The following is a 1,003,033-nucleotide window of genomic DNA, read 5'->3' on the forward strand; positions in this document are numbered from 1 at the left end:
TGCGAGAAAGCTACGATGGGAAGGTTATATATTTATTTTGTATGATAAGTTTGTAAATTGGAAGGTGACATTTGATTTAGTTTTTAACCAAAAAACCAATAAACTTTTTAAACTACTTATCAAATGCTTGCAAATTTCAGTCGTGTTATTATGCAGACTTATTTCAACTGAATACATTCTGAAAATTAATAAGATGCATAATATATCAGGTTCAAGATTATTGTCATGGGGATACATAACTAGAGTTCAAAGTAAATTTATTATCAAAGTACATACATGTCACCATATACAACGCTGACATTCATTTTCTTATGATGGGTTTTTTGATGGTATAAATGCCATCAAAATTAGTGGGGGTTTTTTGCACCAGCGGCTGCTCAGGACATTACAAACATGACAAGTATAAATTAACATAAACTTAAATTAACATAAATTATACATAACGTACAACAAGGTAAACAAAAAAAAATATTTCAACATCAGTGAAGCTGAAGAAGAGGGGAATAAAGACTGGGGCAGCATTAGGGCTGTTCAGCTCAAAAGAACCTAACGACAGTGGGGAAGAAGCTGCTGTTAAGTCTTGAGATGTGGGTCTGTACCTCCTGCCCAATGGCAGCAACAAGAAGAGGGCTTGGCCTGTATGGTGTGAGTTGATACCATCCGATATTAACCTTCCTTTTAAAATTGTAAGAAAACAATTTACATATTTGGGTGTAACAATCACTAAGAATTATAAAGATCTATTCAAAGAAAATTTTCTAACCTTAATGAATTATGTGAAAAAGACACTTTCGAATTGGTCACCTCTCTCTTTATCATTGATTGGTCAAATTAATTCTATTAAAATGAATATTTTACCTAAATTTATATACCTTTTTCAGGCGGTACCTGTTTTTATTTCTAAGTCTTTTTTTGATTCCTTAGATTCGATTCTTTCTTCCTATAATGTAAATGGAAGAACAGAAAACCCTGATTAAATAAAGCCCACCTTCAAAAAATTAAAAAGAATGGAGACCTTGCTCTATCCAATTTTAGGTTATATTATTGGGCAATTAACGTATGAAATCTCACGTTCTGGTTATATTAATCGGGAGGATTGTCCAATATGGGTCTTTTTGGAAGCCAACTCTGTTACGAAATTTTCTATTATTTCTCTTCTTGGATCCTCTGTTCCTTTATCTTTAAATAAATTAACTGACAGTTTGGTGAGTAAACACACTTCGAGGATCTGGCTACAGTTTGGAAAACAGTTTGGGGTTTATTGAGATTTTCTCTTTCTATTCCTATTTTTCCTAATTATTTTTAAGCCATCTACGACTGATCAGTTTTTTAGAGTATGGGATAGATTAGGCATTAAACAATTTCAGGATCTGTTTGTTGGAGGGGATCTTTCCTCTTTTGAGCAGCTCTCAGTGAAATATAACTTATAAAATACCCACTTTTTCGATATCTACAGATTAGAGATCTTTTAAGATCTAAACTACATATATTTCCTATCAGCCCGGAAAAGAATATAATAGATGTAATTTTCAATTTGAAACCTTTTGATAATGGCTCAATATCTTACATTTATGGTCTGTTGTTGGGACTGAGAATGGCTCCTTTAGACAAAATTAAAAAAGATTGGGAAAAGGATTTACAGACTTCATTACCTGATGAGACCTGGAGGGCTAATTTCAAAATGGTTAATTCTTCATCATTATGTGCTCGTCATTCCGTCCTACAATTTAAAGTGGTACATAGGGCTCATATGTCTAAAGACAATCTCTCTCGTTCTTTTGCAGATATATCTCCTTATTGTGACAGATGTAATAATGGAGAGGCTTCATTAATTCATATGTTTTGGTCATGTTCGAGCCTTGAAAAATATTGGAAAGATGTATTCCAAACTTTTTCTGTACTTTTTGAAGTTAATTTTAAGCCCTATCCTTTGACTGCCTTATTTGGTATTGTTGAGGAAAGAGCTATAATTTTGGAGCCTTCTCATTTGCGGGTACTGGCTTTTACTTCTGTTATGGCTGGGAGGGCAATCTTGGTTAAATGGAAGGAGGTTGCCCCCCCCCACATATGCTCAATGGTTATGCGATGTTATGTCATGTTTAAATTTAGAGAAGACTCATTGTTCAATTTCTGATTCTAATCAAGATTTTCAAACGTTATGGGGTTTCTGAACTATTTTAAAACTTTGAATTGTTATTGTTATTAAAATATAGATCTGGGCTATTATTTCAAAACACTATATGGTAAAGTACTCTTTTTTTAATTTTTTACTGATCAGCTTTGTCTTGGTAGTGGGTGTAGATTTTTTTAATGATATAATTAACCATATTATTGTATTTCATAATTCAATTTATTTTATTTGATTGATCATGAATATGGGATACCATGATTGTATCATTGTGATTTATATATAATGCATTATGTACTACCTTATTTTGATTTATAATAAGTATCCTATTGAATTCTGTATTTATGTATATGAAATTTAATAAATTTAATAAAAATATTGGAAGAAGGAAAAAAAAAGATTTGGCATGTCATTGATGACTCTGGCAAATTTCTACAGATGTACCGGTAGAAAGCATTCTGACTGGTTGCATCACCTGCTAGTATGCAGCACCTCTGAACGGGATCGGAAAAAGCTGCAGAAAGTTGCAGATTCAGCCAGTTCCATCATAGAACATAGAATAGTACAGCACAGTACAGGCCCTTCGGCCCACAATGTTGTGCCGACCCTCAAACCCTGCCTCCCATATAAGCCCCCACCTTAAATTCCTCCACATACCTGTCTAGTAGTCTCTTAAACTTCACTAGTGTATCTGCCTCCACCACTGACTCAGGCAGTGCATTCCACACACCAACCACTCTCTGAGTAAAAAACCTTCCTCTAATATCCCCCTTGAACTTCCCACCGCTTACCTTAAAGCCATGTCCTCTTGTATTGAGCAGTGGTGCCCTGGGGAAGAGGCGCTGGCTATCCACTCTATCTATTCCTCTTATTATCTTGTACACCTCTATCATGTCTCCTCTCATCCTCCTTCTCTCCAAAGAGTAAAGCCCCAGCTCCCTTAATCTCTGATCATAATCCATACTCTCTAAACCAGGCAGCATCCTGGTAAATCTCCTCTGTACCCTTTCCAATGCTTCCACAGCCTTCCTATAGTGAGGTGACCAGAACTGGACACAGTACTCCAAGTGTGGCCTAACCAGAGTTTTATAGAGCTGCATCATTACATCGCGACTCTTAAACTCTATCCCTCGCCTTATAAAAGCTAACACCCCATAAGCTTTCTTATCTACCCTATCCACCTGTGAGGCAACTTTCAGGGATCTGTGGACATGTACCCCCAGATCCCTCTGCTCCTCCACACTACCAAGTATCCTGCCATTTACTTTGTACTCTGCCTTGGAGTTTGTCCTTCCAAAGTGTACCACCTCACACTTCTCAGGGTTGAACTCCATCTCCCACTTCTGCATCCTATCAATGTCTCTCTGCAATCTTTGACAATCCTCTACACTATCTACAGCACCACCAACCTTTGTGTCGTCTGCAAACTTGCCAACCCACCCTTCTACCCCCACATCCAGGTCGTTAATAAAAATCACAAAAAGTAGAGGTCCCAGAACAGATCCTTGTGGGACACCACTAGTCACAATCCTCCAATCTGAATGTACTCCCTCCACCAAGACCCCCTGCGTTCTGCAGGCAAGCCAATTCTGAATCCACCTGGCCAAACTTCCCTGGATCCCATGCCTTCTGACTTTCTGAATAAGCCTACCGTGTGGAACCTTGTCAAATGCCTTACTAAAATCCATATAGATCACATCCACTGCACTACCCTCATCTATATGCCTGGTCACCTCCTCAAAGAACTCTATCAGGCTTGTTAGACATGATCTGCCCTTCACAAAGCCATGCTGACTGTCCCTGATCAGACCATGATTCTCTAAATGCCCAGAGTTCCTATCCCTAAGAATCTTTTCCAACAGATTTCCCGCCACAGACGTAAGGCTCACTGGTCTATAATTACCCGGACTATCCCTACTACCTTTTTTGAATAAGGGGACAACATTCGCCTCCCTCCAGTCCAACGGTACCATTCCTGTGGACAACGAGGACATAAAGATCCTAGCCAGAGGCTCAGCAATCTCTTCCCTCACCTCATGGAGCAGCCTGGGGAATATTCCATCAGGCCCTGGGGACTTATCCGTCCTAATGTATTTTAACAACTCCAACACCTCCTCTCCCTTGATATCAACATGCTCCAGAACATCAACCTCACTCATATTGTCCTCACCATCATCAAGTTCCCTCTCATTGGTGAATACCGAAGAGAAGTATTCATTGAGGACCTCGCTCACTTCCACAGTCTCCAGGCACATCTTCCCACCTTTATCTCTAATCGGTCCTACCTTCACTCCTGTCACTTTTTTTTCTTCACATAATTGAAGAATGCCTTGTGGTTTTCCTTTACCCTACTCGCCAAGGCCTTCTCATGCCCCCTTCTTGCTCTTCTCAGCCCCTTCTTAAGCTCCTTTCTTGCTTCCCTATATTCCTCAATAGATCCATCTGATCCCTGCTTCCTAAACCTCCCGTATGCTGTCTTCTTCCATCTGACTAGATTTTCCACCTCACTTGTCACCCATGGTTCCTTCACCCTACCATTCTTTATCTTCCTCACCGGGACAAATTTATCCCTAACATCCTGCAAGAGATCTCTAAACATCGACCACATGTCCATAGTACATTTCCCTGCAAAAACATCATCCCAATTCACACCCACAAGTTCTAGCCTTATAGTCTCATAATTTGCCCTTCCCCAATTAAAAATTTTCCTGTCCTCTCTAATTCTATCCTTTTCCATGATAATGCTAAAGGACAGGGAATGGTGGTCACTGTCCCCCAGATGCTCACCCACTGAGATATCTGTGACCTGACCCGGTTCATTACCTAGTACTAGATCTAGTATTGCATTCCACCTCGTCGGCCTGTCCACATACTGTAACAGGAATCCATCCTGGACACACTTAACAAACTCCACCCCATCTAAACCCTTGGAACTAATCAGGTGCCAATCAATATTAGGGTAGTTCAAGTCACCCATGATAACAACCCTGTTGTTTTTGCACCTTTCCAAAATCTGCCTCCCAATCTACTCCTCGGTATCTCTGCTGCTACCAGGGGGCCTATAGATTACCCCCAATAGAGTAACTGCTCCCTTCCTGTTCCTGACTTCCACCCATACTGACTCAAAAGAGGATCCTGCTACATTACCCACCCTTTCTGTAGCTGTAATAGTATCCCTGACCAGTAATGCCACCCCTCCTCCCCTTTTTCTGCCCTCTCTATCCCCTTTAAAGCACTAAAATCCAGGAATATTGAGAATCCATTCCTGCCCTGGTGCCAGCCAAGTCTCTGTAATGGCCACTACATCATAATTCCATGTATGTATCCAAGCTCTCAGTTCATCAGCTTTGTTTCTGATGCTTCGTGCACTGAGGTACACACATTTCAGCCCTTCTACCTTACTGTCTTTACACTGTTTATTCTGCTTCTCTTTCCTCAAAGCCTCTCTATATGTTAGATCTGGCTTTACTCCATGCATTTCTTTCACTGCTCTATCACTCTGGGTCCCATACCCCTTTCAAATTAGCTTAAACCCTCCCGGACCATGCCAGCAAACCTACCTGCAAGGATATTGCTCCCCCTCGAGTTCAGGTGCAACCCATCCAATCTGTACAGGTCCCACCTTCCCCAGAAGAGATCCCAATGATCCAAAAATCCAAAACCCTGCTCCCTGCACCAACTCATCAGCCATGCATTCAACTGCCATCTCCTCCAATTCTTACCATCACTGTCACGTAGCACTGGCAACAATCCTGAGAACACCACCCTTGAGGTCCTGTTCTTCAGACTTCTGCCTAATTCCCAAAACTCGCACTTCAGGACCTCATCCCTCTTCCTGCCTATGTCGTTGGTCCCAACATGTATCACGACTTCTGGTTGCTTTCCCTCTCATACCAGAATGTTGTGCACCGGGTCAGAGACATCCCGGACCCTGGCACCCGGGAAGCAACAAACCATGTGGGTGTGCTTCTCACGTCCACAAAATCTCCTGTCTGCTCCCCTGACTATAGAGTCTCCAATGACAACAGCTCTCCTCTTCTCCATCCCACTCTTCTGCACCACCGGGTCAGATTCAGTGCCGGAGGCCCTGACACCATGGCTATACCTGGTCAGTCAGCCCCGCCAACAGTATCCATGATGGTAAACTTATTATTCAGGGGAATGGCTACAGGGGTGCTCTGCACCACCTGTCTGCTCACCTTCGCTTTCCCCCCTCCGACTGTCACCCAACAACCTGCTTCCGACAGCCTAGGTGTGACTACCTCCCTGTAGCTCTCATCTATGACTGCCTCATTCTCCCTTATGAGTCAAAGGTCAACCAGCTGCTGCTCCAGATTCCTTACACAGTCTTCCAGATCGCCCAGCCGTATGCACTTCTGGCAGATGTGACTCTGCGGGAGAGGGGCGTTCCCCCAAGACTGCCACATCTCACATGAGAGGCACATCACCGTCTCAGGAGAGATTGTAAAGACTAACTGCGAGCAAGCTTGTCTTCCACCTCCTCTCGTTAAAGCCTCAAAGCTCCACTCCTTCACTGGTCCACTCACTCCCTGGCTGCTTTCCACAGGCTGCTTTGCTTGAGCTGTCCCTCTATTTATCTGTTTGAGCTTTTCAAAATGCTTGGTCACCTGACCTCAATTGCCCAATCAGCTGCTTTCTGCTGAGTCTGATCTATTCAAATCTTGATTGACTTGATTGCACAGACCAACTGCCAAAAATCTGAATGAATATGCCACAGTTGTCACTGACTTCAAGACCTGTGTGGATGAGTGTGTGCTTTTGAGAATATACTGGACATACACAAACCAAAAGCTGTGGATAACCAGAAGATTTGTAGCCTTCCGTGGGCTAAATTTGTGGCATTCAAGACCAGTGATCCAGAACTATACAAGAAGTCCGGGCACGATCAAATGAAGGCTATTTTAAGAGCAAAAAAACAATTCCAATAGGAGAGACGGAATCGGACGCCCATCAGCTCTGCGGGGTTTGCAGGTCATTACTTCCTACAAAGCAAAACTTAACATCATGAATGACTGTGATGCTTCGCACCCAGATGAGCTCAACACCTTTTATGTACACTTTGAAAAGGAGAATAAAATTACACCTGTGGGAATCCCTGCAGCATCTGGTGACCCTGTGGTCTCTGTCTTGGAGGCCGTCATCAGAACATCATTCAAGAGTGTGAGTCCTCAGAAGGCATCAGGTGCTGATAGGAGCACTAAAAACCTGTACCAACCAACTGGCAGGACTGTTCAAGGACATCTTCAACCTCTCACTGCTGCAGTCAGAGGTTCCCACCTGCTTCAAGAAGGTGACAATCATACCAGAGCCCAAAAAGAGCAGGGTAAGCTACGGTAACATCCTTCGCCCGGTGGCACTCACATCTATTGTGATGAAGTGCTTTGAGATGTTGATGATTTCCAGAATCAACTCCTCTCTAGTAAGGATCTGCACCCACTGTAATTTGCCTATCACCACAAAACATCTACAGTGGATGAGATCTCACTGGCTCTCCACTTAGCCCTGGATCACCTGGACAATAGTAATACCTACATCTAGCTGCAGCTTATTGATGACAGCTCAGCGTTCAACTCAATGTTACCCTCAGTTCTAATCAACAATCTCCAAATCCTGGGACTCTCTACCTCCCTCTAAGCTGGATCCTTGACATCCTTACCAGGAGACCACTGTCAGTGCAGATCGGAAATAACATCTCCTTGCTGACTATCAGCATTGGCACACCTCAGGGATGTGTGCTTAGCCCTCAGCTCTACTCTCTCTGCACCCATGATTCAAGAAGAAGAAGAAGAAAGCCCTTAACTCCAAGTGGAGTCATCGGAACGCCGTCACGACAGTGTTTTTTTAGCAGGCTTTCTTATTTTTACGAGGCAGAGTTGCTAGCTCAACGCTCAACCCAGCACAGATGGAAAGCGTGCAAGGGAACCGGCTGGATTCGAACTTGGGAGCCTTCACTCCAAAGTCCGGCGCTGATGCCACTATGCCACCAGCTGGCCACCCATGACTCAAACGCCATCCATAAATTTGCCGATGACAGAACTATTGTTGACAGAATTTCAGATGGTGATGAGGAGATGTACAGGAACAAGACGGATTAGCTGCTTAAGTGGTGTTGCAATGACAACAACCTTGCACTCAGCATCAATAAGACAAGGAATTGAATGTAGACTTCAGGAAGGGGAAGTTGAGGGAGCACATACCATTCCTCATCGAGGAATTAGCAGTGGAAAGGATGAGCAGTTTCAAGTTCCTGGGTCTCAACATTTCTAAAGCTCTCTCCTAAACCCAACATACTGATGCAATTACAAAGAAGGCACAAAATTGGCTATATTTCATTAGGAGTTTGAGAAAACTTAGCATGTCACCAATTTCAAATTTCTACAGACCTACCATGGAGAGCATTTTATCTGATTGCATTACCATCTGGTGTGGAAGGGCCACTGCCCAGGATCAGAAAAAGCTGCAGAAAGTTGTAAACTTCGCCAGCTCTATCATCAGCACTAGATTCTCTAGCATCAAGGACACCTTCAAAAGGCGACGTCTCAAAAAGGTGGCATTCATCATTAAGGACCCCCATAAGCCAGGACGTGCCCTCTTCTCATTGCTACCCTCAAGGAGGAGGTAGAGGAGCCTGAAGACACACACTCAATATTTCAGGAACAGCTTTCCCTCCGCCATCAGATTTATGAATGGAAAATAAATCCATGATTTGTTCATTTTTCACTACTTATTTAATTTATTTTATATAGTTCTTATCGTAATTTATAGTTTTTAAAAAATTATTATTATGTATTGCAATGTACTGCTGCTGCTAAACACAAATTTCACATCAAATGCCAATGATATTAAACCTGATTCTGATCTGCTTGAAAAATGGTAGATGGTGTTTAATCCAGCTTAGTGTGAGGTATTTCACTTTGTGAAATCAAATGTAAATGGAAAGCATACAGTTAATAGCAGGACCCAAAAGAGTGTTGATGTTGAGTGTGATTTTGAAGTCCAATTCCCTTACTCTGTGGTAATGGCTGCACAGTTTGATAGGGTGGTACAGAAGATGTATGGCAGGCTTGTCTTAATTCGTCGAGGCAGTGAGTTCAAGAGTTGGGAAGTTATGCTGCAGTTTTATAAAACCCCAGTTAAGCTGCATCTGGTGTACTGCGTTCATTTCTTATCACCTCTTCATAGCAAGGCTTTGGAGAGGGTGCAGAAGAGCTTTACCAGAATGCTATCTGGATTAGAGGGTATGTGCTATGAGAGGCTGAACAAATTTGGGTTGTATTCTCTGAAGCAATGAAGGCTGAAAAGAGACCTGACATAACTTTACAAAGTTATGAGAGGCATAGATTGAATAGATAGCTGGTATCTTTCTCTCAGGGTTGAAATGCTTAATACTAGAGGGCATACATTTAAGTGAGAGGGAGAAAGTGCAAAGGAGTTGTGGATACCTGGCATGCGCTGTCACTATGGATATTAGAGACAGATACAAATGAATGTTTAAGAGGCTCTTAGATAGGTACATGAATGTGCAAACAGTGGAGGAATATAGACCATGTGTAGGGTGAAGGGATTAGTCCAATTAGATGTCATTCCCTTAACCAGTTCAGCATAACATCATGAGCTGAAGGACAAGTTCCTGTTTTGTTCCATGTTCCATGTTCTAAGCTAGCCTGTTTGAGTGTCCCACAATGATGGGGCAGGCATCGAGGCTTGCTGTTTCATGCCTGTCAGTTCCTCCAGTGCCAGCTTGATGTTTGCCTGGGGAGGGATGTATACTGCAAACAGGGAACTCACTTGGTAGATAGCACAGACTTGACCACCAGATGTTCCAGTTTGGAGGAGCAGGACTGAGACAAAAACACCATCACCAAGTACACAATGGGTTAATCAAAAGTAAACAATCCCACTTCTACCTTTACCTGTGTGCTGCCCAATCCAAGCGGTGGATAGTGAAGCCCTATGTCATGTCCAGAGAACTGGGGGGTGTGGCAAGTCTCTGTAAAGCAGAGTGCACAGAAGTCTTCATATCTGTCTGATGTAGAAATTCACAGGTCTTCTGGTTTTCTAATGAATAGACATCACCCAGGAGGGGAATGGGGTGTGGATGTTGGTGGGGGGGGGGGGTGAAGGGAGGGTGGTCTCAAGGCCTAATGTCTTAGTCTCACCTGAAATCCTCACCGAAAGCCACGTCTTCTGGAACAATGGAGGCCTCCCCATCAGATTCAGGTGCTGTGTGTGCCTCCTGGTGGTCTGTTTTACCAAGTTTGCCAGGTCTCTCTGGTGACTATAAATTCACTGATGTATTCAAAGGATTTAAAACATTGTTCGTTCGTGCAGTAATTGCAGCTGCAGCTCTCACTTTAAAAGGTGAGAACGGGAATGTTTCCTTGTTCCCTTGGGAGCTGGCTGAATCCACTCTCCAGTACCATCACGCGATAGCTAACCAAGCCACTTCCAATGTCATCTTATGTTATGATTTTCAAATCTTTCAATAAAAAGTAAGTTACTTGTACACTCTAACACAGTATGAGCACTGTTGTACATTCAAGCTATGCCTGTAAATCAAAGGCCTTGCCCATCTTGTTCTCACAAGATCCCATTAGATGTACAAGGGGGATACAGAAGAACGGTAAATTTTGAACCTGGTTTATATCCATTCCATAAGGTAGTAGTAGACCACAGTGGTCTTTAGAAGTACAATGAGGTCGTCTCATAGCACTGGAAACAAATGAAAGGCATGGCAACATATGCTTCGTGACTTGAAAGTTTCTGTTTTATTGGGAGGAAGCTACAGATTCCAATTGTACTGATTTGACGAAAAGAATATCCTGCTCATGAAGGGGTAATTCAGTTGGAGCAAACGAACATTCTGTTAGTGGAAAAGTTAGTGGAATATGAGTGGAAAACCTGGGGATGACAGAAGTGTCCTGTGTAGCTGTTTTGAAGATGGGTAAAAGAGCACTCCCTAGTGTCCAGCATAAATATTTAACCATAATTAAACGCATAAAACAGATTACCTCACTACTGATCATATTTTCGGTAATTATTGTGTTCTGGATCACAGATCCATTAACTTTCTCTCTCGGGCACCACTCAGCTTTGCAGTCTGACAGCTGGATTAGCTTTAGCTGACTAGTAGTCTTTTCCCTTTAAGATGTGACTGAAAGCAACTGTATTATCTGCTAACTATGGTTTAGTCATTGTTTCCATTAACACTCCCCTTTCTGAAAATCCAAAGACATTTTTCTCACATTGATACTGCCCGATCTGTTGAGTACCTCTGCCATTTTCTGTTTTCATGTTAGATTTCTACCAGTTTTTCTTTTTGCTTTTCAGTTGTTTCAGAGTAATAGCCTTCCACTCCATTCCCTGTCTTCACTGAGTAGTTCCGAATCCAAACTTACAACTAATTGATCCCATTATCTTCTGAATCAACCTATCATGGGGGACTTTATCAAATGCCTTACTGATGTCCATGTAGATAACATCCGCTGCTTTACCCTCATCAAGCACCTATGTCACCTCCTCAAAAACCTCAATCAAGTTTCTAAGGCATGTTCTCCACACAAAGCCATGCTGACTGTCCCTAAGCAGGCTGTGTTCCTTCAACCGTGCATAAATTCTATCCTTTGGTATCTTCTCCAGTAGCTTCCCTATCAGTGACATGCGGCTCACTGGCTTGTAATCACCTGGATTTTCCCTATTTTGATTCTTGAACAAAGACATAACATTTACTGTCCTGTAGTCCTCCAGAACCTTGCACGTTGCTAGTGAGGAATCAAAGATCTTTTCAAAGTCCTAGCAATCTGTTTGCTCATTTTGTTCAATATTGTGAATGTATGCTATCAGGCCCTCCGGTTTTATCCACCTAAATGTTTTTTTTCAGATGACCCAGCACTACTTCCTCCTTAATCTGGAAATGTCCAGCATATTATCATGTCACACTTTGTTTTCACTGTCCTCCAATTTCTTCTCCTCAGTAAATAGCAACTTATTTAGTACCTCATCCACTTGATCTGGCTCCTTTATCCTTGAGTGGATCCTCTTTATCCTCTTTTTCTTAAGACCATAAGACATAGGAGCAGAATTAGGCCATTCAGCCCATCGAGTCTGCTCCACCATTCCAAGATGGCTGGTCCTGGATCCCACTCAATCCCATGCACCTGCCTTCTTGCCATGTCCTTTGATGCCCTGACCAATGAACTTCCACCTTAAATATACCCACAGTCTGTGGCAGAGCATTCCATAGATTTACTATTCTCTGGCTAAAAAAATTCCTCCTTACCTCTGTTCTAAAAAGTCACCCCTCAGTTTTGAGGCTGTGCCCTCTAGTTCTAGATACCCCTGCCATAGGAAACATCCTCTCCACATCCAACCTATCTAGTCATTTCAACATTCAGTAGGTTTTAATGAGAACCCCCCCATGTTCTTCTAAATTCCAGAGAGTATAGGCCCAAAGCTGCCAAACGCTCCTCATACGTTAACCCCTTCATTTCCAGAACCATCCTCATGGACCTCCTCTGGACTCTCTCCAATGACAACACATCCTTTCTGAGATATGGGGCCCAAAACTGTTGACAACACTCCAAGTATGGCCTGACTAGTGTCTTATAAAGGCTGAGCATTATCTCCTTGCTTTTATATTCTATTTCCCTTGAAATAAATGCCAACATTGCATTTGCCTTCTTTCCCACAGATTCAACCTGTAAATTAACCTTCTGGGTGTCCCACATGAGTACTCCTAAGTCCCTCTGCACCTCTGATGTTTGAACCTTCTCCCCATTTAGATAATAGTCCGCACTATTGTTCCTTTTACCAGAATGCATTATCATACATTTCCCAACACTGTATTGCATCTGTCACTTTTTTGTCCATTCTTCCAATTTGTTTATGTCCTACTACAATCGCATTGCTTCCTCAGCACTACCTGCCCCTCCGCCTACTTTTGTATCATTTGCAAACTTTGCCACAAAGCCATCAATTCCATTATCCAAATCATTGACAACCATGTGAAAAGCAGTGCTCCCTGAAGAACACCACTAGTTACTGGCAGCCAACTAGAAAAGGCCCCTTTTATTCCCACTCACTGCCTCTTGCCTGTCAGTCATTCCTCTATCCATGCAAGTATCTTTCCTGTAACACCACAGGATTTATTCTTAATGTAGAATACCCTTGACCGGCTCACCCAGCACATCACATGGCCTCTTTCGGTCTTCCTAGTTGATTGCTTGATCGGTTTCCTTCTATCTTTATATTCCACAAGGACCCAGTCTAATTTTAGCTTCCTAAAACTTACGTGTTCTTCCTGCTGCTTCCTGATAAATTTAGGGCCTCTCAAGTTATCCAAGGTTCCCCCCACCTTGGGTCTATCAAAAATGAAAATGTCTATTTTAACTAATTCTTATTTTTTGATAAATATTTTGAAATAGGAATTAATTTCCGAATTACCAAAGCGTATCTTTTTGTTGGACAACTGAGTTAAATTCTCTAAACAGATCTTCGATTATTTGTATAGCTTTGATCAGAAATGCAGCTGTATGTGGGCGACTAAAGAGCATTCACAAACTTCAAAGACTAAAATAGTAATTATGATCATCATCATTTCTCAATGGATTTTGAAAGAGGGGGGGAAGAGAAAAGCTTTAGAATTTCACATATATTGCAGCTTTACAGTTTCATGATAACCAAAGCTCTTAGCACCCAATGGAATATGTTTTGGAGTGTCATCCCCGTTGCAATATAGGAATTTTTTTCATGTTTTAACCAACGTTTCTTTTAATTGACTTTGCAGGGGCTTTGCAAAGACCAGTTAATAGGTAATATTGAAATTATTTCCCTCAATAATTCATCTGCAACTTGTGGTATAATAAACTGTGTTGAGAGTGTAAGGTACAGATGCACCAAAGTACGTTTCAAGAAATTTAAAGCACTCTAATGATGATTATAGAGAAGAAATAGAGAGTTGGGGCTCTTTGTCCTTTTGCTGGTTCAGTTTAGATGCTTCCAGCAACAGGAATTTTGTTTGATATCCAACCACCTGGGTTTTGCCTGTGGAGGTACTCCAACTGGGAGAATGGGAGTGCATACACAGACAACTCTCCATGTAGTTGATACCAGAACAGGACCCCCAGAGTCCATCAAAACATTTCTGATAAAATCAACGAATAATTAATTCAGAACAGAATGGAAAATACCACTCACATCTCAGTCCTGCAAATACCAGTTCATTTGTCTGAGGCACATTGCTTACTTCTTAAATCAGAATGACCATGCTGAATAGAAACTAACCTGGGCAAAATCTGATGACTAAATGCAGATACATTCATTTACTTAGTTGGATGTTGAACAGCTTTCAACTTTCCTAAGGTGAACTCTATATGTGCATTTCAGTTCACTATTCCCAACAAAGCAACAAGTCTTTTGCTGTCTATGTTGGTGCATGAAATTCTCAATAAGACTCACAAAAATTGCAAAGTAATTTCTTCGGTCACTCAATTATTTTGTGATTTTGAATAGATAAATTCTGAAATTCAGTCATGAATTTCAGACTCAGAGAACCTTGCATCAAATCTTTAAAATTTCCTGTACTATATTCTCCCTCCCTCACTCTCTCTCTCTCTCTCTCTTTCTCTCCCTCCCTCCCTCCCTCCCCACCCCCACCCCCTCCTTTATAAAAACACGAACTGGAGAAATTGTCTAATTCAAGATGCAAAGTTTTAAATTTTTGAAAAAATTATTGCAACCCATCAACGTGATGTTAATTACTGTCTTTCTAATGGGAAGCTTACCATTAGTTTTTCAAAGTTTGTTACTTGATCTGTCACACAGATTTTTTGTACTTGGTGGTTTTAACTATTCCCTTTTAAGTATAATTTTCTAATTGATGGTGTGATAGTTTAATAAATTGGCATGAGTCCTTCTTGGTTATTCTCACTTCATCTTTTTCTTCCCAGATAATCAGTCAAGTTCAAGAATGACTTACTTCCAATCTGGTTCTGTAGCTGTAGAACTCTATGCCAATCCACAGATTCTGCTGCAGGTAGGGCAGGATGTTTAATGATGACTCGGTTAGATTGTTTTGATGTTCTGAAGTCCTTCTTTCACTTAGATCAGTCCTTTGCATTTTCATTGGAGAGATATGAGGTGGACCTTGCCTTCCTGGATGCTCTTTCTTTGGCTTGCATAATTACCAGCATTAACAAAATGTGATTAGAACATCTCCTTTTCAAGGGGCCCTTGAAGTAATTTTTTTTTCTGGCCAGCAATAAATTTCTGTTTGAACAGAGTGCAGACCAGGCTGTCTGTTTTGGATTTGTCCCACCACTTACAGAGTCATAGAATCATACATCTTGGAAACAGGCCGTTTGGTACAATTGCTCCATGCCTACCAAATTCCAATCTAAACTAGTCCTGTTTGCTCTCTAAGCCTTTCCTATCCATGTACCTGCCTAAGTAACTTTTAAATGTTTTAATGTACCTGCCTCAACTACTTCCTCTAGTTTTCAAAGCAACAACCACCATTGCAGTGCCAAGGAATCTGACAGTAACTTGCCTAAGTGACTATTGTCCTGTGGCATTAGCATCAATCATTATGAAATGCTTTGACTGAATGTTCTTGGAGCCATTAAAGCCTATCTCCTGGCTACATTGGACCCTTTCCAGTTCGCTTATTGCTTCAATCGATCCACTGACGATACCATAGCCTCTGCCCACCACTCTGTTCTAACCCACCTGGAAAATAGGTGAAATGCCAGATTGCTATTCATTGGCTTCATTAAGGCATTTAACATCATTATGCCCCAGAAACCGGTGGGGAAATTATCCTCGCTGGGTCTCAATGCCTCCTTTGATACTGGATCCTGGACTTCTTAACAGAAAGGCTGTTGTCTGTCCGTGCGGGCAGCAATGTCTCTGGTCCCATTACGCTGAGCACTGGTGCTCCCAAGGGCTGTGTGCTTAGCCTGCTGCTGTTCACACTGCTTCATCAAACACAATAATGTGTACAGAGAGAAAGTGGAGTGGCTGGTGGACTGGTGTGAGATCAGTGATCTAAGTCTTAACATGGAGAAGACCAAGGAAATGATTGTAGACTTTAGGAAGGTGCAGATGAACACACTGCCTCCAAGTACACATGGCTCCTTCGTAGAGAGGATTAAGTGAACCGCGTTCCTGGGAGTTCATATCACGGAGGTCCTCGCCTGGTCCCTCAATATCACCTCCCTGGATAAGAAGCAGCACCTCCACTTCCTGAGAAAATCAAGGCAAGCAATGCTCCACCCCCATTAACTGAATTTTACAGGAGCATCCTGACAAGCTGCATCTCCATGGTATGGGAGCAGCAGAGCATCAGACCGGAGGTCCCTACAAAGGACATTTATTTGGAGTGCTGTGTACACTCACCCATTCATCCAGCATCTTTTTGACGTTCTACCATCAGGCAGGAGATTCCGATCCATAAAGACAAGAACGGTCAGGATGGGAAACAGCTTCTTCCCTCAGACCATTAGACTTCTGAACTCTCTGCCATATTGCGTTCGATAATTTGTACTATACCCTGCACTTTATTTCATTTATTTAATTTATGCACTTTACTTTGTTTATCTATGTGTAATTCTTACTTTCCCTAAGTTATTGTGTGTTATGCGTACTACAGTGCTTTGCACCCTAGTCTAGAGAAATGTCTCATTTGATGGTATACAAATGACAATAAACTTGACATGACTTGACTCTGGCAACTTACTGCAAATACAGAAATGACAACCCTCTGAATGAAAATATTGGCCTTCAGGTTCCTATTAGATTTCTTCCCTCTCACCTTAAACCTGTGCCCACTAGTTCTTGTTTCCCTTGTGAAAAAGACTGAGTGCAATAACCCCCTATCTATGCAACTGATGATTTTATTCACCTCTTTTTATCAGCTCTTGACCTTCTGTGCTCCAATTTAAAAAAATCCCCCCTCCTCAGCCTCTCTCTGTAATTCTATCCTAGAGTCCTGGCAACATCCTTGTGAATCTTTGCTGCATTCTTTGCAGCCTATTTGCATCTTTGCAAAAGCAGGGTGACCAAAACTGAACACAATATTCCAAATGAGGCCTTACAAACATCTTTATCAAGTGCGACATAACATCCTTATTTCTGTACTCAGTGACCTGACTGATGAATGCCAGGTTGCCAACAGCTTTCTTCATTAGCTGTCTACCTATGAAGCTACTTTCAGGGAGCCATCTATTTGTACTCCTGCATTAATATTCTGATTGAATGCATTATCATAATTTCAATGATGAGATCTTTCTCTTTCACAAACAAATTAATATACTTCCTCAAATTTTACAAAATGATGTGTTTTATCAGTTTCTTTTATTTAGGTGTAATTTATTTTGTTTTAGAATTAGAATGTAGAACAGAACAACACTAGACAGGCAATTCAGCCCATGATATTGTTCTGAAATGGATGCTAATTTACACTAAATATCTTCCTATTACATGCACGTAGGGAGCGGACCCAAGTGCAGGACACAGACACGAGGGTAGCGTTAACAGAAGGGTGTTTATTAATAGTTGCCAGGGAGGCCAGAGAGAAAGGATTAGGTGCTTACGTGGATGTGAACGTTGGACAACGAACCGGAAGAGCCTGGATTTGGACTTGGACACGGAACCTGGACTTGGACTTGGACTTGGACTCAGGACGACAAAACTGAACGACGACAGACAATTCATATCTTGGTTTGGAGTAGCGGCAAACGGCCTGCAACACTCAGCTGGACACGAGACAACAAAACCAAACAACAACAGACAATTCGTATCTTGACTCGGAGTAGCGGCAAACAGCCTGCAACACTCAGCTGGACACCAAACGACAAAAACAAACAATTACAGACAATTCATATCTTGACTTGAAGTAGCGGCAAACAGCCAGCAATTCTCAGCTGCCCACGAAAACGACAGAATTTGCATCTTGACTCTGAGTAGTGGCAAATGGCTGACTAAACTCAGCTGGACACAAAAACGACAGAATTCACAAAGCAACCCCAGGCACCTAAGCAACTTAGAGTCCACTATTCTTGGCGGCCCGGAACGAACATTGCCACACAGCTCAGGAGACAGACCTGCACTGAATAGACGTAAGCCGGAGTCTTTATGCTGCTGGTTCGGATGAAAATCAGGTGCCCTAATCAAGGAGACCCGTAGAACACGGGGAAAAGGAAATTAACTGAAATGAGGAGTCAACGGACCGGACCGTGACACTTCCAAGTATCTTCCTCCTGTGTATTGTCCATATCTGTCTATTCCTAAAAGCTTTTTAAACTCCACCAAACTCCCTGCTTCCACTACTACCTCTGATAACGTATTCTAGGCACATACCACTTCCGCATTCGAATCTTGCCCCTCACGCCACCTTTAAACTTCGCCCCTCTAACCTTAAAAGCATGTCCTCTGGTGTTTGACATTTCTACACTGGGGAGTGGATTCTGACAGTCTAGCCTATCTCTGCCTTTCATCATTTCAAAATCTCCATCAGGTCTCCCCTTAGCCTTCAGCACTCCAGAGAGAACAACTCCCGTTTATCCAACTTTTCCTTGTCGTCATACTCTCTAATCCAGATGGCATCCTGGTAAACTTACTTTACATCCAGTCTACAGTCTCCACATCCTCCTTACAATGGGGCAACCAGAACTGCACACAATACCCGGAGTGCGCTCTGACTGAAGTTTTATATACTGTAACTGAGAATGGCTTCCTTACTCTTATACTCATCACCACTACCCATAAAGGGGAGCATGCCATACGCCTTCTTTGCAAACTTGTCCACTCTGTAGCCACTTTCAATGAACTATGGACCTGGTGTTGTTTTGTAACTTCAAAACATTAAACTAATTCAAAAGAAGACATGAGAGTCTGAAATGCAGGTTTAACTTAGTGTTTACTTTAAGTCAGGTGCGCGCATATCATGTGATAGTGTGATGATGTATGCAATTCACGTATTTATATATATAATTCGTAATGAATTACTTAAACGACCAAGAATACTCAATCAACCAATATATATACAAGATTACTCAAATATTATTGAAATATTAAATATACAACACTCCTCCCTGCTTAGCTATAAACCAACTCAATGGAGAATGCATCAACTATATACACAGTATATTATGTAATACAACTACTATATACAGACATCCACAACATCGTAAATTTTAAATTGTCCCGTTTAGGCCTGAAGATTTAATCACTGTGGAGGATTTCTTACTCTTGTGGATTAATGTCTTTCCTGACAAGGGGGGGATTACTCTGCTTGGCATGTAAAACTTGTGACTGTAAAAACAATCTCAGGATCTGGGGCCTCCTCTGTGGTGGTTGTAGGAGTTGAATCTGGGACTACAGGAAGTGGATTTGACAGCTTTGCCAGCTTTCTCTAACAATTAACTTTGCTCTCATCGGCTGTTCAATGTGGCTTCTTCGATTGATGTTGAGTGGGGCTACAACGAGAGGTTATGGGTGAAGGGTGAAAGGTGAGAAGTTCAAGGGAAAACGTGGGGGGAAACTTCATCACTTAGAGGGTCATGAGAGTGTAGCAGGAGCTATTTAGCACAAGTGGGGTATGCAAGCTCGATTTCAACATATAAGAGAAGTTTGGATGGCTACATGGATGGTAGGGCTATGATCGCAGTACAGATCAATGGAAATAAGCAGTTTAAATGGTTTCAGCATATATTAGATGGGCTGCTTCTGTGCTGTTCTTCTCCATGGCTCTACTACCTCTCCAGCATCATTTTGCAGTGGTCCAATATCCACCCTCACCTCTCTTTTACATTTTCTGTACCCAGAGAAACCTTTGGTATCCTCTTTAATACTATTGCCATGCTTACTTTCGTATTCCATCTTTTCCTTCTTAATTACTTCTTTAGGTGCCTTCTGTTGATATTTAAAAGCTTCCCAATCCTCTAACTTCCCATTAGTTTTTGCTCTATTATATGCCTTCTCTTTGGATTTTATGTTGGTTTTGACTTCTCCTGTGTGTCATCTTGCCTTTAAAATACTTCTTCCTTTTTGACATGTATATATCCTGTGCCTTCCAAATTGCTTCCAGAAATTTCAGCCTTTGCTGCTCTGCTGTTATTCCTGCCAGTGTTCTTCACCAATCAATCTCAGCCACTTCCTTTTTCATGCCACTGTAATTCCCTTTACTCCTCTGTAGTACTGATACGTTTGACTTCAGCTTCTCCTTCTCAAATTCCAAAGTGAATTCGGTCACATTATGATCACTTGCCTCTCTCGGGGTTCTTTTACCTTAAGCTCTCTAATCATTTCCAGTGCATTGCACAACACCCAATCCAGAATAGCTAGTCCCTAATAGGCATTCTAGGAATTTCCCCTTTTGGGATCCATCACCAACCTGATTTTCCCAAACTACCTGCACATTGAAATCTCCCGTGACTGTTGTAACATTGCCTTTTGGTATGCACTGCCCTGGAGCCATTCTCACTTCACTAATATGCACTAATAGATGAGGAATGAAGAAATAAGAACAAAAGGAGTAAACTGTCAGATACTTTATCTCACTCAAGCCTGATCTCGCCAAAGCCACACTCCTCCCTGCTTACCCCTCCCTCCACACTCAAAAAAAATGACCGCTGAAAGAATGGCTGCTCTGCTTGCAATTGTGCTACGTTTATTCTCCCTTTCTAATGAATCCCTCTCTGTTGATTGGCTGCCGCTCACCCCAGAGAAACTGCCGCGAAGTTCTGCCTTTCAAACCTTGATCGCGGACCTAGTTGGGAAGGTAGCTCTTTTTTACGCGCTCTCTCTCTGTTCATTGGTTGCCACATAACTCAGTTGTGAAGAATTTTGATAGTTTTTTACAACTCCACCAACTGTGGTGTCATCCACTAACTTGGCAATCCAGCCATCTAGATTTTCATTCAAGTCATTAATATATATTGCAAACAAAAGAGGCCCCAACACTGATCCTTACAGAATACCACTGGTCAAGGACCTCCAGCCAGAATAACAGTCTTCCACCCCTACTTTCCATCTTCTATGGGCGCACCTTTTCTGAATCCAAACTTCCTTTCCAAGATGGTGTCAAGCTGCAGTCTTTCTTTGAGGCTGCGGCTCATACTTAGCAGTTTTATAGTTGTTTTAGGGTTTATAAGGATGGTTTTGGGGAGGGGGGAGTGTTAGGGGTCACCTTAGGTTATAAGGACACGATATGTAGATTTTGAGTTCAGGCCAGAATCCAAGCATCTGCTGCGCATTTGAAGGCCAGTGACAAAGATGTAGGACACCTGGGGTTGGACCAGCAGACTGGCATGTACGAGTGTCAGTAGCACTCAGGGTTAGCGAATTGTCTGCAGGCTCCAGAGTCAGAGTTCCATGCAGGCATTAGGAATGAGATCTGATGATCTCCGGGGTTCATGGATCAGTGAGACCAGAGTTCAAAGCCCATTGTACAGAGTCCCATCATCAGCAGGTGGAGAGTTTGAGGCCTAGTGCTTCATGATCAGTGGATCCTGGGGTTGATGCCAAGGATTGAGGCCCGAGTATCGAATCGGAAGTCCATAAGGTGAGGTCCATTGGCTAGATTCCAAGTCTGTGAATCCACTAGAGAAGGCACAACCCGATCTCTCTGAGTCCTAGTATGCTGGAGGCTGGAGGCAGAAGACAGTCTGTCCTAGGGGTTGGAGGGCTGTGTATGTGCGTGAGTGGGAGAGAGCAATGGGGCTTGTTTTTACTGTTGTTGCTTTGTTATTTGTTTTGCTCTGTTTTTGTTATATTCTGTGTTGTTCTGCCAAGCATTGTTAATGCAACCGAGGTATTTCACTGTATATTTTGATGTAAGCTTGATAAATAAATTTGAATCTTGAATCTGGATCTTGCAATTTGCCCATGCATCTTTACTTTCTGAATCAACTTACTTACTAAGAGTGTTCTTACCAAGTGCCTGACTAAAGTCCATGTAGATAACATCCTTATCCTCCTCAAAAAGTCAGTCAGGTTTGTAAGGCATGACTTATCTTACATAAAACCATGTTGACTGTCCCTAAGCAGGCCATGTTTTCCCAATGTGCGTGAATCCTATTGCTCAGTATACTCTCCATTGATTCAGGGCTCACTGACTCATAATTTTCTAGATTATCCCTAGTCCCCTTCTTGAACAAAAACATAACCTTTGCTACTTTACAGTCATCTGGCACCTCAGCTGTTGCTAGTGAAGACTCGAAGATCTTTGGCAAAGCCCCAGCAATCTCCTCCCTTGCTACTGGGAAATGTGCCATTAGACCCTGGGGATTTATTCACCTTAATGCTTTTCTTAAATTAATTATATTTTACCTTTTCATTTTATATATTCATTTTTTTCTAGTCTCGTCTTCTCTAATAAAGACCAGCATTTACTACCTATATTTAAGTGCTCAACAAAGGTGGGGATGACCTTTGAACTGCAAAATTGTTCCAGCAAAGGATTTGAGTAAACTAGTCTTATTCAGTTTGGAGGCTTGTAGCCAGTGGAGAACCCAGGCTTCAAGTTGTTTACTGCATATGTGATGACTTGGAGGAGGGAATGAAATTTAAGATTTCCAAGTTTGCTGATGATAGGTGGAGTGGCATACTGTGATGAAAAGATTGTGATTCCACAATGTGTTATACACAGATTGAATGATTGAATGAAAACCTGGCAAGCAGAGTTAATGTGGAGAAATGTAAAACCATGCACTTTATTAAGAGGAACCAAAGCGCAAGTTATTATATAAATGGAGAGAGATTGTAAATGAAGATCAGAGGAATCTTGACACTTTAGTGCATGAATCAGACAGGTCCTGCAAATTGTTAAGAAGAGAATGGCATGTTGGCCCTTATTGCAAAAGGGATATGATTTAAGAATAAGGAGGGTTATGTGGCAGTTTATACAGGGTATTGGTGTGGCCACACCTAGAATAACAGCATCAATAGTATTGGTGCCCAAAAAGAGTAAGGAGGCCTACCCCAGAGACTTCCATCCAGTAGCACATACATCCATTGGATCGAAGTGCTTTGAGAGGTTGGTTATGGTTCAAATCAACTCATCCCGTCAGGACCTGGACTTGCTTCAATTTGCCTCTGTAAGATCACCTTCATCAACCTACACTCCAATAAAGGAGTCCCAATGCTCTATTCTTGGTTGGTGCGGCTGTAACGAAACCCAATTTCCCTCGGGATCAATAAAGTATATCTATCTACCTATCAGTCTGCTCAAGGTCTACTTGGTGTTCAACATCATCATCACCACATGCTCCAAGACCTGGACATCTGTACATTCCTTTTGCAGTTGGATCCTCTACCTCTTCGCTCAGAGACCATTATCAATACAGATCAGAAACCTCATCTCCTCCTCACGATCCATCAATGCAGGTGCATCTCAGAATTGTGTACTTAGTCCCATGCTTTCTTCTCTTTATGACTATGTGGCTAAATATAGCTCCAACATCATCTTTAAGTTTGCTGCTGACACCACAATTGTTGGCAGAAACTTGAATGGTGATGAGAAGATGTCAGCTGGTTGAGTGCTGTCTCAAAACAATCTTTTACTCAATATGAACAAAACTGAGGAATTGCTTGCAGACTTTAGGAAGAGGAAATAAGATAAGCAAACACAAATCCTTGTTGAAGGGACTGTGGTGAAAAAGCGAGCAGTTCAAGTTCCTGGGTGTTAACATCTTGGAGGATCTATCCTGGGCTTTGTTCATAGATGCAACCATGAAAAAGGCAAAGCAATATCTCTACTTTGAAGTTTAAGGATACTCTAAGACTGACAAATTTCTACCATTGTGTAAGGGAAAGCATTCTGACTGGTTGCATTATGACCTGGTATGGAAACTTCACTGCACATGTATGCAAGAGGCTACACAGAGTAGTGGCCTCTGTCAGTTTCTTGAGGACATCTCTAAGCGGTGATGTCTCAGGAAGGCAATATCCATCATTAAGGACTTCCACCATCCAGGCCATGCTTTCTCCTCATTGCTGCCATCAGGCAGGAGGTACAAAAGAATGAAAACCCACATGTCGAGATTTAACAATAGACACTCCTGTCAGGTTACTTGAACTATCCTGAAAATCTCCGGTACTACTTTGGACTATTTTTCTGATCTTGTTCCCTTAACTTGCATTCATATCCTTATGTTCAGTTTGTTAATTTTGTCACGCAAGTTATGTATAATTCATGTTAATTTAAGTTCATGTTAATTTATGTTTCTCATGTTTGTAATGTGCTGTGCTGCTATTGCAAACAGCTAATTTTCATGGCAACATACCCTGGGTATGTATGCCCTTGACAATAAACTTGAACTTGAACACAGATTTGGTTCCCTTACCTCTAAAAGGATAAAGTTGCATTGGTTGCATTCCAGACACAATTTTCTAAGCTGATTTCTGGGTTGAGACAGTTGCTCCATCAAGAGAGCCTGACAATTTGAGCCATGTTTCATTGGAGTTTAGGAGAATGAGAAGAGAAGGAGAGTACCAATTGTTATGTGCCTGTGATGCTTCTGCAACTGAGTTTTTTTGTTGCATCTGTGCATACATACTCTTGTGCAGATGAGAATAAACTCAGTTTTGACTTTGACTATTACTTTGAGCTTGACAGTGTAGGTTTTGAATTACTTTCACTACCAGGAGGTTCGTAGGGTCATAAAGAAGTACAGCACAGAAACAAGCCCCTCAGCCCATCTAGTTCATGCCGAAAACATTTAAGTTGCCCACTCCAATTGAGCACAACTGGGATTATAGCCCTTCATACCTCTACTATCCATGTACCTATTCAAACTTCACTTTAATGTTGAAATTGAGCTCACATGCACTATTTGTGCTGGCAGCTCATTCCACATCCTCACAACGCTTTGAGTGAAGAAGTTCACCCTCATGTTCCCCTAAAACTTTTCACCTTTCACCCTTAACCCATGACCTCTGGTTGTAGTCCCACCCAACCTCAGGGGAAAATGACTTCTTGCATTTACCCTATCTATACCCCTCATAATTTTGTATACCTCTATCAAATCTCCTCTCAATCTTCTACGCTCTAAGGAATAAAATCCTAACCTATACAATCTTTCCTTATCAGGTCCACCAGTTGTGACAAAATCCTTGTAAATTTTCTCTGTACCCTTTCCTGTAAGTAAGTGACCAAAATTGCACACAATACTCCAAATTAGGCCTCACCGACATCTTATACAACTTCCCCATCTTCCCCATCTATTTTGGCTCCACACATGGTTTTACCATTCTGTTCTTCCAGGGGACCAATTTTTTCCCTTGCAACCTTTCTGCTCTTAAAATATCATAGGATCCCATAGGATTCTCCTTCACTTTGTCTGCTAGAGCAACTTCATGCCTTACCTTAGCTCTCCTGATTTCTTTCTTAAGATTTCTCTTGCATTTCTTATACTCCATTAGCACCTCTTTCATTCCTACCTGCCTATACCTGCTATGAACCTCCCTTTTTCTCTTAACCGGAGCCTCAATATCTCTTGAAAACCAAGGTTCCCTACACTTATTATCTTTACCTTTTATTCTGAAAGGCACATACAAGGTTTGTAACCAAGTACACCTTTGCCAGAAAGCAGCCTGTCCAAATTCACACTTGCCAGATCATTCCTGACACCATCAAAATTGGCCTTTCTCCAGTTTATAAACTCAACCTGCAGACCAGACCTATTTTTGCATATTTACTTTAAACCTAATGGCATTGTGGTCACTAGGTGCAAAGTGTTCCCTTACATAAACTTCTGTCACCTGCACTGTCCCATTCCCCTCATAGCAGATCCAGATTCACACGCTCTTTTACTGGGACATCTATGTACTGATTAAGGAAATTTTGCTGAAAACGTTTGACAAACTCTATCCCAACAAGTCCTTTTACTATACACATGTCCCAGTCAATATGTGGAAAGTTAAAATCACGTCCTATGACAACCTTATGTTTCCGGCAACAGTCTGCGATCTCTCTACAAAATCGTTCCTCTAAATCCCTCGGACTGTTGGGGGGGTCTGTAATATACCCCAGCGGTCCCCAACCACCAGGCCGCAAAGCATGTGTTACCGGGCCGTGAGGAAACGATATGATTTGGCGATATGAGTCAGCTGCACCTTTCCTCATTCCCTGTCACAGCCACTGTTGAACTTGAACACACGCGAGGTCATTACCCACGCGTCATCCATGTCAACGCGGGAAGGAGATCAACTCCTCGAGCTTGCAAATGACGGTGGGCTGGAAAGTATGTTTGACATAACATCTCTGCCGGCATTCTGGATCAAAGTCAAGGCTAAATATCCTGAGATAGCCACGAAAGCACTGAAAACGTTGCTTTCATTTCCAACCTATCTCTGCAATGAATGCAATGAAAACTAAACTGCGGGATAGGCTGGATATAAGGAACCCCCTTCGAGTATCGCTGTCTCCCATCACCCCTCGATGGCACCGTCTTGTTGCAGGAAAACAAGCCCAGGGCTCCCATTGATTCAGCGATATTCGTGTGTTGCAATGATTTTATATGTCCATACGGGGAAAATATGTGCTGTGTGTTTAATATCCAAACGTTACTTAAAATGTTATGATGCTATTGACTTATAAGTGACTTATACAGTAATTAACTTATCACTATATTCATGCGAGGAAAATATGCGCTGTGTGTTTAATGTTAAATTCGTTAGATAAACCCTTTTAGAAACAAAATTGAGTGTATTAGCCACTAAAAGGTGACTTATAGTTGACTGATCTTCTATACACCACCGCCCCCAAACAGAATCGCCAAAAACAATTTGTAGAAAAAAATCCGCACGTACACGCATGCGCACACATGTGCCTGCACAAGGCTTCATGGTAATCGTAGTCTTCTCGGGGTAAACACAACATATTTGACTGCTACTCTTGTCTGTTGGCAACCCTACCCCACCGGGTCGGCCGGTCCGCAAGAATATTGTCGATAATAAACCGGTCCGCAGTGCAAATAGATTGGGGACCCCTGATATACCCAATTAATGTGGTCATACCTTTCCTATTTCTCAGTTCCACCCATAACACCTCACTAAACAAGTTCTTCAGTTTGTCGTGATGGAGCACTGCCACCCCTCCTCCTTTAATCCCTCCCCCTCTGTTACATCTAAAACAATAGAACCCCAGAATATTGAGCTGGCAGTCCTGCCACTCCTACAACCAAGACTCACTTATGGCTACAGTATCATAATTCCAGATCTGTGCCCGGAGCTCATCTGCCTTTCCCACCATACTTCTTGCACTGAAAGATATGCAGCTCAGGACACTATTTGCACCTTTTGATTCCTGACTGTGGCTGAGGTCTTGCCAGCATTTGTCTCCACAACTTCTCCACTATCTATTTTGGCACTCTGGTTCCCATCCTCCTGCAACTCTAGTTTAAACCCCACTATGCAGCATTAGGAAACCTCTCCACTAGGCTGTTATTCCCTTTCCAGTTCAGGCATAAACCATCTCTTCTATTCAGGTCCAACCTTCCCTGGAAGAGAGCTCAATAATCCAAAAATCTTATGCCTTCCCTCCCTCACCAACTCCTTAGCCACAGGGTAAACTGCATAATCTTCCTATTTCTGGCCTCACTAGCTTGTGGCACAGGTAGCAATCTTGAGATCACAACCCTGGAGGTCCTGAACTTTAAAACTTAGCACCTGACTCGCTGAGCTTCCGTTGCAGAACCCCTTCACTCATCCTGCCTTTGTTATTGGTACCTTCATAGATCACGACCTCTGGCTGTTCACCCTTCCACTTAAGGATGCTGAGGACTCGATCTAAGATATCCTGGACCCTGGCACCCGGGAGGCAATAGATCATCCGGGAATCTTGTTCTCGCCAACAGAACCTCCCTTCTGTTCCTATAACTAACGAATCCCCTATCACCACAATTTGCCTCTTCTTCCCTACTTCCCTTGTGAGTCACAGAGCCAGACTCAGTACCAGAGACCAGACCACTGTGACTTTCCTCTGCTCAGTCATTCCCCCCACCCCCCGCCATCAGTATCCAAAGTGGTATATCTGTTGTGGAGGGAATGGCCACAGGGTACTCTGCACTGGCTCCTTAACCCCTCTCCCTTTCCTGACTGTCACCCAGTTTCCTGTGTCCTGCACATTGCGTGTAACTACCTATATCTATATGTCTTACCTATCACCCCTTCAGCCCTGCGAATGATCCGGAGTTCATACATTTCCAGCTCCAACTCTTTAACGCAGATTGTTAGAAGCTGCAGCTGGATGCACTTCTCGCAGCTGGAAATGTCAGGGACACTGGGGGTCTTCCTGCCTTTCCACATCCCGCAGGAGGAGCATTCCACTATCCTGCCTGGCATCTTGACTGTCCTAATTGAGCAAATGTAAGGAAGGGGTGGGCGGAACCCTGCAGCTTTTTCTTTGCTTTCTCTGACTGAATCTGCTTGCTGAATCCTCAAAATCTCCACTCTGACTCTGTCACTCCAACCATGACCGCTTGCTTGCCCCTGCCTTACTTTAACTTGTTCTTGCTAATTAATCCCAAATGCTGAATGGTTGCTGCTCAAAGCTCCAAAAAACTGCTGTGAGTTGCTGCCTTTATTAGGTGATCAGCGAAGCTGAGTGAATTGCGTCCTCGCAAGCTTCTGATCTTCCTGATTGGTCAAAGCTCAAAGTTCATGAATGAGTGAATAAAGGGAAAGGAAAGGTATGTTGCATCTGGAGTTTCTCCGGTTAGCGGACGATTTCCCTCCACGCCTCTCTGACGTAGTGGGGAACTGCGTACGAGGCAAGTTACAGTGGTGGTTTGCCATTGCCTTCTGCCGGGTGAGTTTCCAAAGAGATCACCAGCTCGTAACCCAGCACAGATGGAAAGCGCGCAGGGGAGCCAGCTGGATTCAAGCTCGGGACCTTTTGTCCCAAAGTCTGATGCTGATGCCACTCGGGAGTATAGCTACAAAATAAAAGGACAGTCATTTAAAACTTGCAGTAAGTATGTAGACTTTTTTCCCTCCCCCAAGGGTGGTGAGGCCAGTTCATTAGATATATTTAAGAGGAGTTTGATAAATATTTGAATGATTAAGTATTTGAAGGTAATGGGGGACTAGCAGAGAAGTTAAGGCCAGCAGTGATCAATCATGTTCGCATTGAATGGTGGGGTAGTTTTGTGGGGCCTGCTGGCCTGTTCCTGTGCTCTTGCTGTGCCCTTCTGGAGAAGGTATTCCCACTATCTTGTTGAGCAAAGAGTTCCAGGATATGGGCCCAGCAATGATGAAGTAACAGTGATATATATTTCCCAGTCAGGATAGACTGCATGTTGGAGGGTAACCTACAGGTGGTGTTGTTTCTTTGTATCTGCAGTCCTTGTACATTTAGGGGAGCTCATCAGCGTAACTTAGGCAAGTAACTTTACCACATCTTGTATTCTGCAGCATTCTATTCAGGTGACCCTGACTTATACAAGAAATTGAGACACAACCTCCATAAAGCTATCAGGGACGCCAAGAGACAATACCAGTCTGTAATAGAATTACAGACCAGCTTTGCTTGTGGCAGAACTTACATGCTATAATGGGTTGCACAATGAAAAGAAGCAGCATCACCAACAACAGCACCTCCTTTCCCAAAGAGCTTAAGGCATTGTAGGCATATTTTGAACAGTAGAGAGTTGTAATGTCACCATCCACACAGACAGAATTCATTGTGGATCAGTCTTTTGGAAAGTGAACCCACAGAAAGCAAATGGCCCAGATGGTGTCCCTTGCCATGTCCTTAGATCCTGCACAAATCAGTTGGCAAGGGTATTTGCAGACATTTTTAACTTTCCCTGCTTTAATCCAAGGTTTCCACCTGCTTAAAGAAGACCACTGTCTTGCTGCTAGCTAAGGAAAACAAGGTAACATGCCTCAGTAAATATTGCCTGTTGGCTCTAACATCCACAATCATGAAGTGTTTTGAGAGACTGGTCATGGCGTGCATTAACTGCAGCCTACAAGACAACCTCAACTTACTACAAGTCACCTAAAGCTGAAACCAGTCTATGGTGGACCTCATCTTCCTGGCTGTATACTCACCTCCGGAGCATCTGGACTGCAAAAACACCCATGTTAGATTATTGTTTATTGACTATGGCTACGCCTTTAATACAATAGTTTAAGCAAGTTAATTTCCAAACTCCTAACCGGGAATTGAACACCTCTGTTTGTAACTAAGTCCTTGACTTCCTTACCAGCAGAAGACAATCAATAAGGATACATAGTGACACCTTTGCCATGACTACACTAGTGCCCCACAAGGCTGTGCCCTCAGTTCCCTGACCTGTTCCCTGTACACTCATGACTGCATGGGCAGATTGTACCCTAACTCCATCTACAAGTTTGCAGATGATACCACTGTATGGCTGTATCTCAAATAATGATGAGTCAGAGTGCAGGAAGTAAAAACAGAGAGCCTAGTAACAGGGTGCCATGATGGCAACCTTTCTCTCTCAGTGCCAGCAAAACGAAGGATTTGGTCATTGACTTCTGGAACTGAGGCAGTGTACATGCTCCAGTTTATATCAAAAGTGCTGAGGTTGAGAGGGTTGAGAGTTTCTGGTTCCTTGGACTGAACATCACCAATATCCTGTCCTGGTCTAACCACAATGATGCCACAGCCAAGAAAGGTCACCAGCACCTCTACTCCTTCAGAAGACTAAAGAAATTTGGGATGACCCCTTTGACCCCCAGCAATTTTTATCGAAGTATACACAAAGCAACTGATCTGGAAGGATTGCAGCTTGCTATGGTGGTAAGAAACGGTAGAGTTATGGACACAACTCAGTACAACATGCAAACCAACCCACTTTCCACAGACTGTGCCTGCTCTTCTTGCCGCATCCCACTCCCCCCCGCACCCAAGACATCCTCTCTTCACCCCTCTCCCATCGAGCAGAAGAAGCAAAAGCCTGAAAACTCATTCAACCGGGCATAAACCAGCTTCCGTATCACTGTTATGGGACCATTGAACAGTTCCCTGGTAAGTTGAGATGGATTTTTGACCTCACAATTTACCTTGTGACATTGCACTCTACTATCTCCCTTCCCTTCACTTTTTCCGTCGCTGTAACACTTTATTCTGCACTCGGTTATTGTTTTACCATGTACTTCCTCAATGCACTGTTATAATGAATTGCTCTGTATCGATGGTATGCAAGTCAAGCTTATCATAGTATCTCAGTATATGTGACAATAATAAATCAATTTGCCAATTTAGGTGGCGCATGCTATAGCTACTGTGTGCCGGTGGTGAATGGAATGAATACTTTTTGTGGTGTAATAGATGTCAATTAATCAAACTTTTTGTCCTTAATGTTTTGAGTGTGAATGGAAATGTAGTCATCTGGGGAACTGGAGAGTGTTTCTTCAGTTTCAGATGGTGCCCCAGGAAGCCTCCACTTCCTGAGGAGATTGAAGTAAGTGTGGCTCTCCACCCCCACCGTCTAACTGAACTTTATAGGAGCACCATTGACAGAGCCCTGACAAGCTGCATTTTCATCTGGTGTGGGAGCAGCAGAGCATTGGACCGGAAGTCCCTGCAAAGGACTGTGAGAACCGCTGAGAGGATCACAGGGGTCTCCCAACCATCCATCGGACACATTTATCAGGAACACTGCGTATGCTGAGCCCCTAGTTTTATCAAGGATCCCGCCCATCCATCCGTCTACCATCAGGCAAGAGACTCCAATGCATAAAGACAAGAACAGTCAGGATGGAAAAACAGCCTCTTCCTTCAGGCTCCCTGCTGCATTGCATTCGAAGTGTTACCAGTTAATTTGTTCTGTACCTTATAATATTTAATTTGTACATTTAATTTGTTTAAAAATGCGTAATTCATTTGTAGATTTAATTCTTACTTTCCTGTGTTATTGTATGTTATACGTGTATCATGTGTACTACAGTGCTTTCCACTCGTGTGGAGAAACGTTATCTTGTTTGATGGTATACATGTATATAGTTACAGTAAATGGGAATGAACTTGAGTTAAACTTCAAAGTTGCTGGTGAACGCAGCAGGCCAGGCAGCATCCCTAGGAAGAGGTGCAGTCGACGTTTCAGGCTGAGACCCTTCATCAGGACTATCCCCTCCGACCTTCAACTGTCGGAGGCAGAACACTCTGTCCTCAGTAAGGGCCTCACCTTTGTCCCCCCTCGCCCACACCTCAGCGAGTTCCGCATTCGCCATGATGCGGAACTCTTCTTCCGCCGTCTCCATCTCCGAGCCTACTTCTTCGGCAAGGACTCTTCCACCCCCACCGATGACCCCTTCTCTCGTCTTCAACCCTCCTCTTCTTCATGGACACCCCGCTCTGGTCTTCTGCCTGCTCTGGATCTCTTTATCACTAACTGCCAACGGGACATCAACCGTCTCGACTTCACCGCACCTTGTCCCCATTCCAACCTCACTCCTTCGAAACGCTCTGCTCTCCACTCCCTCCACACTAATCCTAACCTTATTATTAAACCCGCCAATAAGGGGGGTGCTGTTGTAGTTTGGCGTACTGACCTCTACCTTGCCGAGGCACAGCGACAACTCGCGGATACCTCCTCTTATTTACCCCTCAATCATGACCCCACTAAGGAGCACCAGGCCATTGTCTCCTTTTTTAGAGTCCTGACGAAGGGTCTCGGCCTGAAACGTCGACTGCACCTCTTCCTAGAGATGCTGCCTGGCCTGCTGCGTTCACCAGCAACTTTGATGTGTTTTGCTTGAATTTCCAGCATCTGCAGAATTCCTGTTGTTTGAGTTAAACCTTGTGCCTTTTGGGAAGTTCTGTTCTAGTTTATCATTAATGTGGTTACTCTATAGCTTCATTTATTGGGCTTATTTGTTTCCTTTCATTTCCACTCAATATGTTTGATATTAATTTCTATTACTTAATCTAAATTATTTCCAATTCCCTTTCCCATGCTCCCTTTCCCATTTTTCCCTCACTCCAATGATTCTGTTCTGGACCCTCAGGAAATTACATTGCTATGTTTTTGTACAGTTTCCTACCTCTGTTCTTCTTTCTCTACTTCCCAAATATTTAACAGTTTTTGAGTGAGTTTGCTTTATGTTTCACTTAAAGTGCCTTCACCTTGAGTTTACTGGGAGTTTATAACAGAGTAAAATCAGGCAATTAAGACCGTGGCCTCAGAGGCTTCTCAGATATGGGGGCATATCCATCTTAAATGGAGAACATGTGAAGCAGATTCTTTATAGATTTGCGATTCTTCACTAAACTCTGGGATCTCTAACAATTAGTCTCTCCTGAATGCAAATCCGATGAATTATGCACTGTCATTTTACACTTACACTCCACACTTCATACCTACACTGACACAGTCACTGTTTTACTAGGTTCTCATATGGCCTGCTGCTACCTAGAAAAGTTCTTCGTGCCAAAAGTCACTTTGTCACTTTATCATTTCCTGTCAGAGCTACCTTATGTTCAGATACTCCTGCACGTAGCATCACTATATATACATACAATCAGTCTATGTATATACAACTGCATTCAACAATCATTTGTACTTCGTACTTTATAAGATTGCTTTTATAGTCATATTTATTGTGTTTTTATGCTTATTTAATTTTTTTATGCTGCATCAGATCTGGAATAACAATCATTTTGTTCTCCTTTACACACTCATGTACTGAGAATGACAGTAAGCAAACTAGAATCTTGAAAAGCAAAAAAATCTACACCGCAGTTGCTTCTTATTTAATTGCCTCTTATCTTCCTTAACACATCACATCTTCTTTGTGTGTTTTGGTAGTGTCTCAGTGATGCACTTACTTTCAAATTATTTTCTCCATTTCCATTTACACAATTTTCTCGTCTCTTGCCATCTTGTTTTTTTTCACTATGCCTTTACAAGACCAAAAAGGTTACTGCTAATTCATTTCCATAATATACTAGGGGATGATTATTGCTCTGACTTAACAGGGACAACATGTGCTGTAATTTGTTACCCTGGTACACTACTGGTGTAGTGTTAGTATTCTCTCCTCTCTGCCTGTTGTAAATATACATAAAAATATCGGTGGAGGTATATGATTGTCTGAGCTTGTTACATTTAAAGCGTATTGCAAACGTGCTATTGATTATTTTATTGGTCTTGTAATCCTGAGGACCAAATTAATAATTCAGAAAATGTTAGTCCAATTTGCAGCATGTCTTGTTGCACATTAAAATTCAAATCTAAAAAATGAAAGAAAAACACTCTGAATGATGGTGGCGACAATGGTTGTAAAACTCCAAATGGTTTAGTAATGTAAAAAGGGGAGTTATCATCTTTTCTGTTCTGTATCTTGCAGTGGCTCCAGTCCTGTACACCAGTGAGTGGACTTCATTGGAAAGGTCCCCCCCATGACTATTTCAAGGCAACGATGGATAGGTAGTAAAAGTTTGGCCCTGCCAGAGTTGGTCACATACCAGAACTGAATGATCAAAAAGAATGATAGCAAAGAAACAGACATATCCCAGAGCGTTTCCCAACCAGGCAATCACATTTGAAGTGGTCTTTATTCTCACTGATGCGAAAACAGCATTTATATATAATAAGGTCACACAAAGGCGAAATGAGGAAAAGATTCCAATCATAATAATAAGTACTTTACTGATCCCAAGTGGGAAATTTTCCAATATTGACACAGAAGGACTTTGGCTAGGAAATCAGGACTATTTCCTATTCTTATCAGGTGTGTTTGGATGGGGTCTCAGCTTGATTACATCTCTACCAAATGATAAAAGATAATTAATTAAGAGCATTTTCAATGATTCAGAAGAAATGTAATGTGATCAGTTCAATTCCCCTGAGTGGATGGTGCCAATTGTCTGGCCCTCTGTGAAAATGCTCAGTGTTCTTTATTCTTGGGTAAATTACCTTCTCCTGTTTGCAGTAGCTAGCCTGATGGCTTGAATCTCACTCTCATGTTCTCTAAAAAGGCCTGATACACTTATGGGCCAGATGGCCTAATTCTGCTCCTATGTCTTATGTCTCTGTGTATCTGACCACTTGGGGAAGACAATCTTGACTTTTTTCACCCTCTTCCTTTCCACTGTACATATGTTTTTTTGATTCTTTAGTGACTTCTTGACACAGCAGACAAAGAATTGGCATTAAATAAGGCTGAATTTGGGGATCAAAATTGCAGCCATAGATTTCAGGAATTCATAACTACATCAGACCCTCCCCAACCCTTCAGACCTTCTACTGTCGACTACCTCTCACAGCCCTGTGGCTCCCCTTGAAGAACTTCAAATCAGTAAAGTATCAGTAGATTGATATGCACAAAGGTATTTAACTCAGAATATGCTAATTGTTATGTTGATGTCCATCTCCTGGCCCACTGATTTCTTAGGTTGTTCTTGATCAGTGTCGAAGAGCATTACATCAGAGAAACAGACCCTTCAGCCCATTCACTCCATGCTGAACTGTTATTTTGCCTAATCCATCAAACTGCACCAGGACTATAGCCCCCCCATGCCCCTCCCATCCATGTACCTATCCAAACTTCTCTTACATGTTGCAATCAAACCCATGGCCATCATTTCCACTGGCAGCTCATTCCACAATCTCACCACTTTGTGAAGGTATTCCCCTCTGATTTCTCTTAAATATTTCACTTTTCATATTTAACCTATGACCTCTAGTTCTACTGTCATCCAGCGTCAGTGGAGAAAGCCTGCTTGCATTTACCCTATCTATCTCCTTCATAATTCTGTATACCTCTCTCAAATCCCCATCATTCTCCTACGGTCCAGGGAGTAAAGTCCTAATCTATTCAACCTTTCCCTGTAACTCAAGTCCTCAAGTCCTGGCAACATCCTTGTAAATCTTCTCTGCACACTTTCAGTCTTATTGACATCTTTCCTGTAGGTCAGTGACCAAAACGGTATGCAGTATAATACTCCAAACTAGGCCTCACCAACGTCTATTACAAATTCAACACAACGTCCCAACTCCAGTACTCAATACTTTGATTTATGAGGGCCAATGTGTAACAGCTCTCTTTACGACCCTATTTATCTGTGACACCACTTGCAATGAATTATGGACGTGTTCCCAGATCCCTCTGTTCTCCCACATTCCTCAATGCCCTACTGTTCACAGTGTAAGTCCTACCTTGTTTGTCCTCTCAAAGTGCAACACCTCACACTTGTCTGCATTAAATTCCATTCTGTTATTTTTCAGCCCATTTTTCCAGGTGGTCTTAATCCCACTGCAAGCTTTGATAGCCATCCTCTCTGTCCACTACACCCCCAATCTCAGCGCCATCTGCAAGTCTGCTGATGCAGTTAACCACGTTATCATCTCCATCATTGATACAGATGACAAAGAACAATGGACCCAGCACCAATCCCTGTAGCACTCCACTAGTCTACTACCACTACAACCATCTACAACCACTCCCTGTCTTCTCCTGGCAGCCAATGTTGAATCTAATTTGTTACCTCATCCTGAATCCCAAGGCAGGATCTTCTAAGCCTAAGGAAAGACTCTTTCATAAATGGGTATATGTTAACATGGGCTATGTGTGCATGAATTTAATATTCTGTTTGTGTATTTATGTATTGTTATTTACTTATGACTGTGAATCTATAGAAGAAATGGGGTTAGAGTTTGTGCATGTACCTGTGAGCAAAGTCATTCCGGTGTGCACTTTGCGCGTGTGTGGTTCTTGATAATGAGATTTGTTAAATCCCGTGTATATGAGAGTATATCTATGTTTTTGTTACAAATAATGCCTTTGTGCGAGTATGTAAATGGTTGTGTACATTGCATAAATAACTGCTGGAGATGGCATATATTTTCGCATTAGTCTTTGAGGGTAGGTTGTGACGTCTGGTGAAATTTCTGACTGCGGATTGACGTTGCTGAGTACGGTGTCAATCTGTGCAAAAAGTTGTTTGCAAACGTGTGCACAGATGGCAATGTATGCTTGTCCACTTTCTGTATCAGTGAATTTTGGTGAAGGACTTTATGTATCAGTGGGGGCAGTGTGTGAGTGTATGTGGGTAGGGTTGCTGATATGAATGGATGGTGTCAGAGTGATGTTAACTGAGTGTGAACATTATGTGAATGATAAACTGTGTGTACTGTATGTAGTTCGGGTGCGTGTTCGAGGGGTATATCTGTGCAGAGCTGTAACGAGACTCCATATGAGCACACGTCCGTGTGAGTGTCTGAGTAAAATTGTATGTATTTGTTTGTGTGTGTCGGTGTGGGAACGTGTGTGAGAGGGTGTGAGTGAACGCGGTGACAGGGGCGAGCCAGACAGACAGACAGACGGAGATGAGAAGTAACCGCCCTCCCCACTTTGAGCCACTTCACTTTAATTCCAAACAGCAACATTGAAAAGGTCCTGGCGAAGGGAGCAACGTCGCCCCGGGATACCGAGTGATCGGCACCCCGAGTGTCCGCGGGCGGAGCTGCTACCGATCCGGAACCCAGACACAGACCGGAGTAGGGGTAACTCTCAGACGCGGTAACGATTCGGAGCCGCGCTCGGTCACCAGCCCGGAGCAGCAAGTCTGGCCGACTGAAAATCCGTCTCTCTAATCCATTCTCCCCCTTTACACCCAAAGTCTGGAGTCAAGGATTTAAAGCCAGACCCATGCTCACGAACCAGATTGAAAACAAACTTTAAATTCCTTTTCTGAAATCGTCTCTCTGCGGATCGAAACAAGCCCACTAAGACCAAAGAAACGGATACCATGCAGAAATGGTAAATATTTCACTTTGAGTTATCGATTGATTTATGTATTCCGCTGAAGATACTGACCTGAGAGTTGTTAGTCATGTGTCATGAAAAGTTTGCTAAAAGTTGCGTTCCTTCCCCCACCGCCTTCCCTCATTTAGTCGAGGCAGTTTATTCAGTGCCGGGCATTGTGGAGACCGAGATCCCAACACCATCTCCAACTTTACTTTCGCTAACTTCAGTCTGTAATATATTTGGGTTCGAAAACAAGATTGTAAAAGATGTGATATTTGTCCAGGTGTGTGAGAAACTGTCTGTGACTGAGCGTTTTTACCCATTTCGGTGTTTGCATCTCTGTTTATGTTTGTGTGCAACAGACTGAGTGCATGAATATCTTGCCACGCGTGTGCACGGTGTAACTCTGTGAGTGGCAGTGTGTGTATGTGTGTCTCTCTCCGTGTGTGAGTGACAGAGAGAGAGAGAGAGAGAGAGAAGTCAACATCAACCCCCCAACCCCTCCCCCAAAACTTCCTGGACTTGGTTTGTTGGTTTTTCCTTGACTCCCTTTGCTGTGAGAGTTATGAGGTGTATAATGTGCATTAAACAGGAGGTACATTGATTGGATTTGCAAGGTCAGGCTGATTCTTCTCCTATTTTGTTAATGTGGCATGTCCATGTCAGTGATCAAAGACACTATTGAAGTGTGGGAGACCTCTGATTGTCAAGTCCAGCATCTGAGGAGTGTGACTTGCATTCATAGGTCCCTTTTTCTCTCCCTGCCTTACGGTTTATAAGCTTTAATGAGCACTTAGTGTGATTCTAACCTCTTCTTGGAAAGGAGAGATTACTTTTCATTGCCAATGACAGAAGTCCAGAACAGGACAGCAGTAAGGTGTTTATTGATCACTGTTCATTTGCTCCAGGTGCCTTTTGAGTTCATGATGCATTGGAGTCTTGTGTCATTTTGTTTTTATTGTGTGGTTTATGCACCAGAACAATCTCAATGATGTAGCTGAGAATTTCAGTTTGCGTTGCGCCTGTACAGTTTGACTACATTTTAACTCTACAGCTTTGACAACAATACAAACCTTCCATTTTCGTTTTGGAGTTTCATGAGTGTGTTGTGTTGACATCTTTAAGAACTTGGGCTGCTTTATACAAAAGAAACTCAATTTCACATTGCAGCCAGTCTCTGTTGATTTGTGAGCAGTAGGATATGATTCATAGAAGTTCAGATGAGCAGAAAGAAGAGTGAGAGACAGAGGGAGGGAGGAGGGCTTGAGTCGTTCAATAAATTCATGGATAGTAATGTCTAACATCCCATGAGGGTTTAAGTTAACAGAAAACAGGTTTGCGCAATTCACCACATTGATAGGACTCTTTCGCATTATTTATTTTCTCAGTCGGACTTACCAGCAAATTCATTTGTTGTTTTCTTCCAGTGGTACGTAAAAGAGAGGAATAACTGCTGAAGCTTCACTCCTGCCTTTGTTAGGAGTGAGTATTATGCTTTTCTTTGCTCAGAGATACTGCATTAGTGTCCATGACCACAGAGGAACAATAGTTCAACTCTGGTTTCGGACCAAGAACACACAGATGTGGAATTATTTATTCTGCTGCAAATCTTACTTTGTGATATTTTCTGTGCTCTAACGGTAGCAAAATTACCAGACATGTCAATACTAAAACAAAGTCCATCTACAATGTCCCAAAGATATTTAGAGTCAAGGAGAATGACTGGTTTTAGAAGAATTGTCTGAAGGTGAGCAACATGAAACTGATGCTTGAGAAAGGACTGAGGGAGGAAAAGTAACTGGTGATGAGGATATTTTTATGGGCTATTAAAAAAACCTAACACAAAACAATGTTCACACCAGGAAAGTAAAACTGATCCTCACTCAAAATAATTCATGCACTTATAATTTCACTCCATATCTCCATTAGTGCAGCGAAAAAAGGAATCCCAGATTTGCTATAAATCGGATCCTGAAACCACAGGGCAGTGCAGTAGCATAGTGGTTTAGCACAATGCTTTACAGTACAGGTGACCTGGGTTCAATTTCCGCTGCTGCCTGTAGGAGTTTGTACGTTCTCCCCGTGACTGTAAGGGTTTCCTCCTGATGCTTCAGTTTCCTCCCTCAGTCCAAAGACATACCGGTTGGTCGGTTAATTGGCCATTGTGAATTGCTCTGTGATTAGACAAGGATTAAATCATGGGATTTGTGGCTCATAGGGGCTAGAAGGGCCAATTCCATGCTGTATCTCAATAAATATAAATAGAAATGTCTTTGCTATGTCCAAAATTATGGGTGGTAAACATGAGAAATATTAATATGATGGTGCTGTTGAACTTCTATCAGTAATTTATTTCCAAGATTTCGTAACACCCCAGGCAGAAGGTTTCTTTAAATTAATACTTGTATTTTAGCTAAAAGACCATTTTAGCTCAAGTACTGTATTTCCATATATTTGTGGTTTAAATTAGGAAGATATATTTTATATAAGTAGTTGCATAAAAGTTAAAAACATTTTATTAATGTGCAAGGATTTACAGAATTGAAAACATGTGTTACTATTTATTTCAAATCTTGATGCCTGAGATTCCTGATCAGTAGACACTTCATTCTGCAACAATAATAGAAATTATTGTTAGTGCCTGGAATATAACAAAGACAATGAAAACAAGCTTGTGTAAGTTTTATAAAATAGCACAGTGCAGATGGTTCTGTGAAATTGGTTGCATTTCTGAAAATATTGAACCCGTGGGTATATAGGCCTAGTTCAATTTGTATACTTCTTTAAAATGTGCACCATATACGGATATGTGTATTACTATACAATGGTAAACTAATTTAAAATACTAAGTGAAATTCATACAGTATATCATACTGCATGCAGGCACAGTTTTGCAGACCCCCGTGGAAATTGTTTTTCTTGTCGGAAGACACCAGTTGTGTTAAGAGCAGCACAGTAGTAAAGTACAATGCTTCACGGCACTAGCAATCGCCGATCACGGGTTATACTTGCTGCTGCCTATAAGGATTTGTGTGTTCTCTCCGTGACCGTTTGGGTTTCCCCTGGGTGCTTCTGTTTCCTCCTACATTCCAAAGACATATGTTTAAGGTTGCTGAGTTGTGGGCATGCTATGTTGGTGCCAGAACCATGGTGAAACTTGGGGGCTGCCCAGCACAATCCTTGGGCTGTCTTGGTTGTTGATGTGGAAGTTGCACATTCCACTGTATATTTCGATACACATGCAACAATTAAGTTAATCAGTACTGCAGGAGCAGAGAATTCAAAGCCTTAAAAAGCTGTTTTTAAAATCAATTACATTTTTATGTTAATCCTAAATTTGAAGAGGCTATCCTTTCTCCCATGTAGTTTCCATGATACATTTGATTAATAACAACTAGATTGGTAAATACCGTGGATTCCAGTTAATTGGGCCATCGGTTAATCAGGGCAGCCACTTATTTTTGGACAATTGTTATAGAATTAATACGTATAAGAAAATGACAGGGATTCTCTTCATTTATTTGGGACACTATACCGTGTAATTGGAACAGGACACTGTTGCTGAACAGTTTCTGAATAGCGTCAGCTGCATGCACTTGTGTGGCCATTAGACATTACACAGTCCTTAGAGTGAACAGTTTTTAAATAGCCTCAGTTGAGTGTGTTTGTCTTCAAAAAAGCAATGATTTTTTGTCACTGATAGTTGGCAAGAAATAAGCAGTAAGACATTTCAGAATTGTTTTGCTCACTGTAATTTTAAACATTCAGGCTTGGAGATGCCAGAAACGGATGGGAGTAAAAATGAAACAAGTTCACTACTTCAGCAAGTTAGGAACTCAGAAGAACTTCAAAGTATCGATAATCATGGTGAATGTTGCAATCAAATTGAATATTTGGAAGGTGCAATGATTGACAGCATTGTATTATGGAGACATTTTATTATTTGCACTAGGTGTGTGCGCTGATTTTATTCTTTTCCAGTCAAAAGAATGCGACACGGATGAATTCTCATGTTGATAGTATTAGGAACTAATACACAGTTATATAATGTAGTAGTATTGGTAGTATTCTAATTTATTGTGTATTTCATTTAAATTAATAATTTGTAACTCAGTTTGTCTCTTTTATGCCTCTTTAACAATTTCAATGAAACTTTGGCAAATTGGGGCAGCCGCTTAATGGGGCCAAAATGTACTGGTCCTGATGTGTCCCAGTTAACCAGAATCCACTGCTTTACAGTTTTATTATAGCACTTGCAATAGCAAGGTATGTATCAACCAGATTCAGAATCAGGTTTACTATCGCCCACACATGTCGTGAAATTTGTTAACTTCATGGCAGCAGTACAATGCAATACATGAAAACATAGAAAAGAACTGTGAATTACAATAAGGTTCATATAAATAGTTAAATTAAATAAGTAGTGCAAAAACAGAAATTTCGAAAAAGTAGTGAGGTAGTTTTCATGGGTTCATTGTCCATTCAGAAATTGGATGGCAGAGGGAAAGAAGCTGTTCCTGAATTGCTAAATGTGCACCTTCAGGCTTCTGTACCCCCTTCCTGATGGGAACAATGAGAAGGGGCTTGTGAGTGATGGGGGGCCCTTAATGATGGATGCCGCCTTTCTGAGGCACCATTCCTTGAACATGTCTCGGACACTATGGAGGCGTGTCCTTCCTTCCTTCCTTCTTTGCGCCCTTAACTCCTGGTGGAGTCGTCGGGGCGCTGTCATGACAAGCTTTGCACCAGTCTGTTCCATCTGTCGCGGATGTGTGCCAGAGCCTGGGTCACCGCCAATGTTTTCCCTGTCCATTGGTGTAGTCATAGTCATACTTTATTAATTCCGGGGGAAATTGGTTTTCGTTACAGTTGCTCTATAAATAATAAATAGTAAAAGAACCATAAATAGTTAAGTAGTAATATGTAAATTATGCCAGTAAATTATGAAATAAGTCCAGGACCAGCCTATTAGCTCAGGGTGTCGGACCCTCCAAGGGAGGAGTTGTAAAGTTTGATGGCCACAGGCAGAAATGACTTCCTATGACGCTCTGTGTTGCATCTCAGTGGAATGAGTCTCTGGCTGAATGTACTCCTGTGCCCACCCAGTACATTATGTAGTGGATGGGAGATAATGTTGTCTGTCCATCTTTTCCTCTGTCTACCTCTCCTTCTTTTCCCCTCCACAGTGCCTTTTAGAATGGTCCTTGCAAAGCCACTAGATCTTGTTACGTGGCCGTACCATCTCAGCTTTCTTTTCTTCACCATTGTGAGAAGGTCTTCATGGGGGCCATTGTGGTGCTGGATGGTCTTGCAGACCTGCTCGTTTGTGATGTGGTCGAAGTATGAGATGCCCATGCTGTTGCGATAGCATCTCATTTCCAATGCCTGTATCATCCTCTGTAGCTCTGCTGTGAGGGTCCATGTCTCACATGCATACAGGAGGATGGAGAATACCAATGCAGGCAGGAGTCTGATCTTGTACTTCATGATGATGTTGCTATCCCTCCATATTGTCTTGAGTTTGGATAGTGCAGTCATTGTCTGTATGGTTCTTGCCAGGACTTCTGGTCTTGTTCCTTAATCACTGATGATTGCTCCCAGGTATATGAACTGCTACACTGTCTCAAGTTTCTGACCATGGACTGAGATGTCTGTTGTGATGGCACCGTTGGCATTTGCCATGAGCTTGGTTTTCTCAGCACTTATTTCCATTCCAAACTATGGAGGCTAGTACCATGATGTAAATGACTAATTTTACAATTCCCTGCAGCTTACACCTGTCCTGTGTAGTGGCTCCTTCCCCCATACTGTTCTGCGAAGTAACCAGTTAGAATGCTCTCCATGGTTCATCTGTAGAAATTTGTGAGTGTTTTAGGTAACGCACCAAATCTTCTCCGCCTCCTAATGAAATATAGCCACTGTCTTACTTTCTGTCTAGTTGGTTGCATCAATATGTTGGGACCAGGTTAGATCCTCAGAGGTACTAACACCCAGGATCTTGAAATTGCTCACTCTCTCCACTTCCTTCCCTCAATGAGGATAGGTTCATGTTCCCTCAACTTACCCTTTCTGAAGTCCACAATCAGCTCTTTGGTCTTACTGACATTGAGTGTAAGGTTGTTGCTGCGACAACATTCAACTAACTGGCATTTCTCGCTCCTGTACGTCCTCTCATCTCCACCAGAGATTCCGCCAACAATGGTTGTATCATCAGCAAGTTTATAGATGGCATTTCAGCTATACCTAGCCACACAGTCATGGGTGTGGAGAGAGCAGAAATGTGAGCTGAGCACACACCCCAGAGGTGCACCAGTGTTGATTGTCAGCATCATATCTTTGACTTTAAAAGGAACGGGATTGATATACTGTGTCATAAAACTGATAGGCCATATGTCAAATAAATTAGAAAAGTAAGGAACAATTTTGCATAATACTACATATCATTAAACTTTTCCCGTTTGGAAAAGTCTACAGTCTGCAATTCTGAAGAATATACATTTTGTCATTGAGCTTAAGGAACAAATAAAGCAAGTCAATGCTCTATAATAATCTCATCCTTAAATTAAAGGTGACTGAAACACAAATTATGATGACTTTGGGCATCAGAACCCATGTTTCATGATTTAGAAAGAAAGTATTCATGCATTTAAAGGCAAAGTGTGTTGAGCTTTTTGTATTCTATGATCGTAGTTTTGATTTGGTTAGATTTTTCTGTTTAGTTGTAGACAGTATTTACTTTGGATCATTTCATGTTGCTTATGGGTGGTTTAATTTGCTTGCTCAAATTTTTGATGATCATTGATATGAAGGACGGAAAGATTTAATGTATATGCTACTCAAGCAAACTGGAGTTCTGTACAAGTGCAGGAAAGACATTTTAAATAATTTTCAATACGAGAAATCATAGAGAAGTACAGCACAGAAACAGGCCCTTTGACCCATCTGGTCCATGCCAAAACTATTTAAACTGCCTAATCCCATCAACCTCCATAACCCTACTATCCATGTACCTATCCAAACTTCTCTTAAGTGTTGAAATCGAGCCTACAATGCCTGCTTATGCTGGCTGCTCATTCCATACTCTCACGACCATCTGAGTGGAGAGGTTTCCCCTTAAGCTTCTCACCTTTCACCCTTAACAATACCAGTGGCCCAGGTTCAATTCCTGCCACTGCCTTTAAGGAGTTTGTACGTTTTCCCTGTGACTGCATGGGTTTCCTCCAGGTGTTCTGGTTTCCTCCCACAGTCCAAAGATGTGCTGGTTGACAGGTTAGTTGGTCATTGTAAATTGTCCCCTGATTAGGCTAGGGTTATATATGTGAGTTGCTAGATGTGTGACTCGAAGGGCTCAATAAATAAATAAATAGATTTGTATGCACCTATCAAATCCCTGCTCAATCTTCTAAGTTTTAAAGAATATAGTCCTAATCTATTCAGTCTTTCCTTATAACTCAGGTCCTCCAGAACCAACAATATCCTTGTAAATTTTCTCTGTACTCTTTCAACCTGGTTTTTTATCTTTCCTGCAGGTAAGTGACCAAAACTGCACACAATACTCCAAATTAGGCCTCACCAACATCTTATACAATTTCAACGTTACATCTCATTGACTTATGAAGGTCAATGCACCAAAAGCTTACTTCACGACCCTATCTAGCTGTGAGGCCACTTTCAATGAATTATGGACCTGTATTCCCTTTGTTCTACCACACTCCTCAGTGCCCTACTGTTCACTCTATAAGACCTATTCTGGTTGATACTACTGAAGTGCAAAACCTCGCACTTGTCTGCATTAAATTCCATCTGCCGTTTTTCAGTCCATTTTCCCAGCTGATGCAAATCCCTCTGCAAGTCATGGTAGCCTTCCTCACTGTCCACTACACCCCCTATCTTGGTGCCATTTGCAAATTTGCTGATCCAGTTAACTACATTATCATCCAGATCATTGAAATAGATGACAGACAACAAAAGGCCCGGCGTCATGGAAGGCAAACTTCAAAGATCAACACGGAGAAACAAATCCTACATGAAACTGAACCAACCAATTGTAAAGGGTTAAATGCAGTACGTACCAGCACATTCAAACGATTCAGAGGGTCAACATTTCGGTTCTTATCTGTCTACACATCCGGGTCCAGATGAAGGCTTGTGACTTGAAATGTCAACTTTAAATTTCCCTCCACAGCTGCTGCCCAACTCATTGTGTTCCTCCATCCCTTTTTGTGTTGCTCCAGGTTCCCACATCTTGTTTGTCACCTGAACGTTTGAACTATCTTTTACCTAAGTAATATGGGAAAAACATTAGCTGTTTAAAAAAAAATCCCTTTGCTGAAGGAGCTTTAGTGTTGGACAAAGTGAGGTACAATGTGTGCCCCATGGGCTCAGTACACTTACAAACTGCGTGACCTACTGGACCATAATGTTGATTTTATTCAATAGATGTTTGAAAACAGCTATGACTAGAAGTTTATGCAGGGAATGGGGAGACTTGGTTTAATTTGGCATCATGTTCGGCACAGACGTTATGGGCCAAAGGGTTTGTTCCTGTGCTCTACTCTTCTATTTGTAATACTGTATCCCCAACTCCAAACATATTTCAAGGTGTTCACCATGACCAGATTGGGGTTGGAACATTTTGTTGATTGCCTTTCTGGCCTAACAGCGCTCACTGCCTTCTTTTGACACAGTCTTGAAGGGAAGTGCCTTAATGAAAGTGTGATTTTGTGCCCTACACGTGGAATCATTATTATTAGACTGGCCCAGTGGATGGAGTGACTGAATGAGGAAAATTCCATTGTCATTATGTATTACTCCAGGATTGCGGATTAGGGTTAACAAATTGCTTTGCCGGTCCATTTGTTTATTCTGCAAACACTAAAGACTAGTGCCCCTTGCCGATACAGTCGGTGCAGCTGAATATTTCATCATTCCTAGTGAAATCTGATGATGCAGTGTTATCGAAGCTCTTGGTTTTGCAGTAGTTTCTTTTCCAGTTGAAATGTGTTCATTGATGGTAACTTGCATGGGCTGTTCTGACGGGAGGACCAGTGAAGTATTTATAAAATAAGTGATGTTCACAAAATTGTGCAGGAAGAAGCTAACAGCAGTCTGCATATGTAAATGAATTACTTTCCTGGAATTCATTCCATTACTTTTTTAATGCCATATGCCTGAAACAGTACACAGAGAAGTACCTAGCGCTGGGGTAGTTTTATTGCCCATTTATATCCACACACTCTTACACAACTAAGAGCGTGTGGACAGAAATATGTGTCAATCTGCAGAGCTGCTGTATTTCTTAGTTCTGTAAGTAATACATTTCCTGTTTCACAGCTGTTGCTTGAGTTTTAATGTCTTTATTTTCTATAAATGAACCATTTTAAAACACAGTGAAAAATTGCCAGCACAAGTGCTGCTGTGCACTCTACAAGATATAATATATTCAACAGATTTCTTCCTTTCTTCCAGTTTTACAAGTAGAAACTAGGCCATGTCAACAGTTTCAGCTTGTTGAATTGGCAGAAGCAAGTGGATTTTTTTTTTGTCAGCTCACTTATTTACAGTATGTTGTCACTGGTAGGCATGCCTAGAAATCAAGGTGTATAGTTATGCTACTGTGTCACTGGTAAATCACACCAGCAATAGGCAGGTTTGGTTTTTGAAACATCACCAAAATAATGCCCTTTCAAAAAAAATGATTGTTAGAGAAAGTTTTTGCCCTGTGATTAACAGCTTGTTATACCCATATGTATACAGTGATGGTGCTCTTGTATTTATTGTAATTAAAAACTTTTATTTAAATCGTATGAACTAAAGAGAAATATAAATTATGTTGTGTTAGGCATTTGTTTTAAAAGTGAAGATTGTATTTTTTATGTTAGGCTTTTCCAAATATTTCAGATCAACTACAGGTCCATTCCAACATTGCTGTCAAATTCGAGTCCCATTGCTGGATTCAGCTTTACCCTCCTCTTTCTCATGGCAAAATATGAGTGTTTGCAACAATGAATTTCTGCCATTGCACTATTATTTCAATGGGGCACACTATCACAATCAGAAAAGCTTTATCCCATTGAACACTGAACCTGTTAAAAAACTGTGATGAGCAATAAACCTCCCTGCTCTTGAAGTAGAATTCCCCCCTCCCCTTGTGTCAGATGTGCCTTACTAGTTTGCATTCTTTGTAACTAAATCAAAGGGTTTTAGGTTTAAGTATCACTTGAGATACTTGAATGCAAATCTCTTATATTCTTTTTTAAAGTTTATTTTTTTATGGAATTTCATCATCAAACAAACATTTCCATAAGATGTATTTCAGATACTGTACATATATATCATATAATCATATTTGTCACAAATCACATAATGTTTATCTAAGATATACACTTACAGAAAGGAGAGGAAAGAAAGAACAATCGAAAGAAGAAAACTATGTACGGAGTAGGGAGTGATCTTTTTTTTACAATGTATTCTTTGACTTGTGAGAATAAAATCAGGCCTATGCGGTGTTACATAGTTAAACCATTTTTTCCAGTATAAATAAAATTGTTCCAACTTATGATTAACAGATGCTGTTATCTTCTCCATTTTGTAAATGTCCGTTGTAATTTCCATCCATACATTTAAAGTTGGGCTCTTCTGTGATAACCATTTCCTGGTAAGGGTCTTTTTACCAACCACCAGCAGTACGTTCATTAAATATTTATCTCTTTTCAACCATTCTTGAGGTATATACCCAAAATATGTGATCTTACTTAGTTTATATTCTAATCTACACTAAAGGTGGGCTCTATTGCTAAAAATGCTGCCATGCACACTAAAAGCTCAAAAAATTATACACTTAGTGGCCACTGAGTGTATGTTTGTGGTCTTCTGCTGCTATAGCCCATCTGCTTCAGGATTCATTGCGCTGTGCATTCAGAGATGTTCTTCCACATGTCACTGTTGTAATGTATGGTTATTTGCCACCTTCCTGTTGGTTTGAACTGGTCTGGCCATTCTCCTCTGAACTTTCTCATTAACAAGGTGCTTTCGCCCACTGAATGTTTTTTTTAATTGTTTTATGCATCATTCTCTGTAAACAGTAAAGTCTGTTATGCATGAAAATCCCAGGAGATTGGCAGTTTCTGATATACTCAATCCACCCCATCTGACACTATTAATCATTCCATGGTCGAAGTCACTTTGATAACATTCCTTCCCCATTCTGATGTTTGGTCTGAACAGTAACTGAACCTCTTGACCATATCTGGATGCTTTTATGCTTTAAGTTGTTGCCACATGATAGGCTGATTAGTTATTTGCATTAACAAGCAGATGTACAGGTGTACCTAATAAAATTGACACTGAGTGCAGATTTCCTCTCCTAGGAGGACGGAACGCTGCTTCAAATTAGAGCAGGAGGGCTATCCCAGGATCTTGTTACAAGTGTGTATCTCTCTATTAACATTACAAAGCAGATTAGAGATATAGTCAAGGAGAAGCAGGTCCTTGGACCAGCCACTGACCAATGTTAATTCCATTTTATTCTTCTCACATTCGCAATCCATCTCTCCCCCTACCAACCCGCCAGATCACTCATCTATGGACAAGGCACATGGCCAATTAGCCTGCTAACCTGCACATATTTAGAACATGGAAGGAAAGTAGAGCACGTAGAGGGAGCCCACATGATCATTTCCGATCCCACGAAATTAAAATCTGACTGGGACTGTGAGGCAGCAGCTTTACCAGCTGTGCCAATGTGTTGTCTATTATTAGACCTTCCTAATTATGGAAGCTTGCTATGTGCACATTGGCTGCCATATTTCCAACATTTCCACAATGTCTGCACTTCAAAAAGTACTTTGCTGGCTGTAACGTGATTGGAAAGGGAAATGGGTGTATTCATTTAATCCCTTTTCAATCTTGGTACAGTATTGTGTGCTGATAGTGTCTTCCTATCATTGGGGTTTCCTGACCAAATTATCATCTGATAACCCAGCCAAAGCACAACATTTAACTGGAAAGTTCAGCCATGGTCTTGCATGGTTCCATTCGTGCAAGTCAACACACATTGAATCCAACCACAGAACTGGGCACTCAACAGAAGTCTAATTTCTGTCATGCAGGAATTGACCTGAAAACAGGCACAGACAATCAACTCAAAATGCATTTTCATTGTGTTAGAATGTGGCTAACTGTGTACCTGTGTTGGCTCCCTTGGGTATTCTTGTTTTATGTGAATATTGCAATAATGTGTCTATCAACTAGTCATCTGCTGGCTCTACCATGTCAGATTTATGCCAAAAACTCAAGTGATTCTGCAGATGGCTGGAAATCGGGCGCAACATGCACAAAATGCTGGAGGAACTCAGTATCTCTGGAAATGAATAAACACTCGATGTTTCAGGCCGAGACCCTTCATCAGGACCAAAATTTATTTGGATTACTTGAAATTTTACAGCACTGAAAGAGGCTATTCGGCTCAGCTTGTTCATGCTAATGTTTATTCTCCATATAAACCTTCTCCCACCCTCTCATCTCACACGACTGAAATATCCATCTCTTCTTTAACGTTCATGTGCATCTTCACCTTCTCTTAAACATACTGTACTCAGAACACTCTACTTATTGAACAACCACATATGAAGTATTTTTCTGCCATACTTTACCCAAGTTTAGAAGCCTGTTGAGTTGCTGTGGTTAATTTTTCAATTTTGTTTTCTGTTCTGTTAAGAAAATCAGATGCAGGAATATACCAACACTGTCGTATTACGATGCATTGAAGGAGTGAATGGTACTATAGTTGTGTGACACTCTGCAGTATACAGGACAGTGCAGCAGTACACTGTACTGTAGTAGCTAACCAATCTGCAGTAGTTCAACACACTAGTTGCAAGCATCATTGTGTTAGGACACCACCCTACAATAGTACTTGCCACGTGTTAATGCAACCAACTGCACTAGTGTACCAATTACCACAGTGCAATAACTTATCATATTGTAGCAAAACCCATTGTATTACATAGTACACTTCATTTGCAAAAAAAATCACCCTGCAACACTGAACCAAAGTGCATTAGTACACTGATGGCAGTAATGCACCCATAGTACACAATACTGCAATTTTACAACATACTGCAGTAGTACATCACAATGTAGTAACTCCACACTGCTGCATTACACTGTATTTCACCAGATTGCAACAGTACATCATCCTGCATCAATGCACTATCTTCAATGGTCCACCACATTTCTGTACTATGCAACACAGTAGCAGTACATCACCTTGCCACACTTATAAAGATAAAGCACTTGCAATGGCTAACAGCAGCCTTGTAAAACCCTGTAACAAGGAAGGAATGGAACATCTGGTGGATGCTTGTTTCACCAGACTTTGAGCTGTGTGAAGGTTAGGAGTAGAAAATGTTGGTGCTGTTAAATATCATGAAGGAAGGAGGATTTTTTGAGGTGTAACATAAATGAGTAAAGCTCGGACATACGGAGCAGCGATAAAAGATATTGTACCTGGGTAGTGGTATCTGTACTTTCTGACTGGATTCTGAAGCAATTCCTATTAGTGTCCTTAAACTGTAGACTATGCTGTCAAATCTGAGAGGTGTTGCAAAAGGAGTAGAGAATAAGAGAAGGGAAGTTTGGTAAAAGATAGGGAGCCATGTTTGCTATTGAACTTTTGGTGGCCGATGTTAATTATGTGCATTGGCCCTCAATTGCCAAACCTTGGCTGCAATTTCATGTCCGCAGTCTCCAGCTAGGGGAATCAGTTTCTTCAGAAAATCATTTATATCAATGAAACAGCTCTCATCCTTGTAAACATTAAGTATTGTGATAATCACCCTATTCCTACTGCATAGCTTAAATAACAACTTGCATTTATATGGTGTCTTCAAAAAGCAATACGTTTAAGAACACTTCCATAGGAGTAATATGACCATTAGACCATAAGGCATTGGAACTGCATTTGGCAATTTTGCCCATTGAGTCTGCTGCACCATTTGATCATGGTTTATTGCTCATTTTCCCTCTCAACTCCCATTCTCCTACCTTCCCCCTAGTGACTTCTGATGCCCTTACTAATCAAAGACCTATTGTTATGTTTTGTAACTCCCAAACATAAAACTAATTGTAAGAAGAAGATGGGAGTCCAGGAGAACGTGACTTAGTTCGTTTTTACCTTTGAGGCATGCGCATATGACATGGTGACATGATAACGTATGCCATTCACGTACCTTAACTTATAACCCAAAATGAAAAAGAATGCTTAATCAAACCATATTTATAATATTACTCCAATATTACTGAAATATTAAAAACACAACACTGCCCCTGTGTAGCAATAAACTCCGTTCAATATCGAATGCATCTGAACTTGTATATTATACTATACTATATAATATAACCATGTTATAAACATCTAAAGCAAAGTAAATTTGAAATTGTCCCATTTCAGTCTAATGATTTAATCACTGGGGAGGGTTGGAGGTTTTCTTACTCTTGTGAGATAACATTTTTCCTGACAAGGGGGATCATTCTGCTTGGTAGATGAGACTTATGGTTATTAAGCAATCTCACATTCTGGGGCCTCTTCCATGGTGGTTGTAGAAGTCGATGCTGCGACTGCAGGAAGTGGTTCTGCCAGCTCTGGACACCTTTCTTTTCCTTTCTCCAAGGTGCTCCATCAGCATTTCCAAGGTTAGCTGTAATCTTGAATTCAATCTTGTAATTTTGTCCTCCAAGAAGCAGAGCTGCTGCTGTTAGTGGAACACCCTTCTGTGCATTGGAAATGGATACTAGGGGTTGATGATCAGTAACAAGGGTAAACTCTCTCCTGTACGTGTACCAGTTGAACTGTTTTACAACCTAAACCAGACTCAAGGCCTCTCTCTCAATCTGTGTGTAACGGACTGTGATGCAGAGGGACATTCACTTCCATCAGTCATAACGTGTGACATGACTGCACTTATACCATAAGGCGAACCATTGCAGGCAAGCTTCACTGGACAATCTGAAAATGATGAGAGTGACACAGGACTTGGTAGCCTTGAGAATTACAATGTGAAAACTATCAACAGGCAAGCAATATGGCTTACACCAGAAGTGAATGGCAAATTAATTAAAATGGAATTTGACACTGGCTTGGGTCTTTCAGTCATTCCACAAAATAAGTTTGAATGGTAGCTCAAAGATATTGAACTGAAGCCTGCAGATATCCATTTAAGAACTCACACGGGAGAAAAGCTATCTCCTGTGGGTATGACATTCATAACCCTGAAATACAACAGCCAACAAACCATATTGGGCTTGTATGTGGTAACAAAAGGTAGGCCAACATTGTGGAGGCACGACTGGCTCAGATAACTACAACTTGATTGGAGATCCATCTACCATTTGTTTGCCATGTCACCTGTAATAGAGTCAACTAAAAAAGAATTAAGAAATGTATTGAATAATGCCACAAGAGTGTTCAAGGATGGCATTGGTAAACTTAAACATATTAAGGGTAAACTAGTGTTAAGTGAAAATGCCACACCCAAGTTTTGCAAGGCCTGTCCGGATCGTTATACCATCTGTGATAAAGTAACCAGATCGCATGGAGGCTGAAGGAATTCTTCCCAAGGTTGAGTGGTGCCCATGGACAACGAAATGGTTACAATAACCAAAAAGAATAGGTCTATCAGGATCGATAGTGATTTTAAGTTCACCATGTACTCAGTACTGGAAGTTCATCCCGTGTGAGTTCTTAAATGGATATCTGCAGGCTTCGGTTCAATATCTTTGAACTACCATTCAAACTCATTTTGTGGAATGACTGAAAGACCCAAGCCAAGTGAGGCAACACTTCACTTGTGAGTCTGTTGGGGTCATCTATTGCATCCAGTGCTCCCGGTGCGGCCTCCTCTACATCGGTGAAACCCGATGCAGATTGGGAGACCGCTTCGTCGAGCACCTCTGCACCGTCCGCCACAACAGACAAGATCTCCCAGTAGCCACCCACTTCAACTCTGCTTCCCAATCCCATTCAGATATGTCCATACATGGCCTCCTCTACTGCCATGATGAGGCTAAACTCAGGTTGGAGGAGCAACACCTCATATACCGTCTAGGTAGTCTCCAGCTCCTGGGTATGAACATAGAATTCTCCATCTTCCAGTAATTCCCTCCCTCTCCCTTTCTCTAACCCTATTTCACTCTGCCCCTTCCCCCAGCTGCCTATCACCTCCCTCATGGTTCCGCCTCCTTCTACTACCCATTGTGTTTTCCCCTATTCTTTCTTCACCTTTCCTGCCTATCACCTCCCTGCCTCCCCTCCCCCACCCCTTTATCTTTCCCCTTATTGGTTTTTCACCTGGAACCTACCAGCCTTCTCCTTCACACCCTCCACCCACCTTCTTTATAGGGCCCTTGCTCCTTCCCTCTACAGTCCTGACGAAGGGTTCCGGCCCGAAACGTTGACTGATCGTTTCCATGGATGCTGCCTGACCTGCTGAGTTCCTCCAGTGTTGAATTCCATTTTAATTAAATTGCCATTCACTTCTAGTGTAAGCCTTATTACTTGTCTGTTGATAGTTTTCACATTGTAATTTTCAAGGCTACCAAGTCCTGTGTCACTCTCATCATTTTCAGACTTTTCATCAACAGCATGCCGATTAGTACTCTTTTTGAATCTGCAACTTGACTTCTTTATCTCTTCCCTGTGCAGTCCATCTATCTTTGTCTGACCGATATGCTCTTTGTATGTGTTCTACTTTGCTGCATTTTCTGCAAGCTTCACCTTTAAACCTTCATTGATCTAGTGTATATGAGCCCCTGCCACAATGATAACATAATTTGTTCAGCCAAGCCAGTTTCTGTTTAGACATTACAATTTTCTTCACACTCCCTTTCATTTCTGATTGCAACTCAATTACGTCTCTGTATGCTATTTCCATTTGATACAGCTATTTCAACTGCTGTTTTAAATGTAAGTTGTGCTTCAATTAGGATCCATTTTGGAATGTTTTCTTGTAAAATTCCACAAACTGAACGATCTCTCAGTGTATCTTTAAGCCCATCACTAAAGAGACAATGCTTAGACAGCTTCTTCAATTCAGCCACGTACAATTAAATGAACACCTATTCCTTTTGATTTGGCTTATGAAACCTAAAGCATTCTGCAATCAGTAATGGCTTTGGGCTCTAAAGGTTCCTGCATTAGAATCAGAATCAGGTTTAGTGTACCAGTGTATGTTGTGAAACTTGTTACCTTTGCAGCAGCAGTACAATGCAATACGTAATAACAGAAGAGGATGTGAATTACAGTGTAAGTAAATATATTTTAAATAAGTAGTGCAAAAATAAAAATAAAAAAGTAGTGAGGTAGTGTTCGTGGGTTCAATGTGCATTCAGAAATTGGATGGCAGAGGGGAAAGTGCTGTTTCTGAATCACTGGGTGTGTGCCTTCACCTTTCTGTCCCTCCTTTTGCTGGTAGCAATAAGTACAAAACAAGTTGTGGGTGATGGGGATCCTTAGTGATGGATGCTGGCTTTTTGAGGCATTGCTTCTTGAAGGTATCCTAGAAATTACAAAGGCTAGTGCCCATGATGGACATGATGGAGCTGACTAAGTTTACAACTCTCTATAGCTTATTTTGATCCTGTGCACTAGCCTTCAACACTGCCCGCCCCCCATGTACCAGATGATGATGTAGCCAGTTGGAATGCTCTCCACGATACACCTGTAGAAATCTGCAAGTGTCTTTGGTGACATACCAGCTCTCCTCAAGCTGCTAACAAAATATAGCCACTGTTGTGCCTTCTTTGTCGCTCCATCGATATGTTAGACCCAGGATAGATCCTCAGAGATATTGACACCCAGGAACTTGAAGTTGCTCACTCTTTCCACTTCTAATCCCTGTATTAGGACTGGTGCGTGTTCCTTTGTCTCACCCTTTCTGAAGTCCACAATTATTTTTTTTTGGTCTTACTGATATTGAGTGCAAGGTTGTTGTTGCAACACCACTGAACCAGCTGATATATCTTGCTCCTGTGTGCCTTCTCATCTCTATCTGAAATTCTGTCAACAAGAATAGCATCATTAGCAAACATTGCCTAGCCACATAGTCATGGGTGAAGAGAAAGTAAATTTATTTTCACAATATCAGCAAAGCTCATTTCAGATGCTTTGGTTGGAGCTGTTAAACTTCTAAGCAAACTGTATAACTTAAATTTAATGCACTCAGCAAAATTGCTACTTGCTTTTCATTGGCTCTTTCATTTGCTTCAAAATACTGCTCAATTTGCTCAGTGTACGATATCCAGTTATCTCTTATGGAATCAAATGCCAGCAATTTCAATTTTTTATAAATTTATGATTATTATCACCCAATACTCACTGTTTATGAACCTGTGAATTTAGTCAGCTTTCTGCCTTTTTTTAAACTGGAATGTCATTCTTCTCTTGTGAAGAAAAAAAATAGTGCTGCAATTTTCTTTTAACTCAGCCATTTCTTGCTGCTTTTTTTAAGTACTCGAATGTCTCCGTGCACTTGAACAGATAGGTGGTCATCCTGGGTTCATTTGAAACTTTCCCATTGACACTGTTAACCTTTGTAACTCCAAAACATAAAACTAACTGCAACAAAAAGATGGGACCCCAGGAGAATGTGTCTTACTTTCATTTTTACTTTAAGCGAGGCACATGCTGCACGTGATGTGGTGGCATGATGATGTATGCCATTCGCATACTTTTACATTTAACCCTTAATGAACTATGTAAACAAAGAATGCTTAATCAAACAATATTTACAATATTTCTCAAGTATTACTGAAATATTAAATATGCAACACCTATCAACCCCTGCTTTAAATATTCCCAGTAACTTAGCCTCGACAGCTGTCTGTGACAAAGAATTCCACAGATTCATCACCCACGGGCTAATGCAATTCTTCCTCATGTCTGTTCTAAAGGGAAAACATTTTTTTCAGAGACTGTCCCCTCTCACCCACTAATGGAAACATCCTCTCCATGTCTACTCTTTCTTGGCCTTTTAATATTTGATAGGTTTCAATGAGATCCCAGCCTCTCTCATTCTTCTGTACTCCAGCAAGTACAGGCCCAGAGCCATCAAACACTTCTCTTACATTAACCCTTTCATTTCCAGGATCATTCTCGTAAATTTCCTCCGAATTCTCTCCAATAACACAGAACATAATTTCTTAGATATGGGGACAAAACTGCTCACAATACTCCAAATGTGTTCTGACCAATGCCTTATAAAACCTTTCAAGGAAACCATGCTGACTTTGGCTTATTTTATCATGTGCCTCTAAGTATCCCAAAACGTCATCCTTTGTATTGGACATCTTGCCTACCATTGAGGCCTATAATTTCCTGTATTTTATTCCTCTTCCTTCTTGACAAATGAAGTGACATTTGCAATGTTCCAGTTCTCCGGAACCAATCCAAAATCTAGTGATTCATGAAAGTTCATGACTAATGCATCCAAAATCTTTTCAGCTATGTCTTTCAGAACCCTGGAGTACAGTCCATCTGGTCCAGGTGGCTTTTCAACCCTCAGACCTTTTAGCTTCCCTAGCACCTTCTCGTTATTAATAGAAATTACACTCACTTCTGCCCCCGACACTCTTGAATCACTGGTATGCTGTTGGTGTATTTCACATATTTGGTATGTCACCAAAGACACTCATAATTTTCTACAGATGTACCATGGAGGGCATTCTAACTGGCTGCATCACTGTCTGGTATGGGGAGGGGAATAAACTGCACAAGATCGAAATAATCCACAGAGAGTTGTAAACTTAGTCAGCTCCATCATGGGCACTGGCCTCCATAGTAGCCAGAACACCTTCAAGAGCGATGCCTCAAGAAGGCGACATCCATCATGAAGGACCTCCATCTCCCAGGTCATGCCCTCTTCTCATTTCAACCATCAGGGAGAAGGTACAGAAGCCTGAAGACACACACTCAGTGATTCAGGAACAGCTTCTTTCCCCTGTCATCTGATCTCTGATTGGACATTGAACCCATGAACCCATGAATACTTTTTTTATTTTCATTTTTAAACTACTTATTTAATTTAACTACTTAATGTGTGTGTGTATATATATACACACACACACACTCACACACACGGGGTGATTGATAAGTTCGTGGCCTAAGATAGAAGTAGTCAATTTTGGAAAACCTAGTACATTTATTTTTCCTACATTTACACACTTAGTCCAGCGGTTGTGGAGCATACGGATCCCTTCCTTGTAGAAATCAGCATCTTGGACCTCCAGAAGTGGTCCACAGCAAGGGTGATTGATAAGTTCGTGGCCTTAGGTAGAAGGAGATGAGTTATTAACTTCAAACTTTCTGCATAATCACTCAAAGAGGTGAACTGCACGTGCATGTAACGACATCTGTATAACTCATCTCCTTCTACCTTAGGCCACGAACTTATCAATCACTGTGTGTGTGTGTGTGTGTGTGTGTGTGTATACACACACACACTTATTGTAATTCACACTTTGTCTATTATTATGTATTGCATTGTACTGCTGCCACAGAAACAACAAAGTTCACGACATATGCTGGTGCTAATAAACCTGATTTTGATTCTGAAGTACTTATTCAGTTTGTCTCTATTTATTTAACCCTATTCCTAACACTTTGGTGTCATTTTCCAGCAGTCCGATGTCCACTCTGGCATCTTTTTGATTCTTTATATATCTGAAAAGACCTCTGGTATCCTGTTTTATATTATTGGCTACCTTACATTTATATTTCATTTTTCTCTTCTTTATTGCTTTTTTAGGTGACTTCTGCTGGTTTTCATAAGCTTCCCAATCGTCTACCTTCTCGCTAATTTTTGCTAGATTGCATGCCCTCTCTTTTGTTTTTATGTTGTCTTAGACTTCCCTTGTCAGCCACATTTGCCTCATTCTCCCCATAGAATAATGCTTCTCCTTTGGGGTAAGCTAATCCTACATTTTTCCAATGGCTCTCAGAAACACCAGACATTATTGCTCTACCATCATTCCTGCTAGTATCCCCTTCCAATCAATTTGGACCAGCTCCTCTGTCATCCCTCTGTAGTTACCTTTACTCAGCCGCAGTTCTGATGCATCCAATTGCTTCTCTCAACCTGCGGAGTCACTTGTAGCATATTATGATCACTGGCTTGTAAGGGTTCGTGTACCGTCAGCTCCCTAATCAAATCTGTTTTGTTACAGAACACTCAAGCCAGAATTGTCTTTGCCCCAGTGAGCCCAATCACACACTATTCTAAAAAGCCATCTTGTAGGCATTCTACAAATTCCTTCCTTTGGGATCTAGCACCAACCTGATTTTCCCAATCTACTTGCATTTTGAAATCCCCGACGACCATCATCATATTGTCCCTTTGTACTTGCATTTTGTATCTCCCTTTGTAATTGAAAGCCCACCTGCTGGTTATTTATTTATTCAGCAATATAGCGTGGAGCGGGCCCTTCCAGCCCTTTGAGCCGTGCCATCCCAGAAACCCCTGACAAGCCCGATTAACCCTAACCTAAGCTCAGGACAATTTACAATGAGCGATTAACCTACCCCATATCTCTTTGGAGTGTGGGAGGAAGCTGGAGGAGCCAAAGAAGACCCATGCATTCCACGGGGAGGCCGTATACAGACAGCTTACAGAACGGCCCTGCTGTAAAACTCTGAACACCAGAACTCCCTGAGCTGTAACAGCATTGCACTGAACGCTACACTACCACGGCGCCCTGTTCGCAGGTCTGTATATAACTCCCATCAGGCTCTTTTTACCCTTGCAGTTTCTTATCTCAACCCACAAGGATTCTACATGTTCTGACTCGATGTTACCTCTTTCTACAGAATTGATTTAATTTCTTACCAACAGAGCCACTCCACCCCTTCTGCCTACCTGTCCTTTTGATGCAATATATATCCTTGGATGTTAAGCTTCCCACAGTAATCTTCTTTGAATCATGACTCAGTGATGCCCACAATGTCATATCTGCCAATTTCTATCTACGTTATTTCACCTACCTCATATACTAGAGGAGATGTGTTTGCCATTGTGCTACATCTGGGTCTTTAGGATGGATCGAGCGAAGTCTTTGAGTACAAGAGTTGGTACAAGACATTGGTGAGCCTGCGCATGGAATATAGTTTGCAGTACCATGGAATATGGTCGCTGAACCATAGGAAGGATGTCACTAAGCTGGAAAAGGTGCAGAAAACATTCACATGTATACGTACAGGTGTCAAGAGCTTCACTTATAAGAGGAACTGGATAAACTGCAGCTTTTTTCCCTAGAATGTAGGATGCTGAGAGGTAACTATATGGAAGTATGAAGAGGCATAGGTGAGTTGAATGTTCACAGTCTTTAGCTCAAGGTAGGGAATCTAAAGCTAGAGGGCATCGGACAAAAGTGAGAGGGGAAATACCAAAATGGAAACGAAGGGACAACTTTTTCACATCATGAATGGGTGGGTATATAGAATGAGCTGCCAGAGAAAATAGTCGAGACAGGTAGAAAAATGACTTTTGAAAGATATTTGGATAAGTATGTGAGAGGGATGTGGCCAAAGGTGGGAAAATGGGACTGGCTCAGGTAGCCCGACTTGATCAGCATGGACAAATTGGTTCAATGAACCTGTTTTCATGATGTATAACTTATGTATCTGGAGATATATTTTTTAAGAAGGGTCTTAAAGGCAGAAAAAAGGAGTTGGCTAAGGGAGGAATTCCAGTGGTAGCTGAAGGGATGATTAACAATGGGGAGGAATTAAAGGTGGAATGTTCAAAAGGTCAAAGTTGAAGTTCCACAGGGATATATGAAGCTTGAATGCCTGAAAAAAAGAATTACAAAGGTGGGAAAAAGCAAGATTGAACAGAGGTTTGGAAGTAATATAGAGCTCTAAGATGACTGTTGCTGTGGAACACTACTGGTCACAGGCTTATAGCTTCTTTCAAACCAACCTGGGTATACTGTTGTTTATCATATGTATTTATGACTTGGTTGAGAAGGTAAGTGATACGATCAATAAGTTTGTGGATGACACCAAAAATAGGTGGTGTGGTAGATGGTGAAGAAGATTATCTGAGGCTACAGGAGGATTTGGATCAACTGAGAAAGTGGCAAGGGAATGGCAGAGGGAGTTTAACTCGGAGCCGTGTGAACTGATGCATTTTGGGAAATTAAACCACGGCAGGATTACATAGTAAATGACAAGGTCCTGGGAGTACTCCAGAATGGAGACACATAGCAGTAAATATCCACCATCCCCAGAAAGTGGCAGTCTAGGTGGACAAGATAATGAAGTAGGCTTATGTCACAGGTGCCTTCATTGGACAGGCAGTTGAGACAACATGTTACAGCTATATAAGACTTTAGTGAGAAAATTGTATGTAGTTTTGGTCACCATACTATAGGAAAGAAGTGAATCAGCTAGAGAGGGTGCAGAAAAGATTTTCGAGGGTATTTCTCCTTCCTGCATCTTGGTATTTTCTAAATGTTATCAATTAGAGTATGGCATCAAGGTGCCCTAGCTAAAATGGAGTCAATGGGCATTAGGGGGAAAACCCTCCACTGGTTGGAATCATACCTGACAGAAAGAAAGATGGTTGTAGTGGTTGGAGGTCAATCATCTCATCCTCAGGGCATCTCTGCAGGAGTTCCTCAGGGAAGTGTCTTAGGACCAACCATCTTCAGCTGCTTCATCAATGACCTTCCTTCTGTCATAAGGTCAGTAGTGTGGATGTTGGCAGATCACTGCAGAATGTTCTGTGCCATTCGTGACTCCTCAGGTAGTGAAGCAGTACATTCCCAAATGCAGCAGGACCTGGACAATATCCAGGTTTGGTCTGACAAGTGCCAAGTAATATTTGAGCCATGCAAGTGCCAGGAAATGACCATCTCCAACAAGAGAGGCTCTAACCATTGTCCCTTGACATTCAGTGGCATCACCATCACTGAATCCCCTGCTATCAACATCCTGGGGGTTGCCGTTGACAGGAAACTGAACTGGTCTAGCCATATAAACACCGTGGCTCCGTGGCTACCAGAGCAGGTTAAAGGCTAGGAATCCTGCACCATGTAACTCACCTCCTGACTCCCCAAAGCCTGTCCACCATCTACAAGGTTCAGGTCAGGAGTACTAATTGGTACATCTTTGGACTGTGGAAGGAAACCAGAGCACCTGGAGGAAACCCTCACATTCCACGGGGAGGACGTACAGACTCCTTACAGAGGATGTCGGAATTGAACTCCGAACTCCGACACCTCAAGTTGTAATACTGTCGTGCTAACCACCATACTGCGGTGACGTCATTTAATTTAGCATCCGGAATCCTAGAACTTACTGTTGGATTGATAATAGAAGCCCTAGGATGAGCCTGCTTTATTCAAATAACATGTATTTTCCTCTGTTGTTACGGTTTTGAAGTGGTGTCTGAACATCACCTCTCCTTTGTCGATATTGGGTTCACCTACTTGGCATATCAAATGATGTATCAATTTGCTGTTGTCCAGAAGATCCAGGTAATGTTGTTTGAAACAGGCAATTATATTTAGTTTAATTTAATGAGAAAACTACAGAATTATGTTGTGGAGATTGAGTACCTACCCTGCTGTACATTTCTTCCCTACTAAACAAGATAAAAGAGACCAGAACAACTGAAATTCAAAAGGAATTTTCTATTAGAAGGCTTGGTTTTTCAACTTATTTTCCTTAATTACCATTTTTAGTACTGATCACAGGGCTGGCTGGAAATTTTTCACTTGTTCTGTAAGCAATAAGCATGGCACAACCTGGAGAGCAAAGGGACTTGGGAGTCCTAGTGCAGGATTCCCTAAAGGTTAACCTGCAGTTTAAGTTGGTGGTTATGAAAGCAAATGTAATGTTAAGATTCATTCTGAAACGACTAGAATATAAAAGCAAGGCTGTAATGCTGAGTTATTATAGGGCATTGTTCAGACCACATTTGGAGTATTGTGAGCAGTTTTGGGACCCATATCCAAGAGTCTCCAGAGGAAGTTTATAAGAATGACCCTGGGAATGAAATGGTTAACATATGAAAAGCATTTGCTTGTTCTGGGCCTATACTCACTAGAGTTTAGAAGAATGAGGGGGATCTCATTGATCGGAATATTGAAAGGTCTAGATAGAGTGGACATGGAGAGGATGTTTCCATCAGTGAAAGGGTCCTGAACCAGAGGACACAACCTCAGAACAGGAAGACGTCCCTTTAGAACAGAGGTGAGGAGTAATTTCTTTAGCCAGTTGGTGTTTAATCTGTGGAATTCATTGCTCTGATGGCTGTAGAGGCCAAGTCATTGGGTCTGTTTAGTTCAATAGTTTCATTTAATATCCAGGAACATATACAATATACATTACAACCTGAAATTCTTGTTCTTCATAGATATCCATGAAAACAGAAGAATGAGTGACAGTAAAAACATTAGAGTCCTCAAAGACTCCCTACTCCCCCTCCCATGCACAAGCAGCATGACAGCACTGACTCCCCCCTTCCCCACTTATTTCAGCAAAAAAGGCAACAGCACCCTCCACCCACAAAGCCAGCAATGGCAAAGCCCCCAGGAAAGACCATCATCTGCAGTACAACAAATCTAATCGTTTACCCAACAATTCGACATGCTACAGGCTCTCCCTCTCTCCCTAATAAAGGGACAGAGAGATGTCATCCTTTCACAGCGAGAAGGGAGACCAACAAAGACAAACAACTCACTGATTTATGGTGTTGAAGTCTGCCGCTTCGCATTTTTTTTCCCCGAGTTTTCCGACTTGAGAATCAGCAACAAACTCACCGCGCTGACGAGAGAAAGGGAGAGAGCACGATCTGAGTACAGAGACCCCGTTAGCTGATCCGCTGTTCCTGATGTTCTGTTTTCTGCCGCGACACCGGCATAGAATCAGCTCGTCCCCCGGGCCACAAACCCTCGGAGCCCCAAAGGCATGCTCGTCTTCCAGACTGTGTCCTTGGGATATTGAGAAATGGCCGATTGGTGAGGCCTGGGAGCAGGTCCCATCGCTGCAAAGAACTGAGGTTTAAGTGTAGCTCTTGGTCAGCGTCTTCAACAGAATCCCATCCACATTGAAAAGGAAAAAGAGAGATATTAAAATTAAGAAATCAAGCTGTTTCCGCAGATGAGCTTGAAGATGTCACTGTAGAGCACTATCATAGCTCTACTCCTTTAAATTGGAGGTTAATTAGTCAGGGTGTCAAAGGTTACAGGACAAAAGCAGGAGAATGGGGTTGAGAGGGGTCATGATCGAATGGTGGAGCAGACTTGATGGGCCAAATGGCTTAATTCTGTTCCTATGTCTTATGGTCCAACCAAAGCTGAAGTCTTTAACTTTTCAATGGCCTGAAGAGTTTTTTTTAGAATACATCAGTCTTTAACTGGCATGATACCTCTGACCAGTGTAATTATCGATGTGTCAGATATAGTTAACTCTCTCTTTCTGCACATGTCTGTCACCGCATAAAAATTAAAATTAATGTTTTCCTGACATAACATAAAAGTCAATTTCTAACTGTCAGGTTACAGCTCTAGTGCAAAGTGGAGTGATTGACAAGCATCTGACCGACAACCTTGGCAGCATTTTAAGACAGCCCCATCTCGCAGCCTTTTAACTAAAATTCCTGCACAAACTGTTTGTCTTTGCAATAATTTCGATGAAGCTTTCCTATTCATGGACTCAGCCTAGCCTCCCTGCTGTGCACTTATACCAAGGATGCCCTCTCAACATGTGGCACATGTCTCTGACATATCCAGAAGAACAACACCCCAGGAATGCAGTGCCTCCAACAATAGTGTTGACCCATTTTTTTTCTGGTTGCTGAGATGTAACCAAGGAATCTAATAACTGTGACAGCAAATCTTTGCTTTGTGCCTGGCTTCTCAGACAGTGAAGCAACACAGATACTAATGAAAGGTTAAATGACGAGGAATAACTGACAAGAGGTACAATAAAGAGGGGCTTTGGTAATCTCCAGACACTAAGCAGACATCTCTTGGCTCAAGCAGGGCAGGGACAGTGAACAACTCAGGCACAATATTTAAAACAGCTTGCTGTACACAGAGGTTTTTGTACATGTCCAAGTCTGGCTAGAGAAAACCACGGGATGGATATTGCAACATTGGATTAGGTAATATATGTACATAAAGATTTCCCAAATATAGATTTTTAAAAAATGGATAGTTGTATACTGTAATCCAACCTTTCAGGAAACCCCTGTATTTCAAATCACAAATGAAAGTTTTATATAACAAAACTAAGTTTTGATGTATAATTTAAGCAATGGCCAACAATCTTGAGTGGCATGATTCAGCTGCCTAAAGTTTTTTTTCCTTTATTCTGAGATGGTTAAAGGTAAGTTTCAGACATGGTTTATTCAATATTCAGTGTGCCAAATAATGACTGGAATGGCCTGCCTGTACTCAATATTTCCACCACTTCTATGAAATGAAAGAAATATCAATGTTTGTTTGTTTTACCTAGGACTGTGAGCTGAAGATGATTTGCTACTTATTGTTCTTGATATTTTTCTTGCTTTGGGGAAAGAAGAGTACTTCATTAACTCAAATTAGTGGCAAAGTGACAGATCCTTCTTGTCCAAGTGTTCTTAATGTAGTTATTATATCACAGCTTGTCTATGGCTTTTATTGCATAATAAAAATATAAAAATGCTTTAAAGTTTCTTGACAGTAACTGGGTTTTAATTTTTCTAACATGTGCTTTCTAGCGTTCCATTGTACCATAATGTTCAATATTATCAACAAAAATGCTCACACACTGATGCAGCCAACAGGGATTACTCAGAAATCATAAATCTTTAGCATTCTCTCTCTTAACCCCCACCCCCAGGGTCTGTGGATGATCAGTCGCTGGGTGCTTTCAAGGATGAAATCAATGGGTCTTTAGACACACACTCAGGCAGTCAAAGGTAAAACTAAGGCAATCAAAGGCACAAACAGAACTTGGCACCAAAATTGGACACACGGTCAATGACGGAATCCAGTAATCTGTAACCTTCTTCTCTGTGTCTCTACTTCATATCAAAACAGCCAATGCTGGCAATACTCAGGAGGTCAGGGCACATCTATGGAAGGAGAAAGAGGAACAGTTTTTAAATCGGCACATTACCCATAATTAGATATTTGAAATGAAGTATACTGACAATACAGGTTGAGTACCTCTGATCGGAAATGTTTGGAGCCAGAAGTGTATCAGAATGCAGATTTTTTCAGATTTTGGAATATATAATGAGATAGCTTGGGATCGCCATAATTTCTGACACTGAACTTGTGTGTTCCGGTAAGCAGTCTTTGTCTTACACTTGCTCATCACACATATGTACTTAACAATAAATATTATTACATACCATTAATATAATGAAAATATGTGTGCAGTGTAACAGAGGCAGCACAGCAGCATCGGGAGAATACCAAAATCAGCTGTTCAACAACAAACAACAGCAGGCTTTCGGCCTCCACCTACGATGCCATATTTTAATTAAATGGTTACAGTTCACTGTTTGTATTTTACCTTTTTTTATGTTTTATGTAAGGAATAACAACAATGAGCATCATAGATGTACTGGTGTTAGATTTCCATCAACAATGATCTTTGCAAACTTATCAATGAATTCTGCAGATGCTGGAAATTCAAGCAACACACATCAAAGTTGCTGGTGGACACAGCAGGCCAGGCAGCGTCTCTAGGAAGAGGTACAGTCGACGTTTCAGGCCGAGACCCTTCGTCAGGACTAACTGAAGGAAGAGCTAGTAAGAGATTTGAAAGTGGGAGGGGGAGGGGGAGATCCGAAATGATAGGTGAAGACAGGAGGGGGAGGGATGGAGCCAACAGCTGGACAGGTGATTGGCAAAAGGGATACGAGAGGATCATGGGACAGGAGGCCCGGGGAGAAAGACGGGGCGGGGGGGAACCCAGAGGATGGGCAAGGGGTATATTCAGAGGGACAGAGGGAGAAAAAGGAGAGTGAGAGAAAGAATGTGTGTATAAAAATAAATAACAGATGGGGTACGAGGGGGAGGTGGGCCATTAGCAGAAGTTACTACCATCAGGGAGGAGTTCCAAGAGCCTGAAGACCTACACTCAATATTTTAAGACTAATGTCTTTCCCTTTGCCAACAGATTTCAGAACAGTCCATGAATGCTAATTGTTATTTACAATTTGCACTATATCTATCTATTGTGTAACTTCTAGTAATTTTTTGTCATTGCACTGTATTGTGGAAAAACTACAAATTTTATGACAGATATCAATGATAATAAACACGATTCTGGATCATATGTAGCACAAGGTAAACAATAACAGTGCAGAATAAACTCTTATAGTTATAGAGAAAGTGCAGTGCAGGTAGACATATTGTCCATCTGATTGTACAAAGGCACCACTCAATAATCTTATAATAGTGGGATAGAAACTGTCCTTAAGCCTGGTGGTACATGTTTGCAGGCTTTTGTATCTGCTGCCCAATGGAGGGAGAAGAGGGAATGTCCAGTTTGGGTGAGGTGTTGCCTGCTCTCCCGAGGCAGTGTGAAGTATGGACAGAGTCCATGAAGGAGAGGCTGGTTTCCGTGATGTGCTGAGATGTGTGCACAACTCTTTACAGTTCTTTGCCGTTACGGGCAGAGCAGTTGCCATACCAAGCAGTGATATACTCAGATGGGATGCTTTCTCTAGTTCATCATTGATGAGGATCAAAGGGAGGACATGCCAAATATCTTTAGCCTCCTAAGAACTAGAGGCACTGGTATGCTTTCTTGGCCCTTGACATTTATGTGTAGGTTTTTAAGGTGCCACCTAAAAGTGGTCTAATTTAAAAGATGGTTTGCAGCATAGTCCTGAATTATGCCTTGTAGATGTTGGAAGAGTCGTGGTGATAAGATTTGGAGTCAATATCCCTACTGAAAATAACTGAGAACTGGTGAGCGGGTTGTTGGAGAGTAAGTGCCACTTTATACTGATGCCCTCCATCTGAGCTGACTTCTGATAGACTAATTGGGTGATAGTTAGCCAGAATGGATTTTGCCCTTTTCTGCAGACACGTTATATCTGGGTAATTATCCAGACTGTGTGGTTGATGCATCCTCATCAGTTCACAACTGACCCTCAAAGCTACAAAGTCCATGCAGTCAGGATTGAAAACAGGTTTCTAAAGCTGTGAAGCAGCAGCGTCAGTCACTGCATCACTGTGCTGCCCAGAGAGTGCACAACTTCCTTCAGGGTCACTACAAATATCCCATAAGATAAGATATTGGAGCACCTTGGTTTAAGTTATGACTTTCAGTCATTTTTGATATGCCATAGAGTGGCTGCAGATGAGATTCTTCATGCCAGGTCCTTATAGAGAATATAAAGTTGGATCATTAACAAGGCACTTCCAGTTGAACATCTCATCTTTAGTACTTCTGTGCTGAACCTCACCATAGTTGATGATGGGAATGTTCTTGGAGCCTTCTTCTCTAATTGCCCTTGACTTTACATGTCTAGATACGGAAAGCATTGAAATGATATGTTGATGGATTTTTTTTTTGCTCTTTTTTTGCACTTATAGTCTTCTGTTACAGCTTTTTCAGCTTGGTGCCTCAATTTTATGTTTGTCTGGTGCTACTTCCAGTATTTCCTTTTACACTCCCCACTGAACCAGGACATTTTTTCTTCTCCCATTGCCCAGTAGATACAAAAGCCTGAAAGCACGTTCCACCATTCTCAAGGGCAGCTTCTGTCCTCTTGTTCTCGGACTATTGAATGGTCTTCTTGCATGAGATGGACTCCTAACCTCATTACCTATCTCATGATGGCCCAGTGCCCTGTTGCCTGCCTGCACTGTGTTTTCTCTGAAACCATAACACAACATTCTGAGTTTGCCTTCGCCTTGTACTACTTTGAGGTACTGATGTGATGAAACAATCCGTGTCAATGGCTGGCAAAACAAGGTACAAGGGTTGACGAGGATGGTATGCAAAACACTGTACCTCGGTACCTGTGATGATAATGAACCCAATCCCGTACCAAACTCAAAGGCAATCCCTTGGCTTCCTAATAATGGGATGACAAAGGCATTTCTTTTGGTGTTAGGACATACCAAAGTGCTTTGCAGTTAAGAAAACAGTCATTGATCCACAGTGACCTCCAAGATACAGCAATAAGATAATAACCAGATCATTTCTATGTATTATGCTAATTCATTGGTAAATATTGTACAGAACATCAGGGAAAAGTTCATGCTGTTTTGCAAAATTGTGGTATGGAACAGTTTGCATTCACTCAAGGAAGTGATGGAGCCTTGGACTCATCCAGAAGGTAGCATCTCAGACATAGCAATATACCTTGGACTCATCCAGAAGGTAGCATCTCAGACATAGCAATATACCTTGGACTCATCCAGAAGATAGCATCTCAAACATTGCAATATACCTTGGACTCATCCAGAAGATAGCATCTCAGACATTGCAATATACCTTGGACTCATCCAGAAGGTAGCATCTCAGACATAGCAATATACCTCGGACTCATCCAGAAGATAGCATCTCAGACATTGCAATATACCTTGGACTCATCCAGAAGATAGCATCTCAGACATAGCAATATAACTTGGACTCATCCAGAAGGTAGCATCTCAGACATAGCAATATACCTTGGATTCATCCAGAAGGTAGCATCTCAGACACAGCAGTATTCCTTGGCATTGCACTGAAGTGATAGCCTGAAGCTTGTTCTTGTATCTTTGAAGCTACAACCTCCTGACTTGAGTGAGAGAGCTGCCCACTGACACCACAATACAACTTGAGGAGCTAGATATTTCATCTGGCATAAAGGGCACTGAATGGAAAGGTGCTTTCCATTGCTATAGCAACAACCTCAACAAAAACATGTTTGGGAGCATTGTCATTAAACATCACAAACCATGGCTAAGTCAGAATCTGCTGGGCTTTTGTATTTCTAATGAACATGACTTAGCTTACTGCGTGGTTATTTGATTGAAAGCAGAATGGTGTTTTTATACATTAGTATCAAGCTTAGGTTTTGCTTTAAATTGGGGGTAATTGTCACTAAACCCTTTTGGTGCTTCATCTGTGGGAATCCTGGGAAACTTACCTGAAATTAGTCAGCTGACTCAGAACATAGGATCCTACTGGAATAAAGCAGTGCGAATTCTGCTGGCATGCTCCATCGCAAGCAGAGCGTGCAGCTTTATAAGCACTGCAGTTCCTGTTTAGTGCAAAGAACAGGACTTAGATGAAACAGGAGTTGAAAGTATTGGTATTTTAAAAAAATAAAAGAACTTTTATTGATAAGAAAATAACTTTTTCACTTAATCACTAACAAACTAAATACTTTATCTGTGAAGCTAGTAAATCAAGATCAAATTCTATTCATCTAACTTGGTAGATGTAACAGGATTAGTACAATGGGCAGAGAGATTGCTTTGGAAATCTTAGCAGCAGGATGAACAACAAGAAGCAAGGTAAAGAAGGTAACTCTAAAGAAGATGATGGATTAATGGAGGTAGGTGCTGTCTTAGAGTTCAAAAAGGAACTGTTTGATTTGAAAGGGAGAAAAACGCACGGCTATAGAGGACTCGGTGCAATGTTCTTGCAGAGAGCCAACAAAAACATGGGCTGAATGGCCTCTTTCACAGCAGGAGGTCTGAATGGGATGTGGAGATTGGTAGGGGCTCTGAATGGGGTGTGACAAATGGCTGGAGCTCTGAATGGGGTGTGGAGATTGGTTGGAGTTCTGAATGGGGTGTGGAGATTAGCAGGAGCTCTGAATGGGGTGTAGAGATTGGCAGGAGCTCTGACTGGGATGTGGCGATTGGCTGGAGTTCTGATTGGGGTGTAGAGATTGGCTGGAGCTCTGAATGGGGTGTAGAGATTGGCTGGAGCTCTGAATGGGGTGCAGAGATTGGCAGGAGCTCTGAATGGGGTGCAGAGATTGGCAGGAGCTCTGAATGGAGTGTAGAGATTGGCTGGAGCTCTGAATGGGGTGCAGAGATTGGCAGGAGCTCCGAATGGGGTGTAGAGATTGGCTGGAGCTCTGAATGGGGTGCAGAGATTGGCAGGAGCTCTGAATGGGTGTGGAGATTGGGTGGAGCTCTGAATGGGGTGTAGGGATTGGCTGGAGCTCTGAATGGGGTGCAGAGATTGGCAGGAGCTCTGAACGGGTGTGGAGATTGGGTGGAGCTCTGAATGGGGTGTAGAGATTGGCTGGAGCTCTGAATGGGTGTGGAGATTGGGTGGAGCTCTGAATGGGGTGTGGAGATTGGCAGGAGCTCTGAATGGGGTGTGGAGATTAGCGGGAACTCTGAATGGGACGTGGCAATTGGTTGGGGTTCTGAAGGGGTATGGAGTTTGCTTCCAGCTGTGGCAGGATAGCAAGATGTGAGCAAGCAAGATGTCAGAGGAAATTCTTTATTCTTTTCTCCTAAGTTCAGTTCATAACCTGTCTACCAATGCTACATTCTCTCCCATGGATGTAACTGAGTGCTGAATGCATGTCCTGTACAAAGGAAATGAGGAGTAACATAACCTAGAGCATTAGTAAGAGAGGACAGGACACCATCCTCTAGACAGTGGCACTTAGCTCCTCTCTGAACCTCCCTCACCTGGACAAGACTTTATTGTTACAGTGATGTACTTATTTTAAACTGTGTTATATGACCCTTCCACCATCACACCTCTTCACTTGTTCTCTCTTCCTCCACCCACTTTTCCAGCTGTTTTACAGATTGTTTTGTGACAGGGTGAAATATGGTACAAAAACCTGAGACTTGGATCTCTAAATTACCTCGAATCCTGCTGCTTCCAAGGTGCTGCTTACAACATTATGCATATGTGGTTGCTTCAGGTCGCTACACAGATGCTTAACAACTATGGCAGTTGGGGGGAACTAATGTGAAGACACGCTTGTCTGTCCCAGTGTCATAATTGAATATGTGCATTGGGCTTTCCCTTAAAGTCGCTAACCTACCACGGGGTGGGTTACAGATCTGGAATATTCGGCTTGAGGACAAGCTGCCTGAATAGAAAATTACCACATCAACCCCAATGACTTCTCATCAGTTTAGGAGTAGGCAATTGAGTTTATAGAAATTTTCTTTGTAGTATTTTGGTGTCAGTTCCAAACTTATACATATCATTTACATCACAGAATATCCAAGCAGGGTGTCAACACTCCGTGGTTTTTAAAAATTAATGCTCCTCCATGCAGCTGTGGTATTTCCCTCGGAACCAGAATCTTGCGAAGAACGGACTATTATTCTTGCTTTCATTTTTGCAGTTGTGCTCCAGGCTGAAGGCTTCAGCTCCCCAGCTAAAGGAATGTTAAAATGTTTATGTCCTGCGGGCTTGTGCGTGAAAGCTTTGCTTGAAGCTCAGAGAGTCACACGGAGGGACGACTTGCGTGTGTCAACGTGTATGAAGTGTTCTTGGCTTTGCCCATGCTTGCTGGGGGGATTCTTCACTGAAGTAATCCGGGGAAGAGTGCGCCAATCATTGTGACTTCATTCCCAGCGCACTGCCTCTTATGCGCTGAGGTGCACAGGGGCTGGTTTAGGAAGGCCATTCCCACCGTGACTGTCAGAAAGAGAAAAAAAACAAGAGGTGTGATTTCACAGCCGAAGCACGCCTTTGGTACTCAGTGAGGTCACAAATGGTGAAGGCCTGAGTACCACTTGTTTCATCGTAAAGTAGAAAGCTCTGTACGCTGCCTGCTGGATTCCCGGGGCTCTTTTGTAACACTGACTCTTGCAACTTGCCTGCACATGGAATTTCTTGCCCCTAGGGCACCATCTCAGGAGCTGTTGGGTGCTGTACAATGTAGATGTGTCGTCCAAGAGCCGAGAATCTGCCCTGGTTGAATGATTGAAACAGACTCTAATTCCTGACGTTCAGCAATAGTCAGACACCAAGTGGGGTCCGCCCACCTGTGGCGGTGAAGCGCCCTCCCTTCTGCAACCCAAGCCGCATCTGATCTCTGGGAGTTGGAGGAAGACTTTGTGAACCCAGGCCATTATTAGATGGTCTGTCATCCTGATAGGGTGCTGGGAGTTTGGCTCAGTCTACAGCACTCGATGTTTCATTCTGACCAAAGCTGCCAGTGAAACATAATAGAGACACGTCCATCAAGTTGAAGCAGGGTAAGCAACAATGGCATTGCTTCTTTGTTAGGGAGAGAACTTCAGCGAGGCAGGGAGCCTGAGGTTTGCTTCCTGGAGATTCAGTGTCCAGGGGTAGAGCAGATCCAACTCCAGTAAGGAGATTTTGCCCACCAGTCAAGCCATGAACATGTAGTTGCATGCAGGCTTGACGTCTCCAGAATGACCTCTTAGAATCATGGCCCAGGAGGGGCATTCGGCATGTTGCGCCTACACCAGCTCCTGGGAGAGTAACCCTATTAGTGCTCTCTCCCTCACTGCCCTGCAGAGCACATCCAGCTCTCCTTGTGGTCAACTCCAGTGCACCAGCGAGCTCCACAGCTTGGTCAATCACATCTGCATAATCAAGGGTTCCCTTACTTCTGCTTTGTCACTTTCGGTTAAAAGTTTAAATCTGTGTCTCCTGGCACTCGTACCATCTGCTGACGGGCACCACCTCCAAACACTGGCTCTGATCTTGCCTGCCTCTGTCAAGTCCGATCAGTGAAATTGATTGATGTTGGATGCCATACAAAATTCCGTATGAGGTGGCTGGACTCACGAAGGGACTGTTGTCTGTAAATCTTAACAATGCACTTGTGATATTGAAAAGGCAGAAAAATGCATGAAGATTGTCTGATATACTCATTGAATTGGCCTTAAATTTACTGTACATGCAATGGCATGCTAGGATTCTTAATCAACACCCTTGATCAAGGCCAGAGCAGAAACCTGGGAAGAGGGATTCTTTTCAACCCCCCTCATGGGTACTTTCTTGTGAACAGATAGGGGTGGGCAATAAATGCTATCCTTGCTGGTAAATCAAATTCCAATGACCAATATGTTCGAAATACAGGCCAGATATCAATGTTAGCAATTGAAGTCCTGTGTAAGTGTGCACTTTGGGAAGGAAGTTGTTGGCCTTTAACCCACAGAATTACTGCGGAGCGGAAGTTTTGGGATTTGATGTACTTTTCAATTGGAAAGTTACTCTGACCTCCCAATTTCCATTTTCAGCAAAAATTCTCTCTTGTTTTGGGGCTACAGAATATTTTGTATTCATCCCATGTTGTGCCCTGATATATTTTTGAACCATGCCCTTTATTATAAAACCGTTACCTGACGGCACTTGGCATTCCTATGGCTCGGGGGAGAGGGTGGGTGGTTGAACCTCCACTTCAGACACTTGCTTGCAGAATCTTGGCTGACCATGGGGGGTGTCATACTGTTAGAGGTCCTGGCTTTTAGGCGAGATGCAGAGTTGAGGAACACCTGCTTCTCAAGTGCACGTAAACAATTACTTGACATGGAGAAAATAGGAGTGTTCACTCTAAGACCTTCTGAACCTTCACCCTGCATCACTAAAGCAACATGGTCATGATCCCATTGTTGCTTGTGGGATCTTGCTGTGCGTCGACTGACAGCCCCTTTTTCATTAAAATAACGAACATGCCCTTTAGCTGGGAAACACCTCCTGACAACCTCTGTTTTAAACAACATGATAGAAATTAAAATCTCTCCTTCAGAGTGCAAGGATATTGTTGATCTGAATTAAACGGAACATAACTGGGGAGCTGACTGGCATTTGCAATCATTTGCTTGCTTCATAAATTGGCCAGGAATTCACTTCTATCACCTTGGCCGATGTATTTGCCTTTACAGGAGCCCCAGTGTTAAATCACCTCCATGAATGAAAACTGGACTGCGCTCAGAGTTGTCTCTGGCAGAGTTGTTCATGTCAGAATGCTTGACGAACAAAGACCATTAAGTGCCACTTTCTTTTAACAAAATTAAAAATAGCACGTTTGCCACACTTTTAGTGTTTCTGGGAAAGGCCATGATAAGCAGACCTTGTCACAGTGTAGAACTCTCATGTAGTACAGAATAATGATGAGTGCAGGCTTAAAAAATCGTTAATCAGGCTGTTTGTGGCAGAATGGCTATTCTGGTGTCAGGAGAAAAGCCATATAATGACATAGAGGATGATGCGGTCTGTTCTGTAAGAGCTCCTGATATTGATCTTGCCCAGGCTGCAATGGGGACTAAGTCTGAGTATTTGGTGGTGTGTTTTATCATCAGTGATTCCCATGGAAAATTATAATTTCCAGCTGACATTTTTTCACAAACTTACAGTACAAGGAGAAACCTTTTGGCCCTTTTGGTTCATGCCAGTGATAATGGTTCATCTCTTTGACTTTATAATGATATCCTCTGTTCCTTTCGTTCCCATATATTTCTCCAGATTCACGCTAAAAGCACTGTTCATCTCTGTCACATTCCTGTGGGGGGTGAGGGGGGGGCGTCCACACTCTCATTGCTCCTCTCTATTATTAACAAAAATCTTCAACAAATTGTTCCTTCAGAGATGTAACAATGGCCATGAGAACTGGGTTATTTTTTCCTTGATGTTGGCAGAGATAAAACACAGAATGTGTTAGAAATGTAAAATATATTCTGACACAGAAGATTTTATGTTTTGTAACTCCAAAACGTAAAACCAATTGAAAGAAAAAAAGCAGAGCCGGAGATAACTCATGTATATTTAGTTTTACTTTTAGTGAGTGGTGCGCATGACGTGGTGGCGTATTGATGTATGCCATTCACATACTTTTACATATAACCCATAATGAATTATGCAAACAACAAAGAATGCTTAATCAAACAATATATTTACAGTATTACTGAAATATTAAATGCGCAACTAAGGAGAATACGCAATTGCAGAGCAATGTCTTTAAAAGTTCTGAAAATTGAGATTGCAGATGAGGACAGCCAAAGAGCCTGTTTTCAACTTTTCCATACTCAGCTCACTTTCAACTGCAGCCTGCCTGGCCTAACTGTGTTAATTACTGTTTGAAACTTAAATGCTATTAATGCCAAACAGAATCCTTCCAGCTTTGTAGCGGAGGGTGAGTGTGTGGACTAATGCCTTATTAACAGGAGCAATTTTGCTGTTTCGCTCTGCAGCCACTTCTTGGCATGGCTTCTACAGCAGTACATGTTCCAGTTTTCTCCTGAACCAAACAGCAGAGCACAGAGCCACAGCATCCAGGGAGGCCACACACAGGAAGGAACAACAAGAAGCAATCACGTCCTGGACTCGGTCTCTGCCAGGCTGCACAGGCCCACAGGGCGAATCTCCTCCTGGCTCCTGGCTCTGCTCCTCTCCCTCCCACATGCAGTCACAGACATGAACACGGACACAAACACCGATACACATACCGACAGAAGGGACAGAGAAGTGTTCGTGCACACTCACACAGTTGCATTCGCATACTTTGACACAGTCAGACATCTATCTCTACACACACACACACACACACACACACACAGTTCTGCAGCTTCGGTGCTGGGATCATCCACACAGACATTGTCCATCAGATGTGTTTATTCTCACTGTGACAGTCGACACATCTGGAGTACACATTCAGGTTATTCCAGTGCCACCAGACACATTCCACAAGATCATTTCAGCGGTTGTTATGGCGATTCTTCTCCCTCCAGTGATTTTCAGGTTGCATGACAGAAATAGCTAAAGCGGCTGGGGGGGAGGTGGGGGACAAAAGTCAGCAGGATCAGAGAGGGGGTCTCCTTCACATCGCAAACTAATTAGTGACCTGGCCCTCATACCAGGGCTGTTACTGTCTGGTTTAATAATGTGTGGCAGTGGCACATTCTCCACAGTCTGACTTGGGATCAGCTCCAGAAACTGCCCTCATTACCAATGAGGAGTGTGAGGCCCCGAGTCAGGCAGCAAGGCCTCTATCTCAGCACCGTAACACATCTTCACCTCAGTGTTTAATGCCAACCACAATTTTCACTTTTTGCTTAAACTGTGCAACAAACATAAACAAAATAAAAACCTGTTAGATGAAGATAAAAAGTTTCTTGATCAATCTCTGCACATTTTGATTAAGCTGCTTCACGATTTTGAAGCATATTCTGTCACGAACACTGTTTAATTCAAGTACTTTTATGGAACAATTAATGGAGTATATAACATGTACACATTGCAATTTGCTTTAATCATCTTAATATTTTAATGCCATGGATCAGCAAGAATTGCTTTAAATGCATTTGTGTTCTTCCCTGGTTAAAGTAACTCAATATACAAGTGCACTATGGTGATAGCCGACCCCTCACCATAATACTACACTCCTCACTGTTACAGGCCTTACTGTAACGACCCTCATTCCAACACTGATCCCTCAGCAGAACACATCCCTCACCTTACACCAGATCCCTCACCACAACACAAGATCCCTCACCGTAGCACCACGTTACACACCAAAACAATACATAGAAACATAGAAAATAGGTGCAGGAGTAGGCCATTCGGCCCTTCGAGCCTGCGCCGCCATTCAGTATGATCATGGCTGATCATCCAACTCAGAACCCTGTACCAGCCTTCTCTCCATACCCCCGATCCCTTTAGCCACAATGGCCATATCTAACTCCCTCTTAAATATATCCAGTGAACTGGCCTCAACTGTTTCCTGTGACAGAGAATTCCACAGATTCACCACTCTCTGTGTGAAGAAGTTTTTCCTAATCTCGGTCCTAAAAGGCTTCCCCTTTATCCTCAGACTGTGACCCCTCGTTCTGGACTTCCCCAACATCGGGAACAATCTTCCTGCATCTAGTCTGTCCAATCCCTTTAAGATTTTATACGTTTCAATAAGATCCCCCCTCAATCTTCTAAATTCCAACGAGTATAAGCCTAGTCGATCCAGTCTTTCATCATATGAAAGTCCTGCCATCCCAGGAATCAATCTGGTGAACCTTCTTTGTACTCCCTCTATGGCAAGAATGTCTTTTCTCAGATTAGGGGACCAAAACTGCACACAATACTCCAGGTGTGGTCTCACCAAGGCCTTGTACAACTGCAGTAGTACCTCCCTGCTCCTGTACTCGAATCCTCTTGCTATGAATGCCAGCATACCATTCACCTTTTTCACCGCCTGCTGTACCTGCATGCCCACTTTCAATGACTGGTGTACAATGACACCCAGGTCTGGTTGAACCTCCCCTTTTCCTAATCGGCCCCATTCAGATAATAATCTGTTTTCCTGTTTTTGCCACCAAAGTGGCAAAATTTCTCACTGTTACACCACAACCCTCACTGTATCACCATATTTCTCAGCATAACACCAGAACTCCCTCAGTGTACACCACACCCTGAGTGTCAAAGCACACCCATCAATGTAACACCACACCTCTCAGTGTAACATCACACCCCTCAGTGTAACACCACACCACTCAGTCCAACACCACACCCCTCAGTGTAACACCACACCCCTCAGCGTAACACCACACCACTCAGTCCAACACCCCACCCCTCAGTGTAACACCACACCACTCAGTCCAACATCACACCCCTCAGTGTAACACCACACCCCTCAGTGTAACACCACACCCCTCATTGTAACATCACACCCCTCAGTCCAACATCACACCACTCAGTCCAACACCACACCACTCAGTCCAACACCACACCCCTCAGTGTAACATCACACCCCTCAGCGTAACACCACACCACTCAGTCCAACACCACACCCCTCAGTGTAACACCACACCACTCAGTCCAACACCACACCCCTCAGTGTAACACCACACCACTCAGTCCAACATCACACCCCTCAGTCCAACATCACACCACTCAGTCCAACACCACACCACTCAATCCAACACCACACCCCTCAGTGTAACACCACACCACTCAGTCCAACATCACACCCCTCAGTGTACACCACACCCTGAGTGTCAAAGCACACCCATCAATGTAACACCACACCTCTCAGTGTAACATCACACCCCTCAGTGTAACACCACACCACTCAGTCCAACACCACACCCCTCAGTGTAACATCACACCCCTCAGCGTAACACCACACCACTCAGTCCAACATCACACCCCTCAGTGTAACACCACACCACTCAGTCCAACATCACACCCCTCAGTGTAACACCACACCCCTCAGTGTAACATCACACCCCTCAGTGTAACATCACACCCCTCAGTGTAACACCACACCACTCAGTCCAACATCACACCCCTCAGTGTAACACCACACCACTCAGTCCAACATCACACCCCTCAGTGTAACACCACACCCCTCAGTGTAACACCACACCACTCAGTCCAACATCACACCCCTCAGTGCAACACCACACCCTTCAGTCCAACATCACACCACGCAGTGTAACACCACACCTCTAAATCCAACACCACACCCTTCAATACAACACCACACCCCTCAGCATAACAATAAAACATATTTTTGTAACACCATTGCTATTAGATAGGGTAAATGCAAGCAGCCTTTTTCCGTGGGTTTAAACTAATTTGGCAGGGAGATGGGGACCGGAGTGATCGTGCTGAAGATCAGGTAGTTGGTTTACAAACAGAGGCAGTGTGTAGTGAGACTCCGGGTAAGGAAAGGCTGATGATAGGATGATAGGACAACACTGTGGTAAACAGGATGAATTGGAATGTAAAAGGCAGACAAAATCAAAAAGGGTGAATACAGGACTGGAGGTGTTATATTTCAGTGCATGCAGTATACGGAATAAGGTAGCACAGATACAGATTGGCATGTATGATGTAGGCACCACTGAATCATGGCCAAAAGAAGATTATAGCTGGGAGCTTAATGTGCAACATAGACATTGTATCAAGAGGACAGGCAGGAAGGTAGAGGGGGTGGTATTGCTGTTTTAGTGAAAAATGAAATCAAATCATTAGAAAGAGGTGACATAGGGTTGGAAGGTGTTTAATCATTTTGGATAGAGTGCAGGAAATACAAGGGTAACAAGACCCTGATGGGAGTTATAAGCAACACACACAAAATGCTGGAGGTCCCCTGCCAAAGGGTTTTGGCCTAAAGCGCCGACTGTACTCTTTTCATTAGATGCTGCCTGTCCTGCTGAGTTCCTTTAGCATTTTGTGTGTGTTGCTTGGATTTCCAGCATTTGCAGATTTTCTCTTGTTTCTGATGGGAGTTATATACAGATCCCCAAACAGTAGTAAGGATGTGGTCTGCAACTTACAATGGGAGATAGAAAATGCATACCAAATTGGCAATATTACAATAGTCATAGTAGATTGGGAAAATCAGGTGCTGTATTACAGGAGGAGTAATTCTAGAATGCATATGACATCGCTTTTTACAGCAGTTGGTGGTTGAGCCCACTGGGGGATCAGCTATTCTGGATTGGGTGTTGTGCAATGAACCAGAAATAATTTGAGAGTTTAAGGTAAAAGAACCCTTAGGGGTGAGTGATCATAATGTGATCGAATTCAGCCTGAAATTTGAGAAGGAGAAGCTAAAGTCAGATGTATCAGTATTATAGTGGGGCAAAGGGAATTACAGAGGCATGAGAGAGGAGTTGGTTAGAATTGATTGGAAAAGAACACTGGCAGGGATGATGGCACAACAGCAATGGGCTGGAATTTATGGAAGCAATTCAGAAGGCATCCCAAAGAGGAAAAATATTCTAAAGGCAAGATGACACAACCATGGCTAACAAAAGGTATCAAAGCCAACATAAAAGCCAAAGAGATGGCAAATAATAGACCAAAAGTTAGTTTTAATAGACCTTAAATTAGAGTATTGGGAAGCTTTTAAAAACCAACAGAAGGCAACTAAAAAAGTAATTAAGAAGGTAAACATGGAATACAAAAGTAAGTTAGCTAATAATATTAAAGAGGATACCAAAAGTTTCTTCAGATACATAAAGTGTAAAAGAGAGGCGAAAGTGGATATCAGACTGCTGGAAAGTGATGCTGGAGAAGTAGTTTTGGGGAACAAGGAAATGGTGGACAAACTGTGTAAATATTTTGCATCAGTCTTCACTGTGGAAGACACTAGCAGTATGGTGGAAGTTCCAGGTATCAGCGTCATGAAGTGTGTGAAGTTACCATTACTAGGGACATGGTACTTGGGAAACTGGAAGATCTGAAGGTAGATACAGTGGTATGCAAAAGTTTGGGCACCTCTGGTCAAAATTTCTGTTACAGTGAATAGCTAAGCGAGTAAAAGATGAACTGATTTCGAAAAGGCATAAAGTTAAAGATAACATGTTTCTTTAATATTTTACGCAAGAAAACTTTTTTATTTCCATCTTTTACAGTTTCAAAATAACAAAAAAGTTAAAGGGCCTGAAGCAAACATTTGGGCACCTTGCGTGGCAATACTTAGTAACACCCCCTTTGGCAAGTATCACAGCTTGTAAACACTTTCTGCAGCCAGCCAAGAGTTCAATTCTATTCAAAAGGTTCAAAGGAACATCTAAACAAGCCTGATGCATTTTAGAAACAAGTCCTGTGGACTGATGAAGTTAAAATAGAACTTATTGGCCGCAATGAGCAATGGTATGTCTGGAGAAAAAAGGGTGCAGAATTTCATGAAGAGAACCCCTCTCCGACTGTTAAGCACAGGGGTGGATCGATCATGCTTTGGGCTTGTGTTGCAGCCAGTGGCACGGGGAACATTTACTGGTAGAGGGAAGAATGAATTCAACAAAATACCAGCAAATATCACACCATCTGTAAAAAAGCCGAAGATGGAAAGAGGATGGCTTCTGCAACAGCATAATGAAGCTAAACACACCTCAAAATCCACAATGGACTACCTCAGGAGGCGCAAGCTGAAGGTTTTACCATGGCCCTCACAGTCCCCTGATCTAAGCATCATCGAGAATCTGTGGATAGATCTCAAAAGAGCAGTGCTTGCAAGTCGGCCCAAGAATTTTAAAGAACTAGAAGCCTTTTGCAAGGAAGAATGGGCGAAAATTCCCCAAACAAGAACTGAAAGAGTCTTTGCTGGCTACAGAGAGTGTTTACAAACTCTGATAATTGCCAAAGGGAGTGTTACTAAGTACAGCCATGCAGGGTGCCCAAACTTTTGCTTCGGGCCCTTTTCCTTTTTTGTTATTTTGAAACTGTAAAAGATGGAAATAAAAAAGTTTTCTTGCTTAAAATATTAAAATGTGTCATCTTTAACTTTATGCTTTTTAGAAATCAGTTCATCTTTTACTCACTTAGCTATTCACAGTAACAGAAATTTTGACCAGAGGTGCCCAAACTTTTGCATGCCACTGTAAGTCACCTGGACCAGATGGTGTACACCCCAGGGTTATGAAAGAGCAGGCTGCAGAGATTGTGGAAGTATTTGTAATGATCTTTCAAGAATCGCTAGATTCTGGAATGTTTCTGGAAGACTGGAAAATTGCAAATGCCACTACACTCTTTAAGAAGGGAGGGAAGCAGAAGAAAGGAAACTATAGGCCAGTTATTCTGACCTCAGTTTAAGGGAAGATGGTGGAGTTGATTATTAAGGATGAGGTCTCAGGATACTTGGAGGCACATGATGAAATTGGCTGTGGTTAGCATGGTTTCCTCAAGGGAAAATCTTACCTGCAAAATCTGTTGGAATTCTTTGAAGAATTAACATGCAGGATTGTTAAAGGAAAATTGGTTGATGTTGTGTACTTGGATTTTCAGAAGGCCTTTGACAAGGCGTCACACATGAGGCTGCTTAACAAGCTACGAGCCCATGGTACTACAGGAAAGATTCTAGCATGGATAAAGCATTGGCTGATTGGCAGGAGGTAAAGAGTAGGAATGAAAGGAGCCTTTCCGGATGGCTGCTGGTGACTAGTGGTGTTCCACACAGTCTGTATTGGGACCAATTCTCTTTACGTTATATGTCAATGATTTGGAAGATGGAATTGATGGCTTTGTTGGAAAGTTTGCAGTTGATATGAAGATAGGTGGAGGGGCAGGTAGTTTTGAGAAAGTAGAGAGGCTACAGAAAGACTTAGACAGATTTGGAGAATGGGCAAAGAAGTGGCAGATGGAATACAGTGTTGGGAAGTGTATGGCCAAGCACCTTGGTAGAAGAAATGAAAGGGTTGACTATTTTCAAGATGGAGAAAAAGTACAAAAATCTGAGGTGCAAGGGAACTTGGGAGTCCTTGTGCAGGATTCCCTAAAGATAAATTTGCAGGTTGAATTTGTGAGGAAGGCAAATGTGATGCTAGCATTCATTTCAAGAGGACTAGAATATAAAAGCAATGATGTAATGTTGAGACTTTATAAAGCACTGGTTCAGGCTCACTTGCAGTATTGTGGACAGTTTTGGGCCTTGTCTTAGAAAGGATGTGCTGAAGCTGGAGAGGGTTCAAAGGAGGTTCACAAAAGTGACTCCAGGATTTAACAGCATGTCATATGAAGAGCATTTGAAGTTAGATGAGGAGGAGTTTCTTTAGACTGAGTGGAGAATCTGTGGAATTCTTTGCCGTGGGCACCGTGGAGGCCAAGTCATTATGTATATTTAAGGCAGAGGGAGATAGATTGTTGATTGATCAGGGCATGAAGGGATATGGGGAGAAGGCAGGAGATTGTGGCTGAGAGGAAAATGGATCAGCCATGAAAATATGCTGGAGCAGACTCAATGGGCCAAATGGCCTAATTTTGCTCCCATATCTTATGGTCTTATTAAGATTGTGTGAGATTACAACTAAAGGCCATGGGTTAAGGATGAAAGGCGTGAGATTTAAGGGAAAAATAAAGGGAAACATCTTCACTTAGAGGGTCTTGAGAGTGGATTGAGCTGTCAGTGCAAGTGATGGATGCAGGGACAATTTCAACATTTAAAAGAAATTTGGAAAGATACATGGATGGGAGGGGAATGGAGGGCTGGGGTCCGGGTACGGGTCAATGGGACCTGGCAGATTAATGTTTCGGTATGGCCTAGATGGGCAGAAGGGTCTGTTTCTATGCTGTAGTGTTCTATGATTCTATGACTCATAACAACACACCCTTCATCATAACATCAGACCTCACTGAATAATGATGTTGCCCTTGACTACAACACCACACTCTTTGTCGTACCACACCCAGCATATTCTCCAGTAAAACACCACAGCCAGCATTTCTTTCAGCATGACACCATACCCAGCATATCCTTCAGTATAACACCACACCCAGCATATCCTTCATCATAACACCACAGCCAGCATATCCTTCATAATAACACCACACCCAGCACATCCTTCATCATAACACCACACCCAGCACATCCTTCAGTATAACACCACACCAAGCATATCCTTCATAATAACACCACACCCAGCATATCCATCATCATAACACCACATCTAGCATATCCATCAGCATGACACCACACCCAGCACATCCTTCATCATAACACCACATCTAGCATATCCATCAGCATGACACCACACCCAGCACATCCTTCATCATAACACCACAGCCAGCATATCCATCCGCATGACACCACAGCCAGCATATACTTCATCATAACACCACACCCAGCATATCCTTCAGTATAACACCACACCCAGCACATCCTTCAGTATAAAACCACACCCAGCACATCCTTCAGTATAACACCACACCCAGCACATCCTTCATCATAACACCACACCCAGCAGATCCTTCATCATAACACCACACCCAGCACATCCTTCATCATAACACCACACCCAGCACATCCTTCATCATAACACCACACCCAGCATATCCTTCATCATAACACCACACCCAGCATATCCTTCAGTTTAACGCCACAGCCAGCATATCCTTCAGTATAACACCACAGCCAGCACATCCTTCATCATAACACCACATCCTTCATCATAACACCACATCTAGCATATCCTTCAGCATAACACCACACCCAGCATATCCTTCATCATAACACCACACCCAGCATACCCTTCATCATAACACCACAGCCAGCATATCCTTCAGTATAACACCACACCCAGCACATCCTTCATCATAACACCACACCCAGCACATCCTTCATCATAACACCACACCCAGCACATCCTTCATCATAACACCACAGCCAGCACAGCCTTCATCATAACACCACACCCAGCACATCCTTCATCATAACACCACACCCAGCACATCCTTCATCATAACACAACAGCCAGCACATCCTTCATCATAACACCACACCCAGCATATCCTTCATCATAACACCACAGCCAGCATATCCATCAGCATGACACCACACCCAGCACATCCTTCATCATAACACCACAGCCAGCATATCCTTCATCATAACACCACACCCAGCAGATCCTTCATCATAACACCACACCCAGCACATCCTTCATCATAACACCACAGCCAGCACATCCTTCATCATAACACCACACCCAGCATATCCATCAGCATGACACCACACCCAGCATATCCTTCAGTATGACACCACACCCAGCACATCCTTCATCATAACACCACACCCAGCATATCCTTCAGTATGACACCACACCCAGCACATTCTTCATCATGACACCACACCCAGCACATCCTTCATCATAACACCACATTCAGCATATCCATCAGCATGACACCACACCCAGCATATCCTTCATCATGACACCACAGCCAGCATATCCTTCATCATAACACCACACCCAGCATATCCTTCAACATAACACCACACCCAGCATATCCTTCACTATAACACCATACCCAGCATATCCTTCATCATAGCACCACACCCATCATATCCTTCAGCATAACACCACACCCAGCATATCCTTCAGTATAACACCACAGCCAGCACATCCTTCATCATAACACCACACCCAGCATATCCTTCATCATCACACCACACCCAGCACAGCCTTCATCATAACACCACACCCAGCACATCCTTCATCATAACACCACACCCAGCATATCCTTCATCATAACACCACACCCACCACATCCTTCATCATAACACCACACCCAGCATATCCATCAGTATAACACCACACCCAACATATCCTTCAGTATAACACCACACCCAGCACATCCTTCATCATAACACCACACCCAGCAGATCCTTCATCATAACACCACACCCAGCATATCCTTCAGTATAACACCACAGCCAGCACATCCTTCATCATAACACCACACCCAGCATATCCTTCAGTATAACACCACAGCCAGCATATCCTTCATCATAACACCACACCCAGCATATCCTTCATCATAACACCACACCCAGCACATCCTTCATCATAACACCACAGCCAGCATATCCTTCATCATAACACCACAGCCAGCACATCCTTCATCATAACACCACACCCAGCATATCCTTCACTATAACACCACACCCAGCATATCCTTCATCATAACACCACACCCATCATATCCTTCAGCATAACACCACACCCAGCATATCCTTCAGTATAACACCACACCCAGCATATCATTCAGTATAACACCACACCCAGCACATCCTTCATCATAACACAACAGCCAGCACATCCTTCATCATAACACCACACCCAGCATATCCTTCATCATAACACCACACCCAGCATATCCTTCACTATAACACCACACCCAGCATATCCTTCATCATAACACCACACCCATCATATCCTTCAGCATAACACCACACCCAGCACATCCTTCAGTATAACACCACAGCCAGCACATCCTTCATCATAACACCACAGCCAGCACATCCTTCATCATAACACCACACCCAGCATATCATTCAGTATAACACCACAGCCAGCACATCCTTCATCATAACACCACACCCAGCATATCCTTCATCATAACACCACACCCAGCACATCCTTCATCATAACACCACACCCAGCACATCCTTCATCATAACACCACATTCAGCATATCCATCAGTATAACACCACACCCAACATATCCTTCAGTATAACACCACACCCAGCACATCCTTCATCATAACACCACACCCATCAGATCCTTCATCATAGCACCACACCCAGCACATCCTTCATCATAATATCACGCTCAGAACATCCTTCATCATAACACAACAGCCAGCACATCCTTCATCATAACACCACACCCAGCATATCCTTCATCATAACACCACACCCAGCACATCCTTCATCATAACACCACACCCAGCACATCCTTCATCATAACACCACACCCAGCATATCCTTCATCATAACACCACACCCAGCATATCATTCAGTATAACACCACACCCAGCACATCCTTCATCATAACATCACACCCAGCACATCCTTCATCATAACACCACACCCAGCATATCCTTCAGTATGACACCACACCCAGCATATCCTTCATCATAACACCAGACCCAGCATATCCTTCATCATAACACCACACCCAGCACATCCTTCATCATAACACCACACCCAGCACATCCTTCATCATAACACAACAGCCAGCACATCCTTCAGTATAACACCACATCCAGCATAGCCTTCATCATAACACCAGACCCAGCATATCCTTCATCATAACACCACACCCAGCACATCCTTCATCATAACACCACACCCAGCACATCCTTCATCATAACACCACACCCAGCACATCCTTCATCATAACACCACAGCCAGTATATCCATCAGCATGACACCACACCCAGCATATCCTTCAGTATGACACCACACCCAGCACATCCTTCATCATAACACCATACCCAGCACATCCTTCATCATAACACCACATTCAGCATATCCATCAGCATGACACCACAGCCAGCATATCCATCAGCATGACACCACACCCAGCATATCCTTCATCATAACACCACACCCAGCATATCCTTCATCATAACACCACACCCAGCATATCCTTCAGCATAACACCACACCCAGCACATCCTTCAGCATAACACCACACCCAGCACATCCTTCATCATAACACCATACCCAGCATATCCATCAGCATGACACCACAGCCAGTATATCCTTCAGTATAACACCACACCCAGCATAACCTTAAGTATAACACCACATTCTTCACCATAACATTGTGTCCCTCACTGAGGGGATTTTAAACATTCCTTCCCTGGGTGTCCTGGCCTACTCTCATTTCCAGGTCAGTTAATTGATCTTTGTAAATGACTTCTTAATGTAGGTTAATGGCAGAAAAATTAAGGGAGAGTTGATGGGAATGTAATGGTGTCTAAGTTGCAGAGAAGTAGTGAGGAAGAGTGGGTGGGAGAATGGGACTGATAGGATTGCTCTGCTTGGAGTTGACATAGATCCAACGGACTTATTTCTCAGACGCAGTGAGTAGGTTATTGCAGTGAAAGCACATCCCGTATTGATGAAACCATGTCCTTCCTCATAGTACCTGCAGTGTAGACTTCCGCCCATCAGACTGAATTTAAAACTGTTCCATTTACACTTAATCAGATATTGTGTTCATTTATTGTGGATCCCCAGCTTCAGCTGCTGCACTATAACTTCTGCACCCGTTTGCCATTGGGCAGGAAATTTTGAGACTTCGATCCAGTAAGTGTGAAGGACCAGGGAAGTGTTTCCAAGTCAAGATCCTGTTCAACTTGGAGGGAACCTATAGATGGCAGTGTTCCTGCTGCCACATCCACCTCGGTGGTAAGCAGTCACAGATTTGCGAGGTGGTGTCTGAGGACCCGAGGTGAGTAACTGCTGTGTATTTTGTAGATGGTTCCCATCTACAAAATCATGGTGCAGGAAAAATATTTTGGGTGGATGATGCAGTGTCAATCAAGATGGTGGTGTTGGAGCTACACGTATCCAAGGCAAGCAGACAATATTCCTTATCTATGGACTGTTGAAAGGCCTTGTGTTGTCAGCAGGTGAGTCCCTCACTGCAGGATACCCAGCCTCCAACATGCCTTTGTAGTCCTGGTGGGTTTTTTTGGCTATTGCAGTTGGGTTTCTAGTCAATAGTGACTCCCCAGGACATTGATAGTGGGAATCAAACAAGGATAAGTGATTGCCTTTCTTACATTACAGTGTTCAGTTGCTGTTATCTGACACTTGTGGTGTGAGTGTCACCTTCTGTCAAATTAGTGACACAAGGGGCTGCAGGTTTGTAGCACCTGACCACTGCAATGTGCATTTTGTGACATTGACCAGCAAGAAGTTGGAGAATATTTTCAGTGGTCTGTCTGAGATAAGTGTCACAGTCCGAATCAGTGCCTTACATCCCCCTTCAAGGATTCTGCACTCTTTAATTTCTCAGATCAATCCCAGCCAGGCTGATTTGAGCCAGGCATTGAGCTCCTTTCCCGCTAATCCCATCTCATTGCTATACAAATCTTAGGTACTTGGAGGAAGTCCAACTTGTTTCTGCTTACACCCCAAGGTTGGCAGAGAAATCAGAAGCTGGTCTGGGAACCCCAGAGGAAAGGAACTAAGGAATTGCAACATATATTCTTATTTTGCAGTATTGGGTGTCTGAAGACAGCAGCTCAGTGATGCTTTGGGCTGACTGAAGACGCTGGTTAGAAATTCAGAAAGAAAACCTTGGTTGCTATGCAAGCAGTGAAAGGGAAAGGTGTAGTTTGGCCCAGAGGTTGAAATGTTCCTCCCTGGTTCTGTAGGCATATGAGAGAGCTTCTGCATGGCCATCTCTGTGAGCCTTTGAATTCCATTTGCTTGGTTACAGCTGACACCGGTCACCAAGGCAATAGGTAAAGACTTGAAATACCTGCCTTCAGGCGAGCTCGGAGGGACATGAAAAGGTCACGGTAGTGTAGCAGAGTGTAATTTACTGCACTCTTCTTGTCGCACTATTCCCAGGCTCTGCAGCTTCTGTATTATAAGCCATATTGACAGTGAATAACAGCTTTATAACTCAAGATGCCAAAATATATAACATGCTGTTCCTGAATCATACTTTCAGGCAAGCTTTAGAATTAAACCTTCAGGGAGCAGATGTGAAATAATACCCTACCTACCCTATGAACTTTAAGGCTGCATTCTGTGCACAATTACTATTGAAGTCAGTGGGAGTTTGAAAAGTAAGTACCTCCTGCAAAACAATTCTAAATAATCAACAAGCCATGAAGATAAAATACTAAATTCAACAATCCTTTCTTATTCTCCTGGAGTTCAGGTTTCAGCTGTAACATGGTGGTAACAATAGATAGTTTGAGAGTCATTGGTCAGTATGACCATTCGAGTGGAAAAGGAAATACAATTTATAGCACAGAGACCAGCTATTCAGATGACTTGGCCTATGCTATTTTTTTCTTTTCTTTCTTGCTTCCTTGGACTGCATCACCAGCAACCCCTGACAACCCCAATTTAACCCTAACCTAATCACGGGACAGTTTATATGACCAATTAACCATCCCTGCACTGTGGAAGGAAACCCTTGCATTCCATGGGGAGGGTGTACAGAGCCCTTACAGAGGACTCTGGAATTGAACTTTGAACTTTGATGCCCCAAGGTGTAATAACGTTGTGCTGTTGTTGTTGTTGTTGTTGTTGTTCGTCCTTCATAGTCAAAGATGACCATGGCTTCAAAGTCAAATGGGAGATTGGTGGCTGTGGGTCCGGAGGTGACTGATGAGGCCAATCCGGGCCCTGAAGGCTCGCTCACATGTGGGACACAAGTGGGTGGGTGCTGTCATGGCAGTGGATGCTGCTCGGGCCTTGCGCACAGCACGCTTTCGTTGTGCCTCAATGATGCGCCTGACTTCAGCTGCACGGGCTCCTGTGGTGATCTTGCTGCGCCAAGCTGGACAGTCGAGGGCAAGCGTCTCCCACGTGTTGATGTCGACACTCAGGCCTTTGAGGGACGCTTTCAGGCAGTCTTTGTAACGTTTCTTCTGCCCCCCGACTGAGCTGTGCTAACTGCTACGTGATTGTGGTGTCCCAAATAACCTTATTCTAGTCACATTTCCTTCTACTTTCTCCTTGCTATAGATATATGTGAGGTTACCCACCTTGGTAGGAAGAATTAAAACCGGAATATTGTTTACGTGCAGCACACGCAAAATTCTGGAGGAATTCAGCAACTCAGGCAGTATCTATGGAGTGGAATAAACAGTCAACATTTTGGGCCGAGACCAGCGCTGTGAGACTTCAGAACACCAGGCTATAATGGACTTGAGTGTTCTCATGCAGAGAGCACAGAAAATTAGCACATAACCAGGAAACCTCATGAAAGCTTGGCCATTATTCCAAAGGAGATGGAGTATACTAGTAAAAAAGTCTTTATCCATCAAGACATTGGTGAGACTACACCAAGAGCACTGTGCAGAGTTTGGAGACTTCTGATGTAAGAGGGAATAAACTTTCAGTACGTGGCATGGGAGACAGTTTAGAGAAATTTCACTTGGTCATTTACCAGGATGAGAAGATGAGAAGCAGAGTTATTTAAATAGTACACTATTGTCTTAAAACGTCTATTTGTAAGGTTATGAATAAGCCAAGCAGAACCCAGAATTTAAAACTAGAGCAATTCCCTTAGAGGTAAGGTTACTTCTTTGACACAATGTGGTGTACAAAGGATAGGTACAACATGTAATTGCTCTGTGTTAAATCAATCCTAGTGAAACTGGCATGCTCATGGATGGGGGAAGTTATCCATCATCTCCAATCTGGCCAGGATTAACTATTGAAACATAAGCAATTCTACTAAATGACCAGATTATGAGCAAGACGGAGAGCAGTGCTTCATCTGCACCTTGAGGAAAATTGAAGAAGATCTTTTAATGGATGGTTATAGATTATTACAGGAGCTCAGTCTAAAGTGGGGGTTCCCAACCTTTATAATGCCATGGACCCTTACCATTAACCTAGGGGTCCTGGACCCCTGGTTGGGAAGTATCTTTGATTAATATCCTCTAAATAGTGTTGCTCTCTTCATTATTACAATTGTAACAAGTATTTTATTATATTTTAAATGATCATCATGTCCAAACTCGCATCAGACCTAGTTTCCCCATTACTACTCTTCTCTGGCTTCAGATCAGGCAACTTTTTGATTTTAAAATTCTCATCTGTGCTTTCAAATTTCTTTATTTCTCACTTCTCTCAGTTCTATTCCCTTACTGCCATAGAATCATATGAAAGTTAATGTACAGAGGAGGCATTTCAGCTTGTTACTTTGTATTGATCAGAAAATGCTCGCAGCCTAATCACAAACTCCAACACTGGGTCTGTAGCCTGGCAGGCATTAAGTTCCTGAACTGTGCATTCAAGGCTAGTTGAATGGGGAGATGAAGGGAGAAGATGTTGATGGTTGGGAAGGGGAGGAATGGGAAAGAAGAGAAGGGGAAAAAAATGAGGTGTACAGGTGAATGTGGAGAAGAACACTGGATCTGTGGGTTATTTAAAATTGGAAAAGTTAGTGCTCATACCATTGAGTTGTAAAGTAGCCATACAGAATATGAGATGTTTTTCTTCCACTGAGTTTGGCTTCACTGTAGCAATTGAACAGACCGAGTCATAAATAAACACAAGTAATTCTGCAGATGCTGGAAATCTTGTGCAACACACATAAGGTGCTGGAGGAACTCGGCAGGTCAGGCAGCATCTATGGAGAGGAATAATCAATCAACATTTCAGACCAAGACCCTTCATCAGGGAAGGCCAGATGTAATTCATCACCTATTTTGTAATGCACCTGTATTCTGTCTGCAGTGGGCATTCTTGAGTGCCTGTTTACATTCTACTTCGAACTCTCCTTCCCTCTGCCTTTTCCATGCCCCACAATGTTTCTCCTCCCTTTGTTCTCCTTCTGATCTTCGTACTCCACCCCCCCAATGGTTCCATGCGTCCATGTCCTTATCTGTCCCAAATATGATGACCACTCTCTGCCTCATCTCTCCATTGAACTTCTCTATACTGACAACCTTTCCTCTTCTCCTTCAGTCCTGACAGATAGACCGATACTTTATTGATCCCAAAAGAATCAATAAAGGATGTTGGGTCTCAAAGCAAAACATTGATTTACAACTTTTGCCTCCACAGATGCTGCCTGAGCCTCTTCCAGCATTCTGTTTTTTATTATGGATTCCAGCATTTGCAATATCGTTTGTCTTCTTATGTGACTGGGAGTTAAATTATGTCTGGTGTTTTGCAATCGTGAAGCATCTTTGGATAGTTCACTGTGAAAGACACTAACTGTGGTTGTCCTGAAATGGCTTGAATTTTGGTCTTTAGTTTTTCACCAGGCACCTACAAGGTAGTGACAAATAAGCAAAGAGTTACAAGTTCAGACATTCACTCATTTCAACACTGACAACCAAAGACTCAACCTGCCCAACAGCTCTCAGTGTTCAAAACTAACTGTGTTTAGTCAACAGTCTTTCTGCTGGAAGAACTCAGCAGGCCAATTATTTTTGGTGGGGTGGGGTGGAACAAATTTTTGATGTTTTTGCATGGATATCTTGCTTCAGTCCTTTCCCCCACAGATGCTGCTTGACCATCTGAGCTCCTCCAGCAGATTGTGGCTCTTGTTTCTAGCATCTCCATTCTCTTGTGTCTCCTTGTATCTGATCAAAGACTGCGCCTGACCAGGGACTGTGGAGTATATGACGCTATAAACGGCAGGAGAGACAAATACAGAGCCACAGACTTCCTTAAAAAGCACACATCAGAATGTTCATTTTGTACATAATAGCTTCATTCAAACTTTGATTGGCTTGTGCCTGCCTTCTTGTTAAATTCAAACCACCTTTGTGCCCATTGTGAGAAATGTGATATCGAGGATTAGTGACAAGAGAACCAACATGTTTGTATGATGGAATAAACATTTCCACTAATGAAAAGTTATTTTCTTCATCTTCATTTGACATGTGGGCCTCCTTTCCAGGAGTTTACACAACACTTTGACGACAATTTGTTGGTCAAGAGCAACCACCAAAGTACAAGTGGATTAGGATAAAACGGAAGTCAAAGTCAAGGCTTCACACGTGGACCTCTAGGCTGGAGTGCTGGTTCAAGGGGAGTCAGGACCAGAAGCTGAAGTGATATCAAGGTTATTCTCGTGGTTTGGAATGCACTCTGAAAGGAGTTTGGAAGCAGACTCAATATGGACTATCAAAAAAATCCAATGTTGGTAGTAAGTGTTGGGAAATGGGAGTCAGCCAGTGCACAATGAACAGAGTGGTGGAGTGCAGTGGTCACTTCAGTGGGGTACAAAGCTTACATGGACTTCTCCTAGAGGCAGATCTCTCAGGTCCCTCAGAATCAGGAGTATTATGGGATTGGAGAGAGGGAGAGAGAGAGAGATAGAGATAGAGAGAGACAGGCAGACAGAGGGAGAGAGACAGAGAAAGAGAGAGAGAGATGGTATATTACCTTATTTATCAATCTATTGAATGTAACTAGTTTAATTCTTCCTGTCCATATGCTCAGCTGGTGATCGTCAAAAAGTCTTTGAATTGGAGCATGTTGTATCCTGCTGCTGTTCTTTAAAAAAAGTTTATAAAACACTCTCTTGCTTGCTGACGCCACAGTCCCTTGCTATCCAGTGAATGCCTCATTCATAATCCTGGTTCTTGGAGTTGGTCACTGCCCATGGGCATTGTTTCTGGGTGCTAATTATGTTAATGAGTTAGTTAATGATCAATTTTCACTCTCTGCAACGCTAATGATGAATGGGCTTGTTTAAAAGAGCTGATGTTTGAACTTGGACAAGATTTTCTGTGCAGTTGACTTGATTGCACTTCGGTCTAATTGGCTATGTAAATTTTCTTCAAACCTGATCCTACCTTACTTGGGGATATTGCTTCTAAACATAAATCAAAAAATAATCCAGCAACAAAGGAGGCCATTCAAACTATTTGGTTCATACTGGTTCTTTGACTAAGCAAAACATTTATCATAGACATTGATAAGGTAATTCCAGCAGAGAAGAAGACCACGAGCTCATCATGTCTGCCAACTCACTAGTTGTACTCCCATTTCCTCCTTAATAGCCTTAATTTTTTTCCTCTCAACCTGCAATTTTGCTTGTGTCACTCTTAATTTCCTTCCTCTTTATTAAATACCTGTGATCTCTACTCCTGTACCCTCTATACAGTCAGAGAGTACAGCACTGTCTAGTCCATGCTGAACCTTAAACTGCCTAGTCCTATCGGCCATAGCTCTCCATACCCCTGCCATCCAAACTTCTCTTAAATGTTGAAATTCAGCTTGCATGCACCACTTGCTCTGGCAGTTCATTCCACACTCTCAAGGCCCACTGAGCATCATGTTCCTCTTAAGCATTTCACTTTTCACGCTGAACCCATGACCTCTAGTTGCAGTCCCACCCAACGTCAGTGGAAAAAGCCTGCTTGCATTTACCCTATCTATACCTCTCATAATTTTATATATTTCCATCAGAACTCCTTTCAATCTTCTATGTTCCAAGGAATAAAGTTCCATCCTGTTTAATCTTTCCTTATAACTCAGGTCCTCCAGTTGTGGCAACATCCTTTTAAATTTTCTCTGTTCTCTTTCAAACTTATTTACATCTTTCCTGTACGTAGGTGACCAAAACTGCACACGATATTCCAAATTGGGTTTCAACAGCACCTTATATAACTTCAACATAGCATCCCATCTCCTGTACTCAATACTTTGATTTATGAAGGACAATATGCCAAAAGCTTTCTTTAAGACCTTATCTCCCTGTGATGCCACTTTCAATGAATTATGGACTTGCATTCCCAGAAACCCTTTGTTCTACTGCACTCCTCAGTGCCCTAGCACTCACTGTGTAAGACCTTCACTGGTTGGTCCTCCACTATAGGAACAGCCTCCACTGATCCAATTTGTCCCAATCCATCATTATGTTATATACTTCTATCAGATCTACCTTAGCCTTCTCTTCAGCAAAGAAAACAATCCCAGCATCTTTAATTTATCCTCAATCCAGAAACCATTCTCGTAAACTGTTTCTGAACCTTCTCTAACATTGTCACATCCTTTCTCAAATGTGGTAACCAGAATCAAACACAATGTTCTTGTTGACTGCTTTTATGTCCTACTGATACAGCTGGGAAGTGTGTATGATTTGTTAACTGCTTTCTCAACCTGCACTATCACTTCTAGTGCATTGTGCACCCAGATCCCTCAGCTCCTTTAGAACAGTATTCTTTATTTTATGTTGCTTCTCCTTATTGCAAATGCATCACTTCATATTTCCCTACTTGGATCTTCATTGCTACCTCTATGCCCATTCCACCAACTGTTTACATCCTGTTGTAATGTATCACTGAAGTCAAACTCAGGTTTATTGTTGTATGTGTAAGTATAGGTATGCACATGTGCACTGAAAAACTTACTTGCAGCAGCAAAATGGGCAAAGCGCATTGTATAAGAAGCATTCACAGAAACAAAACATGTAAGTTAAACATAAATAACACAATTTTTATGAGAAAATCACAATTAGAAACAAAGACAAATACAAAGTAATTTTAGTGCAACTCTTTTTCTAGTTTGCACCCTAAAGCTAGGTCCAGGCCAATAAAGTACAGCAGGGTGGCATGGGAGTGTAGCATTTAGCAAAACAGTATTACAGCACCTGCAACCCAAGTTCATTTCAATTTGCCACCCTCTGTAAGCAGTTTGTACGTACTCTCGTGACCATGTTGGTTTCCTCTGGGTGCTGCGGTTCCCTCCCACATTCCAAAGAGGTGTGGTTTAGTAGATTAATTAAATTTGGGTGTCGTGGGTTTGTTGCGGCAGGAGGGCGTGTTACCGTGTGGTATCGCAAAATAAAAATAAAAAAGCACAAACTCTACTTCCTGCGGATTGCCACTTTTTGCTTACTTCCAGTCTGAGACACAACCACAGCGTTCCGTTGCCTATAATGCCACATCCATGTGACCAATGCCCCTTTTATGCCAACTTTGCTGGTAAGCCTGTTTCAAATCACTTTATCAAAACCGTTCTCAAGGTCCCTGAAACTGCATCCACACTATTATCCTCACCAGCTCTGTTACCTCAATGGGATCAGTTCTGGGATAGGAGGCTTTCATACAACAAGGGTGTCTTGCATCTAAATTGGAAGGGGACTAATATTCTTGCAAGGGCCTTTTCCTCAGGCCACTTTGGAAGGGTTTAAAGTGACTAGGCAGGGGTTGGGAAGCATAGTAGCTGTGCAGCAGGCATGGAGAAACATGTAGGTCCAGTGGGTGGTGCAGACAGTGGCAATTCAGAATCAGATTCAGGTTTAATAACACCAGCATAGGTCCTGAAATCTGCTAACTTTATGGCAGCAGTACAATGAAATACATGATAAATATGGGGAAATAACTGAATTACAGCAAGTATCTGGGATTTGAGGTCAATATGTTCAGCCAGCATCTGTGCTCTGACCAATGCAAAAAGGACGAATACTTTACCAACTGTCAGCACAGGAATACCTTGGTATCTGCTGTGGTTAAGCGCAAAGAATCATGAGTCAGAATCAGGTTTAATGTCATTGTGAAATTTGCTAACTTTGCAGCAGCAGTACCATGCATTCCATGATAAATATAGGAAAAAAACTGAATTACATTGAGTTTCTTCATATATATTATATAGCTAAATTAAGATAAGTAGTGCAAAAGCAGAAATTTTAAAATAAAACTAGTGAGGTAGTGTTTATGGGTTCAATGTCCAATTAGAAATTGAATGGCAAAGGGGAAGAAGCTGTCCCTGAACCACTGAGTGTGTGCCTTCAGGTCTCTGTACTTACTTCCTGAGGGTAACAGTGAGAAGAGGGCATGCCCTGGGTGAAGGGGGTCCATTGATGATGGAAGCCACTTTTCTGAGGCACGGCGCCTTGAAGATGTCTTGGATACTACGGAGGTTAGTACCCACAATGGAGCTGACTAATTTTACAGCTGTCTGCAGATATCTTCTATCCTGTGCAGTAGCACCACCCCACCCCCAATTCCGGACGGTGATACAGCCAGTCAGAATGCTCTCCACAGTAGAAGTTTTCAAGTGTTTAGGTGACAAACCAAATCTTCTCAAACTTCTGATAGGAACCAAGGGAGGGCTGGCAGGCACAGCTGCATTTACTTAAATCCAAAGAACCTCACAGGGAAGCCAGCTGGGTTTAGAGCATAGATAAACACTTGGAATTATGATGTTATTGTATTCACAGGAACATGTTAGAGGAAAGGGCATAAGTATTGAAGTCCCAGACTTGAGAAGAGGGGAATGTGAAAGAAGAGAGCTGAGTTGCATAATTGTTTAGGGAAAATAGTGTGGCAGAAGTTTGAGGGGATATTCTGCTGGAGTTATCCAATAAAGCCTGAAGAGAAAAATTTAGGAATAAGATAAGGTGATTACTTCGCTTGGATTGTTCAATAGTGAGCAGAATTTGGAGGAACAGATATATAAGCAAACACATAAAATTCAAAGAGCAATAGGTTTATGTAATGAATGATTTTAATTTTCCCAATATCGACTGGGATTGCCTTAACACAAAGGGTGAAAATAGGGCAGAATTTGTTAAGCGTAGAACTAGCTGGTGGCGCAACGACATCGGTGCCGGACCCAGGAGTGGAGGTTCCCGAGTTCGAAACTAGTCGGTCCGCCCCCGAGTACGCTTTCCATCTGTGCCGGGTTGAGTGTCGAGAACGCAACTCAACCTCGTAAAACAAAGGCAGAATACTGCAAAAAGTGTCTGTGTGAGGAATGGCGTGCCACACAGTCTCTCTCTCTCACTCCGTGCCTTGTAAAGAAAGCCATGAAAAATCCATCATCACGGATGCACGCACGGACACGCAGACGCACACGCACAGACGCGCATGCACGCAGCCACACACGCACAGACTCGCACGCACACAGGCACACATCAGAAAAAAAAGAATTTGTTAAGTGCATTCAAGAAAGTTTCGTGAGGTAATATGCTGAGAATCCTATGATAGATGGGGCAGTACTCAGCCTTATCTTAGGAAGTGAAACTGGGCAAGTGGCGAAAGTGCCAGTGGGGGAACAGTTTGGAAACGATGGCCATAAAAGTAATGAAGTTAATAATGGAGGGGGAAGACATTGGGTAGGCTGGCCTTGTTTTTCCTGCAGTGAGGTATTATACTTTTTCTCAAGGGTGATCACTGCAATCAATAGCTTGTAACTTCCCTTTTGGAGCTGAGCTTTTGAACCACCTGTATGACCTGGCATTTTTGCAGTGTGACCTGAAGTCTTGAAGGTGCAGGATGGTTGCAGCGTGATGTGGTGGGACCTGGGTCTGAGAGCGAGGAACGACCCGAGGTTTGGCCTATTTAAGCGCCAAGCCAGATTGAAAAGGTCAGGGTGTCAGGGCCAGAGGAGAGAGATGTGCGAGGTTTACTCGTCACTGCGCTGAACTGAGGCTGTGGCCTGTAACTAACTGGCTCCTGGATCAGCTGTGACTGGCTGCGTGGCTGTGGACTCACTTTCATGAATTTCAGTTCTGAGTGTCATTTGCTTATTTTTTCCTGGATGATTTTTGCATGATTTCTTTCTGCACTCTAGGTGTTTTTAATGGTGTTCTTTTTTATGATGGGTTCCATTGGGTTTCTCTGCTTTGTGGCCGCCTGTAAGGAGACAAATCTGAAGGTTGCATCATATATGTATACTTTGATAATAAATGTACTCTGAACTTGATAGATTGATGTAAGATATTAGCATAGATAGGGTAGAATCTTTTTCCCTTGGTAGAAGTATCAGAAACAAAAGCATAGGTTTAGCAAATCAGTTTGAAAGAGGATTCAAGGGAATCCCCTTTTTCCATAGTGGTTGATACCTGGAATTCACTGCCAGAGATGGTAGTGGAGTGGATGTGATCTCCATGTTTAAGAGACATTTAGACAAGTACTTAAATGGGGAAGTTAAGGATGGATAGTTTGAGCAAGTGAGATCAGTGGGCAGAAAGGCTGGCAGAGATATGGTGGGCTGAGGGACTCCTCCGTGCTATAAATAGTATGACTCCCAATTGTTTAAATGTGATTTTCTCCTTAACAAATCCATGTTGGTTTCCCTTAATGAATCCATCATCATGAGGAAACTATAAATTGTGCCCCAGATCAATGTTTCTAAAAGCTTTCCCATTACTGAGGTTAAATAGATTAACCTGCAGCTGCTTGACACACCCTTACCCCCTTTTTGAATAAGGCAGTTGCATTGGCCTGTCCCCGGTCCTCTAGCACCACATTATTGACAACGGGGCTTCACTTCCAGATAAGCTCAATGTCTTCTATGCTCACTTTGACCCTTGATCGTCAGAACATGGAGGAACCATTCCACACACCCCAATGATCTTGTGACAGTCTCGGAGGCTGACCTGAGAGCCCACGGAAAGCATCCGGCCCAAATGGGGTACCTGGCTGAGGACTAAAGGCCCATGCTGATTAGCTGGCTGGAGTGTTCACTGAGATCTTTAATGTCTCACTTCGGCAGTCTGAGGTATCTGCCTGCCTTAAGCAGGCTTCGGTTATACTGGTGCTTAAGAAAAGTGCCGTGACTTGCCTCAATGACTATTGCCCAGTAATACTTACATCCACAGTGATGACGTGTTTTGAGAGGTTGGTGATGAGATATATCAACTCTTGCCTGAGAAGCAACTTGAGATCACTCCAATTTTCCTACTGGAGCAACAGGTCCGCAGCAGATGCCATTTCATTGACTCTTCACACAGCCCTGGAACATCTGAACAGCAAAGGTGCAAACATCAGGATGCTCCTTATCAAATACAGCTTGGCATTTAATACTGTCACCCCTCAGAATGAATCATTAAGATTCATGACCTTGACCTCAGTACCTCCTTGTGCAATTGGATCCTCAATTTCCTCACTTGCAGACCCCAGTCAGCTTAGATTGGCAACGACATCTTCTCCACAATCTCTATCAACACGGGTGCACCGCAAGGCTGTGTGCTTAGCTCCTTGCTCGACTCTCTTTATACTTATGACTGTGTGGCTAAGCACAGCTCCAATGCCATTATTAAGTTTGCTGACAGTACCACTGTCCTATGCCGAATGTTTTGGAGTAATGGATATTTTGCAGTCCATCAAAGGTGGTGATGAATCAGTATATAGGATGGAGATTGAAAATCTGGCTGAGTGGTACCACAACAACAGCCTCTCAGTCAAAGTCAGCAAGACCAAGGAGCTGATTATTGACCACAGGAGGAGGAAACTGTAGGTCCATTAGCCAGTCTTCATTGGAGGATTGGAGGTGGGGAGAATCAGCAACTTTAAATTCCTCAGTGTTATCCTTTCAGGCAATCTCTACTGGGTTCAGCATGAAAATGCAGTTACAAAGAAAGTACAGCAGTGGCTGTTTCCTCAGGAGTTTGCAAAGATTCCACATGACATCTAAAACTTTGACAAGCTTCTATAGGTGTGTGGCAGAGAGTATATTGACTGGCTGCTCCATAGAATGGTATGGAAACTCCAATGCCCTTGAATAGAAAATCCCTCAAAATGGAGTAGAAATGGCTTAATCCATCACAGGTAAAGCCCTCCCCACCACTGAGCATATCTACACGGAGCATTTTGTAGGAAAGCAGCATCCGTCATCAGAGACCCCCATCACCCAGGTTATGCTGTCTTCTCGCTGCGGACTTCAGAAAGGAGATACAGGAAGCTCAGGACTCACATCACCAGGTTAGGATACGTTACTACCCTTCAACCATCAGGCTCTTGAACCAGAGGGAACAACTTCACTCAACTTCACTTGCCCCATCACTGAACTATTCCCACAACCTATGGATTCAACTTTCAAGGACTCTTCATCTCATATTCTTGATATTTATTGCTATTTTTTTTCTTTCTTTTTGTATTTGCACAGTTTGTTGTCTTTTGCCCTGTAATTGTACTCCCAATTGGTGAAGTCATCCATTGATTCTATAATAGTTGTTGGATTTATTGAGTATGCCCTCAAGAAAATTAATCTGAGGGGTTGTATATGGTGACATTTATGTACTTTGATAATAAATCTACTTGGAATGTTAAACTATATCCAAAGAGCTTTGAAAGATTAAGGTGAATTCAATTTCCTTTTGCATTTCCGAAGATACTAGATGCAGCTTATCTGGTCCTGGTAGCCTACCTACTGTAAGCTCAGTCTTTTCAAATATCATCATTCTCCTGTTCCTTCCTGAGACCTCTGTGATTTTGTTTTTCCATATTTATTATAATCCGTTCTGTAAGTTACTGTTGAGTTCACTGCCAGATCAGAACAACTCCTTGCAAAAATGTTCCCTTGAGCCTGTTTCCTCGATCTGTTTTTTGGCCAAGTGCCTTAATTCTATAGCTACAGATCCTCCTTTCTATGATTTGACCATCAGAGGATAGAAGTTTGTTTCCACAAACCAAAATAACCACCATAAAAATATTACTATTTCAGTGTACAGTGTCCAACCACAAAAAAAAAATGATGTTTACACCTGGACAAATAGCTGGAAAACATTATGAATGTGTTCACATGGGGACAGATATTTTGGATTAATACTGCTGACGATTTGGGATATTGGTCTTTGGCTTCTTCATGGGAATTATCCTGTCATCATAAAACCCCTCCAATGGACCACTCAGTTTGCGAAGTTTGAAGTTCAAACAGTAATAGTTCTAATCAATGTGTTTTTTTTTGTGGTATACCTGTTTTTGAAGGGGTTGCCTGGTTTTTGTTTGGTTCCCCTGGGCCTCTTGCTGAGATGTCAGTATAAAACACTGCTTCTTTATGCGGATTTGAAATCCCAGCCAGATGCAGGAGAGGACTTAACACTCTGTGCAATTTTATTTTATTTAGAGATACAGCCCGGAGTTGGCTCTTCCGGCCCTTCGAGCTGTGCCGCCTCAGCGATCCACGATAACCCCGACTTAACCCTAAACTATTCACCAGACAATTTACAAAACCAATTAACCTACCCGGGATGTCTTTGGAGTGTGTGAGGATATGGGAATACCCCAGGAAAACCCAAGCACTGCACAGGGATTCCTTACAGAGGATGCTGGAATTGAGTTCTGAACTCCTACACCCTAGCTGTCATAACGTCATGCTAACCGCTACACACATGGTGCTGGTTACCAGCCCTGTTTATCAATGGTGGCTCCCTTCCCTTCCAATGGGGAACATCTCTGCTTATTAACATGGTTATGTTTTTAAGTTCTTTGAATCAGTTTCATTTGAAGTACTCTTTTCTCAACACTTTTCACTAAGGATAGACTACGCCATATAAGTAGATGAAGCTGAATCCCATACTCATTCTCAATCACTATCTTTGCTTGAATAAGTTGTGGTATTTTACAGTCCACTTCCTTTTCCTGCTCAATTTCATGAAATGCATCTATTCAGTAATTGCAGGTTTGGTTCCTTTGTCTAGATTATTGTCTCAAAGTTCCCCTCTCACTGATATCTGTTGTCCAGTATTTTTTTTTCAGTTGTGAAATCAAACATGGAGATTGAGAGAATGGACTTACTGACATGTCCCTTGTGGCGAAAAGTGCTGACAAACAAAAAATACTTAAGAAGAAATAGATTCAAGGATCAGTGACCATCCCTCAAAAATTTTCTGTCAAACTTTAATATAGCTGATCTTTAGCAGGACTTTTAGTCTCATTTGCTGCCTATATTGATATCCTCTGATTCGCACATAGAGGCAGAATCATAGAGTACTACAAATAGAAATAGGTCCTTCAGCCCATCTAGTTTGTGCAGAACCATTAATCTGACGGATCGACCTACACCTGGACTATCGTCCTCCATATGTCTCCCATCAATGTACCTATCCAAATTTTTATTAATGTTGAAATCAAACCCACATCCACCACTTGTGCTGGCAGCTGGTTTCACACTCTCACCACCCTCTGAATGAAGAAGTTGCCTCTCATGTTCCTCTTAAATATTACACCTTTCATCCTTAACACATGACCTCTAGTTCTAGTCTCACCAAACATCATTGGAAGAAGCCTGCTTATATTTACCCTATCTATACTCCTAATAATTTTGTATACCTCTATCAAATCTCCTCTCAATCTTCTTTGTTCTATGGAATAAAGTCCCAATCTGTTCAACCTTTCCCTATAACTCAGGTCCTCAAGTCCTGACTACATCCTTGTAAATTTTCTCTGTACTCTTTCAATCTTATTTACATCTTTCCTGTAGGTAGGTGACCAGAGCTGCACACAGTACTCTCAAATTAGGCCTCACCAATGTCTTATACAATTTCAACATAATATCTCAACTTCTGCACTCATTACATTGACTTATGGCCAATGGGCCAAAAGCTTTCTTTACGACCCTATCTACCTGTGACGTCACTTTCAAAGAATTATGGATCCGTATTCCCAGGTCCCTCTGTCTGCCACTCTTTCAGCCCATTTTTCCAGCTGGTCCAGATCCTGCTGCAAGCTATGAAAGTCTTCCTCGCTGTCTAACACATGCCCAGCCTTGGTGTCAATTGCATATTTGCTGATCCAGTTAACCACATTATCATCCAGATCACTGATATAGATGACAAGTAATGACAGACCCAATACTATTGACAGGCCTCCAGTCAGAGAGACAGCTAGAGGGTAACCGCCTCTCTGGTTTCTCCTGTGAAACCAACTTGAATGCTTAGTGACTGAATCTCCTTGACCAACCTCCCATGTGAGGCCTTGCTGAAGTCCATGCAGACAACATCCACTGCCTTGCCTTCATTGACGTTCCTCGTAAAGTCCTTGAAAAACACTATAAGATTGGTTAGACATGACCTACTAAGCAGAAAGTCATATTGACTATCCATAATCAGTCCCTGTCTATCCAAATATTTTCAGAATACCTTCCAATAACTTTGTCAGGATCTGATGTCAGGCTCACCGGCCTATAATTTCCTGGCTTATTCCTAGAGGCTTTCTTAAACAATGGACAATAATGTTCTTAAACATTAGCTATCCTCCAGTCCTCCAGCATCTCACCTGCGCTTAAGGATGTTTCTCTGCTTGGGCCCCGGCAATTTCTGCACTAGCCTTCCACAGGGTCTGAGAGGGCACATTGTCAGGCCCTGGGGATTCATCCACTCTAATTTGCCTCAGGACAGCAAACACCTCCCCCTCTGTCATCTGTATTTGGTCCATAACCTTGCTGCTGCTTTACCTCACTTCTATAGACCCTGTGTCCATCTCCCGTGTTAATACAGATGCAAAACATCTAATTAAGATCTCTCCCATCCTTTCTGCTCCAAATATAGTTTACCACTCTGATCCTCCAGAGGACCAATTTTGTCCCTTCTTACCCTGTATATCTGTAGAAGCCCTCGGGATTCTCCTTCACCTTGTCTGCTAGAGCAACATCATGGTTTCTTTTAGGCCTCCTGATTTCCTTCTTAAGTGTTGTTTTATATTTATTATATTCCTCAAGTACCTCATTTGTTCCTTCGTGCCTATACCTGCTGTAAACCTCCTTCTTCTTCTTAACTAGGGCCGCAAAATCTCTCGAAAGCCAAGTTTCCGTAAAACTATTATCCTTGCCTTTTATTCTGAGAGGAACATACAAACTCTGTACTCTCCAAATTTCACATTTGTAGGTCTCCTGCATCCCAAGTACACATTTGCCAGAAAACAGCCTGTCCCAATCCACACTTGCCAGATCCCTTCTGATACTATCTAAACTGGTCTTTCTCCAATTTGGAATCTCATCCTGAGGACCAGTCATACCTTTTCCATTAACACACATCAATGTTGCTGGTGAACGCAGCAGACCAGGCAGCATCTCTGGGAAGAGGTACAGTCGACGTTTCGGGCCGAGACCCTTCGTCAGGACTAATTGAAGGAAGAGCTAGTAAGGGATTTGAAACTGGGAGGGGGAGATCCGAAATGATAGGAGAAGACGGGAGGGGGAGGGATGGAGCCAAGAACTGGACAGTTGATTGGCAAAAGGGATATCAGAGGATTATGGGACAGGAGGCCCAGGGAGAAAGAAAAGGGGGAGGGGGGGAAAACCCAGAGGATGGGCAAGGGGTATAGTGAGAGGGACAGAGGGAGAAAAAGGAGAGAGAGAGAAAGAATGTGTGTATGTAAATAAATAACGGATGGGGTACGGGGGGAGGTGGGCATTAGCGGAAGTTTGAGAAGTCAATGTTCATGCCATCAGGTTGGCGGCTACCCAGATGGAATATAAGGTGTTGCTCCTCCAACCTGAGTGTGGCTTCATCTTTACAGTAGAGGAGGCCGTGGATAGACATATCAGAATGGGAATGGGACGTGGAATTAAAATGTGTGGCCACACAACACCTTTTGCCAATCAACTGTCCAACTCTTGGCTTCATCCCTCCCCCTCCTGTCTTCTCCTATCATTTTGGATCTCACCCTCCCCCTCCCACTTTCAAATCTCTTACTAGCTCTTCCTTCAGTTAGTCCTGACGAAGGGTCTCGGCCTGAAACGTCGACTGTACCTCCTCCTAGAGATGCTGCCTGGCCTGCTGCGTTCACCAGCAACTTAGATGTGTGTTGCTTGAAATTCCAGCATCTGCAGATTTCCTCATGTATACCTTCTCCATTATTACTTTGAAACTAATGGCATTATGATCATTAGATGCAAAGTGTTTCCCTACACAAATTTCTGTCACCTCTCCTGTCTCATTTCCTAATAGCAGATCAAGTATCACACTCTCTCTAGTTGGGACTTCTATATACTGATTAAGGAAACTTTCCTGAATGTATTTAACAAACCCTATCCCATCCAGTCCTTTCACTGTATAGGAGTTTCAGTCAATATGTGGAAAGTTAAAATCACCTACTATCACCTGCCATTGTTTCTCCCAATCTCTCTACATGTGTGCTCCTCCAAATCCCGTGGATTGTTGGGTGTTCTATAATATAATTCCATTAACGTGGTCGTACCTTTCTTATTCTTCAGTTCCACCCATATAGCCTCAGTAGGCATTCTGCCTTGTCTGAGCACTGCCGTAACAGTTTCCCTTACGAGTAATTCCACCCCTCCCCCTTTAATCCATCCTGCTCTGTCACGTCTAAAGCAATGAAACCCTGGAACACTGAGCTGCCAGTCCTGCACCTCCGGCAACCACGTTTCACTAATGGCTACAGTGTTATAATTCCACATGCTGATCCATGTCCTACGTTCATCTCTCTTTCCTACAGTACGCCTTGCATTGAAATATACACAGCTTGGAACATTAGTCCCAACATGCACACCTTTTGATTCCTAACATTGTATGTAGGCCTAACAACATCTATCTCCACAATAACTCCACTATCTGTTCTGGCGCTCTGGCCCCATGTACAGAATTGGTTGGTCATTTACTGGTCCACCCTGGTTTTGAATAATCTCATTGAAGTGAGCTTCCAAATTGTACAATTCTTTGAGTGAAAGCATTTCTCCTCACCTCAGATACCTGTAGCTTATTCTAAGATTATATCCCCTGGTCTTTCAAAATCTACCTTGTTAATCTCTGTCAGAGTTCACTTACCCTGCTGTTTGTTGTCTATTATTAATATTTCACATTGTGCTCTGAATTCAGAGGTTGGTGTATTATTATCAAAATTCACAGATGCTAGTTAAGTGGGGTTATAGCCAATGTTGGATAAGAATCAAAAATGATCCAGGAAGGCATTAGAAAATTTGCAGACTGGGCAGTTAATTGGAGTTGAGAAATCAATATAAATATTGTTTGGTTGAAGAGGACTAATTATCTCTCCTAGAATCTTTTTCACAAAAAAAGCAGTTCCCAATAATGGCAACCATGATTCAGATAGTGGTGCTTATCACTTGAAATCAGATAGTTGTGGTTTCCTTGATCACACTCGAAGAGGAGGGTAGCTTTCCTCAGTCTCCTGGTCAGTTTCCTTTGCAATCAATAATATTAAAGCAGACTTTATGGTCTTTGTCTTGTTACTGTCAAAATCACTGCTTTGTTGGGGAGCTTGCAAAGTGAATGTTGCCTTTGGTGCTCTCTATAGGCCTTCTTTGGGTTAGCATTGCCCAGCTTATGGGCTCCTCATACATGAGGATGAGCATTTGGGAGATTGGTGGGAGGATTGGGATGGATTTGTTGGATCCATGCACCTTCTGCCTCGTGGTATGGAGTATTTCTGTGTGTCCATCCAATCCCCCACCTACCTCAGTTGGGCAGGAATGCTGAACAGATTCACTCATTCACTCACTTGTGTCAGTGAGGCTGGCTGGCAGCTGCTCCTCCCATGCCTGCTATCCCCGTCCTGGGATCCTCTCCGACACTCTGGCTTTGGTTGTTTTTGAATTATGAACAGTTCACAAGAACAGAACCCTGTCGTAACCAAAGGCAGCTTCAAGACTTTCTTGTCACTTGAAATCACATAGTTGTGGTTTCCTTGAAACTTGTTATGGAAGTCCCAATCTATCTTTTCATTCCTTTTGCCCGAGGTTGTGCTTTCAATGTACTCTGTATCGCAGTGATAAACAAGTCCAATTGCTTAATTTGTGTCAGCCTCCTCTCACCCGACCTCCACTTGTCTTTGGCACCAGTCCCAATGCACTGACCAATTTCCAGAATCGTCCTAGGCTGCACAGTCCCTTGGATGGACAAGCTGGGACAAGGAACCAGATCATGGTGTTCACTGATCGCTGCACAGGCAAAGCTATGAACTTCTGGATTAGAGGTGGAGGTATGTTTGTTCTCTGCGAGAAATGTGGTGGTAATTAAATCATTTATGGTTCATCTGAAATGTACTGAATCATGTGAAAAGAATGATTAATTGTTGATCACATTAAGATAGCAGTCACTTGCAAAACACATAAGTAAATAATGTAATTTTTAAATATCTATTGCAAAATGCATTCTGAGCTATTATAGGGCACTTAGTGATTTGCACAAATATTTCCTGGATTTAATAATCCAGTGGGTAAGTGATTGTGAGAGGCACGTTAGCTTTAAGTTTGACATTGCACAACATAATCAATTACGATGTAATGGAACTCATGAAACAAGTAGAGATTAGTCCGTCTGATAGATCAGGTATCAGATATGAGTTTTATTTGTCAGATAAGAAACAATAAAACCTAGGGACAAAGCTGCAACACACATAGGTAAAACAGTAACAGCCATTCTGTTTATCTGGTCCCATGGTTGAGCTGCATCTGTTGATTGCAGGAAGGAAAGACAGCAATATGTCCAAGTTTTTAGTCCACTATAATATAATCAATGACTGATAAATATACATCTTAAACTGCGGTTTGGAGAGCAATGTCCAGCTGGCTTCATACCCTGTTATTAGGCCACTTACCTGCTCCAAATCTCCAATATTGCTTCGAGGGCATAATCTCAAAGAATTTTACACAGATGGATGGGCAAGATAATTGACAAATTTTAGCAAGTTTTGAGCCTTCTGAGACAGACATGGCATTTTACTTGATGCATCAACATTCCAGCACAATAACCCGTATGACTCTGGTTCCCAGCAGATACCCAAACCTAATGTGCAATGAAGCAGAGGTTTACAGCACTGAAGAGGCCATTTTTAGCCCATCTGTCTGTTGCAGAGTTTTATGTGCAGAATTTAAAATGTCTACCATGCATAATATTGGTCTCTGTACTGCAGGATTGGTGTAACAAATTCTGGTATTTGAACCATACTCTGTGGTCAACAGCCTTGAAATAGGACACCCAGGGGTCCTCCTCATCATAGTTGGTGTCTTCAACCAAGAAAATTTCAAGAATGTGTTACAGAAATACTACCAGCATGTCTCCTAAACCACCAGAAGTCCAAATACCATTCACCATTGCAGCTCTGAGGAAACAGATGAGCTTCTACGTGGCTGTCTTGAGTCAGTAGAATGGTCCATGTTCAAAGACTCAGCTGCTAGCTGAGCTCAGTGTGGCAGTGCCATCATGGATTTTACCCTGACTTCAGTGGTTGGGAAGATGTTGGAGTCTATAATTAAGGATGAGGCTTTGGGGTATTTGGATGCACATAATAAAACAGGGCAAATTCAGCATGGTTTCTTTAAGGGGAAATCGTGCCTGACAAATCTGTTGGAATTCTTTGAGGAAATAACAAGCAGAATAGACAAAAGAGAGTCAGCAGATGTTGTTTTCTTGGATTTTGAGAAGGGCTTTGACAAGGTGCCCCACATGAGGCTGCTTAGCAAGATAAGAGTCCGTGGTATTAGAGTAGAGATAATAGCATTGATAGAAGATTAGCTGACTGGCATGAGGCAAAGAGTGGGCATAATAGGGGCCTCTTCAGGTTGGCTACCAGAGACTAGTAGTGTTCCGCGTGGTCTATGTTGGGACAACTTCTTTTCACGTTATATGTCAATGATTTGAATGATGGAATTGATGGCTTTGTAGTCAAGCTTGTGGATGATACAAAGATAGGTGAAGAGATGAAAGTAGTTTCAAGGAAGCAGTGAGGACTGAGACAGAAGTGGCAGATGGTATATAATGTCAGGAAGTGTATGGTCATCACTTTGTTAGAGGGAATAAAGGCGTGGGCTGTTTTCTAAATAGAGAGAAAATTCAAAAATCCGAGGTGCAAAGGGACTTGTGAGTCCTTGCGCACTGTTCCTGAAAGGTTAGTTTGCAGGTTGAGTTGGTGGTGATGAAGGCAATTGCAATGTTAGCACTCATTTCGAGAGGACTAGATTTTAAAATATCGGGCACCACGGTGGCGTAGCGGTTATCGCATTGCTATTACAGCTTGAGGCATTCTAGATTTCAGGATTTAGCTCTAGTGCTGTTCTGTAAGGAGCCTCTGTACGTACTCCCCTTGGAATGTGTGCATTTCCCCCAGGTGCTCTGGTCTTTTCCCACAGTCCAAAAGCAAACAGAGTAGGTTAACTGTCCCATGATGAGGTTAGTGTTGATCAGGATTGTGGGGTTGCTGTGACTTTGTGCTGTAACGCTAAATGAATGAATGAATGAATGAATAACTAGAAAGCAAGGATGTAATGCTGATGCCACAGCTTGGCATTCAATATCATCATCCCCTTAAAAGTAATCAATAAACTCCAAGACCTAGGCTTTAATACCTTTTTGTGCAATTTGATCCTGGATTTCCTCACTCGCAGACCCCAGTCCATTCGGATTGGCAACAGCATCTCCTCCATGCTCTCCATCAGCACAGGTGCACCACAAGGCTGTGCGCTGAGCCCACTGCTCTACTCACTTCATACTTATGACTGTGTGGCCATATTTAAGTTTGTTCATGACATCACTATCATTGGCTGAATCAATGGTGGCAATGAGTTAGTATATGGGAGGGAAATTGAAATTCTGGTTGAGTGGTACCACAACAACAACCTCTTACTTAATACCAGCGAGACGAAGGGAATGATTATTGATTTCAGTAGAAGGAAACCGGAGGTCCATGAGCCAGTCCTCATTGGCGGATCAGAGGTGGAGAGGAGTAGCAGCTTTAAGTTTCTCAGTGTTATCATTTTAGAGGACCTACCCTGGTCCCTGCACATAAGTACAATTACGGAGAAAGCATCTACTTCCTTAGGAGTTTCTGAAGATATGGCACGACATCTAAAACTTTGTCAAACTTGTACAGATGTGTGGTGGAGAGTATATTGACTGACTGCATCACAGCTTGGTATGGAAACACCAATGCCTTTGAACAAAGAGGATACAGCCCAGTTCATCACGGATAAAGCCCTCCCCACCATTGTGCACATCTACGTGAGGTACAAGGCATGATTGATAAGTTCGTGGCCTAAGGTAGAAGGGACCAATATTAGAAAACCTAGCATATTTATTTTTCAACATAGTCCCCTCCTACACTTACACACTTAGTCCAGCAGTCATGGAGCATACGGATCCCTTCTTTGTAGAAGTCAGCGTCTTGGACCTCCAGAAAGTGGTCCACAGCAGGGGTGATTGATAAGTACGTGGCCTAAGGTAGAAGGAGATGAGTTATTAACTCAAGCTTTCTGCATAATCACTCAAAGAGTTGACCTGCATGTGCATGTAACGAGAGCTGTATAACTCATCGCCTTCTACCTTAGGCCACATACTTATCAATCAACCCTGCTGTGGACCACTTCTGGAAGTTCAAGACGCCGACTTCTACAAAGAAGGGATCTGTATGCTCCACGACTGCTGGACGAAGTGTGTAAATGTAGGAGGGGACTATGTTGATAAATAAATGTGCTAGTTTTTCTAAAATTGACTCCTTCTACCTTAGGCCATGAACTTATCAATCACGCCTCATATTGCTGCAGGAATGCAGCGTCCAATATTCAGGACCCTCACTACCCAGGACGTGCTCTCTTCTCGCTGCTGCCTTCAGGAAGAAGGTATAAGAGCCCCAGGACTCATGCTACCAGGTTCAGTATCAGTCATTACTCCTCAACCAAAAGGCTCTTGCCCCATCATTGAAATGTTCCCACAACCTATGGACTCACTTTTAAGAACTCTCATCTCATGTTCTTGTTATTTATTTATTTATTTATTAATTATTATTATTATTATTATTATTATTATTATTTATTTTTGTATTTGCAGTTTGTTGCCTTTTGCACACTGATTGAACTCCCAAGTTGGTGCAATCATTCATTGATTCTACAATGGTTATTATTCTATTATGGATTAATTGAGTATGCCCACAAAAAATGAATCTCAGGGTTGAATATGGTAACATATATGTACTTTGACAGTAAATTTACTTTGAACTTTACAAGGAATTACTCAGAACGCACGGAGTATTGTGAATAGTTTGATCCTCTAGTCTAAGAAAAGATGTTTTGACGTTGGACAGGGTCCAGAGAAGATTCACAAGAATGGTTTTGGAAATGAAAAGGTTAACATATGAGAATTATTTGCGTGCTTTGGGACTGTACTCACTGGAGTTTAAAAATTTAAAGTTCAAAGTAAATTTATTATCAAAGTATGTATATGTCACCATATGCAACCCTGTGATTCATTTTCTTGCATGTATTCAGAGTAACTACAAAAAACACAATAGAATCAATGAAAGACTGCCCCCAACAGGACTGATAAACAATCAATATGCAAATGACAACAAAATATGCAAATACAGAAAAAATAATAATACAAATCTAGACTAAATGGATATATGAAGTGCGCCAGATGAAAAAAAACAGAATTATCAGTTCAGGAACAATGAAAAAGGTTTATACAGGACATTGAAACTGTATTTGACACACCACAAGTGTCAACAACCCAGCACAGAGTTACCAACAAACACAGAGCTAATGAACTTTTGGTCTAATACCTGGTCAAACAGGGTGATGCACAATCAAGAAGGAAACTGGATTAGGGAGGAAAATGAACACACTCACACGATTCAAGCAATGCAAACTCCTGAAGTTACAATGGATATGCTAAAAGCCATTATAAAAAAAAACCACAATTAGAAAAAGTACCGTGAGTGATAATATTCATAATTAATGGTATAAAATTTTACTTTCCTTCTTCCATCCCTATTAATACATATCAAATTTTCTTAAAAATCCTGAAAAAGTGCTCAAATTTTGGACAGAAGGTGAAAGGTATGACTTACCTAAAGGAAAAATCACAAATGACCCATCAAAATATCATGCTATTACAAACTATATATAAAACTGTAACATCATGAATCTTGCAACTAATCTCCACTCACTTAGATAACCACAATATACTGTACTTACAGCAGAGCAGAAAGGATGCCATGAGGGTATGAAAGGATGCAAAGAACAACTAATAATAGATTCTGTAATTCTAAATCAAGACCACTGAAAAAGCAGAAATTTTTCATGTTGTTATATTGACTACTGAAAAGCATTTGACTCTGTCTAACACTCATGGTTAGTGGAAGGTCTTAATATATACAGGTATAAGAGACACCCAATACTTGAAATATTCCAACAACATCTGATGAAGCACAGGTGTACTATAATCACCCTCTCTATTAACAACAAAAAAAACAAACATTGTTAACAAAATAATCCGAGGCATTTTTCGGGGTGACTATCTAAGCCCACTATGGTTTTGTCCAGCTTTAAACCCATGCTTTAATTTACTGAATCAGATGAAAGTGGGGAATCATATCAGAGACAAGCAAATGAATTATTTCTTGACCCACCTTCTATTCATGGATGATGTGAAATTATACGCTCCTTCATCAGTAAAGTTAAAACAATTAATTCAAATAGTAGAACTATTTTTGAAAGATATAAACATGACCTTTGGACTAGATAAGTGCAGAACATTATACATAAAGAAAGGTGCAATAGAGCTAGTAGAATATAAAACAGAGCAGCAGGATACAATACAACCGATGGATAAATCTGAAACATCAAATTATCTGGGATATCAACACAAAGAAAATAGATCATAGTGTGATAAGGGAAAACTTTCAACAGAATTTACTTCAAGGCTTAAGAAAATCTGCCAAACAGAGCTCAAAGGTAAAAAATATAACAAAGGCAATAAACACTTCTGCTCTACCCATATGAATGTATTCTTTTGGCATAATATCTTGGTCTGAAAACAATCTGGAAAATTTACAAGGGAAAATAAGAACTGAAATGACACATTTTAGAAAACACTATGTCCAGTTGAATGCACTTAGATTAACACTATGTAGGACAGAAGGAGGAAGAGCAATAAGAAACATAAATACACCCAGTCAGATAAAACTTCTAAGAATATGATTTCATCAGCAAAAATAGAATTCAGCACTCCATGCAAATATATGCAATTTTAATAAGTACACACCACTGTACGTAAATGAAAGCATGACCCAAAAAAAGAAGAAATTATCACTATAGAAGAAAAATTTAATGAATGGAAGAGCATAACCCTCCATGGAAGGCATCCCCACAATCTGAGCAGACTAGATGTCGACAAGGAAGCTTTGAACATTTGGCTGAGTTGGAGACCTCTTGCCAGAAATAGAGGGGTTTCTTGTAGCAATTCAGGACCAGGTGGTTAACACAAAAATATATTAGAAATGACCAACAAATTCACGACAATAAATGCAGAAAATGCTCAACAAAATAAGAAACAATCCATCACATTATAGGATCCTGCAACAGTTTAACTCAATCTGATTACTTACACAGGCACAATCAAGTGGCAAACATCATTCACCAAAATCTTGCTTCAAAGTGCAAACTCACAGAAGATACCATACCTTACTATAAATACAAGCCTGATCCAGTTTTAGAGTCAGAGTCCTACAAACTACATTACGACTGATCCATTATTACAGGTCGGACAATCCATAATAATTGTCCAGTTGTAATATTGCAGGATAAACAAGCAAGAACAACTTACTTTATAGATATAGCCATTCCAAACACACATAACATACAGAAATCAATAAATGAAAAACACCAGAAATATGCTGAATTAAAAGAGGAAATTGAAAGACTATGGAACTTGACCAGGGTACACATTGTCCCATTGTCACAACCACAGATTCGGCTGCGCAGTAGATGTGGCAATTGTACTCGTGAATATGCACATGTCAGCTAATTATTTCATTGTGATAGTATTTAACTTCATTCATTCCATCGTAGTATTTGTCGAGACTTGGAAACAGATAAGCTTCGTTGCCTGCATTTCGCCTTGCCTGAGAAATTGGATTGTCGAGTCAACTGGATCTGAAGACTAGCAATATTTGTTCTATTCTTAGTTGTACTTTTCAGCCAAATGTAGGCTTCATTTTCCATCTGAGAGTTTTAGTTAACAGCCCTGTTTGGCCTAGCGTTTGTTGTTTTCTTTTCCCTTTAACACTGTTCGTATTGAAGTCTGTGAACCGTCAACCTGCTTCAGTGTCTCTTACTCTGCACTTGGGCCATATCCGAACCGGGTGACAGCAAGTCTCAACCACACGAAGATAGACCCTGCAGAGAGAGGGAGAGCAGCTGACCTTGGCTATGAAATTCATTGGTCAGAGTGATTTGTCGAGGCAACGATGTTCCATTGGAATTCCTATGTGTAAACTCTTGTTTCTGTCTCCAATGTGACAGAAGGATCTGGCCAAGTAATGGACCCAGCAAAGTTTGAATGGTAACATTTGACATTGGTGGCTTGAGGAGAGGGTGTCGGAGTCTACCCACTGAGCTCCTCTAGTCTACATTGAGTCTCTCCACTATCCATTCCAAGCTTTTCAAGACGCAAATACCCAGGTTCCCAGCTTTGTGGTCCCATGACTCGGGTCTGCATAACAGATGAGCGCATCAAGCAAGCTTATCAATTGATTCAACAAATCATCATTCAAGTCAATGGTGTAAATTTTGGAAGAGCCCTACTCCAAAAGCTGATCCCTGGCTGGAGTGTGCAAATACACAAATAAAGTAACCCTACCAAGATTATTTTTAATCTCTTGATGAAAGTCATGGTACAGACTGGGAAAATTGAACTTTCATGTAGCAAATTAAACAGATCTACAAAGAGCCAACTAGCTTAGCGATGAAAGAAACCTGTCTATGCTGTCTTAATCTGTAAAATTGAAAGTATATCCTAATTGCCTCTGGAAAAATTGTGAAAGCTAAAACACTGAGCAAGATTGGAAAAAGTTCCTTCTCTAGGTTTCAAGTTTCATAGTTTCAAGGTTTCCCAAGGACTTTTCTCTATGTTCCCAGGGTTTTATTTTTCCGATTGTTTCCAAGGCTTATTCAATGTGTTTGGGGTTTTTCAATGTCCTCCCCATCTTGAGTATTCCCAAGCTTCCCTCTCAGCCCCACCCAATTTTTCTTGATCTCGGTCTGTTGGGGTTCACAGGTCTGTCAGGATTCACCGGTCTCTCAGGTCTGTTGCGGTTCCCAGGTTTCAAAGTCTCTCTGGACCCACGAGTCTCCCTGCCTTTTGAGTTCCCCAGGTCTCTCAGTCTGTTGGGGTTCCCAGACCACTCCCTCCAATTCCCCTGGTCTCTCGAGTTTTCAGGTCTTCCTGGGCCATCAGGTGCCAGCTGTGGGGGGGCGGGGAGTGTGCAGGCCTGTGCAGGGCATCAGAGAGCATTGGGCTCTGAGGTTTTTAGAGCAGCTAAATTGGTTAATTGCTGCTTAACGACAGTTACTAATGGTTTAAGAGTTCCTTCTGTTTTTCACGAGCGACTTGCTCTTTGTAATGTGGTTTCCTGGTGCTTTTTGTTTAAGTTTAAGTTTATTTCGATAGGCTCAGGGATTCTGTGTCAGTTTTATTGTTGAAGCAGATGTCCGATTAGCTCCAATCGGAGGGTCCTCATTTTGACAATGATCTGTCTCACGGTGTCACTTGGTTGAACTACCTCTGTAAAAGCTCTTGTTTCTGTCTCTACGTGGAAGTCTTTGGCTCTGATATTGGCAGTGCACACCATCGCACTTAACTACCAGCATCTCTGAAGGACATTCTGGACAAGTCTCTCATTCAGGACTTCCAGCACACACAGGTCTGTGGCGTCTCAGGGGCTGCGCCTAGAGAGGGGGCCCCTGTCACAACCATGGATTCGGCAGAGCAGTAGATACGGTAATTGCGCTCGTGAATATGCATGTGTCAGCTAATTATTACTTCGTTGTGATAGTATTTAACTCCATTCATTCCGTCATAGTGTTTGTCGAAACTTGGACACAGGTATGCTTTGCTGCCTGCATTTTGCCTTGCTTGAGAAATTGGACTGCCGATTCAAGTGACTCTAAAGATTAACGATATTTGTTCTATTCTTAGTTGTTCTTTTCAGCTGCAGTGTGGGCTTCGTTTTCCATTTGAGAGTTTTAGTTAACGGCCCTGTTTGGCATAGTGTTTATTGTTTTATTTTCCCTTTAACGCTGTTCGCATTAAAGTCTGTGAACCATCGACCTGCTCACTCCGCACTTGGGCCGTATCCCAACTGGGTGACACCCATAGTAATATCTACAACTGGCATCCTCTCAAAGTCACTACACAATGGCATTATTCACTTGGTTGGGCCTTCACAGCAATATTTAGGCAAATCTCCAGAAAGCTACAATACTATGCACCACTAGAATAGTCTGAAAGTTCCTAGCAATCGAGAGATGAGTGTATTTGGCTATGCCCTTGCCTCAGGTTTTACCAGCTCGAGCTGAGAAAAAATACAATAATCATAATAACAATAATCATAAATAAGCAATAAATATTGAGAACATCAGATGAAGAGTCCTTGAAAGTGAGTCCATAGGTTGTGGGAACAGTTCAGTGATGGGACAAGTGAAGTTGACTGAAGTTATACCCTCGGTTTCAAGAGCCTGGTTGTAGAGGAGCAGGCCTATTCTGTGCTATATCTCTAAATAAGTAAATGAATGAATGTCATCTAAAACTTGGATAAATGTCTATAGATTTATTGTGTGGAGGATATTGACTGCATCACGGCATGGTATGTAAACACCAAAGCGCTTGAATAGAAAATCCTACTGAAAGTAGTGGATATGGCCCAGTCCATCACTGGTTTAAATCCTCCCCACCATGGAGCACTGTTGCAAGAAGCAGCATCCAGCATCAAATCTACCACCATCCAGTTCTTGCTCTCTTCTCACTGCTGCCATCAGGAAGAAGGTACAGAAGCCTCAGGATCCACACTGACAATGATTTGTAAGGAATTGGGCTAGGCTGTTTCTTTTTTTGGAAGAGAAAAGGGTGATCTCATTGAAACATATTGAATATCGAAAGGCCTAGACAGAGCGGATGTGGCAAGGATGTTTCCTATTGTGAGGGAATCTACGAACAGAGAGCACTGCCTCAGAACAGAGGGATGTCCATTTAGAACTGAGATGAGGTGAAATTCCTCTTGCCAGAGGGTAGAAAAGCTGTGAAATTCACTGCCACAGACAGCAGTGGAGGCCAAGTCATTGGGTATATTTAAAGCAGAGGTTTATAGGTTCTTGATTAGGGCCTCAAAGGTTACGGAGAGAACACAGAAGAATGCGGCTGAGATAGATAATAAATCAGCCATGAGGAAATGGCAGAGCAGACTCAATGGGCCCAATGACCTTATTCTGCTCCTGTGTCTTAAGGTCTTATTGTCTTTATCAGTACGTGTGTAGAGGACTATGTATCAAAGAGAACAATCTGGGTTTTCCCAAACCAGAGACCATGGATAAACTGGGAGATCCACTCTCTACTGAAGTCTCGGTCTGCAGCATTCAAATCAGATGACCCTGATCTTTAAAGTAATTGAAATATGACCTCCTTAAAGTAGTCATAGATCAAAGACACAGCACCAGTCAAAAATCAAGTCCCAGACCATCCATTAGTTATGGCAGGACTTACATGCTCTATCAGGCTACAAGGTGAAGTCAGGCAGCATCACTGACAAGAGTGCATTGCTTCCCAATGTGCTTAATGCCATTCAGTGAATACTTTGAACAGAAGGAATGGGTATGCCACCACCCATCCTGACACCCTGCAGAAGAGCTGAGCCTAGAGTCACGATTGCAGATAAAAGATCAGTTTTGCAGAGTGAACCCGCAGATATCACCTTGCCCAAATGATGTCCTTTGATCCTATGCAGTTCAGCTGGCTGGTGTATGTGCAGACATATCTCACCTCTTCCTGTTTCAATCTGTGGTTCCCACCTGCTTTAAAAAGACAACTATCATCCTGATAGCAAAGAAAAACAAGATAAATGTCTGTTGCCCAGTGGCTCTATTGTCTATCATCATCAATTTCTTCGAGAGGATAGTTATATCAAGAATTAACTCCAGCCGTCCAAACACCTACTGCAGTTTGCCTACCACTGAAACAGTTCTACAATGGACACCATCTAACATACAAAATGCTGGAGGAACAGTCGACCTTTCAGGCTGAGAGCCTTCATTAGGACTTCATCTTGGCCCAAAAGGTTGACTGTGTACTCTTTTCCATAGATGCTGCCTAGCCTTCTGAGTTCCTCCTGCATTGTGTGTGTGCTGCTTGGATCTCCAGCATCTGCAGATTTTCTCTTGTTTGTGAATGAACACCATCTCTCTGGCTCTACAAACATCTCTGGATATCTGGTCAGTAAAGACACTTGTTGTTTATTGACTACAGCTCCACCATCAGTACTATAATGCAAAGCAAACACATTGCTAAACTTCAGAGCCTGGGTCTCAACACCTCCCTTTGCAACTGGATCCTTGACTTCCTGACCGATAGATCGCAATCAGTAAGGATAGGCAATCAATATCTCCACCATGATTATTCTAAACACTGATGTTCCACAAGGTTACGTCCTCACCCTCCTACAGTACTTCCTATACGCTCGTGGCTGTGTGGCCAGATTCTGCACGAACTTCATCTACGAGTTTGTAGAAGATGCTGCCAGAGGGTTCTAATTCAAATAATGATGAGTTGGAGAGTAGGAAGGAGATAGCGAGCTTTATAACATGGTGTCATGATACAACCCCTTCCCCCAATAACAGAGAAACAGAAGAATTAGTGATTGGCTTTAGGAAGGGGTCTGTGCAGATGCACCTGTCTACATCAATAGTGTCGAGGTTGAGATGGTTGAAAGCTTCTGGATTTGAGGAGTGAACGTCACCAGTGTGCTGTTCCAACCATGAAGATGCCAAGGCCAAGAAAGCTCAGCAGTGGCCCTAATTTCCAATGAGGCTTAAGAAACTTTGCATGACCCCACTGACCCTTATTAATTTTTATCAAAGCCCCTTAGAAAGCATCTGATCTGGATGCATAATGACTTGGTATGGCAAATACTCTGCATGTGTGTGAAGATGCAGCAGAGTTGTGGTTGCAGCTCAACAAATCATGAAAACCAACCTCCCCTCCATGGACGCTGTCTATACTTCTCATTGCATCAGTAAAGCAGTCAACATAATCAAAGACCCCACCTACTCTTTCCCCGTTTTCCATTGTACATAAGACAGAAAAGCTATTATGCTTAAGGACAGCTTCCACCCCATTTTTAAAAGACAATAGAATGTTTTCTTCATCTGATAAAAATTTGTATTGATTGATTGATTGAAATACAGCACGGAATAGACCATTCTGGCCCTTCGAACTACTCTGCCCAGCTATCCCCCAACTTAATCCTCGCCTAACCACTGGACAATTTACAATGCCCAATTAACCTAGCAACCGGTAGGTCTTTGGACTGCGGGAGGAAACCCATGCGGTCACGGGGAAACATGCAAACTCCTTACAGGCTGTGGCGGGAATTAAACTCGGGTTGCTGCAACTGTAAAGCACTGTGCTGACCACTATGCTACCGTGGCCTTTTGATCTTGCAATGAACCTTGCGCTTCGTTGTGCACCTGCACTACATTTTCTCAGTAGCTGTTACACTTTATTCTGCATTATTGTTGTACCTTGTATTACCTCAGTGCTCTGTGTAATGATCTGATCTAAATGAACAGTATGTAAGTGTGGTAAACCATATATATATATATGTTGCAACTGGGTTACCTGTCTGGACACGCCCCTCTGCTGACTGCCCCTGTGGCTCCTCCCACAGACCCCTGAATAAAGGCGATTGTGCCATTGCTCCTCCTCCTCAATCCAGGGGCAGACACTCAGCATGGAGGTCACATTTTACTGTGAATAAAAGCCTTTCAGTATTTACCCTACTTCCAGTCTTTTGGAGTAATTGGAGGTGCATCAGTAAGACAAGCTTTTCACTATGTCTCAGTGCATGTGACAATAATAAACCAATTCCAATTCCACATTCCTTGGACAAAAGGCCGGTCTGACAGAGGTTCTGTCTATGATGATGGTAGTTTGGAATCAATTGAGCTCATCTTATTTAAATGTATAAATGGCTTAAAATGGTTGATGTGGTGAACTGTTTTCTCTGGCTGGAGAGAACGTCATCTGGGGATAAAGCACTAAGTCTGAACTGAGATGGTGAAAACTAAATCCTTTATTGAGAGGGTTGTGAATCCTTGGTGTTCTCTACCACAGATGGCTTGAATGCTCAGTTACTGAGAATATTCAAGGCTGAGATAGATTAATGTCTTGACAATGAGGGAATCAAGGGTGGCAAAGTGAGCTTTAAGCACAGGATCATCCCATAATTTTAAGGAATGGCAGAGAAGGCTTGAAGGGTGGAGTGATTTACCCCTGGTCCCAGGGTGTTTCATAATGGGGGACAGAATCAGGTTTATTATCACCAGCATGTGTCATGAAATTTATTAACAGCAGCAGCAGTTCAATGCAATACATAATCTAGAAAACAATAAAATAATAATAATAAATAAATCAATAAATCAATTATGATATACACATATTGAATAGATTTAAAAGTTGTGCAACAACAGAAGTAATATCCATTAGAAAGTGAGGTAGTGTTCAAGGGTTCAATGTCCATTTAGGAATCGGATGGCAGAGGGGAAGAAGTTGTTCCTGAACCCTGAACTGAGCAAAAGTAGGAAATGTAGGCAGCAGTAAAATGCACAAGGATTTTCAGAAGGCAGAGGCGAGGAACAGCTTTAGGAGTGGTTGGGGGCAGGGGGGATGGTGAAGAGGAATGTGATAATAAACACAACTTTACTTGAATGTTGGGAAAAAAACAGGAGGTGAAGTAGCTGATAATGTTGCCAAGAAGTAATTAATAGCTAAGCAATATGAAGAGGCTATGTAACAATGTAGGAGGTGAAGACTCAAGTAAGGCAGGCTTGTTGTTCGAAGTAATCTCTGTCATTATAAGAATAAAAGTCAGACACTTGCTTGTATCCAAGACCTGGGCCGGTTTTTGCTGGGATATTGCCATCCAGGGCTTCACTCAAATCTGGAATGATGCCTTGAATGGGTTCTGAATGAAAAATGGCTTCAGAAATGATTTTGTTCTGGATTAGAATCTTTTTTTCTCATATTTGGATCTCTTTGCATTGGATTGGTTTGGTGATATTTTGTGCTGCACTTAATATTGTGGTTGTGTGGGACAGACTGGATGTAGCACTGAGTCATTACATAAAACATAGAACAGTACAGCACAGAAACAGGCCCTTTGGCCCATGGTGTGCTGAACTAATTAAAGTGGTAATTAACTGCTTAACTAAACTAATCCCTTCTGCCTACCCAATGTTCATATTCCCCCTTTCTCTGTACATTTATACTATGAGTCTCTCAAATGCATCTATTACATTTGGCTCCACTCCCTGGCACTGCATTCCAGGAGCCTATCATTCTCTGTGTAAAAAAATGTTGACCTGCACATCTCCTTTGGCCCTGGGAAAAAAAGTACTGGCTATCTATTCCATCTACAGTATGTCCCTCAAAATCTTATAAACTTCCATCAGCTCTCTCCTCAGTCTCTTCTGCTTCAGAGACAACAACCCATGTTTCTCCACCTTTCCTTATACAGCATGCTCTCCAATTCAGGCAGCATCTTGATAAAACTCTTCTGCACCCTCTCCAAAGCCTTTACATCCTTCCTACAATGGGACAACACTAGTTAGGCTACAGTCCTCCAGATGCGGTTTAACTGAAGTTTTATAAAGCTGCAACATAACTTTCTGACTTTTGAACACAATCCAGCGACACACAAAGACAAACATGCCACAGTGCAACCACTTCCAGGGATTGGTGGGCTTGTCACCTTTACATTTGCTTTTCCACAGTGTAGCTATGCCTGCTATTGTCGATTTGTGCCCACAGGATGAGATGTCACAGCAGGAGGTGTGTACTGCCTGAATTCAGGGGTTCTGAATAAAACACCACTGCAGCAGTGCACTGGATAAAGACACCATGGTCATTTACACCATGCAGTGCGGAGCAGTCGCAGGGTAACTTCAAACACCTGAGCTGGCACTATGGTTGAGACAGAAGTTAGTGGGTGAAATTGATGGAGTGATACAGTTATACAGCACAGAAATGGGCTTTCAGTCCAACTCATCCATACTGACCAAGCTACCTTATATCCTAGTTCCATTACCCCATGTTCCTCTTCGCCTTTCCTAACCATGAAAATGTCCAAACATCTTCTAAGTATGCTAAGTGTACTCATCTTATGACTTCCTCAGGCAGCTTACTCCAAATATCCACCTCCCTCTGTGTGGAAGAGCCTGGCCTCTTTAAATCCTTCCCTTCTCATCTTAAGCCTATGTCCTCTAGTATTAAATTCCCTGGTACTGGGAAACAGACTGTGCCATCCACCTTAACTATGTCCCTCATAATTTCATAAACTTCTGTGAGGTCACTCCTCAGTCTCCTTCATTCCAGAGAAAGCAGTCCCAATCTATCCAGTCTGCTTTCGTATCAAGTTCATCAGTTCCAGCAGTATCCTTTTCTGCACCCTTTCAAGCTTAATCTTGGTCTTTCTGAAGTATGGCAACTAGAACTGGATACAGTATTCCTGATGTGAACTCACCAACATCCTGCGCAGCTGGAACATGATACCCCATGCTTATAGTCAACGCTGTGTCCAAAGAAGGCAAAGAAGGCACATTTTTCACCACTTCGTCTACCTGTGTCACCACTTTCAGGGAACAATGTTGTTGTACCCCTGAATTCTCCGTGTTCTGCAACACTCTCCAAAGGCCTGCCATTTACTATGTAAGTCTTGTCCCGGTTTAACTCCAGCCCTGGTTTGTACTTGTCCACAGCGGGAGGGATTAAAAAGGAAAGAATGGTATTACTACTCAGAGAAAATGTCAGGGAAGTGCTCAGACAAGACAGAATGAAGAGCTTGTCTACTGAGGCTATAAGGGTGGAAGTGAGGAATAAGAAGGGGATGACCATGTTAATGGAATTATATTAAAGAACATCCAACAGTCAGCAGTATTTAGAGGAGCAAATTTCTAGAGAGATTACAGATTGTTGCAGAAAAGATAAGGTTGTGATAGTAGGTGATTTTAACTTTCTACATATTGACTGGGTCTCCCCATACTGTAATGGATAGAGTTTGTCAAATGTGTTTAGAAATTTTTACCCAATCAGTGCATAGAAGTCCCGACTAGAGATTGTGTTACTAGATTTCCTGTTAGGGAATGAGACAGGGCAGGTGACAGAAATTTGTGAGGGGAGCACTTTGCATCTAATGATCATAATGCCATTGATTTCAAGATAATTATAAAGAAGGATGTCTGGTCCATGGGTTGAGATTCTAAATTGAAGAAGGGCCTTTTTTGATGGTATCAGAAAGAATCTGGCAAGTGTGGATTGGGACTGGTTGTTTTCTGGCAAAGGTGTGCTTGGTAAGTGGGAGGGAGGCCTTCAAAAGTGAAATTTTGAGAGTGCAGAGTTTGAATGGTTCCTGTCAGAATAAAAGGCAAGGATAACAGTTTAGGAAACCTTGTTTTTCGAGAGATATCGAAGCCCTGGTTAAAAAGAAGGAAGTGCATTGCAGGTATAGGCAAGCAGGAACAAATGAGGTACTTGAGGAATATAAGAAGGAAATCAGGGGGCTAAGAGGAGGCATGAGGTTACTCTTATAGACAAGGTAAGGAGAATTCCAAGGGCTTCTATAGCAAAAGGATAGCAAGGGACGAAATTGGTCCTTCGTAAGATCAGAATGGTTATCTATGTATGGAGACAAAAGAGATGGGGGAGATCCTAAATTGTTCTTTTGCATCTGTATTTACTCAGAAGGTAGAGTCTATAGAAGTGAGGCAATAAAGCAGTGAAGTCATGGACCGTATACAGGTTACAGAGGAGGAGATGTTTGCTGACTTGAGGCAAATTAAGGTCGATAAATTCCCAGGGCCTGACAAGGTGCTCCCTCAGATTTTATGGGAGGCTAGTGTAGAAATTATAGGGCCTTTTACAGAGATATTATAAAAGTCTTTAGTCACAGGTGAGGTGCCGGATAATAGCTAAATTGTTTTGTTGTGTAAGAAAGGCTCTAAAAATAAGCCAGGAAATTATAGGAAGAGACACAGGCGACGTTTCGGGCTGAGACCCTTCGTCAGGAGATGGTCCTGACGAAGGGTCTCGGCCCGAAACATTGACTGTACCTCTTCCTAGAGATGCTGCCTGGCCTGCTGCGTTCACCAGCAACTTTTATGTGTGTTGCTTGAAATTCCAGCATCTGCAGCTTTCCTCGTGTTTGCGCCAGGAAATTATAGGCCAGTGAGCCTGACACTAGTAGTGAATAAGCTGTTGGAAGGAATTCCAAGGAACTGGATATGTAAGTATTTGGATAGACAGGAACTGATTAGGGATAGTCAACATGGCTTTGTGCATGATAGGCCATGTCGAACCAATCTTATAGAGTTTTCTTGAAGAAGTTACCAGGAACGTTGAAGAAGGCAAGACTGTGGATGCTGTCTACCTGAAGGCAAGGCCTTTAACGAGGTTCCACATGGGAAGTTGATCAAGAAAGTTCAGTCGTTTAACATTCAAGATGAGGTAATAAATTGGATTAGACATTGGCGTCCCTTGAGAAGCCAGAGAGTATTAGTAGGTGGTTGAATCCTGATGAAGGTTCTTGGCCTGAAATGTTGACTGTTTACTCTTTTCTATAGATGCTGCCTGGCCTGCTGAATTCCTCCAGCATTTTGTATGTTTGGCTTTGGATATCCAGCACCTGCAGATTTTCTCATGTTCATAGATGGTTGCCTCTCTGACTGGAGCCCAGTGACTAGTGGTGTGCTGCAGGGATCAGTACTTGGTCTGTCAATGTTTGTCACCTGTATCAATGACCTGGATGATGAAGTGGATAACTGGATCAGCAAACTTGCAGATGACACCAAGGTTGTGGACAGTACTATAGTGGACAGCGAGGAAGGCTAACAACTTCCCTGATGACTACAGCTGCAGGAAGTGAACCCGAAATCAGCTCCTGACTGATAATGTCAAGGAGCTGGAGCTGGAATTACTCATGGAATTACTGGATGGCTGAAAACCTCATAGATGAGACTGTCACTGAGATGGTCACACCCAGAGTTGAGGCTTCAGGTAGTAGATGGGTGACTACTTGAATCAATAAGGCGAGTAAGCAGTCAGTATAGGGTTCCCCTGTGGCCATTCCCCTCAGCAACAAGCCTACCCCTTTGGATACTGCTGGGAAACATCAGGGAACAGCAGCAGCAGCCAGGCCAGTGGCACTGTGGCTCAGCAGCGAAGGATATAGTCAGGTGGAGTGCTAGTGATAGGAGACTCAATTGTCAGGGGATTCTGTGGCTGCAAAATGATGCCATAATGGTGGTGTTGCTTCCCAGGTGCTAGGGTCAAAGATGTCTCTGACTGGCTGCAGATTATCCTGAGGAGGGAGTATGAGGAGCCAGAGGCTGTGGTGCACATTGGCACCAATGACATAGGTTGAAAGGTGGAAGAGGCGCTACACAGTGAGTATAGGGAGTTAGGAAAGATGCTGAAAAGCAGGACCTCTGAGGTAGTGATCTCTGGATTATTTCCAGTGCCACGTGCTAGTCAGGACAGGAATAGGATGATAGCGCAGATGAATGAGTGGTTGAGGCAGGGGGTAGGGTTTCAGGTTCATGGATAATTGTAACTTTTTTGGGGGCAGGGGTGACCTGTACAAGAGGGGTAGGTATCACCTAAACTGGATGGGAACCAATGTTCTGGCCAGGAAGTTCACCAGTGCTACTCGGGAAGGTTCAAATTGGTTTGGCAGGGAACCAGAGAACCAGAGCACTGTCAGAAAGTGGAGGGATGGATAGGAAGGGAGATGTCAGGGCCAATAAAAGCAGGCAGGAGCAAAGTAATAAATACAAGCAGCACATACAAAATGTTGGAAGAACTCAGCATGCCAGGTAGCATCTATGGAAAAGAGTATAGTTGATGTTTCGGGCCGAGTCTCAAAACTTAGCCTGGCCTACTAAGTTCCTCTAGCATTTTGTATGTGTTATTTAGATTTCCAGTATCTGTATATTTTCTCTTGTTTGTGAAAGTAATGGATAGTTTGAAATGTGGGTGTTTTAATGCTAGGGGTATTATGAGTAAAGGTGATGAATTTAAGAGCATGACTCAATAGATGGAATTATGATGTTGTTGCCAGGACAGGGACTTGGTTGAGAGAGGGAAAGGAATGGGTGCTTAATGTCACAGGGTTTCAACGTTTTAGAGAAGATAGAGGAGGGGTAAAAGAGGGTAGGGAGAGTTGAACTATTAATCAGGAACAATATCACAGCTGCACTCAGAGGGGACATAATGGTGAGATCAGATACTGAGTCTATATGGGTAGAACTCAAAAATGGATGGGCGTAATCACTCTGATGGGATTGTACTAAGAACCCCCCCACCCCCAATAGTCACCCGGACATTGAGGAACTGATATGCAGGCAGATTAAAGAAAGGTGTACAAACAATAGGCTTGTCATGGGGATTTCAACTTCCCTAATATAAGTTGGGACCTTCTTTGTGTAAGGGGTTTAGATGGGGCAGAATTTGTTAGGTGCATCAAGGAAGGTTTCTTAAATTAATACATGGATAGTCCAACAAGAGGAGGGAATGTCTGTTTTGGACCTGATACTGGATAATGAGTTTGACTAGGTGACCAACCTTTCAGTGGGTGAACAGTTAGGGAACAGTGGCCACAACTCCTTAGGTTTTAAGATAGCTATAGGTAAGGATAAGTATGGAGCTTGCATGAGAATAATAAACTGGAAAATTACTGGAGCATTTGGCAGGAACTGGGGAGAGTTAATTGGGAACAGCTGGTTTTGGGCAAGTCCACACCTGATATGTGGAGGGTGTTTGGAGACCAAATGCACAGAGTACAGGGCAGGTATGTTCCAGTCAGAAGGAATGACAAGGATGGCAAAGTGAGCGAACCTAGGATGTCGAGGGAGCTGATGAATTTTCGCATGCAATTGTGGTTGTTGTGTACATCCCTCCCTCTGCCAACCCGACATCGGCGTGTAACATCACTTACACTGTCATAGCGAGATTACAAACCCAGCACCCGACTGCCCTCATTACCATCTTGGGTGACTTCAACCAGGTTACCATGGCTAGAACACTGCCCAACTTCACACAGTATGTGAGCTGTACAACCGGAGGGGAGAGGATTCTGAATTTGATGTACGGTAACGTTAAGGATGCATACAGCTCCTCTCCCCTCCCCCCAATGGGAAGGTCAGTTCACAACCTGGTGCATCTAAAACCCTGCTATGTGCCTCTGGTGAAGAGTAAACCTGCAACCTCGAGGACAGTGAGGAAATGGTCGGAGGAGGCTTATGAGGCGCTCCAGGGTTGTTTTGAGGTCACAGACTGGCAGGCACTCTGTGAGCCACATGGAGAGGATATTGATGGGCTCACAGAGTGCACCACTGATTACATCAGCTTCTGTGTGGACTGCAATGTTCCGACAAGAACTGTCCTTTGTTATTCAAGTAACAAGCCATGGGTGACAAAGGACATTAAGGACATCCTGAACGCTAAAAAGAGGGCGTTTAGAGATGGAAATAGGGAGGAGCTGAGGGCAATACAGAGGGACCTGAAAGCCAGGATCAGGGAGGCTAAAGACAGGTACAGGAGGAAGCTCGAGTGGAAACTCCAGCAGAACAACATGAGAGAGGTCTGGAGTCGGATGATGACCATCACTGGGTTCCGGCAAACTAGCAACAGAGGAGCTGAAGGCAGTGTGGACAGGACCAACAAACTTAACCTGTTCTTTAACAGATTTGACATTGTGACCCCTGCCCATCCCCCACATGAGTCATCTGTTGTCGGCCCCCAACCAACACATATTCCACTCTCCCCTCCTACCCCTTCTCACAGTCCCCCACCCTGCTCTCATGACTATACCCCTTCCCCACACAAAACCACCATGGTGGGCTTCACAGCTGAACAGGTGAGAAGACAGCTGAAACGTCTCAACCCAAGCAAGGCTGCAGGACTGGATGGTGTCAGTACCAGGGTGCTCAAAGCCTGTGCCCCTCGGCTATGTGGAGTACTTCGCCATGTCTTCAACCTGAGCCTGAGGCTCCGGAGGGTTCCTGTGCTGTGGAAGATGTCTTGCCTCGTCCCTGTGCCGAAGACGCCGCTCCCCAGTGGCCTCAATGACTACAGATCAGTGGCATTGACCTCCCACATCATGAAGACTCTGGAGAGACTTGTTCTGGAGCTGCCCTGCCTATGGTCAGGCCACACTTAGATCCCCTCCGGTTCGCCTACCAGCCCCGACTAGGAGTTGAGGATGCCATCATCTACCTGCTGATCCGTCTCTACGCCTAGCTGGACAAGCCAGCGAGCACTCTGAGGGTCATGTTTTTTGACTTCTCCAATGCGTTCAACACCATCCGCCCTGCTCTTCTGAGGGAGAAGCTGACAGCGATGCAGGTGGATGCTTTTCTGGTGTCATGGATTCTTGATTACCTGACTGGCAGACCACAGTACGTGTGCTTGCAACATTGTGTGTCCGACAGAGTGATCAGCAGCACTGGGGCTCCACAGGGGACTGTCTTGTCTCCCTTTCTCTTCACCATTTACACCTCGGACTTCAACTACTGCACAGAGTCTTGTCATCTTCAGAAGTTTTCTGATGACTCTGCCATAGTTGGATGCATCAGCTGAGTACAGGGCTACGGTAGGAAACTTTGTCGCATGGTGTGAGCAGAATTATCTGCAACTTAATGTGAAAAAGTCTAAGGAGCTGGTGGTAGACCTGAGGAGAGCTAAGGTACCGGTGGCCCCTGTTTCCATCCAGGAGGTCAATGTGGACATGGTGGAGGATTACAAATACCTGGGGATACGAATTGACAATAAACTGGACTGGTCAAAGAACACTGAGGCTGTCTACAAGAAGGGTATATAAAATTATGATGGGTATAGATAGAGTGAATGCAAGCAGGCTTTTTCCACTGAGGCAAGGGGAGAAGAAAACCAGAGGACATGGGTTAAGGGTGAGGGGGGAAATATTTAAAGGGAACATTAGGGGGGGCTTCTTCACAAAGAGAGTGGTGGGAGTATGGAATGAGCTGCCAGATGAGGTGGTAAATGCGGGTTCTTTTTTAATATTTAAGAATAAATTGGACAGATACATGGATGGGAGGTGTATGGAGGGATATGGTCCGTGTGCAGGTCAGTGGGACTAGGCAGAAAATGGTTCGGCACAGCCAAGAAAGGCCAAAAGGCCTGTTTCTGTGCTGTAGTTTCTATGGTTTCTATGGTCAGAGCCGTCTCTATTTCCTGAGGAGACTGAGGTCCTTTAACATCTGCCGGACGATGCTGAGGATGTTCTATGGTCTGTGGTGGCCAGTGCGATCATGTTTGCTGTTGTGTGCTGGGGCAGCAGGCTGAGGGTAGCAGACACTAACAGAATCAATAAACTCATTCGTAAGGCCAGTGATGTTGTGGGGATGGAACTGGACTCTCTGACGGTGGTGTCTGAAAAGAGGATGCTGTCCAAGTTGCATGCCATCTTGGACAATGTCTCCCATCCACTACATAATATACTGGTTGGGCACTGGAGTACATTCAGCCAGATACTCATTCCACCGAGATGCAACACAGAGCGTCCTAGGAAGTCATTCCTGCCTGTGGCCATCAAACTTTACAACTCCTCCCTTGGAGGGTCAGACACCCTGAGCAATAGGCTGGTCCTGGACTTATTTCCTGGCATAATTTACATATTACTATTTAACTATTTATGGTCTTATTGCTATTTAATTATTTATGGTGCAACTGTAACGAAAACCAGTTTCTCCCGGGATCAATAAAGTATGACTATGACTATAACTATTTGTCAAGGAGAAAAAGGGGAAGTATGTAAACCTTCGGAAGCTAGAATCAAACAGAGCTCTTGAGCGTGATAAAGAAGCCAGGAAGTAAATCAAGAAGGGGATTAGGAAAGCCAGGAAGGGCCATGAAAAGTCCTTGGCAAGTTGGACTAAAGGAAATTCCAAGGCATTCTACACATACATAAAAGCAAGAGGATAACTTGGGAGAGGGTAGGACCACTCAAGGAAAAAGGGCGGGACATTTGCTTGGATGCGAAGGATGTGGGAAGTTACAGGAAAAAAGCTCTTAAGGATGGGATTTATGAGCATTTGGAAAGCTGTGGCTTGATTAGTTAGAGCTAGCAAGTCATGTCTTACAAACTTGACTGAATTTTTTATGAGGTGACGCAGATTAATGATTTAGGTAGAGCTGTGGATGTTGTCTACATGGATTTTAGTAAGGCATTTGACAAGGTCCCTCATGGGAGGCTCAACCAGAAGATTAAGATACATGGAATCCGTGGTGAATTGGCCATTTGGATTCAGAACTAGCTTGCCCATAGAAGACAGAGGGTGGTGGTCGAAGGACCTTACTCTGGCTGGAGGCTTCTCATTAATGTTGCTGTGTATTGGGACCTCTGCTGTTTGTGATGTATATAAATGCCCTGGATGAAAATGTAGATGGGTGGGTTAGTAAGTTTGCAAATGATACAAAGACTGGTGTTGTTGTGGATAGCGTAGAAGACTGGCAAAGAATACAATAGGATATGAATCAGTTATAGATATGGTCAGAGAAATGGCAGATGGAGTTTAACCTAACCAAATGTGAAGTCTTGCACCTTGGTAGGACAAATGTTAAGAGACAGCACACTGTTGAAGGCATGATCCTTAACAGTGTTGATGAGCATGGGGGTCTTGTTGTCTTATGTTCATAGCTCCCTGAAAGTGACTACACAGGTTAATAGGGTGATAGGTTAGACAAACTTTGGTTGTTTACTCCGGAGCACCAGGGTGTGCAGGGTGGTCTGATAGAGGCTTACAACATTATGAGAGCCGTAGATAGAGTAGACAGACAGTATTTATTTATTATTTATTCATCCATGTGTAATGTGGAATAGGCCCTTCTGGCCCTTTGAGCCACGCCGCCCAGCAATCCCCCAATTTAATCCTAGCCTAATCATGGGACAATTTACGATGACCAATTAAACTACCAGCTGGTTCACCTTTGGAATGTGGGAGGAAACCGGAGCACCCGAAGGAAGCCCACACGGTCACAGGGAGAACGTACAAACTCCTTATAGGCAGTGGCGGGAATTGTACCCTGGTGCCTGCTGTTGTAAAGCGTTGTGCTAACCATTAGGCTGCCCTGCTGTCCCAGTATCTTTTTCAAAAAGTTGAAATGTCTAATACTAGAGGACGCGCAGTTAAGGTGAGAAGGGGTAATTTCAAAGGGGATTTGAGGGGCAAGTGTTTTACACAGAGAGTAGTGGGTGACTGGAATGTGCTGCCTGGGGTGGTGACAGACACAAATGCATTCAGTACTTTTAAGAGACATTTAGATAGGAACATGAAATTAAGGAAGATGAAAGGATATGGACATTGTGCAGGCAGAAAAGATAAGTTTAGTCAGCCACTTGATTACTAATTTAATTGGTTTGTCATAACATTGTGGACTGAAGGGCTTGTTCCTATTCCATGCTATGCTATGTTCTAAAGTTCTATGTTCTATGTTCTAAAGCTTGCAATGGAAAACTGGCAGGTGAAATTTAATGCAGACAGTTGTGAGTTGTTGCACTTTGAGAGGGTAAACCAGGATAGGACTTGCAAGCTGAGAAGTGTGCAAGAACAGAGTAATCTGGAAATACAGATTCTTAGTTCCTTGAAAGTGGCATCACGGGTAGATAGGGTTGTAGGTAGATAGACAGATAGACATATTTTATTGATCCCAAGGGAAATTGGGTTTCGTTACAGTTGCACCAACCAAGAATAGAGCATAAATATAGCAATACAAAAACCACAAACAATCAAACAACAAAATGCAAACTATGCCAGATGGAAATAGGTCCAGGACCCCTATTGGCTCAGGGTGTCTGACCCTCCAAGGGAGGAGTTGTAAAGTTTGATGGCCACAGGCAGGAATGACTTCCTATGATGCTCAGTGTTGTATCTCGGTGGAATGAGTCTCTGGCTGAATGTACTCCTGTGCCCAACCATTACATTATGTAGTGGATGGGAGGAAAGAGAGCGTTTGGCACATGGACCTTCGTAAATCAATGTATTGAGTACAGGAGTTGGGATGTTATGTTGAAGTTGTATAAGACATTGGTGAAGCCTAATTTGCACAGAACTGTCTCTTCAGACTTTTTACCTTCTCCTTAGTAACAGCAACAAAACTTACTTCTGCCCCCTGACACTCTCACATTTCTGGCATTCTGCTAGTGTCGGTCAGTAAAGACTGACACAAAATGCTTAAGTTTATCTGCTATTTCTTTGTCCCTCATTACTACCTCTCTAACATTTTCCAGCGGTCTGATATCCACTATCATCTCTCTTTTACTCTTTGTATATATGGGAAAAAAACATTTTGTACCCTCTCTTATATTATTGGTTTGCTTGCCTTTGTATTTTATCTTTTCCCTCTTTATGACTTTTTAGGTGCCTTCTGTTGGTTTTTAAAAGCTTCTCAATCCTCTGCCTTCACACTAATTGTTGCTATAGTATATGCCCTCTCTTTTGCTTTAACATTGTCTTTGACTCTCCTTGTCAGCCACAGTTGACTCATCCTCCCTTCAGAATACTTCTTCATTTTTGGGGATGTATCTATACTGCACCTTCCAAATTGCTCTCAGAAACTCCAGCCATTGCTATTCTGCCATTATCCCTGCTGGTGTCCCCTTCCAATCAACTTCGGCTAACTCTTCTCTTATGCTGCTGTACTTCCTTTACTCCACTATAATGCCGATACAGGTGATTTTAAATTCTCCCTTTCAAACTGCAGGGGAAATTCTATCATATTATGATCACTGCCGCTTAGAGGTCCTTTTATGTTAAGCTCCCTAATCTAATCTGGGTCATATCAAAACAACCAATCCAGAATTGCTGTTCCCTTAGTCGACTCAATCACAAGTTGCTCTGAAAAACCAGCTTATAGGCTCTCTACAAATTCACTCTGGGATCCAGCATCAACTTGATTTTCCCAATCTACCTTCGTATTGAAATCCTCCAGATTATAGAGGAGCAAGTATCTCAAGAGGTCACAGACTGTTGGAAGAAACTTAAGGTTGTGATAGGAGCTGATTTTAGCTTTCCACATATTGACTGGACGTCAATACTGATAAAGAACTAGATGGGGTAGAGTTTGTCAAATGTGTTCAGGAAAGTTTTCTTCATCAGTACATAGAAACCCCAACTAGGTTGAGTGTGATGCTAGATCTATTAGTGCAGTGGTCCCCAACCACTGGGCTGCAAAGCATGTGCTACCGGGCCGCGGGGAAACAATATGATTTGGCGATATGAGTGAGCTGCACCTTTCCTCATTCCCTGCCACGCCCACTGTTGAACTTGAACACACGTGTCATCCATGTCAGCGCGTGAAGAAGATCAACTCCTCGAATTGCAAATGACGGTGGGCTGAAAAGTATGTTTGACATAGCATCTCTTTCGGCATTCTGGATCAAAGTGAAGGCTGAATATCCTGAGATAGCCACAAAAGCACTGAAAACGTTGTTTCCATTTCCAACATCATATCACTGTCAAGCAGAGTTATCTACAATGATTGCAGCGAAAACTAAATTGCGGAATAGACTGGACATAAGGAACCCCCTTCGAGTATCGCTGTCTCTCATCACCCCTCGATGGCACCATCTTGTTGCAGGGAAACAAGCCCAGGGCTCCCACTGATTCAGCGATATTGGTGTGTTGCAATGATTTTATATGTTCATACAGGGAAAATATGTGCTGTGTGCTTAATATCCAAACGTTACTTAAAATGTTATGATGCTATTGACTTATAAGTGACTTATAATTAACTTATCACTGTATTCATGCCCTGTGTTACATAAAACCTAAAATAACACTAACATATAATAAAAGCAGGAATGATATGATAAATACACAACCTATATAAAGTAGAAATAATGTATGTGGAGTGAAGTTTCACTGAACAGAATCACCAAAAATGATTTGTAGAAAAAAATCGGCACGTACATGCATGCGCACACAGGTGCCCGGGCAAGGCTTCGTGGTCATGGTAGTCTTTCTCGGGGTCAACACAATGTATTTGATGGTTACTCTTGTCCGTTGGCAACCCTACCCCCCCCCCACCCCCGGTTGGCCGGTCCACAAGAATATTGTCAATAATAAACCAGTCCGTGGTGCAAAAAAGGTTGGGGACCCCTGTATTAGTGAATTAGACGGTGCAGGTGACAGATTATAGTGACAGTGGGGAACACTTTGCATCTAGTGATTATACTGCTATTACTTTGAAGGTAATTGTGGAGAAGGATTGATCTGGTCCTCAGGTTAAGATTCTAAATTGGAGAAAGGCCAATTTTGATGGTATCAGAAAGGATGAGGCAAGTGTGGATTGGGACATGTTTTCTGGCAAAGGTGCACTTGGTAAGTGGAAGGCTTTTGAAAGTGAATTTTGAAGGATAGAGTTTGTATGTTCCTGTCAGAAACAGAGAATAAAAGGTTTAGGCATTCTTGGTCTTTGGGAGATATTGAGGCCCTGGTTAAGAAAAAGAAGGATGAGTAGTCTTGAAGGACCAAATGAAGGTACTTGAGAAATATAAGAAATGCAATAGAAACTACAGACAGAACTCAGGAGGGCTAAAAGAAGGCATGAAGTTGCTCTGGCAGACAAGGTGAAGGAGAATCCTGAGAGCTTCTAAGATATATTAAGAGCAAAAGGACAGCAAGAGACAAAATTAGTCCTCTGAAAGATCAGAATGGTTATCTATGCGTGGAGCTGAAAGAGGTGGGTGAGATCTTAAATTGATTTTTTTGCATCTGTATTTACTTTGGAGTTAGACACAGGGTCTGTAGAAGTGAGACAAAGCAGTAGCAAGGTCAGAGACCCTATACAAATTGCAGAGGAGGAGATGTTTGCTGTCCTGAGGTAAAAATGGGTGGATAAATTGCCCAAAATGTTCTCTCAGACCCTGTGGGATGCTAGTGCAGAAATTGCAGAGGTCCTAACAGATATACTTAAAATGTCCGTAGCCATGGGTGAGGATGGAAGGATAGCCAATGTTCCATTGTTTAAGAAAGGCTGGATGAATAAGCCAGGAAATTATTGGTCAGTAAGCCTGACATGGATAGTGGATAAGTTATTGGAAGTTATTGTAAAGGACCGTATATATATGTATCTGAATAGACATTGCTTTGTGTGTGGTAGGTTGTGTCAAACCACTCTTATGGAGTTTTTCTTTTGAGGACATTGTTGGGAAAGTTGATGAAGGCAAGGCTGTGGATGCTGTCTATTTGGACTATGGCAAGGCCTTTGACACAGTCCTGCAAAGGAGATTGGTCAAGAAGGTTCATTTGCTTGGCATTCAAGATGAGGTAATAAATAGGATTAGACAGTGGCTTTGTGGTAGAAGCCAGAGAGTGGTAGTAGAGCATTGCCTCTCTGACTGGATGTCTGTAACCAGTGGTGTGTTGCATGGATGGATGCTAGGTCTGTGTTATTCTTCGTCTGGATGGTAATGTGGTAAACTAGATCAACAAATCTGTGGATGGCATCAAGATTGAGGGTGTAGTGTAGAATGTAATGCCCGGGTTCTCCCCCTCCTGTGTCTCTACCCTGGGTCGACATTCCAAGGCTGTCAGCAGTGCGGAACCATAAACCCTTTCTCCCACCCTCCTCCTAATTACGTTCCGTTCTCGGGCTTCCCATGTGCCCAGGGACCATGTCCTCGAGATAACATGCCGAGGTCGAGGGAAAGAGGCCGACGGGGAGTGAGGGCAAGTGGGAGAAAGAAAAAGTGAGGTTACATCGGTCACCGGTGAGTAACCTTGAAAAAATGTATGAGATAAGTGTAGCTGAGGATAGCCTTCAGCTGTAGGGGATTAACTGCACTGTGGGTCTGAGACTTTGGCACGCATTCAGATCCTCCTGCTATTGGTTTCGGCAGTACTGCAAAAGAGTGGGAGGGTGGGAGGCAGGGAGGTGCGATGGTCAGCTGCTCCTGCTCCCTTCCCCAGGCTGAACGCTGCCTCAGTTAAACTGGGGCCGTTCTCCGTCGAGCCCATTAGCGACTTGAAACACTCTCAAATAGTCAGACAACACACAAAGCAAAAACCCACTTTTTAAAAAAAATCGAAACTACGGCGTTATTTTCCCCCGCCCGGTTGCTGTGGCTGTGATCCTGGCCTTTCTTCACCCCTCTGTGTCAGACAGTTCGTCGCTTGGATGCATGACTGCCTCCCACCGTCTGTGGCCTAACATCTGGACGTGCCTGTAGTGCGATTGAGATCAGCGCTCCGCCCTGTGGGATTCACGGGACAATAGTTGTTTCAAAACTATCGAAAATCCAAATCTGGTGGTCGCAGCCTAGCGGCTGGAGATACACTCCGTGCCCTTTCCCTGCCACAGGCCATCTCTCCCTGAGGTTTAAAGACAGCACTGCGCTCAGTTTGAATCACGGCCTCACTTGGACGCAGTTTTCACATTTTCGTGAGATTGCGAAGTACTGACAGGGTTTCAGAGTGTAGTTGAGAAAGATCTGCGAGCGACTCCTATTTAACTGGAAATCTAATCACAGCTGGTGTGGTGGGAGTAATGCACCCGCATCCAGCTCCTCAGATATTAAAAAAAAGTACGGATCTCTTGGAAGTGAGGAACGGGTTTTGTTTCGCACCGTGAGCGCTTCACTAACTATACTGCAACAATTCTACATAACTGAGTAATAAAATAACATCACAATATTAAAAAAAAAGCGAAGTGGCAGCATTATGAAAGACAGGGTTGTGAGGATTTGCAAGTGACTCAACGATGGTATTAGCGGTAAATTGCCAATTGAAAACAGGTCTTGAGGGGAGATATCCAGGAAAAATATAGGGGCTTTCCTGAAGTCGATATTTATTCCTCAGCAACATGACTATCACACAAAATATAGAGTCTCTTGTCATTCTTACGGAGGATTCTGCAGAGAGTAGTGCAGACAGCCTAGCACATCTGTAGTTGTGAACTTCCCATGATTCAGGATATTAACAAAGACAGTGTGAAAAAAGAGCCTGGAGAATCATTGGGGACCCAAGTTACCCTAACCACAATCTCTTCCAGCTGCTACCATCTGGGAAAGGGTACTGCAACATTAAAGCCAGGACCAACAGGCTCCAGGACAACTTCTTCCACTAGGCCATCAGACTATCAGACTAATTAATTCACACTGATTTGAGTGTATTTCTATGTTACATTGACTGTTCTATTTATTATAAATTACTATGATTGCACATTGTGCATTTAGATAGAGACAACGTAAAGATTTTTACTCATGTATGTGAAGGATGTGAGAAATAAAGTGAATTCAAAGTTACTCAGTTTGTGGGATCCTGCTGTGCAAAATTGCCCGTTAGCTCTCCTGTATTATTAGTTGCTTTGGGACTTACTGAGGCTGAGAAGGTGCAGAACCACAATGTTTCTTTTGCATTGCTAATGAAAAGGGCTGCTGCAACTTTTAGCTGGTAGTCTGAAGTAAGCTCTCTCATAGTCTTACTTCCAGCAGGGAACAAAATGATCTGATTTGCTTTAAACTGAGCTCTGTGTGCTGATAAACTGGATCAGATAAGCAGATGGAAAGCTTAGGTTGATGGCTCCAGTCACATTAGACTGGTCAAACAGATCTACTCTGATCTAATCTCTCCACCATCCTGCCCCCAAGTTATAACAATTATTCTGAAAGACAAGGCTCACAAAACCTCTGAATGCATTTTTTAACATTTGCCAGAGTTCATATAATTTCTTTTACAATGACAATAAAATGAATGTTCCTCAGTTGGCAACAGCAGCAGTCATTGGTGTTGAGCTGTTAATGTATATGGTGTCAGGGACAGGCGTGGTACATGAATGTGGGTGATACTTGTCGTAACAGGTATGGTTCTAGACTTGTTGAAGAGCAATTCGATGTCACAGTTTAAATCTGATGAGCCTTGGAGGCTTTCAATCAACACACCCACATGGGGTGACATGCAGCAAACATCATGTTGCAACAGCCTCCCAGTTACAGATTAAAGTAAAAGATGTTCTATCTCGGTATTGTAAAAGTCACAGCCTTTCCAGCTGCGGTTGCTCTGTGTGGGGCTTCCAAATTCTTCTGAGATTCAGAAACAACTATGGTTATCCTCTCGCTTCCCTAGGTGCACACTTTACTTTCTTGTGGCCCAGAGGGGAGGATTCCAAAACTCCCGGGTGATGCATCAGAGGGGAGGCTAACCTGTGAGCAGTCTGTCTGCCTGCTCAAGAAGTTTTAGAAATTCCATGGAATTATTGTAAAGAAGAGACAAGACTTGCCTCTTGTCTAGGCTCATAGTTCCTCTCAGCACACATCAATGATATGGATTATTTGATCATTATTTTAGTACTGTTTATGGATCTTGCTGTACATAGGTTTGTTATGGGGGACGGTAGCATAATAATTAAGTTACTGGACTAATAACCAGAGTTCTGAACCATTGATTGAGAGACAAAGTGAAATGTCACCATGGTACCTGGGGGATTCTAGTCAAGTCATTAAATAAATGTGGAATTCTAAAATTTGAATCCCAGTAATAGTAACTAGGAAACTGTCAGAAACTCTTACATGTTTGATATCCAATACTAAAATAAAGTTTGAAGAGTTTGTCAGAGAGAACAGGGAGTAGACCAGCAAATGAATCAGCAAAGATGTAAACTGGCAGGAGCATCAGACCTGTAAACATTCAACAGCTTCACGAATGCCCCATGGGGAAGAGGAGCTGCTGTCCTTGTTGGGAGTGATATATTTAGGGCTGTCCTTCTCAATTCAGGGGAAATTAGAGTTGGACAATGAATGCCGGTATTGCCAGCAATGTCCACATCCTATGAACGAGTAACAAGGACTGGTTGCTGAGCATAACCAGGACCAGGACTGCGCTGTTGTCAGATCCTCCAGGGTATCTCACCCCATTGAAAGAGCTGCAGAAATGCAAGTCTTGTAACACTGAGCAAAGGTTTTTCTCATCTATCTTTCCAAGTGGAGTAACTCACAACATTTAACAACATTTTTTGTATCACTGAAAGCACAGAAAGCTGTTAGACAGATCATTCCAAATCTACTTTGGAAAATCCAGAGATCAGTTTGGCAAGTATGTGGGAACCAAAAAGACAGCAAATAGTTGGCAAAATATCCAAAATCCTAAATTCAAAGGTGAATTTAGGGGAGGCATTTTTAGCCAGAGAGTGGTGTGAGTGTGGAACTCACTGCCACTGGGATTGCTTAGAGTGAAGAACAGGAATCAGCATGTGGAAGAAATAAATGAAAAGGTAGCATGAATTGATGAAAGGAGGCTTGAGCAGAGCACAAAGTGCTTGTGCTGAAAGGCAGGTCTCCAGGCACAACACTCTGTTATGCTTTGTGACAAGAATTTCTGGAGTGCTGCATCATTTATTAGCTCATCAAAAGGTTTAAGTTCTGCTGTAAGTATGATACTGATCCTGATCAATTATATTGATTACTATTGATTGATAAATAGTTGACAGATAGTGAAGAATCAGCTGGAGGGTAGAAAAATTATAACACATTGTTAGTTCCTCCAGAATTTATTTTCTCACTTCGACATGGAGCTTTAAGTGAAGAAAAATTGAATTGTTGTGTTCAAATCTTTTACTGACTACATGCAAAGTACAAGCAATGTTAGAAGATAAAACCATATGACATGGTCACTTAAGGTAGGAGTGACCCACTAACCTTAAAAGTCTCACTTCTCTCAGTCAAAATAAGCATGACTAAATCTGCTTCCCTTAAGATGTAGAAGTGAGCAGTCCTGTATAAATATATATTTTTACACAGGAAATTTATATTGCATGTATAATAACACCAGTTGATATTGTTCATGAGTAGCATACTAATATTCATAAATGCTGAGCTAGATATTCACAATTGAATTTTCATCTTGGAAGAAACATTCAACATTAATTCATTGTAATTAATGTATCTGCAAATATAAACTTTAAAGCATAGATTTTCAAGTTTGTTCACATCATACTTTGGGCATTACTGCTGGAACACTTGGGGCAAGCACTACCTCTTGATCCCTGTGTGTGAGATCATACTCAACAGTCAAATTTTTATTCACTTGACAGAAAATGCTGGAGGAATTCAGCAGTTCTGGCAGTTATGGCAGAGAATAGACAGCTGAAGTTTCAGGCCAAGACTTTAGGCCTGAAATGTCGACTGTTTATTCCTTGCCATAGAGGCTGCTAACCTGCTGAGTTCCTCCAGCACTTTGTGTGTATTGCTCAAGATTTCCAGCATCTGCAAAATTTCTTGTGTCAAATCTTTATTCTTTTGTTCTCTTGACATTCTGGGCATTCTGCACCTTTCGCTGTGCTGCTTGTTTACTGTGCATGACTTGTCTGTCTATTGCTGAAATTATTTTTATTTCCTTCCCTTTCTGTACTCTTGCTGTGCACTCCACCTGTTCCTCTCCTCATGTCTCATTATTGATCATTGTATTAAATTTCACTTCAGCTCAGATGTTGCATACCCTGCCTTGACCTTATTGGACTGAACTGGCACAATGTGGCACTACTTCGTAGGAATCTGCCTCTGTCCTGGTATTTTGATATTGTGCCCTTTATACTTCAACTTCTTTCCATAAAGTGTCCAACTCAAATGATATTTGGTCCACTACATTCAAGAGGTCTATAAGCACTAAATATCTCTTGGATATTATGCACTTCTTGAAGGGACTTGCCGGCTTGGAGTCAGGTGCTTTGATTGTAATGTCATCTATTTTTGCTGGTTGATTACCACCCTGTGTGCTTGGACCACACATTCCAATGATGCTGACTTCCTCTTATTCCTCTATGCTTGAAAAGAATACCACAGATTTCACAGGGAAGCAGTCCTCTGTGGATGCTGGCAAAAATCCCACATCTTAGAATTTGCCAGCTCACTGTGGAAAGGGTCATGTTCAATTGCACATCAGCTATTGTATCCAGTTTCCCTGAAACTGCTCTTTTACTGGTGTATTGCCAGCTGCTCCACTGTTTTTGCATCACCCTGCCTGTTTGCTGCTGCATTATTTGAGGGCTTACCCCTCAATGTGCTGTCCAGGAACGTTCTGAAATGACATTGGCATGCCACCACCATCAGGCTAACAACTTAATCTCCACTTGTTCCACTGGCATCTGGTTACAAGTATCCATCTTGGAGCTCTGAAATATTTCTGGTGATTCTAGATTACAGTGCAATTTCAGTTTCTTAACAATTGCATCGAATGGAATATCTGTTGCACTTTCTAGTGCCAGCAGATTTGCTATTGTTGAGTAGGTATGACTCACCACCTCTAGTAACAGAATAACCTGTCCCTTGTTTTCTTTTTAATGACACAGCTATTTTCCCTATTAGGTCCATGCTGGCTCCTGGAAGAGCAATCTGATGAATTCCAATCCCTCTTCCTTATTTCCCCTCTAGCTCTGTACTGCAGTTTCTTTCACCTGTGTATCAAATCCACAACTCCACTATGCTAAAAATAACTAATGACAGCCTACCCGCATCTTTGGATGTATTAAGAAATTGGAACACCGGGGGAAATCTGTGTAGTTGTAGGGTGACTGTGCAACTCTACACAGATGCCAGTGCAGGTAAGGATTGAACACAGGGCACCAGAGCTGCCAGCCAGTCACACTACCTGCTGCACCACACCCCCATCTATAAATCCTTAAATGATTTGTCCCTCAAAAACCTGAGACGCAGTAGAAGATCCACCCTTATATTTTAAGGCTGTGGGGGTCTTATAATCCATAAAGTGGCAGCCTCGTTTTCTGCATCAAAACAGTGACTACATTCAAAGGTGCTCCACTTGCTGCAAAGTACTTTGAAACCCCCTGAGCTCATGGAAGTAATTGCAAACCTTTCAGATCTGCTTTTTCTCCTTCCATGAAGTCTGTCCTCAGTGATAATATGTTGCACATAGATTACCTTAGAGTTCAGGAGAAGCAGACATGAGCACTCTGCTGGCTGTTCCACTGAATTGAACCTCAGGGTGCTTAACACCTTTCTCAGTTCCAGGTCCCACTTCATTCGAGAAAATAAATTTCAATTTGCTGGACATTGACATGAATTTCCATTAATTTGGATTTATGATGGATGGCCCTGATTCTACACCCACTTTCTATGGGAATGTGTTTCAACCCCTCTTGAAGTAGCTCAATTGAATTGTGTACAGATGAGCAAGTGTAAAAAAAACATCCAGGACTCTATGACTCCATTTCCACAGGGTCTCTGTACCTTCTGTTGATCCTACAGCTTAGTAGAATTGATCTGCAAATATTTTTAATTTCAAGGATATTCTACAGCTGATGATATCGGTTGCAAGGAGCAGAACTGGAAGATTTGAATGTGCACTGTGTTTCAGGCCATGTAGCAAGCTGGTGCAGAGAAAGGCCAAAAGCTCATCTCACGGACTGTTGTTTGGCTTTCTGACATATGTTATTGGCACAATACTCTATTGTTTCTGACAACTTGTGGAATTTAGACATATGTCCTTGCATTGCACATACAAACATGATTACAGTCCCATGCTTGCTGAATTTCATTCAAATTCCCAATTGTTTTCAATTTCTTGTTACAGATAAATACATGTAAGTTTTGATGAGTTGACATAGTAATTCTTTACGATGTACAAGGATGGAATGGAATTGAATGAAACATATTGCCATGTATAAGCATTCCAAATTTTGACTCATTGATTGGATTTGGTAGTGTGCTTGTTACATTGGCAGCACACTGAAGGAAATTCTCATGATTATAAATATCTCCAGTTTACCATCATAAAGTCTCAGAGGATAAAACCCAGAAGCTCATCAAACCATGCCATGATAGTTTAGCATCTACTATATTTAACCTTTAATTGTGTTGATTTAAACTCTGACAGTTTCAAGTGTAGCTGATTAAGTATGAATTGTAATGTATGTGATGAAGATAAACTAAACTTTTGCCAAGTGGGCTGGTCCAGAGGTTTAGATCACATGTGATCCAGATGAGCCAGCCAATTGGATGCAAAGTTGGCTTGGTGATAGAATTCAGAGGGCGCTGGTAGAAGGTTGTTCTTTCACAAATTGGAGGCCTGAGACTAATGGTGTGTCACACAGTATGGTACTGGGCCCACTGTTGTTTGTCATCAGTAATAATGTGAATGTGGTTGGTATGGTTATTGAGCCTGAGGATGACACCAAAATTGGCAGCATTGTGAAGAAGACTATCTAAAATTGTAATAGGATCTAGATTTCTAGCTGGAAAAGTGGACTAAGAAATGGTAGAAGGAATTTTAAGTTAGACAAGTACCAAATGTTGCCATTTGGAAGTTCAACCTGGGCAGGAATTGCACGGTAAATATCAGGACCCTGGAGAGTATTGTAGAACGGAGAGACCCAGGGGTACACGTACATAGTTCTCTGAACAGAGCCACAGAAGTAGACAGAGTGGTGAAGAAGACGAATAGTATGCTTGCCTTCATTGTCCACGGTACAAGCACTGGGACATCACACTATTGCTGTAGAAAACATTGGTGATACTACAATTGAATATTGTGTGCAGTTCTGGTTGTCTGGTTGGGTGCGTATCATAAAACTGGAAATGACAAGAAAAGATTCACAAGGATGTAATCAGAACTGGAGGTCTTGAGTTCTAAGGAGGGATTAGATGGGCTCTTTATTTTCGAGTGTAGAGGAGGCTGATGAATAACCTTTTAGAGTGTATAAAGTCAAGGGGGCAAAAATAAAGTGAATACCCCGTGTTTTCTTTTCTCAGGGTAGTGGAGTCCAAAACTAGTTTTAAGTGGAAATATTTAAATGGGGTGGGGCCTGTTTTCATTCAGAGGGTGGAGGTTATATGTCATTTTCTACCAGGGGGAATGTTTGAGGAAGGTGTGTGAATAGGAAGCATTTAGAGGGATATGGCCCAAATGCAGGTAAATGGTTCTAGCTCAGGTAGGGAACTTGGTTGGCACGTATGATTTGGGCTGAATGGCCTGTTTTCCATGCTGTATAAGTCTTATAGCTTAGTCTTAGACTATGTCTAAGTTTTGGGGTTAGCTGGGTGGACAACTGGTTGGGTCAATTTCTTTGATGCGACATCTGACCTCCGCCAGTGCTGCACAATACTTTGACAGTTTTATTTCCGGGAATGTTCATTTTTCACACCTTTAATTTTTTGTGTCTGGCATGTACATCAACATTTCAGAAATATTTTGAATGTGTATATTATTCCTGGGATTGTGCTGTGGGAGAGGAGCAAATGAAAAGTCGATGCAATGTTCAGAACTTCTAACTTCCACATATTTGTAAAGCAAAAGACTAATTTGAAGTCAGTTTTGTGTCAGAGGGGCAGTACTGAGTGACTGCTGTACTGGGGTGGGTGTGGAAGGATACATGGTGGGAATTCTGCACTGGTGAAGAGGCACAAATTTTCAGGTGGGTCTTCTTTCAACTAGTATTGTTAATACTGATTGATTTTTCTCACATTTTGGTTTGTGGAAATTGGTTTCAACGTTCCTTATATTACAGCAGGGACTGCAATTCAGAAATGGAGATCAAAATACACAGTGATGCTGGAAATACTCAACAAGTCAAGCTGTAGTTTTGGAAGAGTAACAAAATAAACTTATCAAGTTTAACTCACTTCATCACAACTGGGAAGGAGAGTAAACAAACTTGTTATGTGCCAAGGAGGGTTGAGGAGGGGGCTGTCTCTGACTGGGTAAAGCTAGGGTGGCCATGAGCATAAATTGTAAATAAAGTTGTGTGGTTAGTGTGTGAATGGGAGCAGGAGTAATTGGTGGAAGTAAAAGGAGTGCCAAGGAAGTAATTTGTGTTTCATTGTCATGTAAAGCTCATGGTGACAGGACTGTGCAGCCTGACATGTATCTCAGGACTTCATTTCACTGTGCTGATCACACCAGCCAAACCCAATCACTGGGCTAATGAAACAGTTTTTGCAACCCTATTGATTGCAACAAGAATTCTGTACAATGTAGCAACACCGGGGTCGGTCCCCACCGCTCTCTGGCAGACCCACCCTCACACTTCACCCTTAGTGTACCAAGAAGCTGTTAGAATGGAAGCTGGGAGGTCCTAGCTCAGTAGCTGATAGTGCATTCACTCCATCACAGAACCGATCTCCACAGCTTATGTAATAGTGTCAGTCTCCTGCCCTGCTTCAGGTCTAACATTGACTCCCTCACTAGACTTCTGGTTGTTTTCCTTCTTTAGATGATTCAACGCTCTTCTTCCAATCACCCTGCATTTATTATTTCAATCTGCTCCAGCTCTACCCTAAGTTGAGTCCATAGCATTTTCATTTCCTTCCATGATTGTATGTAGTATGTGCTTCTAGCTTCCTTCCATTTGAGAACCTTGCAAAATTTCTGTCCTCCTCCTTTCATCACCAGTGAATTGAATTATGCCACATTTGGTGGCCCTGCCTTTTGTAGTCAAGGTCTTATTGACTGGAGCTTACTCCTTAAATACTTCTACGTTCCTTGCCGCTCCTTTCATTTTCATCCTCTCACTCTGACTAAGTGGTCACTTGCCCATATACTTCCTCTGTGTTTTGGCATGAATTAATTCTCTATACTCCTTTAAGTATAGGACACTTTGTCATGTTGAGATGCCTGAGCTGTAGATATGCAATTGTTCTTAGACGTGTCCTAAATCACACCTACATTCTGACTACGCATCCCAAATATCTATAGCACAACCCCAAAATCTAAGAACAAATGTGATATCTCACAGCTGTCTAGTTACATCTCCTCCTCAGTCTAAATAGCATAAGCACAGTGTTTCATTCAGAAGATTAATATAAAGTTAGTTGTTAAATCAACCATAGTCTCTTCTAACTACAGAGACTTCATAAGGTTTGATCTTTTCTTCAGTGGGGTCCCGGTCCCTGTAATTGTTTTGCAAGAGTGAACTTATTCTCTGTTTAACTTACTCAGAACAGTGCTTTAGCTCTAGCTGCTGATTTAAGCTTCTCTCATTAACCGTGTTAATGATTCCAAATGTTTACTTACCACTGCCCCACTTTCTTTTTATTTCAACATCAAACTATATTTATAAAATTTAAAAATTTAGAATATTTATCCTTAATGGAACAGCTCTTGGGATTCCAATGCATATTGATGTGCATTGGTGAGAGGGCAATATATGGTCACCCTTCTCCACAGAGTCCCTATAGTGACTGCACCCAGCTTCAACTCACCCCTCAGCACGTCGTCCTGGACTGTAGAGCATGCCAGCTTGCGGTATTGGTTGTGGACAGCTCCTTTCTCTCAAAGACCAGTGAATTTTGGAGCAGACCAAAGGTACCCTTTACCAACTGCTGTTTCTCTATCAGCAGCTGATAGTGGCTCCTACCACTGCCCCAAACTGCCCCTCGCAACAAAACACAACAGCACAGTACGATGGGGTGTCTCTAAGGAGTACTCATCAGGCCCTGTGCCAGCAAAGCAAAGGTGACTATTCATTGACTACTGCTTTCTTCAGCTTTAGGTGCCTCAACACTTTCCTCAGCTTCTCGCTTACAGACACTGCTGCAATGTCACAAGGATGGCAGCCAATTTGTGCATCAACAAATGCCAATGCAACACTGATCTTGTAATCTGCTGATGCGATAATTGGCTAAAGACAATGCGGAGGCATCACACCCTAAATGCTGGAGGAACTCAGCAGGTCAAACAGCTTTTATGGAAGTGAATAGATAGTCGACGTTTTGGGCCAAGACCCTTCTTCAGGACTGGAAAGGAAGGGGGAAGATGCTGGAATAAGAAAGTGGGGGAGGGTTAAGAGGCTAGCTGGAAGGTGACAGGTGAGGCTAGGTGGGTGGGAAATGTCAGGGCCGGAGAAGAAGGAATCTGATAGGGGAGGAGAGTGGACCGTAAGAGAAAGGGAAGGAGGAGGGGACTTAGGGAAGTGATAGGCAAGTGAGAAGAAGTAAAAGATCAGAGTGGGGAATAGAGGTTGGGGGGTGAATTTGTTTACTGGAAGAAGAAGGAGAAATCGATGCTCCTGCTATGAGGTTGAGGGTACCCAGACAGAATTAAAGATGGGGAGACACTTCTTGCTCTTACTTAAAGCAGTGCAAAGGTATTTTTTATCTCCAGCTACAAAGCACACATGTGAGCTCTTTTTAAAATCTCCTCTTAATGACAGCACGCGATTGTGTGGCTCTCTCCTGGCCCTACCATTCCAGCAATGTGACATCGTCTCCATGCTTTCCCTTCGACAATACTGCTCTCCTTCAGTCCTGCCTCTCCAACAGTGTGGTGCCTCCTCCGCTCTTCCCCTCTGTTGCTGCATGCTCCCTCAAAGCTGCATTGGGGTTTCAGTGCATGTGTCTGAGGCCGTGGGAGTGTTTTGTATTTCCTGACTATTAGGGACAGATTGGCTGTGTGAACATTGAGTGTTTTGGCAGTGTCAACCATCAGAGCAGGTGGCACATTTTATAACGTTGATGTGTTTGTTGAAGAAAAACACAAACAGTGATAAATCAGAAATGAGAGGAGCTGTGGCTGTACTGTGCCATTGACAGTTCACTCCAACTGCACCTCCCAAATATCCTTTATTCAGTGCTATAGAATGCAGGTTGTCAGTACTGTGATGTGAGAGAGCAGAGAGAGGGACCTCATGCCGTTGTTGTATAGAAGAAAATAAACTTCCAAAGGGCTTTTTTTTACTGAACCTCCATATTTAATGATTTTTTGAGATATTACACACACACACACACACACACACACACACACACACACACACAAGCATAGCATGCCCATACACTTGTGGCCATTTTACCTAATAAAGTGGCCACTGAGTGTACGTTTGTGGTCATCTGCTGCTGTAGCTATCCACTTCAAAGTATGACGTGTGATCAGTGATGCTAGTCTGTACACCACTGTTGTAACGCTTGGCTATTTGAGTTACTGTCACCTTCGAGTCAGTTTGAACCAGAACAATAACTTACTGGATATTTTTGTTTGTCACACCATTCTCTGTAAACTCTAGAGACTGTTATGAATGAAAATCCCAGGAGATCAGCAGGTTCTAAGATACTCATACTACCCTGTCTGGCACCAGCAATCATTCCACGGTCAAAATTACATGATCACTTTTGTTCCTCATTCTGATGATTGGTCTGAACAACAACTGAACCTCTTGACCATGCCTACGTGCTTTTAGGTATTGAGTTGCTGCCACATGATTGGCTGATTAGACATTTGCATTAACGAATAGGTGTACAGGTGTGCCTAATATACTGGCATATGCACACATAAAGGCATGGGCACACACATGTCTCATCTCACATGCACATAGACACAGGCATGCACATGTGTTCTTATGCTTATGCACACACACTTTTACATGAGCACATACAGTACACACACACATTTCTTTGCTCCCAGCTGAAGTTATTGCTGCAGAATTTCCTTTGGACATTGTCATAAACCCAGCAATAATTTCTGTTCTTGATCTTCACTCGACCATGTCTATCCTGAGGAAGGTTAAATTTTCTCTTTGATGGGAGTTCATTGCTCCCCCTCTGTGATCTCTGCTGCCCTCACCTACATCTACCACCTTGTACTTCTTCCTTCCCTCCCCCACCTTCTTGCTCTGAACACTCAGTCCTGTTGAAGGGTCTCAGCCCGAAACATCGACTGTTTACTCTTTTCCATAGACACTACCTGTCCCGCAGAGATCCTCCAGCATTTTGTGTTTGCTGCTTTGGACATTTCCAGCATCTGCGGAATTTCCTGTGTTTGTGGACCTGTATAATTTTGTTCTTCCATAACGTGGTGCTTGATTTGTGTCTAATAATGCAGAGCTGGGAAAGAAACTGTAAATGTTTGCAATTTTGAGATGATCTGATTCAGTTGATGAGAAGAAATGGATGAGCGAGAGAAAATAAATGAATGAGTGAAGGAGTGATTGAGTGGCTGAAGCATCAAGTCTACTCGAGGATAAATGAACAAAAAAAAGATGAATAAATAGGTGAAATGGTGAGTGACAGAATGAGTGAGTGTTTAAGTACATAGAGTAGGTGGTGAATTAATAAATTGGTGAGTGAGTGAATAGCTGAAAGGAAGAGTGTGAGAGAGTGAACAGGTGGAAGAATGGTAAAATGAATGAATAAAGCAGGTGCACAGAGTAGGTTTGTTACCTGAATTTGATAAACATTTACTTAAGAGAAATGTTTAATTAGCAGTTATTGACTTGTGAAAGCGAAGGTATGTGATTTCCTGAGAGGGACACACTTTGCATTATCCATTGGACCGTATTCTTTTTAATAAACCTCTCACCGCTCAAGCTTTATCAAATTCCAGAAGTATCCCTTGTAAACAGTGCTTAATGATAATGTCCTTCCCTGTCATTCATAACTGAATAAATATTGATCCAATAAAATTGTACTCATGGTTGATCTTAAAACAACTGTCTAATCATGTTTAAAAGCACTCCAGTATTTTTGAAATAAAAAACAGGAAATGCTGAAAATATTCAGAATGTTAAGGAGCAACTCTTTTCTGAAGATTTCCATAGATTTTTGAGTTTTGATTGCAGGGCTTGTTTATTTGATACTACAATGGTAATTCAACAATATTCATTCTCTGCATTGGTTCTGCAGAGAAGTATGCATCTAATTTTGAATAAATGGGTGAACAACTTCGTTGAAATGTACACTCAGTGGCCACTTTATTAGGTACACCTGTACGCCTGCTTGTCAATGCAAATATCTAATCAGCCAATCATATGGCAGCAAGTCAATGAATAAAAGCATACAGACATGGTAAAGAAGTTCAGTTGTTGTTCAGTCCAAACATCAGAATGGTGAAGAAGTGTGATCTAAGTGACTTTGACTATGGAATGATTGATGGTGCCAGATGGGGTAGTTTAAATATCCTGAATCTGCTGATCTCTGGGGGGTTTTCACGTTCAGCAGTCTCTAGTGTTTACAGAGAATGGTGCAAAAAACAAAGAAGCATCCAGTGAGTGGCAGATCTGTGGGCGAAAACGTCTTATTAATGGAGGAGCTCAGAGGAAAATGGCCAGACTGGTTCAAGCTGACAGGAAGGTGACAGTAACTCAAATAACCACCAGTTACAACAGTGGTGTGCAGAAGAGAATCTCTGAATGCACAACACATTGAACCTTGAACGGACGGGCTACAGCAGCAGATGACTAAGAACATACACTCAGGCAGGATGTATAATCTTTGCCCTTTTCATCGTTAAAACAACGTTTGACCTGTTTGCTCCCCCGCCTTGTCTGAGCATATTGTGCACTTTTGTTATCGAAGATACCTCCCTCCCTGTGGGCAATACACAAAAACCACGTGGAACTTGTACATTCCACCCCACCACACGAAGAGCAATGCTATTCTACCCTCTATAGGGCAATATAATTTGTCACTGGAGGCAGTTGGGGGGCCACTTTACTAGGTACAGGAGCAACCTAATAAAGTGGCCCCTGTGTGTATTTTCCCCTTAAGCATTTCTCAGAATTGTGTCTGTTTCTCCCAGGCTTTCAGATAGTAAATTCCACATCACATCACAGCAACTCAATGAGTTAAAATATTTCACCCGATTTTCTCTCTGACTCCTTCCCAATTGTTTTTTATCTGTGGCCTCCGATTAATGTCCTTACTTTCATTCCCCCCTTCAAGCACCTTCGTAATTCTGAACACATCTGTAAAATCTCAGTCTTCCTGCTGTGAGGGGTAGATTCTCATCTTCTCCAATCTCTCTACATTTGTCAATGAAAATATAAGAAAACCTGCAGATTCTGAAGATCTGAAACAAAAACAGAAATGTTCAGCATGTCAGACAGAGTCTGCAGGGAGAAAGAAAATCTGAGGTCAGGTTTCAGGAGTTCAAAACGAGAAAACAAGCAAGCGCAATTTGCGGAGACGAGAAATGGAGAGAATGAAGGGAGCATCTGTGATATGGTGGAGTCTGTTGTTGTCTAGCATAAGTGAATTCTGTTGATGCTACCTATGGGAGAGTGATTTTTCCATTGTAGAGCTGAATTTGAGAAACCAAATGCAGGTTGGGTTGGTACCAGGGGTTTCCAGGGGTGCCTCAGAGCTTCCATTTGTCTGAAACTTTAATTCTCCCTCCCATTCTTAGACTAATCTATCACTCTGTGGCCTCCTGCACTGTTCCAACAAACCTCAACGTGAACCCAAAGAACAGCTCCTTCTGCCTGGGCATGTTACGGCCCTCGCGATTCAATACTGAATTCAATAGTTTTAGAGAATAAAACTTCCCTCCCCTTTCTAGATCTTGCTGTCTTTGTCTCTGGAGACAGCTTATCCACTGATGTCTACTATAAGCCTACTGACTCTCACAGCTATCTGGACTATTCCTCTTCTCACCCTGTCTCTTGCAAAAACGCCATCCCCTTCTCGCAATTCCTCCGTCTCCGCCGCATCTGCTCTCAGGATGAGGCTTTTCATTCCAGGACGAGGGAGATGTCTTCCTTTTTTCAAGAAAGAGGCTTCCCTTCCTCCACTATCAACTCTGCTCTCAAACGCACCTCCTCCATTTCACGTACATCTGCTCTCACTCCATCCTCCCGCCACCCCACTAGGAATAAGGTTCCCCTGGTCCTCACCTACCACCCCTCCAGCTTCCGGGTCCAACATATTATTCTTCGTAACTTCCGCCACCTCCAACGGGATCCCACCACTAAGCACATCTTTCCCTCCCCCACTCTCTCTGCATTCCGCAGGGATCGCTCCCTATGCAACTCCCTTGTCCATTCGTCCCCCCCATCCCTCCCCACTGATCTCCCTGCTGGCACTTATCCGTGTAAGCGGAACAAGTGCTACCCATGCCCTTACACTTCCTCCCTGTGAGTCGGCTGGGGTGATATACTGTGTCCGGTGCTCCCGATGTGGCCTTTTATATATTGGCGAGACCCGACGCAGACTGGGAGACCGCTTTGGTGAACATCTACGCTCTGTCCGCCAGAGAAAGCAGGATCTCCCAGTGGCCACACATTTTAATTCCACATCCCATTCCCATTCTGACATGTCTATCCACGGCCGCTTCTACTGTAAAGATGAAGCCACACTCAGGTTGGAGGAACAACACCTTATATTCAGTCTGGGTAGCCTCCAACCTGATGGCATGAACATCGACTTCTCTAACTTCCGCTAAGGCCCCACCTCCCCCTCGTACCCCATCTGTTACTTATTTTTATACACACATTCTTTCTCTCACTCTCCTTTTTCTCCCTCTGTCCCTCTGAATATACCCCTTGCCCATCCTCTGGGTCCCCGCCCCTTGTCTTTCTTCCCGGACCTCCTGTCCCATGATCCTTTCGTATCCCTTTTGCCTATCACCTGTCCAGCTCTTGGCTCCATCCCTCCCCCTCCTGTCTTCTCATATCATTTTGGATCTCCCCCTCCCCCTCCAACTTTCAAATCCCTTACTCACTCTTCCTTCAGTTAGTCCTGACGAAGGGTCTCGGCCTGAAACGTCGACTGCACCTCTTCCTAGAGATGCTGCCTGGCCTGCTGAGTTCACCAGCAACTTTTATGTGTGTTGTTTAGAGAATAAGCCTGTTTAGGTTACCAGCCTGTAGCATAAGTTCCATTTCTCTCTCTATAGGTGTTAATTGTTCTGCTGAGTATTTCCAACTCTCTCTTCAGATTTCTAGCATCCTCTCTACAACATTGTCCTTTCACTCTACTGTACTCTTCCATTCCCCTCTATTTACACTACTGATAGACCAAAGTTGAAAGTAATTTTATTATCAAAGTATGTACTGTGCAGGTCACCATATACTACCCAGAGATTTACTGTAGAACAAAGAACCACAATAGAATCAATGAAGAACTGCACACAAAGAGTGACAAACAACTAATGTGCAAAAGAAGGCAAGCTGTGCAAATTCAAACAAAACTAATAATAATAAGTAAATAATGCTGAGAACATGAGTTCTAGAGTCATTGAAAGTGAGTCTGTAGGTTGTGGAATGAGTTCAGTGTTAAGCCGAGCAAAATTACCACTGTGATAAACAAGCCTTCATATCCTCTCTTAGGACAGCATTTCTGACACTTGGATCATCTTGGTCTCCACCGTATTACAGAGATTTTCCTTTATTCTCTTCCCCATTCCTCCATTTGCAACTTAACACTTCTTTTCTCACTTTCCCAGTTCTAATGAAACATTGATCCATCTAAAACATTGAGTAGAGGGAAAGGACAGTCAGGTACTGTTGGACTGCTGTAAATGTCCAACAATTTCTGGTCCCATTATGGTATCTTCAGCTGAATTCTCTTGTTCATTTTATGATATTCCTCTGGATGACTGCTGGTTTATTTTAGATAAAGGGTGCAAGATCCACTGTTTTTGAATTTTTAAAAAATATTTATGTGTTGCTATTTTAATAATGCTACTTTAGGGTCACAGAGCAATATAGTATGGATGCATACCCTTCAGCCCATCAAGTCTTTTCCAACCACAGTGCCTACCCTGCTAGTTCCAATTTCGTGCATTCAGCCATATTCCTCTAAGCTCCGCTGTTCTATGTTACCTATCCAAGTTCTTCTGAAATGTTACTATTGTACCTGGCTTAACCACTTCTGGCAGCTCATTCCATATATTCACTAGCTTGTATATGAAAATGTTGTCCTTCAGGTCCAATTGAAATCTTTCTCCTCTCACCCTAAATCTATGCCACTAAGTTTTGGGCTCCCCTATCGTGGGGAAAGGACTGCTACCATCCATCGTATCAATATCCCACATGATTTTATAAATCTCTGTAAGGGCTCCTCTCTTTCTCCTGCCTTCCAAGGAATAAAGACTTAGTCAGGCCAACCTCTCCCTATAATTCTGACCTTCTAGTCCTGGCAACATCCTTGTACATCTTTTCTGCACTTTTTCTAGTTTAACCACATCATTACTATAACAGGGTGTCCAAGACAGTTCAGGGTACTTCTAGTGTGGCCTTCCCAATGACTTATACAACTGTAACATGATGTTCCAACTCCTATACTTAATGCCCTGACTGATGGCCAGTTGGCATACCACCCAGTCTGCCTTTGATACTACTTTCAATGAACTAAATGGAGTCAAGTTAGGAAAAGGGGAAGTACAACGAGATCTAGGTGTTCTTGTACATCAGTCACTGAAAGCAAGCATGCAAGTACAGCAGGCAGTGAAGAAAGCTAATGGCATGCTGGCCTTCATAACAAGGAGAATTGAGTATAAGAGCAAAGAGGTCCTTCTGCAGCTGTACAGGGCCCCGGTGAGACCACACCTGGAGTACTGTGTGCAGGTTTGCTCTCCAAATTTGAGGAATGACATTCTTGCTATTGAGTGAGTGCAGCGTAGGTTCACAAGGTTAATTCCCGGGATGGCGGGTCTGTCATATGTCGAGTCTGTCAAAGATTGGAGTGACTGGGCTTGTATACTCTGGAATTTAGAAGGCTGAGAGGGGATCTTATTGAAACATATAAGATTATTAAGGGATTGGACACGCTGGAGGCAGGAAGCATGTTCCCGCTGATGGGTGAGTCCAGAACCAGAGGCCACAGTTTAAGAATAAGGGGTAGGCCATTTAGAACGGAGTTGAGGAAAAACTTTTTCACCCATAGAGTGGTGGATATATGGAATGCTCTGCCCCAGAAGGCTGTGGAGGCCAAGTCTCTGGATGCTTTCAAGAAAGAGATAGATAGAGCTCTTAAAGATAGTGGAATCAAAGGTTATGGGGATAAGGCAGGAACTGGATACTGATTGTGGATGATCAGCCATGATCACAGTGAATGGCGGTGCTGGCTCAAAGGGCTGAATAGCCTACTCCTGCACCTATTGTCTATTGAACTATACACTTGCACTCTTAGGTCCCTCTGTTCCATTACACTCCCCAGTGCCTTACCATTCATAGTATGTCCTGCTCTGTTTGACTTTACATCTGACTTGCACAGGGGCTCATTGAAGCCCTGATAAAGTCCAAATAGGCAACATCCACTGCCCTACCATCATCTATCTTTTTGTTTACTTCTTTAAAATGACAGTGGGAGGAGAAGATGGCAGCGCGCCGCGCGTGCGCGGCTCTCCGGTGAAAAATGATGTTGTTCCTGTTAAATAGGGGCCGTGGACAATTCTGATTTGATGGAGAATGGACATGAAATCACAAAGGAACATCTGGAGAAATCTCTGAAATGCCTGTCCACTGCTGTCGTTACTGTGTGGTCGGGAATCTTTTGAAGGATAGGCCTCAAAATCCCCGAGCTTGCCTGCTTTTGGCGACCGAGAAAGAGGTCGAATCACTTGGACAGAGATAGCGCTCAGTACTCGGTGTCGGAGAGCTGATCAGAGCTCGAAGTTTTCGGATGACTCAGAGTCAGGTTATGGTTGGCATGGCAGGGAGAGTTTTTCTTCCCTCTCCCATCTGTGTGAGATGTGGGACATTTGAGAACCTTTGAACTTTACTGTGCTCACTGACTTTCTTCATCAAGTTATGGTATTGTGCATTGTTGTAACTATATGTATAATTATGTGGTTTTGTCAGTTTTTTCAGTCTTGGTTTGTCCTGTGTTTTGTGATATCACACTGGAGGAAATAATGTATCATTTCTTAATGCATGCATTACTAAATGACAATAAAAGGGGACTACATAATCTAATAAAATGCTGTAAAGGGTTCATCAAGCATGGCGCCCCACACACAAAGCAATGCTGACTCCTCTGTCTATCCAAATGCTGGTAGATCCTGCACCTCAGAATGCCCTCCAGTAACTTCCCCACTACTCATGTCAGGCTGACCAGTCTGTCATTCCCTGCTTGTTCCTGTTACCCCTCCAAATCAACAGAATAACATTAGCCATCATCCAGTCTTCAGGAACTTCATTAATGACTGACAGTAAATCAAATATTTCCACAAGGGCTTCTGCAATTTCTCTTCTAGCCTCCCACAAAGTCTTAGGATGCACTCAGTCTGAACGTTGGGATTTATCCAGCATGATATGCGGTTATGCGATAAGACTGTAAATACCCCCCACCCTGTAAGATGAATGTTCTCGGAAACTTCTCCACATTACCAGTATCTCTTGAGCAATCATGATTTTCTCACACGGAGGAGAAATATTTGTTCAGAATCTTGCCTTTCTGCTATTTCTCCAGATGTAGGTGGCCCTGCTGGTCTCTAAGGGGACCTACACTCTCCCTAGGCCCCTCCCCCTCCCTTCTTACTCTTAGTAGAGCTATGGAACCTCCTGGGATTTTCCTTAAACAACACATGCAAAATGCTGGAGGAACTCAGCGTGGCCAGGCAACATCTATGGAAAAGAGCAATCAGTTAACATTCAGGCCAAGACTCTTCATTAGGACTGATTTTCGTTAACCCTCCTGCCAGACACTCTCTTTGCCTTCCTGGTGTCCCTCTGAAGAGTATTCTTAATCCTTTTATAGTCACACCATCCCACCCTCTGAAACCCAATGTATACGGCCTTTCTCTTTCTTGACCAGAGTCTCAATATCTCTCATCAGCCAAGGTTCCCTTGCTACTGAACTTCACAGTGTCACAGGTCAATTCTTTAGGCTCTCTCTTCCCCTTCCCTATTTTGGCACTCTCCTTACTTGCACAATCGCTGTCCAGTGACTCTTCTTTCATACTAAAATTCCCTCCACTTACCCCTCAGTAACTCATAGCCGCCTACCACACCCCACCTGCTTCATCCAGTGCTGCCTGGAAGAGTGAGAATAGGACAAGATACTATCTGTCTTAACGTACATGTGCACTGACAAAGAGAAACGCATGCACACATATACACAACCTCACTGACATGTAAATGCAAAGGGGTAATTCTGTGTGGACTCTTCCTATCTTCATTAAAAGGGATACTACACCATTCAAAGACTAATTGAATTCAGTGGGGCCTCTGTTGTACATTTTTCAAAATGCCATGGAGATCCAAACATTAATAATTACACAGTGGATGGAATCCCTCTGTTTACTCCATCGAAAATGTCAATGCTACTGAGAAAGCATCTCTTTCCAGTCAACACTGATGCAGTTGAAAGTGATAAATAATACTGCCCTTTGTCAAACGAGAGAAGGTTCAGCTTGTTCCAGTAAGCACATGCTTGCACCTGAATCACCAGTGTAATGAAATTATATTTTGAAAATACGTTTAAAATTTGCTGTAGGTTTCTGCTGGTAGTTGGAAGATTCACATCTGTTGCTGAGCTTCTCGTCTTCCCAGTTAGCAGGTACAGTGACATTTGCAAAGAGCAGTTTACCCAACCCCAAGAGCAAGGGCAACCAGAGTGAATTCACTGCAGACCATTGCCTCCAGTTTCACTAGCAAAGCAAGGAATATTACAAATGACATGACTGCATCAAATGTAAATAGAAGATAATTTGATTGACACCAGAGAAGCTGTCACAGCCTGAGCAGCTCATAACCATGAACATTTACTCAGAGTACAGGCAGCTTTCAAGTAAATCACTTTTTGTCCAGTGGGGCTTGGCCAGATTATAATTGCATGTCTTCCCACTTCACTCTAACTTCCCAGTTACCTTTAGCATCAGTGCCTGAATTCCCCTCCTGAATATTCACTATTATTTTGTGTTAACCCTTTCCTGGGTGCGGAGATTGTGAAAAGGGCTTCTGAGCCTGTTTAGTCTGCAATCCACGGCAGAAATCCAAACACCTGGCTGGGACGTGACTTGACTTTTGTACCAGGGCATTGTAAAGGGGGGAGAGCTGCAGACTCAATGGGCAAGTTTGCATTTCGTGCTCAACTACCCTGTTCCTCACAAGATACTACCTTAGCCGTCACATCAACCTCCTCATTGAAGTCCCTCTCCTGATTGACAGTTGGGTGAAAGTCGGGCTGTTCTTCTTTGAGATGAGATTGAAATGGAACTACGCCTCCCCTCTTGGGGGGATATAAACAGCACCATGGCATTTTTTGAAGAACAGAAATAGTCCCTGGTGTTTACTGGGAAGTAGTGTTTATTCCTCAAACAATATCACTGAATTACAAATTATCACAGTGCTGTTTGCGGTGCACGGGTCAGCTGTTGTGTTTTTCTGCATTATAGCAGTGACTGTGCTTCTTTAGTTATCCTGAGGTCGCAAGGCGTCTTCCCTTTCTCTCACATTCTTCTCTCCTTTGCACTCTTTCTTTTTCTATCTCTGTTTCAGTGCTGCAGAATATTTAGAGACATGTTGCATTTTAAGTCGGAGCCCCTGTCCGTATGCAGTGTTCAGAAGGTTGGTGCAGCTGCGGTGGGGTCAGAGTGGAGGGAGTCAGAGTAACTGAGTCTCAGAGACTCAGAGTCACTGAGGGTCAAGCCAGAGAGTGACCAGGGTGAGGAAAGTGCATGAAGACAGCGATTAAAACAGGAATGTGATGAGGGAGATGATATGAATCCCTTGTGTCACCGTTTCAATTGTAGAAAGCTTTGCAAATAATTAAAATTTTAGCCACAGTGCTATTTTTTCATACATAAGGAAAACAAATGCTATTCTTGCCATGTGTTGTGCACACCTGTGGTGTAATTGGTGACATCCCAGTGTTATCACTATTTAGTGCAATGCAGATTGTCAGAAACATTTATTTGTTGCACGAACATCAAAACATAGAGTGAAAAGCGTCGTTTGCATTAACAACCAACACAACCGAAGGAAGTGCTGGTGGCAGCCAGCAAATGTCACCATACTGTACATTCTGACACCAACTATTGTGTCAGTGTCATACTAGATGTTATCTCTAAAAATCAATTACTAATAAACCGCACTAAAATGAATCAGCTTTTTTAAAAGTCTTCCTGGTGATGCTGTGGAGCCCTGGGCTGGCAGGTGTGAGGTTGACTTCTGATTCAAAGGTTTCAAAGGTACATTTAATGTCAGAGAAATGTATACAATATACTTCCTGAAATGCTTTTTCATGTGCCCTTAAATTTCACCTCAGAGCTGTGGCAGCAAAGGATCTGAAAATACAAACACTCTGTCAAATGGCTCTGGAAAATAAAGTAATAGTGCACTTCAGAGTTAGGAATAGGGAGAGGCCACTCATGGTCTGGACTCGAACACCAACCAATGAGGTCACAGCTTATTGGTATGTTATTTGAATTAGTCTGCCTAGGTTCAATGTTCCTGAGTACCTCAATGTTCACATTTTAAATTGATCTCCAGCCTCAGTGACTTTTGGGAGATGAGGCAAGTCATTAAAGGTAAGTAATCTTTATTAATTTACAGGTGAAAGCTCCACTGGCAAGGCTAGTATTTATTGCTCTTATCTAATATCCCTTCAGAAGGAGGTAGTAGTCTGTCTTCTTCAGCCATTGCAGTCATTCTGATGTAAACAGTCCATTCATGTTTTTGGGGAGTGAGAGCCACAAAGAAACAAAATGTAAATTTTTCCTCTCCAAATCACACATCACCCAAAGAGCAAACTGATTGGATGGTGTGTGGTCTGAAGGGAACCCATGTACCTGCTGCCCTCATCTTTCTGTCTTTCTTGGTCACAGGTTTAGCAGATACCTCCTTTGCCAAAGTCAGTAATTTTCAATTAAGTGGAATTATGACTGCAGTGTAAATCTAGAATTTGTACCATAGTATTTTTTACATTGTGCTCCAATTTGCAGAATTAAATTAATGACATAGTCCTTGAATTGATATCATGGTACCAAGTTTGATTGGATGCATTTCTGGAAGTTCTTGAGGCTGACCTCAACAACCCTGCCCTATCTGTTCCAATATGTTCATTTTTTATGATTAATTAAACCAGGATCTGTTCCAATACGTTCATTTTTTCTGATTAATTGAACCAAGTCGCATTAGACTTATCTCCAATTTTTCCTCTCCCAGGTTTTGGCTACCAGTAGTGCCCTGGGATTAATCTTCAGTCCATAGTGACTCTGGAGAGCTGGACAGTCCTCTCATCTGTGAGGCAGTGAAGTCGTTGGTTTTTTAGGCTCATGAGAGTTTTGCCTTAGTTTTTACTCTTACCATTGCAAGAACAGAACTTTCAAAAACACCTAAAACTATGAGATCCATGACTTACATAAATCATATCATCTAGTCCCAGAATTCCCCTCTGTTTCAGTGGTTTGCTTTTGAGGTCTAAACACTTGTTTTGTGGACAAATATGGCAGTGCATTTGTGCACACAGGTCCCACACACCTTAAATAGATGGATGCCTTTAAGTGGTGGCCATGGCATTTCCTACAAATGTCTGGGAGTGCAGGTGTGGCCACCTCACTTGAAAGGCAACACCCTGACCTTTTTGGTACTACTCTGGAATGTCAACCTTGACTGCGCACCCTGCTGTCTGTGAGGCCGAAGCCAACAACTTTCATTAGCAAGAGTGCTGATCACTGAGAGGAAAGTCAATCAGGTCAGTGTTTCATGGTTTCACTGTCCCCAGGAACTCTGTCTGTGGTGTGTATGCCAAATCAAGGCAGAGACTAAACACTCTCTCCAAATTCTTTCTGATTAATCTTCGCTTTCTCACCTGATTAATGCCAGGAGTGCAAATTAAACATTAAGTCATGAAGCACAGTTATAATCCTCAGAAAGACCAGATGGTCACAAAAGTTACACAGGAGTCAAGAGCAGGAGGTGCGAGGCTGCCTGCAGTGTAATTATGGCGATTCAGAACCCATGAATTCCAATGTTACACCCAGGGTGATGGCAGCAGGAGATTAGGATTTTTGCCCTCGGCACTGCTGTGGGCAGATGGAGAAATGTGTTGTATGTCCTGGGCCTCTCAGTTCTTCATGATTGGTTGCTGAACAGAGCACAGCAAAGATTTGTGAAGTCTGGGCTGAAACTAATAGTTGCAACAACATCTCCTGGACACGGATAGAATCTTAATGAGTTGTGTTTGGATGTTGGAACAATGTATAGCTCATCTCAGTCAGAAATTAAATTAAATGATTCAATCTCCAATGAAGTGTTTGAAGTGTGAGGGGGCAAGAAAGACTGGAAAGACTTATTTCTCCTAGCAGAAAGTTCAAATATCATAACTGATTGAAGGATCAGAGCGGAGATGAGGAAAATGTTTCAGCCAGAGGGTGGTGAGCTCTTGTCACCAAAAGTATATGTAATGAGCTGCCAAAGAAAAAGATTGAGGCAGGTATATTAATAATCCTTAAAAGGTACTTCAATAGGTACATGATTGGGAACTATGGGCCAAATAAGACCATAAGTTATAGGAGCAGAATTAGGCCATTTGGCCTATCAAGTGTGCTCCACCATTTCATCATGGCTGATCCATTTTTTTGTCTCAGCCCCAATCTCCTGCCTTCTCCCCGTATCCTTCATGCCCTGACCAAACAAGAATCTCTCAATATCTGTCTTAAATATACAGAAAGACTGGGCCTCCACAGTCACCTGTGGCAAAGAATCCCACAGATTCACCACTCTCTAGCTAATGAAATTCCTCCCCATCTCCATTCTAAAAGGATGCCCCTCCATTCTGAGGCTGTGCCCTCTGGCCTTAGACTACCCTATCATAGGAAACATCCTCTCTACATCCATTCTATCAGGGCCTTTCACCATTCAATAGGTGTCAATTAGGTCGCTCCTCACTCAAATGTGGGCAAATTGGACTAGCTTAGATGAGAATCTAGGTATAGATCAAAGGCCTCTATCCTTGCTAATAGACTGCAGTGATGAAGGTCAAAACCCTCATTGGATCTATGAGTATCTAGATAAGCCCTTGATGTGCATTCACCATGGAGTGATAGCGCCAGTGCTGGCAAGTGGAATAGTTCTTTTTTAGTCAGATGGATTCAGTCGGCTGTATGGATTATTGCTGTGCTATAAATTTTCAATGCAGCATCACAGCAACAGTAAGTATCCAGTTATGACACTCAGAAGCTGATGTGTCATGCTGTAATGTTGGCGTTTGATCTGCGGAGATATACTCATGCAGCAGGTTTCTGAGGAGATGTCTGGGTTGTATAAGAGAGAGACAGGCCATTAGAAGCCATTAAGGAAAAACTACTCTGCTCTGTATTATTAATGCAAGCAATGAGTGGAGGCCATTGAGCCCCTCTAGCCTGTTTTATCATTTGGTGACTGAGGTCAGCCCATGGGAACAAGGTGACCTTGTGTTCTGATGCTATAATGTGTGGACATCTTCTCCAAACAAAGCAGTTCACCAAAGGCTTTTGATAAAAATATAATAATTTGATATAAAATATAACTACATATAAAAATAGAACAAAATATAGGTTAAACTATAATATTTATGCAAGGAAAAGGCATATGCAACATGTAGATTAAAGATTTGATATGTAGAATATTTGCAGTTATTTAAAACACTCTTACTGAGGGTAAATGTCCCAGTGTCCTTCACAGATATCTGATCAAAAGGAACTCATCCCTAGGCAAAGGTGCAGATAACAGGAGTGATGAAGAAGTGTGATTGGATCAAAGAGTTGAGTTTTATGGAGGATTTGTGCAGAGAGGAATAGTGGTTCAGGAAAATTTAGCAAGAGATTCCCTGAGCATAAACCCTTAGGGGTAAAGGCATAGTTATCAATATTGGCTCAACATGAAGTCAGAAGGAAAAGCAAGAGGTCTGAGTGAGACAAGCTAACAGATTGGCAGGAGGGAAGGTTTTCTAGCACTTGAAGAGTTTACACAGATTTCTGATGCTATAAGAGCAGAGTACAAACAAATCTGGCTCCTGATCATCAAAATGGTGAAGAATGAGGCAACAGGACAATGTGATGAGAGTCTAATCAGTCCTGATAAAGGGTCTTGGCCCGAAATATTGACTGTTTACTCTTTTCCATACATGCTGCCTGGCCTGCTGAGTTCCTCCAGCATTTTGTGTGTGTTGCTTGGATTTCCGGCATCTGCAGATTTTCTCTTGTTTCTAGTTGTTGCTACTTTTAAATAAGCTGTGAAAATTTAAACGTTCAGATTCAAGATTAATTATTCTTCAGTTATTGATGGGTTTCAGTCCGCAATTCTGTGCATTATTGATGCATTTGTGTCCAGAAAATTAGTTGCAAAATCTCTTAACACCTGGGGCTGAACCTCCAAGGACAGAAACTATCACCAGTTGAAAGGATTGCTTCTTCTCTGTGAGGTCCAGTGCATGTTACAATTGGGCTGAAAAAGGGGGTTAAGCAAAGTTAAACCATGTACTGCCATTGCTATTGGGTGGTGACATTTAATGCTGTCTCAATGAGTGTAATGAATGGGAAGTTAGCTTTCCTCCGCCCTTTGGCACTTCTGTGAAGTGTCACTGATTCTTCCAAGGTAATTATACCAAAATCAGGAAAAAAAATATAAGAATACAAACAATTTACGGAGCAGATTACATTGAGCACAAACAGAGCTTTGGTTTATCTCCCTACTCTGATTAAACTGGAAGCCATTCTTGCCCCCATTCTGAGTTACTCACTGACCAGCTTCCTCTGATTGGACCAGTTTGTGGGAGTTTTTATTGCAAACACAGATAGACACTTACCAAAATCCTTAAAATATTTGGTCTATAGAAAGGAACTAACATATATACCATTGCAACTAGTAGATATTTCTATGTAACTTCCTGAAGGATGTCTTTAGATAATTAAAGTGGCTTTTTACAAAGTAAAATGAGTGCAGTTATTATTCTAAAATATATTAGGCATTTATTTTAAAAATCAAAATTAATTTATGCCATCTTTTCTAAGAAGCTACTGTTCATGTAGAACTTGCATTTGAAGACGCACAATTGAGTTTGAGTGGAAACTGGAAGAAAGTACTGCTCAAATTGGGTAATATTTTGGGGATCATTTTGAGTAGAATTAGCAAATATACCTGAAGCATGGCCTCAGACTGATAAAACTGAATGGGTTTGAAATGTGCAGCCCGTGGAGGGGAACAACTTCTGAGCAGAAATGCAAGGAAGTGTTAGACATGCCGTGTGTGGACTGCGAATGCTACCTGACACGCAGTTTGGACAGTTTGGGGATTAGTAAGTGAAGCCAATGCAGAGGAAGCTCTGTGGGAGATTAATGAATTTCTCAGGGTTTCTGCAGAGAACTTGGTATGTTGGAATGAAGCAGAGTTTGGTATGGAATGGAATTAAATGACTTCTGTGATGGGCTTCAGTGGCTGAGCAGGACTGAATGCTCCTGATAGTGGATGGGGAGTTGGAGACAAGGGATGCACAGCAGCATGGGGCTAATAGCGATGTTTCAGCCCTCTGGATATGGCATTTAGCTGAATCTGAAAGTTGGTGACATGCACTCTGGCCATAGTGTTTGGAAGATGGAGAGTCGTGTAAGGGAAAACTGTAAAAGCTAGCATGCTTAATACGGGAGATGGTAAGTGTGGAGATGGTGGATATGGGAAGCTATTAGCGAAATTGGGTATCTGGTATTGTGTCAGCACCACACCATGTGCGTTCAGGTGAAGATTGGATTAAGGAGTCCTCAGAGTCATTTCTCAGCAATGGTCTGCACTCGCTGTGCTTCGCCAAGCACCACTCCTCAGCAGTGAGTGCCTGTACTGCTCGCTGCAGCTCATCCAACACCAATTCATCCAGACGGCCTCTGCACAGCAAATTATGAGTGATACATTGCTGCAGGAGCATGTGCAGAGGAAAGGGGTTCACACCATGTTCCTGGCACATCAGTACTGTCAGTGACACAACTCTTGACACATAATTCTGTAATGACCCTTATTAGCACTGTTTCCATTACTGATCTCATTCCCTGGAACCAGTGAGGTTCCAGTGTATTCTTAACATGCTCAGTTTTGGTTTAACTGGAACTACTTAGTTCTAAAAATGCAGCAAACAACTGAGTTTTCAGGTGAGAGTGTGTGCCTTTGACATCAATTTATCAATTGATAAATAATATCAGAAATAGAAGCAGGAGTGGGCTTTCTAGCCTCTACAAACTGCTCCATCGTTCAATAAAACAATCGCTGATTTTTGACCTTGGTGCCACATTTCATCACTAACCCTGTATCCCCTGATTCTTTTATTATCTAAAAGTCTGCCAGCCTCTGTTTGAATATGTTCTGTAACTGGACCTCCGCAGCCTGGTCAGTTGCCACTCTCGTCAGTTCTGAATAGCTAACCAGCTAATTTAGGAAACACCAATTTTCAGTGATTTATGTCCAAGGACAGTCAGATCCCCGTGAACACTAATGCCTTCCAATGTCTTACCGTTCAAACAATGTTCTGCTTTTCGTTTTCAAAGTGGATGACTCCAATTTTTAAAATATTCAATCAGCCATATCCTTGCCCATTTATCTAACCTTTCTATAGTCTATTGAAGCTTCTCTGCGTTCTCCCATAATTCTGCACTGACAACCAGTTTTGCAGTATTAGCAAACATGGATACAATATATTTGATACCCCCTTTCCAAATATATGTTGTGACCAAGTTTTGACCCAGTTGTAACTCCTGCAGCACCCCCATCCCCACCACTTGACAAAGACTCCCAAACCAAAAATGAGCTCTGCCATCAGATTTTTGCTCAGACAGTGGACACTACTCATGGACACTACTTTTTGCTCTTTTTGATTTTTAAAATACTTATTATAAGTTAAAGTAATTTTTTTAAGAGTCACACTGCACTGGTGCAAATTTCACAACATATATCAGTGATAATAAACCTGATTCTGAATCTTCTGACCTTCTGATTATGCCTATTCCTTGTTTTGTGTCCCATAATTCACACCAGTATGTTATTCCTCATAACATGTATTTATGTGTTATAAACTCTTGATTGGCACCTATGGAAATCCTCTGAAAATCCAAATAATTACATCCATTAGTTTTCCTTTTTTGTTTGTGATCAATGATTTCCCTTTCAGAAATCCATGTTAACTCTGCCCAATCCAATTATTGTTTTCAAAGTACCTGTTACCACTTCCTTAGCAATAGATAGCAGGATTTTCCCCAGTATGGATTGGCATCTAATGAAACAAAATGGCAGGAGAGAGCAAAATCTAGTATTCAAGCTTTTTGGTCACATCAACACAGCTAAAATTCATACTGGTATTTGTGCAAATTATTTAGATTCCAAAACTGCTTTGAGTTGTCTTAAAGCACAATATCTCCCCATTGCAATCAGAGCTGTGAAGTGCATGACATTCAAATCAAGTAACAGTGTAAAAATCTGACTTTTCACCCTTTTTACAAACACATTCATTAAATGCGGACAGAATTTCCAACCACTAAGTTGAAGCTTTTATCACTTTGTTGCTCTAATGTAACAAAACTGACAACCAGGTAAACTCAGTAAGTGGGACAGAACAGCAAGAGATGACCAGTTAGTGAAAATCAGTGATCTCTCTCGTGGAGATCATGGTAAAATAAGCTTATTGGTTCATGTTCTCCGCATTGGCACCCAATTTTGTTCCATGGATAAATAGAAACAAATTATTGATCTGCTTGCGGAGCTTCATCAGCTGTCAATCAGTGTGGTTTATTAAACGATAGGGGCAGTGTGAGTGAGGACGTCTGAGATAACTGCCTGCAGAAACTGTAGATCATGTGATTGGTAAAAGGGTAGGACAAAGTAATTGCTGGGAGCATCATTTCGGGTCATTGACTGGGTAGGTAAGCTAACTCAATGGATTGGGACACTTCCAGTTCTGATAGGGAATCCTAGTTTTCCTGATACTGGAGAGATTATATTCCATTGCCAATAGATTTTTTTTGTATTTAATCTTAAATGTTTGTGAAGTGTGTGTGTGTGAGAAAATGAATTAAATGGATTGATTAGGAGATGTGAAAATGTGAGTTAAGGCATATTTGCAAGTAAACTTTTACTTTACATCCTGAGACAACTTAGCTGGACCATGTATTTATACAATTTGACAGTTTTGCTGTATATTCTTATGTTATACAAAAGGTCACAACCAAAAATTTGAATTTGGTATGAAAGAAACAGTGATTAAGAGATGAGTTTCACAGGACCCAAAATGCTAATTTTTTAAAAAACTCTTAATAAAGTGAAGTCATTGAATGAAATCCAAAAGCAAATAAAAAGATAGAAATTTGGCAGACAAACAGGTGGAGAGAGTCAGCATCAGTGGAGAGAGAAGAAGTGTTAATACTTAATATCAATGACATCTTCTTCTAATGGAAGCTCTTCAGCCTAAAAGCCTTTAGCCAGGGATGGCACAGTGGTGTAGCTTTAGTATAAGGCTATTACAGTGCCAGCTATAGGATTGGGATTCAATTCCCACCACTGCCTTTAAGAACATAGAACAATACAGCACAGGATCAATCCCTTCAGCTGACACTGTTGTGCTGAACCAAATAAATTAGTAATCAAATGGCCAACTAAACTAATCCCCTCTGCTTACAGAAAGTCCATATCCTTTCAATTTCACTCACATTCTCCAAAGTAAGGTGTTTGTACGTTCTCCCTGTAACTGCATGGGTTTCCTCTGGGTGCTCCGGTTTCTTCCCACATTCCAAAAAGATGTATGGATAGGTTAGTGAGTTGTGGACATGCTATGTTGGCACCGGAAGCGTAATGTCACTTGTGAGCTGCCCAGCACAACCCTCACTGATTTGATTTGACGCAAATGATACATTTCACAGTATGTTCCAATGTACATATGAAAAATAGAGCTAATCTTATCTTAACCTCCTGTATTGTCTTCAGCTGTACACTATGACTGCAGCTGCACCAAACTTTGGTGGACCCTGTGGTTGAAATCAAAACTGAGGCCTGACTATTGTGTCCAGCCATAGAGGTGATGCAGACTAAGAGCAGCTACTGGGTTTCCGCCAGAGGATCCCAGTTCTCCAACACTGTCCTGATCGGTTCTTATAAATGCTGGTTCACTCTCTCAATTGAGTTTGTCACCCTCGGAATGTCTCCTTGCTGGAGTGAGGAAGAGAGGGAGAGAGAGAGAGAGATGTATATATGAGGAAATAGGCAATCCAGATAACTCCATCATAGGCAGTAGCCTCCCCAGCATCAAAGCGATGCCTCAAACAAGGGATCTATGAAGAAAGATCTCCACCATCCAGGACATGCTCTCTTTTCATTACTACCATCAAGCCTGAAGATCTGCACTCAATGTTTTTAAAATAGCTTCTTACCCTGCACCATCAGATTTTTCAATTGTCCATGAACACATAAACACCACTTTATTATTTTGCCTCTCTACTCTTCTTTTGCACAATATTTATTTATTAATGCAAATATCTGATCAGCTGCAAAAATACTGCAAAAATATATATACACACATATATCGTACCTAATAAAGTGGCCACTGAGTGTATTTCTGTATACTTGTAGTATTCTGTGGTTGTAGCACATCCATTTCAAGTTTGGATGTATTGTGTGTTTGGAGATGTTCTTCTGCACACCACTGTTACAATGCGTGGTTATTTGAGTTACTTTCACCTTCCTATCTGCTTGAACCAATCTGTCCATTCTCCTCTGATTTCTCTCATTAAGAAGTTGTTTTGACCCACAGAGTTGCCACTCACTGGATGTTTTTTTTTTGTTTTTGCTCCATTCTCTGTAAACTCTCGAGATTGTTGTACGTGAAAGTCCCAGGAGATCAGCTGTTCCTGAGATATACCATCCCATCTGGCACCAACAATCATTACATGGTCAAAGTCACTTAGATCACATTTGTTCCACATTCTGAGGTTTGGTCTGAACAACAATTGAACCTTTTGGGCATGTCTGCATGTTTTTAATTGCATTGAGTTGCTGCCACATGATTGGCTGATCAGATATTTGCATTAATGAGCAAGTTAATAAAGTGGCCTCTGAATGTGTGTGTATGTGTGTGTGTATATGTCTGTGCTAATAGGAGTGATTCTGATTCTGATAAATAAGCAATAAAGAGAGAAATAACAACATTGGAAGGGAAGTTAGCCAATAATGTAAAAGGTGATGGCAGAAGGTTTTACAGATATCTCAAGAGTAAAAGGGAGGCAAGAGTGTATATTGGACCGCTGGAAAATGATGCTGGAGAGGTTGTAATAGGCCACAAAGAAATGGCAGACAATCTGAATAAGTACTTTGTGTCAGTCTTCATAGCGGAAAACAACATCAGTATGCCAGAAATTCGAGAGTGGCATGGAGCAGGAGGAAATGTAGTCGCTGTTACTGAGGCGAAGGGAGCTGAAAGATCTGAAGGTAGATAAGTCACTGGACCAGATGGACTACACCCCAGGGTTCTGAAGAGATTGTAGAGCCGTCAGTGGTGATGCAGATAATGCAAAGTTAGGTGGAGGGGCAGGCAGTGTTGAGGAAGTAGGGAGTCTTCTGAAGGACTTGAACAGATTAGGAGAATGGGTAAAGAAGTAGCAGATGGAAATAATATAGTTTAGGGAAGTGTATGGTCATGCACATTGATAGAAGGAATTAAGGCGTAGACTATTCTCTACATAGGGAGAAAATTCAGAAATTGGAGGTGCAAAGAGACTTGGAAGTCCTAGTGCATGATTATTAAAGGTTAACTTGCAGGTTGAATCGGTGTTAAGCAAGGCAAGTGCACCGTTAGCATTCATTTTGAGAGGACTAGAATATAAAAGCAAGGATGCATTGCTGAAACTTTATGAGACATTGGTGACACCATATTTGGAGTATTATGAGTAAATTTGGGCTCGATAGCTAAGAAAGGATGTGCTGTCGTTGGAGAGGTTTCAGTTGAGGTTTACAAGAATGAAAGGGTTAATGTATAAGGAGTGTTTGATGGCTCTGGGCCTGCACTCACTGGAGTTTAGAAGAATGATGGGGGGATCTCATTGAAACCTACCAAAAACTAAAAGGCCGAGATGGAGTGGATGTGCAGAGGATGTTTAAAATTGTGGGGACGTCTAATACCAGTGGGCACAACCTCAGAATAGAAGGATATCCCTTTAGAAATGAGATGAGGAAGAATTTCTTTAGCCAAAGGTTAAGAAATCCATGGAATTCAGTACCATATCCTGTGGAGGCCAGGTCATTGGGTAGATTTCAAGTGGTTCCTGATTAATAAGGATATCAAATATTATGAGGAGAAGGCAGAAAATGGGATTGAGAAGGATAGAAAACCTACAGCACAATACAGGCCCTTCGGCCCACAAAGCTATGCCAAACATGTCCTTACCTTAGAACTACCTAGGGTTACCCATAGCCCTGGATTTTTCTAAGCTCCATGTGCCTATCCAGGAATCTCTGAAAAGACCCTATCATATCCACTTGCACCACTATCGCCGGCAGCCCATTCCACGCACTCACCACTCTCAGTGTCAAAAAACATATCCCTGACATCCCCTCTGTATCTACTTCAAGCACCTTAAAACTATGTCCTCTTGTGGCAACCATTTCAGCCCTGGGAAAAAGCCTCTGACTATCCACACAATCAATGCCTCTCATCATCTTGTACACCTCTGTCAGGTCACCTCTCATCCTCCGTCGCTCCAAGGAGAAAAGGCTGAATTCACTCAACCTATTCTCATAAGGCATGCTCCTCAATCCAGGCAACATCCTTGTAAATCTCCTCTGCATCCCTTCTATGGTTTCCACATGCTTCCTGTAGTGAGGTGACCAGAACTGAGCGCGGTACTCCAAGTGGGTCTGACCAGGGTCCTACATAGTTGCAACATTACCTCTCTGCTCTTAAATACAATCCCACGGTTGATGAAGGCCAATGCTCCGTATGCCTTCTTAACCACAGAGTCAACCTGTGCAGCAGCCTTGAGTGTCCTATGGACTCGGACCCTAAGATCCCTCTGATCCTCCACACTGCCAAGAGTCTTACTATTAATACTATAGTCTGCCATCATATTTGACCTACCAAAAGGAACCACCTCACACTTATCTGGGTTGAACTCCATCTGCCACTTCTCAGCCCAATTTTGCATTCTGTCAATGTCCTGCTGTAACCTCTGACAGCCCTCCACACTATCCACAACACCCCCAACCTTTGTGTCATCAGCAAATTTACTAACCCATCCCTCCCTCCACTTTCTCATCCAGGTCATTTATAAAAATCACAAAGGTTAGGGATCCCAGAACCAATCCCTGAGGCACACCACTGGTCACCAACCTCCATGCAGAATATGACCCGTCTACAACTACTGTTTGCCTTCTGTAGGCAAACCAATTCTGGATCCACAAAGCAATGTCCCCTTGGATCCCATGCCTGCTTACTTTCTCAATAAGCCTTGCATGGGGTACCTTATCAAATGCCTTGCTGAAATCCATATACACTACATCCACTGCTCTGTTTTCATCAATGTGTTTAGTCACATCTTCAAAAAATTCAGTCAGGCTCGTAAGGCACAACCTGCCCTTGACAAAGCTCGGTGGGTTGTGTGGCCTAATTCTGCTCTAATGTCTTAAGGTCTTATGATCTTATTTCAGCAGAGATGTTGGTAGCTCATTGCTAAGGAACAGCAATCGAGAACAGGGATTGATATCAAATTCCCAGCATACCAGCACACAACCTAAACCGACGTCTGTTATGAAGTACAGCGGATGGAAAACTATGAGCACTATAATCAATCAGTGCTGTGGGATAGTGCTAAATGGGGCATTAACGTATGGCTCCTTTATTAGTGCATGTCTCTCAGAAGTCCTCTCCAATAGTGCAGTACTCTCTCACTAATCTTATTTTAACAGTGTAGATCTTGTTCAGTACTGCCTCTCCAATAGTGCAGCAATCTTTCAGTGCAGTCCCGTCACCACATCACGCACTTTCAGTATTTAAAAAAAAATCATCCAGGGGATGTATTCACTGCTGAAAATGCCAATGTTTATTGTTCCTCACTACTTAGCTCCTGAGCTGAGAATAGAATTAAAAGTCAAATACAAGCCAGACCGGGTAAGGATAGCGCATTACCCTGACCGGGTAAGGATAGCGCGTCACCCTGACCGGGTAAGGATAGCGCGTCACCCTGACCGGGTAAGGATAGCGCGTCACCCTGACCGGGTAAGGATAGCGCGTTACCCTGACCGGGTAAGGATAGCGCGTTACCTTCCCTGAAGGACACTGGTGAACCAGATGGGTTCTTATGCTAATTTTTAGCTTCATGGTTACTGTTACTGAGGCTCACATTGTTTCAAAAATATTGCAGATTTATTTGATTATTTAATTCTCAAATTGTCTTGGTGGGATTTGAACTCATATTTCCAGATCAGTGGTTCACAACTCTGACTGTTAGTTGAATAACTTAAACACTACACTGCAGTCCCCTAGGCCCCGGTTATGTTGTTCCAGCCCATTGAGTGGGATTATTATAATGAGTCAGCCAAATGCCAGAACATCACATCAGAGCATACTGTTTCTCACATACAACCCCAACTCCTCCTCTCCAACGGACTTCCCTTCAGTTCCTTGCTTTCCCCGGGCACCCTCACCCTAACATATCCACTCCTGAAGCTCTCCACACTTACTCGTCCCAAAGCCATGCCGTCTGCTCAGGAAGAACTGGAATGTAACAGCATATTTTAATTGTTCCTCATGGTTTAATTTTCCAAATATCTTCCCTTTCCAAGTACTGTTGGAAATTCTGTCACATTTGGGTTTTCAGCCATCCTTACTATTTGCTATGGGAGTGGTGACTACCTGCCAATTCTCTCTGACACCAAGGAGCTCTAATGAATACCATGGTGCAAATTTTTCTGATCATTTTCACTCCATATTTGGGTGGAGTACCTGCCCCGTTAATCATTCTTTATCTGATGCCTCATTGATGACTATGTTTACAAACATTGCAAGTTCTACAACATATACCTTCTGGCCTAGGGAAGTTTATTAAAATGCAACTAGGACGTCCCCTGGGAAATATAGTTTAAGTGGAATATCGACCTTCCAAAGATTTTATTTTTGTACAAGGAAACTCTGACAGAAATAAATTGGCACTTAGAAAAAAAGGCAGAAAATCTAAGTCGAATGAGTTGTGCCGAAGTGAAATTCTGCACAGGGTCCAGACTGTTTTCCTGTACTCAAGAGGTACAGCCATGACCTCACCTGCTGCATTTGACTCATTTCCATTTCCAGAGGATGCACTGTCCTGCTCTGAAAGAGAGGCTGGATGCAAATCAAATGCCTGCAGCTAAGGAGTCTGATCACATTGAGAATGAAAGAATGTCAGGTATATTTCATTCGTACAAAGGTACTGAAATATGGCTGAGTAGCGGGGAAATCAGAAGCTGTCACTTTGTCTGGGGCTTTAGTTCCAAGCTTTGAATGTACCTCAGTCTAGTTTTGACCTTCCCATGCGTCAGGTATTAGTGGAAACCTGTGACACTAATGGAGTTAAAGTTCCTGCTGTGGAGATTTTTATCTTTATGCTCTCTTGGGGTGATGAAATCTGCAGTTTCTGATCATTTAGACCAGAGGAAAAAGTACTTGTCAATTTGAAATGTGAGTTTTCTATTTGATCAGAGCAATGGGCTGGTCTAAATAATGAACAGAGTTTCTGCATAATGCAGTCTCCGCTGTAATACTGCTATAAGACTCTGAATGTAAAACACCAGTAACTTCCTTTCAGTGTACTAGTCACTGAAGAATACTCTCTATCTCTTGTGAAAATGTAGCTTCTCCAGCAGGTCCCACATTTTAGTGTAGATTGAATAAATCCAAAACATCAATAAATTAATCATGTATAAATTTTACAAAATGCATTAATTGAAAATTGCTAGCAGATGATCCACTTACCTTTTCAAAGCAAGCTTTTCAATGGGAGTTAACTCCAAAATGATCCCAACTAAGTCACTACAAGGTGAGGACTGCTGGGAGGATCATTGGGGTTTCTCTTCCACCCATCAGAGATATTTATCAGGAGCGCTGTGTATGGTGGACCCTCCTATCTGACAATCTCTTTGACCCCCTACCATCAGGTGGGAAGTACCGTAGCATTAAGACAAGGACTGTAGAGATGGGAAACAGCTTCCTCTCCCAGGCTGTAAGACTGCTGAACTCACTGCCACCATGTTTGAATCTCAGCATACGGTCTCAACACATTTATGAAACACCAGCCACATTATACTGTTTACTTTTTAACTTTAATGGTATATGAACCTTTTTATTGAGGTAATATTACTTTATATGTTATGTGTATGAGACATAAGTACTGTGTTGTGTGCCTTAGTCGGGAGGAACCTTGTTTCATTGGACGGTATACATGTGTACAGTTGAATGACAATAAACTGAACTTGAATTTGATGGGATTAAAATAATCCCCTGTGCAAAAGACGCTGCCTATATTGACTTGTTACAAGGCTATTTTCAATTTGTGTAGCCCTGGCAGTAGGTAATAAGCTCATTCCTAATTAGTCACTGAGCTGCAGAACGAAACAGTCAAACAAAATACAAGCTCACTTGTCAAGCAAATTTTGGCATCATAATAGATCACTGAGGAGATTATGTGGGGTAATTGAAACGTAAAAAATTTGAAGCCATTGATAAATTAGTGACAGAAATCCACATGCAAGCAAAACTGCTCTGACCTTCAGCATTGAGTGAGGATCTTGCACACAGGGACTTGGTTTAAAGCAGGCTTTCCGAGGGGCAGACAGAACGACACAAGACATGGAATTAGAAACATTGGGTTTCTGAAAACACCGAAAACTTGCAAATAAAGTTGGGAGGCTGGTGCATTCTGCCACTAGTGGTGATACATTTCGAGGAATTGCATGACGTACACTTGAGAAATCATTTTTGCCTGTCAGCTTTCGGCCGGTATGCATAGCTTGAGAAAGAGAACCCAGAAGGTCACAGATCTTGCTAATTGTACTGGGCCTGTCTGCCTTGCAATTGTCAGCTGATTTGATCAGAGTGACATGCGGTTAAATGGAATAGGAAGAGACATGGTGGGAGAGAGTTAGCCCATTAGTTTATGCGGCAGCTTGTTTGACTAAGGAGCCCTGTAATGGGTTCTCGGCAATAATTACTATCTCTATCTCGTACTATTCAACATGACAGGCAGTTGCTGAAGTCACAGCTAATATATTTGCACTTTAACAACACTCTAATGGTGAATCTCCTTGAGCATGCTGGTCGCAAAGTGATAGTAACAGTTAAAGATTTTTTTCCCCATGGAATGCATTACTAATGGAGAACAATTGTGTACAAAGCTTGATGTAAATGTTCAGATCAAGGTTCTGATGAAATTGTACGTATTTTAAATACTTGTAAATATGATTGAAAGAGATTGCTAATTAGACAGAGACTTTTCCAGCGTATGTATTTGTACACATCTTTAGTGTTAAATCCCATTGCTGAACTTTTCCACAGTTTGGTTACTAATCCTAGTTCTCTGTTATAAAGTGTAAGGAATCTGCGTAAAACAATGCCACAATTATTGTAATTGCTCAACAGCTGATGCGATCAAACAAAATACAGTTTGACTTGCCAAACAAAGCTTGACATCATAATGAAGTGACTGCAAGCAATGTTGCAGCTTACTGGTAAAATTGTGTGCATTAGCACGAAGGGGGCCCAGCCACTACAGAATGCACTGATGGTGCTGCTGATGTCGCAGACTAGGGTTCACTGGCTTGCCTCTGAATGGAGAGGAGCTGATGGTAACAGCAATTTTAATTAGTATCATTAACCAAGTTAACAGCTCCCGAGATGCTTCAGAGAAATGAAAGAAGATTTGATACAGTACCTGTTATAAAATGCAAGTAAAAGCATGGCCAAAGGCTTAATTTTAACAAGTGGGAAGGTTTCTGGGAGGGAAGTGAGGTATGGAGACCTGCAGCCATCAGAGGTAGAGCGATTAAACTTGGGGATGATCAGAAGGTTGGGAGGGAGTGGTGTAGAGGATAATGACTAACACCAATTCTTCAGGGTGGACAGGCTGAATCTTCAATGATTTACACTGCTCTGCAATGCGAGTTCAATGCCCCTGGAGCATAAACAAAATCTAACAGTTGAGACAAACCCAATATGTGAGTGACAGTGAGAAAAGTGCTGTGCAGGGGCAAGGCGAAGTTCTGTGTTTGTGGATAAACTGATTTATCCCAGAGAGCTGGGAGGAGGGTGTCCACAAGCTGTTCGTCCTCCCTAGACCTGGTAACACAGGCCTATTTAACATCTGTTTGCATGTTGTGCTTGGGTATCATGTGATGGCTCCGTGCCTAATCTCAGAAATGTCTCTGTAAGAGCCAGGACTGTTTGCTCTCTATGACATGAAAATTTTACCCCCAGGGTTCAGGTTGTTTTGTATTGATGGTATCTTCAGTTCAGGGTAACCCATTGTTACATGCAGACTAAACTACTTCATTTTAAAATTCCCATTTTTTTTCAGGAAAAGAAATCAGTATCAACAGCCTTAGTGAATGCTGAACGAAATTGCCTCAAATGTTTAACTTTTTCACAAGTATCTCTGAATGGACTTCACCCCGACAGGTCGCTATCCTTACGTTATCTTGTAAATATCTTGCACAGTTGACTGCAGGGTACCTTTTACAGGAGAACCTGTGAAGGAGTTTTAGTGTGTAGTTGTATTTACCTGGAATACTTACAGAACAACATACCATTTCACCCTGTGGACTCATGTTGTATTTATGCTCCACAAGATCCACTTCCCAAGTTGTTTCACATAGTAGTGATCAAAGTTCAAAGTAAATTTATAATCAAAATACATATATGTCACCATATACAAATCTGAAATTAATTTTCTTGCGGGCATACTGAATAAATCCATAATAGAATAATAACCATTATAAAATCAATGAAGGACTGCACTAACTTGGGCATTCAATGAGTTCAATCAGTAAATCTATGGCTCCCTGATTCTGACCTTATCTGCAGACACCTCTAATGCTTTTGCAGCCCAAAGACCTTGATCAGGCCATCCCCCTATCAGACAAAAGAACTCCAGCTTATTAAATTTTCTCTAATACATAGAATCACTGATGCTATCACTACAGTACATTCAGCAGCTTCTCCAATTCCTCTATCAGAATCAGATTTATTACCACTGATCTACATGCTGTGAACATTGTTGCTTTGCAGTATAACTACAGTGCAAAGATGTAAGATTATAATAAATTATAAATATATAGTTTAAAAGAATGGAATAACAAGGTAGCATCCATGGATTCTTGGACCATTCAAAACTCTGATGGCTGAGGGGAAGAACATTGTGTGTGGGTCTTCAGGCTCCTGCACCCTTTCCACAAAGTTAGTAATGTGAAGAAGGCATTTCCCGGATGGGGAGGATCTTTAATGATGGGTGCTGTCTTCCTCAGGCACAGCCTCTTGAAGATATCCTCGATGACAGGAGGGGTTGTGCCCATAATGGAACCGGCTGAGTCTACAGCACTTTGTAGCCTCTTGTGATCCTGTACATTGGAGGCTCCATACCAGGCTATCCTACAACCAGTCAGAATGCTCTCCACTGCACATCTGCAGATGTTTGCAAGAACCTTTGGTGAAATACCAAATCTCCTCAGATTCCTAATGAAGTAGAGTGTCTGCTGTGGCTTCGTTGTGATTGCATCAACGCATTGGACTCAGCATAGATCTTCTGAGATGTTGACGCCCAGGAACTTGAAGCAGGTCACCCTTTTCTTTCCTATTTTATAATATGGAGATCAGAACTCTTTTGTGTGTTCTACATTGTATAGCCAATACTTGAAGGGTTTAATATCAAGTGTCTGTTTCGGATCCTTCTCAGAAAGACTTTGGGAGTATTTCTGGAGAAATGGAATTCCGGAAATCTCTTTCACAAGTCTATGACATGAAGTGGGTGGACAATATGCCCTCTTGCTGCTCCACAGTGACACTATTTACTCTGGCAGGGAAGGCTTAGTACTTCAGAGAGCTCTGTTTGAAATATCAATGCTTGTTTAGGGTTTGCAGGCCATTAGCTTCTACAAAGTGAAACCTAACGTCATGAATAGCTGTGATGCTTCACTCCCAGATGAGCTCAACGCCTTTTATATATGCTTTGAAAGGGAGAATAGAACTGTATCTATATGAATCCCTGCAGCATCTGGTGATCCTGTGATCTCTGTCTTAGAGGCTGATGTCAAAACATCTTTCAAGAAGGTGAACCCTTGCAAGGCATCAGGCCCTGATGGTGTACCCAGTAGGGCTCTGAAAATCTGTGCCAACCAACTGTTGTGAGTGTTCAAGGACATCTTCAATCTCTTACGGCAGCAATTGAAGGTTTCCGCTTGCCTCAAAAGGATAACAATCATACCAGTGCCCAAGAAGAGCAGGGTACGCTGCCTCAATGACTATTGCCCAGTGGCACTCATACCTATTGCGATCCAGTGTATTGAGAGATTTGTCATGGCCAGTATCAACTCCTGCCTAAGCAAGGACCTGGATTTACTGAATTTGCCTAACACCACAGGATCCTTGACTTCCTCACTGGGAGACCACAGTCTGTGTGGATCAGAAATAACATCTTCTCCTTGGCCTTGGATCACCTTGACTTAAGTCAGGCTGCTGTTTATTGATAACAGCTCAGCATTCAAAACAATCGTACCCTCAGTTCTAACAAAAAGCTCCAAAACTTGGGCCTGTGTAGCTCCCTCTGAAACTGGATCCTTGATGTCCTCATAATGAGACCACAGTCTGCACAGATTGGAAATAACGTCTCCTGTTCACTGGCAATCAAAGCTGTTGCACCTCAACGATGCATGCTTAGCCGTCTGCTCTACTCTCTCTACACCTACGACTGTGTGGCTAGGCACAACTCAAGCATCATCTATAAATTTACCAATGACACAAGTATTGTTGGCAGAATTTCAGATGGTGACAAGGAGGTGTACAGGAGTGAGATAGGTCAGCTAGCTGAGTGGTGTCACAGCAACAACCTTGCACTCAACATCAGTAAGACCAAGGAATGGATTGTGGACTTCAGGAAGGGCAAGTGGATGGAACACACACCAGTCCTCATCGAGGGATCAGAGGGGTAAGGGTGAGCAGTTTCCAGTTCCTGGGTGTCATCATCTCTGAGGACGCAAACACGAGGAAATCTGCAGACGCTGTAATTTCAAGCAACACACATAAAAGTTGCTGGTGAATGCAGCAGGCCAGGCAGCATCTATAGGAAGAAGTACAGTTGACGTTTTGGGCCGAGACCCTTCGTCAGGACTAACAGAGATGACAAAGGGTCTCGGCCCGAAACGCCAACTGTACCTCTTCCTATAGATGCTGCCTGGCCTGCTGCGTTCACCAGCAACTTTTATGAACACCTCTGAGGATCTGTCTTGGCTCAAACATATTGATACAATCCAAAGAAGGCACGACTGTGGCTATGTTTCATTAGGAGCTTGAGAAGAACTGGTATGTCATCAAAGACCCTAGCAAATTTCCACAGATGTACTGTGGAGAACATTCTAACTGGTTGCATCACTGTCTGGGTGTGGAGCGACCAATGCACAGGATTGGTAAAAGCTGCAGAAAGTTGTAAACTCAGCCAGCTCCATCGTGGTCACGAGCCTCCCAAGCATCCAGGAAACCTTCAAAAGACGATGACTCAGAAAGTCGTCATCTTTAAGGACCCCCATCACCCAGGACATGGCCTCTTCCCATTGCTATCATCAAAGAGTAAGTACAGGAGCTTGAAGCCACACACTCAATGGTTCAGGAACAGCTTCTTTCCCTCCGCCATCGGATTTCTGAATGAAAAGTAAGTCCACGAACACTTCCTCAGTATTTTTCCCTTTCTTTTTGCACTATTTATTTAATTTATGTTTTAATCTATACCTATTGTAATTTATTGTTTTTATTACCATATATTGCCATATACTGCTGCCACAAAACAGCAAATTTCACAACCAGTGCTGGTGATTCTGATTCTGATCTTTCAGGACCTTAGAAGTCCACAAAACATTAACTAGTGTCAGTGATGGTGCCTCTCTTGTCATTGTAGTGTGGGCAAACACTGATCATGTTTTGGACAATAATATCCCACCAAAAGCAGTGTGGTTATTATCAGATATTAGTCCACGTTTAGCAGAGAGTAGCACTCACTGGGCACTCAGGGAGCTTCGTGCGGCAAGAAGCACCCTCTACATGCCTTGTTTTGTGTTTTATTTACCTGTTCAAAGGATGTGGACTCTGCTGACAATGCTGGCTATTTTTAGCCATCCCTCATGAGTTTAGCCAGTTCAGAGAGTAGCTGAGAGTCAACAAGTTGTACACTTGGAGTCATTATGTGGACCAAACTCAGTAAGGATGTCTGATTTTTTATTTCTCCCTGAAGATTCTATGGCACCATGAACATTCGTGGATCAGATGAATTTTTAGTAACCTAGCAGCTTCATAGTTGCTATTAATGGCACATTATTTAATTTAATGAATTCACATTCCACAGTTGCTGTGAATTGGAGTTTATGCTTTCCACGCATTAGCCAGGTCTCAGTTTTGTATTTTCTTGGCAGATCACAATGCCGCCATATACGTCTGTGAGACCCTGTAAGTAATCACACTGAAGAATCGGATTGAAATTTGCCTATTGACTACTGGTGTTAATTGGGTGTGAGAATTTGATATAAGTGCTGAGGATGGGTCTTACGTTCTGATGTTTACCTCTGTTTATTTCACTTTTGGGAAAAGAATCCATTAGGTGGCAATACATACCTAATCAATGGCTATAATCAAATCTCTTTTGCACAGGGGCTAATAGAGGTAGTGCAAGTTAGAATAATTTCAGTGGAAAATCATGTACAAAATGTGAAAAAAGCCAAAAAGAGAAGTAAAGAAAAGCAGACAGAAAAAGAATGAACAATGTAATTTCTATGACCTACAAAAATAATAAATGAGATTCCATATTTGTAGAGTTATGTCTATTTTCATTGCCATTGTAATCAAGGCGCAATTGAGAATACCAGCTCCTCCTTTTCTGAAGAGTGAAGTGATTATTTGGAGGGCACGGGTCTTCTTCAGCTACTTCAGTTTGAAGTCTCTGACAAGATGCAGTATAGGAGTACCTTTGCATCGACAGCAAGCCCTTGATACGTCAGTGATAATGCAGTAATCGCAGTGAAGCCTGGCAAAAGTGCTGCTTTCAGTCAGTTCTGCTTCACCAAAGATGCAGCATCACCTTAGGGCTGACCCCAAAGTTGTTCAGCACACCTTCAGTACTATCTCTCTGACACTGTGACTCCTCCTCGGTACTGCCTGTGTACAGCACGGTGCTATCTTTTTTCTACCCCTGCTCCACTGGAGTACTGGCCCTCCAATTATATAACAGTCAGTTAGGTTTCTCCCTACAACAGTACCATATTTCCTCAATACTGCCCATCTGACAGTTTCACATCCCTCTGCATTAACCCTGATAATGCTGTGTTTCCTTTGTAGAGGCAAACTTTTGACCACATGAACACAAATTAGAAACGTGTGTTGATTACTCAGCCTCCTGAGTCTGCTCCAACGCTCAATAAAATCACCGGTTATCTGATTGTAATCTCTGCTTTAGTTTACATCCCTGGTTGGTCTCTGGTTACCTTTCACCCCATTAGTGTATTACTTGTCATTGCTTTGAAGAAGAATTTAGGAAAAATCTTATTCATTAGCACTCACCATGAATCTATGGCATGTGAGATGAGTTCTGGATCCTCAAGAAAATCATGATGCGATTGAGCTTTTACTGGGACATCGTCCTGGCTTCCCATTGTTAAAATTTAGCCAAAGTCAAACAGCAAACAGCTTAGGGCTTTGCTATGTTTGTTAATTGATACCTTGCAATATTCTGTGAACTGTGATTTGCTATTTGTTTGTGTAGCCTACAACCTCAGTTGTTGCTCCTTTTGGCACCTTGTGGTGCATCGGGTGGCAACCTCACTGTTTCTTTAGCATTTGTCTGTTTTTATGAGGCCTAGTTGCTAGCCCAACACTCAACCCAGCACAGATGGAAAACATGCAAGGAGCTGGTCAGATTCCAACCTGGGGCCACTCACCTCGAAGTAATTACTTCCGATTCAGTATTTACTGTTTTCTTTATAATTTACATCATCCTGCACTTGCTGTACATAGTACTTAGAAATCTTTTGAAGAAGTTTTATGGCAGAGCTATTAAACCAAAATTGATATCAACCCACTTAAGCAGATTTGGGGCAGTTGAATAAAGGCTTGGTCAAAGGCATAGATTGCATGGAGTGTCAGACACCCACCCTGCAAAAACTCATTTCAGGGAGGTAGCACCACCACCCCCGCCCCCCGCAAGCCCATATCCAAAATAGCAGATTTGAGCATTTTGCCGGAAGTCTCAACCTCATAGCAGTCTCTGTCAATGAATCTGTTAATTTTTGCAAGACATCAGATTCACAAGATTCACAATTATATTATCATGGAGTCTTTTTTTATTCTATTACAACTTTAAGCAAGTCTACAGGGAGTTTGGCCTCATCACATAGGACATCAATAGAGTAGCTCCTTAGCAGCTAGCCAGCTAGTTTAAATAACGTTAGCTATACTAATGAATGAATGACACCTGTTAAACTCACCTCAACATGTCTTTTACAGTCATTTAACCCACAATGGGCAATAGAAAAGTCACTGTTGCAAACAGTGCAGTGAGCAACACTGTCGTTATTTTTGACCCCTATTAGGCAGGGGTACACTTGAGTGTAGTCTGGGGTGAAGTATGTTATATATTTTCTTTTTTTGGAATACTCTGCCATGGTGCTGCAGGACACTAAACTGAACTGATGGACGATGAAAGAGAGAGAGAGGTCGACTGTAAAGCCCGCCCACAGAGAAAACTGATAGCTCTACTTAGCACAAAGAGAGACCAATCAGGATGCTCTCTCTGTCACTCGCTCGCTACATCTGTCTGTCTGTCTGTCTCTCTCTCTCCCTCTCTCCCCCCCACTTGCTCACTCTCAAAAAAATTGATTTCCAGGATATTGTATATAATTTGTGGACGTCAGGGAGCCGCTATCAATATGCGGGGGGTGGGGAGGGGAGGGAGGGAGGGAGGGAACATCGACTCAGACCATGAGAGGCCTGCGTCGGGCATTTTCATGCCTTACAAGGCGCAGATTGGAAGTCTGTGTGGGGCGCCACTCCTCGCACAGACTAGAGCAGTCCTCTTTTATTGTCAGTTAGTAATGCATGCATTAAGAAATGATACAATATTAAGTACCTTGCTCAAGGGCACAAACACGCTGCCACAGCTGAGGCTTGAACTAGCGACCTTGATATCACTAGGCGAACACCTTAACCACTTGGCCACGTGCCCAACAGTATGCGGGAGACTCCCGGAACTTCTGGGAGAGATGGGATGTCTGGAGTTTACTGACAAAAGAGAGAGAGGAAGGGAATTTTAAGTAGGGATTTCTAAAATGAAGGGTCCAGATAATTATAGGCATGGTCACTAATTGTGAACCTTTTCAATTTGGAGATAAGGATGTGGTTGGAATTGGAGGAGTACGATAGGTTGTAGGTTCTGTCAGAGATCGTGAGAGGCCATAGAGGGAGTTGGCAAGAATTGCTTAACTGGGGACAAATACATGTTGGAAGCCATGGAATGACAGAATTGGTGCAAGTCAGGGCCTCAGTGATGGAGCTTTACATGAGAAGTGATGGCCATGCTGGAGGGGCAAAGTCAGAAGTGCTTGGATGAGGTGACAGCAGCCCCTGAGCTGAGGTGGAAAGCAGATGAAGTGGACTGCTGTGTTTGGAAGGTCATCTCAGTTTACAGACCCCAGCGATGTCGTGCTGAATTCTGCTGCACAGGCGTTGCAAGTAACTGACTGGTCTGATTTAGAACTGTGGCCCAGAAAGGGGTTTGGGCCTCTTCCTTTACCTGTGTCACAGTTCCACAGTTTTATGGCTGATTGGGCTGTGAAATAAACAGCCTGCTGCACATAATCCTTTGGCTAGTCTTGTATCAGGAAATGATCCATAAATACATAATTACGAAGAAGACTTTGGCTGTAATATTCTCCTTCGTTTTCTATAGTACATAACGCCCTTTTGGATTTATTTCTGCTGTGCAGTTAAATAATGCTGAGAAACCCATAGCCTTCAGATGTCACCGGGAGCATGAAGGGGGAATGAAAGGGAGCTTGAGCTTTCAGGATAGATTTCCTGTCTATTGAAGGTAGCAGATGTTGATATTGGCAGTACTCTAGGGGAGGGGATTGCAGGAGCTTTTGAGTTGCCTGGCTATGGGGAATGGGGTTCCGGGACTGCCGTGCTGACAGGTTTGTTTGTACAGCACAGAGCAATGTTGTTGGAGCAATTTCATTTTTCACTCACTGCCCTGAAAAGCCTCAGCAGGGCTGGTTTATAGGCAGAATTGTACGGCTGAACCCAGTAGCTGTTCAACGGGTTGGTGGAATTAAGGAACTGTTTGAAGAAGATATTTACAATGTGGAAAAGCGACAGAATGCCTTGACTTTGAAATGCCATCTCAGTGCTATAGAATGGTGTGGTCACGCTGAATGTGTATGTCAAGTGAGAGTGAGGGAAGGGAACCGTGTTGCAATTGACTCATTGCTCTGCAATAAACTGACCCAGAAAAGATATAGTCAGAGATTACAACTTGCAAAAATATCAGAGTACAACTTACAAAAGCATCACCAATAAGTACTAGCTGCTTTATTAAACTTGAGAAAGAATGCAGAGAGAGAGCGAGAGAGAGAGAGAGAGAGCGAGAGAGACACACACACAGAAGCAGAGAGAGATTGAGACAGAGAAAGAGAGGGAGTGGGCAGAGGGACAGAGTGATGGGATTGGGAAGGAGAAGGGAGAAATGATATTGGTGAGGACGAAGAGAAGAGTGGGGGGACAAGCAAAACGGAAGGCTAGAAAGAGAGAGAAAGGTGAAAAGATTGAGAGAGAGGGAGGAAGAGAGTGGGAGAGGGTAAATAATCATATTGTAGAATGTGGAAATGTGAAAGAGGTGAAGGTGACAGGAGAAGGTAGGAAATGAGAAAACAGTGGGGAACACAGGCAGAGTAATTGCATGTGAGAGACACTTCAGGAGCACCTAGCAAGACCTTGAAGGCAATGTGGACAGAGTGCTCATGAATAAAACTAATCAGTGGCAGGAATGCAGCTTATCATTATCCAGTGTATTGTATCAATAATAGAAAGGGGAGTGACCTTGTGGAGACCCAGTTTACTAAGAGGGAGAGACAGAAAATTAATGAGTACCCAGTCTACTAACAGAAGACAACTTTCTGCATATCTTGGAACAAGTATTGTCCAGTCGGACTTTTAAGGGAAGATTTGCCCAAATATACACATGTACTTGTCACTCAATGATTGAATTGGTTTTGATGGAGGTTTTCAGCTTGATTGTCAACATACATAGTTATTCTGAGAATAAGTAAGCAGTGAGGGTAACCACTAACCAATCGTTAATTCAGGCTTGCCGCTTATAAAAATAAGGAGAGCTAGAGGAATCATATTTTCAAATGACTTGTATAAAACTTTGGTTAGACCACACTAGGAGTACTGTGAATGTGTCTGGTCTCTAGATTAGAAAAATATCTTTGAGCCACTGGAGAGTGTGTCTCATAAATTCACTGAGATCATGCCTAAGCTGAGACCTTTTACTAGTTGGGAAATGTTAATAGACTGAGGCTCCGTTCCCTTGAAAAGAGAAGGTTAAAGGTGGCCAAATATCATTATGAAAGGGTTTGACCGGCTAGATGTGGAGTAAGTGTTGCCAGTTCTGGACTAGGTCAGAACTTTAAGCCCTAAGCATTGGACAATCACTGATACATCCATTCAGGAATTAAAGATAAGCATCTGTCCTTGAAGAGTAATGAGAATGTGAAACTCCAACTGACTGAAGTGAAAAGCATTGATGCAGTTAAGAAGAGTTAGATGAGGGAGAAAACTACAAAAGGTGTGAGATAGAGGTGAAAGAGAGGAAACAGGTACAGAGCATATAGTCCAGCCTGGTGTAGTGAAGGATAGCAGCCTTTCTCTGGGCTCTGCACTTGGTGTAATACTGTAATAAGGGATTGAAGACCTGCAGTAAATGTCTGTACTCTCAGTATTATCCCTTTAAGATTTCTGTCTATGAACATCACCACTGGAGAAAGGATAACTGATTCACGTTTGGTCCAGGAACAGCTCTCACCAAACCACACTGAGGTATCTGAACCAGGTTTAATATCATCGGCATATGTCATGAAATTTGTTAATTTTTGCAGGAGCAGTACAATGCAATATGTGATAATGCAGGAAAAAAACTGAATTACAGTAAATCTATATGTATTGAATAGTTAAATTAAATAAGGAGTGCAAAAACAGAAATAAAAAAGTAGTGAGGTAGTGTTCATGGGTTCAATGTCCATTCAGAAATCGGATGGCAGAGGGGAAGAAGCTGTCCCTGAATCACTAATTTTGTGCCTTCAGGCTTCTGTAACTCCTTCCCGATGGTAACAATGCGAAGAGGTCATGTCCTGGGTGGTGGGGGTTCTTAATGATGGACACTGCCTTTCTGAGGAACTGCTCCTTGAAGATGTCTTGGACACTACGGAGGCTGGTACACAAGATGGAGCTGACTTTTGTTCTGCTGTTGTTGAGGGAAAGGTTGTTGTCATGCCACCATGTCACTAGGCTTTCTATCTCTTTCCCATACTTTGACCCACTGATATTTGATACACTGCCCACTACAGTGAGATCACCTGCAAATTTGTGGATGGAGCTAGAGCAGAACCTGACCATGCAGTCATGAGTGTACAGGGGATAGAGTATGGGGCTGAGAACAGCCTTGTGGGATCCCATGGTGGAGCTTATGCTGCCTATCCTTACTTATGGTTAAGTGGTTACGGTGTAAATGGTCAGTACGGACTTGATGGGCTAAAGGGCCTGCTTCCATATTATATCTTTCAGTAAATCTATGACTCTGTGAAGTTTAGAAGAAGCATTTCAGCTATAAGGAGAGACTGTCTAGGCTTGGTTAGTTACCCTGAGAGAGGAGGAAGCGGAGGACATCTTGACTGAGGCCCACAGTATTATGAGGGACATAAACTGGATAGGAAGAGAAAAGCTTTCCCCATAGCACAAGTATCCATAGCTAGAGGTGTTAGGTTCGGAGAAAGGACTCATGGATTTTCAGAAAGTATTCTTTGACCCAGAGGGTGATTGAAATCTGGAACAGACTGCCTAGGGTGTTGGTAGAGGCAGGTACATTAACAAATATGTAGATGAGCTCCTGAAATGCCATAGTGTGGAACACTGTGGGAGGAGTGCTGGGAAATAAGATTACACCATTGGGTATTTGATGGCTGGCATGGGTGCAGTGAGCCAAGAGGCCTGTTTCTGATACTGAGTCTTGAAAGCTGGAATTCACTATCTGGGAAAGCCTTGGCCAAACAACCACATTAATGAAGCATCTACTCTCATTCTGGACGTTACCCATCCCTAGCCCCTTCCCATCTCCGACCCCATCTCTAACTGGCCTTCATTTGAACTCCCTTTCCCCTCACCATTTATCTAAGTTGGAGGCTGATTGTTCCAGACCATGTCTGACCAAGGTAAGAATTGATCCCCTCTGATCAAGTTTGATCTCCATATCTGATTTCCTGGTTTTCAATATCACAGAGGACTGATATTCCAATTGTGTGCGTCCTCCCAGAAACATCCATTGTGTTTCCATACTTTACTCAGATTACTGAGATTGAGAAGATAATGAACAAACTTATAAGCGAGGAAGCACTGTAGTTCAGTTGCAGACAATAATGGATTTACTCAAACATGCACCATAAAGCTCAGCTTACTGATTTGAGGGTAATGGAGGGTTTGGGCCATCAGTGGAAGAGGCTTGTAGCTGGAGCAATTAAGAGTTCAGCGCACTAGGATTGGGGCCAGCGGAAGCTAAGGATTGAAGGAGGTGGAAGAATAATTAGGACCTCACTCCATCGCAGTGCAAAGAAAGCCTGGATGTTCTGTGAGTGGTCAACGGTGTTTGCTGGGAGTCATTCTTGAAGTTACTATATTAGATTAATTTATTCAACTATTGACAGCAGGGTCTGTTGTAGGTTGAATCTTGGAATGATTCAGAAATTATTCTGAATCTGTGCAGGAATTAGGAAAGGGCCCGTCTGAAAGAAAAATGTTGAGCAATACAAGTGCAAGCATTGCATGCGGTTGTAATTAGATGAGGCAGCTGATTGTAGAAGGCTCCTGGGGCAAACGAACAGCCATTTAGGAATCACATGTAGTAGGAGTGTTCTTTGGCCCCACCCGGCTAGAGGAGACTTCTTGGCAGTCAGTGATCACTTCCAATCAGTTGCTTCGTGAAATATGCGGTGGTGAGTGGTTCATGATTTGGTGAAGTGCCATGTCATGTTTCACAGTACAAAATCACAAATGCCTTTTCTCCCCCTTTCTGTAGTTGGGGCAGGCGAGGGGTGAGTTTATTGTGTCGATAGAGATTGTGGGAAACCTCACCAGCTTTTAAAGTATTTGACGGTAAGTGGGCAAGATATTAACTCATGGAAAACATTTGCCGGCAAAATTCCCTCAGCAGCCAGAAAGCTAGAAAACATGATATATAAAGAAAAGCTTTTGTCAAAATGAGGCAGACAGGCAGTTCAGTCTGAATCCCTTCTATCTTTCAGATGAAAGTAGGGAACCATCAGACAAGAGCATAGCTATAGCCAGTGAAATCTGCTACTGGGGACAATATATAAACACTTTTATGCAACCACACAGTCTGATCCATTTGACTGTCTGGACAGCAGGTCCCTTGACACCACAGAGACAGTTATCAGACCAGAAGTGGTCAATGCAGCATGCCTAATGGTACAAAGATGTCCTAAGGACTTAGTAATGTCCCAATACATTCTGTAAATAGCCTCTTTGCTCCCTGGTTTTTAATACAAACAATTCTATTAAAGAAGGATGTTCTGCCACAGCACATTTCAAGAACACTTGTCATACTATCTCTATTTTGACACGCCGCATGGGTTTAGTCATAGCAGAGTGGTTTTCTCCTATTTTATTTTTTTTAACCAGACAACTGAAAGTGGAAAGAGAGCTTCCTTGCCAGAAAAATGTATTGAATTTTTAGTTTCAGATTGGAAGGGTTGGCTTGTTCCTTTACTGTTGCACATACACTAACACCAGATGGTTAAACAGATCCAATAAGGCAACAACAGTCTGTTGGTGTTTCTATTTAACCCTTTCCTCCCCATCACAGTTCTGGTATATTTTTCATTTGTGCTTGAAATTCGTAGCTGCCTCGCGGTCAGATTTATGCCCCGCATTATGGAAATGCATAAGCCCTTTCCTCACTTCCACATGGAGGCAGTGAGGGGAGAATGATTTCAGCAATTTCAGAGAGCAATAAGAGTCACAAAATCAAAATTATCAATTTAATCCTCGCTAGGATTTTTAATCAGGGATTTAAATTTATAGGCTCAATGGCAGTTTTGAACAATTATTGCCGGACAGCAGTGTCTCTGACATTTTTGAGTCTTAAGGTTCTGTTAAGTTTCACGCTGGAGATGCGAGCAACAAAACTCTGCACTCTTGGAAGGACAGCTCTGAGGAACTGTTGCACTGTCAGAAGAACGGTACTACAGGAGCGCTGCAGTTTTAGGCGGACAGTACTGAGATCAAATTGTACACTCAAAAGAGCAGAGCTGAAGGACTGCTGCACTGTCAGAGATACTGTTGAAGGAGCCACACGAGTAAGAGCTGCTTTGTTAGAGGGGCAGTAAGGAGTGCAGCACTTTCAGGGAGACAGTTCTGGGCAAATACTGCACTGTTGGGAGGGGCTGTAAGGAGGAGACCAGCACTGTCAGAGGGACGGTACCAAGGGAATGCTGCTCTAGTTAAGGGGCAGAGCTAAGAAATTAGTGTATTGTCGGAGGGGTAATATTGAGAAAGAAATGCTCTGTTGAAGAGGCAGTGCATTAGAAATTCTGCAGATGCTGGAAGTGCAAGACAACACACACAAGATGATGGCAGAATCCAGCAGGTCAGACAGCATCTATGGAAATGCATGTGGGTGTGTTGTGCAGTCAGAAGGGTGGCATTGGGGCAATAGTGCTTTGTTCAGAAGGGCATCATGAAGAGAGCACTGCATTGTCAGAAGGGCATCACATTTTAGGGATGATGTAATACAGTCAACGAAGTGACATTGTGAAAATCCCTTCACCTGCTGATGTCAATGACTGTCATTCCTGGGCTGAAGATGTTTTGATGAATGCAGGTGGCATAGATTTCAATTGTGGGGTGTGACTAATAACGTATGGTGGGGGAAGGTGGGGGATCTGCAATCTCATTGACTGCAAGTGAAGAAAGGTGTTCAATGGGGTAATATCAAGGAGTGGAGTATTTCCATTTAATGTGAGATATAAATAAGATTCAACTCACATTGGGAACAAATTTTGCTTTGTAGCTTCAGCGACCGAGACTTAGTACTCAACTCAGTGTTCTCTTTGAAAGCAAGTGTGGATTGAATATTCTGCTCTGTCATTAAGAGAATATAAAGATGGCATGCAGAATAGGACCAGAGGTTAGAAATTTGAAAGATGTATTAATAAGGTTAAAGAAATCCTATGTTAGTATAGAATACTATGTTGACTTAATTTCCATTCCATTTTTATTTCACTTCTGACTACATCACATGATTTGGGAGACTCAGTAACCCTGAAGCCCCATTGAGAAACCAAGCCTCAAGCAAGCAGGGGTCAAAGATAATTCCAAGTTTTGTCTGAACTCAAACTCTTCACTGGTTAATAATCAGCGAACCAAAGAAAACCTGAAGTGCATCCAGTATTGGGGTTTGATTAGAATGGTAAACTTTAAACCCCTGGCATATAAAGTCCAGAACTGAGGGCCTCTTCAGGAAGATCATACTGGCTTTGGAGGAGTTGCAGTGTCAGTTCAGCTAGTGTTTGAAGGAGTGGATAAATTGGCTGAACTTAGTGTGCATTTCCTTAAGTTTAGGAGACTGGGGGTGAATTGATTAAGGGGTTAAAGTTACTCAAAGAATTAAACAGACAAAAAGCCAACGATCTCCGGTAGTGAAGTAATAAAAATGAGATGTAGCCTTGGAAATTCTTTTACATACTGCACTGCCTTTTTTTTAGATTATGAGGACACTCAGTCCTTGTTTATTGTCATCTAGAAATGCATGCATGCATTAAGAAATGATACAATGTTCCTCCAGAGTGATATCACAAAAAAAGACAAACCAAAGACTAACACTGACAAGACCACATAATTATAACATATAGTTACAGCAGTGCAAAGCAATACCATAATTTGATAAAGAGCAGACCATGGGAACGGTAAAAAAAAGACTCAAAGTTCCGATCGACTCCCGATAGGCCCCGATAGCAGGCGGCAGAAGGGAGAAACTCTCTCTGCCGTAAACCTCCAGGCACCTACAATTGTCGATGTATTGGAAGCACCCGACCATAGCTGACTCTGAGTCCATCCAAAAACTTCGAGCCTCCGACCAGCCCTCTGACACCGAACACCGAGCACCATCTCTGCTGAGTGCTTTGACCCCGTCCCGGCCGCTGAGCAACAAGCAAAGCCAAGGATTCGGGGCCTTCCCCTCCGGAGATTCCAGATCACACAGTAATAGCGGCAGCGAAAAAGGCATTCCAGAAGTTTCTCCAGATGTTCCTCCGTTCTCTCACGTCTGTCTCCATCAAATCAGGATTGTGCACGGCACCCTATTGACAGATTACAGATATCATTCACCGGAGAGGCTGCGTAAGCTGCGTCGCGCCGCAACCTTCTCCATCTTTGCATCACACAAAGAATTTAAACCCAATTGTTTAACATGCTAATGACTTTTATAAATGCTCATAAAGTTTGCATCATTTGTTAAATTCTGTATCATAAATTGTATTGTTAATATTGGCAATAATGTAGCACATCACCTGCATCACATCAACACACTTAAGGAAAAAATAGTGAGAACCCGAAAATGTTTTAAACAAAATGAAGTTAACAAACAAGCACAACATAAGAACTTCCTGTATTCCATAGAAATCCAGGAACAATTAGATTGAGTTTATACTTTATGCTGTGCAGAGAAACCATATGTGTAGAAGCAATTACTGGGAATGAGGGTTTCACACCTTCATCTAGATCAGGAGTAAACATCTAGATTTTTTCATGGAAACTTTATTTTTGTTTGAGGAGGAAAGAGAGTTCACGGATCACTGGGAAAAATATTAATCATAACATGGATGAAGAGGACTGTTATTGTTCACTTGCCCACAGTTAAATCCAGATTATAATCGACTCCATATTTAGCAACTTATTTACTCTGAAATTGTTGGGTTTTGACAGATCTCAGGGAGTGTAATAGTTCTTCAGTGTCCCAAAGGCTGTCTTCTGCCTCTTTTTCCAGTCCTGTGCAGTGGCCCCTCCAGACCAGATGGTGATACAACCAGTTAGAATGCTCTCCATGGTACATCTGTAGAAATTTGTGAGTGTCTTTGGTGACTTACCAATTCTCCTCAAACTCCTAATGAAATATAGCCGTTGTCGTGCCTTCTTTGTAATTGCATCGATATGTTGAGCTCAGGATAGATCCTCAAAGATGCTGACAGCAAGGAACTTGAAACAGTTCACCCTTTCCAGTGCTGATCCCTTGATGAGGACTGGTGTGTGTTCCTAAGATTTACCCTTCCTGAGGTTTCAAATGTGAAAATGTTGGAATATTGGAGGCTTTGCTTGTGGCAGCCCCTGTTCACAGTACCTTCTCCATTAACCCATTTCATGCAGAAGTACATCAATGCTGGAAGCTCTCAGCAGGTCAGGCAGATTCTGTGAAACCGAATGAATATTTCAGGTGGACCACTTTCATTCACATGGTTTCTGTTTATTTAGAGGTGTTAGATTCGTACACGAGTCTGGGAAATACAGCACTCATCCCGCAAAGACCGGATTTAGGCAGTTGCAGACTTCATCCAAATAACATCACATGCACTATTATGACAAAGAAAATATTATATCTTTACAAAAGACTTTTCTTAAATTCAAACATCATAATGTTTCAATGATTTGATGTTCATGGTTTTGACTTTCTGGTGCTCAGGTAATACTATGAAACCTTTCATTTTGTAAAGCTAATGCCAGACCTAATTCTGAGCTTAAGATTCACTTTAATTCCCTAATTCCTTCCAATGGCATTATTTGGCATGTTTTCTAAGCCCTAAATAAGCAAAACACAATGTCCCGGCAATTCCCCAAAGGTTGTCTTATGATAGGGATCTGAAACAACTGGGAAGTTGTTTGTAACTATTACACCGCTGTTAAAGCAACTTTATTGTGTGATTTCAGTTTCTGGAGAAAAGAACATTCACCTTTAAGTATGAAACAAGCATTGTGTTTGGCAGAGACATTAACTAAACAGGAATCTGTCAGTGCAGAGTAATGTTGGGCAGGGTGGCTTTAGTTATGTAAAATAAACACATCTCATTTTATTAATGATGTGTTAGTCTTGCATTGAGTTCCTTGCTCAGAGAACATTAATATGGAATTATATGGATTAACATAAAACAGCTCGATATTGGTGCGAGGTGGAGTCATACTTGTGGTGGGCATAAAGGTACCTTTGAGAGCATCGGTATGATGTATCACATGGTCTAACTGTTGTACAGATGCTATCAATAGATTACGGCCTTCAGTGAAGGAAGTGCTGTTGGTGGCTGCTCTTTTTCTATTGTTTGCAAGAGTAACACAAAAGAGAATGTGAATATTTCACAGGTCATAGGCTTGGGACGTTGCTGCTTGAGGAAGGAACAGAAAATGATCCAGTGATCAGCAAAAGAAAAGTGGGAGTATCTAAAAGGCACTGGATGTGTTAGAAATGTCTGTGAGCTCGAGTGGCATGAGTGGTTTCATCCATTTCATCTGTGTGTGGAATGGGTGAAATTTTCATGAGGTGGAAGGCTATTGCTGAGCTCTTGGGGGAAGGACACAGAGCAGAATAAATGGTGATAACGTGTTGGGGCTGGGCGTAGAAGTTCGCCAATACAATGAGTAACGGGTAACGGATATGAAATAAAAACCTTGAAGACTTATGATAATTGAAAGTTTGCAACTTTATGAGCCAGGGGAAACTTGGTCAGGCTGGACTCTGTCAATATAGGTTGGAGAGGGGTTGATTTTCAATCTTTTTAGATTGGATGTTGCAGTTTATTTAGTGAATTCAATTGAAAGTATTTGACATGGTGGACTTAGGGTTCAAATGAATAAGCAGAAAGCTCCCATTATGACTAGGATGTTTAGAATTGTGAGGCAGTTTCATTCAGTGTATGACTCTGAAGTATAGACAAGGATCGAGCCCACAAAGGTGGTAAGGATGGCGCTGTATGCTTCATGGCCTAGTCACATGGATGCTTCTTTGGGTTTGGTGGGAAACCAGTCGGTTACATGGATGCAAAAGGCAGGTGGCTTTGCTGGTGGCGAAACCCCTTTCAAAATGGCCCAGCCTGTATCTGTCATAGGGTGAAGAATTTAGCATAAAGGGCAGATGCTTGAAGAAAGTAATTGCTGTTAAAGATGACAGTTGGAGTTTGTTTTTGATTCAAGGGTCAAAAGAACGGAATAGCCCCATCTAAATAATGAGAATTGGGCAATGAATGGCACTTCTTGCTCACCCAAGGAGGGTATTAAAGATGATACCATTTAAGGCCACCTTGTTGATGAAGGAACCATGGATATGTGTACTGAAACTGTGGCAAGTGGGTCTGTCTATGGTGTGATAAGTACTGTACTGGAAGTACCTCTTTGAATTTCCAGTGACACACACCACTTTGAAGGATCTTCTGGGTTATGGGTGAGATTATAGTTATCAGCAGATGCAGCGCTAAGAATTTGCACTATCATGGACACAGAATAAGGGAGTGTGATTTTGAAAGGATGTTTTATGCACTCTCATGTTAACTATACATTTTCTATGGAGACACTGCAGTTTTTCTTTGAGCAGAGTGGACGAAGAGAGGATTGGAGTCATTTATTTGCTCATTGAATATAAATGTCACCAGCAGTGTTCACATTTATTGTCCATCCTTAATTGCCCCTGAGCTGAGGGCCAATCACATTGGCAGGTTTGGTCATATACGGGCCAAACATGAGAATGGCAGGTTTCCTTCATGAAAGATATATTGAATCACATAGGTTATCAAAAATCAGGAGGGAGGAGAAGATGGCGACGCGACGCAGCGCGCACGGCCACTCTGGATGATATCGTATGTGTTAAATAGGATGCTGTGCACAATCCTGACTTGATGGAGACAGCCGTGAGAAGCACGGAGGAACACCTGGAGAAACTTCTGAAATGCCTGCTTCGCTGCCGCTGCTACTGTGCGATCGAGAATCTCCGGAGGGGAAGGCCCCAAATCCTCGGCTTTGCCTATTGCCTGTTGCCGGGGCTGGGGTCAAAACGCTCGGCAGAGATGGTGCTTGGTGTCGGAGGGCTGGTTGGAGGCTCGGAGTTTTCGGATGGACTCAAGAGTCGGCTGTGGTTGGGTGCTTCCAGGATGCTGCATCGGCAAGTTTGCACCGCTGGAAGCTCATGGCAGGAAGAGTTTTTTTTCTTCCTTCTACTGTCTGCGTGAGATGATGGGACTTTCGAGAGAATTTGAGATGTTTTTTACCATGCCTATGGTCTGTTCTTCATCAAATTACGGTATTGCTTTGCACTGTTGTAACTATATGTTATAATTATGTGGTTTTTGTCAGTTTTTCAGTCAGTTTGTCTTGTGTTTCTGTGATATTATTTTGGAGAAACATTGTATCATTTCTTAATGCATGCATTACTCAATGACAATAAAAGAGGACTGTGTGTCTTCATAATCTAATAATCTAATCTGATCATTGTAGTTTTATTGTTAGCATGACTGGGACCATCCTTTTGTTCAGTTTTCCCGTTTTATTGACCTATTGAATTAAATTCCTTGGCTGCCGTGGTGGGATTTGAACTCAGATCTGTGGATCAATGATTCAGAAGTCCAGTTGCTGGTCCAAAAATATAAAACGTTTTGTTAGTGTAAGTAAAGAGAAACTGTTTACACTGAAAGTGCTGCCTGTGATGGTGGAAACAGGATCAATAGGACTTTAAAAAAGAAAATTGGAGAAACGGAAAGGAGAATTTAGCTGGGCTGGGGGAATAAAGGGGAAAATAACCAATTGGATCACTGATTGACAATTATTCATGGAGCTATTTGAGGGGCTAAATTGTCTCTTTCTGTTTTGAAGTTTGTATATATCAGTCTTGAGTCTGTTTAAATATTTTTATGGGATGTTTTATTTAATAGTAACTGGTCGTTTGTTGAACTGGTGTGCTTTCTGATGCTGATGTGCTGACCATTTGCTGTTAATTTTTCTGTTGCGGCATGTCTTGGCTCTCAAGCCTTCCATTGGCAGCGCCTCCAGTATTGCAGATTTTCCTGGAAATATTTGAATGTCTACCTGAAATTCTATTTATTTTCACTTCATTTAGCTTTTGGCTAAAATTAATACAAACACACAGATTGAACAGGGAACCAATCAAATCACGAAGTGAGATTTCCAGTGAGATTCAGAAAGTACATATGGACCTGGTGATATGTATGTTGTTCCTGATATCTTTTGGTCACTGCAAGGATAGTACTGAATCTGCATTTAAGACTGAACTTTTAAACTTGGATTTAAATGTATGGAGATTCTATGCCACAAGACAACTTCTATGTTTTAACAACTTGTATTTATCTGGCATCGAAGTTAAAAATCAGAGGTAGAAAACAGGCTGTGTAGCACAGAGAAATGACTAGGTTGAGTTGAAGAGGAGTTTTAATGGAAGACGTTCGAGGTGTTTAATGGAAGATGCATTGCAGAAGCACCTGACTGTAAAATAAGCACGGCACCAATTGTGCTAAAAGCACAGACATTATTGAACAAAAAGAGATGAAATCAAGCCAGAAATGGGCAGCAGGTTCTCAAGGTGGTGGTTCAGTATTAGTTGTTTCCTTTAGCATTTTTCCATTGTTTTTGGGTTTGTGGGAATGGTTTGTGGGGCATAGAGGGGAGTTGGAGGTCAGTTTAGGGTTTCAATCACAGAGATATGGGGAAAGTTAGAGGAATTATAGGACAAGCTGGAGTCTTTAATCTCTTCTCTGCATTCGAAGAGCAGCGCTGTGGACCTGGGACATCTGCAGACTGGGGCAGAATGTCCATCTGATAGACCAGCACGGATACTCCCCCAGTGCCGGCGAGTTGTCAGTGGGTTCTGGAGTCGGAGTGCTATGCAGGCAAGAGGAATGAAGTATGATGACCCTCTGGGTTCACGAATTGGTGAGACCAGAGTTTGTGGCCTAGTGTTTGGTGATTGATGGGCGATGCCGAGTACCGAGGTCTGGGGTCAAGTGGAAAGTCCGGTAGTTGAGGTCCGTTTGCCTGAGCCCCGGCAATACGAATTCTCTGCATGTCCGCCTTGATAGTCAAGGGCCCAATGCCTGTGTGTCCACACCCGAATCCGGGCCCACTGGAGGCCAAAGCTTATGGACTGTCTCAGGGCTAAAGGACTGTGTATGTGCCTGGGTGGAAGGGAGGAGCGAGCTTGTTCTGCTATTGTTTTGTTGCTTGTTGTGTTCTGTGTTGTTCTGTTTGCATACTATGTTGGAAAGGACTGGAAGGACTGGCCACACTTGTGGGATCCCCCCAGCACGGCCTCTAGGGTGCGCTGGTTGTAGACGATGTATTTCACTGTACGTTTTGATAGACACATGATAAATAAACTTGAACCTTGAATCTCTGAAGGTTGATGGTCGGAGGTCCTGGGCTTAAGGACGAGAGACAGAAGAAGGAGGAGGACTTTGTTCACTGAGTGAGTTGTTGTGATCTGAATACACACTGCTTGGTGGAAGCAGGATCAGTAAAAGTCTTCAAAGAGATAAATATTTGAAGGGAGAACTTCTACTGAGCTGTGGGGAAAAAGTAGGGAACTGGACCAAATTAATGACCACTCAATGAACCCCATGATAAATAGGCTGAATGGTCCCTTTTTGTGCTGATTCACTTCATGACTTGAGGACAGACTAGAACATTTTTGTTGCAGTACGTCAAGGTGAGATTCCATCATTACCAGCCGCAGAGCTTACACTAACATTGGCCCAAGTGTTTGACATGACGTCCCTGTTTATGAACAATTTGTTGAGAGTAATGGTTTGTTGATGCCCAAAGTGTCCAACAAACACCCTGATGTAGAATGATGAATGATATTCTGAAATCTGGCATTGCACTGACCTCCTGAATATTTTGTAATGCTGTATCACCAACCAAACCACCCCCCCCCCATTAGCTCAAATCCACAATTCAACAAGGCAGAATTGGATATGTAGTTACTAAATTTGTACATTAATTACTCATTAAACACACCACAGGAAATACATGTAAGTGATTAAGAACGATTTTTAACAACAATAGTAATTGTAATTTACTGCAATTCACCCTTAACAGTGTTCACAAATCATCTACCCAAAAGTTTGGAAAATTAAATAAAAATAAATATGAAATAAATAATGGAATTTGTGTGAAATACATTAGGTGAAATAAACAGCAAATTTTGTCTGGTTTTATTTTTAGTCACTCAATTCTGTGAAAATGATATCACTGCATTGTGTTTGACTCTAAAATGTGACATCAGCATCCTGTACAAAGTTTGACAAACAGACCAAAAGTTTTAAAATCAAGTATCTTCAACACCAGTTTAACAATTGATTACCATAAGGCACAAGGATGTTTCGTTAACTTATATTAAATTACTTATGTCTGTTATTATTTAAGCTTCAATAAAAGGATTAACAATGGTCCGTGACCATTTTCCTGCCCTATTCCATTACCACTCTTTTTCTAACCCAATAGTTTTACTTTCTCCTTCATGTACTTATCTGTGTATTACTGCTGGCATTGTAAGTGCATTTCCAGTAACCATCTTAAGCACTCTTCACACTTTCACCATTGCCTGGGTAAAGAGGTTTTGAATAAACCCTGACTGGATGTATCAGTGATTGTCTGATATTTATGACCCATGGTTCTGCCCTTTCCCACAGGTTAAAACATCAATCTGTTCAATCTGTCCTTATAATTATAACCAATAATTATGTTCCCTTCCGAATCAACTCTGAATGAGAACACAGTTTTGCACACCATCAGCTCCCGTCTAATCTCCTCAAACTTCAAGACTGTGTCCTGAGGGTAATTTCTCCAAAAGAATGGAGGAGAGTTACATATGAATTAGGTGTAAAGAAGGCAAATAAACATCCCCCTAGGTGGGACAATCCATGTTTTCCAGCATCCAGTCATGAACCTTTATTGTTAAGGGGCAATTTTCTACAGCAAGGACAGTTTGTCAGAAGATTTTTATTTTCTGGAGGTTTAATATAAGGCCTGTTTTCTCATTACACTTCAAAGAATGAGCCAACAGTTAGGTGGAGATTGGTCTCCAAGTGCGTGTGCATGGAAGTGTCATTGCAATTGCAACTTGTGGCTTTATTCTGGAGTTTAGGTGACTTTTTGCTCCATTCAACTGGGAAGCTTGTTGGAGCCATGCTGAAGCATTGGAGAGATTGTAGCATTCAAAGAAAAGGTCAGCATGATGATGTAGCCTTACCTGAGACTAACCTGCTATAATGGGTCACTGTGGACCTATTGGCAGGATTGCCAACATGCAGCAGGTATGAGATGGAGATGAATTTTGTGGGCAGTTAAATTTTGGATGGATGCACCATAGTCCTTGATTGACAATGGCATTCGTGAGGTATAGCGGTTGCCGCTGTTGCCTATAGTCCTCCTGCGGTTGCTGTTTGGTGAAGAACATGTCTACGGAGCCTGTGGATGGCAGAAGTCACACTGCTATTGGGGAGCCAACCACTGGGAGAAGATGCTTGAGGAGCTCTCAGTCAACAACTTTGCTTGTGGCAGACACAGGGAGACCACTCTATAGATACCGTAGATTTGCAGAGTTTTCTGGAGATGATCACAATTACATTGTCTCTGTTGTAATTGAAATATCCTTGATGTGGGAGATGATCTGGTGAATTTGTGACTGAAGATCCTTTCCAACAGGTTTGAGTTTGGATACTATCTCCTCCCAAGGTTTCAGTCACAAACAAGAGAAAATCTGCGGATGCTGGATGTCCAAGCAACACACACAAAATGCCGGAGGAACTCAGCAGGACTACTTCCTGCTGAAGGGTCTCAGCCTGAAACGTCAACTGTAATCTTTTCCATAGATACTTCCTGGCCTGCTGAGTTCCCCCAGCATCTTGTACATGTGTTGCTCTTCCCAAGGTTTGTTGTTTTATAGCAAATGGCCCTTTTGACGTCTTGTCAGTCAGGAGTAGCAGTAAGACTAGAGCAGATGGTTTGCCGTGGGAAAGGCAGAATCATCAGGGAGAAAGAGGCCTGTGAAATGTTCCTTTCATAGTCATAGTTATAGTCATACTTTATTGATCCTGGGGGAAATTGGTTTTTGTTACAGTTGTACCATAAGTAATAAATAGTAATAGAACCATAAATAGTTAAATGGTAATATGTAAATTATGCCAGTAAATTATGAAATAAGTCCAGAACAAGCCTATTGGCTCAGGGTTTCTGTCCCTCTAAGGGAGGAGTTGTAAAGTTTGATGGCCACAGGCAGGAATGACTTCCTATGACGCTCTGTGCTACATCTCGGTGGAATGAGTCTCTGGCTGAATGTACTCCTGTGCCCACCCAGTACATTATGTAGTGGATGGGAGACATTGACCAAGATGTCGTGCAACTTAGACAGCATCCTCTTTTCAGACACCACCGTGAGAGAGTCCAGTTTCATTCCCACAACATCACTGGCCTTATGAATGAGATTGTTGATTCTGTTCGTGTCTGCTACCCCAGCACACAACAGCAAACATGATAGCACTGACTACCACAAGCTCATAGAACATCCTCAGTATCGTCCGGCAGATGTTAAAGGACCTCAGTCTCAGGAAATAGAGATGGTTCTGACCCTTCTTGTAGGCAGCCTCAGTGTCCTTTGACCAGTCCAGTTTATTGTCAATTCGTATTCCCAGGTATTTGTAATCCTCCACCATGTCCACACTGACCCCCTGGATAGAAACAGGGGTCACCGCTACCTTAGCTCTCCTCAGGTCTACCACCAGCTCCTTGGTCCTTTTCACGTTAAGCTGCAGATAATTCTGCTCACACCATGTGACAAAGTTTCCTACCGTAGCCCTGTACTCAGCCTCATCTCCCTTGCTGATGCATCCAACTATGGCAGAGTCATCAGAAAACTTCTGAAGATGACAAGACTCTGTGCAGTAGTTGAAGTCCGAGGTGTAAATGGCGAAGAGAAAGGGAGACAAGACAGTTCCCTGTGGAGCCCCAGTGCTCCTGATCACTCTGTCGGACACACAGTGTTGCAAGCACACGTACTGTGGTCTGCCAGTCGGGTAATCAAGAATCCATGACACCAGGAAAGCATCCACCTGCATTGCTGTCAGCTTCTCCCCCAGCAGAGCAGGGCGAATGGTGTTGAATGCACTGGAGAAGTCAAAAAACATGACCCTCACAGTGCTCGCTGGCTTGTCCAGGTGGGCGTAGACACGGTTCAGCAGGTAGACGATGGCATCCTCAACTCCCAGGCGAACTGGAGGGGATCTAAGTGTGGCCTGACCATAGGCTGGAGCAGCTCTAGAACAAGTCTCTCCAGGGCCTTCAACATTCCAACAGGTCCTCACTGCCTTCCTCCCCTTGCTAGATTTACCTCTGTTTTAGTATTTCAGCAGAAATGCCCCTGGGTATTTGGACCTCAGATAGCCATGGCAGTGCTGGAGAATCCATACATGTAACAGATATCAAAATAAAATATCCGTGAGCTTCTGGGCCCCCTGTTCTCTTGGCTCCATTGATCAGTGTCTGTCACGGCTCAAGTGACATGGATGTTTCTGAGCTCTCTCACATTGACAATGATACCATCTCAGTAATGGCAGTGCAAAGGTTAGTGGCATTCCTGTGAAATCTTGAGCTGAACGAAATAAGGTGTTGTTTTCACAACACCATGCTCTAAATATTTCAGTATTGAACTGGAAATATATCACCCTCCTTTCATCATCACTGGGTCTAAGTCCTGGAACTCCATCTGTTATAGCACGAGACATTGGCTAGGTAAAACACTGTCTCACCTGACAATGGTTGTGACTTCTGAATTTCAAGGCCTCAGCCTGTGATCCAGAAGGGTACGCCCAAGCGCTGGGGAGGTATAGCACTGCCAGGAAATAGATAGAGAGATATACTTTATTAATCCCGAGGGAAATTTGGTTTCGTTACAGCCACACCAACCAAGAATAGAGCGTAAATATAGCAATACAAAATACCCCAACAATCAAACACCAAAATGCAAACTATGTCAGGTGGAAAATATGTCCAGGACTAGTATTGGCTCAGGGTGTCTGACCCTCCACGGGAGGAGCTGCATGTTCGATGGCCACAGGCAGGAATGACCTCCCGTGCCGCCAAGTGTTGTATCACGGTGGAATGTGGCCAAAGTGATAGACTCTGTAATTTAGGAGGGATGTCTTGCAATATCAGGGGTGGGAGTACTAGGGAGCATCACACTATCAGAAACAATACTGAATTCACACTGCAAAGTTCAAAGTTCAAAGTAAATTTATAATCAAAGAACATATATGTCCCCATATACAACCCTGAGCTTCATTGTCTTGCAAGCATACTCAGTAAATTGATGATAGAATAAAAATCATATCAGAATCAATGAAAGGCCGCACCAATTTGGGTATTCAACCAGTGTACAAAAGACAACAGACTCTGCAAATACAAAAGGAAAGTAATAATAATAAAAAATAAATAAGCAATAATTATTGAGAACATGAGATGGAGAAAGTGAGTCCGTAGGTTGTGGGAACGTTTCAATGATGGGGCAAGTGAGGTTGAGTGAAATTTTGTTTCCAGTAAGATGGCTACATGTGCAAATGCAGGAGCCAACCAAAAGAGCTTTCTTCTTTGTAAAATTAGTTTTTTACGACCCAAGGATAATTCTACTCCAAGAGCATCCAGGTACTGCAGGGCTACTCCATCAGTGAGCAGCTTGTTAATCAGAGTAGCTGGACTGGTGTCGGCGGTGGCGATGGCCGTTGAGATATTGGAGAAGGAGCTGGCCAGAATGTTAGAGAAGGGGCCATTCGGGATATTGGGAAAGGAGATGGTAGGGATATAGGAGGAGCCAGTTTGGGTACAGAGGAGCTGACTTGGTTGCAAACTGCTACTTGGAAGCATTGAAGTTGGTGCAATATAACTGTGGGAGATTGTCTTAAGACATTTCATTTGCAATGACAAGATTCTTTTGGACATGATAATGGAAGTTGCCGCAGGCCTGTTAGCCTTGTCTAGTCACGGGACAGACGACATGGGAACTGTGTAGTGAGGATTAGGCCTCAAGCCTTGGGCTTGCCTGCTGCTGCAGATCAGGTGAGAAGATGCGGAAGCGTTACAGCATGGCATCTGAGCTTGTCTGGGGCCTGACCTCTCCCGCTGGTGCTGGCCTCCCATGTTCAAGTGGTGGAATGACAGGCTGGATGGCATGCATCTGCAAACTCCCAGGAGACTATGACCATACCATCAATTGCCGGACATTGTCACTCAGGGTCTTGGACTATATATGTGCTTTTTTTTCTCATGAATATGCTTCTTTGTTGACTATTTTGAATTATGTTATTCGTTATTGTGAATGTAGTCACTATTTGAATGTTATTCACTATTTTTGAATGATTGCTTGCTATTTTGAATGTTTTGCTCCTTGGTCCCAGAGGAACGCTGTTTCATTCAGTTGTATCTATGTATGGTTCACATGATAAGTAAACTTAATTTACTTTGCTTTGATTTGATTTGATTTATCCCCTTTAGTTTAAGAGCCTAATTGTTGATGGGTAATAACTCTTCCTGAACCTGGTGGTATGAGCACTGAAGCTCCTGTACCCTCTCATAGATTGCAGTAGCGAGAAGACAGCATGTCCTGGGTAGTGGGGTTCCCTGATAATGGATGCTGCTTTCCTGCGACAACATTTTGTGTGGATGTGCTCACTGGTGGGAAGTCTTTACCTGCGATGGACTGGGCCGTATCCACTACTTTTTGTAGGATTTTCTTTTCAAGGGCTGTGGTGTTTCCACACCAGGCTGTGGTGTAGCCAGTCAATATACTCTCCATTACACAACTATAGAAGTTTGTCAAAGTTTTAGTTGTCATGCTGAATTTTCACAAACTCCTAAGGAAGTAAAGGTGCTGCTGTGCTTTCTTTGTAATTGCAATTATGTGCTGGGCCCAGGACGGGTCCTCTGAAATAATAACACCGAGGTATTTAAAGTTGCTAATCCTCTTCACCGCCGATCTTCTGAAGAGGGCTGGGTCATGGACCTTTGCTTTCCTTCTGAAGTCAATAACCAGCTCCTAGGTCTTGCCTGTCATTTTCTGTGAGGTTGTCGGAGGGTCACAGCATTATGAAGGTTCCCGTTAAAATGCAAATCTTCTCACTGTTTTACAGTGGTTAACCTGAGAGCTTTGAGTGTTAGAAATCTTGTCTAACAAAAGTATACCTGTTTCTCATCCATACGTTATTCTGTTTGAAGTTGAAGCTTAAAATATTTCCCATTTCAATCTTCTATTTACTACTTGAGTCAGAGCTTTGTCAGTAGTTTGCAACCTTCCATAAATAATTACATTGTGTGTCCACATACGTCTGCTTCTCATGACTGTACGATGAAAGAGAATGGGATAAGGATTGAATTGCTGGTGGGCATCAACAAAAGGCTCACTTCCTGCTTCATGCTTTATATCCTCCCGCAAATCTCTCTCAACACTATTTGCCCAAATTAGTCTGGATTTTCTAGTATATACTAATGTAGAATGGTATCTTTTCTCACTGGAGATAGAGCAATGTGATAGAGTTCACTGTGCTCACACGTTGGCAAGTCAGATCAAAGGGCTGTACCTACTGAAAGCCACAGCACCAGTGGTGAGGACCAGCACAGTACAGTTAAGGGAGGTAGAGGTGCATTTACAGGACTGCTTTGAACTGGTGGACTGGACCATGTTCATGGATTCAACTTCGGATCTGAATGAACATGTGAAAGACCGTTACTGATCTCATCAAGACCTGTGTAGGTGAGTGTGTCCCTTCAAGAACATACCAAGTTTTCCCAAACCAGAGGCCTTGGGTGAACTGGGAAGTTTGCAGTCTGCTAAGAGTTGTATCTGTGGTGGTCAAGACCAATAATCAAGACAAGAAGTCCAAGAATGCTCTACAGTAGGCCATCATGAGAGCAAAAAGGCAATTCCCGTAGAATTTGCGTCACAATCGGATACACAATAGCTGTGGCAGAGTTTGCATCCAATCTCTTTCTTCAGAGTGAAGTCTAACAACAGCAGTGATTTTTCACTCCCGTATTAACTCCACCATTTATGTACGCTTCAAAAGGGAGAATGACATAATGCCTGTGTGAATCTTTGCAGCATCCTGCAAAACTCACAAGACGTCGAACCCTGATGGTGTACCTGTCGGGGTACTGAAAACCTGTGCCAAACAACTGGCTGGACTGCTAAGCAGCATCTTCAACCTCTTGCTGCTACAGTCTGAGGCTTACAATTACTTCAAAAGGGAAATAATCATGCTGTTGCCCAAGAAGAACACAGTGAACTGTCTCAATGACTATCGACTGGTAACACTGACATCTACTATAATGGCATGCTTCAAGAGGCTAGAAATAGTTGTTGCCTGAGCAAGGACCTGGGCCCACTGCATTTCATCTATTGATGCAACAAGTCTATAGTGGATCCAATCTTAGACTCTGCTGTGGAACAACTGGACAGTAGCAATGCATATGCAAGGCTGCTAATTATCGATTACAACTCGGCATTCAATACCTTCGCCACCTCAGTATTAATCACCAAGCTTCTAAACCTGGGCTGCCGTAGCTCCCTCTTCAACTGACAGTGCACTAAGAGTGGCTGACTCGAAAATCCTCTCTGAAATGAGCCTCTTTTCAAGGCCAGCTATATCTGCATCTCGTGAATGATTGAAAGAAAAGATCTGCTGGAAACAGTCAGAGGAAACACAGCATATTTTATTATGAAAGGATCCACTCCACCATACTTCTGTGAATGGAACAAGCTGTGCCAAGTCATAAGATGAGGTGCTGTTCCTAGAATTTATACTGAGATTCTAATTTGGCACAGTGCAGACCTCAGTCTGCAGCTGACATCTCCTGAATTTGGATAATGATATATTCTCAGTATATCACAAAAGATGTCTATTTCAAGTTAAGATTATTGGAAAAGGTCTGGTCACAAGAAAAGTTCTGGAAAGAATTGTGTGGTAAAACGGAAAATAAATGCTGAACTACTTCTTGTCAAGTTAATTCATATACTGTAGAGTGGTGATTTGAAGCAGATGTCTTTCATATTCGGGTTGTTTAGTAAGGAGATGGCTGGGTGATATATTTAACGTTACTGGAAAAGAAAACAAAAATGAGATAGGCAATGCTAAATACTGGAACAAATTTCATGGGCTCCCAGCCTTTATATGCCATGGATCCTTGCCATCAACTGAGGAGTCTGTGGACCCCAGATTTGGAAACCCTGTAAGATGATTGGGATTCACTTAATTAAACATATCAACTTTCATTATTAGGTTCTTAGAAATTTTATTTCAACGTTAAGGATTTAATTTTTTTATTTCCTTAAATTCATGAAAACAATTTCACTTCAACTGTGCATTACAATCTAGGTAAGGTCAAATGTAACCAAAATGTTATTATCGTCTCTCTGATTTTTATTTACCATTCATTCTCTACCACTAAGGGTTGATAGCATAAAGCAGCCGGGATAAATAGGATACTGCAAGTAAACTGCGTTGGAATGATCCACTTCTGATTCAGTCCAGTTCCATGCAGCCAGCCATTGAGATTGAGCTTTCCCATCTTTTTTCTGAACTAAGCACTGTCTTCTCACCTCCGTCTCCAGTTCTCAGCAGATACTGAATGTGTGTAAGGTCCAGTCAGTTAGTTACCATTAGCCATTTCCATTCCCAATCCGATTATCCAGTCATCAAATGTTCTTTTAGAATGCAGCAAACATTTCAGCAGGGCGTTTCTTACAGGTTTCAGACTAATCTTTAAAACAACTTGTAAAAGTTACTTTTAAAGTCAGTCATGAGTTACTTTTATGTTAGGAAATGTTTGAATGTTGGTGGCAGAGATAAAATCGTATGTATTAACTAGGGGCCGTGCACAATCCTGATTTGATGGAGACAGACGTGAGAAGCATGGAGGAACATCTGGAGAAACTTCTGAAATGCCTGCTTTGCTGCCGCTGCTACTGTGCGATCAAGAATCTCCGGAGGGGAAGGCCCCAACTCCTCGGCTTTGCCTATTGCCTGTTGCCGGGGCCGGGGTCGAGGGGCTCAGCAGAGTTGGTGCTCGGTGTCGGAGGGCTGGTTGGAGGCTCGGAGTTTTCGGACGGACTCAAGAGTCGGCTGCGGTCGGGTGCTTCCAGGGTGCTGCATCGGCAAGTTTGCGGCGCTGGAAGCTCGTGGCAGGAAGAGTTTCTCCCTTCTACCGTCTGTGTGAGATGTTGGGACTTTCGAGAGACTTTGAGACTTTTTACCGCGCCCATGGTCTGTTCTTCATCAAATTACGGTATTGCTTTGCACTGTTGTAACTATATGTTATAATTATGTAGTTTTTGTCAGTTTTTCAGTCGGTTTGTCTTGTGTTTCTGTGATATCATTCTGGAGAAACATTGTATCATTTCTTAATGCGTGCATTACTAAATGACAATAAAAGAGGACTGTGTGTCCTCATAATCTAATCGAATCTAATCTAATAATGGACTGATCTATGTTCTGCACAAGCAATCCTTTCCAGTCCAACTCCATCTTATTTATGGGTGGTTGTCAGAGCCACCTGATCAAGTGAATCTCAGTTAATGGAGAATTACTGTCCAAAATACTCCTGTTCCAAGGAACTCAGTTGGTTACAAAACTTGTTCAGCCCTAATTAACAGTACCTGAAAGAGAGTGTCAGAGGAGCGTGGTGGAAAAGACATTGATATTGGGAGATGGTGGCTGAAGGAAGAAATGAAGGAGTCTGGCAATAACACTTTGTATTGTGATAGGCAGTGTCAATAGTTGTAAGCATTGGGTTCTATGTGTTTGGCTTGAGACGGACCAGTTTTGCTCTGTCACTCACACAGGCCCTGCTGCTGAAGCATATCTGAAACAAGTGGGTTTATTTGTTAGTGTGTTCATCTGGCCGTCCCCCAGCACTCCTGCTGAACAGTGTCACTCCTGTGAGGTGGGAAGAAACTGCAGAGCAATTGATTCCTCCTTTTCTCACTGTGCACGGCCATTGGGGGTTATTTTGCATGAATCATATGTCTTCTGTTTTGTTTCCTGTTAGAAACTGGGATGAAGGGAAGGGACAATGCATAGTTCAGGATGGAGTTTGCAGTGATATACTCGGGAAGTGCCAGGCTCTTTGTATCCAGTGCATGCCTCGTGTAGGAAATGGGCACCCATAAGCCAATGTAATATAATTTGTGTCATCATTCTTTTTAAATGGAGGCACACAAGAGACGGCAGATGCTGAAATGTGGAGCAATAAACAACCTACCACTGTGGGGAGGAAAGGAATTGTTGTTTCAGCTGCAGCAGGAATGGGTAGAACGAGTCAGAGCTTCACATTCTCCGAAGAAACATCTTCCTCCAAGGCCGCCTTACCTCCCTACAGCCCCTCTGACAGTGCAGTATTCCCTTGGCACTGCTTCTCCAATTACGCATGTAGAACTCATCAAAGCAGACCCTCCGACAGCGACAGCCCCTCTGGCACTGTTATTCCCTCACTACAGGCCATCTGACAGTGCAGCACTCCCACGGTACAGCCATTCCAACATTGTGTCTTTCCCTGTAGTACAACATTGGGGATTTACTCTGGATTTCCGTGCTCATGTTGCTTGGTGTGGTTATCACTGGTCTTGGGCTGCTTTCAGCTGGTGAAGGTTAGTTGTTGTGCAAAGCACTGTCATGCCCAGCCCTCCAGACAGTTCAGTATTTCTCAGACTGTATGGACTTGCCATCTGTTCTGGACCAGCTGAGTGAGCTTGCTGTCTTTCTGGGCTGTTGCTGGACTCTTTGTGCAGTGTGACAACTGAGCCCAGCTTCCTGGTCTTCTCTGGTATCACACTGGGCCATTCTTCCCAACACCCTGGCTGCAACAGGACCACATTCTGCTCTGCACCTGTTTTGCATTTTTATTTCATTTTGCTTCTTTTTTCCTCTTTTTTTCTATTTCTATTTTTCCTCTTATGTCTTTCTAATTTAATGCATTTTAATGTCATTAATAATAATCGCAGTTTTTCTAATTTACTGAATTTTAATTGTTCTGCCTCTGTTCTTCATTTTATCTGCAGCTGGTTTTGTACAAACATCACTTGCTGTTCGTACGCAGTTTTTTACATCATTTCCTGCGTGGGTTAATTTGGATTTCAACTTGAAGCGCACACAGTAGAAAGACATCCATCTCCATCCACTCTTTATTTGCCCTTGAAAAGGCAATATCTTTTCACAAAGTATTCTCATTAAAAACCATGAAGAAAACTTCCGGCTCAGGTGATTTTTGAGAAGGTGTTTAGCTCCCTGCCTAGTTTTGTACACAAGGCACTGCGAGAGCAGTAGATTACCAGTTATGAAAATAGCTTTACAAAATCCTTAAGTTTTAGAAGTAAGTGCAGCTTTCTCCAGGCTAACCTTCTGTTTAGTGGGATAACACATAAAATACTGGGAAAACCCAGCATGTCAGGCAGCATCTATGGAGGGAAATTTACAGTCGGTTTGAGACCCGTCATCTGGATTGATGTACTGAATCCCGAAATCCGGTATGAAATCTGGGGAGATTGGATCTGTTCATCTGCTTCAGCTTAGCCCTTGAGTGAGGCGAGCTCAGGCGGTGAGTCTGTGGGAGACTGACTCAAACCATCTCAGCCTACATCTGCAGTCATTGTCTGGGGTTTGAAGGGTTGCTCACCGAGCCTGGAGGTTTGGTGGCAAACATTTGGTCACCAGTCGAGGTGACATCAATGCGCAATTGAGTGTTGTTTCTGTCGAGTGCTCGGCTCGTTGTTCTGATTGGTTGGCTGTCACTCTGGTCGCCAGTCTCCGTTGGGTCCCGGCCAACCGGATAGTGGAGTGACCTCCAATGACCCGTATCTCTGGTTATCGGTTTTAGTGAGCGTTAGTTCTTCGGGTGTCAGCAGCTCACCCCTCGACACCAATACTGCAGATGCATCGTTCTGTCTGGGGTGTTTATAACCGAAAGAATTCTGAAATTGTTTTTAGCAAAAAAAACAAAAATCTGATTTTATAGTTAATGGCAAATCCATTTTCAATATTCAGATTATCGAAATCGTTCAGAAAAAGCTGTTCATATGTTGTTATATTTGGGCTTACCATGTGCACTTTATTGACTTCATAGTCGCTATAGTTTATGCCTTTCTCACTTTGTTTTGGATTATTGATGAACTAATTTGCATTTCTAATTAATAATCTACAGTAACTGTGGCTTGGGATCACAAGTGATAGGAACTGGAGAAAACATTTACTAAACACATTGGTGAAGGTAAAGCAGTAGATGTAGTGTATATGGATTTCAGCAAGGCATTTGATAAGGTACTCCATGCAAGGCTTATTGAGAAAGTAAGGAGGCATGGGATCCAAGGGGACATTGCTTTGTGGATCCCGAACTGACTTGCCCACGGGTCATACTCTGCATGGAGGCCAGTGACCAGTGGTGCGCCTCTGGATTTGGTCTGGGACCCCTGCTCTTTGTGATTTGTATAAATGACCTGGATGAGGAAGTGGAGGGATGGGTTAGTAAATTTGCTGATGACACAAAGGTTGGAGGTGTTGTGAATAGTGTGGAGGGCTGTCAGAGGTTAAATGGGACATTGACAGAATGCAAAACTGGGCTGAGAAGTGGCAGACAGAGTTCAACCCAGATAAGTGTGAGGTGGTTCATTTTGGTAGGTCAAATATGATGGCAGACTATAGTATTAATGGTTTGACAAGGTGCCACACATGAGGCTACTTAACAAGATAAGAGCCCATGGAAGTACAGGAAAGTTACATACGTGGATAGAGCGTTGGCTGATTGGCAGGAAACAGAGAGTGGGAATAAAGGGATCCTATTCTGGTTGGCTGCAGGTTACCAGTGGTGTTCCGCAGGGATCAGTGTTGGGGCCGCTTCTTTTTACATTGTACATCAACGATTTAGATTATGGAATAGATGGCTTTGTGGCTAAGTTTGCTGACGATACAAAGATAGGTGGAGGGGCTGGTAGTGCTGAGGAAACGGAGAGTCTGCAGAGAGACTTGGATAGATTGGAAAAATGGGCAGAGAAGTGGCAAATGAAGTACAATGTTGGAAAATGTATGGTTATGCACTTTGGCAGAAAAAAATAAACGGGCAGACTATTATTTAAATGGGGAAAGAATTCAAAGTTCTGAGATGCAATGGGACTTGGGAGTCCTCGTACAGGATTCCCTTAAAGTTAACCTCCAGGTTGTGTCAGTAGTGAAGAAGGCGAAGGCAATGTTGGCGTTTATTTCTAGAGGAATAGAGTATAGGAGCAGGGATGTGATGTTGAGGCTCTATAAGACGCTGGTGAGACCTCACTTGGAGTACTGTGGGCAATTTTGGTCTCCTTATTTAAGAAAGGATGTGCTGACGTTGGAGAGGGTACAGAGAAGATTCACTCGAATGATTCTGGAAATGAGAGGGTTAACATATGAGGAACATTTGTCCGCTCTTGGACTGTATTCCTTGCAGTTTAGAAGAATGAGGGGAGACCTCATAGAAACATTTCGAATGTTAAAAGGCATGGACAGAGTGGATGTGGCAAAGTTGTTTCCCATGATGGGGGAGTCTAGTACGAGAGGGCATGACTTAAGGATTGAAGGGCGCCCTTTCAGAACAGAAATGCGAAGAAATTTTTTTAGTCAGAGGGTGGTGAATCTATGGAATTTGTTGCCACGGGCAGCAGTAGAGGCCAAGTCATTGGGTGTATTTAAGGCAGAGATTGATAGGTATCTGAGTAGCCAGGGCATCAAAGGTTATGGTGAGAAGGCAGGGGAGTGGGACTAAATAGGAGAAAATGGATCAGCTCATGATAAAATGGCAGAGCAGACTCGATGGGCCGAATGGCCTACATCTGCTCCTTTGTCTTATGGTCTTATGGACTCTTGGCAGAGTGGAGGATCAGAGGGATCTTGGGGTCTGAGTCCATAAGACACTCAAAGCTGCTACACAGGTTGACTCTGTGGTTAAGAAGGCATGCAGTGCATTGGCCTTCATCAATCGTGGGATTGAGTTTAAGAGCCGAGAGGTAATGTTGCAGCTACAAAGGACCCTGGTCAGACCCCACTTGGAGTACTGTGCTCACTTCTGGTCACCTCACTACAGGAAGGATGTGGAAACCACAGAAAGGATGCAGAGGAGATTTACAAGGATGTTGCCTGGATTGGGGAGCATGCCTTACGAGAATAAGTTGAGTGAACTCGGCCTTTTCTCCTTGGAGTGACGGAGGATGAGAGGTGACCTGACAGAGGTGTACAAGATAATGAGAGGCATTGATGGTGTGGATAGTCAGAGGCTTTTCCCCAGGGCTGAAATGGCTAGCACAAGAGGACATAGTTTTAAGGTGCTTGGAAGCAGGTACAGGGGAGATGTCAGGGGTAAGTTTTTTACGCAGAGAGTGGTGAGTGCGTGGAATGGGCTGCCAGCGGCACTGGTGGAGGTGGAAACGATAGGGTCTTTTAAGAGACTCCTGGATGGCTACATGGAGCTTAGAAAAATAGAGGGCTAGGGGTAACGTCTAGATAGTTCTAAGGTAGGGACATGTTCGGCACAGCTTTGTTGGCCGAAGGGCCTGTATTGTGCTGTATGTTTTTTATGTTTCTATGTCGCTTCGACTGCTGTCTGCACCTCCCACTAACTGCAAGCAGAGCAGTTCCCGGGTGGTAGGAGCTCACCTCAACACGTCAGTCAGCAATTCAGTATGGACGGGCTAGAATTGCTCAGATAATATCTGCTGAAGGAGAACCATATCAGAACCAGGAGAAACTAAAACCATAACAACTACAGAGTCAGGGCAAGTGGGAGGATTATGGGAAGATATGTGGCAGGGCAGAAGGCAAATTAACTGCAATAACAGAGGAGCCATTGGCTGAGTAATTAATGCATCAAGAGAAGGAGCAGAAGATGGTCCGTAAACAGCGGAATCACTACCAGCACCAGTGATCAAAAACTGAGCAACTCACTTTCAGTCTGGGAGGTATGACTGATCAAACAGGTTGGGTACTGTCCTCTGACCTTGTGCTAAGCTATCTGCTACAGTATACTGAACTTTATTGCTGAAGGAAATAGGCATTGTGCAATTTTTTGCCCAGTGACAATGTATGTGTTTATATATAGAGGTGTTCATTTTAACAGCAAGGAAAACACATTCAACAAGAACTTTGATCTCCTCTGGGTTTGATTGTTTTCACTCTCGTTCATCTGCACTCTCACAACATGGGTAGCCTGTAGCAGGTAATGAAGGATTTTCTTGCTGGAGCTTTTGCACACCATCTTTGTGTGATTTGCTTGCTAATGACGCTTTAAAAAGTCAAATTTCCAAATATCATTCCATTTCTTCCCAATTGCAAATTCTCCTGTAACTTTTGCATCGCAACAATACACGTAGGTATCGCTAGTGTCTGTATTGTACATAAATATTTCTTGTAGCTGCACGTTCCTGACCTCATGAGCTTTTGGTGTAGCAGTTTCTACTGTTTCATTAAGCCATTCCACTTTAAATGAACTAGCAGTTCTTTTGTGGTTCACACCCTTTGCTTCTTTGGAATTCAACACAGTAAATTTATAATTTCTTCAATACAAACAGTATAAATAAGCCCGTTCTAAAATCTACAGACAAATCATCGCAAACTTCACTTTGTCAATACCATTCACATCCGAAACCTGAAAAGGAAATGTGATTGTGTACGACGTAGAGGGTGACAACCTTTTGTGCGCAGTTTAAATTCCTTTGTGCACTGGTAGCAACAGATGTGTGCACGTGTGTGCACGTACACACACACACACACACACACACACACACACACACACACACACATGCCTTAGAGGAAACATTGGCATTGACTCTTTGTGAAAAGCATTCTGGAATGAAATCTATTCAGTTGGTAAGTGGCATCAGTATATTCAGTTTATTCATAGGACTACAAGGGGAGGTGCGAGTTTAATCTCTACGCACATTTTACATATTTGAATCAAATACTTTATACTTTACACTTTATTGTTGCCAAACAATTGGTACTAGAATGTACAATCATCACAGCGATATTTGATTCTGCGCTTCACACTACCTGGATTACAAATAATAAATATTAAAAATAGTTTAAATTAGTAAATATTGAAATTTTAAATTATAAATCATAAATAGAAAATAGAAAAATGGAAAGTAAGGTAGTGCAAAAAAACCGAGAGGCAGGTCCGGATATTTGGAGGGTACGGCCCAGATCCGGGTCAGGATCCGTTCAGCAGTCTTATCACAGTTGGAAAGAAGCTGTTCCCAAATCTGGCCGTACGAGTCTTCAAGCTCCTGAGCCTTCACCCGGAGGGAAGAGGGACGAAAATTGTGTTGGCTGGGTGGGTCATGTCCTTGATTATCCTGGCAGCACTGCTCTGACAGCGTGCGGTGTAAAGTGAGTCTAAGGACAGAAGATTGATTTGTGTGATGTGCTACGCCGTGTTCGCGATCTTCTGCACCTTCTTTCGGTCTTGGACAGGACAACTTCCATACCAGGTTGTGATGCTTTCTACGGTGCATCTATAAAAATTAGTGAGGGTTTCAGGGGACAGGCCAAATTTCTTTAGTTTTCTCAGGAAGTAAAAGCGCTGGTGGGTTCTTGGCAGTGAACTCTGGTTGGTTGGACCAAGTCAGGTCATTTGTGATATTGACCCCAAGGAACTTAAAGCTTCTGACCTGTTCCACTTGCGCACCACCGATGTAAATTGGGTAAATTATTATAGTGTGGTACAGAAACAGTGAAAAAGATGATTTGATGACTATGTGCCTAATTGGATAAGGATAAGGGTGAGACCTTCTTCACATGCACATGCCAAAGGCATTGTCAGCTCTGAGTTCCAGCACTATAACTAGTGACACTTATTTGAAATGCCAAACAAATAAGTATCTGCTCCCAGACAAGGTCTCTATTAACCAGACCTTCTCTTCCTGGCCTCCATCCTCCTCCCAATACCAGAGTATGCTCACCTTTGGGCGACATTGAGTAATAGGCTGCCTTGATTCTCCCACCGGTATCAAGGCAAGCTCCTCAACTTGAATGCCTGAGAGTGGATTGGAGAAAATTTACTCCTAGGGATCAGTGTTACAATGGGACACCTACAAATGAATTGCACAGACAAGGGCCAATGATCCTTAATTTTGGGGTCCGAGAATGGAGGGGAAGGAGGCAACTCCTATCCATGCACCAACCCTCTATCCTACTGGCTCTGCTTGTGCTCCCATGTGGTCTTTTAAGGGTCCTTCTGAAATGAGGAATTCTAGTAAGCTCATGTAAGCTCTGTCCTCACCACTGGAATGTGTGCTGAAGGGATGGAATGTGTGCTGGATGGTGATGGCTCTTGCACAGTCCTTTAAATTTTATTAGAACTCCTGAAAAACCAGCAGCGATCAGGAACACATTCTTCTTCCTTCACCTAATTTTACCGTTTTGAGATTTTAAGGAAATCTCATCTGCAACGTGTAACAAACGCAAGAAATTCTGCAGATACTGGAAATCTGGAGCGACACACACAAATTGCTGGAGGAACTCAGCAGGTCTGGCAGCATTTGTGGAAATGAATAAACAGTTGATGATTTGGGCTGGGATGCAGCTGAGGAGATTCTACACTTGCCCATTCACCTCTGTCCTTGTCTTCATTCAGGGTCCCAAACAGTCCTTCTGGACGAGGCAACACTTCTGGGGTCACTTATTGTATCCAGTGCTCCAGATGCAGCCTCCTCTAAACTGGAGAAACTCAGTGTAAATTGAGGGACTGCTTTGTCGAGCATCTCCGCACCATCCGCCAAAAGCGGAATTTCCCAGTGGCCACCCATTTTAATTCCTATCCCCATTCCCATTCCGACATGTCGGTCCATGGCCTCCTCTTTTGTCACGCTGGGGCCACTGAGAGGGTGAAGGAGCAACACCATATTCTGCCTCGGTAGCCTCCAACCTGATAGCATGTGTGTTGATTACTCCTTACAGTAATTCTTTTCCCTCCCTCTTCCCTCTTCTTTTATTCCCCACTCTGCTCTCTTACCACTTCACCTCCCCCTGGTGCCCCTCCTTCTTTCCTTTCTCCTGTAGTCCACTCTTCCCTCCTATTAGGTTGCTTCTTCTCCAGCCTTTTATCTTTCCCACCCACCTGCCTTCACCTATCATGTTCTAGCTCGTATTCCTTCACCCCCCCCCCACATTTTATCCTGTTGTCTTTCCCCTTGCTTTCCAGTCCTGAACAAGTGTCCCAGCCTGAAACATTGACCGTTTATTCATTTCCATAGATGCTGCCTCACCTGCTGAGTTCCTCCAGAATTTTATTTGTATTGATCATCTGCATCATTCAGTATTTTCATTGAAAAGAAATACATTTCTACACATGAAGCGCCCTAAAAATGTAGAATCTTTTGCAAGCTTGAGATCTTACAGCCCAGCCTGACCAATAGAATGGGACGGCATCTCTTTAAAAATGCATGAAATGCATCGTGCATTATGTGGTGAAAAGACAGCTTACAAATTTCAGCATTCTCCAGGAGCTCTTCTATAATTTAAAGAAACATATATTTAATAATCGCCTTGCGAAATAACACCTGCATCTATACACTCAGAATGGCAGGTCATTTACGTGTATGGGGGTGTGTGTGGGAAAGCTTATGTAAAAAAAAATTAATTGTCTCTTGTATCTTATTAATTTCATACGTGACTTACTTTCTCAGCTCCTGTTTTTCACTATTTTTTGAATCATTTGCTATATTGCTACGGATTGAAGGGAATGTGACATTTATGCAAATCATTTCTGTAATGAAAGCATTTGAAAAAAAAGCTGCTGCTCTTTTCATAATAATTATTCATTTGAAAATGGCCCTTTAGTGCTCAGTAGCATCAGGTTTAGATTAGAGTAATATTTTTTCCTGCAGTAGAATTCTCTTAAGATAATCTGTGATTAGGATAAACTTTATTTAAAGTGCTCACCAGTTTAGGAGTGAGTAGATTCTTTAAAGGCTCAGAACTAGGAAGGCTAAATAGTCCTCATGGAATCCTACTTTAAATAGCAAGATAACAATCACTTTAAATTCCATAGCCCCCACCTAGTTATCTTAGGCATAAATAAAAAAGAAATACAGTGTCCATTTCTGTTCTAAATGTAATATATAATTAAACTTTAGAATTAAATTAATTGCAGTCGTCTGGAAGACTTTGGGTGAAAGGTCAGTGAAAGTCGAGTTAATAGTATCTTACCAGAAGGGAATCCGGTTTGTATTTAACTGGGCAAATATGCAGGCCAGCGTTGAAAGTGTTGGGGAGAGTAAAGTTAATTGAATTGCTCATTCAAAGAACTGAGTAGGCCAGGAGGAATGAACAGATTCCTTCGGCATTGTAGAATTCCATGATTTTAATTTCAGGCATCTCTAAAACCCGATGACAAAATACTGCTTGCAAGCATCCCAGCAGTCTTTAAACAATTGTGCCTCACTAATATCCAAATGATCGAGCTGGTGTGATTGAGTGAGCCAGGGTTAATTCATCTGGTAATTTGCCATATCTGCTTCCAAATCATCATTTGGAGGATTTGCAACCTGTGTGGTGACAACTAACTATGGAATCCACAAGCAGATCTGTCATTTTCCGAGAAGGATTTGAAGGCAGAAAACAGAATCAAACAGAGCAGTAGAATCACCTCTGGTATCTACAAGTAATGTTCTTGCTGTAGGGTGCATTTGCAAATTTTCAAATGGAAATTCTTCTCCCCAAAATCATACAGCATCACAGGGTTGTAATAACTTTAAACTTTGAAACCCATGTCTCCTTTGGGCATTGTTACATATGGAGCAGAGTATTGTCCTTTAGATTCCAGCTGACAAGTGAGAATGTTGCTTTCGTTAAATATTCCAGGCAATACTGGTTGATCTACAGTACCTCGAAATGATGATGATCTTAGCAATTTACTGCGCCCACTCACAATCAAAAATGGTCAGGGATTAAAGAGTTATTAGTATTGTCATGGAGTGTCTGGTCTACATAGGGGTGATGACTTGCAGTAATGGTCTGGAGGATAACTATATATCCTGATGTTCAGAACCTTGAGGTCAGTCAGTGCTATGCACTGGATTAGCACGGGAATTAATTCTTCCATCAAATGAGGAAGACTAGCCAATGGCTGAATCTATATTGATGTCATTCTCACAAGTTGTTCAAAGGCTGATGGCAGGGGTAGCTCTGGAAATTATACAGAATGATGGATACGGTACTCGGTGGAATCTGCTGACTAAGTTTCCCAACATAATCCACTGTTGCACTGCTGCTGCAGAGTAATGAATTTCACATCAAATGTAAGAGCCTGGGAGAGCCAATGTGGCTTTGTGTGGGGCAAGTTGTGTCTTACTAACTTGACTGGGCTTTTTGACAAAGTGACGAGGGTGATTGATAAAGGTAGATCTGTGCATGTTGTCTACATGGATTTTACTGTGGGGTTTGGCAAGGCCCTTCATGGGAGGCTCAGCCAGAAGATTAAAATGCATGGGAGCAATGGTGAATTGGCCTTTTGGATTGAGAACGGGCTTGCCCATAGAAGACAGAGGGTGGTGGTCGAAGGGACTTATTCTAGCTGGAGGTCTGTGATTAGTGGTGTTCCCTAGGGATCTTTATTGGGACCCCTGCTGTTTGTGATATGTATCAATAGCCTGGATGAAAACGTCAATCGGGTTAATAAGTTTGCAGATGATATGAAGATTGGTGGTGTTATGAATAGTGTAGAGAATTGGCAAAGAATACAGTGGGAAAGAGTGCAGAGAAGGTTTACAAGGATGTTGCCGGGACTTGAGGAACTCAGTTACAGAGAAAGGTTGAATAGGTTAGGACTTTATTCCCTGGAGCGTAGAAGAATGAGGGGAGATTTGATAGAGGTATATAAAATTACGATGGGTATAGATAGAGTGAATGCAAGCAGGCTTTTTCCACTGAGGCAAGGGGAGAAAAAAACCAGAGGACATGGGTTAAGGGTGAGGGGGGAAAAGTTTAAAGGGAACATTGGGGGGACTTCTTCACACAGAGAGTGGTGGGAGTATGGAATGAGCTGCCAGATGAGGTGGTAAATGCGGGTTCTTTTTTAACATTTAAGAATAAATTGGACAAATACATGGATGGGAGGTGTATGGAGGGATATGGTCCGTGTGCAGGTCAGTGGGACTAAGCAGAAAATGGTTCGGCACAGCCAAGAAGGGCCAAAGGGCCTGTTTCTGTGCTGTAGTTTCTATGGTTCTATGGGTCTATGGTTCTATATAGATCTGTTGCAGATATTGGCAGCAAAATGGCAGCTGGAGTTTAATCCGGCCGAATGTGAAGTGTTGCACTTTGGTAGGTCAAATGTAAAGAGACAGTACACCTAGACCATTAACAGTGTTATTGAGCAGAGGGATCTTGAGGTCTACGTTCATAGCTCTCTGAAAGTAGCTATGCGGGTTAATAGGGTGGTGAAGAAGTCATTTGGCATGCCTGCACTTATGAGTCAAGGCATTGAGTTCAAAAGTCAGGAAGTTATGTTGCATATTTATAAAACTCTAGTTAGGTTGCATCTCGAGCATTGCATACAGTTCTGGTCACCCCATTATAGGGAGTTTGTTGAGGCTTTGGAGAGGGTGCAGAAAAGGTTTACCAGGATGCTGCCTGGTTTAGAGGGCTTGTGCTGTAATGAGGAGTTGGACAAACTTGGGTTGTGTTTTCTGGAGTGGAGGAGGCTGAGGGGAGATCTGATAGAGGTTTATAAGATTATGAGAGGCATGGATATAGACAGGCTTTATCTCTTTCCCATGGTTGAAATGTTTAATACCAGAGGGGGTATTTAAGGTGAGAGGGCGTAAGTTCAAAGCAGATATAAGGGGTAAGTTCTTTTACGCAGAGAGTGGGTGCCTGGATTGCTCGGCCTGGAGTGGTGGTGGAGGCAGAAACATTAAGGACTTTGAAGGAATGTGCAGATAGAATGTGAGGAAAATGGAAGGATGTAGACATTGTGCACACATAAGGGATTAGTTTAGTTTGTCGTTTGATTACTAATTTAATTGGTTCATCATAATATTGTGGGCCAAATGGCCTGTTCCTATGCTGTTCTGTTCCGTGTACAATATGTCAGTGATAGTAAACCTGATTCTAATTCGAGAGCATCCTGAGCAGCCGCATCACTGCCTGGTTCGGAAATTGCACCGTCTCAGATCGCAAGACTCTGCAGCGGATAGTGAGGTCAGCTGAAGGGATCATCGGGGTCTCCCTTCCCGCCATTACAGACATTTACACCACACGCTGCATCCGCAAAGCAAAAAGCATTGTGAAGGACTCCACACATCCCTCATATAAACTCTTCTCCCTGCTGCCATCTGGCAAAAGGTACCGAAGCATTCGGGCTCTCACGACCAGACTGTGCAACGGTTTCTTCCCCCAAACCATTAGACCCCTCCGTTCCCAGAGTCTAGTCTGACACCAGCCTACACACACACACACACACACACACACACACACACACAACTGAACATCACTCCACTCCACTCCCTTTGCAATTTTTGCTCATTTCTTTCTTAATTCCAGCTAAAACATTGTTTACATTTACATTTACATCATTTATTATTATATTGTAATTTGTCCTTTACTGTGTCTATTGTCTTGTTTATTAATTATTGTGCTGTCTTGCACTGTTTTGGGCACTTTATGTAGTCCCATGTAGGTCTGAAGTCTAATGTAGTTTTGTGTTGTTTCACATAGTCTAGTGTAGTTTTGTGTTGTTTCACGTAGTCTAGTGTAGTTTTGTGTTGTTTCATGTAGCACCGTGGTCCTGGAGGAACGTTGTTTGGTTTTTTCTGTGTACTGTTCCAGCAGTTATGGTTGAACTGACAATAAAGGCAACTTGAACTTGAAATATCGTCAATCATATTCTTGTTTTCAATTCCAAATGTATTATCCAACTTCCTGGCAGCAGCTCCAGAATTTTCATTTCCTTGTCTATATCCTACTTTTTGTTATTTGGTGAACTTCTAGCCATATTCTCCAAGCTAACAGTTGCCTTATTTAAGGCAGTTGTCATTTGTCCTCGATTTACTGTCCAGCAAAATCCAGCAGTCTCTGGGACAGAATCTTTCCCTTTTCCAATAACTACTGTTGACAGATGTGAGTTCAAAGGGGTCCCCGGTGTCCAACACCTCTGATGTCATTAAGTTAACTGAGTAACCAATCATCTAAAAGTCCTATAATGGAGAGGAAACCTCGATATAGTTTTGAATTACCTTATCCATATAAAGGGTTAAATAAGTAACGAAAGAAGCACATCTGATTAAAGTAAAAGCCGAACTGAAATTTTGAAAACATATTTTAATTTTGAAAGATCATGTTTGTTTTATTTGTATGAAGAAATTGCAATGCACATAATTTAATCAATCTTTTAAGGCTAGTTTGTTTTCTATACTCCTTGATAATAAGTCTAGAATTTCTGTGTTGGACTACACAGACCGAAATCCTGCCGTTACAAAGGAAAGCTTTACTTCATAATGACCATCAAATGCCACCCTCTATATCTGACTGACTGCTGGCACTTTCTAATTGATCAAGTTTTCCAAAATACTTATTTGTAAATTGTGCCCAGCTAATTTATTGTTTTTATATCCCATGCCAGTATGGCACAAAGGCAAATGATTTGGCAAATAAAATAATTTCTTTCCCTGGATGTTAGTAGATACCTAACACATATTCTGTGAACAGGAGCAGGTAGAAATATTGAGCATGTATTGTACAGCAGAATGGACATTCAGGAATTGAAGGGCAGAAGGGCCATTCAGGAATTAAAGGGCAAAGACACCACCTCAATTGCTGTGCACGATGACACATGTAATGAACAGCAGATTATGAGGGTTCAGTTGTGATATTGTTGTAATCTGTATTCAGTTCAAGGACACTGGGAAAGATGGAATGGTTATTCCTGGACCCCCTCCCATATGGAGAAATTTTTACACGGTCATTATCATATCAGCTGCACAGTTATTTATTTTCCTTGTTCTTTTTATTAACCAGGCATTATCATTGGTTAAATACACTACGCTCACTTCCTCCAAGAATTTTGAAACCAATTCTCTATCTCATTTGGATTATTTTAAAAGAATCAAACGCAGTATTTCCAGCAGAATTTTCTTGACTTAAAGTACTGCCTCGCCGATGTGGGAGTTCGTTGAAAGGCCCTGGAATGGGTGCCGAGGAAAGTTACCGCGGACGTGCAGAGTTTGGAATAGTTAAAGTTGTTCTCCTAGGCAGAGCGGGTTAGAGGGAGACTCAACGGAGATTTTCAGAAGTGTCTACCGACTCTACCTTCTCGGAGGGAGAGCGAATAGTGAGGCTTGGACACAGTTAAAGTGGTCGACGATGGGACAAGGAATATTTTTTGCGATCGGGAACGCGCTGCCTGAAAAGGGGTTCACGCGGAATTCTCGAAAGATAAGGTGGAAAAATCCTAGAAAGGGTAAAAAAAAATTAAAAGTTGCAGGACAGTAGGTGAGGAATGAAGGGCTCTCCCAAAGAGGCTACGTAGTCACGGTAGCCTGGATTTGTTCCTGTTCTACTGTGAATTCCACAGTTCTGCATTCTGTGCATTACCCATTACTGATATCCCGTTGTTAATATTTCCCCAGTGAAACAGACAGACTGCAGGTAGTCTTTACACTTCCAGTTCAACTGCCCGTGAAGTTTCCGGGAGAATGCTTTTCCCGAGAGGAACATTTTCCAGCGCAGTACTTCCAAACCGGGGGGACTGGTCTGGAGTGTTGCATCGGAAAATGCTCCCTTCTGAAACCCGAGTTTGTGTATTTCCCCTCCGAGAGGCGGGAGCTGGATTTATAACGACTGTCACCGCGCCTGCAAAATTAGCTCAGGATTGTCCTAACACACTCTGGATTTCCCGTCCGCGAGCTCGGGAATTACCAGGAGGGCCAGAGGATTCTCCTCTAAATCGGGCCTCGCTGCAATACGTCTGTACCCAACTTTTCATTCCTCGCTCCTGACTCAAAACTGAACTGATGGAATCTGCCCCCTCATTACCCCTCCCCCACACACATACCGTCTGCGATTTATTTATCGGCCCAAGTTGGAAACTTATTTGTGGAATTCACTTGTCTCCAACCTGGGCCGTTAAATAAATGTAACAAAATCCCCGCAACACACATGTATGAAATCTCAAAGACGGACTTGTGTGTGTTTGGGGCATCCCGAAGCATTGTGCAGTGCGCGGCTTGCTGTCGGGAGCAGTGACATTCAGTGAGGTGAAAGGAAAGGGATCTGCATGTTCCCGGACAGGGCTGCAACCATCCCCGGCACTCTGTGCAACCAGACTCACTCTTTCGCTCGGGGTTAGCTTTGGCCGGCGCCGTGCGCAGTGCCGCCGACTGTAACCCTTACACGACCAAGTGCGGGGTGATTGTGGAGGAGACGATGATGAAAGAATTGTTTTCTGAAAATGTTTAAAGTGAATGGTCAGATGCTGGTGTTAGATATTAGAGCATCTGACTTTCTGGTGAGCAATGACTGAAATGGTTAAATGCCGGCGTGTGGGGAATGGGGCGAAGGTGTCAGCCAGCCCCTCAGTAATGGACCCAGTATTGGGGCAGCCGGCCACAACCCAAGATGCAGCTCAGTGGTCGGTGCAGTGACGTTCCCTTAGGGTGAACACGAGGTCTGGCAGGAAAGGGTTCGGTTGCTTTGTTCTGAATGCAGAAAGGAGCGTTTTGCTTCCACATGCCTTGGGTGATCGTCATGTGTTGATGAGGCCCGCTATGTTGGGCAGCAACAGTGACAGTCCTGTCCCTCTGCGCCATTAACACACAGGGTCACATGAAGAAACCGCTGATCTTTAACCCAGTTCCCTGCATGCCAGATACTTAGAGATAATAACCTCTTACTGCAGATACGGCTTGGCTCGGTCCCAAAACTATTAAATGTGACATCTTTACCTTCTTACTTTAATGCTCTTTTACCAAGAAACAAACTCCCTGAAAGTCTGAAGTAAGAAGTTCGAGTCCGTGATTGAAGAACTCAGAATAATTTCCGATATCGAACCCCCGATTGTTTATTAGAATTGCGCTTTGTTAAAATGTACGGTGAAAAAATGATAAACATTCAGAGCTTCAAGAAGATGCCACTGCTATTGTTGAACTGGAGGACCGTTTCGTAATTTGCCTCTGAAAATTATATAGTTTTAATTTTCCTTCTCTTAAATGGGGAAGCTAATTTAGTGCGATTACTTCTTTAAAAAGAAATCTTGAAATGGAATAGAAATATTCCTGGAAACGAATACTTAGACTAGTCCAAAGCGCTTCATAAGTAGGTAAACAAAGAAGAGTTTCCTCTAATTATGGCTTTTCATAATCTGGCTAGAGAAATTCCCAAGAAAGAAAAGAATTTGATTTTAATTAAGAATCTGCGTTAAAATGAAAATTATTCGATGAAGATATTTTTTGTCAATGCGCGTTTCCAGCGGCTAAATTTGCGGAATTCGGCGCAGACATTGTGGGCCGAAGAGTCTATTCTGTGCTGTAATGTTTGACGTTCTGTATTAAATTGTTACAGAAAAAATACTGACTTAAGAAGACTGTTGAATCTATCGAGGCAACCCCGGAGGCCAGTTTAGGTGAGACAGGGCTGGCGAGAGTATAACACAGGGTGAGTCGGTGCGGTGGTACGGCAGCTCCCTGCCCTAATTCCATGGGGAGCAGAACCCTTTGCTAGCGACTGGTACTCCTCAGTCGACGTTGCCCCACTTCAACGGAAATTATTCCAGAATCTCTAGGTTAATTTGTTTCATGTTGTGTTTGTGAATACTTCTAGTCTCTGCCTTTTCACGCAAAGGCTGGGGTCTTTATAGGATTATTTAAAAACTATTAACAAGAATATTTCTTCAAATCAAATCAAATACTTTGACATTCTATTACGTATATCCTGTGCCACGAAAAAAGTCGCATTATTTTACTTAGTTGTTTCAATTAACATAATTCCATGCAAGCGTTGTTTCTCCTCTGATGTGAGAAAATAGAAAGCAGCTTCTGGATAGCCCTGCAAGGCTCGGCTGGTGGACTTTCTCTACCGCGTAAAAAGGGAAAGTATTTTACAGGTCAGAGTTTGCACGATGCCAAACTTTGAAATTCTTGTATATTCTCGTGTGACAAGTTGCAGCTTTGCATTGCAAAGATGTAGACGGGATCGTCGCCGGCGTCTATGAGTTACTCGCTCCATGTCCACAACAGACAAGTTAGCCGGGGAAAGAAAAGCAGGCACAGGAACATTCCTCCTGCCCTGAGACCTTGCTGGCAGCTCTTTGTCGAACACTCTTGGTTTGGAGGCCTGGAACTGGATGTATTAGTTAGTCAGTCTAATAATCCCTGTACAGACTGTATTGATTTTTCTAAGGGCAAGTTTATGAACTAAAAGCACTTGGAGTTGGTATCTTAATAAACTGCTTTGTTCACTCTGTCACATTTAGTTATGGGGCTGCGGTGTTTTTTTAAAAGAAAAGCTAATTCCAATACAGATTGTTCACAGCAGGGCTCCAAATTAGCCCTTTGTTTGGGAAAACTACCTTAGTTCAGCCTGTTCCCAACGCATTGCTCCGTTTTACCCTAATGAGTTGCAACACTGATAATGTGGCTGATGATCTTTCATTGATTTCACTATCACTTGCTTGTCTGGTAATTGATCCGTTGCTGAGCCTCCTAGTTAATTATATCGGCTTTGACGTGGCCCCAGTCTGGGGGGAATTCCAAGTCTTGCAGAATAACAGTTTTAATAAAGGAGTCTATTACTGCAGGTGCCGCCGCTGCAGGCTGAAGAAACCGGGAGTACTGCGGGACGCAGGGAGAGCACGCTATTGGCAGTGTCCTTTAGAGGCTCACAAATAACTGCCATTAGTGGGAAGGTCAGAAACACAGGATGTTGCTTGACTGGAGAGCCGAAGTGCCACTTCAGGAATCAAGAGGCTAGTTACTGTTGAAAGGGAGTTAGCAGGAGCAGGAGCAGGACCAGGTTGGAGAGTGCGAGCTGCTGCGTGACACTATTGGTCAGTACAAACACAGTGTGCACAGTCCACCATCTAGGTAGCTGGACACTGGTGAAATAATTCAGGGTCCTCTTATACTTTATTTTTTGATCTTTTATTAATCTTTAAAAATACTGCATTTTCTGTCTTGGTGATTTTTTTAAATGCAATGACAGTAAATTGAATGTGCTTGCTGAGGGAAAGTTTTGCAGGAAAGCTTTTAGGGAGCAAGTGAGGGTGGGAGGGGGAATGTGCATTTGTGTCAGTATTGTGTACATTTGCTCATTATTTCTATTTGGTGCACTAATGACAGTGAACTACCATTTGAGTGCTTTCCACTGTGCGAAAGGGTGAGTTTCCATTATTCTCAGCTTCGAAAGAGGCGAAGGATTGTCAGAAAATGCCACAATTTCTTTTGTTCTCGTTGTCGAAATTCCTAAATTGTTCATTTCTGTGTTGTTGAATACAATTTTCTCACAGCCCCCTCTCATCTCCAGCCCCCCAGTGGTCTGTGCAGGGTTGCCACAGGATGTCATTCTGTACCTGCAAGCAAGTGAAGGAGACCTGAGTTCTTTGCTCTGCTGTCCAATGATATCGAGTTGTAGGGAGGGTGAGTTGATGGTCAGGAATCATCCCTCTTGCCTGCACACCTGACTGGCAGCTGTTAAGCTGTACAGGGCGTGCTTAGGGAGTCACAGTCTATGCATAAATGATCGGGGTATCTTCAGGAGGTGCGAAAGGAGCAGTGACCCCCGAGGAAAACACAGTTGCAGCCAGATTCTTAACTGCACTTCTTAGTGTTGACAGGCAAGAGGCTCAAAAACCCACCAATACCTTTCATCAGCAGCAGCATAAGGGAATGTGAGTTAAAGAGAAGTGGGGGGAGAGAGAGAGAGACAGAGAGAGAGTCAGAGCAAGTGACTTCACTTTAAGAGACTTAAGTACCAAACTACTCCATGCAGTTCAGCACAGGAGCAGCATCTACAGAGCCTGCTTTCATGGGGACATGGCCGAACACCGAGACTAACCTGTTATTCAGAATGTCCCAACAGGTGAGTTTGAATTTTAATTTTTTTTGCATAAAATGCTTTGGATTTCCTTCTGGGCTTATTCCCTTGCATTAGCCATCTTTGCTGTACTGAGCTCGGCTGGTATAAAACTTGCTCTATTTGTTGTCACTGGGCTCCTGTGTCACTCTAGCGTACACTCATATTCTGCTAAATTCGAGGCAAGGGAGGACAAAAATCAAAGTGCAGGCAGCGACTGCTGTAAAAGTTTCACAGGGAGAGATTTCCAGCAAGTCTTTGAGTTGCAGGCAGTCAGCTGTAGTTCAACTGCTTGTTCCTGGATGGAACAGCAAGTTCATGTGATAGAGACTCTGAGGAAACTGATAGTATGTCAGAGGGGCCCCTTCGACTTTAATTGGCTTCATGTGGTAGAATGCAGGTTTATGTGCTGTGGTGAGGGATGGAGTGTTGAGCGAGAATCCTTGCCAGAGTTCAGCAGTAGGATCACTAAAGTCTTCTGTAGAAAGTGTTTTATGATTTTCTCCCTCTCTCTCTTTCTCTCCTCACTCCTCTGTCTGTCTGTGTGTCTTTGTCTGTCTGTTTGTCTCTCCTCTTGCTCCCCCTCTGTTTTCCAAGCTCTATTTTGGCACTTTCCCCGGTGCTCTGCCTGCACTAGGGGCCGCTTTACAGGCAGCTGGAACTTGGCATCCTCCTTCTGACGGGAGACCAGAAATCTTGTTGCAGGGCCAGTAATAACTGCTAATTAATCACAGAAGTGGGTGTCTCTGTACCAAGCACTCACTGATACATACCTTGCCTGCTCCCCGTCTTCTTGCAAAATTGTTTGGCTCTGCTGAATGAAAGCAATAGTTTCTCCTTGGACACAGCTCAAAGAAGGGCAGGGAAGTTCAAACCAAACCTTTCTGCAGGGTCGCTTCTAGGCTTGCAATGTTCTGACATGTGGAATTCATGCCTAGTTTGGTCATTAGGAACAGAACAGACAGCCCGGGAGTGAAGACATTTGCTGCAGCCTAGAACTGGATCCAGCCCTTAACAAATGAAAGTACTGCTAATGACACTATCTAATTGATAGACTGATCCTAACTAGTCGATACTCTGTCTATTTAAAGCCAGATTCTTAAACTTTTTCTCATGTATCAATTTTAAAATGAACAAATATCATTGTTCCCTGTAGAGGGAACCCAGTTCCTGCTGAACGAGTTTACACCTGGTACTGTCCTTCCCACTTAACAAGGGGAAACTCTATTCACTCTCAGTCTGCCTCCTATTCATGTTTTTGAGGGAATATTTATTCAATGGTTGGACGACATCCCTTTAAAGAGCAAGAAACAAAAACAAAAGGCACTGAGAGTATGTAGCTCCTCTGCTTTTGTGTGCTGTTGTATTAATCCCCATTCTGAGATCTGCAGGCTTACATCACTACCTTTCCAGTTAGTTAAAGTTCACATTAAAACGGAAGCTCCCAGAGTGAAACAGATTCGAGTGTGTTAATATGAGTGATGTTGTGAGGGTCAGGTAGATGAGAGCTGTTTATCACTGTGATCCCTTGCATATCGCATTTGATCTTTAAGCTTTATCAATGCCATAAATAAGTGAGCAATACTATAACGGAGCAGCAATATTAAAAAATAATTTAATGGACTGTAGCATGTTAGCAATGTGCAAATAAAACAATGTACACAGTTAGCTCAATCTAAAGAAGCTGTCAAAATTCAATGAAACTCACAAGCATGGTACATTAGATGATTTTCCTATTTAAATGTGAAATTTGGTGAATGAAGGTGCAAGTCTTGCTGAGAAAATACTTTGTTGGGCTGCATGGTTCAAAAACGAGTTGATATTAATTTTGGGTGAGTTTTGGAACTGAATGGTGCTTTGCATAAGAAGCACAGGCAAATGCTGACTCTCAGAATACGCAGTTACGGGGAAGTAGCAGTTTACGGACACACGGCTGCTTGACTCAAGGCTGAGCTGAGAGGTAAAAGCCCCTGAATCCCCTGGTCTGAATTAGTACCAGTGTCATCAAATGCTGGAATATCTTCTTCATCCTCATTGTGTAAATAAAATAGAGGGGGAAATGAATGCTGGTTGTCATCAATAATAATCAATTTCTGTAAATAATAATTTTGATCTTGCATAGCAATGTATAGAGGAAAAAGTGCTGCATTCCAGGAATTGTCATGGAAAAAATGTAAGGGATATTTTACAATATTGTGTTTTGTGATTGGAATCAATTTTTATTTGGTTTTGGTTTCTGACAGTAAAATATGTACACAGGTGATAATTGAAGAAAATGGCTATATCTTTTTTTAATGGCCTTAACAAGAGGACAGGGTGACTAACAATCCAAATTTTAAAAATAAATTTCTTTGGTATTTGCATCCAGAATAAAGAGCAAATGCAGGCCCTCCCCGTTCTTCCACCAGGCATCTGCATAAATGTCGCCAGTTTCTGATTTGAGTCAGGATTACTGTGAAGTGAGAGAACAGCTCTTTTGGAGTTTGATCATGCCGACAAAACAAAATCTCTGGAAGGTTAATGCAATCAGTGACTGGTAATGAATAACAGAAGTTTTTTGTTATTTCTAAAAGCATTGAATCTGTTCTTAAGGTAAATCTATTGAGTAGCAAGGACCTTTGGCACCCCGAAACTGAACTAACCTATTGTGTGGTTTCCATCAGCAAACGGGAGAAACAAGTGAGATTATAGAACTTTTCCCAACCCAAGTGCTTTCAGAACAAAGGAGAAAAGAGTTTTATGCTTCTCGCTTTGAAGGGAAATGGTATTGAACCTTTGGTTAATTTGTATATGATTATTTAGATCTGTGTCCAATCAGAATCATATCATTTTTGAAGTACTTCAGAAAATAACTTTTTAAAATAAAAATCTTTGCTCAAATTTGGAACACAGGATGAGAGTAAAAAAAATAGCAGAGAGGACAGATTATTAAAAGGAGGGACATTTCTGCTTTGTTTGATGATCATAGATTTAACCTTTAACTTTACTGGAGTAAATGCACAGACCCACAATAAAGCAGGTTGGTTGAAAATGCCTGATTAATAGTCCGCTGTGTATAACTTCACCACAAATGTGTTCATCTCAGATAAGTTGCTCACAAAGAAATTAAGAAAAGATGTAATTTTTTATTTTGAACAATTATTATTTTTGAATGAAATACCATAATGCTGCTGGAACAAGTAGAGAGTGTGATCAGATCATTTCATACCATCAGTGTCAACGACCAGATAAATCATTTACTCTTTCGGTTGAAACATAACTAAGAAATTACAAATTACTTCAGGAGCATGTGTAAAGCAAGCCTCTGATGGTATCAATAGCAAGGGAGGTGTTTATTTTTTTTCCTCGCTGTCTTAAATATTCTGATTACAAAAGGACCTGTATGTGGTAGCTTTGGTTTTGTGAAACATGCAAGGAGATCCTTGATTTTTTTTAAACATGGAAATTAAACATGATTAAAAGGAAAGAAAGCTTCTGAATAAAATCATCCTTTCAATTGTCAGTGTTACAAATATGTCTTGATAATCAACATGGTGTGAACTGCACTTAGCAGCTATTAAATGGTAGATTTAATGGAGTGTATCATCTGCAGGTATACCATAAAGATATCTGTGTTTATTTAATACTGTTGGCTTTTTTGATAGCTGACATTTTTTAAGTAAATGGAGGAAGTGAAATGATGCCAGCATTACGCTATTAGTGGTTCAGGATGGATAACCACCTGTGGCGGCCAAAGGCAGCAGGTATCTGGGCAGCAGGAGATTGTGCATGTAAATGACCCAGGGCGTGCAGGCAATGGGCCTACATTCTTCAGCAGATTTACATTTGAATTGACATTGCTGAATTTATTTCCTCCTTTGCATGGATAAGGTACCAGAAGACCTGGCTCTAATCCTATTTTTATTATTTCTTTACTTGTAAAAGTGTCGGAATTTTTCAAAGAGCAAGGTTTGCCTCAGGACCGTGATAACGCCTTGAAGAGCAGCTGCAGAGGCAGAGCTTTGGGAAGGCCCGGGCTGGGAATCTTTTTGATCTGTGACAGGTCGAGACTGACCAGAGTCTCTCAGCCTCACTCTGTGCAGCCCGGGCTGCTGATAGACTTCTGCAGTGACTGCACTCGGCCATTCTTTTGTGGTGTTTTTCACATCAAGAAGGTGGTCTGGTTTTAATCTACACATTGCTGCATTTTCCCCCTGATTAACTACGCTTTAATGTAACACACTTTTGATTGTTCTGTAAATATATTAAGTATAGATTTCTGAATTTGTCAAAATAACTTTAAATCAATGAACTTACAAAGAAATATTATCAGAAGGTTTGAGGAGAGGAAACACGGCAATGGTAGAGAATCTAAATATTGAATCAAGGTTTTCCTAGTGGACATGGTGGTGAAAGAATCCTGAAACTCATGCAATGATTATGGTCATTAATGAAGGGATGAAATACCAGAGCTGCTTCTAACAATTTCTGCTTCACTCTTGCAAGTTAAGGAGCGGCAGAGATGATTTAAAAACTTGCTTTTAAATGAGAAACTGCTATCCGTGTAGAACAATGACTAAACACACACTTTAACCGATTAACAAAATTAGCCAGAAAAGGCTTGTGTTCCTACTTTGTGAAAGTGCTGCGTAGCAAGAAAGTGAAGCAGAAACAAACAAAAAAAAACACATTCCGGCTACGGATTCTTTCACCTGGGAATCCAGCTCTTGTCGACTGGCATTCAGTCTCATCTGTCACTGATAATTTTTTTTTAAATTGGTGGACTTCCAATTCTGCATTCACAATTATTTTACGTCTTACGCCAGACTTCAATTTCAGGTCATGTATCAGCATGTTTTACTAGTAGTAAGCCAGCCTTTTCTGTGCAGCCTTCGGGCATAATGGCAGTGCAGTACCATGATACAGATTACTTGGTTCTCTCTCCTTAGAGCTGCAAATTATATTCCAACACCCACTCACTATTTTAGGGACAGTAATGAAATAACATCATTATTATTAAGTCTGAATGAGCAGTAATAAGAGATTAATGTTGGTCACTATTCCTCAATTAACCCTTTTTAGCTGGTTGACCTATAGCTTTTGCATGTTTGAAGAAGTGGACATATTATCGTCCCCGTCTTGACTAGCACTGGGAGAAGTTGCTTTGGAACAGAACATTGCAGCAGGCTCTCACTTTAGAGTGAAGAGTCAGGAAGTAAACTCAGTGACTAATGAGTTGCTAAGTAAGGCATCTGGTAACTGGGCAGTTTAGTTGAGTGTGTGTGTTTGTGTGTGTATATGTTGAGGCCAGAGATGATTAGACTCTTTGTGATAGTAAGGATTTAGTCAGACAGGTCATTGTGACACAGGGCCAATTCAAGGAAACACAGGCTGAACACATTGTACACTGATAACAGGCTGGTGAAAAGAAACTAAACAAGGAACAGAAAAAAAAATCTTCTGCTTTTAGGCCTTTTGTCTTAATGAGGGAGCAACACAATCTAGTCAAGCCTGCTAAGACTTCATCCTAACAATGTCTGATTGAGAATGAGACTGAGGCATACTCCCCAAAGCACATACAGCTGCCCCCCACAACTGCACTGACTATGATTGCATTTCTTTTTATTTCAAACAGATAATTGACCCAAGGGAAAACTGCTTAAAAGTTTGTCCTCTAAGACTTCCTGCTCTTTATAACGACAGATTTTGTACATTCATTTTAAAATTCATCATCCTTTTTATTGAAGAATGTTCTATCTTGTTCTTTTGCTCTGTATGATGTAAAAGAGTGGGTGTGAATTCCCCACCCCCAGCCTCTGAGTTGCCAGCTAGAGCAGTGACCCCCTAAGATAGTAGTTCGCTTCAGGAGGTATGACTGAGGCAGGTTATTAATCGTAACAGGAGATGTCTAAAACCCACTCTGTGCCCCAGCTCCCCAATTACACCCTCAACAGAAGTTCATTGTAAATCTCTCCGGAGAAGTAGAGAAACATAGTGAGCCATTGACACATCCCTTAATTCAGAGCATTTAAGGAATAAACTAGATAGTGCATTATAGATACATTTGAACTACTTTGGTAGCTGAAATATATCATAATCAGAGTGACAGAAAATGGGCTTATTATTGAGACGTTCTTGTGTCCCTATTTGCCTTTTAATGTTCAATTATTATATTCCAAAACTGAATCTAATAACTGAACAAAGGGAGAGAAGTATTTTCTTGAGCGCAGATATGTTCTTGAAATCCCAGGCATAAGAGTAAAAGGACTCACAGTATAATCCATTTGTTGGGAGAGACGCAGTTTAGATCTGAATCATTGCAGTCTAATATACTGCAATGTATTCATTTAAATCTTCTGACCGGGCAATGAATGAACCTTCATTTTAATATATTTGTTTTGTTTTTCCCTTCCACCTTTGGCCATCAAATACCATTCTGCGACTTCACTGTGTGCGCATCTCAACATGGTTGAAACCCAGGGCTCTGTATACTTTAGTGGTAATAGAAGCAAATGCAAAGTGGGTGGGGGGTGCTATGCAGTAAAAAATGCAGGAACTTCCCTGGCCTTTCCCATCAGCTGAGCTTTCCTTGCTGTCCCACACACTGCCATCAGCCACCTGCACTGACCGTACTCTCACTGTTTTCTGAAAGTGCCTGAGTGCGCCGGTTCACAGATTGAAATTGCGAGTATTCAGTCATCATGATACAGTAATGGGGGTTACTCCAATATATGCCTTACAACATTCTTCATCCACTTGATCGGAAGAGTTGAATCTTCATGCTTTGTACGCTAATGCCTTTGCTACCTTCTCCAATTCATTCAAGTGAAACTTCAGCTTTAATCTTTACTGGCATTTCCAACTTTTTCTTTACATTTATATAGCACCAGAATCTTCTAAAAATCACAGCCAATGCAATGCTTTGCAAATAAGGTCATGAATGTAAAGGAGGTAATCTGCGCTACACAGGATGCCACAGCAAGTGACATAACAAGAGCTGGTTTTAATGTTATTGATTGAGGATTAAATAACAGTACGAGAACTGGGACAACCCCCCCCCCCCCCCCGCTCTTCCTTGAATAGGTCCAAGGATCACTGATAGCCATTAGAGAAAGCAAATCATCTAATATGCTGCCTAATGTGTGACTTGAACAAAAGCAGTTCTGGTTGTGCAGTACTTCCTCAGTCATGAATGGAGAGCATCATTTGGATGTTACACTCAAGTTTCTGGTGTGGATCCAGAGCTGATAACTTGTGTCCAGAGGAGAGAGCAACCAGCTGGGTTGTGATAGACATTTTAATTGCATTGCATTTTTTTTTGAAAGCCATTTTAAATTTCATTAAGCATTTTATTTTAAATGTGGCTAACTACATTGACCCCCAATTAATTTGTGTTACCCCAAATGAACTACCAGTAGGGTCCAACAAATAAGTTCAGGTGCTGGGCTAATGAGTCTATGAGGAAAGGATGCATAAGGGGGCTTATTGTTCTCATAAATGAATCTGTAAATTTCAGTTCATCCAAAGTTCTGCTTCCAAGCCATTGGGTCCCAGATCGCAGCATATCCGGCTCGTCCTCTGCTCCCATTCTTTGTCCTTGCTCTTGCAGATCTATATTAGCTCTCTGTCAGTCCACCAGGGCTATGGGTAACCCTAGGTAATTTCTAAGGTAAAGACATGTTCAGCACAGCTTTGTGGGCCGAAGGGCCTGTATTGTGCTGTAGGTCTTCTATGTTTCTATTTCCTTGGGTTAAAGTTTTTATCATGCTAAGATCCCTCATCTCACCTGCTCAGGCTCGACCACTACCTCCAGCTCTTCCGTTATCCAAGATCTTTTGCACTTTTCCAATTTTGTACATTCATACATTTCAAAGAAAAACGGTGCTTGCAATTTATCTCTGCCAGTTGTTCTTGTGTGTTCTTGTCCCCAATAAACACTTCAATTGAAATACAGTAATTAAAAAAAATAAAAGGAATGATTTAAATCTGACTTTCTCAGAAATTTTCATCATTTTTCTATTTAGTTTCTGTGTGTTTCAGAATTGAGAAAAAAATAGCTGCTCCCAGTTCTTGTTGTTTTCTGATACCAATTAATCTGACCTTCTGGTTTGGAATATCTGAAAACCTGGGATTAGCTGCCAGTTAGTTCCTTCTGCCACTCAGAAAAAGGCTGATTTATGTCTTGGTTCCAGCTAGCCATTGTGACTGATCAAGGTAGCTACAGGGGTCAAGATGTGGATCACCCATCCTCTGGTCAACAAAATTTACTGATCTTGGTTTTGAAATATTCTGTTGGATCCACTCCCTGCCCCCCACCACCAGTTCCTCCAACCTGAAGAGTTTATTTGCCAATTAGCTTTCAAGAAAGTGCTTGCTGACACCATCCCTGATTATTCTCTGTCTTCTTGGTCTGGATTCATATGTTCAATCACCTCAAACACCTTTTTCAATCTGTCAGCACAAGAGAATATGAGTTTTGTACTTGCAACCTGCTCTTGAACTCGTGTATTTCTGGTAGAGCCATATTTCAAGTCCAGTATACGTCTTGACTGCAGAAAGAATGCCTGTTCCATGGTCATAGGATCCACCTGGCTGCTTCACAACTCATAGTATTTCTGGCCATACCAAGTGGAAGATGGTCACAGAAAGGGCACAGTTTGTACACATCCAGGCATGATTCAGCAGTGACCTCCTGGATAATGTGAGAAACCAGCAGTCATTAATAGCCCGTGGTTTGTACCTTGTGACTGGCTAAAGGCAGAGTGACCTCAAACATTGCAGACAGATTGGTTCTGTATCCTTTAAGAATGTTGATGGAGACCCACCAGTGATTATTTGAGTTTTAAGGTTTCACGGACAAAAATTGAGATACTGTTACTGCTTCCATTATTTGTACATTTAATCTGTTTATAGTGTAACCAGCAAGTTCAGATCCTGGAGCTGTTTAAATTTTATTTTGCCTTTTTCTAACAGTGTTACAGTAATTTATCCACACCACCCCCACACAGGTTCCAATCCCATATGCTGTAACTTCAGCAAAACTGTAGCTGCCGCCTGCGATGTAGAACTTCCTTTGCAATCAGTGTGCAATGCTTCATAAAGATCAAAAATGTTAAATAAGGGAAAATAATTTAAAGAGCTACATTTAAAAGACATGCATCCCTCTTTCGAACAGTGTCTGACTGCTGTATCATGTGACATTAAGTACAACGTGTCTCTCTGCTCTGCTGTCAGGTTGTTCCTCCCGGAAATTGTATTTTGGCATAAACCTCCAGTGAGAAAAAGGGCAGAAGGTGACACGTTCAGAACTTGAGCCACCAAGAAAAGACATATTAGGTCATCTTTGCCAGCCTGATGTGCATATACAGTGTGCAAAAGTCTTAGGCACATATAAATAGGTAGGGTGCCTAAGACTTTTGCATAGTACTGTATTAATTTTAAGTATGACACTGTACTGCTGATATTTAAAAACAAAACAATACACTTCATGACATAAATGAGTGACAATAAGCCTGATTCTGACATGGGTCTCTATTGTGGTCTGAGAGTGGGTAGGGGGCAGGGAGAGGGGAATCATGGTTAGGAAAAGGGGAAGGGAGAGGGGAGGGAGTGGGAAGTACCAGAGAGGCACTCTGTAATGATCAATAAACCAAGTGACCTTTCCTAGTGTCTCAGGATTGGGTGTGTCTGCACCCACACCACTCCCCCCCCCCCACCCCTGACAATCCTCCTCTCTGACCTGTCCCACAGCGCTCCACCCTTGCCATTTTCAACATTCTTTGCTTCCGTCAGATTTACAAACATGTTCTTCACTCCACTTTGACCAATACAGTACTGGGCAAAAGTCCTAGGCACACTAGCTATGTAAACATGCGCCTAAGACTTTTACACAGTACTGTAGTATGGATGATAATAGCTGCTGTCTTATTAGTACTAGGTGACAGTGGGATGTGTCACTTTACAGGAAAGTGCTGCAGTCCTCTTCTCTAAAGTTGGCTGGCTTGCAGCAATGACATACGGTATTTTTCTTCCTCAGAATTATAATTGTGAATGTAGGTTGAAGCATTATCAAAATGTTTATCAAGGAAGGGTGCCGAAAAGCTCTTGCGGCTTTCAAAGTCCTCTCGGGATGCTAAATTGAGAGGACGTGTTAATGCCACAGCTGATTTAATAGTTGGATGCTGAATGTCACCACCCTGCTGTCAGCAGGTAATCAGAGGACATTGCTGACATTCCTTCCCTTGTTAGTTGACATTGCCCACAAGCTTTCTGCAGCCTGCAACATGCCACTGTTGGCTGTGGTTTTCAAAACCTGGCAAATCCTTTCTAACAGCTGAATCAAGAAGAGAATAATTTTTATTTTCACTTGAGCTAGTTTTCTCTTTCACAAGGTCCCACTGTTTCTTTGTTTCTTTGGTAAAGTTGGCACAATTCCGGACATACAAAAGGGCATTTGTGATTGTTTGTATCTAAAGAGAGCTGGCACCTCCCCTTCCTCAAGTTTAATACTAACACAGCTGCGACTTGCTGCTTTTAGAAACATTCCAACCGGGATTTAGGGAGCTATCTTTCCAGTGACGGATGCAGTTTCAGTTGCTATTAATTTCAGAGAAGTAGAATTTTTAACCTATGGCTCCTGGCCCCTTCTCTATTCTGACCAAACAAATAACTGAGAAACTAGTCAGCTAAGTTTGACTAAATGTGCTGGTAAAGTCTGCCTTCATTTCTGCTGCTTCTGCTGTGGGATTACAGGGTCTGACTTTGAGGATGAATTGTACAAGAGCTTGTATGAATTGTATGATCCAGAATTAGGTGAACAGATGGAACTCCATCCCATCCCCATTAAGTTGATCCCAGGTACTGACAAACATCAAGGCTCAAAGCCGAGCCCAGTTGCTAATGATATTGCAAATAGTGTTTTCAAGCAACCTCACAGCCCAGGAAGAGGCCATTCATCCCATTGTGCCTGAGCTAGGTCTTTGAAATCCATGCAATTCTGTTTTCTAGTCTTTGCCCATAGCACTGGAATACTTTTCCGTTTCATGAGTTTATCTAGTTCCCTTTTATGTCTTCCCATTCAAGCAGGATGTCCCAGGTTGCAACAAAATGCTGAACAGTTTTGATAAAAACCTTAACTTTCATACTCCATTACCAAATATGTTGCATGTATTCCTTTAATGACTGATCCTCATGACTGTAGATGTTGTTTCTATTTTTTCAATGTCCGTTATGATTTTGAACACAAATCAAATGGGTAGTAAATCTTTTTTACTGCAGTAAGAACCAGCCTAACTTCTTCAGTCTCTCCACATGCCTGAAGCCCGTCATCCCAGAGTTAGTCTAGTAAATCTCCTCTGAGTCTTTTCCAAGTTTTTGATATCTATGCCATTCCAGAATGAAACACTGAGAAACAGACTTATCATGTTTTATGGTAACTTTACAGGTGGCTTTCCAACAGCTTTCTCAATCTGACCTCCACCCTCAAGGATTTCATTACACACACCTCTAGTTTCTACAACTCCTTTCAATTTGCACCTACTCAGTTTATAAACAAGTAAGATGTGTCACAAATCCTGTAATCTTTATTGTTCAGCAACCCGGCGGAGGTCTCAAACGAAGAGCCCCGATGAACTGTACTTGTTCAGGGACAGTGCAGATGCTGCAAATCTGGATCACTACACCTAAAATGCCATACTTGTTCACTCTTTCCATGAGTTTCTGCTCATCTCTGAACCAACTGGCTGAAGATTGTTCAGGGTATTCATGATGCTTCCTACTGACTCCCTCCCAGCATTTCTTTTATCAAATGGTGGCTTAGAGTGGATGAACCAATAACCACTTTGTTCACAATGAAGCCAAGCATATTTTAAGGGAGGTGTATGGGAAGTATCTGTTGGAGGGGGGAAGAAACTTTTCTGATGGATTCCAGTCCATTGATTGTTCTTCCTGAACCCTTGGAATTTGAATTTTCCATTCTGTCCATGCAGCTTTGATTCCGCTGTGAAATTCTGGTCAGTGTGCTTTGAACTTCTGCTTGATTTGGGATTTATTTTAAATCGTAACGGAGCAGGCCTTTTGGCCCATTAAGACAGTGTTACCATTTACTAAAAACAGTGTCCAATTAATTCCACTCCTCTGAGGAAAATTTCCCGTTTGGATAAATCGAATTGAAGAATTCCATTAACTGATTAACAACTGTCCTTTTGATATTTGAAAGAAAAATGTGGTCTGTTTGCGCTTCAGTTTAAAGTGCGCTCTGTTCAGCAGTTGGTATGTTGTACTGTAATTGTTGCTGTGATGATTTCCTGGATTCAACTTTTGTCTGAGTACCGTCCATTGAGCTAACGGAAACTGATGTTCCTATCACATCTTAAATTCTCGCTTTGCAAACTCTCCAGATTGGGGATTACCCCACGGGTTGAACAGTTTCAGTTCAATATCGATGGTTCCGAAGTTTCTGCATTTTGTCCTTTTCCATACATTTTTCATTTAGTCCGCCTGACTTAGAGCATCCAATAACCGTCTCTCGACAGGTTGTAGCCCGCCCTGCTGAAACATTAATGTATTTTCTTTCCTTTTTAATAACTAAATCGGCATTAAATCCCGGCATTGGTGGGAATTGATATCAATAGTAGCTTTCCTTTATCTGAGATTCTGTTGTGATATTGTTTATCGAGGGATAGAAGGAAAGGGCAGTTTATACAAACATTTAAAAATGGCATCAACATTAGCCCGAAGCAAGGGAAAATCTATTCAGCTGTTATTTGCATAACTGTTTTTGCAGCCTTCCTGTGTGTGTGTATGCACGCGCGCGCCTGCACGCCAGTGTTATCTCTCTCTCTCTCTCTCTCTCGTTCTCTCCCTCTCTCCCTCTCTCTCTCTCTCTCCCTCCCTCCCTCTCTCTGTCTCTGTCTCTTTCTCGTGTGTGTCTCTCTCTGCCAAATGCCTGTCACTGCAGAAGGAGGGAGGGGTGTGGGGGAGAGAGACTGCTAAAATCGTGTCACGTAGCACTAATTCATCTGCACTCATTAGAGTGAGCTGGGGACAGCAGTGATGGCCAAGAGCTGCACTCTACACATGACATAGGAACAGTTTGGGGAATAGAAAATTGCTTTCTCCGGAAGACCAGCCAATTAAGAACTTGACCATATTGAATGTCAAGTGTTAATTTAGGTTTTTCTTCATTTTCCCAGTAGTACTGTGGGTCCTGTGATGAGCAAATACATGTCAAGTAAAGTTGATTGCTTGAAGGACCCAGGGTATTATATGTCATTGACAAGTCACAACTGTACCTCAGAGCTTTAACCCCTTAGGTGGCACGGGAGAGGATTAACTGTACAGACATAGCAATTGATAAGAATAGCTAATTCCCATTAGGGAAAACCGTTAGCTGGGCTAGCCAAGGATAGCGTGGCGTAGGCGGGACTGAGCATCGGGCTGCTTTTTGTATAAAATGAGAAGGCTTTCTGGTCATTATTAAAGAAGAAAATTAGGGTTGATTGAAACTGAGATTCTCATTCGGGTTAACGCAAAAGGCTTTCCGTGACTGGGTGGTGAGAAGGGGGTTAATTTTGTTCCCGTGTTCGTATTTTTTGTTGTTTATGGTTATGTGCCAATTATTACTTTTTATTTGCAGTGATATTTCCATGTAGTTTCCTTTTATTTCAATTCCTAAGGAGACGCGCTTTCCGTCCAGAATAAATAACCAAAATTGATACTAGAGAATTGAAATACGCCTCCACCATTTATCGAGCTGAACGAAAATAAAGCCTTTCAACTATGGGGTTGAAGTGACATTCATAAAAGATAAAGAACGATTCCAGTGATAAAAACAATTAATTACATTTTATCAATTAATTAATCGGCCGTGTTAGTTGGAGGGTATTTGTTGATTTGAAAAAACATTTACTTTGGTGGGATCCACGCAATATCTACAATCCAGTTCATTGCGGAATACTGTGCATGAGAACGGGGTATATTGGAATATTGTGGTGGGTTAACCCACTTGCAATTTTCCCAGCGTGTAGCAAGGACAGTGTTCCACTGTTTGGATGAAGGATTGGGTTGACTTCGGTTGAAGTATGGAGTCGTGTTGTTTGCAAGGCCGCTGATACGGACACTTTTATTTTGCTTGGGACCCACTGACAATTCAAGTGTAGTTGTGGAAACGTCGTGCCTGTGAGACGTTCGCAGTTCAGAAATCAAGGCCAAAATACTTACTATCTGTGGTAGCCAGTTTGATCGCAGAGAAGAAAAATGTGATCGGGAGTTGAAAGTTCCCTGGGACCGTAAACCGGCGGCTTGTAATAGACTGTTTAGTGTGGACGTTCGACCAACACCCTTATGAGGTGGACGCGCAAAAGGTGAAGCCGAGCGGGAAATCAATCCGTCAAATTCAGTGAGATGAAGTTTGGAGGGAGGTGGACTTTTCTTTGTTTGAGCCCAAGGCAGGCTCGATTCCTCAGGCAAAGCGGAGATAGGAAGCTGGACTCCTAAAACCCAAGCCAAGTATCTCCGTTTCATTGGAAGCATCAAGGTCAGGACCAGTCCTCCACCGGTGGACCTCCTGAAAGCGTCGCACGCCGAAAGGCTCGGTGCAAAGTGCGGAGAAAGTCACCGCTACTAACTAGTCCATTTCACTGACCAACTGTACTCAGCCCATGCTTGAAGGAATGGAAAACTGCGGATGCTGGAATTCTGCAATAAAGCAGAATTGTCGTCGATCTTTACCCCTTCCTCCGCAGCCGCTGCCTAACCGGCTGAGAATTTACCGACGTTCTTTTTATTCCCCCTTTAAGGGAAGTTGGCTGGGACCATTCTCTGGGCTACGTTAGTTTCGACTGCTGATGGGACTCAGATAATCAGGTCACTAAGAGGTGGAGGGACAGGATACTGACGTGCGTGAGGGGTGATGCCAGTGGGGAAACCAAGCAAGAATGTGAAAGATGCCCCTGCTCCAGCTCCGTTTTAGTTACACTGCTTCCAGCATGAGGCTGATGCGCAGCTCTGCATCTCGCTTTGTCTCTGCTGGGTTGTTTTTGTCAGGAGAAAGTGCAGTGGGGATTCTAATTTGATAAGAGAAGGACATGAGTGTGACGAAAATCAGGTTAATAGATTAATAAAAAGAGGAGACTGGAAGACAGAACAGTCGATTTGGGAAGAGGAATGCGCACAACACTAACAAATAACGATGCAGCGTCGCAATGGGAAATATTTAAAACCGTGAACAGAACGCAGGAAGTATTCCTCTGCAAGAAAGAACAAAGTGAACTCAAGTCATGAGATTCCATAAATAAATAAAGTCAAGGGACTAGTTGAGGGCGCGGAAAGAGGCAAAAGTTATAGAGCGGTGTAGAACATAATTTGAAGGGATTAGAAGTAAAAGGGAGAGAGGAGCCGTGTGATTAAATGATCAAGGAAAATAAAACTAAAATAGAACAGGAGATATAGTCAACAAACGAATCAAACTCAAAGCTCAAACCCTTAATCCAAACAAATCCACGCAGTTTTGACGAAATGTGTTAATACTGTAGGTTTGAAAGAGTGTAGAGTGAGAGCAATCATAAATAGCTGGCGTGAAACTTCTGATTGGGGGAAAGAATATGGCAAAGGAGTTGTGATACAAACAGTTTAACAGCGTGGTGGGGAGAAAAAAGTGAGTGAGAGGGAGAGAAACAAAATATAGAAATGAGAAGTCTAACAATGGATGGGTTTCAACGTGGTAGCTGGACAACCTTTATTGGGTTTTTATAAAGAGAAAACAGACCAGACAATGGCATTGTAATTAATCTAGATTAAAAATAACATTTTGGTTACATTGCCCATAAAAGACAAAGGAATACGATCAGGGACTGTGGAGTGAGAGGTGAAGCAGAGAGTTTGTTATTCCCAGTGGACGAAGATAAGTAATGCAGTTGCAGGAGGCTTCGTGCTGGGTCCACTGCTTTTCACGATTGCAATAACAAATCAAACTCTAGTCCACCGCATGCTTTCTGGAGTTGTGGATGACGAACCATTTTAATGAGGCACGTTTCCTATCGAGTCTAGCACCAGAGGGCACTGCCTCAGAATAGAGGGACGCTCACTTAAAACGGAGATGAGGAAAAAAGTATCTTTAGCCAGAGGGTGGTGAGTCTGTGGAATTAGTTGCCACAAAAAGCTGTGCGGACTAAATCATTGGGAATATTTAAGGCAGAAGTTGACAGGTTCTTGATTAGTAATGGTGTCAAAGGTTAGGGGGAGAAGGCAGGAGAATGGGATTGAAAGGATAATAAATCAGCCATGATGGAATGGCAGAGCAGATTCGATGGACCGAATGGCCTGATTCTGTTTCTATGTTTTATGGTTCGTCGTCATTTTGCTCAAGCTTCTTTGCCCAAAGAGTGGTGAGACACAGCGGTTAGGCCACTAAACTAGCAACCAGTGTTTAGGGTCATTGATCAGCTGGGAAGTTTAAACTCGAAAAATTAAATAAATCTGGATTTTATTTTTTTCTTTTTTGGAAAAGCGAATCACGAAATCTCTGGATTACCCTAAAACCACTTATCCTTCACTAATGCTATTCAGGGAAGGAAATTGTTCTATTCCTAACCAATTCTGCCTATAAGTAACTACAGATCCATCAAAGTGCTTAACTCTCTGTTGAGCAATGATAAGAGATAGACAGTAAACGCTGGCATTACTAGCCTCTGTCATATCCACAGAATGAATAAAAGGCAAGATAGTTACTGACAGATTCATCAAGACCGGAGGAGGGTCGAGGGGAGCATAAATGTCGACGATATGTTTGCAATTCAGAATGGCGTGAAACTTGAGGAAGAGCCTGGTGATCCCACAAAGTCGTCGTCCTTAGCGGAATTCCGTGCTCGGCAGGTTGTTATTTCCAACAGGCAGATGAAGCCAGGATTAGTGTTGCCCGATGCGATGGAATTTGTACAGTATATCATTCTCTATCACTGTTGCTGACAGTTAAAATACTTGTCAAGGAAGCGCGGAGGCACTGCTACTTTTCCGCGCGCAAAGTGTGCATGGAGTCCCGATCATGTACAGAGAATTGGCCGAGTAATTAAATATGGTACAACATTAAACCCGTGCAGTAATTCAAGACGAATTCCCAGTGATTTATTTTTGGCCAGTCTGATGCAAATCCCCAAGCTGTTCCGACGTTTTCCCTGCGATCTGGTCCGTAAAGAGTTAACCAAGACCATTAACATTTCAGGTTCTAGATGCGCTCAGCTGATCCACTCGAGGAAGCTTTCCAAAAATTACTCAGCCCCCCCGCTGGCTTGTGATGTCTTGCAACTCAATCAGTGTTTAATTACTGTCTTTGTGTCAGTAGCTAGTCTGGTGTTGTGGTGCCCGAGACTGTGTACTAGCATGTAAATGTATATTTGAGTGAAAGTATGTGACTTTTATTTGTGTGTATTGTTTTTAAGTAAGAACAAGAATGTAGAAATGAGTGTGAAAACGACTGAAAGTGCTCAGGCGCCTGTGAGAGGAAAAGTGTGCGTGTACGCGCGGGCTCGGTGGCGAGTGCGCGAGTGACTGAATCTGTAGACTTTCGAACTTTCTGAAGTCTACTGCTGACAGCTTTGTCTGCCGCATACTTCCCCCTCCTGTCACACGTGAAGGGTGAGACCTGGTAGAACCGCCGCAATACGAGCAGCGCTCGGCAGCCCTGTAACAAAGCTGAAGGGGCAAAATTGGGCTGCATCTTTTTTTTAACTACTATTCCCAGGTTCTTGACTGGAGGATGCCTTTCCCTTCTCCCTGTTTTTGATAAATTTTCAAAGTCGTATCGCTGACACAGATGGATAATCCAAGTGTGCAGGGTGAAGAGTTATAAATTAACACATTATTCCCTCTTAATGTGAAATACTTGAGAATGCATTTTCCTAGTCCCTGGCGTCTGTACAGTGAGGGCTCACATTGTACTCTTCAAGTGGCATTGATTTGCTAAAGCGCTGATTTAGCACGCCGACCCAGCTGCCTTGCCACTCCAAGTGTTGCCGGGTTTGCTCTTCCCGCTGTCTGGGCCACACACACTGGGCTGCTGCTGGCTGCTTACGCCAGCTTTTCTTCCTCGTCGTTTCTCCGCACTGTCCCAGCCGATATGTCAGTAAAACTGTAAGCGTAAGCAGCGCATGTATTTCAAAAGTAACTCCTCTCCTGCCCACGCCCCGCCGTTGGTTCCTGAGAGCGTGCTGCAGCGCTATGTGAAACGGACGGGAGCGGAAGGCGGAGCGGGGAGGGTGAACTACTCCAGCCTGGGGAACAATTTGTCAGCGAACGTTGGAAGGGCAGGCCGAAACAATCAATTTTGAGCCTTAATTTGCACCGTAACAAACTTGGCTTGTCAGGATGGAGACGGGACTCTGAATGTTGGGTTGAGACTGAGACTGTGAGACAGCGATTCCTCACGTGCTGTCCGCTTGACACCTCGAGATTGCTGTTTAAAAACGTCGAAAGCCAGTTGAAGCTGCAGCGTTATAATGGCTGGGTTGTCAGCGGCCGGCATGGATCCAACTCAAACTGACCCCTTCAGCTCTTACAGTGATTCGTGGTTTCAACCCATAACATGCTCGAGGGGCCGAATGGCGCACACCACTCTCCATTTGACACTTGTAAAGAGTACCTTTGATGAGAGTTATTTTAACGTTTCAGACACATTTACTATTTGAACACCTGGCTTCGAGGTGTTTCTCACCCATAAATACGAGGAAACTCTCTCACTCTCCCACTGTCTCACACACTCTCTCTCTCTCTCTCTCTCTCTCTCTCACTCACTCACTCACTCACTCACTCACTCACTCACACACACACACACACACACACACACACACACACACACACACACATCAGATGAACCATCATTAAGAAACTAACTGGATGGTACAGCAGGCAAGACGAGCTTTTTGCTGTATCTTGGTGCATGTGATAATACTAAACCAATTTCAATTCCAATACATTGACAAATAATCTTATATTTCTACCAGAAATGGGCATCTCACATAAGAAATTGGGGGTTAAGTCGTCTGTTCCCATCTCTTAACCCAGAACACGAGGAAGTTATCTTTTTGTTCTTTGGCATTTTGTGTCTTTCTTCCACAATGGCCCCACTCCAGAAAGGCAGACTGCCACCACATTCTTGTCAGTGTTGCTCTGTATCCTCTCACACAGATTAGTTTCTGGGTGATCTGAAGTAGTTGACGTTAGAATGCAGCAGAGGAGTTAACCAAGATCTAATCTATCTCTGCTGAATATGTGGTTAATAGGGATAATTGGAGTTGGGAAAAAAAACACAAAATGCTGAAGGAGAGGACAGAGTTGCTTTTACTTTAAATCATTCAGAATTAGCTATTGACTCCAAAATTAATAAAACAGTGATACATATGCACGTTATCAAATTTCACAAATCATTGTAGATAGCTGAAATATTGACAGATATTTTTTCTGAGACATTAAATCTTGACGTATATTCTCAAACATAGTATGTGCAATGTTACTGCAGATATCAGCCTGCCCAAAGTGTAGTGGAGGTTCTAGGTAGGGTAGAGGTAATTGGCTATTCTTGTCCATCAGAGATTCATTGCTCTTGGGGCTTGTGAAGGAAAGGTCCACATATTGTTTGCCATGTTGTTGGGATGTTGCTAATCTTGGACCTTGGGCAATGAGATTTGAGTTGATTGACTGAATGAGGAACTTGCAGCCTAGCAATTTTATGTTGGAAGTGAGTAAATGGTGTCATTGAAATAAGGGCACGGGGTGTTGGAGCTACAGAGCAGAGGTAGTTAAACAATGCTGGAAAAAGTTCAGATAATGAAATGCCTCCTCACAATGCTTTGGTAAATTGCTAACACGTTTCGAAAGCATTGCATTATTGTAAATAGTGGCCAATGGTTTGTTAATTTCTAGCAGAAAGGACAATAAAAATATTTTAATATTTTGTTCAAGAGATTACGTGGTCTTGGTCCTGTAGTGTACTTGAATTTTGAAAGTCATTCATTGAGTTCTCACACAGGAGATTGGTCTGCAAAGTTAGGTCAGATGGAAGTGAAAATAATGCAATTAGTATCAGATTTTTAAAAAAACTAACGGAGTGGGAATTGTTCACACGTTGGCAAGATTTGGGTAGTGGGGTACTGCAGGGTCCCCATTTTTCCCAACCTGCATAACATAAAAACTTGGAAAATACAGGAAAGTACAGCACAGGAATCATTTGGCTCACCATGTCTATGCTAATCGTGATGCCAAATTAAAACTGATCCCATATGTATGAGTATGAGCTGTATGCAGGCAACATCCTGGTGAACTTCTTCTGCAACCTTTCCAAAGCTTCCCCATTCTTCATACAGTGTGCTGACCAGAACTTCATACAGCACTCCAAACATAGTCTGATCGAAGTTTTACACAGCTACCAAATAATTTGCTCACTTTTTTGTTCAATGGCCTGACTAATGGAAGCAAGCATTCTGTATGCCTTTATCACCTTACCTAATATTGTCACTTTCAGGGAGCTGAGGGCTTACATGGCAGGATCCCTGGCATTTGGTCCCCTCAGCCACATCATTATAAATCAGTTGTAAAGGTCGGCAGAGAAATGGCACTTGGTGTTTACTCCAAGTAAATATGAGGGACTGCATTTTGGTGGGTCAAATGCAAGGCGGAAGCAAGGCAGAAGTATAAACCATGCAACCCTTTGTGTACATCATCAGAACTACTAAAGATCCTACCATTTTGCTGTATACCGTATCTGACTTCCCGAAATGCAGCACCTTCACTTGTCCAGATTCAATAATTTCTCTGCAAGCTTTCCAACTGATTTATAACAATGTATTTGAGCGGACCAAATGCCATATTTACCAGTTTGCTGATGTTGCAAAACTATAGCTGGGATTATGATTGGGAAAGAGGATGTAAAACGGCTTCAAGGGATTGTGGATGCATAGTGTGTTCTCAAGCCTGTCACCCTGGCAGCATGGCACTCCCTCAGACTGTCCTTCTGACTCTGTGGTTCTGTCTGTAACACGGCAAGGCTGTTATGAACTCCCTCCGTCCTATCCCTTGAATGTACAGTGCTCTCTCAGTCCCATCCCTCTTATTCTCACCTCTCGTAACATGATCATGTTGAATGAGAGTTTAAAGCCAGTTCCTTGATTTCTATCATTAGCGATGGGAAAATACTGGAAATCCAAAATAAATGGTGAAATGCACAGTGAAGAGAGATTAGTCAGCTGGTGGGAGATTTGCCGCCCCACAAACTACATGCAGCAACCTAATCATTCAGTATCTTCTTCCCATTTAGTATGACAGACCTGTTGACAAGGGGTTCTTTATTTTTCTTTGCAGGTTTTATCTCTACAGATCTGATCTCTCATTTTTATTTGGTACTTAAAAGAGCGGAAGTGTTTCACAGATTTCAGCAAGTGGTTACCCAGTGTTTACTGATCTGCATGGCATTAAAATATTCATTCTGCAATTACTTTAATTCAGTTTTGCTTTGGCTTTTTTAGATTTGGCCATCTGTGGGGATACGTTTGCCTTCCTCTGTCTTCCCTATGCATGCCTTTGAATATATGCATCATGTTTTGACAGAGATTCTAGATTTTAAAAATTTCAAAAATTGTTCAGAATTACAATCAATATGAAAATCCCTGTCAGTGCTAATTTAGTTACAAGCATGGTTCTACTTCCATGAAGAAAGTCATTACTGAAGATGAAGTGTGTTGTGTCCAATTGCCACATTTTGGCACCTGGTTCTCTCTTATATATATCTTGTGGTTGGAAAGTCACTAGCAGAAATTCTATTTTAGTGCTTCACCCACCTTCAACTGAAGCAAGACCTTGCATGTTTTCAACCAACATAAGGTCTCTCATCTCAGTGCTTTACATCCCCTTAATTACCTTTACGTGCTGGAAGAAAATGCAAGACACTACTTAGTTTCTTTTGATGATAAAACAGCCTTACATAATGCTGCTTTACTAAGGGGGAATCCATTACTTGACAGAATGCCGCATAGAACCACAGTGTGAGGTTGCTTCAACCACAGCTCTGACAATAGGAATGATCGGTTTCTTTTGCATGGCAGATAACAATGTTCCTCAGAAATGTGTAGGCTGTGCAGTGAATGGAAATTCCTTTATTGTTGATGTGACAGTTACTCTTCATCTGGATATGTTGTTGGTGATCTGGGATGCTCTCTGCTTTCACAGGCGTCCACAATACTTCATTTCGTTTTTTTTCTCATTTGGATAGTGAACATAGACTATGAGAAGAGTGCTCTGTCATCCAAGGTGTGTAATTTGCGAGGTGACTTGCTGAAAGCTCTTTAAGTGTTTTGTGATTTTTTTTTTCTCTCTTGAATGGTTGATGGTAGGCGTGTTACAACATCAAGTGAAGCAACAAGTATTCATAACCAGTTCGAGTGACCATGCGGAAACTGATTCTTTTAACTGGTCATCTCTTCATGTGGGAGAAGAGAAGGGAGTGTATAAGCTGACACAGGGGTGGGCATCTACTGGACAATGATATGCCATTCCAACAGCGTGAGTGATGATGGCACTTAATCCCTAGTGAATAATTGAGACCTACAGTAGGTATACTGAATCACCTGGGTCTGCAACTTGTTCAGGATCCACATGGCACAGCTGGCATCCAGATTGCTCCACTCATAATTTGGATATTCTGAAGAGAAACAAAAGGAGTGTTTTGTGGGCAGAGGGGTCTGGATGTAGTTTATGATTTTGCTGCCACAGAGCAGAAGCTTGATGTGAAACAAATTGTATTTGGCTCCTGTGCAGAGCTTTATTAGGGTTAGTGGTACTGGAATGTCATAGTGCTTCTCGCTCATGTCATAGGAGCTATAACATCCAATGGCCATGTCCAATAGGGCCTAGCTTTCACGTGTCATTGTAGATCTGTGAATTTCCCATGAGTTTATACTTGATTATAGGGAGAACTAAACTTACCATACAGACTATCCTGGGCACTCTACTTCTCTGGGATGGGCTGACCTGAATCCCTACTGTTAATGAATATTATTGCATTGTGGTTATGTAGAAATGACTGTTTTAGATTGTAGATAACAACATTTACACAGTCATAATGATTATTAATGAATAAAAATAAAGTTGACTGCTATAAGATTTGTAGCTCCAACATAGTAGGCAGCCGTCAGTCCCAGGGGATCATGGGTTTACGCCTCTGGTGGACTGTGACCTCTCCAGGGCGCAAGCCTTGGCGGGAAGATTTGAAGAACCAGCTGTTTCCCATGCAGCAGGTTCCCCCTCTCCACGTCACTGATGTAGTCCAAGGGAAGGGCAAGCCCCAATACAGCTTGGCACCAGTGTCGTCGTAGAGGTCGCCAGAGTGAAGTTGTATACAACGTCAAACTGCCTTAGAGATCCCGGCTCCGGATTTCTTCCTCGGAGATTACACCCAAAGCCTTTCCCATGGGTGGGTATGGCCGCAAGGCAGCGGAGGTTTAAAATCGGAGTTTTCCTTCTCCGAGTCGGGCTGCCGTCCAAGGGTGACGAGCACCACCTGCCCAAAAGCACAGAGGTTAAGTACAAATTTTCTCAGTTATCCTGCAGTATATACTGCATATTTTTTAAATTTCAAAATATACTTTATTCAAAAAATAAATAAATACAATAAACCGTTCAATAACTTTCCATCCTTTACATACGTTTCTATTGTAGTCTGTACATATTCATATTTATGGCCACCCATGTGGCACTCCAGTTGTTCACCTTACCACATCATTGTTGAGGGGTATACTCCCCGCCACCCGGCCCCTCACACTCCCGTGGGTGAAGAAACCTATACCGTGGCCCTTCCCCACCGGGCCCTTGCGGTGGCTGTACCGAGTTTCAGTGCGTCCCTCAGCACGTACTCCTGCAGCCCAGAATGTGCCAGTCGGCAGCATTCTCCCACGGACATCTCCATGTGCTGGTAGTTCATCAAGTTTCGGGCCGACCAAAGAGCGTCTTTCACCGAGTTGATGATCTGCCAGCAGCACCGGATGTTGGTCTCCGTGTGCGTCCCCGGGAACAGCCCGTAGATCAGAGAGTCCTCTGTTACGCAGCTGCTGGGGATGAAATGTGACACTAGCCCGGCCATCCTCCTCCACACCCTCTTTGCGTATATACTGCATATCTTGCAGCAGAGCTTGTTGGGAATGGAGGTAGATTAACATGTCCGTTTGCAACCCACAGTAAGCTGCAAAGGCAGAGGAACCACCTCAATGTCATTGTTCACATGTTCACTAAACCGTAGTATTGAGTGATGATCCGGTTTGGTTCCAAGAGCAATGAACATTGGCCAATGAAATCAATGAAATCTACAAGTGCAGAGGAACGGTCTGCATAAATCAGTTTGTATTCAGGAGGAGTGTCAATGCCAGTCCTGGTCAGAGCACTGATCATGGATTCTCTCCTCTTTGGCGTTTCCTCTTTAAACTTACCTCTTTGATCAAGCTCCAGGTCAGCATGCCCAGTATCACCTTTTAAATATTGTCAGATATGTTTTAAGTCAAACCACTCAATGACAGCATCCCTCTGTCACTCCTTGGGATATTTATTACAATAAAGGATTTAATTGAGTACTACTTATTCACGTCTGTGAATACAGAAAACAAACACAAACAGCATGAACAAACAAGGCTGTTTCATGTTTGACTTGGAGATAAATTGCTTTCTCTTTGCAATTAGTAAAAATGGAATGCATTCAGAAAATTCATTGTGTGAAATCCTAAATATTAAGACATGGCTCAAAGGCATATGAATGATTTTTGTCCTCTTTTTTTAAAAAAAATGTGCTAGTGGGTCAAAAAATTGTTTGGTGCTCTTCCTTTTCCACTCCTTATTGATTCAGTGTTTATAATGCAGAGAATAATTCAAAGTCATGTTTCAAAATCAGTTTTCAATAAGGCCTCTAACTTATTTACCATGTAAAAGACTCTATCTCATCAGAACAATATACTAACATTTATTTAGCCATGCGACATTAAAATCCATCTCTCTTGAGTAGGTTTTACACATCTGAGTGTAGTCACTGATAATTCAACAAACTGAGCAATAGAAATGATTAACTGAATTAAATTGGACCTTCTTTGAAAATATTACCAAAGCCATCTTCACTGGCAAAAGTGTACATAGTGTATTTGCCCATATTTTGTGCTGAGAATAACTTTTGGCTGAATTGGACTGCAATGTAAAGGCATCTATACGTGCACTATTAAAGATCCACAAGTAGGTACCCTGGTTCTCCCATTTGCACTATAATGTTATCTTGCTGAGAGTTACTACCAAAATGCATAGTGGATGATAAGATTTTGCACCTACCCATTAATATGGCCAAAAGCAAGGAGTCTGTTGCATTCTCATGTCAATAATTCTCTAGCAGCATTACAAAACCTAACGCCTACTAAAACAACCTCTCTAGCCTGGATAAATTAACTTCGCAAGTGTGGCCTTTCATGCCTTTAGAACTTAATTACCGTTTGAGTTTCAAGAAACAACATACTTTTCCAGCTTTTATTTCTTTCTTGATCCTGTCTTACATTCCCTCTCTTTATATTGCTTTCTGAACATGAATTAAATATCATTTACACTTTGTTCTTTACCCTTCCCGGTTTAGACTCAGCATGTCTGTGAGGATTCATTGATCTGATTGGTTGAAGAACCTTGCTCCAGCTTTTTTCTGCTCATGTGCACCACATGTTCCCTGCAGGAGGCAATGTGCAGTTTCAGCCTCCCAATAAAAGCCAGCTGCTGCTGAACAGCCTGAGGGAGTCAGCAGCGTGCAGAGAGGGCTGCTCCTTCACCGCTGGCTGTAAAACCACCCATGTGTTTTGAAAGCACATCTGTAAATATTTTCAACATTCCAACATTTTCTGTAATACATATGACATATTTCTACAGCATCCTTTTATTGTTGTAAAACAAAAATGACATGACATTGTCACCACAAATTTCTGCCTTACCTTATTTGGTTAAAGTGCAATGTTGGATTTTGGCTTCAAATTGTGCATATTTTAAATGGCCAGAGGCAATATTCAGTATGTCAGTGAGATTGTGTTAAGCATCTAAAGAACTTTAGTGAATTCCTGAGGTAACAGATGCAGCAAAAATAAGACAAAAACACCCTGCACTCTTAAATCATTGCCCAGATACACTGTCCAAAAGACCTCATAATTTTAGCATACATTATTACATTTATGATTAAATCCTCATTTTATAATTATTTAGCTGCAAACACAATTACATAAAGCAGTCATAAAGTCTTACAGAATGGAAGGAAACATTTTCCCCACTACGTCCAAGCTGACCACCGATAATAATACAATTTACCAGTACATGGAACACTGCTTACTCTGCTGGCATTTCAGATACTCATCCAGAGTATTTAAAGTGTTGTGAGGGTGTTTTAATTGTATTCTGTATTTCCTTATGATGTAGAAAGAGGGTGCTTGACCTTCAAACCTATAGTGACTCTTATAATCATCCGACTCATTCCCCTTTCCCCATTTTGTTCTCTGTAACCCATTCTCTCAGACCCCACCACCATAATGCTTTGATATCCCAGTGTTCTATTCCAGTTGATTGGAGACATCCATTTTCTCAACAATGACATCCTTCGTGTTACTTATTAAGCACCAAATATATTGCTGTATGGATTTTAATGGTTGATTGTTGGGTTACTTTTTCACAATGCAGATGATCACTATATTGCAAGAAGTGGGTTGGGGTTTGTGTTCCTTGCATATGGTCCATATCTTGATCTTCCTTAACACAAAGTTGTGTCATCTGCAGATGTGTCAGGAAATGAGAGTGGAAAAAATTGTTACTGATTTACTTTTTTCCCATGTAACTTTCCTAAGAGTGAGTTTTTCTATTCCACATTCCAGGCTTTTGATAATGAGTTGTGAATTCTATGAGGTAAATTTCTGTTATCTGAATTGCTGCAACATAGAGGTTGCCTTAGGCCCACTGTTCCTCTCTCTCTCTCTCTCTACCACCAGATCCACCTCATCCCTCACTCTTCCTTTCTCTCTACCACCACATCTACCTGATCCCTCACTCTTCCTCTCTCTGTACCACCAGATCAACTTGATCCCTCACTCTTCTCCTCTCCCTACTACCAGATCCACCTGATCCCTCACTGTTCCTCCCTCCCTAAAATAAGATCCACCTGATCCCTCACTCTTCCCCTCTCTCTCTACCATCAGATTGACCTGATCCTTCATTCCCTCTCTCCCTACCACCAGGGCCAACTTATCCCTTCCTCTTTCACTCTCCCTACCATCAGATCCACCGGATCATCACTCTTCCTCTCTCCCTACCAAATGGGCCACCTGATCCTTCACACCCCCTCTCTCTACCATCAGATAAACTTGATCCCTCACTCCCCCTCTCTCTACCACCAGATCCACCCTATTCCTCACTCTTCTTCTCTCCCTAAAATCAGATTGACCCAATTCCTCACTCTTCCCCTTTCTCTACCACCAGGGCCATCTGATCCCTCACTCTTCTTCTCTCTCTACCACCAGGGCCACCTGATCCGTTCTCCTGTCAGTTTCTCCAGCTTCAATTTAAAGACTTTCTGCAGCTTAACTCAACTGGCTGCGGTGGAGAGGTCCCACCTGAATACTTCCAGTTGATTTATTAGTGACCATATTGTATTGTGCTCTTACTCAAGCCCATCATCCCTACTGGGACATAGGCTGCTGACAGTAGCTCACCAGAGTCCTCTGTCCTGATCCAGTCTTTCACGTTGTCTCGAGGTGTAGCCCATCTTCTTGGCTGAGATCTCATCCCGAGGCTGACGTCTTTGAAGCTTCTGTTGGTGTTCTGTAGCGTCGGGTTTTTACAGGATGGGGTTGTTTGCCCCACGCTTAACCTTCCCCCTTTCACAGCCAGGCTCAGGACCGGCCATGGCGGAGTTGTATTAATAGCTTCCTGGAGTTAATTACGTGTTAAACAAAATGCATCAGACCCCAATTACAGAAGTTATTGTTAGACACCTGTCTAATGGGATTGCTGCTCTATCGCCAATTTGTGGAGCACCTGAGTAGAAAGGTGTCACGAGGTGTTCGAGGAGAAGCAGGAAGTGGGAAGAAAAAAGGGAAGATGTCTAAATACAAAGCAGCAGGGGAAGTTGGGGGGGTGGGCAGTGATGAGGATTGGGGGTGTGCCTGGAGTTTTCGCATTTCATTTGTTGCTGATGAAATTTTGTGGTAGAAGTACCAATTAAACATGTTATAAGTGAAGAAATGGAAATCTTATTCCTTTACATATTTACTTTAATCAGCGGGGCACAGGCAGGGGGAATGATAGAATGTTCAAAAGTTAGGCCTTTCCCCTTATTTCCGATGTATCTCCATTCAAAAATAGGCAACTGGTATTCCTCCTGCTTCTGATGATGGAGCGTACAAAGATCTGTCTCATATATAACATCTGAATAACTGTTCTTATTGGCCTTCCTTTGCTAAATTGCATCTTGTTCACCGGATTCCCCATTCTCTTTAATGATATAGAGTACTGTGGTTGTGTTATTAATTAGAATTGTGGCATGTGTACATTTTTTTTTCAAGACTGGAGTCACTTGTGGTCTTGTAGGACTGAAACATTGAAGGAGGACATTTAGCCCATTGCACCAATGACAACTCTTTGAAACAACTATACCATTAGTCTCACTATTGCTCCATAATTTCCACCAGTGTGTGGACTCACAGCAAGGCATTAGCTACTGAGTTGTAGGGGGGTGGGAAGATAAATGATGACAATGGGATTGTGAAATGTAAAACGCTCTTCATTTATTGGGAAAACCAAGCCTTGAGCATCTTCAACAACCACACGAGTCAGCTTTGTAGCAGCAACCTTGTACAGCAGAACTTCAGTTTTAGACAGCTTTATTATTCACTTGTTTTTCTTTAGATTATAATCGGTATTCTCTGGCATAGAAAAGTCTGTCCCACAATTCAAAGTTTACAGAACATCACAGCTAGAAATCTTGGTTCATACTGGAAACAATGACACACAGTAGGTAGGAAATGGGAGGAGGTCCTGAATAGAAGATATGGTCAGTTAGGCAGAAAGCGTTAAAGAAGGACCTCCAAGGTGGTAATCTCTGGATTGTTGCCTGTGCCACAAACCAGCAAGGGGCCAAAATGCTGAAGAACAAGATGATTTGGCAGATGAATGCGTGGCTGAGGAATTGGTGCAGAGGGGCAGGGTTTCAGATTTCTGGATCACAGGGGCAGTTGGTAATCAAGTAGAATACACTGTGTAGTGAGACTGTGAGGAAGGACAGGCTGACGATAGGGCAAAATTACAGTGAGCAAGACGAGATGGGGGCAAAATTGAAAAGGGTGATGAATACAGGAGTGAAAGTGTTATCTTTGAATGCACTCAGTATATAGAATAAGGTAGATTATCTTGTAGCACAGTTAAAGATTGGCAGGTATGAAGTTATGGGCATCACTGAGTCATGGCTAAAAGAAGATTACAGTTGGGAGCTTAACATCAAAAGATATACATTGTATCAAAAGGACAGGCAGGTAGGCAGAGAGGGTGGCATGGCTCTGTTGGTAAAAAAATGAAACCAAATCCTTAGAAAGAGATGACATAGGATCGGAAAATGTAGGATCTTTGTGGGTAGAGTTAAGAAACTGCAGGGGTAAGAAGAGCCTAATGGGAGTTTCATACAGGCCTCTAAATGTCAACCAGGATTTGGTGTAAAAATTACACTGGACATGTAAAAAAGGCAATGTTACGATAGGCATGGGGGACTCCAATATGCAAAAAGGTGAGGCAAATCAAGTTCGTGCTGGATCTCAAGAGAGAGAATTTGTAGAATGCCTACGAGATGACTTTTTAGAACAATTTATGGTTGAGCCCACTAAGGGAAAGGGAACCCTAGATTGGGTGTGATATAATGAACCCAATTTGATTAGGAAGCTTAAAGAAGTGGAACCCTTAGAAAGCACTGATCATAATATGATAAAATTCACCTTGCAGTTTGAGGGAGAACATAAAGTCAGATGTATCAGTATTACAGTGGACTAAAGGGATATGTGAGAGGAGCTGGCCAAAGTTGATTGGAAGGGAACACTATCAGGGATGATGGCAGACAGCAGTGGCTGGAGTTTCTGGGGGCAATCCAGAAGGCAAAGGATAGATACATGCCAAAGGTGAAGAAGTATTCTAAAGCGAGAATAAAACCACTGTGTTTGACAAGGGAAGTCAAAGGCTTCATTGAAGCAAAAGAAAGAGCATAAAATAGAGTGAAAATTAGAGGGAAGTTAGAGGATTGGGAAACTTTAAAAAAAATAACAGAAATCAACTAAAAAGACCATAGAGACAGAAAAGATGAAATATGAAAGAAAACTAGCCAATAAAATAAATAGGAAACCAGGAGTTTTTTTCATATATATAAAGAGTACAATAGAGGGGAATGTGAATATCTGACAGCTGGAAAATGACACTGGAGAGGTAATAATGGGGGACAAGGAAATAGCCAATGAATTAAGAAAGTATTTGTTATTATTCTTCTCTGTGGAAGATGCCAGCAGTATGCTAGAAGTTTGAGAGTGCCAGGGGCCAGAAGTGGACATAGTTACTATTACTAAGAGGAAGGTGCTTGGGAAGCTGAAAGATTTGAAGGTAGATAAGTCAAATGGACTACACCCCGGGGTTCTTAAAGAGGTAGCTGAAGAGACTGTGGCAGCATTAGTGATGATCATTCAAGAATCACTAGATTCTGACATGGTTCTGGAGGAGGGAGAGAGGCAAAAGAAAGGAAATTCTAGGCCAGTTAGCTTGACTTCAGTGGTTGGGAAGATGTTGGAGCTGATGCTTAAGGATGTAGTTTCAGAGTACTTGGAGGCACAGGATAAAATAGACCAAAGTCAGTATGGCTTCGTTAAGGGGAAATCTTGCCTGACAAAAAAGTAGCGGGCTATGGGTAACCCTAGGTAATTTCTAAAATATGTACATGTTTGGTGCAGCATCGTGGGCTGAAAGGCCTGTATTGCGCTGTAGGTTTTTTATGTTTCTAAATCTGTTGGAATTCTGAAGGATAGACAAAGGAGAGCCAGTGGATATTGTTTACTTGGATTTTTAGAGGACCTTTGATAAAGTGTCGCCCATGAGGCCGCTTAACAAGATAAGATCCCATGGTGTTACAGGAAAGGTACTAGCGTAAATAGGAGATTAGCAGACTGGCAGGGGGCAAGGAGTGGCAAAAAGGAAGCCTATTTTGATGACTGCTGGTGAGTCGAGATGTTCCCCAGGGGTCAGTGTTGGGACCTGTTCTTTTTAAGTGACAGTACATGTCAATGATTCGGATGATGAAATTGGTGGCTTTGTGGCCAAGTTCATGGTCGATATGAAGATAGGTGAAGGGGCAGGTAGTGTTGAGGAAGCAGGAAATCTGCAGAAGGACTTGGGAAGATTGGGGAATGGGCAAAGAAGTGGCAGATGGAATATAGCATAGGGAAGTGCATGGTCATGCACTTTGGTAAAAGGAAAAAGGTGTAGACTATTTTCTAAACGGGGAGAAAATTCAAAAATCGGAGGTGCAAAGGGACTTCCGATTCCTTGTGCAGGATTCCCTAAAGTTTAACTTGCTCATTGAGTGGGTTGTAAGTAAGGCAAATGTAATGTCAGCATTCATTTTGAGAGTACCGGAATATAACAGCAAAGGCTTTGTAAGGCATTGGCGAGACCACATTTGGAGAATTGTGTGAGGTTTTGTTCTCCTATTCTTAGAAAAAAATGTGCTGGCATTGGAAAGGTCCAGAAGAGGGTCACAAGAATGATTCCAGGAATGAAAGAGTTAACAGATGATGAGTGTTTGATGGCTCTGGCCCTCTACTCACTGGAGTTCAGTAGAATGAGGGGTGGAGTTCAGAAGAATGAGGGGTGGACTCGTTGAATCTTAATCGGATAGTGAAAGGCCTAGCTAGAGTAGATGTAGAGATGTTGTTTCCTATAGTGGGCGAGTCTAGGACCAGAGGGCACAGATTCAGAATTGGTGGATGTCCATTTAGAACAGAGATGGGGAGCAGTTTCTTTAGCCAGAGGGTAGTGAATCTGTTGAACTCACTGGCACAGATGGCTGTGGAGGCCAAGTTATTGGGTATATTTAAAGTGGAGGTTGATAGGTTCGTGAGTGGGCACATGGCTAAGTGGTTAAGGCAGCTAAGTGGTTGAGGCTCGTGAGTTCGAGCCCCAGCCGAGGCAACGTGTTGTGTCCTTGCTCTGCGGCGACACTGGTGCCAAGCTGTATGGGTCCTAATGCCCTTCCCTTGGACAACATTAGTGTCGTGGAGAGGGGAGACTTGCAGCATGGGCAACTGCTGGTCTTCCATACAACCTTGCCCTGGAGAGTGAAGACTTTCCAGGCGCAGATCCATTGTCTCGCAAGACTAACTGATAGGTTCGTGATTTGTGAGGGTGTCGAAGGTTATGGGGAGAAGGCAGGAGAATGAGATTGAGAAGGATAATGGAAAGGCAGAGCAGACACGATGGGCCAAAGGGCCTAATTCTGCTCCTATGTCTTATCATTTACAAACATAGCATACGTCTGGAGCTGAAGAGAATGTGTGGGCTCTGTAGAGAATTTTTTTTGTGTTCTCACTGGACTCTCACATACTTTATGGCGTCCTTGTGAGCACACAGGTCCTGTGTATACAGTAGTCTGTGGGTGTTTATGTGTATTCATGCCTTTCACATCGTACTTCTTTATTCCAGTGAGTTTGAGCTTTGTTTTAACTTGATGTTATTGTTGCTGTTTTTGTTATTATTATTAATGACATTTGGTGTATTTCCCCTTTGCTTTACCAGCAAAAGTGAGTGCCGTTTTTGGCACTGGCCTCAAAAGACAGCCCTTGAGTGACTGCAGTGTGGTGGAAAAAGGATTACAGCAGGGAGTGAGTGTCTGAAGAGTTAATGAGTTGACTGAAAGAGAACCCGTCTCGCCCCGCTGCAGTTTGGATTAAAACCTGGTCATTCTGAGCACTGACTCCCCCGACCACTGCTCAAGTCAGATGTTCTGTGTAAGTGATGCACATCACAGCCCTTGTGCAGGGCAAAGATCAGGTCTGGGAGCAGGGTGGAGCAGCAGGAGGTCAGAGGGAGCAGCAACAGTTTCTCTGTGCTGCGTGTCTGCGAACTGCTCTCTGGTGCACTCAGCGCTGTGTAGAGGCTTCTTGGCAGTGTTTAATGGCAGGATGATTTAGTCTGCTGTGACTACTGCATTCCATTCAGGTTAAACCAGGGAAACGGCATTGTGTTAAAATTCCAAGTCGCATGAATGTTTTATGGCCACATGTGTGCACAGATCTCGAGGGACGGAGGAGGTGGTGGTTGTGGTAGGGTGAGGATTGAGGGGTAGAGAAACTAACAAACTGCAAGCAGAGTACTTCCTCGGAAAATGTGACCACTGGTTCATGGGACTCATTTTCTTTGGTCACTTCAGAGGATTTCACATTTCTTAACCGTGGCTGTTTAAAATCTTGCATTTGAGTCAATTAATTGCTGAAGGAAATATGTTAAGACGCTTGCTAAGGTCTTGGGAGTGGGGTGCTGGGGGTGGGAAAGGGTTAGGTAGAGAGAAAGAATGTGCCAGAATGCAGCAGAATTGCCTGCTTGTGAAAGTGCCAAGAACTGTTTTTACTGTCTGCTACAGGCTGTGAGCGATCTGTTAACTGTGTACAACTGACTTGGAGGCCAAGGTGGCTCATGGTACTGTATGATACTGCAATACTCCCACATTCCTTCTCCCTCTCTCTGTCTTTCCCTCTCTTCTCTCTCTCTCTGTGTCCCTGTTTCTGTCTGTCTCTCTCTGTTTCTGTCTGTCTGTCTCTCGTTTTCTCTCTCTCTCTCTCTTTCTCTGTCCCTCTTGCTCTTTTCTCTGTTAGTCTCTTTCTTTATTTAAAGGCAATAAACTAGCAGGAATGCAAATGCAGAGACACATGAACAACTTAAAGAAGTGAACCGAATTTATTAAGTTCGAAGTATTTGATTATTGCAATGTTTTGATGACGGAATTGTTTGAAATTGGACAAATTTAGTAAACATTTTGTTATACTTTTCTAAGCATGCATTCAGTTGTTTGTTAGGTGAAACGTTGGCTTCTAAACTGGCAGGACAGAAGTAATTTGAGTCACCACTTTACTGCAAATTGCTGCAACATTCACATTCTCTACTCCCCCCTGCCCCCTCATTTGTTGCCTCTACTTAGTGAACCCTATCTCCCATCTACTTTGATCGAACTTGGTTTGGTTGCAGTAGTTGATGCAATTCTTGATGCAGCAATTGAATGGCTACTTGTAAGGACTTGCTCGAACAATATGGTAACTTGGCAGATATTCCTCATCTGTCTAAGGGTAGGTTACCTGGATAAACACACCATTTTATTTGTGGTAAGGATATTCAAGGATAGTAGATGGATGACCAGCTCACACTAATCCAACTACATGCCACTTAACCAGAAGAAAGCTGTTAGCCAAGAACACGTAGGATAGGAGCATCATGTAAAAGCACTCCTTTCCTCACCCACCATTTTGAGGGGCATTTTGTTTGGGAGTGTGATCTAATAATGATGTAGTCAGTGAAAATCTTGGAAAATGATGGGATCATCCTATAACCAAGGTGATTTAAGAAAGAAGGAGAAATAAAAAGAGATGAATTAAAATTCAACACTGGAGAAAGTGGGGGTGAAAATACTGACTAGGGAAAAGCTCAGAAAGGAAAAGGGTCTTAAAGAACAATTATAGAATAATGGTGTAATTTTTCCTTCTCTGGGTGGAAAGATTAAATGGCATCACTGGGGCAGAAATCTTCTCCTGGTGTGAAGTACCATCCCTAACTTTCTGCAGCTGGATTGATGGGCAGTGATGTTACACCAGCACTTTTCAGCATTTCCAAAACCTTGCAGCATTTCCTCCTGAGCACACGCTCTGAACTTTTTGCACCCCAGCGTTAGTAATGCCGGCAGCAGTCTTTTCTATCGACTGTCTGGGACGAAAAGAAACCCAGAGTTACAACTTAGTGTGTTGTGCCTTTCCTGGCAGCTCGAACTCAGCTGCTCTTGTTGCTGCCGAGGACCAACAATGTGCAGCTTTGCTCCTGTACATTGCTAGGTGCCGGGGATTAATTGAAGGATGGTTTGGGTGTGGAAGGGGGGTGAACATAGCTCAGAATGTCCTTCGAGTGTCTTGCCATGCCAGGTTTTCATACCACTGAATGATTTTGTTCATTGAAAGAATGAACATTGACTTGCACTGCTTTGGTGAACAAGGTGCCCCAAGAATATTGGAAAGTCCTCACGCTATGAGCGTCTTGAGCTCTTGCCTTGCAAATGCCTTAAGGTAAGGCCAGGAGAACTGCACAATGATAACTGACATTGAGTCCTACCGAAGTTGACCAAAACCCTGTTCTGAGAGGTAATATTTAAGGAGCATGCTGATGAATCAAAGGGAGACAGAGAAGTGGACGTTTTAGCTAGTGAAGTCCAGAGCCTGGTACATGGCTGCCACTGTCAGTGTGATTAAAAGCTGGAAATAGCCAGAACTAGTTGGTGCTTCTGTAAATTTTCATGGTACCTAGAAGTTTCCCTCCTCCCTTCTCCACCTGACCACCTATCCCTTCCTTTGTCTTTTATCTTGAGTGAAAATTCTGAAATAAAATGAATAAAAGTCTAGACTTTGCATTGTAAATGAGGTTACAGATACAATAATTATTCTACAAGTGACTTTTCTCCCTCAGAACACACTTCAAACAATTTGGAATGAATCTGTTGTGATGACACAGCTGCCGCTGGTGACGCTGGTGACTCTGAAGCCACCACAAAGTAATGTCACTACTGCAACCTTTTGTGTAGCTATAATATCTTTGAAAGGAGGCAGATGATCAATTGCCTTGGTCTTGTTGTGTTTTTGCACACCCTATTAGTATACAGATGGCATGAAGGTCAGAAGACTCTTATAAAAATATAAAAAAAATAGTTATTGGCTAGTAGGAAGGAGAGGTTAAATTGATCATAGTGAGGGTTTATATGTGTTGGCACAACATTGTGGGCTGAAGAGCTTGGACCGTACTTTACTGTTCTATGTTCTATCTTTCAGATCAGGGCTATTTAATCAATCAGGGATGTGTTGGCTTCTGGAAATAACAACACATTTCATCACACTTCTGTGCCCCTTCACCACAAATCTTCTCATCTGAGTTCTCATCTCCAAACCCTGCCTTTAGATATCCTAAAACCCTCAGTACTAACACCCTTCATTGAGAATCCCTTGTAAAACTAACTTTTGGAAAGCACTTGTGTCCAGGTATCCTCTTTTACCTGAGAAGTTCCCTGCCATCTGAATGCAAGTAGCTCTAAGGTGCATAATCATGCCTAAAATAATGTGATTTCTCTGCATTCCCCTGTCAAGTTGGTAGTCTCAGCAGCAGATATTTAGAGAACACTTGTGACATCATGAAGCTTAATTTGAAGTGCAGAGAGGTTTTGGCTATTCCCGATTGTGATGTTTCAATGACAGATAAGCAGTGCCTCAGACATCTGCCTCCATCTCCAAATGTGCATAGCCCATTCCTCCTCTCATAGTTTTGGTAGGATGACCTCCACAGAAAGAACCTAAACATTGCTGAGTGGAAAGCATTCTTTGAAATATCTCCAAGTTGATATATTCTTGAAATTTAATTTCTAACTGTCATTTGTTAAAGCCTATTAGCATCTGTCACAGATAATCACTTCACTTCTTGTACCTATTTTTCCTGGAGCATTCTTTTTTAAAAAAAACATGTTCAGCCTTACTCACAATTATGATGAAAAGGTTTATGGGGTCATAAACATAATGACCAATTGACTGTGAAGCAGAGACTATTTTATGAGCAACCTGCAGTATGTGGAGTGCACACTAGACCTCGTGGTCACAGTAATTGTTCTGCAGACTGTTATTGTTAAGGGGTCATTTGCCTCTTATTTTTTGATTGTCTGAATTCAAAGGCTATTAAAACATCAGCGAATAAAATGAGAGGAATCCTAGTGTGTTATTTTGTCTCTACTCCACGTCAAATGGAGCATGGTCAACCACTGCCAGCGTCAGCTAAGCATGTACAGCTCCATTGCCATGTTGCTAGTCATTCACCAGAACTTGCTTAGTTTTCAGTTTTTAGTGTCAGTTAATTTATTTGGGCTGTGATGTGAAGTGCCATCTGCCAGCAGTGTTGTGTATGCTGTCAACTCTAGAGGTGAAGTACGTTGAAGAGCAGGAAGAAAGGATCGCTGCTATTATTTCCTGAACCAACATCAAATATTACAAAAAGAAGGACAGATATTGTCATTGCCATACTGAGAGTTGTAGATTGCTGTACAGAAAATGATTGCCATAGTTACTACATTACAACACTTAGAAAGCGGATCACTAGCTGTAAATCTAATCTGTAAATCCTAAACTGGACAGCAAAGTGTTGCTTTCATGTGGAAGGGTCAAACTTTAGAATTAGAGCCAGGCTGTTCAGAGGTGTTGCAACAAGTCCTCCTTCACTCAAGGGTAGTGGAAGATGAGAAATAGAAGTCAGAGTAGTTTATTGGGCCTGTGGATCTACTCTGTTATTCAATGAGATTGAGATTGACCTTTTACGAGAAATAAGAGTCAGTGTTTCAGTGTGACTACTTTTCATCAAAACTAGTTCATTTATTGTTCAGGTCAGCAACTTGAATCATTGATTGCATTTCTCTCTCCACAGGTGCACCGCTGCCTTGCACAAACTCTCTTGATTCCCTGAAAAGACACATGGTCATACAGCATGGAAACAGGCCTTTTGGTCCAACTGGACCAGGCTGATAAAGATGCCCCATTCAAACTAGTCCCATTTGCCAAAGTTTGACCCATAACCGTCTAAACTTTTCCAATCCATGCACCTGTCCAACTGTCTTTTAAAAGTTGTTCATGTCCCTGCCTGAACCACTTCCTCTGGCAATTGATTCCACATATATACCACCCTTTGTGTAAAAAAAAAATGCCCTTAAGTTCCTCTTAAATCTTTCCCCTCTCACCTTAAACCCATGCCATCTTGTTTTTGATTCCATAATTCTGTAGAAAAGACCAAGTCCATTCTTCCAAGCTATGCCCCTCAGGACATTCTGTACCCCTATAAGATCCTCTCCTAATCTCCTGTGCTCTAAAGAATAAAGTCTTAGCCGTAGAACCTCTACCCTATAACTCAGTCCCTCAAGTCCTGGCAGAATCCTTGTAAATCTTTTCTACATTCTTTCTAGTTTTATAATTTCTTTCTTATAACTAAACGCATTACTCCAAGTGCGGCCTCACCAGTATCTTGTACAACTGCACTATGATCTTCCAAATTTTATAATGCCATGACCCATGAAGACCAGATTGCCAAAAGACCTCTTACCCACACTGTCTACCTGTGATTCCATTTAAGGGAAACATGTAGTTGTACTCAAAGCAACACACATAAAATGCTGGAGGAACCCAGGAGGCCAGCCAGCATCTATGGGAAAGAGTACAGTCGACGTTTTGGGCCAAGACCCTGCAGTAGGTCTGAAGTACAGTTGTACTCAAGGTCCTTTTGTTCAACAATGCTCCTCAGGGACCTTCTACCATCACACTCTGATTGCTGCCATCAAGCCAGTGATGAATCCAATTAGCCAGCTCCCTGGATTCCTTGTGACCTAACCTTCCAGAGCAGCCTAGCATGTGGAACCTTATCAAAGGCCTTACTGGAGTTCATATAAAGCACATCTGCTACCCTGCTCTCATCAACTTTCTTGGTTTCTTCATGAGAAAAACTCAATCAAGTTTGTAAGACATGATCTCCTCTACAAAAACTGGGCTGACTACTCTGAATCAACCCCTGTCTTTCCAAATTCTTATCCCTCAGAACTTTCTCCAGTAAGTAACTTGTCACAATTGCTAGACTTACTGGCCCATAGTTTTCAGGGTTTTCCTTGCCACCCTTCCTAAATAAAGACATTATACCTTCATATCTAAAAATTCTTGATCTCTGACTGAGCTTCCTCGAGTGAAATTTAAAATTCATTAACTCTGGATAGAGAAATTTCTGTTGTGTAAGGCTGACTTATTTTGAGATCCCTACCCCTGATTATTGTAAACCCAGCCTGGGGATACATCACCCTTGCATTAATCCCTTGTGAAAATTGTGAACTCCAGCAGTTAAGCAGCGCCTGTGGAGCATGAACAGTCAGTTTCAATGTGATTACTTCTCATCAGAACGAGTTGATCTATAATTAGCGTCAGCAACTTTAATCTTTCTCTCTCCACAGATGCTACCTGATTAAATGTTTCTAGCATTTTCATTTTCATTTTTCAAAGGTCAAACTAAATTTATTATCAAAGTACATCTATGTTAACCCTGAGGTTCATTTACTTGCAAGCATTTGCAGTAGAACAAAGAAATACAATAGAATTAATGAAAAACTACACACAAGGACTGACAAACAGCCAATGTGCAAAAGAAGACAAACTATGCAGATACAAAAAAAAGTAAATAAATAATTTCTGAGAACATGAATTGTAGAGTCCTTTAAAGTGAGTCCATACTATAGGGTTATGGAATCGCTTGAGAGTTGAGGTGAGTGAAGTTATGTACTCTGGTTCAGTATGGTTGAGGGGTAATAACGGTTCCCGAACTTGGTGGTATAGGTCCTGAAGCTTCTGTACCTTCTTCCTAATAGAAGCAGTGAGAAGAGAGCATGACCTGGACGGTGGGGGTTCCTGATGATGGATACTGCTTTCTTGTGGCAGTGCTTCTTATAGATGTGCTCAATGGCTGGGAAATCTTTGTACATGATAGCCTTGGCTGTACACCACAGGTCAGGATCATTTATTAGTACTAAAGATTATGGAATCTATGTAGCCACATCTTATTGAATGCTGGAACAGACATAAGGGAGAGAATAATGTACATAGCAGGAACATCATGGCGTCTACAAAAGAGACAAGCCACTAACAGTTTGCTGAGGAACACGTGTACCTACACCTCTCCATGACTGACTCCAGTTTTCCAAACCAATAAAATCAATTTCCAAATTGATTTCCAGCCTTTGCAAATCAGAGTGGGGGAACCCTGTTGCCACTCTAATTGGGTGTGAGAAAACCAAGTGTTACAGGTGTCCCGATATTAGGCAACAGATGGAGGCAGAGGTAATGTGGATGTAAGCATTAACTGACCAATTGCTGAGGGATGGACATGCTCTGTGACCAGTGGCAAGGTGAGGACAGTGGGACTGGCAGTCTGCTTGGCGATTTCAGTATGTGTGTGTTGCTCTGATTAGTCTTTGTCAAAGAAGTAGTGAATGTTTTGTTCAGATGCGGAAAGTTTAAAGTTTTGCTGACCTGATTCCTGAGTGATGCACTGGGTTTGCATATCTCATTTCTGCTGCATTCTCCCAAATGGAAGAACTCTTTCCCCCCCACCCCCCACCAACGAAGTGGTCTGAATAGTCTCCTTCCATGCTGTAATATTTTGTGTCGTAATCCTATGATATACTGTCAGTGCCTGAGGGTGACCCTGTAGTTGGGTGACTCCCTAATAGTGCTTTGCTCCAGCACAACAACCTTGGTCTGTTAACCATGTCAATGAGCTGTTCCTGTGCAGTATTACTAGTGACTCCATCCTAAATTATGTGATTGTCTTTTGTTTACACAGAATAAGTTATATAAAAGAAAGCAGCAAGGGTAGTCTTGCCCCTCAGGCTGTCTCAGGCATGATCGTACCCCAGGCCTCCCTCTTCTGGGCCTACTCAGTTGTCTCATTTATCAACTTTTTTTGAAAGTATTTTTACAGCCCTCTGGGAGAGAGAATTCAAGAAATTCATCACCCTGATGAGGCAGGAGTGCTATATTAGAAATGTTAACATTTTTAAGTTTTAGGAAAGTCACACAAATATAAATGAAGTTATGCCAATTTTAATTGGTTAGAAGATTGGCTTTTGGAGATTATACTTTGCTGTGTGCATATATTTTTCTTTGCAGTATACACAGGTGCGGATGGTTTAAGGTGGGCTGTAATGCAGTGTTATATTTACCTATTGGAGATGATCATGAAAGTGTAGCAGCACTGTGAATAATAACCTGCAATTGTGGTTAGATGGATGGCAAGTGCACAGGAGCATAAGAAATAGAATCAGGAGCAGGCCATTTATGTATTCAACAGTCTAAGGGTTGATCTGTCTCTGTGCCATTTTCCAGAACTATCTCTGTATCCCATGACTTAATATCCAGAAACTGACTGATCTATGTTTTAAATGATTGGTTCTCCACAGCTCTGAGGTGGAGAATTCCAGAGGTTCACCTCACTGCATGAAGAAATTTCTCATCTCAGCTCTAAGCAACTTACCCTTTAACTGAGATTGTGATCCCCATAGCCAAGGGAAGCAACTTCCCTGCATCCAGCCTGTTGAGTCCTGTGAGGATCCTGTAAGTTTTAATTAAGTCTCTCATTCTTCTGAACACTAAATAATATGCAGATGGTCAACTCAAACTCTACTCATTCAGCAAAAGCACTTCCCTGGACCGAATCTGATGAATATATGCTGCACTCCCTTTATGGTAGGTACATTCTTTCTTGGATAAGGAGACCAAAAGTATCCACAATACTCTTGGTGCAGTCTCACCATACCACATATGTATAATTGCAGTCATACAAATATCTCTGTACTCAAATTCTCCCATTATTAAAAAATAACATGCTATTTGAGTTAACCAATCAATCACATTGTAAGAAAAGTCCTATTTTATGCATCAAAGTGGATAACTTCGCATTTTCCACATTATATTGCATTTACCATGGATGAGAGGTGACCTGATAAAGGTGTGTAAGATGATGAGAGGCATTGATCGTGTGGATAGTCAGAGGCTTTTTCCCAGAGCTGGAATGGCTAGCACGAGAGGGCACAGTTTTAAGGTGCTTGGAAGTAGGTACAGAGGAGATGTCAGGGTTAGGTTTTGTATGCAAAGGGTTGTGAGTGCATGGAATGGGCTGCCGGCGATGGTGGTGAAGGCGGATACAATAAGGTCTTTTAAGAGATTCCTGGACAGGTACATGGAGCTCAGAAAAATAGAGGGCTATGGGTAACCCTAGGTAATTTCTAAGGTAAGGACATGTTCAGCACAGCTTCGTGGGCTGAAGGGCCTGTATTGTACTGTTGGTTTTCTGTGTTTCTACCATGTTCTAGTCTACTTGCTCAGCTCGATCCTATTCCTGTGAAGTCTCTTTTCATTCTCCACCCTCAAACACAAATGCTTTTTCATCATTAGTAAACTAGAAAATATGGTACTTGGTCCGTGCGACAAATTGTTGATATAGGACACGAATACTTGGGATTAAGCACTGATCCCTGCAGTACCCCATTAGTCACAGCTTGACAACCAGCAAAAGATTCAATAATCCCCACTCAGTGTTTTCCATCTGCTTAATTCAAGTGAGTATTTACCCCCGAATTTCATGTGCTTAAACTTATTGACCAAATTTTTGTGTGAAATCTTTTTGAAAGCTTTCTGAAAATCCTAATACATAATATCCACAGATCCCCCATTATTTTGAACTATGCAGTGTGGAAGACATCTTTTATATTTCACATTTTGATATTTTCAATAAAGTTAGTATTCCATAAGGATAACTGTACCAGCTTTTGCTTAAAAATTAATTGCTATCCTTACTGTCTCCCTCCTGCTTCTCCCAGGACAGCCCTGTTGTGATAGCCTCCAGAGAGCTTCTGTTCCTTTATTCTGGATTTTCCTCACTGGGGGAGATCTGTAGGCAGCGTTTTGTTGCTGCAGATAGTTCGAAGAAGAAATGACATTACACACAAAGTTCTTTTGAAATGTAGTTACTGTTGTGACTGCCACATTGGATGCAGTAGTACAGTAATGGTTCGATAATCTGCTTAGGGACCAAAAACCAAGCCATTGCAAATGCTGGAAATTGGAAATCAAAACAGAGAGCCTTACCTTTGTCCCCCTTTGTCCCCCTTCAACCGCACCTTAGTGAATTCTTCGCCCACCATAGCTGTCACCTCCATCGCCGAGCTCACTTCTTGGGCAAGAATTACTCACCCTGCACCGATGACCACTCTTCCCGTCTCCAAACCTCCTCCTCATTTTCTTGGACACCCCACTCTGATTCTTTGCCTTCTTTGTCATCCCTAAGCGCCGACGAGGCATCAACCGGGTCAACTTCAGCAGTCCTCCCTCCTCTTTGAACCTTACCCCACTGAACGCACTGCCCTCCAGTCCCGCTGCACCAATCGCAACCTCACCATCAAACCCACAGACAAAAATGGTGCTGTTAGTGTGGTGGACTTACCTCTACCTTGTTGAGGCCAAGCAGCAACTCTCAAACACCTCCTCTGTACTTGCACCTTGAAGAGAACCCCACTAAGGATCATCAGAAAATTGTCTTCACCATCGTCACCAACTTCATCAACTCTGGAGTTCTCCTATCCTCTGCTTGTCACCACCTCCTACCCAAGATCCACAAACCTAACTCTCCGGGTAGGCCCACTGTCTCTGCCTACTCCTGCCCCACTGAACTCATGTCCACATGCCTCGACTCAATTCTAGCCCCCTTGTTTCAATCCCTTCCCACTAATATCCCGACAGCTCACATGTTCTATATCTCCTCAACATCTTTCAATTCCCTGGCCCTGATCACCTCATTTTCACCATGGATATACACTTCCGTGCCCCATCAACAAGACCTTCTTTTTTAACAACGGACCTGACCACCACCCTCCTCTGTCTGGCGAAACTGGTCCTCACCCTCAACAATTTCTCTTTTGGCTCCTCCTACTTTCTTCAAACCCAAGATGTCGCCACGGGCACCATCATGGACCACAGCTATGCCTGTCTTTTCATTGGCTACATGGAACAGTCTATGTTCCAAGCCTTCCCTGGTAATGCTCCCCAGCTCCTTCTGTGCTACATTGACAGCTGCATTGGTGCTGCTTTGTGCACCCATGCTGAGTTCGTCAATTTCATCAACTTTGCCTCCAACTTCCACATAACCCTTAATTTCACTTGGTTCATTTCTGATACCTCTTCCTTTCTCAATTTCTCTGTTGCCATCTCTGTGGACAAGCTTTCTAAAAATATCTTTTATAAACCTACTGATTCCCACAACTATTTTGACGATAACGTTTTCTACCCTGTTTCCTATAAAAATGCCATTCCCTTTTCTCAGTTTCTTCATCTCTGCCACATCTGTTCCCAGGATGATGCTGTCCTTTCCAGGACATCAGAAATTTTATCTTTCTTCAAAGGATGGGTTTTCCCTTCCTCCATGTTTGATGCTACCCTCATACATATCTCCTCCATTTCCTGGACATACGCACTCACCCCGTCTTCCCGCCACCTTAACAGGGATTAGAGTTCCTCTAGTGCTCACCTACCACCCCACGAGCCTCTGCATCCTACACAATGTTCTTTGCAACTTCCACCATCTTCAACAGACCCTAACAACAAACACATCTTTACCGCTTCTCTCCCTCCCACTCTTTGCCTTCTGCAGGGATCGCTCCCTTCATGATTCCCCTGTCCATTCATCCCTCCTCCCTCATCTCCCTTCTGGCACTTAAGCTTGCAAGGGGCAGAAGTGCTATACCTGCCCATTCACCTCCTCCATCACCTCCATTCAGGCCCCAAAAAAGTCCTTCTAGGTGAGGCACTACCTTACCTGTGAATCTGTTGGGATTGTCTACTGTATCCAGTGCTTCCAGTGGGGGGCACTTAAACTGGTAAGACCCGAAGCAGATTGGGAGACCGCTTTGTCAAGTGCTTTACCTCCATCTGCAAAAAGTGAAATTTCCAGGTGGCCAACCATTTCAATTTCTATCCCCATTCCTGTTCCGACATGTCGGTCCATGGCCTCCTCTTCTGCTACGATGAGGCCATTCTCAGCTTGGAGGAACAATACCTGGTATTCTATCAGGGTAGTCTCCAACCTGATGGCATGAACATCAATTTCTCCAACTTCCAATATATTTTTCTCCTCGTTCTTCCCTCTTCTTCATTTCCGCACTCTGGCCTCTTACTTCTTCTCCTCACCTGCCTATCACCTTACCCTGGTGGCCCTCCTCTTTCCCTTTCTCCCAGAATCCACTCTCCTCTCTTATCAGAATCCTTCTTCTCCACCCCTTTGCCTTTTCTGTTTATCATCACCCATCTTCTTACTTTATCCACCTTCCCCCAACCCACCTGGAAGCACCTAGTATCTTCTAGCTTATCCTCCTCCCCTTCCCCCCACCTTCTTATTCTGACTTCTTCCTCCTTCCTTTCTAGTCCCGACGAAGGGTCTCGGCCTGGAAAGTCGACTGCTTATTCATTTCCATAGATGCTGCCTGACCTGCTGAGCTCCTCCAGCATTTCTGTGTGCATTGCTCTCAATTTCCAACATCTGCAGGATCTCTTGTGTTTATGAAAGCAGAGAATGCTGGAAACACTCAGCTGGTCAGGCAGTATCTGTGGAGAGAGAAGCAGTTAATAGTTCAAGTTATTGACTTCTTCTCAGAACCAGGAAGGATTGAAACCAGTGGCAGAGAAGGGGAAAGGATAGAGTGATAGGGTGGAACCCAAGAAGAAAGAGATAATATTGGTCAATACTCAGGAGGAATTTCTTTACTCTTTCAGGATAATGTCTTGGAGAATTATACATCAAGCCCAGGAGGTTGACAGGACCATTGTTTCACATGTCAAGAAAACTGCCCTTCCAACTGAGCAGCATTCTCTGTTCTTTTTGGAAAAGATAGTGCTACTAACTGATTGCCCCTCTGCTACTGTTGAGCATTGTCCCCCTGAGCTCTCCCTCCCCCTCTGAGAGGGCAGGGTACCCTCGCTTAATGCCAGGACAAAGGTCTCTCTGGATTGTCTCTCCACTTGCAGGGGTGTTTTTGTCAAATGTTTTTGAATTCACCTCTCAGGGAGTGTTGCGTCAGGTGGATTGGGGAGGGTTGGTTTTGTGCTGATGGAGCTGGTGCTCAGATTTGACTTCGCCTGGACCTTCGGCAGGGAGTGGAACTCTTGGGGTGCTTGGCAGGCAAGGTGCGCTCTGAGAACAGGCTGTATCAGGACATGTTTTTATCACTCCAAGTTCCTGTTGTGTACTGATGCCAAGCCCAGTCCAACAGGAATAACTTGGTGAGGGAAAATAAGTGTTATTGCAGGATGAAAAGAGAGCTGCTCATTGTTGATGTGAATTTTGTTCTGGGTTACATCTTAATAGTGTTATTTGTTGAATTAATTCAAGGAAGCCATAATTGTAACATGCTCAGTCACTGAAGTCCTGGTGTAATTTCCATAAAATTTAAATGAGGTGTTTCCTGTAATTAACGAACATTTGCTGCTGCTCTCTGCTCTGAATTGTAATTAACTGTGATCACGCATGTTTAGTGATGACAGTGTTCCTGTAATGGTTTGACAAGCTGGCGAGATTATGTCAGGTTACAAAACAATGTGCAACACAAGGCTGAGGCATCAGGCTGGAAACTGGGACACAGTGGTACACAAGTGATTTGCATGGATGACTGCAGAGACTGAATGTCTTTATCTCTGCCTTTTGTTACCCTAACATGATCACATTTCGATTATATCCCTTGCATTTCCATTCAGTATTGTACAATGCACGAGAAGACCATTCAGCCCATTCCTTCTGCCCTATCTCTTTGAAAAAGCTCTATAAGTAGTTCCACTTTCTGTTACAGTCCTGATGCAGAGCCTTAACCCAAAGCAAACTCTATCTCCTTGTCTCCTTAGCAATTTGATATTAACCCCTAACACATAACCCTCCAGCAGGTTGACATGACACCCGCTTCATGGTCTTAATCCCTTTTTGCCTGAAATACATCTAGTTACCATTTGAAAGTTTTTGAAATATTTGCCATTTGAAACTGTCTCTTCTGCCCTTTCAGGTAGCTTGCTACATAAAAAGTATTCTTTTCCCCTCTGATCATTTTGCCAATCATTTTTAATTATCATCCTCTGGTTCCAATTCTTTTATCACTGGATATAATTTCACCTTAAATCCATGTAAACACCTGCACAAAATCTCTCTGCTATAAGGAGCTCCATGTTAGCTTATCCATTCTTTCCACACACTGAAGCTCCTTATCCCTCTCTCTGTGTCTGAGTTCACGTATTGTTGCAGCCTGGCCATTGATGAACACGATCTGGAATTTATTGTCAGAGCAGTCAGTAATTTTGAAGAAGTATTAACTAAGGAAGCCTGGTGCTTGGAAGGAATTTTGAATGTGAGGCATTCAGAGCATTCAAAAGAAATTTTAAATTTGGGTTTAAGTTCCATTTGAGAGATTTCACTTAATCTGGGATTGGTACCCCAGTGCATTGGTGAGTTGGAGCAGGACTATGGGAGATGTCTTCCTTCAGATTGAGAGATTGAGATATTTTATTAATCCGACAGCCTTCCCTCGGTGGATGGCATTGTTTGAAGGAATTGTTTCTTGGCCAGTATGTAACCCTCTGTTAATGTCATTGAACCAACTCTGGACAATGTTTCTCACCCTCTGCAGGTCACCTTGGCTGAACACTGGAGCACTTTTAGTAATAGATTAAGACAATTGCGCTGCTCCAAATAGCATGATATGAGGTCATTCTTACCCTCGGCCATTAGGCTTATAATGAGTCAACCTATAGCCGGGGAAGTGGTGACCTCCTCCTGATAGACTGTTTGAGGTAACTTATTTTTTCCATTTTTTTTCTTACTTCTCTTCTAATATTTGTATATCTGTGCACTTGTAATGCTACTGTGACACTATAATTGCCTTTGGGATCAATAATCTGGTTGTTACCAATTTTTTTTCCTGGGAGCTTGCAATGCACAGGTTTGTTGCTGCATGACGTTAAAGGGCTTTGAAACAGGCTTGTGTCATTAAAGCCTTATTGAAATGAAATTTTTTAATACAGGAAGGAGGTATATTGTTCAAATTCTTATGACAAATCCTTCACAAAACATTTCACTGCTGGTCTTGCTGTACCACCATGCAAACAGCCAAGAGTACAAACTTAACTTTGCTTGATTTACTATCTGGGTACTTGAATCAAAAGCTGCAGATTTTCCTTGCTGCATCTTATGGAATCCATGTTATTTTTCAAAAATCGGAGTTTTGTGTCATGTTCTGGAAATCTAGAATTTGTCTTTTCCCACATTTTACAATACTTTTTTTTCTGTCTCTCTTGCCATGGGATCTGACTTGTAGATTCACAGATTATCTGCTTCGGAGGTCTGCTAGCAGCACAAGGAGTTTGGAAGGTGGTGGGTGATGTGGGGGGGGGGACACTCCCGATTCAGATCCTCATTGAAGGAACGCCAGTAAAACTCTGCAGCATGGAAATTATTCTGTCACTCTCCTCTGTCTCAATATTGCAGATTACCTCCATATAGGGTATACTCGCTATGCAGTGGCTAATGGAATTCTTAATTATCCCTCTCATAAATTACCTACAAGTTTTCAATCTGCGTGCATTTCTCAATTTGACCTGCTGTGCATTTCTGTGGACTAATTCTATGTTTTAGCCGCCTGTCTCTATACTTCCCCCAGTGAAATATCTCTACATTTTTTTCTTTTAATATGTTCCTTCTTTGATCAGCCTTCTGCAGTCCTGATATCGCCTTGAGTGTCCCAGTGTTTACTCCCTGCATGAAGCACTGTTGGATATTTTATCATGATCCAAAATAGATGTTGTTCTGATGAAGGGTCTCAGCCAGAAACGTTGACTGTTTAATCCTCTCCATACTGGAGATGCTGCCTGGCCTGCTGAATTCCTCAGCACTCTGTGCATGTTCTTGAGGATCTGTGGCACCTGCAGAATCTCTTGTGTTTATGATGTTGTGTAGTTGAACATCCACCACGAACCTTGACTTTTGCAACAGTGAGAGTGTTTCATTTATACTGCAGGTATGCAACCAGTGGGAACTAGAGCAAGATCATGCCTGCTGAGCTAGTTTCAGTTGGTGCTGGGCCATCATGAAGTGGTACTGCACCAACCTGTCAGGAATGACAGCTGTGAAAATATGCTGTTGTTTATAGTCCTGAGTGTGTCTGCAGTTACAAACTATGATCATTCAAATGAGCAAATGGGAAAAATGATCTAAATATTGTAGATTGCTGAATAATAATTATTGTCTTCAGCAGTAAAACCAGATACCAAGTTTTACAGTCGCAGTATAAGTTTTCTAGCTTTCAAAGTTTGACTAGGAAAACGGGAAATAGAGAACTGTGATCAAGGGTATGTTGATACCTAAAAGCCAGTATGTAACAGTCCTTATTGATATCATAATAGAAATTGTTGTCACTGCATAGCTGGAGATTAATTTGTGATAGGCAAATGCCAGTTAACACTAGCTCCTGCCAAGGATAATGTATGTGTTTTTTCAGGAACTGATGAACCTGCTCCACACTTTCAGGGTTTGATCATCTTATGAAGACTTCAAAGCATTCAGGGGATTACAGAATCATGTGCCTGGGTTTTGTGGCCAGCCACTGACCTCTGATAATGATCCTCGTAAAGATCTGTGGTGAGGACTTCCCATATCCAACAGGACTCTGTGTCAGTCACCAGTTCCAAAGGATTCCTGCTCTCCAGCAACAGCGATGCCCTTTGGTTGCAAAAGATAAAATAAGCGTCATTAACATAATATTGAAATATAAAATTTCAAGATAAATTTTGTACAAATTTAAAAAAATGTAAATATAGAAATTGCAGGATTTCCTTGTTTGCAGAAAACTGGGGCAGCATGGTAGCATAGTGGTTAGCACAATGCTTTACAGTACAGGTGACACTGGTTCAAATCCCGCAACTGCCTGTAAGGAGTTTGTACGATCTCACCGTGACTGCGTGTGTTTCCTCCGGGTGCCGCGGTTTCCTCCCACTGTCCAAGGACGTACTGGTTGGTTGGTTAATTGGTCATTGTAAATTGTCTTGTGATTAGGCTAGGGCTAAAGCGGGGGATTGCTGGGTGGCGTGGCTCGAAACGCCAGAAGGGCCCACTCCATGCTATATCTCAGTAAATAAATAAAAATTCAACAGCTTTATCTATAAAAACCCCAATATTTTAGCTTCTGTGCTGCTGCAAAACCTGGGCCATATAATGATGAAGCACCAAAGAGACTATTCAGCTCATCATTTCTGTACTGGCCCTTTGAAAGATCTGTCAAATCAGTCCAATTCTTTAATCTTTCATGGTGCTGTGAAACTTTTTTATTCTGCAAGAATGTATCCTATTTCCTTTGTTAAGTTTCTATTTAATCTGCTTCCACTGCAGTTCGGGATGCACATGACAGGTTTATTTTTTTTAAATTCCATGTTCCTCCTAGCACTGGTGTAGTCTTTTTATCTCCTTTCAGCTTACTGGTGAATTTAGATTCAGGTGTGGGAGGGCAGCAGAGGAGCAACAGACACTGATAGACGTTGAGAGAATCAGGAGGATCAGGGTTAGTGCAGGAAAAAGACTGAGGTAAAAGACTAGTTATGATCTCAACACATGGCGGAGCAGGCACGGGGGCGAATGGTGCTGTACTGCTTTGATTTCTTGAGCGCTCTGACCTTTTGTTGCTGGAGGTGTGGCACTGGTTTCAGCCCATCTGTATTATCCAGGCAGAATCCAAGTGACAATCCTGGGACAGAGTGGATAATAATGAATGTTACACATTCTACCACCCAGGCCAGTGTTATTAATTGAGCCAGTTTATGGTCTGACCTCATTACAACACAAACCTAAATAGCTGCAAGATTCTTTTCGGGTGATCTTGCCTGATGCTACCATTTGCCATGCCCCTAGAGCAGATATTAATCTCAATCTGTACTGCTGCCAAAACGAGCAGCTCCCAATACACAAAACAAAATGATTTATTCACCATCTTTCTGATTTGAAAATGGTCACAAATTCTTTTCTTTTATGCTGTTGATGGTAGCATATTATAAATAGTTAACATTCTTATTCAGCAACTGATGGCCATTTGGAAATAGTGACGTCCTGTGGCATGACCCTTAGACCTTGTGGGATTCCTCACTGAATCTTAGCATGATTGTGCGCTTGCTGCTCCAAGTTACGAGGCAGGACCCAGGAGTGAATAATGCCCTGTGTCCTGTGTTTATCCATGATTTCATTTTTGAAATACAGCCTCCACGGACCATTCTGAAAGGAAAATGACTTCAAAAATGTAGTAGTCAATGTGTCCGCAATGTGCATGTGTGACACATGTTCCCTTTGTCTTTTCATCTGCTCCAACAGCCAGACAGTTTCCTGCAGTGTTCATTCCAGCAATTTGACAAATGATTGCCAGATGTGAGATCCTTCCTCTCAGCAAACCTGTGGAGATGGGTTATTTCATAATCCTGTCCATTTTATCTCCTTTTACATCTGCCACAGTTTAAAGGCAGTGGCTTTTATCTGATTGATTTCTGGACAGTATGATTACTTCTCTCTCTCCCTCTCCCACTTGTAATGAAGTAAAATGGACAAAGCAGTAAATGTCTGTTTCTGCACCTAATAAGTCAACCATTAACACATTTTAATGATTTGTTACAAATAATGCAGATATTGAATGCAAAACCGCTAGTGTCACAGGTCATAAAACACAATGCCAAATCAGTGCTTGGCTGGATATGCATAAGGCTAGAAAGAATGATTCCTTTAACAAGTTGGAGCCCTATCTTCTCTTGCTCCTAATTCTGAATTCTAATATGAAGCCATATACTAAGTGTTTTCTGGAGAGCAGTGAGCACAGTGTCATCAATTTGGTATGAAGTTTGCTAAGTTTGAGTTGCTGTCCATGGAAAAATAATGGTCAACTCAAGTGTATTTCCTGATGAAAGCAGAAGTATTGTGCAAAATAAGGTTAAAGTTAGCAGACACTTGTAGGAGTATGACTCTAATTTGGTGATCAAGTGCTGTCAGGTTGGGGACAGAGGGTGCTGTTGCTAAGGGAATTTCATGGAAATCTCTATGTTGATGGAAGCTGAGAGGTGAACTTTACCGCTGGATTCCTCATCAGTGCCACTGGTCCTCTCCTGTGCCCAGGACACATGAGCATACTCCAGGTGTGCATACTGCAGATGCTATTCAACAAATACTACTCCACAGAATGTCACCCGAGTGATACATTAATACACTTGAATGTAACACTATTGTGTAATAGAAAATCAGTGCACTATGGACACACAAGCACACAGATCAGCATAAATGCCTTTGTATGTACCAGACATACTGTAGGTTCACAATATTTAAACACACATTCACATACACATGAAGGGTTGCATTGGAACACCAATATTCATTCACATACATCCTACGTAGTAGATAGAACATAGAGCATTATGGCACAGTGCAGGCCCATGTTGTTGTGGCAACCTTCGAACCTACTCTAAGATTAATGTAACCCTTGCCCTCTATATTCGTACATTTTCCCAGAATTCAAGTGCCTATCTAAGAGTTTCTTAAATGTACCTCCCTCTACCGCCATCCCTAGCAGGGAATTCCAAGCACGCACCACTCCTGTGTGTAAAAAAATAACTAACTTCGGACATCTTCCCCTATACATTCCACCAATCATCACAGAATTAATCCCCCTTATATTAGGCACTTCTGCTCTGGGAAAAAGTCCCTGGCTATCCGCTCGATATATGCCTCTTGTTATCCTGTTTACCTCTGTTAAGTCACCTCTCATCCTCCTTTGCTCCAGAGAGAAAAGCTCTAGCTCATTCAGCCTGTCCTCATAAAAAGAATAAATAGTGCTAAATATATGGAAGTTGAATTGACATTGAAATTATATTTTAAACCAGTTATTCCCATTATTTATTTCTACTGTTTAGATAGGCTATTGGCGACATTTCCAAAGATTACTGCTGAAGTCGAAATGTCATTTGTGAGTTAGCTGTGAACTTGAGGGGACGTGTCTGAAGCCATCTGCGTTTAACATGATGGGACCTGACCGTAGGTGTTAGGAGCAGGTATCAACAATTCTCTATTCATTGGCTATAGACTGAAGTTTACATTTGCTGTGCTAGGTTGGGTTTTGATTTTCTATCGAAGAGACCTTTTGATTTGCCACAGTTCTGCCTACCTAAAGCAATAAGCCAGAGAAAGAGCAGAAGTCCGACTAACTCTGGAAGAATCTTCGAGGCAAACAGCTTTTTTTTAATGAATGTATTTTTCTTTTAATGAGAGCCTCTCTCTCACACTTGCTTGTGTTACCACTTCCTGTTCCTGAGCAGAAGGGGTGCCACCCGATCTCCTCACCGAGGGAATGTCCTTGAGTGCACGACTCGTCACCAGCCTTCAGTGGAGAGACTGCCAGAGACCTCTGAACATCTGGCAGCTCAGCACAGGAAGCTTGCTGGCTTTGAGGGGGGAGTGGTGTTATTAATTGTAATGAAATAATTTAAACCATCGGGAATAAATGAGGTGGTTAAACTGAATTCAGGTTCTATTTTGCACAGGCTGAGTTTAAATCACTGTGCTGCCTAAGTCATGTTGCTCCCTTAGTCCTCCCCGCCCCCCCCCACCTTCTCTCTCTGAAGCATAGAACTGTATAGAACAGGAACAGGCCCTTCATCCCACAGTGTCTCTGCTGAGCATGATACCAAGTTAAAACAATTCTTCCTGCCCTTAAATGATCCATATCCTTCCATACCCTGCATATTCATGTGGCTATCTACTGTAAAAGATGCTAGAACACCACCATTATATCTGGTCCACAAACACCCCTAGCAGCATGTTCCAGGCACCTAGCACTCTGCGTAATATCACACATCTCCTTCTATTTCTCCCCCTCTCACCTTAAAACTACGTTCTTTAGTATCCAAGTAGAAGATGTTACTTCAATAATTCTAGTATTTTGTTCCGCTTTGGGAACCTGATTTGATATTGATATTCCACCTGGCTTTCTGTGTGTGTTCTGTCTTTCTTTTCCAGTAACTTTGTTCACCTACCAGCCTCACTTTTCTTATTGCCCACCTCACGAGTACATGGGCAAGGCATCAGCATGGCTGCCCCAAGGCCTCTGACTGCATTCTTCAGGAGGGAGCCGCCTACTCAAGTCCACACAGTAGGCTGGTTTTCCCTTTATCCCCCTCACCATTTGCCCAGCTCCCATCGCCACACTTCCACCTCCCGTGAATATGAAGTGTTGAGCAGAGAGAGGAACTGGTACTCTATTACTTAGTGAATCTATAGATTAATCTCTCGGCCAGTCTCTGGCATCTCAGTGACTCCGTCTGAGTGAAAACATTGACAGGGTTGAACGTGGGGTCAGCAGAGCTTGACTTGCTCTAAATTGCATAGTGATCTGTGTTTTGTGCTCTGGGGAAGATGACCATTTGATCTTTGTGAATGTTGACATTGTGCCAGAAATATCCTCATCCCACATCTCCATGTTCTACTTTCCCTTCTTGTACGTGCTCTAATTTAGCTTCACACAATATTTCTATCCTTCTTATCTTAGCCACTCCCTGTTTTCAACTACCATGTTACTAACACTCTGGGTGAAGAAGTTTCTCCCGAATGCCCCAGTAACGTATTAGAGCTCTTATATTTGTGGGCCATTAATATTGTTTTCATGTGAAAATAAAAAAAAACATTGCTTTGCCTATCTGTAATGATGTTATTAGGCGGCCTCTTCTCAGGAGAAATTAGCCCCTCTCTGATCAATCTATCCCCATGGCTTTAACTTCAAAATTCTGTGATCTTTCCTGTGAAACATTTTTGGCGCACTCTCCAATTCTTCTGATGTATTCACAGAACTCCAAGTGTGGTCAAACCAAGGTTTAATATAAGACCTCAAGCTGTAATATTTGGTATCAAAAGAAAATAAACTCAACGTCCAATGATTGAGAATCCCTCAGCAAATTAAAAAGAAAGTGATGGAAATAAAAAGTTTCTGGAAGTCTGATGAGTGCTTCAAATTCTGTTTTTATGCTTGAGAAAGCAGCGACCCACTTTCTCTTCCCCACACAATTTCTGATGGTAAATTTAGACTGTTTGAAATAATTGTCTGAAAAAGGTTTGGTTAGAATTATGTATTTGATTTACACTTTCCCCTCTGCCTAATGCCATGTTCATTTTGCACTAAGATACTCTTAACATACAAGGGGCAGATGCCATATTTGATCCAACCTGACTCTATATGGGAGCCTTAGCGGTATAGACTGAACGCTGATGGATGCCTGGGATGATAACAGACGCAAAGGGTGGCAGCTTCAGAAACAGTTCTTTGCATATTCTCAACATATTCTGCCACAAAATCCTGCCAAGAGATTGGTTCTGAGATAAATTATTCTGTGCATTTGTGAAGCCCAGCTTTCAAACATGGAGGCTGTTGTCGGCATTGAGTTAGAATTCATATTTTATTACAAGAGACTTCATTACATTGCTACCTGTAGGTGCATGACCATCAACATTTATAGACAAAACAGAACGGATGGAACTTGAAGATGACTGAGATTCAGCATTGAATCATATAGCACATGAGGCCATTCGCTCCACCATGCCTGTACAAGCCCTTTAAGAGTGCTATCCAAATAGTTATATTCCCACGAACTTTTTTCCAGGACTTCAGTAGTTATTTTTTGATTCAATATTTATCCAATTTACTTTTGGAACTTCCTATTGATTCAGCTTGCACTACCTTTTCAGGAAATCCATTCATAACTTATCATTGCATTTATATAAAAAAAAGTTCTCGTCTTTCTTCAGGTTCTGTGCCAAAAGTTTTAAGTCTATTTCCACTAGTTACTGGCTTACCTGCCACTCATAATAGTTTTTCTATCAGTTTTTGGCCTGAGTATTAACTTTCACCCCAGTGTGTTTACTGCAAGGAATCCATTACACAAAAGGATCAGCTACTGAATATATTCTGAACTATGATACATGCCAAAGGATATTGGATTGGTGCAAGACAATGGTACTGAGGTAAAAAAAAATAATGTGTGATCTCACTAAATGATCGTGCAAGTACAAGAGATGAAATGGCCAACTTGTGCCTCAACTGAATGTGTTCCAAGCTCCTCCAGTTTCCCAGGTCTCTTTCTATTGCTGATGTGCAGGACTTCCCCTCCACCATACCCTAACAAATGTATGGTATTTGTGCATGAATCATCCGCAGTTCAAACCATGACAAACATTTCAGCCCAATCCCCAATTCTAGGAAGCTCAGCAGGGAAATTTTCTTTGATTTCAAAGATTTGATTTGATTATTTAGGGAAAAGGAATTGATAGGATAAAGGGTGTCATTTTCTGCTGGTGAAGTAGTCAGGGACTAGGTGGCCTGATCTTCAAATACAAGCCAGGGCATTTCTCATGGTTGCTGGGAAAAATTCTTAACACAAAGTGTGGTGGATGTCAAGAAGTCATACAGCACAGAAACAAGGACCTTTGACCCAATGATCTATGCCGATCAAGGCCAATACATCCCACAGAGTGAAACTTAACATCATGAATGGCAGTGATGCTTCACTCCCAGATGAGCTCAATGTCTTTTATGCTGGCTTTGAAAGGGAGAATAAATTACACCTGTGCGGGTCCCTGCAGCATCTGGTGACCCTGCGATCTAGTCCTGGAGGATGACGTCAGAATGCCTTTCACCAGCGTGAACCCTCACAAGGCATCAGGCCCTGATAATATACCTGGTAAGGCTCTGAAAACCTGTGCCAACCAGCTGGTGGGAGTGTTCAAGGACATAGTCAGACTCCCACTGCTGCAGTCGGAGATTCCAACCTGCATCAAGAGTGACGATCATACAAGAAATGCAGGGTGAGCTGCCTCAACAACTATCGCCCAGTTGCACTCACACCTACTGTGATGAAGTGCTTTGAGAGGTTGGTCGTGGCTAGAATCAGCTCCTGCCAAAGCAAGGACCTTGACCTGCTACAGTTTACCTATCACCACAATAGATCTCCTGTTTGGTGGCGCAATAATAATCAGCGCTGGATCCGGAGCGAAGGTTCCCCAGTTCGAATCCAAGTTGTGTTGAGCATCGGGTTAGCAACTCGGCCTCGTAAAAACAAGAATAGCTTGCTATGGAAACACAGTAATGACGGTGCCCCGATACTGCCGAGTTAAGGGCTATTCTTCTTCTTCACAATAGATCTACAGTGGATGCAATCTTACTGGCTCTGCACTCGGCCTTGGATCATCTGGACAATAGCAATACCTACTTTGGGCTGCTGTTTAGTGATTACAGCTCAGTATTCATCACCATCATGTCCTCAGTACTAATCAATAAGCTCCAAAGCCTGGGCCTCTGTACCTCCCCAACTTCCTCATTGAGACCGCAGTCAGTGCCGATTGGAAATAACATCTCCTCATCACTGACGATCAACACTGGTGCACCTCAAGGATGTGTGCTTAGCCCACTGCTGTACTCTCTGTACACCCATGACTGTGTGGCTAGGCGTAGCTCAAATGCCATCTCTAAATTTGCAGATGACGCAACTATTGTTGGCAGAACTTCAGGTGCTGAGGAGGAGGCGTGCAGGAGTGAGATAGATCAACTGGTTGAGTGGTATTGCAGAAACAACCTTGCATTAAATGTCAGTAAGATTAAGGAATTGATTGTGAACTTCAGGAAGGGGAATTCAAGGGAACACACTCCAGTCCTCATCGAGGGATTAGAAGTGAAAAGGGTGAGTAGTTCTGAGTTCCTGGGAGTCATCTCTGAGGATTTATCCTGGGCCAAACATGCTGATGTAATTACAAAGCAGACTCAGCAGCGGCTATAATTCATTAGGAGTTTGAGGAGAATTAGTGTGTCGCCAAAGATAACTCGCAAAGATAACTCATCATTAAGGTCCCCATCACCCAGGACATGCCCTCTTCTCACTACTACCATAATGGAAAAGTTATAGGAGCCTGAGAATACGTGCTTAACATTTCACTTTTCAGTAATGCCTTCTTCCCCTCCACCATCAAATTTCTGAATGCACAATGAACCCGTGAACACCACCTCAGTATTTCCCCCTCTCCTTTGACACTACTTATTTAATTTTCTTTTTTATATCTCCTTCTTATTGTCATTTATAGATTTTTAATTACGTAAGGCAATGTACTGCTGCCACAAAGACAACAAATTTCATGACATAGCAGTGATGATAAACCTGATTCAGATTCTAAATTCCCATCTAAGCTAGCCCTATTTGCCTGCACTTATCCTTCTAAAACTTTGCTATCCATGCACTTGTCTAAGTAACTTAAAAATGCTGTTACTGTGCCTGTCTCAACCACTTCCACTGGCAGCTCATTCCATATACCATCTACGCTCTAGTTGAAAAGTTACTCATCAGGTTCCTATTAAATCCCTTAAACCTATACCCTCTAGTTCTTGATTCCCCAACCCTGGGATAAAGACTGTTCACATCGACTCTGTTTATGCCCTTCAAAACTTTACACAACTACTGTCAGATCACCCCTCATTCTCTGACAGTCTGAACCTGCTCATCTTCTCTCCATAACTCAGTCTTTCGAGTCCTGGCAACATTCCTATAGATATCCTCCACACGCTTTCCAGGTTAATTGCATCTTTCCTAGAGCAGAGTGACTTAACAGTGAGCGTAGTATTCCAAATGTGGCAACATAATATCCCAACTTCTATACTCATTGATGCAGGCCAGTGTGCCAAAACTGTCCTTTATCACCTCGTCTTCTTGCAATGTTATACCCTCTCCCACTGTTTCCAGTGTTAACTTAAAAGTGGATATAGACATGATATTTTACTGGTTTAGAGTGAATGAATTGAACTGAATTGGATTGACTTTATTATTACATCCTTCACATACATGAGGGGTAAAAATCTTTATGTTATGTTTCTGTCTTAATGTGTAATGTGCAATTTATAGTAACTTATAATAAATAGTATGTACAACAGGACAGTCAATATAGCATCGAAATACAATTGTATCAGCGTGAATTAATCAGTCTGATGGCCTGGTGGAAGAAACCTGTTGGTCCTGGCTTTTATGCTGCAGTACCGTTTCCCGGATGGCAGCAGCTGGAACAGTTTGTGGTTGGGGTGACTTGGGTCCCCAATGATCCTTTTGGCCCTTTTTACACACCTATTTTTGTAAATGTCCTGAATAGTGTGAAGTTCACATCTACAGATAAACTGGGCTGTCTGCACCACTCTCTGCAAAGTCCTGTGATTAAGGGAGGTACAGTTCCCATACCAGGCAGTGATGCAGCCAATCAGGATGCTCTCACTTGTGCCCCTGTAGAAAATTCTTGGAATTTGGGGGCCCACACCAAACTTCAACTGTTTGAGGTGAAAGATGTGCTGTTGTGCCTTTTTCACTACACAGCCGGTATGTACAGACCATGTGAGATCCTCAGTGATGTTTTTGCCAAGGAACTTAAAGCTGATCACCCTCTTAGCCCCAGATCCATTGATGTCAATAGGGGTTAGCCTGTCTCTATTCCTCCTGTAGTCCACAACCAGCTCTTTTGTTTTTGTGATATTGAGGAAGAGGTTGTTTTCTTGACACCACTGTGTCAGGATGATGACTTCTCTGTAGGCTGCCTCATTATTATTTGAGATTAGGCCAATCAGTGTAGTGTCGTCAGCAAACTTAATTAGCAGATTAATGGTGAATGGATGGTGAATGAAATCCAAATAAGCAATTATTCTATTGAATGCGAGAATTTCTTCAAGGGGCAGAAAGCCCTTGGTTTTACAGTGTAATCTTGCAAATGGCTTGCTAAGAATCAAGAACCCCTGCATGAGCCATTTTATGTTTAAAGTGATTCAGAATTGAGGAAAGTCAAGTGAGAGATAAGGAGGTAAATCATGAAGTGTTCCTTCCAATTAAGGAGGAGAGGTTTTATCAACATCTAGAGAGTATGATCAGGTCCAGAAATGTACAGTTTAACAGTGCATGGCAGTGGATAATTGCTCTGCCACTCAAAGTGGTCAAACAGTAGTTTTTTATTTTAGTTGGTATGCTATTGCATAGTGGATTGGATGGGCTGTTTTATTTAGCAGTGTTGAATGTCAGTGACATTCAGTTACTCCAAATGCCTAAAGTTCCTATCTGATGTACTGTACCTCCTAGTTCAAATAAATCTACAGAAAGATTAACTTGAGGGCTTTATGGTGAGAGAAGAAGGGAGTGTTTAAAAAACACCACAACCTCATTGAGAAGCTTGATGTAGGGACTTCAAGCAAAATCAGATTTTATTTACTGCCAGATTTAGCAACAGAACTGAGAAGTAAAATGCTGTTTAAAAGGAGTTCTGTGCAAGGAGATAGATCTGCATGCATCACTCCAGCCTCACCAGGACCATAATGCTTCTCATATCCCAGACTCTGAAATTACTGACGAAACTCTGTAAAGTTAAACAGTTTTAATTGTTCAATTTTGTGAAGTTGATGGACAAATCTGTGGATAAGGATTTCTTGGGGCTTTCTGTTGAAGATAAGAAGGTGTAAAAGTTAGCTGTGTGCTCTCAAAAACATCTTTTATTAGATAAAAGGATCAAAGCTTGCATTCATTTAGTGGCATTGGTGTCGAGTGCAGGAGAGCATTCAGCTCATCAACGGTCAGCTTCTTCAACAGAGCTCCTTCCTCAATTAGTCCTTGTTCTAGCCACATAGCTCTTTCTTCTTTTTAAGTATTTACTCTTTTTCTCCTTCAGAGAGTTACTGTTGAAAATCCTGATATCAATATACTGCATTTAATAAAAGTATAAAGAGATCTAGTTAAATGTTGCGGTGGACTAGTGTTATTGATTATAAATAGAAAGAAGTCTCAGAGCCCCAAAATGATGGGACATTAGCTTTGTGTACCTAGGATATACGCTGGACTCAGACACTTGTTTATTGATTTGAGGAGCAGGAGACTACCAGTTGTTTGATGGCTCGGCGTAAGTTTCCCCTGAATGATCTGAGCACTGATGTCTCCCTGCAGGATCGGGAGGCTTGCTGTCTGGTGCTACCTTCATCCCAGTATATTGGGATCTACTACTCCCTGTAAGACAGTAAACCTTTGTTTTGAATGCATAGTATCCAATATGTACACTAGGTTGCTTCATATCTGCAACATGTCAAGATTCCCCTTAAAGTATTTACATAATCACAAACATGGGACTTCCTTCTATGACGTGATGGTAGTCAGCACTGTCACCATCATCTGATGTTAACTATTTGTCTTGAAGTATTAAAAAGCAATTATCTGAGATGGATTTATTGGTAAGAAGTTTTAATGAAGTATCCAGTCTTCCACCTATGGGAAAAGTAATTTTCAGATCTTTAAAAGTCACTGCGAAAAGCATTATTCAAGAGCATTATTCAATTTCCTAATCAATTTACTATCACTGGATATGAAACAACCTCAAAGGTGTGCTGAGGAGTTCGGTAACCGAAGGAGAGATCACACTTTGAGGAGTCTTCCAGACCTTTGAAGTTTTGATTTAGGGTGTGGCCAGTGTAGGAAGGTGGATTGAGTCTTCAACCAGGGTGTGAAAGAGAATGGAACACAAGAGCATTCGTATTTTGGCAGAACTAGACAATCACTGAAAACCCCTGATTATTTGCACTGGGTTGGTTGATCTCTTTTGGTGGAAATCCTGGAGAGTTTTCATTACTATTGGTGCTCAAAGGGATGAAGTCACTAACCGGTGGTCAGTTCCTTGGCAAATATGTTGGGCTTGGCGGATATGCAGTGCAGGTTCACTTGAATGACACTGGGAAAAGAGTTAAATTATGGGCGAGACAGAGAAACATCAAACTTTGTTCCCAGTTTGAGTCATTCACATTGGAAGACTAAATGTAAATAAGTCTTCATGGAAGATCAAATGCAATAGATTGAAGCTAAGTTTAAACTCATTTAGTACTGAAGTTACTTTGGAACCTGATCCCAACAACATTCTCATTGTGGAATCACAGTCAGATGGAATGTGATGTAACGGTAAGGTGGATGGCCCAGTGGAGACATTGTATTACTCAGGTTGAACTGGTGTATCATGAAATGCCATATGAGGGCTCGAGACTGATGAATCCTCCTGACTCATAAATACTAACGGCTTGCTTTTTAATGATTTTTTGAAGCTGAAGAATGTCATTAAAGTGCTTTGCGTCCAACTTAAAGTTCCATCACTGTTGTAATATGGAAAACACAGCAGGCAATTTACACTCACATGAACCTGTGCATGCAGACACACACACACAGGCGCGCAGACACACACACACAGGCGCGCACACACACACGCACGCACATGCACTTTGATAATCAGCAGGTGATATCTTTTGGTATAAATACTGGTTGAGTGATAGACATTTATCCCAGAACTATAAGGTTTTCGTTTATGGAATCCTTCAAAAGATGGCACCTTGAACAGTGTCACACTCTCTCAGTACCGTCTGTCTGGCAGTGTAGCTGTCCCTCAGTATTGCCTCAAACAGTGTAACATCCCCTCAGTGCTGCATCTCTGATGGTACACTGTTTACTCTTTACTACTTTTCCATGCAGCACTTCTCCTGTATTGCTTCTCCAATAGCACAGCGCTCGACTTCCCCAGAACTGCCTCTCCAACAGTGTGGTGCTCCCTCAGCATTGTCTGTTCAACAACGCAGCTCTCCCTCGGTTTTGTTCCTTTGAAAACGGGATGCTTGTAAGTACTGCACTGGCAGAGTCTGTCTAAGCTTTTTGCTGCCTCCTGAGCCAGCACTGATGCCGATTACAAGGATGATACAGACTTTTCTCCTGGCAAGGCTTCACGTTGAAACTGTGCCTCTAAGCAGCTTGTAGGCGAGGAACCACCACAAAGCTGGAACCCATCCATTCCATATCAGGGCATGTTTTTGGTTCCCTGGAACCAGACAGTTCAAGGAAAAATCTATTTATTGGTCACTCTCTATTACCCACTCATGGGTGGCTGAAGGACAAGTGCATTGGAAGGCTTAGAGCCCTCATTTCCATACATTAAAGCAAGTACAGGCCCAGTTAAATAGATCAGTGAGAACCTTTCATAAGCTAAGGTCATACTGTGGTTGTGGAAGGAGCAGGGTAGTGAGGCTGGTGGCTGGGTGATATTGGTCACAGGGAGATCTGATGTGAATTGTTAGATATGCAGCTCAGACCACTGAATGCAATCGGGAAAGTCACCTAGAGTCGCAGGTTATACAGCATGGAAACAAACCCTTCAGACAACTCACCGTGCCGCTTAGTTGCCGAACTGGGCTAGTCCCATTTTTCTTTTTTTTCTTTTTTAAAAAATCTTCTTATTAATTATTATTGAAAATCAACAAAAAAACATTAATGTAGTCAAATCAACATATCAATATATACAGTAAGAGTTAAACTATCAAATAACTGATTAACCAAGCTAAACAGGTCCCATTTTTCCTGTGTTTCACCCACAACTTTCTAAACCTTTCTATCCAAGCCCCCTTTATATCTCAATTTAAATTTATACTCTGTAGTTTTCGACTCCCTGACATTGTGGGAGAAGTGGGGGAAAATGAATATACACAGAACATAGAACGTAGAATTCTACAGCACATTGCATGCTCTTCGGCCCACGATATTGTGCCAACCATATAACCTACTCTAGAAACTGCCTAGAATTTCCCTAGCGCATAGCCCTCTATTTTTCTAAGCTCTATGTACCTACCTAAGTCTCTCTTAAAAGACCCTATTGTATCTGCTTCCACTCCATGCACCCACCACTCTCTGTGTGAAAAACTTACCCCTGACATCCCCTTGGTACCCATTTCCAAGCACCTTAAAACTATGCCTCCTCGTGTTAGCCATTTCAGCTCTAGGGAAAAAAAGCCTCTGGCTAGCCACACGATCGATGCCCCTCATCATCTTATACACCCCCTATCAGGTCACCTCTCATTTTCTGTCACTGCAAGGAGAAAAGGCCAAGTTCACTCAACCTATTCTCATAAGGTACTCCCTCCAATCCAGGCAACATCCTTGTAAATCTCCTCTGCACTCTTGCTATAGTATCCACATCCTTTCTGTAATGAGGTGAGCCGAACCTCTTTTGTGTCCCTCATGATTTTATTTATACCTGCATCGACCATTGGCTTCCTACGCTCCAGGGGAGAAAGTCTCAGCCTATCCAGTCTCCCTTTTCCTTGCCATTTAAGGTGTATGTGCTACCCTCATGTTTGTGAAGACCCCTGAGACCAGTCTTTGGACACTTAACTGTTGATCGGTGTTGACCACTGCTTTGCCAGCAAAGTGTTGATAATGGGAGGAGGAAGAGATGATTATTGACTCAGTCAGACTGAACCAATATGTAGTTCTATGTACTCTCCTTATTTTGTCATGATTTTAATCCACGGTATGATTGGGGCTTATCTGGTACTCAGAATAGAGTTTGAAGGAAGCTCCCTTCCACCTCCTTGAGGCCTTGAGATGGGCGGTAAATTGTGCCATAAATTTAAAAAAAAAATGGTTATAAGTTACCCTGTGTGTGTGTGTGTGGAGGGGGGTGGGTGTTGGAGGGACTGGAACCTCCTGGAATTCTTCAGTTGTATGGAGGATCAAAGTGATTAAAGCACAATCCTTGAGAAATGCTTCCTGCATCACTGTTACAGAGTGATGCTCAGCCCACCACAGTAGGGTCCTTGCGGCTCATGCGCAGTTAGATGTCATGTGCTGTTTTGGTGATCACACTCCTTTTGCTTCCTGCTCCTTTACCACAGCCCTGTGCACAATTCCACTTAAGAAACCATAGAAAAACTACAACACAGAAACAGGCCTTTTGGCCCTTCTTGGCTGTGCCGAACCATTTTCTGCCTAGTCCCACTGACCTGCACACGGACCATATCCCTCCATACACCTCCCATCCATGTATCTGTCCAATTTATTCTTAAATGTTAAAAAAGAACCTGCATTTACCACCTCGTCTGGCAGCTCATTCCACACTCCCACCACTCTCTGTGTGAAGAAGCCCCCCCTAATGTTCCCTTTAAATTTTTCCCCCTTCACCCTTAACCCATGTCCTCTGGGTTTTTTTCTCCCCTTGCCTCAGTGGAAAAAGCTTGCTTGCATTCACTCTATCTATACCCATCATAATTTTATATACCTCTATCAAATCTTCCCTCATTCTTCTACGCTCCAGGGAATAAAGTCCTAACCTATTCAACCTTTCTCTGGAACTGAGTTTCTCAAGTTCCGGCAACATCCTTGTAAACCTTCTCTGCACTCTTTCAACCTTAAATTCCTGTAATTTGGTGACCAAAACTGAACACAATACTCCAGATTCGGCCTCACCAATGCCTTATACAACCTCATATATTAAATATATTTAATATACACTCTCTGTCTACTTTATGAGATACTTCCTGTAGCTAATAAAACAGCCACTAGGTGTATGTCTGTTGTCTTCTGCGGCTATGTCCCATCCACTTCAAGAATTGAAGTGTTGTGCATTGTGAGATGCTCTTCTGCACACCACTGTTGCAACGTGTGGTTATTTGAGTTACTGTTACCTTCCTGTCAGCTTGAACCAGAGGTCTCCTCTGACTTCTCTCATTAACATGGCCTTTTTGCCCACAGAACTGCCGTTCACAGGTTTTTTTTGGTTTCATGAAGGGAAGATCCTGCCTCACCAACCTATTGGAATTTGAGGTAATCTCAAATAAGATTGACAAGGGAGAGGCTGTGGATGTTGTGTACAGTATTTGGATTTTCAAAAGGCCTTCAATAAGGTGCCACATAAGAGGCTGCTTAATAAAATGAGAGCCCATGGAATTACAGGAAAGATATTGGAATGGGTGGAGCATTGGCTGATAGGCAGAAAGCAAAGGGTGGGAATAAAGGGATCCTATTCTGATTGGTTGCCAGTTACTAGTGGTGTTCCACAAGGGTTGGTGTTGGGGCCGTGTCTTTTTACAATGTATATCAATGACTTAGATTATGGATTAAATGGTTTTGTGGCTAAGTTTGTGGATGACACCAAGATAGGTGGAGGAGCGGGAAGTGCTGAAGAAACGGAAAGGTTACAAAGAGACTTGGTCAGTTTAAGAGAGTGGGCAAAGAAATGGCAGATGAGATACAATGTTGAGAAATGTACGGTTGTACATTTTGGAAGAAGAAATAATCGGGCAGATTATTATTTAGATGGGGAGAAAATTCAAAAATCGTAAGTGCAAAGGGACTTGGGGGTCCTCGTGCAGGGTTCCCTAAAGGTTAACCACCAGGTTGGATTGGCAGTAAGGAAAGCGAATGCTATGTTGGCATTCATTTCAAGAGGAATAGTGTATAAGAGTAAGGAGGTGTTGATGAGGCTCTGTGGTGCACTGGTGAGACCTCATTTGGAATACTGGGTGAAGTTTTGGGCCCCCTATCTTAGAAGGGATGTTCTGATGTTGGAGAGAGTTCAGAGAAGATTTATGAGGATGATTTCTGGAATGCAGGGGCTAACATATGAGGAGCGTTTGTCGGCTCTTGGACTGCATTCATTAGAGTATAGAAGGATGAGAGGGGATCTCATAGAAACATTTTGAATGTTGAAAGGGTTGGACAGGGTAGATGTGGAAAGGCTGTTTCCCTTGGTGGGTGAGTCCAGAACAAAAGGCCATAGTCTTAGAATTAGAGGGTATCCATTTGAAACAGAGATGAGGAGAAATATTTATGGAATTCGTTGCCACATACATCTGTGGAGGCCCAATCATTGAGGGTGTTTAAGGAGGAGATTGATAGGTATCTAATTAGTCAGGGTATCAAGGGATATGGGGAAAAAGCCAGAAATTGGAACTAGATGGGAGAATAGTTTAGCTCATGGTGGAGTGGTGGAGCAGACTTGATGGGCTGAATGGCCTACTTCTGCTCCTTTGTCTTGTGATCTTGTGATCTTCTCCATTCTGATGTTTGGTCTGAACAGCAGTGAACCTCTTGACCATGTTTGCATGCATTTATGCATCGAGTTGCTGCCACATGATTCAATATTTGCATTAATGAGTGTACTTGTTGAATGTACACTCAGTAGCCATTGAGTGTATTTCAAATATGTTTTGAAAGTTCTTGTTGAATCTTCTTTCAGCAGATTCCAAATCCAGAAGTCCATTCTAGATCACAAATGTTTGAGAAGAAATTCTCATTTTCCCTCTAGTATTAGTCTGGGAATAGCTTGAGCAATGATTGAATCACCACCCTGTGTACAGTCCCAGATTGTAATTTGCAATACATTGTGTGTTGATTTTGAGTTTTCTTAGTGGAGACAACACATCAGCAACAGCTTGTTTATCAGACATCATTAATGTGTAAAATGTCCCCAGATAGTTTGAGATTGAGACATAATGGAAGATATTAAGGCCAAGACTTAAAGCTTAGCCGAAGGCAGACGTGATGGAATATCCTTGAGGAAGATGAGTAGAAAGTATTCTGGTAAGACTTTCAGTAATGGGCCTTAGCAGCTGAAGGCACATCCTCACTTGATAGATGGACTATATTTGGAATGATCAAATGGTTGGACTGGAAAAATGCAGAGACTTTTGTAGCTGTCTGAGCTGGAAGAGAATATCGAGGTGGAGAAGGGTGAAGTCTTACAGAAATCTGAACACAAAGATGAGATTTTTAAAAATGAAAATTGCCTAGCTTAAACTATATAGCAATTGCATGCCTGTCTCTGTTTTCTCATTGTTCTTCCAATCCAATCTGACCCGGCTGGTGGTGTAGCGGCATCAGTGTCAGACTTCGGGACGAAAGATCCCGAGTTCGAATCCTGCCGTGCTGGGTTGTGAGCTGGTGATCTTTTTGGAAACTCACTCGGCAGAAGGCAATGGCAAACCACTGCCGTAACTTGCCTCGTACGCGACTTCCATCTGCATCACAGCCACGTGGACGGAAGTCGTCCGCTAACCGGAGAAAGTCTGGATGCGACGTACCTTTCCTTTTTGTTCCAATCCACTCTTCACTCTTATATTTGAATCAGACGCAGAAATCTTTTGTAAAAATATTGAAATATTCTGTGGAGAGAAGAACAATGATCTCTCTTCAGAATTAGGATAAGTCATCATCATCCTCTCCCATCCTTTAAACCTCGATCCAATCTCCCTTCAGCCTCCAGCACTCCAGAGAAAACAACCCAAGTGTACCCAGCCTCTTGTAATAGCACATGCCTCTGGTGAACCTGGTGAACTACTTCTGCACCCTCTCCCAAGTCTCAATATCCTTTCTATAGTGGGGTGACCACAACTGTATGCAGTACTCCAGATATGGCTTGACCAGAGTTTTATAAGGTTCCAACATAAACTCCTAACTTTTGAACTGAATACCTTGACTAATAAAAGCAAGCATTCCATAAGCCTTCTTAACCATCCTATCGACCTGTGTTCCAAGGAGCTATGAACTTGGATCCCAAGATCTTTCTGCTGAGCAACACTGTTAAGGACCTTGCTAGTAACAGTGTACAGTTGTCTTGTATTTGCTCTACTGAGGTGCAACACCTCACATTTATCCGGGTTAAACTCCATCTGCCATTTCTCAGCTCATATCTGCAGCTGACCTATATCATGCTGTATTCTTTGCCAGTCTTTTACGCTATCCACAACTCCACCTATCTGGGTATCATCCGCAAATTTACTAACCTACCCATCTACATTTTCATCCAGGTCATTTATGTACATCACCAACAGCAGAGGTCCCAGCACAGATCCTTGCGGAACACCACTAATTACAGACCTCCAGCTCAAATCAGTCCCTTCAACCACTACCGCCTGTCTGAATCTAAACAGCCAATTCACCATGGATCCCATGCACTTTAATATTCTGGATTAGCCTCCCATGAGGGACATTGTCAAACACCTTTCTAAAATCCATGTAGACAACATCCACTACCCCACCTTCATCAATCTCTCTGATCACCTTGTCAAAAAACTCAGTCATGTTGGCAAGGCACGACCTGCCTCACACAAAGCCATGCTGGCTCTCCGTAATCAGGCCATGGGTTTCCAAATGCTCATGTATACTATACTTAAGAATTTTCAGCAATTTCCCTACAACTGATATGAGACTCACTGGTCTACAGTTGCCAGGAATTACCCTTGTTTCCTTCTTAAAGAGAGATACAATATTAGCCACTCAACAGACCTCAGAGGACATGAAGATATTGATCAAGGGCCCAGCAATCTTGTCTCCTACCTCTTTCAATAACCTGGGGTAAATCCCATCAGGCCCTGGGGATATCCACCTTAATACTCATAAGGAGGCCCAACGCTTCCTCCTCCTTGACCTCTAAACACCCTCATGTATTTATTCATTCAGCACCTGGTCCTCTTTTAATTTTCCTTCGTAAATATTGAAGCAAAGTACTCATTAAGTATCTTACTCACTTTCTCTGTATCCACACAAGTGTTCCCCCCTTTATCCCACCCTCTCCTTGGGCCCACCCTCTCCCTAGTCTCCCTAGTTAACCTCTTGACGTATATATAAAATGCCCTGGGATTCACCTTAATCTTACTTGTCAAGGATATTTCATGGCCCCTCCTGACTATCCTAATTCCCCTCTTTAGTTCTTTTCTGGCTTCTTTATACTCCTCATGTTCTCTGTTTGATCCTGACTTCCAAAGCTTTACATACTTGTCCTTTTTCTTTTTGACTAAATTCATCACCTCTCTGGACATCTAAGGTTCTCTCATCTTTCCATCTGCATCTTTACTTCTAACAGGAACATACCTTTCCTGTACTCTGTGCAATTGACCTTAAACACCCTCCACATGTCTGATGTGGACTTGCCAGAGAATAGGTGTTCCTATGTTCCTTATTCTGATGAGAGTTCGTTGTTCAGAAATATTAACTGTCTTCCTCTCTCCAGAGATGCTGTCTGATGAACTGTCGTATTTTCTGTTGCATGAGTGGTAATTATTGATTTCATTCAGTATTATTTCAGATAGAATTGGAACCTCTCCTAAAGCAGTTATGATATTGATGGAATGAAGAAGAAAAAGCTATATTTTGGATCAGATGGAATTGGGTCTCCCTGATGCTAGGACTATCTCCAGCAGGTTTATACAAAGAACTTAACAATAAACTACTCAATACTGTCAAAGTGTATGTATGATTCTTGAAAACTGTCTCCATATTTCATTCACATCGGTGTTGGAGCCAGGGTCTTACCACAAAATAAGATGGAGTAAGCCATTAAATAAGATCATTGCTGATTCAATCTTGTCTCAACATCACTTTCCTTTGCTCTTCTCTTACTCTTTGATTTCCTTGTGGCGAAGATATCTGCTGTTCTCTGCCTTGAATATGTTCAATGACTCTGCTTCCAGCTCTGGCAGAAAATCCCGAAGATATTCCTGACCTCCATTTTACATGGGTAGCCCCTTATTATAAATCTATGTCTGTGGTGTCAGAAAGGGAATAGAATATTTTAGAATTGCTCTCATGAATGTTACAGATTGATGGAAAGCAGAATTAATGGCATATCGGTATCTCAATCTCTTAACTAACTACCATTCTGCCCTCACCACTTCACCCTCGAAAATCACCTTTCCCGTTGGAAGTGAGGATGAAGAATAAGGAAATTCCATGTTGTAAGTGGAGTGTAATCAGGAAGGAAAGAAAACAAAAGTGTGGTTTTAAGGAGAGTCTGAAAACATTGAGTCCGTTGTCACATCTGGTGTTGCACTTCTTGCCATATCAGGCGTATAATTGCAACAGCATGTAGTAACTCTGTTAACACACACAATGGTAGATTAACACACATGCTATATAGTGAAGTGGATTAGCTATCAATTTCCTGCCCAGAGTGATGGATGCCAACGAAACTCCTTTCCTGCCCAGAGTGACGGATGCCAACGGAGCCTATTTGCTCGTAGGTTGCTTTATCTTGTGTGTGGATAACGTCGCTCACTGGAATTCTGAACTGATTCCACAACCAATGGACTCACTTTCAGGGCCTCTACAACTCATGTTCTTAGGATTTTGTATTTGTTTGTTTGTTTGTTTATTTATTATTATTTTTGGACCTGCCCTTATGCACATAGTTTTTCTGTCAGTCTTTGTAATGTTTCATTGATTCTGTTGTATTCAGTCATCTCTACTTCCTGAGGAGACTGAGGTCCTTTGGAATATGTAGGCCTCTCCTTCACATTTTCTACCAGTCTGTTGTCGCCAATACAATCTTCTATCCGGTGGTGTGCTGTGGCACTGGCATCAACATGGGTGATGCCAACAGGCTCAGTAAACTGATTAGAAAGGCTGGGTCTGTTATAGGAGTCATACTGGACACACTGGAGGTTGTGGTAGAACAAAGGACCCTGTGGAAAATCCTGGCTATTCCGGATAATGTTTCTCACCCTCTGCATGCCACTTGGCTGAACAGAGGAGCACTTTTAATGATAGTCTAAGACAACTGCACTGCTCCAAAGAGCGCTATATGAGGTCATTCTTACCCTTGGCCATTAGGCTCTATACCGAGTCAACCTATCGCTGGGGATGTGATGATTCCCCCTGCCCCCACTGTTTGGGATAACATTTTTTTTATTCTTTCTTACTTCCCTTCCAATATTTGTATATCTGTGCACTTGTAATGCTACTGTGACACTGTAATTTTCTTTGGGATCAGTTTTACCAGATGCCCACCTCAGACAAATGCTGCCCTCTACGTCCATATTTGGAACAAGTTTATGACGGGATCTCAGGCCAACTGGTCCTGGCAAGCCTAACCTAGGGTTTGATGGGCAGGTTATTGTCACTTGGTAGTGTTGTTCATGATGGCTTTCACTGCTTCTCTGATGATTGTGGATAAAGTGGTTTGGTGAGAATTGGTCAGCTTGGACCTACTTGGTTTGTGCATTGTCAGATAAGCGCCAGTGCTGTGACTGTATTCAAGCCAATCGCACAGCCAGCTCTGGAGCACAGGTCTTTCGTGCTACTGTTGGATTGTTGTCTGCTTCTGTAGTCTTTGCTCTCAGCTGTTTCTTGATATAATGTGGAGTGTATCAAATAGGCTGAACATGGGCTTTTCAAATGACTGGGCTCTCAGGAGGAAGCTGAGATGAAGTACTTACATTGCTTTTGATGGGCTGTGCCAATAGCTGATGGCATTGCATGGTTTTCCCTGTCTCTCTGTCCATTAAAGTGACTTGCTGTAAACCGCAGAGGACCTAGCTTTGGATCAGGTCTAATCAAATCCCTTGTCTCATTTCAGAGACCGGAGCTGTTTACCTTACTTGGTGTTTTGAGGTAAAAATAAAGTTTGCATTTGTGTCATGCTTTTCGCATGCCCTAGCCCGGTCAATGAAGTACTTTGGAATTGTAGTCAGCATCGTAATAGGAGAGACCAATAAGTAGAAACACAGTGGCAGTTTATATTCATCAAATTCCCACAAACTACATTATAGTATTGACCAGATCATCTATTTATAGTTCCATCGGTTATGCCTTTCAACATTGACTTGAAATGTGCTGCTTTCACTGAAACTGAAAACACCCTTTCTTGCATTGTTTTCCATTTTGTTACTTTTTCAATTGTTTTCCTAATTTTTCTCTTCTTGCTGTTCGGCCCATCTCTGCAAAGTCCTGAATAATTAAATTGTTCCTTTAGCATGATATACATAATTTGCAGCAGTCTGTAATTATTATATTTTTACATTTATCCGAGCTTTGTTGTGCAGGCCACGTTCTATACAATACTGAAGTAACACAGTGTCACAGTTTGGATTTATTGCTGAAAATGCCTTCACGTTTACCTTTCTCAGAGCTGAAAGAACTCGGGAGAGGACTTGAAGCTTTTAGCAGTGATTGTGGGCATCAGCAGTGCTGTGCTTAAACTGGCTTCCCAGAAGGCAAAGGGCAGTAAATATTACAACGTATTGATGCACATGTCTTTAATCATGACAGACTGAGAGTATGGCTGTACAACAAGTCACTGACAATGAACACATGAGTAACCCAAGCTGAAGAGAAAATGTGGCAATCTTCATGGGGCTGTGGAAGAGTCAGTAACCCGAGGGGAAGATGCATGTGTGCTTGTGTCGTTGTGTGCACGCATGTCCTGTGAAGAGTGTGAGTTTTGTGGAGGTGGTCAGTTTAGTTGTCTTAGTCCATACACCGCAGTGGGCCATGTTTATGAGCTGTGATTTTTCCAACCTTTTGGACTCCTCTGGAATATGTTTAACAGGAAATGAGGTCATGAGTGATGATTTCATTGTTTGCGGTGGCTGCTGGGACACGATGCGGAAATAATACCATAAGATGTTTAAAACTAATTTTATGTAAATTAATTTATGTTCCCATGACAAAATGATTAATCACCGTGAACACTCAGAGTAGGCACATTTGAGACTGAGACATATGCTGTTGTTTTATCTGTGTCACCATTCACAACAGTTCAAAGGTATATCATTGATCTTCAGAGCACTGGCTGAGATAATGGGTGCTAAAGATTGTGTCACCATTACCTTCCTCTGGGAGAGGGAGGGGACTGTGAGTGAGTGAGTGAGAAGCAATTAATACATATCCCTGTGGTAATGAGAGGCTTTGGAAGTTTGGTGTCACACACAAACACATGGAAAATATCTTCCTGATCTCATTTCCTTTGGCAGTCAGAAATGTAGGCCCACTGCAAAGTCATGCAGAGAGAAGTCAGATTCCATCAAAGTGCAGAGAGTTGTGATTGAGAAATAAAAGGTGGTTCACTGCAAAGTAGATGCTGCTGATAGTGAAACCCGGCAACTGCGGGCCTTGTGCCTGGCGTAATTGGCCTAAGTTGATGAAATGAGCAATCATGGGTGACCACCTTTGCAAAAACTACTGTATATTTGTGGGCTTGCTGTATTGGTGCCTGAATATGTGGCTACTCTAGTGTGCTGCTGCAGCACACCCCCTGGGTGTATTGGTTGCTAATGCAATCAACGCATCTCACTGTTTTGACGTACATGTGGTAAATAAACATGAAGCTCGAATCCATTGTCAAAATGGGGTGAGTGTCATTTTGCAAATGATGTGGGCAAGGCTTATTACAGAACTGCCTACGTACCGGTGACCAGGTGGGAGTGTTGACGGGCTGAACTGCCTTCAGGTTACGGTTCCAGTAGTTATGCAAGGGTCTGGCAGCGGTGATACTTGCATCTGGCACAGAGGGAGCGGGCAGCCCACTGTCCCCGGGCTGGTGGTGAGCTTTCGTTGTCCCATTAGATTTCTGCTGCCAGTGATTACATTGTGAGCAGCCCCGAGCCAGGGCAGTGACTCACAGGGGAAGCTAGGCTGAGGAGGGTTGATGAGTGAAGAGTCCGTACACCCTTGCTGTCGCTGTCTCCAGACCCCTGCTCCCTGCAGAATGGTATCACAGTAGTTCAAACTGGGGCTCCTTTGTACGTCAGGACTGTCCTAAATCGCCTCCAAAGTTTTTGTGGACCAGGCAGTGGGAGATTTCCCACACCGCCAGTGTGTTCAGAACTCTATGATTTGGTGGCTGCCCATTCCACTCAAGTGAGGCCTCCTCAATTAACACACACACAAAATGCTGGAGGAGTTCGGCAGGCCAGGCAGCATCTATGGAAAGGAGGACAGTTGACGTTTCGGGCCGAGACCCTTCGGCAGGACTTCTGCAGATTTTCTCTTGTTTGTGATTTGCTTCCTCAGTTAACTGCAAGATTGTTCAGTTTAATTCCACTTCTCCTTCCCTCTCTCCTCAGTGCAATTATACACTATTGAAGTTTGCCCTTCAGCCTGCGAGCCAGCCTGGACTCTCTTCCCAGAGACAGGACAATGCTCAGTTACCTATTGTCATCTGAAACCAGCCACTTAAATAAAGTCCTCTTGCGTGTGGGATTGAGGAAATCCAGGTCAACACGTTGTCCAGTTGTCATGCTGGGATGGTGTTTTTAAAATTCTGCGCCATCGTGACAACCTCATCATCCACCCACTCAAACCAGTAGGTGTGGGTGGGTTACCCTTGAGGAATCCTCTATAAATTAACCATCCATTTTGTAATTATGAGGCAAAATACTTTATGCACGACATAGATATTTTGGATGCAAATTGCCTCATAAGATACAGTACAGGGCAAATTTTATCATCTTGTTACCCTTCCTGCACAAGGAATAAGTCTGATCCAGAGTGAGCAGAAACCCTGTCTCACTCTTGTCTTACATTATTCTGCGCATTTTTCTGCATGATAACATGGTATCAAACTAAAAAGAGACGCAGATGAGGCAAATCTGAAATAAAACCAGCACTGGAAATAACGTGTCAGGCAACATCTATGGAAAGAGAAACATAATTAATGTTTCAGATTGAAAACCTTTCATCAGAATTAGGACATGCTGGTGTTATTGCTCCACTCTAGCTTCTTCCTGTCTTTTCTCGTTTAAATTTATCACCATTATCCTTTATTCCCTTACTCAGATGCTTATCCAGCTTCCTCTTGCATCAGGCTGTTTGCTTCAGTCACTTCCCACGGGAACAAGTTTCACATCAGAACCCGAATAGGGTCTAATAACACTGGCATATGCCGTGAGGCATATTGCAATGTAATACTGCAGCAATACATTGCCATACATAACAATAAAAATCTATGAATTACAGTAAGTAGTATATATATTAAAGATTAGATTAGGAAAGAATAGTGAGATAGTGTTCACGGATTCATAGTTCATTCAGAAATCTGATTGGGGAGAGGAAGAAGCTGTATCTGAAATGTTGAGTGTGTGTCTTCAGGCTCCTGTACCTCCCCCTTGATGGTAGCAATGAGGAGAAGGCACGTCCTGGGTGATGGGGGTCCTTAATGATGTTGCCACCATTTTGAGGCATCACCTTTTGAAGGTGTTCTGGATGCTGGGGAGGCTAGCGGCTGTGATGGAGCTGACTGAGTTCACAACTTTCTGCAGCTTTTTCCCATCCTACACAGTGGCCCCTCCGTACCAGACGGTGATGCAATAATTAGAATGCTCTTCACGGTACATCTATAGACACTTGTGAGCGTCTTTGGTGACATACCAAGCTTCCTCAAACTCCTCCAGCTGTTGTGTGCTCTTTGTAACTGCATTAATATGTTGGGCCCAGCATAGGTTTTCAGAGAAGCATAGACAAAATGCTGGAGGAACTCAGCAGGTCAGGCAGCATCCATGGAAATGAACACAACTTTGTTGTGACCCTTCTTCAGGACTCATTGCATCAATATGTTGGGCGCAGGATAGATCTTCAGAGATGTTTCCACCCAGGAACTTGAAACTGCTCATCCTTTCCACTGCTGATCCCTCGTTTAGGGTTGGTGTCCATGGCAGTGATTCTTGCCATGACTAACCTCTTGAAGCACTTCATCACGGTAGATGTGAATGCCACTGGGCAATAGATATTGAGGCAAATCCCCTTGCTCTTCCTGGGCACTGGTATGATTGTTGCCCTTTTGAAGCAGGTGGGAACCTCTGATTGCAGCAGTGAGAGATTGAAGGCGTCCTTGAGTGCTCCACCAGTTGGTTGGCACAGGTTTTGAGAGCCCTATCAGGCACACTATCAGGGCCTGATGCCTTGTGAGGGTTCACCCTCTTGAAAAATGTTTTGATGTCGGCCTCTGAGACAGAGATCACAGGGTCACCAGATGATGCAGGGATTCACACAGGTGTAGTTTCAGTCTCCCTTTCAAAGCATTGAGCTCATCTGGGAGTGGAGCATCACAGCCATTCATGATGCTAGGTTTCACCTTGTAGGAAGTAACGGCCTGAAAACTCTGCCAGAGCTGATGTGCATTCGATTCCGTCTCTAACCTCAATCGGAACTGATTTTTTTCTCTAAAATAGCCTACTGTAGGTTGTACCTGGATCTTTTGTATAGTTATGGATCACCAGCTTTGAATACCACAGATCTAGCCCTCAGCTGATTACAAACTTCCTGGCTCATTACTGCTTTTGGTTTGGGTACATCCAGTATGTTCTCGAAGGCGCACACTCATCCACATAGGTTTTGATGAAGTTGGTGACAACTGTGGTGTATTCAATTCCAAATCAAAGATGAATTCCTGAATATTATCCAGTCCACCAACTCAAAGCAGTCCTGTAGGCACTCTTCCACCTTCCTTGACTATACCTTCTTGGTCCTCGCCACTGCTGCTGTGGTTTTTAGGCTCTACCTATATACTGGGGGTAGGCAGAGGTGACCGGACTTTCCAGATTTAGGCATGGAATGGCATGGTAAGTGATCTTGGTGTATGACAGTGGTCAAGTGTGTTGGCTGCTCTGGTTCCACAGGTGATATGTTGGTAATGATAGGGAAGGCATCGGGGTGTACTGTTTTATGCCAGCTGATTATGTTGCTCAGCTGCTGCAGTACCTGCCTGACATTGACCTGAGGTGGAATGTACACAGCTACCAGGATGATGGCGGAAAACTCCCTCGGCAGATAAAATGGATGGCATTTGACCACTGGATGTTCCAGGTCAGGTGAGCAGGACTGAGACCGAACCGCCAAGTCTGTGCGCCATGATGAGTTAATCTTAAAGCGTGCTTTACCTCCTCTACCTTTAAAAGACTGAGCTGTCCTGTCTTCCTCACCAATTGTTGGATAAAGGCATTTCCTTTGATTTCTCGGTGACAGCCTTCTATTTGTAGCCTCTAGTTATATTTTTATTCTCTCTGTATTCACTGTACCAAACCTTTCATAATTTTAAAGATCTTTTTTAATCCCTCAGCCTTTTTTCTTCCAGAGGAGATCTAATAGCACCTCTGTTCTTGTAAGGCTGTTACTGTCAGTGGATTGCCTACAAATTGATCTATGACTCTATTGTATCCTTGCTGAGTCTTGCCTACATAGCACAGGAGGGAGTTGGGTCCAGGTACGCTACCAGGAGAGCTGTTCTATTATTTCCATTTCCCCTTATTATATCCTTGAAATCCTGTTGCACACTCATACTCATCTTCTCCCTTTTTAATCTTTTGATAACTTCTTACATGAGGGATAACTTTCAGTGACCGATATACCTACCACCACCTCATTGGGTCACAGGAAGAAATTAAGCCACCTGGGGAAACCCCTGTGATCAGGCTGAGAATTTGGGTAAGGTCAGATTCTTCTTTCTTCAACATGCCCTGTATTCATCCCGTCTTTTCCCCATTTACTTTTTGCAAACTAAAGAAAATCCTACCCAGGGATCAAGTAAGAGTGAAGTTTGTATTCGTCTTTGGATTAAGACTGGAATTTGGAATTGCAAGGGAATTGATTTTGCAAAGTAAAGGAAATCCTCAGTAAAAGAGCTTTGCATTTCCACCACACCTTTTACAAGATCCAAGTTCAATTCAATTCAAGTTTAATTGTGTTTCAACCATACATGAATACAGCCAAATGAGATAATGTTACTCTGGGGTCAAGGTGCACAACACAATACCAACAGTCACACACAGCACAAAGCACACGTGGAATGTATAAGATAGAAAGATACAGCCACTCAATAAAAGAGACCAAACTTGAGCTGTCCTATGCTGCCGAAACAACTCCAGCCCAGATGCTGTGTCATGCTGCTTGCAGTGTGGCACACTGGCTCTGTCGTCTCTCTGCCGGCGGCTATAAACAGGCGACACTGCGGCTTGAGGGCCTGAGTCAATTGAAACCTGTAATCAACCACAACAGAGCTTGCCTTCAGCCTGGACGCCGTGCCACACTGCCCCTGGTGGAGTGCACTGGCTGCGATGCCTCTCCCTTGGTGGCTGTGGCATTAGGCCTAGTCCCTGCTACAACCAAGACCTGTGATCTAGAATCTGGAATGGCTCTAAACTCTTCATAACCACAGAATTATTAGTACCACAAACTTTACGATTTGTGAAGTCCAGCTGTCAAATTAGGCTTAGGAAGATCTCATGAACAGCAATAAGATGATACTGGAGTCTGCTATGGTGATGTGGGTAAGGGAATAATACAATTATGGCTCCAAGAAAGCTATTCTTTACCAATTCGAACTGTCATTGTTGAACATTTTTTTAATCCGTCATCTAAAAGCCCATTTTTCTGACACTGTGGCAGATCTGGAGTACTGTTTTGCGGCCTAGACCAATAACCTTCAGGCGTGAATTGGAATTCCATCATTCCAAATTTTGTATTTAATTTCATTTAATTAAGTGAATCATGGATTAAATAGCAGGAGTTGGTAGTGTTGACTATGAAATTCCTGAACAGTTGCTAAAAACCAATTTGGTTTGCAAAGGTCCTTTAGGGAAAGAAATCTCATCTTGGATAATATATGCCTCCTACTTCTCTGAGTGGTTGGTTCTTGGCCACTCAATTCCAGAGCAGTTTGGACGTGTAATAAATGCTAGTCTTGTGAGTGACACCCACAACCTAGGAATTTGGTAAAAAAGAAACAACCAGGCTCGAAAGGCAAGTGGGTATTGAGTGACACAGGGAACACACCATCTTCTAACGCTGAGTTGCTGGGAAGGTTAAGTGACTGGAATAAGTTTCTCTTTATGTCTGCACAGGTATCTGTGTACTCCATCAGAGTCTGGATCACACAGATATGCAACGTAACTTGAGCTGAGAATTAAATTGTTAGGTTAAAGGTGAGAGGTCACTCTTGGTGCCTTGCCTCAGCATGAAGGCACCTTACCCAGTGTTGCACAGCTGTCACCACACGGCCTGGCTCTCTGTCTGCCGTCAAGGATTTCTGTTCACCCACCCTTCCAAATCTGAACTGATGTTTCTTTAGCTGAGCGCACTCTTCCTCCGTGATAAACACTGTTCTGGTCAGACCTGGCACTGGCTCTGCTTCCAGGAGCCTGAAATCAGCAACTAGCCTCATTGTGTTATTCTCTCTGAACCTTTGTCAGAATGAACAGTCCGGTTTGATAGGAGTGATTTCTACGTACATTTGTGATTTATTGACCGACTAATAACTTGCTGTGAATCTGATGCTGGGCTGTACTTCAGCACTTCATTCTGTCTCTGTTTCTTTTCTTTCTTCCTTTCTCTTACACTTCCCCTGCCCCACCCCCTCCCCATCTCTGGCTCTCATGAGCAGAAGAAAGCAGCAGCTGCCTGGAGCAGATCAGTTGAGAGGTGCCTTTTGCTTGCCTGAAAACATGTCAGGCTTTACAGGTTTGTTGTTTTACACTGAGGGTGCAGCCATCGTCTAACAGTATTGATTCTTTTCTTGTACAAAGACAGAACCTGTCAGCTCAGCAGCCTGACCTCAGTAGAGCTCAGACAACTATCCTCGACACAGCCTGAAGGACAGATCCCACAGGGAAAGTGCAGGCGAGATAAGACGATGTCCATTTCACACAGAATGCACAGTGAGCCCAGTATGTACCCTCAGGAGGACAGTGGGGTTTCTATGCCACATTCTCAGAAATGACAAGGCTTCAATTTCACAGGAGTAACTTTTGGAATGAAAAACAATGCCTGATATGTTTGAACTTGTTCGTTTGCCCCTTTATTTTCTTTCTGGAGCATAAACAACCACTATTCCTGGAGATCCTTGAGCAATCACGGTGCATCCCAAAGTCCTTTGCAATCAATGAAGTGCTTTAGAAGTGAAATCACTCTTGTTAGTGTAGAAAGGCTGGCAGCCAATTTGTGCGTAGTAAGTCCCACAAAATGTATTGTGATAATGGCCATATAAACTGATCTGTTGTTTGAGAAATGACTTTTGCTGGCAGGATATAGGCAGCACTCATTCAACACATACATGGGGCACTGTCAGTCCATCAATGGGATGTCAATATCGATTTTAATGTTCAAGCTTCTGATGTGGGCCTTTAACCAACAGATGATATCACATAAAAATGTAAGTGTATTGTGTGGGAAGGATGTTGAGACAGTATCAATTTCTTGGTCAGCAATGTCCCAACTGACCATCTTTTCACAGTTGATTCTGAAAATATTTAAAAGTAATTTTGAATTAAGCAGAGCATACGGGCATTCATTTAGGCCAATCAATGTTTTGTGGAGAGAGAATTTCAAGGTAATGTTTTATCTGTAGAAACATCATCCTTCAACATTGACTCGCTTTCTCTCTTCACAGATGCTGCCTGACCTGCTGTATGTTTTTAGCATCTCCGCTTTTGTTTCACCTTTCCAGCATCTGCTGTGTTTTAAAATAAAATTTATAAGTGCCTTAAAATGTCAGGACTCGTGGAGTTATCCAGCATGCAAACAATACAAACAAACCCTTCCATCCAACTCGTCCATGCCATTCAAGATGTTTGAGTTATTCCAGTTTATCTGTGCTCGGCTCATATCTCTCTCGGTCTTTCGAGGATTTTCTAGCGGGCAGCCCATTGCCCTAAAGCAAAAAAGCAATATTTCTGGTGGAAACTAGGCTGTGATGTGGTTTTGTCCATTGCTTATCCATCTTCTTTCCTTGCAGATCCCATCAGAACTATTGTTCTTTTAGGTACTTCATTGCTTTTCACTTCTGTTTCAGGTTTTAATTTTGTACGCTGCCCTGCACGGCCGTGTTCAGTGCATGCGCTAAATCAGCATTTGTGCACAAGGTGTGCAGCTGGAATTCTATTTCGTAAGGTGCAGATATAAATTGCTCCCAGTGGCATCATTAAGAAGGCGACTTGTGCGAGCAGCTCCGATGGACTTGTTCAAATGTTCCTGTTTTAGACTGGTACAGCTGAAATCCACAGCTACAGCCATGGACTGTACAGTTAGTAACATAGTTTTAAGGCATTTTAAAAAAAATCTATCGTTACTCAAAGCCCATGAATCTCAGATGGCAGTATCTGGCCGCAAGTGTAGTTCCCCTTTAAGACAGCAGAAGAGAAGAAGGTTCCGACTTCCACTATCGTCAATTCTGCTAGCAAACATACAGTCTTAGGAAAATAAAATCAAAGGCATCAGAGCAAGATGGCTGTACCAGAGGGACATCAGGTACTGTGGGTTTTTTGTTTCACAGAGTCTTGGCTATCTCCCCCTGCCATTCTGGATACAGCAATATAGCTCGCTGGCTTTACGATTCACCGCCAAAGCTATGTCTTTCAAAGGCAGGGGAGGTGGAGTATGCTTTATGATTAACTCCTCGTGGTGCACAAATGTAATGGTTCTGACCCAGTCCTGCTCACCTGACCTGGAACATCTAGCGATCAAGTGTGGTCCATTTTATCCGCCACGTGAGTTTTGAGCCATCACCTTGGTAGCAGTGTATCTTCCACCTCAGCCCTATGTCAAACGGCCTCTAGACAAACCGTGCGACGTAATAAACAGGCATGAAACAGTGCACCCTGATGCCTTCCCCATCACTTCAGGGGATTTTAACCAGGCCAGCTTGAAAAAGTCGCTAAATAATTAACACCAAGATATCACTTGTGGAACCATAGGAGCCAACACACTGGACCACTGTTATACTACCATTAATAATGCTTACCGTGTCAATAATGCCCACACTTCGGAAAGACTGATCACCTGGCTGTACTTCTACTCCCTGACTATATAGAGACTGAAGATCGCAACACCAGTCGAGTGGACAGAGAAAGTATGATATAGGAGGTAGAAGTGCACTTACAGGATTTCTTTGGTCAGTGGACTAGACAGTATTCAGGGATTCATCTTTGAGTGTGAATGAATACGCCACAGTTGTCACTAACCTCATTAAAATCTGTGGATGAATGTGTGCCTACGAGAACATACCTTACATACCCAAACCAAAAGCCATGGATAAACCAGGCAATTTGTGGTCTGCAGAGGGCTAGATCTATGGCACTCAAGTCTGGTGATCCAGGACTATACAAGAAGGCCAGGTATGACTTACAGAGGGCTATCTCAAAGGCAAAAAAAACAATTCCATTTGAGGTTAGAGGCAGAATTAGATGCAAGTCAACTCTGGCAGGGTTTTACTTCCTACAAAATGAAACCTAACATGAATGGCTGTCATGCTTCAATGCCTTTTATGCTCACTTTGAAAGGGAGAATAAAGCCACAGCTAAGATGATAGCTGCAGCATCCAGTGTTCCTGTGATCTCTGTCTTGGAGGCCAATGTCAGAACATCTTTCAAGAGGGTGAACCCTCGCAAGGCATCAGGCACTGATGCTGTACTTGGTAGGGCTCTGAAGCCTGTAGCAACCAGCTGGTGGGCATGTTCAAAGACATTTTCAATCTGTCATTGCTATACTACCATCTACTTCAAGAATCATACCAGTGCCCAAGAAGAGCAGAGTGAGCAGCCTTAAAGACAGTTGTCCAGTAGCATTCACACTTACAGTCATGAAGTGCTTTGAGAGGTTAGTTATGGCTAGAATCAACACCTGTCTAAGCAAGGACCTGGCCCCACTGCAATGTACCTATTGCCACAATAGGTCTCCAGTGGATGCAACCTCATTGGTTCTTCACATGGCCTTGGATCACCTGGACAATACCAATACTTGTGTCAGGCTGCTGTTTATTGACTACAGCTCGGTGTTTAACACAATCGTTCCTGCAGTTCTGATCAAAAAGCTCCAAAACCTGGTCCTCTGTACCTCCCGCTGTAAATGGATCCTCAGCTTCTTGACCAGATGACGGCAGTCTCTGCGGATTGGGAATAACACCTCCACCTTGCAGATAATCAACACTGGCACACCTCAAGGATGAACGCTTCACTCACTGCTGTCCTTTTCCACACCCATGACTGTGTGGCTGGGCACAGCTGAAGTGCCATCTGTAAGTCTGCAGACAATACAACTATAGTTAGCAGGATTTCAGAGGGTGACAAGAAGGAGTACAGGAGTGAGATAGGTCTGCTGGTTGAGTGGTGTCACAGCAACAACCTTGCACTCGATGTCAGTAAGACCAAAGAAATCATCGTGGTCTTTAGAAAGGATAAGACAAGGAAACAGCAACAGTGCTCATCGAGGGATCAGAAGTGGAAAAGGAGAGCAATTTCAAGTTCCTGTGTGTCAGTGTCTCTGAGGATCTAACCTGGGCCAAACATATTGACGCAGTTACAAAGAAGGCATAGCAACAGCTATATTTCATTAGGAGTTTGAAGGGATTTCTACACGTACCATGGAGAACATTCTAACTGGCTGTATCACTGTCTGGTATGGGGAGGGGCTGCATATATTTGAAACAAGCAGCAGAAAGTTGTAAGCTCATTCAGTTCCATCATGGGCACTAGCCTCCCCTGCATCCAGGACGTCTTCAAGGAGCAATGCCTCAAAAAGGCGACATCCGTCATTAAGAACCCCATTACCCAGGACATAACCCTCTTCTCATGGTTATCGTCAGGGAGAAGGCACACACACAACAATTCAGGAACAGCTCCTTCCCCTTTGCTATCTGATTTCTGAATGGACATTGAACCCATGAACACTATCTCACTACTATTTTTTTTCTTTTTGCACTACTTATTTAATTCGTTTTTAAATGTACTTTACATATAGTTACTGTAAATTACAGTTTTTATTAAGCCTTGCAAAGTACTACTGCTGCAGAATAACAAACTTCACTACATAGGCCAGTGATATCAATTCTGACTCTCTTTCACTCTATCCTAGGGCTAATTTCCATACATTTAGAGTTAGCTATGGATCGATAATATCTTTGAAAATGTTTCAGGTGTTATTTTGACAAAGTAAAAATATAATAAAATGCTTCACAAATGTGTAAAATAATGTGCGACACATGAAATAGCTAGAAAGGTGACTAAAAGCTTGGTCCAGACAGTGAGTTGTAAAGTATTTCATCAAAGGAAAAGAGAGAGGTAAAGGGATTTTTGGAGAGAATGAGAGGACCCCTGGAATCCCAGCCAGGAATAATGGAGGAAATCTGTGGATAGTTAAGAGCTTAAAATTAAGGGATTGTAGTGATCTCAAAGAGTTGTGGAGCTTGAGGTGACTAAATTGACAAGGAGATATGATTCACGGAGCGATTTGAATACAAGGATGAAACTTGTAAAATTAGCACAAGAGAGACAAGATTTATATGGAATCAGAATGAGAACCAGGTTTAATATCACTGGCATATGTCATGAAATATGTTGTTGTGCAGCAGAGTATTTTGCAATACATAATAATAAAAAAAAACTATAAATTACAATAAAAAGTACGTATAAAAAAATTTAATAAGAAATGCAAAAATAGGTGAAGGAAAAACAGTGAGGTAGTGTTCATTGATTCATTGTCCATTCAGAAATCTGATGGCAGATGGGAAGAAGCTGCTGCTAAAATGCTGAGTGTGTGTCTTCAGGCTCCTGTACCACCTCCTTGATGGTAGCAAGGGGAAGAGGGCATGTCCTTGGTGGTGGGGGTCCTTAATGACGGATGCCACCTTTTTAAGGCATCGCCTTTTGAAGGTGTCCTTGATGCTGGAGAGGCTAGTGCCCATGATGGAGCTGGCTGAGATCATAACTTTCTGAAGCTTTTTCCAATCTTGTCCAGTGGCCCCTCCTTACCAGATGGCGATGCAACCAGTTGGATGCTCTCCACAGTACATATGGGGAAACTTGTCAGTCTTTGGTGACATACTAAGGCTGTTGTGCCTTCTTTTTAATTGCATCAATATGTTGAGCGCAGGATAGATCTTCAGAGAGGTTGACACTCAGGAGCTTGAAACTGTTCAGTCTTTCCACTGCTGATCCCTTGAAGAGTACTAGTGTGTGTTCCCTCTACTTCCCGTTCCTGAAGTCAACAATCAACTTCTCGATCCTACTGACATTGAGTGCAAGGTCGTTTCAATACCATTCAACCAGCTGATTTATCTCACTTCTGTAAGCCTCCTCATCACCTTCTGAAATTCTGCCAGCAATAGTTCTGTCACTGGCAAATTTATAGATGGCATTTGAGCTGTGCCTAGCCACATAGTTGTGGCTGCAGAGAGAGTAGAGAAGTGGGATAAGGACACATCCTTGAGGTGCTCCAATGTTGACTGTCGGTGAAGAGGAGGTGTTATTTCTAATCTGTACTGACTGTGGTTTCCTGAGGTGGAAAGTTGAGAATGCAATTGCAGAGGGAGGTATAGAGGTCCAGATTTTGGAGCTTGTTGATTAGTACTGAGGGAATGATGATTTTGAATGCTGAGCTGTAATCAATAAACAGCAGCCTGAAATAGGTATTGCTATGATCCTAATGATCTAAGGCCGAGTGGAGAGCCAGTGAGATTGCATCCGCTGTGGACCTATTGTGGTGATTGGCAACTTATGGTGAATCCAGACTCTTGCTTAGCAAGGAGTTGATTCTGGCCATAACCAACCTTCTCATTGCTTCATCACAGTAGATGTGAGTGCAACTGGGTGATAGTTGTTGAGGAAGCTCACACTGCTCTTCTTGGGCTGTGGTCTGACTGTGGGAACCTTCGACTGCAGCAGTGAGAGATTGAAGCTGTCCTTGAACACTCTGGCCAGTTGAATGGCACAGGTTTTGGTGTCCTACCAGGTACACCACCAGGGCCTGGTGCTTTGCAAGGATTCACCCTCATGAAAGGTGTTCTGATGTCAGACTCAGAGACAGATCACAAGGTCACCAGGGATTCACACAGGTGTAGTTTTATTCTCCCATTCAAGGTGTACATAAAGGGTGTTGAGCTCATCTGGGAGTGAAGCATCACAGCCTTTCATGATGTTAGATTTCGCTTTGTAGGAAGTTATGGCCTGCTAACCCCAACTTCATTCATAGTTAAAATAGCCTCCCATATCCTTACCTGGACTTCTTGTATACTGTAGTTCACTGGTCTTGAATGCCCTCACAGACTACGAATCTCCTGGTTCATCCACAGCTTTTGGTTCGGTATGCCCAGTACGTTCTCGAAGGCACACACTCATCCACACAGGTATTGATGAAGGTGGTGGGTACTGTGGTGTATTTATTCAGATCCAAAGATGAATTCCTGAATATTGTCCATTCCACCAATTCAAAGCAGTCTTGTATGCGCTCCTCCACCTCCCTGAACCATACCTTCTTGGTCCTCACCACAGGTGTTGTGGTCTTTAGTCTCTGTCTAGATGCTGGTGTAGAAGTACAGCCATGTGATTGGACTTTCCAAAGTATGAGCTTGGGATGGCACAGTAAGCCTTCTTGAAGGTGTTATAACAGCGGTCAAGTGCGTTGGCTCCTCTTGTTCCACAGGTGATATGTTGGTGGTAATTGTTCAGAGACTTCTTCAAGCTGGCCTGGTTGAAATCCCCCATACTGATAGGGAAGGCATCAGTATGTGGTGTTTCCTGATTGCTGCTCCAGTCCCTGCCTGACTCTGGCCTGAAGTGGAATCTACACTGCTACCAGGATGATTGCAAATAGCATTCTTGACAGACAAAATGGATGTCACTTGACCACTAGATGTTCCAGGTCAAGTGAGCAGGACTGAGCCAAAAACGTCATGTCTGTGCACCACGATGAGTTAATTATGAAGCACACACCACCTCCTCCACCTTTAAAAGACTCATCTGACCTTGTTTTGCAGTGGGTGGTAGAGCCATCGGGCTGCAGTGCTTCTTCCAAAATGACAGGTGTGAGCCACGTTTTCGTGAAGCAATGTAAACAGAGGTCTCTGATGTCCCTCTGGTACTGCAATCTTTACTTTTTAGTATTAATATCCGGAGACTGTGCATTCACCTGCAGGATAGTCAAGAGTGTGGGTCTCAGGCCTCTGTGTTTCAATTGTATTTGCAGACCAGCACACCTTCCCCACTTCTGCTTTCTTAAAGAGAAACTGCACTCATGTTCTGAGTTTGCCGTCTGGGATCCGTCGATTTTGAGGATTGATAGATTTCTTAAAATGTATTACAACAATGTTGCTTACTATATTATCCCATGCCTGTGACTGTGAATTTTAGTATAGGAGTCCTAAATGGGAATATTTGATAACTCCCATCGGAGCTGCACGCAAGGATTGCCACTTATCAATGCATTCTTCTCCTTTTGAATAACCCTTGTGAACACACAGATGAGTGGAAGTACCTAAAACTATGTTTAAAAGTAGGCTTGGATTTTAAAAGAAAATTACAGAAATTGAATTTTCGACACAACATTCCTGATCACCGGCTTGTGGCCCTTTGTTTCAGAACATTCCCATGGATCTCAGATTGAAATTCTGACCCTGATACTCAGCATAATGACTTATTGTAAGCACCTTGCTTCCTGTGTGTGAATGGTTGGAATGGAGAGACACAAGGTATGGCAGATAAGCAATCATTTGCTTCGGTAAAACTGCTCCATATCACTGACTGGGGTTAAATGAAAGGAGCCATTTTGGGAAGATCACATCATCTGATTCCCTTTCACTTTGTGCAGCAAACCTTGGGGGCCACAGTTCCACAGCAATCTGTGAATTGTGCCCAGCTAATCTACACTGTGGGCATCGGTTCAAAGCCCATACCAGATCCGACCTGCACAATTCTCAAAATTTAAAGTGGGCAAGAGGGCTGATTTTATTCCACTCAAGGCAGTATGGACTAAAATTTAGAAGGGTACAGGGAAACTTAATGAGATGCCTTTCGAAAATTGTGTGTGTGTTGGATTATAATTTTGGCACTTCATTGGCACAGCTGGCTAGTTGCTCGAGAAACCTTTATTTCTTCCTTTTCAAGATTATTCTTATGAACAACGATTGACAATTTTGTGGTTATTTATCCAAATATCTTGTGCAGCTGATTGTCTAACTTTATTTGATTCTGTTGCTAAAAAAAAGCCTTGGATGTTTTATTACACCAAAGGTGTAAAGCAAGTGCAAAATGTTTGTTGTATTTTCCAATTCACTTTTGAAAGTTCATTCAGGCTGCACGTTTCAGCTGAAAATTACTTGCTGCATTAAAAAAATATTTCTCATCTTCCCCCTGATTTCTGTTGATTCAGTGAAGGTGGAAACAATGACTTGAGACTCAGTTTTTGAATGTGCACATGTCTATTGTTGTCACTGTAGTAATTTGATGAAGAAGTGGGGATGATCTTGGTTCAGGAATGGAATGGCATAGTGTGAACAGTTCTCCATTTGTCCTGTGGATTAACTCCATACCAGCAGTAAGATCTTAGAAGTGAAATGCAGCATTGCAGTGAGGAAGATTAAACAGAGTGATGGCACATCTATAGTTGATCTCAGCTGGCACTGGGATTGGTTCAATGGTGTTAGAATCACAATTTGTATGTGATTGCCCAGCTGGTGTTGAATAGTACAATATTTATTAGGACAGCCAATTTAAGAAGGATTTCAATCACCCTCAGCTGATGGAGACAAAGGCTATAGTGAGATTACAAAAGGTCACAAACAGAAATGGTTGCTGGTCTCTATATTTTTTTTGGGATTTATTGTGCGATGATGATCAAGTCCTTAGAAACTAAGGACAGATTCCACATCCGGGATGAGCTCCTCAGCCAGTGAAAGGTAGTTATTGACTCTTTCATTGAATCACATAAGAAAATGAGACTCAAATCAAAATCCTGAAGACAAAGGGGCCTCTCCCAAAGTCTCCCAGTGTAACACCATCCACTAAGATCTGTCGTAAAACCCTGAAAATTATGGATCAGTTTCCATATCTCAGAAGGTAGCTCTCTACGAAGGCAAATGATGATAAATTGTTGTCTCTAGTCCGACCTTGTGAACAAGGATGTATGAAAGTTAAGCCCTTAAACTAGCGCCCAATTTATGGTCAACAGGCAGCAGTGAACCACACCCTCCTGTAAGCTTCAGAAATGTGGATAAGTTGAAGTAGGCTCTTCAGTACACTAGAGAAATAACTCCAAAATATGCTCTGTGAAATTCTGCAAATCCATTGGCAGGGTGAATGAACAAATGAAATCCTCACTTCCCAGGTTAACACCTCCAGTCCTGAGACTCTGATTGCGCTCAACCAGCTCTTGTGGGTGGTGACATCATTCGCATGCCCAGCATCAAATTCCTGAAATAGGCACTTTAATCCAAGCTTCATTATGGCCAAAGATAACTAGGACAACAGGATAAAGGAAAATATATAAGAATGTTGTCAACATCTCCTTGAAAAATCTGCAGTATTTCTTAAATACATCTCTGGGGGCATCCTTTTAATGTAAGTGCAACAGTCATTGGCACCCAGGTTCCAAGCAATTTAACATCTCAAAAAAGTGTTTAAATCAGGGGAGTAGAGGGAACATTGAGGGTTGAGAGTTATTTCACTGACTAGTATAATTGATAACAGAAGACTGATTGATACTTGACAAGTAATTCATGGGAATGTCAAGTCAAACTAGAGGAGGAATATCTGAGAAGGGAAATTTGAGTCTGTTTGGGAATCTGCAGAAGCCATGGGCAAACATGCAGCTCAGCTAAACAGCTCTATCTGTCCCATCAGGCATCATGTGCCCCAACTGTCATCTGCTGCATAGAACACTACGGCCACCTCAGAATCCACAGAACTTAGAAAAAAAAGTAAGAAATACTTGACTTAAAGGCACTGCCCAGGAAGAAGGCTCATTTCCCAATCATCCTTAATTGGCCATGTGGTTTGCAGTGAGGAGGAAAGTCATACTTCTTATGTTATTATCATTTTTCAACCCAATAAATTGGTGCTGCCAAGAAATGCAAACTGAAAATAAATGTTGACAAACAAATTGGTTATGCTGTTAGTCAGGCCACAGCATGAGTACTGCACACCACATTACAGGAATGATGGAGAGGGTTGACGAGGATATTTTCAGGATTGGAAAATTGTAGTAGTGATGAAAAGCAGGTCATTGGAATTGTTTTTCTTGGAGCAGGGCAGGCTGAGGGCAGACTTAACTGTGTCATGTAAGGGGGCCAAATAAAATAAATAGGAAAGGCCTTTGTCCTCAGCAGAGTGGTCAAAAACCTGGAGAATTGGTTTCAAGTAATTTGTAGAGGATTAGAAGGAGATCAAGAAAAATGCCTTCAGCCAGAAGGCACAGGAGTTCTAGTACGCATTGCTTGAAAGGGTCTTGAGGGCCACATCACATTTATAAAGTTCCTGGATATATGAAGACTCCTAACCTGTAGTGCTATGGATCAAGTGCAAGAAGGTAGAATTTGCCAATGCAGTTCTTTATCAGTCAGCATGGAACAAGAGCCTGAATAGCCTCCTTCGGTCGTGCAAGTTTATATGGTGAAATGGTCTGCGCCCTTTGAACATAGAGCAAAGTACACTACAGCACAGTACAGACCCTTCAGCCCACAAAATACTAGTATAGTTAGTATTTTGCCAACCTTTGTAAGCTACTCTAAGATTAATCTAACTCTTCTCTCCCACATAGCTGTCCATTTCTCGATCATCCATGTGCCTATCTAAGAGTTTCCTGAATGTCCCTCATGTATTTCCCTCTACCACCACCTCTGGCAGGGCGTTCCATGTATCCAGCAGTCTCTGTGTTAAAACAAACTTATCTCTGACATCCCTCATACTTTGCGCCAGTTTTGTTAAAATTATGACCCTCGCTTTAGCATTTAATGGCACTGGCATGTACTCGCTGGAGTCTACAAGAATGAGGGATGATCTCTTTGAAACGTATTGAATATTGAAAGGCCTAGATAGAGTGGATGTGGAGAAGATGCCTATAGTGGGTGAGTCTAGGACCAGGGGCACTGTTTCAGAATAGAGGAATGTCCATTTAGGACATGTCTCTGGCTAAAGAAATTCCTCCTCATCTCTGTTCTAAATGGACATTTCTCTGTTCTGAGACAGTGCCCTTTGGTCCTAGACTCACCCACCGTAGGCATCCTCTCCACATCCATTCTATCTAGGCCTTTCAATATTCGATAGGTGTCTATGAGATCATCCTTCATTCTTCTGGACTCCAGCAAGTACAAGTCCAGAGCCATTAAACACTACTCATTTTCTTGTATTCCTGGAGTCATTCTCATGAGTCTCCTTCAGATCCTCTCCAATGTCAGCACATCTTTTCTTAGATAAGGAACCCAGAACTGTTCATAATACTCCAGGTGTGATCTGACCAATGCCTTGTAAAGCCTCAGCATCACATAGTTGCTCTTATACTTCAGTCCTCTAGAAATGAATGCAAACATTGCATTGGCGTTCCTTACCACCAACTCAATCTGCAAGTTAACCTGCAGACTCCCTGCTTCCTCAGTTCTGTCTGCCCCTCCACTTGTTTTTGTATTATCTGCAAACTTGGCCACAAAGCCATCAATTCCATCATCCAAACCATTGATATATAATATGAAAAGAAGCGGTCCCAATACTGACCCATGTGGAACACCACTAGTCGCCAACAGCCAACCAGAATAGGCCCCCTTTATTCCACACTTTGCCTCCTGCCAGTCAGCCAATATCTTTCATATAGTACCATGGCCTCATCTTGTTAAGGAGCCTCATGTGTGGCACCTTGACAAAGACATCTGAAAATCTAAGCAAACCACATTCTCTGACACTCCATTGTCTATCCTGCTGGTTAATTCTTCAAAGCATTCTGACAGATTTGTCAGGCAAGATTTTCCCTGAAGGAAACCATGCTGACAACGGCATATTTTATCATGTGCCTCCAAGTACCCAGAAACCTCATCCTTAATAATGGAGTCCAACATCTTCCCAACTTTTGAAGTCAGGCTACCTGACTTGTAATTTCCTTTCTTTTGCCACCTTCCCTTTTTAAAGCATGGAGTGATATCTGCTATTTTCCAGTCCTCCAGAACCATTCCAAAATCTAGTGATTCTTGAAAGATCATTAGTGATGTCTCCACCATCTCTTCAGCTACCTCTTTCAGAACCCTGGGGTGCAATCCATCTGGCACAGTTGACTTATCTACTTCAGACCTTTCAACTTCCCAAGCACCTTCTCTTTAGTAATAGCAATTACCCTCACTTCTGCCTTCTGAGACTTGAATTTCTGACACAAAATACTTATTAGGTTCATCTGCCATTTCTTTGTCCCCGTTACTACCTTTCCAGTGTTATTTTCCAGCGGTCTAATACCTAGATAATATAAGGTAAGATATAGGAGCAGAAATAGGCCATTCAGCCCGTCAAGTCTGCTCTGCCATTCAATCATAGGCTGATCCAATTCTTCCAGTCGTCCCCACTCCCCTGCTTTCACCCCATACCCTTTGATGCCCTGGCTAATCAAGAACCTATCTATCTCCACCTTAAATACACCCAATGACGGCCTCCACAGCTGCTCGTGGCAACGAATTCCACAGATTTACCACTCTCTGACTAAAGTAATTTCTCCGCATCTCAGTTCTAAATGGACGTCCTTCAATCCTAAGTCGTGCTGTCTTGTCCTAGAATCCCCTACCGTGGGAAATAATGTTGCCATATCTAATCTGTTCAGGCCTTTTAACGTTCAGAATGTTTCTATGAGATCTCCCTTCGTTCTCCTGAACTCCAGGGAATACAACCCAAGAGCTGCCAGACGTTCCGCATACTGTAACCCTTTCATTCCTGGAATCATCCTCATGAGTCTTCTCTGAACCCTCTCCAATGTCAGTATATCCTTCCTAAGGTAAGAAGCCCAAAACTGCACATAATACTCCAAGTGTGGTCTTACGAGTGCCTTATAGAGCCTCAACATTACATCCCTGATCTTACATTCTATACCTCTAGAACTGAATGGCAACATTGCATTCACCTTCTTCACCACTGACTCAACCTGGAGGTTAAACTTTAGGGTATCCTGCACAAGGACTCCCAAGTCCCTTTCCATCTCTGCATTTTGAATTCTCTCCCCATCTAAATAATAGTCTGCCCATTTATTTCTTCCATCAAAGTGCATGACCATACACTTTCCGACATTGTATTTCATTAGCCACTTCTTTGCCCAATCCCCTAAACTATCTAAGTCTCTCTGCAGGCTGTCTGTTTCCTCAACACTATCCCACTCCTCCACCTACCTTTGTATCATTGGAAAATTTAGCCACAAATCCATTAATACCATAGTCCAAATCATTGACATACATCATAAAAAGCAGCGGTCCCAACACCAACCCCTGTGGAACTCCATTGGTAACTGGCAGCCAGCCAGAATAGGATCCCTTTATTCCCAGTCTCTGTTTTCTGCTGATCAGTCAATGCTCTACCCATGCTAGTAACTTCCTGTAATTCCATGGCCTCTTATCTTGCTAAGCAGTCTCATGTGCGGCACCTTGTCAAAGGCCTTCTGAAAATCCAAGTACATCACATCTACTACATCTCCTTTGTCTACCCTTCTTGTAACTTCCTCAAAGAACTGCGGTAGGTATGTCAGACAGGATTTTCCTTTCAGGAAACCATGCTGGCTTTGGCCTATCTTGTCATGTGCCTCCAGGTACTCCATAATTTCATCCCTAACAATCGATTCCAAGAACTTCCCAACCACTGATGTCAGGCTATAGTTTCCTTTGTGCTGCCTCCCACCCTTCTTAAATAGCGGAATAACATTTGCTATTTTCCAGTCATCCGGTACAATGCCAGAATCTGTTGTTTCTTGAAAGATCATCATTAATGCCTCTGCGATCTCCGTAGCTATTTTCTTCAGAACCCGAGGGTGCATTCCATTAGGTCCAGGGGATTTATCCACCCTCAGACCATTAAGTTTCCTGAACACCTTCTCAGTCGTAATTTTCACTGCACAAACTTCACTTCCCTGATACTCTTCCACTGTGAAGACTGATGCAAAATACGCATTCAGTTCCTCTGCCATCTCTGCATCTCCCATTACATTATCTCCAGTGTCATTTTGTATTGGTCCTATATCTACCCTTGACTCTCTTTTACCCTTTATATACTTATAAAAGCTTTTAGTATCTTCCTTGATATTAGTTGCCAGCTTCCTCTCATAATTTATCTTTTCCTTCCGAATGACCTTCTTACTTTCCTTCTGCAAGTCTTTAAAAGGTCTCCAATCTTCTATCTTCCCACTAGCTCTGGCTTCCTTGTATGCCCTCTCTTTTGCTTTTACTTTGGCTCTGACTTCACTTGTCAGCCATGGTAGTGTCCTTCTTCCTATGAAAATTTCTTGTTATTTGGAATATATCAGTCTTGCACTTCCCTCATTTTTCGCAGAAACTCCAGCATCGCTTCTCTGCTGTCTTTCCTGCAAATATCCCTTTCCAGTCAACTTCAGCCAGCTCCCCTCATGCCATTGTAATTTCCTCTGAAATAACGACACATTGGATTTTATTTTTTCTGTCTCAGATTTCAATGTGAACTTGATCATATTGTGATCACTGTTCCTTAAGGGTTCCTTAACCTCAAGCTCTCTTATCACCTCCGGATCATTGTACAACACCCACTCCAGCACAGCCGATCTCCTAGTGGGCTCAACAACAAGCTGTTCTAAAAAGCCATCCCTTAGGCATTCTACAAATTCTCTCTTTTGAGGTCCAATACTGACCTGGTTTTTCCAATCCACTTTCATCTACTTTTGCTTCTCTTTTACTCTTATATATCTAAAAAAAAAAAACTTTTGGTATCTTCTTTGATATTATTGGCTAGCTAACCTTCATATTTCATCTTTTCCCTCCTTGTGGCTTTTTAGTTGCCTTCTGCAGGTCTTTAAAAGCTTCCTAATCTTCTGACTTCCCACTAATTTTTGTGATATTATATGCTCTCTCCTTTGCTTTTGTGCTGTCTTTGACTTCCTTTCTCAACCATGGTTGCCTCACCCTCCTTTTAGAGTACTTCTTCATCTTTGGACTGTATCTATCCTACATCTTCTGTGTTGCCCCCAGAAACTCTAACCATTGCTGTTCTGTCATTATTCTTGCTGGTGTCCCCTTCCTGTCAGCTGTGGCTAGCTCCTCTCTTATGCCTCTGTAATTCACTGTACTCCACTATAATATTGATACATCGGATTTTATCTTCTCCCTCTCAAATTGCAGGGTGAATTTTATCATGTTATGATTACTGACTCCTAAGGTTTGCTTTACCTTAAGCTCCCTAATCAAATCTGGTTCAATGCCCAATCCAGAATTGTTTTTCCCTTGTGGGCTCATCCATAGGCTGCTCTAAAAAGCCATCTTGCAGGCATTCATGAAAACAACAGATTCTGCAGATGCAGGAAATTCAGAGCAACGCACACAAAACGCTGGAGGAGCACAGCAGGTCAGGCAGCATCTATGGAAATGAGAAAACAGTCAACATTTCAGGCTGAGATCCTTCTTCAGGACTGGAAAGGAAGGGGGAAGCCACAGTAATAAAAAGGTGGGAAAAGGGGAAAAATGACAAGCTAGAAGGTGGTAGGTGAGGTCAGGTGGGTGGGAAGGGTACAGAAATCGGATAGGAGAGGAGAGTGGACCATAGGAGAAATGGAAGAAGGAGGTGCAGCAAGGGGAGGTGTTAGGCAGGTGAGGAGAAGAGGGAAGAGTGGGGAATAGAAGAGAAGAAAAGGGGGAGAGAAAAAAAAAGATGCCAAAACAAAAAACTGATGTTTTTGCCATGGAATAGAGGCTACCCGAGGGAATATGAGGAGCTCCTCCTCCACTTTGTGAGTAACATCATCATGGTAAAAGAGGAAGCCATGGACTGATATGTCAGAATGGGAATAGGGAAAGGTATTAAAATGTTTGGTCCCTGGGAGATTACGTTTGTAGTGGACTGAGTGGAGATGCTTGACAAAGCAATCCTCTAATTTACATCTGGTCTCACCAATGTAGTGGAGGCCTCAGTAGGAGCACTGGATACAATAAACAGCCCCAGCAGATTCGCAGGTGAAGTGTTGCCTCACCTGGAAGGACTGTTCGGGACCTTGAATGGAGGTAAGCGAAGAGGTGAATAGGCAGATGTAGCATTTCTGTTGCTTGTAGGGATATGAGCCAGGAGAGTGATTAGAGAGGAGGGATGAATGGACAAGAGAATCACAAAGGGAGTGATCCCTGTGGAAAACAGAGTGTGGGAGGGGGGGGATGAAGATAAAGATGTGTTTGGTTGTAGGATCCCGTTGGAGATGGTGTAAATTGCAGAGAATAATGTGTTGGAGGTGTAACTCCCTGGACAAGCCAGCGAGCACTTTGAGGGTCATGTTTTTTGACTTTTCCAGTGCGTTCAACACCATCCGCCCTGCTCTGCTGGGGAAGCTGACAGCGATGCAGGTGGATGCTTTCCTGGTGTCATGGATTCTTGATTACCTGATTGGCAGACCACAGTACGTGTGCTTGCAACACTGTGTGTCCGACAGAGTGATCAGCAGCACTGGGGCTCCACGGGGACTGTCTTGTCTCCCTTTCTCTTCACCATTTACACCTCGGACTTCAACTACTGCACAGAGTCTTGTCATCTTCAGTTTTCTGATGACTCTGCCATAGTTGGATGCATCAGCAAGGGAGATGAGGCTGAGTACTGGGCTGCGGTAGGAAACTTTGTCACATGGTGTAAGCAGAATTATCTGCAGCTTAATGTGAAAAAGACTAAGGAGCTGGTGGTAGACCTGAGGAGAGCTAAGGCACCGGTGACCCCTGTTTCCATCCAGGGGGTCAGTGTGGACGTGGTGGAGGATTACAAATACCTGGGGGTACGAATTGACAATAAACTGGACTGGTCAAAGAACACTGAGGCTGTCTACAAGAAGCGTCAGAGCCGTCTCTATTTCCTGAGGAGACTGAGGTCCTTTAACATCTGCCAGACGATGCTGAGGATGTTCTACGAGTCTGTGGTGGCCAGTGCGATCATGTTTGCTGTTGTGTGCTGGGACAGCAGGCTGAGGGTAGCAGATACCAACAGAATCAACAATCTCATTCATAAGGCCAGTGATGTTGTGGGGATAGAACTGGACTCTCTGACAGTGGTGTCTGAAAAGAGGATGCTGTCCAAGTTGCATGCCACCTTGGACAATGTCTCCCATCCACTACATAATGTACTGGTTGGGCACAGGAGTACATCCAGCCAGAGACTCATTCCACCGAGATGCAACACAGAGCGTCATAGGAAGTCATTCCTGCCTGTGGCCATCAAACTTTACAACTCCTCCCTTGGAGGGTCAGACACCCTGAGCCAATAGGCTGCTCCTGGACTTATTTCCTGGCATAATTTACATATTACTATTTAATTATGTATGGTTTTATTACTATTTAATTATTTATGGTGCAACTGTAATGAAAACCAATTTCCCCCGGGATCAATAAAGTATGACTATGACTCATGGGGTTGGAGGTGAGGATAAGAGAAACTCTATCCCTATTAAGGTGGCGGGAAGATGGGCTGACGCTGATGTCTGTGAAATGGAATAGATGCGAGTGAGGGCAGCATCAATGGAGGAGGAAGGGAAACCACATTCTTTGAAGAAGGGAGGCGTCTCTGATGTCCTGGAAAGGAAAGCCTCAGCCAGGGAACAAATGTAGCAGAGACAAACAAACTGAGAAAAGGAAATAGCATTTTTACAGGTGACAAGGTATAGTCAAGGTACCCATGGGAATCGGTACATTTATAAAAGATGTTGCTCGACAGTTCCTCAAGAAAGAGGAGAGAGGTGTCAGAAATGGACCAAGTGAATCTAAGGGTAGGGTGTAAGCTGGAGGTAACGTTGATGAAATTGCTGAGCTCAGCATAAGTGCAGGAAGCAGCACCAATGCAGTCATCAGTGTAGCACTAGAAGAGTTGGGGAGCATTACCAGGGAAGGCTTGGAACATGGACTGTTCTACCTAGGAAATGAAAAGACAGGTGTAGCTGGGATCCATGTGGGTGTCCGTGGCTACTCCTTGAGTATGGAGAAACTGGGAGAAGTTAAAGGAGAAATTGTTGAATGTGAGGACCAGTCTGTAGACAGAGGATGGTGGTGGAGGAGGGGAACTGGTTGGGTCTTTGTGTTGACAAAGAAGTGGAAAGCTTTAAAGCCTTTCTGATTGAGGATAGAAGCGTAGAGGGACTGCATGCCCATGGTGTAAATGGGTGGTTAGGGCCCGGGAATTAAAAGTTGTCGAGGAGATCAAGGGCATTTAAAGTGTCATGGATGTAGGTGGGAAGGGACTGAACTAAGGGGGACAGAATAGAATCGAGAGTTGCAGTCCCGAGTTCAGTGGGGCAGGAACAAGCAGAGATAATAGGCTTACGTGGACAATTATTTGTGGAATCTGGGTAGTTTGGGGTAAGGGAACTATGAGTTTGGTGATAGTGGATGGCAGTTCTCCAAAGTAGATGAAATTCATGATGGTGTCAGAGACAAATTCTAAAGATTCCCTCTCTTGGGATCCAGCACCAATCTGACTTTCCCAATTTATCCTCATGTTGAAATTCTCCATGACAATCGTAGCATTGCCCTTATTATAAGCCTTTAATAACTCCCATTGTAATTTATATCCCACATCCTGGCTACTGTTTGGTGGCCTGTACATAACTCACATTAGGGTGTTTCTACTGGTTCAGTTTCTTAACTCTACCCACAAGGATTCTACACCTTCTGATCCTATGTCACTTCCTACTGAGGATTTGATTTCTTTTTTTTTTTTTTACTGATGAAGCCACCCTGCACCTTCTGCCTATCAATCTATCCTTTCAATACAATATGTATCATTGAATGTTAAGCCCCCCCCAACTCTGATCTTCTTTCAGCCATGATTCAGTGATGCCCACAATGTCATACCTACCAACCTTTAAGTGTGCTACAAGATCATCTACCTTATTCTTTATACTGTGTGCATTCAAATATAATACCTTCAGTCCTGTATTCATCACCCTTTTCAATTTTGCCCCCATGTTACCTTTCAGCTCATCCCACTGACTGCAATTTTGCCCTATCATCTGCCTGCTCCTTCTCAAAGTCTCACTGCACAATGCATTGACTTATATACCAACTGTCCCATCCTCAGCCCTATCACTCTGGTTCCCATTCCCCTGCCAATTCCTTGCTCAGGGATGACTTTCTACCACTCATTCAGAAGATGGAGTCTGAATGAAGGATAAACTTCTGTGTTTGAAGATAGTGGAATGTAGTGGTGGATTCACTTTGCTGCCTGTTGAAACTGTATGCATGCTGCTTCTGTTATCTATTACGTTAATCAGTTCCATGACCCCATGGCCCACCACCCTATCTCCCCAATTTCACTGGTCAGATGTACACTATGCATTAACCTGTGTGCCAAGGGCTGTTGAACTTACAATAAAATGAAGTCCCTCTACAGGTCTGCTAATGTGGGAGACACTGTTGTCATTAGGAAGAAGGTATAGGAGCCTCAGGACTCATACCTTCAGGCTCAGGATCAGTTATAATGCCTCAACAATCAGGATCTTGAACTCTTGAACTAAAGGGGATAACTTCACTTGCCCCAACATTGAAATGTTCACATAACCAATGGACTCACTTTCAAGGACTCTTCATCTCATGTTCTCGATACTTATTGTTTATTTGTTTATTATTATTATTATTCTATCTTTCTTTTTGTATTTGCACAGTTTGTTGTCTTTTACACACTGGTTGAACGCCCAAGTTGGTGCAATCTTCCATTGATTCTATTATGGTTATTACTCTAATATGGATTTATTGAGTATGCCCACAAGAAAATGAATCTCAGGCAAATTTGCACTTTGATAATAAATTTACTTTGAACTGCAGAAAGGATGTGAACTCCCTAAGGAATCAGATTTACAGACCATAGACAATAGACCTCACGTACTCAAAAAGTCCAAGATTTGGAGGGAATTGAGTGTTTGAATTATCGCATTGCCTGACCACTGTGGGAGCTGTTTGCTGAGGTGCAGAATCATTTTTTGCTTTTGTATTGTATCTGGAACCTGGGTGATGAAAGGGAAATATACAAAATGACTTCCACGATATTAAATACGCTTAAGAAACGATTGCCACCTTTTATGAGGTCATGTTGCGATTTTGGTAAGAATGTTGCAGCTAATGTGGAAGTAGAAATAATAAACTGCAACATTGATTTGTGCTGTGGACCATGCTTGAAGTGGTCACATTAATGTACATGTTCCAGCTGGCAGTGTAAATGGAGTTCACCAATCTCACCAATGACTAAGACCTTATACCTAAGCCATGATTAAGACTCTGCATTGTGCTCATCCTTTTTGATACTTGCCTGTTTCCCTGACTATACTTTGACAGGAGTGAAAACTGAAAAGACACTTGATCTGCGATTGTGATGCTATGTCACAGTTATAGCATTGTGGACCAGTGAACCTAGAGCAAGAGTTTAAATCTACCATTGAAACTGGGGTGCTTAAAATGATAATATTAAACAATTCCAGAATAAAAACAGCAAGTATTAATAAACATGCCAATACTCAGTTGTTAAAAAAAATCTAGTTCACAAATTATCTGTGGGTATGGAAATTGCCAGCTTTATCTGGACCGTCCTTGATGTGACTCCAGACTCACAGGATTATAGTGGCTCTTAATTGCCCTCTTGAACTGCTTTAAGGCACTCAGCAGTGAACAGAGCTCCCACCTCAAAGGCAATTAGAGATAGACAGTAAATATTGGCTTTGTCAGCAATTCTCTCACTCCATCAACGAATAAAAAGTAATTCTCTGCCATAGCATTGTATAATGATGCTTGTTCCTTGAATACAGATTAAAGCTGTATTTGGCACACCAGAGCAGAGATCAAGTCATAGTCACTCACTTATACATCACAGAGAGTACTTACTATGAATATAAGGAAGAAAAGTGAATGCCAATGTAATCCAAAGCAACACACACAAAATGCTGGAGGAAATCAGCAAGTCAGGCAGCATCCATGGAAGGGAATAGATAGTCAATGCTTTGGGCTGAGACCCTTCTTCTTCTTGGCCCAAAATGCAGGCAGTCTATTCATTTCTATAGACGCTGCCTGACCTGCTGAGTTCCTCCAGCATTTTGTGTGTGTTGCTCTGGATTTCCAGCATCTGCAGACTTTCTTATGCCAAAGTAATCCGCTCTTGATTACTCTAGTTCTGATGCATGAATGAACCACTCAGCTAAATTTGTGTTTCCAGCCATTGAACATTCCAGGAAGTTATTTGAGGATGTAGATCTCCATTCTCTGAGCAATCACTCATAATGTTTTATGTGATATAAAACAACCAGCTGAAGTGAGGAATAGGAGGAATTAGGAAGGGACTTCAGAGGAGTAGGAAAGAACACAAAAGAGAGACTGCAGATGCCAGAACCCAGCAGGCCAGGCAGCCTCTATCGACGCTAATGAAGAGTTGATTTTTCAGGCTGAGACCCTTCCTCTGGACTGGAAAGGAAGGGGCCAGAAGTCAAAAGTGGAAAAGGTAGGTGGAAGGGGAGTAGTGCAAGCTGGTAGGTAATAGGTGAGTCAAGGTGAGATTTAAAAAGGTCTTGGGACAATATTTTTAACACAGAGGGAGTGGGTATGTGGAATGAGCTGCCAGAGGCGGGTACAGTTACAACGTTTAAAAGGCAATGAGATAGTACATGGCCAGAAAAGGTTTAGGGAGACATAAATCTAACACAAGCAAATGGAACTAATTTGGACAGCAGGAACAAGTGGACCGAATGGCCTGTTTCCATGCAGTATTACTTTATAACTCTTATGAAGTGAGGAACACTCAGAGGAAGGACTGCCATTTTAAGCAGGTCTCAGTTCCTCAAATACATTACGTTAAAGCCAAGCAACATCCGAAGACTCCCCTGATATCAAAAGTAATATTTATTTAGACTTTGTTATAGTGTTAGAGGATAATTGGACTCTCTACGTATGCAACCAACTGAGAGACATTAACCGCTTACTATGGGTACACAATGGACAATTTTGATTCCACCTGCACGGAGTGTTACATCCCACTGCTGTAGCAGCATAACTCACTCTGCAATATGCTAACTGAGCATCAGTTTAATACCTGCATTATTTACAGATATTGCCCTGTTGTTAAATCCTTGGAATACACTTACATTCTCTTCCTTAATTTCTGGAAGAGGTACGCATGAGTATTAATCCATTATCTGAGTACATATGCACAGAAGGGCTGTACACACACTTTTCTTTGCAGTAAATCTGACTGCGCTGCTCCCATCCTCACTTTGATGTTCATCTGGCAAGAGTCAATTATTATTGTTTAATTTTTTTTGTAGTGAGTGATAGCAGAAGGAAATGGGAATTCCCTGGCTTAACCTGACCAGAGGGGAGAAATACTCTTCATCAACTTTACAAAAATTATTCAATCAACTGTGCAATAACACAAACAGCAGTTGTGCAGGGAGCTGGTTTTTTTCAGCAATGTGATGGATTTTCACTGCTGTTAGCTTACACCAGGGGTACCCAACCTTTTTATGCCATGGACCCCTACCATTAACCAAGGGGTACGTGGACCCCAAGTTGGGAACCCCTGGTTTACCCCAAATGCTAACACACAGAAACAAACTATATAGGCACAGCTTTCACTTCTCATCTTAAATGTATATCCTTTAGCTTTGTATTCCACTATACTTGGGGGCAAAGAGCTAACTATTCACCTTACCTAATCATATTATTCACCATGGTTGGGGTGTAGTGGACAGCGAGGAAGGCTGTTGAACCTTGCAGCAGGACCTGAACTGGCCGGAAAAAATGGACTGAGGAATGAATGATGGAATTTAATGCAGAGAAGTGTGGAGTGCTGCACTGAGAGGATAAACGAGGATGGGATTTGCACAGTGAGTGGTAGGGCATTGAGGAGTTCATTAGAACAGAGGGATCTGGGAATACAGGTCCATCATTTCTTTATAGGTAGATATGGTCATAAAGAGAGTTTTCGGCAGGCACATTGGCCTTCATAAATAGGAGCATTGAGTACAGGAGTTGGGATGTTATGTTGAAATTGTCTAAGATATTGGTGAGGCCGAATTTAGAGTATTGTGTGCAGTTCTGGTTACATACCTGTAGGAAAGATATTAATAAGATTGAAAGAGTACAGAGAAAATTTACAAGGATGTTGCTGAGAATTGAGCAATTGAGTTATAGGGGAAAGTTGAAAAGAATAGCATTTCATTCCCTGAAGCACAGGAGAACGGGAGGAGATTTGTTAGAGGTATGCAAAATTATGAGGGGTATAGATAGGGTAAATGTCAGCAGGCTTTTTCCAGTGAGGGTGGGTGAGACTAGAAATAAGGTTGTGGATGAAAGGTGAAATATTTAAGGGGAACCAGAGGGAGAACGTCTTCTCTCAAAGGATGGTGTGAGTATGGAAAGAGCTGTCACTGTGGTGGAAGAGGCGGTGGCGGCCGTGAACTGACATGTTGGAACAAGAATGGGGATAGGAATTTATATTCCGTCTGGGTAGCCTCCAACCTGATGGCATGAACATCGGCTTCTCCAACTTCTGCTAATGCCCCACCTCCCCCTCGTACCCCATCTATTACTTATTTTTATACACACATTCTTTCTCTCACTCTCCTTTTTCTCCCTCTGTCCCTCTGAATATACCCTTTGCCCATCCTCTGGGTCCCCGCCCCCCCTTGTCTTTCTTCCCGGACCTCCTGTCCCATGATCCTCTCGTATCCCCTTTGTCTATCACCTGTCCAGCTCTTGGCTCCATCCCTCCCCTCCTGTCTTCTCCTATCATTTTGGATCTCCCCCTTCCCCTCCAACTTTCAAATCCCTTAATCACTCTTGCTTCAGTTAGTCCTGACGAAGGGTCTCGGCCTGAAACGTCGACTGCACCTCTTCCTAGAGATGCTGCCTGGCCAGCTGCGTTCACCAGCAACTTTTATGTGTGTTTCTTGAATTCCCAGCATCTGCAGAATTCCTGTTGTTATAGGAATTTAAATGGTTGATCACTGGGAAATTCTGCTTTTGGTGGATGAAGTGGAGGTGTTCAACTTTCAACGAGGCGGTCTGCCAACTTACGTTGGGTCTCACCAGTGTTGAGAGGCCACATCAGGAGCACTGGATAAAATAGACAACCCCAGCAGGTTAGTAGGTGATGCATTGCCTCATCAGGAAGGACTGCTTGGGCTCCTGAATGGAGGTAAGGGCAGTTGTAGCATTTTTCTCACTTGCAGGGTTATGTGCCGGGGAGAGATTAAGTGGGGAAGGACAAATTGACAAGGGAATCACAGATCCCTACAGAAAGCAGAGAGTGGTGGAAGTAAAGATGTGTTTGGTGGTAGGATCCTGATGAAGATGGTGGAAGTTGCAGAGGATGACGTGTTGGATGTGCAGGCTCCTGGGGTGGTATGTGAGGACATGAGGACCTGTACCCTTATTACAGTGGTGGGAAGAAGGGTGAGCACCGATGTATGGGAAATGGAGGAGATGCGGATGAGGGCAGCATCAATGGAGAAGAAAGGGAAGCCCCATTCTTTGAATAAAGAAGACATCTCCAATATCTGGAAAGGAAAGCTTTGTCTTGGGAACAGATTCAGTGGAGATGAAGGAACTGAGAAAAGGGTATAGCATTTTTACAGGAGGGAAGGTGGGAATTGATTGGATATAAAAGATGTACAGTTTGTCTCCAGAGATGGAGCGAGAGAGAGATTGAGAAAGAGGAGAGAAGTAACAGAAATGGACCAAGTGCATTTAAGGGCAGGATGGTGGTAATGAAATGGCCTGAATCCAAAACTCAGTGCCTTGACTGATGAAGACAAGCATGCCAGATGGTTTCTTCACCACCCTGTCCACCTGTGTTACCATGTTGAGAGTACGATGTAGCTGTACCCCTGGATCTCCTGTTCTATGTATTCTCAATACCCCTGCCATTTACTGTTTTAGCTCTGCCTCGCACGGGTCCAATTTAAATTCCGTATGCCATTCCTTGGTACATTTCCCCACTTCAGCTAAGATTGGTAAATTGGTTTATTATTGTCACATGCACCAAGGTACTACAGTGAAAAACCTGTCTTGCATGCTCTCCATACAGATCAATTCTACTACAATAGTGCTCTGAGGTAGTACAAGGTAAAGCAATAACAGAGTGCAGAATACATTAAGTGTTGCAGTGCAGGTAGTGAAAGGTTACAAGGAGATAGAGTCCATCTTATTGTACTAGCAAACTAATCAATAGGCTTAAGAAGGTTGGATAGAAGCTGTCATTCAGCCTGGTGGTATGTGCTTTCAGGCTTTTGTATTTTCTGCCCAGTGGGAAGGTGGAGAAAAAAGAACGTGTGTGATGGATGCTCTCAGCTTTAACTAAGGCAATGAGAAGTGCAGACACAGTCCATGGACGGAAGCCTGGTTTCTGTGATGTGCAGAACTAAGTCCACGACTCCTTGCAATTTCTTGCTGTCACGAACCAGTTGCCATATCAAGGTATGATGCATCCAGGTAGGATGCCTTCTGTGGTGCATTGATAAAAATTGATGAGGATTAAAAGGGATGTGCCAAATTTCTTTAGCCTCCTGAGGAAATTGAGACATTGGTGAGCTTTCTTTGCCATGGCATCTACATGGTTGGGCCAAAATAGCTATTGGTGATGTTCAGTCCTTACAACACGAAACTCTCAACTCTCTTGGCCTCAGCACTGTTGAAGAAGACAGGAGCAGATGCACCACCTCCCCTTCCTCAGGTCAATGACAATTTGGCTGTAGTTTTGGATGAAACAGCGATAAAAGCTTGGAGATGCTCAGGAAGCATTGTAACTGTTTGAGGGATGGCATGCACTTTGTCTGGGTCCATGGTTATGCCTTGGGGTGGAAGGAAGGAAATGATGGAGGTGTGAAACTGGTATTTTTCTAACTTGCCATACAGTTGGCTTTTGAGGAGAAGCTGAAGGATTAACAGACGATCTTGGGGATCCTTGGAGAAGATGAGGATGTCGTCAAGGTAGACAAATACATAGTTTACCTGTGTAGCATGTCTCGAAGGATTTTGTTAGTGAAGACTTGGAAAATGGCTGGACTGTTGGAAAATCTGAATGCATCACCAAGTACTCGTAATGGTCAGTTGGTGTTATGAATGCTGTCTTCCTCTCATCCCCTGGCGGATGCAGACCAGTTTGTACACACTCCATCGATCCAGTTTGGTGAAGGTCTGGGCCCCGCGGAGTGTTTTGAATGTGCTACTCATCAAGGGGAGTGGAGAGTGGTCCTTAGTAGTGATTTTGTTTAGTCCATGGTAGTCGATGCAGGGACAGAGAGCTGACTTTCTTTTTGACAAAGAAGAATCCTTCACTGGCTGGGGAAGGGATGGTTAAGTGAAGCACTGTAGTACTTCAGTGATGAAGTTATTCATGGCTTGGGTCTCAGGAGGGGAGAGGGAGAATAGTTGACCTTGGGGAGAGGTTTTGCCTGAGAAGAGGTCGATCACCACAGTTATGTCATCTGTGGCTTCCCTTTTACTGAAGGTGATGGTGAGGTTGAGCTATTCCTGTGGGAAATGTTGAGCTCAAGTGTTTTCTCCACCTCCACAGATTTACGGTACTGAAGTTGTAACGAGGTGGTCCAGCAGGTGGGTCCCCAACTCAGTGATGAACCGGATGACCAGGCAAAGTGAGGGTCATGAGTAGAGAGCGAGGAGTAACTCAGGATGAGAAGACCTGCTGAAGGGGCTTATCCCAAAACGTTGACAGTACTCTTTTCCTTAGATGCTGCCTGACCTGCTGAGTTCCTCCAGCATTTTGTGTATGTTGCTTGGTCCATAGAATACAGTGATGGCTGGAACTCGAAGGGCAAGATGCACTGGGACAGGCAGTTGTGGCATAGGTTGGGTGCTGAAATGCAGGGCTCTGAGAAGGGGAGGTTAACTGTTATTGGGTTGTTATATTGAGATGGAGAGTTGGTTGAGAGTAGATAGTTAATGGTGTCCTGCTGCTTCTGGGTCATGTGTTCATGTTGAGTTCCTTTAGGCAAGCAAACTCTGCTGGGCCAATAGCTGGTTCACTCATCCTGTCTGGAAATGGAGAGAAAGCTTCACCAAAACACAGCAGCATTGAAGATTTAGATGTGAGTAATAACTATTAATAAACTGCACAATATTAAGCTTTAAGGGCCATGAAACAAGAAAGAACAGGTATAAACACCTCAGGTAACAAGGTAACCGAAGGTGAGGAGCAACTGGTTGAGGCTGGCTGGTTTGATGAATGACCAAAGGCTGTAGATGAGAGCTGGGTTTAAATAGGTTGCAGGTGATAAATTAGAAACAAGTGGCAGGTGATTCCTGTTAGCTGAGTGGGAACTGGGAGGTGCCTGCCTGTGCAGGCCTGACAGTACAATGCTGAGTCCACAGCCTTGTGGAGTACCAGTGTTGAGAAAAGTCATGATAGAAGTGTTGCTACCTATCCTTACTGATAGTGGTCTGTTGGTCATGAAGTCATGGATCCAGTTGCAAAGGGAGGTGTTGAGTCTTAGGTTTAGATGTTTGTAGATGCTGTAAGTTTGCTTGGAATAATAAACTTTGTTGTCTACTACACTGCAAATTTTGGAGTTGTTCTCAGACTTATTTAATCATATTAACAACATTGTCATCCAAACCATTGATGTAGTATGACAAACAACAATGGACCCAACACCAATCTCTGTGCCACACCTGTGGTTACAATATACTGTCAATAACAATCTTCCACTATGATCCTCTGTCTTCTTCCATCAAGCTAATTTTGTATCCAATTGACTAGCTTATCCTAAATTTCTAACCTTCCAGACCAGTCTATCATGCAGAACCTTGTCAAAGGCATTGCCAATGTCCATGTAGACAACACTATCACCATGCCCTCATCAAATTTCATCATTGTTTCTTCAAAAAATGAATCATTTTGGTAAACCCACTCTCATCAGTTCATATCTTTCCAAATGCTGGTACATATTGTCATTCTAAATCCCTCCAGTAACTTCCCACTACTGATGTCAGGCTCACTAGCTTGTAATTCTTTTTAATTAGCCTGTATGCTGAGTAGGTTGAAATGTTCAGGCTGGTCAAAGCCCGAGAACTTTAAAAAGAAGGATGAGAACTTTAAAATCTGTAGTGAATTGTAGCAATTTAGGACAGAATGAGGAGACTGACCTTGGTGTTAAAAGATATCATAAGAGACGCCAGTCTGGGAGACCAATAATTTGGCCTGAGTCAACATGCTTCTTCAAATGAGCCCATACCAAAGGCAGGATCTACTAACACTTTGGGCTACACATTCTTCAGACTTGAGTCACTCAATCCTGTTTTGTTATTTAGCAAGGTAGACAAAGGAGAATTAGTGGATGTTGTGTACTTGGATTCTCAGAAGGCCTTTGGCAAGGTGCCGCATGTGAAGCTGCTTAGCAACATAAGAGCCCATGGTGCTACAGGAAGGATACTCGCATGGAGAGAGCAGCAGCTGATTGACAGGGGGCAAAGAGTGTGAATAAAGGGACCCTTTTTTTGATTGGCTGCTGGTAACTAGTGGTGTTCTGCAGGGGCCAGTGTTGGGACCGATTTTTTTTTTATGTTATAGGTCAGTGATTCAGATGATGGAATTGATGGCTTTGTGGCCAAGTGTGAGGACAATACGAAGATAGGTGGAGGGGCAGGTAGTGTTGAGGAAGCAGGGAGGCTGCAAAAGGACAGACAGATTAGGAGAATGGGCAAAGAAGAGGCAGGTGGAATAGTGTTGGTAAGTGTATTGTCATGCATTTTGGTAGAAGGAATAAAAGCATAGGCTGTTTTCTAAACTGGGTGAAAATGCGGAAGTCAGAGGTGCAAAGGGACTTGGGAGTCCTCGTGCAGGATTCCCTAAAGGTTAACTTGCAGGTTAAGCTGGTGGGGAGAAAGGCAAATACAATGATATCAGTTATTTCAAAAGGACTAGAATATGAAAACAAGGACGTAATGTTGAGGCTTTATAAGGCACCGATGAGGTCTCACTTGGACGATTGGGAGCAATTTTGGGCCCCTTGCCTGAGAAAGGATGTGCTGATATTGGATGGGGTTCAAAGGACCGTAACAAAATGGATTCCAGGAATGAAAGGCTTATCAATTGAGGACCATTTGATGGCTTTGGAATTTAGAAGACTGAGATTGCTGACCTGAAAGTAAGACCATAAGACACAGGAGCAGAATTAGGCTTCTCAGCCTATCGAATCTGCTCTGCCATTCCATCACGGCTGATTTATTATCTCTCTCAACTCCATTCTCCTTCCTTCTCCCAGTAAAGCGACCCATCTGTCCCAACTCCCTTAGTTAACCAGTCTCTACACATATGAGCATATTACCCCAGTGCACTCTTATGTGGTGCAGCGCCCAGTGTCCTCTCATTGATTTGCCTTTGTGAATATTCTGTTGTACTTGGCAGTGAGCAGAATGGGATCGCTTCAATGTGCAGGGTCTGAGACTGCAGGAGATCAGAGGTCAACATTCACTGACGTTATATTACACAGCAATTATTTACTTACGTGAGTGAAATTGAAGAGTAGCGATTCCTCCACACTTTACTTTTGTACTGATCTGTTATATTTATTGAACAGGAGGAAGCATACATGAAGATTTCATATAGTCATAGAACATGAAATTAGACACTCAACCCATTATGTCCATGCTAATCATCAAACTATAGACTCCATCTATACCGACTCTAGACTGTTCTTTTTTTCTCCCATTGTTGTCAGCTTTCCTGCTTACTTGCCCTTTTATACCAGTTCTCATGCCTTTCACACCCTAAGGGCGTTTACTGTGCCCAATTAAGCTCCCACCCAGCACACTTTTAGTAACTGGAACACCCAGAATAAGCACATCTGGGCATTGGGAGAATATGCAGGCTCCACACAGCGCCCATGCTCAGGAATGAACACTGGTGAAAGTGTGAGACAGTTTTCCGAGAATCAGCACTTTGTGGGCGTTGAGTGCAATTTGCAGTACTGGAGGAGGCGAAGTCTACAGAGGTTAGTTGATGGGAGCCTACACAGAATGGTGGACTGTATTTGTGACAAAGCTATGGATTTAGGCTTCTGCAGCAAATGGGAGGAGGGAGGGCTAGACGGAAGGACACTGGCTCAGATTCCCAGAGTCCCTTGGTTTATAAACAGTGGGAATATCGTAACCACACATAGCACAAGACTACCACCTTCTCAAGGGCATTTATGGATGGGCAATAAGCAATGGCTTTGCTAAGCACATCCTTAAATTAGTTTTTAAACCTTGCAGTTGGTCCATTGTACTGTGCGGTTGAAAATATGGATACATTCAACGTGTTACTTTTCATTTTTGTGATGTCTGTCTTGCATTCTGTTAGGTGTTAGTGGCAACACCTTGCCCCAGGAATGTGCTAATGGACTCCAGGGGAAGGAGCAGCACTAACTAACTGCGTGAAACCTGGACTTAATGGGTCGCACAGCGTAAACACATTCCAGGAGATGTTTCAAATCAACTCAGGGAATATCACACCCCTGACTGATTCTTGAACATATGAAAACTGCTCAGGGAACTGTGAAGAGACTGCAGTACACGCCCCCAACACATGTGGAAGGTATCTGCAAAACTCCTTACTCCCCTACTCTTGACAGTGTTATCTGTGCTGCTTGTCCTCGCCCAGAAATGCTCCTTTCGGAATCTTGATACTTTTTGGTAGCAGAAATCTCCCCAGCTTATTGGAGCTTAAAGAAGGGTTGTGTAGTATATTTTTGATTACCATGACATGAAGGGAAAGACAAACGTAAGATATTTGAAAGAAACCTTTGATTTTTTTTCCGTAATATATATAAAATGCAGTTATGTTAGCCTTGGAACTGTTTGTGCTCCCCAGACTTTGTGAAAACAAGGTGGCCGTATGTGTACAGCAGGCAAGGGACAAGTGGCCAGACAACCAAGAGACAAAAGAGCCCCTGAGAACCAGCTGTAAGTTTATCTGCTGTGGTTTGTAGTACAGCTGGATTCAAATGTGTCAGCCTTGTTCTGCTGAGTTTGCCACAGTTCCATTGCCAGAATGTGAATGTTACAGCTGGTAATACTTACTGTATCTGCTGTAAAATATGTAATTCATTAGTTGGAACCTTCTGGGTTTTCAGCCAAGTTGGTCGTGTTTTTGTAAGGATGTGGTAAAATCGGGTAGGGGGTGGAACATGTCCGGAAATCTGTAACTGTTTAATTGTGGACCAAAATCAGTTTTTCCCTTTTTGTAAGGGAAACTGAAATGACTGTTGTATAAATATGGAAGTTACTTCTCCTTGGATGGAATGCAATCTTTGAGTTCTTTGTGGTGATCATGTAATATGACTTCAGGGTGAAACTGCAATTTCTTCTCCAAGATTATGATGAGAATGTGGGACCTGCTCCCAAAGGGAGTGGTTATAGTGAGGAGCAGAGATGTCTTTTAAGAGTGAGCTGGAGAATTGTGTGTGGGAGAGAGGAATGGAAGAGATAAAATGAAGAGGGCTGGGAGGAGTTCATTTGGAATAGTATTATCTACATGGAACTTTTGGTCTGATTGGCTGAGTTCTGTGCTGTAAAATTCTGGACAAAAAATAGGATCAGACTTTGCCTTATTGTTTTTGATTACATAGCCTAATCTTTTATTTTCAACTTCTCAAGGCCAAGCAGACTTAAAGGCTTCAGTTTGAGAGTGAAATTGGAGCTGTCATGTCCGTCTGCTCTCAAGGGTTTCTGGTATTGGGATCTCAGGATTGATGGATGAGAAGTGGTGTTACAATGGAGTAATCAACGGCATTACACAGCAGAGTAACTGCACACAGCTGCTTGGTGAACATCCTTCTGAGGATGTGAAACTATGTCAGTCTTAACCATCTTAATTTTGCTAACTCCAGTGAAGGCAAAGGCCGCAATACTTAGTTGTAATGCATTAGTTGTAAGGCTCTGTGGGTGGCATTTGTGATTCTGAGTCAGAAGCTTGTGGGTTTATGTTCCACACCAGAGGCTTAAGGGCAAAAATCTGGCACAACACTCCTGTGCAGTACTAAAGGGGTGCTGCAGTGCCAGGGACCATCTTTCAGATGAGACACAATCACTCTCACAGGTAGATGTAAAATTCGGGTGTTGATGGTGCTCTCCTGAAGAAGGGGAGTGGAGTGTTCACCTGACATATTTCAGTCAACATCCCTGAACTAATTTCCAGTCTTTACCTTAATTTTTTCCTGAAAACTTGGTGTGCACAGATTTGCTCCCATGTTGTGCAAGATTAGAAAGTGACTTTACTGAAAAGAGACTTCATCAGCTGTGAAGTATGTAAGGTGATCAGGCTCATCAAGGGCACTTTAAAGAGCATTTTTTAAAAAGAAAGTACAGCTGATTTTATATTTAATCCTCCTGTCCCAAGCTGCCTCAGCCCTGTGCCATGTACTTGGTGTGAGCTGTGGTGCAATATTCAGCTTCTATCATGGATGCAGACAGAGACCGGAGATTGCTCAGATTGAAGCGTTAATGGTTGGCAGACAGGAAGCTGGGATGTTGCGGATTTATCATTTTGCCATCTGGTGAATCTGTCCACTGGTTCTCCAGGAAGCTTTCTGACTAGAGGTGTGAGCATTCAGTTCTGAATTCCTGCTCCTCCACGTGCAGCGTGGATCAGCCGCTCCCTAGTATGGTTGTGCGTTTAAATGTGGCTCTATGCCTCCAAGTTTGATCAATTTTATTTCATTCAAGTCCTGTAGGTGTGGATCATCTGCGAAGGGAGAGAACATATGCCTTTGCTCATACTGCTGGTTTCTCTCGGCTGCAGTGTGCCACTGTCACTTCGCTTTCAGTCTGGGGAAGTCACACATCATTTCTGCCCTGTACTGGATTCCCTCTATAATCAGCCAGTGTGTGGCCATGGGCAGATGGAAGTTTGGTATGCTGGCAGCAGTTGTGATGCCTTCTTTCTGTGCTTTGAGTCCCTGGATGATGTAAAGGACTGTTGGGCTTATAGTAAACATTGCATAACCCCATGCATCTGCTGCTACTTGCTGTCACTGTGGCTAATGACTTTTATGCACAGTTGTCTGGAGATTGTAACAGGGACAGTGAATTCGATACTGCCAATGAAATGTGATGGGGTAGGTTGTTGGTCCGCTGCCTGGGCTGCTCAGCAAGCACTCCCACTGTGCTCAGTAGTGCTGGGGTCAGCACTTGGGATAATTGTCTGCAGACTGCATGATGTTTGCTGCATCAGGGCATGGTCCCTGTCACCAACTTACTCTGTAAGGAACTTCAGAGCAAGACGGGCAGGAAGATAAAAAGGGGGAAGAAACTGAGACGGGATTGCTTCTGCCCAAACTCTGTAAAGAGCTAATGCAAGCATAAACCTGTAGCCAGCCTCACTGCACATTCATTGTTAGCTGTCTTCTCTCAGTCACCATCAGTGTCCATGAGGTCACAGCATAAAAATTGCCACAAAATCAATATCGAATTAACAATGAAACTCTCCCATTCTAGACAGAGATCAACTGGTTTTAATGTGCCAAAGCCTGCTCCATGTGCAATGTTCTCCCTCCACAAATGGCTGCTTCAGGGCATGACACCCAGAATGCTGGAAGAACTCAGCAGGTCAGGCAGCATCTATGTAAATGAACAAACAATTGATGTTTTGGGCTGAGCCCCTTCTTCAGTCCTGAAGAAGAGTCTTGGCCTGAATTGTATGTGCAGAATCTTTTGTGTTTATAATGGACTGTTACAGAGCTGGTGAGGGACTGTCACTCTTCAGCAGGTTAGAGTGCAGAAGAATCACCTAGAACAGCTCTGGTCTAGGAGGCTTGGCCTCGGCATATGACAACTATCTGGACAATAGCTTAAAGGGTTACTGGTAGGTGGGAGTGAGAGGGAGGACTGACTGGCTGTGTTCAGTTCAGATTGCGTCAGGTTCAGAGTGACCATGTGAAGGTCAGGCTGGGATCAGGGGATGTGATGGCCATCGTCATTTCAACTGTAAAATGTTGAATCAACTAAGTCTTGCTGGTGTGGTTACAACTTTATTCCAAGCATCTGCACACCCCCAGCTCCCCCTTTCTTCCAATTTAATATACTCTATTCTGTATTTCAAAACAGTGTCTCCTTGTTAGAAACACAACAGGTATGGGGAAACATCCCACCCCAGGATACATTTTCTCTACATTGTATGTAGCTGGGTCAACAACCTATTTCCCTGTTGTACTCCACCAGTCACATGCTCCCAGCCAAAGAAAGACACTTTTATTCCTACTCTCCATTTTCAATTTGTCACCATAATATTTAATAATCTCTAGTTTTGCAGTTTATAGAATGGCTTCTGAGTGGCTATTTCAAGTGGTTCATCCTTGCCTATTTTATGAGCTACAACCTCAAAAATCTCTATCATGTTCATTGAACATAAGTTCTCTTTTGTAAATCCATTTTAATTATACCCAATCTCATTATAAGTGCTTGTTAACACTTCCTTAATAATAGGTTCCAGCAGTTTCCTCACAACTGGCCTGCTGTTCCGTTTTCTCCCTCCCCATTTTTAAACAGTGCAAAAACTACAAACACTGTCGGAGAGAGTTAACTTCTGAAATAGTTCTTATGTTCTTCCACAGATACTGCTTGACCTCCTCAGTGTCTCCATGCTTTCTTGACATGGAGACTAGATCTTGAGAGGTGGGTCCTAGTTTTCAATTCCGTCTGGGATAGAAGGAAATGGAAAAATCCACCATATGAAGCTTACTGCAGGTCCATGCTCAGAGATACTAGAAACACTTACAGTATTTCCCACTTCCACATTCTGGGAGATTGAATTTTTCTTTTTGTAGAGGAAGATTTGGATTGAGTTGTGTTGGAGATAAATTTAGCTGAAATCCGTATCTTAATTCCACCTCCCCCACCCAACACCAAGCTCAACTTATTCTCTGAGCAATATGGGCCTCAAGTCCGTGAAGAAATATGGAGCCAAGCAATGTGAAGGAACCAGAACAATAGGTACCGACTCTGCTTTGTTCATCCAACATTTTTATTTAATAAATTCTCCAATTCGTTTAGACACACAGTGACATTGCTTAAACAAAACATGACACTAATGGGCACAAATTATAGATGCTGGCCATCTGTAATTAAAAACAATAAGCTGGAATCATTCACATATCAGAGAGTATATACGGAGAGAGAAACTGGGTAATATTCAGTTTCATCAATCTGAAACACTGTTTCTCTTCAAAGATGCAGGTTGATCAGCTGAATATTAAGAGAATTTTCTGTTTTCATTTCAAATAAGTTAGACAGGAATAATCAAATGTCTGATTTATGTAATAGTGGAATGTCCTGATGGAGAAGTGATAACTCTTTAGCATATATTTATCAACATAAGGTGGTTGACGCAAAAACTTTTAATGGTATTGGCACAATATCTGCACTGATGTAATAGTAGGATTTGAGTTTTGAATCCCCATTTATTTGGATATCCCTGAGTTAACATGTATAATTGTTTGAAGAACTTTAATGGAAATGTGTGAACTGTAATGTGCCAGTAACTTGGCTTTCTTTTTTTTTGGAATTGTCTTTTCATGAGCATTAATGAAAATGCAGTTTTGTAGATTTTGTACCAGAGTTACTGTTGTTAGAGTGGTTTCATTGGAATATGGTGATTACAATAGATTGATAGTCTGGTCCTATTGTAATTTAGTGTATAGCTTGGATATAATTATACTACTGTTCAAATTTGCTTATTATTGAGCCATATTGCCTAAAAGATGGTCAAAGAGAAAATTCAAATCAAAACTTAGAAAAATAGAGGGCCATGCAGTAGGGAAATTCTAGGCAGTTTCTAGAGCAGGTTACATGGTCGGCTCAACATTATGGACTGAAGGGCCTGTAATATGCTGTGGATTTCTATGTTCTAAAGGTTAAGGGATAACGGTGACGAATGGGAATTGGGACGGACGGTTGTAGAAGTAAGGGGAAAAAGCAAAGAGGTAAAAAAATAAAGAGTAACATTGATTTCCTATATTACTCCAATGTCTGTGGCCCACATTGTTGGTGTATTAGACACATTCTCAAATTTACAGGTAGTTGGAATTGAAGTACTATTGCGATAACTTAACCAATGCACCAATATTCCTTGTGCTGCTGTTTTCATGATGGTAGCACAGTTATGCAATCCTTTCAACTTACCCATCTCTTGTGATATTGTCCAAAGTCAGTCCAACAGAGTAGACATTCATCTCTCTCGAGAAAGAGTACAGGATGTTGAATAGTGTATAAAATGTTGATACTGTAATACGTAAAGCTCTGATACTCTGGGAACTTGAGTTGTGATTTTCTGGACCATTGGAAGTTACTCAAATATACTTTTATTTCACTTATTTCATATTTTACACTATCAAAGAAGTTCCAGTGAACCTGGTGAAGTTAAGGGGAGTGGGAGATAGATATATATATAAAAAAGCATCCTGGACCCCAGCTTTGGATGCACACCAACCCACATATCTGCCCCCCCCTCGTGTTTTAGAACCCCAGGTTCAGCCAAAAGCCAAACCGATAGTTTGGACCCTGTCTCTAGCTGCATTCCAGGTTTTTTAGATTTTTTTTTTAGATTTAGAGTTGGAACTGTGAACCCTAGCTTACACTCTAGATTAAGGAATGAGCCAGATGTTAACCTGTCAGGATTTTCAAACAATTGGATTTTTAGAGTTTTACTGTATCTGTAAAATAGGTTTCTGCTTGGACATCAAGCCCAAGAGAGGATCATTCAAGTCATTTAGCACAGATATGGGGTCTTTCAATTCACCATGCTGACCATCAAGTAGGTAAGGGGTTCCCAACCTTTTTTATGCCATTGACCCTGACCATTAACCAAGGGGTCTGTGGACTCCAGATGGGAACCCCTGAAGTAGAGTCAAAGTCAAGTTTGTTGTCCGATGCACAAGTACATATACATGCATGTGCAATGAAAAAAAGTACTTGCAGTAGCATCACTGGCACATAGCATCACATAAGCAGCATTCACAAGAAAAACATAAACATAAATCATGCACAATTTTTACAAGAAAGAATACAATTAGGACAAAAAGAGCTAGTTTTAGTGCAAAGTGGTCATAGTGTTGCTGAACTGTAGTGATTATGGTTTGTTAGCTGGTTCAAGAACTGATGGTTGAAGTGAAGCTGGTGGTGTGGGATTTCAGATTTCTGTGCTTCCTCCCTGAGTCAGTGAGTTATACAGCAGAGGCAGGTTCTTCATCCTAACTTGTCCATAGTGACCAAGGTCCATCTAAGTTGGTCTCATTTGCTCACAATTGGCCCACAGACCTCTCCATGACTTTCTTCTCCACGTACCATTTACCATGTACCTTTTGCCCACCCAAATAAGTCTCACTCACCTGCACATGGTCTGCAGTAGACTTCTATGCCTTGGCAATTCAAGTGCTCATTTGGATACTTTTGAAATATTGTGAGGCACCTATCTCCACCAACTCTTTCCAGAGTAAAGCCGCCATCTGCATGAAAACAGTCTTATTAGTTGTCCTCTAACTCTCTTACACCTTACGTGAAATCCATACTTTCTGTTGTGGAGAAAGCTTTCTTATTGTCTATGCATCTCATCATTTTGCATACCTATATCAGGTTTTCTCCTCGGCCTCCTTATCTACTAGGACAACAAAACTAGACTATCCAGTCTCTCCTCAGAACTGAAACCCAGTCAACATTCTGGCAAATCTCCTCTACACCTTCTGTGACACATTTGTATTCTTTCTATAATGTAGCAACCAGACTGTACAGTACTCCAGCTGTGCTTTAACCAAAGTTTCCTAATGTATGCTCTATGGACTAGCTAAGAAATGCAAACATCCTGTGTCCCTCCTTCACAACTTGTCTACCTGTACTGCCAGATTTGTAGGGCCCATGGATTTATACAACAAGGTGTTCCTGTTCTTTAATATCCTCCCAGGACTTAACATTCATGATCTGTGCCCTATCCACATTAAAACTCACGGAATGCATTGCTTCACACTTATCAGGATCATATGCCATTATTTCAACCAATTGAAATAATGATCAATCTTGTTCTGAGACCTAAAACTACCCTACTTACTATCAACAGCACCACCAATTCTTGTATCATCTACAAACTTACTAATTGCGCCTCCTGTTTACACATTATAGTCATGCATGTATATTAGAAACTCTAAGGGTTGCAGCACTGACCTCTGTGGTACACCCCTGGTCACAGGCTTCCATTCTCAAAAGCAACTCTCCACCATTGTCCCCTGTCTCTTATATTACAAGTCATTTTGGAAGACTATGTGCCAAATCGGCTTGGATCTCTTGTGCTCTAATCTCTCATTGGCTTTATTGAAGTCTGCGTAGGTTCTAGCATTTGTGCTGCCCTCATCCGTATATTTTGTTACTTCAAAGACCTCAATCAAATTGTCCAGACAGGGTCTCCCATCAAAATAGCTGTGCTGTCTAACCCTGCTCAGTCTCTATCAAGTGCAGATCAAACCAAGTCCCACAGTTTTCTCTCCCAATAACTTGCCTGCCACTAATGTTCGTCAGGAGGATAGTGTGTACTGAATTGATACAGAAAAGTTTCTGCAGATGCTGGAAATCTTGAGCAACACACACAAAATATTGGAGGAATTCTGCAAATCAGGCACCAGCTATGGAGGGAAATAGGCAGTTGATGTTTTGGGCCGGGACTTCTCTTGAGGATTGAATTTGATGACCACCATTGCTGAGCATATGAGGACAAACATAGGAGCTGGAGTCGGCCATTTGGTCCTTTCAGTCATGCTTCACCATTCAGTGCTACCCTGTTCCTACCTCATCCCTACGTCCCTTTATCTTTTTAGCTGGAAGAAATATGTATACTTTGTTCTTGAACCTATTAAATGGCATGGCTGGAGAATTCCATAAGTTCACCATCTGGATACAGAATTTTTTAAAAACCCGAGCCACCTGTGAACCAATCAATGATAGATTTCAATTCTGACCAACAACATTTTCCCCCATGCAGCTTTGCAAAAGTCGACACAATCATTGAATTTATTTTCATGTTACCTTGCTTGAACTTGCACTTCAGTTTCTGAGCCAGTAATACTTTATCAATTCCCCACTAAGCCATAGCAGCCTGGTGAGAAATTTAATTGCTTCAATATTCAACTCTTTGTTTATATAATTCAACTATTAGAATGAATTATTTTCCTATTCTCATCATAATCCTGCTGATCTCTCCTTTGTTAGCTCTTCATTTCAACTTAACAAGCTTTTTCTGTGGAAACAAAACACAATTAAAAATGTTAGTAATGCACAATATTTTTCTTCGTATATTTCTCTTCTGAAAAAAAAATGTCTTCATAAACTTTTCCTGAATCAGACTTTATAAGATTGATCTCTCACTTGTCTTCAGCATAATTTCCAATTTAAAAGTTTGGCAGAAGTTACTTTAAGAAAAATTTCCCACCATGGCAGACGATTAACACATAATATGGAACTGCATAAGCTGTGCCTGGTCAGACTGCTCGATGATGTAACTCTGGTCTAAAATAATACAATAAAACTGAGCATTTGGGGAGACAGAAAACTCAAGGCAAATTTCGGTATTCAAATAAAGCAGTTCATTTGATAGATTTTAGCAACTAAATGTGAAATACAGATTTAATCTTTATCTTGTTTGAATACTGAGACATAAAAATGTACTTAAAGGTGGGGGAAATCATTCACTAAGTTTAGATGATTAATTCATATCATAGTAGCTCAAACTGCAATAAGATACATTTTTTTTAACAATGGCTCAGAGCTTTGGAATTCCCTCCCTGGACCTCTCCAGCCACTTCTTTCCCCTCCATGATTCACCTTAAAACTGCCTCACTACCTCCTTAGTCACGGTCTAACATCTCCTTATATGATTTAGCGTCAAGTGTTGTCTGATACAACTCCGCTGAAGTTTAACTGTGTATATTTTGTTTGGTATATTTTACCAGTTTAATGAACCGTATGAATGTAATAAATGCAGCTGTGCTATCATTATAACATTACGCCAAAAAAAACTTGCCTGGTATTTCCAGATCAAAGTAATTCACCATTCCTTCCCCGCAACCCCACGGCCCCCAATGAATAAAAGAGGGTGCCATATCAGTATAATTTTTCATTTGGGAGGGGTTCTCCGAAAGTTAGAACGGTGTTACCATGGTGCCGCAGTACCAGGCCGAGCCCTGAGCTGGCCGGGCAAAGTTCACCGCAGCTTCTGCCCATGGACCAAAGACTTGAGCGGCTTCCATCACGTAGTGCTTTACAGGTCAGCTGCCCTGGTGAGCGCAAACATATTAAAAGAGAATCACACCGATTATCATTGAATTTATCAGTTCGCTGTTCAGCAGAAAAACCCACTATGCAAACACTGCCTAGGTTTACATTAACCAGCCTGTGCGTACATCGCTGCTATTAAAGACAATATCGGAGCTGATTATTGTGTCGCAACAAGTCTCTTTTCTCTATCTCAGCGGGTGACCTGTGGCACCCGAGTTTTATCACTCTGCCTTTTTCTCGCAGTACCTCGCTCACTACCTTTGAACTTAAGCAGACTTGATAGAGAATCCAGTAATGAGAGCAAACGCGCAACACCAGTGCACGCTTCAGCATTAAGGACTTTTGTTTTTTTGGCGATCACCGAGGGACGGGAAGATGCTCAGCCCTCTGGCGGAGACCGAATGCAAGATGTTCACCTGAATGGTGCTGCTTATTGTTTTCAGGAGGAAGTGTCCCTGCGAGCAGACTCCGGTGGACTTGGTGGCGTCTGGCACAAGGCAGTGGCTGAGCCCATGCAGTCTCAGTCGCAGGGCAGTGTAAGTGAACGTGCGGGTCTGACAGTCAGCTATTGCTGCCGCTCCTTGCGCTCGTTTAGCGGAATGTCTGCTACACCTTCTCAGCCAGCTGACGGTGAATGCTATGGGGTTGGAAGGCGAGGTTTGTGAAACGGGGGCAGTTCAGCCGCGGTCTCGCAAGCAGCATTTGGAAGAGCTTCAAAGCACAACCACTGCCCCAACCAAACTCTGAAACAGCGCTGTTAATAGGGCCTGCGTTTGCTTTTGCGGTTAACAACTGGACAAGGGAATTTAATGAATGAGAGGATAGTGCGTGGAAATAGCCGTAAATAGTTTTAATATTTTGGCTTGCGTGTTATTCTAACCTTGTCTCGGCAGGTATTTCCTTGGGCACATCTGAGGTGCGGCAATCCAGTAATGGACTAACAGCCCCACCGACCGAGCCCTCAGACCAAGGAACCTTTGTCCCGTCATAGGACAAATTTCCTGCTTTACCTGACACTCCTGCATTGTTTCCGATGGAATTTCAATCAGGAATGTCTCCCAGTAAACTTTTCTTGCCACCCTTTGCAGCGTTTGGTTCTTTGTTGTTTGGAATGCAGCGCCGCCTGCACACTCCTGCTCTGCGCAACTTCACTGAAGCCTCAAAGCCTGCCAGAAATAACGCGTCCAGCCCAGTTCGGCGGCGCAGCGTCCTCCACAAACTCCAGTTTCCCGAAACTCCGATCCTACCTTCTCCCGATGTAAACTGACGGTGCTCCTGCCAAGACTTTTATATTTTCTCTGCCTGCCTGGTGGCACGCTCGAAAGGAATGGGGCAGGAAGGGTGGAGATCTTGAGCAGGCGGATATAACTGATCCAAAATTCAGCTAGCTTCAGGGAATTTCCGATCCAGTGCCCCAATAAGGGTGGCTTGATGCCTCCCTTTCAGCTCTGAGACATATGAATAGAGAACTATAAAGAAGCACCGCCGCCTGATCCGATCTCATGCATGATCTGCCCGTCTTGAGAAATGCATATCTGTTGAAACAAGATAGCGTTTGGAATTGCTTTTCAGTATGTCAGTCGAAAATGCGGTTAAAGCTGTTGACGTTGACAGGACGATCTTGTATGAAATAGTCCCCTGAAAGTTGGAATGGGAACTTTTAAAAAGTAGCCTAGCTCGTAAAATCAAACTCATCAATAGTTTAAACCAAGTTTGTGAATGCTCCAGACTAGTCAGCACATTTTACCGGGATACACAGTATACAGGGATATTGTTTCAGTGAAAAATTTCAGGAACAGCATGACTGAACCAACAACAGCTTGGCTGACAAACTGTTCTCTACAAGGGGGCTGTTGCCAGGAGTGTTCCTTTAGTCTTTTTGCAGACTGCAGAGAGTGCACTCCGCACCACTATTCTGCAGCTTTGAAAATACTGCTCAGTAGTAGAGCACTGGACACCATTTGACCCGCCCAGCTCTTTAAACGATCTATTCAATTAGTACCAAAGCGTGCTTCTGCACCAAGAAGTCATGTTGAACTCTTGAAAGCAGAAATTTATCTTTACTCACATGCATGGAGCATGGATTGTAGTGCAGGCATTGTATTGGATTCTTCTACCACAATCCCCTTCCATTGAAGTGGAAATTTAGGTGCAGATTACAACTTGATATCATGATTTGAGAGCATGACATTGAGGTACACTTCCATTCTTGGCCTTTCACATCTGCCTGAGCATACTGATTATCTTTTATTTTCATTTTCAACATCAATTTTTTTGCCAATCTCAAAAAGAAGCAGTGGTGAGCCACCTTCTTGAACTGCCACAATGCCGTTGGGGGGCTGATAGATTCAGAACTTAAATCTAGTCACAATGATGGAAGAGCAATAGATTTTCACATCAAAGAAACTGCAGATGCTGGAAATATAAAATAAAGGCAGAAAATGCTGGAATTACTCAGCACCTGTGGGAAGAGAAACAGTTAACCCTTCTGGTCAAACGTCCTTTATCCGAACTAGGAAGGGGAGAGATTAAGTTTGAAAAAAATGCAAGGAGACTGGGGGGTGGGGTGCAATTGGATAGGTTAAAACCTGGTGACAATAAATTGTATCCAAACAAAGCTGATCGATGAGAGAATGGGAGCAGTCAGGGAGTGAGAACCTGGATTAAACAAAATGGAGCTGTAATACGCAGAGCAGGGCATCTTGCCCGGCAGGTCGCTATCAGAGGGGAAAAACAAAAAAACCCAAACAAGCTGAACTAATATTACAGATGGACATTAGGTACTGATGGAGAAATCAAGTTACTTGAAGTTGTAAAAGTCAGTATCAAGTCCAGAAGGCTGTCTCATACTCAGATGGAAGATAGTGCTGTTCCTTAGCTTTTCATTTTCCTTTTCTATGTAAAAGAACAAGGATTGAGTTCTCCTGGTTCCACCTCATCACCTCCGTATTTAACAGCATACTCTGCAATTTTTGCCACATCCAAAGAGATTCCACAGATAGACATGTCCTCCTCTCTCCTTCACTTTCAGCGTTACACAAGCACCATAAGACTGCCTGGTCCACTCTTCTTTAACAATTATATACATCCTTTATAGCACATTCCCTTGCAACAACTGGTGATGCAAAACATGTCCTTTCAATTCTTTCAACAATTAAGGATCTCCAAAAAATGTTTCCACATGAAGCAGTGAATCACGTGCACTTTTTCCAAGCCAGTGTACTGGATTTGGTATTCACAATGTGGTGTCTTCTACTTAGACTGGATGACTGCTTTATGGAGCACCTGTGTTCTGATCACAGGGGCAACTTGAAGCTTTCTGTTGCCACTTGAATTCTTCATCCGGCTGTTATACTGATGCGGTAGCCTACACTGTTGCAGTGAGGTCCAACACAAGCTAGAAGAACAGCACCTCATCTTCCAGCTGGACCCATCCCATCCTCCCATTGATCAGGTGAACTTGTTTACAACTTGTGCCTATGGTCCCACCAGTTTTACCCTGTCAGAGAATCCCTTCTGTCTCTCCGTCCTTTCAGCTTAACAAACATTTGATCCCTTTGGCACAGTTCTGATTAAAAGTCTCCTGATATGTTAAATTTCTTTCTTTTCCCACAGATGCAACCTGACTTGCTGGGCAATGACAATTTTTTCACAGTGTGTAAATTGCAGATGATGGACTAAATGGTGTCATTGTCCTTCATGTTGGTAGAGATCATGGATTTGAGAGTAGCCAGGGCAAATAACCACAGTGCATTTTGTAGATGATGCACCCTGCATTCAAGTTGTATAATGGTGGAAGGTAATGAATATTTAAAGCTGTTGATGGGATGTTTTTCAGATTTCCATCGGAATAGAGTGAGGAGAAGACATTTTATTTTCATAATAGACATTGTTGAATAAATCAGGTGATTCTCACATGTGAGAGGTTGAATTTTGACGTAGAGTGTGAGGGGAAGGATCCAAATGTGAATGGCCTGCAGTTGATGGTAAAGAAAGCTCAGAATGGAAGTTTAAACTCTAGAGATAGTTTTAGGATTTAAATCTGTCTTATAGCTGAAGCCAAAGAGAAATCTCTATTTGTAGGTTGAAAGCATGGTTGAAGTAATAATGAATGTGAATATCTGTTTACACAAAGGAAGTAGATGATGGGAAAATAACAATGAGAAAAAGAAAGGAGGGAAGGAATGGATATAATATTAATCTATAGAGAAGGTATACTGTGCAAATCAGCATTGCTGAAAGTTGGAAAGTCACTTTCTTCCAGATAGAATGGCTGCTGGGAGTTTAAAGAAGTTGACCTCTTCTCCAGCTGTTCAATACGAAGTAGGTTCAAAAGTTCAAAGTAAATTCATTATCAAAGTGCATATTTGTCACCATATACAACTCTGAGATTCATTTTCCTGTGGGCAAACAGTAAATCCAGGAAACACAGCAGAATCACTAGGATGGGCAAACAACTAATGTGCAAAGGAAAAATATTAATAATAAATAGAGGCAATAAATATCGAGAATATGAGAGGAAGAGCCCTTGAAAGTGAGCCCATAGGTTGTGAGAACAGTTCTGTGATGGGATGAGTAAAGTTCAGTGAAGTTATCCTCTCTTGGTTGAGAGTCTGATGGTTGAGGAGTTACAACTGTTTGGTGATGTGGGTCCTGAGGTTCCTGTACCTTCTTCCTGATGGCAGCAGTGAGAAGAGAGCATGGCCTAGATGGTGGAGGTCCTTGGTGATGCATGCTGATTTCCTGTGACAGCGTTCCGTGTAGATGTGCCCAGTGGTGGGGAGGGCTTTAACTGTGATGGACTGGGCCTTATCCGTTACTTTTCGGACCATTTTCCATTCATAAACATTGATGTTTTCGTACCAAGCTGTGATGCAATCAATGTACTCTCCACTACACATCTATAGAAGTTTGTCAAAGTATTAAGTGCCATGCTGCTGGCCGCTGGGCCTCTGGTTTCCTCATTCTGCTGTCAATAATCAGTTCCTTGGTCTTCCCGACATCGAGTGAGAAGTCGTTGTGGCACCACTCAGCCAGGTTTTCAATTTCTCTCCTATATGTTGCCTTTGACTTGGGCAACGGCGGTACCATCAGCAAACTTGAATATCGCATTAAAGCTGTGCATAGCCTCACTGTCATTAGTATAATGTGAATATAGTAGGGGCTAAGCACACAGCCTTGTGGTGGAGATTGTGAAGGAAGTGTTTTTGCCAATCTGAACTGACTGGAGTCTGTGCGTGAGGAAATTGAGGATCTAATTGCACAAGGAGGTATTGAGTCCAAGGTCTTAAGCTTATTAATTGGTTTTGAGGGGATGATAGTATTGAATTTTTGTTGTTAAAGAGCATCCTGACATCTTCGCTGTCCAGATGTTCCAGGATTGAGTGAAGAGCTAATGAAATGGCATCTGCTGTGGAGTGGATCCAAGTCACTTGTCGGGCAAGAGTTGATATATTTCATCACCAACCTCTCAAAGCACTTCATCAAAGTGGATGTAAGTGCTACTGAACGATAGTCATTGAGGTATGTTACCACGTTCTATTGGGCACCAGTATAATTGAAGTCTGCTTGAAGCAGATGGGTTGCTCAGCCTGCTGAAGAGAAATGTTAAAGATATCGACGACTGCTCCAGCAGGTTTCTCAGTACAAACCTTTAATACTTTGCCTGGTACGCCATATGGGCCAATGCTTTCCAAGGGTTCACCCTCCTAAAGGATGCTCTTGTATCAACCTCAGAGTCTGAATTCGCAGGGACATTGGAGGCTGTAGGAGTTGTGAAGATTGCTCTTCTTTGATGGTCAAAGCAAGCATAGAAGGCATTGAGCTCTTCTGAGAGCAAAGCCTCGTTGTCACCTTTGTCACTAAGCTTTACTTTATAAGAGGTATTGGTATTCAAGCCCTGCCACAGCAGTCGAACATCCTTCACTCATTCTAGTTTGGTCTGGAATTGCCACTTTTCACATGAGATCATACCTGGACCTCTTCTATCTTACTTAATTGGCTGACCTGAATGCCACTGATCTGGCCCTTAACAGATTACGGATCTCATGGTTCATCCTGGGCTTCTGGTTGGGGAGGAATCTAAATGATTTTGTGGGGCCACACTCATTTACCACTGTTTTTATAAAGTCCATGACAACTGTGGTGTATTCATTCAGATCCTCTGATGAGTCCTTAAACAATGTCCAGTCTACCTACTTAAACCAATTCTGTAGCCACTGCTCTGCCTTCCACGACCACCTCTTTATTGTCCTTATCTCTGTAGCTTTGCTCTTTAGCCTCTGCCGGTATGCAGACAGAAGGAGGACAGCCAGGTGATCAGATTTCCTGAAATGTAGTTTAGGCGTGGAACGGTAGGCATTCTTAATAGTAGTATAGTAGTGGGTGAGTGTTTTGGCACTCCTGGTGCTGCAGGTTATATGTTGATGATAATTGTGCAGAGATTTCTTCTAACAAGTCTGACTGAAGTCCCTGACAATGATTTGAAAGGTGTCAGGGTAGGCTCTTTCTTGTTTGCTGATTGCAGCATTCAATATCTCGAGTGCCTGCTTAACATCGGTTTTTGGCAGTATGTAAACTGCGGTCAGGATCACGGAGGAGAATTGTTTTGGTAAGTAGAACAGTCTGCACGTAATCATTAGATGTTCCAGGTCAGGTGAACAAGAGTGTGACAAGACTGTTGTGTCGGAGCACCACAAAGATTTTATCATGATACACCAACCTCCATCTTTTGCCTTCTCTGAATCAGCAGTCTGGTCTGTCCTGTGTATTAAGAAGCCTTCAGTTTTTGCCGAGTTATCCAGTGTGTCTGGAGTAAACCATGTCTCTGTGAAACACAAAATGCAGCAATTTCTCATTTCCCTCTATTACAGCTATCTTGCACTTAGGCCCTCAGTCTTGTTCTCCAGTGACTGTGCATTTGCTAACAAGATGCTGGGAAAAGGAAGTTTCATTCTCCTGCATTTCAGTCTAGCTTGGAGACCTCCCCTCCTCCCTCTCTAATGGCCATGGCAATGTACCTTCATCTGCTTACTTGCATGCTTAAGAGTTAAGTCTGCCAAGTCCTTCAGAAAATCGTTAAATTTCTAGTTTGTTAAGACAGTTTGAAAGACTAGGGGTTACTACTCTGATACTATTGTTCAGGAAAAGCAAGAGGAATTAATCAAATTTACTGACCAATCAGGTTAACATCTGTGGTGGTAAAGTTTTACAAACTTCTATAGGTTAATCAAGGAGTACCAGCATAGATCTGATAAATGGAAACTATTTCAGTCTAAGCATTTTAATTTTTTGATGTAACTGTGAGTGTTGGTCAAGTATGAGTTGTATGTAGATATAGACTTTTGGAAGGAATTTGGCAAAGTGCTACACAAGTGATTGAGTGACAGGAAGCAGAAGGGTGAGCACACAGTTCCTTGGTGTGCACATAATGGGTGGCCTAACCTGGACCCACAACACCACCTCATTAGTCAAAAAGGCAGAGCAGCATCTACACTTTCTGAGGAGACTGAGGTGTGCAAGGCTCCCTGCCTCCATCTTAACAACTTTCCACAGGAGCACCATCCAGTATGTTCTGTTTGGTTGCATCATTGTGTGGTACAGAAAATGCAAGACATCGTGCCACAAGACCCTACAGAGGATAGTAAAAACTGCTGAGAGGATCACCGAGGGTCTCCCTCCCCCCATTTGTGACATTTACTGGGATCGTTGTATACAAAGGATTTGAGGCATTGTTGAGGTTCCCTACCACCCATCCCACACCTGTTTGATCCACTTTCATCAGGAAGGAGGTACCGGAGTGTCAGGACTAGGATTACTAGATGGGTTTCTTCCCCCAGGATGGGAGACTAATGAATACCCTGCCACTACCAAGGTCTTGCCACTAAGTCAGCAAGTTGCTTACTGTTTACCTGTGCTGCACACTTCACGTGCATTTTGAATTATGTATTATTAACTTATTTGTGGTAATATTTTGTTTTTATGTGCTGTGTGTGATACATGTTTTGTGAGTGCACTTTGGTCCAGAGGAACATTGTTTCATTTGGTTGTGTGTATACATGGTGCTTGATAAGTTCATGACCTAAGGTAGAAGGAATCAATTTTAGAAAACCTAGCACATTTATTTTTCAACATAGTCCCCTCCTACACTTACACACTTAGTCCAGCAGTCGTGGAGCATATGGATCCCTTCTTTGTAGAAATCGGTGTCTTGGACCTCCAGAAAGTGGATTGATAAGTTCGTGGCCTAAGGTAGAAGGAGATGAGTTATTAACTTCAAACTTTCTGCATAATCACTCAAAGAGGTGAACTGCACGTGCATGTAACGACATCTGTATAACTCATCTCCTTCTTCCGTAGGCCACAAATTTATCAATCACCCCTGCTGTGGACCACTTTCTGGAGGTCGAAGACGCCGACTTCTACAAAGAAGGGATCCGTATGCTCCACAATCACTGGACTAAGTGTGTAAATGTTGGAGGGGACTATGTTGAAAAATAGGTGTGCTAGGTTTTCTAAAATTGACTTCTTCTACCTTAGGACACAAACTTATCAATCACCCAGATGAAAATAAACTTGAACTTGATGACATTTTTCATTCTGAGAGGTGTCTTGCATCAGTGTTCCCTGCAGATCACTTGTGTAACCATTATTTATAATTTTCATAAATGATCTGGAGGTTGGTGAGGAGAATGGGACCGCAAAGTTTGTAGATGGCCCAAATCTTCTCAGGGTAGTTTGGAACGATGTGGATGGCTACATGTTTTAGGATGACAGAGAGAGGGTGGTGAAATGTTCAGAGATCTGGGAGAAAGCATTACTGTGATCTTGGGTGACCAACATGGAAAAACATTACATTATTAATCTCAGGTTTGGGTGGGTAGAGATCATTTGGCATCCAAGGATAGGAACTCTTAAAGGAGGCATGTTGAGAAGGTGTTTTTAAAAAGGTGGGAATGCGGTCTGTGTTAAGTAAACAAGAATATGGAAGTGCATTGATCAGACTGAAATATCGGTATGGCTTCTGCTGAGTTTTGTGGGTAATTTGCGTATCTCTTCGCAGGGACGATTTTAACCCTAGAAAGGGTTCACGGGCACTTGTTAGCTGTAATGAGATATTCTAGTTCCCAAGAAAGGTTGGAAAGGTTAGGACTGTACTCCTTCGAACAGGCAGTAAAATCTTGATTGTGCAAATTTGGGAAAATTATTTCCCCTGTCGAGTTAACTGGGACCCTTGGTCAGGGAATGCAAATCAAATGTCACAAAATTGAGGAGAGTTTCCTTTCACTTAGCTACAGTCAGATCTACGTGTTTTCACTGAAGAGGAGTGAAGTACTTATTCCATTCATAATTGTAGAAGTTCTGGACAATGAGGAGTATGCATGGATATATACAAAGAACCTGGGACTGCAGCTATATATGGCTACTTTTTCAAAGAACTGTAAAAAGTTCAGGGGACTGAACAACTGCTCCCTGGTGTTGTGGGCTTCCAGGACTGATATCTATTGCGAGAAGAGAAGATATGGTTGGCAGCAAGGCAGCAGGAGATGGCATGTCGCAACGATTCCTTCAGGAAGAGATTCCAAATTCATTGGGGAAGGTGTCCTCCCATGTGGTAAGGATTGAGACATACTGTGTCTCTTGTGATCACTGTTTTCCAAAGCAAGACTTTACTGGTGTTATTTCACTCCCAGTTTGCAAAGTTTTAGTAAAAACATTCTCCAGGTTCCCAGAGAATTCTTGATGTCCTGCTTTTTATTTGGAGAAATGGAAATGTCAGATTTGTAGTGGTCAGAGGAAAAAGGGGAAGTACCACAGAGTGATCACCAAGCTGATGAGTCAGTCACCTTTTAAAATTTATGCCTGTTTGGTGTGAATGCCAGATGGATACGCCAAGCCTTTACCACCTGTGCATTGTGGTTACATAAAGGACTTGCCATTATTGACTCTTATGTTTATTGTCCTTACGTAACAAGGATCCTGACAATCTTCTGGTTGGGGTATCAGTTGCCATGCTACCCTGCAAGGAATAAGGTGTTGTTACTGACAGTGCCCACAGGAGGCAGAAAATGTCATAGATAGGAGGTTCAGGGAGGTGGTGGGATAGTAGAGGAATGGCCACCAGCAAGGGTAGGCAGGCAGTGCAGCAGTCGCTGGTGGCTGTTGTTCTCACTGGCACATACAGTGCTGTGAATAGTGATACTGTTGGTAGTATGGCTGGAAGGCCTTTCAGAGGAAAACACCAGCAGCTAAATTGGTGGTACCACCAATTGCTTTGTTTTACAGCAGGGAAGAATGAGCAGTAGTCTCCAGGATAGTGTTGTCTCCCAGATGCCAGAGTCAAGAACGTATTGGTGTGGGTACAAAACATTTCGGGGGGGAGTTTCTTCGTATCAATATGGATTATAACTTGATGTAGGTCAGAAGAACGATGTCATCCTGAAAAAGGAATTTAAGGAGTTAACTAGTAAGTTGAAAAGCAAGACCCCTGAGGTTGTAATCTCAGGATTGCTCCTTGTGCTATCTGCTCGTGAGCATAGAATAAAAGACAGCTGAATGTGTGGTTATGATTGTCATATAAGGGAAGGACTTTGGGTTTTTGGATCATGGGATTTCTTCTGGGGCAGGGATGGCCTGTGCAAGAAGGATAGATTGCACTGAACTGGAGGGAGGACCAATGTTCTTGCAGGAACATTTGCCACTGTTGCTTGGGAGGGATTCAACTGGTGATGTCAGTGGTGACATCCAGAATGGCAGCACAGTAGGTGGGGAGGCTGACTCGTATAGAAAGTTGAACAGAACGAACAGAGGCAGGAGGGGAAGATGATGAGATGATTGGGGTTAGTTGTATTCACTTTAATGAAAGGATCCTCACAGGAGTAGAAATGAGTAGACAATGTTGATTAACCTGTGGGATTATGTTATTGTTGCAATTACTGAAATGTGGCTGAGGGGAGTGGGCCAATGTTTAGGGATATAGAGTTTTCTGGTGTGACAAAGTGGGAGGAGCCAGTACTCAGGGAGGATATCCTGGAGAGATTGGCTAATGAGGCTGTGTAAACAGAATTTAGCAATAATAAAGGGGTTAGGATGGGGTTATACTATAGGCCTCACAACAGGCAGTCGGAATGGGAACAGACATGTGGACAAGTCGTAGGAGGGTCTAAACACAATAATATTATAGTAGTGAGGAACGTTATTTTTTCCAATATTGTCCTGAATTGCCTTAGAGGCTTTGATGGGATGGAGTCTGTAAAATGATTCCAAGAGTGTTTTTGAAGCAGCATGTTTTTGGGAGGGGGCTATACTTGACCTTATCTTTGGGAAGAAATATGGGGAAATAATCTCTTTGGGAACAGAGACTATAGTTCAGTAGAGCTTTATCAAGCTCAAGATGGAAAGATAAGGTAGGCCCTGTTTGAGCTGCTTTCCTGAAGAAGGACTGCATTATTGGTGTAGGAGTATTGAGGGAACGCTGCACTGTTAAGTGTACAGTTCTGAGCAAGGCACGCCAAGGTCAATTGAACAATGCTCGGTGAATGCTGCACTATCAAAGGGAAGTACTGAAGGAGTGCTGTAGTGTTGGAGATGATTGTTATTGGATACTGCTATAATGAGGCTTTGTCACCCTCCAAGATAGATGTAGATATCCACAGTTGTTTTTCCATTAAGAACAGGGGATTCTCTCCACTTCCTGGAAACTAGTAAGTCTCCTCAGTTAATATCATTGAAACACTATCTGGTCATTAAAATATTTGTTCGCAAGCAACTCTACAAGTACTTCAACTACACCCCTAAAGCTGAGGCACAAGAGACTGCACATTCTGGAATCTGAAGCAACAAAACACTGGAGGTCTTGGTGGGTCAGGCACCATCTGGGGGTGGGGTGGGGGGTGTTGGGGTGCGGGAAGGAAGGGATTGTCGGAGTTTCAGGTCGGAACTGTATGAGGACCAGGAGTGGAGAGGGAAGATGGCCCGTGTCCACTCTTCTAAAGCTGCTTTAGCACAACAAGAAATTATAATAGGTTCAGCAAAACCTGAAGCCTTTGAGATGGGAATTAAGTCACTAGATTTTAATGGTGTTAAAATAGCACTACCAGTCAGTCTTATGCTCTGAAGGTGAAACAAAAGCAAGATAATCAGATAAGAGGTTTACACAACGGAGCTATATGGTTTCCTTGTGTGATCCCAGGCTAAAACTGACATCCCTATCAATGTTGATAAGTTGCAAGTTCTCCAAGCTGTCAGCAGCAAGTAGATCAGGTGTAATGGCTGAAGATAGCTCATAAAGAGACTGTTGTTTGAGTTTTCCAACGATGTTCTTGGTAGGTAAAGAGGCAGTATCTATTGCTTGCTTCACCAAAATGAGGCTATGCAGCCAAGTGCCTGCCCCCACTTCGCCTGCTCCGGTCAGCTGAAGGAGAAATAGTTGAACTGGCCTTTCTCTCAGCATGGGGTTTGGTGACCTTCCTAATGTAGCATGCTGTGAGATGTGGCAGAGGTCAGCAGCAGCTGGCTGGAATAGTCCTAAGTGTAGGAAGCAACTATGACTCTTACCTTTGTGGACAAAACAGGCACTCTTAGGATTGTATTTAAGATCACAGATTTCTGTGAAGACATAGGGTATTAGCCTTTCAAATAACAGAGTTTCAGGTGAAGCGGAGTGAGTAAGTAAATGTGATCTTCTTTCAAACCAGTGAGAAAATTGCACTGTGGGTGAATTTTGCATTCTTTTAGGGATTCTCTGCTCAAATTAAGGTGCAAGAGCAAACAAGTTCCACTGAGAAATCAGAGATCAGGTTTTCTAACGGGCACTAAAACACCAAGAAACGAATTCAAATTTTCTCTGCTGTGGTTTGTAACATTTGAATTGCACAGTTGCTCTGTTTTTCTCAATTGTATTATCAAATATCTGGTTCCTTGACTTGTATTTGGTTTGTAAGACTGGAAATGGTGGTGAAGTTGCTAGGCATCTGAAAATCAATCCATTAGTCCCTGCAGCAGAGGTGTTTGGAGTGTGGTATGGATAATGAGAGCCTTGTTGACTTGAGCCGAGTTAATGATAGAACAAGATTAGATTTTAGACTAGCGGACGGGAGTCTGTTTCTGTTTTGCTTTTCCCTTTGGCAGATTCTCTAATAACAACCAAATCACATTTACATGTGAGAAGTTAAAATTAGAAAGGCTTTGAAGAAAGAGCAAGGTAGTGGGACTATATTCACTTTCAAAGAACCAGAACAGAGATAATGGGCCGAGTGGCCTTCTATATTGTAAAGTTTTTATCACTCCATAAAACAACCCCCAACCAGCATTGTAAACCAAAAGATGTTTATTAATAAATAAACACTTAACAGTGTATGCAGTTAACTTCCGAGCTCCTTATTCACTCCTCCCCCTCTCCCAGCTCACCTATGACCTATCATCCTGAAATCCCTCCTCCCCTCTCCTCCCCTTCTTACTCTGACTTCTTAACTTTTTTATCCAGTCCTGATGAAGGGTATCAGCCCGAAACGTTCACTGTTTACTCTTTTCCATAGATGCTGCCTGGCCTGCTGAGTTCCTCCAGCCCTTTGTGTCTGTTGCTTGTATTTCCAGCATCTGCAGATCTTCTTGTGTTTGTGAAACACTTAACAGTGTTGTATTCATCATTGCAATGGGAACTAGTCAAAGGTGTTATATAACAAGATTGCTCCTGGCAGTGTGAAGTTCTTCCTTACCAGTTGCCATTTGCCCTAAGACGTAGCCCCAGTTTCACCACAAATACAAACTAAATGCAAACCGGTGAGTATGAAGCAAACCAGCCAATGCCACACTGTAGGTGAGGCAATTGATTAAAAGAGATTTTATCTAAATGACAAAACTTCTGGGAATCACTGTGATTGAGGGACAGGATGAGTGGATGGAATTTGGGGAGGAATGTGTCCCCTTTCGCAGGTTGTGTGCTGGCATCATAAGCATTGCACCATTTGTCTGCATGGACTGCAAAACCCATCTTTAACATTGTCTAGCATTTACCCGAGTAGGAATGATTATGCCTTTAGGTAGTAATGTATCCCTGCTCACTGAATAAATTTTCACTCATGAAGTATAACAATATTTAAATCGTATGTATTTAGAATCTTTCATTGTGTTTGCTGAGAGTGAAGTTGGGATGTTTTCTGTATCTGGTAATTCAGCATCTGTGCTAGGAATGCAGAATCCCAGACAAAGGGTTGGCAGAGGATTTCCCCTGTCTGAATTCTAGTGCCTGAAGATACCCCTGCAACACCTGGACAGAATCAGCAGGTGACTGCAAGCGCAGATCAGCCCCTGTTATTCAACCAACATTGAATGCTTTCAATATGACTCAGTCTTTGGCCTCTGAAGTAAAGGTAGAAGTAAGATCATCAGGTTCTAATTTTACTGAGACTGGAATGGGGCAGAAACAAATGGTTGATGGAAAGATATGTCACTCTGATCTGGATGGAGAAGTTAAGGTTAACATGACCTAATTACTTAGCAAAAAGTGAATGCAAGCTGGGGGGGGGGCAGGGGGCAACGTTGACTCATTGAAACAGCAAGCTTTTGTTTACTATTATTCTCAGGTTACACAAACTGGGGAGATACATGGAAGGAGGTGACCAAGCTTGTTGGCCTTGCTCCTGTAACGTCTGTGATCTGCAATAGTTACTCAGTTTTCAGCACCCTTTTTAAATTTGGATGTATTGATTTACCAGTGAACCTATGAGATATTTTATATATTACCTGAAGTGTTTGAGGAAAATACTTGTTAAAGGTTACAGGGCAATTCCGTCTTTACTGTGACCTGTCTGTTGGTCAATGATAGGGAGGCAGAGGATACAGATTTAATATAATGAGATAAAGAGAATCAGGGGTGAATGATGACTTTGTGATCTGTAGAAGATTCAGTATCTACTTTCTAAAGTAGAAGAGCCACTTTCTGAGGAGAAATTACATGGGTTTGGGGAAGGAGCAAGAACATAGTCTAATTCAAGAATTCTTTCAAAAAGCTAGCATGAACATGATTGTTCTCTGTGCTCTTTCAGAAGCTGAATGGAGCTTAGTCAGATATTGTGACAGTATGATTGCTGATTGTTTATCAATTTCACTCCCCACAGACTCACTGTCTGACTGTTGTTGACAATGGGGACAAAGGGTAAAAATGCACTGACATACAGGTAGATAGAATATGGTTTCCATTCCCTTTTTACAACTTAGTCATAGAATCACAGTGTCAAAGAGGTGTATTGCATGGAAACCATGCCGACATGCTGCCTATCTGGCTAGTCCCATTTACCTGCATTTGGCCCATAACCCAGTAAATCTCTCATGAACCTGACCAAGTGTCCCTTAAGTGTTGTATCTGCTATTATCATCTCTGTAGACAGCTCGTTCCATATACCCACCACCCTCTGTGTTGAAAAATCTGGCCCATAGGTTTACTTTAAATCTTGACCCTCTCACCTTATACCGACTTCCCTGCTCGAGGAAAGGGTGTCCTGTGATCATCCTTGCTCCTCGTGACTTTGCAACACTATATAGTCATCCCTCAGCCTTCTCACATGGCTCTGGCCTCTCCTATAACTCAAGTCCTTCAGCCTCAATAACATTCTTTCTTTATTCTTGGTATTTATTTTTTATTGAAGTTCATCATCAAACAAACATTTCCATAAGATGTATTTCAGATATTGTATATATATATATATATCATATAATCATATTTGCCACAAATCTCCACATAATATTTATCTGAGGTATACACCTATAGAAAAGAGAGGAAAGAAAGAACAAGCAAAAGGAGAAAACTATGTACAAGTAGGAAGTGATTTTTTTTTTACAACATATTCATTGATTTGTGAGAATAAAACCAGGCCTATGAGGTGTTATGTAGTTGAACCATTTTTCCCAGTATGAATCAAATTGTTCCAACTTATGATTAACAAATACTGTTATCTTCTCCATTTTGTAAATGTCCTTTGTAATTTCCATCCATGCATTTAAAGTTGGGATCTCCTGTCATAACCATTTCCTGGTAAGAGTCTTTTTACCAGCCACCAGCAGTATATTCATTAAATATTTATCTCTTTTCAACCATTCTTGAGGTACATACCCAAAATATATGGTCTTCTTTTGTAAGGGTGTTTCACATTTAAAAATGTCTTGTAGGGCATTGTGTATCCCACTCCAGTAGTCTTTGATAACGGGGCATTCCCAGAAAACATGATAATGGTTTGCATTTTGATTTCCACAATTTCTCCAGCAAACAGGGAGGTTACTATCATAATGGGATTTCTGAGAAGGTGTAATAAAATATCTTATCAAGTTTTTCCATCCAAACTCCTCCATTTCTGTGAACTGGTACACTTCCATTGATACCTCCATATTATTGTCCAGTCTTCCTCAGATATGCTCAATAACATTCTATAAATTATTTCTACACCATGTTTTGCCTAACCACATCTATGCCAACCAGAGGCTTCTTGTAGTTTGGGTTCAATAAATGACCTGTTGTAAAATAGATTGTGAATATTATTAGGAGAAAAATCTCTGGGAATGTTTTACACTGAATTACTTTAAAATTATGCCAACATTGCTGTGAGGAATTGAGAGCTTCCGAGGTTATTTCCTTATCCTTAATCAAATGTAAACATCCTGAGGGACGGCTGAGCAAAATGTAGTTATAAGTCCCCACAGCCACAGGTAAGAAGTGGCAGCACTGATTTCCGAGGTAGAAATATATCGTGGCTTCCATATCTTACTTAGCTTACTTACATTTTTCTCACAGCATAATAGGTGGCTGTGCAGACAACTGAGTGTCTCAGCTCTCAGCCAACTCTCAGAGCATTCTCCTTAGTTTCATTCCCCATGTGTAAGATGTAAAGGTTGAAGGCCTTCGTTGGTCAGAGTTGACTATGGATATTGTGTCTTAGCTGTCTAGATATGCAAGCCTGGGCAGTAGGATGTGGAGAGCCTTCCCCCCCCCCCCCCCCCCCCCAAACACACACAACTGATAAACCCAAAGGAACGGCAGAGACCGATACAGTTTGGTATCGGCAGCATCACAGGAGTTGCTAGTCAGCATTGAGCTCAATGTAGGACTATCTTAGGGTCTCCAGCTCTGGATTTTTCCCTCGGGATTTACTCCTGAAGCCTTCCCTGTGAGTGGGTATAGCCACAAGGCAGCACAGGTTTATCAGAATTTTCCTTCTCCTAGATGAGCTGCCAACCATGACTGATGAGCCCCAACTGCCTAAAGCGACTGGTTTTAAGGTGCCAGTAACCCACCCTTTCCCTTTCTCTTGTCAGTAGAAACAGTTCCTCCGGGCTTAGTAGCTAAGCCACACATGAAGGCCAGGAGCTGGACTTGATCGTCTGAGGCTATTTGAGGTGCACGCCATTGGGAGCATTGAATAGGTAGTGGGAGCTTGTCCCCATTACCACTCCCAGCTATAACAACCTTAATGAACCATGCAGGATATGCAAACATAATATTGAGAGCACAATATAAACCCACTCAGTGGAACAATGCAGCAGCAGTTCCACTTGCTCTACCCCTGTGCCGTCTTTGGACATCTGGGTAGCACAAAACATGCATGTTGTGTATCAGTATTGGCCTAGTAACTTATCAGGAAGTTGCTACAGTCTCTCTGTTTTATCTGCATTTCCAGAAACATTAGAGCAGCCATTTAACTTCTCCCTATTAGAGAACAGATTTTCAACCAGGCACACAGACTTTGCTGAAAAGTTTGTGGATAATTCTGGGCGTTACATTTTTCCCCAGTCACCAGCAATTGTGGAATTCATCTAATGTCCTCAGGCTTGAAGCAGAGGGAATAAAAAAAACATTTTTTTGAGCACATTGTTGAATCACTACATTAGATGCGAGATTGCCAAGAATTGGTGGTGAGCCCAGCATCCCTCACATGCCATGTTTCTGATCTTTGTCCTTACATTATGTGAATACAGGCATTTTTTCCTTTGGCAGTCTGCAGCTGTGAGCTATTGAACACGGACTCAATGGGAGCAATGACAGTTTAAATACTTTGTCCTCTTGGCTTAGCCAGAGGATAAATCCAAAATATGAACAAAGTGTGAATCCATTTGATGGATGGGCATTCAACAAAATTCACAAAGCTTATAAAACTCAATTTTGTAAGTGCCAATAAGTGAATGTTGACTCTTCTGCATTCTTTCTAATCCTCAGTCACTGCTGGTGCCTGTCAGCATCTTGCAAGGACAGGTGAGAATCACTATAATCCAACCAAAATCCGTGTTTGTTCAGATTTGAAACCTAAATTGATCCACAGCGTATCTGCAGCTTTTCTGATGTTTGATGAGGGAACAAGGGAAATAAGATGGATAATCTGGCCTATGCTTGTTAAAGTAGGCACAGCACAAGGGTTTTGTGATCTTCCTGTGTCCGCAACAAATGTAATTGCTCCTGGATGAGCCCTCATGAAGAGAGAGAGTCAGTCAGAGAGAAAGTACTTCAATAAATATTTTGGATTTGTATTCTGCCAAAGAGAGTGATTAGCTTCAGTAAGTTTATATTTGGTCAACTGGCAAGAATTGGACTCTTATGTGGACCGTGCATACTGTCGTTCCAAACTGTAGGAATTGTGAAAATCATCTACGTCTTGAAAGGGCTCTGAGACACTTGATTTTTTTTGCAAGAATTTCACTTGTAGAATGTGAGTTGAAATCTGAGATTGCCTTTATCTGGATAATGATAAATGACTATATCAGAATGCATATTTGAAACATGTGTTCTGAATTCTGTTGAGTGCAGCAAACTGTGACTAAAGCAGCAAAAATATGACTTAAACTGGTGCAAGAGAGACTTTGTTTACTTTCAGTCTGCTTTCAGTGCAGGATCATCTGAACACAACAGGTATTGTTGGGAGAAAGCTCTTGGGTAATAGAAGACAAAAATAAGCAAGCACTTGTGTTTTTTTTAAAAAAAGCATTGCAAGTTCTCTGATAATGTGTTGTACAAAAGAGCCTCAGTTCAGCCATTTCTCCAATAGGGTACTCTCCAGCAGTCATTTTGAAACATGCTTCCCTGAGGGTGAAGGTTGGAGTGAAATGGAACAAAGCACAAAAATTATCAGATGTTTTTATCTCGGCTAAATACATTGACGAGCAGTAAACCTTTGGAATGTGTCAGTGTTACTTAAGAACAATAAGGAAACCAAGACATTGCAGACGGTCGGAAGATGGGGATAGTAGGTGGAGGATCCAATGAGTATATCATGGTGGAATAGATTGTGTATATTCTGCTATGTGTGCATGGTGAAGAATGCATATTCATGAGTTTTGTATAATTGGTTATGGGTGCAGTGGTTAAGTTACTGAACGATAAAACAAAAAAAATCTGGACCATTGATCCAGAGGCCATTTCAAATCCCATAACAACAACTGGGGAATTTAAATAGATTTGCTTTTTAGAATAAAATGATTTCAGTAGCAGTAATTATAAAACTACAAAATTATTTCAAAATCTCATCTAATTCACTAATGCCCTTACCCAGTTTGTTTTATATGTGACTTAAGTGATTGACTCTAAGCTGCTGTATCAGTCAGCAGACAAATCATGGACAATAAATTTTAGCATTACCACCAACATTCAAATCCTGTGAATAAAATATTGTCCTCACATTTCCTGATGACCAGTTAACCAGAGAATATCTGTTTCAAAAATTACGATAAAATATCTTGAACATGAAAGTCTGCAGAGGCTGGAAATCCAAAGCAAAACACAATAAATGCTGGAGGAACTCAGCAGGTCAGGCAATATCTATGAAGGTGAATAAATAGCCGACATGATGGGCCAAGACACTTCCTAGGATATACAGTACATCGTTTATAAAGTTTATAAATGTATTTTGCAGCATATTCATACGTTGCAATCCACAACACAAGGCACATTATTTCATTTCCTTAGAAGATTTATGTTATTATATTAATATGACATCAGTTTTCCTTTTACATACAATAACTCAGGGAGCTTTTTACAAGGGTCAAGATCTCATTGTCCAGTGGTTGAATGTCACTTAACTGTGACCTTTTCCTGCAGAGCCTTTGCAGTGGCTCAACCAAACTTCAGTAGGCCCCTCAGCATATAATCCCGCAATAAGCAATCTGCAGGGAGAACTCTGCGGGCCATGCAGCATCTGTAGGAGGAAGTTTTCAAAGTTTTGAGTCAAAATCCCTGCCTTAAGGACATAGCCCTGAACCTTGTAAGTCATAGGGAACCCCTGACACTGAAGACCAACAAGTTTTGGTCAGACCAAAGCCAATCTTTTATTTAGTTGCTCCTCAGCAGCGGCTGGGCCTTGTCAGAATGCTAAGCATTCACAGAAAAGTCCTGAGTCATGACAAAGATTACTTTTCCAAACCTTTTCAATAAATATACATTCCAGAACGAGACAGATCTCCTCCTCATCCCCACCAGAGATATCTGGAGTGCAGTATGAGACTTAAGCTATCAGGGAGACCTTCACCACCAGCCAAACAATGTCTTGGTACTTGTTTGAATGTTCTGGTGAGGAGGCATTCTGCCAAATGCCTTTGACAGTCTGTTTGGGGAATTATATGATGGGATCCACATTTCCTTCTCCTGTAGGAATTGAGGACCTTTCTGTGTAAAGCGTTGCCAGTCTGACTTTTGGTTGGAAATGTTTTTTCCACACAAGCGTTTCTACAAGGGGCATATTCTGTGGGATAGTCTTACAGAATGGAAGTTGAAGCCAGGCCCATCATTCACAGAATTAGGGATGAGTAGATTCTCAACATATAGTGACACTTTGTATTTGGTACTCAGGATCTATGCACAACTTGATGTGGTCATATACTAAGCTGGCCTTAAGCATGAAGGCCACACTAGATGTCTATTTTCCATTGTATTCTGCAGAACTTGTGTATTGTGCTTCTGTAACATGATCCATTTTGGATCTCCAGGTGAAATAACTGGGGTGTCTGTTTCAGTACAGGATCTGGGGATGGATTATAGCGGAGCCAGCGGATGTCTGCATTGATTTCAGCACTTGTTTGATCTTCAGAAGCTGCAGTCACTGATGCCTGTAACTTGAGGCAAAATTCGCTCTAGCTTTGAGTCAATGTACAACTGCTGATGTGAATCACTTGGCTTTGTGCCTACCATTCTGGTATTGAAGCTGCAGAACAGATGCCTGGAACTGAGAAGCACAATCTTGGGGTGCAAGCACATTTTCACTTGTACTGAATTTGAATTCTGAGGGGATTGTCATGGCCAATGATGATATGACTGGACAGTTAGAGTGAACCATTGGAGATATGACTGGAGAGTTAGGGTGCACCCATAATGATAAGCTGATGATACGACTGGAGAATTGGGGTGCACCAGTGATGATAAGCTGATGATATGACTGGAGAGTTAGGGTAAACCAGTGATGAAAGCTGATGATATGACTGAAGTGTTGGGGTGAACACTGATGATAAGCTGATGATATAACTGGAGAGTTAGAGTGAACCATTGATGAAAAGCAGATGATATGACTGGAGAGTTAGGATGAACACCAATGATCAGCTGATGATGTGACTGGAGAGTTGGGGTGAATCAGTGATGAAAAGCTGATGATATGACTGGAGAGTTGGGGTGAACCGTTGATGATAAGCGGGTGTTCTGACTGGAGAGTTAGGGTGAACACCAGTGATGAAAAGCTGATGATATGATTGGAGAATTGGGGTGAACCAGTGATGAAAAGCTGATGATATGATTGAAGAGTTGGGTGAATCAGTGATGAAAAGCTGATGATATGACTGGAGAGTTGGGGTGAATCAGTGATTATTATAAGCTGATGATATGACTGGAGAGTTAAAATGAACCATTGATGAAAAAGAGTTGATGATAAGTCTGGAGAGTTATGGTGAACACTGATTATAAGCTGATGATATGACTGGAGAGTTAGGGTGAACCATTGCTAGATTTTGCATTTGGTTAGTTTCACAGTAGTCAATTTAAAGAGATTGAGTTCAGTGAAGCACACCATTAAATCACATCTCTATCTCCTCCTTTCCCCACCTGTCAGTATAAACTGCATGGGCACAATATGTGCTATTGACTTTCTCCGAAAATGCCATTTCCCCTGCCTCTAAACTTTTTATAAAATCTATGATAAGGAATAGGACTTGATAGTTCATGGTAGAATTGAGTGTAAAATAACTACATCCGGTCATGGAGCCTTTCCAGAGGACTGTTGTTGTAGTGCTGGTGATGAATATTGTCCTCCTAGGCAGAATTTGTTAACAGTGCACTGTGAAGGACTTGTATCATGGTGAATTTACCAATTTCAATGGTAAAGGGCAAGGGCTTTGATGGAGTAAATAAGGAGAAACATTTTCAAAAGCTAGATTGGAGATGATTGGAAAAAGAGCTAGAAGGGAAATTGGGGTGAATTGATTCACCTGGTGAGTTGCAATGTGGGATATGGTGCTTGAAAGGTAGTGACAAAAGTTCAGCAGAAATCTCTCAGTTGTTACCAGCTTCAGTAAAACCTGTGTGGATGAGTGTGTGCCAAACCAAAAGCCATGGATGCTGTGGGCTGGATTGGTAGCATTTAAATCTGGTGACCCAGGTCTTTACAAGAAAACTAGGTATGACTTGCGGAGGGCTATTTCAGAAGCAAAGAAGCAACTCTGAGCGAGATTGGAGGCGACGACAACTGTGGCAGGGTTTGCAGGACATTACTTCCTACAAAGCGAGACTCAATAGCATGACTGACAGCGATGCTTCACGACCAGACGAGCTCAACACCTTCTATACCCACTTTGAAAGGGAGAGTATAACTACAGTGGTGCAGATCCCTGCTGCATCTGGTGACCCTGAGATCTCTGCCTCAGAGGCTGATATCAGGGCTGTCTGCAAGGCAGTAGGTCATGATGGAATATCTGGTAAGCTGTGAAAAGCTGTGCCAACCATCTGGTGGAAGTATTCAAGGACACCTTCAATCTCACTGTTATGGTCAGAAGTTCCCACCTGCTGCAAAAAGTCAACATTTATAACAGTGCCTAAGCAGAATAGTGTGAGCTGCCTTAATGACTATCAGCCAGTAGCACTCACATCTACGGTGATGAAATACTTTGGTCAAGGCTAGAATGAACTCCTGCCTCAGCAAGGACCCAGGCCCTATTCAATTTGCCAATTGCCAAAATAGGTCTATAGCAGACACAATTTCAATGGCTCTTCACACGACCTGAGATGACCTGGACAATGCAAACACCTACTGTATATCAGGATGCTGTTCGTTGGCTATAGCTCAGCATTTGACAACATCATTCGATAAGCTACAGAACTTGGGCCTCTGTACCTCACTCTGCAATTGGATCCTCGACTTCCTAAACGGAAGACCACAATCTGTGCAGATTGGTGATAATATCTCCTACTTGCTGACAATCAACACTGGTGCACCTCAGGGGCGTGTGCCTAGCGCACTGCTCTATTCTCTCTATACCCAAGACTGTGTGGCTAGGTATTGTTCAAATACCATTTATAAATTTGCTGATGGTACAACCATTGTTGGTAGAATCTCAGATGGCGATGAGAGGGCGTACAGGAGCGAGGTATACCAGCTAGTTGAGTGGTGTTGTGGCAACAACCTTGCACTTAATGTCAGTAGGATGGAAGAGCTGACTGTGTACTTCAGAAAGGGTACACTAACCAGTCCTAATCGAGGGATCAGAAGTGGAGAGCGTGCGCAATTTCAAGTTCTTGGGTGTCAAGATCTCTGAGGATCTTACCTGGACCCAACATATTAATGCAGCTATAAAGAAGGCGAGACTGCAACTATATTTCATTAGAAGTTTGAGGAGATTTGTCACTCAAAACATCTGAAAACCTCTATAGATGTACTGTGGAGAGCATTCTGACAGGATGTACTAGGACCAAAAGAAGCTACAGAAAGAAAGTTATAAAATTAGTCAGCTCCATCTTGAGTACTAGCCTCTATGTAGTATCCAAGACATTTTCAAGGAGTGATGCCTCAGAAAGCCGATGTGTATTATTAAGGACATCCATCACCCAGGACATGCCCTCTTCTCATTGTTACTGTCAGGAGGGAGGTACAGAAGCCTGAAGGCACACACCCAGTGATTCAGGAACAGCTTCTATCCCTCTGCCATCGAATTCCTAAATGGACATTGAACCCGACCTGACTTTTTAAAAATATATATATATTTCTGTTTTTCCACTATTTTAAATCTTGTGTGTGTGTGTGTGTGTGTATATACACACACACACACACACACACACACACACACTTACTGTAATTGATTGATGGATTTTTTTCCTTGATATTATGTATTGTATTGAAGTGCTGCTACTAAGTTAGCAGAATTTCACAACACATGCTGGTGATCATAAACCTGATCCTGATTCTAGAAGGGGTGGGATGAATATTTGAAGAGAAAAGATCTTTTACAGCTGCGATGAGCAAGCAGGGGAGAACAGTTTAGTGAAGAACTAGCACTGGTACAATGGGTTGAATAACCTCTTCGTGTATCAGTAGCTGAAACAAAATGAGAGCATTCCAAATCATCCATAGTGTCTGGGGCTGAGTGTCAGTGTTTAAATATTTATACAGTACGATATGGATATATATCACTTGCAGTGACACTTGGAGTGTGTCAGGTACAACGAAGAGGCTGAATACATTTGAAGATGGTGCTGCCCGATAATGTAATTGTATAATATTGTTGATTCTGTTCTTGCTCATTGCCATATTGGAATCTGACAAATGATTGTACATTGGAGCCGATGTTACCCTACCCCACGATGAAGCAAATTCAGAGTCTTCAAAGCATGGATTCTGTTTTACAAGTTTGTCTGCTTAAAATATGAACCCAAGTTTACTTAACATATTTTTGGTAAGTTTGTCCTGCAGACTGTGTTATGATGTGTAGTCAGGTGTGACAGCTTTGTGTGTTAAATATTGACCTTTTCCAAATGTCACTCAGCAATGTGTCAGCCAGGAAGCAAACAATGGCCAAGGCACTCATTTTCTAGCCTCTGTAAAGTATGCACTGCATGGGTTTAAAATTTACTAATTTGCTCTTTGTGATTTGACTTTAAGGAGTTAATGATTGAGAGATCTTTCTCCAATCTACTTGATTGTACCGTTCTTACCATTTGCTTTATTCATTGTTTGCAAATATGGCTGAATACAGAGAACTCAGGCACTTTTTTAAGACTTATAATTTGCAAATCGCAACTACCAAAACCATGGAAATCAATGCAAGCTATAGCCGATATGTAGCAAAATCTGCATTGAGGCAAAAAGTGAGGCTGCACGTTCAACAACAGAAGCAGATTAAGAATTAGATCACAGAGCAACACACACAAAATGCTGGTGGAACTCAGCAGGCCAGGCAGCATCTATGGAAAAGAGTACAGTCGACGTTTCGAGCTGAGACCCTTCGGCAGGACTCTGAAATGTTGGAGTCAGGTCTCGGCCCGAAACGTCAACTTTTTACTCTTTTCCATAGATGCTGCCTGGCCTGCTGAGTTCCACCAGCACTTTGTGTGTGTTGCTTGGATTTCCAGCATCCGCAGATTTTCCCTTGTTTGTGACAGAGCATCTTTGGTTTTCTCCATTGAAATTAGCCCAAAGGAACCAAATCTTGAGGGTATGGCAGCAGTATCTATGTTAGTAGTTTGATTATGCAGAGATATGAACTCCTGGACCAGAGATATGAGCTCAAATCGTACCAGCTGGGCGGTTTACTGTCATTTAATTCAATAATCTGGAATTAAGTTTGCCGGTGATGGCGACCATTGTAAAATCCAGGGAAGGAAATCTGACATCCACTCAGCTTTATCAATTGAGTACATAAGGCATTTGGTGTTTTGAGCAATGTCCAATCAGTGATGGAAAGCATGCGAAGATCACTCGGATTTGCCAGCTGAGTACAGAACGCAGTTTGGTGTTTTGAACAATGGCTAATCCCAGTGGGAAGGTTTGCTAGTGCTGCACGGGGGTGGCGGGGGGTGGGTGGGTGGTGGCGTTCTAACTAAAGCTGCCGGATGATAGGAACCAGAGAGCCAGAATAGATAGTGGAGAGGTTGTGGAGACAGATGTTGTTAAGACCTCAGACAAAGTCAGGAATCAAGAGGTTGAGTATGGTATGACTAATGATCTGAGGTTCACATATTTCAATGGAAGAAGTATTGTTGGAAAGACAGATGAGCTCAGGACATGGATCAACACAGAGAATTTTGATATTGTTGCCATTGGTGAGACTTGGTTGCCGGAGGTGCAGGACTGGCAGCTTAATATTCCAGGTTATATTGTTTTAGACACGACAGAGTGGGAGGGATGATGTTACTATTCAGGGAACTGTCACGGCAGTGCTCAGTCAGGATAGACAGGATAACTCATTTTATGAAGCTTTATATATGAAACTGAGGAAAAGAAAGGTTTGACCACATTAATGGGGCTTTATTATGGACCACCCAACAGTCCACAGGATTTAGAAGAGCAAAATTGTACAGAGATCACAGACTGCTGTATAAGTTTGTTATAGTAAGTGATTTTGACTTTCCATATATAGACTGGGACTCCAAAACTGTTAAAAGACTGGATAGGGTAGAATTTGTCAAATGGGTTGAGGAAAATTTCCTGATTCAGTACACAGAAGTTCCAACGAGAGAGTGTGCGATACCTGATCTGCTATTAGGGAATGAGGCCGGGCAGGTGACAAGAGTACAGGAGATGGGATGTTAATGTTGGAGTTGTATAAGACATTGGAGAGGCCTAATTTGGAGTATTGTATGCAGCTGTGGTCACCAATCAACAGGAAAGATGTAAGTAAGGTTGAAAGAGGACAGAGCAAATTTACAAGGATGTTGCCGGGACTGGAGGAGCTGAGTTATAAGGACAAATTGAATAGGTTAAGACTGTATTCTTTATAACGTAGAAAATAGAAGGATGATTTAATAGTGGTATGCAAAATTATGAGGGGTTTAGATAGGATAAATGCAAGCAGGCTTTTTTCACTGAGGTTGGATGGGACTACAACTAGAGATCATGGGTTAAGGGTGAAAGGTTTAGGGGAAACTTCTTCAGTCAAAGGGTCCTGAGAGTATGGAATGAGATGCTGGCACAACTGGTGCATGCAATCTCGATTTTGACACTTAAGAGAAGTTGGGAGAGGTACATGGATGGCAGGGATATGGAGGGCAATGGTTTGGGTGCAGGTTGATGGGAGTAGGCAGTTTAAGTGTTTTGGCAGGCATGGACTAGATGGGCTGAAAAGCCTGCTTCTGTGCTGTACTTTTCTATGACTCGATAACCAGTCCATCCTGTCTGCAACTCCAGATCCACAGCAATGTGGTAAAACCTTAACTGCTCCTCGATGGTCCAGCAAACACTTTATTTCAATGTATTTTGGGTTTGAATTACATACTTGCTATGTCAGTGATGGCCATATTGTGAGACAGAATTAACAAGAATCACAAAGTTGGCTTATAGTTAGACCATCAAAATTAATATGAATAAAATTGGCAATAATATTAAAGCATTTAACCCAGAATATGGGTGAAATGAATTGGCAGGCAAGGTAAGTGGAGGAACCATACATCCACAGAAAAATGCACATTGTTCCAGCTGTTTTAGTTGTGGAAGTCTGCTGCCTGAAAGAAGTCTTATCTGTGACAACAAGCAATAACATTAGAAGAGAATTCAGAAGGTGTTTTCAGCTGAATGTGGGTGCACATACTTTAGGTGCACTTGCATGCACACTACATTGATCTGCCTCCCGTGTGCCTGAATTGAGAGTTTGTGAGAAACGCAGAGCAGGCGAGGATGCAATTTCAGCTTCAGACTTTACAAGCACTACAGCAAATAGCATGGTCTCATCACAATACCCCATTGCAGTTTATCTATTAGAAATGACTGCCTCGCCAAGAACAACATTAGAAGTTACTTTCCTTCCCCCTCACGGAAGTTATTATGTGTTTATTTTATAATCAGTTGAGGAAAAGTCTGACTTTGTGGATAATTTGTTTTACTCTGAGTACTTTTTGTTTTGTATTTGTATCTGCAGTCTTTTGGAAGAGTGGTAATTATATTGAAGTTTCCTTCCTTTTTGATGAATTAAATACATCAGTATTCTAATGTAATAGTTGTGTGTACAATCAATGTCTTTAGAGCAGGCGACAGAGTAGAGTGAGTCAAAGTAAGAGGGCTTTGGATCAATAGGGCTTAGGCGATAACAGGTTGAGATGAGGTAAGTTACTTGTGAAGAATAGGAATAGGAAGTATGTCTGTGAGGCCAGTGTTCTGTACTGGGTGTCGGATGCAGGGTGTCCAGGAGACTCCCAGCCTCCCAGATGGCCACATCTGCACCAGGTGCGTCGAGCTGCAGCTCCTTAGGGACTGGGTTAGGGGACCAGAGATACAGCTCGATGAACTTCGTCTGGTCAGGGAGAGTGAGGAGGAGATAGAGAGGAGCTACAGGCAAGTAGTCACACCGTGGCCTCCGGAGACAGATAAGTGGGTAACAATCAGGAGAGGGAAGGGCAAGAGTCAGATACTAGAGAGTATCCCTGTGGCTGTCCCCCTTAACAATAAGTACCCCTGTTTGAGTACTGCTGGGGGGAGGGACGAACTATCTGGGGTTCTGGCACAGAGTCTGGCCCTGTAGCTCAGAAGGGTAGGGAAAGGAAGAGGATGGCAGCAGTGATAGGGGACTGTATAGTTAGGGGGTCAGGCAGGCGACTCTGTGGACACAGGAAAGTTTGCCTCCCAGGTACCAGGGTCTGGGATGTTTCTTATCGCATCCAGGATATCCTGAAGTGGGAAGGTGAATAGCCAGAGATTGTGGTACATATTGGTACCAACGACATAGACAGGAAAAGGGAAAACAGACTACAGGGAGTTAGGAATGAAGTTGAGAGGCAGGACCTCAAAGGTAGTAATCTCAGGATTACTGCAGGGATTCAGATTTCTGGATCATTGGGACCTCTTTTGGGGTAGGCGTGACCTGTACAAAAAGGACGGGTTGCACTTGAATCCAAGGGGGACCAATATCTTGCCAGAGAAGTTTGCGAAGGCTATTGGGGAGAGTTTAAACAAGAATTGCTGGGGGGTGGGAACCAAACTGAAGAGACAGCAGAAGAGGCGGTTGGCTCACAAATCGAGAAAGTTTGTAGACAGTGTGAGTGGGAGGACAGGCAGGTGATAGAGAAGGGATACGCTCAGACTGATGGTTCGAGATCTGTCTATTTTAATGCAAGGAGTATCATGAACAAAGTGGAAGAGCTTAGAGCACGAATGAGTACTTGGAGCTACGATATTGTGGCCATTACAGAGATCTGGATGGTTCAGGGGCTGGAATGGCTACTTAGAGTGTCAGACTTTAGATGTTTCAGAAAGGACAGGGAGGGAGGCAAAAGAGGTGGGGGCGTGGCACTGCTGATCAGAGATAGTGTCACAGCTGCAGAAAAGGAGGAAATCATGGAGGATTATCTACTAAGTCTCTGTGGATGGAAGTTAGGAACAGGAAGGCGTCAGTATCTCTACTGGGTGTTTTTTATAGACCATCCAATAGTAACAGGGACATCAAAGAGCAGATAGGGAGACAGATTCTGGAAAGGTGCAATAATAACGGGGCTGTTGTGGGAGATTTTAATTTCCTCAATATTGATTGTCATCTCCCTAGAGCAAGGGGTTTAGATGGGGTGGAGTTTGTTAGGTGTATTCAGGAAGGTTTCCTGACACAATATGTAGATAAGTCTACAAGAGGAGAGGCTGTACTTGATCTGGTATTGGGATATGAACCTGGCCAAGTGTCAGGTGTCTCAGTGGGAGAGCATTTTGGAGATAGTGATCACAATTCTATCTCCTGTACCATAGCATTGGAGAGGGATAGGAACAGACGAGTTAGGAATGCATTTAATTGGAGTTAAAGGGAAATATGAAGCTATCAGGCAGGATCTTGGAAGCATAAATTGGGAACAGATGTTCTCAGGCAAATGTTCAGGGGATATTTGTGTGGCATTCTGCATAGGTATGTTCCAATGAGATAGGGAATGGATGGCAGGGTACAGGAACCATGGTGTACAAAGGCTGTTGAAAATCTAGTCAAGAAGAAAAGACAAGCTTGTGAAAAGTTCAAAAAACTAGATAATGATAGAGATCTAGAAGATTATAAGACTAGCAGGAAGGAGCTTAAAAAAAGAAATTAGGAGAGCCAGAAGGGGCCATGAGAAGGCCTTGGTGGACAGGATTAAGGAAAATCCCAAGGCATTCTACAGGTATGTGAAGAGCAAGACGATAAAACATGAGAGAGTAAGACCAATCAAATGTGACCGTGGAAAAAGGTGTCTGGAACCAGAGGAGATAGCAGAGGTACTTGATAAATACCTTGTTTCAGTATTCACTATGGTAAAGGACCTTGGCAATTGTAGGGATGGCTTATAGCGAACTGAAAAGCTCGAGCATTTAGACATTAAGAAAGAGGATGTGCTTGAGCTTTTGGAAAGCATCAAGTTGGATAAGTCACTGGGACCAGATGAGATATACTCCAGGCTACTGTAGGAGGTGATGGAGGAGATTGCTGAGCCTCTGGCAATGATCAATGGGGATGGGAGAGGTTCTGGAGGATTGGAGGGTTGCAGATGTTGTTCCCTTATTCAAGAAAGGGAGTAGAGATGGCCCATGAAATTATAGACCAGTGAGTCTTACTTCAGTGGTTGGTAAGTTGATGGAGAAGATCCTGAGAAGCAGGATTTATAACATTTGGAGAGGCATAATATGATTAGGAATAGTCAATGTGGCTTTGTCAAAGACAGGTCATGCCTTACAAGCCTGATTCAATTTTTTGAGGATGTGACTAAACACATTGATGAAGGTAGAGCAGTAGATGTAGTTATATGGATTTCAGCAAGGCTTATTGACAAAGTAAGGAGGCATGGGATCCAAGGGGACCTTGCTTTGTGGATCCAGAATTGGGTTGCTCACAGAAGGCCAAGCGTGGTTGCAGACGGGTCATATTCTGCATGGAGCTTGGTGACCAGTGGTGTGCCTCAGGGATCTGTTGTGGGACCCCTTCTCTTTGTGATTTTTATAAATGACCTGAATGAGGAAGTGGACGGATGGATTAGTAAATTTGCTGATGACACAAATGTTGGGGGTGTTATAGATAGTGTGGAGGGCTGTCAGAGGTTGCAGCGGGACATTGCTGGGATGCAAAACTGGGCTGAGAAGTGGCAGATGGAACTTAACCCAGATAAGTGTGAGGTGGTTCATTTTGGTAGGTCAAATATGATGGTAGAATATAGTATTAATGGCAAGACTCTTGGCAGTGTGGAGGATCAGGGGCATCTTGGGGTCCGAATCCATAGGACACTCAAAGCTGCTGCGCAGATTGACTCTGTGGTTAAGAAGGCATACGGTGCATTGGCTTTCATCAGCTGTGGGATTGAGTACAAGAGCTGAGAGGCAATGTTACAGCTATATAGGACCCTGGTCAGACCCACTTGGAGTACTGTGCTCAGTTCTGGTCACCTCACTACAGGAAGGATGTGGAAACTATAGAAAGTGTGCAGAGGAGACTTGCAAAAATGTTGCCTGGATTGAGGAGCATGCCTTATGAGAATAGGTTGAGTGAACTTGGCCTTCTCTCCGTGGAGCGATGGAGGATGAGCGGTGACCTAATAGAGGTGAATAAGATGATGAGAGGCATTGATCGTGTGGGTAGTCAGAGGCTTTTTTCCAGGGCTGAAATGCCTAACACGAGAGGGTACAGTTTTAAGGTGCTTGGAAGTAGGTACAGAGTGGATGTCAGGGGTAAGTTTTTTGCACAGAGAGTGGTGAGTGTATGGAATGGGCTGCCGGCAACAGTGGTGGAGGCGGATACAATAGGGTCTTTTAAGAGACTTGTGGATAGGTTCATGGAGCTTAGAAAAATACAAGACTATGGGTAGTCCTCTATAGGACTTAGAAAAATAGAGGCCTAGGTAATTTCCAAAGTAAGTACATGTTCAGGACAGTATTGTAGGCCGAAGGGCCTGTATTGTGCTGTAGGTTTTCTATATTTCTAATATCTGGATTTTGAAATCTGTACTTTTAAAACAAAATGCATGTTTGTGTTATATTACAAAGCTGTAAACAATGAAGGTTATTAACATGAAAAAAACAGTTTTCTTCGGGGAAGCTGTTTTTGGTTGTTGTTTGAAAACCTGATGTCCAATAATGCCAACTATAAATAAAAACAGGAAATGCTGGAGATAATTAATTAGGTCAGATAGATTATGTGGGGGAGGAACAGACTCAACATTTCAAGTTGTCTTCTGATCAGCTTGGCTTTTGTATCAGAATGTGAAGATATTTGAGAAAATCTGCAGTTTACTAAAAGTCAAAGCATATTTGACTAAATACATATAATGTTTTTGGATTTTCAGAAGGATTTTGATAAGGTCCAGCATCTGGATTATCGCATAGAGTTCTGGTTAAACCAGAATGGGTTGGCTCTGGAGGCTATGCAGAAGGCTTAGAAGAGGTTTACTTGCATGCTGGCTGGATTAGAGAGCGTATGATAAAATGAGAGGTTGGACAAGACAGTTTCCTCTGGGGTGGCCAAGGCTGAAGGAAGACTGAACTAGAAGTTTATACAATTCTGAAAGGCATAGATAGTGTAGACAGCTGGTATCATTTTTCCGGGGTGGAAATATCTAATACTAGAGTTATGGTAGGTTATCGGTTAGTGTGCATCCATTACAGATCGGGGGCTTTTCGGAGTTCAGTTCTGGTGCTGCTCTATAAGGAGTCTCTGTATGTCCTCCCCATGGAATGCATGGGTTTTCCCTGGGTGCTCCGGTTTCCTCCCACATTTCCAAACACCTGCCGGGTAGGCGAATTGGTCATTATAAATTGTCCTGTGATTGGGTTTGGGTTTCATCGAGTTACTGGGTTTACTGGGGCAGCTTGGCTTGAAGGGCAGGAAGGGCCAGTTCCGTGCTGTATTGCTAATTAAAATTTAAAAAATGGTGGCCAGGCATTTAAGGTGAGAGGGGAAAAGTTCAAAGGAGACGTGGTGCCTGGAAAGCAGAGCCAGGGATGGTGGTGGGGGCAAATATGACAGAGGCATTTAAGAAGCTCTTAACTAGGCAAATGAGTATGCATAGGAAGAAGGGATATGGACCATGTGCAGGCAGAAGGGATTAGTTTCATTGGGTATCATCAGGTTAATTAGTTTGGCATAACATCATGGGCTGAAGGGTCTTTTCTTGTGTTGTTCTAAACACAGGAGTCTGTTTGACAAGATTAGAGTGTCAGGATTTGATGGTTATATACCAACATGGATCCAGAGTTAAATAACAGAGAGGCAACAAAGGTGGAAATAAGCTGTCCTGCTCAGGCTGATAGCTGTGACTACAATAACCCCAACTATTCACTAACTAAATAGATGGTTTAGCCAATGAAGACAAATGATCTTTATTGGTGTCGACTGTTTACTCTTTTCCATAGATACTGCCTGGCCTGCTGATTCCTGCAGCATTTTCTGATCTTTATTGGCATTTATTGCAGGAGCATTTGAAGCCAGAGTGTTTTACTGCAGTTATACAAGGCCTTTGTGAGACTTCTCCTGGCTTTCCAATTGCAGGTTTGGACGTTATAGCTAAAGAAGGAAAGAACTGCTTTTGAAGGAGTGTAGTGAATGTTAATTAGACCATTTCTGGGGTGGAAATTTTGCAGTATTGGGAGCGATTGTGTGGTCAAGGCCCCTATTCAGAAGAACGCAAACTGACATTATTGACCCCTTCACAGGTTTGATGAGGGGTTTCCCAAGCAAGGGTGTCTAGAACTGAGGGTTAGATTATCAAAATAAGGGTAGATCATATTCAGAAATGTAGTGAAAAGAAACTTCTTCACTCAGAGGGATGATAAGTGCTTGGAATCATTCACCCAGAAGTCTGAGGAGGCTTGAGACATTGAGTTAATTAAGGCAGTAGATTTCTAGGCACGGTGGGAATTGAGAGATATGGGCTAGGGGAGGAAAATGTTGCTGAGATAGATCAACCATGATCTTCTTTAATGGCCCATTCTTGTTCCAATTTCATGTTGCCACTTCTTCAGCAATCTCCTGAAACTTAGTAAAATTAAAATTTCTTCAAATGCATTTAATCATTTGGCAATCTCTGGAGCAGTAAAATACATTTAAATAACATTGGTAATGTTCGGTGCGTTTTAATGTGAGGCTTCGTAATGAGAATGGTTAATTAGTCACAATAAGAATCATAGGTGCATCATTCAACACAAAGTGAAACAATGGGTTACAAAAGAGGGGCAATGTCTCAGCAGAGGAGAGGTTGGAGCACGAAATGAACATTAGGTTCATAAAAGCAGTGAAAATGTTACTGTTGTTTTGATGATACTGATGAAAGTCTGACAGTGCACAGTAAAGGATGTGTTGGACTGAGCAAGTGCTGTAGTGTCAGAGGGGCAGTATCGGAGAAGAGTTGTACTGTTAGAAGGGTAATACTGAGGAAGTGGTGCACCTTTGGAAGGACAGCACCATAGGGAGCATTGAGTCGCCAGAGTCAGAATGTCAGAGCTACTGTCTTTTGGATGAATTTCCACTTGATATGCATGGACATCGAAGATTGTATTTCCCTTAAACTATTGAACATTTGCAAATCTAGGGAATTTTTATGTAAATATTTAAGTTCTGCAGCCCAAAGGAAATTTCTGATATCAGTCCCTGTGGGAGAATGAGCAAAGAAGAGGTCTTAGTTTTACCGCCTGAAGCCATAAGCAGAGCCCAGGCTAGACAGTCAGTGACTAATATGATGCATGTGGCAAGACAGATGAGATTGATCTTGTGGTGACAATATTCTGCTACATTTATTAGCACAGCCCCTGCCAACCACAGGCATGCCATGTGTCTTACAACAAAGAATTAGAAGCACTTCTCTTGGAAGAAGCCCCAAGCTTTGACAAGGATGTGGTTAATTGCCTCAGCAAATGAACTGTTGTGTTCATCTGTGCTTTTTCTAATTCCAGTAATTGTTTTTGTTTTAATCCCATGAAGGGCTCAGTCATCTGACAGCAATCCTAATGTAGCGATGAAGTAACTTTATTCAAAGGTGCCAGAAGTTACAGACTAATAGGCAGAGTCACTAATTACTGGCAGAAAACAGCTCTTCAACTGTTGACTGTGAGTGTTCAGCAGGAGGCTATGCTAATTATTAGTATCAATGACAACATCAAGTCTTTTGAAGTAAATAAATCCATCCCATCCATTCACAGATGGGAAGATAAGTCTGTAGACAGATCAGACTGGGAGGCAGGTAGTTGTGATTATGATCTTGATTATCCTGTTGGAAACCTATTCCTTTCCTTTGCAAGCTGTATGTGAAAAGGGCAGTGCTCCATTCAGTACTGCTCGCACAATGCTTTGCCAAAATAAATGACGTGCCTTTCCCAAACTCAACTCCAAGCCACTGAAGTGTTTACTTAAATGCATGATGCCATCCCTCCATTGGGCGGCACAGCCCTCACACCAATGGCACAGCGATCTGTTGCAGAGGCAAGAGGGAAGGAGAAATTCTTGGATTGCCTCTTTCTCCTTAAGTTATCCATGCCATCCAACAGCCTATTTACAGGTTTGCTCAGCTTATGCCATTGACTGTCAGACTGCAGAATACCCAAGTACCCAGTCCTTTGGGCTTAGAATTACCAGCTCCCAAGGGAAATGGGGGTCAGATGAATGCTTTCTATTTTGTATCTACAATGCTTACTTGAAACCCACAAGATATAAGAAGTCCACACCAAACGTATGAATGCAAACGTCAACATATCACCCTGAGCCTTTTTTAAGGTTGTGGTGTGGCTGGTAGTGAGTGTTCATCAGTTCAGTGATGGAAGTTTGCAAGTCAATCAAGACAACAAAATCTCAGCCTTGGTCTGCACCTTCTCACTATGAGAACCACTACCACACCCCCAGATTGTACCAGACAGGCTGCTGGAGGATAGTCTACCAAAGGATTCTGACACTCAAAAGTTCCTTTGACCTTGCTGCTGCATTTGATAATTAACTTTCATCTTCCAACATAGCACCAGTCACACTTTTGTACGGGAAAGTAGTACTCCAAGCATCTCATGTACCTTTACACCAGCCGCTTCTGCAGCTTTCTATCCAAAAAACATCACTGAGTTTATGAGAAGCCTTGCCTTCCTGTGCAAGCCTTTCGTCCTGGCTGCAAGGTGATTGATGGTACGTAACCTGCTCTCTGAAAGACGTGATCTCAGCTGGTGGCTGAATGCAGTCGGCTGTCAGTATGTCTTCATCCACGTTGTCAATTCCCTTCTGTCATTGCATGACCACTTCCAGAGCATGTGATTTTTGCAGATTTGTGGAACACCCATCTGCCCAGTCTCTTAGGGTTAGAATTATCAGCTCTCAAGGAAATGGAGGTCACACGAATGTCTTGCTTTTCTGTCTTTTCATCTCTATCTTCAGTCCCTCTGTGGCCTCATTGTCCTGTGTCATTTTAATTCCCTACTGCTCTGCAACCCTCTGAAATCATGGCATTTCCCCTTTTCTGGCCTCTTGCTGAAAACTGATTTTAACAGTTCCACTATTAGTGCCTTCAGCAGCCTGGCCATAAACTTTGCAACTCCTCCTTAAATTCCTCCACCTCTCCCTTTCTTAGATCAATCATTAAAAACTATATTTTTTTGTCAAGGTTCGCGCAGCTCTAAAAATCTCCTGTGGGGGCTCTGACCAGGTTGTGTGTGCTCCAGCGTAGTCTGTCAAAGTTAAAGGCATTGAGTAAATGGAAGCTCATCTATTTTTTATATATTCACTCTCCTCACAATGCAGGAGGCCATTTGGCTCGTTGAGTTTATGTTGGCTCTTAGAATAATCCTATTAATCCATTTCCCCACATTTCAAGTAACCTGTTCTCTCTCACATGCCCCTCACTGCCCTGATTCTCTTCCCACTCATCTGCCCTAGAGGTGGTTTACAGTGGTGAGCCCATCCATTTCTGTGATGTGAGAAAGAGCTGGACTATTTGGGGAAAGCCGTGCCCATCACAGGGAGCAAGTGTTAATGACCCTGCGTGCTCGCCTGCTTCGGTGGAGGCATTAAAGCTGTTTGTCAGTGGGGCATCCCATAAAATCGGAGTAGCTTTATATGTTGAGAAGGGGTTGGTGTAAACTCTCACAGCTGCGGTTGCTTCCAACAGCTCTTGGTGTTAACAGCATTGATTGACTGGCCCTGTGGCTGTCACACTGTGCAGCTGACATTGCCAATTGGTTCCACGCCCTCCCCACCCAGCCTCATGGTTATTGAGTTAAACTGAGGCAGCAACAAATTTCTTGCAGAATGTTTTTAATGTAGCGAACATCCTTCCTAGAAGGATTATCAAACAAGCTGTCAAGGTGGCCAAGGACTGTCAGGGCGGCCGACGGATCTAAGACAACCAGACTCAAGGAAGAAAATTATTAGATGGCATGGTAACCCCGTGGTTAGCGTAACACTATTACAGTGCAAGTGACCCAGGTTCAATTACAAAAACTCCTTCTCAATCGGTAAACCTATGCCCATTTTAAGAAGTCTGTATATTCTCCCTGTGACCACACATGCTTCTTCCGATGGGTTGTTGGGTTAGTTGGTCACATGGTGTGGACGGGCGGTGTGGGCCCTTTAAACTGGAAGGATCCGTTACCATGTTGCATCTCCAAATTAAAAAATTAAATAAAAATCAAATGTGACATAGAGTTAACTGAAAACAAATAATTGGAAGTCTGATCAAAGTGTTTGGATTTAAGGAATTCCTTAAAGAGGGATAGGCAGGCAGGCAGAGACTTAGAGAGGGAGTTTCAGAGCTTAGGGCCCAGGTAGCTAAGGGCACAGTCACCACTAGTTGAGTGATTGTGGGATTTGCTGTCTCATGTTTCCTCCATAATAGAGTCACAGAAAACTACAGCGCAGAAAGAGGCCATTTGGCCCATCTAGTCCATGCCAAACCATTTAAGTTGCTTAGTCCCATTGACCTGCAGCTGGACCATAGGCCTTCATACATCTCCCATCCATGTACCTATCTGAAGATCTGAAAAGTTGAGATAGAAATCACAGTTCATTCCACACTCTCACCTCCCTCTGAATGAAGAAGTTTACCCTTATGTTCCCCTTAAATATTTCATCTTTCACCCTTAACCTATGAACTCTAGTTAGTCTTACCCAACCTCAGTGGACACAGCCTGCTTGCATTTACCCTATTTATACCCTTGTGCTTTTGTATTCCTCTTTCAAATCTCCCCTCGATCTTCTGCATTCTAGGGAATGAAGTTCTAACCCATTCAATCTTTTCTTGTAACTCAGCTTTTCCAGTTATGGCAACATCCTTGTAAGTGTTCTCTGTATTCCTTCAGTCTTATTACATCATTCCTATAGGTAGATGACCAAAACTGCACACAGTACTCCAAATTAGCCCTCACCAATGTTTTGTATGTCAACATAACATCCCAACTCCTGTACTCAGTACTTGGATCTATGTTGGCCAATGTGCCAAAAGCTTTCCTTATGACCTCATCTACCTGTCAAGCCACCTTCAATTAATTAAGGACCTGCTTTCTCAGATCCCTTTGTTGTACTGCACTCCTCAGTGGCCCACCATTCACTGAATAAAACCTACCCTGGTTGGTCCTCCCAAAGTGCAGCACCTCACACTTACAGTCATAGTCATACTTTATTGATCCCAGGGGAAATTGGTTTTCGTTACAGTTGCACCATAAATAATTAAATAGTAATAAAACCATAAATAATTAAATAGTAATATGTAAATTATGCCAGGAAATAAGTCCAGGACCAGCCTATTGGCTCAGGGTGTCTGAGCCTCCAAGGGAGGAGTTGTAAAGTTTGATGACCACAGACAGGAATGACTTCCTATGACGCTCTGTGTCGCATCTCGGTGGAATGAGTCTCTAGCTGAATGTACTCCTGTGCCCAACCAATACATTATGTAGTGGATAGGAGACATTGTCCAAGATGGCATGCAACTTGGACAGCATCCTCTTTTCAGACACCACTGTCAGAGAGTCCAGTTCTATCCCCACAACATCACTGGCCTTACGAATGAGTTTGTTGATTCTGTTGGTGTCTGCTACCCTCAGCCTGCTGCCCCAGCACACAACAGCAAACATGATCGCACTGGCCACCACAGACTGGATTATCTGGATTAAATTCCATCTGCCATTCTTCAGCCCATTTCTCCAGCTGGTCCAGATCCTGCTGCAACCTTTGACGGTCTTCTTCATTCTCCACTACATGCCCAATCTTGGTGTCATCTGCAAATTTGCTGATCCAGTTAACCACATTATCATCCAGATCATTAAAGAGATGACAAAACAATAACAACAGCACTGATCCCTGCAGCACACCACTAGTCATAGGCCTCCAATCGGAGAGGCAACCATCTATTTCCACTCTCTGGCTTCTCCCGCAAAGACAATGTCTAATCCAATTTACTACCTCATCTTGAGTTCCAAATGGCTGAAACTTTTTGACTAACCTCCCAGGCAATCTTGTCAAATGCCTTGCTGAAGTCCATGTAGACAACATCCACTGCCTTGCCTTCATGAAAGTTTCTGGTAAATTCTTCAAAAAAAGATTGGTTAGACATGACCTATCAGATACAAAGCCATGCTGACTATCCTTAGTCAGTCCCTATCTATCCAAATACGCATAAATCCAGGCCCTTAGAATAGCTTTCAATAACTTTCCCACTACTGATGTCAAGCTGACCAGCCTATAACTTCCTGGTTTATTTTTAGAGCCATTGGCTGTCCTCTAATCCTCTGATACCTCACCTGTCGCTAACGATGATTAAAGTATCTTTGCCTCTGCAATTTTTGCACTTGCTTCCCACAAGGTTAGGAGGAACACCTTACCAGGCCCTGGAGATTTATCCACCCTAATATGCCTCAAGACAGCAAACAACTCCTCCTCTTCTGTAATGTGTATAGGGTCCATGACCTAGCTGCTGTTTTGTGTCACTTCAATAGACTCTGTTTCCATCTCCTGAATCAATACAGATGCAAAACATCCATTTTAGGTCTCCCCACCTCTTTTGGCTCCATGCATGGATTATCATTCTGATCTTCCAAAGGGCCAACTTCATCCCGTACAATCTGTATGCTCTTCACATATTTGTAGTGATCATGCTTGAGGAACTTTGCTGGATGTCGATGCTGTGAGACAAATTTTCCTTTCTTTATGCGCTCACCTCACAAAGAGTTGCCTATATCTGATGGAAATATTTGCAATATTATACATCAATAAAATTGGAATAAGATGCTCAAATACACTGCCATTTCAAACATATGCTTTTGAGAATTACAGCCATTATCGTAGAGCCACAGAGTCCCTTCAATCACAATTCAAGCACCTAGTTACACTAATTCTGTACTAATACCATTTTGTTCTCTCCATATTCCCATTGACTCCCCTTAGATTCTCTCACTCACCTACACTACTAGCTATTTAACCAACTAACCTATTGATGTACACATCTTTTGGATGTGAGAGTAAGGAGTTTGTACGTTCTCCCCTTGACCATATGGGTTTCCTTCGGGTACTCCAGTTTCCTCCCACAGTCTAAAAGTGTACCGGTTGGTAGATTAATTGGTCATTGTATATTATTCCATAATTAGGCTAGGATTAAATTGGGGGATTGCTGGGCAGCGCAGCTCGAAGTGCGGGAAGGGCTTATCTTGCGCCATATCTCCATAAATAAATAAATGGAGCTGTGGGAAAAAATCCACACAGTGATAGGTAGAACATGCAAATTCCACACAAACAACACTGGTGACCAGGAGTGAACTTGTTCCACTGGAGCAGTGAGAGAGTGGCATTATCAGCCTCATTAATATTATTTTTAAAAATATAATTCCAAATAACCAGGGCAGGCAATGGCAGGTGAATGTAACCCTGATTAGTGTGGAGCGATGCGATATGGAGGTGGTGACCTAACAATGGTAAGACACAAGGGTAGGCCCGACAGGGTATTGAGAAACAAAAGGACCTCGGTGTGCAAGTCCAAACATCCTGAAGGTGCAAGTGATGAAGGCACGTAGAATACTTGCCTTCATTGGCTAAGACATTGAATATAGGGGCAGAGAGGTCTTGGTCTTCTTCTTCTTCATGTGCCTTACGCGTTACACGCTTAGGCAATCATGGCTCTCCACATCGAATGATCCCTCGCAGCGTCAATGATATCTCGCATACTTAGATCTGTTAGTTCTTTCACAGTGTCCATATATTTTCTTCTTTGTCTTTCTCTACTACGTTTCCCAGGCACACGGCCTTGTAATGTAAGGCATTCTATTTCTCCCTTACTGATGACATGGCCCAGGAAGTTTCCTCTCATTTAATGTTCTCATTAAAGATCTTTTTATATTGGCACATTGGAGTACTGTCTCATTAGTTACCCCATCTATATATGATATTTCCAGCATTTTTCTAAGAAACCACATTTCTGTAGCATCTAAGTTCCTTTGGAGTGCTGGTGTTATAGTCCATGTTTCAGAAGCATCAGCAAGATTGACCAGGTGTAACATTTTAGTAACCTAAGCCTTGTTGTCATAGGAATGTGTCTGTTGGTAAAAATGGGTTTCATTTTTTAGAAGTTGATTTTGGCAATGGCAGTTCTTTTTATTTTTAGCATCTTGTGATATAAAGCTACCAAGATAATTAAAGCTGGTCTTTTGTTCAATCTCTTGGTTACTGATGTACAATTGGCAGTTGGGAGTATCCTGCTGTTTTGATATTACCATACATCTGGTTTTTTTACAGTTGATGGTTAGACCAAAATCTGCACTTGTTTGTACTACTTTGTCTAGGAGGATTTGAAGGTCTTCTGCAGCACTTGCTATTAGGGTGGTATCGTCTGCATATCTCTTATTGTTGATGTTAACAGCTCCAATTTTTATCCCATCTAGGTCTTCTGTTTCTCTGAGAATCATTTCACTAAGGATATTAAATAATTCCGGTGAGGCAACGCATCCTTGTCTAACTCCTCTTTGAATTTTAGTCCAACTGCTTATACTATCATCAATTTTTACCGTCGCCATTTGATTCCAATATAAATTTTGAAGCAGTTGTTGGTCCCTTCCGTCAACGTTTAGTTTAGCGAGAATTTGAAATAATTTTTCATGTTGCACTTTGTCGAATGCTTTAGTGAAATCAATAAAACATAAAACGACATCATTTTGATATTCGATTGCCCTTTCTGAAAGCATTCGTAGTATGAAAATTGCGTTCCTAGTTCCTCTATCCTCAATAAACCCATATTGCAGTTTAGAAGTTTCTGGTCTTAACTTGTTTTTAATTCGACTCAGAACAATTCTCAACAAAATCTTTATTATGTGACTCATAAGACTGATTGTTCTATAATTTTCGCAGTCAATAGGTCCAGGAATTTTTGGCAGAGTTATAAATACTGATTTCAAGAGATTGTCAGGCAATGCACCAGACTCATATATGCCATTAAACAGTTCAAAAAGAATATCTATGCCCAGATCTTCTAGGGCTTGTATCATTTCCACTGAAATTCCATCAGGTCCAGTGGCTTTACCATGTTTCATGCTTTTCATTGCTTTAGTTATTTCTTCTCTGGTAATAGGTGGGCCAGAATTAGGGTGTTTAATATCTGGGAGTTGCCCTCTATTATCTTCAAAAAGCTGCTCTATGTACTGAATCCACCTCTCACATACTTTATCTGGGTCTGTTAGTATGGATCTTATGCATCGTGTCGAGGAGGTTTTCTTAATTCCAGTAATTTCCTTAATTTTCTTGTGCATTTCTTTGCTGTTGTTAATATGGCCATTGCATTTTTGATTCAGCCATTCTTTCTTTGCAATATTGCACAATTGTCTGGTCTGTCTGTCTAGCTCTCTGTATTGCACTTCATTATTCTTCACTAACCTTCTTTGTTCCATCAGATCTAGAACTTATTGGGTTATCCACCCCTTGTTATCTCCTCTGTGTTGGATTTCTTGTACTGGGATTATCTCCTCTGCTGATTGCTGTATAGCATATTTAAATCTGCCCCAAATAGGTGCTGTTTCGTTTTCATTGAGATGTTCTTCTACAGCTGTTTTGAATTGTTGCTTAAGTATGCTATCATTTTTAAGTTTTCCCAACACATATTTCTTCCTCTTTTTTCAATGTTTCAGTTTCTTTAATTTTGTTTTAATATTAGCTGTTGCTGGATGGTGATCTGAACCATAGTCTGTTCCTGGGTAGGCTTTAGAATTTGTGATATTATTTCTAAAGCGTTCATTGATGGCAATGAAATCTATTTGATTCCTTATTCTATCTCCAGGGCTAATCCAAGTGCACAATCTACGTGGATGGTTTTTATACCAAGTATTGGTGATCACTTGGTTGTTTCTGACACACCAATCAGTAAAACTTTCTCCATTTTCATTTTTCTCCCCTAGTCCAAAAGGTCCTATGATGTTATCAACCCTTTCCTGTCCAAACTTTGAAGTTAAAATCTCCCATGACTAGTTTTATATCCTGAGATTTACATTGCTCATAAGCACTGTTGAGATCTTCATAAAACTTGTTGATATCTTCTTCATCCGCATCATTTGTTGGCGCATAGGCTTGGATTATGCTAATGTTAAAAGGGTTACCCCTTAACTTAACTAAAAGCAGCCAGTCAGATATTGCCCAATATCCCATAAGATATTTTGATACTTGCTTATTTAAAGTAATTCCAACTCTGTACACATGCTGTTGACCTCCAGAACACATTATCAGAGAACTATTCTTGATGAATTTGCCACTGTCGGTCCATCTAATTTCTGACAGGCCTAAGATATCAACTTCCAACCTTTTCATTTCATTTAATGTGTTGTCCAACTTTCCTTTCTGGTGAAGTGTACAGATGTTCCATGTTGCTACCCTTAGCCCTTCCCTACTGCTTACAGTCTCTGGATGACGGTCTGGTGTCACCTGCAGCACGTGACTACCCCTACTGGGCGAGGTGTTGTTCTGTTGATTAGAATCAACCCCATTCATGCTGTTGTCTGGTTTCCTTCTTTTGTTTCTTTCCATGATTGACTAGGCAGAAATTTCAACAGTGGTTTGCCATTGCCTTTTGTTGCCTCAGTGCTCACCTAACTAGAACATTTGACCTCTACTGGTGTTCCCAGTTGGGAATCATACAGTAGACGTCACTCAACCTTTGCTGTTGTTGCACAAAGACAATCCTCCACCAAAGTTTGGAATCCATCTCCCTGCTGCTGGAGACTTCAGTGATTTGGTCTGGTTATTTTTTTGGCGCCAAACACTCGCCATAGACAGAGCTCCTTCAGCGAGACAGGCTGCACCCGGACCTAAGTCCTACGTGAAGGTGGAGTTGTCTTGGGTGGTAGAAGCTGTAGAATCGCTATTGGCATTTCCTGATATTTAGTCAGGACCCAACCATGGTCAGGTCTTGGTACAATCTTTAAAATATTAGTTAGGACATACAAGGTTCTGGTTGCAATATGGTAGGGTTAGGGTGTGATTGCATTGGGAAGGGTGAAGAGGATATTCACAAGAATGTTGCCTGGGATGCAGTTTTTCAGCTGTGTTTAGAGACTGTATATCTTGGTTTTCTTTTAGATGGAGGAGAGGAAACTGAAGGAGGTATATAGAGGTATACTCTATATAATATCGATAAATTATACTCTATATAAAATCCCTTCTTTTCACTGAAAGGAGGGATTGGAGTTTGGAAGCAGAGACTTTCACAACATTTAGTGAGGTATCCACTAACGTCAGGTATGGAAGGCTGTGGACCAAATGCAGGTCAATGGGATTGGTAAGGATGGGTACTTGGTGGTCGGCATCAGTGGGGTGAGCTGAAAGGCTTTTTTCTGTACTTTATAAATCTCTGACTCTAAACACATATCTGTTCGTTTGTTTTTTTTTCAGCATGGTGTGTAGTTCTTAAGGAAGCTTTTGAGCTAACACAAGACTCAGCAGGTCAGGCAGCATCTATAGAGGGAAATGAATAGTCAGCATTTCAGGATGAGACCCTTCATCTGGACTGAAAGCTGGAGGGGAGATAGCCAGTATAAAAAGGTGGAGGTAAATGGAGAAGCAAGGGCTGGCGCGTGAACCCAGGTGGGGAAGGGTGATAGGCAATTGGAAGAGGGGAGAGTGGGAGTAGCGCCAGAAGCGGGGAGGTAATAAGTAGAAGCGACGAAGAATTGAAGATGATGGTGTCTGATAGGAGAGGCAAGTGGATCATGGAGTCAAGTGTGAAAGGTTGGGCGGGGTGCGTGCTAATGGAAACATTGGGGAAGGAAGCCGGTGGGAGTAGTGTGCGGATGATGGGCAGATGGAGGGTGTGGAGGGGTGAAAAGAAACAGGGTGATGGTGGCTGCAGTGAATGTAGGAAGAACTGGGTGATCAGGAAAAGAGAGAAAGAGAAGGGACAACTTGGGAATAATCTACCTGGAATGGAGAATTTGTTATTCATACCATCAGATTATAGACTACCCAGGTAAAGCATATGAGGTGCTGGTCCCCTAATTTGGTTTGGCTGATGTTGGTTAATGGAAACAAGTTGGGGAATGCTGATGTAAAGTTCCCATTAGCTAAAGAAATGGTAGGATAGGCTTGAAGGGTTGCATTGTCTCCAGCTGTTCTGATGTTTGCAATACTCTTTCTCAGCTGCCAACATTACATTTATCGTCGTTGGTTGTATCTGCCTTCCTGTTTCTCCGGGTGGCCATCTGAAAGGTGAGCGCTGACAGAGTGGAAGGGTGGAGAGCAAATGCAAGGGAGCATAGAAATGCAGATTAATAGGTGTGCAGTCAGAATGTAATGCATTGAAAGCATCTGATGCTGAGCCTAAATGACTTGGGCAAGAGGAAGCAGCAACATGCAGTGAATTAGGCAGGGGCCAGATGTGCAGTTGGCTCCTTGGAGTGAGATGTGAAAGTTTTACTTCACTCCTATCCATGAGGAAGATCCGCGAACGAGAGTTCGATATTACAGTGCATTGCACCATTGCATCTTTGGTCATTTCTGTCCCACTAGCATTCAAAGGGTGAACATGAGGACAGTGAAGAAGAATACTTTATTGTTAGGGACCTCATTATTTCATGGCTGTGGATTTCAACTTCAACTCCCCGCTCTCATGGTAACATACTCAACTTGGATATTGCAAGTTAAAAAAAAAATAATTTCTCAGGGGGTGAACCGCATATACAAATATATCACTAAAAACTGTGCATTTATAGAGCTATGTCTGAGCTGCCGCAGGATTGTTCTCAGTGTGTCTCTGCTTGTAATGGAGAAGGAGGTTAATAAGCATGGGGAGAGCAGAAAGTGAGGTGAAGTGGTGGGGTGGAATCAATATCTTCTACGCAGGTAATGAATATGGACCTTCTGCCCTTAGTCACAACCAAGTTGCACCTTTGTTTGTCAGCTTCGCAAGCAGAAACATTTTGAAAAATAGAGCACTGACAAGTGGGGACAGTTTTCCTTTTGGAGTTCTGCCCCTGCCTTAAAAAAGCAATATTCATTATTCCACAAGATATTAGGACACCATTGCCGTGTAGGCTGTAAATGTCCTGTAACCGTGACTTCTCAGACTACTGCATGTGATGTTGGTCAGAGTTTCAATAAGCGATGCCACAACTGGGCCTTTGATGAGTATAGCCACCCTCCACTGCAGATGTTTCTGTCATTAACACCTGTTCAGCAGAGCAAACAAATTCTGCTGTATAGTGTTACTTCTGTGGGGGTTACCTTCATGTTCAGACATTGGAATGCTGCTTTTCAGTCCTGTGGAGAGGCTGGACAACATGAGATTGTTCTTAAAGAAGGGAAGAGTTATTTGTGTGGTCTCTCGTCGGTCGTGGTCGACCATGGGTACTGCGCCTCTGGTAGTCACTGGTTTGTTGAGCAGCGTCGAGTGTGGATATTGAGGCCGATCCTGGAACGGCAGGCTCTGCCACAGTTGCTGCATGTGTAGGGCATCATGGAATTGTCTGCTGCCCACTGTGATCTCCGCTCCTCAAACTGACTCAGAATCACTCTCTCGTCTTGCTCTAGGTGTTGCTGAAGAGTACCTTGCCATTTGTTGCATCATCTGCTGTATCCTCCCAGCACTCTGTGTTGATTTTTAAGGCTTTCATGTCGCGCTTGCAGAGGTCCTTGAAGCGAAGCTGGGGTCTACCAATGTTCCTCTTGCCTGTTGCTAGTTCTCAATAGAGGATGTCCTTTGGCAGTCTACCATCCTTCATACAACGGAGGTGGCTCAGCCAGCGCAGTCTGCGTTGTCTTAAAAGCGTGAACATTGTGGGAAGTCCAGCGTGGGAGACGACCTTAGAGTTTGGGACATTGTCTCTCCAGCTGATGCCGAGGATGTGGCAAAGGCTGCGCAGGTGAAAACTATTTAATTTCTTCTCCTGCTTGGAGTAGATGGTCCAGAGGAGGGAGGAGAAGATGGTGGCGTGATGCAGCGCACGCGGCCATTCGGAATGATATCATATCTGTGAAGTAGGATGCCGTGCAGATTTCTGATTTGATAGAGACAGACGTGAAGAAGCACGGAGGAACATCTGGAGAAACTTCTGAAATGCCTGCTGCTGCCTCTGTGCGCTCAAGAATCTCTGGAGGGAAGGCCCCAAATCCTCGGCCTTGCTTATTGCCTGTTGCTGGGGCCAGGGTCAAAGCACTCGGCAGAGATGGTGCTCGGTGCATTGGTGTCGGAGAGTGGGTCGGAGGTTCGGAGTTTTCGGGTGGACTTGGAGTCGGACTGTGGTCGGATGCTTCCGGGATGCTGCATCGGCAAGGTTGCGGCGCTGGAAGTTTACTGTCTACAGTGAGATGATGGGACTTTCGAGAGACTTTGAGGCTTTACCGTGCCCATGGTCTGTTCTTATCAAATTACAGTATTGCTTTGCACTGTTGTAACTATATGTTATAATTCTGTGGTTTTTGTCAGTTTTTCAGTCTTGGTTTGTCATGTGTTTTCATGATATCATACTGGAGGAACATTGTATCATTTCTTAATGCATGCATTACTAAATGACAATAAAAGAGGACTGCGTGTCCTCATAATCTAATCTAATCTAAAGGTCTCACTACCATACAGGAGGGTGCTGATAACACATGCACTGTACACAGCAGACTTAGTCTTTCTAATGGTTTCGGATTCCCCCACACCCGCGAGGAGAGTCGATCAAGGATTGACACTGCTTTGCCGATACACCTGTTGATTTCAGCTTCGAGGGAGAGAAAGTCGCTAATGGTCGACCCCAAGTATGTGAACTCGTGGACCACTGCTAGATCGTAATTGTTGATGGTAATGACTGCTGTCTCCACTATGTTCTGGGTAAGGACATTTGTTTTCTTTAGGCTGATAGTAAGCCCAAAGTCCTTGCATGCCTTAGGGAAGCGGTCCATGAGAGTTTGTAGTTGCTGTTTGGTGTCATGTATTAAGATCTTTCGCACCTTTGTTCTTGCTCTCAGGCATGCAAGGTTGAACAGCCACCCATCAGACCTGATGTGCATGTAGGTGCCTTCTGTCGACGTCCCAACCGTGTACTTCAATAGCAGAGAGAAGGAGATGCCAAATAATGTTGGGGCCAACACGCATCCTTGTTTGATTCCACTACAAATAGCGAAGGGTTCTGATGAGCTGCCATCGTACTGAACAGTAGCCCTCATGTCGTCGTGGAATGACTTGATGATACTTTGGAGTTTTGGGGGACAGCTGATCTTGAGGAAAATCTGAAAGAGCCCATCCCTGCTGACAAGGTTGAATGCCTTGGTCAAGTCGATGAAAACAACATAAAGGAGTTCCTGTTGTTCCCTGCACTTCTCCTGGAGTTAACGGAGTGAGGAGATCATGTCAACAGTTGACCTCTTGGCACAAAAACCACATTGGGACTCGGTAGACCTATTCTGCCAGAGTTTGTAGACGTGCCAGAGTTACATGAGCAAAGACTTTGCCGACATTACTCAGGAGGAAGATACCCCTGCAGTTGTTGCAGTCGCTCCTATCACCCTTTGTACAAGGTGACGATTTTGGAGTCGCACATAGCCTGTGGTTCAGCTCCTTCCTTCCAGCACTGACAGAGGACCTCATGTAAAGGTTGGAAGAGTGAGCTCTAGCAGTGTTTGATCAGGTCTGGAGGAATAGCATCATTGCCAGGAGCTTTCTCTGGGGCCAGACTGTCAAGTGCCTTGCTGAGGTCCTCAACGGTTGGTTCGAATTCGAGTTCATACATGACTGGGAGACAATTGATGGCATCAGTGGCTGAGCTAACAACAACATTTTCCCTTGAGTAGAGCTCAGAGTAGTGTTCTACCCAATGTTCCATCTGCTTTCTTTAATCAGTGATTATTTCACCACTGGATGACTTCAGGGGTGCTGTCTTGCTCTGCGATGGGCCAAGGGCCTTCTTGATACCATCATATATTGATCTGATGTTGCCTGTCACAGCTGCTGTCTGAATGTCCTCACTGAGCTGGAGCCAGTACTCATTTGCAGTCTGTTGTACTTTGCTTCTAGCAGCTCGAAGTGCCTGGAGTGTTTGGTCAGATGGTGAGCGCTTGTACTCTGTGAGAACTGCACAATTGGCTTTGATGACAGGAGTCATGATGTTGGACTTTGCCTCAAACCAGTCACTGCTCTTTGTGGTCTTTCTTCCAAAGATAGGGAGTGCTGATTCGTAGATGGTGTCGCGAAGGTATGACGATGGTTCTGTTGCAGTATCTCCTTGTGAGGAGGTAGTCATAGCACCCTGTATTGACTTGGCAAACTGGTCAATCTTTTCTGACTGTTTCATTTCAGTTGTGTTGATGTGAGGTTTTCCAGTTTGTTTGGAGTGATGGATTTTCTTCGGATGTAGTTTGATCTTGCAGCATACTAAAGCATGATCCATATCACAGTCTGCACTGTGGTATGAGTGGGTGATTAGTACAGAGTTGATGAAAGAGCGCCTGGTGATGATCATGTCTAGTGTTTCGGTGCTAGTGTTTAGACCATGGATGTTGCCATGAGACCTTGTACTGTGACCTTGTCTGAAAGTAGGAGTTAGTTACACACAGGCCATGATAGGAGCAGAACTCCAGGAGAAGTTGTCCATTGTCATTTATTTTGCCAATTCCAAAGTGGCCAAGGCAAGACTGCCAGGAATCATTATCGGCTCCCACTCTGGCTTTGAAGTCACCAAGGAGAACGAGGTGCTCATCACTGGGAATATTCCTGACAACAGCTTCTAATTTGTGGTAGAACATGTCTTTTGCCTCAGAGGTGGAGTTCAAGGTAGGGTCATACACACTGATGAGAGATACTGGGCCATGACTAGTGTGTAGGCAGAGAGTCATAAGTCATTCTGATCCATTTTCTGGTGGCTCCACCATTTGCAACAAGGAGTTCCTAACGGCAAAACCCACTCCATGCTCACGAGGCTCGTCTTGGTTCTTTCCCTGCCAGAAAAATGTGTAGTCCCTTTCCTTCAGTGTACCTGAATCCGCCAAACGTGTTTCTTGTAGGGTAGCTACACCTACCTTGAGCTTTAGTAGATCATTGTTAATGACCACTGTTTTTCATACATCTTCGATATCCTTGAGGATTTGGTCAAGTCCAGTCATCATTGTGCAGACATTCCAACATCCCAGCTTGAGGGGTGTTGTCTTAATCGATTTGTTTTCTTTCTTGTCTGGTGCAGTATTTACAGTCAGCTCTTCGTGGAATAATCCATTATCTCCATGCACCCAATGAGGAAGTCTGTCTGTGGCGGACAGCACCTTATTGGCTGGGGGCTGCCCGGCTTGAGGCGGTCAGTAACTGTCCAGTGAAACGCGATGGTCTCTCCCACCGTCAGAAGCAACCCCTGGCGCCATGCTCTACGCCAGTCAAGCATTAAGACTTATAACTGGTAACTGCTGCTTCCTGTGTTTGTCCAACCCTATAAAGTGAAGCTGGAGTGGCCTCTCCAGGGCGCAAGCCAGGGCAGAGTTGATATGGAGATCCGTCTGTTGCCCATGCAGTGCGACCTCCCTCTCCATGCTGATGACAGGTCCAAAGGAACAATGAAAGTCGGTACGGTTTGGTGCCAGCAGCATCACAGGAGTTGCCGTGCCGGTGCTGGGTACAGCAGTCAGTCGCCTTTGGGACTCCGAGTCCGGATTTTTCCTCAGGGTTTACTCCCAAAGCCTTTCCCGTGAGTGGGTATAGCCGCAAGGCAGCGGAGGTTTGAAATCAGATTTCTCCCTCCCCTAGATGGGCTACCATCCATGGTTAGCATGCCCCATCTGCCCGGAGCAACTGGTTTTAAGGTGCCAGTGGCCCGCCTTTGCCCTTTCTCCTGTGAGAACAGCTCCACCGGGCATAAGAACTATGCCACACGTGAAGGCCAGGAGATGGACTTGGTTGTCAAAGGCTGTTTGAGACGCATGCCATGAAAAGCATTTGTTTAGCAGTGGGAGCTCATCCCCACTACCACTCTTCGTCTGTGACTACCTTTGGAACCGGGAGAGTTATTAGTGGTTCAGAATCAGGAAGGGGTTCAGTAGAGAGAATAAATGGGGAAGTCTTTTTCTAGTGCCAGAACACAGACCAAAGGTGAGAGATGAAAGAGACGGAGAGAAAGTGAATTTTCTTGCAGTGGACTACAATGCAATGAATCATGCTGGGGGAAAGGGTGATGGACGCAGATGGAACAGGAGCTCTCAAAAAGATCTGGGTAACTACTGGGAATAAAGAAATTCACAGGACATGAAGAAAGACCACAGTTATTAGATTATTTGTATAAAGAGTCGGCACAACGTCTGCATAATTTTTTGATTCAATTCCTCTGCATCTGCACAGGTGAGAGGTCAAATGTCCTTTTCATCTTGGCACAAAACACAATGAGTCTAATCTAGAGTCATACAACACAGAAACAGACCCTTTGGCTACTATGTCCATGAAGTACGTAGCTACACTAATCCTATTTACCAGCACTTTGTCTAAAACCTACTATCACTTGGTGATTCAAGTGCTCATTTAGATGTCTGTCAAGTGCTGCAAGGGTTCTACCCATAGGCGGAGTTTGGTTCCCTGAACCTCTTCACCTCATGCCCTTGAAGATACTCCTTCAAGGTTGACCAGTTATTTTGTCATCAACTTTTCTATCTCCTCAAGTGGGACAGTGGGACTCCACTCTGTAACATTTCGGAATGATTTTTTGAAGGAGAATTTAAAATAGAAGTTGTAGGTCAAATCAACCGTTGTAGGAAAAAGTAGTTAAGACCTTGTTAGACCTTTGCATTTGAAATTAGGTGACATTATACTTTTAATTTTTGATTTAAAATGCTGTAGATTTTGATGAGCTATTTGCCATCTGGGATTGTAATTGCTAGATGTTAATTTAAATCTGACAATTTCTGGGTCAATGTATGGATGTTCTTTTCAGCTGGAGTTTTCATGTCTTCTTGGTTACTGATCATTTTTGTCTGAGTGCCGGAGAGTGCTACAAACACATGGATCAGTGAAATGCATTACATCCCGGCCACACCACCAAACTGTGGAAATCTTTTGGTAATTTTGTGCTTGAAGCCCACATCAAAAGGCAGCTTTGTTACTTTGTCGGACTTTCATTACAAAACATAAAACTCTTGTAATTGATAGTGAGTTGCAGATTCGTGAAGTATTTATACTTTTCTGTTTGTAAAGCAGGGAAGAGTAATAATCATTAAAATTTTATTGATCAACACAAAGCTATAATATGCCTTGCACCCCATAATGTTTTTATTTGTATTAATTCTCTGTTAAACTCCAAGAGCTGATTGGGACAAGTGAGTGCATGTTCAACATTATAACACACACAGCAGCTCTGTTGTGCTTGTTTGCTTGGAACTCTTCTGAATACTCATTGCAGAGAGGACCTGGTAGGTCTGCACTTCACTCCACACTCTTGTTTTGAAGTTTACCAAAAAAGAAATTTGTTATTCATAACCAGAGATTTGCTCTGAAAGGCGTGAAATACTTGTAAGCGGGGTGTCTGGGCTACTTGTAAACCACTGGGAAAAATGGTTGGTGATTCAAAAGTAAGAGCTGTTTTGATAATTCATAATTGTCTTTGTATGTATGTGAGACCTTGAATGTGCGTGTGGGGCTGTGTTACTGTGTGTCATCTGCTATCACGTGTGTGTGCGTTTTAATGAAAGTCATTGCATGTGCTTGTGTCGAAATTTGTGTCAGTGATTGTGTGAGTCTGTGTTTGTGTCTTAGTGATTTAGTGTGGATGTGTGTGCGTGTGGGCGATTGTATGCTTTTGTGCCAGTCAGTCTAGGTGAGGTGCAAGTATGTGTGAGACAGTGTCAAAATCAGAATCAGGTTTTATTATCAGTCTAAAATGACATGAAATTTGTCGTTTGGTGCAGCAAAGGCATAAAATTATTATTTATTACAAAACAAATAGTGTAAAGAAAAGGAAAAATGAGCTGGTGTTCATGGGTTTGTGACCATTCAGAAATCTGATGATGGGTGGGAAGAAGCTGTTCTTGAATCGTTGTGCCCTATTATGTAAGAGAGGCTTATGATCCAAGAACAGATTTCCCTGGAAATGGCAACACAGTCAATAGAGCTGTGAAGTTTTGTTGCATCTTTACATAGCATGTAAAGTCATGTAATAATTTTGGAATACAGTGGACTCCGGTTAATTGGGACACATTGGGACCAGTACATTTTGGTCCAATTAAGTGGCTGCCCCAAATAGTCAGTTTCATGGAAATAGTTAAAAGGTATAAAAAAGAGACAAACTGAGTAACAAATTATGTATTTAAATGAAATACAGAACAAATTAGAACATTACTATGGGGTGTACAGGGAGGGGTAGCACCTCAAGTGAAGGGGCTTGCTGGGGCAACTCCCTCACCTTTGGTCCCCACCAGACACTCAGCTCTCAGATGTGGCTCGAAGCAGCTGCATGCGACAGCAGCCACACCCCATTGCACTGCTTCAACAGGCAGGCTGAACCAGATGACGGTAGCCGCCGGGCCTCATTTCCCTGTGAAATAGGGACATGCCTGTCTTAGCATGTGAAGTCAGCTCTGGTGTACTGGGCGGATGAGATCAAGATTGAGATCCAGAGGCCAAGAAGGCATATCTGCACCACTTTGTGGAGCATGAAGGGCATGATAAGGCATAGAAGGAGTCAAAGTTATCCACTGCAACCAGTTTGTGACGACTACTCGTACTACTGGACCCGTACTTCAGAGGTCAAGAGAGTGGAACTGTTGCAGTGCAATGGCTTTTCCACTTTAAAAACTCTCCCGTATAGGTTTCACTGTTATCTTTGGATACATTGGACAACCATTACTCTATTGTGCAATGCTCTTGACGATTGCTTCCTCCAAATCTTCATTTTCATTGTAACATTTAAGATGATTGTTGAAACCTTCAAATTCAACTTGTTGAAGTGGAGAAATTCTTACATATTCACCCTTGGCCGTCCCTGTCATCTCCAAGCCTGAAAGCTTGAAACTGCAGTGAGTAAAACAATTCTAACTTGTCTCTCTGCTTATTTCTTGCCGACTATCAGAGACAAAAGTTACTGCTTTTTGGACACAAACACACACTACTGACGCTATTTAAAAACTGTTCGCACTAAGTATGGTAATAGCTGCACGTGTTCACGCGGCTGACGCTAGTTAGAAACTGTTCAGCCGCAATCCCCTGCCCCGATTAAGCAGCATAGTGTTCCAAATAAATGAAGGAAATCCCAGCTATTTTCTCGATGAGTTTTTGTTCTTTAACTGTTGTCCCAAATAAGCGGCTGCCCCGAGTAACTGTTGGACCAACTAACTGGACTGTGTGCAGAATATTGTGTGCATTTTGTGGTTGCCACACTGTTGGGGAGGAGGGATGTGATTGTACTGGAGAGAGTATAAAGGAGATCCACCAAGGTGTTGCCTGTATTGGAGCACTTGGATGAGGTTGGATAGGCTGTTCTTATTATTCTTGGAGTGTAGGAGGTAGAGGGCTTACCCAAAAGAAATATTAAACAATATAAGAGGCTTAGATGTGGTATATTATCAACATATGTTTTCCCTTAGACAAGTATCAAAAATAAAAGGCAATAGGTTTAAATCTCAACATGTTCAATGTGATGCATTCTTGGAAGTCAAATGCATTTGACATACAGTACATAGTAATGCAACAGAGAAGGAATTTTAAAAGGGGATCTGGGGGGTGCATTTTAAGGCAAAGAATGGCGATATCTGAAATATACCTCCTGAAGAGGCAGTGCAATCAGATATAGTTAATGTTTCAGTAATTTAGGCAGATACTTAAATAAGCAAGGAATAGAAGGATGTGATCCTATTGCAGGCAAATGGTATTAATGTACAATGGCTTGACATGGATATAGCAGACTGAAGACCATAAGACATAGGAACAGAATTAGGCCATCTTTCCCAGAGTTTGCTCCGCCATTCAATCATGGCTGATCTTTCTTTCTTCTCCTCCTCAACCTCAGTTACTGGGCTTCTTCCCATAACCTTTGATGCCATGTCCAATCAAGAACCTATCAATCTCTTTTCTGCCTTAAATACACCCAACAACCTAGCCTCCACAGCTGCATGTGGCAACGAATTCCACAAAATCACCACCCTTTGGCTAAAGAAATATCTCCGCATCTCTGTTTTGAAACGGTGCCCCTCTGTCCTGAGGCTGTGCCCTCTTGTCCTAGACTCTCCCGCCACTAGAAACATCCTTTCCACATCTACTCTGTCTAGGCCTTTCAACATTCGAAAGGTTTCAATGAGATTCCCCCTCCCCACCATTCTTCTGCATTCCAGTGAGTACAGACCCAGAGCCATCAAACATTCCTCGTATGACAACCCTTTCATTCCTGGAATCATCCTTGTGAACCTCCTCTGGACCCTTTCCAATGCCAGCACATCTTTTCTAAGATGAGGGGCCCAAACTGTTCACAATACTCAAGGTGAGGCCTCACCAGTGCCTTATAAAGCCTCAGCATCACACCCCTGCTCTTGTATTCAAGACCTCTTGAAATGAATGCTAACATGGCATTTGCCTTCCTCACCACCGACTCAACCTGCAAGTTAACCACTCAACCTGCTGAAGGGCTGCACAGCTCTGTCCTGATTGAGTGATCACTTTATAGTCATGTTGAAAAATAGAGAAATGGTTTGTTGTGAATGCAAACTGGAACCCAACTTCTGCACTGGTTTTCTCCATGCATTATTGTGAGGAAGAAACTGTAACTTTATTTCATACGTTTTGTTGTTCCTTATACTTCCAGTAACGTTCTTGTGGGTTTCATCTGACTTTTCCCACTGTGAAGAGTGCCATAAACAGGATATTGGAAAGCCGTTTTGAAATGCTAAGATGCAAACAATTTTCAGAAGCAAGTAAAAACTAGAAGTCAAATTGCAAAAATGTATCTGATGGTCACTGTAGTCAGAGGCCATCTGCTAAGGAAATGAACATTTTCAGAAGCAGTAAATGGCTGGTAATGTCTACATTCCCTGAAGTTCTGTTTAGGGGATACTTGCATGGATGGAAGACTGGATGACTGGCAGGAGGCAAAGAGTGGGAATGGGGGGATGGATGCCTTTTCTGGTTGGCTGCAGGTGACTAGTAGCATTCTACAAGGGTCTGTATTTCACGTTATATGTCAATAATTTTGATGCTGGAATTAATGGCTTTGTGGCCAAGATTAAAGACGATTCGAAGATAAGTGGAGGGGCAGGTAGTGTTAAGGGAGCAGGGAGTCTGCAGAAGGACATGGAGAAATTTGCAGAATAGGCAAAGATGGTCATAGCTATAGTCATAGTCATACTTTATTGATCCCGGGGGAAATTGGTTTTCGTTACAGTTGCACCATAAATAATAAATAGTAATAGAACCATAAATAGTTAAATAGTAATATGTAATTTATGCCAGTAAATTATGAAATAAGTCCAGGACCAGCCTATTGGCCCCGGGTGTCTGACCCTCCAAGGGGGTAGTTGTAAAGTTTGATGGCCACAGGCAGGAATGACTTCCTATGACACTCTGTGCTGCATCTCGGTCACAGGAAGTCATTCCTGCCTGTGGCCATTACACTGTTGGGAAATGAATGGTCATGCACTTTGGTAGAAGGAATAAAGGCGTAGACTATTTTCTAAAGGGGAGAAAATTCAAAACTCAGAGGTGCAAAGGGACTTGGGAGTCCTTGTGCATGATTCCCTAAAGGATAACTTTCAGGCTGAGTCATTGGTAAGGAAGGCAAATAGAGTGTTAGCATTCATTTTGAGAGAATGAGAATATAAGAGCCAGGATGGAATGCTGAGGCTTTATAAGGCAATGGTCAGACCTCACTTGGGCTATTGTGTGCAGATTTGGGCCCCTTATCTAAGAAAAGATGTGCTGGCTTTGGAGAGGCTCCAGAGGAGATTCCTGAGAATGATTCCAAGAATGAAACATATGAGAAGCATTTGATGGCTCTGAGCCTGTACTCACTGGAGATTTGAAGAATTGGGGATGGGTGTGGGGGGGTGAAATTTGAATGAAACCTATCAAATATTGAAGATATGTCCTATAGTGGGTAAGTTCAGGACCAGAAGACACACCCTCAGAACAGAGGGATGTCCATTTGGAGTAGAGATGAGGCGGAATTTCTTTAACCAGATGGTGGCGAATCTGTGGAATTCATTGCAATGGACAGCTATGGAGGCCAAGTCATTGAGTGTATTTAAAATGGAGGTTGATAGGTTCTTGATTAGTAAGGGCCTCAAAGATTACAGGAAAAAGATAGGTGAAAACGGTTGAGAGGATAAGTTAGCCATGAAGAAATGGCGGAACAGAATCGATGGGCTGAACAGTCTAATTCTGCTCTTATGTCACATGGTCTTATGGTCTCCAATGTTTGGAATTATTTTTGATTCTCTTTCTCATGTCAATTCCAATGCCAGTTGCAAACGGATTTTAATGTTGCAGTTGGCCAATTTTACAAACTGGTCCAGGGAACATCATTCTATCAATTGACACAGGAGACAAGCTACCTTCATTTGAAAGAACGGATGCATCCTCTCAATAACTGTTTCAACATTAATCAAAAATCAATCCATTGAAATCATAAAGTTATTATTTCACTAAGTGAATTAAAGGACATGCTAACAAACTTGACCCTTTGCATTTCACAGAACCTGCTACCTTTTCTCTCTTCTGCTTGCTCTTCCTCTGTCTGTTCACTAGTGCTTTCTCTCCCTTTGCTCCAATTTACCTTCCTTTCCTTCCTTCTACTAGTGCTTCCCTCTCACTGCACATCTTTAATCTGATTATTCCCTTCCTCTCTCTCCACAAACCTTCCCTCTTTCTCTTCTCTCTCCTCTCCCTCTTTTATCTTCCTGTTGTAAAGCATCCCCCCTCCCTCCATCAACCCTTGCAACCCATCTACAAACTTCTTATCCCTCTCTCTGGTAATCTTTTCTACTGCTCCACCTCCACCCTCCCACATTAAACTCTCATTGTGCACCCTCATCATACTCTCCATAGCCTTCCCTTCCTCTCTTGTGAGGAGATGCTGACATTGGTTCACTTAATACTGGGGCAGAGCTTTGTCTCTTGTCAAGCCCATTAATGAATTTAAGAGACATCTATCAACAACTGAAAGTGATACAAATAATGTAAAAAAAATAAAAATTAAAAGAATAACAGGAACTTTCTTGAAAAAAAGCAGATGCTGCAAATCCAAAATGAAAAACAGAAAATGCTGGCTATGCTTAGCAGGATTAGTTGGGAGAGAAGCAGAATGATTGTTCCAGGTTGATGAGCTTTTCTTACGGTGTGATGGAAGGGGCAGAGGGAAAGGAAGGTCTCTAATAGATAGAGTCTGAGAGGAATTGAATGACATAAGTAGTGGTGGTCTGGCTAAGAAGGAGTGAGAAAATATGGTGAACAATGAGAGGTGATATATTGGAGATGTACAGAATAATGAAATCTGAAATACCAGTAGATTTGGGGAAATGTATACAGTCAGCATTGATTGTGCCTGTCCATTGCTTTGATGTACTTGCTGCAGGTAGTCCATATCTCAGGACTGTATAGGAGGCTAAAGAACACTGCTGCTTATTAGATGAAGTTTGGGATGAATTGGGGCATCATATTTTCCTCGGACAACTCGGATAGCTAAAGACAACTACTTCAATAAAGTCAATGATGAGTTGCATCATCGATGTCTTCCTTTGTTGAGAAGTGACTGGAGATATGGGAAAAGATTCACACTTTCTGGGGTCTTGTTGCGACCTTTGCTGAGAGAATGTGGTGGTGTACTGTGGGAGCAGGTTCGTAAAGCTACTTTGCCTTGTGATGTGTGCATGTTGTGTGTGTATAAGATTTCCCCTATGACGTGCTTCATCAACGACTTGAAGCTGACTTGGAGCTCAGCAAATGCATCTGCCATTTGTGCACTACAGCTTGACAATTGAGTTTGGGGAGAATCTGGTTCTGAAGAAGTGAAGCTATTGAACAGTTTCTTACTTCTCTTGTAGGTTAGGAGGAGAAGTCCTGAGGAAAACGGATTGGGTGTCGCATGTTAGGTATTGGAAGGTAGGAGAGAAGATGTATAGTGGAGAAGGGAGGGGAAGGGTGCTTGGGGCAAGGAAATAGGGCTGAGGAACTTGCAGCGGGTTGAGCAAGGGAGGGTAGGGAGATTAAACTTTTGAGCAAAATGTAGCTCATAGAACAGATTAGATACATTTTGGTTTCATTAGGGCTGTGTTGAAAAAATTTGGTGTGTCAAAGTGCTTAACTGATTACCACTGAATGAGGGGCTTCCAAATGAAGCTTTTCAGCCAAGTGAAAGGCGATAAGCTCTGTGCTTTGAGTACATCATCTCAAAGTTATCAGGGCAGATGGATGTAAAAAAATTAAGGGAGTATTTTTGATGTCCATACTTGTTAAGGATTTAATTGCTGAATCAAAGACATGCACATATTAGAAGTATATGTCTTAACTTTGACATCTTATTAATAAATATTGTAAATATTCTTTTCTGCTTTTAACCTGCTCATTGTGGATTGGTTGAGAATTGGCAAAATCTGCTCTCTGTAACTTTTAGGTTAACAATACTTTCCTTGGTAATATTGGTAGTAGGAAAGTAATATATTGTATGCATATACATATTATACCCATTCTTTACAGTGTATGTGCACTAATTGCCTATGGATGCAATGTATTTTCACACATTGTCTAAATGTTATATACTGTACATGCATTATATTATATACATCAACATTATATACAGTGATACACAGTGATCCCTTATATTATACACATACATTATTATAACCTCATTTTCTACATAATGATACAGTGTGTACACCCTGAACTGTATCTGCATTCATGCATTTCAAACACATTATTTGCATTGTACATGTATACTGTGAATTTTAGAACAGACACATGGCAGGGAGATCTCTTCCAGGCCAATGTGAGAGAGTTCTCACCCCAAATTGCTCCTTTTTCATAACCCTGCAGATTTCCCCATGCAAGTATTATGGGATTTCACATTGAAAGTTATTACTGAACCCATTTTTACCATCCTTTCATGCAAGCACCTTCTAAAGCACAACAGGTAGTTGAAAAAATGTTTTGAAAAATTCTATCTTCTCTGCATTTCATCATAAACGTGTATCCTTTGCCCAAGGGAAATGGTTTCTCTCCGTTTGTGTGCTCAAAATTCCTTCTGATTTGGAACAGATGTGCATAGTTACTGGGCTGAAATAAGAGGCTTTTTTTCTTCCAAAATCACAGAATGATACAGCATTGAAAGAGACCATTTGACCAATCCTACCTGTGCTTGCTCTTGGAAAGGGAGCTTGTTCTCCAGAACACTCAGACCTTTTCTCTTTTCAGACTATATGAAACCCTCTTTTGAAAGTTGTTATTGAATGGGTATCCCATCGCCCCATTGGGCAGTGCACTCTGTCTGATAATGCGCAGTATTTTTGTTCAAGCTGGTTACTCTCAAGCTGGCTGGCTATAACCAGTGGAGTGTCCCATGGATGAATAGTGGGCCTTTGGCTATTTATCACCTATATTAATGTAGAACATGACATAACCAAGTTTGTAAGAACATGAGAAGCTATTCAGTTGGATTGTGTTGATGTCTCACAGAAAATTTAGTTTAAATGTCACTGGGCAGAGGTTCTCCTGGCAAAGCTGTGACAGGAGGGAATGCTGGGGGTAGAGCTTTGCCACTTGACAAACCCATTAAGAGACTGTCAACAACTGAAAGTGATATAAATAATGTAAAAAATAAAAATTATAGGAATAACAGGGCCTTTCTTTAAAAAAGCAGACACTGCAAATCTGAAATAAAAAAACAGAAAATGCTGGCCATATTTAGCAGAATTAGTTGGGAGAGAAGCAGAATGATTGTTCCAGGTGGATGAGCTTTTAGCACAGTGTAAGATGAAAGGGGCAGAGGGAAAGGAAGGTCTCTAATAGATAGAGTCCAAGAGGAATTGAGTAACATAAGTAGTGGTGGTGCTGGCTAAGAAGGAGTGGAAAAATATGGTGAGCAACGAGAGGTGATGTAGTGGAGATGTACAGAATAATGAAATCTGAAATACCCGAACAGAGGAAATTGAACATTGGAAATGGGAAATTCTGTAACATTCAACTTTCATTTTTTCTCTCTCACGTAGAGGAATTGAGCCAAACAGCACTGAAATAGGTACTTTGGCCTACTGCGTTCGTGGCAACCATCATGCACCTATCAAAGCTAATCCCTTGATTCTTCAGATGTCAACTACATTGAGGGCAATTTTCTATAGCTAATTACCAATCAATGCATCTTTGTGATGAGGTGGAAATTAGTATGTCTGGAGTACTCCATGTAGTCGCAGGGAGAGCATGCAAATTCTATGTAGGGAGTTAGATTAGAAATTAAAATGCAGAACCTCGAGGGTAATGATCCCAGGGAATTAGAGCCAGTAAGCCTGCCTTCACTTGTAGGGAAGTTACTGAAAGGAATTCTGAGGGACAAGATCTACCATCACTTAGATAGTCAAAGCCTGGTCAGGAATACTCAGCTCGGCTTTGTGCATAGTATGTCATGCCTGACACATCTGAGGTGTATAAGGGGATGGATTAAGGTAAGGTCATGGATGTTGTCTGTATGGACTTTAGTAAGGTCTTTGACAAGGTCCCGTGTAACTGGCTGAGCTAGAAGGTTAGGCTGCATGGAATTCCGGAGGAGCTAGCGAGGTGAATTTAGAATTAGCTTGTTTATAAGACGTTGACAATGATAGTCAAAGATTGATTCTCCGATTGGAAGTCAGTGATTTGTGGAGTTCCCCAGGGGTCTGCATTGACCCCCTCCATTATTCATTATTTATGTAACTAAGTTTGATGTGAATGTGTACAGCACAATTAGCAAGTTTGCTGATGATACTAAATTAGGGGGCTTTGTTGATAGTGAACCAGGTTACAATAAATTTCCCCTACTCTCGGAGACCCGGGAAACTGTAGATGCAACACACCACCAACAGTTCCTTTCCGCCAGAGATGCTGCTCGCCCCACAGAGTTCATTTAGCAGGTTGTTTGTTTCTCCTATTATTATACTTTTTCATCCCCTAAGCCACAGGTCAGGAAGTTCCAAAATCAATTAGGATACTGATGTTGTAGCAGCTGCAGTGTGGGAGTTAACTGTCAAAAGTGAGTCTGTGACCCACCTTTGAATTCCAAGTAGAATTCAGTGATGAAGTGCAGCAACAGACGTGAATATCTTCTCTTGTTCACCTCCAAGAGAATGTGGAACTCACAACCACGCGGTATCACTGAAGCCACGAGAGAACAAGGATTCCTGATCAAGGACTTGATGGAGAAGGAAATAAAGGGTTACACTAATAGATTTGGATCAAGAAAAATTTGTGGAGGCACATGTGGAGCATAAATGATACCATGGAATGGTTGGGCTTTTTCTTTTTCTGTTGTGTTAATGTTGTGTTAGTACATGTGGGCATAAGTCTTGAACTTTCCACTGAAATGGCTGATTTCCCTACAGAATGATCTGCTACAGCCAGCAAACCTAGGCATGATTATTTTAAACAGCAAGGAACTAGTAAATGATGGCTCACCCCGTTTCATCAACTGAGGCTCCATCTGCTCTTAGGTTGATTTAAAAAGTCCCAAGCACCACCTTGGAGAGTCCTTTTCAGTTTCCTGGCCAATTCTTTTCCCTCAATCAATATCATTAAAATTGCTTTCATTATTCTGTAGGTGTTTTGAGGAAATTGCTGTGCACAAATCACTGGGGTTCCAATATTAATGTGAATATACTTTAAAAGTGATTTCTTTGATCCAAAGTGTTTTAGGATACAGTTGCTTCTGGGCATCACAGTAGCATAGCAGTTAGCATGACACAATTACAACTCATTGGGCTGGAAGGACCTTTTCTCTGCTGTATCTCTATATATTTCAGGATACCTCAAGATTGCAAAAAGTTCTGTAGACTAGTTTTCTGTGTTTCTCTTCTGTCTCCACAGTATCTTAAAGTTTGCAAGCTTAGGTAAGTAGGTGCAATGGTTCTGTTGTTTATCAGTGCAAACTGTGTCAGTAAGGAACTAATTCATTTGCTGAAATGTTGAAAAATGGATCTTAATCTGAATAACGGGCTCTTCCTTTAAGACTGGAAGAATTCCGAACCTTCGCTTCTAACAGATTTAACATAAGCTTCCTATTTACAGTTGCTTCCTAAGGAATATTAAATTGGGGAATGGCATTTAACATTTCTGTTTAATTTCTGGAATCTGCTTTACATTGTACAGAGCTCTGTAGTGATCTGGGTATTGTCACTGCCCCAGACAACTGCAGTCTGATTATGGTTCAGATTTCTTATCAGTTGATAACCAAAATAATTTTTGACAGATTAGGGTGCACTGTACAAGCGGGAGGATAGGAAGTCTACAGGAATGGATTATGTTCAGCTCTGCACTGTTCACAGTGACCGCCTGGAGCACTGGTTTGATGGACTGTAATAACTCAAGACTGGCTACAGATGTGCTCTACAAAGTTCAACCTGCCAGATTTTACCCAGAATCTAACCTATAAGGTGCTTTGAGAGTTATCGTTGTACAGTGCTGAAATATAATTGACATATTTGCCACTGTGCAAGTTGCTGCATTTTGAATATGATCAGAAACGGGGGAAATGAGATCTCCAAGACCTCTGTTTCTCTCCTTTCCTTGTAATATCTTGTAAAGTTTTCTCACATGGGACCAGATAACTGATCAGGAAGTGAACTGATTCCAGTGTTAATCTATGTGAGCTGTAACACTAATGAATAGAATAAGAATACGTGGATCATTTTCAGGCTGGCTGACTATAACCAGTGCCTCAGGGATCAGTGCTGGGGTCTCAGCTATTTACAATTTTCGTAAATGGTGTAGATGAGGGGCCTGATGCATTTATCCAGGATTGATGATGATAAAAGCCAGGTGGGAAACTAATCTACTGGACGTAGGACAATGTAAAGAGCTCTGGAGGAGTTCTTCACTCAGAAGGTTCTACGTTTTTGGGAATCTCCCCCTAAGGTGCTATACATGTTCAGTTGCTGACTAGTCAAAGATTAGTGAGTTGGCCTGTACAGGAATGGAGAGAGATGGAGATCAGTTACACAGTAACTGGCCAAGTGGTTCAAGGCTCTGAATGGCCTACCCCTTTTGTTCGTCTATTAATGAAAAATATTTTAAGTTTGGCCTTGTACCAGAATTAATTGTTCTTGACTAAAACTAAGATTTATAAGTTCATTTGCTGAAAGTGATGTTGTTTCTTACTATTAAGTGAACAAACAGAGGGATGGAAGCAAGATGATCTGTCAGCCATTTTGGACAGGAAGTGGTTTAACTTTTAAGGAATGTGCCTAGGGTTGCTCTATAACTCTTTTGGGTCCCACTAGAAGCAATGAATCTGCAGGAACAGTAGAATTAAAAACAGGGCAATCTCAGATATAAAGAGCATTACAGAAAGTGACTGAACTGACCATGTCCTTTCCCCTTTCCTCCTTTAGGCCATCCGCTGCACACTGGTAAATTGCACATGTGAATGCTTTCAGCCGGGGAAGATCAATCTGCGGACTTGTGACCAGTGCAAACATGGTTGGGTGGCCCACGGTGAGTCCGCAACAGCCTACTTATACCAGGCGTTTTGAGTGATGACATGAATATATCTCACAAGCAGCCCAGTCAGTCCAAAATGCTCCATTCAAGACTCCTCTCGCCCTGTGCCGGCACACTCTCACCAACATGTATTTACTCAGGCATCTCTGTTCTTCACTTCAACTGTTCTATGATCAGTCTTGCATGAGGACAGCCTCGCTGGGCTCAGCCATCACCTCTGTGTCAGGAATTGTGTATACAGGAACAATTCCAGGGGTTTAACACAACTTAGACTGTCCTTCATTGCAATGATTATTTTGCTACATGGTTATCTGGAACCTTCTGCCTGAAAGGGTGGGCGAAGCAGATTCAATGGTAATGTACAGAGAGGAGAGAAAAAGGATTCCCAGTCTCATAGCGCAGGATTAGCACTGCTCATTTCTACCTCCTACAAGATCTACAAACCTGACAGTCTGGGTAGGTCCATTGGCCTGCTGCTGCCCCACTGAACATGTGTCCATGTACCTTGACTCCATCCTATTCCCTTGGTTCAGTCCCTTCCCACATACATCTGTAATACTTCACAAGCTTTCAATCTCCTGAACAACTTTCAGTCCCCTGGCCCTGTCCACCTCATTTTCATCATGAATATCCAGTCACCATCAAGAAGGCCGCTTCTTTCTCAACAAAAGACCCAACCAGTTCCCCTCCAACGCCACTCTCCTCTGTCTGGTAGAATTGGTCCTTACCCTCAACAATTTCTCCTTTGGCTTCTTCCAATTTCTCCAATCTCAAGGGGTAGCCATTGGCATCACATGGGCCCCGGCCATTCCTGCCTTTTCATTGGCTATGTAGAACAGTCTTTGTTCCAAGCCTTCCCTGTTAATACTCTTTCTGTGCCTTATTGATGACTGCATTGGTGCTGCTTCATGCACCCATGCTGAGCTCATCAATTTCATCAACTTTGCCTCCAACTTCCACTCTGCCCTTAAATTCACTAGGTCCATTTCTGACATTTCTCTCCTTTTTCTCGATCTCTCTGTCTCAATCTCTGGACATCTTTTATAAACCTATCGATTCTCATGGTTATCTTGGCTATATCCCTTCCCAACCTGTCTCCTGTAAAAGTGCTATTCCCTTTTCTCATGTCCTTCGTCTCCACTGCATCTGTCCCTAGGATGATACTTTCCTTTCCAGGACATCAGAGCTATCCTCCTCCTTCAAAGAACATGGATTTCCTTCCTCCACCATTGATGCTGCCCTCACCTGCATCTCCATCTCCCTGACATCTGCACTCTCCCTTTATTCCCAACGCACTAACAAGGATAGAGTTCCTCCTCTTCTCACCTACCACCCTAAGAGCCTCCATCACATCATGATGCAACACATCATTGTCCCCACCTTTCGCCACCACCTTTGTCCTGATGCAGGGTCTCAGCCTGAAACACTGGCCATCTCTTTGCCTCCACAGAGAATAAATGACCCGCTGAATTTCTGTAGCAGGTTCTTTTATTTGCTCCAGATTCTGCCCTCTGCAATGAGGAATGAAATCGATTTTTGCATAAAATGTGAGAAGCGTAAATATTTTTTTCAGATTGCATTGGGCACGAAGTAGGTGGTAACAAACTGTGGCTGAACTGGTCAGAGTTTTTGTACTGTATGTAGCCTTAGTAATTTCTTGAAGTAACAGCTGGAGTCAATTGCTATCTGTGATTGGAAGCTTTCATTCTAGAACATAGAAGAGTACAGCACAGGAGCTGGCCATTCAGCCCACAATATTGTGCAAACCAACTCAAAAGCAAATCAAAAACACCCAAACACTAATCCTTCCTATCCTCACCATGTCCATATACCTCCACCTTCCTTACATCCATGTGCCTATCCAAACATCTCTTAAAAGTCTCTAATGGATTTGTCTCTACCCCTATACTAGACAGAGCATTCCAGGCATCCATGACTGAGTAAAATCTTACCTCTCACATCCCCCTTGAACCTACCCCCTCTCACCTTCAATGCATGCCCTCTGGTATAAGACATTTCAACCCTGGGAAACAGATACTCTCTGTCCACTCTATCAATACCTCTCATAATCTTGTAAATCACTATCAGATCTCCCCTTAGCCTCCAGCACTCCAGAGAAAACAACCCAAGTTTACCCAGCCTCTCATGATAGCACATGCTTTCTAAACCAGGCAGCATCCTAGTAAACCTCTTCTGCAACCACTCCAAAGCCTCAATATCCTCCCTATAGTGAGGAGACCAGAACTGTATGCAATACTCCAGATGTGGCTTAACCAGAGTCTTATAAAGTCACAACACAACCTCTTGACTTTTGAACTCAGTGCCAGGACTAATAAAAGCAAGCATTCTGTAAGCCGTCTTAGCCACCTTGTCGACTTCTGTAGCTACTTTCAAGGAGCTATGAACTTGGACCCCAAGATCTCTGCTCAGCAACACTGTTAAGGACTTTGCCCATAACAGTGTACTGTCTCCTTGTATTTGCCCTACTGAGGTGCAACACTTCACATTTATCTGGGACTCCATCTGCCATTTCTCAGCCCAAATCTGCAACTGGTCTATATTGTGCTGTATTCTTTGCCTACACTATCCACAACTTCACCAATTTTGGTATCATCTGCAAATTTTACTAACATTTTCATCCAGGTCATTTGCTAACATCTACATTTTCATCCAGGTCATTTATATACATCACAAACAGCAGAGGTCCCAGCACAGGTCCCTGTGGAACTCCACTAATTACAGACATCCAGCTCGAATAAGTCCCTTCAAACACTACCCTCTGTCTTCTATGCACAAGCCAGTTCTGAATGCAAACAGCCAATTCACCATGCATCCCATGCATCTTAATCTTCTGCATTAGCCTCCCATGAGAACTGGTCAAACGCCTTACTAAAATCCACATAGACAGCATCCACTACCCTACCCTCCTCAAGCTCTCTCGTTGCCTTGTCAGAAATCTCAATCAAGTTGGTAAGTGCACGAGCTGTCATGCACAGAACCATGCTGGCTCTCCCTAATTAGGCTATGGGTTTCTAAATGCTCATATATCCTATCCATAGTAATTTTCTCCAGCACTTTCCCTACAACTGATGTGAGACTCACTAGTCTATACTTGCCAGGATTTTTCCATGTTCCCTTCTTAAATAGAGGTACAATATTAGCTACTTGTAAATCCTCCGGGACCTTGCCTGTGGCTGGAGAGGACACAAAGATACTGGTGAAGAGCCAAGCAATCTGGTCTCTTTCCTCCTTCAATAACCTGGGGTAAATCCCATCAGATCCTCGGGATTTATCTACCTTAATACTCATTAGGAGGCCCAACACTTCCTCCTCTTTGATCCTCAAATGCCTTAATGTATTTATACACTCAGCTTGGGTCTTCTGATCCTCCATATCCTTTTCCTTGGTTGGTAAATACTGAAGCAAAGTACTGATTAAGTACATTTCTCGTGTTCTCTGCATCCAAGCAAATGTTCTCCCATTATCCTTGAGTGCTCCTTCCCTCTCCCTAGTTATCCTGTTACTTTTGATGTATGTATAGAATGCCCTAGGATTCACCTTAATCCTACTTGCCAAGGACTTTTCATGGCCCCTCCAGGCTTTCCTAATTCCTTCTTTAGTTCTTTCCTTGCTTCTTTATACTCCTCGTGCTTCGCTTGATCCTGATTTCTGAAACTTTATATAGTTTTCCTTTTCCCTCTTGACTAAATTCATCACTTTTCTGGACATCCAAGGTTCTCTTATCTTTCTATGCCCGTCCTTCCTTCTAACAGTAACGTAACTTTCCTGTACTCTGTGCAATTGATCTTTAAACACTCTCTACATGTCTGATGTGGATTTGCCAGAAAAAAGGTGTTCCCAATTAACTTCTCTTAGTGCCTGCCTAATGCCCTTGTAGTTTACCCTACTCCAGTTTAAAGCTCTCCCACAAAGACCATACCTATCCTTGTCTATAGCTTTCCTGAAAGATAAGGAGTTGTGGTCATTGTTCATCAGCTGAAAGCTCAGTCACCTGGCCAGTCTCATTGCCCAACACCAGGTCCAGTACCGCCCCTCTTTTCATTGGACCATCTACAGTACATATTGATTTAAGAAACTTTCCTAGATACATTAACAAATTTTTGCCCCATCTAAACCCCTTACACTTAGAAGGTCCCAGTTTATATTAGGGAAGTTGAAAACAGCCCTATTATTTTTACATATTTCCTTAATCTGATTACAATTCTGTTCCTCAATGTCCATGTGGCTATTGGGAGTGGGGGGGGGGGGTCTATATTACAATCCTATCTGTGTGATTGCACCCTTCCTATTCCTGAGTCCTACCCAAATAGACTCAGTGTCTGACTCCTCCATTGTGTCTCCTCTGAATGCAGCTGTGATATTCTCCCTGATTAGCAGTACAACTCCACCTTCTCTTTTACCTCCTCCTCTGTCTTTTCCAAAACTTTGAAACCTTGGTACATTAATTACCCATTCCTGCCCCCTTCTCAACTAAGTTTCAGTAATGGCTACAACATCATAGTTCCATGTACTGATCCAAGCTCTAAGTTCATCACCCTTACACATGATACTCTGTCATTCGATTTTGCCTTCTAATACTTTTCATGACATCTATCTTTTGGTCTGATCCTTCCCTTACTGAGCTGTAGCTCCAGTTCCCAGCCTCCTGCAAAACTAGTTCAAACTCTCCCGAGTAGCAGCAGCAAACCTCCCGACCAGAATATTGGCCCCCAGTTCATGTGCAACCCATCCCTCTTGTAAGGTCACCCCTTTCCCATTAAAAGTTCCGATGATCCTGAAACTTGAAACCCGGTCCCCTACACCATCTCAGCAGCCCCTCATTCATCCGTGCTATCGCCCCATTTCTACCTGCACTAGCCCATGGCACAGGGAGTAATCCAGAGATTACAACTTTGGAGGTCCTTCTCTTCGGCCTCTTTCCTAACTATTTTTTGTAATTTATTTTTCATTGAAGTTCATCATCAAACAAAACTTTCTGTAAGATGTATTTCAGATACTGTACATATGTTTCATATAGTCATATTTGTCAACTCCCCATAATATTTATCTGAGGTATACACTTATAGAAAGGAGAGGAAAGAAAGAACAATCAAAAGCAGAAAACTATGTACAAAGTAGGGAGTGATCTTTTTTTTTACAACATATTCATTGATTTGTGAGAATAAAACCAGGCCTATGAAGTGTTATGTAGTTAAACCATTTTTCCCAGTATAAATCAAATTGTTCCAACTTATGATTTACAGATGCTGTTATCTTCCCCATTTTGTAAATGTCCATTGTAATTTCCATCTATACATTTAAAGTTGGGCTCTCCTGTGATAACCATTTCCTGGTAAGGGTCTTTTTACCAACCACCAGCAGTATATTCATTAAATATTTATCTCTTTTCACCCATTCTTGAGGTATATACCCAAAATATATGGTCTTACTTTCTATGGGTATTTCACATTTAAAGATGTCTTGTAGGGCATTGTGTATCCCACTCCAATAGTCTTTGATAGCGGGGCATTTCTAGAAAACATGATAATGGTTTGCATTTTGATTTCCACAATTTCTCCAGCAAACAGGGAGGTTACTATCATAATGGGATTTCTGAGAGTGTGTAATAAAATATCTTATCAAGTTTTTCCACCCAAACTCCCTCTATTTCTGTGAACTGGTACACTTCCATTGATATCTCCATATTCTTGTCCATTCTTCCTGAGATATTATTATCCCTCCTTCCTGCTCCCATTTTGTTTTAATGTATGTTGAATGTGTTTTAAGATTTGACAAACCCTTATACACGCTTGAAATTATTCAACTACTGTTGTCTGAATTATATGCTTTTCTAAATAGCTCTATCAAACATGTACTTGCCTTGGTTACATTTTTAACCATCCTATTAACATACTGTCACAGCTGCAAATATCGATAAAAGTCTTAATTTTCTATTAAGAGTTTCTGTTTGAGCATTTCAAAACTGAACACTGTTCCTTCTTTCATTATATTGCAAATAGCTGTTATTGCTTTAGCTGTCCAGTCCTTAAATCCAGCATCCAGTTTGTTCAGCGTAAAATCATTTAATAATTGCAATGTCTCTCTCTAGTTTATATACTTTTATAATAGTTTTCCATATTTTAAGAGTCCATTTCACCCATGGGTTATTAATAGTATTTATGTAACTTCGTAGGTTGTTATCAGCCAAAATTGTGTGACGCTTGGCCAAGTGGCTGGGGCATTGGGCTCACAATCTGAAGATCGTGGGTTTGAGTCTTGGCCAAGGGAGTGTGTTGTGTCCTGGAGCAAGGCACTTAACCACACACTGCTCCAGTCCATCCAGCTGAAAATGGGTACTAGCAAATGCTGGAGGTTAACCTTGCGATAGACTGGCGTCCCCATACCTCTCCTGTTGGTCACACATCTACTGTCCAAAGCCTGTAGTCTGGGTTTGACCACCTCTTGAAAAGTCTCATCCATAATATCTTCAACCTCCTGAATGACCCTGAGTACTTCCACTCCAGCTCCAACTCCTCAACCTGGTCAGTCAGGCGCTGAAGTTGGGTGCACTTCCTACAGATGTAGTCATCTGGGAAACTGTTGGGTGTCCCAAGTTCCTACATCTGAGAGGAGGAGCATTCCATCCTGACTGTCCTACACCAAAAAAGAAAAAGGCTGCAACACACATAAAAGTTGCTGGTGAACACAGCAGGCCGGGCAGCGTTTCTAGGAAGCGGCATTTCGGGCCGAGACCCTTCGTCAGGATCGACGAAGGGTCTCGGCCCGAAACGTCGACTGTACCTCTTCCTAGAGATGCTGCCTGGCCTGCTGCGTTCACCAGCAACTTTTATGTGTGTTGCTTGAAATTCCAGCATCTGCAGATTTCCTCGTGTTTGCGAAGAAAAAGGCTTGCAATTCTCAACTGTGCCTCCACCTGTTGAGCCAAAGCCTTCACACTCTATCACTGACACTCTCAAACAATGGCCTTTTATTTGCAGCTGAGGTTAGGCCTTTGACGCCAACATAGTAAGTGCCTGCATAGTCCAAAATGACTGGCCTTGCCCAAATTTGCTCCTTTTATCCTCTCTCCCAACTTCCAAAGGGCCCTGATACCAATACATACTCCTCTCGCCTGAGCTGCTGAAAAATAAAATCTGTTCCTGATGACTCCTGGTTAAGGGTCCTGGGCTGAAACATTGACTTTTTACTTTTCTCCATAGATGCTATCTGACCTGCCGAGGTCCTCCAGCATTTTGAGTGTTTATTTCTGTTCCTGACCTCTTTTAGGTTCTTGTCTTCATAATGTCTCTGATTACGTACCAGATTGCCTGTAGTAAAGATTTCTATATTAATCGTGGTGCTTTATTTCATCATCACAAATATTTTGTTTCATGGCATGTCCATTCAACCTTTCCATAATCTAAACATCGATGACTTTAAACTTCCCTAGTAGAAGCATGAATATACCTTTTCACAAGAACAAAAGGAAAAGAAAATAGAACAGTGCTGGATTGTTTGCTCCTGAAGCCTGCTTTGCCAATCAGTAAGAACATGGTTGATTCAATTCTTTCCAGTTCATCTTCCAACGTCCCTAACTCCCTAGTAGTTAAAATATCTGTGTGTTTCTGTATTTACTAGTCATTTTTAGTGTGTAGTTCTGAAAGATCAACCAGTGAAAATGTTCCATTGTGCACAACTCTGCATTCATTGCACTTCATGAAATTGATGAAATGAAATAAGGTTGATTCTGTAGCAAATGGCATTCTGCTCTGTTGAACGTGTGCCTGCTTGTGTCGTGCTGTTTTTCTTTTTAATTTCAAAAAATTAAAAAAATTTTTGACGTAAAACTGTGGAATAAAGTTCCTATCCCACAAATGGGCAGGGTGAAAAACTGCTTTCTGAGAATATTCCCAGTTCATTCAGTAACTATAATAATTATCTGTTTTTTATTGCACAGACTTCAGGATTGACTCCTGTCTTTCATTGATATTGGTGATCTCACCAGGGCAGCCTTACAATTGCTTTTGGATTCTGATCACAGGAGATAATAACTTTTAAGCTTTTGGTATTAATATTGTGCTCAAAAACAAGCTCCAGAAAAGATGTCAGGAAATCTATGGTAGTATTTGATGGGGTTGATGTAATGAAAGTGTTTCTATCCGGCAGATGGCTGGAAAATAAGAAGCTGCCATATAGGGCTGGGATGGGAAGGAATTTTTTTTACTTGGGGACTAGAGAGTCTTTGGGAATTTCCCTGCGAGGAGGGCTGTGTATTCAAGATTAGACACTGATGGATTTTTAGATGTCAGGGGAATTGAGGGACGATGTAGAAAAGTGCACTGAGAAGAAAGATCAGCCATATTGTTAGGGAATGTCAGACATGACACAAAGGGCTGAATGGTCAGACAGCAAGAGAGAGGGGTGGAGAGAAGGTATGGGAAAAAGGGAAAGAGAGAGAGATTGGGAGGGAAACACAGAGATTTGGGTGGAACCCTAGAGCAACCTTTTTACCTAGAGGGTGGTCTGATATGGGATGAGCTGTCAGAGTGACTTATACAAAATGCTGGAGAAACTCAGCAGGTCAGGCAGCAGCTATGGAGGGAAATTAGTGATTTGGTTGAGACATGTTGACTGCGCTCTCCCCTCCATAGATACAGCTTAACCTGCTGAGTTCCTGTAGCATTTTGTGTGTATGGTTGTGTTGCTTTTGATTTCCAGCACCCACAGAATCTCTTATTATGAGCTGTCAAAGGAGGTAGTTGTGGCAGGTACATTAAGAACATTTAAAAGACACTCGAGCAAGTACATGAACAAAAAAGGTTAAGAAGGCAGGAAAATGTGACTAACTTAGGTGGACATTGGTGGTACTGGTTGGGCCAAAGGGCTCATTGATTCTGTGACTCTGAAGGAGAGAGAGGGAAGAAAGAAAAATTGGAAGGAAGAAGAGCAAGAGGCAAGAGAGAAAGTGAGTGAGAGAGATGGAAAAAGAGATTGGAATGAAGGAAGGAGTAGACAACTGAGATGTGAGAAGGTTGGTGGAGAAGAGAAATATGAGGAAGAGAGAAACTGGAAAGGAAAAAGGGAGAAATACTGTAAATGAGAGATAGATGAGAAAGGGCAAGTCAGAGGTATGAGAAAAGATGACAGGGAAGGATATAAGGGAGAGAGATGGAGGGAGACTAGGAAATTAGAAAGGGGAGAGAGAAAGGACAAGGAGTGTTGGTGAAAGAGAAGCAGGGGGAGGATGGATGACGAGAGAGTGAAAGCTAGGAGATGCAGAGAAAGAGAATAGACAGGTAGAAGCATAGATAGAAAAAGGAGGGATCGGCAAGGGAGAGAGAAGGACAAGGGGAGAAAAATGCAGAAAAGAGAAGAGAGTGAGAGAGCTGAAGTGAAAGAGAGATGGGTAGAGGAGAGACAGGGAAGAAAGAGAAAGATGGAAGGGGGGAGATGGAGAAACTGGGGGATGTGGGAAGATGGGTTAATGAAAGATACTTAGAGAGAGCTTACATAAATAGCTTTCCTGTAGAATTTGGCAGCCTCTCTGACAAGAATTTCTTCATCTTTATTGTTCTGGTATCTGGCAGGATGTGTATCAGGCAACCCCTCAGTGGAAAGTCTGCTGCAGGATCAGAGGAGACAAAAACAGGTGTCATATCTGCGGTCAGAACTCCAAAAGATTTGCAAGAGAGATGATCTGACAATTACATTAATGCTGCTACTTTTATCTGAAGATGTTATTATCTCCTGGTGCTGACTGTTGCATGACTGCCTCAGAAAGCGCAACACAGGAGAGAGCAGAAATGTGATAGTTATTAAATAAAAAGGCCACTCTATAAAGCTGGATTCAGTTCAAAGTTTGGAGCAAAAGTTGCTTGGAGTGTCAAGCAGTATCTCGCCCCTGGCTATGAATTCGTGCTCTTAGCTGAAGTGTCGCTTAGAATAAGATAATAGGAAATGTGATAAAAGTTCCCTTTCTGTGCTATTTTAATTTATTCTGCATACATGAATGGATGCTGTGTGCAAGTTCGTAAGTTATCTCTCTGTGGTGAAGATAAAATGATTATCACACACAGGCAGGCAGCTCAATCGTTTTCAATCTCTCTGTATTGCTTGAAGCTAATTGGGGTAATTTCCTTATTTTTGTAATTGTGTTAATTGATGAATGTACTTTGCAAAATCAAAGAATATTTAAACATGCCAGTTGGCATAGACGGTGCTTATTAATGGAGAATTACTTATTCTCAAATTCATATTTTGTGGGATTATCTTAGTCAAGAAAAAAAAGAAATGAGATTAGATTAAAATATACCTTCCAATAAATGAGAGCACAGATATCAAACAGCACATTTTTCCAAAAGCTAAGATTGAGTGTTTAATGTCTTATCAAAGGGATTTTATTCAGCAAAACTCATACAGTCATTTGAATGACTGCAAACAGATATTTGCCAAAGTTCTGGCAAATTACGATTTAGAATATCTGAAATAGAATTATATTTGTGCTGAGCAAAAGAAATATTTTTCCACTGGTGATATTGGGAAAACTTGCATTTTGTTGCATATTGTTTCAGCCAGCTTCTGAGCCCTGTGTGGTGCTGGTGTGGGAATTTGAGGCTTCCCTTCTGGCTGCTGAGTGATAGTGATGAAGTGTTCCTCAGTGTGTGCAGATGTCCTGCAGGAAATCTGATTGGAGGAGGTCTGGCTCTGGAAAGGTGTGCGGGTGAGAGGGAACGCTCTGTCTTTTCAGGCCTGTCCTCTCACAGTTGCTTGTGTCCTGTCACTGTTTCCGGTCCTGCTATCATCTCTGACTGTTTCAGAAAGTCCTTTAACTTTGACATGCAAAGTCATCTTCAGTAGGTTGTTTTAAGACAGTACTCTCAGTGCATGTATCAGAACTATGCCTCTGTATAGCTTGCTTTTCCTTTATCTATCTCAGCTCCGAACTGGAGATATATTAAGCACACTTTCATGACGAACCTACTTAACGACTGAAGTGAGAAATCAGGGATTCAACAAGACACTTAAAGCGAGCCTTCAGTGCAGGAACTGGCAAGACAATGCACCTGGTCCATGACTGGTTATCTCCTCACCCCATCAACATCCAGTCTACTTGTTTATCCAGCTTAAATCCAGCCAGTCCATTCACCTCAACTGCTCCCTGTGGTTGCAATCTCCATGCTCTCACCATTCTCTGTGTTAAAAAGTTTCTCTTGACTTCTTTCATGGATGGATTTATCAAGTCAAGTCAAGTTTATTGTCATTTAACTACATACATGGACAGTATAACCATTAAATGTATATAGAAATGAGACAATGTTTCTTTGAACCGAGGTGTAAAGCACAGTAGTACACATAACACACGATAAATTATGAAAGTAGGGATAAAATCTACAGATGAATCACATATAAATAACAAACTAAATGCATTAATATTAAATATTATAGAGTATGAAACAGATTAACCAGTGATACTTTGAATACAATGTGGCCGGGAGTTCAGAAGCCTCTTGGCCTGTGGGAAGAAACTGTCCCTCATCCTAAACACAAAATACTCTGCAGATGCTGGGGTCAAAGCAACACTCACAGCACGCTGGAGGAACTCAGCAGGTCGGGCAGCATCCGTGGAAACACTGATCATTTCTACGGATGCTGCCTGACCTGCTGAGTTCCTCCAGTGTGTTGTGTGTTTCTCATCCTGACTGCTTGTTTTTATGCGTCAGAGTCTACTGCCTGATGGTAGAAAGTCAAAGAGGATGCTGTGTGGATGGGTGGAATCCTTAATAATACTAAGGGCCCTGTGTACACAGTGCTCCTGATAAGTGTCCCTGATGGATGGTAGGGCGACCCCTGTGATTTTCTCAGCTGTTCTCACAGTCCTTTGTTGGGACTTCTGGTCTGATGCTCAACTGCTCCCATACCAGGTGGAGATGCAACTTGTCAGGATGTTTTCAACGGTGTGAACTCCGAGGAACTTTATGAGTTATTATTTAATCTTTTTGGCTGTACCATTAGTATTAGCCGTCAATTGAAAACAGTTTCTCCCATCAAAACTTCTCAGTTTTAAACTGTTCAATTGTGTCTTTTGTTGGATGGATAATTTACAAAATTAAACTGTGCAACACCTTTTCATTCTTACATTTGTAGAAAATGCACTTAGAATTAAATTACATTTTGTTTTAAAACCAATAGCACCTTTGCACCTCATATGGCCCCTGGGACGGTACACTATTACACTAACTGAGGGGCTTCCTTACCCAACTCAGTCCCCCTCTGCCCAGCAGTGGAAAAGCCCTGTATTGTGGTCCTACCCCACCAGCCCTTGCAGCGGTCGCGTCAAGCTTCAGCGTGTACCCCTGCAGCCTTTAACGTGCCAGCATCTGTCTATGGACATCTTGATGTACTGGGAGACCAGCGAGTTTTGGGCACGTCAAAGGGCGACTTTCACTGAGTTGATGATCTTCCACCAGCCATCTCTCTGTGGGCCTTTGGGAATATCCCATATAACAGAGAGTCCTCTGGGATGAACTGTGATGCAGGCTCTTGCATCTTACTCCACATCCTCCTTGTAAACCCGTAGCCGGAAAGAGATGAGTGGCCATCACATCCATGCTACGTTCCTCTTGGAGACAGCGCATGGTGGGAGTGATCATATAAGGAAGTATCTGAACTGGAGGCATTTCTCCAAGTGTTCACAGGGAAGCACCCCACAGCATACATCGAGTCCTTCCCCAGAGTATCTGCAGGATGTTCCATGCTGACCACAGCCCGATGGTACTGGTCTAGAATAATGTTTTCCACAAAGTGCAGGAAGTGCGGCAACGACCAGCTGATTGGGATGTTGCATGGTGACGGGACCAGACTTATCCTTCACAACACCCGGGACAGGTAGAGCTTTACACATAGTGGTACTTTGTGCCTATGTATTTAAGTGCCTAATGCAGTCGCTCACAAAGGTGGTCATCAGGACGATCGCAAACAACAGGAATTCTGCAGATGCTGGAAATTCAAGCAACACACATCAAAGTTGCTGATGAATACAGCAGGCCAAGCAGCATCTCTAGGAAGAGGTACAGTCGACGTTTCAGGCCGAGACCCTTCGTCAGGACTAACTGAAGGACTAACTTTTCCTTCAGTTAGTCCTGACGAAGGGTCTCGGCCTGAAACGTCGACTGTACCTCTTCCTAGAGATGCTGCCTAGCCTGCTGCATTCATCATCAGGATGATGACAGCATTGGGTGCATTTTTGCTCCCATTGTCCAGGGACTTGATTGGTCTAGCTCACCCCATCTTAGGTATCCAGATGAATCAGAAGGTGGCCTGTGTGATTTCCAAGCTGGGAGAGCGGGGGATGGGCCACATGTGCCATGTAGATCCGACCTGAGAGCACCTTGCACCTAATGATCAGGTTCTTCCCAGTTACTGAGAGGGAATGTCCCCTCCAGCCAGAATTTCTGTTTTGCCTTCCCAGCCACTCCAGCCAATTCCTGTTACGTGCGTTGGCCACTCCAACCTACATCCTCAGCACCTTCAGGTAATGAGGCCTGACACCTGCCAAAGAGCATGACCTTGCTCTTTGCATGGTTAACTCTTGCCCCGATGCCAACTCAGGCTGGTTGAAGATGCTGGTCAATCTGTGAGCTGAGCAGAAGACGGTGATGCTCTTGTTCTTCATAATGGCTTCAGAAAAGGGCTCTGTACAGACACAAACAAGATGAGGAGGTGAACAACCCTGGTTGACTCCTGACTTGATGGGAAAGCTATCTGTTTCCCACCCATTGATTTGGACTGCAGTTGGATCCAACCTCAGGTTCCCTCTACAAAGCTCATTTCAAGAACGTATCCACAATGTACACGTGTGATAGCCTGTTGAAGACTTTCTGCTGTTCCAAGTTGAACAGCTGGGCATCCACTCCCTGTCCTGCATGTAGGCGATGGTACGTCTGAGCAACACAAAGCTGTCAAACATCTTTCAGCCACGCATAGCACAAGTTTGGCGTGGGTGGATCAACAGCAGACTTGAGACTGTTGGCAGTGGCCTTGGACAAATTCTTGTAATCTACAGTCAGTAATGAGGTAATTGGCTGATGTCATTCCTGTCCCCTTTCTTCTTGGAGATAAGGAGGAAGAAGTCCTCGCATGTTCAATCTTTTTTGATGCTTTTACAACCTCTCAGTTGAAGGCAACTTAGTGATACAGTAGATGGTGCCCATGCCTCATGGTTCCAGTGATTTGGTTTCAATCTTGAGATTCACTGCTGTCTTTGTGGAGTTTTCCTGTTCTCCCGAGGTTCACTGGTTTTTACGTTCACTTCATTAATGACAGTGATAAAGCTATCAATGTGGAAATGTCTTCACTTTGACAGGTGCTTGTCACTTATTGTTTGTGTGTGTGTTTGTGCGAGTGTGTGTGTGTGCGTGCCTGTGTTTGTGTAAGTATGAGTGTGTGTTGACAGTTACTCGATTTGACCCAAGGCATCGTTTGCTTTTCAATTGAATCATGGAATTTTTTCTGCTGAACAATGTCACTCAGCCTGTTGAGTCTGTGCTTGCTAGTAGTAGAACAATACTATCAGTACTTTTCCTGTACTCTGCAAATTTTGCCTCAAATGACTATCCAATCCCTTTTAGAAAACCCTAATATATTCTTGGGTGGCGATATGGAGATATGTCTCTACCAAAGGAGGTGTAAGGCACTCCTTCCCTCCATCAACTTGCATGTCACCCTTGGGCAAGGTGTAGCACCTGCTTAGCCACCCCACCCCCTCAGATCAGGGTCACCTGAAGCCATGCAAGCAAGTGGTTGTATGAGCAGTTGGTGCAAATAACAAGTCTTGGTTATGCAACCACTGATGCTGGGCAGACAATCTCTGAAGAGTATTGATAATGGCTGGAGTCACCCGTCTTGTAAAGACGTTGCCCAGAAAGCAATAACAAACCTCTTCTGTAGAAACATTTGCCAAGAACAATCATAGTCGTAGGAAGACCATGATTGCACATATCATATGACGAGGTACATAACAAATTATATCTTCTATTTCCACTAGCCCTATTGACATTGTGTTTCAAATTATAACCACTTTCTGCATAAAATAAAACATTTTACCACTCTCATTTTGATGTTTGACCATCATTTAAATTTGTCCCTGGTCCTTGAACTGTTTGCTATAGCAAACAGCTTCCTATCTAAAGCATGCATTTGTATATGTCTCATATCTTCTCTCAACCTTTCAATTCCATTTCCTCAATCTAACTTTGTAGCTGAAATCTCTCATCTTGGGAACCATTCTAGCGAATCTTAACCGTACCTTCTCTGGGACTTTGCAACCTTCCAATATTAGTGACTAGGCTTCAGTGAAATACTACTTTTATGATCTAACATGCATGTTTGATGTAATCTTCCTGTGCTCTGTCCCTCTGCTTATGAATTCCAGAATCTTATAAACCTTTCTTTACACACCCTGCCACTTGCGTGAATTTAAGTATGTACATGCCCTGCTCCTCCTGTTTCTCACTCTTTATAGCTATCCCAGTTAACTTATGTTGTCACTCCTTATCCTCTCTGCCAAGTTCATTGCACACTTCTCTGTACAGATTAAACTTCAACTGCCTTTTGTCTGCCAGTGGTATCTTAAAGTTGTACAGCACAGAAACAGGCCCTTCCTGATTTAAATTCTGGCCCATGCTGACCAAGTTACTTATCGGAGAGAACCCATTTGCCTGCGTTTTGGCCCATATCTCTTTAAACCCTTTCTGTCCGTGTACCTAATCAAATACCTTTTTATTGTTGTAATTGTGCCCGTGTCGACCACTTCCTCTGGTAACTAGTTCCATGTTCTCACACCCACTGTGTGAAAAGGTTACCCCTCAAGTCTCCTTTAAATCTCTCTCCTCTCATGTTGAACCTGCACTCACTAGCATAGACTTCCTTACCCTGGGATAAAGACTGTGTCCATTCGCCTTATGCCCCTGATAATTTTATACACCTGTATGTCATTACCAGGTTTCTGTACTCGAGGGAAAAAGCCCTCGTCTTTATGTCTCATATCTTCTGACTCAAGCCTTCCAGTCCCACTAACACTGTTGTGAATCTTTTCTGCGTCCTTTCTAGCTAAATGACATTCTTTCAATACCTATTTGGTCTCAAACTGCATAAAATATTGCAGGAGTGGTATCACCAGCGTTTTGTGCAGTTGTAACATGATGTCCCAACTCCTGTACTCATTGTCCTGACTGATGAAGAGAAATGTGCCAAATTCCGCCTTCACCACCCCATTTAATTGTGTCACCACTCTTCGGCAACCATGTGTGTATATTCCTTGGTGTTTCCATTTTACAATACCCACCATGGTCCTGCCAGTTACTGTGTAAGTCTTGCGAGTTTAACTTCCTAGACCGTATCACTTTGCCTCGAGTTAAATTCCATGTGAATTACTTGGCCCATTATGCCAGTTGATATAATTCCTGATATGATCTTGGATAACCTTCTTCACTGTCCACTGGCACTGTGCCAGCAAGTCTGGTGTCTTCCGCAAACTTTCTAGTGATGCCAACTGCAGTCTCATCCAAATCGAAAATGCAGATAACAAACAACAGTGGAGCCAACAGTAATCCCTGTGGCACACTTCTTGCGGTCCCTTATTATCTTCCTCATTGCTTATCACAATCCCAAGCTCTGCGTCTGCCCATTTTGAAATTTTGTTCCGCATATTGATGTGGAAGTTATTAATACATATCAAATAAACCAGTAGGCACAGCACAATCCCCCAAGGAACATCATCCTGTCTTAGAAATGACCAATGACCTCTTATCATCACTCCCTGCTTTCTTTCCTTAAGCCAGTTTCTTATCCATATTCCACCAACAATTTTATTCTTTTTTTTGGGAAGAAGCATTCCAGATCTCCACTCCCCTTATCTGAAGGAAAGCACCGTGTTCTCAGTTTATGCAATGCAGCATGATTCCTTGTCTGAAGCGATCAAGTTTGCTAAGTGATATCACTCTGTCCTGTGTGAAGGTTCTGTTTAAGATCGCCTGTTCTGTTTCTCCCCAGCGCTGGACAAGCTCAGCACCCAGCATCTCTACCACCCAACTCAGGTGGAGATTGTGCAATCGAACGTGGTATTTGACATCAGCAGCCTGATGCTGTACGGGACTCAGGCTGTGCCTGTGCGCCTCAAGATCCTCCTCGATCGCCTTTTCAGTGTTCTCAAGCAAGAGGAAGTGCTCCAGATCCTCCACGGCCTCGGATGGACTCTTCGAGACTATGTCCGTGGTTACATCCTTCAGGTAGGAATGAATGGGAATATGGAAAAGGGAAAAGAATTATGCTGAGTATCTGCATGTCTTTCTAACCTGGTTCTCATCATCAATTGCCCACAAGTATTGTTAAATGAGATGGAACACTTGCAACACTGTACCTTGCCAATCACAGGTTTTTTCTACCAACTCCTTGGGTTTGTTGAAGGCTGAGAACTTAAAAAGTTCTCCCAAAATAAGCATTGTATATATTACAGACTTGTTTGTCTTTCAGAAATCAAGAACTTGTTTATGATTTTGACAAATCATGGTTGTTTCTGCATATTGAGTCTTTTTATATATTTTTTTTCATCATGTGTGCTCTTGGGGTTAGGACCTGTCGTCCACCATATTCCAGTCCAGAAACTGCAAAGGCCTCTCTCCATGCCTCAAAAATAATTGGGGTGACATGCAGGCCAGAGGGATCTGTTCTATTGAGAATTTCTACTCTGGATCTTCAATAAGAACTAGTTTACAGTTGATGCAGGAGTATTTGGGTATGCTGACTATCTCAAGGAACTTGCTGATAATCTGTCCAGGCCGGGGTTATGCTTGGACACCAAAGGAAGAAACTTTTTAAAAAAACTTAAAACATCTTTCTTTGCTTGGCTAACTTAACAGGAGGGTGTTCGGTTGCGGCTAAAGGGTTTGTGAGCAGATGTGTGTGTAGATATGATCATTATCTTGATCCACTCCCACATTCTCTCACTTTGTTTAGCTTAAATAATGGAAAATACATGGTATGTTTTCCACAAGACCAAGGAACTCTCTAATACCAATCTAACTAAAGATTGTGATGGTTTTTGCAAGGGTCAGCAATAGTCATCAGAGCTGAGGGTGATTACACCCAGATGTGATGTTCTCTCAGCTTTCAGGACATCAGTTCCTAAATTGATCACATATTTCTATTTTTTTGAGGTTCATTCATCTTTTCCCCTGGCCCCTGAATAAATGAACAAGCTTTGCCGAAAAATTCCAAAGCTGTTACCATGTACTTTTTGAGGGGTGTTTGGAGATTTAACTTCTGCCATGTTTTGCATTGCCTGTTGTCGATGATGAAGGTTATCCAATGGGTCTTGGCTCTGGTGGCTGTCACTCATATGAGAAAAAAATCCACTAGTATTAACTCTAATTCACAACTCTGAGCTTGTGTAGGGCTTGCAAATTCAAATCAATTTGAAAAGGGTTAGTTTCCCTCACATTCTGTACTCCTTCCCTTGTTACAGTCTACATGCACTTTTTGTTGATGTTCAAAGACAAGTTTGAACAACAGTGCATGGTTATTGTAAGCTGCTCCATTAAATGGAGCCAATCTTCATCAGAATGTAAACCAAGAGTTTAATGGTGGTGGAGTGTCAAATGAGTTGCTCTTGAATTCAGTAATTTTCTGCATGCAAGCAGATAATGTCTGAATCTACTCATATAAGTTCAACAAAGAGGTTGCAAGACGATGTTCAAATGAAACCCTCTACATTAAACGTGAGTTTTATAGTGCTGATCCTCACAATTACCATTTAAGAGTATACTTAAGAAGTTTCCTCCGTTCCTTGCAAATGCAGTGTTGATTTAGATTCTGAGACTAGTTGAGAGGAATGTTCATCAAACTGTTGAGCAGTATGTATTAGGGGAAAATAAGACACCTATAAAGAAATACAGTTTATATGCCAGCAAAGATATTGGAAAGCCATATTTCCCTGTTAGCTGTTGCATCTTTAGCTTCTCTTCACTGTTACCGTACACTATCTTGAGATTCATTTCCTTGTAGGCATTTACAGGAGAAATAAATACAATAGAATTTACAAAAAAAAGATACATAAGAAGACTGTACATAATTTTACATATATAGAAAGACTAACAAACTATACATAAAAACTGACAAACAACCAATGTGCAAGAGAAGAAAAACTACAAATAAAAAAAATAACACTGATAACACAAGTTGTAAAGAGTTGCTGAAAGTGAATCTGTAGGTCATAGAAACAGATCAGAGCGGTGGTGATTGAAGTTACCCATATCGGTTCAGAAGCCTGATGGTTGTAGCGTAATAATTGTTCCTGAACCTGGTGGTGTGGGATCTAATGATTCTGTACCTCCTGCCTAATTATAGTAGCAAGAAAAGAGCATGACCTGGATGATGAGCATCTTTGATGATCAATGCTGCTTTCTTATAACAACACTCCATGTAAATGTACTCAGTGATGGGGAGGGGTTTGCCTGTGATGAATTGGGCTGTGTCCACCATTTTCTGTAGCCTTTTCTGTTCTTGGGCATTGGTGTTTCCATACAAGGCTGTGATATCCAGCACTGTGCATCTACAGAAGTTTGTCAAAGTTTTTGGTGACATGCCAAATCTACTCAAACTTCTAAGAAAGTGGAGGTGCTGTCATGCCTTCTTTGTGTTGACACTTATGTGCTGATCTCAGGACAGATCTTCTGACATGTTAACACCAAAGAGTTTAAAGCTACTGACCCTCTCCACCTCTGTTTTCCCACTGAGGACTGACTCGTGGATCTTTGGTTTCTTCCTCCATTAGTCAATAATCAGCTCTTTAGTTTTGCTGACATTAAGTTATTGTAGAACCACACAACCAGATTTTCAATCTCACTGCTATATGCCAGTTTGTCACCACCTTTGATTCAACCAAAAACAGTGGGGTCATCAGTAAACTTAAATATGATGTTAAATCTGTACTTAGCCACACAATCATAAGTATAAAGTGAATAGAGCAGAGAACTAAACACACAGTCCTGTGATACACCTGTGCTGATGGTGAGCGTGAAGGAGAAGGTGTTGCAAATTCATATTAACTGGGCTCTTCAAGTGAAGAAATCAAGGATCCAATTGCATAGGGAGGTAAGTCAAGTTTATTGTCATTTAATTATATATATATGCATATAACATATATAAGCATAAAATGTATATAGAAATGCGACAACGTTTCTCCAAGCCAGGGTGTAAAAGCACAGTAGTACACGTAACACACAATAACCTATGAAGGTAAGGATAAAATCACACATAAACAACAAGAAGTTCTTTAGGCACAGAGCTTGGAAAAAGCAACGCAACAGACTTTTAACACCATAAATCGATGAGTTGTTTTGTTATGTCTCCCCTCTCGCTGTGAAATGGAGACACCTCTTTTTCCCTTATTAAGGAGAGAGAGAGAGAGAGAGAGAGAGCCTGTGGTATGTTGAATTACCGGGTGAACAATTAGTCTTTGGTACTGCAAGTCTGTGCCTTATTGATGCTTTGCTGCACGCTTGAGTGCTCGGTGAGGGCTAACGATGTTTTTTTGTTGGTGGTGGGGGGTGGTCATTGCTTTGCTGCTGCTTATATGTGAGGGGGTGTTTGAGGTTCTAACATTTACCTGTCATTCATTCTTTGGGGCACTCCTCTGTTTTCATGGATGTTTGTGAAGAAAAAGAATTTCATGATGTATATTGTACACATTTCCCTGACATTAAACGTACCTATTGAAACTAGTAAGGCATCCGTTAGTTTTGCGAAACCATGGATCTGCGCCTGGAAAGTCTTCACTCTGCAGGACGCAGGACTGGGCAAGGTTGTATGGAAGACTGGCAGTTGCCCATGCTGCAAGTCTCCCCTCTCCACGACACTGATGTTGTCCAAGGGAAGGGCATTAGGACCCATACAGCTTGGCACCAGTGTCGTCGTAGAGCAATTTGTGATTAAGTGCCTTGCTCAAGGACACAACACGTTGCCTCGGCTGGGGCTTGAACTCACGACCTTCAGGTCGCTAGTCCAATGCCTTAACCACTAGGCCACGTGCCCATGTGCTATTGAAACTAAAGCACATAAATTAAATATTGTAAGGTATGGAACAGATTAGCCACTGACATTTTGAATATGATGCGGCAGGGAGTTCAGACGCATAATAGCCTAAGGGAAGTAACAGAACCCAGGTCTTGAGGGGATGCGTTTCATGGGGATGATAGTCTTGCCTGCTGAGCTGTAGTCAATGAAGAGCATCTTCGTTGTCCAGGTGTTGCAGAGGTGAGTGAAGAGCCAATGAAATGATGTCTTCTGTTGACCTGTTGTGATGGTTGGCAAATAGGAGGAGATCCAGATCATTCATCAGCAGGAATTGATATGCTTCATAAAAACCTCTCAAGGCACTTCATCACAATGATGTAAGCGCTGCTGGATGATGTCACTGTATACGCTGGCAATGGTGGAACCCTAGTGCGGAGGAAAGACAGAATCCCATGTACAGACAGAAAACATAGTTTATACATAAGAATTCTAACAGAACATCGGTGGCTCAATTGAGCGACACTGTAAAAAGAATAATAATCTCAAAAATAAGACCCCATGATAGTACTAATAGGGCATCCAATTAAATAATACAAGAAGCATGGAATACCCGAGCCAATAAAGACAAACTTAACAAGGAAATATAAATGATTATAAAATCTCATTAAATAACAATTAACCAATAATGGGGCTCTAGAAACCTCAGAGCCAAGTGCTCTTTGGCTCGCCACACAGGCCTGGGGATTTCATTACGGATGATAGTCATTGAGGCAGGTTACCACTTTCTTCTGGGGCACTGGTATGATTAATGCCAGTGTGAAGCAGGGGAGTATCTCACACTGCTGAAGTGAGAGGTTGAAGAAGTCCATAAACACTCTAGCTAGTCGATTAGTACAGTTCTTCAGTACTCAATGAGGTACGCTGTACCAGGCCAGATGCTTTCTGTGGATTCACCCTCTTGAACGATGCTGTCATGTTGACTTCAGAGACTAAGGCCACAGTTGTTGGGGGCTCTGAGGGTTCATGATGGTGTCCCTGTGTTCTGTTGGTCGAGCATAAAAGGCATTGAGCTAACCTGAGAGTAAACTGTCACTACCATCTATGTTGTTTGGTTTTGCTTTGTAGGAGCTGATGGCATTCAAGCCCTGCCACAGCTGTCGAGCATGCCTCTGTGATTCAGGTTTAGTCCTGAGTTGCCACTTTGCACCAGAAATGGCCTTCCCAGGGTCATACCTGGTCCCCTTGAAGTCCAAAGCATTAGTAAACTAATAGCCAAAGCAGTGTGCACAGATCTAGGAATGAAACAGATACACTCCAGAGACTTGTGTGATATAGATCTACTACATTTACATCTGGACACTAAGGAGCTTGTGTGCTATTTCTAAGTTTTCAAGGTAAGTACAGAAGCTGACATGGTAGAGAAAAGAGAATCTACACCATTGGTTATGCAGTCTAGGACTTGGGTACAAAGTCAAAAAATTCAAAGTTAGGGCTTTCTGGGATCAAGTTGAAAACATTTATTAGAAATTGGGAATTCATTTCTACAAATGAAAATTGATAGTAGGGGAATTGTTAATAGGAAATGAGACAGGGAAGGTGACAGACGTTTGTGAAGGGGAACACTTTGCATTTCGTGATCACAATGTCATTAGTTTCAGAATAAATATGCAAAATGATAGGGCTGGTCCGCAGGTTGAAATTCTAAATTGGAGAAAAGGCAATGTAGGTGGTATCAGAAAGGATCTGGCAAGAGTGGATTGGGACAGGCCGTTTTCTGGCAAAGGTGTACTTGGTAAGTGGAAGGCCTTCACAAGTGAAACTTTGAGAGTACAAAGCTTGCATGTGTCTGTCAGAATAAAAGGTAAAGATAACAGGTGTAGGGCACCTGTTTTCAAGAGATATATCGGCCCTGGTTATGTAAAGAAGGAGGTGTATAGCAGGAATAGGCAGGTAGGAACAAATGAGGTGCTTATGGAGGATAATAAATGCAGAAAACACTAAATAAAGAAATCGGGAGGGCTAAAAGTAGGATGAGGTTCCTCTAGCAAACAAGGTGGAAGAGAATCCCTGGGATTCTACAGACTCTGTAGGTTAAAAGCAAAAAGATTGCAAGGGACAAAATTGGTCCTCTGGAAGATCAGAATGGTAATCCATGTGTGGAGCCAAGACAGATGGAGGAGATCTTAAATGATTTTTTTTGCATCTGTACTTCCTCAGGAGATGGGCACAGAGTCTATAGAAGTGAGGCAAAGCAGCATCAACTTCACAGACCCTGTACAGTTTACAGAGGAGAAGGTGTCTACTGTCCTGAGGAATATTAGTGCGGATAAATTCCCAGGGCCTAACAAGGTGTTCCCATAGATCCTGTGGGAGGCAAGTGCAGAAATTGCAGGGTCCTAGCAGAAATATTTACAGTAAATCATCCCTAGTGACAGGTGAGTTATCAGAAGAACATAGGATAGGCAATGCTGTTCTGCTGTTTTGAGAAAGGCTTTAAGAATAAACCAGGAAATTATAGGCCTGTGAGCCTGACATCAGGAGTGGGAAAGTTATTAGAAGGTATTCTAAGGGACAGGTTATATGAATATTTTGATAGACAGGGACTGGTTAAGGATAGTCAGCATGGCGCGTGCATGGTAGGTCATGTTTAACCAATGTTATCGAGTTTTTTGAGGAAATTACCAGGAAAGTTGATGAAAGTAAGACAGTGAATGTTGACTAGATGGAATTTAGCAAGGCATTTGACAAGATCCCTTATGGGAGGTTGGTCAAGAAGGTTCAATCACTTGGCATTCAAGATGAGGTAGAAAATTGGGTTAGACATTGGCTGATCTGGAGAAGCCAGAGAGTGAAAGTAGATGGTTACCTCTCTGACAGGAGGCTTGTGTTCGTGGCGTGCCCCTGAGTCCATTGTTGTTTGTCATCTATATCAATGATCTGGATGATAATGTGGTTAGCTGGATTGGTAAATTCGCGATAACACTAAAATTGGGGGTGTAGCAGACAGCGAGGAAGGCTAACATAGCTTGTAGCAGGATCTGAACCAGTTGGAAAAATGGTCTGAAAAATAGCAGATTGAATTTAATGTAGACCAGTGCAAGATGTTGCACTTCATTCAGACCAACCAGGGTAGATGTGACATATTGAACGGACAAATACTGAGAAGTGTGGTAGAACAAAAGGATCTGGGAATGCAGGTCCATAATTCATTGAAGGTGGCGTCACAGGTTGATAGGGTCATAAAGGAAGCTTTAAGCACATTGGCCTTCATAAATAAAAGTACTGAGTAAGGGAGATTGGATATTATGTTGAAGTTGTATAAGACATTGGCAAGGCCTAATTTGGGGTATGGATGGTAGGAGTATGGAGAGCTATGGTTCCAGGTGCAAGTCAATGAAGTAGGTAGATTAAATGTTTTAGCATGGACGAGATGGGTGAAAGGGCCTGTTTCTGTGCTTTACTTTTCTATGACACTAAATTGTTGTTATTTTGCATACCAATATCAAACCATAAGACATAGGAGCAGAATTAGGCCATGTGGCCCATCGAGTCTGCTCCACCATTCAATCATGGCTGACCCCCTTTTTTTTAAAAAAATCTCCTCCAAAACCCCAGTTCCCAGCCTTCTCCCTGTAACTTTTGATGCCATGTCCAATCAAGAACCTGTCAATCTCTGCATTAAATACGTCCAAACTCCTGGCCTCCACAGCTGCACGTGGCAACAAATTCCACAAATTCACTACACTTCGGCTAATATATCCTTAACTCTGGCATCCAGGAGTTAACATACCATCTAGGAATCTCGGTCTCATCCACAGAGCCTCCCGTTCATTCCCCTAATTGAAGAATCCCCTATCGTTAGAGCTCACATCCTCTCCCCACCCTTCCCTAATGAGCCAGAGACCTGACCACTGTGGCTTTCCTCTGCTAAATCATCCCCCCACCCCTCAACTATCCAAAGTGGTCTATCTGTTGTTGAGGGGAACATCCATAGGGATACTCTGCAGTGGCTGCCTATCCCCTTCCCCCTCCTGACTGTCACCTAGGGTGTCCTACATCTTGGCTGTACCTACATCTGTATGTCCTGTCTATCAACCCCTCAGCCTCCCGAATGATCTGCAGTTCATCCGGTTCCAGCTCCAACTCCTTAACACAGTCTGTTCAACATTTGGTAAACTTCAATGATGATCCCATCATTCTTTTAAACACCAGCATGTATAGACCCTCCTCATACATTAACCCATTTATCCTGGAATCATTCTTATAAACCTCCTGTGGACCCTCTTTAATGACAGCATGTCCTTCCATAGATATGGGATTCAAAACAGTCTACAATACTCCATACGTGGTCCATCTAACACCTTATAAAGCCTCAGCAATACATACTTAATTTTCTATTCTCGTCCTCTCAAAATTAACGTGAACATTGCATTTGCCTTCTTTACACTGAATCAACTTGCAAGTCAACCTTGAGGGAATCCTGAACCAGGTCTCCCAAGTCCCAATGCATTTTTGTTTTCTGTATTCCGTCCCCATTTAGAAAATAGATTATGCTTTGATTCCTTCTACCAAAGTGCATGACTATGTACTTCTTTAAGCTGCATTCCATCTGTCAACACAAAATACTCTGCAGATGCTGGGGTCAAAGCAACACTCACAACACCCTGGAGGAACTCAGCAGGTCGGGCAGCATCCGTGGAAAAGATCAGTCAACGCTTCAGTCCTGACGAAGGGTTCCGGCCCGAAACGTTGACTGATCTTTTCCACGGATGCTGCCCGACCTGCTGATTTCCTCCAGCGTGTTGTGAGTGTTGACTCCATCTGTCACTTTTTTGTCCATTCTCCCATCTGTTGAAGTCCATCTGTATCATCAACGCTACTTGCCTCTCCACCTATCTTTGTATCATCCACAAACTTACTGTTGCTGGTGTCTTCCACGGTGAGATAGAACATAGCACAGTGCAAGCATTTTGGCCCTCAATGTTTTGCCAGACTTTTAAACTAATCCAAGGTCAATCTGAACCTTCCCTCCCATATAGCCCTCCATTTTTCTTTTATTCACGTCCCTATCTCAGAGTCTATTAAATGTCTTTAATGTATCTACCTCTATCATCACCATTACATATCCTTACCACTCTCTGTGTAAAAGCCGTGCTGTTGATATTTCCCCTATACTTTCCTCCATTCACCTTAATATAATGCCCTCTATGCCCTTTTATATTCATCATTGCCCCCTGGGAAAATATTACACTTGTGATTCTATTTATACGTCCTAAAATATTATGCATCTCTGCCTGGTCATCTTTCATCCTCCATTGTTTGCTCAAGCATTCCTCATAAGAGATGCTCTCTAATTCAGGCAGCATCCTGGTAAATCTCCTCTGCACTCTCTCTAAAGTTGCCACTTTCTTCTTATAATGAGGTGACCAGAACTGAATACCATTCCTCTAAGTATGGTCTAACCAGAGTTTTTTAGAGCTGCAACATCACCTCATAGCTTTAGAACATATTCAATCCCCTATCCAATGAAGACCAACACGCCATACACCATCCTAACCACCCTATCAAAATGCACAATAACTTTGAGAGATTGATGGACGTGGACCCCAAGATCCCTCTGTTCCTCCAGACTCTAAGAATCCTGTCACTAACCTTGTACTCTGCCTTCAGGTTCAACCTTCCAAAGTGTATCCCTTCACACTTTTCAGAATTGAACTCCGTGTGCTACCTCGCAGACCAATGTCCCACTGTAACCTATGTCAGCCATCAACCTTTGTGTCATCTGCAAACTATCAAAAATACTTATTCAGTTCATCCCACATTTCATTGTTGCCATTCGTACTTCTACAAAATCATTTTTCACTGGTCCATTGTCCACTCTTGCCTCTCTTTTAAAAACCAAAAGAAAAAACCTTCTGGTATTCTCTTTTATATTATTAACTAGCTAACCATATTCATTTTTTCTCCCCTTATTGCTTTCTTAACTGCCATCTGTTAATTTTTAAAGCTTCCCAATTCTCTAGAGCAGGAGTTCCCACCTTTTTAATGCCATGGACTCCTACCATTAACCTAGGGGACCCCAAGGTTCAGAACCTCTGCTCTGGAGAGATATGGACCTGGAGCTAGGTTGAGCAAATGGAATTAGTTTATATTTGTATTTTTGGCATAAACATGATGGGCCAAAGAGCCTTTTCTGGTTTTGCACTTTTCTACATTGTATGTTGATTCTGATGTCTAAGGAGAAGAGGCAGACTGGCAAGATTAGGTTGGAATCTGGCACCGTATTGGATCATATCTACAGTGACTGGAACGCAGAAACATTTTCGGGTCATTGATGGTGACCTTTATCTTCTCTTTTACAGACTGCAGCCAATTTTTATCTATTCCCAGACTCAAACAAATCCACTCTTGCTGGATAATAGCACAATAGCTTTGTCCAATCTTAGGCACTTTGATGATAAAATCTTTTAAACTCTTGCTTGATTATTTGAAAATTCTTCATTTCTGCAGCCGTACTAATGAGAATATCATCCCGAATGCACACAGAGTGCTGGATCTTGTTGGGAATGTTCAGTGTGAACTTAACTCTTTTCCCTTTGTGTATTGACTGACACTGGGTTACAAACAGGTTCTGTTTATACAAATGGCCATAAGTCAGAAAATGCACATGCTTTGATACAGGGACCATACCTGCATGGTATTGTAATGAATGGAGATATAGAATCATAGTCCATGTAGTTCAAGTTCAGGTTTATTGTCATTTGGTGCTTCATATATACAAGCAAACAAAACAACATACTTCCAGATCACAGTGCACGCACAAGACATACTGTATATCACACACAACACACAAAACAAAATATTACTGGAAATAAGTTAGTAAAATATAATTGACAATGAATGTAGTGTGCAGCACAAGTTAACAGCTTGCTGTCCTAGTGACGAGATCTCGGTGGTGGCAGGGTATTCATTAGTCTCACAGCCAGAGGGAAGAAGATATTACCCAGTCTGCCAGTCCTAGTCGTGGTGCGCCCGGACCTCCTTCCTGATGCAGTGGGTCAAAGAGATTGTGGGATGGGTGGTAGGGATCCTCAGCAATGCTTCGGACATTTTGTATACAACGCTCCTGGCAAATGTCACAAATAGATGGAGGGAGACCCCAGTGATCCTCTCAGTAGTTTTTACTCTCCTCTGTAGGGTCTTGCTGTCTGATGCCTTGCAACCTCTGGACCACACAACGATGCAGCAAGACAGGACACTCTTGATGGTGCTCCTGTACAAAGTTGTTAGAATGGAGGTGGGGAGCCTTAAACACCTCAATCTCCTTGGAAAGTCTAGATGCTGCTGTGCCTTCTTGACTAGTGAGGAGGTGTTGCGGGTCTAGGTTAGATTGTCTGTTATGTGCACACCAAGGAACTTTGTGTTCTTCACTCTCTCCACAGTACAGCCATTGATATGCAATGGAGTGTGTTTGACCTGTGCCCTCCCGAAGTCCACAATCATCTCTTTTGTCTTGTCCATGTTGAAACTCAGGTGGTTATTCTCACACTATTTGACAAGTCTCTCTACCTCCTGTCTGTATGCCGAGTCATCATTGTCGCTGATGAGGCCAACCACTGCTGTGTCATCAGCAAACTTGATGATGCAGTTTGAGCTGGATCTGGTTGTGCAGTCGTGAGTCAGTAGCATGAACAGCAGTGGGCTGAGTATCCCCCCCCCCAATATTCTGAACAGTTACTCTGCCTAGTACCATTGACCTGCACCTGGACCATATTCCTCCCATCCATGTACTTAGTAAAACTGCTTTTGAAATATTACAATCAAATCCACTTCCACCACTTCCACTGGCCTCTATCAAATCTCCCCTCATTCTCCTAACGCTCCGGGGACAAAAAAAAACAGTCCTAACCTACTCAACCTTTCCCTCATCATGTTGATGAGGAATAATTAACAGGGACACTTATTGATCATCTTCCTCTACATAATTACTCTGATACAGAATCATGTTTAATGGCTGGTTTCAATGGGCTTGAAATATCAGTGGATGTTACATTGTTTATTAAAGTATTGTTACACAACTATCAATAGAAACAATTGCTTGTGAATTTCCAAAACGGATCTTTTAAGTGGGCTCCTGCAGTGAAATTAGCAACCTTAAGAGACAATGGTGTCTGATTTCTGTGAAGAGTTACATGTGTACAGATTTTTAAAGACAGGTTCTTGTTTGAATTTAATTATAATTACGAGAGTTCCTTTGCATGTCAGTGTATCTGTAAATTGGGCGTTCATAACCTGAGGAAAGCCTGTACAAGTAGAACACAGGACAAAGGGAAATACAGCGCAGTATAGACACTAAAGCCTACAATGTTGTGCCAGCCTTTTAACCTGTGCACAATCAATCGAACCCTTCCCTCCCATTTATCCCATAAAACTCCATTTTTCTTTCATTGATGTGCCTGTGAAGAGTCTCTTAAATATCCTTCATGTATCAGACTCAACCTCCACCCCCACGAGTGCATTCCAGGCACTAACTCTCTGACATTCCCCCTGTACTTTCCTCCTCTCACCTTGTAAGGATGTCCTCTGGTATTAGCCATTGCAGTCCTGGGAAAAATGTTCTGGCTGTCCATTCTATCTATGCCTCTTATATTCTTATACACCTCTATCAAATCACCTGTCATCCTCCTTCACTTCAAAAATAAAACCCTAACTCGTTCAATGTTTCCTCATTGCACATGTTCTCTGATTCAGGTAGTATCCTGGTAAATCTCCTTTGCAGGCTTTCTAAAGCTTCCACATTCTTGCAATCTTGAGGTGAACGGAACTGAATGCAATAAGCCAAGTGTGGTCTAACCAAAGTATTTTTGAGCTGTAACATTATCTTGTGGCTCTTGAACTCAACCCCACCCACCTCCGTCTGATGAAGGCCAACACACCATACACCTTCTTAACCATCCTGTCAGCTTGGGTGGCAACTTTGATGGATCTATGGATGTGGACTCCAAGACCCCTCTGTTCCTCCACACTGCTAAGAACCTTGATGTTAACCTTATTTTCTGCCTTTAAGTTCAAATTCCTATGTGGGTATTAATTGTCAAGTAAGTCTCACCTTGACAAGGGAAAAAGTGGAGATGGAGAAACTGAGAAAAAGGGATTGGGTCCTTTACATGATTTGGATAGGAGGAGATGTAGTTGAGGTAGCTATGTTATCAATGGATTTACAGTAAACATCAGTAAATAGTTTGTCTCCTGAGGTCCAGAGAGATCACAAAATGGGTGAGGGCATCAGAAATAGTTAAGTATATTAGAGTAACGGCCTTTAAACAACAATTTATACTGCGCCGTCTTGTAACCTAAGAATAGACTGAAGCTAAGAAAATGACTTCAATCTGTTGAAATTTTCTTGATGGGTATGAATGCTAGATTTATCTCTCCTCTGCTTTTTGCATATTTGAAATGACTTTTGAGATGGGACTTATTTCATTTCACATCTGGAACAGCTCTCCGTCTTTCTGTTAAATTTGTGCTGTGTTTAAAAAAAGTGAAGAGTTCTCTGGGATTGGGTAATTTGTTTCTCAGAATTCAATTCAAGATTTTATTGAATGGAGCCACCATGTTTGTGTTTTCACTGGAAAATTTTCCTACCTCCTGTTCTGCAGAGGCTCTTACAGAAGAATGGTTGAATGACTCTGCTTAAATAGTGGGGAAGGAAATACCGATATGCATATGAAGCTTCTCAATGTAACTTCGCAAGGCTGAATTTCAGGGGCTTTCACTGCTACTGCTAAGTTTGGGAAGGGGACATATTAATCAGGAGGTGAGATCACAGCGAGTAGGCTCCAGTGACAAATTGCTTCAAAGTAAAGTTTGCCTTTAAATGACACACTGGCTTAAAAGGGGAATTTTCACATTTTAAGCAGAAAAGCAAAGGTAATGGCATCATGGGACATTACACATCTGTTGAGAAGGGTCTGTGTCAGGAAAGGGGTGATGCTAAGCACATAAGCATGAGTTGATAATTTGATTGAGGCTCTGCAAGTAGTTCCTGGCCTTAGACCTAAATGATGTTCAATAAACTGATTACTCCACCCATTTCAGGGAGCTGGTGGGTTACCCAGTTTCAGTTCCATTAACCTACTGATAATGGCTAATCTCTGAATTTACCATCTCAGCAGAATGCAGTCAAGAAATGACTGCTGCTGACATTAATATCATTTTTATACACACTCTCCCTCTATCACACCAATGTGTATCAGGGGAGGCCCTGTGACAGGATGAGTGGGATCTGGTGACAGTGAGTAACTGTCTCCATGCTCACCCATCTGGATTGGACCCACATTATTGGTGGGTACTTCAAAACTGTTTCCAGTTCGGCTTGGCTTAGTTAGTATCTTTTGGGTCTCCAAGACAAACCTAGCCTGCAGACCAGACCCCTGCTCCTTGTGGATGTCAAGGAAAGTGCCAATAACTGCTTTTCAAATACCAAATATAATAAAAAGCAGAGTACATTGTCTCAAAGGTTTTCATTACTGATGAATATCACACTCACTGCTGTTAACTAATGAGGATCACAAGGAAGGGAAATTCTGCAATGCTGGAAATCCAAGCTACACACACAAAATGCTGAAGGAACTCAGCAGATCAGTCAGCAACTATGGAAAAGAGTAAACACTCGACATGTTGGGCTTGAGAACCTTCATCAGGATTGGAGGAAAAGGATGAGAAGTCAGAAGGTGGAGGGAGGGGAGGAAGAAGTATAAGAGGGTAGGTGATAGGTGAAACTGGGAGAGGGGGAGGGTGTGAAGTAACGAGCTGGGAAGTCGATTGGTGAAAAAGATACAGGGCTGGAGAAGGGGGAAAGGACAGAAGTCCATGGAAGAAAGGCAAGAGGGAGGTGATGGGCAGGTAAAGAGATAAGGAGAGACAGGGAAATGGGAATGAGGAATGGTGAAGATGAGGGAAGGAGATATTACTGGAAGTTCAAGAAATTGATGTTCATGCCACCAGGTTGGAGGCTACTCAGACAGAATATGCGTTGTTGTGCCTCCAACTTGAGTGTGGCCTCATCGCGGCAGTAAAGGAGGCCGTGGATTGACATGTCAGAATGGGAATGGGAAGTAGAATCAAAATGGGTGGCCACTGGGAGATCCCTCTTTTTCTGGTGGATGGAGCGTAGGTGCTTGGCGAAGCGGTCTCCCAATCTACATCAGGTCTCACCCATATAAAGGAGGCCACACCAGGAGCACCAGATACTGTAGGATGTCCTCAACAGTCTCACAGGTGAAGTATCACCTCACCTGGAAGGACTGTCTGAGGCCCTGAGTAGTAGTGAGGGAGGAGGTGTAGGGCAGGTGTAGCACTTCTTCCGCTTGCAAGGATAAGTGCCAGGAGGGACGAATGGACAAGGGAGTGATGTACGGAGCAATCCCTGCGGAGGGCAAAAGTGTAGGGGGGTGTGGAGGGAAAGATGTGCTTGGTGGTGGGATCCTGTTGGAGATGGCGGGAAGTTCTGGAGAATTATGTGCTTGACGTGAAGGCTGGTGGGGTGGTAGGTGAGGACAAGAGGAACCTTGACAAGAGGGGTGGCGGGAGGATGGGGTGAGGCCAGGCACATGCTGATCACTCTTTACAGCTGCTCATTGTTCACAGTTCACACTCCAGCTGTTTGCTCTTCACATTGTCACACTTTGAGCTATTTCTTCACAACTATCATTTTCAGCTTTTCACTGCTCATGCTTGTTCCACTCAGAGCTACATTGTGCTCTTCATTATTCACGACGCACACTCAGTCATTTAGTAACTGGGATAATCCTAAACTACACACTACTCACCAGCAATGCAAATTTACCTGCTACTCTTCACTCATAGCAGCATGCTCAGCTGTTCACCTTTGTTGAGTACTATGCATTCAGCTTTTTGCTGGTTACTACAAACAAATTGCATCATACTCTCAGCCTCACTCACACTCAGCCTCCTTGATGTATGGAGTCATCTGTACTCCTTAGTAAAGCTTCCTTTTCTTTGAAAGTCTAATAACATTGGCTGGATGAGGCTATAATCCAAGAGCTGGGAGATGAAATTAACATGGATGGATCCCACTGGTTGCAGAGTTGTGCTGGGCTGAATGGCCTTGCTTCCATGCTGTTCAATGCTATGGCTCCATTCATCTAATCCTGTGGTTCGAGTTAATGGAACAGGCAATGTTTAAAACTGTTCACCTAGCTAGCAAGTGTAGTCAACATTACTGAGGGAGATCCAATGTTGAAGAGTCAACTACAGTGTCATTCTACCAGTTGAGCTGAATTTCCAACTTAAAGAAAGTTCCCAGCCACTCATCCCACAGGTGATACAGACCTCGCTGTGGAACAGTTCCAAACCTGCCTAGATTAATGTGAGTCCATCCCTGAGGAGAGGAATGGAAGACCCAAACCCCCACACTGTAGCCCTGGAACCCCTTCTCCTTCTTCCTTCCCCAGTGTAGGCTTTTCCCTTGGGCTCTCCCCACCCCAGCCCTGAGAATAAGTGCAATCTCACCCCATATTTAAATGGATGAATGGAGGGAGCAAAGGAAACTCAGGCCATCAATTCAGAACTTGCTGGTCTCTTCAATAAACCTCTATCCATGCTGGCAATTTCAAACTTTCTCCCAACATTGTAACCTTAAGATATCCTGCAAATGTTTCCTAACTTCTGAATGGTGTGGATCTCAGCCAATGGTAATGCCTTAACACTCTTTTCTTTTAAGCCAATCAGGTGCTTTCAACTCTTTTTAAAAAAAAAACCTCAAAGGCACAACTCCTGACCCTGGTATATCCCGTGACTGCCTCTTTACTTTTCCTTGAAAGAATCAGTGAAGATTATTTAATATCTTACATTATGAAGATAGGTGGCAACTGTGAGTAGTGAAGACAGGTAGTCACTGTCAGCTTCAACACAAATTCTTCCTGAAGCAAGATACCCAGATGGCTCAAATTTAGAAGGAAATCAAACCATTGAGTTCTCAAACCCAAGGCGATGTTATTGGTTTCTAATCATTCCCAGGATCCACTAATCTTCAAGGACACTGTGATGGCTTCCATGAATGTGGCACATTTTTATCTGTTTTCTCAGTCTGCGCGTATCCTCTGAAGTGCTGTACAGTCTGAAGAATTCAGGATAGAGCTTGACAGCTTATTTATGGAGATTTTCTGCACTAGATTCTGATTAATTGATACATAACATATCAAAATGCAGGATTTTCACTGTTTAAGATCTGTCACTAAGAACAGTTTTATATCATAAATTAGACAAATGCAGTTTATCATCCATGTCAAATCCTTTTCCATTTCAAAGTATTTGCCATGTATTTTTAATCAATTAAAATTCTGAAGATGAAGAACTTAAAGTACTGCAGGTCTACCTCATCAGCAATTTGCTCATTGGCAGAGAAACTGACTGAGCTAATCTTGGTGCGGATCGTGTTGCTGCCTGTGTCAGAGGAGTCTGTGCACGAAGGCCGTGTGAAGTCTAACAGCGAGCGATCACCTTCTCGCCTTTCCTGTGATCTCAAGACCCTGTCGGACATTGTTACTGTGGAATGCTGCAAGTCCGATTCACTGATGTATTGGGAGCAGGTGGCAGGGGAGCTGTATGGTCTCAGTTATAGTGGGGACCAAGCCTCAAGCCGCGGTATCGCCTGTTCACAGCCGCACAGGAGAGCCTGAGGCGTCGGGGTTGGCTCTGGAGTTGTGGCGTACATGCTGGAGTTGGTGTCGCCCCCCCCCCCCCAGTGTTCGCTCTGCAGAAAACGACCTGTATGATTTTCGACTTCCAACTGCTGACTTAGGGACCTGGACTGTCTATTTTGTGTGACTGTATTTTACTGCTGTCTTAAATGCTGTGTGTGCCTTGTGCGGTGTATGATTGTTGCTACTGTGTTTTGAACCTTGGCCTGTGAGTAATGCTGTTTTGTTTTGCTGTGTTCATGGGTATTCAGGTATGGCTGAATGACAATTAAACCTGAACTTGAATTGGATCTGGTGCTTCCCATTGTGGCTGTTATTATAGGAGTTGAGAGCAATTACCAAAACTAAACACTTCCTAGAACTGTTTTATTGTAGCAGCGCCCAGTTGTGTGCGGGATTGTATCAGTAAATTTCCAACCTTTTTGTATGTAGAATCAGAGATTGACGCAGCAAAGAACAAGGCAGTGTGCAGAGAGACTGGTAGGAAGGACAGGCGGATGGTAGGGCAAAATTGCAGTCAGTAGGATAAATTGTGGTGTAGCAGGGGGAGAAGATCGAAAAGGATGACAAACATAGGACTGAAAGTGTTATATTTGAATGCATGTAGTATGCCGAATAAGGTAGATGATCTTGTAGCACAGTTAGAGATTCGCAAGTATGATGTGAGCATCACTGAATTGTGGCTGATAGATTATAGTTGTGAGCATAGCATTCAAGGATACACATTGTATTGAAAGGACAGGCAGGTAGGCAGAGGGGGTGGTGTCAAATGAAATCAAATCCAATCCTTAGGAAAAGGTGACCTAGGATTCGATGGCATCCGTTAGACTCGTGAGACCATGGATCTGCGCCTGGAAAGTCTTGCTTCTCTCCAGGGCGCTGGCCTGGGCAAGGTTGTATGGAAGACAGGCAGTTGCCCATGCTGCAAGTCTCCCCTCTCCATGACACTATTGTTGTCCAAGGGAAGGGCAAGGGCTGATACAGCCTGGCACCAGTGTCATCGCGGGAGTTGCCAGAACAAGGTTGAAGGCAACGTCGGACTGCCTTAGGGTCTCCAGCTTCAGATTTGTCCTCAGGGTTTACTCCCGAAGCCTTTCCCATGAGTGGGTATGGCCGCAAGGCAGCGGAGGTTTGAAATCAGAGTTTTCCCTCTCTTAGATGGACTGCCTTCCCAGGCTGACGAGCTCCATCTACCCGAAGCACTGATTTTAAGGTGCCAGGACCTGCCTTCGCCCCTTCTCCTGTCAGTAGAAACAGTTCCGCCAGGCTTAGAGGCTAAGCCACATGAGAAGGCCAGGAGTTGGACTTGGTTGTCAGAAGCTATTTGAGGCGCATGCCGTGAGGAGCACTTTTAGGTAGTGGGAGCTTGTCCCCACTACACTTCTCAGCTTGACAACCTTGGAACCAGGATTGGAAGATGTAATATTGTTATGGATAGCGTTAAGGAACCTCAAGGGTAAAAAGATCTTCATGGGAGTTATATACAGGCCTTTGAACAGTAGCCAGTATGCAGAATACAAATTGAAATAGAAGAGAGAAAATACATGTCAAAAGGGCAATATTACGATAGTCATGGGGGATTTTGATATGCAGGTAGATTGGGAACATTGGGTTGGTGCTGGATCCCGAGAGAGAATTTGTAGAATGCCTACAAGATGGCTTTTTAGAACAGCTTGTAGTTGAGACCACTAGGTGAAAGGCAATTCTGGATCATGTGTTGTGTAATGAACTGGATTTGATTTGCGAGCTTAAGGTAAAGAAACCCTTAGGAGCCTGTGATCAAAATATGATAGAATTCAGCTTGCAGTTTGAGGGGGAGAAGCTAAGGTGAAATGTATCAGTATTTCATTGAGTAAAAGGAATTACAGAGGCATGAGAGAGGAGCTGGTCAAAGTGAATTGGCAGGGGTGACGACAGAGCCGTAATGGCTGGAGTTTCTAGGAGTAATTCAGAAGACACAGGATAGATACATTGCAAGAAAAAGAAGTATTCTAAAGGCAGGATGACACAACCGTGGCTGACAAAGGAAGTCAAACCCAACATAAAAATGAAAGAGGACGGATAATAGAGCAAAAATTAGTGGGAACTTAGAGAAGTGGGAACCTTTTACAAAAAACCAACAGAAGGCAACTAAAAAAAGCCATAATGAGGGAAAAGTTGAAATATGAAAATAAACTATCTAATAATATCAAAGAGGATACCAAAATTTTTAGAGATATGTAAGGAGTAAAAGAGAGGTAAGACTGGAAAAGAGAGGTAAGACAACTGGAAAATTATTCTGGAGAGGTAGTAATGGGGACAAGGAAATTGCAGATGAACTGAATAAATATTTTGTATCAGTCTTCACTGTGGAAGACACTAGCAGTATACTGGAAGTTTAAGAGTGTCAGGGGACAGAAGTGACTGTAGCTGCTATTAAGAGAGAGAAGGTACTTGGGCAGCTAAAAGGTCTGAAGGTAGATAGGTCACCTGCACCAGATGGACCACACCTCAGGGTTCTGAAAAAGGTAGCTGAAGAGATTGTGGGGGCATTAATAATGATCTTTCAAGAATCATTAAATTCTCACATGGTTCTGGAGGACTGAAAAATGACAAATGTCATTTCACTCTTCAAGAAGGGAGGGAGGTAGAAGAAGGGAAATTATAGGCCAGTTAGTCTGATCTCAGTGGTTGGGAGGATGTTGGAGTCAATTGCTAAGGATGAAGTTTTGATGTATTTGGAGGCACATGGTAAAATGGGCCAAAGTTACCATGGTTTCCTTAAGGAACAACCTTGCCTGAAAAATCTATTGTAATTCTTTGAGGAAATAACAAGCAGGATGGACAAAGGTGAATCAGTGGATGTTGTCTACCTGGATTCTCAGAAAGCCCTTGACAAAGTCCGCACATGACGCTGCTTAGCAAGGTAAGAGCCCATGGTATTACAGGAAAGATACTAGAATGGATAGAGCATTGGCTGATTGACAGGAGGCAAAGATTGGGAATAAAAGGTGTCTTTTCTGATTGACTGCCGGTGACTAGTGGTGTTCCACAGGGGTCTGTATTAGCAACGCTTCTTTTTATGTTGTATATCAATGATTTAGTTGACAGAATTGACGGCATTTTGGCCAGGTTTGCAGATGGTATGGAGATAGGTGGAGGGGCAGGTAGTGTTGAAGAGGAAGGGAGGGTGCAGAAGGAGAATAGGCAAAGAAGTGGCAGATGAAATACAGTGTCAGAAGTATATGGTTATGCACTTTGGTAGAAGGAACAAAAGCATAGATTATTTTCTAAACGGGGAGAAAATTTGAAAATCCGAGATGCAAAGGGATTTGAGAGTCCTCGTGCAGAAGTCCCTAAAGGTTAACTTGCACGTTGAGTTGGTGGTGAGGAAGGCAATTGCAGTGTTAGCATTCATTTCGAGAGGACTAGAGTATAAAAGCAAGGATGCAATATTGAGGCTTTATAAGGCACCAGTAATGGCTCACTTGCAGTATTGTGAACAGTTTTGGGCCCCTTATCGAAGAAAGGAATTGTCAACATTGGAAAGAGTTCAAAGGAGGTTCACAAAAATGATTCCAGGAATGAAAGCCTATCATATAAAGAGCATTTGATGGCTTTGAGCCAATATTCACTGGAATTTAGAAGAATGAAGGGAGATCTCATGAAATCTATTGAATATTGAAAGACCTAAATTGATTAGATGTGGAGAGGATGTTTGATTGACTGGGTGAGTCTAGACCCAGCGGGCACAACCTCAGGACAGAGAGACATCCATTTTTAACAGACATGAAGAGAAGTTTCTTCACCCAGAGAGTAGTGAATCTGTGGAATTCATTGCTACAGGTGGTTGTGGAGGCCAAGTCATTGGGTGGGTTTAAGGTGAAGGTTGATAGATTCTTGACAAGTTGGTGTGAAAGGTTATGGGGAGAGGACAGGAGAGTGGGGTTGAGATGGAAATGGATCAGCAACAATCAAATGGCAGACCAGATTCAATGGGCCTAATTCTGCTCTTTTTTACGTCTAATGGTCTTATGGATGAGCAAAGACATTTAGCCCATTACGTCTATGTCTTCTGTGTGAAAGACTGTCTTCCCCATCTCTATTCTCATAGCTGTCAAATATTTATCCAATTCTGCTTTAAACATTGCTTTAAGTCCACCACCATTGCCTTTATCCCTAAAAGCATATTACTGATCATTATTAAATTGCTTTTTGCCATTTTTCCTACTCTTCAGATGTGCTTGATTGACTGTCAAATAAGAAAACTGGTGGCTGTGAATGGTATATTACAAATTCCAGTCTGTCTGATATGTCCAAATTACAAATATCGGGGCCTTGCCTTTGACAATGTGTGCTAGAAACCAAGATACAGTCCTGATAGGGGGCTGTAACAGTTCATGCTTCAGAGTAACACGAACCTACCCTGTGTATGGGATGGAATCCTTTCCACTAAGATATCCTTCAAGGAAAATAGAGGCCAATGTCCAAAGGCTCATTGTCATTTATAGATATCTGTATCTACCCCATTCAGTCTAATGTTTGCTTATTCATTCTTGGCATCTGAAGTTGATCATCGGCATTTCTGAAAATGGGCGCCACACTGTGAGCTCTTCTCCTGAGTGAGAAGTTGCAGAACCTGGGTCTCTGTACCTATCTCTGCAATTGGATCCTCAGCTTCCTAACTGGAAGACCACAATCTGTGCGGATTGGTGATAACATCTCCTCACTGACGATAAACACTAGTGCACCTCAGGGGTGTGTGCTTAGCCCACTGCCCTACTCTCTCTCTACACCCATGACTGTGTGGCTAGGCATAGCTCAAATGCCACCTATAAATTTGCTGATGATACAGCCATTGTTGGTAGAATCTCAGGTGGTGACAAGAGGGCATACGGGAGTGAGATATGCCAACTAGTGGAGTGGTGCTGCAGCAACAACCTGGAACTCAATGTCAGAAAGATGAAAGAGCTGGTTGTGGACTTCTGGAAGGGTAAGACGAAGGAACACATATCAAGCCTCATCGAGGGATCAGAAGTGGAGAGAGCGAGCAGGTTCAAGTTCCTGGGTGTCAAGATCTCTGAGGATCTAACCTGGTCCCAACATATTGATGCAGTTATAAAGAAGGCAAGACAGTGGCTGTACTTTATTAGGAATTTGAAGAGACTTGGAATGTCAACAAATACACTCAGAAACTTCTATAGATGTACCGTGGAGAGCATTCTGACAGGCTGTATCACTGTCTGGTATGGGGGGCGGGGGCTACTGCATAGGACCGAAAGAAGCTGCAGAGAGTTGTAAATTTAGTCAGTTTCTTAGGTACGAGCCTACAAAGTACCCAGGACATCATCAAGGAGCGGTGTCTCAGAAAAGCAGCGTCCATTATTAAAGACTTCCAGCACCCAGGGCGTGCCCTTTTCTCACTGTTACCATCAGGTAGGAATTGCAGAAGGCTCAAGGCACACACTCAGCGATTCAGGAACAGCTTCTTCCCCTCTGCCACCCAATTCCTAGATGGACATTGAACCCTTGGACTTTTTTAAAATATATAGTATTTCTGTTTTTTGCACGATTTTTAATCTATTCAATATACTGTATAAAGTATACTGAATAAGATTTATTTATTTATTTATTTATTTATTCTTCTATATTATGTATTGCATTAAACTGCTGCTACTAAGCTAACAAATTTCACGTCACGTGCAGGTGATAATAAACCTGATTCTGATTCTGAAAATTGGCTTCTTTAAATCAATGTTAATTTTTAAATCATAAGATCTTCTAGTTGTAGGTAACAGAACACAATATACAGCTTTTCCAATACATATATATTGCAATATATTTGTTTTACTTTTCATGGTTACTGTGGGTAAAAGTATTTTCAAATTCCATTGTGAAATATGATAGGTATTACTGTACCTCCTGTTTCTCACATGCACACACCTAGACACACACACACAGATATTGAGAGTACAAGAAACAGGTGTGTAGATGTGCACTTTGGGCTGCTTGGGCACTCAGGGTGTAGGCTCAGAATGCACGATTGGCAGAAACAGGCATGTCACAGAGTGCACATAGACACACACACAAGGATCATAGAGGGTGCCCACAAGCACACAGGCAGATTAGACACATACAGTACAAGTGTACATAATGACAAGATACACACAGGCATGCAATTAGCACATACTGAAGAAAGCAGCCACAGACAGGCACACACTCAGGGCAGACAGGCAAATGCAAAGAATCATATTAGCAGGGCAGAAACAGACACACTTTCAGGACACACACTTGCATGCCCTTGGAATACAGAGGTACACTTTTGGGGCATACACAGGCAGAGTCATGGTACACTGTTAGGGCAGACACATCTTTAGGGTACAAGGCTTGCACACAGATACGCACATGGGCACACGCACACAGTGGCTGACAGGGCGCACCGTCTGTAACAAGATAGTGAATTGATGGCACAAATAGATCCACACCCAGTGGCTACTATATAAGGTACACCTGTACACCTGCTGGTTAATGCAAATATCTAAACAGCCAATCATGTGGCAGCAATTCAATGCATAAAAGTATGCAGACATGGTCAAGAGGTTCAGTTGTTTTTTAGACCAAACATCAGAATGTGTGACTTTGTCCGTGGAATGATGGTTGCTGCTGGACTGGGAGGTTTGAGTATCTCAGAAACTGCCGATCTCCTGGGATTTTCATGTACAGCAGTCCTGAGAGTTTACAGGGAATGGTGTGGAAATCAAAAAAAACCCAGTGAGCGACATCTCTGTGGGTGAAAATGCCTTGTCGGTGAAAGGGGTCAGAGAGTAATTGAGTTTGATTAAAAGCTATGAAAGAGGTAGTTGCAGCATGATCAGTTCTGGAAACTGAAGTTACTCCAGGCTCAAAATGAATAGTTTTGAAAGAGGAACGCACATCAAAGTTGCTGGTGAACGCGGCAGGCCAGGCAGCATCTCTAGGAAGAGGTACAGTCGACATTTCGGGCCGAGACCCTTCGTCAGGACTAACTGAAGGAAGAGTTAGTGAGAGATTTGAAAGTGGGAGGGGGAGGGGGAGATCCAAAATGATAGGAGAAGACAGGAGGGGGAGGGATGGAGCCAAGAGCTGGACAGGTGATTGGCAAAAGGGATATGAGAGGATCATGGGACAGGAGGCCAGGGAGAAGGAAAAGGGGGAGGGGGGGGAAACCCAGAGGATGGGCAAGGGGTATAGTGAGGGGGGCAGAGGGAGAAAAAAGAGAGAGAGAGAAAGAATGTGTGTATATAAAGAAATAACAGATGGGGTACGAGGGGGAGGTGGGGCATTAGTAGAAGTTAGAGAAGTCAATGTTCATGCCATCAGGTTGGAGGCTACCCAGACGGAATATAAGGTGTTGTTCCTGCAAACTGAGTGTGGGTTCATCTTTACAGTAGAGAAGGCCGTGGATAGACATATCAGAATGGGAATGGGACGTGGAATTAAAATGTGTGGCGACTGGGAGATCCAGCTTTCTCTGGCGGACAGAGCATAGGTGTTCAGCAAAACGATCTCCCAGTCTGCGTCGGGTCTCGCCAATATATAGAAGGCCACATCGGGAGCACCAGACGCAGTATATCACCCTAGCCGACTCACAGGTGAAGTGTCGCCTCACCTGGAAGGACTGTCTGGGGCCCTGAATGGTGGTAAGGGTGGAAGTGTAAGGGCATGTGTAGCACTTATACCAACCTTTACATTTACCAACCTTATAGTTCCCACACCTCGCACTTCCCATTTCTACCCAAGATCCACAAACCTGCCTGTCCTGGCTGACCTATTGTCTCAGCTCGCTCCTGCCCCACTGAACTCGTTTCTGCATACCTTGACACGGTTTTATCCCCCCTTGTTCAATCCCTTCCTACCTATGTTCGTGACAGTCCTCATGCTCTTAAGCTTTTCGATGATTTTAAGTTCCCTGGCCCCCACTGCTTTATTTTCACCATGGATGTCCAGTCCCTATATACTTCCATCCCGCATCAGGAAGGTCTCAAAGCTCTCCACTTCTTTTTGGATTTCAGACCTAATCAGTTCCCCTCTACCACCACTCTGCTCCGTCTAGTGGAATTAGTCCTTACTCTTAATAATTTCTCCTTTGGCTCCTCCCACTTCCTCCAAACTAAAGGTGTAGCTATGGGCACCCGTATGGGTCCTAGCTATGCCTGTCTTTTTGTTGGCTTTGTGGAACAATCTATGTTCCGTGCCTATTCTGGTATCTGTCCCCAACTTTTCCTTCGCTATATCAACGACTGCATTGGTGCTGCTTCCTGCATGCATGCTGAGCTCGTTGACTTCATTAACTTTGCCTCCAACTTTCACCCTGCCCTCAAGTTTACCTGGTCCATTTCTGACACCTTCCTCCCCTTTCTAGATCTTTCTGTCTCTGTCTCTGGAGACAGCTTATCCACTGATGTCTACTATAAGCCTACTGACTCTCACAGCTATCTGGACTATTCCTCTTCTCACCCTGTCTCTTGCAAAAATGCCATCCCCTTCTTGCAATTCCTCCATCTCCGCCGCATCTGCTCTCAAGATGAGGCTTTTCATTCCAGGACGAGGGAGATGTTCTCCTTTTTTAAAGAAAGGGGCTTCCCTTCCTCCACCATCAACTCTGCTCTCAAACGCATCTCCACCATTTCACGCACGTCTGCTCTCACTCCATCCTCCCGCCACCCCAGTAGGAATAGAGTTCCCCTGGTCCTCACCTACCACCCCACCAGTCTCCGGGTCCAACATATTATTCTCCATAACTTCCGCCACCTCCAATGGGATCCCACCACTAAGCACATCTTTCCCTTCCCCCCCGCTTTCCGCAGGGATCGCTCCCTACGTGACTCCCTTGTCCATTCGTCCCCCCCATCCTTCCCCACTGATCTCCCTCCTGGCACTTATCCTTGTAAGTGGAACAAGTGCTACATATGCCCTTACACTTCCTCCCTTACCACCATTCAGGGCCCCAGACAGTCCTTCCAGGTGAGGCAACACTTCACCTGTGAGTCGGCTGGGGTGATATACTGCGTCCGGTGCTCCCGATGTGGCCTTCTATATATTGGCGAGACCCGAGGCAGACCGGGAGATCGTTTTGCTGAACACCTACGCTCTGTCCGCCAGAGAAAGCAGGATCTCCCAGTGGCCACACATTTTAATTCCACATCCCATTCCCATTCTGATATGTCTATCCACGGCCTCCTCTTCTGTAAAGATGAAGCCACACTCAGGTTGGAGGAACAACACCTTATATTCCGTCTGGGTAGCCTCCAACCTGATGGCATAAACAGTGACTTCTTAACTTCCGCTAATGCCCCACCTCCCCCTCGTACCCCATCCGTTATTTATTTATATACACACATTCTTTCTCTCGTTCTCCTTTTTCTCCCTCCGTCCCTCTCACTATACCCCTTGCCCATCCTCTGGGTTCCCCCCCCCCCTTTTCTTTCTCCCTAGGCCTCCTGTCCCATGATCCTCTCATATCCCTTTTGCCAATCACCTGTCCAGCTCTTGGCTCCATCCCTTCCCCTCCTGTCTTCTCCTATCATTTTGGATCTCCCCCTCCCCCTCTCACTTTCAAATCTCTTACCAGCTTTTCTTTCAGGTAGTCCTGACGATGGGCCTCGGCCTGAAACGTTGACTGTACCTCTTCCTAGAGATGCTGCCTGGCCTGCTGCGTTCACCAGCAACTTTGATGTGTGTTGCTTGAATTTCCAGCATCTGCAGAATTCCTCGTGTTTGAGTTTTAAAAGAGATGGGATGACATTGTCACTCAAAGAAGGTAACGTGCATGAGTGAATAATGATATTGATGCCATTGATGATTATGTGGAATAAGTTTGGATAAAAGTATGAACAGCTGGGGAAAAAGACACAGATGGGAGAAATCTACAGACTCCATGTTGTTGTTACTTGACAGGACAAAACATAAACGGGAAAATATCAAAGGTACGTAAGTAGGGAACCACAATTATCATTGCTGATTTTAACCTGCATATTGATTGGACTATTCAAACTGCGAAGGGTGCCATTGAAGCCATATACACATATGGAGTGTTTCAGGGATTGGTTCTTAGATCAGAAGTTTACAGAACCTACCTGGCAACGGTCTATTTAAGATCTGGTCTTGTGTGATATAACAGGAATTAGAAGAGATTATATATTGAAGGATCCCTGAAATCCCAGATAGAAAACTTGTGTTTTGATTTACAAATGTGTGAAGGAAGAATTGAAGGTGGATTGTGAAAATAGATGGAAAGATGAATAGGAAAGAGAAACCAGGAACAGATGGGTCTATCTAAGGCATTTAAGCAGCTGCTTCATAACACAAAGCAGAACTTCACCCCAGTCGTGAACCAGCTATGATTAACAAAAGAAGATAAGGAAAATATTTAACTACAAACTCAAGAATACAAAGTGACAATGGGTGATAATGGAAAAAAGGACTGTGAATGTTTTAGGAACCTGGAATATTCACATTAAAATGAGAAAATTAATAATAAGACTGAACTGGCAAGTAATATCAAAACAAGCTCACTTCTACAGGCATTTTATATGACATTGTCATCATTAGTGAGACTTGGTTGCAGCAGGGAAGGGCTGACAGCTCAGTGTTCTGGGATTCCATTATTCTAGGCATGCTAGAGCAAGAGGGTTTAACTGGAGAGTGATGGCATTAGTAGTCAGGGAAAATGTCATGGCAGTGCTCAGACAGAAAGCTTGTCAATGAGGCTATATGGGTGGAACTGAGGAATAAGAAGGGGATGACCATGTTAATGGGAATATATTATAGAACACTCAATAGTCAGAGGAGCACATCTGTAGAGAGATAGCAGGCAGTTACAAAAAAGACGTTGTGATAGTAGGTGATTTTAACTTTCCACGTATTGACTGGGACTTCCATACTTTAGAAGGGCTGCATGGGAAAGAGTTTGTCAAATTTGTTTTGGAAAGTTTCCTTAATCAGTACATGGAAGTTCCAACTAGAGAGAGTGCGATACTGGATTTCCCATTAGGGAATGAGACGGGGCAGGTGATAGAAGTTTGTGTAGAGGGACCACTTTGGGACTAGTGATCATAATTCCATTAGTTTCAAGGTAATTATGGTGAAGGATAGATCTGGTCTGTGGGTTGAGATTCTGAATTGGAGAAAGGACAATTTTGATGGCATCAAAAAGGATCTGCCAGGTGTGAATTGGGATATGTTGAAAAAAAATTGTATAAGATGTTGGTGAACTCAATTTGGAATTATTTTATGCAGTTCTAGTCACCTACCTACAGGAAAGATACTAATAAAATCGAAAGGGTTCAGGGAAAGTGAAAGAAGGATGTTACCAGCCCTTGAGATCCTGAGTTATAGGGAAAGGTTAAATAGCTTGGGAATTTATTCCCTGGAGTATAGGAGAATGAGGGGAGATTTAGTAGAGGGTTACAAAGTTATGAAGGTTATACATAGGGTAAATACAAGTAGGCTTTTTCCCCTGAGGTTGGGTGAGCATAGAACTAGACATCATAGGTTAAGGGAGAATGGTGTAATATTTAAGGGAACATGAGGGAGAAACATCTTCACCCAGGGGATGGTGAGAATATGGAATGAGCTGCTAGTGGAAGTGGTGGATGTGGGTTTGGTTTCAATGGGACTAATAGTTTAATAGTTTGACATGGACTAGATGGGCTAAAGGACTAGTTTCTGTGCTGTTGTACTCTCTGACTCTATGTGAGTACCAATCATTTGGAGTTGTCAAATATTGGCAGGACATACACATTAAATAATTGGTGTCTTAGAACTTTGATGTGTACAGAGACCTTGGGTTATAAGTTCATCGCTCCCTGAAAATAGCAACTCATGTGGATAGGATAATGAAGAAGGCCAATAATGATGAGCTCAGCATGGGTGCATTGGTGCTGCTTCATGCTTTCATGCTGAGCTTGTCAGTTTAATCAACTTCGCCTCCAACTTCCACCCTGCCCTTAAATTCAATTGTCTATTTTTGGCACCCACCTCCCCCTTCCTTTTCTTGATCTCTCTGTCTCATCGCTGGAGACAAACTCTTGACTGACACCTTTTATAAACTGTTACGTACTCCGTAACTGGGTTGCCAAACCAGCAGAAATGGACCACTCAGTTGGAGTCTGGATTACTGGAACTAAGAAAGTTTTATTAAAGAAATAAGCAACACAGTACTCTAATAGTAAGGGTATAAATGCAACAGGTTAGCCATGAATAAACACACATGTACACAGAACTAGGATAATAGGATTAATCAAGCTCTATCGCAGTCTAGGGGTAAATGACCAGTTTCAAGTGACACAAAGTTCAGTTCAATTGAGTTCAGTTCAGTTCGCAGTAATCACTGTTGTGCCGTTGGGCGGGGAAAAGGAGAGAGAGCGAAAGTGAATGAATATTCAAAACGGCTTCCACACAGACCTTCGATATTCCTCGCAGTTTGCTTTCGGGCGAGTCCTTGGTAATGTCTTCTGAGGTCACCGACTGTGACCCCTCCGTTCCAGACACGATCGTTCTTCAGCGGTGAACCCGGCACCCAGGCAAGGGTGGACACACACCAGGTTCCCGCCGACCATATCTTTCCACCCTGTGCGTCTATGGCTGGTCCCGCGAGCAGACCTCCAAAACTCCCACGGACTTGTGGGGGCGCACCGCTTCCAGGGTCTCGTTACCTCGTGGTGTCGTGTGTGGTGTCTTAGCGAACCTGCCCCTTTTTATCCCTCTGCTGGGGTATCGCCTGTCAATCACACTTCAAACAGTTCAGGGTTCAAAAGGAGCCGGTCTTGACAATATTCAGACTGGTGTCTCCTTCCGTTAAACTCTCTCGTCTCTTCATTAACATTTCCAAATGCTGCTCCATTGTCTTACTTATCTCTCTCTCCTGAAGACAGGTGGCAGATCAACTGTTGATCCCACTGGTGCTAGCACAGGACAGTTAACATCTTAGTCTAGGTGTACTCTTGTAACCCTCTTTCATCACACCACTCTCCTTTAAGGATTTTTACCGGGGTAAAAATTATAAGCATGAATACATTATTAGATACACACAAATATACATCTTCTTCAGCTATTTGGCTAATACAGAGAATTTTAAGTTGTCAACACCTGGACAGACAGTCAGCAATCACACTTTCCATTCCTTTTATATGTGTTATTTTAATAATCCTCTAAATCAGGCTCCAACTTAGCAAACTTCATAGTGGTCAAAAACACTGATGAATTGTGATCAGTGTAACCTCTCATTGGGTTTCGTCCCAGACCACGATAACAAGGGTCGTCCCATCCCAACTTAGTTTTCTTTCGCAAGGGCTTAGTAGGAGGGGGAGGGGTAGTACCCGCAAAGTTATTGCAAAACTTCCTACAGTACCCCACCATCTCCAAGAGCCTTCTGAGGGCTCTGTTGTCTGTCGGGGTTGGGATGTCAGAGATAGCCCGCACCTTAGCTTGCATCGCTGCCAGCTGCCCCTGTGTTACCACAATTCCCAGATAAGTGACCTTTGCGTGGCCGAACTAATTTTTTTCAAGGTTCACTATCAAGCTGGCTTCAAGCAGCCATATTACATCGCCAATATACACTTCTGTGTTCTTTAGCCCTTTCGTCACTGAGTTACTCATTCTATAGGGCTGTTGCTCACTAGGCTGACCTAGCGTGACAAATACCACCCAACGTCCCAGTACTTTGCATCGCCTCAAGACAATCAAACACACGTGTGCAAGCCGTTTAATTAGCTCTCCTAAAGGGTCGCTTTGTTCGGGGATTAAGGGAAAGACCTTATCAGCAGAGCTGGCCAAAACAATAGCCTTCTCCCATCTAGTCGGTACCATACTCATCTTTTCAAAATGGTTTTTCCCCTTATCAGGTGGCACCCTAGCTCCATTGATTTCTGCGCTAACACCGACTAGGTTTGTTAGCATATCAAAAGCCTGTGACCGTCTCAGTTCGCGTCTGTAATAATCAATAACATCCTTCCTCCTGTGCAGCCAGAAAAACTCTCTCATGGCTCCGCCGACTGTTTCCTTCAGCACCTAAAAATGTCCACCGAGGGGTACCTTGTGGGCCAGGTTAAAAATCTCATCCCCATAACTCTTTTGCACCCCCCCCCCCCGTTCCTCATCTGCGGTACTTGGTCTCCCTTCCTTCCTTAGCACCTCCCCCTTCACACCATAATTCACTGGCCCCCTTCCTAATTCCGTTTCACAGAGAGCTGTTTCCTCGTCTCGCTCCTGTGCCTGTATAAAGTCCCTCTTTTCTAATGATAAATCTACCTTAATTTCCCCACTTTCTCCTGTTTCATTACACTCCTTCTTTTCACTTTCTACCCCCTCCTCGTACAAGGCTGGTAGAAACGTCTCAGCAGTGTCTCTGGACATACGGCGAGTCACTGCGCAAACAGGATGAACCTGTGAGTCCATGGGCAGGGCCTCAATGCTGGCAGGCTGACCTGTCAATCTCACTGCCGAGAACACAATTCCCCCAGCGAGGTCATTACCGAGCAAGACTTCCACGCCTTTCATCGGTAATTCGGGCCTCACCCCGATCGTGACTAGTCCAGAGACCAGGTTGCTTTGTAAGTGTATCTGGTGCAATGGTACTGCTTCTGTCCCTTCCCCAATACCTTTGACCCTGACCTCCCCAGTCTGGGTCTCTGAACTAAACTCTAACACACTCTTCAATATCAATGACTGACACGCTCCCGTGTCTCTCCAGATCCGTACTGGAACTGGGTTTAACCCCTCCTTCACCGACACCAATCCGGCCGAGATAAACCTCTCGCGCCCTTCCTGAACTTTGGCAGACCTGTCCTTCCCTAGCGGTTCGTTTACCAGCTTGATACAGTCAGTCGAAATCGCCATTTTTCCTTTCCCCGTCTCCTTCTTTGGGGCAAAGCACCTGGACGCAAAGTGTCCGACTTTCCCACAATTATAACAGACGACCCCAGGAGACTTCCTACCAGACTGCTCCTGGTCTACCTTATCCTTCTCACTAGTCCCCGGCTTACTTACTGACTTTTCCGGCGGACTCTCCCCGCCGTCCTGACTACCCTTCTGGTAGCCTTTACTCGGGCAAACTTAATTTTATGCGTCAACGCGTACTCATCCGCTAACTTAGCAGTTGCGGCTAACATGGCTGCCTCTTTCTCATCTAGGTAGGGTCTCATACCATCAGGAACACAACCTTTAAACTGCTCAATCAGGATCAGCTGTAGCAGTCTGTCATAATCCCCATCTACCCCCTTCGAGGCGCACCAACGCTCACAATATGTCTGCATCTCACGGGCAAACTCTAAATACGTGCGGTCCCACTGCTTCCTTGCATTCCTCTGCCGGTATGCCTCTGGGACCAACTCATAAAGCCTGAGGATGGCCTCTTTCACCACCTCATACCTCTGGGCATCTTCCGCGGACAAAGCCGAGAAAGCTTGTTGGGCTTTCCCTTTTAGCACACTCTGAAGCAAAACAGCCCACTTATCCCTCGGCCAGTCCTGACTTGCAGCAACTTTTTCGAAATGGAGAAAGTACCAATCCACATCGGTATCGTCAAATGGGGGAACCAGCCTAACCTCCTGGGTCGCCCTGAACCCTCCACCTTGGTTCGGCATGGGCCCCTGCTCTGCCATCATCTTTAACCTCTCCAGCTCGAATTCCCTTTCCCTCTGTTTCTCTTCTTGCTCCAACTGTTTGTCCCTTTCTCTCTCTCGCCGTTCTAACTGTCTCTCTCTCTCTTGCCATTGTCATTCTAACTGTTTCTCTTCGTGTTCTAGCTGCCGTACCCGGAACTTGTGCTGGAGCCTCAGTTTTTCAAGCTGCACCTGTACTGCGTCTCCACCAGGTTTTCCAATAGACACCACCTCCAGCTCCCCTTGGGGAAACACACCTTTAGATACATAGTGCTCTACGATAGTTCTGTGTATCTCCTCTCTCCTCATTGTCGACTTCCCCTTAACAAGATTCAACCGTTTGGCCACAGCTGCCAATTCTGCTTTCCTGGCATCCTCTAATGCCTCCAAGGTCGGCGCCTTTAGAAATTCCTCAATCTCCATTTCTGCTGTTTGCCTTTTCTTTCTTTCAGGAATTTTAACCCAATCAATTTACCCCGTCCCAAATTTAGCATTCTAAATCGCGGACGAGAACCCCACTTATGTTACGTACCCCGTAACTGGGTTGCCAAACCAGCAGAAATGGACCACTCAGTTGGAGTCTGAATTACTGGAACTAAGAAAGTTTTATTAAAGAAATAAGCAACACAGTACTCTAATAGTAAGGATATAAATGCAACAGGTTAGCCATGAATAAACACACATGTACACAGAACTAGGATAACAGGATCAATCAAGCTCTATCGCAGTCTAGGGGTAAATGACCAGTTTCAAGTGACACAAAGTTCAGTTCGATTGAGTTCAGTTCAGTTCGCAGTAATCACTGTTGTGCCGTTGGGCGGGAAAAAGGAGAGAGAGCGAAAGTGAATGAATATTCAAAACGGCTTCCACACAGACCTTTGATATTCCTCGCAGTTTGCTTTCGGGCGAGTCCTTGGTAATGTCTTCTGAGGTCACCGACTGTGACCCCTCTGTTCCAGACACGATCGTTCTTCAGCAGTGAACCCGGCACCCAGGCAAGGGTGGACACACACCAGGTTCCTGCCGACCGTATCTTTCCACCCTGTGCGTCTATGGCTGGTCCCGCAAGCAGACCTCCAAAACTCCCACGGACTTGTGGGGGCGCACCGCTTCCAGGGTCTCGTTACCTCGTGGTGTCGTGTGTGGTGTCTTAGCGAACCTGCCCCTTTTTATCCCTCTGCTGGGGTATCGCCTGTCAATCACACTTCAAACAGTTCAGGGTTCAAAAGGAGCCGGTCTTGACAATATTCAGACTGGTGTCTCCTTCCGTTAAACTCTCTCGTCTCTTCATTAACATTTCCAAATGCTGCTCCATTGTCTTACTTATCTCTCTCTCCTGAAGACAGGTGGCAGATCAACTGTTGATCCCACTGGTGCTAGCACAGGACAGTTAACATCTTAGTCTAGGTGTACTTTTGTAACCCTCTTTCGTCACAAAACCTACCAGTTCCCATGGCTAACTTGACTCTACCTCTCCCTATCCTGTCTCCTGTAAAAATGCTATTCCCCTTTCTCAGTTCATTCATCTCTGTCACATCCGTTCCCAGGATGAGGCTCTCCTTTCCGGGACATCAGAGTTGTCCTCCTCCTCCAAAGAAAAGGGTTTCTCTTCCTCCACCATTGATGCTGCCCTCACCTGTATTTCCTCCATTTCTGAAACATCTGTGCTCACCCCGTCTTCCCGCCGCCTTAACAATGACAGAGTTTCTCTTGTCCTCACCTACCACCCCATAAACCTATGCATCCACCATGTAATTCTCTGCAAATTCCGCCATCTCCAAGGAGATCCTATCTCCAAACACATCTTTACGTCCCCACCCCCCCCCCCCCGCCACTCTCCAGTTTTCATAGGGATCTGTGATTCCCTTGTCCAATCATCCTTCCCCACTAATCTCCCTCCTGGCACTTATCCCTCAATGGGTCAAAGTGCTATGCCTGCCCATTCACCTATTTCCTCACCTTCATTCAGAGCCTCAGACAGTCCTTCCAGGTGAGGCAACACTTTACCCATGAATCTGCTGGAGTTGTCTATTGTGTCCGGTGCTCCCAATGCGACCTCCTGTACATTGGCAAAATCTGTTGTAAATTGGGGGACTTCTTCATTGAGCAGCTCCACTCCATCTGCCAAAAGCAGAACTTCCCAGTGGCTGAACATTTAATTCTGTTTCCCAATCCCATTCTGACATGAATGGTCCATGGCCTCCTCTTCTGCCATGATGAGGCCACCCTCAGGGTGGAGGAGCAACACCTTATATTCTGTCTGGGTATGGCATGAATATTGGTTTCTCCTTCAAGTAAAAAAAATCCGTCCCCTCCCGTATTCTTCTTTTCACTCTGACCTCTTACCTCTTCTCATCTGCCTCCCACCTCCCCCTGGCGCCTCTCCTCCTTCCCTTTCTCTTATGGTCTACTCTCCTCTCCTATCAAGTTCCTTCTTCTCCTGACCTTTAGCTTTCCCACCTGCATGGCTTCACCTTTCATTTTTAGCTATCCTCCTTCCCTTCTCCCCACCTTTTCAATCTGGTGTCTCCTCCTTCCTTTCCAGCCCTGAAGAAGGGTCTTGGCCTGAAATGCCAACTGTCGATTTGAAAGGTTGGGATGGACTGGCTGGGCTGAAGAGACTGCTTCAAAGCTGTATGACTATTACTAGAAGAAGATTGGAGGATAAAATTGAAACTTATTTTTACAGTTGTATAAAGTTTGACTGAGACCACAGCTGGATAACCATGTACAGTTTTTGTTACTTGATTTAAGAAAGCATTGGAAGGATGAGAGGGTTGTCCTATCACGAATGGCTTAAGAAGTTGGATCTGCATTCTTTGGACTTTGGATGAATTCTGTTGAAGTACTTGATATCCTTAGGGGACACGACAAGTAGATGCTTGGGCAATAGTTGTAAGATAAGGGCACAGACATTTAAAACTAAGTATGTAGGAATTTTTTCTTGGAGAAGGTGATGAGTCATTGAAGTTCTCTATCCTGAGGACCACGCAGACTAAGTCACTGGAGATTTTTAAAAAGGAGGTAGATACATTTGTGAAGATGTAAGCATTGAGGGCAATGTGGAACTGGTACAGAAGAACATTTGCAGCCTGGGCCATTGTGTTTGGCAGACCCAAATGGCCAGATGGTGCACTCCTGCTCCTAATTTCTTGTATGCTCCTGTGTGTATGACAAAAATACATTCAAGGGACAGACAGGCACATACTTAAGGCGCACATAGGCATACGCTGAAGGCACACAAGCAGAGTACAACCATGACATAATAGGGCATATAGTTTGGGCACACACAGACATACAGGTACACCAGTAGGGTGCAGGTAGGAAAGCATTTGGTGTGGACAAGACACATATACAGATATATATCCAGGGCAGAAATATGCATACACTCAAGCTCATCCACCCCAACTTCCCGCTGCCTTAACAGGGATAGAGTTCCTCTTGTCATCACCTACCACCTCATGAGACTCTGCATCTGACACATCATTCTCCGCAGCTTCCACCACCTTCTACAGGACCCTACCACCAAACACATCTTTACCTCACCCACTGTCCACCTTCCACAGGGATAGCTCTCTCTATGATTCCCTTGCCCATTTGTCCCTCCCCACTGATCTCCTTCCTGGCACTTATCCCTCCAAATGGCAAAAGTGCTGCACCTGCCCACTAATCTCCTCCCTCACCTCCATTCAGGGCCCCAGACAATCCTTCCAGATGAGGCACCACTTCACCTGTGAATCTGCTGTATGCAGTGCTCCTGATGTGGCCTTCTCGTCATTGGGGAGACCCAGTATAGGTTGGGGGTCCACTTTGTCCAGCACATTCACTCTGTACACAAAAAGCAGGAATTCCCAGGAGCTACCCATTTCAATTCCAATCCCCATTCCCATTCCAGCATGTCAGTCCATCGCCTCCTTTTCTGCCAGAATGAGGCCACTCTCAAGTTCTGGGAGCAATACCTGATATTCCATCCAGGTAGCCTCCAACCTGTTGGCAAACATCAATTTCTCCAACTTCTGGTAATTTTCTCCCTTCCCCTTCTCTCATCTTCAGTTCCCTATTCTGGTCTCCCTATTACCTTTTCTCCTCGTCTGCCTATCACTTCCCCCTGTGTCCCTCCTCCTTCCCTTCCCCCATTGTCCACTCTGCTCTTCTATCAGATTTCTTCATCTCCAGTCCTTTACATTTTCCACCTATCACCACTCTTGTTTCTTACTGCACCCCTCCCCTCCCCCACCCATCAGGCTTCACTATCACCTTCTAGCTTGTACTCTTTTTCCTTCCACCCCCCCCCCCACCTTCTTATTCTGGCATCTTTTCCGTTCCTTTCCACTCCTGATGACGGGTCACGGCTCGAAATGCTGACTGTTAGTTCATTTCCAAAGGCTGGCCTGCTGAGTTCCTCCAGCATTTTGTGTCCATTTGCTGTCTGGGGCCCTGAATATGGGATATATCTCAGGATATGCTCAGGGCACACACAAAGGACAGATACTCGGGCTGCATACTCGCATTCACTTGGGCCATATACTGTACAAGCATACGGATACTCCCGGAAGGCACATACGGATATACACAGGGCATACCTTCAGGGCTCTCATAGACACCCATGGGGTGCACACCAATACACACACTCGCGAGATACCTAGACACAAACTCGGTATTAATGTGCACACACTGTTGTGTATATTCTGATTTTCGCACAGAGATAAATGGAAAGACACACAGGCACAGCCATGAAGAGAACGTGGATGGCCAAGGTAATAACAACAATGTTCTGAAAATTCCAAGCTTGATTCTTAACAAAGGGTGGTTCTCCCCGTGATCAGGGCCTGTGTTGTCCGTAAGTCATTCTTATTGAGAAAAATGTTGAGCATTTTGTGCCAATTTTTAAAATAATTTGGTGCCTAAAAGTTTAGTTGCCTCCAAACCTGATTTTTAAAATCAGGAGGTGCAGCAGGTAAAGTTAGCTTTTCCACAAAATTAGGAGGACTGGTATTTAAAGCATTCAAACAGAATTGAAACAACGCTTGCAAAGAGAATCTTTTTTGTTTTCTAACATTGCGGAGAAGTGCTTTGTTGGCAGTAAATCACATTGGGACATCTTGAGCCTGTGATGGATGTAACTGAAATGCAAGCTTTCTCTTTCAAGTAGTTAAGCCATTTAAGTCTTTCACCTTTGCTGTAGAATTCAGCAGTGACATTGCCTGTCTCGATCTCTGCTAAGCACCCCCCACTCCCCTCCCCTCCTCCACCTTGCACTTCATTTGTAGTGGAACATTGCTTTTTGGTGACAGGCTGTTGTTTTTGCTTGAATAACCCTCAATTTGAGTTCTAGAGTTTATGGCATGCATGTAATGCTTAGCAGTGGGTACAGCTGTTAACTATTCACTTATAAATAATCTTTTCTTCCTCCTCAACCTGTCTCCCAGGTAGCATACCTGCCACCTTTAATAACTCATCTCTGTGCTCTCCAATGAATCAGCTCATCATTTGTCATTCTCTGCTCCAGTATTATTGCTGTGCTATGGGCTCCTCTGGTCATTGAATCAGCCTGGCAGCTGCATCTTTTTCAACTTCCTGACTTTACAAAGTGTAATTGCCTTACCCTGTCTTACTCCTGATGCAGTAATACAGCAACTATGCGGTTTGGCACGCAGAACAATTCTCTTAACTGAACTGTCTTTAGAACCATGGCCCAATTCTAGATGTCTGGTTGAGTGCCCAGATAATTCTGTGTCATCCCCGAACCTACTCCAAATCTCCTTTTGCAGAAACTGTTTCAGCACCTCTTGCACGGGTGGGTTCAGGACAGGAGGCAGGTGCCTTCAGATGTCAGATATTCCGGACAAGGCCTTTAGAATTTGGCACTCCAGAGTGCTTGTCTTGCATGAATTGGAAATAATGTGAAATGAACTATGCGAGGTACTTGCTTGGAATCTGATGTCATTGTTAATCCTTAGAAATGATGACTGCCCCATAGTTTTAGCAAAGTCACGTGCAAAGAGGAGCCGAGATTATTTTGTGTTTGATGTATGTAACAGATAATGCACACCAATTATAGCTGATATATATTGGGCACTGCCTCTTTTAAAGTGAGCCACTTTATACACTGAACCTATTTGGTCAGCCTGGAAACCATAAGACACAGGAGCAAAATCAGGCCATTCGGCCCATTGGGTCTGCCTTGCCATTGGTTCATGGCTAATTTATTTTCCCTCTCAGCCCCATTCTCCTGCCTTCAAATTCAAGTTTTAATTGTCATTCAACAACACGACTACCCATGATTACAGCCAAACAATACAGCATTCCACCGGGGCCAAGGTGTAAAACATAGTACCAACAGCCATATGTGTCACAAGGCACATATAAAATAACAGGTAAACATTTATAGACCAGGTCCCTGAGTGACATATTCTGTAAATTGATAATGCATGAATGTTATTAGCAAGAAAAAGCAGTTGTCTGTAATCCACAGACGAACGTACAGTGCACACGATCCAGGTTGATATTTTACCAATCAAACACTGGGGGTAGCACCAATGGACCAATGGAAGGGGCCAGCCCTCAACCCAGCATGGACGCCACACAGTACGCCCTGAGGTGTCTCCTCTCCTGGACTGCTGCAGTTGGCAAGTGAAGCACCTTCAATTACTCCAAAACACTGAGGTTTGGTAAAAATACTGAAAGGCTTTTATTCACTGTACAATATGACCTCCACAGTGAGTGTCTGCCCCTGGACTGAGGGGGAGGGGCAAGACGAACACCTTTATACGGGACTCTGTGGGCGGAGCCACAGGGGCAGTCAGCAGAGGGGTGTGTCCAGACAGGTAACCGAGTTACAACATATATATATGGTTTACCACAGCAAGCTCGTGGCTTGAGGCCTAGTCTTGGCTTCAACTGAGGTCACGCAGCTCCCCCGCTATCTGTCTCACCAATAAAAATGGGAAACAGATTTGCAGCATTTTACACTATCAGTGTCCAACAGGGTCTTGCATCAAAGACAATCACTTGTTGTTAGACTGCACACCGTCTTCGCATATCAACTTCGATGCCTTCCTGTAGCAAGCAGTAACAGTATCCACACCAAATCAAGCTCCTGCACTAACGAGGAGCTCACTGATGGGATAGAGCTCCAGTACCTTAAATTCTTATTGTCCAGCATTGTCCTCTAATCGCAAAAAAAGACATTTAAAAAAGACAAAAAACACCTTTGGTTGGCCCTGAGATACCGCTGTGTCTGAATGCGTTGCCATCTTAGCCTTCTCCCCCTAACCTTTAACAATCAAGAACCTATCAACCTCTGCTTTAAATATACCCAGTGACTTTGCCTCTACAGCTGTAAGTGGCAATGAACTCCAGAGATTCACCATTCTAAAGAAATTCTTCCTAATCTCTGTTCTAAAGGGACGTCCTTGCATTCTGAGGCTGTGCGCTTTGATACTGGACTCTCCCACTATTGTAAACATCCTCTCCATGTCCACTCTATCCAGGCCTTTTAATATTAGGTAGGTTTCAAAGAGCTTGTAAACCTCTTCCAGACCCTCTCCAATGCCAGCACATTCCTCCTTAGATATGGGCCCCAAAAGTAGTCACAATGTGAGAGTGAGGTTCCTCACAAAGGAAAGGTATAATTTGTGTCTGTACTGGTCGTTGGTTTATTTGCACCCATCTGTCTAACTGTGAAAACGTATGCAGCTGCTAACTGGTTACTGCACGGTTGGTGCCTGTTATTGAAGTGTCAGAATACCAGGTGGATTTTGAGCCTGTTCTACTGGCAGTGAAACTGGCTGATCTGGGATCCTTGTACCATCTCCTTCACATCTGCATTATTACTGTTAATTTGCACAGGTCTCTCAATATCACATTTAAAGTTAAGGATTGAACAACAAAGAATGCCATACGTAGAAGAATGTTCCAAATTTCTACCATCCTTGATGTGAAGAACTGTTTCCTAACTTCACTACTGGACAGCTGGCCCTGCTTCTTGACTAGTATTGTCTCCCTGCCCTTCTCTCTCTTCCTCTCTCTCTCCCCCTCCATCCCTCTCTCCACTCCCTGCCCCCCTCTCTCTTCCTCTCTCTGTTCCCCTGCACCCCTCTCTCCACTCCCTGCCCCCCTCTACCTCCCTCCATCACTCCCCCCTCCCTCCAAGCTTTTCGATTAATATTATCGGTTCTCTTCTTTCTAGTGCCTGACATCACAACTTTGCAGAATTATTTAGTGTACCAATTAGCACTTTTGCATGTAAAGCTTCCATCAACAGTGTTCATAATGTTGCTGATCTTTCCTGATGCAATTTAAGAAAAATCCTGTCCTCTAAGTTGTTTAGAAATATGGTGAATTGTTGTAGCCTACCAGGGATCCTTCTGGGACCCATTAGCTATGTGCAGACTACATGCAGCCGGCGTCTCAGCCATTCTTAGTCCGGCCAATACCTTGCCAGACCATCAATACAAGTGGGTTACTAATAAATGCTTTGGGAATTCAGAGAGTGGTGAGAATGTGGACTTTACCAGTTACCTTTTGTTACAGCTTAATGAAGGCTATTTGGCCAGTCAAGTTGATCCAAATCTACAGGAGGAATCCAGTTTATCCCATTCTCAACTCCCCCATCTGTGAATTCACTCCCAAAACAAAGTCCACTTCCCCTTTGAGAATTGCATTGAAATCTTCCTTCATCTTTTCCATGAGGTCGTGCATTCCAAACCTCATCCGTTCTCTCAGTAAAATGGAGTTTCCTTCTGTCGCTTTTGGTTCTGTGGCCGACTCTCTTCATTCTGTGTCTCCTAGTTCTTGACCTCCCTGCCAATAGGAATAGCCTCCCTCTGTTTATTCCTCATCATTTTAAATAATTCTAAAGATCCCATTGAACTTTCTCAGTTCCACACAGAAGAGTGTCATTCTACACGATTAAAGACTCTCATCCATGCCATAAGAGGCTTGCTCCCACAGGAGCTGCTGTGATGATTTTTGATGTTGCATTTAAGGTGTAACTGAGGAGACCTTTCAGGAGGAATGAAAGGCATTGGGCCCCATGAAACTTGTGAGAAGCATGAGCAAGAATGCTGAATGGCCTTTGCTTGTGCTGTAAGTAATTTGCTTCTCTTTTCCAGAAAAATAAAATTGAGTGTAGTGTACAAGAAACACATGCTGTTTAATTCATGCAAGTCTTTTGGAAATAGTTCTCAGAGCAGAGCAAGGGCTCTGAATCAGGATATGCCAAAGCATTCACAGGTTTTGTCGCTCTTCTGGTAGAACATTGAAAAGAGGTGAGAGGAAAACTGCTATTGGCAAATTATTTCATCATTCAGCACTGGCACTCTTCCAGAAGTAGAAGTTTGTGTTTTTTTTCATGAAAAGTAAAAGTTAAAAAGTTAACACTTACTAAACCCACACCATTTTGTAAAGTGGTGAAGAGTACACCTGCATATGGAATGGCAAGATTGCAAATATTCCTTAAGGTAAGGACTTGGAAGGAAACAGTTCTACACAAAATTCACATTTTGGAAAGTTGAACAGAAAATGCTAAGGAGGAATTGTGGAGGATTTTAGATCCTGGAGCTTCACCAGGCTGGGTATTGTAGTAATGAGTCATCGAGCCCCTGTCCTACCCAAACTCTATCCCCTGAACTTCCATAGTGAAGGATCCAGATCAGAGGTCCTGAAGGAATTGGGGTGAGCGGTTAATGTGATTGTGGGTGCAGTTGATTTGAAGCAAGTTTGTTCATATGTATTGGGCAGATTGGCTTGAACAGCAGAGATTTCATTGTGGGGAAGCCATCAGAGTTTAGAAAGGAATAAGAAAAATGCCCAAGAAATTCAGGGAGAGAGTAAAGAATTGAAGTTGACATTAGCAATTTATCTGCTCTATCAAGATCCTGTTTGCCTGTGACTTTGCATTGCACATTTAAAACTTCAGTTACTGTCAGTATCCAATATTCAGTTTTTAATTAATTTGCTAGCTTTGCAGCATTCTTGCCTCAGAATCAGGATACTGGAGATTTAAGGTTTGAGAGCCAGGTTAGCAATTTAGTGTTGCAGTATTCAAGGCATGGGGTGGGGGGGGGATGGTGTTGGAGGGAAGGAGGGGGTAATAAAGTGCAGGCACCTCCTGGAGGGTGTGGACCTGTCTGCTCCCCGAGATGATGTTTCAGAAGTGTTTCGAAGAACAGGGAAGATTTATCTTTTCCCAGCCAGTATACATTCAGTAACTACTTTATTAATTACCTCCTATGTTCCTTAAGGTTGTTATGCACAGGGGTGGTAGTGGGGATAAGCTCCCACTATTTATTAAATGCTCCCAACAGCCTATATCTCAAATAACCTCTGACAATCAAGTCCAGCTCCTGACCTTCACATGTGGCTTAGCTACTAAGCCCTGCAGAACCACCACTATTGACAGAAGAAGGGGCAAAGGTGGGATATTGGCACCTTAAAACCAGTCGCTTTGGGCAGATGGGGCTCGTGAGCCGTGGTTGGCAGCTAATCTAGGAGAAGGAAAACTCTGATCTCAAGCCTCCGCTGCCTTGCAGCTATACCCACTCATGGGGAAGATTCCGGGAGTAAGTCCAGAGCTGGAGTCCCTAAGGTAGTTCTACATCAAGTTCAGTCCTGACTGGCAACTACCGTGACACCGCTGGTGCCAAGCTGCATCAGCCTCTGCCGTTCCTTTGAATTCATCAGCTGTGAGGGGAGGAAGAGGCTGCTACATGGGCAACAGCTTGCTCTCCATATCGTACAGCCGAGGCTTGCATATCACCTACACAGCTGGGACACGACATCCATGTTCGACCCCAACCTCAAATGTACATAACAAAGTGGCCACTGAGTGGACGCCTGTGGTCTTCTGCTCCTGTAGCCCATCCACTTCAAGGTTTGATGTTGTGCTCTCAGAGATGCTCTTCTGCACACTCTGTGGTAAAGCGGGGTTATTTCAGTTACCGTCGCTTTCCTGTCAGCTTGAACCAGTCTGGCCATTCTCCTCTAACCTCTCTTATTAACAAGACATTTTCGTCCACAGAGCTGCTGCTCACTGGACGTTTCTTTTACCCGCACCATCTTCAGTCAACTCTCTGAAACTGTTTCACGTGAAAATCCCTGGGGATCAGCAGTTTCTGAGATACTTAAACCATCCAGTCTAGCAGCAACAATTATTCCACAAGTCAAAATTACAGATCACATTCCTTCCTCATTCTGATGTTTGGTCCGAACAACGACTAAACCACTTGACCATGCCTACATGCTTTTACGCATTGAGTTGCTGTCACATGATTAGCTGACTGGATACTTGCACTAACGAGCAGGAGTACTGATGTACCTAATAAAGTGGCCACTGGGTGTATAGACCTCAGTGTCCCCTTGTTTCTTGTGGCAACTCTGTGTGCTTAAATAGAATTTATGTTTTCACAATATGTCTTCATTGAGGTTTTGAAGAGTGCGACGGTTTTGAAAATGTACTCACACACAGCATCTTTAAAAACTATAAAACTGATTTAGACTTTCAGATTCAAACATTCTAACATGTTCTGTTCATCATAGTACTTGTTATCTACTAGTTGATTCCAAGCTATTGAAGAGTTAAATGCATTCTCTCATGCCCTGTGCCGTTGCATTTAATTATTATATCAGATTGTATCAGTACAGGGAGTGACAGGGTTTTATTCCTGCCTGCATGAGACGTTAGAATAACATTATAAACTTTTTCCTTGGTTTATGTTATTTCTTGTGAATTTTTCAGTCTTAAGACTGCTAAGACCTCTGCTGTCCCTTTCTGTAGCTGACAAGAGAACTACATTTCAAATACTGAGAAGGGATTATGTAATTTTCCTTCCCATAAAAGAAAATTAATCAAGTTGGAAAGTGTGAAAGTCATGAGAAAGTCTAATTGGTGCCAGTGGAAGGCCGGTTCAGACCCCCAGATGTTTCTGCTACAGCTGAACTAGGAACAAAAGCTGAGAGAAATGGAGAACAGCCGCCAGTGTTTCTTCCCTGTCCTTCGTCTGGCAGACAGATGGAAATCCTGTCGGTGGGGTATGTTGAGAGGAGTGAGGCCATGGCAGCCAACATGTGGACCTTGGGTCTGAGTGACATTTTTGCTAATGTTCTGTCCTTGTAGAACATTCTGCTGGCTTTGCTGGAAGGAAGATATACTTTTCCTGGCTGTTGTGTGAGTTCCAAGCTCAGCTGCAGTGCTGGCTCCCCTCAAGTAGCTGTGCAGACTGTCGAGGACTTACAAGGCTGTCGAATGCAGTTCTGATAAACTTGGCATCTGTTAGCGAGAAATTTTCAGGACTCTTCCAGCCACTTCTCCCCACATGGATTGAAAATCAGAGAACTGCAGATGCTGGAATCTAAGAATAAAAAGTGCTGGAAGCATTCGGCAGGTCAGGCTGTATCTCTAGGAAAAAAAGCAAGGTCTTTGACCTGAAACATTATCGTGTTTCTCTTTTTACAGATGCTGATTCACTTGCTGATTGTTCCAACACTTCGCCTTACCGGCAGGGAAGTAAAACAAAATTAGCAATGTACAGATTTACCTAAATTAACCAGTGGTTTCCTCAAACAAAGTACCTGACACTGGTGGCATTAATAGGCAGGAGGAGAAGGTGCAAAATTGCTAAACACACAGGAAATTTCTTGGTGGCCATTTAAGTAGTATTACACCAAAACAATCACCTCTGCTTGTTCCCACCTCTGCCGCTGTTGGCCTTTAGATTAGTAATGAAGAGTCCATTCTGGAGAAAGGTGGCTCATGAGAGACAAAGAGATATGACAAATACATTTTTTAAGCCCCTGGTTAGGTCCATTAATCCCTCAGTAGTTTCAGACAAATAAATACACATTCAGAGTGACATAGTGGTACAGCTGCTGTCTCACCGCTCCGGCGCCCTGTATTTGATTGTGTCCTCCAATGCTGTCTGTGTGGAGTTCCACATTCTCCATGTGACAGTCTGGGTTCTCCTGTTTGCTTTGATCTTCTCCTCCCATCAAACTTTACAACTCCTCCCTTGGAGGGTCAGACACCCTGAGCCGATAGGCTGGTCCTGGACTTATTGCATAATTTACATATTACTATTTAACTATTTACGGTTCTATTACTATTTATAATTCATGGTGCAACTGTAATGAAAACCAATTTCCCCCGAGATCAATAAAGTATGACTATGACTATCATCCCAAATAAGGGAACGTCAGTAGTTTAATTGACTGCTGCAGGTTAACCCTAGTATAGGCGAGTGGCCTGAGAATCCGGGGTTGGGGGGGTATAGAAGGAAATGTGAGAGGGAGGTACAAGAGGGGAAATGGGATTTGTTAAGTCCTGGAGGAGGGAGAGGTTGGAGAAAACAAAGAGAATGTCTGTGACAGGTTAGAGGCAGAGAATGAATAAGAGGGTGAAAGTTTATACATCACACCTGAATAGAAAGGCGTGAATGAAGACACAGAAGAACACTGGAATAATTGTGAAACTCTGCAGTTGCTGAAAATTGGAAATAAATGTGAATGTTGGAAATACCCAATGGTGTTGGGTAATGAGCCTGATCAGGTGACAGACCTTTCAGTGGGTGAGCGGTTAGGAGATAGTGACCACAACTCGTTAAGTTTTATGATAGCTATAGATAAGGATAAGTATGGACCTTATGAGAGGGTTTTAAATTGGAGCAGAGTAAATTACGAGAGCATTAAGCAGGAACTAGGAAGAGTTCATTGGGCTCGGCTGTTTTTGGGCAAGCCCACATCTGACATGTGGGGGATGTTTAAAGATCAACTGCACAGAGTACAGGACAGAAGCAAAGACAAAGATGGCAAGGTAAGAGAAGCTTGGATGTTGAGAAAGGTGATGAATGTAGTGAAGAAAAAAAAAGGTAAAGTGTGTAAAGCTTAGGAAGTTAGAATCAAACAGAGCCCTTGAGTATTATAAGGGAGTCAGAAAATAACTCAAAAAGGGAATTAGGAGTGCCAGGAGGGGCCATGGAAGGTTCTGGGCAAGTAGGATTAAAGAGAATCCCAAGACATTCTATACATACATTAAGAGCAAAAGGATGACGAGGGAGAGGGTAAGACCACTCAAAGATGGGCGGGGGGGAACATTGACGAAGTCCCTTATGGGAGACTCATCCAGAAGATTAAGATATATTGAATCCACAGTGAATTGGCCATTTGGATTCAGAACTGGCCTGCCCATAGAAGACGGTAGGCTGTGGTCAATGGGACTCACTCTTACTGCAAGTCTGTGATTAGTAATGTTCCATAGGGATCTGTACTGGGACCTCTGCTGTTTGTGATGTATATAAATGATATAGATGAAAATGTGGATGAGTGAGTTAGTAAGTTTGCAGATGATACAAAGATTGGTGGTGTTGTGGATAGCATAGAAGGCTGGCAGAGATTGCAGTGGGATATAGATCAATTGCTGATGTGGGTGGGAAATGGCAGATGGAGCTTAACGCGGTTAAATGTGAAGTGTTGCATCTTGGTAAGTCAAATGTAAAGAGCACGCTGTTACGGGCAAAAACCTTAGTAGAGTTGATGAGCTGAGGGATCTTGGGATCCAAGTTCATAGTTCCCTGAAAGTGGCTACATAGGTTGATAGGGTGGTTCAGAAGGCATATGGCATGCTTGCCTTTATTAATCGAGGCATTGAGTTCAAAAATCAGGAAGTTATGTTGCAGTTTTATAAAACTTTAATTAGGCCGCATCTGGCACATTACATACAGTTCTGGTCGCTCCATTAAAGGAAGGATGTTGAGATTTTGGAGTGAGTGCACAAGAGGTTTACCAGGATACTGCTTGGATTAGAGTTCATGTGCTATTGAACAAACTTGGGCTGTTTTCTCTGAAGTGGCGAAGGCTAAGGGGAGATCTGATAGAGGCTTATAAGATTATGAGAGGCATAGATAGAGTAAACAGACAGTATCTTTTTCCCAGGGTTGAAACATCTAATACAAGAGGGCAAACATTTAAGATGAGAGGGGGTAAGTTCAAAGGAGATGTGAGGGTCAAGTTTATTTACACAGAGAGTGGTGGGTGTCTGGAATGCACTGACCAGGGTGGTGGTAGAGGCGGATACATTGGGAGCCTTTAAGAGATGTTTAGATTGGTGCATGAATGTGAGGAAAATGGAAGGATATGGACATTGTGTAGGCAAAAGGATTAGTTTAGTTGGCCATTTGATTACAAATTTAACTAGTTCAGTACAGCATTGTGGGTTGAAGGGCCTGTTACTATGCTGTGTTGTTCTACGTTCTAAGCATCTGAGGAGGTACTCTCTGCTAGGCTTCATGGAAAAGAAGAGGCCAAAAATGGGAAAATCAAAGTAAAAATAGGAAGAAGTAACTAACAACTTAAAGTTCAGCATCGCCACTGCAGACTAAATGATGATCTTTGGTTTATTTCATCTTAGGTTACTCGAATTATTTTTTGCAGGGAAGGAGGTTGGGGGTTTGATGTTATCGTTACTGGGGTTTTTTTGCAAGGAAAGGGATTGGGGGCCTGGGGTTTTTGATGTTTCAGCTGCCGTTTCCCATGCGAGCAACCTAGTTTTTTGTGCAAGGGCGTTGGTGTGTGTGTGTGTGGGGGGGGGGAGGGTTTGGGGGGGGTTTGGTGTTTGTGAGTCTTGTTTCTTTTTCTTTTTCATGCCGGTGGGTGGGGAGAAGTGGAGTTGATGTTCTCCCTTTCAACAAAATCCCATGGTTTTTCAGTATTTCATGGCTGTCTGGAGAAGATGAATATCAGAGTTGTATTGCACACACATACTTTGACAACAAAATTAGCCTTTGAAACTTTGAATATTGTTCTAACAAGGCCTAATATAAGCAGAAGGAACTGACTCTGACCTTGCACCTAGGCCCACAGTTTTCATTAATGAACTCAACGACCTCAGATAACAGCCTTTCCAGTTAGTTTCAGAATTGACCATTTCTCATAAAAGGCATTTAACCTGTAATACTGATTCTAGAAACATAGAAAACCTCCAGCACAATACAGGCCCTTCAGCCCACAAAGCTGTGCTGAACACATCCTTACCTGAGAAATTACCTAGGGTTACCCATAGCCCTCTTATTTTTCTGAGCTCCATATACCTGTCCAGGAGTCTCTTAAACGACCCTATTGTATCTGCCTCCACCACCATTGCCGGCAGCCCATTCCATGCACTCACCACTCTCTGCATAAAAAAAAACACAACAACTTACCCCTGATATCTCCTCTGTACTTACTTCCAAGCACAGATTCTTGTTCTCCTTCCATAGGTGCTACCTGATTTGGTGAAAGTTTGAGAATTATCTGTTTTTATTTCAGATTTCTGGCATGTGCTTTTTGTGCCTTTTATGTGCAGTACTGTGATCAGTTTGATCTGCTCAGATTTTAGTGCAACAGCAAACATGAGTGACACTGGAGCCCTGTCTCTGGTACAGCTGTCTCATAGCTCGAGCGTCTGGGGTTCAATTCTGACCTCACATCGCATCTGTGCACATTTACACACCCTCTGTGCTGTACAGGTTTTCTCCAGCTCCTCCAGTTTCATCTCACAAGCCAAGGATATGGTGGTTGTCAACTTAATTAACAATGCTGAATTAACCGTGGTGGCTGATAAATTGGGGTCAGAGTATAAAGTGGGCTTGTGTGAGGAAATAGGTTACAGGGAAATGGAAGGGCAAGTAGGATTGATGAGGTTGCCTCTGATACTCAATGGGCCGAATGGTTCTCGTGCTGTGAGGGAATCTGAGGAATGCCAGATATCATCTGGAGTGAACGTTCTGATTTACTGTCAAGACTGACAGTTCTTCCAACAAAGGCAACATTTGTTTCACTGAGGTTAAAGGCTCAATTGTAGCAACATTTCTGTGGAGCAACATTAATCAAATTTGCTCGCCGAGGTAAATAAAAGATAGGAATAGATTCTGGGGAAATGCTGCTTTCATGCCTTAAACATAGTGTGGCATCAAGTCTCTCAGTTTCTCAACTTCCATCCCCTTCTCTCCTGAACCCTACCTGTTCTGCAACTCTCCACATTTCTTCTGCTTCCTCCCACTTTTCTTTCCATGCTTCCCAGCTCTCATCCCAGTCCTCTCAGCTCAAACTATAGAGCACGTTACCCCTCCTTACCCGACTCTTGCAAGTCTGGAGCTGTGTGGCACCTAGTTAGCCAGCTTGAGCCTGATGATCCACTTACCACCAGCTGGACACTGAGAAATGTTGTTAACATGGACAAAAGTAAGGCTTTTGATAAAGTCCCATACGAGTCGAACATTAGGTGTATTGGTAAACAGCATCCAAAATTGGGGCATGAAAAATTATAGATGCTGGAATCTGGAGCAAAACACGAACTGCAGTTCACTTACTGGAAGAACAAGCTGGACCAAGACAGATTACCATAAATCTGCAGTCATGCCACTCAGGGACTTGGGCTGTATTAGATATTTTTCTCTGCAAATGTATGTTTTTCTGAAATCGTAACCGTATGTTTTTCTGAAATCGTAACCATAAATGCTATTTGTGCTATGTGCTGTTGGTAATGTATTTTGCACCTTGGCCTCGGAGGAACACTGATTCATTGGGCTAAGTTCGTATATGGATGAATGATAATTAAACTTGAACTTGAACTCAGCAGATTTAGCAGGATCTGTGAAGGCAAAGGGATTGTTGTCATTTCAAGTTGAGATCCTGCGTCCGGACTTGTTTCAGTTCAAGACCCATCAAATCTGTGGGTGATGCTGTGGTACACTTAGTGGAGCTGCTGCCTCACAGTGTCAAGAGACCCTGGTTTAATCCTGACCTTGGGTGCTGTCTGTGTGCAGTTTGCATGGTCTTCCTGTGACCTTGTGGGTTTCTCTTAGTGCTCCAGTATCTTCCCATATCGCAAAGCTGTGCAAGTTAGTATGCTAACTGGCTATTGTGAATTGCTCCTAGCATGAGCTGAGCCTAGAGAGGATAAGTGAAAATGGGATAATTGTAGGATTAGTGCAAAATGGGTAGGTAGTAGATGTTTGGTATAGAGTTTGTGGGTTAAACAGAGTTGATGTTTAGAGTTAGTGGGTTGAATGGAATTCATGTTTATATAGAGTTAGTGGGTTGAATTGAGTTAATGTCTATATAGAGTTAATGGGTTGAATCGAGCTGATGTGTATATATAGTGGGTTGAATGGAGTTGATGTTTGGAATAGAGTTTGTGGGTTGAATGGAATTGGTGTTTTTATAGGGTTACTGGGTTGAATTGAGTTGATGTTTAGAGTTAGTGGGTTAAATGGAATTGATGTTTGTATAGAGTTAGTGGGTTGAATGGAGTTGGTAATTGGTAGAGAGTTAGTGGGTTGAATGGAGTTGGTGTTGGTATAGAGTTAGTGGGTTGAATGGAGTTGGTGCTTGGTAGGGAGTTAGTGGGTTGAAGGCTTCTTTCCATGCTTTACAACTCCATGCTTCGATGACTCTAATTACTTGTTGTTTGTTTTATGGAGCTTCTCCTTTCTATTTTTCTCCCTGATTCTCTCTCTCCCTCACCTCTTCCCCTTTCTCCATATTCTTCTTCTCCTCTTACCCCTCCATTTCTTTCCCTTCATACCCTCGCTTTACTCAATCCCTCACCCCACCTCCACTTTCTTCCACTCTGCCTTTCTTCTTCTCCAACCTCCAATCCCATCTCTGAAATCTTCTCCCATCATCATCCTTCTCCAGCTGCCTCCACACCATTTCCACAATCCTTTCTAAGTGTGTTGGCAAACACTCCCAGCTCCTCCCTAGCCGATGGCTTCCAGCATTCAGCACTCAGAACATGTTATGATTTTGAGAAAGTCTGCGGATGCTGGAAATCCAAAGCAACACAATCAAAATGCTGGAGGAACTCAGCAGGTCAGGCAGCATCTGTGGAAATGAATAAACAATTGAAGGTTAAGGCCAGGATCCTTCTTCAGGACCGAAAAAGAAGGGATTGTATGCCAGAATGAAAAGGTAGGGGGAGGACAAGGAGGATAATTAGAAGCCAGGTGGGTTGGAAAGAGAAAAGGCTGGAGATGAAGGAATCTGATAGGAGAGGAGAGTACACCATAGGAGAATGGGAAGGAGGAGGGGACCTAGGGGTAGGTCATAGGCAGGTGAGATGAGATAAGAGGCTGAAGTGGGGAATAGAAAAGAGGGGAGGGGGAAGGAATCTTTTTTTGACTGGAAAGAAAAATCGATATTCATGCAATATTTAGGTTGGAGGGTGCCTAGATGCAATATAAGGTACTGTTTCTCCACCCTGAGTGTAGCCTCATCTTGGCAGAAGAGAAGGCCTTGGACTTGCATGTTGGAATGGGAATAGCATTGGGAATTAAAATACTTGGCCACCGAGAAGATCCACTTTTGGCAGATGGAGCGAAGATACTTGACGAAGTGGTCCCCCAATATACAATGGGTCTCACCAATGTACAGGAGGCCGCATCAGGAGCACCAGACACAGAAGATGACCCAGAAGATTCACGGATGAAGTGTTCCCTCTCCTGGAAGGACTGTATTGGGCCCTGAATGGAGGTGAGGGAGGAGATGAATGGGCAGGTGTAGCAACTAGGCTGCTTGCAGTGATAAGTGCTGGGAGAGAGATTAGTGGGGAGGGGCGAATGGACAAAGGAATCATGGAGGGAGTGATCCCAGTGGAAAGTGGAGGGGGGTAGTAGGGGAGGTAAAGATATGTTTAGTGGTGGGATCCCTTTCGAAATGGCAGAAGTTGCGGAGGATGATGTGTTGGCCCATGGGGTGGTAAATAAGGACGAGGAACTCTATCACTGTTAAGGTGGTGGGAAGATGAGGTAAGCGTGGATGTTCTGGAAATGGAGGAGCTACAAGTGAGTGGAGTGCAGCATAAATAGTTGAAAAACTCTTTTCTTTGAAGAAGGTGGACATCTCTGATGTCCTGAAATGGAAAGGCTCATCCTGGGAACAGATGTGTTGGAGGTGAAAGAACTGAGTGAAGGGAATAGCATTTTTGCAGGAGATAAGGTGGGAAGAGGTGTAGTAAAGATAACTGTGGGAATCAGTAGGTTTATAAAGGATGTTTATCTCTAGAGATGGCAACCGAGAAATTGAGAAAGGGGAGGGAAGTGTCAGAAATGGACCAGGTGAACTTAAGGGCAGGATGGAATTCAGGACAAAGTTGATGAAATGGATGAGCTCAGCATGGGTGCATGAAGCAGCACCAATGCAGTTGTCAATGTAGCGGAGGAAGTGTTGGGGAGTTACAGGGCTGGTGTGTAGGCTGCTTATTTGTTTATCGCAGTGATATCTGTTTATTTATTCAGAGCCACACCACTCAGCAACCTACCTAATCACAAGAAATTTACAATGATCAATTTACCTACTAATCAGTATGCCTTTGGAATATGGGAGGAAACCAGAGCACCTGAGGAAGCCCACACACTCACAGGAAGGACACACAAACTTCTTTATGGACAGCATCAGAATTCAACTCTGGACTCTGATGCCCCAAACTATAATAATGTCACTTTAACCACTGCACTGCCGTGGTGTCCCCAATGTTACTATAGGCATAGGAAATTGCAAAGGTTGATTCGGCTCATGGGAGGCTTTTGAAAGCCAGATAGGAAGACTTCAGGACCAGCATGTTCCTGTTAGAATGAAGGCAAGGCTGGCAGGATTAGGAAACCCTAGTTGACCAGGAATATTGATGTCCTGATCAGGACAGAGAAGGCTGCATTTGTAAGATAACAGCAGCTGGGATGCAGCAAGTCTCTTGAAGAGTATAAGGATACAGGAGGACACTTTAGAAGGAAACTGGGAAGGGTAAAAGGGATCATGAGACATCTCTTCAGATAAGGTAAAGGAGGATTTAAGAGATCTATTAATGTATTAAGAACAAAATATATTAAGAACACCTTCCCTTTCTCTTAGGGAAGAAGTAGATCCCCTTAAGATTCAATGTGAACAATTAACCTACCAACCATTAATTTACCAATACTTAAATAGGCAAGGCATCGAAGGATATGTTCCTAATGTGTGCAAACGTGATAAATGTAGATGGGTAAAAAAAAATTAGCATGACCTGCTTCTGTGCTGTACAGATCTATAACTCTATAACCCACATGTTTTTGTGATGTGTGGGAAACTGGACACCTAGAAGGAAACCACATGGTCTCAGGTAGAATGTGCAAACTTCTCACAAACAGCATGGAGGTTTAGGTTTGAATTCCTCTCTTCCTCATGGTGTTCTTCCCTTTCTCATAGAGCCCACTCACATTCACCCTTATAGCTGTGTTTTCTTCTCACGCTCACTTCTTCCCCATTTGCACTCACCAACTCCAAACTTCAATTCTTCATCTTTGCTAGTATCTTGCTTTCCTCCTCTTCTCACTCCATCTTCCTGTCTTGATCACATACCCGCTCCTTCTCCTGGCATGTTCTTATCATTACCTTCTCCCCAGCCTCACTGGCCTTGTTTCCCTTTCTCCCCGGCAACACTGGCCTCGTTTCCCTTTCTCCCCGGCAACACTGGCCTCGTTTCCCTTTCTCCCCGGCAACACCGGCCTCGTTTCCCTTTCTCCCCGGCCTCACCGGCCTCGTTTCCCTTTCTCCCCGGCCTCACCGGCCTCGTTTCCCTTTCTCCCCGGCCTCACCGGCCTCGTTTCCCTTTCTCCCCGGCCTCACCGGCCTCGTTTCCCTTTCTCCCCGGCCTCACCGGCCTCGTTTCCCTTTCTCCCCGGCTTCACCGGCCTCGTTTCCCTTTCTCCCCGGCCTCACTGGCCTCACTTGCCACGATTCCCTTTCTTCCCAGTCTCACTGGCCTCAATTCACTTTCCTGTTTGTTTTTGCCTCTCTTGCCTTCTCCCGCTCGCTCACTCTACTCCCCCTCAACATCTCTCTCTGTGCCTTTTCTTACCCTCTCCCCTGCCTTTCTTTACTAACCCTGTTTCTGCTCTTCCTATCATCCAGACTTTCCCTTGTTCTTACCCGACCCTCCCCCCCCCCACCCTTCTTTCATTCCCTTCCCATTCCTTAGGCAATGTCCCAGGCTCCTCAGAATGTCTGCCTCTTCCTTTCCTTATGTTTGCCAAGGCCACTGACGGTTGGTGAGTGGCAAAGGAGAATTTTTTCCTGTCGTTAGTCAGGCAGGCATCAGGTGGATGAAAACATCTGTATCTGAGTTGAGATCTGTGGCTTAAGCTACGAAGTCCCTTGGTGTTCTGCAGCAGGTTTCCAGGCTCACGTGCGCATCCTCTCTGAAAGCTTAGTTTAATAATTGTGAAGTTTGCAGACTTCGGGCAGGAGCAATTGATGGGGAGGGACAGTTGGAAGGGAGAGGTCACACGAAAATGTCCAACTACAGCTGGCAAGTCCCTCCATCTGATGAGGAATTCAACTGCAATTCTGTAGAACCTCTGTTTATCCAAAGTATAGGAGACCATGGATGACTATTTTCCAGTGCTGGAATGGTAGAGAGAGATCCCCCAGGCTGAATGCTGCCCTTGCAATATTGACTGGGAGATTAGAATTGACAGGGAAAGCAACCCACAACATTTTGAATAAGTGTGGTTGTATCTATTGCTTATTCAAAGATAACTACTCAAAAGGTAACTCCCTGGCAGGAACTGCTTCTCATTTATGTAGCACTCGCTCACTACCATCCCTCCAACAGTACAGCAGAGGACTTGTTAATTGGCAGGGGGCAAAGTGTGGGAATAAAGGGAACCTTTTCTACTTGACTGCTGGTGACTAGTGTGTTCCACAGGTTCTGTGTCATGATTGGCTTCTTTTTACACTATATGGCTGTGATCTGGATCGTGGAATTGATGACTTTGTAGACGAGTTTACAAATGATACAAACATAGGTGGAGGGGCAGCTAGTGTTGAGGAAGCAGGGAGGATACAGAAGGACTTGTACAGATTAGGTGAAAGGGCAAAGAAATGACAGGTGGAATACCCTGTCAGGAAGTGTTTGGCCATGCAATTTGGTAGAAGGAATAAAAACATAGGCTATTTTCTAAATGGGCAGAAAATTTATAAATCTGAGATGCAAAGACCTTGTGCAGGATTCCCTAAAGGTTAATTTGCAGGTTGAGTCTGTGGTGAGGATGCAAATGCATTGTTAGCATTCATTTCAAGAGGGCTGGAATATAAAAGCAAGGATTTAGTGCTGAGGCTTCATAAGCCACTGGTGAGGCCTCACTTGGAGTACTGTGAGCAGTTTTGGTCTCTTTATCTAAGAAAGGATGTGCTAACGCTGGAGAGGGTACAGGGGAGTTTCACAAGAATAGTTCCAGAAATGTAAGTGTTATCTTATTGAGGAGTATTTGATGGCTCTGGGCCTGTACTTGCTGGAATTTAGAAGAATGGGGAGGGGGGTCTTATTGAAACTTATCAGATGTTCAAAGGGCTAGATAGAGTGGATATGGAGAGAATGATTCCTATCATGGGGGAGACTTGGACCAGAGGGCAGAGCCTCCGAAGATAGGGATGTCCATTTAGAATGGAGATGAGGAGGAACTTGTTTAGCCAGAGAGTGGTGAATCTGTGGAATTCATTGAAACAGGTGGCTTTGCAGGCCAGGTTGTTGGGTGTATTTAAGGTGGAGGTTGATAGGTTCTTCATTAGTCAGGGTATGAAAGGTTCTGGGGAGAAGGCAGGAGAATCAGGTTGAGAGGGAAAATGGATCAGTCATAATGAAATGGCTGAGCAAGCTCAATGGGATGAATAACCTAAATCTGATCCTATCTCTTATATGGTCTGTTGTCTCTCAGTACTATCCCTTTAACAATGCAGTACTCTGTTAGAATCGTCCCTGCAACACTAATGTCCCACAGTAAGGTTCCTGCGGGAGTGCAGTGTCTCCTCAGTGCAGGTCTTCGATCAACGTGGCATCCACAAAGTCAACCTCCTGATCTCTGGCATTCCCTGAGTACTGGCCCTCTGAAAGAACAGGATTTCCTCAGGCTCGCCTTAATACTAGTCTCTTAAATACTACAGCTCGCTCTTGCTATGCCCCTCCTCGATATTGTTCACTTCTCAGTGCAGCAGGTCCTCAATAGGCTCCCTGTACTCTGTGACTTTGATAGTACAGCATTCCCTGGTGTTGCAATACCTTTATACTGCTTGTCTGACAGTGCTGCACTCCCTCTGTGTGGTGTTCCACAGTGCTGTCCCTCTCACAGTGCTGCATTCCCTCAGTTCAGTGTCCAACAGTGTTGTCCCTCTGACAGTGCAGCACTCCCTCAGTACAGTGTTCCACAGTACTGTCCCTCTGACAGTGCTGTACTCCCTCAGTGTGGTGTTCCCACCGTGCTGTCCCTCTGACAGTGCTGCATTCCCTCAGTACAGTGTCCCACAGTGCTGTCCCTCTGACAGTGCTGCATTCCCTCAGTACAGTGTCCCACAGTGCTGTCCCCCTCACAGTGCTGCATTCCCTCAGTACAGTGTCCCACAGTGCTGTCCCTCTGACAGTGCAGCACTCCATCAGTACAGTGTTCTCACAGTGCTGTCCCTCTGACAGTGCAGCACGCCCTCAGTACAATATTCCACAGTGCTGGCCCTCTGACAGTGCTGCACTCCCTCTGTGTGGTGTTCCACAGTGCTGCATTCCCTCAGTACAGTGTCCCACAGTGCTGTCCCTCTGATAGTGCAGCACTCCCTCAGTACAGTGTTCCACAGTACTGTCCCTCTGACAGTGCTGCACTCCCTCAGTGTGATGTTCCCACAGTGCTGTCCCTCTGACAGTGCTGCATTCCCTCAGTACAGTGTTCCACAGTACTGTCCCTCTGACAGTGCTGCACTCCCTCAGTGTGGTGTTCCCACCGTGCTGTCCCTCTGACAGTGCTGCATTCCCTCAGTACAGTGTCCCACAGTGCTGTCCCTCTCACAGTGCTGCATTCCCTCAGTACAGTGTCCCACAGTGCTGTCCCTCTGACAGTGCAGCACTCCATCAGTACAGTGTTCTCACAGTGCTGTCCCTCTGACAGTGCAGCACGCCCTCAGTACAATGTTCCACAGTGCTGGCCCTCTGACAGTGCTGCACTCCCTCAGTGTGGTGTTCCCACAGTGCTGTCCCTCTGACAGTGCCGCACTCCCTCAGTACAGTGTCCCACAGTGCTGTCCCTCTGACAGTGCAGCACTCCCTCAGTACAGTGTTCCCACAGTGCTGTCCCTCTCATAGTGCTGCACTCCCTCAGTACAGTGTCCCACAGTGCTGTCCCTCTGACAGTGCAGCACTCCCTCAGTACAATGTTCCACAGTGCTGTCACTCTGACAGTGCAGCACTCCCTCAGTACAGTGTTCCCACAGTGCTGTCCCTCTGACAGTGCAGCACTCCCTCAGTACAGTGTCCCACAGTGCTGTCCCTCTGACAGTGCAGCACTCCCTCAGTACAATGTTCCACAGTGCTGTCACTCTGACAGTGCAGCACTCCCTCAGTACGGTGTTCCCATAGTGCTGTCCCTCTGACAGTGCAGCACTCCCTCAGTACAGTGTCCCACAGTGCTGTCCCTCTGACAGTGCAGCACTCCCTCAGTACAGTGTCCCACAGTGCTGTCCCTCTGACAGTGCTGCATTCCCTCAGTACAATGTTCCACAGTGCTGTCCCTCTGACAGTGCCGCATTCCCTCAGTACAGTGTCCCACAGTGCTGTCCCTCTGACAGTGCTGCATTCCCTCAGTACAGTGTCCCACAGTGCTGTCCCTCTGACAGTGCTGCATTCCCTCAGTGTGATGTTCCCACAGTACTATCCCTCTGACAGTGCTGCACTCCCTCGGTGTGATGTTCCCACAGTACTGTCCCTCTGACAGTGCTGCACTCCCTCAGTGTGATGTTCCCACAGTACTGTCTCTCTGACAGTGCTGCATTCTCTCAGTACAGTGTTCCACAGTGCTGTCCCTCTGACAGTGCTGCACTCCCTCAGTGTGATGTTCCTACAGTACTGTCCCTCTGACAGTGCTGCACTCCCTCAGTACAGTGTTCCACAGTGCTGCACTCCCTCGCAGTACTGAGGTTTTAGTCTGGATGTTCATGCTCCATTCACTGCAGCTGCCCAAGAATGATTAATGCTTTACTGGCTGATTGGTTCAGAGATCCTTAAGGACCCTTTCATTTGCTGAAGCTGCTCTCGTGCTCTTTGGAAAGATCATTATGTGTTTCTTGTCTACTGTGTCTTTGTTTCACCTGAAATACGTGAATTATCTTCGTATTTAAATTGACCTAATATCACCCAATTCACAGTTTATTAGTAATGGACATTGTTGTGATAATTGATTTGGATTACTTACGGAGTACAATTTCTGAGCCTCTGATTACTACTTCAGTCAGATGTGACTGTTGCCCTCCAGAGTCGATACACTTCCAAGGAAATTAAACAGCATTTATTCTGTAAAGTGCTTCCTCGCGTCTTCCCAGGATCCATTTGTCTGCTGTATTACTTCAACTGTATTGTAATGCAGTGAATCTTGTTTCAAAGTATTCCTTCATAACATTCCTTAGAGTTGGCTGTCAACTCTGGTTTAACTTTTCTCTTGCACTGTCTTCACCACAAGCCCCTCTTTAACTTGCTGTGTCTTTGCACCTAAAACCCTTCCCAAATATCTCCTCAACACCCTTCCAAAACCAATGACAGGGGAATGTGCGTGGAGATTGTTTATAATGAGGGCTGATGTACTTAGCACTCCTCGATATACGCAATGCTGGTGAGAACCAGATTTTGTCCGTTCACTATTGCTAGTTTCATTCTGCTGTACAGTCTCAATTTTACCATTCACTTCTCTCCGGCAACACACACAAAATGCTGGAGGAACTCAGCAGGGCAGACAGCATCTATGGAAAAGAGTAAACAGTGGATCCCCCTCCAATCCACTGCCTCTTAAAACTGTCTCTGACCTACCGCAGCACTCAGGCTATCACAAGCAAGAGAAAATCTGCAGATGCTGGAAATCTGAGCAACACACGCAAAAGCTGGAGGAACTCAGCAGGCCAGGCAACATCAATGGGAAAAAGTACAATTGACGTTTCAGGCCAAAACCCTTCGGCAGGACTCGGCTCTATCTGTATTTAAGGGTCTGAGCTCGCTCATATTAGATATGTATGAATAACTTGTTATATTGTACTGCCATAAATCAACAAATATTTTTCCAAGTTATATTTAATTGCAATTCTGGAGCTTAAGCGTTGGCTTGAGTGCACCAGTTGGACTCAATGTGCAATTTTATTCTGTGACTTTTTTTTTTGTAACAGTTTATTTTAGCTTTTAGTGAATGGAATTCATTAGCCAAGTGTGATGTAAAAGAGATTTGAAATCTCAGATATTTAGGGAAGGTAGACGTGGTGTTTGTATTAACCTTATCAAACCAGCAAGGAAGGATCAGAAATATATTTCCACAGAAGGATGGTGGGCAACTTGCAGAGGAACATTCAGGTAGTGATATGTCCATGTATCTGACAGATATCCTTGTCCGAAGTGGTTGGGCTGCAGATTTTGGAAATATTGTCAGATATTGGCAAGTAACTGAAGCGTATTTGATAAATGGCACGAATTGCTGTCACTGTACATAGATGGTGAAGATAGTGAATGTGGAGGATGGTGGCTGGAAATGTCAGTCAATGACTTTTTGTCAAGTAACGGAATGCTTTGTCTGGTTGATGTTGAGTTTGTTGGAAGTTGTTATAGCTGGACTCATCTTATCAAATGGACAGTATTCCATCACTCTCCTGACCTGTGCTTTTCAAAATGATGGGAATGGTTTGGTTTTCAGGAGGTGAGTCACTCTCTGCAGGACTTACCAAAAGGTACATCATTTTATATTGTGAGAGCTTCAAAATAAACCTTTGTGTGGCATTGAGGAATTGATGCTTTAATGGAGTTCGAAAAGAGATAAAGACAGGAGGAAAAAAAGTCCATTTTGTCTCGTGCACTTCCACCAGCTCTCAGGACTGCAGAATTTTTGTGACTTCCTCAGTTGAGTCTGGTTAGCAATGAACACTTACAGGAGAACTGAGTACTGATCTAGCTTTTGAATCTTAAGGGAAAGCAATTAAGGATTAGCTTTATTTGTTATGTATACATAGAAACATCAAAACTCACAGTCAGATATATTTTGTGTCGAATCAAATCGCTGAGGATTGTGCTGGGCATGCTTGCATTGCCAACATAAAATGCGCACAACTCACTAATCCTAACCATGCGGCAGGAAACTGGAGCACCTAGAGGAAACCTGTACGCACATGGGGAGGACATACAAACTCCTTACAGAGAGTGGTGGGAATTAAACCCTGATCTTATAACTGGCACCGTGAGGCGTGATGCCAACTACTACGCTACCACGCTGCTGCCAAGAGTCTCGCCTGCCACTTATGAGGCAGGAATGATATTGCTCAATTGCATGTGCGGACATAGAGAGCTTCATTTTCTGAAGAGCTGAAGTGTAAGAAGGCAGACTGACTTTGCATTGTTTATGCTAAAGAATTTTACAGAGGAGCAAAGCTTCGTTATCTCCAAACCTGGTTTGTGTTATCTCTTCCAAATACTGCATCCATGGGAGGGAAACCTGAATGTTTTGTGTTACTTAACTTCATCTGGTTATGATTTAAGAACATCAAGCCAGATTTTTAGAAGTAGTACCTTAGTCTGGGCACTTGGCTCTCTCGGGGCATATCAAAGAGGCTGTGCTCTGGATCAAGGTGATTGCTTTTGACCACAGCACCAGTCAGGCCTCCTTCTCCCCCCTTTTCCTTCTGTTCATATGATTAGAGTCAGCCGTGCTGACATTTTGCCTTTTGCAGTATGTAAGATCTTTAGCAGGAGTGACACGGAACAGGCAGCTGGAGGGACCTGAAGGCTTGGCTAGCTCGTTACATAGTGCCAGCTAGGCAGTGTGTAGCGTGCAGGCCCTGGGTCTTGCCTTTCAGCACAGCTTTCATTAGCAACCGGCACTGACGAAAGCCTAGCAAATGCTGTCATTGATCCTCTCAGTGAGGGAGATATGTGCTGTATTCAGGTCATGGCCTGCAAGACTTTGATGCAGCTCCGTTTCAGGTTGCTGACAGCCGCATTCTGCCGATTCGCCCAGCCTGACACAATTCCCTCTCTCATCAGATCTTTGCTCCGAGTTGCTAACTGCACCGATTTCCCACTGGATCGCCCTTCTCTCGAAATATTAACGCTTGTTTACTGGGCCTGTTGGCAGAAGGATTCTGTAAATAGACTCTCTGCAGCATTTACAGAGGAACCTGTTTATCTGTTCAGTTTCCCTCAGCTGTGCATTAACCGTTTAATTCCCAAATTCCTAGGAACTCTTTTAATGTCACTCACAGTAACTCAAAAGAACCAAAATGGTCGTCTTGCACCATTTTAAATGGAACCTCATAATCCTGTAATGTAGCTGGACTGCACAGGCACACGTGAACATGTACAGCAAAAGCACACGCATTTTGTACACGTACATAACACACACACACACACACACACCACGGGTACACACAATGTACACAGATCTCAAATACTGTACATACATTGGCTGACACATGACAGATTGATAATGCACGTGTGTGTGCATACAGACACACACACACACACACACACACACACACACAAGCAACTAGCTTTCAGTATATTAAGACAGATCTATTCACAGAACACCTCTCTAGTCAAGGAATAAAGTTAACTTCCTTAGCAGTTTGAAGCTAAGCCGTGTCCGTCCTATTTTGCCATGAGTTACGGAAGGCTGCCACTCCGAACTACCCAAGTTCTTTGTTAAATTGTTCATGTTCTTTGAGGCTGGTTTGACACCTCGAAGAGTGTGATGGAAATCCAGCTGTGTTTTTATTAACACTTCTCCTAAATTTTATAAATGTGAAGCCCACAACGTGTCACGTAACTGCACTATACTATTCCCACTAGCTCTTTATTGGGAGACTGGTGGTGCTAACAGACCTCTAGAGAAAGCTCTCAACCATTGACTAGAGCCTCCTCTGAACAGAGCAGCACGTAACCTGGGTAAAAGGAGGCTATTTCTAGCCATCTTATTTCCATTGAAATTCTGCTGTGTGTCTGTTTAATGAAAGACTTCCTGCAATCTGTTTTAATTAGTGACATCTCTACTCATAATGACTAATAAACAGCACAGATGAGCTTACGTATGTAGCTATTTAGTGTTTCATTTATTAACAGAAAAGAATCCATCTTGTGACACTGATGATAAAATAATATTGAAAAAGGCAAGTTATTGTTCAGGGATTTTAATTTTATTGGATTTTCTTGCTCCTGTAGCTTGGAGAGGAACTTGCTGTTATTTAGACAGTGTGGGGGCTGGCTCCAGGCAGCAGTAACATTTCTAGATCCTATTGCTGTCATTGAAACCCAGAGAGGGACAGCACAAAGCCTGCTACCAGTGTCTTGCATTCAGCACCTTTGCATCCATTAGGTTTCACTGGGCAATCTGGCTTGAATTCTTGGTGCAAATTTTCCAGTCTGGTTAACCGAGTATCTGAAGGGGATAGCATCGAGGAACAGCCAGCTCTGTTGTTTGAATTGTTTGTCCTGTGCTAGGTTTCCCTCATCTGTAGATGGCACAGGATCTCATGAGGGAAGATGGATGGCATTGCCTAATCCAGACTTGGTTTATGGCTAATGGAGGGAACAGTGATCCATGTTTGCTACCTTTCAGTTACAAATCTGCAACTTGGCTATTTTTAATGTCAGGATTTGAAAAGATAGCAGTGATGTCGGAGACAGGCAGTGAGCTTAGGTAGAGGGTGGATTATTCTTGATATTCACCCAAAAATGAAATCTTGGCCTTCACCACATGTGAGTTTAATACATGTGGAATAGAAGATAAATGACTCCCCAGGCAGACTGCTGGGTGACACCTGTGGGCCAGGGGGAGGTCAGAAATATTCAGACTAACAGATTCACTCCCCATCCTTGTCTGCTCTTCTGATCAAGGTTCAAATCATGAGTCATAGGGCCACACGCAGAGCATAGAAACATGCCTTTCAGCTTTCCATGCCCTGCCAAGCGTTCGTAGCTTTCGGTATCTTGGTGATCCAAGCTCTCGTCTAGATAGTGAAATGTGTGTGAGTACCTGGCCCCAATACCTTTCCAAAATGGAAATAGGTAAAATTAATCATTAGCTTTCCAAAATCCAACCATCATCTGGGTGGGAAAAAAAAAGGTGTTCCTCAGGTCATGAGAAGAACACAGAGAGATTAATGAAGATAATGTCCCCCAAACAATCCCTCCATCCCCTCGCATTTGCTTGTTCCACTGTAACTATCTACTCATTAAATATCGTAGGAACAAGAGAAGTAATTTTTTTAAATAACTACCATTGTCCTGAAGCACCCATCACCATAGAACATGGACCAGTGTAATACAGAAAAATGCACCTCAGCTTATGATACTGGTGCACTGCCAACCATGTTTGCAATTTAAACGGGACTTCTGCCTGAATATGGTCTGTACCCCTCATTCACTTGATACTTCTCGTGGCCTCAATCAAGCAAGCTGCATAATCACTTACTCCAGATATTCTCTCTTCTCCCCTCTCGAAAGCATGTCCCACCAGGCTCAAGGACAGTTTCTACCCTATTGTCATAAGATTCCTGAATGATCCCCTAGTATGATAAAATAAATTTTTGACCTCACCATCCTACCTCACTGTGATCTGTTTACCTGCACTGTATTTCCACAATCCTACCTCACTGTGATCTGCTTGTATTTTCTCTGTGGCTGTTACACTTTATTTATCTTTCTGGTATTCTTTTACCTTTGTTCTACCTCAATGCACTGTGCAATGATTTGATTTATGAAAGCAGTATGCAAGACAAGCTTTTCACTGCATCTCAGTACATGTGACACTAATAAACCTATTCTAATTCCAATTCCCTGCCTGTTCGTATGTCTGTCTAAAATGAGGAAAAGGGAGATGCCATTTTTTTCCACTTGAGCCTGTTTAGGCATGCGAGGAGGATGTGGCTGGTCTGCATCTGGCTTCTATTCCTCACCTTTTGCCCTGAAAATCCATTTACTTTGGTGCAGGAATATCAAGCTAATTTTAAGTTACAGATTTCCAGTAATTTTTCTGTGAAGAAGCACCTCCAATGCCCCCTGTTCCAAGTTCCCCAATGTTCCAACTCCCCCACTCTGCCCTACTGTTGAGAAATATCCCTACTCTCAACAAATGTACTCCTTTAATTCCCCCTCTTCCTCAACTCCCCCCTTACTCAATTCTCCAACTTCTCTAAGTGTGTTATCCAACAGTCAGATTGGGATACTGTATCTGGATTAAAGCCCCTTTGGACTTCTTACAATCACTCTCTCTTCTGGAGGTTATAATATAAACTGCAAGATTGTTTGTCATCAGAATCTCTGCAAGCATTGTTTTACACATACAATTTTCTGCAAATTTCTACAGACATTCCTGACTTGAAGACCCACGCTCAATGTTTTAAAACCAACTTCTTCAACTCTCCTATCAGATTTCTGAATGGTCCATGAACCCATGAACACTACCTCAATATTCCGCTTCTGCACTATTTATTAATTTGTTTGGAACTTACAGTAATTTTTAAAATGTCTTGCTCTGTGTTGCTGCCAGAAAACAGCAAATTTACTGACATATGTCAATGATAATAAACCTGATTCTAATTCAATATTTCCATCTGCTCCTGTTTACTTCTTGTGAAGTGATTACATCTTGGATTGAAACACAGAAATAATGACTGATAGACTTTATTCTATAAGTAAAATAAAGATCTTGTTAGGAAAGGAGAGTGCAGTTTGTCAGGCTGTGGAAGGCTCCTTTGCAGCTCATTGAGGAGCTTGCAACTGAAATGCAAGAAGGCTGATTCTTTGAGCAGCATTCAGTAGTAGTGTTGCTGGCAAAAGGGAGGAAATGATTCTGTGGCCATGATTTTCTACCACACTGCACTGGAAATGCCTGTGGATCAACAGCAGGTAGTGGTGGTTGGTGTCTGGTGAACCTCTGTCACTGCAGTGGCCTTTTCTGGGATCAACTCCTCCACTTGCAGCATAGCAACAGAAATTAGCCCTGAAAGAATATTTAATTGGAATGCTCGGAGATTATGAAATCACTGAAGAAACACAAGTTCACCTCCCTGTTTTCCTGCGGCCCTTTCTTGTGCAGGAAGTGCAAGAATTAATCCAGGTACCTGAGAGATGCCAAAGAGCTATGGTTATTTTACCAACTGACCAGCCACAGTTGGCTTAGTTTGTTACCAAGGTAATTATTTTGTAAAGGTGATTCACTTCTAAAGAGTGACAGCCATTAAATCCGTGAAAGTTCCAGCCTGGTTTTGGCACTAGGATAATACTAGCAATAGTCTCGTTGCCTGAGGCTTTAGCTCCTAGTGGAAAAGACGTCTGTTGGAGAGCAGTTGACTTCAGCCTATGTGTGTTGATAGCATGTTTATTTCCACTTATTGATGTCCCCAGGATAGCATAGCTCTGGTCTGCACAGATCCCTCACAGCAGTCATTGTCACTGGGTGACTCCTGGCTAATCATGGCGGAGTTCTCCTTTTCCTGATCTGGCAGTGTGCTCTCCGTTTCACACTCCGTTTCCATGCCATCTGCTAGGGGTTGAGGTTCAACAAAACTGCCAGTAACTGAGGCCCCGCGCTCCCACACAGCATCATTTAGCATCCAGCAGCACTTCCAAATCATTTTGCCTGTGCTTACATTTCGAAGTTTGCTGAACTGCAGCAAAGTGCTTGCAGATGTAAGGAAAGACAGCTGCCAGTTATTTGGAATATTGCTTGCATCTTTCTTTCTGCATAAAGCTGCTTTTAAGATGCAATCCATCAAAGTGCAGAGATCTGTAAAAAAGATTACCATAGCCACTTGGATAAAAATTATTTCTTTAAGGTATGACTTTGGATGAGGTCATTCATTGTTGAGGTTAGTGTGAGACCACAAAGGACTAAGCTCAGTTACTTGTTACCCTGGATTGAATCTGTGTTGACAGAGGGCCAGGCTCTGGCACATATGTGAGAAAACTAGCCCTTATCTGCTGGTCATCAACACTGCACTGTGCAACAGGGCTGTGTTTGGAATCCTTAACCACTTCTGTAAACAAGGTTGAAAGAGCAGTCTTTCTGGGGACTTTTGTAACAGCAGCATCATGTCTGGGGAACGGCAGTCGTGTGCCAGGGTGGGACAACTTCCCCACCACAAAAGTCCCGTTGAGAGCGGCAGCAGACGGTGATTGCTCTGGGTGTATTGTTTATTTTTCCTCCGAGGTTATTTAGATTTGAGTTAGCAGCACTGTGCGAAGATCTCTGTGGGTGTGTGTCAGGGCACAGCGACACATGGCAGCTCAGAGGCAGGGCGGGTAATCTAATTTCTCACAGCTTCCGTAACCTGGGTTTGATCGCGACTGCATGGAGTTTGCACATTTTTTTACTGTGACTGCATGGATTCCCCGTGTGCTCCAGTTTCCTCCCGCATCCTAACGTTGTGCCAATTGGTAAATTGCCTCTAGTGCAGGAGAGTCAGGGGTGTTTAATGGGAAAGTGCAAAAGAATATATAGCTGTGAAATGGGTAAGGACTTTTTTCTGAGAACTGACATTAACTCATTAGGCCCCATTCCCTCCTTCTGCAGGACTATGAGGACCATGGGCTGCCAGCCTGGCTGGCTGGATAACATTTGCAACCAGGAGAAATGGCAAAATGATCCTTCCAATGTGCAGTGCTGTCTCAGTGAATTCTGTTCAAGTTCACGTTGAAGTTCAAGTTTAATTGACATTCAACCATACACAGGAATACAGCCAAATGAAACTGTGTTCCACTGGGGCCAAGGTGTAATAAACAATACCAACAGTCACACACAGCACATATAATTATGAGAGCAGAAGAACATGGTTACAAAAAATATATTAAAAAAAATAATATAACCCAAGACTCTGAGTGTCATGGCACGTTGTGGTATTTGGAGAAATATAAATATAAATCAGGTAAGTGTAACCGGCCAGTGATGATATAATCCAACCATATATTCAGGCTTGGTAATATAATATCATTCAAACATAGGGTCATAGCACAGAAACAGGCCCTTCAGCCCATCTAGTCTGTGCCAAACCATTTAAACTGCCTACTCTCATGGACCTGCAGCAGGACCATAACCCTCCATATCCCTATCATTCATGTACCTATCCAAATGTTTCTTAAATGTTGAAATCAAGCTTGCATGCACCACTTGTGCTAGCAGCTCATTCCACGCTCTTGCAACCCTCTGAGTGAAGGAATTTCCCCTCATGTTCCCCTTAGGCTTTTCACTTTTCCCCCTTAACCCATGACCTCTAGTTGTAGTCTCGTCCAACCTCAGTGGAAAAAGCCTATTGTAGTTACCCTATCTATACTCTTCATAATTTTGTATTCCTTTTTCAAATCTCCTCTCAATCTTCTAGATTCCAAGGGATAAAGTCCTAACCTATTCAATCTTTCCATATAACTCAAGTCCTCCAGACTCGGCAACATCCTTGTAAATTTTCTCTGTGCCCTTTGAACCTTATTTACATCTTTCCTGTAGGTAGGAGACACAGTACTCCAAATCCGCCTTACGAATGTCTTAGACAACTTCAACATAACATCCCGTCTCCTGTAAATACTTTGATAATGAAGGCCAATGTGCCAAAAGCTTTCTTTATGATTGTGTCTGCCTGTGACTCCACTTCCAATTAACTATGGACCTGTATTCACAGATCCCTTTGTTCTAACACATTCCTCAGTGCCCTAACATTGGAAGAACTTGATTAGCTCAAGTAAGTCAGTACTTCAAAGTATCAGAGACCAAAGGTGATAGGCCCTGGAAACCGATGCCAACTAACTGGTGGGAGTGTCCAAGGATATGTTCATTCTCTCACTGCTGCAGTCAAAGGCTCCACCTGCTTCAAAAGGGCAACAATCAGTGCCCAAGAAGAGTAGAGTGAGCTGCCTCAATGACTATTGCCCAGTGGCATCACAACAACTGTGATGAAGTGCCTTTGGGAAGGCCGGTCATGGCCAGATCAACTCCTGCCTCAGCAAGGACCTGGGCCCACTACAATTTGCAATATACCTATCGTCACAATAGGTCTACAGCGGATGCAATCTCACTGGCTCTCCACTCAGCCTTGGATCACTTGGAAAGTAGCAAGAGCTACATCAGGCTACTGTTTATTGACTACAGCTCAGAGTTGAACACAATCATACCCTCAGTTAAATCAACAAGCTTCAAAACCTGGGGCTCTGGACTCCCTCTGCAATTAGATCCTTGACTACCTCACCGGGAGACCTAAGTCCGTGCGGATTAGAAATAACATCTCCTCCTTGCTGACAATCAACACTGGTGTATCTCCAGGATGCATGCTTAGGCCACAGCTCTTCTCTCTCAACACCCACAACCGTATGGCTAGGAACAGCTTAAATGCCATCTGTTAGTTTGCCTATGACACAACCATTGTTGGCAGGATTTCAGATGGAGGTGTACCGGAGTGAGATAGATCAGCTGGTTGGGTGGTGCTGAAATAATAACCTGTTACTCAGTGTCAATAAGACCAAGGAATTGATTGTGGACTTCAGGAAAGGGAATTCAAGGGAACTCACACCAGTCCTCATCGAGGATTAGCAGTGGAAATGGTGAGTAGTTTCGAATTCCTGAGTGTCAACATTTCTGAAGATCTATTCTGGGCCCAACATATTGATGGAATTACAAAGAAGGCATGACAACGGCTATATTTCATTTGGAACTTGAGGAGACTTTGTATATCACCAAAGACTCTTGCAAATTTCTACAACTATATCGTGGAGAGTATTCTGACTGGTTACATCACCGTCGGGTATGGAGGGGCCACTACACTGATTGGGAAAAACAGCAGAAAGTTGTAAGCTCAGCCAGCTCCATCATAGGGACCACCCTCCCTAGCACTGAGGACACCTTCAAAAGGCAAAGCCTCAAAAAGTTTACTCCCATCATTAAGGATCTCCATCAAAAGATATACACTCAACATTTCAGGAACAGCTTCTTCCCCTCCATCATCAGATTTCTGAATGGACAATGAACCTCACTATTTTTTCACTTGTTTGGCTTTCTTTTTGCACTACTAACTTAATTTAATTTTATATATATATAATTCTTAATGTAATTTATGCTTGTTTTATTATTACGTATTGAGCGGGAGGACAAGATGGCAGTGCGCCTGCGTGTGCGCAGCCCTCCGGTGAAAAATGATATTGTATCTGTTAAATAGGGGCCGTGGTCAATTCTGATTTGATGGAGAATGGACGTGAAAGCACAGAGGAACATCTGGAGAAATTTCTGAAATGCCCTTTCGCTGCTGTCGTTACTGCGTGGTCGGGAATCTTTCGGAGGGTAGGTCTTGCCTGCTTTTGGAACCGAAAAGGAGGTCGAATCGCTCGGACAGAGATGGCGCTCAGTACTCTGTGTCGAAGAGCTGATCAAAGCTCGAAGTTTTCGGATGACTCAGAGTCGGACTGTGGTCGGACATGGCAGGGAGAGATTTTCTTCCTTCTCCCGTCTGCGTGAGATGTGGTCTTGTCAGTTTTTTCAGTCTTGGTCTGTCCTGTGTTTTGTGATGTCACACCGGAGGAAATAATGTATCATTTCTTAATGCATGCATTACTAAATGACAATAAAAGAGGACTGTGTGTCTTCATAATCTAATGTACTGCTGGCTCAGAACAACAAATTTCATAACATATGCTAAACATATTAAACCTGATTCTGATTCTACTCTCCGTGATGTTAATGCTCCCTGTAAACAAAGCATCCAAGCAACATTAACAGGAAGTGACAATAGAGTGTCTGTCCAGTGAATACAACACTGGCAATTGTAAATTAAACACATGATGGTAAATCTTTGGAATTCTCTATCCAGTGACTGGCTCAGTCACTGAGTATATTTTGGCAGAGATCAATAACATTTCAAGTATTAAGGGAATCAAGGATTATGCAAGTAAGTAGCACTGAGATCTTTAATCTCTGGCTTCGGCAGTCTGAAACCTTCTTCAAGCAGGCTTCAGTTATACAAGCAGGCCTAAGAAGAACGTGGTAACCTGCCTCAATGATTATCACCCAGTAGCACTTGCATCCATTATGATGAAGTGTTTCGAGAGGTTGGTGATGTCACATGTCAACCCCTGCCTGAGAATTGTCCTGGATTCACACCAATTTCCCTACTGGAGCACCAAGTCTATATCAGATGCCATCTCACTGGTTCTTCACTCAACCCTGGAACATCTGGACAGCAAAAATGAATAGATCAGGATGCTCTTTATCAACCACAGCTCAGCATTCGATTGCCATCATCCCCTCAAAACTAATCAATAAACTTCAAGACTTGGCCTCAATATGTCCTTGTGCAATTGGATGCTTGATTTCCTCACTTGCAGACCTCAGTTAGTTCGGATTGGCAACATCATCTCCTCCACAATCTCTATCAGCACAGGTACACCACAAGGCCTCCTGCTGTACTCACTTTACACTCATGACAATGCGACTAAGCACAACTCCAATGCTATATTCAAGTTTGCTGATGACACCACTGTCTTGGGCCAAATTAAAGGTGGTGATGAATCAGCACATAGGAGGGAGATTGAAAATATGGCTGAGTAATGCTTTAACAACAACCTCTTATTCAAAGTCAGCAAGATCAAGGGAGTGATTATGGATTTCAGGAGGAGGAAACCAGAGTCCATGAGGCAGCCCTCATTGGAGCATCCGAGGTGGAGAGGAACGACAACTTTAAATTCGTCAGTGTTATTATTTCAGAGACCTTCCTGGGCCCAGAACTTAAATGCAATTATGAAGAAAGCACAGCAGTGCCTCTACTTTGGAGTTTGCAGATCCGGCATGACATATAAAACTTCGACAAACTTCTATAGATGTGTGGTGGTGAGTATATTGACTGGATGTATCACAACCTGGTATGGAAACACAAATGCCTTTGAATGGAAAATCCTACAAAGTGTAGTAGATATAGCCCAGTCCATCATGGGTAAAGCCTTACCCACTACTGAGCACGTCTACATGAAATGTTATCACAGGAAAGCAGGACCCCCACCAACCAAGACATGCTGTCTTCTCACTGCTGCCATCAGGAAGAAGGTACAGGAGCCTCAGGCTTCACACCACTAGGTTCAGGAACGCTTATTACCCCTCAACCATCAGGCTTCTGAACCAAAGGGGATAACTTCACTCAACTTCACTTGCCCCATCATTGAAGTGTTCCAACAGCCTATAGCAGACATCCCACCCCGCAAAAACTCATTTCAGGGAGGTAGCACCATCAATTTGTGGGAGACTTCCGGAACTTCCGGGAGAGGTGGGATGTCTGCAACAGAGTAGCTCCTTAGCAGCTAGCCAGTGAGTTTAAATATCGTTAGTTATGCTAATAATTGAATGACGCCTGTTAAACTCACCTCAACATGTCTTTTACAGTCTTAACCCACCATGGGCAATAGAAAAGTCACTGTTACGAACAGTGCAGCGAGCAACACTGTCATTATTTTTGACCCCTATTAGGCAGGGGTACACTTTAGTGTAATCTGTGGTGAAGTACGTTTTATATTTTATTTTTTTGGAACACTGTCCCATGGTGCGCTCGCGCGCTCTCTCTCTCTCTCTCTCTCTCTCGTGGTCACTCTCGTGCTGGCATCTCTCTCTCTCATTCTCGCGCTCACTTGCTCTCTCACGCTCTCTTTCTCTTGCTCTCTCTGGCGCGGTCTCTTGCTCTCTCGCTCTCTCTCATGCTCTCTCTCTCGCGCTCGCTCTCTCTAGCACGCTCTCTCACTTGCTCTCTCCGTCTACATAATGTACTGGGTGGGCACAGGAGTACATTCAGCCAGAGACTCATTCCTCCAAGATGCAGCACAGAGCGTCATAGGAAGTCATTCCTGCCTGTGGCCATCAAACTTTACAACTCCTCCCTTGGAGGGTCAGACACCCTGTGCCGATAGGCTGGTCCTGGATTTATTTCATAATTTACTGGCATAATTTACATATTACTATTTAACTATTTATGGTTCTATTACTGTTTATTAGTTATGGTGCAACTGTGACGAAAACCAATTTCCCCCTGGGATCAATAAAGTATGACTATGATCTATATATATATATATATATATATATATATATCTATCTCTCTCTCTCTCTCTCTCTCTCTCTCTCTCTCTCTCTCTCTCTCTCTCTCTCTCTCTCTCTCTCTCTCTCTCTCTCTCTCTCTCTCTCTCTCTCTCTCTCTCTCTCTCTCTCTCTCTCTCTCTCTCTCTCTCTCTCTCTCTCTCTCTCTCTCTCTCTCTCTCTCTCTCTCTCTCTCTCTCTCTCTCTCTCTCTCTCTCTCTCTCTCTCTCTCTCTCTCTCTCTCTCTGTCTCTCTCACGCTCACTCCCTAGTGCTCTCTCACTCGCTCTCAAAAAAATTGATTTCTGGGATATTGTATATAATTTGCAGGCATCAAGGAGCCACTATTAATATGCGGGAGACTCCCGGAACTTCTGGGAGAGGTGGAATGTCTGCTATAGACTCACTTTTAATGACTCTTCATCTCATGCTCTCGATATTTATTGCTTATTTATCTATTATTGTTATTTGTTTCTCTTTGTATGTGAACAGTTTGTTGTCTTCAGCACACTGGTTGATCGTCCAAATTGGTGAGGTCTTTCATTGATTCTAATATGGTTATTATTATGGATTTATTGAGTACGTTCACAAGAAAATGAAGCTCAGGATTATATATGGTGATATTTATGTACTTTGATAAATTTACTTTGAAGCATCTCACTGATTGATGTAGGAGGCATGAGAAGCTAAATGGCTGTTTCTTACTGTGTATGTTGTACCAGTATTAGATGACTTTTTGGGTCATCTAATACAAGCAGGACATATCCAGTAAGTGGTAGGGATCTTAGAAGTGTTGATGTGCAGTAAATAGGGATCCTAGGGTGAAAGTTGATAGATTCTTGAAAATGGAAATACAGGTGGATAGGGGATTTTCTTGCTTGTTGTCATAGATAAAGGTATTGTGTGTTGGGATATCATTTTGCAGCTTTAAAAGACATTGGTTCGGTGACACATGGAAGATTGTGTGTGGTTCATGAAAGAGACGTTGTGCTGTGAGATAGAGTGCAGAAGAGATTTACCTGAATGTTGCCTGGAAAGAGGGGCTTTCGATGCAAGGGGAGCTGAAACCATCTTGGATTGTTCTCACTGAAGTGCAGGAGGCTGAGGAATAATCTGATAGAAGTTTGTAAAGTAATGGGACCTTACATGAGCCAGATAGTTACAGTTTTCTTATCAGTAGGAGGGGAATGTAAAACTAGAGGACACAGGTTTAAATTGAAAAAGGAAATATTTAGAGGAGAGCAGCAAGACAAGTTTTTTTCTACACAGAGAGAGGCAGCTATATAGGAATAGGTGCCACAGGAGGTGGTAGAGGCAGGTACAATCATAGTGTTTACAAAGTATTTGGACAGGAATATGGATAAGAAAGGAACAGAAGCATATGGGCAAAATGCGGGAAAATAGGAGTGGTATAGATAGGTGGGTCAACACCAGCAGACTGGAGGCACACAATTATTCAGCTGGAACACCTCACCATAGTTTTGATAAATGGCCTTGTGAATCCATGTGGCCCAACTCTGCAGCTATAGCCCAACTTTCTTCTTATGTGAAGGTTTTGGGGAGCATTCAGAACGTTATCAATAATTGGGACACAGTAATAATGCACAATTTGCAGCATACTGCTGTTATTGCTTCGTGACTCCAGACGTCCATTTCCTATTCTGAGTGTGCAGCCCACCAGTATTGTGGCTGGTTACGGCTCACTATGTCTCATTAGTGCTCAGCACCTCATTCGCAGCTTTCTTTTCAGTGTCAATGTGTATTAGCACTGCCATATGGTTTAGTTGGTAGCAATGCAGATCTGTGTACAGATGACCCCCTGTGATAGAGCCGCTTGAAAATTTGTCCTTGAAGAACTCAAAAATTACTACCCAAAAATTTGTGATATGGAAAATAATTCACTCAAATAGAATTTATGTGAAAAAGGTATAGTTTTCCCAATTTGTGTTGTTTGACACACATACAGATGATGTGGCTCTCCATTACAGAAAATCATGATACGGGCCTTTTCCTAGCATCACAAAACCCTGTATTTATTAGATGGAGCCCAGAGCTGAGAGCAGCCAAGACATCTCAGCACAGCACTCTTGCAAAATGTTTATATTTTTGGATGTGGCTGATATTGTGCCTTCTCATATTCTGTGCAAAGTAATGTTCTCCTCATTTTCAATCTATTCTCTTTTTACCCCAACAATTCAACCCTAGGATCATCACTTGGAGCGCCAGGTGGTGAACACATGCTAGATTCCTTGTTGTGTAGCAATCACCTTTAAACTAAAAGGAGGAGGGAGGAGAAGATGGCGACGCGACGCAGCGCGCGCGGCTGTTCCGAATGAATATCGTATGTGTTAACTGGGGGGCCGTGCACAATCCGGATTTGATGGAGACAGCTGTGAGAAGCACGGAGGAACACCTGGAGTAACTTCTGAAATGCCTGCTTCGCTGCTGCTGCTACTGTGCGATCGAGAATCTCCAGAGGGGAAGGCCCCAAGTCCTTGGCTTTGCCTATTGCCTGTTGCCGGGGCTGGGGTCGAAGCGCTTGGCAGAGATGGTGCTCGGTGTCAGAGAGCTGGTCGGAGGCTCGGAGTTTTTGGGTGGACTCGGAGTCGGACTGTGGTCGGATGCTTCCAGTATGCTGCATCGGCAAGTTGGTGGCGCTGGGGGTTTACCGTCTGCGTGAGATGATGGGACTTTCGAGAGACTTTGAGACTTTTACTGTGCCATGGTCTGTTCTTATCAAATTATGGAATTGCTTTGCACTGTTGTAACTATATGTTATAATTATGTAGTTTTTGTTAGTTTTTAAGTCGGTTTGTCATGTGTTTCTGTGATATCATTCTGGAAAAACATTGTATGATTTCTTAATGCATGCATTACTAAATGACAATAAAAGAGGATTGCGTGTCCTCATAATCTAATCTAATAATCTAATCTAAAAGCACTGTAGACGGAGACTTAAATTGTTGAACCTTTGAGGAGCATTGTTGTTTGAGATCTCCTTCCCATTGTTAATATCTGGTTCTCACTAGCAGCAGTCTATTTGATGGAGTGAAATGACATTACAGGCTGAGCTGGCAACTTGTGCCCAGCTCTGGCTACTCTTGAAAGGGTGGAATGATGAGGCCACTGGGAACTGCTGTGTTACTCCTGGGCAATTCCTTGATTGTGACCGAACACTTCTGAAGGAACAGCATTTGTGGCCAAGTCGGGATGTGGTGTGAAATGACGGGAAAATCAAACTGATAATGTTCCAGCAGCATCCTTTCTCAGACATTGCTTCTGTAACCCCTAAACCCTCTGCTCATTCTTGAGCCAAATCCTCTCCACAGTTGAGATGTAACACTGTCAATGAGGCAGAAACTGACACATTCAACACTTATTTACATACGTATTTCAGAGGGGTTGGTTATGGGAAGCAGAAGGTGCCAGTGGTGTTTGTTATGTATTTAATATTTGAGTAATCTTGTAAATATGTTGCTGATTAAGATTCTTGTTTGTTTAAAATAATTATGGGTTATATATATATAAATATGAGAATTGCACTACCATGTGACATGTGCGTACCTTGCTTAAAGTAAACATGAAGTTAGCCACATATTTCAGACTCCCATGTTTTCCTTTGAATGGGTTTAATGTTTTGAAGTTACAAAACATAACGTTGGTGACAAGGTATTTTTAAAACAAACCCGAGAAGGCTATTGACCTGTTGAAGTGCAGGGAGACATTCAAGCTAAAAAAAAAGCAGTGAGATAGAGTCAGGTTACAAAAAGCAGCATAGCACGTGTTCTTTGGAAGGGAAGACATGATTGAGTTTTTTTAAGAAGTCAGAAAACAGGAGAATTCATGGGTTCATAAAGAGTACCAGGTGATAATAATCATAAAAAAGAGCAAAAATGGCTGGCTACATTGGAAACTTAGGTATGTTTGATTGCATAAAAGATAACTGGAATATGTATACTGAGCTAATTCAACAACATTGTGAATCAAATGAAATATCCAATAAAAAAATAAGTTTATTGGGTTTAAAGTCATAAAATTTGCTTCAAGGTTTGACTGCTCCAACCAAACCAGAAGAAATGAGCTTTGCTGATATTGTAAAGGCAATGCGGGAACATTTAGAACTGAAGCCATTGTTGATTGCGGAACACTTTAGGTTTCATAAGTGGAATGAAAAAGAAGGGGAGTCTATTTCAACATAGGTGGCTGAATTGAAGAGATTGTCTGAGTATTGTCAGTTCGCTAATGGGCTTAATGATGCACTGAGAGATCATTTAGTTTGTGGAATCTTACAAGAAAGCTTTCAAAAATAGCTCCTAACTAAAACACAACTTACATTTCAAAGAGCAGTTGAAATTGCTGTTTCAATGGAAACTGCAGACAGAGATGTAATTGAGTTGCAGTCAGGAATAAAAGTGAGCGTGAACAAAACTGCAGAGTCTAGATGCAAGCCTGCCTGGCCAAACAAATTGAGTTACCATTGTCGCAAAGGCTCACCTACATCGACCAAATGCTAGTTTAAAGGTGAAAATGTAACAAAGAGGGACACATACAAAGAGCATGTCAGCAGACAAAAATAAATGGACTGCAGGAACACTAATTTCCATGTTGCTGATGAAAAATCTGATAATGATGAGAGTGACATAGGACTGTGCAGCTTTAAGATTTACAGTGTGAAAGTTAACAATTAGCAAGCAATATGGCTTATACCAGAAGTGAATGACAAATTAATTAAAATGGAATTAGGTACTGGTTCAGCTGTTTCAGCCATTCCACAAAATGAGTTTAGGAGGCATTTCAAAAATACTGAACTGAAACCTGCAGATATCTGACTAAGAATTTATATTGGAGAACAGATAACTCCTGTGGGAATGACATCGGTAACCGTGTGCTTGTATATGGTAAAAACAGAAGGACCAGTATTGCAGGGGTGTGATTAGCTGAGACAACTACAACTTGTTTGGAGATCCATCGGCCATTTGCATGCCATGTACCCTGCAATGAAGCCAACTGAAAGCAAGTTAAGAAAAGTACTGGATGATGCCACCACTGTCTCCATTCTGTACACCATGAACCACTGCCAAACAGGTGTTGGTGCCAACCTCTGTGCCTCTGGTTGGAAAGAAAGGAAAGGACCATCCTGTCTAGAGGAATAATGGAAGTGATGAATGCAGTGGCTGGATTACAACTGTTTTTGGAAGCAACATATCTGAGAAAGCTTCTGATATGTTAATCAGGCAGTGACTTGGGAAATGTCACTTGGTTCTAAGCTGGAAGAGAGTTCAAGGAGCTTCAGGAAAGTTGCAAGCAATCAGCTTTTGTGAGTATAAGGAACCAGAATCTACTCTGTATGCATTAAAGTTATTGCATGAACTTCAAGTGGGAGACAAAAAGTTGCTTGTAAAAGTAGATACAAAGATCGAAGCCCAACTAGATGAATAGAAGGCCAAAAAGAAAGGAGTTAGTGGAGATACAAAAACAGAGGGTTCATCAGATGATGTTGTGGATGAGGCAACCAAGAGCAGAGATCAGATCGTAAAGGCGGCAATAGAAGGATAAATACGAGAATACCCCAGTGAACTAATTGCACCTTCCCTAGATCATGATGCACAAACTAGAAGAAGAAAAAGGAGGGAAGAGATGGAGAGAAAGAATGTGAGCAAGAAAGAGAAAGATGTGAAAGAGAGAAGGAATGAGAGAAATAAAAAGAAAAGGATCAAAGCAGATCCGGAAGAAAATTGAGAAGAAAGGTGTCCAGAGCTGGCAGAACTACTTTATGCAGTCTCAGAGTCAACTCCTGCAACTACCACAGGGGAGGCCTCAGAACCTGAGATTGTTTTCATATCCTCAAGTCTCACCTGCCAAGCAGAGGGATCCTCCTTGTCAGCAAAGGCGTTATCCCGCAGGAGTAAGAAAGCCTCCACATGGGTGTAATCTTCCAGGGGACAATTTAAAATTTACTGTTTTGGATCTCTGTATATAGTAGTTGCATTATATAATATACTGTGTATATAGTTAATGCATTCTCCATTGAGTTGAAGTTTACACCTAAGCATGGATGAGTGCGATGTATATTTCAATATTTCAGTGATGTTTGAGTAATCTTGTAATTATGTTTTTGAGCATTCTAGTTCATTTAAAATAATTCATTATGGGTTATATGTATAAATATGGTAATTGCATACATCATCACGCTACCATATGGTTCATGCATGCCTCACTTAAATTAAGCTCAAAGTTAGCCACACAATTTGGACTCCTATGTTTTCCTTTGAATTGGGTTAATGTTTTGAAGTAACAAAACATAGCACTATTGTCATCCCAAATATTGTCATCCTGAAACTGGTTGCTTTACTTCCAGACATTTAAGATGTGCAGAACCACTTTATTGAGAGAGAAATTCATTGGAACACATGAAAAGACCTAGGGCCATCTCTCTCTCTCTCTCTCTCACTCTTCCCATACATCTGAGTGGTTGCTTCAGTACAGAGTACGGTTGATTAATTGCAGCAATCAAACTCTATCAAGGAACCTCCAAAAGGAGCAGTAGTGAGGCATGGAAACTTGCAGTGATGGAGAGCTGTTCCCAAGTACACAGCACTCAGTCATGTCACAGCTCAAATCCCTCTGACTGTACTCCACACTAACATAACTGGGAAATTTATTGGTTGCTATCAAGCTCCACAGTGGATTAACATCATCATCATTATGTGTGACGTGGGCGATTATTGTCTTATCCATGACCATGATTGTTCTTGGCAAGTTTTTCTACAGAAGTGGTTTGCCATTGCCTTCGTCTGGGCAGTTGAATTAGCACATTTTTGAATTGCTGAACAATTAAGAAAATGATTAGGCATGAAATATCATTCCTGTGTGAGCACATGTAAAAGGGGCAAGCAGTGGCATGATGAGGAGACTCATCTGAAAATATGCACATAAACTAAAATCTCATAGCAGAGAGGTTACAGGTAAACACACACACGCATGTGTGCATACATACACACACACATACACACACGCACGTGTGCATACACACACACACACACACACACTTGTTCAATATCATCATGAATGTGTGATGACTCCCTCTAAAATGTGAAGTCCCAAATAGCTCTGGTAATCATTATAATTACCATTAATAAAATGCCATTCTCAGGGATTGTGAGTGTTTCAAAAACATGTATTCTGTGGTAATTCGTTATCAAGACATACTTAGAAATGCTGTTTCATTTTTTTAATTTTTGGAATAATTTTGGCCCTTTGTATTTCGAATCTGCTACGTACTGTGCTTAATTCATTGCTGTGCAGCTGACCAACAAATGACCATTAAATGCAAACAAAATTTCAGGAAGAAAATTGTCTGTTCAAAATAGAAATTGAATTGAAGTTGAAACACAGGTGAGGGCATGCTACATAGAAGTGTATCTCATCCCAGAGCCTTGTGTTTAGTTTTATTTTTGCTGTCATTCACTAATTGTGCCTGTGGTCCTTTTGAATAAAGAAGCCCTTTGACTTGCACTAGATGAACCCAGACGCATTGAGTGCCTTGGCTCATCAGGTTATAGGACAGTACTTAAACAATCAGAGTGGGTTAAAATAGAAGTACCTATTAGACCATAAGACCTAGGAGCAGAATTGGGCTATTTGGCCCATTGAGTCCGCTTTGCCATTCCATCATGGCTGATTTATGATCCCTCTCAACCTCGTTCTCCTGCCTTCCCCTGTAACTTTCGACACCCAGAATAATCAAGAACCTATCAACCTCCACTGTAAGTATACTCAGTAACTGGGCTTCCACAGCCTCTGTGGCAATGAATTCAACAGATTCGCTATCCTCTGGCTAAAGAAATTCCTCCTCATCTCATTTCTAAATGGATGCCCCTCTATTCTGAGTCTGTGCCCTCCAGTCCTATACTCACCCACTATAGGAAACATATACTCCATATCTGCTCTATCTAGGCCTTTCAGTATTCAACAGATTCAATGGGATCTCCTCTCACTCTCCAAAACTCCAGTGGGTAAAGGTTCAGAGCCTTCAAACTTTCCTCATAATCTATCCCTTTCATTTCTGGAATAATGTTCGTGAAGTCCACAGTCAATTCCTTGCTCTTGCTCTGAGTGCAAGGCTGTAGCTGCGACACTACTCAAGCAGCTGGTCTATCTCACTCCTATACACCTCCCCTTCACCATCTGAAATTCTGCCAACAATGGTTGTATTGCCGGCAAATTTACAGATTGTGTTTAAGCTGTGCCTAGTCACACAATCATGGGTGTAGAGAGAGTAGTGTTGTGGGCTAGGCACAAGGAGGAGACGTTACTTCTGATCCCACGCAGACTGTGTTCCTCCGGTAAGGAAGTTAAGGATCCAGTTGCAGAAGGAGATATAGAGGCCCAGGTTTTGGAGGTTGTTGATTAAAACTGAAGGTATGATTGATTGAATGCTTGTGGTCAATAAACAGCAGCCTGATGTAGGTATTACTATTGTCCAAGTAATTCAAGGCCGAGTGGGGAGCCAGTGACATTGTAGTCCTATTGTGGCAATAGGCAAATTGCAGCAGGTCTAGGTCCTTGCTTAGGCAAGGGTTGATTCCAGTCATGACCAGCCTCTCAAAGCACTCCAGCACAGTAGATGTGAGTGCCACTGTGTGATAGTCATTGAGAAAGCTCAATCAGCTCGTCTTCAGCACTGGTGTGGTTGTTGAAGTTTGAAGCAGGTGGGAAACTCCGACTGCAGCAGTGAGAGATTGAAGATGTCCTTGAACACTCCTACCAGTTGGTTTTCAGTGTCCCACCAAGTACACCACCAGGGCCTGACACCTTGTGAGAGTTCACCCTCTAGAAAGATGTTCTGACATTGGCCTCTGTGACAGAGATTACAAGGCCATCAGACGCCGCAGGGATTTGCACAGGTGTATTTTTATACTCCCTTTCAAAGTCATTAAGTTCATCTGGGAGTGAAACATCACAGCCACTCATGATGTTCGATTTCACTTTGTAGGAAGTAGTGGCCTGCAAATCCTGCCAGAGCTGACATAAATTGGATTCTGACTTGAACTTCAATTGAAAATGTCTTTTTGCCTTTAATGTAGTCTTCCATAGGTCATACCTGGACCTCTTGTATGGTTCTACATCATCAGTCTAGACTACAACAGATCTAGTCAGCAGCAGACTATGAATCTCCTGGTTCATGCATGGCTTTTGGTTTGGGTGTGTCTGGTATGTTCTTGAAGGCACACACTCATCCACATAGATCTTGATGAAGTTGTTGACAGCTGTGGCACATTCATTCAGGTTGGAAGATGAATTCCTGAATATTGTCCAGTCCATTAACTCAAAGCAGTCCTTTAAATGCCCCTCTTCCTCCCTTGACCACACCTTTTTGGTCCTCACCACTGGTGCTGTGGCCTTCAGTCTCTGCCAATACACTGGGAGTAGAAGTAGAGCCAGGTGATCGGACTTTCCCAAGTGTGGGCATGGATGGCACAGTAAGCATTCTTGATGGTGGTGTAACAGTGGTCAAGTGTGTTGGCTCTTTTGATTCCACAGGTGATATTATGGTGATAGTTTTTCAGGGGCTTCTTCAAGCTGGCCTGGTTGAATTCTCCTGCAATGATAGGGAATAAATCGGGGTGTGCAGTTTTGCGCCTGTTGATCATGTTGCTCAGCTCCCCCAGTACCTGAGGTGGAATGTAAACCTTCACCAGGATGTCAGCAGAAAACTCCCTCAGCAGATAAAATGGACCAGTGCCTTGTTAAGCCTCAGCATTGCAAACTTGCTCTTATGTTCTAGAGCATGACCGTACACTTCCCTTCACTACTGTATATTCCATCTTCCACTTCTTTTCCCATTCTCCCAATTTGTCCAAGTCCTTTTGCAGTCTCCCTGCTTCCTCAATAGTCCCTATCCCTCCAACTGTTCTTGCATTGGCTGCAAACATGGCTACAAAGCCATCAAGTCAGTCATCCAAATCGTTGACATATAATGTGAAAACAGGCAATCCTAATACTGAGACTCCTGCATAACATCACTAATCACTGGCAGCTAACCAGGAAAGGTACCCTTTATTCCCATTCGTTGCCTCCTGCCAGTCAGCCAATGGTGTATCCATGCTAGTATCTTTCCTGTAATACCATGGGCTCTTGTTTTGTTTAGCAGCCTCATATGTGACACCTTGTCAAAGGCCTTCTGAAAATCCAAGTAAACAACATCCACTGACTTTCCTTTGTCTAATCTGCCTGTTTTTTCCTCAAAGAATTCCAACAGATTTGTCAGGCAAGATTTCCCCTTAAGGAAACCATGCTGACTTTGGCCTGCTTTATCATGTGCCTCCAAGTACCCCAAAACCTCGTCCTTAATAATGGACTCCAACATCTTCCCAACACTGAGGTTAGGCTAACTAGCATATTTTCTTCTGCCTCCCTCCCTTCTTAAAGAGTTGAGTGACATTTTCAATTTTCCAGTCCTCCAGAACTATTCCAGAGTCTAGTGATTCTTGAAAGATCATTAGTAATGCCTCCACAATCTCTTCAGCTACCTCTTTCAGAACCCTGTGGTGTAATCCATCTGGTCCAGGTGACTTATCTACCTTCAGGCATTTGGGCTTTCCAAGCACCTTCTCCTTAGTGATAGCAAGTACACTAACTTCTGCTCCCTGATGTGTTCAAATTTCTGGCATACTGCTAGTGTCTTCCACATTGAAGACTGACACAAAATACTTATTAATTTGTCTGCCATTTCTCCCCCCCCCCCATTAATACCTCTCCAGCATCATTTTCCAGCGGTCTGACATCCACTTTTGCCTCTCTTTTACTCTTTATAATCCTGAAAATCTTTTGGTATTCTATTTTATATTATTGGCTAGCTTACATTTATATTCTATCTTTTCCCTTCTTATGGCTTTTTTAGTTGCTTTCTGTTGGTTTTTAAAAGCTTCCCAATCCTCTACCTTCCCACTAATTTTTGTTGTACTTTTGTTTCCCTCTCTTTTGCTTTTATGCTCTATTTGACTTCTCTTGTCAGCCACAGTTCCCTCATCCTGCCTTTAGAATACATCCTCTTCTTTGGGATGTATCTATCCAATGTCTTCCGTATTGCCCCCAGCAACTCCAGCCATTACTGTTCTGCCGTCATCCCCTTCCATCCAACTCCTCCCTCATGCCTCTGTAATTCCCTTTACTCCACTGTAAAACTGATTTGTTTGACTTTATCTGCTCTCTGTCAAACTGCAGTGTGAATTCTATCATATTATCATTACTGACTTCCGAAGGTTCCTTTACCTTCAGCTCCCAAATCAAACTAGTTCATTACATAGCACCCAACCAAGAATTGCCTTTCCCCTAGAGGGTTCAACTACAAGCTGCTCTAAAAAGCCATCTCATAGCCATTCTATAAATTCCCTCTCTCATGATCTTGCACCAACCTGGTATTTGTAATCTACCTGCACATTGAAGTCCCCTATTACTGTCGTAACATTGCCATTGTTACATGTCTTTTCCACCTGCCATTGCAATTTCTATGCCACATCCTAGCTTCTGTTTGGAGGCTTGTATTTAACTCCCACCAGAGACTGGGAATGAATTTATTCCAGGATCTGGTTGCTCTATTGACTCATGTTTATTAAAATCATAGAAATTGTTTGCTAATATGAACATGAAACTATGAAATATAATTTATTAATAGAATTTCATGTGGTACCTCAAAGCCCAACTGTGTCTTTTCCCATTCTTGCTGTGAATGCTTCTCCAGTATTGTTGGCTAAGCGGCATCATAATCTTCTTGTCTAATTACAACCATTACAGAATTAGGAAATAAAAGAAAGACTTGCTGTTTAGACCTTCCATAACCATTGAGGACTTCAAATTGCTTTACATTGAAAGAATGGCTTTGTTTTTCTTGACCTGTTGGAAATGTTGCCAAATATTTGTGTATAATAAGCTCCCACTACAAGTTGGTAATGATGATTATCTGATTTAGAAATGTTAATGGGGGGATAAATATCAAATTAGAACCAGTTCAGATTAACTTAAGTGATGGATGAGTTATTGGATACAGTTCTGATGGATGAATAAATATTTATTTGGAAAGATAAATACTAATCATTCAGCAAGGATGATTAAGGGAATGTAATGGAACAGGTAGCAAAGGGTGGGAATAAAGGGACCTTTCCTTAGTTGGCAGGTTGTGAATAATTGGGGATAGAAACTTGGGCATGTAGTATCTACAGTCAATATTGGTAATGTGGCTGAAAGGACCAAATATTACATTTTCAGACAACAAACAATCTGCTGGCTGGGCTCTGGGGCTGTGTGGGAGGAGCAGCTTCTGAGGGAGGAAAGGAATGGTCAGTGTTTCCTGTTGATGTCCTGCATTGGGACTGAGAGTGGCAATGGGAGATCCTTCTCCTCTTCTCTTTTTTTTCGGCCGTCTCACCTCTCCACTGTTAGTCCTGATGCAGGGTTTTGACCCAAAATGTTGACGACAACTTTCCTCCCTCAGATGCAGCTCCGTCCACTGAATCTCTCCAACAGGTTGTTAGCGGCTTTAGGTTCCAGCAGCTGCATTTTCTTGAGTTTCTATTGTCGTATTTTCAAGATTGCTTACAATATTAAACCAAGAGGAATGTTATATATGGAAGATGATGTAAGGAAGCTTTAGGCAGATGTGCCACAAACATGAGAAAATCTGTAGGTGCTGGAACTCCGAGCAACACACAAGAAGTGCTGGAGGAACTCAACAGGCCAGGCAGCATCTATGGAAAAGAGTAAACTATCGACGTTTTGGGCCAAGACTCATCAGTTTTTTTCATCTTTTTTCCCAGTCTTGATGAAGGGTCTCGGCCGGAAACGTTGACTGTTTACTCTTTTCTATAGATGCTGCTTTTGATGCTGAGTTCCTCCAGTATGTTGTTTGTGTTGTTAGGCGGATGTGGACAAGTTGAGTGAAATACATAATGTGGAAAAATGGGAGGCGCTTCCTTGATACAGCTTCTCTGACTGTGCAGCGTTATCTCAATGCTACCCCTAGGTGCTTCTTCAGTAATATCCCTTTGACAGTGCACTGCTTCCTCAACATTGTATACTGAAGAGCACAGCACTACCACAGTACATCTCCTCTGACAATGCAGCAGTCCTTCATTATAACTTCTCACAGTGCGGTTCCCCCCTATTACTGCCCCTCACACAATGCAGCAGTCTCTCATTACTGCCACTCTCGCAGTGTACTGCTCTCTTATTACAGCTCCTCTCACAGTAGTGCACTCCCTCATTACAGTCCCTCACAGTGCCATGCTCCCTCATTACAGCCCCTCTCACAGTGTAGTGCTCCCTCATTACAGCTCCCTTCACAGTGTTGTGCTCCCTTCATTACAGCCCCTCTCACAGTGTAGTCGTCCTTTCACAGTGCAGAGCTCCCTCATTACTGCATGAGACAGTGGGCTGTCTTTTTATTGTTCTATGTTTATAATAGGACTTGAACCTGCAACATTTGCACTCAGAAGGTGAATATGTATCCCTCTTATATGATGCAGGTGTTGGTGAGCACTGGTGGTGACTTGAATTTGTGTTATGTCTTAATGAAGGATGAGGCATGTTGTTTCTTCCAAATAAATGACTTGATGGCTGCATACTTTTAAGATTGTACTTTTAGTATAACAAGGCTCAGGCCTGTGCTGGGAACTAACTACATGTTAGTGTTTAGCATGCTATTCTACTCTGGATTTAATTGTGCGCTACGCTTAAATCACCAAGTAGTGCCTTTTACTGTGTGTGTGTGTGTGTGTGTGTGTGTGTGTGTGTGTGTGTGTGTATGTATATATATATATATATGTGTGTGTGTGTGTGTATATATATATATATATCTATATATGGAAGGCTCACAGTCATTATGAATAAGGATGTGCAGCCTTTGGCGGTTACAGTCAAATTCCCATACCTTCTTTCAGTCTGTGGCTCTAACAGCTCTCAAGGGGAGGGGAGAAGTGATGGGAGTTCAGATACACTTGATCATAATTCTCTGTGTTTGATCTGGGCTGTTACCCACAGCAAGGGGCTGCATTGCTGTTGATGTAACTACCCCATTCCCACACCAACTCACCAAGCCCCCATCTCCATGCTCACCATCCTGTTCCTGTTTAGAATGGAGATAAATATTCTTTAAAGTGAGCTGGAAATGGTTGCTAACAATTCTTCTTGCTCATTCCCAGAGAAAGCAATTCAAGAATAGTAAGAATAGACAGTCTGTCCCAAAACAACTATGACAATTCAAATGCAGTACATTCCTGTCAGTTGGAACACATTGGGACCAACACATTTTGGCCCAATAAAATGCCCCAGTTAGCTGAAGTTTCATGGAAATGGTTAAAAGGGGTAAAAAAAAATAAACTACCATTTAACTGAGTTACAAATTATGTATTTAAATGAAATGCAGATGAAATTACAGCACCACCAATGCCACTACAGTACTCTAAAACTGTGTATTGGCTCCTAATTGGTTATCGACGGAGGAATTCATCCAGTGTACACTGCAGTGATTGAAGATAAATGAACAAAATCTGTGCAGACACCTAACACCTAGTGTAGATAAGGGACTGCCTTCATAAAATGTTATCAGTTACATCCTCCAAGTCATTTTCATTGTAACCTTCAAATTCTTCGTAGTTCTTAACTTGTTGAAGTAGTGAAATCATTTCGTTTTCGCTCCTGGCTATCTCTGTCATCTCCAAGTCTGAATGCTTGTACCACAGTGAGCAAAACAGTTCAGAATTGTCTTACTGCTTATTTCTCACTGATTATCAGAGACAAAAATTCCACTACTCTTTAAGCCAAGCACGTGCAAACTGTTCACGCTAAGCATGGTGTAGGGTCTTAACGGCCACAAAAGTGCGCACATCTGATGCTCCTTAGAAACTGCTTAGCTTCAATCTCCTGGCCCCATTGGCATAGTGTCCAAATTAAATAAAGGCAACTCTGGCTATCTTCTTGATTAGTTTTTGTTCTTTAAGAGTTGTCCCAAATAAGCAGCTGCCCCGATTAACCAATGACTCAATTAACCGGAATCCACCATACAATATTCTGCTTCAACCTGTAGATAAAGAGTTCTGAAATGCATGTAAGTGTTGTGTAAAACAGATTTTTAAAAAATGTTTTAATTTGTCCATTGCAGCTCTCTCTGAAAATAGCGAGTTAAATTTCTGAGTAAGGTTTCTAAGGGAAGAAGCGACAAGCCTGAAATCTGGCTTGGGATTCTGGGACAGTCTGGCTTTGAAAGACTTGTTTTACACTCCAGTTAAGCTGCCAGAATGGGGATCTTGTCTTTTTAAAGTCAGCATGCATAACACCAATTGTCGTGACATCTGGAAGGCTTGTTTTATCTGCAAGCACAGTTAAGGACAAATCAAAGTAGACAGATGTAAGACTGGTGTGGCATATTCGCCTGAAGCATTTATTTGCTGTACATCTTATGGTGTGTCAGAAAGCGGCAGCGTTCACAGAATGAAAACATTCTGTCACATCTGCACACTAACTACTGAGCTGGCTGTTTAACCCTGTGAGGCAGACCTGCATAGACACCAGCTCCTTTGCTATCACACTCAGCGTCAACTTCATTATTAATTAGCAGAGAATAACCTTGTCTCTTTAGTACGGAGGGCAGTGTGCCAGTTGGCATCTAGGATTCACCCATGGTGCGATTTTAATCTTGACCACCATAGGCCAGATCAATGGATAGTTCCACAGAGTAAAGGGCAGGGATCATGGTAAAGGGCTCCATCTGTGTAATGAAGTGTGGCCCCCAGCTTTCTGGGATGTGAAGTGAGTGGAAAGTGAGTAGAGAAAATCTGATTGGGGTAAATGTTAATTAAGATAATTCCATTCATGCATTTCTGTTGTAAACAATGATTGTGGCTCCACCCTTTCATTTCCCACAATTAGATGAGAAATTGTACCAGGAATGTTTTGAAATCTTATCAGCCATAACAGTCACATTGTCTTAAGATCATTCTGATATTCAGCTGGCTGGGTGATAACAATTGGAAGTTGGCCAGGGTATCATTGTAAAGTGAAAAAGGAACTGTAAAGATAAAGAATTGCTTTATTTGTAACCTGTATAGTGAGAAACCTTGAAACATACAGTGAAGCCCATCATTTGCATCAAACCAAATTGTGCTGGGCAGCCGCAAGTGTTGCCAGATTTCTGGTACCAACATAGTATGCCCAAAACTCACTAACCCTGTAAACGACAACCTCTTACTCAATGTCAGCAAGAACAAGGAGCTGGTTATTGACTTCAGGAGGAGGAAATCGGAGGATCATGAGGCAGTCCTCATCAGAGGATTGGCAACTTTTAATTCCTTGGTACTATAATTTCAGAGGATCTGTCCTGGACCCAGTCTGTAGGTGCAATTATGAAGTAAACATGGCAGTGCCTCTCTTTCCTTAGAAGTTTGTGAAGATTCGGCATGACATCTAAAACTTTGATAAACTTCCATAGAGCAAATTGACTGTATATTGAATATATTCACAACCTGGTAAGGAAATACCAATGCCCTTCAATGGAAATTCCTATAAAAAGTAGTGGATATGGCACAGTCCAACATGGGTAAAGCCCTCCCTATTATGGAGTACTTCTACATGGAGCGCTGTTGTATGGAAGCAGCATCCATCATCAGGAACCCCCCACCATAAAAAGCGTGCTCTCTTCTCACTGCTGTCATCAAGAAGGTGGTACAGGAGCCTCAGGACTCACACTACCAGGTTCAGGAATAGTTATTACCCCTTAACCATCATGCTTTTGAACCAGAGGGGATAACTTCACTCAACTTCACTTGCCCCATCACTGAACAGGTCCCACAACCTCTGGACTCGCTTTCAAGGGCTCTTCATCTCGTGTTCTCAATATTTAATGGTTCTTTGTTTATTATTATTATTTCATTATTTCTTTTGTATTTGCATGATTTTCCACCCTGTTGGGAGAATGCCCAAGTTGGTGAGATCTTTCATTGATCCTATTATGGTTATTGGATTTACTGTGAATGCCCGCAATAAAGTGAATCTCAGGATCATATATGGTGACAAATGTATGTACTTTGATGATAAATTTACCTTGAACTGTATATCTTTGGCATGTGGGAGAAAACCGGAGCACGTGGAGAAAGCCCGTGTCATGGGGAGAATGTACAAATGGTTTAACGGCAGTGGCAGGAATTGAACCTCTATCAGTAATCACTTGTGCTGTATAGCAATACACTAACCATGATGCTTCCTAAAATACCTGGGGTGTTGGTGCATGAAAGACAGGAAGACTAATAGAAAGTTGGGTTTTATTGGAATGAGTATGAAGACAACAGTGGGAAAGGTTTGATGTAACCTCAAAGGACTTGGTGGGATCACATTTGGAACATTGAAACAGTTTTGGTTTCCGTATTTAAGGATGGTAGGGTTTATATTGGAGGCTGAGCGGAGAAGTTTCACCAGGTTAATTCCTGGAATGAAGAGCTTGACATAGAAGAAAGGCAGAGCAGATTGACTCTAACACAATGGAGTATTTAGGTATGCAAGGGGATGTTATTGAAGTACGTAAGACTCTGTGAGGGATTGATAGCACAGATGCTGATAGGATATTTTCACTAGTGGAGGAATCTAGAATGAGTGGACATAGTTTCAAATGAGAAGTTTCCTATTTCAGATGGAGATGGGTCGGTATTTCTTCTCTTTGAGGGCCATGCTTCTCTGGAATTCTGTACCCCTGAGAGGCATGGAAGTGCAGTCATTGAATCTGTTCAAGCTGGAGATTTACAGGTACAGTATTTGAATACTAGGATGTTGAGAAGTATAAGGGTCAGAGTGGGAAATAGATTTTGAGGCTACAATTGGATCAGTCTTGATGTTATTGAATGTCAGAGCAGGCTTGAGAGGTCGGTTCACCTGCTCTTGTTTCTGTTCTAACATTCATAATCTTGAACATAAGCACAAGAGCCTCTGCAGTCTATTCCCATGCCATTAATCATGTTGACTGAGATTTGAATTCCATCCATCTGCACTGGTGTCCTTGCCAGTAAAGCAAATCAATTGCAGTCCTGAAGATTTTAAAAGGATGAGCAATAAATACTAGCCTACAAAAAATCCACATCCTGATAGTGGTTAAATACATAAATAGTCCAGTCTAGATGAAGGGTCTTGGGCAAAAGTGTCGGTTTCCCTCCATAGATGCTGCCTTGCCCACTGCCTTCCTCCAGCTTTTAACATGTTGCGTGACATTTTCAAAATTTCAAAGTGGGGAAATTAGACTTTGAACATATGGCTTACAAACAGTTACAGAAACATGTTGATGATGTTCCATGTAAAGAACATTGCCAACCATAGACACGGAGGTGAGACCTGCATGGATTTGTTCAGTAATATTCCACAGGTCTTGGTGATATTTCTCATAGATCACTTAAATGGTGTGGACTCCAAAGTCCGTGTTTGCTGAGAAGGAAAGAGCAAGCTCTGAAGACAAGAGGTGCAGACAAATGGCAGAAAGCTTCAGGTGGGTTGACATTCTGTGCTGTCAGCAGGATAAAGATCAGCGTGCAGGTCTTTGACCAGCACTTACCATTCCCTGCCTTGATATTTATACATGTTAGTTTTGTGGTCTTTGAGAGCAGAAACTTCATATCAACTACATCTGAAATTGTCTGGCAAAACTGCAGACAATTTGTGCTGTGATGTACCTGCACGTGTGCAGGTAAAGTTACAGTGGGCACTTCAAGAAATCAGATTAGATACACACAGGTGGATCTTAATTCCAAAAAAACAGGGGAGGGCTGGGCTAGAGATTAAAATGTAAACAAGTTCTGGGGCAGAATTCAAATTTGCTTCAAACTTGTCAGTTTCTGATTTTAAGGGACTGGGTTAAATGAGGTGACTTCTATTTTAACAACTCCTATCACAAATTCCCATTTGGAATTCTGACAAGTGAAAAGGGCAGGTCAGAACTTTTTCAGTGTGGTTATGGGCAAGGAGGAGTAGAATGTTTTCCCCAGGACCTGCAGTCCTATCAGTAAAGCCAGCTTCAGCCAATCCCAGAATGATCAGTAGAACCAGAATGCTAAGGTTGAATTGCCAGCTCCTGTGCCTGAGACAAAGAGAGTTGATGGGTGAGTGTATTAGTAACCTCATCAATGATCCAGCCACACAATGCCATCAGCCCTTAGCTGGAAGACTGGCAGAGTGATCAATCAGCCCATTCTCAGAACGCTTGCTGGAAATTGCTGCCTGATTTACTCATTAACGAAACTGAGAGTCTGGTGGCCTTGCTGTTATTCTCAAGGCAAATCTGGCCAATGTATTCATCTGAAATCCATTTCTCTGCTGTTTCATTTCAGATGTTAATTTGCATGTTTTAAACAGTGAAGAATCAGGGGAGAGGCTCTGGCATTTAACAGCACAGATGTATGGTGAAAGAAATATAATGTAAAACTTTACATTTTTTAAAAATCTATTGCATGGCATAAAATAACTAAATTAGCATAGGGAAAATGATCTGGACATTTAAATAGAATATTAGCCAGAGAAGTTGTGATAAATCCTAACTAAATATTGATCAGTATTTGCATATTAGAGCGAAGAACAAAAAAGAGCAGCAAAATTGATTCCAAGTACAAAGGGAATGAATTACGAGAAAATGTTGAATGTTGTTAAGCTTAACAGTCTAGGAAGTGAGAGCTCAGTGGGGTTCCCTCATCAGAATATATAAAATATTAGATGCTAGAAATAAATAAATTCAGATTATTACCTCAAACATTTCCTATAAAATAGGACCAGATGATAGGAATGGAAATGAGTGGAAATTAAATTGAGAATCGATGTGGAGTCTACGTTGCCAAAGTATAAATATCTGAAATTATAGATTAAACAAGATAAAAAAATGAAAAGGTGGGGTCTTTCTGACATAAATACAGATGCCTGGTTGGAATGGCCAATGAAGAATTTTGAGATTTGATTAACTGACAATATGCTAATGTTTCTCTACTGGGATTCAGTAGGAAACATTCTGGATAGGAATTGCCCATGAGTCCAAGATTCACTGTGGAGAGAAAAGCACATAACATCTTAATAAGAGCTTTAATGGAGTACAGAGGGCTGATCGAGGGCTGCATTATGAGAGGGGAAATGGTCAGGAAGCACTACACCGTTAGAGGGGCAGTATCACCAGAAGACTATAAGCTATAAGAGCAGAATTAGGCCATTTGGCCCATCGAGTTTTCTCTGTCATTTCATCATGGCTGATCCAATTTTCCCCTCAGCCCCAATCTCCTGCCCTCACCCCATATCCCTTCGTGCCCTAACCAATCAAGGATCTATCAACCTCTGCCTTAAATATACATAAAGACTTGGCCTCCACAGCTGTCTGTGGTAAAGAAATCCACAGATTCACCACCCTCTGGCTAAAGGAATTCCTCCTCATTTCTATTCTCAATGGACGCCCCTCTATTCTGAGGCTGTGTTCTCTGGTCTTAGACTCTCTCACCATAGGAAACATCCTGTCCACATTCACTCTGTCAAGGCTTTACACCATTTGATAGGTTTCAATGAGGTCATCCCTCATTCTTCTGAATTCATGAATACAGGCCCAGAGCCATACATTACTCTTCATATGACAAGCCATTCAATTCTGGAATTATTTTTGTGAACCTCCTTTGAACCCGCTCCAATTTCAGCACATCCTTCTAAGTGCCCAAAACTGTCACAATATTTCAAGTGAGGCCACACTAGTGCTTTATAAAGTGCTTTATTAACTTTACATCCTTGCTTTTATATTCTAGCCCTCTTGAAATGAATGCTAACATTGCATTTTCCTTCCTCATCACAGACTCCACCTGCAAATTAACCTTTAGGGAATCCTGCACAAGACTCCCAAGTCCCTTTGCACCTCAGTTTTTGTATTTTCTCTCCATTTAGAAAATAGTAAACCCTTTCATTTCTTCTACCAAAGTGCATGACCATACGTTTCCCAACACTGTATTCCATCTGCCATTTCTTTGTCCATTCTCCTAACTTGTCTAAGTTTCTTTGGGCCTCTCAACTCTTCAAAACTACCTGCCCCCCCACCTATCTTCATATTGTCTGCAAACTTCACAACAAAGCCATCAATTCCATCTTGAAACCATTGACATATAATGAAAAAAGAATCAATCCCGACCCAGACCCCTGTGGAACATCATTAGTCACTGGCAACCAACTAGAAAAGGCTCTTTTTATTCTCAGTCTTTGCCTCCTGCCAATCAACCATTGCTTTATCCACGCTGGAATCTTTCCTGTGGTACCATCAGCGTAGAGCCTGTTAAGCAGCATCACCGATGTTCTGAGTGGTCTGAACGCGAGTACAGTCCTGGACTAAGGTGAATTTTCACTGAAAAATGACGTGCAGCCACCTTTTTTCAAGTTGTTGCTGTGTTGTTCTCAGCATGTTTGATATTGTGTTCTGCTAAGTGAAGTAAGTTTTGGCTGCTTTCAGCATCATTCCTTTTCTGCATATAGAAAAACTTTTGTTTATGTTACCATGCCAGGAAGGCCAGCTGGTGGTGCAGTGAGAGCAGCGCTGGACTCCGGAGCGAAGGTTCCCGAGTTTGAATCCAGGTCGGGCCACCCCCGAGCACGCTTTCCATCCGTGCCGGGTTGAGTGTCGAGCTAGCCACTCGGCCTCGTAAAAAATACAAGGGTCGAGTCAGGAATGTTCATAATGTGACCCAGTTAATCCTGATACCACGTGCCAGACAAAAACATCTGAATGTCTGGTACGACACGTTTAAAAAAAACCATGCCAGGAGCCCAGCTTGAAATAATGATCAATTAAAGGTGTGAATTTAGCTTGTATCACTAAGTGGCTGAAGAGAGGGTGATGGTGGGCTGTGGTTGAGGTTGAAAGTAGGGTGATGTGAGTGGCTCTGCTTTGAGCTGAACATGTGTGATGAAAGAGTAGGGTGATCCACCACTCACTGCGCTTCCATCAGATACCAAGGCTCAGGAATTTGGGTCCAAAATCTCGCCATCTCTATCAGTTTCCAAATTACACCCAATCCCATTGGCCAAGCTCTTGATATCTCTGTTTGTGCTCAACATTGAAGTAATTTTGGTAATGCTGAATGATGTGTTTTGCAACATTTTGCCATGCAAAAAAGCTGTAGAAATATATGTTATTGAGTGTAATGGTTTTGGATCCCAATGTGATTCAGGTTATTTCATGATCTGATAAGCACAAGGAACTGAGTGATAGTTCACAATTAAACTGCTAAACTAGCTTGTGAATGAACTAAATAAAATTATATTTTATTACTGAATAATGATAGTCTATTTTCTAAATTACAATGAACCCTAGTTCAATAATCTAAAATTATGATTAAATTCTTTTGCTAATTCCTGCCTATTGGCACTTTGGGCTGTCCAGTGTTCTGATGTTTAGAGTTAGTTTTCAGATCTCTGGTTAAAACGTTGACGTTCAAGTCCCTTGACCATCCTGAGGTAAAAAGGTTTATCATAGACCACATGTGTTGGAGAGTCACATAACACAGAAATAAGCACTCTGACTGATTGAGTCTGGACTGACATTTAAGCCCTTATTTCCCCTCATTCTGTTATATTGCCCCCACATTCCCATCAACCAACCTCCAGATTCTGTGCACAAGGGGTAATTTACAGTGACCAATTAACCTAAAGATGTCTGGCTACACTAGAACGCCCAGGGGAAGGTAAATAGTCACAGGGAGAACATGCAAACTCCACATCATATTGTTTTGGTATACTTATGTTGACTGGGGACTTTGAAGTAGAGGGTAGGGGCTTCCATAGCTTTCATAATCTGAACATAGAAACATATAACAATCATCTCTGCTCCCCTTCCATAACAAGTAGTTCCGATATTTTAAGGAGGGAACTAAGTCAGATCTGCCTCAATTAACTTCTAATGAAATTCATGCAATCCATTTATGTGGAACAAAGTTTGGTGGAGTGCAAGGGTAGCTTGAAATGTGACACCTCCTCAATACTGTACTGAAAGATCAGCTTGGGTTTTTGCACTGATACAGTATCTCTGGAGGGAGACTGAAATTTCACATCTGGAACATAGGCAGGGATTTGTAAATTTACCTTTTTCCTAAAGGTGATGTTAAAAATGGTCATATAGGCTTCCCAATCACCTAATCATTGTCCAAGCACTTAGATTTTTTGAGTGACCTAGAATAATGAGTGTTAGTAAGCCACTAGACTGCAGGCGTTCTCTTTGGAAAATACTACTCCAGTGGGCTGGGTCTACTCAGCTCTTTACCACTTTTAGTACTTTTGACTGAGATCTATAAATTATTGACACTAATGGGATGGACAGATATGGTTAGGTAGAAAGCTGAAAAGCAGGATAGTAATCTTATGCACCAATCAGGGTAAGAACAAGATTTGGCAGATGAATGTATGGCTGAGGAATTGGTACAGGGGGCAGGGTTTCAGATTTCTGGATCATTGGGATCTCTTCTGGAGAAGGAATGACCTGTACAAGGAATGAGTTACTCCTGAACCCAATGGAGACCAATACCATGGGTGGTAGGGGCATGGTGGGCTATGGTCCTGGTGCAGGTTGATGGGAGTAGGCAGTTTAAGTAGTTTTAGCATGGACTAGATGGGCTGAAGGGCCTGTTTCTATGTTGTACTCTGACTTGATGACTCTGATGTAAAAACAGAACTTGCATGAACTTTTCAACCATGGGCTAAATGACAGGCTCCTGGAGTTCTTAGTGAGTCATGCAGCGTCTTTGGAGGGAAATGGACTGTCAGCATTTCAGGCTGGGACCCTCAAGGCAAGAGCAGGAGGAGAGTAGTGATCTCAGATCTCAGGACTATAGGTCCAAGGAAGCATGCGTTGGTAGAGAAGGCGAAGCCAAGGAGAAATTGGGAAACTAGAATAGGAAGTTTCAAATTTAAGCACTATGTAACTGGAACTTGCTGAAAGTTTGTGAACACACAGTTGATGTGTGAGCAGGATTGTACAACAACTTCATTTAAAAGTCAAAAAGTGCTAACAGTAAGGCACTTAGATCTACTTTGTATGCTGTATTGGTTTTATAAAGTTTGTCATTTAAAAAAGAATCACTATTTGCAAATTATTGTATTGCGGCTCAGTTAGGTGTGTTATTACATCAGAACATTCTGACTGGCTGTTTCATTGTCTGGTAGTGGTGGTGGCTATCGCTCAGTATCGAAGTCAGCTGCAGGGAGTTATAAACCTGGTCAGTTCCATCGTGGGTACTAGCCTCCATAGTATTCAGGTCTTCAAGGAGCAGAGCTTCAAAAAGGTGGCATCCGTCATTAAGGGACCCCCAGCACCCAGGTCATGCCTTGTTCACATTGCCACCATCAGGGAGGAGGTACAGAAGCCTGAAGGCACACACACAATGATTCAGGAACAACTTCTTCCCCTCTGCCATTGATTTCTGAATGGACATTGAACCCATAAACACTACCTCACTAATTTTTTATTTCTATTTCTTGCACTACTCATTTAATTTAGCTATTTAATATATATAGTCATACTGTGATTCATGTTTTTTTTCTATTATTATGCATTACAATGTACTGCTGCCACAAAGACAACGAATTTCACAACACATTAAGCCTGATTCTGGTTCCGATTCTGAGTGAAACACTGGAATCTAGAGTCATTATCCGGTCATTCTGGCCTAATGATGTGCTGTTTATTTAAAATGATGGAGCTGGAATATGTTCAGTGCGTCTGACAATCGTACTGCTCTGTATTCTGGAGGCATGGCAGTAAATGTGGTTTTAAAACCTGGTACTCTGTGACTAGATTGCTTGCTTCATGCCAGCAGCACAGCTGCCTTCTTGATTACACATGTTCAGTGAAGTGTTTTCTGTAACTCTCTTTGTTACCATCCCCTTTCCAACCCCGAGCATCAGAACTGGTCAGGGAGCCGTTTACATGTTTGTACTGATGAATTTTGCCCTTTGACCCTTTGTTTTCAAGGATTGCCAAGGGTCAGGGTGAATGATGGTGGTCAGAATTCAGAGTCCTGTTTGATATTGATCGATAAGATATTGAATGGCGGATGTCAGGTGAGTTTGATGTTCCTTCTGGGAGCTATATCATGCAAAGCAGATAAGGTCCCAGGTTCGGTCCCTGATCTGTGTTGAGATAGATGTGCGAAAGAATAGCCCAAACAAGGAATTTGGAGTGTTCAGCTGACACTGCTGTACTCTGCTAAATCATCCATTGGAGTCCCCAGACAAAGCTGTGTTACGTTTCAGAACAATGCGTGTGTGAACAATGATAATCGAGGGGTGATTTTAAAGTGGTGAGCAGTCGTTTGTGGAGAGTTACCTCCATGTTTCACAGGAGCTGAGGACTCTGAAGGGCCTCTTTAGAACTAATCTTTTATTTTTTCGTTGGTGGCAGCTTGAGAGTATGGGTCTCTTCCAGTTATTTCCTTACGATTGACTTGGGATTTCTGAATCTTGTCCACTTCTCCCCATTGCTGCTAAAAACCACTTCTGTTAATCTGCTTCAAGTGTTTCTTGTGCTCCCTGTTGAGAGCCTCTGTGAGAGCAACTATTCCTATTCAGGTAGGAGAGTGCAACAAGGCTGATTCGGGTTCCTGGCCTTTGGCTGCCGGGCCTGCTGGGAGAACTGGTTATTACAGATGCATAAGCAAACGGCCACTTGTACCTGTGAGAATCGGATGGATGTTCCAAGCTTTAATCTTGCAAGTTCCCCGGCGGTAGACTGATTTAGATGTACCTGAGCCCCAAGAGACCCTAGCCCCTGTTGTACCACTGCATGAGTTTTCACTTAAAACCACTATTTGCACTTCACTGAGTCCATCATCCTCTTTTTGTGTTCCGTTGTTTTAACAACTATGATCTTCCATTCCACCCCTTCCTCCGACTCCATCACAGTGGATTTATAATTGCATGACCTTATGAAAGGGGAATATTCACTCTAAAGTACTTTCACATATTTCTAAAACAACAAACGCCACATTTACATCACTGTTCGACTTTAAAGCAATGGGCCGGTAAGATGTCCTACAAGATGTGGGAAGTCGGGGAACCTCACAGTCTCCCTGATGACTGCATCTGTGGGAAGTGCAGCTCCTGACAGACCAGGTGAAGGGATTGGAACGAGAGCTGGAGGAACTCAGGATCATCCGGGAAGCTGAGGATATCATAGATGAGGGTTTTATTGAGGTGGTCACACTCAAGATGCAGGCTGCAGATAGATGGCTAAACACCAGATGTAGTAAGCAGAGCAGGGTTCCACTAAGGCCATTCCCCTCAGTAACAGGTACTGTATACCCCTTTGGATATTGTTCTGGGGAAAGACCTTGCAGAAGCCAGAGGCAGCAGCCAGGTTACTGGTACAGTGCCCTGTTCTGAAAGGAAGGGTGAACTGCAGCCTGGGATGAGGTATTGCAAAAGGATTTTTTAGGAAATAATAGGCAGAAAGATAAAAACAGGACTACCTGGTTGCAATGTCAGGATTACTATCTGTGCCACGTGCTGGTAAGGCAGGAACAGATCCATTGTACAATTCAATGTAAGACCATAAGGCACAGGAGCAGGCTCGACAGGCCAAATGACCTACTCCTGCTCCTATTTCTTATTTTCTTATGGGCTCCACAGCAGCAGGACCTAGGGTTAAGAGAAATAGTGTGACGAGTAAGATTGAAAGGAAGGACAATAAGGGGACAATGATAGTATTATGGACAAGGAGGATGAACAGTACATGAAATTACAGTACTTTTGTCATCTCAGAGACCTGGATGCACGAGGGACAGGACTGGCTGGTCAAACATTCTTGATCTTTGTTCTTTAAGGCGTGATAGAGAAGGGAGATAAAGGAGGTGGAGGGCCTGCATTATAGATCAAGGAGAAAGTCACAGGCAGGACACCCAGGAAACTCAGCACAGAGACAGTCTGGGTGGATCTCAGAAACAGAATGGGAGCTGATGGGATTATACTGTAGGCTTCTTAATAGTCTCCAAGATATGATGGAACAGATATGTAGCAAGATTATGGAAAGAGGAGAAATGACAGGGTTGGCAGAGTGGGGGAATTTAACTTCTCTGGTAGTGATTAGAACTTCCTTAATGCAAGATCAGATGTAAGCTCTTCAGTGCATGGAAGAAGGGTTCTTGAAACATTATATGGAGGATCCATCTGGAGGAGAGAACATACTGGACCTAGATTTGGGAAATGAATCAGGCTAGCCAGACATGACAGTGGGTGAACATTTTGGACAGTAACCACAACTCATTATGTTTTAAGAGTTATGAGTAAGGGCAAAATTGGATCTTTCAGGAGTGTACTTAATTGGGAGAGGGAAAATTACAGCAGGGAAAGACAAGAGCTAAGGGGTATTGATTGTAAGCATAAACACGAGAACTTCTGCGGATGCTGGAAATTGAAAGCAACACAGGCAAAATAAGCAGGTCAGGCAGCATCGGTGAAGGTGAATAAACAGTCAACATTTCAGGCTGAGACCCATTTCAGGACTGGAAAGGAAGGGGGAAGATGCCAGAATAAAAAAGTCGGGGGGCAGGGTGAGGTGGAGGACAATAGCTAGAAAGTGATAGATGAAGTCAGGTGGGTGGGAAAGCTAAAGGGCTGGAGAGGAAAGAATCTGATAGGAGAGGAGAATGGACCATAAGAGAAAGGGAAGGAGTAAGATTGAAAGGAAGGACGGGGAAGGTCATAGGCAGTTGAGAAGCGGTAAGAAGCCAGAATGGGGAAAAGAAGAAGAGGGGAGGGCGAGGCAATTTTTTTTAACTGGAAGGAGAAAATGATATTCATGCCATAAAGTTGAAGGCCACCCAGATGGAATATAAGGTGTTGCTCCTTCACCCGGAAGGTGATCTCATTGTAGCAGAAGAGGAGACTATGGACTGACATGTTGGAACATGAACGGGAATCAGAACTGGGAAGTTCTGCTTTTAGCAGATGGAGTGGAGGTGCTCGGCGAAGTAGTCCCTCAATTTATGACAGGCCTCACCAATATAGCGAAGGCCAGACTGGAAGCACCAGGTGCAGTGGATGACCTCAGTAGATTCACAGGTGAAGCATTGCCTCACCTGGAAGGACTGTTTGGGGCCCTGAATGGAGGTGAGGGAGAAGGTAAATGCAGGTGTATCACTTTGGCAGTTTGCAGTGATGTGCCGTGAGAGAGATTAGTGGGGAGGGACGAATAGACAAGGGAATCAGAGAGAGTTATCCCTGCGGAAAGCGGTGGGGGTGGGTGAGGGAAGGTAGAGATATCTTTGGTGGTAGGATCCCATTGGAGATGGCAGAAGCTGTGGAGGATGATGTGTTGGATGTGGAGGCTCATAGAGTGGTAGGTACGGACAAGAGGAACTCCACTGTTAAGGCAGCGGAAATATGGGGTGAGTGCGGATGTTCGGGAAATGGAGGAGTTGCGGTTGAGAACAGCATCAGTAGTGAAGAGAAGGAAGCCCTGTTCTTTGAAGCACGAGGACACCTCTGATGTCCTGGAAAGGAAAGTATCATCCTCGGAACAGATCCAGTGGAGACGAAGGAAGTGAGAAGAGGGAATGGCACTTTTATGGGAGACAGGCTGGGAAGAGTTATGGTCAAGATAACCATGGGAATTGGCAGGTTTATAAAATATGTCGGTAGACAGTTTCTCTCTAGAGATTGAGACAGAGCAATTGAGAAAGGGCAGAGAGATGTCAGAAATGGACCAAGTGAATTTAAGGGCAGGGTGGAAATTGGAGGCAAAGTTGATGAAATTGACAAGCTCAGCATGGGAACACCAAAGCAGTTGTCAGTGAAGTGGAGGAAGAGTTGGAGAGCACTACTGTTCAAGATTGGAACATGGACTGTTCTACGTAGCTAGCGAAGAGGCAGACACAGCTGGCTCATGCAGGTGCCTATTGCTACCCCTTGAGTCTGGAGAAAGTGGGAAGAGCTGAAGGAAAAATTATTGAGGATGAGGACCAATTCTGCCAGACAGAGGGGGGTGGTGGTGGAGGGGAACTGGTTGGTTCTTTATTGAGAAAGAACTGGAGAGCTTTAAGGCCTTTTTGATAGGGGATGGGAATGTATAGGGACTGGACATCCATGGGGAAAATGAGGTGGTCAGGGCTAGGAAATTGAAAGTTAGTGAGGAGATTGAGAGCATCAGAAGTTTTGCAGATATAGGTGGGAAGGGACTGAACCAAGGGGGACAAAATGGAGTTGAGCACTGAGGAGACAAGTTCAGTGAGGGAGGAGCAAGTAGAGAAAATTGGCCTACACAGATAGTCAAACACCCCTCAACTTTCTCAATTGCAGTGAGTACAAGCTCAGAGCCATCTAGCCTTTCTCTACATTAACCTTTTCACTCCCAGAATCATTCTCGCGAACCTCCTGTGGACCCTCTCCAATGCCAGCACATCTTTTCTTAGATAAGAGGCCAAAAACTGCACACAATACTGCAAGTGCAGTCTAACCAATGCCTTATAAAGCCTCAGCATTACATCCTTACTTTTATATTCTAATTCCCTTGAAATAAATGCAACCACTGCATTTGCCTTTCTTACCACCAATTCAACCTGCAAGTTAACTTTACGGGAATTGTGCACAAGGACTACAAACTCTCTTTGCACTGGATGTTTGAATTTTCTCTCCATTTAGAAAACAGTCTGCACCTTTATTCCTACTACCAAAGAGCATGACCATTCATTTCCCTAAACTATATTCCAACTGCCACTTCTTTGCCCATTCTCACACTCTAAGTCCTTATACAGACTTCCTGTTTCCTCAACACTACTTGTCCCTCCACCTATCTTTGTATCATCTGCAAACTTGACCACAGAACCATCAATTCCGTCATCCAAATCATTGACATATAACATGAGAAGAAGGAGTCCCAACACAGACCTCTGTGGAATACCACTAGTCACCAGCAGCCAACCAGAAAAGATTCACATTATTCACATTCTTTGCCTCCAGCCAGTCAGCCAATCCTCTATCCATGCTGGTATCTCTCCTGTAATGCCATGGGCTGTTATCTTGTTAAGCAGCCTCATGTGTAGCACCTTATCAAAGGCCTTCTGAAAATCCAATTAAACAACATCCACCAATTCTCCTTTGTCTGCTGTACCTGTTATTTTCTCAAAGAATTCCAACAGATTAGTCAATCACAAACACGGGAAAGTCTGCAGATACTGGAAATCCAAAGCAACACACACAAAATGCTGGAGGAACTCAGCAGGACAAGCTGCATCTATGGAAAAGAGTGAACAGTCAACGTTTCGGGCAGAGACCCTTCATCAGGATTGAGAAGGAAGGCGAAAGATGCCAGATTGGGGGTGGGGGCGGTGAGTGGGAAGAGAAAAGCTGCTAGTTGGAAGGTGATTGGTGAAACTAGGTGGGTGGGAAAGGTCAAGGGCTGGAGAAGAAAGAATCTGATTGGAGAGAACAGTGGACCATAGGGTGGAGGGGGGGTGGTTTGAAATTTGTTCACCGGAGAGAGAAGTCGATATTCATGCCATCAGATTGGAGGGTACCCAGATAGAATGTAAGGTAATGCTCCACCACCTTGAGGGTGGCCTCATCTTGGCACAAAAGGAAGCCATACGTCGACATGTCAGCACGGGAACGGGAATTGGAATTAAAATGTTTGGCCACTGGGAGGTCATGCTTGTAGTGGATGGTGTGGAGGTGCTTAGTCAGGTAAAAATTCCCCTTAAGAAAACCTTGCTTACTCTGGTTTATTTTTTTGATGTACCTTCAAGTACTTTGAACCTCATCATTAATACTGGACTTCAACATCTTCCCAACCACTGAGATCAAGCTACCTGGCCTATGATTTCCGTTCTTCAGCTTCCCTCCCTTCTTAAAGAGTGGAGTAACCTTTGTAATTTTCCAGTCCTCTGCATAATATCTTCGGCTACCTATTTTAGAACCATGGGGTTCTGTGGAATTAAGGGCGTGGATGGTAAATAAAGGAAATTTGTATGACACAGGAGGTTCTAAATTTTGTCAAGAAGGCAAATTCAGCATATACGAGGTTTAGGAAGCTGAACGCTGAATGGATCTTTGTAGGATATAATGCTAACAGGAAAGTGCTCCAGCAGGTGATTTGGAAGGCCAAAAGTGGTCATGAGATGTCCTTGGCAAGCAGGGTTAAGGATAATCCCAAGGCATCCCAATCCCAATAGCGGACAAACTAAATAAGTATTTTGCGTCATTCTTCACAGTGGAAGACACTAGTGGTATGGTGGAATTTCCAGGTTTAAGTGGCATGAAGTGTTTGAAGTTACCATAACTAGAGAGAAGGTTCTTGGGAAAGTGAAAGGCCTGAAGGTAGATAAGTCACCTAGACCATGTGGTTCTGAAAGAGGTGGCTGAAGAAATTGTGGAGGCAATACTAAATAATCTTTCAAGATTCTCTAAATCTAAAACGGTTCCAGAAGACTAGAAAATTGCAAATGTCACTCCACTCATCAAGAAAGGAGAGAGGCAAAAGAAAGGAAATTATAGGCCAGTTAGTCTGACCTCAGTGGTGGGAAGATGTTGGAGTTGATTGTTCAGGATGCGGTTTCGGAGTACTTGGAGGAGCATGATAAAATAGGCTGTAGTCAGCATGGTTTCCTCAAGGGAAAATCTTACCTGACAAATCGTTTGGATTTCTTTGAAGAAATAACAAGCAGGATAGACAAAGGAAAATTGGTTGACGTTGTGTACTGGGATTTTGAGAAGGCCTTTGGCAAGGTAATACACGTGAGGCTGCTTAACAAGTTACAGGCCCATGGTATTACAAAAAAATTTCTACATGGATAAAGCAGTGGCTGATAGTGGGAATAAAGGGAGCCTTTGGCTACCAGTGACTAGTGGTGTTCACTAGAGGTCTGTCTTGGGATCGCTTTGTTTTACGTTATATCTCAATGATTTGGATGATAGAATTGATGGCCTTGTTGCAAGTTTGCAGACAATATGAAGATAGGCAGGAAGGGCAGGTAGTTTTGAGGAAGTAGAGAGGCTACAGGAGGACTTAGCCAGATTAGGACAATGGGCAAAGACGTGGCAGATGGGATACAGTGTTGGGAAATGTATGGCCATGCACTTTGGTAGAAGAAAAGAAAATATTGACTCTTTTCTAAATGGAGAGAAAGTACGAAAATGGATATGCAAAGGGCCATGGGAGTCCTTGTGCAGGATTCCATTATATTTAATTTGCAGGTTGAGTCATGGTGAGGATGGCAAATGCAATTTTTGCATTCAGTTCAAGAGGACTAGAATATAAAGACGAGGGTGTAATGCCGAGACTGGTGAATTCTCACTTGAAATATTGTGAGCAGTTTTGGCCCCTTAGAAAGGAAGTACTGAAACTGGATGGGGTTCAAAGGAGGTTCACGAAAATGATTCCAGGATTGAACAGCTTGTCATATGAAGAGCATTTGATTGCTCTGGGCTTGTATTCACTAGAATTCAGAAGAGAGAGAAGTGACCCCATTGAAACCTATTGAATGGTGAAAAGCCTTGGTAGGGTGCTTCCTATGGTGGGAGAGTCAAAGACCAGAGGACACAGCCTCAGAATAGAGAGGTGTCCTTTCAGGATGGAGATGCGGAGAAATTTCCTTAGCCAGAGAGTGGTGAATCTGTGGAATTCTTTGCCGCAGGCAGCTGTGGAGGCCAAGTCTTTTTGTATGTTTAACGCAGAGGTTGATAGATTCTTGATTGGTCGGGGCATGAAGGGATACGGGGAAAAGGCAGGAGATTGGGGCTGAGAGGAATATTGGATCAGGCATGATGAAATGGCAGAGCAGACTGGATGTCTATATCTTATAGTCTTATGGCATTTTATACTTATGTTCAGAGTGAGAGGATAACTGAGGAGAGGGAAGGCCCACTTGAGGATAAAGTAATGAATTTGTGCTTGGAATGAAAGCAAGTGGCTGAGATATTAAATAAGTACTTTGCATCAGTATTTACTGAGGAGAAGAAATTAGAAGATAGTGGAAACAGAGTGGGACATGCTAATGTGGTGGGACATTTTAAGATTAAGGAGGAAATTGCACTGGGTCCTTTGAAAAGCAGTAAGGTGGATAAGTCCCAAGAGCTTGATGGCATACTGTATATCCCAAAATATTTGAAGAAACAAGTGAGGAGATTGCTGGGGTTGGAGATGGATGCTTGTGTCCTCACCAGCAAAAGGTGAGGTCACTGAGATCTGGAGGGTAGCAAAGGCTGAGACTGTGTTCAGGAAGCGAAATTGGAATTATCCCGATAATTATTGACTAGAGAGTCTCACAATAGTGGTATGGAAGCTAACGCTGAGGATACAGAGCGATACAATTTACGATCATTTTGAAAGGCATAGTTTGTTTAGGGACATTCAGCACAACTTGGTGTGGGGTAGGTCATGCTGTACAATCTTGATTGATTTTTTAAAGATTGAAAAAGGAGCATGATGAGGGTAAGGTTAGGGATGTTATCAACGTGGACTTTAACGGCATTTGACAAGGGCCTTCATGATTGGTTGATTCAAAGATAAAGATACATGGGATTCAGGGTAGATAAGGGTGAAATGTTTTATTCTGGCTGGAGGTCCATGACCAATGGTGTTCTTCAAGGATGTAGATGGGTGGATTAGCCCTTTTGTGGAAGACACCAAGATTGCTGGAGTTGTAGACAGTGTAAATGACTATCAAAGATTGTAGCGGGATATGGATCAGTTATAGATAAGGGCAAAGAAGTGGCAGATAGAGTTTAATCTAGGTGAGTGTAATGTTAAAGCTGATAAAAATGATTGGTGAAGTAGGGCTTGAACTCTTCCTGATTGGGGTCTGATTTTTCATTGTTGAAGCATATTCTAAGCTTGACCGTTATAATTCTTGCATCGTCCAACTGCAAATGTTCAGCATCTGACCATTGTGTGTGATGGCACGCAAGAGTTATTGTGAATCCAGATGAAGAATCTCACCAAAGCCTCTTGAAAAGGCAGCTGGAGCAGGGAATTACAAGGTTGAACCTAGCTCCCTATCCAGGTGAGACAAAGTGGGTCAATAGCACCATAGACTAGTTGTTGATTTCCCTTTGAGAGGGTTCCTGAAGTTGATATGCAGCTGCTTGAGCAAGCTGCAATGGAAGTTGTCCAAGATACAAGATGTATCACTTGTTTCTCTTAATATTGCAACATATCAGGATGGAGAGGCATCTGAATTTCAGGTGGTTCTCATCACAGCAGTCTAGTGTTTGTTGTGACCAGTGGGAACAAACTTGTGTATCCCTGTACGAGTGGCAGGGTTATCTCCTATGTGTTTCTGTACTCCTGCACGTTTTGAATAGGGAGGTGTGAGAACATAGGAATGGGAGCTTTCCTGTTCTGCTATTCTGTCTCCTCATTGCTCAGCCATTCAGTAAAATTATGGTTGATCTTCTGCTTCTTTACTGCATATCAGTCAATTCCTATAACATTTAGAAATCTTTTGACCTCCACTTCGAAAATCCTCAGTGACTAAGCCTCTTGGATCGAGAACTCTCCACTTGGGTGAAGATATTTGTTCTCTTCTCAGACCAGACTGTAGCCTTATTTTAAGACAATAATCACAACTCATAGATACCCAAGCCAAGAGAAACAGCATCCCTGCATCTATGCTGTCATCCTGTAAGAATTTTATATGTCTCAGTCAGATTGTGTCTCATTCTTCTGCACTCTAGAGACTACAGGCCCATTCTGCTTAATTTCTCCTCTTGTGACAGAGCTGCCATCCCATGAGTCAATCTGATGAACTTCCACTGCCCTGCCCACCCTCCCCCACCCCCAACTTCCTTTGCAAGTGCTGTATATCAGTGCTTGGGTCCAGACCAGACCTGTACATAATGCTCCATTATAGTTCAAGCAAGGGTTCTCTAATGTGTAACGCACCCCTTTTTCTAATGTATATTTACCTTTTTAATTGTTGCTGTCCTTGTATTTTAACTTTCAGCAATTCATGCATAAGGCTACCCAGATTCCTCTGTACAATAACTCTAAGTTACTCAACATTCAAAGAAAAACCTTGTCTTTCTAATTGTTGTCTCAGAGCGAATGACCTCACATTACGTTCCATCTGACTTCTTTGCCCATTTACTTAGCCTGCCCACTTCCCTCTGAAACTTCGCTGTAGAATGTACCCCCCCATCTTTATTATCATCACTAAATGGTTATAGCACACTTGATCCATCTTCCAAATCATTGATGCAAAAAATATGCAGATGCTGGAAATCCAAAGTAACACACACAAAATGCTGGAGGAACTCAGCAGGTCAGGCAGCATCTGTGCAAAAGAGTAAAGAGTCGATGTTTCGAGCCAAAATCCTTCATCTTCCAAGTCATTAATATATATTTTGAAGCATTTGGGCCCCACCACTACACTGGAGCACCCCAGTGGTCACAGTCACAGGTTGATTGACTGATGAAAATTGCCTCTAGTCTGTAGGTGAGTGGTAGAATCTGGAAGGAGTCATGCAAAAGGTGGGGAGAATATAAATAAAAATACATTAATATATAGAATTATTGTAAAATGGGGGTTTGTTTGGTGCAGACTCAGTGGGATAATTGGCCTGTTTCTATGTTGCATCTATCATTGTTCTGTGACTTAACCAGAGAATAACTGATTGCTCGTACTTTGTGTTATCTGTTTGTTAACCAATCTTTATTCTATGCCACAACATTATCTGTAATACTGTGCACTCTAATTTTGTTCAATAACCTCTTGGGTGACACCTACTGAAATTTCAAATAATTCACAAAGAGTGAGTCCCCCTTATATAATTCCCTAATCACAAACTCAAAAACTCTTAATATGTCAAGGATGATCTCCCTTCCAGAAATCAATGTTGACTCTGCATAATCTTATTATTTGTCAGATTTCCTGTAATCTCTTCCCAGGAAATAAATTCCAGCGATTTTTGTACTACTTATGTCCAGTTAACTGGTCTATGGTTCCTTGCTTTCTCTCAGTCTCTATTTATCAACAAGATGAACTCACTCCAGAATGATCAGCTTCTGTTGGTGAGGGAGGTGGGGGGAAGGAATTGTCGACGTTTTGTGTTTCATGTATCCTGTTCGGACTTTGACCCGAAACGTTGATGGTTCCTTTCCTTCCACCCACAATTCCTCCAGCAGGTGGTAGCTCCAGCTTCCAGCTTCTGCGGTAACTTACATCTCTTTTCCTCAATAGCTTGGGTTATATTTGCCACTTTCCAATTTCTGGAAATGTTTCTGTTATTACTTCCTGCAAAACCCTTGGAGCGTGTAGTGGAGGTGGGTACATCACCTGACAGTGATGTTGGGTGGGCTGCACCAGACTGGACTGCACGCATAGTCTCAAAGTTCAAAGTAAAATTTATTATCAGACTATGTACATGTCACCACATACAACCCTGAGGTTCTTTTCCTGCGGGCATACTTAGCTGATCTATAGAACAGTAACTGTAAACTGTACACATCAGGAAATGTAAACAGTACATACAGTGCATAAATGTGCAAATGCAGATATAAATAAATAGCAAAAAATCACGAGCATGAAATAACGTTATAACAGAGTCTTTAAGTGAGTGTAGCAGACATCCCACCCTGCAAAAACTCATTTCAGGGAGGTAGCACCATCAATTTGTGGGAGACTCCCAGAACTTCCGGGAGAGGTGGGATGTCTGCAATAGAGTACCTCTTCAGCAGCTAGCCAGCTAGTTTAAATAACATTAGCTATGCTGATAAATGAATAACACCTGTTAAACTCACCTCAACATGCCTTTTTCAGTCTTAACCCACCATGAGCAATAGAAAAGTCACTGTTGCAAACAGTGCGGCGAGCAACACTGTCATTATTTTGACCCCTATTAGGCAGGGGTACACTTCAGTGTAGTCTGGGGTGACATATGTTCTATATTTTCTTTTTTTTGGAACGCTCTGCTAATCTGACTTTTTTTGGAACTCTCTGGCTCTCTCGTGCGCGCGCTCGCATGCTCTCTCGCTCCTGGTCGCTCTCACTCGCGCTCACTGTCTTGTGCTTGCTTTCTCTCTCTTGCTCTCGCTGTCTCACTCTTGCGCTCTCTCTCACGCTTGCTTTCTTGCTCTCGCTCTCACTCTCTCGCACGCTCTCTCTCTCGTGGTTGCTCTCGCGCTTGCTTTCTCTTGCGCTCGCTCTTTCTCGCGTGTTCTCTCACGCTTGCTTTCAAAAAAATCAATTTCCAGGACATTGTATATAATTTGCGGTTATCAGGGAGCCATTATTAATATGTGGGAGACTCCCAGAACTTCCGGGAGAGGTGGGATGTCTGGTGTAGCTATTGCCTTTTGTTCAAAAGCCTGATTGTTTAGGGGTAGCAACTGTTCTTGAACCTGGTGGTGCATGTCCTGAGGCTCCTGTACCTTCTACCTGATGGCAGCAGTGAGAAGAGAGCATGGCCTGTGTGGTCAGCACCTTTGATGACGGATGCTGCTTTTCTACAGCATTGTTTCATGTAGATATGCTCAATGGTTGGGAGGGTTTTATCATGACGTACTGGGCCGAATCCATTACCTTTTGTAGGATTTTCTGCTCGGAGGCATTGGTGATCCCATACCAGGCCATAATGCAGCCAGTCAGCACACTTTCCACCACACATCTATGGAAGTTTGCCAAGGTTTTGGATGACATGCTGAATCTTCGCAGATTCCTGAGGAAGTAGAAGTGCTGTCGTGCTTTCTTTGCAATAATATTCATATGATGGATCCAGGACAGACCCTCTGATTTAGTGACATCAAGGAACTTAAAGTTACTGATCCTCTCCACCTCTGATCCTCCAATGATTACTGGCTCATGGACCTTTGACTTCCCTCCCCTGAAGTCCACAATCTCTTCCTTGGTCTCATTGACGTTGAATGAGAGGTTGTTGTTATTACACCACTTAGCCGAGTTTTCAATCTTCCTCCTGTATGCTGATTCATCACCTCCTTTGGTATGGTCCACAACAGCCCACAAACTGCATTGTCTTGAACAAACATTACAACGTAGCACATGTTATGTCATACCCAGCCAGGCTTGGCAACCTGTTCATATCAGGTCAACCGACTTAGCACCTTCGTGTGCAGACTAACACTCACTGCCCATGACAGGCAATATTGGATTTGTTCTCAAGATTATACCAGAGCAGCTCTCCCCATTTGGTACACTTGTGTGGGATGTGCTGAGAGATCCAGGAGGTCCTATCCTGTGGGCCATGGTTCCAGTATTTGTGTTTTATTCTGTGAATTCCAGCAAGCAGAGACACTTCCTCACATCATCTGATGCTGAGGAAATCTCCCAGACAAGGGGGAGTTCAACAGCGTTAGCATCTGCCGGTGTCATGTTACCAAGCTGTGCAGTAGGGTTTTAGGTGACAGGGGAGATACCAAGTCTCCCTCCAGGTCACATATAATCTTCAGGGGTGATTCTGCCTCTCAGAGTAACATACTGAGCTGGCAGATTTGGCAAATTCTCAGCTTCCAGAAAAAAGGATTTCAAACAAAAAATAAAATGACCGTTTAAAAATAAATTACTGCAATTTCTGAAAACAGCAGAACACTGAAATATTGCTAAAACAAAAATAATTAAAATGCACACACAAGACAAGACTTAAAATCTTGTGAAATCAATTTTTAAATTTCATAATTTTAGGTACTATACCTGTCAAGAAATTTTATTTGCACTGTATTGTCTTTATTTGTATTTATATGTATTGGTATTTGTGATTTATTTCCCCCCAAAAATGAATGCCTTTTGTCAGATATCATAAATCATAAAAGAAAAAGGAACATGATAACTGTATCCTATCAAATCCATTCCTTGTCTTGGCTTACAATCATGAACTCCTTTGTAATGATTCCATCTCCTGCAAGTATTGCATAAAAGCTATCTCTGATCCCCAAGTTCATCAAACAAAGCTCAGGGCTATTCATCAATCCTCACAACTGAACTATTCAACCAAGCCCTGCTGTCCCCAGGTAACACTCCCACCTCCCTGGGTCCCAGCAGCACATAATCATCAGATCCCAGTGGAATATTTTATCATCCCAGTCTATATCTATCAACATAACTTCCAATCTTATTCCCAGCCAGATGTTGATCCCGCTCTGTTTCAAAGCAGCTAATTGACGCAATGTCAGTTGTATTTACTGGGACTTTGGTTGACAATATCTACTATTCCGTGAGAAGAAGATTTCTGCCTGAGTTGATGTTTATGAAAGGAGATCAGTAAAGTCAAGTCTGGGAAGTAGGGCACTTAAGCTCACATCTCTGGCACCTAAGCTCTCCTGTTCCACAGTTAAAATTACAGCGTCAGATAATCGTGCCTCTCTTATTTTACCTGACTTCAAACCAATAATGCCTTGTGCAAAGCCAATATTTGACCTCGTCTATACTTCCCATTAGCTTAATACATGCTCCTGATTTTACTTTCATTGTGTTAATGAAAACCAGTCTTTTAGGTTGTTCTGTTCTTTATTTTTTTTAAGTTATGGCTATCTTGAAGCTTGATAATTTTAAATTCTGTTGCAGTAGGTATCTCCATGAACAGATGACTGGTCATTTTACATTGGTGCTTGTGGGAGCTTGTGGGTGCTGTGTTTCCCTTATTAATGCAGCGACTCTATTTCTGAATTTAACTCAAAGGCTGTAAAACAGCTCAGTGCTTTGTGAGCTCATGGTGGACACTCTAAATAAGGTCACAATCTATGTCAAGTACTTGGCTTCATGCTTGCCTAATCTGCATTCTGTGCAAGATTGGAGTAGATATAATTCTAGGTGAGGAAATGTCATCCTCTTACACTTCCCAAATTAAAGAGCTATGCAAGATGCAGGCTGACTGATTGTTTATACTGAATTTTTTTTGTGTGAACTTTTGACTTTCAAATTGCAAAAAACCTACATCACATGAGCACATATTGCTGATTTTATCATTCCTCTTTATATCTACAGAGATTTGCAAATTTGACAATTATTTAGTAAAATAAAACAAGAAAATTTGAGTATTTTTTTGTTTCTAAAGGAACTGGTTGGGTATTTGTGTTTGTATGATGCAAGCTCCAGCACTGAAGGTTGTATTTTGTAGCTGCAGCCTGCACGTTAATGGTGCATTGCCTGCAAAGCAGTTTGTGGTTCAGACGAAACATGTTCTTTATGCACAGGTCAGAAACATTATACTTTGTCCTGGTATAATCATGCAGCCATCTAAGATGTTGAATGGCAGGCCTGAATCCCAGATCTTTTTCTCTTTGATAATTTTGTTCATTGAGCTGGAGGGTGTCAATAGTAAGAAAGTGAATATTTCCACTGCAGTGCCAAATAGAATGGTCCCCACATAGAATAACGTTCTTATGCTCTGTTACAATAGTGTCATTGAATCTGCAACAGACCCTTTTGTGGTATTGCAGCCTACCCATTGCTAGCTTCACTATATTGAGCAAGGACTCTGAAATAACCCAGGATTAAAAGCAAGTTTTGTTTTAGTCTGTTGTATATCTGAAACTGGCTAATCACAATTTGTACATAATGTCTGGGGTATATGCAAACCCACTTGCGCAACCTCAGTTGTTCAAAAGCACTTGATAATGAAATACTATTGAAATACCATTATTTCAGTAGCAGTCAGTTTGCACATCACAAGCTCCCAAGAATAGCTATTTGATAAATGACTGATTGATCTCAGGAAATCCTGTCTAAGGAATAAACGTAGCTCCTAAATGCAAGGAGGACCAATATCCTTGCAGGCAGGTTTGCTAGAGCTGTTGGAGAGGATTTAAATTAATTTGGCAAGGGATGGGAACCAGAGTGATAGGGCTGAGGACCAGGGGGTTTGTATACAAGCAGATCCAGAGGTAGCGAGACTACGGGGAAACACAGGCGATGACAGGGCAAAATTGCAGTCAGTGGGATGAGCTGAAGTCTAACATGGGGATAAAATTGAAAAAGGTGATGACTACAGGACTGAACGTGTTATATTTGAATGCACACTGTATACAGACATCTCACCTCTCCCGGAACTTCCGGGAGTCTCCCGCATATTGATAGTGGCTCCCTGATGCCTGCAAATTATATACAATATCACGAAAATCAATTTTTTTGAGAGCGAGTGAGAGAAAAGCAAGAGAGAGCGCGTGTGTGAGAGAGAGCGAGAGAGAAAGCAAGCAAGAGCACGAGCAAGAGAGTGAGAGCGAGCAAGAAAGCGAGAGAGAGCGAGTGAGAAAGCAAGTGAGAACGAGCGAGAAAGCAAGTGAGAGTGCGCGAGCAAGAGCGAAAGCAAGCGAGAGAGGGAGAGAGAGCAAGAGAGAAAGCAAGTGAGAGCGCTTGAGAGCGCGCGAGCGACCACGATAGAGAGAGAGAGCGCGCGCAAGCAAGAGCGCACCATTGCAGAGTGTTCCAAAAAAAAATAAAACGTACGTCACCCCAGACTACACTAAAGTGTACCCCTGCCTAATAGGTGTCAAAATAATGACAGTGTTGCTCACTGCACTGTTTGCAACAATGACTTTTCTATTGCCCATGGTGGGTTAAGACTGTAAAAGGCATGTTGAGGTGAGTTTAATGGGTGTCATTCATTCATTAGCATAGCTAATGTTATTTAAACTAGCTGGCCAGCTGCTAAGGAGCTACTCTATTGCAGACATCCCACCTCTCCCGGAAGTTCCGGGAGTCTCCCAAAATTGATGGTGCTACCTCCTTGAAATGAGTTTTTGCAGGGTGGGATGTCTGCTGTATATGGAATAAGGTAGATGATCTTGTAGTGCAGTTAGAGATTGGCAGGTATGATGTTGTGGATGTCACTAAGTCATGACTGAAAGAAGAGCATATAGTTAGGAGCTTAACATGTAAGGATACACCTTATATCAAAGGGACAAGCAGGTGGGCAGAGGGGGTGGGATGTCTCCGCTGGTAAAAAATGAAATCAAATCCTTAGAAAGAGATGACATATGATCAGAAGATGCAGAATCCTTGTGGGTAGAGTTAACAAACTGAATTATATACAGGCTTCCAATAGCAGATGGGGGGGGAGTGGGATGTAGTAGGACTGGGTACGTTACGACTGGAGATAGAATATGCAGGCTGATTGGGAAAATCAGGATGGTGATGGTTACCAAGAGAGAGAATTTGTAGAATGCCCATGAGATGGCTTTTTAGAGCAGCTTGTGGTTGAGCCCAATAGGGGAAAGGCAATTCTGGATTCGGTTTGTACAGTTAACCAGATCTGATTAGGGAGTTTAAGGCAAAGGAGCCCTTAGGAGGTTCTGATCGCAATATGATAGACTTACCCTGCAGTTTGAGAGGCAGAAGATAAAGTCAGATATGTCAGCTCATTCATCTTTGGTCTCCACTGGACACTCAGCTCTCACGTGGTCCCAATTAGCTGTTCACATGGGACAGTCTTTCCTGTGACAACACTTCATGTAGACATGCTCACTGTGCCAATCTAAACTGACTGTGGTCTGCAAGTGAGGAAATCGAGGATCTGATTGCACAAGGAAGTACTGAGGCCAAGGACTTAAAGCTTATTGATTAGTTTTGAAGTGACGATGGTGTTGAATGCTGAGCTGTGGTCAATAAAGAACATCCTTATGTATGCATTTTTGCTGTCCAGATGTTCCAGGACTGAGTGGAGAGTCAATGAGATGGCATCTGCTGATGCTCCAGTAGGCAAACTGGAGTGGATCCAAGTCGCTTCTCAGGCAGGAGGTGATATGTTTCATCACCAACTTCTCAAAGCAATTCATCACTGTGGAAGTAAGTGCTACTGAACAATAGTCATTGAGGCAGGCTACCACGTTCTTCTTAGGTACTGGTATGACTGAAGTGTGTTTGAATCAGGTGGGTACCCCAGACTGCCGAGGCAAGAGGTTAAAGATCTCAGTGAACACTCCAGCCAGTTGATGAGCTCAGGCCTTTAGTTCTTGGCCAGGTACCACAGCTGGTCCGGATGCTTTTCTCGGTTCACCATCATGAAGGCTGTTCAGACGTCAACTTCAGAGACTGAAATTACAGGACATTGGGGGCTGTGGGACTTCATGATGGTTGAGTCAATTGTAAGGAAGGCAAATGCTATGTTACCATTCATTTCAAGGGGACTAGAATATAACAGCAAAGATGTCTGTGCTGGCAAATGAAATACAATGTTGGAAAGTGTATGGTTATGCACTTTGGCAGAAGAAATAAACGGGCAGACTATTATTTAAATGGGGAAAGAATTCAAAGTTCGGAGATGCAACGGGACTTGGGAGTCCTCGTACAGGATACCCTTAAGGTTAACCTCCAGGTTGAGTCGGTGGTGAAGAAGGCGAATGCAATGTTGGCATTCATTTCTAGAGGAATAGAGTATAGGAGCAGGGATGTGATGTTGAGGCTCTATAAGGCGCTGGTGAGATCTCACTTGGAGTACTGTGGGCGGTTTTGGTCTCCTTATTCAAGAAAGGATGTGCTGACGTTGGAGAGGGTACAGAGACAATTCACTAGAATGATTCCGGGAATGAGAGGGTTAACATATGAGGAACGTTTGTCCACTTTTGGACTGTATTCCTTGGAGTTTAGAAGAATGAGGGGAGACCTCATAGAAACATTTCGAATGTTGAAAGGCATGGACAGAGTGGATGTGGCAAAGTTGTTTCCCATGATGGGGGGGTCTAGTACAAGAGGGCATGACTTAAGGATTGAAGGGCACCCATTCAGAACAGAAATGCAAAGAAATTTTTTTAGTCAGAGGGTGGTGAATCTATGGAATTTGTTGCCAGGGGCAGCAGTGGAGGCCAAGTCATTGGGTGTATTTAAGGCAGAGATTGATAGGTATCTGAGTAGCCAGGGCATCAAAGGTTATGGTGAGAAGGCAGGGGAGTGGGACTAAATGGGAGAATGGATCAGCTCATGATAAAATGGTGGAGCAGACTCGATGGGCCAGATGGCTGATTTCTGCTCCTTTGTCTTATGGTCTTATGGTAATGTTGAGGCTTTATAAGGCACTGGTGAGGCTTTACTTGGAGTATTGTGAGCAGTTTTAAACATATAGAAACATAGAAATCTATAGTGCATTACAGGCCTTTCAGCCCACAATGTTGTGCTGACCATGTAACCAACTCTAGAAACTGCTTAGAATTTCCCAACCGCATAGCCCTCTATTTTTCTAAGCATGTAGCTATCAAAGAGTCTCTTAAAAGACCCTATTGTATTTACCTCTATCACCTTCACTGGCAATGTATTCCATGCACCACCACTCTCTATATGCAAAATTACCTCTGACATCCCCCTTGTACCTACTTCCAAGCACCTTAAAACTCATGTTAGCCATTTCAGCCCTGGGAAAAAAAAACTTTGGCTATCCACACAATCAATGCCTCTCATCATCTTATACACCTCTATCAGGTCACCTCTCGTTCTCCATTGCTCCAAAGAGAAAAGGCTCTGTTCACTCAACCTATTCTCATAAGGCATGCTCTCCAATGCAGGCAACATTCTTGTAAATCTCCTCTGCACTCTCTTTATAGTATCCACAGCCTTCCTGTAGTGAGGTGACCAGAACTGAACACAATAAAATAGGGTGTAAGGGGATTTCTCTGATCAGCCCCTCCTTCAGTTGTTCAGCTGATCAGAGAGGTGTCGGGAAACTTAGTGGAGGCCCAGTGGGGGAACGGCTTGGGGTCTCTGGGGAAGCACGTTCCCAGCAATGTACCAACGAACTTCCGAAAGGAAAAAACCCTATTCCTGAAGGCTTAGAGGTACCACGCCCCAGCGTGTCGTTACGGATAGAGGGAAGCGATGCTAAGCCATCCTCGACCCCGGGGCGCAGGTCAAGTTGTTGTACAGTTCGTTTTACAACCGGTGTCTGAAGCATTTACCCTTGACAACTGCAAGGGCACCGGAGATTTTGGGTACCAGTGCCAGTAGTTATCCAGAAGACGATGATTGGTTAATTATCCTGGAGTTCATGGGCGCATTGTCTGGGCACCCAGCGTGTCGAGTTGCTTCTGAGGACATGTGTAGCAGCCTTGAGCCGGTACCGAATTTAAGCGAGACCCAGCGGTGGTACGGCCTGGGGAAAGTAGCTGAGGGTGAGACCCTCTTAGTAGACGCTCCGAACCACCACGAGGGAGGGGAGTTGACCGCTGAAGACACCTCAGTGAGAGAGAGGTTGCAGCAGCTGGACCCTGGCGCCGCAGAAGATGTAGGCAGCCTTTGTGTGGATTATGCAACATGGTTTAATGTGCTGGATCTGAGGAGTGGATGTTGCCAGATCCCAAGGAGTGTGGCTGTTGAGCCGAAGACGGCCATTATTAGTTCCCTAGGATTCTTCCAATCCAAAAAGATGCCCAAGGGCATATCCAGAGCCCCTGCATCCTTCCTGCGGGGCATGAGGAAAACCATGGGGTAAGTGAAGGTGTGTGGAGTTTTGGCATATGTGGATGACTGCCTAGAGCTTGGATTCGCCTGGGGGGACTATGAGGTGAGGTGAGTGGCTGAGCCTGGGCGACAGAAGTGAAGTGTCACATGTGGTGGAGTTTTTGGCCGGAGGAGTTTGGTGCAATGTGAGAAAAATGACCCGACATACCAGTTGAACGTCCTGGTGTTGGAACGGATGGTGATGGACCTGGGGATGGAAACCCAGGTCGTCAATCTGAATGAGACACAAGGGAGAGAGGGGATTTGCACCGCTGAACTGAGTGCTCAGAAGTGCCAGCTGGAGACTGAGTGCCATACTTGTGGGACAACCATTGCAGACTTGGAATTCACGCTCGTCAACATGGAGAAGGAGCAACGGAATTCCGAGCCGACACTGCGGTCATGTACTAATGAATTAATCCAGCGAGAAGAAACAATGACCACCTTCAAAGGGATCAGCAGAAGCTCAAGACGTTGATTCAGAAAAGATTGGAAGACTTACAAGTTGGGGGAGATCAAGGAAGTGTTCTGACTAAGGCCAACAGAAAACCAAGAGCCCAGGGAGGGGAGTTTGACTACATTCCCGAGGAGGTGACAAAATGGAGGACAGATCTTGGAAAAGGGAGGCGGACGCTTGAAAGGAACCTGAAGATGACTATCGACAGTTTAAATGAAGTGGAAAAACTGAAATTTGACCTGGAAGACGTCAGCAGGAAGAAAAAACTGGAGGCTGAACATCCTTTACCTGCTGCTTTTCAGGTCAGGATGGAAGAAGCTGGTGGGGTAACTGCGTCCCAGATTGAGATGGCCAAGAACCGTGAGTCAGAACTGCTGAGGCTGTGGCGAGAGTTGAAGGAGTCCCCAAAGAAGCTGATGTCTCGACTGCAGGAGGCTGAAGGGGTAGCCCCGGCTAAAAGTTTCAGTGTGGAGAAACTCAAACAGCAGCTACCGATCGAGGGAATGAAGAAGAATACGGCTTCGAAGGATGATGTGCTGGACATGTGGTACATGCTGCCTTTCACTAACTTCCCTGTGATTGAGGAAGAGACCTTTGGCCCTCCTCCCACTGAGTCAGGTGTAGTGGGGAGGGCTAGCTGTGGGCAGTCTGAATTACCGCAGGACCAGTAAGGAAAAGAAGCGGGGCCCCGGTCACGGGACAGGGGTCTCCAAGTTGTAATGGTGGCCTGAGTGAGAGAGGAGTTGGCAAGCAGGCCCAAGGTATCCCTAGTAAGGATTTAGTTGAGGGGTATGGAGGTCTCGGAGGATTAGGAAGCTCTCAGATAGATTGGCCTACGTAGCGCCCGTGAACGGGTGGAAGGTCCACTGTTTGGGGAGCAATGTCACTGTGTGTATCTGGATGGGTTTCTGTGTCTGTAGGACTGGTTGGCGAGTTATTTAGAAATCATGAGGACATGACTTTTTTTGGTAGGGGGAGAGTGTAAGGGGGTTTCTTTTTTTATGTCGCTGCGTAGTCTAATTAAAATGGCTTCTTTGTTATGTTATAATTGAAAGGGCTTCTTTGTTATGTTAACTGCTGAGAAAGTCCTCCCGCTAGCAGTTTGTTTGGATCACGTTACTGATAAGAAAGGTGTTACGAACCAATTGGGATAGTTGTTATGGTTTTGGTGCATCTGAAGATATTGTATGCGTGGGGTTTTGGGGCAGAAGGCGGGAGCAAGAGACAGAGGCTGGACCAGGTGCTGTGAGTTCGCTAACGGGGTTGGACCCCGAGCAGGGCGTTCGGCGAGGAGAGGAGACGGAGGCGGACTCGTGTGGAGCGTCTGGTCGACCACCGTTGTTGGTCCTAGGCGGCCGGTCCAGGTGGTCTGAGGGGTCACAGGGTGAAGAAGAAGGGTCCTGAGCTCCAACTGTTTGTGCACGAAGAGATTGAACTTTGATAAGTGTGGCGCCTTTTATTTTCCTTTTATATTGTATTCTCTATTAATTATATAGTTCCAGTAATATCTATAAACTGTAAATCATTTAATCGTATCTGGTGTATTGTCTGTTATTTGGGCGGGCTGGGGTACATCACACAGCATCCACACAAACTAATTACCTAGTTTGGCGGGGCCGAGGTTGTTTTCCTAGACGACAGGGAGCCGAGCGACCCTGAGGCTGGCCAGAGGGGCTACAGGGGTCTAACTAAGGTCTTACGTAACTGTAATATTACCTCACTGCTCTTCAACTCAATCCCATGGTTCATGAAGGCCAACACACCATATGCCTTCTTAATAACACTGTCAACCTGAACAGCAGCTTTGAGTGTCCTATGGACACAGACCCCAAGATCTCGCTGATTCTGCACACTGCCAAGCGCCTAGCCACTGGGCCCCTTATCTGAAAAAGTAAGTGCTAATATTGGAGAGGATTCCGAGGAGGCTCACGGGATTGTTTCTGGAAGTGAATGGCTTATCGCGTGAGGAGAGTTTAAAGGCTCAAGTTGTGTACTCATTGGAGCTTAGAAAAATGAGGGAGGATCTCATTGAAACAGATCGAATATTGAAAGCCCTAGATAGTGTGGATGTGGAGAGAATGTTTTCTCTAGTGGGGGAGTCTTGGACCATAGGGTCAAATCAAGGAGTCCTCTTGTGTGTAACAACCCATTCCCTGGGCAGTACTGAACAACTTTTCACTGGGCTGGATTGTGCGATATTCCACTGCAGAGTTCCTCTGAATAATTTTTCTTTACTGTCTTTGTCTACCTTACCACAGTTGGTCTGTGGTGACTGGGTCACTATCGTCACTGTTGGATGGACTTTGAGCTGTCCATGTTGTTGGGTCAGAAGAAAGGATGGCTGATCTGTATCGAATGAGAAAGTTGATGAGTTGAATTTGTGGTGGTTTTGTCATGTTTATATGCTTGCTGGATATTTTTGTAGCCTTAATCAATCCAAAATCGGCAACATGCCAAATTTCCAAATAATCAGAATATATTTGCTGGTATTAAGCAATTGAGCAGAGGTCACTTCTCGCTGTTGGAAAATGGGCAGCAGCTTTTTTACAGGGACCAATTGAAAGCTTTATTAGAAAAATGTTACAAATGTTGATGTAAAATGGTCAATTTAGAATGTAACAATCCTACAGCAAAAACAGATCATTTAACCCATTATGCCCATGCCGGTATATTGATTGCGTAATCTATTAGTCCCAATGTACTTTATACTTTATTGTCGCCAAACAATTGATACTAGAACGTACAATTATCATAGCGATATTTGATTCTGCGCTTTGTGCTCCCTGGAGTACAAATCAATAGTGAATATTAAAAATTTAAATTATAAATCATAAATAGAAAATAAAAAAGGGAAAGTGAGGTAGTGCAAAAAAACCGAGAGGCAGGTCCAGATATTTGGAGGGTACGGCCCAGATTCGGGTCAGGATCTGTTCAGCAGTCTTATCACAGTTGGAAAGAAACTGTTCCCAAATCGGGCCGTACGAGTCTTCAAGCTCCTGAGCCTTCTCCCAGAGGGAAGAGGGACGAAAAGTGTGTTGGCTGGGTGGGTCGTGTCCTTGATTATCCTGGCAGCACTGCTCTGACAGCGTGCGGTGTAAAGTGAGTCCAGGGACTCAAGATTGGTTTGTGTGATGTGCTGGGCTATGTTCACAGTCTTCTGCAGCTTCTTCCGGTCTTGGACAGGACAACTTCCGTACCAGGTTGTGATGCACCCTAGAAGAATGCTTTCTACGGTGCATCTATAAAAATTAGTGAGGGTTTTAGGGGACAGGCCAAATGTCTTTAGCTTTCTCAGGAAGTAAAGGTGCTGATTGGCCTTCTTGGCAGTGGTTGGCTGGACCAAGTCAGGTCATTTGTGATATTAACCGTGCTTTCCCCAAATACTGGAGCCTCTCTGCAAGCTGTCACTATAGTTGACACCACTGTTGAATCTGCTTCTTCTGCCTTTTTAAGCAGCCAATTCTGATCTATGGCAATGGCTCCACTGTTGTAAGAACATGAATTTCCAATGATGCATTTAGTTAGGACGGAAGGAGTGGTACAGTGTCTGAGAGCAGTACTGTTGGAGTATTGCTCTGTGGAGGGAGTGCCTGCTGTTAAAGGGGGTTTTTAAACAGAGACAAACAAGTGAAAATCTGCAGATGCTGGAACTCGAAGCAGGGCTGCTGAAGAGTCTCAGCCTGAAATGTCGACTGTGCTCTTTTCCATAGCTGCTGCCCAGCTTGCTGAGCTCCCCTAGCATTTTGTGTGTGTTGCTTATAAACAGAGATCGTTTTGTACACTACTGATATATCTTCTTCCACCTGAGCAAATATGAGCTCATTTGAGTACACCATCATGTACTTCAATGACACTAGAGAAGTGACCTGCCATGTTCAAATGGAGCAACCCAGAAAGTCTTGTTGTTTTGAGGTGGGCATGGCTCTGAAATGCCTGGCTGTGCTGAGTTGGTTCAGCCCAGAAATGGCCAGCTACGTTGGGATGGTACAGCCCAGAAATACCCACTCTCTAAATTCTGGGATTTCCACTGGGAATAATTGCTTTCGATTTAAATCATACCCACAGCAGATTGTTAATTTGCTTTACCTATAAATGCAGCTGACAGATTTCTAGTCACACATTTCCCATCATGGGTGTGTTGGGTTAAATGTGAACTAAAGTAATTGCTGTTTCCAAGATTCCAAAGGTTGATGGCATTACACAGTCTCCGTGGCCTTTAAGGATGCAATTCCATTCCCATTTCTGTGCCTGATACTTCTACAAGGTGACCAAAGTACTACCCAAATCCTTCAGCTGGGGGAGTAGCTTGACAGTAGACCAGCATTCCAAATGAGAAATAGACCCACTGTCTGTGATGTGCTTTATTCTCTGTTGTCATATGTTCATGGCAAATTACAGATGGGCAGTAAGACCAGTTTCCTGCTTCCCTCATCAATAAGAAAGATGATCTTCCTGAAAAGTTACAGAATGACAGTATTAACTGGAAAATTAAATACAGTAGATTCCGGTTAATTGGAACACATCAGGACCAGTATGTTTTGGCCCAATTAAGCGGCTGATCCAATTAGCCAAAGTTACATCAAAATGGTTAAAAAGGTATAAAAAGACAAACTACTGTTTAACTGAGTAACAAACTATGTATTTAATGAAATACAGAATAAATTAGAATACTAGCAGATGCGAAAATGACAGGAAACATATGGGAGCATTTTTAACGTGGCGTTGTACTGGGGCAGTTCCACTTTCTTGACCTTGGAAGTCTGGGTCCAGTGGCAGGAGTAGACGTCATAACTGGAGTCTTCCCTGGTCACAGTGGATAACCGTGATTTCTCTCTGTGCCTTGTCATGCCCTTTGCTCTGCACGTGGCATTGCAGAGCCACCTTCCTGGCCACTGGATCTCACTGAAGGTCTCATCTGCCCGGACTGCCAGAGCTGACTTTGGATGTTAGGACAGGCATGTCCCTGTTCCACCGGGGTGTGAGATCCATCGGCCATCCTTACCTGGCTTAGCCCACCTGTTGAAGCGGTGTACTGGGGAGTGGCCGCTGACATGCCCAGCACTTACTTGGAGCCACAGCTGAGCTCTGAGAGTCCAGCAGGGACCAAAGGTAACATTCAAGATGATAGTCGATACCTACAAATTCTTTGTGGTTCCCAACTCGTTGAAGTAGTGAAATCCTTCCATTTTCACTTCCTGTCATTCCTGTCTGAGTGCTTGAAACTACAAAGTAGGTCTGAATTATCTTACTGCTTATTTCTTGCCAATTATCAGTGACGAAAAGTATCACTGCTTTTTGAACACAAACACACACAACTGGTGCTATTTAAAAACTGTTTGCTCTAAGCATGGTGTAGTGTCTAACAGCCACATAGGCACACGTGACTAATGCTAGTTAGAAACTCTTCAGCAACAGTTTCCTGTCCCAGTTACGCAGTGTAGTGTCCCAAATAAATGAAGGGAATCCGGTCACAAATCAGAGAAAATCTGCAGATGCTGGAAATCCAGTGTGTGTTTAAGGGAATCCTGGCTATTTTCTTAATTAGCTTTTGTTCTTTAAGAGTTGTCCCAAATATGTGGCTGCCTCAATTAACCAATAGCCTAATTAACCAGAATGCACTGTCTTGGCATATATCAAATAGACAATCCTATGATGATTTTAAAAATGAAAATAAATCCATTTTGTGTTGCACAGTGTGGAGGATTGTGTTAGGGTTTTGATTAAATAAAGCCCAGCTCGACACAGACTGTTTATTGAGCTCTTTAAAACACTAAGGTGCTGAGCAGAGCATTTGATATTGACGTGCTCCTTTCTAGCTGTCCTATATGTGACTCCCAATCAGGAGTTAAGTCATTTGTCGTAAACTGGCAGAAACCACAGTGTGACCAATTGGTTATTGACTGATAATCTTCCAACTGCTGAATGATAAGTCAGTAAACCATTAGTAAAGAGAATTCAATTCCAAAAATATAACACAGCTTGTCACAGAGTTCTGGATCAATCCTTGTCTCTTAGCTTTCAAACACATACATTCACGCATGCTCACTCACTCATACTTAGACACATTCACATCACACATACATGTTTATTGACAGACACACACGCTTATTTTGTTTAGGCAGTCCCTCAAGACTGTGCATGACTTGCTCCCAGTCTGGCTACGTGGGCTTTCAGATAGCTAATGAGGCCAATGTGGGCTCAGCACATGCTTCCGTAGTTGGGGCAGGAAATGCCTGTTGGGGTGGGTAAATTGATAGTTTGTGAAGTGGCATTTATAGTTTGTGTGTGTGCCGAGTAAATGGCCTTAAGCTTCTCAGTGCCAACTTTAATGCTTCTTCTTTACTTTGAGCAGTCGTGTTCCCCGGGGTCATTGGGGATGTTGCACTCTTTGAGGAGGCTTTGAGCACATTCTTGAATCTTTTCCCTTCTCCTGAGAACAGAATCTCTTCCTTTACAGAGCTTGGAACATTGTCTGTTCCTGGAGTCTGGTATCAAGACGTGGCAAGCCATTGCAGGACTGATGCAAGATTTTGACTTGAAATGTCAACAATTCATTACATCCCACAGTTGATGCTCAATCTGCAGAGTCCCTTCAGCAAATTATTACTGTTGCTCACAGTTTTCCCTGCTACCCTTCTTAAAACAGGGAAGCCAGATTTGCTGTTCTATAATGAAAAGAATTATTGTAGAGGGTACATTAAATTTCCCAATATTGACTGGGATTGCCTCAATTTGAGGGATTAAGAAGGGGTTGAGTTTGGAAGTGTATCCAAGAGAGTTTATTTTTAGATGATATGCGGTGAGGTCTACTAGAGCTGGGCTTTACATGACCTCGGGAAATAAAACTGGACAAGTGGTGGAAGTGTTGCTGGAGGAACACAGTGACTATAATTCATAAGACTGTCAGATATTGGAGCAGAATTAGGCCATTTGGTCCATCGAGTCTGCTCTGTCATTTCATCATGGCTGATCCATTTTGCTCTCAGCTCCAATCTCCTACCTTCTCCCAATATCCACTCACTGGCTAAGGAAATTCTTTCTTGTCTCTGGTCTAAATGGATGTCCTTCTATACTGAGATTGTGCCCTCTGGTCTCAGACTCCCTCGCCATATGAAACATCTTCTCCACCCCACTCTATCGAGGCCTTTCAGCACTTGATAAGTTTCAGTGAGATACCCCCTCATTCTTCTGAATTCCAGTAAGTACAGGCCTAGAGCCATCAAATACTCCTCATATCATAAGCCTTTCTATCCTGAAATCATTTTCCTGAACCTCCTATGAACCCTCTCCAGTGTCAGCACATCCTTTCTTTGATCCGGGGCTCAAAACTGCCCACAATACACCATGAGGCCTTACCACTGCCTTATAAAGCCTCAACATTATATACTTGCTCTTATATTCTTGTCCTCTGGAAATGAATGCTAACATTGCTTTTGCCTTCCTCACCACTGACTCAACCTGCAAATTAACCTTTAGGGAATCCTGCATGAGGACTCCCAAGTCCCTTTGCACCTCAGATTTTTGAATTTTCTCTTCATTTAGAAAATAGTCTGTACTTTTATTTCTTCTACCAAAGAGCAGGACAATGCATTTCTTGACACTATTCCATCTGCCACTTCTTTGCTCATTCTCCAAACCTGTCTAAATCCTTGGCCACAAAGCTGTCAATTCCATCATCCAAGTCATTGACAAACAATGTTAAAAGAATTGGTCCCAATACAGACCGCTGTGGAACACCTCTAGTCACCTGAAACCAACCAGGAACGACACCCTTTATTCCCACACTTTGCCGTCTGCCAGTCAGCCAATCCTCTATCCATGCTAGTATCTTTCCTGCAATACCATGGGATCTTACCTTGTTAAGCAGCCTCATGTGTGGCACCTTGTCAAAGGCCTTCTGAAAATCCAAGTACACAACATCCACCAATTCTCCTTTGTCTATCCTGCTTGTTATTTTCTCAAAGAATTTGAACAGATTTGTCTGGCAAGATTTTCCCTTCAGGAAACTGTGCTGACTTTGGCCTATTTTATCATGTCTGTCCAAGTACCCTGAAACCACATCATTAGCAATCGACTCCAACAGTTTTCCAACCAGTGAAGTGAGGCTAAGTGGCCTATAATTTCCTTTCTTCTGACTCCCTCCCTTCTTGAAGAGTGGAGTGACATTTGCAATTTACCAGTCCTCTGGAACTATGCCAGAATCTATTGATTCTTGAAAGATCATTACTAATGCCTCCACAATCTCTTCAGCTACCACTTTCATAACCCTGCATTGTATACCATCTGGTCCAGATGACTTATCTAACTTCAGACTTTTCAGTTTCCCAAGCACCCTTTCCCTAGTAAAAGCGACTCTGTCTCTGGAGACAGCTTATCCACTGATGTCTACTATAAACCTACTGACTCTCACAGCTATCTGGACTATTCCTCTTCTCACCCTGTCTCTTGCAAAAACGCCATCCCCTTCTCGCAATTCCTCCGTCTCCGCCGCATCTGCTCTCAGGATGAGGCTTTTCATTCTAGGATGAGGGAGATGTTTTCTTTTTTTAAAGAAAGGGGCTTTCCTTCCTCCACTATCAACTCTGCTCTTAAACGCATCTCCCCCATTTCACGTACATCTGCTCTCACTCCATCCTCCCGCCACCCCACTAGGAATGGGGTTCCCCTGGTCCTCACCTACCACCCCACCAGCCTGCGGGTCCAACATATTATTCTCCGTAACTTCCGCCACCTCCAACGGGATCCCACCACTAAGCACATCTTTCCCTCCCCCCCCCTGCATTCCGCAGGAATCGCTCCCTACGCAACTCCCTTGTCCATTCGTCCCCCCCATCCCTCCCCACTGATCTCCCTCCTGGCACTTATCCGTGTAAGCAGAACAAGTGCTACACGTGCCCTTACACGTCCTCCCTTACCACCATTCAGGGCCCCAAGCAGTCCTTCCAGGTGAGGCAACACTTCACCTGTGAGCCGGCTGGGGTGATATACTGCGTCCGGTGCTCCCGATGTGGCCTTTTATATATTGGCGAGACCCGACACAGACTGGGAGACCGCTTTGCTGAACACCTACGCTCTGTCCGCCAGAGAAAGCAGGATCTCCCAGTGGCCACACATTTTAATTCCACATCCCATTCCCATTTTGACATGTCTATCCATGGCCTCCTCTACTGTAAAGATGAAGCCACACTCAGGTTGGAGGAACAACACCCTATATTCCGTCTGGGTAACCTCCAACCTGATGGCATGGAAATCGACTTCTCTAACTTCCGCTAATGCCCCACCTCCCCCTCGTACCCCATCTGTTACTTATTTTTATACACACATTCTTTCTCTCACTCTCCTTTTTCTCCCTCTGTCCCTCTGAATATACCCCTTGCCCATCCTCTGGGTCCCCCCCCCCCGTCTTTCTTCCCGGACCTCCTGTTTCATGATCCTCTCGTATCCCTTTTGCCTATCACCTGTCCAGCTCTTGGCTCCATCCCTCCCCCTCCTGTCTTCTCCTATCATTTTGGATCTCCCCCTCCCCCTCCAACTTTCAAATCCCTTACTCACTCTTCCTTCAGTTAGTCCTGACAAAGGGTCACGGCCTGAAACGTCGACTGTACCTCTTCCTAGAAATGCTGCCTGGCCTGCTGTGTTCACCAGCAACTTTGATGTGTGTTTCTTGAATTTCCAGCATCTGCAGAATTCCTGTTGATTGCACTTACTTCTACCCCCTGACACTCTCGAACTTCTAGCATACTGCTAATGTCTTCCACAGTGAACCCTGATGCAAACTACTTATTCGGTTCATCTACCATTTCCTTGACCCCATTACTGCCTCCCTAGTATCATTTTCCTGTGGTCCGATATCTACTCTCACCTCTCTATTACTCTTTTTTATATCTGAGAAATGTTTGGTGCTCATTTTAATATTATTGGCTACCTTACCTTCGTACCCCATCTTTTTGACTTTTTCGTTGTCTTCTGTTGGTTTTTAAAATGTTCCCAATGCTTAAACTTTCCACTAATTATGTATACTTAAGGCAGAGGTTGATAGATTCTTGATTAGTCAGGGCATGAAGGGATATAGGGAGAAGGCAGGAAATTGGACCAAGAAGAAAATGAATCAGCCATGATGAAATGGCAGAGCAGACTCGATAGGCCGAGTGGCCTGCTCTTATATCCTATAGTCTTATGGTCAAATTTTTGCTCTATTATATGCCCTCTCTTTTGCTTTTAAGTTGGTTTTGACTTCCCTTGTCAGCCACGGTTGCATTATCTTACCATTAGAATACTCTTCTTCTTTGGGATGTATCTATCCTAAGCCTTCTGAATGGCCCTCAGATATTCTAGCTATTGCTGCTCTGCCATCAATGTCCCCTTTCAATCAACGTTGGCCAGCTCCTCTCTCTCACCTCTGTATTTCCCTTTACACTACTGTACTAGTTATATCTGACTTTAGCTTTTCCCTCTTCAATTGCAGGGTGAATTCTGTCATATTATGATCACTGTCCCTTATGTGATGATAATTCTATCATATTATGATCATGTTTCCTATGGTGGGTATATCCAGAACTATGGGCACAGCCTCAAAATTGAGGGGTGACCTTTTAGAACAGAGTTAAGGAGGAATTTTTTTAACCAGAGTAGTGAATCTGTGGAATGCTATGCCACAGACTGCAGTGGAGGCCAAGTCAGTGGGTATATTTAAGATGGAAGTTGATAGTTTCCTGATCTGTCAGGGCATCAAAGGATATGGCGAGAAGGTAGATGTATGGGGTTAAGTGGGATCTGGGATCAGCCATGATGGAATGGTGGAGCATACTCAATGGGGTGAATGGCCTAATTCTGCTCCTATGCTCTTATGGTCTTGAGGGTTCCTTTACATTAAGCTCTCTAATCAATTCTGGTTCATTGCACAGCACTCAGTCCAGAATAGCTGATCCCCTTGTGGCCTCAACTAGGAGCTGCTCGAAAAAGCCATCTCACAGGCATTCTACAAATCCCTGCTCTTATGATCCAAAATCAACCTGATATTCCCAATCTACCTGCATATTGAAATCCACCATGACTATTATAACACTTTCCATTTTGACTAGGCTTTTCTATCTCACATTGTAATTTGTAGCATATATCCTAGTTACTGTTCAGGGGCCTGTATACAACTCCCATCAGAGCCTTTTTACCCTTGCAGTTTCTTATCTCTGCCCACAAGGATACACCTTCAGATCCTATGTCATCTTTTTCTAAGGACATGATTTATTTTTTTTTACCAAGAGCCACTCCACATCCTCTGCTTACCTCCCTGTCCTTTCAATAGAATGTGTAACCTTAGATGTTAAGCTACCAGCTGTAATCTTTCCTCAACCATGACTCAGTAGTGCCCGCATCGTCATACCTGCCAGTCTCTAACTATGCTGCAAGTTCATCTACCTTATTTTCCGTATACTGCGTGCATTCAAATATCACACTTTCAGTCCTGTATTCATCACCCTTTTCAATTTTTCTTTTACATTACAACTCATCCTGCTGACTGCAATTTTACCCTATCATCAGCCGCTCCTTGCTAGCAGTCTCATTACACCCTGCCTCTGTTTGTAAACTTACTGCCTCAACCTCAGACCTATCATGCTAGTTCCCATCGCCTTGCCAAATTAGCTTAAACCCTCCCGAACAATTTCAGCAAATCTGCCTGCAAGGATATTGGTCTCCCTTGGGTTCTGGTATAACCTGTCACGTCTTCCCCAGGAGCGATCCCATTGATCCAGAAATCTGAATCCCTGCCCCCTGCACCAGTTCCTCAACCACGCATTTATCTGCTAAATGCTCCTATTCTTACCCTCACTGGTGCGTGGCACAGGCAGCAATCCAGAGATTACTACCCTGGAAGTCCTGCTTTCCAGCTTTCTACCTAGCTTGTTAAAATTTCTCTTCAGGACCTCCTCACCTTTCCTATCTATGTCATTGGTGCAAATATGTACCAAGGTTTCTAGTGTTTATCCTCCCCTTTTAGAATGTCATGGAAATGATCCCAGACATCCGTGACCCTGGCACCTGGGAGGCAACATACCACCTGGGTGTCTCTATCACAACCACAGGATTTTGTCTCTATTCATCTAACTATGGTATCTCCTATCACTGCTGCAGTCCTCTACACCTCTGTTTTCTTCAGAGCCACAGTGTCAGACTCGCTGCGGCTCTCCCCGGTAGGTTGTCCCCCTCAACAGAATCCCAAATGGTATATGTATTATTGACAGGAACAGCTATGTGGGTACTCTGTACTGGCTGCCCATTTCCCTTCCTTCTGCTGCCAATCACCCAGTAACCCGTCTGCTGCAACCTAGGAGTGACTAACTCCCTTTAGCAAATAAATGAAGGTGTTTATGAAAAGGAATAAAGCTGATCCTCAAATGAAGATCCTTTTATTTCAGTAGCACAAGAAAGGACCTGGCAAAAGTACAGTATATTGAGAGCAAATGCTTACACATAAAATAACATCTAACCAATGGGAGCCTTTTAAAAGGGAATGTGTCAGAGTTTAGGACCAACCTGTTCTGATGAAGGAGAAGAGAAAGGTGGCAAGATAAGGCATGCTGAATGACAAAAAAAATTGAAGGTTTCACTGGGGAGAGAATAAAGGAGCATGTGACGAGTATAGGCATCTGGAATCAATTGAGTCTTTAGGAATATAGTAGGTGTAGGAGAGAACAAATTGAGAAAGGAATCACCAAAATCTTCATTTCCATTGTAGAAATACCAGAAACAGGAGAACAAAGATTTGAGAGAAAGGAAATATGAAGGGGAGAGTGTTTTTTTTTAAACAGAGAGTGCTAAGTATCTGGAACATGCTGCCTGGGCTGTGGTGGAATCAGCTACAGTCATTACATTTAAGAGGTATTTAGATGGGCACTTGAAAAGGCAATGCATAGAAAGATACAGGCAAAAGGAATTATTGTAGGTGGACAAAACTATCGGTGTGGATGTGAAGGGACTAAAGATTCGAACTTTCTCCCATAACAGCTGATTTTCCAACGTGCAATTTTAACTTACTTTACTATCTTGGCAGCTGACTTATTGCATTAATTCCATTTTATAAATTTGTCCATTTTATTAAAAAACGTATGCTTTTCAATCCACCTCTCCGTGATGGCACTCCTTCCTAATATGAAATCCTCTGCTGTGAAACAGCCTTCTCCAGTTTTAACCTTTTGGTCATCTTCAAATATAGTGGCTCTGCCGATGTAACTGGACCCTGAACTCAGGGATTTACTCCCTGAACCCTCTATTTCCCTTTTCTCTTTCCAGATATTCCTTAAAGCTGCGCTTCTGAGCACCTCCTCACACAGCTCATTTGGCAAAGCGTCTTAAGGTGTTCCATTATGGTAATGATTTTATATGTGCACGGTGCTGTTTGGCATCACTGTGCACCTGAATGCATGTACAGTTAATGCAGAGACCATTCTACCTATCTGTGGTCTCAGATAGGAACTCAGAAACCAAAGATGAGATGCTTGAAGCCAAGAGTGAGTAAGCAACACTTCTGGATGAAGAAGAAGGACCGGAAGTCCTGGGTTCAATAAGAACTCTGACAAAAAGTCACAATCTGAAATGCAAACTCCGTTTCTCTCTCTCCAGATCTTGCCTGACCTGCAGAGCATTTCACGAGGAATTCTGCAGATGCTGGAAATTCAAACAACACACATCAAAGTTGCTGGTGAACGCAGCAGGCCAGGCAGCATCTATTGGAAGGGGTACAGTCGAGGTTTCGGGCCGAAACCCTTCATCGGGACTAAATGAAGATAGATAGATAGATAGATCTACTTTATTGATCCCAAGGGAAATTGAGTTTCGTTACAGCCGCACCAACCAAGAATAGAGCGTAAATATAGCAATACAAAACCACAAACAATCAAACAACAAAATGCAAACTATGCCAGATGGAAAACTATGCAAACTATGTCTCTTACTAGCTCTTCCTTCAGTTAGTCCTGACGAAGGGTCTCGGCCTGAAACGTCGACTGTACCTCTTCCAATAGATGCTGCCTGGCCTGCTGCGTTCACCAGCAACTTTTATGTGTGCTGCTGAGCATTTCAATCACTTTCCATTTTAATGTCAAATGATGCTTTTTTCTTCATTTGAAATGAACACGAGAGTGTGATCTAATTTGATGTCCAGTTATGATTGTCAGGTAGATCACTGCAAAGTAACAAACTACTTAGCAGTGCAATTCAAGGGAGAAAAATGTCCTGGCAAATCATGGTACCAGCAGTTTTCAGATTCACCCTTTCGGTCATGACAGCTTGCTTCTCTAATGAGAATGTTGGCTGGAGTGTTAGCTCTCGTTCAGTTGTCCTGAATGCACAATATTGTAGCGGTAATGCTTTTACTGCCCTTCTGAAATTCCACTCTGTTGACTAGGGAATTCCAGAAGCAGAGTGCAGTGTGTAGCCCATAATATACCGTGCACAATGAAGGACAAATTTCTTTCTACCCCATGAGTTATTATTCAATACCAAGAATATTTCCTAATCTCCAGTGGAATGGTGGCATTCAATCTCATCATAAAGCAATCTTTTTAAAGGGAAGAGTCTCAGTTAAAGGATTAATAAATTGAATGTGCCACACCAAATTTTTACCCAGTGTCTGGTGTCACAGGCCTTTCATTTGCAATGCATGGCCAAGGTCTCGTCCTGACCTTTTGACTAAAACTTCTATCAGTCAATATCTTTTAAGAGTACCTCACTTTATTGGTGCTCATTTCAAACATGATAAGTCATTTTGTACATCAGCAGATGTAATGGGAAATGAAATGGATAATAATAACCAATTTCAGCAGTCCCTGGATTTTCTTGCCTTTTAGAAGCACTCAGGTGCCTGTGCATGTGGTAAGTGGATAAATGAAGACTTGCACTCCTATGACCAGCAAGTGCCTGCAACATTAAGTAATCCATATTTATTGCATCTATCAATTCCTTGCACTTGTAATTTGTATTGAAAGATGTATTATATCTTACAGCCTCTGCACTAGAAACAGACCTCTTTCGAATAATCATTACATTACTGACAGGGATGTTTGCACCCGTATTGTAGCCCAGCTCAGTCATTCTTTACTGAAGAATAAAGAACAATGAAACTTTCTTTGTTTAGAGTGGCGATATGAAACTTGTATTTGTTTAAATCAATTCAGAAATGGCTGAACAGCCCAAGTGTTACACAGGGGTTAACTGATCATTCAATCTCTTGATATTAATTTGTGATCTTATATCATTTTACACATTTTTAGCAGTTTTTGTATCAGTCTTTGTAAATGTCAGCACTTTATTGCAAAGTTTTGGCAATCTTGTAGGATGAGGCCACCTTAACTTGGTTGAGATTATCGACTGCAAACAGTGCACTTGTGTGGCTGAAACACATTCCCAATGCTCTGTTCCTAAGTAAATATCACAGCTTACTTTGTGAAAGTTTGAGGTGTCTACACTAGAGAGAGAGCAAACATTTGTTTAAAAAACATAATTTTTCTTTCTCTGTCCCTCATTTTTCTATTAACTTTTCTTCATCTTCTTAGCCTTGGGACTCATTCGCAGTTTCTTGTCATTGGGCAATCATCCCCTCGGATGGAATAAAGGCAATGCTGACTTTCACTCAGCATTGATCAGGTTACATTTTAGTTGTTTCAGTTCTTATAACACCCCCCCCCCCCCGAAAGTTGTTGAACAATTAGCACATGAGCACCAGCAAGCAACATGACCCACACTATCACTACCAACACTGTCTGTGACTCCATTCCTTCTGTCAGCCAATAGAAACTGCATTAACCTGTGACACGACATCATACAACAAGGTAACAGACCCTTCGGTCGACTTTGTCCATGCTGACTAAGGTGCCCACCTGAGCTAGACCCCTCTGAACCTTTCTCATTCATTTACACGTCCAAATGTCTTTTAAACATTGCAGTTGTAAACCCGCTTCTGTCATTGCCTCTGACAGCTCACACCATATACCCATTGGCTTCTGTGTGAAAAACCTGTCCTGCAGGTTGCCTCTAAATGCTTCCATTTTCACTTTAAACATGTGCCCTCAGGTTTTGGACTTCACTACCCAGGAACAAAGACTGCCACCGCCCATCATATCCATGCCCCTCAGGATTTCATAAACATCTATAAAGTCCTCCCTTGGCCTCCTTCACTCCAGGGAAATCACTCCCAGGCCACCCAGCCTTTCCTTATACTCAACCCCTCTGGTTCCAGTGACATCCTTGTGAGTTTTTGGCACCTTCTCTAGCTTAACCACAACCAAACCTGCACGTGATAGTTCGTGTAATCTCACTAATGACTTATAGATCTGTAATGTGATGTCCCAACTCTTGTATTCAGTGCCCCAACCAATGAGGGCATGCCATACGCTTTCTTCACTACATCGATACTTTTGGGGAATTATGGACTTGTATCCCTAGATATTTCTGTTGTACAACCTTCCTGTGGGTCCTGTCATTTACTATGTTTGACCTGCCCTGGTTTAACATCCCACAATGTAGATACAAACATCCTCAGTTATCCAGGCCTAGTTGCGCCACGTCAGTTCATCGCAAGGCTGCCTCATTTGAAGGAGTTGGAGACACAAGCGAGTATAGATGGTGGAATCTGGAGCATAAACCAATCTGCAAGAGGAACTCAGTGAGTTGACCATTATCTGTGGGAGGAAAGGAATTGTTGAATGAGGCAAGGTTTCTATCCAAAAAATCAACAATTCCTTTTCTCTCACAGGTGTTGCTCAGCCTGCTGAGATCCTCCAGCAAGGGATTTATATACAGGGATATTGTGGTGCAAGAAGGATAAGGTTGCTATCTATTCATCAAATAAACTTTCAACGCCAGTCTGTAAGTGTTGAAAGTTTTCTTTAGGTGGAAGTTCTTTGGACATTATATGTATTAATTTGCTTTCATGCAAGTTATATGAAAAAAGCTGTTGCTTTTTCATTTTGCAGAAAAAATGTGAGAAACTACTTAAGTTGTTCAGGCTGTAGGAAGATCCCCAGATTCATTTGCTCCCTCAGCAGCAAACTGCTGTCTGGGCCCAGGGTTCTGGAATTGCCTTCTATAGCTCATCATCTCTCCACCTCTCCACCCTCCTTTGTGATACTTGTTTTGGCCAAGTTTGGTCACATGTCTTAATCTCTCAATATGTGGTTGTGAATATAGAACAGGCCCTTCAGCCCACAATATCTGTACTAACCATAGTACCAATCCAAACCAACCTCATCTGTCTACACTGGCCGATATCCCTCTGTTACCTGCCAGAACATGCAGTGTGTCTGTATAAATGGCTCTTAGACATCGCTATATGCTCTGGAAGTGCATTCCAGACATCTACTACCTTCTTTGTAAAAAATGTATCTCATAAGTTTCTATTAAACTTACTCCCCTCTCACCTTATATTGACCTTAAACATCTTAAAGCTGTGCACTCTGGTATCTGACATTTCCAGGGGAAAAAATTCCTACAGTTTATCTACACCTATCATATTCTTGTCTGTATCTATCAGGTTGCCCCTCAACCTGCAAAACTTCAGAGAAAATAATCCAAGTTTGTCCAACCTATCCTTACAGATAATACTTTAATCCAGACAGCATCCTGCTGACTAACATCTGCACCTTCCACTGCATTACATTTCATAGCCTTTCAAATGCCGTGAAAGCCTTTGCAACACTTTGCCATGTTAAGGTTACATTATGAGTGTAATCTGTTGTTATTGCGTGATTAATTTATGACAAATGTCTTGTTTCTGTAAACAAGTAAGCCCTCTTACTCCCCTCCCTTTGTAAAGACGCCTAAATGTCAAATATGGGGAACTCACCACTTATATTGGAGAAGCTGCTTCTAGCCTTTTTGCTCCCGGTTTACAAAATTATATATCAGTTTGATATTTTTGATGCCAGTGTTGGGACATGATAGAGCAGGTGATTTGCTGTCTCTGTAAGGAACCGAGTTTCACAGGTAACTTCACTAAAAGCAGCAGCACAACAGCCAAGGTCAATAAGCTCAGCTTCCCGTTCCATTGTTAGATGCTGGAGGGGACTTTGTAAATGTTAAAAAGTTTACCAATGTTCATATATGTTCAGTTAATGAAATGAAGGAGATGTTATATTGTGGAGGTAGAGCATTGTCATTGTCCTGAGCTGACATGTTGCTAGGCAACCTCAATACTCCCTGGTCAAAGTAGGAGAACTGTGTGGGTTGGGGGAGGGAGCAGAAGAATTGATGCTATTTAACCAAAGATGGAAGGAGGCTGCAGGAATAGTAATGCTGCAGTATACTAATGCAGAGGATCGGGTACATTAGAGGTTAAAGCATCAAAATTGTGCCTGTTCTACAAGGGTCGTTTGATACTTAGAGGGTCAACTAACTAATAATCATCGTGGGTGTAGAAGATATTACACTTGTCATAATGTGTTCCTGAGTTCATTCACAAGTGTCAAAATGTCAGAATTCGCACAACCCATTGCTTGAATGTGAATCAAGTCGGTTTTAATGCACTGCTATCAGTCCTACATGCTATTTAATAAATGTTTGCCACCCTCTAAATATAGCATTTAAGCTTCAATTGATGGTGAAATTCTTTCTTTTCCAACAAATCCCTTGGCTGCCACAGAAGAATAGTCTGAATAAACTTTCAGAAAAAGCAATTCATTTTGTTAGTTTGTTTTAGAAAGGATTAATCTTGGATGGATTTGGAATCAAGGTATCAGATGACCCTCAGCCCAAAATGGCCATGCTAGCTCTCTGAAAGTGAACCTGTTTGTTCCCTACAACCCCACTGCCCACTATCTAACCCATGCTCTTCACCCACGTAGACGTGCTGCATTTTTTTTAAAAACAAAATCTTCCCACATTTACTTTGTTCATTCTTGTATCCATTATTATAGTGGTCCAGCCAATGCAACCTATTTAATTCATTAAATTGCCCCCATAATTTTAAATATTCACTAGCCACTTAATTGGCTGCAAGCTGATGTGGGAAGTTCTGAATTATGGAAAGTACTGCCTAAAATTTCCCATTTGTTCATTTGCTTGCTTTATGTCAGGCAGTGCCTTGATACTGGTTTTACACATATTTCATTTTTCCTCTGCTTTAAATACTTGCAAATACAATTTGAAAAGTGAAATTAAAAGACACTAAATATAATAAATACATTTTAAAAGGAGATAAGTGGATCTTCTGAATTTTTTTACTGTGAGAAGTACAGTCGTGCAAGCATTTAATTTTGTACATTATTTTGTGTGTATGCGTGTGTGTGTGTGTGTGTGTGTGTGTGTGTGTGTGTGTGCATGTGCGCGCGGGGATCAGTAACTGTCCTTCATTTTCATGTAAAATGCTGGCTTTTGTTTTCACTGTTTGCTAGTGAGCTGCAGAGATGCTAATAGCCTTGCATCTTCTTGGCATTAAGTCAATAATGGGGACAATTAGTTTAAGTAGATATCCTATTACCTCATTCTTTCATAGCACACAGCACACAACATGTTTACCTCTCTGTATAAATGTTAGTTAGTAATTGTACAGTTTAATGAACCAATATTGCCCCGGGATAATCAAGTCAAATGACTTAAAGCACGTGGAAGCCCCTCTGCCAAAATAAAATCATATGCTCAAGATATCTAAGATGTTGCATTCATTTTGGGGAATCTGGTCATCTTTACATGATGCCAAATATTCATGGCTGGTTAATTTTATTGCCAGGTTCTTCAAACTGACATTTCTCTTTCCAACGCATGAACATGCATTTTGCCTGCTGCACATGACAAGGAACAGTGTTAAGCTGCTTTAGTATCAGAACTGCTGAAAAATTCTCTGTCTTGCTTTCCAATTCTTCTTGTGCCCCCCACCTTTATAGTTTGTCCACTGAGACCTCTCCACTCCTCCAATTCTTGTCTCTTGTGCATCTCAGCTTTTATTACTCGAGACTTGGAAGCAATACAAGATTCAGGATTCATTTATTATCAAAGAATGTATAAATTATACAACCTTGAGATTTGCTTACTCACCGGTAGCCACGAAGCAAGAAACCCAAAAGAACCCAATTAAAGAAAAAAAGAATGAAAATAAAAAGAAAAGACTAACACTTGATGTGCAAGAGCAAGAAAATAAAATCATGTAAGCAATTGAAGTGAACAACAGCATTCTGAACCAAAATTGAATCCTCAGATCCGAACCCTGGAGTAGGCCCAAAGCCTTGTTAATCAGTTCATCCTATTAGCAGGCATGGAGCACAACAGCCAGGGCAGTGTTCATAGCCTCAGCGCCATAGAAATGATCAGCACGGAGAACAAGCAAAGTCGGCACTCGTCCCTGCCTTTTCAGTCTATTTGGATTGGTATTTAAATTGACCCAAGAGCAGAACAGCTCTGTGTCTGGAGAGAGGAGTGAACATCACTCTTGTGGTTGCCAAGATGCCAAGCTCTGGAATTCTCTTCTGAAATCTATCCTCTTCTGTGTTTGACCCACTGAATTCTAATGTTATATTTTTTTGGTCCAGGTTCCAGCATCTGCAGTTTCTTTTGCTCTCTTGTCTACTCTTAACATTCTTTCATATGGGTCTTCTATACTCAGTCAGTTCAACATATTAGCGAACAAGTCATAGGACTCAGGACGTATTTCTGAGAGCATGAGCCCTAATGAAAGGGGTTACTATAGCATTAAACAGTGCAGATGCTGGATTATCCTGCCCTTTCTGTTGCTCCTCAGTGCTGTGTCAGGAGCTTGGGTCTGGGAACCCAGTGTTCACACATCTCAGTGTGGTGTGGGATGACGTTGGGAGAAATGGGAAGAGCGGTGCCTTGCGTTACATTTCCCAGGCTGCATCTTAACGGGGACAGTGAGTGTGAGCATTACTGGAGACTAGTAGTACCTGCTCCATGTGTTGTGGTTTATCTCGTCACCATTTAGTCAATCTAATGGAAGCTGCTGTCCCCAGCCTAGAGATTTCTCTATGGTAACACACTGAATGGATATAGAATCATGCGATGACAGAGACCGTAGGGCCTAGAGGGTGGGTGATTCACTGCTGAGGACAGGGATTCATGCCAGATTTCCGGCACTGCAGTGCACAACCCAAGCAGCTACCTTTGGAGTAAATGGGGCATGCCTGTGTGAGTGTTTGAACTGGGTGACAATAAAACAAACTAGCAGTCTGTGAAGCATTGCTAAGTAGAGTATCAGTGTACTTTATTTGGTAATGTTCCCCTGGGATGTTCAGAGTAACGTTATTTGGTAATGTTCCCCTGGGATGGTCATAGTCATACTTTATTAATCCCAGGGGAAATTGGTTTCCGTTACAGTTGCTCCATAAGTAATAAGAAGTAATAAGAAGTAATAGAACCATATATAGTTAAATAGTAATATGTAAATTATGCCAGTAAATTATGAAATGTCCAGGACCAGCCTATTGGCTCAGGTGTCTGACCCTCCAAGGGAGGAGTTGTAAAGTTTGATGGCCACAGGCAGGAATGACTTCCTATGACGCTCAGTGCTGCATCTCGGTGGAATGAGCCTCTGGCTGAATGTACTCCTGTGCCCACCCAGTACATTATGTAGTGAATGGGAGACATTGACCAAGGTGACATGCAACTTAGACAGCATCCTCTTTTCAGACACCACCGTGAGAGAGTCCGGTTCCATCCCCACAACGTCATTTGGAGTAACATCATTTGGTAATGTTCCCCTGGGATGTTCAGAGTAACGTTATTTGGTAATGCTCCTGTGGGATGTTCAGAGTAATGTTATTTGGTAATGTTCCCCTGGGATGTTCAGAGTAACATTATTTGGTAATGCTCCTGTGGGATGTTCAGAGTAATGCTATTTGGTAATGTTCCCCTGGGATGTTCAGAGTAACATTATTTGGTAATGTTCCCCTGGGATGTTCAGAGTAACATTATTTGGTAATGCTCCTGTGGGATGTTCAGAGTAATGCTATTTGGTAATGTTCAGAGTAATATTATTTGGTAATGTTCCCCTGGGATGTTCAGAATAACATTATTTGGTAATGCTCCTGTGGGATGTTCAGAGTAACGTTATTTAGTAATACTCCAATAGGATGTTCAGAATAATGTTATTTGGTAATGTTTCCCTGGGATGTTGAGAGTTACGTTATTTGGTAATGTTCCCCTGGGATATTCAGAATAATGTCATTTGGTAATGCTCCCCTGGGATGTTTAAGTAACATTATTTGGTAATGTTCCCCTGGGATGTTCAGTGTAATGTTATTTAGTAATGCTCCTGTGGGATGTTGTTGCTACATTAAAGGCACCAGGTTACAAAGGTTGCTGAGAATTACGTAGCAGTTTATGGGGGAAAATCTTCATATGTTGCAAATACTGCATCTGTTTGGAATGATTAAATTTAAATACCCCTTAACAAAAACAAACTCTGGAGGAACTCAGTGAGTTAAGCAACATCTGTGTGTGGGGGGGAACTGTGGACGCTTCAGGTCAAGACTATCCATCAGGACTGTAATGTCCACAGTTCCTCTCCCCCCACAATTGATGTTCAGCCTACTGAGTTCTTCCAGCAGCTTTTCCTTGCTGCGGATTCCAGCTTCTTCAATCTCTTGTGCCTCAGTTAATACCAATTATTACAATGTAATTAATGGAGAGCTTAATTAATAGTGGGGTTTCCTATTTAACCAAATTGCTTCCTTTGTTTACCAATGTGAATTAAAACTATTTTCAAATAAGAATATTAAATAATCACAGTTTAAGGAAGCATTTGTTTCATTGGGTGAATCTCCCTCCTCCAGTGTAGATCCATTATTACTTCATCTCTTGGACTTGATTGGTGCCCAGTCACTCAGAAAAAAGAAACATATTCACTTACCTAAGCTCGAGACTAGATCATGACAGTCTCACAACAGCCTATTCGCATTCCCACCACTTCCTTAACAATTGACTTGAATCTGACAGATTGTAAAACCCACTGCCGATTGATTGTTGCTCACCTCTGCTGCTGTCTGACTTGGGTATTTATTTCTTATAAAAATGCTTCCTGTGTGATTAAGTAAAGACTTGCACATCTATTGCACCTCCCATGTCACTTTCAGGACATCCCAAATGCTTTAAATACTTTATTGAGGTATAGTCACTGTGGTTATTCAGAGAAGGTGACCACTGTTTGTCTACACCAATCTGAAAGTGACTGGTTCATCTGTCTTCAGTGATCTATTGATATGAAGGATAAATGTTGGTTCAGAGAATCTGAATTTTTCCTTTACGTTGCCACAGACCAGTTGATCACTGAGCAAGGTTTGTGAAGGACAGGGTACATGAACTAAGTTGCTAAAATGCTTTATTGAAAACTCAAGTGAGTTATACATGAGTGTTTTGGTTTTCTGTTGTTGCAGTTCACTGAAATAGTTGTGAAGAAATTAATCTCTTTAAAATCTCATCTCCTGCGGCATGTGTCTGGGCTAGGAGCATTTCTATTGCAGAGGAATGTGTTGGGGATTATGGGTGGCTGGGACTATGTAAAGATGTGGTTATATAGAAAAAGTGAGAAGGATTCATTCTAGCCCGTAACTGTGAACTGAAGCAACAAGAGACTGAGAGCACAAAGCTTCCTGCATTTGTATCTACTGCGCTCTGCTGTTTCACATTGGGAGCTTATTCTAAAGCTGAATATTTCCATTGGAGAGATTTGATCCACCATGAATCCTTATTAGAAAGTCTGTTTAAAAGTAATTGATTAAAGAATGAAATTAATAATTTTGCCAAAAAATAAGCTGGCACTTTGGTGATCAAAATTGGCATCTGTTCTAATTTGCTTAATCAATGCTTCGTAAGTTTAATTGAGAAAATGGAGTGTACATAAAATAACAGTGCTTGTTTCTGACTGAATGGAAAAAACTCACTGAATGCTGGGATCATGGAGAAGCTATGGTTCTTCGCAGTGGGAGGCAGCCAGGAATTATATTTTTGCCTAAGGGGAAAAGCAGAACTAACACCCGGATTTTCCCCACAGCCTTTCAGGCAACATGCTCACTAGGTTGCTGCACCACTTTCTGTCTCAACAAAGAATTCTTAGAGGATCACACGCACAAAAAAAACCAACAAAATGCTCTTGAAGGAAACTGGAGGAAATTAAAGCAAGAACTGAATTTAATTGATAAAGTTGGAAGGGAGGAGCAGAGCAAAATAAAGAGTGGTAACGAGTGGTACAATGGAAATATGAAAAGGAAACCTCTGCAGGCATATGCTGGAAATGCCTGAAGTAGACAGAGGGACCCTTATACGTAGAAACCATCCCGGGTATGTAAGCTAAGGGGGGATAGTAACAGTGAAGGGCTTGATGGAAAGGTTTGGAAAATTACAAAATAGAGTCTTAAAAACTTCCAGCATGAAAAGAGGATCTTCATTCCACTGCCCGCACCTACCACCGACATCCACCTGGACCATAGCCCACATAGAAGACACAGAACACCCACACACACACACACACACACACACAGTGCTGGAGGAACTCAAGCAGAAAAGGCGGCATCTATGGAGAGGAGTAAACAGTCGATGTTTCGGGAGGAGACCCTTCATCGGGACTGGAAAGGAAGGAGGAAGAAGCCAGAATAGGAGGGGAAGGAATACAAGCTGGCAGGTGGTCGGTGAAGCGGGAAGTTGTGTGGGTGGGGGAGGGGGACCAAAGTAAGAAGCTGGGAGGTAATAGGTGGAAGAAGTAAAGGGCTGAAGAAGAGGATTCCAATAGGAGAGGACAGAGGACGATGGAGGAAATAGATGCTGCCTGACCTGCTGAGTTCTGCCAGCACTTTGTGTATATTTCTATTCCTTTGCCACTCCGACATTTAAAAACAACTTGCTGACAGTCTATCCTTGACAATCCTCACATGCCTCAGTATTCTATTACGAGGAGATATTACAGCTCAAAATACAAAGGTCCATTTTCCAGTAACCCATACAGGCTTTTTATGACCATAATTACTTCTCTGTGCGATCTGGATGCCGTTCTGTGTCAAAAATGTGAGTACTTAATGTGCTTAGGATGGTAACTGATGGATCAAAAAATGCATTGGCATTAACAAAAAATCAATATGTCTCGGAACTTTAAAATCACCGTGGTCACTAAACAAGGTCACACTTCTTTCCTAATGTTACATGCTGAAGAAATTTCTGGGATCATTGTCCAGCAGAGAAAAGTCACATGATATGCTGAATAAATCAGGCTGCCTTGTGCACCAGTGAAGTTACCTCAGTGGTTGGGAAGATGTTGAAATTGATTGTTAAGGATGTGGTTTTTGGGGTACTTGGAGGCACATGGTAAAATAGGCCTATGTCAACTTTGTTTCTTTAAGGGAAAATCTTGCCTGACAAATCTGTTGGAATTCTTTGAGGAAATAACAAGCAGGATAGACAAAGACGAATCAGTCGATGTTGTGTACTTGCATTTTCAGAAGGACTTTGACAAGGTGTTGCATCTGAGACTGCTTAAGAAGATAGGAGCTACAGTAATACAGGAACGATACTAGCATGGATAAAACAGTGGCTGATTGGCAGGAGGCAAAGAGTGGGAATAAAGAGAGCCTTTTCTGGTTGGCTGCTGGTGACCAGTGGTGTTCCGCAGGAATCTGTGTTGAGACTGCATCCTTTTACAAAATATGTCAGTGATGTGGATGATGGAGTTGATGGCTTTGTGGCCAAGTTTGTGGATGATGCTGAGATAGGTGGAGGGACAGGTAGTGTTGAGAAGGCAGTGAGGCTGCAGAAGGACGGGTAGATTAGGAGAATGGGCAAAGAAATGGTAGATAGAATACTGTGTCGGGAACTGTATGGTCACTCACTTCGGTAGAAAGAATAACAGTCTAAATATGGAGAAAGTTCAAAAATCAAAGGTGCAAAGGGACTTGGGAGTCCTCGTACAGGATTCACTGAAGTTTAATTTGCAGGTTGAGTCATTGGTGAGGAATGCTAATGCAATGTTAGCATTCATTTTTAGAGGACTAGAATATAAAAGCAAGTATGTACTGCTGAGGTTTTATAAGGCATTGGTGAGGCCACATGGACTATTGTGAGCAGTTTTGGGCCCCCTATCTAAGGAAGAATGTGCTGACATTGGAGAGGGTTCAAAGGAGGTTAACAAAAATGATTCCAGGAATGAAAAGATTATCATATGAGGAGCGATTGATGGCCCTGAGCCCTACTGGAATTTATAAAAATGCGGGGGGGGGGGAATCTCATTGAAACCTATTGAATGTTGAAAGCACTCAATAGAGTGGAAATGAAGAGAATGTTTCCTATGATGGGAGAGTCTAGGACATGAGGGCACAGCCTCAGAATAGAGGGATGACCATTTAGGACAGAGATGAGGAGGAATTTCTTTAGCCAGAGAAAGGTGAATCAGTGGTATTTGTTGCCACAGGTGGCTATGGATGCCAGGTCATTGGGTGTATTTAGGGAAGATAATAGGCTCTTGATTAGTCAAGGCATGAAAGGTTATGGGGAGAAGGCAGGAGAATGGGGTTGAGAGGAAAATGGATCAGCATAATGAAATGCTGGAACAGACTCGATGGGCTGAATGGTCCATTCTGCTCCTATGTCACATGGTCTTATTGTTTGATGATTCTGACTTCGTCTGACCTTAACCTAACCCTGAATGCCGAGGTTAAAAGATCAAAAAGTCAGAGTAATGGGAGTCCGCTAAAAATCAGTTACTCATAGTCTTCCCTTCCATTCCTCCCTTTCCAATTTTTTTTTATTTTCAGAGAGTTGGAGTCAGTGGTCTGGCAGAGCTCTGGGACTAGCTCCTGATATTTCTGTCTGATTCTCAGAGCTGAGCGACTCTGAAGTGGACATTGCCAAGCAGATGTCTTGCTGCAGTTGCAGTGACTGCACACAGGACAGCTGGGTCTCTGGAGGGCTGAGACCTGGAGGGTACCACACTTGCTTCAAATCGATCTATTGCTGCAAGTGTTGTATTTGACACTGGATTCAAGCTTCCCTTCTCACTCGAACAGTGTAGAGCGAGGAGGGTGGGGGTGGGGGTCTCTGCAGAAAGCCTTTCTTTCCTTCCCTTTGGACTATGTGGTATAAACAATATTACAGACTTTGTTTAAAAAATTTGAAAACTACTGCCAAATCCCTAAAGGATTTTGTCAGTTTTTGCCGAATCCAAAAAGACATAAAACTTTCATTGGATCTGCAGTTTATCCTATGGGATTTTATTGGATTCAAATGTTGAAGCAGGCAGAATTGTTTAGGATCCTTTAGGATTTTGGGAAAGCACAGCTTTAATAAATGACTTTTACATGAAAGTCTGATAAGTTCTTCATATTCCATCGGCTATTTCAGACGTGAATTGTTAAAACAGTCTCAGATTCAGATGATACAAGCTGAGTCCAATATTAAAATGTAGCAGTTTCTCTTGGACAAATGGATCATTAATTCTTCGACGGCATCTACTCTGTGCTGGTCAATTCTTTGATTTATTTATTTAGAGATACCGTGCAGAATAGGCCCTTCCAGCCCAGTGAGCCACACTGCCCAGCAGTCCACCTATTTAACCCTAGCCGAATCACAGGACAATTTACAACAACCAATTAACCTACTAACCGGTACGTCTTTGGAATGTGGGAGGAAACCGGAGCACTCAGAAGAAAGCTGCCCGCTCACAGGAAGGAGGTCCAAGCTCATCAAAGGCGGCGTCAGAATTGAACTCTGAACTCTGAATTCTGACTCCCCGAGCCGTAATAGTGTTGCGCTAACTGCTTTGCGACTGTGGCGCCCTTTTCATGTTTTGCACCTGTTAGCTCTCCCATTTCTGACACAGCTTTGAGCAGTGACTGAGGATTAAGAACTGAATGTAACATTGTGCAGGTGATGTCTTGCCTGTGAGGCCATGATTTACCCACTCCACTTTTGCCTGACCAAGCGTTGGCCTTGGAACTAAGATTGTGCCTTGTCCTAGCACCGAGGTCCTTGAAGCTGTGCTTTTTGTTTTTTAGGTCACTATTGAAACAGTTTACAACTTCAGGGCTCAAAACTGTGGAACTGATTGCTTTCGATTCTAAATGAAAACTTGCTTTCAGAGCAGCTTCACCAGAAAGACTGGTCCAAGAAAGGGGCTCCTTGTCGCCTTATGATGCACAATAAATGATGGGCACCATGGTACGGTTCTGTGTTTTATTGGTTAGGAGCAGTGAAACTTACTTTCAGACCCAGGGGCTTGAAGGGGTGAGAGGGAAAGAGAGTGAGCAAGGGAGGCATCAATGGTGAGGCACGATGAGGTAGGGAGAGGGAGAGGCCTGAGGAAGAGAACAGGGGTGAGAGGGAATGAGAGTGGTATGGGAGAGGGAGAATGAGAGAGACAATGGAGATTGGTGAGGGGGCAAGGAGGAGAAAGGGAGCAAGTGAGAGAGAGGCATGGAGCACTACAGCACAGAAACAGGCCCTTTGGCCCATCTAGTCCATGTTGAAATATCTTTCTGCCTAGTCCCATCAACCTGCACCTTGACCTGTACAAGTTCTTACCCAAATTTCTCTGAAGTGGTGCAGTCGAACCCTCATCCACCACCTCCACTGGCAACCCATTCCACTGAGTGAAGAAGTTCTAGCTTAAGTATTTCACCATGGGCCCTTAGACCTCCAGTTCTACTCTCACCCAACCTCAGTGGAAAAAGACTACTTGCATTTACCCTATCTGCACCCCTTGATATTTTCTCACATTCTCCAATTCTCCAAGGAGTAAAAGAGGGTTTGAGAAAAGGGAACAGAGAAAGTGATGAGTGAGAGAGAAAGAGAGAGAGGAGGGAGGGGCAAGGGATGGAAAGAGGGGGCATGAGGGAGGTACAGGAAGAGGGGAAAAGCTAATGAGAGATAGAGTGGTAAGAGGGAGAGAGAAGGACATAGCAGGAAGAAGCTGAGGGAGAGAGGAGCAAGGAATAGAGAGAGAAGGCAAAGGGAGGGACAGGGAGATTGAGATGGAAAGAGAGGGTCAGGGAGAGAGAGGGACAGGGAGAGCAAGACAGGGAATGAGAGACAGAGAGAGAGGGGGCAGGGAGAGAGAGGTACAGAGAGAGAAGGTCAGGGATTGAGAGAGGGACGGGGAGAAAGAGAGGGACGGGGAGTGATACAGTGAGTGAGAGACAGGGAGAGAGAGTCAGGATAGGGAGAGAGAGGGACAGGGAGAAAGAGGGACAGGGAGAGCGATACAGGGAGAGAGAGGGACAGGGAGGGAGAGGGTCAGGGAGAGCGATACAGGGACTGAGAAACAGGAAGAGAGGGACAGGGAGAGCGATGCAGGGAGTGATTCAGAAATAGAATCAGGTTTATTATCACCGGCATGTTATGTGAAATTTGTTAACTTAGCAACAGCAGTTCAATGGAATACATAATATAGAAAAAATTATTAATAAGTAGATCTTATTCAGTATACTTTATACAGTATACATATATTGAATAGATTAAAAATCATGCAAAAAAACAGAAATACTATATATTAAAAAAAAAGTGAGGTAGTGTCCAAGGGTTCAATGTCCATTTAGGAATTGGATGGCAAAGGGAAAGAAGCTGTTCCTGAATCTCTGAGTGTGTGCCTTCAGGCTCCTGTACCTCCTACCTGATGGTAACAATGAGAAAAGGGCATGCCCTGGGTGCTGGAGGGTCCTTCATACTGGACGCTGCCTTTCTGAGACACCGCTCCTTGAAGATGTCCTGGGTACTTTGTAGGCTAGAATACAAGATGGAGCTGACTAGATTTACAACCTTCTGCAGCTTCTTTTGATCCTGTACAGTAGCCCCTCCATACCAGACAGTGATGCAACCTGTCAGAATGCTCTCCACAGTACATCTATAGAAGTTTTTGAGTGTATTTGTTGACATACCAAATCTCTTCAAACGCCTAATGAAGTAGAGCTGCTGTCTTGCCTTCTTTATAACTGCATTGATATGTTGGGACCAGGTTAGATCCTCAGAGATCTTGACACCCAGGAACTTGAAACTGCTCACTCTCTCCACCTCTGATCCCTCGATGAGGATTGATATGTGTTCCTTCGTCTTACCCTTTCTGAAGTCCACAATCAATTCTTTCGTTTTACTGATGTTGAGTGCCAGGTTGTTGCTGCAGCACCACTCCACCAGTTGGCATATTTCACTCCTGTACGCCCTCTTGTTACCATCTGAAATTCTACCAACAATGGTTGTATTGTCAGCAAATTTATAGATGGTGTTTGAGCTATGCCTAGCCACACAGTCATGTGTATATAGAGAGTAGAGCAGTGGGCTAAGCACACACCCCTGAGGTGCACCAGTGTTGATCGTCAACGAGGAGGATATGTTATCACCAATCCGCACAGATTGTGGTCTTCCAGTTAGGAAGTCGAGGATCCAGTTGCAGAAGGAAGTACAGAGACCCAGGTTCTGCAACTTCTTGATGAGGATTGTGGGAATGATGGCATTAAATGCTGAGCTATAGTCGATGAACAGCATCCTGACATAGGTGTTTGTGTTGTCCAGGTGGTCTAAAGCCGTGTGGAGAGCCACTGAGATTGTGTCTGCCATTGACCTATTGTGGTGATAGGCAAATTGCAATTGGTCCAGTGAGGGACAAAGAGAGAGTGGGACAGGGGGAAAGAAAGGGACAGGGAGATAGAGCGACGGGGAGAGAGAGGTACAGGGAGAGGGATGGAGAGCGAGACAGGGAGTGAGAGACAGGGAGAGAGAGAGAGAGGGACAGGGAGATAGAGGGGTGGTAGGAGGGGAATGTATGAAAAAGTGTTGGAGAGGGCTGAGGGAGAAACTGGTGTGAACAAGGGAGAGGAAGAGAGAAGTGAGGGAGGGGGAGAGAGGCACACAAACAAAATACTGGAGGAACTCAGCAAGTCAGGCAGCATCTGTAGAGGGGGATAAACAGTCAATTTTCTGGACCAATATTTGTTATCAGGACTGGAAAGGAAGGGGGCAGAAGCCAGAAGAGGAAGGTGGGTGGAGTGGAGGTATTTCAAGCTAGCAGGTGAGAGGGAAGGTGGGTTGAAGTAGGAAGCTGGGAATGGATAGTTGAAGTAGGGAAGGAGAGTCAGTGGAAGAAAGGGGAGGGGGTGGACCAGAGGGAAATAATGGGCATGTGAGGAGAAAAGGGGAGATAGGATAACCAGAATGGGGAAGGGGAATGGAAAAAAAGAGAGAAGGGGAGGGGAGAATCTTTACCAGGGAATTATCGAGAAATCACTATTCAATCTGTCAGGTTGGAAGCCACCAAGACAGAACAGCGGGTGTTGCTCCTTCACCCTGAGTTTGACCTCATGACAATAGAGGAGGCCAAGGTTGACATATCAAAATGGGAAGTGAAGTGGGTGGTCACTAGGAGATACTGCCATTGCTGTAGACAGAGTGAAGGTGCTTGACAAAATGGATGCCCATCCTGCGTCAGTTTCACCAGTGTAGAGGCAGCACCAGGAGAGAGGTAGGGCAGGCTGAAAGGGAGGGCAAGAGAGGGAGGAGAGAGTGGGGGGAGTGATCATGAGAGAGTCATGGGATTGACAGAGGGGGCAAGGGTAGGAATGGTGAGGGGGTGAGAGAGGGATTAGGAGGGAGAGTGAAGTGGGAGGAAGGAAGAAAGGGGGTAATGAGGGAGAGAGGAGAGGCAGGGGAGAGAGGAAGAAATGGAGCATCAGAAGTGGGATAGGGAGAGAGAGTGAGGGAGGGAGGGAGTGGGGAAGGGAGGGGGAGAGTCAGGGAGGATAGAAGGAGCACTGATACAGAGTGTTAGATCAAGAAGGAACTAATTGAAAAGATAGATGAGTGGAGAGAGGCAACAAGAAGAGAAGGATTGAGAGTGAGAGGTGTGGAGGATGGAGAGAGGAATGGGGCAGGGTAGGAGACCAAGAGGATGGAAGGAGCGAGGGCCATGGGAGGGTTTAAGAGAAAGAGGGGCAAAATTCAAAAGTGTGAGGTGGATAAGTGGAAGGGAGTTGGGGTTTGGGAGATGGATGGGCAGAGGGAGAGAAAGGAAGAGGTGAAGGCAGGGAGAGAGGGATCAGAGGAGAGTAACAGCACAAGGGGAGATTGACGGGGTGTGTAAGGAGAGGAAGGGGCAGTGAGGAGCCAGGAAATGGGGTGTTTGAGGGAACGAGGCAATCAGAAAGGACAAAGGACAGATAGAGAGCAGGAGGGTGATGTGCAGGGGTGAGGGAACAGGGGGGGCGGGGGGGGAGAGAGAGAGAGAGCGCGTGCGTGAGAGGGGGGTGATGAGTGAAATTAGAGTGAGTGAGATGTGGGTGAGTGAGAGAAGAGAGTAGGGTGGGTGGGGATGAGAATAGGGAGAAGGAGAGATGATCAACAGAGGGAGGAGTGTTGGAAATAGAGAAACGAGAGGAAGCAGGAGTGAGAGAGAAAAGGGGAGAAAGGGGCTAGGCAGAGAAAGAGGTGGAGAGGCAGCAAGAAAGGGTGTGTGTGAGAGAGAAAGGGTTAGAGAGGAGAGAAAGATGGGTGAGGAAGGGGAAAAGGGACATAACAGGCGTGTTGGAAATGGGAGATGGAGAGGAAGAGAGAGTGCATGGGGAAAGAGCCAGTGCAGGTGGTGAATGAGGTCAATTCCAGCATGCAAGAGAAGTTTGGATAGGTACGTACATGGGAGGGGTATGGTGAGCTATGGTCAGGGTGTAGATTGATAGACCTAGGCAGGTTTATAGTTCAGCACATAGATGGGCTGAAGGGCCTGTTTCTATGACAGTGTTCTATGAAGAGACTCTAGGAAGAGAGAAAGAGGGAAGATAGAGAAAGGTACTGTGGTGAGGGAGAGGGATGAGAGAAAGTGAGTTGTGAGATTGCATGGAGAGAGTACTGGAAGAGAGGGAAGAATAAGGAGAGTGAGGAGAGGAAGTACTGAGGAGAGGGAAGAAGGGGAAAGGGGAGAGAGGAGATCGAGTACTGGAGGAGAGGGAAGAATGAGAAGGGACAGAGGACACAGAGACCTGGAGGAGAGGGAAGGGGAAAGGGGACAGAGGAGAGAGAGTACTGGAGGAGAGGGAACAATGAGAAAGAGGAGAGAGGGTACTGGAGGGGAGAGAGGAGAGGGAATACTGGATGAGAGGGAAGAAGGGGAAAGGAGAAAGAGAGAGGGAGTTCTGGAGGAAAGGGAAGGAGAAAGGCGAGAGAGGAGAAAGGGTATTGGAGGAGAGGAAAGGGGAGAGAGGAGAGGGAAGAATGAGAAAGGGGAGAGAGGAGAGGGAGTACTAGAGGAGAGGAAAGGGAAGAGAGGAGAGGGAGTACTGGAGGAGAGGGAAGAATCGGAAAGGGGAGAGAGGAGAGGGAAGAATGAGAAAGAGGAGAGAGAGTATGGGAGGAGAGGGAAGAAGGGGAAAGGGGAGGGAAGGTACTGGAGGAGAAGGAAGGGGAAAGGGGTAAGAGGAGAAGGAGTGCGGGAGGAGGAGGAGTATGGGAGGAGAGGGAGTACGGGAGGAGAGGTCAGAATTGGAAAGACGAGAGAGGAGAGGGAGTAGGAGAAGAGAGGGAAGTCGTGAGGAGAGGTGAGAAAGAGAAAGTGGAGGGAGTACAGGAGGAGAATGTGTATGGGAGGATGGAGTACGGGGGAGAGAGGAGAGGGAACAGCAAGAGGGAGAAGGGATGAGAGGGGTGGGGCAGAGAGAGGGGTGGGAGTGAAAGAGAGGGATAAAAAAGAGTTGGGGAAGAGAGTGCTGACAGGAATGGAAGAGGGAGATGAGGGAGGGAAGTGGAGATTGAAGGATGAGGAGAGAGGAGAGAGTCAATGAGGTGAGGGGGAAGAGAGAGGTTGAAAGGGGAGTTAGAGTAAAAGAAGGAAGAGGAAGAAGGGAGAAAGGGAGATAAAGTTACAAGGAGGGAGGGAGGGAGAGTGGAGGAGAAAATGGAAGATGGAGAAAAGCAAAGGGGGGTGGTTGAGGAGAAATGAAGAGGGGAAGAGAAATAGCTTGACTGGTATAGGGAGACAGCATAAGAAAAAGAAGGGGGAGAATGCATGCAAGATAGCTTTGGCTTTTGTCTTGACTATTCAGCATTTCCTGAGCATCAATATGTTTCTGTCCGGAAACCCAGCCATTTTGAATACCTTTTGCCTAGCCTGGAAATTTGAACAGTCACCACGGCTTGAGACTGAAAATTGGATCTGATTTCTGCTGTTCAGCTGTCAGGTAAATTCACTAAAGTTAACAATTTTATTTTTACCAGGATAATGGCATGGGTTATTTTCAGAGTATGACGGTGTTACCTGGGTTAGAATTGTTGGTGAGATTAAAATGTAGATCTTCGGGCATGGATCATTTGCTTACCTTTGCAACAACAGCAGTGAGGACAAAAATACTTTAAATGAGATAATACAGGATGATGGCATTGTTTCTCCTCGTTTTTGGTTACTCTTCTGTACTCCATTCTCTGGAATTAAAATACAAAGATTTACATTTATGGTTTGTACACATGGTTTCACAAGTGATAAGTAGATACATTGTGGATCCCGAGTGGGATGGTGCATTGGTCCATACACAATGTATTCAATGTTTTTTTTCAGTTGTGATTAAATTGGTCACTGAGGTACAGTACTGCCATACATTGGATCTTGTTGTCAGGGACAAGTACAACCATCAGCCAATAGTGCACTTCCTTTTACCTACACATGACCCTACCAATACTCATCAGGCTGCAACCTCCCATATCATCACAGATCTCATTACTCCATTGTTTCCATCCTGATTGTTCCTCAAATCTGCACTGCTTGTTTTTTCTCCTAACAAGATTCAGAAACAAGACTACCCTTGTTTCTGCATGCTCTTGCCCTATAGGACTCATTCCTCATACCTTGACTCTATTGTATCTCCACTGGTCCAGTCACTTCTTACTTACATCCAGACGCCTTATATGCTTTCTACCATTTGAACAACTGTTCTCTTGCCCCATCGTCTCGTATGCACCATGGAAGTCCCCTGCACTTCCGTACCCCACAAGGGATGCCTTAGGGCTGGCTCTCTGTTTCTTTCTAGAACACAGATCTAGAAGTTTCCCACTACTAACACCATCTTCCATCTGGTAGAGCTTGTGCCTACCCTGAAAAACTACTCTTTTTCCTCGTCCCACTTGCATGGGCCCCAGCTACATTTACTAAACTGACATGTTTATCTACTGCCTCTTCCACTGCCTGGATGAGACCAAATGCAAACAAGAGGAACAGCATCTTGAATTCCACATGTGTAGCCTAAAGCCTGTTTGCATAAACATTGAAGTCTCCAATTTCAGGTAAACTGTTCTCTCTCTGTTCATCACTGAAGAAGATGGCAGAGTTTGTCATCAAAACATTGGTTGTAATCAATACCTGTACCTGGCTGGAATCCTGAGAAAAGTTTATTTTTCTCTCTCTGTCTCTTTTCTCTCTCCTCTTGATCTATCCAGTTCTTCTCACACAGACCTCAACTCCCCATCACCCAATTTCTTTCCCCTCCTCCAGCACTATATCTGTCAATCACGCACATGCTGATCTTCCTGGTTCACCTCCCTTCCTGTTCCCATCTGCCCTCCCTTTTTTCCAAGTTTCATCTTCTTGTCCTATCACCTATCACCTATTTCCACTTTCTTCTCCTATCATCCCTCTTCACGTGGATTCACCCATTGCTTGCGAGCTATCCTACCTTTCCTCCATCTTTCAGAATAGATGACAGTCTCAATCCAAAATGTCAACTGTCCATTTCCCTCCACAGAGGAACTTGTTTATTGCTCCAGATTCCAACATCTGCAATCTTTCATGTCTCCTCTGTCAAGTCAATAGTTTTGCATGATTATTGCTGGTGACATAATCATGTAATGCCATGGTTTGTTTTTAAATATAATAGGTTATGTCTTTTGAACAGAATCCTTTGATAAAATTCAGCAGTTTCTTTTCACTATTGGAAAAACGTATTACGTTTGATGAATTTCCTGAATCCCAGCACGTTATCTGAGTTTAGCTGAGAGATGTCAGATCATCACACCTTGAGATTCTGATATTTTTTAATACATTATTTTTACAAAGGGACCTCCCATGCACCAGTTTTCACTCCAGCAACAAGATAATAAAAAGGATTCAGTTCAGAGTCGTGACTATGAGAGTTTGACATAGTTGTTTTTAAGGCAGCTTGATGTAGTCAGCTGTGACTCGGTGGGTAGCACTCTCATCTCTGACTCAAGGTGCCGGATTCTAGTCCCACTCCTGTGCTATGAGAACAGAAGTTTAACCTGTAGATTCCAGCGCTGATGCAGAGGGGAAGGTGCACTGTTGGAGGTGCTGGCTTTGCCGAAAATCTTTGTCTGAATCCCCCTCTGGCCTCTCACTTGAATAAAAAAGTCGCCTATGACAATATTAGGAAGGAGAACAGCATACTGGTTTTCCCAATATTTAATAACTTCTTCAATATTCCCACTATCAGTTTATTATCACTCAGGATCTTGCTATGCACTACCTGGTACAGCAATTTCTGCAGTGCACTAGTGACTAAAAAAGCAACAGTGTCTGTAATACAGTGGGCTGATATGAAGGATGGTGTTATGACTGTGATCAAAGTCACTGGGGAGACTCTGAAGTTGGTGATATAGAGGTCTTTATTCATCACAACAAGCAGGCATTCTTGTGGAGACACTCATGGTAGAGTCTCACAAACCCAAAAGTATTTATAGCCTTGAGATCAATGGTAACATTAGGTGATTCAACACAATTTCAATGACATTGTTTACTTCAAAACTTTGGGTTTGACAATGCTTCCTTTGAATTATATATCTCCAGTGGGAGACAATCTTGAATGTTCAAATACTTTGGTTGGGACACTTCCCTGAACTTACAGTGTTTACATGTACAGTGGTGCAAATTCCTTAAACCCATTGTTGATGCAGTACGATTAACACAACCCCATTGTCTAAATGCTCGGCTGATGCAAGTGCAACCTCTTAGAGTCATAGAGAAGTACAGCGCAGAAACAGGCTCTAGGCCCATTTTGTCCATGCAAAAACCACTTAAGCCGTCTACTCCCATCAACCCCCACCGGGACCATAGCCCTATTATCCATGTACCTATTCAAACTTCTCTTAAATGTTGAAATCGAGCTTGCATGCACGACTTGTGCTGGCAGCTCATTCCACACTCTCATGACCCTCTGAGTGAAGAAGTTTTCCCTCATGTTCCCCTTAAACTTTTTGCCTTTCACCCTTAATCAATGATCTGGTCACACCCAACCTCAGGGGGAAAAAGTCTGCTTGTATTTACCCTATCTGTACCCCTCATAATTTTGTATACCTCTATCAAATCTCCTCTCAATCTTCTACATTCTAAAGAATAGAGTCATAACCTGTTCAATCATTCCTTATAACTCAGGCCCTCCAGACCCAGCAACATCCCTGTTAATTTTCCCTGTACTCTTTCAACCTTGTTTACATCTTTCCTGTAGGTACAGTAGGTGACCAAAAGTGCACACAATGCCCCAAATTAGGCCGCACCAATGTCTTATACAACTTCAACATAACATCCCATCTCCTATTCGCAATACATTGATTTATGAAAGCCAATGTGCCAAAAGCTTTCTTTATGGTTCTATCTACCTGGGTCAACACATTGACATCGTGTGGAGGCTTGCGTGCTTCAAGGACTCCATCAGGCGATGCCAACTCAGGGTCACCTATGTTGGAATGGATATGGATGAGGTGTCAGACAAAGACTGATACAACCCCAGCACCCAAACAGACAGACCTGCATATGTCCTTCCCAAGCCATGCCATACGAAACAGCAAACCACTTTCAATGAATTATGTACCTGTATTCCCAGACCCCTTTGTTCTACCACACTCCTCAGTGCCCTACCATGCACTGTGTAAGACACACCCTAGTTCGTCCTACTGAAGTGTAAAACCTCACACTTGTCTGCATTGAATTTCATCTGCTATTTTCAGCTCATTTTTCCAGTTGATGCAGATCCCTCTACAAGCCATGATAGCCTTCCTCACTGTCCAGTACACCCCCCAATCTTGGTGTAATTCACAAATTTGCTGACCCAGTTAACCACATTATCATCCAGATCATTGACATAGATGACAAGCAACAAAGGACCCAGTACCACTATGATACACCACTAGTCACAGGCCTCCAGTCAGAGAGGCCTCTTCTGGCCTCTCCCACAAAGCCAGTGTCTGATCCAATTTACTACCTCATCCTGAATGCCAAGTGACGGAACCATTTTGACCAGCCTCCCATGCAGGACCTTGTCAGTGTTGTCAAAAGCATATCTTTATCGCTGCAAGATATTTTTCATCTTCAAACTCCTTACAGCCATTCTCATGTCATCGAAGGGCACAGTGCAAATGGAAAACAATCAAAACATCTATTCAAGCTCATAAATACCTCGGTTTATTTAATTGGAATTGGAATGTACTAATAGCTTTTGTAAGAGTTATATAAGTGCCCTTGTTTTTCTCCCCTTTGAGATGGCCTGTTTTGAAACCACTGGTATTGACTTGTGTAATCTCACAAGCAAACTGGTGAAACAAGCACAGCATTAGACTCCAAATTTCACAGAATTACAGAAATGTACTGCCCAGCAGGAGGCAATTTGGCTCATTTGGTCTGTGCTGCAGTGGGGCAGTTTGTTTTGCACTGTGTGATGTATACTCCTTTCCTCATCCCTCAGCTTGAGAATATTTTGCCCTGCAACTTGGGGGTGAGAGTGAGGAAAACACAGTGCCTGAAACATTACATGCCTAGACCAATGGAACAGGGGAGACTTAATTAGAGCCAGACTAAAGCAAAAATAGGCCTAAAGTTAATGCAAGAGAAAAAACAAAAACATTTTTTTCTTGTAAGTGGAAACTACAATTGCAATTGTTCCTACTCAGGATTTGAGAGACAGCAAGAATGTGCATAACGACAGTCCTTGTGCATTTAACTAACAACCCTCACTCACAACACACTGGAGGAACTCAGCAGGTCGGGCAGCATCCGTGGAAAAGATCAGTCGACGTTTCAGGCCGGAACCCTTCGTCAGGACTATAGAGGGAAGGGGCAGAGGCCCTATAAAGGAGGTGGGGGGAGGGTGGGAAGGAGAAGGCTGGTAGGTTCCAGGTGAAAAACCCTTCTCCTTCTCCTTCCCACCCTCCCCCCACCTTCTTTATAGGGCCTCTGCCCCTTCCCTCTACAGTCCTGAAGAAGGTTTCCGGCCCGAAACATCGACTGATTGTTTCCACGGATGCTGCCTGGCCTGCTGAGTTCGTCCAGTGTGTTGTGAGTGTTGCTTTGACCCAGCATCTGCAGATTATTTTGTGTTTACGATAACTAACAACCCTAACTTCCTGCAGTAAGTCAAATGGTGGCATGTTAGTAACACCTTGATGTTCATGTTCCAGGAGAGTTTTTCTTTACACAAAATTTATGGCAGAGCTGCACAAATTGTTTGACCAGTTGGTGGTGATTTGCATTTTATGGGGAGTCTCTCCACTAACACAAGCTGCAAAGGGATTTACACATTAATAACAGTGAATAGCTTTCAACTCACTATTAACATTTCCAGCCGAGTTCAGCTCACCGAGATTGCTCCAGGTGGTTCCAGATTCTTTCTGGTCAGCTCTCTGAACAGAAATCAGAGCTCAGTCAGACCTTTAAACATGAGGCAGCAGGAAGGCAACAAAATGGCTGCCATCAGTTGCTGCTATGTCTTCAGTGTTCCTCAAAATATCTGAATTTAAAATAGTTATGAATTGCTGGTTCCTTTATTGAAAATACATAAATCTGTGTTGTTATGTGGTATAATGTTAATGGTGCTGCATGCTGCCCAAGTGTGTGAGCAGTCTCTATATCGAGTACTCGTGCGATCGCACTAATTGTAGGTAGAATCTGCAATTGTTGTCTGTTTTGTTTTTATCAACAGTGGTATTTAAGTGATGACACACAGTAATTTGTTCATTGAGCTGTCAGCATAATTTACAAGGTAACAGCAGATAAATACATCTGTGCATGATTCACTTCCAGTGACACAGTGACAGTTGCACAATACAGACACAGAGCAGAGCACCTAACTATGAGATAAAGTGGACCCAATGACTTATGTGGTAATTATGGGATAATTGTCATTAACCTCACAAAACAGTAGTTTACCCATATTGTTCGAAAGACTCCAGGATGCGTAATGACAAGGTAATCTGTCAAAGCGCTGGGGGAAATATTAATGAGCTTTGTGGAGGAATGAATGAACATGTGCTGAATCTACTACATTATGTTAATGGAGTGATGAAAAGACTTTCACAAGGGTTTCTAATGACATATTTACTTGTGCCTGAAAACCTGCAGCAATTCTCAGCAGTTGGAATAACCAACAAATTAAGGCTTTGGGGACAAAGTATATTAAAGCATCAGGGCAGGTTTGAGCTGTTCTATACTTAAATAATATAATATTCAACACTTTAAAACAAATTTTGCTCATTTTGACTGCCTATACTTCCATGACTGCAGTCACCAGGTTATATTAGATTTCTGTTCCTGGGAACTGTAAAACAGCTAATTTCTTCATTTTGCAGAAACATTCTTTTTCTACAGTAATGCCTGCCATTTTGCTCCTAATAATTCTTTTATTTCATTGAATAATCAGGCTAAGTTTACCCATTTTAAACTAATGGAATATATACCGTATCCACTCAATAATGATTATCATGAAACATTATTATTACTATTACTACCTGCTAGAAAAATGCTTTACAAATGCATGGGAGAATATGTTTAAGGTCAGATTTTTGTTCAACGAGGTAGTTTGTAACCCAGGGAGTTCCTGTACTTGGGTGCTGAAAGAGACACCACTTGACATTGTTTGTGAAATGGATAAAGACTTAGCTCCCCTTGACTAAAGAGCAGAGTTGGGACAGGGGTCATTGAGCAGTTGTGATTGGGATTGTGCAAATTGTGTTTTTAGACAAAAACAAAGCAGGGATAAAGATAAAATTTTCAGAGTAAGATATGTTGATTAAAGTGCAATGTAGTGGAAGGCAGGCAGTTTGTAAATAAAACACCTTTTGAGAATCTGGAAACCCCAGCATTTGAAAGAGGGGTATTCAGTGAAAGTCTAAAATCAGGACAAAGTGGTACAGAGGGTCACAATTAAAACCATGTCTACCAATTCAGTTCAGTTTGAAAGTACTGTCATCTTATCATGTGTATGTATGGTCTACATGGGACTGCAGCTGATATTGCACAGATTGCACTGACAACATACAGCCAACACACCAAAATCCATTGCCTGTACAAGTGAAGAAAAACTTGAGCTCCTGTATTTCCTTGCACATTCTTAGAATGTCCCAACTATCTTTCTAGCCAATACAGAGTACTTCAGGTGGAATACCTTGTAATTTAAGGCAACATGGCAGTTGATTTGCACTAAGAGAATCTCCAAACATAAATGTAAAAGCATTGATTGAGGAAGTATTGCCAGAAGACTGAAAAGAACAACTTAACCTTCTCTTGACTGGCTAATTTACATCAAACAAAGGGAGCAAATGACACTTTGATCTACTACCTCATCTAAATCACACCTTCTTCAGTGCAAAATGCCATCAGTAAATTTTGTCTGAGCATGTAGCACTGTTTTGGTATTAATTCTTCAAAGAACAATGTTCCCTCAGTGCTAGCTCATCAATGCAGTGCTCCCTCAGTACTGCCCCCACTAAAGTGCAGTGCTTCCTTATCTTTGTGAAAGTGCAGCTGCGACATTGAATCCCGTCAGTGTGATCCTCATAGAATCATGCTCATTCTGCAGAGCCTGTCTCTCAATCTGACTCTCAGGCCAAGAGTGTGCTCCCTCAGCATTGCCCCCTCCTGTACTGTTGTGCTCCCTCACTGATGCTTTCCATCGTTGCTGTGCCTCCTCAGTACAACCCATCCAACAGTGCGGTCCTCTCTCAGTGCAGTATTGCCCCTCTGACAATGTAATGCTTCCTCTGCCCTGCCCCACTGACAGTGCAGTACTGCCTTGATGTCAGCCCTCGAGCAATACAGTATTCCCTAAGAGCACTGTCTTTCTGACAATGTAGTGCTCCCTCAGAACTGCCCCAGTAATGGCGTAGCAGTCCCTGAGGACTGAGGGTCTTTCAGAAGCAGAATCAGGTTTATTATCACTGGCATCTATCGTGAAATTTGTTAACTGAGCAGCAGCGGTTCAATGCAATATATAATAATATAGAATGAAAAAAAAGATGAATAAATAAACTGATTACAGTAAGTATATATATGTAAACACGAGGAAATCTGCAGATGCTGGAAATTCAAGCAACGCACATCAAAGTTGCTGGTGAACGCAGCAGGCCAGGCAGCATCTCTAGGAAGAGGTACAGTCGACGTTTCGGGCCGAGACCCTTCGTCAGAACTAAGTGAAGGAAGAGCTAGTAAGAGATTTGAGAGGGAGAGGGGGAGATCCGAAATGATAGGAGAAGACAGGAGGGGGAGGGATGGAGCCAAGAGCTGGACAGTTGATAGGCAAAAAGGATATGAGAGGATCATGGGACAGGAGGCCCAGGGAGAAAGACAAGGGGGAGGGGAACCCAGAGGATGGGCAAGGGGTATAGTGAGAGGGACAGTGGGAGAAAAAGGAGAGAGAGAAAAAGAAAAAGAATGTGTGTATATAAATAAGTAACGGATGGGATAGATTTTAAAATAGTATAAAAACAGAAATAATATATATTGAAAAAGTGAGGTAGTGTCCAAGGGTTCAATGCCCATTTAGGAATCGTATGACAGAGGGGAAGAAGCTGTTCCTGAATCGCTAAGTTTGTACCTTCAGGCTTCTGTACTTCCTTCCTGACAGTAACAATGAGAAGAGGGTATGCCCTGAGTGATAGGAGTCCTTAACGATGGACGTCGCCTTTCTGAGGCACCGCTCCTTGAAGATGTCTTGGATACTATGGAGGCTAGTACCCAAGATGGAGCTGACTAATTTTATGACTTTTTATGCAGTAGCCCCCACCTGCCTACCACCCCCCCCCCCCATACCAATCAGTGATGCAGCCTGCCAGAATGCTCTCCATGGTACATCTATAGAAGTTTTCAAGTGTTTTAGGTAGCAAACCAAACTTCCTCAAACTCCTAATGAAATATAGCAGCTGTCTTGTCTTCTTTATGGTTGCATCAATATGCTGGGACCCGGTTAGATCCTTAGGGATCTTGACTCCCAGGAACTTGAAATTGCTCATTCTCTCCACTTCTGATCCCTCTACGAGGAATGATTTGTGTTCCCTCGTCTTACCCTTCCTGTATGTATGTATGCGTATGTGTATAGTTCTCTGCCTACATAGGAATTCAACAAAAATATTCCAGGCACGGAGCACTTTGCCGTTAGGATAGGGTGTTAAACAGTGGCTTTCATCTGCTCTCTCAGGTGTATATAATAGATTTCAAAGAACAAGTAAGCTGTCCTGGCCTTTATTTAAAACACAAACAACAACACAAAGTGAATAGTTTGTCATGATTAAATTGCATTGCTGAGCATAACTTAGCTTCCATATTTCCAGTCATATTTAAATATTGGCAGTGCTTGACAACTTGCAGCCGTGACAGAGACCTGGGTCCTTTTATTTAGCTCAATGGTATCCATCAGCTGTCCCGAGTAATAATCTGAAGCTCAGTGAGGTGAATCAACTGGGATTCCTTCTGCACTGAACAAGTGCCCAAGGTTTGACCTGTTCGGAAATTGTGAAATAACTGGATATCTCGGAATGAGTGAAGATACTTCCTCTTGTGGGACAAAGACCAGAATCCGGGGCTGCCAATAGAAGAGAGAGCCTGAAGAACCCAGTGAGGAATTCAGGCAAAGTCAAACCCAGAAGCTGGTGGGAATAAACTTGCTCCCACAGGGACTGGCTATGACAAGGACAGAGATGCTTTCAAGATGAATCTGCGAAACACATGAGAGAGAACAGAACAGCAGGGTGAGGTGAAGAGACAGGGAAGAAGCCCAGATGGGTTATGGACCAGTTGTGCTGAGTGACCTATTTTTATGGAGCACTTTATGTGATTCTCTACAATGATATGACTTTAATTTTGGACCAAAAGGTGGAGCTGAGAGAATTCCACAAAATTATATACTGTTTTCAAGAATGATTTAGAGAGTTTTTAGATCAGTCTCAAAGGAGTACACCCATGGTAATAAATTGATAACTATGACCATCAAATATCATTCACATGAAGGTCAGCGGATTACAAGCAGAGTATCACGGCACGATTGTCAAGGCTCAACTTGTAGAGGAGATGATAATGTCCATCAGGCACTATGGAGAGTCTGAGGGGCCCTCATTGACCTCATTTGTCATCTCAAAACCCTCAGAACTGATTCTGACCAGCATATCTGTTTCCAACATGTTACTTAAGGGGTAAGCATTGAGTAGAGCTCCTCTGTTCTTCTTTGAAATGGTGCCATGGGATCTAACGTGCATGTGAAAGAGTAGATAGAAGCCACTATTTTACATCTCATCCAAAGTATCATTCTTTCAAAATGCTCCATGCCTGGATTTTTTTGTTGGATTCTGTCCATTTTGAACAGAGGTGCTACATAAAAACCATGATGTCGAAAGGCCGTTGGAAAACATATGTTCATCCTTCAGATTTATCTTTTCAATCAGATTAGTGAACACATAGACTGCTTCTGTTAAAAGATAATTATATCCCATAAATTAATGTCTAGGAGCCATCCATCTATTAAAAGCTATCCATATTGCACAACCTAAATTTTATTTTAATATTGATCCTATTCTTTCCATCTTGGCCCCTTGGGCCCTCTCCTTTGAAGTAGTTATCTGTATCTGTGCTGTATTTCTCTTTTATACCCTTGGTGTTGGATTGTAGCATTTTATTTTTCTTTGTTGTGTCTCTGCTCATGTCCAATAAGCTGGGTGATTTATTCTCCTTGCTGCATTTATCGTGTCTGTTTCTTTTCTTTGGGGTCAAGCCACTTTATGTTTCATTTATTGTTGCAGTTTGGCAACAGATCACTTGGCAAGCCGAATCTCTTCCTGCGATGCAAACTGATCTTACTCTGCTGATCATTATCCGGAGTTTAGAAAGATTCCGCTTATTAAATTAACAATCTTGATTTATGAAATTTGTTGTGGGCAGTTGTATATTTGCACCAACCTCTTGCAGAAGTATTTCTTCTAATCTCTCTTTTTTTGATCAATTTTTAATCATAAATACAATATATTCTCTTTCATGACTGTTTGACAGTCTGTCACTATTTAGCTTGTCAGCTGTGGCTCAGTGGATTGGACTTTCACATCTAAGTCGGAAGACTGTGGGTTCAAATCCGACTACACAAACTTGAGCACAACAGTCCAGACTGACACATCCAACACAGTGCAGGGAGAGCACTGCACAGTGGAGAGGTAGTGAAGCAGAGTGCAGAAGGAATGAAGCAGATGTAGAGGGAGTGAACAAGAGTGTAGAGGGAGTGTCGCAGAGTGCAGAGGGAGTGTTGCGTAGTGTAGAGAGAGTGTTGCATAGTGTAGAGAGAGTGTTGCATAGTGTAGAGGGAGTGAAGCAGAGTGTAGAGGGAGCACTGCACAGTGTAGAGGGAGTGAAGAAGAGTGCAGAGGGACTGAAGCAGAGTGTAGAGGGAGTGGAAGCGGAGTGTAGAGGGAGTGAAGAAGAGTGTTGAGGGAGTGAAGCAGAGTGTAGAGGGAGTGGAAGCGGAGTGCAGAGGGAGTGAAGAAGAGTGCAGAGGGAGTGAAGAAGAGTGCAGAGGGAGTGAAGCAGAATGTAGAGGGAGTGGAAGCGGAGTGTAGAGGGAGTGAAGAAGAGTGTAGAGGGAGTGAAGAAGAGTGTAGAGGGAGTGAAGAAGAGTGCAGAGGGAGTGTTGCACAGTGCAGAGGGAGTGGAAGTGGAGTGCAGAGGGAGGGAAGTGGAGTGTAGAGAGAGTGTTGCACAGTGCAGAGGGAGTGTTGCACAGTGCACAGGGAGTGAAGAAGAGTGCAGAGGGAGTGAAGAAGAGTGCAGAGGGAGTGAAGAAGAGTGCAGAGGGAGTGAAGCAGAATGTAGAGGGAGTGGAAGCGGAGTGTAGAGGGAGTGAAGCAGAGTGTAGAGGGAGTGGAAGCGGAGTGCACAGGGAGTGAAGCAGAGTGTAGAGGGAGTGTTGCACAGTGTAGAGGGAGTGAAGAACAGTGCAGAGGGAGTATTGCACAGTGCAGAGGGAGTGGAAGTGGAGTGCAGAGGAAGGGAAGTGGAGTGTAGAGAGAGTGTTGCACAGTGTAGAGAGAGTGTTGCACAGTGCAGAGGGAGTGTTGCACAGTGCAGAGGGAGTGGAAGTGGAGTGTAGAGGGAGTGGAAATGGAGTGTAGAGAGAGTGTTGCACAGTGCAGTGGAAGTGGAGTGCAGAGGGAGGGAAGTGGAGTGTAGAGAGAGTGTTGCACAGTGCAGAGGGAGTGGACGTGGAGCGCAGAGGGAGGGAAGCGGAGTGTAGAGAGAGTGTTGCACAGTGCAGAGGGAGTGGAAGTGGAGTGTAGAGAGAGTGGAAGCGGAGTGTAGAGAGAGTGTTGCACAGTGCAGTGGAAGTGGAGTATAGAGAGAGTGTTGCACAGTGCAGAGGGAGTGGACGTGGAGCGCAGAGGGAGGGAAGCGGAGTGTAGAGAGAGTGTTGCACAGTGCAGAGGGAGTGGAAGTGGAGTGTAGAGAGAGTGGAAGCGGAGTGTAGAGAGAGTGTTGCACAGTGCAGTGGAAGTGGGGTATAGAGAGAGTGTTGCACAGTGCAGAGGGAGTGGACGTGGAGTGCAGAGGGAGGGAAGCGGAGTGCAGAGAGAGTGTTGCACAGTGCAGGGGAAGTGCTGCACAGTTGAAAGTGTTGACTTTCAGGTTAGACCTTAGACCAATGTCCCATCTGCTTACTCAAGGCAGATTAAAAGATCCCTAGAAACCATTTCAAAGAAGGTGAGTTATTCCCTGGTGTCCTGACCAATATCTACTCCTTAAATAACACCAGATTTCCAGGATTTTATCATATTGTTGTTTGTTAGAGTTTACTGTTCACAAATTAGCTATCTCATTTCCAAAGCCAGGGCCTTAATGAAAGGGCATAAACGCCTGTGCAGAAATGTTATCCTTTTAATATCAGCCATGCTATTGCAATTGGTGCAACAGCAAAGAAATGACATCAGGGTGCTATGGGAGGGGTAGACGTAACAAGCAGATAAGGGGGGAAAAGATTCTGAGGGGATCAAAGCTGAACGTTCTTCGTCTGAAGCGTAATGAATACCTGGAATACTACGCTTGAGAGAGTGGCAATATTTAAGCAGTCTCTGGATTAGCACCTGAATTGTGTGCACACTGGAAGGTATGGACCAAGTGCAGGGAGGTGCGATTAATACAGATGTGTACTCACCATCAGTGTGGAAGTGTTGGGTTTGTATCCATGTTGTATGTTTCGATGATACTATGACTATTGCTAACCATTGCCATCGTCACACTGAGTTAACCTGTTTGGTCATTTTATATCTTTCATTCAGTGAGTTGAGGACCTGAATTACAGGGAAAGACTGAATAGGTAAGGACTTTATTCCTTTGAGCGTAGAAGGATGAGGGGAGATTTGATAGAGGTGTGAAAAAATTGTGGGTTGTATAGATAGTGTAAATACAAAGGCTTTTTCCACTGAGGTTGGGTGGGACTACAACAAGAGGTCATGGGTTAAGGGTGAAAGGTGAAATGCTTAAGGGGAACATGTGGAAACTTCTTCATTCAGAGGGTGGAGAGAGTGTGGAATGAGTTTTCAGTGCAAGTGGTGGATTTGAGTTCAATTGCAACATGTAAGAGAAGTTTGGATAGGTACAAGGATAGGAGGGATATGGAGAGCTATTGACCGGGTGTGGATCAATGGGACTATGCATAATCACAGTTTGGCACAGACTGAATAGGCTGCAGGGCCTGTTTCTGTGCTGTAGTGCTGTATGACTCCAAGACTCTAAAATAGATTACCCAAACTTCAATCTGTGGTCCATCCTAGGTCATACTAAATTAAACCTTCTACCTTATGCTTCTGCACACAAGGTTCTGTTTGTTGTTTTTTGGAGCTTGTCTCTCCAACCTACTATAGTTCCCTATCTGCTTATTTCTTGGACTGAACTTTCTGGTCCTTATCTTCAAAATCCCTCCATGATTTCATTTCTCCCTATCTCTGTACCCTAAAGCTCTCTCAGATCTCTGCTCTCACCCATTCTGGCCTCTTGATTGTCTTTGGTTTTATTTTCTCTGCCTTTAGCTGCTGAGCAATCAGATGCTGAGGCTCAAACTTTAGACTTCCCTCTTGAAACCTCCCTCTTCTCATTCCTCCTTTAATTTAGTTTTTAGTCATCTGTCCTATTTCCTTACGTGGTTTGGTGTTATATTTTGTTTGACTGTTTATGCGGTGAGACAGCTTGGGAAGTTTCACAATGTTGAAGGTGCCGTAGAGGTTGCTTTTGCCTTTGCTGTCCATGTTAATATTCAAGCATCAACTCAGTGAGTTCCCACACCTCCTTTATTAACCAGATGAGAATATATACTTATCATAAAAATGTCTATTTCTATCCTGACCTTATTCACACCCATCTGACCTCTGAGCTTATCTCTGACTTGCCTTGGCCTTCCACTCTGACTCTCACAGTATATTGAACACCTTCCTGGCATTGCCCCCCATCACCACCAATAAATACCCCAAACCTTACCACGGCAGCTATGATGGAGATTGTTTGTGCTTATAATAAATAGAAGCAGACCAGTGTGCATTTCCATTCACCTGTGCTCTGCATCATGTTTTAAAACAGTTCCATTCTATTGAACAACATTAACAGGTTTATTTTGTTGATCTGCTTGGTTCATGTTTTTCAGTGTAATTGATGGTTGTCTTTAGTTTTACTACCCTGGTTGTTTACGCTAACTGATAATCTTTCCATATTGAAGGGGATTTTCAATGTCTCCCTTTGATAGTTTGCAGCAACATAGGTTTCTAACCAGCTTTGAAAATTTGTCAAGATCCTTAACTTCCCTCAAGATCATTGGATGGAAACTATAGTTTCACCTAATATAATCCATACCCCTGTTATACTGAGCTAGTTCTTGGCTATGGTCGGACATTTGGATTTGTTTTCTCATATTATCTGGCTAAAGCTCCTCTTATGTTTCTTTAATGTTCCCCTTTCTATTCCTTTTATACCTTTGCTGTGCAATTTCTAACTGTCCTTCGGTTTAGCTCTGACATTCTCATCGCCCAAGTTTATACATAATGTATGAATATACAGTATATATGAGTATTATGACTTCAGTGAGATTCTTGCCATAGAGGGGGTGCAATAGAGGTTCACCAAACTAATTTCTGGAATGATGTGGCTGTCATATGAGGAGAAATTGAGTTGAGTAGGTCTGTATTCCTGAATTTAGAACAATGAAAGGAGATCTTGTTGAAATGTTGCAAGAACTGAAAGGGCCTGACAGACTGAGTGCAAGGACAATATTTCCCCAAGTGATGATCTAAAACGAGGAGTGGCCGTCTCAGAATGCAGAATAAAGAATTTAGGACTGAGCTTAGAAGGTGGCCAATTGGCCACGAGGTCCATGCTCACTCTAATCGAACCAGTCTATTAAGTTTCATTTACTCCTGCTGGTGGTGAAACTGTGGAATTTTCTTCCATTGAGGACTGTGCAGGTCAAGTACTGAATAAAGTTTAAGCTGGAGATAATTAGATATTTTGACACAAAAGGTATCAAGTCACACTTGGAAAGAGCAGGAATATAGTATTGAGATAAAGCATCAACCATGATCATATTGAATGACAGAACAGTCTCAAAGGGGTGATAGGCCTACTCATGCTCCTTTTCTCTGTGTTTACTTGTTTATTTATTTAGTGATACAGTGTGGGACAGGCCCTCCCAGCCCACTGAGCCGCGTTGCCCAGCAACCGTCACAGGGCAATTTGCAATGACCAATAACCTAGAGGAAACTGGAGCACCCAGAAGCAACTCATGCACACATGGGAAGAAAGTACAGACTTTCTTACAGAGGACGCTGGAATTGAACTCCGAACCCTGGCTGTAATAGCCCCAAGCTGTAATAGTGTCGCATTAACAGCTACTCTACCATGTCGCCAGTGTTAGCACAGGAGTTAGTGCAACACTATTATAGTCCGGGGTAAACCAGAGCTGGGAGTTCATTTCTAGTGCCATCCTGTAAAGAGTGTCTGTACATTCTCCCTGTGGAATGTGTGGGTTTTCCCAGGTGCTCCGGTTTCCTCCCACAGTCCAAAGATGTACTGGGTAAGGTAATTGGTCATTAGAAACTGTCCTGTGATTAGGATAGGATTAATTGGGTGTTCTAGAGTTGCTGGGGCAGTGTGGCTCGATGAGCTAGAAACACTCTTTCGCTAAAATAAAATAAACATAAATAAATCATTATATTATTACGACGAAGAAGAACGTTCTGTACAGGTTGGGTACCCCTTATCCAAAATGCTCGTGTCCCTAAGTGTTTCAGATTTCAGAATATATAATAAGATAGTTTAGGATCACTTTCATTTCTGATTCTGATTTGGTAAGCAGTCTTTGTCTTACAGCTGTTCATCACGCATAGAGTACGTACTGATGCTGCGTTAGACTTTCAATAGCGATGATCTTGGCAAACGCATCAATGAACTTCTCTGATGCTTTTTGATTAGTAGACACTCTTTCACCACAAATCTTTAAATACTTAATGCCGTGTCTTTTCTTAAATTTCTGCAACCAGCCTGCCAAATATTCACAATTATCTTCAATTTTCAGTCGGTTGTGATAGATGTTTCGTGATCAGCACTCCATTAAGTGGCATATGTTCACTCTGACGAATCCACTCTTGCAGTACACAATCGAGGTCTTCATTTTCTGCTTTATGCAATTTTTCTATGTTTTATTAACTTCTGTTTATTATGTATATGAGATCACTTCTCAGAACTGTCTGTGGTGTGTAGAGACCTGCGCATCACCCGGGAACCTTCCCAGCACCTTGTAGAATTTTCCATTTGTGACGTAATGTCAGTGCTCTAAAACATTTTGGATTTCATGGTCTTTAGATTTTGGAATTTCAAAAAATGGATACTCAGCCTGTTTTAGCTTGTGAGCCAATGTGTTAGCATACACTTTTGAAACATTTCTAATATGTCATTTTATTCCTGCAGTACAACAAGGAAGTTGTCTAAAACCATTGTAGGTCAGTAATCCATGATTTGACAGCCTTATCTCCCAGAGCTTGACCCTGTCATGATGAGGTGGTATACGTTGCAGCTAAGCAGTGGCTGTGGGGAGAGAAGCACAATTCACTTTTCCAGCCCATTTTCATTATGTGGGCCAGTCGAGAAAGGGAAGGAAGGAGCTGTACATTGGGAGTTATATGTTTACCTCAACAAAAGTCCACTTGAACATTTTATTGTCTGAGTCTCAGAATGCAGTCAGGAACAAACATTGTTGTTGATTACTTCACTCCCTTCTCATCAGCCTGATGGCATCGCAGCTAACTGAAGTTCCCCAGCTGCTGAAATTATCTAGCTCAAACCATTATCAACGTCATCCTCAGTCTGATGGGTATGTAGATAGTATGTTCAAGCCTTTAGTTAGACCCTTTCTGGTCCATTCTGCATTCAGGATTAAGAACACTTAATCAGTCCAACCACTACGGGTTCACTCTCCCTGAGCTATACCTCCTGGTCCAAGTTCAAGGAGAGAATCTATTCCACAACCTCAAGGGTTCAAAAACTTGCTGACAGAAGCCACGTGATTTATTAAAAGATTTTGCTTAGAAATAGAATAAATTCCATACATGAATAAATAAATTATGTAATGAAGCATTGAGAATGAAATGGTGAATAAATTATGCAAATAGGAGAACTTTTGAGTTTGGCTCACACTTCCGCAGCAAAGTTATCAGCATCTACACACATTCGTTTTAAAATATAAAAGGCCACAGTGTTACCAGATCTCTTTCATTCACATGGTGCATTTGGATGATCAGAGATTGCTCCAGACATTTTCTACACTCATTTCCTCATTTCTTTATGAATGATTTGAACTTGCTGTCATTATATCATTGAGTTTCAAACAAATCCTTATGGTGGATTCATTTTACCAAGTTATATCCGTAGATATGCATGAGCCAAAAATGTTTCTCCAGTGACGTTTGCCCTCTTGTCATATGGCCAGGAGGCTGAGACATTGGCTGGTTTGTATAATGTCTCTGCCTACTGAAGGGTGGAACAGGGTGAAGGAGTTTCATTTCACCACCAGATATAAAATAATCAAGTTAATCATTGAAATACTTTGCATATCAATGCACGCTTGTTATCAGATTGTGGGCTACAGGTTTAGGAATTTCACTGTGATGCATAGGTTCTGATCTCTAATTAAATTTCCATGCTACTTAAGAATAGCTTCAGGGGAAAGTAATGGTACAACACATTCCACAAGGCTGGTTTCATAAATGTGGGTGTATCTGACTTTGTATGTTCTGTACTTTCATGGGCCTGACTGTCTTGCTTGTGGATGTGCATCTCGCCGTGACTTCTCCTGCACATTAACATATGCCATTGCAGATGAGAGTGGGTTAATTGTGATTAATTCATGGGTAATGGCCAATGAAGCTTTAAACCCATAGTTACTTTGCCCTCAACTGTTTTATTTGAGTAGGCGTGGAGTAGATTTTCCATAATCTACTACAAGTGGAAAAGAGCTTCAGGGATTTGAAAAATCAGAGGTGCAGTTTGCAAGCAGAATGAGGACAATAAATATAATTTCCATCAATAGCATACATGGAAAACTAAAACAGGAATTAGTTTAATTCTGTGCTGCATTGATAATATTATTGTTTTAAATGAAAACTTGCCAGTATTTCTCGTTCATGTTTCTGTCTATAAAACAGTTTGAATGCTTCAGCTTTTGTTCTAGCAATCCCCCATTATCTTTGTAACGTAAAAGTCACAACATCAATAATCATTAACAAATATACCCTTTATGTTGTCAAAGCAGCTGGTTGATCTCCAAAGATGACAAGCAAATTAAGCAAGAATATACAAGTGGGTGTTTGCTGACCAGATTTCAGGGCATTATGCTTAATGAAGCTGTGCCTATAATGACAGTGAGAGGAAGTAGGTGCAAATGAGATCAGCGCTGCCAATTCTCGCACTAAGTTATTGCAACATGCTCACGCATAGGGAATGGTGCCAATCATAAATGTTGCCTCAATGTCAGCCACTGCAAGGGAGGTTATCCTCAAGGTTGGTAAAGAATATACTTATGAGAGGCATTCTGAGCAAATATGTTTCTGGCCTGAACTCATGCTATGTCTTAGTCCAGAGCATTTCTATCACTTTCATATGGGCTAATATTTTGTCTTGTCTGTAATTGACAATTTTTGTGAGCCTGTTTATCCTAAATGTTTTGCAATCTGGTAGGTTTAAGCAGGGAGAGTCCATTATACTACCTAGTCTTTCCTTACACTTTGAATCAGAACTTGGTATTACCATTTCCTGGTTTAAGGACCTTTTCCTATGCACTTACAAAATCTTCTTTGCACTTCACTGAGATATTGCTTTCAGGTCAGCCATTATTCCATTGGTCACTTGGTCATTCTTTCACACTTGAGTTGAAGGGCGATGGGTTCAAGGTGCACTTGTGCCCAATTACCTTGGATAACTCCTCCCTGCAGAACTGAGGGCATAATGTACTGCTGGAGAGCTGGAAAATGAGAGTGTAGTGATGTTGAAGTAGCAGTACAAGGAGGTGCTATACAGTGAGATAACTGCATTGACAAAGGGTCAGTACTCATGGCTGGTCAATACTGAGGCAGTGCAGCACAATTTTCATTGCTGCCTTGCACTATTTGTATTCCTGTGTCTGTTTTCACAGGTAAAGCAAAAGATGACAGGCTATCATTATAAAGAAGAACACAGGAGTTCTCTTGGAGTCTTGATCTCTGATCATCCCAACCAACTTCTGAAAAAGATGATTGCAATATTATTATTATTGGGTGATGAAGATACAGGGGCTGCACTGAGATTTACAAAATGTAATAACAATGTAAATCTTACAATCATCTTTAAATCAATGAAGGTATAGGTTGGCGCTTTAATCATTTCACCTTTATTCTGCAGTGTCCTTACAAAAAGAATTAGATCAAGGTTGCAGTGATATTTGAGTATGTCTTCATTTATTTAGTGAATTTTTCAATTCCTGCTAAGGCACCTGCTGGATGGAATACAGCAGCTCAGATTTGTTATGCCTTCCTTGTTCTTGTTTCTCAGTGCATGGTTACATTGCTGTTGCCTATAGGTGGGATATTTGCATTTGTTCTGGACCAGCTTCCCAGCTAATGGGACAAGTATTGCTTGAAGTGAATATGTATATGGGAAATACAGACACTGCAGCAGACCAAAAAAGTTTATTACTAGAAAGTGTTCCAAACACTTCTCCAATTACTCCTCTGAAGCAAAGGCTTCCAGTCTTTGAACTCCTATCTTGTACTCTCTATGCACTAAATTCTATTCTTCCCCTACATCACAACTCTCTTCCATATCTACAAACTCTGCTACAGAAATGAAGCTCAGAATATTTTGAACTGGACACCATTCATACTGTAAGGGTGCTCCTTACAGTTACTGTACGCAGTGCAAGATGAAACTTAAGGAAGTTTAAGATCAATAAACAGGTCAGTCAGTCCGTGAAGTATGTACCTGAATCCCAGCTCCATCCAAGATCTATCAATACCTCCCATTTCCATCCAAGATCCACCCATACCTTCCAACTCCATCCAAAATCCACCCATACCCCCAGTTCCATACAAGATCCACCCATACCCCCAGTTCCATACAAAATTCACCCATACCTCCCAGTTCCATCCAAAATCCACCCATACCCCCAGTTCCATACAAAATCCACCCATACCCCCAGTTCCATACAAAATCCACCCATACCCAAGTTCCATCCAAAATCCGTCCATACCCCAGTTCCATCCAAAATCCATCCATACCCTCAGTTCCATCCAAAATCCATCCATACTCCCAGTTCCATCCAAAATCCACCCAGTTCCATGCAAAATCTGCCCATACCTCCCAGTTCCATCCAAAGTCCACCCATACTTCCAATTCCATACAAAATCTGCCCATACCCCCCCGTTCCATCCAAAATCCACCCATGCCTCCCAGTTCCATCCAAAATCCACTCATACCTCCCAGTTAAATCCAAAATCCACCCATACTTCCAGTTCCATACAAAATCTGCCCATACTTCCCAGTTCCATACAAAATCCACCCATACCTCCCAGTTCCATCCAAAATCCGCCCATACCCCCTGTTCCATCCAAAATCCACCCATACCTCCGTAACATCCAAAATTCACTCATACCTCCCAGTACCATCCAAAATTCACTCATACCTCCCAGTTCCATGCAAAATCCACCCATACCTTCCAACTCCATCCAAGATCAACCCAAACCTTTACTACTTCCTGTCATTAGTCTCATCCATTTCCCTTTAGTGTTTATTTCTTCCTCTTGTTTCTCCACCCTTGACCTCAATTACTCTCTGTGACAGGGAAATACAGTTTTTTCTGAATTTTACTTATACTTGAGAAGGTGAACATCTCTATATTTGCATGTGGACATATGGAAAATGAGTCCAGACTGTATGATACTCTACGAACATTTCACATTCAGATTGAATGTACCGTAGGATAAGAGTACATCGTGCATATGTCAATCTATTTATCACAATCCATTTACTTCTCTCTGTTTATGTGTGCCTGTTTGTGTTCAACTGGATTGGGTCAGTATATTTAAAAGCTGTTCTGGAATCTGAGCCAGGAAATTACTTAAAGATGATTTTTTTGAAATGGCATGCAGAAATTGAAAACAGTTTTCTGAACTGCCTGAGTATTATTGGATCGTGTGGACCTCAGCCCTTGGAGGGGAACCATCTTTCATGGATTTATGCAAGCTTATTTAATGTCAGTTCTCACCAGCCTCAGATCAACATATGAGTTTGATGATAATCACAACAAGCTGCTGCCTGTCTGTGATCTTGGTCCACAACTTTGTATCAAAATCAGACCTCAGGTTGATGCATTTCATCTCAGAGGTTGTCCTTTAGGGCAGTCTGTTAATGTCATGTGAATGTAGAAGGAAGGGAAAAAGCTTAAATTAATGATCAAAGCTGAATAAATCAACTCTCCACCCCACCAGAACCAGATTCCTCCCATTGTAATCTGTAGCATGTTCCTGGCAAAACTATTCCCACCGCTGTCTGTAAGGAATTAGTATGTTCTCCCCTTGACCGCATAGGTTTCAACCTGGTGCTCCGGTTTCCTCTTGCAGTCCAAAGATGGTTAGTGCTGCTTTTAGTTTTCAACTGACCATCATTGGATAGCCCATGACGAGTGAGAAAAACCTTTCTTCTCTGGTTGGGCAACTCCTGTTTGTCCCTTCAGCTGATAGAATGCAACAAAGATATTTGTGTTCAAAAATATTTCTAAAGTCCACAATTGTTTTTTAATTGTTCTCTGATTTCTCACTTGTGTAAGTGGCCAGTCCTGGAAGACTGACAACCTGAGCATGCAGTAGATAGTCTACATGCCTTCATTTCTGGCTATTGGATGTGGATTCGATGCTGAGTACTGGTTCTTTGTGCTCTATTACATTTCACTTGCAAAGCAGTAAACCACTAACTTGTTCTTAACTTCAGCAATGAATGGGATAAGTATGGTGTGGAAATTGCTTAATAGAGAAGATGGCATTGTGATATTAATTAAGTAGTCCATTACAATGGTCAAGAGGAAGGATAGCCCAGAATACAGTACAGTAGCATTTGGGGAAGCTTAGTGGTTAGCACAATGCATAACAGTACCAGTGACCCAGGTTCAATTCCCATCGCTGTCTGTAAGGAGTTTGTACGTTTCCTCGTGACCACGTGGATTTCCTCTGGGTGCTCTGGTTTCCTCCCATATGTACCAGTTGGTAGGTTAGTTGTTCATTGTAAGTTGTCTCATGATTAGACTGGGATTAAATCGGGATTGCTGGCTGGCACAGTTTTAAGGACTAGAAGGGTTTATTCTGTGCTGTATCTCAATATACTGTAAATAGAAAAATACCTCTCAAATGAGATAACATGGTAAGAGTTTAGAGACTAAAAGGAGATGATCACCTTGCCGGGGGTACCACAGGCCTCCAAACAGCCAGCAGTGCTAATTGTCATTCTCTAGGAAGGCCATGATTGGGGAAGTGCAAGATCATACACTTGGTAAGAGGTATCAAAAACGGATTATTCTTTAAATGGGGAACAGTGCATATGAATGATGTTTAGAGAGATTTAGATGTACTAGTACCTGGGTCACAAAAAGTTCAAAATTCAAAGTAAACTTATTAATCAAAGTACATATATATCACCATATACAACCCTGAGATTGTGGGCATGCTCAATAAATCTATAGAATAATAACCATAACAGAATCAATGAAAGAGCACCCAACTTGGGCGTTCAACCAGAATGCAGAAGACAACAAACTGTGCAAATACAAATAGAATGAAACAATAATAATAAAGAAATAAGCAATAAATATTGAGAACATGTGAAGAAGAGTCTTTGAAAGTGAGTCCATTGGTTGTGGGAACATTTCAATGATGAGGCAAGTGAAGTTATCCCCTTTGGTTTAAGAGCCTGATGGTTGGGGGGAAGTAACTGTTCCTGAAACTGCTGGTGTGAGTTCTGAGGCTCCTGTACCTCCTTTACGATGGCAGCAGCAAGAAGAGAGCATGACCTGGGTGGTGGGGGTCCGTGGTGATGATGATGATGATAGTTAGCAGACAGGTGCAATAAGGAGGTAAACAATGTGCTTCTCTTTAACGTGAAAGGGTTGAAGTTTAAGTTTGATAATAGTTGGCAAGGCCTTACCAGGAATAGTGTGCACCATTTTAGTCTCCTTACTGAGCAGTTCAAAAGCTATTTCTTGGAATGAAGGGGTTGTCCTCCCAAGAGAGGCTTGACCACTTGGGTCTGTGTTTCTTGGAGTTCAGAAGAATTATTAAACATATAAGATCCCTAAGGAGAGGCTTGATAGGGTAGACTCTGAGATGTTTTCACTAGTGGGAGAGTCCTGAACAAGAGGACATGGCTACAAAATAAGTGGACATTCATTTAAAACTTCTGAGCATAGAAATGACTTCTCTCTGAGGGTAGTGAATCCTTGGGATTTTCTGCTTGAAAGGGCAGTGGATGTCAGATCATTAAGACATATTTCGGCTGGAGATAAATAATTATTTAAAAGATTAAGGGATTGAGGATTATGGGGACAGGCACATAAGAGGAGTTAAGGCCAACATAGATCAGTCACGATCATATTGAATGGCAGGGCAGTCTTGAAGGGCCAGGTGACCTGGTCCTGTTTCTGTCTAATTTTGGATTGTTGTTGAAAGGCTAAGAGAACAAGGCTGTTGTTAGGTCATTGATTGGCTGAACCAACATTCTAGCGGACCATGGCCTTTCTGCTTGTTTTGGACAAGTCTTCTACATTACACATTTGTTTTCTTCGCCCACCAAAGTCAGCTGACTAAATAAAGACCAGCTATTGATTTCCTTCAACCTTCAGACTTGGTTCTAGTTGATCTACCAGATAACTTGTTGGAAGAGTGAATTGAACTGAAAGAGTAAGTGAAGCTGCATGTCATGTGATCCAGGAGGAGTCAATTGTGTCTTCCTGGTGTTCAGTTTTTAAAGATCTTTTAGCCTTAATAAAGAGCAATACTAATTATGTTTTCCTTCTGATGTATTGATGTCAGTGGATCAATAAACTGACAGGCACCTAATCCCTGGAAAATATTAGTGGGTACAAGCATATTATTATCAGAGTAACGCTTGCGGGATGTATAAGGATCAGAAGCTTCTTAGGGCTGAGCTTTCAAGTGAGTTTTCCACCCTGAATGTGACCAGTTTATCCTTGCCTAGATCAATATTGGGATTGAAAACAATTGAAGATTGCCCTTCAGCAAGAAATTCAAATCCAGAATCAGAAAGACTGATTTGTTACATTAGAAAGAAATATTATTTAGGAAGACGAGACTGATATTGGTAACACGTTACATTGTGCTTATCCAGAGTGAAACTAATGCATAACATCAAGTATCTGGTACTATCTCAGGACTCAAAGCAAACTAATAGTATTCTGAAAGCAGTGAAACATATTTTAATGTATAGTTAAAAGCAAGAGCTTTAATTATTCTCAGTCAAAATTATTTTTTATTGGTACATGCATGATGATAAAAAAAGAATAAACCACATTGCAATAAGTAGATTTTTAATGCTTCCTTCTAATTTAGGAAAATTGTTCTGTTGGGTCATCTTCTGCACCATGATTGACCCCGCAAACTTTGTGTCCAATCCACAACAGATGAAAGCCAGATTTAATGTGTGTGTACAACTGACTGACCTGTGACAATCATGAAAGCTTCATACTGTGATTTGCTGCCACTACAATATCTCTGTTACTTCATGTTCTTTACCTGGCATATAAACATATTTTGTTACGATTTTAATTTATGGTGTTACGAGTTCATGTCTTATGCACAGCAACAGAAAAAGGTTGTTGCTTGTAAACATTCCTCCTCCCATACCATCAGAATTGTAAGGATTATCATGCAGGCTTACCTTGAGTCTACACAGCAAGTGTTCCATATTAATAAGCAATGTATATTCAATATCCACAAGTAAAAGAAATCATTGTCTTTGTAATAGCAGGATCTTAGCTGGTACATTTCATAGAGTCCCAGTGGTTTCCATTGCATTTGCTTTGACATTATTAAACTCTGTCTGTTTCACTAATAGTCAACCTAATTACCCCATGTGCATGGCAGAAAAGTTTGCTTTGTAGGTCGAATGGCATTAACAATCTTTGCATGTTGCTCCTGGGCCTCTGTTTCATCAGTAGGACAGTTGTAGCATCTTCTGAATAAGACTGCTGTAATTATGCGGAATCAATAAGATTTTTTTTTTGTTTTTGCCTTTGTTGTTTCCTCGATATGGCCCGAAGGATGCTGCAGGCAAGGTGCTGGATCGTTGGGCAATCATGTCGCGGGAAGAGGAGATCATTACCCTCCAGCAGTTCCTGAGATTCGGAGAAACCAAGTCCATTGTGGAGCTGATGGCCATCCAGGAGAAAGAAGGGCAGGCCGTGGCAGTGCCAACCTCTAAAGCAGATTCTGACATCAGGACTTTTATAGAAGGCAACAATCGGACGAGGAGCCCCAGTCTTCTTGCTCACCTAGAAAACAGCAACCCTTCCAGCATCCATCATTTTGAAAACATCCCCAATAGCCTGGCCTTCCTGCTTCCATTTCAGTACATAAACCCTGTGTCCGCTCCTCTGCTTGGCCTCCCTCCCAATGGGGTCATGCTTGAACAGCCAAGCCTGAGACTGAGGGAACCTAACCTCCCCATCCAGAATGAACGGGTGGAGAGCAGTGAGTCTGAGGTCTCTGTTTCGCCTTTCCGAAGTGACCAATCAGGCAACAGGAATGCGCTCAGCAGCATCATCAACATTGAGCCCAAGAACGAACAGAAGAGCATGTGCCCAGTTAACACTCCAGCACCTGCCAATGACCCGGTCAAATCGGATCACTCCAAAGCCAGCATTCTGAACGCAAAGATTCAGAGGATGCGAAGGAATGGGTTGACCCCAAGAAAAGGCCGAGTGGTCTGCAATGCCTGTGGGAAGACCTTCTATGACAAAGGCACTCTCAAGATACACTACAATGCGGTGCATCTGAAGATCAAGCACAGGTGTACCATCGAAGGCTGCAACATGGTCTTTAGTTCCCTGAGGAGTCGCAATCGACATAGTGCCAATCCTAACCCCCGCTTGCACATGCCAATGCTGAGGAACAACCGAGACAAGGACCTCATTCGAGCCACATCTGGAGCTGCCACTCCTGTCATATCCAGCATCAAGTCAAACCTGAATCTTTCATCTCCTGGGCGGCCGTCCCTGGGTTTCAGCTCACCCTCAGTGGATCCAGTTCTTCAAAGCCCGCTGGTGTTCCCATCATTAAAAACAGTGCAGCCTGTCCCTCCGTTTTACAGGAGCCTGCTGACCCCTGGTGAAATGGTGAGCCCACCCAACTCACTGCCTACCAGCCCTATCTTGCCTGCGGTAGCTAACCATGAGCAACCTTGTGGCCCAGAGCAGCACCCGTCCACTGTCCAGGAGCCTGCACCTGAACTTGCCCCCAAGAAAAAGTCTCGCAAGTCAAGTATGCCCATCAAGATAGAAAAGGAGTTGATTGGCGCTGACGACGAGTTCGATGAAGATGATCAGGTCAACGAGAATCATATCAACAGTGACATTCATGACGAGGAAATGAGCAATGGCAATGGCCCTGCTATCCACATGCACAGCAGCAGGAGGGCAGATGATGAGAGAAGCCTCGGCGGCTTTGAGGATAAAAAGATGGGGAGCATTACTTCTGAGGATCATGAGCAAGATCGCGACTTTGAGGATGATTCTGAAGGCTCAGAATCTAAAATGTGTGATGATGTCATAGAAAATGAGGAGCCGACACACAGAGAGATCTTTGACAAAGAAGAAATGTCAAGCAGCAAGACTGGAGATAAAGACTGCATTTCCCCTCCTCCCCAAGCCATTAAAATAAAGGAGGAGTTCAGTGACCCAACCTATGACATGTTCTATAGCATCAGCCAGTATGGCTTGTACAATGGAGGAGCTGGGAGCATGGCCGCCCTCCAAGAAAGCTTTGCCTCTTCTATGGGATATGGCAGCCCCCAGAAATACTCACCAGAGAGTGAACTGTGCTCCAGCCCTGATCCCAAGATATGTTACGTCTGCAAGAAGAGCTTCAAAAGCTCTTACAGTGTGAAATTACACTACAAGAACGTTCACCTGAAGGAGATGCATGTTTGCACAGTGGAAGGCTGTAATGCAGCGTTCCCATCTCGCAGGAGCAGAGACAGGTAGAGTCCTTTCTGATTTATGCTTGAATAGATTTAACTTTGTGTCATCTCGTAATGATGTGATGAAATGTTTTCTCTCAGTTTATTTAAATTTTTACTGCTTTTCTAATAAAATAATTGTAGATTTATGTTTAAGCTTTATAAAGAAATAGGGAAGACACTGTTTTAAAATCTGGATGTGATCATGCAGTTTTACACTTTAAAAAGTTCCCTGTAAAATGGTATGATGGGTATTTGTCTCCAGGCTCCTAACAGTTGTTTTGCTGGTGAAAAGAAGCCGAGAGAAGATGAGGCAATTTAAAAGAGGGGAGGATTAAGAAACAGAGAGTGAGATTTATCTCTGTGGACTTTAGGAATATGAAGTCCAGTATGGGCGCTGGAAATACTCCGTAAGTCAGGCACATCTGTGGAAAAAGAAGCTTATAACATGAGCTCAGAACGTGACCTTGGAATTACTGGATTTCGATAATAAATCTCATTCCCTGTACCACGTCTTCCAAGGAGGAGTTCTGCCATACTCACCTAGTCTGATCTTTGTGCAACTCCAGCTCATCAGCATTGTGGTTGATTCTTAATTGCCCTTGGAAATGTCCCAGCAAGCCACTCAGTCGTCAGTAAAGTCATGTACCACTTCTTGTGGACAATTGGGAATGGACAATTTCTCAAAAAATGACAACAAGATATAGACTCAGGAATAGAACAAGTGCAGAAAGGGGAGATCTGAGGAGGTAAAAATTTTAAAGTGGGATAAAATATCCAGAATATAACGCTTTAACATCCATATCCTCTTGGAACACTAAGACCACAGCTGTGAGCTTGGCTGCACTCTGGAGAATTGCTGTGCCACACATCAATAGTTGTTGAGAGGTGGAGGCAGCTTACAATGAAAGTATCTTAAAGTTAACTCTCCCTCACCGTATTGTCTCAATCAATTTACCAGGGACCATAGTCCTTCCCATCCAAGAATTGCATCCTGTGGCCCCATTTCCTCCTTGATGAAATCCAGATACATTGAAAGACCAATCATGTGTATCTTCTCATCATTTATTCCTACCCCACAACACAGGATGGACCTCACCCACACACAGTAACGCATGTGCACAGAAACGCACACATAATCACATAAACATAACTCTCATATACAATCAAACCACTGAGACACACGCACACACATATTCAGACACAAACACAATTGGTACTTACAAAACACACTCAGTGACATACACAATCTCACCACAGACAAACACACGAATATCTCCCACTCAGATACACACATGCAAATTTATACAAACTGGATTCCAGGGACCATACAAGTTACAAATGAATTGATTATGTGAGAATTGTCACATTGTTTTGTAACCTCTTTCAGGCTTGCGTATCATTTTTCTGTATGCAGCCAGTGCTTTGTCCCTTTGCCAGGGCTTCTCTTTATACCAATAGCCATAGCCATGCATACTGAGCCTGGGAGCTTACTTTGTCAACTCCTGCTCATATGGATAAATCACATGGTTGCAATAATATCATATATATTATATATATATATTTATTTATTCATTTATGGGATGTGGGCATCACCAGCTAAGTCAGCATTTATTGCCCATCCTTAATTACCCTTGATAAGGTGGTGATAATCTGGATGGGTTGTCTCTTACAAGTGGTTTCTTGCTGCCATATCTCTCTAGGTCCATCTCCTGCAAAACTCTCTGCTCATTAATGCTGCCCATGTGTCGAGTCTGGTCCAGGCCCACTGAGAACCTTTATCAGTCATTCTCAGCTTTACCCCTTGACACCACAACTTGGCCCCGGATCAAGCTTAAAGTTACAGAAAATATCAGGAATTATAATTAAGAACTACCAATCATAAGATGTGCACTGATTTTTTTTTTGCTAAATTAACAAAGGATACCTGGCTGGAGCTTACCAGAGGGAACCACCCCTGTAGTTGCTGACCTACTCAATTACAGTGTGATCTGTGCAATGTCAATATGACTCCAGCACAGTGTGGAGAGTCTGTGTGAGATCAGGCTTTGGGAAGTGAGGTGGGAGGGCAAAGGATTTGATCACCATAATACCAACTGGGTTGCCTGGTGAAACTGACAGAATTGCAAACTAGAACTATGTATCACACCTGGGTCAATATTGACTTGTATTGACTGAAGCTAAGTTTCAGCCAGAGCTCACAGACTGGCATCTTTGAGTAGGGTTGATATTAGGCATGTTGTCTTTCAGACGTGGTGATAACTGAGCTTTATTAGTGAGTAATGCATTGCCTCCAGTGAAGAGGTCAATACAGCATCCCAAAGCCAATATCTTTAAATCTCATTTTCTAGCCATAATCATGTTTCTATTACTGGGCACATACTGTGCAAACGTTGGTCATCTTTGACTACATTTACAACTGCAGTGACCATGCTTAAGGAGATGACTTGGAGAGTGACTTGAGTTGCGAAGGGACAGTAGCTATGTGAGTCTTGTTCAGATGGAGCAGAGTAATTCCTGGTTTCAAAACACAGTGGGAATAAGTGATGAATTTCTGCAACAGTGTAAGATGCTTAGAATGCCTGCAGCACCTGAGAAATTGACCTGCTTTTCATGCAAAATATTTGTTTTTTATATTCATTAATAGGATGGTATCATAACATTTCTTGCCCTTCCCTGATTACCTTTGCAAAGGTGGTGGTGAGCCATATTGTCCTGCCGCAGTTCGAGTGAAGCGTTTGACAAAATTAAACATGCTGATGATGAAAGAACTGTTAACATTTGCACGTCAGTATAGTGGGGGTGATTTGGGAGGAGTTCTGATCCTTTTACCTTCCTAAATCTCATAAACACCAAGCACAGTATTTTTAGGAAGCAAACATTCTTGTTTCCTAGAAGACAATCAACTTTTTTATTTATTAATTACATATTTTAGTTTAATTGTCTCTGGACTGCTGTCTTCTCCAGTTCTTATTTGTTTGCATTTTATGTCTTGGCTTTCATTACTGTTTTCCTCATTTCCTTGGATTCACTTGCTTTTGAACATGCCAGTGTGGTAAGCAAGGATGTATCTGCATAGATTTCAAGGAGGAGGAAGGAGTGAAGGACTAGGCAGCACAGGTGCACCAGCCTTCTCTGGGCTGCATGAGTCAACAATCCCGACTGCTGTTTAGCCAAGGTTGATGGCGGCGTTGAATTTTTACTATCCTCAATCTATTCTATTAATCATGTCAAGGAACAATAATGATCCAAAATCACATTGTGCAGTTAGCTGAGCTGACCTACCCTACCCTAAACCATGCCATTGAATACTGATCATCCCTAAACTGTGCTGTTGAGAACCGGCTAGCACTAAATCCTGTAACAGAACAATCAATGACCCTAAATAATGCCACTGAATGTCGACTGACCCCCCCCCCCAACTGTGCTGTTGAATACGACTGGCCCCAGCTGTGTCGTTGAATATCAGATGAGACCCCTAACCATGTCGTTGAATACCGACTGACCCCAACTGTGTCGTTGAATATCGAATGCGACCCCTAACCATGTCGTTGAATACTGACTGACCCCAACTGTGTCACTGAATACCAACTGAACCCCAATTGTGTCGTTGAATACTGACTGACCCCCAACTGTGCCACTGGATACTGATTGACCCCCAACTGTATTGTTGAATACTGCCTGACACCCAGTTGAGCTGTTGAATGTGACTGACCCCCAACTGTAACGTTGAATAGTGTCTGACACCCAACTGTGCCGTTGAATACTGACTGACCACCAACTGTGTCATTTAATACTGACTGACCCCCAACTGTGCCGTTGAATACTGCCTGACACCCAGTTGAGCTGTTGAATATGACTGACCCCCAACTGTAACGTTGAATAGCGTCTGACACCCAACTGTAGCATTGGATAGCATCTGACACCCAACTGTGCCGTTGAATACTGATTGACCACCAACTGTGTCATTTAATACTGACTGACCCCCAACTGTGCCATTGAATACAGTGCCATTAAACACAAACACACTCTAATCCAAGCTAATCCTGAACTGTCCATTGAATGCTGCTGAACATTTCAAATCAGTAATTTAACAATGAACAATGACTGACCCTTAAACAAGGCTTACTTTGATAATAGTCACAGGGACATCAATGCACAATTAATTGCAACATGGGAAGCACACTATTTCAATGCTGATGAGTCTTGTCATTGACTTCAGAATCAGACTACCATTGTTAATTGGCTGGTCACAAGAGTAAATAGCCAATATGATGAGGGCTAGTTCCAGTTGACATCAGCTTGCACACCTTAAAAGGAGATGTACTGTAGCTGGAGAAATTGCAGCCAGCTGTTCAGGAGATAAGTCTGACAAGGAATCAATGAAGAGTAGTACAATCAAGAGTTCAAGCTCCAAGGTTTTCCAATGCTGCTCTGTAGGCTTTGAATGTAGGAGTGATGTCCTGTATCTGCAAAGAAAGCCTGGAGTTATCAAAAACTGAAAGGTATGGTCAGTGCCAGCACTCAAGCCCCGAGGATCTGGATGCAGGATTGCAAGGAGTTCAGTGACCTCACGTGTGTGGTCAGGATCAGTGAATGCCTCTTTATTCCCATTTCCTGTCAGTTGAACTACCAGCCTGAGACTTTCCTCAATGCAGCAGACCTCCATCTCTCACCTGCTTCCATCAGTCAGGACTCTTGTGTGGTATTCACATCCTTTACCTCATCCCCTTACATTTAATGCCAGTGTCAGCCTCACACTTACAGCTTGTAGCTTGTAGAGCTGTCAGTTATCCAATGTCGGTAGGTACAGTATATCCACGCAAGCTACTTACTTGCACAGTCTTAGGCAGCTAACAGTAAAGGATATATTCTTCCTTACCATGTAATACCATGGAGAAGCCTGTTTTAAGAGGACACGTATATTGTATCTGTGACCAGTGCCAGGGTTGAGCCCATCAAAAGGGGTTGCACCCGTGTACTTAAATCAACATACACCCTCTTCTCTACACTCTATTCTTGTTTGCAGGTTGCAAATGGTGTTAGCATGCACCTGTCACTTCCCTCTAGTCCCCACATCATAACTTTACCCTTGCCCCTTTTCCATTGCAGATACCGAAGAACTACATCCTGTCCAGGCAGTGGGGGACAGCAAGACGGCAGCAGTGCTGAAGTCACATCGTCACTCGATTTCACTGTCTCAGCAACCAGCTCAGATACTGATACTGTGCATAATTTAGAGGAAGGCAGAGAGGTGGGATCTCCAGGCATGAGTGGCCTGCAGCCATGGCAGGGGGCCACGATAATGCAAGTGCCAGCACCCTCAAGGATGCAGAGTGATCAGATGAGGACTTTGATGGGACTGGCTACTGAAGAAGACTGATGGGTATGCACAATGAAGTGCTTGCTGCATTGGCAAGGGTTGCCAGAAAGCCTGCATTCACTATCATATAGCATGGGGAGTTCAGCACCAACTTGGCACAGTATATTGCATAGAGCCTGTAGCTGTCCTCTACAGTTTGGAAGTTATGCCAATTCCATTTGCACAATTATGGACCAAGTATGATGCATTATTCGATGGCCAATTTCTCAGCTTCCAATGCAGGACCAACAGAAGGCTCCAAACTGAGTGTTGCAGTGTTAGCTGAGGCTGTTGCAATTGTGGCTGAGGGCTACAGAGGCTTGCAGGGTGTCCTGCTAATCTACCAACCTGTCCTCTGAGTACCAGAATGAAGGCGAAAAGTCTCTCATCACAATTCCCAAAGTACATCATGACCAATGAAATATTTCCGAAGAGTGTTCAGTATTGTGATATGGAAAGCTTAGCAGCCAATCTACAGACAACAAGCTCCTACACACACAAATATGATGATAGCCACAAATGTTGCTTAAGTAATATTGGTTGAAGGATAAATATTCTCCCCTGAGAGAATTGGCACGGTGGGCCAGAGGGACTGTTCCTGTGCTGTGCTATTCTATTCTATGTTCAATATTCTGGAACCCTCCTGCTCTTTGAAATGGTGTGTAAGGATTTACAGTGTAAATTGAGGGAAAATGAGGCCAACTCTGACTTTGCAACACTCCCTCAGTACAGCCCCTCCCATGGTCCAACACTCCTTCAGTACAGCCCCTCCCATGGTCCAACACTCCCCCAGTACAGCCCTTCCCAATGTCCAACACTCCCCAAGTACAGCCCCTCCCATAGTCCCAACACTCCCCCAGTACAGCCCCTCCCATGGTTCAACACTTTAACAGTACAGCCCCTCCCAAGGTCCAACACTTCCTCAGTACAGCCGCTCCCATGGTCCGACACTCCCCCGGTACAGCCCCTCCCAAGGTCCAACACTTCCTCAGTACAGCCGCTCCCATGGTGCAACACTCCCCCAGTACAGCCCCTCCCATGGTCCAACACTCCCCCACTACAGCCCCTCCCATGGTCCAACACTCCCCCAGTACAGCCCCTCCCATGGTCCAACACTCCCCCAGTACAGCCTCTCCCATGGTCCAACACTCCCTCAGTACAGCCCCTCCCATGGTCCAACACTCCCCCAGTACAGTCCCTCCCATGGTCCAACACTCCCCCAGAACAGCCCCTCCCATGGTCCAACACTCCCTCAGTACAGCCCCTCCCATGGTCCAACACTCCCCCGGTACAGCCCCTCCCATGGTCCAGCACTCCCCCGGTACAGCCCCTCCCATGGTCCAGCACTCCCCCGGTACAGCCCCTCCCATGGTCCAACACTCCCCCAGAACAGCCCCTCCCATGGTCCAACACTCCCTCAGTACAGCCCCTCCCATGGTCCAGCACTCCCCCGGTACAGCCCCTCCCATGGTCCAACACTCCCCTGGAACAGCCCCTCCCATGGTCCAACACTCCCCCAGTACAGCCCCTCCCATGGTCCAACACTCCCCCGGTACAGCCCCTCCCATGGTCCAACACTCCCCCAGTACAGCCCCTCCCATGGTCCAACACTCCCCCAGTACAGCCCTTCCCAATGTCCAACACTCCCCAAGTACAGCCCCTCCCATGGTTCAACACTTCAACAGTACAGCCTCTCCCATGGTCCAACACTCCCTCAGTACAGCCCCTCCCAAGGTCCAACACTCCCTCAGTACAGCCGCTCCCATGGTGCAACACTCCCCCAGTACAGCCCCTCCCATGGTTCAACACTCCCCCAGTACAGCCCCTCCCATGGTCCAACACTCCCGAAGTACAGCCCCTCCCATGGTCCAACACTCCCGAAGTACAGCCCCTCCCATGGTCCAGCACTCCCCCAGTACAGCCCCTCCCATGGTCCAACACTCCCGAAGTACAGCCCCTCCCATGGTTCAACACTCCCCAAATACAGCCCCTCCCATGGTCCAACACTCCCCCAGAACAGCCCCTCCCATGGTCCAACACTCCCCCAGTACAGCCCCTCCCATGGTCCAACACTCCCCCAGTACAGCCCCTCCCATGGTCCAACACTCCCTCAGTACAGCCCCTCCCATGGTCCAACACTCCCTCAGTACAGCCCCTCCCAAGGTCCAACACTCCCCCAGTACAGCCCCTCCCATGGTGCAACACTCCCCCAGAACAGCCCCTCCCATGGTCCAACACTCCCCCAGTACAGCCCTTCCCATGGTCCAACAGTCCCCCAGAACAGCCCCTCCCATGGTCCAACACTCCCCCAGTACAGCCCCTCCCATGGTCCAGCACTCCCCCGGTACAGCCCCTCCCATGGTCCAACACTCCCCCAGAACAGCCCCTCCCATGGTCCAACACTCCCCCAGTACAGCCCCTCCCATGGTCCAGCACTCCCCCGGTACAGCCCCTCCCATGGTCCAACACTCCACCAGAACAGCCCTTCCCAATGTCCAACACTCCCCAAGTACAGCCCCTCCCATAGTCCCAACACTCCCCCGGTACAGCCCCTCCCATGGTCCAACACTCCCCCAGAACAGCCCCTCCCATGGTGCAACACTTCCTCAGTACAGCCCCTCCCATGGTCCAACACTCCCTCAGTACAGCCCTTCCCATGGTCCAACACTCCCCAAGTACAGCCCCTCCCATGGTGCAACACTCCCCCAGTACAGCCCCTCCCATGGTCCAGCACTCCCCCAGTACAGCCCCTCCCATGGTCCGACACTCCCCCAGTACAGCCCCTCCCATGGTCCAACACTCCCCCAGTACAGCCCCTCCCATGGTCCAACACTCCCCCAGTACAGCCCCTCCCATGGTGCAACACTCCCCCAGTACAGCCCTTCCCATGGTCCAACACTCCCCCAGTACAGCCCCTCCCATGGTCCAACACTCCCCAAGTACAGCCCCTCCCATAGTCCCAACACTCCCCCAGTACAGCCCCTCCCAATGTCCAACACTCCCTCAGTAGTGCTCCTCCCATGGTCCAACACTCCCTCAGTAGTTCCCCTCCCATGGTCCAACACTCCCTCAGTAGTTCCCCTCCCATGGTCCAACACTCCCTCAGTAGTGCCCCTCCCATGGTCCAACACTCTGCAGTCCTGCCCATCCCATGGTCCCAACACTCCTTCAATTCTGCCCCTCCCATGGAGGAACACTCCCTCAGCATTATCCTTCCACCAGGACAACTCTTCCGCTGTACTGCTGCTCTGGCAATGTGGCACAATCTCAGCGCTGATCTTCCAGAAGTGCAATACTGCAGCTGCATTTGTCCGTTTGACATGGAGCACTCCCTTCCGCTGCTCTGACAATGTAATGCACTTCTTGTAGTGCAACAGCCTCTCTTATTCTCCTTTCAACAGTGCAGCACACGCTCTCTGCTGTCCCTCCAAGTGCACAACACTCCCTCAAATACCTCTGCTCCAACTATGTAGCACTTCATCAACACCGGCTGTGCGACTGTGCAAGCAGTACCTCCGTACTGTCCTCCAACACAACCATACTTCCTTCTCAACTGTGGGATCTTCCAAAATGGTGTAGTCAGTCAGATGATTCTTCAACATGCCAGTGATCTGTTGTGTCTTACTGCACTTGGCCACACAGTATTCTTGCATAAAGGTTGTCTGTGTGTGCATGGGTAGTCACCCCCAGGCAGTCCTTGTCATCTAAGACCTGGTGTGACTCTGAGCTGTAGAATGAAGGCACAATGTCTGCTACCAGGGTGATAGACATTGCTTACAACCTTTGGGCAGACAGCAGCGGAACCAGATGGGAGCAGAATTCCTTTCAGCTGCAGTATAGATTGGTGAAGGAAGATCAATATACTCAAAAGTCATCCTGGGAAAACAGCAGTGACAGTAAAATTATGTTCTTGATCTTCTTGGTCTCTGCAGATGAGCAAGGAATATGCTCAGCTTTCTTTGAATGGAGAGGCGTAATGCACCATTTTGAAGCATCCTTGAATTTGGAGAGCAGGTGCTGTACTGTAGGATTAGCAGTACTGAGTTACTGGGGCACAGCTGCACAGGAGCACTGAGGTACTGCTGTACAGCTGCACAGGAGCACTGAGTTACTGGGGCATAGCTGCACAGGAGCACTGAGTCATAGCTGCACAGCTGCACTAGCAGTACTGAGGGAGGGTGCACATGTCTGGAAGTTTGTTTCTGAACTATGCTTGGCCAAGACAGGGCCACTGCACTTTGATTGCTCATACACCATGACATTGTTTTCAACTGTCTCATATAAATAAGTATACTTGACTGTAGATTCAGGTTTTTTTTATAGGGAAACAGTCCAGAGTCAGAAATTCTTCTTACAATCACGCTCACATTAAAGGAATACATGTACAAATGCCCTTCAGGGGGATATAATATATGCCACATCCCTATTTCAGAGAAAAGAAGTGAGGTCTGCTGATTTCTGGCCAAGCAATATTATTGAACAGATTACCTTGTTATCATGCTGGTGTGTGCAGAGTCTGCTACACACATCAGTTGCTGAGTTTGGTTACATTGTAACAAGTAATTGACCCTCACTGGTACTTCATTGGCTGTAAAGCTCTTTAAGATATCCCAATATTGTGAAGGTGCTGTAATGAGTCTTTAATGAGCTTCAGGATCAATGCACATATTGGTGGTTTGCCTACTGCTGGGCTTCAAGTAGTGAAGAAAAAGGATTGACACCTGGGATGAACAGCACAGAACATTGGGATGCAGGCTGTAATGGCCAAGCAACAACCCCTACATCTCCAGAATGGGCAGGCCAAAGATCGGCACAAAGAGGCTTGCACAATTTCACATGTCAGAGCCCTTTGCCCATGGGTACCCAGGAGTGACTCTTGACTCTTGACTCTTGACCTTCATGGTAAAATCACACTAATCCTTGTGTCCACTATCTGCTGCTTAGCCTGGTACTTGAATTCTTTGGCACAAGTAAGAATTTCAAACAAAGGTAGCAGCCACCAATATCATGAATTTCAATGACAAGGTATAGTTTCATGGGTACATATACCATGCCATGTGAGCCATTAAAGCACTTGTGGAATTGCAAATTTTGTTCTGCTTATGTCTTTAAAGACTCAGGTACTTGTTAATTTAGAAGTTTCCCAATGCGTAACAACCTGCTGACATTCAATAGGTTATAGATGTTAGTCATTAGGGTGATCTCTTCTCATTGATTCTGAAGATGGTGGTGAGATGCTTTCTAGAGCTGCAGATGAAAGTATTCTCTTTGTAATGTTCAATGGAGAGTTCCAGAATTTAGACCCATTGACAGTGAAGGAATTGTAATGCATTTCCAAAATCAAGATACCACATGGCTTGGAGGGGAACCTACAGGCTCCGGTGTTCCTATGTGCCTGCTGCTCTTGGGCTTCATTTGGGTTTGGGAAATGAGCTCCTTCACACCATGACCTTAAGAGATAACTTTTCTGCAGGAGTACACAGACATCACCATGAGGCCTCCAGTGTCATTTCCAACAGAGCCACACTACGTGTCCCTGTTCACCTTGCTCCAGTGTGATTTGTAATTCTCTTTGTCTGAAGATCAGCATGGAAATCCTAAATAACATTAGATCCCTAGGAGGAGCAATTTTAAAAATTCTGCCTCTCTTACCTTACTCTTTAGCTAATAGCTGACACTATTCATTACTGTAGATGAGTAAAAGAGATTTGGGACAAAGTACAGTCCAAAACTAAACACAAGTGTAATGTGAACAAAAGAGACTGAAAAAATATCTTCACCTCACCCCTCACCCCATCCCATCTCACCCTTGACCCCATCCCATCTCACTCTCAAAACCCATTTTGAAGGGACAGAGTTTCACGCAGAATCTTTTAAAGCTTGGCAGCTTCGATCCACCCCCTCCCAGGAGTGCACTGTGTACTCCAGGGGGCAATCAGCCATTTAATGATCCAGTGGAACAAATAATCCTGCTCTCACAGCTGTGTCTATCACAGCTTCAGTCGCACATTTGCAGCACCTCTGTCCCTGCTAACCCCCACCTCTTAATCTTTCTAATCATCACCCCTCATAAAGAACCCACCCCAAACTTGGCTCCTGTATGCACCTCGATTGGAGAATGGTGGTGGGGGGTGGAAGAGAGAGTTTCAGGTTTGATGTTACATTTAAACAAAATACAGTGACAGTAAGCTGGGAATAAGCACTATGCCTCTGCTGTCTCTGTATCAGTAGTACTGGCCTCGGTAATATATCATTAGTTCTGGCCCTGGCCTGTATCAGAACAACTGCTTCCTGCTGTCACTAAAACTGAAGTCCAGTGTTCTATCACCAAAATGGGTTCCCTCACTGTGCCACAAAGCCTGGGGCCAGGTCTGTATCACCAAAGTTGGCCCAAGCCTTAAACAGCAAAACTCTGATCATCCACTATTTGACTTTGGAAATCTTAGTGGCTTGATATCTGGCTCACCAAGTGATGTTTGCTGCACTCTCTTCCTTCTCACTGGGGCCTCCATTCCGTACTACCATTGCACCCACCAGAATCCTAGTTATCATGTTCTCTTTCCGTTCAGGGGACCCACGGTTCCTACATTCCCTTTTCACTCACTGGAGCTCCATTTCCTGTGCTCCCTTTTCACTTATCTGAGTTTGTGTTGGCTCTTTAAACTTGTCATGTTTATTGGGAAACTTATAAAATTATGTAATATGTGTAAACAATCAATTGAAAGCATGTTGTGATAGTATCCAATAGTCTGAAAAATCTGCCAGCCCACATCCAGTGAAATGGCAAGTGTGCCAGATTATCATAGTTAATTACAAAGTCTGGTCCCAGATTTATACCATCAAATCTGGCTTCAGCAGTGTATTACCGGCCATCTATCACTGCAACCAGCCCTAAGAGCTTGTGTCAGTAAATCGGGTCAAAATTCAAAGTCCCAGCCATCAGTGAAGCTAGCTACAACTCTGTGTCACAAAGCTTTACACAGTCTCACATCAACTGTGTACTGCATCACAAAATCTGCTCTGTCCTCATATCAGTGAAACAGGCCCTGGTTCTGTTTCACTAAAACTGGCACATCAGCACTGTAACGCCAACTAGCCCTGGGTGTAGTGTATTTCACTAAAAGTGACCATCATGTATCATTAAAACTGGTATTGACTGTGCTTCACTAAATGTGACTCCTGTGTGAAACACTAAAGCTGTCTCAGGACACACGTCATGATATACACACGAAAAATGCTGGTGAACGCAGCAGGCCAGGCAGCATCTCAAGGAAGAGGTACAGTCAACGTTTCGGGTCGAGACCCTTCATCAGGACTAACTGAAAGAAGAGATAGTAAGAAATTTGAAAGTGAGAGTGGGAAGGGAAGATCCGAAATGATAGGAGAAGGCAGGAGAGGGAGGGACGGAGCTAAGAGCTGGAAAGTTCATTGGCAAAAGGGATATGAGGCTGGAGAAGGGAGAGAATCAAGGGATGGGAGGCCTAGGGAGAAAGAAAGGGGGAGGGGCCCCCTTTCCCAGTGCGGCCTTCTATATATTGGCAAGACCCGACGCAGGCTGGGAGACCGTTTTGCTGAACACCTACACTCTGTCCACCAGAGAAAGCAGGATCTCCCAGTGGCCACATATTTTAATTCCATGTCCCATTCCAATTCTGATATGTCTATCCACGGCCTCCTCTACTGTCAAGATGTTGCCACACTCAGGTTGGAGGAACAACATCTTATATTCCATCTGGGTAGCCTCCAACCTGATGGCATGAACATTGACTTCTCTAACTTCTGTTAATGCCCCACCTCCCCTTCGTACCCCATCCATTATTTATTTATTTATTATTAATTTTTTTTTTTTTTCTCTCTCTCTCCTTTTTCTCCCTCTGTCCCTCACTATACTCCTTGCCCATCCTCTGGGCTTCCCCCCTCCCTCTTTCTTTCTTCTCCTATCATTTTGGATTTCCCCCTCCCCCTCCCACTTTCAAATCTCTTACTATCTCTTCTTTCAGTTAGTCTTGACGAAGTGTCTTGGCCCGAAATGTCAACTGTATCTCTTCCTAAAGATGCTGCCTGGCCTGCTGTGTTCACCAGCATTTTTTGTGTGTGTTGCTTGAAATTCCGGCATCTGCAGATTTCCTTGTGCACACGTCATGATATGCAGTGAAGCCTGTGTCACTGCGACAGACCTCTCCTGTTTCACTGCCACTGGTCCCTGCTTTCATTGAAACTGGAGTCACCAACCATTCCATAATGACTGCAACTGATTAAGGCTCTGGGCCTGTGGGATCCCAGCTTTCTATTATGCCCCCTGGTCCAGTTCCTTCAAATTCAAGTTTTATTGTCATTCAGCCATGCACATTTATACGGCTAGACAGAACATCGTTCCTCTGGGGCCAAGGTACAAACCATAGACCATACACTCAGTGACCACTTCACCAGGTACTCTCTTGAGAAGTGGCTGCTTTATTAAGAGGTCTAACAGCCTGGGGTAGAAAGATGTTACTCTGCTTGACAGTTCTGTGATATATTCTTCTGGATGGCGGGAGGTCAAAGAGGTTGTTGGAAGGATGGGAGAGGTCTTTGACAATGCTGGAGGCTCTGCCTACGTGGCACTTCTGAATGGGAATGAGGGAGACCATGATGATGTTTTCAGCAGTCCTCACTATCCCTTGCAGCGTGTTAGCCCTGCAACTAGCCACATTCTTGTGTCACAGCCCCTGGGCCCAGCCCTGCATCATTAAAACTGGTCCCAACCTCATATCATTTATACTTCCCGAGCCCTACCGTCTTGTTACCAAAACTGGTCCTCGTCATGTATTATGACACCTGACAGTTCCTCAATTAAAAATGCACCAGTTGCTATTAAGCAAACATAATCAAATGACCATCACAATGTTAAATAAAGTGGGGGGAGGAGCCCTGCTTAACCCACTTCATAATAAAGATGAGTCTGTTCTTGGTCTCACTGTTCTGGATAAATTAGTTGGGGTTGACATGCTGGATGCCAGCCCCCACTCTGCCTAAAGTTTTATTAATAGACTTATTGCTAACAGAGTCAAATGCCTTGGTTAAATCTATGCAAGCAATAGCAAGGACATCCCTGTTCCTCCTGGCTCCTACCAGCAGATTATTTACTTACAACCAAGGGTGACCATTGCACTATCGCATTGAAAGCTAGCCTAGCCCTGTATTACCTAAATGTGGCCCTGGCTTTGTATTACTAAATTTGGCTCTGCCCCCCCTCCCCCACCATCTCAATCAAACTGGTCCACTCTAGTATAATCTAGTATCTTTACAATAGTGCTGTGTCACTAAAACTTGCCCAGGTCCGAAATCATTACAAATGGCCTCAGCCCTGTCTTAGTTCAAGGAGCCCCAGTCCTGCATCACTTCAAGTCACTTCAACTGCCCAGTTCTGAATCATACAACTGGCCCAGTCCTGAGTCATTTCAACTGGTCAGGAGATATTTATCAAAAGTACCGGCCCCCACCCTGTATGCCTTATTAGGCTCCAATCCTCTGTCATTAAAACTGACCTCAGCCCCGATTCCTTGCAGCTGATCCCAGCACGTATCGATACAAGTGGCCCCAGGGTTGTATTGCTACAATTGGCACCATCTTGTTTAACTACAAGTGACCCCAACTTTGCTTAACTACCACTGGCTGGCCTCAGCCCAGCTTTGAATACCTACCGAATGGGCCAGCTCCGTGTCACTGCATTTGGCTACCATATCTAGTCCTAGTCCTGATCAGCTCACCCTACCTTTCATCAACATTTGTCCCAACCCTGTTTCTCATAAAGTGGACCAGTCCCCTGTGTCTAATATCCTCAGCCCTCTAACAACAAAACTGCTTAGTTCTTGTATCACAAAAAACTGTTCCAATGTATTACTGAAACTGACTCCACTTACGAATCACCCAAAGTGTCCCTAGACGTCTGTTACTAAAACTAGTCCTGGCCATGCATCATTAAAAATCACTTAAGCTCAGTATCATCAATATTGACCTAGACCTGCACCATGATAACTGGCCCTGGCCCTACCTCAATAAAACTCACTCAACTGGATGCCATTAAATTTGGCCCCAGACCAGTACCAATAAAAATGGTGCCTATAGCATAAAACAACGAGTGACCTCAGCCCCACCAATACTGGCCCCACCACTGCATCAATAAAACTAGCCTCAGCTCTGCTTCACTAAAACAAGCCTCTGACCTGTCACTCAAAATGGCAACAGTATATGTATCAATATAAGTGACCTGAGCCTCTTATCACAAGAATTGGCCACAGTCCTGAATCACTACAACTGGCCTCTGCCAGATATCACACTACACTAGACCCTGCGAAGCAACACCACAAATGAAACCAGCCTTGTATCACTGAAATCAGTGATATCCCTATTCTGTTAACTAGCCTTCTGTACTAAACCTTCCCCCACCCTGACATCAGTAAAACTGGCCATGTCCGTATTATTACAATTATTATATCATTACAATTGTTCCCAACTATATCCGGTTCAGAATCACTCAAATGTACCCCGCCTTATGTTTTGATAATTGGTCCCACCACATTATTATGACGACTGGCCTCAACCCTGTATTACAGGAGCTGGCCCTAGTTGTGTGTCAATGTAACTGGCCCCAGTTCTAGTATCATGACACCACAGTGGTGTACTGATAGTGCAAAACTATTACAGCACAGGGCAGTCAGAGTTGGGAATTCAGTTCCAGTGCCATCTGAAAGGAGTTAGTATGTTCTCCCTGTGAATGTGTGAGTTGCCTTTGAGTGTTCCGGTTTTCTCCCACAGTCCGAAACATACAGTACCAGTTAGTAGGTTAACTGGTCATTGTAAATCGTCCTGTGGTTAAGCTAGTGTTAAATAGGTAGGTTGGTGGGCGGTGAGGCTTGTTGGTCTGAAATGGCCTGTTCTGCATTGTATTTCTAAATAATAAACCAATGTCAGGCCTGTACTATTAAAACGGTATATCCTTGAGTGACAGTCCCCATAACTGTGCTACTGATAAACTAAAACATGCCAAAACCCTGTATCATCAAAATTGACGGGGTACTATGCCACAAAACTGACCACACCCCTATAGTTTCACCACTGTCCCTTGACCTGTTTCACTACAAATGGGCCCAGTATTCTTTTATTACAACCAACACTATTCCGGTATTACAACTGGCACCAGTCATGTTTCATTAAAAGTGGAGCCAGCCATTACAGTATTTCTAAATTTCCATCAGTACTGTTTTGTGAAAAATGGTATTCAGTCTGTCCCACTAAAACACTATAACACTGAAAGTGAACAGGGTCCTTTACTTCTAAACCTTGTCCCAACCTAAAGCAAAGCTATATCAGTAAAACTGTTCTTTAGCCATGTATTTGTGGTATCATACAACAGAGAAAGAGGCCCTTTCAGACCACCTTCAGCCAGCCATGATGTCCGTTTATGCTAACCCCATTAGGCCTATGTCCCTCACTGCTTTCCTACCCTAGCATTTGTCCAGATGCCTTTCAAGCATTCTAACTGCATCAGCCTCCACCATCTTCTCTGGCAGCTCCTTCTGGATATGCACCCTCTCCTGTGTGAAACATGTTTTCCATAGATTATATTTAAACGTTTTTCCTCTTAACTTGCACCTGTGTCCTCTAGTTTTAACCTCATCATGGTTCCCATTAGCATAGGGACAGACCCTTCACCCCACGATGCCTGTGCTGAACATAGTGCCTGCACATGATCTAAATCACTTCACTCTCTGAGCATCCACATGCATACATGTAACACTCTACCAATGAAGACAGGCATGCCATGTGCCTCCTTTATCTCCCTATCTATTTGTATGATCACTATGGACTTGGACCCCAAAACTGCTCTTTTACATCAATGTTCTGAAGGGTTCTGCCATTAACTAAATAATTTTCCCTTAAATACAACATCCCAAAGTGCATTACTTTACAATACATTATACTCCATTTGCCGTTTCTCTGTCCGTATCTGTAATAGATCTATATCCTGCTGTATCCTTTGACAATCCTCTATACTGTCCACAACTCCACTAATCATGTTTGTCTGCAACCTTGCTTGGACACCCATCTCTGTTTTCCTCCAAGTCAATTACTGTATATGTATCACAAACAAGTAATCCCTTGTGTCTTGACCATGCAGGACTTAAGTCAAAAGCGTTACTAAAGTCCATGTAAGCCACTTGTATCGTCCTGTCTTCACCAATTTTCTCAGTCACCTTGGCAAAACTAACTCGATCAGATTTGTGAGGCATGAGTTCTCCTGCACGAAATCATGCTGACTCTTCCTAATCCCAATTTTCGAAGTGAGCATAAATGCTGTCCCTGAGTTTTCTTCAAGAACTTTTGTGCCATTGATGTACAGGTCGCTGGTCTATAGATTCCATGATAATCCCTACTGATCTTTATAAATATGAAGATAATGTTAGCTGTTCTCCAGCCTTTTGGTACCTCATCCATGGCTAATGAAAATGAAAAAAATCTCGGTCAAAAACCCAGCAATCTTCTCTCATCCTCCCCTTAGTTATTATCCTGGGATAGATTCCATCAGGCCCTGATGATTTATCCAAACTAATGTGCTGCAATAATTCTAACACTTTTATCATCCTGATAGCGACATATTCCAGAGCAACAGAATACCCCTTCCTTAATTATTCCTAGGGAATACTGGTGCGTTCAGGACCTTGTTCATTTCCCCGGTGCCATGAACAGCCTACCCTATTGGTCCTGAGGGGACCTACTCTTTCCTTAGCTATCCCTTGCCTCTAATCTTCTTAAAAGGCTTTAGAAGCTCCTTAATTGTACATACCAAGTTCATTTCATGGCCCTTTTTGTCCTCATACTTTCTTTCTTATGATCTCTCCAACAGCTCCAATAAACTTCAAAGAAAACATTCAATACTGATTTCATACACGTGCCATGCACTTCCTTCTCTACCCTGATCAAACTTCCAAAATCCTTCATTAACCAAGATTCCTAAGTGAACCATATTTGCTTCTTACAATTACAAAGACATACAGACTCTGAATTAGCACTGAAATGTCCTCCATCACTGTCAGTAAACTGTTTCCAGCCTTGTATAATTGAAATTGGCACCAGCTCACCCTTTCCCAACATGGCCCCAGTCGTGTATCAATACAACTGGGCACAATTTGAAATACTGCGTTTGGCTCCACCCCTAACTGTTTATTACAGCAACTGGCCCCAGCCTGTATCATTGAAGATAGACCCGACTTAGTTTCTCCGAAGGTGGAACCTGTTCACTATCTCTAAATCTTCCCCTGACCTGTTTCATTAAAACTGTCCACAGCCATCAATGAAACTGGGGCCAATCACTCTGTTATCAAAACTGATCCCTGCTTTGTGTCTCTAAAACTGACCTCTACCATCTTTCGTTAAAGTTGCTGCAGCCCTGTATGACTAAAGCTGGACCCCGTACCATATTGCAGCAAGTGGCACTTGCTGTTGATCACTGCAATATTTCACGGACAATTTTAATTTATTCAAAGGCTATGGGCTTTATAGGCTGAGCCAGCAATTATTCATCTTTAATTGCTGGTGAAAAGGTGGTAGTGAACTCCTTACCGAAAGTACTGCAGTCTTTAAAGTGGGGCTATACTCATAATGCTGTTAGGAAGGGAGTTATGGGATCTTGACCCAGTGACAGTGTTGGAGTAGTGATAGATTTTCAGCTAAGAATGGTGTGTGCTTGGACGACAACTTCTAGGTGGTGGAGTTCCCATTCTTTTTCTGGTCATGTGAGTCTAGCTGGTAGAGATCATGGGTTTGGAAAGTATTTTGCAAGAAGTCTTGGTGGGTTGCCGCAGTGGTTCTTGTAGATGGTACGAACCAACTTTCCCTCTAACTTGTAATGACCATTGTGCACAGACATCTTGTGCTGTGTGATTTTTTTGCCCAGTGGCAACAACATGTGCGCACTGAATTATTGATTCAGTAACTTCTTCAATAAAACAGTATAAATAATCCAGTTCTAAAATCTGTAGGCAAATCATTGCACACTCCACGTTGTCAACACTGTCTACACCAGAAACCAGAAAAGGAAATGTGATTGTGTATGATCATGAAATTACGTAACATGCCAGAAAGGTAGAGGATGACAACCTTTGGTGTGCAGTTTAAATTCTTTTGTGCGTTAATAGCCAAAGATGTGTGTGGCCGCACACCTTAGAGGGAACATGGATACAAACAGCTGCTGCTGTGCATCAGTGAGTAAGTAGTTGTGGATGAAATGGATCAGCAGCCCTGTATTTTATCACCAACAATAGCACATTGCCTTGAAGCAGTAAAACTCATCCCATCCCGGTATCACAAAAACACTACAAGGCCTTTTATTGCTAAAACTGGACATATCTAAAATTGGTTGCTGCTCAGTTATCAGTAGCAGTGACCCACTCCAGTATCACCAAAACCCCGGCCTTGCAACTCTGCAACTAATCCCAGCCATCTGTAAAACCGGCCCCAATGTTTTTTTTATTAAAGGTGAGACCAGTAATTGATTTCTATATCTTGTTCAAACCCAACATCACTAAAAATGGCCAGAGTCCTGTATCAATGGCCCCAGAACTGATTAAACCAGTCCTATCTCTGCATCACCCCAGTCTCACTACACTTGACACCATCCTCAGACTTTTATCACTGGAGTCAGCCCAAGCACTTAGGCTAGCATCTTTATCTATCAACACAATGGGCTGAAGGGCCTATTCCTGTGCCTTACTGTCCTGTTTCCTGCCTTTCATTACTTTATATCCCCCTGTTGTGTCACCTTTGGCCCAGGGAAAACTAGTCTAACCCTTTTATCTACAATACTAAAATTGACCCCTGTCATTTCTAACAAGAGTAGGAAGGAAGATTTACACCACACAATGCCTTTTACAACTCAAAATATCATGAAGCAATTCATATTCATATGAAGTACAGCCACAGGAGTAACATAGGAATGCAACATCCAGTACGTGTGAGGCAAATTTGCATCAACAGAAATGGAAAAGTATTATAATACTGTTTTTGTCAGGTTGATGGACGGACCAACGCAATTGACTGCGGAGAATTATCCTGCTGCGAGTCCATTGTATTCACCTGGGAGAACAGACAGGACCCCAATTGAATGCCACATTTGAAAGACAGCACCTCCTACAGCATACCACTATGCTTCAGCTTCGATTCTGAATGTGACAGGATAGGAGGTTCCACTGAGAGGACAGTCAATGCTACGATACTATGACTAATGGGTGCTCAGCTATGCAGGGGGAGAAGGGAAAGGTCCAGAGAGTAATATTGTTCAATAGCTTCTGAGAAGGGCCTTTGAACTGTAACAATAATTCTTTTTCCATTGATATTGCCTAATCTGCCAAATATTTTCATCCTTTTCTGTTTTTATTTAATGTAGTAGTCTAGACCGGTGAGAGATAGGTGTTTCTGCAGTCACAGATGTGATTCTGGGATGGTGCATTGCCTCCTTAGTGCCAGGATCAAGGTGTAACTGAAAGTCTGCAGAGTATTCAAAAGGAGAGGAAGAGGAAAATGCAGAAGTCTTGGTTCACACATGATTGATAGAAGGAAGATATCCTGCAGGAAAATATTAAGGAATTAGAATAGAAGTTAGGAAGCAGGATCTTAAGAGCATTCATCTCGAATTATTCCTTGTACACGACATTGAATGCACAAATAGAAGGCTGGTGTAGATCAAGTTCCAATGTTTTTTATGCCATGGACCCCTACCATTAACTGAGGGGTTTGTGGACCCCAGGTTGGGGACCCCTGGTGTAGATGATTGTGTGTCTAGAGATATGGTGCAAGAGGGGTGGGCTGTTGTCTTTAGATTCCTGGAACACTGGGAGCAGATCTAGGGAAGATGGGATCTGTACAGAGGGGACAGGTAACAGTTCAACATGATCAAGAGTGGGCAGTGGTTGCAGCATGGACAGAGGTGGTTTAGTCTGTTCCATGAGCAATCCAGTTCATCTGCCTTTCCTGCCCTCTCCCTATAGCCCTGCAAATTCTCTCTTTTTGGAGACCTCCCTACCTGACTTTTGATTTTGCAATTGAATTTCTGCTCCACTACCCTCTAGTAGTTTAATACAGACCCCAACCACTTGCTCTATGGTTTGTTTCATGAGTCAATCACCTTAATTTTATGGCCCCTTGTCCTTGACCTTCCACTAGTGGGAGCCATTTCTCACTGTTTATACCCTTCACCATTTGAAACATCTCCAGAGCTTCTGCTCACATTCCTCTGTTCCAAAGAGAATACTGCAATATTCTCCGGTATATCCACAGAACTAAGGCCCCCTCGTCCCTGGAGTCATTTTGTGGGGGCTTAGATGAGGTGGATGCTAACATTCTTTATCCCAGAGTAGGGAAAGATTTAAAAGGGACTTGAGAGGCATGTTTTTGAGTACTGTATAACAGAACAAGCCGCCAGAAGATGTTGCTAAGGCAGGTACAATAGTATCATTTTAAGAAGCACTTGATTAAAATATGCAGGAGCCGACTTTAGAGGGATATGGGCCGAACATTGGAAATTTGGATTAGGTGGGGGGGGGGGGGGGCGCTGTGGTCAGCCTGGATTTATGGAGCTGAAGGCCCTGTATTTGTGCTACTGCTCTGACTCTGACCCTGAATCTTTTGAACCCTCTCTAATGCCTTTATATCTCATCTAAAGTGTGAGGCACAGAAGTTCACATAATTCCTGTTATGGCCAAATCAGTGTTTTATAAAGGTTCATCGTGGCTTCCTTCCTACTGTAAGCTATGCTCCTATATATAGAGCCCAGAATCCTGTATATATCATCCACTACCTTCTTAGTTTGCTGCTACATTCAACAACCTATGTACCTATCTCTCTGCTCTCTATATTAACTCTTCGCATTCTTCCTACTGAACGTAACACTTCACATGCTTAGCATTAAATTTCATATGCCTCTTTCTTCTTATTCCATCAGTGTGACTATTTTTTTTCGTAGGCCATTACTGTGCTCATGATCATCTGAAAATTTGGAAATTGTGCCCTGACAACCTACCCATTTATTAGGAAAAGCAGTGCTTCCCATTCCAAACTCTGTGAGAAACACTCCACTCCAAGAAGCACCTCTATTGCTCTCTATTTCAGATCATCTTGTCAGTTTCATCTATTGCTACAGCCTTTTATTCCATGGCTTTCAATCTTGATCATAAGCTTATTAGGTGGCAACTAATCAAAGTCCAGTCTACAGTAATTTCCTTTTTTTTTGCTCTAAAAAAACTCAAATACCAAATTAGTTCAGTACAATTTAAAAGATTTATCCTGGCTTCTCTAATAAATAAACACCTGTAAATGATTGTGGATTCAGTGCTTGTTCATGGTTTTCAGAACTTTTCCAGTTACCAAGGTTAAATATATCCTTTGAACAACATTTTGTAATTCTCCTGTACCCAGGCAACACTCCTGATCCTTTAGGTGTTCAGAGAATTATTGCCAGGGTCTCGGTAAATTCCGTCCTTCTCAGAAATCTAACACCTACCCCTTACTTTTTTTCCCCCTTTTCCAACTGGTTTATTCAATGATTGCAGCATCACGTTATTACAATATGATAGTACTCTATGTTTCACACTATTTTACAGTTGCTTTTTATAACACAGTTATCTTGATCCAGAATGTACTTGAGGCCCTGTGGTGCAAGTTCCCCATTGTACCTTGGAATACTGCATACTTCTTCTCCAGGGACACACATGTCCATCCCCTCTGGGGCAGTTGACCTACCCACTTAAAGTGCTGCTGGCCTTACTTGCACCCCTTTATTGTTTTTGCTACATCCAAAATCTCAACAACCTCTTTTTTTAATTATTATGGATCCATTGGCATCTTGGAGCCTCAGACACGCCCTGGTTACCCTTTTCTTCTCTGATCAACTTGCTTCTTGTCACATTCTTATCATGTTTGCATGTCTGTGGAATATGTTTGGACGAGGCCTTTCACAGATCAGGGTCGACTGTGGATGTTGCAACCCCGGCTTTCCACGTGATATGCATACAGTACACAAGCCCAGGCAGTACGATATGGACAGCAAACTGTTACCCATGTGGCAGGCTCGCCTCTCCACACAGCTGAAGGACCCAGCAGAACGGTAGAGACTGATACAGTTTGGCACCAGCGGCATCCCAGGAATTGTCAGCCGGCACTGAACTCAACGTAGGACTGACTTAGGGACCCCAGGTCCAGATTTTCCCTCAGGGTTTGACTCCCCATGAGTGGGTCTAGCCACGAGGCAGCAGAGATTTGAGATCAGATTTTTCCTTCTTCTGGATGAGCTGCCAACCGCAGATGACGAGCCCCATCTGCCTGAAGTGACTGGTTTTAAAGTGCCACTAACCCGCAATACACACAAAATGCTGGAGGGACTCAGCAGGTCAGGCAGCATCTATGGGAATGAATTAACAGTCGATGTTTTTGGCCGAGACTCTTCCTCAGGACTGGAAAGGAAGAGGGAAGATGCTAGAATATAAAGGTTGGGGGTGGGGGAAGAGGAAGGGGATAGCTAGAAGGTGATGGGTGAAGCCAGGTGGACAGAAAATGTAAAGGGCTGGAGAGGATGGATTCTCATAGGAGAGGAGAGTGGACCAAAGGAAAAAGGGAAGGAGGAGAGGACCCACGGGGAGGTGATAAACAGGTGAGAAGTGGTAAGAGGCCAAAGTAAGGAATAGAAGAGTGTGGGTGAGGGGGAGGGATTTTTTTTTTTACCAGTCAGCGAAATTGATATTCATGCCATCAGGTCGGAAGCTACGCAGATGGAACATAAGGTATTTCTCCTCCACCCTGAGGATGGCCTGGCACGAGAGATGGCCATGAACTGACATGTCAAAATGGAAATGGGATTCGGAATTAAAGTGTTTGACCACCAGGAAGTTCTGCTTTTGGTGAATGTAGTGCAGGTGCTCTACAATGTGGCCACTGAGAAGTTACGCTTTTGACGGTTGGACCCTTTGCCCCTTCTCCTGTTAGTGGAAATGGTTTCGCTGGGCTTAGTAGCTAAGCCACATGTGAAGGCCAGAAGCTGGACTTGGTTATCAGAGGCTATTTGTGATGCACACCATTGGGAGTATTTAATAGGTAGTGGGAGATTATCCCGGTTATAACAACCTTAAGGAACCATGTTTGGATATTAAACTGACAACAGAGCATGTTGGGTTTGCTACCATTTTTTTCTCATGCTCTCGTAATTCCTTTGTTATTTCCCTTCTGAACTTTCTGTAATCACCCTGGCTCTCATGTGTTAACAAGCTCCCATCTGTCATTTGCTTTGTTTTGCTCTTCCCTGCGCCCTGGCTTTTTACTTATCCAAGCTGCTCGGATTTTCAGTTCCTGAATCTTTTCCTCATTGGGAATACCACTTGACTGTGCCTGAATGATATTCAATTACAGTTTTGCCAGCTATTCTATGATTCCAATGTAAATGTGATGGAGCTTTTATAAAGTCATGGATTCAGAGAGTTGTACAGCAGGGAAACAGGCCATTTGACTCACTACATTCATGCTGCCATGTTTGCCCATCTACTCTCATCCCGCTTGCCAGCATCATCCTTCTATGCCTTGCCTAGTTCAATATCTCTCTAAGCAACACACATTAAAGGGTCTCAGCCTGAAACGTCGACTGTACCTCTTCCTAGAGATGCTGCCTGGCTTGCTGCATTCACCAGCAACTTTGATGTGTGTTGCTTGAATTTCCAGCATTTGCAGAATTCCTCGTGTTTGCGTTCAATATCTCTCTAAACTGCTTTTAATTGTAATCGTTGTATCTGGTTCCAATACCTCCTCTGGTAGCACATTCCTAATATCCACCACTCTCTGTGTAAAATATCATCTTTCAACTTAGAGCTCTCCCTTGTTTTTGATGTCTCTACCGTGAGAACCATTTCTCACCCCATTGAAATTGGATCCTCTGTAATGGATAATTGTCACTTTGGAATGCCTATGTCCTATTCCACAACTGTTCTGAATTTTATAATATTGTAATAACTATTTCCTCAATGTTCTCCCACTGATATCTGCTCCACTTAGCCTAACCTATTTCCCAGAACCAAATTCAGCATTGCCTCCTTCTTTATGGGGCCAAAAATATGGTGATTAAGAAAGTTCTCCCAAAAATACATCAGAAATTCCTCCCCCTGTATGGCTATGTTATTGGTATTCCAGTCTATGCTTGGATAGATAAAGTCTCCACTATCACTTCTGTATTTTTTTGCAATTTTCCTGAAAGTTTGTTGCTCAGTGAATTTTGCATTGGATAGTAGTTCATACCACAAATGGCAGATTTGCTGGTACTCGTTGGGAGAGCATAAACTTGTTGGCCAAGATATAGGAAGCTTAGGAGGAACAAAATGTAGAACTGGAAGTGGACACAGAAAACTAGAGAGTGAAGAAGTGAACTAGAGGAAAAGAGAGTGAACTAGTGAGGAAGGCAGAGCAAGCTAAATGAAAAAAATAAATTAAGAATATAGGATCTGCTAATAGTTACATGTGCAAGGAATTTAGTGACTATGGTTGACGTGCTGAAGGCACCAATAGGCATATGGAATTTTAATGCTTTGTCAATTACTGAAACATAACTTAATGGAGAGCACGACTGACAACTTAGCATTCCTAATTATTGGATTTTCTTTCCTGGTAGATTAAAGAATAAAAATGAAAGTGGGCAATATTGGAGTAAAGAAGCAACTCAGCTGGGTGAACAAATTTTATGTTGGAAAGGTTGTCAAATGTGGCTGTATGGATTGAACTAAGGAATAAAGTAGAGCAATTACAAGGTGCTGGACACCACCAAACGGTCCAAGGGAACACATTTTTGAAAAGTGTAAAGACTCCAGACCAAGATGCCAGGAGTTTCATTACTATAGATATTAGCTGTATTAGCTCAGAAGATACGAAATTCCTAAATTCCATTCGGGAGAACGTTTTCATCCAAAAGAGGTGGGCAATCCTGCATTTAACTTAAAGGAATGAAGGGATAATATTTTGTAGCAATGATTATGGCAGTTGGAGTAAAGCTAAATTTACTAGACTGAGAATGGTTTAGCGAAAAATGGACTGGAGATATCTACTTGTTGACTTTCAGGGCAATGAAGAGGGGGTAGCACTTAAACATATTTCCACAAAGAGGGCCGGCACAGCATCTCTTGAACGATCTGGGTTGGAAGAAGCCAAGAGCAAAAGACAATACAAGAGAAACATCTCGGACATTTCAAGTTTAATTCAGCAGAATGTTGGAAAGGTTGAGGAAATATAAGAGTGAGGTTAAAGGGAAGTTGAGAAAGCAGAGATGCAATGATGAAATATTGGCACTAAAATAAAGGAAAGACTGAAGTTGTTTGAAAAGTACAAAAAGAGTACAAGGATCACTGTGGAACGAGTAGGGCTATTAGGGGCCAAGATGATAACTGAACTGTGGAAGTGGATGAATAGGGAAGGGTTGGTAGCTGACTTTACAAATACGATGATGCTAGTGTTTCATGTTACATGTGAGGAAGACTAGCTTGAAAAATCTGGATGGAGTAACCATAGGAAGTATCAAGTATAAAATGGCTAAACCCCCAGGTACAGATAAAATATATTACAGCCTCTAAGGAAACAAGGGAGGAAGTGTGTGAAAGTTCTGACCATCCCTGTCTACGGGAGTAGTGCCAGAGGATTGGAGGGTTGCTAGTGTACCGTTAATTAAAAAAGGGAGAAAGGTATAGAAGTGATTACATTTTAAATTTGATTCCAGGGAAATTATTGGAATTCATACTGGTAGCATGGAATTTTTGTCTCTGATTAATCAGAACGATATTTTGAGGCAGTAACAAGAAAGGGGATCAATTTGATGTAACCTACATAGACTCAATAAGGTTTTTGACGAGGTCCTACATGGCAAAGGAGTCTAAAATATAAAAGTCCAAGGATCAAAGAGTGAGTGGCAAACTAGATTCACTATGCTCAATCGTGAGGAAATCTGCAGATGCCAGAACTCCAAAGCAACACACAGTGAAGGGACCCAGCCTGAAACGTCGACTGCTTACTCTTTTCCATAGATGCTGCCTGACCTGCTGAGTTAGTCACTGTGCTCAATGGCAGGAGGAATAGTGATTGACAGGTGTCCACAGAGCTCAATTATCTGTCCCTGTTTTTTTCTGTAATATTAATGTTTGGGACTTAAATGTGGTGGTATGATAAAAAGGATTTGCAAGTGAACAAAATATTAAAAAAATCAGTTTATTAGAAGATGCAAATGGTCTAGATAGCTGAGGGAGAAGAGTGCTAAATGGAACTTAATCCACAGAGTGTGAGATAATGCATCTGGGAAGATGCAACAAGGCAAGACAAACCTCTGTGTATTGAGTGATATAGGGGAAAAGAGAAAATGTAGTGTATAATTGCACACATCAGTGATCAAGGAAGTCATGTTGGAACTGCAGGCAACACTAGTTAGACCTTATTTTGAAGACTGCATTAAATTTTGGTCACCATATTTCAGAAAGATGTAATTATACTGGAGTTGATGCCTAAGTGATATATATGGGTGTTCCTTGGATTTCTCCTTTGCTTTAAGAAATAGGAGTGATGGAAATACTGAACAGATCAGGAAGCATCTGTGGATAGAGGAAGAAAGTTAATATTTCATGTCAGTGGCCTTTCAATATTTGCCGAGTATTTCTAGCATTTTCTGTTTTTATTTCAGATCCCCAGCATCTGCAGTATTTTTTTAAAATGATTAGGTAAGGAGGAAAGATTGAAGAGGATGGGACCGTGTGGGCAGAGGAAATTGAAGGGAGATGTAATTTGGGTGTGTAAAGTTATGAAGGGTCTAAATACTGTAATAAGGACTCACTTCCCTTAGTGGAAAAGTCAAAAACCAGAAACCAAAAATAATTGATGGAAGCATGAAAAGGAAGTTTGATTCACCCAGGCTGTGACTTGGAACTCAATGCCTAAAAAAATGGTAGAAGCAGAAACCCCAATTTGTTTATGAAGAGCCTGGATATGCACTTGATGTGCATGACCTGCAGGACTATTGTTCAAAGGCTGGAGGGTGGAGGTTGACCTTTTTCAAATTACAGAGACACAATGGGCCAATGGTATTCTTCTGTATTGTAAATTTACTATAATTCCCAATGTTCATAGTGAAGGCATTGTGGAGGGACTGGAACACACAACATTTTGACTTGGCACACTGATCCCCACTCAACCATAGCTAACCCCATACATAAATTATCCAAACGATTGCATTTATGAATACTTCTCCATAGGTACATGAGCAGCTGGGATACTTACAAATAGAGTCAAAAAGAGATACAGCATGGAAACAGGTCTTTCATTCTACCAGGTCTACACCAACCAACAATTACCCATCTACACTAATGGTATACAATTGCTATTATATTCTCTCCACATTCCCATCAAATCTCTGAGAATGTACCACTCATGCACATACTGGGGGGCAATTTACATTGGCCAATTAACTTCCCAAATTGCACATTTGAAGATGAAGGGGAAGCTGGGGCACCCAGAGGAAATTCAAGCAGTCATAGGGAGAAGGTGCAAACTTCACTCAGAAGGCACTGGAAGTCAGCATTGAATCCTGGTCAGTGGAACTGTGAGACAGCAGCACTAGTGGCCGTGTCACCTTACATCATTGAGCTGGATTCCTTAACACAACATACAAAACCTTTGTAAGCACAAAACTTGAGACTTGATAACTCGTGGAAGTGTTGGCCAGATGGACTCAGCTTAACCTTTCAATGGATGTGGAAAATTCTTACCATTACCTTGAAGTACTGAAGAGTCACTCCCAGTATTCTTGATCCATTGTTTGTTGTCACAATGATAAATTGTCAGCCATTAACCAATTTGAGTCTGTGGGAGCTTGCCGTGGGTAAATTGGCTGCTGCTTTTCCCATATTACATCAGTGATTATTCTCCAGAAGCATTCCTTTAGCTGTAAACGTTTTTTGGACATCCTGAAATTGTGAAATATGTTAAATAAATGCAATTTCTTTTGATCTTTACAGTGGGTGACAACTCTGTGCACAATTTGCAGCCCAATTGCTTTGGGTTAAATCTATATCATCAACAAAGCAAATCTGCATTGCCTTGTTGCTTGGAAACCAGTGGAGTTTGAGGGCTAAAAATATCTCCTTTGAAGTTTTTTTTAATACAGGGAATACCAATAATTGAGGTGGTCTTGAAATGGAATCCCACATTTGGTGCAATAGTTTCTTTTTAAAAACAGCATTGATGTTGAGAAATAGAAAATTGTGTGAATTTGTACTTGGGGGTTCTCATTTCTTGCCTATTTAGGAGAGGTGAATATTCTGGTGAATGAGAATTCCAAAATTGTCAGAAGTTCTTTACCAAGCAAATCACATTGAAACCAATACATATTGCATGTAGACGTGGAACTTAATTTACAGTATCCTGTAGGATTAATTTCATACCAATGAACTGTATCTCAAAGGCGATTAGCATACAGGCACTCCACAGTGAATTCTCTACAGGTTTCATTGTGTTTGGTTGAGCAAGTGTCTATGGCACTTTCCTGACAGTTTGATGTGTCACAGATATTGTCTTTGCAGCACACACCTGCAGATATTTAAGGATGTTTTTGTCCCAGTTCTATCAGCCAGGTTAATGACAACCTGAGGCAGCTCGGTATAAACGGATGTGATAGGCACCCAAGACGCATCCGCTTGACAGTGAAGGCAATCTGTTCCCCTATTTCTGAGCAGAATGAGAAACATTTGCCTTTCAAAGACTAATCTCGCTACAAAGTGTATTCTTTATTCAAGCACAGGATATGATAGACAGATTCAGTGGAATCTTAGTGGAGCAATTCATTTCCTGTTCACTCCCGTTCTATTAGTGTTTTACTGAAATCCCTTCTTAACCAATCCCATGCTGTAACTGCCTAATGTCTTGCAGTAACTAACACTTTCACCTCCAAATCAAAGAACAGCATATTGACAGCGCATTCTTGCCCAATCCATCAACTATATCCTGTTCTCCTCATTGGGTTACGTACTGTACCAGTTGACTGAGATTACTGCAGCTTCACTAAGTTGTGTGATGTACCAATTTATTTCTCTTCACTCACAATATAGAACTACAGTGCAATTAATATCATGGTATTCAAACCTGATGCAACAGGCGACTTACTGTCGATGATGAAGTTGGAAATTTCAAAATTAGGATGAGTACAGGCAAAGCATTTTAAAGATGCCAGATTGGTCACAACATTCCATTCTTAAACGCATTCAAAGTTCTAATGTCAACACGGCTTTATCAGGAATCCCAATGTGAAAGAATCCACATTGGGTTGCAGTACTTTTCATGCGTCTAGACAGCAGTGTGGTAAGCATTGCTCATGGATAGCAAGACCATTAGTGAAACCTCCCCTTGCCTTAAGAGCAAACTGATGATCATATTCAGAAATGGAGAATACAGCAGCTCCCCACTGTCAATAAAGCAGAGACTTTCTTCACCATGATTCCCTTTCAAAACTCCAAAGTATTAACTGGGATTGCACAAATGTAAAAGTCTTAAGGGAGGTGGATTTTTTGAGATGTGTCCTGGAAAGCTCTTTGAATGTGTAGAGAGACCAATGAAGAAAGAAGCATTACCGAATCTTGTCTTTAGGAGTGTACTGTGGTCAAGTGGAGGGAATGTCAGCTGGAAATCATAACAGAAGTAGTAACCGTAACCCCATATATTTTAAAGTGATTATGGAAAATTGCGATATTTAGAAATAAAGGTTTTGAACTGGAGAAAGACAAAGCCTGGGAAAGGTAAACTGGGAGCACTGAATTTGCATATGCAAGAAAAACATTATTACTCATTTGAATGAGAATTCAGGGCCAACATGTTTGAGTAAGGGTGAAATCCAAGGGTAAAAAGTACAGCGAATCCTGGATGCCAGAAGATTATTGAACAATGATTATAGAGTGAAAAGGAAGCTTATACCAGGAATAGGACACTAAAAATGGTCGGGAAAGTGCCATCAAGAGTATAAATATGTATGGAGGCACTTAAAAAGGAAATCAGAAGACAAAGGAGGTCCATGGTGTATTACTGGCAGTCCAGATTAAGGCATTTTATGACTGTATCAAGGGCTAACTAGGAGAATAGTAAGGCCCATAAGAGACAACAGAGGCAATCTGTGCAAGGAGGTAGAAGTTATAGAGAAGTTGTTGGAGAAGATTTATGCATATTTGGAAAGGCACAGTCTGCTTAGGGACAGTCAGCATGGCTCTGTGTGAGGTAGGTCTTCCCTTACAAACTTGACTGAATTTTTGGAAGAGTTGACAAAGGTGCGGCAGTGAATGTTGTTTACATGGTCTTTAGTAAGGCATTTGATAAGGAACATCATGGTATGCTGATTCAGAAGATAAAGATGTGTTGGATCCGGGTAAATTGCAATTTTGGATTCTGAACCGGATTGCCTATAGAAGGCTGAACATAGGGATGGAAGGCTGCTTTACTGGCTGGAAGCCCATGCCCAGTGGTTTTCCACAAGGATTAGTGCTGGAACGTTTGCTGTTTGTGATTATATATCAATGATTTGGATAAAAATGCAGATGGTAGATCAACACGTGTGGGTAATACCAAGATTGGTGGAGCTTTGGACAGTGTAAAGGACCATTAAAGAACACAGTGGGATATAGATCAGTTTACAAATACAGGCAAGGAAGTAGGAGATAGAGTTTAATTCAGCCAAGTGAGAGGTGTTTGGGTGGTCAAATGAAATGGAGAAGTTTACAGTTAATGGAAGGCCTCTTAATAGTTTTGAAGTACAGTTGTAACATCGGATCCAGGTCCATAGTCCACTGAAAGCAGCTGCACAAGTGGAAAACGCAGCAAAGGAGGTGTATGGCGTGCTTGCCTTCATTGGCAGGGTACTGAGTATAAGAGAGTCATGCTGGAGCTGTATAACATTTTAGTCAGACTGCACTTAGAGTGCAGTTTTGTCGTCCCATATATAGGAAGGACTTGAAGACTGTGGAAAGAGTGCAGAAGATGCTGCAAGCTACAAGGAAAATTGGATAAATTTGCGTTGTTCTCCCTGGGGCATTGGAGGCTGGGGGGAGACCTGATAGAGGTTTTCAAACTGATGAGAGGCATTAATGGGGTAGACAGTCAGAATCTTCCCCCCAGATTAAAAATGTCAAATACCAGACGCGTGCTTTTAGGGTTAGAGGGAGGAAGTTTAAAGGTGACATTAGGGGCAATTGTTATGCAAAGGGGTAGGTGCTTGGAACAGGTTATGAGGGATAGTAGTGGAAGCAGGCTGTTTTTAAAGGTTTTTCGGATAGGCACATGAATCTGGATGATACACAGAGGGAGGATATTTAGTATAAATTAGTATAACGATTGGCACCACATCATGGGCCAAATAGCCGGTCCAATGATTTACTGTTCTATATTCTTTGTTTTATGCATAGATGAGGCACGAAATGAATACTTTTCTTCAGTTTCTCAAAGGAAGCAGTAGTTGGAGAATTTAGTGAAGTGTAAAACTAAGTTCTGGTATAAGTCTTCCACTTGGGAGAAAGATACTTGATGACTTAATGGTCTTAAAGGTTTCTCCTAGGCTACTGCAGGAGGCAAAGAAATAATGTTTTAATATTAAATTTATTTAATAATAAAAATACAGTATATAGAAGAATAAACTGTTCAAAGCTTTCACATGGCATTGCCTTAATGACTGGAGTATGACAAATGTGTTTCTCCTTTTCAAGAATAGTGCTGGGACAAACCTTTTGAACCAAATGTCAGTGGTAGGGAAGTTATTGGAGAAAGGTTCTGAGGGAGAGGAGTAACGATTACTTGGCATGGTAAGGTCTAATTGGAGACTGCTCGTATGGCTTTGTCAAGGGCAGATACTAGTTAACTAATCAAATTGAATTTCAAAGATCAAACTACAGATACATCACCATATATAACCCTGAGGTTTGTTTTCTTGTGGGCACTCACAGTACATCATGAAACACAATAAAATCAATGGTACATCGCATCCAACAGGGTGGACAAATGACCAGTGTGCAAAAGCCAACAAATTGCAAATGTAAAATGAATAAACAAATAAATAAATAATAAATATTGAGAATGTGAGATGAAGAGGCCTCGAAAGTGAGTCCATACGTTGTGATAACAGTTCTGTGATGGGATGAGTGAAATTGAGTGAAGTTATTCCCTCTAATTCAAGAGTCTGATGGTTGAGGTGTAATAACTGCTCCTGAGCCTGGTGACATGGGTTCTCAGGCTCCTCTACCTTCTCCCTGATGGCAGCTGCGAGGAGAGAGCATGGCCGGGATGGTGAGCGTCCCGGATGGTGGGAGATTCTACTTCCTGTGATAGCACTCCGTGTAGATGTGCTTAATGGTAGCAATGTACACAAAATGCTGGAGGAACTCAGCAGGCCAGGCAGCATCTAGGAGAAGAATACAGTAACCGTTTCAAGGCGAAAGAGTCCTGCCAAAGGGTTTTGGCCTGAAACGTCAACTGTACTCTTTTCCATAGATGCTGCCTGGCCTGCTGAGTTCCTCCAGCATTTTGTGTGTATTGCTTGGATTTCTAGCATCTGCAGATTTTCTCTTGTTTGTGCTTAATGGAATGGTGGGAAGGGACTTACCCATGATGGGCTGAGCCATATCCTTAACTTTTTGTAGGATTTTCTGTTCCAGGGCATTGGTGTTTCCATACCAGGCTGTGATGCAACCAGTCAGTATACTCTCCACCACACATCTGTAGAAGCTTGTCAAAAGTTTAGATGACTTGAAAAATCTTCACAAACTGCCAAGAAAGTAAAAGTGCTGCAGTGCCTAATTCGTAATGGCACTTATGTGCTGGACACAGTTTAGACCTGAGATGATAATCCTCTTCACCTTGATGAGGACTGGCTCATGGACCTCCAGTTCGCTTCTCCTGAAATCAATAATCAACTCCTTGCTCTTTCTGACACTGAGTGAGAGGTTGTTGTTGTGTGGTACCACTCAACCAGATTTTCAATCTTCTTCCTATATGCTGATTCTTCACACCCTTTGATTTGGCCAATGACAGGGTGTCTGTCATCAGCAAATTTAAATATGGCAGTGGAGCAGTGCTTAGCCTCACAGTCATACGTATAAAGAGAGTAGAGCAAGGGGGCTAAGCACACAGCCTTGTGGTGAACCTATGCTGATGGAGATTGTGGAATTTGTTGAATATGTAGCAAATGGTATTGCCGAGAACAACGCAGTAGATATGGCTTACATGGATTTCAGTGGGGCTTTTGACAAGATTTCACTTGGGAGAAAGGTCCAACATGTTTGGCCCTTGGGGTCCAGTGCAAGTTGGCAAATTTGATCAGAATCACGTTTAATGTCACTGGCATATGTTGTGAAATTTGTTGTTTTGCAGCAGCAGTACATTGCAATGTAATATAATAAAAAGAGCTATAAATTGCAGTAAGAAATACACATATAAAATAAAAGCAAAATAAAATAGTTCATGGGTTCATTGTCCATTCAGAAATCTGATGGTAGAGGGGAAGAAGCTATTCCTGAAACATTGAGTGTGTGCCTTCAGGCTCCTGGACCTTCTCCTTGATGGTACCAATGAGAATATGGCATGTCTGGGTGATGGAGATCCTTAATGATGGATGCCACTTGCTTGAGGCATTGCATTTTGAAGATGCCCATGATGGAGCTGGCCGAGTTTACAACTTTCTGCAGCTTTTTCTGATCCTGTGCAATGGCCCCTCCATACCAAACAGTGAATCAACCAGCTAGAATGCTCAAGATCCGTAGAAATTTCTGAGAGTCTTTGGTGACATACTAAGTCTCCTCAAACTCCCAATGAAATATAGCAGCTGTTATGCCTTCTTTGCATTTGCGTCAATATGTTGGACCCAGGATAGATCTTCAGAGATGATGATACTCAGGAACTTGAAATTGCCCACCCTTTCCCTTGATGGGGCTGGTGTGTGTTCTCTTGACTTCCCCTTCCTGAAGTCCACTATCAACTCCTTGGTCTTACTGGCGTTGAGTGCAAGGTTGTTGTTGTGACATCACTCAACCAGCTTAGTTATATCACTCCTGTACACCTCTTCATCACCATCTGAAATTCTGCCAACAATAGTTGTGTCATCAGCAAATTTATAGATGGTTTTTGAGTGTGGGTATAGAGGGAGTAGAGCAGTAGGCTGCCATGCATCCTTGAGGTGTGCTAGTATTAACTGTCAGTATGCATGAAATGTTATTTCCAATCTGCATTGACTGTGGTCTCCCGGTGAGGAAGTCAAGGATGCAGTTGCAGAGGGAGGTACAGGGGCCCAGGTTTTGAAGCTTGTTGATTAGAATGGGGGTATGATTGTGTTGAACGCTGAGCTGTAATCAGTAAACAGCAGCCTGACGTAGGTATTGCTATTGTCCAATGATCCAAGGCCAAATGGAGAGCCAATGAGTAGCATCTGCTATAGACCTACTGTGGCGATAGACAAATGGCAGCAGGTTGAGATCCTTGTTTAGGTAGGAGTTGATTCTGGCCATGACCAACCACTTAAAGCACTTCATCACTGCAGATGTGAGTGCAACTGGACTATAGTCTTTGAGGCAGCTCACCCTGTTCTTCCTGGGCTCTGGTATGATGGTCACCCTTTTAAGCAGGTGGGAACCTCTGACTGCAGCAGTGAGAGGTTGAAGATGTCCTTGAACAGTCCTGCCAGTTGGTTGGCACAGATTTTCAGTGTCCCACCATGTACACCATTAGGGCCTGATGGCCTGTGAGAGTTCACCCTCTTAAAAGATATTCTGACGTCAGCCTCCGAAACAGTTCACAGGGTCAACAGATGCTTCAGGGATTCACATGGGTGAAATTGGCTTGGCAATAGGAGATAGAATGTGAAGGTCGAGAGCTGTTTTTTTTTGTCTGGAAGCCTAAGACTAGTGGTTTCCAACAAGGATCAGTGGAAGTATAAATATATAAGTTTGCAGGTGCAAGAGGAATGTATACATTAAACATCATGGCCTCTAGGAACATTGATGTGCAGATCGATCTTAGGGTGGAGTCCATAGCCCCCTAAAAGTTGCTACACAGATGGAATATGGTATGACTGCTTTTAGTGTTCAGGCATAGTGTGTAAAAGTTGGCAAGTCATGTTGCAGCCTTATGAAACTTTGGATAGACCACACCTGGAGTGTTGTGTGGAAATCTAGTCACCACCCTATTGAAGAATGTACAGCCTTTGAAGAGTGTGCAGAAAAGTTTTATTAGGGTATTGCCTGGATTGGGGTGTATAAGGAGAAAGCATAAAACATAAAACACAGCATGAGAACAGATCCATTGATCACGATGTTGTGCCAACCATGCTGCCACTTAATCTGCCCGCCTGCCTACAAGTTGGTCTAAGTCCTTCAATTCTCTGCCTGTTTATAAGCCTATCCTATGCCTGTGTGCTTTTACAATTCCTAGAGGTTAACTTGAAGGGTGAGTCGGTCGTAAGGAAGGCGATGTAAACATTCATTTCGAGAGGGCTAGAATATAAAAGTAAGAAGTGTAATGCTGAGGCTTTATAAGTCATTGGTCAAACCACACGTGGTGGTATTGTCAGCAGTTTTGCACCTTTTATCTAAAAAAAGATGTGCTGGCATTGGAGAGCGTCCAGAGGAAGTTCACAAGGATGATTCCAGGAATGAAAGGGTTAACATGGGAGGAGCGTTTGATCACCCTGGGCTTGACCTTGCTGGAATTCAGTAGAATGAGGGGGATCTCATTGATACTCCTTGAATATTGAAAGGCCTAAATAGAGTGGATGTGGAGAAGATGTTAATATAGTGGGGGAGCCTCGGATTAGTGGGCACAGACTCAAAATAGAGGAATGTCCATTTAGAATAGAGATGAAGAGGGATTTCTTTTGCCAGATGGTAGTGTTTCTATGGAACTCATTGCCAGAGCTGGCTATGGAAGCAAGCCATTGAGTATATTTAAAGCAGAGCTTGATAGGTTCTTGACTAGCCTAATTCTGCTCGTATGTCTTATGGTCTTACTGTCTATCCAAATGCTTCTTCAACATTGTTATTGTACCTCATTCCACCACTTTCTCTGGCAACACATTCCATGCACCTAGCACTTGATACATATATAAAAAGAAACTTGTCACATAACTATCCTCTAAAATTGATGTTAAGCTTATTGGTATATAGCTCCCAGGTTTTTCTTCTTAAATAAAGGTATAATATTCACTACTCTTCAGTTTTTCAACACCTCGCCTGTCCCTAGTGACTTTGAAAATACGTCTCCTACAATTTCTTCTCTAGACTTCCACAGGGTACTTGGAAATAGTTGGTTAAGCCCTATGTCCAACTTCATGCATTTTAAAATGTCCAGCACCTCCTCTAAAATAATATGCACTATCCCCAAGACCTCCACTTCAACTTTCCCTAACTCCGAGGCCTCTGTGTATTTATCCACAGTAAAAACAAACGAGAAATATTCATTAAGGGCCTTGCCCATCTCCCACAGCTCCACACAAACATGACCACTTTGGTCATTGAGGGGCCCCTATGCTCTCTCTAGTTACACTTTTACCAGTAATATACTCATAAAATCTGTTTGGATTCTCCTTAATCTTCTCTGCTAAAGCTGTCTGATGCCCCTTTTTTGCCCTCCTGATTTCTCTCTTCAGTATACTCTTGTGTCCCATGTACCCGTCAGGGATACACTTGATTCCAGCTGCCTGTACCTGACCCATGCCTCCTTTTTTCTGACCAGAACTTCAGTATCCTTTGTATCCAGAGTTCTTACTCCTGCCAGGAACATGCAGATCTTGATCTCTTGCTAGCTCACTTTTAAAATCTTCCCACTTATCAGTGGTCCCTTTGTCCACCTAATCTACTCCAATCAACTTTTGCATGCTCCTGTCTAATACTGTCCAATTTTCCCTTGCCCCAATTTAGCTCTTGAACTTGTGGACCTGTTCTGTCCCTTTCCATAAATATTTTAGTTCTCATAGAATTGTGGTCACTAGTCCCAAAATGCTTGCACACTGTCACCTCAGTTACTTGCTGCACAGTAGGTTGAGCTTTGCCCTGTCAATAGTAGGGTCGTCTATACATTGCCTGATGAAAACTTACATGAATGCAATGAATAGATTCTACCCCATTTAATCCTTCAACAGAATGGTAGCTCTAGTCTATGTTAGGAAAGTTAAAATCCTCTACTATAACAGCTCTGCACAACTCTCTTGCAACTCTGCTGCTTTTATTCCCTTTGACCAATAGTACAAACCAAACAAGATGATCAATCCCTCCCCCCCTTCTTATTTCTCAGCTCTACTGGATTATTCTTCAGTAATTTCATCTCTGATTACTGACATTATATTCTCCTTTGAAACCCCCCCCCCCATCCTTTATTTCTTCCACTTTTATTTCACCTAAATCGCCTGTATCCTGGAACACTAAGTTGTCAGTCTTGTCTCTCTCATAGCCATGTTTCCATATGGCTATAACATCACACTCCCACATACCTATCCACACCCGTGTTCATTCACCTTACTTGTCCAAGTCCCATGCCAATTTAGTTTCAACTCTCCCGAGCAGCATTAGCAAAACTACCTTCCAGGATATTGGTCCTCCTCTAGTGTAAATGTAACCTATTTCTCTTGTTTGTGTCACCTTTGCTACTTATCAGCCCAAACCTGGATATTTTCCAGGTCTCAATACATCTTGATGTTGTCTTGTTGTATTATCTGAGGAGTCCCAAATGTCACTGGACATTGTGTAATCATCAGCATACATCCTTCGTCCTGACCTCACAACTCAAAGAAAATTATTGGTGAAGCAGTGGGAAATAAAGACTGTGGGCTGAGGACACTACCCTGAGAGATGTCCATTGGCTGAAGTGATAGATCTTGAAATATTCAATGGCATAGGTTTTAAGGTGAGAAGGGTTAAGTTTTAAAGTTTTTATTTACTCAAACGCTGTCTGAAGCATGCTGCTGAGGAAGTGTGGAAGCATACACAACAACAATACTTAAGAGGCAGTTAGACACTCGAAAGGAAAAACAGAGAATAGAGAAATATAGACAATGTGCAGGCAGATTGGATTTGTTTAGATTGGCATCATGGTTTGCATAGATCTGATGGGTGGAAAGTTTTGTTCCCATATGTTCTATGACCAAGGAATGGTGGAGCTCTTAATAGTGTGGGCGTAGAGTGAGTCTGATGTCATTGTTTTGGTGAAATGCACTGAGAAATGGAATGTGGAGTTTAATCCTGATAAATGTGAAGTGATGCGTTCTGGGAGTATGACTGAGGCTAGAGCATATGCTATCAGTAGTAGGATCCTAGGGAGTACTGAGAAACAGAGAGATCCTCATGTTCAAGTCCACAGATCCTTGAAGGTGGCATCACAGACATACTTAGCAAGGGGTATGGGATATTGGCTTTCATTGGTTGGGGCATTGAATACAAGAGAAGGGAAGCTATGCTCTGACTTTATAAACATTGGTCACAACTCAGCTGCAGTACACTGTGTTGTTTTGGCCACTGCACTATAGGAAGGATGTGATTGCACTAGAGAGGGTGCGGAGGAGATGTTGCCTGGTTGGAGTGACTGAAGAGGTCAAGTTTGTTTGAAGAGTGGACTGCAAGAATCTTTTCCATATGTCAGAGGTATATCTAACTAGAGGACACAGGTAAGGGGTTAAAGTAGATCTGAGGGTTAAAAGTTTTCACCCAGAGAGTGGTGAATACACTCCCTAGAATGGTGGAAGCAGAGTTACTGACATTTAAAGAGTATCTAAATAAGCACTTGGATAAGTCGAGTCATGGAAGACTACAGATGAGTGTCCGCTGGTTGGGGTGAAGTTGGTGGGCCTAGTTTCCTGAGTACTTTATGAAAAATTCAATATACGCTAAGATACAATTTTAATCATGAACTCATTAAGCAGTACCCACTCACCCCTCCCTGAGTTACCTAAATACTCTGCACGAACTGAGACAGTCTTTCCAAGCTTAACCTCTCGCCTTCCCATCACCATCCATTTCACCTTTTCAGTACTTATTTCCCCTTCTCTACTCTGTCCTTTCCTATCCTTCTGCTTCTAACACCCATTTTCTGTACTGCTCCTGCCCATCCTCCTTTTCTTCCCCTTTTTCTATCATAAGCCATATTATCCCCTCTTTCAGCATGACCTAAAGATAGTATTTGGTCCAATCTACTCTTATGTAACACACTAGAGAAGTTTCCTTTGTGCCAAAAATGTCAGGTCTATTGCCTACATGAAGCCCGGTCTTTCCAACCAATTCCAGTATTAATACCACGGCACACCTGTCCTCCCCTATTTCATTGTGATGGGTCACGTTGGACCCCTCCTGTGTCTTGCCATCCTCTCTTCACCCCCCCCCTGAACTCCCCACAAACCTGTGACCGCATTATCCTTCGTAACTGCTCAACCTTTAACATCTTCCCAGCATCACCTCTATGATCCTTCATGTGGAAGAGCAGCTCACAAGTATTAAGTAGCCAGTGGCTCTTCCTTAGACATCTCATGTGAGGTTCTGCCTCATACTTCTCAGAGTCCTCTTCTCATAACGCTCAGTGACTTTGCTGCAGACCCAACAGTGACCCTGCCCCAACCCCTTAAGAAACCCTTCTCTGACCTGTCAGAACCCCCACTCCTGACCCCTACAAAGGGCCCACCAGACCACCTATTGACGTAGCTGTCAGCTCAAACTCTCACATACATTTAGTAACAGCTGAAAAACATTTAAACAATTAAAATATCAAAATAGTTAATAAATACTGTGTATATTAAACATCAAAAACATTCAATGAATGAACTGTGTGTATTCCAATGCAGGAAGTATTGTAGATAAGACAGATGAGTTCAGGGCATGGAACAATGCATGGAATTATGTGCTGTAGCCAATAGTGAGACTTGGTTACTGGAGGGATTAAAAGGGGAGGGTTGGTTTTGCCAGTCAGGGAAGATATCACAGCAGTGCTCCATTAGGACAAACTAGAAAACTTCACCAGTCAGGCTTCATAGGTGGAACTGAAGAATAAGAAAGGCATGACCATGTTAATGGGGCTATATTATAGACCATGGGATTTAAGAGGAACACACTTGTAGAGAGATCACAGACTGTTGCAAGAAACATAAAGTTGTTATTGTAGGCGATTTTTACTGGGATATATTTACTGGGATTCCAACAGTGTAAAAGGACTAGATGGGATAGAGTTTGTTAAGTATGTTCAGGAAAGTTACCTTAATCAGTACAGAGAAGTCCCAACAAGAGAGTGTGTGATACTTAATCTGCTATTTAGGGAATAGGACAGGGCAGGTAACAGAAGTTTGTGAATGGGAACACTTTGCACCTAGTGATCATAATGATACTACTTTCAAAATAAATGTGGAAAAGGATAGGTCTGGTCTGCAGGCTGAGATTCTAAATTGGAGAAAGGCAATGTAGATAGTATCAGAAGGGATCTGGCTAGTGTGGATTGGGACAGGCTGTTTGCTGGCAAAAGTGTACCTGGTAAGTGGGAGGCCTTCAAAAGTGAAATTTTGAGAGTGTAAAGCTTGTATGAGCCTGTCAGAAAAAAGGTAAAGATAACAGGTGTAGGGAACCTTGTTTTTCAAGAGATATTGAGGCCCTGCTTAAGAAAAAAAAATGAAGTGCGTAGCAGGTAGAAACAAATGAGGTTTTTATACAGTATAAGAAATGCAAGAGAATACTTAACACCAGCTCCATAGCCAAGAAAGCCCAGCAGCATCTCTACTTTCTGTGAAGGCTGAGAAAAGTCCCACCCCCCATCCTCACCACATTCTACAAAGGATGTATCGAGAGCATCCTGAGCAGCTGCATCACTACCTGGTTCGGGAATTGCACTGTCTCGGATCGCAAGACCCTGCAGCAAATAGTGAGGTCAGCTGAGAAGATCATCGGGGTCTCTCTTCCTGCCATTACAGACATTTACACCACATGCTGCACCCACAAAGCTAACAGTATTGTGAAGGATCCCACGCACCCCTCACACAAACTCTTCTCCCTCCTGCCATCTGGCAAAAGGCACCAAAGCATTCGGCTCTCACGACCAGACTGTGCAACAGTTTCTTCCCCCAAGCCATTAGACTCCTTAATACCCAGAGTCTAGACTGACATCTACATCATTTATTATTATATTGTAATTTGTCCTCTACTGTGCCTATTGTCTTGTTTATTAATTATTGTACTGCCCTGCACTGTTTTGTGCACTTTATGTAGTCCTGTGCAGGTCTGTAGTCTAGTGCAGTTTTTGATGTTGTTTTACGTAGTCCAGTGTAGCCTTGTGCTGTCTCACATAGTCTGGTGTAGTTTTGTGTTGTTTCATGTAGCACCATGGTCCTGGAGGAACATTGTTTCGTTTTCACTCTGTACTGTACCAGCAGTTTATGGTCGAAATGACAATAAATCTTGACTTGACTTGACTTGACTTGAAGAAAGAAATCAGGATGGGTAAAAGAAAGCATTAGGTTGCCCTAGCAGACAAGGTGAAGGAAAGTGCTCAGGAATTCTACAGAAATGTTAAGAGCAAAAGGATTTCAGGGGACAAAATTGATCCTCTGGAGGATCAGAATGGGATCCTATGCATGGAGCCAGAGATTGGGGAGATCTTAAATGGATTTTTACAACTGTATTTACTTGGGAGACAGACACAGAGTCTATAGAAGTGAGACAAAGTAGCAGCAGGATCATGAACTATACAGATTAAAGAGAAGGAGGTGTTTGCTGTCTTGAGGCAAATTAGGGTGGATCAATCCCCAGGGCCTGACAATGTTTCCCTTGGACCCTGTGGGAGGTAAGTGCAGAAATTGCAGGGGGCCTAGCAGAGATTTATATCATCCTAGTGACAGGTGAGGATAACAGAGGATTAGAAGATAGGCAATGTTGTTCCACTGTTTAAGAAAGGCTCTAGCAATGAACCAGGAAAAAATAGGCCAGCGAGCCTGACATCAGTAGTAGAAGGTATTTTAAGGGATCAGCTGTATGAGTAGTTGGATAGACAGGGATTGATTAGTTATAGTCAACATGGCTTTATGCATGGTAGGTCATGTCTAACCAATCTTATAGAGTCTTTTGAGGAAGTTACCGGGAAAATTTATGAAGGCAAAGCAGTGGATGTTGTTTACATGGATTTTAGCAAGGCATTTGACAAGTCTTAGGATTGGCCCGTGTGGAAGGTTGGTCAGGAAGGTCCAGCCTCTTGGCATTCAAGATGAGGTAGTAAATTGGGTTAGTCTTTGGCTTTGTGAGAGAAGTATGAGAGTGATTGTGGATGGTTGCCTCTCTGACTGGAGACCTGTGACCAGTCAAATGCTGCAGGGATCAGTGCTGGGTGTCCATTGTTGTCATCTGCATCAATGATCTGGATGATAATGTGATTAACTGGGATCGGCAGATTTGCAGATGACACCAAGATTGGGGCTGTAATGGACAGTGAAGAACACAATCAGAACTTGCCGCTGGATCTGGACCAGTTGGAAAAATAGGCTGAAAAATGGCAGATGGAATTTAACGCAAACAAGTGCGAGGTGTTGCACTTTGGTAGGACCCACTAGGGTAGGATTTACACAGTGAACAGCAGGGCACTGAGGAGTGCAGTAGAACAAAGAGATCTGGTAATACAGGTCCATAATTCATGGAAAGTATTGGCACAGAATAGATAGTAAGAAAGCTTTTGGGACATTGGCTGTCACAAATCAATGTATTGTATACAGAAGATAGAATGTTATGTTGAATTTGTATAAGGCATTGGTGAGGCCTAATTTGGAGTATTGTGTACAGTTTTGGTCACATACCTACAGGAACGATGTAAACAAGGTTTAAAGAGTACAGAGAAAATTTACAAAGATGTTGCTGGGTCTGGAGGACCTGTGTTATTGAATAGGTTAGGACCTTATTCCTTGGAATGTAGAAGTTTGAGGAGCAATTCCCCTCAATTACAAAATTATGGGGGGTATCGATAGGGTAAATGCAAGCAGGCTCCTTCCACTGAGGTTGGATGGGACTACAACTAGAGGTCATGGGTTAAGGGTGAAAGGTAAAAAGTTTAAGGGAAGCATGAGTGAACCTTCTTCATTCAGGGTGGTGAGAGTGTGGAATGAGCTGCCAGTGCAAGTGGTGCATGTGAGCTTGATTTCAACAATTAAGTGAAGTTTGAATGGGTACATGAATAGTGGGGGTATGGAGGGTGTGGTTCAGATGCAGGTCAATAGGACTATGCAGTTTAAATGGATCAGCAAGGACTAGATGGGCCGAAAGGCCTGTTTCTGTGCTGTACTTTTTTATGTCTCTATGTAAATGTTATGGACATTAAATGAAATGTGATCGTTAATTAAAATAACATAAAAGTACTGAACTATTTATCTACCCTGATATGTGAGCTGTGGCTATAGCACAGGTACCTTGGACTTAGTCCAGGTGGTGCTAGAGTTCAGGTGTGTCCATATCTGATTCTCAGGGCATCGAACTGTTAGCAAGCCCCAGTCCAACACTTCAGCGGAGTTGTAAAACAATTGATCAAGAGGTTGTGACATTTAATATTCCCCTCATTGAAGTAAAGCATTGATTAAAACATTAAATTTCTTGGCAAAATAATTACCTAAGTGTCAGGATTCAATGCCATCTTTTATGTCTAAGGTCCTGTTTTCCTATTCAGTGTGTATTTTAATAAGAAGTAGATAAAATTGTGGATTTCTGATTTTTGTTTCATATTTCTGTATATTCATTTGTTTAGCTGCATTAATTCCTCATTCTTAGAACATAGAATCGTTTTCCAAGGTGGTAAAGGGCACCAAAGGTTTAAAGAATTAAAATGAAGCAGTATTGAGCAGTTTAGAGCACCTGATGTAGTTCTTGCCTGTGTAATTAAATAATTGTGGCACTAGTGTAGTTTACCATACATGGAAAGGTAAACGAGAGGCCATGCGGTACGTTAGTGTCTGGGGAGTTGGTGGAAAATCTGTTTCAGGGAGTTTGTTCCCATATTTTTGTGTTCAGCATTGACTTCTGCTTCCATCAGAAGCTGTGACTTGCAACTCCTGCAGCATCTGCAGGAACGGTTGGAGGCGGGGGGGGGGATGGGTGGATTGAAGCAAAGCTCAAACATGGAGTCTGAACTGCGATGACTCAATGTAAAAGGGACTCTCTTGCATAGCAAGCTTGGTTGCTCAGCACGATAAGTGTCCTTTGCTGAAGTTCTGGAGCTGTGCTCTTTTTGTCAGACCAAACTGAGAGGGATTAAAATTTAACATCCAGGATACGTGGCTACTGACATTGACTACATCTTATGTTATCCCTATAGATATGTAGGCAAGGCCTTCATAAAAGAACCATCTGGATAAAAGGCAGCATACTCTGGACGGAGGTGTGCAGTGATGATTTATTATGAATGAAGGCTGGTATTGCAGGGATATCAAGATTGCATGAGCAAGGCATCAGGGCTGCTAAAACAGAATTGAAAAGCCTCAAGCTCGAGTAACCACAAAAGGAAAGGCTCACATTCTGTAGCCTCTTTCACTCAGTGGCTACAAAAAGTTTTTTTCTGGGTCAGAGTGCTCACCAGTAATTGTGTGTTATGTTTTTGAAAGACAATTTGTGCAGTCAGTCCTAATGCAATGAATGCCACTGGGCATTTTGTTGATTTTTTTTGTTGAGAAAATCACATTTAGCAGTTTCATTTATTGCCTGGGCTTGACCTTAACACTGTAGCTTCTTTTATTTTGACTTGCATGAGTCACATAATTAGTGAAATAATAGACATACTGTACATGCTCTGGTTTATTGTTGCATAACCAGATAGCCACATGGAGAGTGTAGGGCCCAGACTGTTCTGTGTGCCTCATGTGATCATAGAATTATATAGAACAAGAGACTATTTGGCCATTGAAGAAACTGTTTTATTTTGGTTTCTCTCCTTTCAAGTTGTTCCACTGTTAATTCCCCTTCCCTGATTTCCTCTGAGAAGGTGCGGTTGAGCTGATGGCTTGAACAAGTCTTTCAAAATAATTCCTCATCTTTTCCTGCAAAATTTTCATATTGATAAGGCTTCATTGTTAATGAGCTCCTTACCTCACCTGTACTGTCAAGGGAAAGGCTTTTCAGAGAAAATCAAAGAGCTGGTCATCATTGCTGATTTGTGAAATAAAGTCTTTGAGTAATGCCTTTAGGTACCAGGGATCTGAGTCTTGTTCTCAGCTCATAATAGTACATGACTATGGGGGGGGGGTGGGGAATAAAAGAACACTCAAAGTTGTTCCTGGTCAGCTTCAACTTACCTTCAATTCCTCTGTTTTAAGGAAAGCAATCCCAGATTTTCCAACAGTCTCTCTAATGAACATGTCAGTTGACAAAGGATATTAAAGGTCTGGGTCAGGAAAACAGAGGCATACATCAGGTTGACCTTGAGGAGTACGAGGGATGTAAGAGTACACTTAAGAAGGAAATCAGGAGGAGGAGAAGTGGTCATGAGATACATTTGACCAACAAGCTAAAGGAGAATCATGAAGGACTCAGACTGTCTTGAGAAAAATGGTAATTAGGGGAAGAACCAGACCCTGTTTAAAGATCAGTGTAGTAATCTCTATGTGGAACCACAGGAAATGGGCAACTGATTAATTCTCATCTGTATTTACCATGGTGAATGACATTGAACTAGTGAGTTCAGGGGAGGGAGCAGTGATCTTTTGAAGCATCTCAACATTTTGGAGGCCTTGAAGTTTATAAAGGTCAATAGAAAGGAGATAGCTGGGCCATTGGCAGAGATTTTTATATCTTCATCATCTACAGGTGAGGTACTGAAAAGCTGGATGACAGCTGATCTTCTGCCTTTATGAAGAGTAGCAGGGATAAGCCAGGGAACAACAAGCTGGTATGCCTTAGCTCAGTGGTGGGAATGTTATTGGAAGGAATTTTGAGAAACAGGACCTATTTGCATTTGGAAAGCTAAGGTTGTTTGGGAGTAGCCAGCATGGCTTTGTGTGTAGGAAATTTTATTTCATGAATTTGATTGAGTTTTTTGAAGAGACAAAAAAGAGGATTGATGTGGGTAGGGCGGTAGACATTGTCTACGTGGATTTCCAAAAGGTTTTTGACTAGATCCTACATGGTCGGCTGGTCTGAAATCTTATAACACATGAGATCCAGTGAGAGCAAATTGGATAAAAAATTGTCTTGGTGGTAAGAGGCAGAGGGTGGTAGTGGAGTGTTGTGCCTCCTGACTCAAAGCCAGTAAAAGGGATTGATGCTGGGTCCTCTATTGCCTTTCATATATATAATAATTTGCATGAAAATGATCAGAAAGTTTGTATAACAACACCAAAAGTGCTTCAAAAACATGGCATCTATCAATAAGTATCCCCACATCTGGGACATGCCCTGTTCTTGTTACTACAGTCAGGGAGGAGGTATAGAAGCCTGAAGGCCTACACTCAATGATTCAGGAACAGCTTCATCCCTTCTGTTATCATATTTCTGAACAGTATATGAACCCATGAACATTACCTCATTATTCTTTTAATTTCGCATTATTTATTTATATTGTAACTTATAGTGAATATATTTATTTGCCATAAAATAACAATTTTTACATAATAGTGATAATAAAATGATTCTGATTCTGATTGGTAGTGTAGTTGACAGTGAAGAAGGTTGTCTGAGGTTACAACTGGATCTAGATTGACTTGTAGTGTGGAGAATGGAATTTATCTTGGACAGGTTGTAGTGATGCATTGAGGGAAGCTAAACTAGGCCAGCACATACACAGTCAATAGCACTGACATACAGAGGGAACTTAGAAGTCCATACCTCCCCAAAAGTGGTGACACAGATAGATAAAATGATTAAGAAGGCCTACTGCATGTTTGCCTTCATCACTAGGTGTGTGGAATATAGGAAGCAGGAAGTTATGTTGCAGTTGTATAAAACACAGTTAAACTGCACTTGCGGTGTTGCCTGCAGTTCTGGTTGGCTCATTAGAGGAAGGATGTGGAGGCTTGTAGAGGGAGAAGAGGTCTATCAGGATGCTGCCTGGATTTGAGGGGTTTAGCTTTTAAGGGGATATTGGGCAAATTTGGATTGTTTTCTCTGGAGCATCAGAGACTGAGGGGAGAATGCCAGAATCTTTTCCCCAGGGGTGAAATTTTGAATTCTTGATGGCACAGTTTTAAGGTGAGAGGGGGAAAGTTTAAAGATGATGTGAGGGGCAGATACGGTTTTGGTGTTCAAGAGGCTTTTAGGTATGGAAGAATACGGAGCAGGTACAAGTGCAAAATTAATATAATTTGGCATATGGTCTTCATGGATATGGTGGGTCTGTTCCTATGCTGTACGATCCGTTCCATAAATGGCAGGGCTCTGGGGAGTGTCCTAGAACAGAGAGACCCAGGGCTACAACTACATAGTTCTCTGAGCATAGGATATAGGTAGGCAGGGTCCTGAGGAACACATATGGCATACTTCTCTTTGCTGATCAAAGCACTGGAGAAGTGGGATATCATGTTATGGTTCTACAAAGTGTTGGTGAGACAGCACTTGGAGTATTGTGTGCAGTTTTGATCACCACACCGTAGAAAGGACAGAATTAAGCTAGGGAGGGTGCAGAAGACATTTTCAAGGATGTTGCATGGATTGGAAGGCTTAAGTTATCAGAAGGAATAGGATAAAATAGCTCAATTTTCCATGAAGCAATAGAGGATGAGAGGTGACATGGTAAGGGTATATACTGTAGATCAGGTATAGATAAGATAGACGGCCTGTGCATGTTTCCTATGCTAGTGGTGTCTGAAGCTAGAGCGCATGGGTTGAAGGTGAGAGTGAGGGCATTAAAAGAAGATCTGAGTGATACATTTTTCACACAAAGGGTAGCTGGTATTTGGAATAAGCTGCCAGTGGAGACAGAGAAGGGTGAATCATAAGACCATAGAAATAGGAGCTGAATTAGACGATTTGGCCCATTAAATCTGCTCTGCTGATCCATCTCCCTCTCAACTCCAATCTCCTGCCTTCTCACTGTAACCCTTCATGCCCTGACTAATCAAGAATCTATCAACTTCTGCCTTAAATACACCCAATGAATGGCCTCCACAGCTGCCCGTGATAATGAATTTCACGGATTCAGCACACTCTGGCTAAAGAAATTCCTCCTTATCTCCATTCTAAATGGATGATCCTCTATTCTGAGGTTCTGCCCTTTGGGCCTAGATCCCCACCTCTCCACATCCAGTCTATCGAGGCCTTTCAACATTCGATAGGTTTCAATGAGATTCCCCCCTCATTTTTCTAATTTCCAGCAAGTACAGGTCCGGAGCCATCAATCACTCCTCATACAATAAGCCATTCATTCCTGGAATCATTCTTGTGAACTTCCTCTGAACCCTCTCCAATGCCCCCATAACTGCTCGCAATGCTCCTAGTGAGGCCTCACCAGTACCTTATAAAGCCTCATCATTATGTCATTATTTTTATATTTTTAGTTCTCTCAAAATGAATGCTAACATTGCATTTGCCTTCCTCACCACTGACTCAATCTGCAAATTAACCTTTAGGGAATCCTGCACGAGGACTCCCAAGTCTATTTGCACCTCAGATTTTTGAATTATCTGCTTGTTTAGAAAAATGTTTATGCTTTTGTTCGTTCTACAAAATGCATGACCACACACTTCCTGACACTGTATTCCATCTGCCACTTCTTTGCTCATTCTCCTAATCTGTCTCAGTCCTTCTACAGCCTCTCCTCTTTTTCAACACTACCTATCGCTCCACCAAAATATCATCTGTAAACTTGGTCACAAAGCCAACTATTCTAACCTCCAAATCACTGGCATACAAACCTAAAAAGAAGGGGTCTCAGCACTGACCCTTGCAGAACACCACTAGTCACCAGCAGCCAATCAGAAAAGGCTCCCTGTATTCCTACACCTTGCCTCCTGCCAATCAGCCAATGTTCTATCCATGATAGTATCTTTCCTGTAATACTGATTTAAGCAATCTCATGTGCAGTACCTTGTTAAAGGCCTTCTGAAAATCCAAGTACACAACATCCACTGATTCCCCTTTGTCTATCCTGCTTGTTATTTTCTCAAAGAACTCCAACAGATTTGTCAGGCAGGATTTTCCCTTAAGGAAACCATGCTGACTATGTTCTATTTTGTCATGTGCCTCCAAGTATCCCAAAACATCATCTTTAACAATCAACTCCAACATCTTCCCAGCCACTGAGGTCAAGTTAACTGGCCTATAGTTTCCTTTTTTCTGCCTCCCTCTCTTCTTGAAGAGTGAAGTGAATTTATAAATTTCCAGTCCTCTGGAACCATGCTAGAATCTACTGATTCTTGAAAGATTATTACTATTGCCACCACAATCCTGTCAGCTACCTGTGGTATAGTCCATCTGATGCAACTGACTTATCTATCTTCAGACCTTTCAGTTTCCTAAGCACCTCCTCCCTAGTAACAGCAACTGCACTTTCTTCTGCTTCCTGAAACTCTCAAACTTTCAGCACACTGCTTGTGTCTTCCACAGTGAAGACTGATACAAAATACTTATTCAGTTCATCCAGTGTTTCCTTGTCCAGCATCGTTTCCAGTGCTCCAATATCTACTCTCACCTCTCTTACATGTTATGTATTTGAAAAGACGTTTGGTATCCTCTTTAATATTATTGGAAAGCTTACCTTCATATTTCATCTTTTCTCCCATTATGGTTTTCTTTAGTTGTCTTCTGTTGGTTTTTAAAAGTTTCCCAATCCTCTAACTTCCCACTAATTTTTGCTGTATTATGTGCCTTCTTTTTTTTGTGAGGCTGCATGTTGAGTGTTGAGTTTTGGTCACCCTGCTACAGGAATGGAAAGAGTGCAAAGAAGAAAAGGCAGATGTTGCCAGGACTTGGGTGCCTGAGTTATAGAGAGGTGTTGGGTAGATCAGGTCTTTATTCACTGGAGCAGAGGTGAATGAGGGGATGATCTCAGATGTGTATAAAATCATGCAGGGCACAGATAAGTGAATGCAGTATTTTTCACATGGAAAGGGAGGCAAAAACTAGAGGACATGGGTTTAAAGTGAAAGGAGATAGACTGAGAAGAGACCTGAGGGCCAAATTCTTCACACAGAGAGTGTTGCATATTTGGAAGTAGCTGCCAGAGGAAGTGGTTGAGGCAGGTGTATTAGCAACCTTTTAAAAGATATTTGGACAGGTACATGGATAGGAAAGGGTTGGAGGGATATGGACTAAATGCAGTCCAATGGGACTTGCTTGGATGGGCATCTTGCTTGGCATGAATGCTCTAATGAATGATGGTTATATCCAACCTGTAACAAATCAGGATGTTCCCTGACTGCCACTGTAATTGCTTAGGAAATAAGCAGCTGCTGTAATGTGGGAAATGTGGTAACCAATTTGCAGATATTGCACTACCAAGTTCAGTAATCTGGTGCTCATTAGATGCTATCTTCAAGGACCTGTATACGTGGGCTTTACTTGAGATGTGGACTGACTGCCACAGCAGTTTATGAATGGCTCGCACCCCTCTTCAACAACATCAGTGGTGCAGCACTTCAACCATGTTCCATCTTTAAGAGCTTGCCAAGAAATTTGACCACAAAAATCCAGGAAGAACCCAGGGTTTTTGGTTTTTGAATGAGACAGTGAGCCACATCTCCTTCTGTAATCTCACATGTCTGACACGATTTAAATAACTATTGACTTCTGTCCGATGTTTCAAACAATCAACAATCTCTCAATCAATAATGCATAAAACAAATGTTCCTATGAGCACATTTGTGCTTGTGGGATCATGCTGTGCATTAATTGCCAGTTATTTTTGACATTACTGTAACAGTAATAATTTAAAAATCACTTTTGTTGGTTATAAAGCCTCTCGAGGTTCCGGGAGTGATTCTAGCTCTTAACCTAAAAGACATCTCTGCTATTTGCCACAGTAGTCATTGTGCTAGTGAATTTCTCATTTGTCCTACTCTTTGAGCAAAGAAGTTTCCCCCAAATTCCCACATGGATTTATTGTGATTTTTTTTGCAGAATGAAATAATGAAACACTGAACATATTACAAGAATGAACAATCATGAGGCAATAAGCAATGAGTAGATAGCAGAGCTTATCCAGACTTGTTCCCCTTGTCTGCACCTTTGGTTCAATGAATAATAATTTAATATAATTGAACAGTAATAATTATTTGAGAACAGTTTGCTTGACATGTTCAAATTTCATTGAAGTGTTCTTTGGTCCCTATTGCCAGTGTGTGAGTTAATCCTAACAGTGGTTGATAAGATATTAAATGGTGCTGTTACAGATTGAGGAGAGCTTATCTCGAAATTCCAAGAGATTCCAGCACTTACCCCCTCCCCTAGTCTCCTACCTGATTTAAGAGCAGGAATTAACCCATGAAGAACTAAACTGCCATGAGCACAGCTGAATCTTTCCCTTTGCCACCCTGTGAGGGTCTGTCCATTTCACTTCATGGCAAATTTCCAATTATATTCTAGTGATCTTAAAAAGAAAGAAATCTTGCTCATGCTTCTTAGCTGTTTTTCTCTATATCTCTGATCATATTGTCCCAACAGTACAGCCTCAGTCTGACAAGCAGAGGAACGGAAGTAGAAAGCAATAAGTGATTTGAATGATTATCAAATCTCCCTCACACATGAGCTACAGGAGCATTATTGTGGTGAAATTCTCAGTTAACTGAGCAGAACAACAGAGAAATGTGCATGTTATCGTACAACAATATTATTATCACACCAGGACCTGGTGTACTAATATTGAATGGGAAATAGAATGAGGAAGTATCTGTGCAGTAGTATTAATAATCTATACAGTGGTAAGATGATCTTGAGTGCCGTAAAGAAGAATTATTAAGCAAAATTTAATGTTGAGGCACATAAAGAGATACTGGGAATGCTGAGACAAAAGATTGATTAATGTGGTAGGTTTAGTGGCATGTAAAGGTAACGAATGAATTCCATAGCTTAAGGCCTAAGCTTGACAGGAGCTGAAGAGGAGTCTTGACACAAATGCAGAACAGTGAAGATGATGTAGAAGTGAGTGAACACTTTAATATTAAACTGCAAAATAACAAGACACAAGGGACCACAAGCAACGGCAACAACGTAGTTGAAGCCTAGAAGCAACTGGCTGAGGCTGGCTGGTTCATATGAGTGAACAAAGATTGAGAATGAGAACTGGGTTTAAATAGGCTGCAGGTACTGAGTAGGAAACGAGTGGCGGGTGACTCCTGATAGGTGGGGATGGGGAGGTGCCTGTCTATGTAGGCCTGACAGGATCCCCTGATGGCCAGCAGCCAATGGCCCCAGCATGATCTGGATGAGTGTGGTGGAACTCCTTGATCAGTGATGGATCCAAGATGAAACTCAATGGCACCCAAGACTTTTCCTTCAGGCTGTATCTTTACCAGTGGACCAGGTACTGCACACCCTATCCAAGAAGACGTGAATCCATCAGCTGGCGAAGAGTGTACACTGAGTACCTTCCACGAGCTTTGGTTCTGGTAAAGGCTCAGGTGGATTGAATGGTCCATGGACAATGGGCTTGAGGCAGGACATGTGGAAGGTAGGCGTGATCCTGAGGGACAGTGACAGTTGAAGCGATCAGGCACCAGAATCTAGGGCTTTGAGAGAGGAGGTTGACTGGCAAGGTGTTGCTGTATTGAAATGGAGAGTTGGGTGAGAGTGGAGAGCAGATAGTTAATGCTTTTCTGCTGCTTTGGGATCGAGTGCTGCTGTCAACAGATAACTTCATTTAAGCAAGCTTACTGTGCTGGGTTAATTGCTGTTTCACTCAGCAACTATAGAAGAGGCTAGAGTCAAAGACTATGGTCAACCACAGAGACGGTGAGCGATCTCTTTCATAATAAACTGCAAAATAGCAAGCTGTGAGGGGCCACAAAACAGGGAAGAATGGATACTTAACACAATAAGGCAACAAGCCAGCTGAAAGCAAGGAGCAACTGGTTGAGCCTGGCTGGTTTGTATGAATGAACAAGGATTGTGGATGAGAGCTGGGTCTAAATAGGCTGCAGGTGCTGAGTTGGAAGTAAGTGGCATGTAACTCCTGTAAGCTGGGTGAAGACTGGGAGGTGCAAGCCTGACAAAGCTAGTGAAGGCAGGGTGGAATAAATAAGTCTGGGGATAATGAAGAGGCAGAATCTGAGGAGAACAGGGATTGCAAAGGACTGTATGACTGAAGCAGATTAATGAGGGGAGTAAAACATTGAGCAACATATTGCAGGGCAGCACAGTAGCGTAGCAGTTAATGTAATGCTCGACAACAGCAGTGACCTGGGTTCAATGTCCATCATTGTCTGTAATGAGTTTGTACATTCTCCTGTGAACACATGGGTTCCTCCAGGTGCTTCAGTTTCTTCCCTGTTCCAAAGACATATTGGTTACTAGGTTCGTTAGTCACATGAGTGTAATTGGTCAGTGTGGGCACGTTGGGCTGGAAGTGCCTGATACTGTAGCATATTTCTGAATGGATATTTAAAAGCTTTACTTGCAGTGGGCACCTGTAATGCTAATGTTATAAAGCTCAGAGCATCAAAGGGCCACTTATGATGCTCAGTGCTCAAAACTGAATCAAACCTGATACAATGTAAAATTCTTAAAGTTAATTCAATGACACGGCTTCATCCGGTCATGGTGTCCCTATCAGTTTTAGAACAATTACCCACAGCAGCTAACATGCACAAACCATACACCAATATACAATAACTTTTGCCATGCAAAAACACAATTTTCCTGGTGTGTAACATTACCAATGATATTTGTAAGCAAGTACACTCAGTGGCTCCTTTATTAGGTACCTGAGTGTATGTTCATAGTCTTCTGCTGTTGTAGCCTACTCACTTCAAGGTTCAATGTGTTGTGCATTCAGAGATGATCTGCACACCACTGTTGTAATGCATTTTTATTTGAGTTACTGTCGACTTCCTGTCAGCTTGAACTAGTCTGACCTCTCTTCAGGCATTTTCACCCACAGAATTGATGCTCACTGGATTTTTTTTGCACCATTCTCTGTAAACTCTAGATTGTCATGTGTGAAAATCCCAAGAGATCAGCAGCTTCTGAGATACTCATACCACCCCATCTGGCACCAACCATTATTCCATTGTCAAAGTCACTTAGGTCACATTTCCTCCCCTCCTTCTCCTTGCTTGAACAACAACTGAACCTCTTGACCATGTCTGCATGCTTTTATGCATCAAGTTGAGGCCACATACTTAACTGATTAGATATTTGCATTAACGAGCAGGTGTTCAGGTGTACCTAATAAAATGACCACTGGCTTTAGTTAATGACTTTGCCAGTCAGAGAATCATGGAATTCTGCAGCACACAAGAAGGCCATTCAATCAAACAATTCTGCTCTTTCTTTTGAAGAGCATTCAAATTCCCCCAAACCTTTGTAACATATTATGTCTTATAAGCATTAAACCAGTTCCCTTTTAAGGTCTCCAAATGAACCTGGTTCTACTGCCCTGTCAACCAGTGTATTCCAGGTAGAACATGTTTTCCCTATTTTCTCTCTGGCGCTTTTGCCAGTATTCTTCTGAAATGGTCTCTCTTTACTTACTCATCTAAATCTTTCATAACTTTGAACAAAGTCACAGAAAGAAAGGAGGCCATTATGGTCTGTACTGACTCAGGATATCCTGCCTGCTGTACGAATTGTTTTGCCTTTAAGATTCTCTTGCTAGCTCTCCTTTATATGTCCAGGTTTGAGCAAGTGTTTGTTTTCTCTCAGGTTATCATTCCTGAGAGCATCCCCAGGACAGACATGAAATTGCCTTGAAGATTTAAGGCTTAGCCTACTCTTCTCAAACGGTATTTACAATCCTCCAATCCTCTGGATTGCATGTGTAGCAATCTGAATGTACCCTGTTTGGGTAACCCCCTTGCCCCCCGCCCCATTGACTCTGCTGCCTTACAGCTCTGGCACCCTGGATTCAATCGTACTCTTTGTGTGGCGTTTACTGGTTCTCCCTGTGACTGAGTGGGTTTTTTTCCAGATGCTTTAGCTTCTTCGCACATCCCAGAGGTTAATTGACTACTGTAATTGGCTATATGTTACTCATAGTGTGGGTAGGTGGTAGGAGAATCAGTTGGAGGGGGGTGGCGGGGGAATGTATTGATGGAATCGTGAGAGGTTAAAAGGAAATATATGGGGAAATGGAACTGATGAGATAGCTGTTGGAGATGACAATGAGAGGAAGAGCTGGTTGCCTGCCTACAGCATTGTTAGGAGTATAATTGAGAACTATATCCATGAAGGGTTAAAGCATTTTTAAACTTCTTGACATCCAGTGACAGTTGCAGTGGACATATTGTTTAATGAGGTATTATTGCTAAGTGATTTGCATATGTTGCTGGATGACCTGAGCGGGAGCATTAACTGTAAGTGAGGTAAATGAGGGATATTTATTCGAGATGTTAATAGCTGCTACAATATGATAAACTGCCAGAGATGTACATATCAGTAATCATTGAGATTATTAGTATCATTAATTATAATTCCCCAAAAATAACGCAGCAGCCAATTTTGTCCAGTTTGTCAATTGAGGTGGTCGTTAGGAGCTTGGCTAATAGAGTTCCTAGCTCCCATCAACAACAGTTTACTTTGAGAATGTGAGGTTAATTATATTTGAGCTACTGATTTCTCCTCTCCTTGGAATAGACTGAGCACTTTGACAATCCCAAGTGTTTTTTCCTGTTAAAGTGGTGAAATTATTTTATTGAAATGTTTTCCATTGGCTAGAGTCTTAGACTTATGAAGCAACAGAGTGGGATTGTGTTAAAGATGATATTTCACAGAGAATAAATGGATCTTCATGGTAACTTTTTCCCTGGGTTTTATAGCTCAAATTAACAGTTTACGGCTGTTTAGTGTTTGGTCTGTAAAGCTTACTTTTCAAGTTAGGATAATAACGAACTAAATAATCCATTTCCCATTTAATCTGTGGAGGTATTGTAGAGCTGTGAAAAATAGCACAGTTTCTGGATTTATTTCACATCTGTAGTCGCTCTGCTGAATATTAAAACCATTCTCACAAAGTGAATGCTGTCAGCGAAATGGTCAATGATGCACCGACCACTTCCACACACAACGTGGCATTGCCTCTCCCACCTCCACGGTGTGGATAAAACATCGACAGATGAGTCAGCATGGTTGAGGAATGGGCTGTGCCTACATTCCAGGTAACACCAGCATGTCTGGTGCCTGTAGATAAAGATGCCCTTCTATGCAAACAATTCTGCCATTGACAGATGTCAAGCCACAGCCCAACCAAATGTAATTTTCCGCAGTAATTCGTAGGGATGCGGAGATGCTCAAGGAAAGGTTAGAGAAGAATCACAAATTAACACCTGACTTTTCTCCTCCCTGCCCCCAGTAGAATGTCATGTTTCAGCCTCACTGAGCTTTTCATGCTATCTTACAGCATCCAGCAATATTAACAGACAAGTAAACCAGGGTACGTAACTTGTGATCTGGGACCCTTTACTCGGGGTTGTATATTAGGGTGGCCATGACCATTTCAGCGAATATGCTTGGACCACTTGCACGTATCATGTTTTCTTGCAACAGAGTGGGAAGCTGTTTGACCAATCTTGTCTGCAAGCTCTCAGAGCAATCCCAGTGGTCCTATTCCCTTCATCATCTTCCAATAACCAAGAGTGCTACAGCACAGAAATAGGCCTATCAGCCTGCCTAGTCTGTACCGAACTTTAATTTTGCCTGCCCCATTGACCTGCACCTGGACCATAGCCCTCCGTAGCCCTCCCATTCGTGTACTTAGCCAAACGCCTCTTAAGTGTTGTAATTGAACCCGCATCCACCACTTCCACAGGCAGCTCATTCCATACTTGCCCACCCTCTGAGTGAAGAAGCTCTCCCTCACATCCTCCTTAAATATTTCACCTTCTACACTTAACCTATGACCTCCAGTTCTGGTCTTACCTAACCTCATTGGAAAAAATTCCACTTGCATTTACCCTGTCCATATTCCCCATAATTTTGTATCAGTCTATCAAGTCTCTTCTCATTCTCCTGTGCCCCAGGGAAATTGCTATAGTATCTGCCTCAACTTATTCCCTATAACCACCACCATCTGTGTGAAAAAAATTCTTCTCTCAGATCTCCATTGATTTGCTGTTTTGAATGCTGTCAGTGACTGAGCTTCCACTAAATTAACAGATGTAGAGTTACAAAGGTTCAGCACCCTCTGCCTGAAGACATTCCTTCTCATTTCTGTCCTGAAGGTCCCTCTGTTCATCACCGTTCCTTAGCACCCTACCGTTTGAAAGGTATGTCCGTTGGGTATTTGACACTTGTGTTCAGTTTTTGTTCCCCTGTTATAACAAAGACATTGTTAAATGGGAAAAAAAAATGCAGTAAAGATCTGTAAGGCTACACCAAGACCTGAGAGCCTAAGTTATACGGAGAGGAAGGCAGGCCGCCTTTATTATTGGAATATAGGAGATTGAATGGTGACCTTATAGAGGTATTTAAAATCATGAAGGATATTGATAGAATGAACACACAGTCTTTTATCAAGGGAAGAGAAACCAAAAACTAAAGGGCATAGGTCTAGAGTGAGAGGGGAAAGAGGAAAGATATGAAAGGGACCTGAAGTGCAACTTCTTCATGCAGGGGTGGGTATATGTATAGAATGAGCTCCAGGAGGAAGTGATTGAGGCAGGTACAGTAACAACTTTTAAAGGACATTTGGATGAGTAGATGGTTAGGAGAGTTCAGAGTGATATGGGTATTTGGACCAAGTTCGGTAGCTATCATGGTCAGCACAGACAAGCTGGATAATAGGGTGTATTCCCATGCTATTTATGATTTTATGATTTCACAAAATGCAATACCCTGCATTTGTTGGGGTTAAATTCCATCTGATAAACCTCTGTCCAATGTTCCATCTGATTTACATCCTGCTGTAGCCTTAGACACCCTTCCTTGCTATTAAGAATGCCACCAACTTTAAGGTCACCCACAGGCTTAGTAGTTGACCACTGAGCTGAGGTCGATACATAGGAGCCTGGCGTACGAGGGGTGATTGATAAGTTTGTGGCCTAAGGTAGAAGGAGTCAATTTTAGAAAACCTAGCACATTTATTTTTCAACATAGTCCCCTCCTACATTCACACCCTTAGTCCAGCGGTTGTGGAGCCTAAGGTGGAAGGAAATGAGTTATACAGCTCTCGTTACATGCACGTGCAGTTCACCTCTTTGAGTGATTATGCAGAAAGTTTGAAGTTAATAACTCATCTCCTTCTACCTTAGGCCATGAACTTATCAATCACCCCTGCTGTGGACCACTTTCTGCAGGTCCAAGACGCCGACTTCTACAAAGAAGGGATTTGCATAGGTGTAGTCTTATCCTCCCTTTCAAAACATGCATAGGACATTGAGCTCATCTGGTAGTGAAGCATCACTGCCATTCATGATGTTCGGTTTCGCTTTGTAGGAAGTAATGGCTTGCAAACCCTGCCAGAGCTGACGTGCATCCGATTCCATCTCTCACTGAATTTGGAATTGTTTTTCGCCTTGCATAGGTGGTACCTGGATTTCTTGTGTAGTTCTGGATCACCGGTCTTGAATACCGCAGATCTAGCCCTCAGCAGACTACGAATCTCCCAGTTCATCTACCAACAGCATTGTATAATGGCATTGGAATAATAGCATTGTAATCATAGGTGATTTTAACATCTGTAATATTGACCAGGACTGTCCAAGTGGCATCAGATGGTACAGAATTCATTCAATGTCTCCAGGAAGTTTTCTGACCATACTAGAGAGGGGGCAACATTCAATGTCATCTTAGAAAATTAAGCTGGATATATAGCTGATGTGTATTTGGGGGAACACTTTCAGGGCAGTGATCATAGTTCAATACGTTTCAAGACAATTATGGAAGAAGATTCGACTGGTACACATGTTAAAGTCCTAAATATCGGCAAAGTACATCATACACATGTACATCATACATGTAATTGTCTATATGACAATAAACTTGACTTTACCTAGGAACTTGATTGGAAAAGGCTGATCGATGTAAGTAGGAGGCTTTTAACAGTGAGATAGGAATTCAGGGCCAGCATGAATCTAGAAACTAGAAGCAGCACAAAAGGATTCCAAGGAAGATGATGCAAGGTCTCTGGCAGGATTAAGGACCTCTGGTTGATGAGGGATATTGAAACTCTGGTCAGGAAAAGTCAAGGATGAGTTTATTGTCATATGTACAAGTATATGACAATAAACTCATACACTCATGTCCCCATCTACATCAATGGAACTATAGTGGAGCGTGTATCAAGCTTCAAATTCCTTAGTGTCCACATTTCCGAGGATCTCACCTGGCCCCTGAACTCCTCCATCCTGATCAAAAAGGTGCAACAGCGCCTTTATTTCCTGCGGAGCATCAAGAAAGCTCACCTCTGTCCCAGGATACTGATGGACAATTACCGCTGTACCTTTGAGAGCATACTCACCAACTGCATCTCAGTGTGGTATGGCAATTGTCCCATATCGGACCGCAAAGCACTCCAGTGTGCGGTGAAAACTGCCCAGCGGATTATCGGCACCCAATTAAGAATATCTACCATAAACGCTGCCTGGGCAGGGTGAAAAGCATTATCAGGGATGCATCTCACCTAACCATAGACTTTTTACTCTCTTCCCATCCGGTAGGTGCTACAGGAGCCTCCACTCGCACACCAGCAGGCACAGGAAGAGTTTCTTCCCTGAGGCTGTGACCCTGCTGAACCTGTCATCACAGCGCTAAGCAGTATTGCACCCATATTGTACTGTCTCAGTACTTTTATATTTGTGTGCTGTAGCACTTTTTTATTCGCAGTTATTTTGTAAATAACATTATTCTTTGCATTTCTGATCAGATGCTAAATGCATTTCATTGGCTTTGTATCTGTACTCGGCACAATGACAATAAAGTTGAATCTAATCTGATCTAATAATGAAAAACATTGCAGTAGCATCACAGGCATTATATAAGCAGCATTCACAAGGAAAATATAAACTACGTTAAACTTCTTCACTATTTTTACAAAAAAAAGAACACAATTAGAACAAAAAAACAGAAATCTATTTTAGTTCAAGGTGTTCATAGTGTTGCTAAATATAAATAGTCATATGCCAATGTAGAAGCTGGAATCAGGTGAACCCTTGAGGAAACTAAGGGACATACAAGTACATTTAAGGAAATTGGGAGGGTAAAAAGGGGATATGAGGTAACCCTGGCCGATAATGGAAAGGAGAATTCTAAAAGATACTGTAAATATACTAAGAGCAAAATTGTAACTAAGGAGAGAATAAGTCCCCTTAAGGCTCAGTATGGTTACCTGTGTGTGGAGTCATGGAGATGGGTAAGATCTTAAATGAGTGCCTTTCATCTATATTCAGCATGGACAAGGACAGGAAAGCTAGTAAATCTCTGACAGAATTTGTTACACTCTTTGATGTGATCGCTGAATCATATTGTCATTGTAGAGAAGATAGTGTTGATGGTCACATGAAGATGGATAAATCAGTGAGGTCTGACTATATAGTGTATCTCCGAAGACATTATGGTAAAATAAGGGAACATATATTTTCATTTTCTGTAACATACATTTTCTGTTGTTATTTGAGGAGAGGGGCAGTATGAGTGTGAGGGCAGTTTGCTGTTCTCGGTGTCGGATGTGGGAGGCCCTGGAGTCTACAAGCCTCCCGGACGTCTACATCTGCGCCAAGTGCATCGAGATGCAGCTCCTAAGGGACCGTGTTACGGAACTGGAGCTGCAGCTCGATGACCTTCGTCTGGTCAGGGAGAGTGAGGAGGTGATAGAGAGGAGTTGCAGGCAGGTGGTCACGCCGGGGCCACGGGAGGCAGACAAGTGGGTCACGGTTAGGAGGGGGAAGGGGAAAGGTCAGGTAATAGGGAGTACCCCGGTGGCTGTGCCCCTTAACAACAGGTACTCCTGTTTGAGTACTGTTGGGGGGGACAGCTTACCGGGAGAAGCAACAGTGGCCGTGCCTCCGGCACAGAGTCCGGCCCTGTAGCTCAGAAGGGTAGGGCAAGGAAGAGGAGGGCAGTTGTGATAGGGGACTCGATAGTAAGGGGGTCAGATAGGCGATTCTGTGGACGCAGTCCAGAGATCCAGATGGTAGTTTGCCTCCCTGGTGCCAGGGTCTGGGATATTTCTGATCGTGTCCAAGATATCCTGAAGTGGGAGGGTGAGGAGCCAGAGGTCGTGGTACATATAGGTACCAATGACATAGGTAGGAAAAGGGATGAGGTCCTGAAAGGAGAATATAGGGAGCTAGGAAGGGAGTTGAGAAAAAGGACTGCAAAGGTAGTAATCTCGGGATTACTGCCTGTGCCACGCGACAGTGAGAGTAGGAATGCGATGAGGTGGAGGATAAATGCGTGGCTGAGGGATTGGAGCAGGGGCAGGGATTCACGTTTTTGGATCATTGGGACCTCTTTTGGCGCAGGCGTGACCTGTACAAAAAGGACGGGTTGCACTTGAATCCTAGGGGGACCAATATTCTGGCAGGGAGATTAGCGGGGGCTGCTGAGGTGACTTTAAACTAGAATGGTTGGGGGGTGGGAATCAAATTAAAAAGGCTAGGCGTGAGGAGGTTAGTTCACTACAGGGGGATGGGAACCAGTGCAGAGAGGCAGAGGGGTGTAAGGGGAAGGTAGAAACAAAAAGTACTAAGGAGAAAAGTAAAAGTGGCAGGCCGACAAATCCAGGGCAAGCATTAAAAAGGGCCACTTTTCAGCATAATTGTATAAGGGCTAAGAGAGTTGTAAAAGAGCGCCTGAAGGCTTTGTGTGTCAATGCAAGGAGCATTCGTAATAAGGTGGATGAATTGAAAGTGCAGATTGTTATTAATGATTATGATATAGTTGGGATCACAGAGACATGGCTCCAGGGTGACCAGGGATGGGAGCTCAACGTTCAGGGATATTCAATATTCAGGAGGGATAGACATGAAGGAAGGGGAGGTGGGGTGGCGTTGCTGGTCAAAGAAGAGATTAACACAATAGAAAGGAAGGACATAAGCCGGGAAGATGTGGAATCGATATGGGTAGAGCTGCGTAACACTAAGGGGCAGAAGACGCTGGTGGGAGTTGTGTATAGGCCACCTAACAGTAGTAGTGAGGTCGGAGATGGTATTAAACAGGAAATTAGAAATGTGTGCAATAAAGGAACAGCAGTTATAATGGGTGACTTCAATCTACATGTAGATTGGGTGAACCAAATTGGTAAAGGTGCTGAGGAAGAGGATTTCTTGGAATGTATGCGGGATGGTTTTTTGAACCAACATGTCGAGGAACCGACTAGAGAGCAGGCTATTCTGGACTGGGTTTTGAGCAATGAGGAAGGGTTAATTAGCGATCTTGTCGTGAGAGGCCCCTTGGGTAAGAGTGACCATAATATGGTGGAATTCTTCATTAAGATGGAGAGTGACATAGTTAATTCAGAAACAAAGGTTCTGAACTTAAAGAGGGGTAACTTTGAAGGTATGAGACGTGAATTAGCTAAGATAGACTGGCAAATGACACTTAAAGGATTGACGGTGGATATGCAATGGCAAGCATTTAAAGGTTGCATGGATGAACTGCAACAAATGTTCATCCCAGTTTGCCAAAAGAATAAATCAAGGAAGGTAGTGCACCCGTGGCTGACAAGAGAAATTAGGGATAGTATCAATTCCAAAGAAGAAGCATACAAATTAGCCAGAGAAAGTGGCTCACCTGAGGACTGGGAGAAATTCAGAGTTCAGCAGAGGAGGACAAAGGGCTTAATTAGGAAGGGGAAAAAAGATTATGAGAGAAAACTGGCAGGCAACATAAAAACGGACTGTAAAAGCTTTTATAGATATGTAAAAAGGAAAAGACTGGTAAAAACAAATGTAGGTCCCCTGCAGACAGAAACAGGTGAATTGCTTATGGGGAGCAAGGACATGGCAGACCAATTGAATAATTACTTTGGTTCTGTCTTCACTAAGGAGGACATAAATAATCTTCCAGAAATAGTAGGGGACAGAGGGTCCAGTGAGATGGAGGAACTGATTGAAATACATGTTAGTAGGGAAGTGGTGTTAGGTAAATTGAAGGGATTGAAGGCAGATAAATCCCCAGGGCCAGATGGTCTGCATCCCAGGGTGCTTAAGGAAGTAGCCCAAGAAATAGTGGATGCATTAGTGATAATTTTTCAAAACTCGTTAGATTCTGGACTAATTCCTGAGGATTGGAGGGTGGCTAATGTAACTCCACTTTTTAAAAAAGGAGGGAGAGAGAAACTGGGGAATTATAGACCGGTTAGCCTAACCTCGGTGGTGGGGAAACTGCTGGAGTCAGTTATCAAGGATGTGATAACAGCACATTTGGAAAGCGGTGAAATGATCGAACAAAGTCAGCATGGATTTGTGAAAGGAAAATCATGTCTGACGAATCTCACAGAATTTTTTGAGGATGTAACTAGTAGAGTGGATAGGGGAGAACCAGTGGATGTGGTATATTTGGATTTTCAGAAGGCTTTTGACAAGGTCCCACACAGGAGATTAGTGTGCAAACTTAAAGCACACGGTATTGGGGGTAAGGTATTGGTGTGGGTGGAGAGTTGGTTAGCAGACAGGAAGCAAAGAGTGGGAATAAACGGGACCTTTTCAGAATGGCAGGCGGTGACTAGTGGGGTACCGCAAGGCTCAGTGCTGGGACCCCAGTTGTTTACAATATATATTAATGACTTGGATGAGGGAATTAAATGCAGCATCTCCAAGTTTGCGGATGACACGAAGCTGGGTGGCAGTGTTAGCTGTGAGGAGGATGCTAAGAGGATGCAGGGTGACTTGGATAGGTTGGGTGAGTGGGCAAATTCATGGCAGATGCAATTTAATGTGGATAAATGTGAAGTTATCCACTTTGGTGGCAAAAATAGGAAAACAGATTATTATCTGAATGGTGGCCGATTAGGAAAAGGGGAGGTGCAACGAGACCTGGGTGTCATTATACACCAGTCATTGAAAGTGGGCATGCAGGTACAGCAGGCAGTGAAAAAGGCGAATGGTATGCTGGCATTTATAGCGAGAGGATTTGAGTACAGGAGCAGGGAGGTACTACTGCAGTTGTACAAGGCCTTGGTGAGACCACACCTGGAGTATTGTGTGCAGTTTTGGTCCCCTAATCTGAGGAAAGACATCCTTGCCATAGAGGGAGTACAAAGAAGGTTCACCAGATTGATTCCTGGGATGGCAGGACTTTCATGTGAAGAAAGACTGGATGAACTGGGCTTGTACTCATTGGAATTTAGAAGATTGAGGGGGGATCTGATTGAAACGTATAAGATCCTAAAGGGATTGGACAGGCTAGATGCAGGAAGATTGTTCCCGATGTTGGGGAAGTCCAGAACGAGGGGTCACAGTTTGAGGATAGAGGGGAAGCCTTTTAGGACTGAGATTAGGAAAAACTTCTTCACACAGAGAGTGGTGAATCTGTGGAATTCTCTGCCACAGGAAACAGTTGAGGCCAGTTCATTGGCTATATTTAAGAGGGAGTTAGATATGGCCCTTGTGGCTACGGGGATCAGGGGGTATGGAGGGAAGGCTGGGGCGGGGTTCTGAGTTGGATGATCAGCCATGATCATAATAAATGGTGCTGCAGGCTCGAAGGGCCGAATGGCCTACTCCTGCACCTATTTTCTATGTTTCTATATCTGGAGCCCGGCAGAGATTTGTTGGCCATGGGTGTGAGATACCAGAAACTGGAGGATGTGATAAAGCTGGCGCAGGTACACAAAAACAGAAATCAGAGAAAGGCAACCTACAGATGCTGCATGATCTGCTGAGTCCCTTTCACAGCTTTTGTTTTTTTTTATCCCAAATTGTAGCATTTACAGTCTCACAGGAATATTTCCAGGACTGAGGGCTTGAGTTACAAGGAGAGACTGGATAGACTGGAACGATTTGCCCTGGAGTGAAGGAGGCTGAGTTATGACCTTATAGGGGCAAGAATAGGGTAGATTATCACATGCCTTTCTGCAGAGAAGGAGATTCTATAAAGCTACATCGAGCACAATCAATTGCCACAGCTGAATAATTGTGTGGACACTTAATAGACTGAAGTTTCACAGTTTTAATTGTGTCATCTGACATGTCTCTATCCCCCAGTCTGTGACTGGTTGAAAGTGAGAGCAGAAAGATATAAAGGGGATCAACAAGGCAAGATTTTCTTGCACAGGTTGGGGCGGGGGGGGGGGGGTGTATGGAATGAGCTGCCAGAGGCAAAGAGGCAATTACAATTATAACATTAAAAAAACATTTTAGAAAGTGCATGAATAGAAAAAGTTTGGAGAGTTATGGGTCAAGAACAGGCAAATGGATTAGCAGAGCAAGGTATTGTGGTCAGCATGGACAAGTTGGGCTGAAGGATCTGTTTCCATTCTGTATAACTCTGTGTCTCTTCATATGTGTTTTTGGAAAGAAATGATAAATCCAGTGAAGAATTCAGGAGCATCTTCTCTAGCCAGACAGTGCTCAGAGATTGTCAGCCAATGGTTAACCTCCCATAAAGACTGTCAGCCATTTGTTAGATGTAGTACAGTGATGCAGCTAGTGGCACTGCTTCCTCACAGTGCCAGAGACCCAGGTTCAATGCTGACCTTGGGTGCTGGCTGTTGGGAGTTTGCAAGTTTTCTCTGTACCTGAGTGGGTTTCCTCCAGGTACAGTAATCCAGTTTCTTCCTACGTTCAAAAGATGTGCTGGCTGGCTGCAACAAATTGCCCCTAGTATGTGGGTGAGTAGTGGAATCTGGGGCATGTTGATGGAAATGTGGGGAGAATAAAAAAGAGAACCAATACACGATTGGGGTGAATGGGTGGTTAATATCTACTCTGTGGGTTGATGGCCTTTTTCTATACCATATCCCTCTACAATTCTGTTCATTATGTGAAGAAGTGGAATGGTTTAATGACGCATGTGCTCTTTGTTTTAATCACAGATTGGAGGATGGAGACATGCGTAGGACAACACAATTTAAAAATATTACTTCTATTTAACCAGTGTCCATACACTTATTCAGTGGTAGCAATTGTTTGAGCTCAGCCTGGGTGATTTCAGCATCAAGAATTTCTCTGACAGGAAATGGGAGCATACTACATGCAGCTGACAGACTATTTGCAGGACTGAGCAGAGATGGATCTGATAGTTCCATAATCATAGTTACATGAGTTTTCATATGATATATAAACTATGTTGCAAAGTTTAAGAGAATATTTGTTCAGTGTCACTGATGGGTATGTGGGAGAAATGAAAAATCAGATAAATCCGTTTAAAGACAGTCGTGGGCTTCAGAGAGAAGACCCACATGGTTCCTAACAGTGCTGTTGATTGCCTGTTCTTTAGAGTTAATTGCACCTGCAATTCCCTCATGTTTCAAGGGCTAATGCATGCAGGCTTCCAGTAACATATCAGTGCCAAGCTATCTGTTTGAGGAGAGCAAAGCTTATTAAGGTGTGAATCAAGGTCAAATACAATCAACCCACAGAAGACCGGAAGTCTAAGATCTACCAGAATGGTAAAATTGCTTTGTAACCTGCAAGCTTGTCCTTAATATATGGTGCTGCATCCCAAATGAAACAGAAGGAAATGCAGGAATTTTCATTCCCTTTGCTGTTTCTATCTGTTTCCTCTTCAAAACATCATGTGGGAGTTCATGGACTGTGGTGCTATCAATGTTTCGGTTGGACTTCTCTGAAGGATTGTAAGATATACAACATTTTAATATTTATAAGACATGTAAAATATTGCATAGAGTATAGAATCAGAGTCTGAATGTCAAGTAGCACAGAAGCTGTCTCTTTAGGCCATGATATCCATGTCGACATTTTTATGGCTATTAACTCTAATATCATTTGCAAGCATTAGGACTGTGTCCTTCTATGCCTTACTTATTTAAGTACCAGTCCAAATGCCTCTTAAATGTAAAAACTGTACTTGTTTCCGTCTCTTCATCTCCATTCTAAAAGGGTGCCCCTCTATTCTGCAGCTGAGTCCTCTGGTCTTAGATTCTCTCACCACAGGAAACATCCTCTCTACATCCACTGTATCTAAGCCTTTCACTGTTCGATACATTTTAATGAGGTCTCCCCTCATTCTTCTGAATTCTAGTGAATACAGGCCCAGAGCCATCAAACACTCTTCATATGACATGCCATTCTATCCTGAAATCATTTTCATAGACCTCCTTTGAACCCCCTCCAGTTTCAGCACGTCATTTACACACCCATAAGGGGCCTAAAACTGCGCACAATATTCTAAGTGTGGCTTCACCAGTGCTTTCTAAAGTCTCAATGTTACATTCTTGCTTTTGTATTCTCGACCTCTTGAAATGAATACTAGCATTGCATTTGTTTTCCTCACCACAGAGTCGACCTGCAAATTAACCTTTAGGGAATCCTGCACAAGGACTCCCAAGTCCGTTTGCCACTCAGTTTTTTGTATTTTCTCTCCATTTAGAGAACTATCAACCCTTTCATTTCTTCTACCAAAGTGCATCACAACACTGTAGTCCATCTGCCACTTCTTTGCCTATTCTCCTAATCTGTAGCCTCTCTACTTCCTCAAAACTACCTGCCACTCCACCTAACTTCATATTGTCTGCAAACTTTGCAACAAAGCCATCAATTCTATCATTGACATATAACGTAAAAAGAATTGGTCCCAAAACAGATCTCTGTGGACCACCACTAATCACTGGCAGCCAACCAGAAAAGGTTCCCTTTATTCCCACTCTTTGCCTCCTGCCAATCAGCCACTGCTTTATCCATGCTACATTTTTTCTTGTAATACCATTGGCTTGTAACTTGTTAAGCAGCCTCGTGTATTAGCTTGCCAAAGGCCTTCTCAAAATCCCAGTACACAATATCAACCAATTCTCCTTTGTCTATCCTGCTTGCTATTTCTTCAAAGAATTCCAACAGATTTGTGAGGTAAGATTTTCCCTGGAGAAAACAATGCTGACTATGGCCTATTTTATCATATGCCTCCAAGTTCTCCGAAACCACATCCTTAACAATCAATTCCAGCGTCTTCCCAACTACTGAGGTCAGACTAACTGGTCTATAATTTCCTTTCTTCTGCCTCTCTCCTTTCTGCTGATTGGATTGACATTTGCAATTGTCCAGTTTTCTGGAACCATGCCAGAATTTAGTGATTCTTGAAAGATCATTAGTAATGCCTCCACAATCTCTTCAGCCACCTCTTTCAGAACCCTGTGCTGTACACCATTTGGTCCAGGTGACCTTCAGTCATTTCAGTTTCCCAAGAACCTTCTCCCTAGTAATGGTAACTTCACACACTTCATGATCCCTGACATCTGGAACTTCCACCACACTTTTAGAGTCTTCCACACTGAAGACTAATGCAAAATATTTATCAGTTCATCCTCCATTTCCTTGTCCTCCATTACTACCTCTCCAGCATTGTTTTCCAGTGGTCCAATATCCACTCTTGCCTCTCTTTTACACTTTAGGTATCTGAAGAAACTTTTGGTATCCTCTTTAATAATATTGGCTAACTTACTTTTGTATTTTATCTTTACCTTCTTAATGATTTTTTAGTTGTCTTCTGTTGGTTTTTAAAAGCTTCCCACTCCTGTAAATTCCCATTAATTTTTACTCTATTATATGCCCTCTCTTTGGTTTTTATGTTGGCTTTGATTTCTCTTCGTAGCCACAGTTGTGACATCTTGGCTTTAGAATCCATCTTCCTCTTTGAGATGTATATATCCTGATGCTTTATGAATTGCTTCCAGAAATTCCAGCCGTTGCGGTTCTGCCATCATCCCTGCCAGTGTTCTTTTCCAATCAATTCTGGCCAAAAATGCCTCTGTAATTCTGGTTCTGGTTCATTGCACAACACCCAATCCAGAACTGCTGATCCCCTAGTGGGCTCAACCTCAAACTGCTCTAAAAAGCCATCTTGTAAGCATTCTAGAAACTCACCCTCTTGGGATCCAGCACCAATCTGATTTTCCCAATCTACCTGCATATTAAAATCCCCCATGACTATTATAACATTGCCCTTTTTACATGCATTTTCTATCTCTTGTTATAGTTTGTAGATGACATCCTTACTACTGTTTGGGGGGTATCCTGGTGAATCTCCTCTGCACTCTCTCCAGTAGAGTACCATTCTTCCTACAGCATGGCATCTGACACACAATACTCTGAGTGCAGCCTAACCAGTATTTTGTTAAGTTATAATATTACGTTCCAACTCTTGTATTCTGTGCCATCACCTATGAAGGCAAGCATGCTATATTTCTTCTTCACAATGTTATCAACCTGTTTTGCCACCTTCAGTGAAGAATTGACTTAAGACCATAATACATTGAAGCAGAACACGGTTTCCGCCCATTGAATCCATTGCACCCTTCCATCATGGCTCATTTAGGATCCCCTCCCCAATATCTCTGTTCATCAACCTGCCGTAGTGCACATTTACCGTATATACTTGTGACATGAACACATTCACTGGAGAGGCACTGAAGCTAGAGGATGTAGAAGTGTTTTATTCAATAAAAACAAGTAGCAGACATCATATTGAGACGGCCTTGGATGAAGAATCCTCCTGACCAATATTACAGGACATTTTTATATGCTGAACATTAAAGGTAATAGCAGGGCAATTCTATCGCTATAATTAATCTGCAATGCTTCCTTTGAATTACATATAGTTTTCACACACCTCCTTCTTTGCACCCACACTCCAGACACCCAAAATGAATGTTAATCAGCATTGTCTGGTTTGCAATCAACTCCAATCTACAGCTCCAGGAAAACTATTGTTCAGAGCTGCATTTTAAGTTCAATCTACAATCCACGTTCATGTCTGAAGATTGGTTGCTGTTGAAATTAATATTTACTATATACCCTAACTCCAGAATATGCCGTAACAATCCCTTACATCACCTTGTACGTATCAGGATTAAATTCCATTGTCCAATACTTATTAATTACACCTTCTACATTCACATCAAAACCAATATATATTGCAACGAGAAGGCTCCGAACACCAACCCTGTGGTACACCACTAATCTCGGAGTTCTAATCAGAAGATTATCCTCCAGCACCACCTTCTTCCTTCTTTTGCCAAATCAGTGTTGGTTCAAATTAGCCAGCTTGCTTTGGATTCCATGTGCCTTAACCCTTTGGACCAGTCTATCATGAGGGACCTTGTTAAATGCCTTTCTGAAGTCCTTATACTCACCATCCACCACCCTGCCTTCATCAATCTCTTTTATTAGTTCCTCAAGAAATTTAATTCAGTGAGATAGATCTTCTCCAACTCATAGTCTTACTGACACAGTTCCTGTCTATAAAAATATATATAAATCTTGTCTTTGAGAATTTTCTCCAATAACTTCCCTAGCATTGATGTAAGATTCACTGGCCTATAGTTACCAGGATGCTCACTACTGCCCTTCTTAAGTACTGGAATTAAGTATTTAGTATCCTCCAGTTTTCTGATAAAGTAAGTTTATTATCCATATACATACAGAACATGTTACCATAACCCAGAGGTTCAGTTTTTTGCAGGAACTTACAGGATTTGGTATCTCAGCTATGGCTAATGAAGATGCAAAAATATCCATGAGGGTACCTGAAATCTCCTTTCTTATTTCCCATGGTTTTCTGGGATAGATCTCATCCAACTTTACAAACATATAGATACAAAAGAAATTGCAGATACCAGAAACCTGGAGCAACGTGACAAAACCTGGAGGAGCTCAGTGGGTTAGGAGGCCTCTAGGGACAGTCAACATTCTGGATTGATGAAGTGTCATAACCTAAAATATTGACTAAACATTTCCCTTCATAGATACTGCCTGACCCACCAAATTCCTCCAGCTTCTTGTGTTCCTGTCTTATGATATATTGACAAGCCTGTATGTATTCCAACACACCTAATAACTCGCCTTCTTAACAGCTTCGTAATACTGACACACATGCCAAACTATCACTGTATCACTCTCTGAACTCACTTTTCTTCACGTCCTTCTCTTTGGTGAATATAGACACGAATGTGTACAGCAGATGCAGGTCTTACTGACATCTCCTGACTCCACCAAGTGGCCTCTTTCTCTGGCCGGCTTTGTGTTCCTAATAAGCCAATAGAATACTGGAGTTCCTAACAACCCTCCCACCCTCCCAATGGTATCCAAAACCATATACCTGTCTGAGATGGAACCTTAGTGCACTAACTACTCTTCCTAGAAGTCACCCATCTCCCCTCGTTTTGTTTCTATGGCCAACTCACTAAATGTATTATCTACCGCATTTTTCACTCCCTGAATGCTCTGCAGTGTGTCTCATCACAGCTCTGACAGGTGTGACAAGAGCTGCAGCTGGGCACACTTCCCACAGGTATAACCAATGGCACTGGAAATGTCCCATATCACTGGCCCAGCTTACAGTCATACAGCCTTAGAAAAGTACAACACAGAAACAGGCTCCTTGGCCCATCTAGTCTGTGCCAAACCATTTAAACTGCCTACTCCCATCAGCCTGCACCAGGACCATTGCCCTCCATAACCTTACCATCTATGGACTTATCCAAACTTCTCTTAAATGTTGAAATCGAGCTTCCATGCACCACTTGTGCTGGCAGCTCGTTCCACACTCTCATGGCCCTCTGAGTGAAGAAGTTTCCCTCATGTTCCCCTTAAACCTTTCACCTTTCACGCTTAATCCATCATCCCTAGCTTCCTTATTCAGATCACCACTCACCCTGCTCACTCAAGTCCACACTTTGATCTCAACAGCAGCACTCCAACCTTGCATCCTTTTTAAAAGTTGCTGCGTTTAGATGTTGAATTAATAGTTTCTTACTGTATGCTTTTGGGTTCTGTGTAATAGTACACCTCTCAAGTATCTCCACTACAGGCTGTCCTAAAGTTATGATCAACTGACTTATGGACTGTCCTATAGTGTCAACTCCATAATTTTATTATATTTAAAATTCGACACACACGCATGCAATTGTTCTTACAAATGACAGGACTAATGTCCTCTCTGTCTATCTTTAGTAATTGTTCTTTCTTATCACTTTAATGTGCTCCTGATTCATTGTAATTTTCTGGTGATCATATTGAGTGGTTTTATGTGTCTTCTAAGTTATGGACAAAATTAACTTCAGAACATTTGTGAAAATGGAACTTGTTTATTATTCGAGAACAATCTGCACCAGTTTAATCCTGAATGCTATAGTCTTATAGCATTGTACAATATACTTTTTCAAAGTAGTTATGAAGCAAGAGCAACCCATTAATGCACCCTCCTATTACAATCAAACTTATATTCTTAAACATGAGAAAATCTGCAGATGCTGGAAATCCAAAGCAACATTCACAAAATGCTAGAGGAACTTAGCGGGCCAGGCAGCATCTGTGGAAAACCGTAAACAGCCGACATTTTAAGGCCCAAAACCTCAACTGTTTACTCTTTTCCATAGATGCCCTCTGGCCTACTGAGTTCCTCCAGCATTTTGTGTGTGTTGCTTCTATTAATCTGGGTGAACTCTGCCTTTGTTTTCTGTCAGAGCCACTGTTTCAGGGAACTGGTCTGCTGAGCAAAAAGTAGAAAATTCTATCAAATAAATCAAAAAGCGTTGGGAGTGAGTCTAAAATATATCAATAATATGACAGATTACTTATCCTAACTATAACATTACTATAAGCACAGTGTGATAGCTCATATTCCTTTAAGAGACACACCATATATTTTCACTGGAACAAAAAATATGTGCAGAATCAGGGTGATATTTAACTTAAGTTTGAATATTAGCTAAAGAATCAAAAAGCGTTGCCTTTTTACATGTCTTATCCTCCGGTAATTTGCCACCTGTCTTTTCTTTTTTGGTTTATGTTTCGTGATTTGTTAGATCTTCATATGTACATAATTAACTCTATGAACAAGTGGCCCTGCTTGTCAGCTGTGGAGAAGTGTGAAAATGATTAACAGTCAAGAGCTGGGCGATTAGTAGCATTTTTCCTCAGTGAAGCATTTTTTCAGCTCCTCCAGAGACTACAACCCCCTTCCCCGCGGCCACCATCTCCACCCCCGCTCCTTTTCCCTGACAAAGAAAGAATGTCAGTCTTTTGCAGTGCCACATTTTAGGCCATGAGGGGCTGCGTTGCTGATGGTGAAGGAATGGTGTAGGCAGCATAATTCACTGCCAATTGAGAAAAGAACTCTAATTCTGATAAATGGTCGACCCCAATACATCCTACCTGTTATTATAACAGACATGTAGTATCTGTGCTGTAAATTAGTTAAACCCCATAAGGGTTTAACAGTAGCTTATCTTGAAGTGAGTAATTTGACTGGTGAAGGAGGTGTGAGCGTGACCAGTGTAAATGATTTTTGTTTTCCACATTAAAGCAGATTTAATTGACTGCTATTTTCTTCTTTAATTTATACTTATCATATGTTGTCTCGCTGAAAGAAAGAAAACAATAGCAGTTTGCAGCAATTCCTGTTTTTCCAACTTAAATGTTTATTTATAATCTAACAATAGAAGCCCTGGACTGTAGAATTAAATAGTACAACATTTCGTGAACCTGTTTCACGTTGCAAAAAGCTATAAACTATGCATTTCAGGGTAATGTACAATAGCAAGAACATCCATTGCTGTGTCCCTGACATCAGAATAAGTGTTGTATTGTATAATCTACACTGATGGTGCCGTTCTGTTATTGGGGCTGAAATTGCTTTATTTTGTAATTCCTATTACATCTCTAGCATGTGTAGAGTACAAACATAGTATAATCTTTATTGATTGTGTAGTTCAGTATGTATCCACTGCATCCCGCCCCCCCCCCCCGCCCAATCCAGTCACCACCTAACTCTCTTCTCCTTTTGGAGAAATATTCTTTTTTCACCTTACAGTCCTCAGCTGGTCCACTCTCACATTCCCTCACTATAATGTCCCATCTCCTTCCCTCATTCTTTCCTCCATTGCTCATTCTCTTGATCTTCCTCGATTGTCTGAGTGATTCAAACCTCCCTATATTTCCTGAGTGAGGAACTGGGAACTGAGAACCAAACCTAAAGTTCATCTCACCACTGAAGAGAGCATTGTTGCTCCAGTTTACTCTCCCATCATTGTTAAAGTGTACCTCTTTATAAGGTCTTAAGGTACTGTATTGAAATGGCATAGTAACACAACCATTAGAAATGCTGCATCATAGCTCAAGGATTCTGGGTTTGATCCTGACCATGGTACAATCTGAGTGGAGAAACAAGAAACTACGATTGCTGGAATCTAGAGCTACAAAAATCCTATGTCAATGTCCATTTAGAAATCAGATGGCAGAAGGGAAGAAGCTGTTCCTGAATCGCTAAGTGTGTGCCTTCAGGCTTCTGTACCTCCTCGCTGATGGTGACAGTGAGAAAAGGCCATGCCCTGGGTTGTGGGGGCCGGTATATGAGCCTGAATTGATCACCATAGGATATTGTTGGACTGCAATGTAAGTGGTAATTTTGTCTTTTTTTAAAAAATTCAACTGTGTTTCATTGAAGTAGCTCAAATTCCATGCCTTAGATATGTTGTAAAAACTTTTGTATTAGTAAAATGGAGAAAGACAGCAGATGCTGCAATTTGAAGACATAATCTAGAGCAACGCACACTAAATGCTGGAGAAACTCAGCAGACTGGGCAGCATCTATGGAAGAAATAAATAGTTCATATTTCAGATCAGGACCCTTCATCAGGACTCACAAAGATTCCTTCATCTGATCTTGATGAAATGTCTCAGCCTAACACATTGACTGTTTATTCCCCTCTACAGATGCTGCCTGATCTGCTGAGTTCCTCCAGCATTTTGTGTGTGTAACTCTGGATTTCCAGATATGCAGAATCTCTTGTGTTACAGAAAATCAGGAATCATTCAAGGGTCCTTGACTTGAAACTTAAAACTGTTCTGCTCCCTGCAATTGCTGTCTGATCTGCTGAATTTTCCCACCATTCTCTGAAATTGTTTTGGCAAAATAATGTGACTTAAATGTTGTTAGATTCTTTGATGAACAAATTTCATTGTGGTTTATCTCAGTCTACCAGGATTTATTCAGAATTTGGCTCCATGAAACGGCTGTATCTTGGTTTCCATCTTCATCTTGGTTCAATTCCTTCTCTGCAAATTTTGTTCCCTTATTGCAATTCGGGCTAAAAATTTTGGTAGAAGATACTGTTTCTGGGATTGTAAAATTCATTGCACAATACAGTAGAGAAAAGTTGAAGATCGAGAATTCCAGAAAGTGATTTCACAGGAATTGGCAAGAAACTAGTCTGATGATGGAAGGGCTACTGATTGACACATATCCATATATGGCAGAATTCCAGCTTATGATACAAAAACAATACTTAAAATTAAACTTGACAATACGTTTTGGTTGATTTGAGGAAATTTCTGGATTTACAAATATTCTGTGGCTCTGAGGATTTCCTGACACTATTTTGATGATAATTCGTCTAGAAGGTCATAAAGTTATAAACAGGTTTTTCAGCTCACAGTGTCAGCATCAACCACCCAATTACTTTACTTAATTCCATTTCTCTCCAAGTATCTATCATTCTCCATAGATCTGGCTACTCATCCACACATATGACCAATTAACCTACCTCACATCTTTGGCATGTGGGAGAGAACAGGAGCACTCAGACAAAATCCGTGCAGGCACAAAGCGAATGAGCAAGCTCCACACAGACAGTTTCTGAGTTCAGGGTTGAGCTTAGACCTCTGGCAGTCTGAATATCAGCTACACCACTATGCTACCTGCAAGGAACTAGAGCTATGTGACAACAGAAATAAATTTGCTTTTTGCATGTTTGCACATTAAAAACAGAACATGTTGCACTTAATTATGTTGATTTTGAAGGTTAGAATGCCCTTAAATTATCCCTAGCATTAAGTTACCTTCCTTTGCTGTAAGTTGCCTTGTACTAGACACTCATTCACAGGTCAGCAATGTTCTGCTCTCACTTTTGGAACTCTTTAAATCACGGAATCACTGCTTGCTGAGGCTCTCCGTCAACACTCTGGGGGTTAAGGCAGTTATCACCAAAGTAGAAATTTGCAATTTGAATAAGCCTCAGTTTTGAACTTATCCCAGAAGAAACGGTTTTGAGTTCTTTTATAGAAACAGTAGGTGGAAGCTCAACTGTAGAATGATTTTCCCTAGAACAACCAATATGCATTCATAGCTACATGAGTTACCCATTTCTACTTTCAAAGTCTTTCTCAAACAACAAATCAAAATGAAGGAAGTGAAGATTCTCAGATTCCAGTCAATTCAACACAATCCAACCCAAAATTATTTATTATTTAATCATGTCATCCTGCTCCCTAAGGACTTGCTTGAAATGCTTATTTTGTAGAATGTGAATGTTGATGGCAAGGCCAATATTATTATCCATCCCTGACACCAAATTTAACTTGGACTTTTACAAAGGCCTGTAAAGTCAACCATATTGGAATCATATTTTACCTTGCTTAGAAACAGCAAGTTTAATTCCTTGAAAGACATGAATCAATTTGTTGTGTTTTTTTCACTATCTACATTTTTTTTTAAGATTTCAGGATTTATTTAATTATTTGCTAGTGAAAGTTGAATTCACCCCTGAACTTTTCAGACTTTTATTTTTAACCTGGCCATTTAACCATTCCTACCTAATCATTTTTAAATGAACAATAAATAATTTTAGCATGATCGAAACTGTCAGATGTAAAAAGAGCCAGAATTGTTTCACCTTTTGCAATTTAGATTAATGTGAATCATTCATGGATCACACACAGTCCACTCAGAGTAAAATTCCCTCATCACTGTCGCAGCATTTGAAGAGCATTCACTGCCAAACAATTGTGACATTTTAATAATTTTCATTTCTTTTTCAATCCCTTTCTCTTTCCTTTCTGTTGATTATCATCCTGAAGGGATCTCGACTCTTCCAATTTCTGCCTCTTGATCATCTAAACGCTCCAACCTTCTTACCTTGTCTGGGCTCTAATCCCGGGATATCCCTTCCTGAAACTTCCTGCCCAACCAATCCTCTTTTCCTTTCATAAAATTTTGCTAAAGTTTTGGCCACTTTCTCTTGAATTGCCTTGTGTGTCTCAGCACTTGTTTAGGAAATGCTTCTGTGAAGCATCTTGAAAAGTTTTATTATGTTGAAAGTGTTGTGTGAAGGGGAACTGTGGTTTTTCCTGTTGTCATTTTGCGGTTTGTAATAGTAGACTTGCCAAGTGATTCTGATCTGTGTTTAATTGTGGACACAAGAAAGTCTGCACAGGCTGGAAATCCAAAGCAACACACACACAAAATGTTGAAGGAACTCAGCAGATCAGGAACCATCTATGAAAATGAATAGATAGTTAATGTTTCGGGCTGAGACCCTTCTTCAAGACTGAGAAGGAAGGGGAAATTCCCAGAATAAAAGGTAAGGCTCCCAGGGAGGGAGGCTAACTAGTAGGTGATAGGTGATGCCAGGTGGACGGGAAAGGTCAAGGGCTGGAGAAGAAGGAATCTGATAGGACCTTTCCCACCCACCTGGCTTCACCTATCACCTTCCAGCTAGTCTCCCTCCCCTCCCACTACCTTTTTATTCTGGGAATTTCCCCTTCCTTCTCAGCCCTGTAGAAGGGTTTTGGCCTGAAACATTGACTATCTATTAATTTCCATAGAGGCTGCCTGACCTGCTGAGTTCCTCCAGCATTTTGTATGTGTTTAATTGTGGATGTGTTTTAGTTCGTTTAGCTTTAAAACTTGACTGAACTGAGGAAATTATTTTTACGTTTGTGGAAGCGGGAGGGGGAGGATATGGATGTAAATGATAGTCCTTCTACTTTGTAAACAGTGAAGATATTTTACTGGAGATACGAGACTGTGATGTCTCAGGTCCGCATTCAATTCAAACAAAGACAGTAGTGGTGACATGCGAAGTTGATAGTGGTGACACCAACCAGTCCAAACTCCATTTAGATCAATCTAACATTATATTGTGTCATTGTAGATTTTTTGGAAGCGTGCTGTCATCTTTAGATATTTCAGTGAGGTAGATAAGAGAAGGATTTGAACAGCTGCATACATATTAGTGAAGACAAATCCCTGGCTGGGAAAGGAACATTGGGGGTTGCGTTTACACTGGCGAACTGCATTACTTAGTAAATAAATGTCGGGATATATTTCATTGCAGATTTTGTACACCCTTTTTGATGTTTGAGTTGATCCATCCTCAGTGAATATTTTAAATTGCATGATCTACTGCCTCCCCACTTCACCTATTTCGGGTATAAATCTCATGTTTTTGTGACTTGATCACAAGGTAATGGCCACTTTAAATTGCACCTCATGTGGAGGTGATAGCTAGAATCTTGGATGGGGTAGGGGCAGTAGTGTGGATGGTGGAGGTGATCAGAGGGTGGGCAAAATGTAAACGTGGATAGCACAGAATTACTGCAATGGATTCAGGGTGGTTGGCATGGACATAATGGGCAGAAGGGCCTATTTCTGCACAGTCTGACTCTAACTTTGACTTTATCGAAGCGAGTCAATTCTTTCTCCTGTAATGTTCTCAAGAACACTGTTGTCTTCTTAGAAAAAGGAGCTTTTGCTTTGTTGATGAGTTTCTTACACTGGGAGATTATTCTAAGCAGAAAAAGTGGCCTGAAGATGAGGTCCTAGCCAAGTGTGCTAAAATAAAAGGAATGAGCTAACTTAATAACCTCACAGATTTCCCCCTAAATTTCACAGGCCATCTCCCTGGAGTCTAAGTGGGTTAGGGCTTCTCTCTCGTTTTGAATTTGACTTGGTCTTTGCTTGATACAAGAATGGGACCCGATTTTATTTCCTAAAAGTATTGATATGTTCCATTTCTGATTGTGAACGCACTAGTTTCCTGGTTTGTTATGTGACTGAAAACATAACTAATTTTTCTTTCTTTCTTTTATACAACCCATTTCTCAGGCATCTGGTACACAGAATACCACTCAGGTATAAACCATTTACTAAACTTACAAGCTGCTGTAGTTTATTGTGAAATTGTAAACTAGTTTCTGAAATACTTGCATGTGCTCATCAGTGTACAATTAATACTAGTGTGTTAAAATAGTACGTAAAGTATGCTTTTAATTTATTACATACCGTATACTTAAAGCAGATCCAACTGGTTCACAAATACCTTCTAATTGATTGTTAACATAATGAGCAGGCTAAGAACGTTAATCCAAAAACTGCAGTTTGTAATAAAAAAAATGAGTTGCAATTGGACTCTGGGCTGAAGAATGTTGATATTCCAGTGACTTGAAGGGACGTCTATCATCAACAATCATTTATTCAAGCTTCCTGTACTTTCAGAGCCCTCATATGCCGGTCCTGATCCCTGTGCTGATATGATCATCATCTTTCCAGAGAAGCTGTGTGAGCTGATGCACAACCTGAATTTGCGCTTATCTCCCTTTCAATGCCCACATCACCTACTCCCCCTTCTCACATCCACCCGATTACTGTGTCCATTTCAATTCAATTCTGCAGTTCCAAGATCAATCACTATATGCTGGAAATTGATGCCAGCCATGTTGCTGCCGGAACCGTTCCCTGTAAGGAAACCAAGAATATTTTCAAGGCAATGGGAAAAAAGGCAGTGGAGAACTCCCCTGCTCTTCTTGGAAATAGTGATTGCCAATTGTTTTGAGGAAGCACATACGCCTTTATCAACTTAGCTCAAGGATACACTACTGAGATTGCTTGCTCAATCAGTACTGCCCTTCTGACAGACTGGCTCTCCAAGCAGACTCAATGAATACAGAGACCTTGGGATACAGGTTTATGAGGTTCCTGAAAGTGGCAGCCTGGTGGATAAGATGGAGAAGAAGGCATATGGGATGCATGCCTTGATTTGCCATGGAAGATAAGTGTTGGGATGTCAAGCAACAGTTTTATAAAACATTGGGTCCAGGTCACCTCGAGAGTATTGTGCATCATGTTATAGAAAACAATGTAATTGTACACAACAGGCTGAACAAGAGATTCTTCAGGATGTTGCCTGGATTAGACCATCACAGTTAAAGGGAATAACTGGATAGGCTGGCTCTGGTTTCCCTGGAGCAGAGGAGGCTGAGGGGTACCTGACAGTCATAGAAAGTTAAGAAAAGGATAGACAAAGTTTTTTTTTCATGATAGGGTCATCAAAGACCAAAGGGTATGGGCTCAGGGTGAGAGGAAGGTTTAAGACCTGAAAGGGAATTTCTTTAACATACAGGGTGGTTGAAATCTATAGTCTGCTGCCTGGGGAGATGGCGGTCTCACAGCATTTAAGAAGCATTGACTGAAATATTTAAATTGATGTCGAGTTATAGACCTAATATGAGTAAATGAGATTCAGGTTGGTCGAAACAATGATCTGCTAGGCCAGAGGACCCATTTCTATGCCGTATGACCCTTGACAGTACAGCTATGTAGCTATACACTGCTGTATGCTTGATATAGCTATACAATAACTCATCCTGGTCATGTATCGATTTCCTGGCTAATGAAGTCAAGAATCTCATATGTCTTTTCAACCATCTTAGTGACTTGTGCTGTTGCTCTTAAGAATCCTTGGACATATACATAAAGCTCACTCTGTTTTTCAAATATTTCCTAGAGCCCTATTATCCATTGTTTATATTCCTAACTTTCTTCATCCAAGCAAGTTATAGCATCTCACATTTTCCACATGTCTTATCTGTGCCCATCTTAGTAATTGGCCAGTATCATTTAGGCATTGAAGACTACCCTCCTCACTGTCCACAACACCACCAATATTCACGTGATCTGTAAACTTACTCATTATATTTTCACATCTAGATTCTTCATGTAAGTAACAAACAGCAAGTGTCCTATTACTGATCCCTATCCTACACCACTGGTCACAGGCTTCTAATCACAACAACAATCCTTTATCATCACACTCTGCCTTCTATCATCAAGTTTTGGATCTCAGTTGCCAAATTGTCCTGCATCCTGTTGTTTATTAAGTTTCCTTGGTGGGACCTCATCAAAGGGCTTACATTGTCAAACATGCATACCCATACTACCTCAATACCCATACTTAGCCAGCTCTTTGATGATGCAATGAGACACTCAACTTGTTGGATCTTAATATCACATTATTGACATCTCACTAGTAGCAGTTAGTATTCATCATTAGTATTCCAATCATTGGGTATTTATATTCTATCATTATTGTCCTGTGATTGATTGCTTGAGCCTTATCATTGGGTGTTAGTGTCCCATCACTATTTTTCCACCATTTCAGGCTAGTAAGGGATTCAGGAAGCCACATCAGTGTGTTTGGAGTTGGTGGAGGCCACAATTTATCGGTTGCACTATTTGTTATTCCCCATTCTGGATCAGGTATTAGGGAAACTTGTATTTCCTTCCCTTTCATAAAACACAAGAGATTCTACAGAAGCAGAAAATTTAGAGTAACACACAAAATGCTGGAGGAATTCAGCAGGTGAGGCAGCATCTATGGAAAGGGATAAAGAGTCAATATTTTGGGCCAAGACCCTTCATCAGGACTGGAAAGGAAAGGGGAAGAAGTTCCTTACCTTTGCTATTTAAGAGCAGGAATGGTAGACACTATGGACTAAGCAAGGTCTGAAATAACTCAGCTGACCAGAAATTCCTTGGGAGTTGGATCAATAAGTTAGGACCATTGAACCAGAATCACACCAACCTGGATAACAGCCTGGGAAACACCTGGAACTCCTGCAGGCACTAAAGTGTTCTCACAATCCTATAAGAAAGAGAAATACATTTATTCATTTTACCAGTTGGCCTTCTTAGTTCATTGTGTGACAGCAAATGTTAGGCATCAGGCTTCTCCATGTCCTGTACCACATTATTTTGCAGTTTGCTGAGATATTTTTGGTATCACAGCTTGTTAAGACTCATGGTGACATATTTATTCAACATTTTTGTTTCTTCTTTTCTAAATATGGATTCTACATGTGGCTGAATGTTTTTTTTGGGAGACCAGGAAGCCTTCCATTAGTAAATTGTAACCAATGCTTTTGATATCCATAATCGGCTCCTGAACAGAGCATTAATGCAGTTGGAATTCATGGTAGTTATTACATTACACCCTCATCAGGTGAGAGATTTGTTACAATATTAAGGAGAATCAAATTGAATAAATGTCAATATAAATGCTTTAGATGAGGAGAGTTTCACAGCTGACAATAGGTGCAGAAACACAGTCCTGTAAGTTAATAGTCCCTCTCAGCACATCACCTAGCCACCTGGAGTTTGTGAACCCTGAGCAGGTGTAATAGAATTCAGAATCGGATTTGAAACACCTTAAAGAAGTGTTCTGTAAACACTGCATTTCAAAAGCCAGCCTGGAGCTCCACAACACACACAAGGTGCTGAAGCAACTCGGCAGGTCAGGCAGCACCTACAGAGAGCAATAAACAGTCAGTGTTTCAGGCCGAAACCCTTCTTCAGGAGTTCTACAAGATGAATAGTAATTCCTAATATTCTCACATTTCAAGTATATTAGATGCTAGGAGTGCTGCCACTTCCCCTCACAGGTCAACTGTGAAGGCGCAAGGTTGTATACAGTGACCTCTGCATAACTGTGACATCTTTTTAAAATCCCAGAAGAGAGCACAGTTTGACTGTGATCCATTCTGTTTTATTGGGGCCACTGGGTTTGTATTGTGTGTGTAAAATCTTTCCCTGGGATAGGATGGGCTATGTTCATAATCAGAAGCCCTTAACATGGACTAGTCCTAAACAAACATGGGTAAAATATCACAGTAGCAGTGAAGCTACAACAAGCTGGCCAAGCATGCCTCTGTGACCCTACCCAGTCATCACTGTACCTCAGTATATTACAGTACTTTTGTTTCTTATCTTCTGCACAGTTTAGCATTAAAAATAATTTATTCTTGTACATCATTGGGACAGCTGAAATACTTGTAATGCTTGTTGCATTGGCCTCCCTGCCTCACTGAAAATGACTTGCAGGCAATGAAGTAAGCAAGTGCAACTACATTGATTATTTGACCAATAGAAAGCTGTTCATTAAACATAAGTCAACATGATCAATACTGAGCATTTCTCTGTGTTCTTGCACATTCTTCACCAGCTCTTCTCTGGGTCAGCTTCCTGTCCAGCCAATGCACTGACTGCTTTTTATTCAAATGTAATGAAGTAACACCCAACTGTACCTCAGAGGGGTAAACTAGGTAGATTATTTAATTTTCAATATCCACCCCCCCCAACCACCAACCACTACCTCAAGAAAAAAACAATCAAACCAATATGAAATCTATACTAATAGAAAGGGATTTTGTAACGTTAAAAGAATTTCCAAAGCGCAGGGCAAAGTTCATCCAGGAGCTTCCAAGTTCCCTTGTGGAGCGCGTACTTGTTTTATTTTTCAAGCAGCAAATTGATTTAATTTATTCACCACAACTTGTACAACGTAATACAAATGAATGAAAATGCTATGCTTCATCTTAGCAGTGGGTTGAGTTACACCGTGAAGGTGGCTAATAACCCTTTCTGATGATTCATTTTTGTTTCCATCTCACTTTAACCAAAGCATGGATGGGCCTGGTCAAACACCTACAGTGCCTTAAAAATGTATTCAGCCCCCACAACTGTTTTCACATTTTACTGTCTCATTTTCTAGATTTAAAATATATTGAAGTAGCATTTTTGAACTAATCTACAAAACATTGTGCATCATGTCATGAACATCAAAGGTAGATAAGTCATCTGGACTGGACTGAATACTCCCCAGAGTTCTGAAAGAGGTGGCTGAAGAGATTGTGGAGGCACTAGTAATGAACTTTCAAGAATTAACAGATTCTAGCGTAGGTCCGGAGAACTGGAAAATTGCAAATGTCACTCCTCTTTTCAAGAAGGGAGGGAGGCAGAAGAAAGGAAATTATAGGCCAGTTAGCCTGACCTTGGTGGTTGGGAAGATGTTGGAGTTGATTGTTAAGGATGTAGTTTTGGGGTACTTGGAGGCACACGATAAAATTGGCTAGTCAGCATGGTTTCCTTCAGGGGAAATCTTTCCTGACAAACCTGGTGGAATTCTTTGAGGAAATAACAAGAAGGATAGACAAAGGAGAAAGATGTTGTGTACTTGGATTTTCAGATGGCCTTTGACAAGATGCTTACTGCACATGAGGCTGCTTAACAAGATAAGAGCCCATGGTATTATAAGAAAGATAATAGCATTGGCGGATTGGCAAGGGGAAAAAAGTGGGAATAATGGGAGGCTTTTCTGATTGGCAGCTGATGACTAGTGGTGTTCAACAGGGATTGGTTTTGAGTCTGCTTCTTTTTATGTTGCATGTCAATGATTTGGATGACAGAATTGATGACTTTGTGGCCATGTTTGTGGATGATATGAAGATAGGTGGTGGGGCAGGCAGTGTTGAGGAAGCAGGGAGGTTGCAGAAAGACTTAGAAAAATTGGGAGAATGGGCAAAGAAGTGACAGATGGAATACAATGTCAGGAAGTGTATAGTCATACAATTTGGTAGAAAAATAAAAGCATAGACTATTTTCTAAGCAGGAAAAAATTCAAAAATCCGAGGTGCAAAGGGACTTGAGAGTCCTCATGTAGGATTCCCTAGAGGTTAGCTTATGGGTTGGGTTGGTGGTGAAGAAGACAAATGTGATGTTAGAATTCATTTTGAGAGGACTAAAGTATAAATACATGAATGTTGAGGCTTTATAAAGCACTGCTGAGGCCTCACTTAGTGTACTGGGAGCAGTTTTGGGCCCCCTATCAAAGATGTGTTAACATTGGAGATGGTTCAGAGGAGGTTTACGCGAAAGATTCTGGGAATGAAAGGGTTATTGTACGTATGAGAAGAGTTTGATGAGTGGTCCTGTTCTCACTGGAGTTCAGAAGAATGATGGGGATCTCATTGAAACATATTGAATGTTAAAAGGCTTAGGTATATTGGATTAGGAGAAGATGTTTCCTATAGTGGGGGAGTGTAGGACTGAAGGGCATAGCTTCAGATTAGAGGGACGTCCATTTAGAACAGAGATGAGGAGGAATTTCTTTAGCCAGAGAATGGTGACTTTGTGAAATTCATTGCCACAGGCATCTGTGGAGGCCAGGACACTGGGTGTATTTAAGGTAAAAGTTCATAAGTTCTTGATTAGTCATGGCAGAAGTGGTTACGGGAAGAAGGTAGGTAGATGGGGCTGAGAGGGAAATGGATCAGCCATGAAGAAATTGCAGAGCAGACTATCGAATGACCTAATCTTTCTCCTATGTCTTATGGAGTTATGGTCTTACGTCAACTCAAAAAAAAATCCAAAACCTGTCAAAACTTTACTAAAAATTAAAAACCAAAATTGTGAGGCTGAAAAAATATTCATTCCTTTTGTAATTATGATGCTAGCTTTCCTCAGGTGTAATATACAGAATTATCTTGCCAACTCAACCAGTTTGTTGATGTAGAGCACTGGAGGATCACCAGTTTTGAATGAATTCGTAAGAATAACTACCCCTCTCTCTCTCTCTAAGTTTCAACACCATGATAGATTTTCAACAGACCAAAACAAAATGAGGACAAAAGACCATTCAAGGCAAGTCAGGGAAATGATAATAGAGAAGCACAGATCTGGGGACAGGTACAAGATCATCTCAAAGGCTGTGAAGATACCTTGGAGATCAGTGCAGTCCATTGTGAAAAAGTGGAAAAATATGAAACCACAGCCACACTGCCTAGGTCAGGCCGCCCCTCTAAACTTAGTCACTGGAGATGAGATGTGGCACTTGTAAGAGAGGTTACTGTGACACCAACAGTCACTCTGAGTGAGCTGCAGAGGTCAGTGGCTGCAACTGGAGTTGAATTTCATGGCTCCAACAATCTCTAAGGCTTGCACAAAAAGGGTATTTATGAAAGAATGGCAAGGAAGAAGCCCTGGCTAAAAAGAGCATATCCTTGCCCATAAAATTTTTGCAAAGCATCACTTGGAAGATACTGTAAAATTGTAGAAGAAAGTCTTGTGGTTGGATGAGACTGAAGTGGAACATTTTGGCCTCAACACTAAGTGTGGCATAAATCTAATACTGTGCATCAGCCAGGTAACACCATCCCTACTGTAAAGAATGGTGGAAGAAGCATCTTGCTATGGGGATGCTTTTCAGCAGCAGGGACTAGAAACCTGGTCAGGATTGATGGGAAGATGAAGGCTGCTGAATACAGAGAGATCCTGGATAAAAACCTGCTAGCCTTTCATTTCTTCTACCAAAGTGCATGACCGTACACTTCCCGATACTGAAGTCTATCAGCCACTTATCTGCCCATTCTCTTAATCTGTCTAAGTCCTTCTGCAGCCTACCTGCTTCCTCAATACTATCTGCCCTTCCACCAATCTTCATATCATCTGCAAACTTGTCAACAAAGCCATCTATTCCATCATCTAATTCTAAATCATTGATATACAGCATTGAAAGAAACAGTCCCTACACCGACTCCTGCTGAATACCACTAGTCACTGGCAGCGAACCAGAAAAGGATCCTTTTATTCCCACTCACTGCCTCCTACCAATCAGCCAATGCTCTAACCATGCTAGTAACTTTCCTGTAATTCAATGGGCTCTTAACTTGGTAAACAAAGTCATGTGTGGTACCTTGTCAAAGGCCTTCTGAAAGTCCAAATAAGCAACATCCACTCCATCCCCTTTATCTATCCTACTTGTATTTTCCATAAAGAATTCCAGTGGGTTCATCAGACAAGATTTTCCCTGAAGGAAACAATGCTGACTTTGTTCTATCTTGTCCTGTGTCACCAAGGGCGGATGTTGAGACTCACTTATCAATCTCATTATGAGAGGACTTCTGCTTCAAAATAGTGTTGATATTCAAAGGAACCCAGGTTATAGAAGACTGTTGTAAGGGTGCAGCACATTATTAAGATAATGAATGGTATGTATACTCAATGACCACTCAACAGGTTGTAAGGAAGTCTTATTGCAATTGCATAGGGCCCTGATAGGATGACAGGTGGAGTACTTTGCGCAGTTTTGGTCCCCTTGCCTAAGAAGGGAGGTACTTGCCATGGAAGTATTGTCAGAGGAGATATTGAGCAGACTGAGACTTTAGATTCTTTATAATAGAATATTCTTTAGAATTCAGAAGATTAATTTTATTTTATTTAGAGATACAGCATGCTAACAGACCCTTCTGGCCCAGCTACACCCATGTAACCAATTAACAGAGTAACCTGTATGCCTTTGGAATGTGTGAGGAAGCCAGAGCATTGGGGGAAACCCACACAGTTATGAGGAGAACATAGAAACTCTTAGAGAAAGCAGCGAAACTGGCACCAGTCACTACAGTACCATCCTGCTCCCCACTTCTTATTCTATTCTATTAAGAAGAAAAAAACTTCCAAAAATTATTAAAAGGGCCTGATAGGGTAGAGAATAGAGAGGATGCTTTCTCAAATTGAGGAATCTATAACTAGGGGAATTAGTTTTAAAAAAGTAGGCTCTTAAAGACTGAGATAAGGAGAAATTTCTTCACCCAGAGGGCGGAGAGCATTTGGATTTCTCAAAGTTGAATCATGAGAGACATGAAAAGATCTGGACATTGAAAGATTCAACGGATGTGAGGGTAGGGCAGAAAAATGTTGGTAAGGAAAGATCAGGCATGACCTTGACGAATGGGTGGAGTGGAGTAAGCTGGAAGAGCCAGATAACTTACTTCTGATCCTATTTCTTATGATCTTAAGTCAACCTTAAAATTCAAGCGATACTCAACTCTGTGGTGAAATGATCAAAGTATTCAAAGGTGATCACCAGATTGAATGAGCCAACTGGTTCTCAGAGGCTGCTGGGAGCTTGACTTATAATTAATTCTCCCTCCTTTCCTGTGTGGACAAATACCTTCCATGTAATCACCAAGTGCTAGTTGAGACTGGAAACTCACTGCCTGTGGGATTAGTGGGTGAGAACATCGAAGTGTTAAATGACTTTGCAATAACACTTGATAACTATCACCTACTCTTTCTAACTTTGCTTAAAGTTTATTTTCACTTTCATTATTAAACACTTGTTGAAAAATCAGGGTGGAGTCCATCAGGGAATTTTCGGTATCTATCATAACTGCAAATGTTAATGTTTATATTCTAGGCCAGGTTAAATCTGCAGGAGTACTTTGCACATATAATGTACTGACCACAGCCCCTTCTTGCTGTTTCCAGACACAGTGCCAACATTAATCTTCATCGAAAGCTACTGACCAAGGAACTGGATGAAATGGGGATGGATCCAGCTCCTCCAATTTCCAAGGACCTCCGAGAGGAATTTTTGGCCAAGATCTATGGTGGCCACCATGGAATTGGACTTGATATGAGGGACGAAGTCAGTTCACCAGCAGGGACAGAAGATTCCCACACCAATGGCTACACAAGGGTCACACCAGATGATTATATGGTGCTGGACCTCAGCACCACTTCCAGCATCCAATCCAGCAGCAGTATCCACTCTTCACGGGAATCAGAGGTGGGAAGTGATGAGGGGATCCTGTTGGATGAGATAGATGGGGCCAGCGACAGTGGTGAATCCACCCACAGAGCAGAGGTTCAGTCCCAGGCTGCTGGTTCCAGTCATGAAGCCCTAGAGGCCTCGATATTGCAAGCAGCATCAACCAGCAATGGTGGGATCATGTGTATTATCTGCCACAAAATGTACAGCAACAAGGGGACACTGAGGGTTCACTACAAGACAGTCCATCTCCGTGAAATGCACAAGTGCAAGGTTCCTGGTTGTAACATGATGTTCTCCTCCCTGCGAAGTCGGAACAGGCACAGCCAGAACCCCAATCTACACAAGAATGTTCCTTTTGCCTCCATTGACTAATGCAGGTCTCTGTGCCAGGTGACCTGATCTGCTGAGCCTTTTTGACATCAGGTGCTTTCTTCGCTGTTTTGCCCTCTGACCTGGGGTTCATACACAAGGAGCAATTGTTTGGAGCTCAGTGGGTGGAAATCCCAGGTCATATTGAAATGCTCATGCTTAATTCATCTCCAAAGAGACCGTATAAACTATCTGTGACTGTTGCCTGCAGAAAAAAGTACCTTCTTGTTGTCTTTGTGAACTTAACTACTTGTCAGCTTTTGAAAGAAACTTTGATTGAGCATGGCAGCTTTTTTTGTACAAACTATGCCCTTAAAAAGGCCAATGATGTCAATTGATTCTACTGTCATCCTGATAAGCCAAGGTCCTTATTCTGTCACATTTCTAATTTGTGAAATAGTCCTCTAAGGTTATAAACATGGAATTTGAAAAGAAAATTAATGTCCTCTTTTAACCAACAGATTTGGGATAAATGTAACTTGTATCTGCATAGATTTTTGGCATTTGATGCCTTGTGCTTTTTATTTATAGCAGGGCACAATCTTGAAATTTGAGCCAGGCCTTTCAGGGATGATGTCAGGAAATTTTCCTGAAAAAGGAGGAAAAAGTAATTGCAAACTTTCAACCCCTGGAGTTCAACATATATTGCAAAACTGAGATTCATAAAATTTTGTTGGGTAACTATCACCAAGGTAGATGGGTGGAGGTAAGATACAGATCAGCTACAATCTAATTGATTCAAATTGCCAAATGGCCTTCTCCACTTCCAATGTTCCAAGTGTTTCACTCAGTATTAAATATCAGTTGCCATTTCAGTCATCAGTTTGCCCCTCTTTGTAAACTGGCATGACGTGATCTTTCTCTTCATTTAATAACATTGCATTAAATTTTATCTATAGCCTGTTGTTCCCTTGCTAACATACAACAGTCCTTGGAAAGATGAACTCTACTACTATCTCCTAGCCCACAATCTTTACTACACCAGAATGCTGAGTTCTCTGATCTTCTCCAATTCTGCTCTTTGCATCATCACCACCATCCCTGATTCTCCGAGGCGCCAAGCTTTGATTCACCCTCCACAAACCATTCTGTCTCCCTTTCCTCCTATATTTTTGTAGGAGGTATATTATAACCACACTGAGCCCAAATCACCATATGTGTCTCAAAAATTGTCTTATTACATTCCTGTGAAGTATCTTGTGATATTTTACAATGTTAAAGATTCCACATTAATATGCTTGCACTGTCAGAAGGCTATTAAGAACAGTTTTTTTTTGCTGGTTTTAGGGGAAAGCATTTCATAATATCCTGATTGACAGATGCCTGAATGACAGAGATTTCCTGCAGCCGATTGTTATCTTGACTATTTAAGAATTAATTCAAACCAGTATTGAAGAACCCTTAGTTGAAGCTAGTGCTTCACACCTCCTCCAGACAGATTATGTTGGGGCTTTTTTTCTCAATAAGGAAGAACTGAGATTGGTAATCACAATGACATGATACTTTCACAGTCTGCTAGATATGGGTGATTGGGAGAGAATGTGAGGTTCATTACATTCCTTTGAAACACGATGAAACCTTTGCTCATTTTATAGGATGCAGATAGTCATAAACTCATGCCAATCAATAAAAGCTGCTAGTTCCTTAATTTATGAGGATTTGTTTAATTTGACTAATTGTTGCCATATGTATCTAAGATGGAACACATCTGAAAATCTAATGAGAGAATATTTCTCCACACTAAATTCTAATACTGGATTACCAATGACAAGGCCAGTTATCAGCTTTCTGCATAATGGCCATTCTCATCTCAAAATCATACTTCTTAAGCTACAGGCTTCAACAAATAAATAAGCCTTTTAAGAAGATAACCTTTGAACAGCATTGTAGAAGCATTTAACTACAAGCACCTGATGGTTGCGATATTCTGAATAGCACCCAAATTCACCCCAGTAAAAAGTTTTATTTCTCCATCACCTTTACCATAAGGGACAACACCAAAGCGCTTTGCAGGAACATCATTAGTCAAAATGTAACACTAAGCCAGTAAAGGCCAGATGATTAAAAGTTTGGGCAAATATACATATATATTTTTTCATAGTTTGATTTCCAGGAAGAGAGAGGTGAAGAGATAGAAATGTTAAGGGAATAAAATCTAGAGTTTTAACACAGATGCAAGTGGTGAAGCTTTTACATTCAGCAGTGTGTAAGAGAATAGAATTAGAGGGTTGAAAACATTTTTCAGGATTATAATTATGTGGGGGATTAGAGATAAGGATGGCATGCACCACGGAGGCATTTGAAAAAGTACAAAATTTAAAGTTAGGCATTGTTTCACTGGGAGCCAGCCTAAGTCTGTAAACATATGGCTGATGGATGAAAGAATTGTACCAGTTGAGGGGCGGACTGTGTGATTTTGGACGTCTCACGTTTATAAAGGGTAGAACAAAGGACCCAACCAGGAGGGCAACGAAGTGCATAGCTGAGATGGATGACAATTTGAACACAAAATTTGGTTTGGTTCTAAATCCAAGTAAATACAAAACAGCAGGGTAGAGCAGATGCCAGTGTTCAGGTTTAATTAGATAGACGATTAGGTCAGACGACTTAGATTTCAAATCATTTCAAGGTAATTTGTACAACAAGGTTGAAGCCTTTATTTGATGTCTGTCAAGTCCATTCACTCCATCTGACCTGATATTCCTGACTTTTAGCTTGTTGTTCAACTTCTTACATCAGTTCCTGATTTCTCATTAAAGAGATACATCAGTTGTCTTTAACTAATTGATACTGTACATTTTCAGTCATCTTTTTTTGGTGACTTGCATCCCAATTTTAATTTCCTTGGAATGTAAATCTTTAGCACAATAACACCCCATATCTCTGGCATTCAATTTCCCATTATGGCAGAGCACATTTTAAAATAAATGGTAATTTAATTTAGAATTAATGATAGTTCTTGAGCTTAAAGGAATAGCGAGCAGGTATATTGCCAATAATGATCAAGGAATCTGAACTTGAAGGGGCTTCTACACTGCCAGTTAATTTATCTTCAATAAACATTAAACAAGGCCTTTGGCTCATCAGTATTACATATTATTGATGGTTGTTAGCATTTTTTTGTTCTATCTTTGTGTAAGATCTTGCTGGGATGGGGAGGGTGGGGTGGGTGGGGTAAGGGGGGCCTCTTGTTACTGAAAGTGAAGAGAGAGAAGGTAAGACTTTGTTCGCTGAACATTTGGTTGTTTATTTTTGCTTTACAAGCTCTTTTCCTTTTTCTTTGTGTTTCTCAACCTTTTTTAAAAACTAAAATGAAATTCAATTCAGTTTACTATTTGCTAGAGGTAGCAACATATTCAGCTAGCATGCTTCCACACTCAGAAAAATGAAATCGTGTGACTCTAGACTAGTACGTGAATCCAGTCATGCACTTTCAATGCTACACAGTGATATGCATCATTTTATACTCTTTTCCCTTATTAGTGACTTTTTTAAAACTGGGGTGTTTCCAGGTTTCTTCAATTCAAACAGACAGCCCCCAATGACACTAGCTCACTCTGTAGCAATGAACAACACTAAGGAGACTATTATATTACAATTACAGTTTTACAGATTTCAACATTACTGCTGACTTTGCACTGAATGACTGAAGATCGTAATCCAGAGAAACTATCCCTGTTTCTATTAATTGCCAGGGTAATGAATGATTAAATAGTGGGAAGAAATATTTGTCTGAAATCAAAATTCTGAAGCCTTCAGATCCTGAATGACCACATACTGAGAAGCTTGCAGAATGAGAGTTTTGCCACTGTAACCCTCTGTAACAGAAGGAGTTTTTTGGATGATGCAGGGTTCAGGGTTGCTCTTTGGCAGTTCAATTATATCAATGCGATGAGTTTTGGTCACATTAGGATAACTTAAAAGCTATGTCTGCACTGCTATCTCTAAGAAACCTTACATTCCAATAGGTAGAGAGAGTAGTTTCAGAACATTTCTTCCTTAATGACGGAACAAAAAGAAACATTATTTCTTGGAATATGTAATATGGCACATGGTGTTACAATTAATGAGTATTGTAGATTGAAACCTATATTTCATGAATGTTTAAAGCATGTAAGTCCCAGCATTGATCTAAAGTATGAAGTAACAAAGCTTTTTTTTAAATTAGGAAATGTTGCAAGTGTAGTATAAGAGCCTTTTGAAACTGACTTGAAAATGCAGAAAGACTTCCTTAGACAGAAGAACACACGGGCTGTATTGATTGGTAGTATTTTGACTTTCAAAGCCCCAGTGCAACCTTAATACAAATAAACAAATTTACACAATGTATATTAGGTTTTGGAATGCATGGCTTGATAAAGTGGTGGATACAGACTCAATATTTTCTTAATAGGGAATTGATTAAGTTAAAAAATGGAGGGATAATGAGGAGGGAACAGCATTATTGCAGTAGCTGGATTGCTGTCCAAGAGAGCTGGTATGGACCAAATTCTTCCTTTTATACTGTACTATTCCATAATTTAATGAAATATGGAATAAGTCCTGACTTACCTAGATAGTTGTGCAAAGGGCAACTATTTGAAATGAAGGAATTTTGTGTAAGTGACCATGTATAAAAGGTTTCCAAACAACGGGAGCAGCGTTAGACCACGTTATACAGGAACTCTCAGTCTTGGTGAGACTTTGGACTGTGAACTACTGCCAGATTCCAGAGGAGGCTGTTACAAAATCTTAATTTCAATTCTCAGAAATCTAACTAAAAAGGTTTGTATTACAATCTTAACAAACTTAGTCTTAAAATCAGCAGGGTTCTTCTGCCCGGCCTCAGACTTACAGGAGAAAGTGGGCTTGTTTGAGATTCCTTTTTTATATGTATATATAAAGCAGTTGGAAATAAAGACGTATTTTCTATTAGATTTTTAAAAAAGGGATCTTAACAATGTGCTAGTGCACTTCACAGTCAGGACTGCAAAATTATTTTGACTGACAAGGATCTGATAGGTAGAACATTAACAGCAGATGAGTTCGGTTTTCATATTTGACATTCTCTATAATGTAACAAGAAAAGAGATATTCCACTTCCTCCTTTCCACCTCCCAGAATATAATTTTTTTCATTATGATATTACATCGTTATGCAACTAGAGCTCTGGATAACAGTTACTGCATTAGTTACCACACAGAATTGTATGAAGTCTGCCTTTTATTGAGCTCTGCGTGAAGCCAAACCGTGTGTTTGTTTGTGTGTGTGCGCGCGCGCAAGTGCATGTCTGATTGAATTATTGTCAAGTTCATTTTACCTATTTTGCGAGGTGAAACTGAGCAACACTAATGTGTTTCTTAAACACTTAATTATTTCACTGTTTAATTGCTTACAAATGTTTGTTCCCCTTTGCATAGAAAACAAATTAACCTTTCTATTTTTGTTTCAATTTGGTACTTAAAAGGTGTGTTTTCTTTTAATTATTTTGTGTTATTTTTATATTTGCACAAAATTGTTCACTCTGGTCAATTTGCCAAAGAGCATTTTTGGACTTGCAATTGCTGCTCCCAGCAGCCGATTCTTTTCAGTATTGTGGGTGTGTGTGTTTTCATTGACGATCTAACAAGCCAGTGTTAAAAAGACCAAAGCTCTAATGAGAAGGGATTGACTATGTTGTATACATTAAGAGGAGCATGTACTGAACAAACCGGGGGAATACGATGCTGGAACATTGAAGGTACTCCGCTTCGTGTCATGCGTCTAAGTCTAAATATTCACACGTCACTTTAAAGCCTTGAAAAATGCGATTATTGATGCCAAGATTCTGACACATTACCAGCATATTCCGCCTCTCCTCCCCTCTGCTGTAACAATCACGACCCTACAGGGACATAGATAAATGTGTACACTTAAGTTCAGCTTGTGGCCATTCAGTGTGAGAGGAAATGTAAGTGCCTATTTATTGCAGCTGAAGAAAGAATTGAGTACAGGATCTCAAACTGTCTGTAAAGGCCACTGATGTATGCCTGCACCTAAGAGCCAGAAGCTGAAAGCTCAGTTCCATGTTTGGGAGCCGCAGCCCAGGGCCACCTAAACTGCAAGCAGACAGACAGGGGAAAAAGAAATGATTTGTTAGGCAAAGTCTCTGCAGTGTAATGCGGCTGACAGCCCTGAATTGACAGTGGAACTGAACAGACTTTGAGTTTAGATTGATGGGCTGTTCAGGCATTCCATATCACCTGTGAAGCATAGTTTGGACAGCTAACCCTGCTGGGCTTACCTGCACAATGTGGGTGTGAAGGGTGTGTCAGGCAAATGTGTTAGAAGTGGATTGCCGTGATGTAAAGTTAGTTTCAGGATTTCTAGCAGAAGAAGCTGAAACTGAAATTGCAAGTTTCTGAGAATTTGTTTACAAATTAAATGCTTCCTTTGGCTGAGAGCTCTCCCAGTGCAGTGTCTAAGCTGAGTACCTGGTCTCTGGCAATTCAGACTGACCTTTTCTTAACACTGAGGGCTTCTAAACCCTGTGGCAACACATCATTAACTTACGTTAATTCCATATCTGTATTTGGATGACAACGCATTAACTGTTAGTACTTAATGAGAACCAGTATAGTTATTCGTCTCACTTTGTGCAGGCAGAGGCTCAAAGGTACTGAGCCTAAGGCAGTATTTACACTCGCCCACTGTGACCCCACCTGATCCCAAAAATGTTTGCTATCCCAGTAGTCTTATTTACACTGAATACAGAGCTATCATGTGTTTGAGGAGCTAAATTGTCTTACAGTAACTGAGGCAAACACAGTCTGGAATCATAGTTTAACAACTGCACTCACCTCCTGTGCTTTGTTCCACTGACCGTAACATTATTGAGTAATATCTTTTATTTCCTTAATGGATGACCCAACACCCTCAGAATGTTTGGTACCATACTTAGAAAACAACAAAACTCTGATAAAGACATCTAAAACGAAATACAAAACTGCATTCTACACCTTGTATCATCAACTATTTCTCAGATAGATCACATAATTATGAATCTAGTGCAATTATTTTGTAGGCAAGTAATTATGTATTTTAGGATAATGGTTGCGTGGATTGATGTGCTCTCAGCTGTGATGGACTAAAACACTTCCTCAAATTTTAACTTCTAATAGTCAAATTTTGGATAAGATAGTGATAAAGACAATCTATTGGCTGCAGTTTAAGAACTGTGACAGCGCTTTTCTAAAAATAATACAAAATTCAAAGTACCAATGCTTCTTTTTCAAGAAATTTTCATAATTATCCCTCTTTAATTACGTTTTCAATTTGTTTGCTTTCCTGTACGTGAAAGTTAATGCACTGCTATAACGCTTGAATAACCACAGTATGCTCTACAAAGTATTGCTGTACCTGGGGAATTGAAAAGCCTGCTTCACTTTGATCTACTAATCATGACATTGGTAGTTTCATAAATACTGTATGCATTGAAAACAAAACAAGTTTTTTAATTTAGTAGTTTGGAAAAGAGGAGTCCGTTTTTTATTTGTAATTGTTCCCTTGTATTTCTGTACTATATACTGTCTCTGGTTTTTGCATTAAATGCATAAGGGTTTGGGATGTAAATGGAATTTTATTCATATTTTGTCCAAATACCTCTTGTAATTTGTATCAGAATTCTTGTACAATTTTTATATTAAAGATTTATCAGTCACTGGCAAATGAGTTCTTTTCTTTGATAAAACGGGAATGTTCCTGAACCTAACTGTGCTCCATTCAACCCAGAAAGCTGTACACACATTTCAAAATGTCTCAGTATATTCACTGACATTTGTTAGATTGCTGGGCCAGATCATTAAGGACTGATTCTCAAGCTAAGTGAAATCAGAAGACAAGTACTGAACAAGCATCGGTTTCATGCAGGCTACCTTTTATCATTCTCGATTCCTCCTCCTGAGTAATTTCCAATGTTCCAGTTAAAGTCTTTCAGTCTGTGAGTCTAGCATCTGCAAAACGAGATGTAGCATTGAGGCTATTTTGGTAAAATGATAAACAAATTTGAAACATCAGCATGTAAATGCATCGGAGAGTGCGTAGATAGATTGGTTTAAGAGATAATGGTGGGATTTAAATCTAAAATATACTGGAATATTGACAAATTTACAGTTTAGGTTCAGATGTTATTACATAAATTTAGTGAAGCTGGATGATAAATTCACTACCTTTGCACTTTGTGTAAAGTTCTAATGAAATCCTCATGAAATACTGGCAGGGTAGCTGAATATGATCTCAATAATCTCAGTTAAAATGTAAGATTATTCTGTAAAGAATCATGAGGTACCTCACTTATAGAGAGGAAAATACAGAAGTTCAAATATAATTAAAAACAAAACTTGTGAGGAACTTATACCTTTAAAGTAGAGAGCCACATCACTGCACTGAAAGAGCATTGGATCAATTCATAGACTCATACAGCACAGAAGCAGTTTCTTGGGCCCAACTAGTCCATGCTGACCAGTTAATCTCATCCCATATGCCCCCATTTGACTCTTATCCATTTAAATCTTTCCTATCTATGTATCTCTCTAAATACTTTTGAAATGTACCTACCCTAACATTTCCTTTGGCAGCTCATTCAGACCAATCACTGGGTGAAAAAGTTGCCCTTACACTCCTCTCAGATGCTTCTCCTCTGACATGCCCCAATCCCTATCAAAGCACAAGCAGGCAAAATTACACAAAGAAACACAGAGATAATATTAGAGGGCCGAGGCCTCAGATGGCTCTTGAAGGAGGAGAGGGATGAAATGTTTCTACTGATGGGATTTTACCTTCAATGGCCATCAGGATGTTAAGGAACAGATATGCAACCAGCTTAGGGAGAGGTGAAAACACAACAGGGTTTTTAGTAGCTGCAACATAGTGAGTAGCTTCAATTCCCCCAATTTAGACTGGAAGCTCTTTGGTGCAAGAGATTTAGGTAAGGTAGAATTGGTTAGATGCAGCCAAGAGAGCTTTTTATAGCAGTATGTTGGTGGTCCAAAAGTCCAAAAGAGATGGGGATTTTTTGCATCTCTGTTTACTTCAGCAACAGACACAGAATCTATAGAATTGAAGCAAAGCAGTCATGGATAGGATACAGGTTACAGAGGAGGAACTGTTTGCTTTCATAAGGCAAATTAAATAAATAAATAAAGGCATCCGTTAGTCTTGCGAGACTATGGATCTGCGCCTGGAAAGTCTTCACCTCCAGGGTGCAGGCCTGGGCAAGGTTGTATGAAAGACCGGCAGTTGCCCATGCTGCAAGTCTCCCCTCTCCACGACACCGATGTTGTCCAAGGGAAGGACATTAGAACCCATACAGCTTGGCACCAGTGTCGTTGCAGAGCAATGTGTGATTAAGTGCCTTGCTCAAGAACACAACACGCTGCCTCGGCTGGGGCTCAAACTCGCAACCTTCAGATCTCTAGTCGAACGCCTTAACCACTTGGCCATGTGCCCACACTAAGGCAAATTAGTGTGGATAAATCCCCAGGGCCTGACAAGCTGTCCCCTCAGACCATGTGGGAGGGCAGTGCAGAAATTGCAGAGGTCCTAGCAAAGATATTTAAAATGTCCTTAGCCATGGCAGAGATGCTGGAGGCATAGAGGATAGCTAATGTTGTTTCATTGTTTTAGAAATTAAAGGCCAGTAAGCCTATCATCAGTTGTGGGTAAGTTATAGGAAGGTATTCTAAGAGAATATATATATGCATTCGGATAGAGAGACTGATTTCGGATAGTCAAGATGCTTTGTGGATGGTAAGACATATCTAACCAATACTAAAGAGATTTCAAGGCAGGTACCAGAAATTGGTGATGAAGGCAAGGCAGTGGACATTGTCTGCATGGACTTTAGCAAGGCCTTTGACCAGGTTCCACATGGGTGGTTGGTCAAGAAGGTTCAGTTGCATGCCTTTCAAGATGAGGAAGTAAATTGGATTAGACATTGGCTTTGCAGGAGAAGCTAGAGAGTGTTAATAGATGGTTGCCTCTCTGAATGGAGGCCTGTGACTATTGAAGTGCTGCAGCGACTGGTGCTGGGTCCATTGTTGCTTTTTCTCTATGTCAATGATTTGGATGGTAATGTGGTAAACTGGATCCAGCAAATTTTTGGATGACATCAAGATTGGGAGTGTAGTGGACAGCAAGGAAGATTATCAAAACTTGCATCAGGATCTGGACCTGTTGAAAAAATACTGACAATTGTAAGTTGTTGCAATTTGGAAGGACAAGCTAGGGTATGGCTTTCACAGTGAGTGAGTAAGGCACTGAGGAGTACTATGGAACAAAGGGATCTGGGAATGCAGGTACATTATTCATTGAAAGCAACATCACAGGTAGATGGGATCGTAATGAAAGCTTTTGACACACTGGCCTTCATAAATCAAAGTCTTGAGTCGAGGAGTTGGGAGGGGATGTTATGTTGAAGATGTATAAAACATTGGTGAGGCTGAACTTGGAGTAATGTATGCAGATTTAGTCACTTAACTACAGGAAAGATGTCAATAACATTGAAAAAAATTACAAGGATGTTTGCAGGAGTTGAGGACCTGAGTTATAGGGAAAGGAGGATTTTATTCCTCAGAGTGTAGAAGGGTGAGGGGAGATGTGATGGAGGTATACTAACTTATGAGGGATATACATAGATATTTTTCTAAAATGCAAGCAGGGTTTTTCCACTGAGGTTTGGTGAGACTATGACTAGAGGTCGTCAGTTAAGGGTGAAAGCTGAAATGTTTAAAGAGAACATGAGGGAACTTCTTCACTCACAGGGTGGTGTGAGTGTGAAACAAGTTGCCAGCAGAAGTAGTGGATGCTGATTTAATTTCAACATTTAAGAAAAATTTGCATGGGTACATGGATGGGAGGGATATTCATGGGACTAGGCAGATTAATAGTTTGGCATGGACTAGTTGGGCTAAAGGGCCTATTTCTGTGCTGTGCTGTTCTGTGACTCTAAAAGAGGGGCCATATTGGACCTTGTATTAGGTAATGCATCTGGCCAGGTAACTGTTCTTTCAGTGGGGAAAAATTTAGAGAACAGTGATTCTAACTCATTAAGTTTTAAGGTAACTTTGAATGATAAATACATTACAGGAAAGAAATAGATTGAGGGAGGTTAAATTATGTGTGTATTAGGCAAGAGCGAGGAGAAATTCTTTTTGGGAAAGTCCACATTTAACATATGGAGGTTGTTTAAAGTCCAACTGAACAGGGCACAGAATAGGTATGTTCCAGTAGGAGAAGGAAGGACAAAGAAGGCAAGGTAAGGGAAATTGGTAGAATAAAAGAAATTGTGGATTTAACTCAAGTAGAAAAAGGAAGAATATGTTCAGTTTAGGAAGCTAAAATCAAACACTACCCTTGAGAATTATAAAGAAGCCAGAAAAAAGAACTTAAGAAAAGAATTAGGAGAGCCAGAAGGAGCCATGAAAAGTAATTGAAAGAAAGATTAAAGAGAAAACTAAAGCATTTTATACATGCATAAAGAGCAAGAGGATCACTATGGAGAGGTTAGGACTATGAAGGGATAAAAGTAGGAACATGTGTTTGGAAGAAAAGGATGTGGCGAGGTCCTAAATGAATACTTTGTGTCAGTATTTACCAAGGAGAACATCATGGAGCATAGTGAGTGAGTGTTGAATGTGCTGATATGCTAGGACATTTTAGGATTAAAAAAAAGGAGGTCTCTTTTGAAGTATTCGCAAGGTTCCTCATGGTAGGCTCATCCATAAGACCATAAGACATAGGAATAGAGTTAGGCCATTCAGCACATTGAGTCTACTCCATTATTCGATCATGGCTGATTTATATTTTCCTATCAACCCTTTTCTCCTGCTTTCTCCCTATAACCTTTGACACCATTAATAATAAGATTTGGGCCATTTGGCTACTGAATTGGCTCCGCCATTTCATCATGGTTGATCCATTTTCCCTCTCAGACCCAATCTCCTGTCTTCCTGCCCATAGCCCTTCATGCCCTGACCAATCAAGAATCCATCAACCACTGCCTTAAGTATACATACAGACTTAGCCTCCATAGCTGCCAGTAGCAACAAATTCGACAGATTCACCACTCTCTATCTTTCTCATCTCTGTTCTAAAAAGAGACCCACTATTCTGAGGCTCTGTCCTCTGGTCTTAAGACTCTCCCACCATAGGAAACGTCCTCTCCACATCCACTCTATCGAGGCCTTTCAGCATTCGATACGTTTCAATCAGGTTACAGCTCATTTTTCTAAAATCCAGTGAATACAGGCCTAGAGCTTTCAAATTTTCTACATATGACAAGCCGTTTAATCCTGGAATCATTCTCATGAACCTCCTTTGCACCCTCTCCAGTTTCAGCACATCCTTTCTAAGATAAGGGGCCCAAAACTGCTCACAATACTCAGTGAGGTCTCACTAGTGCTTCATAAAGTCTTTACATTACATCCTTGCTTTTATATTCTAGTCGTCTTGAAATAAATGCTAACATCACACTTGCCTACCTTTAGGGAATATTCCAAAAGGTCCCATAAATCCTTTTGCACCTCAGATTTTTGTATTTTCTCTCTATTTAGAAAATTGAAGACACTTTCATTTATTCTCCTAAAATGCACTTGCATTTCCCAACACTGTATTCCATCTGCCACTTCTTTGCCCAGTCTCCTAATCTGGAAGTCCTCTGTACCCTCTCTATTTCCTAAAAACTAACTGCTCCTTCACCTATTGTATCGTGTGCAAACTTTGCAACAAAGCCATCAATTCTATTACCCAAATGGTTGACATTTAATGCAAAAAAAGATTCAGTCTCAACACAGACTACTGTGGAACACCAATAGTCACTGGAAGACAACCAGAAAAGGCTCCCTTTTTTCCCCCACTCTTTGCCTCTTGCCAATCAGCCACTGCTTTATCCATGCTAGAATCTTTCCTGTAATGCCACGGGCTTGTAACTTGTTTAGCAGCCTCATGTGTGGCACCTTGTCAAAGGCCTTCTGAACATCCAAGTACACAACGTCAACCGATTCATCTTTGTCTATCCTGCTTGTTATTTCTTCAAGGATTTCAAACAGATTTATCAGGCAAGAATTTCCCTTGAGGAAACCATGCTGACTGTGGCCTATTTTATCATGTGCCTCAATTCTGGGGTGTACGTCATCTGGTCCAGGTGTCTTATCTACCTTCAGTTTCCAAAGTACTTTCTAGTAATGGTAACTTAACACACTTCATGACCCCTGACATCTTGAAATTCCAGCATACTGCTATTGTCTTCCACAGTGAAGACTGATGCAATTCATTTCATCTACTATTTCCTTGTCTCCCATTACTACCTCTCCAGCATCGTTTCCCCACGGTCCAATATCCACTCTTGCCTCTCTTTTACACTTAATGTATCTGAAGAAACTTTTGTTATTCTCTTTAATATTATTGGCCAGCTTACTTTTGTATTCCATCAGTAGCTTCTTAATGACTTTTTGCTACCTTCTGTTGTTATTTAAGAGCTTCCCAATCCCTAACTTCTCACTAATTTTTGCTCTATTATATGTCCTCTCTTTGGCTTTTATATTGTCTTTGACTTCTCTTGTTAGCCATGGCTGTGCCATCTTGCCTTTTGAATACTTCTTCCTCTTTGGGATGTATATATCCCGTGCCTTCCAAATTGCTTCCAGAAATTCCAGCCATTGCCGCTCTGCCATCATCCCTGCCAGTGTTCTTTTCTAATCAATTCTGGCCAGTTCCCGTCTCGTGCCTTTGTAACTTCTTTTACCCCACTGTAATACTGATACCTCTGACTTTAGCTTCTCCTTCTCAAATTTCAGGTTGAATTCAATCATATTATGATCTTTCCCCTAAGGGTTATTTTACCTTAAGTTCTCTAATCAATTTTGGTTCATTGCACAACACCCAATCCAGAATAGCTGATCCCCTGTTGGGCTCAACCATGATCTGCTCTAAAATGCCATCTTGTTTGCATTCTAGAAATTCCCCCTCTTGGAATCCCACACAAACCTGATTTTTATAATCTGTTTGCATATTGAAATCCCTAATAACTATTGTAACATTACCCTTTGGCATGAATTCTCTATCTCCTGTTGTAACTTGTAGACTACATCTTTACTTCTGTTTGGGATCTGTATATAACTCCCATCAGGATCTTTTTATCCTTGCAGTCCCTTAGCTCTATCCACAACAATTCACCACCTTCTGACCCTACGTTACCCCTTCCTAATGATTTAATTTCAGTTTTTTTTACCAACGGAGCCTCGCCACCCCTCTGCCTTCTCGCCTATTCTTTTACAGTGTGTATCCTTGGACATTAAGCTCCCATCTATGATTTCTTTCAGCCATGATTCAGTGATAATCAAGAATAATACCCCCTCTTTCAGAGGACCTGTCCTGGGGCCAACATTTAAGTGCAATTACGAAGAAAACATAGTAGCACCTCTACTACCTTTGAAGTTTGTGAAGATTCGCCATGTCATATAAAACTTTGACTTACCTCTATAGATGCGTAGTGGAGAGTATATTGACTGGCTGCATCACTTTCTGGTAAGGAAACTCCAATGCCCTTGAATGTAAAATCTTGCAAAAAGTAGTGGATATGGCCCTCATTTGAGCATGATGAAAGACATTTGCTGAGACATTAACAAGTCCATCATGGTAGAGCCCTACCCACCATTGAACAAATCTACACAGAGCACTATCACAGAAAGGCAGTATCCATCATTAAGGACTTCAACCACCCAGGTCATGCTCTCTTCTTGCTGCTGCCATCAGGAAGAAGGTACAGAAGCCTCAGGACTCACACCACCAAGTATAGGAACAGTTATTACCCCTCAATCATCAGGTTCTTCAACCAGTGGGGAGAACTTCACTCAACTTGATTTGTCTCATCACTGAAGTGTTCTCACAACCTATGGACTCACCTTTAAGCACACTTCATCTCATGCTCTTGATATTTATAGTGTACTTGTTTACAATTCTTCTTTCTTTTTTCTTTGTTATTTGCACAGTTTGTTGTCTCTTGCACATTGGTTGTTTGTTCCTCCTTTTGGCTGTGGTCTTTCATTGATTCTATTATGTTTCTTGGATTTACTGAGTATGCACGCAAGAAAGCAAAGCTCAAGGTTGTAATGGTGACGTACAGTGGCATGCAAAAGTTTGCAAAAGCAAGTGAGTAGAAGATGAACTGATCTCCAAAAGTCATAAAGTTAGAGATGAAACATTAAGCAAGATCAGTGTATTATTTTTGTTTTGTACAATTTTAGAGTGAAAAAAGGAAAGGAGAACCATGCAAAAGTTTGGGCACCCCAAGAGATTTGAGCTCACAGATAACTTTTACCAAGGTCTCAGACCTTAATTAGCTTGTTAGGGCTATGGCTTGTTCACAGTCATCGTTAGGAAAGGTCAGGTGATGCAAATTTCAAAGCTTTATAAATACCCTGACTCCTCAAACCTTGTCCCAACAATCAGCAGCCATGGGCTCCTCTAAGCAGCTGGCTAGCACTCTGAAAATTAAAATAAATGATACCCACAAAGCAGGAGAAGGCTATAGGAAGACAGCAAAGTGTTTTCAGGTAGCTGTTTCCTCAGTTCGTAATGTAATTAAGAAATGGCAGTTAACAGGAACGATGGGGGTCAAGTTGAGGTCTGGAAGATCAAGAAAACTTTCTGAGAGAACTGCTCGTAGGAATGCTAGAAAGGCAAATCAAAACCCCCATTTGACTGCAAAAGACCTTCAGAAAGATTTGGCAGACTCTGGAGTGATGGTGCACTGTTCTACTGTGCAACAACACCTGCACAAATATGACCTCATGGAAGAGTCATCAGAAGAAAACCTTTCCTGCATCCTCACCACAAAATTCAGCATCAGAAGTTTGCAAAGGAATATTTAAACAAGCCTGATGCATTTTGGAAACAAGTCCTGTGGACTAATGAAGTTAAAATAGAACTTTCTGGCCGCAATGAGCAAAGGTATGCTTGGTGAAAAAAGGGTGCAGAATTTCATGAAAAGAACACCTCTCCAACTGTTAAGCACGGGGGTGGATCGATCATGCTTTGGGCTTGTGTTGTAGCCAGTGGCACAGGGAACATTTCACTGGTAGAGGGAAGAATGAATTCAATTAAATACCAGCAAATTCTGGAAGTAAACATCACACCGTCTGTAAAAAAGCTGAAGATGAAAAGAGGATGACTTCTACAACAGCATAATGATTCTAAACACACCTCAAAATTCACAATGGACTACCTCAAGAGGCGCAAGCTGAAGGTTTTGCTCTGGCCCTCACAGTCCCCCGACCTAAACATCATCAAAAATCTGTGGATAGACCTCAAAAGAGCAGTGCATGCAAGACAGACCAAGAATCTCACAGAACCAGAAGCCTTTTGCAAGGAAGAATGGGCTAAAATCCCCCAAACAAGAATTGAAAGACTCTTAGCTGGCTACAGAAAGTGTTTACAAGCTGTGATACTTTCAAAGGGGGTGTTACTAAGTACTGACCATGCAGAGTGCCCAAACTTTTGCTTCGGGCCCTTTTCCTTTTTTGTTATTTTGAAACTGTAAAAGATGGAAACAAAAAAGTAATCTTGCTTAAAATATTAAAGAAATGTGTCATCTTTAACTTTATGCCTTCTGGAAATCAGGTCATCTTTTTCTCGCTTAGCTATTCACAGTAACAGAAATTTTGACTGGGGTGCTCAAACTTTTGTATGCCACTGTATATGTACTTTGATAATAAATTTACTTTGAACTTTGAAATATACTCAATAAATTGGAATCCATAACTGTTTTTGGCAATGAATTCCACGGATTCCTCACCCCCTGGCCAAAGTAATTCCTCCTCATCTCTTTTCCAAAGGTATATCCTTTTAACCTGAAACAGTATTTCTCTGGTCCTAGGCTCGACCACTACTGGATACCTCCACTCCACATCCACTCTATTTATGCCTTTCCAGAAGATTAAATTGTATAGGATTTACGGTGACTTGGCCACTTGGATTCAGATTTGGCTTGCTCAGAGAAGACAGAGAGACTTATTCTGACTGGAGATCCATGACAAGCCGTGTTCCACAGGCATATATTCTGGGACCTCGGCTATTTGTAATATATTTAGATGACTTGGTTGAAAGCATCGGTTTGTAGGTGTGCAGGTGACAAAATTTGGTGGTGCTGTGGGTAGTGCAGAAAAGCGCTAAAGGATATAATGGGATGTAATCAGTTAGGGACAGAAATGACAGATGAAGTTTAATCCAGTCAAATATGAGCATTGCATTTTGGAATATCACACATAAAGGAAAAATTCACATTTACTGGAATCATGATTCTTAACAGTATTGATCTACAGAGGGATCTTGGACTCCAGGTCCATAGATCCCTGAAAGTGGCTGCTCAAGTTTATCGTGTGGTAAAGAAGGTGTAAAGAATATCTGCCTTTATTGGTCAAGGCACTGAGTTTAAGATCAGGAAGTTATGTTTCAGCTTTATAAAACTCCAAGAGTGACTACATCAAGAGTAGAGGTTCCCAACCTTTTATATACCTTTGACCATTAAGCAAAGGATCTGTGAACTATAGGTTGGGAACCCCTGATCTAGAGTATTGCATTGACTTCTGGTTGCCCCATTATAGGCAGGATGTCAAGGCTTTGGAGAGGCTGCAGAAGATGATAATCCAGGATATTGCCTAGATTAAACGGCACTAAGGGAAAATTGGACAATCTCTGGTTGTTTTCTCTGGTGTGTTAGAAGCTGAGGAGAGACCCGATAAAAGTTCATAGAATTATGAGAAGCGTGGATAGACACCTGGTATCTTTTTCCTGAAATGTGTAATACTAGAGAACATGCACTTAAGGGGAGAGGGGAGAAGTTCAAAGGATACATACACGGCAAGCTTTTTTACACAGAGTGATGGATGCCTGGAATGCATTACTAGGGATGGTGGTGGAGGCAGATACAACAGAAGCACTTAAAAGGCTCTGAGGTAAGCACATGAATATGCAGAGAATGGAGAGAAATAGAGTGCAGGCAGAAGGAAATAGTTTAATTAGGCATCATTAGATTCACTGGTTTGGCAACAACATTGTTGGTTGCAGGGCCTGTTCCTGTGCAGTTTTGTTCTATGCTCTATGTTTTCTGATTCAGCGTTGGAGCATGGAAGGGGATCTTCAGCTCATCATGTCTGAACTGACATGGTGCCACTCTAATTAATTCCATTTGCCTGCATGGTTCATTTCCCTCTATTCGGTGCCTGTGCGTGTCTGCTTAAATGCTGCATGAAGATTGCTATCGTATCTGCTTCAGTCACTTCCCTGGCAACAGATTCCAGGCACCTAACAACATCTGGGTAAGTGAATCTTTATTTGTAAATCCACATTAAACTTTTCCCCAGATGCCTTACATCCATTTGACATTTCCATCTGGGAATATGATTCCGACCATCTACATATCTAAGTCTCTCATTATTTTATATACTTTTATCAGGTCTTCCCCCCATCCCCCCACTGCCCCACAGCCTTCAACACTCCAGAGAAAACAATCTAAATTTACCTAACCTCCTCAAACCAGGCAATATCCTAGTGAACTTCGTCTGCACCCTCTCCAAAGTTTCCATATCCTTCCTGCAATGAGGCAACCAGAATTGCACACAATACTATAAATGTGCCTACCCAAAGTTTTATACAGCTGCATAATAAGTTCCCAACTTCTATATTCAATTCCCTTGCCAACGAAGGCAAGCATGCCATGCACTTTCTTTGCCAGCCTATTCATTTATGTTGCCACATTCAACAAACTTGCATCCCAAAATCTATGTGTCCATGTTGTGAATGACTAAACTAAGCCATACAGGAGATGTAACTGGGAGATTTGCTGTCCTCCAATGATGTTTTACACCAGAGGTCCCCAACCTTTTTTGCACCCCGGACCGGTTTAATATTGACAATAAGCTTGCGGACCAGCCGACAGGGGCGGGGGAGGGTGTTCAAGTAGGGTTACCAACTTTCTCACTCCCAAATAAGGGACAAAAGTAGCAGTCAAATACAGGACACTTGTGTTTACCCCGAGAAAGACTACCATGACCATGAAGCCTAGCACCGGCACCTGTGTGTGCATGCGTGATGTGCGCATATGTGACGTGCGCATGCATGTACGTGCTGATTTTTTTCTACAAATCGGTTTTGGCTTAATCTTCCCAATTCTGTTCAGTGAAACTACACTGTACATACATTACTTCTACTTTATATAGGTGTGTATTTATCATATCATTCCTGCTTTTACTATATATTACTGTTATTTTAGGTTTTATGTTTTTTGGTATGATTTGGTAGGTTATTTCAGGTCCAACAGTGCGTGACAGGGAATGAGGAAAGGTGCAGTTGACTCATATCGTTTCCTTGTGGCCCAGTACCGGTCCACGGCCCGGTGGTTGGGGACCACTGTTTTACACCTTTTAAACACATAGAAAGTAGCAAATAATTACCAATCGTTTCAGTGGTTATAATCAGTTACTTAACTTTAACATTCTGAATGTATATAGTTAACTTTGCAGAGTTACATATTTACAATGAGGGAACATCTTAAATAGCAGAACTCCTTTGAATATTCAATATTGATGCTTCTGAGTACAAATTCCAGCCACCCAAAATGTACCTCTTTTATTATAGTGTTGCAGATTGACTCCTTGGATATACAACTCACCAGAATATTAAGTGACAAAAGGGGTCTGTGCTGAACTACAAATGGAGTGACAGGGATATGTCTTTATCAATGTATTAATACAGGTGAGGGCCATACCTTCCCTGGTCTCATCATGAAGTTTTCAATGATCACCAATGAACATGAACAGTCATGCACTGACTTCCCCTGCTTTGTTTCAATGCGACAGAAGTAGAATATTGCACACCCAGTAATTGATTTCAATAGTCTTAAAGTATAATTTGAAGTTAAGTAGTGAGCATGTTTTATTTTCTGAAGATCAGTTCTTATGTTTATTAATCCATTATAATGTTATCCATAATTTCATAACTCCAGAATAATCCCTATCACCTCCATAAAACAATGCTGTTAAATGCTTTGACCAGATACTTTTGTTTTGCATTTGACCTTCCAAAGTGTCTCACCTCACACTTGTCCAGATTAAACTCCATCTGCCTTTTCTCTGCCCAAGTTTCCAATTGTTCTTTATAGAGTCATAGCGCTGATCCCTCCAGCCCAAGGTGCCCCTACCAAGCACAGTGTTTATCCATCTAGTCCCAAATTCCTGCATTCAGCCCATATCCCTCCAAGCCTGAATGTACCTGTCCGAGTGCTTCTTAAATGATGCTAGTGCACTTGTCTCAACCATTTTTTCTGGTAGCTCATTCCATGTACATGTTGTGTGAAAAATTATCCCTCAAATGCCTTTTAAAATTTTCTCTCCTTGCCCTAAATCTAAGCCATCTAGCTCTAGACTTCCCTATCCCGGGGAAAAGACCATTACCAATTACCACATCTCTGCTCCTTATGATTTTATAAAACTCTATAAGGTCACAACTCATTCTCCAAGGAATAAGTCATAGCCTGGCCAACCCTTCCCTACAATCAGGTCCACCAGGCTTGGAAATATCCTCGAAAATCTTCAGCAACACACATGCTGGAGGAACTCAGCAGGTCAGGCAGCATCTATGGAAATGAATAAAGTCATTTCAGGCTGAGACCCTTCTTTAGGACTGGAAAGGAAGGGGGAAGATGCCAGAATAAAAAGGTGGGGGAGGGGAAGGAGGCTAGCACATAGATTATAGGTGAAGCCAGGTGGGTTGGAATGAAAAAGGGCTGGGGAGGAAGGAATCTGATAGGAGAGAAGGGTGGAGTGTAGGAGAAAGGGAATGAGGAGGGACCTGGAGGTATGCGGAGGCTCATAGGATGGTAGGTATGGACAAGAAGAACTCTATCACTGTTAAGGCGATGGGAAGATGGGGTGAGCATGGATGTTCATGAAATGGACGTTCGTGAAATGTTCCTTCCTTCACCATTGATGCTGCTCTCACTTGCATCTCCTCCATTTCCCTCAATAAACACCAAGGATAAATACTTACTAAAAATCTCACCTACGTGCTGTTGCTCAAGACATAGGTGGCCCTGCTGAATTCTAAGAGAACCTACTCTCTCCTGAGCCAACCTTTTACTCTTGATATAGCTATGGAACCTCTTGGAATTTTCCTGAACTTAATCTGCCAGATCCATGTCATACCCTCCTGAATTCCCTCTTAAGAGTCTCCTAATCTCTTTATTGTCATCAAGGGGTTAACTCATCATTTATCTCCCAAACCCAAGATATGCTTCCACCTTTTTCCTGACCAGAGTCTCAATTCTTATTAGCCAAAGTTCCCTAAAGTAGCAGGTTTACCCTTCACCCTAACAAGAACACATAGCTCCTGGACTCCTGAAATTACTCTCGATTATTCTTCTGTATCCTTTGACAACCTTTCTCACTGTCTACAATGCCACCATTTTTTAATATCATCTGCAACGTTAATCAGGCAAGACTATAAGACCCTAAGACATAGGAGCAGAATTAGGCCATTCAACCCATCTAGTCTGCTCCGCCATTCCATCATGGCTGATCCCGGATCCCACTCAACCCCACACACCTGCCTTCTCGCCATATCCTTTGATGCTCTGACTGATCAGGAAATGATCAACTTCTGCCTTAAATATACCCACAGACTTGCCCTCTGCTGCTATCTGTGGCAGAGCATTCCACAGATTCACTACTCTCTGGCTAAAAAAACCTACTTGTCATCCAGACCATTGATACATATCTTATATGTGTAGATGTATGTAGGTAGAAATGAGCACACTGATTTTGCGTGATTACAAAGCAAACCAAAGCAGAGCTTCAACTTGCCTGTATTATTATCGATGGATGGCCTGCTACACAGTTGTGACATCATACAAAAGCAATTTATAGATCAGCTTTAATTACAGCAACACTGTTGCAACAGGCAATGACCTGTACTGACCTCAGCAGCCTAACTAGAACACAGGCTCACTTCAGTGCAGCAGCTTGTTCCAATTTTGGACTCATTATAAAGTCAGAAAGCAAAGTTTTATGAAAAACAGTCCACAAGCATATTTTCAATTCACAATGTACACGGAATACTTTTGGCAACATTTAGACTTTTATGGGAATCCAATCAAGACTTCTTTTTTTTGAAAGGTACTGTCAGAAATAGTTTGTTTAATTTATAGAACAGTACAGAGAGGAACAGGCCAATCAGCCCACAATGTTGTGCCAGACTAATTAAATGAGTAACCCATCCGCACAATGTCCATATCCTATCATTTACTGCACATTCATGTGTCTACCTGAGAGCCTCTTGAACGTTCCTATTTTATTTACCTCCACCGCCATCACCTCTGGCAATGTTTTCCAGGCACTCAACACTATGTACTGTACGCAAAAGCTTGCCTCACACATCTCCTTTGAATTCAACCCCTCTTGCCTTCAATAGATGCTCTCTGGCATTAGATATTTCAACCCTGGGAACAAGATACTGGTTTTCTATCTATGCCTCTGGTAATCTTATAAAAATCTCTGACACATCTCTGCTCAGACTCTGCTGCTCCAACAGAAAACAACATCTCTTTGTAGCGTTATGTCCTATAATCCAGGCAACATCCTGGTAAACCTCTTCTGCACTCTTTCCAAAGGTTCAGCATCCTCTGCATGAAAGTCGCAATACTCTCAATGCGGCCTATCTAGAGTTTTATAAAGCTGCAATATAACTTCCCGACTCTTAACTCTAGTGTTTTTAATATTTGAGAAATGGTGCAAACATATTGTTTGATTGAGCGTTCTTTGTTTGTTACACAATTCATTGGGGGTCATATGTAAGAAATACATGAAAGGCACGTGTCGTTGTGCCACCACGTCATACGTGAGTGCCTCACTAAAAGAAAGGGGAAAAGAAAAACAAAGTGCAAAGTCCCTGGCTCCTATGTTTTCCTTTCAATTAGTTTAGTCATAGAAAACCACAGCACAGAAACAGGTGCTTCAGCCCATCTAGTGCTGAACCATTTAAACTGCCTAGTTCAATTGACCTGTACCCAGACCATAGACCTCCATAAACTTCCCATCCATATAGCTGTCCAAACTTCTCTTAATCTTTGAAATTGAAATCACATCCACCACTTGTGTTGGCAACTGGTTCCACACTCTCAGGGCCCTTTGAGTGAAGACGTTTCCTCTCATGTTTCCCTTAAGCATTTCACCTTTCACACTTAACCCATGACCTCCAGTTCTAGTCTCACCCAACTTCAGTGCAAAATCCCTGCTTGAATTTACCCTGTCTATACCCCTTATAATTTTGTATACCTCTATCAAATCTTCCCTTAATCTTCTACATTCAAGGGAAAAAAATTCTAATCTATTGAATCTTTCCTTATAATTCAGGTGCTCCAGTCCTGGCAATACCCTTGTAAATTTTCTCTGTACTCTTTCAATCTTAAGGCTGATTTATACGCCGTAACATACACAAGTGGCCTACGTGCATTGTGAGTATTTATACTTGTGCGTTGGTGTGTCTGCGTTGCTCTGCAATTCGCGCACATCACACATGTGCACACACCTGCCCCCACAAGGCTTCATGGTCATGGTAGTCTTTCTCGGGTAAACAAGTTTAAAGCGAGTGTCTTTTTTCATAAAAGCGAAATGTGTCCTCCATAATTTCGGAGGTCTGTAAAGCTTTATGGAAAGCACTGCAGCCAGAGTTCCTTCCCTGCCCTTCAGTCGGCCAATGGGAAGCTATTGCAGTGTAGGAGGAAATGTGATGCTACCAGGCAGACCAATCACAGTTGTTGCGGTCTGCATTGCTGCAATGCATAGTTACATTTTGGGAGAGGTGTGCGTCAGGCTATGGCGTAGGAATCCACGTAGGCTCTGCATAGGGTTCGCGGCAACGCCATACCTACGGTGTCAAGTTGACGCACAAGTATAAATCAGCCTTTACTTACATCTTCCTTGTAGATAGACGGCCAAAACTCAAAGGATTCAAAGTGAATTTATTATCAAAGTATGTGTGTAGTATACAACCCTGAGATTCGTCTTCCCAACAGACAGCCACAAAACAAAGAACCATGGAACCTTTTCAAAGAAAAATCATCGAACCCCCCTCCCATCCACGCGCTGAACACTTGCTCCCCCTCTGCACTTGCTTCGATGATTTAAATCTTCCTTGGTGCTTTAGTTGGTGCAATCGGCAAGAGATGGAGTTGATCATGGGCTCGTGACCTATCTCCAGGCTTCTCTTTTCCAGACCACTTGCTGTACTTGCAGCCTCGTGAAATCCTCTCGGAGACAGCAAAGCACCAGATCGGCCAGAAAACACACCACCAGGATGTAGCTAGCAGGCTCTAACTGTAGCAGAACCACATTTGAAATACAATGAAGACATAGAAGAAGTGAATGGAGTTGTTCTGTGAATTCTCTTGAGGATGTTGCCTTTGGTAGCATTGTTTGCTGGCACCATCTTCTTACGATACTGCACACAGTACTTCAAATTAGTCCTCACCAAATCTTACACAACTTCAACATAATCGTAAGACCATAAGATATAGGAGCAGAATTAGGCCATTTGGCCCATCAACTTTTCTCTGCCATTTCATTGTGGCTGATTCAAATTTCCTCTCAGCCCCAATCTCCTACCTTCTCCCTGTATCTCTTCATGCCTGACCAATCAAGAATCTATCAAATTCTGCCTTAAGTACACATAAAGGCGTGGCCTTCACAGCTGCCTGTGGCAAAGGATTGCACAGATTCACCACTCCCTGGCTAAAGAAACTCCTCCTCATCTCCTTTCTAAAAGGACGCCCCTCTATTCTGAGGCTGTGTCCTCTGGTTTTAAATTCTCCAACCATAGGAAACATCCTCTCCACATCCACTCTATCAAGGCTTTTCACCATTTGAGAGATTTCAATGAGGTCACCCCTCATTCTTCTTACTTCCAGTGAATGATAGCCCAGAGCCATCAAACGCTCTTCACATGACAAGCCTTTCAATCCTGGAATCATTTTCATGAACCTCTTTTGAATCCTCTCCAGTTTTAGGACATCCTTTCTAAGATAAGGAGCCCAAGACTGCTCATAATACTCCAATACTTGAGATCTCACTAGTGCTTTATAAAGTCTCTGTATTACATCCTCTTGAAATGAATACGAACATCACATTTGCCTTCCTCAACACAGACTCAACCTGTAAGTTAAACTTTAGGGAATCCTGCACAAGGACTCCCAAGTCCCTTTGCACATCAGTTTTTGCATTTTTTCTCCATTTAGAAAATAGTCAATCCTTTCATTTCTTCTACCAAAGTGCTTGACCATACATTTCTCAACACTGTGTTCCATCTCACATTTCTTTGCCCATTCTCCTAATCTAAGTTCTTCTGTAGACTCTCTACTTCCTCAAAACTACCTGCCCCTCCACCTTTCTTCATATCGTCTGCAAACTTTGCAACAAAGCCATCAATTCCATCATCCAAATTATTGACATAAAACATAAAAAGAATGAGTCCCAACACAGACCCCTATGGAAAACCACTAGTCACTGGCAGCCAACCAGAAAAGGCTCCCTTTATTCCCGCTCTTTCCCTCCTGCCAATCAGCCACTACTTTACACATGCCAGCATATTTCCTGTAATACCATGGGCTTATTAAGCAGCCTCATGTGTGGCACCTTGACAAAGGCATTCTGAAAATCCAAACACACATCAATCAATTCTCCTTTGTCTATCCTACTTGTTATTTCTTCAAAGAATTCCAACAGATTTGTCAAGCGAATCCCAAATAACATCCCAATTCCTGTAACACGCACAAAATGCCAGACTGAGTCCTGCTGAAGGATCTTGGCCCAATTTATCGACTGTCCTCTTTTCCATAAGTGCTACCTGGCCTGCTGAGTTCCTCCAGCATTTTGTGTGTATTGCTTGGATTTCCAGCATTTGCAGATTTTCTTTTGTCTGTGATCCCAATTCCTGTATTCAGTACTTTAATTTTTGAAGGCCAATGTGCCACAAGCTTTCTTTACGACCTATGTCACCACTTTCAGTCAATTATGAGCCTATATTCCCAGTTCTATTTGTTCTACCAAACACTCACTGTTCTACTATAGTTTGTCCTCCCAAAGAGCAACACCTCACACTTGTCTGCATTAAATTCCATCTGCCATTTCTCACCTCATTTTCCCAGTTGGTCCAGATCCCACTTCAAGCTTTGATAGTCTTCCTTGCTGTCTGCTACATCCCTAATTTTGGTGTCATCCACAAATTTGCTGATCCAGTTAACCACATTATCATCCTGATTGTTGATATAGATGACAAACAACAATGGACTCAGCACCAGTCCCTGCGGTACACCACTAGTCACAGGCCTCCAATCAGAGAGGCAACCATCTACTACCAATCCCTGGCTTCTCCCGCAAAGCCAATGTCTAATCCAATTTTCTACCTCATCTTGAATGTCAAGTAACTGAACCTTATTGACAAACCTCCCATGTGGGGACATTGTCAAATGCCTTACTGAAGTCCATGTAGACAATATCCACTGACTTACCTTTATCAACTTTGCTGCTAACACCCTCAAAAACTCCATAAGTTTGGTTAGATATGACCTACCATGCACAAAGCTATTGCTGACTATCTCCAATCAATTCATGCCTATTGAAATACTCATCTATATGGTCGCTTAGAATCCTTCCAATAACTTTCCCACTGCTTTCTGGAGTTAGAAAATATAACAGTGGCAAAGAGGAAGTTTTAAAACAAACCCGAGATGACTACCAACCCATTGAAGCACAGCACATTTTTCTTCAAAAGGGGAGAGAGATGTTAGAGTTAAAAAAGGTCATGGGTTCATAAGCAGAAAGCAATGGGGAGGGATGAACAGACAAGGGAGGGATGAACGGACAAGGGAGGGATGAACGGACAAGGGAGGGATGAACGGACAAGGAAGGAAAGCCCCTTCTTTGAGGAAGGAGAACATCTCATTAGTTCTGGAATGAAAAGCCTCATCCTGAGAGCAGATACGATGGAGACGGAGGAGTTGAGAGAAGGAGATGGCATTTTTACAAGCGACAAGTTGGAAAGAGGTACCGTCCAGTTTGCTGTGAGAGTCATCATTCTCTACACGTCTCCCTTGTCTGTTCATCACTCTCCGCTAATCTCCCTCCTGCCACTTATCCTTGCAAGCGGAACAAATGCCACACCTGCCCCTACACTTCCACCCTCACTACCATTCATGCCTCCCAAACAGTCCTTCCAGGTGAAGTGACACTTCACCTGTGAGTCTGTTGGGGTCATCTACTGTATCTGGTGCTCCCGATGTGTATCAGGAGACTGCTTTGCTGAGCAGCTATGCTCTGTCCACCAGAAAAGGCGGGATCTCCCAGTGGCCACTGATTTCAATTCTGCTTCCCATTCCCATTCCAACATGTCAGTCCATAGCCTCCTCTACTGCCGTGATGAAGCCACACTCAGGTTGGAGAAACAACAGCTTATAGTCAGTATGGATACCCTCCAACCTGATGACAAGAACAACAATTTCTCAAACTTTCGGTAATTGTCCACCCCTATCTCCTTCACAATTTCCCTTTCCCATTTCTTTGTCTCATCTTATCTCTTCACCTGCCCATCACCTCCCACTGGTCCTCCTCCTTCCCTTCCTTCCATGGCCTTTTGACGCCTCCTATCAGATTCCCCCTTCTCCAGCTCTTTATTTCTTTCGCTAATCGACTTCCCAGCTCTTTACCACCACTCCCCCTCTCCCGGTTTCACCTATCACCTACCACCTTGTACTTCTTCCTCTCCTCCCCCCACCTTCTTACTCTAATCTTTTCTTTCAGTCCCAAAGAAGGGTCTCAGCCCAAAACATTGACTGTTTAATCTTTGCCTGGCCTGCTGAGTTCCTCCGGCATTTGGTGAGTATTACTTTGACTTCTAGTAATTGCAGATTTTCTCTTGTTTGTCATCCGGTGAAGCTTGCCTGATATGCTTTGCCTATGGTATAGATCAGTGGTCCCCAACCACCAGGCCGCGGACCAGTACCGGGCCACAAAGCATGTGCTACCGGGCCACGAGGAAACGATATGAGTCAGCTGCACCTTTCCTCATTTCCTGTCACGCACTGTTGAACTTGAATATGGGGTTGCCAACTATCCTGTATTTGCTGGGACATCCTGTATGTTGGGCTAAATTGGTTTGTCCCATACGGGACTGCCCTTGCCCCATATTTCCCCCGCTAAGGTAGAGTGTTCCTATGAAACCTTTCATGCCGAAATGGTGTAAAGTGAAGAAGCGATTACCATTAATTTATATGGGAAAAATTTTTGAGCATTCCCAGACCCAAAAAAAACCTACCAAATCATACCAAATAACACATAAAACCTAAAATAACACTAACATATAGTAAAAGCATTAATGATATGATAAATACACAGCCTATATAAAGTGGAAATAATGTATGTACAGTGTAATTGGGAAGATTAAGCTAAAACCGATTTGTGGAAGAAAGATCGGCACGTACGCGCACACGCACGTCACATATGCGCACATCACGCATGCACACACAGGTGACCACGCAAGGCTTCATGGTCATGATAGTCTTTCTTGGGGTAAACACAAGTATCCCGTCAACACACACAAAAAGTGCTGGTGAATGCAGCAGGCCAGGCAGCATCTATAGGAAGAGGTATAGTCGACGTTTGGGCTGGGACCCTTCGTCAGGATTTGACTGCTACTTTTGTCTCTTATTTGGGAGTGAGAAAGTTGGCAACCCTAACTATAAAAAACATGTTGAGGTGAGTTTAACCCTACTTGAACACCCACCCTCCTCCCCCGGGTCGGCCTGTCCGCAAGAATATTGTCAATATTAAACCGGTCCGCGGTGCAAAAAAGGTTGGGGACCCCTGGTATAGATGCAGTTGTGTCACATGTTTTAATTGGTGGAAGCCCCACAACGTTGGCCCTTCCATTTGTACCACATACAAGCCCAATGTTGTATCTCACTGTTACAAATGTCTTTCCCACAGGAGTTTTCTTTTCTCCAGTACAAGTTCTTAGCTGGATATCTGCAGGCTTCAGTTCAGTATCTTTGAAATGTCGTTTCAAGTAATTTTGTGGAATGGCTTTTGCATCATATTCCCTTATCATTGCAGAAAAAAATGATGCACAGACTGACAGAGGTGCTTTGAGTCTGGTTTGGTGCATAAAATGTTTCTACAAGTATCTGTATGGGAGAGAGTTTACCCTCATTATTGATCATCAACCACTAGTATCCATTTTCAATACACAGAAGGGTGTTCCACTAACAGCAGCAGCATTAATGCAGAGATGGGCTCTGTTTCTTGGAGGACGCAAATACAAGATTGAATTCAACAGGACAACTAACCATAGAAATGCTGATGGATTATCCAGTTTACCCTTGGAAAAGGAAATACATGAAAAATTAACAAAAAAAAGATACTCCTCTTGACCTATTCTTCCTAATGCAAATTGAAAGTCCCCGTATTACGGCAGAGATGATCAAAAGGAAAACCAGACAAGATCTGACACTGTCACAGGTCTACATGGCAACCCAAAATGGCAGGACTGTGGGGAGTGGGAGGAGAGTTGATGCTTCTGCTGCTCTTTGTGCGTGGGAGGGGGAGGAGGGGCTTTGTAGTTCTGATGTTTCTGTCATTTATTCTATTGGGTTTCTTGTTTTGTGGATGTCTGTGAAGAGTAAACAGAGAAAACTACGGATTCCATCCAAAGACAATCGTGGACCCCCGAACAACAAAATAAATTACGCAAACAGCAACAAGAAAATCGACCACCCCCACATGCAAAAATAACAAATTGTGCAAATGGCAACAAGAAAGAATGAACAAAAACGCAGAAAATAAAACATAAAATCTAAGGAGTCCGTAGTTCAGTGGTCAATAGTCCAATCCACAAACAGTAGACCCAGGGCTCTGGTACCATCCTCCGACAGCACTGAGGGAGAGAGAGAGACCATTCAAACACAGGGACCTTCCCTCAGGAGCAACAAGCGAGAAGGAGAGAGAGACCACAACATGCAGACAACTTCCTCTGGCAGCAGCAAATGAGGGGCTGGTATACATCTCTGAACATTCACTCACCTTCCACACTCGCCTTGATGTTTCTGTGTTCCTTGAAGCTTTAATCGGTGAGATCATCAAGAAGTGGAGTCGATCATGGGCACGTGCCCCATCTCTATGCTTCTTAGCCTCAAGGCCACTCCCTCCTGAAATCTTCTCGGGGATAGCAAAGCGCCAAATTGCTCAATTGGCCTGAAAACACATCATTTAACTGTAGACCACAGGCTCTACAGGATCAGAACCGTGAAATAAATTACTTCATGGACCATCTGGAGAACTTCACCCATGGTAGCATTGTTCGCTGGTGCCATCCCCTTCTGAATCATAGTATGGTAGAATTCACCCTGCAGTTTGAGAGAGAGAAGCTAAAATCAGATCTAGCCATTTTACAGTGGAGGAAAAGGAGTTATAGAGACATTAGAGAAGAGCTGGCCAAAACTCATTGGAAGGGGACACTAGAAGGAATGGTGGTAGAACAGCAATAGCTGGAGATTCTGGGAGCAATTCGGAAGGAGCTGGATAGATTTAACCCAAAGAAGAAGTATTCTAAAGGGAGGTTGAGGCAATTGTGGCTGAGAAGGGAAGCCAAAGACAGCATAAAATCTAAAGAGTGGTCATATAATATAGCAAAAGTTATTGGGAAGCCAAAGGGTTGGAAAGCTTAACAGAAAAAAAAAGCAATAAAGAGATAAAAGATTAAATATGAAGATAGGTTAGAAAATAATATAAAAGAGAATACCAAATGTTTTTCTTTAAATATATTAAAAGTAAGAAGGAGGCGAGAGTGTGTATCAGACCACTGGAAAATAACGCTGGAGAGGTCGTAGTGTGGGGGGGGGGGAACAGAAGAATGGTAGTCAAGCTCAATAAGTACTTTGCATCAGTCTTTACTATGAAAAACACCAGCAGTATGCCAGAAGTTCAAGACTGTCAGGGGCAGAAATGACTATGGTCAGTATTACTAAGGAAGATGTGCTTGGGAAACTGAAAGGTCCAAAGGTAGATGCTGTAAGTCACCTAGAACAGATGGACTACACACCAGGGTTCTGAAGGAGGTAGCTGAAGAGAATGTGGTACATTAATAGTGAACTTTCTGGATTGATTCTGGAGGTCTGTAATTTTGGAAAAGTCACTCCACTCTTTAAGAGGGATGGAAGCAAAAGATAGGAAATTATACTCTAGGTCTGTTAGCCTGACCTCAGTGGTTGGGAGGAAGTTGGAGTCTATTATTAAGGATGAGGTTTCAAGTTACTTGGAGTCACATGATAAAGTAGGCCAAAGTCAGCATCATTTTCTTAAGGAAATCTTGCCTGACAAGTTTGTTGGAATTCTTTGAGGAAATAAGAAACATGGTAGGTAAAAGTGAGTCAGTGGATGCTGTTTATTTGGATTTTCAGAAGGTCTTTGACAAGATGCTGCACATGAAGCTGCTAAACAAGATATAAATCCATGGTATTACAGGAAAGATTCTTGCATGGATAAAGCATTGGCTGGCTGACAGGAACCAAAGAGTGGGAATAAAGGGAGCCTTTTCTGGTTGGCTGCAGGTGACTAGTGGTGTTCCACATGGGTCTGTGTTGAATCTGCTACTTTTCACATATTTGATGGCTTTGTGGCTAAGCTTGTGGATGGTACAGAGACAGGTGGAGTTGCAGGTAGTTTTGAGGAAGCAGGGTATCTGCAGAAGGACTTAGATTAAGAGAATGGAAAAGAATTGGCAGATGGAATACAGTTTAGAGAAGTATATGGTCACGTACTTTGGAATAAAGGCATAGACATTTTTCAAAGGGGAGAAATTTCAGAAATCAGAGCTGCAAAGGGACTTAGGAGGCCTTATGCAGGATTCTCCAACGGTTAACTTGCAGATTAAGTCTGTGGTAAAGAAGGCAAATGCAATGGCAGCATTCGTTTTGAGAGGACTCGAATACAAAAACAATGCTGAGGCTTTATAAGGTACTGATGAGGTCTCACTTGGAGTATTGTGAGCAGTTTTGAGCCCCTTGGCTAAGAATGGATGTGTTGGCATTGGAGAGGGCCCAGAGAAAGTTGATGAGAATGATCGTAGGAATTAAAGGGTTAATGTATGAGAAGTGTTTTATTGCTCTGGGCCTGTACTCACTGGAGTTCAGAAGAATGAGGGAGGATCTCATTGAAACCTATTGAATATTGAAAGGCTTAGATAGAATGGACATAGAGAGAAATTTTCCAACAGTGGGGTAGTCTAGGACCAGATGGCACAGCCTCAGAATACAAGGATGTTCCTTTAGAACAGAGATGAGGAAGAATTTCTTTAACCAAAGGATGACAAATCTATGGAATTCATGGCTGCAGACAGCAGTGGAGCCCAAGTCATTGGGTATATTTAAAGCAGAGGTTGATAGGTTCTTGATTAGTAAGGGCGGCAAAGGTTATGTGGAGAAGGCAGGGACTGCAAGTTTGCCCTATTAACTGCTTGTCCTTCCTCACAGTCTCTCCACATGCTGCATCTAACTGTACACCTATTGTGTATCACTCTAGCTTCCATCCTTCTGTCAAACTAGTTTTAAACCACCCCCCACCCCACCAACAGGTCTAGCAAACCTACCTGCAAAATTCTTTGATCCCCCTGAAGTTCATGTGTAAACCATTTGTTTTGTACAGGTTATATCTTCCCCAGACAAGATCCCAATGAACCAGAAATCTAAAACCTGCCCCCGGCACCAGTTCCTCAGCCACATATTCGTCTGCCAAATCATCCTTTTCTTACCTCTGGTGCATGGCACAGGTAGCAATCAAGAGCTTACTACTCTTATATTGTATTCCTTTTTCCATTTGGGGTAGCCTCCAACCTGATGGCATGAACATCAATTTCCTGATGGCATGAACATCAATTTCTCGAACTTCTGGTAATATCTCCTTCCCCCACCCTTCGCCATTCCCGATTCCCATTTCCCTCTGTCACCTTATCTCCTTACCTGCCTATCACCTCCCTCTGGTGCTCCTCCCCCCTTTTCTTTCTTCCATGGTCTTCTGTCCTCTCTTATCAGATTTCCCCTTCTCCAGCCCTTTATCTCTTTCACCAATCAACTTCCCAGCTCTTTACTTCACCCCTCCCCCTCTCCTGGTTTCACCTATCACCGACTACCTTATACTTCTTCCACCCCTCCCCCCACCTTCTTACTCTGACTCCTCATCCTTTTTTCCCAGTCCTGATGAAGGGTCTCGGCCCGAAACATTGACTGTTTACTCATTTCCAGAGATGCTACCTGGCCTGCTGAGTTTCTCCAGGATTTGTGTGTGCTGCTGCTCTTGAGCTCCTGCATTTCAGATTCCTATCTCACTCCCTTTATTCTCTCTTCAGAACGTCATCCGTTTTCCTACCTATGTCATTTGTATCAATATGTACCACAATGATTTGCTGCTCACCCTCCCCTTTTAGAATGCTTTGGACCCAAGCTGAGATGCCCATGACACTGGCACCTGGGAAGCAATGTGTCTCTTTCATGTCCAGAGAATCTCCTGTCTGCTCCCCTAACTACTGAATCCCCATTCATCACTGAATTCTGCTTCTCTCCACCCAGCTGATTCCCTTCTGGGCCACAGAGCCAGACTCACTACCGGAGACCTGGTTGCTAGGGCTTTTCTATGGTATGTTGCCACCCCCTCCCCAATAGTATCCGAGGCGTATGCCTGTTATTGAGGAGAACAGGCAAAGGGAGCTCTGCACTGTCGGTGTATTCCCATTCCTGACAGTCTCTCACTTGCCTGTCTCCTGTAACTTAGGTGTGACTACCATACTATGGCTCCTATCTATCAACTCCTCATTCTCTCTTGAATGGGCCGACTTATTCCCTAGTTATCTTCTTGCTCCTGATGTATGTATAGAATGCCTTGGGATTCTCTTTAATCTTACTTGTCAAGGAATTTTAATGGCCCCTCTTGACTTTTCTAATTCCCTTCTTGAGTTTTCTTCTGGCTTCTTTATAATCCTCAAGGGCTCTGTTTGATCTTATATTCTTAAAACTTACATACACTTTGTTTCAACTGAATTCACCCTCTCTCTTGATATCCAGGGCTCCCCCACCTTTCTGTCCTTGTCCTTCCTTCTTACTGAAACATACCTGTCCTCCACTCTGTGGAATTGGCCACCCACATGTCCAACCCACTGCAAAACAAGTCTAGCCTCTCTCGAATAAAACTTCTCAGACAAGATATTGGTTGCTCTCTACTTAAGATGCAACCCATCCCTCTTGTACAGGTCATCCTTGCCTCAAAAATGATTCCAATGATCCAAGAACCTGAAATCCTACTCCCCGGGTCAGTTCCTCAACTACACGTCCATCTGGTCTGTCTTTCTATTCCTGCCCTGACTAGCACGTGCAGCAGGAGTATTGCAGAGATTAATACCTTCCAGGTCCCGCGCGTCTTTCCTAAATCCTTATTCTCACTGTGCAGAATATTTTGCAGTTGCTCTGGGGCATCCGCGCCCCTTGCACCTGCGAGGAAATGCACTACCCTGGTGTCTCTTTCACTGCCTCAGAATATCGGTCTCCCTATCTACTGAACCTCTGATGACAATTTCCCTGCCTAACTTTACCCTTACCTGCAGAGTCTCAGAGCCAGCGGTTTGCAAAGAGGTACACTTGCTGTTGAAGGGAATGGCCACAGGGACATCCTGCACTAACTGGTGACCCCACTTCCTTCTCCTGGTGGTCACCCATCGATCTGAAACCTGCACTGTGGGTGTGACCATCACAGTAAAATTTTCAACCCATGAGTTTAGATGGGTTGCCACATGGAAACTCCACGTCAAATTGACCCGATTGGTTCCATCCATATTGAAAATAAAACATGATTAGTTCTGTTAGCTTATTTGGAAGGATATTAGATTTCTGGCATATGAAATGGAACACTTTTTGAGTCCTGATTTGAAGAAACATGCTGGCTCATCACTGACAGTCACTAAACAGTGCCCTTATGCTGCCAGAAATATGCTGTCATTTTCTGTGCAACAGAGAGAGGGCTTTCAAGTGTCAACGATTGCACTGAGATATTGATTAAAGGTTTGAACAACAATATAATTGTCACTTAGCCCATCACTTCAGGTGTTGAGTGCACTTGCTGAGAGTCTCAATACATGTGCCACAGACACCTCGTCATTCTTGGTTTTCCTCTGATAATCTGTCCCTATGTAGAGTTTGTATCTGCCACTGTAAATACCAACTTCTTTCTCGTACCACAACCTGTGCCTATTCTTTAGCTTTCTATATGTCAATATCTTTCACATTCATTTCCTAGTTTTAGTTCAGTCTCAGTCTGATGTCCTGAAAAGTTGCCAATTCCTTTCCACCCATAGACATGGTTTGACTCACTATGTTTCTCTAGCAGATTGTCTTTTGCTCCAGATTTCAGCATCTGCGCTCTTTTGTGTGTCTGACTAATTTCTTTATCCTAGCTTCACAGGTTTAAAAACTACTATCTACACCGATACAGTTCTGTCATGTGGATGTCACTAGATCACTTTATCAGATTCATTTTAATGTTCCCCGAACTTTGTAATCATTTCCTGTTGGAAATTAGATAAATGAAGTTGTTTTAAAAAATCAGAATTATTTGGACTCATTATATCTGAAGACGTACATGCTATTATCTAGTAACACACACAAAACGCTGGAGGAACTCAGCGGATCAGACAGCATTTATGGAAATGAAAATAGTCAATGTTTCAAGCCGAGTCCTTTCATCAGGACTGGAAAGGAAGAGGGAAGAAGCCAGAGTAAGAAGGTGGGGGGAGGGGAAGGAGTATATGCTCGAAGGTGATAGGTGAAGCCAGGTGGATGGGGGAGAGGGAATGAAGTAATAAGCTAAGAGGTGATAGGTGGGAAAGGTAAAAGGCTGAAGAAGAAGGAATCAGCTAGGAGAAGAGAGTGGGCCAAATAACACAGAGAAAGAGAAGGGGAGGTGATAGGCAGGTGAGAAGCGAAGAGGTAAGGGGGAGCCAGAGTGGGGAATGGAAGAAGAAGGAAGGGGGAGGGAGAAAAATTACCAGAAGTTAGAGAAATCAATGTTAATGTCATAAGGTTGGAGGCTACCCAGATGGAATATGAGGTGTTTCTCCTCCAACCTGAGAGTGGTCTCATCATGGTCCACAGTCTGACGCGTCAGAAAAGGAATAGGGATTGGAATTTAAATTGATGGCCGCCGGGAAATCCTGCTTTTTGCATATGAAGCACAGATGCTTGACAAAGCTGTCCCCCAGATCTACATCAGGTCTCATTAATGTAGAGGAGGCCACATTGGGAGCACCAGATGCAGTAGACGACCCCAACAGATTCTCCGGTGAAGCGTTGCCTTGTCTGGAAGAACTGTTTAGGTCCCTGAGTGGAGGTGAGGGAGGAGGAGAATGGGCAGGTATAGCACTTCTGCTTGCTGGGTAAGTCTCAAGAGACAGGTGTGGGGAGGGACGAGTGGATAAGGGAATCACAGATTTGTTAGGATCCCATTGAAGATGGCAGATGTTGCAGAGAATTATGTGCTGGTTGTGGAGGCTCATGGGGTGATAGGTGAGGGTTAAGAGGAACTCTATCCCTGTTAAGCAGGTGGGAAGATGGGGTGAGGGTGGATGGCTGGGAAATGGAGGAGATAAATGTGTCAGCGGCATCAGTGGTGGAGGAAGGGAAGCCCTGTTCTTCGAAGGAGGACATCTCCGAAGCTCTGGAAGAAAAAAGCCTCATTCTAAGAACAGATGCAATAGTGACAAAGTAACTCAGAAAATGTGGAACTGAGCCATGCAATTCACTGTGTTTTTGGAGCCTTGGACTGGATACAATTGGCAGCGGACATATAGGTTTCCATGTTGCATCTTCAAACATGCAATCTCAATTTCAAGTCATATTCCACCTTGGAGGAAACAAGGGAAGACATCCTCCTCAATTTTACAGTCTGTCCTGAGCAGCATGTCTTGACCATCAGTGGCCAACTTTACAATTACGCCCACCTGGACAAGCCAGTGAGCACTGTGAGGGTCATGTTTTTTGACTTCTCCAGTGCGTTCAACACCATCCGTCCTGCTCTGCTGGGGGAGAAGCTGGCAGTGATGCAGGTGGATGCTTCTCTGGTATCATGGATTCTTGATTACCTGACTGGCAGACCACAGTACATGTGCTTGCAACACTGTGTGTCCGACAGAGTGATCAGCAGCACTGAGGCTCCACAGGGGACTGTCTTGTCTCCCTTTCTCTTCACCATTTACACCTCGGACTTCAACTACTGCACAGAGTCTTGTCATCTTCAGAAGTTTTCTGATGACTCTGCCATAGTTGGATGCATCAGCAAGGGAGATGAGGCTGAGTACAGGGCTACGGTAGGAATCTTCGTCACATAGTGTGAGCAGAATTATCTGCAGCTTAATGTAAAAAAGACTAAGGAGCTGGTGGTAGACCTGAGGAGGGCTGAGGCACCGGTGACCCCTGTTTCCATCCAGGGGGTCAGTGTGGACATGGTGGAGGATTACAAATACCTTGGGATACGAATTGACAATAAACTGGACTGGTCAAAGGACACTGAGGCTGTCTACAAGAAGGGTCAGAGCCGTCTCTATTTACTGAGGAGACTGAGGTCCTTTAACATCTGTCAGATGATGCTGAGGATGTTCTATGAGTCTGTGGTGGCCAGTGCTATCATGTTTGCTGTTGTGTGCTGGGACAGCAGGCTGAGGGTAGCAGACACCAACAGAATCAACAAACTCATTCGTAAGGCCAGTGATGTTGTGGGGGTGGAACTGGACTCTCTGACGGTGGTGTCTGAAAAGAGGATGCTGTCCAAGTTGCATGCCATCTTGGACAATGTCTCCCATCCGCTACATAATGGACTGGTTGGGCACAGGAGTACATTCAGCCAGAGACTCATTCCACCAAGATGCAACACTGAGCGTCATAGGAAGTCATTCCTGCCTGTGGTCATCAAACTTTACAACTCCTCCCTTGGAGGGTCAGACACCCTGAGCCAATAGGCTGGTCCTGGACTTATTTCCTGGCATAATTTACATATTACTATTTAATTATTTATGGTGCAACTGTAACGAAGAACCAATTTCCCTCGGGATCAATAAAGTATGACTATGACTAAAAGGACCCCCAGCTCTGCAAACTGATTTAGTGTGTTAGTTAAATCCACCTCAGATCCCATCAGCATTTCCTCTCTCAAGCCACCAGTATGGAGGGTTACTTTTTGCTTGTCCATTGCACTAGTACCACAATTATAAGCTTTGCAGTTTGACTCAAACACTGCTTGGAAGTGAGTCCCACATCCTCCCCCTACCACTGGCATGTATAGAGAGCACTTCTCCAGAACTCTTTATTCAATTTACTAGTGACTTTTCTGTATTTTGCTCATTGACATTATATCTCTAAACCCAGTAGCACCACTTTAAAGAATGCTTTAAACTCAACAAGAGCAAGCCACCTCTCTTCAATCAGATTCAGCTGAAAAATATCCCACTCACTCTGACTTAAATGCAGCAAATGTTTTATTACGTGGGGAATCCAAAGTTCATTCTTTAATTGTCACTTTGCCACTGCACGTTACACAATGGTGAAATTTGTGGAACATCCAACCTCAAGCTGCATTAATACAGTGGTTGAGAAAAATGATACAAATAGGAAGAAGACTACACAATGCTGGTAGTGAGGTAGCAAAGCAGCAGGGATGCTTTAAGTGAATCAGAACTGAAATCTTCCGTAGAGAGAATCAGAATGAGAATCAGGTTTACTATCATCGATTTATGTCATGCAATTTGTTGTTTTGAGGCTGCATTTGTGGAAGAAATACATAATAAAAAGAAAAAAGTATGAATTACAATAGGAAATATACATATAATTAAGTGAAATAAGTAGTGCAAAAAGAAAAAAAAAGTGAGGAAGTTTTCTTGGGTTCATTGTCCATTCAGAAATGAGATGTTGGAGGGAAAGAAGCAGTTCCTAAAATGTTGAGTGTGTGTCTCCTGGATCCTGTACCTCCTTCTTGATGGTAGCAATGAGAAGAGGAGACGAAGGCATGTCCTGGGAGACTGGGGTCCCTATTGGTGGATGCTGCCTTTTTCAGGCATTGCTTTTTGAAGATGCCTTCGATGCTGCGAAGACTTTCATAACAACAGGTTTGTTCTCCACATGAAGTTCCTCCCAGTTCCCTTCTTTTCATCCATCAGCATGCCCTTTGCCTCCTTATGTCCACTTTGAGCTTCCATTTAAGTGCTTCTCTGCAATTCGTCCTCAACCACTTTACTGTACAGGAAAAGAAGCTTCTTCCGAAGTTCCTATTCAATTTATTTGTAACTATTCCACATCTAAGGTTTCACGCAAAAGTAAAAGCATTTTTCCTTTCAACCCCGTCATAGATTTACTGACACGCATGGCGTCATTTGCGTTTAAAGCAGATTCAAAGGAAAGAGGGGTGAAGAATTGGTGCAAGGGGCAGGGTTTCAGATTTCTGGAACATAAGGATCTCTTCTGGGGAAGGTATGACTTGTACAAATGGATGGGTTACATCTGAGCTTGAGGGGGACCAATATCCTTGTGGTCAGGTTTGCTAGGACTGTTGGGGAGGCCTTAAGCTAATTTGGCAAGAGGATGGGAACCGAAATGACAGGGCTGAGGATCTGGCAGTTGGTATACAAGATGATGCATTGTGTAGAGAGACTGTGAAGAAGAACAGGCGGATGGTAGGACAAGATTTCTGTTGGTGGGATGAGTAGAAGTGTAACATGGGGACAAAATCGAAAAGGGCGATGAATACAGGACTGAAGGTGAATTTGAATACACACAGTATATGGAATAAAGTAGATGATCTTGTTGTGTAGTTAGAGATTGGCAGGTATGATGTTGTGGACATCACTGAGTCGTGGTTGAAATAAGATTGTAGCTGGGTACTTAACATCCAAGGACACACTTTATATCGAAAGAACAGGCAGGTAGGCAGAGGGGGTGGCACGTCTCTGTTGATAAAAAATGAAACCAAATCCTTAGAAAGAGCTGACGTAGGATCAGAAGATGTAGAATCCTTGTGATTTTTTTGACCAGGTCATTTCCTTGGACGGTTCCTTGAAATTTAATAACATTTTGATAGGACTGTGGATGTTGTCTGTGTGGGTTCAGCAAGACCTTTGATAAGGTTGTCATGGCCACATAGTCTGGAAGGTTAGATTGAATGAGATCCAGGGGACAATCACGAGTTGGATTCATAGTTGGCTCACTGGAAGGAAACAGAGGGTGATTGCTGAGGATTATTTCTTGGACTGGAGGCCTGTGTCTAGTGGAGTGCCACAGGATCAACATTCAGATCTTTGTTGTTTGCAATTGACTTCAATGATTTGGATGTGAATACACAAGCATGGTTAGTAAGTCTGTGAAAAGTTTACTGATATTGTAGGAAGTTATGAAAAATTACAGGGAAATATTGATTAGTTAGGTATAGAATCATACAGGCAAAAAAAGTACAGCACAGAAGCATGGCCTTCGGCCCATTTAGTCCATGCCAAACCAATTGAACTGCCTAGTCCCATTGAACTGCACTGGAACCATAGCCCACCATACCCCTCCCATCCACGTGCCTATCCAAACTTTTCCTAAATGTTGAAATCGAACCTGTGTCCATCACTTCCACTGGCAGCTCGTTCCACATTCTCCCCACACTCTCAGTGAAGAAGATCCCCTCATGTTCCCCTTAAATGCTTCACGTTTCACCCTTAACCTATGACCTCTACTTCTTGTCTCACCCAACCTCAGTGGAAAAAACCTGCCTGCATTTACCTATTTATACCCCTCATAATTTTATATACCACAACGTAATCTCCCCTCAGTTTTCTGCATTCCAAGGAATAAGGTCCTAACCTATTGAATCTTCCCTTATAACTCAAGTTGCCCAGATCCAACAACATCCTTGTAAAGTTCCTCTGCACTCTTTCAACCTTGTTTACACCTTTCCTGTAGGTAGGTGACCAAAACTGCACACAATACTCCAAGTCATTCCTCACCCAATGTCTTACACAACTTCAACATAACATCCTACCTCCAATACCCAAAATTTTGACTTGCGAAGGCCAATATGCCAAAACCTTCCTAAAGACCCTGTCTCCCTGTGCCACCACTTTCAATGAATTATTGACTTGTATTCTCAGATCCCTTTGCTCTGCTGCACTCCTCAGTGCCCTACCGTTCACTGTGTAAGACCTACCTTGGTTGGTCAACCTCACACTTGTCTGCATTAAATTTCATCTGCCATTTTTCAGCTCATTTTTCCAGTTGGTCCAGATCTCACTGCAAGCTCTGATAGTCTTCCTCACTGTCCACTGTACCCCAATCTTGATGTCATCTGCAAATTTGCTGACCCAGTTAACCACATTATCATCTGGATCATTGATGAAGATGATAAACAACAGCAGACCCAGAACTGATCTGTGTGGCACTCTACACTAGTTACAGGTGTGCAGTCAGAGAAACAACCCTCTGCTACCACTGTTTGGCTTCTCCCGCAAAGCCAATGTTTAATGCAATTTACAACCTCATCTTGAATGCCAAGTGACAGAACCTTCCTGACCAAGTAAGATGCGGACCGATCCAAAGGCACTGTCAAGGGCCTTTCTAAAGTGCATGTAGACAACATCCGCTGCTTTGCCTTCATCAATTTTTCTGGTAACTTCCTTGAAAAACTCTATAAGATCAGTAGACAAAACCTACTACGCACAAAGGCATGCTCACTGTCCCCAACCAGTCCCTGTCCAAATACTTATATGTCCGGAACCTTAGAATGCCTTCCAATAACAGTTACACTACTGATGACAGGCTCATTGGCGTTTAATTTCCTGGTTTACTTTTAGAGCCTTTCTTAAACAGCGGAACCACATTAGCTATCCTCCAATCATCTGGTACCTCACCTGTCACTAAGGATGATTTAAATATCTTTGTTAGAGCCCCTGCAATTTCTGCACTTGCTTTCCATAGGGTCTGAGGGAACACCTTGTTAGGCCCTGAGGATTTATCCATCCTAATTTGACTCAAGACAGCAAACACCTCCTCCTCTGCAATCTGTACAAGGTCCATGATCTCACTGCCACTTTGCCTCACCTCTATAGACTCTGTGTCCATCTCCTGAGTAAATACAGTTGCAAAAATACATTTAAGATCTCCCCCATCTCTTTTGGCTCCATGCATGGATTACCATTCTGATCTTCCAGAGGACCAATTTTGTCTCTTGCAATTTTTTGCTCTTTTCTGTGGAATCCCTTAGGATTCTCCTTCATCTTGTCTGCTAGGGCAAATTCATGCCTTCTTTTAGCCCTCCTGATTTCTTTATTAAGTATTCTCTTGCATTTATTACCCTCCATAAACACCACATTTGTTCCTACCTGCCATGTGTCTAATTTTTCTTCTTAACCAGGGCCTCAATATGTCTTGAAAACCAAGGTTCCCTAAACATGTTATCTTTATCCTTTATTCTGACCGTCACATACAAGCTTTGTACTCTCAAAATTTCACTTTTGAAAGCCTTCCACTTACCAAGAAAACCTTTACCAGAAAAAAACCTGACCCAATTCACACTTTCTGGATCCTTTCTGATACCATCCAAACTGGCCCTTCTCCAATTTAGAATCTCAACCTGCAGACCAGACCTATCTTTTTGCATATTTACTTTGAAACTAACGGCACTGTGATCACTAGATGCAAAGTGTTCCCCTACACAAACTTCTCTTATTTGTCCTGTTTCATTTCATAATAGGAGACTAAGTATCGCACACTCTCTCATTGGGACTTCTGTGTAAAAGTGAAAATGAAACGATCTAAATTAATTACAAATATAAAGCACAAAATAATTGATTGCATAAGTATTCACCCCATTTAATATGACACCTCAAATCATCACTGGTGCAGCCAACTGGTTTCAGAAGTCACATAATTAATTAAATAAAGATCACAGTGTGCAGTCAAGGTGTTTCAATTGATTGTGGTAAAAATACACCTGAATCTGGAAAGTCCAATTGCTGGTGCGTCAGTACCCTGACGAAAACCACACCAAGAAGATAAACGAACACTCCAAGCAACTCCACGAAAAGGTTATTGAAAAACACAAGTCAGGAGATAGATAGAAGAAAATTTCCAATTCACTGAATATCCCCTTGGAGTTAAGTCAGTCATCAAGAAATGGAAAGAATATGGCACAGCTGTAAATCTGCCTAGAGCAAGCCATCCTCAAAAATTGAGTGACAGTACAAGAAGGGGACTAGTGAGGGAGGCCACCAAGAGACCTATGACAACTCTGGAGGAGTCACAAGCTTCAGTGGCTGAGATGGAAGAGACTGTGCATAGGACAACTGTTGCCCGGGTGCTTCACCAGTCATTGCTTTATGGGAGAGTGGCAAACAGAGAGCCACTGTTGAAAAGAAATATATGAAATTTTGGCTGGAGTTTACCAGAAGGTATGTGGGAGACCCTGAAGTCAGCAGGAAGAAGGTTCGATGGTCTGATGAAACCAAAATTGAGCTTTTTGGCCATCAGACTAAATGCTATGTTTGGCGTAAGTCAAACACCACACGTCGTCAAAAACACACTATCCCTATAGTGAAGCATGATGGTGGCTGCCTCATGCTGTGGGGATGCTTCACTGCAGCAGGCCCTGGAAGGCTTGTCAAGGTAGAGAGTAAAATGAATACAACAAAATACAAGGAAATCCTGGAAGAAAACCTGATGCAGTCTGCAAGCGAACTGTGACTTGGGAGAAGATTTATATTCTAGCAAGACAATAACCCCAAGTATAAAGCCAAAGCTACACAGGAATGGCTTAAAAACAACAAAGATAATGTCCTGGAGTGGCCAAGTCAGAGGCCAGACCTCAATCCAATTGAAAATTAATGGCTGGACTTGAAAAGGGCTGTTCACTCACGATCCCTATGCAATCTGACAGAGCTGAGCAGTTTTGTAAAGGAGAATGGGGAAAAATTGCAGTGTCCGATATGCAAAGCTGATAGTGACCTATCCACACAGACTCAAGGCTGTAATTGCTGCCAAAGATACATCTACTAAATACTGACTTAAAGGAAGTGAATACCTATGCAATCAATTATTTTATATTTTCTATCTGTAATTAAATTAGATCCCTTTATAGATATCTATTTCCACTTTGACTCGAGTTTTTTTCTCTTGATCAGTGTAAAAAAAAGCCAAATTAAATCCACTGTGAAAGAATAAAACATGAAAGCTTCCACGGGAGTGAATACTTTTTGTAGGCACCGTTCATGGGATGACGAAGTAAATGTTTGGCTTGCTGGCCTTCATCAGTCAGAGCAATGAGTACAAAAGTTAGGAAGTTACGTTGCAGTTATGTAAGACATTGGTGGGGCCGCGCATAGAGTATTGTGTACAGTTTTGGTCACCCTGCTACAGGAAAGATGTTAATGAACTAGTAAAAGTGCAGAAAATATTTACCAGAATGTTGGCAAATCAGACCTTGGGGGCCTGAATTACAGTACAAGTAGAGGTTGTATAGGCTAGGATTTCTCCAGAATATTGGAGATTGCAGATGGTCTTTTTTCCTACAGAGGAACTGCAATAAAAGGCAAAGTTTTAAGATCAGGGGCGAGAGATTTACAAGGGCCACTAGGATAGCTCCTTCATGCAAACAATAGTGTGCATTTGGGATAAGATGCCAGGAACAGTGGCTAAGCACACTAGCAACATTTAAATGCCATCCAGATAAGTACACGGATGGGAGAGGTTTGGAGGGTTATGGACCAAGCCTGGACAGAGAGAACCAGCAAACTGAGCTGAAGGGCCTGTTCTCCGCTAGGTGTCATTGTGTTCCATTAGTGGACAGCAAGTTTGCTGGAATCTCCATCAAGTCCGTCTGAGATGAAGGTCAGCTGCACACTCATTCTGTCAGAAAAGTGGCTGCAGGATACCAGCTCTGAAGCAACCTTCCTGCTAGAGGGTTTCACCTCTTTTCGAGCTGAGAATTCCCAGGATCGCTGGCAGGACCCACAGTGGAGGTTGATCTATCTACTTTAAGGAGAACTGGTGTCCGAATACTTCAGTAGAGACAACCCACGGTTCACCTGTGGTAGAGTTCTTAATTCTGTAATGATCCATGACTTGCAAACTGCACACCCTGATGGTTTCTTTATTGTTGTTGGCAACTTCAACCATGCTAACTTAGAAAGAGTCCTGCCTAAATACTACCTGCATGTTGACGTTGCTCCCAGAGGTATTAGACCTTGTTTACACCAACGTCCCTGGTGCGTACAAAGCTGCTCCCTGCCCCCACCTCAAACACTCTGTCCACGTATCTGTTATGGCACTGATTTGACCAGTTAAACCAGTTCACAGGGGAATAAAGATCTGGCCAGAAGGAGCCATCTCAGCATTGTGGGATTGTTTTGAACACATGGACTGGAACATGTTCAGATACCTGGCTACCTATGACCGTCATATTAACTTTGATGAATATGTGAGATCTGTGCTTGGCTACATAGAGAAGTGCATTGATGATATCACCGTTATTAGACACAACCATGTGCGGGGAAATCAGAAACCACGGGTGACAGTAGAGGTCCAGGAGCTCCAGATATGGCTGAGAGACCTGACTGCTGCCTTCAGGTCAGGGCATAAGGCAGCTCTCGGTTCAGCAAGAGCCTAAGACTCTTGCCCAGTACTGTAGTAATTTTATGTATTGCACTGTACTGCTGCCGCAAAAAAAAACTAATTTCATGACGTATGTGAATGATGATAAACCTCAATCTGATGTGGGTCCCCGCTGTAGACAGAGAGTGGGAAGGGGTCAGGGAGAGGGGAATCATGGCTGGGAAAAGGGGAAGTGAGAAGGGAGGGAGCGGGAAGCTTCAGAGAGATATTCTGTAGTGATCAATAAATCAATTGTTTGGAACCCTGTGCCCTTGCCTGGTGTCTCAGGGCTGGGTGTGTCTGCACCTGTACCACCCTCTGCCCTTGGCGTTCTCTGCCACCTGTCCCACCCCCCCCCCCGTGGCACTTCACCATTCCCAACATCCTTTGTTCCTGCCAGATTTACAAACTCACTCTCTGCTCCTCATTGACAAATACAGTATCGTGCCAAAGTCTTAGGCCCCCAAGGTATTTACATGTGCCTAAGACTTTTGCAGAGTACTGTACAGCCATTTCAGTGACACCAGAGGCATGAGGTGCATTTGGCAGGGCATTCAGACCAAAACAGGCTACAAATCCGCCCTGCACACCAGCAACAGTGACGTTTCTCTTCCAGATAGGCTGCGTGTCTTTTACATTCGGTTTGATGCACAGAGCAATGTGCTGGAAAGGAAGCCCCCCCCCCCCCACAGATACTGTGTGTGTGGCCGCAGCTGATGTGGGGAAGATCCTAGCCAGGGTCAACCACGTCAAGATATTGGGCCTGATAATGTATCTGGTCAGTTGCTGAGGGACTGTGCAGCCCAGTTAACAGAAGTTCTAGCAGACATGTTCAACATCTCTCTGGAAGTGCCCACTGTCCCCGTAGGCTTCAAGGTGGCCTCCATCATCCTGGAACCCAAGAGGGTGACAGTAACCTACGTTAATGACTACCTTCCAGTGGCACTGACCTCAACAATAATGAACTGCTTTGTTCAGCTGGTCATGAATCACATTAAATCCCATTTTCCTGCTACATTGTACCCATCCCAGTTTGCTTATCGCTCACATTGGTTCACTGATGATGCCATAGCCTCTGCACTGCACACTCCACTCTCTGTCCTGTCACATCTCTACCCCCCCCCCCACTTCTAACCAATTTTTATAGGAGTACCATTGACAGCATCCTGACCAACTGCATCACCATCTGGTACGAATTTGTAAGGCATCTGGCCACAACTCCATACAAATGACTGTGAGAACTGCTGACAGAAACATTGGGGTTTCCCTTCCACCCATCAGAGATATTTATCAGGAGCACTGTGTACACAAGACCCTTAGCACTGTCAATCATCCCTCCCTACCGTTCAACAATATCTTTGACCTCCTACTATTAGGCAGGAGATACTGTAGCATTAGGATGAGAACTGTTTGGATGGGAAACAGCTTTGTCCCCCCACACTATGAAGCTACTGAACTCCCTGCCACCAGCCAGGTCACATTGTGCATGAAGCACCAGTAACATTATGCAGTTTACTTTTTAGCTGGTGTTATTGTCTGTTAATTTATTTGTGGTAATGTTACTTCGTGTGATACGTGTGTGAATTATACTGTACCATGTTGTGCAGCTTGTTCTGTATTGTTTGGCGGTGTACGGTTGAATGACAATAAACTGAACCTGTATCATGTTGGGGATTCTGCCGTCCGAACGAGGTGATACCAGCCTTAGGATCAGCGACTCTTTACAGGTGAATGGAGAAACGATGAATCTGAGGGATGAGTATGAGATAATTTATGTACATGAATAAGTTTTGTTTTAATGTTTGATTACCTGTAAGTGCTTCATTATGGGACCTAAACTGCAGTTTTTTTGATTATTTTAATATATGGACATTTTAAATCTTAAAATTTACAAGACATATTTCAATATTTCTAAAACCCTTCATTGCTCAATTAAGTTGCGATAGTTTTAAAGGATGTCAAGGATATGGAGAAGATTTAAGGTCCTTGACAAGGTCGAACATGGGCTGAGTCTTATTCGCTTTTTTATTTATTGACCAAATTGATGGGATATTTGACCTTGCTAGGTCTAATACTGCCGCACTCAGCAGAAAGGGTACCCAGCCTTGAACTCCAGACCTAACCTCCAGCTGACCTACTAGGCTAGATTCCAGGCCCGGGGCCCCCGCCACCCAACAACCTGGCCGAGGTCTAACCCTACCCACCCAGTGGTTCAGATTCTCAGCCTGGATCCCCCACTATCTAAAAATCTATAGATCACTGCCTTGAGTATGCACTGCGACTGAACTTCCACAGTCCCGTGAATGAAGAATTCCAACATTTGGATTCCGGTAGGACGGGGGCGCATTCGGACGCAGCGGCCTCTCTGGGTCCAAACAAAGGTGCAGTTGCTCGTCTGTTATATGTTTCTTATGATTGAAAGACACTGCTGGGTATTAAGAGTTTTAAGTTTGGGTTAGTGTCTATCCCACTAGCGAGTTTCTTGATAACGGCGGAGCTGGACTTATTGCACACCGTGTTGCAGCCTGCTTCAGCCGCCGGGGGAATAACGGCAGCAAAGGTGGTGTGCGGAGGCAGTGCGTGATCCAGCAAGTGGTGGAAATGATCGGCTTGGACGGTTGTATTGTGATCGCAGGACCCTGTTGGGCATTGGTAATGTGGAATACTGCTGGTGTGATTCATTGGTTCATTGCTGAGACTGATGGCGGTGGTGGTTGTGGTGGTGGTGGGGGGGAGCTGTGTGGCCACAGGGTCACCCGTTCAGCCACTGGGGAGGGAGAAGCCAGAGCTGACTGTGTGTGGCTTGATCCCATACTGGGTTGGGGGTCACCCCTCCCCTCGGTGCTGCTCTCCAGTTTTCGCTCGTTGGAAGACAAGCTGCACTGTGTTCATCTGCAACTGCACTTGCACAAGGTGAGGAACTGCTGGATCTTATTTTTGCAGAAATATGACTCCATCAATCAATAGGCCATGGCGCTCAGGGTCCTGGGCTATATGATGATTATTTTAAATATTTTTTGTCACTACGTTTTTCTGCTGTCATAACTGGTAGCATGGCAGCTAGTGGGAGGCTATTACAGTGCAGGGTGTCGGAGTTCAGGGTTCAATTCTGGTGACAAATGCAAGGAGTATGTACATCCACCCCTGGAATGTGTGGGCTTTCTCCGGGTGCTCCGGTTTGCTCCCACAGTCAAAAGATGTACCAGTTAGAAGATTAATTGGCCATTGGAAATTGTCTTGTCACTAGGTTAAGTTTAAGTCAGGGTTTGCTGGGCAGTGTGGCTCGAAGGACCAGAAGGGCCTATTTTGTGTGGTATCTCTAAAATAAGTCATTGTATGTGCTGTGTGTTATGTGTGACTGCTGGAACCATGCTTTGCACCTTGTCCCCAGGGGAACGCAGCCTCGTTTGGCTATATTCATGTGTATGGTTGAATGACAATTAAATTTGAACTTGAAAGTTACCACCCTCTGAGTAAAGGAATCTTCTTATCTTAGTCCTGAACGACTGGCTCTCCATTTTTTAACTATGACCTTTTGCCCTGGCATCTTATCATCAAACATTAATCCTGATCCATTTAAGAACTTACTATGTTTCCACTGAGATTGTCATCCATTGTTTGAGCCTACTGAGAGTGCAGGCCTGTCTGTTGGCCCTCATCCAAGGAATCAATCTGGTAAAGCTTTGTTGCTCTTACTCTTTCATAGCTCTATCCTTTCTTTATAAATTATTATTTATAAAGTAGGGAGTCCAGCCCAGTATATAGTATTCTAGGTACAGTCTCAGTATAATTGAAGCAAGCTATCTTTCCTCTGTACTCTAATCCTCCTGCAATAAAGGCCATATACTCTACCATTGTTTTTCTCATTGCCTCCTGCACCTACGTGCTCACTTATCGTGACTCATCTTAATATTTTAAAAATAACATTACCTTTTTGCCTTTTCTGCTAAAGTGGATGACCTTGTATTTTTCCACATCATATTCTATTTCTCAGATCTTGATCATTCACTTAGTCTATCTACTACCTCCTGAAGCTTTTCTTAATCTTCCTGATAAGGTACATTGGCTTTGTGTCATTAGCAAAGCGGGATACATTTTGTTTGATCGCCAATTAGGGCCAATATTAGATACTGCAAATTCTAGAGGACACAATCACCCTCATAGTTATGGTGTTGCACAGCACAGAAACACACATTTCAGCCCACAAGTCAATGCTGACCTTCAAATATCCATCCATACTAAACCCATTTTGCACAGCCTTCTATGTTGATTCAAATGATTATCTAGGTGTTTTTTAAGTTTAGTGAAAGTCTCTGTCTCCAACCCCTGTCACGCTCCATTAATAAGTTGCACTCTAAGTTGCAAAGGGCTCCAATGGGAGTGTGAGATGGGCCCTCAATCTGCACTAGGCATGTTCTTTGCCTCACAATTGATTTGCTGAGAAGACATTGTAACTATGAGATGACCTTTGAATGAAATGTTTCTGGAAGTATTTCTGACAATCCCCAAGCTAAGAACCTTTTCTGACATGCTGATGAAAAACCAGTAATATTCCCATAAACTCTGACCCAAATTTTGCACAAATAGACGTGTCCTGGTCCTCAGTGATAAAGAGGGCATTCAGACAACACACTGAAGAACTATGACCCACCCTTCACCTTTATTTTGATACCTTATAAATTTCACTTGGGTGAGTTTTCTTTTGACTCCTCTAGTATCTGGGTCATATTTGTAATTATGTGATGATTTTCAGTCTTCAGCTATGTTTCCAGTTAAGTAATGGTTTCAGTTTAGCTGATCATATTTAGCAGATGCTCAAAAACCACATCAGAAAAAACTGACTTTTTAATTTGACCTTTGTTAAAATGGCAGACCTCACTAGCCTGACAGACCTGCCACAGATTTTTAATAGCCCTTCCTTCAAAATATTTGATTTACTTATTGCTGTTCAAAATAATCCTGTTTAATAATTGTTCCGGAGGAAGATTCCCTTTGTGTGTAATGTCCAACAAAATCATAATAATTTATAAAGAATACTTTGAGGATTTTTTTATGTACAGTACATGGAGGAAATCTTTTCCCTTGCATTGGTTACATCAATTAGAAGAGGGTAGTCACAGAGCATCACTGCATCAAAACATTTTCTATGTTAAGTAAAGAATTGCAGTATTTTAACAATTTAAATACTATATAAATTCAGATAGGTCTTTCAAGAAATCTGCTCAATATACATAGCCAGCTTCTTGATTCTTCAAAGGAGAATAAAAAGGGACAGATATGTTATATTGAGTCAAAGGCACAATTACAGTTTAAATATTGTTTTGTGTTCATTTAACCCAAATGATCTTTTCACTTTTTCACTATCTCATCCCAAACTGCCCACAATACCGAGGGCAATAAATCTTTGTCAAGAAATCACTTTGTGGGGTGAATAACCAGCATTGACGCTGATTCCCTACAAAAACTCATTTCTGGTAACGTGAGATCAGCTGGGGACAGTCATGTCAACTTATCAGACTTTTTACTCTCCAGTATTGATCCTGTTCTACACCGGTGTAAGTCATATTGCTGGCTAATGCTATTGACTAACTATCAGTCTTCCTCCAGAAGTGTAGAGGTTTGCAGCTCTTTCTAAACCACAGAAACCCATCAATGGACATTGATGGAAAGGCTACAAAGATGCAAGCACAGCACTGAGTACATCTCTCATCAAAGATGTTAAAAAGAGATTTGTCCATGTGGCCCTGTTTGTTCACTTTCACAGTATGTATGACAAGTATACAATAGACTCATTGGTTAAATATTCCTCAATAGCAGTTATCTGCGGTCAGTGACTGGTGATTGGTCAATTGAATGGATAATATTTACTACAAATAACCCTGCAGCTGCATAATGCCAGTACTACAATTAGTAGCCATTGCTAAGGCATGCAAGACCACCTATTTAGTCTATTAAATGCATTCCACCCTTCAATGAGATCCCATCTGATTGTAAACCGAAACTAGATTTGTCTGCATTTGCTTAGCGTAAAACTATTCGGTTGTGGATTTGGAATGATTAACTAAGCTGGGGGATCTATTGTTTCTAACGTGAGGAAGTTCCATTTGTTGTGAGGAAATTTGCTTCTTGGTGTTATTCCAGTATGGTTCAGTGCTGACTTTATGTCATGCTCTCTTGTCCGAAGTGCACTCTCAGTTTAAATTGTTTCTTTCTAACAACCTCACCAGTTCAATTCAAACCATCCCTTATTTGGTCTCATGTTCCAATTAATGCAGTTTCATAACCTCTTCTCATGATCTGCCAAATGTGCTTTGATAGCTTCTCATTGTCTCAGTAATTCCTGTTTGGGTTCACCCATTCAATAAACAGATGATCAGATGTTAATCTCAGATTCAACACAACTAAATCACGGGATCAATTAATTTTTATTGTAAGATCTTAATTTTTTTCCACTGTAACTTGATTCAGAATCAGGTTTTGTTATCACTGTTTTATATAAAACATAGAACTTAGAAATCTACAGCACACTACAGGCCCTTCGGCCCACAATGTTGTGCTGACCATGTAACCTACTCTAGAAACAGCCTAGAATTTCCCACCCACATAGCCCCCTATTTACTGAGCTCTATGTACCTATCCAAGGGTCCCTTAAAAGACCCTATTGTATCATGAAATCTGTTATTTTGTGGCAGTAGTAGAGGCAGAGACATAACATTACTGCAGATGACAAAATAAGTAAATTAATAGTGCAAAGAAAAGGAATAATGAGGACAACAAACAACAGGAATACTGCAGATGCTGGAAATTCAAGCAACACACATAAAAGTTGCTGGTGAACGCAGCAGGCCAGGCAGCATCTCTAGGAAGAGGTGCAGTCGACGTTTCAGGCCGAGCCCCTTCGTCGGGACTAACTGAAGGAAGAGTGAGTAAGGGATTTGAAAGTTGGAGGGGGAGGGGGAGATCCAAAATGATAGGACCAGACAGGAGGGGGAGAGATGGAACCAAGAGCTGGATGGGTGATAGGCAAAAGGGATACGAGAGGATCATGGGACAGGAGGTCCGGGAAGAAAGACGGGGGGGGGAGGAACCCAGAGGATGGGCAAGGGGTATATTCAGAGGGACAGAGGGAGAAAAAGGAGAGTGAGAGAAAGAATGTGTGTATAAAAATAAGTAACAGATGGGGTGGCGGGGCACTAGCGGAAGCCAGAGAAGTCGATGTTCATGCAATCAGGTTGGAGGCTACCCAGACGGAATATAAGGTGTTGTTCCTCCAACCTGAGTGTGGCTTCATCTTTACAGTAGAGGAGGCCGTGGATAGACATGTCAGAATGGGAATGGGATGTAGAATTAAAATGTGTGGCCACTGGGAGATCCTGCTTTCTCTGGCGGACAGAGCGTAGGTGTTCAGCAAAGCGGTCTCCCAGTCTGCGTCGGGTCTCGCCAATATATAAAAGGCCACATCGGGAGCACTGGACGCAGTATATCACCCCAGCCGACTCACAGGTGAAGTGTTGCCTCACCTGGAAGGACTGTTTAGGGCCCTGAATGGTGGTAAGGGAGGAAGTGTAAGGGCATGTGTAGCACTTGTTCCGCTTACATGGCTAAGTGCCAGGAGGGAGATCAGTGGGGAGGGACGGGGGGGACGAATGGACAAGGGAGTCGCGTAGGGAGCGATCCCTGCAGAATGCAGAGAGAGGGGGGGAGAGAAAGATGTGCTTAGTGGTGGGATCCCGTTGGAGGTGGCGGAAGTTACGGAGAATAATATGTTGGACCCGGAGGCTGGTGGGGTGGTAGGTGAGGACCAGGGGAACCCTATTCCTAGTGGGGTGGCGGCAGGATGGAGTGAGAGCAGATGTACGTGAAATGGGGGAGATGCGTTTAAGAGCAGAGTTGATAGTGGAGGAAGGGAAGCCCCTTTCTTTAAAAAAGGAAGACATCTCCCTTGTCCTACAATGAAAAGCCTCATCCTGAGAGCAGATGTGAGAAGGGGATGGCGTTTTTGCAAGAGACACAGTGAGAAGAGGAATAGTCCAGATAGCTGTGAGAGTCAGTAGGCTTATAGTAGACATCAGTGGATAAGCTGTCTCCAGAGACAGAGACAGAAAGATCTAGAAAGGGGAGGGAGGTGTCGGAAATGGACCAGGTAAACTTGAGGGCAGGGTGAAAGTTGGAGGCAAAGTTAATAAAGTCAACGAGCTCTGCATGCGTGCAGGAAGCAGCGCCAATGCAGTCGTCGATGTAGCGAAGGAAAAGTGGGGAACAGATACCAGAGTAGGCACGGAACATAGATAATGAGGAAGTGTTCATGGTTTCATACACCGGTCAGAATTCTGCTAACACCAGGGAAGCAGCTGTTCCTGGGGCTTCAGGCTCCTGCACCTCCTCCCTGATGGTAGTAACCAGAAGAGGGCATGTGCCAGACGGTGAAGGTCCTTATTGATAGATGTTGTTTTCTTGAGGCTCTGCCTCTTGAAGTGTCCTCAGTGATGGAGTGAGTTGTGCCCACGATGGAGCCGGCTGAGGCTACAACACTCTGCAGGTTCTTGCGACCCTTGCACCGGAGTCTCTAGACCAGGCCGTAATGCAACTCAGAAGAATGCTTTCCACCGCACAGCAATAGAAATTTGCAAGCATCTTTAAGGACATACCAAATCACCTCAGACTGCTAACGAAGTGCAGTCACGGGTGCGCCTTCTTCATGATTGTATCAATGGGGTGGCAGGGTAACGTAGTGCCAGCGATCAGCAATCGTGGTTCAATTCCCGCTGCCGTCTGTAAGGAGTCTGTATGTTCTCTCCGTGACCATGTGGATTTCCTCCAGGTGCTTCCGTTTCTTCCCACATTTCAAAGACGTACGTTGGGGTTAATAAGTTGTGGGCATGCTATGTTGGCACCAGAAGCTGGCAGTATTTGTGAGCTGCCCCTAACCCATCCACGGACTGTGCTGGTTGTTGTTGTGAACAACATAGTTCACTGCATGTTTCCATGTTTAAGTGTGTCTCAGACAAATAAAGCTCTTCTTATGTGTTTGACCCAGGACATATCCTCAAAAATGTTGACACGCGGGAACTTCAAGATGTTCACCCTTCCCACCACTAATCCATCAATGAGGATTTGTGCGTGCTCTCCTGACTTCCCCTTCCTTAAGTCCACGATCATTCCCTTGGTCTTGCAGACACTGAGTACAAGGTTGTTGTTGTGAAACCACTCAACTAGTTGATCTACCTCATTCCTGTTTGCCTCCTCGTTGTCACCTGATACCTTACCAATAACAGTAGTTTCATCTATGAATTTATAGATGGCTAGCCACACAGTCATGAGTGTAGAGCGACTAGAGCAGTGGGCTAAGTGAGCATCCTTGAGATGCACGTGTTGATTGCCGGTGAGGAGATGTTATTACTGATCCGCACTGACTGAGGTTTCCCAATGAGGAAGTCAAGGATCCAGCTGCAGAGGAAGGTCCAGGTTTTGAAGCTTGGTGATTAATACTGAGGGTACGATGGTGCTAAACACTGAGCTGAGCTGTAATCAATAAGCAACAGCCTGACGTATGTTTCACTGTTGTCAAGGTGCTCCAAAGCAGAATGGAGAGCCAGTGACATGGCATCCACTGTAAACCTGTTGCGCTGTGGGCAAACTGCAATGGGTCCAGTCCCTGCTCAGGCAGAAGATAATTCTTGCCATAACCAACCTCTTGAAGCACTTCATTATAGTAGATGAGATGACTACCGGTCAATCATCACTGAGGCAGCTTATCCTGCTCTTCTTGGGCACTGGTATGATTGCCACCATTTTCACCTTAGACTGCAGCTAGAGAGAGATTGAAGAGGCTTTGGAACACTTCAGCAAGTTTGTTGGCACAGGTTTTCTGTAACCTATCAGAAACACCATCAGGGCCTGATGCTTAGTGAGTGTTCACCCTCTTGAGGGAAGTTCTGACATTGACCTCCAGAGTTCACGGGGTCACTGGATGCTGTGGGAATTCACATAGGTGTAGAGTTATGTTCTCTTTCAAAGTGTCCTTAAAGGCTTTGAGTTCATCAGGGAGTGAAGTATCACTGTCATTTATGCTGTTAGTTTTCGCCTTGTAGGAACTAAATGGGTTGCAAACCCTATCACAGCTGTCGCACATCCGATTGTTTCCCTAACTTCACACGGAATTACATTTTTGCTCTCACAATGACCTTCTGTAGGTCACATCTGGATTTCTTGCAGGATTCCAGATCGCTGGACCTGAAAGTCACAGATCTTGCCCTCAACGGGCTGCAAATCTCCTGGTTCATTCAGGACTTCTGGTTCAGGGAAATTTAGTGTGTTCTCGAATGCACAAACTCACTCTATATCATAACTATTTGTACAAATACATGTACTGAAGGCAAACTATTCAAAATAACAAGTGTCCAGGGAAACTAAGATTGAATTTAGATCTTGATTATCAGTTGATGGGAACCTCTTTGTGCTTATGGTCTGAATATTTTATTTTATTTAGAGATACAGCACAGAAGAGGACCTGCCAGCCCTTTGAGCCACACCACCCAGCAAGCTTGATTTAACCCTAACCTAATCATGGGACAACTTACAGTGACCAATTAACCTACTGGTACATCCTTTGACTGTGGGAGGAAACGGGAGCAAGCAGAGAAAACCCACATATTCCCCTGGGAGGACGTACAAACTCCCTACAGAGGACACCAGGATTGAACTCTCAACTCCGACATCCCAAGCTGTAATAGCGTCGCTCTATCCACTACGCTACTGCGGTGCCCTGTTCTTCCTGCTAAGAGTTGGCCTTGGCTCTAACAAAAGAACAATTGGATTTCTATAGCACCCTTTACATCCCTAAGAAATTCCGGAAACCTTTTGCAGCCAAAAAAGTGAAGCATAGTTGCTGTGGATTGCGGGAAACACAGCTGTTGTTTTGTGACCAAGATTCTGCAATAAATCCTGCCTGAGCAACCTGACGTGAAGATGTAACAAGTGAAAACTGTCTGTCAAACTATGAACACACCGTCTGGTTGACAGGACTTCATCGTAGTCAGGTGGAAATGGTATGAAATGCCTTTTCAAACAGCTTCAAAAAAGTGAACTGAGCTGGAACATGCCATTAGAAAACAAAGGAACAACATTTGAAATGCTGTTAACAATAACCTTGAGGACCAAATGGAGTAACATAAATTGCTCCACTCCTGGCAAGCATGGACAGGATGAAGTGAATGGTGGTCTTCTATACAAATATTTTCCATAATTGTGTACTGGAGTTCAAGTTACAGGATTTCAATTGTTGATCTGAACACTTTAGTTCAAATTTCACCATGGCAATTGACACGAAAGTGCAACATGTGAATTTTGTTTTCTTACTTATTCATTTTGTATTCACAGGCAAGATCAACATTTGTTTTCCACCCCTTGAGAAGCAGGTAGTGTATATGAAGTTCTGACGAAGGTACTTTCACAGTGTTTTTGGATTGGAAATTCCAGGATTTAGTTCTGTTTATACTCTATAGCAATAGTAATATGTTTCCAAATCAAGACTTGGAGGATAAATCACAGGTGATGGGGTTCCCTAGCTGTTCTTGTCCTTGAAGGTTTGGGAACAGGTTTCAGAGGAACTGCAGTGCACGTTGTAGGTTCTAGACACAGCAGCTAGGGTGCACTGCTAGGGGAGGTATCGCATGTTTAGGGTAGTGGAAAGGATGGCAATCAAGTGGATTTCCTTGGACTGCACGGTGTTGAGCTCTGTAAAAGTTATTGCTACTGCACTCATCCAGAAAAATGGAGGTGAAATCATCAAGCTTAGATTGTAAGGTTGGGAACCACCTGATGACATCTGCTCCTGGCTGAAGGCTACGGTTACCTTATAAGGTAACTGGAGAATGCACCCTAACAGGTGTATGTAACAAGTAACAAGTAAAAGACCTTCAGGTGTCAGGAGGTATCACCGGTTCTGACTCTGACCTGCTCTTGTTGGAGTTGTTTATGGATATGTACAATCATCACTCAATATTCCCTCTGACTTTATGATGGATGAAAGAGCTGGAGTTGGTTGGGCCTAGGAAATCCTGTGATGCACAACTATTTTCCTTAGCACAAGGTATGACTGCAACCACTGAGCGTTACCTCTTTGATATCAGATTTACCAGGGCTCTTTCATGGTACACTCCAGAGTTACCTTGATGTCCCCCACAACCACCTCCACATTTCCCAACATGGAAGAATATTGCTGGATTGAGATGCACTCTGGGGCTCCCTGTCCACCTCCTTTCATCAGTTTGGAAGTTAGTTATTCATTCCCACTTCGACTGCATTTCCTTGAACTGTGGTACATCCCCTTGTAGACATGCGCTATCCATACCATGCTTAATCTTGTGAACACACTGTGGTGTTTCCAGGTAATACAGAAGCTTCGAGATTTGGTGCTCACCCTAGCCAGATTGGATCTTCTCCCATAAATGTGCTCATTCGGCCCAGAAGGGCCATCTTGAAATTCTGTAATCCAAACAGAAAGGAATTCCCGTAAAATTAAGTTCCAAGTCATCAACACCACCCCATTACCTTTAGTTAAAGAATATTAGGGTCCTCAGTCCACTACAAATACTATTTACTATATTGCAAAGTCTTTATTTTATATTTATTAATGAATTGTGGGAGCAAAAATAGCAGAAATGCCCCCCGATTCGAATTACAACTCACACTTTGAGGAACTGCTCACAGTTTGTGCAGATGTTCCCACGCAGTATTGAACTATAAAAGTACTAAAGGCTCACTACCCAGCTACAGGCCTGGCACCATATCAAACCGTCAAACCGAAGGTTTCAATCCCATCAAGGAGGAGGCTATGTAGCGTCCACACCAAGACCAACAGATTCAAGTTACTTTCCCCAAGCAGTAAATCTGATCAAGAATCCCTCTACCCACTAACCCATTGCTCCCCACCATGACTACTTGATCATTTCCTGTCAGCCATCTTATGTACCAGCATTCCTATGCCTGGTGTCACTTTATGGACAAACAATCAATCTACCTGCATAGACTATATGTGTATTTATATTTACTGTGTTTTTAAAAAATTATTGTGTTCTTTATCTTATTGTGTTTTCTTTTGTACCATCTGGAGTAACAATTATTTTGTTCTCCTTTACACCTGTGTACTGTAAATGACATTAAACAATCTTGAACCTTGAATCTTAAAGGCCTCGTCTAAGAACCCTCACGAATCCTATTCACTGTCAACCCTTTAATACTCAACATGTACAGCACTCCAACAGCCATTGTTGATAAACCACACTGTGAGTACTTCAGTCTTATCTTTGGTACTCATGTTCTGTGCCCTGCCATCTTTGTGGATGTGGATATACTTCGAGACTCTTTCTCCTGCTAATTATCTGACAACATTCACAACCAGGCTGCAGGTTCGGAACTCCACAGAGCTGGCAACACAAGCAGAAGCGGTGCATAGAAAGTGTCCGGTAAGCTTGCCTTCATCGTTGCCATTATGTTTAAGAGTCAGGAAATCATGTTGCAATTGTATAAAATTTGTTTAGGCCACATTTCAATTATTGCCTTTGGTGGTTCTTGTCACCCTTTTACAGAAATGATGTGAAAACTTTGAAGAGGGTGTAGAGGAGGTTTCACCAAGATCCTATCAATTTACCTCCTGAGTTGCTGTTACCTGTACTCAATACACTGACTTATGAAGGCCAGTCTGCCAAAAGTTCTTCTTATGACCTTATCTTCTTGTGATGTAATTTTCAAGGAATTATGGATCTATATTCCCCAATCCCTTTGTTCTACTGCACTCCTCAGTGCCCTACTTGACTGGGTAAGTTCTACCGTGGTTTGTCCTCCTAAAATGCAACACCTCACACTTGCCTGCATTCAGCCATTTTTCCCAACTGGTCCAGATCTCACTGCAAACTTTGATATACTTCCTCACTGTCCACTATGCTTGGGTGTCACCTGCAAATCTGCTGATCCAGTTTACCACATTTTCATCCAAATCATTAAAACAGAACAGCACTGATCCCTGTGGCACACCATTAGTCGTAGGCCTCCATTCAGAGAGGCAACTATCTACTACCACTCTCTGACTTCTCCCTGTAAGCTAATGTTGAGTCCAATTTACCATTCATCCTGAATGCCAAGCAACTGAATGTTTTGGACCAGTCTCCCATGAGGGACTTTATCAAAAGCTTCGCTAAACGTCCATGTAGTCCACTGCCTTTCCTCCATCAATTTTCCTGGTAACCTCCTTGAAAAACTGTAAGATTGTTTAGACTCTACCTACTACACATAAAACCATGTGGGCTATCTCTAATCTATACTCAAAATACTTATATATTCTGTCATTAGTTATCGTCTAGTCCTCTGGCACTGGTTAAGGATATTTTAAGCACCATTGCCAGGGTTCTTGCAATTTATGCACAAGCCTCACTCAAGGTCTAATGGGCACCTTGTCAGGCCTTAGGGACTTATCCTAATTTGCCTCAAGACAGCAAGCATCTCCTCTTCTGTAATCCAGATATGGTCCATGACATCAGTATTGTTTTCTTTCAGTTCAATAGACTCTGTGTCCATCTCATGAGTAAACGCAGATGCAAAAAAATCCATTTAAGATCTCTCGTATCTATTTTGGTTCCATGCATAAATGACTATACTGATCTTCAAGTGGACCAATTTTGTCCCTTGCTATTCTTTTGGTCTTAATTTATTGGTAGAAGCCTTCAGAATTCTCCTTCACCTTATCTACCAAAGCAACCTCATGCATTCTTTTTGCCCTCCTGATTTTCCTCTTAGCTACTCCCTTGCATTTCTTGTACCACTCAAGTGCCTCATTAGTCCCTTGCTGCTTATAAATGCCACAAACCTCCTTCTTCTTCCTAACCTTTAATGGATAGATGACATTAAACCAGAAAATGTGCTGAAGATATTTACAAGCATGTTACCTGGACTGAAGGGACTGATTTATGGAAAGTGTTTGAGACTTTATTCACTGGAGAGCAGGAGAGAGAGGGGTGATCTCACAGATGTGAACAGAATCATATGGGGCATAGACAGACTAAATGCACAGTCTTAATGCATAGACTAACTGCAGAGACAGTCTTTTCTCCAGGGTTGGGGGATCAAGAACTAAAGGGTATGGGTTTAAAGTGAGAGGGGAGAATTTAATAGGAGCCTGAGAGGCTACTTTTTTACCCAGAGGGCGGTTATTATCTGGAAAGAGCTGCCAGAGAAAGTGGTGGAGGCAGGCACAACAACATTTAAATGGTTCAGGGGCAGGTCAATGTTCTGGAAAGGTTTAGAGGGATATGGGCCAAAAGTGAGCAAATGGGGCTAGTTTAGATTGGAATATGGGTTGGCATGGACCATTTGCCCTGAAGGGTCTGTTTCTATGCTACCTGACTCTGTGTTTCTATGATTCTTCTTTAATGAACACTCCTTAGAAGCAGATAGGTTGGCTGCTCATTTCAATCAGTTATTGTCTGTCATATTTTTATTCACAATAATGTCTGCTGTCCAGAAGCGATCAAATGTGAATGGAATTTAATAAATATGAGGATCATTATTTCTTTCTCAATGGCAATGTAAGTTGTTAGAGATCTCAGCGTTGCCCCCAAAGCTGACAGCTCTTCTCGGGAAATGATGTATCCTGAGTTAGCAAGTTCTTGTAATGATAGCCTATGAACTAAGTTCCTCCTGCAATGATTAGTGAGATCAAACAGCACTTCTCCTCAATAACCTGAGAACAGCAGTGCCTTGCAGGAGCTGATTCCTCCGCTCCTCCATCTACCACGCTCAGTTTGTGATTTGTGTGTTGTGATCTTTGATCGGCTTACAGGCAAATAACATCATCTCAAAACTCCTCTAATTAGATTTTCTGCAAAGGGTTGATTCCAGGAACTGATGAACTGAATAGCCCCACTGAGGAATATTAGATTTTCCACTTTTTCTCAGCTTATCATCGGAAATTTGGTGCTGAAGACTGAAGGAAAGGGAGTTTCCTAGCAGGCTGAGAAATGCAGGTGCACAACATCACTCTCCATCATGTGGTGTTGCTGGTACTGCTGAAAAGACCAGCACAAAGGGATCAAAACTTGGATAAAAAATGAAAAAAGCTAGCATTTGAAGCTTTAGTTTTTCTTACAGTATGAGCTGAAAGCCTGTTGTTGATAGACTAGGTGACCAATTGAACAGGTTGTAAGGTAATTGACTGCCTTGATAAGGCAATCACAGCATGCTGAGTGTTTCGATCCAAGGGACCATTCCATAGTTTTAATCTTGTTTTCTTGTACTAATACTGGGCTCAATTTATGTACAAGAATCTTTAACCAGCACAGCAGATAGTGTCTTTTTCCTTCATGATTCAGATTCAGATTCAGTTGTTTTTCACATGTACATTGTGTAGTGAAATGAGTCGTTTGTGTTAGCAACCAACACAACCCAAGAATGTGATGGGGTCAGCCTGCAAGTGTTACCTAGACCATAGAAGAGTACAGCACAGGAACAGGCCATTCAGCCCACAATGTTGTGCTGAACCAGCTAGAAAGCAAATCAAAAATATTCAAACACTAATCCCTCCTATCTACACCATGTCCATATTCCTCCATGTGCCTATCCAGACATCTCTTAAAAGCCTCTAATGTACCACCATACCAGGCAGCGATTCTAGGCACCCACCAGTCTCTGAGTAAAAATACTTACCCCTCACATCCCCCTTGAACCTACTCCCTCTCACCCTCAATGCATGCCCTCTGGTATTAGACATTTCGACCCTGGGAAACAGATACTTTCTGTCCATTCTATCTATACCTCTGTGTGACATCAAACAGTACCACATAGGAACAAGCCATTTGGCCCACAATGTTGAGCTGAACCAGCTAAAAAGCAAATCAAAAATACCCAAACACTAATCCCTCCTACTTAAACCATGTCCATATCCCTCCATCTTCCTCACATCCATGCGCCTATCCAAATGCCTCTTAAAAGCCTCTAATGTATTTGCCTCTACCACCATACCAGACAGAGCATGCCGGGCAACCATCACTCTCTAAGTGAAAAACTTACTGTTTACATCTCCCCTTGAGTCTACACCCTCCCTCACCTTCAATGCATGCCCCCTGGTGTTGGTCATTTCAACCACACATTCTGACACCAACACAGCATACCTACAACGTTCGGCAGAACAATACAAGCAACAGCAATAATGGATTTCCAGCATCTGCAGGATCTCTTGTGTTTAACAAAAACACACCTTTCCCACCTTTGCATACACCCACCCACCCACCCACGCACGCACAGACATACTTCCAAACCCAGGACCGGCCTCCTCCAGGGCTCCTCCCTCCAGAGTCCTTAGCCCCAGATTCTCAGGCTCACCATCTCATCTTTCATTCAGTGTCCAGAAATAGATACATCCCAAATTTAAGTACACTGTCATATGTCCATTATTTTGGATTGACCTTTGACCTATATCACTGATTTTCCATCATATTCATCCCCATTCAATGAATTGATCCCTTCCGATATTAGTTTTAAAAAAGAATTAATCTTTCACAATTGTAGGTTAATAATTGTGTCACAATATACAGTGCCATGATTAACAGCACTTAGTCTGACAGGAAAAAGATAAAATGAACTTGATGCTTGTATTAAACTTACAGCAAAGATCTTACAATGAAGTCCTGCTGAAGGGTCTCAGCTCAAAATGTCGACTGTACTTTTTCCATAGGTGCTGCCTGGCCTGCTGAGTTCCTCCAGCACTGTGTGTGTGTAGCAAAGATCCATTAGTAAGATTGATATAAATTAGTGAGATGAACTGATGCTTCATTGACAGCTGATAAATAAATTACATTAGACCGAGAGTCTAATTTCTCTAAATTTTACAATATTTATCAGTCAATCAGTATGAGTTTAGTGGGAATAATCAGTTGCCTAGCCTCAATTGGGAGAATAGTGCAGGATAGTTGACATTTCACTGGATTTTCTGCTCCTGGGGAAATTTGCATTCTGTATTGTCAACTTGAACTGTGAGCTAATACCTCAGAATCACAGAATGGCTGCATCATATTAAAAGTTGCTGGTTCAATACAACAGCAATCCCACCAGTCCCGTTGGCCATCTCCTTTCTGATGCCCGTAAAATCATTCCTTCCACATACTTCTCCAGCTCAGTTTTGAAAGCTACAACTGAAACTGCTCACAATGTTCCATTTCAGACTTTAAACATTGGCTCACCTCGTGATAGTATTTGTTCTTTCACCAGTTATTTTTATTCTATAAATGCTCACTGAACATCATTGTAAGGGTTCGATGCCATTCACTGAAACACTCCACTGGTCTCAGGCTTCCAATCACAAGAGTAATCTTCAACCTTTGTCCTTTGCTTTCTATCACCAAATCAAGCTCAAACCCCTTGGGCTCCAACCTTTAGGACATATCTCACATGTGTACCTTATCAAAGACTTTACTGAAGTAGGCTATTTCAATTAAACTCTCTTCATTGACGTAGCTACCTCCTCCATCATAGTCATAGAGATACAACACTAAAAAACAAACATTTTGGATGAACTCATCCACAGTGACCAAAGTACTTTCCTAAGCGAGCCCCACCTGCCTGCATTTGGCCCATATCCCTCTTAAGCTATACCATCCACGAACCTGCCTTCAATGTTGAAACGGAATCTGCCTCTCCCACCTCCTTTGGCAGATAATTCTATATAACCACCTCCCGCTGTGTGAAAAACTTACCCATCAGGTCCCCTTTAATATTTCTCCTCTCACCTTAAACCTATGCCCTCTGGTTTTCAGCCTCCTTATCCTAGGATAAGGGCTGTGACCATCCACCATATCCACAGTACTGTGCAAAAGTCTTAGGCACATACATAGATTTCAGGTACCGAAGACTTTTGCACTGTACTGAATTTATCAATGTGGAGCAGAGAGTGAGTTGTAAATCTGGTGAGAGCAAAGGATGCTGAGAATGGTGATGGTGGAGTGCCATAGGAGGGCTGTGGGACAGCTGGCAGAGAGGGAGTGCCAGGGGCCAGGGTGGTGTGGATGCAGATGTACCTAGCCCTGAGGCACCACAAAAGGTCATTTGATCCCAATCAATTGGTTTATTGATCATTACAGAATGTCTCGCTGGTGCTTTTCACTCATTCCCCTCTCCCTTTCCATTTTTCCAACCATGATTCCCCTCTCCCTGCCCCCTTCCCACTCTTAGTCCACAATAGAGACCAATATCAGAATCTGGTTATTCATCACTCACATATGTCATGAAATTTGTTTTTTTTTTGTGGCAGCAGTACGGTGTATATATAAACACACTGGGTGTACCTATATATATATGTATGTGCCTAAGATTTTTTGCACAGTTGTGCATGGAACCCACAATTTCTCACATTGTTCCAAGTGTGGCCTAACTGATGCCTTATAAAGCTCAGAAGGATATCCTTGCTTTTATATTTTTGACGTGGTATATACATGCCATGTGCTACCACACTCAAGGACAGCTTCTATCCCACTGTTATAAGACTATTGAATGGTTCCCTAGTACAATAAATTGGCTTCTTAACCTCACCGTCTTCCTCCTCATGGCTTTTCACCTTGTTTGTCTGCACTGCACTTTCTCTCCAACAATAATACTTTAATCTGCATTCTGTCATTCAATGCACTATTGTAATCAGATGGGTCTCTATCTTGGTACTGTAAGAATAATAAACAAATTTATTAATATGCTGGACCTCTGAAATGAATTCTAACATTGTACTTGCCTACTCTGCTGCTGAATCAACCTGCAAATTAACATAAAAGGAATCCTGCATGAGGACTTCCAACATGAGAAAATTTGCAGATGCTGGAAATCCAAGCAACACACACATGTTGGACGTACTCAGCAGGCCAGGTCGCGTCTTGGAAAAGAGTAAACAGTTGATGGTTCAAGCTGAGACTCTTCATCAGGATTGGGTAAAAAATGATGAGAAGTCAGAGCAAGAAGGTGGTGGGAGGGAAGTCTGAAGTACAAGGTGGTAGGTGATAGGTGAAACCGGGATAGGGGGAGGGGTGAAATAAAGAGCTGGGAAGTTGGTTGGTGAAAGAGATAAAGGACTGGAGAAGGGGGAATCTGGTAGGAAAGGGTAGAAGACCTTGAAAAAGGGAAGGGGGAAGAGAACCAGAGGGAGGTGATAGGCTAGTGAGCAAGGGAAACTGGAATGGGGAATAGCGAAGGAGAGGGGAGGAGCAGCAATTAGTGGAAGTTAGAGAAATTGATGTTCATGCCATCAGGTTGGAGGCTTTCCAGACAGAATGTAAGGTGTTGCTCCTCTAGGCTGCGCTTGGCCTCATCGAGACAGTAGAGGAGACCGTAGACTGACGTGACTGTGTGGCTAAGTATAGTTCCAATGCCATATTTCAGTTTGCTGATGACACCACTGTTGTTGGCCAAATCAAAGGTGGTGATGAAACAGCATATAGGAAGGAAATTGAAAATCTGGTTGAATGGTGCCACAGCAAAAACCTCTCATTCAACGTCAACAAAACCAAAGGGCTGATTATCAACTACAAGAGGAAGAAGTTGGAAGTCCAGAGCCAGACCTCATCAGGGGATCAGATGCGGTGAGTGTCAGTAGCTTTATATTTCTTGATGTTCTCCTATCAAAGGATCTTTCCTGTGACTTGCACATAAGTATCATCACAAAATAGGCATAACAGTGCATCTACTTTCTTAGAAGTTTGTGTAGATTGTACCAGTCACCAAAAACTTTGACAAACTTCTATAGATGTACAATGTAGCGTATCCTGACTTGTTGCATCATGGTCTGGTATGGAAACACAAATACCCAGGAATGGAACATGCTACAGAAAGTGGTGGATGCAACCCAGTTCAAGACAGGGAAAGCTCTTGATTATGTTTATAAGGAGTGCTGACATAGGAAAACAGCATCCAACATCAAAGACCCCCACCATCAAAGCCATTCTCTCTTCTCACCACTACCATCGGGCAGGATGTATAGAAGCCATAGGTCTCTCACCACCTGGTTGAGCAATAGGTTTTATCCTACAGCCATCAGGCCCTATGACCTACAAACTTTCAAGGACTCTTTGCAAATCATGTTCTATTATTTTTCTATTTGACAATTTGTCTTCTTTTGTACATTTATTGTTTGTCAATCTTTGTTCATGTATTTTTTTGTAAATTCTATTGCATTTCAATATTTTCCTATCAATATCTGCAAGAGAATGATAATAAATTTTACCTTGATTTTTTTCATTAACAGTGCCCCACTCATTGTCATCCAAATTTCTCCCTTGTCTTCCATAACAGTTTGGGATTTATGCTAGTGGGCTCAGGGATTTTGAGACATATTGCAGAGAAGTGGCCACCCAACCACCAAGTATCCAATCTCACTCATTCTTTTAAATTTTCCCATTACTTCCATCTGCTTATCCCTCCTAGCCTTTTCCCTCCTTCCTATTCCCCATCTCGATACAGTGGGTAATCAACTACCAAAACTTTGGGATATGTATGGAAACTGAAGCACTTGCAAGAAAACATAGAGTCTCAAGGAGCACATGAAAGCTCTACACAGACAGTATTAGAGATCTGGATTTACCATGGGTCCTTGGAGCTGTGAGGCGGCACTTCCACCAAATGTGCCACTCTGCCAGCTAGTGAATACAGATGAGAACCCAGCTGTGTCTCCCAGCTCAATGCACAGATTGCCTCTCTGCCAATGGGTACAGTTTCTCTCCAACTACTCTTGTGATTGTAAAGACTCCCTCACAATCGACTCTGTTCCAAGGTCAAAGATCCCAGTATCTCTAATCTGTCCATATCTCAGAACTCCCTCATTCCTGGAATCCTTTCAGTAAACATCTTCTGCACCCTCAACACAATTGTCATATATTCTAGAAAAGACTGATCTGTAGTAATTGGGTTTGTTTCTTTATCAACAAGGATGTGACATTTTTAATTCTCCAGTCTTCAAACAATATCCCTTGAATGTTTGAAGACCATAAGACATAGCAGTAGAATTAGGCCATTCAGCCCATCAAGTCTGCTTCATTTCTGCAATCTGTGGTTTACCAATGATAGAACAAAGTCATCTGCCCTCCTCAGCTTCTCGGATGATTGCTTTTGTTACACTAATGGCTAGAAGATCCATATTATTGAATTGGAAAGAGATTAATCCTCCTACTACATTTCAATGGTTTTCTCAAACTATGTCTTGTTTAAATTTAGAAAAATTTAGAAGGGTCATTTATGACCTATTAAATTTGAAGAGATTTGGAGACCATTTATTCAATACTTTCATATGATGTAATTTGACCCTTTCCAATTCTATTTTGTTACTCCATATACGGGGAGAGGAGCGGAGTTAATGAGACTAATGGTCTTATCTGAGGTATCAGAATAGCCCATTCTTTTTCTTTTTTTTTCTTTAGTTTAGTTTTCTTCTAGTTGGTTTAGATTTTTTTTCTTTTGGGGTATTTTTTTTCTTTTTTCATGATATTTCTATATTTTCATTTTATATTTTCCTATATTATATTTGTACTTTTTGAGATTTTGGGAGGCTCATTAATTATGTGTCAATTGAGTTTATACTTGTATAAACTATTTATCAATAATGTAATCCCAATTGCTCTGTATCTATTTTCTGTAATTTTTATGATGCTGAAATTAATAAAAAGATTGAAAAAGAGAAGTCTGCTTCACTATTCCACATGGTTGATTTATTAATCTCTTTCAGTCCCATTCTCCTGCCTTCTTTCCATAATCTTTGATGCCCTGACTAATCAAAAACCTATCAACCTGCGTTTTAAATATACCCAATGACTTTGTGGGCACAAAGGTCGTTACCCTGTAACCCCAGTAAGTTCCCCATGACGACTCTGCCAAGTGCGTGCTCCACCACATGTGAATTTACTCGCCTGCTGGGTGAATTTCAAACCTCACTAAGCCCACATTTTCCACTGCACTCACAAAGCACGGGGTCCAGCACCACGTTTCTACAATTGGTTTGCCAGTTCATGCCTGTGTCGATTGGACTCAGAAAAGCTGGCCAGCGCAAAGGCTGAGTTTGCCAACATGGAACGCTTGGCATTGTGCACAGGTTGAATAGCCCTTGGGCTTCACCCCTCCACTTGGTTTCTAAGCCCGATGGTGGTTGCCATCCATGTGGCAATTAGTGCCGCCTTAACAAGGCTCTTTCCACAATTCTTACCTGCCCCCACATATTCAAGACTTTCTGGCACTTAGATAATTTTTTCTAAAGTGGACCTAGTCAGGGGCGACCATCGGGTGCCTGTGTGTGCTGTGGATATTCCCAAAGCAGCTGTTATATCTCCGTTGGCCTATATGAATTCCTGTGGGTTCCCATTTGGGTTCCGGTTGATTTATCTTCTACCTCATTCATTTTTGTCAGCCATGATGTACATCAGCATCCCTTTAAACTCCCTTACAATGGCCCGTTCTGTGTTTTGGAATGGGGTGAAAGACTTACTGTAGATAGGAAGGGTAAACCAACCCACTAAGACCTGGATGGTACTGCTACCATATCCCCTACATCACAACATGGCCATGTGTGCTTAAGCACACTGTTAGACAAGCCAGAGGCATCCGCTATTATTCCAACTGAGGCAAATAGAACCCAAGTCGGGGGGCTCGTATGAGCTCCAGACAGAGTCACAATGCCAGTTTTGGTGGATTCTAGGGAGGCCTGTGTAGAGTAATATAACAGGTGACAGATGACATATATTGTTCATAATAGAAAAGACTATACAAATACTGTCACTGAGTCATTGTGTTCGCTTTAAAAAACGGTGTCTGATGTAATGACTTCAGTGTAAGGTGACTGTTCATTGGTTTGTTCGTAATGTAAGGACTGCAGTTTTTGTTAAGCACATAAGACGACTCTTGCATGTTTTATTCTCAAAATTCTACAAGTGAAATTCTCCCTACGTGCATTGCCTTTGTTGCTGTGCATTCAGAATTTGACACAGCTAGGAAAAGTTTTTGAAATGTGAAAGATTTTCTTTGTTGTACCAAATTTCTTTATACCCCTCAATTAATACATAAAATCAAAATTACATGATCTTTCAACTTTCATTCTAAATAGTCATAGTAAGCATATGTACCACAAAAAAATTTAAAGTGTCACGCAGTTTTCAGGCCATGTGAAAATTTCCTGCTCAAAGCAATGGTTGGTCCATGAGGGGACATTGATTGTAGTATTAAAAATTTAGTTATGTAGTTCTATTGTATTTTTGAATGTTTTTGTTTGTGCATTTTCATCCACAACAAGAAGGGAAAGGGATGTGTTAATCTTTGTCAGGAAAGTTTCATTTTGATTTTTCTTTGTTCCCTTCAGTGATCAAAGGATGACACAAAATAAAAATGGTTTTGCACTGTTGGGGTCATCTATTGCATCCGGTGCTCCCAGTGCGGCCTCCTCTACATCGGTGAAACCCGACGCAGATTGGGGGACCGCTTCATGGAGCACCTCCACTCCGTCTGCCATAACAGACAGGATCTCCTTGTAACCACCCACTTCAACTCTGCTTCCCATTCCCATTCAGATATGTCCATACATGGCCTCCTCTACTGCCATGATGAGGCCAAACTCAGGTTGGAGGAGCAACACCTCATATACTGTCTAGGTAGTCTCCAGCCCCTTGGTATGAGCATAGAATTCTCCAACTTCTGGTAATTCCCTCCCCCTATCCCTATGTCACTCTGCCCCCTCCCCCAGCTGCCTATCACCTCCCTCATGGTTCCGCCTCCTTCTACTACCCATTGTGTTTTCCCCTATTCCTTCTTCACCTTTCCTGCCTGTTACCTCCCTGCTTCCCCTCCCCCACCCCTTTATCCTTCCCCTTACTGGTTTTTCACCTGGAACCTACTAGCCTTCTCCTTCCCACCCTCCCCCCACCTTCTTTATAGGACCTCTGCCCCTTCCCTCTTCAGTCCTGATGAAGGGTTCTGGCCCGAAACGTCGACTGATCATTTCCACGGATGCTGCCCAACCTGCTGAGTTCCTCCAGCATGTTGTGAGTGTTGCTTTGCACGTGGAAAGGTGCTTGGTGAAAGCTGCTAAAAGTGAGTCTTGTTTTATTCCCTGTTTACACATCTGGAGCAATGCCACAATGACATTGTATATTCTATGTCTCTGAACTAAATATCCTTAACTAATCCAATTGGCATGTCTATTAGTAGAGAATAGTGCTTTTGATGTTACTCAGCCCTGTTATCAACTTGATATTGCTGAAGTTAATGTAGCACTGGTGCTTGTTAGGACATGATGGCCCAAAGCTGTCCACATTTCTACTGAGTAATGGTAGCACATGATTGGCATACAATGAAGGCCTGACAGAACATAGAATTGTACAGCAGAGAAATAGGCCCTTCAGACCACAAAGCTGTGCCAAATGAATTAAGCTAATAACACCTCCCCTTTTCTCTGTTATTACATAATAAAGAATTTCAGTTCCCAGTGTGCAATGCAGGCAGTTCAGCCGGAACCGGAAGGGACGTGGTGAATTGGGAGCACACACGAAGTGTGGAGGTAGATGCCATGATTATTAATAAATAGTTCTAGTGTTTGAAAACCCATTCAAAGTTAGTTTTTATCAAGAACAAACAAAACATGACGTCAGAAGTCAGTGTGAGGCCTGAATAGGAAGCGTAGCTGAATACCGCAAACAAGTAAGAAAGAGACACTAGGTTCTGATGGGAAGAAGCTGCCAGCAAGAGAACACGCTATCTCAAAGTTCACCAAGAGATTCAAGTGAGAGAAGCCCAAAAAATTCAGTTATGGATAACCGAAGTCCACCCGCACCTATATAGCTGACCGGCAGTCTAGATGATAGTAGGAAACTCTTCAAACAGCAATTCAATGTATATTTGGCAGCATATAGAGCCAGAGGCACAGAAGAAAAAATGAAAGTGTCTGTCTTTCTACATGTAATTGGTGAAGGTGCTTTGGAGGTCTAGAACATCTTTCGAATTGATGACACAGCTTTTACATTAGACACTCTGATGACAAAATTTGAGGAGTATTTTGTCCCAAGTAAAACCATCACATTTGAAAGATCTAAGTTCTTTTCCTGTGAACAGAAACAAGATGTTAGCCTTGACCAAAACTTAGCTGAGCTTCTCACACTGAGTAAATCCTGTGAGTTTGGAGATTTGAGAGACTCACTAGTCAGAGACAAAATGATTTGTGGAATCCCAGATAATGGGCTCAGAGAAAACTTGCTCTGTGAAAAAGATAAGACGCTAGAAAAGGCTGTGGACATGTGTAGGGCAGTGGAGACCACACAAACACAAGCTAAGGAGCTGCACAAAGCAGAAACAACAGTGCATGCTGTGAAAAGCAGAGGGGCAGAGCACAAGACGTTTCCCAAAGCAACAGCATAGCAAAGAGGTAGGATCAAGGAGTAAGTGCAGCAAGTGTGGAGGCAGACACATCCCAAAGAAGTGTCCTGCTTATAGAAAGTCCTGCAATAATTGTGGAAAGAGGAAGCATTTTGCAAAGTGCCTCAAATCTGGGGCTAGCAAGAGAAAGGTGCACACGGTTTCTGAAGAAATGGAAGAAGTCTTTGCAGATTCTCTGCAGACTGCTTGTGCTGGTAAGACAGAATAGATTGTTCCAGTGACTGTGAATGAGACAGTAATTCCATTCTAGCTTGACACTGGAGCCCAAGTAAATCTGTTAACCATGGATGATTACTAGACTCTCAAAGTAAAAAGCAAGATTTACCCAGTGAAGTTAAAAGTGACAGGTATACTGGAGAGAATGTTCCAGCGAAAGGGGGCGTATAGTGATCTTCAAATACAAAGGGCAGAACCTAAAGGCATGGCTCCTGATTATGAAAAGAGAGTAGAGCCAATATCAGGCTTGAGTGCATGTGACAGGCTCAACCTGGTGAAAAGAGTTTTCATGGTGGCTTTACAGACCAAAGATGACTTATGGCAGATGTCTTTGAGGGGCTGGGATGCTTACCAGGTGTACACAAGGTTCATGTGGATGAGGCAGTGGCTCCTGTTGTCCATGCATGCAGGGAAGCTCCATTTGCACTTAAGGACAAACTCAAACAAGAACCAGCATGCGTGGAATGGGTAAATGTCATACAGAAAATTGAAGAGCCAACAGATTGAGTGAGCTCACTGGTCATTGTGCGAAAGAAAAGTGGCGCAACGCAGACATGTATAGACTGGAGAGATCTCAATAAAGCCATCAAGAGAGCGCATTTTAAATTGCCAACACAGGAGGAGATCTTGTTCCAGTTTGCAGGTGCCAAGTGCTTTAGCGAACTTGAAATTGCGTCAAGGTATTGGCAGATGAAGCTTGATGAGGCAAGTTCAAGTCTCTGTACTTTTAACACACCAGAGGGAAGATATCACTTTCTTCAGTTACTGTATGGGATCCTGTCTGCACCATAAAACCATCCACATGATCTTTGAGGGCATACCTCATATTGCTGGATGACATCATCGTCTGGGGGTTCACCAAGGAAGAACATGATGCAGGTCTGAGACAGGATCTAGATATGACACGGAACGTCAACCTGAAATTAAGTAAAGAGAAACGTGAGGCTGGTGTTAAGACAGTGTCTTGCATAGGAGATGTTATGGCGGAAGAGAAAGTGAAGCATGACCCAAGAAAGACATCAACCATAGAAACATGGAGTAGCCCCAAAACAAAGAGGAGGTGAGCCATTTCCTGGGGATGGTGACTTACCTGGCTAAGTTCATCCCTGGACTGTCCACTGTGTCAGCACCACTTAGGTCACTCCTTCAGCAGCAGAATGAGTGGATTTGGTCTCACAAGCAAGAAGAGTGTTTCCAGAGGCTGCAAAAAATCCTTATCGAAGAGCCCGTGCTGAGGTTTTACAATGCAGAAATGTGTGCTAGGATCTTGATCGATGCGTCCTGGTACGGCCTTGGAGCAGTACTACTGCAGCACCATGATGTCATGTGGCAACCTGTGGCCTGTGCATCATAGGCTTTAACAAGCGCGGAAGCCAAATATGCACAGATAGAAAAAGAGCTTCTTGCCAGCACACATGCATGCAAAAGGTTCCAGCAGCGTACTTATGGACAAGGTTTCAAAGTGGAGACGGAACATAAACTATTGGTCCCAATTATGTCCAAGCCACTGAATGACTGTCTTGTGAGGATACAGCGCATGTTGATAAGGCTGCAGAAATATGACGTGAAGATGATCTATACAGTATCTGTTTGCTGCTGATGTGCTGTCTGGAGCAGTCAACAAGAAAGAAAAGAGTGATCAAGAGATTAATGCTGATATACAGATCTAAGTCGACATGATTGTCACCTCCATTTCAGTATCTCCCAACAGAACAGAGAAGATGAGGACAGAATCAGTATCAGTTTTACTATCACTGGCCAATACATGATAATATGGAAAAAATAAGTAAATCAATTACATTAAGTATATATGTATATTAAATAGTTGCATTAAAAATAATGCAAAGACAGAAATACTATAAAAAAGTGAAGTAGTGTCTTTGGGTTCAATGTCACTTTATGGAATCAGATGGCACAGGGGAAGAGGCAGTTCCTGAATCACTGAGTGTGAGCCTTCAGGCTTCTGTACCTCCTTCCTGACAGTAACAATGAGAAGAAGGCATGTCCTGGGTGCTGGGGGTCCTTAATAATGGACGCCACCATTCTGAGGCACCGCTCCTTGAAGACATCTTGGATACTATGGAGGCTAGTAACCAAGCTGAAGCTGACTAGTTTTACAACTTTCTGTGGCTTCTTTTGATCCTGTTCAGTAGACCTTCCCACCCCATACCAGATAGTGATGCTTTCCATGTAGAAGTTTTTGATTGACAAACTAAATCTCCTCAAACTCCTAAAGAAAGAGAGCCAATGTCTTGTCTTCTTTATGGCTGCATTGATATGTTGGGTTAGATCCTCAGAGACCTTGACACACAGGAACTCGAAGCTGCTCACTCTCTCCACTTCTGATCCCTCTATGAGGATTAGTTCGTGTTCTCTCGACTTACTCTTTCTGAAGTCCACAATCAGCTCTTTGGTCTTACTGATGTTGAGTGCAAGATTGTTGCTGCAACCCCACTCAACTAGCTGGTATATCTCTCTCCTGTACGGCCTTTCGACTCCACCTGAGATTCTGCCAATAACGGTTGTATCATCAACAAATTTATAGATGGTATTTGAGCTATATCTAGCCACACAGTCATGTGTATATAGAGAGTAGAGCAGTAGCTAAACGTACACCCCTGCGGTGCACCAGTGTTGATCGTCAGTGAGAAGGAGATATTATTACTGATCTGCACAGATTGTGGTCTTTGTTTAGGAAGCCAAGGTTCCAATTGCAGTGGGAGGTACAGAGGCCCAAGTTCTGTAGTTTATCAATCAGGACTGTAGGTATGATAGTGTTAAACGCTGAGCTATAGTCAATGAACAGCATCCTGACATAAGTGTTTGTGTTGTCCAGGTGATCTAGAGCTGTGTGAAGAGCCATTGGGATTGTGTATGCCATAGACCTCTTATGGTGACAGGCAAATTGCAGTGGGTCCAGGTCCTTGCTGAGGCAGGAATTGATTCTAGCCATGACCAACCTCACAAAGCATTTCATCACTGTAGATGTGAGTGCTACTGGGCCAAAGTCATTAATGCAGTTCTCTCTACTCTTCTTGGGCACTGGTATGATTGTTGTCTTTTTGAAGCTGGTGGGAACGTCTGACTGTAGCAGCGAGAGGTTGAAATGCCCTTGAATACCCCCACCAGTTGGTTGACACAGGTTTTCAGAGCCTTACCAGGTACTCCACTGGGGCCTGCTGCCATGCGAGGGCTCACCTTCCTGAAAGACAGCTTGACATTGGCCTCTGAGACAAAGATCACAGGGTCATCGGGTGTAATTTTTCTCCCTCTCAAAGTGGGCATAGAAGGCATTGAGCTAATCTGGTAGTGAAGTATCGCTGCCATTCATGCCATTGGGTTTCACTTTGTAGTAAGTAATGTCCCACAAACCCTGTCAGAGTTGACTTGCATCCGATGTTGCCTCCAATCTTGCTCAGAATTGTCTCTTCACTCTTGAAATGGCCCTCCAACAAGTTATACCTGTTTTCTTGTATAGACCTGGGACACCAGACTTAAAGGCCACAGATCTAGCTCTCAGAAGACAACATACCTCCTAGTTCATCCATGGCTTTTGATTTGGAAACGTATAGCAAGTTTTCGTAGGCACGCACTCATCCATACAGGTCTTAATGAAGTCGGTAACAACTGTGGCATGCTCACCCAGATATGAAGATGAATCCCTATATATCAATTCGAAGCAGTCCTGTAGGCGCTCCTGTGCTTCCCTTACTTTACTGGTGCTGCAGTCTTCAGTCTCTGCCTATACTCAGGGTGTAGAGATACAGCCAGATGATCAGACTTTCCAAAGCGTGGAGGTGGAATAGCACAGTAAGTACTCTTGACGATGGTGTAACTGTGGTCCAGTGTGTTATTTCCTCTGGTACTACATGTGATTTGTTGATGGTAATTATTTAGTGACTTTTTCAAGCTGGCCTGGTTAAAATCCCCCAAAATTATGGCGAACGCGTCAGGATATGATGTTTTGCCCATGTTGGTCACATTACTCGGATCATCTACAGCTTGTTTGATATTGGCCTGAGGTGAAATTTCACCGCTCCCAAAATGATCGCTGAAATCTCCTGTGGCAAGTAAAATGGCCGACACTCCTTCATGAGATATTCCAGGTCTGGTGAGCAGAATTGGGACATGAAGCACCTCTGCTCTAGAGAGACTTGACAGTCCTATTGTGATGGTATATAGTGAAATTGTCAATCTGAATCGCTGCATCCAGTACAGAGGGAGTTAACCAGGATTTCGTGAAGCAGAGGACGCACACTGTCCTGATGTCCCTCTGATACAGCACCCTAGCTCTGAGATCATCAATTTTATTTAATAGAGACTGTATATTTGCCAGCAGTACTAGAAATCAAAATCCCCATTTGTTAACGAACTTGTAACAGCAGCAGGGACGGATGAAACAATGAAAGTATTCAAAAAGACAATACAAAAAGGATGGTCAGCAACTATGGATGACTGTCCAATGTGTATTCAGGATTATTGGGCATGCAGAGCGGTATTCTCAGTAGTGGAAGATCTGGTCTTCAAAGGGTACAGATTCATGATTCCAGTGTCACTACACCAGGAAATGCTCCAGAAGATACACAAAGGGCATCTTGGTAGGAAAAATGTAAAAAAAGAGCTTGTGAAGTGATGCAGTGGCCAGGAATGAACCAAGAGATCAGCCAGATCACCACTTCATGTGAAATATGCCTTACCTACAGACCAAAGCAGCAAGCAGAACTGCTTACACCATACATAGTACCAGACAGACCATACTTCAAAGTTGGAGTGAATTTGTTTGAATCTAGTAAATAGATCTAGTGTTTGAAAACCCATTCAAAGCTTGTCTTTTATCAAGAACAAACATAACACTTTCTGCCTACACGTGCTTCCTCCTCTCCAGACTCATTGCCCATCTAAGAGTCTCTTAAATGCCTCTATCTTATCTGCCTCTACTACCACCCCTGGCATCCACCGTTCTCTGCCTCACATCTTTTTTTAACTTTCCCCATATCACCTTAAATATATGGCCTCTAGTTTCAGACATTTCAACCCTGGGAGAAAGATACTGTCTGTCTACCTTGTCTATACCTCTCATAATTTTATAGGTTTCTATTGTTTCCCATCAGTCTTCAATACTCCAGAGAAACAACCCTGCGTTGTCCAACTTCTCCTTATAGGACATGCCCTCTAATCGAGGGCAATCCATCGCCTCCACATCTTACTTATTAAATGGTGGCCTGAATTGAAAATAATACTCCAAATGCAGTCTCACCAGAATTTTATAAAGCTGCAACATAATCTCCTGAATTCTGAACTCAATGCTTCGACAAACAAAGGCAAGTATGCCATATGTCTTCTTTACCACCCTATTGACTTATGAGGACACTTCCAGGGAGCAACGAATTTAGATCGAAGGATCACTCTGTACAGCAATGCAGTTAAGGGTCCTGCTATTAACTGTACCCTTTCCCTTTTATATCTGATCTAGTGCAACACTCACATTTGCCAGGGTAAACTCCATCTGCCATTTCTCCATACATATCTGCGACCTATCAAATCTGGTGTATCCTTTCTACACTATCCACAATGCCACCATTCTTTGTGTCATCTGGATTACGGTGGGGTATAGTACATCCAATTATGCAAGTGTTCACTTGTAATCTCTTGGACTGCTGTGCAATTGTGTGCAAGCTTCTGTCAAGCCACAACAATACAAACAGCCACAAAATACCTGAAGCACTTGAATTATGGGGAATACTTTTCAGACCCTGTTGTGCCTACTGCTGGCCTATTGGAAAAAAGTGTGAAGTTGCTTGCCTACTTTCATCAGTTTTTGCTGAATGCCTTAAATAAACTAATGTTCCTGTATATGGCCTGGCAACTTATACAACTCATATAACTTGAGGCGGGAGGAGAAGATGGCGGCGTGACGCAGCGCACGTAACCTCTCCGGTGAAATATCGTATTGTTATATAGGGGCCATGCACAATCCGAATTTGATGGAGACAGCCGTGAGAGCACGGAGGAACATCTGGAGTAACTTCTGAAATGTCCGGTTCACTGCTGCTGCTACTGTGCGATCGAGAATCTCCGGAGGGAAGGCCCCAAAATCCTCGGCTTTGCCTGCTGCTGGCAGCCAGGGCTGGGGTCGAAGCGTTCGGCAGAGATGGTGCTCGGTGCTCGGTATTGGAAGGCCGGACTGAGCTCAAAGTTTTTGGACGACTCTGAGTCAGACTGTGGTCGGGTATGGCAGGGAGAATTTTCTTCCTTCTCCCGTCTCGTGAGATGTGGGACTTTCGAGAGACTTTGAACTTTTTACCGTGTTAATGGCCTGTTCTTCATCAAGTTACAGTATTGCTTGCACTGTTGTAACTATATGTTATAATTATGTGGGTTTTGTTAGTTTTTCAGTCTTGGTCTGTCCTGTGTTTCTGTGATATCACACCGGAGGAATATTGTATCATTTCTTAATGCATGCATTACTAAGTGACAATAAAAGAGGACTGCGTGTCCTCATAATCTAAAAAACTTAGAATGTGCTAAATTCAGGATTCTAAAGCCTTTGCATCGGTTGTAATTGTGTGGAGATCAACATTAAGCTCCTCAGTGGTATCTTTGTAACTCTCCTTGTACATGCCACTGGTATTTCTACTTATAATAATCACTCCTGACACAGCACATTTTGAGAGCCATACTAATTCTGAATGTCCTTGAACAAGGTGATGCCAAGTCTGAATTAATGTTTGAATGAAGGTAAGTGTAGGCAGGGTCTGTGGTCAGAGAGTACTGTGGTACACCCGGTTGAACTTCTGCGCAACAGGATAATTTGGGTTGCTAGGGATCAGACAGTTCTAAATCTCGTTACTGTACATTTGTTCATTATATGCTGTGTTATATGACATGGGCGATCATGGTCTTTCCATGACCATGATCGTTCTTGGCAAATTTTTCAACAGAGTTTGCCATTACCTTCTTCTGGGCAGTGCCTTTACAAGATGGGTGACACCAGCCATTATCAGTACTCTTCAGAGATTGTCTGCCTGGCATCAGTGGTCGCTTAGCCAGGACTTGTATTATGATCCAGCTGCTCATATGACCATCCATCACCTGCTCCCATGGCTCTATGTGACCCTGATTAGCGGGCTAAGCAGGTGCTACACCTTGCCCAAGGGTGACCTGCAGGCTGGCAGTGGGACGGAGCATAATACACCTCTTTTAGTAGAGATGTATCTCCATCCCACCACCAAATTGTTTCTATATGATCCAGAAAAATAATAAGAGTTCCTCCCTGCTCTTATTCCCCTAGCTTTCCAAGGCACTCCCTTCCATTCAGTAAAGTTGATGTGGCTATAATCATTCATCTGCTTTGCATATGATCAATACACATTTTAACATGTCCACAAAGGCATTCTCCTCCTCAATAATGTGAAGGCCCAGTGTCTACATATGTCAGACCAATGCTTCGGTTGAAAATGAATCTGCACATTGAGCCAATTAGCCAAAAAATTGGCCAATAGCATTTCCTCAGTTTTAGGGCTGAACAAGCAGTTACACCCTGAAATCATTTGGAAATGCTTCCAGAAATCAATACCCAGGCAGTTCCACTAATCTGTAGCACCCTCTCCATCTGGACACAATTTGGTGAATATCCTCCCACTTTGTGATTGACTGTAAATACCATATGGAACTCTCCACAAATTCCATCTGTACCCTTGAGGAACTCATTCATCAGCAGTAAGAATGCACATTCAGCAATTTCACTGGATTCCATAAAAATCCATTGGATGCACATAGGGAAATGAAGTGACAGCATTCCCACTAAGAGACAGTGCCAGGCTGTTCAACCAATCATCTTGGTTCCAGTTGCGATAGTTTACTAATAATTGAAAAACCCCATAAATCCCTTTATTGGCATCCTACTCAAAATGCTGTGGTTAATTGGATTTTGGATTTTGGATTGATTCCATACGGGGCTGTCAAATTACAACTCTCAGTCATTTTACAGTAAAGAGCTGCACACAGCAGTCATGTTAAAGCTGATCGGCTCTGTTTGTTGTGCAGTATGCAGTAAAATAGCCTTTGCCTTGTTGTGCAAAGGAAGCCTTTTCATCAATTGTGGAAAGAGATCATGGGATGAGGGAGGGATTTATAGGGAAATAGTAGTCAGCAATGCTGTGGATGCTGATGAGGTGAGATATCACCAGGGAGAGAGGTGTCAGGTTGGGGAGGTCAGCCACTCCATCAGGTTGTGGTGCTGATGGACACTGGCCCATGGAGCCTTCAGACACTATCGTATTGGGACTTAGTTTGGCACTGGGCACAGGACGCTGAAAGGCAGCAACACTGCAACAGACACAAAATGCCGGAGGAACTCAGCAAGTCAGGCAGCATTTATGGAAATGAATAAACCGCCGATGTTTCGGGCCGAGCCCCTTCATCAGGACACCACTGGGTGGTGTGGGTGGGAATGAATATCACAACAATACTGAGTGGGTGGGTGAGAATGAACATGAAAGGAGCAGCTGAAAGAGGCTCAATGCATTTTGATCTCTGTGGCAGTGGGCCAGGTAAACTCAGTACTTTTAAAACTGAATCAGGCTTCCACGTCAAGGCTGCAAGGTATGCGAGCTCTTTTATATTCAAAGGCTTTTCAGAAGCAGAGGAATTTTGGGCAATGCTGTCAAGGTGAAGTGCATACAGTTTGACACCAGTTTTCTTCCTGAGTGTGTACATCACCTGTTCATAAGTGGAAATGCTGGGAGTGTGTTGCGTGTGGTGAAGCAATCACGTTTCAGATAATTTTTACATGCAGAGCATCCTTAAAAGCCTCACTCTGAAGAGAATAAATACTTTGTCGTCTAAATGAGAAACAGAGTTAGCATTACACCTTGGTGGGTTTTCTTCAGAAGTGTTCTCCACAGGTTCCGCCTGACCCACAGAGAGTATTTCCAGAATTTTCTTTTGCCTCTTCAGAATGATATCATTGACTGTTACATGCTTTAAGAGATCCTGAGGCTGTGAGAATTATTGTGGGAATAAAGTCGTTTTTGCTAGATTTGGTGACTCATATCCCCACAAAACTAATCAGTAAACTCCAATTCCTGGGCCTCTATACCCCCTTGTGCAATTGGGTCCTGGATTTCCTCACTTTTAGACCCCAGTCAGTTTGGAATGGCAAAAAAAAACTCTCCTCCACGATCTCCATCAGCACAGGAGCACCGTAGGGATGTGTTCTTAGTCCCCTGCTCTACTTGCTTTACACCTATGACTGTGTGGCTAAGTACAGCTCCAACACTATATATAAGTTTGCTGATCACACCGCTGTTAATGGGCTGTATCAATGGGTGGTGATGAATCAGCATATAGAGGGAGATTGAAAACTTGGCTGAGTGGGGTAATAACAACAACCTCTCACTCAATGTCAGTAGGACCAAGGAATTGATTGTAGATTTCAGGAGAGGGAAACCAGAGGCCCATGAGCCAGTAGTCATTGGAAGGTCAGAGTCAGAGAGGTTTAGTGCCAGTGGATTATCGGCACCCAATTGCCCACCATCTACTAGAAACGCTGCCTGGACAGGGCGAAAAGCATTATCAGGGATGCATCTCACCCTAACCATGGACTTTTTACTCTCCTCCCATCCAGTAGGTGCTACAGGAACCTCTGCTCCCGCACCATCAGGCACAGGATCCCTGAGGCTGTGACACTGCTGAACCTCTCATCACAGCGCTAAGCAGTACTGCATCCGTATTGTACTGTCTCAGTACTTTTACATTTGTGTGCTGTAGCACTTCTTTTATTCATAATTATTTTGTAAATAACACTATTCTTTGCATTTCTGGTCAGATGCTAAATGCATTTCATTGGCTTTATATCTGTACTCGGCACAATGACAATAAAGTTGAATCTAATCTAATCTAATCTAATCTAAACTATCTCAGAAGACCTGTCCTGGACCCATCATATACAGTAAGTATAACCGCGAAGAAAGCATGACAGTGCCTCTGCTTCCTCAGGAGTCTGTGGAGATTCAGTATGTCATCAAAAACCTTGGCAAACTTCTGTGTGGTAGAATGTGTGCTGTTTGGCTGCATTATGGCCAGGTATGGGAACACCAATGACTTTGAGAGGAAAATCCTACAAAAGGTAATAGATTTGGCCCAGTACATCACAGGTAAAATCCTCCCAACCGTTGAGCATATCTACCGTACATGAAATGCTGTCATGGGAAAGCAGTATCCATCATCAAAGATCCTCACCGCCCAGGCCATGCTCTTTTCTTGCTGCTGCCATCAGGAAGAAGGTCCAGGTGCTTCAGGACTCACATCACCAGCTTCAAGAACAGTCACTACCCCTCAACCATCAGGCTCTTGAACAAAAGGGGATAAATACACTCATTTAAGGACTCATATCTTATTATTTCATGCTTGCTATTAATTGCTATTTATTTATATCTGCATTTGCACAATTTGTTGTCCATTGATCCATTGTCCACTGTTTACAGTTAGTATTCTATAGATTTGCTTAGTATGTCAACAGAAAAAGAATCTCAGGGTTGTATGTAGTGACATGTATGTACTCTGATAATAAATTTTACTTAGACTTTAACTCTCTTTCAGAGTTGTGGCAGTCCACAGTGCTACATTATCCCACAGCACATCCATTTTTTCAACAAAGATGATTCTCTCTGAGGTTGAATTCTAACATTCCCGTAAGTCTCTCCCCTTCATTTCGTCCTATATTCAACCCCACCTTGCTTCCTGGTCATAGCACCTGGCATATTTTCATTCTCCCTTCTGATCTTCTCATCTCTGCTCCCTAACAGGCCTGAGCTGCAGCCCTTATAAATGCCAGAATAAACTCATTTGATGCCTTTATTTCCATACCGTGTCTGTGGACAGGAGTGAACACCTCAATGTGTCGACTTTTTCTCCAAATTTCAGAACCCTCCCTTCAACTTCTTAATCTCCAGGACTATTCATTGTGAACTGCTCTATAATATTAATCTTCCAATGATTATACATGTCCTTCTCTACATTTGTAGCACTCTGATAAGTTGTGCGTATATGGTCCAAGTGCAGAAAAGATACCGAAGTGGATCAACTGTTCACTGACTTCAAATCGAAGGAAAAAGGATAAATGCTTGGCAACAGTGCAGTTAACTAAAACCCTCAAACTGGAAGTTAATACCAACACCGATAATTAAATACTAGATGAACACCACTCTTTTACAGCGTCAATCCAAACTGCAGTCTTCCTTCCTGCAAAGGATGAGGGTAAGCAGGGAGTGTAGACGTTGCTGTGATTTTACTCGAGTCTCAACAAGAGTGGAATGCGAGGAAGGAAGTTAAATACTATCATAATTTAACACCAATTTACTGGTGAGCACGATTTCCGAACCTGACTGTGTGGGCACGTAGACGCTGCAGCAGAGTCCATGGCTGTAACAACTCTGCAGACTAATGACACTCTGTTAACAAAGACAGAGCTGTTGTTCGGAGAGTGACCACTATAACACTGATGTCAAACTTGGACATTTCATAAAACTTCTCTCTGGACCTTGATCCCACCATTGAACATATAATAATTGTGTCCCAAAAAGTCACAGGGCTCAATTCCTCAGGAGGTCATCCTCCTGCAGTTTATAATCCTTCAAACCAGCAGAGCCTGCTTTTTCCTCCTCCACAGGAGGTTGACCCTCACTTCAGTCACACTTGTACCACAGAATCAACTTCTACCTACTCTGACTGTCATTTCTCCCCTTCTCCTGCCACTTTCTACCTATATCAATGCTGATCTCACACTCTCCAATAAGTTCTAATTCATTTTCTCCATGAACGCCCAGTTCCTCCACACCCTCAATCCACAGCAGATGTTCTGAAAGTAGACACAAAGAGTCTGCAGATGCTGGAATCTGTCAGGGGAACACAGCAGGTTGTATAGTGTTTGTGAGAAGGAAGAATTTGTTGACATTTCATGTTGAAACCCTACATCAGGATCTTATAACTTTCATCATCCCCGTTGCTAGTTTGTGTGCATCTCTGATTCTTACGTTTCTTAGCTTCTCTATCTCAATTTCACAGCTAATACCCATGGCAAACCCACAGACCGTATCAGCTACCTTGACTGCATTTCTCCCGCCTACCTCCTGTAAGGACGATTCTCCTATTTTTTCCTTCTTAGTCATATCATTTCCAACAACTGCCTTTCACTGAGCTTTTCAAGTGCCTTTCTTTTTGTGCTCGCCTTTTTCCCCATCTATCACAGTTGACAAGGTATCACGGACACAAACCTCCCCACCATTGAGGACATCTTTGAAAGGCGATGCCTCAGGAAGGGGACATCCATCATTAAGAGCTCTCACCGCCTGAGCCATGACCTCTTCTCGTTACTACCATCAGAAGGAGGAACAGGAGCCTGATGACCCACACCCAACATTTTAGGAGCAGCTTCTTCCCCTCTTCCATCAGACTTCTGAATGGTCCATGAACCCATTAATACTAACTCACTATTACTGTTCTGTGCTATTTATTTATGTAACTTATTTGTTATGGAAGTGTATAGCTGCCATAAAAACAACAAATTTCAATAATTTCCAATGACAATAAACCTGATTCTAAATCTGATTCTGAAATGAGCCTGCTTCATTTTCTGTATCCTTACTCTCTGTGTCCCCTTGTGCTCATCTTCCAGTTCATCAACATCCATGTTTAATGTGTTGATCATAAGTTCTGACACCTCCAATGTGATTCCTTTCCCCTCAGCCTCTGAAGAGATTATTTCCTTTGCTTATAGTGACAGCACTACATTGATTGGCCTTATCTCAAACAATAACGAGGTGGCCTACAGGGAAGAAATCATCTCTCTGACACAGTGGTGTCAATAAAACTACCCCTACCTCAATGTCACAAAACAAAGGAGCTGGTTGTGGATTAGAGGAGGAATGGAGACGGGCTAACTCCTATTGACATTAATGGATCTGGGGTTGAGAGGGTAAACAGCTTTAAGTTCCTCAGCATCCACATCACCGAGGACCTCACGTGGTCTGTGCACACCAGCTGCGTAGTGAAAAAGGCACAGCAACACCTCTTTCACCTCAGACGGTTGAGGAAGTGTGGTATGGGCTCCCAAATCCGAAGAACTTTCTACAGGGGCACAATTGAGAGCATCCTGGCTGGCTACATCACTACCTGGTATGGGAACTGTACCTTCCTTAATCACAGGATTCTGCAGAGAGTGGTGCGGACAGCCCAGCGCATCTGTAGTTATAAACTTCCCATGATTCAGGATATTTACAAGGACAGGTGTGTAAAAAGGGCCTGTAGGATCACTGGGGACCCAAGCCATCCCAACCACAATCTATTCCAACTGCTACCATCTGAGAAGCGGTACCACAGCATAAAAGCCAGGACTAATGGGCTCCGGGACAGCTTCTTCCACCAGGCCATCAGACTGATGAACTCACGTTGATTTGAGTGTACTCTATATTACATTGGCTGTTCTATTTACAAGTGTTTGTATTATAAATTATTATAAATTCAGACATCCCACCTTGCAAATACTCATTTCAGGAAGGTAGCACCCCCACCCCCCCACAACACCATATCCCCCCCTTCCCCCCCCGTTGATCTCCAAGGGTGTACGTAATACTTTGTTTAATGATTTTGTCTAATCTGTAAACCAAGTTGGGTATATGCAGCAAATGTGACATTAAAATATGTACCTATATTATATTATCATGTTTATTCTATTACAACTTTAAGCAAGTCTACAGGGAGTTTGGCCTCATCACGTAGGACATCAATAGTGTAGCTCCTTAGCAGCCAGCCAGCTAGTTTAAATAACGTTAGCTATGCTGTAATTACACCTGTTAAACTCACCTCAACATGTCTTTTACATTTTAACCCACCATGGGCAATAGAAAAGTCACTGTTGCAAACGAGCAACACTGTCATTATTTTTGAGGTCGACTGTAAAGCCTGCCCACAGAGAAAACTGATAGGTCTACTTAGCAGGGGTCCCCAACATTTTTTGCACCGCAGACCGGCTTAATATTGACAATATTCTTGCGGACCGGCCGACGGGGGGGGGGGGGGGGGTTGTTAATCACGACCGGAATATAGGTGACAAGTCAACAGCATCATAACATTTTAAGTAACGTTTGGACATTAAACACACAGCACATATTTTCCCTGTATGAACATATAAAATCATCGCAACACACCAATATCGCTGAATCAGTGGGAGCCCTGGGCTTGTTTCCCTGCAACAAGACGGTCCCATCGAGGAGTGAGGAGAGACAGTGATACTCGAAGGGGGTTCCTTATGTCCAGTCTATTCCGCAGTTTAGTTTCCGTTGCATTCATTGCAGAAAACTCCGCTTCGCAGCGATATGATGTTGGAAATGGAAGCAACGTTTTCAGTGCTTTCGTGGCTATCTCAGGATATTCAGCCTTGACTTTGATCCAGAATGCCGGCAGGGATGTTATGTCAAACATACTTTTCAGCCCGCCGTCATTTGCAAGCTCGAGGAGTTGATCTCCTTCCCGCGCTAACATGGACGATGCGCAGGTAATGACCTCGCGTGTGTTCAAGTTCAACAGGAATGTGGAAAGGTGCAAATGACTCATATCGCCATATCATATTGTTTCCTCACGGCCCAGTGGTTGGGGGCCCCTCTTAGCACGAAGAGAGACCAATCAGGATGCTCGCTCTCCCTCTCCCTCTCCCGCTCAAAAAAATCTATTTCCGGGATATTGTATATAATTTCCGGGCGTCAGGGAGCCGCTATCGATATGCGGGAGACTCCCGGATTCCGGGAGAGGTGGGATGTCTGCGAATTACTATGATTGCACATTGTGCATTTAGATGGCGATGTAACGTAAAGATTTTTACTCCTCATGTATGTGAAGGATGTAAGAAATAAAGCCAATTCAATTCAATTCCCCGTTTTAGTCTTACAGACGGGTGCCATGGAGGGAACTGAGATACACAAAATTAGAAGAGGCATAGATATGTTGGAGAGTGAAAAACCTTTCCCCTCAACAGAGATTTGTATAATCAATAGGCAAAGTTTTAAAGTAGGGGGAGGGAGATTTAGAGGGGATTTGAAGAAGTATTTTTACACCCATTGAGTCACTGGGAACTGGAACACACTGAATGATGGCAGAGACTCTCACTACATTAAAGAACCACTTAGCTGAATACTTGAATCCCCAAGACAATGAATGATACTGGCTAAGAGCTGGGGAATGAGATTAGATTAGAAAGGTACAGTGTTTGATGGCTGGCATGGACCCGTTGATCCTGATTCCATACAGTATGGCTGTAGGACTCTGCGTCCTAACCCATTGTGTTGTATGAAGAGAGAGAAGGCACAGTTCATTCCAAATGCCCATAACACTAAACGGTGATAATACCAATTGCCAATTAAATTTATGAAGTGCTGCCTCATAGTGCACTATTCTTATAGATTACAAAATTCAGTATTTTACTGAGTTTGAAGCATTCTTACTGGAACTTAGTTGAGTTTGCAGTTAGCATTTAACACTAAATTTCAACAATTACATATGATTTTTTCACATTGTTAGAGAGAAACAAAGTTCTGATAGTTGTGAATTTGGTGGCTAGTTAGAACTGATCATTTCCATCAGCAGAAACTTTAGAATTTTGCAAAATTAAGCACAGATAGGTTTTGCTAAAGCACCAAGGCATTCCGTGGAGCACATGTTCTATAGAGTATGAAGTTCGGAGCTTTGGTTAAATGGGCATTTCAGTGCATAGAGGGCAAGAAATGCTGTTCTAATTTCTCATATAATAAGTGAGCTAATATAATAAGTAGAGGCCAAGCAGGGCACCTCAGATTGTGAAATGCACCTCCAATTTCCGGATGCTCCCACATTCCCGACAACCATTTGTGCAGATGTTAGCAGCTGAGATATGGAATACTGGGTTTTGGAACTTGAGCAACTGCTGGCATTCCTGTGGTCCACTGTGGTGGCGCTTGTTTTGTGGACAACACGTTTCAGAGCAGGCAGGGTGAGACAGGTGATTGTGAGACATATAAACACGAGATACTCGGAGTGCCATGCGCTCAAACCAATATTGGTTCTGAGCACTGAAGGAGGAGATGAATCCTCTGCAGAGCACAGCCAGAGCCTCAACCAAAATAGCACTATGGGTGAGGAGGAGAAGATGGCCGTGTGACGCAGCACGCGCAGCCTCTCCGGTGAATGATATCTGTTATCTGTCAAGTAGGGTACCGTGCACAATTCTGATCTGATGGAGACAGAAGTGAGAGTATGGAAGAACATCTAGAGAAACTTCTAAAGTGCCTGCTTTGCTGCGGCTGTTACTGTGTGATCTGGAATCTCCGTAGCAGAAGGCCCCAAATCCTCGGTTTTGCTTGTTTCAGCGGCCGGGGTGAGGACGAAGGTGCTCAGGAGGCAGTATCGGAGGGGCTGGTCGGAGGCTTGAAGTTTTCGGATGGATGGACTCAGTGTCGGCTGTTGTCGGGTGCTTCCAATGCATCGGCAGTTGTCGGTGCCCGGAGGTTTATGGCAGGGAGTTTATCCCTTTAGCCGCCTGCTATTGGGGACTCGGGAATCGATCGGGACTTGAGACTTTTTTTTACCATGCCCATGGTCTGTTCTTTATCAAATTATGGTATTGCTTTGCACTGTTGTAACTATATGTTATAATTATGTGGTTCTGTCAGTGTTAGTCTTTGGTTTGTCCTGTTTTTCTGTGATATCACTCTGGAGGAACATTGTATCATTTCTTAGTGCATGTATGCATTTCTAAATGACAATAGACGAGGACTGAGTGTTCTCATAATCTAAAAAAAACAACTGAACTGTACAGAGAGGGGAGAAAGTCATGAGAGCAACAGCTACAGGAGCTTCTGTGGTGAGGGGAGCGAATAAGTGTTTATGCGTAGGTAAATATGATTCCAGGATGTCTCTGCGTGGCTGGCAGCAGAAGATCACAGAGGCTGGGAGCAAACTGGTTGATATCAGAACGAACAATATCAGTTACAAGTGCAAAGTAGGAATAACTGGGTGACTTTCGATTCGGGATCTGGCCACAGGTCTGCTGCTGGAGCCCTGCGCTTTCACATTCACGTTAATGATGTGGGTGAATGGATTAAGGACAATATTCCCAGGTTTATCAAATTTACAACGCTAGATAGCAGTGTGGACTTTGAGTCTCACGCAGGAAGATGTCAGTGAGAAGGAGACAGGTTAGGAAAATGGGTAAGAAATGACAAAAGGACTATAATGTGAAATATGTGATTTGCATAAGAACAGTGGAGTATAGGTACAATGAAAACTTTGCATGTGCAGCTTCATAGGCTGTAGTTCAGGCAACACATGAAGCATAAATTATACATGAAATATACATAAATTTTATAAGACAATTATAAGGGAAAAAAACTTTGCAAAACTAGACATTAGTTTAAAAAACAGTTAAGTCTATAATCGTGCAAAAGGTGATTTATTGTGTTCTGTTGCTTAGATAGGATAAGGGCTGTGCGGGTCAGTTTAAGAACTTGACAGCTGCAGAAAAGGAGCTGTTTCTGAACCTGGTGGTGTGGTCCTTTAGACTTCTGTATCTCCTGCATGACAGTAGGAGTAAGAAGAGGGCATGACCCAGGTGGTGGGGATCCTTGATGACAGACGCCCCGCCTCTGGATGCTGTACCTGTGATGGATCAGCTATGTCCACTACACTCTGCAGCCTCTTGCATTCCTGTGTGTATCCAGTCAGAATACTTTCAACTGTGCATCTGTAAAAGTTTGTTAGAGTATTTAGTGACATGTCAAATCTCATTGAGCTTCTAAGAAAACGAAGGCTCTGGCATGCTTTCTTCATGCTTGCTTTTATGTCTGGAGCCCAGGACAAGCCACCCGGGATGTTAACACCTCTGACCCACTGATGAAATTTGGCAAGTAGCTCTCGACTCTCCCTTTCTGAACTTTACGATTAGCTCCTTGATTTTGTTGACACTGAACGTGAGTTTGTCATTGTGGCATTATTCAGTGAGACTCTGACTGATCACCTCGCTTGATTCAGCCTGCAACAGTGGTGTTGTCAGCAAATCTGTAGGTGGTACTGGAAATGTGCTTAGCAGTGGATGTGAAGAGAACTGAGCTTTGGTAGACAAGATGGAGAGATGGAGTATTGCTTTGAATTGTGAGAGCATGGAAGGTATTGGTGTTGAGAGGGACCTTGACGTCTGAAAGTCAATAAAAGTTAATGTGCAGATAGAGTAAGCAATTAGGAAGCTATGTAGTATTTGAATATACTATACCAAAAAAAATCCAGCTGGTGCTGGAAATATTAAATAAAAGAAATCAGGAAATGCTGGAAACAACCAACAAATCAGGCAGCATTTGATGAATTTAGTATTGAGACCTGAAGGATGCAACATGAACAAACAGAAGACTAGGTGCTGTTTCTTGAGATTTCATTGCTCCTCTTTGAAACAGCACCAATGTTCCGATTTGGATGGAAAGTTAAGGTAGCAGGCTCAGTGTTGCCCCCGTGGACAGAATCAAGGTGATTTGTAAAGTGATCACTCAATCTTCATTTGGTTTGTCAAATGTAAAGACCATATTCAGAGTACTAACTGCAGAACACTATTAGAAAAGGTGTAAGTTCTGATCATAGGTCATCAATCTGCACATTAACTGCTTCTGTTTCCACAGATGTCATCTATCCTCCTGAATGTTATCAGCATTTTCCGTCTAGATTTTAAGCAAATGCTCTTTTGGCCTTCAGTATAATACAGGTGTTCAGTTCAGTTGTAGAGATATCTTGCTCCACTAACATAAGGCCCAGGTGGGAATTCATGTGCAATATTCCGCACATATCTGGTCTCCCCATCTAAGCAGAATATACCAGTAATAAAGGGAGTGAAAGAAAGGGTCATCAGATTGATTCCTGAGATGATGGCTTTGCTATGTGGAGAGATTAGGCGGGCCATGTATCTGCTGTGTAGAGTTTAAAAGAATGAGAAGCAATCTGTTTGAAATGTACAAAATTCTTGCATGGTTTGGCAGGATAGATGCAGAGTTGATCATTCATTAGCTGAGGTGTCTAGAACCAGGGTCATTGTCTCAATGTAAGGATTTGATCATTCATTGTAAAGATGAGAAGAAATTTCTTCATGAATAGGATGCTGAATCACAAAAGCTGAGGAGGCTTAGTGACTGAATACATTCATGGCAGAGATTCTGAGCTTTTTAGATACTAAGGAATTCAAGGGAAATGTGATTAGTGCAGAAAACCGGTACTGAGGTAAATAATCTAAGACAACCTTATGGAGTGGACGACAAGATACAAAGGGTCCAATGTTCTAGTCCTGAACCATAGAACCATAGAAACTACAGCACAGAAACAGGCCCTTTGGCCCTTCGTGGCTGTGCCGAACCATTTTCTGCCTAGTCCCACTGACCTGCACACAGACCATATCCCTCCATACACCTCCCATCCTGCTTCTGTTTCTTCTGTCTTTAAGAAGAATCAGGATCTGCAGGCAGATTTTAATAAATAAGAAAAACACTTGGATATGGACTGTACATGTAGGGACGGGGCATAAAGGGATATACTGTAGGTAACTGAGACCAGCTGGGTGGCACTGGTGCCAGCATGGATGCATTGGCCTGAAAGCCCTGTATCCATGCTGAATTGTCCTATAGCTCTATAACTCTATTAAATAGCAGGACCTCAAAATGGCAATCTCATGATTAACCCCAGAGTCATAGAGAAATAGAGCATATAAACAGGAACTTCAGTCTATCTAGTCCATGCCAAGACCATTTAAACTGCCCTCCATATCCCTACTATCCATGTACCTATCCAAACTCCTCTTAAATGTTGAAATCAGACTTGCATGGACCACTTGTGCTGGCAGCTCATTCCACGCTCTCATGACCCTTTGAGTGAAGAAGTTTCCCCTCATACTCCTCTTAAACTTCTCACCTTTCAACCTTATGCCATGACCTCTGGTTTCAGTCCTACCCAACCTCAGTGGAAAATGCCTGCTTGCATTCATCCTATCTATACCCTTCATAATTTTGTATACCTCTGTCAAATCTCCTCTCAATCTTCTACATTCTAAAGAATACAGTCCTAATCTATTCAATCTTTCCTTATAACTCAGGTCCAGACCTAGCAACATCCTTGTAAATTTTTCCTGCAATTTTTCAATCTCGTTTACGTCTTTCCTGTAGGTACATGACTAAAACTGCACACAATATTCTAAATTAGGCCTCAACAGCATATTATACAACCCCAAAATAACATCCCGTCTTCTGTACATAATACATTAATTTATGAAAGTCAATGTGCCCAAAGATTTCTTTAAGACACTTCCAACCTTAGACATCACTTTCAATGAATTAGGTACCTGTATTCTCATGTACCTGTCATGGATATTGAGCACAGAAATAAGGAGATAGATGAATGTGTGGATGGAGAGATGGTGAAGAAGGAAGGGCCTTAGACTCCTGGACTATTAAGACTGGTTCGGGAGAAGGTGTGACTTGTAAATGGCAGAGGGCTTGTTCTAATATCCCCAGAAGTAGGTTTTCTGGCACTGTTGAGGAAGGCTTACGTGTTTAATGTGAATTTGGGCAGGACTGCAAAGAATCAGAAATGGGTAAAGCAGAAGTGGGAATGGAAAGCAGGAAATTAACAATGGACAATCAAGAGAAAGTCTGCAGATGCTGGAAATTTGAGCAACACACACAAAATGCTCGAGGAACTCAGCAGGCCAGGCAGCATCTATGGAAAAGAGTAAACTGCCGACGTTTCGGGCTGAGACACTTAATGATGGAGAATTAATGATGGAGTATAAAAGTTAAATGAAACAAAGATTAGATAATGGTTATAAGAAATACCTGGCTGTGCTTAATGGTATATACCTGAACACATGGTGCTTAGTGGATAAAGTAAATGAGCTGAAGACACTGATAGACTCATAGAGGTGTGACGTTATTGTTGTTATGAAACATAGCTTAATGAGGGACAGGCTGGAAGCTGAGCATTCTTGAATACAGAGCTTCCAGACAAAGACAAAAGAGCGGGGAATAATAATAATGGTCAAAGAAGCAGTCACTGCTGTGAGAAGGATCATTAAATGAGGCTATATTGTTCCTTAGACAAATTAAAAAAAAGCTGGGGCATTCACACTTCTGGAATTATGCATAGGCTTCCAGCTGCCTGGAAGAGAGAGGAAAGCAAGTCTGTCGGCAAGTTTCTGTAAAGAGGCAAAACATTGCAACAGTAATACTGGAATTTCAATTCCCCAAAATGAGACTAACAATTTCAGATGGCATTATTATCACTAAACTGTACCAAGAGACCTTTGAGAGCTAATATGCAGCAAGGCCAATGGATGGGCTAGGTGCATTCTACCCAAGGCTGGTCCGGGTGCAGTTCAGACAAAAGTCACCAGTCATACAGCATCAATGGAGGGAAATAAACAGCTGATACCTATTAGGCAGGGACTCATTGGTGATCAGGTTCCAAGATGAGGCTATCCCATTGCACTTCAGCTGTGCTGATGCCTGCAATATCCCCAAATGCAGGATACTTGAGTGCATAATTTGTGGTAGTGGGGGATTTGGGAGTGCTGAGCGTAGCTGCTTGGGAAGGAAAGGAACGTTGACTCAGACCATGAGAGGCCTGCATTGGGCATTTTCATGCCTTACAAGGCGCAGATTGGAAGCCTGTGTGGGGCGCCACTCCTCGCACAGACTAGAGCAATGTGTGATTAAGTGCCTTGCTCAAGGGCACAAACATGCTGCCACAGCTGAGGCTCGAACTAGCGACCTTGAGGTAACTAGACGAAGGCCTTAACCACTTGGCCACGTGCCCACGCAGTTGACCCACTTTCAATTCCCAGCCATGACAACTGGCAGAGCTTTAATCTGGGTGACACGGTAGCATGGCAGTTTAGCCTTACGCTATTACAGCATGTGGCACTGGAGTTCAGATTTCAATTCCGCACCATCTGTCTTCCCTGTGAACGCTTGGGTTACCCCTAGGTGCTCCAGTTTTCGCCTACAGTCCAAAGGTGTATCCGTTAGTAAGTTAATTGGTTATTGTAAATTGTCCTGTGAATAGGCAAGAGTTAAATAGATGGGTTGCTGGGTGGTGCGTCTCATTGGGTCAGAAAGACCTGTTCTGAGCTGTATCTCTAAATAAAAGAAAAGAAACATAAAAATAGTTTGGGCAGAGACATGCTTGGCCCAAAACTTTACAAACACGAGAGAAATCAGCAGAGGGCTGGAAATCCAAAGCAACGCACACAAACTGCTGGAGGATCTCAGCAGGCCAGGCAGCATCTATGGAAAAATGTACAGTCGACATTTTGGGCTAAGACACTTCATCAGGACTGGAAAATAAACGAAGTGAAGTCAGGGGAGGTAGGTGGGAGGAGGGAAGGCAAAGTACAAGGTGGTAGGTGAAACCGGAAGAGGGGGAGGGTGAAGTAAAGAGCTGGGAAGTAGATTGGCTGGAGGAGGGTGAATCTGATAGGAAAGGGTAGAAGACCATGGAAATAAGGGGAGGAGGAGGAGCCCCGGAGGGAGGTGATGGGCAGGTAAGAAGATAAGGTGAGAGAATGAAACAGGAATTGGCAATGGTGAAGGAGAGGTGGGGAGGAGGCTGTCACTGAAGGCTCGAGAAATCAGTGGTCACGCTATCAGGTTGGAGGCTACCCAAAATGAATGTAAGTTGTCCCTCCAATCTGAGTATTGCCTCAACGCAGCAGTAGTGAAGGACATAGACTGACATGTCAGAATGGGAATGGGAAGTAGAATTGAAATTGATGGCTACCAGAAGATCCCACTTTTTCCGGTGGAGCATAGGTGCTTGGCAAAGTGGTCTCCCAACGGGGTCTCACTGATATAAAGCAGGCCATACCAGGGGCACCAGATATAGTAGATAACCCCAGCAGACTCGCAGCTGAAGTGTCGCCTCACTGGGAAGGGAGTGGACAAGGGAGTCACATAGGGAGCAATCCCTGTGGAAGGCAGAAAGTGGAGGTGAGGGCACGCTGAGCTCGGTGGTGGGGTCTGGCGATGGCAGAACTTATACAGAGAAATATGTGCTGGACGTGCGGGCTAGTGGGGTGGATTCAATTCTACTTCCCATTCCCATTCTGACGTGTCAGTCCATGGCTACTGCTGTGATGAGACCACACTCAGGGTGGAGGAGAAACACTTTATATTCTGTCTGGCATGAACATCGATTTCTCGAACTTCCAGTAATTGCTCCCTCCCTCTCCTTCACCATTCCCTATTCCTGTTTCCCTCTCTCACCTTACCTCCTTACCTGCCCATTACCTCCCTCTGGCACTCCTTCTCCTACCCTTTCTTCCATGGTCTTCTATCCTGAACTATCAGATTCCCCCTTCTCCAGCCCTTTATCTCTTTCACCAATCAAATTCCCAGCTTTTTACTTCACCCCTCCGCCTCTCCTGGTTTCACCTATTACCTACCTCCTTATACTTCTTCGTCCCCACCCCCCCACCTTCTTACTCTGAGTTCCCCTCTTTCTTTCTAATCCATTGCAAGTATTGTGTATTTGACGGATTCCATGGAGATTTACGTGACTTTTGACTAAGTCCCATATGGTAGGCTGGCCTAAAATGTAAAATCCCATGTGATTCAAGGTCGATTGGCAAAATGGATCCAGAAATGTCTCACTTTCAGGAATAAAAAGGTAATAGTTCCCTCATTTGGGTCATTCTAGTCAAAGAGCAGTGTTGTAAAATGTAGATGACCTTTATCAGTGTAAGGCCCAATCAGTGAACAAGTTGACAATAATTTCATGCTCAGCCTCCAGATAGGCAAACAGTAGTGTCATCCGCTTGAACTCCACTTCAGTGGAAAATCTGCTAAGGATTAAGTTAATCACTGTGGCAGGAAGGATTAAGAAAAATGTCAAGTCAATATCAGGACATATTTGACATTGGACTACACAGAAAATGACTCAGTATTATGGGTTTTTTATACTAAAAGAGGGAGGTAATGTTGCCCTGCAGTATGACGCAAGGTGTTAGGAAATAGGAGCAAGATTAGGTCACCTGGCACTTCAGAGCTGCTCCATCATCCATCAAAATATTTGGGAACCACAGTAGACTCAGACTTTCAGGAGTTGGAGGTCAGTTCTGGCGCCATTCTGTAATGAGTAAGCCTACAAGAGGAGAAGCTGTACTTGATCTGGTATTGGGAAATGAACCTGATCAGGTGTCAGGTCTCTCAGTGGGAGAGCATTTTGGAGGTAAGTGATCACAATTCTATCTCCTTTACTATATCATTGGAAAGGGATAGGAACAAACAAGTTAAGAAAGTGTTTAATTGGAGTAAGGGGAAATATGAGGCTATCAGGCAAGAACTTGGAAGCATAAATTGGGAACAGATGTTCTCAGGGAAATGTACGGAAGAAATGTGGCAAATGTTCAGGAGATATTTGCATGGAGTTCTGTATAGGTACGTTCCAATGAGACAGGGAAAGGATGGTAGGGTACAGGAACCGTGGTGTACAAAAGCTGTTGTAAATCTAGTCAAGAAGAAAAGAAGAGCTTATGAAAGGTTCAAAAAACTAGGTAATGATAGAGATCTAGAAGATTATAAGGCTAGCAGGAAGAAGCTCAAGAAAGAAATTAGGAGAGCCAGAAGGGGCCATGAGAAGCCCTTGGCGGACAGGATTAAGGAAAATCCCAAGGCATTCTACAAGTATGTGAAGAGCAAGAGGATAAGACGGGAGAGAATAGGATCAATCAAGTGCGACATTGGAAAAACGTGTATGGAACCAGAGGAGGTAGCAGAGGTACTTAATGAGTACCTTGCTTCAGTATTCACTACGGAGAAGGATCTTGGCGATTGTAGGGATGACTTACAGTGGACTGAAAAGCTTGAGCATGTACATAATTAGGAAGAGGATGTGCTGGAGCTTGCGGAAAGCATCAAGTTGGATAAGTCACTGGAACCAGACGAGATGTACCTCAGGCTACTGTTGGAGGTGAGGGAGGAGACTGCTGAGCCTCTGGCGATGATCTTTGCATCATCAATGAGGACAGGAGAGATTCGAGGATTGGAGGGTTGCGGATGTTGTTCTATTATTCAAGAAAGGGAGTAGAGATAGCCCAGGAAATTATAGACCAGTTAGTCCTACTTCAGTGATCGGTAAATTGATGGAGAAGATCCTGAGGTGCAGGATTTATGAACATTTGGAGAGGCATAATATGATTAGGAATAGTCAACATGGCTTTGTGAAAGGCAGGTCATGCCTTACGATCCCGATTGAATTTTTTGAGGATGTGACTAAACACATTGATGAAGGCAGAGCAGTAGATGTAATGTCTATGGATTTCAGCAAGGCATTTGACATGGTACTCCATGCAAGGCTTATTGAGAAAGTAAGGAGGCATGGGATCCAAAAGGACATTGCTTTGTTGATCCAGACTGGCAAAGAAGGCAAAGAGTGGTTGTTCACAGAAGGCAAAGAGTGGTTGTAGACAGGTCATGTTCTGCATGGAGGTCGGTCACCAGTGGTGTGCATCAGGGATCTGACCTGGGACCCCTACACTTTGTGATTTTTATAAATGACCTGGATGAGGAAGTGGAGGGATGGGTTAGTAAATTTACTGATGACACAAAGGTTGGGTGTGTTGTGTATAGTGTGGAGGGCTGTCAGAGGTTATAGCGGGACACTGATAGGGTGCAAAACTGGGCTGAGAAGTGGCAGATGGAGTTCAACCCAGAGAAATTGAGGTGGTTCATTTTGGTAGGTCAAATATGATGACAGAATATAGTATTAATGGTAAGACTCTTGGCAGTGTGGAGGATCAGAAGGATCTTCGGGTCTGAGTCCATAGGATACTCAAAGCTGCTGCGCAGGTTGACTCTGTGGTTAAGAAAGCATACGGTGCATTGGCCTTCATCAATCGTGGGATTGAGTTTAAGAGCCGACAGGTAATATTGCAGCTGTACAGGACCCTGGTCAGACCCCACTTGGAGTACTGTGCTCAGTTCTGGTCGCCTCACTATAGGAAGGATGTGGAAACCATAGAAAGGGTGCAGAGGAGATTTACAAGTATGTTGCCTGGATTGGGGAGCATGCCTTATGAGAATAGGTTGAATGAACTCGGCCTTTCTTCTTTGTAGCGACGGAGGATGAGCGGTGACTTGATAGAGGTATATAAGATGATAAGAGGCATTGATCGTGTGAACAGTCAGAGGCTTTTTCCCAGGGCTGAAATGGCTAGCTTGAGAGGGTACAGTTTTAAGGTGTTTGGAAGTAGGTACAGAGGAGATGTCAGGGGTAAGTTTTTTATGCAGAGAGTGGTGAGTATGTGGAATGGGCTGCTGGAGACAGTGGTGGAGGCGGATACAATAGGGCCTTTTAAGAGACTCCTGGACAGGTACATGGAGCTCAGAAAAATAAAGGGCTATGGGTAATCCTAGGTAATTCCTAAGGTAAGGATATGTTCAGCACAGCTTTATGGGCCGAAGGGCCTGTATTGTGCTGTAGGTTTTCTATGTTTCTATGTGTACCTGAATGTGTGGGTTTTCCCTGGGCGCTCCAGTTTCCTCCCACAGTCCAAAGATGTACCAGGTAAATTAATCGGTTATTGTCAATTGTCCTGCGATTAAGTTAGGGTTAATTGGGGTTGTGTGGTTGCTGGGGTGGCATGGCTTGAAGGGCTGGAAGGGTCCACTCTGCGCTGTATTGCCAAACAAACAAACAAACAAACAAATAAATAAATAACATCATGGCCCATCTCCCTCCTCAGCACCACTCTCCTAGTCTTTCTCCACGTCCCTTGATTCTATAAATGTACAAGATAAATCTGTTGATCTCTGTTTTGAATGAACTGAATGACTGAGATTCCATATCCCTGGGGTAGAGAGTTCCAAAGGTTCACTGCCCTCTGAGTGGAAAAATGTCTCGACATCTCCATCTCCTTACCTACAGACTGTGAACCCCTGCTTCTAGATACTCCAGCCAAAGGAAACATCCTCTTGACATCCGGCCTGTCAAATCCTGTAAAAATTTTTGCATGTTTCACTGAAATATTCTCTCCTTCATTAGGAAAGGTGCAGAGGGACATGAGTCTGAAGTGAACAAATAGGATTAGTGTAGAGAGGCATCATTGTTGACATGGACAAGATAGTCTGAAAGGGTTCAGTTCTTTCCAATAGGTTTTTATAATTCTATAATTCGCCGACAAGCCCTGACTAGGAGTTGAGGATGCCATCATCTACTAGCTGAACCGTGTCTATGCACACCTGGACAAGCCAGCGAGCACTGTGAGGGTCATGTTTTTTGACTTCTCCAGTGCGTTCAACACCATCCGCCCTGCTCTGCTGGGGGAGAAACTGACAGCGATGCAGGTGGATGCTTCCCTGGTGTCATGGATTCTTGATTACCCGACTGGCAGACCACAGTACGTGTGCTTGCAACACCGTGTGTCTGACAGAGTGATCAGCAGCACTGGGACTCCACAGGGGACTGTCTTGTCTCCCTTTCTCTTCACCATTTACACCTTGGGCTTCAACTACTGCACAGAGTCTTGTCATCTTCAGAAGTTTTCTGATGACCCTGTCATAGTTGGATGCATCAGCAAAGGAGATGAGGCTGTGTACATGGCTACGGTAGGAAACTTTGTCACATGGTGTGAGCAGAATTATCTGCAGCTTAATGTGAAAAAGACTAAGGAGCTGGTGGTAGACCTGAGGAGAGCTAAGGTACTGGTGACCCCTGTTTCCATCCAGGGGGTCAGTGTGGACATGGTGGAGGATTGCAATTACCTGGGGATACGAATTGACAATAAACTGGACTGGTCAAAGAACACTGAGGCTGTCTACAAGAAGGGTCAGAGCCATCTCTATTTCCTGAGGAGACTGAGGTCCTTTAACATCTGCCGGACAATGCTGAGGATGTTCTACGAGTCTGTAGTGGCCAGTGCTATCATGTTTGCTGTTGTGTGCTGGGGCAGCAGGCTGAGGGTAGCAGACACCAACAGAATCAACAAACTTATTCGTAAGGCCAGTGATGTTGTGCGGATGGAACTGGACTCTCTCACGGTGGTGTCTGAAAACAGGATGCTGTCTAAGTTGCATGCCATCTTGGACAATGTCTCCCATCCACTACATAATGTACTGGATGGGCACAGGAGTACATTCAGCCAGAGACTCATTCCACTGAGATGCAACACAGAGCATCATAAGAAGTCATTCCTGCCTGTGGCCATCAAACTTTACAACTCCTCCCTTGCAGGGTCAGACACCCTGAGCCAATAGACTGGTCCTGGACTTACTTCATAATTTACTGGCATAATTTACATATTACTATTTAACTATTTGTGGTTTTATTACTATTTATTATTTCTGGTGCAACTGTAACGAAAACCAATTTCCCCCCCGGGATCAATAAAGTATGACTATGACTATGACTATTCTTTCTTCCTAAATCCAAACAATATACATAGGGTTGCTTAATCTGTCCTCGTAGAGTGAGTGTACCATCTCTGGAACCAGTCTAGATAATCTTTTCTCTACTCACTCTGTGCCAGTTTCCATGCCCAATGTAACTATTATTTAGCAGCAAATGAAAACCACTAACAATGTTTTCTACCCATTGCTATTTATTATCTCAAATCAGATCATGTCTAGTTCTATTCCATGATCTGTCATCATATCTCCTTCTTTATTACTAGTGCTGCAAATACTCCTCTTCTATTTTGTCTGGCCTTTTTAAATGTCAAATATCCCTTGGACATGCAGTTCCCAAGAAATAGTTAATCTATTTTATTGCACATTCTGTGAATATTTCTGGACAATGTTTCTCACCCTCTGCATGCCTCCTAGGCTGAAAAGAGGAGCACTTCTAGTGATAGACTAGGACAACTGCGCTGCTCCAAAGAGTGATCTATGAGGCCATTCTTTCCCTCGGCCATTAGGCTCTATAATGAGTAAACCTATAGTCGGGGAAGAGATGACTCCCTCTTTTTGGACTGTTTGAGGTAACTTATTTTTATTCTTTCTACTTCTCTTCCAGTATTTATAGCTGTGCACTCGTAATGCTACTGTGACACTGTAATTTCCTTTGAGATCAATAAAGTATCTATCTGTCTATCTAGACATAGCACCTTTAATTTTGCTTTTTCAATATTTTGACTATTTTACATACTACATTTCTCATTTTCATCCCACTTTGTTTCTACCTTTCCTGAATTTTCCTTGAAGTTCCCATCCCTCTATCAAGATAGCTTCAGCCATCACCAAAAGCATTGGCAAACTACCCGGTCCCAGCCCTGCTGAGGTACAATCCTTATAGGGCCCACGTACCCCACCAATGGTCCCAGTACCTTGGAAATCTCAGGTTTTCCTCTTTTGCTGTCTGTACAGTCACACATTCACTTGCTCCGCTCCCCTACTTCCGTACTAATTAGAGCATTGCAATGGAAGCAATTGCATGATTACTAAATGTTAACTTCTGCTTTATAATCTGGCTTGTGAATCTATAAACTCTGCCTGCAGGACCTCACCCTATTGTGTTGTTTGTACCAATATGAACCACAAACTCTGGCTGTTCATTCTCCATCTCCAGCCGCCCTGCAGTGTTCTCTGGGATCCTTGAACTTGCCACCAAAGGCAACATTTCATCTTGGAGTTACTGCACAGAAACTCACCTGGTAAATTGGCCTGGCAGCCTTCTTTAATTCAGAGATGGAAAAGTGGTGCATTTTGGACGCTGCCACAAGCCACAAGTGCAGTAAAATAAATGGGAGGATATTGTGTGGTGGAGAGGGGACATGAAGCCAATGTCCACAGATTCTTGACCATCAATATGGTAATCAAAAAGGCATTATATGATGCTGTCCTTTTCTAACCAAGGCACTCTCTCTAAGATCGGGGAGGCCATGCTAGTGCTGTGGGTATAGCTAGAGTTGCATATTACAGGAAGATATGATTGTACTCGAGAAGGTTCAGAGGAGATTTCAAGGATGCCAGGTGAGGAAAATTGCAGTTGTGAGAAAAGATGGAAAAGCTAGAATTATTTTTATTGCAATACTATCAGTTGAGAAAACATTTAATTAAGGTACATAAAATTGAGGGGCTAGAAAATATATTTGCAAAGAGTATTTCCCATAAAACTCGGCGCAGGAATAAGAAATTAAAGGTAAGGTACAGTGGTGGTGTGGGGGCACAGATTTAATGTAATTGGTAAAAAAAAAATTAGTGAATTAGTGAGGAAATGGGATAATTCTTTTTCACCTGGGGCGTGAAGTCAAGGGTAGCTGCTTGCTGCTGGGAGGGGTGATAGAGACAGATACATTTAAACAGGACGCGGATTCGCTGGGCTGAAGGGCTTGTTTCAGCACTGAATCAAAGACTCAACGTGAAAATGCAGTGTAGGTCTAAGGACCCAGCACTAACTGGTGGAATTGGGCCCAGCAGCTTTTATTTATGACTGGCAAAGACACAATGGGTCAAATTAAGCTTTCCACAAATCTGTAAGTTGATTGCAGGAATCAGGTGGCAGGGTGGAGAAACGTCTCTACCAAAGGAGGAGTAAGGCGCTCCTTCCCTCTGCTAGTTTGCAGGTCACACTTTGGCAAGGTGTAGCACCTGCTTAGCTTCTCTGATCAGGATCACGTGAAGCCTCGCAAGCAGTTGGTGGATGGTTGTAGGAGCATCCGGTGCACATCACAAGTCCTGGCAATGTGACCACTGGCGCCAGGCAGACAACCTCTGAAGAGTATTGATAATGGCTGGGGTCACCCGTCTTGTAACAAACATTGCCCAGAAGAAGGCAATGGCAGGAACAATCATAGTCACAGATAGAGAACAGAACAACATCGTGAAGGGAGTCTCCCCCACAGGCAATGATCAGATTGAAGACAGATGGAAGACCATGATTGCCCGCATCATACGACATAGCACATAATGATGATGATGATGATTGCAGGAAACAGAAAGGTGGTATTCTGTATGGTACCCCATACATGGTAAGTCCTGTCATATCACCTCTCCATTTCAGAAACAGATGAACCCATCTGGACATGATTTTCAATTTCCTTTGTCTTGTCCAAGACGGACGCCTGCTGGAATGAGGCTCACAATGGCTGATCTTTTTCCCTCATTTGCAGTTACAATCAATTCAGGAGCTAAAGATTTTTGCTTTGTCTGGGGATTGGTATTCACCTCCAACCAGGAAAATATCTCAATCTAATGGTTTAGTAGCAAATGTGACGAAGATTTCAATAACCAAACCCTCTGACAACAGCAGGTTTTGTTCCAGTGAACCTGGAACTTCCTGCAGGGATTTAAATCAATAGATCCAAATCTTCCCTGTCCTGAGCAATTTCATTTCCAGGAGCATAGGAAGTGTGAAACAAAAATTAGCCAGTTTGAATCTGTTGCCATTATTACCCAAATGACAGCAGCAATGTGGCAGTTTTGAGTTAGATGAGAGGCGCCATGCTAGCATGGCGGTTGACACAATGTTATTACAGTTTGGGACGTCGGAAGTTCAATCCCAAGCGTCCTCTGTAAAGAGTCTGTACTTTCTCCCTGCTGGATGCCTGGATTTCCTCCGTGGGCTCCAGTTTCCTCGCACAGTCCAAAGACATACCGGTTAGGAGGTTAATTTGTCATTGTGGAGTGTCTTGTGACTACTCGAAGGGCCAGAAGGGCCCATTCTGCGTGGTATCTCTAAATAAATATATAACCAATGGAATAGCTGACACCACCCATGACATTATCTGTGAGATGTGTTAGAGACTTGCACAATCACAGAGTCATACAGGACAAAAACAGGCCCTTCAGTCCAATCAGTCCATGTTGACCAAGATGCCCATCTAAGCTAGTCCTATTTGCCTATGTTTGGCTCATATCCTTCGAAACCTTTGCAATCCATGATCCTGTCCAAGTATCTGTTAAACTGTGGTAATTTACCTGCCTCAGCAACTTTCTCTGATGACTCATTCCATACATGAACCACGCTATGGGTGGAAAAGTTACCCCTGTGCTTCCTATCAAATCTTCCCCCTCTCACCTTAAACCTATGCCCTCTAGTTCCTGATACCCCAACCCTGGATAAAAGGCTGGAGCTTATGTCTGGGATAAAAGTGAAATTTTACCTCTTACTAAAGGAGACTATAGTCAATGTCGATTAGTAACCCAATTTAGATGGCCGGTAAATGGTATAAAGTATTTAGGTATAAGACTTGATAATGATGTAAAGAATTTATATAAATTTAATTATTTGCCACTGTTGAAAAAAATTCAAGAAGATTTTGACAAATGGATGATACTACCAATAACATTAGTAGGTAGAGTTAATGTTGTAAAAATGAATATATTTCCTAGATTACAGTATTTGTTTCAAACATTACCAATACAATTGCCACAGAAATTTTTTCAAGAGTTAAATAAATGTGTGAGAAAATTTCTTTGGAAAGGTAAAATGTCAAGAATATCATTGGAAAAACTGACATGTAAATTTGGGTTAGGAGGATTACAACTTCCAAACTTTAAAAATTACTATAAAGCAAATCAACTTAGATTTATTGCATCTTTTTTCGATGATCAAAAACCAGCATGGATTAAAATAGAACTAGACAAGATAGGAGAAAATAAACCTGAAGATTTTATATATAAATGGGAATCTAAATGGATACGGGAAAAGAAAGAATCTCCTATATTAACACATTTGATTGATCTATGGAATAAGATAAATGTTGATAGGGAAACACAGAAATCTCTATTAGCAAGGAGACCTTTGTTCCAAAACAGACTTATTCCTTTTACAATGGATAATCAACTTTTATATAATTGGTACCAAAAAGGGATTAAATTTATAGGAGACTGTTTTGACCGAGGTATATTGATGTCATTTGAACAATTAAAGGATAAATATAAAATATCTAATAATACTTTCTTTTGTTACTTTCAATTAAGGGCTTACTTAATAGGTAAGCTGGGTCAAACAATGTTTTTGCCAAAGCCTAATGAAATTGAAATTTTAATTCAAAAAGGGAAAATTAAAAAATTTATTTTTTGTATGTATAATTTGATTCAAGAACAGACAATTAAACAAGGAATCCATAAGTCAAAGCAAAAATGGGAAACAGATCTGAATATTAATATTGATGAAACAAATTGGTCAAGACTTTGTCTTGACAGTATGACAAATACAATAAATGTTCGACTTAGATTAGTACAATATAATTTTTTACACCAATTATATATTACACCACAAAAAATAAATAGACTAAATTCAAATCTATCTGATAAATGTTTTCGGTGTAATCAAGAAATTGGTACTTTTTTACATTCTACTTGGTCTTGTTTTAAAATTCAACCCTTTTGGATAAATTTAAGAGTCTTATTGGAACAAATTACTGGAATTCAATTTCCACATAACCCTGTATTATTTCTATTAGGTGATATTGAAGGGATAAAACCGAAACTTAAATTGAATAAATATCAGAAAGAATTTATAAAAATTGCATTGGCAGTAGCTAAGAAGACTATAGCAGTTACTTGGAAATCTGATTCGTATTTAAGTATGGATCGTTGGAATAATGAAATGGCTAGTTCTATTCCACTCGAAAAAATTACTTATAATTTAAGAGATAAATATGTAACATTTTTGAATATTTGGCGCCCTTATTTACAAAAGATAGGATGGCATATTTAAGTGCTCCGATAAAGATTTTGGTTACTTGGGGAAAGTAACGAATAATTATACCAAATTTATTTTGAATCCCATGGAGCATGTGGAAACCTTCCAATACCCAGGCGGTTCTTTTCTTTTTTTCTCTTTCTTTCTTTTTAGGTAGGACTATATATGGGGGGGGGGGAGGGTTAAGGGGAGGGGGGGGGTGAGTAGATTTTATCTTTTCATGTATTCTTTTTGAAAATTTAATAAAAATTATATATATATAAAAAAGAGACTCCTGGATGGATACATGGAGCTTAGAGGACTATGGGTAAGGACATGTTCGGCACAGCTTTGTGGGCCGAAGGGCCTGTATTGTGCTGTAGGTTTTCTATGTTTCTATGTTCCTACAAGTTTGCTGACGATACCATTGTCACAGTTATATCAAAGGGGGTAATGAATCAGTATACAATTGGGAAATTGAAAACTTGGCTGACTGGTGTAATAGCTACAACCTCTCACTCAATGCCAATAAGACCAAGGAACTGATTGTAGACTTAAGGAGAGGGAAATCAGAGGTCCATGAGCCAGTAATCATCAGAAGATCAGAGGTGGAGAGGTTTAGTAACTTTAAAATACTGGGTGTCACTACCTCAGAAGACCTGTCCTGTACCCATCATATAAATATTATTGCAAATAAAGCATGATACCGCCTCTACTTCCTCAGGAGTCTGCAGAGGTTCGGCATGTCATTGAAAACCTTGGCAATCTTCTATAGATGTGTGGTGGAAAGCGTACTGACTGGCTGCATTATGGCCTGGTATGGGAACACCAATGCCTTTGAGCATAAAATCCTACAAAAGGTAGTGGATTCAGCCCAGTACATCACAGGTAAAACCCTCCCAATCTTTGAGCACATCTACGTGAAATGTTGCCGTAGGTAATTAGCATCCATTATCAAAGATCTTCACCACCCAGGCCATGCTCTTTATTCGCTGCTGCCATCAGGTAGAAGGTACAAGTGCCTCAGGACTCACACCACCAGGTTCAAGACCAGTTACTACCCCTCAACTATCAGGCTCTTGAACAAAAGGGGTAACTGCATTCATTTAAGGACTCTGTTATCTTATTATATTGATGGATGTTATATTGTTATTTCATGCTCATTATTTATTGCTATTTACTTATATCAACATTTGCGCAGTTTGCTTACAGTTTGTAGTTCCTGATGTTTACAGTGTACTGTTACTGTTCTGTAGATTTGCAAAGTATGCCTGCAGAAAAAGAATCTCAGGGCTGTATGTGGTGACATGTAAGTACTCAGATAATAAATCTTACTTTGAACTTAAATCATTGACCTACAATATAAAAAGAAATGATCACAACACTAACCCTTGTGGAACTCCACTAGTCACCAGCAGTCAATGAGAAAAGGCACTCTTTATCATCTCCTGTCAATCAGCCAATGCTCTATCCATGCTAGTATCTTTCCTGTAATGCCATGGGCTCTTAGCTTGTTCAGCAGCCTCATGTGTCGCACTTTGTCAAAGACCTTCTGAAAATCCAAGTATGCAACATCCACCAATTCTCCTTTGTCCTTCCTGCTTGCTATTTCCTCAAAGAATTACAACAGATTGGTCAGGAAAGATGTTCTTTTAAGGAAACCATGCTGACTTTGGCCTATCTTGCCATGTGCCTCCAAGTACTCTAAAACCTCACCCTTAATAATCAACTCTAACATCTTTCCAACCACCAAGATCAGGATTACTGGCCTATAATTTTCTTTCTTCTGCCTCCCTCTCTTCTTAAGGAGTAGAGTGACATTTTCATTTTTTCAGTCCTCTGGAACCATTTCCGAATCTACTAATCAATACTAATGCCTCCACATTCTCTTTAGCTACTTCTTCTAGAAGCTGAGGTGTACACAGCCTGGTCTAGGCGACTTATCTACCTTCAGACCTTTCATTTTCCCAAGAACCTTCTCCCGAGTAATGGCAACTTCACACACTTCTGACCCCAGACACTCTGGAACTACCACCATACTGCTAGTGTCTTCCACAGTAAAGACTGATGCAAAATACTTATTCAGTTCATCCGCCATTTCCTTGACCCCATTACTACATCTCCAGCACCATTTTCCAGGGGTCCAATATCTACTCACATCTCTCTTTTACTCTTTATATATCTAAAAAATCTTTTGGTATCCTGTTTGATACTTTTAGCTAACTTACCTTTATATTTCATTCTTCTAACTTTAAAAATAAAATCATAGACTATTTTCTAAATGGAGAGAAAATACAATTTTTTTCTCTATTATATACCTTCTCTTTCACTTTTATGTTGGCTTTCACTTCCATTGTCAGCACAGTTCCGTCATCCTGCCTTTAATATACTTCTTCTTTGGGATATATCTATCCTGAACCTTATGAATTCCTCCCAGAAACTCCAGCCTTGAGCTTATGTCCCTATATATAGACAGGATTTCTCAAGAAAACATAAATTTAGTGCAAAGTGATCAAAGTCATCATAGTGTTGCTAAACTGTAGTGATTAGGGTTTTCTGGTTGGATCAAGAATGGTTGAGGGGAAATAGCTGTTCTTGAACCTGGTGGTGTGGGACTTCAGGCTTATATCACCTTTTCCCAATCACCACTGTGAAAAGACAGTGTGGCCTGTATGGTGGGGATCTTTGATGATAGATGTTGTCTTCTGAACTCATTGCCTTGCCAGATGAAGGCCCTCATGCAGATGTGCTCCTTCCCCCCTCCTCAACTAACTCACCATCGTTTACCTATTTCAGGAACCATGCACTTGATCATCAGCAAAGTTACGGAAGGGGTAATTGATAGTGCTATCAGGTGGCATTTGTTTAGCAACAACCTGCTCACCAAAGTTCAATATCTATTCTTGGACCTGTGAAATCTAACCTTCCAAATTAGCCTGCCACCTGGGGCCTTATCAACAATTTGAAGTCCAATACTCCAGGCGTGAGCTCATCAAGGGATTTATAATTGTTGTAGGGAACTTTATTGCTTATTTAAGTTCCCTTGGTATGAAGGCCAACAGAAGATTTACATTCTTAACTGTTTCTTATAACTGCAAGCCAGATTTTAGTGACTTGTGTATGAGTACACCCACTCTAATCAAAGCTTCCCAATCCAACACCTTTGAAATAATGTATCCCTTTCTCTTTTTCCAACCAGAGTGGATAACTTCACATTTATCTACACTGAACTGAATCTGCCATGTTACAGATCTACTTGTTGAATTGACTTGTATCCTCTTTATTTTTCCCTCAGCATTTGCAACCCCATCCAGTTAGCATTGTTTGCAAATTGTGAAGGTTTCGTATTGCTCCTTCACTGAAATCATTTATATATTAAAAACACTGAAGAGGATTCAGAGGAGGTTCACAAGAATGATTCCAGGAATGAAAGGGTTAACATACTGTATGAAAACCTCTCTGGGTCTGTACTCGCTGGAGTTTAGAAGAAGGGGGGGGGGATCTCATTGAACCGTGTCGAATATTGAAAGGCCTAGATAGAATGGACATGAAGAGGATATTTCCTATAGTGGAGGAATCTCGGAGCAGAGGACACAGCTTCAGAATACAAGTATGTTCCTTTAGAACAGAGATGAGGAGGAGGTTCTTTAGCCAGAGGGTGGTGAATCTTGGAATTCATTCCATGGGCAGTAGCGGAGGCCAAGTCATTGGGTACATTTAAAGCTTGATAGGATCTTGATTGGTAAGAGTGTCAAAGGTTATGAGGGGAAGGCAGCAGAGTGGGGTTGAGAGATATAATGAATCAGCCATGATGGAATGGTGGAGCAGACTCGATGGGCCAAATGATCTAATTCTGCTCCTCTGTCTTATGGTCTTATATCGTGAAGACCCTGTTGCACACCCCTGGTCACTGCCTGCCAGCCAGAAAAAAAAAACTTTTTATTCTTACTCTCTGTTTCCTGTCTCAACAGTGCTTATAAGCAATGTAAATCTCAGGATATAAAACTAGTCATGGGAGGTTTTAACTCCAAAATTGATCACATCATAGGACCTTTTGGATTAGGGGAGATAAATGAAAATGGAGAAAGATTTACTGATTGGTGTGTCAGAAACAACCAAGTGATCACAAGTACTTGGTATAAAAACCATCCACGTAGGTTGTGTACTTGGATTAGCCCTGGAAATAGAACAAGGAATCCAATAGATTTCATTACCATCAATGAACGCTTCAGAACTAATATCACAAATTCTAAAGCCTACCCAGGAGCAGACTGTGGTTCAGATCACCATCTAGCAACAGCTACCATTAAAACAAAATAAAAGAAACTGAAACATTGGAAAAAGAGAAAGAAATATGTGTTGGGAAAACTTAAAAATGATAGCGTACTTAAGCCACAATTCAAAACAGCTGTAGAAGAACATCTCAACGAAAACGAAACAACACCTATTTGGGACAGATTTAAATATTCTATACAGCAATCAGCAGAGGAGATAACCCCAGTACAAGAAATCCGACACACCAACAAGGAGTGGATAACCAAAGAAATTCTAGATCTGATGGAACAAAGAAGGTTAGTGAAGAATAATGAAGTGCAATACAGAGAGCTAGACAGACAGACCAGACAATTGTGCAATATTGCAAAGGAAGAATGGCTGAATCAAAAATGCAGTGAAGTAAAAGGCCATATTAACAACAGCAAAGAAATGCACAAGAAAATTAAGGAAATTACTGGAATTAAGAAAACCTCCTCTACAGGATGCATAAGTTCAGCAGATGGATCCATATTAACAGACCCAGATAAAGTATGTGAGAGGTGGATTCAGTATATAGAGCAGCTTTTTGAAGATAATAGAGGGGAACCCCCAGATATTAAACACCCTAATTCTGGCCCACCTATTACCAAAGAAGAAATAACTAAAGCAATGAAAAGCATGAAACATGGTAAAGCCACTGGACCTGATGAAATTTCAGTGGAAATGATACAAGCCCTAGAAGATCTGTGCATAGAAATTCTTTTACAACTGTTTAATGGCATATATGAGTCTGGTGTATTGCCTGACGATCTCTTGAAATCAGTATTTATAACTCTGCCAAAAATTCCTAGAACTATTGACTGCGAAAATTATAGAACAATCAGTCTTATGAGTCACATAATAAAGATTTTGTTGAGAATTGTTCTGAGTCGAATTAAAAACAAGTTAAGACCAGAAACTTCTAAACTGCAATATGGGTTTATTGAAGATATAGGAACTAGGAACACAATTTTCATACTACGAATGCTTTCAGAAAGGGCAACTGAATATCAAAATGGTGTCTTTTTATGTTTTATTGATTTCACTAAAGCATTTGACAAAGTGCAACATGAAAAAATTATTTCAAATTCTCGCTAAACTAAACATTGACGGAAGGGACCAACAACTGCTTCAAAATTTATATTGGAATCAAACGACGGCAGTAAAATATTGATGATAGTATAAGCAGTTGGACTAAAATTCAAAGAGGAGTTAGACAAGGATGCGTTGCCTCACCGGAATTATTTAATATCTATAGTGAGATGATTCTCAGAGAAATAGACCTAGATGGGATAAAAATTGGAGGTGTTAACATCAACAATATAACATATGCAGATAATATCACCCTAAAAGCAAGTGCTGCAGAAGACCTACAAATCCTCCTAGACAAAGTAGTACAAACAAGTGCAGACTTTGGTCTAACCATCAACTGTAAAAAAACCAAATGTATGGTAATATCAAAACAGCAGGATACTCCCAAATGCCAATTGTACATTGGTAACCAAGAGATTGAACAAAAGACCAGCTTTAATTACCTTGGTAGCTTTATATCACAAGATGCTAGAAGTAAAGTAAAAATAAAAAAAAATTGCCATTGCCAAAACCAACTTCCAAAAAATGAAACCCATTTCTATCAACAGACACATTTCTATGACAACAAGGCTTAGGCTACTAAAATGTTATGTCTGGTCAATCTTGCTGTATGCTTCCGAAACATGGACTATAACACCAGAACTCCAAAGAAACTTAGAAGCAACAGAAATGTGGTTTCTTAGAAGAATGCTGAAAATATCATATAGAGATAGGGAAACTAATGAGACAGTACTCCAACGCGCCCATATAAAAAGCTCTTTAACGAGAACATTAAATAAGAGGAAACTTAAATTCAGCAGGCCAGGCAGTATCTCTAGGAAGAGGTACAGTCAACGTTTCAGGCCGAGAAAGGTCTCGGCCTGAAACGTCGACTGTACCTCTTCCTAGAGATGCTGCCTGGCCTGCTGCGTTCACCAGCAACTCTGATGTGTGTTGCTTGAATTTCCAGCATCTGCAGTATTCCTGTTGTTTGAGGAAACTTAAATTCCTGGGTCAGGTCATCAGAAAGGGAGAAATAGAATGCCTTACATTACAAGGCTGTATGCCTGGAAAACACGGAAGAGGATGGCAAAGAAGAAAATATATGGACACTGTGAAAGAAATAACAGATCTAAGTGTGTGAGATATCATTGACACTGCGACGGATCGTTCGATGTGGAGAGCCATGAACACGCAAGCATGTAACGCACAAGGCACATGAAGAAGAGGAAGTTTCCTGTCTGTCAACCAATTCCTTATCCATGCAAATACATTATCCCCAATACCAGGTATGTTAATTTTACACAATTATCTTTCCCGCTGACTTTTGGCATTCTCCCCAGAATCCTGTGGCCCCTCCTCGTCTATGCAGTTCCAATCTCGACAGTCGAAACCTTAGAGAGGAGGGTTAGCAACCACCTCAGGAGATGGCTGGGGCTGCCAAAGAGCCTGAGCAGCATCTCACTCTATGGACACCACAACAAACTGCAACTGCCGTTCAAATCCTTGGAGGAAGAATTCAAGGTAACAAGAGCCAGAGAAGTGCTACAGTATAGGGACTCAAGTGACCCGAAGGTGGCTAGAGCATGGATCCAAGTAAGTACTGGCAGGAAGTGGAGGGCAGAGGAAGCTGTTCAGGAGGCAGAGGCGAGGCTGCGTCACAGGAGGCTGGTGGGAGTGGTCACACGAGGCGGAGCTGGGCTAAGATCCTTTCCAACTCCCCAAATGGACACCAGAGGGAAGGAAAGGTGTCGTCTAGTTCAGGAGGAGGTGAGGGCAGTAGTGGAGGAGACGAGAGCCTGCAAGGCGGTGGGAATGAGGCAACAGGGAGCTTGGACAAGATGGAAGAATGCGGTTGAGAAGAAAGTGACCTGGACTGATCTTTGGAAAGCCGAACCACACCGCATCCAATTTCTCATCCAGGCAGTGTACGATGTGCTTCCAAGCCCATCAAACCTGCACACATGGGGCAAGGCAGAGTCATCTGTGTGCCCACTGTGCTCCAAGTGAGGAACCCTGGAGCACATCCTCAGTGGCTGTGCAAGGGCACTTGGTGAGGGACGGTACCGATGGATGCATGATCAGGTCCTAAAGGCCATCACTGAAGCCATCAGCGCAGGAGTTGAGTGGGCAAAACGGTCCCGACCCTCCAAGCAGACCTTTGTCAGAGCTGGGGAGCAGCCAATACCTGCCAAAAGAACATCTGCAGGCATTCTGACCTCTGCAAGGGACTGGCAGCTGTTGGTGGACCACGAAGGGCAGCTGAAGTTCCCCAACCATATCGCAGCCACCACCCTGTGACCAGACATTGTCCTAGTGTCTGAGTCGACTAAGCAAGTGGTGGAGCTGACAGTCCCATGGGAAGATAGCTTGGAAGAGGTCTTTGAAAGGAAGCTCTCCAAGTACGCAGGACTGGTCAGCAACTGTCAGCAGGCTAGATGGAGAGCGAGGTGTCTCCCAGTGGAGGTTAGTTGTAGGGGATTCATAGCCCATTCTTTAGTTAGAGCCTTCAGCATTTTGGGCATCGAGGGAGAGAGGAAGAGGAGAGCCATCCGCAGTACCACCGATGCGGCAGAGAGGGCCTCAAGATGGCTGTGGCTCAAAAGAGGGGAGCCATGGAGTCATAAGTAGCTAGCCATCTGGACACAAGCTGGGGTCTGATCAGCCCCGGCTGGGTCACCTGGAGGAGGTTGTATGATGTTGAAAGACCCGATGATTCCAGGAACATTACTGAAAATGTGTCCAGAAGCATCAATAGATGTATGTACACAGTTTAAAGGCTTCTGGAAATACAAAATACACCATATTTATTGGTTCTTTATTTTTCTGAACAGATGGATGCTCAAAAATCCCCAGTACATTTCTCAGGTTTGATTTTTCTTCCAGAAATTTACCATGACATATGGCAACTTGTTTCACGCTCCCACCACTCTCTGAGTGAAGAAGCTCCCCCTAATGTTCCCCCTAAACCTTTCCCCTTTCACCCTAAAGCCATGTCCTCTCGTACTTATCTCTCCTAATCTAAGTAGAAGGAGCCTACTTGCATTTACTCTGTCTATATCCCTCATAATTTTGTAAACCTCCATCAAATCCCCCCTCATTCTTCTACTCTCCAAGGAATGAAGTCCTAACCTGTTCAATCTTTCCCTGTGACTCAACTCCTGACGACCCGGCAACACCCTAGTAAATCTTCTCTGCACTCTTTCAATCTGGTCATTCTCTCTCTCTTCTAAATGGTGGGGTTTCATTCAATCTGTGGAAACAATCCAACAACCAAGAAAAGTGATGAAAAATAATAAATATTGCATCCACTGTTCCACTAGGATGCAAGTTGTCAGTCCTATTAATTCAGTGTTATTAATTTCTCCAGAACTGTCTTCTTACTAATAATAATTTCCTAGTTTGATGCCTTCATTAGTTGTTTGGCTCCTGAACACTTTTGGAAAGTTACTTACATTGTCTCCTTTGAAGGCAGAATCAGTCTGTTAGTTTAGTTGTTCTCATGCTCTGTCTTTTTCTCACTCAGTCATGAGCTTAACACTCAACACCAACAAGATAAAAACTCTCGGCCAACATTCCCCACTGTACCACAGTTAACACATAACACCTGATGATCAGTTTCTAGGCCAGAACCCTGGAAAATGTGCACCACTTTTCATATTCAGGAACCATCGCTCAGCAAAGACAGATATTAATATTGAAACTCAACACTGCCCTCAATGTCCAACAACTTTGGTTGACTGAGGAAAGGACTATTTAGAGATCAAACTCTAACCGGCATAAAATTCTTGGTTTAATATCCAAGCTTTATGCTTCTAAGATTTTGACTTTATTGGACAGTTCATATGTTGTCTCCAGACCCCTAAACAAGACATAATATTGTGAGGTCTGCAAAGGAACAGATTTCTTGGTTGATAAGGGAGAAGAGTCAAGGAGATGTTCGAAGACTTTTGATGCAATGCAATGTCCCCACAGACTTCTGGGAACCTCTAGTCCTGTCATGGTTCAGTCCATGAAGTCCATATTCTGGTTCACAGTCTGGTCCATAGTTCCTTATTCCAGGGTTTCTGGTTTTCCCCAGTTTCTGCTGTAGGCACATGATTCTCATTTTGGGGCTGAGACATAAATACCTCTGCAAACCAGGGATTTGCCACTGGACTGTTCTGTTCCCCTCCTTGTCTTTCTCCCCTTGCCTGACTCTCTGCCTGGATACCTCGCCTGACTCTCTGCCTGCTCACCTAGCCTGTATCGCTGAAGTTTTACCGCTGGAGCAAGACCGGAGCCTTGTTAGGTCAAGATAAGGAACTGTCTTTTGTTGTGTGGAATTGTCTCTCTGGTCTGGCCGTCTGCCGTTACCTAGTGTTGGGAACTGTCTCTGTGTCCCCTTCTTCACTAGGTGGGTCTGGCTGTTTGCCGCCACCTTGTGTTGGGATCCGTCTCTTCATGTTCAGCGTTCTGTGTATGAGTCCTGGCCCTACGTCCTGTTCCCAAGGAGGGGTCCTGCCTCTATGTTCCGTGCTCCTGTCTCTTCTAGTCCAAGGCTCCTTGTTCCCATCTCTTCTAGTCAAAGGTTCCATGCTCCTGAAGGCCCTCGTCCAGTCCATGCCTAGTCCAGTCCTATCCAAGTCCTGTCCATGTGCCTTTACCTGTCCTTGTGTCTCGCCCTACCCAGGAAGTTCCTCACCCAAGTCATGTCCAGTCCTATAGCCTAATCTTGTCCTCACCTAGTTCTGGAGCCTGAGCCCAAGTCAAGTCCCAGGTTTTGGGTCCTTGCCCAGTCTCTGGCTCGGAGTCCATACCCAAGCCTCGAAGTACCCTGGACCCGAGACCCCAGCCTCAAGCCTCAAGACCAAGACCACAGCATCAAGCCTCAAGCCCAAGACCCCAAGCCTGTCTCCAAGCCTCAAGACCAAAACCCCAAGCCTGTCTCCGAGCCTCAAGACCAAGACCCCAAGCCTGTCTCTGAGCCTCAAGACCAAGACCCCAAGCCTGTCTCCGAGCCTCAAGCCTCAAGACCCCAAGCCTGCCTCCGAGCCTCAAGCCTCAAGACCCCAAGCCTACCTCCGAGCCTCAAGCCTCAAGACCCCAAGCCTGTCTCCAAGCCTCAAGACCCCAAGACCCCAAGCCTCCAGCCCTGTAGTCATGTCATGTCCTTGCCTGGTTCTGGGGCCCGAGTCCGAGGCAAGACTCAGGTACTGGGTCCTTGTCCAATCTCTAGCTCAGACTCCAAGCACAGGCTCTTAGTTCATAGTTCCTTGTCCTGGCTCCCTGTGTAGTCCATGTCCTGGCCCTAGTCTGCATTCTTGTCCCTGCTCCCTGTCTGTATCCTGTCACGTCCCTACTCTAGTCAAGTCCTATTCCTTGTACTTCAGTGTCTGTGTCTTGTATTTGGGTCCATTTCCCAATGCCCCCCTCTATGACAAGTCCATGCAGAGAAGGAGAATTCAGAATGGCATTGAGAACCTCAAGTGTATTTTGTCATACTTTTATTATTAGGCAAAAGAAGGCCGTATAACCCATTAAGTCTATGATAGCTCTCACAGCGACTCCATTCCGCAACCAATTGTATTGCCCAACCACTCCTCTGTTTTCATGGAAGTTTGCGACAGAAAAAAATTTCAGGATGTATATTGTATACATTTCTCTGGCATTAAATGTACCTATGAAACCATTGATATACAGCATAAAAGGAAGTGGTCCCAATGCGAACCCCGGCAGAACACCACTAGTCACTGGCAGCCAACCAGAGGAGGATCCTTTTATTCCCACTCACTGCCTCCTACCAATCAGCTAATGCTCTCATCATGCCCATAACTTTCCTGTAATACCCTAGTAAGCAGCCTCGTGCATGGCACCTTGTCAAAGACCTTCTGAAAGCCCAAATGTACAACATCCACTGCATCCTCTTTATCTATCCTACTTGTAATCTCCTCAAAGAACTCTAATAGGTTTGCCAGGCAAGAACTTCTCTTAAGGAAACCATGCTGACTTCGTCCTATCTTGTCCTGTGTCACCAAGTACTCCATAACCTCATCCTTAACAATTGACTCCAACATCTTCCCAACTACTGAGGTCAGGCTAACTGATCTATAATTTCCTTTCTGCTACCTACCTCTTTTCTTAAAGAATTGAGTGACATTTGCAATTTTCTAGTCCTCAGGCACCATGCCAGAGTCCAATGATTTTTTGAAAGATCATTACTAATGCCTCCACAATCTCTACTGCTATCTCTTTCAGAACCCTAGGTTACAGTTCATCTGGTCCAGGTGACTTATGTACCCTTAGGTCTTTCAGCTTTTTGAGCACCTTCTCCCTTGTAATAGTAACTGCACTCGCTTCTCTTCCCTCACACTCTTCAACATCTGGCATACTGTTAGTGTCTTTCACAGTGATGACTGATGCAAAATACTCACTTAGTTCATCTGCCATCTCCTGTCCCCTGTTATTATTTCTCTGGCCTAATTTTCTAGCAGTTCTATATCCATTCTCATCTTTTTTTTTATTTTTTACATACTTGATAAAGCTTTTACTATCTACTTTGTTATTGGTTGCTAGCTTGTTTTCATCTTTCATCTGTTCGTTCCCTCCTAATAATTCTTTTAGTTGCTCTCTGTAGGTTTTTAAAAGCTTCCCAATCCTCTATCTTCCTGCCAATGTTGGCTTTGTTGTATGCCCTCTCCTTTTGTTTATACATTAGCTTTGACCTCCCTTGTTAGCGATGGTTGTACTATTTTGCAATTGGAGAACAGGTATTTCTTCATTTCTGGAATACATCTATCCTGCACCTTCCACATTTTTTTCCAAAAACTCAAGCCATTGCTGCTTTGCTGTCATCCCTGCCAGCATCTCCTTCCAATTTACTTTGGACAACTCCTCTCTCATACCACTGTAATTTTCTTTACTCCACGAAATACTGCTATGTCAGACTTCTCTTTCTCCCTATCAAATTTCAAGTTGAACGCAATTATATTGTGATCACTGCCTCCTCAGGGTTCTTTTACCTTAAGCTCCCTAATCACTTCTGGTTCATTACATAACACCCAATCCAATATAGTTGATCCCTTAGTCAGCTCAATGACATACTGATCTAAAAAGCCATCTCATAGGCATCAACAAGCTTACTCTCTTGAGATCCATTACCAACCTGATTTTCTCAATCAACCTGCATGTTGAAAGCTCCCATGACTCTCATAACATTGCCCTTTTGACACACCCTTTCTATTTCCCATTATAATCGGTGGTCTACATCCCAGCTACTGTCAGGAGGCCTGTATATGACTGCCATCAGGTCCTGTTACCCTGGCAGTTTTTTAACTCAACACACAAGGATTCAACATCATCCAATCCTAAGTCACTTCTCTCTAATGATTTGATGCCATTCTTTACCAGCAGAGCCACACCACCCCCCCGCCTGCCTTCCTATCCCTCTGATACAAAGTGTAACCTTGAATATTCAGCTCCCAACTACAACCACCATTCATCCACGATTCTGTGATGGCCTCAACATCATGCCTGACAGTTTGTAATAGCGCAACAATATCATCCACCTTTTTTCTTATACTCTGTGCATTGAGATATAACACTTTGTGTACTATATTTGCTACCCTTTTTGATTCCGTATCCCTATTGCACTGATTCTCACCCAGCTGGCTGCAATTTTGTCCTATCATCTGCCAGCCCTTCCTGACAGTCCGACTGCATGCTATCTTTGCTTTTTTAACATCCATCCTATCCTGAGTCCATTCACTGCGGTTCCCACCACCCACTCCCCCAACCAAATTAGGTTAAACCCTCTCCAACAGCTCTAACAAACCTGCTGCAAGAATATTGGTCCCCCTCAAGTTCAGTTGCAGCTGTCCCATTTGTACAGGTCATACCTCCCTCAGAAGAGATCCCAATGATCCAAGAGCTTGAAGCCCTGTCCCTGCATCAGCTTCTCAGCCATGCGTTTATCTGCCAAATCATCCTGGTTCTGCTCTTACTGGTGCATGGCACACGTAGCAAGCCAAAAATTTCTATCCTGGAGTTCCTGCTTCTCAGCTTTAGGCCTAGCTCCCTAAATTCTCTTTTCAGGACTTCTTTGCTTTCCCTTCCTATGTCATTGGTACCAATATGTACTAATGACATCTGGCTACTCTCCCTCCCCCTCCAAAATGCTGTGCACACATATCAAAAACATGTCCTGATTTATGGACAAATTAACAGCTCTACTCAGACATGGAAACAAAGGCGGGCGAGGATAATGCTCCTGCCATATATTCCCAGCCAAACAGAACACTTAACATTTGTCACCAGCCTTTCATCCAAGTCCCGTGTGAGTTGTATCAGTCATCCTGTATTGATTTGTATATCCATTTCAGAGTAGTGATGAGACGGTGAATCTAATACTCCGTTAACATGCTTGGAGAGATCAGATATTTTGAAATATTAAGCAAAAGTTCAGTGACACATTACATAACTGTACCACTAACATATACTTCACAAAGCATGCATCAAGTTTACGTACTGCAAATATTGTGGAAATGTAAGATGTCCTATCAGACTCAAAATACGCCATCATGGTTTGCAAAGAAATATTTGCTTTCAAATCCGTAGTGGTTATGAATTTATCTTCCTCTGCTAACTTTTTTTCAATGAGCAATATCTCGATGTCTTTGGGCTCTCTCACAATGCAGAATAAACATAATCAAACCATCAAACCATAAGATGACGTGGGCAATTATTCCTCACATGAAATAAAATGAGGTGGAGGAGATTGAGCAGATTATGGAAAAGAATATCTTACCAGAGAATGATTCTCAACACTAGAACTTTGCAAACAGACACATTGGAATAGAAATCCAAAGTTCATCACTAATTTCTGGCTTAACCCCATGTATCCTTTCACACCTTTAGCCTTTGTCTTAAACTTTATCATTCAGCTTAACACTATTGTCTGCTTAAGAATAATCTACCAATCCTGGATTTAACTTGATAACTGGACTAGTGTCAAGTGCTTCTGGCAGAGTTTCAAACTCCATCACCCTTCGTGAAGTGCATAATAAAGAAAATCCCTGACACATTTTTCTAAATGGGACTGCAACAATGGATCAGTTACTCAGAACAGAAAAACAGAGTGAGCAAAAAACAAGTTAAAGGGACGTCCAAGTGAATCACTATACATATTGACATGTGTATGTCTACATCTGAATTTTAAAAATTGGAAAATGATAAGCTCAGTAAATATTAGCTGACCGAAGACATTGATAAAAACATATGCTAGAAAATGGATCTATATTCATCCAATGAAGCACCTAATGGCCTCCCCAAGTTAGACATTTTTATTTAGACTAGGAACATACAGCATATAAAGCAAAAAAAAAGACATTTGGCCCCACAGCACTTTCAGAGGGACAGTACTGAGAGAAGGCCTCACTGCTGGAGAGTCAGTACTGAAGAAACAGCACACTAGCCAAGAGCAATATTGAGGGGATACTACACTGGGAGGTGAGTACTGTGAAAAGCCTGCACTATGGGAGGCGATGAATAGTATGAGCACTGAACTGTAAGAGAGGGAGGAATGAGGGTCCGTTACTATTCCAAGGAAAATATTGAGAGAGCATCACATCATGGGAGTGGAGTTGGACAGGATGGAAACAAGGCCTTTGACATCCAAGCCAGTCATGCCAATAAAGTTGTCTCACTGTGATAGTCTAATCTGCTTTTGCTTGGCCTGTGTCTCTCTAAACCTATCCATGCACCTGTCAAAATATACTTTAAACATTGTAACTATATCCGCTTTTTCCACGTCCTCTGACAGTTCATTCCATATACCAGTCACCCTCTGGGTGAAAAAGTTGCCCCTCAGATCACCTTTAAATCTTTCCTCCCTCACCTTAAACCTATAACCTCTAGTTTTAGACTCCCCTGCTGTGGGAGAAAGACTGTTAATTCACCTTGTCTCTGCTCCTCATGACCTGTACCTCTATAAGGTCATCTCTGCACCTCCTAAACTTCAGGGGAAAAAAACACAGCCTTTACATGCTAACAGCTTCTCTCGATCAACCTTTGTAAGTTGCTGCTTAATGCTATCAAATTAGCCTTGCCTCAGTTTAGGAGTTTAACTTGTTTGTAGACCAGTGCCAACTTTTTCTATAATTATATTCAAATTCATTGAATTATGACTACTTGTCCCAACGTGCCTCCCCTCTGAAATATCACCCTCCTGTCTTGCCTGATTTACTTGGAGGTTGCCCACTCTCGAGCATATTTTTTCAGAAAACTTTCATGGACATACTTACAAGTTCCTCCCCATCCAAGGTCTGAGGACTATAGGAGACCCAGTTTACATCAGGGAAGTTAAAACCACTTACTTTGACATCCTTTTTATTCTTACAGCTTTCTGTAATCTCTTCTGATTCCTGCTGACCATTGAGGGGCCTAAAATGAAATACCGTCAAACTGATCACACCCTTCTTATTTCTAAGTTCCATTAATATAACATCACTAGATAACAGCCCAGGAATATCCTGTCTATGTACCACTGTGATGTCATCCCAGACCAAAAACGGAAACCCACACTCATTCCCTTACACCTACCTGTATCATGCTTTTGTCATCTGTACCCTACACATTGAGCTACCTATCCTGCCCGTCCAACTATCTATATTTCTGTAATAGCTGTAATGTCACAATCTCATGAACCAGTCCATGCTCTGAGTTTACCTGCTTGATCTGTATATATTTAAAATAAATGCATTTCAGCCTATCAAGCCTTACTTACTCCCTGAGTTGCTGACTTAACTGTTTTAACTTCTACATTTGCCTTAGCTTTCCCATCTGCCATACTACTGCTTTGGGTCTCACCACTAACCACAACCACCACCCCCACCCCCCCAACATCCCAACTGCTAAACTAGTTTAAGCCCTTCTGGGTAGCTCCAGAAAGTGTCTCCACCAGGATACTGGTTCACCTCAAATGAGACAGTTCTAAGGGAACACTGGTCATTCTGATGACACCCGATGAGTCATTGTCCTATCTGTCTTCTCAGCATAGTGTAAAATATCTCAGAGTCTTTCAAAGAAAGGGGTGTCTGCCCAGTACACTGGTCAATATTTAATCAGCGTAACTGATGTAAATCATTTGGCTGTTGATACATTCTTGTTTATGGCACCTTGGCATGTATCAGTCAGCTGCTGTAGTTAGGACAGAAGTCAAGAGAGGCAATGTAATGTTCACACTAACTAGAATACTTTATTCTAAAATGTGATTAGTTGGTCCTCTTAATATGTTCGAGATACATTGCAATTACAGTCCCCCAATAGTAAAACTCCTTCACTGTACTCTTGTATAACTTGCCTTCATTTGCTTGTTGACCTGGTGATCAAACTCTTATCCCTAATCATTAATCTAATAATTTCTAACAAAACATTTTTAGTAGACCACAGCACATTCCAATAAACAATGAACAGACAAATTGCTTTATTCCAAGGATTCTACCTTTATTAGTTTGTAGAAGTCTATCTTTATTTATTGAAAAGGAAGTGTGGCTACAAAGAGGTGAAAGTTCAGATTTGGTTTGAACAAGTGTACTTGCAGTCAGCTGGAACGGTTTCCTGGTCTCTTGGCAATCACAGTTTCAAAAACTCCAGAGATACAGGCAGAGAGTATATCTGGGGAACAGATTGTTCATTCACTGAGTGGAGATGTGAAATGCCTCAACTGTTACTTAAACTTGGAACATCAGGGTGCACAGCTGTCAGTGCCTGTATCTGGATGAAAGAAAGAGTTAACCATTAGCAAATGGTCACAGACTATGGGACTTCGTAGAATGGTCAAAGTTACAAAAGCTGTACAGCCAGGAAGTCAAGAAAATTAAGTCAGCAATTATAACATCCTCAGAGCTTTGTTAATATTTTTGTTAATAAATTTAGGCTCATGCCATTCTTTAAAAATTAAAGCCACTTTGTTCTAACTCTTCACATCCCGCCAGCCCAGAGATATTTATCGTTGCCCATTGACCCGACTGCCTTGGCAATAATCAACCAGAATGATAAATCACATTCATAGTTCATCACATGATGTCTACCATTCTGTTAAGGATGGAATGTTTATCATTATGTAATCCTAAATGCAGTAAAGAACTGTCCTGTGAGGTGTATCTGTTCACTTACATACTCAAGACACTTTTGAGGATCAGAGTAGCTTTTGAAATACTGATAATTGTCTTCAGATAACAGAACGGATCTAAACAACTGCAACAAAAGTAAAAGTATTTTAGAACATCACAGGGGCATGAGATGAACAAACTACATTAAGCCTGAAACTTCAAGTGCAGAACTCTCACCTATCTATGGTACGCATTACAGGCCCCTTCCATTTTAGGTGGAGTTGAATGGTCAAAATGTATCATTAATCCCTGTGGGTTGTTTTATCATCACAGCATCTCATGCTGACCTTTCAGGTCATTGTATAATAAGTAAATTAGGTCACGTGGTTGGTTGTAGTAATGGGCACGTTGGGAGAACTACAAAGAAGTGTAGGTCCCACTAACATAATCAAGGAGAAGGGAGGTAGGATTTGCTGAGCAAACCCTTGAGGTGACCAAGTGAGAATAAGAGAGCTCTCAACCCTGCCCAAATAAAAGTCCCCAGAATAAACACAGTGTTTCTTCCTCCCCCCCTCCCACCTTCTAACTCTGACCCCTCATCTTTACTTTCTCCACTCCTGCTGAAGGGTCTCAGCCTGAAATGCGGACTGTAGTCTTCCATAGATGCTGCCTGGCCTGCTGAGTTCCAGTATTTTTTGTATGCCTTCCAGGGAATGACACTCTAGTTTCTTTTTATGACTTAACCCCTGGAGTCCTAGTTTAAGCCAGCTAAATCTACCCTCCCTCCAACATATCCTGCTTAATATGTGTTTTTACTTTTAGTCGGTTATGTGTTTCCTGGCACTTCCCTTTTCTCTAATCTTTGTCCAAGAGGTAAGTAAATACAGACTATTATTTTCCCCATATGATTAGAAACATTAGCAAAATTATGATATCCTATAAAGGCAAGCTGTTTTTATAGATTGGACCTTATTAACCACAGGTAGTCAAATGCCTATCTTTGGGTCAGAATAGTAGACTGGGGAAGGGCCAAGCCAGAGCTGCAGGTCTGAGGTATTGAAGACATGTAGTCACTTAAAAGCATAGGTAAAATCTAGTCACTGAAGAAATTCAGGGAATTTGATTAGTTCCATTTGACTAACAAAAGAAATCTTCTAGCTTGGGAGCAAGAGGGTTTAAGTAAAAAAACATTGGCTACATTGGAATATAGACAAAGTTATGCCTTGTTTTTCTGCAACACAAGTTTGGACCAGAGGAAGATCTTGGAGACATTATTGCATGTGCCAGATAACTCGCTGTTCTATTCTGGTGTCAATCACCTTCAGCCATTGTAGATGGAGAACATATTCCACAGAGCCTTTTAAGACTTACAGCTTTGAAACTGATTAAATGTCAGATGTGCTGGGACCATCAGCAGACAGTGAGCTAACATGGATTCAGAAGATCCAAGCATTCAGGAGATGCCCGCTCCAACCAGAGGAGGAATGATCATTAATCTAGTCAATCACGGATACGGGAAGAGCAGCTTTATGCTGTGGTTTAACAGTAAAACTGTAGAAATAACTCCCAATCTGGGTAAGAAACCAGAATAGTTAGTGTGGAGTTGATGGGCTGAAGGACATGTTTTTATGTTATGACTTACCGGTCTATAGTTCCCAGGAATTTCCTTTGTTCCAATCTTAAATAGAGGTACAACATTAGCCACTCGCCAGTCCTCCGGGACTGGCTAGAGAAGACACAAAGATACTGGTCAAGGGCCCAGCAATCTCATCTCATGCTTCCTTTAATAACCTGGGGTAAATCCCATGAGGCCCTGGGGACATCCACCTAGATACTCATGAGGAAGCCCAACACTTCCTTCTCCTTGACCTTTAAGTGCCCCAGCGTGTTTATATACTCAACACTGATCTCCTGGTCCTCCATATCCTTTCCTTTGGTAAATATTGAAGCAAAGTACTCATTAAGTACCTCACTCATGTCATCCACATCCAAGCAAATGTTCCCCTCTTTATCCTTGAGTGGTCCTACACTCTCCCTACTTATCCTCTTGCTCTTGATGTATTTATAGAATGGCCTGGGATTCACCTTAATCCAACATGACAAGGGGTTGTCATGGCCTATCCTGACTTTCCTAATTCTCCTCTTTAGTTCTTTTCTGGATCCTTGGCAAAGTAGAATAACTGTGTTTATTCTACTTGGTATTCTAGTTACAGTAGGATCACTAATGTTCACACCTAGGAGCTTGACACTCTAAACATTCTGAACCTCAACACTGTTGATGTAGTCAGCAGCATGTGCACCACCCCCTTTCTAAAGTCAATGATCAGATCGTTATCCTGTTGAAACTGAGGGGAAGTTTGCTGTCATAACCCCATGTTACTAAGCTTTCTATCTTCTTCCTGTACCCTGACTCATGATTACTTCTGATGTGGCCATTACAGAGGTATTGCAGGTTTTTCCATATAAAACAGCAGAAGCATTTTAAGTTAAAGGGAAACCATAGCCACTCCTTTATTGTGAACCAAGCACTGACTATAAAGCGTGGTACAATAGTTCACATCATTATGTCATCACATCAGACCAGCCTCTTAAAGTGAAACCCAACTCAATGTTGGTGGTTGTGAGTTTTGTACGTTTCCACCAACTATATTACCATACACAGTCCCTGCTCTTGACTTCACCAAAATGGGCATTGTGAGCCTGTCCAGACATCGGATGAGCCGCCTAGCTCGGGTCCTATGTTCCATGAGTGGAGGAACACCAGGTTCCCCTCTGGCTCATGCAGAGGTGTGTTGACACACTCATGGTCATGTTGTGATGGCAGAAGCATGGTAGGGGAATCCTCCAAATCTTGGTGGGTCAGTTAAGTTGATCCGCCACAATACAGTCAGGTTTACCCCTCCTATCTATGATAAAAGTCTTCTCCTTCCATTCTAAACATGGCACAGGCCTCATAAGGGGGCCTAAGGAGATGTTGCTCAAGTCAAGTCAAGTCAAGTCACTTTTTATTGTCATTTCAACCATAACTGCTGGTATAGAACATAGTAAAAATGAGACAACGTTTTCCAGGACTATGGTGCTACATGAAACAATACAAAAACTGCACTGAACTACGTGTGAAAAAAAAACACAAAAGCTACACTAGACCACAGACCTATCCAGGACTGAATAAAGTTCACAAAACAGTGCAGGCACTACAATAAATAATAATAAATAATGAACAAGACAGTAGGCACAGTAGAGGGTATAGTAGGTTCAAACGTTATGTCATTTGAAAATGAATGAGATGGAATGTAGGTCAACAGAGTGCTGTATGCCATGATGGGAGGCAGGAACAGGTGCAAAGGAATTGAGTTTGCTGAGGATGGCGGAATTCTGCTGAAAGACTGACCATAAAATCACCTGGCACTCATACTGGCTGCCCGTGTACCAACTCAGCCGCGGACGACTGCAGGTCCTTTTTTTGGAGCCATTCTGAGCGCCAGCAGGATCCACAGGAGATGATCAGGCAAACACCCATCAGTCAGGGAAGCACTCAGAGCAGCCTTTAAGGAGTGGTGAAAATACTCGCTTACGCCATTGGACTGTGCGTGATACGCTGTGGTGCGATGTAGCTTAATGCCGAGATTCTGGGCCGTTGCAGCCCAGAGGTCTGATGTGAATTGGGGACTGTGGTCAGAGGAAGTATCAGATGGAGTGCCAAACCGAGCAACCCAGGTGCTGATAAACGACTGAGCCACATCTGTGGCTGTCATCAATGCTAGAGGGACGACATCCAGCCACCTGGTGGTATGGTCCATGGTCCACTATGGCAAGGAGGTGGGTGAAACTGAGGGAGAGAGGACCTGGACCAACCAGGTCCACTCTGGCATGGTCACACTGCCAATGGCACCCAAACATGACAGTTAACTTTTGCCTGCTGGCACCCCAATCTAAGGCCATGCCACACAAACTTAAGAGGGACTGTAAATGGAGTTAAAAACAATACAACTCCATTTTGAGGTGAAGGTGACTGGTTGAGACATTGCATGGGAGAGAAATCCCAGCTTCACCGAACTTAATGTCAGCCAGCCGCAGGGCCGTGTGTGCGGTTCGGTAAGCCTTGACCTCTGGGTCAGTAGCTCGGTTGGCTGCCATACCAGCATAGTGAACCTTATGTCTATGGCTTCAATGGCAATCAGCTGTGAGAGGCAATCAGCCATGGCAGTATTTTTCCCCTTAATGTGTTGTATGTCAGTCATGAACTCTGATATGCAGACGAAGGGTCTAATATTTTGGCCATCGCATGCATGAGGGGTTTGTGGTCAATGAAAGCTGTGAAATAATGACCCTTTAGCAGAAATTGAAAATGGTGGACAGCCAGATAGAGACCGAGAAGCTCACAGTCAAACATGCTGTACTCCCTTTCAGGGGAGGTGGAAGAAGGTGAGCATCTGTCCAATCCCTCTGACCAACTGTTTGGGCACAACACCCACAGCATAGCCTGAAGCATCAAGAGTAATGCGATAGGTGCATTGGGAGTGGGTGTGCAGGTAGGGTCCCGTTGGAAAGAGCTTGTTTGGTGTCACTGACCAGTCAAGCACATGATTAGGGGCATTGCTTTTAAGGAAGAACATAAGTTCAGCAGCTTGCGGAATGAAGTGGTGATAGAAATTCACCGTGCCTAAAACCTTGCAGTTTTTTAGTAGAGCGATGTGGTGGGAAATCCATAATAATAGAGGCTTTTGGTGGGAGGAGTTTCACACTTTCTGCAGAGATGCAATGGCTGAGAAAGTCAATGGTTGACAACCCAAACTGGCATTTTACAGGATTAATAATTAACCTGTGTTGGCTTGAATGCTCGAAAAGTGTGAGGAGATGTGATATGTGTTTGGATTTGGATGCATGGCAACCAGGTAAACAAAAAGAAAACCTAATTCTTTTATTACAGAGTCTATCAGCTATTGGAGGGTCTGTACTACACCTTTCAGCACAGAAACTCAAAGAGGCCAAACAGGGTTATCACAGCTATTTTGGGAATGTTCTTTAAGCACACAGGCACCTGATGATAGCCCTTAACTAAGTCAACTTTAGGGAAAAAAAACTTTCCGGCTAAACATGCTGAAAAGTCTTGGATGGGTGGGACCAGGTAATGACCGTGGGTGGTGACCTCATTAAGGCATTAGTAATCGCCATGTGGGTGGCAACCGTCACTGGGCTTAGGGACCATGTGGTGTGGTGAAGCCCAGAGGCTATTCGACCTGTGCAGTAAGCCAAGCGTTTCCATGTTGGCAAACTCAGCATGTTGCCTACTATCCTACTATGCAAGTAGGCATGATCCTGGGGGGGGGGGGGGGGGCAGCTGTGGAAATATGGTGCTCGACCCCATGTTTTGTGACTGTAGTTGAGAAAGTGGGCTTGGTGAGGTTTGGGAATTTGCCCAGCGGTCGAGTAAACTCACATGTGGTGGTGCATGCACTTGACAGAGTCATCGTGGGAAACTTACTGGAGGAGCAGGGTAATGACCCAAAGTCCTTGATATTCACAATCCAAAATCAACCAACAGCCCTTGAGCACACTGGAGATCTGCATCAAACAGAGGTCTAGCCACCCCTTCCATGCTCTGGTATCCTAGTCCTTTACTTAGAAGGACTTTCGTAAAGAATTGCTTCAACCACAATTGTGTTCAATTCCAGATGCTAAAGTTTAGGAGCGATGTAGGGAACCAAAGGATGTAGATTGAACATGATTGGCAATGCACTGAAAGTAACAAGAGGATATTTTCTGTAGGCAGTGAGTTACTGATATCGGAATGCACTGAATAATGGAGAAAGATTCACTTATAGCATTCAAGAATGGAGCTGGATAAAATTCTAAAAGGAAAGTATTTGGGCAGCCATTTGTGGTGTGACGGGGTCTTGAATTACCCCTATGAACTGTGCTGGTTTGCCCCTATTAACTGTGCTTTTGAAAAGAGAGAGAGAGAGTTATTTACCACCAATATCTTGTTTTGGGGAGAGAGAGAGACGGAGACTAACTGTAGGACTGTCACTTTAAGACACGAGAAAGAACTGGCTAATTTTTGGATTTCTGCTGAGTTGGAGACAGCACCGAGCAGCTTGTCAGTTGCCATGGTAACCGAGGGCGGTGTTATTTGATGGACAATCGATGTTATGATTTTTCAGTAGCGTGTTGATACTTCTCAAGGTCATCGCCTGCTTGCATTTTTTACAGAGAGAGAGGAAGGAGGAATTATTTGAATGACAGCTGGTATCCAGTACGGTGAGATAACTAGGAGGTCAGATGATATAGACACATGTCTTGGACACTGAATGAGCTTTGTTATGCCCTCAGAAAAGTGGGTTTTTGGAGGATCGATCAGGCGGATTGATCAGCGGCTCTTGCAGAGAAAAGAAAAGGCAGTGACCGGTGGGGAGTTGTCCATGTGTCCACCCTTGCCTGGGTGATAGCTCCACCACAGAAAACCGGCCCCCTTTGTTGAAGTCACAGTCGGTGACTTTTAAAGGATCTCGGAGGACAATGAGAAGATTGACTGCGTCAGCTCACCTGAAGACTCAAATCTCTCCCTCTCTATCACTACTCAACTCAACACTACGAACTGAACTGAAATTTACTCATTGTCGTAAGACTATGTTTTTACCCCTAGACTTGAAGAAGCTTGATTTTCATATATATTTCCACACTGATTTACTTACTTATATATATATAATCATTGCTAATCTGTTTGATTTATCTACATTTATATTACTGTATTGTGTAGTTACTAATAAATATTATTAGGTAATAGCAATACCGGACTCCAAAGTGTTTTCTATTTCTGCTGGTTCTTTATTCCCGTCATGGAGTACGCGACAGTGGAATCAAACAGAATCAAATATATAAATTCAGTATGAATGTTATTAATTGAATGACCTTCCAGTGCTGGTTTTGCTGTACTCAACTGTGATTCTATGATGAAAAATTCAATCTCAAACTAAGAATGTAGTTTTCAAGTGTATTAGTGAGGCTGACTATGTGTGATAATCCCTCTCTGTCTGGTCATCAATACAAACGGTTTGCACTATCATGATGGATTTGATCCCCTCTGATCCACTGAAGATCTCACTCATCTAACCAGACTATTTCTTCCCTTTTCTGAAGAGATGTTTTATTCACTTACCTCTCTGATTCATTTTGACTAGTTGAAACATAATCTGTAATAATCCATGGGTCAGATTAAATCAAGGAATAGCTTTAATAACATTTGCCCTGCATGAAGGAACACACACTCAGCCACCTCTATAAGGCTACCTCGGCTGATTTTATAGCAGAACGTTAATCTACCATCATGCAGGCTCTGTATTTGTGCTAGAAATGCTATCGTTAAAAAAGCGCATTCCATTATGTCCATTTTTTCAGCATTGCAAAACAAAAAAAATATATAGCTGGAGTGAAGCACAATTCTAGAGTGGAATTTTAGCTGGAATGAAAGACCATTTCTAGGTCTTTCCATGTCATTTAGATACTGGCCTGGACAATCACCCCAGCACAAGGTGACATGATACTTTGACAAGTTAAAACATTTGCCTTGGGTGTGACCATCACTGGGCCTTCTGGGAAAGCCATATTTTATTAAGACTATACGTGACTGGAAATACCATATATGAGGGGTGATTGATAAGTTTGTGGCCTAAGGTAGAAGGAGTCAATTTTACAAAACCTAGCACATTTATTTTTCAACATAGTCCCCTCCTACATGTACACACTTAGTCCAGCGGTCGTGGAGCATACGGATCCCCTCTTTGCAGAAGTGGTCCACAGGGGTGATTGATAAGTTCGTGGCCTAAGGTAGAAGAAGATGAGTTATTAACTTCAAACTTTCTGCATTTTCACTAAAAGAGTTGAACTGTACGTGTATGTAACAAGAGCGCCTTGGACCTCCAGGTGGTCCACAGCAGGGGTGATTGATAAGTTCATGGCCTAAGGTAGAAGGAGATGAGTTATACAGCTCTTGTTACATGCACGTGCAGTTCAACTCTTTGAGTGAGACTGCAGAAAGTTTGAAGTTTCTCCTCATCTCCTTCTACCTTTGGCCACGAACTTATCAATCACCCCTCATATACCTACCTGTGATTTTTCGAGTCTCTGATCTTACTTCTGTAACCAAGAGCAAGCAATTTATTTCTCCAGGTTCCCCCTGACTTCCCTTCACCTCCCAAAAAATACAGAACTCCATCCTCCAAACATTCTACTCCTGATTATTCAATCATACCATAGTCCCAAACCAATGTTTTCTCAAGACCACCAAAAAAGCCCTGCTTATTCTACGCAGTCATTGACTCCAATCCTTCCTGAACAATGTCCCACCCCAAAAGAATACTGGTCACATATCTTTCTTGGTGATGCAAACCCAACCCCCAATCCTCATGCTCTCTCCTACAACTCAAAAACTTGCTTCAGACAAGTGGGATATTCACAACTTCAACACTGTTCAAATATCATCCAGACCTATTCTGAGCAGATGCTGCAGAATGCACTAGTGCTGTGACAAATGGCGGTCTAACACACCCCTTCTGGTCCATAAGTGTTTCCAGCACAAAGCCTAAACGCTGCTTTCAGTGCTAAATGGGGCTTGTGAAAGGTTGGTAACTCTGGAACCACGATAGCTCAGCCAGAAAGCAAGAAAATCTTTCTTTTTGCAAATAAGTTGCTAATTTACTCATCTTTAAGGCAGAATTCCAGAAAACACTCATACCACTTAACAATTCTTAGATCAATATTTACATTGGTGTAATTGATGCAGATCTAATTTAAAATTTGGCTTAAAATGGGTTTTATATGGGAGCTGCAGCTCTCCACAATATTCACACAAGAACTCAAATAGAAATGTTATCCTTGACATGAAAAACATTTAACAACTCAGAGTGTTTTAGGCTTGATTTCCCACTTGACATTGTATTGCAGGCTTGATTGCTGTTCAAATGAGTGTCCCCAATTTGAGATATGGATGATGCTCAAAACAAATTTCCACCATCTGTGCCCACTCCATCCGTGGCTTTGGCTAAAGATCACCAAAGAGCAAAAGTATTCCAGATACTGGAAATCTGAAATAAAAACAGAATGTACTCATCAGTTCTGGTTGTGTCTGTGGAGAAAGAATGCCTCGTCATTGATTTGAAATGATAAGGATCAAATTACAGGGTACTTAGAGGAACATGATAAAATGGGCTGATGTTAGCTTCCTTAAGGGGAAATTTTGCCTGACAAATCTGTTGGAATTCTTTGAGGAATAACAGGCTGGATAGACAAAGGAGAGTCACTGGATGTTGTTTAGTTGGATTTTTAAAAGGCCTTTGACAAGGTGCACATGAGGCTGTTCAACGAGATAATAGCCAATGGTACTTACAGGAAAGATTCTAGCAAGTATAGAGGATTGGCTGACTGACAGGAGGTAAAGAGTGGGAATAAAAGGGACCTTTCTTGGTAGACTACAGGTGACTAGTGATGTTCCACAGGGGTTGATGTTGGGCCAACCCCTTTACAATTTTGTGGATAATACAAAGTTTGGTGGAAGGGCAGGTAGTGTTGTGGAAGCAGGTGGTCTGAAGAAAGACTTTGACAGAATAGGAGAATTGGAAAATAAATGGCAGCTGGAATACAGTGTACAGAAGTGTATGGTCATGCACCTTGGTAGAAGGAATAAAGGAGTTAACTATTTTCTAGGCAGTGAGCAAATTCAGAAATCTGAGGCTCCAAGGGACTTGGATGTCCTATTTCAGGATTTCCTAAACGTTAACTTGCAGTTGGGAGCAAGGAAGGCAAATGCAAAGTTAGCATTCATTTCAAGAGGACTAGAGTATAAGAGCATGGATGTAATGCTGTGTATTTATAAGGCATTTGTTAGATGGTACTTGGAACATGGTGGGCAGTTTTGGGCCTCTTATCTAAGAAAGGATGTGCTGGCACTGGAGATGGGCCTGAGAAGATTCATGAGACTGAGCCCAGGATGAAAGGGTTAACTTATAAGAAGTGTTTGATGGCTCTAGGCCTGTATTCACTGGAGTTTAGAAGAATGAGGAAGGATCTCATTGAAGCCTATCGAAAATTGGAAACCTAGATAGGGTGGACATGGAGAGGATGTTTCCAATAGCTAGTGAGTCTAAGGCCAAAAGGCACAGGATCAGAATACAACAATGTCTCTTTGTAATAGAGATAATGAGAAATTTCTTTTCCCAGAGTGTGGTGAATCTGAGGAATTCATGCTACAAGCAGCTGTAGAGGCCAATTCATTGGTATATTTAGAACGGAGTTAGATAGGCTCTTGATTTTTAAGAGTGTCGGAAGTTATGGGGAGAAAGCAAGAGACTGGGGTTGACAAGGGTAATAGATCAGCCATGCTGGAATGGTGGAGCAGACTCGATGGGCCAACTGGCTTAATTCAGCTACGATGTCGTTTGGTGTTATGGTCTTATGCTAACGCTAACTTTTTCACTAAAGATTCTGTCTGACTTGCTGAGTATTTCCAACACTTTCTTTTGTCATTATCTTTCTGGTCATATCTTCATAGAATGAAACTCATTTCTAGTTTCCAATTGTATCAATCATATTTGCAATAAACTTGTCATACCCCCTTCCAGAGGAAAAGTGCAAGGTGTTTCATTTCAGAAGGTTGAATTTGAAAGCAGAACACAGAATTAGTGGCATGATTCTTGGTGGTGTGGAGGAACAGAAAGATCTTGGGGTCCACATCCATAGATACCTTAAAGTTGCTGAACACATTAGTAAGGTGGAAGATTAAGACCAAGAGCCACGAGATAACATTATAGCTCTATGAAAAGTTGTTTAGACCACACTTTCAGTTGTGGTCAGTTCACGTCACCTTATTATAAGAAGGAAGTGACAGCTTTAGAGAGAGTGCAGTGGAGATTTCCCAAGATGCTGCCTGGATGAGAGGGCATATCATATGTGGATAGGTTGTGCGAGCCAGGGATTTTCTTTTTGGAGTAAAGGAGAATCAGAGGTGAATTGACAGAGGTGAACAAGATGACAAGAAGCATAGATGGAGTGGACAGCCAGAGACTTTTCCCCAGAGCAGATATTGATAATAGGATGTGGCAAAATTTTAAGGTGACCGGAGGAAAATATAAGAGGATATCAGAGATAAGTTTTTTACACAGAGAATGGCAGGTGCATGGAATGACCTTCTAGGGGTGGCGATAGAGGCAGATACATTAGAAAATTTTCAGAAACTTTTAGACAGGGACATGGGTAATACAAAATTGAAAGGTTATGTTGGAAGGAGGGTTAGATTGAATTTAGTGCAGGTTAAAAAGTTGGCACAACATTGTGGGCTGAAGAGCCTGCTCAGTGAAGGCTTTCAGCATAAATAGTCAACACCTCATTCTCAAATACTACCCCTCTATTCATTGATCATGTATCGATCAGCATTAATAGTCAACCCCTTATTCTCAAATACTGCCCCTCTATTCATCGATCGCATATCGATCAGGATAAATAGTCAACCCTTTATTCTCAAGTACTGCCCCTCTATTTATTGATTAGATATCAATCAGCATAGTCAACCCCTTATTCTCAAATACTGCCCCCCTATTCATCGATCGTATATCGATCAGTATAAATAATCAACCCCTTATTCTCAAATACTGCCCCTCTATTCATTAATCATGTATCGATCAGCATAAATAGTCAACCCCTTATTCTCAAATACTCTCCCTCTATTCATCGATCGTATATCGATCAGGATGAATAGTCAACCCCTTATTCTCAAATACTGCCCCTCTATTCATGGATAATATATCAATCAGCATAGTCAACCCCTTATTCTCAAATACTGCCCCTGTATTCATCGATTATATATCAATCAGCATAGTCAACCCCTTATTCTCAAATACTACCCCCCTATTCATCAATAATGTATTGATCAGGATAAATAGTCAACCCCTTATTCTCAAATACTGCCCCTCTATTCATTGATCATGTATCAATCAGCATAAATAGTCAACCCCTTATTCTCAAATACTTCCCCTCTATTCATTGATCATGTATCGATCAGCATAAATAGTCAACCCCTTATTCTCAAATACTGCCCCTGTATTCATCGATTATATATCAATCAGCATAGTCAACCCCTTATTCTCAAATACTGTCCCTCTATTCATCGATCGTATATCGATCAGGATAAATAGTCAACCCCTTATTCTCAAATACTGCCCCCCTATTCATCGATAATATATTGATCAGGATAAATAGTCAACCCCTTATTCTCAAATACTGCCCCTCTATTCATCGATCGTATATCGATCAGTATAAATAATCAACCCCTTATTCTCAAATACTGCCCCTCTGTTCGTCGATTATATATTGACCAGCATAAATTGTCAACCCCTTATTCTCAAATACTGCCCCTCTATTCATCGATTATATATCAATCAGCGTAGATAGTCAGCCCCTTATTGTCATGGTCTGGTCCGTGAAGTCTGCATTCCGGTTCACGGTCCGGTCCATGGACTCAGGACTCTGGGTCTTCCACCTCTCCCTCATTTGGTTGAGTTAATCATAGGCACCTGATTCCTATCTTTGGGCTTGGAATATAAGTAGCCTTGGGGTTGAGTGTGTGCTGCTGTTTGTCTTGTCAAGATCCCCTTGGAGCAACCTGCTGATGGAAGGCTAGTGAAACCATTTGTGATCTCTAGGCCTGGTTGGAGGACCACTGCTTCATGGAGCCTTGTTGACACTTGTTGGAGCAGTCATTGTGGTATGGATTTGGCTGTTTCTGTAGCCATCCAAGGTTGCTGGCTGCCCCGAGACTCAGAGCCACCCCAAATTGAGCTCCTTTCCTGTCCTTGCCTCTGTTGGGTAAGCCAGGCTGTAATTGCTGTTACCCTGCAGTTGGTTCTGTCCCTTCCCGTCCCTTCCCTCCCTTGGGTAAGCCAGGCTGATTGCTGTTACCCTGCAGTTGGTCCTGTCCCTTCCTGTCCCTTGCCTCCGTTGGGTAAGCAGGTGTTTGCCGTTACCCTGCAGTTGGGTCCGTCTCTCCCTGTCCTTGCCTCTGTGGGGTGGAGTTCTGCGTCCTGCCCAGGAGTAGCTCCAAGAACCCAAGCCTCGAAGATCCCAAGCCAAGCTCCAAGAACCCAAGCATCAAGACCCAAGGCCCAGGCCACGTCCTGTCCTGAAGCCATGTCATGTCCTTGCCTTGTTCTGGGGTCCGAGCCCGAGGCAAGACCCAGGTTCTGGGTCCTTGTCCAGTCTCAGGCTCGGAGTCCAAGCCTTGTCTCCTAGTCCATGATTTCTAGTCCTGGTCCTGCTTTCCCTAGGCAAGTCTGCGTTCTAGTCCCTGTTCCTTGCCTGAATCCTGTCACGTCCCTACTCTAGTCAAGTCCTGTTCCTTGTACTTCAGTGTCTGTGTCTTGCATTTGGGTCTGTTCCCAATGCCTCACTGTGACACTTACTCTCAAATACTGCCCCTCTATTTATCGATTGTATATTGATCAGCATAAATAGTCAACCCCTTATTCTCAAGCACTGCCCCTCTATTCATCAATGGTATATCGATCAGGATAAATAGTCAACCCCTTATTCTCAAATACTGTTCCTCTATTCATTGATTATATATCGATCAGGATAAATGTTTTCCCTGCACTTGACATATCAAGCCCTTTAAAGCTTTTAAAAGTTTTGATAAGGTTTCCTCTCATTCTTCTAAATTCCAGAGACTCCAATATCTTTGATCTTTTCACATAGAGCAACCACATACACCTTGACTCCCAAGTGTACAAGTGTGGTCTGCCTCCATGGCATGTACTTCCTCTGTGGAGAAAGTGACCAAACTACACAAAGTACTCCAGGTGTGATCTCACCTAGACCGCTAGAAATGCACTGACACTTCTAATAACCATTTCTCAATCCACATCAATCCCCAATCCCACATTTCTGCTTTTGCAGATCAACACCTGGTGCAAGATTTTATCTAAAGCCTTTTGAGAATCCTAATACACCCCTTCCACTGGTTACCTCTTACCTGTTCTACCACTCACATCCTCAAGGGGGTTCTGTAGATTTGCCAACATGATTTACTTCTCATACATCCATGTTTGCTCCGCTCAAGCCTGTTATTTTTCATTGCATGGTGTTTTGTTATATTATCATTAATATAGTTGTAACATAAATGGCAACAATGAATATCAATCGAGACAGGTTATATAAAAATAACCAAACCTTTATGAAACACCGATAAACGATAAGGAAAAAAAAACAAATGAAAGCTTTAACTGGAAATTAACAGATATGCAGCCATTCACCCACTCGGCTCTGGTTCTTAAAGCGTTAAATGTGAAAACAGTTCTTAAAACGATACAGTCAGATATAGTTCTTAAAGCGATAACTTCAAAAGTCCAACAGACTTACACGTTCAATTGGGAGAGACTTCTCTGGCGAAGGATTTCTTCACAGACGCAACTTTACTGCTGGTTCTGTCCACAGGATTCACGATGCCGAAAATAAACAGTTTAAATCGACTGACCTTAAATTCCTTTAGAGAGAGAGAGCACACCTTTGCCTGAACTTATTGATCTTTTGGCAAGAGTTATCTCGATGCAGGTTGCTACTCCAACGAAGACTCAATAAGGTCGATCCTTTATTAAACTGCCAAATGATGCCAACTTCTCTCGATCCTTCAATCCTGCACTTCGATGAATTCTTCACTCTCCCTTCGGATGTTGGAATTGAGTAAATCAACACATCTAGCAAAAATTTCCAGTCCAAATAATAATGGTATCTTTCAACAGAATGCACAACTGTTTTAAAAATGAAACTGCATCACCAAAAACAAACATGCAACAGAAACGGAGATACAGCATGTTCTACCTGGAAATCTACAAACTCAAAACCCAACTGCGTCACCTGGGTCAACCCTTATATAGTCACGGAGCACATGTCATCATGTGACCTTACATCGGCAGGAAAATCACACCAGGTGACCTCCAAAAACCATTACAACATTCTCACCAAAAAAAACAGGTCTCCTTGAGCATGTAACACCTCCCTCCAAAAAAATTGGTCTCTTGAAGAACAAAATTTTAACAATTTATACAAAAAAATACAAAGGTATAAAATTTACAAAATACACAATGCATACAATCTTATCTTTCAGCCCTTTACAAACTAATGTACAGTAGGAGTGTTACAAATGTTAAAATATCACTCCAAAAAAAACAAATTTTCATCATACATTTAACATCTAGACAAACAATCAGCAATCACATTATCTTTACCCTTAATATGAGTGATCAAAATATTGTACTCCTGTAACATTAAACTCCAATTTAATAATCTTCTATTTTTGTTTTTCATCTTACTCAAAAGCACTAATGGATTGTGATTGGTATAAACTGTGAGTGGTTTATGTGTAGAACCAACATATACTTCAAAATGTTGCAAAGCTAAAACAAGAGATAACAATTCTTTTTCTATTGTTGAAAAAGTAGTAAATGTATACCTTCATCCTAGTGCTTTTCATTTTCCACACAATATGTCCTAATCATAGTTTTTAGTGTAGAATGAAATCTCTCCAAGGCTCCTTGTGATTCTGGATGATAGGCTGAGGAAATAATCTGCTTTGCTCCCAGTTTATAAACTATCTGTTGAAACAATCCAGACATAAAATTACTACCTTGATCTGACTGTATTTCCTTAGGCAACCCAAAATAAGTGAAGAATTTTATAAGAGCCTTTGTCACAGTTTTGGCTGTTAAGTTCCTAAGAGGTACTGCCTTGGGAAACCTAGACGCTTGCACATTATAGTTAATAAATATCGATGTCCAGTTTTAGTTTTTGGCAAAGGACCTACACAGTCTACAATGATTTTTGAGAACGGCTCACCAAACGCTGGAATTGGTTGCAGTGGGGCCACTGGAGTAACCTGATTAGGTTTACCAACAATTTGACATGTATGACTTGTTCTACAAAATGTCGCCACATCTCATCTTAAACTAGGCCAATAAAAATGTTTAGAAACTTTGTTCATAGTTTTCTTTACCCCTAAATGACCACCCAAAGGAATACTATGAGCCATAGTCAAAATCTCATTTTGGCAAACTTTAGGAACTACTACCTGATGATTAACTTCCCATTCCTCATTAGCAGGAATTGTAGGTGATCTCCACTTTCTCATTAATACCACCTTTTCAAAATAATATCCGACTGGTACTTTTCCAATTTCACTATCTGGAAGAGCTTGTTCTTTTAATTTAACTATCTCAGGATCTCTACCCTGCTCTGCTATCATCTCCTTCTGAGATAAAGACAAATCTTCCTGATCAGACTTACCATCAAAATCCTGATCAAATAAGGTAGGCAAGAAAGTTTCTGATACATCCTCAAAATTCAAATCTTGATTTGAACTGTCATGGGTAACAACCTCATCCTTTACATCAGTCTTTTTAGCCATAGCTCTTGTTACAGCACAGGAAGAATCTGTGTTAGAATCCCTCTGTGGTTCCTCAGAATTTGAATTGATTGTCAAATGCACTTCAGGAAAAACTTGTCCACCTGCTAAATCATTCTCTAACAAAAGAGAAACATCATTCACAGGTAAATTGGATTGTAGTCCTACTTTAACAACCCTTGTAACTAATCCTGACCTTAAATTTACTCTATGTAAATGTACTGGCATAAGGGCACTCCCTACCCCTCTTATATAGTTTACCTTACCAATGTCAGACTCATCACTAAACCTTAACACACTGTCTAATATCAGTGATTGTGAAGCTCCAGTACCTCCAATTATCCTATTGGTACTGCATTGGATCCTTCTTTCAAGGATACAAATCCTTCTGTTATAAAAGCTTCATATCCCTTCTTAACTTGGTCAGACTCTGACACATCTTCATTAATATTTTCTAAACCCTGTGGCTTTACAGGTTTTTCAATATGCTGCACACAAGCGTCTGGGGCCACTTCTTTCTCCTTCCTTTTCAATCGGAAGCAATTAGCTACTACATGTCCAGGTTTCTTTCAATAATTACAAATAATACCAAAATGTCTTTCCTTCACATATTTCCCTTCTTCCTTACTTTTCTCACTAACTTCAGATTTAATTTCTGGTTTACCTTGACTCTTTGTGCTACTTTTCCTTTTAAAAATTTTACCTGGAGAAAATTTATTCTTGTGAATTAAAACATACTCATCAGCCAACTTAACAATCTCCTGCAATGTAGCAGTGTCCCGTTCATTTAAGTATGTTCTCACTTCACCAGGAATGCTTCTTTTAAATTCCTCCTGCAAAATCAGCTGTTTTAATTTATTATACTCCCCATTCACATTTTTAGAGGAAACCCATCTCTCAAAACACACAGATTTCTCATAGGCAAATTCCACATAAGTTTTTTCCACTGATTTCTTCAAACTTCTAAATCTTCCTCTATACGCTTCCGGAACCATTTTGTATGTCTTTAATATATTCTGCTTAACAATATCATAATCCAGCGCTTGCTCAGCATTTAAAGCTGTATAAACTTGTTGTGCCTTGCCTTTAATTACACTTTGTAACATCACCGGCCATTGGCCCTTCGGCCACTTTAAACTCAGAGCAACTATTTCGAAATGTTGGAAATATGTGTCCACATCAGCTTCATTAAATGGAGGAGCCAAAATAACGTCATGACTAGCAATAGACTGTTTCGTAGAACCAGAAGACTGACTCCCAAACTTTAATTTCTGCATCCCTAGCTTGAATTTCCTCTGGTTATCAGCTTCTCTTTCTGCAAACTCCCTTTTTTTAAGGGCTTCTCTTTCTTCAAATTCCCTTTTTTTAAGGGCTTCGCTTTCTTCGAATTCCCTTTTTTTAATAGCCTCCATAGCCTCGAATTCCTTCTGTTTATTTACAGCTTCTAACCGACTCTTTTCCAAATCAGCTTCTAATTGCTTTAACTTTATTTGTTCAAGATGTAACTGCATTTCCAGATTACTCATTGGAAACTTATCTAACACCTCCTAATCAAATAAATTCAAAGTAATATAATGTTCAGCAATTTTTCTTTGTATGAAAGCCTTGGTAGAATTTCTCGTAATTCCTTTAATATCCAACTTCCTAGCAATCTCCAATACCTCAGGTTTTCGCACATTCTCTAAAAATCCCAAGTCAGGCGTCTTCAAAAACCCACCGATATCCATTGTTGTCGAATACAACACACACACCAATCAAACCAAAAAAAAAAATCGGGTATTTCCCTTTTCCAAATCAGAATGGCAATTACCAGCACCTAAACTCAAAATCAGAACATTTACTGGCCGAGCCCCCACTGTTTATGTTACATAACCGGCAACAATGAATATCAATCGAGACAGGTTATATAAAAATAACCAAACCTTTATTAAACACCGATAAACGATAAGGGGAAAAAAAACAAATGAAAGCTATAACTGGAAGTTAACAGATATGCAGCCGTTCACCAACTCACCACTCGGCTCTGGTTCTTAAAGCGTTAAGTGTGAAAACAGTTCTTAAAGCAATACAGTCAGGTATAGTTCTTAAAGCGATAACTTCGAAAGTCCAACAGATTTACACGTTCAATTGGGAGAGACTTCTCTGGAGAAGAATTTCTTCACAGACGCAACTTTACTGCTGGTTCTGTCCACAGGATTCACGATGCCGAAAATAAACAGTTTAAATCGACTGACCTTAAATTCTTTTAGAGAGAGAGAGCACACCTTTGCCTGAACTTATTGATCTTTTGGCAAGAGTTATCTCGATGCAGGTTGCTATTCCAATGAAGTCTCAATAAGGTCGATCCTTTATTAAACTGCCAAATGATGCCGACTTCTCTCGATCCTTCGATCCTGCACTTCGATGAATTCTTCACTCTCCCTTCGAATGTTGGAATTGAGTAAATCAACACATCTAGCAAAAATTTCCAGTCCAAATAATAATGGTATCTTACAACAGAATGCACAACCGTTTTAAAATGAAACTGCGTCACCAAAAACAAACATGCAACAGAAATGGAGATACAGCACGCTCTACCTGGAAATCTACAGACTCAAAACCCAACTGCGTCACCTGGGTCGACCCTTATATAGTCACGGGGCACATGTCATCATGTGACCTCATATCGGTGGGAAAATCACATCAGGTGACCTCCAAAAGACCATTACATCATTCTCACAAAAAAAAACCAGATCTCCTTGAGCATGTAACATAGTCAAATCATTATAGATTCCATCATTTACCCTATCACTAGCATGTGTCATCAGGAAGCTCCAGCCCGAGTCCAGTAATCCCTGCATTTTTCTGCAGTGCCCTGATGACGTCAAGAGTTTGCCGTCTACTTTCTCCCATTCCCTGGTGTGCAGTGGTGCTGCTCCAGTGAAGGTATATAAGCTCTGGGCATTCACCAACTTCAGGTATGCTTGGTGATCCTGCAGCAGTTATTCTGCACTGGTAAGTTTCTCCATGTGTGTAAAGCATTCCCACAGTGAAGAAGCACAGGATGAAATCGCAGCTCTAATCGTGGAATTGCGAGCTTTCATTTTGTATTTGCAAGATATAACATTGGCAATCATAGAAGACTAGTCAGCCAACAGAAGTAGTTCATAGAAACAAATGGATTCATTTCTGAGCTCTGATTGAGTTGACGTTAAAGTTTGTTGATCAGGGTAACATGTTGGATATTTATCCACATGGACTTCAGTCAGGTATTTGGCAAGTGACGCTCTCCCAGAAGTTAAGAATATACAAGATTCAGAGTAAGTTGTAAATTGGAAAGAGATTAGTAAAGTGCAGAATAATCCACAAAATGCAGAGCACAGTAATAATGTAGGAGTTAACCAGGTAGTCAGTCTACCAACTGTGCCTAAGTAGCATCTCGCAAACAAATCAAAGAAATTAAACACATCAAAGGAAGAAAGGATATTAAATCTGATATGCAACCTGAGTAGAACAGGTTGAGCACCCAGTTACACTTTGTAATTCCAGAAAATAATGAGAAGTAAAACATGGGAGCCCACAATAATTTGCCTACTTGGTTTTCTTTTCTTTACTGAGGCGCTCATATCTGACTTGGTGATGCTATGATATATGCCATTCACACCATAATAAATTATGTAAACAAACTAAGAATGCTTAATCAAACAATATAGTTACACATTCACTCAAATATTACTGAAATATTGAATACACTACAATCCTCCTTGCTTAGCTATAAACTCCAAGGCAATATAGAATGCATCTCAACTGACACGTGTAATGTTTTGCTCTCTAGTCATCTTCCATTTATATTTATATTTTGGCATTCAAGATGAGGTAGTCAGTTCAATTAGACATCGGCTTTGTGGGAGAAGCCAGAGAGTGGTAGTAGATGGTTATCTCTCTGCCTGAAGGCCGGTGACTAGTGGTGTGCCACAAGGATCAGTGCTGGGTCCATTGTTGTTTGTCATCTATATCAATGATCTGAATGATAATGTAATTAAATGGATCAGCAAATTTTCAGTGTACCCCAAGATGGTGGGGGGTTGTAGTGGACAGTGAGGAAGACTATCGAAGCTAGCAGCAGGATCTGGACCAGCTGGGGAAAAAAGGCTGAAAAATGGCAGATGGAATTTAATGCAGACAAGTGCAAGGTTTTGCACATTGGTAGGACCAACCTGGCTAGGTCTTACACAGTGAACAGCAGGACATTGAGGAGTGCTGTAGACCAAAGGGTTCTGGAAATACAGGTCCATAATTCATTGAAGTGGCATCACAGGTAGATAGAGTCGTAAAGAAAGCTTTTGCCACATTGGCCTTCATAGAACAAAGTACTGAGTACAGAAGATGGGACGTTATGTTGAAGTTGTATAAAATGCTGGTGAGGCCTAATTTGGAGTATTGTGTGCAGTTTTGGTCACCTACCTACAGGAAAGATGTAAATAAGGTTGAAAGAGTACAGAGAAAATTTACAAGGATGTTGCCAAGACGGAAGGACCCGAAATATAAGGAAAGATTGAATAGGTTAGAATTTTATTCCTTAAAACGTAGAAGATTGAGGAGAGATTTGATAGAGGTATACAAAATTATGAGGGGTATAGATAGGGTAAATGGACGCAGGTCTCTTCCAATGAGTTGCACGGGACTAGAGGTCTTGGGTTAAGGGGAACATAAGGGAAAACTTCTTCACTCAGAAAGTGGTGGTAGTGTGGAATAAACTTCCAGTGTAAGCGGTGGATGCAATTTTGATTTCAATGTTGGAAAAGTCTGGAACGGTACATGGGTAGGAGCAATATGGACGACTATGGTTTGGGTGCAGGTTGATGAGACTAGCAAATTTAAATTGTTCTCAATATACTCTGTATACTCAGTATACTATATAATGATGTGGGCTTGTGGCCAAGTGGTTAAGGCATTGGACTAGCGTCCTGAAGGTTGTGAGTTTGAGCCCCAGCCAAGGGAACGTGATGTGTCCTTGAGCAAGGCACTTAATCACACATTGCTCTGCGACGACACTGGTGCCAAGCAGTATGGGTCCTAATGTCCTTCCCTTGGACAACATTGGTGTTGTGGAGAGGACAACTGCTGGTCTTCCATAGAACCTTGCCCAGGCCTGCGCCCTGGAGAGTGAAGACTTTCCAGAAGCAGATCCATGGTCTTGCAAGACTAACGGATGCCTTTACTTACTTTACTATGTAATGCAACGACTAGATAGAAATTCACAGCATAGTAAATTTAAAGTTTCCTATTCAGACCTAAAGATTTAATCACGGTGGAGTGATCCTTACTCTTGTGGGATAACGTCTTTCCTAACAAGGGGATCACTCTGCTTGACAGGTGAGACTTGTAGCTGTGAAACAATCTCAGGTTCTGGGGCCTCCTCTGTGGTGGTTGCAGGAGTTGACTCTGGGCCTGCAGGAAGTGGTTCTGTCAGATCCAGACACCTTTCTTCTCTAACAATTGACTCTGCTCTCCTCAACTGATCGACGTGTCATCTCCAGATGACATCAGGTGCAATCTCCACTGTGTAGGAGGGTGGTCCTGTTCTGTCCTTAATCTTTCCAAGCACCCACTTTAGATCTCCTCAGAAGATTAATGATGAAAAAACATATTTAGTGTTAGCTCTGCACACCATATTGTGCTAATTTACAGAACATTTTACAGATTCGCAGTTTCTGACACTGGCTCTGTTGGTTGGAGGTTAATCAGCTCAACTTTATGAAACTATTTCTTCAGAATAGTATCCCAATCATCTTCAACTGGCTCATGCTTCCTTCCTTCAGAAGATTAGAAGTGGGAATATTCACGGATGAATGCATAATATTACATACCATTGAAGTTTTTCAGCTAATGAAGCAGCCCATTATAGCATGCAGCAAGATGCAGACAATATGCAGCCATTGGCCAGGAAATGGCAAATAACATTTGCAGCTCTCAGGTGCCAGCAATGAATGGCTGTGGAGGAACTCAGCTGCTCGGGGAACATCTCTGGAAATGAAGAAATAGCTGACGTTTGGGGATGAGACCCTGCTTCAGGAGCACTTTGCATTTGTTGCTTTGAACCTCCAGCATCTGCAGACATTCTCCTGTTAGTGATTGACTGACAAGAAAGAACCTAATCAATAGCGGAAATGGAAGAGGGAAGAAACATTAAGTTTGGAGTGTCTGCAAAGATGGTTAAAGTAGAGGGGTGGTCATGGGCGGGTTTTGTTTGAGAACACTAAAATAATTTAATAACAAGTCAGTGCAGCCAGTGAGCACAGGAGGTGGTGGGTGAATGCAGCTTGACAGATATTAGAAAGCAAAAATATAGTAAGAAAAATGAAAATCAGAATCAGGCTTATTATCACTGACATATGTTGTGAAATTTATTGTTTTGTGGCAGCAGTACATTGCAATACATAAAAATTTAATATAAGTTAAAATAATAATGTGTTGGGCACGTGGCCAAGTGGTTAAGGCATTCGTCTAGTTACCTCAAGGTCGCTAGTTCGAGCCTCAGCTGTGTCAGTGTGTTTGTGTCCTTGAGCAAGGCACTTAATCACACATTGTTCTAGTCTGTGCGAGGAGTGGCGCCCCACATAGACTTCCAATCTGTGCCATGTAAGGCATGAAAATGCCCAACACAGGCCTCTCATGGTCTGAGTCGACGTTCCCTCCCTACAATAATAGAAATATAAAACATAAATATATAGTGCAGAAAGAGGCCGGCTGTGAGGTAGTGTTCATGGGTTCATGGATCATTCAGAAATCTGATGGCAGAGGGGAGACCGACCAGGACTGATTGCATTGGGCTTGTGCTGACAGGGGCATGACTGTTGATTCGGTTTTCATTCATACTCGCAAAACTTGCATCATCTATCTGATGAATGCTCAGCTCTGAGCTTTCATTCTCTATACCTAATTATTCTTACTGCTCTTATTTTTTAAGCAATTTGACTGAGGTCTACACTGTGTATATGAAATAGCAATCTGCCTCTGTCTGTCTAATGACTCTCTCATTTTAACATCTAGATGAGTTTTCTTACTTTTCTGATTTTCTCTTTTTTATCTTCCCTACACACTTTGACCGTTTTTTTTTCCCAATCTGATTCAATGGTCTGCCCCACCCTAGGCTTTTTGCTAACTTAATCTAGTATTTACCTCCACTATAGTCTGTATCTTTAATTAGGAAATGATTTCAATAGTGAGCCAAGGATTAACACCTTAAGCAAAACTCTGCAAGGGGTTTTGGTTTATGTATGAAGTTGTTACATATGATAATCATTCCAAGGATGTGGAGAAGGATAGGAATGGTCCTTGACTTGAGATTCTGAATTGGAGGAACGCCACTTTTGATAGCATCAGAAGAGATCTGGCAGGTGTGCATTCAGATAGGTTGTTTTCTGGCAAAAGTATGTGGGAGGCCTTCAAAAGTGAAATAATGAGAGCACAGAGTTTATATGCTCCTGTTAGAATAAAAGACAAGGCTAACATGTTTATGGAATCGTGGTATTCGAGGGGTATTGAGGCCCTGTTTAAGAAGAAGAAGGAGGTGCATACCAAGTGGAGGCAGTAAGAAACAAATGAGGTACTTGAGGAAATAAGAAACGCAAGAGAACACTGAAGAGGGAAATCGGGGTACTAAAGGAAGGCATGAGGTTGCTTTGTTAGACAAGGTGAACAAGAATTCCCAAGAGATATATTAAGATATATTAAGAGCAAAAGGATAGCAAGGGCTATGGATACAACACAGATATATTAAGAGCAAAAGGATAGCAAGGGTTATGGATAGGCACATGGATATAAGGAGGATGGAGGGATATGTATATGTTATAGGTAGGAGGGATTAGTGGTTAGTTGCTTTTGATTTACTTTTTTGGCACAACATTGTGGGCCAAATGGCCTGTTCCTGTGCTGTATTCACCTAGAAGCCAAAATTGGTCACTTGATGATCAGTGTAGTCATCTATGCATACAGCTGAGAGAGATAGGGGAGAACATTTATTACATTTACTTGGTTTATAGAACAGAGGCAAAACAGTAGTGAAGTTATGGACTGTATATGTATTACAGAAAAGAAGGTGTTTGCAGGATGGATAAATCCCTGGGACCTGACAAGGTGTCCCCTTGGACTTTGTGGGAAGCTAGTGCAGGAATTGCAGGGACCTTGGCAGAGGTATTCATAGAATCCTTAACCATGGATGAGGTACTGGAGGACGGGAGGATAGCTAATGGTGTTCTGTTGTTCAAGAGAGGGTCTAAGAATAAATCAGGAAATTATAGGTTGGCGAGCCTGGCATCAGCTCAAAGTTCAAAGTTAAAAGTAAATTTATTATCAAAGTACATATATGTCACAATACACAACCCTGAGGTTTTCTTTTCGTGAACATATTCAGTAAATCCAAGAAACACAATAAGATCAATGAAGGACTGCACCTAACAGGACTGACAAATAGCCAATGTGCAAAAAACAACATGAGGTGCAAATACAAAATAATAATAATATCATATAAGCAATAAATATCGAGAACATGAGATGTTGAGTCTTTGAAAGTTAATCCATGGGTTGTGGGAACAGTTCAGTGATGGAACAAGTGAAGTTGAGTGAAGTTATCCCATCTGGTTCAAGAATCTGATGGTTGAGAGGTAATAACTGTTCCTGAACCTGGTTGTGTGGGTCCTGAGGCTCCTGATGGCAGTAATGAGAAGAGAGCATGGTCTGGGTGGTGGGTTTTCTTGATGATGAAGATGAATTTAAAATTGCTGACCCTCTCCACCTTCAATGAGGACTGGATCACGGACCTCTGGTTTTCTCCTTCTGAAGTCAATAATCAGCTCCTTGGACTTGCTGACATTGAGTGAGAGGTTGCTATTGTAGCAGAACTCAGCCAGATTTTCAATCTCCCTCCTATATGCTGATTCATCACCCCCTTTGATTTAGCCAACAACAGAGGTGTCAGCAAATTTAGACATGGCATTGGAGCTGCGCTTCGCCTCACTGTCATAAGTATAACCCGAACAGCGCAGGGGGCTAAGCACACAGCCTTGTGGTGCACCTGTGCTTGTTGGAGATTGTGGAGGAGATGTTGTTGGCAATCCAATCCGACTGGGGTCTGCAAGTGAGGAAATCGGGGATCCAATTGCACAAGGAGATATTGAGGCCAAGATCTTGAAGCTTATTGATTAGCTTTGAGATGATGATAGTGTTTGAGTGATGAGTTGTAGTGGATAAACAACATACTGATATATGCTTTTTTGCTGTCCAGGTAACCCAGGGCTGAGTGAAGAGCAAACGCTATGGCATCCGCTGTGGATCTATTGTGCCGGTAGGCAAATTGGAGCAGATCCAAGTTGCTCCTCAGGCAGGGGTTGATGCGTTTCATCACCATCCTATCAAAGCACTTCATCACAGTGGATGTAAATGTGACTGGATGATTATCATTGAGGTAGGTTACCATGATATTATTAGGCACTGGTATAATTGAAGCCTGCTTGAAGCAAATGCTGAAGCAAAAGGTTAAAGAGTTTTTCAGGAGGTTATCAGGAAAGTTGATGAAAGAAAGGCAGTGATGTTGTTTACATAGCCAAGGCCTTTGACAAAGGCCCACATGGGAGAATTGTGAACAGTGTTCAGTCGCTTGGCATTCAGAATGAAGTAATAAATTGGATTCCACATTGGCTTTGCAGCAGAAGTCAGAGAGTGGTAGTTGATGGTTGCTTCTCTGAGTGAAAGCCAGTGACTGGTGGTGTGCCACAGGAAGCTGTGTTGGGTCCATAGTTCAACAAGTATATCAGTGATTTCGATGATAATGTCATAAACTGGATCAGCAAATTTATAGATGATAAGATTGATAAACAGACAATGAGGAAGGCTATCAAAGCTTGTAGCAGGATCTGGACCAGCTGGGAAAATGGGCTGAAAAATGGCAGATGGATTTAATGCAGACAAATGTGAGGTGTTGCACTTTGGGAGGACAAACCAGGATTGGGGACACAGTGAATAGCAGTGCACTGAGGAATGTGGTAGAACAGAGGGATTTAGGAATGCAGATCCATAATTATTTGAAAGTAGTGTCACAGTCACGGGTAGATAGATTATGAGAACACTCAGTCCTCTTTTATTGTCATTTAGAAATGCATACATGCATTAAGAAATGATACAATGTTTCTCCGGAATGATATCACAGAAAACAGGACAAACCAAGACTAACACTGACAGAACCACATAATTATGACATATAGTTACAGCAGTGCAAAACAATACCATAATTTGATGAAGAACAAACCATGGGCACAGTAAAAAAAAGTCTCAAATTCCCAAGTCGATCGACTCCTGAGTCCCCGATAGCAGGCGGCAAAAGGGAGAAACTCCCTGCCATAAACCTCAAGGCACCGTCAACTTGCTGATGCCTTGGAAGCAACCGACCACAGCTGACACTGAGTCCATCCGTCCGAAAACTTCGAGCTTCCGATCAGCCTCTCCGATACAGCCTCCTGAGCGCCATCTTCTGCCGAGCGCCTTCGACCTCGCCCCAGCCACTGAAACACGCAAAGCCGAGGATTTTGGGGCCTTCAGCTCCGGAGATTCCGGTTACCACACAGTAGCAGCGGCAGCGAAGCGGGCATTTCAGAAGTTTTGCAGATGTTCCTCCCTGCTCTCACGTCTGTCTCCATCAAAGCAGAATTGAGCACGGTCCCCTACTTGACAGATAACAGACATCATCACCGGAGTGGCCGCGTGTGCTGCCGTTGCACCGCCATCTTCTCCTCCCTCCCTTTATGATAGAATCATAAAGAGAGCTTTTGACACATTGACCTTCATCTGTCAAAGTACAGGAAATGGGATGCTCTGTTGAAGTTATAAAAGACGTTGGTGAGACCTAATTTAGTGTCCATTTTTGGTTACCTACCTGCAAGAAAGATGTAAATAAGACTGAAAGAGTGCAGAGAAAATTTACAAGGGTGTTGCTGGGACTTAAGGACCTGAGCTATAAGGAAAGGCTGAATAGCGTAGGACTGTTTCCCTGGATATTTGATAATGTATGCAAAAGTTCTAAGGTATAGATAGATAGATTCAAGCAGACTTTTAACACTAAGGTTGGGTGAGTCTAGAACTAGAGGTCATAGGTTAAGAGTGAAAGGTGAAATATTTAAGAAGGAACCAGAGGGGCACCTTCCTCACTCAGAGGGTGGTACAAGTATGGAATGAACTGCCAGCAGAGTTTGTGGATGCAGGTTCAATTGCAACAATTAAGAGAAGTTTGTTTAAGTAAATCTATGGGAAGGGTATTGTGGGGTTATGGTCCTGCTTGGAAAGGTTGATTATGGCTAGGATCAACTGCTGCCTCAGCAAGGACCTGGACCCACTGCAATTAGCCTATTGCCACGGTGGACGCAATCTCAATGGCTCTTCACATGGCCCTAGATCACCTGGACAATACAAACACCTATGTCAGGATGCTGTACATTGACTATAACTCAGAGTTTAACACCATCATTCCCAAACTCCTAATCGATAAGCCTCAGAACCTGGGCCCCTGTGCCTCCCTCTGCAATTGGATTCTCGACGCCTAACTGGAAGAGTACAAACTGTGCGGGCAGGTAATAATATCCCCTACTCATTGATGATCAACACTGGTACACCTCAAGGATGTGTGCTTAGCCCACTGCTCTACTCTTTCTATACCCATGAATGTGTGGCCTGGTATAGCTCAAATGCCATCTATAAATTTGTTGGTAGAATCTCTGATGGAGACAAGAGGACATATGGGAGCGAGATATACCAGCTAGTTGTGTGGTGTTGCAGCAACAAGCTTGCACTCAATGTCACTAAGGCCAAAAGTCTGATGGTGGACTTCAGGAAGGGTAAGACGAGAGAACACGAACCAATCCTCAGAGAGGGATTGGAAATGGAGAGAGTGAGTAATTTCAAGTTCCTGTGTGTCAGGATCTCTGAGGATCTAATCTGACCCCAACGTATCGATGCAGCCATTAAGGTGGCAAGACAATGACTATGTTTCTTTAGGAGGTTTGGTTTGTCACCTAGAACACTTGAAAACATCTACAGCTGTACTGTGGAGAACATTCTGTTAGGCTGCATCATTGTGGTGTATGGTGGTGGGGTGGGGATCAAAAGAAGCTAATTTGTAAAAATTAGTCAGCTCTATCCTAGGTACTAGCCTCCGTAGTATCCAAGACATCTTCAAGGAGCGATGCCTCAGAAAGGAGGCATCCATTAGTAAGGACCTCCATCACCCAGGGCATGCCCTCTTCTCATTGTTACCATCAGGAAGGAGGTACAGAAGCCTGAATGCTCATATTCAGAGATTCAGGAACAGCTTCTTTCCCTCTGTCATCCAGCTCCTAAATGGACATATTGAACCCATGAACGCTGCCTCGCATTTTTATATATTATTTCTGTTTTTGCACTATTTTTAATTTACAGTAATTATTCAATACACACACTATATATATATTTACCATTTTTTAAATTCATTCTATATTACCATATATTGCATTGTACTGCTGTCGCTAAGTTAACAAATTTCACGATAAATGCTGATGATATTAGACCTGATTCTGATTCTGATGGGACTAGGCATGATAACAGTTCAGTGTGGGCTAGATGAGCCGAAAAGCCTGTTTCTGTGCTATCGTGCTCTATGAATCTATGAAATCAAGATGTATGTATGTCCTGTGTAATACAGCTGATAGAGTCTCTTTTTTGGAGCCCATTGTTCCCTATTTGCAAATAGCAGTGCACAAGGGCATTGGGCTATAAATTTATTTTGAGTACCAGCACAAAATGAACAATAATGTACCAACAGTGGCCTCTGCAATCTCCCGATGAAAAGAAAATCAAGCTGTATGTGCAAGGCATTGGCTCTGCCTGCTAAACCACTACCATTGAAAGCAACACAATAAAAGTAGATGGAGAGTTAATTGAGTGACTGAAATAGTTTTTTTTTGTTGACACCACTTTGATCAGCACTCCCTGCCAGGCAACCAGCAGATATACAGCAGGGTGTTTACGATCTGCCTGATCAGCATTTATGCAATTCTGCAATTAGTTAAGAGCCAATGTAAATGCAACCGCCTGATGGATGAAGCATCAAGAGCAAGATCAGATTTATTGTAATTCTGTGACTACCTTTTATTGTGCTACTTCTGATGCCGGGAGAGGGTGTAAAAGGTCAGAGTCACTTTTATAAACCTCAGTTGATTCATGTTAAGGTTGGATGATGAAAATGGTCACTGCTCAGCCACTAACCATGAACACAGATTTCCCAGGGTGGGGGTGAAGTGAGAGCTGTTTGATCTTCATCAGAAGTTTCGGCTGGTCGTCAATAGCCTGTCGGCTAACTCTCAAAGATGGGATTACTCTTATTAATTGCATGCTAACCTAAACTCACAGCTGTGCTCTAACTGTAAATTAAGAACCCAATCAAATTATTTCCTTTTTGGATCATGTGGGAAAACTATTTCCAAGTGACTAATTGAAAGCATCTTCATTTCATATGGAATAAAGGCTAGGTGTACAGTACTGGGATAGTTACAGAGTGAGAAAGATACTCAGTTGGGTGTCTGTAAATTCCAAATTAGATAACTGTTAACCTGCTTGCAAGTGATTGTAATTTTCTTTATATCACTTACTTTGGTCCTTAGTTGACGATGAACCAGAAGATTCGCACTCTGCTGAGGACTAGATCTATGGCATACAAGACCAACAATCCAGAATCCCTCAAGAAGTTGAGGTATGGCCTACAGGAGGCCATCATGAGACTGAAAAGGCAATTCCATGTGAAATTAGAGGCACAATTGGAAGCATGACACTAAAGCAGGGTTTGCATGCCATTACTTCCTAGAAGGCAAAACCTAACAGCCTAAATGGCAGTGATGGTTTGCTCCCCAATACGCCCAGTGCCTTTTAAGCATGATTTGAAAGGTAAAGTAACACTACACCTGTACGAATCTGCCTAGCACCCTATGATTTCAGTCTTGGAGGCCAATGTCAGAATGTCCTTCAAGAGGGTGAAACCGTACAGTGCATCAGACCCTGATAGTGTACCTGGCTGTACACTGAAAACCTACGCAAATTAACTGGCTGGGGTGTTCAAGGACCTCTTTAATTTCTCACTGCTGCAGCCTGAGGTTCCCATCCGTTTCAAAAAGAGCAGCTATCATACCTACCCAAGAAGAGCAGGATGAGCTGCTTCAACCAGAAGCACATTTACTGTAAGGAAGTGCAGAGAGAGACTGGTTATGGTTAGAATTAACTACTGTCTGAGAAAGGACCTGGACCCCCTTCCAGTGAAGGACAGCTTCTTCTTCTTCTCCTCCATCAGATTTATAAATAGTTCATTAACCCATGAGTATTATCTCATTATTCCTTCTTTATGGCACTATTTATTTTGTAATTTATAATAATTTTATATCTTTGCACTGTACTGTCACAGCAAAACAACACATTTCACATCATATTAGACAATGATAAGTGTTATGTTTTGTATCTCCAAAATGTATTGTAAAAACTAATAGCAAAATAAAGATGGGAGCACTTCTCTCTGCTTAGCTATAAACTTCAACTTAATACAGAATACATCTCAACTTATATATACACACACACACACACACACGCACACACACACACATATAAATAGTGTAGTGTACTATATAGACATCCACAGCATAGTAAATTTTTAAGTTGTCCCATTCAGGCCCAAAGATTTAATTGCTATGGAGGCTTTCCTATTCTTGTGGGATAACATCTTCCCTGACAAGGAGGAGTCACTCTACTTGGCAGGTGAGACTTGAGGCTGTGAAACAATCTCATTTCTGGACCCTCCTTCATGGTGGTTGTAGGAGTTGATTCTGGGACTGAATTGGTCTTGGACACAGTTCTTCTCCTTTCTTCAAGATGCTCCATCAGTATTTACATGAGTAACCATCCTCTTGATTTCGATCTTGTAATTGGGGTCTCCAAGAAACAGCCCATCTCTGCATTCGTGCTGCTGCTGCTAATGGACCACCCTTCAGAGGATTGAAAATGGACGCCAGTGGTTGAGGGATCAATAATGAGGGTAAAATCTGTCCCAGACAGGTACTGGTTGAAATGAGTTTCACCTCAAACCAGACTCAAGGGCTCTCTGTCAATCCATGAGTAAGTTTTCTCTGCAGCGGTAAGAGAACATGATGCCTTATCATTCATAACATGTGACATGACTACACCTATACCGTAAGGTGAGGCATCACAAGCAAAGTTCACTGGACGATGTAGGTCAGAATGTGTGAGTACAGTGCCCAATGCCACCATTCCCTTTAGCTTTTTGAAAGCCACCTCTCACTGCTTTACCCATTGCCATTTCTTCACAATCCACAGTAATGAGTTCAAGGGGTAGCCAGGTTTGGCAGAAGTGACAACTGCTAAAATAGATCACAACTGTGAAACATCCTTTGGCCTTGGGACATCCACCACTGCTTGAGTTTTCTCAGCACACTTGTGTATTCCTCACAATGGTGTGACCACAGAAAGTGATACTTGGTTTAAAGAATTCACACTTGCTGCATTATGCTCTGAGCCCATAATCTTCTAATCTCCTTAACACTGTCCTCAGATTTTGGAGATGTTCCTTGTCATCCTCACTGGTAACAATAACGTCATCCAGGTAAACCGAGGGCCTGGAATCCTGAAACACCTGGTCTATGGCTTTCTGCCAGTGTGCAGGTTCAGATGCCACTCCAAAAATAAGCCTAATATAGTGATCAATCCCCTTGTGAGTGTTTATAGTGAGAAGCACTCTGGACTCTTCTTCCATCTCCATCTGTAAGTAGGCCCCTGCTAAGTCCACCTTGCTGAAGTGTTTTCCTCCAGAAAGATTTGCAAAAATGTCCTCTACCCTGGGCAGAGGGTGTTAATCTACTTTCAGTACTGGGGATTGATGGTGACCTTAAAATAACCACAGATCCTGACAGACCCATTCTTCTTGGCTGCTGGGACCACTGGCATTGCCCATGGACTCCACTCAACCTTGGAAAGAATTCCTTCAGCCTCCATGTGATATAGCTCACTGGCTATACTTTATCACAGATGGTATAAGGAACCAGAGGGGCTTTGCAAAAGATGGGTGAGGCATTTTCATTTAGCACTATTTTACACTTGAAATGTTTGAGATTTCCAATACCTAACTTGAACACTGCTGCAGTGTCATCCAGTACCTTTTTTTAAATGTGCTTTCAGTTGACTGGTGATGTGGTATGCAAGTAGTGGCTGGATCTCGGTTGTCTCAGCCAACCACATCTCCACAATGCTGTTTTTACTACATAATGTGGCCTGCTTGTTGTTGTAGTTCACTGTTACAAATGCCATTCCCACAGGAGTTATCTTTTCTCCAGTATACGTTCTTAGTTGGATATCTGCAGGCTTCAGTTCAGTATCTTTGAAATGCTGTTCAAACTCATTTTGTGGAATGACTGAAACAGCTGAGACAATGTCCAATTCCATTCTAATTAATTTGCCATTCACATTGGCCATATTGCTTGTTTCTTGTTAACTTTCACATTGTAAGTCTTATGGCTATTTAGTCCTATGGCACTTCCATCATTATCAGATTTTTCATCAAAAGCATGCAGATTAGTGCTCTTTTTGAAACTGCAGCTTGACTTTCTCTTTTTCTCTTCCCTGTGCTGTCCTTTTGTTTTTTCTGCCCAACATGCTCTTTGTCTGTGCCATACCTTGTTACATTTTCTGCAAATTTCACCTTTATATCTGCATTGATCTGGTGTAGGTGAGCCCTTGCCATAATGGTACCACAATTTGTTTGACCATGCCAAATAGCATCTATGTTTAGATGCTGCAATTTTGTTCATGTTCACTTCTATTCTTGACTGCAACTCAATTGTGTCTCTGTCTGCTGTTTCCTTTGATACAACTATTTTAAATGCTCTTTGAAACATAAGAGTGCTTCAGCTAGGAGCTGTTTTTAAATGCTTTCTTTTATGATTCCACAAACTAAACACTCTTTCATTGCATCATTAAGCCCATCACTGAACTGACAATGCTCAGACAATTCCTTCAATTCAGCCACATATGCTGAAGTGGACTCCCCTTCCTTTTGATTCCACTTATGAAACCTAAAGCATTCTGCAATCAAAATAGTTTTAGTTCTAAGCATTCCTTCATCAGTTTCACAATATCTGCAAAGCTCATTTCGGCTAGTTTGGCTGGAGCAGTTAAATTTCTAAGCAAACCGTATGCCTTTAAATCCAAAGCACTGAGCAAAAATGGCACTCATTTTTCATTGGCTATCTAGCTAATTAGCTCAGTATACATCAGCCAGTTGTCCAATAAGCCTTCAAACGCATCTATCTTTTCGATGTAGCCAGATATTTCTAATAATAATTTCTTTTAAAATTTATGATTATTATCACCCAGTACTCATTGCTTATGAGCATGTGTATTCTTCTGTTTTCTGCCTTTTTTAAAACTCAACTGTTTTGACCCTTCTGAAGAACACGTGCTGTGTTTTTTTTTAACTTGAACGTCTTACTGCGCTTCAACAGGTAGATAATCGTCTCAGATCTGTCATGCTTTGTAACTCCAAAACATGAAAAAGATGGGAGATCAGGAGAACAGGTCTTAGTTTGTTCTTTACTTTAGCAAGATGCACATGTACAATGTGGTGGCATGATGACGTATGCCATTTACGTACTTCTACAGATAAGCCACATAGCGTTATATAAACAACAAAGGATGCTTAATCAAACAATATGTTTACAATTTTACTGAAATATTAAATGCACAACAATAATAAATTTGAATCCAATTTTGTAGGATGCTGAAACTTCTGATCAACATACAGCTAGGTCCCCTGCAGACACTGTGTAACCATGCTGAGTGGGTAATCTATGCCTGTCACAGTGACCCAGTGGGTTTCGCTGTGCCATCTTGATGCACTATCAATTACTCCAAAAGACTGGAAGTAGAGTAAATACTGAAAGGCTTTTATTAACAGTAAAATGGGTCCTCATCCATGCTGTGTCTGTCCTGGACTGAGGGAGGAGCAGTGGCACAATCGCCTTTATTCAGGGGTCTGTGGGAGGAGCCACAGGAGCAGTCAGCAGAGGGGCGTGTCCAGGCATGTCCAGACAGGTAACCCAGTTACAACCTAAATACATGGTTTACACACATCTGTAGCTTTTACTAATCACACTAAGTCAGGACAATTGATGGCGGGACGTATTAGAGGTTAGAATTTTTATTTCCTCTGAGACTGAAGGATCCTGGAGGGGCCTTGTTACTGGGTTATGGAATTAAATGGCATTACTGCTTTAAGCAATGTTACTGCATGTTTAATGGAAAGAGTTTACACTGGAGTAGCAACTGTATTTATTGAGCTTTGAATGTTTTCCTTATGTTAGTAGGAGTCTGAAATTTAAGATCAAATTTCAGAGTAAATTCATTATCAATGTACATACGCAGTACCTTGTCAAAGTATTTAGCCCCCAACCCTTTGTGTACATAAATGAGTATAACAACAGGGATTTCAAACAATTCAACTAACATTTTGATTTGTAAATCACAGCACTTAGTTGAGCCACCTCTTGTAGCTATTACAACCAACAGTCTTTTTGGATAAGTCTCTATTAGTTTTGCACAACTTGATGGAACAAGTTTTACCTATTCCTCCTTGCAAAATTGCTCAAGCTGCGCCAGGTCAGTTGAAAAGCAGTGGTGGACAGCAGTTACCAGAGATGTTAGATCAGGTTAAGGTCAGGACTCTGACGAAGCCACTCAAGGACATAACTTTTCTTCATCTGAAGCCACTTCATAGTTATTCTGGCGGTGCGCTTTGGGTTGTTGTCCTGCTGAAAAACAAACTTCCTTCCCAGTTTAAGCTTTCTGGCAGAGGCTAACAGGTTTTTATCCAGGATCTCTATGTATTTAGCAGCCTTCATCTTCCCATTAATCCTGACCAGACTTCCAGTCCCTGCTTCTGAAAGGCATCCCCATAGCATGATAAGATAAAACATTATTTATCCCAAAGGAAATTATTGTTGCAAGGTTGTACAGTCAAAAATATATACTTTAAAATACAAACTGTAAGCATTGTGTCCTGTCAGACACAACCACCAGGGAATCCAGCTCCACCCCCAGAACAGAACCAGCCTTCCTGATGAGCTTATCGATCCTCTTGGTGTCAACTGCTCTCTCCCTGTTGCCCCAGCAGACTACAGCGTAGAATAGAATCCTGGCCACCACTGAGCCATAGAACATCTGCAGCATAGTACAACAGACGTTGAATAACCAGAGACTCCTCAGGAAGTACGGTCAGCTCTGTCCCTTCATGTACAGAGCCTCTGTATTTTAGTCCAGTCCAGTTTATTGTCCAGGTGAGCTCCCAGGTATTTGTAGTCCAGGATGACTTCCGCATCTGTTTCCTTGATGGAGATGGGAATGCAGGGTGCTTTCACCTTCCTGAAGTCCACCACCAACTCCTTTAAGTGATGTTGAGCTGCAGGTGATTCAGCCCACACCACTCAACACAGTTGTCCACCACTCTTCTGTACTCAGCCTCCTGATGTTACCTTCTCCATTCTTTACAAAAGGGATGGAGTTACCTGGTTGATGTGAAATATTAGATTCATACCACATGCACTTCTTAGTGTTGAGGCTAAAAAGTTCCACTTTAGTGTCATCCACCTACAAAACCTTCTTCTACATCTTTACAGTATCTTCAAACTGACACTTTGCAAGGTCTTTACAGGCACAAATATGTGTTTTTTAGACAGGGCTTCTTCCTTGCCACTCATCCATAAATACCCTTTTTGTGCAAGGCTTTTTAGGCTGTTGGAGCCATAAAATTCAACTCTGGTTGCAGCCACTTGGCATCACAGTAGCCTCTGTTAGAAGTGCCATTCTTCTCCGGCAACTAAGCTTAGAAGGGCAGCCTGACCTAGGCAATGTCGCTGTAGTTCCATATCCTTTCAACTTTTGCAGAATAGACTGCACTGAGCTCCGAGCTGTGTTCAGTGTCATTGAGATGGTCTTGTACTCTGCACCAGATTTATGTTTCTCTATTATCATTTCTCTAACTTATCTTGAATGCTCTTTCGTGTCATTTTGGTTTGCTCTGTTGAAAATCCACCATTCTGTTAGAACTTACAGAGAGAGAAGGTATTTATTCTTGTGAATTCATTGAAAACAGGTGATCCTCCAATTTTCTACATCAACAAATTGGGTGTTGGTAAGGTAATACAGTATATTGCAGCTGAAGAAAGTTAGCCTGTTAATTAGAAAGGCGATGAATACTTTTTAAGCATCATAATTTTGGTTTTTATTTTTTAGTAATTTGTGAACAGGTTTTGGATTTTTTTTGATTTGACATGATGCATAATGTTTCATAGATTAGCTCAAAAAATCCTACTTCAATATATTTTAATTTTGGAAAATGAGTAGGTAAAATGTGAAGATAGCTGTGGGTGCTGAATACTTTTTCAAGGCACTGAATGTCATCATATACAACCCTGAGATTCATTTTCTTGTGGGCATACTCAAGAAATCTAATAACTATCATAGAATCAATGAGAGAACCGCACCAATAAGGTTTTCACCAATGTGAAAAGACAACAAACTGTGCAAATAAAATAACAAAGGGAAAAAAGGAAATAAGAATAAATAAATAAACAAACAAACAAACAAGAAATAAATATTGAGAACATGAGATGAAAAGTCCTTGAAATTGAGTCCATAGGTTGTGGGAACAGTTCAGTGACGGGGCAAGTGAAGTTGAGTGAAGTTATCTCTTTTGGTTCAAGAGCTTGGAGGTTGATGGTAATACTGTTCCTGAATCTGGTGGTGTGAGACCTAAGGCTCCTGTACCTTCTTCCGGATGGCTGCAGTGTGTGAGCATAGTCTGGGTGCTAGGGGTCCCTGATTATGGATGCTGCTTTCCTGCAACAATGGTCCATGTAGATGCTCTCAATGGTGGGGAGGGCTTTACCCGTGATGGACTGGACTGAATCCACAAGTTTAGAACAAACAATGAGTAACTTCTCTTTGGTGCTGCATGCCCTTATCAAGTGACTAGGAACAAATCTTGTTTCCAAATTTTGTACAATTTCTGTTGATAGGAATTTCCTATTGAAATCTGGAGTCAGGTATTTGAGGATGGAGCGGAGGAAAGCCAAACTCCCAGTGAGACCCTCACCAGTCTGTTCAGTACAGCCTCTGTCCCTACCCTCCCCCAAGCCGGGAGCACCATGCTCCATCTGCATGAAAGAGGCTGGAGTATTAAAATCCTGTCCTAATACTGACAATTTCTCACAGATTAAATGCAGCCAGTGCAGCAGCCTATTGCTGTGTACCGGTACCTTTATTATAATAGTTCACATCAAGCACATGTTTTTCTAACAAAAAGCACTGTTGAATTTCCCGACTGAATGCTAGTAACTCCAGAGGTGTGTCTATTTACAGAGCCAATATCCGTTCTGGTAATCCCATACATCCCAGGGTAGAGTAAGCCTTGGGGTGTCGGTGCAGAACGCCCACAGAAATGAAAATGCCTTACTTTAATGTGTGGGGACATTTACAAAAATTTGGCAACTGAGTGCATGATGCATATTAGTGTGAAGGAGAAATCATTCAGGACAGTGGAATGGTTGGAAATATATTTAAAACTACGTAACCACATCCTGAAGAAATTCACAGATCACCAAAGGCAAAATAATCTCGCCAGCATAGTCAGAACAAAGAAGGAGTAAAATCAATGCCATGATGCACTTTAGCTTTTGACAGAGGTAGAAATGGAAAACAAAAGTCTTTGAAACCATCAGCAGGATTTCTGAATGTCTTGGGTACAGACTGCTACAAATACTAGCATGTTTCAGATCACAATAGGTTATGATTTTTCAGTCAAGGCTTAAGATTCTATCAAATTTATTCCCAGTGCACTCGTGTCCAACAAATTAAGTAAAAGAGTTATTAGCCAAGCATACAAAACACATACAGTTGTAACATATGAATAACAGAGCATACGGTAATAATCATATGCATTTAGGAGTAATTTCACTTGACATTTTTGTGACATTAACCTTTCAAGTACCAATATTGCTCTCTGTTCACTTATTATCTTCTAAGCAATGTATAAAACTAAACCACTAGATTGGAATATGTGGGAGGCCAATTTGTTCTGATGCATCCTGTCAAGTAGGTGGCTTTATTTAAGAGAGTCCTAGAGTAGAGCATAAAAACAGGCCCTTCATCCAATCACATCCAGGCTGACCTTTGGTCCATCTACATTTATTCAACTTGTCTGCGTTAGTTTAATATCATTCTAGGTCTTGTCTAACCGACAGTAAATGTCTCTTAAATGTGATGTTTGTATCTGACTTTACCATTTCCTCTGGTACTAAGTTCCAGATGTCAACCATTCCCTGAAAAAAACTCCTTCCTTTCCCTCATGTCCTCTTTTAAATATCATGCAGAAGAGATTCTGACTATTTACCCTATCGATCAGACTCATAACTTAATATACCTCGATCAGGTCACCCTTCAGCTTCCTTCATTCAGGGGGAAACAACTCCTCCCATTCAGTCCTTCCCTATTGTTAAAATCATCCAACCCAGGCAACATCCTGATGAATCTCCTCTGCACTCTCTACAGCACAACCACATCATTCCTAGCGATGGCATCCATTACCTCAAGTGCAGCCTAATCATAGTTTGAAAAATAGCAATAAAACTATTCAACCTTTATATCTAATGTCTTCTTCCTTCTTCACCTCCCTATCTGTGCTGCCAATTTCAGGGAACTCTCGGGGGAGGGAGACATCAATAATCTTCATGGCAGTTTTCACTTGGAGGCACACGATAAAACAGGCTGAAGACAACATGGTTTCCTGGACTCAAATCTCCCTGTATCAACATTCCTTAATGTCTTACCATTTATGATCTCTGTTTTGTTCATATATGATATATTTGGACACCACAGTAGTGCAGCAGTCAGTGCAACAGTATTCCAGCTTGGGGGCATTGGAGTTCCGAGCTCAACTCCAATGCTGTCTGTAAGGAGCTGGTACCCGTGAACACATGGATTTCCTCTGGATGTTCCCATTTCCTCCCACTAGCTCCAAAGATATACTGGTTAGTAGGTCATTGTAAGTTGTCCTGCAATTAGGCTATGGTCACATATAGATGGATTGTGGACAATGTGGCTTATTGGGCCATTGGGGCCTGTTCAGCGCTGTATCCCTAAACATACAGTAACTATAAATATAACTAGTCTCCCTGATAACTACATCTGCACAAAGTGCAGCTTGTTAGAGACCACGTTAAGGAACTGGAGTTGCATCTTGATAGTCTTCATAGAACATAGAAATCTACAGCACATTACAGGCCCTTCAGCCCACAATGCTGTGCCGACCATGTACCCTACTTTCAAAACTGCCTAGAATTTCCCTAGCGCATAGACCTCTATTTTTCTAAGCTCCATGTACCTATCTAAGAGGCTCTTAAAAGACCCTGTTGTATCTGCCTCCACCACCGTCGCTGGCAGTGCATTCCATACACCCGCCACTCTCTGTGTGAAAATCTTAGCCCTGACATCCCCTCGGTACCTATTTCCAAGCTCCTTAAAACTATGCCCCCTCGTGTTAGTCATTTTAGCCCTGGGGAAAAGCCTCTGACTATCTACACGATCAACGCCCTTCAGCTCATATGGGAAAATTAGGAGATGATAGATAGGAGATAGAGACATAGACACACCTAAGCTGCAGGAGGCAGGTACCTGGGTGATTGTCAGGAGATGGAAAAGGAGTAAATAGCCAGTGCAGAGTATTCCTGTAGCCATTTCCCTCAATAATAAGTACGCCACTGTGGATACTGTTGAGGTGGACAATCTACCGGGGGAAGCTGCCGCGACTGGGTCTCTGGCACTGAGTCTGGCTCTGTGGCTCAGAAAGAAAGGCAGGAGAAGATGAGTGCAGTAGTGATGGGGAATTCCACAATTAGAGGAGCAGAAAACAGATCTCGCTGGACATGAAAGAGACACATTGCAGCCCCCAGGTGCCAGGATCAGGGATGTCCTGGATCGAAACCATGACGTTCCAAAGGGGGAGAGTGAACAGTTGGAAGTCATGATACACATTGGTACAACTGACATAGAGAGAATATTGAGAGTTTGGCATATATTAGACAGTAAGTTGAAAAGCAGGACTACCAGGATAGTAATCTCTGAATTGCTGCCCGTGCTATGTGCCAGAGAGGTTAAGAATAGGATGATTTGGCATATGAATGTGTGACTGCAGAATTGGTGCAGAGAACAGGGTTTCAGATTCCTTGATCACTAGGATCTCTTCTGGGGAAGATATGGCCTGTACGAAAAGGATGTGTTACACTTGAACCCGAGGGGGCCAAATATCCTTGCGGGCAGGTTTTCTAGAGCTGTTGGGGAGGGTTTAAACTAATTTGGCAGGGTATGGGAACCAGAGTGATAGGGCTGAGGATGGGGCATTTGGTACACAGTGTTAGATGCAGTGTGTCCTGACACTGTGAGAAAGAACTGGCACTGTGATGGAGCAGAATTGCAGTCAGTGGGATGAGTAAAAGTGTAGTGGAATCAGGTTTATTATCATCAGTGTAATCTGTTAATTTAGCAGCAGTACAATGCAATACATGATAATATAGAACGAGGTAGTGAGGTAGTGTTCATGGGTTCAATGTCCATTTAGGAATTGTACGGTAGAGGGAAAGAAACTGTTCCTGAATCATTGAGTGTGTGCTTTCAGGCTTCTGTGCCTCCTACCTGATGGTAGCAACGAGAAGAGGGCATGGTCTGGGTGATAGGGATCCTTAATAATGGATGCTGCCTTTCTGAGACACCACTCCTTGAAGATGTCTTGGATACTACAGAGGCTAGTACCCAGGATGGTGCTAACTAATTTTACAGCTTTCTGTAGCTTCTTTTGATCCTGTCCACTAGCCTCTCCTCCCCCCTCCATACCAGACAGTGATGCAGCCTGTCAGAATGCTCTCCACAGTACATCTATAGAAGCTCTTGAGTGTTTTTGGTGTCAAACCAAATCGCTTCAAACTCCTATGAAATATAGCTTCTGTCTTGCCTTCTTTATATCCGTATCAATATGTTGGGACCAGGTTAGATTTTCAGAGAACTTGACACCTAGGAGCTTGAAATTGCTCACTCTGCCCACTTCTGATCCCTCTGTGAGGATTGGTTTGTGTTCCCTCGCCTTAGCTTTCCTGAAGTCCACAATCGGCTCTTTCATCTTACTGAGATTGAATGCCAGGTTGTTGCTGCAACACCACTCAACTAGCTGGTATATCTTATTCCTGTACGCCCTCTCATCTCCACCTGAGATTCCACCAACAATGGTTGTATCATAGCAAATTTATAGATGGTATTTGAGCTATACATAGCCACACAGTCATGGGTATAGAGGGAGTAGAGCAGTGGGCTAAGCACACATCACTGAGGTGCACCAGTGTTGATTGCCAGTGAGGTGAAGATATTATCACCAATTCGTATGGATCGTGATCTTCCGGTTAGGAAGTCAAGGATCCGATTGCAGAGTGAGGTACAGAGGACCAGTTCTGTAGCTTATCAATCAGAACTGTGGGAATGATGGTGTTAAACGCTGAGCTATAGTCAACAAACAGCATCCTGACATAGGTGTTTGATTGTCCGGGTGATTAAGGTCTTGTGAAGAGCATTGAGATCATCTGGAAGTGAAGCATCGCTGCCATTCATGATGTTGGGTTTTGCTTTGTAGGAAGTGATGGCCTGCCAACCCTGCAAGAGATGACATGCATCCAATGTCACCTCCAATCTCATTCAGAATTGTTTCTTCACTCATGAAATAGCCCTCCATAAGTCATACCTGGTTTTCTTGTACAGACCTGGGTCACCAGACTTAAATAGCACAGATCTAGCCCTCAGCAGACAACAAACCTCCTGGTTCATCCATGGCTTTTGGTTTGGGAACGTACAGCAAGTCTTTGTGAGCACACACTCATCCACACAGGTCTTAATGAAGTCCGTAAAAACTGCGGCATACTCATCCAGATACAAAGATGAATCCCTGAATACTGTCCAGTCCACAGATTGTACCAGTTGTAAGCGCTCCTGTGCTTCCCTTGTCCATACCTTCTTGGTCCTCACTACTGGTGCTGCAGTCTTCAGTCTCTGCCTATACTTAGGGTGTAGAATCTAATCAGCCATGTGATTAGACTTTCTGAAGTGTGCGTGTAAGTAGGCATGGTAGGCATTCTTGATGCTGGTGTAACAGTGGTCCACTGTGTTGTTTCCTCTGGTACTACAAATGGTTTGTGACTATTTCAAGCTGGTCTGGTTAAAATCCCCCTAAATGATGGTGAAGACGTTAGGGTGTGCTGTTTCGTGCATGTTAATCCCATTGCTCGGATCATCCAGAGCCTGTTTGATATCAGCCTGAGGTGGAATGTATACCACTACCAAAATGATCGCAGAGTGAATTGGGATAAGTTGTTTTCTGGCAAGGATGTGTTCAGTAAGTGGAAGGCCTTCAAAGACAAAATTTTGAGACTGCAGAGTCTGCATGTTCCTGCCAGGATTAAAGGCAAAATCAACAGGAATAGGGAACCTTGGTTTTCAAGAGATATTGGTAATCTGGTTAAGAAAAAGAGAGAAGTGTATAGCAAGTATAGGCAACAAGGAACAAATGAGGTACTTGAAGAGTATAGAAAATGTAATAAAATACTAAAGAAGGAAATCAGAAAGGCAAAAAGAAGACGTGATGTTGCTTTGGCAGATAATCTGAAGATAAACCCGAAGGGTTTCTACAAATATATTAAGAGTAAATGGATGGTAAGTGACAAAATTGGTCCCCTAGAAGATCAGAGTGGTTGTCTATGTGTGGAGCCTCACAAGATGGGGGAGATCTTAAACAGTTTTTTTTTTTGCATCAGTGTTTACTCAGGAAACTGGCATAGCGTATATGGAAGGAAAGGAAACAAGCAGCAGTGTCATGGAACATACAGAGATTAAAGGGGAGGAGGTGCTTGCTGCCTTACAGCGAATAAAGATAGATAAATCCCCCAGGCCTGACATGATATTTCCTCAGACCTTGAGAGACACTAGTGTAGAAATTGCAGGGCCCTGGCAGAAATATTTAAAATGTCCTTAGCCACAGGTGCGGTGCCGGAGGATTGGAGGGTAGCTCATGTTGTTCCGTTGTTTAAAAAGGGCTCCAAAAGTAAACCAGGTAATTACAGACCGGTGAGCCTGACATCAGTAGTAGGTAAATCATTGGAAGGTGTTCTGAGAGATCAGATATACAAATATTTGGACAGCCAAGGGCTGAATAAGGATAATCAGCATGGCTTTGTGCGTGGTAGATCGTGTTTAACGAATCTTGTAGAGTTTTTCCAGGAGGTTACAAAGAAAGTAGATGAAGGAAAGGCTGTGGATGTTGTCTACATGCACTTTAGTAAGGCCTTTGACAAGGTCCCACATGGAGGTTAGTTCAGAAGGTTCAGACACTAGGTATCCATGGAGAGGTTGTAAATTGGATTTGAAATTGGCTGTGTGGGAGAAGACAGAGTCGTAGTGGATGATCGCTTCTCAGACTGGAGGCCTGTGACTAGTGGTGTGCCTCAGGAATCTGTGCTGGGACCATTGTTGTTTGTTGTCTATATCAATGATCCAGATGATAATATGGTAAACTGGATCAGCAAGTTTGCTGATGACACTAAGATTGGAGGCGTTGTGGACAGTGAGGAAGGCTTTCAAAGCTTGCAAAGGGACTTGGACCAACTGGAAAAATGGGCCAGAAAATGGCAGATGGAATTTAATGCAGACAAGTGTGAGGTGTTGCACTTTGGAAGGACAAATCAAGGTAGGACATACACAGTAAATGGTAGGGCACTGAGGAGTGTGGAGGAACAAAGGGATCTGGGAGTTCAGGTACATAATTCCCTGAAAGTGGCGTCACAGGTAGACAGGGTTGTAAAGAAGGCTTTTGGCATCCTGTATTGAGTATAGGAGTTGGGATGTTATGGTGAGGTTGTATAAGACATTGGTGAGGCCAAATTTGGAGTATTGTGTACAGTTCTGGTCACCTAACTATAGGAAGGATATCAGTAAGATTGAAAGAGTGCAGAGAAGATTTACTAGGTTGTTGCCGGATCTTCAGGAGTTGAGTTACAGGGAAAGATTGAATAGGTTAGTACTTTATTCCTTGGAGCATAGAAGAATGAGGGGAGATTTGATAGAGGTTTAGAAAATTATGAGGGGTATAGACAGAGTAAATGCGAGCAGACTCTTTCCACTTAGATTAGGAAAGATAAATACGAGAGGACATGGCTTAAGGGTGAAAAGGGAAAGGTTTAGGGGGAACATTAGGGGGAACTTCTTCACTCAGAGAAGAAGTGGGAGTGTGGAACGAGCTGCCATTTGACGTGGTAAATGCGAGCTCACTCCTAAGCTTTAAGAATAAATTGGATAGGTACATGGATGGGAGAGGTCTGGAGGTTTATGGACTGGGTGCAGGTCAACGAGACTAGCGGAATAAAGTTTCGGCACAGACTAGAAAGGGCTGAATGGCCTGTTTTCTGTGTTGTAGTGTTCTATGGTTCTAAATCTCCCGTGACAGGTAAAATGGACGGTACTTAATTGCGAGACATTCCAGGTCTGATGAGCAGAATTGGGATATCACTGACACATTTGTGTACGTAGAGGAGTTGATCATGAGGTATACACCCTCTTTAGGGAGACTCGACAGTCCTATCCTGACAGTGTATAGTGAACTTGTGTATCTGAATCACTGCGTCCGGTACAAAAGGAGTTAACCAGAATTCTGTGAAACGAAGGATGCAAACAGTCCTAGTGTCCCTCTAATACACACCCTGGCTCTGAGATCTTCAATTTTATTGACTAGAGACAGGGGGCCAAAATCAAAACAGGTGATGAATACAGGACTGAAGCTGTTACACTTGAATGCATGCAGTATATGGAATAAGGTAGATAATCTTGTAGCGCACTTAGAGACGGGCAGGTATGGTGTTGTGGGCATCATGGAGTCATGGCTGGAAAAAGACATAGTTGGTAAATTGGGAGGTTAACATCCAAGGATACACGTTGTATTGATAGGACAGATGGGAAGGCAGGGGAGGTGGGGTGCCTCCTTGGGTAAAAATTAAAATCAAATCATTAGAAAGAGGTGACACAGGATTGGGAGATGTAGAATCTTTGTGGGAAGAGTTAAAAAACTGCAAAGATAAAAAGACCCTGATAGGAGACCCTGATCTTTGAATGGAAAATGGGATGGGGAAGGCGGGGGGTGTGGTTACAAATTACCATGGGAGATAGAACATGCATGTGAGAGGGTAATGTTATGATAGACGTGGGGGATTTCAATATGCAGGTAGATTGGGAAAATCATGTTGGTTCTGAATTCCAAGAGAGGGAATTTGTGGAATGCCTACGAGAAACTATTTTAGAGCAGCTTGTGGTGAGCCACTAGGGGAATGGCAATTCTCGATTGGGTATTGTGTAATGGACCACATTTGATTAAAGTTTGTGAGAACCTTTGTGAGACGGTGATGATAATAATGATGGAATTCATCTTGCAGTTTGGGAGGGAGAAGATAAAGTCAGATGTATCAGTATTACAATGGAGTAAAAGCAATTACAGAGGCCTGAGAGACGAGCAGGGGAGCTCACCAAAGTTGATTGGAAGGGGACACTAGGAGGGATGACGGCAGAACAGCAATGACTGGTGCTTCTGGGGGTAATTCGGAAGGCACAGGAAAGATACATCCCAATGGTGAAGAAGTACTCTAAAGGGAGGAGGAGGCAACCGTGGCTGACAAGGTAGGTCAAAGACAGCATAAAAGCCAAAGAAAGGGCATATAATATAATAAAAATTAGTGAGAAGGTAGAGGATTGGGAAGCTTTTAAAAACCAACAGAAAGCATCAAAAAAAGCCATAAAGAGAGAAAAGATGAAATATGAAGGTATGTTAGCCAATAATATAAAGGATACAAAAAAATTTTTCACATACTTAAAGGGTAAAAGAGAGATGAGACTGGATAGCGGACCTTTGGAAAATAACACTGGAGAGGTAGCTGCAGGGGACAAAGAAATGGAGGATGAACTGAAGAGATTGTGGAGGCATTAGTAATGATCTTCCAAGAATCACTCGATCCTAGAATGGTTCCAAAGGACTGGAAAACTGCAAATGTCACCCCACACTTTAAGAAGGGAGGGAGGCAGAAGAAAGGAAATTATATGTCAATTGTTGGAAGAATGTTGGATTTTATTACTAAGGGTGAGGTTTTGGAGTACTTGGAGGGACATGATAAATATGCTAAAGTGAACTTGGTTTTCTGAAGAAGAAATCTTTGCTGATGAAGAATGTTGGAATTCTTTGAGGAAATAACAGGGGAGTCAGTGGATGTTGATTACTTGGATTTTGAGATGGCCTTTGACAAGGTGCCACACTTGCGGCTTCTTAACAAGATAAGAGCCAATGGCATGACAGGAAAGGTACTAACATGGACTTGAAATTAGCTGACTGGTAGGAGGCAAAGTGTGGGAATGAAGGGGGCCTTTTCTGGTTGGCTGCTGGGGACCAGTGGTGTGCTGCCGGGGTTGTTGTTGGGACCACTTCTTTCAATATCGTATGTTAATAACTTGGATGAAAGAATTGATGACTTTGTGGCCACGTTTGCAGAAGATATCAAGATAGATGAAGATGATAATAAGTTCCCCATGATGAAATAGCAGAGTAGACTCAATGGGCCAAATGGCCTAATTCTGCTCCTATGTCTTATGGTTTTATGGTCTAATATTTGTTCTGTCTCTATTTGACTTCCTAAAATAGATCACCTCACACTTGTTGGGGTTAAATTCCAATTCCCAATACTCTTCCCAACTGTCCATCAAATCTATATCCTGCTGTAGCCTTAGACAACCTTCCCCATTATCCACAATGCCAACTTCTACGTTATCTGCACACTTACTAATCATATCTCTTACACTCATATCCAAGTCATTCATATATGCCATAAACAACAAAGCCTACTGTAAACAAACTTACAGACTTCCACTGCTACCCTCTGCCTCCTATGACCAAGCCAGTTTTGAATCTAGTTAGCCAGCTAGACTTGGATCTCATGTGTCTTAACCTTCTGGATCACCTTGCCTTTTGCTAAAACAGGTGATTGGGGAGAAATGCTACTGCAGTCAATAAAAAAGAACTATATATACATTCAAGCACATTAGTTATTGAAAACTAATTTTTGTTCTGTGGCTGGGCTTACACTCTAATTTAGAAAGGACAGCTTAATCCATTAGGATGAAGCTAGTAATAAGGGTGGAGTTTTAGACAGAGCTGGTGAAAGACTGCAGCACTACCAGCATTTCAGCAGCTCAATCAATAGGTGTGAGTCAATTACAGAGGAAGTGCATGCTTAAGCAGGACCTGATCATTAGATTCATGTACAGTCAACCAAATAGGCTGTATCGACAAATTAGTCTACAGTGGCAATCCACTCTCTGTGATGGACAAAGCAATTTCTTCAAGGTTATGGAGAGATAAATGGGCATATCCAACCTCTGACTCTGCCCTGCAAAAAGATCAAAAGAGAAAATCACAGGCTTAATTCATAAGAAATAAAGGTGCACAATTTGACAATTTTCATTGATTAAGTCAATCACATGATGTACTCTTATGGTGCCACAGTGCCTGTATCGGGATTACCAGCTCTCAGTACCTGTATCGGGATTACCAGCTCTCAGTGCCTGTATCGGGATTACCAGCTCTCATCTCCTGTATTTATAGCACATTTCCTGCTGCCTGTCATGAGACTGCTGTCTATACTGAGAGTATAGAGAGTATATTTAGAGTGGCAGCAATACAAGTGAATTATTAGGGCGACACTGCAATTTTTCAAAGCTGCCAGCAGTGATGGCATTGATGGTGGTTCATTCCTCTTTTCAATTGCCCATTTCAGCTGAACTGTACCAAGCTAAAGTCACCTTGTTGTTGAGGGTCCACCTATACAGCCCATCCATTCATCCTGTTCACCTTTCTCCAGCAAATTTGACTAAACCTATCATAATTTAGACTGTTAGCATCTATCATCTTATCCACACCTTTAGGCAAGTTTACACTTCTCTAACTTTATGGCAATAATGCTGAACAAAAATTAAATTTTGTCCAGAAACATATCTGTCTCTTCAAACTCATTCCAATTACCCAGTCCCTGTCCTAGGTATTTCTGTCTTATTTCTGCAACCTCCTTCATTCCAATGTTTCTTTTCACATTCTCACACTTACTCAAGCGCATGCCTCTGTGATGTTCTGGATTCTCCGGCCCCCTTCAACTCTTTTCCTCAATCTCAATCTGTAATCTTTGCACATTAAATGGCTTAAAACCCATTATTTGACCATATTTTCTGTCATCTTTCTGTACTCTTTTTCATTATGCCATTTGTAATGTCATCTAAAAGAATGGCCTGCACAAACTTTGCATCTTGTAGGACTTCAGAAAGTTCCAAGCCCTTTATAACCAATGGGTTCTGTTTAATGTTCAGTCACTGTTGAAGTACCTGCTTTCCTATTTGTACACAGTAAGTTCATCACTTTTAATGTGTTAAGGAACAATTGTTGGCTAAGTCATCAGGGAAAACTCCCTCATTCTTCTTCAGAGAAGAGTATGAACTTTTACTTGAAAGATAATCCATAACTTAGTTGAGAATCTTCATCCAATGGTGTGGTGCTCCTCCTGGCACTGAACAGGAATTCCAGGCTGGGGTTTCTGCTCAGAGTCTCTGAAGTGGAAAATGATCTCATGCTACAATCTGTTGGAGGAACTCAGCGGATTGAGTAGCATCTATGGACGGAAAGAAATTGTCAGGTTGAAACTTTGTATTAGGACTGGCGCAGGCCTTTGACCCAAAGCACTAACTGTACCTTTCTTTCATTCCCCCTTCAGATACTGTTTGACCTGTTGAGTTCCTCCAGCAGATATTTCTTGTTCAACACTCCAATGAACTCATGCTATTCAGCTTCATAGCTAAGGAATGTATACATGGGCCAATCCACCTCAATCAGATAGTTCAGTTTTCCCTAAATTGAAAGCATAATAGCAACCTATAGACTGGGTATTTGAGTATTTCCATTGCAGAGATATTGCAAATTGAATCTATGATTATGAGTTTTGGGTAGGCAAGTAAACATTGAGACCAAAAGTCAGTTCTGGATTTACTGAATGGTGAGAAGGCATGAGGACTTGAATATGCCTGCCTTGTGATTGTATTTTGCATTTTCTTAAGTAGTGGCTGTTGCTGATATTATTCCTTAAATCTGCATCTGACCTAAGTTCTCTCCTGATCTTTGAACAAAAGAGCTTGCTTCCATTTCTACCATCAACCTTGTTATTGTCATCACATTCAGCCAGAGGATTATCAAAACTAAATTACTCTTAAATTGGACAACAGCTTTTTAACAAATGGAAATGACCATCTGTCCAGATGCTGCTGGGTTTAATTTTGGTTCTCCTATCCTGCTGCTACAATCCAGACAGCAAAGACTGCAGATCCTGCACCATTCCAATGAAGTGAAAGGATCAAGTAGAATGTGAGAATTGCCGGACTTGTAGCTACCGAAGTCTGTATTAGATAGAGAAAACCATCAAGGATTAATTTCTGTAAACACTCCATCCACCAAAAGTAAAGTTTCCCAGTGGCCAACCATTTTAATTCCTATTCCCGTTCGCTTTCAGACACATTGGTCCATGGCCACTGTCAGGACAGAAGAGCAACACTTCATATTCCACACCACCACTACCCTCCTCCGGTTGGCGGAACTGGTTCTCACACTTAATAACTTCTCTTTTGGCTCTTCCCACTTTCTTCAGACTAAGGGTGTAGCTATGGGAACTCGCATGGGACCAAGCTACGCCTGCCTCTTCGTTGGTTATGTGGAACAGTCTGTGCTCCAAACCTATTCTGGTACTGCTCCCCAACTTTTCCTTCAGTACATTGACGACTATATTGGTGCTGCTTCCTGCACCCATGCTGAGCTCGACAATTTCATCGACTTTACTTCCAACTTCCACCCAGCCCTCAAATTTACTTGGTCTATCTCGGACACTTCTCTCCCCTTTCTCGATGTCTCGGTCTCCATCTCTGAAGACAGACTGTCCACTGACATCTTCTATAGGCCCACTGACTCTCATAACTACCTCGACTATACCTTTTCCCACCCTGCCACATGTAAAAATGCCATTCCCTATTCCCAGTTCCTCTGTCTCTGCCGCATCTGCTCTGAGGACGAGGCTTTCCGTTCCAGGACATCTCAAATGTCCTCTTTCTTTAAGGATCGTGGTTTCCCTTCTGCCATCATCAATGATGCCCTCACCTGCATCTCCTCCATTTCTCGCACTTCGGCCCTCACTCCATCCTCCCGCAACCACAACAGGGACAGAGTTCCCCTTGTCCTTACCTACCACCCCACCAGCCTCCGGATCCAGCACATTATCCTCCACAACTTCCGCCACCTTCAACAGGACCCCACCACTAAACACATCTTTCCCTCTCCACTTTCCGTAGGGATTGGTCCCTCCGCGACTCCCTTATCCGCACATCCATCCCCACAGAACTCCCACCCGGCACTTATCCCTGTAAGTGTAAGTGCTACACCTGTCCCTACACCTCCTCTCTTGCCACCATTCAGGGCCCCAAACAGTCCTTCCAGGTGAGGCAGCACTTCACTTGTGAGTCTGTTGGGGTCATCTATTGCATCCGGTGCTCCCGGTGGGGCCTCCTCTACATCGGTGAAACCCGACGCAGATTGGGGGACCGCTTCGTCAAGCACCCCCACTCCATCCGCCACAACAGACAGGATCTCCCGGTAGACACCCACTTCAACTCTGCTTCCCATTCCCATTCAGATATGTCCATTCATGGCCTCCTCTACTGCCATAATGAGGCTAAACTCAGGCTGGAGGAGCAACACCTCATATACCGTCTAGGTAGTCTCCAGCCCCTTGGTATGAACATAGAATTCTTCAACTTCCGGTAATTCCCTCCCCCTCCCTTCCTCTATCCCTATTTCACTCTGCCGCCTCCCCCAGCTGCCTATCACCTCCCTCGTGGTTCCGCCTCCTTCTTCTACTACCCATTGTTTTCCTGTCTATGACGTCGATGCTTCCCCTCCCCCACCCCTTTGTCTTTCAAATTACTGGTCTTTCAACTGAACCTACAAGCATTCTTCAGATCCTTCCACCTCCTTCATTCTCCAGTCCTGACGAAGGGTTCCGGCCCGAAACGTCGACTCATCATTTCCACTGATGCTGCCTGACCTGCTGAGTTCATCCAGCATACTGTAAGTGTTGCTTTGATCACAGCATCTGCAGATTATTTTGTGTATACTTCAGATTCCATTTGGGTAGCCTCCAAAATGATGGCATGAACATTGATTTCTCCTTCTGGTAAAAAAAAAATTCCTTCCTCTTTCCCTCTTCTTCTATTTACCACTCTGGTCTCTTGCCTCTTTTCATTTGCCTATTACCTCCTCCTTCTCTTTCTCCCATGGTCCACTTTCATCTCCTATTAAATTCCTTCCTCTCCAGCCCCTTTCCTTTCCCACTCACCTGGTTTTACCTATCACCCTCTAACTATCCACCTTCCCCTCCCCTCCTTTTTATTCTGGCATCTTCCCCCTTCCTTTTAGGTCCTGAAGAAGTGTCTTGGCCTGAAACGTCGACTGTTTATTCATTTTCATAGATGCAGCCTGACCTGCTGGGTTCCTCTAGCATGTTGTGTCTGTTGCATTGGATTCCCAGCATCTGCAGAATCTGTTTCCGTAAACATTTTTCAAATATTCAGAAATTAGAGCAAAACCATATCAGAGAAGCTTTGTAAAATGCACTTTCAAAAAAATCAAGTGACCTTTTCTTTAAAAAAGCACAGCAGATGTTGGAATGAAAAAAATCAATTTCTTTCAGATTATAACTATTTTTCTGTTGCCTGGCTGCCAAAGCCTCGCTGCTAACTTGTAACGAATGACTATTGCCAGAGGCTGAATCATCACTATATTGATTTGATTATGTAAAATCTCTGTGGAACCCAGAACCAGATTCAAAAATATCTTCCAAGAGAATCTAATGGGATTGAAAGAAAGGGATATTGTTCCAGATAAAACTATCGTTATATTATTATATTGTTCCTGATAAAGCATCATTATTTTTACACACACTGAAATAACGTCCTTTATTTCTCCACTGATCTCTTATTTATTTCTAAATCCACCAAAACATAATTAACACTAAGTTAGAGTCAAAACTCCCAGAGGGAGAGAGGGAGAAAGCTATGTGGATTTTTAATTGTGTACTCCAGTGTAGCAGCAGTGATGTTATGGCACCCCCTCCTGGGCACCTTTTATTCTCGACCTTTGACATTACGCTTTCTTTTCTTGCGCAAAGCACATTTTTCTGATTGGATGTAAAAGACTAGGATTGGAAAACTAGGCTATAAATTCCTGAAATGCCTAGTTTGTATAGTCTCATACTGGTGATTTCTTTCATCTCCATCTCTTTAAAACTCTCTCATGGGAGAGAGCCGAGAGCCCAAAGATCTTGGAAAAAAGTACTGTACAGAAATTGAAATATCAGCTCAAGTTTTATTGTTGGCTATATGTACACATTGTTAACTCCTGCAGCGTTCCTTCTCTCAGTTGTATTGTGCATCACCCAATTCAGCAAAATTCTGTCAAATATCAATAACATTTACTACCAATAAGCATATAGGCCAACTATCCTTTTAAAGAGTCAAACTTACAGCCCTAAATATGTCATTTTGGTTTATGAAGAAGTGGATTGAAGATCTTGTGTCTGTAACATACAACAAAATTATTAAAACTATTTTCTGTAATGTCTATTTATCAGCACAATTTAACCAATTAAAAATATTGTTCAAACGTTATCTCTTAAATTTTATTCCACATTCTTAGGATATGGAGTTACTGTTTATTGTCTATCCATTGTGGCCCTGAGAGTATGTTCATATGATGCCTTCATGAACTACTCATAAAAACTAGTTTTGATTGAGTAATTAGGGTGGACCTAACCACATTGATGTGATGTGAGCAAGACATACCAGGTCTCTGACTGAGGTTATGAAGAGGAAAGCAGAAGTTTGTCTACTGAGTAAGGCTAGTGCATCTCCAGCTTATTCATCCCCATCTCGAAATTTCCCATCTGAATTCAATCTCAGTAGATTCTTGGCTGAAAGGGATTCACAATTTCATTTCACTTTCTGCAAAATGCTTCCTGCCATTATCTCTGAACTGCCTCCTTCTAATTCTCTTACTTATTGCTCTTGTCTCCCCCTTTTCCATTCACCCTTTGAACTCAACATGGATATAGAGTTGAAATTGTATAACATGTTGGTTCAAAGTCCAAAATTCAAAGTAAATTTTATTATGTAAGTACATATATGTCACCATGTTACCCTGAGATTCATTTTCCTGTGTGTGTCCAACTCAGGGAATATATTGAATAGTAACAGTAACAGAATCAATAAAAGTTTAACCAGAAGATGACAAAGTGTGCAAATGCAAATATAAATAAATAACAATAAATAATGAGAACATGAGATAATGAGAAAAAGAGTGCTTAAAAGGGAGATCAGTGTTTGTAGGGAAACATCTCAATGATGGGGCAAGTGAATGTAGTTAATCCCTTTTATTCAAGACCCTGATGGTTGAGATGTAGTAACCGTCTTTGAAGCTGGTGGTGCGATTCCTGAGACTCTTGTACCTTCTCTCTGATGGCAACGGTGAGAAGAGAGCATGGCCTCGGTGGTGGAGATCTCTGGTGATGGATGCAACAGAATTTCATGTAGATGTGCTCAACGGTTGTGCTTAATGTGATGTTCTGACCAAATCCATTACCTTTTGTAGGAATTTCTGTTCAAAGGAGTTTCTATCTCAGGCTGCAATGCAACCGGTCTATACACTTTCCAGTACACATCTATGGAAGTTTGTCAAAATTTTATATATCATGCCGATCTCCGCAGGCTCCTAAGGAAGTAGAAGCATTGCCGTGCTTTCTTTGCATTTGCAATTATATGCTGGGTCCAGGACAGATCTTCTGAAGTAGTAACACCCAGGAATTTAAAGTTACTGATTCTCTCCATCTTGGAACCTCCAATGAGCACTGGCTCATGGACTTCTGGTTTCCCTCTCCTGAAGTCTACAATCATTTCCTTGGTCTTGCTGACATTGAATGAGAGGCTGTTGCTATAACGCCACTCAGCCAAATTTTCAGTGTCCCTCCTGTGTGCTGATTCATCACTGCCTTTGAGTAGATTGAAGTCTAGGTGTGAAGTGAGTACAGCAGGAGGCTAAGCACACAGTCTTGTGGTGCACCAGTGCTGACAGAGATCATGGAAGAGATGTTTTTGCCAATCTGAACTGTATGGGGTCTACAAGTGAGGAAATCCAGGATCCAATTGCCACGAGGAGGCATTGAGGCCGAGATCTTGGAGCTTATTGATTAGTTTTGAGGGGATGATGGTATTGAACGATGAGTTGTTATTGATAAAAAGCATCCTGATGTATGCACCTTTGCCATCCAGGTGTTCCAGGTTGGAGTGAAGAGCCAATGACATGACATCTGCTGTGGACTTGTCACTCTAGTAGGAAAATTGGGGCAGATCCAAGTCGCCTCTCAGGTGGGAGGTGATATGTTTCATCACCAGCCTCTGCATTTGCTAATCTGCATGATTAGCGAATGATCAGCCTTCATCACTGCAACTGGATGATAGTCATTGAGGCAGGTCACCACACTCTTCTTGGGCACCAGAATAGCTAAAGCCTGCTTGAAGCATGTGGGTACCGCACATTGCCAAAGAGAGAGGTTGAAGATATCAGAGAACACTCCAGCCTGTTGGTCAGCACAAGCATATATATGTAGCTCATCATTAGTATATACACAGGTACCCTGCTCGGACCGGATGCTCTCATTCATCCTCCTGAAGGCAGCCCACATGTCAACTTCAATTACTGAGACCAAAGGTTCATCGAGCAATGTGGGGGTTCACTATGGTTCCGCCCTGTTCTGTTGGTCAAAGCGAACCCAGACAGCACTGAGATCATCTGGAAGTGAAGCCCTACTGTCTCACACGTCAGTTGATTTAACTTTGTCGGAGGTGATAGCATTCAAGCCCTGCCACAACTGTTGAGCATCCCTTCAGTGATTCCAGTTTGGTGCGGAACTTCCACTTTGTCCATGGAATGGCTTTCTGGAGATCATACCTGCTCCTCTTGCAGTTTGCTTGGTCTCTGGACTCGAATGCCCCTGATCTGGGCCTCGGCAAATTTTGGATTTCGTGGTTCATCCAGGGCTTCTGACTGGGGAAGAATCTAAATCATTTGGTGGGGACACACCCATCTACAGCTGTTTTAATAAAGTCTGTTACAACCATGGTGTATTCATCAGATCTCTAGATAACTACTTGATCATGGGCCAGTCCACTGACTCAAAGCAATTCCATAATCAGTTTTCTGCCTCCCTCAACCACCTATTAGTTGACCTAATGTCTAGAACCTTGCATTTTAGGCTCTGCCTGTATACAGGTAGGAGGAGGACAGCCAAATGATCTGACTTACCAAATGCCAACTGGACAAAGAACGTAGGCATTCCTTATCTTAGTGTAGTGGTGGCCTAGTATGTTGGGAAATCTAGTGCTTCTGGTTATACATTGGTGATAATTGGACAGGATTTTCTTCAAACAAGCTGGGTTGAAGTCTCTGACTATAATATGAAATGCGTCAGGACTGGCTGTTTCATGTTTGGAGACGACATCATGCAGAGTAGTGAGTTCTTGATTATAGTCAGCTGCTGGTGGTATACAAGATGCCGTCAGGGTCATGGAGGAGAACACTCCAGGTAAATAGAATGGTCTACATTTGATTGTTGCGGGAACCATGAGTCCAACACCGACGAAAATTAACCATAAAACACACACCACCTGCCTTTGCCTGACCAAAGTCCACAGTTCAGTTCATTTTTTTGTCCTGTGAATTAGAACATAGAACATAGAAAACCTACAGCACAATACAGGCCCTTTGGCTCACAATGCTGTGCTGAACATATACTTACTTCAGAAATTACCTCGGGTTACCCATAGCCCTCTGTTTTTCTAAGTCCAATGTACCTATCCAGGAGCCTTGTAAAAGACCCTATTGTATCCATCTCCACCACCGTTGCCGGCAGCCCATTCCATGCACTCACCACTCTCTGCGTAAAAAACTTATCCTAACATCTCCTTTGTACCTACTTCCAAGCACCTTAAAACTGTGTCCTCTCGTGCTAGCCATTTCAGCCCAGGGAAAAAGCCTCTGACTATCCACACGATCAATGCCTCTCAGCATCTTATAGTTTCTCGGAGAAAATTCTGGATGAATGGTTAACATTATCCTTGCTAGTAAACATAACACACAGGTTCTTCTAATACTCACCAGTTGCCATAACAACTAGATGATCTCTTCTTTCTTGAAGCACTGAATGGATAACATTCCACTGAACCGGTTTAAAATTAGAATATCTGAATTGTGGAGTAAGTTGGAGCATTGTGTGAAGTTTTGGTCACCTACTTAAAGGTAAGATGTAAATAAGGTTGAAAGGGTGTGCAGAGAAATTTTCCAAGGATGTTGCCAGGACTGAGGACCTGAGCTATCGGGAAAGGTTGAATAGGTTAGGACTGCTTTCCCTCGAACGTTGAAGATTGAGAGGAGATTTTATAGACGTATACAAAATTATGAGGGGTATAAATAGGGCAAACAGGCTTTTTCCACAATGGTTGGGTGAGACTACAACTAGAGATCATGGGTTAAGAGTGAAAGGTGAAATGTTTAAGAGCAACATGAGGGGAAACTTCTTCACACAGAGGGTGGTGAGAGTGTGGAATGAGCTGTCAGTGCAAGTGGTGAATGTGGTGTCAACTACAACATTTAAGAGAAATTTGTACAGGTACGTGCATGGGAGGTGTATGGAGGGCCGTGGTCTGGGTGCAAATCGATGGAAGTAGGCAGATTAATGGTTCAACACAGACTAGATGGGCCAAAGGGCCTGTTGGTGCTGAAGTGTTCTATAACTCTATGACTTTCATATACTTTAAACAGTTAAACTTTTAAGTTATCCTATAATCTTCCTCAATCAAGGTGTTGCAAATTGGTCTGTACTCAGCATCTTCACCCAATGTAGCAACTATGCAAAAAGTGTTTAGCAAACTGGGCTACAGTGGAGCGAACCTAGAACACTTCTTATTTTTTTAAAAACAGCCCAGATCCATAATTAATAACCATAGAACAAAAGCAACTGGGGAAGTGCAGCAGGATGAGGGGGGAGAAAGGGTTTATTAGCATTTTGGGCCAAGACCTAAGGCATTGACATTTCCCTTCCTCCCATGTTTATTACTCAAGCTGCTAAGTTTGTTCAGCATTTGGTTGTTTATTGCTTCAGATATCAGCATCGGTAGTCACTTGCATCTCCCCAATTATGGATTATTGATACACAAATAATAGTAAAAAACAAATTTCTGTAGTATACAAATTTGGTGACAGACACGGAGGTGATTTTCTTACTTGATTCATTGAAAGGAAAGTTTTCTGAGGAGGATGCTGGACTTTTCTGGCTAATATGCTAATTGGCAATAAAGGTTATTGACTTTGTGTTACAGAATTTTGCTGAAAGGGGTGATGCACAATACAACTGGGACTCTGAACTCTGCAGGAGTTAATACTGTGCACAAATAGTGATACAAAGGTATGTACATATATGTTCATAAAATTACTTCAGCGACTTAATTTCTTTTCAGGTCACTTTCCATTTTATTTTGTAAAAGAGTCCTGCCTCTTCATCCTATTCAAAGAATCATTCTATTTTGATATCACCCGCATGAGCTTTTTTGCATCTTCTCCGGTGTAAGTCAAAGTTCAGAGTTCAAAGTTCAAACTAAATTTATTATCGTAGTACTTATATGTGACCATATACAATCCTGAGATTTGTTTTCTTGCGGGCATACTCAGTAGCTCCAAGAAACACGATAGAATCAGTGGAAGATGACAGACAAACAACCAGTGTGTAAAAGACAATAAACTGTGCAAATACAAAAGAAAAGTAACAAACAAACAAACAATAAATAACTACGCAATCAATTGAGAACATAACACGAGAGTCCTTGAAAGTGAATCTATAGGCTTTGGGAACAGTTCAGTGATGGGGCAAGTGAAGCTCAGAGAAGTTATCCCCTCTAACTCAAGAGCCTGATGGTTGAGGGGTAATAACTGTTCCTGAACCTGGTGGTGTGGGTCCTGAGGTTCCTGCATCTCCTTCCCGATGGCAGCAGCGAGAAGAGAGCGTGGCCTGGATGGTGGGGGTCCCTGATGATGGATGCTGCTTTCCTGCAACAATGCTCCGTGTAGATGTTCTCAATGTGGGGAGTAATAACTGTAAACATGCAGAAGACCTCCCAACATGGGAAGGAGAAAGACAATGCCTGAGGATATGAATATAAAGATAAATTACCAATGGCTTCAAAAGGAACATATTTTACCTAGAGAGCAGAGAAGTCACTCCGACTGGACACGAAGCAGAATGGCTACCTTAAATCAACACACAGGGACCCCACTCCCACTGGACAATAAGGAAAATGGATTGAAGCCAGTTGACAGGTTAAAGCACTTCAAATGAGATTTAAGCAAGTTTTGATACAAGTTTACCATAATTACTCTCCCTTTGTGGGGGAGATCATTTATATATCATAGAATATAAAAGCAATGAGATTTTGTTGAGCCTTTATAAGACACTAGTCAGGCTGGACTTGGCGTATTGTCAACAGTTTTGGGCCCTATATCTCAGAATAAATGTGTTGTCATTGGAGAGAGTCCAGAGGAGGTTCACGAGGATGATTCTGAGAATGAAGGGGTTAACATATAAGGAGCATTTGGTAGCTTTGGGCATTCTTCTAAACTCATTGGAATTTAGAAGAATGCAGGGGATCTCAGTGAAACCTACCGAATGTTGGAAGGCCTAGATAGGGTGGATATGGGGAGGATCTTTCTTATGGTGGGGGTGTCCAGAACTAGAGGGCATAGCCCTAAATTGAAGGGTGACCCTTTAGAACAGAGGTAAGGAGGATTTTTTTTTAGGCAGAGAGTAGTAAATCTGTTGAATTCTCTGCCAGACTGCAGTGGAGGCCAAGTCCGTGGGTATATTTAAGGCAGAAGTTGATTGTTTTCTGATCGGCCAGAGCATCAAAGGATATGGCGAGAAGGCAGGTGTATGTGGTTGAATGGGATCCAGGATCAGCCTTGATGGAATGGTGGAGTAGACTCTAAGGCCTGAGTGGCTTAATTCTGCTACTATGTCTTATGGTCTTATGTCTCACAAATTTGCTTGAATTATTGGAAGAGTTGAGCAAGAGGGCAGAGCAGTAGATATTCTATAGATGGACTTTTGTAAGACCTTTGACAAAACCCTGGAAGGCAGGCTGTTCTGGAAGGTTAGATCATGTGGGATCCAAAGTGAGACAGCTAATTGGATGTAAAGTTGATTTAGTGGTAGAAAGCAGACGGTGGTAGTGGAGGACAGGTTTTCAGATTGAATGACTGTGACCAGAGGGAGGAGAAGAGATTCATGAGGGTGTTGCCTGGGATGGAGCATTTTAGTTTTGAGAAGAGGCTGAAGTAGCTACCTCTGTTTTTCTTAGAACAGAAGAGATTCAAAGGGATATGACTGAGGTATATGAAATTATAAGGGGTATAGGTGTGGTAGACTGTAGTAATTCTTTCCCTTGTCAGAGTTAAATAAAATTAAATAGAATAGATTTAGCGTGGATCCAAAGGGACCATTTTCATCCAGAGAATGGTGAGTATCTGGAATGCACGGCATGAGAGAGAGGTGGAAGCAGAATTGCTGACAGCATTGAATAAGTATCCAGAGGACTAGGAATTGAAATTTACAGGTCAGGTGGTGGAAGAAGGAATTAATACGATGGGTGGCCATTGATGGACATAGATATGGCTGGGGATTTGCCTGTTTCCATGCTTTATGACTCTATAACTCTGTGATTAATAATTGCACTACTGCAAAATTTCATGATCCTCCAATATCAACTTTCCACTCAAGTGGGGCAGAATGTCAAATCCAACATCATCGAACTTTGGAATGCCAACCAGCTCTCTTGCTGCTGAGGTATACAGCCCCTTTCTTGGCCATTCCTAGGATTTTCTTAATTTTCTTTTGGACCATCTGTGAGGTTTTCTACCTCCTTGTCAACCACTCCCAGATCCCTGCCCTCACTCTTGATTGTTCCCAGAATCCCAGTTTAACTTCTTGTTAAGCTGAATGTCTTTTTGTAACCATAGAAAGGGTGCAGAAGAGATTTAGAAGGATGTTGTCTGGATTGTGGGGTATGCCTTATGAGAATAGGTTGAGTGAACTCGGTCTTTTCTCCTTGGAGCAATGGAGGATGACAGGTGACCTGATAGGGGTGTACAAGATAATGGGAGGCATTGATCGTGTGGATAGTCAGAGGCTTTTTCCCAGGGCTGAAATGGCTAGCAAGAGAGAGCGTAGTTTTAAGGTGCTTGGAAGTAGGTACAGAGGAGATGTCAGGCGGTGGCGGTGGTGGAGGCAGAAATGATAGGGGCTTTTAAGGGACTCCTGGATGGATACATGGAGCTTAGAAAAAATAGAGGACTATGGGTAAGTCTAGGTAGTTCTAAGGTAAGGACATGTTTGGCACAGCTTTGTGGGCTGAAGAGCCTGTATTGTGCTGTAGGTTTTCTATGTTTCTGTGTTTCTAATTTTGATGTCCAAGTAATAAACTTACATTTAATGGCATAATGGAAAATTCCATAAATATCAGCAACCTTGAATGGGTCTGCGGTAACACCTTTAAAGAAACACAAATTATATTACTGGACATGGCTCTGGTGGCAGGAGCACGTTTGCAACCGAGTACAATAAATTATTAGATTTCCTTCAGGTTATTTGAAGAAGTTTAGTGAATGTCGAAATGCAAAAGATGGTTGTACTACTCTTCAGCTTACAAAAATTGATATTAACAAGAAACTGAAATGGATTATCGGATAATCTCTCAGTTACAAATCACACAGAAGCATTTGGCATCATATCAGAGGATTTGGTGAGTTCCAATCAGAGGTATGCAGTGTACAGGGGAGGAAGGTACAAATCACTGGTATCAGAGTAGACAATCTGGGACAGATGTCAGATTTGCATAAAGGATAAGAGTAAGAATATCTAAAGAGCAGGTGCAGTATAATGGCACAGTAACAAATTCAGCAACCTGGGTTTGATCCTAACCTCTGGTGCCAATTGTGTGAAGTTTACACGTTTGTCCTGTCATGAGGGATTATAGGTTGTTTGGTTGCTGCAATTTACCCCTAGTGTGTAAATGAGATCAGATCTGAAGGGAGCTGATCAGAATGTGGGCAGAATAAATAGGGATAGTATATGTTAGTATAAAGTGGGCGCAGTGGGCCAAGAGAACGATTTCTATGAAAGAGCAGAAAATTAAAAAGCATGATTGGAAATTTTAAAACAAATCAGGAGAAAACCATGAGGCAGAAGTGAATCAGAAAAGAAGTTAAAATTTAAAAAAATGTTGGAACAGCATGTCAGGCAGGACCAAATAGAAGATCATCAATCTGAAATATTCCCTCTGCTACTACTCTCTACAGATGCAGTCTAATTGGCTGAGTATTTCTGGCATTTTCTGTTTTCACTTCAAGTTTCCTGCATCTGTATCTTGTTGGTTTTTGATTAATAAGTAAGTGCAGGTTGTATACAAACCCTCTAACAGTAGCAGTGATATTCTACAGGAAATTAGAGACACATACAATTGGGAGACAGCATTAAACATGGGTGACTTTAATCTACACATAGATTGGGGCTACCCAATTGGCAAGAACATTGCGGAAGAGGAAGCCCTGAATTTAACAGGGGTAATTTTCTGAACGGATAACACTGAGGATCTATCTGGAGAGCAGGTCATCCTAGACTGAGTTTTATGTAATGAGAAAGGATTAATGAGCAATTTCATTGTGCAAGGCCCATTGGGAAGGAGTGATTATAATGTAATAACATTTTTCATTAAGATGAAGAGTGACACAGTTAAGTTCAGGTTCAGTTTATTGCCATTCAACCATACACATGTACGTAAAGCAGTAAATGAAACAACATTCCTCCGGAACAAGGTGTACAATACAGTACATACAACTCACACACATAACCCATAAAATAATATTTCCACAAATAAATTAACAAATAATAAGGTGCATTTGCAGCACAAATTAAAAAGCAAATAGCATAATGCTACCACACTTCTTGCTTGATGAGACCCGGGTGCTGGCAGGGAGTTCAGTAGTCTTACAACCTGAGGGAAAAGCTCTTTCTCATCCTGATGGTTTTTGTCCTAATGCTGTGGAACCTCCTGTTTGATGGTGGGGGGGGGGGGAAATCAAGAAGATTGCTAGGCTGGTGGGATGGAGTATTGACAATGCTAAGGGCCCTGCTTATGCAGCACCCCTGATAAATGTCTCCGATGGGTGGAGGAGAGACCCCAATGATTCTCTCAGCTATCCTCACAATCCTTTGTAGGGTCTTGTGGTCAGGTTGAATTGAATTGAATTGAATTGACTTTATTACTTACATCCTTCATATACATGAGGAGTTAAAAATTTTTATGTTACACCTCTGTCTAAATGTGCAATGTGCAATTTATAGTAATTTTTTAATAAATAGTATTTACAACAAGGTAGTCAATATAGCATAGAAATATGGTTGCATCTGCATGAATTAATCAGTCTGATGGCCTGGTGGAAGAAGCTGTCCCGGAGTCTGTTGGGCCTGGCTTTTATGCTGCGGTACCATTTCCCGGATGGCAGCAGCTGGAACAGTTTGTGGTTGGGGTGACTCTCGTCCCCAATGATCCTACAGGCCCTTTTTACACACCTGTCTTTGTAAATGTCCTGAATAGTGAGAAGTTCACATCTATAGATGCGTTGGGCTGTCCCCACCACTCTCTGCAGAGTCCTGTGATTGAGAGAAGTACAGTTCCCATACCAGGCAGTGATGTAGCCAGTCAGGATGCTCTCAATTGTGCCCCTGCAGAAAGTTATTAGGATTTGGGGACTCATACCAAACTTCTTCAAACATCTGAGGTTAAAGAGGCGCTGTTGTGCCTTTTTCACCACACAGCAGGTATGTGCAAACCATGTGAGATCCTCAGTGATGTTTATGGCGAGGAACTTAAAGCTGTTCACCCTCTCAACCCAGATCCATTGACGTCAATAGGGGCTAGCCTGTCTCCATTCTTCCTGTTTTCCCCATGCAATTCCCAGATGATGATGCAGCTGTTCAGGACACTCCCAAAGGTGCTCCCATAAAAAAGTGGTTAGAATGGTTGGGGGGGTGGGGGGAGGCAGTTTCATGCCTTAATCTCCTCAGGAAGTGAAGATGCTGCTGTGCTTTCTTGACCAAAGAGGTGGTGTTGAGATCTTCCATTATGTGCACTCCCAGAAAACTAACTTTCTCCGTGGTTGAGCCTCTATATGCAGTGAGGAGTGGTCAACCTGCACCTTCTGATCAATTAGGTATGTGGGCTAAGGCTTGGTAAATGGCTTTTAATCTAGATAAATGTAAGGTACTACGTTTCGAGAGATCAAACCAGGGTAGGTCTCATAAGGACGCTATGGAGTGTTATGGATCAGACAGACCTAGCACTGGAGGAGAATAGTTTACTGAAAGCATCACAGTACACAGGGCGGTAAGGAAGGCTTTTTGGCACACTGGCTTTCATCAGTCACGGCACGAGTGTAGAAGTTCAGATGTTATGTTGTAGTCATATACTTCAGTGAGGCCACACGTGGAGTATTGCGTACATCTTTGATCACCCAGTTAGAGGAAGCATGTTATTGACTTAGTAAGAGTGCAGAAGAGATTTATCAGGATGTTGCCTAAACGTGGAGATCTGAGTTACAAGAAGTGGTTGTGTAGACTAGTACGTTACTCCCTGGAGCATAGGGTATTGAGGGTTGACTGATGGAGGTACACAAGATCAGGAGGCGTGTAGACAGGATAAAAGCACATAGTCTTTTTACCAGGGATAGGCATAGGATTAAGATAAGAGGTGAGTAGTTCAAAAGTGATGTTATGGGCAGCTTTTTCCACACAAATGCTGGTGGGTATTTCAGACAATCTAACCAGAAAAAGTAGTTGAGGCAGGCATAATAAGTAAGCAGAGGCACAGGGGAGGTTTAGAGGGCAATAGGCCAAATGCAGACAGTTGGGCAACACAGACAGTACAGGCTCCATGGCTCTTGAAGATGGCTAGATGGCTAGATCTCCAGGACCTGATGGGATCTGTCCCACATTAATGAGGGGAGCAAGAAAGGAGACTTGCCAAGATCATGACAGTGATCTTTAGCCACTGGCAAGTTTCCAGACGACTGGAGAATAGCCAGTGTTGTTCCTCTGTTTAAGAAGAACACTAGAAGCAAACCAAGAAATTATAGGTCTGTGAACCTCAAGTCAATGATAGGTAAATTATTAGAGAAAATGCTTAGGGGCAGGATCTACTCATATCTGGATTACTAGGGTTAGTCAGTATGCCTTTGTGCAAGGAAGGCCATATATTACAAGCTTTTCTGAGTTTTGTTTGATGAATGAGAAGGAAGATTGATGAAAGTTGGGCAGTGGATGTTCTATACATCAAAGCAAAGTCAAAGCAATCTCAGTCATGGTTGGCTGATTGTGGAAATTATGGCATACATATAGGATCCTTGCAGACTTGTTAGACTGGATTCACTCCTGGCTTGGTCATGGGAGGAGGATAGTGGTAGAGGGGCATTATTTTCACTGGGGGGAAGTCTGTGACTAGTAGTGCCAGTAAAGGGCTCGTGCTGGGACCTCTTTTGTTTGTGATCTATGTAAGTGTAGGTAGGCTGATTTATAGGTTTGCAGGTGAAACAAGACAACCACACCACCACCGGATGTAAATGTAGGTAGGCTGATTTGTAGGTTTGCAAGTGAAACGAGAATTGGTTGAGTTATGGATTGCGAGGAAGGATGTCAAAAGATTCAAAAGGATATAGATCAGTTGAAGTGTGGGCAGAGAAATAACCAATAGTGTTTAATCAGGACAAATGTGTGTTGCACTTCTGAAGATCAAATGGAAGAAAAAAGTACAGTATGTGGTTAGACCCTTAGAAGCATTGATGCACTGAGATCTCGGGTTGCAAGTCGATAGCTCCCTGAAGGTGGCAACATAAGAAGATAGGGTGGCAAAAAAGGCAGACCGCATACTTGTAACATTGATCAGGGTGTTGAGTAAAAATCTGGGAAGCCTGAAGCTAAATCTGAGTGCAGCACTGATCATGCATTTCAGAAATGACATGAAGGCTTTTCAGAGAGGGCAGAAGAGGTTCACCAGAATGTTGCCTGGATTAAAGAGCGTTAGCTACAAGGACAAACTTGGATTGTTTCCTTTGGAGCATCAGAAGCTGAGGAGTGACCTGATAGGAGTTTACTAAATTATGAGGTGGGGTAATTGGTGAATTATCACACATACTGAGATATAGTGGAAAACTTCGTTTGCATGCTTTCCAAGATCAATCTAAACGGAAACATATTAATGTGGTACAAAGGGAAAAGCAATATAAGGATACAGAATATTGTGTTACATTTACAAAGAAAATGCAGTGCAGGTAGACAAATAAGATGCAAGGGCCACGGCAAAACAGACTAGAGATCAAAGGTTCATCTTCAAGCATAAGAGGTCTGTTTAAGAATCTTATAACAGTGGGATAGAAACTGTTCTTGAGCCTGCTGGTGTTACAGTCGGAGTCTTTCCCTCCAATGTGGAAAAGTCAAATACCGGAGGCATTTAATGTAAGAGGAGGAAATTTTAAAGTAGATTTATGAGGTAATTTTGTGTTTTTTTAAATACAGAGTGATAGATGCCTGGAATGAGCTACCAGGGGAAGTGGTGAAAGCAGATACAATTGCAACATTTTAAGGTAATAAATAGGCTCATGAGCAAGCAGGGACTAGAGGGTTATTGATCATGTGCAGGCAGATGAGGCATTATGTTGGAGTAACAGCCTGGTCCTCTGCTCTTCTCTTCTATATTTTATATTCTGTTCAATGTCATACTGACTAATAAGCTATTCAAAATGCCACATTATTGAATGAAGAGCTGCTCCCCAAATCACTCTATGCATTCTATCCATCGTGAAACCCAGTGCTCGCGATATTTCCCATGTGACAATTACAGGAGAAATATGGGGGTGGGGGCCACTGTACAGGACCTTCCTGGGTGATACTAAGTATCTCTGTCAATCAACAGGCAGTATGGAAATTCCTTCCAAATTCTGGCTGACCAAGGATTCATTTCTTTGTTACATCTGCTACATAATGGCGTACAAGCAGATATCTTAACCAACGAGTCCATTCAGGTCTGGCCTCAGAAAAGGCTCTATTGTCGTACTAACACTTCTTACAATTTTTCTGTTGCTAATGCTGCACCTCATCTCCAGCAAGCTTCCCACTGGAGTGGAACTAATCTGTCAGACGTATGGGAAGCTCTTCACTATGTCACCTCTCCTCCAGAAAAAAAAATGTCAGCCCAGTTTCATTTATTAAGACACGATAAGCCCGTGGCATGTGTGTCAGCATACTTTGCGAGGCCACTCAATGCAAATTTTGGAATGATCAACATGCCATAGATCAGTTTATTACTTAATTCTGTTTGAATGTCTCTAAGCCTTGGTGTGTAATGCTCATTTGGGGTTTATCATCTGAGATTTGAGCCCTGGCACAGTGGTAACTATTTATAATAAAAATATGAACATTAAATATAACCCAGCAGTTGTGGTATTAAACAGAATAGCTAGACTATTCATCTGCTAACCAACATTGTTCCAAACAAGTGGTTCACAGCACCACCAATTTAGCCTTAATGGAAAATGCATGATACAACTTTCAAAATACTGACCTCACAAGCCAGCAACTTCAAAATCCCAGCTCTGTCTCGAAGCCACTTTCTTCTCTTAGTCCACAAAACGCAGAAGGAAAGCTGATTAATTGAACAGTTGGTGAAAGTGGATTCTGATTTCTAACACCATATCTGACAGACTAGATCGTATCATCACAGGCTGCTGGTCAACAAAATCAGATCCTTCCAGTCTGACCTATTTTCAATGTGCAAAGTTATTGACTCAGCATGGAAATGTGAGTTGTATATTGCATGTCTTGAATAAATATTTGGCTCCTTCCCTCCCAAATATGAAATCATTTAGAAGAGTAACAGGAAAGATTAGATTATTTGAGCAGAGCTGTGAACACACTGTAAAGTAACCTTTACTGAATACATACTGGCTGTATGCCAGGGCCGATGAGCTGCAATAGTCTCCAATCTCAGTTGCCTTTCTGTGTATTAAAAGGAGTCTGTCTTTATCCTCAGACCATCTGTTTTTGATCTTCCTGTTTCAGATTTGTTCTTTTTTTTAATGTAATAATGTAATGTAAAGCCATAATACTGATTCAAATGGCTGGCCATGTAGAGAATGTGAAAATTATATTCCTTGTGCAACTGTGTAAACATTAATGAATCAATTAAAAAGAATCGGTTAAAGCTGTTAATGAATGAATCGCTCTTATTTTTATGTGTTGTGATGTTATGAAGATAAAAGTAATTCCATGAAGAGGCTACAGGCCCATATTGATGATGCTTCTGGGACTTGCGAAGCCTTCACAACCTAGACATAAGCCTGTCAGCCTTCCAGACAACTGGGTCACTCTTAATCAACTGCAAAGAATGAGACCTTGGTAACTGGAACTCATTGTCAGCATTCTGAATGAGAAAGGCAGCAGCTGAACAAGTGCCCTTCAGAGTCTAAGATCAGAGTGGAGGTGGGAGAGGGATTCTCATTCCCATGGGGAAGAAAGAAGCAGTGGAACAGGCCACTTATTCCAGAGAGTAGCTAAGAAAGTGGACTCCTTTGATGAATTAATTTATCCAGGCTCTGAAGAAGCTTAGCTGTTTTCTGTCCCTGTGATTCAGGGCGGGCTGTGTAGGGGCTGCCTGTTGTATCCGTTTGGTCTGAGACTAGCGGCCAGCTAACTGGGAAAGTAGATGAAGCTCAAAACCCTCCTTCAGCTTTTCAGAATTCCTTTTGCCCCACAGTTATTGGGGTCCTCCAACAGAATTTTTGTTACACCTGCTTCCAGTATCTGCAGTGTTTTGAGCCTCTGCTGAATTAAAGTGGCAACCACTGGAAGTACAGAAGAGAAACAGAACACATCTGTGAGATGTACAGCGCTGAAGTGGGTCTCTCCAACCCACCTTGTCCATGTCGACCATGTTGCCAGCCTAGCTAATCCTATTTACTTTAGTATGCCCATATCCCTCTACTTCTGCTATGCAAGTATCAATCCATACACCAAATAAATCCTATCATGCATCTGCCTTTACCACAATCTTTGGCAGCTTCTTCCAGATATCTACTGCCCACTTTGTGAAAAACTTACCTTGGAACTTACCTTTAAATTTCTCAGCTCTCACTGTTAACCTGTGCCCTCTAGTTTTAGACTATTAGAGGGGAGGAGAAGATGGCAGCGCAACACAACGTGCGTGGCCGCTCCGGAATGATATCTGTATTTGTTAAGTAGGGTACCGTGCACAATTCTGATTTGATGGAGACAGACGTGAGAAGCACGGAGCAACATCTGGAGAAACTTCTGAAATGACTGCTTTGCTGCCACTGCTACTGTGTGATTGAGAACCTCCGGAGGGGAAGGCCCCAAATCCTTGGCTTTGCCTGTTGCCTGGTACCAGGGCTGGGGTTGAAACACTCGGCAGAGATGGTGCTCGGTGTCAGAGGGCTGGTTGGAGGCTCAAAGTTTTTGGACAGACTCAAGAGTCGGTTGTGGTTGGGTGCTTCCGGGGTGCTGCATCAGCAAGTTTGCGGCACTGGAGGTTCATGGCAGGAAGAGTTTTCTTCCTTCTACCGTCTGTGTGAGATGATGGGACTTTTGAGAGACTTTGAGACTTTTTTTTTTTTTTTTTTTTTAAACCATGCCCATGGTCTGTTCTTTATCAAATTATGGTATTGCGTTGCACTGTTGTAACTATATGTTATAATTATGTGGTTTTTGTCAGCTTTTCAGTCTTGGTCTGTCTTGTGTTTCTGTGATATCATACTGGAGGAACATTGTATCATTTCTTAATGTATGCAATACTAAATGACAATAAAAGAGGACTGAGTGTCCTCATAATCTAAATCTAAAAATCTAAATCCTCCCCTGGCGAAAACAAAGATTCTAACCATCTATTCTACCTACATCCCTTGCAGTTTTATAAACCTTAATGAGGTTTAAGGCCTCCTTCGTTCCAGTGAGAATAAATCCCACTTACCTTTAAAGAAGATTAGCCTTTATCTGTCACAAATACATCAGAACATATAGTGGAATGCATCTTTTGACTTAAAGCATATCAGCGAAGATTGTCCTGAGGGCAGTCTGCAAGTGTTGCCATATTTTCAGCACCAACATAGCATGCCCACAACTTACTAACCCTAACCGTACATCTTTTACAACGTGGAAGGAAAAATCTGAACGCCCAGAGGAAATCCATGGGGTCCCAGGGAGAACATAAAACTCCTTACAGACTGTGGGAGGAATTGAACCCTGATCTTAGCTGTAAAGCAATTGCGTTAACCTATAGACTACAATGCTGCCTCAAACTCTTACATATACACCCCCCCCCCCTCCATGTCAGGCAGCATCCCAACCAATGTCTTCTGCACTCACTCTGTTCTGTGGCATTGTGTCCAGGATTGCACACAATCCTAAGGGGAGTCGAACCAAAGATTTGCACAACCATAACATGATGACCCAACTCGCCCTAAGGAGCAGGCATATTATTTGCCTTTTCCACTATTGTATCCGACTTTCAGGAAGCTACGGATTTGCTTGGTGATAGAACCTCATAGGAACTGGTGGAAATTGCAATTGAATAGAACTGTGGTTTTGGGTGACGTTACTTGATAGAAAGCAGTATAAGGAGTGATTGAGACAAAGAAAATATACACAAGAGACTCATGAATGTAAGCATCAGGAACAGCCCATACAAATATTCCAGCATGTTCTGCATTCAGTATGTTCATCACCATTTGCTCTTTGGCATCACCACCATCATCCATTCTGATTTCCATAAGCCTTGATTCTCCTGTTAACATAGAAAACAGATGCAGGAGTAGGCCATTCGGCCCTTCGAGCCTGCACCGCCATTTATTATGATCATGGCTGATCATCCAACTCAGAACCCCGCCCCAGCCTTCCCTCCATACCCCCTGACCCCCGTAGCCACAAGGGCCATATCTAACTCCCTCTTAAATATAGCCAATGAACTGGCCTCAACTGTTTCCTGTGGCAGAGAATTCCACAGATTCACCACTCTCTGTGTGAAGAAGTTTTTCCTAATCTCGGTCGTAAAAGGCTTCCCCTCTATCCTCAAACTGTGGCCCCTCGTTCTGGACTTCCCCAACATCGGGAACAATCTTCCTGCATCTAGCCTGTCCAATCCCTTTAGGATCTTATATGTTTCAATCAGATCCCCCCTCAATCTTCTAAATTCCAATGAGTACAAGCCCAGTTCATCCATTCTTTCTTCATATGAAAGTCCTGCCATCCCAGGAATCAATCTGGTGAACCTTCTCTGTACTCCCTCTATGGCAAGGATGTCTTTCCTCAGATTAGGGGACCAAAACTGCACACAATACTCCAGGTGTGGTCTCACCAAGGCCTTGTACAACTGCAGTAGTACCTCCCTGCTCCTGTACTCAAATCCTCTCGCTATAAATGCCAGCATACCATTCGCCTTTTTCACCGCCTGCTGTACCTGCATGCCCACTTTCAATGACTGGTGTATAATGACACCCAGGTCACGTTGCACCTCCCCTTTTCCTAATCGGCCACCATTCAGATAATAATCTGTTTTCCTATTTTTGCCACCAAAGTGGATAACTTCACATTTATCCACATTAAATTGCATCTGCCATGAATTTGCCCACTCACCCAACCTATCCAAGTCACCCTGCATCCTCTTAGCATCCTCCCCACAGCTAACACTGCCACCCAGCTTCGTGTCATCCACAAACTTGGAGATGCTGCATTTAATTCCCTCATCCAAGTCATTAATATATATTGTAAACAACTGGGGTCCCAGCACTGAGCCTTGCGGTACCCCACTAGTCACCGCCTGCCATTCTGAAAAGGTCCCGTTTATTCCCACTCTTTGCTTCCTGTCTGCTAACCAACTCTCCACCCACACCAATACCTTACCCCCAATACCGTGTGCTTTAAGTTTGCACACTAATCTCCTGTGTGGTACCTTGTCAAAAGCCTTCTGAAAATCCAAATATACCACATCCACTGGTTCTCCCCTATCCACTTTACTAGTTACATCCTCAAAAAATTCTATGAGATTCGTCAGACATGATTTTCCTTTCACAAAACCATGCTGACTTTGTCCGATCATTTCACCACTTTCCAAATGTGCTGTTATCACATCCTTGATAATTGACTCCAGCAGTTTCCCCACCACCGACGTTAGGCTAACCGGTCTATAATTCCCCGGTTTCTCTCTCCCTCCTTTTTTAAAAAGTGGAGTTACATTAGCCACCCTCCAATCCTCAGGAACTAGTCCAGAATCTAACGAGTTTTGAAAAATTATCACTAATGCATCCACTATTTCTTGGGCTACTTCCTTAAGCACCCTGGGATGCAGACCATCTGGCCCTGGGGATTTATCTGCCTTCAATCCCTTCAATTTACCTAACACCACTTCCCTACTAACATGTATTTCGCTCAGTTCCTCCATCTCACTGGACCCTTTGTCCCCTACTATTTCTGGAAGATTATTTATGTCCTCCTTAGTGAAGACAGAACCAAAGTAATTATTCAATTGGTCTGCCATGTCCTTGCTCCCCATAATCAACTCACCTGTTTCTGCCTGCAGGGGATCTACATTTGTCTTTACCAGTCTTTTCCTTTTTACATATCTATAAAAGCTTTACAGTCCATTTTTATGTTTCCTGCCAGTTTTCTCTCATAATCTTTTTTCCCCTTCCTAATTAAGCCCTTTGTCCTCCTCTGCTGAACTCTGAATTTCTCCCAGTCCTCAGGTGAGCCACTTTCTCTGGCTAATTTGTATGCTGCTTCTTTGGAATTGATACTATCCCTAATTTCTCTTGTCAGCCATGGGTGCACTACCTTCCTTGATTTATTCTTTTGCCAAACAGGGGTGAACATTTGTTGCAGTTCATCCATGCAACCTTTAAATGCTTGCCATTGCATATCCACCGTCAATCCTTTAAGTGTCATTTGCCAGTCTATCTTAGCTAATTCACGTCTCATACCTTCAAAGTTACCCCTCTTTAAGTTCAGAACCTTTGTTTCTGAATTAACTATGTCACTCTCCATCTTAATGAAGAATTCCACCATATTATGGTCACTCTTACCCAAGGGGCCTCTCACGACAAGATCGCTAATTAACCCTTCCTCATTGCTCAAAACCCAGTCCAGAATAGCCTGCTCTCTAGTCGGTTCCTCGACATGTTGGTTCAAAAAACCATCCCGCATACATTCCAAGAAATCCTCTTCCTCAGCACCTTTACCAATTTGGTTCACCCAATCTACATGTAGATTGAAGTCACCCATTATAACTGCTGTTCCTTTATTGCACACATTTCTAATTTCCTGTTTGATACCATCTCCGACCTCACTACTACTGTTAGGAGGCCTGTACACAACTCCCACCAGCGTCTTCTGCCCCTTAGTATTACGCAGCTCTACCCATATCGATTCCACATCTTCCCGGCTTATATCCTTCCTTTCTATTGCGTTAATCTCTTCTTTAACCAGCAACGCCACCCCACCTCCCCTTCCTTCATGTCTATCCCTCCTGAATATTGAATATCCCTGAACGTTGAGCTCCCATCCCTGGTCACCCTGGAGCCATGTCTCTGTGATCCCAACTATATCATAATCATTAATAACAATCTGCACTGGTTAAGAGCAAGTTGGATCAGTACTTGGGTGAGGAACAGTATATTCAGATGGAGTGAGTGGAGGGCAGATGGGCAGAGGTTTGTACAATGGCCCTTTGCACTCTGAAGACTGTGTGAGTAACTTCAGAAAGTCTTTGCTGGATTCCTCTTGGAAAATATTGGCATTAGCTCTGTGGGTAACTTCATTTAAAATTTTGCGGAGCACAAATAGTATGTGACTAAAGTAACAAGTAGTTCAAAAAGAAAGAAAAAAAGAAATTGCCTTCAAGATTATCAGAAAGAGTGAATGTTAAAATCAGAAATTTCGATAAAGAATTCCTAAAAGAGAACAGGTGGTGAAAGGTTCAGTTTTGGCTTGTTAAGGAAGCTCTTTTAAACACTTCATCCAAACTAATAATCCTATACTAGTCAATACAAGTGAAAGACATTTGAAGAAATACATTATAAATATTTCACACTGTAATGAGCATTTATTCTCCAGTTTTCTCTGCACATCAATATGTCAGAGCTTCAAACTTAAAGTAACTGTTACATTTTATAACTTCAAAGCATTAAACCAATTCAAAGTACAACACGGGAATCCAGGATATGGGTTAAACTTTGGCTTTACTTTAAGCAAGGCACGCACATATCATGTGGTAGTGTAATGACGTATGCAATTAATGTATTTTAACATATAATCTATAATGAATTATTTAAATGAAGAGTATGCTTTATCAACCAATGTATATACAAGATTACTCAAATATTAAATACACTACACTCCTCTCTACTTAGCTATAACCTCCAACTCAATAGAGAATGCATCAACTATATACACAGTATATTATATAATACAACTACTATATACAGACATCCACAGCATAGTAAATTTTAAATTGTCCCTTTCAGGATTAAATATTTAATTGCTGTGGAAGATTACTTACTCTTATGGGATAATGTCTCTCAAGACGAGGGGGATCACTCTGTTTGGCAGATGAAACTTGTGGCTGTGAAAACAATATTAAGTTCTGGGGACTCCTCCATGATGGGTGTAGGAGTTGACTCTGTTCTGACAGCTCTGGGCACCTTTCTTCTCCTTCTCGCTAGATTTACATCGATCTTTTTGTTTCTCACATTCTCTTTTTCACAGCTTTCACTTTCTTGTTCACAATCTTCTTCTCCATATCTTCCCTCCCTTTTCTTCATCAGCTTTGTGCATCTTGATCTTTGGAAGGTTCATTTAGTTCACTGGGGTATCATTCTATTGCTGCCTTTACAACCTGATCTCTCCTCTTGGTTTCCTCATTCACAACATCTGATGATTCCTCTGTTTTCGTATCTCCATTGACTCTTTTCTTTTTGGCCTTCCATTCATCCAGATGGGCTTTGGTCTTTGCATCTACTTTTACAAGCAGCTTTTTGTCTCCCACTCGAAGATCTTGCAATAACCTTAATGCTAGCAGAATAGATTCTGGTTCTTTATACTCAAAGAAGCCCAATGCTTGCAACTTTCCTGAAGATCCTTGAACTCTCTTCCAGCTTAAAAACCAAACCACATTTTGCAAGTAACTGTCTGATTAACATATCGGAAGCTTTCTCAGATATGTTGCCTAAAAAATCTGTAGTCGGGCCACTGCTTTTGTCACTTTCACCCTTCCTCTGAGCAGTATGGTCCTTCCATAGTCAATATGCTTTCCAACTGGAGGCATAAAGGATTGCACCAATGCATGTTTGCCCTCTGCTGGGGAATGTTTCATGGTGTTCAGCATGGAGACAGTTGTGACATCATCCAGTTCCTTTCTTGATCTACTGTCAAATGGCTTCATTGTAGGGAATGCAGCATGCAAATAGATCTCCAATCAAGTTGTAGTTGTCTCAGACAATCACATCCCCACAATGCTGGTTCCTCCTGTTTTTACCACATACAAACTCAATCTGGCTTGCTGGTTATTGTATTTCACTGTCACAAATATCCCTCCCACTGGTGCTATTATTTCTCCAGTACAAGTTCTTAATTGGATATCTGCAGGCTTTAGCTTGGTATGTTTGAACTGCCATAGCAGCCTATTTAATTTTGTCTGCCCAACATGCTCTTTGTATGTGTCCTGCTTTGTTGCATTTTCTGCAAGTTTCACCTTTAAACCTACATTTGTTTGGAATGTATGCACCCTTACCATAACTAACACAATTAGTTTGGCCAAGCTTTTGTTCAGACACTGTAATTTGATTCCCACTCTTATTCCTGACTGCAACTCAAATGCATCTGTCTGCAGTGTCCATTGAAACTGCAATTTCCACTGCTATTTTGAATGTAAGATATGCCTCGGATAGGAGACATTTTTGAACCCTTTCTTTTAGATTCCACACTCTAAATGATCTCTTAGTGCATCATTAAGAACATTACTGAACTGATAATACTCTGACATTCTCTTCAGTTGAACCACATACACTGAACTGGACTCCCCTTCCTTTTGATTCTGCTTGTGAAGCCTAAAGCATCCTGCAATCAACAATGGTTTCAGTTCTAAATGTTCCTGCATCACTTTTACAATAGTAGCACAGATAATTTCTGATAGCTTGCTTATAGCAATCAAACTTCGAAACAAACTGTGTGTCCTTAAATCCAATACACTCAGCAAAATTGGTACTCATTTCTCACTGGCCATTTCATTTGCTCCAAAATATTGTTCCAATAGCTTGGTATACACAGGCCAAATACCTGTTGTGTACTCAAACTTATCAATCTTTTGATGTATTTGGTTTTAAAAATTATTAGCTATTACTCAATCTTTATGAACCCCGACTTCTTCTACTTATGCCCTTTTAAAAAAAAAACTTAATCGTCTCTTCCCTTCCAAAGAGCATGTGCTGCTCTATTTTGACATTGCTCTCACTACAACAGGTTGATTGCCATGTACAGTTCATTTTAAAAATACCTTTTTACCAAAGTTGTTTTGTAAACTCAAAACATTAAACTAATTCAGAGGAAAACACTGGAGTCCAGGATACCGGCGTAACTTAGTCTTTACTTTAAGCAAGGCATGAATGCATGATGGGGTAGTGTGACAACATAGCAGTTAACTTATTTTCACATATAACCCATAATGGATTATTTAAATGAACAAGAATGCCTAATCAAACAATTTATGTACAAGATTGCTCAAATATTAAATACAAAACAATAACTGGAGATTTAATAGTTGAAGTATGAATGGACAACAGAAGTGTCATTGAAATACTGATTTTGAAGTTTACAGCTTCTTAATTTCACTGCTATTAGACCGAGTTCTTGAATTCCCACTTTTATTTCCTTTGAAGATATGTGTAAACTTCTGAAATTTCTCCTGATACACTTCCGTCTCTCAATGTCAAATTTGGGTTTCTTAATAAAAACAAAAAATGTTTTTATTAAAAAACCCTCAGTATGTCCAGGAGCATCAGTGAGAACATAAACAAATATTTCAGGGTCAGGTCAAAGTCCCTTCATCAGAACTGGAAAAAAAAGAGAGAAAAACAAGTTGTTTTAAGCTACCGAGAGTACAGGAGAGGACGTGCTGAGTATTCCTCTCCATCCCCTACACAATATACAATTAACTTTCCTACAATCTGAAATATTAAGTCTGGTTTTCTTCTCAGAGATCATACCCTATCTGCTTGTTTCCAAAATTTTTCTTCTATATGTACACATTTCCTGTTTAGGCATGTCTTTTCATCTTCATTTGTTAATTTATAAATTTGATTTGGACATTTCATAAAAGGCAAGAGATAATTAAAGAACCTACAGAAGGAAGCATCTCCAATATCAGCCCAATCCTTGCAGATAACAGTGCCTTGAATACGAGGCCAAGACAAAACTTAAAGTTGCAAGTGTTCTTTTTTTTTGTAATTTATTTTTTTTATTGAAGTTAATCATCAAATTCCACAATGTATTTCAGATACTGTACATATATATCATAATCATTTGTCACAAATCTTCACATTTATCTGAGGTATACACTTATAAAAAGGAGAGGAAAGAAAGAACAATCAAAAGAAAACTATGTACAAAGTAGGGAGTGATCTTTTTTAACAACATATTTTTTGACTGGTGAGAATAAAATCAGGCCTATGAGGTGTCATGTAGTTAAACCATTTTTCTCCAGTATGAATCAAATTGTTCCAACTTATGATTAACAGATGTTGTTATCATCTCCATTTTGTAAATGTCCATTGTAATTTCCATCCATACATTTAAAGTTGGGCTCTCCTGTGATAACCATTTCCTGGTAAGAGTCTTTACCAGCCACCAGCAGTATATTCATTAAATATTTATCTCTTTTCAACCATTCTTGAGGTATATACCCAAAATATATGGTCTTACTTTCCAAGGGTATTTCACATTTAAAAATGTCTTGTAGGGCATTGTGTATCCCACTCCAATAGTGCTCTAAACTGATTGCTGGAGATCCCCACTCTCTGGAAATCGTCCCCAGCCAATTAGATTCATTCCATGCAACAACAAAAGTTGTGTATGTACAGGACATGGTAAAGGCAATGGAACTGGGCAATGCTCTAGCTATAGTACTAATGACCTGCACTCCAGAACAAGCTGTGTCTCTGGTCAAACTGTTCCAGTACAGTTACAGCTCTGGTTTCTACCTAATGACGTAGAATTTTGCTCAGTTCATGTTCTGTTCACAAAAAAGCAGGGCTCCCACATCTACATTGTGACACGTCATCTCACCCATAAGGATACCAAGCCTTTTTCTTCCTTCCTCCACCACCACCTTTTCAAAAGTAAGACAAGAATAATCTGTTTCATGGACAAACTGGAAGTAGTCACCTGGGTCTACAAAAAACCTTTGATGCCATCTTATTCAAGAACTGAAGACAATTGATAAAAAACAGATTCCCCCCTCACCAGCCTATGCATCTAAAAAAAATCATTCCTTGCAGCTTTCACCAGCTCCAATGTGACCCCACCACCAGCCCCATCTTCCCCTCCCCACAGTTTTCTGACATCTGTCAAGATAACTCCAACTCCCTGCTCTACTTATCCCTCCTCTTCCCCAGGCACTCACTTTCTCCTGGTATATAACCTTTATAAAAACAGTCATAGGCGAGTGTGCCCTACAGAATTATTCAAGAGTCTTCTCCAGTCAGATGCCCTGGATGAACATGAGACCTGCAATCTGCTAAGGGCCAGATCAGTGGCATTCAAGTCTGGTTTCTAAGTTAAATGCAAGAGGCAAATTTACAGTCTCTGGAAAGCCAAAGTGGCAACTCCAGACCAAACCTGAATCAATGAAGGATGTTCAGTAGGTGCGGCAGGGATTGAATACTATCACCTCCTACAAAGTGAAACCAAGTAACATGGTTGATAACAAGATTTTGCTCCAAGATGACCTCAATGCCTTTCCTGCTTGATTTGACTGTTAAAACATGGAAGAATCAACATGACCTCCCACACCCCCGACGACCCTGTGATTTCAGTGAGGCCAATGCAAGAGCACTCTTCAAGAAGGTGAACCTACAGAAAGCATGAAGCCCAGACGGGTTACCTGGCTGATAACTGGCTGGAGTGTTCACCAGTATTTTTAACCTCTCACTTCAGTCTCCACCTGCTTCAAGCAGGTTTCAATTATCCTGGAGCCAAAGAGTGTAGTAGCCTGCCTCAATGGCTATTGGCCAGTAGCATTTACATCCACTGTGAAGTGCTTTGAGAGGTTAGCAATGGAACGTATCAACTCCTGCCTGAGCAGAGACTTGGATCTACTCCAATTTGCCTATAGTCGCAACAGGTCAACAGCAGATGCCATTTTATTGCCTCTTCACTCAACCCTGGAACATCTGGACTGTGAGGTGTGGACATCAAGTTGATCTTTGTTGACTACAGCTTAGCATTCAATACCATCATCCCATCAAAATGAATTAATAAGCTTCAAGACCTTGGCCTCAATACCTCCTTGTACAACTGGATCCTCTATTTCCTCATTTGCAATCCAGTCAGTTCAGATTGGCAGCAACATTTCCTTCACAATATCTATTGGCACAGGTGTACCACAGGGCTGTGTACTTAAACCCCCGCTCTACCCGCTTTACACTTATGACTATGAGACTAAGCACCAATGACATAGTTAAGTTTGCTGACATCACCACTGTTTAAGCTGAATCAAAGGTGGTGGCGGATACTGTCAGAGGGAGATTGAAAATCTGGCTGAGTTGTGCCAGAATAATACTGTCTCACTCAATATCAGCAGAACTAAGGAACTGATTATTGACTTCAGGAGGAGTAAACTGGAGGTCCATGAGCCAGTCCTCAGAGCTGGAGAGGGTCAGCAACTTTAAATTCTTTGGTCTTACCATTTCAGAGGATCTGTCCTGAGAGCAGCGTGCAAGTGCAATTACAATTACAAAGAAAGCACAGCAGTGCCTCTGCTTCCTTAAGAGCTTGTGAAGATTTGGCATAACAACTAAAAATCTGAGAAACTTCTACAGATGTGTGGTGGAGAGTATGTTGACTGGCTGCATCACAGCCTGGTATAGAGACACAAATGACCCAGCAGCATGAACATTGAATTGTGAAACTTCTGGTAGTCTGCTCACCTTGACCCCCTCTTCCAGATTTATCCAATATCTATCACCCGTCTCTTTTCTTACCCTCCCACCCTCTCCATCTGCCCATCACCCACACATTCCACCCATCAACTTTCCTCTTCCAGTCTCCCTCCCTTTGTTCCATGCTCCACTTCTCCCGTCAGGTTTCATCATCCTCAACCCTTTGTCACTTACAGATGTCACGTCACATCTTCTTACACCATTTCTGCCCTCATCTGACTGTCTATCCCACCTCCAACCTGGATTCACCCATCATCTGCAACTCTTGCTTTTCTCCTTCCAGCCACCTCATTATATTGGCTATTCCTCCCCTCCTTTCTTTCGGTACTGGAAAGGGGTCTTAAACCCAAAACAGTCTCTCCATAGATGCTGTTTGACCTGCTGAGTTCCTCCAGTGCTTTTTGTTTGTTCCTCCAGATTCCATTATCTGCAGTCTCCTTTGTCTCTGCAGATTAAATGCTACCTTATTATTTCATGCTCAATCTGTCTGCTCAATTAACAGCCAAATAATTGAAGATGCCATTAGTGCTATCAAACAGCACTTGTTCACCTACAAAAATATTCACTGAAGTCCATTTTAGGCAGACCATTCAGTTCCAGACTTATCATAGTCCCAGGTCTAAAGAACTGAATACTGGAGGGAAGGTGAGAATGAACGATGAAGCCAACTGTGTACTTAAGGAATCTGAGTAAACTTATGTCCATGGGCATCAAAGGGAATACATTCCATTAGCTGGAGTACAAAGGAAGATTGGTTGAGGCTGTTGGAGGTCATTCGCCAAGAAAAAAGCTAAGAATTCCTCAGAAGCCTGCCATGGCCCAACCATCTTCAGTTGCTCCATCAATGACCTTCCTTGTAGCAGGAAGTTAAACATTCCCTGATGATTGTGTAAAATTCAATTCTATTAACAATGCCTCAGCAAATGAAACAGTCTGATTGGCATATAGGAGAATCTAGATCTAGCTGCATTAATGTTATGGCTTCTAGAGTCATTTAGTGGCTGAGTATCCTGTACCATTTCTCCAAGGATCGTCACCTTAACATGGAGGAGGGGCTTGTAAGTTCCTGAGATCGAGGGTGATACCACCTGGAACTTAGCTCCTGGTAGGGTCACCAATGTCCGTAATGTCAAGGGGGAGGTCCCAGAGAGCACGCAATCAACCCAAGACTCAGCTGAAGATGGTGACACATCACAATATCAGTGAAAGGTCCCCAGTCATTTTGCATATCATGCCACTAGACTCTGACCCCAATCCATCAATGACCTTGTGGTGGCTGCCCATGGATCAGCCTCCTCACGTTAAACAAAGTCATGCACACGAGTTCTCCATTAAGGAGATAACTCTTTGTTGGGCACATGGTGAAGTAGTTAAAGCGTTCATCTAGTTATCTCAAGGTTGCTAGTTTGAGCCTCAGCTGTAGCAGCATGTTTGTGCCCTTGAGCAAGGCACTTAATCACACATTGCTCTAGTCTGTGCGAGGAGTGGCGCCCCACATAGACTTCCAATCTGCACTTTGTAAGGCAGGAAAATGCCCGACACAGGCCTCTCGTGGTCTGAGTCGACGTTCCCTCCCTCCCCCCTTGGGAGAACATCATACTCAACTCAAGTGATTGCACCACCATTACTATCCAGTGCCAAGTGATTCACTTCCTGATCACATAATCCCTTTGGATATAAATACATTGACAGTGGTTAGAGGTTGATATGACACACTCACTGGAAGTCTACGATTAATAGTGTTCTGTAGGGACCCTGAGTGAGCCGTTTGTGATATATTTAAATGACCTGGATAGAACCATAGATAGATAGGTTAGTAAGTTTGCAGATGAAATGAAGACTTGTTGTGTTGCAGATAGTGTAGAAGACCGACAGAGGATATGGGCAGCGAAATAATATGGTCAAATGTGAAGTGCTGCAATTTGGGAGATCAAGTATCAAGGGACAGTACATTACCAATGGGAAGACCCTTAACATTTTTGAGGAGCAGAGGGATCTTGGGGTCCAAGTTCAGAGCTCCCTGAAAGCAGCTGCACAGGTTGATAGAGAGATCAAGGCAGCATATGGCATAGTTGCCTTTAGAGGAATTGGATGTAAGAGTCAGGATGTTATGTTGCAGCTTTATAAAGCTCTGTTAGGCCATATCTGAAGTATTGCATTCAATTCTGGAGGACCTCCTATAGGAAGGATGTCAAGGCTTTGGAGTGGGTGCTGAGGATGTTTACCAGGATGCTGCCTGAATAAGAGGCCATGTGCTATAGGAGAGGCTGGGCAAACCTGATTTGTTTTCTTTGGAGTGGCCAAGGCAAAGTGCAAATCTTATAGGTGTTTATATGATTATGAGAGGAATAGAGTAAGTAGTCAGTATCTGTTCCCCCAGGGTGAAATGGCTCATTCCAGAGAGCATGATTTTAAGGCAAGAGGAGGTGAATTCCACAGTGATGTGAGGGAAAGTTTTTTTGTAAAGAAACATGAAATGATTAGGTGCCTAGAATGGTGCAGATGGAGGTGGAGGATGCAAATGTGATAGGGTGTTTGACACGCTCTTGGATTAGCAAATGAATGCACATGAAATGGAAGGATATGGACATTTTGTTGACAGAAGTCATTAGTTTAGTTGGACACTTGATTAGTTCCACACAACATTCTGGGCCAAAGGACCTGTTTCCGAGTTGTACTGTTTTACCCAAAACAATGATTTGTTTCTCTCTTCATGTATGCTGCCAACATTTTCTGTTCTCACCTTGCATTCCCAGTTTTTTTTGAGCACAAGAACTTTACACCATTTAGAAGGTGCTAATCAGGACACAAAGTAATACCAGACAATTAACTAGACACGAATGTGCAGAAGGGATAGGGAAGCTTTAGAGAGGATGCAGAGAAGATTTAGTAGGAAGCTGCCTGGATCTGAAATTGTGTTGTATGAAAATAGATTGAACAAGTTAGAACTTTGCTCTTTGGATCAAAGGAGGATGATAGCTGACTTGGTGGAGGTATATAAGATAATAAGAGGCATAGATCAAAAAGACAGCCGAAGACATTTCCCCAAGGCAGAGATGGGTACAGTAATACAAGGGGACATAACTTTAAGGTGTTGAGAGGAAAATATAGATGGAGTTCAGAGGTTTTTTTTTGTACAGAGAGCTTATGGTTCATGGAATGCACTGCTAGATGATGGCAGAGGGAGACACATTAAGGATATTTAAGAAACCCTTGGACAGGCATATGGATGAAAGAAAAATTGAGGGCCATGTGGAAGGGAAAGATTAGATTGATCTTGGACTAGGTTAAAGGGCCATCACAGAATCATGGGCCAAAGGGCCTGTAGTGTTGTGTGTTCCCATCAGCCTTCTCCACTTCAGAGAAATGAACCACGATTTGTCCAGCCTCTCCTTATAGCACATGCCATCTACTCTGGGCAGCATCCTCAACCCTCTTTTGCACTCTTTTCATAGCCTTCAAGTTCTTCCTCAAACGGGGTGACTAGAATTATACAAAATACTCAAGAGGCCAGACTGGAGTTTTATAATGCTACAACATAACTTCCTGACTCAAATTCAACACCTCTACTAACAAAGGCGTGCACACACCTTTTTTTAAACCACCCTAATGACTTGAGGCTACTTTGAATGACTTGGAACCCGAGATCCCTCTAAACTTTAAATTTGTTAAGGGTCCTGTCATTGACAGTATTTTCCCTTCACATTCAATCTCCAAACATGCAACACCACAAATTTGTCCAAGATAAACACCATCTACCATTTTTTCACCCATATGTGCAATTGATCCACTATACACCACTGATTTGGCAAACATCTACACTATCCACCACGCCACAATTTTTGTGTCATCCTTAAATATACTAACCCACCCATATATTGCGAAGATCCAGTACAGTTCCTGTGGAACATCACTAGCCCATAGACCTCCAAATAGAATAAGCCCTACCTTAACTACACCTCATTCTTCAATGGGCAAGCCAATTCTGAATACAAAAACAGCCAATTCATCAAGGATCCCATGTTTCTTAATCTTCTGGATGAACCTACCACATGGGACCTTACTGAATACCTTACTAAAATCCATCTTGACAATATCCTCTACATACCTTCATCTCTTCAAAAACTCAAGCAAGTTTGCAATGTACAACTTTCCCCACATAAAACCAGGTTGACACTCTCTAATTAGGCCAAGGTTTTCCAAATGCTCACGAATCTTATCACTTGGTATCCTCTGGATTAATTTCTCTACCACTGAGATATTCGCCAGTCTATAGTTACCAGAATTATTCCTTGTCCCTTCCTTGAAAAAGGGAACAGGATTAACTACTTGCTAGCTCTCCAGTACAATGCCTGTGGCTTGGGAGGACAAATTTCTTGATCAAGATCTTAGCAATCTCATTTCTTGCCTTTCTCAATAACCTACCAGGCCTTCGGAAATTATCCACCTTAATATTCTTCAAGCGACAGAACACCACCTGTTCCTTTACTCCAAGTGCCCTAACATACGAGCAGACTCCACAATGATCTCATTTTCCTCCATGTCCTCCTCTATGGTGGATACCGACAAAGAACTCAGTAAGGACTTTGCCCACATCAGCCAGCTCCAAATACATGTCTGTTCATTACTCGAGAAGTCTTTCCCTCTGAATTAGAAACAAGAAATGAGCAATAACCATTGACTTTTCTAACAGTGATCAGATCCTGATAAATTAATAAACAATAAATTATGACTGGGCTATCTGTTCATTCCAAAGTATGTGAGGAAACAGGTCATTCTTCCCATACTATCCTTTGGCTTCAAGAGTCACATACTTACAGATACTGATTACAACTTTTCAACGGTAAACCCAACCTTCAGCACTAGTTTCTCTGTACTTCTCCTTTAAACTTACCCACTCTCACCTTAACTTCATGGCCTCCAATTTCATCTCTTCAAAAAACTCAAACAAGTTTTAACATAACTTGCCTCACACAAAGACACGCTGAATGCCCTTGATTTTTCAGTTGCTCACAAGTCCTAACCACTAGATCACAAGACCACAAGACACAGGAGAACAATTAAGTTATGAAGTCCATCATGTCTGCTCCACCATTCGATCATGGCCAATTTTTCCTCTGAACCCCATTCTCCCACCTTCTCTCAGCAACCCTTGACATTCTTAGTAATCAAGAATCTATCAACCTCTGCTTTAAATATACTTAATAACTTTCCCTCTGCAGTTGTCTGTGGTAACGAATTCCACAGATTCAACACACTCAGGATAAGGAAATCCCCCCCTCATCTGTTCTAAAGGGACTTCCTTCTATTCTGAGAACATGCCTGCGGGCCCTAAACTTCCCACTACTGGAAACATCCTCTGCACATACATACTATGTAGGCTGTTCAATTTTTGGTAGATTTCAATGAGATTCATCCCATTCTTCTAAACTGCAGTGAGCACAGACCCAGAGTCATCAAATGAACCTCATACTGTAAACTAACTTTTTCATTCCTGAGAATTTTCCTGGACCCTTCCCAACGCCAGCACATCCTTCCTTATAAATGGTGCCTAAAACTGTTTACAATACTCCAAATGTGATCTGACCAGCACCTTATAAAGCCCAAGCATTACATCTTTGCTTCTATACCTGGTCTTCTCATAACGAATGCTAACATTGCAGTTGCCTTCCTTACTATCAAATCAGCCTGAAGTTAACCTTTAGTAAATCCTCCACCCCAGGACTCCCAAGTACCCTTGCACCTCTGATTTCTGCATTTGTTTCCAATTAAGAATATACTCTATGCTTTTGAGGGGGAACATTGACTCAGACCATGAGAGGCCTGCGTCGGGCATTTTCATGCCTTACAAGGTGCAGATTGTTAGTCTGTGTGGTGCGCCACTCTTCGCACAGACACTAGAGCAGTGTGTGGTTAAGTGCCTTGCTCAAGGACACAAACACGCTGCCACAGCTGAGGCTCAAACTAGCAACCTTCAGATCACTAGACAAATGCCTTAACCACTTGGCCACATATCCATCACTAATCTCTACCTTTAATCTCTACCAAAGTGCATAACCATACAATTTCCTACACTTTATGTCACCTACCATTCCTTAGTCCATCAGCAGACTCCCTGCTTTCTCAATACTTCCTGTCCCTCCATCTATCTTTGTATCATCTGTGAACCTGAGCAAAAAGCCATCAGTCTTGTCATCCAGATCATTACCAATGTGAAAAGTAGACCAAGCACCAATCCCTGCAGAGCACTATCAGCCCCCTTTATTCACATCCTTTGCCTTCTGCTAGTCAGTTAATCTTCTATCTATGCTAGTATCTGTCCAATAATACTATGGGATCTCATTTAGTTAAGTAACCTTATGTTAAGCACATTATCAAAAGCCTTTTGAGAATCCAAGTAAAGAATATCCACATACTCTCCTTTGTCTATCCTGCCTGTTATTTCCTTAAAGTGTTCAATAGATTTGCCAGACAAGACATCCCCTAAGGAAACCATGCTGATTTCAACCTATTTTATCATGGGCTTCCAAGTACCATAAAACCTCACTCCTAATAATGGACTCTAACATTATGCCAAACACTGATGTCAGGCTAACTGGCCTATAATTTTCTGTCTTTTGCCTTCCTCCCTTCTTAGAGAGTGGGGTGAGATTTGCAATTTTCCTGTCCTCCAGAACTATTCTAGAATCCAGTGATTCTTGGTGGGGGTGGGGGTGGGGGGGGGCGGGGGAAACACCACTGATGTCTCCACAATCTCTTTAGCTACCTCTTTCAGATCCTTGCGATGTACCAGGTGACTTATCTACACTCAGACCTTTCAGCTTCCCAAGCACCTTCTCCTTAGTCATAACGCCTATACTCACATCTGCTCCCTAACACTCTCCAACTTCTGGCTTTTTCTTTTAAAAAAAAGTGAAGATTGATGCAAAATACTCACTCAGTTCATATGCTATTTCCTTGACCCAATAATTATCTATCCAGTGTTATTTATCAGTGGACTGATGTCTACTCCTATCTCTCATATAAAAATATAAAATAAAAAATCTTTTGGTATCCTCTTCTGTACAACTTGCAAGCTTAACTTCACATTTCATCTTTTCTCTCATTTCCTTTGTTTTGTTTTAAAGCTTCCCAGTCCTCAAGCATCCCACTACTTGTTGCTGTGTTGTATGCCTTCTCTCTTGCTTTTGTACAATATTTTATATTTAATTAAGTATTTAGAGATACAGCATGGAAACAGGCCCTTTCAGCCCGATTAACCTACTAATTCACACTTCCTTAGAATGTGGGAGGAAACCTGAGCTCCCGGAGAAAATCCACACAGTCACAAGAAGAACATACAAACTCCTTACAGACAGTGCTGACACTGTAATAATGTAATTCTCATTGCTATGCTACTGCACCACCCAATTTGACTTCCGTTGTCAGCAACAGTTGCCTCATCCTGCCATTAGGATGTCTTTTTCTCCCCCCTCTCCTTCAAGATGAACCAATCTTGTCTTCCAAATAACTACCAGAAACTCTACCATTTCTGCTGTACCATCATCTGTTAGTGTTCTTTGCTAATAAACTTGGCTAGCTGCTCTCATGTCTCTGTAGTTCACTGTATTCCATTATTATATTGTACTAATATATCTGATTCTAGGCTCTTAAGGGTTCCTTTATCTTAAGCTGCCTAATGAAATCTGGTTCATTACACAACACCCAACCCAAAAGAGCCTTTTCCTTGTGGGCTCAATCACAAGCTGCTCTAAAAAAGATCTCATGGATATTCTACAAATTCCTTCACTTGGGATCCAGCACCAACCTGATTTTCCCCTATCTTTCTGCATTTTGAAATCCCCCATAGCATCATAATATTGCCTTTTTACATATCTTTTCTATCTTTTGTAATTTGTATCCCACATCTTGGCTACTGTTTGGGGGTCTGTATATAACTCCCAGAGTATATTTGCTCTTGCAGTTTCTTAACTGTACCCACAAGGATTTGACATCTTCCAATCCAATGTCACCTAAGGATTTGATTTTTTTTTAAACCAATAAAGCTAACCCCACCTCTTTCACCTACCTGCTTGTCCTTACAATATATATATATCCTTCAATGTTAAGCTTACAGCAGTGATCTTCTTCCAGCCACAACTCAGTGAAGCCCTCAATGTCATACTGACCAATTTCTAACTGTGTTTCAAGATCATCTTTCATTTCATTATTCAGTCCTGTATTCAACAGCCTTTTCAATTTTTCCTCCCATGTTACCTGAATTTAAGTTCTTTTCCCTTTCCAAACTTTTTTCTTTTACTCTGGAGACTTCTGCAACCTCTCCTTAACTCTCCTTCCCATTTACTTTATCCCTACTTTCCCAAGATGTTGAACCAACCCCCTATAATTTAGCTTAAAGTCCTGTACACAGCCCTTGTTCAGTAATAAATCAAGGCAACTAAACTTGCCGTGTTGTTCAGAAGACATTTCCCCACTCATCTAAGAGGCTTCTTCCATTCCAATCCATAGTGTGTAGTTTTCTGGTTTATAAACTCCGAGAGTTGTTTAAAGGTATAGCAATCACATGAGGGTCATTAAGCATCATAGAGGTCACTAGTTTTATCTTTGCATGAATGGAGGTGTGAACTGTTGTGGAGCTGCTGGAGTAGAGAAGTTGGGACTGCATTGCAAGTAGCTGATAGGTAGTGATCATTACCTCTACGACTCTTAATGACCCTCATGTGATTGCTATATCTTTAAACAACTCACAGCAAGTCCAATTGTCTTGATTTACTACTACTTGATATACAATGACTTGAATAACTGAGAACCTTCATAGACACTTGTTATGTGATTTGCCAGGACCGTGGTCTCAGCATGGTTCAGGTGGTCTCACTGGAACAGCTTCCTCCTTACTCTGTCCCTAAGAATCCTCTCCAGTAACTGTTGTGAGACTCCCTGTCTATAGTTTCCAGGAATATCCCCATTTCCCTTTTTGAATAATGGAAAACATTAAGTAATCACCTGCCCCAAGACTTTGTAGCTAGAGCAGACAAAAAGATGATGCTAAGGCACCAGTAATCTCATTGCTTGTATCTGTCAGTAACTTAATGTATTTCCCATCATGCCCTGAGGACTTATCCAGGGCATTATCCAGGGTTCTTTAAGAGACCTTCTCTATCTCAAAATATCTGATTGTTACTTGCTAATTACTGATGCAAAGTGCTCATTTACGACCTCACCCACTTCATCTGCCCTGAAGCACATCTTCTCCCTTTATCTCTGAGTGGTTCTACCTTCACCCTAGTTTTCCTTTGCTCCTAATGTATAGAATGCCTTGGGATTCTGCTTAATCCGATTTGCCAAAGACCCTTCATGGCCCCTCTTAACTCTCTCCTTATTCTCTTTATAATCCTCAAGAGCTCCCATTGATTTTAGCTTCCTAACCCTTAAGTATATTTTATTTTCCTTCTTGACTAAATTCACCACCTCTTTCAACATCCAAGATTTCCATCTTGCCATTCTGGCCCTTCCTTCTTGTAATATCACAAGATATCGAAGCAGAATTAGGCCAGCTCTGCCATTTCATCATGGCTGATTTATTATCCCTCTCAACTCTATTCTCCTGGCATCTCACCATAACTTTGATGCCCAGATTTATCAAGGACATATCAACCTCTGCCTTAAATATACTCACAGCTGTCTGTGGCAATGAGTTCCACAGATTCACCCCCACTATGGCTAGAGAAATTTTTCCTCATTTGCTCTAAATGGATGTTCTTCATCTGTGCCCTCTGGTCTTATACTCCCCCACTACAGGAAGCATCTTTTCCACATCCAACAGACCTTTGATAGGTTTCAATGAGATCAGCCCTCATTGTTCAAAACCCCAGTGAATACAGACCCAAAGCCATCAAACGCTCCTCATATTTTAACCCTTCATTCTTATGAACCTACTCGACCTCCAATGCCAGCTTTGTAGGTAAGGGGCACAAAACTGCACATGATGCTCCAAGTGTTGACTGAACAATGCCTTATAAAACCTCAGCCTTACATCCTTGCTTTTGTATTTTCACCCTTGGAAATGAATGCTAATATTGCACTTGCCTTCCCTACCACTGACTCAACCTGCAAGTTAACCTTTAGGGAATCCTGCACGAGCACTCCAAAGTCCCTCTGCACCTCTGATACATAAACTTTCTCCCCATTTAGAAAATAATCCACACCTTTATTCCTTCTGCCAAAGTGCATGATCTTGTATTTTCCTGCATTCTATTCCATCTGCCACGTCTTTGCCCATACCCCCAATCTATCCAAGTCTTTCTGCAGAACCCCTGCTTCTTCAACACTGCCTGCCCTCCACTATCTTTATATCATCTGTAAACTTGTTCACAAAGCCATCAATTCCTTCAACCAATGACCCCTGTAGACAACACTAGTCACCAGCAGCCAATCAGAAAAAGTCTCCTTTATTCCCACTCTGCCCCCACCACTTGGCTAATCTTCGATCCATGCTAGTACCATGGACTGTTTTCTTATTAAAGCAGTCTCATGTGCTGCATCTTATCAAAGGCCTTCTGTAAATCCAAATAAACAACATTCACCAACTGTCCTTTGTCTATCCTGCTTGTTATTTCCTCAAAGAATTCCAACAGATTTATCAGGCAAGATTTCCCCTATAGAATACCATTCTGTCTTTGGCCTATTTTATCATGTGCCTTCAAGTACCTTGAAACCTTGTCCTTAGTAATACACTCCAATATCTTTCTAACCATTGAAGTCAGGCCAACTGGCTTGTAATTTCCTTTCTTCTTCCTCCCTCCCTTCTTGAAGAGTGGAGTGACATTTGCAATTTTCCAGTCCTCAGGAAACATTCTAGAATCCAGTGACTCTTGAAAGATCATTACTCATGCCTTTACAATCTTTTCAGCTACCTCTTCCAGAACTCTGGGGTGTAGTCCATCAGGTCCAAATGAGTTACGTACCTTCAGGCTTTTCAACTTCCCTAGAACCTTCTTCTTCTTCGAGGCAACAACACTCACATCAGGTTCCTGTCATTCTCACATCTCTGGCATTTTGTCAGTGTCTTCCACAGTGAAGACTAACACAAAATATTTAAGTTCATCTGCCATTTCTTTACCTCCATTCCTATCTTTCCATTATGATTTTCCAGCAGTCCAATATCACTCATGACTCTCTTTTACTCTTTATATATCTGAAAAATACTTTTGCTATTTTTTTTTAATATTATTGGTTAGCTTACCTTCATATTTCATCCTTTCTCTCTGACTTTTTAGTTGCCTTCTGTTGGTGTTTAAAAGCTTCCTAGTCCTCTGACCTCCCATAATATACGCTCTCTCATTTTGTTTTATGCTGCCTTTGACATTCTTTATCAGTCACGGTTGCCTCATGCTTCCTTTGGAGTACTTCCTTGTTGTTGGGATGAAGATCCCAATTTATTGGACGTACTTATCCTATAGTCTGACTTTAAACAACCTGAACATGTCAGATGTGGACTTGCCCAAAAGCAGCTGTTCCCAATTACTTCTCCCAACATCCTGCCTAATACTCCCATAATTTTCCCTGCTCTAATTTAATACTCACCTGCAAGGTGCATAATTATCCTTGTCTATGGTTTGCTTCAAACTTAGAGTTGTGATTGCTGTTCTTTAAATGTTCTCTCACTGAAAGCTTAGTCACATGGATAGTTCATTACTCAGCACCTGGTCCAGTATGGCCCCTCCTCTTGTTGCCCTGTCTACATATTGATTTAAAGATGTATATACTCCTGAACAAATGCTACCCCATCTAAATCATTTGATTTGATGCAACCTATGCATTTCACTGTTTGTTGTGATAGAAACATAGAAACATAGAAAACAGGTGCAGGAGTAGGTCATTCGGCCCTTTGAGCCTGTACCGCCATTCAGTATGATCATGGCTGATCATCCAACTCAGAACCCTGTACTAGCCTTCCCCCCATACCCCCTGATCCCTTTAGCCACAAGGGCCATAACTAACTCCCTCTTAAATATAGCCAATGAACTGGCCTCAATTGTTTCCTGTGGCAGAGAATTCCACAGATTCACCACTCTCTGGGTGAAGAAGTTTTTCCTAATCTTGGTCCTAAAAGGCTTCCCCTTTATCCTCAAACTGTGACATGTCATATACATGTGACATAGTAATCCTTACCTTTTGTTCTACGAAGGTCCCGATTTACATTAGGGAAGTTGAAGTCACCCACTATAACATCTCTTACTTTTACACCTTTCCCTACCTGCAGGCACATCTATTCCTCAATGCCCCAGTGGCTATGGAGGGTCTGTAGTATAATCATATCAGAATGATTGCACTTTTTAATGGTCTTTTTGAGTTCTGCACATATAGACTCAGTGGATGAATTCTACATTATGCACACTCTGATTTCAGTTGTGATTCTGTCCCAGATTTATAGCACAACACCACTCCCACTCCATCCTTTTACCTCTTTATCTTTTCTAAAACATTAAACTCCTGGAATATTCAGCACCCATTCTTGTCTCTCTCTCGACCAAGTCTCTGTTATGGCCACAACATCACAATTCCATGTAGTAATTCATGCTCTGAGTTCATCAAACTAACCCCTAATGTTAAAATACACACAATTCAACCTACTGTCCCATCGAGTCTATACCTTGCTCCTACCTCTTCTTACTGGTCTACCTTCCTCTATTTTCTAACCCAGTGCCTTGGCTCCCATTCCCTGCCAAACTTCAAACCTCCCGAGTAATCCTAGCAAAAGTCCCAGCCAGGACATTGGTCCCTTTCCAGTTAAGGTGCAACATGACTCCCTTGTACAGATCAGCCCTACCCCAGAAAGGATCCCACCAATCCAATGACCTGGAAGCCTTCCCCTTGTACCACTTCCCCAGCCACTCATTCATCTGTTCCATAATTTTGTAGCCTGCCAGTATGTTGTACTGGGAGTAATCCAGAGATTACAACCTTCAAGGTCTGACTTTGCAGCCACATTACTAACTCCCTGTACTCGCTTTGCGGGACCTCTTCCCCCTTGTGTTACAAGGAAGCAGGTTCACGGGTTTGGTAAGTGAAACAGAAGACACTGATTACGAATAAGCACATTAATCATTTATTGACGAACAGGAAAACATTTGACCAAACATTTAAGTTATACAACTAGAAAACCAAACATTCAACGAACAACGTTTCAAGCCAAGAGCCTTCATCGGGGATGAAGCTATCCTGATGAAGTGTCTCGGCCTGAAAAGTCAATTGTTAACTCTTTTCCAAAGATGCTGTCAGGCCTGCCGAGTTCCATCAGCAATCTATGTATGTTGCAAATATGCCTTTTTTACTGTCCTGTTAAGGAAACTCACTAAGAAGTCCTGAGATCAAACTCCTTTAAACTTTTATGCCTTTTGCTCCAAATTCTGTCTCCTGTTAAGTGAAACTAATTGCACATTTTAGTGATTTATCTTAATTGGTTGCAGCAAATATAAAGGCTATTCAATCGTTGTTTGAATTTTAGTTATGTCTGCAAAATATTGTATTGCTTGTCATTATATGTCTTAAAATTTATGCATGATGCTGTTAGTCTCTTAACAGGATCACATATACTTTTCTTACCTAAAATCAATATAATGTATTTTCTCTCAATAAATAATGCAAGGCTGACTAAGACCTTCCTCATTTGGATATAAGGTTTGACCTTTATTCTGAGATCCAACCTGTCGTAGTGATTGTATTTCCATCAGGAGTCAGATTTAATGCACAAAGAATTAAGTGTTGCTACATTAAACAATGATACAGTTGTAAGATTTGGGGTCAAGACCCTTCATCAGAACAGCCCGACTGTTTATTCTCATCCATGGATATTGCCAAAGCTTGCTGAATTCCTGCAGCATTGTTGCTCAAGATGTCCAGCATCAGTAGAATATTTTGTGTTTACAATTATATAAGGTTTCAGCCTCTGGTTTGCTAGCAGTGACTACCTGAACTTGGGTGCTTGGGTGTTCCATTAATAAGAAATGCCTCATAGATATGTCAAATAACAGTTACAGTTTCTTTTTGCCCTCTATCTACTTGTATTTAGTGAAGCAGTGCCACAGAGCCATAAGGAGATAAAGCACAGAAAATGGCTTTTAGCCCACTGAGTCTGCTAACTATCCACCATTCGTACATTAAACATTACATTAATTCCATTGTGCTGAGGGAAGCTGTTGTTAATGCTGTACAGGAGCAAATGAAACAGCTGAAGTTCTCTCTCCAACCACGCTCTCGGTTTCTTCCCCTTCCTTCTCCCTGCCTTCTCTCTCCCTCATTTCTCATTTTCTATCTCCCCCCACCTCAAAATTTCTCTCTAACTTTAGACAAACCACCTTTGAGGTCGACTTGGTCACATGTTGTTTTTGTGTCTGAACTCTTTCAGGATATCTTTACATTGTTAAGTGTGCTGTATTTTTTTATTATTTATTGAGAGCCATGCCACCTGGCAAACCCCCAATTTAACCCTATCCTAATCAAGGGACAATTTACAATGGCCAATTAGCCTACCAACGGGTACGTCTTTGAACTGTGGGAGGAAACCAGAGCACCCGGAAGAAACCCACACAATCACAGGGAGAACATACAAGCTCCTTACAAACAGTGGTAGGAATTGGACCCAGGTCACCTGTTCTGTAAAGTGTTGTGCTCTATGCTACTGTGTAGCAAAGACATGTTGCTGTTGTTCAAAGATTTATAGATTAATTCATTAACTCACATGATATATAACTTGTGGTCTGGGTTCTTCAACCAAAATTGTTATGAGGAATTTTAGAAGTACATGCATAGTTTTGAAAATAACACCTACCAGTAGCAATATACATTAAAATTTCTGTATGGTTATAATTCCTGTTAACACTTCCTGCAGAATTTATCATATAAATACAAATAAGAACATAATGCAAAACTTATCCAAAAGATTGTGGTCCAATTATCCCTCTAACTTCACACTGAATTTTTAAAAATATTGTCCCTCATCCCTCAGAACTTGTGCATGATTTTTGCAGGAGAATGAATAACTGGGTGACCATCGGATCTTATTCATTATTGTTAAAAGTGTACTTAGGCATCCATCCGGTTAATGCTAGAATAGTTGTCTGTGCCTTTAAGGGAGACAGTGATGTCATTATGCACGTGCGGGATAGTGGAGAGACCATTTTGCTTTCTGCTGAAGATGTGGTAGGCCATTGAAATTGGGTTCCTCCCAGAGTGTGTTGGGTATGGTGAGGGAAGGTGAGCATTAATTGACGATATCCATGTGAATTCATTTATGCTTGTTGGCGGATCGAGAATATCAGTAATTTGACATGTTTTACATGTGGATGCTTTAGATTTCCACGAGTGAAGAAATAAACGCTGTGTAGCGTGGCTTATACCAAGTTCCTCACCATCCAAGTAGGCCAGTCTTCCTGTAATTTAACTACCAGGCAATACCTTGTAAAAGTTGTGCCAAAGTGTACCTTTTGTCTAACTTTATTGTACCAGACTGATTGTGCATGTAACTGCGTAACGTGAATGTTTAGTCTCTGTTCGGAAGTTCAGCACGTGTGTACATCTTAGATGAGATGTATTCACTTACATTTTTCGCTGTTATGTATAAGATGCAGGGTGGGTGGGATTCTAATGTTGTTTGTATTGTGTTCCTTCAGGATTGCCATTACCGTATTAGTACCGTATTAGTTCTGGTATTTTTATACTGCATATGCAATTCTGTCCATACACGAAGGTGTGGATCGAAAGTTAAACTGAGATTGTAACAGCAAGAACTGGTTGTAAATTCATTCGTTTTGTTTCGCAACCCTCTTCTGGCACTTAAACATCGAAAACCGATAAAGGAATTAAAACCCAAAAAAGTCTTTGTTGTCCTGAGCGTGTACTTTTCCCCAGGCTACAAAACAAATAGGAACATAATGCAAAACTTTATCCAAAAGATTGTGATCCAATTATCCCTCTAACTTCACACTGAACTTTTTAAAATATTGTCCCTCGTCCCTCAGAACTTGTGCATGATTTTTGCAGGAGAATGAATAATGTTCACAAAGATGAGAATCCCAGTTTTAATTTGGTCTCAGGGCCTATGGAAATTGTGGCGTTATTTACTCCTGAAGATAAATATGGAAAGGATTAAGAAGAACAAGGCATTGTGCCCCATTCTATTCTAACATCAAGATGAGCAGACACAAACACAAACACACCTATGCGGACACAAACAAACACACATAGCTATACATGCTGCCTTAGCATCCATAACTGCATTCACAAAATACGCGCACACACAAACGCACACATATATATATATATATATACACACAAATCTTAATTTGGAGAGATTAATTCATGAAGTGTGCAGATATTTTGGCTTGTGGTGGTATTTTTTATTTGGGAGAGATGTAGTGTTGCATCTTGTGGAGCTGCTGTCTCACAACTCCAGTGAGGCAGGTTCAATCCTGACTTTCAATGTTGTCAGTGTGGAGTTTGTACTTTGCCCTTGTGACTGTATTTTTCCTGCACCATCTCTCCAATTTCCGCCCCTCGCCCATCAGAAAGACATGTTGGTCACTGTATATTAGTGAGTGGTAAAACTGAATTGATTTGATGGGAATATGGGTAAAATAAAATGGGTTAAGTAGAGAATTTGTATAAACAGTGCTTGATTGTCAGCATAAACAGTGAGCCGTACGGTCTTCTCTGTGCTGCATGACTCTATAAGATTGCCCTTTCTCAAAGAGGTATTTTAATTTCTGATTCATATCGGTGGTGAATCTCGGATGACTGGTCCTCATAGCCTAGAAGGATAAATTTGTATCACTTGGCTATAGTCAGAGTCAAAAACTTTCTACAGTTCCAAAGAATATAACGAAGGCTTTACTGGAGAAAGCAATGACCCAACAACCAATAATGTAAAAGGACAATAAACTAACAAAAAAAGGAAGCAACAACCCAATGAAACAAAACTGATTTGAATGGTAATCCAACCAAAAAACAAGAATCCAACAATCTAAAAATGTATTTTACAAAAATCAGTAATCCATCAATAAACAACCCCACAGCAGAGCACGAACAACAACCCAGCACACGACAAGCCGAGAACCGTTAAATAAAAATCCACCAAACAATGTTTCTCAACAAGTAACGGTGCAACGATCAATAATATTTGCATCCACCAACTAAAAATTCAACAAAGTTCATCTCAGTTTAATCCATCAAAAGACAGTCAACAATGGAAGAGCAGCTATTGATCAAACATATATTAAGATAAGGCAGAATCAACCAACCAGTTCAATAAACAGCATTGCAACAAATAACCAATCATCTAATGTAATTCAACCCCACATACAACTGACATCAAGAAACAGTCCATCAAGCAACAACCTCACAAGCAAGAATTCATCAAGTAACAATTAACAATCTAACAGGTAATAATCTGACAAGCAGCAATCCATCAAATGCTCCATCAAAAATCAATTGACTAAACAACAATCCTTCAAAAATCAAGCAAGAATCTTAAAACTACAATTCACTATTGACCCAAAATCCAGCAAACAACACTTTAAAGAACCATAATCCTGCAGCAACAAATTTAAACAAAAAACAACAATAACTGAAGAGAAAAAAAAACTGCAGGTGCTGAAAATGTGAAATAAAGTAAAATCAAAAATGTGAGGAAATAATTAGCAGGTCAGAGAACATCTGTGGAAGGAAAAAAGGTGCAACCCATCCCTTTGGTACAGGTCACCCTTGCCCCAGAAGAGGTTCCAATGATCCTCAAACTAGACAGCAGTCCCCCTGCACCCACACCAGCTGCTTATCTGTTCTTTCTATTCCTGCCCTGACTAGGTAGGGAGATAAATTCAGAGATTATTGCCTTCAAGGTCCTACGTTCTCAGTTTCTTTCCTAATTTCCCTATACTCACTGTGATGGAATTAATTGTTTTTCCCTTTTTCTACCTTGATGTACTGATATAACCATATCACCATATCACAATTACAGCACAGAAATAGGCCATCTCGGCCCTTCTAGTCCATGCCGAACTCTTACTCTCACCTAATCCCACCCACCTGCACTCAGCCCATAACCCTCCATTCCTTTCCTGTCCATATATTTATCCAATTTAACTTTAAACATCGAACCTGCCTCTACCACTTCTGCTGGAAGCTCATTCCACACAGCTACCACTCTCTGAGTAAAGAAGTTCCCCCTCATGTTACCCCTAAACTTTTGACCTTTAACTCTCAACTCTTGTCCCCTTGTTTGAATCTCCCCCATTCTCAATGGAAAAAGCCTATCCACGTCAACTCTATCAATCCCCCTCATAATTTTAAATACCTCTATCAAGTTCCCCCTCAACCTTCTACACTCCAAAGAATAAAGACCTAACTTGTTTAAACTTTCTCTGTAACTTAGGAGATGAAACCCAGGCAACATTTTAGTAAACCTCCTCTGTAATCTCTCAATTTTATTGACATCTTTCCTATAATTTGGTGACCAGAACTGTACACAATACTCCAAATTTGGCCTTATCAATGCCTCATACAATTTCAACATTATATCCCAACTCCTATACTCAATGCTCTGATTAATAAAGGCCAGCATACCAAAAGCTTTCTTCACCACCCTATCCACATGAGATTCCACCTTCAGGGAACTATGCACCATTATTCCTGATGTGAAGAAATGGTTAGTATGCAAAATAATTTTTTTTCACTGCACCTCTTTACACATGACAGTAAAAAACCAATTTGTCATCGTCCTTTCTATCTATGTTATTGGTGTCAATATGCACAACAACCTCTGGCCCGTCACCCTCCCCCTTGAGAATATCTAAGTATCTACTTTGAGACATCCTCGTCTGTAGCACCATCGTAGTCTGGAGACTGGATGATTGATAATAATCATCTTTTATTTAAGAGGGGAAAAAGGCGTGAGCCAGGGAAGTATGCTCAGTTGTGGGGAATCATTAGAGAAAATTGTTAGAATCATAGAATCGTACAGCAAAGAAATGGGTCCATTCGACTCACCTGCTGACTGTAATATTGATCCACACTAATCCCATTTGGTGGGAAACGAAGAGGAGAAATGACAGATACTGCATATCCTGAGGTTGCGTGGGAAAGCTCCATGAGACAGTGAGAACAGAAGAGCAGAACAAGGAATCACAAACAGAGTGATCAGCTTAAAATACTGTAAAAGGAGAGGGAGGTAAGATGTCACAGAATCATAGAATGTACAGTACAGACACAGACCCTTGCCTATGCCGACCATAATGCTTTTGTACTCTCTCTACACCCATGACTGTGTACAGCACAAATACAATCTACAAATTCACTGATGACAGCAGTTGTCATCAGAATCTCAAATGGTTATGAGGATGTATACAGGAGTGAGTTAGAAAGGCTGGCTGAGTGACGTCACAACAACAACCATTCTTTCAAAGTCTGAGCCACCAGGAAATGACTGTAGACTTCAGGAAGGGGAAGTTGAGAGAACACGCACCAGTTCTTATCAAGGGATCAACAGTGGAAAGGGTGAGCAGTGTCAAGTTCCTAGGTGTCAACACCTCTGAAGATCTATCCTGGTGCAAACATATTGGTGTGATTGTGTTATTATGTGTGTATATAATAATGAACTGCTGTTCACCCAGAACTGGGGGTGATGCTGGTGAACTGGTCATGCGCACTCGTGTCGGGCTGAAACCATTCTGTAAATAAATGTAAACACGAGGAAATCTGCAGATGCTGGAATTTCAAGCACCACACATAAAAGTTGCTGGTGAATGCAGCAGGCCAGGCAGCATCTCTAGGAAGAGGTACAGTCGACGTTTCGGGCTGAGTCCCTTCGTCAGGACTAACTGAAGGAAGAGCTAGTAAGAGATTTGAAAGTGGGAGGGGGAGGGGGAGATCTGAAATGATAGGTGAAGACAGGAGGGGGAGGGATGGAGCCAAGAGCTGGACAGGTGATTGGCAAAAGGGATATGAGAGGATCATGAGAGGATTCTTTCAAATCTCTTACTAGCTCTTCTTTCAGTTAGTCCTGACGAAGGGTCTCGGCCTGAAACGTTGACTGTACCTCTTCCTAGAGATGCTGCCTGGCCTGCTGCGTTCACCAGCAACTTTTATGTGTGTTGCTGTAAATAAATGTGTTATTTTTACCCATGCTAAGTCTGTCATTTATCAAGAACAAACATAACAGCAATTACAAAGGAGGCACACTTGCAGCATTATTTCATTAGAATTTTGAGGAGATTTGGTATGTCACCAAACATTCCAGCAAATTTCTGCAGATGTACCACAGAAAGTATTCTAACAGGATGAATCATCTGGTATGGAGAAGCCTTCTAGATAGGATTGGAAAAAGCTGGAGATGTTTGTAAACTCAGCCAGCAATGCCTCAGAAAGGTGCATCCATGAATAAGGACTTCCACCAGGCAGGACATACCCTCTTCTCATTACTACCTTGAGGGAGGAGGTATAGGAGCCTGAAGATGCACACTCAGTGCTTCGGGAATAGTTTCTTCCCCTCACCATCAGATTTCTGAATGGTCCATGAACCCATGAATACTACCTCACTATTTTTGCTCTCTTCTTGCACTCTTTATTTAACTACAGTATATATTTCTTATTGTAATTTATAATATAATGTATATATTGCTCTGTACTTTTGCCTCAAAGCAACAAATTTCATGACATACATCAGTGATAATAAACCTGATTCTAGTTTTGATTCTACACTAATCACATTTACCCTCATTAGGTTCATAATCCCTATTCACCTTTCCTATCTAAGTACCTGTCCATACATCTAATAAATGTTACATCTGTCTCCGCCACCTTCTTTAACAGCCCATTCCTGATAGCTACCGTCTTCTGTGTGAAAAACACATCCCTCAGATCGCCATTAAATTTCTCTACTCTCATCTTAAAGCTGTGACTGCTATTTCTAGACACCACTACCCTCTCCTGGGAGGGATGGGATTTCTCTACATTTGAAAAAGGTGGAGTTCCCATGCCTTTGTACAGAAGAAATTCTATATCACTAATTTCATTGAGGTTTTCTCTTTTGAGGAGGGCACGATTCATGAATGAAAGGTGTTGAACTTGACAAGCTGTGTGTGGTAGACTGGTCAAGAAGTTTAAAGTATTTGGGAACCAAAGGAAACTGGTTAATTCAATCTAAAATTGGCTTGGTTATAAAAGTCAGAGGGTACTAGGGAAGAATGCTTTTTAATTGGAAGTCTTCTCCCCATAATTCTTTAAAAACTAACAGGTCAAGAACCTATCTATATCTGCTTTAAGGACACTCAATTTACTTGGCCTCTACAGTACTCCCTAATAACAAATTCCACAGATCACTGCTGTCTAGTTGAAGAAATTCCTCCTCATCTCAGTTATAAAGGAACAACCCTTTATTCTGAAGCTGTGACCTCAGATATTAGACTCTGCTACTTATGGAAACATCTTCTTCATGCCCACTCCATCCAGGTCTTTCAGTATCAGATAGTATTGAAAGAGATTAAAGTAAGATAAAGAGTAAAAAAGAGGCAAGAGTAGATATCAGATCAGTGGGAAATGATGCTGGAGAAGTAATAATGGGGGATAAGGGAATGGTGGATGAACTGAACAAATATTTTGCATCATTCTTCACTGTGGAAGATACAAGTGTATACTGGATATTCAAAAGTGTCAGGGGACAGAAGTGACTGCAGTTGCAAATACCAGGGAGAAGGTGCTTAGGAAGCTGAAAGGTCTGAAGGTAGGTCAGTCACCTGGACTAGATGGTGTACACCCCAGTGTTCTGAAAGAAGTAGCTGAAGAGATTGTGGAGGCATCAAGAATCAATAGATTTTGGCATGGTTCTGGAGAACTGGAAAATTACAAGTGTCACTCCACTGTTCAAGAAGGGAGAGTGGAAGAAGAAAGGAAATTATAGGCCAATTAGTCTGACCTCAGTGGTTGGGAAGATATTGGAGTCAATTGTTAAGGATGTGGTCTCAGGGTACTTGGAGGCAAAAGACAATGTTGTTTCCTTAAAGGAAAATCTTGCCTCGCAAATGTGTTGGAATTCTTTGAAGAAATAACAATCAGGATAGACAAAGGAGAATCAATGAATGTTGTGTACTCAGAAGGCCTTTAACAAGGTACTGCAAATAAGTCTGCTTAACAAGGTAGGAGTCCACGATATTACAGGAAAGACATTAGCAAGGATAGTGCATTGGCTCATTAGCAGGAGGCAAAGAGTGGGAATAAAGAGAATCTTTTCTGATTGGTTGCTGGTGACCAATGGTGTTCCACAGGGGTCAGTGATGGAACCGCTTCTTTTTACATTGTTTATCAATCATTTGGATGACAGAATTCATGGCTTTGTGGACATGTTTGATGGCGATATGAAGATAGGTGGAGGGACAAGTAGTGTTGAGGAAACAGGAAGGATGCAGAAGGACTTAGACAGATTAGGAGAATGGGCAAAGAAATGGCAGATGGAATACAGTGTCAGGAAGTATATGGCCACGCACTTTACGGAATAAAACTGTAAATAGAGAGAAAATTCAAACATCCGAGGTGCAAAGGAACTTGGGAGTCCTCGTGTGGGATTCACTAAAGGTTAACTTGCGGGCTGAGTAGGTAGTGAGGTAGGTAAATGCAATGTTAGCATTCATTTCAAGAGGACTGGAATATAAAACCAAGGATATAATGCTGAGGATTTATAAGGAACCGTTGAGGCCTCACTTAGAGCACTGTGAGCTGTTTTGGGCTCTTTATCTGAAAAAGAATGCGCTGACATTAGAGAGGATTCAAAGGAAGTTCGTGAAAATTATTCTGAGAATGAAGGGCTTATCATATGAGGAGCAATTGATAGCCCTGGGCCTGTATTCGCTGGAATTTAGAAGTATGAGGGGGGGGGATCACATTCAAACCTATTTAATGTTGAAAGGCCTAGATAGAGTGGATGTGGAGAGGATGTTTCCTATAGTGGGGGAGCTTAGGACCAAAGGTCACAGGCTCAGAATAAAGAGACATCCATTTAGAATGAAGGTAAGGAGGAATTTCCTTTGCCAGATTGTGGTGATTCTGTGGAATTCGTTGCCACAGGCAGTTTTGGAGACCAGGTCAATCAGTGTATTTAAGGCAGAGGTTGATAGGTTCTTGATTAATCAGGGCGTGTATGGTTATGGGAAGAAGACGGGAGAGTGGAGTTGAGAGGGAAATGAATCAGCCATGATCAAATGGCAGAGCAGACTAGATGGGCCAAATGGCCTGATTCTGCTCCTATATCTTATGGTCTTCTGGAGATCTCTTCTCAGCCTCTGAACTCCACTGAGTACAGCCCAGAGACATCAAATGTTTCTCATGCTAATGCATTCACTTCTGGAATCATTCTTGTGAAACTCCCCTGGACCCCCTCCAGAGCTGGTACATCCTTGCTTTTATATTCTAGCCCCCTCAAAATGAATGATAACATTGCATTTGCCTTCTTTACTACTGACTCAACCTGCAAGTTAACTTTAAGGAAATCCTGAACTAGAACTGCTAATTTCCTTTGCACCTCTAATTTCTGAATTCTCTCCTATTTAGAAAGTGGTCTACACCTTATTCTTCTCATTGAAATGCATAACCTCACACTTCTCTACACTGTATCCGATATGCCATTCTCTTGCCCACTCTCCCAACCTGTCCAAGTCCTTGTGTAGACTCCATGCCTCTGCAACTCTACCTGTCCCCTTCCTATCTCTGTATCATCTGCAAAATTGGCTACAATCCCATCAGTTAACTCACGGAGATTATTAATGAATCAAGTGAAAACAGACTCCTGTGGAATTTCAATAGTTATAGGCAGCCATCCTGTCAAGGACTTCTTTTTCCCACTCACTGTCTTCTGCCAGTTATCCATCTATCCAAGCCTCTAACACCATAGGCTGTTATCCTATTTAGCAGCTTATGTGCAGCAGTTTGTCAAAAGTCTTCTGAAAATCCAAGTAAGTAATGTTCACTGTGGTCTAACCCGCTGGTGCTGGAGGTTTAAGTCCATAGTTCCCTGAAAGTTGCAACATGGGTTGATATGACAATGAAGAAGTCATACAGTTTGGGGCAAAGAATGAAAAAGTTGGGATGTTATTTTGTAACTTTACAAGATACTGGTTAGGCTTCGCTTGGAATATTGAGTATGGTTCTGGTCACCACATTATAGGAAGGATGTGCTGCTTTGGACAAAGAGCAGAGGAGATCCATCAGGATATTACCTAGACTGGAGTACTTTAGTTAAGGTAGAGATCTGATAAGCTGGGTTTCTTACCTTATAGTGAAAGATCGGGTGGAGAGTCAGAACCCTTTTTCCATGGTAGGGATATGAAAAACAAGGTTGGAGATGAGGGGAAGCAGGGGATTTGAGCTGAAGTATTTCGCAGAGAGAATGATTATCTGGAACTTACTGCAAATCCATCCTTAACTTTCCAAATGCAGGTAGGCTCCGTCCATCAGAGTCTGCTCCAGTAACTTTCCCATCACCGATGTTTGGCCAGAAGTCCAAAGCTGGTGGAATCAAATACAGTCAATGCATTTAAAAGGCACTTCGACAGGTACTTGAATGGACAAGGCATAGAAGAACGCAAACCTAATGCAGTAAAATTGTAACCCAATGAGTGTGGAAGGAATGATTAACAAGTCTACAGGTGGCACAAATATTTGTGGGGTTGTTGATACTGAGGAAGATAGTGATAGTTTTACTATATGGAATGATGTTAATCAGCTGGTAAGTCAGGTGGAATAATAGCCAACAGAACCTCATCCCAAATAGTGTGAGTTTACGCATTTTGAGAGGTCTGTTAAGGGTAGGTCATGCAGCCTGAATGATAGGGATCTGTGGACTAAAGAGGAACACTTTGTATCTGTCTATACATCATTAATGGTGGTAGCCTAGGTAGATAAAATGATTACAAAGGTATGAGGGATGCTGGTGTTCATTAGCCAGAGCATAAATATAAAAGCATGGAGGTTTTAGAAGCTAGAACATAGAACGTAGACCATTACGTACAGGCCCTTCTGCCCACAATGTTTTGCCAATCTTTTAATCGACTCCACCCTTCCCTCCTACATAGACCTCCATTTTTCTTTCACTCCTGTGCCTATCTAAGAGTTTGTCACTTTACTGTCCCTAATGTATCTGCCTCTACTTCCACTCCTGTATCACATTCCATGCACTTACCACTCTCTGTGAGAAAAAAAATACCTCTGATATCCCCCCTATATTTTTCCAGTTACCTTAAAAATATCTGCTCTCATATTAGTTATTTTACATCCTTCCTTTCATGAAGCAACCAGAACTGAAGACAATATTTCAAGCGTGGTCTAGCGCAGGGGTCCCCAACCTTTTTTGCACTGCAGACCGGTTTAATATTGACAATATTCTTGCGGACCGGCTGACCGGGGACGGGGAGAGGGGGGGTGGTAGGGTTGTCAACGGACAAGAGTAGCATCAAATATGTTGTGTTTATCTCGAGAAAGACTACAATGACCATGAAACCTTGCGCGGGCACCAGTGCGCATGCGTGTACATGCTGATTTTTTCTCTATAAATTGCTTTTGGCGATTCTGTTCGGGTTGGTGTTCATTACGACCAGAATATAGGTGATAAATGGCTAATACACTCAATTTTTTTTCTAAAAGGACTTATCTAACAAATTTAATATTAAACACACAGCGCATATTTTCCTCGCATGAATATAGTGATAAGTCAATTATTAGGGGAGGACAGGGGAGCTTGAAGTAAGTATTGAACGAACTTCCAGTAGAAGTGGTAGAGGCAGGTTCGATACTATCATTTAAAGTAAAATTGGATATGTATATGGACAGGAAAGAAATGGAGGCTGAGTGCAAGTCGGTGGGACTAGGTGAGAGTAGCGTTCGGCACGGACTAGAAGGGCCGAGATGGCCTGTTTCCATGCTGTAATTGTTATATGGTTATATAAGTCACTTATAAGTCAATAGCATCATAACATTTTAAGTAATGTTTGGATATTAAACACACAATACATATTTTCCCTGTATGAACATATAAAATCATTGCAACACATCAATTTCGCTGAATCAGTGGGAGCCCTGGGCTTGTTTCCCCGCAACAAGACTTTCCTATCGAGGGGTGATGGGAGACAGCGATACTCGAAGGGGGTTCCTTATGTCCAGTCTATTCCGCAGTTTAGTTTTCGTTGCATTCATTGCAGAGATATGTTGGAGATGGAAGTAATGTTTTCAGTGCTCTCGTGGCTATCTCAGGATATTTAGCCTTGACTTTGATCCAGAATGCCAGCAGAGATGTTATGTCAAACATACTTTTCAGCCTGCCGTCATTTGCAAGCTCGAGGAGTTGATCTCCTTCCCGCGCTGACATGGATGATGCGTGGGTAATGACCTCGCGTGTGTTCAAGCTCAACAGTGGGTGTGACAGGGAATGAGGAAAGGTGCAGCTGACTCATATTGCCAAATCATATCGTTTCCTCGTGGCCTGGTAGTTGAGGACCACTGGTCTAGTGAGTGTTTTAAAGAGCTGCTACCTTGCCTCTCAACTCTTGAACTAAATCCCTCAACTAATGAAGGCCAACACAACATTTGGTATGCCTTATTGACTACACTAACAACTTGCGCAACAACTTTGAGGGTTCTTTGGATACGGAGCCCAAGTTCTCTCTGTTCCTCCTCACTGCAAATAATATTGCCTTTAACCTTGTACTTTGCCTTCAAGTTCGACTTTCCAAAGGGTATCACTTTACACTTCTCCGGGCTGAACTCCAGCTGCCTCTTCTCAGCCCAGCTGTGCATCCTATCAATGCCTGTTGTAATGCAAGACAATCTTCTACATTATCCACAACACCACTAACCTTTGTGTCATCTGCAAACTTACTAACGCACCCTTCCACTTTCTTATAGGAGTCATTTATAAAAAAATCAAAGAGCAAGGGTCCCAGAACAGATCCTTATGAATCATCAGTAGTTACAGAATTTCAGACAGAATACACGCCATCTACTACCACCCTCTGCCTTCTGTGGGCAGGCCAGTCCTGAAACTACGCAGTCAAGTTTCCCTGGATCCCGTACCTTCTGACTTTCTGAATGAGCCTACCATGAAGAACTGCTCTACCTTCGTCAGCATGTTTCATCCTCAAAAAAGTCAATCAGGCTTGTGAAGCATGATGTGCCACTCACAAGCCAGCTGACTATCTCTAATCAGACTGTACTTCTTCAAATGCTAATAAATCCTGTCTCTAAGAATTCTCTCCAATAGCACAGGACAGCAAATATTTTAAATAGTGTTGCTTCCTCAGAAATTTTCTGTTGGTATGATAGAACACTTGAAGCTGCACACAAATATAATTTCAGACAACTTGTACCATGTAGAAGTTTGGAGAAAAAATAAACTAACTTTTTTTGAATATGATATGTTTAATTTCATAAATGGTGCTAACACTTTGCAATAGTTCAACTAAGCTAAAATTTTTATTTTGATGAGTTCCATTTGTACTCAGTGTCTGAGGCTTCTTGCTTAAGTGTCCAACAATAATTAGCCAGCATTGAAGGATTTCAGTTGCCCTGATGCCATTTCTCCATGACCACAATGTCCTGGTGAAATCGTTCACTGTGGTCATCACTGAGAGCTGCAAGATTTACAAGGAAGAACTCTAAATAGGAATGCAGAAAATGAATCTTTAGTGAAATGTTGCACTTCATGGTTTTGTATGCTTGAAGCATGTTGTCAACCAGCTGCACATTTGGTGCTCTGTGTCATTTTCCATTCCTGGCTTGTGCATCATGGCATCTTCAGCTGTGTCCTCTGGACTCCATGTCTTTGGTGGGTTTGGTACTGGAAGACTATCGTCATGCAGCACAGGTCTCGTGGCTGAAGGAGATTGGGGTACTCAATGGATATCTTGTTTTTAGCGGAGAAACCAGACACACTGATCAGACAGAAGTAGTAGTAACATGATCCTTCTGCTCTCGTCATTTCATTGGGACAGCGAATGGCCTGACTTCTTAGCCAAGCTCTAAAATCAACAACATGTTGCGCAACAAATGTGAGGAGCCCAGGCTTTGCCTTGGTCATCAATTTTACACCCAAAGGAGAGCTCATAGGCTTTTTTAATGAGGAGTCATGCTCCATCTTTGAGATTTCAGCGTATACTCACCACAAATTCAACAAAAAATATACAGATATTTGGACATAAATATACAATATGTACATAAATATACAAGTATTTGGACAGCCAAGGGCTGATTCAGGATAGTCAGCATGGCTTTGTGCATGGTAGATCGTGTTTAACGAATCTTGTAGAGTTTTTTGAGGAAGTTACCAGGAAAGTAGAAGAAGGAAAGACTGTGGATGTTGTCTACATGGACCTTAGTAAGGTCTTTGACCAGGTCCCACATGGGAGGTTAGTTCAGAAGGTTCAGGTGCTAGGTATCCATGGAGAGGTTGTAAATTGGATTCGAAATTGACTGTGTGGGAGAAGTCAGAGAATGGTAGTGGATGATTGCTTATCAGACTGGAGGCCTGTGACTAGTGGTGTGCCTCAGGGATCTGTGCTGGGACCATTGTTGATTGTTGTCTATATCAATGATCTAGATAATAATGTGGTAAATTGGATCAGCAAGTTTGCTGATGACACTAAGATTGGAGGCATTGTGGACAGCGAGGAAGGCTTTCAAAACTTGCAAAGGGACTTGGACCAACTGGAAAAATGGGCCAGAAAATGTCAGATGGAATTTAATGCAGACAAGTGCGAGGTGTTGCATTTTTGAAGGACAAATCAAGGTAGGACATATACACTAAATGGTAGGGCACTGAGGAGTGCGGAGGAACAAAGAAATCTGGGAGTTCAGATACATAATTCCTTGAAAGTGGCGTCACAGGTAGACAGGGTTGTAAAGAAGGCTTTTGGCATCCTAGCATTCATAAATCAAAGTATTGAGTATAGGAGTTGGGATGTTATGGTGAGGTTGTATAAGACCAAATTTGGAGTATTGTGTACAGTTCTGGTCACCTAACTATAGGAAGGATATCAATAAGATTGAAAGAGTGCAGAGAAGATTTACTAGGATGTTGCTGTGTCTTCAGGAATTGAGTTACAGGGAAAGATTGAACAGGTTAGGACTTTATTCCTTGGAGCATAGAAGAATGAGGGGAGATTTGATAGAGGTTTACAAAATTATGAGTGGTATAGACAGAGTAAATGCGAGTAGGCTCTTTCCACTTAGATTAGGAGAGATAAATACGAGAGGACATGGCTATAGGGTGAAAGGTTTAGGGGGAACTTCTTCACTCAGAGAGTGGCGGGAGTGTGGAACAAGCTACCATCTGAAATGATAAATGTGGGATCACTCTTAAGATTTAAGAATAAATTGGATAGGTATATGGGTTGGAGAGGTCTGGAGGGTTATGGACTGGATACAGGTCAATGGGACTAGCGGAATAATGTTTCAGCACAGACTAGAAGGGCGGAATGGCCTGTTTTCTGTGCTGTAGTGTTCTATGGTTCTATGGTTCTAAAAAATATCATGACTGTTGCAACATTAGCGAGACATTTTGCTATCAGGAATAGTCCTGAAAATACAATTGCTTTAATACAATGAGTACTCACAATATGCTGTGCGTGTAGAGCATGGGCATCAACGTGATCACAAGCTGATACACACGTAAATGCAATGCATAGAACGGGGTGTGTGCATGATGCTTTTATAGCCTTTCTAAAACCAGTCCTGCCATTGCAGCATCTGCCCTGCCAAAACATACCCAGGCATGCCTGGACAAGATAGAAAACTTTTCAGCTTATATTGTGGGCAACATTTTAATTGTCTTGAATTATGAATTGAAATAACAAACATAGGCAATTTAAAAAAATATAGATTTGTTAAGTATGCCCACAGAAAAAGGATCTCAGGGGTGTATGTGGCGACATTTATGTACTCTGATAATAAATTTGACTTTGACTTTTGACTTTGAAAAAATAGGGACATTTCATGATGATTTTCATGATCAGCAGCATAAAATCGATACGAAACACCCAAAAGTATTCAGAAGCAAAATTTGTTGTCCAGTGTAGTTTGCCCACCACTGACTCACTGGTCAACAAATCCCAGGGTTATCCCTACTTCCTTTCTTGAACAAAGGAATAACATTTGCCACCGTTCAATCACATGGTACTACTCCGGTGGTCAGTGAGGACACAAAGATCATCGCCAAAAAACAGCAATCTCCTGCCTTGCTTCCCATAGCAGCCTGGAGTATATCTTGTCCAGCCCTAGGGCCTTACCTATCCAAATGTTTTTTCAAAGCCCCAGCACATCCTGTTTCTTGTCTGTGACATGCCCCAGCATATTAGTTTGTTCGTTACTGACCCCTCCTTTTGTCAAGGTCCCTCTCTCTGATGAATACTGTAGCAAAGTGTTAATTAAAAACCTTTAGCTACAACTATATAAAATGTTTGTTAGACAACAGCTAGAGCACTGGTGTAGTTTTGGTTAGCACACTATGGAAGTGTTGAGTGGGTATCCAGTATCAGAGGAGAAATTGGTTTGTGTTTGTTTCCACTGAGGTGAAGGAAGCTGAGTGGAGGTTTGTTAAAGCTGTATAAATTTGGAAGTTATAGAAGTTATAGAAAGGAGGAAGATAGTGAGAACTTTTTTTTCCACATCTGAGAAATCCAAAGCTGATGGCTTTGTCAAAACTATCCAATGCATCACTGGCACCAGCCCACCAGCCATCAAGGGCATAGATTAGATTAGATTCTGGGGACACGCAGTCCTCTTTTTTTGTCATTTAGTAATGCATGCATTAAGAAATGATACAATATTCCTCCGGTGTGATATCACAGAAATACAGGACAGACCAAGACTGAAAAACTAACAAAAACCAGATAATTATAACACGTAGTTACAACGGTGCAAAAATACCATAACTTGGTGAAGTACGGGCCATGGTTACGGTAAAAAAGTTCAAAGTCTCTCGAAAGTCCCACATCTCACGCAGACGGGAGAAAGAAGAAAACTCTCCCTGCCATGCCCGACCACGGTCCGACTCTGAGTCGTCCGAAAACTTCGAGCCTCCGATCAGCCCTCCGACAGCGAGTACCGAGCACCATTTCTACCGAATGCTTCGACCCCAGCCTTGGTCGCCAGCAGCAGGCAAAGCCGGGGATTTTGGGGCCTTCTCTCCGGAGATTCTCGATCTCACAGTAGCAGCGGCAGTGAACCGGGCATTTCAGAAGTTTTCTCCGGATGTTCCTCTGCTTCTCACGTCTGTCTCCATCAAATCAGAATTGTGCACGGCATCCTACTTACAAATACGATATCATTTCACCGGAGAGCTGCGCGCGCTGCGTCGTGCCGCCATCTTCTCCTCCCGCCTAGATACAGAATGGTGCAAGGAAAGGGCCAGTAATATCATGAAAGATCCCATGCACCCTTCTCATAGACTATTTGTGCCATTCCCATCAGGGAGGAAGCTACATCACATCCATGCCAGGACCACTGGACACAAAAGAGTCATTTCCCCCCCAAGCAGTAAGGCTGATCAACCTCTCCACCCACTAACCCCACCGCTACTTTATTATTTCCTGTCAATCACTGTATATACAGCCTATCACTTTGAAGCTATACGATCAATTTCTGTAAATAAGCTTCATTTGTATTTATATTTATTGTGTTTTTAGATTATTATTTTTTTCTTTATCTTTCGTGGGGTATTTTTGCTGCATTGGATCCAGAGCAACGATTATTCCATTCTCCTTTATAGGGAATATCATTAAACAACCTTAAATTGTGAATTTTGAATCTATCTGGAACTGTTAAATTCAATATTAAGCCCCAAGGTGTGTTGCATACCCTGATAAAAGATCAGATCCCATTCCTTAAGGTAATTGAGCAGGAATTGGAGGAGCAGATGGGTGTTGTGTACATACATCTATTGATGTTTCTGGACACATCTTCAGTGATATTCCTGGAATCATCGGGTGTTTCGGGTCTTTCAACATCATACAACCTCCTCCAGGTGACCCAGCCGGGGCTGATCAGACCCCAGCTTGTGTCCAGATGGCTAGCTACTTATTACTCCATGGCTCCCCTCTTTTGAGCCACAGCCATCTTGAGGCCCTTTCTGCTGCATCGGTGGTACTGCGGATGGCTCTCCTCTTCCTCTCTCCCTCGATGCCCAAAATGCTGAAGGCTCTAACTAAAGAACGGGCCATGAATCCCCTACAACCAGCCTCCACTGGGAGACACCTCGCTCTCCATCCAGCCTGCTGACAGTTGCTGACCAGTCCTGCGTACTTGGAGAGCTTCCTTTCAAAGGCCTCTTCCAAGCTATCTTCCCATGGGACTGTCAGCTCCAGCAGCACCACTTGCTTAGTAGACTCAGACACTAGGGCAATGTCTGGTCGCAGGGTGGTGGCTGCGATATGGTTGGGGAACTTCAGCTGCCCTTCGAGGTCCACCAACAGCTGCCAGTCCCTTGCAGAGATCAGAATGCCTGCAGATGTTCTTTTGGCAGGTATTGGCTGCTCCCCAGCTCTGACAAAGGCAATGGTCTGCTTGGAGGGTCAGGACCGCTTCGCCCACTCAACTCCTGCGCTGATGGCTTCAGTGATGGCCTTTAGGACCTGATCATGCGTCCATCGGTACCGTCCCTCACCAAGTGCCCTTGCACAGCCACTGAGGATGTGCTCCAGGGTTCCTTACTTGGAGCACAGTGGGCACACAGATGACTCTGCCTTGCCCCATGTGTGCAGGTTTGATGGGCTTGGAAGCACATCGTACACTGCCTGGATGAGAAATTGGATGCGGTGTGGTTCGGCTTTCCAAGGATCAGCCCAGGTCACTTTCCTCTCAATCAACCGCATTCTCCCATCTTGTCCAAGTTCCCTGTTGCTTTATTCCCACCACCTTGCAGGCTCTCGTCTCCTCCACTACTGCTATCACCTAAAAAGATCGCAAAATTAATAGGCAGCATTATTAGGGGATTTTAACTCCCAAATCGTGACTAGATTACCCAATGTGCCTGGGGTGAAATTTGTTTTAAGTGTCCAAGATGGCTTCTATAATCAACACGTAGTGAGCCATAGAGCCTTGCAGCCTGGAAGCTGGTCCTTTGGCCCAATTCAGTTGGCCCAGGTCTCGTTGACTGTATTGCTCAGTGAGCTAGTCCCATTTGTCCAAGCTTCACCCATAGCCCTCTAAACCTCTCCTCTCCATGTATTATCTAGCTGGCTTTTAAATGTTGTTACTATATTCGCTGCTTTTTGTCCCAACTTGCAGTGGTTAATTGGATGAGACAGTTTGCAGGTAGTCGGATATCTGTCGAGTGGGTTGAGTTTAAGAGTACAATATCAAGAGTTCAGGAACCACCCTGCTCCTGTTCTGGTGAAACGAAGGCTGGCAAGTTTAAAGAACCTTGGCTGATGATGCAGACATTTAGTTTAGGTTGTTGGGATCAAGCAAATCCCATGACAAGTTTAAGAATTGTAAGAGTACGGTGCAGAGGGAAACCAAGAAGACAAAAAGAGGGTATGAAGCAGGACTGGCTGGAAAAGCTAATGAAAATCCCTAGAAATTCACAGGTATACTAAGAGTGAAAGGGTGGCTAGGGAGAGAATGGGATGCCTTTGGAAGGCCTTTGACAATGAACTGCATGGAAGACCAGTCAGAAAGGCAGGATTATGTAGAATCCAGGGAGAGGTAGCTAAATGGATACATAATTGGCTTGATGGTAGAAGGTTGTTATAGATTGGTGGCTTGTGACTGGTGATGCACTGCAGGGGTTGCTGCTGGACAAGTTGTTCATCATTTATATAAACAATTTGGATGAGACTAAAGAGACATAGTCACTAAGTTTGCAATTTACACTGAAATAGATGGTATCATAGACAGTGAAGAAGCTTATCAAAGCTACAGGGAGTTCTTGATAAAATACTAAGTGGCGGGGATCAGCAAATAGCATTAATTTCAGATAAATGTGAAGTGTTGTATTTCAGGAAGTTAAAGCAGGGTAGGACTTTCACATTGAATGATCAGGCCCTGGGGAGAGGTTAAAACAGAGGGACCATGGAGTACAAGAATATAGTTCTCTGAAAGTAGAGACATTGGTAAACAGGGTGGTAAGTTGGCTTTTGACATACTACCCTTCGTCATTCAGGGCTGAAGTAAAGGAGTATTACTTGGCAGTTTTACAAGATGTTGGCAAGGCTACACTTAGAGCATCTTGTTCCATTCTGGCTACTCTTTTATAGGCAATACATTAAACTGGAAAGAGGGCAACAAAAATTAATGAGTATACTTCTAGGACTCTAGGGTATGAGCTATAAGAAGAGGTTAGGCAGGCTAGGACTTTATTCCTTGGGGCAAGAGGAGATGGAAGGGTGGCTTTAGAGGTGAACAGAATTAGGAGGGGCTTGATATGTGAATGCACACATATTTTATTTTTACTCCAGGGAAAGAAAATCTAAAACTATAGGTATAGTTTGAAGGTGAGAGAAGAAAGATTTCGAAGCGACCTGAGTGGCAATTTTTTCATGGGCTATACTGACGGAGGTGCTAGAGGGCGTGCTTGAGGAGGGTATAGTAACATTTAGACAAGTACAAGGTTAGAGGAATGTAAGTCAAATGTAGGCAAATGGGACTAGCTTAGATAGGCACCTAGGTCAGAACAGACTACTTGGGTCAAAGGGCCTGTTTTTATGCTACATTACACTGTGACTCTGTAACACTGGTAACCATTACAAAACAATAAAAAAATCTAAAAGTTAATCAATCTGAAATCCATTGATTACCATTCAACAATTCCTCAGTAATTGTCCAACCAACAACCCACTCATGAACCATCCATCAAACAACAGTCCATTCAACAGCAATCCAAGAAGTCCACTGAACAAGCATGTAGCAATCATCCAAAATCCAACCCACAGTAGGCCATCAAACAACAAAGCAATAATCCATTAACTAACATTCCAATTTTCCATCAAGCACCAATCTTTCAAAGAGAAATCTATCAAACAATATGGTCCTATAGAAAGTATGTCTGGGAGATTTTATAAGGAAAACGCAGAGGTGATAGTTTGCATTCATCTTCACTACTGAGGGCATGTGCCCCAGGAACAGCAAGAAATCTGGACTTGGAAAGTGGGGAGGGACTCAGGAAAAGTGACTTTATCTAAGGTCTTTAAAGAAGAGGCTGTTGAGATAACTTGGTTTAAAATTTCCAAAGTTCCCTAGATTCTAGGAAGGTTCCATTAGGTTGGAAAAGAGTAGATGTAACTCGTTTATTCAAAAAGGAGAATAAAACAGGAAACTACAGTGCAGCCACAGGAAACATGCAAAAGCTATTATCAAAAATTTAAATTGTTCAACGGAATCTGGCAGAGTCAACATAACATTGAGAAAATCGAATCAGGATAATTTAGTGAACATAATTGAAAGCATACAACAGGAATTCTGCAGATGCTGGAAATTCAAGCAACACACATCAAAGTTGCTGGTGAACGCAGCAGGCCAGGCAGCATCTCTAGGAAGAGGTATAGTCGACGTTTCAGACCGAGACCCTTCGTCAGGACTAACTGAAGGAAGAGTGAGTAAGAAATTTGAAAGTTGGAGGAGGGAGGGGGAGATCCAAAATGATAGGAGAAGACAGGAGTGGGAGGGATGGAGCCAAGAGCTGGACAGGTGATTGGCAAAAGGGATACGAGAAGATCATGGGACAGGAGGTCCGGGAAGAAAGACAAGGTGGGGGGGAACCCAGAGGATGGGCAAGGGGTATATTCAGAGGGACAGAGGGAGAAAAAGGAGAGTGAGAGAAAGAATGTGTGTATAAAAATAAATAACAGATGGGGTACCACATAATTCCACATCCCATTCCCATTCTGACATGTCTATCCACGGCCTCTTCTACTGTAAAGATGAAGCCACACTCAGGTTGGAGGAACAACACCTTATATTCCGTCTGGGTAGCCTCCAACCTGATGGCATGAACATCGACTTCCCTAACTTCCGCTAATGCCCCACCTCCCCCTTGTACCCCATCTGTTATTTATTTTTATACATACATTCTTTCTCTCACTCTCCTTTTTCTCCCTCTGCCCCTCTGAATATACCCCTTGCCCATCCTCTGGGTTCCCCCCCACCTTGTCTTTCTTCCCGGACCTCCTGTCCCATGATCCTCTCATATCCCCTTTTGCCAATCACCTGTCCAGCTCTTGGCTCCATCCCTCCCCCTCCTGTCTTCTCCTATCATTTTGGATCTCCTCCTCCCCCTCCAACTTTCAAATTTCTTACTCACTCTTCCTTCAGTTAGTCCTGATGAAGGGTCTCGGCCTGAAACATTGACTGTACCTCTTCCTACAGATGCTGCCTGGCCTGCTGCGTTCACCAGCAACTTTGATGATAATTGAAAGCATATTATGTGCTGTGAAAAAGGGGGAGACAGAAGTGGGAGTCTAAAACTTAGGTGTTGCTTCAAATATTGTTGCAAAAAAAAAATAGAAGCCCATGGTACAAGAGGTAATATTTTATATGGTCAGAACATGTTAACAAGCAACAAAATGTTATAATGGTTCTTTTTTCAGTTTCCAAGATCAATGTAGGGACTAAGACTTTTACAAATGAAGGCACTAAATGTATGGTTGCTACATTTGTAATTAAATAAATACAGTTTGAAATGTTAGTTCTGAAGATACTAATAGAAGATAAGAGGCTACTTAAGGATAGGACATGTGATTGAATGTTATTGGGTACTTCTGGGGAAACTGAATATAAAAAAGGGCGGTTATGTTTCATTTATATAGGACATTAGTCAGACAACATCTAAAATACAATATACAGTATTGCCTCTTTATTTAAGGAAATATTTTGAATATATTGAAAGCAGTTCAGAAAGGTTCTACTAGAATTGATAGGTTGGACAGGCTGGACTGGACTTTAGAGAGGACTCAATTGAAGCATATAATATTCTGAAGGCTTTTGACAGATTTTGGCAAACTGGAAGTGGAGCTGTTTCTTCAAGGTGTTAAAAGATGAGAATACAAGAAGAGATTTAGATTTACCATAATTGATTTAAATGATGGAACCAGCTTGAAAATCAAGTGCTCTAATAACTCATCCGTAGTATGTTTATAAAATCCAACAATTCTTCAAGGAGCAGCCCACTATCATTAAATAACAAACATCTATTAAAAATCCACCAAGTAAAAATCTCTCAGAGCAAACACCAACCAAGGGCAAGCAAATGTCCCTTTTTAAAAATAACTACAATCCAACAAAAAAAATCTAACACTAGTCAACAATCCTTCAAGCTATGACCAATCAAACATCAATACATCAAATAGCAATCTAAATTGTTTTTTGAATGAAGCGTGTGTCATGAAAGGAAGAATCAAGGAGGCTATCTTGAAACCTGTATGTTGAGGTAAAATATGCAATACTGGAACAGGTATGAGAAGTTAAATCATATACTGTACACCTAAGTTTCTGTTAATACTTGTGCTAATCAAATAATTCATGTGGAAGCAATCTAAAAATGTAATAAATAGCAAATAACAATCAACAAGCAGCAATTACATTCCAACAGTAACAATCAAAGGAACAAGTATAAAGCAGTAAAACAGAAACCAATAACCAAAGAAAGAATAATTTGCTAACAAAGAACAAGCAAGCTAATGCCAAAAGATAACAATCTGTCAGTCAAATGTACAACAAAGTACACTTCACAACCCTAAAATAAAATCTATCCCAAAAAACCATCAAAATTCAGCAATATTTCCAAAAACTATCCATCGCAAAATTTATATTTTTTTATTTAGAGATACAGCATGGTAGCAAGCCTACTGTACCAATGTGATCAATTAACCTACTAACCAATACATCTTTGGAATGTGGGAGGAAACCAGAGCACCTGGAGGAAACCCACATGGTCATGGGGAGAATGTACAAACTCGTCACAGACAGTGTGGGAATTGAACCCAGGTCACTGGCACAGTAATAACTACTATGCCACCATGCTGCACTCTCAAAATAATCCATCAAACAATAAAAAGACGACAATCTGTCAAGAAAAAATTTAATGGAGTAATAACTCATCACAAAACAACAAACAATAATCCATTAAACAATAAATCAATGATTGAGATAATCAAAAATCCCTTCGACCAACAAACATCCATCTGAAAAACAATCCATCAAGCAATAATTCAACAACCAAAAATTCATCAATTAGTAATCAAAACAGAAAAATATCCATAGCAACACACACAAAATACCTGAGGAACTCAGCAGCTTAGGCAGCATCAATGGAAATTAATAACAGTTGACGTTACAGGCCGAGACTCTTCAGCAGGACAGAAAGGAAGGGGCCCGATACAGAATTAAAAGATAGAGGCGGTGGGGGGGGGGGGTGAAGGAGGGCAAGCTAGAAGGTGATAGGTGAAGCCAAGCGGATTGGGAAGGCAAAAGACTGGAGAAGAAGGAATCTAATAGGAGAGGAAAGTGGACCATTGGAGAAATAGAAGCAGGAGAGGAACCAGGGGAAAGTAATAGGCAGGTGAGAAAAGGTCAGAGGTCAGAGTGTGGAAAAGAAGAAGAGGGAAGGGGTGGGGGAAAATAAAAAAAATCAAATAAATTACTGGAAGGAGAAATCAATGTTCATGCCATCAGGTTGGAGGCTACCTAGATGGAATATGAGGTGGTGCTCCTCCACTCTGAGGGTGGCCTCGTCATAGCAGAAGCAGAGGCCATGAGTCAGAATGGGAATGGGGAGAGGAGTTAAAATGTTTGGCCGCTGGGTGATTGCACTGTTTGCAGATGGAGTGGAGCTGCAGGCGATGTGTGTTGCCTCACATGGAAGGACTGTCTGGGGCCCTGAATGGAGGTAAGGGAAGAGGTGAAAGGGCAAGAGTAGCAATTCTGTCACTTGCAGGAAAATGTGCCAAGAGAGAGATTAGTGGGGAGGGCTGGATGAACAGGGGAATCACAGAGGGAACAATCCCTCTGGAAAGTGGAGAGTGATGGGGATGTAAAGATGCGTTTAGTGGTTGGTTCCCAGTGAAGGTGGGGGATATTGCGGAGAAGGATATCTTGGATGTGAAGTTTATTGGTTGGTAGGTGAGGACAAGAGGAACTCTATCCTATTCAAGTGGTGGGAAAATGGGGTGAGTGTGGATGTTTGGGTAATGGAGGACATGTGAGAAAGGACATCAATGGTGGAGGAAGGGAAACCCTGTACTTTGAAGAAGGAGGAAATCTCTGATGTCCTGGAAAGGAAAGCTGCATCCTAGGAACAGATGTGGGAGAGACGAAAGAACTAAGAAAAGGGAATAGCATTTTTACAGGAGACAGGGCGGGAAGAGGTATAGTCAAACTAACCGTAGGAATTGGTAGGTTTATAAAAGATGTCGATAGACAGTTTGTATCCAGAGATGGAGACACAGAGGTCAAGAAAGGGGAGGAAGTTGTCAGAAATGGACCAAGTGAATTTAAGGGCAGGGTGGAAGCTGGAGTCAAAGTTGATGAAATTGCTGAGCTCAGCATGGGTGCATGAAACAGCACCAATGTAGTCCTCAGCATAGCACAGAAAGAGTTGGGGGGCGTCACCAGGCAAGGCTTGGAACCTGGACTGTTCCACATAGCCAACAAAAAGAGGCATACTGGTGCCCATGTGGATGCCCATTGCTACTCCCTGAGTTTAGAGAAAGCGTGAAGTGCCATGGGAGAAATTACTGGAGGTGAGGAACAGTTCTACCAAATGGAAGGGTGTGGTGTTGGAAGGGAACTCGTTGGGTTTTCTGTGGAGAAATAAGCCAAGAGTTTTAAGGCCTTCTTGATGGGGGATAGAAGTGTATAGGGACTGGACACCTACAGTGAAAATGAGGTGGTAGGGCCAGGGAATTGAAAGTTGTTGAGGAGACTGCGAGCATGTGAAGTGTCGCGGATACAGGTGGGAAGGGATTGAACCAACTGAGATAGAGTGGAGTCAAGAATTGTGAGCAATAGTTCTATGGGGCAGAGACAATGGGCCTACCCAGACGGTCAGGTTTGTGGATCTAGGGTAGGAGGTTGAAACGAGCAGTGCGGGGTCAAGGAACTATGGGTTCAGTGGCAGTGAATGGGAAATCTTCAGAGTTGATGAGGTTAGTGAAGGTGCGGGAGACACTGACCTGATGATCTAGAATGGGATTCTTTTCAAAGAGTATGTAGGAGGAGATGTCTGAGAGTTGCTGTCTGGCCTCAGCAAGGTAAAGGTCAGTTGGCCACACCACAACAGCACCCACTTCGTCTGTGGGTTTGATGGGAGGGTTGGGATTGGTGCAGAGAGAGTGGAGGGCAATGTGTTCAGAGGGGGTAAGGTTTGAGGAGGAGAGAGGAGTGCTGAAGTTGATCTGGTTGATGTCTCATTGGCAATTAGAGATGAAAAGATTCAGAATAGGCAGAGAACCAGAGGGGGTGTCCAAGAAGAGGAGAAGGGCTGGAGACAGGAGAAGGGGCCATCTGTGTAGGGTGGGGAATTCTTGCAAAAGAAGTGGGCTCAGAGACAGAGGCAATGGAACAAAAGCTCGATGCCGTGTTGGGCATAGAACTCACTGAGGTATGAGTGAATGGGGACAAACGTAAGGCCCTTGCTGAAGACAAAATGTTCTGTCTCAGAGAGGGCAAGACCAGAGGGAATAGTCAAGGCATGGTAAGGATTAGAGCTGTGATCAGAGGGGAGAGGAATCCACAACAACACATCATGCAATAATCCAAAAATCAATTTTCAATAGTGAAACAAAAGTATAACCATACAAGAAAAAGCAATCAAAGTGAAATTAAGAAATATCCTGCAATAATCCCTCAAATAATCCCTGAAATAAAGCTTCTTTCAACAATTCAACTATCTATTAAATAACAACTCAAAAAGCAGCAGTCCCTTGAAAATACAGTCAAATAAGATTCCATCAAACAAAATGCAACAGGTAACACTTTACAAAAGAATAATCTGTCAAAAAATCTAAATTGATTACTTTTTGACAAAAATAATGTAAAACACAATTATCCAAAAAACAGTCAATGTTCCAGCAACTACCATGCAAGAGGATGCAATATATCCTGATTCTGAAGGATAAGACAGACAAACAATTTTAAAGACAGAAGATGATTAGTGACAGTCAACACAGAGTTCCCATTCTGACATGTTGGTCCATGGCCTCCTCTTGTGCCAAGATGAGGCCACGCTCCTGGTTGAGAAGCAACTCCTTATATTCCATCTGGGTAGCCTCCAACTGGTTGGCATGAACAATTTCTCTTTCTGGTAATTTTCTCCTTCCCCCTCCCCTCTTCTTCTATTCCCTGCTCTCGCCTTTTACTTCTTCTTACCTGCCTATCACTTCCCTCTGGGCCCCCTCCTCCTTGCCTTTCTCTCATGGTCCACTCTTCTCTCCTATCAGATTCCTTTCTCTCCAGGCTTTTGTTTTTCCTACTCACTTGGCTTCACCTATCACCTTCCAGCTATCCTCTTTTCCTTCCCCCTCCCCCCATCTTTTTACTCTGGCATCTTCCCTCTTCCTTCTCCGTCCTGAAGAAGGGTCTCAGCCAGAAACGTTGGCTACTTATTCATTTCTATAGTTGCTGTCTGACCTGCTGAGTTCCTCCAGCATTGTGTATGTTGCTCTGGATTTCCAGCATCCGCAGACTTTCTTGTGTTTATTATGTTGTTCATAGAAGATTACATCTCCTGAATTTGAATGAGCCTTTAAAGAAGTAACCAAGAAGGTCATTGAGGACAGGGTAGTAGATATGGGTGCAGTAGTAATAGGCGATTCCAAAGTTGGAGGAGCAAACAGGAGATTCTGTGCACATGAAAGAGGCGATGGTATATTGCCTCACAAATGCCAGGGTCAGGGACATCTCAGATTGGGTCCACACCATCCTAAAGTGGGTGGATGAACAGCGAAGCCGTGGTGCATATGGGTACCAACAGCGTAGCTAGGAAAAGGGATAAGGTCCTGAAGATAGAATTTCTGGAGTTAGGTAGAAAGCTGAAAAGCAGGACTTCCAGGATAGTAATCTTGGGATTGCTGCCTGTGCCATGTGCCAGTGAGGGTAAGGAGAGGATGATTTGGCAGGTGAATGTATGACTGAGGAATTGGTGCAAGAGACAGAGTTGCAAATTTGAGGATCATTGGGGTCTCATCTGGGAAAGGTATGACCTGTACAAAAAGGATGGGTTACACTTGACCTCAAAGGATATCAACATCCTTGTGGGCAGGTTTGCTAGAGCTATTGGAGCGGGTTTAAACTGACTTAGCAGGGGTATAGGAAGTGAAGTGATATGGTTGAGGATGGTACACAAACAGATATGGTGTGTAGTGAGATTATGAGGAAGAACAGGCAGATGATAGAGCAAAATTGCAGTTAGTTGTATGAGTTGAAGTGTAACATGGGGACAAAATTGAAAAGGGTGATGAAAACAGGACTGAAGGTATTATATTTAGAAACACAGAAACATAGAAAACCTGCAGCACAATACAGGCCCTTCAGCCCACGAAGTTGTGCCGAACATGTCCCTACCTTAGAAATTAATAGACTTACCCATAGCCCTCTCATTTGAATGCATGTGGTATATGGAATAAGGTAGATGATTTTGTAGTGCAGTTAGAGATTGACGAGTATGATGTTGTGGGCATCACTAAATTGTGGCTAAAAGAAGATCATAATTGGGAGCTTAACATCCAAGGATACACATTGTATTGAAAGGACAGGCAGGTAGGTAGAGGGGTTGGGGTGGCTCTGTAGGTAAAACATGAAACCAAATCATTAGAAGAGGTGACATACTGTAGGATCAGAAGATGTAGAATCTTTGGTGGTATTAAGAAACTGCAAAGGCCTTGATGGCCTTTGAATGGTAGCCAGGATGTACAAATTGCAAGGGAAGATAGAAAAGGGCAGTAAAAAGGGCAATGTTATGATAGTCATGGGGGATTTCAATATGCAGGTAGATTAGGAAAATTAGTTTCATGCTGGATCCCAAGAGAGGGAATTGGTAGAATGTCTTTGAGCTGACTTTTTCAAACAGATTGTGGTTGAGGTGTTGTGTAATGAACCAGATTTGATTATGAAAGGAACCCTGAGGGGGCAATGACCATAATCAGATAGAATTCACCCTAGAGTTTGAATGGGAGAAGCGAAAGCCAGATGTGTAAGTCATACAGAGGAGTGAAGGGAATTACAGGGGCATGGGAGAGGAGCAGGCCAAAGTTGATTGAAAGGAGACATTAGCAGGGATGATGGCAGAACAGTAAAAGCTGGCGTTTCTGGAGCAGTTCAGAAGGTGCAGGATAGATACGTTCCAAAGAAGAAGAAGTATTCTAAAGGGAGGATGACACAAACATAGCTGAGAAACGTAAAAGGGAAAGAAAGGGCATATAATAGAGCAAAAATAGTGGGAAGTTAGAGGATTGGAAAGCTTTTAAAAACCAACCGGACAAAACTAAAAAAAGCTATAAGGAGACAAAATATGAAAAATGAAAGTAAGCAAGCCAATAATATAAAAGAGGGTATAAAATATTTTTTCAGATCTATAAAATGTAATAGAGAGGTGAGAGTGGATTCCAGACAGCTGGAAAATGTTGCTGGAGATGTATTCATGATGGCCAAAGAACTGATGGACAAAATTAATTGCTATTTCATGTCAGTCTTCACTATGAAAGACATGAGAAGTATGCTAGAAATTTAAGAGTGTCAGGGGACAGAAGTGAGTGTAGTAACTACTACTAGGGAGAAGGTGCCAGGGAAGCTGAAAGGTTTGATGGTAAATAAGTCACCTGGACCAGATGAACCAACCCCAGGGTTCTGAAGGAGGTGGCTAAGAGATAATGGCGGCATTAGAAATGATCTTTTAAGAATCACTAGATTCTGGAATGGTTCTGGAGGACTGGAAAATTGCAAATGGTGCTCTACTCTTTAAGAAGGGAGGGAGGCAGAAGACAGGAAATTATTGGCCTGTTAGACAGACCTCAGTGGTTGGGAAGATATTGGAGTCAATTGTTAAGGATGAGATATCAGGGAACTTGGAAGCACATGATAAAATAGGCCAAAGTCAGCATAGCTATTCTTTGAGGAAATTACAGACAGGGTACATTCCAGGAGAGTCAGTAGATGTTGTTTACTTGGATTTTCAGAAAGCTTTCGACAAGGTGCCACACATGAAGCTACTTAACAAGTTAAGGGCCCATGGTAATACAACAAAGATACAGGTATGGAAAGAAGACTGGCAGACTGGCAGGAAGCAAAGAGTGGGAATAAAGAGGGCCTCTTCTGATTGTCTGTTGGTGTTCTGCAGCGGTCTGTGTTGGGATGCCTTCTTTTCATGATATGGATGATGGAGTTGATGGCTTTGTGGCCAGGTTTGCAGATGATACAGAGATAGGTGGAGGGGCAGATAGTGTTAAGGAATCAGGGAGTCTGCAGAATATTGAAAGGTCTGGATGGGGTGGAGGTGGCAAGGACGTTTCCTATAGTGGGTAAGTCTATGACCAGAGAGCACAGCTTCAGAATAGAGGGACATCCATTTAAAACATAGATGAGGAGGAATTATTTCAGCCAGAGGATGGAGAATCTGTGGGATTTATTGCCACAGATGGCCATGGAGGCCAAGTCATTGAGTATCTTTAAAACGGAGGTGGTTAGGTTCTTCATTAGTCAGGACATCAAAGGTTACGGGGAGAAAGCTGGAGAATCGGATTGAGAGGGATAATAAATTAGCCATGATGGAATGCAGAGCAGACTCAATGGGCCAAATGGCCTCATTTAGCTCCTATGTCTTCTGCTCTTTTATTGGATTATCTATCAATGTTTCTTTGGATTCACCTTAATCATCTCTGCCAAAGTCACCTCATGCCCCCATTTTGCCCTTCTGATTTCGTTCTTGAGTACACTCCTGCATCCCTTATATTCCTCCTGTGATTCAGTTGAACCCAACTGCATGCACATGACATATGCCTCATCCTTTATCCTGAACAGACACCAAATATCGCTTGTCATCCAATGTTTTCTCTTCCTGCCAGCATTGCCCTTCACTTTAAAAGGAATATGCAGATCTTGAGCTCTCAAACGTCAAACAACCCTTTGCCTATAAAAAACAATCAATTTTTGCAAAGGCAGGGGCAAGTGGAGGGGACCATCGTTGGAACAGTCTGTCTTGGAGCGGACACTGTTAGATTGGGGATCTTGAGGCTTTTGCTCTTCGAGACTCCAGCTAGGAGAGACTTGAGTAAGACAAGACAGAAAACCTGTAGGTAGATTTTTCTCCGCACAGTTTTTTATTGTTTTTCCTTTTTTATATTTACTCAGTACAACAGTAGGGATGCCAGGCAGGATAGGTGAATGCTCCTCTTGTGAGATGTGGGAAGGCAGGGAGATCTTCAATGTCCCTGACGATTACCCCTGTGAAAAGTGCATCCAACCGCAGCTCCTAACAATCCACATCAAGGAGTTGGAGCTGGAATTGGATGAACTCCAGATCATTCGAGAGGCTGAGGGGGTGATAGGGCACAAAAGAGAGGTAGTTGCACCCAAGGTGGATACCACAGGAAACTGGGTGACAGTCAGGCAGGGGAAGGGGAATAAATAGCCAGTGCAGAGTTACCCCTGTGGTCATCCCCCTCAAGAACAGATACCCCACTATGGAGGAGGGGATGACTGAGCAGAGGAAAGTCACAGTGGTCTGGTCTCTGGCACTGAGTCAGGTTCTGTGACTCAGAAGGGAAGTAGGGAGAAGAAGTGAGCTGTGGTGATAGGGGATTTATTAGTTATGGGAACAGAAAGGAGGTTCTGTGAATGAGAATGAGATTCCTGGAAGGTACGTTGCCTCTCAGTTGCCAGGGTCTGGAACACCTCAGGTTGAGTCTGCGGCATTCGTAGGTGGGAGAGTGAACAGCCAGAGGTCGTGGTCCATATAGGTACTAATGATATAGACAGGAGGAGTGACGTGGCTCTGCTAAGTGAGTTCAGGGAGTTACATGCTAAGTTAAAGAACAGGACACCCAGGGTTGTGATATCAGGATTGGTACCTGTGCCACATGCTAACGAAGCCAGAATTAGGAAGATTATACAGTTTAACACATGACTGAGGAGTTGGTATAGGAGGGAGTGCATTAGGTTTTTGGATTATTCGGCTCCCTTCCAGGGAAGGTGGTACCTGCACATAAGAGGAGGTTTGCACTTGAACTGGAAGGGACTAATATCCTAGTGGGAAGGTTTGCTAGTGCTGAACAGTGGTGGGGGTGGGGGCAGGGAGTAAACTGGAGTTGCATGGGGATGAGGACCAGATAGTGGAGAGGTTGTGAAGACAGATGTTGTTAAGACTTCAGACAAATTCAGGAATCAAATGGTTAAGCATGGTATGACTAATGTCCTGAGTGGTGTATATTTCAATGCTAGAAGTACTATAGAAATGATAGATGAGTTCAGGGCATGGATCAACACATGGAATTATGAAATTGTAGCCATTAGTGAGACTTGGTTGCAGGAGGGTCAGAACTTGTAGCTCATTATTCCGGGGTTCTGTAGTTTTAGACACAACTGAGTAGGAGTGATTAAAGGAGGAGGGATGCCATTACTAATCAGGGAAAATGTCATGGCAGTACTCAGTTAGGTGAATGGTGCCTTATTACACAGTCCACAATACTATGCAAAATGTATTTCTTTTTGTACTTGTTTTCGAGCAGAATGGCCAAGGGGGAATACTGCCCATTCCAGGAGGTCATCTGAAAGCCTGCAGCCTGCACCTGAGGTGTAACCACCTTGCTGAAACTCTTATCAATGATCCTTTTAGCATTCTGGATGATCACAAGTGCATCTAGCACCAGCTCCAATTCCTTAATAGTGTCAGCTAGAAGCTGTGGCAGTGCTCACTTCCCAAAGGTATGACCATCAGGAACACTATGTCTCCCTGATTTCCCACATCCTACAGGACATGTGTACCACTCCCCTAACTGCCATTTTAATACACTAAACATGAAAGCTAAAGTTGGAAGATCTTACCTGTGACAACTTTAACTCTTTAAGGCGTTTGAAGGCAAGTATAGGGAGGATGTGAGAAGTGGATTTTTTACACATGGAACGCGCTAGCGGGGGGCGGGGGGTGGTAGGGCAGTTATGTTAGAGACATTAAAGAGAATCTTAGGCACATGGATGAAATTAAAATGGTAGGCTACGTGGGAGGAAAGGGACAGATTGATTTTGGAATAGGGTTGGCACATCATCATGGGCCAAAGGGGCTGTACTGTGTCACGTTATTCTATGTTTCTGTTTGATGTTATATATTCTATGTTCTATGTTCAGTGAAAACCTGCAATGCAGAGTGAATGTAGCAGAGGTAACGTCAAATAAGCACTGAGCAGTGAATATTGCAGTTGGGGAGTTTGTGGTGAAATTCCAGTTAAATAGCATTGAAAAGGAGGAGGCATTAGATATCATAGTGAACTTAATTCCACAAACCTTGATCAGATGCATTCCAAGTTCCCATGGAAGGCAAGAGAGGCAATTGCCAGAGCTCTGGAAAAATTTTGCAGGGCTTTGCTGGCAGCTGAAGAGGTTTCAGGTGACCGGAGGACAGTGAATGTGATTTATTTAGTCAAGATTGCAGGGCAGTGAGTCTAACATCAATGGCAGGGAAATTGCTGGAAAAAGTTCTGAGCAACAGAGTTAATTGTTTCACTTTAGTAGAAGTCCCTATAACCAGAAGGCATAGATTTCAAGTAAGAGGTTAGAGATTTAAAGGGGATTTGAGAGAAAAAGCTTGTTTACCTGAGTATGGCTGGAATCTGAAACACTGTACATTGCCTGAAGGAGTGGTGGAGGCAGGTGACAGGTGATCTCACAGTGAAGAAGTATTTATATGAGCACTTGAAATGCTGTGGCATAGAAAGCTATGAGCCGAGTGCTGGGAAATGGGATTTGTATTAATGGATATTTAATGATTGGAATAGATATGGTGGGCCTGATTCCATGCTGTATGATACTTTGCACAGTAATGAATATCACCACTGTTCATGCAGGAGCCTCTGTGTACAATTGTATGACATGGACAGATGCCCATGTTAGAAACCACTGTGGGTGTGCTGCAGAAGCACAATCATTTTTCCGTTACTAAACAATTGTGTGGGCGAATAAAAACCTTGCACTGCCACTGGAATTTCTGTCCAAAGAAGTGTTCAGTCAGGTCTCTGTGAGATTATCCTGGTGCAAAGTCTGCATAATTGGCATAGATAGCCAAAAAACTACGTAATGGATTCTAGTTAATTGGGACACATTGGGACCAGTACATTTTGGCTCAGTTAAACGGCTGCCCGGATTAGTTGGTTTCATGTAAAATAAAAAGGTATAAAAAAGATAAAATGAGTAACAAATTATGTATTTAAATGAAATGCAGAACAACTTTGAAGACGACCAATACTACTACAGTACTATAAAACTGAGTATTAGTTCCCAATAGCTTTTGACGGAAGAATTCATGCAGCCTTTATTGCTGTGCTCTTTTGATTGTCTGTAAATGAACAAAATCAGCACAAACACCTAGTGCAGGAAATAGACTGCCTTCATACAATGCCTTTGTTGATTGCATCCTCCAAATCTTTATTTTCATTGCAACATTTAAGATAATTGTCAATCCCTTTAATGAGAGTCTTAGGGTCATAGACAAGTACAGCACAGAAATGGGCCCTTCAGCACAATTAGTCTGTGCTGGGGCCTTTTAAACTGCCTATTCCCATAGCCCTCCATGCCCTCACCATCCACGTACCTATCCAAACTTCTCTTAAACATTGAAACTGAGCTTGCATGCACCACCTGTGCTGGCAGTTTGTTCCACAATCTGAGTGCAGAAGTTTCCCCTCATGATCCCCTTAAACTTTTCACCTTTCACCCTTAACCCATGACTGCTAGTCATAGTCCCACCCAAACTCAGTGGAAAAAGCCTGCTTGCATTTACCCTACCTATACCCCTCATAATTTTGTTTTCCTCTGTCAAATCTCCTTTCAGTCTTCTACGTTCCAAGGAATTAAGTCCTAACCCATTCAATCTTTCCTTATAATTCAGGTCCTTCAGTCCCAGCAACATTCTTGTAAATTTTCTCTGTACTCTTTCAACCTTGTTTACATCTTTCCAGTATGGAGGTAACCAAAAAAGCACACAATACTCTAAATTAGGCCTCATCAACATCTTATGCAATTTCAACATAACATCCCATCTCCTGTACTCAATATCAATACTTTGATTTATAAAGGCCAATGTGGCAAAAGCTTTCTTTATGACTCTATCTACCTATGATACCACTTTCAATTAATTATGGACCTACTGTATATTCCCAGATCCCTTTTGTTCTACAGCATCCACACCTACTGTTCACTGTCTAAGACCTACCCTGGTTGGTCCTACCAAAGTGCAAAAACTTGCTCTTGTCTACATTAAATTTCATCTGCCATTTTTCAGCCCATTTTTCCAGCTGGTCCAGATCCTGCTGCAAGCTTTGATAGTCTTCCTTACTGACCACTACACTGCTAATTCTGGTGTCATCCACAAATTTACTGATCCAGTTAACCACATTATCATCCAGATTGTTGATTATAGGTGACAAATAACAACAATAAAAGGAATGATCCCTGTGGCACTCCACTAGTTACAAGCCTCCAGTTAGAGGGGCAACCATCTACCACTGCTCTCTGTCTTCTCCCACAAAGCCAATGTCTAATCCAGTTTACTACCTCATCTTGAATAGTAAGCGACTGAACTTTCTTGATGAATGCCTGAATGCCTGAAACCGCACTGAGAAAACCAGTTCTGATGACTGCTCATTTCTCGCCAACTATAGTGACAAAAATCACTGCTCTCTGAACACAAGCACACGCAACTGATGCTCGTTAAAAACTGTTTGCCCTAAGCATGATGTGGTGACTAAATTGCACATGACTGACACTAATTAGAAGCTGGTCAGCAACAATCTCCTTTCCCAATTAAATGACGTAGTGTCCCAAATAAACAAAAGTAATCCTGGCTTTTTTCTCGGTTAGTTTTTGTTCTTTAAGAGCTGTCTGAAATAAGCTGCCCTGATGAACAAGTAGCCTAATTAAACCTCAGAAGTAGTCCTATGCATTGAAAGAGGCCCTTCAATTCACTGAATTCACACCATCCATTAATAAACCACCCTTATTTAACACTATATTATTCTTCCCATATGAGTGTAAAGTCCTGGTTCATATTTTCACTCTTATGCTGTATGTATTTCATTTAGCAGTTCTATAGGAGCAGTCTGTTCTGCTTTCAGCTTGTTTTGGTTATTGTTGAAGGTAAGTGATGAAGGGAAATGCGTGCCATCCAATTAGGATGATTGAATTAAGGGGAGGTTTCTCTGGTGAGGGACACTAAGGTTGCACTTGGGGGTTTTTGTTTGAGAGGAGATGAAGAGGGAAGACGTAGGAGAGAAGAGGCCATTGGATTTGACCCAGAGTGGGAATGTGATTCGACAAAGTCAAGGGCGAGATCGATTGATGATCGGTGACTGTGGAGAAAATTTGGACCCCAACTTGTGCACATTTGACTGTTTCACTTTCAAATTTTTTGTTCTTTTCTTTACTAACCCGTTATGAATGAATTGATTTTATTTCTTACATCTTTCCCATACATGAGGAATAAAAATCTTTACATTATGTCTCCGTCTAAATGTGCAATGTGAAATCATAGTAATTTATAATAATTTATAATAAATAGAACAGTCAATGTAACATAGAAATACACTCAAATCAGTGTGAGTTAATCAGCCTGATCGCCTGGTGGAAGAAGCTGTCCCAGAGCCTGTTGGTCCTGGCTTTTATGCTGTGGTACCATTTCCCAGATGGTAGCAGCTGGAATAGATTGTGCTTGGGGTGACTTGGGTCCCCAAAGATCCTTCGGGCCCTTTTCTCACACCTGTCCTTGTAAGTGTCCTGACTCATGGGAAGTTCACAACTACAGATGTGTTGGGTTGTCCACACCACTCTGCAGAGTCCTGCGATTAGGGGAGGTACAGTTCCCCTATCAGGCAGTGGTGCAGCCAGTCAGGATGCTCTCAATTGTGCCTCTGTAGGAAGTTCCTAGGATTTGGGGGCCCATACCAAACTTCCTCAACCGTCTGAGGTGCAAGAGGCAAATTAAGATTCATAAATATAATCCTTTAATATTATGTGGTGTACTGTCTGTTATTGCGTGGCACTAACTTGTAACAGGGTAACAAATGACACAGCATCCACACAAAACAGGGGTTTGGGGTGGGAGAGCACCTCAATCTCACGAGTTTGGTAGGACTGGAGGTTGTCTTCCCGAGACTTACAGAGCCAAGGAAACTAAAGGGTTTCATTAGCATTATAGTTTCCCAAATCTGACCACTCATCTACATTATTGGGACAATTTACGTCTGCCCATTAACCTACCAAATGGCAGATCTTTGGGATGTGGGATGAACCTGGAGCATTCAGTTGAAACAGAGAAAGCATGCAAAATCCATAGAAAGAGCACAAAAAGTCTAGATTCAACCCAGCTGCTGGAATTACAAGTGGTAATGATGCTGGCTGCATCATAGTGCAGCCCAAATTGTTTCTTGGCTTGAGGGATTGTTCTGTGAGGAGTGACAGGGATGGATTGGCAATAGCGTTGTGGTTAAGTGCTGGGCCAACAGCAAGAGTTCAGGGCCATTGAGCTGCATATAAGTTAAAATCCTACACTTGGCATTTGGAGAGTTTAAATATGAATAGTAAAATCAGAAGTGTTTTAGATGAGCCTGTCACAAAGCAGTCCAGTTGTTATAAAAACCCTGGCCTCGCCTCTGGGTGACTCAAGATCAACAAATGAAGCCCGGTTCTCATTATCTTATCAGCACAGTGGCAAATGTTAGACCATAAGACATAGGAACAAAATTAGGCCTTTTGGCCTATCGAGTCTACTCCATCATAGCTGATTTATCATCCCCCTTAACCCCTTTTTCTGCCTTCTCCCCAAAGCCTTTGATGCCCTGACAAATCAAGGACCTATCAACCTCCACTTTAAATATATCCAATGACTTAGCCTCCAGAGCCATGTGTGGCTATGAATTCCACAGATTCACTACCCTCCAGCTAAAGAAATTCCTCATCATCTCTGTTCTAAAGGGACACCCCTCTATTCTGAAGTTGTGCTGTCTGGTCCTAGACTTCCCCACTTTAGGAAACATCCTCTCCACATCCACTCTATCTAAACCTTTCAATATTCGATAGGTTTCAAACAGATTTCCCTCCCCCCACCTTCATTCTTTTAAATTCCAGCGAGTAAAGGCACAGAGCTTTTACCAAGTGTGGTCTGATGAGCAATAAATGCTGGCAATCAATGGATTTTTTGTTGAAGAATGGAAGGTGAACTTATTGAGTCATAATATTTTTAAAGGTTTAGTTGTGATATATATTCACATCCAAGGCCTCTTGCTCATGTTTGCTAAGATCACTTTCAAAACACAGCAGCTGCTACTTGTAAATTCAACCAGGTGTAATAAACTAGTCTTCAGCTCTTAAAATGTAAATGGCAAGCAGTAATCAGTTAGAAGTTAAAAACACAGCTTTGCAAATAAGCTCTGGGCCTATTCTCAATGGAATTTAGAAGAATAAGGGAAGAATCTCATTGAAACATAGTCATAGTAGTAGTCATATTCATACTTTATTGATCCCGGGGGAAATTGGTTTTCGTTACAGTTGCACCATAAATAATAAATAGTAATAGAAATAGTAATAGTAATATTACTATTAGTAAATAGTAAATAGTAATAGTCATAGAAATAATAAATAGTAATAGAATAGTAATAGAAAATAGTAATAAATAATTAAATAGTAATATGTAAAATTATGTCAGTAAATTATGAAATAAGTCCAGGACCAGCCTATTGGCTCAGGGTGTCTGACCCTGCAAGGGAGGAGTTGTAAAGTTTGATGGCCACAGGCAGGAATGACTTCCTATGATGCTCTGTGCTGCATCTCGGAGGAATGAGTCTCTGGCTGAATGTACTCCTGTGCCCACCCAGTACATTATGTAGTGGATGGGAGACATTGACCAAGATGGCATGCAACTTAGACAGCATCCTCTTTTCACACACCACCGTGAGAGAGTCCAGTTCCATCCCCACAACATCACTGGCCTTACGGATGAGATTGTTGATTCTGTTGGTGTCTGCTACCCTCAGCCTGCTGCCCCAGCACACAACAGCAAACGATAGCACTGGCCACCACAGACTTGTAGAACATCCTCAGCACCGCCCGGCAGATGTTAAAGGACCTCAGTCTCCTCAGGAAATAGAGATGGCTCTGACCCTTCTTGTAGATAGCCTCAGTGTTCTTAGACCAGTCCAGTTTATTGTCAATTCATATCCTCAGGTATTTGTAATCCTCCACCATGTCCACACTGACCCCCTGGATGGAAACAGGGGTCACCGGTACCTTAGCTCTCCTCAGGTCTACCACCAGCTCCTTAGTCTTTTTCACATTAAGCTGCAGATAATTCTGCTCACACCATGTGACAAAGTTTCCTACCGTAGCCCTGTACTCAACCTCATCTCCCTTGCTGATGCACCCAACTATGGCAGAGTCATCCGAAAACTTCTGAAGATGACAAGACTCTGTGCAGTAGTTGAAGTCCGAGGTGTAAATGGTGAAGAGAAAGGGAGACAAGACAGTCCCCTGTGGAGCCCCAGTGCTGCTGATCACTCTGTCGGACACACAGTGTTGCAAGCACACGTACTGTGGTCTGCGGTCTATCAAATGTTGAAAGGCCTAAATCAAGTTGGTGTATAGCAGGTGCTTCCTGTGGTGTGGGAGTCTAAGACCAAACAGCATAACCTCAGAAATGAGGGGTGGCCCTTTAGAACAGAGATGATTGTTAGAGTGGATTTCTTTTTGGGTAGATGAATTGTTTACACTTAAGTGACTTTGGCCACCAGACTTCTATTTTAACTGTTTGACAAAGGACTGTGGATTGAGTCCACCACAATGGGCTTCCTAAAAGGTGTAAATACCAGATGCTTCTGGTGCCTGATGCTGTAGTTTTGAAGGCAGTATCACCTATACATTATAAATATTAATTGTATGAATTGTCTTCTATGTTAGCACGGGAAATGCCAAATAAATGCATCGTAGACTTAACTTACATTCCTAAAGGCTGTAGATACCAACCCAGACATTTTGGCGTCAGGAGGAAAGGATGGTGTGAGATTTTGTATGTAGTTTCAATAGGAAGCATTGTCTATGCATTGTCTGTAACTTTTTAAGTAGCGGTTGCCTTTGTGTTTAGCATATAAATATCGAGCCCATATTTAGCCAGCAGACCTTTCTGCGGAAAGTGTCTCCATCCGTTAAGATGCCTACTGTACCTTGTTGTGTCGAATAAAGAAGATGTTTTGTATCTACCAGTGACTCTGTCTCTCCGGTAATTTTATCCACGCTACAACATTTGGTGTCAGGAGTGGGATACCTTCGTGACCCGTCGTGTGGCCAGCGTTCCTAGCAGTCTAAGTTGGTGAGTATTTTTCTAAAATAACACTCACACTTGGACCTGTTCGGTCGGTGGACACGCGGGAACACGAGGTATCATGAACGAGGAGAGCTGAACTGGTAGATATTATAGTGTGTGCGTGTGCATGTGTGTTTATGTAAGTGAGGAATCTTTGCATGTTAACTTGGAGAGAGCTGAACCACCAGTTGCGAAAGGTGGTAACCAACGGTACGTTCGGGACGCCAGGGTAGGGGCGTGTATACTCGTTCGGGGAGCCGCATTTTAGTGTATGCGTGTGCAAGTGTGATGCAAAGGAATACAGCAGGCATCATGAGTTCGGGTACTCAAAAGTGGCAGATTGTGGATGTGGAATACATACTCTGCGGTTTTATATTTTGCGTAGTGTGGGAATTAATATGGAGATATCTCAGGGAGAGGTTTTACCCAGATAGATCTACCAGAATGGCACCTATTGAGGTCAGGCAACGTCAGGTTGAGAACCCTGATGATCCGAGCCAGCCCTTGACCTTGTGTATGACTATTCATAAGCCCTTCACCCCAGGGAGAAACAAAGCATTTTGTCCGAGTTGCCCTCACTTAAAGTCGCCTGTGGGAATTCAGAGTTCTGGCGCAAACTCGAGGAAATGGTTAAAATTCACCAGATGCACCCTAAAGATATACATGCGTTAGTGAAAGCGAAGTGCCCGAGGAATATGTGGGACAGGATGGCCCAGGGGGTGCGGGATGGTACATGGGCAACACCGGGAGCGCCAGTAATGAAGAAAGATATCGCTCCTTTAAAGGGGAAGTGAGGCAGCGGCTGGGGGAGGTGAGAGTATTAGGGGGAAAAGTTATTGTCAGCTTAAAGTAGTAAAGGGCCGAGCGAAACAACAACAGCGAATCGCTGATCAGAAAAAGCCAGAGGAAAAGGGGATAGTTCTTCCACAGCCTGGCGACCAAGTTATGGTGAGGGTGCTGCCAGAAAGGCCAGGCTTTGCCCCCAGGTGGATAGGACCACAGACGGTACTCTTAACGAATGATACGTGTGTCTGTGTACAGACTCGGTGCGGCAGCCAGTGGAAACACTGGACACAGGTTAAAGCATACAACTCACCCTCTCGTTGCTCCCACAGACGGAGTGGGGAACCAAGTGTACCCAGTAACCATGTAATTACAGAGAACCTAAGAGAGAAACACCAGCCGGCCATGGCAGACCTGACCACAGCTGATGAAAACATACCCGGAGAAAACGCAAATGCAGAAAACGCTGAGAGCGTGGCAGAAGACACTGAGAACGTGTCAGAAAACCATGACTAGCCTGCTAAAGTGTGATGATGATGGTACTCTGTAAAGAAAGCTGGTTGCTGAAGGGAGATAATTAATTTTATAGCATAGTATGGGAAAATATTTGGGAAATAGTTGGGGAGGGATTTTTGAGATAAAGCAGAGATGGCAAGTTCCACCACTTCGATGGCATTTCACACTGCACACGGCATCTGAAAACAGTCACCCCAGTCTGAGGAGCTGAGCCCTTTTTCAGCAGTTGAGCCAGTGATCAACGGAACAGTTCGGAAGGGGGTGCCACCGGGGAGAGGTCCTTGCAGACGTTTATGTAGAGGCCACCCCAACACCTTCCTGTACATCGATGAGAGAGCCTGTGGCTGCTCCTGGAAGGAGAGTTTCAGCGCCCAGAGGATAAAGGGCTGAAGACAAAGGAATGTGATTAAGGTGCAGTCAGCCTGCAGGGAAAGAGCAGGCACGCCAAAGAAGCCGCTTTCCTAAAGACTTGGAACAGCCTCTCTACTTGACATTTGTTAAGTCGCAATTAGGTAGTGCTAAGATAGATATCGAGGTACATAAAATTGGGGGGAAATTTTGAGACAGGGCATTTTTGCTGTCCTATTTGAGCAGATCCTCCTAGGTTGGCCTTTCCTGATACAGATTTAATTTGTCCAGGAGAGCCAAGAGGAGGGACTGTTAGAGTGGATTTCTTTTTGGGTAGATGAATTGTTTACCATTGAATGACTTTAGCCACCAGACTTCTATTTTAACTGTTTGACAAAGGACTGTGGATTGAGTCCACCACAATGGGCTTCCTAAAAGGTGTAAATACCAGATGCTTCTGGTGCCTGATGCTGTAGTTTTGAAGACAGTATCACCTATACATTATAAATATTAATTGTATGAATTGTCTTCTATGTTAGCACGGGAAATGCCAAATAAATGTATCGTAGACTTAACTTACATTCCTAAAGGCTGTAGATACCAACCCAGACATGTTGGCGTCAGGAGGAAAGGATGGTGTGAGATTTTGTATGTAGCTTCAGTAGGAAGCATTGTCTGTAACTTTTTAAGTAGCGATTGCCTTTGTGTTTAGCATATAAATATCGAGCCCACATTTAGCCAGCAGACCTTTCTGCGGAAAGCGTCTCCATCCATTAAGGTGCCTGCTGGACCTTGTTGTGTCGAATAAAGAAGCTGCTTTGTATCTACCAGTGACTCTGTCTCTCCGGTAATTTCATGCACGCTACAACAATGATGAGAAATTTCTTTAGCCAGAGACTGGTGAATCTGTGGAATTCATTGCCACAGGCACCAGTGGAGGCCTTGCCATTGTGTGTATTTAATGTGGAGGTTGATAAGTTCTTGATTGATCAGGGCATGAGAGGTTATGGGGAGAAAGCAGGAGAATAGGGTTGAGATAGAAGTGGATTTGCCATGATGAAATGCTGAAGCAGACTTGATGGGCCAAATAGCCTAATTCTGCTCCTTTGCCTCTGTATATAGGAAATGCTCTATCTGTTGCAAGCAGATAGAGCTCACTGTACCTGGTACATAATTGCTAGAGAGATGCAGTATAAGATGATGGGTTATTTCATTTGGCTTGTTTCAAAATGAACAAGCTGACTAAATTGCTTAGTTCAAGGAAATTTCCAGATGGATAATGGCATATCAAATAACTGATCTATTAATGTTGGGAGTTTTATGTATTCAAGAAAGTTAACTTTATAGCATTGCTGGTGTAAAGCTGAGATCTATATATCCAAAAAGCTTTTTGACATTTAGTGTAAAAAGGGTATCTGAAGAAATATCATTAACACGTGAAATCAACAAAGTGGCAAAGAACAAGTGTATAAATATAGACAGCAGTTCAGTTTTATGAGGAATGGGGTGAAGAAACATAAAGAGCAATAGAAAAAAATACTGGTGAACTAGAATCCATTTCTCTGGCTTCAGTTTTGACAATGGACGATTTGTTCATTTGCATCATTGGTTGGTCTTTTCAGTCGATAGGATTATACGTGTGTTTTGGAATTCTTCGTGCTTTGTGTTTTAGAAATGGTGTGAAATTTGGAAATGTTTAAGGTGGAAATCCTCTGTGAGCTCTAAATATGTTTTCAGAATGTTGATTGGATTTAAATTTGTACCATCAAACATTGTCAGGAAATGTAGAGAAGGTATGACCCAAAAACAACAGAGCAGATGATTTAGTAGTAAATGATATTTTACTTATAAATTGCCAAGTGACAAGCCACAGGAAGCCACAAAACAAGAGAGAACAGATACTTAACACAACAAGGCAACAAAGTAACTGGCTACGAGCAACTGGTTGAGGCAGGCTGGTTCGAAAGGCTGTGGGTGAGAGCTGGGTTTATATAGGCTGTAGGTGGTGATTTGGATACAAGTGGCAAGTGGTCCTGTTAGCTGGGTGGAGGCTAGGAGGTGTCTGCCTTTGCAGGCCTGATAGGACCTTCCTACAGCCAAAGGCCCAGGATGATATGGTTGGGTGTGGTAGAAATCCTCGATGAGCAATTGGATGGCACCGAAGACCCCTCCCTCAGGCTGTTCTCTTCCCAGTTGACCAGGTACTGGACACCTTGTCCACAATGATGTCAATCCATCATCCATGAGCCTGATTCATTTATTTTTCTCCTCACAAAGCATTGAGAGTTTTGGAAATCCAGAAACCTAGGTATGCCCAGTCATTTGAAAGGGGAATAAGCACTGTGTGGGAAAGTAGATAAGTTAGAAGTCAGCCATGATATTATGTTGTAAAGAAATAGTAAATAAAATGAATGAACAGAAGAGTAGACTCAAATGACCTGCTCCTGTTTCATATTTATTGGTTGCTCTTTGGAGAGTAGATATTTAAACTGTAAAACTGCTAGCTGTTTCTTAAAGGATGCAGGCCTTAGCTGAAATTGAGAATGGATGAATTAAGGAGGCATAATCCGTTGTAGCTGATGGCAACTTGAAGGGATGGATCTGTTGTATATTCACATGTTGGAGCCACATCAAAAGAACTCTTTGAATCATCCGTGACTGATTTCAATCAGGCTGAACAGATGCTCCATTTTCAAACACTTTGTTTGAGTATAATAGATGATGCAGAGAAATTGCAGAAAGGGGTTGTGGTTATTCTTGGACGGACTGAGGCCACAAACCATCGGAGGGGTACAAGGGACATGTGGATTTCATTGTCAACCATCTGTTAGCCTGAGCGAAATATACAAAGTAGTTCATTCCTCTTTAACTTACTGTGAAAAATAACAGGGCAAGTTGGCCACAAAGATGAGGAGGCTCCTTGTTCATTTCATTTCCTTTTTTTATTAGATTTCCTGGACTACACTGGTATCCTGACAGCAGCAGAGTCTGCAGGCCTGTGATGTATATCAAACTCAAGTGTTTGTGATATACCGTATCTGACCTGGTTTGCAAATATATATCAATGACTTGGATGAAAATGAAAATGGGCAGATAAGCAAATTTGTGGAGTTGTGAACAGTGCAAAATACTCATGAACAACACAGTAAGATATAGATCAGTTACAGATATGAGCAGGACAGGTCACTTAGGAACTTGGGCTATATATTTTTTGTGTGTGTGTGGACTGTATCTTACAGCAATCTTATATGTGCCATGTGTTTTGTGCTGTGCATGACTGTTAGTGCTGTGTTTTGCACCTTAGTCCCAGGGGAACACTGTTTTGTTTGGCTGTGTTCATGGGTATTCATGTATGATTGAAGGACAATTAAACTCGAGCTTGAAATGAGCCACGATGGAATAGTGGAGCAGATTTGATGGGTTGAATGGCCTAACTTCCTTTTTGCAAACCAAAACTTTTGCAAAAGTTTCCTCACAATCCTCTCACAGCACTGACTAGAAAACCTCCAGCATTTTCAGAGTAGACTCGAGGCCCTCTGTTGGTCAGGTTCAACCTTGGATCTTGCGTCCTAGCTGTCTACATGATATGCAAGCCAGGGCAGTAAGGTATACAGAGCAAATTGTTGCCCATGCAGTAGGCTCCCCCCTCCATGCAGCTGATGAATCCAAAGGAACAGCAGAGACTGATACATTTTGGCACCAGCAGCGTTGCGGGAGCTGCCAGTCACAGTTGAACCCAGCGGAGGACTGCCTTAGGGACTCCAGCTCGGATTTTCCCCTTGGGGTTTACGCCAGAACCCTTCCCCATGTGTGGGTAAAGATGCAAGGCAGCAGAGGTTTCAGATCAGAGCTTACCTTCTCCTGGATGAGCTTCCAGCCACAGCTGATGAGCCCCATCTGCCCGAAGCAACTGGTTTTAAGGTGCCAGTAACCGGCCTTTGTCCATTTTCCTGTCAATAGCAATGGTTCTGCCAGGCTTAGTACTAAGCCGCATGTGAAGATCAAGAGCTGGACTTGGTTATCAGGGGCTATTTGAGACATGTGCCATTGGGAGCATTCAATAGGTAGTGGGAGCTTATCCCCACTACCACCCTCGGCTGTGACAGCCTTACGGAACAGCCCAGAGTAGGCTCAGAATTTGCAGTTTGAGCCTTTACCATAGGAAATTAATCACAATTAGCAGGAGCATTCTCAGCATATTTGATTTAAAAGTTTAATGGGAAAACATTTGTAGTATTTGGCCACATTTCTGATGAACAGGATTCCACACCTTGATCAAGGCACAAAGAATTATCTTATTGGTTTGCCCTTTGCTGATTGCAGTTTAGGATGAGGATTCATTGTTTTCGCGTATGTCTGCATGAACCAAAGTGCCTTTCTGTTTACACTATTCATTTTTGTTATCTCACTGGGCTAGGAGAAGGGTAGAAGCTGAAGTGAATGCATCCCGATTTCTTTTTGTCTTGCTGGAGTTTTTCCTAAATGGAGTACAGATTTATGGGTTGTCCTTTTTCCTTATTGAAACAGAATGTTAGCAGACAGTTCCTTCTGCCCCATTATCTTACTAATCGGAAAGTATATCAATACATTGTTCAGATTGCTTGGACAATCTATAAGTGCATTGTAATTTTCCTGGTAAGAAGATAGATACATGATATACATGAAATATATAATTTACTTTAAAAGATTAGCTTTATTGTCACATGTACATTGGAACATTGAAACATCCAGTGAAATACAGTGCATTGTGTCACACTGCATCATCCCGGACCAACTGCAACTTGCCTATCACCACAATAGGTCTAGAGTGGATGCATTCTTACTGACTCTCCAGTTGGCCTTGGATCACTCAGGCTATAACAAGACATACATCAAGCTACCATTGATTGTTTACAGCTCAGAGTTCAACACAATCATACCCTCAGTTTTAATCAACAAGCTCCAAAACATGAGCTTCTGTACTTCCTTCTGCAACTGGATCCTTGACTTCCTCACCAGGAGAACATAATATTTCCTCCTCATTGACAATCAATGTTGGGACACTTCAAACGGATGTGTGCCTTTCCCACTGCTCTACCCTCTCTACACACATGATAGTTTGGCTAAGCACAGCTCAAGCACCACTATAAAGTTGCTGATGACACAACAATTGTTGGCAGAATTTCAGATGATGACAAGGAGGCGTACAGGAGCGAGATAGATCAGCTGGTTGAATGGGGTTGCAGCAACAACCTTGCACTCAAAGTCAATAAGACCAAGGAATTGGTTGTGGACTTCAGGAAGGAAAAGTTGAGGGAATGCACACCAGTCCTCATTGAGGGATCTGGAGTGGTAAGGGTGAGCAGTTTCAAGTTCCTGAGTGTCAACATCTCTGAAGAACTCTCCTGGGCTGAGCATATTGATGCAATTACGAAGAAGAGCATGACAGGGGCTATAGTTCATTAACTGTACATCTTTGGAATGTGAGAGGAAACCGGAGCACCCAGCAGAAACCCATGTGGTCATAGGGAGAACGCACCGATACCTTAAGTGGCGGGAATGGATCCCAGACTGATGAACACCGGCACTTTAAAGTAATTGCAAACTACTATGCTACTGTGCATTCCATAGTTCCTGAGTTAAAGCAATAGGTTCTTGCAAAGGGAACGGTGAAACATTTCTGAGGAGATTCTTTGATCTCCATTCAAAGGAATAACATATTTACAGACAGTGGACTACTTCAAGAGCTGATATTTAATTTTTCCTTTTATCTCTATCATATAGCTTAATGCGTTGCCCTATTCACAAACTATTTGAAATTTGCTTCATTTGGGAAAACAGGCTCCAGGCTGTAACAATCTGATTATACAGAGGGCACATTGATAAAGGTGGCAGTTGTTACTAAATAATGAAAGCTCGTTTGTTTCAGAAGAGAGAGAATGGCTGATCTACTTTCCCCAAAAAGAATCCCAATTCCCTGAATTTAAGCAGTTGAAGAACACAATAGGGGAAAGCTAAAAGGCTTTTTCATAAAAATTTTATAAGTAACTTTAAAATTACTGAAAGGAAGGTATTCCTCTCTGCCTGACTTGCAACCTGCACTTCAAGGTAAAGCTTGCTGTCTCGCTTCATTCCACAGGATATTAAGGGCACTCCAATTGAATTAACACCAAATCAAACCAGTGCACTTAACAATACAAATGCACTTAAGGGATGCCTCAGAATGATTTGTGACTGAAAATTTGAAGGAAAGACAGGGAAGAGAAACAGCTGGAAGATTGCAAGCACTATTTGGTGGGTCATATACAGGAAAAGCCATCAGTGAGATGTGAAATGCCGGGAATGCTCCCTCATACCTTCCAGCAGCTCATAATGGAGTCTGTCCACTGGGTTTCTCAATACATAAATAAATCACTAGCTTATTTCATTACTGAATGTAACACCCATTAACATTGACAATACCTGCTACTGCACTGAGTTTGGTATCAAAGTGTGTTGAAATTATTTATTTACACATTCCAATAACTTTATGAAGACATTTTCTACCAATTAACTCAGAATGGCTGTTTTAAAGGTCTGAGCTAGTGGATTTCGTTGAGAGTTTTGACATGTATCTGGATAGCAAGTATGCAGCCAATCAAGACTTTATTGGGAAATACGTAGCTTTATTTTTAATAAGATGGTATTTATTGATTGATACACAGTATGCTAGCTACAATTGAGAATGGAAGCACAAAGTTTAAAAAAATATATACCCCATGAACATTTGCACAGAAACAATGTGTGAAGAGTATTATGCAGGATATGCCCATTTCTGGGCCAACGGAGCCAATAACATCACCTCAACAGTTTTATACTTTGAATCCAGTTAAACAAATGTGAAAATGAATAATCTGGTGTCAGTAGAACAGGCCATAAGTCTATCAAATTGTTGTAGGAGATGCAGGAAGGGGAAAAATAAGCATAACATAGTAGAATTCTTCACTAAGGAGAGTGAGACAGTTGAATCGAAGATTAAATAAAGGAAACTGTGAAGGTGTGATAGACTCACGGTGGATAGGTAATGGCAAGCATTTAAAGAGTGCATAGATGAATAACAGCAAATTCTCTAGTGCAAACAAAAACAACCAAAGCTTTCAAAAGAAATTTATTATTAGATCCAAGGAGGAGAAATACAAAAAGGCCAGAAAAAGTAGAAAATCTGGGGACTGGAAAAAATTTAGAATTCAGAAAAAGAATGCAAAGGAATTGATTGGGAGGGGTGGAGTACTAGAAGAAGTTTGCAGAGAAGTCTTCCATAAATATGTGAAGAGAAGTAGATGAGTGGAGACAAACCAGTGTCACTTCCTCAAAAAGTTCAATCATATCTCCTGCTCAGAGCCATGCAGAGATGCCAAATATGAATACATCCTGTCTCTAAGATCTTCTCCAATAATCTCCTTCCATTGATGTAAGGCTCACAAGCCTATAAATTCCTACTTTGCCCATATTTTCCTTCTTAAACAGAGGAATAACAAAAGCTCCAGCCTTCTGAGATCTTATCATGGTTAAAGAGGAAACAAAGGTCTCTGTCAAGTCTCCAGCAGTCCTCTTGTTTCCTTAGTCTCCTTGGATAAATCCCATTCGACCTGGGACATATCCACCCGTGTGCTTTTTTAAGATATCCAGTTTTTCCTTTTTAATAATGACGTGAACATCTACTTACCACTCCCTATCTCACCATCATCCATGTCCTCCTTCATGGCGAATACCAGTGCAAAGTACTCACTAAAGAATTCGCACACTGAGTTGCTTCCTGCTTAAATTTCCTCTGTTGTCCTTGAGTGGATGTAACTTTCCCTAGCTGCCTTCTTGCTATTAATATTTATATAAAAGACCTAGGGTTTCTACTTAATCCTATTTGACAAGAACATTCAGGGTTATCTAAATGGTAATAGATTGGGAAAGGCAGGAGTGCAATGATTCCTGGTTTTCTTGTGCTCCATTTGCTGAAGGTAAAAAATGCAGATGTAGGAGATGAATAAGACTATAAGACCATAATATATCTGAGCAGAATTAGGCCATTTGGCCCACCGAGCCTGCTCCACCATTTCTTTATTGCTTATCAAATTTTCCTCTCAACCCCAATCTCTTGCCTTTCCCCATATCCCTTCATGCTCTGACCAATCAAGGATCTATCAACTACTGTCTTAAATATATGTAAAGACTTGGCCTCCACAGCTGCCTGTGGCAATGAATTCCACAGATTCACCACTCTCTGGATAATAAGTTCCTTTTCATCTCCGTTCTAAAAGGTCACCCCTCTATTCTGAACAGCGTGTTCTCTGGTCCTAGTCTCTCCCACCATAGGAAACATTTTGACTACATCCACTCTATCAAGGCCTTTCAACATTCGATAAGTTTCAATTAGGTCTCCCCTCATTCTTCTGAATTCTAGTGAATAAAGACCCAGTGCTATCAAACATTCTTCATATGACAAGCCGTTCAATCCTGGAATCATTTTCAAGAACCTCCTTTGAACCCTCTGCAGTGTCAGCACATCCTTTTTAAGATAATTGGTCCAAAACTGCTCACAATACTCCAAGTGAGTCCTCACCAGTGCGTCATAAAGTCTCAACATTACATCCTTGCTTTTATATTCCAGTCCTCTTGAAATTAGTGTAAACATCACATTTGCCTTCCTCACCACAGACTCATTCTGAAAACTAGCCTTTAGGGAATCCTGAACAAGGACTCCAAAGTCCCTTTGCACCTCAGTTTTTTTGTATTTTCTCTCCATTTAGAAAATAGTCAACCCTTTCATTTCTTCTATCAAAGTGCATGACCATACACTTCCTGACACTGTATTCCATCTGCCATTTCTTTGCCCATTCTCCTAATTAGTCTGTCCTTCTGTAGCTTCTCTACTTCCTCAAAACGACAGTACCTGCCTCTCCACCTATCATCTGCAAACTTTACAACAAAGCCATCAATTCCAACATCCAAATCACTGACATATAACATAAAAAGAATCGATCCCAACACAAACCCCTGTGGAACAACCACGAGTCACTAACAGCCAACTAGAAAAGGCTCCCTTTGTTCCCACACTTTGCCTCCTGCCAACCAGCCATGACATTATCCATGATAGAATCTTTCCTGTAATACTATGAGCTTGCAGCAACCTCTGTGTGACACCTTGTCAAATTCAACAACACAGCATCAACCAATTCTTCTTTGTCTATCCTGCTTGTTATTTCTTCAAAGAATTCCAACAGATTTGTCAGGCAAAATTTTCCCTTGAGGAAACCATGTTGACTACTACCTATTTTATCATGGGTCTCCAAGTACACTGAGACCACATCTTTAATAATCGACTCCAACATCTTCCCAACCACTGAGGTCAGACTAACGGGCCTATAGTTTCCTTTCTTCTGCCTCTCTCCCTTCTTGAAAAATGGAGTAACATTTGCAATTTTCCAGTCTTCTGGAACAATTCTAGAATCTAGTGATTCTTGAAAGATTATTACCAATACCTCCACAATCTCTTCAGCTACCTCTCTCAGAGGGCGTACAACACTTGGTTCAGGTGACTTATCTACCTTCAGATATAGAAACATAGAAAATAGGTGCAGGAGTAGGCCATTTGGCCCTTCGAGCCTGCACTGCCATTCAGTATGATCATGGCTGATCATCCAACTCAGAACCCTGTACTAGCCTTCCCTCCGTACCCCCTGATCCCTTTAGCCACAAGGGCCATATCTAACTCCCTCTTAAATATAGCCAATGAACTGGCCTCAACTGTTTCCTGGGGCAGAGAATTCCACAGATTCACCACTCTCTGTGTGAGGAAGTTTTTCCTCATCTTGGTCCTAAAAGGCTTCCCCTTTATCCTCAAACTGTGACCCCTCGTTCTGGACTTCCCCAACATTGGGAACAATCTTCCTGCATCTAGCCTGTCCAATCCCTTTAGAATTTATATGTTTCAATAAGATCCCCCCTCAATCTTCTAAATTCCAAAGAGTATAAGCCTAGTCGATCCAGTCTTTCATCATATGAAAGTCCTGCCATCCCAGGAATCAATCTGGTGAACCTTCTTTGTACTCCCTCTATGGCAAGGATGTCTTTCCTCAGATTAGGGGACCAAAACCGCACTCAATACTCCAGGTGTGTGGTCTCATCAAGGCCTTGTACAACTGCAGTAGTACCTCCCTGCTCCTGTACTCAAATCCTCTTGCTATGAATGCCAGCATACCATTCACCTTTTTCACCGCCTGCTGTACCTGCATGCCCACTTTCAATGACTGGTGTATAATGACACCCAGGTCTTGTTGCACCTCCCCTTTTCCTAATTGGCCACCATTCAAATAATATTCTGTTTTCCTGTTTTTGCCACCAAAGTGGATAACCTCACATTTATCCACATTAAATTGCATCTGCCATGAATTTGCCCACTCACCTAACCTATCCAAGTCACTCTGCATCCTCTTAGCATCCTCCTCACAGCGAACACTGCCGCCCAGCTTCGTGTCATCCGCAAACTTGGAGATGCTGCATTTAATTCCCTCATCTAAGTCATTAATATATATTGTAAACATCTGGGGTCCCAGCACTGAGCCTTGCGGTACCCCACTAGTCACTGCCTGCCATTCTGAAAAGGTCCCATTTATTCCCACTCTTTGCTTCCTGTCTGTCAACCAATTCTCTATCCACATCAATACCTTACCCCCAATACCATGTGCTTTAAATTTGCACACTAATCTCTTGTGTGGGACCTTGTCAAAAGCCATTTGAAAATCCAAATAATCCACATCCACTGGTTCTCCCCTATCCATTCTACTGGTTACATCCTCAAAAAATTCTATGAGATTCGTCAGACATGATTTTCCTTTCACAAATCCATGCTGACTTTGTCCGATGATTTCACCACTTTCCAAATGTGCTGTTATCACATCTTTGATAACTGACTCTAGCATTTTCCCCACCACCAATGTTAGGCTAACCGGTCTATAATTCCCCGGTTTCTCTCTCCTTCCTTTTTTAAAAAGTGGGGTTACATTAGCCACCCTCCAATCCTCAGGAACTAGTCCAGAATCTAAAGAGTTTTGAAAAATTATCACTAATGCATCCACTATTTTTTGGGCTACTTCCTTAAACACTCTGGGATGCAGACCATCTGGCCCCAAGGATTTATCTGCCTTTAATCCCTTCAATTTACCCCTAACACCACTTCCATTCTAACATGTATTTCCCTCAGTTCCTCCATCTCACTGGACCCTCTGTCCCCTACTATTTCCGGAAGATTATTTATGTCCTCCTTAGTGAAGACGGAACCAAAGTAGTTATTCAATTGGTCTGCCATGTCCTTGCTCCCCATAATCAATTCACCTGTTTCTGTCTGTAGGGGACCTACATTTGTCTTAACCAATCTTTTTCTTTTCACATATCTATAAAAGCTTTTACAGTCAGTTTTTATGTTCCCTGCCAGTTTTCTCTCATAATCTTTTTTTCCCTTTCCTAATTAAGCCCTTTGTCCTCTCCTGCTGGACTCTGAATTTCTCCCAGTCCTCAGGTGAGCCACTTTTTCTGGCTAATTTGTATGCTTCTTCTTTGGAATTGATACTATCCATAACTTCCCTTGTCAGCGACGGGTGCACTACCTTTCCTGATTTATTCTTTTGCCAAACTGGGATGAACAATTGTTGTAGTTCATTCATGCGATCTTTAAATGCTTGTCATTGCATATCCACCGTCAACCCTTTAAGTGTCATTTGCCAGTCTATCTTAGCTAATTCACGTCTCATACCTTCAAAATTACCCTTCTTTAAGTTCAGAACCTTTGTTTCTGAATTAACTATGTCACTCTCCATCTTAATGAAGAATTCCACCATATTATGGTCACTCTTACCCAAAGGGCCTCTCATGACAAGACTGCTAATTAACCCTTCCTCATTGCTCAATACCCAGTCTAGAATAGCCTGCTCTCTAGTTGGTTCCTTGACTTGTTGGTTCACAAAACTATCCCGCATACATTCCAAGAAATCCTCTTCCTCAGCACCCTTACCAATTTGGTTCATCCAATCTATATGTAGATTGAAGTCACCCATTATAACTGCTGTTCCTTTATTGCACACATTTCTAATTTCCTGCTTAATGCCATCCTCAACCTCACTACTACTGTTAGGTGGCCTGTACACAACTCCCACCAGCGTTTTCTGCCCCTTAGTGTTATGCAGCTCTATCCATATCGACTCCACATCCTCCCGGCTAATGTCCTTCCTTTCTATTGCGTTAATCTCATCTCTAACCAGCAATGCTACCCCACCACATGTTCTTTCATGTCTATCCCTCCTGAATATTGAATATCCCTGAATGTTGAGCTCCCATCCTTGGTCACCCTGGAGCCATGTCTCTGTGATCTCAACTATATCATATTCATTAATAACAATCTGCACTTTTAATTCATCCACCTTGTTATGAATGCTCCTTGCATTGACACACAAAGCCTTCAGGCTCGCTTTTACAACACTCTTAGCCCTTAAGAATTATGTTGAAAAGTGGCCCTCTTTGATTTTTGCATTGGATTTGCCAGCCTGCCACTTTTACTTTTCACCTTACTACTTTTTGCTTCTACCCTCATTTTACACCCCTCTGTCTCTCTGCATTTGTTCCCATCCCCCTGTTGTGAACTAACCTCCTCCCTCCTAGTCTCTTTAATTTGATTCCCACCCCCCAACCATTCTAGTTTAAAGTCACCTCAGTAGCCCTCGCAAATCTCCCCGCCAGGATATTGGTCCCCCTAGGATTCAAGTGTAACCCGTCCTTTTTGTACAGGTCACACCTGTGCAAAAGAGGTCCCAATGATCCAAAAACTTGAATCCCTGCCCCCTGCTCCAATCCCTCAGCCACGCATTTATCCTCCACCTCATTGCATTCCTACTTTCACTGTCGTGTGGCACAGGCAGTAATCCCGAGATTATTACCTTTGCGGTCCTTTTTCTCAACTCCCTTCCTAACTTCATATATTCTCCTTTCAGGACCTCTTCCCTTTTTCTACCTATGTCATTGGTACCTATATGTACCATGACCTCTGGCTCCTCACCCTCCCACTTCAGGATATCTTGGACGCGATCAGAAACATCCCGGACCCTAGCACCAGGGAGGCAACCTACCATCCGGGTCTCTGGACTGCGTCCACAGAATCGCCTATCTGACCCCCTTACTATCAAGTCCCCTATTACAACTGCCCTCCTCTTCCTTTCCCTACCCTTCTGAGCTACAGGACCGGACTCTGTGCCGGAGGCACGGCCACTGTCGCTTCCCCTGGGTAAGCTGTCACCCTCCAACAGTACTCAAACAGGAGTACCTATTGTCAAGGGGCACAGCCACCAGGGTACCCTCTATACCTGACTCTTCCCCTTCCCCTTCCTAACCGTGACCCACTTGTCTGCCTCCCGTGGCCCTGGTGTGACCACCTGCCTGTAACTCCTCTCTATCAACTCCTCACTCTCCCTGACCAGATGAAGGTCATCGAACTGCAGCTCCAGTTCCCCAACGCCGTCCCTTAGGAGCTGCATCTCGGCGCACCTGGCGCAGATGTGGACGTCAGGGAGGCTTGGAGATTCCAGGGCCTCCCGCATCCGGCACCGAGAACAACAAGCTGCCCTCACACTCATACTGCCCCTCTCCTCAAATAACAACAAAAAATGAATACCAAACCTTCCTCGCCTTGCCTGTTTCCGCCCAAGCCCGTTGATCCGAAGCCCTTAAGCCTTCACTCTGCTCCCGGCTCACTCCGCAGCCCGCAAACTACGCTGCCCGCTGTATAGGGTTGTGTTCCTTTTAAATCTTCCGCGCTTCACTGCCCGACGTCACATGCCTGCGCAGTCCCGCCTCTCTGAACGCCGATGGAAAAAAACCCAGAAAATTAAAAAATGGCTTCCTCTGCACTCCCGCTCCGATTCTCAGACTTCCTTCTCTGAATTAAACCCAAAGCAGGATTTCTGTCCTTTTAAATCTTCCGCGCTTCACTGCCCGACGTCACACACCTGTGCAGTCCCGCCGCTCTGAACGCAGATGGAAAAAAACCCAGAAAATTAAAAAATGGCTTCCTCTGCACTCTCGCTCCGATTCTCAGACTTCCTTCTCCCAAGAACCTTCTCTCTTGTAATGGTAACGTCACACATTTCATGACCCCTGACACCTGGAACTTCCACCATACTGCCAGTGTCTTCCACGGTGAAGGCTGATGCAAAATATTTATTCATTTCATTCGTCATTTCCTTGTCCCCTTAATTATATCTCCAGCATCAGCTTCCAGTGGCCCAATATCCACTCTCACCAGTCTTTACCATTTATGTATCTGAAGAAACTTTTGGTATCCTCTTTAATATTACTGGCTAGCTTATTTTTGTATTCCATCTTTACCTTCTTTATGATTTTTAGTTGCCTTCTGTTGCTTTTTAAAAGCTTCCCAATCCTCTAACTTCACATTAACTTTTACTCTATTATATGCACTCTTTTTGGCTTTTATATTGGCTTTGACTTCTCTTGTTAGCCACAGTTCTGATATCTTGCCTTTATAATCCAACTTCCTCTTTGGGATATGTATATTCTGGTGCCTTCTGAATTGTTTCCAGAAATTCCACCCATTGCTGCTTTGCCATCATCTCTGCCAGTGTTCTTTACCAATCAATTCTGGCCAAATCCTCTTTCATGCCTCTGTAATTTTCTTTACTCCACTGTTATACTGATACATCTGACTTTAGCTTCTCCTCCTCAAATTTCAGGGTGAATTTGATCATATTATGATCACTTTCCCCTAAAGGTCCTTTTACCTTAAGCTCTCTAATCAATTCCGGTTCATTGCACAACACGCAATCTAGAATAGCTGATCCCCTAGTGGGCTCAAGCTCGAGCTGCTCTAAAAAGCCATCTCGTTGGCAGTCTAGAAACTCCCCCTCCTGGAATCCAACACCAAACTGATTTTCCCAATCTACCTGCATATTGGAAACCCCTATGACAATTATAACATTGCCCTTTTGGCATGCATTTTCTATCTCCCATTGCAATTTGTAAGCCACATCCTTAATAATGTTTGGTGGTCTGTATGCAGCTCCCATCAAGGTCTTTTTACCCTCGCAGTTCCTTAGCTCTATCCACAAAGATTCAACTCCTTCTGATCCTATGTCACTTCTTTCAAACGATTTGATTTCATTTTTTACCAACAGAGCAATGCTCTTTCTGCCTTCTTGCCTGTCCTTTCAATACAATGTGTATCCTGGAGCTTTAAGCCCCCAGCTATGATCTTCTTTCAGCCCATGAGTCAGTGATGCCTACAACATCATACCTGCCAATCTGCAACTGTGCTACAAGTTCATCTACCTCATTCCATATTCTGCACACATTCAAATATAACACCTTCACTCTTATATTCACCTTTTTCAATTTGGTCCGTCTTTTACATTGCAACTCATCCTGCTGCCTACAATTTTCCCTCATCAACAGCTCCTCCTCACAACACATTGCCTTTGTTTGTAAACCAGCTGCCTCATCTTCAGCTCTATCACAATCCTCTTTGCATTGAAATATTCACAGCTCAAGACACTAGTAACACCATGCTCAACCTTTTGATTCCTAACTGTCTTAGGTCTTACCAACATCCGCCTCCACATCCTCTCCATTCTCCGCTATCTGTTCTGACACTCTGGTTCCCAGCCCTTGCAACTCTAGTTTAAACCCCACCATGCAGCATTAACAAACCTTCCCACTAGGATATTAAGAAGACAAATAGTCTGCTTTGACTGTAAAGGCAAGGATATTTTGTTGGTGTTGGTCAGGAATTCAGTGAGAGTGCAATTTAAGTATTGTGTGCAGATTTGTTCATTTACATGAGAAAGAATATACAGTATTTGCTATGGAGTAAGTTCAGTGAAGATTCAGTAGACGATACCTGGGGTAGCGGGCCTGATTTTAGAGAAAAATGAGGACAATTAGGCTTATATTCACTGATGTTTATGGGAAAGGGTTGGGATCGCATGGGAAAATGTCATGGCAGTGCTCAGACAGGATGGACTGAGAACTCATTGAGTGAGGCTATATGGGTAGAACTGAGGAAAAAGGGAAGTATGACCATATTAATGGGAACATATTATACACAACCCAACCGTCCACAGGATCTAGAGGAACAAGTTTGTAGAGAGAACGCAGACTGTTACAAGAAACATAAGGTCATGATAGCAGGTGATTTTAACTTTCCACCTATTGACTGGGGATCCCATACGTTAAAAGGGCTGGATGGGAAAGAGTTTGTCAAGTATGTTCAGGAAAGCTTCCTTAATCAATGCAAAGGATTTCAAACTGAGACAGCGTGATACTTGATCTACTATTAGGGCATGAGACAGGGCAGGTGACAGAAGGTTTTGTAGGGGTATACTTTGCATCTGGTGATCATAATGCCATTAGTTTCAAGGTAATTATGGAAAAGGTTAGGTCTGGTCCTTGGGTTGAGATTCTAAATTGTTGAAAGGCCTATATCAGAAAGGATCTGGCAAGCGTGGATTGGGACAGATAGTCTTCTGGCAAAGATGTACTTGATAAGTGAGAGGTTATTGCTCACCACTAAATTGCCTCTGCTGCTCTGCTTTTTCATCCTCTACATTTCCTGACAGTACTGAGCAGTCTTGGCCTGAAACGTCGACTGTTTATTCCTCTCCATAGATGCTGCCTGACCTGCTGAGTTTCTCCTGCAGTTTGTAGTTATTGCTCTGGAATCTCAACACCTACAGAATCCCGTGTGTTTATAATATTTGGGAGGAGTTGGAGAAAAGCACGTTCCCATAAAAACAAATTTGAGACAGATGAAAGTGTCAACCTGTAGATTTCAAGTGATTGTTTCTCATTCACTGTTCATTCTTAATTAGACTTGAACTTATTCTACATTCATATCACACCAGTCAATGGCAAATGTAGGCAGCAAGCACTGATCTTATAGGCGTCATTTAGATTTGTTAGCAGCAACCACTGTTCTCTCTAAGCGTATGTGGTTGCTTGGCTGTGCAGTAACTGAAATGCTCCCTCGCATGTAGCCTTTGTTGCTGTGCAGCTGGAATTGAACGCAGCTGGAAAAAGTTCACAAAATGTGAAATATTTTCTTTGTTGTACTGAATTTCTTTATACCTTCAATTAATAAATAAAATCAAAAATATGTGATTTTTCAAATTTCATTCTAAATATTCATAGTATGCATATCAGAGAAAAAATAACTTTTAAAGTGCCGCTCGGTTTTCAGGCTGTATAAAAAATTTCCTGCTCAGATCAATGGTTGATTCATACAGCTGTAAAAAAAATATTAGAGGAAATGCTGGGAGGGATATAAATTTCAATATAATTTATTGATCACTAAAAGTTCTACATGAAAGGAAGCCCCTTTGGAGATCAGGAGGGAAATATATCAACTTTTAGAAACGCAAACAACAGGAATTCTGCAGACGCTGGAAATTCAAGCAACACACATAAAAGTTGCTGGTGAACGCAGCAGGCCAGGCAGCATCTCTAGGAAGAGGTGCAGTCGACTTTTCAGGCCGAGACCCTTCATCAGGACTAACTAAAGGAAGACTGAGTAAGGGATTTGAAAGTTGGAGGGGGAGGGGGAGATCCAAAATGATAGGAGAAGACAGGAGGGGGAGGGATGGAGCCAAGAGCTGGACAGGTGATTGGCAAAAGGGGATATGAGAGGATCATGGGACAGGAGGTCTGGGAAGAAAGGCAGGGGGGGTGGGGACCCAGAGGATGGGCAAGGGGTATATTCAGAGGGACAGAGGGAGAAAAAGGAGAGTGAGAGAAAGAATGTGTGTATAAAAATAAGTAACAGATGGGGTACGAGGGGGAGGTGGGGCATTAGCGGAAGTTAGAGAAGTCGATGTTCATGCCATCAGGTTGGAGGCTACCCAGACGGAATATAAGGTGTTGTTCCTCCAACCTGAGTGTGGCTTCATCTTTACAGTAGAGGAGGCCGTGGATAGACATGTCAGAATGGGAATGGGATGTGGAATTAAAATGTGTGGCCACTGGGAGATCCTGCTTTCTCTGGCGGACAGAGCGTAGGTGTTCAGCAAAGCGGTCTCCCAGTCTGCGTCGGGTCTCGCCAATATATAAAAGGCCACATCGGGAGCACCGGACGCAGTATATCACCCCAGTCAACTCACAGGTGAAGTGTTGCCTCACCTGGAAGGACTGTTTGGGGCCCTGAATGGTGGTAAGGGAGGAAGTGTAAGGGCATGTGTAGCGCTTGTTCCGCTTACACGGATAAGTGCCAGGAGGGAGGTCAGTGGGGAGGGATGGGGGGGGACGAATGGACAAGGGAGTCGCGTAGGGAGCGATCCCTGCGGAATGCGGGGGGGGGAGGGAAAGTTGTGCTTAGTTGTGGGATCCCGTTGGAGGTGGCGGAAGTTACGGAGAATAATATGTTGGACCCGGAGACTGGTGGGGTGGTAGGTGAGGACCAGGGGAACCCTATTCCTAGTGGGGTGGCAGGAGGATGGAGTGAGAGCAGATGTACGTGAAATGGGGGAGATGCGTTTAAGAGCAGAGTTGATAGTGGAGGAAGGGAAGCCTCGTTTCTTCTAAAAAGGAAGACATCTCCCTCGTCCTAGAATGAAAAGCCTCATCCTGAGAGCAGATGCGGCGGAGATGGAGGAATTGCGAGAAGGGGATGGCGTTTTTGCAAGAGACGGTGAGAAGAGGAATAGTCCAGATAGCTGTGAGAGTCAGTAGGCTTATAGTAGACATCAGTGAATAAACTGTCTCCAGAGACAGAGACAGTAAGATCTAGAAAGGGGAGGGAGGTGTCAGAAATGGACCAGGTAAACTTGAGGGCAGGGTGAAAGTTGGAGGCAAAGTTAATAAAGTCAACGAGCTCTGCATGCGTGCAGGAAGCAGCGCCAATGCAGTCGTCGATGTAGCGAAGGAAAAGTGGGGGACAGATACCAGAATAGGCACGGAACAGAGATTGTTCCACAAAGCCAACAAAAAGGCAGGCATAGCTAGGACCCATACGGGTGCCCATAGCTACACCTTTCGTTTGGAGGAAGTGGGAGGAGCCAAAGGAGAAATTATTAAGAGTAAGGACTAATTCCGCTAGACGGAGCAGAGTGGTGGTAGAGGGGAACTGATTGAGTCTGGAATCCAAAAAGAAGCGTAGAACTTTGAGACCTTCCTGATGGAGGATGGAAGTATATAGGGACTGGATATCTATGGTGAAAATAAAGCGGTGGGGGCCAGGGAACTTAAATCATCGAAAAGTTTAAGAGCGTGAGAAGTGTCACGAACATACGCAGGAAGGGATTGAACAACGGGGGATAAAACCGTGTCGAGGTATGCAGAAACGAGTTCGGTGGGGCAGGAGCAAGCTGAGACAATAGGTCGGCCAGGACAGGCAGGTTTGTGGATCTTGGGTAGGAGGTAGAAACGGGAAGTGCGAGGTGTGGGAACTATGAGGTTGGTAGCAGTGGATGGGAGATCCCCTGAGCGGATAAAGTCGGTGATGATGTGGGAGACAATGGCCTGGTGCTCCTTAGTGGGGTCACGATCGAGGGGTAAATAAGAGGAGGTATCCGCGAGTTGTCGCTGTGCCTCGGCAAGGTAGAGGTCAGTACACCAGACTACAACAGCAACCCCCTTATCGGCGGGTTTAATAATAAGGTTAGGATTAGTGCGGAGGGAGTGGAGAGCAGAGCGTTCCGAAGGAGTGAGGTTGGAATGGGGACAAGGTGCGGTGAAGTCGAGACAGTTGATGTCCCGTCGGCTGTTAGCGATAAAGAGATCCAGAGCAGGCAGAAGACCAGAGCGGGATGTCCATGAAGAAGAGGAGGGTTGAAGACGGGAGAAGGGGTCATCGGTGGGGGTGGAAGAGTCCTTGCCGAAGAAGTAGGCTCGGAGACGGAGACGGCGGAAGAAAAGTTCCGCATCATGGTGAACACTGAACTCGCTGAGGTCTGGGCGAAGGGGGACAAAGGTGAGGCCCTTACTGAGGACCGAGCATTCTGCCTCAGACAGTTGAAGGTCGGAGGGGATGGTAAAGATCCGGCACGGATGAGAGCTGGGATCAGAGGGGGGAGGGGGGAGGCTGGGGGTGTCAATGGAGAGGGGAGGGTTGGAGTGAGAGGAAGATGGAGCCTCTGAGGATCCAGGAGCTGACGATGGGATCTGAAGGAGATGGGATTGCAGAGTATTGGTGGGGGAAGGGGAGACGGGAGTCACAATAGCAGCACATAAAGACCCGGCCTGGAGTTCAAGGCTGGAGTCGCAGTTGGCACATACATCTGCTCTCACTCCATCCTCCCGCCACCCCACTAGGAATAGGGTTCCCCTGGTCCTTACCTACCACCCCACCAGCCTCCGGGTCCAACATATTATTCTCCGTAACTTCCGCCACCTCCAACGGGATCCCACCACTAAGCACAACTTTCCCTCCCTCCCCCCCGCATTCCACAGGGATCGCTCCCTACGCGACTCCCTTGTCCATTCGTCCCCCCCCGTCCCTCCCCACTGATCCCTCCTGGCACTTATCCTTGTAAGCGGAACAAGTGCTACACATGCCCTTACACTTCCTCCCTTACCACCATTCAGGGCCCCAGACAGTCCTTCCAGGTGAGGCGACACTTCACCTGTGAGTCGGCTGGGGTGATATACTGCGTTCGGTGCTCCCGATGTGGCCTTTTATATATTGGCAAGACCCGACGCAGACTGGGAGACCGCTTTGCTGAACACCTATGCTCTGTCCGCCAGAGAAAGCAGGATCTCCCAGTGGCCACACATTTTAATTCCACATCCCATTCCCATTCTGACATGTCTATCCACGGCCTCCTCTACTGTAAAGATGAAACCACACTCAGGTTGGAGGAACAACATCTTATATTCCGTCTGGGTAGCCTCCAACCTGATGGCATGAACATCGACTTCTCTAACTTCCGCTAATGCCCCACCGCCCCCTCGTACCCCATCTGTTACTTATTTTTATACACACATTCTTTCTCTCACTCTCCTTTTTCTCCCTCTGTCCCCCTGAATATACCCCTTGGCCATCCTCTGGGTCCCCCCCCCCCTGTCTTTCTTCCCAGACCTCCTGTCCCATGATCCTCTCGTATCCCTTTTGCCCATCAGCTGTCCAGCTCTTGGCTCCATCCCTCCCCCTGCTGTCTTCTCCTATCATTTTGGATCTCCCCCTCCCCCTCCAACTTTCAAATCCCTTACTCACTCTTCCTTCAGTTAGTCCTGACGAAGGGTCTCGGCCTGAAAAGTCGACTGCACCTCTTCCTACAGATGCTACCTGGCCTGCTGCGTTCACCAGCAGCTTTTATGTGTGTTGCTTGTATCAACTTTTAGAAATAAGTCTTGATGTAATAACTGTAGTGTGATCTCTACGGCAATTCATAATCTGTAGCCAGATTATGCTCTAACTCCATCTACAAGTTTGCCAAGGCTTCAACTGTTGTGGGCCGTATCGCAAATAATGAGAGCCACATTTAGCACACCTCAAGGATCCACACTTAGCTCACTGCTCTACTCTCTCTACATCAATGACTGTGTGGCTAGGCACAGTTTAAACAGCATCTATCAAATTGCTGATGACACAGCTATTGTTGGCAGAATTTCAGCTCTATCTCACATAGTAAGACTATTGAATGTTTCCCTAATCTGTTGAAATGGACTCTTGACCTTACAAACTACCTTGTCGTGATCCTACACCTTACTATCTCAGTGTTCTGAAGTACTTTCTCTGTGCTGTTAAGATTTTATTCAGGACTCTGTATTGTTTTGCTTGGTACTACCTGTTATAATGAATCGCCCTGTATGGATGCTATGCAAGATAAGTTTTTCACTGTACCTTGGTACATGTGACAATAATAAACCAATTTACAAACACTTCACTCTAAGGATGCTCTGAGACTATTTTACAAGCTGTGAAGAATGTTAATCCTTAATAAGGGTTAAACAAACACTAGAATAGCTTGTTTTTCCCTCCTTTATTCTCAGAAAGGTCAGTACAGATTGCTGACTTGATTTTGAGCCAATTGTCTGTTATGCCATTTATCTGTAATGGAACCCTGTGTATTGAAGCTGGGAAGAGGATGCAGTAATGGTTTCTGTATTGCATCTGACAACTAGAAAAGTCATACAGAAGGTGAGAAGAGGATTATAACCCATTTTGACTTATCTCTGAATACATAGTGTTGATGCCATGGTGGGCAGGATCTGTGTGATCAAGCAGGAAATAGGAAACATGGTTTTGATGAGTTTTCCGACAGGCTTTTTAGCTAACATGCACTCGGAGAGACAAGATGTGAGCTTTTGCAGCCATTCTGTCCCTCTGTGTATTAATGCCTATGAACACACTATTTACAACAATTTCAGCTAAACTGATCAAATCTGAAACATTTCATCTATGTCACTGTCATTTGGACACTATTTATTCCAAAGGATGCTTTTCAAATAGGGGAGAAAAGCTTCCATTTACATTAATTCTGCAGCAGCATTCTCCAGTGATCAAAATGTCAGTTGATGGGGTAAATCACTTGTTTAAAATTAACCAGCCAGTGACTTCAGTGAGCAGGGGCTTACTTAGAGGCAGAGACATCGATAAATGGAGTGCCAGATTCAAAACAACTTCCTAATATTAAGCTGATTAGAATTAAATATTTATCAAAACTACAGGAGCAGAAATATTTTTACTGTGGAGAATAGTCTATGAACAATTTGATATTTTTTCAATGTGTTTTATAGGTGCCTTATCAAGGAAAATTTGAAATACATTCAGCATAACTAGGCTTTTAATTGACTGCAAAAATAACCTCTAAAATCATAAAAAACCAGGAACAGTAAATAATAATAGACGCTATCAACTTCTTAAAAAGCTCTTCTCGTGAAATGAAAGTTGCTCTTGATACAGGTGAAAAGCTTCACCTGTCTGAAATGATATGCATGTGGACCACATGGGAGCCTAGAAACAATTTTAAATCTTCCTCTGCTTTGAAAACTTACTATATTTGACATACTGACGCCAAAGAAATACTTGAACATCTATCACGTTTTGTCTGTACGTTTGCCCAATGCAAAGCTGTTTCCCCTAAATTTAAAACAGCTTTCTCCTTTCACATTTCACTTCAGATGTAATCACTATTTGCAATTCCCTTGCTCTGAGATTGCTAATTATTTCTGATACATTACACTTCTCCAAGCCTGAAGTGGCTCACTGTAAAATGCGTTGGCCACGGAGTTTACAGGAGTCTGTCCCACTGCTTTGTCCTGTTTGTGTTTTTAGTTCCATTGGGAATGAGGGTGGTAATAACATTGAGGGTAGTAGATAATATGCAACCTCGGTGAATGTTGGGCTAGTAGACCATCTCTTTAGTCCATGAGAAAATCAACGAGAAAGTCTGGTGAGGGGGATAAAAGTAAATTAGAATCAACAGAAATAGATGAGGGGAAAGAAAGAAAGAAAGTTTTAAATCTAAAATGTGACATTTCTAAAACCTCTTTAATTTATAGACAGAAGAAATGGGATCACATGGTTTGGTTGACTGTCATTAAATAATTATTGTTTTGTTAGAAGTGTACTTTTTGATGTAACATAGTAAGCATGTCTTGCTGTGGTGAATACAATGGACAATTATTACATGCAACAGCAAGAAACTCTCAGAATGATTCTGGATTCAGAAATGGCACGGGTCATCCAGCAGCTGTCATCGGGAGCCTCTTTCTCTTCACACCATGCTAAGAGATTTTTATATTAGTAATAATGCCTGCACCACAACATTTGCAATCAGATATGATGATCACTTGGAAAGGCTGGGACTGATTAGCTGGATTTAGCACAGTTTTGTGCATGGGAAATTCTGCCTTATGAATCTTTCTGACGAGGTTAAAAACAAAGTTGATGAAGACAAAGTACAAAGTTCAAAGTAAGTGTACTATCAAATTACAACACTGAGATTCACTTTGTTGTGGGCATTCACAGTAAATACAAAGAAACATAATAGAATCAATGAAAGACCACACCCAACAGGACAGAGAACCAACCAATGTACAAAAATCAACAAAATGAAGCATAAAGTAATAAATAAATAAATAAGCAATAAATATCAAGACCACGAAATGAAGAGTGTTTCAAAGTGAGTCCCTAGATTGTGGGAACAGTTCAGTGTTGGGGTGAGTGAAGTTGAGTGATGTTTTGTCCTTTTGTTCAAGAGTCTGAAAATTGAATTTAAAACATTTAAAAAAAGAGTCTGATGATTGAGGGGTAATATCTGTTTCTGAACCTGGTGGTGTGGGTCTTGAGGCTCCTGATGGCAGCAGCAAGAAGAGAGCATGGTCTGGATGGTGGGTGTCCTTGACGCTGCTGCTTTCCTGTAATAGTGCTCCATATGGTTGCACTCAGTGAGGGGAAGGTTTTCCCCATGATGTACTGGGCTGTATCCATTACTTTTTCTAGGCTTTTCTGGGCCTGGGCATTGGGTTTTCCAGACCATGATGAAACTAGTCAACATATTCTCCACCATACATCTACAGAAGTTTGTCATAATTTTAGATGACATGCCAAGTCTTTCCGAACTTCTAAGAAAGTAGAATTGCTGCTGTGATTTCTTTGTAATAGCCCTTATGTGCTGGACCCAGGACAGAGCCTCTGAAATAATAACACTGAGGAATTTGAAGTTGCTAACCCTCTCCACCTCTGATCTTCCGATTAGGACTGGCTCATGGATCTTCAATTTCTTCCTCTGAAGTCAATAACCAGATCTTTGGTCTTACTGACATTGAGTGAGAGGTTGTTGTTGTGGCGTCACTCAGCCAGCTTTCCTGTATGCTGACTATCACCACCTTTGATTCAGTTTACGACAGTGGTGTTGTCAACAAACTTCAATACAGCATTGGAGCTGTTCTTAGCCACACAGTCATAAGTGCAAAGCAAGTAGAGCAGTCAGCTAAGCACACTGCCTGGTGGTGCTGATGGTGATTGTGGAGGTGCTGTTGCTAATTTGGATTGGGTTCTGCAAGTGAGGAAATCGAGGATCCAGTTGCACAAGGAGCAATTAAGGCCTATGTTTTGGAGCTTATTGACTAGTTTTACAGGGATGATAGTATTGAACACTGAGCTGTAGTCAATGAAGAACGCTGATGTATGCACGCTTGCTGTCCAGATGTTCCAGGGTTGAGTGAAAAGTCAATGAAATGGCATCTGCTGTTGGTGGTGGGCAAATTGGAGCCGATCCAAGTCACTCCTCAGGCAGGAGTTGATATGTTTCATCACCAACCTCTGAAAGCATTTCATCACAGTGGAAGTAAGTGCAACTGGACAAGAGCAAGGCAATAAGAAAGGTATACATGGACCTTAGTAAGGCTTTTAACAAGGTCACCCACAATAGTCTGGTCCAGAAATTAGTGCTTTTGGGATCCAAGATGACACCGAGATTGGTGGAGTTGTACGTTGGTGCTTGCCTAAGGACACAAAAGGGTATATATCAGCTGGATAGGTTGTAGAGCAGTGGCAGAAGGAATTTAAGTTTGAGGTAATGCATTTTGGGTCGTCAAATCCCAGCTCGATATGTACAATAAGTGGCAGACACCTTCAGAGTTTTGATGTACAGAAGGACCTCAGTGCTTGAGGTACAAGTTGATAGCTCCATGAAAATGGTAACAACAGTAGATAGGGTAGTCATTAGCTTGATTGCCTTCATAGGTAGGGGTATTGCACATTAGGGATGGGATATATCGCAGCTGTACAAGGCACTGGTTTGTTATAAAAGAATATCAGGTTTAGCAGCAGTTTAGGGCTACAGCTTTACCATGCAGCCCAAAAAATAACTTTAATAACCCTTCATTTTAAAACAAAAATTCACTTGTCTGAAATTATTGCACTTCATCTTTGCTAAGCATCATTACCACTTTAACAAATTGATTGCAATACTTTATTTCTCACTCCTCCATTCAAGCTATCTGCCACTATGAATGCTATGCAATGATTTTGCAATTTATTTTCTTCCTCTGTGCATGCAAATATTATTTCAAATCTTAGCTCCCACGTGAGCAATTTCGAAGATTGCTTAGTTGCCTTTTAAATTTACCCTCTTAGCCCCAGGCTCTGAAGGCAGATAAAGAAAAGTTTGAAAATAAAATTGGGGCAGTTGCACACTGAGCTGTTGAGAATTGTTGGAAGCTAAATAGCAGGTCAGAAAACTGAACAGCACGGCATTAGATGTTAACTGGCAGCTTTTATATAAATTAGTAAAATTAACTGAGAACGGTAATATACAAACACCATGCCAAGATCATGCCAAGATTATTTCCAGATCAGTGGTCAAGGCAGAACCAACATCAGCATGCAGATTGAATTTGTTTGCAAAGGAAAGTAAAGAGGATAAAGCATTCTATAATCAAGAAATGTAAATGCAGTTGTAACCAATTGCATGAATGGGGAATAAATGGCAACAGAGATTGTTCTGACTAAGTTAATAATATTTAAGCCATTCAGCATTTGTGTCAGGTCTCTTTAAACTCACAGGAGTTCCATTCCGCATGCTCTCTTTAAGCTCACCGGAAAATAAGCTGGAGATTTGATTGCACTATAGTGGAACACCTTAAATTAGAGTAAATTAAAAATAAGGGTACAAGTTGGACTGATGTACAACAGTCAAGAAAATCAGATAGATTTTCTCAAATGTTATTATTCCAATAGTACTGAGTGCTCTAGATTAACTGCACTCTATATGGTTGTAAGAATGGGATTTACAAAGACAATTAATTTTATACTTAATATTATCTTTCAATAAAATGTACCGTAAAATAGTAAAATCAGAGAATACTAGAGCCCAATGGATAGATGTTTTAGTGATATGATGGTTATTACTGGACCTGCAGTCAGAGCTCCAGACCAGTGATTCAAATTAAATGAATCCTTCCATGGCAACTGGACATTTTAAATTTAAGATGTTAAGTATACCTGGAATTAAAAGGAAAAAGCTAGATTTTCTGTGAAGCTAAACAATAAACTGCTAGATTGTTATAAAAATTCATCTGAATCACAGTCATTCCTTTGAGAAAGAAATCTGCTTCCATTACTCAGTGTGGCCTACATGTGACTCCTGATTATCGACTGCTCTTTCGATCAGGGGCAGTTGAGGAGGCCCAGCAAAGCCAATGATCTAGGTATCTTGGGTTGAGTAAGTAGTTGAAAAAGTGATGTCTCTCGCCTGAAAGGAGATTAATAGAAAGTTTCAGGAATGAAATTGCAAGAACTTGCGAAATAAAGTTGTCAGTGAATGTAGAGAAAAAGTAGATGAACTTATTTGAGGAACAAATCATCCCTCCCTCCTGCCATCTGGCAAAAGGCGTCAAAGTATTCGGGCTCTCACGACCAGACTATGTAACAGTTTCTTCCCCCAAGTCATCAGACTCCTCAATACCTGAAGCCTGGACTGACATCAACCTACTGCCCGCTACTGTGCATATTGTCTTGTTTAGTATTTATTGTAATGCCTGCACTGTTTTGTGCACTTTATGCAGTCCTGGGTAAGTCTGTAGTCTAGTGTAGTTTTGTGCTGTTTTACGTAGTTCAGTGTAGTTTTTGTATTGCTCATGTAGCACCATGGTCCTGAAAAACGTTGTCTCATTTTTTATTGTGTACTGTACCAGCAGTTATGGTCGAAATGACAATAAAAAGTGACTTGACTTGACTTGACTTGACTTGACTAATTGAGAAGCATTGCAAGTTTGGAGAGCTGAATAGAACATTCCTGTTCCTGAAGTTTAATATACTCATTCTGAGCCAGTTCAGGAGGTGAGGTAGAATAAGAGGATGCACTAACTGAGTTGAGATGAGACAGGGTGAGAAGAAATTTGTTACAAGGTACAGAACCAGCATAAAGCATATGGATCAAATTTCCTGTTTCAATACGATGCATTGTCCGAGCTGAAGGTGTCTCTGTATTGTTCCTTTACGCCAATCTGTGAAGACTCCCTGTGCTTTGCTGACAGACTGTTGCAGATGAAACTGAATAGCTTGATAAAATGGATGAAACATGACAGGGCAGGTCAGCAGTAACACAAAATAACATGTAATTCAATTTTAAAACCAGACTAATATAACATACCTGGATAATTTTCCACACGTCACCAGTACTATTTTATATGTTCTATCAAAGAACCACTCACATGTTGCAAAGTGAGTCTTCACTGACCCAAGACTAAATGCCACTTCATATTTTCTCTATTTCACCATTAAAAGTACTTTTCTCTCTTGTATTTGGTTGATATTACGTTTGGGGCTTGACGGCTATTTTCAATTCAAATTTCTTTAGCATAAAGTCATTTCTGATCTTGAACTATGTAAAAAGATTTTGAAATATTCAATACTGATTATTATTTTTCAATCAGTTGCCTAAGACTTAAACTCTTATAAATTATGCTCTTTTGGAAGCCACAGTGTAGCTTCCGAACTGATCTCAAAAATTTCAAATTATAGTTTTGTAAAACTGCACTACATTAATGCTTGATTTGACCCAAACACAAAATAAGCTCTTCTAATTACTAATTCAATTTAAAAGGTTATCTTTATTAATGTGCTTCTGTCAGATCAATACAGATCATAATCCAGTCTCAATGATTTAACTAGAACCTACTAACCCTTAAACACATTTCATGAAATCTAGACTTTATCCTTGCTCTTTTTTAATTACACTTTCATGTCTGTGTTTTGCTCAGACTTGAGTGTACATTCTGAATAAAATACAAGACAGCAAAGTAGAATGCTTGAATGGATAATTTGGTACATTGACAAAAAATGGAACCCTGGGAAGCCGCTGATGCTGAGATAAATGAGGGCCGATAGTGGTGGTTTAGTGATTTATGTGACCAAATTAGTGGCACCATCCCATGGAACGTACAAAAGAATGACCTTAAAGCTATCTCAGTGACAGAAAGAAAGGAAGAAGGATAAAAATTTGTATTGATCTGCTGATGGGTGCAAGCTTCAATCATGAAAGCTTTGAGTTCATTGACATTGCTTGAAGGAGGAAGCACATTAAATCTCTTTGTTAACAAAGTCTCCAAGAACTAATGAAAGCATTTTTCATTTTGTGAGTATTTCAGAGTTTTACAGGACTTGTAACCTAACCAAAAATCATAGTATTACAGAAATTTTACAGGCAATACATGGATCATCTGCATAGGCAGACAAATTGCCTATGTTGAATGTCACAGAGTTCCAACTCACAATGTGATTTTAATCCTTCTTCTGGACTGAACTGCTCCTCGGTTAGGAACTCATTCCTGCAAAGTGAAGTTGCTTCAAGGCCAGCATTTCTTTCCATCTATGTGGTTCAATGGGAAGTTGAAATGATAAAGGAAAAGTGCAAACTTTGCAGGTTAGAATAGTAAACCATTCATAGATGATATTCCTGACTTGTTCTTGTAGATGAAAAGATCTTGTGGTGCCAGAAGGTGCATCACTTGCAATAAGATACTCAGGCCCTACCAGAATATTTATTTATTTGGTTCAATTTAATTTTCAGGTCAATGATGATCTCTAGGATGTTGATGGAGGGATATCTGATGATGATAATGCCACTGAAAATCTTTCTGCGGGAGGTTAAAGTTCAAAAGGTTCAAAGACTCATTTATCATCAAAGTATCTCTCCATATACAACACTGAAATTTGTCTTCTCCAGATAGCCACAAAACGAAGAAAGAACACAAAAGCCATTCAGAGAGAGACATCAAATCCACACCCCACACCAAAAGAACGGCACCCCCAAAACTCCCCTCCCTCCGCACAAAGCAGAACAGAAACATCAGCTTCTCAAAAATAACCCCTCCTTCACATAAAAAACTAACAACACAACAGGACATCAATTTCCAAACACCCTCCGCTCGCACAGCAAAAATGAAAAGGAATGAATGATAAAAAAAATACAGAATATAAAAACCAGAAATCTGAAGAAGTCCACAGTTCATAAATGCAATAGACCAATAACCCATAAACAGAGAACCATGATACCATCCTACGATATCACTGACATTCATTGAAAGAGAGGAACACAATGCGAGACAGAGATTTACCCACCAGAAAGTGAGCCACATAGTGATAGACTACTCACAGAGTCCTTCTCTGAAGGAGGTGGTGAATGCCTGGAATTTATATGGACTAAATATAATTTGCCCTACCCTTCAAGTTGACCTGGTTTTACATTGGCATAGATTATTCCATTATCTGAAGATCTGCAAATGGAATTAAAAACTCTGAAATCATTGGCTAACAAATCCAAATGTGATTACTGATGAAGAAAAATTGACGTTGCTTAGATATCAACGACGTCTCTCCCACCCGTAGAATTCAGTGGTTTTGTTCATGTCTAGATCAAGTTTTTACAGAAGTTTTAAGGACCTGTGGTATTTCCAAAATCAAACATGTTAATAGCCACCAGGTCATTAGTAAATCTCATCTGATAACACTATTGATAGCGCTTTTCACCTTGTGATGATTGAGGTTAGTCTAATGGCAGTAAATGATTGTATTGGATTTGTCCAACTGGGAAGTTGTCAGGTCCCATTATCATTCCTGCTTATCAACTGCACTCAGCCATTTATTAATATCACTTGGAAGGAATTGAACTGAATAAGGACTGGCTTTTTTAAGTTCAGGAGCCCAGGAGGAGTCTGAAACAGATCATGCAGTAGTACTTCTGGCTAAAGCTGGTTCCAAACTCAACTGGTTTATTTTTAGCATTCATTAGCTAAGCTTCAGCTTTGTTAAGCTTTGGAACTATCTTCTCCTATTATCTATTTAGTTGACCATCGTCATTCATAATTGGATTGTTCTTATCTCTTAGTCTTGTGTCATCCTGTGTTGTGGATTCACTAGGCTCCCATTTCATGCTTAGTTCTACTCTTGGTTTGCCCTCATTGAACGAGGTTCTCACTTCTAACTCAATAGTCAGATATATTCCAGGCCAGAAGGTTACAAATTGTGGTGGAGTGCAGTTCTGTCATTGAGCCTGTCAGATCAGATCTCAATCTATCCCATTCAACACCATTTGCAGGATCATGATGAATGAAATCCAAAGTCAAAATCAGCAAGTTCATCCAGTTTTAATCCCATTGTTTATGACAATTTGATAGTTTCTTGTGTTTAAATTTAATGAACTTTATTTTAAATCAAGTTGAATATCTATGAATACAGCCAAAGGAAACAGTATTACTCCGGGGCCAAGGTGCAAAACACAGTACCAACAGTCACACACAGCACAAGGCACATATAAAATACAGTCACAAAAAAATTCATCGAAGCCCCTGAGTCCGTGGATTTTGCAGCAGTCTGCAATCGAACACAATATAGCTTGTCTTCTGCCCAGTGAACATAGGGGTCTGCATGGACTCTGCACCACACTGCCTCTAGGACACCGGTGGAGCACCTGACTCCCTCCCCCACTCCCCTGGGCGGCTGCAAACAGGCGACATCACAGTTTGAGGCTTAGTCCTCGCTACATCCGAGGCCACGCAGCCCCCCTCCCTCCCCACTCACCATGACTAAACCAGTGAATTGAACCTGTAGCATACAACACCACTAATGTCCAACAGGGTCTTGTGATTACAAGAAAAGCAACTAAGACAATCACTCCCTGTTAGACTGCACACTGCCTTCACAGCCCAGCACCTCTCTGACACAGGCAGCAGCACGATCTGCACCAAGTCCAGCTCCTTCAGTTTCTCCGCCTGTCCTGCCGTACGTTAAGTTCTTAATGTCCACTGGGGCCTGGCGATCATGAAATAATCGTGTGAAAAAGACAATAATAATTTTGGTTGAAGCCGCTGAGTCTGAGCACAATTTACGGTGAAAGAGAAAATAGTTTCCAAGAACAGTTTGTACATGATTCTTGTAAAAGTCCATTTACATAAGAGGGAGGGGGGAGAATTTTAGATAATTCATACAACTGGGGGATCACATAACTGAAAGTAAGTGAAGTGGTATGCATGCTTAGGTTAACAACATACACAATTCACAGATTCAACTGCCTTGCTATTTCAAGGAATAAAAGTGATACAAATAGGAAAGGCCGATATCGTATTTCATAGTTGCACCAGGCCAAAATGCAAGATGATATAGGGTATCCATACAGCAAGTTCCCAGTTTTGACATCCAATGTGTGTACTGCATCCCTAAGAGAAAGGATGTTAGCACCTCCTCAAAATAGCATTAGTGCATTTAGTGACCCAATGAACGCACAAAACAGCACATGGCCTTGAAGGAGAAAAAAGATTCACCTGGCATTATGTGCTTATTTCATTTAGCGATACAGCATGGGGTAGGCCCTTCTGGCCCTTCAGGCCATGCTATCTCAGCAATGGCCGACAAACCCCATTAACCCTAACCTAATCACAGGACAATTGGCAAAGACCAATTAACCTACCCGGTAGGTACCTCTTTGGACTGAGGGAGAAGACCACAGCACCTGGAGAAGAAAAACCCATGCATTACGTGGGGAGGATGTACAGACTCCTCACAGATGACGCCGGAATTGAACTCCGAGTTCCGGAATGCCCCAAGCTGTAATAGTGCCGTGCTGATCGCTACCCTACCGTAGCACCCAAAAGAACCATGTCACATGGACAGATAGGGAAATCTACTATTTATATCAAATTGCCAGCAACTCACATCCTCTGGTGGAACAAAATCACCACAGTGCAACAGGAAATTCATTTGAAATTCCAAATTAAAGAAATCCGTACAATTAAAAGAGTTTCACAAATACATTAAAAGTTTGCTAAGTAAACATTTGATTGTAGTTTCTACACAATTATTTATCATTAATGACTAATTCCACAGTGTTACTCAAAACACACCTTAATGTATGCAATCAACAGTAATTAATGATACCAATAACTTATTGTTCATTACTCAGCAAAAAACGAAGCAGATGTCCCATGGTATTAACATAGGTACTTCAGATAAGCACCTCTAATGATACCATGGGAGATTTGCCAGATAAGCACCTCTAATGATACCATGGGAGATTTGCCAGTTTGAGTCTATTCAAAAATATCATGATATGTAAATTATATTGAGAGTACATACTGGTCTACTCCATATTGAGATGTGCAAAATAACATTCATCCAATTATTAGATTCCTTTGACATAGCCTTCAATTTGTCAGCACTTTCCAATTGACTTAGCACTGGGCTTTTATTTTCCTGAAGGTTTGCTGATCCTGCGTATAAGATATCAATTTTGCTAAGTGTTTTACTTAGAATGCCAGATATGTTTTAAATCAAGTTTAACAGCTAATGTTGGAATGGTTAACTGTTATATATTTTACAATCGCGGTGCTTACAAAATAGGTGAAAAGGTTGAACTTTGGCATCTGATTAAAATCTGAATATTTGACAAGGAATTAATTATCCTTACATTTTTGGAAATGTAAGGTTTGGAAATGTGAATGTGAGATTTATGCCTATATATTGGAGCCTTACTGACTGAAGCCAGTGACCGTGAAGTCATGATGGCGTGAGCTGTGATGTCCATCCAGGTAGAAGATTAGATTTAGCTGTTTTTTCCGGTTTGTAGGGATGGTTTTGGGGACAGTGCAGTGAGTCAGGGCTAGTGACAGGGATGAGAGGGAGTTAGAGGTCTGGCCAGAGTCCAGGTCAGTATTACTAGGTTGAAAGCCAGTAATTCCTGTTCAAAGTTTAAAATAAATATATTATCAAAGAATGTACACCATATAAAACTTTGAAATTCATCTTCTTTCAGTCAGCTACAAAACCAAGAAATACAAAAGAATCCACAAAGAAACTCACATAACCAAGATGACAGGCATCCAATGTGCGACAAAAGTACAAATTATATAACAAATAAAAAAATAAATGAACAGTACACAGAACATGAATTGCAGAGACCCCGAAAGTGAGTCCACTGCTGTGAAGCTGGTCCAGGAGCCCGACTGCTGCACCACAGCTGTGGAGCCAGTTCAGTGCTGAGGCGAGTGAATCCCGTCCAGGAGCTTGACAGCTGTGGGTTAACAACTACTCCTGAACGTGGTGACGTGGGATCCAAGACGCCTGCACCATCAGCCTGAAGGAAGTAGTGAGAAGAGACACAGACAGGTCAAACCCATCCCGGTGAGGTGAGCACTGGTTCATCCTCGGCCCTCAGCCTCAATGCTGTAATCTTTTTCGTTTGACTTGGTGTTTAAATTGGCAAAACATCGCTTTTTTTTTGCTCTTGGCCTGGGCCCTGCCACTTCAATTCTGCTCCAGTAATGGGGTCTGCAGCAATGGTAGTTCAAGAGTCCAGTTCACTGAATCCTTCAGGAGATTGCAAATATGCCAGATAGCTCAGATGGTTCAAAAGGGACATTACAGGCAGTGGATTGCGGTGATCGTAGTCCAGAAGTATATTTGGTAGAATAGATAGTAGTTTAGTGAGTTGCCTGTAAAACGTCACCTTACATCTCCAGCTCAGTCTTGTTGAACTGCTATGGATGGATGTCAGGTCAGTAAGCACTGCGGATGAAGACCACTGATAGCTGTGGTCAATGACTGAGATTGGTGGGCCCCATGGATGAGGGCTGGTGATTCCTTGGGTCAGCGAGTCCGCCCCCCCGGTCAGTGGGATCAACGGTCCTTTTTGAGCTGTCCATATGAGGGCTGGTCACCACACCCCAGGTCATCGAGTGGCAGGAAGCTGGAGTTCCGGGTCCCGTGACCAATGAGTCTGAAAGTCAAGGCTCGATGTCAGATGGAGAGCCATTTCCCTCTCACCCCATTCTCCAGCCTTCTCCCTGTCACGTCGTGACTAATCAGGAACTTATCAACCTCTGCTTAAGTGCACCCAGAGACATGGCCTCCACAGCTACCCGTGGCAACGAATTCCACAGATTCACCACCCTCTGGCTGAAGATATTCCTCCTCATCTCAGTTTAGGGTCTGTACCTTCTGGTCCGAGTCTCCCCCACTATAGGGAACATCCTCTCCACATCCACTCTATCTCAGACTTTCAGTATTTGATAGGTTACAATGAGATCTCCTTCATTCATTTATACTCCAGAGTACAAGCCCAGAGCCATCAGCCACACTTCATATGTTAACCCTTTCATTCCTGGAATCACTCTCTTGAACCTACTCTGGACCATCTCCAATGCCATCATGTCTTTTCTTAGATAAGGGGCCTAGAACTGCTCACAATATTCTGTGTGGCCTGACCAATGCCATATAAAGCCTCAGTATTATATCTTTGCTGTATATTCTAGTTCTGTTGAAATGAATGCTAACATTGTACTTGCCTTCTTTACCACCGACTCAACTTGCAAATGAACCTTTACGGAATCCTGGACGAGGACTCCCAAGTCTCTTGATTTTTGAATTTTCTCCCTGTTTCGAAAATAGTCTACACCTTTAATCCTTATACCAAAGGGCATGACCATACACTTCCCGATACTAGATTCCATCTGCTACTTCTTTGCCTATTCTCCCAATCGATCTAAATCCTTTTGCAGACTCTTTGCTTCCTCAACACCACCTGCCACTCCACCTCTCTTCAAATAATCCGGAAACTCAGTCACAAAGCCATCAATTCTGTTGTCCTAATCATTGACATATAACATGAAAAGAAGCGGTCTCATTTCCAACCCTGTGGGACACCACGAATCACTGGCAGCCAACCAGAAAAGATCCCCTTTACTCCCACTCTAGGCCTCCAGTCAGTTAGCCAATCTTCTATCCATGCTAGTATCTTTCCTGTATTACCATGGGCTGTTTTCTTGTTAAGCAACCTCATGTGCAGCATCTTGTCAAAGGCCTTTTGAGAATCTAAATACACTACATCTGCTGACTTTCCTTTGTTTCTCCTGCTTGTTATTTCCTCAAAGGATTCCAACAGATTTGTCACACATGATTTTCCCTTAAGGAAACCATGCTAACTTTGACCTATTTTATCATGTGCCAAATACCCCAAAACTTCATCCCTCATAATGGACTAGAACATCTTCCCAACCACTGAAGTCAGGCTAACTGGCCTATAATTTCCTTTTTTCTGCCTCCCTCCCTTCTTAAGAGTGGAGTGACATTTGCAATTTTACAGTCCTCTGGAACCATTCCAGAATCTATTGATTCTTGAAAGATCATTACAAATACCTCCACAATCTCCTCAGCTACCTCTTTCAGAACCCTTGTCCATCAGGTAAAGGTGACCTATCTACATGCAGAGCTTCCAGTTTCTCAAGCACTTTCTCCTTATTCATAGCAACTACACTCACACCTGCTCCCTTACACTCTCAAATTTCCGGCATACTGCTAGTTTCTTCCATAGTAAAGACTGACGCAAAATACTTATTAAATTCATCCACCATGTCTCTGTCCCCCATTACTACTCTCCAGCATCATTTCTCAGTGGTGCACTCTCACCCCTTTTTTCTTTATATATCTGAAAAATTTCTTGTGTCTTTTATACCTTCAATTCTCATCTTTTTTCTCCTTATGCCTTTTTACATTACCTTCTGTTGGTTTTTACAAGCTTCCCAATCCTTTGAGTTTCCAATATCTTTTGGTATTTTATATGCTTTTATGCTGTCTCTGACTTCCCTTTTTAGCCATAGTTGCAATATCCTCCCATTAGAATACCCCTTCATCTTTAGGATGTATTAATCCTGCACCTTCTGAATTGCTCCTAGAGACTCAGGCATTGCTGTCCTAGCATCATTCCTGGAGTGTCCCTTTCCAATCAACTCTAGCCAGCTCCTCTCTCATGCCTCTGTAATTCCCTTTACTCCACTGTAACCCTGATGCACCTGACTTTATCTTCTCCCTCTGAAACTGTGTTGGGCACATGGCCAAGTGGTTAAGGCATTCGTCTAGTTACCTCAAGATCGCTAGTTCGAGCCTCAGCTGTGGCAGTGTGTTTGTGCCCTTGAGCAAGGCACTTAATCACACATTGTTCTAGTCTGTGCGAGGAGTGGTGCCCCACCCAGACTTCCAATCTGCGCCTTGTAAGGCATGAAAATGCCTGACGCAGGCCTCTCATGGTCTGAGTCGACATTCTCTCCCCTCTGAAACTGTAGGGTGAATTTTATCATATTATGATCACTGTCTCCTAAGGGTTCTTTTACTATTAGCTCCCTAATCAAATCTAGGTATGATGCTGCCTCACTATTAAAAACATTGTAATATTGTATTGGGTGGGTTTGTAAGGTTTCCTTGTGTTTAACTAACTTAGCTATTACTGGTTCTCAGGATCATGCAATCTAGACTTTATCATCTCTTGGGATTGAGAATATCTTGCATCCACTCCAGTTTTATGGTTTTGAGGTTACTGATGAGGCAAATGCTGGACCTGCAGATTCTGCTACAGTTAGGGAAAGGGATGTGCCTGATGGGGTGGGTGTGTGGGCAGTTGTGGTCTGATCCTTCTTTCATTGAAGCAGAGCTTCTTGCGCTACAGATTAACAGTTTTGTGGTTTTGAGTACCATCCAGATTATTCCTTCTCTGCCTTCAGTGATCACGAGCCATAAATTTCCATGATTCAGTGACAATATTACACTTCTTAGGGAGTCTTTGAGAGCATACTCAGATCATTTCTTCTTTCTACCTGGTAATCCTTTGCCATGACAGTGTGTGTTTTTCAGAGTCTGGTGTTGTGCACGTGAATGATATGGCCAGCCCTTCAGAACTGATGAAATGTAATTAGGGTCACAATGCTGGGGATGTTGGGGGAGAATTGTTATGTTGATTTGCTTTTCTTGCTAGTAGCTTTGGAGGATTTCACAGAAACAATGTTGGTTGTGTCTCTCCAGTGCCTTGAGATGCCTTCTGTAAGTAGCCAGATTTCAGACCATCAGTGTGGCCTAAAGCCATGATCAAATGAGATTGAACCAGTCTAAGAAATATACTATTCTTTTTGTTTTGAAAGGTGATTTTCAATGGGCCTTTACAGTTAACCTCTATTCCCAACAATCTTCTGGCTTACTGCCAGTCTATTCTCATCACACACCACCTTTACAGCCCTGCCCCTAACTTTTCCTCTCAACATTCTGTGGCTACAGGTGCCCAGTTTTCCACTGCAGAAAAGAAATGAGTTGCATTGGGTTCCTGTTTAATGCCTGCAGCTCAGTGCTAATAAAGCTTAAAGCTGAGAAGTGGCTTTGCTGACAGAGTAAGTGAGCTGCTGATATACCAAATGTTCAGCATCCATTTCAAAATGACCCAACCACCCTCCAAGGATTTTACAGAATTGCTATAATTATTCGGGAGCTCTCGCAACCTAAGGCAGGAATTTTCTGAACTGTTGGTAATTTATCAGTTCCTTTGCTCTCTAGTATCTTAGTCAGTCCAGGGAATTTGGATAAGGCTATTCAACAAGGAAAATGCTACTTTAATGTTCTCCAGCAGGTGCCAGAGAAGAAGCTGGAAACAATACTCATTGTATCACTTCAAGGCTCGTAGGATCCCACAGTTCTTTCTCACAAATCACTGTTCACCGGGGGTACTATGTCAAATGGTCAAATTTTGATCCACTGTTACCCCTATACTTGTAGAGAAATGTGTCCCTAGCTTAAGCTAAATGGAGGCTGTCATCAACATTTACTGTAGATGTCTGCAGAAAGTGAGTTTATTTTTACTGTGACCTCCTTGTAAAGTGGTTGATTTTGAAAATGTCTCCAGAGTGAAACGATTTTCAGACCTTGTTGTTGCCAATTTCTACCTGTTTCCACCATATATCCAGTGAATTGTGAAGGCAAGATTGAAATTTATCTTGCATCCGAAATTACACAATTGCTAAACTCTCAATGTCTCAGGGAGGTTATTGCTGCTTTGTGGATTAAATGAGTTTTTAGGATGTTTAAGTATTGTGCATAAATAAGTTTCAGATTATTTTAATAACTTTCATGATATTGAAATATGCAGATGTTAAGGGAAATAATGATAAAAATAGTCCTTCTGAATGCAAATTGAATTTATTATTATCAATTCAAAAGCATTATATCACTCCACATCTATTTAAAGAGTTTGTAAACAAGTTTTTAAAAATTGGCACAGAATTCCATTTTGACTGAAGCAAATTCCTCCTCAAACATTTGGTAAAAATAGTGCTTACATCTGAGGGCTAAAAGCTTTAGTTAGTATTGAATAACTTACTTATTGAAGACATTAGGCAAGGCACAATATATTGGTGACCAACTGAATATCACTTCATAAATTACAGGCACCTAAAAGCTTGTCAAATATATTACCAGAAATCGGCTCATGGTTACCACTCAGCTTCTTCCTGCCTGACCTATTATTTGATATTTGACCAGTTGGTTGCAAGACATTTGCTCTTTCGAGCTGAAATGTCACAGGGGCTTGCTGTCAACACACTGACATCTTGGCCTGACGTGCGCTTTTTCCTTCTGTGTGCTACAAAGCAGAAAATGCAGGGCAACTGCTCGTGTTCTAACACTGGACCTTTTTTCGCAGGTGGTATAGTTTGACGGGAAAAAGGTTAATCAACCTAGGGATTTCAAAAATATTACATTCTTCTTACTTGATTTACTCCATTCACCTTTTTGTTTGCTCTCATGTATAAATTTGCGTTTCAGTACATTTCCCCTCAGTCGAGGGGGAA

The 1,003,033-nt window shown here is 42.5% G+C and overlaps 1 protein-coding gene across 3 annotated transcripts; it reads left to right on the forward strand.

The window, feature by feature from the left end:
• The first annotated feature begins 37,511 nt into the window (after positions 1-37,511).
• bnc2 (basonuclin zinc finger protein 2) lies at positions 37,512-706,596 on the forward strand. 3 transcript variants are annotated; one of them, XM_072258223.1, is made up of 5 exons: positions 37,512-37,885; positions 414,663-414,765; positions 431,821-432,056; positions 611,162-613,098; positions 702,841-706,596. In XM_072258223.1, exons 1-5 carry the CDS (start codon positions 37,883-37,885, stop codon positions 703,496-703,498), a joined length of 2,937 nt encoding a protein of 978 aa, XP_072114324.1. In that variant the 5' UTR covers positions 37,512-37,882; the 3' UTR covers positions 703,499-706,596. The 3 variants fall into 3 exon arrangements, with proteins under 3 accessions (XP_072114324.1, XP_072114322.1, XP_072114323.1); XM_072258221.1 differs by lacking the exon at positions 37,512-37,885 and adding an exon at positions 228,609-228,812; XM_072258222.1 differs by lacking the exon at positions 37,512-37,885 and adding an exon at positions 350,050-350,122.
• The last annotated feature ends 296,437 nt before the right edge of the window (positions 706,597-1,003,033 follow it).

The sequence above is a fragment of the Mobula birostris genome, chromosome 5 (assembly GCF_030028105.1).
Source record: "Mobula birostris isolate sMobBir1 chromosome 5, sMobBir1.hap1, whole genome shotgun sequence".
NCBI lineage: Eukaryota > Metazoa > Chordata > Chondrichthyes > Myliobatiformes > Myliobatidae > Mobula > Mobula birostris.

Coding starts and splice junctions, on each gene's coding strand:
- bnc2 (XM_072258221.1), top strand. CDS start 228,717: ATGCAGTTCAGCACAGGAGCAGCATCTACAGAGCCTGCTTTCATGGGG. Junction 228,813..414,662: donor TATTCAGAATGTCCCAACAG/GTGAGTTTGAAT, acceptor TTCCTCCTTTAG/GCCATCCGCTGCACACTGGT. Junction 613,099..702,840: donor TCTCGCAGGAGCAGAGACAG/GTAGAGTCCTTT, acceptor TGCTGTTTCCAG/ACACAGTGCCAACATTAATC.